At 45.0% G+C, this 1,153,433-nt stretch overlaps 1 protein-coding gene across 1 annotated transcript; it reads left to right on the top strand.

Moving 5' to 3' along the window:
• Positions 1–27,775: 27,775 nt before the first annotated feature.
• LOC141259356 (uncharacterized) lies at positions 27,776–779,242 on the top strand. The gene is made up of 72 exons (XM_073675220.1): positions 27,776–27,955; positions 55,776–66,767; positions 102,508–102,636; positions 118,720–118,839; positions 123,157–123,267; positions 123,417–123,530; positions 157,389–157,499; positions 168,760–168,873; positions 168,956–169,069; positions 191,739–191,861; positions 191,973–192,097; positions 225,886–226,050; positions 226,281–226,454; positions 276,732–276,865; positions 280,447–280,562; positions 285,477–285,698; positions 339,105–339,338; positions 353,624–353,743; positions 353,829–354,043; positions 354,178–354,247; positions 354,612–354,779; positions 355,057–355,170; positions 361,385–361,648; positions 361,804–361,950; positions 362,153–362,334; positions 363,967–364,147; positions 373,380–373,505; positions 373,647–373,772; positions 373,973–374,089; positions 390,994–391,233; positions 391,406–391,528; positions 417,870–417,992; positions 420,434–420,559; positions 422,202–422,335; positions 422,418–422,582; positions 422,673–422,819; positions 423,290–423,417; positions 427,091–427,173; positions 439,825–440,007; positions 485,315–485,455; positions 485,536–485,664; positions 487,305–487,510; positions 510,082–510,160; positions 513,746–513,922; positions 516,046–516,147; positions 550,714–550,950; positions 551,367–551,507; positions 552,236–552,414; positions 561,648–561,807; positions 561,898–561,996; positions 573,288–573,407; positions 594,677–594,796; positions 597,735–597,851; positions 599,111–599,230; positions 603,090–603,209; positions 642,718–642,837; positions 658,892–659,011; positions 669,713–669,793; positions 672,767–672,886; positions 674,080–674,199; positions 683,780–683,899; positions 735,230–735,349; positions 745,598–745,717; positions 747,102–747,275; positions 747,879–747,952; positions 749,701–749,780; positions 750,461–750,639; positions 775,074–775,227; positions 776,039–776,221; positions 777,297–777,340; positions 777,441–777,550; positions 778,548–779,242. The coding sequence occupies exons 1-72, from the start codon at positions 27,901–27,903 to the stop codon at positions 778,596–778,598; spliced, it is 20,652 nt and encodes a 6,883-aa protein (XP_073531321.1). The 5' UTR covers positions 27,776–27,900; the 3' UTR covers positions 778,599–779,242.
• The last annotated feature ends 374,191 nt before the right edge of the window (positions 779,243–1,153,433 follow it).

Here is a 1,153,433-nt window from a genome sequence, read left to right on the forward strand (position 1 = left end):
GGTTACATCAGTTCCTATCAGTTTTTGCCAGGCAGGTCTGTGCCAGTGCTGTGCAAGTTTTTTTCACAGCATTTGGCTGAATCTAGCAAAGCTAATCCTTTTTGGCCTATTGCAGAGTGTGTTAGTCAGTGGAGTAGCCTATCTGTGTTGCAAGATATACCACCTTTGTATAGAATACCAATTTTTTTACTGCACCTAGTGAAGTAAAATCTTTTGGGCATAGCATCATTCTATTAGTCCATCTATACTGACCTCCATCAGGTTGCAAATTGAATATAATTTTTTTCTGCATCTAGCTCTGAAAAAATATTTGGGCTTCTAGCAGTGTGTGGGACTTGTTCTATTAGTCCATCTATACTGACCTCCATCAGGTTGCAAACTGAATATAATTTTTTTCTGCATCTAGCTCTGAAAAAATATTTGGCCTTCTAGCAGTGTGTGGGACTTGTTCTATTAGTCCATCTATACTGACCTCCATCACGCTGCAAATTCAAAATAATTTTTTGTCTGCATCTAGCTCTGAAAAAATATTTGGCCTTCTAGCAGTGTGTGGGACTTTCTCTATTAGTCCATCTATACTGACCTCCATCAGGTTGCAAATTCAAAATAATTTTTTGTCTGCATCTAGCTCTGAAAAAATATTTGGCCTTTTAGCAGTGTGTGGGACTTTCTTTATTAGTCCATCTATACTGACCTCCATCAGGCTGCAAATTAAAAATAATTTTTATCTGCATCTACCTCTGAAAAAATATTTGGCCTTCTAGCTGTGTGTGGGACTTGTTCTATTAGTCCATCTATACTGACCTCCATCACGCTGCAAATTCAAAATAATTTTTTGTCTGCATCTAGCTCTGAAAAAATATTTGGCCTTCTAGCAGTGTGTGGGACTTTCTCTATTAGTCCATCTATACTGACCTCCATCAGGTTGCAAATTAAAAATAATTTATATCTGCATCTAGCTCTGAAAAAATATTTGGCCTTCTAGCAGTGTGTGGGACTTTCTCTATTAGTCCATCTATACTGACCTCCATCAGGTTGCAAACTGAATATATTTTTTTTCTGCATCTACCTCTGAAAAAATATTGGGCTTCTAGCTGTGTGTGGGACTTGTTCTATTAATCCATCTATACAGATCTCCATCAGGTTGCAAACTGAATATAATTTTTTTCTGCATCTACCTCTGAAAAAATATTTGGGCTTCTAGCTGTGTGTGGGACTTGTTCTATTAATCCATCTATACAGACCTCCATCAGGTTGCAAACTGAATATAATTTTTTTCTGCATCTACCTCTGAAAAAATATTTGGGCTTCTAGCTGTGTGTGGGACTTGTTCTATTAGTCCATCTATACTGACCTCCATCAGGTTGCAAACTGAATATAATTTTTTTCTGCATCTAGCTCTGAAAAAATATTTGGCCTTCTAGCAGTGTGTGGGACTTTCTCTATTGGTCCATCTATACTGACCTCCATCAGGTTGCAAATTAAAAATAATTTTTATCTGCATCTAGCTCTGAAAAAATATTTGGCCTTCTAGCAGTGTGTGGGACTTTCTCTATTAGTCCATCTATACTGACCTCCATCAGGTTGCAAACTGAATACAATTTTTTTCTGCATCTACCTCTGAAAAAATATTTGGGCTTCTAGCTGTGTGTGGGACTTGTTCTATTAGTCCATCTATACTGACCTCCATCAGGTTGCAAATTGAATATAATTTTTTCTGCATCTAACCCAGCCTATAGTTTTGGCCTAATACCACAGTTTGGCCACTCAGCTCTGCTCGGTTCCCATCCATTGTTTTTTTGTGCAAACAACTCCAGAGTTGTGAATTAGTTAACCACCAAAATGAGTGGAAAAAGGCCTGCTGCTGGTGGAAAGGGGAATAGGCGTGTTGGGAAGGGGAAAAAAGGTTGTGTCCGTGGGGTAGGTGTTAAAGCAACAGTAACATCTGCAGAAGAAAGACCATCTTCCAGCCAAACTAAAATGTCTACTTCTTTTAGCGGACAATGTGATAAGATCCCTTTCTTACGGCCACGTCAATCGCTACAAATTCCAGATGAGGCACAAAAACAGCAGGTGCTTCAACGGATATCAAGTGCTCCTTTAAGTGGGCTCTCCTCCACATCAACTTCAACATCACAAATACTCCAGTCCTCAAAGGTGTCACCCCAATCGCACTTGCTTCCTCACAGCTCCCAAATCTCCAGCTGCCCGTCTGAGTATGAGGTAGAACAGATGGTTGAGTCTGCAGAGCTGTTTACTCATACTATAGCCTGGGAATCAGAGGTCGACTCCAGCGCTTCTGTGAATCTAGACGAGGAAATGATCTGCACTGATGCCCAGAATCTTTATGAGTCGGATCCAGGACCAGACGCAGAAGGTTCTGACCATAATGTAGACCCTCATTCCCAAACTGTAACTCCTGTTGGTGGAGACAATGAGGAAGACGATGATGAGACTCAAATACCCGATTGGAGCGACAACTTTAGTTTTTTGTCAGGGCAAGAACAGGTTGGCTCTGAGGACGACGGGTGTGATAACACACAGGGTGATGATGATGAGGTTGGAGATCCCACTTACTGTCAACCCACAGTCAGCCAAGAGATGAGGTCAGCAGAGGAGGTGGAGGAAGATGCTAGTGACGACGAGGTCAGGTTGCGCCTTCCTGGACAGAGACGTAGTACTGGAAGCACGTCAACAACTGCATCCTCAAACACAACTCTGCCTCTCACCACAAGTCGTGGTGGCTCTTCGGGTCGCATGGGTGCTAAGCCTTGCATAGCCTGGGCATTTTTTCAGATCGATAAAGATGACCCAACTCATGTTATCTGTAACATTTGTCAGCAAAAGCTAAGTAGAGGCCAAAAAATACATAGTTTGAGTACTTCATGCATGAACCGGCACATGGACATGAAGCATAAGTTGCAGTGGGAAGCTCAGTGTGCTACAATGCGGCCTAGCCGGCCAGGCCAACCACCATCTGCCATATCTTGTGCATCCACGGCCTCTTCATCCTCTGTGACTGGGGGGACAGCAGTCACACCTGTTTTGGGGCGCAGACCTGCCACCTCTTTACCCGCAACAGCCAGCGTGATTGGCAGATCATCATTTTCTTTGGAGGTGGTAACACCAGCTGGTGTTGAGCGCTGTCCGACATCGATAGCACCACCTTTGGATCAAGGCAACCTAACATGTCCGCCTGCATCTTCCTCACAGACCGGCAGTTTGCCGGGGACACCCTTATCAACCCCGTCTAAACACAATAGCCAGCCCTCGGTCCCTCAGATGTGGACAAGTAAAAGACCATTTCCTCCTAGCCATGAGAAAGCTAAGAGGTTGAATTTCACCATCTGCAAGCTCTTGGCTACAGAAATGCTGCCTTTCCGCCTGGTGGACACAGAGGATTTTCGAGACCTTACGTCCGTCGCAGTGCCCCAGTACCAGATGCCCAGTCGGCACTACTTCTCAAAGAAAGGTGTGCCTGCGCTCCACCAGCATGTCGCACACAACATCACCGATTCTTTGAGAAACTCTGTGTGTGACAGGGTGCATTTCACCACAGACACTTGGACGAGTAGGCATGGACAGGGGCGTTACATGTCGCTGACTGGGCACTGGGTAACTATGGCGACAGCAGGACAAGGGGCTGCTGTCCAAGTCTTGCCGTCCCCACGAGGTGTACGTCAATCCTCTTTATGTCAAAGTTCCTCCACTGCTTCTGCCTCCTCAACCTCCTCTCGGTCTTCCACCTGCACCCAAAGCCTGTCTGGTCATGCCACAAGCTTTCTAACTGCGCAGAAGGGATCCTGCACACCTCCTTACTATGCTGGCAGTAGGGCTCAACGTCATCAGGCGGTTTTTACTTTGAAATGTCTGGGAAATGTGAGTCACACAGCTGAGGAGTTGTGGTCAGCTCTGGAGAACCAATTTCATGAATGGTTGTCTCCACTGGACCTGAAACCAGGAAAGGCCGTGTGCGACAATGCTGCAAACCTGGGTGCGGCCCTTCGCCGGGTCAATGTCACATACGTGCCTTGTATGGCTCACGTGTTGAACCTGGTTGTCCAGCAATTTTTAGCCCACTATCCCAGACTAGATGGCCTTCTGCAGAGGGCATGGTTGCTGTGTGCTCACTTCCGCCGTGCGCATCCCGCAGCTCAGCGACTTACATCTCTACAGAAGTCGTTGGGCCTGCCACTTCACCGGCTAAAATGCGATGTGCCTACCCGGTGGAATTCAACTCTGCACATGTTGTAGCGACTGTGGCAGCACCGACAAGCCCTGGTGCAATACGTTCTGACGTATAGCCTGGGCCAACGAGATTCAGAGGTGGGGCAAATCACGCTGGAGGAGTGGTCTCAGATCAGGGACCTATGCACCCTCCTGCACAGTTTTGAAATGGCGACGAAGATATTTAGTGCTGACGATGCCATTATCAGCATGACTATTCCGGTGATTTACATGCTGGAGCACATGTTAAACAGAATTCGGAGTCAGGTGGTGGCACAAGAGGAGGTGGAGGAAGTAGAGGAGGAGGAGTTGTATGCGGAAGGGCTAACATCTGCAAGGTCCAGACGGTCGGCAGCACCAAGGCGGCAGGCATGTGAGGGTGGGGGAGATGGTTTTACCAGGGCGCATGGTAGCAGCCAAACTAGTGAGGAAGGTGCAGGAGCCCAGGAAGAAGTGGAGGACGAACTGATGGAAGACTCATCAGATGAGGGAGACCTTGATCACATTTCTGTTGTGCGAGGTTGGGGGGAGAGGACAGATGAAGGAAGCATAATTGTTACCTCGCCACCAACACAACATGGACTTGGTGCTCCTGGATGCGCAACACAAATGAGTGCCTTCTTGCTGCACTACCTGCAACATGACCCTCGAATTGTGAGAATTAGAAATAATCCTGACTACTGGGTTGCCACACTGTTAGATCCCCAGTACAAAAGTAAATTTGCAGAAATTATTCCTGCCATAGAAAGGGATGCACGCATGCAGGAGTATCAGCAGAGACTGTTGCAAAATCTTACATGTGCTTTTCCACAAAACACCAGTGGTGCACGTAGTGAATCTCACAGTTCCAACTTGCCAACCGTGGGACCGTCAAGTGTTCAGCACTCAAACCGTAACAGAACCACAGTATCTTCTGGTAACATCAATTTTGCGGAATCATTTCACCACTTTTTCAGCCCATCCTTTGCAAGGCCACAGGAGACAAGAAGTCTGACACATAGTCAACGCCTAGAGACGATGGTACAGGAGTATCTCCAAGTAAACATTGAAGCCATGACTGTGTCACTGGACCCTTGCTCTTTTTGGGCTTCCAATCTGGATAAATGGCCGGAGCTAGCCACTTAGGCCTTGGAGATCTTGTCATGCCCCGCAGCCAGCATTCTGTCTGAACGTGTGTTCAGCGCTGCTGGTGGTGTGCTGACAGATAAGCGCACGCGGCTCTCCACTGATAATGTAGACAGACTCACGTTCATAAATGAACAAATCATGGATCCGAAACGACTTTTCTACCCCTGTGTCATCCTGGGGAGAATAAAAGCTTCATGATTGTTAAAATCACCCTACCAACCGTTTTAAGCTTTCAAATTACTAATCATGTTTATCTGTATCTTGGCTGGAAAATAATTTGGGCTTTGTAGCAGTGTGCAGCACTGATTCTATTAGGCCATCTATAATAAGCTCCACCAGATTTAAAATTACTAATCATGTTTATCTGTATCTTTACTGGAAAATAATTTGGGCTTTGTAGCAGTGTGCAGCACTGATCCTATTAGGCCATCTATACTAAGCTCCACCAGATTTAAAATTAATAATAATTTTTAGCTGCATCTAGCCCGGAAAATAATTTTGGGGCTCCGAGATGCGCAAGACACATAAGTGCCTTCTTGCTGCACTACCTGCAACATGACCCTCATATTGTCAGAATTCGAAGTAATCATGACTACTGGTTTGCCACACTCTTAGATCCCCCAAACTTTTTGATCAAACTTTTCATTTTAATAAAGACCAAAAAAATGGTCATTTTTGAAATTATAAGCATTAGCAGGTTATTAGAAACTGAAATCAAACAGTTTTCAACTCAAAACTTTATTCTAGGTGATGTTACATTTTCACATAGGACCCCTTGTTCGAAAGGAGCTTCTGAACTCTCTCGTCCATTGAATTTGTCAGGTTTTGGATGGTTTCTGCTTCAATTGTTTTGCATGAGGACAGAATACCCTCCCAGAGCTGTTGCTTAGATGTGAACTGCCTCCCGCCATCATAGACACTCCTTTTGATGATGCTCCAAAGGTTCTGAATGGGGTAGAGGTCAGGGGAGCATGGGGGTCACACCATAAGTTTGTCCCCTTTTATGCCCATATCAGCCAGAGATGGAGATGTTTTATGTGCAGCATGAGATGGTGCATTATCATGCAAAAAAAATGATCTTGCTGTGAAATACACGGTTCTTCTTCTTGAACCATGGCAGGAAGTGCTGTTTGAGAAAATCCACATACATTATGGAGTTTATCTTTACCCCTTCAGGGATCCTAAAGGGGCCGACAATCTCTCTCCCCATGATTCCAGCCCAAAACATTACTCCACCTCCTCCTTGTTGGCGCTGTAGCCGTGTTTGCGTGGGGTGTCCATCAACCAGCCATCCTCCACTCCATCCATCTGGACCATCGAGCGCTGCACGGCACTCATCCGTGAACAAAACAGTTTTGAAATCAGTCTTCATGTAATGTTTGGCCCACTGGAGCTGTTTCTGCTTGTGTGAAGTGGATAGAGGAGGTCGACAGGATGGCGTATGCACAGCTGCAAACCTCTGACGGACCCTGCATCTTGTTGTTCGGGGGACGTTGGAGGCACCAGCAGCTTCAAAAACTTGTCTGCTGCTATGACAAGGCTTTTTTGCCGCTGCTCTTTTAACTTGACGTAATTGCCTGTAGGAAAGAGTCCTCAATTTGCCCTTATCAGCACGCACACGTGTGTACTGTGAATCAGCTAAATACTTCTTGATTGCCAAGACACTTCATCCTGATCATCGCACAATGTTGATTGTAGTCATGCCTTGACCTAAACACTCCACAATTTGTTGCTTCTCAGCAGCCGACACATCCTTTTTCTTTCCCATTTTGGCAGAAAATGTAGGCTGCTTAATAATGTGAGACAGCCTTCTTAAGTAGTCTTGCCTTTCATTGGACACACCTGCCAAACTAATTAGCACAGGTGACTGCAATTGCTTACAGTGATATAAAGAGCCCTGACACACATCATCATCAATGAGTTTAACTGACAAACAAACAAATTCTTCCCTTATCACTCCTAAACACTTTTTGCATAATAATTTGGAACACAGTGTACATGTGCTTTTCCACAAAACACCAGTGGTTCACGTAGTGAATCTTACAGTTCTAACTTGCCAACCGTGGTCTGTATGGAGTTGTTCAATAAAGGGCCCAAAATTAAGATAACATAGATGGGAGAGGTCTCTATGAATAGGAATTCCTAAGTATTTGATACCCTGTGAGGGCCAGGCAAAGGGAAAGTTGGACTGGATGGAATCCTATATGGATTTGGGGAGGGAGACATCGAGGGCCTCAGACTTCGCTGCATTGATTTTAAAATTTGACCATGTAACAAAGTGATCTATTTCAGCCATAACAGCATGGATGGATATATGTGATTGAGTGATATATACTAGGACATCATCAGCAAATAGAGAGCACTTGTACTCGGTGCCTCCCACCTCAATCCACCTAATATTGGGGTTATGGCGAATTGATGAGAGCAGGTGCTCCGTCACTAGGATGTATGAGAGAGGGGACAGAGGACATCCCTGCCTTGTCCCATTGGTGATTGTGAAAGGTGATGAAAATGTTCTGATGCACCCCCTGGGCCTTGGGACACCCGGAGCCGGACCCTTTTTGGTGGATGCTGGTGGTTGTAGTCTTCGTGGCGGCGACCCGGTTCCGTGGTCAGGGTGGTCAAACCAGTGGCGGAACTATTTATGTGGTTTTGATGTTTAACCCCTTAAGCCCCGCGGGTGGTTTGCATGTTAATGACCGGGCCAATTTTTACAATTCTGACCACTGTCACTTTATGAGGTAATTACTCTGGAACGCTTCAACGGATCCCCCTGATTCTGAGACTGTTTTTTCGTGACATATTGTACTTCATGATTGTGGAAAAATTTCTTCGATATCACTTGCGTTTATTTGTGAAAAAAATGGAAATTTGGCGAAAATTTTGAAAATTTTGCAATTTGCAAAATTTGAATTTTTAAGCCCTGAAATCAGAGCGATATGTCACACAAAAGAGTTAATAAATAACATTTCCCACATGTCTACTTTACATCAGCACAATTTTGGAACCAAAATTTTTTTTTGTTAGGGAGCTATAAGGGTTAAAAGTTGACCAGCGATTTCTCATTTTTCCAACAAAATTTACAAAACCATTTTTTTAGGGACCACATCACATTTGAAGTCACTTTGAGAGGTCTTTATGACAGAAAATACCCAAAAGTGACACCATTCTAAAAACTGCACCCCTCAAGGTGCTCAAAACCACATTCAAGAACTTTATTAACCCTTCAGGTGCTTCATAGGAATTTTTTGAATGTGGAAGAAAAAAATGAACATTTAACTTTTTTCACAAAAATGTTACTTTAGACCCAATTTTTTTTATTTTCACAGGGGTAACAAGAAAAAATGGACCGCAAAATTTGTTGTGCAATTTCCCCTGGGCACGCAGATACCCAATATTTGGGGAAAAAACACTGTTTGGGCGCACTGTAGGGCTCGGAAGGGAAGGAGCGCCATTTGACTTTTTGATTGTAAAATTTGCTTGAATAATTAGCGGACACCATGTTGCGTTTAGAGAGCCCCTGTGTGCCCAAACATTGGAGCTCCCCCACAAGTGACCCCATTTTGGAAACTAGACCCCCCAAGGCACCTATCTAGATGCATAGTGAGCAGTTGCAACCCCCAAGTGCTTCACAAATTGATTCGTAAAAATGAAAAAGTGAAAAAAAAAAACTTTTTCATTGTTACGAATCAATTTGTGAAGCACCTGGGGGTTCCAAGTGCTCACTATGCATCTAGGTAGGTGCCTTGGGGGGTCTAGTTTCCAAAATGGGGTCACTTGTGGGGGAGCTCCAATGTTTGGGCACACAGGGACTCTCTAAATGCAACATGGTATCCGCTAACAAATTGAATGGAAAATCGGCTCAAATTGTTAGTGGACACCACATTGCGTTTGGAGAGCCCCTCTGTGCCCAAACTTTGGAGCTCCCCCACAAGTGACCCCATTTTGGAAACTAGACCCCCCAAGGCACCTTTCTTGATGCATAGTGAGCACTAGGAACCCCCAGGTGCTTCTCAAATTGATTCGTAATAATGAAAAAGTGAAAAAAAACCCACTTTTTCATTATTACGAATCAATTTGTGAAGCACCTGGGGGTTCCAAGTGCTCACTATGCATCTAGAAAGGTGCCTTGGGGGGTCTAGTTTCCAAAATGGGGTCACTTGTGGGGGAGCTCCAAAGTTTGGGCACAGAGGGGCTCTCCAAATGCAATGTGGTGTCCGCTAACAATTTGAGCCGATTTTCCATTCAATTTGTTAGCGGACACCATGTCGCGTTTGGAGAGCCCGTGATGTGCCTAAACAGTGGAGCTCCCCCACAAGTGTCCCCATTTTGGAAACTATACCCCTCAAGGATTTTATTAAGGTGTATAGTGAACATTTTGAACCCAGAGGTACGGCACAGAATTTGTTTACATTAGGTCATCATATTGAATAAGATGTCATTATTCTTGAGCGCAAGTGCTCGCTACTTGAGTTTGCATCGGGTACTCAGGTATGCACCATGTACAGCGTGTGCTCGAGTGACATGCTCGAGTCCCTGCTCCGCATGTTTCACGGTTATTAGACACCCAAAAAAAAACATGCGGGGATTGCTCGTGCATGGCAGGCAATCCCCGTAAAGTTTTTTGGCCGCGAAGCATATGGGGTAGAGACTCGAGCATGTCACTCAAATACCCACGATACTCAATGCATACCAGAGCACCCGATGCAAACTCAAGTAGCGAGCACTTGCTCTCAACACTAGTCGCCATATCGTCATCTTTTTTTCTTACTTTTGAAAAAAATCCCAACCCCAGCCCTAACCCTAGCACAACCCTAGCCCCAGCACAACTCTAGCCCCAGCACAACCCTAGCCCCAGCACAACCCTAGCCCCAGCACAGCCCTAGCCCCAAACCCAGCCCTAACCCTAGCCCAATCCTAACCCAAGAGTTTATTTTTGACGCCGTTCCTTGTGCGGTATAAGTGATTAGATGACTTTATTCTTCGGGTCGGTGTGATTAGAGCAATGCCAGAATCATATGGGGTTTTTATGACTGACAGCTGTCACACACTAAATGACGCATTTTTTGTAAAATCTAGTTTTTGCATCGCCATATTTTGAGAGCTATAATTTTTCCAGATTTTGGCAGACAGTCATGTGATGGCTCGTTTTTTGCGGGATGACTTGACGTTGTTATTGGTGCCATTTTCAGGCACGTGAGATTTTTTGATCGCTTTCTATTCCAATTTTTGGGAGGCAGAATAAACAAAAACCAACAATTCAGGAATTGTTTTTTTGTTTCTTTTTATTCTGTTCCGCGTGTGGTAAAATTGATGAGGTAGCTTTATTCTTCGGGTCAGTACGTTTACAGCGGTACCACATTTGTATCATTTTTCTATGTTTTGGCGCTTATACACAATAAAAGCTATTTTATAGAAAAAAATATTTTTTAGTATCGCTTTATTCTGAGAGCTATAACTTTTTTATTTTTCGGCTGATGGAGCTGTATGGTGGGTTGTTTTTTGCGGGACGAGATGACGTTTTCAGCGGTATCATTTTTATTTATATGTGTCTTTTTGATCGTGTGTTATTCCACTTTTTGTTTGGCGGTATGGTGATAAAGCATTGTTTTTTGCTTCGTTTTTTTTTTTTTTTTTTACCGTGTTCACTGAAGGGGTTAACTAGTGGGACAGTTTTATAGGTCAGGTTTTTCCAGACGCGGCGATACCAAATATGTGTACTTTTATTGTTTTTTTTTTATTTTTTTTATAATAATATTTATTGATGGGTACATTATATTTTTATTTTTGGTGTATTATTTTTTTTATTTTTTTATAATATTTTTGCACATTTTTTTTTTTTTTTTCCACTTTCACACAGTTTATACACTTTATTACTTTGTCCCACTCTGGGACTTTCACTTTTTTTTTTCTGATCGCCTGCATGGCACAGGAATGAAGCACCATCCCTATGCCATGAAGGCTGTCAGAAGTGCACAGTGTGACGATTGCTTGGAGATGCACTGAGCATGTCCAAGCAATCTTCCTGCTCTCTCGTGACCCGGATGTTGTCATGACGACATCGGCTCGTCATGACAACACCCGGGAAGCCTTTGCAGACAGCGCTGGAAGCCGGAAGAGGAGGTGAGTATCGCCGATCACCTCCCCTTGCCCCCGCAATGCCGCGATCGACTTCGATCGCAGCATCGCGGGGGTTAATGTGCTGGGAGCGGTGCAGGACCGCTCCCTGCACATAGTACCGGGTGTCAGCTGTGACAATCAGCTGACACCCGGCGGCAATCGCGCCCGCACAGCCTGTGTGCGCGCGCGATCGCGATGAGGTACTAATACGGGTCTGGCTCTTAAGTCCCAGGGCACAGACGCGTATTAGTACGTCAGATGTTATTAAGGGGTTAAATGTCTGACTACGCCACCCGTGGATTGCGGTCAGAGTGAACCGCCGCTGCAGGGCAGACCGCTGAGGCTGGTGTTGTGGGTGCAGCAGAGCGTAGCATAACTCCCCACGGGAGGAGTATAGCCTCAGGGCAGTGTATGGGGAGGATGGGGGTGATGGTGCAGGGCAGCAGCAGTAACGACACGGAGTCAGTGATGCAGTCCAGGGCCTTTACTCACAGTTCTTATTATCCAGACCACGTCTGCAGGTACCGGCTGCCCACGTCGTACTGTGCTCCCCAGGTGAGGGGCTCAGACAACTCCCAGATAACTTTGGAGCGCTTCACAGGACCCCCTTTGTGTGTCCTTTGTCTGGCCTTTCTTACCAACCCTTCTGTCCGGCTGCCTCGGGCCTCCTCTTGGTAAACTTGGCGCCAGTTTCCCTGACCCTATGTGGTGCCTTCCTAGCGGGTGTAGCGAGGCGCTGCGCCACATAAAATGTCACAGCCTCCGGTTTCTAGCTGAGGGTCGTTTCCTGCCTCCACTAGTTTCGGGGACCGGTCTCCCCCTTTGGCCTGACCCCTCCAAGCAGGTGGATTCGGGCGTGCGGTGGTGACTCGCCCGTCCGCACCCCTGGGATCCCTTCATTACTCGTTCCTGGAGCCTTCTCCGCTCCTCTTCCTTCCTTCTCCCTCTTCCAGGCCTGGGCCTCTGTTACTAGGCCCGCCTCCAGAGCAGAGCTCATGCAGAGCCCCTGCTCCCTGCCACTTCTGCTCAGACTTCTCTGCACTGAACTAAGATGGTGCCCACCTTTTATACTCCCTTCTCAATGCACCCAGGAACTGCTTCCTCCCTGCTCCTGCACTACAGGGTTCCCCTTCCTCAGTGTTCCCTCCCCCCACTCCAGCCAGGGACAGGGACTGTCGTGCCCATCTCAGAGGCATATTGGTCGCCCTGCCCCACGGCAATGTGGTGTAATGCATGCAGGTGTCGGGTCCTGATCCACACTCCATCCTTACCTGAGAGTGAGATATCACACCTCTGGGTGAGGTGCAATATCTCTGTAGCAACCGAGCCCTCAGGGTGCTACACTTCCATTTATCTTCAGCCTAGGTGACGTATTGTGATACAGGGCCGTGATTTTGGCTATAAACGGGGCCCCTAGACCCCTACCCCAAGCTTTTTAAGAGAATCATATAAGGCGTGCCAGGAGACTCTATGGAATGCTTTCTCAGCATCCAACGAGAGTATCTAATTACAAATTTTTAACTGCATCTAGCCCAGGAAATACTTTGTGCCTAGTAGCAGTGTCTGCTAGTCAGCGGATTATCCCGGCTGTTAAGCAAGCTACACCACCTGTAGTTTGGACACTTAATTTTTTCAAAGGAAATGCTTCGGGACCACGGGATACTCAGTGAAGAGCATCAGGAGGCACCCCAAGGCATAGGGGCTGGGACTGGCAGTAGGATGCCTTGCGGTGGACAGCCGAGCTCGATCCTTATAAAAGCTTTTTAACTGCAGCAGCTTTAGTGGACGCTACTGGAGCTGGAATTACGCGGCTGCTGGCATGAGACTTGCCCTCCAATAGATCCTTGTAAATGGATTTAAAGTGTATTCATTCAAATTAGAGAGACAATTTAACTTAAAAAGCTTAGAGCTGCCTCCACCACAGGGGGGCTCGCTCGACCCACCAGCGCACAGGCACCAGTATTGGGAGAGGGGGGCTGGCCGTCAGGGTTCACCGCGGCTCTGGCACAAACCCGGCGACACGGAGGTGGCACGGGCAGGAGCGGACTGAACGTGTCGGCTTCTCACTTTTTGGATTTTAGAAGGGCATGACATGCCTATATCTGTGTCTCCCCCTCCTTTTACTCCTCCACCTCTTTTCTTTTCGCATGACTATATGTACTTGTCACTTTTCCATGTGTTAGTTGTGTCTTCTGAGCAGTTTGTCAGCTTTTGGACACCTTTGAAGGTGTTTTCTATGTGTTTCTATGTGTTTTTGTTTGCCTGCCATTGGTTTTAACGGTGTTCGAAGGTGTTCGACGAACAGTTCGACGAACAGTGCGGCGAACACACGGGTGTTTGACGAACCGAACCGAACTCGAACACTACGGGGGTGGCTCAACACTAGTCAAAATGGACGGATGAAACGGAGACATCGTTCCAAAAGCTAAAGATAGTGCTGTGTAAGCAGCCGGTCCTTGTCGCACCAGACTTTAATAAAGAATTTTTGGTCCAGAGAGAAGCTTCAGAAGTTGGCCTAGAAGCCATGCTCCCCCAAGAGATAAATGGGTAGGAAAATCCCATCCTGTATCCAAGTCGGAAGCTCTCATCATGTGAGAAAAACTACGCTATAGTAGAAAAAGAGTGCTTATCCATAAAATGGGCCGTAGATACACTGAGATATTACCTACTAGGCTGGAAGTTTAAACTAGTGTTAGACCATGCCCCTTTGAGATGGTTAAGGGAAAAGGAAGGTTAGAATTAGTGTTGAGCCACCCCCGTAGTGTTCGAGTTCGGTTCGGTTCGTCGAACACCCGTGTGTTCGCCGAACTGTTCGTCGAACTGTTCGTCGAACACCTTCGAACACCGTTAAAACCAATGGCAGGCAAACAAAAACACATAGAAACACATAGAAAACACCTTCAAAGGTGTCCAAAAGCTGACAAACTGCTCAGAAGACATAACTAACAAATCTAAAAGTGACAAGTACATATAGTCATGCGAAAATAAAAGAGGTGGAGGAGTAAAAGGAGGGGGAGACACAGATATAGGCATGTCATGCCCTTCTAAAATCCAAAAAGTGAGAAGCCGACACGGCCAGTCCGCTCCTGCCCGTGCCACCTCCGTGTCGCCGGGTTTGTGCCAGAGCCGCGGTGAACCCTGACGGCCAGCCCCCCTCTCCCAATACTGGTGCCTGTCCGCTGGTGGGTCGAGCGAGCCCCCCTGTGGTGGAGGCAGCTCTAAGCTTTTTAATTTAAATTGTCTCTCTAATTTGAATGAATACACTTTAAATCCATTTACAAGGATCTATTGGAGAGCAAGTCTCATGCCAGCAGCCGCGGTAATTCCAGCTCCAGTAGCGTCCACTAAAGCTGCTGCAGTTAAAAAGCTTTTATAAGGATCGAGCTCGGCTGTTCACCGCAAGGCATCCTACTGCCAGTCCCAGCCCCTATGCCTTGGGGTGCCTCCTGATGCTCTTCACTAAGTATCCCATGGTCCCGAAGCATTTCCTTTGAAAAAATTAAGTGTCTAAACTACAGGTGGTGTAGCTTGCTTAACAGCCGGGATAATCCGCTGACTAGCAGACACTGCTACTAGGCACAAAGTATTTCCTGGGCTAGATGCAGTTAAAAATTTGTAATTAGATACTCTCGTTGGATGCTGAGAAAGCATTCCATAGAGTCTCCTGGCACGCCATATATGATTCTCTTAAAAAGCTTGGGGTAGGGGTCTAGGGGATCCTTTTATAGCCAAAATCACGGCCCTGTATCGCAATACGTCACCTAGGCTGAAGATAAATGGAACTGTAGCACCCTGAGGGCTCGGTTGCTACAGACGTATTGCACCTCACCCAGAGGTGTGATATCTCACTCTCAGGTAAGGATGGAGTGTGGATCAGGACCCGACACCTGCATGCATTACACCACATTGCCGTGGGGCAGGGCGACCAATATGCCCCTGAGATGGGCACGACAGTCCCTGTCCCTGGCTGGAGTGGGGGGAGGGAACACTGAGGAAGGGGAACCCTGTAGTGCAGGAGCAGGGAGGAAGCAGTTCCTGGGTGCATTGAGAAGGGAGTATAAAAGGTGGGCACCATCTTAGTTCAGTGCAGAGAAGTCTGAGCAGAAGTGGCAGGGAGCAGGGGCTCTGCATGAGCTCTGCTCCGGAGGCGGGCCTAGTAACAGAGGCCCAGGCCTGGAAGAGGGAGAAGGAAGGAAGAGAAGCGGAGAAGGCTCCAGGAACGAGGAATGAAGGGATCCCAGGGGTGCGGACGGGCGAGTCGCCACCGCACGCCCGAATCCACCTGCGTGGAGGGGTCAGGCCAAAGGGGGAGACCGGTCCCCGAACTAGTGGAGGCAGGAAACGACCCTCAGCTAGAAACCGGAGGCTCTGACATTTTATGTGGCGCAGCCCCTCGCTACACCCGCTAGGAAGGCACCACATAGGGTCAGGGAAACTGGCGCCAAGTTTACCAAGAGGAGGCCCGAGGCAGCCGGACAGAAGTGTTGGTAAGAAAGGCCAGACAAAGGACACACAAAGGGGGTCCTGTGAAGTGCTCCAAAGTTATCTGGGAGTTGTCTGTGCCCCTCACCTGGTGAGCACAGTACGACATGGGCAGCCGTTACCTGCAGACGTGGTCTGGATAATAAGAACTGTGAGTAAAGGCCCTGAACTGCATCACTGACTCCGTGTCGTTACTGCTGCTGCCCTGCACCATCACCCCCATCCTCCGCATACACTGCCCTGAGGCTATACTCCTCCCGTGGGGAGTTATGCTACGCTCTGCTGCACCCACAACACCAGCCTCAGCGGTCTGCCCTGTAGCGGCGGTTCACTCAGACCGCAATCCACGGGTGGCGTAGTCGGACATTTAAACATCAAAACCACATAAATAGTTCCGCCACTGGTTTGACCGCCCTGAGCCACGGAACCGGGTCGCCGCCACGAAGACTACAACCACCAGCATCCACCAAAAAGGGTCCGGCTCCGGGTGTCCCAAGGCCCAGTGGGTGCGTCAGAACATTTTCATCACCTTTCACAATCACCAATGGGACAAGGCAGTGATGTCCTCTGTCCCCTCTCTTATACATCCTAGTGACGGAGCACCTGCTCTCATCAATTCGCCATAACCCCAATATTAGGTGGATTGAGGTGGGAGGCACCGAGTACAAGTGCTCTCTATTTGCTGATGATGTCCTAGTATATATCACTCAATCACATATATCCATCCATGCTGTTATGGCTGAAATAGATCACTTTGTTACATGGTCAAATTTTAAAATCAATGCAGCGAAGTCTGAGGCCCTCGATGTCTCCCTCCCCAAATCCATATAGGATTCCATCCAGTCCAACTTTCCCTTTGCCTGGCCCTCACAGGGTATCAAATACTTAGGAATTCCTATTCATAGAGACCTCTCCCATCTATGTTATCTTAATTTTGGGCCCTTTATTGAACAACTCCATACAGACCACGGTTGGCAAGTTAGAACTGTAAGATTCACTACGTGAATCACTGGTGTTTTGTGGAAAAGCACATGTACACTGCGTTCCAAATTATTATGCAAAAAGTGTTTAGAAGTGATAAGGGAAGAATTTGTTTGTTTGTCAGTTAAACTCATTGATGGTGATGTGTGTCAGGGCTCTTTATATCACTGTAAGCAATTGCAGACACCTGTGCTAATTAGTTTGGCAGGTGTGTCCAATGAAAGGCAAGACTACTTAAGAAGGCTCTCTCACATTATTAAGCAGCCTACATTTTCTGCCAAAATGGGAAAGAAAAAGGATGTGTCGGCTGCTGAGAAGCAACAAATTGTGGAGTGTTTAGGTCAAGGCATGACTACAATCAACATTGTGCGATGATCAGGATGAAGTGTCTTGGCAATCAAGAAGTATGTAGCTGATTCACAGTACACACGTGTGCGTGCTGATAAGGGCAAATTGAGGACTCTTTCCTACAGGCAATTACGTCAAGTTGAAAGAGCAGCGGCAAAAAAGCCTTGTCATAGCAGCAGACAAGTTTTTGAAGCTGCTTGTGCCTCCAACGTCCCCCGAAAAACAAGATGCAGGGTCCTTCAGAGGTTTGCAGCTGTGCATGCGACATTCTGTCGACCTCCTCTATCCACTTCACACAAGCAGAAACGGCTCCAGTGGGCCAAACATTACATGAAGACTGATTTCAAAACTGTTTTGTTCACGGATGAGTGCCATGCAGCGCTCGATGGTCCAGATGGATGGAGTGGAGGATGGCTGGTTGATGGACACCCCACACAAACACGGCTACAGCGCCAACAAGGAGGAGGTGGAGTAATGTTTTGGGCTGGAATCATGGGGAGAGAGATTGTCGGCCCCTTTAGGATCCCTGAAGGCGCTAAAGATGAATTCCATAATGTATGTGGATTTTCTCAAACAGCACTTCCTGCCATGGTTCAAGAAGAAGAACCGTGTATTTCACAGCAAGATCATTTTTCTGCATGATAATGCACCATCTCATGCTGCACATAAAACATCTGCATCTCTGGCTGATATGGGCATAAAAGGGGACAAACTTATGGTGTGACCCCCATGCTCCCCTGACCTCTACCCCATTCAGAACCTTTGGAGCATCATTAAAAGGAGTGTCTATGATGGCGGGAGGCAGTTCACATCTAAGCAACAGCTCTGGGAGGGTATTCTGTCCTCATGCAAAACAATTGAAGCAGAAACCATCCAAAACCTGACAAATTCAATGGACGAGAGAGTTCAGAAGCTCCTTTCGAACAAGGCTTCCTATGTGAAAATGTAACATCACCTAGAATAAAGTTTTGAGTTGAAAACTGTTTGATTTCAGTTTCTAACAACCTGCTAATGCTTATAATTTCAAAAATGACCATTTTTTTGGTCTTTATTAAAATGAAAAGGTTGATCGAAAAGTTTGGGGGATCTAAGAGTGTGGCAACCCAGTAGTCATGATTACTTCGAATTCTGACAATATGAGGGTCATGCTGCAGGTAGTGCAGCAAGAAGGCACTTATGTGCCTTGCGCATCTCGGAGCCCCAAAATTATTTTCCGGGCTAGATGCAGCTAAAAATTATTTTTAATTTTAAATTTGGTGAAGCTTTAGTATAGATGGCCTAATAGGATCAGTGCTGCACACTGCTACAAAGCCCAAATTATTTTCCAGTCAAGATACAGATAAACATGATTAGTAATTTGAAAGCTTAAAACGGTTGGTAGGGTGATTTTAACCAATCATCAAGCTTTTACTCTCCCCAGGATGACACAGGGGTAGAAAAGTCGTTTCGGATCCATGATTTGTTCATCTTTATGAACGTGAGTCTGTCTACATTATCAGTGGAGAGCCGCGTGCGCTTATCTGTCAGCACACCACCAGCAGCGCTGAACACACGTTCAGACAGAACGCTGGCTGCGGGGCATGACAAGATCTCCAAGGCGTAAGTGGCTAGCTCCGGCCATTTATCCAGATTGGAAGCCCAAAAAGAGCAAGGGTCCAGTGACACAGTCATGGCTTCAATGTTTACTTGGAGATACTCCTGTACCATCGTCTCTAGGCGTTGACTATGTGTCAGACTTCTTGTCTCCTGTGGCCTTGCAAAGGATGGGCTAAAAAAGTGGTGAAATGATTCCGCAAAATTGATGTTACCAGCAGATACTGTGGTTCTGTTACGGTTTGAGTGCTGAACACTTGACGGTCCCACGGTTGGCAAGTTGGAACTGTGAGATTCACTACGTGCACCACTGGTATTTTGTGGAAAAGCACATGTAAGATTCTGCAACAGTCTCTGCTGATACTCCTGCATGCGTGCATCCCTTTCTATGGCAGGAATAATTTCTGCAAATTTACTTTTGTCCCGGGGATCTAACAGTGTGGCAACCCAGTAGTCAGGATTATTTCTAATTCTCACAATTCGAGGGTCATGTTGCAGGTAGTGCAGCAAGAAGGCACTCATGTGTGTTGCGCATCCAGGAGCACCAAGTCCCTGTTGTGTTGGTGGCGAGGTAACAATCATGCTTCCTTCCTCTGTCCTCTTCCCCCAACCTCGCACAACAGAAATGTGATCAAGGTCTCCCTCATCTGATGAGTCTTCCATCAGTTCGTCCTCCACTTCTTCCTGGGCTCCTGCACCTTCCTCACTAGTTTGGCTGCTACCATGCGCCCTGGTAAAACCATCTCCCCCACCCTCACATGCCTGCCGCCTTGGTGCTGCCGACCGTCTGGACCTTGCAGATGTTAGCCCTTCCGCATACAACTCCTCCTCCTCTACTTCCTCCACCTCCTCTTGTGCCACCACCTGACTCCGAATTCTGTTTAACATGTGCTCCAGCATGTAAATCACCGGAATAGTCATGCTGATAATGGCATCGTCAGCACTAAACATCTTCGTCGCCATTTCAAAACTGTGCAGAAGGGTGCATAGGTTCCTGATCTGAGACCACTCCTCCAGCGTGATTTGCCCCACCTCTGAATCTCGATGGCCCAGGCTATACGTCAGAACGTATTGCACCAGGGCTTGTCGGTGCTGCCACAGTCGCTGCAACATGTGCAGAGTTGAATTCCACCGGGTAGGCACATCGCATTTTAGCCGGTGAAGTGGCAGGCCCAACGACTTCTGTAGAGATGTAAGTCGCTGAGCTGCGGGATGCGAACGGCGGAAGTGAGCACACAGCGACCGTGCCCTCTGCAGAAGGCCATCTAGTCTGGGATAGTGGGCTAAAAATTGCTGGACAACCAGGTTCAACACGTGAGCCATACAAGGCACGTGTGTGACATTGCCCCGGCGAAGGGCCGCACCCAGGTTTGCAGCATTGTCGCACACGGCCTTCCCTGGTTTCAGGTCCAGTGGAGACAACCATTCATGAAATTGGTTCTCCAGAGCTGACCACAACTCCTCAGCTGTGTGACTCACATTTCCCAGACATTTCAATGTAAAAACCGCCTGATGACGTTGAGCCCTACTGCCAGCATAGTAAGGAGGTGTGCAGGATCCCTTCTGCGCAGTTAGAAAGCTTGTGGCATGACCAGACAGGCTTTGGGTGCAGGTGGAAGACCGAGAGGAGGTTGAGGAGGCAGAAGCAGTGGAGGAACTTTGACATAAAGAGGATTGACGCACAACTCGTGGGGACGGCAAGACTTGCACAGCAGCCCCTTGTCCTGCTGTCACCATAGTTACCCAGTGCCCAGTCAGTGACATGTAACGCCCCTGTCCATGCCTACTCGTCCAAGTGTCTGTGGTGAAATGCACCCTGTCACACACAGAGTTTCTCAAAGAAGCGGTGATGTTATGTGCGACATGCTGGTGGAGCGCAGGCACACCTTTCTTTGAGAAGTAGTGCCGACTGGGCATCTGGTACTGGGGCACTGCGACGGACATAAGGTCTCGAAAATCCTCTGTGTCCACCAGGCGGAAAGGCAGCATTTCTGTAGCCAAGAGCTTGCAGATGGTGAAATTCAACCTCTTAGCTTTCTCATGGCTAGGAGGAAATGGTCTTTTACTTGTCCACATCTGAGGGACCGAGGGCTGGCTATTGTGCTTAGACGGGGTTGATAAGGGTGTCCCCGGCAAACTGCCGGTCTGTGAGGAAGATGCAGGCGGACATGTTAGGTTGCCTTGATCCAAAGGTGTTGCTATCGATGTCGGACAGCGCTCAACACCAGCTGGTGTTACCACCTCCAAAGAAAATGATGACCTGCCAATCACGCTGGCTGTTGCGGGTAAAGAGGTGGCAGGTCTGCGCCCCAAAACAGGTGTGACTGCTGTCCCCCCAGTCACAGAGGATGAAGAGGCCGCGGATGCACAAGATATGGCAGACGGTGGTTGGCCCGGCCGGCTAGGCCGCATTGTAGCACACTGAGCTTCCCACTGCAACTTATGCTTCATGTCCATGTGCCGGTTCATGCATGAAGTACTCAAACTATGTATTTTTTGGTCTCTACTTAGCTTTTGCTGACAAATGTTACAGATAACACGAGTTGGGTCATCTTTATCGATCTGAAAAAATGCCCAGGCTATGCAAGGCTTAGCACCCATGCGACCTGAAGAGCCACCACGACTTGTGGTGAGAGGCAGAGTTGTGTTTGAGGATGCAGTTGTTGACGTGCTTCCAGTACTACGTCTCTGTCCAGGAAGGCGCAACCTGACCTCGTCGTCACTAGCATCTTCCTCCACCTCCTCTGCTGACCTCATCTCTTGGCTGACTGTGGGTTGACAGTAAGTGGGATCTCCGACCTCATCATCATCACCCTGTGCGTTATCACACCCGTCGTCCTCAGAGCCAACCTGTTCCTGCCCTGACAAAAAACTAAAGTTGTCGCTCCAATCAGGTATTTGAGTCTTATCATCGTCTTCCTCATTGTCTCCACCAACAGGAGTTACAGTTTGGGAATGAGGGTCTACATTATGGTCAGAACCTTCTGCGTCTGGTCCTGGATCCGACTCATAAAGATTCTGGGCATCAGTGCAGATCATTTCCTCGTCTGGATTCACAGAAGCGCTGGAGTCGACCTCTGATTCCCAGGCTATAGAATGAGTAAACAGCTCTGCAGACTCAACCATCTGTTCTACCTCATACTCAGACGGGCAGCTGGAGATTTGGGAGCTGTGAGGAAGCAAGTGCGATTTGGGTGACACCTTTGAGGACTGGAGTATTTGTGATGTTGAAGTTGATGTGGAGGAGAGCCCACTTAAAGGAGCACTTGATATCCGTTGAAGCACCTGCTGTTTTTGTGCCTCATCTGGAATTTGTAGCGATTGGCGTGGCCGTAAGAAAGGGATCTTATCACATTGTCCGCTAAAAGAAGTAGACATTTTAGTTTGGCTGGAAGATGGTCTTTCTTCTGCAGATGTTACTGTTGCTTTAACACCTACCCCACGGACACAACCTTTTTTCCCCTTCCCAACATGCCTATTCCCCTTTCCACCAGCAGCAGGCCTTTTTCCACTCATTTTGGTGGTTAACTAATTCACAACTCTGGAGTTGTTTGCACAAAAAAACAATGGATGGTAACCGAGCAGAGCTGAGTGGCCAAACTGTGGTATTAGGCCAAAACTATTGGCTGGGTTAGATGCAGAAAAAAATTATTTTGAATTTGCAACCTGATGGAGGTCAGTATAGATGGACTAATACAACAAGTCCCACACACAGCTAGAAGCCCAAATATTTTTTCAGAGGTACTGTAGATGCAGATAAAAATTAGTTTTAATTTGCAACCTGATGGAGGTCAGTATAGATGGACTAATAGAGAAAGTCCGACACACTACTAGAAGGCCAAATATTTTTTCAGAGCTAGATGCAGAAAAAAATTATATTCAGTTTGCAACCTGATGGAGGTCAGTATAGATGGACTAATAGAGAAAGTCCGACACACTACTAGAAGGCCAAATATTTTTTCAGAGCTAGATGCAGAAAAAAATTATATTCAGTTTGCAACCTGATGGAGGTCAGTATAGATGGATTAATAGAACAAGACCCACACACAGCTAGAAGCCCAAATATTTTTTCAGAGGTACTGTAGATGCAGATAAAAATTAGTTTTAATTTGCAACCTGATGGAGGTCAGTATAGATGGACTAATAGAGAAAGTCCGACACACTACTAGAAGGCCAAATATTTTTTCAGAGCTAGATGCAGAAAAAAATTATATTCAGTTTGCAACCTGATGGAGGTCAGTATAGATGGATTAATAGAACAAGACCCACACACAGCTAGAAGCCCAATATTTTTTCAGAGGTAGATGCAGAAAAAAATATATTCAGTTTGCAACCTGATGGAGGTCAGTATAGATGGACTAATACAACAAGTCCCACACACAGCTAGAAGCCCAATATTTTTTCAGAGGTAGATGCAGAAAAAAATATATTCAGTTTGCAACCTGATGGAGGTCAGTATAGATGGACTAATACAACAAGTCCCACACACAGCTAGAAGCCCAAATATTTTTTCAGAGGTACTGTAGATGCAGATAAAAATTAGTTTTAATTTGCAACCTGATGGAGGTCAGTATAGATGGACTAATAGAGAAAGTCCGACACACTACTAGAAGGCCAAATATTTTTTCAGAGCTAGATGCAGAAAAAAATTATATTCAGTTTGCAACCTGATGGAGGTCAGTATAGATGGACTAATAGAGAAAGTCCGACACACTACTAGAAGGCCAAATATTTTTTCAGAGCTAGATGCAGAAAAAAATTATATTCAGTTTGCAACCTGATGGAGGTCAGTATAGATGGATTAATAGAACAAGACCCACACACAGCTAGAAGCCCAATATTTTTTCAGAGGTAGATGCAGGAAAAAAATATATTCAGTTTGCAACCTGATGGAGGTCAGTATAGATGGACTAATACAACAAGTCCCACACACAGCTAGAAGCCCAAATATTTTTTCAGAGGTACTGTAGATGCAGATAAAAATTAGTTTTAATTTGCAACCTGATGGAGGTCAGTATAGATGGACTAATAGAGAAAGTCCGACACACTACTAGAAGGCCAAATATTTTTTCAGAGGTAGATGCAGAAAAAAATATATTCAGTTTGCAACCTGATGGAGGTCAGTATAGATGGACTAATAGAGAAAGTCCGACACACTACTAGAAGGCCAAATATTTTTTCAGAGCTAGATGCAGAAAAAAATTATATTCAGTTTGCAACCTGATGGAGGTCAGTATAGATGGATTAATAGAACAAGACCCACACACAGCTAGAAGCCCAATATTTTTTCAGAGGTAGATGCAGAAAAAAATATATTCAGTTTGCAACCTGATGGAGGTCAGTATAGATGGACTAATACAACAAGTCCCACACACAGCTAGAAGCCCAATATTTTTTCAGAGGTAGATGCAGAAAAAAATATATTCAGTTTGCAACCTGATGGAGGTCAGTATAGATGGACTAATAGAGAAAGTCCGACACACTACTAGAAGGCCAAATCTTTTTTCAGAGCTAGATGCAGAAAAAAATTATATTCAGTTTGCAACCTGATGGAGGTCAGTATAGATGGATTAATAGAACAAGACCCACACACAGCTAGAAGCCCAATATTTTTTCAGAGCTAGATGCAGAAAAAAATATATTCAGTTTGCAACCTGATGGAGGTCAGTATAGATGGACTAATACAACAAGTCCCACACACAGCTAGAAGCCCAATATTTTTTCAGAGGTAGATGCAGAAAAAAATATATTCAGTTTGCAACCTGATGGAGGTCAGTATAGATGGACTAATACAACAAGTCCCACACACAGCTAGAAGCCCAAATATTTTTTCAGAGGTACTGTAGATGCAGATAAAAATTAGTTTTAATTTGCAACCTGATGGAGGTCAGTATAGATGGACTAATAGAGAAAGTCCGACACACTACTAGAAGGCCAAATATTTTTTCAGAGGTAGATGCAGAAAAAAATATATTCAGTTTGCAACCTGATGGAGGTCAGTATAGATGGACTAATAGAGAAAGTCCGACACACTACTAGAAGGCCAAATATTTTTTCAGAGCTAGATGCAGAAAAAAATTATATTCAGTTTGCAACCTGATGGAGGTCAGTATAGATGGATTAATAGAACAAGACCCACACACAGCTAGAAGCCCAATATTTTTTCAGAGGTAGATGCAGAAAAAAATATATTCAGTTTGCAACCTGATGGAGGTCAGTATAGATGGACTAATACAACAAGTCCCACACACAGCTAGAAGCCCAATATTTTTTCAGAGGTAGATGCAGAAAAAAATATATTCAGTTTGCAACCTGATGGAGGTCAGTATAGATGGACTAATAGAGAAAGTCCGACACACTACTAGAAGGCCAAATATTTTTTCAGAGCTAGATGCAGAAAAAAATTATACTCAGTTTGCAACCTGATGGAGGTCAGTATAGATGGATTAATAGAACAAGACCCACACACAGCTAGAAGCCCAATATTTTTTCAGAGGTAGATGCAGAAAAAAATATATTCAGTTTGCAACCTGATGGAGGTCAGTATAGATGGACTAATACAACAAGTCCCACACACAGCTAGAAGCCCAATATTTTTTCAGAGGTAGATGCAGAAAAAAATATATTCAGTTTGCAACCTGATGGAGGTCAGTATAGATGGACTAATACAACAAGTCCCACACACAGCTAGAAGCCCAAATATTTTTTCAGAGGTACTGTAGATGCAGATAAAAATTAGTTTTAATTTGCAACCTGATGGAGGTCAGTATAGATGGACTAATAGAGAAAGTCCGACACACTACTAGAAGGCCAAATATTTTTTCAGAGCTAGATGCAGAAAAAAATTATATTCAGTTTGCAACCTGATGGAGGTCAGTATAGATGGACTAATAGAGAAAGTCCGACACACTACTAGAAGGCCAAATATTTTTTCAGAGCTAGATGCAGAAAAAAATTATATTCAGTTTGCATCCTGATGGAGGTCAGTATAGATGGATTAATAGAACAAGACCCACACACAGCTAGAAGCCCAATATTTTTTCAGAGGTAGATGCAGGAAAAAAATATATTCAGTTTGCAACCTGATGGAGGTCAGTATAGATGGACTAATACAACAAGTCCCACACACAGGTAGAAGCCCAAATATTTTTTCAGAGGTACTGTAGATGCAGATAAAAATTAGTTTTAATTTGCAACCTGATGGAGGTCAGTATAGATGGACTTATAGAATGATGCTATGCCCAAAAGATTTTACTTCACTAGGTGCAGTAAAAAAATTGGTATTCTATACACAGGTGGTATATCTTGCAACACAGATAGGCTACTCCACTGACTAACACACTCTGCAATAGGCCAAAAAGGATTAGCTTTGCTAGATTCAGCCAAAGGCTGTGAAAAAAACTTGCACAGCACTGGCACAGACCTGCCTGGCAAAAACTGATAGGAACTGATGTAACCTAGTCCTGAAAAGGACTCCAATTACAATTAGTCTTTACTCCCACAACCTATCTATTTAAGAGCACAGACCTCCCTGATAAAAGTCATAGGAAATGCTGTAACCTAGTCCTTAAAAGGACTGCAATCACAACTATTCCCTAATCCTAAGCTATCTGTATATTTGTGCGAAAATTGGCTTGAAATTAACAAGGTATAGCGCACACAGCAACAGCGGTGCCGTCTAACACGCAGCTGCAGCAGTGAGAAAATGGTGGCGACGGGGAAAATGGCTTGGTCTTATAGGGCAAGGACATGTGACATACACTGCCAATGACACATGCCCTTGCTTGTGTGAAAAAAAGCACTTCGCTCCATGTGTGCGCTGCTGATAGGCTGACAGATTGCACCTCCCCACTGCAAATGCGGGAAAGAGAAAAAAAAATGGAGATCTTCATTGTTCCTGCAGAGATCCATCCCCTGCCCCTCCCCCCACCCCGCTGTACACTCAAACTGCGTATTAACATTAATTTTCATCATTACTGAGAAAAAATCCAGTTATGATTTTGGTGCCCGAACAGTTATCGAACATAACCTCGAACAGCCGAATTTTTCTCAAATTGTTCGTGTTCGCCGAACGGCTCGAACACCGCCCAAAACAGCTCGAATTTGAGATTGGCGAACAGTTCGAGTAGAACAACGCTCATCTCTAGTTAGAATGCCAGGATGAATAGGTGGTTCTTAGTTCCCAAGGACTTTAATTTTCACGTGGAGCATAGACCCGGGAAGTTAAACGGTAAAGCAGATGCCCTCTCTAGAATTCCCTGTCTGGTGACTGAAGGTGTCCAAACTCCCAGCTTTAGGCAGAAGGAGGAAAATGTGACAGAGTCATTGGTGATATATGTGAGGGGAGATATGTTTCACTACTGCTACTAGCTTCAGTGAACTAAACCTACAAGTATTCTCCAGCATGTTATGTGTTGGGGGGTTAAACCACCATGTTAAAATGGAATGTTTTTTGTGAATGACATTGTGAAGATAATGTGCTACCCAGAGCAGGTTAAACCCCGCTCGCCTATGGACTATACTATACTTTATCTTTTTGTTTTTCGTTATCCCGGAGAGGACGTGTTTATTTTGTGGATCCCTATGTGGTTTATGCCACATATCAATAAGCCTGCAGGAAGTTAACCCAAGACGTGTTTCCTGTGTCTGCCTCTGTGAGAGCTGAGCAAGTCACTTTACTACAATTTATATATATTTACTGTTATTTGTATATTTATGGGTTTTTTTGTGTATTATATGCTTTTATTTTCATATTGTCCTATATCACTAAAATAATCAATCAATACAGACTAGGCAAGTAATCCATATACTACTCAGCAGTGAAGGTGTTAATGATTAAAAGAAAAGCCACTGAAGAGATAAAAGATTGAAGTTCTTGGTGTGGATGTACAATAAATAAAGCACCTGCTTCCCTCCCTTTATAGAGAAGCAAGGCAGTGTGGATGGGACAGTCACATACACCTGTTCATGTGATCAGACAAACATTTCATCACAATGTTAGGAGAATAGTTGAAGACAAAGATGGGCAAACAAGTTACCTGGATTTATTTGATCTTCTGTGTCATATATCTAGGTGGTAAGTGTTTGTATTAGCTATAGACTTACAGTTATTACATTGCATTGGTTAGATATACTAGATGTACTATCTCAGGATCATACCCAATGTAGATTTGTTTAATTCAGATGTCATAGATACTTGAGATAGGATTAAGAGATAATCTGGGAACTTTACCTTTTTTGCACTGATTTAATTACAATTGTAATTTTCTATATTTAGTTCCTGCTACAGTAAATTAATTCTCTAATATGTTGTCTGAACAGAGGCAAAATTACTTCTTCAGGGGCTTCATAGCAGTTTTCTCTATCTAATATAATTCTTCATAAATGACATATAGCTGTGTATCTTTCCCAGTAGATGGGGTTAGCTGTTCATACAGAGGGAGGTGGTGTTTTCTAGTATATGGATGTAGGAGCAAAGTGCCTAACACATATTGCATTTGTATCTTTTTTGTATATTTTCTTGTGTTTTTGCCTATGATTTACATTTGTGTCACATTCTTCTTTAAATTAGTGCTTATTTTTTAATATACTGTATATTTTTGCCTCTGTTGTTTTATGTTCACCACTGTGGGCAGGTTTTGGGGTTTCCAGTTGTTTTTGGCTAATTCATTAATTGCGAATGTTTACTCAAATGTACTCCAGGCCCCACCTTCCACCTGACACTGAAGTGGTTTTCTGTACGCCTGAAATTTTTGTGGAAGTTTAATATGCAAATTGCCTCTTCAGAGAAAAAGAGGACTTAAACTCTATAGCACCACCTATTGGAAGCAGCAAGCCTATAAGTCACAATCAACCCTTTAACAAGTTGTGCAATATGACTTAGGATAAAAGCCAAATCAAAATCTCAATTTGCAGACACGATGTTTCGGGCTGTTTGCCCTCATCAGTGCAAAGTATGAGAACTGATTTGGTTAGATGAGAGGTTCTGGACTGAGGTCTAAGGGGTAACGTTTCTCCTTGTGGAAAGTGACATACCAGCTGTGGCATGTCAAGGTAAGGAGGCTTATTCGCCATGCAATGCTCTGCTGGGAAATTTAATGCAAATTGCCTCTTCAGAGAAAAAGAGGACTTGAACTCTATAGCGCCACCTATTGGAAACAGCAACATTTAAATGGAAAATGCTAATTTTCATGCTAAAAATTCACATAACAAAGTGAAGCTGAAAAAGCAATTTTTTTATTTGGCACAAAAGTCAATGAATACCACAAAACAAAAAAAAAAGCAAAAGTGAATTCCCGAAAACGAAAAATGATAAGTTGGGCCCATAGTGCATAAATGAAAACTTGAGTGATAAAGTTAAGAATGCATATTTTATTCCCTATGCAGGCTGTAGTTTTTGCAAATGGATTAGATTTGACTTGATCATTTATTAGTATAACATTGCTAAAAATCACTTTAAGTTACCTATATATATTTTTGGGAAACCTGAAAAGTGAACTGTATGGCCACCAGCACACCTTATAAATGAGCATCAGCCATACTACTGAGTGGCACATGTGCCTTAGTTAGGCCAGAGACATACCATCTGATGTGAGAGCATCGGATGCGATATGATAATAACACTCGGCTCCTGCTCTTTTGCCAGCGTGAGGTGAGTATCAGTGTTGTAAGCTCCGATCCTCTCGCATGAGAAAGTCACAGCACAGCTGTGGAAGACATAGAAAAATTATTTTCTCCATCTCCTTTGTTGCCGGCGTCAGCGGGAATCGCACTGCACTCGGGTAATATCCTAGTGCAGTGCGATGTTTCACATGCACCCATAGATTTATATGAGTGCGTGTGATCCAATATGTTGCATGCAATTGCAGCCTGCTGCATCTTTTTTTCAGTTCGATCTCAATCCAATAGGAGCTGAAAAAAACCAAAGCGCATATGATCACAGAATCATTTATTTATTACCATTGGACTGAATGCGATACGATTTTTATCAGATTTCAGTTGTCCGATTTAATTGCAAGTGGGAGCGAGCCTTTAGACAGAATTTTGTCCAGCAATGAAATCCTTTTGTGAAGAAAGGTAGCAAAATTAATGAATGAGAACAGTGTCATAATCATTGTCACTTAAAATTTTAACAATGGGCCTAAAAAAGACATAACTGAATTGTACGTTTTAATACAAATCTGACAAATCTCAAGCTAGGTTTTGTAAGGAAGGGTCTATTAAAAAATGTTATTATATCTTTGAAGGACATATTTTTTTATCAGAAATTTCGGTTTCAGGTGTGAATTTATCCAAATGCAGTAAATAATCTGTAAATGTTCTGACTGGTGTGAACAAGCCACTAACGTTAACACTTATAAAATTGGTGCGTAAAACGGATGCTGTTTTCTATATATAGGTGAAACAGGAAAATCAGTTGAAAGAAAACTTAGTGGCAATAAAACTTCATAGCTATTATAAGCAATTAACAGCACTGTATCCAGTAAAGTTAGCTCACAGGTGACCTACACGTTTCTGCGTGTAGACTTAATCATGGTACAAAACTAATGTGTAATAAGTAGTGTTGAGCGAACATGCTCGACACTGCTCGGTACTCGCCCGAGCATTATGCTACTCAGGATGTTCGGCGAGCACCGAGCATTTCCAGGTTACTCGGGCGGGAGCTCGGGTCTCCGCCCTGCATGTTTGGCGCTCTTTACTGAGCCAATGAACATGCAGGGATTGCCAGCCAGTCACTGTAATGCTGCAGCCATGGTGGTTGTGGGCATTACAGTGATTGGCTGGCCGCACAGCGTCACATCGAGTATTTAAAACCGGGCGCCGCCATCTTGGACACAGTCGCTCCGGATTAGACAGTGTAGGGACAGTGCTGCTGATTTAGGGAGAGATATAAACTGCAAAATAGTTAGTGTAGGGTCTGTAAAGGCTGCCAGAACAAACAAACAGTCCTTTTCAGGACTAATATCCATCCCAGATACCAGGCAGGCAGGCTGTATAGGAGACACAGTGGTTATACCAGCAAACGCTGCATTACAGTCCTGTGTGCTCCTGTTGCTGAAATTGCTGGACTTTGCACCAGGTGTCGGGGGCCAGGAAAAATCCTTTTTCTTTCATCTAAATCCTCCTTTTTTTCCCTCCTTCACACTGTACAAATACCCGTCTTATTAACCTTTTGGTGTGTCCCCCCTCCCCCCCCCCAAAAAAAAGCGTGTCTCTGATTTCTCAGACACAAATATAACTGTTGAAAATAGTCTGGTGTAGGCTAGAGAAACAGAAGTGTTGTTTTGCACTTCCACAGTTCAAACCTCTGTATTATCCATTTTGGGCCATTTGTATCTAAAAAAAAAACAGTTTGAGTGTGTCGCTCACTGTTCAGCCGCAAATATCTCTATTTAAAAAAGTGTGGTATAACCCAGTAAACAATAACTGTGGTTTTGCTATCCCACGGTAAAAAATCTCTATTATTCAGGTTTTGGTAGTTTTTTCCGTAAAGAAAAACAGTAGTGTCTCCTGACTGTTGTGACACAAAAATATATCTGTTGAAAATAGTCTTGTGTAGGCCCGACATCCCAGTGTGGTTTCGCAGTTCCACGGGTCAAATCGCTGTACTATCCAGTTTTGGGCCTTTGGTATCTAAAAAAAAAGCTGTTTGAGTGTGTCGCTCACTGTTCAGCCGCAAATATTTCTATTTAAAAAAGTGTGGTATACCCCAGTAAACAATAACTGTGGTTTTGCCATCCCACGGTAAAAAATCTCTATTATTTAGCTTTTGGTAGTTTTTTCCGTAAAGAAAAACAGTAGTGTCTCCTGACTGTTGTGACACAAAAATATATTTGTTGAAAATAGTCTTGTGTAGGCCCGACATCCCAGTGTGGTTTCGCAGTTCCATGGGTCAAATCGCTGTACTATCCAGTTTTGGGCCTTTGGCATCTAAAAAAAAAGCAGTTTGAGTGTGTCGCTCACTGTTCAGCCGCAAATATCTCTATTTAAAAAAGTGTGGTATACCCCAGTAAACAATAACTGTGGTTTTGCCATCCCACGGTAAAAAATCTCTATTATTCAGGTTTTGGTAGTTTTTTCCGTAAAGAAAAACAGTAGTGTCTCCTGACTGTTGTGACACAAAAATATATCTGTTGAAAATAGTCTTGTGTAGGCCCGACATCCCAGTGTGGTTTCGCAGTTCCACGGGTCAAATCGCTGTACTATCCAGTTTTGGGCCTTTGGTATCTAAAAAAAAAGCAGTTTGAGTGTGTCGCTCACTGTTCAGCCGCAAATATCTCTATTTAAAAAAGTGTGGTATACCCCAGTAAACAATAACTGTGGTTTTGCCATCCCACGGTAAAAAATCTCTATTATTCAGGTTTTGGTATTTTTTTCCGTAAAGAAAAACAGTAGTGTCACCTGACTGTTGTGACACAGAAATATGTCTGTTGAAAATAGTCTTGTATAGGCCCAACATCCCAGTGTGGTTTCGCAGTTCCACGGGTCAAATCGCTGTACTATCCAGGCTTGGGCCTTTGGTATCTAGAAAAAAAGCAATTTGAGTGTGTCGCTTACTGTTCAGCCGCAAATATCTCTATTTAAAAAAGTGTGGTATACCCCAGTAAACAATAACTGTGGTTTTCCTCTTCCACGGTTCCAATCTACTATTTATTACCCTTTTTCCATTGATAGTGCAAGTGTAAGCTATTTTACTTCATTTACAATGGGCAAGGCACGTGGCAAGGGACGTGGAAGTGGACGTTCTGGTGATGGTTCGTGCAGAGGACGGGGCCGTGGCCAAGGTGAAAATGTGCCACAACCAACAGCCACATCTTCTCGCTCCCACTTCTTGACTGAATTACTAGGGAAGCACAGAACAACACCAGTATTGAGAACTGATCAGTGTGAACAGGTTATTAATTGGATAGCTGACAATACTTCCAGTTACCTGGGCACCACCACCTCCGGTCTGTCTTCCACACGGTCAACTCTTAGTAGCCGTGAGTCTCGACCGCATACTCCTCCTCACCCTGATGCTCCTTCTTCCCACCATGCCGAGTGTCGTCAGACAGCAAGTGATCCCACACTTGGACACTCTGAAGAGCTGTTCACTGGTCCATTTCCATATTTGGGCCCCTCGCCTGATACGCTTGAAGTGGTGGAAGAGGAGATCCCATGTTGCGATGCCCAAATATTTGAACAGCCACGGCCACAGGAAGTCGACGTTGGCAATCTGTCACAAGAGGTGGACGATGACGAGACACAATTGCCAGGAAGTGAGGAGGAGGATTGTGGTGGTCAAGTGGAAGAGGAGGAGGTGGTGGATGATCTAGTAACTGACCCAACGTGGAAGGAGGACATGCAGAGTGAGGCCAGCAGCACACAGGGGGAGGGAGGCAGAGTACCCCAACAGGCAGGAAGAAGCAGTGTGGTGGCCGCAGACAGAAGGCAGACAACCGTGCCTTGTAACACCAACACGAGGGACGTTGCCAGTACAAGCGGTAGGTCTTCCAGAGTCTGGAATTTTTTAAAGACTCTGCTGATAACCCCAAAAAGGCCATATGTTCCACCTGCCATGCCAGCATCAGCAGGGGTGACGAAACTACCAGCCTGACCACCACCAGCATGATCAGGCACATGGCAGCAAAGCACCCGACTTTGTGGGGCGAAACCCAGGGTCCACGACCAGTGTCAGCGGGTGTCACCACTGCTTCTTCCACTGTTGTGCGTGCAATAGAACCCCCTGTTGTGTGTGCAAGGCAATCCCCTGTCGATAATGCATGTAAAGATGCCCCCTCCTCTCAGTCTTCACTTGTTATGGCAGTTTCTCAAGAAACAGCATCAACGTCAACGTCCACGTCCCACCGCAGCGTTCAATTGTCCATATCCCAGACCTTTGAACGAAAGCGGAAATTCGCAGCTAACGCCCCACAGGCCACAGTCCTAAATTCGCACATTTCATGACTGCTTGCATTGGAAATGCTGCCTTTTAGGCTGGTGGAGACGGAATCCTTCCGCAATCTTATGGCGGTGGCCGTCCCTCGGTACTCGGTCCCCAGCCGACACTATTTTGCCCGGTGTGCCATCCCCGCACTACACAAGCACGTGTCCCAAAGCATCTGCCGTGCCCTCAACAACGCAGTTACTGGGAGAGTCCACCTGACAACGGACACGTGGACAAGTGCTTGTGGGACGGTACATCTCTCTGACGGCACACTGGGTAAACATAGTGGAAGCCGGGACCCAGTCGGACCTTGGGACGGAACACATCCTCCCCACACCGAGGATTGTGGGCCCTATGTCAGTCAGAGTTGCCCCCACACTGTACAGCTTCTGCGCATCCTCCTCCTCCTCCTCATGTTCAGCCTCCATCTCAGATATCACCACATCAGTTACAAGTTGGAAGCATTGCAGTACTGCCTCCGCCAAGCGGCAACAGGCTGTGCTGAAACTCATAAGCTTAGGTGATAAACCTCACACTGCTTGTGAGTTGTGGACAGCTGTGAAAGAGCAGGCAGATCTGTGGCTGAGACCGCTGAACCTACATCCCGGCATGGTCGTGTGTGACAATGGCCGTAACCTGGTGGCTGCTCTGAGGCGAGGTGAGATCACACACGTACCATGCCTGGCTCATGTGCTTAACCTCGTGGTTCAGCGGTTTCTTAAATCGTACCCCGAGTTGCCAGATCTGCTCGTGAAAGTACGCCGCCTGTCAGCTCATTTTCGCAAGTCGGCTACAGCTTCCGCCGCCCTTGCTGTGTTGCAGCAGCGTTTGCAGCTTCCGGCACACCGACTGGTGTGTGATGTCTCCACACGTTGGAACTTTACCCTCCACATGTTACAAAGGATTTGTGGGCAGAAGAGAGCAGTTGTGGAGTACCAGCTGCAACAAGGCCGTCGATATTCAGGTCAGACTCCACACATAAGACCTCAGGAGTGGACCTGGATGTCTGACATATGTACCATCCTGACAAACTTTGAGGAGGCCACCAAGATGGTGAGTGGCGATGACGCCATCATTAGTGTCAGCATCCCACTTGTCTGTCTTTTGCAACGCTCTCTGCAGAGAATTAAAGAGGAGGCATTGCAGCCAGAGTATGATGAGATGGATCAAGAAGCCGTAGCGGGCGATCACACACAGCCCAGCCTCATCTCATCCCAACGTGCATTGGGGGACAATGAGGGAGAGGAGGAGGAGGAGGAGGAAGAACAGGAGCTGCTATCATGCGTTGTAGACGGTAGTACCTGTACAAGTGTCATACCGTCGGTTCAGCATGGGTGGCCTGAGGACAGGGTTGAGGAGGAAGAGGAGGAGGAGGAGGAGAGCATGGTCAGTCGTCATCTTGGTGAGGACACGGAAATCTTGCCCGTTACCAGTCTGGCACGCATGGCTGACTTTATGTTGTGCTGCCTTAACCGTGACCCTCGCGTTGTCAAAATGTTGGGTGACAGTCATTACTGGTTGGTGACACTTGTAGACCCCCGCTACAAGGAGAACTTTCACTCTCTTATTCCTGAGGTGGAGAGGTCTACAAAAATGGGGCAATACCAGAAGGCCCTTGCTGCAGAACTCTTAAAAAAATTCCCATCTGAACACGCTAGCGGCAGAGGTCACAGTTCGTTGCCCAACCAAGGCGTACAGGCGAGAGAGATGCAACTCCAATTCAGCAGAGGCAGGGGAACACTGTCAACGTTCTGGGACAGTTTTCTGACACCCGCCCAGCTTACAGGCCCTGAGTTGCGGAGTACTATCACAAGGAGTGTAAAGTTTCAAAAGATGGTGAGGGAGTACCTTGGCGATCGTACCAGCATCCTCCGTGATTCCTCTGTGCCTTTTAATTATTGGGTATCCAAGCTGGACACTTGGAATGAACTCGCTCTGTACACCTTGGAGGTCCTGGCCTGCCCTGCCGCTAGCGTGTTATCGGAGCGTGTTTTTAGTGCCACTGGGGGAATTATAACTGATAAGCGCACTCGTCTGTAGAGATGAGCGTTGTTCTACTCGAACTGTTCGCCAATCTCAAATTCGAGCTGTTTTGGGCGGTGTTCGAGCCGTTCGGCGAACACGAACAATTTGAGAAAAATTCGGCTGTTCGAGGTTATGTTCGATAACTGTTCATGCACCAAAATCATAACTGGATTTTTTCTCAGTAATGATGAAAATGAATGTTAATACGCAGTTTGAGTGTACAGCGGGGTGGGGGGAGGGGCAGGGGATGGATCTCTGCAGGAACAATGAAGATCTCCATTTTTTTTTTTCTTTCCCGCATTTGCAGTGGGGAGGTGCAATCTGTCAGCCTATCAGCAGCGCACACACGGAGCGAAGTGCTTTTTTTCACACAAGCAAGGGCATGTGTCATTGGCAGTGTATGTCACATGTCCTTGCCCTATAAGACCAAGCCATTTTCCCCGTCGCCACCATTTTCTCACTGCTGCAGCTGCGTGTTAGACGGCACCGCTGTTGCTGTGTGCGCTATACCTTGTTAATTTCAATCCAATTTTCGCACAAATATACAGATAGCTTGGGAGTAGGGAATAGTTGTGATTGCAGTCCTTTTAAGGACTAGGTTACAGCATTTCCTACGACTTTTATCAGGCAGGTCTGTGCTCTTAAATAGATAGATTGCGGGAGTAAAGACTAATTGTAATTGGAGTCCTTTTCAGAACTAGGTTACATCAGTTCCTATCAGTTTTTGCCAGGCAGGTCTGTGCCAGTGCTGTGCAAGTTTTTTTCACAGCATTTGGCTGAATCTAGCAAAGCTAATCCTTTTTGGCCTATTGCAGAGTGTGTTAGTCAGTGGAGTAGCCTATCTGTGTTGCAAGATATACCACCTGTGTATAGAATACCAATTGTTTTACTGCACCTAGTGAAGTAAAATCTTTTGGGCATAGCATCATTCTATTAGTCCATCTATACTGACCTCCATCAGGTTGCAAATTGAATATAATTTTTTTCTGCATCTAGCTCTGAAAAAATATTGGGCTTCTAGCTGTGTGTGGGACTTGTTCTATTAATCCATCTATACAGACCTCCATCAGGTTGCAAACTGAATATATTTTTTTCTGCATCTACCTCTGAAAAAATATTGGGCTTCTAGCTGTGTGTGGGACTTGTTGTATTAGTCCATCTATACTGACCTCCATCAGGTTGCAAACTGAATATATTTTTTTCTGCATCTACCTCTGAAAAAATATTGGGCTTCTAGCTGTGTGTGGGACTTGTTGTATTAGTCCATCTATACTGACCTCCATCAGGTTGCAAACTGAATATATTTTTTTCTGCATCAACCTCTGAAAAAATATTGGGCTTCTAGCTGTGTGTGGGACTTGTTGTATTAGTCCATCTATACTGACCTCCATCAGGTTGCAAACTGAATATATTTTTTTCTGCATCTACCTCTGAAAAAATATTGGGCTTCTAGCTGTGTGTGGGACTTGTTGTATTAGTCCATCTATACTGACCTCCATCAGGTTGCAAACTGAATATATTTTTTTCTGCATTTACCTCTGAAAAAATATTGGGCTTCTAGCTGTGTGTGGGACTTGTTGTATTAGTCCATCTATGCTGACCTCCATCAGGTTGCAAACTGAATATATTTTTTTCTGCATCTACCTCTGAAAAAATATGTGGCCTTCTAGCAGTGTGTGGGACTTTCTCTGTTAGTCCATCTATACTGACCTCCATCAGGTTGCAAACTGAATATAATTTTTTTCTGCATCTAGCTCTGAAAAAATATTTGGCCTTCTAGCAGTGTGTCGGACTTTCTCTATTAGTCCATCTATACTGACCTCCATAAGGTTGCAAATTAAAAATAATTTTTATCTGCATCTACAGTACCTCTGAAAAAATATTTGGGCTTCTAGCTGTGTGTGGGACTTGTTCTATTAGTCCATCTATACTGACCTCCATCAGGTTGCAAATTGAATATAATTTTTTTCTGCATCTAGCTCTGAAAAAATATTGGGCTTCTAGCTGTGTGTGGGACTTGTTCTATTAATCCATCTATACAGACCTTCATCAGGTTGCAAACTGAATATAATTTTTTTCTGCATCTAGCTCTGAAAAAATATTTGGCCTTCTAGCAGTGTGTGGGACTTGTTCTATTAGTCCACCTATACTGACCTCCATCAGGTTGCAAATTCAAAATAATTTTTTGTATGCATCTAGCTCTGAAAAAATATTTTTGCCTTCTAGCAGTGTGTGGGACTTTCTCTATTAGTCCATCTATACTGACCTCCATCAGGTTGCAAATTAAAAATAATTTTTATCTGCATCTACCTCTGAAAAAATATTTGGGCTTCTAGCTGTGTGTGGGACTTGTTCTATTAATCCATCTATACAGTCCTCCATCAGGTTGCAAACTGAATATAATTTTTTTCTGCATCTAGCTCTGAAAAAATATTTGGCCTTCTAGCAGTGTGTGGGACTTGTTCTATTAGTCCACCTATACTGACCTCCATCAGGTTGCAAATTCAAAATAATTTTTTGTATGCATCAAGCTCTGAAAAAATATTTGGCCTTCTAGCAGTGTGTGGGACTTTCTCTATTAGTCCATCTATACTGACCTCCATCAGGTTGCAAATTAAAAATAATTTTTATCTGCATCTACCTCTGAAAAAATATTTGGGCTTCTAGCTGTGTGTGGGACTTGTTCTATTAATCCATCTATACAGACCTCCATCAGGTTGCAAACTGAATATATTTTTTTCTGCATCTACCTCTGAAAAAATATGTGGCCTTTTAGCAGTGTGTGGGACTTTCTCTGTTAGTCCATCTATACTGACCTCCATCAGGTTGCAAACTGAATATAATTTTTTTCTGCATCTAGCTCTGAAAAAATATTTGGCCTTCTAGCAGTGTGTCGGACTTTCTCTATTAGTCCATCTATAATGACCTCCATCAGGTTGCAAATTAAAAATAATTTTTATCTGCATCTACAGTACCTCTGAAAAAATATTTGGGCTTCTAGCTGTGTGTGGGACTTGTTCTATTAGTCCATCTATACTGACCTCCATCAGGTTGCAAATTGAATATAATTTTTTTCTGCATCTAACCCAGCCAATAGTTTTGGCCTAATACCACAGTTTGGCCACTCAGCTCTGCTCGGTTCCCATCCATTGTTTTTTTGTGCAAACAACTCCAGAGTTGTGAATTAGTTAACCACCAAAATGAGTGGAAAAAGGCCTGCTGCTGGTGGAAAGGGGAATAGGCGTGTTGGGAAAGGGAAAAAAGGTTGTGTCCGTGGGGTAGGTGTTAAAGCAACAGTAACATCTGCAGAAGAAAGACCATCTTCCAGCCAAACTAAAATGTCTACTTCTTTTAGCGGACAATGTGATAAGATCCCTTTCTTACGGCCACGCCAATCGCTACAAATTCCAGATGAGGCACAAAAACAGCAGGTGCTTCAACGGATATCAAGTGCTCCTTTAAGTGGGCTCTCCTCCACATCAACTTCAACATCACAAATACTCCAGTCCTCAAAGGTGTCACCCCAATCGCACTTGCTTCCTCACAGCTCCCAAATCTCCAGCTGCCCGTCTGAGTATGAGGTAGAACAGATGGTTGAGTCTGCAGAGCTGTTTACTCATACTATAGCCTGGGAATCAGAGGTCGACTCCAGCGCTTCTGTGAATCCAGACGAGGAAATGATCTGCACTGATGCCCAGAATCTTTGAGTCGGATCCAGGACCAGACGCAGAAGGTTCTGACCATAATGTAGACCCTCATTCCCAAACTGTAACTCCTGTTGGTGGAGACAATGAGGAAGACGATGATAAGACTCAAATACCTGATTGGAGCGACAACTTTAGTTTTTTGTCAGGGCAGGAACAGGTTGGCTCTGAGGACGACGGGTGTGATAACGCACAGGGTGATGATGATGAGGTTGGGGATCCCACTTACTGTCAACCCACAGTCAGCCAAGAGATGAGGTCAGCAAAGGAGGTGGAGGAAGATGCTAGTGACGACGAGGTCAGGTTGCGCCTTCCTGGACAGAGACATAGTACTGGAAGCACGTCAACAACTGCATCCTCAAACACAACTCTGCCTCTCACCACAAGTCGTGGTGGCTCTTCAGGTCGCATGGGTGCTAAGCCTTGCATAGCCTGGGCATTTTTTCAGATCGATAAAGATGACCCAACTCGTGTTATCTGTAACATTTGTCAGCAAAAGCTAAGTAGAGGCCAAAAAATACATAGTTTGAGTACTTCATGCATGAACCGGCACATGGACATGAAGCATAAGTTGCAGTGGGAAGCTCAGTGTGCTACAATGCGGCCTAGCCGGCCGGGCCAACCACCGTCTGCCATATCTTGTGCATCCGCGGCCTCTTCATCCTCTGTGACTGGGGGGACAGCAGTCACACCTGTTTTGGGGCGCAGACCTGCCACCTCTTTACCCGCAACAGCCAGCGTGATTGGCAGGTCATCATTTTCTTTGGAGGTGGTAACACCAGCTGGTGTTGAGCGCTGTCCGACATCGATAGCACCACCTTTGGATCAAGGCAACCTAACATGTCCGCCTGCATCTTCCTCACAGACCGGCAGTTTGCCGGGGACACCCTTATCAACCCCGTCTAAGCACAATAGCCAGCCCTCGGTCCCTCAGATGTGGACAAGTAAAAGACCATTTCCTCCTAGCCATGAGAAAGCTAAGAGGTTGAATTTCACCATCTGCAAGCTCTTGGCTACAGAAATGCTGCCTTTCCGCCTGGTGGACACAGAGGATTTTCGAGACCTTATGTCCGTCGCAGTGCCCCAGTACCAGATGCCCAGTCGGCACTGCTTCTCAAAGAAAGGTGTGCCTGCGCTCCACCAGCATGTCGCACACAACATCACCGCTTCTTTGAGAAACTCTGTGTGTGACAGGGTGCATTTCACCACAGACACTTGGACGAGTAGGCATGGACAGGGGCGTTACATGTCGCTGACTGTGCACTGGGTAACTATGGTGACAGCAGGACAAGGGGCTGCTGTCCAAGTCTTGCCGTCCCCACGAGTTGTGCGTCAATCCTCTTTATGTCAAAGTTCCTCCACTGCTTCTGCCTCCTCAACCTCCTCTCGGTCTTCCACCTGCACCCAAAGCCTGTCTGGTCATGGCACAAGCTTTCTAACTGCGCAGAAGGGATCCTGCACACCTCCTTACTATGCTGGCAGTAGGGCTCAACGTCATCAGGCGGTTTTTACATTGAAATGTCTGGGAAATGTGAGTCACACAGCTGAGGAGTTGTGGTCAGCTCTGGAGAACCAATTTCATGAATGGTTGTCTCCACTGGACCTGAAACCAGGGAAGGCCGTGTGCGACAATGCTGCAAACCTGGGTGCGGCCCTTCGCCGGGGCAATGTCACACACGTGCCTTGTATGGCTCACGTGTTGAACCTGGTTGTCCAGCAATTTTTAGCCCACTATCCCAGACTAGATGGCCTTCTGCAGAGGGCACGGTCGCTGTGTGCTCACTTCCGCCGTTCGCATCCCGCAGCTCAACGACTTACATCTCTACAGAAGTCATTGGGCCTGCCACTTCACCGGCTAAAATGCGATGTGCCTACCCGGTGGAATTCAACTCTGCACATGTTGCAGCGACTGTGGCAGCACCGACAAGCCCTGGTGCAATACGTTCTGACGTATAGCCTGGGCAAACGAGATTCAGAGGTGGGGCAAATCACGCTGGAGGAGTGGTCTCAGATCAGGGACCTATGCACCCTTCTGCACAGTTTTGAAATGGCGACGAAGATGTTTAGTGCTGACGATGCCATTATCAGCATGACTATTCCGGTGATTTACATGCTGGAGCACATGTTAAACAGAATTCGGAGTCAGGTGGTGGCACAAGAGGAGGTGGAGGAAGTAGAGGAGGAGGAGTTGTATGCGGAAGGGCTAACATCTGCAAGGTCCAGACGGTCGGCAGCACCAAGGCGGCAGGCATGTGAGGGTGGGGGAGATGGTTTTACCAGGGCGCATGGTAGCAGCCAAACTAGTGAGGAAGGTGCAGGAGCCCAGGAAGAAGTGGAGGACGAACTGATGGAAGACTCATCAGATGAGGGAGACCTTGATCACATTTCTGTTGTGCGAGGTTGGGGGGAGAGGACAGAGGAAGGAAGCATGATTGTTACCTCGCCACCAACACAACAGGGACTTGGTGCTCCTGGATGCGCAACACACATGAGTGCCTTCTTGTTGCACTACCTGCAACATGACCCTCGAATTGTGAGAATTAGAAATAATCCTGACTACTGGGTTGCCACACTGTTAGATCCCCGGTACAAAAGTAAATTTGCAGAAATTATTCCTGCCATAGAAAGGGATGCACGCATGCAGGAGTATCAGCAGAGACTGTTGCAGAATCTTACAAGTGCTTTTCCACAAAACACCAGTGGTGCACGTAGTGAATCTCACAGTTCCAACTTGCCAACCGTGGGACCGTCAAGTGTTCAGCACTCAAACCGTAACAGAACCACAGTATCTGGTGGTAACATCAATTTTGCGGAATCATTTCACCACTTTTTTAGCCCATCCTTTGCAAGGCCACAGGAGACAAGAAGTCTGACACATAGTCAACGCCTAGAGACGATGGTACAGGAGTATCTCCAAGTAAACACTGAAGCCACGACTGTGTCACTGGACCCTTGCTCTTTTTGGGCTTCCAATCTGGATAAATGGCCGGAGCTAGCCACTTACGCCTTGGAGATCTTGTCATGCCCCGCAGCCAGCGTTCTGTCTGAACGTGTGTTCAGCGCTGCTGGTGGTGTGCTGACAGATAAGCGCACGCGGCTCTCCACTGATAATGTAGACAGACTCACGTTCATAAAGATGAACAAATCATGGATCCGAAACGACTTTTCTACCCCTGTGTCATCCTGGGGAGAGTAAAAGCTTGATGATTGGTTAAAATCACCCTAACAACCGTTTTAAGCTTTCAAATTACTAATCATGTTTATCTGTATCTTGGCTGGAAAATAATTTGGGCTTTGTAGCAGTGTGCAGCACTGATTCTATTAGGCCATCTATAATAAGCTCCACCAGATTTAAAATTACTAATCATGTTTATCTGTATCTTGACTGGAAAATAATTTGGGCTTTGTAGCAGTGTGCAGGACTGATCCTATTAGGCCATCTATACTAAAGCTTCAACAGATTTAAAATAAATAATAATTTTTAGCTGCATCTAGCCCGGAAAATAATTTTGGAGCTCCGAGATGCGCAAGACACATAAGTGCCTTCTTTCTGCACTACCTGCAGCATGACCCTCATATTGTCAGAATTCGAAGTAATCATGACTACTGGGTTACCACACTCTTAGATCCCCCAAACTTTTCATTTTAATAAAGACCAAAAAAATGGTCATTTTTGAAATTATAAGCTTTAGCAGGTTGTTAGAAACTGAAATCAAACAGTTTTCAACTCAAAACTTTATTCTAGGTGATGTTACATTTTCACATAGGACCCCTTGTTCGAAAGGAGCTTCTGAACTCTCTCGTCCATTGAAATTGTCAGGTTTTGGATGGTTTCTGCTTCAATTGTTTTGCATGAGGACAGAATACCCTCCCAGAGCTGTTGCTTAGATGTGAACTGCCTCCCGCCATCATAGACACTCCTTTTAATGATGCTCCAAAGGTTCTGAATGGGGTAGAGGTCAGGGGAGCATGGGGGTCACACCATAAGTTTGTCCCCTTTTATGCCCATATCAGCCAGAGATGCAGATGTTTTATGTGCAGCATGAGATGGTGCATTATCATGCAGAAAAATGATCTTGCTGTGAAATACACGGTTCTTCTTCTTGAACCATGGCAGGAAGTGCTGTTTGAGAAAATCCACATATATTATGGAGTTCATCTTTAGCGCCTTCAGGGATCCTGAAGGGGCCGACAATCTCTCTCCCCATGATTCCAGCCCAAAACATTACTCCACCTCCTCCTTGTTGGCGCTGTAGCCATGTTTGCGTGGGGTGTTCATCAACTAGCCATCCTCCACTCTATCCATCTGGACCATCAAGCGTTGCACGACACTCATCCGTGAACAAAACAGTTTTGAAGTCAGTCTTCATGTATTGTTTGGCCCACTGGAGCCGTTTCTGCTTGTGTGCAGTGGATATAGGAGGTGGACAGGATGGCTTACGCACAGCTGCAAACCTCTGAAGGACCCTGCATCTTGTTGTTCGGGGGACGTTGGAGGCACAAGCAGCTTCAAAAACTTGTCTGCTGCTATGACAAGGCTTTTTTGCCGCTGCTCTTTCAACCTGACGTAATTGCCTGTAGGAAAGAGTCCTCAATTTGCCCTTATCAGCACGCACACGTGTGTACTGTGAATCAGCTACATACTTCTTGATTGCCAAGACACTTCATCCTGATCATCGCACAATGTTGATTGTAGTCATGCCTTGACCTAAACACTCCACAATTTGTTGCTTCTCAGCAGCCGACACATCCTTTTTCTTTCCCATTTTGGCAGAAAATGTAGGCTGCTTAATAATGTGAGACAGCCTTCTTAAGTAGTCTTGCCTTTCATTGGACACACCTGCCAAACTAATTAGCACAGGTGACTGCAATTGCTTACAGTGATATAAAGAGCCCTGACACACATCATCATCAATGAGTTTAACTGACAAACAAACAAATTCTTCCCTTATCACTCCTAAACACTTTTTGCATAATAATTTGGAACACAGTGTACATGTGCTTTTCCACAAAACACCAGTGGTTCACGTAGTGAATCTTACAGTTCTAACTTGCCAACCGTGGTCTGTATGGAGTTGTTCAATAAAGGGCCCAAAATTAAGATAACATAGATGGGATAGGTCTCTATGAATAGGAATTCCTAAGTATTTGATACCCTGTGAGGGCCAGGCAAAGGGAAAGTTGGACTGGATGGAATCCTATATGGATTTGGGGAGGGAGACATTGAGGGCCTCAGACTTCGCTGCATTGATTTTAAAATTTGACCATGTAACAAAGTGATCTATTTCAGCCATAACAGCATGGATGGATATATGTGATTGAGTGATATATACTAGGACATCATCAGCAAATAGAGAGCACTTGTACTCGGTGCCTCCCACCTCAATCCACCTAATATTGGGGTTATGGCGAATTGATGAGAGCAGGTGCTCCGTCACTAAGATGTATAAGAGAGGGGAAAGAGAACATCCCTGCCTTGTCCCATTGGTGATTGTGAAAGGTGATGAAAATGTTCTGACGCGCCCCCTGGGCCTTGGGACACCCGGAGCCGGACCCTTTTTGGTGGATGCTGGTGGTTGTAGTCTCCGTGGCGGCAACCCGGTTCCGTGGCTCAGGGCGGTCAAACCAGTGGCGGAACTATTTATGTGGTTTTGATGTTTAAATGTCCGACTACGCCACCCGTGGATTGCGGTCAGAGTGAACCGCCGCTCCAGGGCAGACCGCTGAGGCTGGTGTTGTGGGTGCAGCAGAGCGTAGCATAACTCCCCACGGGAGGAGTATAGCCTCAGGGCAATGTATGCGGAGGATGGGGGTGATGGTGCAGGGCAGCAGCAGTAATGACACGGAGTCAGTGATGCAGTCCAGGGCCTTTACTCACAGTTCTTATTATCCAGACCACGTCTGCAGGTAACGGCTGCCCACGTCGTACTGTGCTTACCAGGTGAGGGGCTCAGACAACTCCCAGATAACTTTGGAGTGCTTCACAGGACCCCCTTTGTGTGTCCTTTGTCTGGCCTTTCTTACCAACCCTTCTGTCCGGCTGCCTCGGGCCTCCTCTTGGTAAACTTGGCGCAAGTTTCCCTGACCCTATGTGGTGCCTTCCTAGCGGGTGTAGCGAGGGGCTGCACCACATAAAATGTCACAGCCTCCTGTTTCTAGCTGAGGGTCGCTTCCTGCCTCCACTAATTTCGGGGACCGGTCTCCCCCTTTGGCCTGACCCCTCCACGCAGGTGGATTCGGGCGTGCGGTGGCGACTCGCCCGTCCGCACCCCTGAGATCCCTTCGTTCCTCGTTCCTGGAGCCTTCTCCGCTCCTCTTCCTTCCTTCTCCCTCTTCCAGGCCTGGGCCTCTGTTACTAGGCCCACCTCCGGAGCAGAGCTCATGCAGAGCCCCTGCTCCCTGCCACTTCTGCTCAGACTTCTCTGCACTGAACTAAGATGGTGCCCACCTTTTATACTCCCTTCTCAATGCACCCAGGAACTGCTTCCTCCCTGCTCCTGCACTACAGGGTTCCCCTTCCTCAGTGTTCCCTCCCCCCACTCCAGCCAGGGACAGGGACTGTCGTGCCCATCTCAGCGGCATATTGGTCGCCCTGCCCCACGGCAATGTGGTGTAATGCATGCAGGTCTCGGGTCCTGATCCACACTACATCCTTACCTGAGAGTGAGATATCACACCTCTGGGTGAGGTGCAATACCTCTGCAGCAACCGAGCCCTCAGGGTGCTACAGTTCCATTTATCTTCCGCCTAGGTGACGTATTGCGATACAGGGCCGTGATTTTGGCTATAAAAGGGTCCCCTGGACCCCTACCCCAAGCTTTTTAAGAGAATCATATATGGCGTGCCAGGAGACTCTATGGAATGCTTTCTCAGCATCCAACGAGAGTATCTAATTACAAATTTTTAACTGCATCTAGCCCAGGAAATACTTTGTGCCTAGTAGCAGTGTCTGCTAGTCAGCGGATTATCCCGGCTGTTAAGCAAGCTACACCACCTGTAGTTTGGACACTTAATTTTTTCAAAGGAAATGCTTCGGGACCACGGGATACTCAGTGAAGAGCATCAGGAGGCACCCCAAGGCATAGGGGCTGGGACTGGCAGTAGGATGCCTTGCGGTGGACAGCCGAGCTCGATCCTTATAAAAGCGTTTTAACTGCAGCAGCTTTAGTGGACGCTACTGGAGCTGGAATTACGCGGCTGCTGGCATGAGACTTGCCCTCCAATAGATCCTTGTAAATGGATTTAAAGTGTATTCATTCAAATTAGAGAGACAATTTAAATTAAAAAGCTTAGAGCTGCCTCCACCACAGGGGGGCTCGCTCGACCCACCAGCGGACAGGCACCAGTATTGGGAGAGGGGGGCTGGCCGTCAGGGTTCACCGCGGCTCTGGCACAAACCCGGCGACGCGGAGGTGGCACGGGCAGGAGCGGACTGAACGTGTCGGCTTCTCACTTTTTGGATTTTAGAAGGGCATGACATGCCTATATCTGTGTCTCCCCCTCCTTTTACTCCTCCACCTCTTTTCTTTTCGCATGACTATATGTACTTGTCACTTTTCCATGTGTTAGTTGTGTCTTCTGAGCAGTTTGTCAGCTTTTGGACACCTTTGAAGGTGTTTTCTATGTGTTTCTATGTGTTTTTGTTTGCCTGCCATTGGTTTTAACGGTGTTCGAAGGTGTTCGACGAACAGTTCAACGAACAGTTCGGCGAACACACGGGTGTCCGACGAACCGAACCGAACTCGAACACTACGGGGGTGGCTCAACACTATCAAGGACCTCATCAACTACACAACCCTCTTCAAACAACTGCTTCTCCTGGGTAATCTCGACAGCACAGTATGCACCAGAAAGTGGAACCTGAGTCTCATCATCAAATGCATACTGAGGTGTGCTGCTGACCATAGACACTGGCCCACCCACCTCTTCAGATTCAGAGAGACAAAACGGTTGCGCATCACTGCATACTACCTCTTCTTCAAATTCTCGATTTCTGCTTGGCTGGCCCCCTCTTTCCAAGCCAAGAGATTCAGAGAACAGAAGTAGAGATGGCTCCTGTCCAGGGCTCTCTGACTGCCTGGGCAATTTGGCAGGTGGTGAAGAGACAGATGGGTCCTCTTCAGTGCTCAGGACCTAAGAGGATCTGGAACTAATAGAAGTCGATGCGTTAGCTGCCACCCATCCGACAACGGCTTCAATTTGGTCCTCCCGCAGCAGTGGGGTACAGCTAGCTCCTACAAAGCTGCGCATAAAGGACTGTTCCCTGGTAAAACTGGGGGATGCTGAGTCACTGGTGCCCGCAGCAGGCACAGAATCCCCACATCCTCTCCCTGCAGGCACAGAATCCTCACGTCCTCTCCCTGCAGAAACTCCACGCCCACGCCCACGACCACATGCCTTACTCCCTGCCTTCTTCATCTTGGTAGACTGATAAAGATAGGCAGAAAAGTACTAAGGGCTTAGTGTGCTTATTCCTGAACAGCTACTAACAGTTATAAGAAACACTAATTTTATAAAGTGTGGACTAGACTTTAATATGAGCTGATGTGGCCTACACAACTGTAAAGTAGAGTGTTTGGTGAACTTTATTTAGGTATTTTTTATCACAAAAAGACACTGGATGTGCCCAAAGATGTAATACCGATAGTATCACAAACTTTTTGTAGCTATTACAATGCAGGAAGGTAACCTACAATGCAATAGATGAGGCTACAAAAAATAGGCTAATACTAATCTGGCTGGGGCTGCAGGGCACAATGCTGCAGAAAGGCTTCTCTATCTACTCCTATATAGTGTGTTTGGAACCAATGTAGCTGAATACGAATGGAACCAGCACACTAATAGGAGAAATCAGGAAAACTGATCAATTAGCAAAAAAGGACAATGTATGAGGCAGTGACGCAAGCTGAGTGCACTACAACCAGACGTGGCTGAAGCACACACTACAGCGTGAGCTGCACTCACACACAGAGACCTTGCAGACAGGCATGAACAGTGCAGATGCAGAGCACTGTGCACTAGCGCTGCAAGACAAAAAAAAATTCTCTATCTACTCTTATATAGTGTGTTTGGAACCAATTTAGCTGAATACGGATGGAACCACCACACTAATAGGAGAAATCAGGAAAAATTATCAATTAGCAAAAAAGGACAATGTATGAGGCAGTGACGCATGCTGAGCGCACTACAACCAGACGTGGCTGAAGCACACACTACAGCGTGAGCTGCACTCACACACAGATACCTTGCAGACAGGCGTGAACAGTGCAGATGCAGAGCACTGTGCACTAGCGCTGCAAGACAAAAAAAAAATTCTCTATCTACTCCTATATAGTGTGTTTGGAACCAATTTAGCTAAATACGGATGGAACCACCACACTAATAGGAGAAACCAGGAAAAATTATCAATTAGCAAAAAAGGACAATGTATGAGGCAGTGACGCACGCTGAGCGCACTACAACCAGACTTGGCTGAAGCACACACTACAGCATGAGCTGCACTCACACACAGAGACCTTGCAGACAGCGGTGAACAGCACAGAGAACTGTGCACTAGCACTGCAAGGCACAGCGATTTATAAAGTAGCTTGGGTAAAGCAGAATAGAGCAAATAGGTAGCTAAAACTGTCCCTCAGAACAACAGCGTCCTATCCCTAACTGAATTCACAGCAGAGTGAGCTCAAAATGGCGGTGGCGGCTTTTATAGTGCATCATTTCAGCAGCCAATCACAGCCATGCCATTAGTTAACATGCCTACATGCCTAACAGGATGTGCCCACACTGCTTAGGATCCTCATTGGCTGAATAAAATGAAACTGGCTCATTGCATTATGGGAACTTCCGATTCCGGTATACGATATTCTAAAAGTATCGGAATTAAGTATCGGAATTCCGATACCGCGAATATCGGCCGATACCCGATATTTCAGTATCGGAATGCTCAACACTAGTTATCATTCATATTCTCTTAAACAAGGTCAAGAAAGGAAAAATTCTTCCGGGGTATATAAACTTTTGAGCTCAACTGTATGTTCAGTAAATGCACTCAATACTTGGTCGGGGCTCCTTTTGCATCAATTACCGCATCAATGCGGCGTGGCTTGGAGGCGATCAGCCTGTGGCACTTCTGAGGTGTTATGGAAGCCCAAGTTGCTTTGATAGAAGCCTTCTGCTCGTCTGAATTGTTGGGTCTGGTGTCTCTCATCTTCCTCTTGACAATACCCCATTGATTCTCTATGGGGTTGAGGTCAGGCAAGTTTGCTGGCCAATCAAGCACAGTGATACTATTGTTTTTAAACCAGGTATTGGTACTTTTGGCAGTGTGGACAGGTGCCAAGTCTTGCTGGAGAATGAAATTTCCATCTCCAAAAAGCTCATCGGCAGAGTGAAGCATGAAGTGCTCTAAAATTTCCAGGTAGACAGCTGCGCTGACTTTGGTCTTGATAAAACACAGTGGACCTACACCAGCACATGGCTCCCCAAACCATCACTGATTGTGGAAACTTCATACTAGACCTCAAGCAGCTTGGATTGTGTGCCTCTCCACTCTTCCTCCACACTCTGGGACCTTGATTTCCAAATGAAATGCAAAATTTACTTTCATCTGAAAACAATACCTTGGAACACTGAGCAACAGTCCAGGTCTTTTTCACCTTGGTCCAGGTAAAACGCTTCTGGAGTTGTCTCTTGGTCATGAGTGGCTTGACCCAAGGAATGCGACACATGTAGCCCATGTCCTGGATACATCTATTTGTGGTGGCTCTTGAAGCAATGACTCCAGCAGCAATCCACTCCTTGTGAATCTCCCCCAAATTTTTGAATGACCTTTTCTTAACAATCCTTTCAAGGCTGCTGATTTTCCTACCACACTTTTTCCTTCCACTAAACTTTCCCTTAATATGCTTGGATACAGCACTCTGTGCCCATTCCAGCTGAAGCCAACGATCTCCTGCAATAAAAGAAAAATAATAAAGCAACATCATCCTTACCTTTCGATGGTTCCCAGGACAGCTCCTGCTCTGCTACATGGAGATGACAGGCTGGACCGTAGAAGAAAGCTGCCATCCAGCCTGTCATCCCGCAGACACTGAGAAGCGCAGGCATGCTTGCGCTCCTCAGTGTCAGGCTGTGACGGCATCCTGATGAGCCGAGGTCATGTCCAATGAACTCAGCTCACCTCATGCACGTCACTGACAGCGTGGGAAAATTCTCCTGCACTCAGCGCTTCGCGTGAGAATTGTCCCACGCTGTCAGTGACGTGCATAAGGTGAGCTCATGTCCAATGAACTCAGCTCACCTCATGTACGTCACTGACAGCGTGAGAAAATTCTCCTGCACTCAGCGCTTCAACGTGAGAATTTTCCCACGCTGTCAGTGACGTGCATGAGGTGAGTTCATGTCCAAAGAACTCAGCTCACCTCATGCACGTCACTGACAGAGTGGGAAAATTCTCCTGCACTCAGCGCTTCAACGTGAGAAGTTTCCCACGCTGTCAGTGACGTGCATGAGGTGAGCTCATGTCCAATGAACTCAGCTCACCTGATGTACGTCACTGACAGCGTGGGAGAATTCTCACGCTGAAGCGCTGAGTGCTGGAGAATTTTCCCACGCTGTCTGTGACATGCATGAGGTGGGCTCATGTTCAATGATCTCAGCTCACCTGATGTACGTCACTGACAGCGTGGGAGAATTCTCACGCTGAAGCGCTGAGTGCAGGAGAATTTTCCCACGCTGTCAGTGACGTGCATGAGGTGAGCCGATTTCATTGGACATGAACTCGGCTCATCTGGATGCCGTCACAGCAAGACACTGAGGAGCGCAAGCATGCCTGCGCTTCTCAGTGTCTGCGGGATGACAGGCTGGATGGCAGCTTTCTGCTGCGGTCCAGCCTGTTATCTCGATGTAGCAGAGCTGAAGCTGTCGTGGGAACCATGGAAAGGTAAGGATGATGTTGCTTTATTATTTTACTTTTATTGCAGGAGATCGTTGGCTTCAGCTGGAATGGGCATGATGGTAAGTATGGTTTAATTTAGAACAATAAAGAATTGTGTGTTTATTTCAATTAAAGGACTTTATTCTGGGTGTTGTGTTTTTTTTTAAATACTTTACTAGAAATTCATGGCGGTCATGTCTAATATTGGCGTGACCCCATGAATTTCGGGCTTAGGGCCAGCTGATTATACCAAGCTGGCCCTAACCCCTTTATTACCCAGTGAGCCACCGCACCAGGGCCCTGGATGAGTTGGGTGCAGCGCCAGAAGATGGAACTTCTATGGACGCGCCATTTTCTGGGGTGACTGCAGACTGCAATTTGCAGCGGGAGGGGGCCCAGAAAGCTTGGGCCTCCCTGCGCTGCAGATTCCAGCCCCCAGCTGCCTAGTTGTACCTGGCTGGACACAAAAATAGGGCGAAGCCCCACGTATTTTTTTTTTAATTATTTCATGAAATTCATGAAATAATTAAGAAAAAAAGGCCTTCCCTATATTGTTGTGTCCGGCCAGGTACAAATAGGCAGCTGGTGGTTGGGGGCAGCCCGTTCCTGCCTGCTGTACCTGGCTGGACACAAATATAGTGTGAAGCCCCACGTCAATTTTTTGAAATTATTTCAGGAAATTCATGAAATAATTAAAAAAAAATTGACGTGGGGCTTCGCCCTATTTTTGTGTCCAGCCAGGTACAACTAGGCAGCTGGGGGCTAGAATGCGCAGCGCAGGAAGACCCAAGCTTTCTGGGCACCCCTCGCTGCAAATTGCAGTCCGCAGCCACCCCGGAAACTGGCGCGTTCATAGAAGAGCCATCTTCTGGCTCTGTACCCAACTCATCCAGGGCCCTGGTGCGGTGGCTCACTGGGTAATAAAGGGGTTAGGGCCAGCTTGGCATTATCAGCTGGCCCTAAGCCCGAAATTCATGGGGTCTCGCCAATATTAGACATGACCACCATGAATTTCTAGTAAAGTATTTAAAAAAAACACAACACCCAGAAAAAAGTCCTTTAATTGAAATAAACACACAATTCTTTATTGTTCTAAATTCAACCATACTTACCATCATGCCCATTCCAGCTGAAGCCAACGATCTCCTGCAATAAAAGAAAAATAATAAAGCAACCTCATCCTTACCTTTCCATGGTTCCCAGGACAGCTTCAGCTCTGCTACATCGAGATGACAGGCTGGACCGCAGCAGAAAGCTGCCATCCAGCCTGTCATCCCGCAGACACTGACAAGCGCAGGCTTGCTTGCGCTCCTCAGTGTCTTACTGTGACGGCATCCAGATGAGCCGAGTTCATGTCCAATGAACTCAGCTCTCCTCATGCACGTCACAGACAGCGTGGAAAAATTCTCCTGCACTCAGCGCTTCAGCGTGAGAATTCTCCCACGCTGTCAGTGACGTGCATGAGGTGAGCTCATGTCCAATGAGCTCAGCTCACTTCATGCACGTCACTGACAGCGTGGGAGAATTCTCACGCTGAAGCGCTGAGTGCAGGAGAATTTTCCCACGCTGTCAGTGACGTGCCTGAGGTGAGCCGAGTTCATTGGACATGAACTCGGCTCATCTTTATGCCGTCACAGCGAGACACTGAGGAGCGCAAGCATGCCTGCGCTTCTCAGTGTGTGCCGCATGGCAAGCTGGATGGCAGCGTTCTGCTGCGATCCAGCCTGTTATGTGAATGTAGCAGAGCTGAAGCCGTCGTGGGAACCATGGAAAGGTAAGGATGATGTTGCTTTATTATTTTATTTTTATTGCAGAAGACATTGGCTTCAGCTGGAATGGGCGTGATGGTAAGTATGGTTTAATTTAGAACAATAAAGAATTGTGTCTTTATTTTAATTAAAGGACTTTATTCTGGGTGTTTGTGTTTTTTTTTAACTTTGACTATGGGGTTAGTAATGGGGGTGTCTTATAGACGCCTCTCCATTACTAACCTGGGCTTGATGTCAGCTTGCATTATAAACTGACATCAACCCCAGCCCTATTACCCCACTGCCACCGCTACAGGGCAGTGGGAAGAGCGAGGCTAAGTGCCAGAATTGGCGCATCCTATTGATGCGCCATTTCTGGGGCGGCTGCCGGCTGGTGTTTCTAGCCTGGGAGGGGGCCAATATTCATGGCACCCTTCCTGGGCTATTAATATCAGCCCCCAGCTGTCTGCCTAGCCTTTGCTAACTATTAAAATAGGGGGTACCCCACGTCATTTTTTTTGGATAGTCCCCCATTTTAATAGCTAGTAAAGGCTAGGTATTCAGCGGGGGGCTGATATTAGTAGCCTGGGAAGTTCCGTGGGTATTACCCCCTTCCCAGGCTTCAAACATCTGCCCCAGCCGTCTGCTTAACCTCCGCCAGAGCCTAAAATTATGGGGAACCCCACGCCAAATTTTTTTTAAATAAATCCTTTATTTTAACACTAAATGACAAGTACAGTAATCAACACTGTCACTGTACTTCATATATATGTGACTGACATGCTTCTATCTATCTAATCTATGTGTGATTCTCTATTCCTTCTATTCTAAATTGTCGGGTACCACTGCTGAAATGCCGGCCGGCTTTTTTAAAGAGACGGTGCATGAAAACACTATTATTTTTTTTAATAAATCCTTTACACTAAATGACAAGTACAGTAAGCAACACTGTCACTGTACTTCATATATTTGTGACTGACATGTTTCTATCTATCTAATCTATGTGTGATTCTCTATTCCTTCTATTCTATATTGTCGGGTACTGCTGCTGAAATGCCGGCCGGCTTTTTTAAAGAGACGGTGCATGAAAACACTATTATTTTTTTAATAAATCCTTTACACTAAATGACAAGTACAGTAAGCAACACTGTCACTGTACTTCATATATATGTGACTGACATGTTTCTATCTATCTAATCTATGTGTGATTCTCTATTCTTTCTGTTCTAAATTGTCGGGCACCGGTGTATGCCGCTGCTGAATTGCCGGCTTTTCATGTTTCACTGTGAGCACTGTTCCCATCGATTTGGGCAATCACTGTAATGACACAACCACCATGGCTGTGGCATTACAGTGAGTGGCAGACAATCCCTGCATGATTGGTGCTCTAAATAGCGCCACACATGCAGGACACGCTTTTGGTGCACGAACAGTTATCGAACATAACCTCGAACAGCCGAATTTTTAGCAAATCATTCGGGTTCGTCGAACAACTCGAACACCGCCCAAAACAGCTCGAATTTGAGATTGGCGAACAGTTCTAGTCTAACACCGCTCATCTCTAGTTAACAGCAGCTCAGATTAGAGACCAGGTCAATGCCACACAGAGTTCTAGCAGCAGACACATGTCTACAACAACTGTTAAGAGGAGACTTTGTGCAGCAGGCCTTCATGGAAAAATAGCTGCTGGGAAACCACTGCTAAGGACAGGCAACAAGCAGAAGAGACTTGTTTGGGCTAAAGAACACAAGGAATGGACATTAGACCAGTGGAAATCTGTGCTTTGGTCTGATGAGTCCAAATTTGAGATCTTTGATTCCAACAACCGTGTCTTTGTGCGACGCAGAAAAGGTGAACGGATGGACTCTACATGCCTGGTTCCCACCGTGAAGCATGGAGGAGGAGGTGTGATGGTGTGGGGGTGCTTTGCTGGTGACACTGTTGGGGATTTATTCAAAATTGAAGGCATACTGAACCAGCATGGCTACCACAGCATCTTGCAGCGGTATGCTATTCCCTCCGGTTTGCGTTTAGTTGGACCATCATTTATTTTTCAATAGGACAATGACCCCAAACACACCTCCAGGCTATGTAAGGGCTATTTGACCAAGAATGAGAGAGTGATGGGGTGCTACGCCAGATGACCTGGCCTCCACAGTCACCAGACCTGAACCCAATTGAGATGGTTTGGGGTGAGCTGGACCGCAGAGTGAAAGCAAAAGGACCAACAAGTGCTAAACATCTCTGGGAACTCCTTCAAGATTGTTGGAAGACCATGTCCGGTGACTACCTCTTCAAGCTCATCAAGAGAATGCCAAGAGTGTGCAAAGCAGTCATCAAAGCAAAAGGTGGCTTCTTTGAATAACCTAGAATATAAGACATATTTTCAGTTGTTTCACACTTTTTTGTTAAGTATATAATTCCACAATCTTTAAATGAGAAGGTGTGTCCAAACTTTTGGTCTGTACTGTACATATAATTAGTATACAATTTGTGGAATTGTGTGCGTGATTTTCAGAATAACTTTTTGTAATATTTTATTCTCTGTTATTTTCCTACAGGTGTCAATACCATTGAAACTACAACAGATATTGCTTTCAAGGTAACTGATGCAATAGATGTGACTCCAGATCAACGTATATCAACAGGGGATATCAGTACATGTGCTCCTCTAGAAGCGACTACATCAGAAAGTATATCAGCACCTGATATTAGTACAACTGTTGCCTCAGAATGGTCTTCAGAAGGAATTATATCAACAGCAGAAATCACTTCAAATGCTCCTCTCAAAGTGATTACAGATGAAAATATATTGACAGCTGATATCAGCACAGGTGATGATCTGGAAGTGACTACATCAGAAAGTATATCAACACCTGAAATCAGTAAAAGTGCTATTCCCGAAGGGTCTACAGAAGAAAGTCTGTCAACAGCACGTATCAGTACAAGTTCTCATTTACCAGTGACTACAGATGAAAGTATATCAACAGCTGAAAACATTACAAGTGCTGCTGCTGCAGAAGTGACTAAAGATGAAAGTATAATAACACCTGATATCAGTGCAAGTGACAATCTGGAATTGATTACAGAGGTAAGTATATCAACACCTGATATCAGAATAAGTGCTGCCTCGAAAGGGTCTACAAGAGGAAGAATATCAACAGCAGATATAAGTGCAAGTTCTCCTCTAGAAGTGATTACAGTTGAAAGTATATCAACAGCTGATATTAGTAAAAGTGCTGCCTCAGAATGGTCTTCAGAAGGAATTATATCAACAGCAGAAATCATTATAAGTGCTCCTCTAGAAGTGACTACACATGGAAGTATATTGACAGCTGAAATCAGTACAAATGATGATCCGGAACTGACTACAGAAGATTGCATATCCACACATCATATTAGTACAAGTGGTCCACCAGAAGTAACTACATCAGAAAGTATATCAACTCCTGATATCAGTACAAGTGCTACTCCAGAAGGGTCTATAGAAGAAAGTCTATCAACAGCTGATATTAGTACAACTGCTCCTCTAGAAGTGACTACATATGAAAGTATATCGACAGCTGAATTCAGCACAAGGAATGATCCAGAACTGACTAAAGAAGATAGCATATCCACACATCATATTAGTGCAAGTGGTCCACCAGAAGTAACTACATCAGAAAGTATATCAACACCTGATATCAGTACTAGTGCTACTCCAGAAGGGTCTACAGAAGAGAGTCTATCAAGAGCAGATATCAGTACAAGTGTTGATCGAGAACTTAGTACAGAAGACACCATATCAACACATCATATTAGTACAAGTGGTCCTCCAGAAGTAACTACATCAGAAAGTATATCAATTCCTGTTATCAGAACAAGTGCTACTCCAGAAGGGTCTTCCGAAGAAAGTCTATCAACAGCAGATATCAGTACAAGTGATGATCGAGAACTTACTTCAGAAGATACCATATCAACACATCATATTAGTACAAGTGGTCTTCCAGAAGTAACTACATCAGAAAGTATATCCACAGCTGATATTAATACAAGTGCTGTCTCAGACGGGTTTATAGAAGAAAGTATATCAACAACAGATACCAGTACAAGTGCTCCTCTAGAAGTGACTACAGTTGAAAGTATATCAACAGCTGATATCAGAACAAGTACTGCCTCAGAATGGTCTTCAGAAGGAATTATATCAACAGCAGAAATCAGTACAACTGCTCTTCTAGAAGTGAGTACATATGAAAGTATATCGACTGCTGAAATCAGCACAAGTGATGATCCAGAACTGACTACAAAAGATTGCATATCAACACATCATATTAGTACAAGTGGTCCTCCAGAAGTAACTACATCAGAAAGTATATCAACAGTTGATATTAATGCAAGTGTTGCCTCAGATGGATCTATAGCAGAAAGTATATCAACAACAGATATCAGTACAAGTGCTCCTCTAGAAGTGACTACATATGAAAGTATATCGACAGCTGACATCAGCACAAGGGATGATCCAGAAATGACTACAGAAGATAGCATATCCACACATCATATTAGTACAAGTGATCCACCAGGAGGAACTAAATCAGAAAGCATATCATCAACTGACATCAATACTAGTGCTACTCCAGAAGGGTCTACAGAAGAAAGTCAATCAACAGCTGTTATTAGTACAAGTGCTCCTCTAGAAGTGACTACATATGAAAGTATATCGACAGCTGAAATCAGCACAAGTGATGATCCAGAATTGACTACAGAAGATAGCATATCCACACATCATATTAGTGCAAGTGATCCACCAGGAGGAACTAGATCAGAAAGTATATCAACACCTGACATCAATACTAGTGCTACTCCAGAAGGTTCTACAGAAGAAAGTCCATCAACAGCTGTTAATAGTACAAGTGCTCCACTAGAAGTGACTACAATTGAAAGTATATCAACAGCTGATATCAGAACGAGTGCTGCCTCAGAAAGGTCTTCAGAAGGAATTATATCAACAGCAGAAATTATTACAAGTGCTCCTCTAGAAGTGACTACATATAGTATATCGACTGCTGAAATCAGCACAAGTGATGATCCAGAATTGATTACAGAAGATAGCATATCCACACATCATATTAGTACATGTGGTCCACCAGAAGGAACTACATCAGAAAGTATATCAACACCTGACATCAATACTAGTGCTACTCCAGAAGGGTCTACAGAAGCTGTAATTAGTACAAGTGCTCTTCTAGAAGTGACTACAGTTGAAAGTATATCAACAACTGATAACAGAACAAGTGCTTCCTCAGAATGGTCATCAGAAGGAATGATATCAACAGCAGAAATCATTACAAGTGCTCCTCTAGAAGTTACTACATATGAAAGTATATCGACTGCTGAAATCAGCACAAGTGATGATCAAGAATTGACTACAGGAGATAGCATATCCACACATCATATTAGTACAAGTAGTCCAACAGAAGTAACTACATCAGAAAGTATATCAACACCTGATATCAATACCAGTGTAACTCCAGAAGGGTCTACAGAACAAAGTCTATCAACAGCAGATATCAGTACAAGTGATGATCGAGAACTTACTAGAGAGGATACCATATCAACACATCATATTAGTACAAGTGGTCCACCAGAAGGAACTACATCAGAAAGTATATCAACACCTGACATCAATACTAGTGCTACTCCAGAAGGGTCTACAGAAGCTGTAATTAGTACAAGTGCTCCTCTAGAAGTGACTACAGTTGAAAGTATATCAACAGCTGATATCAGAACAAGTGCTTCCTCAGAATGGTCTTCAGAAGGAATGATATCAACAGCAGAAATCATTACAAGTCCCCCTCTAGAAGTTACTACATATGAAAGTATATCGACTGCTGAAATCAGCACAAGTGATGATCCAGAATTGACTACAGGAGATAGCATATCCACACATCATATTAGTACAAGTGGTCCACCAGAAGGAACTACATCAGAAAGTATATCAACATCTGACATCAATACTAGTGCTACTCCAGAAGGGTCTACAGAAGAAAGTACATCAACAGCTGTTATTAGTACAAGTGCTCGTCTAGAAGTGACTACAGTTGAAAGTATAACAACATCTGATATCAGAACAAGTGCTTCCTCAGAATGGTCTTCAGAAAGAATTATGACAACAGCAGAAATCTTTACAAGTGTTCCTCTAGATGTTACTACATATGAAAGTATATCAACAGCTGATATCAGCACAAGTGATGATCCACAATTGACTACAAAAGATAGCATATCCACAAATCATATTAGTACAAGTGGTCCACCAGAAGGAACTACATCAGAAAGTATATCAACACCTGACATCAATACTATTGCTACTCCAGAAGGGTCTACAGAACCTGTAATTAGTACAAGTGCTCCTCTAGAAGTGACTACAGTTGAAAGTATATCAACAGCTGATATCAGAACAAGTGCTTCCTCAGAATGGTCTTCAGAAGGAATGATATCAACAGCAGAAATCATTACAAGTCCCCCTCTAGAAGTTACTACATATGAAAGTATATCGACTGCTGAAATCAGCACAAGTGATGATCCAGAATTGACTACAGGAGATAGCATATCCACACATCATATTAGTACAAGTGGTCCACCAGAAGGAACTACATCAGAAAGTATATCAACATCTGACATCAATACTAGTGCTACTCCAGAAGGGTCTACAGAAGAAAGTACATCAACAGCTGTTATTAGTACAAGTGCTCATCTAGAAGTGACTACAGTTGAAAGTATAACAACATCTGATATCAGAACAAGTGCTTCCTCAGAATGGTCTTCAGAAAGAATTATGACAACAGCAGAAATCTTTACAAGTGTTCCTCTAGATGTTACTACATATGAAAGTATATCAACAGCTGATATCAGCACAAGTGATGATCCACAATTGACTACAAAAGATAGCATATCCACAAATCATATTAGTACAAGTGGTCCACCAGAAGGAACTACATCAGAAAGTATATCAACACCTGACATCAATACTATTGCTACTCCAGAAGGGTCTACAGAACCTGTAATTAGTACAAGTGCTCCTCTAGAAGTGACTACAGTTGAAAGTATATCAACAGCTGATATCAGAACAAGTGCTTCCTCAGAATGGTCTTCAGAAGGAATGATATCAACAGCCGAAATCATTACAAGTTCTCCTCTAGAAGTTACTACATATGAAAGTAAATCGACTGCTGAAATCAGCACAAGTGATGATCCAGAATTGACTACAGAAGATAGCAGATCCACACATCATATTAGTACAAGTGGTCCACCAGAAGGAACTACATCAGAAAGTATATCAACACCTGACATCAATACTAGTGCTACTCCAGAAGGGTCTACAGAAGAAAGTCCATCAACAGCTGTTATTAGTACAAGTGCTCCTCTTGAAGTGACTACAGTTGAAAGTATATCAACAGCTGATATCAGAACAAGTGCTTCCTCAGAATGGTCTTCAGAAGGAATTATATCAACAGCAGAAATCATTACAAGTGCTTCTCTAGAAGTTACTACATATGAAAGTATATCGACTGCTGAAATCAGCACAAGTGATGATCCACAATTGACTACAGAAGATAGCATATCCACACATCATATTAGTACAAGTGGTCCACCAGAAGGAACTACATCAGAAAGTATATCAACAGCTGACATCAATACTAGTGCTACTCGAGAAGGGTCTACAGAAGCTGTAATTAGTACAAGTGCTCCTCTAGAAGTGACTACAGTTGAAAGTATATCAACAGCTGATATCAGACCAAGTGCTTCCTCAGAATGGTCTTCAGAAGGAATGATATCAACAGCAGATATCATTACAAGTGCTCCTCTAGAAGTTACTACATATGAAAGTATATCGACTGCTGAAATCAGCACACGTGATGATCCAGAATTGACTACAGGAGATAGCATATCCACACATCATATTAGTACAAGTGGTCCAACAGAAGTAACTACATCAGAAAGAATATCAACACCTGATATCAATACTAGTGCAACTCCAGAAGGGTCTACAGAACAAAGTCTATCAACAGCAGATATCAGTACCAGTGATGATCGAGAACTTACTAGAGAGGATACCATATCAACACATCATATTAGTACAAGTGGTCCACCAGAAGGAACTACATCAGAAAGTATATCAACACCTGACATCAATACTAGTGCTACTCCACAAGGGTCTACAGAAGCTGTAATTAGTAGAAGTGATCCTATAGAAGTGACTACAGTTGAAAGTATATCAACAGCTGATATCAGAACAAGTGCTTCCTCAGAATGGTCTTCAGAAGGAATGATATCAACAGCAGAAATCATTACAAGTGCTCCTCTAGAAGTTACTACATATGAAAGTATATTGACTGCTGAAATCAGCACAAGTGATGATCCAGAATTGACTACAGGAGATAGCATATCCACACATCATATTAGTACAAGTGGTCCACCAGAAGGAACTACATCAGAAAGTATATCAACACCTGACATCAATACTAGTGCTACTCCAGAAGGGTCTACAGAAGAAAGTACATCAACAGCTATTATTAGTACAAGTGCTCCTCTAGAAGTGACTACAGTTGAAAGTATATCAACAGCTGATATCAGAACAAGTGATGATCCAGAATGGTCTTCAGAAGGAATTATATCAACAACAGAAATCATTACAAGCTCTCCTCTTGAAGTTACTACATATGAAAGTAAAATGACTGCTGAAATCAGCACAAGTGATGATCCAGAATTGACTACAGAAGATAGCATATACACAAATCATATTAGTACAAGTGGTCCACCAGAAGGAACTACATCAGAAAGTATATCAACACCTGACATCAATACTAGTGCTACTCCAGAAGGGTCTACAGAGGCTGTAATTAGTACAAGTGCTCCTCTAGAAGTAACTACAGTTGAAAGTATATCAACAGCTGATATCAGAACAAGTGCTTCCTCAGAATGGTCTTCAGAAGGAATGATATCAACAGCAGAAATCATTACAAGTGCTCATCTAGAAGTTACTACATATGAAAATAAATCGACTGCTGAAATCAGAACAAGTGATGATCCAGAATTGACTACAGAAGATAGCAGGTCCACACATCATATTAGTACAAGTGGTCCAACAGAAGTATCTACAACAGAAAGTATATCAACACCTGATATCAATACTAGTGCAACTCCAGAAGGGTCAACAGAACAAAGTCTATCAACAGCAGATATCAGTACAAGTGATGATCGAGAACTTACTAGAGAGGATACCATATCAACACAGCATATTAGTACACGTGGTCCTCCAGAAGTAACTTCATCAGAAAGTATATCGACTCCTGAAATCAGCACAAGTGATGATCCTCAATTGACTACAGAAGATAGCATATCCACAAATCATATTAGTACAAGTGGTCCACCAGAAGGAACTACATCAGGAAGTATATCAACACCTGACATCAATACTAGTGCTACTCCAGAAGGGTCTACAGAAGAAAGTCCATCAACAGCTGTTATTAGTACAAGTGCTCCTCTTGAAGTGACTACAGTTGAAAGTATATCAACAGCTGATATCAGAACAAGTGCTTCCTCAGAATGGTCTTCAGAAGGAATTATATCAACAGCAGAAATCATTACAAGTGCTTCTCTAGAAGTTACTACATATGAAAGTATATCGACTCCTGAAATCAGCACAAGTGATGATCCTCAATTGACTACAGAAGATAGCATATCCACACATCATATTAGTACAAGTGGTCCACCAGAAGGAACTACATCAGAAAGTATATCAACACCTGACATCAATACTAGTGCTACTCCAGAAGCGTCTACAGAAGCTGAAATTAGTACAAGTGCTCCTCTAGAAGTGACTACAGTTGAAAGTATATCAACAGCTGATATCAGAACAAGTGCTTCCTCAGAATGGTCTTCAGAAGGAATGATATCAACAGCAGAAATCATTACAAGTGCTCCTCTAGAAGTTACTACATATGAAAGTATATCGACTGCTGAAATCAGCACAAGTGATGATCCAGAATTGACTACAGGAGATAGCATATCCACACATCATATTAGTACAAGTGGTCCAACAGCAGTAACTACATCAGAAAGTATATCAACACCTAATATCAATACTAGTGCAACTCCAGAAGGGTCTACAGAACAACGTCTATCAACAGCAGATATCAGTACAAGTGATGATCGGGAACTTACTAGAGAGGATACCATATCAACACAGAATATTAGTACAAGTGGTCCACCAGAAGGAACTACATCAGAAAGTATATCAACACCTGACATCAATACTAGTGCTACTCCAGAAGTGTCTACAGAAGCAGTAATTCGTACAAGTGCTCCTCTAGAAGTGACTACAGTTGAAAGTATATCAACAGCTGATATCAGAACAAGTGCTGCCTCAGAATGGTCTTCAGAAGGAATGATATCAACAGCAGAAATCATTACAAGTGCTCCTCTAGAAGTTACTACATATGAAAATATATCGACAGCTGAAATCAGCACAAGTGATGATCCACGATTGACTACAGAATATAGCATATCCACACATCATATTAGTACAAGTGGTCCACCAGAAGGAACTACATCAGAAAGTATATCAACACCTGATATCAATACTAGTGCTACTCTAGAAGGGTCTACAGAAGCTGTAATTAGTACAAGTGCTCCTCTAGATGTGACTACAGTTGAAAGTATATCAACAGCTGACATCCGATCAAGTGCTTCCTCAGAATGGTCTTCACATGGAATTATGTCAACAACAGAAATCATTACAAGCGCTCCTCTTGAAGTTACTACATATGAAAGTATATCGACTGTTGAAATCAGCACAAGTGATGATCCAGAATTGACTACAGAAGATAGCATATCCACACATCATATTAGTACAAGTGGTCCACCAGAAGAAACTACATCAGAAAGTAATTCAACACCTGACATCAATACTAGTGCTACTCCAGAAGGGTCTACAGAAGAAAGTCCATCAACAGCTGTTATTAGTACAAGTGCTCCTCTAGAAGTGACTACAGTTGAAAGTATATCAACAGCTGATATCAGAACAAGTGATGTTCCAGAATGGTCTTCAGAAGGAATTATATCACCAACAGAAATCATTACAAGTTCTCCTCTTGAAGTTACTACATATGAAAGTATATCGACTGCTGAAATCAGCACAAGTAATGAACCACAATTGACTACAGAAGATAGCATATCCACACATCATATTAGTACAAGTGGTCCACCAGAAGGAACTACATCAGAAAGTATATCAACACCTGACATTAATACTAGTGCTACTCCAGAAGGGTCTACAGAAGAAAGTCCATCAACATCAGTTATTAGTACAAGTGCTCCTCTAGAAGTGACTACAATTGAAAATATATCAACAGCTGATATCAGAACAAGTGCTGCCTCAGAATGGTCTTCAGAAGGAATTATATCAACAGCAGAAATTATTACAAGTGCTCCTCTAGAAGTGACTACATATGAAAGTATATGGACAGCTGAAATCAGCACAAGTGATGATCCAAAATTGACTACAGAAGATAGCATATCCACACATTATATTAGTACAAGTGGTCCACCAGAAGGAACTACATCAGAAAGTATATCAACACCTGACATCAATACTAGTGCTACTCCAGAAGTGTCTACAGAAGCTGTAATTCATACAAGTGCTCCTCTAGAAGTGACTACAGTTGAAAGCATATCAACAGCTGATATCAGAACAAGTGCTGCCTCAGAATCGTCTTCAGAAGGAATTATATCAACAGCAGAAATCATTACAAGTGCTCCTCTAGAAGTGACTACATATGAAAGTATATCGACTGCTGAAATCAGCACAAGTGATGATCCAGAATTGACTACAGAAGATTGCATATCCACACATCATATTAGTACAAGTGGTCCACCAGAAGGAACTACATCAGAAAGTATATCAACACCTGACATAAATACTAGTGCTACTCCAGAAGGGTCTACAGAAGAAAATCCATCAACAGCTGTTATTAGTACAAGTGCTCCTCTAGAAGTGACTACAGTTGAAAGTATATCAACAGCTGATATCAGAACAAGTGATGATCCAGAATGGTCTTCAGAAGGAATTATATCAACAAGAGAAATCATTACAAGTTCTCCTCTTGAAGTTACTACATACTGCTGTATATCGACTGCTGAAATCAGCACAAGTGGTGATCCAGAATTGACTACAGAAGATAGCATATCCACACATCATATTAGTACAAGTGGTACAACAGAAGTAAGTACATCAGAAAGTATATCAACACTTGATATCAGAACAAGTGCTACTCCAGAAGGGTCTATAGAAGAAAGTCTATCAACAGCTGATATTAGTACAAGTGCTCTTCTAGAAGTGACTACAGCTGAAAGTATATCAACAGCTGATATCAGAACAAGTGCTGCCACAGAATGGTCTTCAAAAGGAATTATATCAACAGTAGAAATCATTACAAGTGCTCCTCTAGAAGTGACTACATATGAAAGTATATCGACAGCTGAAATCAGCACAAGTGATGATTCACAATTGACTACAGAAGATAGCATGTCCACACATCATATTAGTACAAGTGGTCCACCAGAAGGAACTACATCAGAAAGTATATCAACACCTGACATCAATACTAGTGCTACTCCAGAAGGGTCTTCAGAAGAAAGTCCATCAACAGCTGATATTAGTACAAGTGCTCCTCTAGAAGTGACTACAGTTGAAAGTATATCAACAGCTGATATCAGAACAAGTGCTTCCTCAGAATGGTCTTCAGAAGGAATTATATCAACAGCAGAAATCATAACAAGTGCTTCTCCAGAAGTTACTACATATGAAAGTATATCGACTGCTGAAATCAGCACAAGTGATGATCCAGAATTGACTACAGAAGATAGCATATCCACACATCATATTAGTACAAGTGGTCCACCAAAAGGAACTACATCAGAAAGTATATCAACACCTGACATCAATACTAGTGCTACTCCAGAAGGGTCTACAGAAGAAAGTCTATCATCAGCAGATGTCAGTACAAGTGATGATCGAGAACTTACTACAGAAGATACCATATCAACACATCATCTTAGTACAAGTGGTCTTCCAGAAGTAACTACCCAAGAAATGTCCACAACTCAGAAAGAACCTACTGTAGAAATCCTCAACAGCAGTACTATCCCATCAACAACCATTATAGAAAAAACTGTTGGAAGTCTAACTTCTGTGGTGCCCGTCATAACCTCACATATTACCAGTTCAGCCAACCTCAGTACAAAAGAGCCTATAACTACAAAACGTACCAGTACATTAAGGCCAGAAACATCTGTGTCATCATCACCAGCCACCTTGCCTCGTGTAAGCACAGGATACCCAACACTATTATCATCTGTCGGTGCACTGAATACCACGTTAATATCCTATACAACCATGACATCATGGACCTTGATGTCAACTAGTACACAATATGCAAGCATTTCAACGCCTTTTGAATATTTATCAACTACATCTACATTGTCCGATTCTTCAACCACAATGATAACTACAACTTGTAAGTATTATATTTACCTCAGATTCTAGTATTAAGTAAATATATAACTAGCTTACAATTGTTACCTGGAAATAAAGTATATTTTCACATCTTTAGTATGTTTTTAAAATTTAGCTTATAGCTAACGTAAATCAAGTTGTCAAATATAGCATGCTATTAAAAGAACACACTGAAACATGCAACATACTGTTGTAGTTTCTGCACAGGTTGTAAGGTATATTCTTTAGCAGATCTTTTGTTTGTTCTATCCTTTATTTTAAAGGAATGCAATAGTATGACTATGTAATACTCAGCCATTAGCATGAACCCTAAATAAAAAGTTTAATGTGTTATGGGTAGTTTGTATCAGATATAGTTTGTTAGAACATATATAATACATTTCTAGTTTAAACCCGTAATGACTTAGCCACTTTGCACGTTCATTACCGAGCCTCATTTTCATTATCTGACATACGTCAGTTCATATTTTAAAAATTCTGGAAAGCTCCAACATATCCTAGTGATTCTGGAAGTGTTTTTTGTGACACAATGTACTTCATGATAGTGGTAAATGTTGGTCAATATGATTTGGATTTATTTATAAAATTGAAAATTTGACAAAAAAATTGAAAATTTTGCAATTTTCAGACTTTGAATTTGTATGCCCTTAAATCAGATAATTAAACCACACAAAATAGTTAATGAATACATTTTTAACATTTTCCATATGTATACTTTACATAAGCATAATTTTTAAACAGATTTTTGTTTTACATAGTAACTGCGGTCCAAAATCAGCCATTTCTGGCCTCCATTTACAGTTTGTTGCAGTGTGTCAGTGAAACTATTCACACGAGGTAGCTGTGAAGAATAGTAAACTACATGGCCACTATTTAAAACCGTGGGTGTCCGTCAGACGTATCACATATAAATGTGGTCAAAATTCAGCCATTTCTGTCCATTTACAGTGTCAGTAAAGCTATTCACACGTGCTCGCTGTGAAGAATAGTAAACTACAAGCCCGCTATTTAAAACCGTGATTGTCCGTCAGACGTATCACATATAGCTGTGGCCAAATTCAGCAATTTCTGTTCTCCATTTACAGTTTTTTGCAGTGTGTCAGTGAAGCTTTTCACACATGCTCACTGAGAAGAATAGTAAACTACAAGCTTGCTATTTAAAACCGTTGTTATCCGTCAGACGTATTGTCACGCCGTAAACGGCGAAACCGGGAAGTGGCTGAGTGTTGGGACCCGCACCTGTCCCTGCCACACTAGGGTGGCCCTGACTTTCCCTTATCTCATGGGTACCTCTGATGGTGAGGAGGCCTGAGCCACCAGCATCTCCTTATCTCCCACGCAGGCCCTGACAGTGACCCCCTCTCCTTCCAGGGAGGAAGATAGTACAAAATAATGATACTGCGACAAGACAGAAAAATACAGACAGGGTAAACAGAACTAGCAGTCACAGAAAATGCTCACTCAGCCACAGAGGAAACACAAGGGAGTTCAGGAGGGGAAGCCAAAATGTAGAGAAAGCAGGTAAACACACAGCAAAACTGCAACCACCATAGCTAAGTAAACCTCCAAGCTCCTATACACAATGCTCCTCCTTCACTCTCCAAGTCAGGCAGAAGAACTGATCACTGACACTCCAGGAAGTCAGAGCTGAGTCTATATAGAAGGGAAGAGTAGTTAACCCAGATCAGCTGAGAGACCAGAATCTCAGTAAAACCCAGCAACCCAGATTAACTCCTGCACTGCTGACAAAAGGCAGTAAGTTAATAAACTGGAAAGGAGCTTTGGCCCAGTGTGTGTGAACTATCCCCAGAATGCTTCAGTTCTCTGGAACCTTTCTGTCGCGGTAACCCCGTGACACATATCACATATAACTGAGGTCCAAATTCAGCCATTTCTGGCCTACATTTACAGCTTGTTGCAGTGTGTCAGTGTAGCTATTCACACAACGTCACTGTGAAGAATAGTAAACTACAGGGCTGCTATTTAAAACCATGGGTGTCCGTCAGACGTATCACATATAACTTCATTCCAAATTCAGCCATTTCTGGCCACCATTTACAGTTTGTTGCAGTGTGTCAGTGAAGCTATTCACACGTGCTCTCTGTGAAGAATAGTAAACTACAGGGCCGCTATTTAAAACCGTGGATGTCTGTCAAACGTATCACATATAACTGTTGTCCAAATTCAGCCATTTCTGTCCTACATTTAAAGTTTGTTGCAGTGTGTCAGGGAAGTTATTCACTCGTGCTCGCTGTGAGGAATAATAAACTACAGGGCCGCTATTTAAAACCGTAGTTGTCCGTCAAACGTATAGTTGCGGTCCAAATTCAGACATTTGTAGTGAACGTGGAAAATATTGTCCTCCATTTAAAATGGGCAAGGCATGTGGCAAGGGACGGGGAAGTGGACGTGATGGTGCATGCAGAGGCCAAGGCTGTGGGCAAGCTGAAATTGTGCCACAGCAAACATCCACATCTTCTCCCTCAACCTTCCTGTTCCAAATACTAGTGGACCGCAGAACACCACTATTGAACACAGAGCAGTGTCAAAAGGTTGTTGGTTGGATAGCAGATAATGCTTACAGTCACTTAGCCACCAACAACACCTCCCTGTCTTCCACACGGTCAAGTCTCAGTAGCCGTGAGTCTGGACCGCATATTCCTCACCCTGATAGTGTTGGACGAACTCGAACAGTAAATTTCAGCGTCCGTACCGAACACCTACTGCTCGGTAACAGACCCCAAACACAGACTTCCTCTGGAAGTCTGTGTTACTGTTCAGGTTCGGGTTTGGGTATGGGTGATTCCCATGCTGTCACTTGCGTGACAGCGCGGAAAGCACAGGCTCTGATCGGCGGTATTTGCTATTGTACCTGTCAGCCTGATGCAACAGCTGTGACAGTGACTAGGCAGGAAAAAGTTTACCGAGGGTCATAGGTGCCGGCTGATGTTACTACTACCACCATTAGCCGGCGCCTCCTGCCATAGGAAACAGTGAGCACAGGCGCCGCTGGATTGGAGCAGTAGTCTCCCATCTGATGGCGCCTGTGTTGTGCTGAATGTAAAAAAAAATGTGAAAATTAATAAAAAAAAAATAAAACACATTATAGTCACCCAGACCTTGACCCGATGTTCGCTGCTCCTGCAAAAAATAAAAAAACACCATATACTCACCTTACGCCTAATCCCCGAAGCTCACGATCACCTGTAATAAAGTTAAAATAATAAACCAACCTTATTCTTACCTTTCCGATGCAGTCCATATAATGAAGGTCCCATGAAGATCCCATGAACAGAGCGGCCACACTGTATGTGACCGCTCTGTTCATTTGCCGGTAATACACTGACTCAGTGTATTCCTGGCAAATGAGGTCTGTGCATGCACAGTGAGTATTTTCGCATGCTTGCAATGAGTTGAACTCAGTTCAACTCATTGCATGCGTGAGAAAATACTCACTGCATCGGTAATGATGAGGTTTGTTTATTATTTTATTTTTATTACAGGGGTCGTTGGCTTCAGCTGGAATGGACGTAACTGTAAGTAAATTTAGAATATTAAAGGAATTCTGTCTTTATTTCAAATAAAATATTTTATTCTGGGTGTGGGTGTCTTTATTTTACATTTTACTTACACTATGGGGTTAGTATTGGGGGCGTCTTATAGACACCTCTCCATTACTAACCTGGGTTTGATGTCAGCTGGCATTATGAGCTGACATCAGCCCCAACCCTATAACCCCATTGCCACCGCTACAGGGCAGTGGGTAGAGTGAGGCGATTTGCCAGAATTGGCACATCCTATCGATGCGCCATTTCTGGGGCGGCTGAGGGCTCCTATTTCTAGCCTCAGAGGGGGCCAATATTCATGACCCCTTCCTAGGCTATTAATACCAGCCCCCAGCTGTATGCATAGCCTTTGCTAGCTCTTAAAATAGGGGGACCCCACATCATTTTTTTGGGGGTCCCCCATTTTAATAGCCAGTAAAGTCTATGAATACAGCTGGGGGTTGATATTAGTATCCTTGGAAGCTCCATGGGTATCCGGGAACCTTCCCCCACACTTCTCTTAGCCAGGGCTGCTTCTCGGCAGGGTTGGACGGGCCCACCTGAGAACTGGAGACTCCTCCGGTGGGCCCTGGCTTCTCCTTCAGGAGAGTTCATAGTGCCGAGGTGAGGCCATGATGATGATAGAGGCCACTATCTGCTTAGTTTTCTGTTACTTGGAATGCAAGGGCAAGTTTGCAGCCAGCCACCCACCCACAGGCCGCAACACTAAACTGCGAGATTTCTGGGCAGCTGCTTTCACTTGAAATATGGTCGTTTATGTTCATGGAGGTGGAAGCTTTTCACAACCTCATGCCGGCGGTGGCCGCTTGTCCATACTCGGTCCCCAGCCGCCACTATTTCTCCCGGTATCGTCTCCGCCTTCCACAAGCACAGGTCCCACAACATTACCCGTGCCCTCCCCAGTGCACTTACTGGGAAGGACCGCCTAACCACAAACACGTGGACAGTTGAATGTGGCCAGGGACGGTACGAAGCCAGTCCACAGCTTTTCATGCTGAGAGTTGTATTTAGCTCGGTGAAAGGACTGGCATAGAGGGAAACCATATCTACCCTGGGTGTCATTTCTCCCAGAAAGTCCTCTAATTCAGCTTGTTGCAGCAGCAATGGCAGCCTGTCCAACATCAACTCGCATTGTCGGTGGTGCTTTGACACACAAACATCTTTCTTTGCGCATTTAATTTAATGAATACAGAGTTGGACAATGGCCTGATCTGCAATGCAGGTTTAAGAAATAACATGCATATGCATGTCCGATCCACATTAAAAATAGCAGCCATAGAGTGTCCGGGAACCTTCCCCCACACTTTTCTTAGCCAGGGCTGCTTTTCGGCAGGGTTGGACGGGCCCACCAGAGAACCGGAGACTCCTCCGGTGGGCCCTGGTTTCTCCTTCAGGAGAGTTCATAGTGCCGAGGTGAGGCCATGATGATGATAGAGGCCACCATCTGCTTAGTTTTCTGTTACTTGGAATGCAAGCGCAAGTATGCAGCCAGCCACCCACCAACCCACAGGCCGCAACACTAAACTGCGAGATTTCTGGGCAGCTGCGTTCACTTGAAATATGGCCTCTTAGGCTCGTGGAGGTGGAAGCTTTTCACAACCTCATGCCGGTGGTGGCTGGGTGTCCATACTCGGTACCCTGCCGCCACTATTTCTCCCGGTATCGTCTCCGCCTTCCACAAGCACGGGTTCCACAACATTACCCGTGCCCTCCCCAGTGCACTTGACGTGCCCCCTGGGCCTGTGCGGTGCTGCTGTGCAGGGGGAATACCCGGAGCCGGATCGCTGGGGGTTGTAGTTCTCCGTGGCGGTGACCCGGTCCGTGCCCAGGGTGGTCAAACCAGTGGCAGTCTATTTGTATTGTAATAGGTGTCCGACTACGCCACCCGTGGATTGCGGTCAGTGGGGACCGCCGCTGCGCTGCAGACCGCTGAGGCTGATGTTGTTTGCGCAGCCGAGTATGGGATGATTCCCCACGGGAGAAGTATTGCCTCAGGGCAGCTAATGTGGAAGATGATGGGAGTGATGGTCTGAGGGTCCCAGTGCTAATGGTGCAGGAGCGGCAAGGAATCACAGAGACGGGAGGTGCAGTTCAGGGTCTTTACTGATGGTACAAGGCAGACCCTCCCGGGAGTACTGGCTAGTATAAGGGGCCTGGTCAGTCTGTGAGCAAGCAGGAGTTCCCCTGGCCAGGTGGAGATGTAGGCCTCCCCGTTAATCTGCACTCTTCCTGGCTACCTTGCTGTCAGCGGTTACAAGTAGCCCACGTCCCTGAGTATACCGTGTGGTGCTCACCCGTATGGCTGGTGACTTGGGGCCTTCTGTTAGCCTCCGCTCCTGGATGGCGGCGCTGGTCCCTTCTCTGTGACTGAGCCTCCGGGCTTCTATGGCCAGAGGACCTGGAATCACCTGCCGGCTGGTTTCTGCTGCTGGGTGTATATCAGTCCCCACAGCCTCGGACTCCTGTGTCCGGCTTTAGTATCTTCGTCCAGGGCGAACTCTGCTCAGCTCCAGCCCCTGGACTTCAGCTACTGCTCCTCCAGAGCTCCTGATCTCACTTTCCCTCTCCAGACTCTGACTGCTCTAATCCCACCCCAGACCCAGTTTATAAGGGCAGATTCCTCCCCTCCCAGGTCTGGGTGGGCCGTGTTGCATGTTTAGGGCTCCTGACCAGAGAAACCTCCCACTTGCTCTCAGACATAATATCTCTATTACTGTGGCAACCAGACCCCTGGGGTGTCACATTCCCCCCTAGTAAATTTTAGTACTCCGGGACTAAACACATTTTTGAAGAAACATAAATACAAGGTATAACAATAACAAGACAACATATTTACAAGAAGCTTTAGTCTGTAGAGGTCACGGCGTTTCCTTGACAGGGTGTCCATATCACCCAACAAGGCGAAGTCTTGGCACAGAATAGGGGACCTGTCCAAAGCAAACCCCTTGCGTTGTCCTTGGGCGTGGCTGCAAGGCTGGAGCTAGCTACTTTGGGCCGCAAGGAGGCCACGCCAGACAGGTTTTCTCTTCTGCGACCGTCTTCGCAAGAGGCACCAAGGTGCAACTATCTACAATACTGTTCCGGTTATCCAGTGTCCATAACCTGTTAGTCCAAATAAATCTGCAGGGTAACTGAGAAACATAATTAGTAACAGGCAACAAACATAAACCATAAAAATTTTTCAATAAACAGTCAACTTTACAGTGCATTGGTTTAGATTCTCCAGCGAACGGGCATCTGACCTCTAGTGACTCTAGTGGACCTACGGAGCTCACTATCTGGTTCTGCACTACAGGGTGTATGAGATGTTATGGGCAAGCTGAGCAGCTTTCTGAGCACTCTTTGGCTCACTAGGGGCACGGCAGGCTCACTACTAGCAGAGGGTTGATCCTCCTGTACTGCTGGTGTGGACTCTTCTGCCTCTTGGGCCGGCTGCTCTTCCAGCTCTACCGGTTCCTCTGTAGGCACTTGCGGGGCTGGCTGGAGAAAGGTGAGGACAGGTACCACGACAGCGCCGTTTACTTGTGTCCAAGACCGGGGGAAGTCTCCGAGTACGGTACTGATCATTTCTTCCCTTTCCTCTGCGGGTTGAGGGCTTCCTTGATCTTCTTCAGGGCTTTGCAGCTGCTCGGGACACTTCTTCAGGTGGTCTCTGGAGACAATGGCTGTGGTTTCTCCTCCATCCTTACTGATTGCGCAGATTTTTGGGTTCTCATGGCTTGATGGCAGTACGGTGTACGGGTCCTTCTCCCACTGGTCGTCCAACTTGTGGAGCCGCCTCTTCCTCTTCAAGACCTGCTCTCCAGGTACCAGGGGAACAGCGGGAGCATACTGGTTATAAGCCTTCTCTTGCCTTTCTCTAGCTTGAGACAGACTTCGCTCGACTCTCTCCTGTACTTTCCGATACTGCTGCTGCCGTTCTGTATCCCAGTCTGCCTCTGGCGAGGTGTCCTCAGGCGTCAGGACTCCCATATCCAGGTCAATAGGCAGCTTACCAGGTCTTGCTCTCATTAGGTAAGCCGGGGTACAGTTGGTGGAACCTACAGGGATGTGGTTATACAGGTCCACCAGATCGGCCAGTTTCTCAGGCCACAGACTGCGTTCTTCCAGGGGCAATGTTTTTAGCAGATCTATCACCACCTGGTTCATCTTCTCGCAGAGTCCATTGGTTTGAGGGTGATAGGGCGTTGTTCTTATCTTCTTGCAGCCATACAGGTTGCAGAACTCCTGGAAGACCTCCGCTTCGAAGGCTGGTCCTTGGTCTGTCAACACTTGGTCCGGGTACCCGTGTGGATGGCAGAAGTGCTGCTGGAAGGCTCTAGCTGCTGTTTGAGCCGTTAAGTCCTTGACCGGGACCACCACCAGGAACCGGGAGTAATGATCTACGATTGTGAGGGCGCAGACATACCCAGATCTGCTTGGAGCCAGTTTCACATGGTCCAGGGCTACCAGTTCCAGTGGCTGTCTGGTGATGATGGGCTGCAAGGGAGTCTTCTGGCTGGCACGGTCCTTTCTCCTCAGGTGGCACGGGCCATAGTCTCTGCACCACCTCTCGATGGCTCCTCTCATGCCTACCCAGTAGAACCGTTCACGCAACAAGAACTCCAGCTTCTTCCATCCGAAATGCCCTGCTCCGTTGTGGTATGCCTCCAGAACCATAGCCGCGTCTCGTCTTGGGACCACTACCTGCCAGGTCGACTCATGCGTTCGAGAGTTAACCATTCTCCGGCACAGCTTCTCCCTGTAGAGGAACAGCTTACTTTTCTCCTTCCACAGTTGCTTGGTCTCCTCCGGAGCGTCTGGGTCAAGACTGGCATCGGCCTGGGTCAGCATTTCCTTCACCAAACGGACTGCGGGATCACTGTCTTGCGTCTCTGCCCAGTTGTAGTGGGGCAAGGGATTGAACGTCATGGAGCGCCTGTCCTTCACACGGTGGGAATACAGGGTAATCCCATGACAGTGGAACGCAGGGAGCTCAACTTCTTCCAGATCTTCTGGATCTTCCCCTACGTCCGGTAAGTTCGGCATTCTAGACAGGGCATCCGCGCTGGCATTTGAGCGTCCTGCCCGGTATTTGATAGTGAATTCAAAGTTGGACAGGCGGGCCATCCATCTCTGTTCCAGGGCACCGAGCCTTGCAGTGTCCAGGTGTGTCAACGGGTTGTTATCCGTGTACACGGTGAATTTGGAGGAGGCAAGGTAGTGCTTGAAACGTTCGGTCACTGCCCACACTACTGCCAGGAACTCCAGCTTGAATGAGCTATAATTCTCAGGGTTCCTCTCCGTGGGCCGTAGCTTTCGGCTGGCGTAAGCGATTACCCGTTCTTTCCCTTGCTGGATCTGGGACAGTACGGCTCCTAGCCCGATGTTGCTTGCGTCCGTGTGGAGGATAAAGGGCTGGCTGTAGTCTGGATATGCCAGGATTTCATCCCCCGTGAGGGCCATCTTCAGCTGGCAAAAGGACTCCTCTTCCAGCTTTTCCCACCTGAAGGGCGGCTTCTGGTTTTTGGCTTTCCGAGATTGACCTATCAGGAGGTCCTGCATAGGGGCTGCCATTTTGGTGAAACCGGGAATGAATCTTCGGTAGTAGCCTACCAACCTGAGGAACTGCCGCACTTCCTTTATGCTGGAGGGTCTTGGCCAGTCCTTAATCACAGTGATCTTATCAGGGTCGGGAGCCACTCCGTCAGCACTCACCACGTGTCCCAGGTATTGCACCTTTGGTTTCAGGAGGTGACACTTGGAGGGTTTCACCTTTAGGCCGTAGTTTGCCAGAGCTTCGAACACTTCTGCCAGGTGTTTCAGGTGGTCCTCGTAGGTCTTGGAATAGACGATGACATCGTCCAGGTATAACAGGACCGTCTCGAAGTTCCGGTGTCCCAGACAGCATTCCATCAACCGTTGGAAGGTTCCTGGTGCGTTGCAGAGCCCGAACGGCATGCAGTTAAATTCACTGAGACCCATCGGGGTGGTGAATGCGGTCTTCTCCCGGTCCGCCTCTGCTACAGGAACCTGCCAGTACCCGCTAGTGAGATCCAAAGTAGAGAAGAAGTTAGCAGATTTTAATGCAGCTAAGGACTCTTCTATCCTTGGTAACGGGTACGCATCTTTGTGTGTGATACGGTTGACCTTCCTGTAGTCTACACACATTCTCATGGTGTTGTCTTTCTTTTTCACTAAGACTAGTGGAGCTGCCCAGGGGCTACAGCTGTCCCTGATTACCCCAGCCTCCTTCATGTCTCTAAGCATCCCCTTGGCGTGTTGGTAGTGTGCAGGGGGTACGGGTCGGTATCTCTCCTTTATGGGAGGATGGTCTCCCGTGGGGATGTGGTGTTCTACCCCCTTTACTCGCCCGAAGTCTAGCGGGTGTTTACTAAACACTCTCTCGTACTCTCGAACCACCCGAGAGACTCCCTGTTTCTGGTGTGAGGGAGTGGAGTCAGTACCCAAATGCAGTTGCTGACACCAGTCCTCCATTGGTTTCTTAGAACCGTTACCTTCCTCTGGTTGAGATGGAGGCAAGGGTTCCACGGCCTGTACAGAATTCTGGTTTATGGTGAACAATTTGGCTAGCGTGGCATACCGGGGCAGGTATACTTCTCTCTCCCCGATATTTATGATGTGAACGGGCACCCTCCCATGGCGTACATCGACCACCCCCCATGCTGTCAAAATGGTGGGCCTACTGTCTGAGTAGACGGGTTCTACCATTGCTTGGTAGTCTCTACCTCTTAGACCAATAGCTGCCCGGCACCAAATCATCATCTCACTTTTCGGGGGCATGGCAATAGGGAACGGGTCACACATTCTCACGCTACCTATCTCACCACCAGATAGTTCCACCTGTTGCCGCTTCATCAGTGCCCGGATCTCTTTTTGGAGTACACGCTGCTGGCCGGAACTGGCGTTCTTGGCAACCTGCTGTAAAATGAGAATCACCTCTGCAAGACAATTTTCAATCACATTAGTTCCCAAGGTTATTCTAGGGTGACTCTCATGACGGTCTATGTCCACTATTATCAGTCCTTGTGCCGCCAGTTCGACTTTACCGATCTTAATGGTCACCTCTTTGAATCCCACCTGCGGCACGGGCTGACCATTGCTGGCGATGATACTCAGGTCGTCATCTGGGTAGCGGGTTATGTCCGAGTCATTCCAGTACTGCCTGAAGAGCACGTACGGGATGGTGGTCACCTGTGACCCAGTGTCTAGTAGGGCACTCATAGGAATGCCATCCAGTACCACAGGCAAGATTGGACGTCCCCCTACGTATTTATCACGCCAGTTTGATGGGCCTGATGGTCTTATGCCTGGGGGTTGGCCCTCTACCCCAGGTTGTGCCCGTTTAAATGACAGTACCTTGCCACATGTCCGGGTTGATTGCAGCGGCGGCAGATGGGTCGTCCGTCTTCGTTGTATCTGTCGCTGGGTCTTCCTCTGGCCGGTTGGGTCCTCCTCAGTCGGCGCCACGGGACGTCCTCCAGTCCGGATGCCAGCTGGATCTTTCCTGGAGAAGAGACCTGTAAAGACTGCACAGTTCTGGTTAGCGCGGCAACACTCTTAGTCAGCTCTTGGACCTGATGGTGCAGGTCTGTTGCCGGGTCATTGTTCAAAGCCTGCGCATCAGCCCCCACAGGCCCTGCAGACAAGGGCGCCGTCTCCTGGTGATAAGTGATAGCAGGGCGCCTGTGGGTCACAGCGCCACCTGGTGCCGGTTCTCGGAGCACCCGGATGGCTCTGTCCTTGAACTGTGCAAAGTCCAGGTCAGGGTCCTGTAAGGCCATTGCCCGCAACTGGGTTCGGTGGGCATTGCATAGTAGACCCTCAATAAATTGTTCAGTCAACAGCTTATCTTCATTTCCCACGCTGTCAGGGTCTGCCTGCTTAATGGCTCTCAGGGCCTCTTGTAGGTTTAGAGCATAGTCTCTTATACTCTCATGTGCCCGTTGTTTGCACCCATAAAATCTTAGTTTTATTTCGGCTGAGGTGCGGGTGTCAAATGTGTCTTTCAGCCGTGTTAGTATGTCTCTGACGGTCCTCTTCCTCCCAAGTGGCCAGGACTTTACCTCCCTTTTGGCTGCCCCGATTAATTGGGCCACCAGGATGCTCACTTTTTGCTCTTCTGTGAGGGGGTACACCTGGAAGAGGCTATCCAGTCTTTCTCTAAAGTCATTTAGAGTATGTGACTCCCCTGAATTCTGGGGTAGCCAGGCTGCCCCCGGGATACAGGGCATGGTGAAGGGCATGACCGCAGCAGCGGTTGCGCTGGCGGTGGCTGTGGCAGTGGAGCTCCCCTCAGTGTCCGGCATCCTCCTCCCCCCTAGTGGACCGTGGCCTACCTTGCGATGCTCTTCTTCCGTAGGCCGCGGCTCCGCAGTCGATCGTCGGGGTTGAGGACCTGGCGTCGCGCTCCGATGACGTCAGCGTCGCTCTTCCTCCCTTCCAGGACCTTGCGCAGCGTCAGAGCGTGGGGCGGAGCGTGGGGCGGAGCTTCGGATCTCGCGCGCTTTCGGCGTCCACGCCCCTCTTCTTCCTGTGCGGCGTCCCGAAGATGGCGTCCGAAGGCGGGAAGCAGCTGCGGATGGCGGGAAGAAGGCAGAAGACGGCGGGAAACGGTCCAAGATGGCGTCTGATGGCGGGAATCGGCTCCGGATGGCGGGAAACGACTCCGGACGGCGGGAAACTTCACCACAGGTAAGTATAAAAGTCTCTTTTTCAGGCACGCAGTACCCGGTGGTTGCGGGCACGAAATCCTGCCGACTACGCCAAAGTTGACGCGCCCCCTGGGCCTGTGCGGTGCTGCTGTGCAGGGGGAATACCCAGAGCCGGATCGCTGGGGGTTGTAGTTCTCCGTGGCGGTGACCCGGTCCGTGCCCAGGGTGGTCAAACCAGTGGCAGTCTATTTGTATTGTAATAGGTGTCCGACTACGCCACCCGTGGATTGCGGTCAGTGGAGACCGCCGCTGCGCTGCAGACCGCTGAGGCTGATGTTGTTTGCGCAGCCGAGTATGGGATGACTCCCCACGGGAGAAGTATTGCCTCAGGGCAGCTAATGTGGAAGATGATGGGAGTGATGGTCTGAGGGTCCCAGTGCTAATGGTGCAGGAGCGGCAAGGAATCACAGAGACGGGAGGTGCAGTTCAGGGTCTTTACTGATGGTACAAGGCAGACCCTCCCGGGAGTACTGGCTAGTATAAGGGGCCTGGTCAGTCTGCGAGCAAGCAGGAGTTCCCCTGGCCAGGTGGAGTTGTAGGCCTCCCCGTTAATCTGCACTCTTCCTGGCTACCTTGCTGTCAGCGGTTACAAGTAGCCCACGTCCCTGAGTATACCGTGTGGTGCTCACCCGTATGGCTGGTGACTTGGGGCCTTCTGTTAGCCTCCGCTCCTGGATGGCGGCGCTGGTCCCTTCTCTGTGACTGAGCCTCCGGGCTTCTATGGCCAGAGGACCTGGAATCCCCTGCCGGCTGGTTTCTGCTGCTGGGTGTATATCAGTCCCCACAGCCTCGGACTCCTGTGTCCGGCTTTAGTATCTTCGTCCAGGGCGAACTCTGCTCAGCTCCAGCCCCTGGACTTCAGCTACTGCTCCTCCAGAGCTCCTGATCTCACTTTCCCTCTCCAGACTCTGACTGCTCTAATCCCGCCCCAGACCCAGTTTATAAGGGCAGATTCCTCCCCTCCCAGGTCTGGGTGGGCCGTGTTGCATGTTTAGGGCTCCTGACCAGAGAAACCTCCCACTTGCTCTCAGACATAATATCTCTATTACTGTGTCAACCAGACCACTGGGGTGTCACACACTTACTGGGAAGGACTGCCTAACCACAAACACGTGGACAGGTGAATGTGGCCAGAGACGGTACGGAGCCAGTCCACAGCTTTTTTTGCTGAGAATTGTATTTCACCATAGCGATATTCTTTAGCTTTGTGAAAGGACTTGGGAAACCATATCTACTCCAGCTGTCATTTCTCCCAGGAAGTCCTCTAAAGCTGCTTGCACTTGAAATGTGGCTTTTTAGGCTCGTGGAGGCGGAAGCTGTTCACAACCTCATGCCGGCGGCGGCCGGGTGTCCACACTTGGTCCCCGGCCGCCACTATTTTTCCCGGTATTGTCTCCACCTTCTACAAGCGCTGGTCCCTAAACATTAATGCTGGTACTTTTCTGTGGGAATCAGCTTGCCTCCTACCAGCCTGGAATATTTCCAGTAAACTATGGTACGACGCCATGGTATTAGCACTGCCCCCAGTACCAGTAGCGAAGTCATCCCCAATTTCCTTCTCAGGAATTTTATTTGGTAGACTGAGTGACTGCCCAAATACATTAGTTTCTCACAAAGGAGCTGAAGATAGAGTGGCAGTAGGTGCAAGTTTCTCCATCCTGTTAGATATTAGAGGGTGAACAGCAGCACATTGGAACAGTGGTTAGCATTAAAGCCTTGCAGCGCTGGGATCCTGGATTCAAATCCCAGCAAGGACAACATCTGCAAGGATTTTGTATATTCTCCCCGTGTTTTCGTGGGTTTCCACCTCAGTAAAAAAGCAACCATAGAGTGTCCAGGAACCGTCCCACACACTTTTCTTAGCCAGGACTGCTTCTCGGCAGGGTTGGGATGGTCCCTGGTGTGCCCTGGCTTCTACATCAGGAGAGTTCATGATAGAGCTAACTTTGCAGCTGCTATGGAGAAAGGGAGGGAGAAAGGTGAGCCCTCAGAATCAAATCCTCTGGTGGGCCCAATGTTTTTCAATCTGAAACAGCTTCTCAGTGGGAGTTGTATTTCACCACAGCCATATTCTTTAGCTCGGTGAAAGGACTGGCATAGAGGAAAACCATATCTACTCCGGCTGTCATTTCTCCGTCACCAGGTTCCGCCCATTGCCACACACGACCATGCATGGCTGTATGTTCAGCGGTGAGAGCCACAGATCAGGCTGCTGTGTTACAGCTTTCAACAACTCTGCAGCACTGGGCAGTTTGTCACCTAAGCATTAAGCATGTTATCTTCAGCACAGCCTATTGCCGCTTGACCAAGGCAGTGCTGCAGTGCTTTCAGCTTGTGACTGATGTGATCATTTCGGAGATGGAGGAAGAGGTGCATGAGCTGAACAATGTGATTACATTGAGGTTACATGGGCGACTCTATTTTTATGCTAAAGAAAGATCCTACTGTTTTATTTTTTTTACGTTATTTTTTAAGGTAAATGCATTCACCGGGAAATGTCATTTTAACATTTTACAACCTTATCTGGCTATGTGGTATGTGACACATCAGCAGACACATCCTGTTTCATTGATGATGGAGGGACTCTGAAAGACATATAGAGCAGGGCCACAGTAACGAGTACGACATGTTCCCATTATAAAGGAGAGAGTCTGCTATGTGGTGTGTGACTCATCATCAGACACATCCTGTTTCATTTATGATGGAGGGACCCGGAAATTCACAAAGCCTATTTTTATAGGGCCATCAGGCCAGCAGTCGGCCCTTGCTATTATTAGAGTGTCAAAAATTCGGACGCAACCCAATACCACTTTGAAGAGACATAGACGAGAGTCTCAGTAAAAAAAAAATTCCCATTATAAAGGAACGGGTCTCCTATAGAGGTAATGCCCATGCTGTGACTGCAGGGGCTTCCAAAATTATACAGTTATAGGGTATGCAGTGAGTCCAACGGCTGACAAAATTTAGGAAAAACTCCATTAACAATTTAAAGACACATAGAGCAGGACCACAGTAACGAGTACGACGTGTTCCCATTAGAAAGGAGAGGGTCTGCCACACACTTATAGGGTATGCAGTGAGTCCAACGGCAGACAAAATTTAGGAAAAACCCCACTTACAATTTAAAGACACATAGAGCTGAGCCACAGTAACGAATACGACATGTTCCGATTAGAAAGGAGAGGGTCTGCTATACAGTTATAGGGTATGCAGTGAGTCCAACGGCTGACAAAATTTAGGAAAAACTCCACAAACAATTTAAAGACACATAGAGCAGGACCACAGTAACGAGTATGACATGTTCCCATTAGAAAGGAGAGGGTCTGCTACACAGTTATAGGGTATGCAGTGAGTCCAACGGCTGACAAAATTTAGGAAAAACCCCACTAACAATTTAAAGACAAATAGAGCAGGGCCACAGTAACGAGTACGACATGTTCCCATTAGAAAGGAGAGGGTCTGTTATACAGTTATAGGGTGCGTAGTGAGTCCAACAGCTGACAAAATTTAGGAAAAACCCCACTAACAATTTAAAGACACATAGAGCAGGGCCACAGTAATGAGTACGACATGTTCCCATTAGAAAGGAGAGGGTCTGCTATACAGTTATAGGGTATGCAGTGAGTCCAACGGCTGACAAAATTTGGAGAAACTCCAATGCCCCTTGGAAGAGACGTAGAGGGCATCATGAAAAAATGTTCCCAATATTAGAAAGTGGGTCTTCCATAGTGTTGGCCAATGCAGTGAATGCAAGGGCTGAAAAAAAATTGTGAGGCACTCCAATGCCCCTTGGAAGAGACGTAGATGGCCTCATAAAAAATTGTTCCCATTAGTAAGGAGTGGGTCTCCTATACTTTTAATGCCCATGCACTAAGTGTATGGGCTGACAAACATTTACCCCTGGAGTGTATACATGAACATACTGTATAAAAACTTTTTATACGGGCATCATAAACACTCTTTGAAAAAATTATGTGGGTATTGCATCACCCAACACGGTCACCCTGGTAATATGGGGGTGGAGGATGGGGATGAGGAGAAGGAGGATGACAAGAGCAAATAGCCAAAATCAGGAAGCGTATACCCATGTGTGGGTGTGAAAAGGTGCATAAGAATACACTGGATTTGAGTTTATGTTAGGCTGCTATCATTCGGTGGTGTTGAGAAGTCTGGTCCAATCCAGTCCTTGTTCATTTTTATAAAAGTCAGCTTTTCAGCATTATCAGTTGACAGGCGGATGCGCTTATCAGTTATAATTCCACAAGCGGCACTAAAAACCTGCTCTGATAAAACGCTAGCGGCAGGGCAGGCCAGGACCTCCAAGGCATAGAGAGTCAGTTCATTCTACATATACAGCTTTGATACACAATAATAATAAGGCACAGAGGAATCAAGGAGGATGTTTGTATGGTCGGCAAGGTACTCCCTCATCATCTTTCCAAACGTTGCACTCCTTGTAAGAGTACCCCACGCCTCAGGGCCTGTGCGATGGAAGGGTGTGAGAAAATTCTCCCAGACCCTTGACAGTGTTCCCCTGCCTCTGCAGGATTGGAGTTTTGTCTCTCTCGCCTGTGGTCCTTGGTTGTCCAATGAACTGTGCCCTCTGCTGCCAGCATTTTCAGATGGGAATTTTTTTAATAGTTCCTCAACAAGGGCCTTCTGGTACTGCCCCATTTTTGTAGACCTGTCTGCCTCAGGAATAAGAGATATGAAGTTCTCCTTGCAGGGTGGGTCTAGAAGTGTCACCAACCAGTAATGACTGATACCCAAATTTTTGAGAACACGAAGGTCATGGGAAAGGCAGCGTAACATAAACTCAGCCATGCGTGCCAGACTGCTAACTGGCAAGACTTCTGTGTCCTCAACAAGAGGATGAGTGACCATGCTCTCCTTCTCCTCCTCTCTGTCCTCAGGCCATCCACGCTGAAAAGATGGTTTGACAGTTGTGCAGGTAGTACCGTCTATAGCGCATGAAACTAGCTCCTGTTATTCATCCTCCTCCTCCTCTTCCTCATTGTCACCCAATCCACATTGGGATGAGATGAGGCTGGGCTGTGTGTAATCACCCTGTATGGTTCCTTGCTTCATCACATCGTGCTTCGCCTGCAATGCATCCTCTTTGATTGTGAGCAGAGAGCGTTTCAGAAGACAGAGAAGTGAGATGGTGACACTAATTATGGCGTCATCGCCGCTCACCATCTTGGTGGAGTCCTCAAAGTTTTGGAAGATGGTACATATGTCTGACATCCATGTTCACTACTGAGGTCTTATGTGTGGAGTCTGAACTGAATACCGACGGCCTTGTTGATGCTGGTATTCAACAACTGCCCTCTTCTGCTCACAAATCCTTCCCAATATCTGCAGTGTAGAGTTCCAGCGCGTGGGGACATCACACACCAGTCTGTGATCCGGATTCTGCAAACGCTGCAGAAACACGGCAAGGGCGGTGGAAGCTGTAGGTGACTTTCAAAAATGAGCACACAGGCAGCATACTTTAACAAGCAGATCCGGCAGCTCCTGGAAGAATTTGAGAAATTTCTGAGCCACGAGGTTAAGCACATGGGAAAGGCATGGTATGTGTGTGAGCTCGCCTCGCCTCATTGCCGCCGCCAGGTTCCGGCCATTGTCAAACACGACCATGCCTGGCTGTAGGTTCAGCCGTGTCATTCACAGATCTGCCTGCTCTTTCAGTGCTGTCCACATCTCTTCAGCATTGTGCTGGTTGTCCCCTACATATTAATTTTAACATAGCCTTTTGCCGCTTGACCGATGCAGTGCTGCAGTGCTTCCAGCTTGTGAATAATGTGGTTATTTCGGAGATGGAGGCTGAAGATGAGGAGGAGGCTGAGGAGGATGAGGTTCAGAAGTTGTTGACTGTAGGGGCAACCCTGGTTGACCTAGGGCCTGCGAACCTTGGCGTCTGAAGGACGTGTTCCGTCTCAAAGTCCAACTGGGTCCCGGCTTCCACTATGTTAACCCAGTGTACCATCAGCGAGATGTACCGTCCTTGCCTACAAGCACTTGTCCACGTTTCCGTGGTTAGATGGACTTTCCCGGTAACTGCATTGTTGAGGGCATGGCTAATGTTTTGAGATACGTGTTTGTGTAATGGGGGGACGACACACCAGGAGAAATAGTGGCCGCTGGCGACCGAGTACTGAGGAACGGCCGCCGCCATCAGGTTGCGGAATGCTTCCGTTTCCACGAGCCTAAAAGGCAACATTTCGAGCGTAAGCAGTCGTCAAATGTGGGATTTTAGTAGTGTGGCCTGAGGGGCATTGGCTGCTTCTCTGCGCTTGCGTTCCAAGTACTGGGGTATGGACAAGTGAACGCTGCACTGGGACAAGGACATGGACATGCTTCCTGATGCTGCTATTTGAGAGTGTGCAACGACAGGTGCAGGGCAGTTTTAAATACCTGGTCTGAAGGTCACTATTTTGAACAGCAAACTGGTGTCAATAGCTGGTATATATGTGATCCGTGTGACGGAGAAAATACAGTTTTAAATTCCTGGCCTGTAGGTAACTATTTTGAACAGCAAACTGGTGTCAATAGCTTCACTGACACACTGAAACAAATATTTAATGATGGCCAGAAATGGCAGAATTTTCAGAAAACTTATATGTGATTCGTGTGATTGATAAACCACAGCTTTAAATACCTGGCATGTAGGTAACTATTTTGAAGAGCAAACTGGTGTCAATAGCTTCACTGACACACTGAAACAAATTTAATGGAGGCCAGAAATGGCAGCATGTGATCCTTGTGACGGAGAAATCACAGTTTTAAATACCTGGACTGTAGATAACTATTTTGAACAGCAAACTGGTGTCAATAGCTTCACGGACACACTGAAATTTTTTTTTAATGGAGGCCAGAAATGGCAGCATTTTCTGAAAACGTATATTTGCTCCTTGTGAAGAGAGAAAACACAGTTTTAAATACCTGACCTGCAGGGTAACTCTTTTGAACAGCAAACTGGTGTCAATATCTTCACTGACATACTGAAACAAATTTTTAATGGAGAGCAGAAATGGCAGTATTTTCTGAAAAAGTATATGTGCTCCGTGCGACGGAGAAAGCACAGTTGTAAATACCTGACCTGTGGGTAACTATTTTGAACAGCAAACTAGTGTCAATAGCTTCACTGACACACTGAAAAAAATATTTAATGGAGGCCAGAAATGGCAGTATTTTCTGAAAACGAATATGTGATCCGTGTGACAGAGAAAACACAGTTTTCAATATCTGGCCTGTAGGTAACTATTTTTAACAGCAAACTAGTGTCAATAGCTTCACTGACACACTGAAACAATAGTTAATGGAGGCCAGAAATGGCAGCATTTTCTGAAAACGTATAAGTGATCCGTGTGATGGAGAAAACACAGTTTTAAATACCTGGCCTGTAGGTAATTATGCTGAACAGCAAACTGGTGTCAAAAGCTTCACTGACACACTGAATTTATTTTTTAATGGAGGTCAGAAATGCCAGTATTTTCTGAAAACGCATATGTGATCCGTCTGACTGACAAACCACAGTTTTAAATAACTGGCCTGTGGGTAACTATTTTGAACAGCAAACTGGTGTCAATAGCTTCACTGACACACTGAAATCAAATTCATAATGGAAGTCAGAAATGGGTGCATTTTCTAAAAACGTATATGTGATTTCTGTGACGGAGAACACTCAGTTTTAGATGCCTGGCCTGTAGGTTACCATTTTGAACAGCAAACTGGTGTCAATAGCTTCACTGACACACTGAAACAAATTTTTAATGGAGGCCAGAAATGGCGGTATTTTCTGAAAACGTATATGTGATCCGTTTGACTGACAAATCAGTTTTAATTACCTGGCCTGCAGGTCAGTATTTTGAAAAAGAAATTGGTGTCAATAGCTTCACTGACACACTGAAACAAATTTTTAATGGAGGCCAGAAATGGCAGTATTTTCTGAAAACATATGTGATCCGTGTGACGGAGAAAACAAAGTTTTAAATTGCTGGCCTGTAGGTAACTATTTTGAACAGCAAACTGGTGTCAATAGCTTCACTGATACACTGAAACAAATTTGTAATCAAGGCTACAAATGGCAGACTTTTCGGAAAACGTATATTTGCCCCGTATGATGGAGAAAACACAGTTTTAAATACCTGGCCTGTAGGTAACTATTTTGAACAGCAAACTGGTGTCAATATCTTCACTAACACACTGAAACAATTTTTTAATGGAGGGCAGAAATGGCAGTATTTTCTGAAAACGAATATGTGATCCGTGTGACAGAGAAAACACAGTTTTCAATATCTGGCCTGTAGGTAACTATTTTTAAAAGCAAACTAGTGTCAATAGCTTCACTGACACACTGAAACAATAGTTAATGGAGGCCAGAAATGGCAGCATTTTCTGAAAACGTATAAGTGATCCGTGTGACGGGGAAAACACAGTTTTAAATACCTGGCCTGTAGGTAATTATGCTGAACAGCAAACTGGTGTCAAAAGCTTCACTGACACACTGAATTTATTTTTTAATGGAGGTCAGAAATGCCAGTATTTTCTGAAAACGCATATGTGATCCGTCTGACTGACAAACCACAGTTTTAAATAACTGGCCTGTGGGTAACTATTTTGAACAGCAAACTGGTGTCAATAGCTTCACTGACACACTGAAATCAAATTCATAATGGAAGTCAGAAATGGGTGCATTTTCTAAAAACGTATATGTGATTTCTGTGACGGAGAACACTCAGTTTTAGATGCCTGGCCTGTAGGTTACCATTTTGAACAGCAAACTGGTGTCAATAGCTTCACTGACACACTGAAACAAATTTTTAATGGAGGCCAGAAATGGCGGTATTTTCTGAAAACGTATATGTGATCCGTTTGACTGACAAATCAGTTTTAATTACCTGGCCTGCAGGTCAGTATTTTGAAAAAGAAATTGGTGTCAATAGCTTCACTGACACACTGAAACAAATTTTTAATGGAGGCCAGAAATGGCAGTATTTTCTGAAAACGTATGTGATCCGTGTGACGGAGAAAACAAAGTTTTAAATTGCTGGCCTGTAGGTAACTATTTTGAACAGCAAACTGGTGTCAATAGCTTCACTGATACACTGAAACAAATTTGTAATCAAGGCTACAAATGGCAGACTTTTCGGAAAACGTATATTTGCCCCGTATGATGGAGAAAACACAGTTTTAAATACCTGGCCTGTAGGTAACTATTTTGAACAGCAAACTGGTGTCAATATCTTCACTAACACACTGAAACAATTTTTTAATGGAGGGCAGAAATGGCAGTATTTTCTGAAACCGAATATGTGATCCGTGTGAAGAGAAAACACAGTTTTAAATATCTGGCCTGTAGGTAACTATTTTGAACAGCAAACTTGTGTCAATAGCTTCAATGACACACTGAAACAAAATTTTAATGGATGTCAGAAATGGCAGTATTTTCTGAAAGCTTATATGTGATCCGTGTGACGGCCAAACCACATTTTTAAATACCTAACCTGCAGGTAACTATTTTGAAAAGCAAACTGGTGTCAATAGCTTCACTGACACACTGAAACAAATTTTTAATGGAGGCCAGAAATGGCAGTATTTTCTGAAAACATATATGTGATCCGTGTGACGGAGAAAACAATTTTAAATACCTGGCCTGTAGGTAACTATGCTGAACAGCAAACTGGTGTCAATAGCTTCACTGACACACTGAATTTATTTTTTAATGGAGGTCAGAAATGGCAGTATTTTCTGAAAACATATATGATATCCATCTGTCGGACAAACCACAGTTTTAAATAACTGGCCTGTGGGTAACTATTTTGTACAGCAAACTGGTGTCAATAGCTTCACTGACACACTGAAACAAATTTATAATGGAGGTCAGAAATGGCAGCATTTTCTAAAAACGTATATGTGATTTGGGTGACGGAGAACACACAGTTTTAGATAGCTGGCCTGTAGGTAACTATTTTGAACAACAAACTCGTGTCAATAGCTTCACTAACACACTGAAATTTTTTTTTAATGAAGGCCAGAAATGGCAGTATTTACTGAACACGTATATGTGATCTGTGTGATGGAGAAAACACAGTTTTAAATACCTGGCCTGTAGGTTACCATTTTGAACAGCAAACTGGTGTCAATAGCTTCACTGACACACTGAAACAAAGTTTTAATGGAGGCCAGAAATGGCAGTATTTTCTGAAAACATATATGTGATCCGTTTGATGGACAAATCACAGTTTTAAATACCTGGCCTGCAGGTCAGTATTTTGAAAAGGAAATTGGTGTCAATAGCTTCACTGACACACTGAAACAATTTTTTAATTGAGGCCAGAAAAGGCAATATTTTCTGAAAACGTATATTTGCCCCATGTGACAGAGAAAACAAAGTCTTAAATACCTGGCCTGTAGGTAACTATTTTGATTAGCAAACTGGTGTCAATATCTTCACTGACACACTGAAACAAATTTTTAATGGAGGGCAGAAATGTCAGTATTTTCTGAAAACGTATTCGTGCTCCGTGTGATGGAGAAAACAGTTATAAATACCTGGCATGTAGGTAACTATTTTGAACAGCAAACTAGTGTCAATAGCTTCACTGACACACTGAAAAAAATATTTAAGAAGGCCAGAAATGGCAGTATTTTCTGAAAATGAATATGTGATTCGTGTGACAGAGAAAACACAGTTTTAAATACCTGGCCTGCAGGTAACTATTTTGAAGAGCAAACTGGCGTCAATATCTTCACTGACACACTGAATTTATTTTTTAATGGAGGTCAGAAATGGCAGTATTTTCTAAAAATGTATATGTGATCCGTGTGACGGACAAACCACAGTTTTAAATAACTGGCCTGTGGGTAACTATTTTGAACAGCAAACTTGTGTCAATAGCTTCACTGACACACTGAAACAAATTTTTAATGGAGGTCAGAAATGGCAGCATTTTCTAAAAACGTATATGTGATTTGGGTGACGGAGAACATGCAGTTTTAGATAGCTGGCCTGTAGGTATCTATTTTGAACAACAAACTCGTGTCAATAGCTTCACTAACACACTGAAATTTTTTTTTAATGAAGGCCAGAAATGGCAGTATTTACTGAACACGTATATGTGATCTGTGTGATGGAGAAAACACAGTTTTAAATACCTGGCCTGTAGGTTACCATTTTGAACAGCAAACTGGTGTCAATAGCTTCACTGACACACTGAAACAAAGTTTTAATGGAGGCCAGAAATGGCAGTATTTTCTGAAAACATATATGTGATCCGTTTGATGGACAAATCACAGTTTTAAATACCTGGCCTGCAGGTCAGTATTTTGAAAAGGAAATTGGTGTCAATAGCTTCACTGACACACTGAAACAATTTTTTAATGGAGGCCAGAAAAGGCAATATTTTCTGAAAACGTATATTTGCCCCATGTGACGGAGAAAACAAAGTCTTAAATACCTGGCCTGTAGGTAACTATTTTGATTAGCAAACTGGTGTCAATATCTTCACTGACACACTGAAACAAATTTTTAATGGAGGGCAGAAATGTCAGTATTTTCTGAAAACGTATTCGTGCTCCGTATGATGGAGAAAACAGTTATAAATACCTGGCATGTAGGTAACTATTTTGAACAGCAAACTAGTGTCAATAGCTTCACTGACACACTGAAAAAAATATTTAAGAAGGCCAGAAATGGCAGTATTTTCTGAAAATGAATATGTGATTCGTGTGACAGAGAAAACAAATTTTTAAATTCCTTGTCTGTAGGTAACTATTTTGAACAGCAAACTGGTGTCAATAGCTTCACTGACACACTGAAACAAATTTTTAATGATGGCCAGAAATGGCAGAATTTTCAGAAACTTATATGTGATCCGTGTGATGGAGAAAACACAGTTTTAAATATCTGGCCTGTAGCTAACTATTTTGAATAGCAAACTGTTTCAATAGCATCACTGACACAGTGAAACAAATTTTTAATGTAGGTCAGAAATGGCAGTATTTTCTGAAAACGTATATGTGATCCATGTGACGGAGAAAACACAGTTTTAAATACCTGGCCTGTAGGTAACTATGCTGCAAAGCAAACTTGTGTCAATTGCTTCACTGACACACTGAATTTATTTTTTAATGGAGGTCAGAAATGGCAGTATTTTCTGAAAACGTATATGTGATCCGTGTGACGGACAAACCACAGTTTTAAATAACTGGCCTGTGGGTAACCATTTTGATCAGCAAACTGGTGTCAATAGCTTCACTGACACACTGAAACAAATTTATAAAGGAGGTCAGAAATGGCAGCATTTTCTAAAAACGTATATGTGATTTGGGTGACAGAGAACACACAGTTTTAGATACTTGGCCTGTAGGTTACCATTTTGAACAGCAAACTGGTGTCAATAGCTTCACTGACACACTGAAACAAATTTTTAATGGAGGCCAGAAATGGAAGTATTTTCTGAAAACGTATATGAGATCCGTTTGACGGACAAATCACAGTTTTAATTACCTGGCCTGCAGGTCAGTATTTTGAAAAGGAAATTGGCGTCAATAGCTTCACTGACACAAATTTTTAATGGAGGCCAGAAATGGCAGTATTTTCTGAAAATGTATATTTAATCCGTGTGATGGAGAAAACAACGTTTTAAATTCCTGGCCTGTAGGTAACTATTTTGAACAGCAAACTGGTGTCAATAGCTTCACTGACCCACTGAAACAAATTTTTAATGAAGGCCAGAAATGGCAGTATTTTCTGAAAATTTATATGTGATCCGTGTGACAGAGAAACCACAGTTTTAAATTGCTGGCCTGTAGGTCACTATTTTGAACCGCAAACTGGTGTCAATAGCTTCAGTAACACATTGACATTTTTTTTTGATGGAGGCCAGAAATGGCAGTATTTTCTGAAAAAGTATATGGGGTCCATGTGACAAAGAAAACACAGTTTTTAATACTTGGCCTGTAGGTAACTATTTTAAACAGAAAACTGGTGTCAATAGCTTCAATGACACACTGAATTTTTTTTTTTTAATGGAGGACAGAAATGGCAGTATTTTCTGAAAACGTATCTGTGATCTGTGTGAGGGAGAAAACACAGTATTGAATACCTGGCCTGTAGGTAACTATTTTGAACAGCAAACTGGTGTCAGTAGCTTCACTGACACTCTGAAACAAATTTTTAATGGAGGTCAGAAATGACAGTATTTTCTGAAAATGTATATGTGATCCGTGTGACGGAGAAAACACAGTTTTGCATAATTGGCCTGTAGGAAATTATTTTGAACAGCAAACTGGTGTCAATTGCTTCACTGACACACTGAAAAAAATTTTAATGGAGGTCAGAAATGGCAGTATTTTCTGAAAATGTATATGTGATCTGTGTGATGGAGAAAACACACAGCTTTAAGTACCTGGCCTGTAGGTTTCTATTTTGAACAGCAAACTGGTGTCAATAGCTTCACTGACACATTGAAATTTTTCTTTTAATGGAGTCCAGAAATGGCAGTATTTTCAGCACAATTATATGTGATCCGTGTGACAGACAAGCCACAGTTTTAAATAGCGGGATTTTTAGTGCTGTAATATAGAAAGGACCTGGCTGTATTCTGTCGTGCCAACAAGCAAATGGCGCAGAAAAACGGTGTTCTCTGGATTTTTCTTTAAGCAAATAATGAGGATTAAGATCCCAAAAAAAGTTATTCCTGGCCCCTGAGACCTGGGCCTATTTCTAGAAATATCTAACAGCAGCAGCAGACAAAACTGGAATGTAGCCTCTTGTGCTATACTCACTGCAGTCTGCTATATACCCTTCCTGCCTATATACACTGCCTGCCTGATATCTCTGCAGATGCATTAGTCCTCAGAAGTACTGTTTGTTAAGATGGATATGTGTCTCTAATATAGTTTGGTACACCTACGCTAACTAGAAACAAGCAAATCTCTCCCTAGCTCTGCACCACCTTTTCCTACACTGTCTGAATCCAGAGTGACTGTGATGAGCATCGCTGCGCCAGGTCTGATATAGACCTGATGATGCTGTGCAGCCAGCCAGTCTCTGTAATGCCATAATGAACATGGCTGTGGCATTACAGTGAGCGGCTGACAATCCCTGCATGTTCATTGGCTCTGTAAAGAGCACCAAACATGCAGGGAGGGGACCCGAGCTCCCGCCAAGCAACCCTGGAAATACACGGTGAGCGCCGAGCATCTCGAGCAGTGGGATGCTCGGGCGAGCACCGAGCAGTAGCGAGCATGCTCGATCATCATTAGCTGCTATCATTCGGTGGTACTGAGAAGTCTGGCCCGATCCAGCCCTTGTTCATTTTCATAAGAGTCAGCCTGTCAGCATTTTCAGTCGACAGGCGAATGCACCTATTGGTTATAATTACACCGGCGGCACTAAAACCCGCTCTGACAAAACGTTAGTGGCAGGGCAGGTCAGGACCTCCAAGGCGTAGAGAGCCAGTTCATGCCACGTGTCCACTTTGGATACTCAATAATTATAAGGCACAGAGGAATCATGGAGGACGTTTGTACAGTCGGCAATGTACTCGCTCACCATCTTCCAAAACTTTAAACTTTTAGTGAGAGTACCCCCTGCTTCAGGGCCTGTGCTATGGGATGGTCTGAGAAAACTGTCCCAGAACTTTGTCAGTGTTCCCCTGCCTCTGCTGGATTGCATTTTTGTCTCTCTCGCCTGTACTCCTTGGCTGTCCAACAAACTGTGACTTCTGCAGCCAGCGTTTTCGGATGGGAATTTTTTCACTAATTCCGCAACAAGGGCCTTCTCGTACTACCCCATTTTATTAGGTCTGTCCTGCAAAAGAATAAGAGACATAAAGTTATCCCTGTACTGTGGGTCTAGAAGCATCACCAACCAGTAATGACTGTCACCCAAAATTTGGACAACGTGAGAGTCATGGGAAAGGCAGCGTAACATAAACTCAGCCATGTGTGCCAGACTGCAAAGAGGCAAGACTTCCATGTTCTCACCAAAAGGATGATTGATCATGCTCTCCTCCTCATCCTCCTCCTCCCTGTTCTCAGGCCATCTATGCTGAACAGACGGTATGGCAGTTGTGCAGGTAGTACCGTCTATAGTGCAGGAAACTAGCTCCTGTTTTTCCTCCTCCTCCTCTTCCTCATTGTCTCCCAATCCACGTTGGGATGAGATGAGGCTGGGCTGTGTGTAATCACCCTGTATGGTTCCTTGCTCCATCTCATCGTGCTCCGCCTGCAATGCATCCTCTTTGATTGTGAGCAGAGAGCGTTTCAGAAGACAGAGAAGTGGGATGGTGACACTAATTATGGTGTCATCACCGCTCACCATCCTGGTGGAGTCCTCAAAGTTTTGGAGGATGGTACAGATGTCTGACATCCATGTCCACTCCTGATTCTTATGTGTGGAGTCTGACCTGAATACCGATGGCCTTGTTGATGCTGATAGTCAGCAACTGCCCTCTTCTGCTCACAAATCCTTCCCAACATCTACAGTGTAGAGTTCCAAAGTGTGGGGACATCACACACCAGTCAGTGAGCCGGATGCTGCAAACTCTGCTGAAGCACGGTAAGAGCGGCGGAAGCTGTAGCTGACTTTTTTAAATGGGACACAGTCGGCGTACTTTGACAAGCAGAGCCGACAGATCCGGGTAGGTTTTGAGAAACCGCTAAACTACGAGGTTAAGCACATGGGCCAGGCATTGTACGTGTGTGAGCTTGCCTCGCCTCAGAGCTGCAACCAGATACTGGCCATTGTCACACATGACCATGCCTGGCTCTAGGTTCAGCAGTGTCACCCACAGACCTGCCTGCTCTTTCAGAACTGTCCACAACTTTTCAGTGTTGTGTGGTTTGTCACCAAAACATATTAGCTTCAGCATAGCCTGTTGCCACTTCGCCGAGGCAGTGCTGGAGTGCTTCTAGCTTGCGACTGATATGGTCATTTCGTAGATGGATACTGAAGAGGAGGAGGAGGTGCAGGAGCTGTAGAATGTGGGGGCAACCCTGATTGACCCAGGGCCCACAATCCTCGGCATCGGGAGGACTTTTTCCGTCCCAAGGTCCCACTGGGTCCCGGCTTCCACTATGTTAACCCAGTGTGCCGTCAGCAAGATGCACCGTCTCAGCCCACAAGCGCTTGTCCACATGTCCGTGGCTTGGTTGGACTTTCCCAGTAACTGCATTGTTCAGGGCATACCTAATGTTGTGGGACACGTGCTTGTGTAATGCGGGGATGGCACACCAGGAGAAATAGTGGAAAACGGGGACTGAGTACTAAAGGACGGCCGCCGTATTTCCGCTTGCGTTTCAAGGACTGGGGTAGGTACCACAGAGCGCTGCGCTGGGACGAGGGCATGGATGTGCTTGCTGATGGTGTCAGTTGAGAGTGTTCAATGACAGGTGCAGGGTGGGAGGCATCTTGGCATGCGCCATGGACAGGGGATTGGCGTGCAAGCACAACAGCGTAACAAGCAGTGGTGTCACCCACAGGCACTGTTGCTGGACCCTGGGTTGCGGCCCACTTAGTCGGGTGCTTTGCTGCTATGTGCCTGATCATGCTGGTGGTGGTCAGGCTGGTAGTTTTGCTACCCCTGCTGATGTTGGCCTGGCAGGTGGTGCAAATGGCCTTTTTGGGGTTATCAGCAGAGTCTTTAAAAAACAACCAAACTTGGGAAGACCTAACAGTTGTACTGGCAACTTCAATCGTGTTGATGTTACGGGGAACGGTTGCCCGCCTTCTGTCTGCGGCCACAACACTGCTTGTTCCTGCCTGTTGTGGTGCTACTCCTCTCTCCCCTTGTTTGCTGCTGTCCTCGCTCTGTATGTCACCTTGCCAGGTTGAGTCAATGACTTCATCGTCCACCACCTCATCTTCCACTTCCTGGTCCTCCTCCTGACTTTCTGGCAATTGTGTCTCATCATCATCCACCTCTTGTGACAGTTTACCACGTGTGACCATGGCTGCTCAAATATTTGGGCATCGCTACATGCGATTTCCTCTTGCCCCCCTTCAAGTGGACTGAGCGAGAGGCCCGAATCTATAAATGGAAAAGTGAACAGCTTTTCGGAAAGTCCAAGTGTGAGATCAGTTGTCTCCAGGCACTCGGCATTGTGGGAGGAAGGAGGATCAGGCTGAGGAATATGCAGTCCAGATTCACGGCTACTGAGAATTGACCGTGTGGAAGATGTGGTGGTGGTGGTGGCTAAGTGACTGGAAGCATTATCTGCTATCCAACCAAAAACCTTTTCACACTGCTCTGTGTTCAATAGTGGTGTTCTGCGGTCCCCTATTAATTTGGACAGGAAAGTCGGGCGAGAAGATGTGGGTGTTTGTTGTAGCACAATTTCAGTTTGCCCACGTCCTCAGCCTCGTCCTCTGCATGCACCATCATCACCATCACGTCCACTTCCCCATCCCTTGCCATGCGCCTTGCTCATTTTAAATGTAGGACAATATTTTCAACGTTCACTACAAATGGCTAGATTTGAACTGCAGTGATATGTGATACATATGACGGAAAACCACAGTATTAAATATCTGGCCTGAAGGTTACTATTTTTCACGGCGACCTCATGTCAATAGCTTCACTGACACATTGCAACAAAATTTAAATGGAGGCCAGAAATGCCTTACTTTGGAACACACTTATATATGATATGTGTGACGGAAATCCACAGTTTTAAATAGCTGGCCTGTAGGTTACTATTTTTCACAGCGACCTCATGTCAATACCTTCACTGACACAATGCAACAAAATTTAAATGGAGGCCAATATTTTCCACGGTCACTACAAATTTCTGGATTTTTATCGCAGTGATATGGAAAGAATCTGGCTGTATTCTGCTGTGGCATCAAGCAAATGGAGCAGAAAAACGGTGTTCTCTGGATTGCTTTTTAACCAAATAATCAAGATTGAGATCAAAAAAATAATTATCCCTGGTCCCTGATACCTGGGGCTATTTGTAGAAATCTCTGTAACAGAAGCAGCAGACAGAACTGGAATGGAGCCTCTTGTGATGTATTATACACTGCAATCTGCCACATACACTTCCTGCCTAGCTCTGATATATATATATGTATATATATTTATATATATATATGTAGGTTGTGGAATATCAAGACTAACAGGACTTTCAGTGCACCCTCTTGCCATATGCACTGCAGTCTGCCACATACACTGCCTGCCTGCCTAATTCCTGCTATCACCACTGATTATATGCAGCTGGAGCATGACGATAGTAACAGGGGAAAGTATTTTTTTAGTGTGGATGAAGTGTGAATAACATAGGAGATATACAGGAGATATACTATGAACAATTTCAAACTGAGATGTCCCCTACTGTATCACATTAGTAGCAGAATAAAGTATTTTTTTATTGTGTATGAGGCCTGTATAACATATGAAATATTGTCCAAACTAATTCAAGCTGAGATATCCCCTGCTGTATAACATTAGGAATCGAAGAAAGTATTTTTTGACTGTGGATAAGGCATGTATAACATAGATGTTCCAAGATATTTCAAACTGAGATCTAGCCTGCTGAATCACGTCAGTCACAGTAAAAAATAGATTTTATTACTCTGCATAAGCTCTGTATACAGCTGAATTTCACCGCCACTTAAATAGTATGTGGCTTTTAGAGAAGTGTATCATGTTTGTGACACCAACAAAATCTTTTGTGGACTCCGATTAGCAACAGAAAAATTATTTTTTTTACTCTGAAAACAGCTGAAGTTCACCTGCCTCTAAAACCACTAGGTGGCTTATAGCAGAGTGTATCACGTTTGCCACTCAAAAAAAATCTTTTGTGGACTCTGCCTAACAAGACAAAAAATATTTTTTTTACACTGAAAAGAGCTGAGGTTCACTGCGACTAAGATAGTAGGTGGCTTTTAGCAGAGTGCCAACTGAAAAAATATATTTGTTTTACTCTGCATACAGTTGAAGTTCACCCACCCCAAAAAAAATACAAACTGGGCTAATACAGCTTGCACTATCACATTAGCAAATCAAGTGCAAAAATAGATTGAAGGTCTGCGTGGAGCACAGAAATTACAACCGATGCACAACATTGGTCTATGCCATAGACCCTGCTCTTTTTGTCAGAATCTCAGTAATTGCACAAAAACAAAAAAAAAGGGGTACATGGTCGATTGAACAGGTACACAGCACAGGACTTATGTACACTATCTGACTTCCACAGATGCACCCATCTATCTGGCTAATATCTCTCATTGCACAGGAGCTGAGTGCAGGAGCAGCGTCTTTCACCAGCAATGATATGCATAAAATGGCGCTTAGGGAAAATGGCTGGTTTTATATGGAGAGGACATGTGATTTAAGCAGCCAAATACAGAAGCCCTTGTGTCTGGAACACTGTGGATGCTTCCTGTGCTCTGACTGACTTTCCTGATTTAAAGTTAAAGTTAAAAAAAGCAAAAAAAAACCAGTGTGTCGCTTTCTGATCTGTTCTGAGAAATCACCAGCACCCCGACTCATCTGCCACTTCTCCCTGCTTATCAAACACAAGCACTATGTTAGCAAAACTGTAAAAAATGTTGTAGTTGCCCCACAATCACGTAACCATGGAAATTCGCCAAACGTTACCGATTTTCCCGAATTTAACAAATTTTGCTTGTCTTCCCAATCATGAATCCGAATGTGCCAAATTTGTGTCGAACTTAAGTTTGGAGATCTGATTTTAAACATATTCGCTCATCACTAATCATGTATTTTAGAGATTTACACAGAAACCCCATTGCAAGCGCTCAGTGCAGAGCGCAGGATAAATGTGAGCAGAGCCTTACTGTGATAGGCAGAATGAACAAGTTAACAGCAGGTGAATAATTGGTTTAATTTATTTTTAACACCATTCCTCATGTGGTTTAAGTGATTAGATGACTTTATTCTTCAGTCAGTGCATTTAACAGCAATACCTGATTTATATAGTTTTTTTCATTATTGTCTGCTGTCACACACTAAAAGACACTTTTTTTGCAAAAAATAAGTTTTGCATCACCATATTTTGAGAACAATAATTTTTCCATATTTCTGCTGGCTGAGTCATTTGAGGGCTTGTTTTTTGCGGGATGAGATGATGTTTTTATTGGTACCACTTTTGGGCACATGACATTTTTTGATCGCTTTCTATTCTAATTTTTGGTAGGCAGAATGAATAAAAATCAGAAACTCCAAAATAGTTTTTTGTGAATTTTTTCATGCCGTTGGTAAAATTTATAAGGCAGCTTTATACTTCGGGTCAATTAGATTACAGCAATACAACATTTATACCTTTTTTGTGTTTAGATGCTTATACACAGTAAAAACTATTTCATAGAAAAAATAATTTTTGCATCGATTTATTCTGAGAGCGCTAACTTTTTTATTTTTCTGTGGATGGAGCTGTATGGTGGCTTGTTTTTTTGCGGGACAAGATGATGTTTTCAGCGATATAATTTTTATTTACATTCGTCTTTTTGGTTGAGAACAAATTCCACTATTTGTTGGGCGGTACGATTTAAAAACATTGCTTTTTTTTTTACGGTGTTCACTAAAGGGGTTAACTAGTGAGACTGTTTTATAGATTGGGTCGTTCCGGACGTGGCAATATCAAATATGTATATATATATATATATATATATATATATATATATATATATATATATATATATATATATATATATATATATATATATACAGTATTTTTATTATTATCTTTTTGTGATTTTTTTTTAAAATATATTTTTACAATTTTTTTTTTACTTTCTTTTTACTTTTTATTTAGTCTCTCTACGGTACTTTCACTTTCAGCAGTCCTATCACAGTTCTAATGCAGTGTAATGCACCAGCATTGCAATGCATTAGAACTGTCAGCCTGCTCTCCCACAAACTTGTTAGATCATGCTCAATGTTTGCTAGAGCCTGGTGACCCAGATGTTGTCATGACACTGAGTGCCAGATGTCAGCTTTCAGAATCACTGAACACCTAGTGGCAATGACGCATGCACAGCCTCTGTACTCACAAAATCACCTGGACGTATCCATACATCCAAGATTGGTAACTACCTACTGACCTGGACATACTGTATGGATATGTCCAAAGTCGTGAAGGGGTAAAACAGTGGAAACCTCCTACAAGTGTCCCAATTTTAGAAACTACACCCCAAAGGAATTTATCTAGAGGATTGGTGAGCATTTTCAACCCACAGGTGCTTTCATTTTATAACATTGGACCATGAAAATTAAAAATTCAATTTTTTTCCTCAATACAAACACCTTGGTGGCCTCAGAAAGACCTTTTTGAATCAGGGCTACCATTCACGAACAATTGAGAACCAGATTACAAGAGCGACCAGAACACCAAGGAATCATCTCCTTCATTACAAAATAAAACAAGAAAGCAACCGGGTGCCTCTAGTAGTCACCTACAAACCAAATCTGGAGGTGCTCAGGAGACCTGCACGAAAACTACAACCCTTACTACAAAAAGATCCCCGATTACAATCCACATTTCCAGACCCCCCACTTCTGTGATTCAGGCAGCCCCCAAATTTAAGAAGCATTGTCAGAAGCTCCCTGTCATCTCCACCAGATACAAATACCTTTCCCTGCAACCAGAAAAAATATAAAACCTATCCTTTTATAATGACCACAGACAAGATAAAGATACCCAGCTCATTGCGGTATTTCTGTTTCCTATTGTGTATAAATATGTGACTCTTCAGATTTTGTGCTATACTAGCCTGATGAAGAGGCCTTAGTAGCCTCGAAAACTTGCAACTTGTTACCATTTTTTCAGTTAGCCATTAAAAGGTATCAACCACTGAGGACTCTCAAATCTTAATATTTTTCTATCTACTTGCTAACACGATACAAAAATATATATTTTCCATGTTTAAACCCCACATTTTTTATTTTTACAATGGTAACAGGAGAAAATTGACCATACAGTTTGTTATGCAATTTCTACTAAGTACAGGGTCAGAAACTCTTTTTTGGGCACACAGGAGGGCTCGAGGAGGAAGGAACTTCATTTGACTTTTGGAGCACAATTTTTGCTACAATAGATTGCAGACATCATGTGACATTGACAGAGCCCCTGAGATGCCAAAACAGCAGAAACTTCCACAGATGACCCCATTTCGGAAACTACATTTCACAAAGAATTCATCCAGGGGTGTAGTGAGCATTTTAAACCCACAGGTTTTTTACAGTATAACATTGGGCTGTGTAAATGAAAAAATACAACTTTTACACTAAAATGTTGTTTTAGCCTTAGCCTTTTAGCCTAAGTTTTTAATTTTCAAAAGGGCCGAAAGGTAAAAATGGACCAAAAAAATTGTTACGCAATTTTTTTAAGAGTACACCAATGCTCCATATGTGGTAGGAAACTACTTTTCAGCCACAGTGCAAAACTCAGAAGGGAAGGAGCGCCGTATCAGAGTGCAGATTTGCCAGGAATGGTTTGTGGGTGCCATGTCACATTGGCAAAGACTTTGAGGTGTCAGGACAGCAGGACCTCCATAAAAGACCTCATTTTGCAAACTATACTTCTTAATAAAATGATCTAGTGGTGCTGTGAGCACGTTGACACCACATGTATTGCACAAAATTTTATACTATTGGGAGGTGAAGAAAAAAATATTACATGTTTACCACTAAGATGCTGTTTTAGCCCCAGATTTTACATACTCACAAGGGTAAATAGTTAAAAATGTACTGCATAATTTGTTTCACAATTTCTCGTGAAAGTGAAAATGCACCAAATGCGGTTGTACAGTACTATTTGGCCACACAGCAAGACTCAGCAAGGAAGGAGCGCTATTTGACTTTTGGCCAGCAGATTTTCTTAGAATAGTTTGCAGACTTCATTTGCAGAGCCCCTAAGTTCCAGAAGAGCAGAGACCTTCATCAATTGACTCCAATTTGAAAATTACACCACTCTGGGAGTTCATCTACGGATGTAGTAATTTTTCTCCACTGGTGTTTTCCAGAAAATCTGCCATTGTAGTCCCCAATACATTGTAGTGCCTGTACATTGTGCCCATGTCATGCTTCTGCAGATGTGTACGCCATAAATTTTTCAGGGAGGGTTAAAATAATTTTTGCAATTTTTTTCCTAACTTTTACTTTTTTACTTAGTTCGTCTATGGGACTTTAACTTTTCTTTCTCTGATCACTGGCATCAAGCATTGCAATATACATGTGCTGCAATGCATGAGACCTGTCAAATTACACTGGCAGATTGACTGACTGAACACAGAGAGTGGAGACTGTTGTAATTGGTCCCCTCATCTCTAGCCGTGCCGGTCACTTGTTGGGAAATGACACCTGCTCATGACGTTCTATACCTGTCATTAGTCGTTAAGAGGTTAATAATAACTATGTATATAAATTTAACTTTGCATTATCAACTGGAATTATCTCCTTGTACCTTTAATATTTTCTTCTATTAGCAATTGTCGTGTGTGACCTTCTTTGTGAGAATGGCAAGTGTCATGTCAAGCCTGAAACTATGACGCCTGCGTGTCTGTGCAACAATGGCTTTGTTCCTGATCCTGCGCAGGAGGAGAAAATGTGTTTAGGTGAGTTTAAGATCATGGTTTTGCACTTTGATAGAAACAATTACTTATTAAATATTATCTATGTAAAAATGAAGCAGCACTTGAGAAAGATATGTTTGTACCAGCCGACAAATTGTAGCACAACAACCTAAATACCCAAGAAATCTGAAAAAAGTGGGTAGTGCTCAAAACAAGTCTTATCTAAAAGAAAATAATAACACTTATTTGGTCCATATGAACAGTTGTATACACCTATGAAAATTACACATGAATAAATAAACAGTATATTCAAAATCAAAACAAAGTTTATTTATTAATCATACAAACATAGAATGAACATTAAAGGGGGAACAACTACAAAAAATTAAAAAGCTCATGGTGAAGGAATAAGGAATGATGGTATCAATGGGTGCATAGTTGTAAGTAAGTGTACAAAAAATTGCTGTCTAGTGTATAGTATATGAGTTGAATGAGTACATATATAGTTGTGACTAAATGAGTTAGAATACAATCTGTGCAACTCCAGTAACATATAGCAGACCATGTGACACTTAGATTGCACACAGGAGGACTTCCATTCACTAAGCATGTGACTTATAATGGTAATTGCCTGCACCAGAAATTTTTAGGGGCTTCATAGCAAACTGGATGAATACATATGTGTATGGAATTTTTTTAGTTATTTAAACCCACAAATTTATTTTATGCTTATATTTTTTTCACTTCATTTCACCAATTTAGAATATTTAGTGCTGTTGCATCACAGACAAATCGGATTACAAAAATATTTAAACATAAGTTGTAACAGAATAGGTAAAAAGCCAAGTGGGTGAATACTTTTGCAAACCATTATATATAGAACCAACAATATATTAAACAAATAAATAAATATCTAAATAAATAAGTAAATAAATAAGCAGCATATAGTGGGCAAGACACATATTAAAATCCAAGTGGACACATACCCAGCACCCATAGCAGTGACCCGATGGCTTTGACAAGAGACCTCTTGTATCCACTTGGATTTTAATATACGTCTTGCCCACTACATGCTGCATATTTATTTGTCTGATATACAGTGGGTACGGAAACTGCAGGATGGGCCATTTATATGGATACACCTAAATTAAATGAGAATGGTTGGTGATATCAACTTCCTGTTTGTGGCACATTAGTATATGGGAGGGGGTAAACTTTTCCAGATGGGTGGTGATCATGGTGGCCATTTTGAAGTCAGCCATTTTGAATCCAACTTTATTTTTTCAATGGGAAGAGGGTCATGTGACACATCAAACATATTGAGAATTTCATTCGAAAAACAATGGTGTGCTTGGTTTTAACGTAACTTTATTGTTTATGAGTTTTTTACAAGTTTATGACCACTTATAAAATGTGTTCAAAGTGCTGCACATTGTGTTGGATTGTCAATGCAACCCTCTTCTCCCACTCTTGACACACTGATAGCAACACCGCAGAAGAAATGCTAGCACAGGCTTCCAGTATCCGTTGTTTCAGATGCTGCACATCTCGTATCTTGATGGTATGGTGTGGTATATGGGGTAGAAAGATAGTGGGGCCAGTCTTCATCAATGGAAACCTCAATGCCACTGAATATCTGAAATTGCTTCATGAAGATGTGTTGCCCTCTTTATGCACTGAAGATGGCACGTTCCCTAAGTTTTTCCAACAAGATGGTTCACCACCACATCATGGGTGTCAGGTCCGAGCATTCCTACATGAACAGTTTCCTGGAAAGTGGATTGGATATTGTGGGCCAGTTGAATAACCACCAAGGTCTCCCGATCTGACCCCCTTAGACTTTTATCTTTGGGGTCATCTGAAGGCAATTGTCTATGCTGTGAAGATACAAGATGTGCAATATCTGAAACAATGGATACTGGAATCCTGTGATAGCATTTGTTCTGCGGTGTTGCTATCAGTGTGTCAAGAGTGGGAGAAGAGGGTTGCATTGTCAATCCAACACAATGGGCAACATTTTGAACACATTTTATAAGTGGTCATAAACTTGTAAAAAAATCATGAAAGAATAAAGTTATGTTAAAACCAAGCACACCATTGTTTTTCTTATGAAATTCTCAATAAGTTCGATGTGTCACATGACCCTCTTCCCTTTGAAAAAAATAAAGTTGGATCCAAAATGGCCAACTTCAAAATGGCCGCCATGGTCACCACCCATCTGGAAAAGTTTCTCCCCTCCCATATACTATTGTACAACAAACAGGAAGTTGATATCACCAACCATTCCCACTTAATTTAAGTGTATCCATATAAATGGCCCAGCTTGTATTCAGACCCCTTAAAATTTTTCACTGTTTCATTGCTGCCATTTGGTAAATTCTAAAAAGTTCATTTTTTTATCAATAAAGTACACTCTGCACCCCATCTTGACTGAAAAAAAAGAAATGTAGACATTTTTGCAAATTTATTAAAAAAGAAAAACTGAAATATCACATGGTCATAAGTATTCAGACCCTTTGCTCAGTATTGAGTAGAAGCACCCTTTTGAGCTAGTACAGCCATGAATCTGCTTGGGAATGATGCAACAAGTTTTTCACACCTGGATTTGGGGATCCTCTGCCATTCTTCCTTGCAGGTCCTCCCCAGTTCCGCCAGGTTTGATGGTGAACGTTGATGGACAGCCATTTTCTGGTCTTTCCAGGATGCTCAATTGGGTTTAGGTCAGGTCTCTGGCTGTGCCAGTCAAGAAAGGTCGCAGCGTTGTTCTGAAGCCACTCCTTTGTTATTTTAGCTGTGTGCTTAGGGTCATTGTCTTGTTGGAAGGTGAACCTTGGGCCAAGTCTGAGGTCCAGAGCACTCTGGAAGAGGTTTTCTTCCGGGATATCTCTGTACTTGGCCACATTCTGTTAGTACCATCCTGATTGTTTTTTTTTCATCTTTTGTTTTGCGGTCACATGACCATCTGCCTTTATATTCCATCTCCTCCCTTTTGGCTCTGCTGGACTTCAGTGTTAGACTGTTTCTCTAGCCAGGTGCTTCGGTGCCTTTCTCTGTCAGTTCGCTTGGTCCTTCTGGGACATCTAGTACCTTTTTGTCAGTTTGTCTTTTTGTGTTCTGCAGAGGTTCGCTGAGGGATTGTGTCTTTATTGTGGTAAAGCTGACCATTTGATTAAGTATTGTGAGCTTAGTTTAAGAAAAGAAAAAAAAAAGGTCCGGTACGCCCGTATTGCTTGTTTACGCTCTGCAGGACTATTTCTTTCTGGGAGTACTACTTTGCGGGGAGATTTGATTGAATTTCAGGTATTTGTGGATTGTGGTTCAACACTTAATGTGATTGATAAAGGGTTTTTGGAAAACCTTAAATTGAAATCCAAACCTTTGTCATCACCTATTTCTGTGATTGCAATTGATAACACTCCCTTGAAATGTTTTACTCACAAGGTTGCTGCATTTCCCCTCACTATCAATGGAGTTCACCAAGACTTGGTTGGATTAGATAATTTACCCTCTCCGGTTGTTCTAGGATTGCCTTGGTTAAAACTGCACAATCCTTTACTGGACTGGCCAACTAATGTGATTAAGTCTTGGAGTCCGAAGTGCTATGATAAATGTTGTAATGTTTGCATTGCGGCTGTGGAAAAAGGGGAATTATCGGTACCTATTCAAGATTTTTGGAGGTTTTTTTCGGAGGAGGAGTCGCAAGTTTTACCTCCTCATAGGGTTTATGATTGTGCCATTGAGTTTGTTCTGGGTGCTACTTTTCCGAAGAGTCGCTTGTTTAATCTGACTATCCCTGAAAGAAAGGCCTTGGAGGAATACATACAGTCTAGCCTGGCTGCTGGTCACATTAGTCGCCTGTGGAAGTTGTATTTTTCTTAGTTAAAAAAAAGGACGGTGGTTTACGTCCATGTCTGGATTTTCGTTAAATTAATAAGATTACCGTACGCAGTTCCTTCCCACTGCCGTTAATTCCTGACTTGTTTAACCAGTTAGTGGGGGCCAAGTGGTACTCTAAAATTGATTTTCAGGGGGCATACAATTTGTTACGAGTGAAGGAGGGTGATGAATGGAAAACTGCTTTTAACACTCCAGTAGGTCATTTTGAGAATCTGGTGATGCCTTTTGGTCTTACCAATGCACCTGCATTTTTTCTGAACCTTGTTAATGACATCCTGAGACCTTTGATTGTTAAGAATGTGGTTGTGTATTTGGATGACATTTTGATTTATTCACCAGATCTAGAGTCCCATTGGCAGAGTGTACATGATGTTTTGCAGTTATTGAGTGATAATTCTCTCTTTGCTAAGCTGGAGAAATCTGTGCAGAAAATTAGTTTTTTGGGCTACATTGTCTCCAGCGAGGGCTTTGAGATGGACCCTGTGAAGGTTCAGGCTGTGCAGGAATGGCCTAGGCCTATTGGTTTGAAATCTATACAGAGATTTTGGGGTTTTTCCAATTATTACAGGAAATTCATTAAGAATTTTTCTGTAATTGTTAAACCTCTAACCGATCTCACCAGGAAAGGTGCGAATGTGTTCCAGTGGACTACTGAGGTCTTTGAAGCGTTTAAGTATCTCAAAGAGAGGTTCAGTTCTGCCCCTATCCTTATGCAGCTTGATGAGACCAAGCCTTTTTTGGTCGAGGTCGATGCTTCATCGGTGGGGGTCGGAGCAGTTTTGTCTCAGGAGAACAGGGATGTGCCTTCTTTTCGAAAAAATTTTTGGAAACCGAACTGAATTATGATGTTGGAAATCGGGAGTTGCTGGCTATTAAACTCGTGTTTGAACATTGGCGTCATTTTTTGGAAGGCGCTAGATTTCCTATTCAGGTTTTCACAGATCATAAGAATTTGATCTATCTGGATGCTGCCAAGCGCTTGAATGCCCATCAAGCTAGGTGGGCACTTTTTTTTTCTCGGTTTAATTTTTCTGTTACCTATATCCCTGGTACTAAGAATGTTAAAGCCAATGCTTTATCTCGCAGCTTCTCTCCTACTGTCGGTGCCGAGGAGGAGGAGAGCATTTTACAGAAAGGAGTTGCGGTGGCGGCATTGGACTCTGTTTTGGAGAATGGGATTCTGAAAGCTCAAGATGATGCCCCATCTAACTCTCCCCATGGGAGATTGTTCGTGCCTAGAACCTTTAGGAGAGATTTGTTTGTGGAGTGTCATGAGTCTCGGTTGGCAGGTCATCCAGGAATTTCTGAGTCTAAGAGACTTATCAGTCGCAGTTTTTGGTTGCCTGGATGGCAGAAAGAAGTCATCAAGTGGGTGCGTCAATGTACTGTGTGTGCTAGGTCAAAGGCTTCACATACTCCTGCTGCGGGGTTGCTTTGCCCTCTGGAGGTTCCTAGTGCGCCTTGGACACATCTCACAATGGATTTTATTTCTGATCTTCCTGTGTCTGAGGGTTTTACTGTCATCTGGGTGGTCAGGGACCGTTTTAGTAAGATGTGTCATTTGGTTCCATTCATTAAGTTGCCCTGCGCCAAAACACTCGCTAAGGCGTTTGATAAAGAGATTGTCAAACTTCATGGCGTTCCCACGGATATTGTTTCTGATAGAGGACCTCAGTTTGTGGCTCTCTTTTGGCATGCTTTTAGTGACAGGTTGGGAGTCCATTTGTCATTTTCGTCTGGGTATCATCCTGAGTCTAATGGACAGACTGAAAGAAAGAACCAGGATGTAGAACAGTTTTTGCGTTGTTTTGTGGCGGACAATCAAGAGGTGTGGTCTGAGTTTCCGACTCTTGAGGAATTTTCTCTTAACAATCATACATCCTCCTCTGCTGGGTGTTCTCCTATTTTTTGTTGTACTGGGAGACATCCGTCTTTTGGTTCGTTCTCCAAATTGGGGTTGGTGGTGCCGGAAGAGGAGAATTTTTCTGGTGATTTGGAGAGAGTTTGGACTAATGTACGTTGCAACCTTCAAGAGGCTAACAAGAAGTCCAAGAAGTATTTTGACAGGAAACGTAAGGAGGTTTTGTTTACCGTGGGTGACATGGTTTGGTTGTCCTCAAAGAACCTGCGGTTAAGGATTCCCTCTAAAAAACTGGGTCCTAAGTTTGTGGATCCATTTAAAGTGCTTCAGGTTGTTAACCCGTCTGCTGTTAGGTTGGATGTCGCTACTTCCTGGAAGATTAATCCTGTGTTTCATGTTTCCTTGTTGAAAAAGGCTGATGTGTCAGATAGGGATGCCACTGTCACAGTTCCTCCTGTGGTGGAAGACGGCGAATATGAAATTTCTCGTGTCTTGAATTCTAGACGGCATAGAGGGAGATTACAGTATCTTGTCTCCTGGATGGGTTTCGGTCCCGAAGACAAGTCCTGGGTAAGGAGCGATGATATCTCTGCTCCTAGGCTTGTTAAAGCTTTCCACAAGAGGTTTCCGGATAGGCCCGGGCCTGGAGGATCTGAAGGATCCTCATAAAAGAGGGGGTACTGTTAGAGCACTCCTGTTTGTTTTTTTTCAACTTTTGTTTTGCGGTCACGTGACCATCTGCCTTTATATTCCAGCTCCGCCCTTTTGGCTGTGCTGGACTTCAGTGTTTGACTGTTTCTCTAGCCAGGTGCTTCAATGCCTTTCTCTGTCAGTTCGCTTGGTCCTTCTGGGACATCTAGCACCTTTTTGTCAGTTTGTCTTTTTGTGTTCTGCATCAACTTCTCTGTTTAGGAGGTGTCCCATTTTTGTCCCAGTCCTTAGTTCTTTGAGGGACCCCTCCCCTTATGCTATAGGTTTTCGTTCAGACTAGCCGAGGACAAAGGCGGGTCTGTTCACTAGGAACAGGCAGTCCGCTGCATTGGGGATTCAGATTAGTCTTACTGTAGGGACCTCTCTCCCCTATCTTTCCTTAGTACTTGTTGCAGATCATAATACATTTATGTTTCCTTCAATTGCAACCAGTCGTCCTGTCCCTGCAGCTGAAAAACACCCCCATTTGTAGTGAGTGTAGAAGATATTGTCCTCCATTTAAAATGGGCAAGGCACGTGGCAATGGACGGGAAACTGGACTTGATGGTGATGGTGCATGCAGAGGCCGAGGCAGTGGGCAAGCTGAAATTGTGCCACAACAAAAACCCACATCTTTCCGCTCGACCTCCCTAGCCCAATTAATAGGGGACCGCAGAACACGCACTATTGAACACAGACCAGTGTGAAAAGCTTATTGGTTGGATAGCTGATAATGCTTCCAGTCACTTAGCCACCACCACCACCATCCTGTCTTCCACAGGGTCAAGTCTCAGTAGCTATGAGTCTGGACCGCATATTCCTCACCCTGATCCTCTTTCCTCCCACCATGTCAAGTGCCCAGAGACAACTGCTCCCACACTTGGACACTCCGAAGAGCTGTTCACTTTTCCATTTATAGATTCGGGCCTCTCGCCTGGTCTACTTCAAGCGAGCCAAGAGGAAATCGCATGTAGCGATGCCCAAATATGAGCAGCCATACGAAGGCGATGGAGGGAAAGTGTCACAAGAGGTGAATGATGATGAGACACAATTGCCAGAAAGTCAGGAGGAGGACCAGTGTGCGAAAGTGGAAGATGAGGTGGTGGATGATATAGTAAATGACTCAACCTGGAAGGAGGACATGCAGAGCGAGGACAGCAGCACACAGGGGGAGGGAAGCAGAGCACCACAACAGGCTGGAAGAAGCAGTGTGGTGGCCGCAGACACAAGGCGGGCAACCATTCCCCGTAACACCAACATGACTGAAGTTGCCAGTAAAACTGTTAGGTCTCTCCGAGTCTGGTTGTTTTTTAAAGACTCTGCCGATAACCCCAAAAAGACCATTTGCATCAGGCCAGCATCTGCAGGGGTAGCAAAACTACCAGCCTGACCACCACCAGCATGATCAGGCAACAAAGCACCCGACTTTGTGGGCTGAACCCCAGGGTGCAGGAACAGTGTCTGCTGGTGACGCCACTGCTTCTTCCGCTGTTGTGCGTGCTAGTCAATCCCCTAGTCCATAGTGCATGCGAAGATGCCTCCTGCCCTGCACCTGTCGTTGCACACTCTCAATTAGCACCATCAGCAAGCACATCCTTGTCCCAGCGGAGCGTTCTGTTGTCCATACCTCAGTCCTTGCAACGCAATCGCAAATACGCAGTCAACGCCCCACAGGCCACACTACTAAATAACCACATTTCGCGACTACTTGAGCTCGAAATGTTGCCTTTTAGGGTCGTGGAGATGGAAGTTTTCTTGAACCTGATGGCGGCAACCATCCCTCGGTACTTGATCCCCAGCCGCCACTATTTTTCCCGATGTGCCGTCGCCGCATTACACAAGCACGTGTCCCACAACATTAGCCGTGCCCTCAACAATGCAGTTACAGAGAAAGTTCACATAACCACGGACACGTGGACAAGTGCTTGTGGGCAGGGACGGTACATCTCGCTGATGGTACAGTGAGTTAACATAGTGGAATCCGGGACCCAGTCGGAACACATCCTCCTGACGCCGTGGATGAAGGGCCCTAGGGCAATCAGGGTTGCCCCCACAGTCTACTGCTCCTGCACCTCATCCTACTCAGCCTCCTCCTCCTCTTCAGCCGCTATCTCCAAAATGACCACATCAGTCACAAGCTGGAAGCACTGCAGAACTGCCTCAGCCAAGCGGCAACAGGCTGTGCTGAAGCTAATATGCTTAGGTGACAAATTGCACAATGCTGAAGAGTTGTGAACAGTGCTAAAAGAGCAGGGAGATCTGTTGCCGACGCCGCTGAACCTACAGCCAGGCATGGTCGTGTTTGACTATGGCTGGAACCTGGTGGTGGATCTGAGTCGAGGCGAGCTCACACATGTACCATGCCTGGCCCATGTACTTAACCTCGTGGTTCAGCCATTTCTCAAAACCTACCCTGAGCTTCCGGATCTTCTTGTCAAAGTACGCCGCCTGTGTGCCCATTTTATAAAGTCAGCTACAGCTTCCGACGCCCTTACCGTGCTTCAGCAGCATTTGCAGCTTCCAGCTAACCGAATGGTGTGTGATGTCCCCACGCATTGGAACACTACACTGCAGATGTTGGGAAGGATTTGTGAGCAGAAGACGGCACTTGTTGACTACCAGCATCAACAAGGCTGTGGATATTCAGCTCAGACCCCACACATAACACCTCAGAAGTGGACATGGATGTCTGACATCTGTACCATCCTCCAAAACTTTGAGGATTCCACCAACATGGTGAGCGGCGATGACGCCATAATTAGCGGCACCATCCCTCTTCTCTGTCTTCTGAAACGCTCTCTGCTCACAATCAAAGAGGATGCATTGCAGGCGGAGCACGATGAGATGGAGCAAGGAACCATACAGGGTGATTACACACAGCCCAGCCTCATCTCATCCCATAGTAGATTGGGTGACAATGAGGAAGAGGAGGAAGAACAGGAGCTAGTTTCCTGCGCTATAGACGGTACTACCTGCACAACTGTCATACCGTCTGTTAAGCGTGGATGGCCTGAGGATAGGAAGGAGGAGGGCGAGGAAGAGGAGAGCATGATCAGTCATCCTCTTGGTGAGGACACGGAAGTCTAGCCTGTTAGCAGTCTGGCACGCATGGCTGATTTTATGTTATGCTGCCTTTCCCGTGACCCTCACGTTCTCCAAACTTTGGGTGATAGTCATTACTGGTTGGTGACACTTCTAGACCCATGCTACAAGGAGAACTTTATATCTCTTATTCCTAAGGCAGACAGTTCTACAAAAATGGGTCAGTACAAGAAGGCCTTTGTTTCGGAATTATTAAAAAAATTCCCACCTGAAAACGCTGGCAGTAGAGGTCATAGTTGTTTGGACAACCAAGGAGTACAGCCGAGAGAGGCACAACTCCAATCCATCAGAGGCAGGGGAACACTGTCAAAGTTCTGGGAGAATTTTCTCAGCCACTCCCATCGGACAGGCCCTGAGGCGCAGGGTACTCTTACAAGGAGTACCACCATCCTCTTTGATTCCTCTGTGCCTTATAATTATTGGGTATCCAAGCTCAATACGTGGAATGAACTGGCTCTCTACGTATTGGAGGTCCTGGCTTGTCCTGCCGCCAGCATTTTATCAGAACGGGTTTTTAGTTCCACTGGTGGAATTATAACTGATAAGCGCATCCGCCTGTCAACTGAAAATGCTGACAGGCTGACTCTTATAAAAATGAACAAGGGCTGGATTGGGCCAGACTTCTCAACACCACCGAATGATAGCAGCGTAACATAAGCTCAAATCCAGTGTCTTTTCTTGGGAGGTGTATTCCCATGCACCTTTTCACACCCACACATGGGTATATGCTTTCTGATTTTGGCTATTTGCTCTTGTCCTCCTCCTTCTCCTCATCCTCCACCACCATATCACCAGCATGACCGTGGTCCATGATGCAACACCCACATAACTTTTTTAAAGGGTGTTTATGATGCCCGTAAAAAAAATTTTATACAGTATGTTCATGTATACCCCACAGGGGTAAATGTTTGTCAGCCCATACGCTTAGTGCATGGAAAATTACAAGTATAGGAGACCCGCTCCTTTCTAATGGGAACATTTATTTATGAGGCCCTCCTCCACATCTTTTCCAAGGTGCATTGGACTGCCTCCCAATTTTTGGCAGCCTTTGCATTCACTGCATAGGCCAACACTATGGGAGACCCACTTCCTAATAATGTGAACATTTTTTCATGAAGCCATCTACATCTCTTCTATGGGGCATTGGAGTGCCTCCCAATTTTTTTTTCATCCCTTGCATTCACTGCATAGGCCAACACTATGGGAAACCCACTTCCTAATAATGGGAACATTGTTTTCAGGAGGCCCTCTAACCTCCACGTCTCTTCTAAGGGGCATTGGAGTGCCTCCCAATTTTTTTTTCAGCCCTTGCATTCACTGCACTGGCATACAGTATGGGAGACCCACTTCCTAATAATGGGAACATTGTTTTCAGGAGGCCCTCCTCTAAGTCTCTTAAAAGGGATATTGGGGTGCATCCAAATTTTCAAAGGGGTATTGGGGTGCATCCAAATTTGGGGCAGCCTTGCCACTCACTGCATACACAATAACAGTATAGGAGACCCACTCTTTAGTAATGGAACAACAAAGCCTAGAAGGCTGATGGCTTTCTAAGAATAGTGGGAGCTGACTGCTGCCCTTTAAGAATAGTAAGGGCCACCAGATGGTCCTATAAAATAGGCTTTGTGACTTTCAGAGTCCCTCCTTCACAAATTAAACAGGATATGTCTAATCATGTCTCACACACCACATCTCCCGGTGAATGCTTTGGTAACGGTTGAAAGCAATGCAAAAGTGCAAAAACGCATCAAAAACGCTACGTGTGAACATTGCCCAAGGTGTGGATGAGTATTTCTGCTTTTGGTTATTGATTTTGGCTTATATGCAAGTCATTACCCTGGAAAAGATATTCCTTAACATATTTCCCAGGAAAATCCATTTTGGTTTCATTTTTGTATGTTTCATTGTGAGTTCGTAAAAGTGGCATAATACCTCTGACAACCTTGTTCACAGCAGTGACTTGGGAGTCAGAAATGCTTCCAGGGGTCTTCCCCATGCTGTTCCCATGTCATTTGAGCACTGTTCCCATTGATTTGGACAATTTTTAGGCCTCTGCAGACCGCTGGGGGGAGCCACCTGAAAAATGCTTGTGTTTCCCATAGACTTACATTGGGCTCGTTGCTTGGGTCGAGCACCCGAGCATTCCAATTTGCTCGACCCGAGCATCGAGCACCCAAGCATTTTAGGGCTCGCCCATCACTACTTATGACCATGTGATATTTCAGTTTTTCTTTTTTAATAAATTTGCAAAAATTTCTACATTTCTCTTTTTTCAGTCAAGATGGGGTGCAGAGTGTACTTTAATGAGAAAAAAATGAACTTTTTAGAATTTACCAAATGGCTGCAATGAAACAAAGAGTGAAAAATTTAAAGGGGTCTGAAAACTTTCTGTACACACTTTATTGCTGGTTCTATCTATATGTTTGTGACTATGCAACACATTTGCAGTTTCATTTGTTACTTACTAGTTTTATAATACCTCTTCATATTGTGACTATACCAGATATTTGCTCTATATATTTACAAATAGGCATATGACACTTTTGTGAATCCTTTTTATATGTTCGCTATTCTAACCAATTGGTCATTTTTTTATATAATACTTTTATGTGATCATATTGCATATTTGCAGTTTTTTTCTTGACACTTAAAGTGCTATTCACCATTATTGGTACCCCTTCATTTTTTCATAGACTGTACAATATCTTCAGAAATAAATGGAAATGTACCAAAGTTATATCCTCAGGATGTTTTAATTAGTGGTCCAAAGTAATACAACAATAAAACATTGTTTTTCAACTTCTATGTTGCAATTTAAAACAAGAAACAGAATAAACAGCATGTGCAGCAATAAAGGCACCCCTAATTAATACTTGGTTGCACACCAAGTATGGCATTGCTGACAGCCTCCAAACATTTTTTGTAGCTATCTGTAAAGTTCTTGCGCTTCTCAGCTGAAATTTTCTCCCACTCTTCCTTTGCACTTTTTTCAAGCTCTTGAATGTTGGCAGGGTTTTTTTTCCTAATGGCAGATTTCAGTTAATCCCAAAGATTTTCAATGGGATTGAGGTCAGGACTCATTGCTGGCCATTTTAAAACAGTCCATTTTTTCTTTTTTAACCATTCCTGTGTACTTTTGGATGTGTGCTTTGGGTTACTGTCTTGCTGGAGGACCCATGATCTTCGACTCAAACCAAGTTTTCTAACAATGGGTAGGACATTTCGCTATAAAATATCTTTAGAATTCTCTGATTTCATGATTCCTGTGATACAGTCAAGGCCTCCTGTACCGGATGCAGCAAAGCAACCCCACAGCATTATGGATCTTCCACCATACTTAACTGTTGGCAAGGTGTTTATTTCTTTATAAGTTTCATTGTGTCTTCTGTAAACAAACTGTTGCTTTGTATTGCCAACAAGCTCTATTTTTGTTACATCTGTCCACAGAACATTTTCCCAGAAGGATTGTGATTTGTCAAGGTACTCTTTGGCAAAGATCAGTCATTCCTTTTTATGTCTTTTCTTCAGCAAAGGTTTCTTCCTTGGCCTTCACCCATAAAGATCCACTTGGTTTAGTGTGTGGCATATGGTACTTGTTGAAACCATGACCCCAGACTGTTCTAGGTTGGCCTTCAGGTCTTTGGATGATTGATGTGGTGTTTTTTCCACCATTTGCACCAACCTTCAAAGACAGAACTTGTCAATTTTTCTCTTTCCTCCATATCCAGGGAGGTTCTTGACAGTTCCATGCTTGGCAAACACCTTAATAACATTTTGCACTGTTGAAACTGGGATACAATGGGGATAAGGGATGGCCGTATACACTTTGGTACTCTTGTGTTTGCTATTAATAGCAGTTCAGATGTCCTCAGACATCTTGTTTGTCTTCACCATTGTGACAAAGGAATAGGGCCTACCATGTGGCTTTTTAAAACACTGAAGTCATCATTCATTGGCTAATTCATGTCACATGGGCACCGGATATTAATCACAGGTGAATCTCTTTTGTGATTTACCACAGGCGAGTCACAATCTGTTTCCATACTAAATTAGTGTAAAGGGTGCAAATACCAGTGACAAGGCAAGCTTTAGGTTTTTCTGCTTTTTCCTCCCATTGTTTTTTGTTTTCAATTATTATTTATAATTTGCTCTTCTGTATTTACCTCAAGTGCGCTATACAAAAAAGCTGTTTCACTTGATCCATTTTTTTCAAGGGATATTCCACATTTTGTACTTAAACTTCATGGGTGCCAATAACGATGAGCAGGACTATAGTTCTATATAAATCTTCTCTGCAAATTTTCTCTGCATATTATGTAATGTTTAGCTACGTACCAACTTGAACACCATTTATTTATATGCAGCTATATGTTACTGTAGTTGTACAGATTATATTCTGACTGATTTAGTCACAGCTATATGTGTACAGCACAACTATATGTGTACTGATTCAACTGATATACTATTAGACAGCAATTTTTTGTACACTTACTTACACTTATGCAGCCATAGATACCCTCCTTATCCCTTCACCATGAGCTTTTTTAACGTTTTGTAGTTGTTCCCCCTTTAATGTTTATTTTATGTTTGTATGATTTCTAAATAAACTTTGTTTGAATTTTCAATATATGTTTAGTTATGCGTCATTTTCATAGGTGTATATGCAGGGCTAATTTTAGGCAAAGTTTAAAGTGGGTCCCCAAACCCTCACATATTGCACCATCACATAGAAACATTTCGGCTGTACTTACATGTGCTGAGTTCAGGCTGTTAAAAGAGCACGATCGACAATATTGAAGTCGCTCAGCGCTTGTTTCTCGGCTTCTTTACACTGGATGGCAAGGAATGATGGGGACATTGAGAACAATTAATTTTGTTCCAGCATAAGCAATCCAATTCAATCCAGTTTGCTCGTTTAGTATAATGCATCCCATAGTCCTCCACATAGTATAATGCACCACATAGTTTTCCACATAGTATAATGAATCCCATAGTCCTCCATATAGTATAATGCACACCCCCATAGTCCACCACATAGTATAATATGTTCCATAGTCCTCCACATAGTAGAATGCACACCCCATAGTCCTCCAAATAGTATAATGTACACCCCATAGTCCTCTATGCAGTGTAATGCACCCCATAGTTCTCCATACAGTATAATGCACGCACCATAGTCCTCCATATAGTATAATGCGCACCCCATAGCCCTCCAAATAATATAATGCACATTCAACGTCCTCCATACAGTATAATGCGCACCCCATAGTCCTCTATGCAGTATAATGCACCTCATAGTCCTCCATATTGTATAATGCACCCCCCATAGTCCTCCATATAGTACATTGCACTCCCCATAGTATAGTGCACCCCATAGCCCTTCATATAGTGTAATGAATTCTCCATAGTCCTACATATAGTATAATGCACTCTCCATAGTCCTCCATACAGTATAATGCTCCCCATAGGCCTCGATAGAGAATAATGCAGCCCCATATAATACACATAGTATAATACACACTCCATAGTCCTTGATATAGTATAATGCAGCCTCCATATAGAATACATAGAATAATACACTCCCCATAGTCCTCAATAGAGTATAATGCAGCCCCCATATGGTATAATGCAGCACCATATGGTATAATGCAGCCCCCATATAGTATATATAGTATAATTCTCTCCCTATAGTCCTTGATAGAGTATAATTCAGCCCCCATATAGTACAGATAGTATAATGCACCCCATAGTCCTTGATAGAGTATAATGCAGCCCCATATAGTATAATGCAGCCCCCATATGATATAATTCAGTCCCATAAAGTAATATGCACCCCCCATATGGTATAATGAAGCCCCCATATAGTATAATGCAGCCCCCTTATGGTATAATGCAGCTCCAATACAGTATAGTACACACCCCATATTCCTCCAATATTATGGCCACCATATACTCACTGATTTTTTTTTAAAAAACATACCTCTCCCCATTCTCGCACTGCTCCGGTCTCTGCTGCACATCTCCTCAGCAGCTACACTGCCTGGAATAGTGTGGCGGGATGAAGTGACACCCGCTGTGTCAGACATAGAGGGGGTATGATTAGAGAGGGAGCGTCACATGATGCTTGCTCCTCTATCATTGCGATACAGTTGAATGTGAGATGCCAAGCACTGGGGAGACTGGAGACTGGTGTGTTACTATTAGCGGCACGCCACTGGCTGGGAATCTGTTATGGGGTGAGGGCCCTAGGCAAATGCCTAGTTTTGCCTCACCGTAATGCTGACCCTGTGTATATGTTTGTTCTGGACTCATGACAACTATGTTAAATAATCTTTTTGCTCATTGATTCATATTAACATCGTTTCAGCTCAGATACTTGTGAAGCTTGAAAAAAGCTCACAATTATTTGAGCCAAAACCTTGCCAGCTGTTTACATTTACCAAAAATGCACTAATTAATTTTTTATATGTAAACAGTTGTGAGTGTTACCCACTTTTTTTGATTTCTTATATATTAATCTTTCTAAATTTCACAATTTAGATGTTCTAGACCAGATCTACTTTTGTGTGTTCCAGATATCGATGAATGTGAACAGAAAACCTGTGAACAGTTCTGTTCCAACACTATCGGTGGATATGAGTGCTCGTGTCAAGATGGTTACACTCCAAATCCAGACAGCCATACGCAGTGCATCCGTAAGACTGAACTTTAACTCAAATTTATTATAGTTATATAATTAATAGTAGAGTTGTAATTAACATGCCATAAAATCATGAACAGTTGTATTACAGTAGGCCTCCTTTACATATTATGGTGATTCCGGTACAGGAAAAAACAATACTGGTGAGATCCGTGTCCGTGTGCCATCCGTATGTACAGTACAGACCAAAAGTTTGGACACACCTTCTCATTTAAAGATTTTTCTGTATTTTCATGACTTTGAAAATTGTACATTCACACTGAAGGCATCAAAACTATGAATTAACACATGTGGAATTATATACTTAACAAAAAAGTGTGAAACAACTGAAAATATGTCTTATATTCTAGGTTCTTCAAAGTAGCCACCTTTTACTTTGATGACTGCTTTGCACACTCTTGGCACTCTCTTGATGAGCTTCAAGAGGTAGTCATCGGAAATGGTCTTCCAACAATCTTGAAGGAGTTCCCAGAGATGCTTATCACTTGTTGGCCCTTTTGCCTACACTCTGCGGTCCAGCTCACCCCAAACCATCTTGATTGGGTTCAGGTCAGGTGACTGTGGAGGCCAGGTCATCTGGTGTAGCACCCCATCACCCTCCTTCTTGGTCAGATAGCCCTTACACAGCCTGGAGGTGTGTTTGGGGTCATTGTCCTGTTGAAAAATAAATGATGGTCCAACAAAACGCAAACCGGATGGAATAGAATGCCGCTGCAAGATGCTGTGGTAGCCATGCTGGTTCAGTATTCCTTCAATTTTGATTAAATCCCCAACAGTGTTACCAGCAAAGCACCCCCACACCATCACACCTCCTCCTCCATGCTTCACGGTGGGAACCAGGCATGTAGAGTCCACCCGTTCACCTTTTCTGCGTCGCACAAGACACGGTGGTTGGAACCAAAGATCTCAAATTTGGACTCATCAGACCAAAGCACAGATTTTCACTGGTCTAATGTCCATTCCTTGTGTTCTTTAGCCCAAACTTGTCTCTTCTGCTTGTTGCCTGTCCTTAGCAGTGGTTTCCTAGCAGCTATTTTACCATGAAGGCCTGCTGCACAAAGTCTCCTCTTAACAGTTGTTGTAGAGATGTGTCTGCTGCTAGAACTCTGTGTGGCACTGACCTGGTCTCTAATCTGAGCTGCTGTTTACCTGTGATTTCTGAGGCTGGTGACTCGGATAAACTTATCCTCAGAAGCAGAGTTGACTCTTGGTCTTACTTTCCTGGGGCGGTCCTCATGTGAGCCAGTTTCTTTGTAGCGCTTGATGGTCTTTGCAACTGCACTTGGGGACACTTTCAAAGTTTGCCCAATTTTTCGGACTGACTGACCTTCATTTTTTAAAGTAATGATGGTCACTCATTTTTCTTTACTTAGCTGCTTTTTTCTTGCCGTAATACAAATTCTAACAGTCTATTCAGTAGGACTATCAGCTGTGTATCCACCTGACTTCTGCACAGCACAACTGATGGTCCCAACCCCATTTATAAGGCAAGAAATCCCATTTATTAAACCTGACAGGGCACACCTGTGAAGTGAAAACCATTTCCGGTGACTACCTCTTGAAGCTCATCAAGAGAATGCCAAGAGTGTGCAAAGCAGTCATCAAAGCAAAAGGTGGCTACTTTGAAGAACCTAGAATATAAGACATATTTTCAGTTGTTTCACACTTTTTTGTTAAGTATATAATTCCACATGTGTTAATTCATAGTTTTGATGCCTTCAGTGTGAATGTACAATTTTCATAGTCATGAAAATACAGAAAAATCTTTAAATGAGAAGGTGTGTCCAAACTTTTGGTCTGTACTGTACGCACTTGACATCCGTGTGACATCCGTGCATCAGTGTGTGCTGTCCGTGTGTGTGTGTGACACATACCGGTGCCTGGGAAAAGCAGAACAGTTATTATTATTTATTATTATAGCGCCATTTATTCCATGGCGCTTTACATGTGATAGGGATATACATAGCAAAAACATTTACATAATCTAAACAAAACAAGTCAGCGACTGGTACAGGAGGAGCGAGGACCCTGCCCGCGAGGGCTCACAGTCTAAAAGGGATGGGTGAGGATACAGTAGGTGAGGGTAGAGGAGGTCATGCAGTAATGTGGTGGAGCGGTGGTTACTGCAGGTTGTAGGCTTGTCGGAAGAGGTAGGTCTTCAGGTTTCTTTTGAAGGCTTCCATGGTAGGCGAGAGTCTGATATGTTGGGTTATAGAGTTCCATTATAGGGGCGATGCACGGGAGAAATCTTGTATGCGATTGTGGGAAGAGGAGATAAGAGGGGAGTAGAGAGGGAGATCTTGTGAGGATCGGAGGTTGCGTGCAGGTAAATACTGGGAGACTAGGTCACAGATGTATGGAGCAGACAGGTTGTGGATGGCTTTGTATGCTGTGGTTAGGGTTTTGAACTGGATTCTCTGGGCAATGGGGAGCCAGTGTAGGGATTGACAGAGGGGGAGGCTGGGGAATAGCGGGGGGACAGGTGGATTAGTCGAGCAGCAGAGTTTAGGCTAGATTGGAGGGGTGCAAGAGTGTTGGAAGGGAGGCCACAGAGCAGGAGGTTGCAGTAGTCGAGGCGGGAGATGATGAGGGCATGCACTAGTGTTTTTGCAGAGTCTTTGCTGAGGAATGCACGGACCCGGGAGATATTTTTGAGTTGGAGTCGGCAGGTAGTGGAAAGGGCTTGGATATGTGAAGGAGAGATCAGAGTCCAGGGTTACCCCAAGGCAGCGAGCTTGTGGGACTGGGGAGAGTGAACAGCCATTGATGTTGATGGATAGGTCAGATGGGGGATATGAATGAGAGGGTGGAAAGATGATGAACTCTGTTTTATCCATGTTGAGTTTTAGAAATCTGGCAGAGAAGAAGGATGAGATGGTGGACAGATATTGTGGGATTTTGGTTAGTAGGGAGGAGATATCGGGTCCAGAGAGGTAGATCTGTGTGTCATCAGCATAGAGGTGATACTGAAAGCCGTGAGACTCTATGAGCTGTCCCAGGCCAAAGGTGTAGATGGAGAAGAGCAGAGGTCCTAGAACTGAACCTTGGAAAAACCTACAGTTTTCTCTGATCCCAGGCACCAGCTGCTGAATGCATCCCTCACCACTGTCCCTTGATTGCCCTGATCTCAGCACGACCAGGCGACAATGATGAGAGCTGCCTTCAGCACCTGTGATTAGCGCGAACTGTACCACTTTTTCCCAGGCGTCGGTACATGTCAAGCTGATGAAACATGGATGTCATTCATGTGTCATCAGTGTGCACATGTGTAACATGCATCTTGTCTGTGCTGCGCAAAAAAAAACTGACATGTCTGTAGATTTTTCACTGGGGCACAGGTGTTAGAATGGTTAAAATAGTCGTACCTGTATGCTTCATATCTGCGATCTTGATATGCAGAAATTATCTTTTATCTCTTAATGATTTCTTCCAGGCTCGGGGGAGTGCGGGACCTGGAAGAAAAGTCTGCCTCTGGTCTTCATTTGCATACCACATTCCTCCCATCAGCATCACAGTGCCCTGTGATGTGTAGTGGTGGCCCCAGAATTCCCAGATTTTCTAATCAGAAACTAAATGTTTCCTAAATATGCAGGGAGGAATGAAGTGGGGAGAGAACCTTATCACTGCGCATGCCGTAAGTCCATAGAGCAGAAGTAGCAGTGACTCACCGGCGCCTGCACAGAAGAACAAAGAAGCCAATGCACATAGAAGGATGGAAAAGTGAAGTGTAATCATACTATTGCAGGGCGCAGGCGCAGGATTCTGAGGCCACCACTACACTTCACAGAGCACTCTGACACTGATGGGAGGCATATGCTAGAAATGAAGACCGGAGACTGAGCTTTCTTTCAGGCACCGTATGCCCCAGAGTCTGGAAGAACTCATTACCATAAAGAGATAAAAGATATTTTCTGCACATCAAGACCGCAGATATGAGGCATACAGGTAAGACTATTTTAACCATTCTATCACCTGTATGCCAATATTATTAGGTAAAAAATGTCCCAGGGGGTGACAGATTCCCTTTAATGCAGACTATTAGTAGGCTGCACCAGTATAGAATATATTTTACCTCCATGCACCTAGACCTCAGTCACAATTCTTATTGTATTCTGTAGGATTTACCACTATTGATTGTCAGTAACAGAAAAAGTTCTTGATGATAAGTTCTTTTTTACTGTAGCACACATTCAAATGTATATACAGTTTGTTTTGTGCTCTATATACAGTAGTTTCTGATCCTGTTTCTGTATTCTGCTTCTGTCTTTCCTCTTATTTCAAATGAAATAATCAGATTTTTTTTGTTTATTAGAAAAAGAGTATTGCAAGAATTCCCCTTGTGTCCATGGCCAGTGCAATAATGGAATACATGGATTTACCTGCTCCTGTTTAAGTGGATGGGAGGGAAAAACTTGTCACACAGGTAAAAAAAGTATTTCCAAATGAAATGAGAGACTATGTGTTATAGGTAACTGTCATATAGCTGGGCATTTGGTCACTGGACCTTTATCTTGGATTAATATGTTATGTGGAGTGTAATTATGATGGATTTCAGTGTTTTTTTTTCAATAGATATTGATGAATGTACTATAAACAACCCCTGTGCTAGAGGCACTTGTATTGACACCCCTGGATCTTACACATGTCAGTGTATACCAGGATGGACAGGACCGCATTGTACTATAGGTAAGATGTGATGATGGTTTTCTTTTTTATACATGTACATGTATCTATCACCAGCTCCTTAACCACTTAACCACCAATGATGGACATTGCACGCCATGAGTGGGTGTCAGTTCCCACATCATGACGTGATATGTCCGCCATTCATTTAAACTGTTTACACGCACTGGCAGTTCCAGGCCAACAGCTGTCCCAAATGGCCTCAAGGGGTAATTATTGCATTGTACCCAATGGCCTAATAGTTTTAGCTATTGCTGGTATAATATGATCCGAAGTATAAAGTATTAGCACAATAGCATACCAGCAAATGCCAGGAGCTAAGTCAGGGAAAATGGGGGGATGTATAGGCACATATACTGTATATAGAAAATCACTGTGTCGTCAGGATATGCCTACAATACTGATCGTAAATAGTCCCCAAAGAGACCATATTGTCCGAGTGCCAGCAAAAAATGGATGGTTAGAAAGTAGAGGCCAAGTGGCATCCCAAACAAAATGCTGTTGTTCGGCTCTATGGTAAAGGGCAGTAGTAAGGAGGCAATTACCTACCCAAGATGTGCAACATGTGACGGGGGGAGAGGAATACACGGTTGGCAAGTAGCCCTCAAGTGGCCCGATGTATGTTTCGTGGTAAGAAACCGCTTTTTCAAGGTCTATGTGGGACTTTGCAATATGGATTTGGGGGATATACAGTCATATGAAAAAGTTTGGGCACCCCTATTAATCTTAAGCTTAATGTTTTATAAAAATGTGTGCTTTTGCAACAGCTATTTCAGTTTGATATATGTAATAACTGTTGGACACAGTAATGTTTCTGCCTTGAAATGAGGCTTATTGTACTAATAGAAAATGTGCAATCTGCATTCAAACAAAATTTGACAGGTGCATAAGTATGGGCACCCTTATCATTTTCCTGTTTTAAATACTCCTACCTACTTTTTACTGACTTACTAAAGCACTTTTTTTGGTTTTGTAACCTCATTGAGCTTTGAACTTCATAGCCAGGTGTATGCAATCATGAGAAAAGCTACTTAAAGTGGCCACTTGCAAGTTGTTCTCCTGTTTGAATCTCCTCTGAAGAGTGGCATCATGGGCTCCTCAAAACAACTGTCAAATGATCTGAAAACAAAGATTATTCAACATAGTTGTTCAGGGGAAGGATACAAAAAGCTGTCTCAGAAATTTAACCTGTCAGTTTCCACTGTGAGGAACATAGTAAGGAAATGGAAGAACACATGGACAGTTCTTGTTAAGGCCAGAAGTGGCAGGCCAAGAAAAACATCAGAAAGGCAGAGAAGAAGAATGGTGAGATCAGTCAAGGACAATCCTCAGACCACCTCCAGACAGCTGCAGCATCAACTTGCTGCAGATGGTGTCACTGTGCATCGGTCAACTATACAACGCACTTTGCACAAGGAGAAGCTGTATGGGAGAGTGATGCGAAAGAAGCCGTTTCTGCAAGCACGCCACAAACAGAGTTGGCTGAGGTATGCAAAAGCACATTTGGAGAAGCCAATTTCTCTTTGGAAGAAGGTCCTGTGGACTGATGAAACCAAGATTGAGTTGTTTGGTCATACAAAAAGGCGTTATGCATGGTGGCAAAAAAACACAGCATTCCAAGAAAAACACTTGCTACCCACAGTAAAATTTGGTGGAGGTTCCATCATGCTTTGGGGCTGTGTGGCCAATGCCGGCACTGGGAATCTTGTTAAAGTTGAGGGACGCATGGATTCCACTCAGTATCAGCAGATTCTTGACAATAATGTTCAAGAATCAGTGATAAAGTTGAAGTTACGCAGGGGATGGATCTTTCAGCAAGACAATGATCCAAAACACCGCTCCAAATCTACTCAGGCATTCATGCAGAGGAACAATTACAATGTTCTGGAATGGCCATCCCAGTCCCCAGACCTGAATATCATTGAACATCTGTGGGATCATTTGAAGAGGGCTGTCCATGCTCGGCGACCATCAAACTTTACTGAACTGGAATTGTTTTGTAAAGAGGAATGGTCAAAAATACCTTCATCCAGGATCCAGGAACTCATTAAAAGCTACAGGAAGCGACTAGAGGCTGTTATTTTTGCAAAAGGAGGATCTACTAAATATTAATGTCACTTTTCTGGTGAGGTGCCCATACTTATGCACCTGTCAAATTTTGTTTGAATGCAGATTGCACATTTTCTGTTAGTACAATAAACCTCATTTCAAGGCAGAAACATTACTGTGTCCAACAGTTATTACATATATCAAACTGAAATAGCTGTTGCAAAAACATCAATTTTTATAAAACATTAAGCTTAAGATTAATAGGGGTGCCCAAACTTTTTCATATGACTGTATGTACAGGTCTAATTAATATCTAGTACTATGTGTGTTTTCTTTATCTGGTGATCATAATTTCCATCTCCGATATACCCATTTAAGCTTGGTGACTCCCTCTCTGTCTGTTCACATGATACTCATTGTTGTTATATTTTTGAATAAAATGTTTTTACGTGCTTTCATCAATTTTGCTGCTTCTTTATTTATTTAATTCTTGCAGTAACAGGCAGGCCCTGGCTGTTTAACCCACTAATGTTGCCATCGAGTGCCATCGCAACATTTAGGAGGCTGGGAGAAGGAGGGGGCTCCCTTTCACTTGAGATCGGCACCATGGTCATCGTGGGGGCCCGATCATTGCCATGGTGACTCAAAGTCATCATAGCAACACCCGGGTCACCAAGCTATGGAAAACCTCTTAGACCATGCTAAGAGCACGGTCTAAGAAGCTTCTGTCAGTGTAGAACTGACAGGTATAAAGCATTGCAATGCTGGTGTATTGCAATGCTTTATACCAGCAATCAAAGTGTAAAAAGTGAAAGTCCCATAGAGGGACCAAATAAAAAAGTAAAAAAAAAAAGTAAAAAAATAATAAAAGTAAGTTAAAAACAAATTACAAAATAACAAAAAAAAATGTATATACCAATAAATACACATTTTTATGTTAAAATGACAGTGAATGTATTTTTCACCATTGTAAGCAATGTAAAAGTGCATAAACACATCAAAAACGCGACATGTGAACATAGCCCAAGGTGTGGAGGACAATTTTTGGGGGGAGTTATTTATTTTGCCTTATATGCAAGTCATTACATTGAAATGTTCTTTAACATTTTTTCCAGGAAAATCCATTTTAGTTTAGTTTTTGTATGTTTTATTGTGAGTTTGTAAAAGTGGCGTGATACTCTGACAACATTGACAACATTGTTCACAGCAGTGATCTGGGAGTCAAAGATCCTTCCAAGGGTCTTTCCCATGCTGCTCCCATGTCAGTTGAGCACTATTCCCATCGATTTCGTCAATTTTAAGGTACCCTGCAGACCTCCAGGGGGACTGCCGGAAAAGTTTCCCATTGACTTTTCAGGTGTCACCCCCTGAGGAAGTCTGAATAGATGAAATGTGCGTAGGGGATTGAGGGATTTCGCACTATATGGTTGCCTGCTACATGAGCTGCCTCTAGGTATGTTTACTATCTCTTTTACTACCTTGCATCTGCATTGTTAGAGTTATACATACTCACTATTTGCAGTATAGCACTATATGGCGGTATATGTATTGTACTTTTACATGTTACTATGATATTTTGGCACTGTATTTAATACTTAATCCCTCACAGTTTGGAGGTGCTTTTTATCTCGTTGTGTTACTGTTTATGTATTTTATCAATAAAAATCTATGTTTGCTGTAAAATCTGGTCTCTGACACATTTATCAGAATAGGACCAGGTCTATTGATAGTCGATGCTTATGTGCTTCAGCAATTATTTATTACTATAGGACTTTATTTCTCCTTTGGATCTTTAATCTGTTCTGCAGGTGCACGGTGTTGTCTAAAAAAGGAGTAAAATGACTCCCAGAATTTTTTTTATTTTTTTACATTTATTTTACTCATTTAGCGCCATTAATCACAGCGCTTTACAGACATAAGTGCCACTGTCCCCATTGGGGCTCACAATCTAAATTATCTATCAATATGTCTTTGGGGTGTGAGAAGAAAAATGACTACCCAGAGGAAACCCTGGCAAACACAGGCGACAAAATTAACTCTTATACCGTGGATCGAACAGAGTGGCAACCCAGTAGTCAGCAATATTTCTAATACTAACAATACGGGCAACAATCATGTTGTAGATTATGCTGCAAGAAGGCGATCATGGGTCGGTCTCTTTCATGAGGTCCAAGTCCATAGTGTGTTGGTGGTGGGATAATACTCAAGATTGTTTCCTCCATCCCCTCCTGGCAACCACGAACAACAGAGTGGGAATCATTCTCCTCTTCATCTCCTAACTGTTGCGCATCCATCACCTCTTCCTTCTCGTCCTCCTCCATTTCTTTCTCGGCTCCTGCACCTTCCCTAACAGTTTGTCTGGTACCATAGGCCCCCCGTGATCACTGTAATCCACCCTCTTGTGGCAATTGCCTGTTTGACGACAGTCCAGAACTTAGAGATATTGTTAGCCCTTCCATATCTTTCTCCTCTTCTCCTGGGACCACCACCTCCTCCCGCAGACTATTCAAAGTGTGCTTCAGCATCTAGATCACCAGAATAGTGATGCTGATGATGGCATCGTCAGTGCTAACCAACTTAGTAGCCATTTTGAAAATGTGCAGAACGCTGAAGAGGTCCTTCATCTGTGTCCACTTCGCAAATGTGATTTGCAACACGTCCGTACTGCGTTTGCCCAGCCGATTTGACATGAGATAATGCATCAGGGCTTGTCACTGCAACATGTGCAGAGTTGAATTACACTATGTTAGCACATCGCATATCAACTGGTTAACCGGTAGGCTGAAAAATCTCAGTAGCGATGCAAGTCGATGACCCGCAGGTTGCGAATGGTGGAAGTGAGCACACAGCGATCGTGGTTTCTGCAGTAGCACATCCAGGCCGGGATAGTGGTGGAGAAATTACTGTACTATCAGGTTGAGGATGTGGGCCATGCAAGTAACGTATGCGAGGTTGCCCCGGCATAGGGCCGCCACCAGGTTTGCACCGTTATTGCACATGGCCTTCTCTGGCTCCAGGTTCAGTGGAGACAGCCATTGCTCAAACTCGGCCTGGAGAGCTGTCCACAACTCTTCAGCTGCGATCTCCAGAACATATTAATTTAAACACTGCCTAATTGCTGTGATCACTGGCTGCGCAGTACGGAGGGGGGGATTCTCTCTGCACACTTGGAACGCGTGTCTTATTAAGGCAGAGTTGAGTGTGCAGGTGGAGGCACTAGAGGAAGTGGAGGAGGCAGAAGCAGTAGAGGAAGTGTTAGATACAGAAGTTTATCCTGCAAGCCTTGGGGATTCCAAGACTTGGTGTCTAGTGACACCTTGAGGTCTAGTGGTTTAGTTCTCCATCCCCTTGTGTGTAGAGGCTTAGTTCCCCAACTCTAGCTGTTTAGTAGTTTAGTTATCCAACCACTGATGTCTATTAGTTTTGTTCTTCATGTTCTGGTGTGTATTTGTTTTGTTCCCCAATCTTAAGTGTTTAGTAATTTAGTTCTACAACCCCTGTTGTTTAGTAGTTTAGTTCTCCATCTTCTGTTGGGTAGTGGTTTAGTTCTCCATCCCCCAGTGCACTGCAAGCCTTGGGGATTCCAAGACTTTTGGAGCAGCCCATTCCCTGCCTGCCCCCACAGCCACCAGAGTCACCCAGTGTCCAGTTAGCGAGGTGTAACTCCCATGGCTATGCTTGCTTGTCCAGGTGTCAGTGGTGAAATGCATGCTGTCAGACATAGATTTATTCAAGGAATGGGTGATGTTGTCTGCAACATGATGACGTAGAGCAGGCACATCTTTCTTAGAGAATGATGACTGGGCAACCGGTACTGTTTGAATGCAGCCATCAGCTTTCGGAAACCGTCTTTATCCACCAGGCAGAAAGGCAGCATTTCCGTGGCCAACAGATTGGAGATTTTGAAGTTCAACCTCTTTGCTTTTGCATGTGTAGGAGGAAACAATCTTTTACGTGACTACAACTGCGGGATTGAGGGCTGTCTGCTGTGCTTAGAGAGTGTGGAGTAGAGTGAACTCATCAAGCTATTTGACTGTGAGAGAGGTGCAGGCAGAGATGTTGCGGTAGATTGAGAAAGATGGGGTGTCTGAAATCAGTCAAAAACAGCAGGCATGTGCCCTTCCATAACAGCTGGTGTGCTCTCACTCACCCCAACTTTAGAGAGTAAACAAGTTGAGTTTCTTGCGGCCGAAGACCTGTGTGAGAACACTTTCCATGGTGACGTAAAAGGAAGAAGCAGCAGATGCAATTGATGGGTCGGCCGGTTGTTGGCGAGGCCCATTAGTCTGCATTTTAGCACAGTGAGATTCCCAAATGAATGCATGTTGATCGCGCATGTGCCAGTTCATGCATGCAGTAGTCAAATTATTGCATTTTTTGACTCTACTCTGTCGTTTTTAACAAAGTTGGCAGACAACGTCAGTTGTATCATCTTTGCAGTCTCCAAAAAGACCCATGCTAGATAACCCTTGCCACCCGGAAATGCTGCTGGCCACCACCAGAGTTGGGGCTGAGGATGCAGTGCTTGACGTGGTTGCATCACTCCATGTCTGTGCAGCAAGCCGGAATGTAACCTCCTTGTCTTCCTCCTCCTCCACCTTCCCTGCTGAGCTACTCAGCTGCATGCCTCTGGGTTCACACCAAGTGGGATCTACAACCTCATCGTCATCCTCTCTGTTCTCCCACTCCTCGCCCTGAGAGTCACCCTCCTCCTCTTTTTGCTCTGACAGCACAGTACAGTCCACGTGCACCTCAAATATCTGAGTATCATCAGGATCACCTTCACCCCCGGGGGTTAACATCTGGTGACGAGGGTCTGGATTCTGCTCAAACCCTACTTCATCTGGCCCCACACCAAACTGAAAAAAATTTTGGGCATTGCTGCACATGATTTTCTCCTCTTGAGTCTGTGAATCTTTGGATCAGACCTCTGATGCCCCGGAATAGAATGTGTGAACAGCTCTGCAGACTTGCCCATCTGTGGTTCCTCACAGTCAGTTGGGCACTTGGAGAGTTGTGACACAGGGGAAAACAAGGGTAATTGGGGTGCCACCTCTGAGGACTATACAGTCATGGCCAAAAGTATTGAGAATGAGACAAATAGTAATTTTTCCAAAGTTTACTGCTTCATTTTTTGTAATGGCAATTTGTATATACTCCTGAATGTCAAAGAGTGATCAGCTTAACAGCAATTACTGTACTTGCAAAGTCAATATTTGCCCAGAAAATGAACTTTAACCCCCAAAACACATTTCAACATCATTGCAGTCCTGCCTTAAAAGGAGCAGCTAACATCATTTTAGTGATTGATCCATTAACACAGGTGTGGGTGTTGATGAGGACAGGGCTGGCGATCAATCAGTCATGATTAAGTAAGAATGACATCACTGGACACTTTAAAAGGAGGCTGGTTCTTGGTAACATTGTTTCTCTTCGGTTAACCATGGTTATCTCTAAAGAAACACGTGCAGCCATCATTGCACTGCCCAAAAATGGCCTAACAGGGAAGAGTATCGCAGCTACAAAGATTGCACCTCAATCAACAATCTATCGCATCATCAAGAACTTCAAGGAGAGAGCTTCCATTGTTGTCAAAAAGGCTCCAGGGCGCCCAAGAAAGACCAGCAAGGGCCAAGACTGTATCTTAAAACTGTTTCAGCTGCGGGATCGGACTACCAACAGTGCCGAGCTTGCTCAGGAATGGCAGCAGGCTGGTGTGAGTGCTTCTGCACGCACTGTGAGGCAGAGACTTTTTGAGCGAGGGCTGGTTTCAAGGAGGGCAGCAAAGAAGCCACTTCTCTCCAGAAAAAACATCAGGGACCGACTGATATTCTGCAAAAGATACAGGGAGTGGACTGCTGAGGACTGGGGCAAAGTCATTTTCTCTGATGAATCCCCTTTTCGATTGTTTGGACATCTGGAAAACAGCTTATTCGGAGAAGAAGAGGTGAGCGCTACCACCAGTCTTGTCTCATGCCAACTGTAAAGCATCCTGAAACCATTCATGTGTGGGGTTGCTTCTCAGCCAAGGGAATCGGCTCACTCACAGTCTTGCCTAAAAACACAGCCATGAATAAAGAATGGTACCAGAATGTCCTCCAAGAGCAACTTCTCCCAACCGTCCAAGAGCAGTTTGGCGCCCAACAATGCCTTTTCCAGCATGATGGAGCACCTTGCCATAAATCAAAGGTGATAATTAAATGGCTCATGGAACAAAACATAGAGATTTTGGGTCCATGGCCTGGAAACTCCCCAGATCTTAATCCCATTGAGAACTTGTGGTCAATCATCAAGAGACGGGTGGACAAATAAAAACCAACAAATTCTGGCAAAATGCAAGCATTGATTATGCAAGAATGGACTGCTATCAGTCAGGATTTGGTCCAAAAGTTGATTGAGAGCATGACAGGGAGAATTACAGAGGTCTTGAAGAAGAAGGGGCAACACTGCAAATATTGACTTGCTGCATTAACTCATTCTAACTGTCAATATAACCTATTGGTACTCATAATATGATTGCAATTATATTTCTGTATGTGATATAAACATCAGACAAACACTAATAAAAACCAGAGGCCAGCAGATCATGTGAAAATATAATTTTGGTGTCATTCTCAATACTTTTGGCCATGACTGTACTGTGTTTTATGTTAAGGGTGGAGGAAGAGGAGGAGAGGTCACTTGATGCAGCGCATTCCATCTACTGGAACACATGCCCTCATCTACAAGGCGTACCACTGTGTGGCTGCCTAAGAAAGGGAGTGGAGTAGCCCGTCCAGTAATATAAGTGGTCAAAATGTTGTGCAATTGCTCACTGCAGCAGAACAAACCTACTTCTCATCTCTGTTTCACAACCCTAAACAGCTATTCAGTACTTTTAATTCTCTCATCTGTCCACTAGCTACCCCTTCCCTCTACTCTCATTTCAGCGGAAGACTTTGCCTCATTCTTCAAGAAGAAGATTGACAACATATAGAAAAGCTTTTGCTTAAAGTCCCCACAGCCCCTCCTCATGACTACTCAACTCTCCTCCTCCAAAACCAGCTTCTCCGTCATCAGGCAAGATCAACTTTCCTCTTTACTTTCCAAATCACATCTCACCACCTGTGAACTTGACCCAATCCCGTCCCACCTCATTCCAAACCTTACCACAGTCTTCATCCCAACCCTATCCCACCTCTTAAACCTGTCACTCACAACTGGTGTCTCCCCCCCCCATACTTCAAACATACCTCGATAACACCCATCCTCAAAAAGCTTTCCCTTGACCCATCCTCTTTATCTAGCTATTGCCCCATATCACTTCTCCCCTATGCCTCAAAACTTCTGGACAATCACGTCCATTTTGAACTGTCCTCCCACCTCTCCTCCTGCTCCCTCTTTGACCACTAATCACAATCTTGCTTCCGACCACAACATTCCACTGAAACGGCCCTGATTAAAGTCACCAACGACCTACTAACCGCCAAATCCAAGCAACACTAGTTTGTCCTCCTCCTCCTTGACCTGTCATCTGCCTTCGACACAGTGGACCATTCCCTCTTACTTCAGACTCTCTGATCTCTTGGCATTACAGATTTGGCCCTTTCTTGGATCTCCTCATACCTAACAGACAGGACCTTCAGTGTCTCCCACTCACAAACCACCTCCTCATCTCACCCCCTATGTGTCGTTGTCCTCCCAAGGTTCAGTTCTAGAACCCTTGCTCTTCTCCATCTACACCTTTGGCCTGGGACAGCTCATAGGCGAACCTGTGACTGTTCGGGTTCGGCTAATTGAGCCAAACGCTGAACAGTTTATTGAAAGATCAGGTTCGGTTACCAGAACAGTACCCGAACACGGACCCCATTCATCTGAATGGGGGAGCCGAATAAACCTGGCTTCCAGCGCTGTCATTTGCGTGACAGTGCAGGAAACACAGACTCTGATCGGCGGTAATAGCATTACCGTGGTCACAGCGCTGTGGCAGTGACCCGTGGTACAAAACTTACCGTGGGTCATAGGCGCCGGCTGATGGTACTACTACCACCATCAGCCGGTGATTACTGTCATAGCAAATACCAAGCACAGGCACCACTCATTCCCTCCCGAGTCTCGCCATGTGGCTGAGCATTACTTAACAGCTACATATGGGGTAAGTCTACATTCAGCAGAAATTCTGTGACAAATTTTGGTGCCATTTTACCCATTTCCCAAAGTAAAAATTTAAAATCTGGGGCTAAAACTAAATTTTGGTCGCAAAAAAATAATTATTTTTTATTCACTGCCCAATGATATGAAAGGCTGTTGTTACGGATCCGGGTGGTGGAACCTCTGTGCTGCAGTGCGAGGAGGGACCAGAGGGGCGTAACTAGGTATCAACTCGGACTGACCAAGGTCGCACGGCGGCTCAATCGACTCCATGAACCAGGGAAGGACTGAACAGAGGGACCAGGTGCTACTCTGGACCAGTCCTGGTATGAGAGCAGGTGACTCCCACAGGTCAGAAGGCAGGGACTGACCGGTACAGTAGATGAGCATGGCAGGCATCCTGACGGGTGATCCGGTTAGGCGGACTGGGAGACACCACGGGTAACTGGCAGGAGCCTCCAGGTAGGCTGGCTGGTAGGCACGGCAGGTAACAAGCAGGAGCCTTCTGGTAGGCTGGCTGGTAGGCACGGCAGGTAACTGGTACGTTTTCCGGGCAGGCAAGCAGGGCCTATAGACAGGCTGGCGGGCTTGGACTGTACTCAGACTGTCGGGCAGGACTGGTAGTCAGGCTGGCGGACTGGACTGGTAGTCAGGCTGGTGCACTGGACTGGTAGTCAGGCTGGCGGACTGGACTGGCAGTCAAACTGGCAGACTGGACTGGAAATCAGACTAGCAGCGGGACCTGAAGCAGAGTTTAGAACACAGAGCTACAACCTTGCACGGGCACCTCCATTTTGGAGGAGGTGCCTTTTATATGAGAAGTCCTCTGGCCATTGGCCGGGGACTCCTTAGGACGGCGCGTGCGGCCCCATTGAGAGGGAGGGAGCGCACGCGCCCTAAGCACAGTGCCCGGGAAGCTGCGCAAGCCAGCAGCAGCAGCAGGAGAACAGGAAGACGCCGGGACAGGAGCGCGGCGGTAAGAGGGACGGCGTCTCTGCCTGTCAGGGGGCAGAGACACCGATGCTTCATCTGTGACACACCTATGATGTTAATATGATCACTGCATCCCTAGATGAATTCATTGAGAGGTGTAGTTTGTAAAATGGGGTCACTAAGGGATGTTCGGCTCCTCAAGGGCTCTACCAAATGTGACATGGCACAGTCAAAATAGTCCAGCAAAATCTGAACTCCAATGTAACATACCTGGCGGCGTCCTTGCATAGTGGTCCATCTCCCACTGTGCAAGAGCGCGCACTTGATTTCCAGTCCAGACTATCATTTTTGCTTCTTTCCATATGGTCTTCTTTGCTCTGCTCTTTCTGCTTAGGGCGACGCCCGCTGAACTTCCTGTTTCTTGTAGCTGCTTCAGACACACCCCTAATGCGTCCTCAGCCTATTGTTGTCTGTCACCTGGTAGTTAACCCAGCTCCTCCCTGGAATCCTTGCCTGAGTATCTTGTTCTGTCAGTTGGCTTCTAGTCACTGATGTGCCAGGTCCTGTCTATGTTTCCTGCCTTGCGGTATCAGTTCCCGTGTCTGAACTGAGTCCTGTCTGTGTACTCTAGCCAGCTGCCTTTCCTGGAGGCTGTATTTCCAGGCCCGTGTGAACATGCTCTTAGCCTGTTCCTTCTGCCCTCTAGGGGCCGTATACCTAGATCTGTTGTCTGTGTCTTTTCCCAGTGTCTGTTCCTGCCCTAACCATCTTCCAGCCTGTTTCCCATTTCTCTCTATGCCCATATCTTCCCTTTTTCTGCAGAGTCTGAACTCGTACCTAACTCCTGCTCGTTGTCACTGTACTTCCGTTTGTGAGTTTGTGGTCCACTCGCTACTTCACTGCAAGTACCCTGTGGGTATCTGGTTCTGCCTTTCCTTTCCTGTATGTTCCGTGTGAACAGAGCCCTGTCCCCTCTGCCCTGCCTTGCTCACTGCTCCGGCAGTCTCGCTCTGCTCTGACCCTTTGCTCACTGCTCCGGCAGTCTCGCTCTGCTCTGACCCTTTGCTCACTGCTCCGGCAGTCTCGCTCTGCTCTGACCCTTTGCTCACTGCTCCGGCAGTCTCGCTCTGCTCTGACCCTTTGCTCACTGCTCCGGCAGTCTCGCTCTGCTCTGACCCTTTGCTCACTGCTCCGGCAGTCTTGCTCTGCTCTGACCCTTTGCTCACTGCTCCGGCAGTCTCGCTCTGCTCTGACCCCTTGCTCACTGCTCCGGCAGTCTTGCTCTGCTCTGACCCTTTTCTCACTGCTCCGGCAGTCTCGCTGTGCTCTGACCCTGTGCTCACTGCTCCGGCAGTCTCGCTCTGCTCTGACCCTTTGCTCACTGCTCTGGCAGTCTCGCTCCGCTCTGACCCTTTGCTCACCGCTCCAGGTGGCCTCGTCCTGCTCTACTCTCGCTCACCGCTCCAGGCGGTCTCGTCTCGCTCTGCTCTTGCTCGCCGTTCCGGGCAGCCTCACTCTGCTGTGTTTGTCCACCGCATCTGCGGTTCTGTTCCTGAGTCCCAGTCTGTACTGGGACCTATCCACTCTGTGCTCCAACCTGTCATACCTGCCTGTACCTCCTTGCCTGCATACCAGTCGTGCTTACCAACATCCACCTGCCTGCATACCGGCCGTACCTATCAGTACCTCCCGGTTTGCATACCAGTTGTGCTTGCCATCATCCACCCATCTGCATACCAGCCGTGTCTGCCTGTACTCACCAGTCTGTGTGCCAGTCTAACCTGCCTGTTCCTGCATTTTCCGGTGTGGATCAACAGCCGTGTCCGGGGTCTGACCTGGAGTAGCTCCTGGTCCCTCTGCTCGGTTCCTCCTTGGTGCACTTGCGTCGTATGCCGTCGTGCGACCTTGGTTGGATCGGGTGGATGCTTAGTTACGCCCCTCCAGGCATTCACTCTCCGGTACGGTCCAGTGGAATCACTACATATACACGCACACGCCAGTCAGTCCGGGCGTGTGCATTACATCCAATATGGCGCTTCTTCCATTCTGAGCTTTGCACTGTTCCTCAAAAGTAGTTTTCAACCACATATGGGGTATCGGCATACTCAGGAGAAATTGTACAACAAATTTTGGGGTTCATTTTCTCCCACTATCCTTGTGAAAATGAAAAGATTTGGGGCTAACACAACATTTTTGTGGAAATGTTTTTTTTTTTTTATTTTCACAGATCAACGTTGTAAATTTATGTGAAGCACCTGTGCGTTCAAGGTGCTCACCACATGTCTAGATATATTCCTTGAGGCGTCTAGTTTTAAAAATGGTGACCATTCCATCAAAATTTGTGTTACAAAAAGTCACTCCTTCCTTTCTGAGCTGTGCCCAAACAGTAGTTTTCCTCCACATATGGGGTACCGCTGTACTCAGGAGAAATTGCACAACACATTTTTTGGTGCATATTCTCCTGTTACCCTTGTGAAAATAAAAAAATGGGGCTAAAAGAACATTTTTGTCCGAATTTTTTTTTATTTTTATTTTCACGGTTCAACACTATATGCAATGTGCTCACCATTAGTGTTGAGCGATACCTTCCGATATCGGGAAATATCGGATCGGATTGGATCGGACCGATACCGAAAAAGTATCGGATATCGCCGATTCCGATACCGGAAACCAATGCAAGTCAATGGGACAGAAGTATCGGAATGAAAATAAACCCTTTCTTTCCTTGTAGGTTAATTCTACATGAAGGAAAACAACTAAGAATAATGTAGAATGTATTGGGGGAGGTGGGGGAGACAATAAAGGCATAGAGGTTTAGCCCAATCAAATGGAATTAATATTTTTTTTAAGACGTTCTGAGTTACGGAAATATTGACTATGTTAAGAATTTTTATATTTTGTCAGATATTTATGTTTCACTACTTCCATGCTCTTCACCTTCTTTTTTACTTCTCCCACACTTTCTCCTTCATCATCCTCAGCATCTTTTTCATCCTCTTCTTCTTCACCTTCTTCATCTTCTTCTTCTTCACCTTCTTCGTATTATTCTTTTTTTTTACATTCTTCATATTCTACTTCTTCATCTTCTTAATATTCTTCTTCTTCATCATATTCTTATTTGTAACAGGCATTCCTCTAGTTGTTATCTATAAAAGGTTGGACATTACACCTTTCGTTCTGCCCGTCACAAAAGATTTACAACAGGATTTGTCCGCGTTCAGTTTGGCCTGCAGCAGCAGGTCTTTTCCAGGGGCACCACGAGGAGGAACGGACTCACCCCCATACACTGCTTAGTCATCTTCTGCTTATAATTTAGATATTATCTTTTGCTCTGATTTTTAGTCTTATGCTTAATGTTCTTCCGCTTTTTGTTCTGCAGCTTCTTGTATTTCTGCTTCTTGGTCTTCCGTCTCTTGTTCTTCTGTATCTTGGTGCTTGTCTTCTCTTCTTTGTCCTCTTGGTCAACTTCTTCAGGGTCATCTTCTTGGTCTTCTTCGGGGTGGTCTTCAGGGTCGTCGTCTTCGGGGGTCCTCGTCTTCATCGGGTCGGTCTTCTGGGTTCTCGTCTTCGGGGTCCTTGTCTTCTTCGGGGTGGTCTTCAGGGTCCTCGTCTTCTTCGGGGTGGTCTTCAGGGTCCTCGTCTTCTTCGGGGTGGTCTTCAGGGTCCTCTTCTTCTTCGGGGTGGTCTTCAGGGTCCTCGTCTTCAGGGTCGTTGTCTTCGGGGTCCTCGTCTTCTTAGGGTTGGTCTTCAGGGTCCTCGTCTTCAGGGTCCTCGTCAGGGATATCCAGAGTGATTACCAAGAACCATTTCAAAAAGCTTGAACTTGGAAATGTAGCAGAAGGTGCAAGAAAGCTGAGGAACTACCGAGAATCAGCTGACGGTACTGGAACCCAGATGGGTAGCAGAAGGTACAAGAGCCAATGGAACTGCCGAAGACCAGCTGACGGTACTGGAACTCGGTTACTAAGCAGGAGGTGCCTGTGCCAGAAAGCACTACCAAGAACCAGCAGACATTGGTGGAACTTGGATACCGAGAAGGAGGCACCTAATCCAAAGGCACTGCCGAGAACCAGCTGGCGGTGCTGGAACCCAGGGTAAATACTAAAAACAGAGTGGAGCCAGAGGTGTAATTGGAGCAAGTTTTAAATCAGTAGTACAGTGGATATGGACAAAGCAGGAGAATTTGCCGGACACACAGCAGGGGAACAGCTGACGTTACTGAACCCCAATAACACTGGAGCAAGCGTTGACTGTGCAGACGGCACTTCTGAGCAGCAACTAGCGGTATTGGAGCCCAGGGTAAATACTAAAAACAGAGGAGCCAGAGGTGTATTTGGAGGAGGTTTTAAATCAGTAGTACAGTGGATGTGGACAAAGCAGGAGAAATTGCCGTCCGCACAGCAGGGGAACAGCTGACGTTACCAAACCCCAATAACACGGCAGCAAGTGTTGACTGTGCAGACGGCACTTCCGAGCGCCAACTGGCGGTGTTGGAGCTCAGGGATAATACTGAAAAACAGAGGAGCCAGAGGTGTACTTGGAGCAACTTTAAAATCTGTAGTAGTGAAAATGTGGACAGAGCAGGAGAAATTGCCGTCCGCACAGCAGGGGAACAGCTGACGTTACTGAACCCCAATAACATGGCAGCAAGTGTTGACTGTGCAGACGGCACTTTCGAGCGCCAACTGGCGATGTTGGAGCTCAGGGATAATACTGAAAACAGAGGAGCCAGAGGTGTATTTGGAGGAGGTTTTAAATCAGTAGTACAGTGGATGTGGACAGAGCAGGAGAAATTGCCGTCCGCACAGCAGGGGAACAGCTGACGTTACTGAACCCCAATAACATGGCAGCAAGTGTTGACTGTGCAGACGGCACTTCCGAGCGCCAACTGGCGGTGTTGGAGCTCAGGGATAATACTGAAAACAGAGGAGCCAGAGGTGTAATTGGAGCAACTTTAAAATCTGTAGTAGTGAGAATGTGGACAGAGCAGGAGAAATTGCCGTCCGCACAGCAGGGGAACAGCTGACGTTACTGAACCCCAATTACATGGCAGCAAGTGTTGACTGTGCAGACGGCACTTCCGAGCGCCAACTGGCGGTGTTGGAGCTCAGGGATAATACTGAAAACAGAGGAGCCAGAGGTGTATTTGGAGGAGGTTTTAAATCAGTAGTACAGTGGATGTGGACAGAGCAGGAGAAAGTGCCGTCCGCACAGCAGGGGAACAGCTGACGTTACTGAACCCCAATAACATGGCAGCAAGTGTTGACTGTGCAGACGGCACTTCCGAGCGCCAACTGGCGGTGTTGGAGCTAAGGGATAATACTGAAAACAGAGGAGCCAGAGGTGTAATTGGAGCAACTTTAAAATCTGTAGTAGTGAGAATGTGGACAGAGCAGGAGAAATTGCCGTCCTCACAGCCGGGGAACAGCTGATGTTACTGAACCCTAATGACACGGCAGCAAGTGTTGACTGTGCAGACGGCACTTCCGAGCGCCAACTGGCGGTGTTGGAGCTCAGGGATTACAGTTCAGGTGGTAGAAACATGAACAGAACAGGAGACCTGGATACTTTTGCCAACAATTATTTATTCTGGAAGAGGACTGGCAAATTCATGAGAGATCCAGGCCTTGTTCATTTTGAGAAAAGTAAGCCGGTCAACGTTATCGGAGGATAGTCGCATGCGACGGTCTGTTAGTACACCACCTGCGGCACTAAAGACGCGTTCCGATAATACACTAGCAGCAGGGCAAGCTAGCACCTCCAATGCATACTGACTTAGCTCTGGCCATGTATCTAGCTTACAGACCCAAAACTTGAAGAGAGAAGAGCCGTCTGGGAGTACACTAAGAGAGCAAGACATGTAGTCTGTCACCATCTGACAGAAACGTTGCCTCCTGCTGACTGGAGCCGTCTGTGATGGTGTAGACATTTGTGGCGGCGGGGACACAAAACTTTGCCACATTTCGGCCATACTGGTCTTGCCTTGTGCTGAGGCACTGCTTCTGCTCCCTCTTTGTGCAGAGCTTCCTCCACTGCCTCGACGCACTGAGCTGCTTTGTAAAGCACTAGCAGCACTGCTCTCGGTTGGAATGGAGAACATGATGGAATGCACCAGTGCGTCTTGGTACTCCCGCATTCTACGCTCCCGGTTCAACGGTGTTATGAGGCTTTGTAAGTTGTCCCGGTAGCGAGGATCTAGGAGGGTGGACACCCAATAATCAGCCGTGTTGAGAATGTGTTCGATGCGGCGGTCGTTTCTCAGGCACTGCAGCATGAAATCAACCATGTGCTGCAGACTGCCAACTGGCCAAGAAACGCTGTCCCCTGCTTGGGGCGTGATCTCTGCCTGCTCTGCATCACCCCACCCTCGCTCTAGATACTGACTACTAGAGCATTGTGTACCTCCCTCCTCTGGACAGATGTCTTCCTCATCCATTGACTCCTCCTCATCCTCCTCACAAAGTGTCCCCTGCCTAGGCCTTTGTGAGGAACCACGTTGCGCAGACTGTAGAGAAGCAGATGGCATTTGTGACTCCTCATCCTCCACCTCTTCCAAAACCTCCTCCCTTAGTGCTTGCAGTGTTTTTTCAAGCAGGCAGATAAGGGGGATAGTCATGCTGACTAGTGCATCATCTGCACTCGCCATCCGCGTGGAATAATCGAAGGCACGCAAAACGTGGCAAATGTCCTTCATAGAGGCCCACTCAGTGGTGGTGAAGTGTGAACGGCGCGCACTGCGACTTGTTTGCGCCTGCTGCAGCTGGTACTCCATTACTGCTGCTTGCTGCTCACACAACCTCTCCAACATATGTAACGTTGAATTCCACCTGGTGGGTAGGTCACATATGATGCGATGTTCCGGAAGACGTAATCGGCGCTGCAGAGCTGCAATGCGTGATCTTGCATTGCTGGAACGCCGCAAGTGAGCGCACTCTATGCGGACCTTGTGAAGCAGTGCATCAAGATCTGGATAGTCCCTCAAAAAACTCTGCACGACCAAGTTGAGCACATGTGCCAGACATGGGATGTGAGTGAGGTTGCCTAGGCCCAGAGCTGCCACCAGATTTCGGCCATTGTCACACACTACCATGCCTGGCTGGAGATTCGCTGGCACAAACCACACATCGCTCTGCTGCTTGATGGCATTCCAGAGCTCCTGCGCTGTGTGGCTTCGATTCCCCAAAGAAATTAATTTTAATATGGCTTGTTGACGTTTGACCACGGCTGTGCTCATATTGGTCACCATAACCGGTTAAACCGTTCACGGGTCGATGTGGAGGTAGACCGTGACGGCTCCTGCAGCGCTGATTCAGAGGAACTGGATTCCTGCAATCCTTGGAGTTGGCAGAACACGTACAGCGCCACTCTCAAGATCTGTACCTGGCTCCACAACATTTACCCAATGGGCAGTGAGGGAAAGGTATCGTCCCTGTCCATGATTACTGGTCCACGCATCGGTGGTCAGGTGGACCTTGCTACTGACGGCGTTTTGTAGCGCATGTTTAATTTTTCCCTCCACATGATGTTGCAGGGCAGGGACGGCTTGCCTGCTGAAATAAAATCGGCTGGGCACGTTGTATTGTGGGACTGCCAATGCCATAAAGTTACGGAATGTGTCAGTCTCCACCAGCCTGAATGATAGCATTTCAAGGGCCAGTAGTTTAGCAATGCCAGCATTCAGAGCCTGTGCTCGGGGGTGGTTTGCCGAGTATGGGCGCCTTTTCTCCCATGCCTGTGCTAACAATGGCTGTAGACTGGCCTGGGAGTGTGAGGATGACTGGGAAAGTGGTGCTGTGGGTGGAATTACACTGTGTCTCTGTACAACAGTGCCAGAGATTCTTCCATGGCGATCCTGTGAGGAAGCCGAACCAGCTGTGTGTGAGCTGGAGGAAGAGGCTACAACACGAGCTGAAGAGGTGGTAGGTGGCGCTGTAGGTTGGCCTAGGTCTTCAGTGTGTTTTTGTAACTCCACCACGTGCTTGGTCCGCACATGTTTCAACATATTTGTGGTATTGAGGTTGTTGACACTTTTCCCTCTTTTCACCTTCTGATTAAACAGCTTGCATTTGACAAAGCAAATGTCATCTGCAACTGTGTCAAAAAAGGACCAGGCACTGTAAGTCTTGGGAGTGCCCGCTTTGGATTTTGGAAGAGCCATGCTCCTAATGGGTGCCGAAGTGGAGGCTACAGGCAACCAAGTCTGCCCCCTCCCTCTCCCTCCTTTTTGGGCTGTTCGAGGAATCTCTTCCTCAGAGCTGCTCCCACCACCTTCCTGTCCCTCACGCCATGATGGGTCAAGGACCTCATCATCTACACCACCCTCTTCAAACAACTGCTTCTCCTGGGTAGTCTCGACAGCACAATACGCACCAGAAAGTGGCACCTGAGTCTCATCATCAGATGCGTACTGAGGTGTGCTGCTGACCATAGGCACTGGCCCGCCCGCCTCTTCAGATTCAGAGAGACAAAACGGTTGCGCATCACTGCATACTACCTCTTCTTCAAATTCTCGAATTCTGCTTGGCTGGCCCCCTCTTTCCAAGCCAAGAGATTCAGAGAACAGAAGTAGAGATGGCTCCTGTCCAGGGCTCTCTGACTGCCTGGGCAATTTGGCAGGTGGTGAAGAGACAGATGGGTGCTCTTCAGTGCTCAGGACCTGAGAGGATCTGGAACTAATTGAAGTCGATGCGTTAGCTGCCATCCATCCGACAACGGCTTCAATTTGGTCCTCCCGCAGCAGTGAGGTACGGCTAGCTCCTACAAAGCTGCGCATAAAGGACTGTTCCCTGGTAAAACTGGGGGATGCTGAGTCACTGGTGCCCGCAGCAGGCACAGAATCCCCACGTCCTCTCCCTGCAGGCACAGAATCCTCACGTCCTCTCCCTGCAGAAACTCCACGCCCACGCCCACGACCACATGCCTTACTCCCTGCCTTCTTCATCTTGGTACACTGATAAAGATAGGCAGAAAAGTACTAAGGGCTTAGTGTGCTTATTCCTGAACAGCTGCTAACAGGTATAAGAAACACTAATTTTATAAAGTGTGGACTAGACTTTAATATGAGCTAATGTGGCCTACACAACTGTAAAGTGGAGTGTTTGGTGAACTTTATTTAGGTTTTTTTTGTCACAAAAAGACACTGGATGTGCCTAAAGATGTAATAACGATAGTATCACAAACTTTTTGTAGCTATTACAATGTAGGAAGGTAACCTACAATGCAATAGATGAGGCTGCAAAAAATAGGCTAATACTAATCTGGCTGGGGCTGCAGGGCCCAATGCTGCAGAAAGGCTCCTCTAACTACTCCTATATAGTGTGTTTGGAACCAATTTAGCTGAATACGGATGGAACCACCACACTAATAGGAGAAATCAGGAAAAATTATGAATTGGCAAAAAAGGACAATGTATGAGGCAGTGACACACACTGAGTGCACTACAACCAGACGTGGTTGAAGCACACACTACAGGGTGAGCTGCACTCACACACCAGACCTTGCAGACAGCGGTGAACAGTACAGATGCAGAGCACTGTGCACTAGCGCTGCAAGACCAAAAAAATTTCTCTATCTACTCCTATATAGTGTGTTTGGAACCAATTTAGCTGAATACGGATGGAACCACCACACTAATAGGAGATATCAGGAAAAATTATGAATTGGCAAAAAAGGACAATGTATGAGGCAGTGACACACACTGAGTGCACTATAACCAGACGTGGCTGAAGCACACACTACAGGGTGAGCTGCACTCACACACAGAGACCTTGCAGAAAGCGGTGAACAGCACAGAGAACTGTGCACTAGCACTGCAAGGCACAGCGATTTATAAAGTAGCTTGGGTAAAGCAGAATAGACCAAATAGGTAGCTAAAACTGTCCCTCAGAACAACAGCATCCTATCCCTAACTGAATTCACAGCAGAGTGAGCTCAAAAAGGCGGCAGCGGCTTTTATATTGCATCATGACATCATTTCAGCAGCCAATCACAGCCATGCCATTAGTTAAGATGCCTACATGCCTAACAGGATGTGCCCACACTTCTTAGGATCCTCATTGGCTGAATAAAATGAAAATGGCTCATTGCATTATGGGAACTTCCGATTCCGGTATACGATATTGCAAAAGTATTGGAATTAAGTATCGGAATTCCGATACCGCGAATATCGGCCGATACCCGATATTTCAGTATCGGAATGCTCAACACTACTCACCACACATCTAGATAAGTTCCTTGAGGGGTCTAGTTTCCAAAATGGGTCATTTGGGGATTTATACTCTTTTGGAACATCAGGGGCTCTTTAAACGCATCTTGGCTTCCGCTGATTATTATAACAAATTTTGCATTCAAAAAGTCAAATGGCAGTCTTTCCCTTCTGAGCCCTGCCATGTGCTCAAACAGTAGTTTTCCTCTACAAATTGGGTATTGGCGTTCTCCTGAGAATATGCACAACAAAATGTAAAATGTATCATGCAATTTCTCCTGTTACCCTTAGGAAAATGCAATTTGGGGCTAAAAAACATTTTTGTGGAAAAAATTTGATTTTATTTTCACAGGTTATCGTTTCTCTTAGCGGAGATTCACATGTTAAGTAGTGATGAGCGAGCACTAAAATGCTTGGGTGCTCATTGCTCGGGTCGAGCTAATTGGAATGCTCGGGTGCTCGACCCGAGGAAAGAGCCCAATGCAAGTCTATGGGAAACTTGAGCATTTTTTCTGGCGGCGGCCCCCGGAGGTCTGCAGGGCGCCTAAAAATTGCCCTAATCTATGAGAACAGTGCTCAAATGACATGCGAACTGCATGGGGAATACTCCTGGAAACATCTCTGACTCCCAGGTTACTGCTGTGAACAATGTTTTCAGACTATTATGCCACTGTTACAGACTCACAATAAAACATACAAAAATAAAGCCAAAATGGATTTTCCTGTGAAAAATGTTAAGGAACATCCTTTCCAGGATAATGATTTGTGTATACGGTAAAATAAATAACCAAAAACAAAAATTCTCCTCTACACCTTGTGCTATGTTCAGATGTAGCATTTTTGAGGTGTTTTTGCACATTTGCATTGCTTTTAACGGTGAAAAATACATTTAGCAGTAAATGTCAGCTTAACATTATACTACCTTATCTGACAATGTGGTGTGTGAGACATGATCAGACACATTCTGTTTCATTTATGAAGGAGGGACTTTGAAAGTCACAAAGCCTATTTTCATAGGGCCATCAGGCAGCCCTTACTATTGTTAAAGGGCCAGCAGTCGGCCCTAACTATTGTTAGAGAGCCATCAGCTGGCTCTGCTGTGTTGTTCCCATTATTAAGGAGCGGGTCTCCTATGCTGTTATAGCATATGCAGTGACTTCAAGGGCTGAAAAAAATTAAGACACACTCCAATACCCCTTTGAAAATATGTAGAGGGGGACCTCTGAAAAAAAAAATGTTCCCACTATAAAGGAGTGGTTCTCCTATACAGTTATTGTGTATGCAGTGAGTGGCAGGGCTGCTAAAAATTTGGACGCACTCCAGTACCCCTTTGAAGAAACAGAGGAGGGCCTCAGTAAAAAAATGTTCTCATTATTAGGAAGCGGGTCTCCTATACTTATATTGCCTATGCAGTGAATGCAAGGACTGTGAAAAATTTGGACGCATCCCAATACTCCTTTTAAGAGTCATAAAGGAGGGCCTCAGTAAAAAAATGCAAGTAAAAGAGAAAAGAATGACATGCACGGAGCAGCACACTTCTATATATAAAAGGTATAATTTTATTCCAGAAACTTCATAGACAAAACATTTAAAAACATTTAAAAAGTATATAGGCACAAAGGGGTCTGGCCCTCATGACTGCTCAAGTTAATAGATGGTCACCAATACAGATAGTGCAATAAATAGACAATGCTCTGTATATCATGCAATAAATACATGCGTATATAACATATCAAAATACACAGATAGAATTTACAGAAGAGAGTCCATGAACACTGTAAAGGATAAATCAGAAAAAACAATAGCCACAACATAATTTTTTTGCCACCTAATCATCAAGGTTTGTGCAATATAAAAGCCCAATGTGTAATATAAATAAACAGGTAATATCAAATCCTTAATGCTCCTGCAAAATAGCACAATAGTCTTACAAGTAAAAAAAAATGTTCCCATTATTAGGAAGTGGGTCTCCTATACTGTTATTGCCTCTGTAGTGACTGAAAGGGCTGCCAAAAATTTGGACGCACTCCAATACCCCTTCGAAAAGATGTAGAGTGGGTCCCAATTAGAGATGAGCGGTGTTCGACTCGAATTGTTCACCAATCTCAAATTCGAGCTGTTTTGGGCGGTGTTCGAGCCGTTCGGTGAACACGAACGATTTGAAAAAAATTTGGCTGTTCGAGGTTATGTTCGATAACTGTTCGTGCACCAAAATCATAACTGGATTTTTTCTCAGTAATGATGAAAATTAATGTTAATACGCAGTTTGAGTGTACAATGGGGCGGGAGGAGGGGCAGGGGATGGATCTATGCAGGAATAATGAAGATCTCCATTTTTTTTCCTCTTTCCCGCATTTACAGTGGGGAGGTGCAATCTGTCAGCCTATCAGCAGCGCACACACGGAGCGAAGTGCTTTTTTTCACACAAGCAAGGGCATGTGTCATTGGCAGTGTATGTCACATGTCCTTGCCCTATAGGACCCAGCCATTTTCCCCGTCGCCACCATTTTCTCACTACTGCAGCTGCGTGTTAGACGGCACCGCTGTTGCTGTGTGCGCTATACCTTGTTAATTTCAAGCCAATTTTCGCACAAATCTACAGATAGCTTGGGAGTAGGGAATAGTTGTGATTGCAGTCCTTTTAAGGACTAGGTTACAGCATTTCCTATGACTTTTATCAGGCAGGTCTGTGCTCTTAAATAGATAGTTTGGGAGTAAAGACTAATTGTAATTGCAGTCCTTTTCAGGACTAAGTTGCATCAGTTTCTATCAGTTTTTGCCAGGCAGGTCTGTGCCAGTGCTGTGCAAGTTTTTTTCACAGCATTTGGCTAAATCTAGCAAAGCTAATCCTTTTTGGCCTATTGCAGAGTGTGTTAGTTAGTGGAGTAGCCTATCTTTGTTGCAATCTACACCACCTGTGCATAGAATACCAATTTTTATACTGCACCTAGTGAAGTAAAACCTTTTTGGGCATAGCATCATTCTATTAGTCCATCTATACTGACCTCCATCAGGTTGCAAATTGAATATAATTTTTTTCTGCATCTAGCTCTGAAAAAATATTTGGGCTTCTAGCAGTGTGTGGGACTTGGTCTATTAGTCCATCTAAACTGACCTCCATCAGGTTGCAAATTGAATATAATTTTTTTCTGCATCTAGCTCTGAAAAAATATTTGGGCTTCAAGCAGTGTATGGGACTTGGTCTATTAGTCCATCTATACTGACCTCCATCAGGTTGCAAATTAAAAATATTTTTTATCTGCATCTAGCTCTGAAAAAATATTTGGGCTTCTAGCAGTGTGTGGGACTTGGTCTATTAGTCCATCTATACTGACCTCCATCAGGTTGCAAATTAAAAATAATTTTTATCTGCATCTAGCTCTGAAAAAATATTTGGGCTTCTAGCAGTGTGTGGGACTTGGTCTATTAGTCCATCTATACTGACCTCCATCAGGTTGCAAATTAAAAATAATTTTTATCTGCATCTAGCTCTGAAAAAATATTTGGGCTTCTAGCAGTGTGTGGGACTTGGTCTATTAGTCCATCTATACTGACCTCCATCAGGTTGCAAATTAAAAATAATTTTTATCTGCATCTAGCTCTGAAAAAATATTTGGGCTTCTAGCAGTGTGTGGGACTTGGTCTATTAGTCCATCTATACTGACCTCCATCAGGTTGCAAATTGAATATAATTTTTTTCTGCATCTAACCCAGCCAATAGTTTTGGCCTAATACCACAGTTTGGCCACTCAGCTCTGCTCGGTTCCCATCCATTGTTTTTTTGTGCAAACAACTCCAGAGTTGTGAATTAGTTAACCACCAAAATGAGTGGAAAAAGGCCTGCTGCTGGTGGAAAGGGGAATAGGCGTGTTGGGAAGGGGAAAAAAGGTTGTGTTCGTGGGGTATGTGTTAAAGCAACAGTAACATCTGCAGAAGAAAGACCATCTTCCAGCCAAACTAAAATGTCTACTTCTTTTAGCGGACAATGTGATAAGATCCCTTTCTTACGGCCACGCCAATCGCTACAAATTCCAGATGAGGCACAAAAACAGCAGGTGCTTCAACGGATATCAAGTGCTCCTTTAAGTGGGCTCTCCTCCACATCAACTTCAACATCACAAATACTCCAGTCCTCAGAGGTGTCACCCCAATCGCACTTGCTTCCTCACAGCTCCCAAATTTCCAGCTGCCCGTCTGAGTATGAGGTAGAACAGATGGTTGAGTCTGCAGAGCTGTTTACTCATACTATAGCCTGGGAATCAGAGGTCGGCTCCAGCGCTTCTGTGAATCCAGACGAGGAAATGATCTGCACTGATGCCCAGAATCTTTATGAGTCGGATCCAAGACCAGACACAGAAGGTTCTGACCATAATGTAGACCCTCGTTCCCAAACTGTAACTCCTGTTGGTGGAGACAATGAGGAAGACGATGATGAGACTCAAATACCTGATTGGAGCGACAACTTTGTTTTTTTGTCAGGGCAGGAACAGGTTGGCTCTGAGGACGACGGGTGTGATAACACACAGGGTGATGATGATGAGGTTTGAGATCCCACTTACTGTCAACCCACAGTCAGCCAAGAGATGAGGTCAGCAGAGGAGGTGTAGGAGAATGCTAGTGACGACGAGGTCAGGTTGCGCCTTCCTGGACAGAGACGTAGTACTGGAAGCACGTCAACAACTGGATCCTCAAACACAACTCTGCCTCTCACCACAAGTCGTGGTGGCTCTTCAGGTCGCATGGGTGCTAAGCCTTGCACAGCCTGGGCATTTTTTCATATCGATAAAGATGACCCAACTCGTGTTATCTGTAACATTTGTCAGCAAAAGCTAAGTAGAGGCCAAAAAATACATAGTTTGATTACTTCATGCATGAACAGGCACATGGACATGAAGCATAAGTTGCAGTGGGAAGTTCACTGTGCTATAATGTGGCCTAGGCGGCTGGGCCAACCACCGTCTGCCACATCTTGTGCATCCGCGGCCTCTTCATCCTCTGTGACTGGGGGGACAGCAGTCACACCTGTTTTGGGACGCAGACCTGCCACCTCTTTACCCGCAACAGCCAGCGTGATTGGCAGGTCATCATTTTCTTTGGAGGTGGTAACACCAGCTGGTGTTGAGCGCTGTCCGACATCGATAGCACCACCTTTGGATCAAGGCAACCTAACTTGTCCACCTGCATCTTCCTCACAGACTGTCAGTTTGCCGGGGACACCCTTATCAACCCCGTCTAAGCACAACAGCCAGCCCTCGGTCCCTCAGATGTGGACAAGTAAAAGACCATTTCCTCCTAGCCATGAGAAAGCTAAGAGGTTGAATTTCACCATCTGCAAGCTCTTGGCTTCAGAAATGCTGCCTTTCCGCCTGGTGGACACAGAGGATTTTCGAGACCTTATGTCCGTTGCAGTGTCCCAGTACCAGATGACCAGTTGGCACTACTTCTCAAAGAAAGGTGTGCCTGTGCTCCACCAGCATGTCGCACACAACATCACCGCTTCTTTGAGAAACTCTGTGTGTGACAGGGTGCATTTCACCACAGACACTTGGACGAGTAGGCATGGACAGGGGCGTTACATGTCGTTGACTGGGCACTGGGTAACTATGGTGACAGCAGGACAAGGGGCTGCTGTCCAAGTCTTGCCGTCCCCACGAGTTGTGCGTCAATCCTCTTTATCTCAAAGTTCCTCCACTGCTTCTGCCTCCTCAACCTCCTCTCGGTCCTCCACCTGCACCCAAAGCCTGTCTGGCCATGCCACAAGCTTTCTAACTGCGCAGAAGGGATCCTGCACACCTCCTTACTATGCTGGCAGTAGGGCTCAACGTCATCAGGCGGTTTTTACTTTGAAATGTCTGGGAAATGTGAGTCACACAGCTGAGGAGTTGTGGTCAGCTCTGGAGAACAAATTTCATGAATGGTTGTCTCCACTGGACCTGAAACCAGGGAAGGCCGTGTGCGACAATGCTGCAAACCTGGGTGCGGCCCTTCGCCGGGGCAATGTCACACACGTGCCTTGTATGGCTCACGTGTTGAACCTGGTTGTCCAGCAATTTTTAGCCCACTATCCCGGACTTGATGGTTTTCTGCAGAGGGCACGTTCGCTGTGTTCTCACTTCCGCCGTTCGCATCCCGCAGCTCAGCGACTTAAATCTCTACAGAAGTCGTTGGGCCTGCCACTTCACCGGCTAAAATGCGATGTGCGTACCCGGTGGAATTCAACTCTGCACATGTTGCAGCGACTGTGGCAGCACTGACAAGCCCTGGTGCAATACGTTCTGACGTATAGCCTGGGCCAACGAGATCCAGAGGTGGGGCAAATCATGCTGGAGGAGTGGTCTCAGATCAGGGACCTATGCACCCTTCTGCACAGTTTTGAAATGGTGACGAATATGTTTAGTGCTGACGATGCCATTATCAGCATGACTATTCCGGTGATTTACATGCTGGAGCACATGTTAAACAGAATTCGGAGTCAGGTGGTGGCACAAGAGGAGGTGGAGGAAGTAGAGGAGGAGGAGTTGTATGCGGAAGGTCTAACATCTGCAAGGTCCAGACGGTCGGCAGCACCAAGGCGGCAGGCATGTGAGGGTGGGGGAGATGGTTTTACCAGGGCGCATGGTAGCAGCCAAACTAGTGAGGAAGGTGCAGGAGTCAAGGAAGAAGTGGAGGACGAACTGATGGAAGACTCATCAGATGAGGGAGACCTTGATCACATTTCTGTTGTGCGAGGTTGGGGGGAGAGGACAGAGGAAGGAAGCATGATTGTTACCTCGCCACCAACACAACAGGGACTTGGTGCTCCTGGATGCGCAAGACACATGAGTGCCTTCTTGCTGCACTACCTGCAACATGACCCTCGAATTGTGAGAATTAGAAATAATCCTGACTACTGGGTTGCCACACTGTTAGATCCCCGGTACAAAAGTAAATTTGCAGAAATTATTCCTGCCATAGAAAGGGATGCACGCATGCAGGAGTATCAGCAGAGACTGTTGCAGAATCTTACATGTGCTTTTCCACAAAACACCAGTGGTGCACGTAGTGAATCTCACAGTTCCAACTTGCTAACCGTGGGACCATCGAGTGTTCAGCACTCAAACCGTAACAGAAACACAGTATCTTCTGGTAACATCAATTTTGCGGAATCATTTCACCACTTTTTTAGCCAATCCTTTTCAAGGCCACAGGAGACAAGAAGTCTGACACATAGTCAACGCCTAGAGACGATGGTACAGGAGTATCTCCAAGTAAACATTGAAGACATGACTGTGTCACTGGACCCTTGCTCTTTTTGGGCTTCCAATCTGGATAAATGGCCGGAGCTAGCCACTTACGTCTTGGAGATCTTGTCATGCCCCGCAGCCAGCGTTCTGTCTGAATGTGTGTTCAGCGCTGCTGGTGGTGTGCTGACAGATAAGCGCACGCGGCTCTCCACTGATAATGTAGACAGACTCACGTTCATAAAGATGAACAAATCAAGGATCCGAAACGACTTTTCTACCCCTGTGTCATCCTGGGGAGAGTAAAAGCTTGATGATTGGTTAAAATCACCTCACCAACCGTGTTAAGCTTTCAAATTACTAATCATGTTTATCTGTATCTTGGCTGGAAAATAATTTGGGCTTTGTAGCAGTGTGCAGCACTGATTCTATTAGGCAATCTATACAAAGCTCCACCAGTTTTAAAATTACTAATCATGTTTATCTGTATCTTGGCTGGAAAATAATTTGGGATTTGTAGCAGTGTGCAGTACTGATTCTATTAGGCCATCTATACTAAGCTCCACCAGATTTAAAATTAATAATAATTTTTAGCTGCATCTAGCCCGGAAAATAATTTTGGGGCTCCGAGATGCGCAAGACAGATAAGTGCCTTCTTGCGGCACTACCTGCAACATGACCCTCAGATTGTTAGAATTCAAAGTAATCCTGACTACTGGGTTGCCACACTCTTAGATCCCCCACACTCTTCGATCAACCTTTTTATTTTAATAAAGACCAAAAAAATGGTCATTTTTGAAATAATAAGCATTAGCAGGTTATTAGAAACTGAAATCAAACAGTTTTCAACTCAAAACTTTATTCTAGGTGATGTTACATTTGCACATAGGACCACTTGTTCGAAAGCAGCTTCTAAACTCTCTCGTCCATTGAATTTGTCAGGTTTTGGATGGTTTCTGCTTCAATTGTTTTGCATGAGGACAAAATACCCTCCCAGAGCTGTTGCTTAGATGTGAACTGCCTCCCGCCATCATAGACACTCCTTTTGATGATGCTCCAGAGGTTCTGAATGGGGTAGAGGTCAGGGGAGCATGGGGGTCACACCATAAGTTTGTCCCCTTTTATGCCCGTATCAGCCAGAGATGCAGATGTGTTATGTGCAGCATGAGACGGTGCATTATCATGCATGAAAATGATCTTGCTGTGGAATACACGGTTCTTCTTCTTGAACCATGGCAGGAAGTGCTGTTTGAGAGACTCCACATACATTATGGAGTTCATCTTTACCCCTTCAGGGATCCTAAAGGGGCCGAAAATCTCTCTCCCCATGATTCCAGCCCAAAACATTACTCCACCTCTTCCTTGTTGGCGCTGTAGCCGTGTTTGTGTGGGGTGTCCATCAACTCGCCCGTCCGCACCCCTGGGATCCCTTCGTTCCTCGTTCCTGGAGCCTTCTCCGCTCCTCTTCCTTCCTTCTCCCTCTTCCAGGCCTGGGCCTCTGTTACTAGGCCCGCCTCTGGAGCAGAGCTCATGCAGAGCCCCTGCTCCCTGTCACTTCTGCTCAGACTTCTCTGCACTGAACTAAGATGGTGCCCACCTTTTATACTCCCTTCTCAATGCACCCAGGAACTGCTTCCTCCCTGCTCCTGCACTACAGGGTTCCCCTTCCTCAGTGTTCCCTCTCCCCACTCCAGCCAGGGACAGGGACTGTCGTGCCCATCTCAGGGGCATATTGGTCGCCCTGCCCACGGCAATGTGGTGTAATGCATGCAGGTGTCGGGTCCTGATCCACACTCCATCCTTACCTGAAAGTGAGATATCACACCTCTGGGTGAGGTGCAATACCTCTGTAGCAACCTAGCCCTCAAGGTGCCACAGTTCCATTTATCTTCAGCCTAGGTGACGTATTGCAATACAGGGCTGTGATTTTGGCTATAAAAGGGTCCCCTAGACCCCTACCCCAAGCTTTTTAAGAGAATAATATATGACGTGCCAGGAGACTCTATGGAATGCTTTCTCAGCATCCAACGAGAGTATCTAATTACAAATTTTTAACTGCATCTAGCCCAGGAAATACTTTGTGCCTAGTAGCAGTGTCTGCTAGTCAGCGGATTATCCCGGCTGTTAAGCAAGCTACACCACCTGTAGTTTGGACACTTAATTTTTTCAAAGGAAATGCTTCGGGACCACAGGATACTCAGTGAAGAGCATCAGGAGGCACCCCAAGGCATAGGGGCTGGAACTGGCGGTAGGACGCCTTGCGGTGGACAGCCGAGCTCGATCCTTATAAAAGCTTTTTAACTGCAGCAGCTTTAGTGGACGCTACTGGAGCTGGAATTACGCGGCTGCTGTCATGAGACTTGCCCTCCAATAGATCCTTGTAAAAGGATTTAAAGTGTATTCATTCAAATTAGAGAGACAATTTAAATTAAAAAGCTTAGAGCTGCCTCCACCACAGGGGGGCTCGCTCGACCCACCAGCCGACAGGCACCAGTATTGGGAGAGGGGGGCTGGCCGTCAGGGTCCACCGCGGCTCTGGCACAAACCCGGCGACACGGAGGTGGCACGGGCAGGAACGGACAGTCCGTGTCGGCTTCTCACTTTTTGGATTTTAGAAGGGCATGACATGCCTATATCTGTGTCTACCCCTCCTTTTACTCCTCCACCTCTTTTCTTTTCGCATGACTATATGTACTTGTCACTTTTCCATGCGTTAGTTATGTCTTCTGAGCAGTTTGTCAGCTTTTGGACACCTTTGAAGGTGTTTTCTATGTCTTTCTATGTGTTTTGTTTGCCTGCCATTGTTTTTAACGGTGTTCGAAGGTGTTCGACGAAAAGTTCGGCGAACAGACGGGTGTTCGACGAACCGAACCGAACTCGAACACTACGGGGGTGGCTCAACACTAGTCCCAAATCAAAAAATTGTTACCATTGTTAAGGACTGACTCTCCTATACTGGTAATGCCCATGCACTATGTGCTCAGAAGTGGGCACACAGGAGCTGTAGAATGTGGGGGCAACCCTGATTGACCCAGGGCCTGCGTTCCATCCCAAGGTCCGACTGGGTTCCGGCTTCCACTATATTAAACCAGTGTGCCGTCAGTGAGATGTACCGCCCCTGCCCACAAACACTTGTCCACGTGTCCGTGGTTAGGTGGACCTTCCCAGTAACTGCGGTGTTGAGAGCACAGCTAATGTTCTGGAACATGTGCTCTTGTAATGCAGAGATGACACACCGGGAGAAATAGTGGTGTCTGGGGACCGAGTACCGAGGGACGGCCGCCGCCATCAGGTTGCAGAAAGATTCTGTCTCCATGAGCCTAAGAGGCAACATTTCGAGCGCAAGCACTCAAGAAATGTTTGAGTTTATTAGTGTGGCCTGTAGGGCATTGGCTGCATATTTGCACTTACGTTCCAAGGACTGAGGTAGGGACAACTGAACGCTGGGCTGGGACAAGGACGTGGACATGGTTGCTGATGGTGGTAGTTGCAAGTGTGCAATGATAGGTGCAGGGCAGGAGGCATGTTTGCATGCACCATGGACAGGGGATTGGCGTGCACACACAACAGCAGAACAAGCAGTGGTGTCACCTGCAGACACTGTTTCTGGAGCCTGGCATTTGGCCCACCTAGTCGGGTGCTTTGCTGTCATGTGCCTGAGCATGTTGGTGTGGTCAGGCTGCTAGTTTTGGTACCCCTGCTTATGCTGGCCTGGCAGATGGTGCAAATGGCCTTTTTGGGGTTATCTTGACAGTCTTTAAAAAATAACCAGACTCGGGAAGACCTAACAGTTGGACTGGCAACTTCCGTAGTGTTGGTGTTCCGGGGCACAGTTGCCCGCCATGTGTCTGCGGGCACTCCACTGCTTGTTCCTGCCTGTTGTGGTGCTATGCCTCCCTTCCCCTGTGTGCTGCTGACCTCGCTCTGCATGTAACCTTGCCAGGTTGGTTCAGTGACTTAATCGTCCACCACCTCACCTTTCACTGCCGTACCCTGGTCCCCCTTCTGACTTTCTGGCAATTGTGTCTCATCATCATCCACCTCTTGTGAAAGTAATTGTACTTTCCAACCGTCGCTTTCACGTGACCATGGCTTCTCAAATATTTAGGCATCGCTACATGCGATCTCCTATTGCCCCGATTCAAGCTGGCTGAGTGAGAGGCTCTGGGTTCATTAGTGGTGTGAGGCGATCCGCTTGTAATTGGGACAGGAAGGAGGGCGACAAGATGTGGGTGCTTGATATGGCATAATTTCAGCTTGCCCACGGCCTCGGCCTCTGAATACACCATCATTATCACGTCCACTTCCCCGTGTCTTCACTGCCACACTGCTGCCAATTTTAAATGGAGGATAATATTTTGCACAGTCCCTACAAATTGCAGGATTTGTACCGCAGTGATATCTGATAAGTCTGATGGACGTCCACGATTTTAAATACCGGCCTTGTAGTTTATTATTATTGGCAGCAACCATGTGTGAATAGCTTCACCGTCACACTGCGGCCAAACTGTAAATAGAGGATAATATTTTGCACGGTCCCTACAAATTGCAGGATTTGTGCCACAGTAACATCTGATACGTCTGACAGATGCCCACGGTTTTAAATACCAGCCTTGTAGTTTACTATTATTGGCAGCGACCACGTGTGAATAGCTTCACTGCCACACTGCTGCCAAACTGTAGATGGAGGATAATATTTTGCACGGCCCCTACAAATTGCTGGATTTGTGTCGCAATAATATGGGATCACGTCTGATGATGGAAAAGATTTGCCTGTATTCTACAGTGCTAACAAGACAATGGAGCAGTAAAATGATTATGATACATTTCCAGACCTTGAATCATAGGAAACACCACTCAGTAAAGTCCATCTGATGTAAACCTATTTGATTCCTTTACTGCCAAACTAGGGGTAGCATTTACTGTGAAATTATTATGATTTCCAAGCATAAGTGATTTTTAGTTGCTAAGTATGAGTGTAGAAGAATATAAAACTAGGATTTGTTTACCATTTTCATAAACCACACCAGTGTTACAATGGTTATCCTCGGCGTGATCAGTAAATGTGTGAAACAGATAAAAGCCACTAGTAGGCAGCACTGAAACTTTTCAACTTACCTGCAGCCAGGATAGTCCAGATAGGAAAGTCCATTAAATCCTTGGGGATGACACAACATGTAAAATTACCGTAATTAGTAATTAAAGTGCAGAAATTGAAAGGTTTATTTATTAAACAGTTGTTATACAGTGTTCCGTGTTCTGCTTGTTCTGTTATGATGAATGCATTTAAAGAATGATAAATAGTATTTATTTATTTCACGACAGATGTGGATGAGTGTTTGGCGAATCCATGCCCAAATGGTGTATGCACTAACACAGTTGGAAATTATTTATGTTATTGCTATCCTGGCTATACTGGTGTAAATTGCGTTGAAGGTAAGATACTGTCTCCTGTTATAAATATAACATATATTTAACATGTATTTATCTCTGTAATAGGAAAGTCTTCACAGAATACAGATATTATTTTGAGGAATTTTGATGATGAAACATCAGTCCTGATCATATTTCTCTGATAAGAGTTATTACAAAGTTTTCATTTTCATGTGTCCTATTGATTTATGTCCAATAAATATTTAGACCCTCACTGCAGTATCGGGGGATTTGCTATGTGTATACAATGATATCTCCAAATCCTCAAAATCAAAAATAAAGAATGGAACACAAAGTAGTAGGATTTTTTTTTCAATGTTTTAATTGTATATATTTATTTTTCAAGTGAAAACATGATATAAAGTGCAGAAAAAAAGAATCATATTATTCACCCCGCTCAGGCAATAATTACCAAGTCTTATAGAAGATCCTCATCCACTCCATAAAGCTGTAGTATTGGTGGCTAGAGCAGGTAGCATAGAATGTTTCAATGTGTAGCACAACACACCATCTTGGTACATCGTTTCTGGGACACGATCCTTCTTCAGGCATGCGTATTGCTCATCACTCTATGCTTAAATCGCCATACAATATTAAATCCAATCAACCTAAGACAAAACAATTTCCACTATGTGACCCAATACAAATTAGTTATCAACATACATATAACAAACTTAACTACATGTAACACTAAATCTATATAAATATATAAATACATACAGTGTATAATACAAAAAATATCTTTATACATGCAAAAACACATTAAACGTTGATCCTATAAAGCTACAATACCAATGCATATTTCATTTAACCCCCCTCGGGCTCAATGAACAAGTAGATTCAAGTAGTAAATCTTCCTCTGTAATGGTTTAATTTTCAACTATTCCTCATCATTGCCAAAAACCTCTTCCTAAACACCATTTCATATCATACATTTTATGATTACATTTATGAAAATGTTTAGTCTCTGTTGTCTCCCCAAACTTTTTATTTTTTTCTTTCTCTTTATCTCCTGTTTTAGCTTCTTTTTTGTTTTGTCACTATATTATTTAATCGCTGAGCAATGTTCATTATGGGACATTATTTTAAAAAAACATCACAGTAAAAGATAATGCCTTACCAACACCAGGTCAGATTGCCAATGCACTGCAGGATGCAGCAAGCCTCCATGATAAAGGCGGGGGCAGCACATGTGCAGGATACTGATGCAGACAGCCACTGACTAACCTACCAATTCATGGAGGGGGTAGCTGTGTAGTATTATATACATAGGCGGATTATAATGAGGCCGGATTGACTTCATTATAATGTGTGACAGGAGGGCCCGGGAGTCGGAAGATGGAATCTGCTCTGCTGTGTCCGGCGACGCTGCGAGGATGACTCACCAGCTGCTGACTGTGTAAGTGCAGGAGAGGAGGCTCCGCCCACCTTCTCCGGCCTCCAGCAGAGCACAGAGCCAGCTTACAGCATGGCCACTGCTCTCCCTGCCCCTCTCCCCTGCTCTGAATGTTACCTCTCCGCTCTCCCCCTCCTGCCCTGCAATTACACCAGAGCTCTGCAGTCGGGCCTTAAGAGGAGGGGAGGCTGCCCCACAGAGAAGATGGAAGAACCTGCATCATGTACAGAAAGGGTAAGTCCATGTGCAGTGTGTGTGTGTTATATATATATATATATATATATATATATATATATATATATATATATATATATTAGTGTATGTATATGTGTGTATGTATCTATATCTATGTATTTGTGGACCATAAGAGGGGCTCACTCGCTGTCGTGGCCCAGGCTGCTTCCCCTGTGCAGGACCGCTGGCACTTCACCTGACATGAGCTGTGTGGCTGTGTCTGGTATTAATGACACGGCAGGGGCGACACTGCGCCTATAATTGTGCTTGTGTATTGCCCCTGCCGCGCCATTACTACCAGATACAACCGCACAGCGCACGGCCATGTCAGGTGAAGTGCCGGCAATCAAGCAGCGCCAGAGGTCCTACACAGATGCTGTAGAAGCAGCCCAGGCCCCAACGGCGAGTGGGCTCCTCTGATGGTCCAGGGCCCTGTCTGTGACATGCCGGCGGCCCTGCACTGAGACATGCATGAGGAGCTGCTGGACAGGACAGTTTTATGTGTTTATAAGATATGTACGTATGCATGTGTCTGTGTGCATATCTGCGTACCGTGTGCATGTGTGCGCATATCTGCATATCGTGCGTGCGCACCTGTGCGGGCCCGACCGCATCACAGCTAGAAGACACGGCCCTGTGTGCGGCAGTGTCTGCTAGCGTGACGTCATGCAGTGTGCCCTGCACTGCTTCTTACCACCATAGAGGAGCTGGACGACTGGAGCAGAGCAGGGGGAAGGTGAGTGATGTGTCAGTGTGTGCTGATATCATTGTGTGATATGTCTGTTTATATGTATTTTTGTGTTTCAAATGTGTTTATGGCTATGTGCCCACGATGCAGAAATGCTGCATATTTTTTCCGCTTCTCCCTGGCAAGAAAAACGCATGCAGATTTTACATGCGTTTTTCCCACCAGGTAGAAGCGTTTGTGAAGCGTTCTTCACATGCATTTCCGCATGCGGGTTATCAAGCGCTTTTCCAAGCGATTTTAGCATCACTTGGAAAAGTGCTTGACAACTTGGTCACACTATATAAACCCATGCAACCGGCATATATAGTGTGACCAAGTAATAGTTAAAAAAAAGAATAAGAATGGTAAAAAGTAAAGATTATACTTACCTTCTGATGGCCCCCGGTCTCCTCAGCAATGCGTCCGGTGTGTTGAGCGGCTCACGGTGGTGTGAAAGGACCTTTCATGACGTCATTTAGTCATGTGACAGGTCATGCGACAGCCGATATCAGCTGTCGCGTGATCTGTCACATGACTAAATGACGTCATGAAAGGTCCTTTCATACCACCGCAACGCATACAACAGACCGGACGTATCGCTGAGGAGACCAGGGGCCATCGGAAGGTGAGTATAATCTTTATTTTTTTTTATTTTAAATTCTTTTTTTTACAGGTTCTATGGTACCCGAGTCTGGATGAGAGTCTCCTCTTCTCCAAACCCGGGTACCATCCGCACATTGAAACGCTTCATATCCGCGTGTGCACATGTAGTCATGCGGATATTAAGCGATTCAATGCAAGTCAATGGCAGCAATTACGCTGCGTGTCCGCAAAATTAATGGACATGCTTCGTATTTTTCTGCAATGATAATCCGCATTGGAAATTTCCGCAGCATGTGCACAGCACATGCGGATTATCATTGGGGAACATGGGACACGTATTACCAAGCGTTTTTTCAGCGTTTTCGCTGTAGAAATTCCGTGGCAAAAACGCTTGAAAAACGCACAGTGGGCACGCGGCCTATGCATGTATGTATTTGTCTTTGTATATGTTTGTTTGTGTGTGTGCGGCCTCCTGCTGTATCTGGGGGGGGGCGCCGTGCATCCTCCGGCTGTATCTGGGGGGGGGCACCGTGTGTCCTCCGGCTGTATCTGGGGGGGTGGCACCGTGCGTCCTCCGGCTGTATCTGGGGGGGGGCACCGTGCGTCCTCCGGCTGTATCTGGGGGGGGGGCACCGTGTGTCCTCCGGCTGTATCTGGGGAGGGGGGCGCCGTGCGTCCTCCGGCTGTGTATAGGAGGATTATGTGAAAGCTCATATTATACAGTATGAGACCCTACATACATAGGGGGATGTCCGCATACTTAATTGTGCTCAATATTAAGTCATACAATTAATATAAAAAAATAATTATAATTAATACGTTAATATTATGCAGAATTAATTTCACGTGAACTATCACATGATCTATCAAAGGGGGATCATGTGACAAGTCATGTGATACATCAGGTGTGTGTGTGTGTGTGTGGGGGGGCCCATGCCGTCTAAACTGCCCGGGGCCCTTGCTACTCTTAATCCACCCCTGATTATATATGCACACCAATGGAATTTGCTTAGGGCGCCAGTCACACAGATATGTGTGATACACAGTGTCTGGCTTGCAGCCTATTGATGACGCCCATACTATTAGATCAGGCGGGCTGCCCAGCACTATATACATGCACCCCCACAGGACAGACGCCCCAATTCACCCAGCCAACAGTAAAGAGACCTGGCCGCATCCTGCATAAAAATGTGCAAAAAAGAAATGTATAAAAATGTGAAATATAGTGTATAAGATAAATACACCACATGAGGTATTGGTCGATATTTTGGCCAAAATATGCAAGCTCGCAACCCAACATCAATGGTCCTCATATTTGCGAGTCCTAACAATAAACATTAAAAATGGCTAACATTGGACATTTCTTTTTTGTACATTTTTATGCAGGATGCGGCCAGGCCTCTTTATTGTTGGCTGGGTGAATTGGGGCGTCTGTCCTGTGGGGGTGCACGTATAGAGTGCTGGGCAACCCACCTGATCTAATGGTATGGCCGTCATCAATAGGCTGCAAGCCAGATACTGTGCATCACACATATCAGTGTGACTGGCGCCCTAAGCAAATTCTATCGGTGTGCATATATAATACTATACAGCCACCCCCTCCATGAATTGGTAGGTTAGTGAGTGGCTGTCTACATCAGTATAATGCACATGTGCTGTCCCCGCCTTTATCATGGAGGCTTGCTGTATCCTGCAGAGCATTGGCAATCTGACCTGGTGTTGGTAAGGCATTAACTTTTACTGTGATGTTTTTTTCAATGTTCATTAAGGCAAATTTTGACTGTTCTTGTGGTTTGTCCCATATAGCCCTTACCACTCGGGCATTTTAACAAATATACATCATTTTTTGTTTCACAATTAAAAAAAAGTTTTATTTGAATAATATTACTCAGAATCATAGAATGGTAGAGTTGGAAGGGACCTCCTGGGTCATCTGGTCCAACCCCCTGCTCAAAGCAGGATTCACTAGATCATCTCAGACAGATGTCTGTCCAGCCTCTGTTTGAAGACGTCCATTGAAGGGGAACTCACCACCTCTCGTGGCAGCCTGTTCCACTCATTAATCACCCTAACTGTCAAAAAGTTTTTTCTAATATCTAATCTGTGTCTCCTCCCATTTAGTTTCATCCCATTGCTTCTAGTCTTTCCTTGTGCAAATGAGAATAAAGATGATCCTTCTACAATGTGACAGCCCTTGACATATTTGTAGACAGCTATTAAGTCTCCTCTCAGTCTTCTTTTTTGCAAGCTAAACATTCCCAAATCCTGCAACCGTTCCTCATAGGACATGGTTTGCAGACCAGTCACCATTCTGGTCGCTCTTCTCTGAACTTGCTCCAGTTTGTCTATGTCTTTTTTAAAATGTGGTGCCCAAAACTGTACACAGTACTCCAGATGAGGTCTGACCAAAGAGGAGTAAAGACCGATAATGACTTCACGTGATCTAGACTGTATGCTTCTGTTAATACATCCCAGAATTGTATTTGCCTTTTTTGCTGCTGCATCACACTGTTGACTCATGTTCAGTCTATGATCTATTAGTATACCTAAGTCTTTTTCACATGTACTGTTGCTTAGCTCTATTCCTCCCATTCTGTATATGCTTTTTTCATTTTTATTGCCCAGATGTAGTACTTTGCATTTTTCCCTGTTAAAAACCATTCTGTTGGTTGCTGCCCACTGCTCCAGTTTATTTAGGTCTTTTTGAATCCTCTCTCTCTCTTCTCTAGTATTAGCTATCCCTCCTAGCTTTGTGTCATCAGCAAATTTAATCAGTTTACCCTCAATTCCTTCATCTAAATCATTGATAAAGATGTTGAACAATACAGGTCCCAGGACAGAGCCCTGTGGTACCCCACTTGAGACATTCATCCAGCTGGATGTGAAGCCATTTACAACCACCCTTTGAGTCCGATCACTAAGCCAGTTATGAATCCACCTAACAGTTGCCTGGTCCATTGCATACTTGGTCATTTTTTCAATAAGGATGGTGTGAGATACTTTGTCAAATGCTTTGCTGAAGTCAAGATATACTATATCTACAGCATTTCCCTGATCCACCCAGTCAGTGATTCTGTCATAGAAGGAAATTAAGTTAGTCTGACATGACTTGTTAGTTACAAACCCATGCTGACTCTGGTTAATCACTTCATTCTTATCCATGTACTTACATACATGTTGTTTAATAATTTGTTCAAATATCTTTCCTGGTATAGAAGTCAGACTCACCGGCCTATAGTTCCCTGGGTCCACCTTCTTCCCCTTTTTGAAGATAGGAACAACATTTGCTCTTCTCCAGTCTTCTGGGACTTCTCCTGTTCTCCAAGAATTTTCAAAGATTATGGAGAGTGGTTGTAAAATTTCTTCTACGATCTCCTTCAGTACTCTGGGGTGTAATTCATCTGGACCTGGAGACTTGAACTCATTTATGTTAGCTAAATATTCCCTCACAATCTTTCTGTTTACAGATAACTTGGATTCCTCTATTCCTTTAAAAGGACAGTGAAGATCAGTTGATGTTACATTTTCTTTCTGAGAGAAAACAGATGCAAAATAGGAATTAAAAAGTTCGGCCTTCTCAACATCCTCTCTTACCATTTCTCCATTTTCATCCTGTAAAAATCCTATAGCATCTTTGACTTTTCTTTTACTTTTGACATACCCCAAAATCCTTTTTTATTGCTTTTGACATCTCTTGCAAGCCTTAATTCATTGTCAGCTTTAGCTAACCTGATACGTGCCCTACAGGATCTGCAGACTGCATTATAATCTTCTTTAGTTATGCCTCCCTCTTTCCATTTAATAAACATTTCTTTCTTTCTTTTTAGCATGTGTTTAAGTTCTGTGTTCATCCATCCTGGTTTCCTTAAATGCTTCCCATTCTTCCTACTTTTCGGGATTGTTAACGATTGTGCTTTGAGAATCTCATTTTTAAAAATTTCCCATCCTTCCTAGACATTTTTGTCCTTAAGGACATCCAGCCATTGGATCCCTCCTATTCTCTTTCTGAGACTCTTAAAATCTGCCTTTCTAAAATCTAACCTTGAAGTCTGAGTCTTCACATGTCTTCCTCCTCTAGTTATCCAAAATTCTATAATAGCATGATCGCTGCCTCCTAGGGTCCCAGCCACCTTTACCTCCTCAACCATTTCCTCCCTGTTTATAAGGATTAGATCCAAAGTAGCAGATCCCCTTGTTTTCTCCCCTACCTTTTGGAAGATAAAGTTGTCAGCAAGAGAGGATAAGAATTTGCTTGACCTGTTAGTTTTACTTGAGAGAGATTCCCAACAAATGTCTGGATAGTTGAAATCTCCCATGACCACTACGTCATATTTTTTGGAGAACTTGGTCATTTGATACATAAAGAGTTCATCCATATCTTCAGCTTGCCCAGGTGGCCTGTAGTAAATGCCTACAATGGTGTCCTTTCCGTTGTTCTCTCCTTGTATTCTTACCCAAACAGTTTCCACAGAACTCCCAGTCTCTGAAGCTTCAATCTCTGTGCAGATATACGCTTTTCTAACATACAATGCGACACCTCCTCCTCGTTTATCAAGTCTGTTTCTTGCAAATAAGTTGTATCCTTTTAGCCTTTTATTCCAATCATGTGTATCGTCCCACCAAGTTTCAGTGATTCCAATGACATCATATTCCTTTTCCTGCATTAGTAGTTCCAATTCTCCTTGTTTGTTGCCCATGCTTTGTGCATTTGTATAAAAACATTTTAGTTTGTGATTGGTTTCTCTTCCTCCCATATTTTTATTATTTAAATTGTTTTGTCTTTGTTCTTCCTTTCTACTTCCAGTAGCAGAGATCTCAGTAGTATTTGTCAGCTGTATGGCTTTTTCTGGCCTTTTGCTTCCCTTCCCACATTGTTCTAGTTTAAAGCTCTTCTGATGAGTGTAGCAAGGCGACTTCCAAATACGTGTTTTCCAGTCTTCGTAAGGTGCACCCCATCTCTAGCAAGTAGTCCATCGTATAGGTAATTCATTCCATGATCCAGAAATCCAAATCCTTGTTGACGGCACCATCGACGTAGCCAGTTGTTCACCTGTAGAATCTTATTCCACCTCATTGTTCCATGGCCATCCACTGGGAGGATGGATGAGAAGACCACCTGCGCTCCCAATTCTTTCACTTTCTTGCCTAAGTCTTCAAAGTCACTGCAGATGGTTTCCAGGTCCTTTCTTGCGGTGTCATTTGTCCCCACATGTATTAGCAGGAATGGGTAGTGATCTGTAGGTCTGAAGAGTCTTGATATCCTGTCAGACACATCTTTAATTTTTGCTCCTGGAAGACAGCACATTTCTCTTGAGGTTATGTCTGGTCTGCAGATAGCGGCCTCTGTTCCTCTTAACAGGGAATCCCCCATGACCACCACTCTCCGTTTTTTCTTCACAACATTCTTCTTTCTCCATCCAGGAGGATTCTGAGGGCTTACAAGGTTATTCATTGCTGGCAAAGTCTTATTTTGCTGTATTTCTTCATGGTTCTCTTGCGTGAGAGCCTGGTACTGGTTCCTGAGCAGTATGGGTGCTGACTGCCTCTCGATCCTCCTGCTTCTGTGGGTCACATGCTTCCATTCCTCTGTTTCGTCAGGTGCAGTTCGAATTTCTTCTCTTTCTGAATCATGAAGAGATAATTCTGCTCTGTCTAAGAACTCTTCACCTTCCTTAATGATTTTCAAGGTAGTTAACCTCTCTTCTAGATTTCGCAACTTTTCCTCCAACAGGGACACAAGCTTGCATTTCTGGCATGTGAAGTTTGGCTTTTCCACTGGCAAGTCTGTGAACATGTAGCAGGATATGCAGCTCACCAAATGGCTCCTGGACTCTTCCATGTTCTTATTGTTAATGTTCTGAAAACAGTGAAAAAAGCTTAAGAAAAAAGCTTCAAAATGCGTGCGCCGGTAGGCGCGCGGTTTACCGATGTCCTCTTTTCAGCTCCAACAGCCAAACTCCAGTGTTCTTTGAGCTCGCGGAGACTCTTCACTTACCCCAAAATGCAGTGGGAATATGCAAATTATCTCCTCAGGACTCCTCCCCTGGTTTACCGATGTCCTCTTTTCAGCTCCAACAGCCAAACTCCAGTGTTCTTTGAGCTCGCGGAGACTCTTCACTTACCCCAAAATGCAGTGGGAATATGCAAATTATCTCCTCAGGACTCCTCCCCTGGTTTACCGATGTCCTCTTTTCAGCTCCAACAGCCAAACTCCAGTGTTCTTTGAGCTCGCGGAGACTCTTCACTTACCCCAAAATGCAGTGGGAATATGCAAATTATCTCCTCAGGACTCCTCCCCTGGTTTACCGATGTCCTCTTTTCAGCTCCAACAGCCAAACTCCAGTGTTCTTTGAGCTCGCGGAGACTCTTCACTTACCCCAAAATGCAGTGGGAATATGCAAATTATCTCCTCAGGACTCCTCCCCTGGTTTACCGATGTCCTCTTTTCAGCTCCAACAGCCAAACTCCAGTGTTCTTTGAGCTCGCGGAGACTCTTCACTTACCCCAAAATGCAGTGGGAATATGCAAATTATCTCCTCAGGACTCCTCCCCTGGTTTACCGATGTCCTCTTTTCAGCTCCAACAGCCAAACTCCAGTGTTCTTTGAGCTCGCGGAGACTCTTCACTTACCCCAAAATGCAGTGGGAATATGCAAATTATCTCCTCAGGACTCCTCCCCTGGTTTACCGATGTCCTCTTTTCAGCTCCAACAGCCAAACTCCAGTGTTCTTTGAGCTCGCGGAGACTCTTCACTTACCCCAAAATGCAGTGGGAATATACAAATTATCTCCTCAGGACTCCTCCCCTGGTTTACCGATGTCCTCTTTTCAGCTCCAACAGCCAAACTCCAGTGTTCTTTGAGCTCGCGGAGACTCTTCACTTACCCCAAAATGCAGTGGGAATATGCAAATTATCTCCTCAGGACTCCTCCCCTGGTTTACCGATGTCCTCTTTTCAGCTCCAACAGCCAAACTCCAGTGTTCTTTGAGCTCGCGGAGACTCTTCACTTACCCCAAAATGCAGTGGGAATATGCAAATTATCTCCTCAGGACTCCTCCTCAGGTATGAATTCACCTACCCTTGATTATAGCACTAAAATTCTGACACCCTAAACATGAAAAAGTGCTGCAACAAGGAGTTTCTTAAAAAGTTTGTTTGGGTATTTTCTTTCTAATAACATCAGTCCTAACAAAGTTATCGGCTAAAGATTTCCCCTTTTGATAGACAAAACAGGGTGGCTCTTTGAATAACGAACCTAATTTAGGTTCACTTGTCAAAAGATTCCATTCTTTTAATATATATTTCTTAAAGAATCACTCCTCCCATCAAAATTTTTATTCTCTTAATATATTGCAATAATCATATTATAGCACTGTGAACTCACAATTGCTCATTTTGCCCTTCTACTCAGTTAATTTTTACGTTTTCTATTAGGTCTATGACATCACATGATTAAACTGACTAGCTGAATCATTCTAAGCTCTATGTAGAAACAGGAGGTCACTTTTTCCTGTATGAGTCATGAGTCACTGCAAAATTCCATGGCAGCTGGGTCAGGAGTTAAAGAGGGGAATAGTAAACGCAGGGACAAGAGATTTCCTGTTTTTTCATTAAGTTGAAAAAAGAGAAGAATTAGCTGGGTAGAATGGCAAAATTAGCCATTGTACATACCCAGTGCCATATAATATGATGACTGCAATGTATTAAGAGGATAAAAATTTTGATGGGAGGAGGGCTTCTTTAATCAATTGAGAATCTTGGTCACATGCGGAGACAAACGATAATCTCTGTTCTTTACTACCTATTCCCTTATGTATAGGTCTTTCGCTTTGTTCACACTGTATAAATCTAACTTCTTCCCCTAATTTCAAAGCCTCCCTTTCATCATTCCCTCGCTCATCAAATTTATGACAATCCTATGCATATGTAAACAATCCATGATCATTATTAAAAATATGTCATGCATGCATCCCCTTGGGATACCAGGAAAAGTTTGCAGTGCATGAAAACTGTTCCTCCTCAAAAAATTATTTTTTATCAGTGGGTTTGATGAACATAGTGATAGTGAAACTATAATTTGTGGGAAACCTTTGGACACAAATGTCCAAATAATTAAAACTTTTCTGAGGCAAGATGCTCATCTTGTCACTTGGCAGAAGTGGCCTGACAAAGATTACACATTAATACACATGGGAGCAGTACTGGAAAAAGGTGTAAAGTATTAGAATATCATCCCAGTCACTTGTGAATATATTATTACTATTAGTAGTGGTAGTATTAGTATTGCCTTCTTTTTTCCACAGATATTAATGAATGTCTGAGTAATCCATGTAGAAATGGAGCCACCTGTAATGATTTACCCAATAGTTTCTCCTGCTCCTGTGTTCCTGGATACACCGGCAGATTCTGTGAAATAAGTGAGTACCTGACAGATAGAGGGGAATTCTGTGACTGTTATTTCATCTTTACTGATGACGATAACTTAATGTTCTCTTGCAGATATTAATGACTGCACCAGGACATCATGTAGTAATGGAGGCGTCTGTAAAGACTTGGTAAATGATTTCATCTGCTCATGTCCTTCTAACTGGGAAGGGAAAAGTTGCAGTAAAGGTAATGTACTATTACTATTGTTTTATGTCATGATAAGAGCTCAAGAAATGTATTTTATATTAAGGTTATGTGCAGATGCCGCGTTTTTGCCCCGTTATTGTTGCATGGATTTGTCACAAGGCCTGAAGAGATTCCGGATGCCAGCAAAGTGAATGAGAATACTGAAGTGTCATGCACACTGTCACCAACAGCCCTCTGCTGTCCCCTATCATCAGGACAAGTAAACAATTGACCAATGATTAACAGAGGAGGCCATGGCTGTTTCCACTACTGGGCCGATTATTGGGAAGCTCACAGTGAGCATATTGTGTATATATACAACTGATTCCAACACATGGAATATACAGAGGGTAAGGAAAGTATTCAGAGCCCTTTAAATTTTTCACTCTTTGTTTCATTGCAGCCATTTGGTAAATTCTAAAAAGATAATTTTTTTTTCATTAAAGTACACTCTGCACCCCATCTTGACTGAAAGAAACAGAAATGTAGACATTTTTGCCAATTTATTAAAAAGAAAAACTCAAATATCACATGGTCATAAGTATTCAGACCTTTTGCTCAGTATTGAGTAGAAGCACTCTTTTGAGCTAGTACAGCCATGAGTCTTTTTGGGAATGACGCAACATGTTTTTCACAGCCATGGTAGACAACCATTTTCAGGTCTCTCCAGAGATGCTCAATTGGGTTTAGATCAGGGCTCTGGCTGGCCAGTCAAGAATGGTCACAGAGTTGATCTGAAGCCACTCCTTAGTTATTTTAGCTGTGTGCTTAGGCTCATTGTCTTGTTGGAAGGTGAACCTTCGGCTAAGTCTGAGGTCCAAAGCACTCTGGAAGAGGTTTTCATCTAGGATATCTTTGTATTTGGCCACATTCATGTTTCCTTCAATTGCAACCAGTCTTCCTGTCCCTGCAGCTGAAAAACACCCCCATAGCATGATGCTGCCACCACCATGTTTCACTGTTGGGATTGTATTGGGCAGGTGATGAGCAGTGCCTTGTTTTCTCCACACATACCGCTTAGAATTATCACCAAAAAGTTCTATCGTTGTCTCATCAGGCCAAAGAATCTTATTTCTCATAGTCTGGTAGTCCTTCATGTGTTTTTGAGCAAACTCTATGCGGACTTTCATATGTCTTGCACTGAGGAGAGGCTTCCGTCGGGCCACTCTGCCATAAAGGCCTGACTGGTGGAGGGCTGCAGTGATAGTTGACTTTGTGAAACTTTCTCCCATCTCCCTACTGCATCTCTGGAGCTCAGCCACAGTGATCTTGGGGTTCTTCTTTACCTCTCTCATCAAGGCTCTTCTCCCGCGATTGCTCAGTTTGGCTGGACGGCCAGGTCTAGGAAGACTTCTGGTGGTCCCAAACTTCTTCCATTTAAGGATTATGGCAGCCACTGTGTTCTTAGGAACCTTGAGTAATGCAGAAATTCTTTTGTAACCTTGGCCAGATCTGTGCATTGCCACAATTCTGTCTCTGAGCTCCTTGGGCAGTTCCTTTGAGCTCATGATTCTCATTTGGTCTGACATGCACTGTGAGGTCTTATATAGACAGGTGTGTGCCTTTCCAAATCAAGTCCTATCAGTTTAATTAAACACAGCTGGATTCCAATGAAGGAGCAGAACCATCTCAAGGAGGATCACAAGGAAATGGACAGCATGTGACTTAAATATGAGTGTCTGAGCAAAGGATCTGAATTCTTATGACCTTGTGATATTTCAGTTTTTCTTTTTTTATCTAAACCAATAAACTTTTTATTCAAGCAGTAACAATTATTCAGGCACTTCATTTGATGCATTGGTATAGAATACAGTTACTTTAGGATTATATAGGTGGGGGAGGAAAAAAAAGGGGGGGTAGTGGGAAAGGGTAAGGGGAAATTTAGATTGGGAGAGTAAACAAGGAAAACAAGGGAATAACAACAAAACCAATAAACATGACGCCATAAGTGAAGTTTGAAAACTAAGTATGCATACATCATTTAACAGATATACAGATATGAAAACTGAATTTCAGGGAATATAAGGTAAGTAGGCCCAACGTGAAGCACTCCACAAGGCCCAATTCTTCTCAATATTGGATCTAGGTGGAAGACTTGAAACAAGAATTGATTCGTATTGGTAATGTGTATTCATTTTGTCTATCAAATCAGCCAAAGTGGGTATCCTGGGCTTCTTCCAACATAGAGCCAAACATTGTTTGGCTGCAATAAGGATATGAGAAATACAAGGTCTTACAGGAAAGGGAAGGTCATCCATGCCAATGTTAAGCACTGCTAGATGGCCCGAAAGTTTTATACTAATACCCGTAAGAGAGTTAATGAGATCCTCCACTGCACTCCAAAATGTCTGGACCTTAGGGCAGAACCACCACATATGCCCAATATCCCCAAACAGTTGGCACCCCTTCCAGCACATGGATAAGAGCTGGGAAGAAAAATATGCAATTTTCAAAGGTCACATATACCAGTCTAACTGGATCTTTTTTATTTGCTCCAAGTGGTTAATACATTAAGAGGACGTAGGAATCCATCTAGTTGACTCCCACCACTGATCCAATGAGACATTAAATGATAAACCTTTTTCCTATTTTAGCATGTAACGGTACTTTAATTGGTTGTCTGTATCGTGTCATAAGAGTTTGTATATATAGCAAAGGCTTTTGATTGGTGGGTTTGAGGCGCTAAAAAGTCTGCCCCAGCCTGCGGAATTCCTAAGGAGGTCATTCACCATGAAGGAACGAGAGGTAAATAGGTATCTAATTTGTAGATATTGGTAAAAGCAAGTCTTACTGAGACCAAATTGTTCCTGCAGGGAGATGAAGGATCTGAGTCAGGATGATTCAAACAAGAGACCTAGTTTAGATATCCACATTTTTTCCCAGGTACAAGTCTGGGATAAGAGCGTCGATAGTTCGGATACAGATGTCAGACATTAAAAAATTTAGGTATTGAGGATTAATATTCCTCCACAACTTTACTAAAGTAGACATTAAGTGTAAAGATAAATTATAATCTACTTTCCCAAGTAGGGATGATTCCAATATCCAACGGGTAGATCCCCGAGGAGCATTTTGCAATTCAATCTGCATCCACTTCTGCGCCCGATCTTCATGCAACCAGCTCCAAATTACGTCAAGTATCGAGGCTTTGTAGTTGTTAACTAAATGAGGGACCTCCATTCCTCCTTGATTATAGTGGTGGTACATTACATTACGTGCTATTCTGGGTTTCCTTTAGCCCAAATAAACTTACCTAGTAGTAACTGCAATTTAAATATTTCTTTGGTAGGGAAGGTCAGGGAAATGTACCTAAAAACATAAAGGATTTGGGGAAAAATCAGCATTTTCACAGCTTGAATTCTTGCCCACCACGACATGGGGAGAAGAGCCTGCCTATCAAGATCCGCTTTCATTTCCTGCATCAGTGACTTAACATTATGTTGTACTAATTTTGTAGTTGTGGTTAATTTAATCCCTAGATACACCATACCTTCTTCATTCCAAAAGAATGGAAATTTACGTTGAAGTTCACATTGCAGACCCTTTCCTATCCCCACTCCATAAATCTTTGATTTAGTGGCATTCAGTTTGTAGTATGACACCTTCATGAAGTCTGAGAGGGTCTCCATAGTGGCCTCTAGAGAGGTCCTGACATTTTCTCAGGCGATAACAACGTCATCAGCATAAAGACCCACCTTATGAGACATATTCCCTATTTGAACTCCATGAATATTTGGGTTGGATCTTATGGACTCTGCCAGGGGCTCCATCACCAGAGCAAATATTACTGGTGAAAGTGGGCACCCCTGGCGAGTCCCATTCGATATGGAGAACCGCCCAGACTAGAAACCCGCCGCATTGACCGATGCAACCGGGTTTGAGTACAGGGACAGAATTGTATCTTTAATTGGGCCTATCAGACCAAACTTTCTCAGAACCTCCTCTAGGTAGCCCCAGTGAACCCTGTCAAACGCCTCTTCGGCATGAAGTGACAGAAGAACACTAGGGCAGCCTCTTTTCTCCAGAGTCTCCAGAATATTTATAATGCGTCGGACCCAATCTTTGGCCTGCCGTTCTGGAATAAACCCCAACTGATCTGAGCCAACTAAGTCAGGCAGAACAATCATTAGTCTTTTGGCACTAATTTTGTCATACAGTTTTAGATCACAATTTAAAAGTGATATTGGGCGGAAATTGCTATGAGATGTGGGGCTCTTTCCTGTTTTAGGGAGAGTTTTTATACTAGCTTCAAGGTACTGGGGGTTTATGAACCTATTAATTTGCCAATATTTGAATGTTTTAAGTAAATAAGGGGATAAAATAGATGAGAATTGGTTAAAGTAAATGTTGGGCAAGCCATCAGGTCCCGGGGCTGAGTTCTTTTTAGATGTCGAAATCACCTCCCTGATCTCCTGCTGGGTTAAGGGAGCATTAAATATGTCAAGTTGGGATTGTGAAACAGCAGGAAGGTGTATTTTTTGGAGATAACTACGAATTCCCTCCAAGGAAGTTTGGGGGACATCCTCATCCTCCCTTAAATTCATTATCAATCTCTATTGGGTGAAATGTCCTAGTCCCGTCGTTTTTATCCAGGAAGTCTATCCTACTTTTGCTCATCCTCTTTTTAACCTGTCTGGCCAGCAGTTTTCCTGCCCTGTCCCCTATGGCATAATATTGTGATTTGGATTTCTTTAAATATTTCTCAGAATTAAACAGTAATAGTCCCTTAATTTGTTGCCTAGTTTGAATTATTTCTTGTGCCATTTTACTTGAGAAGTGTCTTTTTTATTTAAGGTTTCTAAGTTACTTAGGTTGTCTAACAGATCGCGCAAGTTTCTTTCTCTATTTCTCTTTCCCATTGCTGCCAATTTTATGAAGATCCCTCTAACAAAGGGTTTATGAGCCTCCCATACTATTTCATCAAAGGTTGCCCCATTATCATTGGTGAAAAAAAATTCCTGCAGCTGTGATGCATCCAAATCTGTGGTTTCCTTTTTAGAGAGTAAATATTCATTGAGTCTCCATTTAAAGGATCTTGGGACCAATGAGGTATCCGCAACATGTAGGGAGATTGGGACATGATCTTACCAGCACGCAATACCAATATCAGCAGATTTACATCTGAGAAGGTTATCATCAACCAAAAAGTGGTCAATGCGACTGTAAGTGTTGTGCCTGGGGGAAAAGAAAGAATAATCCCTTTCCAATCCATTTCCAAACAGAACTCTTTAATAATGGATCCCATTTCCTCCCTATTTCGCGCTGGCTGAGAGCAGTCTAGCATTCTATTATCTGGAAGGTTAAAATCCCCTCCAATTATCTTCAAACCTTTAGCAAAATCTTTAAATTTTTGGAGAAATGATCTGAGGAACCCAATCTGGGAGAAATTAGGAGCATAAATAGAGGCTATTGTATATTGGACATCATTTAGGGAACAGTGGAGTACAATAAATCTGTCCTCTGGATCTTCTATTTTGCTATGAAGGGAAAAACGGACAGAGTTTTTAACCAGGATACCAACCTCAGCTTGCTTTCTATTGTGACAAGCGAAAAATCTGTGAGGGAATCTATAATTTTTTAGTCTATGGGTGTCTGATTCCAATACATGAGTTTCTTGGATACAGATCACATCTGCTGCCATAAGTGGGAGCTCTTACCCGGGGAGTTTAATCCCTTCACGTTAATTGACATCCATTTAATACTCATATCTTATATATATAAAGAATATTTCAGTTGACCAGAATATGCATAATATAGCTAACAGAGGCGTCATAAATAATAATAATCCAGAAAGAAAAAATGCCCTGCAAACAGACATATAAACACATTCTGTGACCATGAGAGGGCAGTATGGAACATCCTTAGGCATGTGTAAGGAAAGAGAACAAGAAAAAAGAACAAAAAAAAAGGAAAAAAAGAGCGCATAGAGAAAACAGTCAAAAAGTCAGTAAAAGAAGCAAACCTTCTATAGTGGGGGAAGATCATAATAATGATCAGTCAATGTAACAAATGGAGCGCGACTACCCCAGCTCCAAATGGTAGACAAAAAATCTTGTATCACACACATGGCATTCAAATGTATGGGCAAAAGAGTCAGACCATGTCCCATTCTGGGTTCAGCTTCTTCTTATGATGATTATTAATTGGGGACCGCCGTTGATCCAGATCCTTCACTGGAGTAATTCCCCATGAGAGCAACATATTCTCTACCTGGGGAGGAAATAAGCAGACGTGGGTGTCTTCTCTCTGGATCACCAGTTTCACTGGGAAACCCCATCTGTATCTGATGCCCTCATTCCTTAAAGCTGTAATGTAGGGTTTGAACTCCCTTCTTTTGGCAAGTGTCCCAGCTGAAATGTCAGGGAAAACAGAGAGATGCTGATACTCCACTGGTAAAGCAGGATTTTTCCTCAAAGCCTGCATAAAGGCTTCTTTTGTGCCAGGAAAATGTATTCTTGCCAGAACATATCTTGGGAGACTGGGGTTCAAAGCTTTTGGTTTGGGGACTCTGTGGATGCGATCAACTATCAGTTCATGTGGCTCCAATTCTGGCAACACTTCCCCAAGGAATTTATCAAAGAACATAGGCAGATCCCGGACTGAGATGGACTCTGGGACTCCCCGGATCTTAAAAGATAGATCCCGTAGGAACAATGTTAAGTCCCAGTTTTTATTCCGGATTACAACCATCTCCTCTTTCAGAGCTTCATGCTCATCAATTAGGCTATTATGTGATTTAGTGAGCTCAGCCATTTTGGATTCAAGGTGGTCTGTGCGTTCACCCTGTGATGATATTTCCCCTTTAAGATCCTCTACCATGGCACCTTAGATCAGCCTCCAGAGATTTCCTCAGTGAGGCCAGTAAAGATTGCATTGTCTTTTTAGTAGGCTGGATGTCTGCAGATTCCGCCTCCCCAGCGACAAAAAATGCCGTTCCCCACCATCATCTTCTTGTGGCTGTGGCTACTCTAAGTTTTGTGCATCACTAAATTGCATCTCCCCCGTCCCTCTTGGAACATGCAGGGTGAGAGGCCACAATCAAGAAATGATGTTGTAAAGAGCTCCTCGGAGTGTCCAAGTGTGGGATTACTGGTCTTCTGGGATTCAATATAGTGGGAGGAAGGAGGATCAGGATGAGAATTAAGTGATCCAGACTGTTGACAGGTGAGACTGGGCCTTGTGGAAGCCTGGGTAGTGCTACCAAGCATGCTGGAAGCATTATTTTCTATCTAACCGACCACCTGTTTGCACTGTTGTGGCTTCAGAAGTGGTGTCCCGTGCCTCCCTGCAAAGTGGGACAGGAAGCTATGTGTCATGTATGGCCATGTTTCTTGTGCTCCAGCAACAGACGTAGTCGCACCTGCCCCACATCCTCGGCATCTGTGTGTACCATGATCAGAACTTACACTTCGCTGTCCCTTACCATACCCCTTACGCAATTTCTATTTGCTAGGTCTCTGGAAACAGGGCTGTATTTGCCACTAGGTGGGTGCCTAGGGTAGCAGGTTGTGGGGGGCAGTATGACCACGAAGGAAGATTTTTTTTTTTTTCTAATTTCCTCCTTCTTCTTATCTTCTTACCGGATGGAGTATGAATACCGCCAGCTTTATTGAGGAGGGGAGGGTGCATGGTTAGAGGGGCACCGATCAGCTCCCTGCCCCGAAGGAGGAAGATAGGTGATAGAGGTGAAGGATCTGTGATGAAGCCATGCCCATATGACTCTTATTGGAGGAGCCATGCAACAGCTTGCAAGTGAGATATTTTCCGGGGCAGGAAGAACAGAAGAGGCACTGGTGACTGGTTATTAGGGAACAGTGGTACATGGGATGCAGGCTATGTGCTGGTACAATAGGTGGATGTACATATATGAGGGTGCAGGCTATATGTGGGAGTACACATGGGGTGCAGGCTACATGTGGGGTACATATGGGGGGTGCAAGCTATATGTGGGGGTACATATGGGGGGATGCAGGCTATATGTGAGGGTACATATGGGGGTGCATGCTATATGTGGAGGTACAGGTTATGTGTGGGGGTACATATGGGGTGAAGGCTATATGTGGGGGTACATATGAGAGTGCAGGCTATATGTGGGAGTACACATGGGGTGCAGGCTACATGTGGGGTACATATGGGGGGTGCAAGCTATATGTGGGGGTACATATGGGGGGATGCAGGCTATATGTGAGGGTACATATGGGGGTGCATGCTATATGTGGAGGTACAGGTTATGTGTGGGGGTACATATGGGGTGAAGGCTATATGTGGGGGTACATATGAGAGTGCAGGCTATATGTGGGGGTTACATGGGGGTGCAAGGTGTAAGTAGGAATTACATGGTGGGGCATGCTATACATGGAGGATGCATAGGGGTGCAGGCTATCCATAGCCTGGAAGAGGTAATTTACATAAACGGATAAAAGATGATTTATCAACAAGGCATTTGATAGGAGACATACAGGGAGGACTTTTTCATTAGTCTATAACTTGTATGCCCATATTAATTGTTTAGATAATCATTTGCCAACATTAGTCTGGTGTGTATAGGGGACTTTAACTACTCTCTAAAGGGTATGGCCACTTTTAGTCTGACATCAGTAAGGGGGCATCCTGACTTAGAGTGCATATGGCAGCATGAACACCAAATACGGCCCTGTCTGGAAACCAAGTTTATTTTTAATAATAAAAAAAAAATGGTCACCTGTAGCAGGCAAAGTGTTTTTTTTAGTTTAATATAATGTAACACAAAGCACGTTACACGGTATGGATTACTAATAGTGATGAGCGATCGTGCTCGCCACTACTCGGCAATCGCCCGAGCATCACTGTGCTTGACAAGCTCGGCACTCAGAGAGTATTTCCAGGTTGCTTGGGCGGGAGCTTAGGTCCCCACCCTGCATGTTTGGCGCTCTTTAGAGAGCCAATGAACATGCAGGGATTGCTTGCCACGCACTGTAATGCCGTAGTCTTGTTGGTTGTGGCATTACAGTGATTGGCTGGCCGCATAGCGTCAACGGGTATATTTAAGACCCAGTGACGCTAGGCTCGTCACAGTCTACCCCGGAACAGGCAGAGTAGGGAGGGCTGCTGAGTCAGGGAGAGATTTGCTTTTTTATAATTAGTATAAGTATTCCACAGCATATCTATATATCCATCTGAACTAACAGTCCGTCTGAGTACTAATCCAGCTGCATATATTCAGTGGTGATAGCAGCAGTTACGCAGGCAGGGTTTGTAGCAGACTGCACTGCATACAGCACAAGAGGGTCCATTGCACGTTCTGACTGGTCCTGCTGTGACAGATATTTGTAGACATAGCCCCAGATATCAGGCTCCAGGGCTAATTTTTTTTTATCTTAAATCCTTGTTATTTGCTTAAAAAGCAATCCAGAGTACACCATTTTTCTGCTCCATTACCTTGTTAGTAGTGTTGAGCGAGCACTAAAATGCTCGGGTGCTCGAAGCTCGGGCCGAGCTCACCGTGATACTCGGGTGCTCGACCTGAGCAACGAGCTCAATGTTAGTCTATGGGAGACTCGAGCATTTTTGCGGCGGCACCCCCGGCAGTCTGTAGAAAGCCTAAAAAGTGCCCAAAATGATAGTGACAGTGCTCAAAAGACATGGGGACAGCATGGGCATCGCCCCAGGAAGCATTTCTGACCCCCAGGTCACTGCTGTCAACAACGTGGTCAGAGGTATTAAACCACTTTTACAGGCTCACAATAAAGCGTTCAAAAACGAAACTGAAACGGTTTTCCTGTGAAATATGTTAAGGAACTTCCTTTCCAGGGTAAAGACTTGTGTATAAGGTAAAATAAATAACCAAAAACAAAAAATACTCCTCCACACCTTGGGCTATGTTCACAAGTAGCATTTTTTATGCGTTTTTGCACTTTTGTATTGCTTTCAACCGTGACAAAAGCATTCACCGGGAAATGTCATTTTAACATTTTACAATCTTATCTGGCCATGTGCTGTGTGACACATGCATACAGTGCTGAAAAGACATGGGAACAGCAAGGGGAAGACCCCTTGAAGCATTTCTGACACCCAGGTCACTGCCTAAAAGTGTGCCCATCAGAATTGATCCTTGCCGCATCAGAAGATGCAGACTTGCAACTATCCCCATGCAAGTCCTTCTCCCAGAGCAGTGTTCAATTGTACTTCCCCCATTCCTTGCAATGCAAGCGCAAATATGCAGCCTGCCACCCACCCACCCCCAGGCTGCAATACCATACTGCTAGCTTGCTTGCACTTGAAATTGGGCCTTTTAGGCATGTGGAGGCAGACGTTGGCCACCATGTCATGGCTGCGCCGGCGGCCTGGTATCCATACTCAGTCCCCAGCTGCCCGGTGGCCGAGTGGCCACGCTCGGTCCCCAGCCGCCAGGGGGCGGCCGGGTGTTCACGCTCGGTCCCCAGCCGCCAGGGGGCGGCCGGGTGTCCATACTCGGTCCTCAGTCGCCCGGTGGCCGGGTGTCCACGCTCGGTCCCCAGCCGCCAGGGGGCAGCCAGGTGTCCATACTCGGTCCCCAGCCGCCTGGGGGCAGCCGGGTGTCCATAAATGGTCCCCAGCCACCCCTATTTCTCCTGGGAACTTCCCCCACACTTTTCTTAGCCTGGCCTGCTTTAGGGCAGCATTGGACAAGCCCACCAGAGAACCAGACTCCAGTTGAGCATGCCAAGGTGAGGAGCATGATGATGATGATAGAAGTTAGCATCTGCTTTGTTTTCTTGGAATGCAATCGTAAGTGTGCAATCTGCCACCCACCCACAGGCTGCAATACCATACTGCTAGCTTGCTTGCACTTGAAATTGGGCCTTTCAGGCTTGTGGAGGCAGAGGCTGCCACCATGTCATGGCTGCGTCGGCAGCCTGGTATCCATACTCAGTCCCCAGCCGCCCGGAGGCCGGGTGTCCACGCTCGGTCCCCAGCCGCCCGGCGGCCGGGTGTCCACGCTCGGTCCCCAGCCACCAGGGGGCGGCCAGGTGTCCATACTCGGTCCCCAGCCGCCTGGGGTCGGCCGGGTGTCCATAAATGGTCTCCAGCCGCCCCTATTTGAAGGACAGCCAAACCACAAACATGTGGACAAGTGAATATAGCCAGGGATTGTCCATCTCACTGACGCCTTCACACTGGGTTAATATTGTGTCAGCCAGGACACAGTTGGACACTGGGGTGCAACATGTCCTCCAGACATAGAGAATTGCGGGTCCTGGGTCTATCAGGCTTCAACACAAAGTTCAGAAGGTAGACAGAGGCAGTGGTCTGCCTCCTACACAACGAGTAAATTACTCATGGTCATGAGGCCATCCATCTCCTTAGCTTTCTGTTCCTTGGAATGCAAGCGCATGTATGTAGTAGCGGCTAGGCCTGAGGTGGTCAGGGTTTTGGCGCATATCCTACTTCCTCCGAGGATTGCTGGATGTTTTCCTCCTACTATCCCAGTTCTATGACTCCCGTTAAAACAAATGGATGAGGTGGTGGCAAAGGAGAAAGAGCAGGAGGAACAGGGACCAATGACATCAATATCAGGCCAGTCAAACACACATGTCTTGTAGGATATGTTTCTGTAACAAAAGGAGCGGTTTGGCTACACAGTTATAGAGCATACAGTGAGTGCAATGCCTACCAAAAATTTCGAGGCACTCCAATGCCCCTTGGAAGTGACATGGAGGTCAGAGGGCCTTAACTAAACCGTTTTTTCCATTTATAGCAACTGGGTCTCCTGTACACTGTTGGCCTAAGCAGTGAATGGAAGGCGTTCCAAAAATTAAGAGGAACTGCAATGCCCCTTGAAACAGACGTGGATTACAGCATACTAAAAACCTTCCACCCATTATTGGGGAGTGGGTCTCCCTTAGTCTTCGCCTATGCATTGAAAAGCAAAATCTGACTAAAATTAGGAGGAAATGCAATGCCCGTTGGAAGAGTCGTGGAGGTTAGAGGTAATTAAAAACAACATTTCAATGCCCCTTGGAAGAGCTGTGGAGTTCAGAGTGGTTTAAAAAGATGGTTTTAATGCCCCTTGGAAGAGACGTGGAGGTCACAGTAGCTTAACAAGACGGTTTTAATGCCCCTTGGAAGAGTGGTGGAGGTTACAGTAGAATAAAAAGACAACATCAATGTCCCGTGGAAGAGACGTGGAGGTCACAGTAGCTTAACAAGACGGTTTTAATGCCCCTTGGAAGAATGGTGGAGGTCGCAGTGGAATAAAAAGACAATATCAATGTCCCTTGGAAGAGTGGTGGAGGTCGCAGTAGCTTAACAAGACGGCTTAAATGCCCCTTGGAAGAGTGGTGGAGGTCGCAGTAGCTTAACAAGACAGTTTTAATGCCCCTTGGAAAAGTTGTGGAAGTCGCAGTAGCTTAACAAGACGGTTTTAATGCCCCTTGGAAGAGACGTGGAGGTCACAGTGGAATAAAAAGACAATATCAATGCCCCTTGGAAGAGTGGTGGAGGTCGCAGTAGCTTAACAAGATGGTTTAAATGCCCCTTGGAAGAGACGTGGAGGTCACAGTGGAATAAAAAGACAATATCAATGCCCCTTGTAAGAGTGGTAGAGGTCGCAGTAGCTTAGCAAGACGGTTTTAATGCCCCCTGGAAGAGCGGTGGAGGTCACAGTAGCTTAACAAGACGGTTTTAATGCCCCTTGGAAGAGTGGTGGAGGTTACAGTAGAATAAAAAGACAACATCAATGTCCCGTGGAAGAGACGTGGAGGTCACAGTAGCTTAACAAGACGGTTTTAATGCCCCTTGGAAGAATGGTGGAGGTCGCAGTGGAATAATAAGACAATATCAATGTCCCTTGGAAGAGTGGTGGAGGTCGCAGTAGCTTAACAAGACGGCTTAAATGCCCCTTGGAAGAGTGGTGGAGGTCGCAGTAGCTTAACAAGACAGTTTTAATGCCCCTTGGAAAAGTTGTGGAAGTCGCAGTAGCTTAACAAGACGGTTTTAATGCCCCTTGGAAGAGACGTGGAGGTCACAGTGGAATAAAAAGACAATATCAATGCCCCTTGGAAGCGTGGTGGAGGTCGCAGTAGCTTAACAAGATGGTTTAAATACCCCTTGGAAGAGACGTGGAGGTCACAGTGGAATAAAAAGACAATATCAATGCCCCTTGTAAGAGTGGTAGAGGTCGCAGTAGCTTAGCAAGATGGTTTTAATGCCCCCTGGAAGAGCGGTGGAGGTCACAGTAGCTTAACAAGATGGTTTTAATGCCCCTTGGAAGAGTGGTGGAGGTCACAGTAGCTTAACAAGACAGTTTTAAATCCCCTTGGAAGAATGGTGGAGGTCGCAGTGGAATAATAAGACAATATCAATGTCCCTTGGAAGAGTGGTGGAGGTCGCAGTAGCTTAACAAGACGGCTTAAATGCCCCTTGGAAGAGTGGTGGAGGTCGCAGTAGCTTAACAAGACAGTTTTAATGCCCCTTGGAAAAGTTGTGGAAGTCGCAGTAGCTTAACAAGATGGTTTAAATGCCCCTTGGAAGAGACGTGGAGGTCACAGTGGAATAAAAAGACAATATCAATGCCCCTTGTAAGAGTGGTAGAGGTCGCAGTAGCTTAACCAGACGGTCTTAATGCCCCTTGGAAGAGATGTGGAGGTCAGATTGGTTTAACAAGACGGTTTTAATGCCCCTTGGAAGAGTGGTGGAGGTCACAGTAGCTTAACAAGACAGTTTTAAATCCCCTTGGAAGAGAAGTGGAGGTCAGAGTGGCTTAACAAGACAGTTTTAATGGCCCTTGGACGAGTGGTGGAGGTCACAGTAGCTTAACAAGACAGTTTTAATGCCCCTTACAAGAGCCATGCAGTACAGCATTTTAAAAACATTATTCCCATTATTGGGGAGTGGGTCTCGCATAGTCTTTGCCTATGCCTTCCAAGCAAAAGCTGCCAAAAATTAGGACGGAGGAACTTGCAATGCTGGCAACATGGACCATGGTCACCCTGGTGGTATAGTGGTGGTGGAGGCTGAGGATAAGGAGAAGAGCAAAAAACAGCCGAAATGAGGAAGCGTATACCCATGTGTGGGTGTGAAGCGGTGCATGGAAATACACCTCCCGAAATAACACAGTGGATTTGACTTTATCTTACTCGGCTGTCATTTGGTGGTGATGAGAAGTCTGGCCCAATCCAGCCCTTGTTCATTTGGATAAGGGTCAGCTTGTCAGCATTGTCAGTTGACAGGCGAGTGCGCTTATCAGTTATAATTCCCCCAGTGGCAATAAAAACACGCTCTGATAACACGCTAGCGGCAGGGCAGGCCAGGACCTCCAAGGCGTACAGAGCGAGTTCATTCCAAGTGTCCAGCTTGGATACCCAATAATTAAAAGGCACAGAGGAATCACGGAGGATGCTGGTACGGTCGGCAAGATACTCCATCTTTTGAAACTTTCCACTCCTTGTGAGAGTACCCCGCGCCTCAGGGCCTGTAAGCTGAGCGGGTCTCAGAAAACTGTCCCAGAATGTTGACAGTGTTCCCCTGCCTCTGCTGGATTGGAGTTGCATCTCTCTCGCCTGTACGCCTTGGTTGGTCAACGAACTGTGACCTCTGCTGCTAGCTCGTTCAGATGGGAATTTTTTTAAGAGTTCTGCAGCAAGGGCCTTCTGGTACTGCCCCATTTTTGTAGACCTCTCCACCTCAAGAATAAGAGAGTGAAAGTTCTCCTTGTAGCGGGGTTCTAAAAGTGTCACCAACCAGTAATGACTGTCACCCAACATTTTGACAACGCGAGGGTCACGGTTAAGGCAGCGTAACATAAAGTCAGCCATGCGTGCCAGACTGGTAACAGGCAAGACTTCCGTGTCCTCACCAAGATGATGACTGACCATGCTCTCCTCCTCCTCCTCCTCCTCATCCCCCCTGTCCTCAGGCCACCCACGCTGAACCGACGGTATGACAGTTGTACAGGTACTACCATCTACAGCGCATGATACCAGCTCCTGTTCATCCTCCTCCTCCTCCTCTCCCTCATTGTCCCCCAATGCATGTTGGGATGAGATGAGGCTGGTCTGTGTGTAATCACCCGCTATGACTTCTTGATCCATCTCATCATGCTCTGGCTGCAATGCCTCCTCTTTAATTCTCTGCAGAGAGCATTGCAAAAGACAGACAAGTGGGATGCTGATGCTAATGATGGCATCATCGCCACTCACCATCTTGGTGGACTCCTCAAAGTTTGTCAGGATGGTACATATGTCAGACATCCAGGTCCACTCCTGAGGTCTTATGTGTGGAGTCTGACCTGAATATCGACGGCCTTGTTGCAGCTGGTACTCCACAACTGCCCTCTTCTGCTCACAAATCCTTTGCAACATGTGGAGGGTAGAGTTCCAACGTGTGGGGACATCACACACCAGTCAGTGTGCCGGAAGCTGCAAACGCTGCTGCAACACAGCAAGGGCGGCGGAAGCCGTAGCCGACTTGCGAAAATGAGCTGATAGGCGGCGTACTTTGACGAGCAGATCTGGCAACTCGGGGTACGATTTAAGAAACCGCTGAACCACGAGGTTAAGCACATGAGCCAGGCATGGTACGTGTGTGATCTCGCCTCGCCTCAGAGCCACCACCAGGTTATGGCCATTGTCACACACACAACCATGCCTGGATGTAGGTTCAGCAGTCTCAGCCACAGATCTGCCTGCTCTTTCACAGCTGTCCACAACTCACAAGCATTGTGAGGTTTATCAGCTAAGCTTATGAGTTTCAGCACAGCCTGTTGCCGCTTGGCTAAGGCAGTACTGCAGTTCTTCCAGCTTGTAACTGATGTGTTGATTTCTGAGATGGAGGCTGAACATGAGGAGGAGGAGGAGGATGATGCGCAGGAGCTGTACACTGTGAGGGCAACTCTGACTGACATAGGGCCTGCAATCCTCGGTGTGGCGAGGATGTGTTCCGTCCCAAAGTCCGACTGGGTCCTGGCTTCCACTATGTTTACCCAGTGTGCCATCAGGGAGATGTACCATCCCTGGCCACAAGCACTTGTCCACGTGTCCGTTGTCAGATGGACTCTCCCAGTAACTGCGTTGTTGAGGGCACGGCAGATGTTTTGGGACACGTGCTTGTGTAGTGCGGGGATGGCACACTGGGCAAAATTGTGTCGGCTGGGGTCCGAGTACCGAGGGACGGCCACCGCCATAAGGTTGCGGAAGGATTCCGTCTCCACCAGCCTAAAAGGCAGTATTTCCAACGCAAGCAGTTGTGAAATGTGCGAATTTAGGACTGTGGCCTGTGGGGCGTTGGCTGCGAATTTGCACTTTCATTCAAAGCTCTGGGATATGGACAGTTGAATGCTGCGGTGGGACGTGGACGTGGACGTTGATGCTGTTTCTTGAGAAACTGCCATAACAAGTGAAGACTGAGAGGAGGGGGCATCTTTGCATGCAGTGTGGACAGGGGATTGCCTTGCACGCACAACAGGGGGTTATATTACAGGCACAACAGCGGAAGAAGCAGTGGTGACTCCCGCTGACACTGGTCGTGGACCCTGGGGTTTGCCCCACAAAGTCGGGTGCTTTGCTGCCATGTGCCTGATCATGCTGGTGGCGGTCAGGCTGGTAGTTTTGTCACCCCTGCTGATGCTGGCATGGCAGGTGGTACAAATGGCCTCTTGGAGTTATCAGCAGAGTCTTTAAAAAAAATTCCAGACTCTGGAAGTTCTACCGGTTGTACTGGCAACGTCCCTCATGTTGGTGTTACGGGGAACTGTTGCCCGCCTTCTGTGTGCGGCCACCACACTGCTTCCTGCCTGTTGGGGTACTCTGCCTCCCTCCCCCTGTGTGCTGCAGGCCTTGTTCTGCGTGTCCTCCTGCCACGTTGGGTCAGTTACTAGATCATCCACCACCTCCTCCTCTTCCACTTGCGCACCACGATCCTCCTCCTCACTTCGTGGCAATTGTGTCTCGTCATCGTCCACCTCTTGTGACAAATTGCCAGTGTCGACTTCCTCTGGCCGTGGCTGTTCAAATATTTGGGCATCGCTACATGGGATCTCCTCTTCCACCACTTCAAGCGGAGCAGGCGAGGGGCACAAATATGGAAATGGACCAGTGAACAGATCTTCAGAGTGTCCAAGTGTGGGATCAGTGGGAGGAAGGAGCATCGGGGTGAGGAGGAGTTTGCGGTCGAGACTCACGGCTACTAAAACTTGACTGTGTAGAAGACAGACCGGAGGTGGTGGTGCCCAGGTAACTGGAAGTATTATCTGCTATCCAATTAATAACCTGTTCACACTGATCAGTTCGCAATACTGGTGTTGTAGTGTGCTTCCCTAGTAATTCGGTCATGAAATGGGAGCGAGAAGATGTGGCTGCTGGTTGTGGCACATTTTCACCTTGGCCACGGCCCCGTCCTCTACACGCACCATCACCAGAAATTCTAGTACCACGTCCCTTGCCACGCGCCTTGCCCATTGTAAATGAAGTAAAATAGCTTACACTCGCACTATCAATGGAAAAATGGTAATAAAAAGGAGATTAGAACCGTGGAAGAGGAAAACCACAGTTCTATTTCTCTGGCCTACACCAGACTCTTTTAAAAAGATATATTGGTGTCTGAACAGTCAGGGAGACACTATTACTTTTTTTTTACGGTAAAAATGCCAAAAGCAGGATAATACAGAGATTTGAACCGTGGAACTGAAAAACCACAGTTCTAGTTATCTGGCCTACACCAGACTCTTTTAACCCTAGAGCGCATAACCATAAAAATCTACATTTTCACATACCTGGGGCCTTTTAGGCCCATGTGCAAATAACATGGAATAACTCAAACAAAAATGACAAACAACTATATACCTGAGGAATACCTAGAGTTTCAAAATTCTAACTAAAGTAATCTTGCAGAAAATAGAAAACAATTAACAGGGCGGGCCTGCGAGGCCCCAGGTATGCGTTCTAGGGTTAAACAGATATATTTGTGTCTTAACAGTCAGGGAGACACTATTACTGTTTTTTTTTACGGAAAAAATGCCAAAAGCAGGATAATACACAGATTTGACCCGTGGAACTGCCAAACCACAGTTCTAGTTATCTGGCCTACACCAGACTCTATTAAACAGATATATTTGTGTCTGAACAGTCAGGGAGACACTATTACTGTTTTTTTTTTACGGTAAAAATGCCAAAAGCAGGATAATACATAGATTTGAACTGTGGAACTGCAAAACCAAAGTTCTAGTTATCTGGTCTACACCAGACTCTTTTAAACAGATATATTGGTGTCTGAACAGTCAGGGAGACACTATTACTGCTTTTTATTACGGTAAAAATGCCAAAAGCAGGATAATACAGAGATTTGAACTGTGGAACTGCAAAACCAAAGTTCTAGTTATCTGGCCTACACCAGACTCCTTTAAACAGATATGTTGGTGTCTGAACAGTCACAGACACACTCAATTTTTTTTTTTTTTGGGGGGGGGGGGATACCAAAAGGTTAATAAGACGCGTATTTGTACAGTCTGACTGAAGAAATAAAAAATACAGGATTTAGATGAAAAAAAAAAGGATTTTTCCTGGCCCCTGAGACCGGGGGATAAGTCTAGCAATTTGACCAGCAGGAGCACACAGGACTGTAATGCAGCGTTTGCTGGTATAACCACTGTGTCTCCTATACAGCCTGCCTGCCTGCCTGATATCTGGGATGGATATTAGTCCTGGGAAGGACTGTTTGTTTGATTTGGCATGCTTTAGAGACCCTACACTACCTATTTCACACTTTATATCTCTCCCTAACTCAGCAGCACTCTCCCTACACTGTCTGATCTGGAGCGACTGTGTCCAAGATGGCGTCGCCCGGTTTTAAATACTCGAGATGACGCTGTGCGGCCAGCCAATCACCGTAATGCCCACAAACAACATGGCTGCAGCATTACAGTGACTGGCTGGCAATCCCTGCGTGTTCATTGGCTCTGTAAAGAGCGCCAAATGTGCAGGGCGGTGACCCGAGTTCCCGCCCGAGTAACCCGGAAACTTTCGGTGCTCACCGAACATCCCGAGTAGCGAGATGCTCAGGTAAGTACCGAGCAGTGTCGAGCATGCTCGCTCAACACTACTTGTTAGTACTGCAGAATACAGCCAGATGTTTTCCATATTACAGCGATAAAAATGTAGAATATTGTAGTGAACTTGAAAAATATTGGCCACCATTTACATTTTGTTGCGGTGTGTCAGTCAAGCTATTCACACAAGGTCGCTGTGAAGAATAGTAACCTTCAGGCCCGCTATTTAAAACCGTGGTTGTCCATCAGACGTATCACATATAACTGCGGCCCAAATTCAGCCATTTCTGGCCTCCATTTACATTTTGTAGCAGTGTGTCAATGAAGCTATTCACTCGAGGTCGCTGTGAAGAATAGTAACCCACAGGCCCGCTATTTAAAACTGTGGTTGTCTGACAGATGTATCACATATAACTGCTGTCCAAATTCAGCCATTTCTGGCCTCCATTTGTGCAATATTCGCATATGAGTACTATCCATGGTCTTCAAGGATAGCACTCGTACCTGGGATAGTCTATGGGGCCATTCACATGTCCATGATTTTAGAGACATGTCCGATTTTGATCCAAGGGTCAGATCACAATTGGCCATGCAAGTCAATGAGTTTGAAAAAAAAAAAACGGACTGCACTTTGATGATATTTCAGTACAGTCAATTTTCACGGTCTGTAAGGATGGAGAAGGTGGAGAATTTTTTTATTTTTTTATTTCTCCAGATCGATAAAAACAGATGACACTCAGGCCACACTCTGATTAAAGTCTGATCAGAATAATCGGTCCATTTTTCTTGTATGTGGAAAAATCAGAAGTGTGAATGAGGCCCAAGGCTGTCTTTAATTATTAGTGGATCCTACCTGCCCTTTAAATTTGGTTAGGTCCTATGAAAGAATGGTACATCTTGTCATTGTTGAAGGGCTCCCGTGAATTGGCCAATTTATGCACCAAGTACCTTCATTTTGCATATCTCTGCGCTTTCAGAGGCAACTGTATTATTTTTTTTGTTTATTATGCAGTAACAGCAGCAGCCCCTGTTCACACTTATTTTATTCTGTCTGGAGGTGATATGCATACACATAGAGTGGTTGTCCAAGTTTGGGATGAAAGTCTGCAATCACTCTATATGACTTCGGTCATCTGAATCTTCACATCATATGCTGTCAGGATTCTCTGATACCAGTGGCAAGAACAGTTGGTCATGTGGCTACGAGTATGTGTTTTGCATATATGTGGTCACGTGCCAATTAGACGTGCTGGGCCTCACTCAGTTACCTTGTATTGACCGAAGACGATCACGTCTAGTCAAAATGTGATTGGAAGCATGCAAATCACATACTTGTGGTCGCATGACCGCCTGCTCTCGCTGCTGGCATCAGAGAATCCTCACAGCGTGTGACGCGTGTGCTGTTGCTGTGAGGATTCAGAAGTCTGCAGTCATATAGAGTGATTGCAGACTTTCATCTCAAGCCTGGACAACTCTTTAAGAGTAAGATCCCACTTTCAGGATTTGCTGCAGTTTTGACGGTGCGGAATTTTTGCACTTATTATGTAAATTAGTGGACACACATTTTACCTTTTTTTTTACACATGCAGATTTTCCTCATCTAAGCAAGTCTATGCGGAAAGTCCACATGCAGGCCCGCAAGAGAAATTGACATGCTGCAGTCTGGAAGACGCTCCGCATGTCAGTTTCCGCAGGTGATCCGCAGGTGCACGGAGATGTATAGTGAACATGGGATTTCTAGAAATCCCATGCACTATGCTGTAAAATCTGGCAGATGCGATTTTGACACTGCATAAATATGCAGCGTCAAAACCGCAGCAAATCTTGAACATGGGAACGTACCCTAAGGGTATGTGCACACTATCCGGAGCCACTGCGGGTTGGCGCTGTGTGTTTATACAGCGTCAAAACCGCAGTGGCCAGATGTTACAGCATAGTGGATGGAATTTGTAGAAATCCCATGCCTACTATGCATATCTGGGCACCTGAGGATCACCCGTGGACACGGACATGCGGGGGGTCTTTCCAGACCGCAGCATGTCAATTTCTCTTGAGGGTCCGCATGCAGGCTTTCCCCATAGACCTAACCTCTATGAGAAAAGTCAGCAGGTGAAAAAAAAAATGGAGCCGCTCATTTACAAATTGAGCGAAAGCCACCAGCGCCTATTCCGCAGCGTCGGGGCTGCAGGCTGGTATGCATCGTAGGGACATGCAGTTTAGCTACCTGCAGCAAATACTATAGTGGTTAGTGATGGTCTGGAGTCAGATGTATTCTCTGACAGCCGTGTCTTTTGCTCTGCTTTGCACTCTTCAGCCTGTTCATTCCTCCTTCAGTTAATCCTTCTCTAGTAGTGCATGATCTGCAGTGCAGATAAGTGTGTAAAGAAGTAATTTAAACAATTTACTAATATGCTTCCATTGTCACAGGTGTCCTAATGTTCAGCTCAACCCTCTGGTCCCAGGTTCAGGATCTCTACCTCAGGCCCTGTGGTGACTGACACAGACACAAGACAGTGGCTTCATGTGAGGGGCTTCCTGACTCTTTATTTGTTCATAGCCCTCCTCTCCAATTAGCCTAGAAAGTTGAACAATTCCAAACACAACCTCTCCCCCTGCCTTATCACCCGCACATCCAACAGGACACAAGGAAGAAAAAAACTTGTTTACATTTCACACTCAAAGTGCAGAGTGCTGCAGTGAGTCAGTCAGCTGAGACTTACCCCTGCAGCCAGGCGGGCTCCATCTGTCTCCACTAGGGAGGCTCTAATAATGATCACGCTCAGGTTGCTCACTTTCTCTCTGGTGACTGTGCATGAAGCGTAGTGATCTAGAGGGGCATGTCTATGGACAGAGTAGTCGACACTGGGCCCCCTGAACGCTTGGGCCCCGTAGCAGTCACGTGGTCTGCCTATATGGGTGGCATGTCACTACTCCTCAAAAAAAATTTTGGACCACTATTCTTTTGCAAACTGCTCCAGTTCTCTTAAATTTGAAGTGTGCCTTCTCCCAACAATAATTTTAAGATCTCTCCACAGGTGTTCAATGGGATTTAGATCCAGACTCATTGGTGGCCACATTAGAACTTTCCAGAGCTTTGTATCCATCAATTTCTGGGTACTTTTTGAAGTATGTTTGGGGTCATTGTCCTGCTGGAAGATCCATGACTCAGTATGCAAACACAGCTTTCTGCCACTGGGCACTAGATTGTGGCCCAAAATCCTTTGTTAATCTTCATATTTCATGATGCCTTGCACAGTCATGGCACCCAGTCCTGGAGGCAGCAAAACAACCCCAAAACATCTTTGAACCTCCACCATATTTGACTGTAGGTACTGTGTTGTTCTCTTTGTAGGCCTCATTCCGTTTACGTCAAATTGCAGAATTATAGATTTACCAAAAAGCTCTATATTGGTCTCAAATGTCCACAAGATGCTTTCCCAAAAGGATTTTGGCTTACTCAAGTACAGTACATTTTGGCAAACTTTTTTATGTCTCTGGGTCTGCAGTGGGGTCCTCCTGGGTCTTCTGCTATAGTGTTTAATTTCATCCAAAATCCAAATGCTCAACTTGTGCACATACCCTAAACCTCTAATTTATAACTGTCCCTATTTAACTGCATATATCGTAAATAAAGAATTTAACTATTTAATATCTGTACATACTTTCCAGATGTGGATGAATGTACAAATGGACGTCACAGGTGCAACTCCAATGCTGTCTGTACGAACATCCCAGGGTCATATAAGTGCACTTGTAACTCTGGATATATTGGCGATGGATTTACCTGCAAAGGTACGAAGTGGAATTTTATATTTTCCCTACGTGTAATATCATTTTTTTTCACAGTTAATCTTTATATAATATAAATCTACAATTTTCATTATTATATTATCTTTATCACAGAGGTCAGATTGTTTGAATACCGAAGTGGAATAAGAGCTACGTGGCGCTATCCAGACTTTGTTTCTCAAATGATTGACATCCCAGCAGGTTTTCCTTTTGGTGCATCATTTTACAGCATGTTATATGTAAGTTAAGCTTACTGTGTTACACACTACTAGCAAGTGAACCATAAAAACAATAATATGAAAAAAGGAAAACCCAATTGGAAGGGTGTTTTAGATCAGAAAAGATCTGTTGGATAAAATTCTGCCTTTGAATAATATATATGGTGAATGTGAGTTAGTAGGGGCATCTCATGCTCAAGACCCCAAGTATTAAAGCAGAGAGTGGTTTTTTTGTGAGCTTTTCTCACTTAGAAAAGCCCAGAATGTTTTTGCGTTATATGGACAGGCCATTAGATTAATGATATCTATGCAAACTTTGTAATTCTTCATGTATCATGTGGTGAATTTGCAAGGAAATTATTAATTATTACAATTTATTTTTAAAGCACCATTAATTCCAAGGAGCTGTACTTGTGAAAAGAGTTACATAGATATAACATAAATAAAAGTAAGTAAACAAACTGACAAACTGGTACTGAAGAGGAGAGGACCCTGTCCGCACTAGTTTAAAGTCTACAGTGTAATGAGAAAGGAGACAGTAGATTGGTGGGGGAAAGCAACTCTGATAATAGTGAGGTGGCAGCGGGGTTATGGCATTCAGTATGCTCTTTGGAAGAGGTGCTTAATCAGGTTGCTTCTGAAGGTTCCAAATCTTAGAGACAATCTGACTAGTGATGAGCGAACGTGCTCGCCACTGCGCATCACTGTGATTGACAAACTCGGCTCTCGGCAAATATTTCCGGGTTGCTCGGGCAGGAACTCTGGTCCCCTCCCTGCATGTTTGGCGCTCTTTAGAAAGCCAATGAACATAAAGGGATTGCCAGCCATGCACTGTAATGCCGGAGCCATGTTGGTTGTGGGCATTAGAGTGATTGGCTGGCCGCACAGCATCGTCAGGTGTATATAAGACTGGGTGCCGCCATGCTCGTCACAGTCTACTCCAGAATTAGGCAGAGTAGGGAGAGCTGCTGCTGCATCTGGGAGAGATTTGCTTCTTCATAGTTAGTATAGGTATTCCACAACATATATGTTTATCCAACTGAACTAACAGTCCTTCTGAGGACTAATCCAGCTGCATATATTCAGTGGTGATAGCAGGAATTAGGCAGGCAGTGTATGTGGCAGACTGCAGTGCATATAGTGCAAGAGGGTCCATTGAACATTCCTGCTGCTGCTGTTCTTACAGATATTTGTAGAAATAGCCACGGATATCAGGGGCCAGGGAAACATTTTTTTGGTCTTAATCCTGGCTATTTGCTTAAAAAGCAATCCTGAGTACACCAGTTTTCTGCTCCATTTGCTTGTTCTCACTGCAGAATAAAGCTAGATCTGTTCCATATTTCAGCAATAAAAATCCAGAAATTTAAACTGAACGTGGAAAATATTGGCTTCCTTTTCCATTCTGTTGCAGTGTGTCAGTGAAGCTATTCACACTAGGTGTCTGTGAAGGATGGATAGTATTACAAAATTATAGGACTGTTATTTAAAACCGTGGTTCTCTGTGAGACATCTAATCTAATCTAATATATATATATAATTGTCTTATCCCGTCTGTCTGTCTGTCTATCTGTCTGTCTGTCTGTCCAGGAAATCCCACGTCGCTGATTGGTCAGGCCGCGGCCAATCAGCGACGCGGGATTTCAGAACAAGATGGCGGCCGTTAGCGGCTCACCCTCACACGCTCACCCTCACACGCTCACCCTCACACGCTCACCCTCACACCCTCAGATGCTCACCCTCAGACGCTCACTCTCAGACGCTCACGCTCGGAAGCTCACGCTCTGATGCTCACGCTCTGATGCTCACGCTCGGACGCTCACGCTCGGACGCTCACGCTCGGACGCTCACGCTCTGACGCTCTCACGCTCATGCTCTCACGCTCATGCTCGGACGCTCACGCTCTCACTCTCTCATTCTCACGCTCTGACACTCACGCTCTGACACTCACGCTCTGACGCTCACGCTCTGACGCTCACGGTCTGACGCTCACGCTCTGACGCTCATGCTCTGACGCTCATGCTCTGACTCTCACGCTCGGATGCTCACGCTCGGATGCTCACGCTCGGATGCTCACGCTCTGACGCTCACGCTCTGACGCTCACGCTCGGACGCTCATGCTCACGCTCTGACACTCACGCTTGGACGCTCACGCTCGGACACTCATGCTCGGACACTCATGCTCAGACGCTCACGCTCGGATGCTCACGCTTTGACGCTCACCTTCGGGCGCTCACCCTTGGACGCTTACCCTCAGACGCTCACCCTCGGATGCTCACCCTCGGATGCTCACCCTCACACGCTCACATTCTCACGCTCCCACGCTCACCCTCACACGCTCACCCTCACACGCTCGCACGCTGAGGGCCGAGGACGTGGCCGTGGGCAAGCTGAAATTGTGCCTCCACAAACACCCACATCTTGTCGCTCGACCTTCCTGTCCCAATTAATAGTGGACCGCAGAACACCACTATTAAACACAGAGGCTATTGGTTGGATAGCAGATAATGCTTCCAGTCAATTAGCCACCACCACCACCCTGTCTTCCTCACGGTAAAGTCTCAGTAGCCGTGAGTCCTGACCGCATATTGCTCATCCTGATCCTTCTTCCTCCCACAATGCCGAGTGCCTGGAGACAACTGATCCCACACTTGGACACTCAAAAGATCTGTTCACTTTTCCATTTGTAGGTTCGGGCCTCTCGCCCGAACAGCTTCAAGCGAGTCAAGAGGACCAAATTTTGGAGCAGCCACGGTCACATGAAGGCGACGGTGGGAAGTGTAATTACTGTTGCAAGCGGTGGATGATGATGATGATGATGAGACACCATTGCCAGAAAGTCAGGAGGAGGACCAGGGTGCGGTACTGGAAGACGAGATGGTGGATGAAATAGTAACTGACCCAACCTGGCAAGGGGACATACAGAGCGAGGACAGCTGCACACAGGGAAAGGGAGGCATAGCACCACAACAGGCAGGAAGAAGCAGTGTGGTGGCCGCAGACACAAGGCGGGAAAGCGATCCTCGTAACGCCAACAGGACAGTAGTTGCCGGTACAACTGTTAGGTCTTCCCGAGTCTGGTTAAATTTTAAAGACTCTGCAGATAACCTCAAAAAGGCCATTTGCACAACCTGCCAGGTCAGCATCAGCAGTGGTAGCAAAACTGTCAGCCTGACCACCACCAGCATGATCAGGCACATGGCAGCAAAGCACCTGACTAAGTGGGGTACAACTGTTAGGTCTTCCCGAGTCTGGTTAAATTTTAAAGACTCTGCAGATAACCTCAAAAAGGCCATTTGCACAACCTGCCAGGTCAGCATCAGCAGTGGTAGCAAAACTGTCAGCCTGACCACCACCAGCATGATCAGGCACATGGCAGCAAAGCACCTGACTAAGTGGGTCGAACCCCAGGGTCCAGCAACAGTGTCTTTGGGTGACACCACTGCTTTTTCTGCTATTGTGCATGCATGCCAATCCCCTGTCCATGGCGCATGCCAAGATGCCTCCCGCCCTGCACCTGTCGTTGCACACTCTCAAGTAGCGCCATCAGCAAGCACTTCCATGTCCTTGTCCCAGTGCAGCGTTCAGTTCTCCTTACCCCAGCTCTTGGAACACAAGCACAAATATGCACCCAATGCCCTACATGACACACTACTAAATTCACACATTTCGCGAATGCTTGCGCTCTAAATGTTGCCTTATAGGCTCGAGGAGATGAAAGCTTTCCGCAACGTGATGGCAGCGGCCATTCCTCGGTGCTCGGTCCCCAGTCACCACTATTTCTACCGGTGTGCCATTCCTGCATTACACAAGCAAGTGTACCACAACATTAGACGTGACTTCAACAATGCAGTTACTGGGAAAGTCTACCTAACCACAGACACGTGGACAAGTGCTTGTGGGCAGGGAAGGTACATCTTGCTAACAACATACTGGGTTAATATAGTGGAAGCCAGGACCCAGTCGGACCTTGGGACGGAACATGTCCTCCTGACGCCGAGGATTGCGTGCTCTGGGTCAATCTGGGCTGTCCCCACATTCTACAGCTCCAAAAACCTCCTCCTCCTCTTTAGCCTCCATCTCCAAAATGACCTCATCAGTCACAAGCTGGAAACACTGCAGCACTGCCTCGGCCAAGCGGCAACAGGCTGTGCTGAAGCTAATATGCTTAGGTGACAAACCACACAATGCTGAAGAGTTGTGGACAGCTCTGAAGGGGCAGGAAGATCTGTGGCTCACACCGCTGAACCTACAGCCAGGCATGGTCGTGTGTGACAATGGCCGGAACCTGTTGGCGGCTCTGAGGCGAGGCACGCTAACTAACGAACCAAGCCTGGCCCATGTGCTTAACCTCGTGGTTCAGCGGTTTCTCAAAACTCACCCGGATCTGTCAAATCTGTTTGTCAAAGTATGCCGCCTGTGTGCCCATTTTAGAAAGTCAGCTACAGCTTCCGCCACTCTTGCTGTGCTTCAGCAGCGTTTGCAGCTTCCAGCTCACCACTGATCTGCAATGTCCCCATGCGTTGGAACTCTAGATTGCAGATGTTGGGAAGGATTTGTGAGCAGAAGAGGGCAGTTGTTAACTACCAGCATCAACAAGGCATTCGGTATTCAGGTTAGACTCCACACATAAGACCTGAGGAGTTCACATGGATGTCAGACATATGTACCATCCTCCAAAACTTTGAGGATTCCACCAAGATGGTGAGCGGCGATGACGCCATAATTAGCATCATCATCCCACTTCTCTGTCTTCTGAAATGCTCTCTGCTCTCAATTAAAGAGGATGCATTGCAGGCGGAGCACGATGAGAAGGTGCAAGGATGAACAGGGTGATTCCACACAACCTAGCCTCATCTCATCCCAATGTGAATTGGGTGACAATGAGGAAGAGGAGTAGGAGGAGGAACAGGAGCTAGTTTCCTGCGCTATAGACGGTACTACCTGCACAACTGTCATACTGTCTGTTCAGCGTGAATGGCCTGAGGACAGGGAGAAGGAGGAAGAGGAGGAGGATGAGGAGGAGATCATGGTCAGTTGTCTTCTTGGTGAGGACACGGAAGTCTTGCCTCTTTGCAGTCTGCCACACATGGCTGAATTTATGTTACGCTGCCTTTCCCATGACCCTCGCGTTGTCCAAATTTTCAGTGACAGTCATTATTAGTTGGTGACACTTCTAGACACATGCTGCAAGGAGAACTTTCTGTCTCTTATTCCCTTGCAGGACAGACCTAATAAAATGGTGCAGTACGAGAAGGCCCGTGTTGTGGACTTATTAAAAAAATTCCCATCTGAAAACGCAATAGAGACACAAATGCAATCGAGCAGAGGCAGTGGAACAATGTCAAAGTTCCAGGGCAGTTTTCTCAGACCCTCCCATCACACAAGTCCTTATGCATGGGGTACTCTCTCAAGGAGGGAAAAGTTGCGGAAGATGCTGAGGGAGTACCTTGCAGACCGTACCAACATCCTCCGTGATTCCTCTGTGCCTTATAATTATTGGGTATCCAAGCTGGACACGTGGTATGAACTGGCTATTTACGCCTTGGAGGTCCTGGCCTGCCCTGCCGCTAGCGTTTTGTCAGAGCAGGTTTTTTAGTGCCGCTGGTGGAATTATAACCAATAGGCGCATAGCCAAACAGTATGGGAGACACACTTCCTAATAATGGGAACATTGTTTTCAGGAGGCCCTCCAACCTCTACGACTCTTGCAAAGTCCATTAGATTTCCTCCAAATTTTTGGCAGCCGTTGCTTCACTGCATAGGCAAACAGTATGGGAGACACACTTTCCCATAATGGGAGCATTTTTTGCAGTAGGCCCTCTGACCTCTACGTCTCTTGCAAGGGACATTGAAGTTCCTCCAAATTTTTGGCAGCCGTTGCTTCACTGCATCGGCAAACAGTATGGGAGAGACACTTCCTAATAATGGGAACATTGTTTTCAGGAGGCCCTCCGACCTCTACGTCTCTTGCAAGGGACATTGGAGTTCCTCCAAATTTTTGGCAGCCATTTCAGTAACTGCATACACAAGAACCTTATGGAAGACCCACTCATTAATAAAGGGAATAACAAAACATAGCCAACTGCTGGCCCTCTAAGAATAGTAAGGGCCGTCTGATGGCCCTATAAAAATAGTCTTTGTTACTTTCAGAGTCCCTCCATCATAAATGAAACAGGATGTGTCTACACGAGAAGGGCAATTAAGTTACTAGCTGATAAGAGTGTCAGGTTGCAGAAAACAGTGTCTGTGTCTGTGTCATGGAGTGAAGATGTAGTAACTGGTAAGATTATGTTGAAGTAAAGGAGATTTTAACACTGGAATTCTGTTTGATTAGTTCATCATGAAATCACATTCTTTGTATTATAATTATATATTGATAAATATTATTTACAGGTTGTACTTGTGTTAGTATTAGTGTTGAGCGATACCTTCCGATATCGGGAAATATCGGATCGGATTGGATCGGACCGATACCGAAAAAATATCGCCGATTCCGATACCGGAAACCAATGCAAGTCAATGGGACATAAATATCGGAATTAAAATAAACCCTTTCTTTCCTTGTAGGTTATTTCTACATGAAGGAGAACAACTAAGAATAATGTAGAATGTATTGGGGGAGGTGGGGGAGACAATAAAGGCATAGAGGTTTAGCCCAGTCAAATGGAATAGCAGGAATTACTATTTTTTTTATTATGTTCTGAGTTACGGAAATATTAACTATGTTAAGTATTTTTATATTTTGTCAGATATTTATGTTTCACTACTTCCATGCTCTTCACCTTCTTTTTTACTTCTCCCACACTTTCTCCTTCATCATCCTCAGCATTTTTTTCATCCACTTCTTCTTCACCTTCTTCTTCTTCACCTTCTTCGTATTATTCTTTTTTTTACATTCTTCATATTCTACTTCTTCATCTTCTTCATATTCTTCTTCTTCATCATATTCTTATTTGTGACAGGCATTCCTGTAGTTGTTATCTATAAAAGGTTGGACATTACACCTTTCGTTCTGCCCGTCACAAAAGATTTACAACAGGATTTGTCCGCATTCAGTTTGGCCTGCAGCAGCAGGTCTTTTCCAGGGGCACCACGAGGAGGAACGGACTCACCCCCATACACTGCTTAGTCATCTTCTGCTTATAATTTAGATATTATCTTTTGCTCTGATTTTTAGTCTTATGCTTAATGTTCTTCCGCTTTTTGTTCTGCAGCTTCTTGTATTTCTGCTTCTTGGTTTTCTGTCTCTTGTTCTTCTGTATCTTGGTGCTTGTCTTCTCTTCTTTGTCTTCTTGGTCAACTTCTTCAGGGTCATCTTCTTGGTCTTCTTCGGGGTGGTCTTCAGGGTCGTCGTCTTCGGGGGTCCTCGTCTTCGGGGTCCTCGTCTTCTTCGGGTTGGTCTTCTGGGTCCTCGTCTTCGGGGTCCTCATCTTCTTCGGGGTGGTCTTCAGGGTCCTCGTCTTCTTCGGGGTGGTCTTCAGGGTCCTCGTCTTCTTCGGGGTGGTCTTCAGGGTCCTCGTCTTCAGGGTCATTGTCTTCGGGGTCCTCGTCTTCTTAGGGTTGGTCTTCAGGGTCCTCGTCTTCAGGGTCCTCGTCAGGGAGATCCAGAGTGATTACCAAGAACCATTTCAAGAAGCTTGAACTTGGAAATGTAGCAGAAGGTACAAGAAAGCTGAGGAACTACCGAGGACCAGCTGACGGTACTGGAACCCGGATGGGTAGCAGAAGGTACCCATGTAAAAAAAAGTTCAAGGCCGCGAGCCGGCCGCAGTTACCAAAACCCACAGTCCTACAGGGGGTGCTTGTCCTATTGGCACTATGGAACCAGCCTTCATTGCCAGATCCCGCAGCCCACATAGGAGTCACCTAAACTGCAGGCACCATAGAGTCGGCTAACCCGACCGCAACACGACAGGACAACGCATTGGAGGCAAAGTGACGTTGACACTACCCGGAAACAGCTGGCGTGCTGGAACCAGGCTGGGCAGGAGGGAGTACCCGTGCCAAAGACACTGCCGAGAACCAGCTGACGGTACTGGAACCCGGATGGGTAGCAGAAGGTACAAGAGCCAATGGAACTGCCGAGAACCAGCTGGCGGTGCTGGAGCCCAGGGTAAATACTAAAAACAGAGGAGCCAGAGGTGTAATTGGAGCAACTTTAAAATGTGTAGTACAGTGGATGTGGACAAAGCAGGAGAAATTGCCGTCCGCACAGCAGGGGAACAGCTGACGTTACTGAACCCCAATAACATGGTAGCAAGTGTTGACTGTGCAGACGGCACTTCCGAGCGCCAACTGGCGGTGTTGGAGCTCAGGGATAATACTGAAAACAGAGGAGCCAGAGGTGTATTTGGAGGAGGTTTTAAATCAGTAGTACAGTGGATGTGGACAAAGCAGGAGAAATTGCCGTCCGTACAGCAGGAGAACAGCTGACGTTACCAAACCCCAATAACACGGGAGCAAGTGTTGACTGTGCAGACAGCACTTCCGAGCACCAACTGGCGGTGCTGGAGCCCAGGGATAAGAATAAAAACAGAGAGGAGCCAGAGGTGTAATTGGAGCAAGTTTTAAGTAAGTAGCACTGTGAATATGGACAGAGCAGGAGAAATTGCCGTGAACACAGCAGGGGAACAGCTGACGTTACCGAACCCCAATAACACCGCAGCAAGTGTTGACTGTGCAGACGGCACTTCCGAGCGCCAACTGGCGGTGTTGGAGCCCAGGGATAAGAATGAAAACAGAGGAGCCAGAGGTGTAATTGGAGCAACTTTAAAAAGTGTAGTACAGTGGATGTGGACAAAGCAGGAGAAATTGCCGTCCGCACAGCAGGGGAACAGCTGACGTTACTGAACCCCAATAACACGGCAGCAAGTGTTGACTGTGCAGACGGCACTTCCGTGCGCCAACTGGCGGTGTTGGAGCTCAGGGATAATACTGAAAACAGAGGAGCCAGAGGTGTAATTGGAGCAACTTTAAAATGTGTAGTACAGTGGATGTGGACAAAGCAGGAGAAATTGCCGTCCGTACAGCAGGAGAACAGCTGACGTTACCGAACCCCAATAACACGGGAGCAAGTGTTGACTGTGCAGACAGCACTTCCGAGCGCCAACTGGCGGTGCTGGAGCCCAGGGATAAGAATAAAAACAGAGAGGAGCCAGAGGTGTAATTGGAGCAAGTTTTAAGTAAGTAGCACAGTGAATATGGACAGAGCAGGAGAAATTGCCGTGAACACAGCAGGGGAACAGCTGACGTTACCGAACCCCAATAACACCGCAGCAAGTGTTGACTGTGCAGACGGCACTTCCGAGCGCCAACTGGCGGTGCTGGAGCCCAGGGATAAGAATAAAAACAGAGAGGAGCCAGAGGTGTAATTGGAGCAAGTTTTAAGTAAGTAGCACAGTGAATATGGACAGAGCAGGAGAAATTGCCGTGAACACAGCAGGGGAACAGCTGACGTTACCGAACCCCAATAACACCGCAGGAAGTGTTGACTGTGCAGACGGCACTTCCGAGCGCCAACTGGCGGTGTTGGAGCTCAGGGATAATACTGAAAACAGAGGAGCCAGAGGTGTAATTGGAGCAACTTTAAAATGTGTAGTACAGTGGATGTGGACAAAGCAGGAGAAATTGCCGTCCGTACAGCAGGAGAACAGCTGACGTTACCGAACCCCAATAACACGGGAGCAAGTGTTGACTGTGCAGACAGCACTTCCGAGCGCCAACTGGCGGTGCTGGAGCCCAGGGATAAGAATAAAAACAGAGAGGAGCCAGAGGTGTAATTGGAGCAAGTTTTAAGTAAGTAGCACAGTGAATATGGACAGAGCAGGAGAAATTGCCGTGAACACAGCAGGGGAACAGCTGACGTTACCGAACCCCAATAACACCGCAGCAAGTGATGACTGTGCAGACGGCACTTCCGAGCACCAACTGGCGGTGTTGGAGCCCAGGGATAAGAATGAAAACAGAGGAGCCAGAGGTGTAATTGGAGCAACTTTAAAATGTGTAGTACAGTGGATGTGGACAAAGCAGGAGAAATTGCCGTCCGCACAGCAGGGGAACAGCTGACGTTACCGAACCCCAATAACACCGCATCAAGTGTTGACTGTGCAGACGGCACTTCCGAGCGCCAACTGGCGGTGTTGGAGCTCAGGGATAATACTGAAAACAGAGGAGCCAGAGGTGTAATTGGAGCAACTTTAAAATGTGTAGTACAGTGGATGTGGACAAAGCAGGAGAAATTGCCGTCCGCACAGCAGGGGAACAGCTGACGTTACTGAACCCCAATAACACGGCAGCAAGTGTTGACTGTGCAGACGGCACTTCCGTGCGCCAACTGGCGGTGTTGGAGCTCAGGGATAATACTGAAAACAGAGGAGCCAGAGGTGTATTTGGAGGAGGTTTTAAATCAGTAGTACAGTGGATGTGGACAGAGCAGGAGAAATTGCCGTCCGCACAGCAGGGGAACAGCTGACGTTACTGAACCCCAATAACACGGCAGCAAGTGTTGACTGTGCAGACGGCACTTCCGAGCGCCAACTGGCGGTGCTGGAGCCCAGGGATAAGAATAAAAACAGAGAGGAGCCAGAGGTGTAATTGGAGCAAGTTTTAAGTAAGTAGCACAGTGAATATGGACAGAGCAGGAGAAATTGCCGTGAACACAGCAGGGGAACAGCTGACGTTACCGAACCCCAATAACACCGCAGCAAGTGTTGACTGTGCAGACAGCACTTCCGAGCGCCAACTGGCGGTGTTGGAGCTCAGGGATTACAGTTCAGGTGGTAGAAACATGAACAGAACAGGAGACCTGGATACTGTTGCCAACCAATTATTTATTCTGGAAGAGGACTGGCAAATTCATGAGAGATCCAGGCCTTGTTCATTTTGAGAAAAGTAAGCCGGTCAACGTTATCGGAGGATAGTCGCATGCGACGGTCTGTTAGTACACCACCTGCTGCACTAAAGACGCGTTCCGATAATACACTAGCAGCAGGGCAAGCTAGCACCTCCAGTGCATACTCACTAAGCTCTGGCCATGTATCCAGCTTACAGACCCAAAACTTGAAGGGAGAAGAGCCGTCTGGGAGTACACTAAGAGGGCAAGACATGTAGTCTGTCACCATCTGACGGAAACGTTGCCTCCTGCTGACTGGAGCTGTCTGTGATGGTGTAGACATTTGTGGCGGCGGGGACACAAAACTTTGCCACATTTCGGCCATACTGGTCTTGCCTTGTGCTGAGGCACTGCTTCTGCTCCCTCTTTGTGCAGAGCTTCCTCCACTGCCTCGACGCACTGAGCTGCTTTGTAAAGCACTAGCAGCACTGCTCTCGGTTGGAATGGAGAACATGATGGAATGCACCAGTGCGTCTTGGTACTCCCGCATTTTACGCTCCCGGTTCAATGGTGTTATGAGGCTTTGTAAGTTGTCCCGGTAGCGAGGATCTAGGAGGGTGGACACCCAATAATCAGCCGTGTTGAGAATGTGGGCGATGCGGCGGTCGTTTCTCAGGCACTGCAGCATGAAATCAACCATGTGCTGCAGACTGCCAACTGGCCAAGAAACGCTGTCCCCTGCTTGAGGCGTGATCTCTGCCTGCTCTGCATCACCCCACCCTCGCTCTAGATACTGACTACTAGAGCATTGTGTACCTCCCTCCTCTGGACAGATGTCTTCCTCATCCATTGACTCCTCCTCATCCTCCTCACAAAGTGTCCCCTGCCTAGGCCTTTGTGAGGAACCACGTTGCGCAGACTGTAGAGAAGCAGATGGCATTTGTGACTCCTCATCCTCCACCTCTTCCAAAACCTCGTCCCTTAGTGCTTGCAGTGTTTTTTCAAGCAGGCAGATAAGGGGGATAGTCATGCTGACTAGTGCATCATCTGCACTCGCCATCCGCGTGGAATAATCGAAGGCACGCAAAACGTGGCAAATGTCCTTCATAGAGGCCCACTCAGTGGTGGTGAAGTGTGAACGGCGCGCACTGCGACTTGTTTGCGCCTGCTGCAGCTGGTACTCCATTACTGCTGCCTGCTGCTCACACAACCTCTCCAACATATGTAACGTTGAATTCCACCTGGTGGGTAGGTCACATATGATGCGATGTTCCGGAAGACATAATCGGCGCTGCAGAGCTGCAATGCGTGATCTTGCATTGCTGGAACGCCGCAAGTGAGCGCACTCTATGCGGACCTTGTGAAGCAGTGCATCAAGATCCGGATAGTCCCTCAAAAAACTCTGCACGACCAAGTTGAGCACATGTGCCAGATATGGGATGTGAGTGAGGTTGCCTAGGCCCAGAGCTGCCACCAGATTTCGGCCATTGTCACACACTACCATGCCTGGCTGGAGATTCGCTGGCACAAACCACACGTCACTCTGCTGCTTGATGGCATTCCAGAGCTCCTGCGCTGTGTGGCTTCGATTCCCCAAAGAAATTAATTTTAATACGGCCTGTTGACGTTTGGCCACGGCTGTGCTCATATCGGTCATCATAACAGGTAACCGTTCACGGGTCGATGTGGAGGTAGACCGTGACGGCTCCTGCAGCGCTGATTCAGAGGAACTGGAGTATGAGGAGGAGTCAATGTGTACAGACTGGATTCCTGCAATCCTTGGAGTTGGCAGAACACGTACAGCGCCACTCTCAAGATCTGTACCCGGCTCCACAACATTTACCCAATGGGCAGTGAGGGAAAGGTATCGTCCCTGTCCATGCTTACTGGTCCACGCATCAGTGGTCAGGTGGACCTTGCTACTGACGGCGTTTTGTAGCGCATGTTTACTTTTTCCCTCCACATGATGTTGCAGGGCAGGGACGGCTTGCCTGCTGAAATAAAAGCGTCTGGGCACGTTGTATTCTGGGACTGCCAATGCCATAAAGTTACGGAATGTGTCAGTCTCCACCAGCCTGAATGATAGCATTTCAAGGGCCAGTAGTTTAGCAATGCCAGCATTCAGAGCCTGTGCTCGGGGGTGGTTTGCCGAGTATGGGCGCCTTTTCTCCCATGCCTGTGCTAACGATGGCTGTAGACTGGCCTGGGAGTGTGAGGATGACTGGGAAAGTGGTGCTGTGGGTGGAATTACACTGTGTCTCTGTACAACAGTGCCAGAGATTCTTCCATGGCGATCCTGTGAGGAAGCCGAACCAGCTGTGTGTGAGCTGGAGGAAGAGGCTACAACACGAGCTGAAGAGGTGGTAGGTGGCGCTGTAGGTTGGCCTAGGTCTTCAGTGTGTTTGTGTAACTCCACCACGTGCTTGGTCCGCACATGTTTCCACATATTTGTGGTATTGAGGTTGCTGACACTTTTCCCTCTTTTCACCTTCTGATTACACAGCTTGCATTTGACAAAGCAAATGTCATCTGCAACTGTGTCAAAAAAGGACCAGGCACTGCAAGTCTTGGGAGCGCCCGCTTTGGATTTTGGAAGAGCCATGCTCCTAATGGGTGCCGAAGTGGAGGCTACAGGCAACCAAGTCTGCCCCCTCCCTCTCCCTCCTTTTTGGGCCGTTCGGGGAATCTCTTCCTCAGAGCTGCTCCCACCACCTTCCTGTCCCTCACGCCATGATGGGTCAAGGACCTCATCATCTACACCACCCTCTTCAAACAACTGCTTCTCCTGGGTAGTCTCGACAGCACAGTACGCACCAGAAAGTGGCACCTGAGTCTCATCATCAGATGCGTACTGAGGTGTGCTGCTGACCATAGGCACTGGCCCACCCGCCTCTTCAGATTCAGAGAGACAAAACGGTTGCGCATCACTGCATACTACCTCTTCTTCAAATTCTCGAATTCTGCTTGGCTGGCCCCCTCTTTCCAAGCCAAGAGATTCAGAGAACAGAAGTAGAGATGGCTCCTGTCCAGGGCTCTCTGACTGCCTGGGCAATTTGGCAGGTGGTGAAGAGACAGATGGGTGCTCTTCAGTGCTCAGGACCTGAGAGGATCTGGAACTAATTGAAGTCGATGCGTTAGCTGCCATCCATCCGACAACGGCTTCAATTTGGTCCTCGCGCAGCAGTGGGGTACGGCTAGCTCCTACAAAGCTGCGCATAAAGGACTGTTCCCTGGTAAAACTGGGGGATGCTGAGTCACTGGTGCCCGCAGCAGGCACAGAATCCCCACGTCCTCTCCCTGCAGGCACAGAATCCTCACGTCCTCTCCCTGCAGAAACTCCACGCCCACGCCCACGACCACGACCACATGCCTTACTCCCTGCCTTCTTCATCTTGGTAGACTGATAAAGATAGGCAGAAAAGTACTAAGGGCTTAGTGTGCTTATTCCTGAACAGCTGCTAACAGGTATAAGAAACACTAATTTTATAAAGTGTGGACTAGACTTTAATATGAGCTAATGTGGCCTACACAACTGTAAAGTGGAGTGTTTGGTGAACTTTATTTAGGTTTTTTTTGTCACAAAAAGACACTGGATGTGCCTAAAGATGTAATAACGATAGTATCACAAACTTTTTGTAGCTATTACAATGTAGGAAGGTAACCTACAATGCAATAGATGAGGCTGCAAAAAATAGGCTAATACTAATCTGGCTGGGGCTGCAGGGCCCAATGCTGCAGAAAGGCTCCTCTATCTACTCCTATATAGTGTGTTTGGAATCAATTTAGCTGAATACGGATGGAACCACCACACTAATAGGAGATATCAGGAAAAATTATGAATTGGCAATAAAGGACAATGTATGAGGCAGTGACACACACTGAGTGCACTACAACCAGACGGGGTTGAAGCACACACTACAGGGTGAGCTGCACTCACACACCAGACCTTGCAGACAGCGGTGAACAGTACAGATGCAGAGCACTGTGCACTAGCGCTGCAAGACGGAAAAAAATTTCTCTATCTACTCCTATATAGTGTGTTTGGAACCAATTTAGCTGAATACAGATGGAACCACCACACTAATAGGAGATATCAGGAAAAATTATGAATTGGCAAAAAAGGACAATGTATGAGGCAGTGACACACACTGAGTGCACTACAACCAGACTTGGCTGAAGCACACACTACAGGGTGAGCTGCACTCACACACACAGACCTTGCAGACAGCGGTGAACAGCACAGGGAACTGTGCACTAGCACTGCAAGGCACAGTGATTTAGAAAGTAGCTTGGGTAAAGCAGTATAGAGCAAATAGGTAGCTAAAACTGTCCCTCAGAACAACAGCGTCCTATCCCTAACTGAATTCACAGCAGAGTGAGCTCAAAATGGCGGCGGTGGCTTTTATATTGCATCATGACATCATTTCAGCAGCCAATCACAGCCATGCCATTAGTTAAGATGCCTACATGCCTAACAGGATGTGCCCACACTTCTTAGGATCCTCATTGGCTGAATAAAATGAAAATGTCTCATTGCATTATGGGAACTTCCGATTCCGGTATACGATATTGCAATAGTATCGGAATTAAGTATCGGAATTCCGATACCGCGAATATCGGCCGATACCCGATATTTCAGTATCGGAATGCTCAACACTAGTTAGTATATTTTAATGGAAAAATCATACCAATACATTTAACAGGATAGAAACATTGACTGCATCAGCTCAATTGAGCACTATTTACAAGGATGGCAATCAAGGCTAAAACATAAGGGTAAGAAGAAGTAACAGTCGCACTGAGGACCTAAAGGGGGCCTAACACCCCTCTGCCTAATAATAGGGGGTCAGGTTGCACATTTTACACTGGGTACCAGAAATTTCATGTTAGTCTGCTGATGCTAAAACAAATCTTACTAATCAAGAATCAAACTAGAACTCACTCATTCACTGGTGATTATCTTGGGTAATAAAAATTATCACTGGATGAATTAAATGCTCAAATATCTTTACACATTGTCTAGTATATGAAATATAAATAGGAATATATCAGTATTCAGTAACACTTTAAAAGATTAGACTAAAAGCAATATAGTATTCACTAATACACAGAATTAGTGATGAGCGAGCATACTCGCAAGTACTCCGTACTCGCCCGAGCATCTCAGTACTCGAGATGCTCGGAGCTCGCTGAGTACTTGCAAGATGCTCGGGTGGATGTTCGGGTCCCCTCTCTGCATGTTTGGCGCTCTTTATAGCACCAATCAACATGTAGGGATTGCCTGCCACTCACTGTAATGCCGCAGCCATGTTGGTTGTGGCATTACAGTGATTGGCTGGCCGTACAGCATCATCAGGTCTATATCAGACCTGGTGACGATGTGCTCATCAGTCTACTCCACAATCAGGCACTGTAGGGAGAGGTGCTGCTGAGCTAGGGAGAGATTTGGTTGTGTATTAGGCAGTGTAGGGAGAAAACAAGTACATTACACATATCCATCTCAACAAACAGTCCTTCTGAGGACTCATTCATCTGCAGAGATATCAGGGAGGTAGTATATATAAGCAGGCAGTGTATATAGCAGACTGCAGTGCATATAGCACAAGAGGCTCCATTCCAGTTCTGCCTTCTGCTGCTGTTAGACATTTCTAGACAAAGACCCATGTCTCAGGGGCCAGGAATATTTTTTTTTCATCTTAATCCTCATTATTTGCTTTTAAAACGGAATCTAGAGAACACTGTTTTTCTGCGCCATTTGCTTGTTGGCACTGCAGAATACAGCCAGGTCCTTTCCATATTACAGCGCTAAAAATCTAGCTATTTAAAACTCTGGCTTGTCCGTCACACGGATCGCATATAATTGCACTAAAAATACTGCCATTTTTGGTCTCCATTCACATTTTTTTTCAGTGTGTCAGCAAAGTTTTTGACACCAGTTTGCTGTTCAAAATAGTTACCTACAGGTCAGGTATTTAAAACTGTGGTTTGTCCGTCACACGGATCACATATACGTTTTCTGAAAATTCTGCCATTTCTGGCCTACATTCAAATTTTTTTTCAGTGTGTCAGCAAAGTTTCTGCCACCGGTTTGCTGCTCATAATAGTTACCTACAGGCCAGGTATTTAAAGCTGTGGTTTCTCCATCACACGGATTACATATAACTTTGCTCCAAATTCAGCCAATTGTAGTGAGCGTGGAAGATATTGTCCTCCATTTAAAATGGGCAAGGGACGGGGAACTGGACGTGATGGTGATGGTGCATGCAGAGGCCGAGGCCGTGGGCAAGCTGAAATTATGCCACAACAAACACTCACATCTTCTCGCCTGACCTTCTTGTCCCAATTCCTAGTGGACCGCAGCACACCACTATTGAACCCAGAGCAGTGTTAAAAGGTTGTTAGTTGGATAGTGGATAAAGCTTCCAGTCACTTAGCCATCACCACCACCCTGTCTTCCACACGGTCAAGTCTCAGTAGCCGTAAGTCTGGACTGCATATTCCTCACCCTGATCCTCCTTCCTCCCACCATGTTGAGTGACCGGAGACAATTGATCCCACACTTGGACACTCTGAAGAGCTTTTCACTTTTCCATTTATAGATTTGGGCATCTCGCCTGGTCCATTTGAAGCAGTGCAAGAGGAGATCGCATGTAGCGATGCCCAAATATTTGAGCAACCATGGTCACACGAAGGTGACGATGGGAAAGTGTCACAAAAGGTGGATGCTGATGAGACACAATTGCCAGAAAGTCAGGAGGAGGACAAGGGAGCGGAAGTGGAAGACGAGGTGGTGGATGATATAGCAACTGACCCAACCTGGCAGGAGGACATGCAGAGGGAGGACAGCAGCACACAGGGGGAGGGAGTCAGAGCACCCCAACTGTTATGATCTGCAACATGTACTAAGGAAAGATAGGGGAAAGCTGTCCCTACAGTAAGACTAGGCAGAATCCCTATGATGTAGCGGGTTGCCTGTTCCTAGTGAACAGACCCGCCTTAGTCCTCGGCTTGTCTGAACGAAGACCTATAGAATTAAGGGAGGGTTCCCTAAAAGAACTAAGGACTGGGACAAAAATGGGACACCTCCTAAACAGAGAATTTGTTGCAGAACACAAAAAGACAAACTGACAAAAATGTACTAAAGGTCCCAGAGGACCAAGCGAACTAGACAGAGAAAGGCACCGAAGCACCTGGCTAGAGAAACAGTCAAACACTGAAGTGCAGCGCAGCCAGAAGGGCAGAGCTGGAATATAAAGGCAGATGGTCACGTGAACGCAAAACACAAGATAGAAAAAAAAACAGGAGGGTTCTAACAGTACCCCGTCTTTTATGAGGATCCTCCGGATCCTCAAGGCCCAGGCCTATCTGTAAAACTCCTGTGGAAAGCTTTAACAAGCCTAGGAGCAGAGACCTCATCCGTCCTTACCCAGGAGTTGTCTTCGGAACCGAAACCCTTCCAGGAGACAAGATACTGTAATCTCCCTCTATGCCATCTAGAATTCAAGATACGAGAAATTTCATATTCGCCGTCTTCCACCACAGGAGGGACTGTGACAGTGGCGTCCCTATCAGATATGTCAGCCTTTTTCAACAAGGAAACATGAAAAACAGAAGGTTAACAACCTGCAGCACTTTAAATGGACCCACAAACTTAGGACCCAGTTTTTTAGAGAGAATCCTCAACCGCAGGTTCTTCGAGGACAACCAAACCATGTCACCCACAGGAAACAAAATCTCTTTACGTTTCCTGTCAAAATACTTCTTGGACTTCTTGTTAGCCTCTTGAAGGTTGCAACGTACATTAGTCCAAACTCTCTCCAAATCACCGGAAAAATTTTCCTCCTCCGGCACCGCCAACCCCAATTTGGAGAACGAACCAAAATACGGATGTCTCCCAGTACAAAAAAAAAAGGAGAACACCCAGCAAAGGAGGATGTATGATTGTTAAGAGCAAATTTTGCCAGAGGCAGAAACTCAGACCACACCTCTTGATTGTCCGCCACAAAACAAAGCAAAAACTGTTCAACATCCTGGTTCTTTCTTTCAGTCTGTCCATTAGACTCAGGATGATAACCAGACGAGAATGACAAATGGACTCCCAACCTGTCACAAAAAGTATGCCAAAAGCGAGCCACAAACTGAGGTCCTCTATCAGAAACAATATCCGTGGGAACACCATGGAGCTTGACAATCTCCTTAACAAAAGCGAGTGTCTTGGTGCAGGGCAACTTAATGAATGGAACCAAATGACACATCTTACAAAAACTGTCCACGACCACCCATATGACAGTAAAACCCTCGGACACAGGAAGATCAGTAATAAAATCCATTGTGAGATGCGTCCAAGGTGCACTAGGAACCTCCAGAGGGCAAAGCAACCCCGCAGCAGGAGTATGTGAAGCTTTTGACCTAGCACACATAGTACACTGACGCACCCACTTGATGACTTCCTTCTGCCATACAGGCCACCAAAAGCTGCGACTGATAAGTATCTTAGTCTCCGAAATTCCTGGATGACCTGCCAACCGAGACTCATGACACTCCACAAACAAATCTCTCCTAAAGACTCTAGGCACGAACAACCTCCCATGGGGAGTGTTAGATGGAGCATCATCTTGAGCTTTCTGAATCCCATTCTCCAAAACGGAGTCCAAAGCTGCTACCACAACTCCTTTCTGTAAAATGCTCTCCTCCTCCTCGGCACTGACAGTAGGAGAGAAGCTGTGAGATAAAGCATCGGCTTTAACATTCTTAGTACCAGGGATATAGGTAACAGAAAAATTAAACCGAGAAAAAAAAAGTGCCCACCTAGCTTGACGGGCATTCAAGCGCTTGGCAGCTTCCAGATAGATCAAATTCTTATGATCTGTGTAAACCTGAATAGGAAATCTAGCGCCTTCCAAAAAATGACGCCAATGTTCAAACGTAAGTTTAATAGCCAGCAACTCCCGAATTCCAACATTATAATTCAGTTCGGTTTCCGAATTTTTTTTCGAAAAGAAGGCACAAGGATGTACTCCACCCTTGTTCTCCTGAGACAAAACTGCTCCGACCCCCACCGATGAAGCATCGACCTCGACCAAAAAAGGCTTGGTCTCATCAGGCTGCATAAGGAAAGGGGCAGAACTGAACCTCTCTTTGAGATACTTAAACGCTTCAAAGACCTCAGTAGTCCACTGGGCCGTATTCGCACCTTTCCTGGTGAGATCGGTTAGAGGTTTAATAATTACAGAAAAATTCTTAATGAATTTCCTGTAATAATTGGCAAAACCCAAAAATCTCTGTATAGATTTCAAACCAATAGGCATAGGCCATTCCTGCACAGCCTGATCCTTCACAGGGTACATCTCAAAGCCCTCGCTGGAGACAATGTAGCCCAAAAAACTAATTTTCTGCACAGCGAACTCATATTTCTCCAGCTTAGCAAAGAGTGAATTATCACTCAATAACTGCAAAACTTCACGTACACTGTGCCAATGGGACTCTAGATATGGTGAATAAATCAAAATGTCATCCAAATACACAACCACATCCTTACCAATCAATGGTCTCAGGATGTCATTAATAAGGTTCTGAAAAAATGCATCACCAGTAGAGATGAGCGTTGTTCGACTCGAACTGTTCGCCAATCTCAAATTCGAGCTGTTTTGGGCGGTGTTCGAGCCGTTCGGCGAACACGAACGATTTGAAAAAAATTCGGCTGTTCGAGGTTATGTTCGATAACTGTTCGTGCACCAAAACAATAACTGGATTTTTTCTCAGTAATGATGAAAATTAATGTTAATACGCAGTTTGAGTGTACAGCGGGGCGGGGGGAGGGGCAGGGGATGGATCTCTGCAGGAATAATGAAGATCTCCATTTTTTTTTCTCTTTCCCGCATTTACAGTGGGGAGGTGCAATCTGTCAGCCTATCAGCAGCGCACACACGGAGCGAAGTGCTTTTTTTCACACAAGCAAGGGCATGTGTCATTGGCAGTGTATGTCACATGTCCTTGCCCTATAAGACCAAGCCATTTTCCCCGTCGCCACCATTTTCTCACTGCTGCCGCTGTGTGTTAGACGGCACCGCTGTTGCTGTGTGCGCTATACCTTGTTAATTTAAAGCCAATTTTCGCACAAATCTACAGATAGCTTGGGAGTAGGGAATAGTTGTGATTGCAGTCCTTTTAATGTCTAGGTTACAGCATTTCCTATGACTTTTATCAGGCAGGTCTGTGCTCTTAAATAGATAGGTTGTGGGAGTAAAGACTAATTGTAATTGCAGTCCTTTTCAGGACTAAGTTACATCAGTTTCTATCAGTTTTTGCCAGGCAGGTCTGTGCCAGTGCTGTGCAAGTTTTTTTCACAGCATTTGGCTAAATCTAGCAAAGCTAATCCTTTTTGGCCTATTGCAGAGTGTGTTAGTCAGTGGAGTAGCCTATCTGTGTTGCAAGCTACACCACCTGTGTATAGAATACCAATTTTTTACTGCACCTAGTGAAGTAAAACCTTTTGGGCATAGCATCATTCTATTAGTCCATCTATACTGACCTCCATAAGGTTGCAAATTGAATATAATTTTTTTCTGCATCTAGCTCTGAAAAAATATTTGGCCTTCTAGCTGTGTGTGGGACTTGTTCTATTAGTCCATCTATACTGACCTCCATCAGGTTGCAAACTAAATATAATTTTTTTCTGCATCTAGCTCTGAAAAAATATTTGGGCTTCTAGCTGTGTGTGGGACTTGTTCTATTAGTCCATCTATACTGACCTCCATCACGTTGCAAATTGAATATAATTTTTTTCTGCATCTAGCTCTGAAAAAATATTTGGCCTTCTAGCAGTGTGTGGGACTTGTTCTATTAGTCCATTTATACTGACCTCCATCAGGTTGCAAATTCAAAATAATTTTTATCTGCATCTAGCTCTGAAAAAATATTTGGCCTTCTAGCAGTGTGTGGGACTTGTTCTGTTAGTCCATCTATACTGACCTCCATCAGGTTGCAAATTGAATATAATTTTTTTCTGCATCTAGCTCTGAAAAAATATTTGGCCTTCTAGCAGTGTGTGGGACTTGTTCTATTAGTCCATCTATACTGACCTCCATCACGTTGCAAATTGAATATAATTTTTTTCTGCATCTAGCTCTGAAAAAATATTTGGGCTTCTAGCAGTGTGTGGGACTTGTTCTATTAGTCCATCTATACTGACCTCCATCAGGTTGCAAACTGAATATAATTTTTTTCTGCATCAAGCTCTGAAAAAATATTTGGCCTTCTAGCATTGTGTGGGACTTTTTCTATTAGTCCATCTATACTGACCTCCATCTGGTTGCAAACTGAATATAATTTTTTTCTGCATCTAACCCAGACAATAGTTTTGGCCTAATACCACAGTTTGGCCACTCAGCTCTGCTCGGTTCCCATCCATTGTTTTTTTGTGCAAACAACTCCAGAGTTGTGAATTAGTTAACCACCAAAATGAGTGGAAAAAGGCCTGCTGCTGGTGGAAAGGGGAATAGGCGTGTTTGGAAGGGGAAAAAAGGTTGTGTCCGTGGAGTAGGTGTTAAAGCAACAGTAACATCTGCAGAAGAAAGACCATCTTCCAGCCAAACTAAAATGTCTACTTCTTTTAGCGGACAATGTGATAAGATCCCTTTCTTATGGCCACGCCAATCGCTACGAATTCCAGATGAGGCACAAAAACAGCAGGTGCTTCAACGGATATCAAGTGCTCCTTTAAGTGGGCTCTCCTCCACATCAACTTCAACATCACAAATACTCCAGTCCTCAAAGGTGTCACCCAAATCGCACTTGCTTCCTCACAGCTCCCAAATCTCCAGCTGCCCGTCTGAGTATGAGGTAGAACAGATGGTTGAGTCTGCAGAGCTGTTTACTCATACTATAGCCTGGGAATCAGAGGTCGACTCCAGCGCTTCTGTGAATCCAGACGAGGAAATGATCTGCACTGATGCCCAGAATCTTTGAGTCGGATCCAGGACCAGACGCAGAAGGTTCTGACCATAATGTAGACCCTCATTCCCAAACTGTAACTCCTGTTGGTGGAGACAATGAGGAAGACGATGATAAGACTCAAATACCTGATTGGAGCGACAACTTTAGTTTTTTGTCAGGGCAGGAACAGGTTGGCTCTGAGGACGACGGGTGTGATAACACACAGGGTGATGATGATGAGGTTGGAGATCCCACTTACTGTCAACCCACAGTCAGCCAAGAGATGAGGTCAGCAGAGGAGGTGGAGGAAGATGCTAGTGACGACGAGGTCAGGTTGCGCCTTCCTGGACAGAGACGTAGTACTGGAAGCACGTCAACAACTGCATCCTCAAACACAACTCTGCCTCTCACCACAAGTCGTGGTGGCTCTTCAGGTCGCATGGGTGCTAAGCCTTGCATAGCCTGGGCATTTTTTCATATCGATAAAGATGACCCAACTCGTGTTATCTGTAACATTTGTCAGCAAAAGCTAAGTAGAGGCCAAAAAATACATAGTTTGAGTACTTCATGCATGAACCGGCACATGGACATGAAGCAAAAGTTGCAGTGGGAAGCTCAGTGTGCTACAATGCGGCCTAGCCGGCCGGGCCAACCACCGTCTGCCATATCTTGTGCATCCGCGGCCTCTTCATCCTCTGTGACTGAGGGGACAGCAGTCACACCTCTTTTGGGGCGCAGACCTGCCACCTCTTTACCCGCAACAGCCAGCGTGATTGGCAGGTCATCATTTTCTTTGGAGGTGGTAACACCAGCTGGTGTTGAGCGCTGTCCGACATCGATAGCACCACCTTTGGATCAAGGCAACCTAACATGTCCGCCTGCATCTTCCTCACAGACCGGCAGTTTGCCGGGGATACCCTTATCAACCCCGTCTAAGCACAATAGCCAGCCCTCGGTCCCTCAGATGTGGACAAGTAAAAGACCATTTCCTCCTAGCCATGAGAAAGCTAAGAGGTTGAATTTCACCATCTGCAAGCTCTTGGCTACAGAAATGCTGCCTTTCCGCCTGGTGGACACAGAGGATTTTCGAGACCTTATGTCCGTCGCAGTGCCCCAGTACCAGATGCCCAGTCGGCACTACTTCTCAAAGAAAGGTGTGCCTGCGCTCCACCAGCATGTCGCACACAACATCACCGCTTCTTTGAGAAACTCTGTGTGTGACAGGGTGCATTTCACCACAGACACTTGGACGAGTAGGCATGGACAGGGGCGTTACATGTCGCTGACTGGGCACTGGGTAACTATGGTGACAGCAGGGGCTGCTGTCCAAGTCTTGCCGTCCCCACGAGTTGTGCGTCAATCCTCTTTATGTCAAAGTTCCTCCTCTGCTTCTGCCTCCTCAACCTCCTCTCGGTCCTCCACCTGCACCCAAAGCCTGTCTGGTTATGCCACAAGCTTTCTAACTGCGCAGAAGGGATCCTGCACACCTCCTTACTATGCTGGCAGTAGGGCTCAACGTCATCAGGCGGTTTTTACTTTGAAATGTCTGGGAAATGTGAATCACACAGCTGAGGAGTTGTGGTCAGCTCTGGAGAACCAATTTCATGAATGGTTGTCTCCACTGGACCTGAAACCAGGGAAGGCCGTGTGCGACAATGCTGCAAACCTGGGTGCGGCCCTTCGCCGGGGCAATGTCACACACGTGCCTTGTATGGCTCACGTGTTGAACCTGGTTGTACAGCAATTTTTAGCCCACTATCCCGGACTAGATGGCCTTCTGCAGAGGGCACGGTCGCTGTGTGCTGACTTCCGCCATTCGCATCCCGCAGCTCAGCGACTTACATCTCTACAGAAGTCGTTGGGCCTGCCACTTCACCGGCTAAAATGCGATGTGCCTACCCGGTGGAATTCAAATCTGCACATGTTGCAGCGACTGTGGCAGCACCGACAAGCCCTGGTGCAGTATGTTCTGACGTATAGCCTGGGCCAACGGGATCCAGAGGTGGGGCAAATAACGCTGGAGGAGTGGTCTCAGATCAGGGACCTATGCACCCTTCTGCACAGTTTTGAAATGGCGACAAAGATGTTTAGTGCTGACCATGCCATTGTCAGCATGACTATTCCGGTGATTTACATGCTGGAACACATGTTAAACAGAATTCGGAGTCAGGTGGTGGCACAAGAGGAGGTGGAGGAAGTAGAGGAGGAGGAGTTGTATGCGGAAGGGCTAACATCTGCAAGGTCCAGACGGTCGGCAGCACCAAGGCGGCAGGCATGTGAGGGTGGGGGAGATGGTTTTACCAGGGTGCATGGTAGCAGCCAAACTAGTGAGGAAGGTGCAGGAGCCCAGGAAGAAGTGGAGGACGAACTGATGGAAGACTCATCAGATGAGGGAGACCTTGATCACATTTCTGTTGTGCGAGGTTGGGGGGAGAGGGCAGAGGAAGGAAGCATGACTGTTACCTTGCCACCAACACAACAGGGACTTGGTGCTCCTGGATGCGCAAGACACATGAGTGCCTTCTTGCTGCACTACCGGCAACATGACCCTCGAATTGGGAGGATTAGAAATAATCCTGACTACAGGGTTGCCACACTGTTAGATCCCCGGTACAAAAGTAAATTTGCAGAAATAATTCCTGCCATAGAAAGGGATGCACGCATGCAGGAGTGTCAGTAGAGACTGTTGCAGAATCTTACATGTGCTTTTCCACAAAACACCAGTGGTGCACGTAGTGAATCTCACAGTTCCAACTTGCCAAACGTGGGACCCTCGAGTGTTCAGCACTCAAACCGTAACAGAAACACAGTATCTGCTGGTAACATCAATTTTGCGGAATCATTTCACCACTTTTTTAGCTCATCCTTTGCAAGGCCACAGGGGACAAGAAGTCTGACACATAGTCAACGCCTAAAGACGATGGTACAGGAGTATCTCCAAGTAAACATTGAAGCCATGACTGTGTCACTGGACCCTTGCTCTTTTTGGGCTTCCAATCTGGATAAATGGCCTGAGCTCGCCACTTACGCCTTGGAGATCTTGTCATGCCCCGCAGCCAGCGTTCTGTCTGAACGTGTGTTCAGCACTGCTGGTGGTGTGCTGACAGATAAGCGCACGCGGCTCTCCACTGATAATGTAGACAGACTCACGTTCATAAAGATGAACAAATCATGGATCCGAAACGAGTTTTCTACCCCTGTGTCATCCTGGGGAGAGTAAAAGCTTGATGATTGGTTAAAATCACCTCACCAACCGTTTTAAGCTTTCAAATTACTAATCATGTTTATCTGTATCTTGGCTGGAAAATTATTTGGGCTTTGTAGCACTGTGCAGTAATGATTCTATTAGGTCATCTATACTAAGCTCCACCAGATTTAAAATTACTAATCATGTTTATCTGTATCTTGGCTGGAAAATTATTTGGGCTTTGTAGCAGTGTGCAGTAATGATTCTATTAGGCCATCTATACTAAGCTCCACCAGATTTAAAATTACTAATCATGTTTATCTGTATCTTGGCTGGAAAATAATTTGGGCTTTGTAGCAGTGTGCAGTACTGATTCTATTAGGCCATCTATACTAAGCTCCACCAGATTTAAAATTAATAATAATTTTTAGCTGCATCTAGCCCGGAAAATAATTTTGGGGCTCCGAGATGCAAAAGACACAAAAGTGCCTTCTTGCTGCACTACCTGCAACATGACCCTCAGATTGTCAGAATTCGAAGTAATCCTGACTGCTGGGTTGCCACACTCTTAGATCCCCCACACTCTTCGATCAACCTTTTCATTTTAATAAAGACCAAAAAAATGGTCATTTTTGAAATTATAAGCATTAGCAGGTTATTAGAAACTGAAATCAAACAGTTTTCAACTTAAAACTTTATTCTAGGTGATGTTACATTTGCACATAGGACCCCTTGTTCGAAAGGAGCTTCTGAACTCTCTCGTCCATTGAATTTGTCAGGTTTTGGATGGTTTCTGCTTCAATTGTTTTGCATGAGGACAGAATACCCTCCCAGAGCTGTTGCTTAGGTGTGAACTGCCTCCCGCCATCATAGACACTCCTTTTGATGATGCTCCAGAGGTTCTGAATGGGGTAGAGGTCAGGGGAGCATGGGGGTCACACCATAAGTTTGTCCCCTTTTATGCCCATATCAGCCAGAAATGCAGATGTATTATGTGCAGCATGAGACGGTGCATTATCATGCATGAAAATGATCTTGCTGTGGAATACACGGTTCTTCTTCTTGAACCAAGGCAGGAAGTGCTGTTTGAGAAACTCCACATACATTATGGAGTTCATCTTTACCCCTTCAGGGATCCTGAAGGGGCTGACAATCTCTCTCCCCATGATTCCAGCCCAAAACATTACTCCACCTCCTCCTTGTTGGCGCTGTAGCCGTGTTTGCGTGGGGTGTCCATCAACCTGCCATCCTCCACTCCATCCATCTAGACCATCGAGCGTTGCACGGCACTCATCCGTGAACAAAACAGTTTTGAAATCAGTCTTCATGTAATGTTTGGCCCACTGGAGCCGTTTCTGCTTGTGTGCAGTGGATAGAGGAGGTCGACAGGATGGCGTACGCACAGCTACAAACCTCTGAAGGACCCTGCATCTTGTTGTTCGGGGGACGTTGGAGGCACCAGCAGCTTCAAAAACTTGTCTGCTGCTATGACAAGGCTTTTTTGCCGCTGCTCTTTTAACCTGACTTAATTGCCTGTAGGAAAGAGTCCTCAATTTGCCCTTATCAGCACGCACACGTGTGTACTGTGAATCAGCTACATACTTCTTGATTGCCAAGACACTTCATCCTGATCATCGCACAATGTTGATTGTAGTCATGCCTTGACCTAAACACTCCACAATTTGTTGCTTCTCAGCAGCCGACACATCCTTTTTCTTTCCCATTTTGGCAGAAAATGTAGGCTGCTTAATAATGTGGGACAGCCTTCTTAAGTAGTCTTGCCGTTCATTGGACACACCTGCCAAACTAATTAGCACAGGTGTCTGCAATTGCTTACAGTGATATAAAGAGCCCTGACACACATCACCATCAATGAGTTTAACTGACAAACAAATTCTTCCCTTATCACTCCTAAACACTTTGTGCATAATAATTTGGAACAAAGTGTACATGTGCTTTTCCACAAAACACCAGTGGTTCACGTAGTGAATCTTACAGTTCTAACTTGCCAACCGTGGTCTGTATGGAGTTGTTCAATAAAGGGCCCACAATTAAGATAACATAGACGGGAGACGTCTCTATGAATAGGAATTCCTAAGAATTTGATACCCTGTGAGGGCCAGGCAAAGGGAAAGTTGGACTGGATGGAATCCTGTATGGATTTGGGGAGGGAGACATCGAGGGCCTCAGACTTCGCTGTATTGATTTTAAAATTTGACCAAGTAACAAAGTGATCTATTTCAGCCATAACAGCAGAGCACTTGTACTCGGTGCCTCCCACCTCAATCCACCTAATATTGGGGTTATGGCGAATTGATGAGAGCAGGTGCTCCGTCACCAGGATGTATAAGAGAGGGGACAGAGGACCTCCCTGCCTTGTCCCATTGGTGATTATGAAAGGTGATGAAAATGTTCTGACGCGCCCCATGGGCCTTGGGACACCCGGAGCCGGACACTTTTTGGTGGATGCTGGTGGTTGTAGTCTCCGTGGTGGCGACCCGGTTCCATGGCTCAGGGCGGTCAAACCAGTGGCGGAACTATTTATGTGGTTTTGATGTTTAAATGTCCGACTACGCCACCCGTGGATTGCGGTCAGAGTGAACCGCCGCTGCAGGGCAGACCGCTGAGGCTGGTGTTGTGGGTGCAGCAGAGCGTAGCATAACTCCTCACGGGAGGTGTATAGCCTCAGGGCAGTGTATGCGGAGGATGGGGGTGATGGTGCAGGGCAGCAGCAGTAACGACACGGAGTCAGTGATGCAGTCCAGGGCCTTTACTCACAGTTCTTATTATCCAGACCACTTCTGCAGGTAACGGCTGCCCACGTCGTACTGTGCTCACCAGGTGAGGGGCTCAGACAACTCCCAGATAACTTTGGAGCGCTTCACAGGACCCCCTTTGTGTGTCCTTTGTCTGGCCTTTCTTACCAACCCTTCTGTCTGGCTGCCTCGGGCCTCCTCTTGGTAAACTTGGGGCCAGTTTCCCTGACCCTATGTGCTGCCCTCCTAGCGGGTGTAGCGAGGGGCTGCGCCACATAAAGTGTCACAGCCTCCGGTTTCTAGCTGAGGGTTGTTTCCCGCCTCCACTAGTTTCGGGGATCGGTCTCCCCCTTTGGCCTGACCCCTCCACGCAGGTGGATTCGGGCGTGCGGTGGCGACTCGCCCGTCCACACCCCTGGGATCCCTTCGTTCCTCATTCCTGGAGCCTTCTTCGCTCTTCTTCCTTCCTTCTCCCTCTTCCAGGCCTGGGCCTCTGATACTAGGCCCGCCTCTGGAGCAGAGCTCATGCAGAGCCCCTGCTCCCTGTCACTTCTGCTCAGACTTCTCTGCACTGAACTAAGATGATGCCCACCCTTTATACTCCCTTCTCAATGCACCCAGGAACTGCACTACAGGGTTCCCCTTCCTCAGTGTTCCCTCCCCCCACTCCAGCCAGGGACAGGGACTGTCGCGTCCATCTCAGGGGCATATTGGTCGCCCTGCCCCACGGCAATGTGGTGTAATGCATGCAGGTGTCGGGGTCCTGATCCACACTCCATCCTTACCTGAGAGTGAGATATCACACCTCTGGGTGAGGTGCAATACCTCTGCAGCAACCGAGCCATCGGGGTGCTACAGTTCCATTTATCTTCAGCCTAGGTGACGCATTGCAATACAGGGCCGTGATTTTGGCTATGAAAGGGTCCCCTAGACCCCTACCCCAAGCTTTTTAAGAGAATAATATATGGCGTGCCAGGAGACTCTATGGAATGCTTTCTCAGCATCCAATGAGAGTATCTAATTACAAATTTTTAACTGCATCTAGCCTAGGAAATACTTTGTGCCTAGTAGCAGTGTCTGCTAGTCAGCGGATTATCCCGGCTGTTAACCAAGCTACACCACCTGTAGTTTGGACACTTAATTTTTTCAAAGGAAATGCTTCGGGACCACGGGATACTCAGTGAAGAGCATCAGGAGGCACCCCAAGGCATAGGGGCTGGGACTGGCGGTAGGACGCCTTGCGGTGGACAGCCGAGCTCGATCCTTATAAAAGCTTTTTAACTGCAGCAGCTTTAGTGGACGCTACTGGAGCTGGAATTACGCGGCTGCTGGCATGAGACTTGCCCTTCCATAGATCCTTGTAAAAGGATTTAAAGTGTATTCGTTCAAATTAGAGAGACATTTTAAATTAAAATGCTTAGAGCTGCCTCCACCACAGGGGGGCTCACTTGACCCACCAGCGGACAGGCACCAGTATTGGGAGAGGGGGGCTGGCCGTCAGGGTCCACCGTGGCTCTGGCACAAACGGAGGTGGCACGGGCAGGAACGGACTGGCCGTGTTGGCTTCTCACTTTTTGGATTTTAGAAGGGCATGTCATGCCTATATCTGTGTCTCCCCCTCTTTTTACTCCTCCACCTCTTTTCTTTTCGCATGACTATATGTACTTGTCACTTTTCCATGTGTTAGTTATGTCTTCTGAGCAGTTTGTCAGCTTTTGGACACCTTTGAAGTTGTTTTCTATGTGTTTCTATGTGTTTTTGTTTGCCTGCCATTGGTTTTAACGGTGTTCGAAGGTGTTCGACGAACAGTTCGGCGAACACAAGGGTGTTCGATGATCCGAACCGAACTCGAACACTACGGGGGTGGCTCAACACTAATCACCAGATTCTCAAAATGACCTAACGGAGTGTTAAAAGAAGTTTTCCATTCATCACCCTCCTTCACTCGTAACAAATTGTATGCCCCCCGGAGATCAATTTTGGAGAACCACTTGGCTCCCACTAACAAGTCAGGAATTAACGACAATGGGTAGGAATTGCGTACGGTAATCTTATTAATTTCACGAAAATCCAAACATGGACGTAAACCGCCATCCTTTTCTTTAACAAAGAAAAATCCAACTGCCACTGGCAACTTAAAAGGTCTAATGTGACTAGCAGCCAGTCTAGTCTGTATGTACTCCTCCAAGGCCTTTCTTTCAGGGATAGTCAGATTAAACAAGCGACTTTTGGGAAGAGTAGCACCCGGAACAAACTCAATGGCGGAATCATAATCCCTATGAGGAGGTAAAACTTGCGACTCCTCCTCCGAAAAAACCCTCCAAAAATCTTGAATAGGTACTGGTAATTCCCCTTTTTCCACAGCCACAATGCGACCATTACAACATTTATCATAACACTTAGGACTCCAAGACTTAATCACATTAGAAGACCAGTCCAATAAAGGATTGTGCAGTTTTAACCAAGGCAATCCTAGAACAACTGGAGAGGGCAAATTATCCAAAACAACCAAGTCCAAAATTTGTTGGTGAACTCCATTGATAGTGAGGGGAAATGCAGCAGTCTTGTGAGTAATACATTTCAAAGGAGTGTTATCAATTGCAACCACAGAAATAGTTGATGACAAAGGTTTGGATTTCAATTTAAGTTTTTCAAAAAAACCCTTTATCAATCACATTAAGTGTTGAACCACAATCCACAAATACCTGAAATTCAATCAAATTTCCCTGCAGAGTAGTACTCCCAGAAAGAAATACTCCTGCAGAGCGTAAGCAAGCTATACGGGCGTAACTGACCTTTTCTTTTTTCTTTACTTAAACGATGCTCACAATACTTAATCAAATGGTCAGCTTTACCACAATAAAGACACAATCCCTTGGCGAACCTCCGGTTTCTTTCCTGAGAGCGGAATGACATCGCCCCAACCTCCATCGGTTCTCTGCCGTCATAGCAGATTTTCTGGGGACTAGGAGCTGCCATTGCAGGAATTTTTTCATCATAAACCCAGGCACGCAGTCTCCTGTCCACACGTACAGCTGACATTACAGGAGTCTTTACCTCATTGAGCCTGCACCTCAGTCTCCTGTCTATACGAACAGCTAACTGCATAGCATCCTGCAGAGTCTCAGGTGCAGGGAATGCAATTAGCAAATCCTTAATCCTTTCACTCAGACCAGCAAGAAATAAACATCTCAGCACAGAATCATTCCACTTAACTTCTGAAGCCCATCTCCTGATGTGTGTGCAATAATTTTCAACATCATCTGACCCCTGATTCAAACGTCTAAGTTCTGATTCAGGAGATGAGATTCGATAAGGATCATCATATAATAGCCCCATAGAAGAAAAAAATTCTTCAACAGACCTTAAACACAGATCATTAGGCTGGATAGAAAAGGCCCACCCCTGTGGTTCATTGCGCAAAAGTGACATAATAAAACCAATGCGCTGTGATTCATTCCCAGAAGACCTTGGTTTCAAACGAAAATATAACAAACAAGCATTTTTAAAGGAAAAAAAATCTGTCTGTTTACCATAAAAAACATCAGGCAGTCTTACCTTGGGTTCGACAAAATGCGCTCCAGAACAGCTACTCACGTGTTGCTGAAGATCGGTCACCTCCAGAGATAATCCCTGCAGGCGTTGAGCCAAATCCTGGATGGAAACCATACTGATCCCCGAATTTCTTTCCTTTTTAGTTTTTTTTTTTTTTGGGCTGAACTTACTGTTATAGTGTGCAACATGTACTAAGGAAAGATAGGGGAAAGCTGTCCCTATAGTAAGACTAAGCTGAATCCCTACGATGTAGCGGGCTGCCTGTTCTTAGTGAACAGAGCCGCCTAAGTCCTCGGCTAGTCTGAACGAAGACCTATAGAATTAAGGGAGGGGTCCCTAAAAGAACTAAGGACTGGGACAAAAATGTGACATCTCCTAAACAGAGAAGTTGTTGCAGAACACAAAAAGACAAACTGACAAAAATGTACTAAAGGTCCCATAGGACCAAGCGAACTAGACAGAGAAAGGCACCGAAGCACCTGGCTAGAGAAACAGTCAAACACTGAAGTCCAGCACAGCCAGAAGGGCGGAGCTGGAATATAAAGGCAGATGGTCACGTGACAGCAAAACTCAAGATAGAAAAAACAAACAGGAGGGTTTTAACACCAACAGGCAGAAAGAATCAGTGTGGTGGTCGCAGACAGAAGGCAGGCGACCGTTCCCCGTAACATCAACAAGAAGGAAGTTGCCAGTACAACTGTTAGGTCTTCCCGAGTCTGTTTGCTTTTTAAAGACTCTGCCGATAACCCCAAAAAGGTCATTTGCACAACCTGCCACGCCAGCATCAGCAGGGGTGGCAAAACTAGCAGCCTGACCACCACCAGGCACATGTCAACAAAGCACCTGACTTTGTGGGCCATACAGCAGGGTCCAGGAACAGTGTCTGCAGGTGGCACCAATGCTTCTTCCGCTGTTGTGCATGCAAGCCAATCCCCTGTCCATGGTGAATGCGAGGATGCCTCCTACCCTGCACCTGTCGTTGCACACTCTCAATTAGCAGCATTGTGAGTCCGTAAAAGTGGCGTAATACCTCTGACAACGTTGTTGACAGCAGTGACCTGGGAGTCAGAAATACTTTCAGGGGTTTTCCCCATGCTGTTCCTATTTCATTTGAGCACTGTTCCTATCAATTTTGGGCCCTCTGCAGACCGCCGGGGGGGAGCCGCCTGAAAAATGCTCGAGTTTCCCATAGACTAACATTGGGCTCGTTGCTCGGGTCGAGCAACCGAGTATTCCAATGTGCTCGACCCAAGCATCAAGCACCTGAGCATTTTAGTGCTCGCCCATCACTACACAGAATATGTAGCTAGTGCTCTGTATATTATATAGTTCTACAGTACATGCTGCCAACCTCTATGTTTCACATCTCCATTAATGTAATTGCAATTTACCTCCTGACCAAGCGCTTTAAAAAATGTATTTACTGCAGCTTTTGCCCTGAATCATAATGACTTTCAGGTTTCCCTTAGCACTGACACCTCGTCACTGTTTGTTATATGCCGGGATAGTTAAGTGAATTTATTTTCTGCTGTTTTAACTTCAACAGTTCACAGACAATGGCGTTATAATTTTCAAGAAAAATTTGTATGACCCAGTTTACAACCTGAAATACTCTTATAATTTCTATGACAACGATTATTTTACTCCTCCTATGATTGCAATTTTCTGGGCAGATGCAGATTTCTCCAGAATGGGAGATCTTTACTATCAGGTAAGATAGAGCTTTAAAAGACCAATCTGAATATACCAAACATGAATAGACATAATGCTTTCTTTCAACTAAATATGATTCTGCAATGTCCTATCTAATGTACTGAATAACAGTGATATCTCAAAGAAAAGCAGCTTGCATCTATGAAAGGCTATGAAAGACATGCAGTTTTTAGCTATTCATTTTTTCTTACCTTTTACATTTAATTCTTCCTTTCTTGGTTTTTCCAGACTTATGACTTTCAGGCTTCACCCAATCAAAACACAGATTTCAAAATCAAACTTGAATCTGAAATAAAGTCATATTTTCCTTCACTTCCTGTGGACTTTAAAGCTCTTTGGGCCATTAAGATAACTTGGCATCAGGTTCCACCATATCCGGGGCATTTCTTTAATTCCTTTGAGGTAAGAGAGGAAAAACTAAAGCACTTGTACACTTGTTTCTTGAAATGTTTCGTCCTTTGTAAACGTTTTACAGCAACCCTAGTTCCACAGAAAAACAATTTAGGCCAGTAATATTTGCCACCATCTGAGTTAGGCCTCATTCTGACATCTTGTGTTGCATGCATGTGTTCTATTTTTGCAAAACGAAATATTAGTGATGAGCGAACGTGCTCATCACTGCTCGGTACTCGCCCGAGCATCACAGTGCTCGACAAGCTCGGCGCTGTGCGAGAACCTCTGGGTTTCTCGGGCGGGAACTCGGGTCCACTCCCTGCATATTTGGCACTCTTTAGAGAGCCAATGAACCCCCCAATCCTGGTATGCATGGTCCCATCACCCCCAATCCTGGTATGCATGGTCCCCTCACCCCCCCAATCCTGATATGCATGGTCCCCTCACCCCCCAATCAATTCTGGTATGCATGGTCCCCTCACCCCCCAATCCTGGTATGCATGGTCCCCTCACCCCCCAATCCTGGTATGCGTGGTCCCCTCACCCCCCAATCCTGGTATGCATCGTACCCCTCATCCTGGTATGCATGGTCCCCCCAGATCCCTATCCTGATATGCATGGTCCCCTTACCCCCCAATCCTGGTATGTGTGGAACTCCTCATCCCACAATGCTGGTATATGTGGCCCCCTCATCCCTTTCACGCTGTACACACATACAAAAAAATAAACACTTATACTCGCCTTTCTACCCTGTGCTACAGCGTTGCGGTGTCCTGTTCTGCCGGAAGCCGGGGGAGGAGTGCGGCACCAGAGCACTGCGCTGTCCGGCGCCTTTTTGCTGAAGACACACTGCAAATGTGTCTTCAGTAAAATGGCGCCAGATAGCGCTATGCGCATGCGCCGATCCGACGCCTCACTCCTGCCCCGGTCTCCTGCGAAGAGAGGCGCCGCGGCAACGCTCCTCCAGGTCAGGTAAGTATCTAAGTATGGCACCGGAGATCGCGGTATGCGTTCAGTGTCTACGCATACCGTGATCTCCGGTGCCATACACTCCTCTTACCTGTAACGGCTGGATGTGTGTTTCTATCTGGAACCAGACTGGGGGTCGCGCATGCGCAGTCTATAAAGGCTTCAGACAGAGACACGCATCCTCGGTTATATTATAGATATACTGTATATCTATATCTATCCACATATATCCATCTGAACTAACAGTCCTTCTGAGGACTAATTCAGCTGCATATAATCAGTGCTAGGCAGGCAGGCAGTGTATGTGGCAGACTGCAGTGTATGATACAGCACAAAAGAGACCATTGAACGTCCTGTCTGCTGCTGTTTTAATAATTACAGATATTTGTAGACATAGCCCCAGATATCCAGGGCCAGGCCAAATTTTTTTTTATCTTAATCCTGGTTATTTCCTTAAAAAGCAGTCCAGAGTACACCATTTTTCTGCTCCATTTGCTTGTTCTCACTGCAGAATAAAGCCAGATCTGTTCCACATTTCAGCGATAAAAATCCAGAAATTTAAACTGAACCTGGAAAATATTGGCCTCCTTTTCCATTCTATTGCAGTGTATCGGTCAAGTTATTCACACTAGGTTTCTGTGAAAAATAGTATTAGTAAATTACTGGCCTGCTATTTAAAACCGAGGTTCTCTGACAGACATATCACCTATAAGTAGTGTTGAGCGATACCTTCCGATATCGGGAAATATCGGATCGGATTGGATCGGACCGATACCGAAAAAGTATCGGATATCGCCGATTCCGATACCGGAAACCAATGCAAGTCAATGGGACATAAATATCGGAATTAAAATAAACCCTTTCTTTCCTTGTAGGTTATTTCTACATGAAGGAAAACAACTAAGAATAATGTAGAATGTACTGGGGGAGGTGGGGGAGACAATAAAGGCATAGAGGTTTAGCCCAGTCAAATGGAATAGCAGGAATTACTATTTTTTTATTATGTTCTGAGTTACGGAAATATTAACTATGTTAAGTATTTTTATATTTTGTCAGATATTTATGTTTCACTACTTCCATGCTCTTCACCTTCTTTTTTACTTCTCCCACACTTTCTCCTTCATCATCCTCAGCATCTTTTTCATCCACTTCTTCTTCACCTTCTTCTTCTTCACCTTCTTCGTATTATTCTTTTTTTTACATTCTTCATATTCTACTTCTTCATCTTCTTCATATTCTTCTTCTTCATCATATTCTTATTTGTGACAGGCATTCCTGTAGTTGTTATCTATAAAAGGTTGGACATTACACCTTTCTTTCTGCCCGTCACAAAAGATTTACAACAGGATTTGTCCGCGTTCAGTTTGGCCTGCAGCAGCAGGTCTTTTCCAGGGGCACCACGAGGAGGAACGGACTCACCCCCATACACTGCTTAGTCATCTTCTGCTTATAATTTAGATATTATCTTTTGCTCTGATTTTTAGTCTTATGCTTAATGTTCTTCCGCTTTTTGTTCTGCAGCTTCTTGTATTTCTGCTTCTTGGTTTTCTGTCTCTTGTTCTTCTGCATCTTGGTGCTTGTCTTCTCTTCTTTGTCTTCTTGGTCAACTTCTTCAGGGTCATCTTCTTGGTCTTCTTCAGGGTGGTCTTCAGGGTCGTCGTCTTCGGGGGTCCTCGTCTTCGGGGTCCTCGTCTTCTTCGGGTTGGTCTTCTGGGTCCTCGTCTTCGGGGTCCTCGTCTTCTTCGGGGTGGTCTTCAGGGTCCTCGTCTTCTTCGGGGTGGTCTTCAGGGTCCTCCTCTTCTTCGGGGTGGTTTTCAGGGTCCTCGTCTTCTTCGGGGTGGTCTTCAGTGTCCTCGTCTTCAGGGTCATTGTCTTCGGGGTCCTCGTCTTCTTAGGGTTGGTCTTCTGGGTCCTCGTCTTCGGGGTCCTCGTCTTCTTCGGGGTGGTCTTCAGGGTCCTCGTCTTCTTCGGGGTGGTCTTCAGGGTCCTCCTCTTCTTCGGGGTGGTTTTCAGGGTCCTCGTCTTCATCGGGGTGGTCTTCAGGGTCCTCGTCTTCAGGGTCATTGTCTTCGGGGTCCTCGTCTTCTTAGGGTTGGTCTTCAGGGTCCTCGTCTTCAGGGTCCTCGTCAGGGAGATCGAGAGTGATTACCAAGAACCATTTCAAAAAGCTTGAACTTGGAAATGTAGCAGAAGGTACAAGAAAGCTGAGGAACTACCGAGGACCAGCTGACGGTACTGGAACCCGGATGGGTAGCAGAAGGTACAAGAGCCAATGGAACTACCGAGGACTAGCTGATGTTACTGGAACTCGGTTACTAAGCAGGAGGTACCTGTGCCAAGGACCAGCAGACATTGGTGGAACTTGGATACCGAGAAGGAGGCACCTAATCCAAAGGCACTGCCGAGAACCAGCTGACGGTACTGGAACCCGGATGGGTAGCAGAAGGTACCCATGTAAAAAAAAGTTCAAGGCCGCGAGCCGGCCGCAGTTACCAAAACCCACAGTCCTACAGGGGGTGCTTGTCCTATTGGCACTATGGAACCAGCCTTCATTGCCAGATCCCGCAGCCCACATAGGAGTCACCTAAACTGCAGGCACCATAGAGTCTGCTAACCCGACCGCAACACGACAGGACAACGCATTGGAGGCAAAGTGACGTTGACACTACCCGGAAACAGCTGGCGTGCTGGAACCAGGCTGGGCAGGAGGGAGTACCCGTGCCAAAGACACTGCCGAGAACCAGCTGACGGTACTGGAACCCGGATGGGTAGCAGAAGGTACAAGAGCCAATGGAACTACCGAGGACCAGCTGATGTTACTGGAACTCGGTTACTAAGCAGGAGGTACCTGTGCCAGAAAGCACGACCAAGGACCAGCAGACGTTGGTGGAACTTGGATACCGAGAAGGAGGCACCTAATCCAAAGGCACTGCCGAGAACCAGCTGACGGTACTGGAACCCGGATGGGTAGCAGAAGGTACCCATGTAAAAAAAAGTTCAAGGCCGCGAGCCGGCCGCAGTTACCAAAACCCACAGTCCTACAGGGGGTGCTTGTCCTATTGGCACTATGGAACCAGCCTTCATTGCCAGATCCCGCAGCCCACATAGGAGTCACCTAAACTGCAGGCACCATAGAGTCGGCTAACCCGACCGCAACACGGCAGGACAACGCATTGGAGGCAAAGTGACATTGACACTACCCGGAAACAGCTGGCGTGCTGGAACCAGGCAGGGCAGGAGGGGGTACCCATGCCAAAGTCACTGCCAAGAACCAGCTGACGGTACTGGAACCCGGATGGGTAGCAGAAGGTACAAGAGCCAATGGAACTGCCGAGAACCAGCTGGCGGTGCTGGAGCCCAGGGTAAATACTAAAAACAGAGGAGCCAGAGGTGTATTTGGAGGAGGTTTTAAATCCGTAGTACAGTGGATGTGGACAAAGCAGGAGAATTTGCCGGACACACAGCTGGGGATCAGCTGACGTTACTGAACCCCAATAACACTGGAGCAAGCGTTGACTGTGCAGACGGCACTTCTGAGCAGCAACTAGCGGTATTGGAGCCCAGGGTAAATACTAAAAACGGAGGAGCCAGAGGTGTATTTGGAGGAGGTTTTAAATCTGTAGTACAGTGGATGTGGACAAAGCAGGAGAATTTGCCGGACACACAGCTGGGGATCAGCTGACGTTACTGAACCCCAATAACACTGGAGCAAGCGTTGACTGTGCAGACGGCACTTCTGAGCAGCAACTAGCGGTATTGGAGCCCAGGGTAAATACTAAAAACGGAGGAGCCAGAGGTGTATTTGGAGGAGGTTTTAAATCCGTAGTACAGTGGATGTGGACAAAGCAGGAGAATTTGCCGGACACACAGCTGGGGATCAGCTGACGTTACTGAACCCCAATAACACTGGAGCAAGCGTTGACTGTGCAGACGGCACTTCTGAGCAGCAACTAGCGGTATTGGAGCCCAGGGTAAATACTAAAAACGGAGGAGCCAGAGGTGTATTTGGAGGAGGTTTTAAATCCGTAGTACAGTGGATGTGGACAAAGCAGGAGAATTTGCCAGACACACAGCTGGGGATCAGCTGACGTTACTGAACCCCAATAACACTGGAGCAAGCGTTGACTGTGCAGACAGCACTTCTGAGCAGCAACTAGCGGTATTGGAGCCCAGGGTAAATACTAAAAACGGAGGAGCCAGAGGTGTATTTGGAGGAGGTTTTAAATCCGTAGTACAGTGGATGTGGACAAAGCAGGAGAATTTGCCGGACACACAGCTGGGGATCAGCTGACGTTACTGAACCCCAATAACACTGGAGCAAGCGTTGACTGTGCAGACGGCACTTCTGAGCAGCAACTAGCGGTATTGGAGCCCAGGGTAAATACTAAAAACGGAGGAGCCAGAGGTGTATTTGGAGGAGGTTTTAAATCCGTAGTACAGTGGATGTGGACAAAGCAGGAGAATTTGCCAGACACACAGCTGGGGATCAGCTGACGTTACTGAACCCCAATAACACTGGAGCAAGCGTTGACTGTGCAGACGGCACTTCTGAGCAGCAACTAGCGGTATTGGAGCCCAGGGTAAATACTAAAAACGGAGGAGCCAGAGGTGTATTTGGAGGAGGTTTTAAATCCGTAGTACAGTGGATGTGGACAAAGCAGGAGAATTTGCCAGACACACAGCTGGGGATCAGCTGACGTTACTGAACCCCAATAACACTGGAGCAAGCGTTGACTGTGCAGACGGCACTTCTGAGCAGCAACTAGCGGTATTGGAGCCCAGGGTAAATACTAAAAACGGAGGAGCCAGAGGTGTATTTGGAGGAGGTTTTAAATCCGTAGTACAGTGGATGTGGACAAAGCAGGAGAATTTGCCAGACACACAGCTGGGGATCAGCTGACGTTACTGAACCCCAATAACACTGGAGCAAGCGTTGACTGTGCAGACGGCACTTCTGAGCAGCAACTAGCGGTATTGGAGCCCAGGGTAAATACTAAAAACGGAGGAGCCAGAGGTGTAATTGTAGCAAGTTTTAAATAAGTAGCACAGTGAATATGGACAGAGCAGGAGAAATTGCCGTGAACACAGCAGGGGAACAGCTGACGTTACCGAACCCCAATAACACCGCAGCAAGTGTTGACTGTGCAGACGGCACTTCCGAGCGCCAACTGGCGGTGTTGGAGCCCAGGGATAAGAATGAAAACAGAGGAGCCAGAGGTGTAATTGGAGCAACTTTAAAATGTGTAGTACAGTGGATGTGGACAAAGCAGGAGAAATTGCCGTCCGCACAGCAGGGGAACAGCTGACGTTACTGAACCCCAATAACACGGCAGCAAGTGTTGACTGTGCAGACGGCACTTCCGTGCGCCAACTGCCGGTGTTGGAGCTCAGGGATAATACTGAAAACAGAGGAGCCAGAGGTGTAATTGGAGCAACTTTAAAATCTGTAGTAGTGAGAATGTGGACAGAGCAGGAGAAATTGCCGTCCGCACAGCAGGGGAACAGCTGACGTTACTGAACCCCAATTACATTGTAGCAAGTGTTGACTGTGCAGACGGCACTTCCGAGCGCCAATTGGCGGTGTTGGAGCTCAGGGATTACAGTTCAGGTGGTAGAAACATGAACAGAACAGGAGACCTGGATACTGTTGCCAACCAATTATTTATTCTGGAAGAGGACTGGCAAATTCATGAGAGATCCAGGCCTTGTTCATTTTGAGAAAAGTAAGCCGGTCAACGTTATCGGAGGATAGTCGCATGCGACGGTCTGTTAGTACACCACCTGCTGCACTAAAGACGCGTTCCGATAATACACTAGCAGCAGGGCAAGCTAGCACCTCCAGTGCATACTGACTAAGCTCTGGCCATGTATCCAGCTTACAGACCCAAAACTTGAAGGAAGAAGAGCCGTCTGGGAGTACACTAAGAGGGCAAGACATGTAGTCTGTCACCATCTGACGGAAACGTTGCCTCCTGCTGACTGGAGCCGTCTGTGATGGTGTAGACATTTGTGGCGGCGGGGACACAAAACGTTGCCACATTTCGGCCATACTGGTCTTGCCTTGTGCTGAGGCGCTGCTTCTGCTCCCTCTTTGTGCAGAGCTTCCTCCACTGCCTCGACGCACTGAGCTGCTTTGTAAAGCACTAGCAGCACTGCTCTCGGTTGGAATGGAGAACATGATGGAATGCACCAGTGCGTCTTGGTACTCCCGCATTTTACGCTCCCGGTTCAACGATGTTATGAGGCTTTGTAAGTTGTCCCGGTAGCGAGGATCTAGGAGGGTGGACACCCAATAATCAGCCGTGTTGAGAATGTGGGCGATGCGGCGGTCGTTTCTCAGGCACTGCAGCATGAAATCAACCATGTGCTGCAGACTGCCAACTGGCCAAGAAACGCTGTCCCCTGCTTGAGGCGTGATCTCTGCCTGCTCTGCATCACCCCACCCTCGCTCTAGATACTGACTACTAGAGCATTGTGTACCTCCCTCCTCTGGACAGATGTCTTCCTCATCCATTGACTCCTCCTCATCCTCCTCACAAAGTGTCCCCTGCCTAGGCCTTTGTGAGGAACCACGTTGCGCAGACTGTAGAGAAGCAGATGGCATTTGTGACTCCTCATCCTCCACCTCTTCCAAAACCTCGTCCCTTAGTGCTTGCAGTGTTTTTTCAAGCAGGCAGATAAGGGGGATAGTCATGCTGACTAGTGCATCATCTGCACTCGCCATCCGCGTGGAATAATCGAAGGCACGCAAAACGTGGCAAATGTCCTTCATAGAGGCCCACTCAGTGGTGGTGAAGTGTGAACGGCGCGCACTGCGACTTGTTTGCGCCTGCTGCAGCTGGTACTCCATTACTGCTGCCTGCTGCTCACACAACCTCTCCAACATATGTAACGTTGAATTCCACCTGGTGGGTAGGTCACATATGATGCGATGTTCCGGAAGACATAATCGGCGCTGCAGAGCTGCAATGCGTGATCTTGCATTGCTGGAACGCCGCAAGTGAGCGCACTCTATGCGGACCTTGTGAAGCAGTGCATCAAGATCCGGATAGTCCCTCAAAAAACTCTGCACGACCAAGTTGAGCACATGTGCCAGACACGGGATGTGAGTGAGGTTGCCTAGGCCCAGAGCTGCCACCAGATTTCGGCCATTGTCACACACTACCATGCCTGGCTGGAGATTCGCTGGCACAAACCACACGTCACTCTGCTGCTTGATGGCATTCCAGAGCTCCTGCGCTGTGTGGCTTCGATTCCCCAAAGAAATTAATTTTAATACGGCCTGTTGACGTTTGGCCACGGCTGTGCTCATATCGGTCATCATAACAGGTAACCGTTCACGGGTCGATGTGGAGGTAGACCGTGACGGCTCCTGCAGCGCTGATTCAGAGGAACTGGAGTATGAGGAGGAGTCAATGTGTACAGACTGGATTCCTGCAATCCTTGGAGTTGGCAGAACACGTACAGCGCCACTCTCAAGATCTGTACCCGGCTCCACAACATTTACCCAATGGGCAGTGAGGGAAAGGTATCGTCCCTGTCCATGCTTACTGGTCCACGCATCAGTGGTCAGGTGGACCTTACTACTGACGGCGTTTTGTAGCGCATGTTTAATTTTTCCCTCCACATGATGTTGCAGGGCAGGGACGGCTTGCCTGCTGAAATAAAAGCGGCTGGGCACGTTGTATTGTGGGACTGCCAATGCCATAAAGTTACGGAATGTGTCAGTCTCCACCAGCCTGAATGATAGCATTTCAAGGGCCAGTAGTTTAGCAATGGCAGCATTCAGAGCCTGTGCTCGGGGGTGGTTTGCCGAGTATGGGCGCCTTTTCTCCCATGCCTGTGCTAACGATGGCTGTAGACTGGCCTGGGAGTGTGAGGATGACTGGGAAAGTGGTGCTGTGGGTGGAATTACACTGTGTCTCTGTACAACAGTGCCAGAGATTCTTCCATGGCGATCCTGTGAGGAAGCCGAACCAGCTGTGTGTGAGCTGGAGGAAGAGGCTACAACACGAGCTGAATAGGTGGTAGGTGGTGCTGTAGGTTGGCCTAGGTCTTCAGTGTGTTTTTGTAACTCCACCACGTGCTTGGTCCGCACATGTTTCCACATATTTGTGGTATTGAGGTTGCTGACACTTTTCCCTCTTTTCACCTTCTGATTACACAGCTTGCATTTGACAAAGCAAATGTCATCTGCAACTGTGTCAAAAAAGGACCAGGCACTGCAAGTCTTGGGAGCGCCCGCTTTGGATTTTGGAAGAGCCATGCTCCTAATGGGTGCCGAAGTGGAGGCTACAGGCAACCAAGTCTGCCCCCTCCCTCTCCCTCCTTTTTGGGCCGTTCGGGGAATCTCTTCCTCAGAGCTGCTCCCACCACCTTCCTGTCCCTCACGCCATGATGGGTCAAGGACCTCATCATCTACACCACCCTCTTCAAACAACTGCTTCTCCTGGGTAGTCTCGACAGCACAGTACGCACCAGAAAGTGGCACCTGAGTCTCATCATCAGATGCGTACTGAGGTGTGCTGCTGACCATAGGCACTGGCCCACCCGCCTCTTCAGATTCAGAGAGACAAAACGGTTGCGCATCACTGCATACTACCTCTTCTTCAAATTCTCGAATTCTGCTTGGCTGGCCCCCTCTTTCCAAGCCAAGAGATTCAGAGAACAGAAGTAGAGATGGCTCCTGTCCAGGGCTCTCTGACTGCCTGGGCAATTTGGCAGGTGGTGAAGAGACAGATGGGTGCTCTTCAGTGCTCAGGACCTGAGAGGATCTGGAACTAATTGAAGTCGATGCGTTAGCTGCCATCCATCCGACAACGGCTTCAATTTGGTCCTCGCGCAGCAGTGGGGTACGGCTAGCTCCTACAAAGCTGCGCATAAAGGACTGTTCCCTGGTAAAACTGGGGGATGCTGAGTCACTGGTGCCCGCAGCAGGCACAGAATCCCCACGTCCTCTCCCTGCAGGCACAGAATCCTCACGTCCTCTCCCTGCAGAAACTCCACGCCCACGCCCACGCCCACGACCACATGCCTTACTCCCTGCCTTCTTCATCTTGGTAGACTGATAAAGATAGGCAGAAAAGTACTAAGGGCTTAGTGTGCTTATTCCTGAACAGCTGCTAACAGGTATAAGAAACACTAATTTTATAAAGTGTGGACTAGACTTTAATATGAGCTAATGTGGCCTACACAACTGTAAAGTGGAGTGTTTGGTGAACTTTATTTAGGTTTTTTTTTGTCACAAAAAGACACTGGATGTGCCTAAAGATGTAATAACGATAGTATCACAAACTTTTTGTAGCTATTACAATGTAGGAAGGTAACCTACAATGTGTAGTGCCGGCGTCCCTGAGGGGACGCTGCTCCCCTCACCGCTCTGCTCTGTGCCCGGCATCCTCCCCCCGCTCTGCTGTCAGCGCGCGCTCCGTCCCGGCGTCCTCCTCCTGCTCTGCTCTCAGCGCGCGCTCCTTCCCGGCCCCTGTGCTTAGGGCGCGCGCGCGCGCGCTCCCCTCCTCTTAAAGGGGCCGCGCGCGCCGCCCTAAAGAGTCCCCGGCCAATGGCCGGAGGACTTCATCATATATAAGGCACCTCCTCCAAAATGGAGGTGCCCGAGCAATGTTGTTTGCACCTGTGTCTCACCTGTGCTTCAGCCCTCAGGTCCCGTTGCCAGTTTCCTGCCAGTTTCCTGCCAGTTTCCTGCCAGTTACCTGCCAGTTACCTGCCTGATTCCTGCCTGAATACTTGTTACCTGTCTGCCAGTCTGAGGTCCGACGGTCTGCCTTACTACTCCTGTCTGTCTGTCTAAAGGACCAGCCTGCCCGCTCACCTGGGAGCGCATATCAGCTACCTGCCTGCTTGCCTGAGGTCCGACGGTCTGCCTTACTACTCCGGCCAGTCTGTCTATGGACCAGCTTGCCCGCTCACCTGGGAGCGCTTCTCCGTTATCTGCCTGCTTGCCAGCCCGGAGGCTCCGTTGTCACGTGCTGTGACCACCAGCTATCTCAGAGACTCTTGCCCGCTCACCTGGGAGCGCATCTCCGTTACCTGCCTGCTTGCCAGCCCGGAGGTCCCGTTGTCACGTGCGGTGACCACCAGCTATTCCAGAGACTCTTGCCCGCTCACCTGGGAGCGCTTCTCCGTTACCTACCTGCCTGCCAGCCCGGAGGTTCCGCCGTCACTTGCCGTGACCACCTGCTATTCCAGAGACTCTCGCTTGCTCACCTGGGAGCACACATCTACCATCTGCCTGCTAGCCTACCCGGAGGCTCTGCCATCACAGGTCGTACCTACCCCTTACCCAGAGACTGCCCTGATCACTTGCCGTAACTCCCTGTCCGTTCACCCAGAGACTGCCACCCGCTCCCTTACAAGGGCCGCCCCCTTGTATAGTAGCTCAGAGGTTCCGCCTCCCGGACCCGTTACAGTTTGCTCGGGCCATGGAACCCGGTGGCACCCAAGCTCCCTCGCTCTCGGACCTCTGTCTTGAACTGTCCCGTCAGAGGTCCCAACAGGAGGCCATCCTGGGTCACCTGCGGAATGTTAATACTCGCCTGAACACTCTGTCTGATCCACCAACAACCTCCGCCAGTGCCATATCTTGCAATCCGGCAGCTCCGCTGCCCACTAATACCATGGTATCCTACCCCGGACCCCGGCTTTCTGCACCTCCTCGCTTCGGAGGCGACTCCGTCCAGGCTCGGGGCATCTTAAATCAGTGCACCCTGCATTTTGAACTTTTGTCCTACCAGTTTAACTCCGACCGGGCCAAAATTGCCTTCATCATGTCCCATCTCACCGGGGAGGCCCTGGCCTGGCTAAATCCTCTATGGGAGAGAGGAGACCCCCTGGTGTCCAACTTGCCTGCTTTTCTCACGGCTTTCCGGAAAGTCTTCGACGAACCCGGACGGAAGACCTCATCTGCATCATCGTTGCTACGCCTCCGTCAGGGGAGTCTCACCGTGGGCCAATATGCCATACGGTTCCGCACCCTTGCCTCGGAGCTGGCCTGGGATAACGACGCTCTGGTATCCGTCTTCTGGGAGGGTCTGTCCGGTCGTATTAAAGATGAACTTGCTGGTCGGGACATTCCTACCTCTCTCGATGATCTAATAACCCTTGCCACCCGGATTGACCTACGGTTCCAGGAGCGTGCCAAAGAGGTCACCCGTGAGAGAAGGAGTCCACGTTTAGCTCCTACTTTCCAGAAACCCGTCATTCCCTCCATCTCTCCCCAGGTACACTCTCCTGAGCCTATGCAGGTCGACCAGACCAAGATGGTCAAAACCCGTCAGGACTCACGCCGTGCCGAGGGGAGCTGCTTCTACTGTGGCAGTAAGGAGCACCGGATCCGTGCCTGCCCGGAGAGGTCGGGAAACGCCTGTGTCTAGGTTCGCTCAGAGAGGTCCACCTAGACAAGAATAAATCCTCTCCATCCCTGCTGTTGTCAGTTTCGATCATCTACGGGGAGAACCGTTTTTTCGAACTAGCCCAACTTGACTCTGGAGCAGCCGGGAACCTTATTTCACAGTCCCTGGTTGAGAAATAACGCATCCCCACCAAACCTCTGGCTGTACCCTTGTCTGTCGCTGCCGTGGATGGGGGCCTCTTACCTCGCCCCATTCAACTCATCACCGAATCCATTACCCTGCAGGTGGGAATGCTGCATTCTGAAAGTATCTCCTTTCATGTTCTGCCTGGACTCTCTCACGCCCTCTTGCTAGGTCTGCCCTGGCTCCAGAGACATGCACCCGTGCTAGACTGGCAAACCGGAGAGGTCCTTCGCTGGGGACAAGACTGTCATAAAACTTGCCTGGTTCCCGTCCATCCCGTCCGTCCCTCTCCTACCCCAGCTAATCTACCTGGACTTCCGATTCCTTATTGGTCTTATGCAGATGTCTTTAATAAAAAGGAGGCAGAGACATTACCACCACATAGACCATACGACTGTCCCATCGATCTGCTACCCGGTACTACTCCTCCCGTGGGCGTATCTATCCTTTATCCGCTGCTGAGACCCGGTCAATGTCCGAATATATTGAGGAGAATCTGGCCAGAGGATTCATCCGGAAATCTACCTCCCCGGCGGGAGCAGGCTTCTTTTTCGTCAAAAAGAAGGACGGCTCTCTCCGTCCCTGTATAGACTATAGAGGCCTAAACCTGATCACGGTGAAGAATAAGTACCCCCTTCCGCTCATTCCAGAATTATTTGATCGTCTGAGGGGGGCTAGGATCTTCACCAAACTGGACCTTCGTGGGGCGTACAACCTGGTTCGTATTCGTCAGGGGGATGAATGGAAGACGGCATTCAACACCCGGGACGGCCACTATGAATACCTGGTAATGCCCTTTGGTCTCTGTAACGCTCCTGCCGTCTTTCAAGAGTTGGTCAATGACATCTTCCGGGACCTTCTCTACTCCTGCGTAGTGGTGTACCTGGACGACATCTTGGTCTTCTCTCCGGATCTCCAGACTCACCGGAGGGACGTTCGTCAGGTCCTGCTCAGGCTAAGGCAGAACCATCTCTACGCTAAATTTGAGAAGTGCCTCTTTGAGCAGACCTCGCTTCCGTTTCTGGGCTACATTATCTCTCAGACCGGCCTACAAATGGATCCTGAGAAACTGTCTGCCATCGAGAAATGGCCCCGACCGGAGGGGTTGAAGGCCATTCAGCGATTCCTGGGCTTCGCCAACTACTACCGCCTCTTCATACCACACTTCTCTTCCCGGACGGCCCCAATTTCTGCGCTCACCCGTAAAGGTACTAATCCCAAAGAGTGGCCACCCGAAGCAGAGGAGGCCTTTCTTTCCCTTAAACAGGCCTTCTCTTCCGCCCCGGTGCTGCATCGCCCAGATGGCAACAAGCAGTTCTTCCTGGAAGTTGACGCCTCCTCCTCTGGAGCCGGAGCGGTACTTACTCAAAAATCATCTTCCGGGAGGATGGTAACTTGTGGCTTCTTCTCTAAACTCTTCTCCTCCTCTGAGCGCAACTATTCCATAGGAGACCGAGAGTTATTGGCCATCAAACTGGCATTGGAGGAGTGGCGTTACCTGCTCGAGGGGGCTCTTCACCCGGTAATAATTTACACTGACCACAAGAACTTGGCTTACCTCCAGCATGCCCAGAGACTTAACCCGCGCCAAGCCCGGTGGTCCTTGTTTTTTGCTCGTTTTGATTTTGTCCTTCATTTTCGCCCGGCTGACAAAAACGTCAAGGCGGACGCCTTGTCTCGATCCTTTCTGGTGTCTGATCTCGAGGAGGATCCGAAACATATCATCGACCCCGCCAGAGTAATGCAGGTGGCTCCCGTGAGTCTAAATCGTCTTCCTCCTGGTAAGACGTTCGTACCAGTACCTGATCGGGAGAAGATCCTACACTGGGGTCATTCGTCTAAACTAGCTGGCCACGCCGGTCAGAAAAAGACCCTCCAGCTTATTACCCGGCACTACTGGTGGCCTAACCTGCACAAGGATGTAATAGACTTTGTTTCTGCCTGTGTGTCCTGCGCCCGCAACAAAGTTCCGAGACACCTGCCGGCCGGCCGCCTCCTACCTCTGCCAGTACCTGCTGCCCCCTGGCAGCATATAGCGATGGACTTCATTACTGATCTGCCCGTCTCTGCCGGTTGTACGGTCATTTGGGTGGTCGCTGACCGCTTCTCCAAGATGGCTCACTTCATTCCACTGCCAGGTCTTCCGTCTGCACCCGAGCTGGCTAAAGACTTTATCCGCCACATCTTCCGTCTTCATGGCCTGCCCCGTCACATCGTGTCGGATCGTGGGGTACAGTTCACTTCCCGTTTCTGGAGAGCCACTTGTAAATTGCTGGACGTCACCCTGGACTTCTCCTCCGCTTACCACCCACAGTCTAATGGTCAAGTGGAGCGGATCAATCAGAACCTGACCAGTTACCTTCGGCACTTCGTTAATGCCCACCATTCTGACTGGGTGGATCTCCTGCCATGGGCCGAATTCTCGTACAACAATCACGAGAGCGAGTCTTCCTCCAAATCCCCGTTTTTTGTAGTCTACGGTCAGCATCCTCGGATCCCGTTTCCCGTCTCCACCTCGGCGGACAATCCGGCTGCGGAATCTCTTGTTAACAAATTTTCCTCCATATGGGAGAGTACCCGGTCCGCACTCCTTCTGTCATCCGAGCGTATGAAAAGACACGCTGACAAAAAACGTCTGGACCCTCCTCAATTCCGCCCTGGGGATAAAGTCTGGCTCTCGTCCAAATATGTCCGGCTCAAGATCCCTTCCTATAAGTTAGGGCCTCGGTTCATCGGCCCACTGGAGGTCATCAGTCAGATCAACCCGGTGGCCTATAAATTGAAACTCCCGGCCAACTTACGGATCCCTAACTCCTTCCATGTGTCTCTCCTCAAACCTGTGGTGCTTAACTCTTTTTCCAAGTCTACAGGTACGCCTCCTGCTCCGGTTTCTGCTGAGGACGAGTTTGAGGTAGAGAACATTCTTGCCACCAAAAGGGTAAGAGGAAAGACCTTTTTCCTGGTAGATTGGAAGGGGTTTGGTCCTGAGGAGAGAACGTGGGAGCCCCAGGAGAACATCCATGCCCCTCTCATCCTAGCTAAATTTCTGTCTGGCCTAAAAAAGGGGGGGCCTAAAGGGGGGGGTACTGTAGTGCCGGCGTCCCTGCCCTCTGCTAGGCAGGGACGCTGCTCCCCTCACCGCTCTGCTCTGTGCCCGGCATCCTCCCCCCGCTCTGCTGTCAGCGCGCGCTCCGTCCCGGCGTCCTCCTCCTGCTCTGCTCTCAGCGCGCGCTCCTTCCCGGCCCCTGTGCCTAGGGCGCGCGCGCGCGCGCTCCCCTCCTCTTAAAGGGGCCGCGCGCGCCGCCCTAAAGAGTCCCCGGCCAATGGCCGGAGGACTTCATCATATATAAGGCACCTCCTCCAAAATGGAGGTGCCCAAGCAATGTTGTTTGCACCTGTGTCTCACCTGTGCTTCAGCCCTCAGGTCCCGTTGCCAGTTTCCTGCCAGTTTCCTGCCAGTTTCCTGCCAGTTTCCTGCCAGTTTCCTGCCAGTTTCCTGCCAGTTTCCTGCCAGTTTCCTGCCAGTTACCTGCCTGATTCCTGCCTGAATACTTGTTACCTGTCTGCCAGTCTGAGGTCCGACGGTCTGCCTTACTACTCCTGTCAGTCTGTCTAAAGGACCAGCCTGCCCGCTCACCTGGGAGCGCATATCAGCTACCTGCCTGCTTGCCTGAGGTCCGACGGTCTGCCTTACTACTCCGGCCAGTCTGTCTATGGACCAGCTTGCCCGCTCACCTGGGAGCGCTTCTCCGTTATCTGCCTGCTTGCCAGCCCGGAGGCTCCGTTGTCACGTGCTGTGACCACCAGCTATCTCAGAGACTCTTGCCCGCTCACCTGGGAGCGCATCTCCGTTACCTGCCTGCTTGCCAGCCCGGAGGTCCCGTTGTCACGTGCGGTGACCACCAGCTATTCCAGAGACTCTTGCCCGCTCACCTGGGAGCGCTTCTCCGTTACCTACCTGCCTGCCAGCCCGGAGGTTCCGCCGTCACTTGCCGTGACCACCTGCTATTCCAGAGACTCTCGCTTGCTCACCTGGGAGCACACATCTACCATCTGCCTGCTAGCCTACCCGGAGGCTCTGCCATCACAGGTCGTACCTACCCCTTACCCAGAGACTGCCCTGATCACTTGCCGTAACTCCCTGTCCGTTCACCCAGAGACTGCCACCCGCTCCCTTACAAGGGCCGCCCCCTTGTATAGTAGCTCAGAGGTTCCGCCTCCCGGACCCGTTACACAATGCAATAGATGAGGCTGCAAAAAATAGGCTAATACTAATCTGGCTGGGGCTGCAGGGCCCAATGCTGCAGAAAGGCTCCTCTATCTACTCCTATATAGTGTGTTTGGAATCAATTTAGCTGAATACGGATGGAACCACCACACTAATAGGAGATATCAGGAAAAATTATGAATTGGCAATAAAGGACAATGTATGAGGCAGTGACACACACTGAGTGCACTACAACCAGACGGGGTTGAAGCACACACTACAGGGTGAGCTGCACTCACACACCAGACCTTGCAGACAGCGGTGAACAGTACAGATGCAGAGCACTGTGCACTAGCGCTGCAAGACCAAAAAAATTTCTCTATCTACTCCTATATAGTGTGTTTGGAACCAATTTAGCTGAATACGGATGGAACCACCACACTAATAGGAGATATCAGGAAAAATTATGAATTGGCAAAAAAGGACAATGTATGAGGCAGTGACACACACTGAGTGCACTACAACCAGACGGGGTTGAAGCACACACTACAGGGTGAGCTGCACTCACACACCAGACCTTGCAGACAGCGGTGAACAGTACAGATGCAGAGCATTGTGCACTAGTGCTGCAAGACGGAAAAAAAATTCTCTATCTACTCCTATATAGTGTGTTTGGAACCAATTTAGCTGAATACAGATGGAACCACCACACTAATAGGAGATATCAGGAAAAATTATGAATTGGCAAAAAAGGACAATGTATGAGGCAGTGACACACACTGAGTGCACTACAACCAGACTTGGCTGAAGCACACACTACAGGGTGAGCTGCACTCACACACACAGACCTTGCAGACAGCGGTGAACAGCACAGGGAACTGTGCACTAGCGCTGCAAGGCACAGTGATTTAGAAAGTAGCTTGGGTAAAGCAGTATAGAGCAAATAGGTAGCTAAAACTGTCCCTCAGAACAACAGCGTCCTATCCCTAACTGAATTCACAGCAGAGTGAGCTCAAAATGGCGGCGGCGGCTTTTATAGTGCATCATGACATCATTTCAGCAGCCAATCACAGCCATGTCATTAGTTAAGATGCCTACATGCCTAACAGGATGTGCCCACACTTCTTAGGATCCTCATTGGCTGAATAAAATGAAAATGGCTCATTGCATTATGGGAACTTCCGATTCCGGTATACGATATTACAAAAGTATCGGAATTAAGTATCGGAATTCCGATACCGCGAATATCGGCCGATACCCGATATTTCAGTATCGGAATGCTCAACACTACCTATAAGACGGTTCCAAAATCAGACATTTCTTCCATTCCCATTCTGTTGCAGTGTGTCGGTCAAGTTATTCACACTAGGTTTCTGTAAAAAATAGTATTAGTAAATTACTGGCCTGCTATTTAAAACCGAGGTTCTCTGTCAGACATATCACCTATAAGACTGTTCCAAAATCAGACATTTCTTCCATTTTCATTACGTTGCAGTGTGTCGGTCAAGTTATTCACACTAGGTGTCTGTGAAGAATAGTAGTAGTACATTACAGGCCTGCTATTTCAAATCGTGGTTCTCTGTCAGGCGTATCACATATAACTGCGTTGCAAAATCAGCCATTTCTTGTGAACATGGAAATTATTGTCCTCCATTAAAAATGGGCAAGGTGCGTGGCAAGGGACGGGAAAATGGAAATGATGGTGCATGCCGAGGCCGAGGACGTGGCTGTGTGCAAGCTGAAATTGTGCCACAACAAATACCCACATCTTGTCGCTCGACCTTCCTGTCCCAATTAATAGGGGACCACTATTGAACACGGAGCAGTGTGAAAAGGTTATTGGTTGGATAGCAGATAATGCTTCCAGTAAATTAGCCACCGCTACCACCACCCTGTCTTCCACACGGTCAAGTTTCAGTAGCCGTGAGTCTTGACCGCATATTGCTCACCCTGATCCTCCTTCCTCCTACCTTGCCGAATGCCTGGAGACAACTGATCCCACACTTGGACACTCAGAAGAGCTGTTCACTTTTCCATTAGTAGATTCGGGCCTCTCGCCCAGCCAGCTTCAAGCGAGTCAAGAGGAGAATTCGTGTAGCGATTCTCAAATACTGGAGCAGCCACGGTCACATGAAGGCGACGGTGGAAAAGTGCAATTACTGTCGCAAGAGGTGGATGATGATGATGAGACACAATTAACAGAAAGACAGGAGGGGGACCAGGGTGAAGAAGTGGAAGACGAGTTGGTGGATGATATAGTAACTGACCCAAACTGGCAGGGGGACATACAGAGTGAGGACAGCAGCACACAGGGGGAGGGAGGCGTAGCACCACAAGAGGCAGGAAGAAGCAGTGTGGTGGCCGCAGATACAAGGCGAGAAAGCGTTCCTCATAATGCCAACACAACGGAAGTTGCCAGAACAGCTGCTGGATCTTCCCGAATCTGGTTATTTTTTAAATACTCTGCAGATAACCCCAAAAAGGCCATTTGCACCGCCTGCCAGGCCAGCATCAGCAGGGATAGCAAAACTAGCAGCCTGACCACCACCAGCATGATTAGGCACATGGCATCAAAGCACCCGACTAATTGGGCCGAACCCCAGGGTACAGCAACAGTGTCTGCGGGTGACACCACTGCTTGTTCTGCTGTTGTGCGTGCACGACAATCCCCTGTCCATAGTTCAAGCCATGATGTCTCTGGCTCTGCATCTGTCGTTGAATACTCTCAACTAGCACGATCAGCGTGCACGTCCACATCCTAGTCCCAGTGTAGCGTTCAGTTGTCCCTACTCTAGTCCTTGGAAAACAAGCGGAAATACGAAGACAATGCCCCACAGGTCGCACTACTAAATGCACACATTTTGCGAATGCTTGCGCTGGAAATGTTGCCGTTTAGGCTCGTGGATACGGAAGCTTTCTGCAATGGGATGGCAGTGGCCATCCCTCAATACTCAGTCCCCAGCCGCCACTATTTCTCCCGGTGTGCCTTCCCCACATTACACAAGCATGTTTCCCACAACATTAGATGTGCCCTCAATAACGCAGTTACTGGGAAAGTCCACCCAACCACGGACACGTGGACGGGTGCTTGTGGGCAGGGACAGTACATCTCGCTGATGGAACACTGGGTTAATATAGTGGAAGTCGGGACCCAGTTGCAAGCTGGAAGCACTGCAGCACTGCCTCGGTCAAGCGGCAACAGGCTGTGCTGAAGCTAATATGCTTAGATGACAAATCGCACAGCGCTGAAGAGTTGTGGACTGCTCTGAAAGAGCAGGTAGATCTGTGGCTGATACCACTGGCCCTACAGCCAGGCATGGTCGTGTGTGACAATGGCTGGAACCTGGTGGCAGCTCTGAGGAGAGGCTCACACATGTACCATGCCTGGCCCATGTGCTTAACCTCGTGGTTCAGCGGTTTCTCAAACCCTACCCGGATCTGCCAGATCTGCTTGTCAAAGTACGCCGCCTGTGCGCCCATTTTAGAAAATCAGCTACAGCTTCCCCCGCCCTTGCCGTGCTTCAGCAGCATTTGCAGCTTCACGCTCATCAACTAATCTGCGATATCCCCATGCATTGGAACTCTACATTGCAGATATTGGGAGGGATTTGTGAGCAGAAGAGGGCAGTTGTTAACTACCAGTATCAACAAGGCGGTCGGTATTCAGGTCAGACTCCACACATAAGACCTCAGGAGTGGACATGGAAGTCAGACATATGTACCATCCTCCAAAACTTTGAGGATTCCACCAAGATGGTGAGCGGCGTTGATGCCATAATTAGCATCACCACCCCACTTCTCTGTGTTCTGAAACGCTCTCTGCTCTCAATTAAAGAGGATGCATTGCAGGCGGAGCACGATAAGATGGTGCAAGTATAAACAGGGTGATTCCACACAACCTAGCCTCATCTCATCCTAATGTGAATTGGGTGACAATGAGGAAGAGGAGAAGAAGGAGGAGGAGGAACAGGAGCTAGTTTCCTTCCCTATAGACGGTACTACCTGCACAACTGTCATACCGTCTGTTCAGCGTGTATGACCTGTGGCCAGGGAGAAGGAGGAAGAGGAGGAGGATGAGCAGGAGATCATGCTCAGTCGTCTTCTTGGTGCGGACATCGAAGTCTTGCCTCTTTGCAGTCTGGCACACATGGCTGAATTTATGATACGCTGCCTTTCCCGTGACCCTCACATTGTCCAAATTTTCGGTGACAGTCGTTATTGGTCGGTGACACTTTTAGACCCATGCTACGAGGAAAACTTTCTGTCTCTTATTTCAGCACAGGACAGGCCTAATAAAATGGGGCAGTTGAAGAAGACCCTTTTTGCGGACTTAGTGAAAAAATTCCCATCTGAAAACGCTGGCGGCAGGGGTCACAGTTCCCACCACACATGCCCTGATGCGCCTGATACTCTCCCAAGGAGGGAAACGTTGCGGAAGATGCTGAGGGAGTACCTTGCCGACTGTACCAACACCCTCTGTGATTCCTCTGTGCCTTATAATTATTGGGGGTCCAAGCTGGACATGTGACATGAACTGGCTCCCTACACTTTGGAGGTCCTGGCCTGCCCTACCGCTAGCGTTTTGTCAGAGAGAGTTTTTAGTGCTGCTGGTGGAATTATAACCGATAGGCGCCTCCGCCTGTCAACTGAAAATTCTCACAGGCTGACTCTTATAAAAATGAACAAGGGCTGGATTGGGCCAGACTTCTCAACACCACCGAATGCCAGCAGCATAACATAAACTCAAATACAGTGTCTTTTTTTTGGGAGGTCTAACTCTATTCCCATGCACCTTTGTCTTCACACCCAGACAGGGGTATACGCTTCCTGACTTTGTCTATTTGTTCTTGTCCTACGTCTTCGAATCCTCATCCTCCACCACCATATTACCACCATACAGTGGTGGCCAAAAGTATTGGCACCCCTGCAATTCTGTCAGATAATACTCAGTTTCTTCCTGAAAATGATTGCAATCACAAATTCTTAGGTATTATTATCTTCATTTAATTTGTCTTCAATGAAAAAACACAAAAAGAATTGTCCTAAAGCCAAATTGGATATAATTCCACACCAAACCTAAAAAAGGGGGTGGACAAAAGTATTGGCACTGTTTGCAAAATCATGTGATGCTTCTCTAATTCGTGTAATTAACAGCACCTGTAACTTACCTGTGGCACCTAACAGGTGTTGGCAATAACTAAATCACACTTGCAGCCAGTTAACATAGATTAAAGTTGACTCAACCTCTGTCCTGTGTCCTTGTGTGTACCACATTGAGCATGGAGAAAAGAAAGAAGACCAAAGAACTGTCTGAGTACTTGAGAAACCAAATTGTGAGGAGGCAATCTCAAGGCTACAAGTCCATCTCCAAAGACCAGAATGTTCCTGTGTCTTCCGTGCGCAGTGTCATCAAGAAATTTAAAGCCCATGGCACTATGGCTAACCTCCCTAGATGTGGACAGAAAAGAAAAATTGGCGAGAGATTTCAACGCAAGATTGTGCGAATGGTGGATAAAGAACCTCAACTAACATCCAAACAAGTTCAAGCTGCCCTGCATTCCGAGGGTACAACAGTGTCAACCCGTACTATCCGTCGGCATCTGAATGAAAAGGGACTGTATGGTAGGATACGCAGGAAGACCCCACTTCTTACCCCGAGACATAAAAAAGCCAGGCTGGAGTTTGCCAAAACTTACCTGAGAAAGCCTAAAACGTTTTGGAAGAATGTTCTCTGGTCAGATGAGACAAAAATAGAGCTTTTTGTGAAAAAGCATCAACATAGAGTGTACAGGAAAAAAAAAGAGGCATTCAAAGAAAAGAACACGGTCCCTACAGTCAAACATGGCGGAGGTTCCCTGATGTTTTGGGGTTGCTTTGCTGCCTCTGGCACTGGACTGCTTGACCGTGTGCATGACATTATGAAGTCTGAAGACTACCAACAAATTTTGCAGCATAATGTAGGGCCCAGTGTGAGAAAGCTGGGTCTCACTCAGAGGTCATGGGTCTTCCCGCAGGACAATGACCCAAAACACACTTCCAAAAGCACTATAAAATGGTTTGAGAGAAAGCACTGGAGACTTCTAAGGTGGCCAGCAATGAGTCCAGACCTGAATCCCATAGAACACCTGTGGAGAGATCTCAAAATGGCAGTTTGGAGAAGGCACCCTTCAAATATCAGGGACCTGGAGCACTTTGAAAAAGAAGAATGGTCTACAATTCCAGCAGAGCATTGTAAGAAAATCCATTGATGGTTATTTATGCTAAAGGTTGTGCATCCAAGTATTAGGCTGGGGTGCCAATACTTTTGTCTGGCCCATTTTTGGAGTTTTGTGTGAAATGATCAATGATTTGATTTTTGCTTCATTCTCTTTTGTGTTTTTTCCTTGCAACCAATTAAATGAAGATAATAATACCAAAGAATTTGTGATTGCAATCATTTTCAGGAAGAAACTGAGTATTATCTGACAGAATTGCAGGGGTGCCAATACTTTTGGCCACCACTGTATGTACCATATCAACATATCTACGTCTTTTGCAAGGGACATTGGAGTGCCTTCAAATTTTTGGAAGCCGTTACTTCACTGCATAGGCAAACAGTTTGGGAGACCCACTTCCTAATAATGGGAACATTGTTTTCAGGAGGCCCCTGACCTCTACGTCTCTTGCAAGGGGCATTGGAGTTCTTCCAAATTTTTCGCAGCTGTTGCTTCACTGCATACACAAACAGTATGGGAGACCCTCTCCTTTCAAATGGGAATATGTCATTACTGAGGCCCACCTCTATGTGTCTTTACATTTTTAGTGGGGTTTTTCATAAATTTTGGCAGCCGTTGAACTCACTGCATACCCTATAACTGAACAGCAGACCCTCTCCTTTCTAATGTGAACATGTCGCACTCGTTACTGTGGCCCAGCTCATGTGTCTTTAAATTGTTAATAGGGTTTTTCCTAAATTTTTGCAGCCGTTGGACTCACTGCGTACCCTATAACTGTATAGCAGACCCTCTCCTTTCAAATGGGAACATGTCATTACTGTAGCCCAGCTCTATGTGTCTTTAAATTGTTAGTGGGATTTTTCCTAAATTTTGGCAGCCATTGGACTCACTGTGCGGCGCCCCTTAGGGTTCAGTCGCCACAGAGGTACTGCACTTCACCCAGAGGTGTGGTGTCTCCTTCTTTCAGGTAAGGAGGGAGTGCTGCCCGGAACCCCAACACCCACATTCAACACTACACTACTCCAGGCCGGCTGGAAGCGCAAGATGCGCTGTGTTCTGCTGAACCCTGTCCCTGGCTGGAGTGGGGGGAACCAACGGTAGGGGGAACCAGTAGTGGGTGTGGATGGAGGAAGTAGAGTAGGGGAGCACCATCATAGGAGGTATATAAAAGGGAGGCCATCTTAGGGTGGTGAGTAGAGATGAGCGTTGTTCTACTCGAACTGTTCGCCAATCTCAAATTCAAGCTGTTTTGGGCGGTGTTCGAGCCGTTCGGCGAACACGAACAATTTGAGAAAAATTCGGCTGTTCGAGGTTATGTTCGATAACTGTTCGTGCACCGAAATCATAACTGGATTTTTTCTCAGTAATGATGAAAATTAATGTTAATACGCAGTTTGAGTGTACAGCGGGGTGGGGGGAGGGGCAGGGGATGGATCTCTGCAGGAACAATGAAGATCTCCATTTTTTTTTCTCTTTCCCGCATTTGCAGTGGGGAGGTGCAATCTGTCAGCCTATCAGCAGCGCACACACGGAGCGAAGTGCTTTTTTTCACACAAGCAAGGGCATGTGTCATTGGCAGTGTATGTCACATGTCCTTGCCCTATAAGACCAAGCCATTTTCCCCGTCGCCACCATTTTCTCACTGCTGCAGCTGCGTGTTAGACGGCACCGCTGTTGCTGTGTGCGCTATACCTTGTTAATTTCAAGCCAATTTTCGCACAAATCTACAGATAGCTTGGGAGTAGGGAATAGTTGTGATTGCAGTCCTTTTAAGGACTAGGTTACAGCATTTCCTACGACTTTTATCAGGGAGGTCTGTGCTCTTAAATAGATAGATTGTGGGAGTAAAGACTAATTGTAATTGGAGTCCTTTTCAGGACTAGGTTACATCAGTTCCTATCAGTTTTTGCCAGGCAGGTCTGTGCCAGTGCTGTGCAAGTTTTTTTCACAGCATTTGGCTGAATCTAGCAAAGCTAATCCTTTTTGGCCTATTGCAGAGTGTGTTAGTCAGTGGAGTAGCCTATCTGTGTTGCAAGATATACCACCTGTGTATAGAATACCAATTTTTTTACTGCACCTAGTGAAGTAAAATCTTTTGGGCATAGCATCATTCTATTAGTCCATCTATACTGACCTCCATCAGGTTGCAAATTGAATATAATTTTTTTCTGCATCTAGCTCTGAAAAAATATTGGGCTTCTAGCTGTGTGTGGGACTTGTTCTATTAATCCATCTATACAGACCTCCATCAGGTTGCAAACTGAATATATTTTTTTCTGCATCTACCTCTGAAAAAATATGTGGCCTTCTAGCAGTGTGTGGGACTTTCTCTGTTAGTCCATCTATACTGACCTCCATCAGGTTGCAAACTGAATATAATTTTTTTCTGCATCTAGCTCTGAAAAAATATTTGGCCTTCTAGCAGTTTGTCGGACTTTCTCTATTAGTCCATCTATACTGACCTCCATCAGGTTGCAAATTAAAAATAATTTTTATCTGCATCTACAGTACCTCTGAAAAAATATTTGGGCTTCTAGCTGTGTGTGGGACTTGTTGTATTAGTCCATCTATACTGACCTCCATCAGGTTGCAAACTGAATATATTTTTTTCTGCATCTACCTCTAAAAAAATATTGGGCTTCTAGCTGTGTGTGGGACTTGTTGTATTAGTCCATCTATACTGACCTCCATCAGGTTGCAAACTGAATATATTTTTTTCTGCATCTACCTCTGAAAAAATATTGGGCTTCTAGCTGTGTGTGGGACTTGTTGTATTAGTCCATCTATACTGACCTCCATCAGGTTGCAAACTGAATATTTTTTTTTATGCATCTACCTCTGAAAAAATATTGGGCTTCTAGCTGTGTGTGGGTCTTGTTCTATTAATCCATCTATACAGACCTCCATCAGGTTGCAAACTGAATATAATTTTTTTCTGCATCTAGCTCTGAAAAAATATTTGGCCTTCTAGCAGTGTGTCGGACTTTCTCTATTAGTCCATCTATACTGACCTCCATCAGGTTGCAAATTAAAAATAATTTTTATCTGCATCTACAGTACCTCTGAAAAAATATTTGGGCTTCTAGCTGTGTGTGGGACTTGTTCTATTAGTCCATCTATACTGACCTCCATCAGGTTGCAAATTGAATATAATTTTTTTCTGCATCTAGCTCTGAAATAATATTTGGGCTTCTAGCTGTGTGTGGGACTTGTTCTACTAGTCCATCTATACTGACCTCCATCAGGTTGCAAATTGAATATAATTTTTTTCTGCATCTAACCCAGCCAATAGTTTTGGCCTAATACCACAGTTTGGCCACTCAGCTCTGCTCGGTTCCCATCCATTGTTTTTTTGTGCAAACAACTCCAGAGTTGTGAATTAGTTAACCACCAAAATGAGTGGAAAAAGGCCTGCTGCTGGTGGAAAGGGGAATAGGCGTGTTGGGAAGGGGAAAAAAGGTTGTGTCCGTGGGGTAGGCGTTAAAGCAACAGTAACATCTGCAGAAGAAAGACCATCTTCCAGCCAAACTAAAATGTCTACTTCTTTTAGCGGACAATGTGATAAGATCCCTTTCTTACGGCCACGCCAATCGCTACAAATTCCAGATGAGGCACAAAAACAGCAGGTGCTTCAACGGATATCAAGTGCTCCTTTAAGTGGGCTCTCCTCCACATCAACTTCAACATCACAAATACTCCAGTCCTCAAAGGTGTAACCCCAATCGCACTTGCTTCCTCACAGCTCCCAAATCTCCAGCTGCCCGTCTGAGTATTAGGTAGAACAGATGGTTGAGTCTGCAGAGCTGTTTACTCATACTATAGCCTGGGAATCAGAGGTCGACTCCAGCGCTTCTGTGAATCCAGACGAGGAAATGATCTGCACTGATGCCCAGAATCTTTATGAGTCGGATCCAGGACCAGACGCAGAAGGTTCTGACCATAATGTAGACCCTCATTCCCAAACTGTAACTCCTGTTGGTGGAGACAATGAGGAAGACGATGATAAGACTCAAATACCTGATTGGAGCGACAACTTTAGTTTTTTGTCAGGGCAGGAACAGGTTGGCTCTGAGGACGACGGGTGTGATAACGCACAGGGTGATGATGATGAGGTTGGAGATCCCACTTACTGTCAACCCACAGTCAGCCAAGAGATGAGGTCAGCAGAGGAGGTGGAGGAAGATGCTAGTGACGACGAGGTCAGGTTGCGCCTTCCTGGACAGAGACGTAGTACTGGAAGCACGTCAACAACTGCATCCTCAAACACAACTCTGCCTCTCACCACAAGTCGTGGTGGCTCTTCAGGTCGCATGGGTGCTAAGCCTTGCATAGCCTGGGCATTTTTTCAGATCGATAAAGATGACCCAACTTGTGTTATCTGTAACATTTGTCAGCAAAAGCTAAGTAGAGGCCAAAAAATACATAGTTTGAGTACTTCATGCATGAACCGGCACATGGACATGAAGCATAAGTTGCAGTGGGAAGCTCAGTGTGCTACAATGCGGCCTAGCCGGCCGGGCCAACCACCGTCTGCCATATCTTGTGCATCCGCGGCCTCTTCATCCTCTGTGACTGGGGGGACAGCAGTCACACCTGTTTTGGGGCGCAGACCTGCCACCTCTTTACCCGCAACAGCCAGCGTGATTGGCAGGTTATCATTTTCTTTGGAGGTGGTAACACCAGCTGGTGTTGAGCGCTGTCCGACATCGATAGCACCACCTTTGGATCAAGGCAACCTAACATGTCCGCCTGCATCTTCCTCACAGACCGGCAGTTTGCCGGGGACACCCTTATCAACCCCGTCTAAGCACAATAGCCAGCCCTCGGTCCCTCAGATGTGGACAAGTAAAAGACCATTTCCTCCTAGCCATGAGAAAGCTAAGAGGTTGAATTTCACCATCTGCAAGCTCTTGGCTACAGAAATGCTGCCTTTCCGCCTGGTGGACACAGAGGATGTTCGAGACCTTAGGTCCGTCGCAGTGCCCCAGTACCAGATGCCCAGTCGGCACTACTTCTCAAAGAAAGGTGTGCCTGCGCTCCACCAGCATGTCGCACACAACATCACCGCTTCTTTGAGAAACTCTGTGTGTGACAGGGTGCATTTCACCACAGACACTTGGACGAGTAGGCATGGACAGGGGCGTTACATGTCGCTGACTGGGCACTGGGTAACTATGGTGACAGCAGGACAAGGGGCTGCTGTCCAAGTCTTGCCGTCCCCACGAGTTGTGCGTCAATCCTCTTTATGTCAAAGTTCCTCCACTGCTTCTGCCTCCTCAACCTCCTCTCGGTCTTCCACCTGCACCCAAAGCCTGTCTGGTCATGCCACAAGCTTTCTAACTGCGCAGAAGGGATCCTGCACACCTCCTTACTATGCTGGCAGTAGGGCTCAACGTCATCAGGCGGTTTTTACATTGAAATGTCTGGGAAATGTGAGTCACACAGCTGAGGAGTTGTGGTCAGCTCTGGAGAACCAATTTCATGAATGGTTGTCTCCACTGGACCTGAAACCAGGGAAGGCCGTGTGCGACAATGCTGCAAACCTGGGTGCGGCCCTTCGCCGGGGCAATGTCACACACGTGCCTTGTATGGCTCACGTGTTGAACCTGGTTGTCCAGCAATTTTTAGCCCACTATCCCAGACTAGATGGCCTTCTGCAGAGGGCACGGTCGCTGTGTGCTCACTTCCGCCGTTCGCATCCCGCAGCTCAGCGACTTACATCTCTACAGAAGTCGTTGGGCCTGCCACTTCACCGGCTAAAATGCGATGTGCCTACCCGGTGGAATTCAACTCTGCACATGTTGCAGCGACTGTGGCAGCACCGACAAGCCCTGATGCAATACGTTCTGACGTATAGCCTGGGCCAACGAGATTCAGAGGTGGGGCAAATCACGCTGGAGGAGTGGTCTCAGATCAGGGACCTATGCACCCTTCTGCACAGTTTTGAAATGGCGACGAAGATGTTTAGTGCTGACGATGCCATTATCAGCATGACTATTCCGGTGATTTACATGCTGGAGCACATGTTAAACAGAATTCGGAGTCAGGTGGTGGCACAAGAGGAGGTGGAGGAAGTAGAGGAGGAGGAGTTGTATGCGGAAGGGCTAACATCTGCAAGGTCCAGACGGTCGGCAGCACCAAGGCGGCAGGCATGTGAGTGTGGGGGAGATGGTTTTACCAGGGCGCATGGTAGCAGCCAAACTAGTGAGGAAGGTGCAGGAGCCCAGGAAGAAGTGGAGGACGAACTGATGGAAGACTCATCAGATGAGGGAGACCTTGATCACATTTCTGTTGTGCGAGGTTGGGGGGAGAGGACAGAGGAAGGAAGCATGATTGTTACCTCGCCACCAACACAACAGGGACTTGGTGCTCCTGGATGCGCAACACACATGAGTGCCTTCTTGCTGCACTACCTGCAACATGACCCTCGAATTGTGAGAATTAGAAATAATCCTGACTACTGGGTTGCCACACTGTTAGATCCCCGGTACAAAAGTAAATTTGCAGAAATTATTCCTGCCATAGAAAGGGATGCACGCATGCAGGAGTATCAGCAGAGACTGTTGCAGAATCTTACATGTGCTTTTCCACAAAATACCAGTGGTGCACGTAGTGAATCTCACAGTTCCAACTTGCCAACCGTGGGACCGTCAAGTGTTCAGCACTCAAACCGTAACAGAACCACAGTATCTGCTGGTAACATCAATTTTGCGGAATCATTTCACCACTTTTCTAGCCCATCCTTTGCAAGGCCACAGGAGACAAGAAGTCTGACACATAGTCAACGCCTAGAGACGATGGTACAGGAGTATCTCCAAGTAAACATTGAAGCCACGACTGTGTCACTGGACCCTTGCTCTTTTTGGGCTTCCAATCTGGATAAATGGCCGGAGCTAGCCACTTACGCCTTGGAGATCTTGTCATGCCCCGCAGCCAGCGTTCTGTCTGAACGTGTGTTCAGCGCTGCTGGTGGTGTGCTGACAGATAAGCGCACGCGGCTCTCCACTGATAATGTAGACAGACTCACGTTCATAAAGATGAACAAATCATGGATCCGAAACGACTTTTCTACCCCTGTGTCATCCTGGGGAGAGTAAAAGCTTGATGATTGGTTAAAATCACCCTACCAACCGTTTTAAGCTTTCAAATTACTAATCATGTTTATCTGTATCTTGACTGGAAAATAATTTGGGCTTTGTAGCAGTGTGCAGCACTGATCCTATTAGGCCATCTATGCTAAAGCTTCACCAGATTTAAAATTAAAAATAATTTTTAGCTGCATCTAGCCCGGAAAATAATTTTGGGGCTCCGAGATGCGCAAGACACATAAGTGCCTTCTTGCTGCACTACCTGCAGCATGACCCTCATATTGTCAGAATTCGAAGTAATCATGACTACTGGGTTGCCACACTCTTAGATCCCCCAAACTTTTCGATCAACCTTTTCATTTTAATAAAGACCAAAAAAATGGTCATTTTTGAAATTATAAGCATTAGCAGGTTGTTAGAAACTGAAATCAAACAGTTTTCAACTCAAAACTTTATTCTAGGTGATGTTACATTTTCACATAGGACCCCTTGTTCGAAAGGAGCTTCTGAACTCTCTCGTCCATTGAATTTGTCAGGTTTTGGATGGTTTCTGCTTCAATTGTTTTGCATGAGGACAGAATACCCTCCCAGAGCTGTTGCTTAGATGTGAACTGCCTCCCGCCATCATAGACACTCCTTTTAATGATGCTCCAAAGGTTCTGAATGGGGTAGAGGTCAGGGGAGCATGGGGGTCACACCATAAGTTTGTCCCCTTTTATGCCCATATCAGCCAGAGATGCAGATGTTTTATGTGCAGCATGAGATGGTGCATTATCATGCAGAAAAATGATCTTGCTGTGAAATACACGGTTCTTCTTCTTGAACCATGGCAGGAAGTGCTGTTTGAGAAAATCCACATACATTATGGAGTTCATCTTTAGCGCCTTCAGGGATCATAAAGGGGCCGACAATCTCTCTCCCCATGATTCCAGCCCAAAACATTACTCCACCTCCTCCTTGTTGGCGCTGTAGCCGTGTTTGCGTGGGGTGTCCATCAACCAGCCATCCTCCACTCCATCCATCTGGACCATCGAGCGCTGCACGGCACTCATCCGTGAACAAAACTGTTTTGAAATCAGTCTTCATGTAATGTTTGGCCCACTGAAGCCGTTTCTGCTTGTGTGAAGTGGATAGAGGAGGTCGACAGGATGGCGTATGCACAGCTGCAAACCTCTGAAGGACCCTGCATCTTGTTGTTCGGGGGACGTTGGAGGCACAAGCAGCTTCAAAAACTTGTCTGCTGCTATGACAAGGCTTTTTTGCCGCTGCTCTTTCAACCTGACGTAATTGCCTGTAGGAAAGAGTCCTCAATTTGCCCTTATCAGCACGCACACGTGTGTACTGTGAATCAGCTACATACTTCTTGATTGCCAAGACACTTCATCCTGATCATCGCACAATGTTGATTGTAGTCATGCCTTGACCTAAACACTCCACAATTTGTTGCTTCTCAGCAGCCGACACATCCTTTTTCTTTCCCATTTTGGCAGAAAATGTAGGCTGCTTAATAATGTGAGAGAGCCTTCTTAAGTAGTCTTGCCTTTCATTAGACACACCTGCCAAACTAATTAGCACAGGTGTCTGCAATTGCTTACAGTGATATAAAGAGCCCTGACACACATCACCATCAATGAGTTTAACTGACAAACAAACAAATTCTTCCCTTATCACTCCTAAACACTTTTTGCATAATAATTTGGAACGCAGTGTACATGTGCTTTTCCACAAAACACCAGTGGTTCACGTAGTGAATCTTACAGTTCTAACTTGCCAACCATGGTCTGTATGGAGTTGTTCAATAAAGGGCCCAAAATTAAGATAACATAGATGGGAGAGGTCTCTATGAATAGGAATTCCTAAGTATTTGATACCCTGTGAGGGCCAGGCAAAGGGAAAGTTGGACTGGATGGAATCCTATATGGATTAGGGGAGGGAGACATCGAGGGCCTCAGACTTCGCTGCATTGATTTTAAAATTTTACCATGTAACAAAGTGATCTATTTCAGCCATAACAGCATGGATGGATATATGTGATTGAGTGATATATACTAGGACATCATGAGCAAATAGAGAGCACTTGGCGAATTGATGAGAGCAGGTGCTCCGTTACTAGGATGTATAAGAGAGGGGACAGAGGACATCCCTGCCTTGTCCCATTGGTGATTGTGAAAGGTGATGAAAATGTTCTGACGCACCCCCTGGGCCTTGGGACACCCGGAGCCGGACCCTTTTTGGTGGATGCTGGTGGTTGTAGTCTTCCTGGCGGCGACCCGGTTCCGTGGCTCAGGGCGGTCAAACCAGTGGCGGAACTATTTATGTGGTTTTGATGTTTAAATGTCCGACTACGCCACCCGTGGATTGCGGTCAGAGTGAACCGCCGCTACAGGGCAGACCGCTGAGGCTGGTGTTGTGGGTGCAGTAGAGCGTAGCATAACTCCCCACGGGAGGAGTATAGCCTCAGGGCAGTGTATGCGGAGGATGGGGGTGATGGTGCAGGGCAGCAGCAGTAACGACACGGAGTCAGTGATGCAGTTCAGGGCCTTTACTCACAGTTCTTATTATCCAGACCACGTCTGCAGGTAACGGCTGCCCACGTCGTACTGTGCTCACCAGGTGAGGGGCTCAGACAACTCCCAGATAACTTTGGAGCACTTCACAGGACCCCCTTTGTGTGTCCTTTGTCTGGCCTTTCTTACCAACACTTCTGTCCGGCTGCCTCGGGCCTCCTCTTGGTAAACTTGGCGCCAGTTTCCCTGACCCTATGTGGTGCCTTCCTAGCGGGTGTAGCGAGGGGCTGCGCCACATAAAATGTCAGAGCCTCCGGTTTCTAGCTGAGGGTCGTTTCCTGCCTCCACTAGTTCGGGGACCGGTCTCCCCCTTTGGCCTGACCCCTCCACGCAGGTGAATTCGGGCGTGCGGTGGCGACTCGCCCGTCCGCACCCCTGGGATCCCTTCATTCCTCGTTCCTGGAGCCTTCTCCGCTCCTCTTCCTTCCTTCTCCCTCTTCCAGGCCTGGGCCTCTGTTACTAGGCCCGCCTCCGGAGCAGAGCTCATGCAGAGCCCCTGCTCCCTGCCACTTCTGCTCAGACTTCTCTGCACTGAACTAAGATGGTGCCCACCTTTTATACACCCTTCTCAATGCACCCAGGAACTGCTTCCTCCCTGCTCCTGCACTACAGGGTTCCCCTTCCTCAGTGTTCCCTCCCCCCACTCCAGCCAGGGACAGGGACTGTCGTGCCCATCTCAGGGGCATATTGGTCGCCCTGCCCCACGGCAATGTGGTGTAATGCATGCAGGTGTCGGGTCCTGATCCACACTACATCCTTACCTGAGAGTGAGATATCACACCTCTGGGTGAGGTGCAATACGTCTGTAGCAACCGAGCCCTCAGGGTGCTACAGTTCCATTTATCTTCAGCCTAGGTGACGTATTGTGATACAGGGCCGTGATTTTGGCTATAAAAGGGTCCCTTAGACCCCTACCCCAAGCTTTTTAAGAGAATCATATATGGCGTGCCATGAGACTCTATGGAATGCTTTCTCAGCATCCAACGAGAGTATCTAATTACAAATTTTTAACTGCATCTAGCCCAGGAAATACTTTGTGCCTAGTAGCAGTGTCTGCTAGTCAGCGGATTATCCCGGCTGTTAAGCAAGCTACACCACCTGTAGTTTGGACACTTAATTTTTTCAAAGGAAATGCTTCGGGACCACGGGATATTCAGTGAAGAGCATCAGGAGGCACCCCAAGGCATAGGGGCTGGGACTGGCAGTAGGATGCCTTGCGGTGGACAGCCGAGCTCGATCCTTATAAAAGCTTTTTAACTGCAGCAGCTTTAGTGGACGCTACTGGAGCTGGAATTACGCGGCTGCTGGCATGAGACTTGCCCTCCAATAGATCCTTGTAAATGGATTTAAAGTGTATTCATTCAAATTAGAGAGACAATTTAAATTAAAAAGCTTAGAGCTGCCTCCACCACAGGAGGGCTCGCTCGACCCACCAGCGGACAGGCACCAGTATTGGGAAAGGGGGGCTGGCCATCAGGGTTCACCGCGGCTCTTGCACAAACCCGGGGACACGGAGGTGGCACGGGCAGGAGCGGACTGGCCGTGTCGGCTTCTCACTTTTTGGATTTTAGAAGGGCATGACATGCCTATATCTGTGTCTCCCCCTCCTTTTACTCCTCCACCTCTTTTATTTTCGCATGACTATATGTACTTGTCACTTTTCCATGTGTTAGTTGTGTCTTCTGAGCAGTTTGTCAGCTTTTGGACACCTTTGAAGGTGTTTTCTATGTGTTTCTATGTGTTTTTGTTTGCCTGCCATTGGTTTTAATGGTGTTCGAAGGTGTTCGACGAACAGTTCGACGAACAGTTCGGCGAACACACGGGTGTTCGACGAACCGAACCGAACTCGAACACTACGGGGGTGGCTCAACACTAGTGGTGAGAAGAGGTCAGTAAGAGCAGTCAGTGGAGAACAGTCAGTGAGCAGACTGAGGAGCAGAGTCTCTTCAGGAGCTCTGCTCCACAAGTGGGGCCTAGTGCGGACACCCGTACAGTGTACCTGAGAACCTTGTACAAGAACTGTGAGTAAAACTCGGATGACTGCCTCAGTCAATTATTTCAGCTGCACCATCCATCCCGCCTGCACTACAAGTCCCAGCACCACCCACCACCAAACTCCACACTGCCCAGGGGCCCGCTCCACCTGTGGGGAGCAGAAACACCTCAGCTGCCATCCCATCACCCCCCGGAGGTCTGCAGCAGCGCTTGTAATCCTTACCAGGTACCACAGGTGGCGTCACGCACTTTTTACTTTATTTTTATTTTCTATCCAAGTTCCAATCCCCTTTTTCAAGAGTGATCCCAGGGTACGGGCCCGAGAGCCGACCACCGCGACATCCCCGAAACCAGGCAAAGGCCCGGGTACCGAGTCGTACCCATCCCCTGGGCGCATCAACTGCATACCCTATAACTGTATAGCAGACCCTCTCCTTTCTAATGGAAACATGTTGTTACTGTGGCCTAACTGTAAGTGTCTTTAAATTGTTAGTGGGATTTTTCCTAAATTTTGGCAGCCATTGGACTCACTGCATACCCTATAACTGTATAGCAGACCCTCTCCGTTCTAATGGAAACATGTCGTTACTGTGGCCCAGTTCTATGTGTCTTTAAATTGTTAGTAGGGTTTTTCCTAAATTTTGGCAGCCGTTGCACCCACTGCATATCCTATAACTGAATAGCAGACCCTCTCCTTTCTAATGGGAACATGTCATTACTGTGGCCCAGCTCTATGTGTCTTTAAATTGTTAGTGGAGCTTTTACCAAATTTTGACAGCCCTTGCATACACAGAATGGGCATTTCCACTATTGGAGACCCGCTCCTTTATAATAGGAACTATTTTTTTATTGAGACCCTCTTCTATGTCTCTTCAAAGGGGTATTGGGTTGCGGCCAAATTTTTGGCAGCCCTTGCAGCCAGTGCATATGCAATAACAGTTTAGGAGACCCACTCATTAATAATGGGGACAACAAAGCATAGCTGGCTGATGTCTCTCTAACAATAACAAGGGCCGACTGCTGGCCCTTAAAGAATAGTAAGGGCCACCTGATGGCCCTATAAAAATAGGTTTTGTGACTTTCAGAGTCCATCCATCATAAATGACACAGGATGTGTCTGATGATGTGTCACACACCACATGGCTAGATAAGGTTGTAACATGTTAAAATGACATTTCCTGGTGAATGCATTTGTCTTGGCTGAAAGCAATGCAAAAGTACAAAAACGCATCAAAAACGTTACGGGTGAACATAGCCCAAGGTGTGGAGGAGCATTTTTGTTTTTGTATATTTATTTTGCCTTACATACAAGTAGAGATGAGCGTTGTTCTACTCGAACTGTTCGCCAATCTCAAATTCGAGCTGTTTTGGGCGGTGTTCGAGCCGTTCGGCGAACACGAACAATTTGAGAAAAATTCGGCTGTTCGAGGTTATGTTCGATAACTGTTCGTGCACCAAAATCATAACTGGATTTTTTCTCAGTAATGATGAAAATTAATGTTAATACGCAGTTTGAGTGTACAGCGGGGTGGGGGGAGGGGCAGGGGATGGATCTCTGCAGGAACAATGAAGATCTCCATTTTTTTTTTCTCTTTCCCGCATTTACAGTGGGGAGGTGCAATCTGTCAGCCTATCAGCAGCGCACACACGGAGCGAAGTGCTTTTTTTCACACAAGCAAGGGCATGTGTCATTGGCAGTGTATGTCACATGTCCTTGCCCTATAAGACCAAGCCATTTTCCCCGTCGCCACCATTTTCTCACTGCTGCAGCTGCGTGTTAGACGGCACCGCTGTTGCTGTGTGAGCTATACCTTGTTAATTTCAAGCCAATTTTCGCACAAATCTACAGATAGCTTGGGAGTAGGGAATAGTTGTGATTGCAGTCCTTTTAAGGACTAGGTTACAGCATTTCCTACGACTTTTATCAGGCAGGTCTGTGCTCTTAAATAGATAGATTGTGGGAGTAAAGACTAAATGTAATTGGAGTCCTTTTCAGGACTAGGTTACATCAGTTCCTATCAGTTTTTGCCAGGCAGGTCTGTGCCAGTGATGTGCAAGTTTTTTTCACAGCATTTGGCTGAATCTAGCAAAGCTAATCCTTTTTGGCCTATTGCAGAGTGTGTTAGTCAGTGGAGTAGCCTATCTGTGTTGCAAGATATACCACCTGTGTATAGAATACCAATTTTTTTACTGCACCTAGTGAAGTAAAATCTTTTGGGCATAGCATCATTCTATTAGTCCATCTATACTGACCTCCATCAGGTTGCAAACTGAATATATTTTTTTCTACATCTACCTCTGAAAAAATATTGGGCTTCTAGCTGTGTGAGGGATTTGTTCTATTAATCCATCTATACAGACCTCCATCAGTTGCAAACTGAATATTTTTTTTTCTGCATCTACCTCTGAAAAAATATTGGGCTTCTAGCTGTGTGTGGGACTTGTTCTATTAATCCATCTATACAGACCTCCATCAGGTTGCAAACTGAATATATTTTTTTCTGCATCTACCTCTGAAAAAATATTGGGCTTCTAGCTGTGTGTGGGACTTGTTCTATTAATCCATCTATACAGACCTCCATCAGGTTGCAAACTGAATATATTTTTTTCTGCATCTACCTCTGAAAAAATATTGGGCTTCTAGCTGTGTGTGGGACTTGTTGTATTAGTCCATCTATACTGACCTCCATCAGGTTGCAAACTGAATATATTTTTTTCTGCATCTACCTCTGAAAAAATATTGGGCTTCTAGCTGTGTGTGGGACTTGTTCTATTAATCCATCTATACAGACCTCCATCAGGTTGCAAACTGAATATATTTTTTTCTGCATCTACCTCTGAAAAAATATTGGGCTTCTAGCTGTGTGTGGGACTTGTTGTATTAGTCCATCTATACTGACCTCCATCAGGTTGCAAACTGAATATATTTTTTTCTGCATCTACCTCTGAAAAAATATTGGGCTTCTAGCTGTGTGTGGGACTTGTTCTATTAATCCATCTATACAGACCTCCATCAGGTTGCAAACTGAATATATTTTTTTCTGCATCTACCTCTGAAAAAATATTTGGCCTTCTAGCAGTGTGTGGGACTTTCTCTATTAGTCCATCTATACTGACCTCCATCAGGTTGCAAATTAAAAATAATTTTTATCTGCATCTAGCTCTGAAAAAATATTTGGCCTTCTAGCAGTGTGTGGGACTTTCTCTATTAGTCCATCTATACTGACCTCCATCAGGTTGCAAATTAAAAATAATTTTTATCTGCATCTAGCTCTGAAAAATTATTTGGCCTTCTAGCAGTGTGTGGGACTTTCTCTAATAGTCCATCTATACTGACCTCCATCAGGTTGCAAATTGAATATAATTTTTTTCTGCATCTAACCCAGCCAATAGTTTTGGCCTAATACCACAGTTTGGCCACTCAGCTCTGCTCGGTTCCCATCCATTGTTTTTTTGTGCAAACAACTCCAGAGTTGTGAATTAGTTAACCACCAAAATGAGTGGAAAAAGGCCTGCTGCTGGTGGAAAGGGGAATAGGCGTGTTGGGAAGGGGAAAAAAGGTTGTGTCCGTGGGGTAGGTGTTAAAGCAACAGTAACATCTGCAGAAGAAAGACCATCTTCCAGCCAAACTAAAATGTCTACTTCTTTTAGCGGACAATGTGATAAGATCCCTTTCTTACGGCCACGCCAATCGCTACAAATTCCAGATGAGGCACAAAAACAGCAGGTGCTTCAACGGATATCAAGTGCTCCTTTAAGTGGGCTCTCCTCCACATCAACTTCAACATCACAAATACTCCAGTCCTCAAAGGTGTCACCCCAATCGCACTTGCTTCCTCACAGCTCCCAAATCTCCAGCTGCCCATCTGAGTATGAGGTAGAACAGATGGTTGAGTCTGCAGAGCTGTTTACTCATACTATAGCCTGGGAATCAGAGGTCGACTCCAGCGCTTCTGTGAATCCAGACGAGGAAATGATCTGCACTGATGCCCAGAATCTTTATGAGTCGGATCCCGGACCAGACGCAGAAGGTTCTGACCATAATGTAGACCCTCATTCCCAAACTGTAACTCCTGTTGGTGGAGACAATGAGGAAGACGATGATAAGACTCAAATACCTGATTGGAGCGACAACTTTAGTTTTTTGTCAGGGCAGGAACAGGTTGGCTCTGAGGACGACGGGTGTGATAACGCACAGGGTGATGATGATGAGTTTGGAGATCCCACTTACTGTCAACCCACAGTCAGCCAAGAGATGAGGTCAGCAGAGGAGGTGGAGGAAGATGCTAGTGACGACGAGGTCAGGTTGCGCCTTCCTGGACAGAGACGTAGTACTGGAAGAACGTCAACAACTGCATCCTCAAACACAACTCTGCCTCTCACCACAAGTCGTGGTGGCTCTTCAGGTCGCATGGGTGCTAAGCCTTGCATAGCCTGGGCATTTTTTCAGATCGATAAAGATGACCCAACTCGTGTTATCTGTAACATTTGTCAGCAAAAGCTAAGTAGAGGCCAAAAAATACATAGTTTGAGTACTTCATGCATGAACCGGCACATGGACATGAAGCATAAGTTGCAGTGGGAAGCTCAGTGTGCTACAATGCGGCCTAGCCGGCCGGGCCAACCACCGTCTGCCATATCTTGTGCATCCACGGCCTCTTCATCCTCTGTGACTGGGGGGACAGCAGTCACACCTGTTTTAGGGCGCAGACCTGCCACCTCTTTACCCGCAACAGCCAGCGTGATTGGCAGGTCATCATTTTCTTTGGAGGTGGTAACACCAGCTGGTGTTGAGCGCTGTCCGACATCGATAGCACCACCTTTGGATCAAGGCAACCTAACATGTCCGCCTGCATCTTCCTCACAGACCGGCAGTTTGCCGGGGACACCCTTATCAACCCCGTCTAAGCACAATAGCCAGCCCTCGGTCCCTCAGATGTGGACAAGTAAAAGACCATTTCCTCCTAGCCATGAGAAAGCTAAGAGGTTGAATTTCACCATCTGCAAGCTCTTGGCTACAGAAATGCTGCCTTTCCGCCTGGTGGACACCGAGGATTTTCGAGACCTTATGTCCGTCGCAGTGCCCCAGTACCAGATGCCCAGTCGGCACTACTTCTCAAAGAAAGGTGTGCCTGCGCTCCACCAGCATGTCGCACACAACATCACCGCTTCTTTGAGAAACTCTGTGTGTGACAGGGTGCATTTCACCACAGACACTTGGACGAGTAGGCATGGACAGGGGCGTTACATGTCGCTGACTGGGCACTGGGTAACTATGGTGACAGCAGGACAAGGGGCTGCTGTCCAAGTCTTGCCGTCCCCACGAGTTGTGCGTCAATCCTCTTTACGTCAAAGTTCCTCCACTGCTTCTGCCTCCTCAACCTCCTCTCGGTCTTCCACCTGCACCCAAAGCCTGTCTGGTCATGCCACAAGCTTTCTAACTGCGCAGAAGGGATCCTGCACACCTCCTTACTATGCTGGCATTAGGGCTCAACGTCATCAGGCGTTTTTTACATTGAAATGTCTGGGAAATGTGAGTCACACAGCTGAGGAGTTGTGGTCAGCTCTGGAGAACCAATTTCATGAATGGTTGTCTCCACTGGACCTGAAACCAGGGAAGGCCGTGTGCGACAATGCTGCAAACCTGGGTGCGGCCCTTCGCCGGGGCAATGTCACACACGTGCCTTGTATGGCTCACGTGTTGAACCTGATTGTCCAGCAATTTTTAGCCCACTATCCCAGACTAGATGGCCTTCTGCAGAGGGCACGGTCGCTGTGTGCTCACTTCCGCCGTTCGCATCCCGCAGCTCAGCGACTTACATCTCTACAGAAGTCGTTGGGCCTGCCACTTCACCGGCTAAAATGCGATGTGCCTACCCGGTGGAATTCAACTCTGCACATGTTGCAGCGACTGTGGCAGCACCTACAAGCCCTGGTGTAATACGTTCTGACGTACAGCCTGGGCCAACGAGATTCAGAGGTGGGGCAAATCACGCTGGAGGAGTGGTCTCAGATCAGGGACCTATGCACCCTTCTGCACAGTTTTGAAATGGCGACGAAGATGTTTAGTGCTGACGATGCCATTATCAGCATGACTATTCCGGTGATTTACATGCTGGAGCACATGTTAAACAGAATTCGGAGTCAGGTGGTGGCACAAGAGGAGGTGGAGGAAGTAGAGGAGGAGGAGTTGTATGCGGAAGGGCTAACATCTGCAAGGTCCAGACGGTCGGCAGCACCAAGGCGGCAGGCATGTGAGGGTGGGGGAGATGGTTTTACCAGGGCGCATGGTAGCAGCCAAACTAGTGAGGAAGGTGCAGGAGCCCAGGAAGAAGTGGAGGACGAACTGATGGAAGACTCATCAGATGAGGGAGACCTTGATCACATTTCTGTTGTGCGAGGTTGGGGGGAGAGGACAGAGGAAGGAAGCATGATTGTTACCTCGCCACCAACACAACAGGGACTTGGTGCTCATGGATGCGCAACACACATGAGTGCCTTCTTGCTGCACTACCTGCAACATGACCCTCGAATTGTGAGAATTAGAAATAATCCTGACTACTGGGTTGCCACACTGTTAGATCCCCGGTACAAAAGTAAATTTGCAGAAATTATTCCTGCCATAGAAAGGGATGCACGCATGCAGGAGTATCAGCAGAGACTGTTGCAGAATCTTACATGTGCTTTTCCACAAAATACCTGTGGTGCACGTAGTGAATCTCACAGTTCCAACTTGCCAACCGTGGGACCGTCAAGTGTTCAGCACTCAAACCGTAACAGAACCACAGTATCTGCTGGTAACATCAATTTTGCGGAATCATTTCACCACTTTTTTAGCCCATCCTTTGCAAGGCCACAGGAGACAAGAAGTCTGACACATAGTCAACGCCTAGAGACGATGGTACAGGAGTATCTCCAAGTAAACATTGAAGCCATGACTGTGTCACTGGACGCTTGCTCTTTTTGGGCTTCCAATCTGGATAAATGGCCGGAGCTAGCCACTTACGCCTTGGAGATCTTGTCATGCCCCGCAGCCAGCGTTCTGTCTGAACGTGTGTTCAGCGCTGCTGGTGGTGTGCTGACAGATAAGCGCACGCGGCTCTCCACTGATAATGTAGACAGACTCACGTTCATAAAGATGAACAAATCATGGATCCGAAACGACTTTTCTACCCCTGTGTCATCCTGGGGAGAGTAAAAGCTTGATGATTGGTTAAAATCACCCTACCAACCGTTTTAAGCTTTCAAATTACTAATCATGTTTATCTGTATCTTGGCTGGAAAATAATTTGGGCTTTGTAGCAGTGTGCAGCACTGATTCTATTAGGCCATCTATAATAAGCTCCACCAGATTTAAAATTACTAATCATGTTTATCTGTATCTTGACTGGAAAATAATTTGGGCTTTGTAGCAGTGTGCAGCACTGATCCTATTAGGCCATCTATAATAAGCTCCACCATATTTAAAATTAAAAATAATTTTTAGCTGCATCTAGCCCGGAAAATTATTTTGGGGCTCCGAGATGCGCAAGACACATAAGTGCCTTCTTGCTGCACTACCTGCAGCATGACCCTCATATTGTCAGAATTCGAAGTAATCATGACTACTGGGTTGCCACACTCTTAGATCCCCCAAACTTTTCAATCAACCTTTTCATTTTAATAAAGACCAAAAGAATGGTCATTTTTGAAATTATAAGCATTAGCAGGTTGTTAGAAACTGAAATCAAACAGTTTTCAACTCAAAACTTTATTCTAGGTGATGTTACATTTTCACATAGGACCCCTTGTTCGAAAGGAGCTTCTGAAATCTCTCGTCCATTGAATTTGTCAGGTTTTGGATGGTTTCTGCTTCAATTGTTTTGCATGAGGACAGAATACCCTCCCAGAGCTGTTGCTTAGATGTGAACTGCCTCCCGCCATCATAGACACTCCTTTTAATGATGCTCCAAAGGTTCTGAATGGGGTAGAGGTCAGGGGAGCATGGGGGTCACACCATAAGTTTGTCCCCTTTTATGCCCATATCAGCCAGAGATGCAGATGTTTTATGTGCAGCATGAGATGGTGCATTATCATGCAAAAAAATGATCTTGCTGTGAAATACACGGTTCTTCTTCTTGAACCATGGCAGGAAGTGCTGTTTGAAAAAATCCACATACATTATGGAGTTCATCTTTAGCACCTTCAGGGATCCTAAAGGGGCCGACAATCTCTCTCCCCATGATTCCAGCCCAAAACATTACTCCACCTCCTCCTTGTTGGCGCTGTAGCCGTGTTTGCGTGGGGTGTCCATCAACCAGCCATCCTCCACTCCATCCATCTGGACCATCCGTGAACAAAACAGTTTTGAAATCAGTCTTCATGTAATGTTTGGCCCACTGGAGCCGTTTCTGCTTGTGTGAAGTGGATAGAGGAGGTCGACAGTATGGCGTATGCACAGCTGCAAACCTCTGAAGGACCCTGCATCTTGTTGTTCGGGGGACGTTGGAGGCACCAGCAGCTTCAAAAACTTGTCTGCTGCTATGACAAGGCTTTTTTGCCGCTGCTCTTTCAACCTGACGTAATTGCCTGTAGGAAAGAGTCCTCAATTTGCCCTTATCAGCACGCACACGTGTGTACTGTGAATCAGCTACATACTTCTTGATTGCCAAGACACTTCATCCTGATCATCGCACAATGTTGATTGTAGTCATGCCTTGACCTAAACACTCCACAACTTGTTGCTTCTCAGCAGCCGACACATCCTTTTTCTTTCCCATTTTGGCAGAAAATGTAGGCTGCTTAATAATGTGAGACAGCCTTCTTAAGTAGTCTTGCCTTTCATTGGACACACCTGCCAAACTAATTAGCACAGGTGTCTGCAATTGCTTACAGTGATATAAAGAGCCCTGACACACATCACCATCAATGAGTTTAACTGACAAACAAACAAATTCTTCCCTTATCACTCCTAAACACTTTTTGCATAATAATTTGGAACACAGTGTACATGTGCTTTTCCACAAAACACCAGTGGTTCACGTAGTGAATCTTACAGTTCTAACTTGCCAACCGTGGTCTGTATGGAGTTGTTCAATAAAGGGCCCAAAATTAAGATAACATAGATGGGAGAGGTCTCTATGAATAGGAATTCCTAAGTATTTGATACCCTGTGAGGGCCAGGCAAAGGGAAAGTTGGACTGTATGGAATCCTATATGGATTAGGGGAGGGAGACATCGAGGGCCTCAGACTTCGCTGCATTGATTTTAAAATTTGACCATGTAACAAAGTGATCTATTTCAGCCATAACAGCATGGATGGATATATGTGATTGAGTGATATATACTAGGACATCATCAGCAAATAGAGAGCACTTGTACTCGGTGCCTCCCACCTCAATCCACCTAATATTGGGGTTATGGCGAATTGATGAGAGCAGGTGCTCCGTCACTAGGATGTATAAGAGAGGGGACAGAGAACATCCCTGCCTTGTCCCATTGGTGATTGTGAAAGGTGATGAAAATGTTCTGACGCGCCCCCTGGGCCTTGGGACACCCGGAGCCGGACCCTTTTTGGTGGATGCTGGTGGTTGTAGTCTCCGTGGCGGCGACCCGGTTCCGTGGCTCAGGGCGGTCAAACCAGTGGCGGAACTATTTATGTGGTTTTGATGTTTAAATGTCCGACTACGCCACCCATGGATTGCGGTCAGAGTGAACCGCCGCTCCAGGGCAGACCGCTGAGGCTGGTGTTGTGGGTGCAGCAGAGCGTAGCATAAATCCCCACGGGAGGAGTATAGCCTCAGGGCAGTGTATGCGGAGGATGGGGGTGATGGTGCAGGGCAGCAGCAGTAACGACTCGGAGTCAGTGATGCAGTCCAGGGCCTTTACTCACAGTTCTTATTATCCAGACCACGTCTGCAGGTAACGGCTGCCCACGTCGTACTGTGCTCACCAGGTGAGGGGCTCAGACAACTCCCAGATAACTTTGGAGCGCTTCACAGGACCCCCTTTGTGTGTCCTTTGTCTGGCCTTTCTTACCAACCCTTCTGTCTGGCTGCCTCGGGCCTCCTCTTGGTAAACTTGGCGCCAGTTTCCCTGACCCTATGTGGTGCCTTCCTAGCGGGTGTAGCGAGGGGCTGCGCCACATAAAATGTCACAGCCTCCTGTTTCTAGCTGAGGGTCGTTTCCTGCCTCCACTAATTTCGGGGACCGGTCTCCCCCTTTGGCCTGACCCCTCCACGCAGGTGGATTCGGGCGTGCGGTGGCGACTCGCCCGTCCGCACCCCTGGGATCCCTTCGTTCCTCGTTCCTGGAGCCTTCTCCGCTCCTCTTCCTTCCTTCTCCCTCTTCCAGGCCTGGGCCTCTGTTACTAGGCCCGCCTCCAGAGCAGAGCTCATGCAGAGCCCCTGCTCCCTGCCACTTCTGCTCAGACTTCTCTGCACTGAACTAAGATGGTGCCCACCTTTTATACTCCCTTCTCAATGCACCCAGGAACTGCTTCCTCCCTGCTCCTGCACTACAGGGTTCCCCTTCCTCAGTGTTCCCTCCCCCCACTCCAGCCAGGGACAGGGACTGTCGTGCCCATCTCAGGGGCATATTGGTCGCCCTGCCCCACGGCAATGTGGTGTAATGCATGCAGGTGTCGGGTCCTGATCCACACTACATCCTTACCTGAGAGTGAGATATCACACCTCTGGGTGAGGTGCAATACCTCTGTAGCAACCGAGCCCTCAGGGTGCTACAGTTCCATTTATCTTCAGCCTAGGTGACGTATTGCGATACAGGGCCGTGATTTGGGCTATAAAAGGGTCCCCTAGACCCCTACCCCAAGCTTTTAAGAGAATGATATATGGCGTGCCAGGAGACTCTATGGAATGCTTTCTCAGCATCCAACGAGAGTATCTAATTACAAATTTTTAACTGCATCTAGCCCAGGAAATACTTTGTGCCTAGTAGCAGTGTCTGCTAGTCAGCGGATTATCCCGGCTGTTAAGCAAGCTACACCACCTGTAGTTTGGACACTTCATTTTTTCAAAGGAAATGCTTCGGGACCACGGGATACTCAGTGAAGAGCATCAGGAGGCACCCCAAGGCATAGGGGCTGGGACTGGCAGTAGGATGCCTTGCGGTGGACAGCCGAGCTCGATCCTTATAAAAGCTTTTTAACTGCAGCAGCTTTAGCGGACGCTACTGGAGCTGGAATTACGTGGCTGCTGGCATGAGACTTGCCCTCCAATAGATCCTTGTAAATGTATTTAAAGTGTATTCATTCAAATTAGAGAGACAATTTAAATTAAAAAGCTTAGAGCTGCCTCCACCACAGGGGGGTTCGCTCGACCCACCAGCGGACAGGCACCAGTATTGGGAGAGGGGGGCTGGCCGTCAGGGTTCACCGCGGCTGTGGCACAAACCCGGCGACGCGGAGGTGGCACAGGCAGGAGCGGACTGAACGTATCGGCTTCTCACTTTTTGGATTTTAGAAGGGCATGACATGCCTATATCTGTGTCTCCCCCTCCTTTTACTCCTCCACCTCTTTTCTTTTCGCATGACTATATGTACTTGTCACTTTTCCATGTGTTAGTTGTGTCTTCTGAGCAGTTTGTCAGCTTTTGGACACCTTTGAAGGTGTTTTCTATGTGTTTCTATGTGTTTTTGTTTGCCTGCCATTGGTTTTAACGGTGTTCGAAGGTGTTCGACGAACAGTTCGACGAACAGTTCGGCGAACACACGGGTGTTCGACGAACCGAACTCGAACACTACGGGGGTGGCTCAACACTACATACAAGTCATTACCCTGGAAAGGATGTTCCTTAACATTTTTCCCAGGAAAATCCATTTTAGTTTTGTTTTTGTACGTTATATCGTGTCCTTAAAAGTGGCGTAATACCTCTGACAACATTGTTGACAGCTTTGACCTAGGAGTCAGAAATGCTTCCAGGGGTCTTCCCCATACTGTTCCCATGCCATTTGAGAACTTTTCCCATCGATTTGACCAATTTTTAGGCACTCTGCAGACTGCCAGGGGGAGTTGCCGGAAAAATGCTCAAGTTTCCCATAGACTTACATTGGACTCAATACACAGACCGAGCACTCGAGTATTCCAATTTGCTCAACTCAAACATTGAGTACCCGAGAATTTTAGTGCTCGCTCATCACTACTAAACATGTAACATGTGTCCATGCAAAACTCACATAGACATGTCTGTTTTTTTCCAGGAGCATGGATGAAAAGAATCAATACAAGTCTATGGGTCACTGAAAACCATGTACAGCAATTATTGCTTCCATGTACCATACATGTGTTATCCGTGTTTAACATTGCAAAGGATAGAAGTTTGGTAATTTGCTTATCCACAAGTAAAAAATACTGATGACACCCTGATGAGACATTGACTAAACACTGATGATACACAAATTCAAAATACTGATGACACCACTGCCATTTTTTGCATGTGACGTGCCCCCTGGGCCACGTGGGGAACCCGGAACCGGGCCTTTTTGTGGATGCTGGGGCTTGTAGTCTCCGTGGCGGCGACACGGTCCCGTGGCTCAGGGTGGTCAAACCAGTGGCAGTCTGTTTATGTGGTTTTTATGATTAAATGTCCGACTATGCCACCCGTGGATTGCGGTCAGAATGAACCGCCGCTGCAGGGCAGACCGCTGAGGCTGGTGTTGTGGATGCAGCAGAGAATAGTATAACCCCCCATGGGAGGAGTATAGCCTCAGGGCAGCGAATGCGGATGTTGGGGGTGATGGTTCGCGGGAGCGGCAGTAACGACAGAGTCCTGTAATGCAGTCCAGAGTATTTACTCACAGTTCTTTATCCACGTTACTCCAGCTGGTCATAACGTGCCGCTTCGCACTGTGCTTACCAGGTGAGGGACTCGGCCTACTCCCAGATAACTTTGGAGCGTTTCACAGGACCCCCTTTGTGTGTCCTTTCTCCGGCCTGTCATACCCCACCAGTGACCTCGCTTCTGTCCAGCTGCCTCGGGCCTTCTCCGGTAAATGTTGGTACCATTTCCCTGACCCTATGTGGTCCCTTCCTAGCGGGTGTAGCGAGGGGCTGCGCCACATAAAATGTCACAGCCTCCAGTTTCTAGCTGAGGGTGGTTCCGAGCCTCCAATAGTTTCGGGGACCGGTCTCCCCCTTTGGCCTGACCCCCCTACACAGGTAGATTCGGGCGTGCGGTGGTGACTCGCCGGTCCACACCCCTGGGGTCCCTTCATTCCTTGTTTCTGGAGCCTCCTTCACTCCTCTTGTCTCCTCCAGGCCCAGGCCTTAAGACTTGGCCTGCCTGCGGAGCAGAGCCCATGCAGAGCCTCTGCCCCAGCCTCCTCCTCTCTCTGACTGAACTCAACCGAACTGAACCCCTTTCCTAAGATGGCTCCCCTCCCTTTTCAGTGCACCCAGGAACTGCACTCTCCCTCCTATCCACTACAGGGTTCCCCCTTCCTCGGAGTTCCCTCCCTTTACTCCAGCCAGGGACAGTGACTGTCATGCTCTACTTGGAGCATATCGGTCGCCCTGCCCCCCGGAAATGTGGTGTAATGCATGCAGGTGTCAGGGTCCTGATCCACACTCTATCCTTACCTGGAAGTGAGATATCACACATCTGGGTGAGATGCAATACCTCTGTAGCGGCCGAACCCTTGGGGCGCTACACATGCGTGAAAAATGTGGACGTCTGAATGAGGCCGTAAATGGCTTTTTGTAGAAATGTGTTTATATCACTAGAATGACGATCCTAAATTATTGATTCTCTTTGCCATATCATCTTGATGGGGAGTTGACTTGCTATTTTTACATCCTGTAGGCACTATAGCTCAGCATACATATTAGATGACTGTCGATGCTTTAGCTGATTATTCAGCCGATAGCCATCTCATCTGGTTTTGCCTTACACAGAAGCAATTGTTTGATTAAGTGCTTCTGTATTTTCTATCAGAGAGTCATCACCATGTCTGGTGGTGGTTTATATCTGGCAGACAATATGATCGGCATTCCAAAATCCAATCAATTTTTACCTTGACAATGAATTGTCCTGGGCTCCCACATACATTAGACTGTCGTCTAAGTCCTACCTTCAATATCAGCAGGTCTGTGTACTGGGAACTAAAGTAGCATAACTTGATTTCCAATTGAGACCAATACATATAGCAACATTTCTCAAGGAGGGCCATGTATTAAATGCAAAGCAGGCAGAAGTGACAAAGAAAAACCTTAGAAAAGAATCTTAAGAAAAGCTAACAAACTGTGACTGTATGATCATTGTTATTCCAGAGGCCTACTTTATTTCACCACAACATAGTATCTTACAAAACATATACAGTATATATTGTGAGGTCCTCAAAAGCTTATAGATTCTTTACTGATAAATATTCATAATTGGCTAGAGCTCAGATTCAGTAGTCATATTAGCCTTTGCTTGGCATTACAGATTTAAAGGTGTTTTCTGATACTATGATATTGATAACCTTGGTCATCAATAACATATTTATGGTGGTTCTGACACGCAGCACCGTCACTGATAAGCTAATATCAGCTCTGGTGGCTAGATGTACAGTAAACAGTCTACAGAGCATAACAACATAGCTCAATGTTTAGTGGCTGCTGCTAGTTAATGCTGATCAGATCTATTAGTTTACATAGGAGCTGATATGCAGTACCCAGGCCTGGCTTCTTGACAGTGTGACAAAGTGGTGGTGTTCCTCACCAAACATTGTTTACATCGGGCCATTGCTGGGGCTGAAAACTGCTGATCATTAGTAGGCCAGGTGTCAGACCTGCACCCATCTGATATTGATGACCTATTCTTTAATGTGTTATCATATCCTAATGTTACACGCACGCCGCTAGGTTCAGATAGGGGCGAGACAGGTTACATGAATTCTTTGGAATCCTGGGGGAATCGTTACTCAGGGCGACCATAGACCATGTGCTGCAGCTTGACCCTCAGGCACAGACACATAGGTTGTTTCACTTGCTGACCAGACACACTTGAAAAGAGTCCTCAAAAATGGTAGAACAGTAGCATTTAATAAGAAGCCGCACAGCCAGTGCAAGTTAAGTCTTATGAGCAACAGGCTCCAGTGACAAACAGTACAGTTTCCTTAGCGGCACAGCAGTTCACAGTCTTCCCAGTAGTACAGGACAGCACAGTTCTAATGCAAAAGCACATTAATGAACACAGCATTCTTTACAGCACAGTGAGATGGAGGGGGGGAGGGTTTGCGGAGAGAGATGATCCCTGTGACACTATTTCTTCCAGTCCTTATCTTTCTGCCTGACAATACTCTGCACTGCTAGTTCAGGAATTCTACCTGACCTGTGCTTAGCTTCACTTCTGACTTGAATCCTTTTCACTTGCAGGGGGCTTCTGTGGGATACAAAACACACACACCACCTTTCTCTTCAGCTCCAGCCAGACTAAAAACAAGTTCCCCACAATCCCCCTGAAGCTCTGCTAAAACACTCCCCTTCTCCTGTGACTGTGTTAACCCCTCTAGTTGCTAGATGCTTTTGGAGCACAACACTTCCTGTCTCCTGTGCTTGTGTTACTTCTAATAGTTGCTGAATGCTTTTAAAGCAACAGCACTACTTCTGCATGTCACACTAACTTTTAACAGTGTACAGTTAGGTTATTGATATATCCATTGTACAAATCCAATGTTCGCAACTGATCATTCCAACTATACCATTTTTATTGCAGACAAATACCTACCAAGCTGTGTTAGTCACAGATGGCATCTTTTCTTTCTGCCTGATGAGATATGAAGATGGAGGAATGAATTGGAGTTATAACTCACTCCCCAATAATTACTTACCGAAAATGGGCTATTTCAGGTATATTGCTTGCACACTACAGCCATGTGATACTTAGCAGGGAAAGCTTTGCTTTCAATAGTCTGTATAACACCAATGTGCACTGCTTATATGTCTGATTCATTTTACCATTCCTTTAAGAAGGGATTATCTATGAACAATCGGTATGGAATCCATGAATGTATAACTACAATTTAAAATAATAATAATACAGATAACCCAGAGACAAAAACATAGTAATAGAGAGATTAAACTTCTCGAAGGAGTTACCATTTAAATCAACCTAATGTCACATATACATTATATGATAACAAAGTAATCCAAGAATTGGCTGACAAATTTTAATCAAGCTTGTTGAAATTAAGGTGTAATCCATCTCTGCTTATTTCTGCACCAAGCTGGTGACATCATGTCTACAAATAACTGGCCAGGTTTTATATCAATAGAAAATATCCACAAAGCTCAATCACTATGTATTTTAACAGCTACTGTATATCCCTGCTAGTAAATTTATTGGATTCAATTGTCATTAGATTTTAGTATTAAAGGAGTAGCCGTTTCATATATATTTTAACAAATATGTTGTCGACATGATTTTGTGGCACTTGCTAAAATACAAGAATTCCAGGTTCACCGCCTTCCTCAGAAAACTGTTTAGCTCTTCTGTCCTCAAAATGGCTGTTATCATTGGAACATGTGGCCAGTTCTGTCCATCAGCTTACTCCAACTGAAAATCGCTTCACATGAGAAACTGTTTATCATTGGAGAAGGAAAATGGACTAGTCTGGTCACATGAACCTACATCTCAGCAGCCATATTGTAGACAGGAGAGCTGCGCAGTTTGTGAGGAAGACTGCACTAACAAGAACAGAAGGAGAAGCCAGAATACTTAGACATTCATGGCTGAATGTGTTGATACCCTAGAAATTGTTCCAGAAAAGGAAGCATTTCTCCCTGAAATTATTGCAATTACACATTTTTTGTTATACACATGTTTATTTCATATGTGTGTATTGAAACAACCCCAAAAAAACAGAAATTAGAATTAATTGGAAATAATTGGACATAATTTCTCACACAACCCCAAAAATTGGCCAGACAAAATTGGTGAGCACCTTTAACTTAATATTTGGTTGCACACCCTTTGGAATAAATAACTGCAATCAATCACTTCCTAGCCATCAGCAAGCTTCTTACACCTCTCAACTAAAATTTTGGTCCACTCTTCTTTTGCCAACTGCTTCAGGTCTCTCATATTTGAAGGGTGCCTTCTCCCAACAGCAATTTTAAGATCTTTCTACAGGAGTTCAATGGGATTTAGATCTGTACTCATTGCTCGCCACTTAAGAACTCTCCAGTGTTTTTTCCATCCATTTCTGCTTGCTTCTTGAAGTATGTTTGGGGTAATTGTCCTGCTGGAAGACCCATGACCAAGGGCGCACACCCAGCTTTCTGACACTGGGCACTACATTGCGACTAGGGTTGAGCGAGTATGTTCTGTCCGAGTATGCTCGGGCCAAGCTCCAAGTATTTATAGCTGCTCGGAGATAAGGTTAAATCGCTCCCGTGTGCATGATTTGCAACTGTTTGACAGCTTTATTATATTTGAGGAAGAAATAGACATTCCTCCCATGTAATAAAACTATCAAACAGTTGCAAATCATGCACATGGGAGCGATTTAACCTTATCACCGAGCAGCTATAAATACTCGGAGCTCGGCCCGAGCATACTCGGCGAAAAGGTTAATAGAACATACTCGCTCAACACTAATTGCGACCCAAAATCGTTTGTTAATCTTCATATTTCATGATGCCTTGCACACAGTCATGGCACCCAGTGCCAGAGGCAGCAAAACAACCCCAAAACATCTTTGAACCTCCATTATATTTTCTATAGGTACTGTGTTCTTTTCTTTATAGGTCTCATTGCATTGGTTAACAGTAGAAGGATGTGCTTTACCAAAAAGCTTTATCTTGGTCTCATCTGTCCACAAGATTCTTTCCCAGAAGGATTTTGGCTTACTCGCATACATTTTAGCAAACTGCAGTATAGCTTTTTTGTTTCTCTGTCAGCAGTCGGGTCCTTCTGTGTCTCCTGCCACAGTGTTTAATTTCATTCAAATGTCAACGAATAGTTTGCGCTGACACTGATGCACCCTGAGTCTGCAGGACTGCTTGAAATTCTTCGTTACCTTCCACAATAGCTTCAACAGGTTCCACCCATCCATCAAGCTCACCCTCAACTTCTCAAAATTCCAAATACATTTTCTGGACATGACCATATCAAATACAACACCATACAGACATCAATTTACCATAAGCCCACAGGACGTCCAGCATATCTTAGATGGAACAGTTTTCATCCAAGACACACAAAAAAATCCATCATCTACAGTCAATCTCTGAGGTACATTCGAATCTGTTCAGACAGCAAGGACAGAAAACTGCAGCTACTATCCCTGAGGAATACATTCCTACAACAAGGATACCATCCACTGGTAATAGATGAACAGATCCACAGAGCTACAAGGATACCAAGAAGTAGCCTCCTGGATTACAGACAAAGGGAGTACAACAACGGGGTTCCTCTTCTGGTCACAAACAACCTCCACATGAACATCCTAAGGAAAATTGGTGCTGATCTCCAACCCATATTCCACAGAGACCACCGACTGAAAGAAATATTCCCAGAATTGCCACTTCTCTCCTACAAACAGCCCCCTAACTTAAGGAATCTCCTTGTCAGAAGTGTCCTCTCATCAACATCAGTGACGGGCACATTCCCATGTAAAAATGAAAAATGCAAAACTTGTACCCACATATTACCATCAAATACAGTCTGCATACCTAACACAAATCAGGACTACAAAATCATGGATGTCTTTTCATGTACATCCTCCAATGTGGTATACATGATACAATGTACAAGGTGCCTGGAAGGAGTTTATATTGGAGAAACTATGCAAAGGCTGCAAACGAGAAGGAATTTACCTAGACACACAATTAAGAATGAACTGGATACACCTGTGAGAAAACATTTCTCAGGCCGGGGACACTGTATGAAAGATCTAAAAGTTTTAATACTAAAAGGTCACTTCAAGGGCAACAGAGAAAGAAAAATTTGGGAATTCAAATTGATAAGGATGCTCAATTCACTGACAACAGGACTAAATATAACACCTGGCTTTATGACTCACTACATGGACACAATTCACACCTCCAGATAATTAAACATTCCCAAGGCCTCTCATTTTGCAACAAAAAGAACTAATTTGCTCTCCCTAACTTATCTGTAGGAGGCATCACAACTTACACCTCATGAACAAATGTCTTGTTGTAACATCTCTCAAATGCTGTGCCTTTTGTCTTATGAATTCATTTGTAATCTTGCCTGAAGAAGGAGCCTCTGTGCTCTGAAAGCTTGCATATATATATATTTTCTGGTTAGCCAATAAAGGTATCACCCCAAGAATACTTTTGTCATTTTTGGCATGCAAGTATTCCAATAGGCGAGAATCCCATGCTGTAAGTTAAAATGTTTATGTTGGTAGGTACTGTGCATCATCATGTCCATAACTATTGTTTTATTTGATTTTAACTAGTGGGGAGCCTTCATATTATCCTACTGGGAAATTCCCATCATATAATGACCCACACACTAACTCTTGGGATACTTGGAAAATATATAAGCCAGATCAGTACATAGGACAAAATACAAGTGAGTACTGTCTACTTCTTTAGCTAAAAAGTTATACATTATCTTTCGATGTAAAACTGTATATACAGTGGGGAAAATAGGTATTTGATACACTGCCCATTTTGCAAGTTTTCCCACCTACAAAGAATGGAGAGGTCTGTAATTTTTATCGTGGGTACACTTCAACTGTGAGAGACAGAATCTAAGAAAAAAATCCATAAAATCACATTGTATGATTTTTACATAATTGATTTTCATTTTATTGCATGAAATAAGTATTTGATACAATACAAAAACAGAACTTAATATTCGGTACAGAAACCTTTGTTTGCAATTACAGAGGTCAGATGTTTCCTGTAGTTCTTAACCAAGTTTGCACACACTGGAGCAGGGATTTTGGCCCACTCCTCCATACAGATCTCTAGATCTTTCAGGTTTCGGGGCTGTCACTGGGAAACATTGAGTTTCACCTCCCTCCAAAGATTTTCTATTGGGTTCAGGTCTGGAGACTGGCTAAGCCACTCCAGGATATTGAAGTGCTTCTTACGGAGCCACTCATTAGTTGCCCTGGCTGTGTGTTTCATGTCATTGTTATACTGGAAGACCCAGCCACAACCCTTCTTTAATGCGCTTAATTGAGGGAATGAGGTCATTGGCCAAAATCTCACGATACATGACCCCATCCATCCTCCCTTTAATACAATGCAGTAGTCCTGTCTGCCTCTGCAGCAAAGCACCCTCAAAGTAGGATGTTTCCCCCACCATGCTTCACAGTTGGAATGATGTTCTTTGGGTTGTAGTCATCCTTCTTCTTCCTCCAAACACAGCGAGTGGAGTTGATACCAAAAAGTTATATTTTGGTCTCATGTGACCACATGATCTTCTCCCATTGTTCCTCTGCATCATCCAGACTGTCATTGGCTAACTTCAAATGGGCCTGGACATGTGCTGACATGACTAGGGCGCCTTGCGTGCCCTGCAGGATTTTAATCCATGACGGTGTAGTGTGTTACTAACGGTAATGTTTGAGAATGTGGTCCCAGTTCTCTTCAGGTCATTGATCAGGTCCTGCCATGTAGTTCTGGGATGATTCTTGACCTTTCTCAGAATTATTATTACCCCATGAGGCCAGATCTTGCATGGAGCCCCAGACCGAGAAAGATTGACAGTCATCTTGTGTTTCTTCCATTTTCTAATAATTGCACCAACAGTTGTTGCCTTCTCAACAAGCTGCTTGCCAATTGTCCTGTAGACCATTTCAGCCTTGTGCAGGTCTACAATTTTGTCCCCAGTGTCCTCAGACAGCTCTTTGGTCTTGGCCATGATGGAGAGGTTAGAGTGTGATTGAGTGTGTGGACAGGTGTCTTTTATACAGATAATGAGTTCAAATAAGTGCAATTAATACAGGTAATGAGTGCAGAGTAGGAGGCCTTCTTAAAGATAAACTGACAGGTCTGTGAAAGCCAGAATTCTTGCTGGTTGGTAGGTGATAAAATACCTATTTCATGCAATAAAATGCAATTTAATTATTTAAAAATCATACAATGTGATTTTTTGTTTTTTATTTTTAAGATTTTGTCTTTCACAGTTGAAGTGTACCTATTACAAGAATTACAGACCTCTCCATTCTTTGTGAGTGGGAAAACTTTCAAAATTGGCAGTATATAAAATACTTATTTTACCCACTACAAGTGTGGTAACCTCATGTGGTGTACGGCAGAGGGTTGTGCTCCTGGCGGTCCATAATGTGCCTCACGGTGGCCAAGCTTATTTTCAAGAGAAGCCTCCTTCCTTCCCCAATTACGCACAAAGTTCCACAATATATAAAAGGAAAATGAATAACAGAGGGAGTAGTATGATTTGCACAGAAGCTGCCTCTTTAAGTAGAGGATGATGGTGGTGATAGTGGTTTGGGCAACTAATCCCAATCACGAAAAAGCAGTGTTAACTTGAAAAGAACAGTATGTATTTGGTGCTCAGGTTTACAATCTCAGTTGAAGATTGACCCATAAATGCAGACAGGCAGATCTCTGTGGGACACTTTTGTCATCAAATTAGTGTATTCCTTCCTTACGGCTGAGCTATGCCTCTGCTCTGAGACAGCTTTTCCTCCTATGTGCAATAGAAATCATCCTATTATGAAGGCTGTCAGCTCACCTTCTTTCATTGGTCTCTTATAGACCCATCAGTCAGGGGGAGAAAACTCCTCCTGCAATCTGCTTTCTTCTCTCATTCCTCTCACAAAATGGCTGACCCCCTCCAACCAACTCAATTCTTACTGTCTCACAGGAGTTAGCTTCTCCCACTCTCATGTGACTCCTGCAGCTGCAGTCACTGGCTGACTGCCCAGGGGAGTTTGTTCCAGAAGCTTCTACATACCAAGTACACTTCAAGGCCCTGCTTCTTGTCTACCCAAACTGTCCTCACCTCAACAGATCCTGTTGGCACTAGGAACTCCTTGTCTGTCAACCCAGCCTACCTGAGGCCCACCACCATTTCCTCTTGTTCTCCCCCTGGCCTCTTCCTCATAGGAGAGAATGACACCTTAGGCCCAGGACCGTCCAGGGATCTACTGTATGCAAGACCCCGTGCACCCTCTGGCTGTTCGGCAGCTTGGTACTATTAGGGTATGTGCACACGATGCAGAATTGCTCAGGATTTTTTCCTGAGCGTTTCTGCATCTCTCTGGCAAGAAAAAACGCATGCGGATTGTACATGCGGTTTCCTGCCAGGGACATGCGGAAATGAAGCGGTCTTCGCTTTCATTTCCGCATGCGGGTTGACAAGTGCTTCCCAAGCGATTTTAGCATCACTTGGAAAGTGCTTGTCAACTTTACACTATATAAATCCATGCAACCGGCATGGATTTATATAGTGTGTGAATGTCAAAAAATAAAAAATAAATATATACTTTACCCTCTGATGGCCCCCGGTGTCCTGCTTCGCTCGGTCCCGGCTGCCGGCAGTGAAGACTTTAGGACCTTCCGACGTCAGCGTCACGTGACCCGTCACATGACTCTGACGTCAGCGAAGGTCCTTCTTCATTCAACCCCGAAGTGCCGCGAACCAAGCAGGAGCGCTGCGCGGGCCGTCAGAAGGTGAGAATATATATATTTTTTATTTTATTCTTTTTTTTTTAATGGTACCTGGGTCTGGATGAGAGTCCTCTCATCCACACCCGGGTACCATCCGCACATTAGACAGCATGAAAAGCGCATCAACATATACAGTGATACGGATTCCATGCGGTCTAATGCAAGTCAATGGCGGCAAAAGAGCAGCGTTTCCGCAAAATTAATTGACATGCTGCGGATTTTTAACCGCAGCGTTTACGCTGCGGAAAAATCCGCATCATGGGCACAGCACATGCGGATTTCAATTGGGGAACATTGCTTCCCTTCTACCATGCGTTTTTCATGCGTTTCCGCGGCGTTTATGCAACTGCAAAAACGCCGCGGAAACGCATTAAATACGCATCGTGTGAACTCAGCCTTAGGGCCCATTGCAGCTTGTCCTTGATCTTGAACGTCTCACTAACACTGTCTGAGGCTAGAACTCCCTCAACTAGAAAGTGCTTTTACTTTTTGGTTTGTTATAACCCCTTCCAGTATGTGGGCTATTCTCAAGCATTTAACTATATCTTACCCTAACTACTGCTAACTGTATCACTATGGCCTTCCACTGGTTCCCCTATTGGACAGCCCTTCCCCATTTCCTGTGGACGGCCTTGAGGATAAACCTCCAGGAAACCGAGACACAAACCCGCAAAAGGATAAAATGCAGATTTATATATAAAACATGTAACAATAAAACATTTCTATAAAATCCAACTCACTTTTGACATGGCGTCTTCTTGAGCACTGCTCACCCTCTTACACAATGGCTACTGGTAGAGGAGCTTGTGACCATAAAAGGCAATCAACCTCCTCCAACAGAAAGTCAGCTTTCCTTGTGAGGTGTTTTACTATTGGAGGAGGCTGATGGGCAGGTCTGGTCACATGCTTCTCCACCAGCAGCCATTGTATGGATAGACATACTAGTCAGTTTGTGAGGAAATCTGAACTAAAAAGTAGCTGACCTTCTTACCTCAGAATTAATGATGAGCGAGTGTGCTCGGGTGCTTACCGAGTATCTTCGGCATGCTCATATATTATGTTCTAGTCCCTGCATCTGCATGATTTACAGCTGTTAGACAGCCTAAACACATGCAGGAATTGCCTGTATGTTAGGGAATCCTCACATGCATTGAATAAGCTCCGTAAGCTCCCGCGCATGCTTGGTGAAAGGGTTAAACAAGCACGCTCGCTTATCACTACTCAGATGAGTAGTGTCAGTGTCCATGAGTTCATTCTGACACTTGTTTCTCTTTTATCTGTCTTTTTTTCAGCTCCTCTCAGCTGATTTATGACCAAAGACTCCATTAAAGATTAATGTGTAGGGAAACAAAGAGCCTGTAAAAACAAAATGATGCAAAATTTGTAATGAAACTCTGTTGCAAATATGATTTTTAGCCCAAAACATATGTAATAAAGTAAAAGTTGCCCAGCCCCTTTAATGCACATTTTTATATATAGGATCCATTTAACACGAATCTGGAAAAAAGCACCTATACAATTTTATTAGCCCAAACTGTACCTTGTGTGCTACTGGATAGGATATTTTTCATGCAGATCCTATGAGAATCCATAAGAATTAAAATCTTGATATGGTTTTTTATATATCATGTATTAAAGGTGAATTCTTTCCTAGAAACTTTACTTTTAGGGGTAATTATGGTGCCTAACAGAGGTACCGTATAAGAACATACAGGGTCCATACAGAGGACCAGAGCAGTTAGTTACTTTGTAAAAATAAGGCTGCATCAGATTTCTTGATGTTTTCATTTATTTCTGTATCTAAACATATATTTTAACTCCCTTTACTTTCTAATGGCAGAGAAAAAAGGATATTGGGCTTATCGTCTGGAATATAACACAGCACAAACATTGAACTACAAGCAGAAATGCTTGAGTTGGTATTATAATGATATGAAATCATATCCATACTGGATGTATAACACAAACCCATGCCCTTGTTCGTATTCTCAAGCCATATTTGATCCTTCTTACACACCGGCAAGTCGTCTACATCATTATGGCTTTCAACAGAAAAATACAGGTCAGTTCTGTTATTACAAAGTACATTCTTATTATCTTATATAAGTGTGTAGAGAAGAACGTCTTCATTTAATGAAAACCTCAGCTTTTTGAAGTTATGAAATGGACACATCTTTTTAAGCATCGTACATAGAAATCATGGGGCCTGTGAAGACCCGGGGCCTTACGTGGGCTTAATACTACTCAGACAACACTGGGTGAGGGTAAAACAGTGTGGCAATGCTTTATTGAACCACCAAACAGACAATATGGTTTGATTAAATGCTCAATCTACAAAGCTTATACTCCTCTGCTTTGTGAGTCAATAAGCCACAGGGCCCACACGATGGTTAATCAACATATTTAGTAAACATTCATTGTTCAAAGAATCGATGTCCCTGTCCTCCAGAGATAACAGTCAATAAACTGTAGGAGCTGATATAAGATGCAAGCAACTGCCATTTATCAATTAACAAATATCAACTCAACCTACAAGAGAGGTCAGCATTCAGACTTATGACAAAAGCCAATGGTTCTTGTCCCACCTGAAGAAAGAAACACATAAATTCAAAGGTCAGCATAAAAATAAAGGTGTGTGGTTCCTGGCCTTCTGCATTTACTCATCTGGATAATTAAGATTAAAAGTTGTGTCGTCACAGGATCCTATAGCAGATGTACTAATTGGGCCCTACCCCACAACAACCAAATAAAAATAATAATATTGGACATGTCACAGAAAAACATACCTCACAACTTTGCAGCCCTTAAAAAGTAATTTTGCTCCTATTGAAGCTTCTTAGTGTTATGACACTAACATACACCTTCATGGACCCCTAACATATGATGCCAACAAAAGTGCCCACTCCAAACATATTATGATGCGCCCAAAGAGAATTCCTCCACAGTACTCTCCATATGCACAGTATGAGGAACCTACAGTACCCCCTGCAAAGTATGACACCCCACAGTGACCCAAACACAGTATGACAACTTCCACAATACCCCAAACACAGTATGATGGCCCTGACAAAGTCCGCCCACACAGTATGAGACCCCCCCACAGCCCTCCACACAATCCTCCTTCACAGTCCTCCCACACAGTATGAGGCCCCCCCACAGCCCTCCACACAATTTGACAGCCCCCATACAGTATAATGACCTTCCTTACAGTACAATTGTTCCTACAATACTCAACACAATTTGATAGCCCACACACATCCGTAACAAAGTATGATGGATCCCATACAACCCTCCACACTATATAATGGTGCACACAGTATAATGACCCCCACTGTGTAAGGCTCACGTGGTGAAGTAGATCCGTAAGACCCTGGTCCTGGAGGGAGGTACATAGACTCTGGGCATTAGTATAGCTTCCCATATGACAAGTGGAATCGAGTCTTGGACTATCTGGAATCTCAGGAGTTTATTTTTTCATTCTTTATTTATTGGAACTACATAGTAACAGCAACAGAATCAATTCTATAGTAACAATGCAATCAAAAATAAAATGAGGTACAAAAAGCAAGATTTAGATAAATACATAATTCAACCATAAAATTAGTAAACTTTAGTGTTCAAGTCAATATATACAAGAAATGTCCATTAGAATACCAAAAGTTGGATAATAGGGGGATTAAATTAAGTAAGAGTCAAAGGGTATAGAGTATAGCAAATTAGGCATAAGTGTAGGATTTTATGGTGGTGAAGAGCAACAAACCAGGGGCGTTTTAAGTGTGGCCATGGGTAAGATCAATTTTTGGCTCCAAGGAGACCAGGAATGATGAATGCATGTGTTTCCCAGTTTGATAATTCTTCAAGTCCATAGATCAGATGTATCTTGTCTAACCATTCTGAATGAGTTGAGAGGGTATATTTCTTCTAGTGAATTGGGATTAGATGTTTTGCTGCTCCTATCATTAAAGCCAAAAGGTTGCATTTTTTTGTTTTAAAGTGCTTAGAAGGGCAGGACAGTAGTATTTCGGCTGGTTTCTAGTTATTAAACCCAGAGTACGTAGTGTCTTATTAACTTCTGTCCAAAATATTTGTAAACTTGAGCAGTTCCAAAATATATGAGACAAATTACCAATACTGGTACCGCATCTCCAAGATAAGTTGGTGTCTGAGAGGCCCAAGAGATACAGAAATTCAGGGGTCCTATACCAGTGAGATAATATTTTGTAGGAATTTTCTTGTAGGAGCATGTATCTAGAGAAGCCATGGAAGTTAAAAAGAATATTTTTGACTTCAGAGTCATTTAGAGTGATGCCTAGTTCCTTTTCCCAGGAGATGAGATAAGTCAGTTTATACAGTGGGTACGGAAAGTATTCAGACCCCTTTAAATTTTTCATTCTTTGTTTCATTGCAGCCATTTGGTAAATTCTATAAAGTTCATTTGTTCTCATTAAAGTACACTCTGCACCCCATCTTGACTGAAAAAAAAACTGAAATGTAGAAATTTTTGCAAATTTATTAAAAAAAAAAAAACTGAAATATCACATGGTCATAAGTATTCAGACCCTTTGCTCAGACATTCATATGTACGTAAGTCACATGCTGTCCATTTTCTTGTGATCCTCCTTGGGATGGTTCTACACCTTCATTGGAGTCCAGCTGTGTTTAATTAAACTGATAGGACTTGATTTGGAAAGGCACACACCTGTCTGTATGAGACCTCACAGCTCATAGTGCATGTCAGACCAAATGAGAATTATGAGCTCAAAGGAACTGCCCAAGGAGCTCAGATAAAGAATTGTGACAAGACACAGATCTGGCCAAGGTTACAAAAGAATTTCTGCATTACTCAAGGTTACTAAGAGCACAGTTGCCTCCTTAATCCTTAAATGGAAGAAGTTTGGGACCACCAGAAGCCTTCCTAGACCAGGCTGTCCAGCCAAACTGAACAATCGTGGGAGAAGAGCCTTGGTGAGAGAGGTAAAGAAGAACTCCAAGATCACTGTGGCTTAGCTCCAGAGATGCAGTAGGGAGATAGGAGAAAGTTCCACAAAGTCAACTATGACTGCAGCCCTCCACCAGTGGCCCGACAGAAGCCTCTCCTCAGTGCAAGACATATGAAAGCAAAAATATATATATAATTGGGGTCAAGAAAATATGGTATAGTGCAGATTGGGGCTAATGCTGGAGGAGTATTTGAAGGCTATAGGGTAATAACTAGAGTTATCTTAATTATTAGGGTCATGATAGTAATGTCATCTAATTTGTTGTCTATGCTTGGTGGATTATTAATCCATATATAATAATTAGATTGTTTACCAACAAGAAGAAGTTCAAGGTCCTCTTTGTTAGTTTGTTTTTGGGAATGGACCAGTTTGAGTCACCTAACAATGTGAATTGCTTTGTAGTATGAATGAATGTCTGGTAATCCTAGATATCCAGTGATTTAAGGTAATTATGAAGTTTGTATGGTAATCTTGCTTTTTTATATTTCCAAATATATTGGGAATTGAGTTGCTTAATGGTTGTAAAAAACGTTTTAGGAAGACTAACTGGAAGCATCTTTGTTGTGAATAATACTTTTAAGAGTATGTATGATTTTATTACAGTTATCCTACCCATTCAAGATATGTATGGTAAATTATATGATTTTAGGAGGGTCTTAATGGTGCTGGAAAGCATTAGGAAATTCATTTGGTACAGTTCTTTTGGGTCACTGCTATTTAGAACACCCAGATATTTGATATGTTTTGAGGGCCATCTACAGTTGTAACGAGAAGTTTATATACACTATATAAAAAGACACACATGCTTGTTTTTCTCAATATCTGACATGAAATCAGAATAAACCTTTCTCGTTTTAGGTCAATTAGGATTACCATAATTTTTTCTATTTACTAAATGCCAGAATACGGAGAGAGAGAGAGAGAGAATGTTTTAAGGCATTTTTATTATTTACTGTAAAGTCAAAAGTTTACATACATTTCAATAGTATTTGATACCATTGCCCTTAAACTGAATGACTTGGGTCAAATGTTTGGGATATCCTTCCACAAGCTTCTCACAATAGTTGGTTGGAATTTGGGCCCATTCATCCTGACAAAACTGGTGTAACTGATCCATGTCTGTAGGTCGCCTTGCTCGAACCTGCCTTTTCAGCTTTGCCCATAAATTTTCAATAGGATTGAGATCAGGTCTTTGTGATGGCCACTCCAAATATTGACTTTGTTATCCTTAAGCCACTTTGTTACCATTTTGGCAGAATGCTTCGGGTCGTTATTCATTTGGAAGACCCATTTCCGCCCAAACTTTAACTTCCTGGCTGATGTCTTGAGATGTTGCTTCAGTATTGCCACATAATCTTCCCGGAACACCACTATTGAGCACAGATTAGTGTCAAAACGTTATTGGTTGGATAGCAGATAATGCTTCCAGTCACTTAGCCACCACCAACACCACCCTGTCTTCCACACTGTCAAGTCTCAGTAGCCATGAGTCTGGACTTCATATTCCTCACCCTGATCCTCCTTCCTCCCACCATGCTGAGTTCCCGGAGACAACTGATCCCACACTTGGACACTCAGAAGAGCTGTTCACTTTTACATTTATAGATTCAGGCCTCTCGCCTGGTCCACTTGAAGCAGGGCAAGAGGAGATCACATGTAGTGATGCCCAAATATTTGAACAGCCATGGTCACACGAAGGCGACAGTGGGAAACTGTCACAAGAGGTGGATGATGATGAGACATAATTGCCAGAAAGTCAGGAGGAGGATCAGGGTGCGGAAGTGGAAGATGAGGTGGTGTATGATGAAGGCACTGACCCAACCTGGCAAGGTGACATGCAGAGCGAGGACAGCAGCACATGGGGGGGGGGGGGTGTAGCACCACAACAAGCAAGAACAAGCAGTGTGGTGGCCGCAAACAGAAGGTGGGCAACCATTCCCCGTAACATCAACACAACGGAAGTTGCCAGTACAACTGTTAGGTCTTCCCGAGTCTGGTTGTTTTTAAAAGACTCTGCCGATAATCCCAAAATCGCCATTTGCACCATGTGCCAGGCCAGCATCAGCAGGGGTAGCAAAACTAGCCGCTTGATCACCACCAGCATGATCAGGCACATGGCAGCAAAGCACTCGACTAAGTGGGCCAAACCCCAGGGTCCAGCAGCAGTGTCTGCGGGTGACACCACTGCTTGTTCCACTGTTGTGCATGCACGCCAATCCCCTGTCCATGGTGCATGCCAAAATGACTCCCACATTGCACCTGTCATTGAACACTCTCAACTAGCACCATTATCAATCACGCCCACGTTTTTGTCCCAGCGCAGCGTTCAGTTGTCCCTACCCCAGTCCTTGGAACGCAAGTGCAAATATGCAGCTATCTCTCCACAGGCCACACTACTAAATTAACATATTTCGCGAATGCTTGTGCTCGAAATGTTGCCTTTTAAGCTCGTTGATATGGAAGCTTTCTGCAGCCTGATGGCGGCGGCCGTCCCTCGGTACTCGGTCCCCAGCAGCCACTATTTCTCCCGGAGAGCCATCCCTGCATTACACAAGCAAGTGTCTCACAACATTAGCCGTACCCTCAACAATGCAGTTACTGGAAAAGTCCACCTAACCACCGACACGTGGACAAGTGCTTGTGGTCAGGGACGGTACATCTTGCTGCTGTTACACTGGGTTAACATAGTGGAAGCCGGGACCCAGTCGGACCTTGGGACAGAACACATCCTAATGACGCCGAGGATTGCGGGCCCTGGGTCAGTCAGGGTTGCCCCCACATTCTACAGCTCCTGCACCTCCTCTTCCTCTTCTGTATCCATCTGCAAGATGACCTCATCAGTTGCAAGCTGGAAGCACTGTAGCACTGACTCGGCCAAGCGGCAACAGGTTGTGCTAAAACTAATATGCTTAGGTGTTAAAACCACACTACGCTGAAGAGTTGTGGACAGCTCTGAAAGAGCAGGTAGATCTGTGACTGACACAGCTGAACCTACAGCCAAGCATGGTCGTGTGTGACAATGACTGTCACTGGTATGCATGGCACCAATCATCCTCAATCCTGGTATGCATGGCTTCCTCATCCTCAATCCTGGTATGCATGGCTCCCTCATCCCCAATCCTGGTATGCATGCCCACCTCATCCTCAATCTTGGTATGCTTGGCACCCCAATCCTGGTATTCATGGCTCCCCTCATCTCAATTCTGGTATACATGGCTCCCCTCATCTCAATCCTGGTATGCATGGCACCCTTCATATCAATCCTGGATCCTGGTATGCATGACACCCCTCATCCTCAATCCTGGTGACATATGAAGCACAGATAAGAGTCAAGCTTGACGAACTGGGGAGAGTGGGCAGCCATTCACTTTGATAGATAGGTCAGTTGGGGGGTAGTGAATGAGATGATGGAAAGATGATGCATTCTGTTTTATCCATGTTAATTTTTACTTCTAGTAGAGAAGAAAGATGAAATACAGGACACACATTATGGAATTCTGGTTAGTAAGGAGGTGATATCAGGTCTAGAGAGGTAGATCTGTGTGTCATCAGCATAGAGGTGATACTGAAAGCTGTGAGACCATGAGCTGTCCCAGGCCAAGGTGTAGATGGAGAAGAGCATGGTTCCTACAACTGAACTTTAGGGAAAACTGACATATAGGGGGTGAGATGAGGAGGTGGTGCGTGAGTGGGAGCCACTGAATGTCCTGTCAGGTATTAAAAGATCCAAGACAGGGCCAAGTCTGTGATGCCGAGAGATGAGTCTGTAGTAAGAGGGTATGGTATACTGTTTCGAAGGCAGATGACAGGTCTAGGAGGAGGAAAGCAGAGTAGTATAGCTTTGATTAGGTAGTTAGCAGGTCGTTGGTGACTTTAGTAAGGGCAGTTTCAGTGGAATGGCGAGGTCGGAAGCCTGATTGTAAGCCGTAAAAGAGGGAGCAGGAGGAGAGGTGGGAGGACAGTTCAAAATAGACGTGTTTACCAGTAGTTTGGAGGCATAGGGGAAAAGTGAGATGGAGCAATAGATAAACATATGATGGGTCAAGGGAGGGCTTTTGGAGGATGGGTGTGATCGAGATATGTTTGAATCATGATAGGAAGATTGCAGTTGTTAGTGACAGGTAGAAGAGGAGGGTTAGGCTTGGGATGAAGACTGTGGTATGGTTTGGAATGAGGTGGGATGGTATTAGGTTCACAGGTGGTGAGATGTGATTTGGAGAGTAAAAATGATCTTCCCTGATGGCAGAGATGCTGGTTTTGGAGGAGGAGAGTTGAGTCATTATGAGAAGGGGCTGTTTGGACTTTAAGCTAAAGCTTTGCCCTATGTTGTCAATCTTCTGCTTGAAGAATGAGGCTAAGTCTTTAGCTGAGATGAGAGTAGAGGGACCGGGAGCTAGTGGACAGAGGAGGGACTTGAAAGTACGGAATAGCTGTTTAGGGTTGTGAGACACGTATGATATGAGATATGAGAAGTAGGCTTGTTTTGCTGCAGTGAGCAATTGTGCAGCATTTTGAAAACTTCTGTTGCTGGACTCCACTCCCTTTCCTTGGCAGTCGCACAGTGGTACTCCTTGTAGATGAGGGGCAGTTAGAACATGTGCTCCAGTAGATGACAAGAGATGCATTAAGTGGCCTCTGTTCCTCTTTCTCCACCTTAACATCACACACAGTACAGTCCTCAGAGGTGCCACCCCAATTATAATTGTTTTCACCCACATCACAACTCTAACTGGCCAACTGACTATGGGGAAGCACAGATGGGGGAGTCTGCAGAGCTGTTCACACATTCTATTCCGGGGCATCAGAGGTCTGATCCAAAGCTTCACAGACTCAAGATGGGGAAAGCATGTGTAGCGATGCCCAAATTTTTTTTCAGTTGATCCGGGCCAGGACGAAGTAGGGTCAGAGAGGAATCCAAACCCTCATCACCAGACGTTAACCCCTGGGGGTGGGCATGGATGGTTTGGAGAAAGAAATAAATACACACCAGAACATGGAGAACTAAACTAATAGAAAACAGGGGTTGGAGAACTAAACTAAAAAGACAACATGGGTTGAAAACTAACCTACTACACTGCTAGGGTTGGAGAACTAAACCACTACACACCAGGGGATGGAGAAATAAACCACTAGACACCATGGTGTCACTAGACAGCAAGTGTTGGAATCCCCAAGGCTTGCGGGACAAACCTATGTATCTAACACTTCCTCCAGTGCTTCAGCATCCTCTATCTCCTCTAGGGCCTCCACCTGCACCCTCAACCTCTGCCTTATTGAGACACACATTCCAACAGTGCAGAGAGAATCCCCCCACCTCCGCACTGCGCAGCCAGGTCTCACCGTAATCAGGCAGTGTTAAAATTAATATGCCTTGGAGATCGCAGTCATGCAGCTGAAGAGTTGTGGACAGCTCTCCAGGCCGAGTTTGAGCAATGGCTATCTCCACTGAACCTGGAGCAAGGGAAGGCCATGTGCAATAATGGTGCAAAGCCAGTGGCAGTCCTACACCCGGGCAACCTCCGACACGTGCCTTGCATGGCTCGCATCCTCAACCTGATGGTACAGCAATTTCTCAGCTACTATCCCGGCCTGTATGCGCTGCTGCAGAAACCACAATCTCTGCATGCTCACTTAAAACTATAAAAATGAACAGGATCTTTAGTGTAAAAGCCAGACTACTAGACAACGAGCAAACTCCTTCATGATGATAGAGGCCACCATCTCCTTAGCTTGCTGGTACTTTTCTGTGGGAATTAGCTTGACATTCTTTGGTATTAGCACCAAGTACCAGAAGCAAAGCCATCCACAATTTCTGTACCTCAGGAATTTTATTTGGTAGACTGGCTGAGCAAACATTAGTTTCTCACAAAGGAGCTGAAGACACTGAGTGGCAGTAGGTGCAAGTTTCTCCAGCATGACCTGTTTGTTATTATTAGATATCAGAGTGAGAACATAACTGGGCTTTGCCAAGGTGCCATATTGCATCTTAAGTCTTATAGACCCTACAGTTGCGGTCTTACATTCTACAGGATTAGCTCGGGTGGTGTTGAGGTGAGGTGGCAGCGAGGCAATGGCAGGCTGTCGGCTGTCTTGAAGAGATGGATTTTCAGGTTGTGTCTGAAGGATCCGAATGTGGTGGCTAATCGGACGTGTTGAGGCACAGAATTCCAGAGGATGGGGAATATTTGGTACAAGTATTGGAGGTGATTGGGTGAGGAACAAATAAGTGTGGAAAGAGGAAGGTCTTGGGAGGACTGGAGATTACGGAAGGGAATATTGGGAGATTATTTCATATATGTACGGAGAAGAAAAGTTATGGATGGCTTTGTACGTCAGTGTTAGCAGTTTGAACTAGATACGCTGGCCAATTGGGAGCCAGTGAAGTGATCTTATGAATGGCAATCTTATGGATTGCTGGAGCCAATCCACAGTAAAAAAAAAAATCAGCCATAGTGTCCGGGAACCTTCCCACACACTTTTCTTAGCCAGGGATGCTTCTTGGCAGGGTTGGACGGGCCCACCAGAGAACCGGAGAATCCTCCAGTGAGCCCTGGCTTCTCCTTCAGGAGAGTTCATAGCGAAAAACCTTGCAGCTGCTATGGGGCTCTTTAGTGGGGGAGAAATGTGGTCCCTCAGAATCAAATCCTCTGGTGGGTCCAATGTTCTTCAGTCTGACTTCTTCTTGGTGAAAGTTATATTTCACCACAGCCATATTGTTTAGCTTAGTGAAAGGACTGGCATAGAGGGAAACCATATCTACTCCGGCTGTCATTTGTCCCAGAAAGTCCTCTAATGCAGCTTGTTGCATAAGCAATGGCAGCCGGTCCAACATTAGCTCACACTTCTTGGTGGTGCTTAGTCACAGACAAAGATCTTTCTTTACCCCTTGAATTTAATCACTACAGAGTTGGACAATGGCCTGATTTGCAATGCTTTTTGAGAAATAACGAGCATAAGCAAAGCCATGGTTTAGGCCACTAAAGGTCATTAAGAAAAACTCATACAGCTTTCCCACAGACTGAAAGATGGGTATTAAGACTTCCAAGACAGCCAAGACTTCTCTGTCCTCCCCAAGAGGATGACTGTTCATGTTCTCCTCCTCATCCTCCTCCTCCTCATTGTCACCCAATCCGCATTGAGATGAGATGAGGCTGGGCTGCATAGTTCCTTGCTCCGCCTGCAATGCCTCCTCTTTAACTGTGAGCACCAAGTGTTTCAGTAGACAGAGAAGCGGAATGGTGATGCTAATTATGGTGTCATCGACGCTCACCATCTTGGTGGAGTCCTCAAAATTTTGGAGGACGACACAGATGTCAGACCTCCATGCCCACTCATCAATTCTTATGTGCGGAGGCTAACCTGAATGCCGATGGGCGTGTTGAAGCTGGTACTCAACAACTGCCTTCTGCTGCTCACAAATCCTTCCCAACATCTGCAAAGTTAATTCCCAACATGTGGTGACATCGCACAACAGTCAGTGAGCTAGAAGCTGCATATGCTACTGAAGCACTGCCAGGGTGGTGGAAGCTATAGCTGACTTTCTGAAATGGGCTCACACGTGTTGTACTTTCACAAGCAGCTCTGGCATTTCTGTTTAGGTTTTGAGAAACCACTGAACCACTAAGTTGAGCACTTTTAGTGCTCTCTCATTACTAATGTGTACCCCTGTATGGAGAACAATATCAGCACCGAAAAATTAGAAGATGAAATATAGCCTGCTTTATATACCACGGTACTAAGAAAACCAATTTATATTATATATTGTGTACCCCTGTGACAAAAATATCTGCACCAAAGAATTAATTTCACTAGAGTAGAACTAGTATAATGGTGACTGACAACTCTCCCACTACAGTCAAACCCAATAGATGGAGACCCAATCAGGAGTGTTCACATTTTAATAAATTAGGGCCTAAAAGCACAAATGTGGCATCAATTTCACCAGAATAGAAGTAGTATAATGGGGACCAACACTGCTTCCACTACAGACAACCCAATAGATGGAGACCCAATCAAGATTCCCCACTTTTCCAAAAATTAGTGGCAGACACTAGCAAAGTGGCATCAATTTCACTACAGTAGAAATTGTAGGATTAGGAATGACATGTATTCCCCTAAAACCTGCCCAGTAGATGGAGACTCAATCAGAAGTGTTTACATTTCCTTAAATTAGGGCCTAGCACCACCAAAGTGGCATCAATTTCACCAGAGTAGAAGTAGTTTAATGGAGACAGAAATCTCTTCTACTATAGCCAAACCCAATAGATGGAGACATAATCAGGATTCTCCACATTTCCAAAAATTAGTGGCAGACACTAGCAAAGTGGCATCAATTTCACTACAGTAGAAAATGTAGAATTAGGAATGACACATCTTCCCTTAATGCCAACCCAGTAGATGGAGACTCAATCAGAAGTGTTTACATTTCACTAAATTAGGGCCTAACACCACCAAAGTGGCATCAAGTTCACCAGAGTAGAAGTAGTTTAATGGAGACAAAAACCTCTTCCACAGCAGCCAAACCCAATAGATGGAGACCCAATCAGGATTCCCCATATTTCAAAAAAATAGTGGCAGACACCAGCAAAGTGGCATCAATTTCACCAGAGTAGAAGTAGTTTAATGGAGACAGAAACCTCTCCCACTACATCCAAAGCCAATAGATGGGGACCTCATCAGGATTCCCCACATTTCCAAAAATTAGTGGCAGACACCAGCAAAGTGGCATTACTTTCACTACAGTAGAAATTGTAGAATTAGATACCAAAACCTCTTCCACTACAGCCAACCCAGCAGATGGAGACTTAGTCAGGAGTGCACGATTCTCTTCAGTTGTTCACCAAATGTCAGACTTGTACTCTGTTGTGCAGGTGCACGAGCTAGTCTAAAAAATGTGTGAAAGGACTTACAGAAATTGCTTCTGCTACTTACACTACTGCTGCTAATATTTTGGCATTGACAAATTGAAGTGCCGGAGGTTGGAAGTGTAGAGCTGTGATGTGTGCCTCACTGCTGGCTTGGGGAAAACCTATCTTAAGGTTGTGTAAAAGCATGTTTTGATACTCCAGCATTAGCGGGTCCCTTTCCAGGGTGGGAAGCATTGGGCAAAATTTACTCTGATAACGTGGATCTAACAGAGTGGTAACCCAGTCATCAGCACTATTTTGAATCATAACTAGTGAGGAGTAGTGTTGAGCCACCCCCGTAGTGTTCGAGTTCGGTTCGGTTCGTCGAACACCCGTGTGTTCGCCGAACTGTTCGTCGAACTGTTCGTCGAACACCTTCGAACACCGTTAAAACCAATGGCAGGCAAACAAAAACACATAGAAACACATAGAAAACACCTTCAAAGGTGTCCAAAAGCTGACAAACTGCTCAGAAGACACAACTAACACATGGAAAAGTGACAAGTACATATAGTCATGCGAAAAGAAAAGAGGTGTAAAAGGAGGGGGAGACACAGATATAGGCATGTCATGCCCTTCTAAAATCCATAAAGTGAGAAGCCGACACGTTCAGTCCGCTCCTGCCCGTGCCACCTCCGCGTCGCCGGGTTTGTGCCAGAGCCGCGGTGAACCCTGACGGCCAGCCCCCCTCTCCCAATACTGGTGCCTGTCCGCTGGTGGGTCGAGCGAGCCCCCCTGTGGTGGAGGCAGCTCTAAGCTTTTTAATTTAAATTGTCTCTCTAATTTGAATGAATACACTTTAAATCCATTTACAAGGATCTATTGGAGGGCAAGTCTCATGCCAGCAGCCGCGTAATTCCAGCTCCAGTAGCGTCCACTAAAGCTGCTGCAGTTAAAAAGCTTTTATAAGGATCGAGCTCGGCTGTCCACCGCAAGGCATCCTACTGCCAGTCCCAGCCCCTATGCGTTGGGGTGTCTCCTGATGCTCTTCACTGAGTATCCCGTGGTCCCGAAGCATTTCCTTTGAAAAAATTAAGTGTCCAAACTACAGGTGGTGTAGCTTGCTTAACAGCCGGGATAATCCGCTGACTAGCAGACACTGCTACTAGGCACAAAGTATTTCCTGGGCTAGATGCAGTTAAAAGTTTGTAATTAGATACTCTCGTTGGATGCTGAGAAAGCATTCCATAGAGTCTCCTGGCACGCCATATATGATTCTCTTAAAAAGCTTGGGGTAGGGGTCTAGGGGACCCTTTTATAGCCAAAATCACGGCCCTGTATCGCAATACGTCACCTAGGCTGAAGATAAATGGAACTGTAGCACCCTGAGGGCTCGGTTGCTACAGAGGTATTGCACCTCACCCAGAGGTGTGATATCTCACTCTCAGGTAAGGATGGAGTGTGGATCAGGACCCGACACCTGCATGCATTACACCACATTGCCGTGGGGCAGGGCGACCAATATGCCCCTGAGATGGGCACTACAGTCCCTGTCCCTGGCTGGAGTGGGGGGAGGGAACACTGAGGAAGGGGAACCCTGTAGTGCAGGAGCAGGGAGGAAGCAGTTCCTGGGTGCATTGAGAAGGGAGTATAAAAGGTGGGCACCATCTTAGTTCAGTGCAGAGAAGTCTGAGCAGAAGTGGCAGGGAGCAGGGGCTCTGCATGAGCTCTGCTCCGGAGGCGGGCCTAGTAACAGATGCCCAGGCCTGGAAGAGGGAGAAGGAAGGAAGAGGAGCGGAGAAGGCTCCAGGAACGAGGAACGAAGGGATCCCAGGGGTGTGGACGGGCGAGTCGCCACCGCACGCCCGAATCCACCTGCGTGGAGGGGTCAGGCCAAACGGAGAGACCGGTCCCCGAAACTAGTGGAGGCAGGAAACGACCCTCAGCTAGAAACAGGAGGCTGTGACATTTTATGTGGCGCAGCCCCTCGCTACACCCGCTAGGAAGGCACCCCATAGGGTCAGGGAAACTGGCGCCAAGTTTACCAAGAGGAGGCCCGAGGCAGCCGGACAGAAGGGTTGGTAAGAAAGGCCAGACAAAGGACACACAAAGGGGGTCCTGTGAAGCGCTCCAAAGTTATCTGGGAGTTGTCTGAGCCCCTCACCTGGTGAGCACAGTACGACGTGGGCAGCCGTTACCTGCAGACGTGGTCTGGATAATAAGAACTGTGAGTAAAGGCCCTGGACTGCATCACTGACTCCGTGTCGTTACTGCTGCTGCCCTGCACCATCACCCCCATCCTCCGCATACACTGCCCTGAGGCTATACTCCTCCCGTGGGGAGTTATGCTACGCTCTGCTGCACCCACAACACCAGCCTCAGCGGTCTGCCCTGGAGCGGCGGTTCACTCTGACCGCAATCCACGGGTGGCGTAGTCGGACATTTAAACATCAAAACCACATAAATAGTTCCGCCACTGGTTTGACCGCCCTGAGCCACGGAACCGGGTCTGCGCCACGGAGACTACAACCACCAGCATCCACCAAAAAGGGTCCGGCTCCGGGTGTCCCAAGGCCCAGGGGGCGCGTCAGAACATTTTCATCACCTTTCACAATCACCAATGGGACAAGGCAGGGATGTTCTCTGTCCCCTCTCTTATACATCCTAGTGACGGAGCACCTGCTCTCATCAATTCGGCATAACCCCAATATTAGGTGGATTGAGGTGGGAGGCACCGAGTACAAGTGCTCTCTATTTGCTGATGATGTCCTAGTATATATCACTCAATCACATATATCCATCCATGCTGTTATGGCTGAAATAGATCACTTTGTTACATGGTCAAATTTTAAAATCAATGCAGCGAAGTCTGAGGCCCTCGATGTCTCCCTCCCCAATTCCATATAGGATTCCATCCAGTCCAACTTTCCCTTTGCCTGGCCCTCACAGGGTATCAAATACTTAGGAATTCCTATTCATAGAGACCTCTCCCATCTATGTTATCTTAATTTTGGGCCCTTTATTGAACAACTCCATACAGACCACGGTTGGCAAGTTAGAACTGTAAGATTCACTACGTGAACCACTGGTGTTTTGTGGAAAAGCACATGTACACTAGAAATGAGCGTTGTTCTACTCGAACTGTTCGCCAATCTCAAATTCGAGCTGTTTTGGGCGGTGTTCGAGCCGTTCGGCGAACACGAACAATTTGATAAAAATTCGGCTGTTCGAGGTTATGTTCGATAACTGTTCGTGCACCAAAATCATAACTGGATTTTTTCTCAGTAATGATGAAAATTAATGTTAATACGCAGTTTGAGTGTACAGCGGGGTGGGGGGAGGGGCAGGGGATGGATCTCTACAGGAACAATGAAGATCTCCATTTTTTTTTCTCTTTCCCGCATTTGCAGTGGGGAGGTGCAATCTGTCAGCCTATCAGCAGCGCACACACGGAGCGAAGTGCTTTTTTTCACACAAGCAAGGGCATGTGTCATTGACAGTGTATGTCACATGTCCTTGCCCTATAAGACCAAGCCATTTTCCCCGTCGCCACCATTTTCTCACTGCTGCAGCTGCGTGTTAGACGGCACCGCTGTTGCTGTGTGCGCTATACCTTGTTAATTTCAAGCCAATTTTTGCACAAATATACAGATAGCTTGGGAGTAGGGAATAGTTGTGATTGCAGTCCTTTTAATGACTAGGTTACAGCATTTCCTACGACTTTTATCAGGGAGGTCTGTGCTCTTAAATAGATAGGTTGTGGGAGTAAAGACTAATTGTAATTGGAGTCCTTTTCAGGACTAGGTTACATGAGTTCCTATCAGTTTTTGCCAGGCAGGTCTGTGCCAGTGCTGTGCAAGTTTTTTTCACAGCATTTGGCTGAATCTAGCAAAGCTAATCCTTTTTGGCCTATTGCAGAGTGTGTTAGTCAGTGGAGTAGCCTATCTGTGTTGCAAGATATACCACCTGTGTATAGAATATCAATTTTTTTACTGCACCTAGTGAAGTAAAATCTTTTGGGCAAAGCATCATTCTATTAGTCCATCTATACTGACCTCCATCAGGTTGCAAACTGAATATAATTTTATTCTGCATCTAGCTCTGAAAAAATATTTGGGCTTCTAGCGGTGTGTGGTACTTGGTCTATTAGTCCATCTATACTGACCTCCATCAGGTTGCAAATTAAAAATAATTTTTTTCTGCATCTAGCTCTGAAAAAATATTTGGACTTCTAGCGGTGTGTGGTACTTGGTCTATTAGTCCATCTATACTGACCTCCATCAGGTTGCAAATTAAAAATAATTTTTTTCTGCATCTAGCTCTGAAAAAATATTTGGGCTTCTAGCGGTGTGTGGGACTTGGTCTATTAGTCCATCTATACTGACCTCCATCAGGTTGCAAATTAAAAATAATTTTTTTCTGCATCTAGCTCTGAAAAAATATTTGGGCTTCTAGCAGTGTGTGGGACTTGGTCTATTAGTCCATCTATACTGACCTCCATCAGGTTGCAAATTAAAAATAATTTTTTTCTTCATTTAGCTCTGAAAAAATATTTGGGCTTCTAGCAGTGTGTGGGACTTGTTCTATTAGTCCTTCTATACAGACCTCCAGCAGGTTGCAAATTGAATATAATTTTTTTCTGCATCTAGCTCTGAAAAAATATTTGGGCTTCTAGCGGTGTGTGGGACTTGGTCTATTAGTCCATCTATACTGACCTCCATCAGGTTGCAAATTGAATCAAAAAATTTTCTGCATCTAGCTCTGAAAAAATATTTGGGCTTCTAGCGGTGTGTGGGACTTGGTCTATTAGTCCATCTATACTGACCTCCATCAGGTTGCAAATTAAAAATAATTTTTTTCTTCATTTAGCTCTGAAAAAATATTTGGGCTTCTAGCAGTGTGTGGGACTTGTTCTATTAGTCCTTCTATACTGACCTCCAGCAGGTTGCAAATTGAATATAATTTTTTTCTGCATCTAGCTCTGAAAAAATATTTGGGCTTCTAGCGGTGTGTGGGACTTGGTCTATTAGTCCATCTATACTGACCTCCATCAGGTTGCAAATTAAAAATAATTTTTTTCTGCATCTAGCTCTGAAAAAATATTTGGGCTTCTAGCAGTGTGTGGGACTTGGTCTATTAGTCCATCTATACTGACCTCCATCAGGTTGCAAATTGAATCCAAAAATTTTCTGCATCTAGCTCTGAAAAAATATTTGGGCTTCTAGCGGTGTGTGGGACTTGGTCTATTAGTCCATCTATACTGACCTCCATCAGGTTGCAAATTAAAAATAATTTTTTTCTGCATCTAGCTCTGAAAAAATATTTGGGCTTCTAGCAGTGTGTGGGACTTGGTCTATTAGTCCATCTATACTGACCTCCATCAGGTTGCAAATTGAATCAAAAAATTTTCTGCATCTAGCTCTGAAAAAATATTTGGGCTTCTAGCGGTGTGTGGGACTTGGTCTATTAGTCCATCTATACTGACCTCCATCAGGTTGCAAATTAAAAATAATTTTTTTCTGCATCTAGCTCTGAAAAAATATTTGGGCTTCTAGCAGTGTGTGGGACTTGGTCTATTAGTCCATCTATACTGACCTCCATCAGGTTGCAAATTGAATCAAAAAATTTTCTGCATCTAGCTCTGAAAAAATATTTGGGCTTCTAGCGGTATGTGGGACTTGGTCTATTAGTCCATCTATACTGACCTCCATCAGGTTGCAAATTAAAAATAATTTTTTTCTGCATCTAACCCAGCCAATAGTTTTGGCCTAATACCACAGTTTGGCCACTCAGCTCTGCTCGGTTACCATCCATTGTTTTTTTGTGCAAACAACTCCAGAGTTGTGAATTAGTTAACCACCAAAATGAGTGGAAAAAGGCCTGCTGCTGGTGGAAAGGGGAATAGGCGTGTTGGGAAGGGAAAAAAAGGTTGTGTCCGTGGGGTAGGTGCAGAAGAAAGACCATCTTCCATCCAAACTAAAATGTCTACTTCTTTTAGCGGACAATGTGATAAGATCCCTTTCTTACGGCCACGCCAATCGCTACAAATTCCAGATGAGGCACAAAAACAGCAGGTGCTTCAACGGATATCAAGTGCTCCTTTAAGTGGGCTCTCCTCCACATCAACTTCAACATCACAAATACTCCAGTCCTCAAAGGTGTCACCCAAATCGCACTTGCTTCCTCACAGCTCCCAAATCTCCAGCTGCCCGTCTGAGTATGAGGTAGAACAGATGGTTGAGTCTGCAGAGCTGTTTACTCACACTATAGCCTGGGAATCAGAGGTCGACTCCAGCGCTTCTGTGAATCCAGACGAGGAAATGATCTGCACTGATGCCCAGAATCTTTATGAGTCGGATCCAGGACCAGACGCAGAAGGTTCTGACCATAATGTAGACCCTCATTCCCAAACTGTAACTCCTGTTGGTGGAGACAATGAGGAAGACGATGATAAGACTCAAATACCTGATTGGAGCGACAACTTTAGTTTTTTGTCAGGGCAGGAACAGGTTGGCTCTGAGGACGACGGGTGTGATAACGCACAGGGTGATGATGATGAGGTCGGAGATCCCACTTACTGTCAACCCACAGTCAGCCAAGAGATGAGGTCAGCAGAGGAGGTGGAGGAAGATGCTAGTGACGACGAGGTCAGGTTGCGCCTTCCTGGACAGAGACGTAGTACTGGAAGCACGTCAACAACTGCATCCTCAAACACAACTCTGCCTCTCACCACAAGTCGTGGTGGCTCTTCAGGTCGCATGGGTGCTAAGCCTTGCATAGCCTGGGCATTTTTTCAGATCGATAAAGATGACCCAACTCGTGTTATCTGTAACATTTGTCAGCAAAAGCTAAGTAGAGGCCAAAAAATACATAGTTTGAGTACTTCATGCATGAACCGGCACATGGACATGAAGCATAAGTTGCAGTGGGAAGCTCAGTGTGCTACAATGCGGCCTAGCCGGCCGGGCCAAACACCGTCTGCCATATCTTGTGCATCCGCGGCCTCTTCATCCTCTGTGACTGGGGGGACAGCAGTCACACCTGTTTTGGGGCGCAGACCTGCCACCTCTTTACCCGCAACAGCCAGCGTGATTGGCAGGTCATCATTTTCTTTGGAGGTGGTAACACCAGCTGGTGTTGAGCACTGTCCGACATCGATAGCACCACCTTTGGATCAAGGCAACCTAACATGTCCGCCTGCATCTTCCTCACAGACCGGCAGTTTGCCGGGGACACCCTTATCAACCCCGTCTAAGCACAAGAGCCAGCCCTCGGTCCCTCAGATGTGGACAAGTAAAAGACCATTTCCTCCTAGCCATGAGAAAGCTAAGAGGTTGAATTTCACCATCTGCAAGCTCTTGGCTACAGAAATGCTGCCTTTCCGCCTGGTGGACACAGAGGATTTTCGAGACCTTATGTCCGTCGCAGTGCCCCAGTACCAGATGCCCAGTCGGCACTACTTCTCAAAGAAAGGTGTGCCTGCGCTCCACCAGCATGTCGCACACAACATCACCGCTTCTTTGAGAAACTCTGTGTGTGACAGGGTGCATTTCACCACAGACACTTGGACGAGTAGGCATGGACAGGGGCGTTACATGTCGCTGACTGGGCACTGGGTAACTATGGTGACAGCAGGACAAGGGGCTGCTGTCCAAGTCTTGCCGTCCCCACGAGTTGTGCGTCAATCCTCTTTATGTCAAAGTTCCTCCACTGCTTCTGCCTCCTCAACCTCCTCTCGGTCTTCCACCTGCACCCAAAGCCTGTCTGGTCATGCCACAAGCTTTCTAACTGCGCAGAAGGGATCCTGCACACCTCCTTACTATGCTGGCAGTAGGGCTCAACGTCATCAGGCGGTTTTTACATTGAAATGTCTGGGAAATGTGAGTCACACAGCTGAGGAGTTGTGGTCAGCTCTGGAGAACCAATTTCATGAATGGTTGTCTCCACTGGACCTGAAACCAGGGAAGGCCGTGTGCGACAATGCTGCAAACCTGGGTGCGGCCCTTCGCCGGGGCAATGTCACACACGTGCCTTGTATGGCTCACGTGTTGAACCTGGTTGTCCAGCAATTTTTAGCCCACTATCCCAGACTAGATGGCCTTCTGCAGAGGGCACGGTCGCTGTGTGCTCACTTCCGCCGTTCGCATCCCGCAGCTCAGCGACTTACATCTCTACAGAAGTCGTTGGGCCTGCCACTTCACCGGCTAAAATGCGATGTGCCTACCCGGTGGAATTCAACTCTGCACATGTTGCAGCGACTGTGGCAGCACCGACAAGCCCTGGTGCAATACGTTCTGACGTATAGCCTGGGCCAACGAGATTCAGAGGTGGGGCAAATCACGCTGGAGGAGTGGTCTCAGATCAGGGACCTATGCACCCTTCTGCACAGTTTTGAAATGGCGACGAAGATGTTTAGTGCTGACGATGCCATTATCAGCATGACTATTCCGGTGATTTACATGCTGGAGCACATGTTAAACAGAATTCGGAGTCAGGTGGTGGCACAAGAGAAGGTGGAGGAAGTAGAGGAGGAGGAGTTGTATGCGGAAGGGCTAACATCTGCAAGGTCCAGAAGGTCGGCAGCACCAAGGCGGCAGGCATGTGAGGGTGGGGGAGATGGTTTTACCAGGGCGCATGGTAGCAGCCAAACTAGTGAGGAAGGTGCAGGAGCCCAGGAAGAAGTGGAGGACGAACTGATGGAAGACTCATCAGATGAGGGAGACCTTGATCACATTTCTGTTGTGCGAGGTTGGGGGGAGAGGACAGAGGAAGGAAGCATGATTGTTACCTCGCCACCAACACAACAGGGACTTGGTGCTCCTGGATGCGCAACACACATGAGTGCCTTCTTGCTGCACTACCTGCAACATGACCCTCGAATTGTGAGAATTAGAAATAATCCTGACTACTGGGTTGCCACACTGTTAGATCCCCGGTACAAAAGTAAATTTGCAGAAATTATTCCTGCCATAGAAAGGGATGCACGCATGCAGGAGTATCAGCAGAGACTGTTGCAGAATCTTACATGTGCTTTTCCACAAAATACCTGTGGTGCACGTAGTGAATCTCACAGTTCCAACTTGCCAACCGTGGGACCGTCAAGTGTTCAGCACTCAAACCGTAACAGAACCACAGTATCTGGTGGTAACATCAATTTTGCGGAATCATTTCACCACTTTTTTAGCCCATCCTTTGCAAGGCCACAGGAGACAAGAAGTCTGACACATAGTCAACGCCTAGAGACGATGGTACAGGAGTATCTCCAAGTAAACATTGAAGCCACGACTGTGTCACTGGACCCTTGCTCTTTTTGGGCTTCCAATCTGGATAAATGGCCGGAGCTAGCCACTTACGCCTTGGAGATCTTGTCATGCCCCGCAGCCAGCGTTCTGTCTGAACGTGTGTTCAGCGCTGCTGGTGGTGTGCTGACAGATAAGTGCACGCGACTCTCCACTGATAATGTAGACAGACTCACGTTCATAAAGATGAACAAATCATGGATCCGAAACGACTTTTCTACCCCCGTGTCATCCTGGGGAGAGTAAAAGCTTGATGATTGGTTAAAATCACCCTACCAACCGTTTTAAGCTTTCAAATTACTAATCATGTTTATCTGTATCTTGACTGGAAAATAATTTGGGCTTTGTAGCAGTGTGCAGCACTGATCCTATTAGGCCATCTATAATAAGCTCCACCAGATTTAAAATTAAAAATAATTTTTAGCTGCATCTAGCCCGGAAAATAATTTTGGGGCTCCGAGATGCGCAAGACACATAAGTGCCTTCTTGCTGCACTACCTGCAGCATGACCCTCATATTGTCAGAATTCGAAGTAATCATGACTACTGGGTTGCCACACTCTTAGATCCCCCAAACTTTTCGATCAACCTTTTCATTTTAATAAAGACCAAAAAAATGGTCATTTTTGAAATTATAAGCATTAGCAGGTTGTTAGAAACTGAAATCAAACAGTTTTCAACTCAAAACTTTATTCTAGGTGATGTTACATTTTCACATAGGACCCCTTGTTCGAAAGGAGCTTCTGAACTCTCTCGTCCATTGAATTTGTCAGGTTTTGGATGGTTTCTGCTTCAATTGTTTTGCATGAGGACAGAATACCCTCCCAGAGCTGTTGCTTAGATGTGAACTGCCTCCCGCCATCATAGACACTCCTTTTAATGATGCTCCAAATGTTCTGAATGGGGTAGAGGTCAGGGGAGCATGGGGGTCACACCATAAGTTTGTCCCCTTTTATGCCCATATCAGCCAGAGATGCAGATGTTTTATGTGCAGCATGAGATGGTGCATTATCATGCAGAAAAATGATCTTGCTGTGAAATACACGGTTCTTCTTCTTGAACCATGGCAGGAAGTGCTGTTTGAGAAAATCCACATACATTATGGAGTTCATCTTTAGCGCCTTCAGGGATCCTAAAGGGGCCGACAATCTCTCTCCCCATGATTCCAGCCCAAAACATTACTCCACCTCCTCCTTGTTGGCGCTGTAGCCGTGTTTGCGTGGGGTGTCCATCAACCAGCCATCCTCCACTCCATCCATCTGGACCATCGAGCGCTGCACGGCACTCATCCGTGAACAAAACAGTTTTGAAATCAGTCTTCATGTAATGTTTGGCCCACTGGAGCCGTTTCTGCTTGTGTGAAGTGGATAGAGGAGGTCGACAGGATGGCGTATTCACAGCTGCAAACCTCTGAATGACCCTGCATCTTGTTGTTCGGGGGACGTTGGAGGCACAAGCAGCTTCAAAAACTTGTCTGCTGCTATGACAAGGCTTTTTTGCCGCTGCTCTTTCAACCTGACGTAATTGCCTGTAGGAAAGAGTCCTCAATTTGCCCTTATCAGCACGCACACGTGTGTACTGTGAATCAGCTACATACTTCTTGATTGCCAAGACACTTCATCCTGATCATCGCACAATGTTGATTGTAGTCATGCCTTGACCTAAACACTCCACAATTTGTTGCTTCTCAGCAGCCGACACATCCTTTTTCTTTCCCATTTTGGCAGAAAATGTAGGCTGCTGAATAATGTGAGAGAGCCTTCTTAAGTAGTCTTGCCTTTCATTGGACACACCTGACAAACTAATTAGCACTGGTGTCTGCAATTGCTTACAGTGATATAAAGAGCCCTGACACACATCACCATCAATGAGTTTAACTGACAAACAAACAAATTCTTCCCTTATCACTCCTAAACACTTTTTGCATAATAATTTGGAACACAGTGTACATGTGCTTTTCCACAAAACACCAGTGGTTCACGTAGTGAATCTTACAGTTCTAACTTGCCAACCGTGGTCTGTATGGAGTTGTTCAATGAAGGGCCCAAAATTAAGATAACATAGATGGGAGAGGTCTCTATGAATAGGAATTCCTAAGTATTTGATACCCTGTGAGGGCCAGGCAAAGGGAAAGTTGGACTGGATGGAATCCTATATGGATTTGGGGAGGGAGACATCGAGGGCCTCAGACTTCGCTGCATTGATTTTAAAATTTGACCATGTAACAAAGTGATCTATTTCAGCCATAACAGCATGGATGGATATATGTGATTGAGTGATATATACTAGGACATCATCAGCAAATAGAGAGCACTTGTACTCGGTGCCTCCCACCTCAATCCACCTAATATTGGGGTTATGGCGAATTGATGAGAGCAGGTGCTCCGTCACTAGGATGTATAAGAGAGGGGACAGAGAACATCCCTGCCTTGTCCCATTGGTGATTGTGAAAGGTGATGAAAATGTTCTGACGCGCCCCCTGGGCCTTGGGACACCCGGAGCCGGACCCTTTTTGGTGGATGCTGGTGGTTGTAGTCTCCGTGGCGGCAACCCGGTTCCGTGGCTCAGGGCGGTAAAACCAGTGGCGGAACTATTTATGTGGTTTTGATGTTTAAATGTCCGACTACGCCACCCGTGGATTGCGGTCAGAGTGAACCGCCGCTCCAGGGCAGACCGCTGAGGCTGGTGTTGTGGGTGCAGCAGAGCGTAGCATAACTCCCCACGGGAGGAGTATAGCCTCAGGGCAGTGTATGCGGAGGATGGGGGTGATGGTGCAGGGCAGCAGCAGTAATGACACGGAGTCAGTGATGCAGTCCAGGGCCTTTACTCACAGTTCTTATTATCCAGACCACGTCTGCAGGTAACGGCTGCCCACGTCGTACTGTGCTCACCAGGTGAGGGGCTCAGACAACTCCCAGATAACTTTGGAGCGCTTCACAGGACCCCCTTTGTGTGTCCTTTGTCTGGCCTTTCTTACCAACCCTTCTGTCCGGCTGCCTCGGGCCTCCTCTTGGTAAGCTTGGCGCCAGTTTCCCTGACCCTATGTGGTGCCTTCCTAGCGGGTGTAGCGAGGGGCTGCACCACATAAAATGTCACAGCCTCCTGTTTCTAGCTGAGGGTCGTTTCCTGCCTCCACTAGTTTCGGGGACCGGTCTCCCCCTTTGGCCTGACCCCTCCACGCAGTTGGATTCTGGCGTGCGGTGGTGACTCGCCCGTCCGCACCCCTGAGATCCCTTCGTTCCTCGTTCCTGGAGCCTTCTCCGCTCCTCTTCCTTCCTTCTCCCTCTTCCAGGCCTGGGCCTCTGTTACTAGGCCCGCCTCCGGAGCAGAGCTCATGCAGAGCCCCTGCTCCCTGCCACTTCTGCTCAGACTTCTCTGCACTGAACTAAGATGGTGCCCACCTTTTATACTCCCTTCTCAATGCACCCAGGAACTGCTTCCTCCCTGCTCCTGCACTACAGGGTTCCCCTTCCTCAGTGTTCCCTCCCCCCACTCCAGCCAGGGACAGGGACTGTCATGCCCATCTCAGGGGCATATTGGTCACCCTGCCCCACGGCAATGTGGTGTAATGCATGCAGGTGTCGGGTCCTGATCCACACTACATCCTTACCTGAGAGTGAGATATCACACCTCTGGGTGAGGTGCAATACCTCTGTAGCAACCGAGCCCTCAGGGTGCTACAGTTCCATTTATCTTCAGCCTAGGTGACGTATTGCGATACAGGGCCGTGATTTTGGCTATAAAAGGGTCCCCTAGACCCCTACCCCAAGCTTTTTAAGAGAATCATATATGGCGTGCCAGGAGACTCTATGGAATGCTTTCTCAGCATCCAACGAGAGTATCTAATTACAAATTTTTAACTGCATCTAGCCCAGGAAATACTTTGTGCCTAGTAGCAGGGTCTGCTAGTCAGCGGATTATCCCGGCTGTTAAGCAAGCTACACCACCTGTAGTTTGGACACTTCATTTTTTCAAAGGAAATGCTTCGGGACCACGGGATACTCAGTGAAGAGCATCAGGAGGCACCCCAAGGCATAGGGGCTGGGACTGGCAGTAGGATGCCTTGCGGTGGACAGCCGAGCTCGATCCTTATAAAAGCTTTTTAACTGCAGCAGCTTTAGTGGACGCTACTGGAGCTGGAATTACCGCGGCTGCTGGCATGAGACTTGCCCTCCAATAGATCCTTGTAAATGGATTTAAAGTGTATTCATTCAAATTAGAGAGACAATTTAAATTAAAAAGCTTAGAGCTGCCTCCACCACAGGGGGGCTCGCTCGACCCACCAGCGGACAGGCACCAGTATTGGGAGAGGGGGGCTGGCCATCAGGGTTCACCGCGGCTCTGGCACAAACCCGGCGACACGGAGGTGGCACGGGCAGGAGCGGACTGGCAGTGTCGGCTTCTCACTTTTTGGATTTTAGAAGGGCATGACATGCCTATATCTGTGTCTCCCCCTCCTTTTACTCCTCCACCTCTTTTATTTTCGCATGACTATATGTACTTGTCACTTTTCCATGTGTTTGTTATGTCTTCTGAGCAGTTTGTCAGCTTTTAGACACCTTTGAAGGTGTTTTCTATGTGTTTCTATGTGTTTTTGTTTGCCTGCCATTGGTTTTAACGGTGTTCGAAGGTGTTCGACGAACAGTTCGACGAACAGTTCGGCGAACACACGGGTGTTCGACGAACCGAACCGAACTCGAACACTACGGGGGTGGCTCAACACTAATCGCCAACCCCCCTCGATCTCAATGAACCATCCTCCTTTGGCACCCTGGGATGTCCCCTAGTGTATGACGTTAGTAACAGAAGAAAGTTTTTTTTTTATTGTGGATTTAGCCTGTATAACATACGAGATATGCTCCAAACTAATTCAAACTGAGATATCCCCTGATGTATAACGTTAGGAATCGAATAAAGTATTTTTTGACTGTGGATGAGGCCTGTATAACATAGAATATATGCTCCAAGATATTTCAAACTCAGATCTAGTCTGCTTTATCACGTTATTCACAGTAAAAAATAGATTTATTTACTCTGCATAAGCTCTGCATACAACTGAATTTCACCGCTACTAAAATAGTATGTGGCTTTCAGCAAAGTGTGACACCAAAAAATCTTTTGTGGACTCTGACTTTTTTAACTCTGAAAACAGCTGAAGTACACCACCACTAACGTAGTAGCTGACATATAGCAGAGTGTATGACTTTTGCCACAGAAAAAAATTGTTTGTGGACTCTACCTAGCAAGACATAAAATCTATTTTTTTACTTTGAAAACAGCTGAGGTTCACCACCATTAAGATAATAGATGGATTTTTGCAGACTGTATCACATTTGCCACACGAAAGAATCTTTGGTGGACTGTGGCTAGCAACAGAAAAAAACTTTTTTTTCCTCTGAAAACAGCTGAATTTCATTGCCACTAAAAGCACTAGGTGGCTTATAGCAGAGTGTAACACGTCTGCGACACCAAAAAATCTTTTGAGGACTCCGCCTAGCAAGATAAAATATGTATTTTGTTACTCTGAAAAGAGCTGAGGTTCACCACCATTAAGATAGTGGGTGGCTTTTAAGCAGAGTATATCACATTTGTGTGGCGCCCCTGCGGGTTCAGTCGCCACAGAGGTACTGCATCTCACCCAGAGGTGTGGTACCCCACTCTCAGGTAAGCAGGGAGTACTACCCGGGACCCACACACCCACATCCAATACACTATACTTCAGTAGGGAAGGGCAAGATTGGTCCCTAGCTGGAGGGTGGAACTAGATAGAGGAGGTGGGTGGAGGAAGTAGTTCAGAAGGAGCTGAATACAGAGAGGAGACAGTTGGGAGTGGGAGCTCAGGAGGAGCTCCGCTCAGGAGAGGAGGAGAGCCGAGCCTAGTCAGAGAGGCCCAGGAGGAGAATGAGAGAGGACGGGAACAGAGGAAAGGCTCCAGAGACAGAGGGGATCCCAGGGGCACGGCGAGTGCGGATGCCACCCGTGCGCCCAAATCCACACGGACGTGGAGGGATCAGGCCGCAGAAGGGGACCGGGCTCAGACTAGTGGAGAACAACCAGGCTTAGCTAGATAACCGGAGGATGCTGCATTTTCAATGTGCTGCAGCCAACAGCCACAATTACATTGCCAAAAATGTGGCTGCATAGGGTCCAGGGGGCTGCACGTCGCCCGACAAGACCTGAGGCTACTGGCTTGGGACACTGATTGTGAGGTGCAGGGCAGGAGGGCTAGAGCCAGCGCAGTGAGACGACCAGGTAAGGTACATAGAATGGGGTGCCGATTAAGTGCTCCTGAGGTACCTGAGAGATTGCTGGATCCCTACCCCAGAGGACACAGGACGATGTGGGAGTTTACACACTGGCCCTTGTAACTTGGAGAATTAAACAACTGTGATTAAAACCTGAAGACTGCACCCCACTGTGTCCTTGAATTATTGCTGCGCCATCACCAGCCCTGCATTACACAGCGGCAACAACATCTATCTCATAGCATCACTATATCCTGCCCTGGAGCTTAGCTCTACCTGTGGAGAGCTGAACCAACTCTGCTGCATCACCATCAGCTCCAGTGGATCTGCACTGCAGCGGCGGCCCCATATAGCCGCGTACCACAGGTGGCATCACGAACAATATCTCTAAAAACTTTATTCCCCTTTTCATTTTCCCCTTTAATTGACTGCCCTGGGTTACAGACCGGGTAACCGCCACCGTGACATCCCCAGCACCGACCGGCCCGGCTTCCGAGTACCCCACGGCCCAGGAGACTGCCTGCCAAGAGAAAAAATATATTTGTTTTATTGTGCATAAAGCTGAAGTTCATCCACCAAAATAATGACAAACTGGGCTAACACAGCTTGCACTATGACATTAGCAAATGAAAAAAAAAGTTTTTTGAACTCTGCACTCAGAAGCTCTGCACTGACAAGCTCTGCAGATAGCTGAATTTCAACCCCACAAAATAAAAAAGTGGCCTACAAGGGCTTGCTTGCTTGCTTACTTTATCACATTAGCAAGTGCATGGAATACAGACAGTGAAACCGGTGCACAACACTGCTCTATGCCAAAGGCCCTACTCTTTCTGTCAGAATCTCAGTAATTGCGCAAAAACAAAAAAAAAGGTCCGCAAGGTCGATTAACAAGTACACAGCTCAGGATTTATCTACACTATCTGACTTTGACAGAAGCGCCCATCTATCTAGCTAATATATCTCATTAAACAGGAGCTGGGAGAAGCGTCTGGCTCCAGCAGTGATATGCATAAAATGGCGCCGAGGGAACATGGCCAGTTTTTATATGGAGAGGACATGTGATTTCAGCAGCTAATTGCAGAAACCCTTGTGTCTGGGACACTGTGGATGCTTCCTGTGCTCTGATTGGCTAGCCACGCTTTCCTACCTTAAAGTTATCACCTACAGGAAAAAAAAAAACAGTTAGCCGCTGTTCTGACCTGTTCTGAGCTATCACCAACCCCCCCACTCATCTGCCATGTCTCCGTGCTCATCATACACAAGCACTATGCTAGCAAAATTGTAAAAAATGCTGTAGTTGCCCCGCAATCACGTAACCACGGAAATTTGCTTAATGTTACCAATTTTCCCGAATTTAACAAATTCTACTCGCCTTTCCGATCATGAATCCGAATGTGCCACATTCGTGTCGAACTTAAGTTTGGAGATTGGATTTCGAACATATTCGCTCATCACTAATCTGGAGTACGTCCATTTTTAAAATGTGTTTCTTGTAAAAAAGCAATTTTGTTTTCTTTTTTCACAAATAGGTCATAATTTGGTTGCGTTTGACTGGGGAGTTTAGACCCTCCACATTAAAGGAAGCTACCGTAACAGAGTCAGAATTAGCAAAGTCAGCCATTGGGGATCATGGGATCATAGAATCATAGAATCATAGAATGGTAGAGTTGGAAGGGACCTCCTGGGTCATCTGGTCCAACCCCCTGCTCAAAGCAGGTTTCACTAGATCATCTCAGACAGATGTCTGTCCAGCCTCTGTTTGAAGACGTCCATTGAAGGGGAACTCACCACCTCTCGTGGCAGCCTGTTCCACTCATTAATCACCCTAACTGTCAAAAAGTTTTTTCTAATATCTAATCTGTGTCTCCTCCCATTTAGTTTCATCCCATTGCTTCTAGTCTTTCCTTGTGCAAATGAGAATAAAGATGATCCTTCTACAATGTGACAGCCCTTGACATATTTGTAGACAGCTATTAAGTCTCCTCTCAGTCTTCTTTTTTGCAAGCTAAACATTCCCAAATCCTGCAACCATTCCTCATAGGACATGGTTTGCAGACCAGTCACCATTCTGGTCGCTCTTCTCTGAACTTGCTCCAGTTTGTCTATGTCTTTTTTAAAATGTGGTGCCCAAAACTGTACACAGTATTCCAGATGAGGTCTGACCAAAGAGGAGTAAAGACCGATAATGACTTCACGTGATCTAGACTGTATGCTTCTGTTAATACATCCCAGAATTGTATTTGCCTTTTTTGCTGCTGCATCACACTGTTGACTCATGTTCAGTCTATGATCTATTAGTATACCTAAGTCTTTTTCACATGTACTGTTGCTTAGCTCTATTCCTCCCATTCTGTATATGCTTTTTTCATTTTTATTGCCCAGATGTAGTACTTTGCATTTTTCCCTGTTAAAAACCATTCTGTTGGTTGCTGCCCACTGCTCCAGTTTATTTAGGTCTTTTTGAATCCTCTCTCTCTCTTCTCTAGTATTAGCTATCCCTCCTAGCTTTGTGTCATCAGCAAATTTAATCAGTTTACCCTCAATTCCTTCATCTAAATCATTGATAAAGATGTTGAACAATACAGGTCCCAGGACGGAGCCCTGTGGTACCCCACTTGAGACATTCATCCAGCTGGATGTGAAGCCATTTACAACCACCCTTTGAGTCCGATCACTAAGCCAGTTATGAATCCACCTAACAGTTGCCTGGTCCATTGCATACTTGGTCATTTTTTCAATAAGGATGGTGTGAGATACTTTGTCAAATGCTTTGCTGAAGTCAAGATATACCATATCTACAGCATTTCCCTGATCCACCCAGTCAGTGATTCTGTCATAGAAGGAAATTAAGTTAGTCTGACATGACTTGTTAGTTACAAACCCATGCTGACTCTGGTTAATCACTTCATTCTTATCCATGTACTTACATACATGTTGTTTAATAATTTGTTCAAAGATCTTTCCTGGTATAGAAGTCAGACTCACCGGCCTATAGTTCCCTGGGTCCACCTTCTTCCCCTTTTTGAAGATAGGAACAACATTTGCTCTTCTCCAGTCTTCTGTGACTTCTCCTGTTCTCTAAGAATTTTCAAAGATTATGGAGAGTGGTTCTAAAATTTCTTCTACGATCTCCTTCAGTACTCTGGGGTGTAATTCATCTGGACCTGGAGACTTGAACTCATTTATGATGAACGGGGATGAACGGGGATGAACGGGTGTGTGGATGATGGACAAGTTTAGTACCTAAAAATAAACAGTAATATCATATACAAACAAATAGCAACAAGAAAAATCTTATTTCCAGCAGGGGCAGTGGTGGTCGCAGCATCCCTTGAGAAGCAGATAAGATAGTCTAAGTGGTGATTCCTCTTGTGACTATCAGAGTGAAAACATTAGCAAATCGTAAATTGTTCTGTCAACTAGTAAACAATTAGAGTAGTTATAAAGGGTGTAAAGCCAAAGAGAGACAGGGAGAAAAAGAAGAAATAGAAACAAAGGGGAGTGGGGGTGAGGGGTGGGTTCTCACAGAGAAGAAAAATAGCTAAAAGTTGGAAAGATGAGGGGTATTGAAACATAGACCTTCATTCCAAAGGTCTTATAGCATAGAAAAAAGGTGTATGTGTAATGCAGGTACCGGAATGCAACGCACAGAGACACAAGGCGAGAACAATCAGAGATGTTTGTAAACAGTTTTATACAACAGGTATACTGAAACAAGGGATTATGAAAAACAAGGGTAATGAACAGTGGTTTGAAATATCAGAAAAATACGAAATTTCTCAAAGTAAGGCGCAGTCTCTTAAAATAAGGCGCAGTCTCTTAAAGTAAGGTGATGCCCTCAAGCATGAGAAGCACCACACAAGTTCTTTAACCGTGAATTTGGCCCTAGCGGGGGTCACCGGTTATTCCCGCTAGGCCGTGAGTCTCTTTCCGGATGAATTCAATTAAATCACGTTGTGCTACTTTAGCCCCAACCATCCCCCTCCCAACCTGAGTACTTAAACCCAATTGTCCCCGGTACCGTGGGTGAACAGTGGAAGTGACGGCCCTGCTCACGTATGCAGCTCCTCTCTGCTTGGCCGTTGGAGGCAGTCTCTGAAGCCTTGGATAGGGGGGTCCAGGCCTCGTCTGTCGGCAGCCGATGTCGGGTTCCGCGAACTCACTCAGCACCGCGATCAGGTTCCTAGTATCCTCAGCAGGCACAGCACTCGGGTCACATCTGTGAGGGATCCGGAGCTCTTTTACCGGTGCCCGGCTGGAGCACCTCTCAGGCCTCTGGATTTGGCCTGTCACGCGGGGTTTCTCAGGACGCAGGGAGCACGTCTGCTCCTCTCTGCTGCTTGGCGCCAAAGACCCCTCAGGTTTGGCGCGCTGGCCTCTTATCTCTCTGAACTCCTTCCTGGAAGTCACCTGAATCTGCGCTCCCTGCAACTTCCTTAGTATATTTTGGTTCCGCTTTACTGTCTCTGGCCAGTAGATGGCAGTCTCGCTCCATCCTTGAAACGTCATGTTGAAGTTCTTTTACAAGCTTTTTTGCTCGTTCTACATATGTCTCTTGTTTCAGTGTGGTGAGTGTCTTGCCACCTGTTCCCTGGATTTATGAGATGTTGATTTCTTCTGTACGATCCATTCTTCAGTCTTCTGTAATTGCGTGAATTCAAATCCCATATCTAAAGGCATCCAAGAGGGGACTTCAACTGAAGTAAACTTTAGGATGTCCCAGACTATTTGGAGGTCTTCTGGGGTGCAGATGGTGATTTATCTCCCATCTTTAATAACAGCTAGGTCAAAGGGGAAGAGCCATCTGTAATTAATTTTGTTGGTTTTTAAGGCATCCGGGAGGGGTTTGATTTTTTTTCTTTTTGCTTGGGTGGAGGGAGCGATGTCTTGGAAAATTTGAATGGGCGTGCTGTCATGAGAGTGATGAGGATTCTCTTGCCTTGGTGAGGATAGCTGACATGTCCACAAATCTGAGTAGACCACATATAGTATCTCATGGGGGGTCAGAAGTAGAGCTGAGCGAACATGTTCGGAAAATGTTAGTTTTTTTTAAAATTCGGCACGAACGTTGCTCATTCGGATTCGTGTTCGGATTCCCAAGCCTTTTGCGGCAAAAGTCGGCACGAACATCCCTGTTTTCCACACTATCATCTACGTGACAGTGCAGGAAACAGGGGCTTTGATCAGTGGTAACATAGTTACCGTCGGGATCACTCTGTCAGATGTCAGTGTGATCCCGCAGCTGTGATTGTAACCCGCGGTAAATAGCTTACCATGGGTCATAGGCACTGCCTGAGGAGATTACCTCCCCCATCAGTTGGCGCCTGCTGTTACTATTAACAGGCAGCGCAAGTTCTGATGATGGGAGGAGTACTTTCATCAGCGACGCTTGTGCAGAGAAAGTAAAAAAAAAACTAAAATTAATAAATAATTATTTAAATAAAAATAAGCACATTAAACTGACGTACACCTAATCGCCGATGTTTTCATCCCCTGTAAAAAATAAAAAAATTTAAAAAAAACATATACTGACCTTAACGCCTAATCCCCCATGGTCATGTCACCTATAATTAAGAAAAAATAATAAACCACCATAATCCTTACCTATCCACCATAATCTAGGAAATTGTGAGTGTCCCACATAGATCTCATGAATATGACAGCCACATCATGAGATGTCACCGCTCTATTCAGCAGCTGGTGATAAACTAACAGGAGTGTCATCGCTCCCGCAGTTTATCGCAATAACCTACCAGGAAAATTCTCACGCAACAGTGGTGCCGTAAGAGAGGTAACTGGAGCTCATCAGCTGATTGAACTCCGGTGACCTCTCTCCCAGAAGCTCAGCACTGTACACTGACACAGGAGTGATAGCACTCCTGTGAGTGTATAGCCTGCTGTCTTGTAGAGCAGTCACATTAGTGACTGCTGATATGACTGTCCTACAATGATCATCATGGGAAGCTCTGGATTATGTCATCACGACGGAGTGGTGAGGATATGTTTATTTTTTTGCTGTTGTTTTTTTACAGGTGACAATAGCTTCAGGGGATTAGATGTTAGGTGAGTATACTGTGTTTTTTATTTTTTAATAAATGATAAAAAACCATGTGGACTTTTATTTCAAACAAATGATTTTTTTCAGCCCGTGTATTTATTTCTAAACCTTACTATGGGGTTAGTAATGAGGGCATCTTATAGATGCCTCTCCATTACTAGCCTGGGCTTCATGTCAGCTGCCAATACAAGATTGACATGAACCCCAACCCTATTACCCCACTTGCCACCGCCACAGGGCAAATCGGAAGAGCAAGGTTAAGCTTCAGATTTGGTGCATCTTATGGATGCGCCATTTCTGGAGCAGCTAAAGGCTGATATTATTAGCCTTGGAGGCTCACAGCTGTCTGTTTAGCCTTTGCTGGTTATATTATATAGGGGGACTGAGAAGACCCGGGGTCTTCTGTAGGCGTAGCAATACTCAGACATCACAGGGGGAGGGTAAAACATCATGGCAATACTTTATCAAACCACAAAGCGGAGAATAAACACATAGAACAGTCCCACCAAATACCCAAGATGGTACTACATTACACAGTCTCAACCTTCCACTCCACCCACCTGGGATAGAACAGGTGTGACTTTGCGACTTCCAGGGCCAACTACCTCAACCAGTGGCCCCCCACTTCTATTGGGCCCCCACAGAGAGAAGGTAGCTCAAGCTGAGGAAACTAGCCATCTATCAAGGTACAAGGCCAGGAGACCCGAGGGTCCCACCCTGACCTCTCCGAGAGTTTCCATTTGGCCAGATGACCGGCTGGTCCCAATTTGATTTCTCCGAATGTCTCCATGGGTTCCAGACAACCGGAGGGTCCCATCTGGCAATCCCAAACAACATATCCATGGGGCCAGGTGACTTCATCGTCCCAACCTAGTCTCCCCAAATGTATCCATGGTCTCTCTGATGGTCAATTGAGCAGATGCGTATCTTTCCAATCAGAGCTATATACCCTTAGACTAGAATCATATAAAATCCAAATCTGTGTCTCTTTAGGTAAAGCCATGATTCCACGCTGATGGTGTGACAAAGTTTGAACCTTGACTCTCCCTGTAAAGTCTATTTCCAATTTCTGTTCCAAGTCTCTCCTGCTACAGAAGCACATGTCCTTTTTAAGTATACATCCACAGGTTGGGGGGAAAGGGCAGCCTCATGTCTCATTGTTTGAGCATTTAATGAATTTTCTTAGTTTGTCCTCCTGTCTTGTGAGTCAATAAGCCACAGGGTCCACAAAGGTTAATCAACATAATTAGCAAATATTCATTGTCATTGTTCACAGACCCAAGAAGAGACAACAATTAGGGTTATACAAATAATCGTATGTCCTTCTTGATCAGCCACAAAAAACACATAAATTTAAAAGTCAATAGGGTATTTCTTTTGGCTTAACTAATCTAATCATCTGGTTTATTAAGATTATAAGCTGTATCGTAACAGGGACCCTGCATCAATTTATTTCTGTGGTCCCTCTGTAATCTAGCCAGTAAAGGTTAAGCAAACAGCTCTGAGCTGTTATTAATAGCCAGGGAACATCTTTGCCTAATGGCCCTTTCCATGGCTAGTAATATTAGCCCCAAGTGGTCGGCTTTCCCTCTGCTGGTTATGAAAATGACGCCGGAGCCCATGCCTTTTTTTAATGTAATTCTTCATTTTATTTAATTTCTAAAAAATCCAATTAGCCTCGATCTTCCAACTTTCCCTGTGGTGGTGGCAAGTGGGGTAATTGGGTTGGGGTTCATGTCAGCCTTGTATTGGCAGCTGACATGAAGCCCAAGTTAGTAATGGACTATAAGATACCCCCATTACTAACCCCATAGTAAGGTTTAGAAATAAACACACGGCCTGAAAAAAATCCCTTATTTGAAATAAAAGTCCACATGGTTTTAATCAGTTATTTAAAAATAAAAATACAGTATACTCACCTAACATCTAATCCCCTGAAGCCATTGTCACCTGTAAAAAAGCAAAAAACAAAAAAAACCATATCCCTCACCTGTCCAACATTATGACATGATCCAGAGTGTCCCATGGTGATCATTTGTAGCACAGTCACATCAGCAATCACTGATGTGACTGTTCTACAAGACAGCACACTATACACTGACATGGAATGAAATCACTCCTGTGTCAGTGTACAGCGCTGAGCTGCCAGGAGAGAGGTTATCTGAGTTCAATCAGCTGATAAGCTCAGGTGACCTCACTTACAGCACCATTGCTGCGTGAGAATTTTCTCACATTGCGGTACACTAAGTGAGGTCACCGGAGCTTCATCATCTGATGAACCCCAGTGAGCTCTCTCACGCAGCTCATTGCAATACACTGCAGGAGCGATGACACTTCTGTCAGTGCATCACTGGCTGCTGAATAGAGCGATGACATCTCACGATGTCACCGCTGTCCTATTCATGAGATCTGCATGGGACACTAAAGATTACATGAATTACAGTGGATAGGTGAGGATTACGGTGGTTTATTATTTTCTCTTTATTAAAGGTGACATGGGAATCAGTGATTAGGCGTTAAGGTCAGTATATGGTGTTTTTTTATTTTTTACAGGGGATGAGAACATGGGCGATTAGGTGTAGGTGAGTATAATGTGTTTATTATTTTTATTTAAATAATTATTTATTCATTTTAACTTTTTTATTTTACTTTCACTGTGCAAGTGCCGCTGATGAGATTAAACCTGCCATCATCGGCACTTGCGCTCCCTATTAATAGTGACAGCAGGCACCAGCTGATGGGAGAAGTAGTCTCCTCAGCCGGTGCCTATGACCCACAGTAAGCTTTATACCGTGGGTTACAGTGACAGCTGTTACCGCCGATCAGAGCCCCTGTTTGGTGCCCTGTCACGCAGATGACTGCATGGGGAACCAGTGATGTTCGAGGCATCATTCGGGTTTGTGCTCGGGTTCGGGTGTCTGAAAACAAACCTTTTTTTGTTGTTCGGTTTTAGTCAAAGAACCCGAACATCAAAATGTTTGCTCATCTCTAGTCAGAAGGTATTAGCTTAGGTTTTAGAGCTGAGTGGACTCTCTCAATTATTATTGTTTCAGCGCTTTCAGTGCCTATAATGGAGGCAAAAATTTCTTTAGTAACTTCTCAAATGCTTTTGGGACATAGAATTCAGGAATTCTTTTAATTCTTACATTTTTACTTCTTCTATTTTCTTGGTCCTCTAGAGCTATCATGGTGCTGTTCAGTTTATGTTGGTGGTAGGATAGTTGTTCCTTTAGTGTACTGGTGAATTCCATAAGGTCTGAATATGAAGATTCAAGGGAGTGTACTCTATAGCCCACATGTTTTAGATCCCATGTAAGGTCTGTGAGTTTTTGCAGCAAGAGTTTCATGGCCATAGATTTTTTGAGGAAGGACCTGGAGATGGGTGCGGAGTCTGCAGATAGTGTTTCATACTCAGAGTTGTCATCGTTGAAGTCTGAATTCTCAATTGGTGCTGAATCCAGAAAATGTAAGGATAACTGTCTGAAAGCTGCTTGGGGGGTGGAAAGTTTTTTCTTCAGGAACTTATCTAATTTGCTTGTTGTGTACGAGGAGAGATATTTTCTGTACAATCTTTCACGTGCTCTTTCCTTGATTTGACCTATTTATACTGTTAGCATGTTCTAGGTAGAATCACCACTTGATCATTGGTATGTGTTTATACTTTCATTTCTTTAAGATCATTATCTTGTGCCAGTAATGCCAATCAGGTTGATGTGTGAATGGCTGCAGGAAAGAAAAAGAACAGCATTTATATTAATTTGTAGTAATATCAATTGTTCAGTAGATGGCAGTGGCGTTTTTATAAGGTCAGCAAAGCACAGTTTTCTGTGGTTTTAATATGTGGTACAGTAAATAGAGCTTTAAATTCTGTGTCCCTTACGGTGGCTGAAGTAAGTGTAATACGCTTCTTTAGGGCATATTATTTTCTTTTATGGAGACCTGAAATGGATGATGGGAGGGTGGAAGGCAGGCACAGCTGTTTTAGATGCATTGACACTGGCCCTGTTTTCTCTTAAAATGGCGGACTTTGGTGCCAAAATTCAGTTGTAGGCACACAGGGGAATAAAAAAGATGCCATAGGTCTTCTTAAGTAGCTGCATGACCTCTAGAATAACAAACAGACTCCTACAGCCCAAGCAATAAACTTGAGATTAGTCACTGTTAGGCCTCGGCCCCACTACCAGTATTTGGTCAGTATTCGATCAGTATTTTTTCTCAGGACTGGGAGCCAAAACCAGGTGAGGAACAATCAGAGAAAAGGTATAATAGAAACAAGTCACCAATTCTGCATGTATCACCCACTCCTGGTTTTGGCTCCCACTCCCGAGAAAAAATACTGACCAAATACTGAGAGTGGGACCATGGTCTAAGGCTCCAGGTTCGGCGCAGCAGCTCCAGAGCACATGGCAGCTCTGTCTCTTACCTCCCTTCTTGCACTTTCTCCTTGTGCACTTCTCCCAAGGCCCAAGGTGAGGCGAGGATCGTGCTAATGTTTTATCAGCCGCTGTCTGTCTGCGGGTCCGGTCGCTTCCTTTGGCACTGCTCACGTTTGATGGACGATTCAGAGTGTCTGCACCCAGATCCTCCTCTTCAGCAGTAGCCTCTTCCCATAGTGATGACTGTGACCCAGCAGGGACCGCAACTACAGTACCCAGCACCTCACCTTCTTTGCAGGTATTTTGCTTCTGTTGTTGTGGACAATGCTGTATCTCTTTGTCCAAAGACAGTGACGCGCCCAGGGGATGGGGAACGACTCGGTGCCCGGGCCTTGTTGTTGCCTGACCTTGGGGGATGTCGCGGTGTCCCGGGCCTGTACCCTGGGGTCACTCTTAAAAAGAAGGGGAGAAGTTGTATGGGATAGGGATGTTTGTGACGCCACCCGTGGTGTCTGGTGAGGATCACCAGCGCTGCGACAGTCCTCTGAGGCCGGTGTTTAGGCAGCTTAGTTGGTACGACTCCCCACAGGTGAAGCGGGGCCTCAGGGCAGCGTAGGTGTAGGGATGCAGGACAGAGGGGACCCAGCCGGGTCAGAGGAAGGATAGGCAAACACACAACAGTTCACTTCAGTACCTTTACTGGTGATGTTTCTGCCACGGTCCAGGGTACTTCAGGGTGAAGGGTGTATATCAGGACTCTCCCCAGTGAACGGGTGTGGGGCCTCCTGTTATTTGCTTTTCCTTGATAAGTTTCTGACCTGCCTGGAGCTAGGCCTAACTTGGTCTCTGTCTTGCACCTGCTGACCTGGTGGTAGGGCCTTCTGTTGGAGTTCACACTCCCTGGCCTCTGGGGCCTCCATGACTCCTGACCCTGGTATAACAGTCAGCTTCTGGTGAACCTGGGACGTATAGTTCTCCAGGGGTTCCGGTTATTCCTGCTGGGGATATAGGCCCCAGTAGGCGCGGACCCGGTGTCCGGTAAATGGTTTTGGGGTGAGCTGGTTAAGCTCCTCTGCCCCTATGTTGCTTGCTCCTCCACTCGCCTTCGGCCACGCTCGGGGCCCTCAATAGGCTTCACACGAGCAGTAGGCCTCGCTACTCTTCACCGCTCTCTGAGCGTCGACACGCTTCTGGCTCACTAATCCGAGCTCACTGAGTCTGAACTCTCTCTAGAGGAACTGACTGAGCTCCACTACACACTGACCTCTCTCAGGCTCATCTTCTGCAGGAACTGGAACTAGCTCTGTCCCCTGAGAAACTGTTCTCTAGACTGCCTGCCTAACTCCACCCTCCAGTATATATATCCCTATCCGGGCTCCCTCTGGTGGTCTCAGGTGGTAGGGTGGAGGTGTGTGAATGCTATGAGGGCCTCTTGTGGAGAAGTCCATCCATGCACCCCTCTGGGATTTGTGGCACCAATGCGCAGCAGGGGGCCACAACAGGACATGCTCTGTCTCCCTACATGAAGGGTGAAGGGCCTCAGGCTCCGGTATATTAGTCCTTGGCAAGTGTCAGGATAGGCACCACTCAGCTACAGGCCCATTCCCATGCTCAATAAACCAGCATGTCTGAAATGTCTCTCTGGTACCAGGCAGGTTCAGAAGGTTAGAGAAGCCTGTGAAGGCGCTTGTCTGTGCGGTAAAAATAGGGGAAAGCCTAGGAGCAGGAGCTATGGACGCACGCATGTTCCCTGCTCTGTGCATATGTCACGCCACCTAGACACATGGAGTTTAACCCAGCCGGGATGGAAGCAAGTTGAGGAAACAGCAAGCACAGGTAATGTAACAAACCAAACATGGGATACTAGAGAGGGTGTTTAATGGTATCCTCAATTATTATACTGTATATATAGACAGTTTAGGTCATGTCTCATTGTAACCTGATCGAGATACTTGCCCAAGCCATATGTGCTTTTTAAAAGTTTTTAATATACTGTATATTGGTTGGCTTGTTTGCTAATAAATATTTATAATTTTGGTGGATCCCTAGTTTTGCATACTTCTTTTCTTTTTTAACATGTTAGTTACTTATTGGTATGTGATAGGTTGATCCCAATATATTTTGATTGGCGCTCTCTTCAAATCTTTGTCATCGTGCCCACGGCACTGAGACGTCAGAGCCCAGACACATAGGGAGATTGATAGAGGAGGGAACTGACAGTTCCCTGTTCCATCATTTCTTTCAACTGTATCTTCTTTCAGGATGTAGATAAAGTATAAAATGTGATACGGGGAAAGAGGGGCTTAGGGCCGTGGTGCCAGAACTGGCCCTCCCGACTTACTGGCCCTATAACGGCCACATAGTCTGCCTCAATTAGGGGTATGCCACTGGTCTTAATGTGAATCTTAGATACTTGCCTTCCTATGCAGAACTGTGTCCACATTAGGAAAAAATACTTCAGTAAATACTTCTATACAATGTTATTGTTTCTATATAATATTCCTTGTCTCTATAAAATGTTAATGTGTCTACAAGCTGTAAATATTTATGTAAACTAAGTCTTAAAGCTTATATACTAAATAAGAAAGAAAAAGGGCCACTCACCATAAGTGTCTTGTATCTTTATATAAAAAATGTGGCCGCTAAGATACAGCAAGGGGAAGTTGGTGCATGTAGGTGACAGCCGATCAGTAGTTGCCCACCCATATCTTTCATACACATTTTCATTTTGTAAGTCTGTAAACTGGCTGAACAAGAGTATAGGAAATATAATGCTAAAGGTAGAAATATATCATGTATACTATAGTATGTATTGGATTTGGTTAAAATAGAGCAATTTTAAAAGGTTTATCCACTACCTGGATGACCCCTTCTAAAATGAATTAATCCACCTTATTAAATAAAAATACTATAAACTCACCTCCCGCACCAACACCGTTCCACCAATGTCAGTCTCCTAGGGCTCGCGTGACATTGTTATGCCATGTGAATCCTGCAACAAATCAATATCTGTTATTGGGATGCTGCTCTCTAACTTCTTCCGTATGACCAACAGTCGTCCAAAGTAAGCGAGAGTGCAACAGCCTATGTCATGCAACCCCTGGGAAAGGCGCCAATGTGAAAGGTGAGATTGAGAATATATTTTTATTTTACAAGGTGGATTAAATATTTAAAAAAAGGGATATCTAAGTAGTGGACAACCACTTTAAAAAAATTAAAAAGGACCTGTTTGCTATCTTGACTAGTGTTGAGCGATACCTTCCGATATCGGGAAATATCGGATCGGATTGGATCGGACCGATACCGAAAAAGTATCGGATATCGCCGATTCCGATACCGGAAACCAATGCAAGTCAATGGGACATAAATATCGGAATTAAAATAAACCCTTTCTTTCCTTGTAGGTTATTTCTACATGAAGGAAAACAACTAAGAATAATGTAGAATGTATTGGGGGAGGTGGGGGAGACAATAAAGGCATAGAGGTTTAGCCCAGTCAAATGGAATAGCAGGAATTACTATTTTTTTATTATGTTCTGAGTTACGGAAATATTAACTATGTTAAGTATTTTTATATTTTGTCACATATTTATGTTTCACTACTTCCATGCTCTTCACCTTCTTTTTTACTTCTCCCACACTTTCTCCTTCATCATCCTCAGCATCTTTTTCATCCACTACTTCTTCACCTTCTTCTTCTTCACCTTCTTCGTATTATTCTTTTTTTTACATTCTTCATATTCTACTTCTTCATCTTCTTCATATTCTTCTTCTTCATCATATTTTTATTTGTGACAGGCATTCCTGTAGTTGTTATCTATAAAAGGTTGGACATTACACCTTTCGTTCTGCCCGTCACAAAAGATTTACAACAGGATTTGTCCGCGTTCAGTTTGGCCTGCAGCAGCAGGTCTTTTCCAGGGGCACCACGAGGAGGAACGGACTCACCCCCATACACTGCTTAGTCATCTTCTGCTTATAATTTAGATATTATCTTTTGCTCTGATTTTTAGTCTTATGCTTAATGTTCTTCCGCTTTTTGTTCTGCAGCTTCTTGTATTTCTGCTTCTTGGTTTTCTGTCTCTTGTTCTTCTGTATCTTGGTGCTTGTCTTCTCTTCTTTGTCTTCTTGGTCAACTTCTTCAGGGTCATCTTCTTGGTCTTCTTCGGGGTGGTCTTCAGGGTCGTCGTCTTCGGGGGTCCTCGTCTTCGGGGTCCTCGTCTTCTTCGGGTTGGTCTTCTGGGTCCTCGTCTTCGGGGTCCTCGTCTTCTTCGGGGTGGTCTTCAGGGTCCTCGTCTTCTTCGGGGTGGTCTTCAGGGTCCTCGTCTTCCTCGCGGTGGTCTTCAGGGTCCTCGTCTTCTTCGGGGTGGTCTTCAGGGTCCTCGTCTTCAGGGTCATTGTCTTCGGGGTCCTCGTCTTCTTAGGGTTGGTCTTCAGGGTCCTCGTCTTCAGGGTCCTCGTCAGGGAGATCCAGAGTGATTACCAAGAACCATTTCAAAAAGCTTGAACTTGGAAATGTAGCAGAAGGTACAAGAAAGCTGAGGAACTACCGAGGACCAGCTGACGGTACTGGAACCCGAATGGGTAGCAGAAGGTACAAGAGCCAATGGAACTACCGAGGACCAGCTGATGTTACTGGAACTCGGTTACTAAGCAGGAGGTACCTGTGCCAGAAAGCACTACCAAGGACCAGCAGACGTTGGTGGAACTTGGATACCGAGAAGGAGGCACCTAATCCAAAGGCACTGCCGAGAACCAGCTGACGGTACTGGAACCTGGATGGGTAGCAGAAGGTACCCATGTAAAAAAAAGTTCAAGGCCGCGAGCCGGCCGCAGTTACCAAAACCCACAGTCCTACAGGGGGTGCTTGTCCTATTGGCACTATGGAACCAGCCTTCATTGCCAGATCCCACAGCCCACATAGGAGTCACCTAAACTGCAGGCACCATAGAGTCGGCTAACCCGACCGCAACACGACAGGACAACGCATTGGAGGCAAAGTGACGTTGACACTACCCGGAAACAGCTGGCATGCTGGTACCAGGCTGGGCAGGAGGGAGTACCCGTGCCAAAGACACTGCCGAGAACCAGCTGACGGTACTGGAACCCGGATGGGTAGCAGAAGATCCAAGAGCAAATGGAACTACCGAGGACCAGCTGACGGTACTGGAACCCGGATGGGTAGCAGAAGGTACAAGAGCCAATGGAACTACCGAGGACCAGCTGATGTTACTGGAACTCGGTTACTAAGCAGGAGGTACCTGTGCCAGAAAGCACTACCAAGGGCCAGCAGACGTTGGTGGAACTTGGATACCGAGAAGGAGGCACCTAATCCAAAGGCACTGCCGAGAACCAGCTGACGGTACTGGAACCCGGATGGGTAGCAGAAGGTACCCATGTAAAAAAAAGTTCAAGGCCGCGAGCCGGCCGCAGTTACCAAAACCCACAGTCCTACAGGGGTTGCTTGTCCTATTGGCACTATGGAACCAGCCTTCATTGCCAGATCCCGCAGCCCACATAGGAGTCACCTAAACTGCAGGCACCATAGAGTCGGCTAACCCGACCGCAACACGACAGGACAACGCATTGGAGGCAAAGTGATGTTGACACTACCCGGAAACAGCTGGCGTGCTGGAACCAGGCTGGGCAGGAGGGAGTACCCGTGCCAAAGACACTGCCGAGAACCAGCTGACGGTACTGGAACCTGGATGGGTAGCAGAAGATACAAGAGCAAATGGAACTACCGAGGATCAGCTGACGGTACTGGAACCCGGATGGGTAGCAGAAGGTACAAGAGCCAATGGAACTACCGAGGACCAGCTGATGTTACTGGAACTCGGTTACTAAGCAGGAGGTACCTGTGCCAGAAAGCACTACCAAGGACCAGCAGACGTTGGTGGAACTTGGATACCGAGAAGGAGGCACCTAATCCAAAGGCACTGCCGAGAACCAGCTGACGGTACTGGAACCCGGATGGGTAGCAGAAGGTACCCATGTAAAAAAAAGTTCAAGGCCGCGAGCCGGCCGCAGTTACCAAAACCCACAGTCCTACAGGGGGTGCTTGTCCTATTGGCACTATGGAACCAGCCTTCATTGCCAGATCCCGCAGCCCACATAAGAGTCACCTAAACTGCAGGCACCATAGAGTCGGCTAACCCGACCGCAACACGACAGGACAACGCATTGGAGGCAAAGTGACGTTGACACTACCCGGAAACAGCTGGCGTGCTGGAACCAGGCTGGGCAGGAGGGAGTACCCGTGCCAAAGACACTGCCGAGAACCAGCTGACGGTACTGGAACCCGGATGGGTAGCAGAAGATACAAGAGCAAATGGAACTGCCGAGAACCAGCTGACGGTACTGGAACCCGGATGGGTAGCAGAAGGTACAAGAGCCAATGGAACTACCGAGGACCAGCTGATGTTACTGGAACTCGGTTACTAAGCAGGAGGTACCTGTGCCAGAAAGCACTACCAAGGACCAGCAGACGTTGGTGGAACTTGGATACCGAGAAGGAGGCACCTAATCCAAAGGCACTGCCGAGAACCAGCTGACGGTACTGGAACCCGGATGGGTAGCAGAAGGTACCCATGTAAAAAAAAGTTCAAGGCCGCGAGCCGGCCGCAGTTACCAAAACCCACAGTCCTACAGGGGGTGCTTGTCCTATTGGCACTATGGAACGAGCCTTCATTGCCAGATCCCGCAGCCCACATAGGAGTCACCTAAACTGCAGGCACCATAGAGTCGGCTGACCCGACCACAACACGACAGGACAACGCATTGGAGGCAAAGTGACGTTGACACTACCCGGAAACAACTGGCGTGCTGGAACCAGGCAGGGCAGGAGGGAGTACCCGTGCCAAAGTCACTGCCAAGAACCAGCTGACGGTACTGAAACCCGGATGGGTAGCAGAAGGTACAAGAGCCAATGGAACTGCCGAGAACCAGCTGGCGGTGCTGGAGCCCAGGGTAAATACTAAAAACAGAGGAGCCAGAGGTGTATTTGGAGGAGGCTTTAAATCCGTAGTACAGTGGATATGGACAAAGCAGGAGAATTTGCCGGACACACAGCTGGGGATCAGCTGATGTTACTGAACCCCAATAACACTGGAGCAAGCGTTGACTGTGCAGACGGCACTTCTGAGCAGCAACTAGCGGTATTGGAGCCCAGGGTAAATACTAAAAACGGAGGAGCCAGAGGTGTATTTGGAGGAGGTTTTAAATCCGTAGTACAGTGGATGTGGACAAAGCAGGAGAATTTGCAGGACACACAGCTGGGGATCAGCTGACGTTACTGAACCCCAATAACACTGGAGCAAGCGTTGACTGTGCAGACGGCACTTCTGAGCAGCAACTAGCGGTATTGGAGCCCACGGTAAATACTAAAAACGGAGGAGCCAGAGGTGTATTTGGAGGAGGTTTTAAATCCGTAGTACAGTGGATGTGGACAAAGCAGGAGAATTTGCCAGACAAACAGCTGGGGATCAGCTGACGTTACTGAACCCCAATAACACTGGAGCAAGCGTTGACTGTGCAGACGGCACTTCTGAGCAGCAACTAGCGGTATTGGAGCCCAGGGTAAATACTAAAAACGGAGGAGCCAGAGGTGTATTTGGAGGAGGTTTTAAATCCGTAGTACAGTGGATGTGGACAAAGCAGGAGAATTTGCCGGACACACAGCTGGGGATCAGCTGACGTTACTGAACCCCAATAACACTGGAGCAAGCGTTGACTGTGCAGAGGGCACTTCTGAGCAGCAACTAGCGGTATTGGAGCCCAGGGTAAATACTAAAAACGGAGGAGCCAGAGGTGTATTTGGAGGAGGTTTTAAATCCGTAGTACAGTGGATGTGGACAAAGCAGGAGAATTTGCCAGACACAACTGGGGATCAGCTGACGTTACTGAACCCCAATATCACTGGAGCAAGCGTTGACTGTGCAGACGGCACTTCTGAGCAGCAACTAGCGGTATTGGAGCCCAGGGTAAATACTAAAAACGGAGGAGCCAGAGGTGTATTTGGAGGAGGTTTTAAATCCGTAGTACAGTGGATGTGGACAAAGCAGGAGAATTTGTCAGACACACAGCTGGGGATCAGCTGACGTTACTGAACCCCAATAACACTGGAGCAAGCGTTGACTGTGCAGACGGCACTTCTGAGCAGCAACTAGCGGTATTGGAGCCCAGGGTAAATACTAAAAACGGAGGAGCCAGAGGTGTATTTGGAGAAGGTTTTAAATCCGTAGTACAGTGGATGTGGACAAAGCAGGAGAATTTGCCAGACACACAGCTGGGGATCAGCTGACGTTACTGAACCCCAATAACACTGGAGCAAGCGTTGACTGTGCAGACGGCACTTCTGAGCAGCAACTAGCGGTATTGGAGCCCAGGGTAAATACTAAAAACGGAGGAGCCAGAGGTGTAATTGGAGCAAGTTTTAAATAAGTAGCACAGTGAATATGGACAGAGCAGGAGAAATTGCCGTGAACAAAGCAGGGGAACAGCTGACGTTACCGAACCCCAATAACACCGCAGCAAGTGTTGACTGTGCAGACGGCACTTCCGAGCGCCAACTGGCGGTGCTGGAGCCCAGGGATAAGAATGAAAACAGAGGAGCCAGAGGTGTAATTGGAACAACTTTAAAATGTGTAGTACAGTGGATGTGGACAAAGCAGGAGAAATTGCCGTCCGCACAGCAGGGGAACAGCTGACGTTACTGAACCCCAATAACACCGCAGCAAGTGTTGACTGTGCAGACGGCACTTCCGAGCGCCAACTGGCGGTGTTGGAGCCCAAGGATAAGAATGAAAACAGAGGAGCCAGAGGTGTAATTGGAGCAACTTTAAAATGTGTAGTACAGTGGATGTGGACAAAGCAGGAGAAATTGCCGTCAGCACAGCAGGGGAACAGCTGACGTTACTGAACCCCAATAACACCGCAGCAAATGTTGACTGTGCAGACGGCACTTCCGAGCGCCAACTGGCGGTGTTGGAGCCCAGGGATAAGAATGAAAACAGAGGAGCCAGAGGTGTAATTGGAGCAACTTTAAAATGTGTTGTACAGTGGATGTGGACAAAGCAGGAGAAATTGCCGTCCGCACAGCAGGGGAACAGCTGACGTTACCGAACCCCAATAACACGGCAGCAAGTGTTGACTGTGCAGACAGCACTTCCGAGCGCCAACTGGTGGTGCTGGAGCCCAGGGATAAGAATAAAAACAGAGAGGAGCCAGAGGTGTAATTGGAGCAAGTTTTAAATAAGTAGCACAGTGAATATGGACAGAGCAGGAGAAATTGCCGTGAACACAGCAGGGGAACAGCTGACGTTACCGAACCCCAATAACACCGCAGCAAGTGTTGACTGTGCAGACGGCACTTCCGAGCGCCAACTGGCGGTGTTGGAGCCCAGGGATAAGAATGAAAACAGAGGAGCCAGAGGTGTAATTGGAGCAACTTTAAAATGTGTAGTACAGTGGATGTGGACAAAGCAGGAGAAATTGCCATCCGCACAGCAGGGGAACAGCTGACGTTACTGAACCCCAATAACACGGCAGCAAGTGTTGACTGTGCAGACGGCACTTCCGTGCGCCAACTGGCGGTGTTGAGCTCAGGGATAATACTGAAAACAGAGGAGCCAGAGGTGTAATTGGAGCAACTTTAAAATCTGTAGTAGTGAGAATGTGGACAGAGCAGGAGAAATTGCCGTCCGCACAGCAGGGGAACAGCTGACGTTACTGAACCCCAATAACATGGTAGCAAGTGTTGACTGTGCAGACGGCACTTCCGAGCGCCAACTGGCGGTGTTGGAGCTCAGGGATAATACTGAAAACAGAGGAGCCAGAGGTGTATTTGGAGGAGGTTTTAAATCAGTAGTACAGTGGATGTGGACAGAGCAGGAGAAATTGCCGTCCGCACAGCAGGGGAACAGCTGACGTTACTGAACCCCAATAACATGGCAGCAAGTGTTGACTGTGCAGACGGCACTTCCGAGCGCCAACTGGGGGTGTTGGAGCTCAGGGATTACAGTTCAGGTGGTAGAAACATGAACAGAACAGGAGACCTGGATACTGTTGCCAACCAATTATTTATTCTGGAAGAGGACTGGCAAATTCATGAGAGATCCAGGCCTTGTTCATTTTGAGAAAAGTAAGCCGGTCAACGTTATCGGAGGATAGTCGCATGCGACGGTCTGTTAGTACACCACCTGCGGCACTAAAGACGCGTTCCGATAATACACTAGCAGCAGGGCAAGCTAGCACCTCCAGTGCATACTGACTAAGCTCTGGCCATGTATCCAGCTTACAGACCCAAAACTTGAAGGGAGAAGAGCCGTCTGGGAGTACACTAAGAGGGCAAGACATGTAGTCTGTCACCATCTGACGGAAACGTTGCCTCCTGCTGACTGGAGCCGTCTGTGATGGTGTAGACATTTGTGGCGGCGGGGACACAAAACTTTGCCACATTTCGGCCATACTGGTCTTGCCTTGTGCTGAGGCGCTGCTTCTGCTCCCTCTTTGTGCAGAGCTTCCTCCACTGCCTCGACGCACTGAGCTGCTTTGTAAAGCACTAGCAGCACTGCTCTCGGTTGGAATGGAGAACATGATGGAATGCACCAGTGCGTCTTGGTACTCCCGCATTTTACGCTCCCGGTTCAACGGTGTTATGAGGCTTTGTAAGTTGTCCCGGTAGCGAGGATCTAGGAGGGTGGACACCCAATAATCAGCCGTGTTGAGAATGTGGGCGATGCGGCGGTCGTTTCTCAGGCACTGCAGCATGAAATCAACCCTGTGCTGCAGACTGCCAACTGGCCAAGAAATGCTGTCCCCTGCTTGAGGCGTGATCTCTGCCTGCTCTGCATCACCCCACCCTCGCTCTAGATACTGACTACTAGAGCATTGTGTACCTCCCTCCTCTGGACAGATGTCTTCCTCATCCATTGACTCCTCCTCATCCTCCTCACAAAGTGTCCCCTGCCTAGGCATTTGTGAGGAACCACGTTGCGCAGACTGTAGAGAAGCAGATGGCATTTGTGACTCCTCATCCTCCACCTCTTCCAAAACCTCGTCCCTTAGTGCTTGCAGTGTTTTTTCAAGCAGGCAGATAAGGGGGATAGTCTTGCTGACTAGTGCATCATCTGCACTCGCCATCCGCGTGGAATAATCGAAGGCACGCAAAACGTGGCAAATGTCCTTCATAGAGGCCCACTCAGTGGTGGTGAAGTGTGAACGGCGCGCACTGCGACTTGTTTGCGCCTGCTGCAGCTGGTACTCCATTACTGCTGCCTGCTGCTCACACAACCTCTCCAACATATGTAACGTTGAATTCCACCTGGTGGGTAGGTCACATATGATGCGATGTTCCGGAAGGCATAATCGGCGCTGCAGAGCTGCAATGCGTGATCTTGCATTGCTGGAACGCCGCAAGTGAGCGCACTCTATGCGGACCTTGTGAAGCAGTGCATCAAGATCCGGATAGTCCCTCAAAAAACTCTGCACGACCAAGTTGAGCACATGTGCCAGACATGGGATGTGAGTGAGGTTGCCTAGGCCCAGAGCTGCCACCAGATTTCGGCCATTGTCACACACTACCATGCCTGGCTGGAGATTCGCTGGCACAAACCACACGTCACTCTGCTGCTTGATGGCATTCCAGAGCTCCTGCGCTGTGTGGCTTCGATTCCCCAAAGAAATTAATTTTAATACGGCCTGTTGACGTTTGGCCACGGCTGTGCTCATATCGGTCATCATAACAGGTAACCGTTCACGGGTCGATGTGGAGGTAGACCGTGACGGCTCCTGCAGCGCTGATTCAGAGGAACTGGAGTATGAGGAGGAGTCAATGTGTACAGACTGGATTCCTGCAATCCTTGGAGTTGGCAGAACACGTACAGCGCCACTCTCAAGATCTGTACCCGGCTCCACAACATTTACCCAATGGGCAGTGAGGGAAAGGTATCGTCCCTGTCCATGCTTACTGGTCCACGCATCAGTGGTCAGGTGGACCTTGCTACTGACGGCGTTTTGTAGCGCATGTTTAATTTTTCCCTCCACATGATGTTGCAGGGCAGGGATGGCTTGCCTACTGAAATAAAAGCGGCTGGGCACGTTGTATTGTGGGACTGCCAATGCCATAAAGTTACGGAATGTGTCAGTCTCCACCAGCCTGAATGATAGCATTTCAAGGGCCAGTAGTTTAGCAATGCCAGCATTCAGAGCCTGTGCTCGGGGGTGGTTTGCCGAGTATGGGCGCCTTTTCTCCCATGCCTGTGCTAACGATGGCTGTAGACTGGCCTGGGAGTGTGAGGATGACTGGGAAAGTGGTGCTGTGGGTGGAATTACACTGTGTCTCTGTACAACAGTGCCAGAGATTCTTCCATGGCGATCCTGTGAGGAAGCCGAACCAGCTGTGTGTGAGCTGGAGGAAGAGGCTACAACACGAGCTGAAGAGGTGGTAGGTGGCGCTGTAGGTTGGCCTAGGTCTTCAGTGTGTTTTTGTAACTCCACCACGTGCTTGGTCCGCACATGTTTCCACATATTTGTGGTATTGAGGTTGCTGACACTTTTCCCTCTTTTCACCTTCTGATTACACAGCTTGCATTTGACAAAGCAAATGTCATCTGCAACTGTGTCAAAAAAGGACCAGGCACTGCAAGTCTTGGGAGCGCCCGCTTTGGATTTTGGAAGAGCCATGCTCCTAATGGGTGCCGAAGTGAAGGCTACAGGCAACCAAGTCTGCCCCCTCCCTCTCCCTCCTTTTTGGGCCGTTCGGGGAATCTCTTCCTAAGAGCTGCTCCCACCACCTTCCTGTCCCTCACGCCATGATGGGTCAAGGACCTCATCATCTACACCACCCTCTTCAAACAACTGCTTCTCCTGGATAGTTTCGACAGCACAGTACGCACCAGAAAGTGACACCTGAGTCTCATCATCAGATGCGTACTGAGGTGTGCTGCTGACCATAGGCACTGGCCCACCCGCCTCTTCAGATTCAGAGAGACAAAACGGTTGCGCATCACTGCATACTACCTCTTCTTCAAATTCTCGAATTCTGCTTGGCTGGCCCCCTCTTTCCAAGCCAAGAGATTCAGAGAACAGAAGTAGAGATGGCTCCTGTCCAGGGCTCTCTGACTGCCTGGGCAATTTGGCAGGTGGTGAAGAGACAGATGGGTGCTCTTCAGTGCTCAGGACCTGAGAGGATCTGGAACTAATTGAAGTCGATGCGTTAGCTGCCATCCATCCGACAACGGCTTCAATTTGGTCCTCGCGCAGCAGTGGGGTACGGCTAGCTCCTACAAAGCTGCGCATAAAGGACTGTTCCCTGGTAAAACTGGGGGATGCTGAGTCACTGGTGCCCGCAGCAGGCACAGAATCCCCACGTCCTCTCCCTGCAGGCACAGAATCCTCACGTCCTCTCCCTGCAGAAACTCCACGCCCACGCCCACGCCCACGACCACATGCCTTACTCCCTGCCTTCTTCATCTTGGTAGACTGATAAAGATAGGCAGAAAAGTACTAAGGGCTTAGTGTGCTTATTCCTGAACAGCTGCTAACAGGTATAAGAAACACTAATTTTATAAAGTGTGGACTAGACTTTAATATGAGCTAATGTGGCCTACACAACTGTAAAGTGGAGTGTTTGGTGAACTTTATTTAGGTTTTTTTTTGTCACAAAAAGACACTGGATGTGCCTAAAGATGTAATAACGATAGTATCACAAACTTTTTGTAGCTATTACAATGTAGGAAGGTAACCTACAATGCAATAGATGAGGCTGCAAAAAATAGGCTAATAATAATCTGGCTGGGGCTGCAGGGCCCAATGCTGCAGAAAGGCTCCTCCATCCAGTCCTATATAGTGTGTTTGGAATCAATTTAGCTGAATACGGATGGAACCACCACACTAATAGGAGATATCAAGAAAAATTATGAATTGGCAATAAAGGACAATGTATGAGGCAGTGACACACACTGAGTGCACTACAACCAGATGGGGTTGAAGCACACACTACAGGGTGAGCTGCACTCACACACCAGACCTTGCAGACAGCGGTGAACAGTACAGATGCAGAGCACTGTGCACTAGCGCTGCAAGACCAAAAAAATTTCTCTATCTACTCCTATATAGTGTGTTTGGAACCAATTTAGCTGAATACGGATGGAACCACCACACTAATAGGAGATATCAGGAAAAATTATGAATTGGCAAAAAAGGACAATGTATGAGGCAGTGACCCACACTGAGTGCACTACAACCAGACGGGGTTGAAGCACACACTACAGGGTGAGCTGCACTCACACACCAGACCTTGCAGACAGCGGTGAACAGTACAGATGCAGAGCATTGTGCACTAGTGCTGCAAGACGGAAAAAAATTTCTCTATCTACTCCTATATAGTGTGTTTGGAACCAATTTAGCTGAATACAGATGAAACCACCACACTAATAGGAGATATCAGGAAAAATTATGAATTGGCAAAAAACGACAATGTATGAGGCAGTGACACACACTGAGTGCACTACAACCAGACGGGGTTGAAGCACACACTACAGGGTGAGCTGCACTCACACAGCAGACCTTGCAGACAGCGGTGAACAGTGCAGATGCAGAGCACTGTGCACTAGTGCTGCAAGACGGAAAAAAAATTCTCTATCTACTCCTATATAGTGTGTTTGGAACCAATTTAGCTGAATACAGATGGAACCACCACACTAATAGGAGATATCAGGAAAAATTATGAATTGGCAAAAAAGGACAATGTATGAGGCAGTGACACACACTGAGTGCACTACAACCAGACTTGGCTGAAGCACACACTACAGGGTGAGCTGCACTCACACACACAGACCTTGCAGACAGCGGTGAACAGCACAGGGAACTGTGCACTAGCGCTGCAAGGCACAGTGATTTAGAAAGTAGCTTGGGTAAAGCAGTATAGAGCAAATAGGTAGCTAAAACTGTCCCTCAGAACAACAGCGTCCTATCCCTAACTGAATTCACAGCAGAGTGAGCTCAAAATGGCGGCGGCGGCTTTTATAGTGCATCATGACATCATTTCAGCAGCCAATCACAGCCATGCCATTAGTTAAGATGCCTACATGCCTAACAGGATGTGCCCACACTTCTTAGGATCCTCATTGGCTGAATAAAATGAAAATGGCTCATTGCATTATGGGAACTTCCGATTCCGGTATACGATATTGCAAAAGTATCGGAATTAAGTATGGGAATTCCGATACCGCGAATATCGGCCGATACCCGATATTTCAGTATCGGAATGCTCAACACTAATCTTGACATGTCAACTATAGAGAACATGTCAGCATGATGGTACTGATTAAACTAATGGTATAACTGTATAATTATTACAACAATAACATGTTAACTGACTTATATCTGAAGTGCCACTGAGAAGTAGAGCACTTAAGCAACATGCAAATTAATCTTGGAGTGCGTTGTCAGTGCGTTGGTACACGCTCCTAATGCACTTCAAAATTTCCATGCCCACAATGCCCTCATGCAAATTTTCATTTGGGATTTGAAAAAATAAAGGATTTTCTAAAACAGACACTTCAGGAAAAGTGTCTCTTTGAAGAATAGAGATGCAAATAGCATCCATGTACTACTAAATTATCTGTTTCATTTTGCTCTTAGGTTTGCATAGTTACGATACTTACCAGTCCACATTTTCATCATGGCATGGAGGAGGCACAAGATGTTACTACAATTACTGGGGTGGTTTGTCCTATGGCGAGAAAGAAAGATACTTACCAACTCCATGGGAGTACGAAAACAGTTGGTTGAGAGCGTCAAACCCCTACTACTACTACACCTATTATTACAGCTACTTTTTGTCAGAAATGCAGAGACAAAGATCCCAGTACAAAGGTATTAATATTGAACTCATTAATGGGAATTAATAAAATCTTTGACTGATGTTTATTACAGTCATGGCTGAAAGTGTTGGCACCCTTGAAATTGTTCCAGAAAATGAAGCATTTCACCCAGAAAATTTTTGCAAATACACATGTTTGGTTATACACATATTTATTATTTGTATTGGAAAAACACAAAAAAAAAATATAGAATAAAGGCAAACTAGACATAATTTTACATATAACCCCAAAAATGGGCCGAACAAAATTGTTGGCGCCTTTCCAAAAAAGTGGGGAAACAACTTTGTTTCAAGCATGTGATGCTCGATCAAATTCCCCTGTGGCAAGTAACAGGTGTGGCCAATATGAAAAATATACCTGGAACCAGGTAAAAAGAGAAGTTGACTCAATCTTTGCATTGAGTGTCTGTGTGTGACACACTAAGCATGGATAACAGAAAGAGGAGAAGAGAACTGTCTGAGGACTCGAGAATCAAAATTGTTGAAAAATATCAACAATCTCAAGGTTCAAGTCCATCTCCAGAGATCTTGATTAGTGTTGAGCCACCCCCGTAGTGTTCGAGTTCGGTTCGTCGAACACCCGTGTGTTCGCCGAACTGTTCGTCGAACTGTTCGTCGAACACCTTCGAACACCGTTAAAACCAATGGCAGGCAAACAAAAACACATAGAAACACATAGAAAACACCTTCAAAGGTGTCCAAAAGCTGACAAACTGCTCAGAAGACACAACTAACACATGGAAAAGTGACAAGTACATATAGTCATGCGAAAATAAAAGAGGTGGAGGAGTAAAAGGAGGGGGAGACACAGATATAGGCATGTCATGCCCTTCTAAAATCCAAAAAGTGAGAAGCCAACACGGCCAGTCCGCTCCTGCCCGTGCCACCTCCGTGTCGCCGGGTTTGTGCCAGAGCCGCGGTGAACCCTGACGGCCACACCCCCTCTCCCAATACTGGTGCCTGTCCGCTGGTGGGTCGAGCGAGCCCCCCTGTGGTGGAGGCAGCTCTAAGCTTTTTAATTTAAATTGTCTCTCTAATTTGAATGAATACACTTTAAATCCATTTACAAGGATCTATTGGAGGGCAAGTCTCATGCCAGCAGCCGCGGTAATTCCAGCTCCAGTAGTGTCCACTAAAGCTGCTGCAGTTAAAAAGCTTTTATAAGGATCGAGCTCGGCTGTCCACCGCAAGGCATCCTACTGCCAGTCCCAGCCCCTATGCCTTGGGGTGCCTCCTGATGCTCTTCACTAAGTATCCCATGGTCCCGAAGCATTTCCTTTGAAAAAATTAAGTGTCTAAACTACAGGTGGTGTAGCTTGCTTAACAGCCGGGATAATCCGCTGACTAGCAGACACTGCTACTAGGCACAAAGTATTTCCTGGGCTAGATGCAGTTAAAAATTTGTAATTAGATACTCTCGTTGGATGCTGAGAAAGCATTCCATAGAGTCTCCTGGCACGCCATATATGATTCTCTTAAAAAGCTTGGGGTAGGGGTCTAGGGGACCCTTTTATAGCCAAAATCACGGCCCTGTATCGCAATACGTCACCTAGGCTGAAGATAAATGGAACTGTAGCACCCTGAGGGCTCGGTTGCTACAGACGTATTGCACCTCACCCAGAGGTGTGATATCTCACTCTCAGGTAAGGATGGAGTGTGGATCAGGACCCGACACCTGCATGCATTACACCACATTGCCGTGGGGCAGGGCGACCAATATGCCCCTGAGATGGGCACGACAGTCCCTGTCCCTGGCTGGAGTGGGGGGAGGGAACACTGAGGAAGGGGAACCCTGTAGTGCAGGAGCAGGGAGGAAGCAGTTCCTGGGTGCATTGAGAAGGGAGTATAAAAGGTGGGCACCATCTTAGTTCAGTGCAGAGAAGTCTGAGCAGAAGTGGCAGGGAGCAGGGGCTCTGCATGAGCTCTGCTCCGGAGGCGGGCCTAGTAACAGAGGCCCAGGCCTGGAAGAGGGAGAAGGAAGGAAGAGGAGCGGAGAAGGCTCCAGGAACGAGGAATGAAGGGATCCCAGGGGTGCGGACGGGCGAGTCGCCACCGCACGCCCGAATCCACCTGCGTGGAGGGGTCAGGCCAAAGGGGGAGACCGGTCCCCGAACTAGTGGAGGCAGGAAACGACCCTCAGCTAGAAACCGGAGGCTCTGACATTTTATGTGGCGCAGCCCCTCGCTACACCCGCTAGGAAGGCACCACATAGGGTCAGGGAAACTGGCGCCAAGTTTACCAAGAGGAGGCCCGAGGCAGCCGGACAGAAGTGTTGGTAAGAAAGGCCAGACAAAGGACACACAAAGGGGGTCCTGTGAAGTGCTCCAAAGTTATCTGGGAGTTGTCTGAGCCCCTCACCTGGTGAGCACAGTACGACGTGGGCAGCCGTTACCTGCAGACGTGGTCTGGATAATAAGAACTGTGAGTAAAGGCCCTGAACTGCATCACTGACTCCGTGTCGTTACTGCTGCTGCCCTGCACCATCACCCCCATCCTCCGCATACACTGCCCTGAGGCTATACTCCTCCCGTGGGGAGTTATGCTACGCTCTGCTGCACCCACAACACCAGCCTCAGCGGTCTGCCCTGTAGCGGCGGTTCACTCTGACCGCAATCCACGGGTGGCGTAGTCGGACATTTAAACATCAAAACCACATAAATAGTTCCGCCACTGGTTTGACCGCCCTGAGCCACGGAACCGGGTCGCCGCCAGGAAGACTACAACCACCAGCATCCACCAAAAAGGGTCTGGCTCCGGGTGTCCCAAGGCCCAGGGGGTGCGTCAGAACATTTTCATCACCTTTCACAATCACCAATGGGACAAGGCAGTGATGTCCTCTGTCCCCTCTAGTGACGGAGCACCTGCTCTCATCAATTCGCCATAACCCCAATATTAGGTGGATTGAGGTGGGAGGCACCGAGTACAAGTGCTCTCTATTTGCTGATGATGTCCTAGTATATATCACTCAATCACATATATCCATCCATGCTGTTATGGCTGAAATAGATCACTTTGTTACATGGTAAAATTTTAAAATCAATGCAGCGAAGTCTGAGGCCCTCGATGTCTCCCTCCCCAAATCCATATAGGATTCCATCCAGTCCAACTTTCCCTTTGCCTGGCCCTCACAGGGTATCAAATACTTAGGAATTCCTATTCATAGAGACCTCTCCCATCTATGTTATCTTAATTTTGGGCCCTTTATTGAACAACTCCATACAGACCACGGTTGGCAAGTTAGAACTGTAAGATTCACTACGTGAACCACTGGTGTTTTGTGGAAAAGCACATGTACACTGCGTTCCAAATTATTATGCAAAAAGTGTTTAGGAGTGATAAGGGAAGAATTTGTTTGTTTGTCAGTTAAACTCATTGATGGTGATGTGTGTCAGGGCTCTTTATATCACTGTAAGCAATTGCAGACACCTGTGCTAATTAGTTTGGCAGGTGTGTCCAATGAAAGGCAAGACTACTTAAGAAGGCTCTCTCACATTATTAAGCAGCCTACATTTTCTGCCAAAATGGGAAAGAAAAAGGATGTGTCGGCTGCTGAGAAGCAACAAATTGTGGAGTGTTTAGGTCAAGGCATGACTACAATCAACATTGTGCGATGATCAGGATGAAGTGTCTTGGCAATCAAGAAGTATGTAGCTGATTCACAGTACACACGTGTGCGTGCTGATAAGGGCAAATTGAGGACTCTTTCCTACAGGCAATTACGTCAGGTTGAAAGAGCAGCGGCAAAAAAGCCTTGTCATAGCAGCAGACAAGTTTTTGAAGCTGCTTGTGCATCCAACGTCCCCCGAACAACAAGATGCAGGGTCCTTCAGAGGTTTGCAGCTGTGCATGCGCCATTCTGTCAACCTCCTCTATCCACTTCACACAAGCAGAAACGGCTCCAGTGGGCCAAACATTACATGAAGACTGATTTCAAAACTGTTTTGTTCACGGATGAGTGCCGTGCAGCGCTCGATGGTCCAGATGTATGGAGTGGAGGATGGCTGGTTGATGGACACCTCACGCAAACACGGCTACAGCGCCAACAAGGAGGAGGTGGAGTAATGTTTTGGGCTGGAATCATGGGGAGAGAGATTGTCGGCCCCTTTAGGATCCCTGAAGGCGCTAAAGATGAACTCCATAATGTATGTGGATTTTCTCAAACAGCACTTCCTGCCATGGTTCAAGAAGAAGAACTGTGTATTTCACAGCAAGATCATTTTTCTGCATGATAATGCACCATCTCATGCTGCACATAAAACATCTGCATCTCTGGCTGATATGGGCATAAAAGGGGACAAACTTATGGTGTGACCCCCATGCTCCCCTGACCTCTACCCCATTCAGAACCTTTGGAGCATCATTAAAAGGAGTGTCTATGATGGCGGGAGGCAGTTCACATCTAAGCAACAGCTCTGGGAGGGTATTCTGTCCTCATGCAAAACAATTGAAGCAGAAACCATCCAAAACCTGACAAATTCAATGGACGAGAGAGTTCAGAAGCTCCTTTCGAACAAGGGGTCCTATGTGAAAATGTAACATCACCTAGAATAAAGTTTTGAGTTGAAAACTGTTTGATTTCAGTTTCTAACAACCTGCTAATGCTTATAATTTCAAAAATGACCATTTTTTTGGTCTTTATTAAAATGAAAAGGTTGATCGAAAAGTTTGGGGGATCTAAGAGTGTGGCAACCCAGTAGTCATGATTACTTAGAATTCTGACAATATGAGGGTCATGCTGCAGGTAGTGCAGCAAGAAGGCACTTATGTGCCTTGCGCATCTCGGAGCCCCAAAATTATTTTCCGGGCTAGATGCAGCTAAAAATTATTTTTAATTTTAAATCTGGTGAAGCTTTAGTATAGATGGCCTAATAGGATCAGTGCTGCACACTGCTACAAAGCCCAAATTATTTTCCAGTCAAGATACAGATAAACATGATTAGTAATTTGAAAGCTTAAAACGGTTGGTAGGGTGATTTTAACCAATCATCAAGCTTTTACTCTCCCCAGGATGACACAGGGGTAGAAAAGTCATTTCGGATCCATGATTTGTTCATCTTTATGAACGTGAGTCTGTCTACATTATCAGTGGAGAGCCGCGTGCGCTTATCTGTCAGCACACCACCAGCAGCGCTGAACACACGTTCAGACAGAACGCTGGCTGCGGGGCATGACAAGATCTCCAAGGCGTAAGTGGCTAGCTCCGGCCATTTATCCAGATTGGAAGCCCAAAAAGAGCAAGGGTCCAGTGACACAGTCGTGGCTTCAATGTTTACTTGGAGATACTCCTGTACCATCGTCTCTAGGCGTTGACTATGTGTCAGACTTCTTGTCTCCTGTGGCCTTGCAAAGGATGGGCTAAAAAAGTGGTGAAATGATTCCGCAAAATTGATGTTACCAGCAGATACTGTGGTTCTGTTACGGTTTGAGTGCTGAACACTTGACGGTCCCACGGTTGGCAAGTTGGAACTGTGAGATTCACTACGTGCACCACTGGTATTTTGTGGAAAAGCACATGTAAGATTCTGCAACAGTCTCTGCTGATACTCCTGCATGCGTGCATCCCTTTCTATGGCAGGAATAATTTCTGCAAATTTACTTTTGTACCGGGGATCTAACAGTGTGGCAACCCAGTAGTGAGGATTATTTCTAATTCTCACAATTCGAGGGTCATGTTGCAGGTAGTGCAGCAAGAAGGCACTCATGTGTGTTGCGCATCCAGGAGCACCAAGTCCATGTTGTGTTGGTGGCGAGGTAACAATCATGCTTCCTTCCTCTGTCCTCTCCCCCCAACCTCGCACAACAGAAATGTGATCAAGGTCTCCCTCATCTGATGAGTCTTCCATCAGTTCGTCCTCCACTTCTTCCTGGGCTCCTGCACCTTCCTCACTAGTTTGGCTGCTACCATGCGCCCTGGTAAAACCATCTCCCCCACCCTCACATGCCTGCCGCCTTGGTGCTGCCGACCGTCTGGACCTTGCAGATGTTACCCCTTCCGCATACAACTCCTCCTCCTCTACTTCCTCCACCTCCTCTTGTGCCACCACCTGACTCCGAATTCTGTTTAACATGTGCTCCAGCATGTAAATCACCGGAATAGTCATGCTGATAATGGCATCGTCAGCACTAAACATCTTCGTCGCCATTTCAAAACTGTGCAGAAGGGTGCATAGGTCCCTGATCTGAGACCACTCCTCCAGCGTGATTTGCCCCACCTCTGAATCTCGTTGGCCCAGGCTATACGTCATAACATATTGCACCAGGGCTTGTCGGTGCTGCCACAGTCGCTGCAACATGTGCAGAGTTGAATTCCACCGGGTAGGCACATGGCATTTTAGCCGGTGAAGTGGCAGGCCCAACGATTTCTGTAGAGATGTAAGTCGCTGAGCTGCGGGATGCGAACGGTGGAAGTGAGCACACAGCGACCGTGCCCTCTGCAGAAGGCCATCTAGTCTGGGATAGTGGGCTAAAAATTGCTGGACAACCAGGTTCAACACGTGAGCCATACAAGGCACGTGTGTGACATTGCCCCGGCGAAGGGCCGCACCCAGGTTTGCAGCATTGTCGCACACGGCCTTCCCTGGTTTCAGGTCCAGTGGAGACAACCATTCATGAAATTGGTTCTCCAGAGCTGACCACAACTCCTCAGCTGTGTGACTCACATTTCCCAGACATTTCAATGTAAAAACCGCCTGATGACGTTGAGCCCTACTGCCAGCATAGTAAGGAGGTGTGCAGGATCCCTTCTGCGCAGTTAGAAAGCTTGTGGCATGACCAGACAGGCTTTGGGTGCAGGTGGAAGACCGAGAGGAGGTTGAGGAGGCAGAAGCAGTGGAGGAACTTTGACATAAAGAGGATTGACGCACAACTCGTGGGGACGGCAAGACTTGGACAGCAGGCCTTGTCCTGCTGTCACCATAGTTACCCAGTGCCCAGTCAGCGACATGTAACGCCCCTGTCCATGCATACTCGTCCAAGTGTCTGTGGTGAAATGCACCCTGTCACACACAGAGTTTCTCAAAGAAGCGGTGATGTTGTGTGCGACATGCTGGTGGAGCGCAGGCACACCTTTCTTTGAGAAGTAGTGCCGACTGGGCATCTGGTACTGGGGCACTGCGACGGACATAAGGTCTCGAAAATCCTCTGTGTCCACCAGGCGGAAAGGCAGCATTTCTGTAGCCAAGAGCTTGCAGATGGTGAAATTCAACCTCTTAGCTTTCTCATGGCTAGGAGGAAATGGTCTTTTACTTGTCCACATCTGAGGGACCGAGGGCTGGCTATTGTGCTTAGACGGGGTTGATAAGGGTGTCCCCGGCAAACTGCCGGTCTGTGAGGAAGATGCAGGCGGACATGTTAGGTTGCCTTGATCAAAAGGTGGTGCTATCGATGTCGGACAGCGCTCAACACCAGCTGGTGTTACCACCTCCAAAGAAAATGATGACCTGCCAATCACGCTGGCTGTTGCGGGTAAAGAGGTGGCAGGTCTGCGCCCCAAAACAGGTGTGACTGCTATCCCCCCAGTCACAGAGGATGAAGAGGCCGCGGATGCACAAGATATGGCAGACGGTGGTTGGCCCGGCCGGCTAGGCCGCATTGTAGCACACTGAGCTTCCCACTGCAACTTATGCTTCATGTCCATGTGCCGGTTCATGCATGAAGTACTCAAACTATGTATTTTTTGGCCTCTACTTAGCTTTTGCTGACAAATGTTACAGATAACACGAGTTGGGTCATCTTTATCGATCTGAAAAAATGCCCAGGCTATGCAAGGCTTAGCACCCATGCGACCTGAAGAGCCACCACGACTTGTGGTGAGAGGCAGAGTTGTGTTTGAGGATGCAGTTGTTGACGTGCTTCCAGTACTACGTCTCTGTCCAGGAAAGCGCAACCTGACCTCATCGTCACTAGCATCTTCCTCCACCTCCTCTGCTGACCTCATCTCTTGGCTGACTGTGGGTTGACAGTAAGTGGGATCTCCGACCTCATCATCATCACCCTGTGCGTTATCACACCCGTCGTCCTCAGAGCCAACCTGTTCCTGCCCTGACAAAAAACTAAAGTTGTCGCTCCAATCAGGTATTTGAGTCTTATCATCGTCTTCCTCATTGTCTCCACCAACAGGAGTTACAGTTTGGGAATGAGGGTCTACATTATGGTTAGAACCTTCTGCGTCTGGTCCTGGATCCGACTCATAAAGATTCTGGGCATCAGTGCAGATCATTTCCTCGTCTGGATTCACAGAAGCGCTGGAGTCGACCTCTGATTCCCAGGCTATAGTATGAGTAAACAGCTCTGCAGACTCAACCATCTGTTCTACCTCATACTCAGACGGGCAGCTGGAGATTTGGGAGCTGTGAGGAAGCAAGTGCGATTTGGGTGACACCTTTGAGGACTGGAGTATTTGTGATGTTGAAGTTGATGTGGAGGAGAGCCCACTTAAAGGAGCACTTAATATCCATTGAAGCACCTGCTGTTTTTGTGCCTCATCTGGAATTTGTAGCGATTGGCGTGGCCGTAAGAAAGGGATCTTATCACATTGTCCGCTAAAAGAAGTAGACATTTTAGTTTGGCTGGAAGATGGTCTTTCTTCTGCAGATGTTACTGTTGCTTTAACACCTACCCCACGGACACAACCTTTTTTCCCCTTCCCAACACGCCTATTCCCCTTTCCACCAGCAGTAGGCCTTTTTCCACTCATTTTGGTGGTTAACTAATTCACAACTCTGGAGTTGTTTGCACAAAAAAACAATGGATGGTAACCAAGCAGAGCTGAGTGGCCAAACTGAGGTATTAGGCCAAAACTATTGGCTGGGTTAGATGCAGAAAAAAATTATTTTGAATTTGCAACCTGATGGAGGTCAGTATAGATGGACTAATACAACAAGTCCCACACACAGCTAGAAGCCCAAATATTTTTTCAGAGGTACTGTAGATGCAGATAAAAATTAGTTTTAATTTGCAACCTGATGGAGGTCAGTATAGATGGACTAATAGAGAAAGTCCGACACACTACTAGAAGGCCAAATATTTTTTCAGAGCTAGATGCAGAAAAAAATTATATTCAGTTTGCAACCTGATGGAGGTCAGTATAGATGGACTAATAGAGAAAGTCCGACACACTACTAGAAGGCCAAATATTTTTTCAGAGCTAGATGCAGAAAAAAATTATATTCAGTTTGCAACCTGATGGAGGTCAGTATAGATGGATTAATAGAACAAGACCCACACACAGCTAGAAGCCCAATATTTTTTCAGAGGTAGATGCAGAAAAAAATATATTCAGTTTGCAACCTGATGGAGGTCAGTATAGATGGACTAATACAACAAGTCCCACACACAGCTAGAAGCCCAATATTTTTTCAGAGGTAGATGCAGAAAAAAATATATTCAGTTTGCAACCTGATGGAGGTCAGTATAGATGGACTAATAGAGAAAGTCCGACACACTACTAGAAGGCCAAATATTTTTTCAGAGCTAGATGCAGAAAAAAATTATATTCAGTTTGCAACCTGATGGAGGTCAGTATAGATGGATTAATAGAACAAGACCCACACACAGCTAGAAGCCCAATATTTTTTCAGAGGTAGATGCAGAAAAAAATATATTCAGTTTGCAACCTGATGGAGGTCAGTATAGATGGACTAATACAACAAGTCCCACACACAGCTAGAAGCCCAATATTTTTTCAGAGGTAGATGCAGAAAAAAATATACTCAGTTTGCAACCTGATGGAGGTCAGTATAGATGGACTAATAGAGAAAGTCCGACACACTACTAGAAGGCCAAATATTTTTTCAGAGCTAGATGCAGAAAAAAATTATATTCAGTTTGCAACCTGATGGAGGTCAGTATAGATGGATTAATAGAACAAGACCCACACACAGCTAGAAGCCCAATATTTTTTCAGAGGTAGATGCAGAAAAAAATATATTCAGTTTGCAACCTGATGGAGGTCAGTATAGATGGACTAATACAACAAGTCCCACACACAGCTGGAAGCCCAATATTTTTTCAGAGGTAGATGCAGAAAAAAATATATTCAGTTTGCAACCTGATGGAGGTCAGTATAGATGGACTAATACAACAAGTCCCACACACAGCTAGAAGCCCAAATATTTTTTCAGAGGTACTGTAGATGCAGATAAAAATTAGTTTTAATTTGCAACCTGATGGAGGTCAGTATAGATGGACTAATAGAGAAAGTCCGACACACTACTAGAAGGCCAAATATTTTTTCAGAGCTAGATGCAGAAAAAAATTATATTCAGTTTGCAACCTGATGGAGGTCAGTATAGATGGACTAATAGAGAAAGTCCGACACACTACTAGAAGGCCAAATATTTTTTCAGAGCTAGATGCAGAAAAAAATTATATTCAGTTTGCAACCTGATGGAGGTCAGTATAGATGGATTAATAGAACAAGACCCACACACAGCTAGAAGCCCAATATTTTTTCAGAGGTAGATGCAGGAAAAAAATATATTCAGTTTGCAACCTGATGGAGGTCAGTATAGATGGACTAATACAACAAGTCCCACACACAGGTAGAAGCCCAAATATTTTTTCAGAGGTACTGTAGATGCAGATAAAAATTAGTTTTAATTTGCAACCTGATGGAGGTCAGTATAGATGGACTAATAGAATGATGCTATGCCCAAAAGATTTTACTTCACTAGGTGCAGTAAAAAAATTGGTATTCTATACACAGGTGGTATATCTTGCAACACAGATAGGCTACTCCACTGACTAACACACTCTGCAATAGGCCAAAAAGGATTAGCTTTGCTAGATTCAGCCAAATGCTGTGAAAAAAACTTGCACAGCACTGGCACAGACCTGCCTGGCAAAAACTGATAGGAACTGATGTAACCTAGTCCTGAAAAGGACTCCAATTACAATTAGTCTTTACTCCCACAACCTATCTATTTAAGAGCACAGACCTCCCTGATAAAAGTCGTAGGAAATGCTGTAACCTAGTCCTTAAAAGGACTGCAATCACAATTGTTCCCTACTCCCAAGCTATCTGTATATTTGTGCGAAAATTGGCTTGAAATTAACAAGGTATAGCGCACACAGCAACAGCGGTGCCGTCTAACACGCAGCTGCAGCAGTGAGAAAATGGTGGCGACGGGGAAAATGGCTTGGTCTTATAGGGCAAGGACATGTGACATACACTGCCAATGACACATGCCCTTGCTTGTGTGAAAAAAAGCACTTCGCTCCGTGTGTGCGCTGCTGATAGGCTGACAGATTGCACCTCCCCACTGCAAATGCGGGAAAGAGAAAAAAAAATGGAGATCTTCATTGTTCCTGCAGAGATCCATCCCCTGCCCCTCCCCCCACCCCGCTGTACACTCAAACTGCGTATTAACATTAATTTTCATCATTACTGAGAAAAAATCCAGTTATGATTTTGGTGCACGAACAGTTATCGAACATAACCTCGAACAGCCGAATTTTTCTCAAATTGTTCGTGTTCGCCGAACGGCTCGAACACCGCCCAAAACAGCTCGAATTTGAGATTGGCGAACAGTTCGAGTAGAACAACGCTCATCTCTAATCTTGATGTTCCTTTATCCATGGTGTGCAACATAATTAAGAAGTTTACAACCTATGGCACTGTAACTAATCTCCCTGGACATGGACAGTAGAGAAAATTTGATGAAATGTTGCAACGCAGAATATTCTAGATGGTGGATAAGCAGCTCCAATAAAGTTCCAAGAAACTCAAGCTGTCCTGCAGGATCAGGGTTCATCAGTGTCAGTGCGAACTATCCCTCATCATTTGAATGAAATGAAATTATATGGCAGGAGGACCCACTGATGAAACAGAGACATAAAAAAGCTAGACAGCATTTTGCCAAAATGTACGTAAGACAAAATGCCTTCTGGGAAAGCGTCTTGTGGACAGATGAAACGAAGATAGAGCTTTTTGGTATAGCACATCATTCTACTGTTTACTGAAAATGGAATGAGGCCTACAAAGAGAAGAACACATTAACTACAGTCAAATATGGAGGAGATTCAAAGATGTTTTGGGGTTGCTTTGCTGCCTCTGGCACTGTATGCCTTGACTGTGTGCAAGGCAATATGAAATCTGAAGATTACCAAAGGAGTTTGGTAGCAATGTAGTGCCAGTGTCAGAAAGCTGGGTTTGCATCCTAGGTCAAGGGTCTCCTAGCAGTACAATGACTCCCAACATACTTCAAGAAGCACCCAGCCCGGATCTAAATCCCATTGAACACCTATGGAAAGATCTTAAAATTCCTGTTGGAAGAAGTCACCCTTCAAATATGAGAGACCTGGAGCAGTTCACAAAAGAAGAGTGGTCCAAAATTCCAGTTGAGAGGTGTAAGAAGCCTTTGATGGCTATAGGAAGTGATTGATTGCAATTACCATATTTTTCGGACTATAAGACACACTTTTTTCCTCCAAAATTTTGGAGGAAAGTGGGAGGGGTGCATCTTTTAGTTCGACATACATTAATACTGTGGCTGTGGGTGGTAGGGGATGTGGGGGAAGGACAGCGGCGGAGTAGCGGGGCACAGGAGGCAGCATCCACCTACACTGTGCCCGCTACTAAAGAAAATGAAATGAATATTCACTGCTCCCCATGCCCAATATTTATTTTCCTTAATAGCCGGCACACTGTGCCTGCAGAGTGGCTCCTGGTATGTATGGCATCCTTCATCCATGTATGTATGGCCCCCCCCATCCCTCATCCCAGTATGTATGGCCCTCCTTATCCCTCTTTCTGGTATGTATGGCACCCTTCATCCCTGTATGTATGGCCCCCCTCATCCTAGAATGCTTGGCACCCCCTGATCCCCGTCACGCTGCACAGAAAAAAATAAACAATTATACTCACCACTACTCATGGGTGTGGTAAATATTCATGGACTTTAATAGCAGGCACACTGACCGCCAAGCGCAACAGGAGCTGCGCTGTGGCTACAGTGTGCATGCTATTAGAGAGAATGAATGGTCACTGCTCCCCAAGCACACAGTCCCAGCGTGGGGAGCAGTGAATATTCCTGCACAGCATATCACTGTGTGAGGGCGCATGGCAGTTACGCCATGCGTGGCTCACACAGTGAGAACCCTGTCGGCAGCAGAGTGGGACATGGACCAGGGGGTGCCAAGGATACCAGGATGAGGAGGGCCATACATCCTGGTATGTATGGCACCATTCATCCCTGTAAGAGGGATGAGCGGGCCATACATACTGGGATGAGGGGGGCCATGCATACCGGGATGAAGGGGGCCATACATACAAGGATGAAGGATGAGGGGGCCATACATACAGGGATGAAGGAGGCCATACATACTGGGATGAGGGATGAGAGGGGCCATACATACAGGGATAAAGGGGGCCAAATATACAAGGCTGAGGGATGAAGGGTGCCATACATACCGAGATGAGGGGGCCATACATACAGGGATGATGGGTGCCATACATACCAGGATGAGGGGGCCATACATACAGGGATGAAGAGTGCCATACATACCAGGAAGAGGGATTAAGGTGCCATACATACCAAGAGGGGAGCCATACATACCAGGATGAAGGGTGCCATACATACCAGGAAAAGGGATGAGGGGGGCCATGCATACTAGGATGTAGGATTGGGGTGCCATACATACCAGGATGGTGGATTGGGGTTCCATGCATATCAGGATGTGCATGAAGACCACGTATAACAGGAAGGAGGGGACCGTATATACCAGGATGGGGATATTAATTGGGGGACATTACCCCTATAACAGTGTCAGCAGCAGACCCCCTCCCCCATAACAGTGAATCATGACCACATTGTTTGCTCACATTTTTTTTTTATATTTTCCTCCTCTAAAACCTAGGTGCATCTTATGGAATGGTGCCTCTTATAGTCCAAAAAATACTATATTTATTCCAAAGGGTGTGCGGCCAAATATTAAGCTAACAGTGCCAACAATTTTGTCCGGCCTATTTTTAGATTTAGTGTGAAATTATGTCCAATTTGCCTTTTTTCCTGAGTTTTTTCATGTTGTTCCAATGCACACAAAGGAAATAAATATGCAATTAACAAAACATGTGTAATTGCAATAATTTTTTGGAACAATTTCAAGGGTATCAACACTTTCGGCCATGACTGTATGTTATTATTTTAAAGCTTCTTTCTACTCACTTCTATGTAAAAAAAAAATCATATGTGGTTTGTAATAATAATAAGATTTTATCAGATCATTTTTCTGTTTTTCTTTGACACATATTTTATTACAATGTATCTTGTCCGTACAGAACAAGAAGTTGATCCCTACAATAACTGCTGCTTCAACTCTGAGTCTTCGCATCTATGTTTCTTGTACCGGGAGAGAAGACCTTATGATTACTGCTATGGATATGTTCCACCAAGTTTTGGTAAGCTTTACTTTCTCCAAATACATGGAGTTGCTTAGTCAACATATTCGACAAGACAAATTGAATACACAATGTTCTTTTTTAGGTTCCCTATTTGGTGATCCCCACATCAGTACATTAGATGGAGTAAAATACACTTTCAATGGCTTGGGAGAGTTCATTTTGACCAATGTTAAAGATGAGAATGACACAGTAATTTTCAGACTTCAGGGCCGGACTGCTCGGGCTAGCAATGGGACACATGAAACACAGGCAACCAACTTCGTGGGACTTGCTGCGATAATTCAAAATGAGACAAAGGTAAAGATGATAACAAAACTAAGCATTTACAATAATTGTATTACCCTACACCAATGTACACATGATTTATAAGACTGAGTGCAGTTTTGGTTGATGCTGATTGCATCATTTTTGTAATTGGTCTTTTTTTACAGATTGAGTGGATGCTCCAGGAGAGCAATTCAACCATTGTGAAACTCAATGGCACAGCATTTACTTTACCAGGTAACTTAACTACTCACATTATTAATTATATAAACAAAGTTTAACTTTCATTTTTTAGTTAAATAATTTCAATATTTTTTTTTCATCAAAAGAACTGAAAAAAACAGAATATTTTTATTGCATATACTGTATATTGTATATTTTAATATTTTGACTTGATATGTAAAGTTTGCTGGAATCAGAAAAAGACACTTGGTCTCTTCCTAATGTAAATTTTTTAAATCAAGATTCAGAGTAAACATATTTGAGACTTCTTAAAGATGCCTTTATGAGTGTAAAATCACAAAGCAGCTGATTAGTTTACAATTAGTCATGGAATTCCTGTGGATATGTGATTAATAGATCCTACTTTGACTCTTTTAAGACAACTCTACCTATGTAAGCAAAATTACACTGGAGAAGACAAGCAAAGACGAAATACAAGCCTCCTTCGATGGTGGGATCTCAATCACAGTTTCTGCTAATGAGGGAGCTTTGAGCTTTGTCACAATGTTAGATACTATCTATAAGAGTAAAACTGAAGGCCTTCTGGGTAAGAAAATCTGGTTGTCTGATCTTTAAATACTTCAGTGTATTACATGGTATTGAGTTGCATTGAAATCTGCAGTCTACTAGCTACTGTAATATAATTATACATATAATTATATATATATAATTAATTACTGTAATATAATGTAATATAATAATAATAATAATAATAATTTAGTGTGAACATTGCATTAAAAATATGTGTTAAAAAAATAGAAAATTACCAGTTCTCTCAAATGTAGCATTCATTTTCAATAACATTGATGTAAATGTTCTTGCAGGAATCTTCAATGATGATAAGACAGATGATCTGATGGCTGCTAATGGAACCAAACTGGAATTTAATGGTGTGAAACTTCCAAATGATTCGTTGATATTTGAGATCGGAATGACATGTAAGTGGTCATTGGTGTCTACTTTGTCATTTCAGATTAATCATGTTCTTTAAATAGGCTTTGTAGCTTGTGTTGAGCGAGTACCGTAATATTCGTAATCGCTATACTCGTAACGAGTACTTTGTAATAATCGCGTATTCGTTCCGAATAGCGAGTACAATGTAAGTCAGTGGGAAATGCGAGTAATTTTCTGCTGGGCCCTACAAAGGGGTCTGGGGGCCTGAGGAAAAGGCTGAACTGAATGGGAAAGTAATGAAACAGAATGGGAAGAGCCTGGAGAATGTGCCTGCATGCATTTCTGACTCACATATGGTTTCTGGGAATAAGTTTGTCGCAGTATTACCACTCTTTTACAGACACACAAGAACAACTACCAAACCTTACCTAAATTGCATTTAACAGAAAGGTTAAGAAACAAAAAAATAAACCAGAGAAACCAAAAAAATATCCCTTTTAGCCTTTGTTCAGACATACTGTTGTGGCTTTTTTTCGCCTTTTACAATTGGGAGGGCCCTGACTTATACATTTTGTAGGTCCCTCTATCATACATCATTTATATTTCACTATTCCCCAGCACTTTACAAGCACATCTAGAACGTATTAGTAGGTATGTTGATCTTTTACATGAGAGGCCTCAAGTGGCTCTGTAACATGTGTTTTGGATGGACAGCTGTTACTTAGACATTTGGGCGGTCCCTCCATCATTAACACTGAGTGAAATACATATTCAATAGCCGCTTACAATGTGCCCATTGTAGCACTGGGTTTGACCCTCCTCCTCCTCCTCCTCCACCACCATGTGATACTCGGGCCCTAAATTCAAATGGTCAGATGCCCTAGAGTAGGCAGGAAAGCTGAGTTTTCTGAGAGCCCTCGTGTGGCCCAGTAACATACATTTTGAAGTGTCCTCCCCTAGAGATTTTGGAGGTCCCTCTTGTGTACAATACATTTTGAGAGTGCTCTCACTTATTCATATTGTAGGGCCCCCACTCTATTATTTAACTCATTTAAGGGCAGAGACTACAGAGAAAAAGGCCAAGAGACATGGAGAACTAGAAGGTAGTAGTGAGTGCGGCCTGCGATCCTCAGGTATGGCTGAACTCTGTGAACCGGAAAAATAAACTGCACTAGTCAACTGGATGACGAGCTCTAATATATCACTTGTGCAAGTCAAAGGACAAAGGATATATGATGCCCCTCTCCTGGATGGGTTGGAGAAGCATCTCCAAATGGCTTAGAGATTTTAATATTCAATATTCCCCAGATTATATAGGAAGAGAAGACCAGTGGTCCAGTGCAGAATGTGCATCGTATTTCCAAAAATTACTCCTGGGGGCTGTGTCATGGGTGCAGGGAGACTCCATGACAAGGGCCTCCCTTGTCAAACATCATCTACGATGGAGTACTGTAGTAGTTGTGGCCCTCAATTCAAGTTTTCAGAGGGCCATCAGTCGGTCATCAACAGTCAGTGTAAATTTCTATTAAATATGTATTCCCTATCTCAGTCACAATGTAGCACAAGCCAGGCATGTTTTTTGCCAAATAGGGTGACTGACAGTACATTTCTATTGAATATGTATCCCCTATCTCAGTCACAATGTGGCACAACCTGTGACAAGGGCCTCCAATGATAAATATTAGTTTGGTAGGAACACTGTACATTCCAGATTTGTCCACTGCACAATGTGCATAGGGTTTGTAAAAATTAGCCCTATGGGCTGAGTCATGGTTGACGTAGGTAGCCACCATCCTAAGGGCCTCCAATCACAAATAGTAGTTAGGCTGGAGTAGGAATACTGTCCTGGTTTGTCCACTGCTCAATGTGCATAAGGTTTGTAAAAATTAGCCCTATGGGCTGAGTCATGGTTGACGCAGGAAGCCACCATCCCAAGGGCCTGCAGTCACAAGTAGTAGTTAGGCTGGAGTAGGAATACTGTCCTAGTTTGTCCACTGCACAATGTGCATAGAGTTTGTAAAAATTAGCCCTATGGGCTGAGTCATGGTTGATGCAGGAAGTCACCATCCCAAGGGCCTCCAATCACACATAGTAGTTAGGCTGGAGTAGGAATACTGTCCTGGTTTGTCCACTGCACAATGTGCATAGGGTTTGTAAAAATTAGCCCCATGGGCTGAGTCATGGTTGACGAAGGAAGGAAACGGGTTTTTATGGGATGGGGATGACGTTAACAGCAGTAGCATGAATCTGCATTTTTGGTGAATTTAGGTTGCCTTGCTGTCATCTGGAGGGATTACAAACTGTGGAAATACACAGTCCTTGTTAAATTTAATCGTGCGCCTATCAGTGATGATTGCCCCAGCGGAACTGAAAACACGCTCAGGCACCACACTAGCAGTCAGGCAGGCCAGCACCTCCAAGGCATATAAGAGGTTGGGTCAATAATTAAAGGGAACTGAAGCATCAGCAAGGACGCACATATGGTCAATTAAGTACCCCTTGACCATGTTCTGCAACTTATCCCTCCTTGGCATTGTTACAGGCACAGACAGCCCTTACTGTTGTGCTGGTTTATTGAAAATTGCCCAATTTGTGCACATTTTCCCCCCACCTCTGTTGGAGCTGGTGTTAGTGTCTCTCCCCATTATCCCTTGGTGTTGAAAAGAGCCGGTACCTCTGCCACCAGCATTGTCTGAGGGTAATATTTTCAGCAATTGATCTACAAAGGCCCTCTTGAACGATTCCATTGTAAAACTCTTTGGTGACTCCAGAAGGAGAGAGAGAATTTCTCCTTGTACCGTGGATCGAGAAAGGTGGCCAACCAGTATAGGTTGTTGGATAAAATGTGTATCTTGCGATGGTCGTGCCACAGACACTTACACATGAACTGTGCCATGTGGGTCAAGCTACAAAAAGGCAAATGTTCTGTGTCCCTAACAGTAGAAAAAGTACTCATCCTTGCCTTACGCTGACTTTCCTCCTCCTCCTCCTCCACCTCCTCGTCCTCCTCTCCAGCCCATCCAGCCTGGACAGACATGAAGCTTGGGTTGGGTGTCCCCTCTGTAGCATTACGAGTCCCCTCTGTAGCATTACGAGTCCCCTCAGTAGCACAGAAAACAAGTCCTCTCCCTACTCATCCCCCTCATCTTCTTCACCCAGTGTTGCCCCTGAATATTGACTGGGCTGGGTAGTAACACCCATTGGGAAATCTGGCTCCATACCAACATGCTTGGCACTCAAAACTTCCTATTTGAGATTATGCAGTGATTGTTTCAAGAGACACAGCAGCGGGATGTTTACGCTGATAATAGCCTGATCACTGCTCACGAGGTTGGTGCAGTACTCAAAGTTCTTAAGAACCTCACAAATGTCAGCGATCCACACCCACTCGACAGTTGATATGTGTCGTGGCTGACTCTGTCTGACGGGCATGCAGAAGCTGGTATTCAGCTACTGCCCTCTGCTGTTCACTAATTTTCGCCAACATATGATAGGTGGAGATCCACTGCGTGGGCAGGTCGCAAATGAGTCGGTGACTTGGCAAATTCAAGCGCTTTTGCAGCGCTGTAAGAGCAGCAAAAGCAGTAGAGGAATGCCAGAAATGGGCGCTAATACGGCGCACCTTCTCAAGTAGATACGGCAAGTCACGGTAAGTTTTCAGAAATTTCTGAACATCTAGGTTCAGCACGTGAGGCATGCATGGCACGTGTACCAGCTTGCTGACCTTTAAAGCCGCCACCTGATTACGCCCATTATCGCAGACGACCAGACCGGGTTGGAGGTGCAGCGGGGAGAGCCACTGATCGGTCTGTTGTTTTAAAGCTTGCCACAGCTCTGCTGCAGTGTGTGCTTTCTGACCTAAACAGATCAGCTTCAGCAGAGCATGTTGCCGCTTTGCCGATGCGCTGCTGCACAGGTCCCAGTTTGTCAGTGATGGGGAGGGTAATTCAGCATAGGATGAGGAGCAGGAGGAGGGTTAGAGGAAGTGGAATTTGAAGAGGTGCAAACCCTGACAAAAGTTGGGCCCGCTATTCTTGGCGTGGGAAGGATGTGTGATGTTCCCATTTGCGCCTTTGTCCCACCCCCCACCAGGTTCACCCAGTGTGCCATGACAGAAATTTATCATCTCTGTCCACAACAACTTGCCCAGGTGTCTGTTGTTAAGTGGACCTTCCCGGTTACGGCATTGGTGAGAGCACAGTTCCAATTGTTTAACACATGCTTGTGTAAAGCAGGGACGGCACACCGGACAAAATTGTGGCGGCTGGGAACACTGTATCGTGGGGCAGCTGCAGCCAAGAGATCATGGAAAGACTATGTTCCCACAAGCCTAAACGGCAACATCTCCACAGCTAGCAATTTGGAAATCTGCGAGTTTAGTATTTGTGCCTGTGGGTGCGTGGCGGAGTATTTACGCTTTCTTTCCAAGCTCTCAGGCATGGACAATTGGACGCTTTGCTGGGACAAAGAAGTGGATGTGGCTGATGTTTGTTTCGTGTGAGCAACCGCAGCTTGTGGGCAGAAGGTATGAACAGCAGATTCTGAAGGACATAGCCCAGGTGACATGGCACTGGTTTGACCCGCAGACGCAGATTTGGTACCCTGTCCAACCTACTGGGGTGCTTGGCTGCCATGTGGTTTCACATATTGGTGGTGCTTAGGTTGCCTTAGCCCTGGCCTCTGCTCAATTTGGTATGGCAGATGCTACAGACTACAATGTTTTTCTCTGAAGGACTTTCAGAAAAAATATCCACACAGCAGCTGAATGCGCCCTTGCCCTGACTTGGCGCACAGCGGGGGTGCTCTTGGGAACAGTTGACCCAGTTCTCACTCTGGGCAAACCACGACCCCTTGGTGCCTGTGTTGGTGCTACATATCCATCTTCCTCTGTGTTGCTGTCATGGCTATGCATGCCAACGGTCCAGGTCGGATCAGTGTACTCATCATCGACCACCTCATCTTCCATCTCATCCTCCTTCCCAGTTGACATTGTAGGCTGACCTGATGGCAACTGTGTCTCATCATTATCAGCCTCCATATCTGGAGACAGTAAATGACGTTCCATCAAGTGGCTTTCTTCTGGCCGTAGGTCCTCAAATACTTGAGCATCAACACACGCCACCTCCTCTTGTCCCTCTTCAATGCTGCACGGTGAGTGCCTTCTCGCGCACCACTGACCACACCATGTCCATGTCCATGTCCCTTAACAACAGGCTATTTTGGCATTTTGGGTTCTGTTGACAGAATTTCAGATGTTGATGGCACAAGCCAAGCTAGCTGTCACTGCCAAAATAGTGGTTAAAATGGGCTGGTGCGTGCTTGGTAGCAGGCAATAGGAAATGTTTGGACTACTGCTTTGCGTAGTGCACCAAATGCCTTTTTAAGTGGACTAATGTGGACAGCAGAAGCCAGGCTCTGACCCCTAAAACAGCAAGTAAAATAGACCGGTGTTAAAAAGAAAAAAAAAAACAGCACAAAATGCTACTTCTGTGTGTGCTGGAAAAATATTGCTTTGCCTCTGACAAGAGCTGTTTTAAGATGGAATAGACACTGGAAGAACACTACCTAATACACTCACTGCCTAATACACAATCTCACCCTCCCTGTACTCTGACTTTGTTGTATGCCTTCAGCTCTGAAAAGAGCTATTTTCTGGTGGTATTATGGAGCTAGTGAGCGGCTCCTTTAAACACAGAACTAATATACACTACAGGTAGCCCTTAAAAGGGCTTTTGTTTTATCAAGAGGCCTAAACACTCTCCCTAGCATCTTAGCGATCTCTCCCTAGGCTATTACAACGCAGGTTCCAGATGCAATGTGCACAAAATGGCGGCGGCAGGGCTTAAATAGACCCCATGACACTGGGCGGCCAGCCAATCACAGTAATGCCACAACCAAGATGTCTGCGGCATTACTGTGATTGGTTAAGAAGCCAAGCATGTTTAGTGGCTGCAAAGAAGGCGCCAAAACTGCAGGGTGGGACATCCGAATATAGCGAGGCGAGTACACAAATACTCACAGAACAACGAGTAACCCGAATACCGTACTATCCGTGCTAATACCGAATAGTAACGAATACACTCACTCATCACTATTTGTAGTCTTTTTTTTATCTAGATCTCTTGTTCAATAGTAAATGAGATTTTTCATTTTCTTGTTTTTAAATAAGACCCTCATATATTACAGAATAAGGGTGTCTATGTTGGGAAAATAAAATAAAAATGTTGTGGCCTCTTTATGAATTGCTTTATTTCACAGGGAAAACCTCCCCTTCGGACAGTATATTCATCTACAATGAAACAGCTGGGGAATCCTGGGACACTTACAACAAAAACACATTTGTGCCGCTGTTTTACGATGAGCTGCTTTTGACAACTGACAATGAAATCATCAAGAAAGCAAATGAGACATGTCAAGGAAATGATGAGTGCATCTTTGATGTCTTGAGTACTGGAAATGAAGCTTTAGGAAAAGCCACACTTGACAGTGTTATATCAGCCAATGAACAAAGCAGCACAATGAGTAAGAAACATTCAGTATCTTCTGTTATTTCCACACTGTCTCAATAATTTTAAATATTTCTTAGCCTTTTTCTATAACGTTACAGCAGAGACAGGTAGAACTTTAGTTAGTTTAGTTAGAAAGATTTAACTAAACAGAACAACTTCTCTCTACAGATAACTTTCCTCCTAATGTTACCGGACCCACCACCATTTTCACCAAGCTTAGGGAGCCAATAACCGTTATCTACACAGCCACTGATAAGAACAATGATACTGTGATCTTCTCTCTGGAGACTAACTCTGCTGATATCATTATAACAGGTGAACATATATCAATTTGCCCTGATGGTTATGTTTTACATTGTAAATATTATTGATATACCGATTACTAATATTCAGCCTAACAAATTTCTATGAACTGATCACATCACTAAGATATAAAGCATATCCCTCCCATATCCTACAACATGAATAATTTATTTTCCTTGTCCATATTCTTCACAATTTTCTTTTCGCTGTGCAGATGATGGAGTTTTGGTTTGGTATCCCACCAGTTCAACACCTGTTAACGCCACTATAGTAGCAAATGATTCCAAAGTCGCTACTGACATGATTCTAACCCTGGTTCTCTGCAACTGTACCAGCAATGGCAGCTGTCTCTATGATAGTGCAACCAGCCTAGAGTATGTGACCACAACCTTCAAGGTAAACTGTCTTACTGAATAACATCAACATATTTTATAACAACGACAAACATACTTAATGATTAGTGTTGAGCATTCCGATACTGAAATATCGGTTATCGGCCGATATTCGCGGTATCGGAATTCCGATACTTAATTCCGATACTTTTAGAATGCCTGCGCTTCTCAGTGTCCGCGGGATGACAGGCTGGATGGCAGTGTTCTGCTGCGGTCCAGCCTGTCATCTCGATGTAGCAGAGCTGAAGCTGTCCTGGGAACCATGGAAAGGTAAGGATGATGTTGCTTTATTATTTTTCTTTTATTGCAGGAGATCGTTGGCTTCAGCTGGAATGGGCGTGATGGCAAGTATGGTTTAATTTAGAACAATAAAGAATTGTGTTGTTATTTCAATTAAAGGACTTTATTCTGGGTGTTGTGTTTTTTTTTTTACTTTGACTATGGGGTTAGTAATGGGGGTGTCTTATAGACGCCTCTCCATTACTAACCTGGGCTTAATGTCAGCTGGCATTATAAGCTGACATCAACCCCAGCCCTATTACCCCACTGCCACCAGTACATGGCAGTGGGAAGAGCGAGGCTAAGTGCCAGAATTGGCGCATCTGTAGGATGCGCCATTTCTGGGGCGGCTGACGGCTGGTGTTTCTAGCCTGGGAGGGGGCCAATATTCATGGCACCCTTCCTGGGCTATTAATATCAGCCCCCCAGCTGTCTGCCTAGCCTTTGCTAGCTATTAAAATAGGGGGGACCCCACGTCATTTTTTTGGGGGTGTCCCCCATTTTAATAGCTAGTAAAGGCTGGGTATTCAGCTGGGGGCTGATATTAGTAGCCTGTGGAGCTCCGTGGGTATTACCCCCTTCCCATGCTTCAAACATCTGACCCAGCCGTCTGCTTAACCTCCGCTAGAGACTAAAATTACGGGGAACCCCACGCCAATTTTTTTTTTAATAAATCCTTTATTTTAACACTAAATGACAAGTACAGTAATCAACACTATCACTGTACTTCTTATATATGTGACTGACATGTTTCTATCTATCTAATCTATGTGTGATGCTCTATTCTTTCTGTTATAAATTGTCGGGTACCGCTGCTGAATTGCCGGGCGGCTTTTTTAAAGAGACGGTGCATGAAAACACTGTTATTTTTTTAATAAATCCTTTACACTAAATGACAAGTACAGTAAGCAACACTGTCACTGTACTTCATATATATGTGACTGACATGTTTCTATCTATCTAATCTATGCGTGAAGCTCTATTCTTTCTGTTATAAATTGTCGGGTACCGGTGTATGCCGCTGCTGAATTGCCGGCTTTTCATGTTTCACTGTGAGCACTGTTCACATCGATTTGGGCAACCACCTCCCCCAATACATTCTACATTATTGTTAGTTGTTTTCCTTCATGTAGAATTAACCTACAAGGAAAGAAAGGGTTTATTTTCATTCCGATATTTGTGTCCCATTGACTTGCATTGGTTTCCGGTATCGGAATCGGCGATATCCGATACTTTTTGGGTATCGGCCCGATCCAATCCGATCCGATATTTCCTGATATCGGAAGGTATCGCTCAACACTATTAATGATATGTTTATTTTACAAAAGTAATATTATCTATTTATATTATTTTGTAGGTCGCTGGATGTAACTGTTCTGCTGCATGGACCGGAATGTACTGTGAAAATGATTTTAATGCTTGCGCAGAAAACAAATGTTACGTTAATAATACTTGTCAAGACTTAATAGCCCCCCTAGAAGGATATACTTGTGGTCCATGTCCCAAACATCTGACTGGAGATGGAGAAACCTGTACAGGTGAATAAATACTTTAGCTCACTGCTTCTACATAAGGATTTTTTTAAGGATTCAGTCAGAATAGAATGCTTTTTAATGGGGTTTTCCAAGAATGTAATAAAATGGCCCCATCATTTAATTTCCACGGCAGCCCGCACTAGTCATGTATTTGGAGGGGCTGCAGTCTGAAAAATCACAGTTCCTGAGACCTATGTATCAACTGACAGAGGAGCTGTATTGTAAGGACACATACTGCCATGTGACGGGAAAATAAATAAATATTCTCCAAGTCTGACTGACCACAGAGGACTGAGGCTGTAGAAAAAAATCCTTTGTGCTCAGTCAGCCAAGGAGAAGATTTATTTGTTCTTATGTCACAACCATTCCCCTTGGCTCATGGAGATATATGTGTTTACCATACTGGTCTTCAGTCACAGGTCTCAGAAGCTCTGTTCTGGTTTTCTTTATATTGCAGCCCATCCTGAAACATGACTAGTACGAACTGCCATATGCCATGATGAGGGCCATTGTATTACATTCTTGGAGAGCCTCTTTAAACTCCTTCCTCAAAGACCACTTATGTGAACACCGCCTTCCTTGTAGACCACTAATCAATCCAATTTTCTCTATATTTAATTTACAAAATGGTAACTGCTAAAGGAGCATGTGACCAGACTTGTTCAACAGTCTCCTCCAATAGAAAAGCAGCATTTCCATGTGAGATGTTTTATAATTAATTGATTGCTCTGGTTTTACGCTTCTCCATTATAAGATATTTTATGGACAGGAGAACTGTGCAGTCTGTGAGCAAAGCTGTAATGATCAGAGAAAGTGTCCAACTACTTTAAAGCGTAGTTTTAATTCCACAGAAACTTTCCATATGATTTAAACAACTACAAACTTTCACTTTTTTAAGTACAAGGACAACTTACAGTCTGTTTTTACAGTGATATCAAGACTCACCTGAGAAAACTGTAACAGGTTGTTTCCACTAGACATAACTGTACATATAAATGCTCAACAGGTTAAAACAGTTGTCCTGGTTTAGACGAAATTGCTATTTCCAATTCACTCAAATAGAGATGAGCTTCAATACCAGAGAACACACAATAACAAAGCAGGTGCTGATTCTGTGAAACACAAGCATTTATTATAATTCCATACAACCTATTTAAATTGGAACTATTAGTTCTAAGGAAAATTAAAGATGTGACAGCAGATGACATTAATATTTTTATCAAATATATGTCATTAGCAAACCAGTTGATTTCTTTCAATATTACAGGGACACAGGTTGTAGTTTCACTTTTCCACTGTGAGCTCAAAATTGGGTGAAGTTGGGATTTACTAACTGTGGGAGGGGAAAGGATGCAGCCTCTGAATGATAAATCAAGCCTTGTGCATAGATCTGCAGATTTTAGGGCGGACCCATTAATTTGACTTCCCAATTTTTCGGACTGACTGACCTTCATTTCTTAAAGTAATGATGGCTACTTGCTTTTCTTTACTTAGCTGCTTTTTTCTTGCCATAATACAAATTCTAACAGTCTATTCAGTAGGACTATCAGCTGTGTATCCACCTGACTTCTGCACAACACAACTGATGGTCCCATCCCCATTTATAAGGCAAGAAATCCCACTTATTAAACCTGACAGGGCACACCTGTGAAGTGAAAACTATTTCCGGTGACTACCTCTTGAAGCTCATCAAGGTGGCTACTTTGAAGAACCTAGAATATAAGACATATTTTCAGTTGTTTCACACTTTTTTGTTAAGTATATAATTCCACATGGGTTAATTCATAGTTTTGATGCCTTCAGTGTGAATGTACAATTTTCATAGTCATGGCACCCCTCATCCCCAATCCTGGTATGCATGGCACCCCTCATCCCCAATCCTGGTATGTGTGGTACCCCATCCCTCATCCCTATCCTGGTATGTATGGTATCCCTCATCCTGGTATGCATGGGCCCCTCACCTACATCCTGGTATGCATGGCATCCCTCATCCCTATCCTGGTATGCATGGGCCCCACATCCCCAATCCTGGTACACATGGTACCCCTCATCCGCAATCCTGCTATACATTGTACCCCTCATCCCTATCCTGGCATACATAGTACCCCTCATCCCTATCCTAGTATGTATGGTACCCCTCATCCTGGTATGCATGGTACCCGGCATTCCTATCCTGGTATGCATGGCACCCCTCACATCCCTATTCTGGTATGCATGGCACCCCTCACCCCCCAATCCTGGTATGCATGGTCCCCTCACCCCACAATCCTGGTATGCATGGTCCCCTCACCCCCCAATCCTGGTATGCATGGTCGCCTCACCCTCCAATCCTGGCATGCATGGTCCCCTCACCCCCCAATCTTGGTATGCATGGTCCCTTCACCCCCCAATCCTGGCATGCATGGTCCCCTCACCCCCCAATCCTGGTATGCATGGTCCCCTCACCCCCAATAATGGTATGCGTGGTACCCATCATCCTGGTATGCATGGTCCCCTCACCCCCAATCCTGGTATGTGTGGTACCCTTCACCCTCCAATCCTGGTATGCATGGTCCCCTCACCCCGCAATCCTGCTATGAGTGGTACCCCTCGCCCTACAATCCAGGTATGCATGGTCCCCTCACCCCCCAATCCTGGTATATGTGGTATCCCTCACCCCCCAATCCTGGTATGCATGGTCCCCTCACCCCCCAATCCTGATATGTGTGGTACCCCTCATCCTGGTATGCATGATCCCTCACCCCACAATCCTGGAATGCATGGTCCCCTCACCCCGCAATCCTGGTGTGTGTGGTACCTCTCATCCTGGTATGCATGGTACCCCGCATTCCTATCCTTGTATGTATGGTACCGCTCATCCCTATTCTGGTATGCATGGCACCCCTCACATCCCTATTCTGGTATGCATGGCACCCCTCACACCCCAATCCTGATATCCATGGTCCCCTCACCCCCCAATCCTGTTATGCATGGTCCCCTCACCCCCCAATCCTGGTATGCATGGTCCCCTCATCCCCAATCCTGGTATGCATGGTCCCCTCACGCCCCAATCCTGGTATGCATGGTCCCCTCACCACCCAATCCTGGAATGCATGGTCCCTTCACCCCCCCAATAATGGTATGTGTGGTACCCCCAATCCTGGTATGCATGGTCCCCTCACCAACCCAATCCTGGTATGTGTGGTACCCCTCACCCCCCAATCCTGGTATGCATGGTCCCCTCACCCCCCAATACTGGTATGTGTGGTACCCCTCATCCTGGTATGCATACTCCCCTCACCCCACAATCCTGGTATGCATGGTCCCCTCATCCCCCAATCCTGGTATGTGTGGTAACCCGCATTCCTATCCTGATATGTATGGTACCCCTCATCCCTATTCTGGTATGCATGGCATCCCTCTCCCCCCAATCCTGGTATGCATGGTCCCCTCACCCCCCAATCCAGGTACGCATGGTCCCCTCATCCCCCCATCCTGGTATGCATGGTCCCCTCACCCCCCAATCCTGATATGCATGGTCCCCTCACCCCCCAATCCTGGTATGCAATGGTCACCTCACCCCCAAATCCTAATATGCATGGCCCCCTCACCCTGCAATCTTGGTATGCATGGCCCCCTCACCCCCCAATCCTGGTATGCGTGGTCCCATCACCCCACAATCCTGGTATGCATGGTACCCCTCACCCCCCAATCCTGGTATGTGTGGTACCCCTCACCCCCCAATCCTAGTATGTGTGGTACCCCTCACCCCCCAATTCTGGTATGCATGGTCCCCTCACCCCCCAATCCTGGTATGCATAGTCCCCTCACCCCCCAATCCTAGTATGCATGGTCCCCTCACCCAACAATACTGGTATGTGTGGTACCACTCACCCCCCAATCCTGATATGAATGGTCCCCTCACCCCCCAATCCTGGTAAGTGTGGTACCCCTCACTCCCCAATCCTGGTATGCGTGGTCCCCTCACCACCCAATCCTGGTATGTGTGGTACCTCTCATCCTGGTATGCATGATCCCCTCACCCCCCAATACTGGTATGTGTGGTACCACTCATCCTGGTATGCATGATCCCCTCACCCCACAATCCTGGTATGCATGGTCCCCTCACCCCGCAATCCTGGTATGTGTGGCCCCTTCACCCCCCAATCCTGGTATGTGTGGCCCCCTCATCCCTTTCGCACACATACAAAAAATAAACAGTTATACTCACCTTTCTTAACTGTGCTCAGCGCTGCTCAGTCCTGTTCTGCCGGAGGCCAAGGGAGGAGTGCGGCGTTGGAGCACAGCGCTGTCCGGCGCCATTTTGCTGAAGACACACTGCAAATGTGTCTTCAATAAAATGGCGCCGGATAGCGCTATGCACATGCATCGATCCGACGCCTCACTCCTGCCCCGGGCTCCGGCGAAGAGAGGTGCAGCGGCAATGCTCTTCCCGGTCAGGTAAGTATGTAAGTATGGTGCCGGAGATCGCAGTATGCGTAGGCACTGAACGCATACCGCGATCTCCGGCGCCACACACTACTGTTACCTGTAACGGCTCCATGAGTTCTTCTGTCAGGAGCCAGACTGCGCGTCGAGGCTTCAGACAGAGACACGCTTGTAGCGTTATTTTATATATATATATATATATATATATATATATATATACAGTTGTGCTCAAGAGTTTACATATCCCAGCAGAATTTTTCCTTTCTCGGCCTTGTTTCAGAGAATATGAATGATAACAAAAAAACTTTTTCCCCTCATGGCTATTTTCAAGATTTTTTTGTTATCATTCATATGCTCTGAAACAAGGCCAAGAAAGGAAAAATTCTGCCGGGGTATGTAAACTTTTGAGCACAAAAGTATATATACAGTGCCTTGAAAAGGCACTCCTATGCTGTAACCTTTTTCCACATTTTTTCACATTACACCCAGAAATGTATTTGATTGGGATTTTATGTGATATACCAACACAAAGTAGCAAGTTTTTGTGAAGGGTAAAGAAAGTGATACACGGCTTTCTAATTATTTTAAAAACATAAATCTGAAAATTGTGACGTGCATTTGTATTCAGTCCCCCTTGAGTCAATACTTTGTAAGACAACATTTCTGCTGCAAGTTTTTTGGGGTCTGTCTACCAGTTTTCCACATCTAGAAGCTGAAATTTTTGCCCATTCTTTTTCTGCAAACTAGCTCTAGCTCAGTGAGATTGGATGGAGGCATCTGTGAACAGCAATTTTCAAGTCTTGCAGCAGATTCTCAATGAGATTTAGGTTTAACCCCTTTACCCCCGAGGGTGGTTTGCACCTTAATGACCAGGCCAATTTTTACAATTCTGACCATTGTCACTTTATGAGGTAATTACTCTGGAACGCTTCAACGGATCCAGCTGATTCTGAGATTGTTTTTTCATGACATATTGTACTTCAAGATAGTGGTAAAATTTCTTTGATATCCCTTGCATTTATTTGTGAAAAAATCTGAAATTTGGCGAAAATTTTGAAAATTTCGCAATTTTTAAAATTTAAATTTCCTTGAATAATTAGCGGACACCATGTTGCGTTTGGGGAGCCCCTGATGTGCCTAAACAGTGGAAATCACCCACAAGTGACACCATTTTGGAAACTAGACCCCCAGGGAACTTATCTAGATGTATCGTGAGCACCTTGAACCCCCAGGTGCTTCACAGAAGTTTATAACATTGAGCCGTAAAAATAAAATTTTCACATTTTTCCAACAAAAATATTTTTCAGCCCACAATTTTGCATTTTCACAAAGGTAACAGGAGAAATTGCACCATGCAATTTGTTGTGCAATTTCTCCTGAGTAAGCCGATACCCCATATGTGAGGGAAAACTACTGTTTGGGTGCACGGCAGGGTTCGGAAGGTTAGGAGCGCCATTTGACTTTTTGAATGTAAAATTTTCTTGAATAATTAGCGGGCGCCATGTTGCGTTTGGGGAGTCCCTGATGTGCCTAAATAGTGGAAACCATCCCCCTACCCTCAGTGACTCCATTTTGGAACTAGACCCCTCATGGATTTTATCAAGGGGTATAGTGAACATTTTGAACCCAGAGGTACGAAACAGAATTTGATAACATTAGGTCATCATATTGAATTAGTTGTCATTAGTCTTGAGTGCAAGTGCTCGCTACTTGAGTTTGCATCAGGTGTTCGGATATGCACCAAGTATCGCAGGTACTCAAGTGACATGCTCGAGTCCCTTCCCCGCATGTTTCACGATTATTAGACACCCAAAATAAAACATGCGGGGATCGCTCGTGCATGCCAGGCAATCCCTGCAAGGTTTTTTTGGCTGTATAACAGCTGCAAAACATTTGGGGCGGAGACTCAAGCATGTCACTCGATCACCCGCTATACTCGGTGCATACCCGAGCACCCGATGCAAACTCAAGTAGCGAGCACTTGCGCTCAACATTAGTCGCCATATCGTCGTCATTTATTTTTCTTTACTTCTGAAAAAATCCCAACCCTAACCCTAGCCCAACCTTGCCCAACTCTAACCCTAGCCTAACCCTAACCTTAGCCTAACCCTAGCACAACCCTAACCCTAGCCCAATCCTAACCCAACCCTATCCATAGCCCAACCCTAACCCTAGCCCTACTCTAACCCTAGCCTAACCCCAACCCTAACCCTAGCCCAACTCTAGCCCAACCCCAACCCTAACCCTAGCACAATCCTAACCCTAGCACAACCCTAACCCTAGCACTACCCTAACCCTAGCACAATCCTAACCCTAGCACAACCCTAACCCCAACCATAGCACAACCCTAACCCTAGCACAACCCTAACCCTAGCACAACCCTAGCCCAACCCTAGCCCAACCCCAACCCTAACCCTAGCACAACCCTAACCCTAGAACAACCCTAACCCTATCACAACCCTAACCCTAGTACAACCCTAATCCCTGAACAACTCTAACCCTAGCACAACCCTAACCCTCGCACAACCCTAACCCTAAAGTTTATTTTTTAAGCCGTTCCTCGTGCGGTATAAGTGATTAGACGTTTTTATTCTTCGGGTGGGTGCAATTACAGCAATGCCAGATTCATATCGGGATTTTATGATTGGCATCTGTCACACACTAAAAGACGCATTTTTTTGCAAAGACTAGTTTTTACATCACCAAATTTTGAGAGCTATCATTTTTCCATATTTCGGCCGACAGAGTTATGTCTTGGCTTGTTTTTTGCGGGACAAGTTGATGTTTTCATTGGTACCATTTTTGGGCATGTGACATGTTTTGATCACTTTCTATTCTGATTTTTAGAAGACAGAATAAACAAAAACCAACAATTCAGGAATTGTTTTATTGGAGTTTTTTTTATGCCTTTCTGCATGTGGTAAAATTGATGAGGTAGCTTTATTCTTGGGGTCAGTACGCTTACAGCGGTACTACATTTATATATTTTTTTTATATTTGGCGCTTTTACACAATAAAAACTATTTTATAGAAAAAATAATTGTTTTTGCATCGCTTTATTCTGAGAGCTATAACTTTTTTATTTTTCAGCCATTGGAGCTGTTTTTTGGGGCTTGTTTTTTGCGGGACAAGATGACGTTTTCAGCGGTACCATTTTTGTTTACATTTGTCTTTTTGATCGCGTTTTATTCCATTTTTTTGGGGCGGTATGATGATAAAACATCGTTTTATGTTTTGTTTTTTATTTATTTTTTTCACCGTGTTCACTAAAAGGGTTAACTAGAGGGACCGTTTTATAGGTTAGGTCGTTCCGGACGCGGTGATACCAAATATGTGTACTTTTATTTGTTTATTTTTTTTTTTTCATAAGATTATTTATTTAAGGGTACAATATATTTTTATTTGTTTTATTATTATATTCATTTTTTTATATATTTTTACATTTTTTTTTCACTTTCTGACATTTTTATTACTTTGTCACATTGTCCCACTATGGGACTTTCACTTTTTGCAGCCTGATCGGCTGCATGGCATAGAGAGCAGCAGCTCCCTATGCCATGCAGCCTGTCAGCGCTGCACAGGGAGAAGTTACTTTGGTCGTGCACTGTGCATGACCAAAGCAACTTCCTGTCTACTGGTGTCCCGGATGTTGTCATGATGACGTCGGGTCAGCATGGTAACAGCCGGGACTGGACTCAGACTCCACGAGACGCCGGCAGAGAAGGTAAGTATTGCGCTTACCTCCTCTTGCCACCGGAATGCTGCGATCGATTTCGATCACAGCATTTCGGGGGTTAATGTGCTGGGAGCGGTGCGGGACCGCTCCCTGCACATTGTTACAGCTGACACCTGGTACTATCAGCCGACACCCGGCGGCGATCTCGCCCGCAATCGCCAGGGCTTATTAATACGTATCAGGCCCATAAGGCCCAGGGCACAGATATGTATTAATATGTCCTGGGCCAGAAAGGGGTTAAATTTTGGACCATTCACACACATGAATATGATTTGCTCTAAACCATCCATTGTAGCGCTGGCAGTATGGTTTTCCCCTATTTCCTCATAGATTGTAAGCTTGCGAGCATTGTCCTCACTCCTGTTGGTATCTGTTGAATTACGTATTTATTATTTTACGTCTTTATTGTCTGTACATGTCCCCTCTGAATTGTAAAGTTAAGCGCTGTGGAATATGTTGGCTCTGTAGAAATAAAAATGTATTATTATATGTTTAAGATCTGCAGATGAAAAATCATGGAGGTAATACAAAATACTAGATGTAGTAGTTTTTTATGTGGGGTGCATACATTTTTATATCAAATAATTTGAGTAAAACTGAAGATTTTGTAACGAAAATTATAATATTAACATTACTTTCATGTTATGGGTAAAAAAGGATCTATGAATCTCCGTCTTGTCAAAATTTTGGAAATTATTCTTGTGTTCAGTGAGATATTAATTGAAATCTTAATTTTCAAAGGAGTGTACTCATTTATGTTGAGTATTGTGTATATATACTCTATATAGTGCACAGATATTAAAGTGCATTTTTGAAAATTACATAATACTTTGCATACAGGAGATGTCGATATGCATCATTATTTATTGGTGAACATTGACCCCGAGACACATTTCAAATTGAGATTTATTTTGTATCATGCTATATCACTGGTTAGGACAAGACAACATGATACATTGTGTCCCGTAATAGCCATCTGTAAATGGTTGCCTGTGTAAAAAAAAAAATGAAGTTGCTTTTCTTGTACTTTTACCTTATTTTATATCAGTAAATATAATTATCTGTTTTCAGATATCAATGAATGTTTCCTTAATACATCCGATTGTCAGCAAATTTGTATTAATACTTTGGAAGGATACAACTGCAGCTGTGAGGCCGGCTATGACGTGGATGAGACGAACAGCTCTATGTGTGTCGGTATGTCCTGTACTCCATCCTGTCATTCAATTTAACATTGTTTAACATTATTCTTAATGGTTGTTTAGTGGAAATATAGGATTTTATTAACAGCACACAAACAGAATCCTAGAAAATATTATTCTGTCTGCTTTTCTTCAGACGTCGATGAGTGTGAGAATGGTGACAACAAATGTGCTAACAATACCGACTGTAGAAACCTTCCTGGGAATTATAGCTGTGAATGTAAATCTGGATATGATGGAGATCCATTTATATTCTGCACTGGTAGGTTCTACTTAAGATTGCAAAAAGTTCATTAACTATATATACTTCGTCATCACCCTGTAATAATTGTAATATTTCTCCCATAATAAATACATAAAATATATCAATATATCTATCTATCTGTCTGTATCTGTCCTTCTATATTCAGTATCTTTTATTTATATAGTAATTTACTAATTCAATACCTATATCCCCAACAGATATCGATGAATGTGCCGATGACACGTCCTTCTGTCCCAATCAATCAATCTGCTTTAATACCGATGGATCCTATGAGTGTGACTGTCTGCCAGGATACACAGGAGAAGACTGTTCAGGTAAGGTCTATAGTGATTAATAAAGGAAGTTTCCATTTAATTTGATTTCTCCACTGTGACAGAAGATGTGTAGCCTATTTACCTGTCTGTATAATGTCATATACAACTTGATATTTAACTGGAAAATTACATTTCTCCATTCATGACAACTTTCCTTCCAAGATTATTGACACTCGGTTCTCTAAAATCTGTAGCTTAACCAGTATTAAGGGAGTTTCCAGTTTTAGTGAGTTTCTGTTTGATAAAAGGGTCCACTCATAATAAGTTAATAAATGAGTGCAATACTACTGAGATTCTCCCTTTAAGCAGCAGTATTCTGAGGGTAACATTACAGAAACTGTTCAGTTTCCCTAAAGCAACAACACACATGGGTTTAAGAATTACAAAGTTGTCAATGAATAGATGCATTGACTTGTGGGTTCCTCCAGAGTGGAAGAGACAGGTAGTCATGATTTAGTCATAAGTAGTGTTGAGCCACCCCCGTAGTGTTCGAGTTCGGTTCGGTTCGTCGAACACCCGTGTGTTCGCCGAACTGTTCGTCGAACTGTTCGTCGAACACCTTCGAACACCGTTAAAACCAATGGCAGGCAAACAAAAACACATAGAAACACATAGAAAACACCTTCAAAGGTGTCTAAAAGCTGACAAACTGCTCAGAAGACATAACTAACACATGGAAAAGTGACAAGTACATATAGTCATGCGAAAATAAAAGAAGTGGAGGAGTAAAAGGAGGGGGAGACACAGATATAGGCATGTCATGCCCTTCTAAAATCCAAAAAGTGAGAAGCCGACACGGCCAGTCTGCTCCTGCCCGTGCCACCTCCGTGTCGCCGGGTTTGTGCCAGAGCCGCGGTGAACCCTGACGGCCAGCCCCCCTCTCCCAATACTGGTGCCTGTCCGCTGGTGGGTCGAGCGAGCCCCCCTGTGGTGGAGGCAGCTCTAAGCTTTTTAATTTAAATTGTCTCTCTAATTTGAATGAATACACTTTAAATCCATTTACAAGGATCTATTGGAGGGCAAGTCTCATGCCAGCAGCCGCGGTAATTCCAGCTCCAGTAGCGTCCACTAAAGCTGCTGCAGTTAAAAAGCTTTTATAAGGATCGAGCTCGGCTGTCCACCGCAAGGCATCCTACTGCCAGTCCCAGCCCCTATGCCTTGGGGTGCCTCCTGATGCTCTTCACTAAGTATCCCATGGTCCCGAAGCATTTCCTTTGAAAAAATTAAGTGTCTAAACTACAGGTGGTGTAGCTTGCTTAACAGCCGGGATAATCCGCTGACTAGCAGACACTGCTACTAGGCACAAAGTATTTCCTGGGCTAGATGCAGTTAAAAATTTGTAATTAGATACTCTCGTTGGATGCTGAGAAAGCATTCCATAGAGTCTCCTGGCACGCCATATATGATTCTCTTAAAAAGCTTGGGGTAGGGGTCTAGGGGACACTTTTATAGCCAAAATCATGGCCCTGTATCGCAATACGTCACCTAGGCTGAAGATAAATGGAACTGTAGCACCCTGAGGGCTCGGTTGCTACAGACGTATTGCACCTCACCCAGAGGTGTGATATCTCACTCTCAGGTAAGGATGGAGTGTGGATCAGGACCCGACACCTGCATGCATTACACCACATTGCCGTGGGGCAGGGCGACCAATATGCCCCTGAGATGGGCACGACAGTCCCTGTCCCTGGCTGGAGTGGGGGGAGGGAACACTGAGGAAGGGGAACCCTGTAGTGCAGGAGCAGGGAGGAAGCAGTTCCTGGGTGCATTGAGAAGGGAGTATAAAAGGTGGGCACCATCTTAGTTCAGTGCAAAGAAGTCTGAGCAGAAGTAGCAGGGAGCAGGGGCTCTGCATGAGCTCTGCTCCGGAGGCGGGCCTAGTAACAGAGGCCCAGGCCTGGAAGAGGGAGAAGGAAGGAAGAGGAGCGGAGAAGGCTCCAGGAACGAGGAATGAAGGGATCCCAGGGGTGCGGACGGGCGAGTCGCCACCGCACGCCCGAATCCACCTGCGTGGAGGGGTCAGGCCAAAGGGGGAGACCGTTCCCCGAACTAGTGAAGGCAGGAAACGACCCTCAGCTAGAAACCGGAGGATCTGACATTTTATGTGGCGCAGCCCCTCGCTACACCTGCTAGGAAGGCACCACATAGGGTCAGGGAAACTGGCGCCAAGTTTACCAAGAGGAGGCCCGAGGCAGCCGGACAGAAGTGTTGGTAAGAAAGGCCAGACAAAGGACACACAAAGGGGGTCCTGTGAAGTGCTCCAAAGTTATCTGGGAGTTGTCTGAGCCCCTCACCTGGTGAGCACAGTACGACGTGGGCAGCCGTTACCTGCAGACGTGGTCTGGATAATAAGAACTGTGAGTAAAGGCCCTGAACTGCATCACTGACTCCGTGTCGTTACTGCTGCTGCCCTGCACCATCACCCCCATCCTCCGCATACACTGCCCTGAGGCTATACTCCTCCCGTGGGGAGTTATGCTACGCTCTGCTGCACCCACAACACCAGCCTCAGCGGTCTGCCCTGTAGCGGCGGTTCACTCTGACCGCAATCCACGGGTGGCGTAGTCGGACATTTAAACATCAAAACCACATAAATAGTTCCGCCACTGGTTTGACCGCCCTGAGCCACGGAACCGGGTCGCCGCCACGAAGACTACAACCACCAGCATCCACCAAAAAGGGTCCGGCTCCGGGTGTCCCAAGGCCCAGGGGGTGCGTCAGAACATTTTCATCACCTTTCACAATCACCAATGGGACAAGGCAGTGATGTCCTCTGTCCCCTCTCTTATACATCCTAGTGACGGAGCACCTGCTCTCATCAATTCGCCATAACCCCAATATTAGGTGGATTGAGGTGGGAGGCACCGAGTACAAGTGCTCTCTATTTGCTGATGATGTCCTAGTATATATCACTCAATCACATATATCCATCCATGCTGTTATGGCTGAAATAGATCACTTTGTTACATGGTAAAATTTTAAAATCAATGCAGCGAAGTCTGAGGCCCTCGATGTCTCCCTCCCCAAATCCATATAGGATTCCATCCAGTCCAACTTTCCCTTTGCCTGTCCCTCACAGGGTATCAAATACTTAGGAATTCCTATTCATAGAGACCTCTCCCATCTATGTTATCTTAATTTTGGGCCCTTTATTGAACAACTCCATACAGACCACGGTTGGCAAGTTAGAACTGTAAGATTCACTACGTGAACCACTGGTGTTTTGTGGAAAAGCACATGTACACTGCGTTCCAAATTATTATGCAAAAAGTGTTTAGGAGTGATAAGGGAAGAATTTGTTTGTTTGTCAGTTAAACTCATTGATGGTGATGTGTGTCAGGGCTCTTTATATCACTGTAAGCAATTGCAGACACCTGTGCTAATTAGTTTGGCAGGTGTGTCCAATGAAAGGCAAGACTACTTAAGAAGGCTCTCTCACATTATTAATCAGCCTACATTTTCTGCCAAAATGGGAAAGAAAAAGGATGTGTCGGCTGCTGAGAAGCAACAAATTGTGGAGTGTTTAGGTCAAGGCATGACTACAATCAACATTGTGCGATGATCAGGATGAAGTGTCTTGGCAATCAAGAAGTATGTAGCTGATTCACAGTACACACGTGTGCGTGCTGATAAGGGCAAATTGAGGACTCTTTCCTACAGGCAATTACGTCAGGTTGAAAGAGCAGCGGCAAAAAAGCCTTGTCATAGCAGCAGACAAGTTTTTGAAGCTGCTTGTGCCTCCAACGTCCCCCGAACAACAAGATGCAGGGTCCTTCAGAGGTTTGCAGCTGTGCATGCGCCATTCTGTCGACCTCCTCTATCCACTTCACACAAGCAGAAACGGCTCCAGTGGGCCAAACATTACATGAAGACTGATTTCAAAACTGTTTTGTTCACGGATGAGTGCCGTGCAGCGATCGATGGTCCAGATGGATGGAGTGGAGGATGGCTGGTTGATGGACACCCCACGCAAACACGGCTACAGCGCCAACAAGGAGGAGGTGGAGTAATGTTTTGGGCTGGAATCATGGGGAGAGAGATTGTCGGCCCCTTTAGGATCCCTGAAGGCGCTAAAGATGAACTCCATAATGTATGTGGATTTTCTCAAACAGCACTTCCTGCCATGGTTCAAGAAGAAGAACCGTGTATTTCACAGCAAGATCATTTTTCTGCATGATAATGCACCATCTCATGCTGCACATAAAACATCTGCATCTCTGGCTGATATGGGCATAAAAGGGGACAAACTTATGGTGTGACCCCCATGCTCCCCTGACCTCTACCCCATTCAGAACCTTTGGAGCATCATTAAAAGGAGTGTCTATGATGGCGGGAGGCAGTTCACATCTAAGCAACAGCTCTGGGAGGGTATTCTGTCCTCATGCAAAACAATTGAAGCAGAAACCATCCAAAACCTGACAAATTCAATGGACGAGAGAGTTCAGAAGCTCCTTTCGAACAAGGGGTCCTATGTGAAAATGTAACATCACCTAGAATAAAGTTTTGAGTTGAAAACTGTTTGATTTCAGTTTCTAACAACCTGCTAATGCTTATAATTTCAAAAATGACCATTTTTTTGGTCTTTATTAAAATGAAAAGGTTGATCGAAAAGTTTGGGGGATCTAAGAGTGTGGCAACCCAGTAGTCATGATTACTTAGAATTCTGACAATATGAGGGTCATGCTGCAGGTAGTGCAGCAAGAAGGCACTTATGTGCCTTGCGCATCTCGGAGCCCCAAAATTATTTTCCGGGCTAGATGCAGCTAAAAATTATTTTTAATTTTAAATCTGGTGAAGCTTTAGTATAGATGGCCTAATAGAATCAGTGCTGCACACTGCTACAAAGCCCAAATTATTTTCCAGTCAAGATACAGATAAACATGATTAGTAATTTGAAAGCTTAAAACGGTTGGTAGGGTGATTTTAACCAATCATCAAGCTTTTACTCTCCCCAGGATGACACAGGGGTAGAAAAGTCGTTTTGGATCCATGATTTGTTCATCTTTATGAACGTGAATCTGTCTACATTATCAGTGGAGAGCCGCGTGCGCTTATCTGTCAGCACACCACCAGCAGCGCTGAACACACGTTCAGACAGAACGCTGGCTGCGGGGCATGACAAGATCTCCAAGGCGTAAGTGGCTAGCTCCGGCCATTTATCCAGATTGGAAGCCCAAAAAGAGCAAGGGTCCAGTGACACAGTCGTGGCTTCAATGTTTACTTGGAGATACTCCTGTACCATCGTCTCTAGGCGTTGACTATGTGTCAGACTTCTTGTCTCCTGTGGCCTTGCAAAGGATGGGCTAAAAAAGTGGTGAAATGATTCCGCAAAATTGATGTTACCAGCAGATACTGTGGTTCTGTTACGGTTTGAGTGCTGAACACTTGACGGTCCCACGGTTGGCAAGTTGGAACTGTGAGATTCACTACGTGCACCACTGGTATTTTGTGGAAAAGCACATGTAAGATTCTGCAACAGTCTCTGCTGATACTCCTGCATGCGTGCATCCCTTTCTATGGCAGGAATAATTTCTGCAAATTTACTTTTGTACCGGGGATCTAACAGTGTGGCAACCCAGTAGTCAGGATTATTTCTAATTCTCACAATTCGAGGGTCATGTTGCAGGTAGTGCAGCAAGAAGGCACTCATGTGTGTTGCGCATCCAGGAGCACCAAGTCCCTGTTGTGTTGGTGGCGAGGTAACAATCATGCTTCCTTCCTCTGTCCTCTCCCCCCAACCTCGCACAACAGAAATGTGATCAAGGTCTCCCTCATCTGATGAGTCTTCCATCAGTTCGTCCTCCACTTCTTCCTGGGCTCCTGCACCTTCCTCACTAGTTTGGCTGCTACCATGCGCCCTGGTAAAACCATCTCCCCCACCCTCACATGCCTGCCGCCTTGGTGCTGCCGACCGTCTGGACCTTGCAGATGTTAGCCCTTCCGCATACAACTCCTCCTCCTCTACTTCCTCCACCTCCTCTTGTGCCACCACCTGACTCCGAATTCTGTTTAACATGTGCTCCAGCATGTAAATCACCGGAATAGTCATGCTGATAATGGCATCGTCAGCACTAAACATCTTCGTCGCCATTTCAAAACTGTGCAGAAGGGTGCATAGGTCCCTGATCTGAGACCACTCCTCCAGCGTGATTTGCCCCACCTCTGAATCTCGTTGGCCCAGGCTATACGTCAGAACGTATTGCACCAGGGCTTGTCGGTGCTGCCACAGTCGCTGCAACATGTGCAGAGTTGAATTCCACCGGGTAGGCACATCGCATTTTAGCCGGTGAAGTGGCAGGCCCAACGACTTCTGTAGAGATGTAAGTCGCTGAGCTGCGGGATGCGAACGGCGGAAGTGAGCACACAGCGACCGTGCCCTCTGCAGAAGGCCATCTAGTCTGGGATAGTGGGCTAAAAATTGCTGGACAACCAGGTTCAACACGTGAGCCATACAAGGCACGTGTGTGACATTGCCCCGGCGAAGGGCCGCACCCAGGTTTGCAGCATTGTCGCACACGGCCTTCCCTGGTTTCAGGTCCAGTGGAGACAACCATTCATGAAATTGGTTCTCCAGAGCTGACCACAACTCCTCAGCTGTGTGACTCACATTTCCCAGACATTTCAATGTAAAAACCGCCTGATGACGTTGAGCCCTACTGCCAGCATAGTAAGGAGGTGTGCAGGATCCCTTCTGCGCAGTTAGAAAGCTTGTGGCATGACCAGACAGGCTTTGGGTGCAGGTGGAAGACCGAGAGGAGGTTGAGTAGGCAGAAGCAGTGGAGGAACTTTGACATAAAGAGGATTGACGCACAACTCGTGGGGACGGCAAGACTTGGACAGCAGCCCCTTGTCCTGCTGTCACCATAGTTACCCAGTGCCCAGTCAGCGACATGTAACGCCCCTGTCCATGCCTACTCGTCCAAGTGTCTGTGGTGAAATGCACCCTGTCACACACAGAGTTTCTCAAAGAAGCGGTGATGTTATGTGCGACATGCTGGTGGAGCGCAGGCACACCTTTCTTTGAGAAGTAGTGCCGACTGGGCATCTGGTACTGGGGCACTGCGACGGACATAAGGTCTCGAAAATCCTCTGTGTCTACCAGGCGGAAGGGCAGCATTTCTGTAGCCAAGAGCTTGCAGATGGTGAAATTCAACCTCTTAGCTTTCTCATGGCTAGGAGGAAATGGTCTTTTACTTGTCCACATCTGAGGGACCGAGGGCTGGCTATTGTGCTTAGACGGGGTTGATAAGGGTGTCCCCGGCAAACTGCCGGTCTGTGAGGAAGATGCAGGCGGACATGTTAGGTTGCCTTGATCCAAAGGTGGTGCTATCGATGTCGGACAGCGCTCAACACCAGCTGGTGTTACCACCTCCAAAGAAAATGATGACCTGCCAATCACGCTGGCTGTTGTGGGTAAAGAGGTGGCAGGTCTGCGCCCCAAAACAGGTGTGACTGCTGTCCCCTCAGTCACAGAGGATGAAGAGGCTGCGGATGCACAAGATATGGCAGACGGTGGTTGGCCCGGCGGGCTAGGCCGCATTGTAGCACACTGAGCTTCCCACTGCAACTTATGCTTCATGTCCATGTGCCGGTTCATGCATGAAGTGCTCAAACTATGTATTTTTTGGCCTCTACTTAGCTTTTGCTGACAAATATTACAGATAACACGAGTTGGGTCATCTTTATCGATCTGAAAAAATGCCCAGGCTATGCAAGGCTTAGCACCCATGCGACCTGAAGAGCCACCACGACTTGTGGTGAGAGGCAGAGTTGTGTTTGAGGATGCAGTTGTTGACGTGCTTCCAGTACTACGTCTCTGTCCAGGAAGGCGCAACCTGACCTCGTCGTCACTAGCATCTTCCTCCACCTCCTCTGCTGACCTCATCTCTTGGCTGACTGTGGGTTGACAGTAAGTGGGATCTCCAACCTCATCATCATCACCCTGTGCGTTATCACACCCGTCGTCCTCAGAGCCAACCTGTTCCTGCCCTGACAAAAAACTAAAGTTGTCGCTCCAATCAGGTATTTGAGTCTCATCATCGTCTTCCTCATTGTCTCCACCAACAGGAGTTACAGTTTGGGAATGAGGGTCTACATTATGGTCAGAACCTTCTGCGTCTGGTCCTGGATCCGATTCATAAAGATTCTGGGCATCAGTGCAGATCATTTCCTCGTCTGGATTCACAGAAGCGCTGGAGTCGACCTCTGATTCCCAGGCTATAGTATGAGTAAACAGCTCTGCAGACTCAACCATCTGTTCTACCTCATACTCAGACGTCCTTTGAGGACTGGAGTATTTGTGATGTTGAAGTTGATGTGGAGGAGAGCCCACTTAAAGGAGCACTTGATATCCGTTGAAGCACCTGCTGTTTTTGTGCCTCATCTGGAATTTGTAGCGATTGGCGTGGCCGTAAGAAAGGGATCTTATCACATTGTCCGCTAAAAGAAGTAGACATTTTAGTTTGGCTGGAAGATGGTCTTTCTTCTGCAGATGTTACTGTTGCTTTAACACCTACCCCACGGACACAACCTTTTTTCCCCTTCCCAACACGCCTATTCCCCTTTCCACCAGCGGCAGGCCTTTTTCCACTCATTTTGGTGGTTAACTAATTCACATCTCTGGAGTTGTTTGCACAAAAAACAATGGATGGGAACCGAGCAGAGCTGAGTGGCCAAACTGTGGTATTAGGCCAAAACTATTGGCTGGGTTAGATGCAGAAAAAAATTATTTTTAATTTGCAACCTGATGGAGGTCAGTATAGATGGACTAATAGAGAAAATCCCACACACTGCTAGAAGGCCAAATATTTTTTCAGAGCAGGATGCAGATAAAAATTATTTTTAATTTGCAACCTGATGGAGGTCAGTATAGATGGACTAATAGAGAAAGTCCCACACACTGCTAGAAGGCCAAATATTTTTTCAGAGCTAGATGCAGAAAAAAATTATATTCAGTTTGCAACCTGATGGAGGTCAGTATAGATGGACTAAAAGAGAAAGTCCGACACACTACTAGAAGGCCAAATATTTTTTCAGAGGTAGATGCAGAAAAAAATATATTCAGTTTGCAACCTGATGGAGGTCAGTATAGATGGACTAATAGAGAAAGTCCGACACACTACTAGAAGGCCAAATATTTTTTCAGAGGTAGATGCAGAAAAAAAATATATTCAGTTTGCAACCTGATGGAGGTCAGTATAGATGGACTAATAGAGAAAGTCCCACACACTGCTAGAAGGCCAAATATTTTTTCAGAGCTAGATGCAGACAAAAAATTATTTTTAATTTGCAACCTGATGGAGGTCAGTATAGATGGACTAATAGAGAAAGTCCCACACACTGCTAGAAGTCCAAATATTTTTTCAGAGCTGGATGCAGATAAAAATTATTTTTAATTTGCAACCTGATGGAGGTCAGTATAGATGGACTAATAGAGAAAGTCCCACACACTGCTAGAAGGCCAAATATTTTTTCAGAGCTGGATGCAGATAAAAATTATTTTTAATTTGCAACCTGATGGATGTCAGTATAGATGGACTAATAGAGAAAGTCCCACGCACTGCTAGAAGGCCAAATATTTTTTCACAGCTAGATGCAGACAAAAAATTATTTTCAGTTTGCAACCTGATGGAGGTCTGTATAGATGGATTAATAGAACAAGTCCCACACACAGCTAGAAGCCCAATATTTTTTCAGAGGTAGATGCAGAAAAAAAATGTATTCAGTTTGCAACCTGATGGAGGTCAGTATAGATGGACTAATAGAGAAAGTACCACACACTGCTAGAAGGCCAAATATTTTTTCAGAGCTAGATGCAGACAAAAAATTATTTTTAATTTGCAACCTGATGGAGGTCAGTATAGATGGACTAATAGAGAAAGTCCCACACACTGCTAGAAGGCCAAATATTTTTTCAGAGCTGGATGCAGATAAAAATTATTTAGAATTTGCAACCTGATGGAGGTCAGTATAGATGGACTAATAGAGAAAGTCCCACACACTGCTAGAAGGCCAAATATATTTTCAGAGCTGGATGCAGATAAAAATTATTTTTAATTTGCAACCTGATGGAGGTCAGTATAGATGGACTAATAGAACAAGTCCCACACACTGCTAGAAGCCCAAATATTTTTTCAGAGGTAGATGCAGAATAAAATATATTCAATTTGCAAACTGATGGAGGTCAGTATAGATGGACTAATAGAGAAAGTCCCACACACTGCTAGAAGGCCAAATATTTTTTCAGAGCTGGATGCAGATAAAAATTATTTTTAATTTGCAACCTGATGGAGGTCAGTATAGATGGACTAATAGAACAAGTCCCACACACAGCTAGAAGCCCAAATATTTTTTCAGAGGTAGATGCAGATAAAAATAATTTTTAATTTGCAACGTGATGGATGTCTGTATAGATGGACTAATAGAGAAAGTCCCACACACTGCTAGAAGGCCAAATATTTTTTCAGAGCTAGATGCAGACAAAAAATTATTTTCAGTTTGCAACCTGATGGAGGTCAGTATAGATGGACTAATAGAACAAGTCCCACACACAGCTAGAAGCCCAAATATTTTTTCAGAGGTAGATGCAGAAAAAAATTATATTCAGTTTGCAACCTGATGGAGGTCTGTATAGATGGATTAATAGAACAAGTCCCACACACAGCTAGAAGACCAATATTTTTTCAGAGGTAGATGCAGAAAAAAAATATATTCAGTTTGCAACCTGATGGAGGTCTGTATAGATGGACTAATAGAACAAGTCCCACACACTGCTAGAAGCCCAAATATTTTTTCAGAGGTAGATGCAGAAAAAAATTATATTCAGTTTGCATCCTGATGGAGGTCAGTATAGATGGACTAATAGAGAAAGTCCCACACACTGCTAGAAGGCCAAATATTTTTTCAGAGCTGGATGCAGATAAAAATTATTTTTAATTTGCAACCTGATGGAGGTCAGTATAGATGGACTAATAGAGAAAGTCCCACGCACTGCTAGAAGGACAAATATTTTTTCAGAGCTAGATGCAGACAAAAAATTATTTTCAGTTTGCAACCTGATGGAGGTCAGTATAGATGGACTAATAGAACAAGTCCCACACACAGCTAGAAGCCCAAATATTTTTTCAGAGGTAGATGCAGAAAAAAATTATATTCAGTTTGCAACCTGATGGAGGTCTGTATAGATGGATTAATAGAACAAGTCCCACACACAGCTAGAAGCCTAATATTTTTTCAGAGGTAGATGCAGAAAAAAAATATATTCAGTTTGCAACCTGATGGAGATCAGTATAGATGGACTAATAGAGAAAGTCCCACACACTGCTAGAAGGCCAAATATTTTTTCAGAGCTAGATGCAGACAAAAAATTATTTTTAATTTGCAACCTGATGGAGGTCAGTATAGATGGACTAATAGAGAAAGTTCCACACACTGCTAGAAGGCCAATTATTTTTTCAGAGCTGGATGCAGATAAAAAGTATTTAGAATTTGCAATCTGATGGAGGTCATTATAGATGGACTAATAGAGAAAGTCCCACACACTGCTAGAAGGCCAAATATTTTTTCAGAGCTGGATGCAGATAAAAATTATTTTTAATTTGCAACCTGATGGAGGTCAGTAAAGATGGACTAATAGAGAAAGTCCCACACACTGCTAGAAGGCCAAATATTTTTTCAGAGCTGGATGCAGATAAAAATTATTTTTAATTTGCAACCTGATGGAGGTCAGTATAGATGGACTAATAGAGAAAGTCCCACACACTGCTAGAAGGCCAATATTTTTTCAGAGGTAGATGCAGAAAAAAATTATATTCAGTTTGCAACCTGATGGAGGTCTGTATAGATGGAATAATAGAACAAGTCCCACACACAGCTAGAAGCCCAATATTTTTTCAGAGGTAGATGAAGAAAAAAAATATATTCAGTTTGCAACCTGATGGAGGTCAGTATAGATGAACTAATAGAACAAGTCCCACACACTGCTAGAAGCCCAAATATTTTTTCAGAGGTAGATGCAGATAAAAATTAATTTTAATTTGCAACCTGATGGAGGTCAGTATAGATGGACTAATAGAGAAAGTCCCACACACTGCTAGAAGGCCAAATATTTTTTCAGAGCTGGATGCAGATAAAAATTATTTTTAATTTGCAACCTGATGGAGGTCAGTATAGATGGACTAATAGAGAAAGTCCCACACACTGCTAGAAGGTCAAATATTTTTTCAGAGCTGGATGCAGATAAAAATTATTTTTAATTTGCAACCTGATGGAGGTCAGTATAGATGGACTAATAGAGAAAGTCCCACACACTGCTAGAAGGCCAAATATTTTTTCAGAGCTAGATGCAGAAAAAAATTATATTCAGTTTGCAACCTGATGGAGGTCAGTATAGATGGACTAATAGAACAAGTCCCACACACAGCTAGAAGCCCAAATATTTTTTCAGAGGTAGATGCAGATAAAAATAATTTTTAATTTGCAACGTGATGGATGTCTGTATAGATGGACTAATAGAGAAAGTCCCACACACTGCTAGAAGGCCAAATATTTTTTCAGAGCTAGATGCAGACAAAAAATTATTTTCAGTTTGCAACCTGATGGAGGTCAGTATAGATGGACTAATAGAACAAGTCCCACACACAGCTAGAAGCCCAAATATTTTTTCAGAGGTAGATGCAGAAAAAAATTATATTCAGTTTGCAACCTGATGGAGGTCTGTATAGATGGATTAATAGAACAAGTCCCACACACAGCTAGAAGACCAATATTTTTTCAGAGGTAGATGCAGAAAAAAAATATATTCAGTTTGCATCCTGATGGAGGTCTGTATAGATGGATTAATAGAACAAGTCCCACACACTGCTAGAAGCCCAATATTTTTTCAGAGGTAGATGCAGAAAAAAAATATATTCAGTTTGCAACCTGATGGAGGTCAGTATAGATGGACTAATAGAGAAAGTCCCACACACTGCTAGAAGGCCAAATATTTTTTCAGAGCTGGATGCAGATAAAAATTATTTTTAATTTGCAACCTGATGGAGGTCAGTATAGATGGACTAATAGAGAAAGTCCCACGCACTGCTAGAAGGCCAAATATTTTTTCAGAGCTAGATGCAGACAAAAAATTATTTTCAGTTTGCAACCTGATGGAGGTCAGTATAGATGGACTAATAGAACAAGTCCCACACACAGCTAGAAGCCCAAATACTTTTTCAGAGGTAGATGCAGAAAAAAAATATATTCAGTTTGCATCCTGATGGAGGTCTGTATAGATGGATTAATAGAACAAGTCCCACACACTGCTAGAAGCCCAATATTTTTTCAGAGGTAGATGCAGAAAAAAAATATATTCAGTTTGCAACCTGATGGAGGTCAGTATAGATGGACTAATAGAGAAAGTCCCACACACTGCTAGAAGGCCAAATATTTTTTCAGAGCTGGATGCAGATAAAAATTATTTTTAATTTGCAACCTGATGGAGGTCAGTATAGATGGACTAATAGAGAAAGTCCCACGCACTGCTAGAAGGCCAAATATTTTTTCAGAGCTAGATGCAGACAAAAAATTATTTTCAGTTTGCAACCTGATGGAGGTCAGTATAGATGGACTAATAGAACAAGTCCCACACACAGCTAGAAGCCCAAATATTTTTTCAGAGGTAGATGCAGAAAAAAATTATATTCAGTTTGCAACCTGATGGAGGTCTGTATAGATGGATTAATAGAACAAGTCCCACACACAGCTAGAAGCCCAATATTTTTTCAGAGGTAGATGAAGAAAAAAAATATATTCAGTTTGCAACCTGATGGAGGTCAGTATAGATGGACTAATAGAACAAGTCCCACACACTGCTAGAAGCCCAAATATTTTTTCAGAGGTAGATGCAGATAAAAATTAATTTTAATTTCCAACCTGATGGAGGTCAGTATAGATGGACTGATAGAGAAAGTCCCACACACTGCTAGAAGGCCAAATATTTTTTCAGAGCTAGATGCAGACAAAAATTATTTTCAGTTTGCAACCTGATGGAGGTCAGTATAGATGGACTAATAGAACAAGTCCCACACACAGCTAGAAGCCCAATATTTTTTCAGAGGTAGATGCAGAATAAAATATATTCAGTTTGCAAACTGATGGAGGTCAGTATAGATGGACTAATAGAGAAAGTCCCACACACTGCTAGAAGGCCAAATATTTTTTCAGAGCTGGATGCAGATAAAAATTATTTTTAATTTGCAACCTGATGGAGGTCAGTATAGATGGACTAATAGAGAAAGTCCCACATACTGCTAGAAGGCCAAATATTTTTTCAGAGCTAGATGCAGAAAAAAATTATATTCAGTTTGCAACCTGATGGAGGTCAGTATAGATGGACTAATAGAACAAGTCCCACACACAGCTAGAAGCCCAAATATTTTTTCAGAGGTAGATGCAGATAAAAATAATTTTTAATTTGCAACGTGATGGATGTCTGTATAGATGGACTAATAGAGAAAGTCCCACACACTGCTAGAAGGCCAAATATTTTTTCAGAGCTAGATGCAGACAAAAAATTATTTTCAGTTTGCAACCTGATGGAGGTCAGTATAGATGGACTAATAGAACAAGTCCCACACACAGCTAGAAGCCCAAATATTTTTTCAGAGGTAGATGCAGAAAAAAATTATATTCAGTTTGCAACCTGATGGAGGTCTGTATAGATGGATTAATAGAACAAGTCCCACACACAGCTAGAAGACCAATATTTTTTCAGAGGTAGATGCAGAAAAAAAATATATTCAGTTTGCAACCTGATGGAGGTCAGTATAGATGGACTAATAGAACAAGTCCCACACACTGCTAGAAGCCCAAATATTTTTTCAGAGGTAGATGCAGAAAAAAATTATATTCAGTTTGCATCCTGATGGAGGTCTGTATAGATGGATTAATAGAACAAGTCCCACACACTGCTAGAAGCCCAATATTTTTTCAGAGGTAGATGCAGAAAAAAAATATATTCAGTTTGCAACCTGATGGAGGTCAGTATAGATGGACTAATAGAGAAAGTCCCACACACTGCTAGAAGGCCAAATATTTTTTCAGAGCTAGATGCAGAAAAAAATTATATTCAGTTTGCAACCTGATGGAGGTCAGTATAGATGGACTAATAGAACAAGTCCCACACACTGCTAGAAGCCCAAATATTTTTTCAGAGCTAGATGCAGAAAAAATTATGTTCAATTTGCAACCTGATGGAGGTCAGTATAGATGGACTAATAGAATGATGCTATGCCCAAAAGATTTTACTTCACTAGGTACAGTAAAAAAAATGGTATTCTATACACAGGTGGTATATCTTGCAACACAGAGAGGCTACTCCACTGACTAACACACTCTGCAATAGGCCAAAAAGGATTAGCTTTGCTAGATTCAGCCAAATGCTGTGAAAAAAACTTGCACAGCACTGGCACAGACCTGCCTGGCAAAAACTGATAGGAACTGATGTAACCTAGTCCTGAAAAGGACTGCAATTACAATTAGTCTTTAATCCCACAATCTATCTATTTAAGAGCACAGACCTGCCTGATAAAAGTCGTAGGAAATGCTGTAACCTAGTCCTTAAAAGGACTGCAATCACAACTATTCCCTGCTCCCAAGCTATCTGTAGATTTGTGCGAAAATTGGCTTGAAATTAACAAGGTATAGCACACACAGCAACAGCGGTGCCGTCTAACACGCAGCTGCAGCAGTGAGAAAATGGTGGCGACGGGGAAAATGGCTTGGTCTTATAGGGCAAGGACATGTGACATACACTGCCAATGACACATGCCCTTGCTTGTGTGAAAAAAAGCACTTCGCTCCATGTGTGCGCTGCTGATAGGCTGACAGATTGCACCTCCCCACTGTAAATGCGGGAAAGAGAAAAAAAAATGGATATCTTCATTATTCCTGCAGAGATCCATCCCCTGCCCCTCCCCCCACCCCGCTGTACACTCAAACTGCGTATTAACATTAATTTTCATCATTACTGAGAAAAAATCCAGTTATGATTTTGGTGCACGAACAGTTATCGAACATAACCTCGAACAGCCGAATTTTTCTCAAATCGTTCGTGTTCGCTGGACGGCTCGAACACCGCCCAAAACAGCTCGAATCTGAGATTGGCGAACAGTTCGAGTAGAACAACGCTCATCTCTAGTCTTCAATAGAGAGATCCTCTCTTATTAGTCAAAATTCCCTTGTAGCTTATTAGAAAATACGTTTTTTAAACTGTTGGGGCTTATAATATTGTTTACATATATTTGGTATAGGTCATCAATATCAGATTGGCAAGGATCAGACAAATGACTCCCCTACTGATCAGTTGTCAGGAGCTCCAGCAGTGACCTGTTGTAAACAGTGAATAGAGCTGACTGCACGGATATGTTTATTTTGTAGCTTCCACTGCCGAGATCTGCAGATCAGCTCCTATCCACTTAAATAGCAGCTGATTTGCTGTACCTTGAAGCAGGCACTACATATTGAATGGAGCAATGTGGTTCAGCCATGTTCACTGTTTGCATCCAGCTTCAATCAGATCTAATAACAGCTGATCAATAATGCTATCAGTTGTCTGATCCTCACCAATCTGTTAAAATGACCTATCCTTAGGTTAGACCATGAGCATTATATGCTAAGAAACATCGGTTAAGATTTTTTACCTTCTCTGCACAAACTGGATCTTGTACTTACTCTGCCCATAATAATAACATACTTGGATATCTTTACATGGTGAAGTGAAGTTATTATACTATTACATCATGTTACAAATATCAATCAGAGAGGGACAACATCTTATACATATTATGAAGGTGGCTGCCACCACTAATAAACTACATAATTGGTATGAGGTTTTGCTTATCAGATTTTTCTTTGCAAATCTGCAGATATAGATGAATGCCTGGAAAATGTCACCGTGTGCCCTCTCCATTCACATTGTACCAACACGCTTGGGTCATACAGATGTGATTGTCAGCAAGGGTATGGTGGAGAAAACTGCACAGACATTGATGAGTGTAAAACAACTAACGACTGCAGTCTCTGGGCGGACTGTACCAACACTGAAGGCTCCTACATCTGTACATGCAGGGACGGGTACTCTGGTGATGGGAAGAAGGAATGTACGGGTGAGTATATACGTTCCTTATCTCACATAATAGATGTCCGAGGTTCTACAAGTACAAGTTTTACAGCTGGATGCTCTGTACAAACCTTCCTTATTTCCTTTATTATCCTACAACTTCTAAAATAACCTACTGTTTCTATCAGCAAATACATTTTCTTTATATCATTTTGCAGATATCGATGAGTGTTCTAAAAATGTCCTTATTTGTGGGGTAAATGGATCCTGTACGAACACAAATGGCAGCTACGAATGTTCTTGCGATACTGGATTCACGCTTGTAAATGGAACCTGCGAGGGTAAGTACACGGCTGATGTAATATAGCATCACATTATAAAAAAGTTCTATACCAGCGGGAAAACTTACCATACAGCCTAAAGATGGAGAGAAGAAAAAAAAGAACAAAGAAGATTGTGACAACTTGTGTTTTACATTTTTAAAGTGTCTTCCCACAAAAATACTTTTTGGTCTGCATAGCAGATAAATCTCACATGACCAGACTATCCAATGAACTTCAACAACTAATACCATACTAATAATGTAATTAATGACAATCACGGTACAACTACCAGCATAACAATGAGAGATTCACTGATGTAAAAACTGCTTCATAGTAGGACATGTAAAACGCTACTACATCAGTCATGCAGCAATTTTGAAAACAATGAATGATTCAAGGATGAACATTCCAATTACTATCATCACCATGTGTATGATCTTTGTCCCTGATTAGTTAAGACTGGCGTCTTAATGAACGGAGCGATGGAGTAAGATGCATCTAATTTATTAGATGGCGAGAACTTCAATGAATTTGGTGCATTTGACAACTGCTGTGTGCCTCCACCAGAAGGGCTACTACAGTCACTTGAGGCATAATTTATGCCACTTTTGTGACATAAATTATGAAAAATTTGCTGGATGAGCTTTTCCTTGCCCCGTCCTGTCCCAGCTCCTCCCACTTTTGCCAACTTCGAATCCGGACCTTAGTATTGTAAATGTAACTGACAGATGAGCTGCAGTTACCTACATTACTTAAGATAATTATCCACATTGCTTTTGTGCATTTAGATTAGCCATTGATTGAGGATGGTTCAAACAGGAGTAAATCATAATGATTATTAGTAGATGTGAATGTACTTCAATTATAGAAGAACAGAACATGTCAAATATTCTGGCATCTGATGCAAATGATCCAGAGGCGGACAAACTGCTTGTGCAGTCAGTTCAGCTGCGCAGAGACACTGAGGGGTTGAGGTCCCACTCAGCAGGTTGTATACCAGAGTCGGACATACCGCCGGTGCAGCCGATGCAACTGCACAGGGGCCCGGAGGGTCAGGGTGGCCCTTGCCGGGCGGCTACTTTGAGGGCAAGCTGGCCTGCTTCTCGGAGCCCAAGGCTCCGGGGGGCCCATGGCCAGATTGCCCTCTCATGTGCAGCAGCCCCACTGCTGACAGGAGGAAAATGGCAGCAGACCTGGAGGGATCCATCCTCTGCTTCCTGCCTGACGCTTCCTCCTTGACACAGGCTTGATGACATCATCATGCAGCGCGCGCCTGGGTCAGAGAGAGAGTTTCCGGCAACGAGGATGAGGCAGGGGAACGGGCACAGAGGTAAGTTGTTTTTTTATTTGTTTTTTTTTACTGATACACTGGGAAGAGGAGCAGGAAAATGAGGGGACGTGGGGAGAGCAATGATGGGGATGGTGGGGCTGGGGAGAACAATGATGAGGAGAGCAATGATGAGGATGGGGAGAGCAATGATGAGGATGGTGGGTATGGGGAGAGAAATGATGAGGATGGTGGGTATGGGGAGAGCAATGATGAGGATGGTGGGGATGGGGAGAGCAATGATGAGTATGGTGGGGATGGTGAGAGCAATGATGAGGATGGTGGGGATGGGGAGAGCAATGATTAGGATGGTGGGGATGGAGAGAGCAATGATGAGTATGGCGGTGATGGGGAGAGCAATGATGAGGATGATGGGGATGGGGAGAGCAATGATGAGGATGGTGGGGATGGGGAGAGCAAAGATGAGGATGGTGAGGATAGTGAGAGCAATTATCGGGATAAGGAGAGCAATAATTAGGATGGTGGGGGTGGGGATAGCAATGATGAGGATAGTGGGGATGGGGAGAGCAATGATGAGGATGGTGGGGATGGGGAGAGCAATGATGAGGATGGTGAGAGCAATGATGGGGATGGGGAGAGCAATGATGAGGATGGTGAGGATGAGGATAGCAATGATGAGGATGGGGAGAGCAATGATGAGGATGGTGGTTATGGGGAGAGCAATGATGAGGATGGTGGGGATGGGGAGAGCAATGATGAGTATGGTGGGGATGAGGAGAGCAATGATGAGGATGATGGGGATGGGGAGAGCAATTATGAGGATGGTGGCGATGGAGAGAGCAATGATGAGGATGGTGGGGATGGGGAGAAAAATGATGAGGATGGTGAGGATGGTGAGAGCAATGATGAGGATGGGGAGAGCAATGATGAAGATGGAGGGGATGGGGAGAGCAATGATGAGGATGGTGGGGATGGGGAGAGTAATGATAGGGGTGCTGGGAGAGAGTAATGATGGGGGGCTGGGAGAGATCAATGATGAGTATGGTGGGGATGGGGAGAGCAATGATGGGGATGGAGGGGCTGAGGAGAGCAATGATGGGGATGAGAAGAGCAATGATGGGGATGGGGAGAACAATAATGAGGATGGTGGAGGTGGGGAGAGCAATGATGAGGATGGGGATGGGGAGAGCAATTGTGAGGATGGTGGGGATGGGGAGAGCAATGATGAGGATGGTGAGAGCAATGATGGGGATGGGGAGAGCAATGATGAGGATGGTGGGGATGGGGAGAGTAATGATAGGGGTGCTGGGAGAGAGTAATGATGGGGGGCTGGGAGAGATCAATGATGAGTATGGTGGGGATGGGGAGAGCAATGATGGGGATGGAGGGGCTGAGGAGAGCAATGATGGGGATGAGAAGAGCAATGATGGGGATGGGGAGAACAATAATGAGGATGGTGGGGGTGGGGAGAGCAATGATGAGGATGGGGATGGGGAGAGCAATTGTGAGGATGGTGGGGATGGGGAGAGCAATGATGAGGATGGTGAGAGCAATGATGGGGATGGGGAGAGCAATGATGAGGATGGTGGGGCTGAGGAGAGCAATGATGGGGATGGGGAGAGCAATGATGGGGATGGAGAGAGCAATGATGAGGATGGTGGGGGGTGGGGAGAGCAATGATGAGGATGGTGGGGATGGGGAGAGCAATGATGAGGATGGTGAGAGCAATTATGGGGATGGGGAGACCAATGATGAGGATGGTGGGGATGGAGAGAGTAATGATAGGGGTGCTGGGAGAGAGCAATGATGGGGGTGCTGGAAGAGAGCAATGATGAGGATGGTTGGGATGGGGAGAGCAATGATGGGAAGAGCAATGATGAGGATGCGGAGAGCAATGATGGGGATGGTGGGGATGGGGAGAACAATTATGAGGATGGTGGGGCTGAGAAGAGCAATGATGGGGATGAGAAAAGCAATGATGGGGATGGGGAGAGCAATGATGAGGATGGTGGGGATGGGGAGAGCAATGATGAGGATTGTGGGGATGGGGCTTAGGAGAGCAATGATGGGGAGAGCAATGATGAGGATGGGGAGAGCAATGATGGGGCTGGGAGAGTAATGACGGGGGTTGATGGGAGAGAGCAATGATGGGGGTGTTGGGAGAGAGCAATGATGGGGTGCTGGGAGAGAGCAATGATGAAGGCGCTGGGAGAGAGCATTGATGGGGGTGCTGGGAGAGACCAATGATGAGGATGGTGGGGATGGGGAGAGCAATAATGAGGATGGTGGGGATGGGGCTTAGGAGAGCAATGATGGGGAGAGCAATGATGAGGATGGGGAGAGCAATGATGGGGCTGGGAGAGTAATGACGGGGGTTGCTGGGAGAGAGCAATGATGGGGGTGTTGGGAGAGAGCAATGATGGGGTGCTGGGAGAGAGCAATGATGAAGGCGCTGGGAGAGAGCAATGATGGGGGTGCTGGGAGAGAGCAATGATGGGGGTGCTGGGACAGAACAATGATGGGGGTGCTGGGAGAGAGCAATGATGGGGGTTTCACTTTGCTTGTACTGTAAAGCCTTGTATATTTTCCGTGTGCATATAGTCTTACAGTTAATTGGGGAGCGTCACAGAGACTGAATAATTTATATTATTGGCCAGTGGAGATTATAGTTAATGGGGCACACAGTGCTGCTTATCACTTAATATTTTGATTACTAAGTGGCTAATGGTATATTAATGGGGGGGTACATATCTGTAGTCAGGGGCGCAGTGTGGGACAGACACATGTATATATACAATATATGTGACGTTGTTATTTTTAGGGCTGCAGTGATCATCGTGATAAGACGAGTCGTGGCTGGGAGATGTCGACATGAAGGCCTGACCAGATGGAGTAGAAACAGCAGAAACCGACTCTGATCAGATGAGACGTCAGCAGTAAGTGCCTTGATGTAAATATCATTCTGTATTTGCACTATGTGACTTGGAGTGATAATGTTTTCTCCTTCCTCATTCTTGTATACTGTAAGCCCACAAGGGCAGGGTCCTCTTTCCTCTGTACCAGTCTATCATTGTTAGTTTGTTTACTGTAAGTGATATCTGTATTTGGTATGTAACCCCTTCTTATATACAGTACCATGGAATCAATGGCACTATATAAATAATAATGATAATAATGTTATCTGTAAAATCCCTTAGGCTGCATTCTCACATTTGTGAGAAATGTCCGTGTGCAGCCAGATTTTTTTATCGGATGGTCCACGGACTCGTAGAGTTTTATAGATCCATTCACATATCCATGAAAATCATGGATCTGAGAATGAGATCTGTGAGGGTCAGAGTATGTCCTGTTCTGATCCAATTTTGAGAATAGGAAATGCTCAATGCATCTGTAAAAGCGGGCAGCACACCGACACTGCACAAAGGTACAGAAATATAGCCTTATTATCATAGAATCATAGAATGGTAGAGTTGGAAGGGACCTCCTGGGTCATCTGGTCCAACCCCCTGCTCAAAGCAGGATTCACTAAATCATACCAGACAGATATCTGTCCAGCCTCTGTTTGAAGACGTCCATTGAAGGGGAACTCACCACCTATCGTGGCAGCCTGTTCCACTCATTGATCACTCTAACTGTCAAAAAGTTTTTTCTAATATCTAATCTCAGTCTCCTCTCATTCAGTTTAATCCCATTGCTTCTAGTCTTTCCTTCTGCAAATGAGAATAAAGATGATCCTTCTACAATGTGACAGCCCTTGAGATATTTGTAGACAGCTATTAGGCTGTGTGCCTACAATGCGTTTTTTAAGCGTGTCCGCAGCGGCAAAAACGCTGCAGAAATGCTTAAAAAACGCATGGTAGAAGGCCTGCCATGTCCCCCAATGATAATCCGCATGTGCTGTGCACATGCTGCGGAAATTTCCGCTGCGGATTATCATTGCGGAAAAAAACACAGCACTGCCAATTATTTTGAGGAAGTGCTGCGTTTTCACTGCCATTGACTTGCATTAGAATGCGTGCATTCCGCAAGACTACATCTGTACTTGCGTAATTGGCGCGTTCTAATGTGCGGATGGTACCCGGATGTAGAGGAGAGGAGAGTCTCATCCACACCCAGGTACCATTAAAAAAGCTGTAAAAAAAGAATAAAATAAAAAATAAATGTATACTTGCCTTCTGGCGGCCTGCGGTGCACTCCTCCATGCTTCCCGGCACTTCGCGATGGAATGAAGGACCTTCGCTGACGTCAGAGTCATGTGACGGGTCACGCGACGCTGACGTCGGCAGGTCCTTCAGTGTACCGCTGCCGGCAGCCGGGACCGAGCGAAGCAAGACAGCGCGGGCCATTGGAGGGTAAGCATACATTTATTTTTTTATTTTTTGACATTCTCTTGGTCACACTATATAAATCCATGCTGTTTGCATGGATTTATATAGTGTGACCAAGTTGACAAGCACTTTCCAAGTGATGCTAAAATTGCTTGGAAAGCGCTTGTCAACCCGCATGCGGAAATGCAAGTGAAGAACGCTTCACTTCCGCATGTCCCTTGCAGAAAAATGCATGTACAATCCGCATGCGTTTTTTTCTGCCAGGGAGATGCAGAAACGCTCAGGAAAAAATCCTGAGCATTTCTGCATTGTGGGCTCATAGCCTTAAGTCTCCTCTTAGTCTTCTTTTTTGCAAGCTAAACATTCCCAAATCCTGTAAAGCTGTGTGTCCATGATGCGTTTTTTAAGCATTTCCGCAGCGGCAAAAACGCTGCAGAAACGCTTAAAAAATGCATGGTAGAAGGCCTGCTTTGTTCCCCAATGATAATCCGCATGTGCTGTTCACATGCTGCGGAAATTTCCACTGCGGGTTATCATTGCGGAAAAAAATGCAGCACTGCCAATTATTTTGTGGAAGCGCTGAATTTTCGCCGCCATTGACTTGCATTGGGAAGCTTGGATTCCGCATCACTGCATCTGTACATGCGGAATCCAAGCGTTTCAATGTGTGGATGGTACCCGGGTGTGAAGGAGAGGAGACTCTCCTCCGGACCCGGCTACCATAGAACCTGTGAAAAAAAGAATAAAATAAAAAATAAATATTATATTTACCTTCTGATGGCCCCCAGTCTCTTTGTCTTCGCTTGCCGGCAGCTCGCGGTGGACTGAAGGACCTGCAAAGACGTCATTTAGTCATGTGATGGCAGGTCCTTCAGTGTAGTGTACCACGAGCTGCCTGCAAGCCAGGACGGAGCGAAGCAAGACTTCGGGGGCCATCAGAAGGTAAGTATAGATTTATTTTTTTATTTTTTGACATTCTTTGGGGTCACACTATATAAATCCATGCCATTTGCATGGATTTATATAGTGTGACCAAGTTGTCAAGCACTTTCCAAATGATGCTAAAATCGCTTGGAAAGCGCTTGTCAACCCGCATGCGGAAATGCATGTGAAGAATGCTTCACATCCGCATGTCCCTGGCAGGAAAAACGCATGTACAATCCACATGCGTTTTTTCTGCCAGGGAGATGCAGAAATGCTCAGGAAAAAATCTGGAGCATTTCTGCATCATGGGCACATAGCTTAACCGTTCCTCATAGGACATGGTTTGCAGACCGGTCACCATTCTGGTCGCTCTTCTCTGAACTTGCTCCAGTTTGTCTTTTTTAAAATGTGGTGCCCAAAACTGGACATAGTATTCCAGATGAGGTCTGACCTAAGAGGAGTAAAGTGTGATAATGACTTCACGTGATCTAGACTGTATGCCTCTATTAATACATCCCAGAATTGTATTTGCCTTTTTTGCTGCTGCTGCATCACACTGCTGACTATTATTATGTATAGCACAGTCCCTTAGTGTATAGTGTACTCACTTACTATGTATAACGCCATCCTTAGTTATATAGTTTCATATTTTATTATGTATAACACCCTCCTTTATTACGTACTATCCTCTCTAGTTATATATGGTGCCGTCTCTTATTATATAGCATCCTCTGCTGTTATGTACAGTGCTGTCCCTTACATAGCGTATTCTTGTTGTTTTTGTCAGTCACAGCGCCCTCTCTTAATTACATAGTCTTCTCTTGTTAAATATAAAATGACTGCTGATGGAGCAGCTGGTGACCAGAAGATTAATCCATCAGCTCCTCCATCAGAAAAGGAGCTTTACCATGCTCCATCAGTCGTTATTGCATTATATATCTAATAAGAGAAGATGGTATGTAATAAAGACGGGGCTATAAATAATCCAATATGTAAGGGAGGGTGCTGTACATAACAGGAGAGGGCACTGTGTAATAAGAGATGGCAATATACATAATAAAGGAGACTATGTAAGAGGTATATATGTGTGTGTTTGGCTATATATACATCTGTAGCTTTGTCGCAATAAAAGGTGGGGGGCCCAGAATCATTTCTTGCACAGGGGCCCCAAACAGTCAGTGTCCGCCCCTGTTGTAAACAGTGAGTGACAAAACTTGCCATTTCTTCCCAAGGCAGTCGGTTACATTTTGACCCCCAATGTATTCTCACAGCACCTTGGTTGGCATGGTATAACCACGGCACTGATCAGAAGGGGACAAGAAAGTTTCTGGATGAGTAGCTTTTCTGTTAGCACTCTGCTCTGGTTGTTGGGGTACACTTTTCTGCATTGTAGTTTGCTCCAGGTGCCAAGAACAAACAACAGCACATTTGAAGTTATGCCTGCAGAGGGGATCCATGATAAACTGTTGCCATTGCCCACCTGCTGCACCTCCCCCTCTTTTATACTGTGGTGTAAAATGAGGATGCTAATGTGAACTACAGTGCCTTGAAAAAAGTATTCATACACCTGTGAACTTTTCCCCATTCTTTTAACATTAAACCCACAAAATTAAAGGTATTTTTTGGGAAATGTATGTGATATATCAACACAAAGTAGCAAATATTTGTGAAGTGTAAAAGAAATGATACATGGTTTTATAATTGTTTTAAAAATATAAATCTAAAAATTGTGATGTGCATTGGTATTCAGCCCCCCACCCCTCCCCCTGAGTCAAAACTTTGTAGGGCCACCTCTCACTGCAATTACCACGGCAAGTCTTTTGGGGTATGTCTCTACCAGCTTTGCACATATTTGGTTCTTTAAATGAGAATTTATGTCAATGGGTTCATTCTCTCTTGCAACCATTAATATCTTTTTGGCCAGGTTATTTACGCAACACCAAGCTTGTTCTCAACATTTTAGAACATATTTCAAGAAAATCTGAATATTTGTGGCTCAACTGTGATACAGAGTCACTATACTCTTGTATACCTCATGATCAGGGCTTGGAAGGCATGTCTTTCTTTCTGGGCAAATATTCATTGTATGGTTTGGATCCAAAGAAGTTAATTATTATAGCTTTACATTATTTGCTGTCCCATAATTACTTCATGTTTGAAAATGTGTATTACTTACAGTTGAGGGGCACACCAATGGGTGCGAAACATTCACTATCTTTTGAAAATATTTACGTAACAGTATGAGAGGAGAAATACATTTTTTCTGAATCCAATCCCTTAGTTCATAATATGAACTGGTACATTGATGATGTGGCTGGTACATTGATGATATACAGTAATTATTATTTAGTCTGGTGACGTGGCAGCTGTACTCCACTTCATCAGTTACCTCAATTTTAATTCTTGTATCCTCAAATTCACACACACTTGGCATCAGAATACTATTTTATTTTCTGATCTGCAAATAGCAACTGATAATTATTCAAACAAAATTGACACCTTCACATTTCATAAGCCCATTGCTGGCAACACATTTGTTAATGCTAGGTCTTGTCATCATAAAAACACTATCAAGGGTATTCCTATAGGCGAAATTATTAGCGTACGCATACATTGTTCCAATAATGGTTTAAATGAGAAGGAGAAGACCAACATTTGTGCAGGACTGAGTAAAAACGATATCCTAAATGGACTTTAAATCGGCCAAAAATACAATGGGTAATAAAGATAGCGCAAATCTTCTATCATATAATGAACGTCTTCATAGAAGTTCTGACAAAACCACTTTAGGTGAGGAATTTGCTTTAATAAAATTATTGAAAAACATCTTTCTGTTTTATCACAAAATGAAAAACTCCACACCATTACCAAACATGGGGGTGTTTTTTTCCACTAGAAGGGCTTCTATTATAGGGAATACTTTATCTCTAAGGCCTCTTTCACACTTCCTGATATTTCCAGTACTGGAAAAACTAGTACCAGAGATATCCATGTGTATGTATGTGGCATATGTGTGGCAACTGTGTGCCGCCTGTGTGCTGCATCAGTATCACACGTACCAGCACCTGGGAATCAGTGGTACAGTTTGCGCTGTTCTCCAGCGCCAGGTGCTGGTGGCAAGTCTCATCATTGTCCTCGGCTCGTGCTGAGATCAGCGGCCAGCAGTGGGCAATGCTGAAAGTTGTATTCAGCCCCTGCTGTCTACATAAAGTGTACAATTAAGAATAAAAGAAAAAACACAATATACTCACCTTTACACCTAATTCCCTGAAGCCATTGTCGCCTGTAAACAAACCAAAAATAAAAAACACAATATCCCTCACCTTTCCAAATTTGAAATAATCCTGTGTCCCACACCGTAATCCACCTGTGCGACATTTCTTCATCAGCGTGATCGGTGGCTTAAGTCGACTGCTCACACTGAGGAGTAGGTCCCTGCAGCGAGTGGGCCCTTGAACTGCGCTGATCTCACTGAGCTCAGCGCAGTTCACCGTGAAGAGTTTCTCATCAGCAATTTTAACAGATTTGTCAATATGCTGTGAAAACTGCTGATATCGTTAACTCTAGCAATGGGAACATACATAAAATTAGACAGTTCATCAATTGCAGTTCCACATATGTGGTCTATTGTATTAGCTGTGAAATATGTCATCTGTCATATATCGGTTGTACAACCAGAAAATTAAAAAAAGAATTCACGAACATATCAGGGATTCCATTGATGTCAGTGCACCTAATCCTTCCAATGTTTGTAAACACTCCAGCTCGATACATTCAGGTAATCTTTCATCTTTCAAATTTTGTGCAATACAAATGGTTAATAGACTTGCTCAGGGAGGTACAACAAAATGCCGCTCAATGGAGAAGCATTCTGGATTTTAATGTTAAATACCTCCCACCCGACAGTTCTTAAAAAAATATTTTCCTTTAATATTGATAAATATTTTTTTAATAATATTGTTTAATTTATGGATAGATTCTTTGTATATACCGTACAGACCAAAAGTTTGGACACACCTTCTCATTTAAAGATTTTTCAGTATTTTCATGACTATGAAAATTGTGCATTCACACTGAAGGCATCAAAACTATGAATTAACACATGTGGAATTATATACTTAACAAAAAAGTGTGAAACAACTGAAAATATGTCTTATATTCTAGGTTCTTCAAAGTAGCCACTTTTTGCTTTGATGACTGCTTTGCACACTCTTGGCATTCTCTTGATGAGCTTCAAGAGGTAGTCACTGGAAATGGTCTTCCAACAATCTTGAAGGTGTTCCCAGAGATGCTTAGCACTTGTTGGCCCTTTTGCCTTCACTCTGCGGTCCAGCTCACCCCAAACCATCTCGATTGGGTTCAGGTCTGGTGACTGTGGAGGCCAGGTCATCTGTCGTAGCACCCCATCACTCTCCATCTTAGTCAAATAGCCCTTACACAGCCTGGAGGTGTGTTTGGGGTCATTGTCCTGTTGAAAAATAAATGATGGTCCAACTAAACGCAAACCTGATGGAATAGCATGCCGCTGCAAGATGCTGTGGTAGACATGCTGGTTTAGTATGCCTTCAATTTTGAATAAATCGCCAACAGTGTCATCAGGAAAGCACCCCCACACCATCACACCTCCTCCTCCATGCTTCAAGGTGGGAACCAGGCATGTAGAGTCCATCCGTTCACCTTTTCTGCGTCGCACAAAGACACGGTGGTTGGAACCAAAGATCTCAAATTTGGACTCATCAGACCAAAGCACAGATTTCCACTGGTCTAATGTCCATTCCTTGTGTTCTTTAGCCCAAACAAGTCTCTTCTGCTTGTTGCCTGTCCTTAGCAGTGGTTTCCTAGCAGCTATTTTACCATGAAGGCCTGCTGCACAAAGTCTCCTCTTAACAGTTGTTGAAGAGGTGTGTCTGCTGCTAGAACTCTGTGTGGCATTTGTAACGGGTCTGGGAGGCGGAACCTCTGAGCAACTGTACAAGGGGGCGGTCCTTGTAAGGAAGCGGGTGGCTCCCAGGGAAGACGGGCAGGTAGTCACGGCAAGTGACAGGGACAGTCTCTGGGTAGAAGGGCAGGTAGTCACGGCAAGTGACAGGGACAGTCTCTGGGTAGAAGGGCAGGTAGTCACGGCAAGTGACAGGGGCAGTCTCTGAGTAGAAGGACGGGTACTCACGGCAAGTGACAGGGACAGTCTCTGGGTAGAAGGACAGCAGGCAGGTGGCTGGTGAGCGCTCCCAGGTGAGCGGGCGAGAGTCTTTGGACAGGCAGGTGGTCACGGCAAGTGACGGCAAAGCCTCCAGGTAGGCTAGCAGGCAGGTAGCAGGTGAGTGCTCCCAGGTGAGCGGGCAAGAGTCTCTGGATGGGCAGGTGGTCACGGCAAGTGACGGCAGAGCCTCCAGGTAGGCTAGCAGACAGGTAGCAGGTGAGCGCTCCCAGGTGAGCAGGCAAGAGTCTCTGGACAGGCAGGTGGTCACGGCAAGTGACGGCAGAGCCTCCAGGTAGGCTAGCAGACAGGTAGCAGGTGAGCGCTCCCAGGTGAGCAGGCAAGAGTCTCTGGACAGGCAGGTGTTCACGGCAAGTAACGGCGGAGCCTCCAGGTAGGCTAGCAGGCAGGTAGAAGAAGAGCGCTCCCAGGTGAGCGGGCAGGCTGGTCCATAGAAAGACTGACAGGTGTCGGAAGGCAGACCGTCGGACCGCAGGCTTGCAAGCAGGTAAACGGATATCAGGCAGGTATCAAGCAGGAATCTGGCAGGTGACTGGCAGGTAACAGGCAGGAATCTGGCAGGTGACTGGTAGGTAACAGGCAGGAATCTGGCAGGTGACTGGCAGGTAACTGGCAACGGGACCTGAGGGCTGAAGCAGAGTGAAGGCTTTGCAACAACATTGCTCGGGCACCTCCATTTTGGAGGAGGTGCCTTATATATGGTGAGGTCCTCCGGCCATTGGCCGGGGACTCCTTAGGACGGCGCGCGCGGCCCCTTTAAGAGAGGGGGAGCGCGCGCACCCTAAGCACAGTGGCCGGGAAGCAGAGCGGGAGGAGGACGCCGGGCATGGAGTGGAGAGGTGAGGGGAACAGCGTCCCTGCCTAGCAGGAGGCAGGGACGCCGACGCTACAGTACCCCCCCCCCCCTTTAGGCCCCCCTTTTTTAGGCCAGACAGAAATTTATCAAGGATGAGAGGGGCATGGATGTTCTCCCGGGGCTCCCACGTTCTCTCCTCAGGACCAAACCCCTTCCAATCTACCAGAAAAAAGGTTTTTCCTCTTACCCTTTTGGTGGCCAGAATGTTCTCTACCTCAAACTCGTTTTCAGCGGAAACCGGAGCAGGAGGCGTACCTGTAGTCTTGGAAAAAGAGTTAAGTACCACGGGTTTGAGGAGAGATACATGGAAGGAGTTAGGGATCTTCAAGTTGGCCGGGAGTTTCAATTTATAGGCCACTGGGTTGATTTGTTTGATAACTTCTAGTGGGCCGATGAACCGAGGCCCTAACTTGTAGGAAGGAATCTTGAGGCGGACATATTTGGACGAGAGCCAGACTTTATCTGCAGGACGGAATTGTGGAGGATCCAGGCGTTTTTTGTCAGCGTGTTTTTTCATCCGCTCGGACGACTGAAGGAGTGCGGATCGGGTACTCTCCCAAATGGAGGAAAATTTGCTAACGAGAGATTCCGCAGCCGGATTGTCCACCGAGGTGGAGACGGGAAATGGGATCCGAGGATGCTGACCGAAGACTACAAAAAACGGGGATCTGGAGGAAGATTCACTCTCGTGATTATTGTAAGAGAATTCGGCCCATGGCAGGAGATCCACCCAGTCTGAATGGTGGGCATTAACGAAGTGCCGGAGGTAACTGGTCAGGATCTGATTGATCTGCTCCACTTGACCATTGGACTGAGGATGGTATGCAGAGGAGAAGTCCAGGGTGACGTCTAGCAGCTTACATGTGGCTCTCCAGAAGCGTGAGGTGAACTGAACCCCACGATCCGACACGATGTGGAGGGGCAGGCCATGGAGACGGAAGATGTGGCGGATAAAGTCTTTAGCCAGATCGGGTGCAGACGGGAGGCCTGGCAGGGGAATGAAATGAGCCATTTTGGAAAACCGGTCAGCGACCACCCAAATGACCGTACAACCGGCAGAGACAGGGAGATCTGTTATGAAGTCCATAGCTATATGCTGCCAGGGGGCAGCAGGTACTGGAAGAGGAAGGAGGCGACCAGCTGGCAGGTGTCTCGGAACCTTGTTGCGGGCGCAGGAAACACAGGCAGAGACAAAGTCTGTTACGTCCTTGTGCAGGGTAGGCCACCAGTAGTGCCGGGAGATAAGCTGGAGGGTCTTTTTCTGACCGGCATGGCCAGCAAGCTTAGACGAGTGACCCCAGTGTAGGATCTTCTCCCGATCAGGTACCGTTACGAACGTCTTACCGGGAGGGAGACGATTTAGACTCACGGGGGCCACCTGCATTACTCTGGTGGGATCGATGATGTGTTTAGGTTCCTCCTCAAGATCAGACACCAGGAAGGATCGGGACAAGGCGTCAGCTTTGATGTTTTTGTCAGCCGGGCGAAAATGAAGAACAAAATCAAAGCGAGCAAAAAACAAGGACCACCGGGCTTGGCGCGGGTTAAGTCTCTGGGCACTCTGGAGGTAAGCCAAGTTCTTGTGGTCCGTGTAAATTATTACCGGGTGAAGAGCCCCCTCGAGCAGGTAACGCCACTCCTCCAATGCCAGCTTAATGGCCAATAATTCTCGGTCTCCTATAGAATAGTTGCGCTCGGAAGAGGAGAAGAGTTTGGAGAAGAAGCCGCAAGTTACCATTCTCCCGGAAGACGATCTTTGGGTAAGTACCGCTCCGGCTCCACAGGAGGAGGCGTCAACTTCCAGGAAGAATTGCTTGTTGCCGTCCGGGTGATGCAGCACCGGGGCGGAAGAGAAAGCCTGTTTTAAGGAAAGAAAGGCTTCCTCAGCTTCGGGCGGCCATTCTCTGGGATTAGTGCCCTTACGGGTGAGCACAGAGATTGGGACAGTCCGGGAAGAGAAGTGCGGTATGAAGAGGCGGTAGTAGTTGGCGAAGCCCAGGAACCGCTGAATAGCCTTCAACCCCTCTGGTCGAGGCCACTTCTCGATGGCAGACAGTTTCTCAGGATCCATTCGTAGGCTGGTCTGAGAAATTATGTAGCCCAAAAACGGAAGCGAGGTCTGCTCAAAGAGGCACTTCTCATATTTAGCGTAGAGGTGGTTCTGCCTGTGCCTGAGCAGAACCTGCCGAACATCCCTCCGGTGTGTGGGGAGATCTGGAGAGAAGACCAAGATGTCGTCCAGGTACACCACTACGCAGGAGTAGAGAAGGTCCCGGAAGATGTCATTGACCAACTTTTGAAAGACGGCGGGAGCGTTACAGAGACCGAAGGGCATTACCAGGTATTCATAGTGGCCTTCCCGGGTGTTGAATGCCGTCTTCCATTCATCCCCCTGACGGATACGGACCAGGTTATACGCCCCACGGAGGTCCAGCTTGGTGAAGATTCTAGCCCCCCTCAGTCGGTCAAATAATTCTGGAATGAGCGGAAGGGGGTATTTATTCTTCACCATGATCTGGTTAAGGCCTCTTTTTTATTAAAGACATCCGCATACGACCAATAAGGAGCCGGAAGACCAGGTAGATTGGCTGGAGTAGGAGAAGGACGGACAGGATGGACGGGAACTAAACAAGTCTTATGACAGTCCTGTCCCCAGCGAAGGACTTCTCCAGTCTGCCAATCAAGCATGGGTGCATGTCTCTGAAGCCAAGGTAGCCCCAGCAATAGGGCGTGAGAGAGTCCAGGCAGAACATGAAAGAAGATGCTCTCAGAGTGCAGCATTCCCACCTGCAGGGTTATGGATTCGGTGATGAGTTGGATGGGATGTGGTAAGAGGCCCCCATCCACGGCAGCGACAGATAAGAGTACAGCTAGAGGTTTGGTGGGAATGCGGTATCTCTCTACCAGAGACTGAGAAATGAGATTTCCGGCAGCTCCAGAGTCAAGTTGGGCTAGTTCAAAATAACGGTTCTCCCCGCAGATGATAGAAACCGACAGCAACAAAGATGGAGAGGGTTTACTCTTGTCTAGGACGATCTCTCTGAGCGATCCTAGACACAGACGTTTCCCGACCTCTCCGGGCAGGAACGGATGCGGTGCTCCTTACTGCCACAGTAGAAGCAGCTCCCCTCGGCACGGCGCAACTCTTGACGGGTTTTGACCATCTTGGTCTGGTCGACCTGCATAGGCTCGAGTGAGTGCGCCTGGGGAGTAGCGGGGCACGTGACAGGTTTCTGAAAGGTAGGGGCTAGACGTGGAAACCTCCTCTCACGGGTGACCTCTTTGGCGCGTTCCTGGAACCGGATGTCAATCCGGGTGGCAAGAGTTATTAAGTCGTCGAGAGTGGTAGGTATGTCCCGACCGGCGAGTTCATCTTTAATACGACCGGACAGACCCTCCCAAAAGACAGACACCAGGGCGTCATTATCCCAGGCCAGCTCCGAAGCAAGGGTACGGAACCGTATGGCATATTGGCCCACGGTGAGATTTCCTTGATGGAGGCGTAGCAGAGATGATGCGGATGAGGTCTTCCGTCCGGGTTCGTCGAAGACTTTCTGGAAAGCCATGAGAAAGGCTGGCAGGTTGGACACCAGGGGGTCTCCTCTCTCCCATAGAGGATTTAGCCAACCCAGTGCCTCCCCCGTGAGATGGGACATGATGAAGGCTACTTTGGCCCGGTCGGAGATAAACTGGTGGGACAGGAGTTCAAAGTGCAGGGTGCATTGGTTTATGAAGCCCCGAGCTTGAGTGGGGTCGCCTCCGAAGCGAGGAGGTGCAGAAAGTCGGGGTCCGGGGCAGGATGCCATGGTACTGGTGGGCAGCGGCGCTGCCGGGCTGCGAGTCAAGACACTAGCGGTGGTTGCTGGTGGAGCAGTCAGAGTGTCCAGGCGAGAGTTGATATTCCGCAGATGACTCAGGATGGACTCCTGTTGGGACCTCTGATGGGACAGTTCATGACATAGGTCCGAGAGCGAGGGAGCTTGGGTGCCACCGGGTTCCATGGCCTGAGCAAACTGTAATGGGTCTGGGAGGCGGAACCTCTGAGCAACTGTACAAGGGGGCGGTCCTTGTAAGGAAGCGGGTGGTTCCCAGGGAAGATGGGCAGGTAGTCACGGCAAGTGACAGGGACAGTCTCTGGGTAGAAGGGCAGGTAGTCACGGCAAGTGACAGGGACAGTCTCTGGGTAGAAGGGCAGGTAGTCACGGCAAGTGACAGGGGCAGTCTCTGAGTAGAAGGACGGGTACTCACGGCAAGTGACAGGGACAGTCTCTGGGTAGAAGGACAGCAGGCAGGTGGCTGGTGAGCGCTCCCAGGTGAGCGGGCGAGAGTCTTTGGACAGGCAGGTGGTCACGGCAAGTGACGGCAAAGCCTCCAGGTAGGCTAGCAGGCAGGTAGCAGGTGAGCGCTCCCAGGTGAGCGGGCAAGAGTCTCTGGACGGGCAGGTGGTCACGGCAAGTGACGGCAGAGCCTCCAGGTAGGCTAGCAGACAGGTAGCAGGTGAGCGCTCCCAGGTGAGCAGGCAAGAGTCTCTGGACAGGCAGGTGGTCATGGCAAGTGACGGCAGAGCCTCCAGGTAGGCTAGCAGACAGGTAGCAGGTGAGCGCTCCCAGGTGAGCAGGCAAGAGTCTCTGGACAGGCAGGTGGTCACGGCAAGTGACGGCGGAGCCTCCAGGTTGGCTAGCAGGCAGGTAGCAGATGAGCGCTCCCAGGTGAGCGGGCAGGCTGGTCCATAGACAGACTGACAGGTGTCGGAAGGCAGACCGTCGGACCGCAGGCTTGCAAGCAGGTAAACGGATATCAGGCAGGTATCAAGCAGGAATCTGGCAGGTGACTGGCAGGTAACAGGCAGGAATCTGGCAGGTGACTGGTAGGTAACAGGCAGGAATCTGGCAGGTGACTGGCAGGTAACTGGCAACGGGACCTGAGGGCTGAAGCAGAGTGAAGGCTTTGCAACAACATTGCTCGGGCACCTCCATTTTGGAGGAGGTGCCTTATATATGGTGAGGTCCTCCGGCCATTGGCCGGGGACTCCTTAGGACGGCGCGCGCGGCCCCTTTAAGAGAGGGGGAGCGCGCGCGCGTGCGCCCTAAGCACCGTGGCCGGGAAGCAGCGCGCGCTGCCAGCAGAGCGGGAGGAGGACGCCGGGCACGGAGTGGAGAGGTGAGGGGAACAGCATCCCTGCCTAGCAGGAGGCAGGGACGCCGACGCTACAGCATTGACCTGGTCTCTAATCTGAGTTGCTGTTAACCTGCGATTTCTGAGGCTGGTGACTCGGATAAACTTATTCTCAGAAGCAGAGGTGACTCTTGGTCTTCCTTTCCTGGGGCGGTCCTCATGTGAGCCAGTTTCTTTGTAGCGCTTGATGGTTTTTGCAACTGCACTTGGGGACTCATTCAAAGTTTGCCCAATTTTTCGGACTGACTGACCTTCATTTTTTAAAATAATGATGGCCACTCATTTTTCTTTACTTGGCTGCTTTTTTCTTGCCACAATACAAATTCTAACAGTCTTTTCAGTAGGACTTTCAGCTGTGTATCCACCTGACATCTGCACAACACAACTGATGGTCCAAACCCCATTTATACGCCAAGAAATCCCACTTATTAAACCTGACAGGGCACACCTGTGAAGTGAAAACCATTTCCGGTGACTACCTCTTGAAGCTCATCAAGAGAATGCCAAGAGTGTGCAAAGCAGTCATCAAAGCAAAAGGTGGCTACTTTGAAGAACCTAGAATATAAGACATATTTTAAGTTGTTTCGCACTTTTTTGTTAAGTATATAATTCCACATGTGTTAATTCATAGTTTTGATGCCTTCAGTGTGAATATACAATTTTCAAAGTCATGAAAATACAGAAAAATCTTTAAATGAGAAGGTGTGTCCAAACTTTTGGTCTGTACTGTATGTATACTTAATAAAAGGTTTCATGGGTTTTAATATGGTATTCATGGTTATCTGACTGAGGATATGTGTTTAGGATTTAATTACAATCTATCTGGCAGAATGGAGTTTCCCAGATTCAGACTGAGGCTGGCGTCACACAGCCGTATTTTCTCTCGTGCGAGAGAATCGGGCCGATTATGCTAATGATGTTTGGCTCGAGCTCTGTAAGAGTTTGATCCGAGTGTCACCTTAATGTGATCCGATTCTCTCGCAAGAGATATACTGTGCAGAAATCAGGGGGTTTTCCTTGTGCTGCTGGTGGAATCCCACCAATGGACTCGGGATATGAAGAAGATTAAAATGTTGTATTTATTTAGCGGTTACAATTAGTCCTGAGCGAATATGTTTGAAATCAAATCTCAAATGTTAAGTTCGACATGAATGTGGCACATTCGGATTCGTGATCGGAAAGGCGAGCAAAATTTTTTAAATTCGAGAAAATCAGTAACATTCGGCGAATTTACGTGGTTACGTGATTGCGGGGCAATTACTGTGTTTTGCTACCATAGTACTTGCGTATGATGAGCGGAGAGATATGACAGATGAGTGGGGGGGCTGGTGAAAGCTCAAAACAGGTCAGATCAGCGGCGCTCTGCTTTTTTTTTTTCCTTCCTGTAGGCGGTAACTTTAAGTCAGGAAAGCACGGCTAGCCAATCAGAGTGCAGGAAGCATCCACAGTGTCCCAGACACAAGGGCTTCTGCAATCGGCTGCTGAAATCACATGTCCTCTCCATGTAAAAACCGGCCATGATCCCTCAGCGCCATTTTATGCATGTCACTGAAGGAGATAGACGCTGCTCTGTGTGCTCTGTCCTGTGTAATGAGAGATATTAGCTAGATGGATGGGCACTTCTGTGGAATTCAGATAGTGTAGATAAGTCCTGTGCTGTGTACCTGTTCAATCAGCCTTGCAGCCTTTTTTTTGTTTTTGTACAATTACTGAGATTCTCACAGAAAGAGCAGGGTCTATGGCTCAGAACAGTGCAGTGCATCGGTGGTGCGGTCTGTGCTCCATGCAGACCTTCAATCTATTTTTGCACTTGCTAATGTTTTAAAGCAAGCAAGCAAGCCCTTGTAGGCCACTTTTTGTTTTTGTGGGGTTGAAATTCACCTATCTGCAGAGCTTGTCAATGCAGCGCTTCTGAGTGCAGAGCACAAAAACCTTTTTTTTTCATTTGCTAATATGATAGTGCAAGCTGTGTTAGCCTAGTTTGTCATTTTTTGGTGGACGAACTTCAGCTTTATGCACAGTAAAACAAATATATTTTTTTCTGTTGCTAGCCACAGTCCACCAAAGATTTTTTTGTGTCACAGACGTGTTACACTTTGCTATAAGCCACCTAGTGCTTTTAGTGGCGATGATATTCAACTGTATTCAGAGCTTGTGCAGAGTCAAAAAAAATCTTTTTTTGCTGTTGCTAACATTATACAGCAGCCTAGATCTGAGTTTGAAATATTTTGGAGAATATCTCCTATGTTATACAGGCGTCATCCACAGTTAAAAAATACTTTGTTCAATTCCTAACGTTATACAGCAGGGACATCTCAGTTTGAAATAGTTTGGAGAATATCTCCTGTGTTATACAGGCCTCATCCACAGTAAAAAAAATACTTTGGTTCCCAACGTGATACAGCAGGTGGTAATGTTAGTGAAAGCACTAGTGAACCAACACAGTCATGTCCTATCCAAAGACAACTGACAACTTCTGTTACTGGACAGGCTTTTCCACTCCCTTTCTTTGGCAGCCGCACAGCAATACGCCTTGTTGATAAGGGCCAGAAAGAGCAGGCATTCCAGTGGATGGCAAACGCTGCTTCAAGTGGCCTCTCCTCTTCTTCCTCCACCTCAACATCACACACAGTACAGTCCACAGAGGTGGCACCCCAACTACTCTTGCTTCCCCTCGTGTCACAACTGTCCAAGCACCCAAATGACTGTAGTGAACAACAGATGGGCGAGTCTGTAGAACTGTTCACCCATTCTATACCATGGGCATCAGAAGTGTACTCCAAACATTCACAGAGTCAAGAAGAGGAGGAAATCATCTGCACCGATGCCCAAATTTTTTTTACGTTGGATTTGGGGCAGGACGGAGTAGCATCCGAGCAAGTTCCTGACCCTCATCACCAGACGTTAACCACAGGGGAGGGAGATGATCCTGATGAGTCTCAGATACCTGAGGCTCATGCGCAGTGTACTGTACTGTGCTGTCAAGCAACAAGAGGAGAAGGGTCACTCTGAGGGTGAAGAATGGGATAACATATTGGATGGTGACGAGGTTGAAGATTCTACTTGGTGAAAACCCAGAGTCACGCAGCCGAGTAGGTTATCTGAGGAGGTTGAGGAGGAAGACTAGGAGGTTACCTTCCACCCTACGGTGCTAACACGGAGTGATGCAAGCTCGAGGAGCACCGCATCCTTAGCCACAACTGTCTGCAGCTCGCAGGAGCGGCAAGGTTGCCTAGCCTGGGCCTTTTTTGAGACCACAAAGGATGAGCCAACTCACGTTATATGCACACTTTGCAATAAAAAACTCAGTAAAGGAAAAAAGTGCAATAATTTGACTACTACATGCATGAACCATCACATGCGCACATAACATGCGTTATGCTGGGAATCTCACTGCGCTAAAATGCGGACCAGCAGACCTCAACAACCATCAGTTGTCCCATCAACTGTATCCGCTGCTTCTTCCTCCTCCTTTGTTACCATGCCAAGTATTGGCACGCAGGTATCCTACCGCAAAACGTCTGCTTCTCTACCTGCTCCAGTCAGGCTGAGTGAGAGCCCGTCAGCTGTAACGGAAGTGAACATGCCTGCTGTGTTTGCTTCACTGAGCACACTACACGTCTCTCAATCTACCGTAACATCTGCACCTCACTCACAGTCCAGCAGTTTGTCCGTTTCACCGTACTCCGCCCTCTCTCAGCACCGCAGCCAGCCCTCGGTCCCGCAGTTGTGGTCACGTAAAAGATTGTTTCATCCTACACATGACAAAGCTAAGAGGTTGAGCTCCACCATCTCAAATTTGTTGGCCACAGAAATGCTGCCTTTCCGCCTGGTAGATACAGATGGTTTCCGAAAACTGATGGCTGTCGCAGTCCCCCAGTATCGGTTGCCCAGTTGCCATTACTTCGTTATGAAAGCTGTGCCTGTGCTACACCAGCATGTCGCAGACAGCATCACCCATTCCTTGACTGAATCTATATCTGCTAGAGTGCATTTCAACACAGACTTCTTGACGAGTAAGCATGGCTAAGGTCGTTACATCTCGCTGACTGGGCACTGGGTGACTCTGGTGGCTGTGGGGACAGGCGGGGAAGGTGCTGCTCCACAAATCTTGGAATCCCCAAGGCTTGCAGAACAAACCTCTGTATTTCACACTTCCTCCACTGCTTAGGTGTCCTCCACCTTCTCTGGGGTCTCCACCTGTGCAATCAACCTCTGCCTTAACGAGACACACGTTCTAACAGTGCAGAGCGAATTCACACCGCCTCTGTACTGCGCAGTCAAGGCTCACCGCAATCAGGCAGTCTTCAAATTAATATGCCTTGGAGATCGCCGTCATACAGCTGAAGCGTTGTGGACAGCTCTCCAGGCTCAGTTTCAGCAATGGCTGTCTCTGCTGAGCCTGGAGCAAAGGAAGTCCGTGTGCGATAACGGTGCAAAATTGTTGGCGGCCCTACACCGAGGTCAACTCACACACGTGGCTTGTATGGCTTACGTCCTCAACCTGGTGGTACAGAGATTTCTCCGCCCCTATCCTGGCCTGGATGAGCTGCTTCAAAAAGTACGGAAGCTGTATGCTCACTTCCGCCGATTGCATCCCTCATCTCATTGACTTGCATCGATAGGGTCTTTCTCCATGCCAGTTAACAGGTTGATGTGCGATGTGCCGATGCGGTGGAATTCCATTCTGCACATGTTGCAGCAACTGTGGCAGCAGCAACAAGCCCTGACACAGTATGTCATGTTGTATAGCCTAAGCCAACGCAGTACGGACATGGGGCATATCGCGTTTACGGAGTGGGAACAGATTAAGGACCTGTTCATCCTTCTGCACAGTTTTGAAATTGCTACTAAACTAGTTAGCGCTGACAATGCTGCCATCAGCATCACTATTTCATCTACATGCTGGAGAAGACTTTGAACAGCGTGTGGCAGGAGGTGGTTGTCCCAGAAGAAGAGGAGGATGTGGAAGGGATAAGAATGTCTCAAAGTTCCAGACTGTTGTCACACAGGCGGATGCAGTGGCTTCCTGCGATTGAGGAGGTTTGGTGATACCAGACATACTGTTAGTGAAGGTGCAAGAGCGGAGGAACAAATGGAGGAGGAAGAGGTGATGGGCGAGCAACAGTCAGAAAACTAAGAGGATAATCATCCCCTCTTTGTTGAACATGGTTGGCAGGAGAGGACGGAGGAAACATGCACCGGTGTTACGCACGCAACAATAGAGTCTGGCTTTGGACCATTTGGAAGAGCCCGACATATGAGTGCCTTCTTGCTGCACTTTCTGCAACATGATCCCCGTATAGTTAGGACTCAAAATAATGCTGACTACTGGGTTGCCACTCTTTTACATCCACGTTATAAGAGTATATTTTGCCAGATGCTTCCCGCCCTGGAAAGGAACGCTAATATTGGAGTATTGAAACAAGCTTTTAAGCAACTTCAATAGAGCTTTTCCCCAAGATAGGAGTGAGACACACAGTGTGCATCACAGCTATAGTCTTTCAACCTCCGACACGTCAGTTTGTCAACGCCAAAACATTAGCAGCAGCAGAAGGGAAAGGGGCAGAAGCAATTTCTGTGAGTCCTTTCACACCTTTTTTAGACTAGCTCGTGCACCAGCACAACAGAGTACAAGTCTGACACGTGAAGAACTACTGGAGAGGATGGTGGAGGACTGTCTAGAGCTCAAAACGAATACCATCAGTGAGGATTTTGACCCTTTTACATTTTGGTCTTCAAAAATGGATGAATGGCCTGTGCTCGCCTGTCACGCCTTGGAGGTTTTATCATGCCCAGCATCCAGCGTTTTCTCAGAACGTGTGTTCAGCACTGCTGGTGGTGTCCTGATGGATAAGCGCACCCAGCTGTCCCATGAAAGTGTTGACCACCTAACTTTCATGAAGATGAACAAGTCATGGCTCTCAAAGGACTTTTGCACGCCAATTGCAGACTTTACAGAGTAGGCAATGTTGTCGTTTTTAGTGTGCTGCATTGATCTTGCGGAATTGCAGTCTGTGATATGGCTTGTGTGCCTGCTCTTGCTGCGGCTGCAGATTTTAGGCCCTAATTTTTGGAAATGTGGGGAATCCTGATTGTGTCTCCATTTATTGAGCGGGCTGTAGTGGAAGAGGTGTCGATCCCCATTATACTACTTATACTCTAGTGAAATTGATGCCACTTTGGGGATTTTAGGCCCAAATGTTTTCAAATGGGAACAGTCCTGATTGGGTCTCCATCTACTGTGTTGGCTGTAGGGGAAGAAGTGTCATTCCTAATTGTACAATTTCTACTGTACTGAAATTGATGCAACATTGTTGATGTCTGCTAGTAATTTTTGGAAATGTGGGGAATTCTGATTGAGTCTCCATCTATTGGGCTGGCTGTACACACAGTAACATGTCCCCATGCACCTCACTCACAGTCCAACAGTTTGTCCGTTTCACCGTACTCCGCCCTCTCTCTCCCGCATTTGTGGTCACGTAAAAAACTGTTTCCTCCCACACATGACAAAGCTAAGAGGTGGAAATCTACCATCTCCAATCTGTTGGCCACGGAAATGCTGGTGTCAGGGCCTAATTTTTTGATTTGTGAACACTCCTGTATGGCTGCTTTTTCACTGAGGAGTTAACCGGAGAACCTGAAGGAAACCCCTGCAAACAGGATATACAAACTACTTGCAGATGTTGTCCTCTATCATCATAAAGAAGTTAGCTCGTTGTCTAGGAGACTGACCACCGCTGCTGTCTACCTTGTGAACATTGTGTTGAAGCTTGCAAGGTGTCATGGGTTTACCGTGACAGAGAGGAGACAGAAGACCGCAGCATCTGATTCCTCCCACTCCTGCAGTCATTAAAAGGAAGCCTTACACCTTCATATTAATCAGTGCAGGGGTTAATCTGCTCAGTTGTGAGCTCCTGGAAGCTTAACGGGATTTAGTCTCTCTACAGATTTGTCCCATGCATCTCCCCTACTGTGATAATGCTGTACCCCAACACATCTAGACTTTCGCCTACCATGGAAACCTTGAAAAGGAAGCTGAAGACCCACTTCTTGTGAAAAGCATACAATCTGCAGTAACCCTCACTCCAGCATACCGTTGCTTTACATACCTTGCTGTACCCTGACCTACTGTATCCTCACCCATCCCTTGTAGATTGTTTGTGCGCCCTGGTGGGCAGGGTCCTCTCTCCTTTTGTACCAGTCGGTGACCCCTTTTGACATGTAACGCGCCATAGAATAAATGTCGCTGTAATAGTAATAATAATTATAGTACTTGTACTCTAATTTGATGCGTTTTGGTAGCTTTTGGGACGGTTTTAAAGTGTTGCGTATGCGTTTCCCCCCCCCCCATTGAATCCTATGGCGTTCGGTAACGTTCGACGTTAAATCGTTGAATAGCGCAAATTTGGCTATTGTAATCCGAATCGAATATTGAAACGTTCGCTCATCTCTAGTTACAATGCTCAGGTGGGTGGTTCCCCATTTTTAAGTGTTGGTGTCTTTTCCTCAGTATTTAAACCCCCTTTCCCTGTTATACTGATTGTGCTATGTAGTTTGTTTTTGAAAAAGAGCTAAATGTGAGCACCCTGCTTTTGGAAAACTTGGAGGTCATTATTTGAACTCTAGTTTCTATGGAAACCATCGGTTATCTATAATCACGTTGCAGGGGTGCCGAATGCCGATAGGATGAAAGAAGGAACCCTCTCACGCTCACACCCTTTGAAATTCCGCAATTGCCATTGATTTAGAATGTTATGCAGGCAGGTAAAGTGCTGGCATAGGCATTGGCTGTTACAGCAGGAGCTCCGTTATCAGTTAAGCTGAGCCACCATTGGTGATTGAGCCGACATAGCTCTTGTACCCACATAATCATCTGGATGGACTCATCAATTTTTGGAAACTCACTGCAATATAGGATGTACCTGCACATCCACTGTTGGGAAAAAGGTAAGCATATAGATATTTTGGAAAGGAATCCCAATTGAAAACACCTTTCTATCCATCGGAAAAGAAAACTCAAGAAGACTCTTGCCGTTCTTTAGGATGCCAGTGGTAAATAGCTATTGCTGTATCAAAATGGGAGGGTGTTTTGAAAAAAAATACAAAATTAAATAATCTGCCAGGCCAAAATGAGTCACTTCCTTCAGCGTTTAGCCACCTCCCAGAAAGTGCAGTATGTGTGTATATATATATATATATGTGTATATATATATGTGTATATATATATATATATATATATATATATATATATATATATATATATATACATATATACTGTATGTACAGTGCAGTAATGGTACATTTTCCTACGGCGAGCCAATCAGCATGGAGTAACAGAGGTAACTTTGGCAGCATTGGGGAAAGGGCTGATGGGCCCAGGGAAATACTTTGCACAAGGGCCCTCTGCAGTCTTGTCTCCACCTCTGAACTAATCTGCTTATGTTTTCAGCGTGCACTTTCAATTCACCATTTCTGCATATTCATAATACTGATCACTAATGTATTTAGAAGTCAGTGGTAATTTGTCATTCTTTCCAGTACTAACTATATATATCTTTTCTTCATAGATATTGTAGAATGTGATGATGAAGAGTACTGCACAGGAGCAGGAAGATTGTGTATTAATGAAATTGGTAGCTTTAAATGTGTTTGTCAGCCGGGGTACACAGAAGACAATGACAGCTGTGTCGGTAAGAAATGGATTGATTTTACAGGATCCAAAGACATTGGGGCATATTTATAAATGGTGTCTAATTCTAAAACAACGCAAACTAAGACAATTGATGGTGGTTTAAGGACATGTATAGACGCTTATGAAGTGCACAGAACAAGCAGTAAGAGCTCATTCAATAAGCACAATATGTACACAGGATGATGAGCAGCATAGAACAATAATTTTTAACCCTTTCACCATCTTGTGATTTCCCATTTTTGCGCTTTCGTTTTTTGCACCCCTTCTTCCCAGACCCATAGCTTTTTTATTTTTCTGTCAATATAGCCATATGAGAGCTTGTTTTTTGCGTGACGAGATGTACTTTTGAATGACACCTTTGATTTTAGCATATATTGTACTGGAAAACAGGAAATAAATTCCAAATGTGGTGATATTGCAAAAAAACGGCAATTTCATAATTGCTTTTTGGGTTTTTTATTTACCATGTTCATTAAAATCTAAAACTGACCTGGCAATATGATTCCACAGGTCAATATGAGTACACAGATAACATGTATAGGTTCTTTTTTATTTACCGGTAAGTGGTGAAAAAAAATCCCAAATTTGTAAGAAAAAAAAGTTGTCATTTTCCAACACTCGCAGCGTCTTCATTTTTCGGGATCTGGGGCTGGGTGAGGGCTTATTGAAGCTGTGATCATCCAATCGCCTATACTATACATAGCAAAAATCATGATCTCCTATGAACGCCAGCCATGGGCCGGCATTCATACATAATGCCAGGTTTTAGCCTCAAGTTTTTAATTTTTATAAGGGCTAATAGGAAAAAATGGACCACACAGTTTGTTGTGCAAATTCTCCTGAATGCACCAATACCCTACATATAGTCAGAAAACAACTTTTCAGGTACAGCTTGGAATGGAAGGAGCACCATATTATAGTGCAGATTTTGCTGTTATGGTTAGCAAGTGCTATGACACATCGGTATATCTTTTGAGATGCCATAACAGCCGAGCCCCTCCAAAAGTAACCCCATTTTATAAACTACATCTCTCAATGAATTCATCTAAGTGTGTAGTGATCATATCGACCCCACAGGTATGTTACAGAATTTTATATTATTGGGCGGTGAAGAAAAAATAATTATATTTAACCACAAAAATCTGTCTTAGCCCCAAATTTTCTAATTACACACAGGGAAATGGGTAAAAATGGCACCAAAATTTGTCACACAATTACTAATGAATTTACCCCATATGTGGCTGTACTGTACTGCTTAGCCACATGATCATACTTGGGATAGAAAGAAAGCTATTTGACTCTGAGAACAAATTTTAATAGAATAGTTTGTGGACTCCATATACAGAGCCCTCAAGTGCCAGAAGAGTAGGATGCTCCCTCAAGTGACCTCATTTTGTAAATTACACCCCTCAGGGAATTTATTTACAAGCGGAGTGACGTTTTTTACTTCATGAGTGTTTTCCAGAAACAAGCAACAATGGATGCTGCTGAGTGACAATTGCAAATCTGCCATTGTAGTGCCCACCCATTGTAGTGCCTGTACACTGTAGTGCTAAGTACATTGTAGTGCCCATCCATTGTGCACATCTCGTGCTTCTGGAGACACGCACCACGTAAATTAAGTGAGCTTTCATTGCTACAGAAATGGCAAGAATGTGGATGCTAAATGTGGTTTAGGCACACTGTGGGTCACAGAAGGGAGGGGGTATTTGGATTTCAGAGCGTAAATTTTACTGAATTTCTTTTTGATGGGGATCCATAATGCTTTTCCAGAGTCTTTGTGCTACCAGTAACATGGAAGCACCTATATTTCCATTGACAGATGATGGACCAAAGTGGGGACTATTTTTTTTGTGGATTGAGTTGAAGCTTTTATTTGGAATGTTTTGCATAAAATTTTGGGTCACATTTAACTTGTGCTCTACGCTGACCACTTACATCAGGGTTTCCATGTAAATCTCTGAATGACGTGATTCAGATGAAGCCCCCAAGGTATCCATTTTGGCATGTTCTAACAGGCCACCATAGCTGGCATACCCAGAGGTCATTTTGTGACCTCAGGTTGCTATGACTACCATCGGCAGCCCTTGATTAAGTTTCTGGTGTGCATATTGTTGTGTGAGAGGGAGGCACCTGTCTCTCCTAGCCTTCTATATGCTGTGATCTCTATTGATTGCTGCATATAGAGGGTTAAACACCCTTGGGAATGTGCGGCCACTGCCCCTGACTGTGTCAGCCAGAGCTTGGCTATCACTTAAGCCAAACTCCTGGCATGAGCTCCTGTGCCTGCATAATCGCCAGGAAGTACTGGTATGTCTGTTTGCGGGAACACACTGCAAAATAAGATGTACCGGTATGTTTAATGTCATACAGCCTATAAATATTGATAGAAAAGTACCCATTGTAATTAATGCAATATCGATAATTAATTCATTTTAGATATCAATGAGTGCTCTAGTCCTGCATTGAATAATTGCTCAGAAAATGCCATATGCTCCAATGTGGCTGGATCTTTTCATTGCCAATGCTTGACATACTACACAGGAGATGGTGTTTACTGTACAGGTAAATGACATAGTTTTATTTTCAAGTTATTTTTGTGTACATTTATTTTATTTTAATTAAAAAAATGATTCATTTAATATCATTTTATATATTAGATTAAAACAATTTTAAGTAATTCTGAACTAAAAAGGAATGAGTTTTACAGAAATGGTTTGCCTAATGCTATAACAATATAATAATCATTTATAAATGTTTTTATAGTTGTTGATCTGTGCAAGTTATATACAACATATTGTGAATATAATTGCTTCAATTTCCTCGGTGGACATTTTTGATTTGTAATGACGGCTACAAGGTGAAAGAACAGAACAGCTTCAATTGTACAGTTTATTTTAGCCATTGATATATATTTATGTCCCCTCAAATTGGCTTTTCAATACTGTGCGTTGCAATAGTGTGTAAGGCATTTTGTAGAAGATCGCTCAGGGACAGCTGAGGTCATGTGAGTTACTTCCATATTATGTAAAGGGAATTACTCCGCCCATGTGTTGCTGTTCCTTGGACAGTGTGTGGCATTAAAATGCAAAAGCATTACTGCCGTAGTAAAATATTTCAAGAAACCAAAGTGCTAAACTACACCTATGGCATCTTTAATTTTTAGGATTGTGAGGATCCCATTAGTCAGATCCTTACTGATCAAGAAATAATGGCATATATTAGAGATTTACCTTGACTTATTTTAGCATAGAAGCCTCTTGATTTCTAAGGTTTCCAGAGCACAGTGAAGAGATAAATTACTAGGTGATTTTTAATGAATGTGTTTCTTGTATTAAAGAGGACCTTTTAGCAAAGTTTTCATGTTGAACTGGACACACAATGCAATATAGGCTGCAGAGAGGAATAAAAAAAAATTTTTTATTTCATTTATTTTTTTTATTTTATTCTCTCCATTGTAGAGATATTTGCAACCAATGTATTTGGCACCCAATGAGTTAACTTTTTTTGAATCCCAGTGGGCATTATCAGATGTTTTTCAGTGTGGGCATTTAATTCTTCCTGTATAAGTTGCCCAATAATAAGCAAGCAGTAACACAGCAGATAAAGAACATGCCCTTCCCAATGTCTTAGCTTTCTCAGTGGTGAGATGTAATGATAAAGCTCTAATCTGGTCTAAACTCCTGCATAATTCTAAAATGTAGAGAGATTAGAGCACAGATAAGGTCCCTGTGGAGGAAGGGGAAGTGTAGCTGACTTTAGCTGTGTCACATTACAAACTGCTCAATCAGCTCTTCCTCTTTCATAGCAATGTCCCTGTGGAAGAATGGGCAGTGCAGGTGAGCTTATCTGCTTCAAATTACAAGCCCTTCTATCAGCTCTCCCACTGTCATACCACTATCGGCTCTGCCCCTCTCCCCACACTACCTGTCCAGAGCTGTGTTAGTAATCATACTCATATTTGTTGTTCCCAAAGATTGACTCAGGCAGTGTAGGGGGAGGGCAGTGAATTATGTGTTTCTTTTTTACTATACTTAAGTACATGTATCAATGGCAATAACAGAAGGCTATTCCTTTTCATTTCTTCCAATATTCTGTTACAACCATGATTTTATTTTTTATGGAAAATATTAAAATAAAAAATAAGAAATGTTCATGTAAGTATTTTTGAATGTTATCATTATTAAATGCATTTTTCTCACTGCAGCCATTTCCCTTTTTCCATATGGAACAAGTACAAGTGATACCAACTACCACCAAAGATCAATAGACTTTACCTCTCCAGTTTTCCAGCCAAATATTGGTTTTCCTTTTGCAAACAGTTTAAGAAACTTTGTCTATGTAAGTATAAAAGGCTGTTATCAATGCTTTATCTCCGTCAATAGATGTGAGAAACTAACCTTAAACTGTTTGTTTTTTATAGTACACAGACAATGGTCTGATTGTGTTCCCAAGATCCAGAAACAGCATATTTTCTTATACTAACCCACCAGTCAATGGATTTAGTGAAAAATATGATTTGGCCACCATTGCTGCATTTTGGAGTGATGCAGACTTGTCTAAAGGTGTGGGAACTACTTACTACCAGGTAAGTTTATGATACTGGTTGATTGGTGATGGGAAGTGAAGAGTCTAATCCACATAGTGTAATCAATATTTAATAATTGTCCCTTGTCAGGAATACACCAACAATGATGGCATTGTCATTCCTGAAGTTGAGAACACTATTAGCAGAAATTTCAAGATCTCATACACAGCTCAGTGGACATTGAAGATTACCTGGGAGAATGTTTCTGCGTATCCAGCGAAGGAAAACGACAACAAGGTGAGAACAAAACCCTAATTATAGTACAACACATATGAAAAAGAGGCAGAAAACATTGGCACTGCTACCATACCTGTGCGGTAATTTAGACCGGAAGTGTTTACAATATGATACTAGACAATAAAAAAATGAAAAAGCGCTGCACCACTGGTATGTGATGTATCGGCAACTTTATTGAGGTCATCACATGAGGAGAGGAGAAATAAAGGGATGATTGTGTAATAGCTGTTTCACGTAAATTATGCTTCTTCCGTGGAACAACAGTCGCTCAATCATCCCTTTAGGTTTTCTCTACTCATGTAACGACCTAAATAAAGTTGCCGACATTTAACTTACCAGTGGTAAGTGCCATTCCTTATCAAGTTTTTCATTCTCTAGTGGCTAATTATAGTAGAGAGCATATAAGAACAAACCATTGTGGTGTCATGTACATTCTGTTTAATAACATTATGTATTCGTTTCATTATAAGACCAACACATACCAAGCTGTGCTGACCACTGATGGATTCCAGGCCTTTGTGCTAATTTGGTTTAAATATCGTGGAATGAACTGGGATGAAATAGATCGTCACCCAAGACCTCTAATTGGTTATTGCAGGTAAGATTTCTATTATTGGCTCAGGCTAGTGATTGGAAGCTGGAATGAACAGACCTCAAATAATATTAGTAATAATTAGTAATTAGTCATTAGTAATAACTAGTACATATAATAAGAGTGTCAATATCCATTGCAGCTAACAAGAATCTATCTGAAAAGTAAAGCAAACTTTGTTCTTTATACAGTTACAGTACAGACCAAAAGTTTGGACACACCTTCTCATTTAAAGATTTTTCTGTATTTTCATAACCATGAAAATTGTACATTCACACTGAAGGCATCAAAACTATGAATTAACACATGTGGAATTATATACTTAACAAAAAAGTGTGAAACAACTGAAAATATGTCTTATATTCTAGGTTCTTCAAAATAGCCACCTTTTGCTTTGATGACTGCTTTGCACACTCTTGGCATTCTCTTGATGAGCTTCAAGAGGTAGTCACCGGAAAAGGTTTTCACTTCACAGGTGTGCCCTGTCAAGTTTAATAAGTGGGATTTCTTGGGGTATAAATGGGGTTGGGACCATCAGTTGTGTTGGAGGCCATGTCATCTGGCGTAGCACCCCATCACTCTCCTTCTTGGTCAAATAGCCCTTACACAGCCTGGAGGTGTGTTTGGGGTCATTGTCCTGTTAAAAAATAAATGATGGTCCAACTAAACGCAAACCGGATGGAATAGCATGCCGCTGCAAGATGCTGTGGTAGACATGCTGGTTTAGTATGCCTTCCATTTTGAATAAATCCCCAACAGTGTCACCAGCAAAGCACTCCACACCATCACACCTCCTCCTCCATGCTTCACGGTGGGAACCAGGCATGCAGAGTCCATCCGTTCACCTTTTCTGCATCGCACAAAGACACGGTGGTTGGAACCAAAGATCTCAAATTTGGACTCATCAGACCAAAAGCACAGATTTCCACTGGTCTAATGTCCATTCCTTGTGTTCTTTAGCCCAAACAAGTCTCTTCTGCTTGTTGCCTGTCCTTAGCAGTGGTTTCCTAGCAGCTATTTTACCATGAAGGCCTGCTGCACAAAGTCTCCTCTTAACAATTGTTGAATAAATGTGTCTGCTGCTAGAACTCTGTGTGGCATTGACCTGGTCTCTAATCTGAGCTGCTGTTAACCTACGATTTCTGAGGCTGGTGACTCGGATAAACTTATCCTCCGAAGCAGAGGTGACTCTTGGTCTTCTTTTCCTGGGGCGGTCCTCATGTGAGCCAGTTTCTTTGTAACGCTTGATGGTTTTTGCAACTGCACTTGGGAACACAATCAAAGTTTACCCAATTTTTCGGACTAACTGACCCTCATTTCTTAAAGTAATGATGGCCACTCATTTTTCTTTACTTAGCTGCTTTTTTCTTGCCATAATACAAATTCTAACAGTCTATTCAGTAGGACTATCAGCTGTGTATCCACCAGACTTGTGCACAACACAACTGATGGTCCTAACCCCATTTATAAGGCAAGAAAACCCCAAAAATTAAACCTGACAGGGCACACCTGTGAAGTGAAAACCATTTCCGGTGACTACCTCTTGAAGCTCATCAAGAGAATGCTAAGAATGTGCAAAGCAGTCATCAAAGCAAAAGGTGGTTACTTTGAAGAACCTAGAATATAAGACATATTTTAAGTTGTTTCACACTTTTTTGTTAAGTATATAATTCCACATGTGTTAATTCATAGTTTTGATGCCTTCAGTGTGAATGTACAATTTTCATAGTCATGAAAATACAGAAAAATCTTTAAATGAGAAGGTGTGTCCAAACTTTTGGTCTGTACTGTATATGAAAAAGTTTGGGCACGCCTATTAATCTTAAGCTTAATGTTTTATAAAAATTGGTGTTTTTGCAACAACTATTTCAGTTTGATATATGTAATAACTGTTGGACACAGTAATGTTTCTGCCTTGAAATGAGGTTTATTGTACTAACAGAAAATGTGCAATCTGCATTCAAACAAAATTTGAGAGGTGCATAAGTATGGGCACCTCACCAGAAAAGTGATATTAATATTTAGTAGATCCTCCTTTTGCAAAAATAACAGCCTCAAGTCGCTTCCTGTAGCTTTTAATGAGTTCCTGGATCCTGGATGAAGGTATTTTTGACCATTCCTCTTTACAAAACAATTCCAGTTCAGTTAAATTTGTTGGTCGCCGAGCATGGACAGCCCTCTTCAAATGATTCCACAGATGTTCAATGATATTCAGGTCTGGGGACTGGGATGGCCATTCCAGAACATTGTAATTGTTCCTCTGCATGAATGCCTGAGTAGATTTGGAGCGGTGTTTTGGATCATTGTCTTGCTGAAAGATCCACCCCCTGCGTAACTTCAACTTCATCACTGATTCTTGAACATTATTGTCAAGAATCTGCTGATACTGAGTGGAATCCATGCGTCCCTCAACTTTAACAAAATTCCCGGTGCCGGCATTGGCCACACAGCCCCAAAGCATGATGGAACCTCCACCAAATTTTACTGTGGGTAGCAAGCGTTTTTCTTGGAATGCTGTGTTTTTTTGCCGCCATGCATAACGCCTTTTTTTATGACCAAACAACTCAATCTTGGTTTCAGCAGTCCACAGGACCTTCTTCCAAAAAGAAATTGGCTTCCCAAAATGTGCTTTTGCATACCTCAGCCGACTCTGTTTGTGACGTGCTTGCAGAAACGGCTTCTTTCGCATCACTCTCCCATACAGCTTCTCCTTGTGCAAAGTGCGTTGTATAGTTGACCGATGCACAGTGACACCATCTGCAGCAAGTTGATGCTGCAGCTCTCTGGAGGTGGTCTGAGGATTGTTCTTGACTGATCTCACCATTCATCTTCCCTGCCTTTCTGATGTTTTTCTTGGCCTGCCACTTCTGGCCTTAACAAGAACTGTCCCTGTGTTCTTCTATTTCCTTACTATGCTCCTCACAGTGGAAACTGACAGGTTAAATCTCTGAGACAGCTTTTTGTATCCTTCCCCTGAACAACTATGTTGAATAATCTTTGTTTTCAGATCATTTGACAGTTGTTTTGAGGAGCCCATGATGCCACTCTTCAGAGGAGATTCAAACAGGAGAATAACTTGCAAGTGGCCACTTTAAGTAGCTTTTCTCATGATTGCATACACCTGGCTATGAAGTTCAAAGCTCAATGAGGTTACAAAACCAAAAAAAGTGCTTTAGTAAGTCAGTAAAAAGTAGGTAGGAGTATTTAAAACAAGAAAATGATAAGGGTGCCCATACTTATGCACCTGTCAAATTTTGTTTGAATGCAGATTGCACATTTTCTGTTACTACAATAAACCTCATGTCAAGGCAGAAACATTACTGTGTCCAACAGTTATTACATATATCAAACTGAAATAGCTGTTGCAAAAACACCTGGACTACAGATTGATACAATATATGACATCAGGATCAGTTTTTTTTAATCTCTTAAAATTCCTTTAAAATCACTTCAATAATCAATTTAATAATTTATGAGTTTACATTTGAATTACAATTCTTTAGTATTTAGGTAAATTCTAGATGGTATAATGAATGCTGCTTGCTTTGCAAAATATAACATTCAGTATATAGCCTCCTTTCTATGCCTGGATAGGAGGATTTATTTTGGGCTATTGATAAATAATTATTAAAGAACAATATTTTGCAAGAAACTAACTAAGTATTTTTGCCATGATCAGTGGGAACAAAGATAACTTTTACTTGAATGATGGTATAGCTGTGAATATACACCGTCCAGACCTGTATGTTGGAAGCAATTTAGGTAGGTGTCCTTTATTTATGTATAAAAAATCATGCTGGCAAACATTTCTGTATATTCCACTTTAAAATAGCTGAGTTACTTTAGAAACATTAGTAAAAAATGTAGAATTAGTAAAGTGTTGAGAGAACCAATTTAGCAGTGTTTTCCTATATATATATATATTTTTTTTGCCTAATTTTTTTTATATGTGAAAAATGGGAAAATGTTAATTGTAAGGAAATAGAAATATATTGAATAAATGTGAACAGTCTGCTATTTTTGTGTCATTTATTTTTTTTACTTTTCTACATGTGGCATCTACAACCCATTGGCTTTTCTATTGTAATTAAAACATATATAAAAATATTTATGATAAAAATATCTAAATGAAAAGAAGCCACCAGAAACTTGTTGTAAAAAATGCATTCAATTCATGCTGCAGTGTATAAAAAAACACAGATATTTGGAAGCTCATCACTCATCTGGCACACCTTGTAAATCCACCCAAAAATAATTAATGTATATTAACATTTCTTTAATGCTTTATTCCAAAATGTTTAAAACAGGCACAACAAATCTCTAAAAAATCCACACCACCAATATGTATCTGGCATCAAGTGCCCTTAATCATGGTGTATGGAAAAGTGGAATACTTTTTAATTAAAATATCTTCTGGTTCGAATAAACATATCGTTGGGTTTATTGATGTACATTAAAGTATTTATGTTTGCATTTAGCCCAAATTTGAGATAGTGATAGAATCCATTCATAAGCATGCTAAAGTGGCATTGGTACTCTAAGAGGTAATATCAATAACATCAACATGAGATAACAAAAACATATACTGTAATATGAATAATATCTGTAACCCCTTAAGCCCTGAGCCTGTTTTCAGCTTCCTGACCAGGCAAAATTTTACAATTCTGACTAGTGTTAATTTATTAGGTAAAAACTCTGAAGTGCTACAACATATCCCAGTGATTCTGAAATTATTTTTTCCTCACAAATTGTACTTCATGGTAGTGGTAAATATTGGTTGATATAAATTGCATTTATTTATGAAAATATAGAAAATTTGTCAAAAAATGTGAAAATGTTGCAATTTTCAAACTTTAAATTTTGTGTTCTTAGACCAAATAGTTATACCACACAAAATAGATAAATAAAATTTACCACATGTCTACTTTACATCGGCATCATTTTTTAAACATAATTTCTTTGCTAAGAAGTTGAAAGGGGTCAAAGTTGATCAGCGAGTTTTAAATTTTTCAAACAGTTTACAAAATCTATTTTTTAGGGACCATATAATATATTTGAAGTAACTTTGAGGAGCTTATGTGACAAAAAATACCTAAAAGTGACCCCATTTTAAAAACTGCTCCCATCAAAGTGCTCAAAAACACATTCAAGAAGTTTATTAACCTTTCAGATGCTTCACAAGAATTAAAGTAATGTGGAAAGAATAAATGAAAAATTAAATTTTTCCTGCAAAAAATATTGCTTTAGCTCCAAATTTTTTATTTTTACAAAGGTAACAGGAGAAAATGGAATAAACAATTTGTTGTGCAATTTCTCCTGAGTATACCGATACCCCTTATGTGGTGTAAAAGTACTGTTTGGGTGCACAGCAGGGTTCACAAGGGAAGGAGCATCATTTGACTTTTAGAGCGCAAAATTAATTGGGATAGCAGACCCCATGTCGCGTTTGCATAGCCCCTGATGTGCCTAAACAGTGGAAATCACACAAGTAACCCATTTTTGAAAATACACCACTCTAAGGAACTTATCTAGAGATGTGGTGAGCAACTTGAATCCACAGGTGCTTCATAGAATTTGATAACGTTGAGCTGTGAAAATGAAAAAAATACATTTTGGTCCGCAAAAACGTTGCTTTAGAACCCCATTTTTTATTTTCAGAAGGATAACAGGAGAAAATAGATTTTACGACTTGTGGTTAAAGTTTTGCCTTGCCTCGATACTCCCCATGTGGGGGAAAGCTATTGTTTGTGTGCACGGCAGGGAAGAGAAGGAGCAACATTTGGTGTTTAGAATGTAAATTTGGCTTGAAAAGATTGCAGACACCATGTCAAATTTGCAGAGCATCTGAGATACCAAAACAGCCGAAACCCCCACAAATGACCTCATTTTGAAAAGTACACCTCTCAAGTAATTCATATTGGAGAGTAGGAAGCATTTCTAACCCTCTAAGCGCCATATTACAGTTTAGATTTTGCTCGAATGGTTTGAGGGGGACACATCACATTGGCAGAGCCCCTGAGGTGCAAGAATAGCAGAACCCCTCCATAAGTGACCCGCATTTTACAAACCACACCCCCCAATAAATTCATCTAGGAGTGCAGTGAGCATGTTGACACCACATGTGCCTCAAGAATTTTATACTATTGGGTGGTGAAGAAAGAATAAGTAGATTTTTACCACTAAAATGTTTTTTAACTCCAAGTTTAATTTTTACAAGGGCTAATATGAAAAAATGGACTTTGCAGTTTGTTGTGCAAGTTCTCCTGATTGCACCAATACCCTGCATGTAATCAGGAACTACTTTTAAGGCACAGTGGAAAGCTCAGAATGGAAGGAACACTGGCACAGGGAACGATTTGCATAGGAGAGCGAGCCACTCACTCTCCTATCCTTCGAAATGCTGCAAACGCTATTGATCGCTACATTTAGAAGGTAAAACAGCCTAGGCTGGTGTGGGCACCACTCCTGGGAGTAGCAGCCAGGGCTCAGCTATCACTTAAGCCGAGCTCCCGGCGGCGATTGTGTGGGTACTGCTCCTGTGTCCGCATGATCGCTAGGATGTAGCACGTCTATTTAAGGGAGAACACTGCAAAATAGGACATACGAGTATGTTCTATGTAGGGAAGGGGTTAATTAAATATGAGAAAAATACATCAGACTATTGTCACATTCCTTGATTCGATTCCTTGAGTTTGTGTTCTGTGGTCAGCTTATTCTTCTGTCGAGCCACAGGAGACACATTTTCTCTGGGTGTTTGAGTTCTGCTTTTCTGGCTGCATTCTGCTTAGTTTATCACAGATGTTTTCATTTGTCTGCCCTATCACCTTTTGGGTGCAGCTTTATATTCTGTCCGCCTGCTGACATTTCCTGCTTGTGATAGATTCATTTGTATGTTTTGACATTTTTGTGATGTTTGGAGCCAGTTTGTGAGACTCCAGATAACAGTTTTCGCTTTTCTGTTTCTTTGCTATACTTTGCACCAATCTTATTTTTATCATTAGGAAGTAGGCAGTATATTTGCTAATAGTACTTGCTTTATTATTTGTTTGGTTTTTCGTTATTTATTTTACTCACTCTGGGAAATTTTCTTTGTTCAGCCCACTTCTCTTCTTGTAGGCAATTCACCCTCTGTCTGCCCTCCGGTTCTTTAGGAGGAACGTGAAGCTACTCATCAGCCTTATAGGCAGTTTAGGCCAGAGTTGCCATCTCCTAGTCTGTGGTTAGGTTTATCTTTGCACCCACAGGCACCCCTAGGTACTGTGGAGTCTGGTTATCTAGTCAGTACAAGAACCAGCAGGGTCAGTGGCACTTTTCAGTGTATAACTCATTTTCCCAAGTGAGTTGTTACATAGGCATAGCAACACTAGGAGTTGTTAAGGGCATTCAGGGTGAACCGCCGACGAGTTGGGATGCCATCCCATTAACTTAGTTTGCCAACGTCCATGGTCAGGTAAGGGCAGACGAAGGTCAAAGTAGGGCTTTTTACCAGTCTGAACATGGATCCATCAGGTTTAGGTATTTGTCCATCTGTGTGCCTGTGCTTGTGCAGTCTTAACAACTATCATGAAAAAGAAAATGCATAAAAAATGCAAAAAAAAAAAAATTGTTATTTCTAATTACAGTTAGGTTTAGAAATACTTTAACAATGAGAGAATGTTTGTGATTTGGGCTCTGCATGCCACTATTTTGGATTTAATATGAAACAACTGAGTAGCAAATTAAATGTAGACTTTCAGGTTTCATTAACCCCTTTGTGATACTAGACGTATGTTTACAATCATGGTCAGGAAAGGGTTCCCGCAAAATGACTTAAATTTATGTCATGGCGAACATGTGGGCACAGGAGTTGTGCCAGCATGACGGCCGCTGAGAGCTTGGCCTCAAGTTATAGCTGAGACTTGGCTGTCACTGTCAGGAGCAGTGCCCACACCACCCTGGGCCAAAGTAAACTAAACAAAAATTGTAAAAATACTTACCAAAAATCATACAATTTATAAAACAAAAAATAGAGACTATTAAATCAATAAATAGGTAAATTTATGTAAAAATAAATAAACAAAAAAATACACATATTTGGTATCACCACATCAGAAACGAACCAACCTATAAAACTGTTACATTATTAAATCCCTTCAGTGAAAACTATAAAAAAAATTAAAAAGAGGCACAAATAACTATGCTTTTTCATCATACTGGAAAAAAAGGTAGAATAAAGCAAGATCAAAAAGTTAAATGTAAACAAAGATGATATCACTGAAAACAACATCTTGTCCCTCAAAAAAAAAGCCACCATAAAGCTCTGCCAGCGGAGAAATAAAAAAGTTATATCTCTCAGAATATAGCAATGCAAAAACAATTCTTTTTTTCAATAAAATTGTTTTTATTGTCTAAAACCAGCATAATATTAAATTAATTATATAAATGTGGTATTGCTGTAATCATACTGAGCCAAAGAATAAAGTTGTCTTATCACTTTTCCCATATGGTGAATGGCATAAAAAATAAATCAGGAAACAATTCCCGAATTGCTGGTTTTTGTTTATTCTGCCTCCCGAAAATAGGAAAAGAAAGCGATCAAAAAATATTTTGTGCCCGAAAATGGTACCAATATAAATGTCATCTTGTCCCGCAAAAACTAGCCCACGCGTGATTTTGTAGGCAGAAATATAAAAAAATGCTAGCTCTCGGAATATGGTGATACAAAAACTTAATTTTGCTAAAAAAAAGCGTCTTTTAGTGTGTGATAGCAGCCAAACATAAAAAGAAGATAAATCTGTTATTGCTGTAATCACACAGACCCGAAGAACACGAAGAATTAATCTAATCACTAAAGAAATTCTGTCTAAAGCAGTTCTTGACCTGCTCTTAATTTGTTCATTCTGCTTCCCAAAGATCGCAGTAAGGCTCGGGCCACATTTATCTTGTGATCTACGCTGAGTGCTTACATTGAGGTTTACATGTGAATCTCTAAAATATGTGATTCAGTCGGAGTCCCCAGCGGAAGATTCCCTATAATGAGGCAGATGGAGATACTGTGGACTCTGTCTGACATACGATCCAGCAGTGTCCATCTTTTTAATCATGCAAAAAAGAATGGTCAGCCAGCCAAAGTCCAGAGTAACTCTGCTTCCTTAAGATTGTGAATGGACCTATTAGGGGTTTCATCTGAATCTTGTCATTGGGAGATTTAAAATCTGATATAAGTGCTTAGTGTAAAGAACAGGATAAATGTGATCCAAAATGTTATGTGAAATGTTCACAAAAAAAGCTTCAACTCAATCCACAAAATAAAGCAAGTCCCCACTCAGGTCTGTCATCTGTCAATGGAAATATAGGGGGCTTCCACATTACTGGTAGTACAAAGTATCTGGAAAAGCACTATGGCTTCTCGCCCCCAAAAGAAATCCAGCAAATTCTGCTCTCCCAAATCCAAATGCCTCCCTCCCTGCTGAACCCCAGTGTGTCTAAACCACATTTAGTGTCTACATAAGAACCTGTTTAATTTACCAGGTGCATGTCTCCAGATGCACGAGCTGGGCATAATGTAGGGGCAATACAATGTACTGGGCACTACAATGTAATGGGTAACATACTTGCAGATTTGCAATTTTCACTCGACAACATCCACTGCTGCTTGTTTCTGGAAATCACCCATGGAATCAAGATTGTCACTACACCTGTAGATAAATTCCTAGAGGGGTGTAATTTCCAAAATGGAGTCACTTGAGAGGGGATTCTGCTCTTCTGGCACTTAGATGCTCTGTATATTGAGTCCATAAACTATTCTTCAAAAATTTGTTCTCCAAGAGTCAATTAGCGCTCCTTCCAGCTTGAGTCTTGCCATGTGGCTAAGCAGTACTGGACAGCCACATGGGGTACTGCCACACTCAGCAGAAATTGTGTAACAAATTTTGATGCCATTTTTATGCATTACCTCATGTAAAAATGTAAAATTTGGCACTAAACATTTTATGATAAAAAAAGTAATTATTTTTTCTTCACTGCAAAAAGATATAAAATTCTGTGACACACTTGTGGTGTCAATAAGATAACTGCACCCTTAGATGATTTAATTGGGGGTTCTCTCTTTCTGGCACCTCAGGGGCTCTTCCAGTGGCTCATGACACCCCTAAAACCATAACAATAATATCTGCACTATAATATGGTGCTCCTTTCCTTCTGAACGTTCCACTGTGCCTGAAAAGTATTTCCCAATTTAATGTAGCATATAGGCTCACTCAGGAGAAATTGCAAAACAAACTGTGGAGGTCCATTTTTTTTCCTATTAGCCCTTATAAAAGCTAAAAACCTGGACAAAAACAACATTCTAGGTGTAAAAATTGAATTATTCTTTGTTCACTGCCAATGGTATAAAATTCTGTGAGGCATATAGGGCATCAAAATGCTCACTGCGTGCCTATATGAAGTAATTGGGGGATGTAGTTTGTACAATGGGGTCACTTATAGAGGGATTCTGCTGTTTTGACACCTCAAGGGCTCTGCCAATGTGACATGACACTCTCAAGCTATTCCAGCAAAATCTTAACTCCAATATGTCGCTTCTTCCCTTCAGAGCTTTGCACTGTGCCTCATAAAAGTTTTTTTTTCGACCACATATTGGGTATTGGTGAGCTCAGGAGAAATTGTGTAACAAATTGTACTATTCATTTTCTCCTATTACCCTTTTGAAAATTAAAAACTTGGGGCCAAAGCAACATTATAGTGAAGAAAATGGTAACTTGCTAATTACTCAAGCGCCTAACTGGCCATGAAAATAAGGTAGGTCAATCAAAACAGCAATCCAACTCAAGAAAAGAGGACTTGATTGCAAAATGAATACCTTTATTGAGTTGTACACAACATTGTCTTAAAAACAATGAAAAACAAACAAATAAGCGAGGATAATGAACCATAAAAGAGCATTCCATAGACATTGTCTAGCAATCAAATCTTAGTCACTTCTAAACAAATATATAGATAATCAAAGTTAGTTAGCCATAATATAAAGGCTTTAAGATAAATGTCTAGTAAATACAAATTAATCTTTATGTAATGACTCCCATAGAGAAGGTATATATGTGCCACCTAGTGTTAAAAAGCAATCAATATTAATTACACATGCGCATGTAGTATAAGGGAATATGTGGTGGAAAACTACTGTTTGAGGGCACGACAGGGCTAAGAAGTGGAAAACCCCCACAAGTGACCCCATTTTGGAAATTACATCCCAAAAGGAACTTATACAGAGGTATGGTGAACACCTTGTATCCACAGGTGCTCCACAGAATTTGGTAAAGTAGAGTCGTGAAAATGAAAAGATACATTATTCCCACAAAAATGTTGGTTTTGCCCTAAATGTTTAATTTTCACAAGGGTAACAGGTGAAAATGGACCATGCAATTTGTTGTGCAATTTCTCTTGAGTACACCAATACCCTTTATGTGGCTGAAAACTACTGTTTTGGCACAAGGTAGGGCTTGGAAGGGAAGAAGAGCCATTTAACTTTTGGAGCTTTTGGAGTGTAAAATTGCCAAGAATAGATAGCGGATGCCTTGTCACGTTTGCAGAGCCCCTGATGTGCCTAAAAAGTGCAAACCCTCCACAAGTTACCCCATTTTGGAAACTACTTCCCTCAAAGAATTTATCTAGGATGGTGAGTACCTTAAACCCACAGATGCTTCCCAGAATTTGATAACTTTGAGCCATTAAAATGAAAATAAAAAATGTTTGGAGAACCCATGATCTGTTTAAACAGTGGAAACCCCCCACAAGTGACCCAAGTTTGGAAACTACACCCCTCAAGGAATTTATATAGAGGTGTTGCGAGCACTTTGAACACGCAGTTGCTTCACAGACTTTTATAATGTGAGCCATGAAAGTAAAAAATGACATTTTTCCCACAACATTTTTGCTTTAGCTAGAAATTTTTCATTTTCACAAAGGTAAAAAGGAGAAAACAAATGTTAAAATTTGTTAAGAAATTCCTCTTGTGTATGCCAATACCCCATATGTGGTCAAAAACTACTTTTGAGGCACAGTAAGAAGCTTAGAAGGAATGGAGATCCATATTATAGCGCAGATTTTACTGTTATGGTTTGCAGGTGCCATGTCAAAATGGCAGAGCCCCTGAGGTCCCAGGGCAGCAGAACCCCCCAAAATGAGCCTGTTTTACTGACTACATGAATCAATGAATTCTTCTATGCAGTGCAGTGATCATATTGACACAATAGCTGTGTCACAGAACCTTCTACCATATTACCATATTTTATTACCGTAAAAAAAATATTTTAACCCCTGATTTTACATTTTCACGCAGGGAAATTGGTAAAAATAACACCAAGATTTGCCACTCCATTTCTGCTGAATGTGGCAATACCCATATGTGTCTGTACAGTAGCACTTAGACACACAGCGAGACTCAGGAGGAACGGAGCGCTATTTGACTCTTGGAGCACAGATTTTCCTAGAATAATTTGCAGACTCCATAACAGAGCTCCTAAGTTCCAGAACAGCAGAATCCCCCCTGAAGTGACCCCATTTTGAAAATTACACTCCTTTGGGACTTTATCTACAGGTGTAGTGATGATTTTGACTCCAAGGGTGTTTTCTAGAAACAAACAGCAGTAGATGTCGCTGAGTGAAAATTGCAAATCTGCCATTATAGTGTTTAGTATGTTGTAGTGTCTGTTGTGCTCAGCACGTACTTCTGGATACACTCACTCCATAAATTAAGTGGGCTCTCATCGCTCCAGTAATGACAAACATGTGGATGTTAAATGTGGTTTAGATGCATTGTGTGGCTTAAAATGAGTGGAGAATAGATTTTTGAGAGCAGAATTCATTGGATTTCATTTGGGGGGTGCAATTTCGCTTTTCCAGAGCCTTTGTGTTACCAGCAACGTGGAAGCCTTCTATATTTCCGTTAAGAGATGACAGACCTGAGTGGAGACTTGCTTTTTTGTTGAATTGAGATGAAGCTTTGGTTGGGAACATTTTACATAACGCTTGGGATCGTATTTATCCTGTGCTCTACGCTGAGCACATCAGGGTTTCCATCTAAATCTCTGAATGATGTGATTCAGATGAAACCCTGATAGAGCCATTCATTATAATGAGGCAGCACTGTTACTCTGGACTCCGTCTTGCCTCTGTTCAGCGGTGTCCTTCTTTTCAGAAGTGCACAAAACAGTGGTTGACTGTGCTTTTATGCAAGCTTAAAAAGTTGGTTCATAGGCCAGACAGAGTCCAAAGTGTCTCCATCTTACTCATTATAGGGAATGTTCCATCAGGGATTTGGTCTGAATCACATATTTCAGAGATTTATACGGAAACCCCGATATAAGCGCTCGGCTTAGAGCGCAGGATAAATGTGACCCGAGCCTTTCTGCAATCTTTAGGATGCAGAAAAAATAAATAAACAGTAGGTCAAGAATTGTTTTTTATTTATTTTTATTTATTTTTGATGCTGTTGACTGTGCAGTATAAGTGAAAAGGCGGCTACAACGATATCAGACTTATATAGTTTTTTTATGTTTGGCTTAAATGACACACTAAAAAACTATTTTTTTGCAAAAACTTACATCACTATATTTTAAGAGATATCATTTTTTTGTGTTCCTGCTGACAGAGTCATTTCAGGGCTTGTTTTTCTGCAGGACGAGTCAGTGCTTTCATTGGTACCATTTTCAGCCACATACAGTTTTTTGATCACTTTCTTATCTGATGTTTGGGAGGCAGAATAAACAAAAACCAGCAATTCAGGAATTGTTTTTTTTATTTTTTTTTAACATGTCATTTACTGTGTGGTAAAAGCTTAAGTTTTTTATTTCTCTGCTGATGGAGCTCTATGGTAGCTTGTTTTTTGCCACACAAGATGATGTTTCCACAGATGCCATTTTTATTTCCATTTGACTTTTCGATCACGTTTTATTCCACTTTTTGTTCAGCGGTATGATAAAAAAGCCTAGTTTTTTGCCATGTTTTTTATTTATTGTTTTTATGGTATTCACTGAAGGGGTTAACTTGTGAGACAGTTTTATAGATCGGATTGTTCTAGATACGGCAATATCAAATATGTGTTATGTTTTGCCGCTTTTACACAATAAATTTTTTTTTTATAAAATTGAATTGTTTTTGCATAGTTATATTCTGAGAGCTATATCTTTTTTACTTATCTTTTTCACTGAAACTGTATGGTAGCTTGTTTTCTGTGGGACAAGATGACATTTTCAGCAATACCATTTGTATTTATATTTAACCTTTTCATTAATTTTATTTCACATTCAGCAGTATAATAAAAAAAATAAAGGGAACACTTAAACAACAGAATATAACTCCAAGTAAATCAAACTTCTATGAAATCAAACTGTCCACTTAGGAAGCAACACTGATTGACAATCAATTTCACATGCTGTTGTGCAAATTGAATAGACAATAGATGGAAATTATAGGCAATTATCAAGACACACTCAATAAAGGAGCAGTTCTGCAAGTGGGGACCACAGACCACATCTCAGTACCCATGCTTTCTGGCTGATGTTTTGGTCAATTTTGAATGTTGGCTGTGATTTCACACTCATGGTAGCATGAAACGGACTCTACAGCCCACAGAAGTTGCTCAGGTAGTGCAGCTCGTCCAGTATGGTACATCAATGCGAGCTGTGGTAAGAATGTTTGCTGTGGCTGTCAGAATAGTGTCCAGAGGCTGGAGGCGCTTCCAAGAGACAGGCCAGTACACCAGGAGACGTGGAGGGGGTCGTAGGAGGGCAACAACCCAGCAGCAGGACCGCTACCTCCACCTTTGTGCAAGGAGAAACAGTAGGAGCACTGCCAGAGCCCTGCAAAATGACCTCCAGCAGGCCACAAATGTGCATGTGTCTGCACAAATGAAACCGACTCCATGAGGGTAGTATGAGGGTCCGTCGTCCACAGATGGGGGTTGTGCTCACAGCCCAATACCGTGCAGGATGCTTGGCATTTGCCACAGAACACCAGGATTGGCAAAGTTGCCACCGGCGCCCTATGCTCTTCACAGATGAAAGCAGGTTCACACTGTGCACATGTGACAGACGTGACAGAGTCTGGAGATGCCGGGGAGAGCGATCTGCTGCCTGTAACATCCTTCAGCATTACCAGTTTGGCAGTGGGTCAGTAATGGTGTGGGGTGGCATTTCTTTGGAGGGCCGCACAGCCCTCCATGTGCTCGCCAGAGGTAGCCTGACTGCCATTAGGTACTGAGATGAGATCCTCAGACCCCTTGTGAGACCATATGCTGGTGCGGTTGGCCCTGGGTTCCTCCAAATGCAGGACAATGCCAGACCTCATGTGGCTGGAGTGTGTCAGCAGTTCTTGCAAGATGAAGGCATTGAAGCTATGGACTGGCCCGCCCATTCCCCAGACCTGAATCCGATTGAGCAGATCCGGGACATCATGACTCGCTACATCCACGTCACGTTGCACCACAGACTGTCCAGGAGTTGGCGGATGCTTTAGTTCAGGTCTGGGAGGAGATTCCACAGGAGACCATCCGCAATCTCATCAGGAGCATGCCCAGGCATTGTAGGGCGGTCATACAGGCACGTGGAGGCCACACACCAGACTGATCCTCATTTTGATTTGTTTTAAGGATATTACATCAAAGTTGGATCAGCCTGTAGTGCGTTTTCCACTTTAATTTTGGGGGTGACTCCAAATCCAGGCCTCCATTGGTTAATAAATTTGATTTCCATTGATGATTTTTGTGTGATTTTTTTTCAGTACATTCAACTTTGTACAGAAGAAAGTATTCAATGAGAATATTTCATTCATTCAGATCTAGGATGTGTTATTTCAGTGTTCCCTTTATTATTTTGAGCAGCGTTTATTCATTGAAACGGACCACTCTTACTTAGGGTTTACAAGGTGTGGCAATACAGTGGCAATGTTCTGAGCCCTAAGTGTCTATCTGTGATGAGCTGGCTATTTTCATCTTTACAAATCTTAACAGCGGGGGCACATGGCATATTGCGACGTCTGATGGCATTAAATTGCTCTCAGTCGAATGAACTGGTATAAATTTAACAAACTTATCAAACGGTTTGTCTCATCTTTATAAATGGTTAAAATTGCCAAGTGTTTGCAAAAACAAGCTTCTTTGCATCTTAATTATGAAAAATCCTTCCTTTCTCAAAAATACAGGGATATTTAATTCTGTAGTTGCCTAGGTTACCTGCCACTGCTAGAATATATCAAAGTTGGCCAGTTTCCTATGAGGGAACTGCATGCTTGCAAACTCTTTGATTTAGAGATTGCAATCACTGCTATAAAACAAAGTAGATTACTGGAGATGACGTGCAAACTATTGATAATTTTAAATACAGACATTGTGTTCATTGTAACATTGTTCTGAATTATTTCCTTTTCTTACTTTTGAAGACATGAGAGGACTCTGGATTTACCAACTGAATAATTATGCAGTGGAGAACAGTCGTATGAAATGTCTCAATTGGTTCAATAATCAGCGTGAAAATCCCTCACAGTGGAATTCTGGTTTACTGTCATGCCCCTGTTTATTCCAGCAGGCGCAGACTGATTCCCGCTTCAGAAAAACGAAAGCAGGTAAAGACTCCTGAGCCTTAATCTTTATAAATGGGCTTAATCTAAACAGAAATTGGGACCATTATGGTGACTATTGCTAGACTGCTTTTCATCATTCTGTTAGCACAGTGCCACATTGTTTTCGAGATGAGCTACTTACTTGCGATGACAGACATATTTTATTTTTCATAAAGACGCCAATGAGCAGTATACCATTTTTTTGGATTGTCAGACAGCACATCCTAAGGTGTCATTGAGTCTCACTTTACTCAGATTTTTGTCTTAAGTAAAAAACTGAGCATAGAGAGGAGAGAATGGAAAAGATGCTTATCAGGACTCAAAATAAGCGTTTTGTATCTCTGTAGAAGCTCTCAGTTGTATGGAGCCGAGCCTGTGGGCCAGGTTATGTCTTCACAAGCCACTAATTTTAAATGATGTTTTAGTCGACATAGTTGAGGAAGAGGAGGAGAGTGACTCTCAGGGTGAGGGGTGGGAGGTTGTGGATGAGTAGGTTATGATGCGGCTTCCCGCACAGACGTGTAATGATGTAACCATGACAAGCACTGCATCCTCAGCCACAACTGGCTGTGGCTAGCAGCAGTTGCGGGTCTGCAGTTCATAGGGGCAGCAAGGGTTGCCTAGGCTGGACCTTTTTTGAGACGGCAAAGGATGACTCAACTCACGTTATCTGCAAACTTTGTAAAAAACTACTCAGTAGAGGCAAAAATTTCAATAATTTGACTACTACGTGCATAAACCAGCAAATGCGTGATCAATATGCGTTGGTCTGGGAATCTCACTGTGCTAAAATGTTGACTAGCATGCCTCGCCAACCACAGGCCGCCCCATCAACCGCATCTGCTGCTTCTTCCTCCTCTGTCACCATTTGTCACGGGTGTGTCAGAAGTGACAGACAGTCGCCCTGCAGTTGGTTGCAGGAGATCTCTATGTTTGGCATTACATACATCTTCTTAGAGGCTGTCTCTAGGACCCAGGGGCTGCCTTCCTCTGGCTAGTTGACACCCTGTCTGGGTGTATAAATATCTGATGTGTTTCAGAGGGAGGTGTCGGCAATATTCATTCCTACTTGTGAAGGCTTTAGCAAGAGAGGTACTTCGTCCTCTCTGGAGCTTGATGACGTGTGCGCATTTGTCTGGAGTTCATCTAAAGCTAAGCAATTTCCCCCTGTTTGTCCACCCCTGTTGTCTATAGTGTTTAGTGGAGATCGACTAGTGCTCATCTCCTCCCTTCACTAGCGTTAGCCATACGCCAGAGAAAAGACAGAGCGAGGCACGCATGTGGCGATTGGTGAAGAGCCAATACAGGGACGTTAGGGGAGACAGGGTGATGCTAGATCAACCTAGGAGGTCTTGACGTCCTCCCTTTTCCCTAGAGTCTGGGCTCCCTCTCCCTCTTCCCTTTGTGTTGCAATAAGTCTTTCCCACACCTTGCGTGACACCGTGGTAAGTGTTCTCAGACAAGTCTCTGACCACAGAACCTGCACTTGTTTACCTGCTACAGTCAGGTAGAGTGAGAGCCGGTCAACTGTTAAGGAACCGGACTTGCCTGCTGTTTTTGTTTCACCGAGTACATTACCACATCTTTCTCAATCCACCTGCATATCAAGCACAGTCCAGTACTTTGTCGTGTTCATCCTACTCCACCCTCTCTCAGATCTCGGTCAGGCAGTTGTCATCACATAAAAGATTGTTTCCTCTTACACATGCCAAAGCTGACTACATCAACTGTTCCTTGAAAAATCTATGTCTGACAGGGTGCATTTCACCACTGACACCTTGACAAGCAAGCATGGCCAGGAGCGTTACATCTCTTTGACTGGGCACTGGGTGACTCTGGTGGCTGTGGGGGCAGGCGGGGAAGATGCTGCTCCACAAGTCTTGGAATCCCCAAGGCTTACGGGACAAACCTCTGTATCTAACTCTTCCTCCACTGCTTCTGCCTCCTCCACCTCCTCTAGGCCTCCACCTGCGCCCTCAACCTCTCCCTTAATGAGACACGTGTTCCAACAGTGAAGAGAGAATCCACCCCACCTCCGTACTGTGCAGCCAGGGCTCACCGCCATCAGGCAGTGTTTAAATTAATATGCCATGGAGATCACAGTCACACAACTCAAGAGTTGAGACAGCTATCCAAGTTTGAAAAATTGCTGTTTCCACTGAACCTGGAGCAATCCTGATGGCGGCCCTATGCAGGGGCAACCTCACACACGTGCCTTGCATGGCTCATTTCCTCAACCTGGTGGTACAGCAATTTCTCCGCCACTATCCCGGCCTGGATGTGCTACTGCAGAAAGCATGGTCACTGTGTGTTCACTTCCACCATTCGCACCCTTGAGGGTCATCGACTTGCATCACTAAAGAATTCTTTCAGCCTACCGGTTAACCGGTTGATATGCGATGTGCCGACACGGTGGAATTCCACTCTACACATGTTGCAGAGACTGTGGCAGTAGTGATGAGCAGTATCTCATTTTGCATACCCTGGGCCAATGCACTGGTGGTGCAAATCATGCTTCCGGAGTGGGAACAGATGTATGATCTCTACACTCTTCTACACAGTTTTGAAATGGCTACTAAGATGGTTAGCGCTGATGATGTCATCATCAGCATCACTATTCCGGTCATCTACATACTGCAGCACACTTTGAATAGTCTGCGTGTGAAGGTGGTGGTCCCAGAGGAAGAGGAGGAAGAAGAGGAGGATGCGGAAGGGATGACAATATCTCTAAGTTCTGTAATGTTGTCGCACAGGTGGGTGCCATGGTTGGGTGGATTACAGCAATTGAGGGAGTCTCATGTAACCAGACAAACTGTTAGTGAAGGTACTGGAGTCAAGGATCAAATGGAGGAGGATGAGGAGGATGAGGTGATGGGCATGCAACAGTCAGGAGATGAAGAGGATAATGATCCCCTCTCTGTTGTCCATGATTGGCAGGAGGGTATGGAGGAAGCAAGCTTGAGTATTATGTTACACACACACCACTAGGTTCAGATAGGGTGAGATAGGTTTCATGAATTGTTTGGAATCCTGCGGGAACCGTTACTCAGGATGACCATAGGCTGCAGCTTCTCTCAGGCACACGATATATTCAATTGCTGACCAGACACATCTGACAATCGTTTTTTTCAACAGTTTAACAGTGGAATTTAATCTGAAGCTCGACCAGTGCAATTCAGGGATATTCCAGCAACAATCTTCATTACAGTACAGTCTGAGTTTCTTGAGCAACCGGCTCCAGTAACAATACAGTAGTGTCTTCACAAGGCACAGTATTACAGTCTCTTCAGTAGCATAATTCAGCATAGATTAGATCTCTTCGCAGCACATTTCTATGCATATGCAATCACAGGCTTTTTCTTCACAAGGACACAATAGTACACAGCATTCTTTATCCTGCATGGAGAAGGAGGGGAGAGGGTTTGATGAGGGAGATGATCCCTGTGACACAATTCATTCCAGTCCTTATCTTCCTGCCCGATAATACTCTGCACTGTTCGTTCAGGGAGTTTATCTGACCTGCGTTTAGTTTCTCTCCTGTTCTGAATCCTGTTCAGTTGCCTTCTGTCAGATCCAGATAACAAACCATCACCTTTCTCTTTGGCTTCAGCCAGACTACAATAACAAGATCCCCACAACCCCCCTGGGGCTCTGCTAAAACACTTCCTGTCTCCTGTGACTGTGTTAATCCCTCTAGTTGCTGGATGCTTCTGAAGCACAACACTTCCTGTCTCCTGTGCTTGTGTTATTTGTAACAGTTGCTAGATGCTTTGGAAGCAACAGCACTACTTCTGCATGTCACACTCTTCCCTCCTTTTTGAATGTCATCCTCGACATTCGTCTTCATTGGTCAATCTGACCAATTCTGAGACAGTGGTGAAAGCTTAGTAACTATATATATAAATTTGCCATTGTCAAATTGGTATAACATTTATAAACATTGATAACAACCTATTCTTACAACCTTTTTCTTGTAAGACTCCTGTAAGAAATAAACAATTAACACAATTAGAACAATCAGCATCTCTTCCGCTGGATCTTTTTGTACGTCTTCAACCAGCTCTTTCTCTCACCAGGCCAAAACAAGCCTTTCCACGAGGTAATATTGTCCATACTGTCTCTCGGTGGTGAATACCACTCAAGCGGGCTTACCAGGTCCGCAGGCAGAGATACTTGTTTCCAGTTGACTGTCCTTGGCACTTGACTCAATTCTCCAAGTGTCTCATACGACAGCATCACGGGCCTCTTCACTTCTCGAGTCGACATCCTCCTGGTGGGTTGTTCCTCAGATACCTGGGGTTCTTCGGTTACAGGAGTTTCTTCTGCCGCACTCATTTCTCGTACTTCCTCAGATGATCTTGGAGCTGCCTCTGTAAGTTCCTGTACTTATCTTGAATCATTCATTTCCACTTGGTCTGGTAATTCTGCTACTCCTAAGTGTCGATCGGTCTCTTCAGTGACCAGTGTTCGATCATCATATCTGAATTGGACTTCATCTGTACTCCTTGGTACAAACTCTGGAGCCTCGGGATTTAGTTCACTCTCTTGAGGATGGTACGTCCCTCTCCTTGCTGGTCCGAGAAATACAACGGTGTGCTCTTCTTCATCGGAACTTTCAAGGTCACTATCCACCTCCGGAGCTTCAATCTGTGGTGGTTCCTTAGTCAATCTCGGTCAATGTCGGTCTGCTTCTGGGAAGTCTTGTTGTGGTGGGAAATAATCACAGGGTAGTAATAAATTCCGATGGACTATTCTGGTTTTCTTGTCCCCTCTTTCCAATCGTATTTCATACACTGGACTGTCATTGACTTTTCTCTTTACGACCATATACACCTTGTCTTCCCAGTACGAATGAAGTTGTCCTGGACCACCTTTCTCAAGTACGTTCTTGACTAGCACCCGGCTTCCCAGTGCCAATTCTGCTCCATAACATTTTCGATCATAGTACTCCTTACTCTTGCTCTGTCCTTGTATAACCACTTTGGACGCTATGTTGTATGCCTCTTCCATCTGTTCCTTCCATTTCTAAACGTACTCCGGATATGTACTGTAAGTCTCTGACACCGGAGTATTGAACATGATGTCGATTGGCAGTCTTAGCGATCGTCCATACAATAGAAAGAAGGGTGAGTAACAAGTTGCATCACTTTTTGTACAGTTATAGGCATGTATCACTTTTGACAGAGAACTCTTCCAGTCTGTATTCTCATCAGCTGTTAAAGTGTGCAACATCGACAATAATGTCCAGTTAAACAGTTCCACTTGTCCATTACCCTTTGGGTGATTGGGTGTTGTGTGGGATCTCTGAATTCTACAGTACTTTCCAAGCTTGGCAAAAAGCTGGTTCTCAAATTCTCTTCCTTGGTCGTGTAGTAACCTCGTAGGGAACCCAAACCTCAAAGCAAAATCATTGAAGATCTTCCCTGCCGCTGTTCGACCAGCTTTATTTCTTGGTGGCATATGCTTGGGCATATGCTTGGGCAAATCGAGTAAAATGGTCCATCACCACCAATATGTATTTGTAACCACCCTTGCACGTCTCGAGATGTAGAAATTGTATTGAAACTATCTCAAACGGATACGTAGTTTGGATGTTGCCCATAGGTGCCCGGGTTTATGCATTGGGATGTTTATCTTGTAGACACCCACACTCCTTGGTCGCGTACCTCTCAATATCTCCCTGTATGTACGGCCAGAAGAAATGTTCATGGATTAAGTTGGTTGTCCTTTCCACTTCCAGGTGTCCCATGCTTTCATGGAGTTCTTTGAAGACCAACCTATGGAATACTCTGGGTAGTAACAACTGCCGGTTTTGTCCTCCTTTACGATACAGAATACCATCTTGACTAGGTAGAGCTTCGTCCATTCTTTAACTAAAACAGATACTGCAGGTGACTCATTATCTCTCTCCCGATTTTTGTCCACATAAAGTAGTATTCTACCTGATCTTCCCGTTGTGCTCTATGGATTTTTCCTTTTGATAGATGTTGAATGGACAGGGGGTGATCTTGTTCTCTTGCTTTTATGGTGGTTTCCACCTCTACGGACACCACAATGATGTGTCTTCCTCTTGATAAGCTTGCACAGCTTGGGTAGTGCTCTCAATTGCTTCCAGACTGATCTCCTCCAAACATTCTGGCATGAACTCCTCAGGGTCTAGTGGCATTCTCGACAATCCATCAGCATCCGCATTGCATTTTCCTGGCCTGTACTTGATGCTGAAATTGAAGTCAGCTAGATCAGCGACCCATCTCTGACCAGTTGCATTCAGTTTGGCTGTAGTGAGGACATAGGTAAAAGGGTTGTTGTCAGTGTATACCTCAAACTCTTTGCTGTAGTAGAGATAATCTCTAAATCATTCACAAATAGCCCATTTCAAATACCAGGAACTCCAATTTTTTGGAATGTAGATGGTAATTCTTCTCGGCGTCTGTCAACATTTTAGAACCGTAACCGATGACTCTCAATTTTCCTTCTTAATGCTGATACAGGGCAGCTCCCAGTTCAACTTGAGAAGCGTCACAATAAAGAACAAATGGTAAGTTGAAATCAGGATGTCCCAAGATAGGTGGTTTTACCAGTTAGTATACTAGTTCTTCCAATATCTCCTGGTGGTCTGCTGTCCAGAGAATGGGCTGTTGGGACGAAACGGCGTTGTTTCTTTTAACCCGCGTTCTTCTTTTTCTCCCGGGGTGTTGTTGACTTTGTTATTCCCCCCAAGGGGAGGTATAATGGGGTGGCAATCCTGGAGAAGTTCTGAATGAAAGTATGATAGTAGGAGAGGAATCCTAAGATCTGCCTCTACTTCCCGACAATAGAGGGACGCTTGTCCTTTAAGGCCAGTACCGGAGCGATTTCTGCTTGGTCCATGGTATATCCTTCTCTGGACACAATTTTCCCTAGAAATCGGACTTGCCTTTTGAACAGTTCACACTTCTTTGGGGTCAACTTAACTCCGTGTTGTTGATACCGCTGTAATGTTTTGCTGTGTATTACATTGTCATCCAAGTATGGCTGGCAGATATCGTCCCTCAATCCTTCCAAACAGGTCTCCATGCTCCTCTGAAATTCTGCTGGAGCTGAACTGAGCCCAAACAATATGAAGATCCACTCATATAACCCCCACGGTATGATGAATGCTGTCAACGATCTACTGGACTCTTCAACAAATCCTTGATGGTATGCTTTACCCTGATCGAGGACAGAGAACCTGATACTTCCTGATAGGCTATCCTGCATATCTTGCATCTTTGGTATCGGGTGCCGATCAGGTAGTGACTTTCGGTTTAGTTCCCGGTAATCACAGCAGAGTCTCAACATACCATCCTTCTTCCTAACACAAACAATAGGAGAGGAATAAGACGATTTTGAATTTTGGACCCAACCTCTGTTGATTAGATCTTGTAAATACTCTTTCACTTCACAGTGTAATGGTTTCGGCACAGACATGTAACTTATGGTTACTGGGGTCAGGTCTTTCAGATTGATTTTCAATTGCAACGACGGGATACAGCCTATATCAGAGTCATCTTTAGAGAATGCATGACACTCTTCTCTCAGCATCTGTCTTGCTATCACAAGTGTTCCAGGGATACTGGGGGATCTCAGGACCCTGAGGTGGGACGTGCAATTTCTTCCCCTGAGCAACTCCTGTTCCTTGGTGGGGAGACTGAATTCACGGTAGACCCCTGGGTGGGTCCAACACTGGCTGGATATACCGTTTTAACGGTTTCGATGTGACCTAACACAGTTTTTGGATCCAGTCTAATTTCGTGTTTCGTAGTATTCATCACCAGTACTGTCACTCGAGCAAACCCACCAGTAAGAATCGAAAGCACAGTCTCACCTTGAACTAGGCCTTCCGGAATTTCTGAGGAGTCTTTTGGCATGAACAGTCTTTTCTGGACTTTTCTTCCCGGTTCTACCTGGATTCCACACTTCACCCCCACCATTTGGTTTGCTGGGATGATGGTTGGGCACCAGCCTACCTTGACTTCTTTTAGGTCCATTATATTCTGTGCTTTCTTTACTCTATGAATCAAATTTTCCGCCACGGCATTGGGTATGGCAAGTGATGTGGCAATTGCATCCACCACCAGTGTCCCTTACTTGTGTTTCGTGATGACCTCACTGATTACATTATAACCCAGGTTTGGATCCTCTGCCACGTTCTGATCTCTGGTCACGAGAAAAAGTACCAAAAGCTCAATGGTGTTGCTGTTCTTCTTGGCCCTCAGTTGGAAAGTCACTTCCACCCAGCTTAAGAAAGGGATTTCGGTCTGGTTCATAGCTTTGCCAGGAAGTTCCACTGGTCCTAAAAGGTCTTTTAGTGACTGAAGGCAGGTATGTGGCAGGTAGCGTTTTCTCCATTCTTCATTTAAAAGGCTCACTTGGGCTACTGTGTCCCACAGTGCTTTTACCAGTAGTCCATCTAGCTGGCACTGTAAAAAACACCTTTCACCGATTAGGCTGCTGAGTAGTGATGAGCGAGCACTAAAATGCTTGGGTACTTGTTGTTTGAGTCGAGTAAATTGGAATGCTTGAGTGCTCAGACCGAGTAACGAGTAGTGTTGAGCCACCCCCCGTAGTGTTCGAGTTCGGTTCGGCTAGTCGAACACCCGTGTGTTCGCCGAACTGTTCGTCGAACTGTTCGTCGAACACCTTCGAACACCGTTAAAACCAATGGCAGGCAAACAAAAACACATAGAAACACATAGAAAACACCTTCAAAGGTGTCCAAAAGCTGACAAACTGCTCAGAAGACACAACTAACACATGGAAAAGTGACAAGTACATATAGTCATGCGAAAAGAAAAGAGGTGGAGGAGTAAAAGGAGGGGGAGACACAGATATATGCATGTCATGCCCTTCTAAAATCCAAAAAGTGAGAAGCCGACACTTTCAGTCCGATCCTGCCCGTGCCACCTCCGTGTCGCCGGGTTTGTGCCAGAGCCGCGGTGAACCCTGACGGCCAGCCCCCCTCTCCCAATACTGGTGCCTGTCCGCTGGTGGGTCGAGCGAGCCCCCTTGTAGTGGAGGCAGCTCTAAGCTTTTTAATTTAAATTGTCTCTCTAATTTGAATGAATACACTTTAAATCCATTTACAAGGATCTATTGGAGGGCAAGTCTCATCCCAGCAGCCGCGTAATTCCAGCTCCAGTAGCGTCCACTAAAGCTGCTGCAGTTAAAAAGCTTTTATAAGGATCGAGCTCAGCTGTCCACCGCAAGGGATCCTACTGCCAGTCCCAGCCCCTATGCCTTGGGGTGCCTCCTGATGCTCTTCACTGAGTATCCCGTGGTCCCGAAGCATTTCCTTTGAAAAAATTAAGTGTCCAAACTACAGGTGATGTAGCTTGCTTAACAGCCGGGATAATCCGCTGACTAGCAGACACTGCTACTAGGCACAAAGTATTTCCTGGGCTAGATGCAGTTAAAAATTTGTAATTAGATACTCTCGTTGGATGCTGAGAAAGCATTCCATAGAGTCTCCTGGCACGCCATATATGATTCTCTTAAAAAGCTTGGGGTAGGGGTCTAGGGGACCCTTTTATAGCCAAAATCACGGCCCTGTATCACAATACGTCACCTAGGCTGAAGATAAATGGAACTGTAGCACCCTGAGGGCTCGGTTGCTACAGAGGTATTGCACCTCACCCAGAGGTGTGATATCTCACTCTCAGGTAAGGATGGAGTGTGGATCAGGACCCGACACCTGCATGCATTACACCACATTGCCGTGGGGCAGGGCGACCAATATGCCTCTGAGATGGGCACGACAGTCCCTGTCCCTAGCTGGAGTGGGGGGAGGGAACACTGAGGAAAGGGAACCCTGTAGTGCAGGAGCAGGGAGGAAGCAGTTCCTGGGTGCATTGAGAAGGGAGTATAAAAGGTGGGCACCATCTTAGTTCAGTGCAGAGAAGTCTGAGCAGAAGTGGCAGGGAGCAGGGGCTCTGCATGAGCTCTGCCCCGGAGGCGGGCCTAGTAACAGAGGCCCAGGCCTGGAAGAGGGAGAAGGAAGGAAGAGGAGCGGAGAAGGCTCCAGGATTGAGGAATGAAGGGATCCCAGGGGTGCGGACGGGCGAGTCGCCACCGCATGCCCGAATCCACCTGCGTGGAGGGGTCAGGCCAAAGGGGGAGACCGGTCCCTGAAACTAGTGGAGGCAGGAAACGACCCTCAGCTAGAAACCGGAGGCTGTGACATTTTATGTGGCGCAGCCCCTCGCTACACCCGCTAGGAAGGCACCACATAGGGTCAGGGAAACTGGCGCCAAGTTTGCCAAGAGGAGGCCCGAGGCAGCCGGACAGAAGGGTGGGTAAGAAAGGCCAGACAAAGGACACACAAAGGGGGTCCTGTGAAGCGCTCCAAAGTTATCTGGGAGTTGTCTGAGCCCCTCACCTGGTGAGCACAGTACGACGTGGGCAACCGTTACCTGCAGACGTGGTCTGGATAATAAGAACTGTGAGTAAAGGCCCTGGACTGCATCACTGACTCTGTGTAGTTACTGCTGCTGCCCTGCACCATCACCCCCATCCTCCGCATACACTGCCCTGAGGCTATACTCCTCCCGTGGGGAGTTATGCTACGCTCTGCTGCACCCACAACACCAGCCTCAGCGGTCTGCCCTGCAGCGGCGGTTCACTCTGACCGCAATCCACGGGTGGCGTAGTCGGACATTTAAACATCAAAACCACATAAATAGTGCCGCCACTGGTTTGACCACCCTGAGCCACGGAACAGGGTCGCTGCCACGAAGACTACAACCACCAGCATCCACCAAAAAGGGTCCGGCTCCGGGTGTCCCAAAGCCCAGGGGGTGCATCAGAACATTTTCATCACCTTTCACAATCACCAATGGGACAAGGCAGGGATGTCCTCTGTCCCCTCTCTTATACATCCTAGTGACGGAGCACCTGCTCTCATCAATTCGCCATAACCCCAATATTAGGTGGATTGAGGTGGGAGGCACCGAGTACAAGTGCTCTCTATTTGCTGATGATGTCCTAGTATATATCACTCAAGCACATATATCCATCCATGCTGTTATGGCTGAAATAGATCACTTTGTTACATGGTCAAATTTTAAAATCAATGCAGCGAAGTCTGAGGCCCTCGATGTCTCCCTCCCCAAATCCATATAGGATTCCATCCAGTCCAACTTTCCCTTTGCCTGGCCCTCACAGGGTATCAAATACTTAGGAATTCCTATTCATAGAGACCTCTCCCATCTATGTTATCTTAATTTTGGGCCCTTTATTGAACAACTCCATACAGACCACAGTTGGCAAGTTAGAACTGTAAGATTCACTACGTGAACCACTGGTGTTTTGGGGAAAAGCACATGTACACTGTGTTCCAAATTATTATGCAAAAAGTGTTTAGGAGTGATAAGGGAAGAATTTGTTTGTTTGTCAGTTAAACTCATTGATGGTGATGTGTGTCAGGGCTCTTTATATCACTGTAAGCAATTGCAGACACCTGTGCTAATTAGTTTGGCAGGTGTGTCCAATGAAAGGCAAGACTACTTAAGAAGGCTGTCTCACATTATTAAGCAGCCTACATTTTCTGCCAAAATGGGAAAGAAAAAGGATGTGTCGGCTGCTGAGAAGCAACAAATTGTGGAGTGTTTAGGTCAAGGCATGACTACAATCAACATTGTGCGATGATCAGGATGAAGTGTCTTGGCAATCAAGAAGTATGTAGCTGATTCACAGTACACACGTGTGCGTGCTGATAAGGGCAAATTGAGGACTCTTTCCTACAGGCAATTACGTCAGGTTAAAAGAGCAGCGGCAAAAAAGCCTTGTCATAGCAGCAGACAAGTTTTTGAAGCTGCTGGTGCCTCCAACGTCCCCCGAACAACAAGATGCAGGGTCCTTCAGAGGTTTGCAGCTGTGCATACGCCATCCTGTCGACCTCCTCTATCCACTTCACACAAGCAGAAACGGCTCCAGTGGGCCAAACATTACATGAAGACTGATTTCAAAACTGTTTTGTTCACGGATGAGTGCCGTGCAGCGCTCGATGGTCCAGATGGATGGAGTGGAGGATGGCTGGTTGATGGACACCCCACGCAAACACGGCTACAGCGCCAACAAGGAGGAGGTGGAGTAATGTTTTGGGCTGGAATCATGGGGAGAGAGATTGTCGGCCCCTTTAGGATCCCTGAAGGCGCTACAGATGAACTCCATAATGTATGTGGATTTTCTCAAACAGCACTTCCTGCCATGGTTCAAGAAGAAGAACCGTGTATTTCACAGCAAGATCATTTTTTTGCATGATAATGCACCATCTCATGCTGCACATAAAACATCTGCATCTCTGGCTGATATGGGCATAAAAGGGGACAAACTTATGGTGTGACCCCCATGCTCCCCTGACCTCTACCCCATTCAGAACCTCTGGAGCATCATCAAAAGGAGTGTCTATGATGGCGGGAGGCAGTTCACATCTAAGCAACAGCTCTGGGAGGGTATTCTGTCCTCATGCAAAACTATTGAAGCAGAAACCATCCAAAACCTGACAAATTCAATGGACGAGAGAGTTCAGAAGCTCCTTTCGAACAAGGGGTCCTTTGTGAAAATGTAACATCACCTAGAATAAAGTTTTGAGTTGAAAACTGTTTGATTTCAGTTTCTAATAACCTGCTAATGCTTATAATTTCAAAAATTACCATTTTTTTGGTCTTTATTAAAATGAAAATGTTGATCGAAAAGTTTGGGGGATCTAAGAGTGTGGCAACCCAGTAGTCATGATTACTTCGAATTCTGACAATATGAGGGTCATGTTGCAGGTAGTGCAGCAAGAAGGCACTTATGTGTCTTGCGCATCTCGGAGCCCCAAAATTATTTTCCGGGCTAGATGCAGCTAAAAATTATTATTAATTTTAAATCTGGTGGAGCTTAGTATAGATGGCCTAATAGGATCAGTGCTGCACACTGCTACAAAGCAAAAAATTATTTTCCAGTCAAGATACAGATAAACATGATTAGTAATTTTAAATCTGGTGGAGCTTATTATAGATGGCCTAATAGAATCAGTGCTGCACACTGCTACAAAGCCCAAATTATTTTCCAGCCAAGATACAGATAAACATGATTAGTAATTTGAAAGCTTAAAACGGTTGGTAGGGTGATTTTAACCAATCATCAAGCTTTTACTCTCCCCAGGATGACACAGGGGTAGAAAAGTCGTTTCGGATCCATGATTTGTTCATCTTTATGAACGTGAGTCTGTCTACATTATCAGTGGAGAGCCGCGTGCGCTTATCTGTCAGCACACCACCAGCAGCGCTTAACACACGTTCAGACAGAACGCTGGCTGCGGGGCATGACAAGATCTCCAAGGCGTAAGTGGCTAGCTCCGGCCATTTATCCAGATTGGAAGCCCAAAAAGAGCAAGGGTCCAGTGACACAGTCATGGCTTCAATGTTTACTTGGAGATACTCCTGTACCATCGTCTCTAGGTGTTGACTATGTGTCAGACTTCTTGTCTCCTGTGGCCTTGCAAAGGATGGGCTAAAAAAGTGGTGAAATGATTCCGCAAAATTGATGTTACCAGCAGATACTGTGGTTCTGTTACGGTTTGAGTGCTGAACACTTGACGGTCCCACGGTTGGCAAGTTGGAACTGTGAGATTCACTACGTGCACCACTGGTGTTTTGTGGAAAAGCACATGTAAGATTCTGCAACAGTCTCTGCTGATACTCCTGCATGCGTGCATCCGTTTCTATGGCAGGAATAATTTCTGCAAATTTACTTTTGTACCGGGGATCTAACAGTGTGGCAACCCAGTAGTCAGGATTATTTCTAATTCTCACAATTCGAGGGTCATGTTGCAGGTAGTTCAGCAAGAAGGCACTCATGTGTGTTGCGCATCCAGGAGCACCAAGTCCCTGTTGTGTTGGTGGCGAGGTAACAATCATGCTTCCTTCCTCTGTCCTCTCCCCCCAACCTCGCACAACAGAAATGTGATCAAGGTCTCCCTCATCTGATGAGTCTTCCATCAGTTCGTCCTCCACTTCTTCCTGGGCTCCTGCACCTTCCTCACTAGTTTGGCTGCTACCATGCGCCCTGTAAAACCATCTCCCCCACCCTCACATGCCTGCCGCCTTGGTGCTGCCGACCGTCTGGACCTTGCAGATGTTAGCCCTTCCGCATACAACTCCTCATCCTCTACTTCCTCCACCTCCTCTTGTGCCACCACCTGACTCCGAATTCTGTTTAACATGTGCTCCAGCATGTAAATCACCGGAATAGTAATGCTGATAATGGCATCGTCAGCACTAAACATCTTCGTCGCCATTTCAAAACTGTGCAGAAGGGTGCATAGGTCCCTGATCTGAGACCACTCCTCCAGCGTGATTTGCCCCACCTCTGGATCTCGTTGGCCCAGGCTATACGTCAGAACGTATTGCACCAGGGCTTGTCGGTGCTGCCACAGTCGCTGCAACATGTGCAGAGTTGAATTCCACCGGGTAGGCACATCGCATTTTAGCCGGTGAAGTGGCAGGCCCAACGACTTCTGTAGAGATGTAAGTCGCTGAGCTGCGGGATGCGAACGGCGGAAGTGAGCACACAGCGACCGTGCCCTCTGCAGAAGGCCATCTAGTCTGGGATAGTGGGCTAAAAATTGCTGGACAACCAGGTTCAACACGTGAGCCATACAAGGCACGTTTGTGACATTGCCCCGGCGAAGGGCCGCACCCAGGTTTGCAGCATTGTCGCACACGGCCTTCCCTGGTTTCAGGTCCAGTGGAGACAACCATTCATGAAATTGGTTCTCCAGAGCTGACCACAACTCCTCAGCTGTGTGACTCACATTTCCCAGACATTTCAAAGTAAAAACCGCCTGATGACGTTGAGCCCTACTGCCAGCATAGTAAGGAGGTGTGCAGGATTCCTTCTGCGCAGTTAGAAAGCTTGTGGCATGACCAGACAGGCTTTTGGTGAAGGTGGAAGACCGAGAGGAGGTTGAGGAGGCAGAAGCAGTGGAGGAACTTTGACATAAAGAGGATTGACGCACAACTCGTGGGGACGGCAAGACTTGGACAGCAGCCCCTTGTCCTGCTGTCACCATAGTTACCCAGTGCCCAGTCAGCGACATGTAATGCCCCTGTCCATGCCTACTCGTCCAAGTGTCTGTGGTGAAATGCACCCTGTCACACACAGAGTTTCTCAAAGAAGCGGTGATGTTGTGTGCGACATGCTGGTGGAGCGCAGGCACACCTTTCTTTGAGAAGTAGTGCCGACTGGGCATCTGGTACTGGGGCACTGCGACGGACATAAGGTCTCGAAAATCCTCTGTGTCCACCAGGCGGAAAGGCAGCATTTCTGTAGCCAAGAGTTTGCAGATGGTGAAATTCAACATCTTAGCTTTCTCATGGCTAGGAGGAAATGGTCTTTTACTTGTCCACATCTGAGTGACCGAGGGCAGGCTATTGTGCTTAGACAGGGTTGATAAGGGTGTCCCCGGCAAACTGCCGGTCTGTGAGGAAGATGCAGGCAGACATGTTAGGTTGCCTTGATCCAAAGGTGGTGCTATCGATGTCGGACAGCGCTCAACACCAGCTGGTGTTACCACCTCCAAAGAAAATGATGACCTGCCAATCACGCTGGCTGTTGCGGGTAAAGAGGTGGCAGGTCTGCGCCCCAAAACAGGTGTGACTGCTGTCCCCCCAGTCACAGAGGATGAAGAGGCCGCGGATGCACAAGATATGGCAGACGGTGGTTGGCCCGGCCGGCTAGGCCGCATTGTAGCACACTGAGCTTCCCACTGCAACTTATGCTTCATGTCCATGTGCCGGTTCATGCATGAAGTACTCAAACTATGTATTTTTTGGCCTCTACTTAGCTTTTGCTGACAAATGTTACAGATAACACGAGTTGGGTCATCTTTATCGATCTGAAAAAATGCCCAGGCTATGCAAGGCTTAGCACCCATGCGACCTGAAGAGCCACCACGACTTGTGGTGAGAGGCAGAGTTGTGTTTGAGGATGCAGTTGTTGACGTGCTTCCAGTACTACGTCTCTGTCCAGGAAGGCGCAACCTGACCTCGTCGTCACTAGCATCTTCCTCCACCTACTCTGCTGACCTCATCTCTTGGCTGACTGTGGGTTGACAGTAAGTGGGATCTCCAACCTCATCATCATCACCCTGTGCGTTTTCACACCCGTCGTCCTCAGAGCCAACCTGTTCCTGCCCTGACAAAAAACTAAAGTTGTCGCTCCAATCAGGTATTTGAGTCTCATCATCGTCTTCCTCATCGTCTCCACCAACAGGAGTTACAGTTTGGGAATGAGGGTCTACATTATGGTCAGAACCTTCTGCGTCTGGTCCTGGATCCGACTCATAAAGATTCTGGGCATCAGTGCAGATCATTTCCTCGTCTGGATTCACAGAAGCGCTGGAGTCGACCTCTGATTCCCAGGCTATAGTATGAGTAAACAGCTCTGCAGACTCAACCATCTGTTCTACCTCATACTCAGACGGGCAGCTGGAGATTTGCGAGGTATGAGGAAGCAAGTGCGATTGGGGTGACACCTTTGAGGACTGGAGTATTTGTGATGTTGAAGTTGATGTGGAGGAAAGCCCACTTAAAGGAGCACTTGATATCCGTTGAAGCACCTGCTGTTTTTGTGCCTCATCTGGAATTTGTAGCGATTGGCGTGGCCGTAAGAAAGGGATCTTATCACATTGTCCGCTAAAAGAAGTAGACATTTTAGTTTGGCTGGAAGATGGTCTTTCTTCTGCAGATGTTACTGTTGCTTTAACACCTACCCCACGGACACAACCTTTTTCCCCCTTCCTAACACGCCTATTCCCCTTTCCACCAGCAGCAGGACTTTTTCCACTCATTTTGGTGGTTAACTAATTCACAACTCTGGAGTTGTTTGCACAAAAAAACAATGGATGGGAACCGAGCAGAGCTGAGTGGCCAAACTGTGGTATTAGGCCAAAACTATTGGCTGGGTTAGATGCAGAAAAAAATTATATTCAATTTGCAACCTGATGGAGGTCAGTATAGATGGACTAATAGAACAAGTCCTACACACAGCTAGAAGCCCAAATATTTTTTCAGAGCTAGATGCAGACAAAAAATTATTTTTAATTTGCAACCTGATGGAGGTCAGTATAGATGGACTAATAGAGAAAGTCCCACACACTGCTAGAAGGCCAAATATTTTTTCAGAGCTAGATGCAGATATAAATTATTTTTAATTTGCAACGTGATGGAGGTCAGTATAGATGGACTAATAGAGAAAGTCCCACACACTGCTAGAAGGCCAAATATTTTTTCAGAGCTAGATGCAGAAAAAAATTATATTCAGTTTGCAACCTGATGGAGGTCAGTATAGATGGACTAATAGAACAAGTCCCACACACAGCTAGAAGGCCAAATATTTTTTCAGAGGTAGATGCAGATAAAAATTATTTTTAATTTGCAGCCTGATGGAGGTCAGTATAGATGGACTAATAGAGAAAGTCCCACACACTGCTAGAAGGCCAAATATTTTTTCAGAGCTAGATGCAGACAAAAAATTATTTTGAATTTGCAACCTGATGGAGGTCAGTATAGATGGACTAATAGAGAAACTCCCACACACTGCTAGAAGGCCAAATATTTTTTCAGAGCTAGATGCAGATAAAAATTATTTTTAATTTGCAACCTGATGGAGGTCAGTATAGATGGACTAATAGAGAAAGTCCCACACACTGCTAGAAGGCCAAATATTTTTTCAGAGCTAGATGCAGACAAAAAATTATTTTGAATTTGCAGCGTGATGGAGGTCAGTATAGATGGACTAATAGAACAAGTCCCACGCACTGCTAGAAGGCCAAATATTTTTTCAGAGCTAGATGCAGAAAAAAATTATATTCAGTTTGCAACCTGATGGAGGTCAGTATAGATGGACTAATAGAACAAGTCCCACACACTGCTAGAAGCCCAAATATTTTTTCAGAGCTAGATGCAGAAAAAAATTATATTAAATTTGCAACCTGATGGAGTCAGTATAGATGGACTAATAGAATGATGCTATGCCCAAAAGATTTTACTTCACTAGGTGCAGTAAAAAAATTGGTATTCTATACACAGGTGGTATATCTTGCAACACAGATAGGCTACTCCACTGACTAACACACTCTGCAATAGGCCAAAAAGGATTAGCTTTGCTAGATTCAGCCAAATGCTGTGAAAAAAACTTGCACAGCACTGGCACAGACCTGCCTGGCAAAAACTGATAGGAACTGATGTAACCTAGTCCTGAAAAGGACTGCAATTACAATTAGTCTTTACTCCCACAATCTATCTATTTAAGAGCACAGACCTGCCTGATAAAAGTCGTAGGAAATGCTGTAACCTAGTCCTTAAAAGGACTGCAATCACAACTATTCCCTACTCCCAAGCTATCTGTAGATTTGTGCGAAAATTGGCTTGAAATTAACAAGGTATAGCGCACACAGCAACAGCGGTGCCGTCTAACACGCAGCTGCAGCAGTGAGAAAATGGTGGCGACGGGGAAAATGGCTTGGTCTTATAGGGCAAGGACATGTGACATACACTGCCAATGACACATGCCCTTGCTTGTGTGAAAAAAAGCACTTCGCTCCGTGTGTGCGCTGCTGATAGGCTGACAGATTGCACCTCCCCACTGTAAATGCGGGAAAGAGAAAAAAAAATGGAGATCTTCATTATTCCTGAAGAGATCCATCCCCTGCCCCTCCCCCCACCCCGCTGTACACTCAAACTGTGTATTAACATTAATTTTCATCATTACTGAGAAAAAATCCAGTTATGATTTTGGTGCACGAACAGTTATCGAACATAACCTCGAACAGCCGAATTTTTCTCAAATCGTTCGTGTTCGCCGAACGGCTCGAACACCGCCCAAAACAGCTCGAATTTGAGATTGACGAACAGTTCGAGTCGAACAACGCTCATCTCTAGTAACGAGCCCAATGTAAGTCTATGGGAAACTCAAGCATTTTTCCGGCGGCTCCCCCCGGCGGTCTTCAGAGGGTCCAAAAATTGCCCAAATCGATGGGAACAGTGCTCAAATGACATGGGAACAGCATGGGGAAGACCCCTGGAAGCATTTCTGACTCCCAGGTCACTGCTGTCAACAACGTTGTTTGAAGTATTACGCCACTTTTACAGACTTTAAAATAAAACATACAAAAATGAAACCAAAATAGATTTTCCTGGGAAATATGTTAAGGAACATCCATTCCAGGATAATGACTTGTATATCAGGGAAAATAAATAATCAAAAACAAAAATGCTCCTCCACACCTTGGGCTATATTCACACATAGTATTTTCGATGCGTTTTTGCACTTTTGCATTGCTTTCAACCAAGACAAATGCATTCACCGAGGAATGTCATTTTAACATTTTACTACCTTATCTGGCCATGCGGTGTGTGACACATCATCAGACATATCTTATTTCATTTATTAAGGCGGGACTCTGAAAGTTACAAAGACCATTTTTATAGTGCCATCAGGTGGCCCTTACTATTCTAAAAGGGCCAGCAGTCGTCCCTCACTATTGTTAGAGAGCCATCAGCCAGCTATGCTTTACTAAAGAGTAGGTCCCCTATACTGTTATTGCTTATGCAGTGACTGCAAATGCTGCAAAAAATTTGGAGGAACTCCAATGCCCCTTGCAAGAAACGTAGAGGTCGGAGGGACTCCTGAAAGCAATGTTCCCATTATTAGGAAGTGTGTCTCCCATACTGTTTGCCTATGCAGTGAAGCAATGTTTGCCAAAAATTTAGAGGAACGTCAATGCCCCTTGAAAGAGACGTAGAGGTCGAAAGGCCTCCTGAAAACAATGTTCCCATTATTAGGAAGTGTGTCTCCCATACTGTTTGCCTATGCAGTGAAGCAACGGCTGCCAAAAATTTGGAAGAACTCCAATGTCCCTTGCAAGAGACGTAGATATGTTGATATGGTACATATGGTGGTGATATGGTGGTGGAGGATGAGGATGTGGAGAAGGAGGAGGACAAGAGCAAATAGACAAAATCAGGAAGCGTATACCCATACCTGGGTGTGAAGACAGAGGTGCATAGGAATAGAGTTAGACCTCCCAAAAAAAACACTGTATTTGAGTTTATGTTATGCTGCTATCATTCGGTGGTGTTGAGAAGTCTGGCCTAATCCAGCCACTGTTCATTTTTATAAGAGACAGCCTGTCAGCATTTTCAGTTTACAGGCGGATGCACATTTCGGTTATAATTCCACCAGCGGCACTAAAAGCCCTCTCTTACAAAACTCTAGCGGCAGGGCAGGCCAGGAGCTCCAAGGCATAGAGAGCCAGTTCATGCCATGTGTCCAGCTTGGATATCCAATAATTATAAGGCACAGAGGAATCACGGAAGATGTTGGTACAGTTGGCAAGGTACTCCCTCAGCATCTTCCGCAACTTTTCCCTCCTTGAGAGAGTACCTGGCGCATCAGCACTTGTGCGATGAGAGGGTCTGAGAAAAATGTCCCAGAACTTTGACAGTGTTCCTCTGCCTCTGCTCGAATGCATTTGTGTCTCTCTCGCCTGTACTCCTTGGTTGTCCAACGAACTGTTACCTCTGCCGCCAGCGTTTTAAAATAGTAATTTTTTAAATAATTCCGCAACAAGGGCCTTCTCGTACTGTACCATTTTATTAGGCCTGTCCTGCAAGGGAATAAGAGACAGAAAGTTCTCCTTGTAGCGTGGGTCTAGAAGTGTCACCAGCCAATAATGACTGTCACCCAAAATTTGGACAATGCGAGGGTCACCGGAAAGGCAGTTTAACAAACTCAGCCATGTGTGCAAGACTACAAAGAGGCAAGACTTCTGTGTCCTCATCAAGAGGACGACTGACCATGCTCTCTTCATCATCCTCCTCCTCTTCCTCCTCCTACCTGTCCTCAGGCCATCCACGCTGAATAGATGGTATGACAGTTGTGCATGTAGTACCGTCTAGAAAACTAGTGTAATGCACACGCCCGGGCTGAGCAGCGTGTGCGTGTGATTCCACTGGACCGTGCCGGAGAGTGAATGCCTGGAGGGGCGTAACTAGGTATTCACCCGATCCGACCAGGGTCGCACGATGGCATACGACGCCAGTGCACCCAGGAGGAACCGAGCAGAGGGACCAGGTGCTACTCCAGGACAGACCCCGGACTCGGCTGTTGACCCACACAGGGGAATACAGGAACAGACTGGTTAGGCTGGCACACAGACTGGTGGGAATAGGCAGGCACGACTGGTATGCGGGAAGGCGGGTAAGCAGGCAGGGGGGTACAGGCAAGCACGGCTAGAGTGCAGACAGGAAGGCACTAGCAGGTAGGAACACAGGCGGGATAGGACCCAGTACACACTGGGACTCTGGAACAGAACCACAGATGTGGCAGACAAACACAGCAGAGTGAGGCCGCCCAGAGAGGTGAGCGAGAGCAGGGCAGGACATGACCGCCTGGAGCGGTGAGTAAGAGCAGAGCAGGACGAGACCGCCTGGAGCGGTGAGCAAGAGCAGAGCAGGACGAGACCGCCTGGAGCGGTGAGCAAGAGCAGAGCAGGACGAGACCGCCTGGAGCGGTGAGCAAGAGCAGAGCAGGACGAGACCGCCTGGAGCGGTGAGCAAGAGCAGAGCAGGACGAGACTGCCTGGAGCGGTGAGCAAGAGCAGAGCAGGACGAGACCGCCTGGAGCGTTGAGCAAGAGCAGAGCAGGACGAGACTGCCGGAGCAGTGAGCAAAAGGGTCAGAGCGGAGCAAGGCTGCCGGAGCAGTGAGCAAAAGGGTCAGAGCGGAACAAGGCTGCCGGAGCAGTGAGCAAAAGGGTCAGAGCGGAGCAAGGCTGAGCAGGGGGAACAGGGCTCTGTTCACACGGAACAGACAGGAAGGGAAAGGCAGAGCCAGATACCCACAAGGTACTTGCAGTGAAGTAGCGAGTGGACCACAAACACACAAACGGGAGTACAGAGACAACAAGCAGGAGTTAGGTACGAGTTCAGACTCTGCAGAAAAAGGAAAGGAACTGACATAGAGGCAAAACAGGTAAAGGATAGGAGAGAGTTCAGACTGGAACTGAGTGTACGGAAGAGACCGACACTGCAGCGGGATACAGGAGCGGGTATGGGAATACGGCCCCCAGAGAGGCGGGACGAACAGGCAAGGAGCTTGTTCAGACAGGACAGACAAGATACAGGAGCGGGTCTAGGTAATCGGCCCCTAGAAGGCGGGAGGAACAGGCTAGGAGCGAGTTCAGACAGGACAGACAAGATACAGGAGCGGGTCTAGGTAATCGGCCCCTAGATGGCGGGAGGAACAGGCTAGGAGCGAGTTCAGACAGGACAGACAAGATACAGGAGCGGGTCTAGGTAATCGGCCCCTAGAAGGCGGGGGGAACAGGCTAGGAGAGTGTTCAGACAGGACAGACAAGATACAGGAGCGGGTCTAGGTAATCGGCCCCTAGAAGGCGGGAGGAACAGGCTAGGAGCGTGTTCAGACAGGCCTGGAAATACAGCCTCCAGGATAGGCAGGCAAGAGAAACACAGAACGGGACCTGGCACCTTCAGAGTGCAAGCACACACTGAATGAAGCACAATGCTCAGGCCGGGATTGATTGGAGCAGCAGGGTTATATACCAGGTGACAGACAGCAATAGGCTGAGGACGCACAAGGGGTGTGACCCACAGCAGGTACAAAAAGCAGGAAGTGATCGGGCACCGCCCTTAAGCAGCAGAAACAGACACAAACAGACAGCATGGAGGGAAGCCAGAGAGACATTCTGGACCGGAGACCAAGTGCGCGCTCTTGCACAGTGGGAGATGGACCACCATGCAAGGGCGCCGCCAGGTATGTTACAACTAGCTCCTGTTCTTCCTCCTCTTCCTCATTGTCACCCATTCCATGTTGGGATGAAATGAGGCTGGGCTGTGTGGAATCACCCTGTATGGTTCCTTGCTCCATCTCATCGGGCTCCGCCTGCAATGCATCCTCTTTAACTGTGAGCAGAGAGCGTTTCAGAAGCCAGAGAAGCGGGATTGTAATGCTAATTATGGATCATTGCCGCTCACCATCTTGGTGGAGTCCTCAAAGTTTTTGAGGATGGTACATATGTCTGACATCCATGTCCACTCCTGAGGTCTTATGTGTGGTGTCTGACCTGAATACCGACTGCCTTGTTGATGCTGGTAGTCAACAACTGCCCTCTTCTGCTCACAAATCCATCCCAACATCTGCAATGTAGAGTTCCAACGTGTGGGGACATCGCAGATCAGTCGGTGAGCTGGAAGCTGCAAACGCTGCTGAAGCACGGCAAGGGAGGCGGAAGCTGTAGCCTACTTTCTAAAATGGGCACACAGGCGGCGTACTTTGACAAGAAGATCTGATAGATCTGGGTAGGTTTTGAGAAACTGCTGAACCATGAGGTTATGCACATTGGCCAGTCATGGTACGTGTGTGAGCTCGCCTCACCTCAGAGCGGCCACCAGGTTCCGGCCATTGTCACACATGACCATGCCTGGCTGTAGGTTCAGTGGTGTCAGCCACAGATCTGCCTGCTCTTTCAGGGCTGTCCACAACTCTTCAGCGTTGTGCGGTTTGTTACCTAAGCATATTAGCTTCAGCACAGCCTGCTGCCGCTTGGCCGAGGCAGTGCTGCAGTGCTTCCAGCTTGTGACTGATGTGGTCATTTCGGAGATGGAGGCTCCGACACAAGAGGAGAAGGAGGAGGTGCAGGAGCTTTAGAATGTGGAGGCAACCCTGTTTGACCCAGGGCCTGCAATCCTCGTTGTCGGGGGGACGTGTTCCGTCCCAAAGTCCAACGGGGTCACAGCTACCACTATATTAACCCAGTGTGCCGTCAGCGAGATGTACCATTCCTGCCCACAAGCACTTGTCCACGTGTCCGTGGTTAGGTGGACTTTCCCAGTAACTGCGTTGTTGAGGGCACATCTAATGTTGTGAGACATGTGCTTGTGTAATGCGGGAATGGCACATCGGGAGAAATGTGCGACTGGGGAGCGAGTACCGAGGGACGGACGCCGCCATCGAGCCTAAAAGGCAACATTTCGGGCGCAAGAAGTCGCGAAATGTGTGAATTTAGTAATATGGCCTGTGGGATGTTGGCTGCATATTTATGCTTGCGTTCCAGGAACTGGGGTAGGGACAACTGAATGCTTCACTGGGACAAGGATGTGGACGTTCTTGCTGATGGTGCTTGTTGAGAGTGTGCAAAGACAGGTGCAGGGCGGGAGACATCTTTGCATGTGCCATAGACAGGGGCTTGGCGTGCACGCACAACAGCGGAACAAGCAGTGGTGTCACCCACAGACACTGTTGCTGGACCTTGGGGTTCGGCCCACTTAATCGGGTGCTTTGCTACCATGCGCCTGATCATGCTGGTGGTGGTCAGACTGCTAGTTTTGCTACCCCTGCTGATGCTGGCCTGGCAGGTGGTGCAAATGGCCTTTTTGGGGTTATCTGCAGAGTCTTTAAAAAATAACTAGACTTGGGAAGACCTAACAGTTGTTCTGGCAACTTCCGTCGTGTTGGCGTTATGAGGAGCGCTTTCCTGTCTTGTGTCTGCGGCCACCACACTGCTTCTTCCTGCCTGTTGTGGTGCTATGCCTCCCTCTCCCTGTGTGCTGCTGTCCTCGCTCTGTATGTTCCCGTGCCAGGTTGTGTCAGTTACTGTATCATCCACCATCTCGTCTTACACTTTCACACCCTGGTCCTCCTCCTGACTTTCTGGCAATTGTGTCTCATCATCATCATCATCCACCTCTTGCGACAGTAATTGCACTTTCCAACCGTCACCTTTGAGTGACCGTGGCTGCTCCAATATTTGGGCATTGCTACCTGTATTCTCCTCTTGACTCTCTTGAAGCTGGCCTGGTGAGAGGCGCGAATCTACAAATGGAAAAGTGAACAGCTCTTCTGAGTGTCCAAGTGTGGGATCAGTAGTCTCCGGCCACTTGGCATAGTGGGAGGAAGGAGGATCAGGGTGAGGAATATGCAGTCCAGACTCATGGCTACTGAGACTTGACCGTGTGGAAGACCGCGTGGTGGTGGCTAAGTGACTAGAAGCATTATGTGCTATCCAACCAATAACCATTTGACACTGTTCTGTGTTTAATAGTGGTGTTCTGCGGTCCCTATTAATCGGGACAGGTAGGTCAAGTGACAATATGTGGGTGTTTGTTGTGGCACAATTTCAGCTTGACCACAGCCACGTCTTCGGGCCTCTGCATGCACCATCACCATCACATCCACTTCCACGTCCGTTGCCACGCACCTTTCCCATTTTTAATGGAGGACAATATTTTCCACGTTCAAGAGAAATAGCTGATTTTGGAACACAGATATATGTGATATGTCTGACAGAGAACCACAATTTTAAATAGCAGGCCTGTAATTTGCTAATACTATCCTTCACAGACACCTAATGTTAATAGTTTGACTGACACACTGCAACGGAATGAAAATGGAAGAAATGTCTGATTTTGGAATACTCTTATAGGTGTTATGTCTGACAAAGAACCACGGTTTTAAATAGCAGGCCTGTAATTTGCTAATGCTATCCTTCACAGACACCTAGTGTGAATAGATTGACAGACACACTAAAACGGAATGAAAATGGAAGAAATGTCTGATTTTGGAATACTTTTATAGGTGTTATCAGCGCCGGCTCCAGGTTTTCGTGGGTTCCAGGCAAAAGAGTCTAAGTGGGCCCCTTTAACACATACCACAATTCATGATGCAAAGATACAGCAGAGAAATATATATATAGTACTAAGCCAAATATTTCACTCACTTCTTACATTACATGAGTGATATCTATTGTAAATTCTACAATATCTCAGAAACCGGTGAATCCTCGCAGCGCACAGTGCAGACCGAACAGTATAGTCCTCCATACAGTATTATGGGCACCATATAATGCTCCATACAGAATACTGGCCCCCATATAATGCTCCATGCAGGCTGGGCCCCATATATTGCTCCATCCTGTATGGGCCCCATATAATGCTCCATACAGGATACTGGCCCCCATATAATGCTCCTTACAGTATACTGTCCACCATATAATGCTCTATACAGTATACTGGCCCCCATATAATGCTCCATACAGAATACTGGCTCCCATATAATGCTCCATGCAGGCTGGGCCCCATATATTGCTCTATATTTTATGGGCCCCTTATTGTATGGACCCCATATAATGCTCCATCCTGTATGGGCCCCTTATAATGCTCCATCCTGTATGGGCCATATATAATACTCTATACAGAATGGCCCCATATTAGGCTCCATCCTGTATGTGCCCCATATAATGCTCCATCCTGTATGGGCCATATATATTGCTCCATCCTGTGTGGGCCCCATATATTGCTCCATTTTGTATGGGCTCCATAGATTGCTCCATCCTGTATGGGCCCCATATATTGCTCCATCCTGTATGGGCTCCATCCTGTATGGGCCCTATCCTGTATGGGCCCCATATAATGCCCCATGCCTCCATACATAAAAAAAATAAAATACTCACCTCACCTCTCCTGCTGCCGCTGCTCTGCTCCGGTCTCCTCAGTGTCGCCGGTGTCTTCCCGCTCTCTGCACTGTGACTGCTCAGCAGAGGGCGCTCTGACCTGAGACGTCACAGTCAAGAGACAGAAGAGGCCAGAGCTGCGGAGGCACGGGGAGAGGTAAGTATTGTGCCGGAGCCCTGAGCAAGTGGGGGGTGCCCAGCCACAGGTGCTGGCACCGCACTCCTCCGGTCACGGGCCCCATAGTGCGCCGGGGTGCCAGACAGCGAGTGGGCTCCCCCGCTTGCTCAGGGGCCCGGCACTTGCCCGGGTGCTGACGCCGGGCCTGGGTGTTATGTCTGACAGAGAACCACGGTTTTAAATAGCAAGCCTGTTATTTGTTAATACTATCCTTCACAGACACCTAATGTGAATAGCTTGACTGACACAATGCAACGGAATGAAAATGGAAGAAATGTCTGATTTTGGAACACTCTCATGGGTGTTATGTCTGACAGAGAACCACAATTTTAAATAGCAGGCCTGCAATTTGCTAATACTATCCTTCACAGACACTTAGTGTGAATAGCTTGACCAACACACTGCAACAGGCATGCTCTGTTCTCGGCGTTCCGCGGTGTTCTGAAAGAACCCTGCGCTGACGTCATTTAGTCAGTTGACAGGTCACGCGACCGCTGACGTCAGGGTCGCGTGACCATCACATGACCAAATTACGTCACTGCAGGTCCTTGCAGAACACCGTGGGACGCCGAGGACAGAGCACGCCACCGAAGAGGAGACCGGAGAGGTAAGTATAATGTTTTTTTTTATTTTTTACGTTTTATTCATTTTTACTAATGGTACCCGGGTCAGATGAGAGTCTCCTCCTCTCCACAACTGGGTACCATCCACGCATTGAACCGCATAACATCTGCATGCATACATGTATACATAGTAAGTAATATGGAATATTTGGGGTAATTCAATCGTGAAAATACATACAACCCCATATTATGACTAGTTTATCCATAGAGAGGGGACTGCCAAAGTATGTATATATATACTAAAATTTAAACAACAAAAGAGAAAACTTCGGAACACGTCCCAATTAGAAAAATTGTAAACTTTTATTTCACAGAATATAGAAATAGGAGGAGACATATATGGATCACACACAATTATATAAAAACAATAGAACAAAAGAGCTTGGAGATAGGAATGGTATTATCTTCATAAAGATAAATCAAAATGAAAATACGATGGAAGCACAAATAGAGTAAGTCATAGGGGACAATATATATTTATATACTGGCATATCAATTGGATTCTAAAATTTAATGAATATCATGTCCCATATATGACTGCTCAGTATTGCTACTACAAGAACACAGTGAGTATTACAAAAATTTACATATTTAATACATTAAATTGCCTTAGATTAATCCTCACAGTAGTGCTCTGTATATAAAGATGTCATAATTACACCATATGTGCCCATAATAATGCATGATTGCGGAGAGTATTAAAACTCATATGCATTCTCAGTCACTGTAAGAAATGATGGGGAAGTTGTGCTTCATAAATATGCATAATGTGATCAAAAAAGGATCACTTACTTAAAGCTACTGGGAGAGCCACACCGCTTTCTCCTGCTCTGCCTCTCCGGCAGAGCAGGATCATGCATTGTTATGGGCACATATGGTGTAATTATGACATCTTTATATACAGAGCAGTACTGTGAGGATTAATCTAAGGCAATTTAATGTATTAAATATGTAAATTTTTGTAATACTCACTGTGGTCTTGCAGTAGCAATACTGAGCAGTCATATATGGGACATGATATTCATTAAATTTTAGAATCCAATTGATATGCCAGTATATAAATATATATTGTCCCCTATGACTTACTCTATTTGTGCTTCCATCGTATTTTCATTTTGATTTATCTTTATGAAGATAATACCATTCCTATCTCCAAGCTCTTTTGTTCTATTGTTTTTATATAATTGTGTGTGATCCATATATGTCTCCTCCTATTTCTATATTCTGTGAAATAAAAGTTTACAATTTTTCTAATTGGGACGTGTTCCGAAGTTTTCTCTTTTGTTGTTTAAATTTTAATACATGTATACATGCGGATGTTATGCGGTTCAATGCAAATCAATGGCGGGAATTTCGCCGCGTTTACACACAAGAAATGTTTGTGCTGCGGATTTTTCTGCAATGATAATCCACAGCGGAAATTTCCGCAGCGTGTCCACAGCACATGTGGATTATCATTGGGAAACATGGCAGACAACTTAACATGCGTTTTTAATGCGTTTTCGCGGCAGATATGCAACTGCGGAAACGCATTAAATCCACATCGTGGGCACACAGCCTTAGTTTGACACGTAGTGAACGACTGGAGAGGATGGTGCAGGAGTATCTAGATTTCAATATGAATGCCATCAGGGCGTTTTGAACCCTTTTGCATTTTGGTGTTCAAAAATGGAAGAGTGACCTGTCACGTCTTGGAGGTTTTATCATGCCCGGCAGCCAGCGTTCTCTCAGAACGTGTCTTCAGCACTGTTGGTGGTGTCCTGACTGATAAGCACCCCTGCTGTCGCCTGAAAGTGTAGACCACCTAACTTTCATCAAGATGAATAAATCATGGCTCTTCAAGGACTTTTGCACTCCAGTCGCACAATGGGCAGACTAGGCGATGGTGTAGTTTTAAGTGTGCTGCATTGATCTCGTGTTATTGTAGTCTGGGACATCTTTGTTGTGGCTTCTGTGCCTGCTGTTGCTACTGCTGCTGATATTATTAAATTCACTGATTGAGGACCTTAAGAACTCCAAAAGAAGCCCAGTAATTCAAAAACTTACTGACTGAGGTGGACTTACCATTAAAATACAACTTTTATTCAATTACTTTTAAAAATACATAAAATTCCACCGTAATTATATGCAGAGCAAATATGTCACTTTTATTTTAAGTAAGAAGCTTCTAAACAACTGTAATGGTTATTGTTTATTGCACTCAGCCCTTACTAGCCTACTACCTCTGTTATTTTGACTAACAACAGTGTACAACTGATTATATCACCAGATCTAGTCACATTACTATTTGATCACCATGGACAGTCTCACTATATTGCGCTAGACTCTTAATGACCTTCTGCCCTGCTGTTTCATTCATAGGGGTCCTATTTAGTGTTGAGCCACCCCCGTAGTGTTCGAGTTCGGTTCGGTTCGTCGAACACCCGTGTGTTCGCCGAACTGTTCGTCGAACTGTTCGTCGAACACCTTCGAACACCGTTAAAACCAATGGCAGGCAAACAAAAACACATAGAAACACATAGAAAACACCTTCAAAGGTGTCCAAAAGCTGACAAACTGCTCAGAAGACACAACTAACACATGGAAAAGTGACAAGTACATATAGTCATGCGAAAAGAAAAGAGGTGGAGGAGTAAAAGGAGGGGGAGACACAGATATAGGCATGTCATGCCCTTCTAAAATCCAAAAAGTGAGAAGCCGACACGGCCAGTCCGCTCCTGCCCGTGCCACCTCCGTGTCGCCGGGTTTGTGCCAGAGCCGCGGTGAACCCTGACGGCCAGCCCCCCTCTCCCAATACTGGTGCCTGTACGCTGGTGGGTCGAGAGAGCCCCCCTGTGGTGGAGGCAGCTCTAAGCTTTTTAATTTAAATTGTCCCTCTAATTTGAATGAATACACTTTAAATCCATTTACAAGGATCTATTGGAGGGCAAGTCTCATGCCAGCAGCCGCGTAATTCCAGCTCCAGTAGCGTCCACTAAAGCTGCTGCAGTTAAAAAGCTTTTATAAGGATCGAGCTCGGCTGTCCACCGCAAGGCATCCTAGTGCCAGTCCCAGCCCCTATGCCTTGGGGTGCCTCCTGATGCTCTTCACTAAGTATCCCGTGGTCCCGAAGCATTTCCTTTGAAAAAATTAAGTGTCCAAACTACAGGTGGTGTAGCTTGCTTAACAGCCGGGATAATCCGCTGACTAGCAGACACTGCTACTAGGCACAAAGTATTTCCTGGGCTAGATGCAGTTAAAAATTTGTAAGTAGATACTCTCGTTGGATGCTGAGAAAGCATTCCATAGAGTCTCCTGGCACGCCATATATGATTCTCTTAAAAAGCTTGGGGTAGGGGTCTAGGGGACCCTTTTATAGCCAAAATCACGGCCCTGTATCACAATACGTCACCTAGGCTGAAGATAAATGGAACTGTAGCACCGAGGGCTCGGTTGCTACATACGTATTGCACCTCACCCAGAGGTGTGATATCTCACTCTCAGATAAGGATGGAGTGTGGATCAGGACCCGACACCTGCATGCATTACACCACATTGCCGTGGGGCAGGGCGACCAATATGCCCCTGAGATGGGCACGACAGTCCCTGTCCCTGGCTGGAGTGGGGGGAGGGAACACTGAGGAAGGGGAACCCTGCAGTGCAGGAGCAGGGAGGAAGCAGTTCCTGGGTGCATTGAGAAGGGAGTATAAAAGGTGAGCACCATCTTAGTTCAGTGCAGAGAAGTCTGAGCAGAAGTGGCAGGGAGCAGGGGCTCTGCATGAGCTCTGCTCCGGAGGCGGGCCTAGTAACAGAGGCCCAGGCCTGCAAGAGGGAGAAGGAAGGAAGAGGAGCGGAGAAGGCTCCAGGAACGAGGAATGAAGGGATCCCAGGGGTGCGGACGGGCGAGTCGCCACCGCACGCCCGAATCCACCTGCGTGGAGGGGTCAGGCCAAAGGGGGAGACTGGTCCCCGAACTAGTGGAGGCAGGAAACGACCCTCAGCTAGAAACCGGAGGCTCTGACATTTTATGTGGCGCAGCCCCTTGCTCCACCCGCTAGGAAGGCACCACATAGGGTCAGGGAAACTGGCGCCAAGTTTACCAAGAGGAGGCCCGAGGCAGCCGGACAGAAGTGTTGGTAAGAAAGGCCAGACAAAGGACACACAAAGGGGGTCCTGTGAAGCGCTCCAAAGTTATCTGGGAGTTGTCTGAGCCCCTCACCTGGTGAGCACAGTACGACGTGGGCAGCCGTTACCTGCAGACGTGGTCTGGATAATAAGAACTGTGAGTAAAGGCCCTGGACTGCATCACTGACTCTGTGTAGTTACTGCTGCTGCCCTGCACCATCACCCCCATCCTCCGCATACACTGCCCTGAGGCTATACTCCTCCCGTGGGGAGTTATGCTACGCTCTGCTGCACCCACAACACCAGCCTTAGCGGTCTGCCCTGTAGCGGCGGTTCACTCTGACCGCAATCCACGGGTGGCGTAGTCGGACATTTAAACATCAAAACCACATAAATAGTTCCGCCACTGGTTTGACCACCCTGAGCCACGGAACCGGATCGCCGCCACGAAGACTACAACCACCAGCATCCACCAAAAAGGGTCCGGCTCCGGGTGTCCCAAGGCCCAGGGGGTGCGTCAGAACATTTTCATCACCTTTCACAATCACCAATGGGACAAGGCAGGGATGTCCTCTGTCCCCTCTCTTATACATCCTAGTGACGGAGCACCTGCTCTCATCAATTCGCCATAACCCCAATATTAGGTGGATTGAGGTGGGAGGCACCGAGTACAAGTGCTCTCTATTTGCTGATGATGTCCTAGTATATATCACTCAATCACATATATCCATCCCTGCTGTTATGGCTGAAATAGATCACTTTGTTACATGGTAAAATTTTAAAATCAATGCAGCGAAGTCTGAGGCCCTCGATGTCTCCTTCCCTAAATCCATATAGGATTCCATCCAGTCCAACTTTCCCTTTGCCTGGCCCTCACAGGGTATCAAATACTTAGGAATTCCTATTCATAGAGACCTCTCCCATCTATGTTATCTTAATTTTGGGCCCTTTATTGAACAATTCCATACAGACCACGGTTGGCAAGTTAGAACTGTAAGATTCACTACGTGAACCACTGGTGTTTTGTGGAAAAGCACATGTACACCACGTTCCAAATTATTATGCAAAAAGTGTTTAGGAGTGATAAGGGAAGAATTTGTTTGTTTGTCAGTTAAACTCATTGATGGTGATGTGTGTCAGGGCTCTTTATATCACTGTAAGCAATTGCAGACACCTGTGCTAATTAGTTTGGCAGGTGTGTCCAATGAAAGGCAAGACTACTTAAGAAGGCTCTCTCACATTATTAAGCAGCCTACATTTTCTGCCAAAATGGGAAAGAAAAAGGATGTGTCGGCTGCTGAGAAGCAACAAATTGTGGAGTGTATAGGTCAAGGCATGACTACAATCAACATTGTGCGATGATCAGGATGAAGTGTCTTGGCAATCAAGAAGTATGTAGCTGATTCACAGTACACACGTGTGCGTGCTGATAAGGGCAAATTGAGGACTCTTTCCTACAGGCAATTACGTCAGGTTGAAAGAGCAGCGGCAAAAAAGCCTTGTCATAGCAGCAGACAAGTTTTTGAAGCTGCTTGTGCCTCCAACGTCCCCCGAACAACAAGATGCAGGGTCCTTCAGAGGTTTGCAGCTGTGCATACGCCATCCTGTCGACCTCCTCTATCCACTTCACACAAGCAGAAACGGCTCCAGTGGGCCAAACATTACATGAAGACTGATTTCAAAACTGTTTTGTTCACGGATGAGTGCCGTGCAGCGCTCGATGGTCCAGATGAATGGAGTGGAGGATGGCTGGTTGATGGACACCCCACGCAAACACGGCTACAGCGCCAACAAGGAGGAGGTGGAGTAATGTTTTGGGCTGGAATCATGGGGAGAGAGATTGTCGGCCCCTTTAGGATCCCTGAAGGCGCTAAAGATGAACTCCATAATGTATGTGGATTTTCTCAAACAGCACTTTCTGCCATGGTTCAAGAAGAAGAACCGTGTATTTCACAGCAAGATCATTTTTCTGCATGATAATGCACCATCTCATGCTGCACATAAAACATCTGCATCTCTGGCTGATATGGGCATAAAAGGGGACAAACTTATGGTGTGACCCCCATGCTCCCCTGACCTCTACCCCATTCAGAACCTTTGGAGCATCATTAAAAGGAGTGTCTATGATGGCGGGAGGCAGTTCACATCTAAGCAACAGCTCTGGGAGGGTATTCTGTCCTCATGCAAAACAATTGAAGCAGAAACCATCCAAAACCTGACAAATTCAATGGACGAGAGAGTTCAGAAGCTCCTTTCGAACAAGGGGTCCTATGTGAAAATGTAACATCACCTAGAATAAAGTTTTGAGTTGAAAACTGTTTGATTTCAGTTTCTAACAACCTGCTAATGCTTATAATTTCAAAAATGACCATTTTTTTGGTCTTTATTAAAATGAAAAGGTTGATCGAAAAGTTTGGGGGATCTAAGAGTGTGGCAACCCAGTAGTCATGATTACTTCGAATTCTGACAATATGAGAGTCATGCTGCAGGTAGTGCAGCAAGAAGGCACTTATGTGTCTTGCGCATCTCGGAGCCCCAAAATTATTTTCCGGGCTAGATGCAGCTAAAAATTATTTTTAATTTTAAATCTGGTGAAGCTTATTATAGATGGCCTAATAGGATCAGTGCTGCACACTGCTACAAAGCCCAAATTATTTTCCAGTCAAGATACAGATAAACATGATTAGTAATTTGAAAGCTTAAAACGGTTGGTAGGGTGATTTTAACCAATCATCAAGCTTTTACTCTCCCCAGGATGACACAGGGGTAGAAAAGTCGTTTCGGATCCATGATTTGTTCATCTTTATGAACGTGAGTCTGTCTACATTATCAGTGGAGAGCCGCGTGCGCTTATCTGTCAGCACACCACCAGCAGCGCTGAACACACGTTCAGACAGAACGCTGGCTGCGGGGCATGACAAGATCTCCAAGGCGTAAGTGGCTAGCTCCGGCCATTTATCCAGATTGGAAGCCCAAAAAGAGCAAGGGTCCAGTGACACAGTCGTGGCTTCAATGTTTACTTGGAGATACTCCTGTACCATCGTCTCTAGGCGTTGACTATGTGTCAGACTTCTTGTCTCCTGTGGCCTTGCAAAGGATGGGCTAAAAAAGTGGTGAAATGATTCCGCAAAATTGATGTTACCAGCAGATACTGTGGTTCTGTTACGGTTTGAGTGCTGAACACTTGACGGTCCCACGGTTGGCAAGTTGGAACTGTGAGATTCACTACGTGCACCACTGGTATTTTGTGGAAAAGCACATGTAAGATTCTGCAACAGTCTCTGCTGATACTCCTGCATGCGTGCATCCCTTTCTATGGCAGGAATAATTTCTGCAAATTTACTTTTGTACCGGGGATCTAACAGTGTGGCAACCCAGTAGTCAGGATTATTTCTAATTCTCCCAATTCGAGGGTCATGTTGCAGGTAGTGCAGCAAGAAGGCACTCATGTGTGTTGCGCATCCAGGAGCACCAAGTCCCTGTTGTGTTGGTGGCGAGGTAACAATCATGCTTCCTTCCTCTGTCCTCTCCCCCCAACCTCGCACAACAGAAATGTGATCAAGGTCTCCCTCATCTGATGAGTCTTCCATCAGTTCGTCCTCCACTTCTTCCTGGGCTCCTGCACCTTCCTCACTAGTTTGGCTGCTACCATGCGCCCTGGTAAAATCATCTCCCCCACCCTCACATGCCTGCCGCCCTGGTGCTGCCGACCGTCTGGACCTTGCAGATGTTAGCCCTTCCGCATACAACTCCTCCTCCTCTACTTCCTCCACCTCCTCTTGTGCCACCACCTGACTCCGAATTCTGTTTAACATGTGCTCCAGCATGTAAATCACCGGAATAGTCATGCTGATAATGGCATCGTCAGCACTAAACATCTTCGTCGCCATTTCAAAACTGTGCAGAAGGGTGCATAGGTCCCTGATCTGAGACCACTCCTCCAGCGTGATTTGCCCCACCTCTGAATCTCGTTGGCCCAGGCTATACGTCAGAACGTATTGCACCAGGGCTTGTCGGTGCTGCCACAGTCGCTGCAACATGTGCAGAGTTGAATTCCACCGGGTAGGCACATCGCATTTTAGCCGGTGAAGTGGCAGGCCCAACGACTTCTGTAGAGATGTAAGTCGCTGAGCTGCGGGATGCGAACGGCGGAAGTGAGCACACAGCGACCGTGCCCTCTGCAGAAGGCCATCTAGTCTGGGATAGTGGGCTAAAAATTGCTGGACAACCAGGTTCAACACGTGAGCCATACAAGGCACGTGTGTGACATTGCCCCGGCGAAGGGCCGCACCCAGGTTTGCAGCATTGTCGCACACGGCCTTCCCTGGTTTCAGGTCCATTGGAGACAACCATTCATGAAATTGGTTCTCCAGAGCTGACCACAACTCCTCAGCTGTGTGACTCACATTTCCCAGACATTTCAATGTAAAAACCGCCTGATGACGTTGAGCCCTACTGCCAGCATAGTAAGGAGGTGTGCAGGATCCCTTCTGCGCAGTTAGAAAGCTTGTGGCATGACCAGACAGGCTTTGGGTGCAGGTGGAAGACCGAGAGGAGGTTGAGGAGGCAGAAGCAGTGGAGGAAAAATGACATAAAGAGGATTGACGCACAACTCGTGGGGACGGCAAGACTTGGACAGCAGCCCCTTGTCCTGCTGTCACCATAGTTACCCAGTGCCCAGTCAGCGACATGTAACGCCCCTGTCCATGCCTACTCGTCCAAGTGTCTGTGGTGAAATGCACCCTGTCACACACAGAGTTTCTCAAAGAAGCGGTGATGTTGTGTGCGACATGCTGGTGGAGCGCAGGCACACCTTTCTTTGAGAAGTAGTGCCGACTGGGCATCTGGTACTGGGGCACTGCGACGGACATAAGGTCTCGAAAATCCTCTGTGTCCACCAGGCGGAAAGGCAGCATTTCTGTAGCCAAGAGCTTGCAGATGGTGAAATTCAACCTCTTAGCTTTCTCATGGCTAGGAGGAAATGGTCTTTTACTTGTCCACATCTGAGGGACCGAGGGCTGGCTATTGTGCTTAGACGGGGTTGATAAGGGTGTCCCCGGCAAACTGCCGGTCTGTGAGGAAGATGCAGGCGGACATGTTAGGTTGCCTTGATCCAAAGGTGGTGCTATCGATGTCGGACAGCGCTCAAGACCAGCTGGTGTTCCCACCTCCAAAGAAAATGATGACCTGCCAATCACGCTGGCTGTTGCGGGTAAAGAGGTGGCAGGTCTGCGCCCCAAAACAGGTGTGACTGCTGTCCCCCCAGTCACAGAGGATGAAGAGGCCGCGGATGCACAACATATGGCAGACGGTGGTTGGCCCGGCCGGTTCATGCATGAAGTACTCAAACTATGTATTTTTTGGCCTCTACTTAGCTTTTGCTGACAAATGTTACAGATAACACGAGTTGGGTCATCTTTATCGATCTGAAAAAATGCCCAGGCTATGCAAGGCTTAGCACCCATGCGACCTGAAGAGCCACCACGACTTGTGGTGAGAGGCAGAGTTGTGTTTGAGGATGCAGTTGTTGACGTGCTTCCAGTACTACGTCTCTGTCCAGGAAGGCGCAACCTGACCTCGTCGTCACTAGCATCTTCCTCCACCTCCTCTGCTGACCTCATCTCTTGGCTGACTGTGGGTTGACAGTAAGTGGGATCTCCGACCTCATCATCATCACCCTGTGCGTTATCACACCCGTCGTCCTCAGAGCCAACCTGTTCCTGCCCTGACAAAAAACTAAAGTTGTCGCTCCAATCAGGTATTTGAGTCTTATCATCGTCTTCCTCATTGTCTCCACCAACAGGAGTTACAGTTTGGGAATGAGGGTCTACATTATGGTCAGAACCTTCTGCGTCTGGTCCTGGATCCGACTCATAAAGATTCTGGGCATCAGTGCAGATCATTTCCTCGTTTGGATTCACAGAAGCGCTGGAGTCGACCTCTGATTCCCAGGCTATAGTATGAGTAAACAGCTCTGCAGACTCAACCATCTGTTCTACCTCATACTCAGACGGGCAGCTGGAGATTTGGGAGCTGTGAGGAAGCAAGTGCGATTTGGGTGACACCTTTGAGGACTGGAGTATTTGTGATGTTGAAGTTGATGTGGAGGAGAGCCCACTTAAAGGAGCACTTGATATCCGTTGAAGCACCTGCTGTTTTTGTGCCTCATCTGGAATTTGTAGCGATTGGCGTGGCCGTAAGAAAGGGATCTTATCACATTGTCCGCTAAAAGAAGTAGACATTTTAGTTTGGCTGGAAGATGGTCTTTCTTCTGCACCTACCCCACGGACACAACCTTTTTTCCCCTTCCCAACACGCCTATTCCCCTTTCCACCAGCAGCAGGCCTTTTTCCACTCATTTTGGTGGTTAACTAATTCACAACTCTGGAGTTGTTTGCACAAAAAAACAATGGATGGTAACCGAGCAGAGCTGAGTGGCCAAACTGTGGTATTAGGCCAAAACTATTGGCTGGGTTAGATGCAGAAAAAAATTATTTTTAATTTGCAACCTGATGGAGGTCAGTATAGATGGACTAATAGACCAAGTCCCACACACTGCTAGAAGCCCAAATATTTTTTCAGAGCTAGATGCAGAAAAAAATTATTTTTAATTTGCAACCTGATGGAGGTCAGTATAGATGGACTAATAGACCAAGTCCCACACACTGCTAGAAGCCCAAATATTTTTTCAGAGCTAGATGCAGAAAAAAATTATTTTTAATTTGCAACCTGATGGAGGTCAGTATAGATGGACTAATAGACCAAGTCCCACACACCGCTAGAAGCCCAAATATTTTTTCAGAGCTAGATGCAGAAAAAAATTATATTCAATTTGCAACCTGCTGGATGTCAGTATAGAAGGACTAATAGAACAAGTCCCACACACTGCTAGAAGCCCAAATATTTTTTCAGAGCTAAATGAAGAAAAAAATTATTTTTAATTTGCAACCTGATGGAGGTCAGTATAGATGGACTAATAGACCAAGTCCCACACACTGCTAGAAGCCCAAATATTTTTTCAGAGCTAGATGCAGAAAAAAATTATTTTTAATTTGCAACCTGATGGAGGTCAGTATAGATGGACTAATAGACCAAGTCCCACACACCGCTAGAAGCCCAAATATTTTTTCAGAGCTAGATGCAGAAAATTTTTTTATTCAATTTGCAACCTGATGGAGGTCAGTATAGATGGACTAATAGACCAAGTCCCACACACCGCTAGAAGCCCAAATATTTTTTCAGAGCTAGATGCAGAAAAAAATTATTTTTAATTTGCAACCTGATGGAGGTCAGTATAGATGGACTAATAGACCAAGTCCCACACACTGCTAGAAGCCCAAATATTTTTTCAGAGCTAGATGCAGAAAAAAATTATTTTTAATTTGCAACCTGATGGAGGTCAGTATAGATGGACTAATAGAACAAGTCCCACACGCTGCTAGAAGCCCAAATATTTTTTCAGAGATAAATGAAGAAAAAAATTATTTTTAATTTGCAACCTGATGGAGGTCAGTATAGATGGACTAATAGACCAAGTCCCACACACTGCTAGAAGCCCAAATATTTTTTCAGAGCTAGATGCAGAAAAAAATTATTTTTAATTTGCAACCTGATGGAGGTCAGTATAGATGGACTAATAGACCAAGTCCCACACACCGCTAGAAGCCCAAATATTTTTTCAGAGCTAGATGCAGAAAAAAATTATATTCAATTTGCAACCTGCTGGAGGTCAGTATAGAAGGACTAATAGAACAAGTCCCACACACTGCTAGAAGTCCAAATATTTTTTCAGAGCTAAATGAAGAAAAAAATTATTTTTAATTTGCAACCTGATGGAGGTCAGTATAGATGGACTAATAGACCAAGTCCCACACACTGCTAGAAGCCCAAATATTTTTTCAGAGCTAGATGCAGAAAAAAATTATATTCAGTTTGCAACCTGATGGAGGTCAGTATAGATGGACTAATAGAATGATGCTATGCCCAAAAGATTTTACTTCACTAGGTGCAGTAAAAAAATTGGTATTCTATACACAGGTGGTATATCTTGCAACACAGATAGGCTACTCCACTGACTAACACACTCTGCAATAGGCCAAAAAGGATTAGCTTTGCTAGATTCAGCCAAATGCTGTGAAAAAAACTTGCACAGCACTGGCACAGACCTGCCTGGCAAAAACTGATAGGAACTGATGTAACCTAGTCCTGAAAAGGACTCCAATTACAATTAGTCTTTACTCCCACAATCTATCTATTTAAGAGCACAGTCCTGCCTGATAAAAGTCGTAGGAAATGCTGTAACCTAGTCCTTAAAAGGACTGCAATCACAACTATTCCCTACTCCCAAGCTATCTGTATATTTGTGCGAAAATTGGCTTGAAATTAACAAGGTATAGCGCACACAGCAACAGCGGTGCCGTCTAACACGCAGCTGCAGCAGTGAGAAAATGGTGGCGACGGGGAAAATGGCTTGGTCTTATAGGGCAAGGACATGTGACATACACTGCCAATCACACATGCCCTTGCTTGTGTGAAAAAAAGCACTTCGCTCCGTGTGTGCGCTGCTGATAGGCTGACAGATTGCACCTCCCCACTGCAAATGCGGGAAAGAGAAAAAAAAATGGAGATCTTCATTGTTCCTGCAGAGATCCATCCCCTGCCCCTCCCCCCGCCCCGCTGTACACTCAAACTGCGTATTAACATTAATTTTCATCATTACTGAGAAAAAATCCAGTTATGATTTTGGTGCACGAACAGTTATCGAACATAACCTCGAACAGCCGAATTTTTCTCAAATTGTTCGTGTTCGCCGACCGGCTCGAACACCGCCCAAAACAGCTCGAATTTGAGATTGGCGAACAGTTCGAGTAGAACAACGCTCATCTCTAGTCCTATTATCAAATTACAGTGCTCCAGACAGCCTGCTCTGTTATGCACTCTCATTTCAGACTAATAGTCCATAGATATATTCATACAGTTAGTATGGTTATATAGAATGTCTGCTTTTGCATACTGTGCTGGTTCTCTGATCACATGCACAGGAGTTACATTTCGGCATTGATGCTAGCCGCATTCAGCGGCACAGACTCTGAACCTTTATAGATATCTCCCCGCTCCTCTCCTTCTGACGTGCCCCCCATCAGGCAATCAGAGGCTCCCTTTCATGGAGTCAATAACATACGGCCACATCAGCCAGGGGATGCCGCAGCATCACAGAGGTTATGGAGGTATCCTAGATACAAGGAAGCTACAGAGATGCAGTGAAGGATTTTAACCATTGATGACCCGGTAAGTTCTCTACATTGAATATGCTCTCATATACAGAGACTTAATATCGTTATTAGTGGGCAGCGTATTCATGGATAAATACAGTGTTACATCTCTATTATCCATTTTTCAATACCATATATGCTATGCCAACTTAAGAGCATACACTGACAAACCCATATATTCATAAGGGTATCTGTCCACCTCATTCTCCCAGACACTATTTCCTCCTTAATGAATTCGTATCAAATCATGACCTATTCATTAAAAGGGACAAAGTAAACTTCACTAGACTCAAATAAAGGGGGTATAAGATATACTTTCATTTAAGCCCAGGGGATTCACAGTTTTTAATCTGTAAATCCTCTGGGCTTCTTTTCTTAACATTCGCTTATCTAAATCTCCACCTTCCGCCTTATATCCCCTATGTGCTCTAAAATCCTCCTCCTTAACTGGCGACTCGGTTTACCTACATAGCTTCTGGGACAATCACATTTTTCTAGATAAACCATCCCCTCAGTATGGCAGTTGATAAATTCCCTTTTCATATATGTTTTTCCAGTAGCATCACTAGTAAATGAATTTTTTTTAACTACATATTCACATGTTTTACACGCACCACATCTGTGCGTACTCAAAACAGTTGTTCAATTTAGCCATGTAGGGTCAGTCTGTCTTGGCTGTAGATGGCTATGAACTAGGCGGTCCTTTAAATTTCAACCCCGTCTGTAGGCTTTTGGTGTAATAATTTTTCCCACATAGGGGTCCATTAATAATACATCCCAGAACCTACCAAGAATCTCCATTACTTCCTTCGATTTATGGTCAAATCTCCCTATCAAACTAATCATATCATCTCCCGGTTTCGACTTGGGAACCAACAATGATGTTCTGTTTGATGTTTTCGCATGATGATATGCTGTGGTCAATACATGGTCCGGATATCCTCGTGCGATAAATCTGCTCCTAAGGTCACTTGGTCCTCTTTCAAAGTCTCCAATAGAGGAACAATTCCTCCTAACCCTAAGGAACTGCCCATTCATTTTAGAGGTAGGGGATGATGACTTCTCCATTGGAGCAGATTATTTGTCGCCATTGATTTTCTATACATATCAATGACCAAGCGGCCACTAATGTCCTTCTGAATCATTATATTAAGGAAAGACAGACAACTTTCATGGATAGTGGATGTAAAGGTCGAGCCCAGATTGTTATCATTCAGCATCAAGACAAACTGATTAAACTGTTCAGATGTTCCAGTCCACAGGATCAGGACGTCATCTATAAACCTCAGCCAAAGTAATATATTAATATATTTGACGTCCATTCCTCTCTCTCTTCTTTGAAAACTATGACTTCCTCCCTCCAGCCCAGGAATAAGTTTGCATATGTGGGAGCACAAGGGCTCCCCATAGCTGTACCCTTGAGCTGGGGGAAGTACCGTCCGTTGAAGAGAAAGTAATTCCGGCACAGGACAAACCTTAGAAGATCCAAAATCAGTTTATTATGCCTTCAAAGATGCATCTCCCTCATTTTTAGGTAATGTTCAACTGCTCTATATCCCGCATCATGAGGTATAGAGCTATAGAGTGCCTCTACATCAAGGCTTGCCAAGAGTGTCCCATCTTCCACTTGAATGTCCTCCAATCTTCTGAAGACGTCCATTGTGTCTTAGACATAGGAAGGAAGGGCTGACACAAACGATCTCAATACTGTGTCAATGTATGTACTAACTTCCTATGCCCCAGACAATCGGACGACCCTTCAGAGGAGTGCACCCTTTGTGCACTTTTGTCAAGTTATAAAACGTCGCCAACTGTGAGTATTTTGGTTTTAGAAAAGACAACTCATTCTTGTCAATTAGATTATCCTCCATTGCTCTAGACAAAATATTCTCCAATTCTGTAGTGAATTTCTTAGTGGGGTATGAATCCAAAATTTCATATCCTTAAGGATCAGACAAAAGATCTAAACACATCTTTCTATATTGCGATCTATCCATTGTCACTGTGTTGCCCCCTTTATCCAAGGGCTTCACTATGATAGTTTGATCTTTTTCTAAACTTAGAAGGGCCTGTAGTTCCAGGGCTGTTAGACTATTCTTTACCCTTTCATGTCCTAAATCTCCAATAGCTCTCGTGTCTAACTGTTCAAAGATGTCTATATGGCTTGACTCAAGTAGGGAGAGCATCTTTGTGCTCCTCACCTTTAAACTTGTAAAAGGACCATTCCCCACATCCCCTTGACCTTCACACCAAAGATCTTCTAGCAAGCTCAGGTCAGATAATTCCTCTTGGGTTATTCTTGTTTCCCTACATTTATTTTGTTCGACTTGTTTCATGAATTTCGCCCATCTAAGTTTTCTTGTGAACAGGGCTATATCTTTTGTCCATTCAAAATCATCGAACCTTGTCATAGGGACAAATGACAATCCTTTAGAGAGCAAACTTACTTCTTTATTTGGTAAGACCCTTTTAGAAAGATTTATTATTTTTAGGTTGTCCTGTCTCTGAATGTCATTAGTAGTAACCTCTCTAAAATGTCCGAATGGTTCTCCATTCGACCCTAAAGTGTTCATATTGTTCAGAATACCTTGACCACCAACAAGTACACCCTTATCAATCTTATGATCCCTATAATTTAAGGTTCCAACATTCTTATATCTTTTTGGAATCACCCCACTTGTTTTATCAATCTCATAGGTCTTATTAGGATAATAAGCCAAATCAAACATTCTCCCTTGTTCACATATTCCCTCCTGTCCAATTACTTCTTCCCTTACTTGAAAGGAGTGTTTAGGGCCAGTGGTCATCCTTGGGATAAAAAAGATGAAGAAGAGGAACCCGAAGCAGACTCTCCAGGAGTCTGATTGGACATCTGGCATGGCTTGGTATTCCTAGATCTAGTATGATATTCAAATCTATCTCTACTCCTCTCAGTGTTCCTTCTCATGGTCTGACTGGTTGTTCAGATCTGATAAGACTGCATATAAGTACGGTGGAATTCTATGCATTTTTAAATGTAATTGAATAAAAGTTGTATTTTAATGGTAAGTCCACCTCAGCCAGTAAGTTGCTGATGTTACTAACAATTTTTTGAAATGTGGAGACTCCAAGTTGGGTCTCCATCTGGTGGGTTGCCTGTAGTGGAAGGGGTGTCAAAGCCCCATTATACTATGTCTACTCTGGGGAAATTTATGCCACTTTAATGGTGTCTGCCCCTAGTTTTTGGAAATATTTGGACTCCAAGTTGGGTCTCCTTCATATGTGTTGCCTGTAGCAGTAGGGTTCCCAGACCGGCAGGCCTGCACTTTCAGTCAACTACCTGTGTTATTATCCTTACATTTTTCTGACAATAGTAGTCTACAAAACTGATATTTTTTCCACCTGAGTGTGGCTAAACAGAAAAGCAGTTTGAGCTGTTGCATGAGGTGTCAGGGCTCCCAGCACAGCAGGCCACATCGATCTCTCACCCACCTCATCTTAATTTGAACTTAAACTCAAAGCTGTAAATGCTGGCCCAGACCCTGATGCCTTATGTATGGCCCATGCCTGACTGCTGCTGTGCTATTATCAAGTTTCTACTGTGGGTCAATTGATGTCACTTTTCCTGGTGTCTCCCCCTAATTTTTGGAAATGTTTGGACTTCAAGTTAGGTCTCCTTCATGTCTGTTGCCTGAATTTGGCAGGGCTCTCAGGACACCTGGCCTACACCTGTCACTCATCCATCTGTTACTGATCAATGTTTAAGCTTGAAAAGCTGGTCCAAGCCCTGTCCCAGGCCCTGTCCGATGCATCCATGCTGCGGAATTATACTATTTGTACTCTTGGTCAATTGATACTACTTTTCCTGGTGTCTGTCCCTAGTTTGAGCTGTTTTGGCAGATTTTCGCCCCCCCTGAACATGTTGTCTATGCATTTAGTTTTGCCTCCCATTGAATTCAATGGGGTTCAGATATGTTCGGCGAACTGTTTGGTGACCATAGAGACGTTAGCCGATCCGAGCCGAACCGAACCTTGAAAGGTTCAGTCATCTCTACATAAGAGCACTTCAACTATGCACAATGCCACAGCAGAAATCTGAAACTCATCTGTAGATTTCTGTTACAGCTTATTTTCAAAATATACAATTGCTCCCTGTCGCAGAGTGCATCTTCTTACAGTCACCACTGTACTTACGAGAGCTTCAATCAGCAAGATATCTTGAGTAAACAGTATTTACTTCATACTGGTTAAACATGAGATACAATTCAGTGTCACACAGTCCGTGTGCTGCTTACATAACACATTCAGGAAAGGAAACAGAAACACAGGAAGTAAAAACAACCAACAATTGAGAGCTTTCCTCCCACCATACAGCAAGCATATAACTTTACACACTATCGCCATCTGCTGTCTGGTTAGTATAAAGTCCTCCTTTCACTTATAATAAGTCCTAATCTGTTGTATATGCCAATACTCCCTTCCCCAAAAACTTAATAAATATAACTTGAAGAAAAAGTGCACAATTGATTTAACGAAAGCAAATCTTGTAATAAAGTTTATTTTATTCTGCAATCTATTTGTATTTGCAATGATTTCCTATATATATCTTTTACTTTCAGGCGAGTCACACTATACCAAACTTTTCCGCAGCACATCTCCTAACAGGCACAATGCAGGTGTGAGATGTGTATACTATCATGAGAATCAGTTTTTGGAGGGTTTTCAGGAACGGACATGGACTTTTCATTCATCAAGCAATAGTGAGTAAGAAGATTTATTATAAAACAACAACAGTACTTGTCAAATAGATGCAATGAAATGAATACGTTTTATCTCCTAGATGTACTAGATGCAGAGCTTCAGGCGTACGACTGGTGCTGCAATGATGTGGATGATCCTCAGTTCTGCACTATGTACATGCAGAAGAGACCACCAATTAATTGCCAAAACTACAGACCACCAAGGCCAGGTAAATGAGATACACAATATTATTACATAAGATAATGTATGATATACATGCCAATCATTGCTAATAAAATCAATTATAAAATAAATAAATAGTAAAAATAAATTTCTTGGTATACATACCTACTCTTTTTAATTCCCCACTTTTCTCTCACTGTAGGCCAGGTTCACATGATCTTATAAAAAATCATCAGAGTTTCATCCAGAAAACTCGGACGATTTTTTTTTTCACTTGTGATCTGTATGCAATCTGTATGCAATCTGTAAGCAATCTGTTTTTTTTTACAACAGCAGGTATTAATAACTTACAAGTCTATTTACAGTATCCTATGTAAAAGAATGGCAATATACCCAGTTTATGTTTTTTGGGGGCACATATAGACTGCGATTTTTTTCACACAGAGATTTGGTCCATGATAAAAAAAATCTCTCCTCTGCACTGCCCCATTGAATAACATCGGTCCAAGTGCCGTCCGTCTTTTCATGGACAGAACTTGAACAGAAAATACAGTTGTGTGAAAGAGCCCTTACTCTGATTGTTTCCCCATCTTCCAGATATTTCTATTTACTTTCTCACATAATAACTTTACCCATATAAACCGCATGTGAGGAGTTGACCATGCGCTCATAGACTACTCTAGTGACGTCATTATAGAGGTCATGTTTTTGGCTTGTGATTGGCTAGCCCACTATTATAACATGCCACCACACAGGTGTATTATGCTGCAGGGAACCTAAACAGTGGCAGTGAGGAGTTGGAGAGGAATTCTAAAAGAAAATGTATTTGTGTTACGGGGATACCACGACAGAGAGGGGCCAGAAGATCCCAGAGTCTGGTTACATAAACCCTTACACGTATAAGATATGCTTCACCTTCATTTTAATAGTGCAGGTCTTCCTTGCTCTGTTATTGCAAGGGTTAATCAGTTCTGTCTATCTTTATCCTGAATTGCCTCAGCTGTTTGGTGTTTGCCACGCCTCTCAGATAATTTTGTATTTCCTGGTTTGATGGTGAAGGATTAGTCTGAATTAGTATCAGTTGCTGGGTGTTGTTTCAGAAGATATCAGCAAGGATTTGGTATTGTTTGTTTAGTCTAGTCCTATTCCTCTTTCCCATTTAGTTTATCCCTCCTACTGTTCCCTTGATTCCCACTTGGTCGTTTGGGAGTGAGTTGTATGATTGTAGTTTTCTTTTAACCCTATCTGTTTTCCCATTCTGCCTGCTTTGTAATATCCTCTACCCATCCGTCCCATACTTCCCTGGGTGAGGGAGGAAACAGATTAGCATGCATTTAGGAGCATAGCAAGGTATGAGACCCAGCATCTCCACCTTCAGGGGTAATCTGGGGAAAAGGGATAGCCTAGGGTCCTCCTAAATTGAGGGACAGGGAAAGAGCCCATGGTCCTGGGAAATCCTACACCAGAATCATAACATTTTGTTATTTTACAATTTGGGCAATTTTATATATACCGTACATATTTTTTTAATCCCTGTAAAAACCATAATATTGACTATCTAGCATGAAAAGTACATACAGTTTACTATGTAGAATTTTATAAAGAATTTTATAAAAATGATGGTAGCTTTCATCAGCAATAAATATTTCAATGAAGTCTAAACAATTTATTAATTCTTTGTTACAGGGGGGATGTTTGGAGATCCTCACATTATGACTCTAGATGGGCTAACCTACACATTCAATGGACTTGGAGATTTCATCCTTCTTAATGCATCAAACTCAGACATCTCTTTAGATCTACAAGGTCGTACAGTGAAGACTGAACCAGCAAAGGCCACCAACTTCCAGGCCTTTGCAGTGCAATACACATCAATAAATGCTAGTGTTAAAGTGAGTATCAGAATAACTATGGGGACAAATGTTAGATAGAATATCATGTTCTATACTGAGGTGTAGTGATGAGCGAGCATGCTCGCTACTGCTCGGTGCTCGCTCGAGGATCTTACTGCTCAAGATGCTCGTCGCTCACCGAGTATTTCCAGGGTTGCTCGGCGGGAGCTCGGGTCCCCTCCCTGCATTTTGGCACTCTTTACAGAGCCAAAAAACATGCAGGGATTGCCTGCCATTCACTGTAATGTCGCAGCCATGTTGGCTGTGGCGTTACAGTGATTGGCTGGCCTCACAGTGTCATCAGTTCTATTTCAGACGTGGTGCCACCGTGCTCATCACAGTCACTCTGGAATCAGACAGTGTAGGTAGAGGTGCTGCTGAGCTATGAAGAGATTTGCTTGCTTATTAGATAGTGTAGGTAGAACAGAAGTATATTACACATATCCAACTCAACAAACAGTCCTTCTGAGGACTAATCCATCTGCAGAAATATCAGGCAGGCAGTGTATATAGGCAGGCAGCCAGTGTATGTGGCAGACTGCAGTGCATATAGCAAGAGGGTCCATTCCAGTTCTGTCTGCTGCTGCTATTAGACATTTCTAGACATAGGCCCAGGTCTCAGGGGCCAGGAATAATTTTTTTGGGATCTTAATCCTCATTATTTGCTTAAAAAGCAATCCAGAGAACACCGTTTATCTGCGCCATTTGCTTGTTGGCACTGCAGAATACAGCCAGGTCCTTTCCATATTACAGCGTTAAAAATCCAGCTATTTAAAACTGTGGTTTGTCCGTCACACGGATCACGTATAATTGCACTGAAAATATTGCCATTTCTGGCCTCTATTGAAATTTTGTTTCAGTGTGTCAGTGAAGCTATTGACACCAGTTTGCTGTTAAAAATAGTTACCTACAGGCCATTTATTTAAAACTGTGTTTTCTCTGTCACACGGATCACATATAGGTTTTCAGAAAATACTGCCATTTCTGGCGTCCATTAAAAATTTGTTTCAGTGTGTCAGCGAAGTTTTTGACACCAGTTTGCTGTTCAAAATAGTTACCTACAGGCCAGGTAATTAAAACTGTGTTTTCTCCGTCACACGGATCACATATAATTGCACTGAAAATATTGCCATTTCTGGCCTCCATTGAAATTTTGTTACAGTATATCAGTGAGGCTATTGACACCAGTTTGCTGTTGAAATAGTTACCTACAGGCCAGCTATTTAAAACTGTGGTTTCTCCGTCACACGGATCACATATAAGTTCGCTCCAAATTCAGTCATTTGTAGTGAGTGTGGAAGATACTGCCCTCCATTTAAAATGGGCAAGGAACGTGGCAAGGGACGGGGAACTGGACGTGATGGTGATGGTGCATGCAGAGGCCGATGCCATGAGCCAGCTGAAATTGTGCCACAACAAACACCCACATCTTCTCGCTCGACTTTCCTGTCCTAATTAATAGAGGACTGCAGAACACCACTATTGAAAACAGAGCAGTGTGAAAAGGTTATTGGTTGGATAGCAGAAAATGCTTCCAGTCACTTAGCCACCACCACCACCACCCTGTCTTCCACACGGTCAAATCTCAGTAGCCATGAGTCTGGATCACATATTCCTCATCCTGAAACTCCTTCCTCCCACCATCCAAGTGCTCCGAAGAGCGGTTCACTTTTCTATTTATATATTCGGACCTCTCGCCTGGTCCACTTGAAGCGGGGCAAGAGGAGATAGCATGTAGCTATGCCTAAATATTTGAGCAGCCACGGTCATATGAAGGCGACAGTGGGAAAGTGTCACAAGAGGTGGACGATTATGAGACACAATTGCCAGAAAGTCAGGAGGAGGACCAGCGTGCGGAAGTGGAAGACGAGGTGGTGGATGATATAGTAACTGACCCAACCTTGCAGGAGGACATGCAGAGTGAGGACAGCTGCACACGGGGGGAGGGAGGCAGAGCACCCCAACAGGCAGGAAGAAGAAGTGTGGTGGCCGCAGAAAGAAGGCAGGCAAACGTTCCCCGTAACACCAACACGAAGGAAGTTGCCAGTACAACTGTTAGGTCTTCCCGAGTCTGGCTGTTTTTTAAAGATTCTGCCGATAACCCCAAAAAGGCCATTTGCACCACCTGCCAGGCCAGCATCAGCAGGGTTGGCAAAACGACAAGCCTGACCACCACCAGCATGACCAGGCACATGGCAGCAAAGCACCTGACTTTGTGGGCCGAACCCCAGGGTTCAGTAACAGTGTCTGCGGGTGGCACCACTGCTTCTTCCGCTGTTGTGCATGCAAGCCAATCCCCTGTCCATGATGCATGCGAAGATGCCTCCTGCCCTGCACCTCTCGTTGCACACTCCCAAGTAGAAGCATCAGGAAGCACGTCCACGTACTTGTCCGAGCGCAGTGTTCAGTTGTCCATACACCAGTCATTGGAACGAAAGTGCAAATACGCAGCCAACGCCCCACAGGCCGCTCTACTAAATTCCCACATTTCGCGACTGCTTGCGCTCAAAATGTTGCCTTTTAGGCTCGCAGAGACAGAAGCATTTCGCAACCTAATGGCGGCGGCCGTCCCTCGATACTCGGTCCCCAGCCGCCACTATTTCTCCCGGTGTGCCGTCCCCGAAATACACAAGCACGTGTCCCAAAACTTTAGCCATGCCCTCAACAACGCAGTTACCGGGAAAGTCCACCTAACCATGGACACGTGGACAAGTACTTGTGGGCAGGGACGGTACATCTCGCTGGCGGCATACTGGGTTAACATAGTGTAAGCCGGGACCCAGTCGGACCTTGGGACCGAATATGTCCTCCCAACGCCATGGATTGCGGACCCTAGGGCAATCAGGGTTGCCCCCACAGTCTACAGCTCCTGCACCTCATTCTCCTCAGCCTCCTCCTCCTCTTCAGCCTCCATCTCTGAAATGACCACATCAGTAACAAGCTGGAAGCACTGCAGCACTGCCTCGGCCAAGCGGCAACAGGTTGTGCTGAAGCTAATATGCTTAGTGTTAGAACTCTCCTGTTAGGTTTTTTCTATTATGCTGGTCACATGACCTTTTCAGCCTATTTAATCCTGCTCCGCCCTTCTGGCCATGCTGGACTTCATTGTAATTTCTACTCTTAAGTAGAGATGAGCGTTGTTCTACTCGAACTGTTCGCCAATCTCAAATTCGAGCTGTTTTGGGCGGTGTTCGAGCCGTTCGGCGAACACGAACGATTTGAGAAAAATTCGGCTGTTCGAGGTTATGTTCGATAACTGTTCGTGCACCAAAATCATAACTGGATTTTTTCTCAGTAATGATGAAAATTAATGTTAATACGCAGTTTGAGTGTACAGCGGGGTGAGGGGAGGGGCAGGGGATGGATCTCTGCAGGAATAATGAAGATTTCCATTTTTTTTTCTCTTTCCCGCATTTGCAGTGGGGAGGTGCAGTCTGTCAGCCTATCAGCAGCGCACACACGGAGCGAACTGCTGTTTTTCACACAAGCAAGGGCATGTGTCATTGGCAGTGTATGTCACATGTCCTTGCCCTATAAGACCAAGCCATTTTCCCCGTCGCCACCATTTTCTCACTGCTGCAGCTGCGTGTTAGACGGCACCACTGTTGCTGTGTGCGCTATACCTTGTTAATTTCAAGCCAATTTTCGCACAAATCTACAGATAGCTTGGGAGTAGGGAATAGTTGTGATTGCAGTCCTTTTAAGGACTAGGTTACAGCATTTCCTACGACTTTTATCAGGCAGGTCTGTGCTCTTAAATAGATAGATTGTGGGAGTAAAGACTAATTGTAATTGCAGTCCTTTTCAGGACTAGGTTACATCAGTTCCTATCAGTTTTTGCCAGGCAGGTCTGTGCCAGTGCTGTGCAAGTTTTTTTCACAGCATTTGGCTGAATCTAGCAAAGCTAATCCTTTTTGGCCTATTGCAGAGTGTGTTAGTCAGTGGAGTAGCCTATCTGTGTTGCAAGATATACCACCTGTGTATAGAATACCAATTTTTTTACTGCACCTAGTGAAGTAAAATCTTTTGGGCATAGCATCATTCTATTAGTCCATCTATACTGACCTCCATCAGGTTGCAAACTGAATATAATTTTTTTCTGCATCTAGCTCTGAAAAAATATTTGGCCTTCTAGCAGTGTGTGGGACTTTCTCTATTAGTCCATCTATACTGACCTCCATCAGGTTGCAAATTAAAAATATTTTTTTTTCTGCATCTACCTCTGAAAAAATATTGGGCTTCTAGCTGTGTGTGGGACTTGTTCTATTAATCCATCTATACCGACCTCCATCAGGTTGCAAACTGAATATAATTTTTTTCAGCATCTACCTCTGAAAAAATATTTGGGCTTCTAGCTGTGTGTGGGACTTGTTCTATTAGTCCATCTATACTGACCTCCATCAGTTTGCAAACTGAATATAATTTTTTTCTGCATCTAGCTCTGAAAAAATATTTGGCCTTCTAGCAGTGTGTGGGACTTGTTCTATTAGTCCACCTATACTGACCTCCATCAGGTTGCAAATTCAAAATAATTTTTTGTCTGCATCTAGCTCTGAAAAAATATTTGGCCTTCTAGCAGTGTGTGGGACTTTCTCTATTAGTCCATCTATACTGACCTCCATCAGGTTGCAAACTGAATATATATTTTTTCTGCATCTACCTCTGAAAATATATTTGGGCTTCTAGCTGTGTGTGGGACTTGTTCTATTAGTCCATCTATACTGACCTCCATCAGGTTGCAAATCGAATATAATTTTTTTCTGCATCTAACCCAGCCAATAGTTTTGGCCTAATACCACTGTTTGGCCACTCAGCTCTGCTCGGTTCCCATCCATTGTTTTTTTGTGCAAACAACTCCAGAGTTGTGAATTAGTTAACCACCAAAATGAGTGGAAAAAGGCCTGCTGCTGGTGGAAAGGGGAATAGGCGTGTTGGGAAGGGGAAAAAAGGTTGTGTCCGTGGGGTAGGTGTTAAAGCAACAGTTACATCTGCAGAAGAAAGACCATCTTCCAGCCAAACTAAAATGTCTACTTCTTTTAGCGGACAATGTGATAAGATCCCTTTCTTACGGCCACGCCAATCGCTACAAATTCCAGATTAGGCACAAAAACAGCAGGTGCTTCAACGGATATCAAGTGCTCCTTTAAGTGGGCTCTCCTCCACATCAACTTCAACATCACAAATACTCCAGTCCTCAAAGGTGTCACCTCAATCGCACTTGCTTCCTCACAGCTCCCAAATCTCCAGCTGCCCGTCTGAGTATGAGGTAGAACAGATGGTTGAGTCTGCAGAGCTGTTTACTCATACTATAGCCTGGGAATCAGAGGTCGACTCCAGCGCTTCTGTGAATCCAAACAAGGAAATGATCTGCACTGATGCCCAGAATCTTTATGAGTCAGATCCAGGACCAGACGCAGAAGGTTCTGACCATAATGTAGACCCTCATTCCCAAACTTTAACTCCTGTTGATGGAGACAATGAGGAAGACGATGATGAGACTCAAATACCTGATTGGAGCGACAACTTTAGTTTTTTGTCAGGGCAGGAACAGGTTGGCTCTGAGGACGACGGGTGTGATAACGCACAGGGTGATGATGATGAGGTTGGAGATCCCACTTACTGTCAACCCACAGTCAGCCAAGAGATGAGGTCAGCAGAGGAGGTGGAGGAAGATGCTAGTGACGACAAGGTCATGTTGCGCCTTCCTGGACAGAGACGTAGTACTGGAAGCACGTCAACAACTGCATCCTCAAACACAACTCTGCCTCTCACCACAAGTCGTGGTGGCTCTTCAGGTCGCATGGGTGCTAAGCCTTGCATAGCCTGGGCATTTTTTCAGATCGATAAAGATGACCCAACTCGTGTTATCTGTAACATTTGTCAGCAAAAGCTAAGTAGAGGCCAAAAAATACATAGTTTGAGTACTTCATGCATGAACCGGCACATGGACATGAAGCATAAGTTGCAGTGGGAAGCTCAGTGTGCTACAATGCGGCCTAGCCGGCCGGGCCAACCACCGTCTGCCATATCTTGTGCATCCGCGGCCTCTTCATTCTCTGTGACTGGGGGGACAGCAGTCACACCTGTTTTGGGGCGCAGACCTGCCACCTCTTTACCCGCAACAGCCAGAGTGATTGGCAGGTCATCATTTTCTTTGGAGGTGGTAACACCAGCTGGTGTTGAGCGCTGTCCGACATCGATAGCACCACCTTTGGATCAAGGCAACCTAATATGTCCGCCTGCATCTTCCTCACAGACCGGCAGTTTGCCGGGGACACCCTTATCAACCCCGTCTAAGCACAATAGCCAGCCCTCGGTCCCTCAGATGTGGACAAGTAAAAGACTATTTCCTCCTAGCCATGAGAAAGCTAAGAGGTTGAATTTCACCATCTGCAAGCTCTTGGCTACAGAAATGCTGCCTTTCCGCCTGGTGGACACAGAGGATTTTCGAGACCTCATGTCCGTCGCAGTGCCCCAGTACCAGATGCCCAGTCGGCACTACTTCTCAAAGAAAGGTGTGCCTGCGCTCCACCAGCATGTCGCACACAACATCACCGCTTCTTTGAGAAACTCTGTGTGTGACAGGGTGCATTTCACCACAGACACTTGGACGAGTAGGCATGGACAGGGGCGTTACATGTCACTGACTGGGCACTGGGTAACTATGGTGACAGCAGGACAAGGGGCTGCTGTCCAAGTCTTGCCGTCCCCACGAGTTGTGCGTCAATCCTCTTTATGTCAAAGTTCCTCCACTGCTTCTGCCTCCTCAACCTCATCTCGGTCTTCCACCTGCACCCAAAGCCTGTCTGGTCATGCCACAAGCTTTCTAACTGCGCAGAAGGGATCCTGCACACCTCCTTACTATGCTGGCAGTAGGGCTCAACGTCATCAGGCGGTTTTTACTTTGAAATGTCTGGGAAATGTGAGTCACACAGCTGAGGAGTTGTGGTCAGCTCTGGAGAACCAATTTCATGAATGGTTGTCTCCACTGGACCTGAAACCAGGGAAGGCCGTGTGCGACAATGCTGCAAACCTGGGTGCGGCCCTTCGCCGGGGCAATGTCACACACGTGCCTTGTATGGCTCACGTGTTGAACCTGGTTGTCCAGCAATTTTTAGCCCACTATCCCAGACTAGATGGCCTTCTGCAGAGGACACAGTCGCTGTGTGCTCACTTCCGCCGTTCGCATCCCGCAGCTCAGCGACTTACATCTCTACAGAAGTCGTTGGGCCTGCCACTTCACCGGCTAAAATGCGATGTGCCTACCCGGTGGAATTCAACTCTGCACATGTTGCAGCAACTGTGGCAGCACCAACAAGCCATGGTGCAATACGTTCTGACGTACAGCCTGGGCCAACGAGATCCAGAGGTGGGGCAAATCACGCTGGAGGAGTGGTCTCAGATCAGGGACCTATGCACCCTTCTGCACAGTTTTGAAATGGCGACGAAGATGTTTAGTGCTGACGATGCCATTATCAGCATGACTATTCCGGTGATTTACATGCTGGAGCACATGTTAAACAGAATTCGGAGTCAGGTGGTGGCACAAGAGGAGGTGGAGGAAGTAGAGGAGGAGGAGTTGTATGCGGAAGGGCTAACATCTGCAAGGTCCAGACGGTCGGCAGCACCAAGGCGGCAGGCATGTGAGGGTGGGGGAGATGGTTTTACCAGGGCGCATGGTAGCAGCCAAACTAGTGAGGAAGGTGCAGGAGCCCAGGAAGAAGTGGAGGACGAACTGATGGAAGACTCATCAGATGAGGGAGACCTTGATCACATTTCTGTTGTGCGAGGTTGGGGGGAGAGGACAGAGAAAGGAAGCATGATTGTTACCTCGCCACCAACACAACAGGGACTTGGTGCTCCTGGATGCGCAACACACATGAGTGCCTTCTTGCTGCACTACCTGCAACATGACCCTCGAATTGTGAGAATTAGAAATAATCCTGACTACTGGGTTGCCACACTGTTAGATCCCCGGTACAAAGTAAATTTGCAGAAATTATTCCTGCCATAGAAAGGGATGCACGCATGCAGGAGTATCAGCAGAGACTGTTGCAGAATCTTACATGTGCTTTTCCACAAAACACCAGTGGTGCACGTAGTGAATCTCACAGTTCCAACTTGCCAACCGTGGGACCGTCAAGTGTTCAGCACTCAAACCGTAACAGAACCACAGTATCTGCTGGTAACTTCAATTTTGCGGAATCATTTCACCACTTTTTTAGCCCATCCTTTGCAAGGCCACAGGAGACAAGAAGTCTGACATAGTCAACACCTAGAGACGATGGTACAGGAGTATCTCCAAGTAAACATTGAAGCCATGACTGTGTCACTGGACCCTTGCTCTTTTTGGGCTTCCAATCTGGATAAATGGCCGGAGCTAGCCACTTACGCCTTGGAGATCTTGTCATGCCCCGCAGCCAGCGTTCTGTCTGAACGTGTGTTCAGCGCTGCTGGTGGTGTGCTGACAGATAAGCGCCCGTGGCTCTCCACTGATAATGTAGACAGACTCACGCTCATAAAGATGAACAAATCATGGATCCGAAACGACTTTTCTACCCCTGTGTCATCCTGGGGAGAGTAAAAGCTTGATGATTGGTTAAAATCACCCTACCAACCGTTTTAAGCTTTCAAATTACTAATCATGTTTATCTGTATCTTGGCTGGAATATAATTTGGGGTTTGTAGCAGTGTGCAGCACTGATTCTGTTAGACATCTATAATAAGCTCCACCAGATTTAAAATTACTAATCATGTTTATCTGTATCTTGGCTGGAAAATAATTTGGGCTTTGTAGCAGTGTGCAGCACTGATCCTATTAGGCCATCTATACTAAGCTCCACCAGATTTAAAATTAATAATAATTTTTAGCTGCATCTAGCCCGGAAAATAATTTTGGGGCTCCGAGATGCGCAAGACACATAAGTGCCTTCTTGCTGCGCTACCTGCAACATGACCCTCATATTGTCAGAATTCGAAGTAATCATGACTACTGGGTTGCCACACTCTTAGATCCCCCAAACTTTTCGATCAACCTTTTCATTTTAATAAAGACCAAAAAAATGGTCATTTTTGAAATTATAAGCATTAGCAGGTTATTAGAAACTGAAATCAAACAGTTTTCATCTCAAAACTTTATTCTAGGTGATGTTACATTTTCACATAGGACCCCTTGTTCGAAAGGAGCTTCTGAACTCTCTCGTCCATTGAATTTGTCAGGTTTTGGATGGTTTCTGCTTCAATTGTTTTGCATGAGGACAGAATACCCTCCCAGAGCTGTTGCTTAGATGTGAACTGCCTCCCGCCATCATAGACACTCCTTTTGATGATGATCCAGAGGTTCTGAATGGGGTAGAGGTCAGGGGAGCATGGGGGTCACACCATAAGTTTGTCCCCTTTTATGCCCATATCAGCCAGAGATGCAGATGTTTTATGTGCAGCATGAGATGGTGCATTATCATGCAAAAAAATGATCTTGCTGTGAAATACACGGTTCTTCTTCTTGAACCATGGCAGGAAGTGCTGTTTGAGAAAATCCACATACATTATGGAGTTCATCTTTAGCGCCTTCAGGGATCCTAAAGGGGCCGACAATCTCTCTCCCCATGATTCCAGCCCAAAACATTACTCCACCTCCTCCTTGTTGGCGCTGTAGCCGTGTTTGCGTGGGGTGTCCATCAACCAGATATCCTCCACTCCATCCATCTGGACCATCGAGTGCTGCACGGCACTCATCCGTGAACAAAACAGTTTTGAAATCAGTCTTCATGTAATGTTTAGCCCACTGGAGCCGTTTCTGCTTGCGTGAAGTGGATAGAGGAGGTCGACAGGATGGCGTATGCACAGCTGCAAACCTCTGAAGGACCCTGCATCTTGTTGTTCGGGGGACGTTGGAGGCACCAGCAGCTTTAAAAACTTGTCTGCTGCTATGACAAGGCTTTTTTGCCGCTGCTCTTTTAACCTGACGTAATTGCCTGTAGGAAAGAGTCCTCAATTTGCCCTTATCAGCACGCACACGTGTGTACTGTGAATCAGCTACATACTTCTTGATTGCCAAGACACTTCATCCTGATCATCGCACAATGTTGATTGTAGTCATGCCTTGACCTAAACACTCCACAATTTGTTGCTTCTCAGCAGCCGACACATCCTTTTTCTTTCCCATTTTGGCAGAAAATGTAGGCTGCTTAATAATGTGAGACAGCCTTCTTAAGTAGTCTTGCCTTTCATTGGACACACCTGCCAAACTAATTAGCACAGGTGTCTGCAATTGCTTACAGTGATATAAAGAGCCCTGACACACATCATCATCAATGAGTTTAACTGACAAACAAACAAATTCTTCCCTTATCACTCCTAAACACTTTTTGCATAATAATTTGGAACACAGTGTACATGTGCTTTCCCACAAAACACCAGTGGTTCACGTAGTGAATCTTACAGTTCTAACTTGCCAACCGTGGTCTGTATGGAGTTGTTCAATAAAGGGCCCAAAATTAAGATAACATAGATGGGAGAGGTCTCTATGAATAGGAATTCCTAAGTATTTGATACCCTGTGAGGGCCAGGCAAAGGGAAAGTTGGACTGGATGGAATCCTATATGGATTTGGGGAGGGAGACATCGAGGGCCTCAGACTTCGCTGCATTGATTTTAAAATTTTACCATGTAACAAAGTGATCTATTTCAGCCATAACAGCATGGATGGATATATGTGATTGAGTGATATATACTAGGACATCATCAGCAAATAGAGAGCACTTGTACTCGGTGCCTCCCACCTCAATCCACCTAATATTGGGGTTATGGCGAATTGATGAGAGCAGGTGCTCCGTCACTAGGATGTATAAGAGAGGGGACAGAGGACATCCCTGCCTTGTCCCATTGGTGATTGTGAAAGGTGATGAAAATGTTCTGATGCACCCCCTGGGCCTTGGGACACCCGGAGCCGGACCCTTTTTGGTGGATGCTGGTGGTTGTAGTCTTCGTGGCGGCGACCCGGTTCCGTGGCTCAGGGTGGTCAAACCAGTGGCGGAACTATTTATGTGGTTTTGATGTTTAAATGTCCGACTACGCCACCCGTGGATTGCGGTCAGAGTGAACCGCCGCTGCAGGGCAGACCGCTGAGGCTGGTGTTGTGGATGCAGCAGAGCGTAGCATAACTCCCCACGGGAGGAGTATAGCCTCAGGGCAGTGTATGCGGAGGATGGGGGTGATGGTGCAGGGCAGCAGCAGTAACGACACGGAGTCAGTGATGCAGTCCAGGGCCTTTACTCGCAGTTCTTATTATCCAGACCACGTCTGCAGGTAACGGCTGTCCACGTCGTACTGTGCTCACCAGGTGAGGGGCTCAGACAACTCCCAGATAACTTTGGAGCACTTCACAGGACCCCCTTTGTGTGTCCTTTGTCTGGCCTTTCTTACCAACCCTTCTGTCCGGCTGCCTCGGGCCTCCTCTTGGTAAACTTGGCGCCAGTTTCCCTGACCCTATGTGGTGCCTTCCTAGCGGGTGTAGCGAGGGGCTGCGCCACATAAAATGTCACAGCCTCCAGTTTCTAGCTGAGGGTCGTTTCCTGCCTCCACTAGTTTCAGGGACCGGTCTCCCCCTTTGGCCTGACCCCTCCACGCAGGTGGATTCGGGCGTGCGGTGGCGACTCGCCCGTCCGCACCCCTGGGATCCCTTCATTCCTCGTTCCTGGAGCCTTCTCCGCTCCTCTTCCTTCCTTCTCCCTCTTCCAGGCCTGGGCCTCTGTTACTAGGCCCGCCTCCGGAGCAGAGCTCATGCAGAGCCCCTGCTCCCTGCCACTTCTGCTCAGACTTCTCTGCAGTGAAATAAAATGGTGCCCACCTTTTATACTCCCTTCTCAATGCACCCAGGAACTGCTTCCTCCCTGCTCCTGCACTACAGGGTTCCCCTTCCTCAGTGTTCCCTCCCCCCACTCCAGCCAGGGACAGGGACTGTCGTGCCCATCTCAGAGGCATATTGGTCGCCCTGTCCCACGGCAATGTGGTGTAATGCATGCAGGTGTCGGGTCCTGATCCACACTCCATCCTTACCTGAGAGTGAGATATCACACCTCTGGGTGAGGTGCAATACCTCTGTAGCAACCGAGCCCTCAGGGTGCTACAGTTCCATTTATCTTCAGCCTAGGTGACGTATTGTGATACAGGGCCGTGATTTTGGCTATAAAAGGGTCCCCTAGACTCCTACCCCAAGCTTTTTAAGAGAATCATATATGGCGTGCCAGGAGACTCTATGGAATGCTTTCTCAGCATCCAACGAGAGTATCTAATTACAAATTTTTAACTGCATCTAGCCCAGGAAATACTTTGTGCCTAGTAGCAGTGTCTGCTAGTAAGCGGATTATCCCGGCTGTTAAGCAAGCTACACCACCTGTAGTTTGGACACTTAATTTTTTCAAAGGAAATGCTTCGGGACCACGGGATACTCAGTGAAGAGCATCAGGAGGCACCCCAAGGCATAGGGGCTGGGACTGGCAGTAGGATGCCTTGCGGTGGACAGCCGAGCTCGATCCTTATAAAAGCTTTTTAACTGCAGCAGCTTTAGTGGACGCTACTGGAGCTGGAATTACGCGGCTGCTGGCATGAGACTTGCCCTCCAATAGATCCTTGTAAATGGATTTAAAGTGTATTCATTCAAATTAGAGAGACAATTTAAATTAAAAAGCTTAGAGCTGCCTCCACCACAGGGGGGCTCGCTCGACCCACCAGCGGACAGGCACCAGTATTGGGAGAGGGGGGCTGGCCGTCAGGGTTCACCGCGGCTCTGGCACAAACCCGGCGACACGGAGGTGGCATGGGCAGGAGCGGACTGAACGTGTCGGCTTCTCACTTTTTGGATTTTAGAAGGGCATGACATGCCTATATCTGTGTCTCCCCCTCCTTTTACTCCTCCACCTCTTTTCTTTTCGCATGACTATATGTACTTGTCACTTTTCCATGTGTTAGTTGTGTCTTCTGAGCAGTTTGTCAGCTTTTGGACACCTTTGAAGGTGTTTTCTATGTGTTTCTATGTGTTTTTGTTTGCCTGCCATTGGTTTTAACGGTGTTCGAAGGTGTTCGACGAACAGTTCGACGAACAGTTCGGCGAACACACGGGTGTTCGACGAACCGAACCGAACTCGAACACTACGGGGGTGGCTCAACACTACTCTTAAGCTAGCCAGGTGCTTTGTTACCTTACTCAGTCAGTTTAGCTAGGTCTTTGGACCTCTATGTTCAATGTTGTTTGTTTGTCCTTTTACTGCTACAATTTCTGCTAGGAGGTGTCCATCTTTCTCCCAGTCCCTAGTTCTTGTAGGGATCCCTTCCTCACATCTATAGGTCTTCGTTCAGACTAGCTGAGGACTTTAGCGGGTCTGATCGCAGGATCAGGTTCCCCGTTACATCGTAGGGATCTAGCTTAGTTCTATTGTAGGGACAGATCTCCTGTCTTTCCTTAGTGCTTGTAGCAGATCATAACAGTAAGTCCAGCCAAAAAATTTCTCTAAGGAAAGACCTCCAGTTTCCATCATGGTGTCGGTTCAGGATTTGGCTCAATGCCTGCAGGGACTCTCTCTGGAGGTGGCCGAGCTCCAACAACACGTGAGTAGCTGTTCTGGAGCGCAATTTGTGGAGCCAAAGGTACGATTGCCTGATTTATTTTTTGGTGAACAACAAGATTTTTTTTCCTTTAAAAATGCTTGTTTATTGTATTTTCGTTTGAGACCCAGATCCTCTGGTGATGAATCACAGTGCATAGGGTTCATAATGTCACTTTTGCGCAAAGAACCTCAGGGATGGGCCTTTTCTCTCCAACCTAGTGATCCGTGCTTTAGATCAGTGGATAGTTTTTTTTCTGCTTTGGGGTTGTTGTATGATGATCCTGATCGTGTCTCATCAGCTGAGACGGAATTGAGACATTTGAGGCAGGGATCAGGTAATGTGGAAAATAATTGTACTCACTTCGGTCGGTGGTCTGCTCAGGTGGGGTGGAACGATTCTGCTCTGAAAAGTTTGTTTCTTGCTGGGCTAGGTGAAAGGGTTAAGGATCTGCTGATTGCTTATCCTACACCTGGAAACTTGCAGGAGGCAATGCAATTAGCTATACGGGTGGACAGGAGACTGCGTGCAAGGGTTAATGAGAGTAAATCCTCTGCCATGTCAGCTCCGAGTCTTGAGAGGGTCTGTACTGACACTGGAGAGCCGATGGAGATTGGGGCGATGTCACCCCGCTCTCAGGAAAAAGACCGCAGGTTTTCTGAAGGTTTGTGCTTTTATTGCGGTAAATCTGACAATTTCATTAAGAACTGTGTGCTTCGTATGAGCAAAGAAAAAAAAAAGGTCAGTTACGCTCGTATAGCCTGTTTAAACACTAAGGGTGTATTTCTTTCTGCTACTACCGCAGCTCAGGAAGAATTAATTGAATTTCGGGTATTTGTGGGTTGTGGTTCTACTCTGAATGTGATTGATGGGGGATTCTTGGAAAAACTTAAATTAAAACCCAAACCTTTGTCATCCCCTATTGCCGTGGTTTCTGTCGATGGCTCTCCCTTGAAATGTGTTACTCACAAGGTTTATGAATTTCCCCTCACTATTAATGGTATTCACCAAGAAAATTTGGATTTGGTGGTATTAAATAATTTGCCTTCTCCAGTAGTTTTGGGGTTGCCCTGGTTAAAATTGCACAATCCTGTACTGGATTGGTCTACCAATGAAATTAAGTCCTGGAGCCCTAAGTGTTATGACAAGTGTTGTAACGGACGCATTGCTGCTGTGGATAAAGGGGAATTACCTGTACCTATTCAGGATTTTTGGAAAGTTTTTTCTGAGGAGGAGTTGCAAATTTTGCCTCCCCATAGAGACTATGACTGTACCATTGAATTTGTCCCTGGAGCGACTCTTCCTAAAAGTCGTTTATTTAATCTTACTATTCCTGAGAGAAAGGCTTTGGAGGAATACATACAGACGAGCTTGGCCGCCGGTCATATCAGACCCTCTAAGTCACCTGTGGCTGTTGGATTTTTTTTGTTAAAAAAAAGGATGGCGGTTTACATCCTAGTCTGGACTTTCGCGAGATTAATAAAATTACCGTACGCAATCCCTACCCACTGCCATTGATTCCTGATTTGTTTAACCAGTTAGTGGGGGCCAAGTGGTTCTCTAAAATTGATCTCCGGGGGGCATACAATTTGTTGCGCATGAAGGAGGATGATGAATGGAAGACTGCTTTTAACACTCCTGTGGGTCATTTTGAGAATCTGGTTATGCCTTTTGGTCTTACCAATGCACCAGCATTTTTTCAGAATCTTATTAATGACATCCTTAGACCTTTGATCGGCAAAAATGTGGTTGTGTATTTGGATGACATTTTGATTTATTCGCATGACCTGGAGTTTCATTGGCGGAGCGTACGTGAGGTATTGCAGTTATTGATTGACAATTCGCTTTTTGCTAAGCTGGAGAAATGTGAATTCGCTGTACAGAGAATTAGTTTTTTGGGCTACATTATCTCCAGCGAGGGCTTTGAGATGGACCCGGTGAAAGTTCAAGCTGTGCAGGAATGGCCTAGGCCTATTGGTTTGAAATCGATACAGAGGTTTTTCGGTTTCGCCAATTATTACAGAAAATTCATAAAAAATTTTTCTATTATTGTTAAACCACTGACCGATCTCACCAGGAAAGGTTCTAATACGGTTCAGTGGACTACTGAGGCCATTGAAGCTTTTGTGTTTCTAAAGGAGAGGTTCAGCTCTGCCCCCATCCTTATGCAGCCTGATGTGACTAAGCCGTTTTTGGTTGAGGTTGATGCTTCTTCTGTGGGGGTCGGTGCGGTGCTGTCTCAGGAAAACAAGGATGGAGTACATCCCTGTGCCCTTTATGCAAAAAAATTTTCTGAGACTGAACTTAATTACGATATTGGTAATCAGGAATTGCTGGCTATTAAACTCGCATTTGAACACTGGCGTCATCTCTTGGAAGGTGCTGATTTTCCCATTCAGGTTTTCACTGATCATAAAAATCTGATCTATCTTGATGCTGCCAAGCGCTTGAATGCCCGTCAGGCTAGGTGGGCACTTTTTTTTCGCGGTTTAATTTTTCCGTTACTTACATCCCGGGTACCAAGAATGTTAAAGCTGATGCTTTGTCTCGCAGCTTTTCTCCCATGGTCGGTGCTGAGGAGGAGGAGAGCATTTTACAAGAAGGTGTTGTGATTGCTGCATTGGACTCCGTTTTGGAAGATGAGATTCTTAAAGCACAGGAGAATGCCCCATCTAACACTGCCCATGGGAGGTTGTTTGTGCCTAGGACCTTTAGGAGAGATTTGTTTGTTTAGTGTCATGAGTCTCGGTTGGCAGGTCATCCAGGAATTTCTGAGACCAAGAGACTTGTGGGTCGCAGTTTTTGGTGGCCTGGATGGCAGAAGGAAGTCATTAAGTGGGTGCGTCAATGTACTGTGAGTGCTAGATCTAAGTCTTCGCATGCTCCTGCTGCGGGGTTGCTTTGCCCTCTGGAGGTTCCTAGTGCACCTTGGACACATCTGGCTATGGACTTTATTACTCACGTTCCCCCCTCTGAGGGTTTCACGGTCATCTGGGTGGTCGTGGACCATTTTAGCAAGATGTGTCACTTGGTTCCCTTCATCAAACTGCCCTGCGCTAAGACACTCGCTAAGGCCTTTGTCAAGGAGATTGTCAGACTCCACGGTGTTCCTACTGACATTGTTTCTGATAGGGGACCTCAGTTCGTGGCTCGTTTCTGGCGTGCCTTTTGTGACAGGTTGGGAGTTCATTTGTCATTTTCATCTGGATATCATCCTGAGTCTAATGGCCAGACAGAAAGGAAGAACCAGGATGTTGAGCAGTTCTTGCGTTGTTTTGTGGCAGACAATCAAGAGGGGTGGTCTGAGTTTCTGCCGCTTGCTGAATTTGCTCTTAACAACCATACATCCTCTTCTGCTGGGTGTTCGCCTTTTTTTTGTTGTTCTGGGAGACATCCTTCTTTTGGGTCATTCTCCAAATTGGTATCGGCTGTGCCTGAGGAGGAGAGTTTTTCCGGTGATTTGGAAAGAGTTTGGACGGATGTGCGTGGTAATCTTCAGGAGGCTAACAAAAAATCTTAGAGGTAGTTTGACAGGAAACGTCAAGAGGTTTTGTTTACAGTTGGTGACATGGTTTATTTGTCCTCTAAGAATCTGCAGTTGAGGATTCCTTCTAAAAAATTGGGTCCCAAGTTTGTAGGGCCCTTTAAGGTGCTTCAGGTAGTTAACCAATCTGCTGTTAGGTTGGAGGTTCCCACCTCCTGGAAGATTAATCCAGTGTTTCATGTTTCTGTATTGAAAAAAGCTGATGTATCAGATAGAGACGTCACTGCTACTGTTCCTCCGGTGGTGGAGGACGGGGAATATGAAATTTCCCGCATCCTTAATTCTAGACGGTATAGAGGGAGTTTGCAGTATCTCGTCGCTTGTAAGGGTTTCGGTCCCGAGGATAACTCATGGGTGAGGGCGGATGATGTTTCTGCTTCCATACTTGTCAGAGCGTTTCACAAGAGGTTTCCTGATAAGCCTGGGCCTAGGGGATCCGGAGGATTCTCATAGAAGAGGGGGCACTGTTAGAACTCTCCTGTTAGGTTTTTTCTATTATGCTGGTCACATGACCTTTTTTGCCTATTTAATCCTGCTCCGCCCTTCTGGCCATGCTGGACTTCATTGTAATTTCTACTCTTAAGCTAGCCAGGTGCTTTGTTACCTTACTCAGACAGTTTAGCTAGGTCTTTGGACCTCTATGTTCTATGTTGTTTGTTTGTCCTTTTACTGCTACAATTTCTGCTAGGAGGTGTCCATCTTTCTCCCAGTCCCTAGTTCTTGTAGGGATCCCTTCCTCACATCTATGGGTCTTCGTTCAGACTATCTGAGGACTTTAGCGGGTCTGATCGCAGGATCAGGTTCCCCGTTACATCGTAGGGATCTAGCTTAGTTCTATTGTAGGGACAGATCTCCTGTCTTTCCTTAGTGCTTGTAGCAGATCATAACACTTAGGTGACAAACCGCACAATGCTGAAGAGTTGTGGACAGCTCTGAAAGAGCAGACAGATCTGTGGCTCACACTGCTGAACCTACAGCCAGGCATGGTCGTGTGTGACAATGGCCGGAACCTGGTGGCGGCTCTGAGGAGAGGCCAGCTCACACACGTACCATGCCTGGCCCATGTGCTTAACCTCGTGGTTCAGCGGTTTCTCAAATCCTACCCATATGCCGGATCTGCTTGTAAAAGTACCCCACCTGTGTGCCCATTTTAGAAAGTCACCTACAGCTTCTGCCGACCTTGCCGTGTTTCAGCAGCGTTTGCAGCTTCCGGCTCAAGGACTGGTGTGTGATGTCCCCACGCGTTGGAACTCACACTGCAGATGTTGGGAAGGATTTGTGAGCAGAAGAGTGCAGTTGTTGAGTACCAGCATCAACTAGCCCGTCGGTATTCAGTTCTGACTCCACACATAAGACCTCAGGAGTGGACATTGATGTCAGACATATGTACCATCCTTCAAAACTTTGAGGACTCCACCAAGATGGTGAGCAGCGATGACGCCATAATTAGCATCACCATCCCGTTTCTCTGTCTTCTGAAATGCTCTCTGCTCAAAATCATAGAGGATGCATTGCAGGCGGCGCACGATGAGATGGAGCAAGGAACCATACAGGGTGATTACACACAGCCCAGCCTCATCTCATCCCAACGTGGATTGGGTGACAATGAGGAAGAGGAGGAGAAAGAACAGGAGCTAGTTTCATGCGCTCTAGATGGTACTACCTACACAACTGTCATACCGTCTGTTCAGCATGGATGGCCTGAGGATAGAGAGGAGGAGAATGAGTAGAAGAGCATGGTCTGTTGTCCTCTTGGTGAGGACACGGAAGTCTTGAATGTTAGCAGTCTGGCACGCATGACTGAGCATATGTTATGCAGCCTTTCCCATGACCCTCGCGTTCTCAAAATTTTGGGTGACAGTCATTACTGGTTGGTGACACTTCTAGACGCACGCTACAAGGAGAACTTTATATCTTTTATTCCTGAGGCGGACAAGTCTACAAAGATGTGGCAGTACCAGAAGGCCCTTGTTGCAAAACTATAAAAAAAAATTCTATGTGAAAATGCTGGCGACAGAGGTCACAGTTCGTTGGACAAACAAGGACTACAGGTGAGAGAGACACAGCTCCAATCCAGCAGAGGCAGGGGAAAACTGTCAGAGTTCTGGTAGAATTTTCTCAGCCCCTCCCATCGCACAGGCCCTGAGGCATGGTGTACTCTCACAAAGAGTGCAAAGTTTGGGAAGATGCTGAGGGAGTACCTTGCCAACCATACCAATGTCCTCCGTGATTCCTCTGTGCCTTATAATTATTGGGTATCCAAGCTGGATACGTGGAATGCACTGGCTCTCTATGCCTTGGAGGTCCTGGCCGGCCCTGCCACTAGCGTTTTATCAGAGTGGGTTTTTAGTGCTGCTGGTGGAATTATAACTGATAAGCACATCCGCCTGTCAACTGAAAATGCTGACAGGCTGACTCTTATAAAAATGAACAAGGGCTGGATTGGGCCAGACTTCTCAACACCACCAAATGATAGCAGCGTAACATAAACTCAAATCCAGTGTCTTTTTTTGGGAGGTGTATTCCCATGTACCTTTTCACACCCACACATGGGTATACGCTTCCTGATTTTGGCTATTTGCTCTTGTCCTCCTCCTTCTCCTCATCCTCATCCTCCACCACCATATCACCAGGGAGACCGTTGTCCGTGATGCAACACCAACATAATTTTTTTAAAGGATGTTTATGATGCCTGTAAAAATACATTTTTTATACAATATGTTCATGTATACCCCCCAGGATAAATGTTTGTCAGCCCATACACTTAGTGCACGGGCATTACAAGTTTAGGAGATGCGCTCCTTTCTAATGGGAACATTTATTTATGAGGCCCCCCTCCACGTCTCTTCCCGGGTGCATTGGGGTGCCTCCCAATTTTTAGCAACCCTTGCATTCACTGCATAGGATAACACTATGGGAGACCCACTTCCTAATAATGGGAACATTTTTCCATGAGGCCCTCTGTCTCTTCCAAGGGGCATTGGAGTGCCTTCAAAATTTTTAGCAACCCTTGCATTCACTGCATAGGCAAACACAATGGGAAACCCACTTCCTAATAATGGGAACATTGTTTTTCAGGAGGCCCTCTGACCTCCACGTCTCTTCCAAGGGTCACTGGAGTGCCTCCAAATTTTTGGCAACCCTTGCATTCACTGTATAGGCAAATACAATTGGGACCCACTTCCTAATAATGGGAACATTGTTTTTCAGGAGGCCCTCCTCTACGTCTCTTCCAAGGGGCATTGGAGTAGGTCCAAATTTTTGGCAGCCCTTGCATTCATTGCATAGGCAAACAGTACGGGAGACCCACTTTCTAATAATGGGAACATTGTTTTCAGGAGGCCCTCCTCTAAGTCTCTTCAAAGTGTTATTGGGGTGCGTCCAAATTTTCAAAGGGGTATTGGGGTGCGGCCAAATTTTGGGCAGCCCAGCCACTCACTGCATATGCAATAACAGTATAGGAGACCCACTCTATAGTAATGGGAACAACAAATCATAACCGGCTGATGACTCTCTAAGAATAGTGAAGGCCGACTGCTGGCCCTTTAAGAATAGTAAAGGCCGCCTGATGGCCCTATAAAAATAGGCTTTATGACTTTCAGAGTCCCTCCTTCATGAATGAAACAGGATGTGTCTGATCATGTCTCATACACCACATGGCCAGATAAGATTGTAAAATGTTAAAATGACATTTCCCGGTGAATGCATTTGTCACGGTTGAAAGCAATGCAAAAGTGCAAAAACGCATCAAAAACGCTACATGTGAACATACCCCAAGGTGTGGAGGAGTATTTTTGGTTTTGGTTATTTATTTTGCCTTATATACAAGTCATTACCCTGGAAAGGATGTTCCTTAACATATTTCCCAGGAACATCCATTTTGGTTTCGTTTTTGTATGTTTTATTGTGAGTCCGTAAAAGTGGCGTAATACCTCTGACAACATTGTTGCCAGCAGTGACCTGGGAGTTAGAAATGCTTCCAGGAGTCTTCCCCATGCTGTACCCATGCCATTTGAGCAATGGTCCCATCGATTTGGGCAATTTTTAGTCCCTCTGCAGACCGCCAGGGGAAGCCGCCTGAAAAATGCTCGAGTTTGCCATAGACTTACATTGGGCTCGTTGCTCAGGTCGAGCACCCGAGTATTCCAATGTGCTCGACCTGAGCAACGAGCACCCAAGCATTTTAGTGCTCGCCCATCACTACTGAGATGATTAGCAGTCTGTTTTGTCAGTCTACACATTGGACCCGATTCATCATTGCATTTCTGCCTGTATATTGGCCTAAATACCTTTTAATTAATGCCTTACTAATTTGAGACAGAGACATAAATTAATTCAAGACAATTTTTTGAGAAAATCTATGAATTTCATGCGCCAATTAGATGAATTTGGTGCAAAACTGTTAGTGAAAACTACAAGACAAAAATGAAAAGTAACATAAAGAAACCACAATTGAATAATCAGGCCAATTATGTTTTTACTACAAGTGTTATCTAATTCTTCTTGGCTTGATGAAGTAATGCATGTGCTAATTTCATAGAGGTGAACGAATTAGGCAAATTTTGATTTTGTCTGTTTGCGCATTTTTCTTGGCAAATTCGATTCTCAGAGAAATTCTCTGAGAATTTAATGTCTTTTAATATGCTCTGGTTCTCTCTAGTCCTCAGAGCATAATAAACATAATATGTAACAAACAAACAAAAAAATAGTTATACTGACCTCACTGTTGACCTGTTCGGCCACTCCTCTACTCACCGCCACCTGTCTGGTCCTCATTGCAACTTCGGATCAGCATTGGCAAGCGATCAAATCCCCCAGCGTTGGTTGCTAGGCTGAGATTGCTGTGTTTGATAAGAGGGTTCCCGAGGTGAGATCATACATCCAGGCGTGGGCTGCAACCTAGGCGAGTGCATGCGCAGAAAACTCCCAGGCCTAGTAAACCAGGAAGCAATCGAGGTACTAGGATTTCACCGATGCTGACGTTGATCCAAAGATGCGTCAAGGACCATACAAGTGGCGATGAAGAGCAGGAAGACAGGAGAAATGAGTATAAGGTTATTTTTTTGTTTTTTTTTTACATTTTGACGGCCTTTCATGGCTCATAAAAATGGAGGCCAGTGGTCGCCATATTGCTGAAGTCAGGCGGAAGCAAATAAAAAAATCAGCATTTTGACTAATGCAGTTTTTTTAACAACTCAAGTAGAATTCAATTCCACTTGAATTTATTCGCTCATCTCTGCTCTTTAAATATTGCCCAAACCTATTGTTGGTGGCATTATATACATTTCACATATCTTGTGATATATCCTTATTAATGATAGATAAATCACCATTGAATAGAAAACATGAGAATATCCTAACTCTTTTTTGGTCAATGCCATTATTTTAGAACGTAACATACTTTCTTTTTTTTTAACATCTCCCAGGTGGAGTGGTATCTGGGTGATTCTGACGAAATAAACACTTTCCTTGATGGTCAGAAAGTGGTATTCAGTTATTCACAAGGTAAGTGAATTTTTGTTTCATTAGCATGAAATATGCTAAGTCCAGGATATTAAACATTTGCCTTTGTACACCCTAGCACCAAAAGTAGAAGCAGAGGGTGATAAAATTTAGCATTCCTTTTCTCGACTTGTAACAGACTACATGAACAGCAGATTTCGGAAAATAAATAGAGCTTAGACAGCAGTGCTTTCTACTTGCTAAGGCTTATGCAGACTTAAAAACTAGATTTTATTTTAGAAATAAATTAAACATTAAAGGGGTTATTTGGGACTTGGCTTATTTTTTCCTATTGGATTAAGAATTTATAGACAGGTATTAGCTAAGTACCTGCCTGTTGTTCCCGGTGCCAATACCTTCTGGATTAGAGCAGTCACAAACCACTCTTGCCACAGATTCTGCTACTTCATTTAACCTCATGTTAACAGAGGTCTGCTCTGTCATCATGACGACACCAGGAGTCACAGAATTGCAGGCAGTAGTGGTCCTTGATGACACTGAGTTGATAGATATCGGCGCCTAGCAAAACAGGCAGGTTAATAACAACTGTAAGTTTCTAGGCACAGAGAGAAAAATAAGCAAAGTTTTGGATAACCTGCAAGTTAAAGATCACTCATGACAAAGGGATTTTTGGGGATCTTGATCCTATGTGACTGCAAATGCCAAATAATGACAACGTTCAAGACGCACACTGTGACAACTCATCTATATTTCTAGTGCGTACAGGCGGTCACATGACCACAGGTATGTGATTATCAGAATTACACTTACGTGCTGACCAGCTTCTCGTCTGCTTCTTTCAAAACATCATTAAATGGGTATTCCCATCTCCAAGATCCTATCCCAATATGTAGCAGGTATAATAATTATAATATTAGCAAATACCTCCATTTAGAGATGTAGCAAAGTTCTTTTGAGTCGCTTTCCCCATGCACAAGGCATTGCAGTAGCTTAGGTATCCACGGTTATGACCACTAACAACTAACTGTCACTATATGAGTGGTCTTAACCATGGATACCTAATCTACTAAAATGCCCTGCCCATTGGGTAAGCGACATAGCTTATTAGAATAACTATACTACATTTCTAATTGGAGGTATTTGATAAAATTATTATTATTACACTTATTTCATATTGAGATGCAGTTAGACCGATCTACTCTAGTCCATTAACAAGACTGTTTCCTGAAGTCTATGCAGTTTATTGAACATTGGTAAATACATTCGGCGAAACTAGGAGCAATAAAATAACAAGGTATCAGTACATGTATACAGGTAACACAGAATTACATGTGACAAATGGCTGAACAGTTTGTAAACATGTGTTAAACCTGCTTGCTATCCAGTCTTATAAATGCAGCTGACTAATGCAGGGGTGAGAGTCTTAGGTATCTGGGGGCTGCAAACAAGTGCAACACACAGTCCTTCTAATAATGACAGTGTGATCATTGCACAGTCACAATTTGTCAGTCTGCAGTAAGAGTGAATGCAAAAATTTGTCTAAGGCTATGTGCCCACGCTGCGGAAATGAAGCAGAAATTTTCTGCATGTCCTCTCCCGGATAAACGCATGCGGAATTCCGCACGCGTTTATAGTGCGTTTATCGCGCGATTTCCACATGCGGAATTACCTTGCGTTTTTTATTGCACTGCAAAGGCAATTCCGCTTGCAGAAACGCAAAATTAATGAACATGCTGCGGATTTTTACCCGCAGCAAAAACGCTACAGAAAAATCCGCAGCATGTGCATAGAACTTGCGTAATCACATTGGGGACCATGGGGGACGGATAACATAGCATTTCACAAGCGTTTACGCTGCGGAAATTCCACAGCATATCCGCTTGAAAAACGCTACGTGGGCACATACCTTAAAGGTCAGAAAAACACTTTGAAGGAGTTTTCCTATCCTAGACAGACATTAGGCCATAAAAGTCATAGGCTATGTGCCCACGATGCAGAAATGCTCTGGATTTTTCCTGAGCATTTCTGCATCTCCCTGGCAGAAAAAACGCATGCGGATTGTACATGTGGATTGTACATGCGTTTTTCCTGCCAGGGACAAGGGGAAGTAAAGCATTCTTCACATGCATTTCCGCATGCGGATTGACAAGCGCTTTCCAAGCGATTTTAGCATCACTTGGAAAGTGCTTGACGACTTGGTCACACTATATAAATCCATGGACTTATATAGTGTGACCGTAAAGAATGGTAAAAAATAAAAAATTAAATCTATACTTACCTTCCGATGGCCCCCAGAGTCTTTATCCGATGCGTCTCGGCTTGCCGGCAGCTCACAGTGCACTAAAGGACCTGCCGACGTCAGCGGTCGCGTGACCCGTCACATGACTAAATGACATCACGGCAGGTCCTTTTCAGACCATCGCGAGTTGCCGGCAGGCCAGGACGCATCACTATGGAGACCGGGGGCCATCAGAAGGTAAGTATAATATTTATTTTTTATTTTATTCTTTTTTTTACAGATACTGTGGTACCCAGGTCTGGAGGAGAGTCTCCTGTCCTCCACACCCGGGTACCATCCGAACATTGAAACGCTTGGATTCCGCATCTGCAGATCCAGTGATGTGGAATCCATGCGCTCCAATGCAAGTCAATGGCGGTGAAAACGCCGCGTTCACGCAAAATAATTGCTAGTGCTGCGGATTTTTCTGCTATGACCGGAGAGGTAAGTATAATTTTTTTTTTTTACGTTTTATTCTTTTTTTACTAATGGTACCTGGGTCGGATGAGAGTCTCCTCTTCTCCAGACTCGGGTACCATCCGCGCATTGAGCCGCATAACATCCGCATGCATACATGTATACATGCGGATGTTATGCGGTTCAATGCAAGTCAATGGCAGCGATTTCGCCGCATTTACGCAAAATAATTGCTAGTGCTGCGGATTTTTCTGCAATGATAATCCGCAGCGGAAATTTCTGCAGCATGTGCACAGCACATGCGGATTATCATTGGGGAACATGGCAGACCTTCTACCAAGCAATTTTTTAAGCGTTTCTGCAGCGGAATTGCCACTGCGGAAACGCTTCAAAAACGCATAGTGGGCACACAGCCATAGGTGGGAAATCTATCTCTGTGACTGAATGGGTCCCTGTTCCAGCAAGTGAGGCAGCTCATCCAAAGATAACATGGAAGTGTTTGGCTCCCACCATTTGTGAGCAGAGCATAGTTGAGATCAATAACCCCTTTTAAGTTTAACATAACCATATAAATGGTAAGATACAAAAGAAAAGCATTTGTAGCAATAAATTGTGTCTACTGTAAAAAGCATTTCCTTTTTGTTACATTTAATAGACATGTTTAGAGTTTCTTACAATTTAGTTTATAATGCAATCTATATATTTTATCTTAGTAATTCAAGCTACAAATGGAATAAGCTTTTTTTGAAAAATATTAATTTCCACCAAATCCAAAAATATCTCTTTGAACACTTTTCTAAGTGTCGCTTTCATACTCTATAAAAATGCTATGTTTTTAACAGGAAAACAAATACAATAAATAGAATGAATGTTGTTTATCAATCAGGAAACAATCACTTATAATCAATATTATAATTTTTCTTTATTTGTAGACATGGAAACTGATATTAATAACACCAATTCAGCCGTCTTCTTCAAAAGCAATAGCTCAACGATCACTGCAACCTTTGAAGGTTTTCTGTCTGTCCAAGTGTCAGCCCAGTCTAATATGCTGACTGCTGTATCCAGTCTTCCCAGTAGCTTCGTGAACAATACCAAAGGACTGCTGGGTAAGTGCCAGTCACATAGTCCTATGTAAGGTTAATCATTTTAAATCATAATTTTCACTAAGCAAAAATGTCGTCACAAATTATTTGTGCAGGAGCCCAGCTATACTTTTTACTTGGTTCTTCTAGTCCAGGCATTATATTTACTCCATATCAATAATTTTGCCTCTATATACTGTATTTACACTGTGTGCACAATTATTAGGCAATTTGTAGTTTTGAGGAGTAATATTATTATTGAACAACTACAATGCTGTCGGTCATTTCAAAATTTACTAAACTTGAATATTTAACCCCTTCACAACATATGACGTATCCTTACATCATATGTCATGTCCCTGAATTTGATGCAGTCTAAGGCTGTGTGCCCATGATGCGTTTTTGGTGCGTTTCTTGGTGCGTATTTGCAACGCAGAAACGCCCCAGAAACGCATTGCATACCTTATCCCATGACTTCCTATGACATTCTTCAAGTTCTGTGCACATGGTCAGGATTTTTTCTGCACAGATTTTACTCGCAGAAAAAATCCGGACATGACCAATTCTTGTGCGTTTCTACATGCAGATTTGCCTATACAATGCATTGGAAAAATGCATGGCAAATATACATGCAAAAATGCATCAAAAACGCATGTAAAAACTGCATGCGTTTTTCTGCCAAGGAGATGCAGAAATGCGCAGGAAAATTTCTGCTTCATTTCTGCATCGTGGGCACTAAGCCTAACAAGCCAAGTCCACGTCTTTCTTGGCAGATGATGGCTGAAATATTCAGCCATTATTTGCCTTTATCAGCTGCGGGTGGAGCTTCGCTCTCAACATGTTAAATACCGCTGTCAATCTCTGACAGTGGCATTTAACACACTCTGGCAGGGGGGCGCATGATCCTGGGTCGTCAATGGGTTGTTGTAACAACAGAGGGACTGCTGAAGACCCCTGTGCTTGTCATTATGATACTCCTGTGAGATCCAGAATTGACCTGGTTTTCATAGGAGATCATGATTTTAGCTATACATAGCAGTGCTTGTGCACTGCTATGTATAGTACAAGCGACCGGATGAGCACAGCTTCAAGTCCCTTAAGGGGACTAACATGTACAGTAAAGAGTGAAAAAAAAAGTCAGTGAGGATGGGGACCATGGAATTATTATTTCATCTTTAACTACTGACTAGCCAAGCAGTGAAGTACTTTGATGCATGCAATGCATTATCCTGCATAAAAATCTGATTTTTTGAAAGATGCAGATTTTCTCCTGTATCACTGCTGGCAGTAGGATTGGGAGTTGATTTTAAGTCCATCTTCAAGCTCCAACTAGCTCATCGTTAATAATTCTACCCCACAGCAGTACCCCATCTCCACCTTGCTGGCGTCTGAGTGGAAGTGAAGGTCTGTGTCCATTACTTATCCATCCATGGGCCCATCCATCTGGTCTGTTAAGAGTCGCTGTCATCTCATCAGTCCATAAAACCTTTGAAAAATCTGCCTTTAGATATTTCTTGGCCCAGTCTTGACTTATGTATCTTATTGAGTGGTGATCGGTTTTCAGCCTTCCTTACCTTGATCATGTCTCTGACCACTGAACACCTTGTACTTCTGGGCTCTCCAGACAACACTGGAGAATAATGGGTTCCTGGTCGATTTACATTTGATTCTACTGAAATCTTTGACAATTAATGTGCGTATTTTTTTCTCAACATGTTTTTTGAGACCTAGCTGACTATTTGCAACCAAACTTTTGATGGATCTGTGATCACACCAAAGTATCTTAGCAATGTCAAGCGTGCTCCCTCCCTCTGCACAGCTTTTAGCCATTTCAAGTGTTCAGAGCAAGTTAAATCTCTATTTTGGCCAATTTGCCTTAGGAAAATAAGCTGCCTAATAATTCTGCTAAAGGGTGATGATATCCTTAGGCCACACCCACCGTCATTACACAAATACACATCACCTGATCTACTTCACACCTATAAGCATTCAAGTTTATACAGATTGGAGTTGGAAAGTATACATTAAATTGATAATAAGGTCAAAATACTCACCTAATAATTGTGCATATGTTCTTTTATTACTCTTTTTATTAAAATGATTGGTTGTTGAAGTCTAGTCTATAATAATAATGTAACTTCTTGTAGGTACCTGGAATAATGACCAGAGTGATGATTTCTTCTTTAATAATGGGACAAAGCTTCCTATTAACAGCTCAGAAGAAGAGATATTCTACTATGGAATGGAGTGTAAGTAGGGCATTAGAACTAGATCATTGTGTAGATCTCCATTGTAGGATCACCTAGTGATGTATATTTGAGAAAAACACAATAGAATTAGCATTAAATCCCACCACAATTGTATTATGAAACTTTCTGTATAACATTCAGTAAGAAAGGGCTACAAAACAAAATTTCTCCACCATTTCTACCTAGATATCTATAACTAGATTGTGCTTCTAAATACAGGAAACTTTGCAATTTACTTCTTAATAGAATTCCCAGTGGTGGCAAAACAAGGCTTCAATCTCTTTCTTTTCTAGTAGCCTGGATTGCAAGAGTGCACTGTTGGTTCCAAATACCGGCCAACTTTAGTTCCACCGCATGTCCAATGCTGCAGAAACAAAGTCGCCTCATATAGCTGTCACGGCATGACTGTGGGATAATAGATGTGCATCTATGCTGACCCTCAGGCTATGGGTCTCTGGCTGTCCCTTTCCCAGGATTACTGCTGCAGGTGGAGATGCCTGAGCCTCATTGCTTCCTATGCTCCTAAGTAGCACTAGTCTGTACAGTGTATGGGGAAATACATAAAAAGACAGACAGAGCAGAAAGGGAAGCACAGTCACACAACACTCTCTCAGTGAAATACACAGAGGAATATAAAGTGTACAGCCTGAGAAGCAATAAAATAATATAAAGACACCTGTGGGAAAAGGAAAGGGTTAACAAAAGACTGCTCGCAACAGCTTTATAAATAACCACTAATAACCAGAGAGTGTGCAACTCTCCAGATCAGGATAGAGAACTATTGCTGGCATCACCTGAACAGTGGAGCTAGCTTAATAGGGAAAGAGCAGACATGACTGGTTCACCCACAGCATGTGATGACAGGCAACCAACAAGCCAAGTCCAGCAAAGATTTAACTCCTTCTAACCTGCCTAGGAGCTGCTGCTCTAGAAGTCGACGCCCGAGTCACTCTGTGTAAACCCTATGTGGAGTCATAAGGAGTGTCTGAATCTGTGGAATCCACAGACTGACGCCACCATGACAGATGGAGTTATTTGAAAAAAACTCCTTATGACAGTACACCTCCCTCTAAGAGGGGCCCCTTGACCCTCAGGGCCACATTTATCTGGATGAAGGTGATGAAAGTGACGCGCCCCTGGGCCTGTGTCGCGCAGCGTTGCGCACGCGGGAGCTTACCCGGAGCCGGATCTGTTGAGGGTTGTAGTCTTGTGGCGGTGATCCGGTCCGTGCCCAGGGAGTCAGACTAAGTGGCGCTGTATCAGCGGTAGATGTTGGACGACTACGCCACCCGTTGAGTACAGCTAAGGAGCTGCTGCTGCAGGGCAGACCGCTGAGGCCGGTGGTAGGATTGTGCAGCGTGATAGTATAACCCCCAACGGGAGGGGTATGGCCTCAGGGCAGCCGACGTGGAAGATGGGGGTAGCAGGAACCACTCGGAGACGGTACGGTGTAGTTCAGGGTCTTTACTGGTGACAAAGATAGACCCTCCCGGAGTACTGGCTAGCGATTGGGGCCTGGTCAGTCCTTGAGCAGATGGGATCTCCCCTGGCCAGGCGGAGTTGTAGGCCTCCCAAACTAACGATACTCTTCTGGCTACCTTGCTAGAGGCGGGTATAAGTAGCCCACGTCCCTGAGTGTACCGTGTGGTGCTCACCCGTATGGCCGGTGACTCGGGGCCTTCTAGTAGCTTCCGCTCCACGACGGCGGTGCTGGTCCCACGCGTGTGACCGTGCCTTCGGGTTTCTGGGCCAGAGGACCTGCAATCCCCTGCCGGTCGGTTTCTGCTGCTGGATAGGAGTTAGTCCCCACAGCTTCGGACTCCGGGTCCGGTGATAACTTCTCAGTCAGGGCGAGCTCTGCAGCTGCCAGCCCCTGACTCCTTGTAGCACTGCTCCCACAGAGCTCCTGTTGTTTCTTCCTATGCTGCTTCTCTTCTCTACTTCTTCTCTACTCACTAACCCTGCCTCAGCCCCAGGTTTATATAGGGGAAGTCCTTCCCCTCCCAGGACTGGGCAGGAGGTGTGGCATGCACAGGATTCCTGACCAAGAGACCTCCCACCTGCTCTCAGACATAACATTGCTGTTACTGTGGAAACCAGACCCCTGGGGTGCCACATTCCCCCCTAGTGAAATTTAGTACTCCGGGACTAAACATATTTTAGAAAAACATAACAAGATATAACAATAACAATACAATAAAGAAACACATAAAGGTGGTCACGGCATGTCCGTAACCGGGTGCAGTCTTTGAAGAAAGCAAGGTGTCCATTTCACCAAAACAGGGAGACGTAACCAGGTAGGGGTCTGTCCTGCCCCGAGTCCTTAACAGTCTTTAGTCCGTCCTGGGTTACGCTCCAACCATGTACAAAGGATTCCCGGTAAATCCACCAAGGACTCCTATAAATAACTAGAAACACATAATTATACACAAGCAACAAGAAAAACAGGTAACCACAAATAAAACAATTTATACATTTCAAATCCTCCAACGTGCGGGTAACTGGCCTCTAGTGGCCCTAGTGGACCTACGGAGCTGACTGTCTAGCCCTGAACTACAGGGTGTAGGAGCTGTCAAGGGTAAACTGGGCAGCTGTCTACCGGCTCTTTGGCTCACTAGGGGTACGGCAGGCTCACTATAAGCAGAGGGTTGATCCTCCTGTTCTGCTTGTGTGGAGTCTTCTGCCTCCTGGACCGGCTGCTCTTCCAGCTCTACCTGTCGCTCCGTAGGTGCTTGGGATGCTGGTTGGAGGAAGGTGAGCACGGGCACCACAACTGCGCCATTGACTTGAGTCCAAGACCGAGGGAAGTCTCCGAGCACAGTACTAACCATGTCTTCCCTTTCCTCTACGGGTCGAGGGCCCTCTTGTTCCTCTTCAGGGTTCCGTAGCTGTTCGGGACACTTCTTCAGGTGATCCTGGGATACAATGGTTGTGGTTTCCCCTCCGTCTTTACTGATGGTACAGACCTTTGGGTTGTCGTGGCTTGAGGGCAGTACGGTGTACGGGTCCTTCTCCCACTGGTCGTCCAACTTGTGGAGCCGTCTTTTTCTCTTCAAGACCTGCTCTCCGGGTACCAGGGGAACAGCGGGAGCATACTGGTTGTAAGCTTTCTCTTGTCTTTCCCTAGCCTGACAGAGACTTCGCTCCACGCTCTCCTGTACTCTCCGGTACTGCTGCTGCCTCTCTGTGTCCCAGTCTGCTTCTGGTGAAGTGTCCTCGGGTGTCAGGACTCCCATTTCCAGGTCAACAGGTAACTTACCAGGTCTCGCCCTCATTAGGTAAGCCGGGGTACAGTTGGTGGAACCTACCGGGATGTGGTTGTATAGGTCCACCAGATCGGGCAGCTTCTCAGGCCACAGACTGCGTTCTTCCAGGGGCAACGTTTTCAGAAGATCCATTACCACCTGGTTCATTTTCTCACAAAGTCCATTAGTTTGCGGATGATAGGGTGTCGTCCTTATCTTCCGGCAGCCATACAGAGTGCAGAATTCTTGGAAGACCTCCGCTTCAAAGGCAGGTCCCTGGTCTGTCAACACTTGGTCCGGGTACCCGTGTGGACGGCAGAAATGCTGCTGGAAGGCTCTAGCTGCTGTTCGAGCTGTTAAGTCCTTGACGGGGACGACAACCAAGAACCGGGAGTAGTGATCCACGATGGTTAGTGCGTAGACGTAGCCACTTCTGCTTGGGGTCAGTTTTACATGATCCAAGGCTACCAGTTCCAACGGCTGCCGGGTGACGATGGACTGCAGGGGAGTCTTCTGGCTGGCACGGTCCTTCCTTCTTAGGTTGCACGGGCCACAGTCTCTGCACCACCTCTCGATGGTTCCCCTCATGCCTACCCAGTGGAACCACTCGCGCAGCAGGAACTCCAGCTTCTTCCATCCGAAGTGTCCAGCCCCGTCGTGGTATGCCTCCATCACCATGGCTGCGTCTCTTCGTGGCACCACTACTTGCCAGATTAGTTCATGCGTCCGGGAGTTAACCATTCTGCGGCACAACTTCCCCTTGTAAAGGAACAGTCGACTCTTCTCAGCCCACAGTTGTTTGGCTTCCTCCGGAGCATCTGGGTCAAGGCGAGCCTCTGGCCGAGTCAGCATCTCCTTCACCAGTCGGACGGCAGGGTCACTGTCTTGCGTTTCCTCCCAGTTGTAATGAGGCAAGGGGTTAAACGTAGCGGCTTGCTTACTCCTTACCCGATGGGAATACTGGATAGTCCCATGACGGTGGAATGCGGGGAGTTCAACTTCTTCCAGTCCCTCTGGATCTTCTCCTACGTCCGGTAGGTTTGGCATCCGCGTTGGTATTGGAGCGTCCTGCCCGGTATTTGATTGTGAACTCGTAGTTGGACAGACGGGCCATCTATCTCTGCTCTAGGGCACCGAGTCTTGCCGTGTCCAGGTGTGTCAACGGGTTGTTATCCGTGTACACGGTGAACCGGGAAGAAGCGAGGTAGTGCTTAAAGCGTTCGGTGACTGCCCACACCACTGCCAGGAACTCTAGCTTAAATGAGCTGTAATTCTCAGGGTTTCTCTCGGTGGGTCGCAGTTTTCGGCTGGCGTAAGCGATTACTCGTTCTTTCCCCTGCTGGATCTGGGACAGCACGGCTCCTAGCCCGATGTTACTTGCGTCGGTGTAGAGGATAAAGGGCTGGCTGTAATCAGGGTACGCCAGGATTTCATCCCCCGTGAGGGCCATCTTCAGCTGGCGGAAGGACTCTTCTTCTAACTTCTCCCATCTGAAGGGTGGCTTCTGGTTCTTGGCCTTCCGGGACTGGCCTATCAGGAGGTCCTGCATAGGAGCTGCCTTTTTGGTGAAACCGGGGATGAATCTGCGGTAATAGCCTACCAACCCGAGGAACTGCCGCACTTCCTTTACACTGGAGGGACTTGGCCATTCCTTAATTGCGGTGATCTTATCAGGGTCGGGAGCCACTCCATCAGCGCTCACCACGTGTCCCAGGTACTGCACCTTTGGTTTCAGGAGGTGACACTTGGAGGGTTTCACCTTTAGGCCGTAGCTTGCCAGAGCTTCGAACACTTCCGCCAGGTGTTTCAGGTGGTCCTCATACGTCTTGGAATATACGATGACATCGTCCAGGTACAACAAGACCGTCTCTAAGTTTCTGTGGCCCAGACAGCACTCCATTAATCGTTGGAAGGTTCCTGGTGCGTTGCAGAGTCCGAACGGCATGCAGGTAAACTCGCTAAGTCCCATCGGGGTGGTGAATGCGGTCTTCTCCCGGTCCGCCTCTGCTACAGGAACCTGCCAGTACCCACTAGTGAGATCCAAGGTAGAGAAGAAGTTAGCAGATCTTAAAGCAGCCAAAGACTCCTCTATCCTTGGTAAGGGGTACGCATCCTTGTGTGTGATACGGTTGATTTTCCGGTAATCTACACACATCCTCATGGTGTTGTCTTTCTTTTTGACTAAGACTAGTGGAGCTGCCCAGGGGCTACAGCTATCCCTGATCACCCCAGCCTCCTTCATGTCTCTAAGCATCCCCTTGGCGTGTTGGTAGTGTGCAGGGGGTACGGGTCGATACCTCTCTTTTATGGGAGGATGGTCTCCCGTGGGGATGTGGTGTTCTACCCCCTTGACTCGCCCGAAGTCTAACGGGTGTTTACTAAACACTCTCTCGTACTCTTGAACCACCCGATAGACTCCCTGTTTCTGGTGTGAGGGAGTGGAGTCAGTACCCAAATGTAGTTGCTGACACCAGTCCTCCATTGTTTTCTTAGAGCCGTTACCTTCCTCCGGGTGAGATGGAGGCAAGGGTTCCACAGATTGTATAGCATTTTGGTTAATGGTATATAATTTGGCTAGCGTGGCATACCGGGGCAGGTACACTTCCCTCTTCCCGATATTGATTATGTGAACGGGCACCCTCCCATGGCGTACATTAACCACCCCCCGTGCTGTCAAGATGGTGGGCCTACTGTCTGAGTAAACTGGTTCTACCATTGCCTGGTGATCTCTACCTCTCAGACCAATAGCTGCCCGGCACCAAATCATCATTTCACTTTTTGGGGGCATGGCAATAGGGAAAGGGTCACACATTCTCACGCTACCAATCTCACCGCCGGAGAGTTCCACCTGTTGCCGTCGCATCAGTGCCCGGATCTCTTTTTGGAGCACTCGCTGCTTGCCGGAGCTGGCGTTCTTGGCAACCTGCTGTAAAAGGAAAATCACCTCTGCAAGACAATTTTCAATTACATTAGTTCCTAGAGTTATCTTTGGGTGACTCTCGTGTTTGTCAATGTCTACAATGATCAGTCCCTGTGCTGCCAGTTCAACTCTACCAATTTTAATGGTCACCTCTTTAAATCCGATCTGTGGCACGGGCTGACCATTGCTGGCGATGATACTCAAGTCGTCGTCAGGGTAGCGGGTAATATCCGAGTCATTCCAGTACTGCTTGAAGAGCACGTACGGGATGGTGGTGACCTGTGACCCGGTGTCCAGTAGGGCACTCATAGGAATGCCATCCAGTACCACGGGTAAGACTGGACGTCCTCCCACATATTTGTCGCGCCAGTTCGATGGGCCTGGTGATCTTTTTCCTGGGGGTTGGCCCTCTACCCCAGGTTGTGCCAGTTTAAAGGACAGTACCTTGCCATATGTCCGGGTTGATTGCAGCGGCGGCAGATGGGTCGTCCGTCCTCGTTGTATCGGTCGCTGGGTCTTCCTCTGGCCGGTGGGGTCCTCCTTGGTCGACGCCACGGGATGTCCTCCGGTCCGGATGCCAGCTGGATCTTCCCTGGAGTGGAAACCTGTAAAGACTGCACAGTTCGGGTTAGCGCAGCAACGCTTTTAGCTAGCTCTTGGACCTGATGGTGCAGGTCTGGAGCCGGGTCATTGTTCAAAGCCTGCGCATCAGCTCCCACAGGCCCTGCCGACAAGGGCGCCGCCTCCTGGTGGTAAGTGGTAGTGGGGCGTCTGTGGGTCACAACACCACCTGGTGCCGGTTCTCGAAGCACCCGGATGGCTCTGTCCTTGAACTGTGCAAATCCCAGATGAGGGTCCTGTAAGGCCATTGCCCGCAACTGGGTTCGGTGGGCATTGCAATATAAACCCTCTATAAATTGTTCAGTCAACAGCCTGTCCTCGTCTCCCACGCCGTCAGGGTCGGTCTGCTTAATGGCTCTCAGGGCCTCTTGTAGGTTCAGGGCATAGTCCCTTATACTCTCATGTGCCCGCTGTTTGCACCCGTAGAATCTAAGCTTGATCTCGGCTGAGGTGCGGGTATCAAAGGTGTCCCTCAGCCGGGTTAGTATCCCTGCGACAGTCCTCCCCCCAGGTGGCCAGGACTTTACCTCCCTTTGGGCTGCCCCGGTTAATTGGGCCACCAGGATGCTCACTTTTTGCTCCTCTGTGAGGGGGTACACCTGGAAGAGGCTATCCAGCTTTTCTCTAAAGTCAAGCAGGGTATGTGACTCCCCTGAGTACTGGGGTAGCCAGGCTGCCCCCGGGATATAGGGCATGGTGAAAGGCATGACCGCAACAGCGGTGGCGCTGGCGGGGGTTGAAGCGGTGAAGCTCTCCTCCGTATCCGACATCCTTCTCCCCCCTAGTGGACCGTGGCCTACCTTGCGATGATCCTCTTCCGTAGGCCGCGGCTCCGCAGTGGATCGTCAGGGTTGAGGACCTTCCGTCGCGCTCCTGTGACGTCGGCGTTTGCTGGGCTCCTTCCAGGACCTTACGCAACGTCCGGACGTGAGGCGGGGCTTCAGTTCTCGCGCGCTTTCGGAGTCCACGCCCCTCTTCTTCCCGCGCGGCGTCCTCAAGATGGCGTCCAATGGCGGGAAACCTCCACGGATGGCGGGAAGAAGGCCGAAGATGGCGCCGGATGGCGGGAAAACTTCGCGGATGGCGGGAAGAATGTAGAAGATGGCGCCGGATGGCGGGAATCTTCACCACTGGTAAGTTTGAACAGTCTTTTTCAGGCACGCAGTACCCGGTGGTTGCGGGCACGAGATCCTGCCGACTACGCCAAAAGTTGACGCGCCCCTGGGCCTGTGTCGCGCAGCGTTGCGCACGCGGGAGTTTACCCGGAGCCGGATCTGTTGAGGGTTGTAGTCTTGTGGCGGTGATCCGGTCCGTGCCCAGGGAGTCAGACTAAGTGGCGCTGTATCAGCGGTAGATGTTGGACGACTACGCCACCCGTTGAGTACAGCTAAGGAGCTGCTGCTGCAGGGCAGACCGCTGAGGCCGGTGGTAGGATTGTGCAGCGTGATAGTATAACCCCCAACGGGAGGGGTATGGCCTCAGGGCAGCCGACGTGGATGATGGGGGTAGCAGGAACCACTCGGAGACGGTACGGTGTAGTTCAGGGTCTTTACTGGTGACAAAGATAGACCCTCCCGGAGTACTGGCTAGCGATTGGGGCCTGGTCAGTCCTTGAGCAGATGGGATCTCCCCTGGCCAGGCGGAGTTGTAGGCCTCCCAAACTAACGATACTCTTCTGGCTACCTTGCTAGAGGCGGGTATAAGTAGCCCACGTCCCTGAGTGTACCGTGTGGTGCTCACCCGTATGGCCGGTGACTCGGGGCCTTCTAGTAGCTTCCGCTCCACGACGGCGGTGCTGGTCCCACGCGTGTGACCGTGCCTTCGGGTTTCTGAGCCAGAGGACCTGCAATCCCCTGCCGGTCGGTTTCTGCTGCTGGATAGGAGTTAGTCCCCACAGCCTCGGACTCCGGGTCCGGTGATAACTTCTCAGTCAGGGCGAGCTCTGCAGCTGCCAGCCCCTGACTCCTTGTAGCACTGCTCCCACAGAGCTCCTGTTGTTTCTTCCTATGCTGCTTCTCTTCTCTACTTCTTCTCTACTCACTAACCCTGCCTCAGCCCTAGGTTTATATAGGGGAAGTCCTTCCCCTCACAGGACTGGGCAGGAGGTGTGGCATGCACAGGATTCCTGACCAAGAGACCTCCCACCTGCTCTCAGACATAACATTGCTGTTACTGTGGAAACCAGACCCCTGGGGTGCCACAAAAGGACCTAACTAAACGTTCGGCGTGTATTTGTATATCAGAGGCTGGTACCCAAGTCCTCTCCTCAGGACCAGAACCCTTCCAATGAATCAAATATTGCAATGAGCGGTGGATGACATGGGAATCTATATTGTTAGATACCTGAAACTCTAATGACCCATCAACTAGGAACGGAGGTAGTGGTAAGGGAGGAGAGGTTTCAGAAACCACATATTTCTTTAAAAAGACCTGTAAAAAAAAAAGTTATGAATTTTGAATGATGAAGGTAATGCCAGATGGAAAGCAACAGGATCAATGACCTCTATAATTTTATACCGACCAATAAACCGAAGTCCTAACTTCAACGAAGGTACTTTAAGTTTAATGTTCTTGGTAGACAACTACACCAGATGACCCACACACAGGTCTGGACCAGGCACATGTTTACAATCGGCCGAACGTTTACAGTATATATGAACTCATGTCATGCAAATGTCACTGAATGCACTCCCATGTAGATAATAATGAAGAAACAAACTGATCCTCCCCAGGTACCCCTGATGAGCTCCCTTCATGCAATGTACAGAACTGAGGATGCCGACCATAAACACAGAGAGAGGTCGATACCACAGTAAATTCAGTAAGAGAAAGAAAATAGGACCACTCTTCCTGATTTTCAGATACAAAACAACGTAAATACTGCTCCATATTCTTATTAACACGTTCCGTTTGCCCATTAGACTGAAGGTGAAAAGCCGATGAATGGGATAGCTTAATCCCTAACAGAGAACAAAAAATTCTCCAGAATTTAGCCATAAACTGCATATCTCTATCTGAGACAATATTAGATGGAACACCGTGAAGTTTAATAATCTCCTGAACAAACACCTGAGCCAACGTCTTGGCATTTGGTAATTACGACAAGGCAATAAAATGTTTCATTTTAGAAAACCTATCAACAAAATTACCAGCAGAGGAGAGGAAATCAGTTATAAAGTCCATAGAAATGTTTGTCCATGGTTGAGTGGGAATACTCAAAGACTGCAAACAACCTGAAGGACGAGAATGAGATGCCTAAGAATGTACACAAGTGGCACAGGCAGAAACATAGGCTACCACACCCCCCAGAAATTTAGGCCACGAAAAGTGACTCAATATGAGATCAAGCATCCTTTAAACCCCAGGATGACCAACTGAGTACTAAATCATGATGTTCTTCCAGGACCTTAAGACGAAAATTCAGGGGAACAAATGATTTGTCAGTAGGAACCCCCAGATGGTGCACTATATTGAGTTTTTGCGATCTCAGACGCCACTTCAGTATAAAGTGCAGACACCACCACTCCCTTCTGAAGGATTGGCATAGACTCTTCACAGCATTCCCCCCAGGAAAACTCCTAGACAAAACATTGGCCTTTATGTTTTTAGAACCAAGGCGAAAGATGACTAAGAAATTAAACCTATTGAAAAACAAGCTTAGTAACGTAGGTTGAATAAAGACCTAGGTCCATCTAGTTCAACCCTTCCTCCCCCAACTGCACATTTTGTCTCAGTGTAAGTCGTTTTGCAGACTCAAAATAGAGAACATTCTTATGGTCTGTAATCACTGTAATTGGGTGAATAGCTTCCTCCAAAAAGTGCTGCCACTCCTCAAATGCTAGTTTGATTGCTAGTAACTTCCTATTAGCAATATCATAATTGTGTTCAGCTGATGAGAGAAAAAGGCTCATGGATGGAGTTTACCAAGAGACAGACCCTGAGATAATACCTCTCCCACATCCACCTCAGATGCATCAACCTCCACCGCAAAGGGCTGAGACACATCATTTCTATTTATACAGGAGTCAACAAGGGGCATACATAGAAATCATGGGGCCCCATAACAGAAGTTCTAATTGACCGCCTCCAAAAAAATATATATATGTGTTGGGGTTAGTGATGAGCGAGTATGTTTTGTTAACCCTTTCACCGAGTATACTCGGCCGAGCACCGAGTAGTTATAGCGTGCTCGGGCTTTAAGTTTTCGTCGCTCCGTGAACATGATTTGCAACTGCTTGACAGATTTAATACGTGTGAGGAATGCTGGTAAAACAGGCATTCCTCACATGTATTAAATCTGTCAAACAGTCGCAAATAATATTCACGGAGTGACGAAAAATTAAAGCCCAAGCATTCTATAAATACTCGGTGCTCGGCCGAGTATACTCGGCGAAAGGGTTAACAAAGCATACTCGCTCATCACTAGTCGGGGTCACTAATAAGGATTAGTGATGAGCGAACGCGCTCGCCACTACTCGGTACTCGCCCGAGCATCATGGTGCTCGACAAGCTCGGTGAGTATTTCTGGGTTGCTCGGGCAGGAACTCGGGTCCCTGCTCTTTAGAGAGCCAATGAACATGCAGGGATTGCCTGCCATGCACTGTAATGCCGTAGCCATGTTGGTTGTGGGCATTACAGTGATTGGCTGGCCGCACAGCGTCATGAGGCCTATATAAGACCTGGCGCCGCCATGCTCATCACAGACTCGTCCAAACTCAGTCATTTGTAGTGAGCGTGGAAGATACTGTCCTCCATTTAAAATGGGCAAGGCACGCGGCAAGGGATGGGGAACTGGACGTGATGCTAATGGTGCATGCAGAGGCCGAGGACAAAGCCGTGGGCAAGCCGAAATTGTGCCACAACAAACACCCACATCTTCTCGCCTGACATTCCTGTCCCAATTTCTATGGGACCGCAGCACACCACTATTGAACCCAGAGCAGTGTCAAAAGGTTGTTGGTTGGATAGCGGATAATGTTTCCAGTCACTTAGCCACCACCACCACCACCCTGTCTTCCACACGGTCAAGTCTCAGTAGCCATGAGTCTGGACCGCATATTCCTCACCCTGATCCTCCTTCCTCCCACCATGCCGAGTGCCCAGAGACAACTGATCCCTCACTTGGACACTCTGAAGAGCTGTTCACTTCTCCATTTATAGATTCGGGCCTCTCGCCTGGTCCACTTGAAGCGGGGTAAGAGGAGATTGCATGTAGCGATGCCCAAATATTTGAGCAGCCACGGTCACACGAAGGTGACGGTGGGAAAGTGTCACAAGAGGTGGACGATAATGAGACACATTTGCCAGAAAGTCAGGAGGAGGACCAGGGTGCGGAAGTGGAAGACTAGGTGGTGGACGATATAGTAACTGACCAAACCTGGCAGGAGGACATGCAGAGCGAGGACAGCAGCACACAGGGGGAGGGAGGCAGAGCACCCCAACAGGCAGGAAGAAGCAGTGTGGTGGCCGCAGATAGAAGGCAGGCAAACGTTCCCCGTAACACCAACAATAAGGAAGTTGCCAGTACAACTGTCTTCCCGAGTCTGGTTGTTTTTTAAAGACTCTGCCGATAACCCCAAAAAGGCCATTTGCACCACCTGCCAGGCCATCATCAGCAGGGGTGGCAAAAACGACCAGCCTGACCACCACCAGCATGATTAAGCACATGGCAGCCAAGCACCCGACTTTGTGGGCCGAACCCCAGGGTCCAGGAACAGTGTCTGCGGGTGGCACCATTGCTTCTTCCGCTGTTGTGGATGCAAGCCAATCCCCTGTCCATGGTGCATGCGAAGATGCCTCCTGCCCTGCACCAGTCATTGCACACTCTCAAGTAGCAGCATCAGGAAGCACGTCAATGTCCGGGTCCCAGCGCAGCGTTAAGTTGCACATACCCCAGTTCTTGTAATGCAAGCGCAAATATGCAGCCAACGCCCCACAGGCCACACTACTAAATTCTCACATTTCACGACTGCTTGCGCTCGAAATGTTGACTTTTAGGCTCGTGGAGACGGAAGCATTCCGCAACCTGATGGCGGTGGCCGTCCCTCGGTACTCGGTCCCCAGCCGCCACTATTTCTCCCAGTGTGCCATCCCCGCATTACACAAGCACGTGTCCCAAAACATTAGCTGTGCTCTCAACAACGCAGTTACCAGTTAAGTCCACCTAACCACGGACAAGTGCTTGTGGGCAGGGACGGTACATCTCGCTGATGGCACACTGGGTTAACATAGTGTAAGCCGGGACCCAGTCGGTCCTTGGGACGGAACACGTCCTCCCGACGCCAAGGACTACGGGCCCTAGGTCAATCAGAGTTGCCCCCATGGTCTACAGCTCCTGAACCTCATCCTCCTCAGCCTCCTCCTCCTCTTCAGTCTTCATCTCCGAAATGACCACATCAGTCACAAGCTGGAAGCACTGCAGCACTGCCTCGGCCAAGCGGCAACAGGCTGTGCTGAAGCTAATATGCTTAGGTGAAAAAGCGCACAATGCGGAAGAGTTGTGGACAGCTCTGAAAGAGCAGGCAGAGCTGTGGCTCACACCGCTGAACCTACAGCTAGGCATGGTCGTGTGTGATAATGGCCGTAACCTGGTGGCGGCTCTGGGGTGAGGCGAGCTCACACACGTACCATGCCTGACCCATGTGCTTAACCTCGTGGTTCAGTGGTTTCTCAAATCCTACCCGGAGCTGCCTTATCTGCTTTTTAAAGTACGCCGTCTGTGTGCCCATTTTAGAAAGTCAGCTACAGCTTCCGCCGCCCTTGCAGTGTTTCAGCAGCGTTTGCAGCTTCTGGTTCACAGACTGGTGTGTGATGTCCCCATGCGTTGGAACTCTACACTGCAGATGTTGGGAAGGATTTGTGAGCAGAAGAGGGCAGTTGTTGAGTACCAGCATCAACAAGGCTGTCGGTATTCAGTTCAGACTCTACACATAAGACCTCAGTAGTGGACATGGATGTCAGACATATGTACCATCCTCCAAAACTTTGAGGACTCCACCAAGATGGTGAGCGGCGATGACGCCATAATTAGCGTCACCATCCCGCTTCTCTGTCTTCTGAAACGCTCTCTGCTCTCAATCAAAGAGGATGCATTGCACGGGGTACACGATGACATGGAGCAAGGAACCAAACAGGGTGATTACGCACAGCCAAGCCTCATCTCATCCCAACGTTGATTGGGTGACAATGAGGAAGAGGAGGAGGAGGAGGAAGGACAGGAGCTAGTTTCATGCACTATAGACGGTACTACCTGCACAGCCGTCATACTGTCTGTTCAGCGTGGATGGCCAGAGGACAGAGAGGAGGAGGAGGAGAGCCTGGTCAGTCATCCTCTTGGTGAGGACACGATAGTCTTGCCTGTTAGTAGTCTGGCACGCATGACTGAGTTTATGTTACGTTGCCTTTCCCATGACCCTCGCGTTCTCAAAATTTTGGGTGACAGATATTACTGGTTGGTGACACTTCTAGACCCATGCTGCAAGGAGAACTTTTTATCTCTTATTCCTGAGGCGGACAGGTCTACAAAAATGGGGCTGTACCAGAAGGCCCTTGTTGCGAAACTATTAAAAAAATTCCCATCTGAAAACGCTGGCGGCAGAGGGCACACTTCGTTGGACAACCAAGGAGTACAGGCGAGAGAGACACAAATTCAATCCAGCAAAGGCAGGGGAACATTGTCAAAGTTCTGGGAGAGTTTTCTCAGTTTTCTCCCATCGGACAGGCCCTGAGGCGCGGGGTACTCTCACAAGGCATGCAAGTTTGGGAAGATGCTGAGGGAGTACCTTGCCGACTGTACCAACATCCTTCGTGATTCCGCTGTGCCTTATAATTATTGGGTATCCAAGCTGGATATGTGGAATGCACTGGCTCTCTATGCCTTGGAGGTCCTGGCCTGCCCTGCCGCCAGCATTTTATCAGAGCGGGTTTTTAGTGCTGCTGGTGGAATTATAACTGATAAGCGCATCCACCTGTCAACTGAAAATGCTGACAGGCTGACTCTTATAAACATGAACAAGGACTGGATTGGACCAGACTTCTCAACACCACCGAATGATAGCAGCGTAACATAAACTCCAATCCAGTGTCTTTTCTTGAGAGGTGTATTACCATGCACCTTTTCACACCCACACATGGTTATACGCTTGCTGATTTTGGCTATTTGCTCTTGTCCTCCTCCTTCTCCTCATCCTCCACCACCATATCACCAGGGTGACCATGGTCCGTGATGCAACACCCACCTAATTTTTTTAAAGGGTGTTTATGATGCCCGTAAAAAAAATTTTTGATACAGTATGTTCATGCATACCACCCAGGGGTAAATGTTTGTCAGATCATACACTTAGTGCTTGGGCATTACAAGTATAGGAGGCCCGCTCCTTTCTAATGGGAACATTTTTTTATGAGGCCCTCCTCCACGTCTCTTCCAAGGGGCATTGAAGTGCCTCCAAATTTTTGGCATCCCTTGCATTCACTGCATAGGCCATCACTATGGGAGACTCACTCCTTTCTAATGGGAATTTGTCGTTACTGTGGCCCTGCTCTATGTGTCTTTAAATTCTTGGTAAGGTTTTTCCTAAAATTGTCAGCCGTTGGACTCACTGCATACCCTATAACTGTATAGCAGACTCTCTCCTTTCTAATGGGAACATGTCGTACCTTGTTACTGTGGCCCTGCTCTGTGTGTCTTTAAATTCTTAGTGGGGTTTTTCCTAAAATTGTCAGCCGTTGCACTCACTGCATATCCTATAACTGTATAGCAGACTCTCTCCTTTCTAATGGGAACATGTCGTACTTGTTACTGTGGCCCTGCTCCATGTGTCTTTAAATTCTTAGTGGGGTTTTTCCTAAAATTGTCAGCCGTTGGACTCACTGCATACCATATAACTGTATAGCAGACTATCTCCTTTCTAATGGGAACATGTCGTACTTGTTACTGTGGCTCTGCTCCATGTGTCTTTAAATTCTTAGTGTGGTTTTTCCTAAAATTGTCAGCCGTTGGACTCACTGCATACCCTATAACTGTATAGCAGACTCTCTCCTTTCTAATGGGAACATGTCGTACTTTGTTACTGTGGCCCTGCTTTGTGTGTCTTTAAATTCTTAGTGGGGTTTTTCCTAAAATTGTCAGCCGTTGGACTCACTGCATACCCTATAACTGTATAGCAGACTCTCTCCTTTCTAATGGGAACATGTCGTACCTTGTTACTGTGGCCCTGCTCTATGTGTCTTTAAATTCTTAGTGGGGTATTTCCCAAATTTTGGCAGCCCTTGCAGTCACAGCATGGGCATTACCCCTTATAGGAGACCCGCTCCTTTATAATGGGAACATTTTTTTTACTGAGACCCTCCTCTATGTCTCTTCAAAGGGGTATTGAGTTGCGTCCAAAGTTTTGGCAGCCCTTGCAGTCACTGGATATGCAATAACAGTATAGGAGACCCACTTGTTAATAATGGGAACAGCAAAGCATAGCTGGCTGATGGCTCTCTAACAATAGCTAGGGCCGACTGCTGGCCTTTTAAGAATAGTAAGGGCCGTCTGATGTCCCTATAAAAATAGGCTTTATGACTTTCAGAGTCCCTCCATCATAAATAAAACAGGAAGTGTCTGATGATGTGTCAAACACCACATTGCCAGCTAAGGTTGTAAAATGTTAAAATGACATTTCCCGGTGAATGCATTTGTCTTAAAAAAAAACGTAAAAGAAACAAAACAATAGGATCTTTCTTTAGTATAAAAAACAGCGTCACCAATTTAACAACAATGTAATCACATTGTTCAGCTCATGCACCTCCTCCTCCATCTCCGAAATGACCACATCAGTCACAAGCTGACAGCACTGCAGCACTGCCTTGGCCAAGCGGGAACAGGCTGTGCTGAAGATAACATGCTTAATTCTTAATTGACAAACCGCCCAGTGCTGCAGAGTTGTTGAAAGCTGTAACACAGAAGCCTGATCTGTGGCTCTCACCGCTGAACATACAGCCAGGCATGGTCGTGTGTGACAATGGGCGGAACCTGGTGATGAGGAAATGACAGCCATGGTAGATACGGTTTCCCTCAGGCCATTGTCCATCTCTGTATTCAAGAAATTAAATGCTCAAAGAAAGATGTGTGTGTGTCAAAGCACCACCGACAAGGGCGAGTTGATTTTGGACGGGCTCTCATTGCCTCTGCAACAAGCTGCACTACTGGACTTCCTGTGAGAAATGACATGCAGGGTAGATAGGGTTTCCCTCTATGCCTGTCTTTTCACCGAGCTAAATACAACTGTCAGCAAAAAAAAGTTGTGGACTGGCTCCGTACCGTCCCTGGCCACATTCACCTGTCCACGTGTTTGTGGTTAGGCGGTCCTTCCCAGTAAGTGCACTGGGGAGGGCACGGGTAATGTTGAGGGACCCGTGCTTGTGGAAGGCGGAGGCGATACCGGGAAATATAGTGGCGGCTGGGGACCGAGTATGGACACCCGGCCGTCACCGGCATGAGTTTGTGAAAAGCTTCTGCCTCCACAAGCTTAAAAGGCCATATTTCAAGTGCAAAAAGCTGCCCAGAAATCTGGCAGTTTAGTGTTGCAGCCTGTGGGTGGGTGGGTGTCTGGCTGCATACTTGCACTTGCATTCCAAGTAACAGAAAACTAAGCAGATGGTGGCCTCTATCATCATCATGGCCTCACCTCGGCACTATGAACTCTCCTGAAGGTGAAGCCAGGGCCCGCCGGAGGAGTCTCCGGTTCTCTGGTGGGCCTGTCCAAGCCTGCCGAAAAGCAGCCCTGGCTAAGAAAAGTGTGGGGGAAGGTTCTCGAACACTCTATGGCTTCTTTTTTAATGTGGATCGGCCATGCTTATGCATGTTATTTCTCAAACCGCATTACAGATCAGGCCATTGTCCAACTCTTTATTCAAGAAATTAAATGCTCAAAGAAAGATGTGTGTGTGTCAAAGCACCACCGACAAGGGTGAGTTGATGTTGGACAGGCTGCCATTGCTTCTGCAACAAGCTGCATTACAGGACTCCCTGTGAGAAGTGACATGCAGGGTAGATAGGGTTTCCCTCTATGCCAGTCCTTTCACCGAGCTAAATACAACTGTCAGCAAAAAAAAGTTGTGGACTGGCTCCGTACCATCCCTGGCCACATTCACCTATTCACGTGTTTGTGGTTAGGCGGTCCTTCCCAGTAAGTGCACTGGGGAGGGCACGGGTAATGTTGTGGGACCCGTGCTTGTGGAAGGCGGAGGCGATACCGGGAAATATAGTGGTGGCTGGGGACCGAGTATGGACACCCAGCCGCCACCGGCATGTGGTTGTGAAAAGCTTCTGCCTCCACGAGCTTAATAGGCCACATTTCAAGTGCAAGCAGCTATCAAAAATTTACCAGTATAGTATTGCAGCCTGTGGGTGGGTGGGTGGCTGGCTGCCTGCATACTTGCGCTTGCATTCCAAGTAATGGGGTAGGGACAACTGAACGCTGCAGTGGGACAAGGACGTGGACGGTGATTGTTGCAAGTCTGCAATGACAGGTGCATGGCGGGAGGCATCTTCGTATGCGCCAAGGATCATTTATGATGGGCACACTTTTAGGCAGTGACCTGGAAGTCAGAGATGCTTCCAGAGGTCTTCCCCATGCTGTTCCCATGTCTTTTCAGCACTGTATGCATGTGTCTGATGATGTGTCACACACCACATGGCCAGATAAGGTTGTAAAATGTTAAAATTACATTTCCTGGTGAATGCATTTGTCTTGGTTGAAAGCAATGCAAAAGTGCAAATACGCAACGTGTGAACATAGCCCAAGGTGTGGAGGAGTATTTTTGGTTTTGGTTATTTATTTTGCCTTCTATAAGTCATTACCCTGGAAAGGATGTTCCTTAATGTATTTCCCAGGAAAATCCATTTTGGTTTAGTTTTTTTATGTCTTATTGTGAGTCCGTAAAAGTGGCGTAATACTGACAACATTGTTAACAGCAGTGACCTGGGAGTCAGAAATGCTTCCAGGGGTCTTCCCCATGCTGTTCCCATGTCATTTGAGCACTGTTCCCATGGATTTCGGCAATTTTTAGGCCCTCTGCAGACCACCGGGGGGGAGCCACCTGAAAAATGCTTCAGATTCCCATAGACTTGCATTGGACTCGTTGCTCGGGTCGAGCACCCGAGTATTCCAATTTGCTCGACCCAAGCAACGTGTACCCGAGCATTTTAGTGCTCGCTCATCACTAATAAGGATATCTCACAACTTTGCAGCTTTTAAAAAGTAATTTGACTCCTGCTTACTCCTAGATTTCTGTTTCATTGCCCCCATAAAGTATGATGCCAAAAAATGCCCCCAAAACAGTATATTGCCATGGTGAATTCCTCCACATTAGCCTCCACATGCATAGTATAATGACACTACTGTACCCCACCTAAACTCCCAAGGCAAAGTATGGTGACCCCAACACAGTATGACCCCCTACTGTAACCCCCCACACAGCTTATGCAGTATAATTGGCCTACATACAATATAATGGCCCCATTATATGCATTAGATTCTATGGAGGACCTTGGGGAGAGCACTATATTCGATGGAGGACAATGGCAGTGCATTCTATTCTATGGAGGACCATGGGAAGTGCATGATATTCTATGGTGGACCATGGGGAGAGCGTTATATTCTATGGATGACTATAGGGAGAGTATTAAATTCTATGGAGGACCATGGGGAGAGCATTATATTCTATGAGGCCCATGTGGAGTGCATGATATTCTAAGGAGGACCATGGGGAGTGCATTATATTTTATGGAGGACTATGGGGAGTGGAATATTCTATGGAGGACAATGGGGAGAGCATGATATTCTATGGAGGACCATGGGGAGAGCATTATACTATATGGAGGACGATGCGGAGTGCATTATGCTATATGAAGGACTATGGAGAGTGCAATATATTTTATGGAGGACTATGGGGAGTGGAATATTCTATGGAGGACAATGGGGAGAGCATGATATTCTATGGAGGATCATGGGGAGAGCATTAAATTATATGGAGGACCATGGGGAGAGCATTATACTATATGGAGGACGATGCGGAGTGCATTATACTAAATGAAGGACTATGGGGAGTGCAATATACTATATTGAGGATAATGGAGGACACATTATACTTTATAGATGACTATATGGGGTCCATTATACTATATGAAAGGCTATGTAGGGGCCATTAAAATATTTGGAGGGCTATACGGGGGCCATTATACAGTATTCAAGCATTTGTACAGTGTAATGATTTGTGTGGGGTCCATCATACTTTGTGGAGGGCTGTTTGTGGGACATTATATTGTATGGAGGACTAGTGCAGGCCATTATACAGTGTGGAAAGGTATGGGGCCATTATACTGAATGTAGGCCCATTATTCTGCATGGAGAGCTGTGTGGGGGGTAACAGTTGGGAGATCATACTGTGTTGAGGTCACCTTACTTTTCCTTGGGAGTTTAAGTGAGGTACAGTAGGGTCATTACACTGTGCATGTAGAGGCTAATGTGGAGGAATTCACCATGGGGTTTTCATGCTGTTTTTCGGAGCAATTTTTGTTGGCATCATACTTAATGGAGTCAATGAAAGAGAAAACTAGGACTTCATCAGGCGTAATATTACTTTGTAAAGGCAGCACACTCTTGGCATTCTCTTGATGAGTTTCAAGAGGTAGTCACCGGAAATGGTCTTCCAACAATCTTGAAGGAGTTCCCAAGGATGCTTAGCACTTGTTAGCCCTTTTGCCTTCACTCTGCAGTCCAGTTCACCCCAAACCATCTCAATTGGGTTCAGGTCTGGTGACTGTGAAGACCAGGTCATCTGGCGTAGCACCCCATCACTCTCCTGCTTGGTCAAATAGCCCTTACACAGCCTGGAGGTGTGTTTGGGGTCATTGTCCTGTTGAAAAATAAATGATGGTCCAACTAAACGCAAACCGGATGGAATAGCATGCCGCTGCAAGAAGCTGTGGTAGCCATGCTGGTTCAGTATGCCTTCAATTTTGAATAAATCCCCAACAGTGTCACCAGCAAAGCACCCCCACACCATCACACCTCCTCCTCCATGCTTCACGGTGGGAACCAGGCATGTAGAGTCCATCCACCTTTTCTGCGTCGCACAAAGACACGATGGTTGGAACCAAAGATCTCAAATTTGGACTCATCAGTCCAAAGCACATATTTCCACTGGTCTAATGTCCATTCCTTGTGTTCTTTAGCCCAAACAAGGCTCTTCTGCTTCTTGCCTGTTCTTAGCAGTGGTTTCCTAGCAGCTATTTTACCATGAAGGCCTGCTGCACAAAGTCTCCTCTTAACAGTTGTTGTAGAGATGGGTCTGCTGCTAGAACTCTGTGTGGCATTGACCTGGTCTCTAATCTGAGCTGCTGTTAACCTGCGATTTCTGAGGCTGGTGACTCGGATAAATTTATCCTCAGAAGCAGAGGTGACTCTTGGTCTTCCTTTCCTGGGGTGGTCCTCATGTGAGTCAGTTTCTTTTTAGCGCTTGATAGTTTTTGTAACTGCACTTGGGGACACATTTAAAGTTTGCCCAATTTTTCGGACTGACTGACCTTCATTTCTTAAAGTAATGATGGCCACTCGTTTTTCTTTACTTAGCTCCTTTTTTCTTGCCATAATACAAATTCTAACAGTATATTCAGTACGACTATCAGCTATGTATCCACCAGACTTCTGCACAACACAACTGATGGTCCCAACCCCATTTATAAGGCAAGAAATCCCACTTATTAAACCTGACAGGGCACAGCTGAGAAGTGAAAACCATTTCCGATGACCACCTCTTGAAGCTCATCAAGAGAATGCCAAGAGTGTGCAAAGCAGTCATCAAAGCAAAAGGTGGCTACTTTGAAGAACCTAGAATAAAAGACATATTTTCAGTTGTTTCACACTTTTTTGTTAAGTATATAATTCCACATGTGTTAATTCATAGTTTTGATGCCTTCAGTGTGAATGTACAATTTTCAAAGTCATGAAAATACAGAAAAATCTTTAAATGAGAAGGTGTGTCCCAACTTTTGGTCTATACTGTACAGTGGTGGCCAAAAGTATTGGCACCCCTGCAATTCTGTCAGATAATACTCAGTTTCTTCCTGAAAATGATTGCAATCACAAATTCTTTGGTATTATTATCTTCATTTAATTTGTCTTCAATGAAAAAACACAAAAAGAATTGTCCTAAAGCCAAATTGGATACAATTCCACACCAAACCTAAAAAAGGGGGTGGACAAATGTATTGGCACTGTTTGAAAAATCATGTGATGCTTCTCTAATTCGTGTAATTAACAGCACCTGTAACTTACCTGTGGCACCTAACAGGTGTTGGCAATAACTAAATCACACTTGCAGCCAGTTAACATGGATTAAAGTTGACTCAACCTCTGTCCTATGTCCTTGTGTGTACCACATTGAGCATGGAGAAAAGAAAGAAGACCAAAGAACTGTCTGATGACTTGAGAAACCAAATTGTGAGGAAGCATGAGCAATCTCAAGGCTACAAGTCCATCTCCAAAGACCTGAATGTTCCTGTTTCTTCCGTGCGCAGTGTCATCAAGCAGATTAAAGCCCATGGCACTGTGGCTAACCTCCCTAGATGTGGACAGAAAAGAAAAATTGATGAGAGATTTCAACGCAAGATTGTGCGGATGGTGGATAAAGAACCTCGACTAACATCCAAACAAGTTCAAGCTGCCCTGCAGTCCGAGGGTACAACAGTGTCAACCCGTACTATCCGTTGGAATCTGAATGAAAAGGGACTGTATGGTAGGATACCCAGGAAGACCCCACTTCTTACCCCGAGACATAAAAAAAGCCAGGCTGGAGTTTGCCAAAACTTACCTGAGAAAGCCTAAAATGTTTTGGAAGAATGTTCTCTGGTCAGATGAGACAAAAGTAGAGCTTTTTGGCAAAAAGCATCAACGTAGAGTGTACAGGAAAAAAAAAGAGGCATTCAAAGAAAAGAACACAGTCCCTACAGTCAAACATGGCGGAGGTTCCCTGATGTTTTGGGGTTGCTTTGCTGCCTCTGGCACTGGACTGCTTGACCGTGTGCATGGCATTATGAAGTCTGAAGACTACCAACAAATTTTTTGCAGCATAATGTAGGGCCCAGTGTGAGAAAGCTGGGTCTCCCTCAGAGGTCATGGGTCTTCCAGCAGGACAATGACCCAAAGCACACTTCCAAAAGCACTATAAAATGGTTTGAGAGAAAGCACTGGAGACTTCTAAGGTGGCCAGCAATGAGTCCAGACCTGAATCGCATAGAACACCTGTGGAGAGATCTCAAAATGGCAGTTTGGAGAAGGCACCCTTCAAATATCAGGGACCTGGAGCAGTTTGCCAAAGAAGAATGGTCTACAATTCCAGCAGAGCATTGTAAGAAACTCATTGATGGTTACCGGAAGCGGTTGTTCGCAGTTATTTTGGCTAAAGGTTGTGCAACCAATTATTAGGCTGAGGGTGCCAATACTTTTGTCTGGCCCATTTTTGGAGTTTTGTGTGAAATGATCAATGATTTGATTTTTGCTTCATTCTCTTTTGTGTTTTTTCCTTGTAAGCAAATTAAATGAGGATAATAATACAAAAGAATTTGTGATTGCAATCATTTTCAGGAAGAAACTGAGTATTATCTGACAGAATTGCAGGGGTGCCAATAATTTGGCCACCACTGTATATATACAGTATATATATATATATATATATATATATATATATATATATATACACTGTATATATATATATATATATATATATATATATATATATATATACAGTACAGACCAAAAGTTTGGACACACCTTCTCATTTAAAGATTTTGCTTTGATGACTGCTTTGCACACTCTTGGCATTCTCTTGATGAGCTTCAATAGGTAGTCACCGGAAATGGTCTTCCAACAATCTTGAAGGAGTTCCCAAAGATGCTTAGCACTTGTTAGCCCTTTTGCCTTCACTCTGCGGTCCAGCTCACCCCAAACCATCTCGATTGGGTTCAGGTCTGGTGACTGTGAAGACCAGGTCATCTGGCGTAGCACCCATCACTCTCCTGCTTGGTCAAATAGCCCTTACACAGCCTGGAGGTGTGTTTGGGGTCATTGTCCTGTTGAAAAATAAATGATGGTCCAACTAAACGCAAACCGGATGGAATAGCATGCCGCTGCAAGAAGCTGTTGTACCATGCTGGTTCAGAATGCCTTCAATTTTGAATAAATCCCCAACAGTGTCACCAGCAAAGCACTCCCACACCATCACACCTCCTCCTCCATGCTTCACAGTGGGAACCAGGCATGTAGAGTCCATCCACCTTTTCTGCGTCGCACAAAGACACGGTGGTTGGAACCAAAGATCTCAAATTTGGACTCATCAGATCAAAGCACATATTTCCACTGGTCTAATGTCCATTCCTTGTGTTCTTTAGCCCAAACAAGGCTCTTCTGCTTGTTGCCTGTCCTTAGCAGTGGTTTCCTAGCAGCTATTTTACCATGAAGGCCTGCTGCACAAAGTCTCCTCTTAACAGTTGTTGTAGAGATGTGTCTGCTTCTAGAACTGTGTGTGGCATTGACCTGGTCTCTAATCTGAGCTGCTGTTAACCTGCAATTTTTGAGGCTGGTGACTCGGATAAACATCCTCAGAAGCAGAGGTGACTCTTGGTCTTCCTTTCCTGGAGCGGTCCTCATGTGAGCCAGTTTCTTTGTAGCACTTGATGGTTTTTGTAACTGCACTTGGGGACACATTCAAAGTTTGCCCAATTTTTTAGACTGACTGACCTCCATTTCTTAAAGTAATGATGGCCACTCGTTTTTCTTTACTTAGCTGTTTTTTTCTTGCCATAATACAAATTCTAACAGTATATTCAGTAGGACTATCAGCTATGTATCCACCAAACTTCTGCATAACACAACTGATGGTCCCAACCCCATTTATAAGGCAAGAAATCCCACTTATTAAACCTGACAGGGCACAGCTGTGAAGTAAAAACCATTTCCGGTGACTACCTCTTGAATCTCATCAAGAGAATGCCAAGAGTGTGCAAAGCAGTCATCAAAGCAAAAGGTGGCTACTTTGAATAACCTAGAATATAAGGCATATTTTCAGTTGTTTCACTCTTTTTTGTTAAGTATATAATTCCACATGTCTTAATTCATAGTTTTGATGCCTTCAGTGTGAATGTACAATTTTCAAAGTCATGAAAATACAGAAAAATCTTTAAATGAGAAGATGTGTCCAAACTTTTGGTCTGTACTGTATATATATTGTAGGATGGCTGCTGGACAGGTCCTTGAGGGGAGATATGTGTCACCGAGGTTGGTAGCTTCGGTGATGTAAACCCGGGTAAAAAATGCTCCAGCACATGTAGTGCTGAGAGTGTTAATAGGGCGTATCAGGGCCTGTTTTTCCGAGCAGTCATAAGAGATGGGAAGGACTGGCTGCTCACATATCCCCACCCCAGGGTGTGTATCTTGTACTTAAAATGGAGACAGATTGTTTGTGTTAAAGAACACTGACTATGAGCTGGCAAACGCGCCATATTGTATAGACTGTTTATTTTCTGTTTTTGTTACTCTGTGCCGGACCAGACTGTCTTTTGCTTACTTCTCAAAGTGTGGTTTATGACGGTACAATAAACCTGCCTTGGACGTTTTTAAAGAATCCATTTCCTGTGCCTACCTCTAACACAGCTGCGTGAGTACCAAACCCTCCAATATATATATAAAAATATATATATATTTATATATATATCTACTATATAATTGTCTTATCCCGTCTGTCTGTCTTTCTGTCTGTCTGTCTGTCCTGGAAATCCCGCGTCGCTCATTGGTCCGGCAGCGGCCAAACAGCGCCGCGGGATTTCTGAAAAAAGATGGCACCCGTTAGTGGCTCATCTGCGGGACGGAGCTCAGCGGCGATGCAGCCAGGAGATGAGCGCTGCGAGGCGCTCATCTCCCGACCGGTAACAGCAGAAGGACTTCGACCGCCGGACCCATCTGCGGGACGGAGATGCAGCCGGGAGATGAGCGGTGGAAGGACCGCCGGCGTCGCTGACCTCCATGCGGAAGGGAGGACCGGGGAGCGGCGCTGCGGGTCGGGATACTTCTGCTGCGAGCGCCCGCTCATGTCCCGGGTTCTCGCTGCGGAAGTACCCGCACAGGCAGCGCCGCTCCCCGGTCCTCACCAAGACGATTCGATGATTGGTTGCGGTCTTCGGACCCGACCAATCACTGATCTTACCGCAAAAGTTAAACACTACTGTGCTGACTGCCCGCGACCAATCACCAATTTGGGCGCCAAATTTAAATATCGGCCGCGACCAATCACCGATCTTGGCTCCACATTTAAACACCGCTGTGCTGATTGGTCGCCGACGCTGGGCGCGACCAATCACCGATTTTGTCGCCACATTTAAATAGCGTCCGCGACCAATCAGCACAGCGGTGTTTAAATGTGGAGCCAAGATTGGTGATTGGTCGCGGCCGATATTTAAATTTGGCGCCCAAATCGGTGATTGGTCACGGGCAGCGTCCGCGACCAATCAGCACAGTAGTGTTTAACTTTAGCGGCAAGATCAGTGATTGGTCGCGGGCCAAGACCGCGACCAATCACCGATTTGTGCGGCACATTTAAATAGCGGCCGCGACCAATTGGATGTCAGCGCCGCTCCCCGGTCCTCCCTTCACACCCTAGTCGCATGGATGTCAGCGGCGCTGCCTGTGTGGATACTTCCGCTGCGAGAACTCGGGACATGAGCGGGCGCTCGCAGCAGAAGTATCCCGACCCGCAGCGCCGCTCCCCGGTCCTCCCTTGACACCCTAGCCGCTGATGTCCCCACAGTATCCACATGGTGTTACAAAGGTCCGGACATTTGTGTTAAAAATCGCTGATTGGTCGCCAACGCTATTTAAATGTGGCACATTTAAACACTGCTGTGTTGATTGGTCACGGACGCCAGACGCGACCAATCAGCGAGCTTGGCGCCAAATTTAAACAATGCTCTGCTGATTGGTCGCAGACGATTCTCAGTAATATACTCCTTGAGAGCTAATCTCTCCTGATCAAATAAATAGTAAAGTTTAAACTTGAGCAACTTTGCTCCCGGAAACAACCTTATGGTACAGTACAGTCATAGGGCCTGTGGTGTGGTAGCTCCTGACATCCTATCTCTGAGAATACATCACAAAAATCAGAGAGAGGACCAGGAAGGCTTGTGGTAACTGCAGAAATACAGGTTCCTATACAGTGGTCCTTACAATATGAGCTTCATTTGGTTATCTCCTGAGTTTGCCAATCAACAGTGGGATTATGTAGGGCCAACCAAGGAAACACCAACACTAGTTGTGCAGGAAGACCACTGAGGACGTAACACGATATGCTCTCTGAATGAAGTAACCCTATAAGAAGTTCCAGCCCCTGTACCCACTCAGAAAATCCCCCCTCAAAGGTGAGGAATCCAAATGTCTGCACTGGAAAATTTATTCAAATCCAACCCTGAAGAACAGGCAAACTGCTCATCAATCATATTTGCCCCTGAACCACTATCAAGAAATATGGAAATATAAATTTCCTGGCCCCCCAATCTTAACTCTGGCAGGTATCAAACATTGAGACACCTTAGTGGAGGACATACATAGACCCAGGTTGAGATCCCCCAAACAACATGGGTCTAAGAATTTTCCGGCTGCTACTGTATCTGTATTTGGGCACCGAGGGACATGTACAGATAAAGTGTTCAGTTTACCACAAAAAAAAACTCCACCCCTCTTGATTGGAAAAGGGGTTTCCTCCCATGAAATGTCACCCTAACTGCATGGCCTCAGGTGATGTCCGAAATGGTAATAAAGGTATAGACGTACCCTCCCAGGATATTTTAGGGTCATGGGACCTTTGCTGAAAATGCCTGTCAATACTTATTACTAAAGATATGGTGCACTCCAAAGAAGAAAAGGCCTCCTACGTTACAATAACCGCCTTAACCCTCTCAGATAAACCCTGGAAAAACTGTCTATTCAGCGCTGAGTCATTCCACTGTGTATTTCTGGGCCAGCGCCGAAACTCAGCACAGTAATCCTCTGCCGTCCAGTCTCACTGTTGCAGAGAACGGATCTTAAACTTGGCCAGTGATGTTCTATCAGGATCATCATAGATGAGCCCAGAAGCTGAGAAAAAAACATCTACTGTCAAAAAAATAGGTGAATTTGAGGGTAAGGAAAAAGCCCATGCCTGCGGGACCCCACTCAAAAGTGAAATAATTATTCCCACCTGCTGTTCCTCTTGTCCAGAGGAGTGGGGTCCTCTGAAACTAATGAACCGACTGCGTGTCCCCAAAAATCCCTCCGGAAGAGCCAGTTTGGGTTCCAGAGAAGATTGGTTTGGTGTGGCAGACTGAGCTCGCTGCTGAACTCCCCCTTTAATTTAGCCACCTGTAAAGAAAAAGCCTGCATTTAGCTTGCAAGAGCTGTCACCGGAACTGACTCGCCCCCTGGGCCGTGGGGTAGCTGGGCCGGTCGTTGGGGCAGGGGATGTCACAGTGGCAATAACCCGCTCCGTGACCCAGGGCAGTCAATGAAAAGGAGAATGATTTAATAAAGGGGATTTAAAGTTCTTTTAATGTTCATGATGCCGCCTGTGGTATGCGGCAAAAGGGAGCCGCCGCTGTGGAGCAGGTCCTCTGGAGCTGATGTTAGTGCAGCAGAGTTAAGTTCAGCTCTCCACAGGCAGAGCTTAGCTCCAGGGCAGGAAATGGTGATGTTATAGATGTTGCTGTGCAATGTAGTGCAGGGGATGACGTAATAATTAGCAGAGACAGTGGGGTGCAGTCTTCAGGGTTTTACTCACGATTTTTAGACTCCAAGTTACCAGGGCCAGGGTAACTCCCTACGTCGTCCTGTGCTTACTCAGGGATGGGTTCAGCAAACCCGCAGGTACCTCCGGAGTACATAATGGAGCCCCCTTCTGTATGTTCCTTCTGGCCGTCTCCCTGCACCTCACACCCAGTGTCCCAAGCCAGTGACCCTGGGCCTTGTCGGGTGACATCTTCTCTGTCCCCTGGGTCCTCTATGGCCACCTTTTTTGTGAGTTAGATGTGGCTTTTGGCTGCAGCACCTGAAATGCTGCACCCTCCGGTTACCTAGTTGAATGTTGCAATTCTCACTAGTTAGGGGCCGCTCCTGCTGAGCTCCTGCTCCACACACTCCTCTGACTGAACTCATCAGACTGACCACTCCTCACAAGATGGCTTCCCCTTTTTATTTCCTTCTTCTCAAGTGCCCTAATCTGCTTCATCCTCCCACACCCACTACATGGTTCCCCCTACTTTGGTTCCCCCCACTCCAGCCAGGACAGGGCTCAGCGGGAGAGCGACGCATCTTGCCCCTCCTGCTGGTCTGGAGTAGTGTAGTGTTGGATGCAGGTGTTAGGGTCCCGGGCAGTACTCCTTCCTTACCTGAAAGTGAGATACCACACCTCTGGGTGAGATGCAGTACTTCTGTGGCGACTGAACCTACAGGGGCGCCACAGAACCATACTGAAGTGTAGGGAAAAGTACGGCTAGCAATAATGTCATGGTGTGACTGTAGGATAATAGATGTGCACCCATACTGACCCTCAGGTTATGGGTCCCTGGCTATCCCTGTCCCAGGATTACCCCAGAAGGTGGAGATGCCTGAGCCTCGTTCCTTCCTATGCTCCTAAGTAGCAATAGTCTTTACAGTGTATTCGGAAATACATAACAAGACAGACAGATCAGAAACAGAAGCACAATCACACAACACTCTCTCAGTGAAATACACAGACGAAAATAAAATGTACAGCCTGAGAGGCAACAAAGTAATATAAAGATACCTAGGGGGGAAAGCAAAGGGTTATGAAAACACAGTTTGCAACAACTTTAGAAATAACCACTAATAACCAGGTCGTGTCCAACTCTCCAGACCAGGAAAGAGAACTATTGCTGGCACCACCTAAATGGTTGAGCCAGCTTAAATAGGGAAAGAGCAGACACGACTGGTTCCCCACAGCATGTGACCACAGGCAACCAACAAGCCAACTCCTTCTCACCTGCCTAGGAGCTGCAGCTCTAGAAGTCAACCCTCGAGTCACTCTGTGCTTACCATAGCTACTGTATCTATGTAGTCTCAAGGAGGAATGTCTAAATCTCAGAAATCCACAGACCCTGATGCTGCCATGACAGTTGGAGATGTTTGAGAAAACCTAGCTGTGACAATAGCAGGATTGGGAGCTTACAGTGTGGGCTGACAGCATGACGATAGACAATATTCTTGGTCCAAACTATTAATCAATGAAGTGCACCCAACCCCCAGCTTTCAGAAAACTGTGAGTTTAGGAAGTGGTGGCCTTCTGCTGAAGATGATGACCTAAACCCTTTAAACAATTTTTTTTCCTCAACTAAAACTGGACACCAGAGCCTGAAAAGTCAGACAGGCACCATTACAGTAATGTTATTACATTATAAGATATGATTATGTCCAGTCAGTGAACTTGATTAAATGCTTTCAAAATTCTATCAAAACGAAATTTTGTTATGTTATAGATATTCAAAGGTAGATGTAACCAGACACTGAATTCATGCTTCCTGCTGTTTCGGCAGCATGAACCAGATGACAGGTTCACTTTAAAATGAAAAGTCTATTGTTTTTCGATCAATCTGTCATAGATGAAATGACAGCTGCAATGGTATTTGTCATGTGTCAGTTAAGAAATACGCCAACATGTGATAACAGAAATGAAATTCAGATTCAGCGATTATCGTGATGAATACTATAGAGCTGTAGAGCTGAACCTGTGGCAGATCGGGATTACAGCTCTCCAATGATCCAGTGTCACACAGTAGGGCATAGATGGGCATAGTTGGGTAGATTTATCAATCTGCTTAATATTTCTGCTTTCTCTATTACATTCAATTCAATACTCACTGGTATGTCTGTCCTTTCCCCACTGTACCCCACTGTAGACTTTATCAGATACCTAAAAGTGCTAAACCGCATATCCCCACACAGCACTAGCTCTGTCTTTGATCACCCAGCCATCTCCTGGTGATCTGACCAGCTGCTAATTTATCCACAAGCAGCTCCCACAATGACCCTCACCTGATGGTTTAGTCTGACCCATAAATTTAGAAGCTGCATAAGGGGTGCACGCTTGTGGGGTTGATGCACATGCCTTCTTCCGCAAAGTGCGTCTTTGTCTCCAAGTGTAGGCAGTTACTTCAGAGGCAGTTAGTCAGGGCAGGAGTCAGGTAACTCACACTTTGACTGCTTACTCTCTTTTAACCATGTTTTTGTTAGTTTTCACTCTCTTTCCTATAGTCCTTCACTTTCTACTAACCTCCCTAATCCCTACACCTAGTAAAGAACTCTTCATCTCTACCTCCATCATCCCCATCCACCTGACCTCCTCCTCAGATCTATTCCTCAACATTCAGTCTTGTGTCTCTAAGCACAGACAACCACCTCATGCTCTCTCCTGCTCCCACCTGCTAACACTTTCTCTGCTCCTCCTCACTGCTGGTGATATCTCTCCAAATCCTGGTCCTCCTCACCACATCCCCACAGTCACTTCCACCTCCTATCCACGATCTGTCACAAACTCTCGCAACCTCTCTAACCTCATTAACATTCACCCAGCCCCCACTTCCCCAGTTGCACTAACAGGAGCTCTATGGAACGCTCGCTCCTTCTGTAACAAACTTTCCTACATTCATGATCTTTTCATTACTAACAAACTTTCCTTCCTCGCCATCACCGAACCAGGCTAATCCCTTCTGACACAGCTTCTCCAGCTGCACTCTCATATGGTGGATAACACCTTTCCCACACCACCCAGCAGCAAACATGGTGGACGAGTAGGCTTTCTCCTCTCTGATTCCTGTGCCTTCACCCAAATGCCACTACCCCCCTCCGTTACTCTCCCCTCTTTTGAGGTGCACTGTGTGAGCATCTACTCCCCCTCCAACCTCCAACTGGCTGTCATTTACCATCCCCCAGGGTCAGCCACCACCTTTCTCAACCATTTCACCACCTGGCTACTTCACTTCCTTTCCACTGACATGCCCACTATCATCATGGGTGACTTCAACATCCCCATTGACACTTCCCACTCATCTGTCTCTAAGCTTCTATCCCTCACTTCCTCCTTCGGCCTTGCTCAGTTGTCTTCCACAGCCACTCACAAAGATGGCCACACACTAGACCTCATCTTCACCCGCCTCTGTTCCCTATCTAACCTCTCTAACTCACTTATCCCTCTATCTGACCACAACCTACTTACATTCTCTTCCCTCTCCTCTCCAGGTCCACAAACCCCACTCCACAAACTTACACACCCTCGAAGAAATCTCAAACCCCTTGACCTACACTCACTCTCTGAATACCTCCTCCCTCTTACAGACATAAGTTCCTTACATGATGCAGACATTACTGCTGCTTTATATAACACCACAACAGTTGCAGATCTCGATTCGTTTGCCCCTCTCACACCAAAGCTTGCACAATAAATAGCTAACCATGGCACACCAACAAGGCTAAAGTACTGTGATGTGCCTCCATGGTTGCTGAACGGAGATGGAAAAGGTCCCGCTCCAATGAGCACTTCATCGCGTTTAAACAATCCCTCACCATTTTCAAGTCCACACTCACTGTAGCAAAACAAACTTACTTCTTATCTCTCCTATCCTCCAGGTCTCACAACCCTAAACAGCTATTCAACACTTTCAATTCTGTCCTCCGTTCCCCAGTGCCTCCTCCCTCTCCTCTCATCTCAGCCGAAGACTTTGCCTCATTCTTCAAGCAGATGATTGACATCATCAGACAAAGCGTTTGCCTTAAGTCCCCACAGCCTCTCCTCATATCTACCCAACCTTCCTCCTCCAAAACCAGCTTATCCACCATTACAGAAGATCAAGTTTCCTCTTTACTCTTCAAGTCATACCTCACCACAAGTGAACCCGACCCAATGCCATCCCACCTAATCCCTAACCTTTCAACAGTCTTCTTCCCAACCCTAACCCACCTTTTCAACCTGTCACTAACAACTGTCGTCTTCCCCTCATGTTTCAAACATGACTCAATCACATCCATCCTCAAAAAGCCCTCCCTTGACCCATCCTCTCTGTCTACCTATTGCCCCATATCGCTCCTCCCCTACGCCTCAAAACTACTGGAACAACATGTCCACCTTAAACTGTCCTCCCACCTCTCCTCCTGCTCCCTCTTTGATCGCTTACAATCAGGCTGCCGACTGCACCATTCTACTGAAACTGCCCGGACTAAAGTCACCAATGACCTACTAACGGCAAAATCTAAGCATCACTACTCTGTCCTCCTCCTCCTGAACCTGTCATCTGCCTTTGACACGGCGGACCATTCCCTCTTACTACAGACTCTCTCTTCTCCTGACATCACAGACTTGGCCCAATCTTGAATCTCTTCATACCTAACAGACAGGTGATTTAATGTCTCCCACTCACACACCACCTCCTCATCTCGCCCCCTATCTGTCAGTGTCCCCCAAGGTTCAGTCCTAGAGCCCCTGCTCTTCTCTATCTACACATTTGGCCTGGGACAGCTCATAGAGTCTCACGTCTTTCAGTATCACGTCTATGCTTATGACGCACAGATCTACCTCTCTGGACCTGATATCTCCTGCTTACTAACCAGAATCTCACACTGCCTGTCTGCTATTTCATCCTTCTTCTTCGCCAGATTTCTAAAGCTTAACATGGATAAAACTGAATTCATCATCTTTCCCCCACCTCACTCAACCCCCTCAACTGATCTATCCATGAAAGTTAATGACTGCCCACTCTCCCCAGTAACACAAGCTCGCTGCCTCGGTGTAACCCTGAACTCTGATTTCTCCTTCAAACCATATATCCAAGCCCTCTCCACTTCCTGCTGAATCCAACTCAGAAATATCTCGCGGATCCGCACATTCCTCAGCAAAGTCTCTGCAAAAACACTAGTGCATGCCCTCATCATCTCCCGCCTCAACTACTGCAACCTCCTGCTCTGTGGCCTCCCTTCTAACACTCTCGCACCCCTCCAATCTATCCTAAACTATGATGCTTGGCTAATCCACCTGTCCCCCCGCTATTCCCAGGCCTTTCCTCTCTGTCAATTCCTTCACTGGCTCCCCATTGCCCAGAGACTCAAGTTCAAGACCCTAACCTTGGCATACAAAGCCATCCACAACCTGTCTCCTCCATACATCTGTGACCTAGTCTCCTGGTACTTACCTACACGCAACCTCCGATCCTCACAAGATCTCCATCTCTACTCCCGTCTTATCTCCTCTTCCCACAATCGCATACAATACTTCTACCGTGCATCCCCCCTACTCTTGAACTCTCTATCCCAACATATCAGACTCTCGCCTACTGTGGAAACCTTCAAAAGGAACCTGAAGACCCACCTCTTCCAACAAGCGTACAACCTGCAGTAAACACCGCTCCACCATACCGTTGCACGACCAGCTCTACCCTCACCTACTGTATCCTCACCCATTCCTTGTAGATTGCGAGCCCTCACGGGCAGGGTCCTCTCTCCTCCTGTATCAGTCGCTCACTCGTTTTTTTCAAGATTATTGTAAGTGTATTTGCTACGTATACCCCTTCTCACATGTAAAGCGCCATGGAATGAATGGCACTATAATAATAAATAATAATAATGTACATTATACTTTGTGCAGATTATATTTATATATTCTGTAAAATGGTGCGAGTTGTATCTTGAGAAATATGTCTCTGTCACACAGGGAAAGTCAATGAGGCGAGCTTGTTTAAAGAGCCACACACACAAGAAAAAGACTCATTCATACCAGCTTTCCTTGGTGATTTGAGAGATCAATATAAAGATCAGTATGCAGAATTGGAAAAGACTTGTGCTGGTAAAACTGAATGTATATATGATGCCCTGGTCACAAATGACACAGAACTCGGCTTAGCTACAATGAAGGTGTCTCTGCAACTGGAAGAAGCCAATATCACTTTAAGTGAGTATCTTAATCTAAATATTTTTTTTGCTGTTCTCTTCATTCCTTTCTGTATTATGACTATTGTTTCACAAGGATAATACAATATACTGTGCTTCTTTGCTCCCTTTGTTTTAAATTATTTAATAGAGGAAGCAATGGCCCCCATTGCACTTTATGTAGGTATTTCCATGGGAAGTCAGGAATCATTGTTATGCTGAGAAAGAAGAGCAAAATCATTCAATATCATTGCAAAATGTGCAAAAAGCAATGATCCATGGCTAGATTTTGGAGTGCAGTAATGATGAACGCTATACCTATGTAATATAGATAATAACTCAGGGAACGATTGATCTTAGACTTAGCACTTAGTACTGTTTTGTAGGATAATTCTTCACAACAAAGATCATATAGCCTCATTCTCCTTGTGTTTACAGATGCTGCTGCTCCATCTATTACTGGAAATTTGACTATTGAAGCCTTTATACATAGTACTGTTACAGTGCAGTATACTGCCGATGGCGCAGGTGTGGTTTTCTCTGCTGATCCTGATACAAATCCAGATATTAACCTGACTGGTGAGTGATAATTATAATTGCACATCATATGTATAAGTCTCTATTGCTTTTTTAAAGTAAGCCTTTGCATAAAATTAATGATTTATTTACAGTAAACTTTATTATCTTTACATGTTCTTTACATTTTATATAAAATTATGGTACCTCATGTCTTTTAAGGACTTTGAGCACTTGTAAAATAATTTTGTAATAATCAAGTGCACCTAAAATAAAAAAGTGAATAAATTTAGCAAATAGTCTTGATTTAAAAAGTGCCACCATTTTGTGGTTACAGTGCTTATGAAGACCTAGATGTCTCCATCGCTAGAGATTACAAACTAACCTGTGCAGTCACATTACTTAGCTCCCTCATGTTATTTTAATGGTGACCTATGATTACAACATATGGAGACATAATTCTATATACAGGAAAAAAAACATAAATATTATACTAAACAAAACTGAAAAGTTTTTTCCTCTTTAATTTATTACTTGAAACATTGGAGCAATAAAAAATAGTTACAAATGATAGAGCATTTGTAGAAAAAATAAACCAGATGAAATAAGAATAAAATGTATTAATATATGGAAAAGTTAAGTGCCAAATAAATACATAAACCTTGATGTACAAGAAGAAATATTGAGGAGTCTTTAATTATTGCTATAAGTGCATATTAACAAACAATAGAAAAATATATATCACTTACTGTAATATGATTTATTTTCTCATTTTTTTATGGCTGCAAAAGAAGATGGAATTTTGACATGGAAACCGACAAGCAAGGACGGATTTACCTTCCTTCTTATAGCAACTGACTCCCAAAACCATTCATCCAGCTTACCGCTGTCCTTTGTTCTCTGCGGCTGTAATATCAGATCTGAGTGTGATTATAGTCAACCCTCTAAAGTCCATGGAAGTTCTCTTTCTGTAAGTAGCAAAAGCATTCATGTTTTGCTTAATATTTAGATGAATGTTCATAGGCAATATAAACCTATTCTTTCCTATGACCAGGTGCAGACATCTCTTGTTTCTATAAGAACCAGGGTGTCACTGGCTCATAAGAGGCCAAGAGGATCCTCTGGTGAACTCACACAAAAAGTGCTTAGGGTACCTCAGTATACCGCATTATACAGGTCATACATTTTTACACTGCTTTCTGAATGACTGGTTGTTCACAATAGGTCTTTAAAGGTTGTCATTCTAGGTGACAATTTCTTAAATTAAAACTATAAAAAAGCGGATCAATTCGTGTAGAATCAACTTTGAGTCAAAATTCACTGGTCCTGTCAAATTCAAACAGTCTGCAAGGACAGATCGCTAGGATCTGCAAAAAATAAAAAATCAGCGCTACAGCTCATTCATACATGCATAAACATAGATCTAAGTCTGATTGTGGTGTACTACTTTAGTGATGAATCACATTGAAAATGGAGGTAGTCTCTTTCAGAATCAACATTTCCTATGGGATACCATGATGAGAGGATCCTACAGTGAGCTTTTGGTCAGTTTTTTTTTTTGCAGATTGTCTGCACCATTTCTGCACCCTCTAAGTAAAATAAGTTACTCGCATTTTTTTTACACAACTCACCAAAAACGTATCGTGCGCACACAGCCTTACATTACAGAATTACAATTAACAAGAATTTAACCACAGGTAAATTTAATTATTTATCAAACAGGAGTCCAGCTGACAGTTGACTGTAAAAGGGTGTTACTTAACAAAGAAAACCCCTTCACATTTGATACTGTCAGCAACGCAGCCATATGAAAGAAAAATGGCACAGGACCCGAGGAAAAATTATTATTAACACAAGAAAAGTAAAGGCTAGAAGAAGATCAGCAAAGCTTTACTTATTAGTCAGAACACTTTAGCAAATGTGATACAAAAATTTAACAAAGACGGAGCTACAACCATCTCACAGAGACGTCCAGGCTGACCATGGAAGTTAACACCTAAACAGCACAGTGTTCTGATGAGACAAATTGGCCTAAAAGTTCACTGCAGTTAGTTAGATGTTGTTCACAAAGGAAGCCTCTCCTAAAGCCCATGCACAAAACACACCCAAAATTATCCTGGGTCCATGCTGAAAAATAAGAAGACTACTGAGACTCTATACACTGGAGTGATGGGATTAAATGGAGTCCATTAGCAGCTTTTTGCTATGTAATCTGAAGACAGCAGGAGATAGGGGCTGAAACGCAGAATCCAGAAATGTGTCATTTATTAGGCTAAGTACTATTGTTTACATACAATGAAGGTTTTATCTCTAGGACATTATCATTGCCCTGACCACAGTGCATGCAAGCACTGGTCCGACTATGCCCCCTTCTCTGTAAGCAGCTCATTGTGTACAATGTCTAGTAACAGAAAGCTGTGGTGTGGGCAGGATTAACTTTCTGAGCTCTGCTTCTTGCTACATCTAAAAAATCTGATTGTGTCTCAACTGCTGCACCCAGTAAACTAAATGATACAACATTGGAATTAGGGTCTCTTTTCCTACATTATGCTGCGATCAGATGAAGTAGTAAAAACCTCGTGACAGATTCCCTTTAAGATAAATGTTTTTTGGAACTGATGGTATCAAAATTTTATGGTATCCCAAAGGGGAGAAGTATGAACAAAATGCATGGTGCTTACAGTGAAACATCATGGGGGCAGTGTCCTTATATGGGGCTGCGTGAATGCTCCTGGTGTTGGGGAGTTACATTTCATTGATGGTGTCAAGAATTCACAGATATACTTTTCTATATTGAAAGAGAAGATGCTACCATCACTCTGTGCCCTTGTTAGACATGTACTTTTCCAAAAGACAATGATCCAAAACACACATCTAAGGTCACTGTTGCATTTCTGAGGAACATCAGAATGGAAGTGATTCAGTGGCCAAGTATGTCTACTGATCTGAACCCAATTGAAAACCTATGGGGAATTCTGAAAAGACAAGTTGAGCATCACTCTCCATCCAGCATCCAGGCTCTAAAACAAGTCATTATTGAAAAATGCAAAAAGATAGATACTGCAATATGACACCAACATGTTCATTCCATACCTAACAGACTTGGTCCTGTCCTTAAAAATCATGGAGGTCATACAAAATATTATATGTAGTAGTTTTTAATATTGAGTGTATTACTTTTTGCACCAACTAATTTGAGTAAAACTGAAGAGTTTGTTATGAAAGTTATCTTATTAATCTTACTTTCATGTTATGGCTAAAAAAATGTTCTATGAAACTAAGTCTGGTCAAAATATTGAAAATTGTTTTTGTGTTCAGTGCTATAGTGATTAAAATCTTACTTTTATGCTGATGTACTAATTTAGGCTGAGCACTATATATACTTTATTGTTGTAACCATCATTACAATCATTAGACCCCAAATACAATGATGTTGCAGGTGCTCGTTTTTAGGACGTGAACCTATCTAGCATATTTTGTCTTATCTTTTTTACATTATATTTTTGTTCATGGAGGGAATAACTACATTTCATAAAATATCTAAAGGAATACAATAAATTACAAAAAAAAGTTAAGGTTTTGCAACAATTTTACTAGTTGAACTTTACAATCATAGGCACGACAACAATACTACTGGATGTTGCCGCAAATTACTTTGTGCGGGTGTACGCATCAGGTAATATCCATCACCGATTATACATTGAGAAAACAGGTGTATGATCTCAGACAGCCAATGAGTTATCAAATAAACACTTACCTGGTAAAGCTGCTGGTGGTGCAGTCACTGCCGTTCCACCGTGTGCAGTTTGTTGACTTTTGAGAAATGATGACAAGGACTCAGCCTCACTGTAGGATATCCAGCAACAAGTATTTCTCAAAGAAATGTGTTCCTGCTCTCTAGTCACACGTGCAGAAGAACTTAGGGGCTCTTGATTTGTCTTTGAGCTCCAAAATACACTGCACAGTAGACATCTGGAGCAACAACTATGGGCAGTGATTATACATAAGTTTCTCAACTCACTAGGTGACCATTTTGAACATAAGTGATGCACCACCCCTAGCAGGACAGGTGGTGAAGCCTTCATGTTTGGTAACTATGTCTCTTTCCGCTGCCAGGCAATGGTTGTCTGGCAATGGACTCTTATGCTGGCTTGTTCGTCATAAACTGTAACTGGTAATTGTCATGCGAGACAATGTCCAGAACATTCTGGCTGCCTTACATTTGGGCAAATTAACTCATATTCTGTTCATGGCACAACTCTTTGATTTAATTACACAACATTTGTTTCAGAAATATACCCGCATGAGAAAGGTGAATTACACTGCCGTGAAAGTCTCAGCTCATTTCAAATGTGCAACATACAAACTTTTGGCTTTGCAAAATTATAATGATTTGCCAGAGCACCATCTGGTTTGTGATGTCACAATCCACTGAAATTTGATACTGCATATATTAAAATATGCAGCATCAAAAAGAGTAAAGCCGAGTGATCAGTGCAAACAGAGTGAAGTGGAGTTGGACTAAATCATTCAGCATCCAAACTGGAGCATGGGTTACTTTTGCATTGGCTGCTGAGGAAAGAAGCATTTCACCTACTGAAGCCCTTTGAAGAGGTGTCAAAATTACCAGTAGGGATAAGTGTGGAATCAACTACAGATATTTCATTCCTCTCATATTAATCACCAGAATAAAAAATTAGATGTAGGAACAGCAACTTGTACATGTTCATTGCCGCTCTGTGTCTGTTAGAGACAATGAAGGTCTATGTTATATAATTGCAGGGTTTGGAGAAGGAACAGCAGCAGCAGTTGGATGTGGACATAAAATTTAGCACAGGAGTGGATGAGGATGACAGAGTTGTTATCACACTAGTCATAACCAACCGTCAAAGAGGGGTGATGAAAATAAATCAGCAGGCCCTTCGATTGTGCTGGCCTGTATGGCAAGCAGTATTTTGGAATGCTTGAGGGATGACAGGCAGATTGTTTACATCAAGCAAAGGGATAAATATAGGATAGCCATGCTTTTAGACCCATGTTATAAAAGCAAAATTGAGAACTTTTTCTGGCTTTGAAAAGTAAGTCCTAATTGACTTATTATCTGGATAAGCAGTGTCACCTGCTCTGCGAAGTTTCCAATGAGCAAATGCTTGCTCCGCATGACTTACCAGTAGACATCTCTGTGATCCTTGAAAACTGAGTGCTCCCTCACCTGTGCCAGCCTTAGGGTTATGGTAGTTATATTAGGGTTATGAGGCAGCAGCAACAACAGTATATTTGTCATGATGGATCAGATGATAGTTATATTAGGGTTATGAGGCAGCAGCAACAACAGTATATTTGTCATGATGGATCAGATGATTTATCTGCCATTGTAACAACCTGACGCAGTGCCGCAAACAGAGATGCTTTGGCTGTACAGCCAGGTTCAGTCATATCTATACAGTGTCCTTTCACAAGCAGATACCCTGATCCTCTATCCAATGAATTTCTGGGTCACTTGATTGAACTACTAGCAAGAACTGGCTCCAGGTAGCTTTGGTTAAGCTGAACTGTCTCCAGTATAATGTCTAAGAGGGTATTCAGCTTGTGGGTTTATCACAAGCATTGAAAACCTTACATTTTTCAAAATGAATCAGGAAAGGATTAGTTCTAACTTTCATTCAGCTTTGACACTACCATTTACCTGTCGGACAGTCTGTTGTCTGTCTTCTATACCATTCTGCTGTTGCTAGCGCCAATGGCGCATGCTTAGCTGGGCATCTACTCACTGTCCATCATGTCATCTACACTACAGTACTGTTGCTGCCAAGCTGCTATTATTGACCTTACACTGCCAGAAATCTCCTTGCCTGCTCCATACTATTTTTCTACTGTTCAAATACTACTACTACTGGACAGCCATGCCAGTTACACCTCTGCTGTCAGCCCACTGTGTTTTATAGTCTTCCGTTGCTGGCCATACACCTGGCAGACATCTCTTTACTTGCTTCATCCAAATTCTCTGCTATGCAATTTCTGCTGCCACCACTGTCACTGCACAGCCATGCCAGCAAAAACATTTCCTAGCTGTCTACTGTGTTTCGTAGTATTAGGCCACCTTCACACATCTGTTTTTATGTCCGTATGTGGCCCCCTTTTTTAATGGGTCGCAAATACGGACATATGTTGTATTCAATGGGTGTGCGCACATGTCAGGTTTTTCACACGGCCCTTGTGTCCATGTGAAAAACCCACAGACATGTCTTTTTTTTGTGCGCCGCATTCATAAAATTCATGGTGCACACTGATGACACACGGATGACATCCATGTGTCATCAACGTGACAAGTACTGGCGCCCGGGAATCAGCGGTACTGTTTGCGCTGATCCCTGGTCCCGGCTGCTGGAGGAAACTCTCTCCATTGTTCCCTGCTTGCGCTGAGATCAGCGCGAGCAAGGGACAATATTGAGAGTTGTAGGCAGCCCCTGCTGTCTGCAACAAGTGTAAAATTAACAATAAAATAAATAAAAACTTATCCTCATCTTACATTTAATCCACTGAAGCTGTTGTCAACTTTAAAAAAAAATAAATAAAAAACAACCATAATACTCACATGGCCGACATACTGTCCCATGCTGTAATCCATGTCTACGATAACTGGTTTACAACCTGGACGGTGCCATGATGCAACCGTCCATGCTTTAAACCAGGACAAAATGATCTGCTGTGTTAGCAGCTTCAGTGACGAGCAGTGACGTCACAGAGATTACCACTGGTCATTGAAGGTGCATTCCCAGGCTCACTTCACTGCAAGCCAGAATGATGTACTGCGGTGAACTCAATGAGATCACCGTGAGCACCATGAGAATTTTCTCACAGTGCTCTCACTGAGGTCACCGCAGTTCATCGTCCCGGCTCGCAGTGAACTGCCCGTGGGAATGCAGTTTAGGGACTGGTGGTAACCTCTATGACATCACTGGTTGTCACTGAAGCTACTCTCGCAGCAGCTCATTGTGCCCTGGTTTACAGCCTGGACAGTAGCCTCATGCCACTGTTCAAGTTGTAAACCAAATATCACAGAGATGGATTACGGCGTGGGACAGTATGTCATACAGGTGAGGGATATTGTTGTTTTTTATTTTATTTTTTTTTTACAGGGACAAGGGCTTCGATGGATTAGATGTTAGGTGAGTATTTTTGCTGTTTATTATTTTCTGTCTTTCACAGGGGACATTGGCTTCAGAGGAAGAGGCGTTAGGTGAGTAGATATGTGTTTTTTATTTTTAAATAAATGTGAAAAAGTGTGGACTTTTCTTTTAAATAAAGGATTTTATTCAGGCCTTGTGTTTCTTTCCAAACTTTTACTATGTGGTTAGTAATGGGGGTGTCTTATAGATGCCTCTCCATTACTAACTTGGGCTTCATGTAATCTGCCATTACAAGGCTGACATGAACCCCAACCCTATTATCCCACTTGCCACTGCATCAAGACAAGTGGGAAGAGCGAGGCTAAGTGCCAGAATTGGCGCATTCTATTGATGCAATATTTCTGGCGCCATTATGGGCTCATATTATTAGCTTCGGAGGGGACCAGGACCCATGGCCCCATCCCTGGCTATTAATATCAGCTCACAGCTGTCTGTTTAGCCTTTGCTGTTAAGATGTAATAGGGGGACCTTATGTTAATTTTTTTCTGGGATCCCTCTTTAAGCTAGCTAGTAAACAAAAAGCAAACAACTGTAGGCTGTTATTAATAGCCAGGGAACGTTTTTGGCTAATGGGCCCTTCACTTGCTAGTAATATCAGCCCCCAGTGGTCTGCTTTCCTTCTGTTAGTTATGAAAATTACGCAGGAGCCCACACCATTTTTTTTGTTATTTTATTTATTTAGTAAATACATCTAAGTAGTGACAATAACACATGCAAATCAATGATTATATAGATATGAACGACATTTTTGTAGCTATCTATCTCACATCTATCTATCATCTGTTCTCTCTCCTGCAAGTCATGGTGCCATTTTCCGAGATCCATAGCGTCTCCATTTTTCGAGATCTTGGGCTTGGTTAGGGCTTATTTCTTGCACGCCGAGCTGACATTTTATTGATAAGATGTTGGGTTAGATACAATGTTTTGATCGCCTGTTATAGAATTTTATTGAAATGTTGGGGCAACCCAAAAACTGTAATTCTGGCATTTTGATCTTGTTTCTAGTGATGCCGTTTACCGATCAGGCTAATTTTTTTTATATTTTGATAGATCGGATATTTCTGCATGCAGCAACACAACATATGTGTATTTTTTGTTGTTTTATTTTGAATGGAGTAAAAGGCGGTGATTTGAAACTTTATATATTTTTAATTTTTTGAATATTTTTAAAAACATTTTTTTTCTAGTTTTTACTTGCTTCAATAGTCCCCTTAGTAGACTTGAAGCTGCGATCATCTGATCAATTGTGCTTCAAAAGAAATCATCATATGACATCTGCAGTGATAAGCACGGGGGTCTTCTGCAGAGCCCCGGCTGTCATGTTATTGGGGCCCCGCGATCACGTGACAGTGGGCGCTGATGGCCAGGTCTTATGACGTGCTTTTGGCGCACTCAAAGTCAGAGATTGACATCGGCATTTAACATGTCAATATGAAGTAAACAGAGGTAGCTGAATTCCCAGCAGGAGCGGTCTGTGGCTGTTCTGTGCCAGGGTAGAGCGGCACCAGGCGCAACAGGCAGGTAGGTAGCAACTACTTGACTGATAGTGCTTAGGCACATTTTTTGTTTTTCATAAAGTCCGGGATATACCCTTTAAGCCTCTTATCGTTCATTTAACAAACCATCAACTGTATTATTATATAAAAGCATAGGTAAATGTGTGACTGAGGGTTAAGTAACATTTGCATGTAAATAAACAATGGACCACCAGAGTCAATATTACTGGTAGGCTCTTGGCACACCAGTCCAACACTAGAAACCTCTAATATTATATACAAAATCAAGTGCAAGTCTCAGCTACAACATAGTCCAAATCAAACAATAGAACATAGATTAACAATTTAGGTCGCGAATCAAAATACAGAAAAAGTTATGATTTATTACAAAAAATAAAATAGGTGGGTGCACACATTAAAAAATATTTAAAAATAGTTGAACAATGAAACAAGAACCACAAAGTCTCTGCCCATGGTACGGCAAACAAGACCACTCCACTATTATTAGTTTGATGTATACGTATGATATGACAGACAACCAATAACACTTAAACATCAAATCAATGCTAAATATTAATGCCATTGGGAAAATATACCAGGATGAGGCCCAAGACAAGGGGCATATGCCAGGATGGGGGATATATATATCAGGATGGGGCCCAGGATAAGGGGCATATATACCAGGATGGGGCCAGGATTAGGGACATATATACCAGAATGGAGGACATATATATATCAGGCTGGGGGGGACTCAGTCCAAATCTTGCACCAGGGGCATCAGACTCTAGTTACACCACTGCCTATGACGTATCTATATGTCATAGGTCATGAAGGGTTTCAGAATGGGTGGTTCAATACAGGAGACCTCGAAGTGTGACACAAATATTGTACAGGCTATTAGAGGCTTTCAGCATTGCAATTTGTGGTGAATGAATTAGCCACAAATCGATTTTGTGAGGAAATTTTGGTGAAGGCAGCGAAACCGAATTTTAAGTGGTCTGTCTAACTCTAGTTTAAAACATGATCAACAACTAGCAGATTGATCGCTGCTTTACTCTGTACTGGGTCTCTATTGTTGAGCTGAGGAACATATTTGTACATCAATCCTATTCCAAATTTGTGTATAACCTCTAAATTGACGTCTACGGCCACCAAAAATTTGTAGTGTTTTCCCAAATTTTGTATTTTAGCTTGATATCGTAGTTTATAGCACACGTAAAATGTATTTTACATGTCTGTTATATAAGCTGCTGAAATGTCTGAGCTATTCCATTTGAAGTAAATTGGACTGTGAGACCTTTATAATAATCAAATTCTATTTAATCTACAGATCTGTGAAGTTTAAGATATCATGTAGAAGGAGAACATACTGTAGCTGTCTCTTTCAGCTTTATGTATCTACAGAATGATTATCTGCATCATGTGCAAATTGTATTAACTAGGGTATCAGATGGTGAAAATGTCTATAATCTGCTCTAAAATCAAGCTAAAAGAGAGATTTTTTACTTTTTTTACAGATCACAAGCTGCAATTGCTCTAACAATTACAATGGAAATTTTTGTGAGATTCCCCCTGATGTGTGTGCTGATGGCTGCTTTCCTGGTGTATCCTGTCATAATTCCACTGGTTGTGGAGCCTGTCCTACTGGCTATACTGGGGATGGAACACATTGTACAGGTATAGAACTTCTACTTTCTTTGCTGCAAATTATGATTATTATTATCTCACCGGTGTAATTATCATATACCATTTTGTATTGATCCACAGATATTGATGAATGTGAAAATAACTCTACATGTTCACCTTATGCATTTTGTGAAAATGGGATAGGAAACTTTACATGTACCTGCAAAGACGGATTTACAGGTGAGAAATCACTGTATACTTTATAAAAGGCTACAATGACTAAATTAGGTCAATACATTGGTTTAACCCTGGGTTCAACAATATTTTTGTTATGGGCTCACCTAGAGAGGTGTGTTCTCTAAGCCAAATGTTCAGAGCTGGTTTCAGACAACATGTCACCCTGGCTAAAATTTAAAATTGGGGCCTCAAACGCTATTATATTGTACCATCATACAGAAATATTTAGGATGTATGTACACCAGCGATTTCATATTGTTAATCGAGGGTGATCCACTCAATATTCAAGCGATTCAGAGCTTGTTTACTTGCCTCATTACTCAGGCTAACAAAGAATGATGGGGGTACAACGATCAATAAACCATTCTGTCCCTATACAGTCATGTTATTAGCAGCATGTGCATTGTTTACATCGAACAATGTGCTGCTGAGAACAATAACTTTTTTTCCATCATAAACAAGCCAATCACTTTGCAGTATTGAGATTCATGGCAAATTATCCTCTATTAAGCTAATATTGTCCACCATTCTATATCCCAATAATGTAAGAATGTCCCCCATCCTAGTGTTCTTCACATAGATATAAAAAAATATTCCTCTCAATAGTCCCACTATGAGCAGCAACCTCTTCCTCCTCCATAGCCGGCACAGGCATTACAATGCAGTGATGTTATTGCTAAGTCTGTGGCGTGATGCCGACATCAGCTGCTGACCTTTGTTTTTTATGAGTGCAGCATCCTCTAACCATCTAGACATTTAGAATAAAATAATGAGATTTGGGCCACTCATCACTATCACAGTCTGAATGAAACTAAAGAGCCATTGTGTTGCAACTATTTACACAGGATAGCAGGTACAGAACTTCTCGCATGTTTCTTCATTAAGACACAGTCGGCATCACACTTTCCTGCCTCCACTGGTCTCATTTCCTTCACCACCACCCAGCTTTGCACCACAGTACAATGTGTGAAAATGATTTCCTCTTTCCGCATTTCCGCGTCTGGACTCACCTTCAAGCTCTCTGAAGCTTAAGGAACTCCTGCCCAGGACATTCACTTCGTCTCACGTGCTATTTAGAGCCAGGCGTGTCCCGGTGACACGCACCCCCCTGATTGATGGGCTGTGAGCTGGCTTTCACCACATGTAACAGCCCAGCATCCAGCATGCGCTTTCCCAATGAATGCAGAGGAGACTGAAAGCACGCTGGATGCTGGGCTGTGACATGCGGTGAAACCCTGCCAACATCCCATCAATCAGGGGGGTGCGTGCCACTGGGTCACGCCAGGCTGCAGCTGGAACATGACGGAACATCAACAGATGTCAGAGCAGGCTGCAGCCTGGTCACATGATGCCTAGTGAGCGGTCAGCGATAGCATCGCTCAGAGGCAAGAATGAGAACAAAAAGTAATTACAAAAACACTTCTTTCCACTGTTTAAATCGAGTGGGACATTTAATATAGTAGTGGAAAACCTCTTTAAGGACTGACAATAAAACATTCAAAATCAAAAAGAACTTGGAGGTTAAAGGAAACAAAATTTAAGAAACATTTTTTCTGTATAATGACTTGTATATAAGGCAAAATATAATAAGGATTTAAAAAATAATCATTTAGTAAACCAAGATTAAATTTTTTATAAAAAAAATTGGACATTTCAATGTAATTTATGAAGGAAGCAAGAAATGCCGAAAATTAGGGACACAGAGGGACTCAGATACACCATGTATTTGACATAAAGAAGGGGCCTCATACACATTCTGTTCAAATTGTCATGTAGTGGTACTCATAGACTTGTAAAGGCTATGCACAAAGTGCAAAGCCTGCCAAAAATTACAAGCAGGGCCATCCATAAACCCTTCAAGGCACCAACTGTAGTACCTCATTCAAATATTAAGAAAGTGTAGTTGTGGTACTGTTAAACTTCCCTCAAAAATACCCGGTCATCAGGGCATGGACGCTGGGAGAGTGTCATGAAATTGGCCCAGGCCTTTGACAGTGTACCCCTGCCTCGGCTGTACCTGGTGTGAGTCTCCCTAACCTCTCCTCCGTGGTTGGGCAATGAAGCTTGCCCCCTACTGCTAGCGTTGTCTGATGGGGATTTTTTAAACATATTTTCCACAATGACCTTTTGGTGTAGCACCATTTTAGTAGACCTCTCCACCTCAGAAAGGAGAGGTGCAAGGTTCTCCTTGTAGTGTGGGTCTAGTAGGGTGAAGAACCAGTACTCTTTTTTGGCCAAGATGAATGTAACGCGAAGGTAACTGGAAAGGCAGTGGTACATAAAGTCTGCCATATGTGCCAAGGTCCTTACAGCCAACACTTCCTTGTCTCTACCATGACGACTGTTCTCCATCTCCTCCTCCTCCATCTCTTCCTCCTCTTTCCCCTCCACAGCCAATTCACGCAGGAGAGACAGGACGAAGCTAGTGTGGGTACTAGCCTCTGTTGCGCTCCTCCTCCTCTTACTCAGCCTCCACCTCCTGATTGTTACCCAATCTGCGCTGAGCAGATGAGATGAGGCTTGCCTGGGTAGTATCTCCCTGTCTCATGTCTTCCTCTACCTCCACCTGGCCTGCATGCAAAGCTTGATCTTAAATTAACAGCAGCAACTGTTTAAGTAGGCAAAGAAGCGGGATTGTTGTGCTGATGATGTCATCGCCGCTTACCATCTTTGTGGAGTCCTCAAAGTCTTGGAGAACCACACAAATGTCAGACATCCATGTCCATTCTTCAGTTGTTATGAGTAGGGGTTGACCACAATACTGACGGGCGTATTGGAGCTGGTATTCCACAAGGGGCCTCTTCTGCTCACAAAATCTTGCCAGCACGTGCAGTGGGGAGTTCCAGTGTGTGGTCACGTCGTACAGCAGATGGTTAACTGGCACTTGCATGTGCTGCTGCAGCATTGCCAGAGCAGTGACAGTTGTAGCTGACTTGTGGAAATGGGTGCTGAAGCGGCGTACCTTGACTAGAAGCTCTGGCAAATTTTGGTAGGTTTTCAGAAACCACTGAACTATCAAGGTAAGCACGTGGGCCAAGTATGGTTAATGTGTGAGATTGCCAAGATTCACAGATACCACCAGGTTACAGCCATTATCACACATGACCATGCCTGGTTGTAGGTACAGCGGCAAAAGCCACAGATCTGTCTGGTCTGTTATTTCTTTCAATAACTTTCCCACACTATGTGGTTTGTCTCCTAGACAAATTAGCTTCAGCAGAGCCTGTTGCCGCTTTGCTGAGGTAGTGCTGCAGAGCTTCTAGCTTCCGGCTGATGTGGACAACATGCTCTGAGATAACAAATGGGAGATGTAGGAGCAGAAGAAGGTGCAGGAACTCGTGTAGGAGGTATAGGAAACCCTGATAAAAATAGGGCCAGCAATCCTTGGTGTTGTTAGCATATGTGCTGTTGCCAAGGTGGGACTCGGCCCCCGCCTCCACAATGTTCAGCCAGTGTGCCATGAGGGAAATGTAGTGTCCCTGGCGACAAGCGCTAGTCCACATGCTGGTTGTTATGTGGACAATCACAGTAATCGCGTAGGTAAGGGAACCAGTGATGTTCTTGGACATGTGCTGGTACAAGGCGGGAATACTACAACGGGGGAATTAGTGGCGGCTGGGCTCTGAGTACCGAGGGATGGCTGTGGCCATGAGTGCGGCAATCCTCCGTTACTACAAGTCTAAACGTCAACATTTCCACAGCAAGCAGCCTGAAAATGTGCCCATTTACCATTTGGGCATGTGGGTGGATGGCTGGGAACTTTCTTTTTCATTCCAAGGCCTCGTGTGGGGACAGCTGAATGCTGTGCTGGGACAAGGATTTGGAATGATTGATGATTGTGCCTCAGAATATGCAAGGACAGGTGCAGGGCAGGATGCATTTGTGCCAGTGTCATTGACAGTGGATCGGCAAGCACCTAGCTTATGGGAAGAGGCAATGGTGTCACCCGCTGGCACCAATCATGGACCCAGACATTTGACCTACCGAGTCAGGTGCTTAGATGACAATGCTGGTGGTGGTTGGGCTCTTAGTGGTCAGGCCCCTGTTGATCTTGGCATGGCACAGGTTGCAAATGACCATAATTTTGTATCAGAACTCTCTTTAAAAAAAGTCCCAGACTGGGGAACACCTAAGTCTTTGATGGCAAAATTCACGAGTGTCAGTGCTCTTGGGAACAGTTGCCTGCCTTCTCCCTCTTGTTACCTCACTCTCTCTTCCTGCCTGTTTCGGTGCTTCCGATCCCTCCTACTTAGTGCTGCTGGCCTCGCTCTGCATGCTAGCTTCCCAGTTTGAGTCAGTGACTTCGTCATCCACCACCTCGTCTTCCACCACCGCACCCTGATCCTCCTGACTTTGTGACTTAACAACAACCTGACTTATCGGCAACTGTGTCACATCATCAGCTACCTCCTTAGACAAAATTTGCTGTTCCCCACTGTCATTTTCTTGGGACCGTGGCTGCTCTAAGTTTTTTGCATCACCAAACAGCATGTCCTTCTTTTCCTCTTGGAACTTGCAGGGTGAGAGGCCACAATCAAGAAATGATGGTGCAAAGAGCTCCTCGGAGTGTCCTAGTGTGGGATCACCAGTCTCCTGGGACTCAATATGGTGGAAGGAAGGAGAATCAGGGTGAGGATTAAGTGATCCTAACTCTTGGCTGTTTAAGACTGGGTGGCGCTGGCAAGCATGCTGGAAGCCTTATCTGCCATCCAACCGACCACCTGTTCGCACTGGTGTGACTTCAGAAATGATGTCCCGTGCCTACCTGCAAAGTGGGACAGGAAGCTATGTGTCGTAGACGGGCGTGTTTCTTGTGCTCCAACAACAGGCGTAGTTGGACTTTCCCCACGTCCTCAGCGTCTGCATGCAACATCATCAGCACGTCCACTTACCGGTCCCTTACCCCATGCCTTATGCATTTTCTAATTGATATTTCTCTGGAAACCAAGTTTATTTTTCATAAAAAAAAATTAGTCACCTGCAGTAGGCAAAGTGTTTTCTTGGAGTTTAATATACTACCATAATATAACTCAAAGCACATTAAACTTTAAGGATGATAAATATCATCCAGAAAAAAATGTGAACTTTTTTTGGAGTTTAATATACCACCATAATGTAACACAAAGTACATAAAACTGTATGGATAAATTCCTACCAGATACATTTTTTTGAACGGTTCATTTGAGTTTTAATATACAGTACCACCGTCATATAACACAAAGCATGTAAAACTTTATGGACGACAAATTCAATCCAGAAACATTTTTTAACAGTTTTTTGTGGTTAAATATACCACTGTACTGTAATACTAAGCATGTTAAACTGTATGGATGCCTAATTCAATCCAGAATTTTTTTTTAAATGTTTTTTGGTGTTTAATATACCACTATAATGTAACAAAAATCACATAAAACCATAAGGATGACAAATTCAATCCAGCAAAAAAAAAATTTGAAACTTTTTTTGAGTTTAACCCTCTCGGGCCAGAGCCTGTTTTGCCTTTGTGACAAGACCAATTTTTTCAATTCTGACCAGTGTCACTTTATGAGATAATAACTCTGAAACGCTTCTATATATCCCAGTGATTCTGAGATTGCTTTTCATGACAAATTGTACTTCATGTTAATAGTATTGTTTGATATAACTCTCGCTTATTTTGGAAAATATCAGAAATTTGGTGAAAATTTGGAAAATTTCGCAATTTTCAAACTTTCAATTTTTATGCCCTTAAATCAGAGTCATGTCACATAAGATAGTTAATAAATATTACTACTTTACATAAATATGTCTACTTTACATCAGCACAATTTTTGAAACATAATTTTTTTTGTTAGGAAATTCGAAGGGTTAAAAGTTGATCAGCAATTTCTAATTTTCCCTGCAAAATTTACAAAACCATTTCTTTAGGGACCACATCACATTTGAAGTGGGCAAATAAATACCCAAGAGTGACACCATTCTAAAAACTGCACCCCTCAAGGTGCTCAAAACCACACTCAAGAAGTTTATTAAACCTTCAGGTGCTTCACAGGAATTAATGGAATGTGGAAGAAAAAAATGAACATTTTACCTTTTCTCACAAAAATGTTACTTTAGCCCCAAATTTTTCATTTTCACAAGGGTAACAGGAGAAAATGGGCCATAAAATGTGTTGTGCAATTTCTCCTGAGTGCGCTGAAACCCCATATGTGGTGGAAAACTACTTTTTGCGCGCACAACAGGGCTCAGAAGGGAAGGAGCACCGTTTGCATTCTGGAATGCAAAATTGTCTGGAATCACAAGCAAACGCCATGTCGCGTGTGTAGGGTCCTTAAAGTGCCTGTACAGTAGAAACCCCACACAAGTGACTCCATTTTGGAAGCTAGACCCCTCAAGGAATGTATCTAGATGTGTGGTGAGCACCTTGAACCCTCAGGGGCTTCACAGAATTTTATAGTGTAGAGCCATTAATATAAAAAAATCACATTTTTCCCACAAAAATCTTGTTTTAGCCCCAATTTTTTTATTTTCACAAGGGTAACAGGAGAAAATGGAAGCAAAAATTTGTTGTGCAATTTCTCCTGAATATGTTGATACCCCATATGTGGTGGAAAACTACTGATTTGACGCACAGAAGGGCTTGGAAGGGAAGGAGCGCTATTTTGGCTGGAATAGGTTGTGGACACCAAAATAGCAGAAACCTCCACAAGTGACCCCATTTTTAAACTACACCTCTCAAGGATAATCTAGAGGGGCAGTGAGTATTTTTAACTTTCTGGTGATGAACAAACTTGTATATCATTGGACTGAGTAAATGAAATATTACTATTTTTTCCACTAAAATGTTGCTTTTCCCCCAGTTTGCAATTTTCAAAAGGAGTAATAGGAGAAAATGTTATGCAATTTCTCTTGAGTACATCAATACCCCATAAGTGGTGGAAAACTACTTTTCAGGCACAGTGCAAAGCTCAGAAGGGAAGAAGTGCCATATTACAGTGCAGATTTTGCTGTTATGGTTTGCGGGTGCCATGTCACATTGGCAGAACACCTCAGGTCCCAGAACAGCAGAAACCCCCCATAAGTGACCTCATTTTACAAACTACACCTCTCAATGAATTCATCGAGGGGTGCAGTGATCAAATTGACACCACATGTGACTCAAAGAAATGTATCCGATTAGGCAGTGAAGAAAAAATAATTATATTTTTACCACAAAAAAATTGTTTTTGCCCCAGATTTTACATTTTCACACAGGGCAATGGGTAGAAATGGTGCTGAAATGTGTCACACAATTTCTGCTGAACGTGGCAATACCCCAAATGTGGCTGTACAGTACTGCTTAGCCATACGGGAGGGAAGTAGTGCCATTTGACTCTTGGAGAACAAATTATTGTAGAATAGTTTGCGGACTCCATATACAGAGCCCCTAAGTGCTAGAAGAGCAGAATATCATATCAAGTGACCCCATTTTGGAAAATATACCCCTTTGGGAATTTATCTACAAGTCTAGTGATGATTTTGACTCCAGGGGTGTTTTTCCAGAAACAAGCAGCAGTGGATGTTGCTGAGTGAAAATTGCAAACTGCCATTGAAGTGACTAGTACGCTATAGTGACCAGTATGTTGTAACGAGCAGTTCGTTGTGCCCAGCTCATGCTTCTGGAGACATGCACACAAAAATTAGGCGGGCTCTCATCGCTACAGAAATGTCAAACTTGTGGACCCTAAATCTGGTTTTAGGCACTCTGTGGGGCTCAAGAAGGAGGGGGGCAATTGGACTTGGGAGCACAACATTTTCTGAATTTCTTTTGGGGGGCAAGGACCATTTCGCTTTTACAGAGCCTTTGTGCTACCAGTAACATGGAAGCCCCTTATATTTCCATTAACAGATGATGGACCTGAGTGGGGACTTGCTTTTTTTGTGGATTGAGTTGAAGCTTTTATTGGGAACATTTTACACAATGTTTTGGATCACATTTATCCGGCGCTCTACGCTGAGCACTTACTGTACATCAAGGTTTCCATCTAAATCTCCAAGTGATGTAATTCAGTTGAAACCCAGAGGGATCCATTCAATATAATGAGGCAGCAGAGTTACTCTGGATTCCGTCTGGCCTCTGTTCAGCTGTGTCTTTTGTTTCAGAGGTGCACAAAACTGTGGCCAACCGCACTTTTATACATGCCTAAAAAGACGGACACCACTGGATCACAGGTCAGACAGCGTCAACAATCCATCTGTCTCATCACAGGGAATCTTCCACTGGGGAATATCCGTCTGAATCACGTATTTCAGAGATTTACACAAAAACCCCGGTGTAAGTGCTCGTCGTGTGGTATAAGTGGTCGTTGTTCGTCGTGTGGTATAAGTGATTAAGTGGCTCGGTGCGATTACAGCGATACCAGATTTATATCGGGTTTTTGCATCTCCATATTTTAAAAGCTATAAAAAATTTTCAATATTTTGGCCAACAGAGTCATGTGATGGCTTGTTTTTTTGCGTTGATGTTTGTATTTGTACCATTTTCGGGCACACAACGTTTTTTGATTGCTTTCTATTCCAGTTTTTCAGAGGCAGAATGAATAAAAACTAGCAATTCAGCATTTGTTTTTTGAGGTTTTTTTAATGCCGTTCCGTGTATGATAAATTTGATAAGGCAGTTTTATTCTTTGGGTCAGTACGATTACAGTGATATCATATTTATATCGTTTTTTATGTTTTGGCAGTTTTACACAATAAAAACTATTTTATAGAAAAAATAATTGTTTTTGTATCGCTTTGTTCTGAGAGCTATAACTTTTTTATTTTTCCACTGATGGAGCAGTCTGGTGGCATTATTTTTTTTTGCAGGACAAGATGACTTTTTTAGCAGTACCATTTTTATTTCCATTTGGCTTTTTGCTCACCTTTTTACTCCACTTTTTGTTTGGCGGTATGATGAAAAAGCATCGTTTTTGCTTCGTTTTTTTATGGTGTGCACAGAAGGGGTTAGCTAGTGTGACAGTTGTATAGATCGGGTTGTACCGAACACGGTGATTCCAAATATATGTACTTTTTTGTCTTTGCATAGATATATGGATGTATTGGTTTACATTTTTTTTATTATTATTTATTTATTGTGTGATTTTTTTTTAGCTTGAAAGCAATTTTAAACTTTTTTTTTTACTTTTTTACTTAGTTCCTGTATGGGACTTACATTTTTACTGTTCTGATCAGTGGTCTCATGCAATCCCATAGACATGTATTGCATTGCACGAGACCTGACAGTTTTATACTGGCAGATTTACTGCAAGACTCAGCTGCTAGATGATCCTAGCAGGCCACCATACATGGCAGACCCGGAGGTCATCATGTGACCTCCTGATGACATGACAACCCCAGATCAAATCACAGGGGCTGTCGGAAAGGTGAGTGGACAACCCCCTCTCCCTCTCAATATCTTCTTAATGCCGCGATTGCTATGGATCGCAGCATCTAGAAGATAGCAAAGGGTTAACATCATTGGGACCTGATCCAATCAGGTCCCAATGATGTTACCTGTCAGAGCTGTCGCTCTGCACAGGAATATCAGCGCTTGTAGGACCCTGGGGACCCTGAGCACTGCGAGACCGCCGACCGTTCATAAATATCGGAGCTGCACAGAGCCCAGCAAGTGCCGACGTTTATGTACAGTGGGCGGTCGGGAAGCGGTAATATACCACCGTAATGTAACACAAAGCACGTTAAACTGTATTGATGACTAATTCAATCCAGAATTTGTTTTTTTTATTTTTTGGGGCGTTTAATATACCACTGTAATATAACACAAAGCATGTAAAACTTTATGGATGACAAATTCAAGTAATGTAACATAAAGCATACCAAACTGTATGGATGACAAATTCAATCCAGAATTTTTTTAAAAGTTTCTTTGGAGTTTAATATACCACCGTAATGTAACACAAAGCACGAAAAACTTTATGGATGACAAATTCAATCCAGCAAAAAAAATGCAACTTTTTTCTTTAGTTTAATATACCACTGTAATGTAACACAAACACGTAAAACTGTATGGATGACAAATTCAATCCAGAAACAATTTTCTAACCACTTTTTGGAGTTTATTATACCAACGTAATGTAACATAAAGTATGGTAAACTTTATAGATGACAAATTTAATCCAGAAAAAAATTTGGAACTATTTTTTTTGTTTAATATACCACTGTAATGTAACACAAAGCACGTAAAACTATATGGGTGACCAATTCAATCTAGAAAAAAAAAAGTGAACTTTTTTTGAAGTTTAATATACCACCATATTGTAACACTAAGCACATTAAACTGTATGGATGAAAAATTCAATCCAGAAAAATTTTTAACTTTTTTTGGAGTTGTATACACCACCGTAATGTAACAGTACGTGACATTGTATGGATGACAATATGGTAAATTTTTTCACCCCCCCCAAAAAAAATTAATATGGTTACCTGCAGCAGCTGTATATTTAGCAATGGACTGCAAAGCCCTAAGCCCTGCCTAGAAGCTGTATTCTGCCACTGTCCCTGCTCCTTCAGTGGTCCCTAGGCTAAATGCAGAATGTATCATACAAACAGCGAAGCACAGGATTAGCCCTTAGAAGGACTGTTTGTATGATGGTTCAGCATCAGCACCAGTATCACCACTGGAGGACTCTGATTCAGCTACTCTCATCCTCCAGTCAGAACTGTCCTTGAGCTGTGCAATGGCATCAGTGTGCCGAGCGTGGCAGTGTCAGTCCTTTTATGACCTCTGATGAGGTGATGCAGCCAGCCAATCACAGTAATGCCACTACCAAGATGGTTACGGCATTACAGTGACTGGCAGGCAATCCTCACATGTTTATTGGCTGTGTAACAGGCGCCAAACATGCAAAGCGGGGATTCGAGCTTTGAATCAGAGCACCACCAATTCTTGTCGGGTGCCGAGCACATCCAAGCACTCAGATACTCAAGTGATATCGGAGTATCACTGTGCATATTCGCTCATCACTATTCCTCTCCTAAAACTCCAACAATTGGTCTCCTCACTTTTAAGAGATTTCCAGACTGTTGTATGAAGAAGAGGGGATTCTACACAATGTACACATGGCCCTGTCTCAACTTTTTTGAGATAAGTTGCTGAAATCAATTTCTAAATGAGTTATTTTTTTCTAACGAAATGTAAAAATGTCTTTTAACTTCTGATATGTGTTCTGTGTTTAATTTTTTGGAGAATAGGGTTATAAGTTATGGATATTAAAATAAGTCTTAATTTTGAGTATTAATTATACCTGATTCACTACATTACATTCTTTTCATAGGGGATGGTTATGACTGTGAGGCACTGACATCATGTAAGGATGATGGTGATTGTTCTTCTTATGCAACATGTAGTAACAGAACGGGAGACTACTTCTGTGTATGTAATGATGGATTCCAAGGTAATCACTTATCACTAAAGATATCTGTATATGCAGCCATTCACTGGACGCCATCTATTTTTTAGAATTCTCTGATAACAATGGCAGAAATCATAGGAAATTCAAATGTGTACAGAATGTGCTTTTTTTTATTTAAATCTATTGATACCATATATGATCTTCTTGCTAACATATGGTTACAACAATATTAGCTTGTTTGTCCAGCATGCCTTTTCATGACTTCTGGATATGGGATGGACCCTCATTCATTAGCACATGACTCAAACCACATAGCCAATAAAATAAAATTTACAAAACTTGTTTTTGGTATCAAAAGGCCAAAACTTTATTTAAAATCCCATGAGTATAGTAAGAGTCAGATGAAATGTTAGGCAAGAATATTCTGAGATTCACGGATACCATGAGATTCCATAGCTGCCTGCCATGCAGCAATCTAGGGGCAGCGTACACTGACATGCCACATTAGCAAAGCCAATCCACTTCAAGGGCTCCAATAACCCTACCAAAGATCCTCATTCCCATGCTTAACAGCTAAACCTCCCCTGGATGACATTACAATTATCACATTCTTTAGTCTAGCCACCAAAGCTCAGACTATTCCTCAACATTGTGTAATAGTTTCTATTAATTAAAATTAGTCCACCATAGCTTGCGCCCACTTCAACCTGACTCTCCATCAGCCACATCACAGCTGTGACAATTATAGACCAATCTGAGTTGAGGTTCCCCACCTTTTTACTGTCATATGTCTTCTTCATTTAGCACTCCTGGAGGTCATTACTTCTGGATACGGGATACATTAGCACATGACTCAAACTACATGACTCAATAAAATACACAACTCATTATTTTGGTATCAAAATGATACAACTTTTTAAAAAAATCATATGGGTATTGTCATGATTCTGTTGTCTGATAACCCGGGGCCAGGGGCTCTTTCCCTGTCCCTAACACTAGGGGAGCCCTAGCTATCCCTATTTCCCAGGTTACTTCTGATGGGGAAGATGCTGGGGCCATGTACCTTGCTTAGCTTCTGAATCAGCCCTAATCTGTCCCGTTACCCATCCAGGGAAGTGGAGAGTAATAGTGTATTTAAATGCACAAACCAGACAAACAAGGAAGATAGGTAAACAAAATAGGAGAGGATGGGGATTATGCACACAGCTGAAACACCAAGCAACAGTCACAACTCAATTCTCCAAAATGGCTCTAACAAAAACCGACACCTCCACTCCACTCCTCACCAGGCAGTACAAAACCTAACACTGGCAATCAAGATTGCGAGAAGTGAGAATATTTAGGAGAGGCTAATACTGCACAGTTGATATCATCCAAACAGGAATCTTCAGAGACTCCAAACTGAACAAATTAACCCCTGCACTGCTGACAGAAACCTACATAATTTAATATGAGGGAGAAGTGCATCTAATCAATGCAGGAGTATGTGTAATCAGACGCTGTGGTCTTCTGGCTCCTCTCTGTCATGGTAAAAACACGAGAGGTATACAACCCCTGGCAAAAATGATGGAATCACCTGGCTCGGAGGATGTTCATTCAGTTGTTTAATGTTGTTGAAAAAACTCAGATCACAGACATGGCACAAAACTAAAGTCATTTCAAATGGCAACTTTAGGGCTTTAAGAAACACTAAAAGAAATCAAGATTAAAATGTGGTACTCAGTAAGGGTAATTTTTTTCAGACCAAGCACAGGGAAAAAAATATGGAATCACTCAATTCTGAGGAAAAAATTATGGAATCACCCTGTAAATTTTCATTTCCAAAACTAACACCTGCATTAAATTAGATCTGCTTGTTAGTCTGCATCTAAAAAGGAGTGATCACACCTTTGAGAGCTGTTGCACCAAGTGGACAGACATGAATCATGGCTCCAACATGAGAGATGTCAATTGAAACCAAGGAGAGGATTATCAAACTCTTAAAAGGTAAATCATCTTGCAATGTTGCAAAAGATGTTGGTTGTTCACAGTCAGCTGTGTCTAAAATATGGACCAAATACAAACAACATGGGAAGATTGTCAAAGGCAAACATACTGGTAGACCAAGGAAGACATCAAAGCATCAAGACTGGAAACTTAAAGCAATATGTCTCCAAAACAGGAAATGCAGAAAAAAACAAATGAGGAACGAATGGGACGAAACAGGAGTCAATGTTTGTGACCGAACTGTAAGAAACCGCTTAAAGGAAATGGGATTTACATACAGAAAAGCTAAACATAAGCCATCATTAACACCTAAACAGAAAGAAACAAGGTTACAATGAGCTAAGGAAAAGCAATCGTGGACTGTGGATGACTGGATGAAAGTCATATTCAGTGATGAATCGCGAATCTGCATTGGGAAAGGTGATGATGCTGTAACTTTTGTTTGGTGCCGTTCCAATGAGATCTATAAAGATGACTGCATGAAAAGAACATGTAAAGTTCCACAGTCATTGATGATATGGGGCTGCATGTCAGGTAAAGGCACTGGGGAGATGGCTGTCATTACATCTTCAATAAATGCCCAAGTTTACATTGATATTTTGGACAATTTTCTTATCCCATCAATTGAAAGAATGTTTGGGGATGATGACATCATTTTTCAAGATGATAATGCATCGTGCCATAGAGCAAAAACTGTGAAAACATTCCTTGAAAGAAGACACATAAGGTCAATGTCATGGCCTGCAAATAGTCCGGATCTCAATCCAATTGAAAATCTTTGGTGGAAATTGAAGAAAATGGTCCATGACAAGGCTCGAACCTGCAAAGCTGATATGGCAACAGCAATCAGAGAAAGTTGGAGCCAGATTGATGAAGAGTACTGTTTGTCAGGCATTAAGTCCATGCCTCAGAGACTGCAAGCTGTTATTAAAGCCTGAGGTGGTGCAACAAAATACTAGTGTTTTATTGGAGTGTTCTTTTGTATGTTTGTTTTTCATGATTCCATAATTTTTTCCTCAGAATTGAGTGATTCCATAATTTTTTTCATCTGTTTGGTCTGAAAAAAATTACCCTTACTGAGTACCACATTTTTAATCTTGATTTCTTTTAGTGTTTCTTAAAGCCCTAAAGTTGCCATTTGAAATGAATTTAGTTTTGTGCCATGTCTGTGATCTGCTTTATTTCAACAACATTAAACAACTGAATGCACATCCTCCAAGCCCAGTGATTCCATAATTTTTGCCAGGGGTTGTAGTAAGAGTGAGATGAAATGCAAGGCAGGAATATTTTGGGATTCACAGATACCATGAGATCTCCTAGCTGCCTGCCACAAAGTAATTGGGAGACAGCAATCCAGGAGTGGCATGCTCTGACTTGCCAATGTAACAAAGCCATTCCACTTCAAGGACTCCAATGACTCTACCTAAGATCCTCATTCCTGAGCTAAGCCATCTTTGGATGACATTACCATTATAACATTCTTCATGCTGGCCGTCAAAGCTCAGCCTATTCACCACCATTGTCTAACAGCTTCTATTAATTAAAATTAGTTCACCATAGCTTGCCGCCTACTTTCTCCTGACTACGAAACCATCAGAGGAGAGGTTATTTGACACCTTAAATGGACTTGATCGCCCACCAGATTGACCAAACATAATTCCCAATATCTATATTACCTATAATACAGGATTAATCACAATAAAAACATACAACAGCCCCAGACTTGACTCTTGCTAAAGTTTTAACTAAGTGACAAAGATAATGAAATTATACAATCCTGCCCTATCCCTGGATAAAGTATTGCATCAGTAATTATAAAACTCAACAATGCCAAAGCAGTGGGGTAATTGTAAATTGGAATCCAGGTATAGGGATTCCACCTTACCTATGGCACCTAAGGAATAACTCAATAATCGAAAAAGATGTAAAGTAAAACAATGCATGGCAATGAAATAAATAGTTACCTAAACATGCTTCTGTATAGCATACATTAGAAAATATTATGAACCCTTTTCAATAATATGTATTATTGAAAAGGGTATATATATGTGATATATATATATGTCATATATATCATGACATATATATGTGATATTTCAGTTGTTCTTTTTTAATAAATTTGCAAAAAAAGCTACATTTCTGTTTTTTTCAGTCAAGATGGGGTGCAGAGTGTACTTTAATGAGAAAAAAAAGAACTTTTTAGAATTTACCAAATGGCTGCAATGAAACAAAGAGTGAAAGATTTAAAAGGGTCTGAATACTTTCCATACCCACTGTACTTAGCCAGGACCCCAATTTTATGTAGCGTGCCAGTGCGTGGAAGATGAGTACATCGCCCATGGCTACCTCCCCACGCTACATTACATAATCTCATACAGATTTCTGGTCTCCACAGACAGAGACATCTAATTAATGACCTGCCCACAGTAGTATCAGTATACAGCACTGATAACATGGTAGCCTGATACTAGAGCTTATAGGGCTGTATACATCATGTACAGTGTTTGTGAAAGTATTCACCGCTCTTGGCATTTTTCCTGTTTTGCTACCTCAAAACCTGGAATTTCACTGTTTTTTGTTTGACGGTTTGCATCAGTTCATGTAAAGAACATGCCTACAACTGTAAACATTTGGTTTTCTTAGGACAAAAAACAAAAATGTGAACATTTGGTTTTCTTAGGGCAAAAAAACTAAAAACTTCAATGTGCATAACTATTAACCCCCTAAAGTCAAAAGTGAACAGCAATCTTCAAGTCTGACCACAGAATCTCAATTGAATTAAGGTTTTGGCATTGACTAGGCCACTCCAAAACATTTCCACCTTTCCCCTACACCACTCGAGTGATGCTTTAGTGGTATGCTTTGGGTCATTGTCTCATCATCCCAGTCTCAAATCACTGACATACTGAAACAGGTTTTTCTCAAGAATATCACTGTATTACGCACCATCCATCTTCCCCTTGACTAGAACCATTTTCCTTGTCCCTGCTGCCGAAAAACCATAGTATGATGCTGCCACCACCATGTTTCACTGTGCAGATGGTGTTCTCGGGGTGATGAGCTGTATTGGTTTGCCGCTAGCCATAGCGTTTACCTTAAGGACCACATCACCTTCCTCCATACATTTAGTGAGTCTCCTACATGTCTTTTGCAAACTTAAAAGAAGCCTTACAATTTTTGTATGTAAGTAAAGTTTTTTTTTCTGCCCACTTTTCCATAAAGGCCATCTCAATGGCGTGTATGGCTCATTGTGGTTGTATGGACAGGCACTCCAGTCTCTTCTTGGAGAGTTGGTGGGTGGCCTTCTCTTGGCAGGTTTGTTGTGGTACCATGTTCTTTCCATTTGAGGATAATGGATTTGGTGGTGTTTCAGGGGAATTTCAGAGATTGGGATATTATTTTTATAACCCAACACTGACTTGTACTTCTCAACAACTTTGTCCCTGACTTGTTTGGAAATCTCCTTGGTCTTCATGGTGTTTGGTTAGTGGTGCCTCTTTCTTAATGGTGTTGCACCCTGTGTTGTCTTTCATAAAAGATTTGTATATATTGACAGACCATGTGGCACTTAGATTGCACACAGGTGGACTTCCTGCTTGCATCAGAAATTTTTAGGGGCTTCATCACAAAAGGAGTGAATACATATGCACATGTCAATCTTTAGTTATTTCGATCCCATAAATGTAATTTATGCCTATATTTTTCTCACTTCACCAACTTAGACTATTTAGTGTTGATGCATCACACACAAATCAGATTACAAAAATATTTAAACACAGGTTGTAATTAGTGATGAGCGAGTGTATTTGTTACTATTCGCTATTCGCACGGATAGTACGGTATTTGGGTTACTCGTTATTCTGCGAGTATTTGAGTACTCACCTCGCTATATTCGGATGTCCCGCCCTGCAGTTTTGGCACCTTCTTTGCAGCCACTAAACATGCTGGGCTTCTTAACCAATTGCAGTAATGCCGCAGACATCTTGGTTGTGGTATTAATGTGATTGGCTGGCCGCCCTGCGTCTTAGGGTCTATTTAAGCCCTGCTGCCGCCATGTTGTGCACTTTACATGTGGAGCCTGCGTTGTAATAGCCTAGGGAGAGATCGCTGAGCAGTTAGGGAGAGTGTTTAGGCCTCTTGATAAAACAAAAGCTGTTTTAAGGGCTACATGCAGTGTATACTAGTTCTGTGTTTAAAGGAGCTGCTCACTAGCTCCATAATACCACCAAAAAATTGCTCTTTTCTGAGCTGAAGGGACACAATAAAGTCAGAGTACAGGGAGGGAGAGATTGTGTATTAGGTAGGGAGTGTATTAGGTAGTGTTCTTCCAGTGTCCATCTTAAAACAGCTCTTGTCAGAGGCAAAGCAATATTTTTCCAGCACGCACAGAAGTAGCATTTTGTGCAGCCTTTTTTTTTTTAGCACTGGTATATTTTCCCTGCTGTTTTAGGGGTCAGAGCCTGGCTTCTGCTGTCCACATTAGTCCACTTAAAAAGGCGTTTGGCTACCAAGCATGCACCAGGCCATTTTAACCACTATTTTGGGGTGTCAGCCTGCCTTCTGTCCTCTTAAAAAAGTGTTTTGTTTCCTACACAAAGCAGTAGTCCAAATATTTCCTACTGCCTGCTACAAAGCACACACCAGCCCATTTTAACCACTATTTTGAGGTGTCCGCCTGCCTACTGTCCATATTAGTCCACTTAAAAAATCAGTTTGGAAGTGCATTGAGCTGTAGGTTGGATTGCTGCTAAAGGGGAAAAAAAAAATAAAATCTTTAAATCTTCTTCCTTAGCGAGTGTGAACGGAGTATAAGTGCAAACGGAAGTAAGTGTGTGACTTGTTTTTCAGTGACTAGGTAATTGGGAATCCTGCAGAAAATACCTTTGTGAATTGCTGTGAGTTGTTGAATTGTGAACTGCTAAGTGCTTTTCTACCTGTTTAGTTTTATTGGGCTTTTTAAAAATTATTTTCTCTCTACAGTTTTACAGTCTCTTATTTTACTACCTGTGTGTTTAAGTATTTACTACATTGCACTTAAATCCTGAGGTGTAGCTATACTCACAAGGGGTTAATTAAGGGTGAGGGGTCATAATTAAGGGTTTATAAGTGGGGCAGCTGGTTGGGGCATCCAGTCCTTTGGAAGTGCATTGAGCTGTAGGTTGGATTGCTGCTAAAGCGGGGAAAAAAAAAATCTTTAAATCTTCCTTAGCGAGTGTGAACGAGCTGAGTGTGACCAGAGCGTAAGTGCAAACGGAAGTAAGTGTGTGACTTGTTTTTAAGTGACTTTGATTCAGGGAGTTTGGAAGGGAGGAATTTGGACTGAACTGATGTCTGTATTTTATTAATTCTTTACATTTCTTTTTACTTAACATTTCTGTCTAGTGCAAACCCCATTAGGAAATGAGCTCCATTATTGACAATGCTATCCAGTGTACATCTTGCCACATGTATGCAATCCTTGAACAATCGGTCGTGGGTGCATACTGCTGTGTGAGATGTGATCACGTGGTGCGTATGGAAGCCCAGGTACTGGATCTAAATGTGCAGCTGGCAACACTGTGATCCATTGACAATATGGAAAGGAATCTGCTGCTCACTGAGCAGCTGCTCACTGGGGTAGATGTGGGGGAGGGTGGTAGTAGGGAGCTGCAGGACAGTGAGGCAGCTAGCTGGGTGACAGTTAGAAGGGGGGGGTAGAGGGAAGAGTGCCAGGGAGGCTAGTCCTGATTTGGCACACCCCAATAAGTTTGCAAAGTTGGTAGATGAGGGAGGTGTCGGTACAGGGGTAGCACTGCTGTAGCAAGGCATGTCCTCTGAAAGCCGGAGGAGTGTCAGCTCCAGTAAGGGGGGAAATAGGAGAGCAGGGCAGGCCAGGCAGGTGCTGGTAGTGGGGGACTCAATTATTAGGGGAACAGATAGGGCAATCTGTCACAAAGACAGGGATGGTCAAACAGTGTGCTGCCTACCTGGCACTCGAGTCTAGCACATCGCTGATAGAGATGATAGATTACTGGGAGGGGCTGGTGAGGACCCAGCGGTCATGGTGCTCATTGGCACAAATGACAACGTTAGAGGTAGGTGGAAGGTCCTTAAAGATGATTTCAGGGAATTAGGCTGCAAGCTGAAAGCAAGGACCTCAAAGGTGGTATTCTCTGAAATACTGTCTGTACCACGTGCCATGCCAGAGAGGCAATGGGAGATTAGGGAGATAAATTTGTGGCTCAGGAATTGGTGTAGGAAGGAGGGGTTTGGGTTCCTGGAGAACTGGGCCGACTTCTCAGTTGGCTACACGTCCTACGCTAGGGACGGGCTGCACCTCAATGGGGAGGGTGCAGCTGTGCTGGGGGAGAAAATGGCTAGAAGGTTGGAGGAGTGTTTAAACTAGGGATTGGGGGGGAGGGTATTTATTTTATAGGTGGGGAAGATAGCGCAGATAGTGACCTGGGCACAAATAAAGAAATTGGGGATGGGATTAGAACAGTCAATATAGTAAGTACAAGTACATGTACACTAATGCTAGAAGCCTCACCAACAAAATGGAGAAATTAGATTTCATTTTGTTGGAAAATAATTATGACATGGTGGGGATATCTGAGGCATGGCTGGACGAGAGCCATGACTGGGCAGTTAATTTACAGGGCTATAGTCTGTTCAGAAATGGCCATACAAACAAGCGAGGGGGGGTGTTTATATGTAAAATCATCCTTAAAACCCATCTTGTGTGAGAATATATGTGAATCTAATGAAAATGTAAAGTCCCTGTGGGTGGAGATAAGGGGAGGGGAAAAAAATAATAAATTACTAATAGGGGTTTGTTATAAGTCTCCAAAAATAATGGAAGCAGCAATAGATGAAGCAGCGACTCAAGGAGAAGTCATTATTATGGGGGACTTTAGCTACCCTGAAATACATTGGGGAACAGAAACCTGTAGTACCAACAAAGGTAATAGGTTTTTGACAACTATGAGAGACAAATACCTTTCACAACTGGTTCAGGACCCAACAAGAAGGGGGGCACTGCTAGATCTAATATTAACCAACAGGCCAGACCGCATATCAAATAAACGAGTTGGGGGTCACTTGGGTAATAGTGATCACAAAATAATAAGTTTTCATGTATCCTTTAATAAGATGTGTAGCAGTAGGGTTACAAGGACACTAAACATCGGGAAGGCAAATTTCCAACGGTTGAGAGATGATCTTAGTGCAATAAACTGGGATATCCTGAGACATAAAATTACACAAAGCAAATTGGAGACATTTATTAGCATCCTGAATAGGACCTGTGCACAATATATACCCTATGGGAATAAACATGCTAGAAATAGGAGGAAACCACTATGGCTAAATAGAGCTGTAAGGGGCGCAATAGGTGACAAAAAGAAAGCATTTAGAGAAATAAAGCAAGTAGGTAGTGATGAGGCATTAAATAAATACAGAATATTAAATAAATTCTGTAAAAACCAAATCAAGGCAGCAAAGATTGAGACAGAGAGACTCATTGCCAGAGAAAGTAAAAATAATCCCAAAATATTCTTTAACTACATATATAGTAAAAAACTAAACAATGATAGTGTTGGCCCCCTTAAAAATAGTCTAGGTGAAATGATGGATGAGCCAATATGCTAAATGATTTTTTTTCAACAGTATTTACACAAGAAAATCGCGTGACAGAAAACATGATCAGTGATAACAAAAATTCTCCATTAAATGTCACTTGCTTAACACTGCAGGAAGTACAGCGGCGTCTAAAAATCACTAAAGTTGACAAATCCCTGGGCCCGGATGGGATACACCCGCGAGTACTGCAGGAATTAAGTAACGTCATAGATAGACCATTATTTTTAATCCTTAAAGATTCCATAATAACAGGGTCTGTACCACAGGACTGGCATATAGCAAATGTGGTGTCAATATTCAAAAAGGGGACAAAAACCGAACTTGGAAATTATAGGCCAGTAAGCTTAACCTCTATTGTGGGTAAAATCATGGAGGGTTTCCTAAGAGATGCTATACTAGAGTATCTCAAGAAGAATAACCTCATGACCCAATATCAACATTGGTTTACAAGGGACAGTTCCTGTCAAACTAATCTGATCAGCTTTTATGAAGAGGTAAGTTCTGGACTGGACCAAGGAAATGCAGTGGATGTTGTGTGTATGGACTTTTCAAAAGCTTTTGATACAGTTCAACACAAAAGGTTGATACATAAAATGAGAACAATGGGGATAGAGGAAAATAGATGTATGTGGGTTAAGAACTGGCTCAATGATAGGAAACAAAGGGTGGTTATTAATGGAACGAACTCAGACTGGTTCACAGTTAAGAGTGGGGCACCACAGGGGTCAGTACTGGGCCCCCTTCTTTTTATTTTATTTATTAATGACCTTGTATTTCAATATTTGCAGATGACACTAAACTCTGCAGGGTAATCAATACAGAGGAGGACAATTTTATATTACAGGAGAATCTATGTAAACTAGAAGCTTGGGCTGATAAATGGCAAATGAGCTTTAATGAGGATAAATGTAAGGTAATGCACTTGGACAGAGGTAACAAAATGTATAATTATATGCATAACTGTAAAGCACTGGACAAAACTGTCACTGAAAAAGACCTGGATGTATTGGTGGACTACAAGCTCATGTTTGGCGGCCAGTGTCAGGCAGCTGCTGCAAAGGCAAATAAAATAATGGGATGCATTAAAAGAGGCATAGATGCTCAAGAAGAGAACATAATTTTACCTCTATACAAGTCACTAGTGTGACCACACTTAGAATACTGTGTACAGTTCTGGTCTCCGGTGTATAAGAAAGACATAGCTGAACTAGAACGGGTGCAGAGAAGAGCGACCAAGGTTATTAGAGGACTGGGGGGTCTGCAATACCAAGACAGGTTATTACACTTGTGGTTATTTAGTTTGGAAAAATGAAGGCTTAGGGGTGATCTTATTACTATGTACAAATATATGAGGGGTCAGTGCAAAGACCTTTCTACTGATCTTTTTACTCTGAGGTCTGAGACGGGGACAAGGGGGCATCTTCTACGTCTGGAGGAAAGAAGGTCACAGATGCAGATTCTTTACTGTAAGAGCAGTGAGACTATGGAACTCTCTGCCGCATGATGTTGTAATGAGTGATTCACTACTAAAATTTAAGAAGGGCATGGATGCCTTTCTTGAAAAGTATAATATTACAGGTTATATATACTAGATTCCTTGATAGGGCGTTGATACAGGGAACTAGTCTGATTGTCGTATGGAGTCAGGAAGGAATTTTTTTCCCCAATGTGGAGCTTAGTGTTTGCCACCTGTTTTTTTTTGCCTTCCTCTGGATCAGGATGTTAGACTATGGGTTGAACTAGATGGACTTAGTCTTCCTTCAACCTTAAAAACTATGTTACTATGTCACTATGTATTGAGTGCCCTGCACAATGCAGTAATCCAAACATTTCCTACTGCCTACTACTGCTGTGCACCAGGCCAATTTAACCACTATTTTGGGTTGTCAGCCTGCCTTCTGTCCATATTAGTCCACTTAAAGAATCATTGCGTGCCCTGCACAAAGCAGTAGTCCAAACATTTCCTACTGCCTGCTACAAAGCATGCACCTGCCCATTTTAACCACTATTTTGGGATGTCAGCCTGCCTTCTGTCCATATTAGTCCACTTAAACAATCATTGAGTGCCCTGCACAAAGCAGTAGTACAAACATTTCCTACTGCCTGCTACAAAGTACGCATCAGCCCATTTTAACCACTATTTTGGCTGTGACAGCTAGCTTGGCTTGTGCCATCAACATCTGAAAATCTGTCAACAAAACCCAAAATGCGAAAATAGCCTGTTGTTAAGGGACGTGGACGTAGACGTGGTGTTGTCAGTAGTGCGCGAGAATGCACTTTAGTCTATGTCAGTTCAGAAGAAGCTTGATGCTTCCACTATGTTCCTGGAAAAATTTCCCGGTCTGGAACGTAAACGTGTGTGGAAGCCAGAAGAGCGAGAGCAGATTCTGTCTTGGATAGCAGACAAGACCTCTACGCATTTGTCAATCAGCAACAACTCTTCCACGACCACACAGTCTACTGTGGATACATGGAAGGCTGGCCCATCCAATCCTGAAGCTGGTTCTCTTTCCTCCCACCATTATCAGTCACAGGAGACATATGATCCCAAGGTTAGCCACTCCGAGGATCTGTTTTTTACAAATCCTTTGGTTGGCTCTAGCCTATCACCATGCAGCATTGAAGAGGGACAAGAGGAGGTGGCGTGCATTGATGCTAAAGTATTTGAGGACCTACGGCCAGAAGAAAGCCACTTGGCGGAACATCATTTACTGTCTCCAAAGGTGGAGGCTGATAATGATGAGACACAGTTGCCATCAGGTCAGCTTACAATGTCAACTGGGAAGGAGGATGAGATGGAAGATGAGGTGGTCAATGATGAGTCCACTGATTCGACCTGGACCATTGGCATGCATAGGCATAACAGCAACACAGAAGAAGATGGATATGTAGCACCAACAAAGGCACCAAGAGTGAGAACTGGGTCAACTGTTCCCAAGAGGCGCCAAGTCAGGGCAAGGGGCGTTCAGCTGCTGTGTGGATTTTTTTTTCTGAAAGTCCTTCAGAGATAAACATTGTAGTCTATAGCATCTGCCATACCAAGTTGAGCAGAGGCCAGTTCAAAGGCAACCTAACCACCATCAGTATCCGAAACTACATGGCAGCCAAGCACCCCCGTAGGTGGGCGGAACACCAGGGTACCAGGGTACAAAATCTGCATCTGCGGGTCAAACCAATGCCATGTCGCCTGGGCTATGTTCTTCAGAATCTGCTGTTCAAGAAGCAGGCGCTTATACCTTCTGCCCACAAGCTGCAGTTGCTCACACACAACAAACATCAACCACATCCACTTCCTTGTCCCAGCAAAGCGTCCAATTGTCCGTGCCTGAGAGCTGGGAAAGAAAGCGTAAATACCCAGCCACGCACCCACAGGCACAAATACTAAACTCACAGATTGCCAAATTGCTAGCTGTGGAGATGTTGCCATTTAGGCTTGTGGGAACACAGTCTTTTGGCAATCTCTTGGCTGTGGCTGCCCACAATACAGTTTTCCCAGCCGCCAATATTTTGCCTGGTATACCATCCCTGCGTTACACAAGCACGGGTTAAACAATCCGTGCTCTCACCAAAGCTGTAACCGGGAAGGTCCACCTAACAACAGACACCTGGACAAATTGTTGTGGACAGGGACGATACATTTCTGTCACGGCTCACTGGGTGAATCTGGTGGAGGGTGGGACAAAGAATCAAACGAGAACATCACACATCCTACCCACGCCAAGAATAGCGGGCCCAATGTCTGTCAGGGTTTCTGTCTCTTCATATTCCACTTCCTCTCTCCCCTCCTCCTGCTCCTCATCCTCTGCTGAATTACTTTCCCATCACTGCCAAGCTGGGACCTGTGCAGCAGCGCATCGGCAAAGCGGCAAGATGCTCTGCTGAAGCTGATCTGTTTAGGTCAGAAAGCACACACTGCAGCAGAGCTTTAGCAAGCTTTAAAAAAACAGACCGATCAGTGGCTCTCCCCGCGGCACCTCTAACCCGGTCTGGTCATCTGCGATAATGGGCGTGATCTGGTGGCGGCTTTAAAGGTTGGCAAGCTGGTACACGTGCCATGCATGGCTCATGTGCTGAACCTAGTGGTTCAGAAAATTCTGAAAACTTACCGTGACTCGCCGTACCTACTTGAGAAGCTGCGCCGTATTAATGCTCATTCCTCTACCGCTTTTGCTGCTCTTACAGCGCTGCAAAAGTGCTTGAATTTGCCAAGTTACCGACTCACTTGCGACCTGCCCACGCGGTGGAACTCCACCTATCATATGTTGGCGAGGATTAGTGAACAGCAGAGGGCTTAAGCATGCCCATCAGACTGAGAGTCAGCCACCACACATAAAAAAATTGTCGAGTGGGTGTGGATTGCTGACAATTGTGAGGTTCTTGAGAACTTTGAGTACTGTACCAACCTCGTGAGCGGTGATCAGGCTATTATCAGCGTAACCATCCCGCAGCTGTGTCTCTTGAAACAATCACTGCATAATCTCAAAGAGGGTATTAGAAGAAGGATTAGAACCGAATATAAGGTTGCCATATACATATATTGTGAAGATAACAAGTATCTCCATATTACAACCAATTCAGAAGACTATATATCTAGGGCCATTCGTATAAGCAACATATATCCCGAAGTGCCGAAGCAAGAAAGAAATACGAATTCTCCCACGCTGTCAGTGACGTGCATGAGGTGAGCCGAGTTCATTGGACATGACCTCGGCTCATCTGGATGCCGTCACAGAGAGACACTGAGGAGCGCAAGCATGCCTGCGCTTCTCAGTGTCTGCGGGATGACAGGCTGGATGGCAGCGTTCTGCTGCGGTCCAGCCTGTCATCTCGATGTAGCAGAGCTGAAGCTGTCGTGGGAACCATGGAAAGGTAAGGATGAGGTTGCTTTATTATTTTATCTTTATTACAGGAGATCGTTGGCTTCAGCTGGAATGGGCGTGATGGTAAGTATAGTTTAATTTAGAACAATAAAGAATTGTGTCTTTATTTCAATTAAAGGACTTTTTTCTGGGTGTTTGTGGTTTTTTTAAATACTTTACTAGAAATTCATGGCGGTCATGTCTAATACTGGCGTGACCCCATGAATTTTGGGCTTGGGGCCAGCTGATAATACCAAGCTGGCCCTAACCCCTTTATTACCCAGTGAGCCACCGCACCAGGGCCCTGGATGAGTTGGGTACAGCGCCAGAAGATGGCGCTTCTATGAACGCGCCATTTTCCGGGGTGGCTGCGGACTGCAATTTGCAGCGGGGGGGGCCCAGAAAGCTTGGGCCTCCCTGCGCTGCAGATTCCAGCCCCCAGCTGCCTAGTTGTACCTGGCTGGACACAAAAATAGGGCGAAGCAAGACGTATTTTTTTTTTTAATTATTTCATGAAATTCATGAAATAATTAAGAAAAAAAGGCCTTCCCTATATTGTTGTGTCCGGCCAGGTACAAATAGGCAGCTGGTGGTTGGGGGCAGCCCGTTCCTGCCTGCTGTACCTGGCTGGACACAAATATAGTGCGAAGCCCCACTTCAATTTTTTTTAATTATTTCATGAAATAATTAAGAAAAAAAGGCCTTCCCTATATTGTTGTGTCCGGCCAGGTACAAATAGGCAGCTGGTGGTTGGGGGCAGCCCGTTCCTGCCTGCTGTACCTGGCTGGACACAAATATAGTGCGAAGCCCCACTTCAATTTTTTTTAATTATTTCATGAAATTCATGAAATAATTAAGAAAAAAAGGCCTTCCCTATATTGTTGTGTCCGGCCAGGTACAAATAGGCAGCTGGTGGTTGGGGGCAGCCCATTCCTGCCTGCTGTACCTGGCTGGACACAAATATAGTGCGAAGCCCCACTTCAATTTTTTTAAATTATTTCAGGAAATTCATAAAATAATTAAAAAAAAATTGACGTGGGGCTTCGCACTATATTTGTGTCCAGTCAGGTGCAGCAGGCAGGAACGGGCTGCCCCCAACCACCAGCTGCCTATTTGTACCTGGCCGGACACAACAATATAGGGAAGCCCTTTTTGTCTTAATTATTTCATGAAATAATTTAAAGAAAATTGACGTGGGGCTTCGCCCTGTTTTTGTGTCCAGCCAGGTACAACTATGCAGCTGGGGGCTGGAATCCGCAGCGCAGGGAGGCCCAAGCTTTCTGGGCCACCCCCGCTGCAAATTGCAGTCCGCAGCCACCCCGGAAAATGGCGCGTTCATAGAAGCGCCATCTTCTGGCGCTGTACCCAACTCATCCAGGGCCCTAATGCGGTGGCTCACTGGGTAATAAAGGGGTTAGGGCCAGCTTGGCATTATCAGCTGGCCCTAAGCCCAAAATTCATGGGGTCATGCCAATATTAGACATGACCACCATGAATTTCTAGTAAAGTATTTAAAAAAAACACAACACCCAGAAAAAAGTCCTTTAATTGAAATAAACACACAATTCTTTATTGTTCTAAATTAAACCATACTTACCATCACACCCATTCCAGCTGAAGCCAACGATCTCCTGAAATAAAAGAAAAATAATAAAGCAACATCATCCTTACCTTTCCATGGTTCCCATGACAGCTTCAGCTCTGCTACATCGAGATGACAGGCTGGACCGCAGCAGAACGCTGCCATCCAGCCTGTCATCCCGCAGACACTGAGAAGCGCAGGCTTGCTTGCGCTCCACAGTGTCTATCTGTGAGGGCATCCAGATGAGCCGAGTTAATGTCCAATGAACTCGGCTCACCTCATGCACGTCACTGACAGCGTGGGAAAATTCTCCTGCACTCAGCGCTTCAGCGTAGGAGAATTCTCACACTGAAGCGCTGAGTGCAGGAGAATTCTCCCACGCTGTCAGTGACGTGCAGGAGGTGAGCTGAGTTCATTGGACATGAGCTCACCTTATGCACGTCAATGACAGCGTGGGAGAATTCTCCTGCACTCAGCGCTTCAGCATGAGAATTTTCCCACGCTGTCAGTGACGTGCATGAGGTGCGCCGAGTTCATTGGACATGAACTCGTCTCATCTTTATGCCGTCACAGCCAGACACTGCAGAGCGCAAGCAAGCCTGCGCTTCTCAGTGTCTGCGGGATGACAGGCTGGATGGCAGCTTTCTGCTGCGGTCCAGCCTGTCATCTCGATGTAGCAGAGCTGAAGCTGTCGTGGGAACCATGGAAAGGTAAGGATGAGGTTGGTTTATTATTTTATTTTTATTACAGGAGATCGTTGGCTTCAGCTGGAATGGGCGTGATGGTAAGTATGATTTAATTTAGAACAATAAAGGATTGTGTCTTTATTTCAATTAAAGGACTTTATTCTGGGTGTTTGTGTTTTCTTTTAACTTTGACTATGGGGTTAGTAATGGGGGTGTCTTATAGACGCCTCTCCATTACTAACCTGGGCTTGATGTCAGCTGGCATTATAAGCTGACATCAACCCCAGCCCTATTACCCCCTGCCACCGCTACAGGGCAGCGTGGAAGAGCGAGGCTAAGTGCCAGAATTGGCGCATCCTATGAATGCGCCATTTCTGGGGCGGCTGACGGCTGGTGTTTCTAGCCTGGGAGGGGGCCAATATTCATGGCACCCTTCCTGGGCTATTAATATCAGCCCCCAGCTGTCTGCCTAGCCTTTGCTAGCTATTAAATTAGGGGGGACCCCACGTCATTTTTTTTGGGGGGGTCCCCCATTTTAACAGCTAGTAAAGGCTATGTATTCAGCTGGGGGCTCATATTAGTAGCCTGGGAAGCTCCGTGGGTATTACCCCCTTCCCAGGCTTCAAACATCTGCCCCAGCTGTCTGCTTAACCTCCGCTAGAGACTAAAATTAAGGGGAACCCCACGCCAATTTTTTTTAATAATAAATCCTTTATTTTAATACTAAATGACAAGTACAGTAACCAACACTATCACTGTACTTCATATATATGTGACTGACATGTTTCTATCTATCTAATCTATGTGTGAAGCTCTATTCTGTCTGTTATAAATTGTCGGGTACAGTTGCTGAATTGCCGGCCGGCTTTTTTAAAGAGACAGTGCATGAAAACACTATTATATTTTTTAATAAATCCTTTACACTAAATGACAAGTACAGTAAGCAACATTGTCACTGTACTTCATATATATGTGACTGACATGTTTCTATCTATCTAATCTATGTGTGAAGCTCTATTCTGTCTGTTATAAATTGTCGGGTACAGATGCTGAATTGCCGGCCAGCTTTTTTAAAGAGACAGTGCATGAAAACACTATTATATTTTTTAATAAATCCTTTACACTAAATGACAAGTACAGTAAGCAACACTGTCACTGTACTTCATATATATGTGACTGACATGTTTCTATCTATCTAATCTATGTGTGAGGCTCTATTCCTTCTTGTCTAAATTGTCGGGTACCGGTGTATGCCGCTGCTGAATTGCCGGCCGGCTTTTTTAAAGAAAGCGTCTTCTGAGCAGTTTGTCAGCTTTTGGACACCTTTGAAGGTGTTTTCTATGTGTTTCTATGTGTTTTTGTTTGCCTGCCATTGGTTTTAACGGTGTTCGACGGTGTTCTAAGGTGTTCGACGAACAGTTCGACGAACAGTTCCTCGAACATCCCGGTGTTCGACGAACCGAACCGAACCCGAACACTACGGGGGTGGCTCAACACTATTTGTAATCCCTCCAGATGACAGCATGCCAACCTAAATTCACCAAAAATGCAGATTCATGCTACTGCTGTTAACGTCACTCCCTTCCCATAAAAACCTGTTTCCTTCCTTCGTCAACCATGACTCAACCCATAGGGCAAATTTTTACAAACTCTATGCACATTGTGCTGTGGACAAACTAGGACAGTATTCCTACTCCAGCCTAACTACTATTTGTGATTGGAGGCCCTTGGGATGGTGGCTTCCTGCATCAACCATGGCTCAGCCCATAAGGCTAGTTTTCACAAACCCTATGCACATTGTGCAGTGGAAAACCAAGACAGTATTCCTACTCCAGCCTAACTACTATTTGTGATTGGAGACCCTTGGGATGGTGGCTACATACGTCAAGCATGACTCAGCCTGTGGGGCTCATTTTTACAAACCCTATGCACATTGTGAAGTGGACAAATCTGGAATGTACAGTGGTCCTACCAAACTAATATTTATCATTGGAGGCCCTTGTCACAGGTTGTGCCACATTGTGACTGAGATAGGGGATACATATTCAATAGAAATGTACTGACAGTCACCCTATTTGGCAAAAAACATGCCTGGCTTGTGCCTCATTGTGACTGAGATAGGGGATACATATTCAATAGAAATTTACACTGACTGTTGATCACCGACTGATGGCCCTCTGAAAACTTGAATTGAAGGCCACAACTACTACAGTACTTCATCATAGATAATGTTTGACAAGGGAAGCCCTTGTTATGGAATCTCTCTGCATCTATAACACAGCCCCCAGGAGTAATTTTTGGAAATACGATGCACATTCTGCACTGGACCAAGTAGTACAGTATCAAGAAGTCTTCTCTTCCTATATAATCAGGGGAATATTGGCAATCAAAATCTCTGAGCCATTTGGAGAAGTTTCTCCAACCCATCCTGGAGGGGGGCACCATATATCCTTTGTCCTTTGACTTGCACAAGTGATATATTTGAGCTCGTCATCCAGTTGACCAGTGCAGCTTTATTTTTCCGGTTCACAGAGTGTATTGTACACAAGAGGCACCTCCAAAATCTCTAGAGGAGGGCACTTCAAAATGTATGTTACAGGGCCACATGAGGGCTCTCACAAAACTCAGCTTTCCTGCTTACTATAGGGCCTCTGAACATTTGAATTTAGGGTCACAGTATCACATGGTGGTGGAGGAGGAGGAGAAAGAAGAGGAGGAGGGTCAAGCCCAATGCTACAATGGGCACACTGTAAACTGCTATTGAAAATGTATTCCATTATCTGAGTGTCAATGATGGAGGGACTGCCCAAATGTCTAAGTAACAGCTGTCCCTCCAAAACGCATGTTACAGAGCCACCTGAGGCTCTTTATTTTTATATAGCGGTAACATATTCTGCAGCGCTTTACATACATTATCATCACTGTCCCCATCGGGGCTCACAATCCAGATTCCCTATCAGTATGTCTTTGGAGTGTGGGAGGAAACCCAAACAAACACGGGGAGAACATACAAACTCCTTGCAGATGTTCTCCTTGGAGGGATATGAACTCAGGACCCCAGTGCTGCAAGGCTGCAGTGTTAACCACTGCGCCACCGTGCCATCCTCTCAGGTCAAATATCAACATACCTACTGGTGTGTTCTAGCTGTGCTTGTAAAGTGCTGGGGAATAGCGAACTAAAAATGATGTATGACAGAGGGACCTGCAAAGTGTGTAAGTCAAGGCCCTCCCAATTGTAAAAGGAGAAAAAAAGCCAAAACAGTATGTCTGAACAAAGGCTAAAAGAAATATTTTATTGGTTTCTCTGGTTTATTTAGCCTTATATACAAGTGATTGTGCAGGAAAAACTGTTTCTTAACCTTTTCAGCCTGTTAAATGCAATTTAAGAAAGGTTTGGTAGTTGTTCTTGTGTGTCTGTAAAAGTGGCATTATACTGCGACAAACTTATTCCCAGAAACCATATGTGAGTCAGAAATGCATGCAGGCACATTCTCCAGGCTCTTCCCATTCTGTTTCATCACTTTCCCATCCATTTCAGCCTTTTCCTCAGGCCCCCAGACTACTTTGTAAGGTCCATTTCTCATTGACTTACATTGTACTCGCTATTCGGAACGAATACGCGATTATTACAAAGTACTCGTTACGAGTATAGCGATTACGAATATTACGGTACTCGCTCATCACTAGTTGTAATATAAAAAATAGGTAAAAAGCCAAGTGGGTGAATACCTTTGCAAGCTACTGTAGGCTAAATACATGTTTGGGGACTGATCTGCACATAGGAGACTAGACATGAGTAATAATGAGAGCAGTATATTCTCCATGCTGACCCATCATCTAAGTGACATGCCCCTGCATCCAAGCTGCTCCTCTGAGTCCTCTCCCACAAATGTCTGTAATACATAACAGACCCTATTGTGCTACTCCTATCACACACTCCTCACAGTCCGCATCACAACTGAGAAGATGCAGACATCACTTCAGGGGTATAGTACCAGCTCTATATAAGATGTCAGTCATGTGAATACAGGCGCAGTGAGTGAGGCTGTTACATGAGGTAGATAATGGAGGAACACACAATGTCTGAGGTAAAGCTTCTCTCTGTGAGTTGAATGACACTACGCTTGTACATGATGTGTGAAGTGAAATTGCCCAGTTCTCTGAGGTAATGAACCCTGTATTGTACAGTTTCTGCCATCTCTTCTAGTAAGTGAGAGCAGAGACAGTGAGGCAGATAGTTATATTTTCCATAAACTCTTCCCTCCCAACAGCAATAAGAAATATGGCACCCAGACATACTCTTGCTTCTGAAAGGGGAAACACCCATTAGAATCAATATAAATATAGATAATAAAACTCCCAGAGTTGAGAGACCACCCTCCCCTTCCTTCAGCTATATGTCCCCTTACTGTAGGACTCCGGGAAGTTCATTAGTACAGACTAATCCACTTTCTCAGTAGTGTATCCTGCTGAAAATAATAACATCCATTGATACTTTCTGACCCTATTGCAAGACAAGTGTGGATGATCCCTTAATGATAGACGTCAATAATAAAACGTAATTTCTGTTCTAAACAGGTAATGGGTCATATTGTGCTGATATTGATGAATGTGGAGGACAGAACAACTGTGCAGCTGCCGCCATCTGTACTAACACAGTGGGAAGTTATATCTGTACATGTAATGCTGGATACACAGGTAAGTACAGTACATCAGTAATATGGGAAAGTAATGGAAGTAAATGGTCTATAATTTCTATACACACACACAGTGTCAGACTGAAGAACATTGGGCCCACCAGAGGATTTGATTCTGAGGGCCCACCTTTCTCCCTCGCTCAAGAGCCCCATAGCAGCTAAAAGGTTTGCCTTATGAACTCTCCTGAAGGAGAAGCCAGGGCCCACCAGAGGATTCTCCGGTTCTTGGGTTGGCCAGTCCAACCCTGCGCACACAGATATAATATTTTTGGGTTTAATACAACAAAACATTCACTATACCATAAAGCAGAAGGCTGTAACTTGCAACTTGACATAGTCAAAGCCATATAATTGTCAAGCTGGGCAATGAGTTACAGATTTATGCATTAAGATATCTAGTTGCATCATGGTATTATTGCCAAGAGAGTAAATGCTATATCTTGTCTTATTTTTGCGCTTGAATAGACAGAACTTTACTATGATAAACCTGAACATTGCCTTACAGGGTAATAAAAGGATAAATTATTTAAGGCTGCAGGGCAGAATATGCAAACTACAGTGGATATAAAAAGTCTACACACTCCAAAAATGCAGATTTTAGCCATGTAAAAAATCACATCAAGAATAATTTCAGAACTTTTTTCTACCTTTATTGTCACCCATAATCTGTGCAAATCCATTGAGAGACAAAGTGAAATAATTTTGAGGGGAAAATAAAAATAATAAAACTAAAACTATTTGGTTGCACACGTGTGAAAACCTTGTATAATTGGAGATGTGGTTGCATTCAAAATTAGTCAATCATATTGAGGCTAGGGTCACATGACCATAGATTCTCTCATCTGAGAGAATCGGGTCGAATATGCTAATGACACTGTGAGGAGAAGATATAGAACAAAATTTCTCCATCTTTTCCATTCTCTGTTACCACGGAAATAGGACTGCACTCAAATATCATCAAAGTGCAGTCCAATGTTTTCAGAGTGAAATTGCAGCATACTGCGATTTTTTTTCACTGACAGATTCTTTCAGTGAAAAAAATCGGAGATCAGCACTGTCCCATAGAATAACATTGGACCGAGGGATATCCAATAAAAAATTGGAAAATACTCATCAAGTGAATAGACTAGTGTGAGCGAGCCCCTAAACACATTTTAGATAGTAATTAGTACAGAGCTTCCATCATTAGCAGTGATTCTAGTTCACTTCATATAAAGTTTAGCTGTTCTACTTGGAATTCCTGACATTTTCTTAGTTGCAGTTTACAACAAAAGCCATAGTCCGTAAACAGCTTACCATAAAGCTTTTAACAAGAGATCCCTTTGCAATCAGACAAGATAAAAGTCCCAAAAAAATTTGCAAGGCTTTAAATATACCAAGGAACACTGTCGCTTAAATTTGGTACAACAGTGAAATTAACTAGAGCTGGACGTCCCTCAAAAATTGATAACAAGAGAAGAAAAAATTGGTCCTGGAATTTGCCAAGAGGCCTACAGAAACATTAAAAGAGCCTCTGGAATTTTTGGCAAGTACAGTGTACTGTATGTTACAACAATCTGCTGTATTCTTCATAAGGTGGAAAAATGGAAGCCTTTTCTTAAAAGAAAACATACCAGCCAGGCTATGTTTTTTTTTTAAAGTCTGAGAAAATAATGTTGAAAGCAAAGCTAAGAACGCTTTGACATTTTAAACACATTGCTTTTTTGTTTTTTTTTATTGTTGTGCACTGCAAACTTATGTTCTAATTGTAACAATAAACTATGGACTTTTACTACACATTATGCATGTGAAGTTGGATCATTTTGTAACATGTTCCCTATCATTTGTCAAAACCTATATGATGTCTGCCCAAAGCATTTGGGAAAGCGTGTTATGGTCTGATGAGACCGAGGTTGAACTTTTTGGCCATAATTCCAAAAGGTAAGTTTGATACAAAGTGAACACAGCAAATCAATAAAATAACACCATACCCACAGTGAAACATGGTGGAGGCAGTATTAAGCTTTGGGGCTGTTTTTTTGGCAACTAACTTTAGTCAAGGTGGAGAGAATTGTGATCAGTTCCACATATCAGCTATTTTTGCTACAAAACCTTCAGGTCTTTGCTACAAAGCTGGAGATGAAAAGAAAGTTCATTTTTAAATACGATAAGGACCTTAAGAATACCTCTAAACCAATAAAGAATGGCTTCACCAGAAGATCAAAGTTTTGGAATGGCCCAGCCAGACCTCAGACCTGAATCTAATTGCAAATCTATGCGCTGCCCTGAAAAGGGCTCTATACAGGAAATGTCTTCGCAATCTGACAAGATTTTGAGCATTACTGCTAGGAAGAGTGGGCAAAAATTGGCAATTCGAGATATGCTGATATGCTAAAAAGACTCCTACACAAAAAGACTTAATGCTGTCATAAATTCAAAGGATACTTCAGCAAAGTATTAGTTTAAGAGTGTGCATATTTATGCAACCACATTATTTTAGTTCTTCATTTTTCCACCCGAAAATATTTCAATTTACTTTTTCATTGAATTGTACAGATTACTTGTCACATTAAAGGTGGAAAAAGTTTTGCAATTGTTCTTCTTGGTATGATTTTTTTGACATGAATCCAAAACCTGTCATTTTACCAAGGGGTGTGTAGACATTTTATATTCTCTGTATGATGTGTACCTACCCTAAAAGAGGTGTATTTATGGATACTGGCAATCTGATGTTTCCTTCATGATTTCACTAGATTATTCTGTAGTTTACCCATAACTAGAGAACCTGTGCCAGATTCTTTACAATATTTTATTGCTCGATGTGTTATCTTTGCTTGTTCCTATTTTATTATTTTGCTTTTTCAATAACTGATAGGACAAAATATGTAGATTAATACATTATCACATATACCTTTAATGTTATATACTTTGTAAACTCTAAAACATTTAATATTAATTAGGAGATGGAATCCAATGTGATGATATTGATGAATGTGAGACCGATATCTGCTCACCTCATGCAACCTGCAGTAACACAATAGGAAGTTTCACCTGTACTTGTAATGATGGATTCTCAGGTGAGTTCTGATTTGTCATTGATTCTTATATATACATTTTGTTAAACTTTATTAACCCCTTCAGGCCATTGCCATTTCCAGTTTTTTCGTTTTCGATTTTTTCTCCCCTTCTTCCAAGTGCCATAACGTTTTTATTCTTTCGTCACTACAACCATGTAAGGACTTTTTTTTGTGGGAAGAGTTGTACTTTTGAAAGACACCATTCATTCTAACACAAAGTGTATTGGAAAACAGAAAAAAAATTCAAGTGTGTTAAAATTACAAACAAAGTGCAATTTCACCTTTGTTTTTTTTATTTACCATGTTCACTATATGGTAAAACTGGCATGTTAACATAATTCTCCTGGTAAGAGTGAGTACGGAGATACCAAATGTGTATCTTTTTTTTTATTTAAGTGGTGAATAAAAATTTGAAATTTTTAAGAAAAAAAATGTAGCTTTTGTCCCAATTTTCCAAGACTCATAATGTTTTATTTTTTGGGATGAGGGGCTTTTTGAGGGCAAAAATTTTGCACCCTGAGCTGATGTTTTAACTGATACTATTTTGGGGTAGATACGATGTTTTGATCACCTGTTATTGCATTTTATTGCAATGCTGCAATAGTCAAAAAAAACATAATTCTGGTCTTTTGATTTTTTTTTTTTGTTATGCAGTTTACTGATCGGATTAATTTATTTTATATTATGATAAATCGGACTTTTACAAATAAAGCGATACCAAATATGTTTAATTTTTTTCTTTTATAGTTTTCTTTTTAATGGGGCAAAAGGTGGTTATTTGAACATTGGAGTGTTATTTTTTTCATATTTTAAAAACTTGACAGCCATCGACATCCCGCAGTCATGGAAGCATCAATGAGAGCATGGAACGATGCACGCCCATGTTGGTGTGTGTTAAATCCCTGTGTCAGAGATTGACAGCAGGATTTAACAGGTTAACAGCCTTGGGCTTAGCTCCACTCCATCTGTGGCTGTTAGAGGCACATGATGGCTTATTAAATCAGCCATCATGTGTGGGGAGGGACACGACATATGGCATAAATTTACGTCATATTTCGGGAATGGGTTAAAAAGTGTATTTGATTACATTGTACAATGTGATAGGGATCGCACCAAAAATGTATACTTAGTGTATTCTTGACAACCTTTGCAAAATATAAGTTATTAATATGAAAAGAAGCTTTAATTTTAAGTGACTCTGGCATTTTTGTTTCATCATCACACTTTATGCATTACCTTACTCTATTTTTTTTTTATAGGTGATGGATATGACTGTGAGCCACTGACACAGTGTAAGAATGACAGTGACTGTTCTCCTGATGCAACGTGTAGTAACAGAACAGGAATCTACTTATGTACATGTAATGATGGATACCAAGGTAATCACTCTGAATTTTAACACTTGTGCGTTTGACCTGACAAAAAGAGCTGTTTGCTCTCAAAATGCATGTTGTCTTCTTGTACATCTGATCTATACCTTCAATAAAAGAACTCTCTCCTTGCTACAAATCCAATGAATATCGATTTAGAGCAGCACAGCCACATGATTTTTCAGGACCCTTCATCCAAAAAACAGTAACAATTACATCTCAAAATGAATACAGACCACACCCCAAACCTCCTAAACAAATAAAATCAAATATAAGGGAGGACACAGTATGTAGAGGTGTGATTTAGCAAAAGGTGTGGGTGACACACATCTGAGTGTGCTCAGCCCAAACTTTGTAATGTACAGTATATATTTCTGGCATATAAGTTTATACCTTGTTGACGTATACCTCCTCACCCATCATTACTCTTCAGTGCAGTAGAGAGAATGGTATCATTCGTACTGATCAGTTGTTATCAGAGACAGAATTCAAATTTCACATTCAAAGATTTATTTTACTCAGATTATCAGTCGTTCTATGTATTTTCTTCTCTACCTGGTCCAGATATTCATGATGACTTCTCTCAGCCATGACTTTGTCACTTAAGAGTTTACCACATAGCTATATTTGGTTCCTTGCTTTTACAGCAGTTCCACACACTGCAACCCTGAAAATAAGAATTTATATAACTAGCCTCTGTGCCCTCTGAATATAAAGTTACAATGTGCTGCCTGAATGCAAATGTGCCTTCCAAATACTGTATTTAAAAAGCACCACTGTGATCCTTACTATATACTGTCTATATATAAAGAGAAAAAAACACACACATCCCATCAGACAATCCTGTGTGGCACTGTTTTCTCTCCACTTTCCTGCTGAATGATGCTGGAGATGCAATGACATTGTTTTTTCACTGTCTTTATCCCCTTAGTGACCGGATCAATTTTTTTAAATCTGACCAGTGTCACTTTATGTACACTGCTCAAAAAAATAAAGGGAACACTTAAACAGCAGAATATAACTCCAAGTAAATCAAATTTCTGTGAAATCAAACTGTCCACTTAGGAAGCAACACTGATTGACAATCAATTTCACATGCTGTTGTGCAAATGGAATAGACAATAGATGGAAATTATTGGCAATTATCAAGACACACTCAATATAGGAGTGGTTCTGCAGGTGGGGACCACAGAAGACATCTCAGTACCAATGCTTTCTGGCTGATGTTTTGGTCACTTTTGAATGTTGTTTGTGCTTTCACACTCGTGGTAGCATGAGACAGACTTTACAACCAATACAAGTTGCTCAGGTAGTGCAGCTCATCCAGGATGGCACATCAATGTGGCCAGAAGGTTTGCTGTGTCTGTCAGCTTAGTGTCCAGAGGCTGGAGGCACTATCAGGAGACAGACCAGTACACCAGGAGATGTGGAGGAGGCCGTAGGAGGGCAACAACCCAGCAGCAGGACCGCTACCTCCGCCTTTGTGCAAGGAGGACCAGGAGGAGCACTGCCAGAGCCCTGCAAAATGACCTCCAGCAGGCCACAAATGTGCATGTGTCTGCAAAAATGGTTAGAAACCGACTCCATGAGGGTGGTATGAGGGCCCAACGTCCACAGATGGGGGTTGTGCTCACAGCCCAACATCGTGCAGGATGCTTGGCATTTGCCACAGAACACCAGGATTGGCAAAGTCGCCACTGGCGCCCTGTGCTCTTCACAGATGAAAGCTGGTTCACACTGAGCACATGTGACAGACGTGACTGAGTCTGGAGATGTCGTGGAGAGAGATCTGCTGCCTGCAACATCCTTCAGCATGACCGATTTGGCAGTAGGTCAGTAATGGTGTGGGGTGGCATTTCTTTGGAGGGCCGCACAGCCCTCCATGTGCTCACCAAAGGTAGCCTGACTGCCATTAGGTACCGAGATGAGATCCTAAGACCCCTTGTGAGACCATATGCTGGTGCGGTTGGCCCTGGGTTCCTCCTAATGCAGGACAATGCCAGACCTCATGTGGCTGGAGTGTGTGAGCAGTTCCTGCAAGATGAAGGCATTGAAGCTATGGACTGGCCCGCCCGTTCCTCAGACCTGAATCCGATTGAGCATATCTGGGACTTCATGTCTCGCTCCATCCACCAACGTCACGTTGCACCACAGACTGTCCAGGAGTTGGCAGATGCTTTAGTTCAGGCCTGGGAGGAGCTCCCACAGGAGACCATCCGCAACCTCATCAGGAGCTTGCCTAGGTATTGTGGAGAGGTTATACAGGCACGTGGAGGCCACACACAAAGCAAGTCAAAATGAGGCTCAGTATTAAGGACATTAAATCAAAGTTGGATCAGCCTGTAGTGTGTTTATCCACTTTAATTTTGGGGGTGACTCCAAATCAAGGCCTCCATTGGTTAATAAATTTGATTTCCATTGATGATTTTTGTTTGATATTGTTGTCAGCACATTCAACTTTGTACAGAACAAAGTATTCAATGAGAATATTTCATTCATTCAGATCTAGGATGTGTTATTTTAGTGTTCCCTTTATTTTTTTGAGCAGTGTAGTAATAACTCTGGAATGCTTCAACATAGCCCATTGATTTTGAGACTGTTTTTTGTGACACATGATGCTTTATAATAATGGTAAATTTAGGTTGGTGTGTTTTGCGTTTATTTATAAAAATATCAGAAATTTGTCAAAAATGTTTTAAAAATTGCAATTTTCAAACTTTGAATGACTATCCCTTTAATCTTAATTGTCATACCACACAAAAACATTAATAAATAACATTTCCCTCATGTCTGACTTACGTCAGAACCATTTCTAAAGTGTTGTTTTATTTTGTTAGCATTTTAGAAAGTTTAAAAATGTAGCAATAATTTTTCATTTTTTCAAGGACATTTACAAAACTTATTTTTATAGGGACCTGATCAGTTTTGAAGTGACTTTGGGGGTCCTATATGTTGGAAACCACACAAAAGTGATACCATTTTAATAACTTCACCCCTAAACACATTTAAAATTGCTTTCCTGTAGTTCATTAACCCTTCTGGTTCTTTTCAGGAAGTAATGGAAAGTGGCATAACAAGAATGAAAAAGTTTATTTTTACCACCTAAATATTGAAAACTTCTGAACAGGTCGCTATAGAAAGCAGACTCTGAGGCCGTTATTTGGCCATTACCTGCCATGGGAAACATCAGGAGCACACAATCAAGATCTCATGGTGCCTATGAGATTGAAGAGGGAGCCCCTTACACTCGGTTAACTATTTAGATTCTGTAGTCACTATTGACAGCAGAATCTAAGGGGTTAAACGTCCATGATCAGTGCCCACACTGATCATGGCTGATGCAGCAAGTTGTCATCTATAGTGTACAGGTGTCACCTGCTGGATTGTCACCTGTCGGGGAACGCTAGTCTCTTATATCGCAGGTCAGTAAAAAGACGTCTATTGGTCACTAAGGGGTTATAAAGCAAGCACACAGCTGCAATGCTTGAAGACTATCATAAGTTCTTGCAGCACCACACATTCATATCTTAAGGATATATAAGGATATATAAGTGAAAATGTCAACGAGTCTGCAAAAAGTCAATATCAGCTCTGTGTTTTGCTGCTTAGTAAAAAAAAATGGCATGATCTGTGCGGATGAGGCCAGACCCATTGACCTTCAACTGTAGGTGCCCCACTGATTATTATTACATTGACTAATCTGGATACCACATTCAGTATATTAATGAATTTTACGCACATTATGTACTATTTACCTATTTAATGCCATCCATTGATGTTACATGACCAGTTTTTTTCACGAAATCTCATCAAATGAAAATGTGGAAAAGAAAATGCATCAATAATATTTTTTCTGTGTTGTGATCAGGTAACGGGTCATATTGTGCTGATATTAATGAATGTGGAGAAAAGCACAACTGCTCATCTGATGCCACCTGTAATAACATAGAGGGAAGTTATACCTGCACATGTAATCCTGGATACACAGGTAAATACAATTTGTCAGCAGTATGAGAAAGTAATGAACATGAACCATGACCGTGTACGGCCAACCCGGGTTCCACCGTTTAACCTGTTCCTCCCATTTTCCAGCACTCACCTTTTCCCACAAATAAAAAAACACTGCACCTGTAATTTCTTTGGATAAATTTGGCCACAGCGGCCATTTTATTAACAAACAACATTAACATATTAACAGTGTTATAAATAAATCAGAAGGGAGGGTTCTTGGAGTTAAAAATTAGATCTGGCATAAATTAAACCGAACTGGAACCACTATATTACTCTCAGCCGTCCATCACCAGCTCAAGGGCACCAAAAGCTCCCAGGGTAAAACCCCGTCCAGAGCCCAAAAACCAAATGCCAGATCACCCCGCTCAATTGACCAATTGGCTGTAATTTTAACCAAATCATTCCCACCGACACTTCTGTGCCAACTCCAAGAACCCCACCCTCCGCCAAGCCACTGCCACAAACACCCTACCTCCTTTTTCTTTATTTTTATTCACTTTTTTTTTTTTTAACAATTATAATAGACATATGTCCATCTTACTCCTTAACGTTTTCCACCATACCACCGCCACTTCCCACTTATACTTGAACAGATGCAACCAGAAAAAAGGGGTGGGTGGGTGGGAACTTTCTCCTGTAACTTCCCTGCCGGGCTGACTAATTTCCCGTACTTTTTCTTGATATACTGACCCTCCCACCACCAACTGCCCACCCCTCAGCTCTAATACCCAATCCTGATCCTTTATCTCAAAAATTCTACCCTCGTGGCCCATCCCGGTCATGTGGGGCTTCCATCCAGCTTCCCTTGCTTCCAGCCCCTTTCTTGACCGTGTACGGCCAACCCGGGTTCCACCGTTTAACCTGTTCCTCCCATTTTCCAGCACTCATCTTTTCCCACAAATAAAAAACACTGCACCTGTAATTTCTTTGGATAAATTTGGCCACAGCGGCAATTTTAACAAACAACATTAACATATCAACAGTGTTATAAATAAATAAGAAGGGAGGGTTCTTGGAGTTAAAAATTAGATCTGGCATAAATTAAACTGAACTGGAACCACCATATTACCCTCAGCCGTCCATCACCAGCTCAAGGGCACCAAAAGCTCCCAGGGTAAAACCCCGTCCAGAGCCCAAAAACCAAATGCCAGATCACCCCACTCAATTAACCAATTGGCTGTAATTTTAACCAAATTATTCCCACCGACACTTCAGTGCCAACTCCAAGAACCCCACCCCCTGCCACAAACGAACAGCCCTGACCACCTCAGGCTTGTGAGTGCCCCCCAAAAAAAAACCGCCAAAGCCCTGTCATTCCCCTCCTGTATAGCCAATGCCCACAAATCGGTACCAATGTCATTCAAATGTACACCATCCTTTGCCCAAAAATTTCCAACTCCTGCCTCGAGTTCAAAATGTTGAACGCTTACTCCCCCGTTCCTTGACACAAAGGCTGATATGGCTCTATTTAACCTCACTCTCGCCCTATTAATCCCCTTCAAAGATTTAGCCTCCCTCCACCTTTTCTTTTTTTTTTTTGGCACAATGTCAGACCAGGCCGTCAACACCACAGGAAAGGATGTCCATATCCTTAAAAATTAAATCGAATGTCCCTCATCAGTTCCCTGACCGGGCGAGCCCCCAAGTCATTCCCCCCCCATATGCACCACCAAAATATCCTGCGTCCGAACCAAACGGGCTGCCTTATGAAATTCAGGCAGCACCCTTCTCCATACCATGCCTCTGGAGACGAGCCACCGAACCACAACTTGCTCTCTCCTAAAACCCAACTGCCTACCGTCTGGCCTCCCGTCCGCTCGCATCACCCCCAGTGGACGAAGGAATGTCCCAGAATCCACGCTAACAATGGGACACCATCTGCAACAAACAACCACAATGTATTCAATACTTAACAAGATGAAAACAACCTCAGCCCCCCGTACCTAATGACGCACAAAGGACAAATAACAATCAGAACTCCACCTCCCTATCCGCTTTGTCACATCCTTGCCTAAGCCCAAGCCATTGGCTTCTGACGCCACGCCAATTCTAAAAGAATGTGACCCGTACACCTCCGGACGAAGGCCCAACTCCCGAACTCCTTTCTTAAATACTGCTATTTAAGAAAAGTCCCCATTTTCATGACATAATAAGGAACCCACTCGCCCAGGCCAAAATTGCCAGTCTACTTGGTGCCACCGATTCAGACAATCTCAGCGCACCAAAAAACGCTAACGAAAAGGCTAACCTAAACAATGTAGCTTTACAACTGAACAACAAGTTTCGTCTAACACTAAACCCAAACGTTCCAAGATGTTAAAAATCACCAGTCTTCTTTTATCCAGCACCTTTTATCTCCTCTCCTAAAGCCCCTAAGTGCTTGCTACACTAAAAAGGACTTTGTAACATCTCTTATCCCCACTTTTGAAACAGACCATTCAATCTCCACTGCCCTACCTACAAGAAAGAACACCGCCATCTCCCTATCACCGACATTCTCCACCAAACCCCACTGCATTATCCAACTTTTCCATACTCGCCACGATGCCTCGTATGAGGACCAGGTCTGCCTCGTAATGGACTCTCGTATTAAACGTCCCCACTCCTCCATAACCAGCTGCCACAAATGCGAAGGGCATTCCTGTGCCACGTCCTCTGCCTCTGGTGCTAGCGCCCGAAAAACGATCCCACTGAAAACGAGACAAGGCATCTGTGATGGAATTTTTACACCAGCACCTCCTGCAGCATCTGTAAAAAATCTCACAATCACGACTGCTCAAAAACTCGTGCTGAATTAGCGACCTGCCGTTATAATTTTCAAAAAAACATTTTCCAAACCTTAAAATCCTCCTTGTGATCCTTATTTAAATGAATGAAATGATGGGGCGTGCGCACTCCTGCTGTCGCCCTTGCCAACCCGCGACAAAATATCCTGCCCATTGGCATAATGCTGCTTGCGAAATTCAAGTGACCTAACAGGGATTGTAGCTCCTTCAGCGTCACCTTACGCAACCTCCTGACTCTATCAACCTCCTGCTTGAGCAAACTCAATTTATCATCAGGTAACCGATAGTGTTGAGCCACCCCCGTAGTGTTCGAGTTCGGTTCGGTTCGTCGAACACCCTTGTGTTCGCCGAACTGTTCGTCGAACACCTTCGAACACCGTTAAAACCAATGGCAGGCAAACAAAAACACATAGAAACACATAGAAAACACCTTCAAAGGTGTCCAAAAGCTGACAAACTGCTCAGAAGACATAACTAACACATGGAAAAGTGACAAGTACATATAGTCATGCGAAAAGAAAAGAGGTGGAGGAGTAAAAGGAGGGGGAGACACAGATATAGGCATGTCATGCCCTTCTAAAATCCAAAAAGTGAGAAGCCGACACGGCCAGTCCGTTCCTGCCCGTGCCAACTCCGTTTGTGCCAGAGCCGCGGTGGACCCTGACGGCCAGCCCCCCTCTCCCAATACTGGTGCCTGTCCGCTGGTGGGTCGAGCGAGCCCCCCTGTGGTGGAGGCAGCTCTAAGCTTTTTAATTTAAATTGTCTCTCTAATTTGAATGAATACACTTTAAATCCTTTTACAAGGATCTATTGAAGGGCAAGTCTCATGCCAGCAGCCGCGTAATTCCAGCTCCAGTAGCGTCCACTAAAGCTGCTGCAGTTAAAAAGCTTTTCTAAGGATCGGGCTCGGCTGTCCACCGCAAGGCGTCCTACCGCCAGTCCCAGCCCCTATACCTTGGGGTGCCTCCTGATGCTCTTCACTGAGTATCCCGTGGTCCCGAAGCATTTCCTTTGAAAAAATTAAGTGTCCAAACTACAGGTGGTGTAGCTTGCTTAACAGCCGGGATAATCCGCTGACTAGCAGACACTGCTACTAGGCACAAAGTATTTCCTCGGCTAGATGCAGTTAAAAATTTGTAATTAGATACTCTCGTTGGATGCTGAGAAAGCATTCCATAGAGTCTCCTGGCACGCCATATATTATTCTCTTAAAAAGCTTGGGGTAGGGGTCTAGGGGACCCTTTTATAGCCAAAATCTCGGCCCTGTATCGCAATGCGTCACCTAGGCTGAAGATAAATGGAACTGTAGCACCCCGAGGGCTCGGTTGCTGCAGAGGTATTGCACCTCACCCAGAGGTGTGATATCTCACTCTCAGGTAAGGATGGAGTGTGGATCAGGACCCCGACACCTGCATGCATTACACCACATTGCTGTGGGGCAGGGCGACCAATATGCCCCTGAGATGGGCACGACAATCCCTGTCCCTGGCTGGAGTGGGGGGAGGGAACACTGAGGAAGGGGAACCCTGTAGTGCAGGAGCAGGGAGGAAGCAGTTCCTGGGTGCATTGAGAAGGGAGTATAAAAGGTGGGCACCATCTTAGTTCAGTGCAGAGAAGTCTGAGCAGAAGTGACAGGGAGCAGGGGCTCTGCATGAGCTCTGCTCCAGAGGCGGGCCTAGTAACAGAGGCCCAGGCCTGGAAGAGGGAGAAGGAAGGAAGAGGAGCGGAGAAGGCTCCAGGAACAAGGAATGAAAGGATCCCAGGGGTGTGGACGGGCGAGTCGCCACCGCACGCCCGAATCCACCTGCGTGGAGGGGTCAGGCCAAAGGGGGAGACCGGTCCCCGAAACTAGTGGAGGCGGGAAACGACCCTCAGCTAGAAACCGGAGGCTGCGACATTTTATGTGGCGCAGCCCCTCGCTACACCCGCTAGGAGGGCAGCACATAGGGTCAGGGAAACTGGCGCCAAGTTTACCAAGAGGAGGCCCGAGGCAGCCGGACAGAAGGGTTGGTAAGAAAGGCCAGACAAAGGACACAAAAAGGGGGTCCTGTGAAGCGCTCCAAAGTTATCTGGGAGTTGTCTGAGCCCCTCACCTGGTGAGCACAGTACGACGTGGGCAGCCGTTACCTGCAGAAGTGGTCTGGATAATAAGAACTGTGAGTAAAGGCCCTGGACTGCATCACTGACTCCGTGTCGTTACTGCTGCTGCCCTGCACCATCACCCCCATCCTCCGCATACACTGCCCTGAGGCTATACTCCTCCCGTGGGGAGTTATGCTACGCTCTGCCGCACCCACAACACCAGCCTCAGCGGTCTGCCCTGCAGCGGCGGTTCACTCTGACCGCAATCCACGGGTGGCGTAGTCGGACACTTAAACATCAAAACCACATAAATAGTTCCGCCACTGGTTTGACCGCCCTGAGCAACGGAACCGGGTCGCCGCCACGGAGACTACAACCACCAGCATCCACCAAAAAGGGTCCGGCTCCGGATGTCCCAAGGCCCAGGGGGCGTGTCAGAACATTTTAATCACCTTTCATAATCACCAATGGGACAAGGCAGGGATGTCCTCTGTCCCCTCTCTTATACATCCTAGTGACGGAGCACCTGCTCTCATCAATTCGCCATAACCCCAATATTAGGTGGAGTGAGGTGGGAGGCACCGAGTACAAGTGCTCTCTATTTGCTGATGATGTCCTAGTATATATCACTCAATCACATATATCCATCCCTGCTGTTATGGCTGAAATAGATCACTTTGTTACATGGTCAAATTTTAAAATCAATACAGGGAAGTCTTGTTAGAACCTTGCTGTTAGGTTTTTTTTTCCTTTGCTGGTCACATGACCTTGTTGGCCTATTTAATCCTGCTCCGCCCTTCTGGCTTTGCTGGACTTCATTGTATATCTACTTTCTAGCTAGTCTGTGCTCTGTATCTAACTCTGTTAGTTTGCTTGGTCTACGGACCTCTATGTTCTATCTATTTTGTTTGTTCGTCTGTCTGCTACTATTTCTGTTAGGAGGTGTCCCATTTTCCTCCCAGTCCTTAGTACTTGTAGGGATTCCCTCCTCACATCTATAGGTCTCCGTACAGACTAGATTAGGACTTTAGCAGGTCTGATCGCAGGATCAGGTTCCCTGTTACATCGTAGGGATTCAGCTGAGTCTTATAGTAGGGACAGATCTCCTCTCTTTCCTTAGCTTTGGTAGCAGAACATAACAGTAAGTCCAGCCTGCAAATTCTCTAAGGAAAGATTTTTTTTTTTTTTTGTTCCATCATGGTGTCGGTTCAGGATTTGGCTAAACACCTGCAGGGACTCTCTCTGGAAGTGGCCGAGCTCCGTCAGCACGTGAGTAACTGTCCTGGAGCATATTTCTTGGAGCCTAAGATATGTTTGCCGGATTTATTTTTTGGTGAACATCGAGAATTTTTTTCATTTAAAAATGCTTGCTTATTGTATTTTCGTTTGAGACCCAAGTCCTCTGGGGATGAATCCCAGCGCGTAGGGTTCATAATGTCACTTTTGCGCAAAGAGCCTCAGGAGTGGGCCTTTTCTTTGCAACCTAGTGATACATGCTTCAGATCAGTGGATAGTTTTTTTTCTGCTTTAGGACTATTATATGATGATCCTGACCGTGTGGCATCAGCTGAGACTGAGTTGAGACGTTTAAAACAAGGATCAGGTAATGTCGAAAAATATTGTACTCATTTTCGTCGTTGGTCCACTCAAACAGGGTGGAACGATTCTGCTCTGAAAAGTCTATTTCTTGCTGGGCTCAGTGAAAGGGTTAAAGACCTGCTAATTGCTTATCCTACACCTGAGGATTTGCAACAGGCTATGCAATTAGCTATACGGGTGGATAGAAGACTGCGTGCTAGGGTTAATGAGAGCAAATCCTCTGCTATGTCAGTTTCTGGTTATGATAATGTGTGTACTAACAGTGGTGAACCGATGGAGATTGGATCGGTGGCACCTCGCTCTCAAGAAAAAGACCGTCGTTTTTCAGAAGGCTTGTGTTTCTATTGCGGAAAATCTGGTCATTTGATTAAAGGCTGTGAGCTTCGTATGAAGAAAGAAAAAAAAATGGTCAGTCACTCCCGTATTGCCTGTTTAAATTCCAAGGGTATATTTTTAGCTGCTTCCACGATTGCTCAGGAAAAATTAATGGAATTTCGGGTGTTTGTTGATTGCGGGTCTACACTGAATGTAATTGATGGGGGATTCGTGGAAAAACTCAATTTAAAACCTGAACCTTTATCATCCTCCATTGCTGTGGTTTCTGTGGATGGCTCCCCTTTGAAGAATATTACTCTCAAGGTCAGTGAATTTCCTCTCACTATTAATGGTGTTCACCATGAGAAATTGGATTTGGTAGTGTTGAATAACTTGCCTTCTCCAGTAATATTGGGTTTGCCCTGGTTAAAATTTCACAATCCTGTACTGGATTGGTCTACCAGTGAAATTAAATCCTGGAGCCATAAATGTTATGACAAGTGTTGTAACGGGCGTATTGCAGCTTTGGATAGGGGAGAATTGCCTGTTCCTATTCAGGATTTTTGGAGAGTTTTTTCTGAGAAGGAATCGCAGGTTTTGCCTCCCCATAGAGACTATGATTGTTCTATTGAATTTGTCCCTGGAGCGACTCTTCCTAAAAGTCGTTTATTTAACCTTACCATTCCTGAGAGGAAGGCTTTGGAGGAATACATACAGACAAGTTTGGCCGCCGGTCACATTAGGCCCTCTAAGTCTCCTGTGGCGGTTGGATTTTTTTTTGTAAAAAAAAAGGACGGCGGTTTACGTCCTTGTCTGGATTTTCGTGAGATTAACAAAATTACGGTACGCAATCCTTACCCACTGCCATTGATTCCTGATCTGTTTAACCAGTTATTGGGGGCCAAGTGGTTCTCTAAAATTGACCTTAAGGGGGCATACAATCTGTTGCGCATGAAGGAGGTTGATGAATGGAAGACTGCTTTTAACACTCCTGTGGGTCATTTTGAGAATCTGGTTATGCCTTTTGGTCTTACTAATGCTCCTGCATTTTTTCAGAATCTGATTAATGACATCCTTAGACCTTTGATCGGTAAAAATGTGGTTGTGTATTTGGATGACATTTTGATTTATTCGCCAGATCTGGAGTCTCATTGGCGGAGCGTGCGTGAGGTATTACAGTTATTAATGGACAATTCGCTTTTTGCTAAGCTGGAGAAATGTGAGTTCGCTGTACAGAGAATTAGTTTTTTGGGCTACATTATCTCCAGCAAAGGTTTTGAGATGGATTCGGTTAAGGTTCAGGCTGTGCAGGAATGGCCTAGGCCTATTGGTTTGAAATCGATACAGAGGTTTTTGGGTTTCGCCAATTACTACAGAAAATTCATAAAAAATTTTTCTAGTATTGTCAAACCTCTGACTGATCTCACCAGGAAAGGTGCTGATGCGGTTCAGTGGTCTTCTGAGGCCATTGAAGCTTTTGTGTATCTCAAGGAGAGGTTCACCTCTGCTCCCATCCTTATGCAGCGTGATGTTACTAGGCCGTTTTTGGTTGAGGTTGATGCTTCCTCTGTGGGGGTTGGCGCAGTATTGTCTCAGGATAACGGGGATGGATTACATCCCTGTGCCTTTTTTTCAAAAAAATTTTCGGAGACTGAACTGAATTACGATATTGGTAATCGGGAATTATTGGCTATTAAACTCGCATTTGAACACTGGCGCCACTTCTTGGAAGGTGCGGAATTTCCCGTTCAGGTTCTTACGGATCATAAAAATCTGATATATCTTGATGCTGCCAAGCGCCTGAATGCCCGTCAGGCTAGGTGGGCACTGTTTTTCTCGCGGTTTAATTTCTCCGTTACTTACATCCCTGGTACTAAGAATGTTAAGGCGGATGCCTTGTCTCGCAGTTTTTCTCCCATAGTCGGTGCTGAGAAAGAGGAAAACATTTTACAAGAAGGTGTTGTGATAGCTGCTTTAGACTCCGTTTTGGAAGATGAGATTCTTAAAGCACAGGAGAATGCCCCATCTAACACTCCTCATGGGAGGTTGTTTGTGCCTGGGACCTTTAGGAGAGATTTGTTTGTTGAGTGTCACGAATCTCGGTTGGCAGGTCATCCCGGAATCTCTGAGACCAAGAGACTGGTGGGTCGCAGTTTTTGGTGGCCTGGATGGCAGAAGGAAGTCATTAAGTGGGTGCGCCAATGTACTATATGTGCTAGATCTAAGTCCTCACATACTCCTGCTGCGGGGTTGCTTTGTCCTTTGGAGGTCCCCAGTGCTCCTTGGACACATTTGGCTATGGACTTTATAACTGACCTTCCCTCCTCTGAGGGTTTTACTGTCATCTGGGTGGTCGTGGACCGTTTTAGCAAGATGTGTCACTTGGTTCCCTTCGTCAAACTGCCCTGCGCTAAAACTCTCGCTAAGGCCTTTGTCAAGGAAATTGTCAGACTTCATGGCGTTCCTACTGACATTGTTTCTGATAGGGGTCCTCAGTTCGTGGCTCGTTTTTGGCGTGCCTTTTGTGACAGGTTGGGAATTCATTTGTCGTTTTCGTCCGGATATCATCCTGAATCTAATGGCCAGACAGAAAGGAAAAACCAGGATGTTGAGCAGTTCTTGCGTTGTTTTGTGGCAGACAATCAAGAGGGGTGGTCTGAGTTTCTGCCACTTGCCGAATTTGCTCTGAACAATCATACATCTTCTTCTGCTGGTTGTTCGCCTTTTTTTTGTTGTTCTGGGAGACATCCGTCGTTTGGGTCGTTCTCCAAGTTGGGATCTGCCGTGCCTGAGGAGGAGAATTTTTCCGGTGATTTGGAAAGAGTTTGGACGGATGTGCGTGGTAATCTTCAGGAGGCCAACAGAAAATCTAAAGACTACTTTGATAGGAAACGACAGGAGGTTTTGTTCGCTGTTGGTGACATGGTTTGGTTGTCCTCTAGGAATCTGCGGTTGAGGATTCCTTCTAAGAAATTGGGTCCCAAGTTTGTAGGGCCCTTTAAGGTGCTTCAGGTTGTCAACCAATCTGCTGTTAGGTTGGAGGTTCCTACCTCCTGGAGAATTAATCCGGTCTTTCATGTCTCTCTGTTAAAAAAAGCTGTTGTGTCGGATGGTGACGCCTCTGCCTCTGTTCCTCCGGTGGTGGAGGACGGGGAATATGAAATTTCTCGCATCCTTGACTCTAGACGGTATAGAGGTAGTTTGCAGTATCTTGTGGCCTGGAAAGGTTTCGGACCCGAGGATAACTCTTGGGTGAGGTCAGATGATGTTTCCGCGTCCAGACTTATCAGAGCGTTTCACAGGAGATTTCCTGATAAGCCTGGTCCTAGGGGATCCGGAGGATCCTCTTAGAAGGGGGGGTACTGTTAGAACCTTGCTGTTAGGTTTTTTTTTCCTTTGCTGGTCACATGACCTTGTTGGCCTATTTAATCCTGCTCCGCCCTTCTGGCTTTGCTGGACTTCATTGTATATCTACTTTCTAGCTAGTCTGTGCTCTGTATCTAACTCTGTTAGTTTGCTTGGTCTACGGACCTCTATGTTCTATCTATTTTGTTTGTTCGTCTGTCTGCTACTATTTCTGTTAGGAGGTGTCCCATTTTCCTCCCAGTCCTTAGTACTTGTAGGGATTCCCTCCTCACATCTATAGGTCTCCGTACAGACTAGATTAGGACTTTAGCAGGTCTGATCGCAGGATCAGGTTCCCTGTTACATCGTAGGGATTCAGCTGAGTCTTATAGTAGGGACAGATCTCCTCTCTTTCCTTAGCTTTGGTAGCAGAACATAACAAGTCTGAGGCCCTCGATGTCTCCCTCCCCAAGTCCATACAGGATTCCATCCAGTCCAACTTTCCCTTTGCCTGGCCCTCACAGGGTATCAAATACTTAAGAATTCGTATTCATAGAGACCTCTCCCGTCTATGTTATCTTAATTTTGGGCCCTTTATTGAACAACTCCATACAGACCACGGTTGGCAAGTTAGAACTGTAAGATTCACTACGTGAACCACTGGTGTTTTGTGGAAAAGCACATGTACACTGTGTTCCAAATTATTATGCAAAAAGTGTTTAGGAGTGATAAAAGGAAGAATTTGTTTGTTTGTCAGTTAAACTCATTGATGGTGACGTGTGTCAGGGCTCTTTATATCACTGTAAGCAATTGCAGACACCTGTGCTAATTAGTTTGGGAGGTGTGTCCAATGAACGGCAAGACTACTTAAGAAGGCTGTCCCACATTATTAAGCAGCCTACATTTTCTGCCAAAATGGGAAAGAAAAAGGATGCGTCGGCTGCTGAGAAGCAACAAATTGTGGAGTGTTTAGGTCAAGGCATGACTACAATCAACATTGTGCGATGATCAGGATGAAGTGTCTTGGCAATCAAGAAGTATGTAGCTGATTTACAGTACACATGTGTGCGTGCTGATAAGGGCAAATTGAGGACTCTTTCCTACAGGCAATTAGTCAGGTTAAAAGAGCAGCGGCAAAAAAGCCTTGTCATAGCAGCAGACAAGTTTTTGAAGCTGCTGGTGCCTCCAACGTCCCCCGAACAACAAGATTCCGGGTCCTTTAGAAGTTTGCAGCTGTAAGTACGCCATCCTGTCGACCTCCTCTATCCACTGCACACAAGCAGAAACGGCTCCAGTGGGCCAAACATTACATGAAGACTGATTTCAAAACTGTTTTGTTCACTGATGAGTGCCGTGCAATGCTCGATGGTCCAGATGGATGGAGTGGAGGATGGCTGGTTGATGGACACCCCATGCAAACACGGCTACAGTGCCAACAAGGAGGAGGTGGAGTAATGTTTTGGGCTGGAATCATGGGGAGAGAGATTGTCAGCCCCTTTAGGATCCCTGAAGGGGTAAAGATGAACTCCATAATGTATGTGGAGTTACTCAAACAGCACTTCCTGCCATGGTTCAAGAAGAAGAACCGCGTATTCCGCAGCAAGATCATTTTCACGCATGATAATGCACCGTCTCATGCTGCACATAACACATCTGCATCTCTGGCTGATATGGGCATAAAAGGGGACAAACTTATGGTGTGACCCCCATGCTCCCCTGACCTCTACCCCATTCAGAACTTCTGGAGCATCATCAAAAGGAGTGTCTATGTTGGCGGGAGGCAGTTCACATCTAAGCAACAGCTCTGGGAGGGTATTCTTTCCTCATGCAGAACAATTGAAGCAGAAACCATCCAAAACCTGACAAATTCAATGGACGAGAGAGTTCAGAAGCTCCTTTCGAACAAGGGGTCCTATGTGCAAATGTAACATCACCTAGAATAAAGTTTTGAGTTGAAAACTGTGTGATTTCAGTTTCTAATAACCTGCTAATGCTTATAATTTCAAAAATTACCATTTTTTTGGTCTTTATTAAAATGAAAATGTTGATCGAAAAGTTTGGGGGATCTAAGAGTGTGGCAACCCAGTAGTCATGATTACTTCGAATTCTGACAATATGAGGGTCATGTTGCAGGTAGTGCAGCAAGAAGGCACTTATGTGTCTTGCGCATCTCGGAGCCCCAAAATTATTTTCCGGGCTAGATGCAGCTAAAAATTATTATTAATTTTAAATCTGGTGGAGCTTAGTATAGATGGCCTAATAGAATCAGTACTGCACACTGCTACAAAGCCCAAATTATTTTCCAGCCAAGATACAGATAAACATGATTAGTAATTTTAAATCTGGTGGAGCTTAGTATACATGGCCTAATAGAATCAGTACTGCACACTGCTACAAAGCCCAAATTATTTTCCAGCCAAGATACAGATAAACATGATTAGTAATTTGAAAGCTTAAAACGGTTGGTGAGGTGATTTTAACCAATCATCAAGCTTTTACTCTCCCCAGGATGACACAGGGGTAGAAAAGTCGTTTCAGATCCATGATTTGTTCATCTTTATGAACGTGAGTCTGTCTACATTATCAGTGGAGAGCCGCGTGCGCTTATCTGTCAGCACACCACCAGCAGCGCTGAACACACGTTCAGACAGAACGCTGGCTGCGGGGCATGACAAGATCTCCAAGGCGTAAGTGGTGAGCTCCGGCCATTTATCCAGCTTGGAAGCCCAAAAAGAGCAAGGGTCCAGTGACACAGTCATGGCTTCAATGTTTACTTGGAGATACTCCTGTACCATCGTCTCTAGGCGTTGACTATGTGTCAGACTTCTTGTCTCCTGTGGCCTTGCAAAAGATGAGCTAAAGAAGTGGTGAAATGATTCTGCAAAATTGATGTTACCAGCAGATACTGTGTTTCTGTTACGGTTTGAGTGCTGAACACTCGACGGTCCCACGGTTGGCAAGTTGGAACTGTGAGATTCACTACGTGCACCACTGGTGTTTTGTGGAAAAGCACATGTAAGATTCTGCAACAGTCTCTGCTGATACTCCTGCATGCGTGCATCCCTTTCTATGGCAGGAATTATTTCTGCAAATTTACTTTTGTACCGGGGATCTAAGAGTGTGGCAACCCAGTAGTCAGGATTATTTCTAATTCTCCCAATTCGAGGGTCATGTTGCAGGTAGTGCAGCAAGTGTTATGTTCTGCTATCAAAGCTAAGGAAAGAGAGGAGATCTGTCCCTACTATAGGACTCAGCTGAATCCCTACGATGTAACAGGGAACCTGATCCTGCGATCAGACCTGCTAAAGTCCTAATCTAGTCTGTACGAAGACCTATAGATGTGGGGAGGGAATCCCTACAAGTACTAAGGACTGGGAGGAATATGGGACACCTCCTAACAGAAATAGTAGCAGACAGACGAACAAACAAAATAGATAGAACATAGAGGTCCGTATACCAAGCAAACTAACAGAGTTAGATACAGAGCACAGGCTAGCTAGAAAGTAGATATACAATGAAGTCCAGCAAAGCCAGAAGGGTGGAGCAGGATTAAATAGGCCAACAAGGTCATGTGACCAGCAAAGGAAAAAAAACCTAACAGCAAGGTTCTAACAGTACCCCCCCTTCTAAGAGGATCCTCCGGATCCCCTAGGACCAGGCTTATCAGGAAATCTCCTGTGAAACGCTCTGATAAGTCTGGACGCGGAAACATCATCTGACCTCACCCAAGAGTTATCCTCGGGTCCGAAACCTTTCCAGGCCACAAGATACTGCAAACTACCTCTATACCGTCTAGAGTCAAGGATGTGAGAAATTTCATATTCCCCGTCCTCCACCACCGGAGGAACAGAGGCAGAGGCGTCACCATCCGACACAACAGCTTTTTTTAACAGAGAGACATGAAAGACCGGATTAATTCTCCAGGAGGTAGGAACCTCCAACCTAACAGCAGATTGGTTGACAACCTGAAGCACCTTAAAGGGCCCTACAAACTTGGGACCCAATTTCTTAGAAGGAATCCTCAACCGCAGATTCCTAGAGGACAACCAAACCATGTCACCAACAGCGAACAAAACCTCCTGTCGTTTCCTATCAAAGTAGTCTTTAGATTTTCTGTTGGCCTCCTGAAGATTACCACGCACATCCGTCCAAACTCTTTCCAAATCACCGGAAAAATTCTCCTCCTCAGGCACGGCAGATCCCAACTTGGAGAACGACCCAAACGACGGATGTCTCCCAGAACAACAAAAAAAAGGCGAACAACCAGCAGAAGAAGATGTATGATTGTTCAGAGCAAATTCGGCAAGTGGCAGAAACTCAGACCACCCCTCTTGATTGTCTGCCACAAAACAACGCAAGAACTGCTCAACATCCTGGTTTTTCCTTTCTGTCTGGCCATTAGATTCAGGATGATATCCGGACGAAAACGACAAATGAATTCCCAACCTGTCACAAAAGGCACGCCAAAAACGAGCCACGAACTGAGGACCCCTATCAGAAACAATGTCAGTAGGAACGCCATGAAGTCTGACAATTTCCTTGACAAAGGCCTTAGCGAGAGTTTTAGCGCAGGGCAGTTTGACGAAGGGAACCAAGTGACACATCTTGCTAAAACGGTCCACGACCACCCAGATGACAGTAAAACCCTCAGAGGGGGGAAGGTCAGTTATAAAGTCCATAGCCAAATGTGTCCAAGGAGCACTGGGGACCTCCAAAGGACAAAGCAACCCCGCAGCAGGAGTATGTGAGGACTTAGATCTAGCACATATAGTACATTGGCGCACCCACTTAATGACTTCCTTCTGCCATCCAGGCCACCAAAAACTGCGACCCACCAGTCTCTTGGTCTCAGAGATTCCGGGATGACCTGCCAACCGAGATTCGTGACACTCAACAAACAAATCTCTCCTAAAGGTCCCAGGCACAAACAACCTCCCATGAGGAGTGTTAGATGGGGCATTCTCCTGAGCTTTAAGAATCTCATCTTCCAAAACGGAGTCTAAAGCAGCTATCACAACACCTTCTTGTAAAATGTTTTCCTCTTTCTCAGCACCGACTATGGGAGAAAAACTGCGAGACAAGGCATCCGCCTTAACATTCTTAGTACCAGGGATGTGAGTAACGGAGAAATTAAACCGCGAGAAAAACAGTGCCCACCTAGCCTGACGGGCATTCAGGCGCTTGGCAGCATCAAGATATATCAGATTTTTATGATCCGTAAGAACCTGAACGGGAAATTCCGCACCTTCCAAGAAGTGGCGCCAGTGTTCAAATGCGAGTTTAATAGCCAATAATTCCCGATTACCAATATCGTAATTCAATTCAGTCTCCGAAAAATTTTTTGAAAAAAAGGCACAGGGATGTAATCCATCCCCGTTATCCTGAGACAATACTGCGCCAACCCCCACAGAGGAAGCATCAACCTCAACCAAAAACGGCCTAGTAACATCAGGCTGCATAAGGATAGGAGCAGAGGTGAACCTCTCCTTGAGATACACAAAAGCTTCAATGGCCTCAGAAGACCACTGAACCGCATCAGCACCTTTCCTGGTGAGATCAGTCAGAGGTTTGACAATACTAGAAAAATTTTTTATGAATTTTCTATAGTAATTGGCGAAACCCAAAAACCTCTGTATCGATTTCAAACCAATAGGCCTAGGCCATTCCTGCACAGCCTGAACCTTAACCGGATCCATCTCAAAACCTTTGCTGGAGATAATGTAGCCCAAAAAACTAATTCTCTGTACAGCGAACTCACATTTCTCCAGCTTAGCAAAAAGCGAATTGTCCATTAATAACTGTAATACCTCACGTACGCTCCGCCAATGAGACTCCAGATCCGGCGAATAAATCAAAATGTCATCCAAATACACAGCCACATTTTTACCGATCAAAGGTCTAAGGATGTCATTAATCAGATTCTGAAAAAATGCAGGAGCATTAGTAAGACCAAAAGGCATAACCAGATTCTCAAAATGACCCACAGGAGTGTTAAAAGCAGTCTTCCATTCATCACCCTCCTTCATGCGCAACAGATTGTATGCCCCCTTAAGGTCAATTTTAGAGAACCACTTGGCCCCCAATAACTGGTTAAACAGATCAGGAATCAGTGGCAGTGGGTAAGGATTGCGTACCGTAATTTTGTTAATCTCACGAAAATCCAAACAAGGACGTAAACCGCCGTCCTTTTTTTTTTACAAAAAAAAATCCAACCGCCACAGGAGACTTAGAGGGCCTAATGTGACCGGCGGCCAAACTTGTCTGTATGTATTCCTCCAAAGCCTTCCTCTCAGGAATAGTAAGGTTAAATAAACGACTCTTAGGAAGAGTCGCTCCAGGGACAAATTCAATAGAACAATCATAGTCTCTATGGGGAGGCAAAACCTGCGATTCCTTCTCAGAAAAAACTCTCCAAAAATCCTGAATAGGAACAGGCAATTCTCCCCTATCCAAAGCTGCAATACGCCCGTTACAACACTTGTCATAACATTTATGGCTCCAGGATTTAATTTCACTGGTAGACCAATCCAGTACAGGATTTTGAAATTTTAACCAGGGCAATCCCAATATTACTGGAGAAGGCAAGTTATTCAACACTACCAAATCCAATTTCTCATGGTGAACACCATTAATAGTGAGAGGAAATTCACTGACCTTGAGAGTAATATTCTTCAAAGGGGAGCCATCCACAGAAACCACAGCAATGGGGGATGATAAAGGTTCAGGTTTTAAATTGAGTTTTTCCACGAATCCCCCATCAATTACATTCAGTGTAGACCCGCAATTAACAAACACCCGAAATTCCATTAATTTTTCCTGAGCAATCGTGGAAGCAGCTAAAAATATACCCTTGGAATTTAAACAGGCAATACGGGCGTGACTGACCATTTTTTTTTCTTTCTTCATACGAAGCTCACAGCCTTTAATCAAATGACCAGATTTTCCGCAATAGAAACACAGGCCTTCCGAAAAACGACGGTCTTTTTCTTGAGAGCGAGGTGCCACCGATCCAATCTGCATCGGTTCACCACTGTTAGTACACACATTATCATAACCAGAAACTGACATAGCAGAGGATTTGCTCTCATTAACCCTAGCACGCAGTCTTCTATCCACCCGTATAGCTAATTGCATAGCCTGTTGCAAATCCTCAGGTGTAGGATAAGCAATTAGCAGGTCTTTAAACCTTTCACTGAGCCAGGCAAGAAATAGACTTTTCAGAGCAGAATCGTTCCACCCTGTTTGAGTGGACCAACGACGAAAATGAGTACAATATTTTTCAACATTACCCGATCCTTGCCTCAAACGTCTCAACTCAGTCTCAGCTGATGCCACACGGTCAGGATCATCATATAATAGTCCTAAAGCAGAAAAAAAACTATCCACTGATCTGAAGCATGTATCACTAGGTTGCAAAGAAAAGGCCCACTCCTCAGGCTCTTTGCGCAAAAGTGACATTATGAACCCTACGCGCTGGGATTCATCCCCAGAGGACTTGGGTCTCAAACGAAAATACAATAAGCAAGCATTTTTAATTGAAAAAAAATTCTCGATGTTCACCAAAAAATAAATCCGGCAAACATACCTTAGGCTCCAAGAAATATGCTCCTGGACAGTTACTCACGTGCTGACGGAGCTCGGCCACTTCCAGAGAGAGTCCCTGCAGGTGTTTAGCCAAATCTTGAACCGACACCATGATGGAACAAAAAAAATCTTTCCTTAGAGAATTTGCAGGCTGGACTTACTGTTATGTTCTGCTACCAAAGCTAAGGAAAGAGAGGAGATCTGTCCCTACTATAGGACTCAGCTGAATCCCTACGATGTAACAGGGAACCTGATCCTGCGATCAGACCTGCTAAAGTCCTAATCTAGTCTGTACGAAGACCTATAGATGTGGGGAGGGAATCCCTACAAGTACTAAGGACTGGGAGGAATATGGGACACCTCCTAACAGAAATAGTAGCAGACAGACGAACAAACAAAATAGATAGAACATAGAGGTCCGTAGACCAAGCAAACTAACAGAGTTAGATACAGAGCACAGGCTAGCTAGAAAGTAGATATACAATGAAGTCCAGCAAAGCCAGAAGGGTGGAGCAGGATTAAATAGGCCAACAAGGTCATGTGACCAGCAAAGGAAAAAAAACCTAACAGCAAGGTTCTAACAGCAAGAAGGCACTCATATGTCTTGCGCATCCAGGAGCACCAAGTCCCTGTTGTTTTGGTGGCGAGGTAACAATCATGCTTCCTTCCTCTGTCCTCTCCCCCCAACCTCGCACAACAGAAATGTGATCAAGGTGTCCCTCATCTGATGAGTCTTCCATCAGTTCGTCCTCCACTTCTTCCTGGGCTCCTGCACCTTCCTCACTAGTTTGGCTGCTACCATGCACCCTGGTAAAACCATCTCCCCCACCCTCACATGCCTGCCGCCTTGGTGCTGCCGACCGTCTGGACCTTGCAGATGTTAGCCCTTCTGCATACAACTCCTCCTCCTCTACTTCCTCCACCTCCTCTTGTGCCACCACCTGACTCCGAATTATGTTTAACATGTGCTCCAGCATGTAAATCACCGGAATAGTCATGCTGATAATGGCATCGTCACCACTAAACATCTTCGTCGCCATTTCAAAACTGTGCAGAAGGGTGCATAGGTCCCTGATCTGAGACCACTCCTCCAGCGTGATTTGCCCCACCTCTGGATCCCGTTGGCCCAGGCTATACGTCAGAACGTATTGCACCAGGGCTTGTCGGTGCTGCCACAGTCGCTGCAACATGTGCAGAGTTGAATTCCACCGGGTAGGCACATCGCATTTTAGCCGGTGAAGTGGCAGGCCCAACGACTTCTGTAGAGATGTAAGTCGCTGAGCTGCGGGATGCGAACGGCGGAAGTGAGCACACAGCGACTGTGCCCTCTGCAGAAGGCCATCTAGTCTGGGATAGTGGGCTAAAAATTACTGGACAGCCAGGTTCAACACGTGAGCCATACAAGGCACGTGTGTGACATTGCCCCGGCGAAGGGCCGCACCCAGGTTTGCAGCATTGTCGCACACGGCCTTCCCTGGTTTCAGGTCCAGTGGAGACAACCATTCATGAAATTGGTTCTCCAGAGCTGACCACAACTCCTCTGCTGTGTGCCTCACATTTCCCAGACATTTCAAAGTAAAAACCGCCTGATGACGTTGAGCCCTACTGCCAGCATAGTAAGGAGGTGTGCAGGATCCCTTCTGCGCAGTTAGAAAGCTTGTGGCATGACCAGACAGGCTTTGGGTGCAGGTGGAGGACCGAGAGGGGGTTGAGGAGGTAGAAGCAGTGGAGGAACTTTGACATAAAGAGGATTGACGCACAACTCGTGGGGACGGCAAGACTTGGACAGCAGCCCCTTGTCCTGCTGTCACCATAGTTACCCAGTGCCCAGTCAGCGACATGTAACGCCCCTGTCCATGCCTACTCGTCCAAGTGTCTGTGGTGAAATGCACCCTGTCACACACAGAGTTTCTCAAAGAAGCGGTGATGTTGTGTGCGACATGCTGGTGTAGCGCAGGCACACCTTTCTTTGAGAAGTAGTGCCGACTGGGCATCTGGTACTGGGGCACTGCGATGGACATAAGGTCTCAAAAATCCTCTATGTCCACCAGGCGGAAAGGCAGCATTTCTGTAGCCAAGAGCTTGCAGATGGTGAAATTCAACCTCTTAGCTTTCTCATGGCTAGGAGGAAATGGTCTTTTACTTGTCCACATCTGAGGGACTGAGGGCTGGCTGTTGTGCTTAGACGGGGTTGATAAGGGTGTCCCCGGCAAACTGCCGGTCTGTGAGGAAGATGCAGGCGGACATGTTAGGTTGCCTTGATCCAAAGGTGGTGCTTTCGATGTCGGACAGCGTTCAACACCTGCTGGTGTTACTACCTCCTAAGAAAATGATGACCTGCCAATCACGCTGGCTGTTGCGGGTAAAGAGGTGGCAGGTCTGCGTACCAAAACAGGTGTGACTGCTGTCCCTCCAGTCACAGAGGATGAAGAGGCCGCAGATGCACAAGATGGGGCAGACGGTGGTTGGCCCGGCCGGCTAGGCCGCATTGTAGCACAGTGAGCTTCCCACTGCAACTTATGCTTCATGTCCATGTGCCGGTTCATGCATGAAGTACTCAAACTATGTATTTTTTGGCCTCTACTTTGCTTTTGTTGACAAATGTTACAGATAACACGAGTTGGGTCATCTTTAATCGATCTGAAAAAATGCCCAGGCTATGCAAGGCTTAGCACCCATGCGACCTGAAGAGCCACCACGACTTGTGGTCAGAGGCAGAGTTGTGTTTCAGGATGCAGTTGTTGACGTGCTTCCAGTACTACGTCTCTGTCCAGGAAGGCGCAACCTGACCTCGTCGTCACTAGCATCCTCCTCCACCTCCTCTGCTGACCTCATCTCTTGGCTGACTGTGGGTTGACAGTAAGTGGGATCTCCAACCTCATCATCATTACCCTGTGTGTTATCACACCCATCGTCCTCAGAGCCAACCTGTTCCTGCCCTGACAAAAAACTAAAGTTGTCGCTCCAATCAGGTATTTGAGTCTCATCATCGTCTTCCTCATTGTCTCCACCAACAGGAGTTACAGTTTGGGAATGAGGGTCTACATTATGGTCAGAACCTTCTGCGTCTGGTCCTGGATCCGACTCATAAAGATTCTGGGCATCAGTGCAGATCATTTCCTCGTCTGGATTCACAGAAGCGCTGGAGCCAACCTCTGATTCCCAGGCTATAGTATGAGTAAACAGCTCTGCAGACTCAACCATCTGTTCTACCTCATACTCAGACGGGCAGCTGGAGATTTGGGAGCTGTGAGGAAGCAAGTGCGATTGGGGTGACACCTCTGAGGACTGGAGTATTTGTGATGTTGAAGTTGATGTGGAGGAGAGCCCACTTAAAGGAGCACTTGATATCCGTTGAAGCACCTGCTGTTTTTGTGCCTCATCTGGAATTTGTAGCGATTGGCGTGGCCGTAAGAAAGGGATCTTATCACATTGTCCGCTAAAAGAAGTAGACATTTTAGTTTTGATGGAAGATGGTCTTTCTTCTGCAGATGTTACTGTTGCTTTAACACCTACTCCACGGACACAACCTTTTTTCCCCTTCCCAACACACTTATTCCCCTTTCCACCAGCAGCAGGCCTTTTTCCACTCATTTTGGTGGTTAACTAATTCACAACTCTGGAGTTGTTTGCACAAAAAAACAATGGATGGGAAGCGAGCAGAGCTGAGTGGCCAAACTGTGGTATTAGGCCAAAACTATTGTCTGGGTTAGATGCAGAAAAAAATTATATTCAGTTTGCAACCTGATGGAGGTCAGTATAGATGGACTAATAGAACAAGTCCCACACACAGCTAAAAGCCCAAATATTTTTTCAGAGGTAGATGCAGAAAAAAATTATATTCAATTTGCAACCTGATGGAGGTCAGTATAGATGGACTAATAGAACAAGTCCCACACACTGCTAGAAGGCCAAATATTTTTTCAGAGCTAGATGCAGAAAAATATTATATTCAATTTGCAACCTGATGGAGGTCAGTATAGATGGACTAATAGAACAAGTCCCACACACTGCTAGAAGGCCAAATATTTTTTCAGAGCTAGATGCAGAAAAATATTATATTCAATTTGCAACCTGATGGAGGTCAGTATAGATGGACTAGTAGAACAAGTCCCACACACTGCTAGAAAGCCAAATATTTTTTCAGAGCTAGATGCAGAAAAATATTATATTCAATTTGCAACGTGATGGAGGTCAGTATAGATGGACTAATAGAACAAGTCCCACACACTGCTAGAAGCCCAAATATTTTTTCAGAGCGAGATGCAAAAAAATATTATATTCAATTTGCAACCTGATGGAGGTCAGTGTAGATGGACTAATAGAACAAGTCCCACACACTGCTAGAAGGCCAAATATTTTTTCAGAGCTAGATTCAGAAAAATATTATATTCAATTTGCAACCTGATGGAGGTCAGTATAGATGGACTATTAGAACAAGTCCCACACACTGCTAGAAGGCCAAATATTTTTTCAGAGCTAGATGCAGGAAAAAATTATATTCAATTTGCAAACTGATGGAGGTCAGTATAGATGGACTAATAGAACAAGTCCCACACACAGCTAGAAGCCCAAATGTTTTTTCAGAGGTAGATGCAGAAAAAAATTATATTCAATTTGCAACCTGATGGAGGTCAGTATAGATGGACTAATAGAACAAGTCCCACACACTGCTAGAAGCCCAAATATTTTTTCAGAGCTAGATGCAGAAAAATATTATATTAAATTTGCAACCTGATGGAGGTCAGTATAGATGGACTAATAGAACAAGTCCCACACACTGCTAGAAGCCCAAATATTTTTTCAGAGCTAGATGCAGAAAAATATTATATTCAATTTGCAACCTGATGGAGGTCAGTATAGATGGACTAATAGAACAAGTCCCACACACTGCTAGAAGGACAAATATTTTTTTCAGAGCTAGATGCAGAAAAATATTATATTCAATTTGCAACCTGATGGAGGTCAGTATAGATGGACTAATAGAACAAGTCCCACACACAGCTAGAAGCCCAAATATTTTTTCAGAGCTAGATGTCGAAAAAAATTATATTCAATTTGCAACGTTATGGAGGTCAGTATAGATGGACAAATAGAACAAGTCCCACACACTGCTAGAAGGCTAAATATGTTTTCAGAGTTAGATGCAGAAAAAAATTATATTCAATTTGCAACCTGATGGAGGTCAGTATAGATGGACTATTAGAACAAGTCCCACACACTGCTAGAAGGCCAAATATTTTTTCAGAGCTAGATGCAGAAAAAAATTATATTCAATTTGCAAACTGATGGAGGTCAGTATAGATGGACTAATAGAACAAGTCCCACACACAGCTAGAAGCCCAAATGTTTTTTCAGAGGTAGATGCAGAAAAAAATTATATTCAATTTGCAACCTGATGGAGGTCAGTATAGATGGACTAATAGAACAAGTCCCACACACTGCTAGAAGCCCAAATATTTTTTCAGAGCTAGATGCAGAAAAATATTATATTAAATTTGCAACCTGATGGAGGTCAGTATAGATGGACTAATAGAACAAGTCCCACACACTGCTAGAAGCCCAAATATTTTTTCAGAGCTAGATGAAGAAAAATATTATATTCAATTTGCAACCTGATGGAGGTCAGTATAGATGGACTAATAGAACAAGTCCCACACACTGCTAGAAGGCCCAATATTTTTTTCAGAGCTAGATGCAGAAAAATATTATATTCAATTTGCAACCTGATGGAGGTCAGTATAGATGGACTAATGGAACAAGTTCCACACACAGCTAGAAGCCCAAATATTTTTTCAGAGCTAGATGTAGAAAAAAATTATATTCAATTTGCAACGTTATGGAGGTCAGTATAGATGGACTAATAGAACAAGTCCCACACACTGCTAGAAAGCCAAATATTTTTTCAGAGCTAGATGCAGAAAAAAATTATATTCAATTTGCAACGTGATGGAGGTCAGTATAGATGGACTAATAGAACAAGTCCCACACACTGCTAGAAGGCCAAATATTTTTTCAGAGCGAGATGCAGAAAAATATTATATTCAATTTGCAACCTGATGGAGGTCAGTATAGATGGACTAATAGAACAAGTCCCACACACTGCTAGAAGGCCAAATATTTTTTCAGAGCTAGATGCAGAAAAATATTATATTCAATTTGCCACCTGATGGAGGTCAGTATAGATGGACTATTAGAACAAGTCCCACACACTGCTAGAAGGCCAAATATTTTTTCAGAGCTAGATGCAGGAAAAAATTATATTCAATTTGCAACCTGATGGAGGTCAGTATAGATGGACTAATAGAACAAGTCCCACACACAGCTAGAAGCCCAAATATTTTTTCAGAGGTAGATGCAGAAAAAAATTATATTCAAATTGCAACCTGATGGAGGTCAGTATAGATGGACTAATAGAACAAGTCCCACACACTGCTAGAAGCCCAAATATTTTTTCAGAGCTAGATGCTGAAAAATATTATATTCAATTTGCAACCTGATGGAGGTCAGTATAGATGGACTAATAGAACAAGTCCCACACACTGCTAGAAGGCTAAATATTTTTTTCAGAGCTAGATGCAGAAAAATATTATATTCAATTTGCAACCTGATGGAGGTCAGTATAGATGGACTAATAGAACAATTCCCACACACAGGTAGAAGCCCAAATATTTTTTCAGAGCTAGATGTAGAAAAAAATTATATTCAATTTGCAACGTTATGGAGGTCAGTATAGATGGACTAATAGAACAAGTCCCACACACTGCTAGAAGGCCAAATATTTTTTCAGAGCTAGATGCAGAAAAATATTATATTCAATTTGCAACCTGATGGAGGTCAGTATAGATGGACTTTTAGAACAAGTCCCACACACTGCTAGAAGGCCAAATATTTTTTCAGAGCTAGATGCAGGAACAAATTATATTCAATTTGCAAACTGATGGAGGTCAGTATAGATGGACTAATAGAACAAGTCCCACACACAGCTAGAAGCCCAAATGTTTTTTCAGAGGTAGATGCAGAAAAAAATTATATTCAATTTGCAACCTGATGGAGGTCAGTATAGATGGACTAATAGAACAAGTCCCACACACAGCTAGAAGCCCAAATATTTTTTCAGAGCTAGATGTAGAAAAAAATTATATTCAATTTGCAACGTTATGTAGGTCAGTATAGATGGACTAATAGAACAAGTCCCACACACTGCTAGAAGGCCAAACATTTTTTCAGAGCTAGATGCCGAAAAAAATTATATTCAATTTGCAACCTGATGGAGGTCAGTATAGATGGACTAATAGAACAAGTCCCACACACTGTTAGAAGGCCAAATATTTTTTCAGAGCTAGATGCAGAAAAAAATTATATTCAATTTGTAACCTGATGGAGGTCAGTATAGATTGACTAGTAGAACAAGTCCCACACACTGCTAGAAGGCCAAATATTTTTTCAGAGCTAGATGCAGAAAAATATTATATTCAATTTGCAACGTGATGGAGGTCAGTATAGATGGACTAATAGAACAAGTCCCACACACTGCTAGAAGGCCAAATATTTTTTCAGAGCGAGATGCAGAAAAATATTATATTCAATTTGCAACCTGATGGAGTTCAGTATAGATGGACTAATAGAACAAGTCCCACACACTGCTAGAAGGCCAAATATTTTTTCAGAGCTAGATGCAGAAAAATATTATATTCAATTTGCCACCTGATGGAGGTCAGTATAGATGGACTATTAGAACAAGTCCCACACACTGCTAGAAGGCTAAATATTTTTTCAGAGCTAGATGCAGGAAAAAATTATATTCAATTTGCAACCTGATGGAGGTCAGTATAGATGGACTAATAGAACAAGTCCCACACACAGCTAGAAGCCCAAATATTTTTTCAGAGGTAGATGCAGAAAAAAATTATATTCAAATTGCAACCTGATGGAGGTCAGTATAGATGGACTAATAGAACAAGTGCCACACACTGCTAGAAGCCCAAATATTTTTTCAGAGCTAGATGCAGAAAAATATTATATTCAATTTGCAACCTGATGGAGGTCAGTATAGATGGACTAATAGAACAAGTCCCACACACTGCTAGAAGGCCAAATATTTTTTCAGAGCTAGATGCAGAAAAAAATTATATTCAATTTGCAACCTGATGGAGGTCAGTATAGATGGACTAATAGAACAAGTCCCACACACAGCTAGAAGGCCAAATATTTTTTCAGAGGTAGATGCAGAAAAAAATTATATTCAATTTACAACCTTATGGAGGTCAGTATAGATGGACTAATAGAATGATGCTATGCCCAAAAGGTTTTACTTCACTAGGTGCAGTAAAAAAATTGGTATTCTCTACACAGGTGGTGTAGCTTGCAACACAGATAGGCTACTCCACTGACTAACACACTCTGCAATAGGCCAAAAAGGATTAGCTTTGCTAGATTTAGCCAAATGCTGTGAAAAAAACTTGCACAGCTCTGGCACAGACCTGCCTGGCAAAAACTGATAGGAACTGATCTAACTTAGTCCTGAAAAGGACTGCAATTACAATTAGTCTTTACTCCCAACCTATCTATTTAAGAGCACAGACCTGCCTGATAAAAGTCATAGGAAATGCTGTAACCTAGTCCTTAAAAGGACTGCAATCACAACTATTCCCTACTCCCAAGCTATCTGTAGATTTGTGCGAAAATTGGCTTGAAATTAACAAGGTATAGTGCACACAGCAACAGCGGTGCCGTCTAACACGCAGCTGCAGCAGTGAGAAAATGGTGGCGACGGGGAAAATGACTGGGTCTTATAGGGCAAGGACATGTGACATACACTGCCAATGACACATGCCCTTGCTTGTGTGAAAAAAAGCACTTCGCTCCATGTGTGCGCTGCTGATAGGCTGACAGATTGCACCTCCCCACTGTAAATGCGGGAAAGAGAAAAAAAAATGGAGATCTTCATTATTGCTGCAGAGATCCATCCCCTGCCCCTCCCCCCGTCCCGCTGTACACTCAAACTGCGTATTAACATTAATTTTCATCATTACTGAGAAAAAATCCAGTTATGATTTTGGTGCACGAACAGTTATCGAACATAACCTCGAACAGCCAAATTTTTTTCAAATCGTTCGCGTTCGCCGAACGGCTCGAACACCGCCCAAAACAGCTCGAATTTGAGATTGGCGAACAGTTCAAGTCGAACACCGCTCATCTCTAGTAACCGACACTCCATCCTCTCCGTATCAATTAGGATGCCCAAAAAGTTAACAAGGTGCAAGGTCCCTCTGTTTTTTTTTTTTTTTGTTTGTTTGTTTGTTTTTTATTTTAATTTCCTGCCAAAGGTATACCAAAATGCTCCGCTACCCACACCATAGTTCCTAACAAAGTCCTACACAACAACGATTGCGGAGGGCCTATAAACAAAAAGTCATCCAAATAATGAATGACCGACTGAACTGATGCCAGGTCCCTCACCACCCATTCCAAAAAGGTACTAAACGTTTCAAACAGGGAACACGTAATTGCGCAGCCCATATGCAAACACCTGTCCACGTAGTATTCCCCTTTCCAAAAACAACCTAACAATGGGATGCTATCCGGATGTACTGGCAGCAATCTAAAAGCCGATTCGATATCAGTTTTAGCTAGCAACGATCCTGGCCCATATCTCCCTACCCATCCCACCGCCACATCAAATGGTGAATACTCCACCGAACATAATTCCTGAGCAATGCCATCATTCACCGAAAAAAAAACGCTTAGGGTATGACAAATGCTGAATCAAACGAAACTTATTAGCCTCTTTTTGGCCACGACCCCCAACGGCGAAATAATCACCCTGCTGCTAGGTAAATCCTGAAACGGACCAGCCATCCTGCCCAATTCCACCTCCTTTGCCAGTTTCAAGCTAACCACTTCCGGATGAAGGGAAGCCGACATCAAATTTTTAAGAGAAAAGGGGACCTCATGATCAGGAGGAGGAATTCTAAAAACCTTCCAAAAAAAAAAACCATCTGAAATGACCTTAGCCTTCAACTGATCTGGATACCTACTTAGAAAGGGGGCCATCTCGTGAACCCTCACCGGAGTCACCCCCTTGACCGGTACCCATTGGCATTTTTCCATTACCCTTCTTAAAGCATTTAGATGCTCCGTGTGAAATACCGTTGCAATGGGAGCACACATTTTTAAATTTGCAGGAGTTCCCATACTTACACTGGCCATCATTAAATTGCCAGCAAGATCCCGCTTCCTTCTTAGTGCTTTTTGCACCCTGACTACTTCCCCCGTGTCCTGCCGATTAGTTCCCACTACTGCTGCTCCCGTGAAAAGACTGCCCATACCTCACCGGAGCCACAACTTTCAGCTACAACCCGATGTCCTTTGATCCCATCTAATCTCCGGGTGGACTGCCTTCCTCTGCCGATATTGCTCGTCGTATCCTAACCATGTCTGGCCCCCGTAAGTACGATGAGCCTCCCCTATAGCATCCAGGTAGCAAAATAAACCTGAGCAATTATCCGGAGCTTTTTCCCCAATGACACTAGCCATTATTGCAAAAGCTTGCAACCAATTAACAAACGTCTGAGGAATGAACCTCCACCTACGCTTTTCTTCCTCCATTTTTTTTTTTTTGCTGTCGTCCTTTTCTCCCTTGTCCAAATTAAAATTTTCAAGAGAAAGTAAGGAAAAAAATTTCTACAAATTCATCCTGCCCAATTTTTTCTTTAACTTTTTTTTTTTTTTTTAAATGTGCCCAGCTGCCCCTCAAAGCACACGTATACCTCCCCTTTCGCCCTATCATCCCGTTTTACGGCATCCGCTTTATCCTTTTCTGTCTGTACAGAAACCGATACGCCCGAAAGTCCCCCTCAGTACACACCGCCGCCCTTGCCGATTCACTCCCCACCTGCGACGCCAGAGGTCGACCGGGTAACCAAGCGCCCATTGGAGATAACCCTGCCTCACTGGCTGCACCAGTGTCTAAACTAGCCATAATTTTTGTCATGTTTGCCAAATTATCCCTGAGCCCCACGACATCTAACCATGCCTCCCCCTAACATTTACACCACAGGGCCCTGCCAACTGCCTATCCCCTACCCCATCTGCTACCGACCCCGTGGGTGACAAAACATACATAGACGCATACTCACTGAGCTGCGCAGGTGCTGTGTCCCCGCCAGCCGTACGTCCTGAGTCCTGCTGATTCCTTGGGTCGTCCTGATCCTCTCCGTATTCCGATCCGCCCTCTCGCTGTTGCTCAAGGCCCGCGCCCCTGGCCCCCTCGTCACCAGGGGGGACCTGAGCACGTGCCGATGCCCCCACAGCTCGTCCTCTGCACGTTTCTGCACCGATCCTTCCTGCCGTCCGTGATCCAGCTCGACCTCTGGACCCGGGCCCCCCAGCCCAGTCCGTGCTGATCTGTGAGGGGGCTGCCAGGCAGCTCCATGCTGCTGCCCGCCGCTCTGCTACCGTGACTCCGGTGACTGGGGCCAGGCAACAGGTCTACAAACTGCTGCTGCCTGCCCGAAAAAACGCCATACTGTCCTCCACTGTCGATTTGACTGGCAGGCACCCCGACTGGTACATCGCCAGGTGTGCCTGCCGCGCTGCTGCTCCTCCTGGCCCTTTTTTTTTTATAACGGCCGTCCGCCGCCATGAACCGCTGCTGGCCCTGGTTGCGTGGGCCAGCGTCATCGCTGCCCCACGATTTCCTGTCCGGCCCGGTCACGTGCACAGGAAGTGACGCGGGCCGAACTTCCGGCGAAGCCACGCCTCCGGACTGGTGACGCGGCTCTAGTGCGGGCCTTGATTCCGGCGCGGCCCGGGCTCTATTACTGCGGCGCGTGCCGCCGGAGCAGGCCGCACTTCCGGTGGGGCCCTCGGTCCAGACCCTGCTAGCGATCCGCTGACGGAAGCGCCCCCAAGCCGGCTGGGCGGATTCCTGCAGCGGCGGGCGCAGCGGCAGGGGGGTTCCGCCGCCGGGCTCACCTGGCTCAGGGTCCCATGAGGGGCTCCGCAGCCTGCGTCTGCGGCACGTGGGAGTCTCTGGCAAAAGCCTCTTGGGGGGCCGCGTTCTCCTTGCCCTCCTTCCTGACCCCGTCGCCGATTCCTCGGATGAGCCATGCAGCAACCCTTAAAGCTGTGCCTCCAGCCACCCTCCACGCCTGGATCGAGCCGCATCCCACAGTCTGCTAAACAGAGATTCCACGGTCTCCATTACGCCCGGTCAGTGTCCAGAACAATGGGTGAGCGGATATTAAAAATTTTTTTTTGTTTTCTTTTTGTGAACTTTCTCCTGTAACTTCCCTGCCGGACTGACTAATTTCCCGCACTTTTTCTTGATATACTCACCCTCCCACCACCAACTGCCCGCCCCTCAGCTCTAATACCCAATCCTGATCCTTTATCTCAAAAATTCCACCCTCGTGGCCCATCCCGGTCATGTGGGGCTTCCATCCAGCTTCCCTTGCTTCCAGCCCCTTTCTTTATAGAGGTGTCTAAGTTAAGTTTGCCCATAGACAGCAAAAAAGCAGAGGTAATGAAATTATGTACAGTATATGCACACTCCATTGCAGCACTGTGCCCTGATGCTCCCTGCTAATATACAGTTTATATTGTCTGCAGATATCTCACTCCATATACTGTTCCTCACTTTACATTAGCAGTCAATCAATGGCCATAGGTGGGAAAACTTGCAAAATCGGCATAGTATTAAATACTTATTTTCCCCACTGTTTATATGTATATATGCAGACCAAAAGTTTGGACACACCTCATTTAAAGTTTTTTCTGTATTTTCACGACTATGAAAATTGTACTGTACATTCACACTAAAGGCCTCAAAACTATGAATTAACACATGTGGAATTATATACTTAACAAAAAAGTGTGAAACAACTGAAAATATGTCTTATATTCTAGGTTCTTCAAAGTAGCCACCTTTTGCTTTGATGACTGCTTTGCACACTCTTGGCATTCTCTTGATAAGCTTCAAGGGGTAGTCACCGGAAATGGTTTTCACTTCACAGGTGTGCCCTGTCAGGTTTAATAAGTGGGATTTCTTGCCTTATAAATGGGGTTGGGACCATCAGTTGTGTTGTGCCGAAGTCAGGTGGATACATAGCTGATAGTCCTACTGAATAGACTGTTAGAATTTGTATTATGGCAAGAAAAAAGCAACTAAGTAAAGAAAAACGAGTGGCCATCATTACTTTAAGAAATGAAGGTCAGTCTGTCTGAAAAATTGGGCAAACTTTGAAAGTGTCCCCAAGTGCAGTTGCAAAAACCATCAAGCGCTACAAAGAAACTGGCTCACATGAGGACCGCCTCAGGCAAGGAAGACCAAGAGTCTCCTCTGCTTCTGAGGATAAGTTTATCCGAGTCACCAGCCTCAGAAATCACAGGTTAACAGCAGCTCAGATTAGAGACCAGGTCAATGCCACACAGAGTTCTAGCAGCAGACACATCTCTTCAACAACTGTTAAAGACTTTGTGCAGCAGGCCTTCATGGTAAAATAGCTGCTAGGAAACCACTGCTATGGACAGGCAACAAGCAGAAGAGACTTGTTTGGGCTAAAGAACACTAGGAATGGACATTAGACCAGTGGAAATCTGTGCTTTGGTCTGATGAGTCCAAATTTGAGATGTTTGGTTGCAACCATCGTGTGTTTGTGCGATGCAGAAAAGGTGAACGGATGGACTCTACATGCCTGGTTCCCACCATGAAGCATGGAGGAGGAGGTGTGATGGTGTGGGGGTGCTCTACTGGTGACACTGTTGGGGATTTATTCAAAATTGAAGACATACTGAACCAGCATGTCTACCACAGCATCTTGCAGCGGCATGCTATTCCATCCAGTTTGCGTTTAGTTGGACCATCATTTATTTTTCAACAGGACAATGACCCCAAACACACCTCCAGGCTGTGTAAGGGCTATTTGACCAAGAATGAGAGTGATGGGGTGCTAAGCCAGATGACCTGGCCTCCACAGTCACCAGACTTGAACCCAATCGAGATGGTTTGGGGTGAGCTGGACCGCAGAGTGAAGGCAAAAGGGCCAACAAGTGCTAAGCATCTCTGGGAACTCCTTCAAGGTTGTTGGAAGACCATTTCCGGTGACTACCTCTTGAAGCTCATCAAGAGAATGCCAAGAGTGTGCAAAGCAGTCATCAAAGCAAAAGGTGGCTACTTTGAAGAACCTAGATTATAAGACATATTTTCAGTCGTTTCAAACTTTTTTGTTAAGTATATAATTCCACATGTGTTAATTCATAATTTTGATGCCTTCAGTGTGAATGTACAATTTTCATAGTCATGAAAATACAGAAAAATCTCTAAATGAGAAGGTGTGTCCAAAGTTTTGGTCTGTACTGTGTGTGTGTATGTATATATATATATATTGTATTGTAAGGCAGCGCTAGTCATCATACTGGGGGATACTCGCTGCACCGGGTCAATTAAAGCACACCAGCCACGTTTTTCAGTTTTCACACTTCAGCAGTTTATTGCACTTCATAACTGCTTATCACACAGTCCATCTTAGTGGCTCACCGGCATATTACACACATAACCTTCGGGAGCCTTTCCAGCGACAGACACGTCCACTTGGCTCCAGTTACAGCCCTCAGCTAGGCAACAACATAAATGTCCATATAACGCAGTGTTTTTACCTTTGGCAGGTTTTAGCTGCTTCAGGTTTATTCTGCCACCGCTGTGGCCTTTATGGCTTCCCAGATGGGGGTCTCCAGCCCTCGTACCATCCAAGGCTACTGGTATGTTTACACAGCCAACATCCAGCCTCTGCCTTTCAGGCTTCACCAGGCATCTCTAGGCCTCACTAGGCCTCACACTCTAGCGGTGTCCCACACGGGAACAGGCCTCACGCCTTACACACCCTGTCTCAAGACTACCAGGGTTTATATATCCTGTAGTACACACACACACAGAACCTGTGCTGATGTCACAGTCATGTGACGAGACATTCTGTGTGCACAGGACCTGTGCTATGTCACAGTCATGTGATCAGCCACCTGACAGGGAGGTCCATGGTCAGCCAAAACACATCCTGGACCATTACCGTAATGCCGCAGGTCGCTGCATTACATATCCCCCCCTCTGTTCAAACTTGTGGGGTTGAACACATAATATACGCAATCACATTAAACCCCCCCCCCCAGTTCACACAGAGACCATGTACTTGACAATTGCGTTACTCAGCCCCTGGAACCTTAGTCATCGACATTAGCCCATTCCTTAGAGACCTACCATCCGTCATTGTCACCGACTTCGTCAAGTCACATTTCTGGGTCACAACCTTGTCAGACCTCCCCCGCTCCCAGCGGTCAATACAGCAGTGTGACTCACATGCCCTGGTATCTAAGGTCCGGTTCGACTCCGTAGTGTCCCGTACTCTATCGGGTCGTTAGTATGGGCCTCTCAAACCTGAGTTACTGGAGGTCTCACTACCTCTAAACTCATGCCCACTACTCTCAGGACATCTTGAAAGGTCCCTAACTTGAGCTGTAGCTGTTCTGTTATTTAGGGGACCCTTTCTCTGTCTGGTCTCACAATTTCTAGACGGCTGCCACTTTCTGCCGCTCAGGCGATTCTGTCTTTCCACTCGCAGTCTAGCGAGATTCAACTGTTCTACCTCTTGCAGGTAGGCCACTCGGTACTCCATCAGCATGAGTATATATGCAAGACTTTCTTCCGTTCCTACAGCGGAGAATGACACCATGCCGTCTTCATCTGGTATCACACCAGACTTCTTTACCATCATCTGCATGGCTCAGCCATTTCTCCCAATGAGATTTCTCAACAGAACATTAGGCACCCGGATGACCTCTTCCCGCAGACTGTGAGCTTTTCTCATAAGCTCCAGTTGTCTAACGGCTTGTTCCGTCTTCAACCGGAGAAACCGCTTCATGCGAATACATCGCCAGTGTATGTCACTTAGGATTGCCACCCTCTTCACTGTGACTTCAGTCGTGGACAGGACCACCAGTTGTTTAGCTTCTGAGGTCGAGTACACCTTACAGGCTCCCACGGCCTTCTTAAACTCTTCATGCACGGCATCACTGGTGCATTCTTCTCTCAAATCCTCGGGTACATCTATGAGGCACTTGTACCGAGAGGTTTCTGTCTCACCAGTGGTTTCCAGACGATCAACCGGCTCAGGTTTCAGGGACAACTGACTTTCAGCTTTTTCACCCTGTATACTTCCCCTGAGCTGCCTCACCGCTATAAACTCCAGAATTCTCCTCAGGTCCACCTTCACATGGTATAAAGGACTAAGCGCAACTTGATTGCCCCTTTCCTTCTCCAAGGAGGCCTCGTTCACTGAGTGATACTTTGCCAGGCGACTTTTGAGCTTGCAAACTTCTTCCTCTAGCTCAGTGACTCGCCTCTCAGCAGCCCATCTCTGAAGCTCTTCCTGCTTCAGCTGCTCCTTTAACAGTAGAGTTCTCTCAGACCTCTCTGACTCCAATGCGCCCACTCGACTCTCAACAGCCAGTCTCTTAAGCTTCTCTTGCTTCAAATGGGCTTGAAGCGACTCCTTGAGCTCCTTGAACTCGGCTCCTACATCCACCGAATCATCCGAGCTCGCATTATTCGGGGAGGTATTTGCTTCATACCTCCCATCTCCAGGGGCCAACTCCTGGCTCTGGTCTAGGGCTCCTCCGATAGACTCCTCCATCTTTTTCCGCTCAGCTTTCATCTTGCTGATTCTTTCCTTAAGGCACGTTTCTGCCCTCTGGAGCTTATCACAGAATGTCTGCCGCTCCTTCACCTGAGCTTCCAGACCTAGGGTCTTTCTGCGGAGATCACCATTTTCATCACGGGTGTCCTGCAGAGTGGTCTCAACCACTTGGCGCATGTGGTCGGCATCCGCCTTATCATCCTCTAGTTTTTCCTTAACTTTGAGGAGATCCTCATAGTCTCTCTTAATTTGTTGCAGTTCCCCACTGAGTTCACCATACTCCTTTTTGGTTTAGCGACGGTCCTCCTTAACTTCCTGGAACATTTCCTTACATTGGTTAACTTCCTCGCTACTTTCTTCCAGTTCTCGCTGCAAGTTCCTTACAACCTGGTTTATTTTCTGCCGTTCAGACTCCAGACTCCGCTGGTCTGAGGACCCGTTCTCCATGTTTTTCCTTAGTTGCTGCACGTCACTCTGAAACTGCTGCCTGTTAGGCTCCAGCTCTTGGTCATAACTGGCCGCCTCCTCTTTCAGGGCTGTTGGTTCCTGATCCTTCTGTCCCAGTAGATCATCCTGCTTGTAACGAATCTGCAGAACTGCATCCAACTCTTCATAGTTGTCTGAAACTTTACCGGAGGTTGCTACTGGCAACGTCACCTCCTCTTCTACTTCAAAAGGAGGATCCACACTCGGAATAAAGGCACCCAGTACTACATTTTCTTTATTTTCACTTTCAGCAAAGACTACAGGAGCAACCTTTTTGTGGCCCTTGCGCCGTCGATGACGAGAGGGGGACTTTCTCTCCTCGTCAAGCTCCTCCTGACTGAACTCTCCTTCTACTTTCATAGTGTCACCGTCAGTTACGGGGTCTGTGTCACTCCCCATGGTTTTGTGGACTAACAGGTCACCTCCCACTTTGACGTCAACCCCTTCTACTGGAGCTACCCCTTTATCAACGGTCAAATTGACGTTTTTAGGCTGCACCAACCCACAACCAGTAACAAATTTTGGTTTTCTATACTCCACGCTCTTGTGAAAATCCGCCCCTTTTTTAGACTCCGCCCCCCTTTGAACAACCACACTGGTAGGGGAATTTTTACCAAAAAAAATCAGCAATAGTCTTAGGACCCAGTTCACAACATCTCTTACCACCTCCCTGGGCACTCTGGAACAATACTGGCGCTCCAGGAGAGCTCACAGAATGGTCCGCTACCGCCTTTCTGTAAAGGGCCAACAGTTCCTGCCCTTCTTGCGCCACGACCTGTTGTCGTTTCTCAAATGACTGCAGCTGCGATTTTAACAGGCACTTTAATTGCTCAATAGCTTCAGTCTCATTTGCTGCTCCCTTCACAGCCATCTTTATCTGCTCCTGCATTTCTTCAGGACACTCCATTTTTCTGCAGCCGGTCATCTAACCCCTTCACCTTTCCGTCTGGAGATACTGCACCATTCATGGCCATCGCGGTACACTATTCACACTAGACCCTTCACACCGCTCTCCCAGGAAAATTTTCATGGCCCCGCCGAGCCACAGCAAACCAGGTTTTGAGTGCGAGGACAATTTTCGTAACCCCGCTGAGTTACAGCAAACCAGGCTTGAGTGCGAGGACAATTTTCGTAACCCCGCCGAGTTACAGCAAGATGCTTTAATCTTCGTGACCCCGCCGAGTCACAGCAAGATGCTTGTGTCCACACACGCCGTCCTATGCCGTTGCCCCTAGCAACCGGGCTGCGGTTGCCCTTAGCAACCGGGCTGCGGTTGCCCCTAGCTACTGGGCTGAGGTTGCTCGCATTCTCCAACCACATGTAAGGCAGTGCTAGTCATCATACTGGGGGATACTCGCTGCACCGGGTCAATTAAAGCACACCAGCCACGTTTTTCAGTTTTCACACTTCAGCAGTATATTGCACTTCATAACTGCTTATCACACAGTCCATCTTAGTGGCTCACTGGCATATTACACACATAACTTTCAGGAGCCTTTCCAGCGACAGACACGTTCACTTGGCTCCAGTTACAGCCCTCAGCTAGGCAACAACATAAATGTCCATATAACGCAGTGTTTTTACCTTTAGCTGCTTCAGCTTTATTCTGCCACCGCTGTGGCCTTTACGGCTTCCCAGATGGGGGTCTCCAGCCATCCAAGGCTACTTGTATGTTTACACAGCCAACATCCAGCCTCTGCCTTTCAGGCTTCACCAGGCCTCTCTAGGCCTCACTAGGCCTCACACTCTAGCGGTGTCCCACATGAGAACAGGCCTCATGCCTTACACATCCTGTCTCAAGACTACCAGGGTTTATATATCCTGTAGTACACACACACAGGACCTGTGCTGATGTCACAGTCATGTGATCAGACATTCTATGTGCACAGGACCTGTGCTATGTCACAGTCATGTGACCAGTCACCTGAGGGGGAGGTCCATGGTCAGCCAAAACACATCCTGGACCATTACCGTAATGCCGCAGGTAACTGCATTACAATATATATATATATATATATATATATATATATATATATATATATATATATATACAGTACAGACCAAAAGTTTGGACACACCTTCTCATTTAAAGATTTTTCTGTGTTTTCATGACTATAAAAATTGTACATTCACACTGAAGGCATCAAAACTATGAATTAACACATGTGGAATTAAATACTTAACAAAAAAGTGTGAAACAACTGAAAATTTGTCTTATATTCTAGGTTCTTCAAAGTAGCCACCTTTTGCTTTGATGACTGCTTTGCACACTCTTGGCATTCTCTTGATGATCTTCAAGAGGTAGTCACCGGAAATGGTTTTCACTTCACAGGTGTACCCTGTCAGGTTTAATAAGTGGGATTTCTTGCCTTATAAATGGGGTTGGGACCATCAGTTGTGTTGTGCAGAAGTCTGGTGGAAGCACAGCTTATAGTGCTACTGAATAGACTGTTAGAATTTGTATTATTCGTGTAAAAAAGATTCCGGCACACCAAATAATATTTGTATTATGGCAAGAAAAAAGCAGCTAAGTAAAGAAAAACGAGTGGCCATCATTACTTTAAGAAATGAAGGTCAGTCAGTGCGAAAAATTGGGACAACTTTGAAAGTATCCCCAAGTGCAATTGCAAAAACCATCAAGCGCTACAAAGAAACTGGCTCACATGAGGACCGCCCCAGGAAAGGAAGACCAAGAGTCTCCTCTGCTTCTGAGGATACGTTTATCTGAGTCACCAGCCTCAGAAATCGCAGGTTAACAGCAGCTCAGATTAGAGACCAGGTCAATGCCACACAGAGTTCGAGCAGCAGACACATCTCTACAACAACTGTTAAGAGGAGACTTTGTGCAGCAGGCCTTCATGGTAAAATAGCTGCTAGTAAACCACTGCTAAGGACAGGCAACAAGCAGAAGAGACTTGTTTGGGCTAAAGAACACAAGGAATGGACATTAGACCAGTGGAAATCTGTGCTTTGGTCTGATGTGTCCAAATTTGAGATCTTTGGTTCCAACCACTGTGTCTTTGTGCGACGCAGAAAAGGTGAACGGATGGACTCTTCCCACCGTGAAGCATGGAGGAGGAGGTGTGATGGTGTGGGGGTGCTTTGCTGGTGACACTGTTGGGGATTTATTCAAAATTGAAGGCATACTGAACCAGCATGGCTACCACAGCATCTTGCAGCGGCATGCTATTCCATCCGGTTTGCGTTTAGTTGAACCATCATTTATTTTTCAACAGGACAATGACCCCAAACACACCTCCAGGCTGTGTAAGGGCTATTTGACCAAGTAGGAGAGTGATGGGGTGCTACGCCAGATGACCTGGCCTCCACGGTCACCAGACCTGAACCCAATCGAGATGGTTTGGGGTGAGCTGGACCGCAGAGTGAAGGCAAAAGGGCCAACAAGTGCTAAGCATCTCTGGGAACTCCTTCAAGATTGTTGGAAGACCATTTCCGGTGACTACCTCTTGAAGCTCAGCAAGAGAATGCCAAGAGCGTGCAAAGTAGTCATCAAAGCAAAAGGTGGCTACTCTGAAGAACCTAGAATATAAGACATATTTTCAGTTGTTTCACACTTTTTTGTTAAGTATATAATTCGACATGTGTTAATTCATAGTTTTGATGCCTTCAGTGTGAATGTACAATTTTCAAAGTCATGAAAATACAGAAAAATCTTAAAATGAGAAGGTGTGTCCAAACTTTTGGTCTGTACTGTATATATATACATACATATACACATACACATATATATCATTGAATTTTTATGGCATTATCGTTGCTCATTGGCAGGTTTATTCTTTACTTAGACAGCTCCATTAAAGGGAACCTGTCATGTCCTTTGTAGTATCTAAACTGTCCCCAGCGCGGCTGGCCAGGACATACTGCGCAAGCGTGGTATAGTGACGTCAGCGCAAACCGGGAGCAGAATTCAAATGGCGTGGGCGGTGCAAACCCTGACTAAATGCGATGAATCACACCCCTATGACTGAACGAGCAGGTATGATATAAGTATATAAAGTGTTTTTTACACATGATATTAGTGCCAATTTTAATGAAAATAGTGTGTTAGTGATGCAATTTGCATCAATAACAACGCAATGGGGGCAATTTAGATACTATGAAGGACATGACAGGTTCCCTTTAATGCTTTATGTACATATATAAATTGTTGTATCTATTACTGAACAGACAGAACCTTCTTTACTGTTATTAACCTGAATTCTGATCTATATTGATGGGCTCAGAAATTTTTATAATAAAGAATATACAATATACATTATATCTACTATAAGGAATTGGTCAACATAAAAAGTAGGTTTCCACAGACAGACATTATATCAGAGAATTCATTGCCAATACCTCTGTCAAGTATTGGCGACAGAGGAGGAGAGCAGCAGCATTTAAAAGTGTTGATCGGCGTGGTAGCGAGAAAAGGTTAGTATGTCTTACTGACCTTGTCAGGAATGTTATTAGAAGGTCTGGCAATTAGACGTTTCTTTTAATAGCTGATGTGTAGATATGTAGAATATGTGTAGATTATTAAGTTTTCATTTATGTTATATCCTCTACTAACTGTAAGACATTTTATATTAATTAGGAGATGGAATCAAATGTGATGATATTAATGAATGTCTGACCAATAATATCTGCTCATCTGATGCCACCTGCACTAACACAATAGGAAGTTTCTCCTGTACATGTAAGAATGGATTCACAGGTGAGTTGTATGTTGCCAGTTAGAGCCATTAATTGTTGTATAAACATTTATTTAACAGTATTAAATAGTATTGTCAATGACATAGTTCAATACAATAGGAAAACGCCCAAAATATATAAACAATATAGAATAGTTTTTTAATTGAACTCATTCACAGACACATGCGCTTGTATTGTATGTGAATGCTGTTTCGTAAGTCAAGGGCATATGTTCATAGTCTGACACTTTAGCATATATGGGGCAAAAGAGGCATGAAGCCTAGATACACGTGTCGTACTCCACTTCTTACATGCTGCAGTATTGTAGACAGGTAAGGCTATGGTCCTATTAAAAATAGTTCTTCAATAAATAAGAAATTACAATTAAATGAAAATTTTAGTGAAAGAAACTGCAGGTCAGTAATATCACTTCAATAGCACTTCATACAAGACCGCTAATTATGTCCAATGATTGTGGATGCACTAGTCCTGACTTGCATAATAATAATTTATAGGTTTCTGTGATACTTTTTCATTTTTCCTCTAATGTTAGAGATGTAACATTGTTTACTCCAACACACAACTCTTTAACTATACATATAAATATCTAAATGTAGAAAGCTAAACACTTCAATGGATTTTCTCACCCTGTTAAATGGGTGCTTTTAAAACCAAGAAAATTTGCAAGTTATCTCTTGTTAAAAATCCTCTCCCTTCTCTCAAGACTGGAGGGATTTTTTATTCCATAATTTACTGCTCATTGCCTAGTCTACGTGCCACCTCTGCAGTGTACCAGAGATGGCTGATTTCGTATGCAAAGAACGCACTCTTGCAAGCTTTTTTACTTTAGAGCTTGAAATTGCTGCTCTGTAGCTGGCCGGATCACTGTATCTGGCCAGCTTCAGTGCTCCTCAGAGACTGCAGAGGCAAAGCTAACTCTGATAGTAGCATGGTAGAGCACATAGCTCAATCCAGCATCCTTACTGTGATGTTGATCCAAACTGTCAATCCTCAGGAGCGCAATGAATCCCCAAAATCAATAAGCAAAGAGGCAGGGGAACACTGCACTACTAAATGAAAAAGACAAAATAACCCTTTAAGGTTATGTGCCCACGATGCAGAAATGAAGCAGAAAATTTCTGCAGCATTTCTGCATCTCCCTGGCAGAAAAAACGCATGCAGATTGTGCATGCGTTTTTCCTGCAGAATACATGCGGATTCACATGCATATCCACATGCGTTAACGCATGTGTTTCCGCATGCGGACTGACAAGCACTTTCCAGGCGATTGCATCACTTGGAAAGTGCTTGACAACTAGGTCACACTGTATAAATCCATGCAAACGGCATGGATTTATACAGTGTGACCGTAAAAATAAAAAAAATAAAGCTATACTCACCCCCGATGCCCCGGCGTGTGCTGCAGCGCTCGTCCTGGCTTCTTCCAGGTTGCCGGGCTATCGCGAGACAGCCTGCGGTCACATGACCGCGACGTCATCTCAGGTCCTGGAAGGAGAAGCACTGCCGGCAAGCAGAGAGAAGCCGTCGGACAGGTGAATATAAACTTTATTTTTTATTTTATTCTTTTTTTTACAGGTACAATGGTACCCAGGTCTGGATGAGAGTCTTCTCTCCTCCAGAACTGGGTACCATCCGCACATTGAGACGCATGATATCCGCTTGTACAAATGTACAGATGTGGATATTATGCGTCTCAATGCAAGTCAATGGCGGCGCTTCCGCTGCGCTTCCGCAAAATTAATGAACATGCTGCGGATTTATGAGCGCTGCAGAAACGCTGCGGAAAAATCCGCAGCATGTGCATTGACATTGCAGAATGCCACTGGGGACCATGGGGTGCGGATTACCATGCGTTTTTGATGCGTTTCCGCTGAGGAAATTCCGCAGCGGAAACGCATGAAAAACGCATCGTGTGCACGCAGCTTAACACAGTAAATACCATTGAACAATGTCAATTCAAGTCTCAAGTTACAGCTTCTCGCATTTAGATATCTGTATGTCATGTGAGGAAATTCTACATCTGTATATCCTCAGTAGAGATGAGCGTTGTTCTACTCGAACTGTTCGCCAATCTCAAATTTGAGCTGTTTTGGGCGGTGTTCGAGCCGTTCGGCGAACACGAACAATTTGAGAAAATTCGGCTGTTCGAGGTTATGTTCAATAACTGTTCGTGCACCAAAATCACAACTGGATTTTTTCTCAGTAATGATGAAAATTAATGTTAATACGCAGTTTGAGTGTACAGCGGGGTGGGGGGAGGGGCAGGGGATGGATCTCTGCAGGAACAATGAAGATCTCCATTTTTTTTTCTCTTTCCCGCATTTACAGTGGGGAGGTGCAATCTGTCAGCCTATCAGCAGCGCACACACGGAGCGAAGTGCTTTTTTTCACACAAGCAAGGGCATGTGTCATTGGCAGTGTACAGTCATATGAAAAAGTTTGGGCACCCCTATTAATCTTAAGCTTAATGTTTTATAAAAATTGGTGTTTTTGCAACAGCTATTTCAGTTTGATATATGTAATAACTGTTGGACACAGTAATGTTTCTGCCTTGAAATGAGGTTTATTGTACTAACAGAAAATGTGCAATCTGTATTCAAACAAAATTTGACAGGTGCATAAGTATGGGCACCTCACCAGAAAAGTGACATTAATATTTAGTAGATCCTCCTTTTGCAAAAATAACAGCCTCTAGTCGCTTCCTGTAGCTTTTAATGAGTTCCTGGATCCTGGATGAAGGTATTTTTGACCATTCCTCTTTACAAAACAATTCCAGTTCAGTTAAGTTTGATGGTCGCCGAGCATGGACAGCCCTCTTCAAATGATCCCACAGATGTTCAATGATATTCAGGTCTGGGGACTGGGATGGCCATTCCAGAACATTGTAATTGTTCCTCTGCATGAATGCCTGAGTAGATTTGGAGCGGTGTTTTGGATCATTGTCTTGCTGAAAGATCCATCCCCTGCGTATCTTCAACTTTATCACTGATTCTTGAAAATTATTGTCAAGAATCTGCTGATACTGAGTGGAATCCATGCGTCCCTCAACTTTAACAAGATTCCCGGTGCCGGCATTGGCCACACAGCCCCAAAGCATGATGGAACCTCCACCAAATTTTACTGTGGGTAGCAAGTGTTTTTCTTGGAATGCTGTGTTTCTTTGCCACCATGCATAACGCCTTTTTGTATGACCAAACAACTCAATCTTGGTTTCATCAGTCTATAGGACCTTCTTCCAAAAAGAAATTGGCTTCTCCAAATGTGCTTTTGCATACCTCAGCCGACTCTGTTTGTGGCGTGCTTGCAGAAACGGCTTCTTTCGCATCACTCTCCCATACAGCTTCTCCTTGTGCAAAGTGCGTTGTATAGTTGACCGATGCACAGTGACACCATCTGCAGCAAGTTGATGCTGCAGCTCTCTGGAGGTGGTCTGAGGATTGTCCTTGACTGATCTCACCATTCTTCTTCTCTGCCTTTCTGAAGTTTTTCTTGGCCTGCCACTTCTGGCCTTAACAAGAACTGTCCCTGTGTTCTTCCATTTCCTTACTATGTTCCTCACAGTGGAAACTGACAGGTTAAATCTCTGAGACAGCTTTTTGTATCCTTCCCCTGAACAACTATGTTGAATAATCTTTGTTTTCAGATCATTTGACAGTTGTTTTGAGGAGCCCATGATGGCACTCTTCAGTGGAGCTTCAAACAGGAGAACAACTTGTAAGTGGCCACTTTAAGTAGCTTTTCTCATGATTGCATACACCTAGCTATGAAGTTCAAAGCTCAATGAGGTTACAAAACCAAAAAAAGTGCTTTAGTAAGTCAGTAAAAAGTAGGTAGGAGTATTTAAAACAAGAAAATGATAAGGGTGCCCATACTTATGCACCTGTCAAATTTTGTTTGAATGCAGATTGCACATTTTCTGTTAGTACAATAAACCTCATTTCAAGGCAGAAACATTACTGTGTCCAACAGTTATTACATATATCAAACTGAAATAGCTGTTGCAAAAACACCAATTTTTAGAAAACATTAAGCTTAAGAATAATAGGGGTGCCCAAACTTTTTCATATGACTGTATGTCACATGTCCTTGCCCTATAAGACCAAGCCATTTTCCCCGTCGCCACCATTTTCTCACTGCTGCAGCTGCGTGTTAGACGGCAACGCTGTTGCTGTGTGCGCTATACCTTGTTAATTTCAAGCCAATTTTCGCACAAATCTACAGATAGCTTGGGAGTAGGGAATAGTTGTGATTGCAGTCCTTTTAAGGACTAGGTTACAGCATTTCCTACGACTTTTATCAGGCAGGTCTGTGCTCTTAAATAGATAGATTGTGGGAGTAAAGACTAATTGTAATTGGAGTCCTTTTCAGGACTAGGTTACATCAGTTCCTATCAGTTTTTGCCAGGCAGGTCTGTGCCAGTGCTGTGCAAGTTTTTTTCACAGCATTTGGCTGAAACTAGCAAAGCTAATCCTTTTTGGCCTATTGCAGAGTGTGTTAGTCAGTGGAGTAGCCTATCTGTGTTGCAAGATATACCACCTGTGTATAGAATACCAATTTTTTTACTGCACCTAGTGAAGTAAAATCTTTTGGGCATAGCATCATTCTATTAGTCCATCTATACTGACCTCCATCAGGTTGCAAATTGAATATAATTTTTTTCTGCATCTAGCTCTGAAAAAATATTGGGCTTCTAGCTGTGTGTGGGACTTGTTATATTAGTCCATCTATACTGACCTCCATCAGGTTGCAAACTGAATATATTTTTTTCTGCATCTACCTCTGAAAAAATATTGGGCTTCTAGCTGTGTGTGGGACTTGTTGTATTAGTCCATCTATACTGACCTCCATCAGGTTGCAAACTGAATATATTTTTTTCTGCATCTACCTCTGAAAAAATATTGGGCTGCTAGCTGTGTGTGGGACTTGTTCTATTAATCCATCTATACAGACCTCCATCAGGTTGCAAACTGAATATATTTTTTTCTGCATCTACCTCTGAAAAAATATTGGGCTTCTAGCTGTGTGTGGGACTTGTTGTATTAGTCCATCTATACTGACCTCCATCAGGTTGCAAACTGAATATAATTTTTTTCTGCATCTAGCTCTGAAAAATATTTGGCCTTCTAGCAGTGTGTGGGACTTTCTCTATTAGTCCATCTATACTGACCTCCATCAGGTTGCAAATTAAAAATAATTTTTATCTGCATCTACAGTACACTTGAAAAAATATTTGGGCTTCTAGCTGTGTGTGGGACTTGTTCTATTAGTCCATCTATACTGACCTCCATCAGGTTGCAAATTGAATATAATTTTTATCTGCATCTAGCTCTGAAAAAATATTTGGCCTTCTAGCAGTGTGTGGGACTTTCTCTATTAGTCCATCTATACTGACCTCCATCAGGTTGCAAATTAAAAATTATTTTTATCTGCATCTACAGTACCTCTGAAAAAATATTTGGGCTTCTAGCTGTGTGTGGGACTTGTTCTATTAGTCCATCTATACTGACCTCCATCAGGTTGCAAATTGAATATAATTTTTATCTGCATCTAGCTCTGAAAAAATATTTGGCCTTCTAGCAGTGTGTGGGACTTTCTCTATTAGTCCATCTATACTGACCTCCATCAGGTTGCAAATTGAATATAATTTTTATCTGCATCTAGCTCTGAAAAAATATTTGGCCTTCTAGCAGTGTGTGGGACTTTCTCTATTAGTCCATCTATACTGACCTCCATCAGGTTGCAAATTAAAAATAATTTTTATCTGCATCTACAGTACCTCTGAAAAAATATTTGGGCTTCTAGCTGTGTGTGGGACTTGTTCTATTAGTCCATCTATACTAACCTCCATCAGGTTGCAAATTGAATATAATTTTTATCTGCATCTAGCTCTGAAAAAATATTTGGCCTTCTAGCAGTGTGTGGGATTTTCTCTATTAGTCCATCTATACTGACCTCCATCAGGTTGCAAATTGAATATAATTTTTATCTGCATCTAGCTCTGAAAAAATATTTGGCCTTCTAGCAGTGTGTGGGACTTTCTCTATTAGTCCATCTATACTGACCTCCATCAGGTTGCAAATTGAATATAATTTTTATCTGCATCTAGCTCTGAAAAAATATTTGGGCTTCTAGCTGTGTGTGGGACTTGTTCTATTAATCCATCTATACAGACCTCCATCAGGTTGCAAACTGAATAAAAAAATTTTCTGCATCTAGCTCTGAAAAAATATTTGGCCTTCTAGCAGTGTGTGGAACTTTCTCTATTAGTCCATCTATACTGACCTCCATCAGGTTGCAAATTAAAAATAATTTTTATCTGCATCTACAGTACCTCTGAAAAAATATTTGGGCTTCTAGCTGTGTGTGGAACTTGTTCTATTAGTCCATATATACTGACCTCCATCAGGTTGCAAATTGAATATAATTTTTATCTGCATCTAGCTCTGAAAAAATATTTGGCCTTCTAGCAGTGTGTGGGACTTTCTCTATTAGTCCATCTATACTGATCTCCATCAGGTTGCAAACTGAATATATTTTTTTCTGCATCTACCTCTGAAAAAATATTGGGCCTTCTAGCAGTGTGTGGGACTTTCTCTATTAGTCCATCTATACTGACCTCCATCAGGTTGCAAATTAAAAATAATTTTTATCTGCATCTACCTCTGAAAAAATATTTGGGCTTCTAGCTGTGTGTGGGACTTGTTCTATTACTCCATCTATACTGACCTCCATCAGGTTGTAAACTGAGTATATTTTTTTCTGCATCTACCTCTGAAAAAATATTGGGCTTCTAGCTGTGTGTGGGACTTGTTTTATTAGTCCATCTATACTGACCTCCATCAGGTTGCAAATTAAAAATAATTTTTATCTGCATCTACAGTACCTCTGAAAAAATATTTGGGCTTCTAGCTGTGTGTGGGACTTGTTCTATTAGTCCATCTATACTGACCTCCATCAGGTTGCAAATTGAATATAATTTTTATCTGCATCTAGCTCTGAAAAAATATTTGGCCTTCTAGCAGTGTGTGGGACTTTCTCTATTAGTCCATCTATACTGACCTACATCAGGTTGCAAATTAAAAATAATTTTTATCTGCATCTAGCTCTGAAAAAATATTTGGCCTTCTAGCAGTGTGTGGGACTTTCTCTATTAGTCCATCTATACTGACCTCCATCAGGTTGCAAATTAAAAATAATTTTTATCTGCATCTACCTCTGAAAAAATATTTGGGCTTCTAGCTGTGTGTGGGACTTGTTCTATTAATCCATCTATACAGACCTCCATCAGGTTGCAAACTGAATATAATTATTTTCTGCATCTAGCTCTGAAAAAATATTTGGCCTTCTAGCAGTGTGTGGGACTTTCTCTATTAGTCCATCTATACTGACCTCCATCAGGTTGCAAACTGAATATATTTTTTTTCTGCATCTACCTCTGAAAAAATATTGGGCTTGTAGCTGTGTGTGGGACTTGTTCTATTAATCCATCTATACAGACCTCCATCAGGTTGCAAACTGAATAAAAAATTTTTCTGCATCTACCTCTGAAAAAATATTTGGGCTTCTAGCTGTGTGTGGGACTTGTTCTATTAGTCCATCTATACTGACCTCCATCAGGTTGCAAATTGAATATAATTTTTTTCTGCATCTAACCCAGCCAATAGTTTTGGCCTAATACCACAGTTTGGCCACTCAGCTCTGCTCGGTTCCCATCCATTGTTTTTTTGTGCAAACAACTCCAGAGTTGTGAATTAGTTAACCACCAAAATGAGTGGAAAAAGGCCTGCTGCTGGTGGAAAGGGGAATAGGCGTGTTGGGAAGGGGAAAAAAGGTTGTGTCCGTGGGGTAGGTGTTAAAGCAACAGTAACATCTGCAGAAGAAAGACCATCTTCCAGCCAAACTAAAATGTCTACTTCTTTTAGCGGACAATGTGATAAGATCCCTTTCTTAAGGCCACGCCAATCGCTACAAATTCCAGATGAGGCACAAAAACAGCAGGTGCTTCAACGGATATCAAGTGCTCCTTTAAGTGGGCTCTCCTCCACATCAACTTCAACATCACAAATACTCCAGTCCTCAAAGGTGTCACCCCAATCGCACTTGCTTCCTCACAGCTCCCAAATCTCCAGCTGCCCATCTGAGTATGAGGTAGAACAGATGGTTGAGTCTGCAGAGCTGTTTACTCATACTATAGCCTGGGAATCAGAGGTCGACTCCAGAGCTTCTGTGAATCCAGACGAGGAAATGATCTGCACTGATGCCCAGAATCTTTATGAGTCGGATCCAGGACCAGACGCAGAAGGTTCTGACCATAATGTAGACCCTCATTCCCAAACTGTAACTCCTGTTGGTGGAGACAATGAGGAAGACGATGATAAGGCTCAAATACCTGATTGGAGCGACAACTTTAGTTTTTTGTCAGGGCAGGAACAGGTTGGCTCTGAGGACGACGGGTGTGATAACGCACAGGGTGATGATGATGAGGTTGGAGATCCCACTTACTGTCAAACCACAGTCAGCCAAGAGATGAGGTCAGCAGAGAAGGTGGAGGAAGATGCTAGTGACTACGAGGTCAGGTTGCGCCTTCCTGGACAGAGACGTAGTACTGGAAGCACGTCAACAACTGCATCCTCAAACACAACTCTGCCTCTCACCACAAGTCGTGGTGGCTCTTCAGGTGGCTCTTCGATAAAGATGACCCAACTCGTGTTATCTGTAACATTTGTCAGCAAAAGCTAAGTAGAGGCCAAAAAATACATAGTTTGAGTACTTCATGCATGAACCGGCACATGGACATGAAGCATAATTTGCAGTGGGAAGCTCAGTGTGCTACAATGCGGCCTAGCCGGCCGGGCCAACCACCGTCTGCCATATCTTGTGCATCCGCGGCCTCTTCATCCTCTGTGACTGGGGGGACAGCAGTCACACCTGTTTTGGGGCGCAGACCTGCCACCTCTTTACCCGCAACAGCCAGCGTGATTGGCAGGTCATCATTTTCTTTGGAGGTGGTAACACCAGCTGGTGTTGAGCGCTGTCCGACATCGATAGCACCACCTTTGGATCAAGGCAACCTAACATGTCCGCCTGCATCTTCCTCACAGACCGGCAGTTTGCCGGGGACACCCTTATCAACCCCGTCTAAGCACAATAGCCAGCCCTCGGTCCCTCAGATGTGGACAAGTAAAAGACCATTTCCTCCTAGCCATGAGAAAGCTAAGAGGTTGAATTTCACCATCTGCAAGCTCTTGGCTACAGAAATGCTGCCTTTCCGCCTGGTGGACACAGAGGATTTTCGAGACCTTATGTCCGTCGCAGTGCCCCAGTACCAGATGCCCAGTCGGCACTACTTCTCAAAGAAAGGTGTGCCTGCGCTCCACCAGCATGTCGCACACAACATCACCGCTTCTTTGAGAAACTCTGTGTGTGACAGGGTGCATTTCACCACAGACACTTGGACGAGTAGGCATGGACAGGGGCGTTACATGTCGCTGACTGGGCACTGGGTAACTATGGTGACAGCAGGACAGGGGGATGCTGTCCAAGTCTTGCCGTCCCCACGAGTTGTGCGTCAATCCTCTTTATGTCAAAGTTCCTCCACTGCTTCTGCCTCCTCAACCTCCTCTCGGTCTTCCACCTGCACCCAAAGCCTGTCTGGTCATGCCACAAGCTTTCTAACTGCGCAGAAGGGATCCTGCACACCTCCTTACTATGCTGGCAGTAGGGCTCAACGTCATCAGGCGGTTTTTACATTGAAATGTCTGGGAAATGTGAGTCACACAGCTGAGGAGTTGTGTTCAGCTCTGGAGAACCAATTTCATGAATGGTTGTCTCCACTGGACCTGAAACCAGGGAAGGCCGTGTGCGACAATGCTGCAAACCTGGGTGCGGCCCTTCGCCGGGGCAATGTCACACACGTGCCTTGTATGGCTCACGTGTTGAACCTGGTTGTCCAGCAATTTTTAGCCCACTATCCCAGACTAGATGGCCTTCTGCAGAGGGCACGGTCGCTGTGTGCTCACTTTCGCCGTTCGCATCCCGCAGCTCAGCGACTTACATCTCTACAGAAGTCGTTGGGCCTGCCACTTCACCGGCTAAAATGCGATGTGCCTACCCGGTGGAATTCAACTCTGCACATGTTGCAGCGACTGTGGCAGCACCGACAAGCCCTGGTGCAATACGTTCTGACGTATAGCCTGGGCCAACGAGATCCAGAGGTGGGGCAAATCACGCTGGAGGAGTGGTCTCAGATCAGGGACCTATGCACCCTTCTGCACAGTTTTGAAATGGCGACGAAGATGTTTAGTGCTGACGATGCCATTATCAGCATGACTATTCCGGTGATTTACATGCTGGAGCACATGTTAAACAGAATTCGGAGTCAGGTGGTGGCACAAGAGGACGTGGAGGAAGTAGAGGAGGAGGAGTTGTATGCGGAAGGGCTAACATCTGCAAGGTCCAGACGGTCGGCAGCACCAAGGCGGCAGGCATGTGAGGGTGGGGGAGATGGTTTTACCAGGGCGCATGGTAGCAGCCAAACTAGTGAGGAAGGTGCAGGAGCCCAGGAAGAAGTGGAGGACGAACTGATGGAAGACTCATCAGATGAGGGAGACCTTGATCACATTTCTGTTGTGCGAGGTTGGGGGGAGAGGACAGAGGAAGGAAGCATGATTGTTACCTCGCCACCAACACAACAGGGACTTGGTGCTCCTGGATGCGCAACACACATGAGTGCCTTCTTGCTGCACTACCTGCAACATGACCCTCGAATTGGGAGAATTAGAAATAATCCTGACTACTGGGTTGCCACACTGTTAGATCCCCGGTACAAAAGTAAATTTGCAGAAATTATTCCTGCCATAGAAAGGGATGCACGCATGCAGGAGTATCAGCAGAGACTGTTGCAGAATCTTACATGTGCTTTTCCACAAAATACCAGTGGTGCACGTAGTGAATCTCACAGTTCCAACTTGCCAACCGTGGGACCGTCAAGTGTTCAGCACTCAAACCGTAACAGAACCACAGTATCTGCTGGTAACATCAATTTTAAGGAATCATTTCACCACTTTTTTAGCCCATCCTTTGCAAGGCCACAGGAGACAAGAAGTCTGACACATAGTCAACGCCTAGAGACGATGGTACAGGAGTATCTCCAAGTAAACATTGAAGCCATGACTGTGTCACTGGACCCTTGCTCTTTTTGGGCTTCCAATCTGGATAAATGGCCGGAGCTAGCCACTTACGCCTTGGAGATCTTGTCATGCCCCGCAGCCAGCGTTCTGTCTGAACGTGTGTTCAGCGCTGCTGGTGGTGTGCTGACAGATAAGCGCACGCGGCTCTCCACTGATAATGTAGACAGACTCACGTTCATAAAGATGAACAAATCATGGATCCGAAACAACTTTTCTACCCCTGTGTCATCCTGGGGAGAGTAAAAGCTTGATGATTGGTTAAAATCACCTCACCAACCGTTTTAAGCTTTCAAATTACTAATCATGTTTATCTGTATCTTGGTTGGAATATAATTTGGGCTTTGTAGCAGTGTGCAGCACTGATTCTATTAGGCCATCTATAATAAGCTCCACCAGATTTAAAATTACTAATCATGTTTATCTGTATCTTGACTGGAATATAATTTGGACTTTGTAGCAGTGTGCAGCACTGATCCTATTAGGCTATCTATACTAAAGCTTCACCAGATTTAAAATTAATAATAATTTTTAGCTGCATCTAGCCCAGAAAATAATTTTGGGGCTCCGAGATGCGCAAGACACATAAGTGCCTTCTTGCTGCACTACCTGCAGCATGACCCTCATATTGTCAGAATTCGAAGTAATCATGACTACTGGGTTGCCACACTCTTAGATCCCCCAAACTTTTCGATCAACCTTTTCATTTTAATAAAGACCAAAAAAATGGTCATTTTTGAAATTATAAGCATTAGCAGGTTGTTAGAAACTGAAATCAAACAGTTTTCAACTCAAAACTTTATTCTAGGTGATGTTACATTTTCACATAGGACCCCTTGTTCGAAAGGAGCTTCTGAACTCTCTCGTCCATTGAATTTGTCAGGTTTTGGATGGTTTCTGCTTCAATTGTTTTGCATGAGGACAGAATACCCTCCCAGAGCTGTTGCTTAGATGTGAACTGCCTCCCGCCATCATAGACACTCCTTTTAATGATGCTCCAAAGGTTCTGAATGGGGTAGAGGTCAGGGGAGCATGGGGGTCACACCATAAGTTTGTCCCCTTTTATGCCCATATCAGCCAGAGATGCAGATGTTTTATGTGCAGCATGAGATGGTGCATTATCATGCAAAAAAATGATCTTGCTGTGAAATACACGGTTCTTCTTCTTGAACCATGGCAGGAAGTGCTGTTTGAGAAAATCCACATACATTATGGAGTTCATCTTTAGCGCCTTCAGGGATCCTATAGGGGCCGACAATCTCTCTCCCCATGATTCCAGCCCAAAACATTACTCCACCTCCTCCTTGTTGGCGCTGTAGCCGTGTTTGCGTGGGGTGTCCATCAACCAGCCATCCTCCACTCCATCCATCTGGACCATCGAGCGCTGCACGGCACTCATCCGTGAACAAAACAGTTTTGAAATCAGTCTTCATGTAATGTTTGGCCCACTGGAGCCGTTTCTGCTTGTGTGAAGTGGATAGAGGAGGTCGACAGGATGGCGTATGCACAGCTGCAAACCTCTGAAGGACCCTGCATCTTGTTGTTCGGGGGATGTTGGAGGCACCAGCAGCTTCAAAAACATGTCTGCTGCTATGACAAGGCTTTTTTGCCGCTGCTCTTTCAACCTGACGTAATTGCCTGTAGGAAAGAGTCCTCAATTTGCCCTTATCAGCACGCACACGTGTGTACTGTGAATCAGCTACATACTTCTTGATTGCCAAGACACTTCATCCTGATCATCGCACAATGTTGATTGTAGTCATGCCTTGACCTAAACAGTCCACAATTTGTTGCTTCTCAGCAGCTGACACATCCTTTTTCTTTCCCATTTTGGCAGAAAATGTAGGCTGCTTAATAATGTGAGACAGCCTTCTTAAGTAGTCTTGCCTTTCATTGGACACACCTGCCAAACTAATTAGCACAGGTGTCTGCAATTGCTTACAGTGATATAAAGAGCCCTGACACACATCACCATCAATGAGTTTAACTGACAAACAAACAAATTCTTCCCTTATCACTCCTAAACACTTTTTGCATAATAATTTGGAACACAGTGTACATGTGCTTTTCCACAAAACACCAGTGGTTCACGTAGTGAATCTTACAGTTCTAACTTGCCAACCGTGGTCTGTATGGAGTTGTTCAATAAAGGGCCCAAAATTAAGATAACATAGATGGGAGAGGTCTCTATGAATAGGAATTCCTAAGTATTTGATACCCTGTGAGGGCCAGGCACAGGGAAAGTTGGACTGGATGGAATCCTATATGGATTTGGGGAGGGAGACATCGAGGACCTCAGACTTCGCTGCATTGATTTTAAAATTTGACCATGTAACAAAGTGATCTATTTCAGCCATAACAGCATGGATGGATATATGTGATTGAGTGATATATACTAGGACATCATCAGCAAATAGAGAGCACTTGTACTCTGTGCCTCCCACCTCAATCCACCTAATATTGGGGTTATGGCGAATTGATGAGAGCAGGTGCTCCGTCACTAGGATGTATAAGAGAGGGGACAGAGAACATCCCTGCCTTGTCCCATTTGTGATTGTGAAAGGTGATGAAAATGTTCTAACGCGCCCCCTGGGCCTTGGGACACCCGGAGCCGGACCCTTTTTGGTGGATGCTGGTGGTTGTAGTCTCCGTGGCGGCGACCCGGTTCCGTGGCTCAGGGCAGTCAAACCAGTGGCGGAACTATTTATGTGGTTTTGATGTTTAAATGTCCGACTACGCCACCCGTGGATTGCGGTCAGAGTGAACCGCCGCTCCAGGGCAGACCGCTGAGGCTGATGTTGTGGGTGCAGCAGAGCGTAGCATAACTCCCCACGGGAGGAGTATAGCCTCAGGGCAGTGTATGCGGAGGATGGGGGTGATGGTGCAGGGCAGCAGCAGTAACGACACGGAGTCAGTGATGCAGTCCAGGGCCTTTACTCACAGTTCTTATTATCCAGACCACGTCTGCAGGTAACGGCTGCCCACGTCGTACTGTGCTCACCAGGTGAGGGGCTCAGACAACTCCCAGATAACTTTGGAGCGCTTCACAGGACCCCCTTTGTGTGTCCTTTGTCTGGCCTTTCTTACCAACCCTTCTGTCCGGCCTCCTCGGGCCTCCTCTTGGTAAACTTGGCGCCAGTTTCCCTGACCCTATGTGGTGCCTTCCTAGCGGGTGTAGCGAGGGGCTGCGCCACATAAAATGTCACAGCCTCCTGTTTCTAGCTGAGGGTCGTTTCCTGCCTCCACTAGTTTCGGGGACCGGTCTCCCCCTTTGGCCTGACCCCTCCACGCAGGTGGATTCGGGCGTGCGGTGGCGACTCGCCCGTCCGCACCCCTGGGATCCCTTCGTTCCTCGTTCCTGGAGCCTTCTCCGCTCCTCTTCCTTCCTTCTCCCTCTTCCAGGCCTGGGCCTCTGTTACTAGGCCCGCCTCCGGAGCAGAGCTCATGCAGAGCCCCTGCTCCCTGCCACTTCTGCTCAGACTTCTCTGCACTGAACTAAGATGGTGCCCACCTTTTATACTCCCTTCTCAATGCACCCAGGAACTGCTTCCTCCCTGCTCCTGCACTACAGGGTTCCCCTTCCTCAGTGTTCCCTCCCCCCACTCCAGCCAGGGACAGGGACTGTCGTGCCCATCTCAGGGGCATATTGGTCGCCCTGCCCCACGGCAATGTGGTGTAATGCATGCAGGTGTCGGGTCCTGATCCACACTCCATCCTTACCTGAGAGTGAGATATCACACCTCTGGGTGAGGTGCAATACCTCTGTAGCAACCGAGCCCTCAGGGTGCTACAGTTCCATTTATCTTCAGCCTAGGTGACGTATTGCGATACAGGGCCGTGATTTTGGCTATAAAAGGGTCCCCTAGACCCCTACCCCAAGCTTTTTAAGAGAATCATATATGGCGTGCCAGGAGACTCTATGGAATGCTTTCTCAGCATCCAACGAGAGTATCTAATTACAAATTTTTAACTGCATCTAGCCCAGGAAATACTTTGTGCCTAGTAGCAGTGTCTGCTAGTCAGCGGATTATCCCGGCTGTTAAGCAAGCTACACCACCTGTAGTTTGGACACTTAATTTTTTCAAAGGAAATGCTTCGGGACCACGGGATACTCAGTGAAGAGCATCAGGAGGCACCCCAAGGCATAGGGGCTGGGACTGGCAGTAGGATGCCTTGCGGTGGACAGCCGAGCTCGATCCTTATAAAAGCTTTTTAACTGCAGCAGCTTTAGTGGACGCTACTGGAGCTGGAATTACGCGGCTGCTGGCATGAGACTTGCCCTCCAATAGATCCTTGTAAATGGATTTAAAGTGTATTCATTCAAATTAGAGAGACAATTTAAATTAAAAAGCTTAGAGCTGCCTCCACCACAGGGGGGCTCGCTCGACCCACCAGCGGACAGGCACCAGTATTGGGAGAGGGGGGCTGGCCGTCAGGGTTCACCGCGGCTCTGGCACAAACCCGGCGACGCAGAGGTGGCACGGGCAGGAGTGGACTGAACGTGTCGGCTTCTCACTTTTTGGATTTTAGAAGGGCATGACATGCCTATATCTGTGTCTCCCCCTCCTTTTTCTCCTCCACCTCTTTTCTTTTCGCATGACTATATGTACTTGTCACTTTTCCATGTGTTAGTTGTGTCTTCTGAGCAGTTTGTCAGCTTTTGGACACCTTTGAAGGTGTTTTCTATGTGTTTCTATGTGTTTTTGTTTGCCTGCCATTGGTTTTAACGGTGTTCGAAGGTGTTCGACGAACAGTTCGACGAACAGTTCGGCGAACACACGGGTGTTCGACGAACCGAACCGAACTCGAACACTACGGGGGTGGCTCAACACTAATCCTCAGTTAACTGAAACATTTTATATTGATCAGGTAACGGGACCCACTGTGATGATGTTGATGAATGCCTGACCAGCAATATATGCTCATCTGATGCATCCTGCAATAACACAATAGGAAGTTTCATCTGTGCTTGTAATGATGGATTCTCAGGTAAGCTATAATACGTAGTTAGAGTCAATACAAACAGAGTGATCTATTTCAAGTGTTTATTTCTGTTAATGTTGATGATTATGGCTTACAGCCAATGAAAACACCAAAGTCATTAACTGAGTGAACTAGAATAATTAACAAAAAACACCTGCAAAGGCTTCCTACGCATTTAAAAAGGTCCCTTAGTCAGTTTCAGTAGGCTCTACAATCATGGGGAAGACTGCTGACTTGATAGATGTCCAGAAAGCAGTCATTGACACTAAATAAATGCAAAGTAAATTTTTCATTACATTTGGAAATCAAGGTCCCAGAGTCTGGAGGAAGAGTGGAGAGGCATACAATGCAAGCTGCTTGAGGTCTAGTGTGAAGTTTCCACAATCAGTGATGGTTTGGGGAGCCATATCATCTGCTGGTGTAGGTCCACTGTGTTTTATCAAGACCAAAGTCAGCGCAGCCATCTACCATCACTGTGCTTAATTGGCCAGAAAACTCGCCTGACCTTAACCCAATAGTGAATCTATGGGGTATTGTCAAGAGGAAGATGAGAAACACCAGACCCACAATGCAGACAAGCCGAAGGCTGCTATCAAAAGCAACCTGGGCTTCCATAACACCTCAGCAGTGCCACAGGCTGATCGCCTCCATGCCATGCCGCATTGATGCAGTAATTGATGCAAAAGGAGCCCCGACCAAGTATTGAGTGCATTTACTGAACATACATTTCAGTAGGCCAACATTTTGGATTTTAAAAACATTTTTTAAGCTGTTGTTATAAAGTATTCTAATTTACTGAAATAATGACTTTTGTGTTTTCATTGGCTGTAAGCCATAATCATTAACATTAACAGAAATAAACATTTGAAATAGATCGCTCTGTTTGTAATGACTCTACATAATATATGAGTGTCACTTTTTGTGTTGAAGAACTGAAATAAATTAACTTTTTGATGATATTCTAATTTAGTGAGATGCACCTGTAGTTTGACGATCAGTAACTAACATGTGAAAACAAGGGCAGTATGGTTGTTGAATGTCTGGTATTTAGATTAAACAATTAAAACAGATAGTCCAAAATAAAAAAGACCTTTTATACACTGTGTTCCAAATTATTATGCAAATAATATTTTCTCAGATTTTCCCAAATTACCTATATGAATTGCAGTCATTGTAATTTTCCAGTCAAATAACTATTAGAGTACAATTGAAAGGTTTTTGTACAAACTGCCTATGATAACAATATATTTTTAAAAAAATAAAAAACTCAAACTGCGCTCAAAATGCATGTTCCAAATTATTATGCCCAGCAGAGTTTTTAACCTTTTCATTTTAATAAAGAACAAAAAAATGGTCATTTTTGAAATTATAAGCATTAGCAGGTTATTACAAACTGAAATCAAACAGTTTTCAACTCAAAACTTTATTCTAGGTGATGTTACATTTGCACATAGGACCCCTTGTTCGAAAGGAGCTTCTGAACTCTCTCGTCCATTGAATTTGTCAGGTTTTGGATGGTTTCTGCTTTAATTGTTTTGCATAAGGACAGAATACCCTCCCAGAGCTGTTTCTTAGATGTGAACTGCCTCCCGCCATCATAGACACTCCTTTTGATGATGCTCCAGAGGTTCTCAATGGGGTTGAGGTCAGGGGAGCATGGGTGCCACACCATAAGTTTGTCCCCTTTTATGCCCATAGCAGCCAGAGATGCAGATGTGTTATGTGCAGCATGAGACGGCATTATCATGCATGAAAATGATCTTGCTGCGGAATGCACGGTTCTTCTTCTTGAACCATGGAAGGAAGTGCTGTTTGAGAAACTCAACATATATTAAGGAGTTCATCTTTACCCCTTCAGGGATCCTAAAAGGGCCGACAATCTCTCTCCCCATGATTCCAGCCCAAAACATTACTCCACCTCCTCCTTGTTAGCGCCGTAGCCGTGTTTGCATGGGGTGTCCATCAACCTGCCATCCTCCACTCCATCCATCTGGACCATCGAGATCATTTCATGCATGATAATGCCCCGTCTCATGCTGCACATAACACATCTGCATCTCTGGCTGCTATGGGCATAAAAGGGGACAAACTTATGGTGTGGCACCCATGCTCCCCTGACCTCAACCCCATTGAGAACCTCTGGAGCATCATCAAAAGGAGTGTCTATGATGGCGGGAGGCAGTTCACATCTAAGCAACAGCTCTGGGAGGGTATTCTGTCCTCATGCAAAACAATTAAAGCAGAAACCATCCAAAACCTGACAAATTCAATGGACGAGAGAGTTCAGAAGCGCCTTTCGAACAAGCGATCCTATGTGCAAATGTAACATCACCTAGAATAAAGTTTTGAGTTGAAAACTGTTTGATTTCAGTTTGTAATAACCTGCTAATGCTTATAATTTCAAAAATGACCATTTTTTTGTTCTTTATTAAAATGAAAAGGTTGAAAACTCTGCAGTGCATAATAATTTGGAACATGCATTTTGAGCGCAGTTTGAGTTTTTTATTTTTTTTAAAATATACTGTTATCATAGGCAGTTTGTACAAAAAACTTTCAATTGTACTCTAATAGTTATTTGACTGGAAAATTACAATGACTGCAATTCATATAGGTAATTTGGGAAAATCTGAAAAAATATTATTTGCATAATAATTTGGAACACAGTGTATTAACCCCTATCCGGCCCAAGGCATACTAATACGTATCTGTGCCCTGGGCCTTATGAGCCAGATACGTATTAATACGCCTTGGCGATTTCGCCCGCACACAAACGGTGTGGGCAAGATCGCCGCCTGGTGTCAGCTGATTGTCACAGCTGACACCCAGTGCTATGTGCAGGGAGCAGTCCCGCACTGCTCACTGCACATTAACCCCCGAAATGCTGCGATGAAAATCGATCGCAGCAGGTGGCAAGCGGAGGTAAGCGCGATACTTACCTTCTCTGCCGGCGTCCCGCGGCATCTGACTCTGGTCCCGGATGTTGCCATGGTGACCCAATGTCATCATCGCAACATCCAGGTCACCAGGAGGCAGGAAGTTACTTTGGTCATGCGTAGTGCATGACCAAAGTAACTTCTCCCTGTGCAGCGCTGACAGGCTGCATAGCACAGGGATGGTGTTGCATTCCTGTGCTATACAGCCGATCAGGCTGCAAAAAGTGAAAGTCCCATAGTGGGACATAGTGTGAAAGATCAAAAAGTGTCAGAAACTGAAAAAAATAAAAAATTGTAATAATATAAAAAAAAAATTAAAAAAATAATCTAAAAAATGTGCATATATTGTACCCATAAATAAATAATCTTATAAAAAAAAATAAAAGTACACATATTTGGTATTGCCGCTGAACGACCTGACCTATAAAACTATCCCTATAGTTAACCCCTTTAGTGAACACAGTAAAAAAACTAATAAAAAAAATAAACAAAAAACAATGCTTTATCATCATACTGCCAAACAAAAAATGGAATAAAATGCGATCAAAAAGAATAATGCAAATAAAAATGGTACCGCTTAAAGAGTCCTCTTGTCCCGCAAAAAACAAGCTGCCATACAGCTCCAACGGCCGAAAAATAAAATAGTTATAGCTCTCAGGATAAAGTGATACAAAAACAATTCTGTTTTCTATAAAAAAGTTTTAATTGTGCAAAAGCGCCAAAACATAAAAAAAAAATGTAAATGTAGTACCGCTGTAAATGTACTTACCTGAAGAATAAAGCTGCCTTATCAATTTTACCACACGCAGAATGGCATAAAAAAAAAATAAAAAAAACAATTCCTGAATTGTTGATTTTTGTTTATTCTGCCTCCCAAAAATCGGAATAGAAAGCGATCAAAAAATGTCACATGCCTGAAAATGGTAACAATAAAAACATCAACTTGTCCTGCAAAAAACAAGTTATCACATGACTCGGCCGAAATATGGAAAAATTATAGCTCTCAAAATATGGCGATGCAAAAACTAGTCTTTGCAAAAAAAAGGTTTTTTTAGTGTGTGACAGCTGTCAATCTTAAAAACTTGATATGAATCTAGTATCGCTGTAATTGCACTGACCTGAAGAATAAAGTCGTCTAATCACTTATACTGCACGAGGAACGACGTAAAAAATAAACTCTAGGGTTAGGGTTGTGCTAGGGTTAGGGTTGTGCTAGGGTTAGGGTTGGGCTTTGGTTAAGGTTAGGTTTGTGCTAGCGTTAGGGTTGTGTAGGGTTAGGTTTGGGGTTGTATTATGGTTGGGGTTAGACTTGTGTTGGGGTTGGGATTTTTTCGGAAGTAAAGAAAAAAAAATGACGACGATATGGTGACTAATGTTGAGCGCAAGTGCTCGCTCCTTGAGTTTGCATCGGGTGCTCGGGAATACACAGAGTATAGCGGGTGCTCAAGTGATATGCTCGAGTCTCCGCCTCATATGTTTTGCAGCTGTTATACAGCCAAAAAAACCCTAGCTGGGATTGCCTGCCATGCACGAGCGATCCCCACATGTTTTATTTTGGATGTCTAATAACCGTGAAACATATGGGCGGGGACTCGAGCATGTCACTTGAGCACCCCCGATGCATGGTGGATACCTGAGTACCCGATGCAAACTCAAGTAGCGAGCACTTGCACTCAAGACTAATGACAACTTATTCAATATGGTGACCTAATGTTATCAAATTCTGTGTCGTACCTCTGGGTTCAAAATGTTCACTATATCCATTGATAAAATCCATGAGGGGTGTAGTTTCCAAAATGGAGTCACTTGGCGGGTGTGGGGGGGGTGGGGAGGTTCACTGTTTAGGCACATTAGGGGCTTCCCAAACGCAACATGGCGTCAGCTAATTATTCAAGCAAATTTTACATTCAAAAAGTCAAATGGCGCTCCTTCCCTTCCGAATCCTGCCGTGCACCCAAACAGTGGTTTTCCCCCACATGGGGTATCGGCTTACTCAGGAAAAATTGCACAACAAATTGTATGGTGCAATTTCTCCTGTTACCCTTATGAAAATGCAAAATTGGAGGCTGAAAAACATTTTTGTTGGAAAAATGTCAAAATTTTATTTTTACATCTCAATGTTATAAACTTCTGTGAAGCACCTGGGGGTTCAAGGTGTTCACCACACATCTAGATAAGTTCCCTGAGGGGTATAGTTTCCAAAATGGGGTCACTTGTGGGGAGTTTCCACTGTTTAGGCACATCAGGGGCTCTCCAAACGCAACATGATGTCCGCTAATTATTCAAGCAAATTTTACATTCAAAAAGTCAAATGGCACTCCTTCCCTTCCAAACCCTGCAGTGAGCCCAAACAATATCATCGTGCTCAGGAGGAAATGCACAACAAATTTTGAGTTTCATTTTTTAATGATACCTTTGAGAAAATAAGAAATTGGGGTCTAATGTAACATTTTTGTGAAAAAAATAAATGTTCATTTTTTTCTTCCACATTCCAAAAATTCCTGTGAAGCACCTGAAGGGTTAATAAACTGTTTGAATGTGGTTTTGAGCACCTTGAGGGGTGCAGTTTTTAGAATGGTGTCACTTTTGGGTATTTTCTGTCATAAAGGCCCCTCAAAGTCACTTCAAATGTGATGTGGTCCCTATAAAAAAGTAGACATGTGGGAAATGTTGTTTATTAACTATTTTGTGTAACGTATCTCTCTGATTTAAGGGCATGAAAATTCAAAGTTTGAAAATTCGAAATTTTCAAAATGTTCGTCACATATCCATTTTTTTCACAAATAAACGCAAGTGATATCAAAGAAATTTTACCACTATCAAGAAGGGGGCTGGAGGCATGGGAACCTAGAAGGAAGCCCCACATGACCGGGATTGACCAGGAGGGTGCAATTTTTAAATCCCAATGGTTGGGATTGGGTATAGGCTTGGAGGGGCTGGCATTTGGATGGGGGTGGGGTAAAGGGGGGGAGAGGTATAATAGGGAAAAGTGCGGGAAAACGGGCAGTCCAGGGAAGAAGTCATTGAGAGAAGTTCTGGAGCACTGATCAAAAAGAAAAAAAAAAAAATGATTTTTACCTTTCTAATTGCTTGGACACTCTTCTCGCTATTATGGAGTCCGTGGAGTCCCTTATCGCCAGGCTGAGGGAGACTGCCAGATCCAGGCAAGGAGGGTGGCTTGAGGCCCAGCTGGCCGGACTTCTGGGGAATGCCGGAGAGGAAGAATCCCCGTCGGGTTTGGGAAGAATTGCCAGGAGAACGCGGCCCCCCGAGAGGCTTTCCCTGGAGATGGTCGGTACGGGCAGCAGGCGCTGGCTGCGGAGCCCCTCAGGGGACCCTGTGTTCGGGGAGCATGCCGGTGGAATCCCCTGCCGGCGTGCCCGCCGCGGCAGGAATCCGCCCAGCCGGTCTGCGGGCTCCCCCTGCATCGGATCGCGGTCCGCGACTGAAGTTCCCCGGTCCGTCGTGGTGCGGCCTCCCCCGTCAGCGCGCCGCAGTGCTAGAGGCCAGGCCGCGCCGGAAGCAAGGCCCGGGCCGCAGACCTGTCTCCGGGGCCTCACCGGAAATGGGGACTACGTCACTTCCGGCCCCGGAGACAGATGAAAGGGACACACAGCCAATGAGCGGCGGGTGCAGGGATACGCCCCCCGCTCCAAGATCCAGCGGCGATTCAAGACGCCAGTTATTCAAAAGAAAAAAGGGCGGCAATCCTGCAGCGGGGAACGGAGGGACCACCAGCGCAGCAGGCACACCTGGCGACGTTCCTGTCGGGGTGCCTGCCAGACAGACCAGAGGGCGCAGACAGCAGCGGAGCTACACGGGCAGGCAGCAACAATTCCAGGACCTGCTGCCTGGCTCAAGTTTCTCCAGGCAGAGGGATGGAGCGGCGGGCAGCAGCACGGAGTTGCCTGGCAGTTATCCACGGACCAACACGGATCGGGCTGGTGAGTCCGGGTCTAAAAATCGCCGATGTGCACGGTCGGCGGTGAGGACTGGAGCAGGGACGAGTGGAGGACGAACGGCGGGGAGGTCGGCACGGGCTCGGGTCCCCCCTGGTGACGAGGAGGCCAGGGGCGCGGGCCTTGAGCGGCAGGGGTCGGTCGGACTGGATTATGGACAAGAACAAGACGAACCAAGGACTCATCAGGACTCGGGGAGTACGGCTGGCGGGGACACAGCACCTGCGCAGCTTCGTGAGTATGCGTCTATGTATGGTTTGTCACCCGCGGGGTCTGAGGCGGATGGGGTAGGCGATAGGCAGGTGTCTGGGCCCAGCAGGGAAAATGTTAGGGGAGGTAGTGGGTCAGATGTAAGCGGGTTTAGGGATTTGTTGGTTAGCATGTCGCGCATTTTGGCGAGAATAGACGGCGGGGGAACCATTCAAAGGGGGTTGTCACCGGCGGGGGCTTGGCTACCTAGTCAACCGGCGTTGTTGCAGGTGGGGAGCGAGTCGGCCAGGTCGGCGGGGTGTACAGCTGGGACACCTTCTGGGGTATCGGTTTCTGTGCAGACAGAAAAGGAAAATGCGGATTCTATAAAACTGGATGATAGGGCGAAAGGGGAGGTATATGTGTGCTTTGAGGGGCCGTTGGGGGCGCATTTAAAAAAAGAGGTTAAAGAAAAAATTTGGCGGAACAAGTATGTCAAAATTTTTTCCCTTCTTCCATTGGAAAAGTTTAACCTGGATAAGGGAAAAAAGGAAGACAGTAAAAAAGAGGAGGAGGAGAAGCGTAGGTGGAGGTTGATTCCACAGACGTTTGTCAATTGGTTACAAGCTTTTGCAATAATGGCTAGCGTTATTGGAGAAAAAGCTCCTGATAATTGTTCGGGTTTGTTTTGCTACCTTGATGCTATTGGGGAGGCTCATAGGACTTACGGGGGTCAGGCGTGGTTACGATATGACGAGCAATTTCGGCAGAGGAAGGCAGTCCGCCCTGAGATCAGATGGGATCAAAAGGACATTGGTTTGTGACTGAAGGTTATGGCCCCAGTGAGGTATGGGCAGTCCTTTCACGGGAGCAGCAGTAGTGGTAACCAATCAGCAGGACACGGGGGAAGTAGCCAAGGGGCACAAAGCACTAAGAAGGAAGTGGGAACTTGCTGGCAATTTAATGACGGCCAATGCAAGTACGGGAGCTCCTGTAAATTCAAACACGTGTGCTCCCATTGTAATGGAAGCTCACACGGAGCATCAAAATGCTTTAAGAAGGGTAAGGGAAAGCAGACAGTGGGTACCGGTCAAAGAGTTGACTCCGGTGAGGGTGCACCCGATGGCCCCCTTTCTAAGTAGGTATCCGGATCAGTTGAAGGCTAAGGTCATTTCGGATAGGTTTTTGGAAGGTTTTAGAATCCCTCCTCCTGAGCACGAGGTCCCCTTTTCAGTAAAAAATTTGACGTCGGCTTCCCTTCATCCGGATGTGGTTAGCGTGAAGCTGGCTAAGGAGGTGGAATTGGGCAGGATGGCGGGACCGTTTCGGGTATTACCTAGCAGCAGGGTGATTATTTTGCCGTTGGGGGTTGTGCCCAAAAAAGAGCTGAATAAGTTTTGTTTGATTCAGCATTTGTCGTACCCGAAGGGGCTCTCGGTGAATGATGGCATTGTACAGGAATTATGTTCAGTTGAATATACATCATTTGATGCAGCAGTGCGATGGGTACAGCGATATGGGTCAGGATCGTTGCTAGCCAAGACGGATATCGAGTCTGCTTTTCGGTTGCTGTCAGTTCATCCGGATAGTATCCCGTTGTTAGGTTGTTTTTGGAATGGGGCATATTACATGGATAGGTGTTTGCCAATGGGTTGTGCAATTTCGTGTTCTTTGTTTGAAACATTTAGTACCTTTTTGGAATGGGTGGTGAAGGACCTGGCATCAGTTAATTCAGTCATTCATTATTTGGATGATTTTTTGTTTATAGGCCCTCCGCAATCGTTATTGTGTAGGAATTTGTTAGGTACTATGGTGTGGGTAGCGGAGCATTTTGGCGTACCATTGGCTAAAGAAAAGACGGAAGGCTCTTGCACAATCCTAAGTTTTTTGGCCATTGTTATTGATACGGAAAGGATGGAGTGTCGATTACCTGAAGATAAATTGTGTCTGCTCAAGCAGGAGGTCGATAGAGTCGGGAGGTTGCGCAAGGTGACCCTGAGGGAGCTACAATCGCTGTTGGGGCGCTTAAATTTTGCATGCAGGATTATGCTAATGGACAGAATTTTTTGTCGCAGGTTGTCAGGCGCCACAGCAGGAGTGCGTGCGGCTCATCATTTTATCCGCCTAAATAAGGAACACAAGGAGGACCTGAAGGTTTGGAAGTTGTTTTTGGAAAGCTATAATGGCAGGTCGTTAATCCAGCCAGAGTTTGTAAGCAGTTTTGATTGTGAGATATTTACAGATGCTGCTGGAAGTGCTGGTTATGGGGCCTACTGGAAAGGGCAGTGGAGTGTTGGGGCATGGCCGATTGGGTGGACGGAGAGGGGACTTACGAGGAACCTGGCGTTTTTGGAATTGTTCCCTATTGTTGATGCAGTTACTATTTGGGGGGAGTGTTTTGCCAACAGGAGAATTCGGTTTCATTGCGATAACATGGGAGTGGTGTCTGTCATCAACAGCTTGTCGGCCTCGTCCCCGCGGTTATTAGGCTGCTCAGGGAACTAGTTCTTTGTTGTCTCAATTTGAACGCTTGGATTACAGCGGTACATGTTCCAGGTGTACAAAATTCCATAGCAGATGCCTTATCTCGTTTTCAGTGGGACCGTTTTCGGGCGCTAGCACCAGAGGCAGGGGACGTGGGTCAAGAATGCCCTTCGCATTCGTGGCAACTGGTTATGGAGGAGCCGGACGGTTAATAAGGGAGTCCATTACGAGGCAGACCTGGACATCATACGAGGCATCGTGGCGAGTATGGCAAAGTTGGATTCTGGAGTGGGGTGTGGTGGAAAGTGAAGGAGATAGAGAGATGGCGGTGTTGTTTCTTGTGGGAAGGGCAGCAGAGATTGGATGGCCTGTGTTAAAAGTTAGTAAATTTGTAGCAGGATTGGCATTCGCTTTTAAATTGCAGGGGATAAAAGATGTTACAAAGTCCTTTTTAGTGAAGCAAGCATTTAGGGGCTTTAGGAGAGGAAGTAAAGTGTTAGATAAACGAAGACCAGTGACTTTTAGTATTTTAGAGCGGTTGGGTTTAGTGTTGAATAAGATCTGTTGTTCGGTTTTTGAAGCCACACTGTTTAGATTGGCTTTTTCATTGGCGTTGTTTGGCGCACTAAGATTAGGTGAGTTGGTGGCACCAAGTAGGAATAAAGTTGGGGGTTTGTTTGCTGAGGATGTGAGCGGTCGGAAAAGGGGCATCGAATTTTGGATTAGGAGGGGGAAGACGGATCAATTGGGCAGAGGCAAGCGAGTGGTATTGGGGGAGGTTAATGGATCTTTTATTTGTCCTAGGAGATGTTTAATGGCTTACTGGCAGGTTTGGTCGGGACGTAAGGGCCCATTATTGTGTCATAAAAACGGAGAGTTTTTGTCACGTTTTCAATTTATTGCAGTATTTAAAAAAGGGATCCGGGAGTTGGGCCTTAGTCCTGAGGTGTACGGGTCGCATTCTTTCAGAATCGGTGCGGCGTCAGAAGCGGACGGTTTGGGTTTAGGAAAGGATGTGATAAAACGCATCGGGAGGTGGAGTTCTGATCGTTATCTGTCTTATGTACAGCATTAGATATGCGGAATGGTGGTTTTTATTTTGTCCAGAAGTGAATACCCCCTTTTTGGTTGTCTTATTGCAGGTGACGTCCCGTTATTAGTCTGGATTCTTGGACACTCTTTCGTTCATTGGGGGGCGCTGCGGGCGGATGTGAGGCCAAACGGTAGGCAATTGGGTTTTAGCAGAGAGCAAGTGGTGGTCCGGTGGCTGGGTTTTAGAGGGATGGTATGGAGAAGGGTGCTGCCTGAATTCCATAAGGCGGCTCGTTTAGACCAGGCGCCGGACATTTTGGTGGTGCATATAGAATCATAGAATGGTAGAGTTGGAAGGGACCTCCTGGGTCATCTGATCCAACCCCCTGCTCAAAGCAGGATTCACTAGGTCATCTCAGACAGATGTCTGTCCAGCCTCTGTTTGAAGACGTCCATTGAAGGGGAACTCATCACCTCTCGTGGCAGCCTGTTCCACTCATTAATCACCCTAAGTGTCAAAAAGTTTTTTCTAATATCTAATCTGTGTCTCCTCCCATTTAGTTTCATCCCATTGCTTCTAGTCTTTCCTTGTGCAAATGAGAATAAAGATGATCCTTCTACAATGTGACAGCCCTTGACATATTTGTAGACAGCTATTAAGTCTCCTCTCAGTCTTCTTTTTTGCAAGCTAAACATTCCCAAATCCTGCAGCCGTTCCTCATAGGACATGGTTTGCAGACCAGTCACCATTCTGGTCGCTCTTCTCTGAACTTGCTCCAGTTTGTCTATGTCTTTTTTAAAATGTGGTGCCCAAAACTGTACACAGTATTCCAGATGAGGTCTGACCAAAGAGGAGTAAAGACCGATAATGACTTCATATGGGGGGGAATGATTTGGGGGTTCGGCCGGTTAGGGAATTGATGAGGGATATTCGAATTGATTTTTTAAGGTTATGGACATCTTTTCCTGGGGTGTTGACGGTTTGGTCTGACATTGTGCCGAGAAAAAATTGGAGGGAGGTCAGATCAGTGAAGGGCATTAATAGGGCACGAGTAAAGTTGAATAGAGCCATAGCAGCTTTTGTTGGTAGAAATGGGGGTGTAAGTGTTCGGCATCTTGATCTTGAGGCAGGGGTTGGTGATTTTTGGGCGAAGGATGGTGTGCACCTGAACGATATTGGGATTGATTTATGGGCATTATCTATACAGGAGGGGATTGAGAGGGCTTTGGCAGTGTTGGGGCGCTCACGAGCCTGAGGTGGTCAGGGCTGTTCGTTTGTGGCGGGGGGTGGGGTTCTTGGAGTTGGCACAGAAGTGTCGGTGGGAAAGTTATTGGAAATTTCCAGGCAGTTGCTTGATTAAGCGGGGTGATCTGGCATTTGGTTTTTGGGGCTCTGGACGGGGTTTTACCCTGGGAGCTTTTGGTGCCATTGAGCTGGTGATGGACGGCTGAGGGTAATACGGTGGTTCGATTTCGGTTTAGTTATGCCAGATCTAATTTTTAACTCCAAGAACCCTCCCTTCTTATTTATTTGAATAATAATGTTTATATGTTAATGTTGTTTGTTAATAAAGTGGCCGCTGTGGCCCAATTTATCCAAAGAAATTACAGGTGCAGTGTTTTTATTTGTTAAGGTACTTGAGGTCGGTAAGATGGGAAGGGGTCTTACGGAACTATGGAACCCGGGTTGGCCGTACACGGTCAAGAAGGGGGCTGGAGGCATGGGAACCTAGAAGGAAGCCCCACATGACCGAGATTGGCCAGGAGGGTGCAATTTTTAAATCCAATGGTCGGGATTGAGTATAGGCTTGGAGGGGCTGGCATTTGGATGGGGGTGGGGTAAAGGGGGGGAGAGGTATAATAGGGAAAAGTGCGGGAAAACGGGCAGTCCAGGGAAGAAGTCATTGAGAGAAGTTCCCACCCACCCACCCTCTTTTTTGTTTTCCATTGGTATATTTTGTGATTAATGGTAAAAGGGTGGTTGTTTATCGTGAAAGAATTAAAGGGGTATTTGATGTTGTGCATTATATTTGGTTATATTAAAAGTGTTATGTAAAGTTGTGTAAGAAGGTATGTCGCAGTGGCTTGGCGGGTGGTGGGGTTCTTGGAGTTGGCACAGAAGTGTCGGTGGGAAAGTTATTGGAAATTTACAGGCAGTGGCTTGATTAAGCGGGGTGATCTGGCATTTGGTTTTTGGGGCTCTGGACGGGGTTTTACCCTGGGAGCTTTTGGTGCCCTTGAGCTGGTGATGGACGGCTGAGGGTAATACGGTGGTTCGATTTCGGTTTAGTTATGCCAGATCTAATTTTTAACTCCAAGAACCCTCCCTTCTTATTTATTTGAATAATAATGTTTATATGTTAATGTTGTTTGTTAATAAAGTGGCCGCTGTGGCCAAATTTATCCAAAGAAATTACAGGTGCAGTGTTTTTATTTGTTAAGGTACTTGAGGTCGGTAAGATGGGGAGGGGTCTTACGGAACTATGGAACCCGGATTGGCCGTACACGGTCACGAAGTACAATATGTCACGAAAAACAATCTCAGAATCAGTGGGATCCATTGAAGCGTTCCAAAGTAATTACCTCATAAAATGACAGTGGTCAGAATTGTAAAAATTGTCCTGGTCATTAACGTGCAAACCAACCTCGGGGGTAAAGGGGTTAAAGGATGAAAAACATTAAAAAGGCCATGGGGTAGGGCCAGAAAATATAGGTAGAATCACATTCCACAAGCAAGCACGTGCAACTAACTATTCAGTTTGCGTGTGTATGCTTCTAATTAGGGATGAGTGGACCCATGGATGTTCAGGTCCATTGGATTCGGCCAAACTGCAGTTCAAAGTTTGGTTCGGCAACCTAACTTGACCCAAAACCCAATAGAAGTCAATGGAACTTTGGTGCTTTAAAATGGCAGTTAAATGGTCATAGTAAGGGCTAGGAGGCTACAATAAGTAGCGAGGAAAGGTTAGTATGTATTACTGACCCTGCCATTAATGTTATCAGGAGGTCTGGCAATTAGACGTTTCTTTAGGCTTTCATAGGTCTATATTTTACTAGCTGATGTGTAGATATGTAGAATATGCATAGATTATTAAGTTTTCATTAAAACAACAACCTGTCATGTTATATCCTCTACTAATTGTAAGACATTTTATATTAATTAGGAGATGGAATCCAATGTGCTGATATTAATGAATGTGAGATTGGCAATATCTGCTCATCTGATGCCACCTGCAGTAACACAGTAGGAAGTTTCATCTGTACTTGTAAGGATGGATTTACAGGTAAGTTGTAAGTTGCCAGTTAGAGCAATTAATTATTGTATAAACATTTATTTACCTGTATTGAATATTATTGTCAATGGCACAGTTCAATTCAATAAAGCGCTAAAAAAAAATAAACAATATAGAATAGTTTTTTTAACTGAACTCATTCGCAGACACATGCGCTTGCATTGTATGTGAATGCTGTTTCATAAGTCAAGGGCATATGTTCATAGCCTGACACTTAAGTATATACGGGGCAAAATAGGCATGAAGCCTAGATAAACATGTCGTACTCCACTTATTAAATGCTGCAGTATTGTAGACAGGTAAGGCTATGGTCCTATTAAAAATAGTTCTTCAATAAATAAGAAATTACAATTAAAAGCAAATTTTAGTGAAAGAAACTGCAGGTCAGTAATATCACTTCAATATCACTTCATACAAGACCGCTAATTATGTCCAATGATTGTGGATGCACTAGTCCTGACTTGCATAATAATAACTTATAGGTTTCAGTGATACTTTTTCATTTTTCCTCTTTTAGAGATGTAACATTGTTTACTATAATACACAACTCTTTAACTATACATATAAATATCTGAACACTTCAATGGATTTTCTCACCCTGTTAAATGGGTGCTTTTAAAACCAAGCAAATTTGCAAGTTACCTCTTATTAAAAATCCTCTCCCTTCTCTCAAGACTGGAGGGATTTTTTATACCATAATTTACTGCTCCTTGCCTAGTCTACCTGCCAACTCTGCAGTGTACCAGAGATGGCTGATTTCCTATGCAAAGAGTGCACTCTTGCTAGCATTTTTACTTTAGAGCTTGAAATTGCAGCTCTGTAGCTGGCCGGATCACTGTATCTAGCCAGGTTCGGTGCTCCTCAGAGACTGCAGAGGCAAAGCTATCTCTGATAGTAGTTTGGTAGGGCACATATCTCAATCCAGCATCCTTACTGTGATGTTGATCCAAACTGTCAATTCTCAGGAGCGCAATGCCTCCCCAAAATCAATAAGCAAAGAGGCAGGGGAACACTGCACTACTGAATGAAAAAGACAAAATAACCCTTTAACACAGTAAATACCATTGAACAATGTCAATTCAAGTCTCAAGTTACAGTATCTCGCATTTAGATATCTGTATGTCATGTGAGGAAATTCTACATCTGTATATCCTCAGTTAACTGAAACATTTTATATTGATCAGGTAACGGGACCCACTGTGATGATGTTGATGAATGCCTGACCAGCAATATATGCTCATCTGATGCATCCTGCAATAACACAATAGGAAGTTTCATCTGTGCTTGTAATGATGGGTTCTCAGGTAAGCTATAATACGTAGTTATCACCATGTTATCCCTATTAGTAGAGATGAGTGGATCTTTTCAAATTCAAATTTCCAGGCTTTGACACATTTTCTGAAAAAAATTACGTTTGCAGTGAATACATTTTCACAAATTGTATAATTAAAAATCCTCTAATTGCCGGGTAAATATGTAGAGAACACTATGTGTTTACTTTGAGTCAATTGAACACTTTTTGAGCTGTGTAATGAAAATAGAAGCTTATTTTTATTTATGTATTTATTTTTAACCCCTTAATAACATCTGACGTACTAATACGCGTCTGTGCCCTGGGACTTAAGAGCCAGACCCGTATTAGTACGTCATCGCGATCGCGCGCGCACACAGGCTGTGCGGGCGCGATCGCCGCCGGGTGTCAGCTGATTGTCACAGCTGACACCCGGTACTATGTGCAGGGAGCGGTCTTGCACCGCTCCCAGCACATTAACCCCCGCGATGCTGCGATCGAAGTCGATCGAAGTCGATCGCGGCATTGCGGGGGCAAGGGGAGGTGATCGACGATACTCACCTCCTCTTCCGGCTTCCAGCGCAGTCTGCAAAGGCTTCCCGGGTGTTGCCATGACGACCCGATGTCGTCATGACAACATCCGGGTCACCAGAGAGCAGGAAGATTGCTTGGACATGCGCAGTGCATCTCCAAGCAATCTTCACACTGTGCACTTCTGACAGCCTTCATGGCATAGGGATGGTGCTCCATTCCTGTGCCATGCAGGCGATCAGAAAAAAAAAAGTGAAAGTCCCAGAGTGGGACAAAGTAATAAAGTGTATAAACTGTGTGAAAGTGAAAAAAAAAAAAAATGTGCAAAAATATTATAAAAAAATAAAAAAAATAATACACCAAAAATAAAAATATAATGTACCCATCAATAAATATTATTATAAAAAAAATAAAAAAAAAACAATAAAAGTACACATATTTGGTATCGCCGCGTCCGGAACAACCTGACCTATAAAACTGTCCCACTGGTTAACCCCTTCAGTGAACACGGTAAAAAAAAAAAAAAAAAAACGAAGCAAAAAACAATGCTTTATCACCATACCGCCAAACAAAAAGTGGAATAACACGCGATCAAAAAGTCGCATATAAATAAAAATGATACCGCTGAAAACGTCATCTCGTCCCGCAAAAAACAAGCTGCCATACAGCTCCATCAGCCAAAAAATAAAAAAGTTATAGCTCTCAGAATAAAGCGATACTAAAAAATATTTTTTTCTATAAAATAGCTTTTATTGTGTATAAGCGCCAAAACATAGAAAAATGATACAAATGTGGTACCGCTGTAAACGTACTGACCCGAAGAGTAAAGCTACCTCATCAATTTTACCACACGCGCAACAGAATAAAAAAAAAAAAAAAAAACAATTCCTGAATTGTTGGTTTTTGTTTATTCTGCCTCCCAAAAATCGGAATAGAAAGCGATCAAAAAATGTCACGTGCCTGAAAATGGCACCAATAACAACGTCAAGTCATCCCGCAAAAAACAAGCTGTCACATGACTGTCTGCCAAAATCTGGAAAAATTATAGCTCTCAAAATATGGCGATGCAAAAACTAGATTTTACAAAAAATGCGTCTTTTAGTGTGTGACAGCTGTCAGTCATAAAAACCCCATATGATTCTGGCATTGCTGTAATCACACCGACCCGAAGAATAAAGTCGTCTAATCACTTATACCGCACAAGGAACGGCGTCAAAAATAAACTCTTGGGTTAGGATTGGGCTAGGGTTAGGGCTGGGTTTGGGGCTAGGGTTGTGCTGGGGCTAGGGTTGTGCTGGGGCTAGGGTTGTGCTGGGGCTAGGGTTGTGCTAGGGTTAGGGCTGGGGTTGGGATTTTTTTCAAAAGTAAGAAAAAAAGATGACGATATGGCGACTAGTGTTGAGAGCAAGTGCTTGCTACTTGAGTTTGCATCGGGTGCTCTGGTATGCATTGAGTATCGTGGGTATTTGAGTGACACGCTCGAGTCTCTGCCCCATATGCTTCGCGGCCAAAAAACTTTACGGGGATTGCCTGCCATGCACGAGCGATCCCCGCATGTTTTTTTTTGGGTGTCTAATAACCGTGAAACATGCGGAGCAGGGACTCGAGCATGTCACTCGAGCACACGCTGTACATGGTGCATACCTGAGTACCCGATGCAAACTCAAGTAGCGAGCACTTGCGCTCAAGAATAATGACAACTTATTCAATATGATGACCTAATGTAAACAAATAATGTGCCGTACCTCTGGGTTCAAAATGTTCACTATACACCTTAATAAAATCCTTGAGGGGTATAGTTTCCAAAATGGGGACACTTGTGGCGGAGCTCCACTGTTTAGGCACATCACGGGCTCTCCAAACGCGACATGGTGTCCGCTAACAAATTGAATGGAAAATCGGCTCAAATTGTTAGCGGACGCCATGTTGCGTTTGGAGAGCCCCTGTGTGCCCAAACATTGGATCTCCCCCACAAGTGACCCCATTTTGGAAACTAGACCCCCCAAGGCACCTATCTAGATGCATAGTGAGCACTTGGAACCCCCAGGTGCTTCACAAATTGATTCGTAAAAATGAAAAAGTGAAAAAAAAAACACTTTTTCATTTTTATGAATCAATTTGTGAAGCACCTGGGGTTCCAAGTGCTCACTATGAATCTAGATAGGTGCCTTGGGGGGACTAGTTTCCAAAATGGGGTCACTTGTGGGGGAGCTCCAATGTTTGGGCACACAGGGACTCTCTAAATGCAACATGGTATCCGCTAACAAATTGAATGGAAAATCGGCTCAAATTGTTAGCGGACACCACATTGCGTTTGGAGAGCCCCTCTGTGCCCAAACTTTGGAGCTCCCCCACAAGTGACCCCAATTTGGAAACTAGACCCCCCAAGGCACCTTTCTAGATGCATAGTGAGCACTTGGAACCCCCAGGTGCTTCACAAATTGATTCGTAAAAATGAAAAAGTGTTTTTTTTTTCACTTTTTCATTGTTACTAATCAATTTGTGAAGCACCTGGGGGTTCCAAGTGCTCACTATGCATCTAGATAGGTGCCTTGGGGGGTCTAGTTTCCAAAATGGGGTCACTTGTGGGGGAGCTCCAATGTTTGGGCACACAGCAGCTCTCCAAACGCAACATGGTGTCGCTAACAATTTGAGCCAATTTTGCGTTAAATTTGTTAGCGGACACCATGTTGCATTTAGAGAGCCGCTGTGTGCCCAAATATTGGAGCTCCCCCACAAGTGACCCCATTTTGGAAACTAGATCACCCAAGGCACCTATCTAGATGCATAGTGAGCACTTGGAACCCTCAGGTGCTTCACAAATTGATTCATACAAATGAAAAAGTGTTTTTTTTTTCACTTTTTCATTGCTACGAATCAATTTGTGAAGCACCTGGGGGTTCCAAGTGCTCACTATGCATCTAGATAGGTGCCTTGGGGGGTCTAGTTTCCAAAATGGGGTCACTTGTGGGGGAGCTCCAATGTTTGGGCACACAGGGACTCTCTAAATGCAACATGGTGTCCTCTAACAAATTTAACGGAAAATCGTCTCAAATTGTTAGCGACACCATGTTGCGTTTGGAGAGCCGCTGTGTGCCCAAACATTGGAGCTCCCCCACAAGTGACCCCATTTCGGAAACTAGACCCCCCAAGGCACCTATCTAGATGCATTGTGAGCACTTGGAACCCTCAGGTGCTTCACAAATTGATTCATAAAAATGAAAAAGTGTTTTTTTTTTTCACTTTTTCATTGTTACGAATCAATTTGTGAAGCACCTGGGGGTTCCAAGTGCTCACTATGCATCTAGAAAGGTGCCTTGGGGGGTCTAGTTTCCAAAATGGGGTCACTTGTGGGGGAGCTCCAAAGTTTGGGCACACATGGGCTCTTCAAACACAACATGGCGTCCGCTAATTATTCAAGCAAATTTTACAATCAAAAAGTCAAATGGCGCTCCTTCCCTTCCGAGCCCTGCTGTGCGCCCAAACAGTGTTTTTTCCCCAAATATTAGGTATCTGCGTGCCCAGGGGAAATTGCACAACAAATTTTGGGGTCCATTTTTTATTGTTACCCCTGTGAAAATAAAAAAAATTGGGTCTAAAGTAACATTTTTGTGAAAAAAGTTAAATGTTCATTTTTTTCTTCCACATTCAAAAAATTCCTGTGAAGCACCTGAAGGGTTAATAAAGTTCTTGAATGTGGTTTTGAGCACCTTGAGGGGTGCAGTTTTTAGAATGGTGTCACTTTTGGGTATTTTCTGTCATAAAGACCTCTCAAAGTGACTTCAAATGTGATGTGGTCCCTAAAAAAAATGGTTTTGTAAATTTTGTTGGAAAAATGAGAAATCGCTGGTCAACTTTTAACCCTTATAGCTCCCTAACAAAAAAAAATTTTGGTTCCAAAATTGTGCTGATGTAAAGTAGACATGTGGGAAATGTTATTTATTAACTCTTTTGTGTGACATATCGCTCTGATTTCAGGGCTTAAAAATTCAAATTTTGAAAATTGCAAAATTTTCAAAATTTTCGCCAAATTTCCGTTTTTTTCACAAATAAACGCAAGTGATATCGAAGAAATTTTTCCACAATCATGAAGTACAATATGTCACGAAAAAACATTCTCAGAATCAGGGGGATCCGTTGAAGCGTTCCAGAGTAATTACCTCATAAAGTGACAGTGGTCAGAATTGTAAAAATTGGCCCGGTCATTAACGTGCAAACCACCCGCGGGGCTTAAGGGGTTAATAATGATGTTCAAATAAAAAATAATTTAATGATACCAAAGATTCTAGGTTGCAAAGTTGCTACACATACAGGTGCATCTCACTGAATGAGAATATTAGCAAAAACTTAATTTATTTCAGTTTGTCAATACGAAAAGTGAAACTCATATATTAAATAGAGTCATTACAAACAAAGTGATCTATTTCAAGTGTTTATTTTTGTTAGTGTTGATGATTATGGCTTACAGCCAATGAAAACACAAAAGTCATTAACTCAGTAAACTAGAATAATTAACAAAAAACACCTGCAAAGGCTTCCTACGCATTTAAAAAGGTCCCTTAGTCCTTTTCAGTAGGCGCACAATGATGGGGAAGACAGCTGACTTGACAGATGTCCAGAAGGCAGTCATTGACACTAAATAAATGCAAAGTAAATTTTGCATTACATTTGGAAATTAAGGTCCCAGAGTCTAGAGGAAGAGTGGAGAGGCCACAATCCAAGCTGCTTGTGGTCTAATGTGAAGTTTCCACAATCAGTGATGGTTTGGGGAGCCATATCATCTGCTGGTGTAGGTCCACTGTGTTTTATCAAGACCAAAGTCAGCGCAGCCATCTGCCAGGAAATTTTAGAACATTTAAAGCTTCCCTCTGCCGACAAGCTTTTTGGAGATGGACATTTCATTCTCCAGCAGGACTTGGCACCTGTCCACACTGCCAAAAGTACAAATACCTGGTTTACAAACAACAGTATCACTGTGCTTGATTGGCCAGCATATTCACCTGACCTTAACCCCATAAAGAATCTATGGGGTATTGTCAAGAGAAAGATGAGAGACACCAGACCCAACAATGCAGACAAGCTTAAAGATGCTATCAAAGCAACCTGGGCTTCCATAACACCTCAGCAGTGCCACAGGCTGATCGCCTCCATGCCACACCGCATTGATGCAGTAATTGATGCAAAAGGAGCCCCTACCATGTATTGAGTGCATTTACTGAACATACATTTCAGTAGGCCAACATTTCGGATTCTAAAAACATTTTTTAAAATGTTGTTATAAAGTATTCTAATTTACTGAGATAATGACTTTTGTGTTTTCATTGGCTGTAAGCCATAATCATCAACATTAACAGAAATAAACACTTGAAATAGATCACTCTGTTTGTAATGACTCTATATAATATATGAGTGTCACTTTTTGTATTGAAGAACTGAAATGAATTAACTTTTTGATGATATTCTAATTTAGTGAGATGCACCTGTAGCTTGGTGACCAGTATCAAACATGTGAAAACAAGGGCAGTATGGATGTTGAATGTCTGGTATTTAGATTAAACAATTAAAACAGATAGTCCAAAAATAAAAAAGACCTTTTATATTAACCCCTAGCCGGGCCAAGGCATACTAATACGTATCTGTGCCCTGGGCCTTATGAGCCAGATATGTATTAATACGCCTTGGCGATTTCGCCCGCACACAAACGGTGAGGGCGAGATCGCCGCCAGGTGTCAGCTCATTGTCACAGCTGACACCCGGTGCTATGTGCAGGGAGCAGTCCCGCACTGCTCACTGCACATTAACCCCTGAAATGCTGCGATGAAAATCAATCGCAGCATTCCGGTGGCAAGGGGAGGTAAGCGTGATACTTACCTTCTCTGCCGGCGTCCCGCGGCCTCGGAGTCCGGTCCCGGATGTTGTCATGGTGACCCGATGTCATCATGACAACATCCAGGTCACCAGGAGGCAGGAAGTTACTTTGGTCATGCACAGTGCGCGACCAAAGTAACTTCTCCCTGTGCAGCACTGACATGCTGCATAGCACAGGGATGGTGTTACATTCCTGTGCTATACAGCTGATCAGGCTGCAAAAAGTGAAAGTCCCATAGTGGGACATAGTGTAAATGATCAAAAAGTGTCAGAAAGTGAAAAGAAATTTTTTTTTTTAAATAATATAAAAAAAAATGAAAAAAATAATCTAAACAAATATACATATATTGTACCCATAAATAAATTTGGTATTGCAGCGTCTGGAACAACCTGACCTATATAACTTTCCCACTAGTTATCCCCTTTAGTGAACACAGTAAAAATTTTACCACATGCAGAAGGGCATAAAAAAAAAACAATTCCTGAATTGTTGGTTTTTGGTTATTCTGCCTCCCAAAAATCAGAATAGAAAGCGATCAAAAAATGGCATCGTGCCCGAAAATGATAAAAATAAAAACGTCAACTTGTCCCACAATAAACAAGTTATCTCATGACTCAATCGGCTGAGATATGGAAAAATTAAAGCTCTAAAAACATGGCGATGCAAAAACTAGTCTTTGCAAAAAAAAGGGTTTTTTAGTGTGTGACAGCTGTCAATCTTAAAAACTTGATATGAATCTAGTATCGCTGTAATTGCACCGACCCAAAGAATAAAGTCATCTAATCACTTATATTGCACGAGGAACGACGTAAAAAATAAACTCTAGGGTTAGGGTTGTGCTAGGGCTAGGATTGTGCTAGGGTTAGGGTTGTGCTAAGGTTAGGGTTAGGGTTTGGCTAGAGTTAAGGTTAGGTTTGTGCTAGGGTTAGAGTTAGTGTTATGCTAGGGTTAAGGTTGGGGTTGTATTACAGTTGAGGTTAGACTTGTGTTGGGGTTTGGATTTTTTCAGAAGTAAAGAAAAAAAATGACGACGATATGGCGACTAATGTTGAGCGTAAGTGCTCGCTCCTTGAGTTTGTATCGGGTGCTAGGCTATGCACCAAGTATAACGGGTGCTCGAGTGATATATGCTCGAGTCTCCACCCCATATGTTTTGCAGCTGTTATACTGCCAAAAAAACCTCGCGGGGAATGCCTGCCATGCACGAGCGATCCCCGCATGTTTTTTTTTTAATGTCTAATAACTGTGAAACATGCGGGCGGGGACTCAAGCATGTTATTTTATCACCCCCGATACTTGGTGCATGCCCGAGTACCCGATGCAAACTCAAGTAGCAAACATTTGCACTCAAGACTAATGACAACTTATTCAATATGATGACCTAATGTTATCAAATTCTGTTTCGTACCTCTGGGTTCAAAATGCTCACTATACCCCTTGATAAAATCCTTGAGAGGTTTAGTTTCCAAAATGGAGTCACTTGGCAGGGAGGGTTGACTGTTTAGGCACATTAGGGACTTCCCAAATGCAACATGGCATCAGCTAATTATTCAAGCAAATTTTACATTCAAAAAGTCAAATGGCTCTCCTTCCCTTCCAAACCCTGCCGTTCGCCCAATCTGTGGTTTTCCCCCACATATCGGGTATCGGCTTACTCAGGAGAAATTGCACAAAAAATTGCATGGTGCAATTTCTCCCGTTACCCTTATGAAAATGCAAAATTGGAGGCTGAAAAACATTTTTGTTGGAAAAATGTCAAAATTTTATTTTTATTGCTCAATGTTATAAACTTCTGTGAAGCACCTGGGGGTTCAAGGTGCTCACCACACATCTAGATAAGTTCCCTTAGGGGTCTAGTTTCCAAAATGGGGTCACTTGTGGGGAGTTTCCACTGTTTAGGCACATCAGGGGCACTCCAAACGCAACATGGCATCCGCTAATTATCCAAGCAAATTTTACATTCAAAAAGTCAAATGGCACTCCTTCCCTTCCGAACCCTGCAGTGAGCCCAAACAGTATCATCGTGCTCAGGAGGAATTGCACAACAAATTTTGGGGTTCATTTTTTAATGATACCTTTGAGAACTTAAAACGTTGGGGTCTAAAGTAACATTTTTGTGAATCAAAATATTCATTTTTTCTTCCACATTCCAAAAATTCCTGTGAAGCACGAGAAGGGTTAATAAACTTTTTTAATATGGTTTTTAGCACCTTGAGGGTTGCCGTTTTTAGAATGGTGTCACTTTTGGGTATTTTCTGTCATAAAGGCCGCTCAAAGTCACTTCAAATGTGATGTGGTCCCTAAAAAAATGGTTTTGTAAATTTTGCTGTAAAAAAACAAAAAAAATTTGAGTTCCAAAATTGGGCTGATGTAAAGTACTCATGTGGGAAATGTTGTTTATTAACTATTTAGTGTGACATATCTCTCTGATTTAAGGGCATGGAAATTCAAAATTTGAAAATTGCAAAATTTTCAAAATTTTCATCAAATTTCCATTTTTTTCACAAAAAAACGCAAGTGATAGCGAAGAAACTTTACCACTATCATAAAGTACAATATATCATGAAAAACAATCTCAGAATCAGTGGGATCCGTTGAAGCGTTACAGAGCAATTCATAAAATGACAGTGGTCAGAATTGTAAAAATTGTCCTGGTCATTAACGTGCAAACCACCCTCGGTGGTAAGGGGTTAAAGGATGAAAAACATTAGAAAGGCCATGGGGTAGGGCCAGAAAATCTAAGTAGAATCACATTCCACAAACTAGCACGTGCAACTAACTATTCAGTTTGCGTGTGTATGCTTCTAATTACGGATGAGTGGACCCATGGATGTTCAGGTCCGTTGGGTTTGGCCAAACTGCAGTTCAAAGTTCGGTTCGGCAACAGAACTTGACCCGAAACCCAATAGAAGTCAATGGAACTTTGGTGCTTTAAAATGGCTGTTAGATGGTCATAGTAAGGGCTAGGAGGCTACAATAAGTAGCGAGGAAAGGTTAGTATGTATTACTGACCCTACCAGGAATGTTATCAGGAGGTCTGGCAATTAGACGTTTCTTTAGGCTTTCATAGGTCTATATTTTACTAGCTGATGTGTAGATATGTAGAATATCCGTAGATTATTAAGTTTTTATTAAAACAACAACCTGTCATGTTATATCCTCTACTAATTGTAAGACATTTCATATAAATTAGGAGACGGAATCCAATGTGATGATATTAATGAATGTGAGACTGGCAATATCTGCTCATCTGATGCCACCTGCACTAACACAGTAGGAAGTTTCACCTGTACTTGTAAGGATGGATTTACAGGTAAGTAGTAAGTTGCCAGTTAGAGCCTTTAATTATTGTATAAACATTTATTTACCTGTATTGAATAGTATTGTCAATGACATAGTCCAATACAATAAAGAGCTAAAAATATATAAACAATATAGAATAGTTTTTTAATTGAACTCGTTCGCAGACTCATGCGCTTGTATTGTATGTGAATGCCGTTTCATAAGTCAAGGGCATAAGTCAAGCTGCAGAGATATCAGTGCTAGCAGGCAGGCAGGGTGTATAGCAGACTCCACTGCACATAGCAAGAGGGTCCATTCCAGTTCGGTCTGCTGGTGGTTTTACAGATATTTGTAGAAATAGGCCAGGGGCCAGGAATATTTTTTTTTTATCTTAATCCTGATTATTTGCTTAAAAAGCAATCCAGAGAACACCGTTTATCTGCGCCATTTGCTTGTTGGCTCTGCAGAATACAGCCAGGTCCTTTCCATATTATAGCGCTAAAAATCCAGCTATTTAAAACATATAATTGCGCTGAAAATATTGCCATTTCTGGCCTCCATTGAAATTTTGTTGCAGTCTGTCAGTGAACTTATTGACATGAGGTCGGTGCTGTTAAAAATAGTTACCTACAGGCCAGCTATTTAAAACTGTGGTTTGTCCGTCACACGGATCACATATAATTGCGCTGAAAATATTGCCATTTCTGGCCTCCATTTAAACTTTGTTGCTCTGTGTCAGTGAACTTATTGACACGAGGTCGGCGCTGTTAAAAATAGTTACCTACAGGCCAGCTATTTAAAACTGTGGTTTGTCCGCCACACAGATCAAGTTGTCTCCAAATTCAGCCATTTGTAGTGAGCGTGGAAGATATTGTCCTCCATTTATAATGGGCAAGGCATTTGGCAAGGGACGGGGAACTGGACGTGATTGTGATGGTGCATGCAGAGGCCAAGGCCTTGGGCAAGCTGAAATTGTGCAACAACAAACACCCACATCTTCTCGCCCGACCTTCCTGTCCCAATTAATAGGGGACCACAGAACACCACTATTGAACACAGAGCAGTGTGAAAAGGTTATTGGTTGGATAGAAGATAATGCTTCCTGTCACTTAGCCACCACCACCACCCTGTCTTCCACACGGTCAAGTCTCAGTAGCCATGAGTTTGGACCTCATATTCCTCACCCTGATCCTCCTTCCTCCCACCATGCCGAGTGCCCAGAGACGACTGATCCCACACTTGGACACTAGGAAGAGCTGTTCACTTTTCCATTTATAGATTCAGGCCTCTCACCTGGTCCACTTGAAGCGGGGCAAGAGGAGATCGCATGTAGCGATGCCCAAATATTTGAGCAGCCACGGTTATATGAAGGCGATGGTGGGAAAGTGTCACAAGAGGTGGACGAGTATGAGACACAATTGCCAGAAAGTCAGGAGGAAGATCAATCTGCGGAAGTGGAAGACAAGATGCTTGTGGGCAGGAATGGTACATCTCGCTGACGGCACACTTGGTTAACATACTGGAAGCCGGGACCCAGTCGGACCTTGGGACGGAACTCATCCTCCTGACGCCAAGGATTGCGGGCCCTAGGTCAATCAGGGTTGCCCCCACAGTCTACAGCTCCTGCACCTCATCCTCCTCAGCCTCCTCCTCCTCTTAAGCCTCCATCTCCAAAATGACCATATCAGTCACAAGCTGGACGCACTGTTGCACTGCCTCGGCCAAGCGGTAACAGGCTGTGCTGAAGCTAATATGCTTAGGTGAAAAATCACACAATACTGCAGAGTTGTGGACAGCTCTGAAAGATCAGGCAGATCTGTGGCTGACACCGCTGAACCTACAGCCAGGAATGGTCGTGTGGGAAAATGGCCGGAACCTGGGGGTGGCTCTGAGGCGAGGTGAGCTCACACATGTACCAAGCCTGGCCCATGTGGTTAACCTCGTGGTTCAGCGGTTTCTCAAAAGCTACCCAGAGCCGCTGGATCTGATTGTCAAAGTACGCCGTCTGTGTGCCCATTTTAGAAAGTCAGCTACATCTTCCGCCGCCATTGTTGTGCTTCCGCAGCGTTTGCAGCTTCTGGCTCACCGACTGGTGTGTGATGTCCCCACGCATTGGAACTCTACACTGCAGATGTTGGGAAGAGTTTGTGAGCAGAAGAGGGCAGTTGTTGAGTACCAGCATCAACAAGGCCGTCAGTATTCAGTTCAGACTCCACACATAAGACCTCAGGAGTGGACATGGATATCAGACATCTGTACCATACTCCAAAACTTTAAGGCCTCCACCAAGATGGTGAGTAGCGATGATGCCATAATTAGCGTCACCATCCCGCTTCTCTGTCTTCTGAAACGCTCTCTGCTCACAATCAAAGAGTATGCATTGCAGGCGGAGCACGATGTGATGGAGCAAGGAACCATACAGGGTGATTACACACAGCCCAGCCTCATCTCATCCCCACGTGGATTGGGTGACAATGAGGAAGAGGAAGAACAGTAGCTAGTTTCATGCGCTATAGACGGTACTACCTGCACAACTGTCATACCGTCTGTTCAGCATGGATTGCCTGAGGACAGGGAGGAGGAGGAGGAAGAGGAGGAGAGCATGGTCAGTCATCCTCTTGGTGAGGACACGGAAGTCTTGCCTGTTAGCAGTCTGGCACGCATGGCTGAGTTTATGTTACGCTGCCTTTCCCGTGACCCTCATGTTCTCAAAATTTTGGGTGACAGTCATTACTGGTTGGTGACACTTCTAGACCCACGTTACAAGGAGAACTTTATATGTCTTATTCCTGATGTGGACAGGTCTACAAAAATGGGGCAGTATCAGAAGGCCCTTGTTGCGGAATTATTTAAAAAATTGCCATCTGAAAACGCTGGCGTCTGAGGTCACAGTTCGTTGGACAACCAAGCAGTGCAGCCGAGAGAGACACAACTCTAATCCAGCCGAGTCAGGGGAACACTGTCAAAGTTCTGGGAGAGTTTTCTCAGCCCCTCCCATCGCATAGGCCCTGAGGCGCGGGGTACTCTCACAAGGAGTGCAAAGTTTGGAAAGATGCTGAGGGAGTACCTTGCCGACAGTACCAACGTCCTACGTGATTCCTCTGTGCTTTAGAATTATTGGGTATCCAAGCTGGACATGTGGAATGAACTGGCTCTCTACGCCTTGGAGGTCCTGGCCTGCCCTGCCGCTAGCGTTTTATCATAGCGGGTTTTTAGTGCCGCTGGTGGAATTATAACTGATAAGTAGAGATGAGCGTTGTTCTACTCGAACTGTTCGCCAATCTCAAATTCGAGCTGTTTTGGGCGGTGTTCGAGCCGTTCGGCGAACACGAACAATTTGAGAAAAATTCGGCTGTTCGAGGTTATGTTCGATAACTGTTCGTGCACCAAAATCATAACTGGATTTTTTCTCAGTAATGATGAAAATTAATGTTAATACGCAGTTTGAGTGTACAGCGGGGTGGGGGGAGGGGCAGGGGATGGATCTCTGCAGGAACAATGAAGATCTCCATTTTTTTTTCTCTTTCCCGCATTTACAGTAGAGAGGTGCAATCTGTCAGCCTATCAGCAGCGCACACACGGAGCGAAGTGCTTTTTTTCACACAAGCAAGGGCATGTGTCATTGGCAGTGTATGTCACATGTCCTTGCCCTATAAGACCAAGCCATTTTCCCCGTCGCCACCATTTTCTCACTGCTGCAGCTGCGTGTTAGACGGCACCGCTGTTGCTGTGTGCGCTATACCTTGTTAATTTCAAGCCAATTTTCGCACAAATATACAGATAGCTTGGGAGTAGGGAATAGTTGTGATTGCAGTCCTTTTAAGGACTAGGTTACAGCATTTCCTACGACTTTTATCAGGCAGGTCTGTGCTCTTAAATAGATAGGTTGTGGGAGTAAAGACTAATTGTAATTGGAGTCCTTTTCAGGACTAGGTTACATCAGTTCCTATCAGTTTTTGCCAGGCAGGTCTGTGCCAGTGCTGTGCAAGTTTTTTTCACAGCATTTGGCTGAATCTAGCAAAGCTAATCCTTTTTGGCCTATTGCAGAGTGTGTTAGTCAGTGGAGTAGCCTATCTGTGTTGCAAGATATACCACCTGTGTATAGAATACCAATTTTTTTACTGCACCTAGTGAAGTAAAATCTTTTGGGCATAGCATCATTCCATTAGTCCATCTATACTGACCTCCATCAGGTTGCAAACTGAATATAATTTTTTTCTGCATCTAGCTCTGAAAAAATATTTGGCCTTCTAGTAGTGTGTCGGACTTTCTCTATTAGTCCATCTATACTGACCTCCATCAGGTTGCAAATTAAAAATAATTTTTATCTGCATCTACAGTACCTCTGAAAAAATATTTGGGCTTCTAGCTGTGTGTGGGACTTGTTGTATTAGTCCATCTATACTGACCTCCATCAGGTTGCAAACTGAATATATTTTTTTCTGCATCTACCTCTGAAAAAATATTGGGCTTCTAGCTGTGTGTGGGACTTGTTGTATTAGTCCATCTATACTGACCTCCATCAGGTTGCAAACTGAATATATTTTTTTCTGCATCTACCTCTGAAAAAATATTGGGCTTCTAGCTGTGTGTGGGTCTTGTTCTATTAATCCATCTATACTGACCTCCATCAGGTTGCAAACTGAATATAATTTTTTTCTGCATCTAGCTCTGAAAAAATATTTGGCCTTCTAGTAGTGTGTCGGACTTTCTCTATTAGTCCATCTATAGTGACCTCCATCAGGTTGCAAATTAAAAATAATTTTTATCTGCATCTACAGTACCTCTGAAAAAATATTTGGGCTTCTAGCTGTGTGTGGGACTTGTTGTATTAGTCCATCTATACTGACCTCCATCAGGTTGCAAACTGAATATATTTTTTTCTGCATCTACCTCTGAAAAAATATTGGGCTTCTAGCTGTGTGTGGGACTTGTTGTATTAGTCCATCTATACTGACCTCCATCAGGTTGCAAACTGAAAATATATGTTTTTCTGCATCTACCTCTGAAAAAATATTGGGCTTCTAGCTGTGTGTGGGTCTTGTTCTATTAATCCATCTATACTGACCTCCATCAGGTTGCAAACTGAATATAATTTTTTTCTGCATCTAGCTCTGAAAAAATATTTGGCCTTCTAGTAGTGTGTCGGACTTTCTCTATTAGTCCATCTATACTGACCTCCATCAGGTTGCAAATTAAAAATATTTTTTATCTGCATCTACAGTACCTCTGAAAAAATATTTGGGCTTCTAGCTGTGTGTGGGACTTGTTGTATTAGTCCATCTATACTGACCTCCATCAGGTTGCAAACTGAATATATTTTTTTCTGCATCTACCTCTGAAAAAATATTGGGCTTCTAGCTGTGTGTGGGACTTGTTGTATTAGTCCATCTATACTGACCTCCATCAGGTTGCAAACTGAATATATTTTTTTCTGCATCTACCTTTGAAAAAATATTGGGCTTCTAGCTGTGTGTGGGTCTTGTTCTATTAATCCATCTATACTGACCTCCATCAGGTTGCAAACTGAATATAATTTTTTTCTGCATCTAGCTCTGAAAAAATATTTGGCCTTCTAGTAGTGTGTCGGACTTTCTCTATTAGTCCATCTATACTGACCTCCATCAGGTTGCAAATTAAAACTAATTTTTATCTGCATCTACAGTACCTCTGAAAAAATATTTGGGCTTCTAGCTGTGTGTGGGACTTGTTGTATTAGTCCATCTATACTGACCTCCATCAGGTTGCAAACTGAATATATTTTTTTCTGCATCTACCTCTGAAAAAATATTGGGCTTCTAGCTGTGTGTGGGACTTGTTGTATTAGTCCATCTATACTCACCTCCATCAGGTTGCAAACTGAATATATTTTTTTCTGCATCTACCTCTGAAAAAATATTGGGCTTCTAGCTGTGTGTGGGTCTTGTTCTATTAATCCATCTATACTGACCTCCATCAGGTTGCAAACTGAATATAATTTTTTTCTGCATCTAGCTCTGAAAAAATATTTGGCCTTCTAGTAGTGTGTCGGACTTTCTCTATTAGTTCATCTATACTGACCTCCATCAGGTTGCAAATTAAAAATAATTTTTATCTGCATCTACAGTACCTCTGAAAAAATATTTGGGCTTCTAGCTGTGTGTGGGACTTGTTGTATTAGTCCATCTATACTGACCTCCATCAGGTTGCAAACTGAATATATTTTTTTCTGCATCTACCTCTGAAAAAATATTGGGCTTCTAGCTGTGTGTGGGTCTTGTTCTATTAATCCATCTATACAGACCTCCATCAGGTTGCAAACTGAATATAATTTTTTTCTGCATCTAGCTCTGAAAAAATATTTGGCCTTCGAGCAGTGTGTGGGACTTGTTCTATTAGTCCACCTATACTGACCTCCATCAGGTTGCAAATTCAAAATAATTTTTTGTATGCATCTAGCTCTGAAAAAATATTTGGCCTTCTAGCAGTGTGTGGGACTTTCTCTGTTAGTCCATCTATACTGACCTCCATCAGGTTGCAAACTGAATCTAATTTTTTTCTGCATCTAGCTCTGAAAAAATAGTTGGCCTTCTAGCAGTGTGTCGGACTTTCTCTATTAGTCCATCTATACTGACCTCCATCAGGTTGCAAACTGAATATATTTTTTTCTGCATCTACCTCTGAAAAAATATTGGGCTTCTAGCTGTATGTGGGACTTGTTGTATTAGTCCATCTATACTGACCTCCATCAGGTTGCAAATTGAATATAATTTTTTTCTGCATCTAACCCAGCCAATAGTTTTGGCCTAATACCACAGTTTGGCCACTCAGCTCTGCTCGGTTACCATGCATTGTTTTTTTGTGCAAACAACTCCAGAGTTGTGAATTAGTTAACCACCAAAATGAGTGGAAAAAGGCCTGCTGCTGGTGGAAAGGGGAATAGGCGTGTTGGGAAGGGGAAAAAAGGTTGTGTCCGTGGGGTAGGTGTTAAAGCATCAGTAACATCTGCAGAAGAAAGACCATCTTCCAGCCAAACTAAAATGTCTACTTCTTTTAGCGGACAATGTGATAAGATCCCTTTCTTACGGCCACGCCAATCGCTACAAATTCCAGATGAGGCACAAAAACAGCAGGTGCTTCAACGGATATCAAGTGCTCCTTTAAGTGGGCTCTCCTCCACATCAACTTCAACATCACAAATACTCCAGTCCTCAAAGGTGTCACCTAAATCGCACTTGCTTCCTCACAGCTCCCAAATCTCCAGCTGCCCGTCTGAGTATGAGGTAGAACAGATGGTTGAGTCTGCAGAGCTGTTTACTCATACTATAGCCTGGGAATCAGAGGTCGACTCCAGCGCTTCTGTGAATCCAGACGAGGAAATGATCTGCACTGATGCCCAGAATCTTTATGAGTCGGATCCAGGACCAGACGCAGAAGGTTCTGACCATAATGTAGACCTTCATTCCCAAACTGTAACTCCTGTTGGTGGAGACAATGAGGAAGACGATGATAAGACTCAAATACCTGATTGGAGCGACAACTTTAGTTTTTTGTCAGGGCAGGAATAGGTTGGCTCTGAGGACGACGGGTGTGATAACACACAGGGTGATGATGATGAGGTTGGAGATCCCACTTACTGTCAACCCACAGTCAGCCAAGAGATGAGGTCAGCAGAGGAGGTGGAGGAAGATGCTAGTGACGACGAGGTCAGGTTGCGCCTTCCTGGACAGAGACATAGTACTGGAAGCACGTCAACAACTGCATCCTCAAACACAACTCTGCCTCTCACCACAAGTCGTGGTGGCTCTTCAGGTCGCATGGGTGCTAAGCCTTGCATAGCCTGGGCATTTTTTCAGATCGATAAAGATGACCCAACTCGTGTTATCTGTAACATTTGTCAGCAAAAGCTAAGTAGAGGCCAAAAAATACATAGTTTGAGTACTTCATGCATGAACCGGCACATGGACATGAAGCATAAGTTGCAGTGGGAAGCTCAGTGTGCTACAATGCGGCCTAGCCGGCCGGGCCAACCACCGTCTGCCATATCTTGTGCATCCGCGGCCTCTTCATCCTCTGTGACTGGGGGGACAGCAGTCACACCTGTTTTGGGGCGCAGACCTGCCACCTCTTTACCCGCAACAGCCAGCGTGATTGGCAGGTCATCATTTTCTTTGGAGGTGGTAACACCAGCTGGTGTTGAGCGCTGTCCGACATCGATAGCACCACCTTTGGATCAAGGCAACCTAACATGTCCGCCTGCATCTTCCTCACAGACCGGCAGTTTGCCGGGGACACCCTTATCAACCCCGTCTAAGCACAATAGCCAGCCATCGGTCCCTCAGATGTGGACAAGTAAAAGACCATTTCCTCCTAGCCATGAGAAAGCTAAGAGGTTGAATTTCACCATCTGCAAGCTCTTGGCTACAGAAATGCTGCCTTTCCGCCTGGTGGACACAGAGGATTTTCGAGACCTTATGTCCGTCGCAGTGCCCCAGTACCAGATGCCCAGTCGGCACTACTTCTCAAAGAAGGGTGTGCCTGCGCTCCACCAGCATGTCGCACACAACATCACCGCTTCTTTGAGAAACTCTGTGTGTGACAGGGTGCATTTCACCACAGACACTTGGACGAGTAGGCATGGACAGGGGCGTTACATGTCGCTGACTGGGCACTGGGTAACTATGGTGACAGCAGGACAAGGGGCTGCTGTCCAAGTCTTGCCATCCGCACGAGTTGTGCGTCAATCCTCTTTATGTCAAAGTTCCTCCACTGCTTCTGCCTCCTCAACCTCCTCTCGGTCTTCCACCTGCACCCAAAGCCTGTCTGGTCATGCCACAAGCTTTCTAACTGCGCAGAAGGGATCCTGCACACCTCCTTACTATGCTGGCAGTAGGGCTCAACGTCATCAGGCGGTTTTTACATTGAAATGTCTGGGAAATGTGAGTTACACAGCTGAGGAGTTGTGGTCAGCTCTGGAGAACCAATTTCATGAATGGTTGTCTCCACTGGACCTGAAACCAGGGAAGGCCGTGTGCGACAATGCTGCAAATCTGGGTGCGGCCCTTCGCCGGGGCAATGTCACACACGTCCCTTGTATGGCTCACGTGTTGAACCTGGTTGTCCAGCAATTTTTAGCCCACTATCCAAGACTAGATGGCCTTCTGCAGAGGGCACGGTCGCTGTGTGCTCACTTCCGCCGTTCGCATCCCGCAGCTCAGCGACTTACATCTCTACAGAAGTCGTTGGGCCTGCCACTTCACCGGCTAAAATGCGATGTGCCTACCCGGTGGAATTCAACTCTGCACATGTTGCAGCGACTGTGGCAGCACCGACAAGCCCTGGTGCAATACGTTCTGACGTATAGCCTGGGCCAACGAGATTCAGAGGTGGGGCAAATCACGCTGGAGGAGTGGTCTCAGATCAGGGACCTATGCACCCTTCTGCACAGTTTTGAAATGGCGACGAAGATGTTTAGTGCTGACGATGCCATTATCAGCATGACTATTCCGGTGATTTACATGCTGGAGCACATGTTAAACAGAATTCGGAGTCAGGTGGTGGCACAAGAGGAGGTGGAGGAAGTAGTGGAGGAGAAGTTGTATGCGGAAGGGCTAACATCTGCAAGGTCCAGAAGGTCGGCAGCACCAAGGCGGCAGGCATGTGAGGGTGGGGGAGATGGTTTTACCAGGGCGAATGGTAGCAGCCAAACTAGTGAGGAAGGTGCAGGAGCCCAGGAAGAAGTGGAGGACGAACTGATGGAAGACTCATCAGATGAGGGAGACCTTGATCACATTTCTGTTGTGCGAGGTTGGGGGGAGAGGACAGAGGAAGGAAGCATGATTGTTACCTCGCCACCAACACAACAGGGACTTGGTGCTCCTGGATTCGCAACACACATGAGTGCCTTCTTGCTGCACTACCTGCAACATGACCCTCGAATTGTGAGAATTAGAAATAATCCTGACTACTGGGTTGCCACACTGTTAGATCCCCGGTACAAAAGTAAATTTGCAGAAATTATTCCTGCCATAGAAAGGGATGCACGCATGCAGGAGTATCAGCAGAGACTGTTGCAGAATCTTACATGTGCTTTTCCACAAAATACCAGTGGTGCACGTAGTGAATCTCACAGTTCCAACTTGCCAACCGTGGGACCGTCAAGTGTTCAGCACTCAAACCGTAACAGAACCACAGTATCTGCTGGTAACATCAATTTTGCGGAATCATTTCACCACTTTTTTAGCCCATCCTTTGCAAGGCCACAGGAGACAAGAAGTCTGACACATAGTCAACGCCTAGAGACGATGGTACAGGAGTATCTCCAAGTAAACATTGAAGCCACGACTGTGTCACTGGACCCTTGCTCTTTTTGGGCTTCCAATCTGGATAAATGGCCGGAGCTAGCCACTTACGCCTTGGAGATCTTGTCATGCCCCGCAGCCAGCGTTCTGTCTGAACGTGTGTTCAGCGCTGCTGGTGGTGTGCTGACAGATAAGCGCACGCGGCTCTCCACTGATAATGTAGACAGACTCACGTTCATAAAGATGAACAAATCATGGATCCAAAACGACTTTTCTACCCCTGTGTCATCCTGGGGAGAGTAAAAGCTTGATGATTGGTTAAAATCACCCTACCAAACGTTTTAAGCTTTCAAATTACTAATCATGTTTATCTGTATCTTGACTGGAAAATAATTTGGGCTTTGTAGCAGTGTGCAGCACTGATTCTATTAGGCCATCTATAATAAGCTCCACCAGATTTAAAATTACTAATCATGTTTATCTGTATCTTGACTGGAAAATAATTTGGGCTTTGTAGCAGTGTGCAGCACTGATCCTATTAGGCCATCTATACTAAAGCTTCACCAGATTTAAAATTAATAATAATTTTTAGCTGCATCTAGCCCGGAAAATAATTTTGGGGCTCCGAGATGCGCAAGACACATAAGTGCCTTCTTGCTGCACTACCTGCAGCATGACCCTCATATTGTCAGAATTCGAAGTAATCATGACTACTGGGTTGCCACACTCTTAGATCCCCCAAACTTTTCGATCAACCTTTTCATTTTAATAAAGACCAAAAAAATGGTCATTTTTGAAATTATAAGCATTAGCAGGTTGTTAGAAACTGAAATCAAACAGTTTTCATCTCAAAACTTTATTCTAGGTGATGTTACATTTTCACATAGGACCCCTTGTTCGAAAGGAGCTTCTGAACTCTCTCGTCCATTGAATTTGTCAGGTTTTGGATGGTTTCTGCTTCAATTGTTTTGCATGAGGACAGAATACCCTCCCAGAGCTGTTGCTTAGATGTGAACTGCCTCCCGCCATCATAGACACTCCTTTTAATGATGCTCCAAAGGTTCTGAATGGGGTACAGGTCAGGGGAGCATGGGGTTCACACCATAAGTTTGTCCCCTTTTATGCCCATATCAGCCAGAGATGCAGATGTTTTATGTGCAGCATGAGATGGTGCATTATCATGCATAAAAATGATCTTGCTGTGAAATACACGGTTCTTCTTCTTGAACCATGGCAGGAAGTGCTGTTTGAGAAAATCCACATACATTATGGAGTTCATCTTTAGCGCCTTCAGGGATCCTAAAGGGGCCGACAATCTCTCTCCCCATGATTCCAGCCCAAAACATTACTCCACCTCCTCCTTGTTGGCGCTGTAGCCGTGTTTGCGTGGGGTGTCCATCAACCAGCCATCCTCCACTCCATCCATCTGGACCATCGAGCGCTGCACGGCACTCATCCGTGAACAAAACAGTTTTGAAATCAGTCTTCATGTAATGTTTGGCCCACTGGAGCCATTTCTGCTTGTGTGAAGTGGATAGAGGAGGTCGACAGGATGGCGTATGCAGAGCTGCAAACCTCTGAAGGACCCTGCATCTTGTTGTTCGGGGGACGTTGGAGGCACAAGCAGCTTCAAAAACTTGTCTGCTGCTATGACAAGGCTTTTTTGCCGCTGCTCTTTCAACCTGACGTAATTGCCTGTAGGAAAGAGTCCTCAATTTGCCCTTATCAGCACGCACACGTGTGTACTGTGAATCAGCTACATACTTCTTGATTGCCAAGACACTTCATCCTGATCATCGCACAATGTTGATTGTAGTCATGCCTTGACCTAAACACTCCACAATTTGTTGCTTCTCAGCAGCCGACACATCCTTTTTCTTTCCCATTTTGGCAGAAAATGTAGGCTGCTTAATAATGTGAGAGAGCCTTCTTAAGTAGTCTTGTCTTTCATTGGACACACCTGCCAAACTAATTAGCACAGGTGTCTGCAATTGCTTACAGTGATATAAAGAGCCCTGACACACATCACCATCAATGAGTTTAACTGACAAACAAACAAATTCTTCCCTTATCACTCCTAAACACTTTTTGCATAATAATTTGGAACGCAGTGTACATGTGCTTTTCCACAAAACACCAGTGGTTCACGTAGTGAATCTTACAGTTCTAACTTGCCAACCGTGGTCTGTATGGAATTGTTCAATAAAGGGCCCAAAATTAAGATAACATAGATGGGAGAGGTCTCTATGAATAGGAATTCCTAAGTATTTGATACCCTGTGAGGGCCAGGCAAAGGGAAAGTTGGACTGGATGGAATCCTATATGGATTTGGGGAGGGAGACATCGAGGGCCTCAGACTTCGCTGCATTGATTTTAAAATTTTACCATGTAACAAAGTGATCTATTTCAGCCATAACAGCAGGGATGGATATATGTGATTGAGTGATATATACTAGGACATCATCAGCAAATATAGAGCACTTGTACTCGGTGCCTCCCACCTCAATCCACCTAATATTGGGGTTATGGCGAATTGATGAGAGCAGGTACTCCGTCACTAGGATGTATAAGAGAGGGGACAGAGGACATCCCTGCCTTGTCCCATTGGTGATTGTGAAAGGTGATGAAAATGTTCTGACGCACCCCCTGGGCCTTGGGACACCCGGAGCCGGACCCTTTTTGGTGGATGCTGGTGGTTGTAGTCTTCGTGGCGGCGACCCGGTTCCGTGGCTCAGGGCGGTCAAACCAGTGGCGGAATTATTTATGTGGTTTTGATGTTTAAATGTCCGACTACGCCACCCGTGGATTGCGGTCAGAGTGAACCGCCGCTACAGGGCAGACCGCTGAGGCTGGTGTTGTGGGTGCAGCAGAGCGTAGCATAACTCCCCACGGGAGGAGTATAGCCTCAGGGCAGTGTATGCGGAGGATGGGGGTGATGGTGCAGGGCAGCAGCAGTAACGACACGGAGTCAGTGATGCAGTCCAGGGCCTTTACTCACAGTTCTTATTATCCAGACCACGTCTGCAGGTAACGGCTGCCCACGTCGTACTGTGCTCACCAGGTGAGGGGCTCAGACAACTCCCAGATAACTTTGGAGCACTTCACAGGACCACCTTTGTGTGTCCTTTGTCTGGCCTTTCTTACCAACACTTCTGTCCGGCTGCCTCGGGTCTCCTCTTGGTAAACTTGGCGCTAGTTTCCCTGACCCTATGTGGTGCCTTCCTAGCGGGTGTAGCGAGGGGCTGCGCCGCATAACATGTCAGAGCCTCCGGTTTCTAGCTGAGGGTCGTTTCCTGCCTCCACTAGTTCGGGGACCGGTCTCCCCCTTTGGCCTGACCCCTCCACGCATGTGGATTCGGGCGTGCGGTGGCGACTCGCCCGTCCGCACCCCTGGGATCCCTTCATTCCTCGTTCCTGGAGCCTTCTCCGCTCCTCTTCCTTCCTTCTCCCTCTTCCAGGCCTGGGCCTCTGTTACTAGGCCCGCCTCCGGAGCAGAGCTCATGCAGAGCCCCTGCTCCCTGCCACTTCTGCTCAGACTTCTCTGCACTGAACTAAGATGGTGCCCACCTTTTATACTCCCTTCTCAATGCACCCAGGAACTGCTTCCTCCCTGCTCCTGCACTACAGGGTTCCCCTTCCTCAGTGTTCCCTCCCCCCACTCCAGCCAGGGACAGGGACTGTCGTGCCCATCTCAGGGGCATATTGGTCGCCCTGCCCCACGGCAATGTGGTGTAATGCATGCAGGTGTCGGGTCCTGATCCACACTCCATCCTTACCTGAGAGTGAGATATCACACCTCTGGGTGAGGTGCAATACGTCTGTAGCAACCGAGCCCTCAGGGTGCTACAGTTCCATTTATCTTCAGCCTAGGTGACGTATTGCGATACAGGGCCGTGATTTTGGCTATAAAAGGGTCCCCTAGACCCCTACCCCAAGCTTTTTAAGAGAATCATATATGGCGTGCCAGGAGACTCTATGGAATGCTTTCTCAGCATCCAACGAGAGTATCTAATTACAAATTTTTAACTGCATCTAGCCCAGGAAATACTTTGTGCCTAGTAGCAGTGTCTGCTAGTCAGCAGATTATCCCGGCTGTTAAGCAAGCTACACCACCTGTAGTTTAGACACTTAATTTTTTCAAAGGAAATGCTTCGGGACCATGGGATACTTAGTGAAGAGCATCAGGAGGCACCCCAAGGCATAGGGGCTGGGACTGGCAGTAGGATGCCTTGCGGTGGACAGCCGAGCTCGATCCTTATAAAAGATTTTTAACTGCAGCAGCTTTAGTGGACGCTACTGGAGCTGGAATTTCCGCGGCTGCTGGCATGAGACTTGCCCTCCAATAGATCCTTGTAAATGGATTTAAAGTGTATTCATTCAAATTAGAGAGACAATTTAAATTAAAAAGCTTAGAGCTGCCTCCACCACAGGGGGGCTCGCTCGACCCACCAGCGGACAGGCACCAGTATTGGGAGAGGGGGGCTGGCCGTCAGGGTTCACCGCGGCTCTGGCACAAACCCGGCGACACGGAGGTGGCACGGGCAGGAGCGGACTGGCCGTGTCGGCTTCTCACTTTTTGGATTTTAGAAGGGCATGACATGCCTATATCTGTGTCTCCCCCTCCTTTTACTCCTCCACCTCTTTTATTTTCGCATGACTATATTTACTTGTCACTTTTCCATGTGTTAGTTATGTCTTCTGAGCAGTCTGTCAGCTTTTGGACACCTTTGAAGGTGTTTTCTATGTGTTTCTATGTGTTTTTTTGTTTGCCTGCCATTGGTTTTAACGGTGTTCGAAGGTGTTCGACGAACAGTTCGACGAACAGTTCGGCGAACACACGGGTGTTCGACGAACCGAACCGAACTCGAACACTACGGGGGTGGCTCAACACTACTGATAAGCACATCCGCCTGTTATCTGAAAATGCTGACAGGCTGACTCTTATAAAAATGAACAAGGGCTGGATTGGTCCAGACTTCTCAACACCTCCGAATGATAGCAGCCTAACATAAACTCAAATGCAGTGTCTTTTTTTTGGGAGGTGTATTCCCATGCACCTTTTCACAGCCACACAAGGTTATACGCTTCATGGATTTTGGCTATTTGCTCTTGTACTCCTCCCTCTCCTCATCCTCATCCTCCACCACCATATCACTAGGGTGACCGTGGTCCGTGATGCAACACCCACATAATTTTTTTAAAGGGTGTTTATGATGCCCGTAAAATAAACATTTTTTATACAGTATGTTCATGTATACCTCCCAGGGGTAAATGTTTGTCAGCCCCTACACTTAGTGCATGGGCATTACAAGTATAGGAGACCCGCTCCTTTGTAATGGTAACATTTTTTTTATGAGGCCCAAATTTTGGGCAGACCTGCCACTTACTGCAAACGCAATAACAGTACAGGAGACCCACTCTTTAGTAATGGGAACAACAAAGCATAGCCGGCTGATGGCTCTCTAAGAATAGAGAGGGCTGACAGCTGGCCCTTTAAGAATAGTAAAGGCCGCCTGATGGCCCTACAAAAATAGGCCTTGTGACTTTCAGAGTCCCTCCTTCATAAATGAAACATGATGTCTCTGATCATGTCTCACACACCACGTGGCCAAATAAGGTTGTAAAATGTTAAAATGACATTTTCCGATGAATGCATTTGTCACAGTTGAAAGCAATGCAAAAGTACAAAAACGCATCAAAAACACTACGTGTGAACATAGCCCAAGGTGTGGAGGAGTATTTTTCTTTTTGGTTATTTATTTTGTCTTATATACAAGTCATTACTCTGGAAAGGATGTTCCTTAACATATTTCCCAGGAAAATCCATTTTGGTTTTGTTTTTGTATGTTTTATTGTTAGTCCGTAAAAGTGGCATAATACCTCTGACAACATTGTTGACAGCAGTGACCTGGGAGTCAGAAATGCTTTCAGGGGTCTTCCCCATGCTGTTCCCATGTCATTTGAGCACTGTTCCCATCGATTTGGGCAATTTTTAGACCCTCTTCAGACCGCCAGGGGGAGCCGCCTAAAAAATGCTCGAGTTTGCCATAGACTTACATTGGGCTCGATGCTCGGGTCGAGCACCTGAGCATTCCAATTTGCTCAACCCGAGCATCGAGCACCCAAGCATTTTAGTGCTTGCCCATCACTAGTGAATACATTTTCACAAATTGTATAATTAAAAATCTTCTAATTTCCTGGTAAATATGTGCAGAACACTATGAGTTTACTTAGAGTCAATTGAACACTTTTTGAGCTGTGAAATACAAATATAAGCTTATTTTTATTTATGTATTTATTTTTAATAATAATGTTCAAACAAAATAAAAAATAATTTAATGATACCTAACATGCTAGGTTGCAAAGTTGCTACACATAGTTTCACGACCAGTAACGAACATGTCGAAACAAGGACAGTATGGTTGTTGAATGTCTGGTATTTAGATGAAACAATTAAAACAGATAATCCAAAAATAAAAAAGACCTTTTATATTAAAGGATGAAGAACATTTAAAAGGCCATGGGGTGGGCGTGGACTGCGCTCTTGCTATGTGAAAATGCAGGAGTCTCGAGCTCCCTACCAACAACCTTCCAAAGCAACTTTAAAAAACAGAAAATAGGTTTTATATCTTTCTACCTTCTTTGGGCTTATTGCTGCCCACTTTAAGATCATTTTTATACCAAATTTGTGGGTCTGGGACCATGTACACCGTAGATATTCCCCTTATAAACTGGTGAGGTTGGCGTCCTACAAGCGCTTGTGAGTTCCTAAAATTCCTGTCCGGGCTATGGCATTAATAAAACTTCTGACCCTAACAAAAACAGAAGTCAAAGACATAAAAATTCAGTATACAACTCCTATTCAAGGTCCTCTGAAGACTTCCCTAACCTGATAAGCCCCGAAAAATCCAGATCCCCTTTGAAAAGTGTTGAAATCTCCTCCAATTCTAATAAACCTACTTCTCCTTCCTCATATAGTGGAGCCTTAAAAGAAGGGCACTCATAAAAAAGTAAATTGTCTATAACCTCAACTAGATCATCTTCCATAATGGATATAAACAAAGGTAAAAATACTTCCCATTCGCTCAATACTACCGCCGTAGAGGAAATGGATTTATCCTCCTCTAAGAGGAAAGGGCCTGACGATTGGGGTTCTGAGAACCCGACTTCTCAAGTTGAATTAGAGGACTTCTCTGAGGATTCATCTCCGAACCGCAGCCCTGCAAAAATTCGTATCAGAAGAGACCATCCCACTCCACAAAAACCTGACAATAATTATATACCTTTCATCAGCTTTGAGGGTCTCCCTACATCAGAGAAAAATGTTTCTGAAAACTACATAATGGACCTCACAAAAGTACTTAATGACAACCTGAAATTAGATTTTGAAAGACAGACAGAATTGTTACAATCAACTTTTAATGTTTTTAACCAAAGATTCGTAGAAAACGAAAAAAGCATCACCAAAGTTGAAAAAAAAACTGAAATTCTTTCAAAACAGAATCAAGATGTTCATTTGGAAATCCGCAATTGAAAATCAAAATTGGCTGATTTAGAAGACCGTAGTCGCCGCAATAATTTGAAACTTCGCGGAGTTCCAGAGAATATCTCACAAAACGATTTATCTAACTATGCTAAGTCACTCTTTAAAGAAGCATTACCCTCTATGTCTGATAAGGATTTAGATATTGACAGGATTCACTGCCTCCCCAGCCCTGCAACTATTTCCCCAGCTAAACCTAGAGATATTATCCTCTGTATCCACTTTTACAACACAAAAGTCCAAAATGATATTAAAGCTAAAGGAACCTTCCCAGAACCTTATAGTCAGATTAAGATATTTTTAGATCTTTCAAACGCCACCATCGAAGCTCGTAAATCATTTAGGGATATGACCACAATACTCAGAGATATGGGAATCCCATATAGATGGGGATTTCCTATTCAACTTCTAATTCTCTTCAGAGGAAAAAACATTCCCATTTCCTCCCCAGAAGATGGATTAAAATGCATGTAATCAATAAAATAAGATCCAAACTTCAAGGCTAAACGTTGATCAGCCTTTTTAATTATACATTCCCTTCTTTTGGGTCTTTTACCTGGGTCAACAAATATGCAATTTATGCTTATTACACACACACCTTTATAAGTTTAGTCACCCCAATAAGTTTTAGATCCCTTATGTCTTGTTTATTTCCTCAGCGGGAATGTTGTAACCTCTTGCTCCTACTCCTATTTTATCAAGCTACTCTTTCTATACATTATAACATATCTTTTACAACATTAAGATTGTTATAGAATCTAGATAATTAATTTAAAAGTACTGCATTTAGTATTTGATGCCTGTTGGCATCACTAAGGTTGTTTTTTCAGGGACATCATCCATGGACTTTATCTGCAAAACAGAAGAGATCCTACTGGACGTTGGGTTCCATCAGGAGGACTCTTTGTAGCCTCGCTAATTAAAATACCTTATTTATAGTTATTGTATTCTAATACTACTGTTAGATAATTCTTTTTTTTGTTGTTTCTAAACTGTTCTGATCAGACTTATTTTTTTCGTGAATCTTCCACATAGTGTTCACATTAGTTCGTGTAACACTTCAAATTCACCGATATCCCTTTTACTCTATACTTTAACACCATGAGCATTAAAATCTTATCCTACAATGTCAGTGGCCTAAATAGCCCAAATAAACAATTTTGGTTTGGAGAGAACTCAAAAGTAGCCATGAATATCTTATCTGCTCACAGGAGACAAAATTTGCTAAAGATAACCTGCCCAAATTTTATCATAAATACTATCCACACATCTTTGAATCAATTAATTAAAAAAAAAGGCTGGAATTGCTACCATCATCAAAAATACTATCCCATTTCAACTAGTTGAAGAACTACATGACTTTGAAGGCAATTACCACATTTTGGTATGCTACCTAAATAACAGGCTTTGTACCATAGTTAATGTCTACACACCAAACAGGAGACATCTCCAAATTCTAAATAAGCTACTGAAAAAAGCACAAACGATTAGAAAAGGAGACTTAATCCTACTTGGGAGACTTTAATATGGTACCTGACGGTCATCTAGATTCAACATCCTGCTCACGTCACTCTTTCCAACACTTAATAACTGGCTTATTAAAAATGAGCTATTCGACACCTTTTGCATTAATACCTCATCCCGAGAATACACTCACTATTCATATGTACATAAAACATCTTCCTGTATTGACCTAATATTAACTGATGTATTCACTCTACCTAAATTTAATAAAATCACCATTCTCAATAAATCCATATCGGATCATTCCCCGGTTATTGGAGAGATTAACCTAGGCTCCCCCGTACAAAGCAATTTCCTCTGGAAATGTATCTCAACCCTTTTACATATCCCAGAATACAAAGCTGAAGTAGAAACCACATTAAAAAACTATTTTAAAGAAAATTCTTCCAACTAAATTAATCCCTTCATTTTTTCGAATGCTCATAAAGCAGTAATAAGAGGGCTCTTCATAAAAATTTCTTCAAGGCACAAGAGGAAAAATAGAGAAAAAATAAAACTTCTTGAATCTCAAATTAAAGCCAGAGAAGAATTGCAATCTACCCTTCTCTAATACCCATCTGGAAATCCTTAAACTGAGAAAAGAACTTAGATCTGAAATTTTCTCCACCTATGATTCTTTCATCAAATCCTCAAAATTCAAAGTTTACTCCTCCCTCATTAAACCCACCAGATTTATGATGCGAAGCCTAAAACATAATGGAATCCAAAACAGAATTGACAAAATTAAATCCCCAACAGGCGAGACTAATTTTCATCCCAGAGACATAGCTAACACATTTGTAGACTATTATCATAATCTATACAATCTGAAGCTAGATCCCTTTACACCATGTCCAAATCAAAACAATATAAACTCATTTTTCTCAGATCTAAATATCCCAAAGATCAGTCCTTTAGATTTAGACTTTTTCACAGCCTCTTTCTCCACAGAAGAAATAGCAGATACAATTTGTAAACTTTAACCTCAAAAATCCCCAGGCCCTGATGGGTTCGTCAATTAATATTTTAAAATCTTCTTTCAACTACTATCCCCCAAATCTTTAATCTAGCTTCCCTTCAAGGTTATTTCACTAAAGAAATGTTGGAGGCAATAGTTATTGTGGTTCCGAAACCAAAAGGGGAGCCTGACCTACTACACAACTATAGACCCATCTCTCTCATTAATTCTGACATAAAAATTTACTCCAAGATACTAGCTGAAAGATGAAAAAAATCCTCCCCTATCTAATTAATAATGACCAGATCGGTTTTGTGGAAGGTCGTCAAGTTTCTGACGGCACAAAGAGACTCATTAACATCATTAATCTAGTCAACTCTTCAAATTCCCCCTCGGTCTTTCTCACTCTTGACGCGGAGAAAGCATTTGACAGAATCAATTGGGATTACCTAAAGATAACTCTCTCTAAATTTGGCTTTAATGACCAATTTCTATCATCCATTTTCGCTCTTTACTCTAACCCATGCGCAAAAATTTATGCTAATAATCATCTGTCCACATCATTCCCAATTACAAATGGTACTAGACAGGGATGTCCCCTTTCCTCCCTGTTATTTGTATTGGCTTTGGAACCCCTTGCACAAAAAAATTGAAACAACCCCTCTATCACAGGATTTCAGATTCCATCATGCGACTTCAAAATCAACCTATTTGCTGATGACTTACTTTTAACATTATCGGACTCCCTCAAATCCATTAGGCAACTTCTAACAATTTTAAATTACTTTTCAAAGGTCTCTTAGTTTAACATTAATTGTGCAAAATCCAAAATCTTCCATTTTAATTTAGGCTACCTTTTAATTAACAAAATGAAAAAAAAATTAACACCATTCATTTGGGAGGAGAGAGAAATTTAATACTTGGGTATAATCTTTACAAAAAATATAAAATCTATAATTTCCGCTAACTTAGAAAACATCATTAAAATCATTTCCACTGACCTTTCTGGTTTTGGTGACTCCGATCTTTTTTTTATTTTATTTTATTTTTGGTAATAAAGACATTTATACTCCCCAAAATTCTCTACATTTTTAGAACCCTTCCGCTCATTATTCCCTCTTCCTTCCTTATGAAAATCCAAAACTTAATCAATTCCTTCATTTGGAACTATAAAAATGCAAGGGTTGCCTCTGATATACTTTACAAAAATAAGTATAATGGTGGTCTAGGTCTCCCTAATATTTATGCTTACTATTTAGCTAATATGATAAAAAAAAAGTATATATTGGCTCAGAAAGGAACCCTCACCCAATTGGTTACTTTTAGAACTTGCTCAAAACAATAACTCTCCTCTCCAAGACTTGCTACTTAGGCATCTGTTTAAGCCCCCTTTATGTGAACCTTCACACCCCATTTTCCAGGCTTCTATTAAGGCCTGGAAAATAATGGCAAAACCCAACAGAGGATGTAATAAATTTGACTGTGTTAAAAATTGCTCCTTATCCCTCATAGCAACTATATACACTGCTCAAAAAAATAAAGGGAACACTTAAACAGCAGAATGTAACTCCAAGTAAATCAAACTTCTGTGAAATCAAACTGTCCACTTCGGAAGCAACGCTGATTGACAATCAATTTCACATGCTGTTGTGCAAATGGAATAGACAATATATGGAAATTATTGGCAATTATCAAGACACCCTCAATAAAGGAGTGGTTCTGCAGGTGGGGACCACAGACGACATCTCAATACCAATGCTTTGTGGCTGATGTTTTTTTCACTTTTGAATGTTGGTTGTGCTTTCACACTCATGGTAGCATGAGACGGACTCTACAACCCACAGAAGTTGCTCAGGTTGTGCAGCTCATCCAGGATGGCACATCAGTGCGAGCTGTGGCAAGAATGTTTGCTGTGTCTGTCAGCATAGTGTCCACAGGCTGGAGGCCTTAGTGTCCAGAGGCTGGAGGCGCTACCAGGAGACAGACCAGTACACCAGGAGACGTGGAGGGGGCCGTAGGAGGGCAACAACCTAGCAGCAGGACCGCTACCTCTGCCTTTGTGCAAGGAGGAACAGGAGGAGCACTGCCAGAGCCCTGCAAAATGACCTCCAGCAGGCCACAAATGTGCATGTGTCTGCACAAATGGTTAGAAACCGACTCCATGAGGGTGGTATGAGGGCCCAACGTCCACAGATGGGGGTTGTGCTCACAGCCCAACACCGTGTAGGACGCTTGGCATTTGCCACAGAACACCAGGATTGGCAAAGTCGCCACTGGCACCCTGTGCTCTTCACAGATGAAAGCAGGTTCACAATGAGCACATGTGACAGACGTGACAGAGTCTGGAGACGCCGGGGAGAGTGATCTGCTGCCTGCAACATCCTTCAGCATGAACGGTTAGGCAGTGGGTCAGTAATGGTGTGGGGAGGCATTTCTTTAGAGGGCCGCACAGCCCTCCATGTGCTCGCCAGAGGTAGCCTGACTGCCATTAGGTACCGAGATGAGATCCTCAAACCCCTTGTGAGACCATATGCTGGTGCGGTTGGCCCTGGGTTCCTCCTAATGCAGGACAATGCCAGACCTCATGTGGCTGGAGTGTGTGAGCAGTTCCTGCAAGATGAAGGCATTGGAGCTATGGACTGGCCCGCCCGTTCCCCATTCCTGAAACCGATTGAGCACATCTGGGACATCATGTCTCGCTCCATCCACCAACGTCACGTTGCGCCACAGACTGTCCAGGAGTTGGCGGATGCTTTAATCCTGGTCTGGGAGGAGATCCCACAGGAGACCATCCGCAACCTCATCAGGAGAATGCCCAGGCGTTGTAGGGAGGTCATACAGGCACGTGGAGGCCACACACAATACTGAGCCTCATTTTGACTTGTTTTAAGGACATACATCAAAGTTTTATCAGCCTGTAGTGTGTTTTTCCACTTTAATTTTGGGGGTGACTCCAAATCCAGGCCTCCATTGGTTAATAAATTTGATTTCCATTGATGATTTTTGTGTGATTTTGTTGTCAGCACATTCAACTTTGTACAGAACAAAGTATTCAATGAGAATATTTCATTCATTCTGATGTAGGATTTGTTATTTGAGTGTTCCCTTTATTTTTTTGAGCAGTGTGTAATGTTTAAATTCCTACCTCATGGACTCAATCTGGGATAATAAAAATCAAATATATATAAAATGGAAAAAAAATTAACCTGTAGAGCTCTCAAATCTAAATTTGGCCTGCTATCCTCAGAATTTCTATTTTTTACAATTCTGAAAGAACACGTCCAGAAATTCTTACTCAACAAATCTCCAAAATCAGAAATACTTTCTTCTCTCCTCTGCAATATCGACCTTAGGTTTTTTTGGAGCACTAAAAATTTATATAACTGCTTAAATAAAGACAATACCTTAGTAAAAAATGTTTATATGTCACGGTGGGAATCAGATCTAAAAATTTCACTGCATCTGGAACAATGGGAAAATGGTATTAGCTATTCCTATGAATCTAACATTTCTATGACACTTCAAGAGTCATTCTATAAGCTACTGGTTAGATGGTACTATACCCCCTCCAGACTATCTCATAAAAATCCTGAAAATTCACCATTGTGTTGGAGAAATTGTGGCTTCCCTGGCAACTTGCTCCACATTTTCTGGCGCTGTCCTAAAATAAAAAGCTTATGGAAACAAATTTCTCTTACCATAAACAGACTCCTTAATAGAATGTTATCGATTACTCCCCAGATGGCTCTCCTTTCTATTGGCCTCAAAGACATAGACCCAAGTTAGATATGTTATAATTAATATTTTTCTAGTGGTTAAAAATTCATTAGCTTATTTTTGGAAAAAGCCTGTTGTGCCTAAATTATCTGACAATTTAGAAAATATTACCTTACACAACTCACTTGAACTTCGATTTGCTTTCAACAACAACTGTCTTACAAAATACTCTTAAAAATGGGATCATTGGATTTCTACGTTTCCCGTTGGATTCAGCATGAACGTTCCTACTTTTATTTCATATTTCTATATGAACTTTTTGTTATTTTATACCAGTCTATTTTTATTCTGCCCTGGTATTGTAGAACACACTTTACTAAGGCTGATCAGATCATGTTTATGTTGCGTAATTTAGCTATGTAATGTCATGTCATCCTTTGCACCTGCACAAATGAGTTCTCTAAAATTTTCTATCCCTATCCGTATCCTTTCCTTTCCTAATTTCCCTCCATACTTGTTTATTTCTTTCCTCTTCCCTTATCATACTTTTTAAAATGTTCAATAAAAATCATTGAAAACAAAAGGCCATGGGGTTGGGCCAGAAAATATAGGTAGAATCACATTTCACAAGTTTGCTTGTGTATGCTTCTAATTAGGGATCAGCGGACCCATGGATGTTCAGGTCCGTTGAGGTTGGCCAAACTGCAGTTCAAAGTTATTTTTTCACAACCGAACTTGACCCGAAACCCAATAGAAGTCAATGGAACTTTGGTACTTTAAAATGGCTGTTAAATGGTCATAGTAAGGGATAGGGCGCTTCAATCGTAAGCAAAATAGAGGTAAGAACAGGAAAATTACCCTGCAAACAAATGTGGATAGGGAAATTACTTAAAATAACATAAATTTAAAAAAAAAAAATAATAATCTTGAACCAGGAGGCAGAGGTCCAAGTGGGACAGGAGGTGGAGTAGGTGGCAGTGGATGTGACGGAGTGGGAGCAAGAGGCAGGGGAGGAAGTATCCTATCTGTTTTTGTCTTGTTTTTTTTGTCTCTTTTTTTTTTAGGGAACAAACTAAAAAGAATATAGAAGTAAAAAAAAAATTACAATCTAGAACCAGGAGATGGAGGTCCAAGTGGAGGAGGTGGAGTAGGGAGAGGTGGACATGGCAGTGTAGGCGGAAGAGGCAGGGGAGGAGGTATCCAACACTGTTTTTGTGGGGGGTTTGTTTGTATTTTTTTAGGGAACTGACTTAAAAGAACATAGAATTAAAAAAAAATAAAAAATAACAATCTAGAACAATCTTGAACCAGGAGGCGGCATCAAAGAGGAGGAGGAGGTGGAGTAGGTGGACTAGGCGGTGTATGTGGAAGAGGTGGAGGTGGTAGTCAACACTGTTTCTGTGTTTTATTGTTTTCAGTTTTGTTTTTTGCCTTTTTTTGTTTCGTTTTCTTGTTTTTTTATTTAGGGAGCCCCAAAATTAAACGCTGCCTCATACTAATATGGACCATATCAGATGGTGGTGCCGAATTTATGTTCTGGAGTGCTGAGAAAATTTTGTCACATTTCGGCCATACTAACCCTGCCTCCTGAGGTGGTGGCAGTGCCCCAGCTGCTTTGATGACTTCCTCGTTCTCCATCTTGTTCTTCCACTGAGCCCCCACTGTTAGGTAGGAATGCCATCAGTAGTACATCTAGCAGTGTGCGCTTGTATTCACACATTTTGTGATCCTGCTCCAGTGACGGACGTAATGATGGCATGTTGTCCTTGTAGTGGGGATCCAGAAGAGTGGCCTCCCAGTAATGAGCACTGGTAACACTCCGTATAACTTGGCGGTGGTTGGCTCAGCAGCATGTATTGGCTCATATGTGCCAGGCTGCCCAGAGGCAACTACAAGCTGTCCTCAGTGGGAGGTATGTGGTCTGTGTCCTTTGTATCCCCGAGTCATGCTCCAGTTATGCCTGTGAGCTGCTTCGATTGCCACCTTGCTGTGAACATGGTTCCTCCTTCTCATGCTCAAAAACTGTCCCCTGACTGGACAATTTTGTACCTGGCCGCTGTTGGTACAGGAACCCACCCTCCGAGCCACATGTGGAGTAAATGCCTGATAATGTTGTGAATGGTCTCTGTTCCTCCTGCTCCTCTTCATCCTATGCCACCTCCTCATCCATCATCACTTGAAGTGTTTTTTTCAGAAGGCATAGAAGTGGTATAATAACTCTCATGATGCGTCATCAGCACTGGCCATGTTGGTGGAGTATTCAAAGTAACGCAACACAGCACATATGTCCCACATGGAGGCCCACTCATTGGTGGTGAAGTGGTGTTGTTCCGCAGAGTGAGTTACCTGGGCTTGCCGCAGCTGAAACTAAACTATTGCCTGCTGCTGCTCGCACAATCTCCAGCATATGCAAGGTGGAATTCCATCTTGTTGGTACTTCGCATATAAGTTGGATGAGCGAGAGGGCAGAAGTTGCGCTGCAGCACAGGTAGGCGAGCAGCAGCAGGGGGAGAATGCCGAAAGCGCACACAAACTTCACGCACTTTCAGCAGCAGTTCTGACATATGTGGGTATTTTTTCATGGAAGCTCTCAACCACCAAATTCAGCACATGCACCAGGCAAGAGATCTGCGTCAAACTGTCTCGGCCCAGAGCTGCTATGAGATTTTATCCTGTTATCGCACACCAACAAGCTGGGCTTGAGGTTCACCAGAACCAACCACTCATCTGTATGCTGTTTGATCCCCATCCACAGTTCCTCCAGCGTATGGGATTTGTCCATCAAACAGATCAGTTTCAGAACTGCCTGCTGTCGTTTCCGTTTGTTAATATTAAAAAAATTATTCTATATCGTTGGTGCTAAATGCTGTAACCATTGGGCTTTTTTAAGGAAATTTCCCTTGTGTGTATCTCAAAAAAATTATTTTTGGAATCATATATATATACTATTTATTATCTTTATCGTTTGCAGTAGCACTTTATTATAACTTTTGATTGGGTTTTTGGGCAGCTATGCAACACTTGTTAGAATTATTAGTCTGGGTCACCTCAGTACAGCAGTTTCTCTGTGTCTGTATCTTTTTTTATATATGTATTTTTTTAATATTTACACTAAATAAACATTATTGAATTTTATTCTATGGTCTCAGTATTTAGCTTTTCCTGTAGGTTTTTGTAGTTTTTTTTTAAAGTGCCCTTACTCTTGGCCAAGACCATTGCAATGTGTTATGTACATGTAATGATGAACTTTATTGACCAACTGACTATTGACCAGTTCTCCATCTGGCTTTTTCACTTTCTCTCTGCTGACATTCCCACCATCATCATGGATGGCTTCAACATCCCCAGTGACACCCACCAGTCAGCAGCCTCCAAACTCCTGTCACTTACCTTATCTTTTGGACTTACTCAGTGGCCTTCCTCAGCCACCCACACAGACGGACATACATTGGACCTTATCTTCACCTGACTCTGCTCCCTATCTAATCTCACAACCTCCCCTCTCCCCAAAACTGATCGCCATCTACTCATGTTCTAATCCCTGTCTTCCTCACCTGCAACCCATGTCCAGCAACTAGCCCATCCCTCAGAAAGCTCACACATCTAGACACACATACACTCTCTTACTCTATTCTACCACTGGCATCCTCACTCCATGACACAGACTGCGCCACTGCTTTCTACAATGCCACTCTCACATCAGCTATTGACTTGGTTGCCCCTCTTGTTCATGGAAAAGTGCGACAAATCAATAAAGAACCCTGGCATAATAACCTCACTAAAAAGCTTCGGCAAGTGTCCAGGATTGTGAAGCAGTGTTGGAACAAAACACATTCGCAAGATGAGTTCATTGCATTCAAACAAGCAACCCTCGCATTCAAATCAGTCCTCACCTCTGCTAAACAAGCTTACTTCACAACTCTCATATTTTCCTTATCTGACAACCCCAAACAGTTATTCAACACTTTTAACTCCCTCCTCCACCCTCAATGCCCACTCCGACCCCTCTTATCTTTGCTGAGGACTTTGCCACACACTTCAACAACAAAATCGATCAAAATAGGCAAGTCTTTATTGTTCAACCATCATAAGCCATTTGTTTACCAGGCCAATGCCCTTCCCCATGACCTCCCTCTCCAACATCACTGAAGGAGAGCTTACTCATCTCCTCTCCAAATCAATCCTCACAACTTGTGCACTTGATCCCATCCCCAACCTCACCCCACACTCATTTCATTCCTAACCCATCTCTTCAACCTATTACTAAATTCTGGTACCTTCCTCTCTGCTTTCAAACATGCAATAATTATGCCCATATTCAAAAAGCCATCCCTCCACCCAGTCGCTGTCTGAACTTTCCTCTCACCTCTCATCTTACTCTCTCTTCGACAAATGATAATCTGTCTTCTGTCCCCACCATTCCACCGAAACTGCCCTGACCAAAATTACCAATGACTTACAGCCAAAGCTAACAGACAATTCTCTATACTCCTCCTTTTTGACCTGTCCTCTTCTTTTGACACAGTTAACCACTGCCTCCTACTACAGATCCTCTCTTCCTTTGGCGTCAAAGACCTTGCCCTATCCTGGATCTCCTCATACATTTCCAATCGCACATTTAGCATCTCCCACTCCCACACTACCTCCTCATCCTTATTCCGCCCCCTCTCTGTTGGAGTCCGTCAAGGCTCCATCCTAGGACCCCTACTCTTCTCCATATACACCCTTGGCCTGGGACAACTTATAAAGTCCCATGACTTCCAGTACCATCTGTACGCTGATCACAGTCACATTTACCTGTCTGGTGCAGACTTCACCTCTCTGCTGTCCAGAATCCCGGCGTGTCTATCAGCCATATCCTCCTTTTTCTGCTCTCGCTTCCTCAAGCTCAAGGTGGACAAATCTGAACTCATTATCTTTAATTCATCTCACATATCTTCCCCACCTGATCTATCACAATAAATGACATCATGCTTTCCCTTATACTGGAAATCCGCTGCCTCAGAGTAACCCTTGACTCTGCCCTGTGCTTGAAACCACACATCCAAGCTTTCTCCACCTCCTGTCTCCTCCAGCTCAAAAATATTTTTTCAATCTGTCCCTTCCTCAACCCTCAGTCTACTAAACTGCTTGTGCATACCCTCATTATCTCCTGCTTTGACTACTACAACATCCTCCTCTGTGGCCTACCTGCTAACACTCTTGCACCTCTCCATTCCGTTTTTAACTCCGCTGCCCGACTAGTTCATCTCACTACTCGCTACTCCTCTGCTACCCCCCTTTGCAAATCCCTTCACTGGCTCCTAATTCCCCAGCGTATCCAGTTGAAACTACTAACACTGACCTACAAAGCCATCCATAACCTTTCTCCTCCACACATCTCCGAACTAATCTCTCGATATCTCCCCTCAAGTAATCTCCGGTCCTCCCAAGACCTCCTTCTCTCCTCCACACTTATTCATTCCTCACCCAATCGCCTCCAAGACTTCTCCTGAATATCCTTCATCCTCTGGAATTCTGTGCCCCAACACGTCCGATTAGCCACCACATTTGGATCCTTCAGACCGAACCTGAAAACCCATCTCTTCATGAAAGCTTACAACCTGCAATGACCACGCTGCCTCCTCACCACCACCAGAGCTGCTGCAAACCCCCAACCTACTGTCTCCTTCCCCCTAGAATGTAAGCATGCAAGAACAGGGTCCTCTTCCCTCTGTACAAGTCTATAATTGTTAGTTTGTTTACTGTGATATCTGTATTTTGTATGAAACCTTTTTTCTCATGTACAGCACTATGGCATCATTGGTGCTTTATAAATAATAATAATAATAACACCAAGGTAATTACTCTGAGTGTCAAAACTTGTGTGTTTGACCTGACAAAGAGAGCTTCTCAAAATGCGCGTTGTCTTCTTGTACATCTGATCTATACTTTCAATAAAAGAACTCTTTCCTTGATACAAATCCAAGGAATATTTATAGCAGCACAGCCAAACTATCCTTCAGGACTAGGGATGAGTGGACCTGTGGAAATTTAGTTGAAAGTTCGGTTCTGATACCAGAACTATACCCGAACTTGAACCTGAACCGAACCCCATAGAGATCAATAAGAATCTGAACTTTGGAGCTGGAAAAATCTATCTCTGTCTCTTCTCTCTCTCTCCTCTCCGAACTCCCCGAACTGTAAACTGGACTTCCAGGAGAAGTCTGCGTTCGCACTTCAGCGCCGGACACTAAGTGTCCGGTACGAACCTCGAACTTTACAGTTCGGGTTTGCTCATCTCTGTTCAGGACCCTTCATCTACAAAGCAATAACAATCATATTCCAAAATGAATACAGACCACACCCCAAACCTCCTAAACAAATACAAGGAAGGACACTGTATTCAGAGGTGTACTTGGTGATTTAGCAAAGGGGTGTGGGTGACACACATCTGACTATGAACATGAGTAGAAACATATATAGTACATATTTCTTTATATATTTATGTACAGTATACTGTATATTTCTGCCATATAAGTTTGCATGATGTTGACATACACTTGTTCACCCTATATTATTCTTCAGTGCGGCACAGTGACTACAATACTGATCATTCGTCATCAGAGATGTAATAAAAATTCACATTCAGTTGCTTATTCTACTCTGATTGGAGTCATTCTATGTATTTTCTTGTCTACCTGGTCCAGATATTCATGACCACTTATCTCAGCCATGACTTGTCAGTGCAGAGTTTACCACCCTGATATCTTTGTTTTCTTTCTTTTCCAGCAGTTCCACACACTACACACCTAAAAAATAGGAATTTTATGTATATTGACCTTTATTTTGTCTCTAAAATAAAAAAAAAACTTGCCCCTCAGGGTGTTCCAAATTAAAAATTCCCTTGAATATACTGTATATATAACCACTGTACCCCCTGAATATAGAATTAGTCTCTGTGCCCCTTCTGAACATAAAGTTACCAATGTGCCTCTGAGTGTAAATGTAGCAAATGTGCCTCCCGAATATATATTCTGCGCTAAGCCACCACTGTGCTCCCTGAATATATACTATCTATATGTAAAAAAAACAAAAACACTCACCTCCCATCAGACAATCTTTTGTGGCGCTATTTTCTCTCCACTTTCCAGATGAATGATGCTGACGATGCAATGACATTGTTTTGTCACTGTGATCGTAAGGAAGCCACTGAGCTTCAACGCTTGGAGACAATCATAGATTCTTGCTGCACCAATACTATATTCAAATATTAAGAACATAGATATAAGTGAATATGACTCGCCCCCTGGGCCTGTGTTGTGCGTGCACGTGTGTGCGGGGAATACCCGGAGTCGGATCGCTGGGGGTTGTAGTCTCCGTGGCGATGACCCGGTCCGTGCCCAGGGTGGTCAAATCAGTGCAGGGTTATTAGTATGATGATGGTCCGACTACGCCACCCGTGGATTGCGGTCAGTGGGGACCGCCGCTGCAAGGCAGACCGCTGAGGCCGGTGTTGTGTGTGCAGCTAAGAATGGGATGACTCCCCACGGGAGAAGTATAGCCGCAGGGCAGTTGGTATGGATGATGGGAGTGATGGTGCATGAGCGCAGCAGGAACAACTCAGAGTCTGTGCAGTGCAGTTCAGGGTCTTTACTGGTGTTATAAAGCAGACCCTCCCAGGAATACTGGTTAGCAGTAGAGGCCTGGTCAGTCTGTGAGCAAGCAGGATCTCCCCTGGCCAGGTGGAGTTGTAGGCCTCCCCGTCTATCTGCACTCTTCCTGGCTACCTTGCTGTATGCGGGTAGAAGTAGCCCACGTCCCTGAGTGTACTGTGTGGTGCTCACACCTATGGCCGGTGACTTGTGGCCTTCTGTTAGCCTCCGCTCCACGATGGCGGTGCTCGTCCCTTGCTTGTGACCGTGCCTCCGGGCTACTATGGCCAGAGGACCTGGAATCCCCTGCCGGTTGGATTCTGCTGCTGGACCTGGATGTCCCCACAGCCTCGGACTCCGTGTCCAGTCTTAGTGTCTTCAGCAAGGGCGAGCTATCTGGCTTCCAGCCCCTGGCACTCGCTCCTGCTCCTACAGAGCTCCTAGTTCTTGCTTTCTCTCTCCAGGCTCTGACTGACCTAATCCCGCCCCAGACCCAGTTTATAAGGGCAGTTTCCTCCCCTCCCAGGTCTGGGCGGGCGGTGTTGCATGCTTAGGGCTCCTGACCAGAGAAACCTCCCACTTGCTCTCAGACGTAATTATTCTATTACTGTGGTAACCAGACCCCTGGGGTGCCACATTCCCCCCTAGTACAATTTAGTACTCCGGGACTAAACATATTTTTAAAGAAACATAAATGCAGGGTATAACAATTAGTGTTGAGCCACCCCCGTAGTGTTCGAGTTCGGTTCGGTTCGTCGAACACCCGTGTGTTCGCCGAACTGTTCGTCGAACTGTTCGTCGAACACCTTCGAACACCGTTAAAACCAATGGCAGGCAAACAAAAACACATAGAAACACATAGAAAACACCTTCAAAGGTGTCCAAAAGCTGACAAACTGCTCAGAAGACACAACTAACACATGGAAAAGTGACAAGTACATATAGTCATGCGAAAAGAAAAGAGGTGGAGGAGTAAAAGGAGGGGGAGACACAGATATAGGCATGTCATGCCCTTCTAAAATCCAAAAAGCGAGAAGCCGACACGGCCAGTCCGCTCCTGCCCGTGCCACCTCCGTGTCGCCGGGTTTGTGCCAGAGCCGCGGTGAACCCTGATGGCCAGCCCCCCTCTCCCAATACTGGTGCCTGTCCGCTGGTGGGTCGAGCGAGCCCCCCTGTGGTGGAGGCAGCTCTAGGCTTTTTAATTTAAATTGTCTCTCTAATTTGAATGAATACACTTTAAATCCATTTACAAGGATCTATTGGAGGGCAAGTCTCATGCCAGCAGCCGCGTAATTCCAGCTCCAGTAGCGTCCACTAAAGCTGCTGCAGTTAAAAAGCTTTTATAAGGATCGAGCTCGGCTGTCCACCGCAAGGCATCCTACTGCCAGTCCCAGCCCCTATGCCTTGGGGTGCCTCCTGATGCTCTTCACTGAGTATCCCATGGTCCCGAAGCATTTCCTTTGAAAAAATGAAGTGTCTAAACTACAGGTGGTGTAGCTTGCTTAACAGCCGGGATAATCCGCTGACTAGCAGACACTGCTACTAGGCACAAAGTATTTCCTGGGCTAGATGCAGTTAAAAATTTGTAATTAGATACTCTCGTTGGATGCTGAGAAAGCATTCCATAGAGTCTCCTGGCACGCCATATATGATTCTCTTAAAAAGCTTGGGGTAGGGGTCTAGGGGACCCTTTTATAGCCAAAATCACGGCCCTGTATCGCAATACGTCACCTAGGCTGAAGATAAATGGAACTGTAGCACCCTGAGGGCTCGGTTGCTACAGACGTATTGCACCTCACCCAGAGGTGTGATATCTCACTCTCAGGTAAGGATGGAGTGTGGATCAGGACCCCGACACCTGCATGCATTACATCACATTGCCGTGGGGCAGGGCGACCAATATGCCCCTGAGATGGGCACGACAGTCCCTGTCCCTGGCTGGAGTGGGGGGAGGGAACACTGAGGAAGGGGAACCCTGTAGTGCAGGAGCAGGGAGGAAGCAGTTCCTGGGTGCATTGAGAAGGGAGTATAAAACGTGGGCACCATCTTAGTTCAGTGCAGAGAAGCCTGAGCAGAAGTGAGAGGGAGCAGGGGCTCTGCATGAGCTCTGCTCCAGAGGCGGGCCTAGTAACAGAGGCCCAGGCCTGGAAGAGGGAGAAGGAAGGAAGAGGAGCGGAGAAGGCTCCAGGAACGAGGAATGAAGGGATCCCAGGGGTGCGGACGGGCTAGTCGCCACCGCACGCCCGAATCCACCTGCGTGGAGGGGTCAGGCCAAAGGGGGAGACCGGTCCCCGAACTAGTGGAGGCAGGAAACGACCCTCAGCTAGAAACCGGAGGCTCTGACATTTTATGTGGCGCAGCCCCTCGCTACACCCGCTAGGAAGGCACCACATAGGGTCAGGGAAACTGGCGCCAAGTTTACCAAGAGGATGCCCGAGGCAGCCGGACAGAAGTGTTGGTAAGAAAGGCCAGACAAAGGAAACACAAAGGGGGTCCTGTGAAGTGCTCCAAAGTTATCTGGGAGTTGTCTGAGCCCCTCATCTGCTGAGCACAGTACGACGTGGGCAGCCGTTACCTGCAGACGTGGTCTGGATAATAAGAACTGTGAGTAAAGGCCCTGGACTGCATCACTGACTCCGTGTCGTTACTGCTGCTGCCCTGCACCATCACCCCCATCCTCCGCATACACTGCCCTGAGGCTATACTCCTCCCGTGGGGAGTTATGCTACGCTCTGCTGCACCCACAACACCAGCCTCAGCGGTCTGCCCTGTAGCGGCGGTTCACTCTGACCGCAATCCACGGGTGGCGTAGTCGGACATTTAAACATCAAAACCACATAAATAGTTCCGCCACTGGTTTGACCGCCCTGAGCCACGGAACCGGGTCGCCGCCACGAAGACTACAACCACCAGCATCCACCAAAAAGGGTCCAGCTCCGGGTGTCCCAAGGCCCAGGGGGTGCGTCAGAACATTTTCATCACCTTTCACAATCACCAATGGGACAAGGCAGGGATGTCCTCTGTCCCCTCTCTTATACATCCTAGTGACGGAGCACCTGCTCTCATCAATTCGCCATAACCCCAATATTAGGTGGATTGAGGTGGGAGGCACCGAGTACAAGTGCTCTCTATTTGCTGATGATGTCCTAGTATATATCACTCAATCACATATATCCATCCATGCTGTTATGGCTGAAATAGATCACTTTGTTACATGGTAAAATTTTAAAATCAATGCAGCGAAGTCTGAGGCCCTCGATGTCTCCCTCCCCAAATCCATATAGGATTCCATCCAGTCCAACTTTCCCTTTGCCTGGCCCTCACAGGGTATCAAATACTTAGGAATTCCTATTCATAGAGACCTCTCCCATCTATGTTATCTTTATTTTGGGCCCTTTATTGAACAATTCCATACAGACCACGGTTGGCAAGTTAGAACTGTAAGATTCACTACGTGAACCGCTGGTGTTTTGTGGAAAAGCACATGTACACCGCGTTCCAAATTATTATGCAAAAAGTGTTTAGGAGTGATAAGGGAAGAATTTGTTTGTTTGTCAGTTAAACTCATTGATGGTGATGTGTGTCAGGGCTCTTTATATCACTGTAAGCAATTGCAGACACCTGTGCTAATTAGTTTGGCAGGTGTGTCCAATGAAAGGCAAGACTACTTAAGAAGGCTCTCTCACATTATTAAGCAGCCTACATTTTCTGCCAAAATGGGAAAGAAAAAGGATGTGTCGGCTGCTGAGAAGCAACAAATTGTGGAGTGTTTAGGTCAAGGCATGACTACAATCAACATTGTGTGATGATCAGGATGAAGTGTCTTGGCAATCAAGAAGTATGTAGCTGATTCACAGTACACACGTGTGCGTGCTGATAAGGGCAAATTGAGGACTCTTTCCTACAGGCAATTACGTCAGGTTGAAAGAGCAGCGGCAAAAAAGCCTTGTCATAGCAGCAGACAAGTTTTTGAAGCTGCTTGTGCCTCCAACGTCCCCCGAACAACAAGATGCAGGGTCCTTCAGAGGTTTGCAGCTGTGCATACGCCATCCTGTCGACCTCCTCTATCCACTTCACACAAGCAGAAACGGCTCCAGTGGGCCAAACATTACATGAAGACTGATTTCAAAACTGTTTTGTTCACGGATGAGTGCCATGCAGCGCTCGATGGTCCAGATGGATGGAGTGGAGGATGGCTGGTTGATGGACACCCCACGCAAACACGGCTACAGCGCCAACAATGAGGAGGTGGAGTAATGTTTTGGGCTGGAATCATGGGGAGAGAGATTGTCGGCCCCTTTAGGATCCCTGAAGGCGCTAAAGATGAACTCCATAATGTATGTGGATTTTCTCAAACAGCACTTCCTGCCATGGTTCAAGAAGAAGAACCGTGTATTTCACAGCAAGATCATTTTTCTGCATGCTAATGCACCATCTCATGCTGCACATAAAACATCTGCATCTCTGGCTGATATGGGCATAAAAGGGGACAAACTTATGGTGTGACCCCCATGCTCCCCTGACCTCTACCCCATTCCGAACTTTTGGAGCATCATTAAAAGGAGTGTCTATGATGGCGGGAGGCAGTTCACATCTAAGCAACAGCTCTGGGAGGGTATTCTGTCCTCATGCAAAACAATTGAAGCAGAAACCATCCAAAACCTGACAAATTCAATGGACGAGAGAGTTCAGAAGCTCCTTTCGAACAAGGGGTCCTATGTGAAAATGTAACATCACCTAGAATAAAGTTTTGAGTTGAAAACTGTTTGATTTCAGTTTCTAACAACCTGCTAATGCTTATAATTTCAAAAATGACCATTTTTTTGGTCTTTATTAAAATGAAAAGGTTGATCGAAAAGTTTGGGGGATCTAAGAGTGTGGCAACCCAGTAGTCATGATTACTTCGAATTCTGACAATATGAGGGTCATGCTGCAGGTAGTGCAGCAAGAAGGCACTTATGTGTCTTGCGCATCTCGGAGCCCCAAAATTATTTTCCGGGCTAGATGCAGCTAAAAATTATTTTTAATTTTAAATCTGGTGGAGCTTATTATAGATGGCCTAATAGGATCAGTGCTGCACACTGCTACAAAGCCCAAATTATTTTCCAGTCAAGATACAGATAAAAATGATTAGTAATTTGAAAGCTTAAAACGTTTGGTAGGGTGATTTTAACCAATCATCAAGCTTTTACTCTCCCCAGGATGACACAGGGGTAGAAAAGTCGTTTCGGATCCATGATTTGTTCATCTTTATGAACGTGAGTCTGTCTACATTATCAGTGGAGAGCCGCGTGCGCTTATCTGTCAGCACACCACCAGCAGCGCTGAACACACGTTCAGACAGAACGCTGGCTGCGGGGAATGACAAGATCTCCAAGGCGTAAGTGGCTAGCTCCGGCCATTTATACAGATTTGAAGCCCAAAAAGAGCAAGGGTCCAGTGACACAGTCGTGGCTTCAATGTTTACTTGGAGATACTCCTGTACCATCGTCTCTATGCGTTGACTATGTGTCAGACTTCTTGTCTCCTGTGGCCTTGCAAAGGATGGGCTAAAAAAGTGGTGAAATGATTCCGCAAAATTGATGTTACCAGCAGATACTGTGGTTCTGTTACGGTTTGAGTGCTGAACACTTGACGGTCCCACGGTTGGCAAGTTGGAACTGTGAGATTCACTACGTGCACCACTGGTATTTTGTGGAAAAGCCCATGTAAGATTCTGCAACAGTCTCTGCTGATACTCCTGCATGCGTGCATCCCTTTCTATGGCAGGAATAATTTCTGCAAATTTACTTTTGTACCGGGGATCTAACAGTGTGGCAACCCAGTAGTCAGGATTATTTCTAATTCTCACAATTCGAGGGTCATGTTGCAGGTAGTGCAGCAACAAGGCACTCATGTGTGTTGCGCATCCAGGAGCACCAAGTCCCTGTTGTGTTGGTGGCGAGGTAACAATCATGCTTCCTTCCTCTGTCCTCTCCCCCCAACCTCGCACAACAGAAATGTGATCAAGGTCTCCCTCATCTGATGAGTCTTCCATCAGTTCGTCCTCCACTTCTTCCTGGGCTCCTGCACCTTCCTCACTAGTTTGGCTGCTACCATGCGCCCTGGTAAAACTATCTCCCCCACCCTCACATGCCTGCCGCCTTGGTGCTGCCGACCTTCTGGACCTTGCAGATGTTAGCCCTTCCGCATACAACTCCTCCTCCTCTACTTCCTCCACCTCCTCTTGTGCCACCACCTGACTCCGAATTCTGTTTAACATGTGCTCCAGCATGTAAATCACTGGAATAGTCATGCTGATAATGGCATCGTCAGCACTAAACATCTTCGTCGCCATTTCAAAACTGTGCAGAAGGGTGCATAGGTCCCTGATCTGAGACCACTCCTCCAGCGTGATTTGCCCCACCTCTGAATCTCGTTGGCCCAGGCTATACGTCAGAACGTATTGCACCAGGGCTTGTCGGTGCTGCCACAGTCGCTGAAACATGTGCAGAGTTGAATTCCACCGGGTAGGCACATCGCATTTTAGCCGGTGAAGTGGCAGGCCCAACGACTTCTGTAGAGATGTAAGTCGCTGAGCTGCGGGATGCGAACGGCGGAAGTGAGCACACAGCGACCGTGCCCTCTGCAGAAGGCCATCTAGTCTGGGATAGTGGGCTAAAAATTGATGGACAACCAGGTTCAACACGTGAGCCATACAAGGCACGTGTGTGACATTGCCCCGACGAAGGGCCGCACCCAGGTTTGCAGCATTGTCGCACACGGCCTTCCCTGGTTTCAGGTCCAGTGGAGACAACCATTCATGAAATTGGTTCTCCAGAGCTGACCACAACTCCTCAGCTGTGTGACTCACATTTCCCAGACATTTCAATGTAAAAACCGCCTGATGACGTTGAGCCCTACTGCCAGCATAGTAAGGAGGTGTGCAGGATCCCTTCTGCGCAGTTAGAAAGCTTGTGGCATGACCAGACAGGCTTTGGGTGCAGGTGGAAGACCGAGAGGAGGTAGAGGAGGCAGAAGCAGTGGAGGAACTTTGACATAAAGAGGATTGACGCACAACTCGTGGGGACGGCAAGACTTGGACAGCAGCCCCTTGTCCTGCTGTCACCATAGTTACCCAGTGCCCAGTCAGCGACATGTAACGCCCCTGTCCATGCCTACTCGTCCAAGTGTCTGTGGTGAAATGCACCCTGTCACACACACAGTTTCTCAAAGAAGCGGTGATGTTGTGTGCGACATGCTGGTGGAGCGCAGGCACACCTTTCTTTGAGAAGTAGTGCCGACTGGGCATCTGGTACTGGGGCACTGCGACGGACATAAGGTCTTGAAAATCCTCTGTGTCCACCAGGCGGAAAGGCAGCATTTCTGTAGCCAAGAGCTTGCAGATGGTGAAATTCAACCTCTTAGCTTTCTCATGGCTAGGAGGAAATGGTCTTTTACTTGTCCACATCTGAGGGACCGAGGGCTGGCTGTTGTGCTTAGACGGGGTTGATAAGGGTGTCCCCGGCAAACTGCCGGTCTGTGAGGAAGATGAAGGCGGACATGTTAGGTTGCCTTGATCCAAAGGTGGTGCTATCGATGTCGGACAGCGCTCAACACCAGCTGGTGTTACCACCTCCAAAGAAAATGATGACCTGCCAATCACGCTGGCTGTTGCGGGTAAAGAGGTGGCAGGTCTGCGCCCCAAAACAGGTGTGACTGCTGTCCCCCCAGTCACAGAGGATGAAGAGGCCGCGGATGCACAAGATATGGCAGACGGTGGTTGGCCCGGCTGGCTAGGCCGCATTGTAGCACACTGAGCTTCCCACTGCAACTTATGCTTCATGTCCATGTGCCGGTTCATGCATGAAGTACTCAAACTATGTATTTTTTGACCTCTACTTAGCTTTTGCTGACAAATGTTACAGATAACACGAGTTGGGTCATCTTTATCGATCTGAAAAAATGCCCAGGCTATGCAAGGCTTAGCACCCATGCGACCTGAAGAGCCAACACGACTTGTGGTGAGAGGCAGAGTTGTGTTTGAGGATGCAGTTGTTGACGTGCTTCCAGTACTACGTCTCTGTCTAGGAAGGCGCAACCTGACCTCGTCGTCACTAGCATCTTCCTCCACCTCCTCTGCTGACCTCATCTCTTGGCTGACTGTGGGTTGACAGTAAGTGGGATCTCCGACCTCATCATCATCACCCTGTGCGTTATCACACCCGTCGTCCTCAGAGCCAACCTGTTCCTGCCCTGACAAAAAACTAAAGTTGTCGCTCCAATCAGGTATTTGAGTCTTATCATCGTCTTCCTCATTGTCTCCACCAACAGGAGTTACAGTTTGGGAATGAGGGTCTACATTATGGTCAGAACCTTCTGCGTCTGGTCCTGGATCCGACTCATAAAGATTCTGGGCATCAGTGCAGATCATTTCCTCGTCTGGATTCACAGAAGCGCTGGAGTCGACCTCTGATTCCCAGGCTATAGTATGAGTAAACAGCTCTGCAGACTCAACCATCTGTTCTACCTCATACTCAGACGGGCAGCTGGAGATTTGGGAGCTGTGAGGAAGCAAGTGCGATTTGGGTGACACCTTTGAGGACTGGAGTATTTGTGATGTTGAAGTTGATGTGGAGGAGAGCCCACTTAAAGGAGCACTTGATATCCGTTGAAGCACCTGCTGTTTTTGTGCCTCATCTGGAATTTGTAGCGATTGGCGTGGCCGTAAGAAAGGGATCTTATCACATTGTCCGCTAAAAGAAGTAGACATTTTAGTTTGGCTGGAAGATGGTCTTTCTTCTGCAGATGTTACTGTTGCTTTAACACCTACCCCACGGACACAACCTTTTTTCCCCTTCCCAACACGCCTATTCCCCTTTCCACCAGCAGCAGGCCTTTTTCCACTCATTTTGGTGGTTAACTAATTCACAACTCTGGAGTTGTTTGCACAAAAAAACAATGGATGGTAACCGAGCAGAGCTGAGTGGCCAAACTGTGGTATTAGGCCAAAACTATTGGCTGGGTTAGATGCAGAAAAAAATTATTTTGAATTTGCAACCTGATGGAGGTCAGTATAGATGGACTAATACAACAAGTCCCACACACAGCTAGAAGCCCAAATATTTTTTCAGAGGTACTGTAGATGCAGATAAAAATTAGTTTTAATTTGCAACCTGATGGAGGTCAGTATAGATGGACTAATAGAGAAAGTCCGACACACTACTAGAAGGCCAAATATTTTTTCAGAGGTAGATGCAGAAAAAAATATATTCAGTTTGCAACCTGATGGAGGTCAGTATAGATGGACTAATACAACAAGTCCCGCACACAGCTAGAAGCCCAAATATTTTTTCAGAGGTACTTTAGATGCAGATAAAATTTATTTTTAATTTGCAACCTGATGGAGGTCAGTATAGATGGACTAATAGAGAAAGTCCGACACACTACTAGAAGGCCAAATATTTTTTCAGAGGTAGATGCAGAAAAAAATATATTCAGCTTGCAACCTGATGGAGGTCAGTATAGATGGACTAATACAACAAGTCCCGCACACAGCTAGAAGCCCAAATATTTTTTCAGAGGTACTGTAGATGCAGATAAAAATTATTTTTAATTTGCAACCTGATGGAGGTCAGTATAGATGGACTAATAGAGAAAGTCCGACACACTACTAGAAGGCCAAATATTTTTTCAGAGGTAGATGCAGAAAAAAATATATTCAGTTTGCAACCTGATGGAGGTCAGTATAGATGGACTAATACAACAAGTCCCGCACACAGCTAGAAGCCCAAATATTTTTTCAGAGGTACTGTAGATGCAGATAAAAATTAGTTTTAATTTGCAACCTGATGGAGGTCAGTATAGATGGACTAATAGAGAAAGTCCGACACACTACTAGAAGGCCAAATATTTTTTCAGAGGTAGATGCAGAAAAAAATATATTCAGTTTGCAACCTGATGGAGGTCAGTATAGATGGATTAATAGAACAAGACCCACACACAGCTAGAAGCCCAATATTTTTTCAGAGGTAGATGCAGAAAAAAATATATTCAGTTTGCAACCTGATGGAGGTCAGTATAGATGGACTAATAGAACAAGTCCCACACACTGCTAGAAGCCCAAATATTTTTTCAGAGGTACTGTAGATGCAGATAAAAATTAGTTTTAATTTGCAACCTGATGGAGGTCAGTATAGATGGACTAATAGAGAAAGTCCGACACACTACTAGAAGGCCAAATATTTTTTCAGAGGTAGATGCAGAAAAAAATATATTCAGTTTGCAACCTGATGGAGGTCAGTATAGATGGACTAATACAACAAGTCCCGCACACAGCTAGAAGCCCAAATATTTTTTCAGAGGTACTGTAGATGCAGATAAAAATTATTTTTAATTTGCAACCTGATGGAGGTCAGTATAGATGGACTAATAGAGAAAGTCCGACACACTACTAGAAGGCCAAATATTTTTTCAGAGGTAGATGCAGAAAAAAATATATTCAGTTTGCAACCTGATGGAGGTCAGTATAGATGGACTAATACAACAAGTCCCGCACACAGCTAGAAGCCCAAATATTTTTTCAGAGGTACTGTAGATGCAGATAAAAATTATTTTTAATTTGCAACCTGATGGAGGTCAGTATAGATGGACTAATAGAGAAAGTCCGACACACTACTAGAAGGCCAAATATTTTTTCAGAGGTAGATGCAGAAAAAAATATATTCAGTTTGCAACCTGATGGAGGTCAGTATAGATGGATTAATAGAACAAGACCCACACACAGCTAGAAGCCCAATATTTTTTCAGAGGTAGATGCAGAAAAAAATATATTCAGTTTGCAACCTGATGGAGGTCAGTATAGATGGACTAATAGAACAAGTCCCACACACTGCTAGAAGCCCAAATATTTTTTCAGAGGTACTGTAGATGCAGATAAAAATTAGTTTTAATTTGCAACCTGATGGAGGTCAGTATAGATGGACTAATAGAGAAAGTCCGACACACTACTAGAAGGCCAAATATTTTTTCAGAGGTAGATGCAGAAAAAAATATATTCAGTTTGCAACCTGATGGAGGTCAGTATAGATGGACTAATACAACAAGTCCCGCACACAGCTAGAAGCCCAAATATTTTTTCAGAGGTACTGTAGATGCAGATAAAAATTATTTTTAATTTGCAACCTGATGGAGGTCAGTATAGATGGACTAATAGAGAAAGTCCGACACACTACTAGAAGGCCAAATATTTTTTCAGAGGTAGATGCAGAAAAAAATATATTCAGTTTGCAACCTGATGGAGGTCAGTATAGATGGACTAATACAACAAGTCCCACACACAGCTAGAAGCCCAAATATTTTTTCAGAGGTACTGTAGATGCAGATAAAAATTAGTTTTAATTTGCAACCTGATGGAGGTCAGTATAGATGGACTAATAGAATGATGCTATGCCCAAAAGATTTTACTTCACTAGGTGCAGTAAAAAAATTGGTATTCTATACACAGGTGGTATATCTTGCAACACAGATAGGCTACTCCACTGACTAACACACTCTGCAATAGGCCAAAAAGGATTAGCTTTGCTAGATTCAGCCAAATGCTGTGAAAAAAACTTGCAATTACAATTAGTCTTTACTCCCACAACCTATCTATTTAAGAGCACAGACCTCCCTGATAAAAGTCGTAGGAAATGCTGTAACCTAGTCCTTAAAAGGACTGCAATCACAACTATTCCCTACTCCCAAGCTATCTGTATATTTGTGCGAAAATTGGCTTGAAATTAACAAGGTATAGCGCACACAGCAACAGCGGTGCCGTCTAACACGCAGCTGCAGCAGTGAGAAAATGGTGGCGACGGGGAAAATGGCTTGGTCTTATAGGGCAAGGACATGTGACATACACTGCCAATGACACATGCCCTTGCTTGTGTGAAAAAAAGCACTTCGCTCCGTGTGTGCGCTGCTGATAGGCTGACAGATTGCACCTCCCCACTGTAAATGCGGGAAAGAGAAAAAAAAATGGAGATCTTCATTGTTCCTGCAGAGATCCATCCCCTGCCCCTCCCCCCACCCCGCTGTACACTCAAACTGCGTATTAACATTAATTTTCATCATTACTGAGAAAAAATCCAGTTTTGATTTTGGTGCACGAACAGTTATCGAACATAACCTCGAACAGCCGAATTTTTATCAAATTGTTCGTGTTCGCCGAACGGCTCGAACACCGCCCAAAACAGCTCGAATTTGAGATTGGCGAACAGTTCGAGTAGAACAACGCTCATCTCTAATAATAATAACAAGACAACATGAAAAAGTACATTTTGTGGTCACAGCGTTTCCGTAACCGGGTGTCCATATCACCCAAGGTGAAGTTTTAAGCGAGGTAGGGGACCTGTCCAACGTAAACCCCTTGCGTTGGCCTTGGGCGTGGCTGCAAGGCAAGCTAACTACTTTGGGCCACAAGGAGGCCACGCCAGACAGGTTTTCTCTTCTGCGGCCATCTTCGCAAGAGGCACAATGTGCAACTATCTACAAAATTGTTCCGGTTATCCAGCGTCCATAACCTGTTAGTCCAAAGAACCCTGCAGGGTTTCTGAGAAACATAATTAATAACAGGCAACAACAAAAACCATAAACATTTTCAAGAAACAGGTAAATTTACAGTGCATTACTTTATATTCTCCAGCGGGCGGGCATCTGACCTCTAGTGACTCTAGTGGACCTACGGAGCTCACTAACTGGTTCTGCACTACAGGGTGTAGGAGGTGTTATGGGTAAGCTGGGCAGCTGTCTGCGTACTCTTTGGCTCACTAGGGGCACGGCAGGCTCACTACTAGCAGAGGGTTGATCCTCCTGCGCTGCTGGTGTGGACTCTTCTGCCTCCTGGGCCGGCTGCTCTTCCCGCTCTACCTGGTCTTCAGTAGGCACTTGAGGGGCTGGCTGGAGAAAGGTGAGGACGGGCACCATGATAGCGTTGTTTACTTGTGTCCAGGACCGGGGAAAGTCTCTGAGTACGGTGCTGATCATTTCCTCCTTTTCCTCTACGGGTTGAGGGTTTTCCTGATCTTCATCCGTGCTTTGCAACTTCTCAGGGCACTTTTTTAGGTGGTCTCTGGAGACAGTGGCTGTGGTCTCTCCTCCATCCCTGCTGATGACGTACACCTTTGGATTATTGTGGCTTGAGGGCAGTACGGTGTACGGGTCCTTTTCCCATTGGTCGTCCAACTTATGGAGCCGCCTTTTTATTTTCAAGACCTGCTCTCCAGGTACCAGGGGAATAGCGGGAGCATGTTGGTTATAAGTCCTCTCCTGCCTTTCTCTTGATTGACAGAGACTTCGCTCGACGCTCTCCTGTACTTTCCGGTGCCGCTGCTGCCGTTCTGTATCCCAGTCTGCCTCTGGCGAGGTGTCCTCGGGTGTCAGGACTCCCATATCCAGGTCAACAGGCAGCTTACCAGGTCTTGCTCGCATTAGGTAAGCCGGGGTACAGTTGGTGGAACCTACCGGGATGTGGTTATACAGGTCCACCAAATCAGGCAGTTTCTCAGGCCACAGGCTGCGTTCTTCCAGGGGCAATGTTTTTAGCAGATCTATCACCACCTGGTTCATCTTCTCGCAGAGTCCATTGGTTTGGGGGTGATAAGGCATTGTTCTTATCTTCCGGCAGCCATACAGGTTGCAGAACTCCTGGAAGACCTCCGCATCGAAGGCTGGTCCTTGGTCTGTCAACACCTGTTCCGGATACCCGTGTGGGCGGCAGAAATGCTGCTGGAAGGCCCTAGCTGCTGTTTGAGCTGTTAAGTCTTTGACGGGGACCACCACTAGGAACCGGGAGTAGTGATCCACGATGGTTAGGGCGTAGACATACCCGCTTCTGCTTGTAGCCAGTTCAGCATGGTCCAGAGCGACCAGTTCCAGTGGCTGCCTGGTGATGATGGGCTGCAGGGGAGTCCTCTGGCTGGCACGGTCCCTTCTTCTTAGATTGCAGGGGCCACAGTCTCTACACCATCTCTCAATGGCTCCTCTCATGCCTATCCAGTAGAACCGTTCACGCAGCAGGAACTCCAGCTTCTTCCATCCGAAGTGCCCTGCCCCATTGTGGTAGGCCTCCAGCACCATAGCTGCGTCCCGTCTCGGTACCACAACCTGCCAGATCAGTTCATGTGTCCGGGAATTGACCATTCTGCGGCACAACTTCTCGTTGTAGAGAAACAGTCTGCTTTTTTCCTTCCACAGTTGCTTGGTCTCTTCCGGAGCATCTGGGTCCAGGCGAGCGTCAGCCTGGGTCAGCATCTCCTTCACCAGACGGACTGCGGGGTCACTGTCTTGCGTCTCCGCCCAGTGGTAGTGGGGTAAGGGGTTGAACGTAGCGGATCGCTGGCCCCTCACACGGTGGGAATACTGGGTAATCCCATGACGGTGGAACGCAGGGAGTTCGACCTCTTCCAGTTCTTCTGGATATTCCCCTCCATCCGGTAGGTTTGGCATCCTGGACAGGGTGTCCGCGTTGGTATTGGAGTGTCCTGCCTGGTATTTGATCGTGAACTCATAATTGGACAGGCGGGCCATCCATCTCTGCTCCAGGGCACCCAGTCTTGCAGTGTCCAGGTGTGTCAACGGGTTGTTGTCCGTGTACACGGTGAACCTGGAAGAGGCAAGGTAATGCTTAAAACGTTCGGTTACCGCCCACACCACTGCCAGGAACTCTAGCTTGAACGAGCTGTAATTCTCAGGGTTTCTTTCCGTGGGTCGCAGTTTTCGGCTGGCGTAAGCAATTACCCGTTCTCTCCCCTGCTGGATCTGGGACAGTATGGCTCCTAGCCCGATGTTGCTTGCGTCCGTGTGGAGGATAAAGGGCTGGCTGCAATCAGGGTACGCCAGGATTTCATCCCCCGTGAGGGCCATCTTCAGCTGGCGGAATGACTCCTCTTCCAGCTTTTCCCATCTGAAGGGTGGCTTCTGGTTTTTGGCCTTCCTGGACTGGCCTATCAGGAGGTCCTGCATAGGAGCTGCCTTCTTGGTAAAACCGGGAATGAATCTTCGGTAGTAGCCTACCAACCCGAGGAACTGCCGCACTTCCTTTATGCTGGATGGTCTTGGCCAGTCCTTAATCACGGTGATCTTGTCAGGGTCGGGAGCCACTCCGTCAGCACTCACCACGTGTCCCAGGTACTGTACCTTTGGCTTCAGTAGATGACACTTTGAGGGTTTTACCTTTAGGCCATAGTTTGCCAGGGCTTCAAACACTTCTGCCAGGTGTTCCAGATGGTCCTCATAGGTCTTGGAATAGATGATGACATCGTCCAGGTATAATAGGACCGTCTCGAAATTCCGGTGTCCCAGACAGCATTCCATCAACCGTTGGAAGGTTCCTGGTGCGTTGCAGAGCCCGAACGGCATACAGTTACATTCGCTGAGTCCCATCTAGGTGGTGAATGCGGTCTTCTCCCGGTCCGCCTCTGCTGCAGGAACCTGCCAGTACCCGCTAGTGAGATCCAAAGTAGAGAAGAAGTTAGCAGATTTTAATGCAGCGAAGGACTCTTCTATCCTTAGTAACGGTTACGCATCTTTGTGTGTGATACGGTTGACCTTTCTGTAGTCTACACACATTCTCATGGTGTTGTCTTTTTTTTTCACTAAGACTAGTGGAGCTGCCCAGGGGCTACAGCTGTCCCTGATTACCCCAGCCTCCTTCATGTCTTTTAACATCCCCTTGGCGTGCTGATAGTGTGCAGGGGGTACGGGTCGGTATCTCTCCTTTATGGGAGGATGGTCTCCCGTGGGGATGTGATGTTCTACGCCCTTTACTCGTCGGAAGTCTAGCGGGTGTTTACTAAACACTCTCTCGTACTCCTGAACCACCCGGTAGACTCCCTGTTTTTGGTGTGAGGGAGTGGAGTCAGTACCCAAATGCCGTTGCTGGCACCAGTCCCCCATTTGTTTCTTAGAGCCGTTACCTTCCTCTGGTTGAGATGGAGGCAAGGTTTCCACAGCCTGTACGGAGTTATGGTTTATGGTGAACAATTTGGCTAGCGTGGCATACCGGGGCAGGTGTATTTCTCTCTCCCCGATGTTTATGATACGGACTGGTACCCTCCCATGGCGTACATCGACCACCCCCCACGCTGTCAAAATGGTGGGCCTACTGTCTGAGTAGATGGGTTGCACCATTGCTTGGTAGTCTCTACCTCTCAGACCAATAGCTGCCCGGCACCAAATCATCATCTCACTTTTCAGGGGCATGGCAGAGGGAACGGGTCACACATTCTCACGCTACCAATCTCACCACCAGATAGTTCTACCGTTTCATCAGTGCCCGAATCTCTTTTTGGAGGACACGCTACTGGCTGGAACTGGCGTTCTTGGCAACCTGTTGCAAAATAAGAATCACCTCTGCAAGACAGTTTTCGATTACGTTAGTACCTAGGGTTATTTTTGGGTGACTCTCGCGACGGTCAATGTCCACAATGATCAGTCCTTGTGCCGGCAGTTCAACTTTACCGACCTTGATGATCACCTCTTTAAATCCTATCTGTGGCACGGGCTGACCATTGCTGGCGATAATGCTCAGGTCATCATCTGGGTAGCGGGCTATGTCCGAGTCATTCCAGTACCGCTTGAAGAGCACGTACGGGATGGTAGTCACCTGTGACCCAGTGTCTAGTAGGGCACTCATAGGAATGCCATCCAGTACCACAGGCAAGACCGGACGTCCCCCTATGTATTTATCACGCCAGTTCGATGGGCCTGATGATCTTATGCCTGGGGGTTGTCCCTCTACCCCAGGTTGTGCCCGTTTAAATGACAGTACCTTGCCATATGTCCGGGTTGATTGCAGCGGCGGCAAATGGGTTGTCCGTCCTCGTTGTATCGGTCGCTGGGTCTTCCTTTGGCCGGTGGGGTCCTCCTCAGTCGGTGCCATGGGACGTCCTCCGGTCCGGATGCCAATTGGATCTTTCCTGGAGAAGAGACCTGTAAAGACTGCACTGTTCTGGTTAGTGCGGCAACACTCTTAGTCAGCTCTTGGACCTGGTGGTGCAGGTCTGTAGCCGGGTTATTGTTCAAAGCCTGCGCATCAGCTCCCACAGGCCCTGCAGACAAGGGCACCGCGTCCTGGTGATAAGTGATAGCAGGGCGCCTGTGGGTCACAGCGCCACCTGGTGCCGGTTCTCGGAGCACCCGGATGGCTCTGTCCTTGAACTGTGCAAAGTCCAGGTCAGGGTCCTGTAAGTCCATTGCCCGCAACTGGGTTCGGTGGGAATTGCACAGTAGACCCTCAATAAATTGTTCGGTCAACAGCTTGTCTTCATTCCCCACACTGTCAGGGTCTGCCTGCTTAATGGCTCCCTGGGCCTCTTGTAGGTTTAGAGCATAGTCTCTTATACTTTCGTGTGCCCGTTGTTTGCACCCGTAAAATCTGAGTTTTATATTGGCTGAGGTTCGGGTATCAAATGTGTCTTTCAGATGGGCTAGTATCTCTCTGACAGTCCTCTTCTTCCTAGGTGGCCAGGACTTTACCTCCCTTTGGGCTGCCCCGATTAACTGGGCCACCAGGATGCTCACTTTTTGCTCTTCCGTGAGGGGGTATACCTGGAAGAGGCTATCCAGTCTTTCCCTAAAGTCAGTTAGGGTATGTGACTCCCCTGAGTACTGGGGTAGCCAGGTTGCCCCCGGGATATAGGGCATGGTGAATGGCATGACCACAGCAGTTGCGCTGGCGGCAGCTGTGGCGGTGGAGCTTCCCTCTGTATCCGACATCCTCCTTCCCCCCTAGTGGACCGTGGCCTACCTTGCGATGATCCTCTTCCGTAGGCCGTGGATCCGCAGTCGATCGTCGGGGTTGAGGACCTTGCGTCGCGCTCCTGTGATGTCAGCGTCGCTCTCTCTCCCTTCCAGGACCTTGCGCAGCATCAGTGCGTGGGGGGGAGCTTCGGATCTTGCGCGCTTTCGGCGTCCACGCCCCTCTTCTTCCCGCGCGGCGTCCTGAAGATAGCGTTAGATGGCGGGAACCGACTCCGGATGGCGGGAACCAACTGAAGATGGCGGGAAACGGCTCCGGATGGCGGGAAGACAGCTGTAGATGGCGGGAAGCTTCTCTCAGGTAAGTGCAAAAGTCTTTTTCAGGCACGCAATACCCGTTGATGGCGGGTTGGTTTGAATCCTGCCGACTACGCCAAAGTTGACTCGCCCCCTGGGCCTGTGTTGTGCGTGCACGTGTGTGCGGGGAATACCCGGAGCCGGATCGCTGGGGGTTGTAGTCTCCGTGGCGATGACTCGGTCCGTGCCCAGGGTGGTCAAATCAGTGGCAGGGTTATTAGTATGATGATGGTCCGACTACGCCACCCGTGGATTGCGGTCAGTGGGGACCGCCGCTGCAAGGCAGACCGCTGAGGCCGGTGTTGTGTGTGCAGCTAAGAATGGGATGATTCCCCACGGGAGAAGTATAGCCTCATGGCAATTGGTATGGATGATGGGAGTGATGGTGCACGAGCGCAGCAGGAACAACTCAGAGTCTGTGCAGTGCAGTTCAGGGTCTTTACTGGTGTTATAAAGCAGACCCTCCCAGGAGTACTGGTTAGCAGTAGAGGCCTGGTCAGTCTGTGAGCAAGCAGGATCTCCCCTGGCCAGGTGGAGTTGTAGGCCTCCCCGTCTATCTGCACTCTTCCTGGCTACCTTGCTGTATGCGGGTAGAAGTAGCCCACGTCCCTGAGTGTACCGCGTGGTGCTCACCCGTATGGCCGGTGACTTGGGGCCTTCTGTTAGCCTCCGCTCCACGATGGTGGTGCTGGTCCCTTGCTTGTGCCCGTGCCTCCGGACTTCTATGGCCAGAGGACCTGGAATCCCCTGCCGGTTGGATTCTGCTGCTGGACCTGGATGTCCCCACAGCCTCGGACTCCGTGTCCGGTCTTAGTGTCTTCAGCCAGGGCGAGCTATCTGGCTTCCAGCCCCTGGCACTCGCTCCTGCTCCTACAGAGCTCCTAGTTCTTGCTTTCCCTCTCCAGGCTCTGACTGACCTAATCCCGCCCCAGACCCAGTTTATAAGGGCCAATTCCTCCCCTCCCAGGTCTGGGCGGGCGGTGTTGCATGCTTAGGGCTCCTGACCAGAGAAACCTCCCACTTGCTCTCAGACGTAATATTTCTATTACTGTGGTAACCAGACCCCTGGGGTGCCACAAATATATCCGCAGGACTTCAGAAAACCAATATCAACTCTGTGTTTTGCTGCTGAGTAAAAAAAAAACATGGCACAATCTGTGTGGAAAAGGTCAGACGAGTTGACCTTCTACTGTAAATGCACCACTGATTATTATTACACTGACTACTCCTGACACCACATTCAGTATATTAATGATGAATGTTTTTATATACATAATGTACTATTTATCTATTTAGTTCCATCCAATGATGCTTTATTTTATTTATTTTACTCACTTTTATAGCACCATTAATTCCATAGTGCCTTACATACATTATTGGCACTTTCCCTATTGTTGCTCACAATCTAGATTCCCCTTCAGTATGTCTTTGGAATGTGGGAGGAAACCGCCGCAAACACGGGGAGAACCTACAAACTCCTTGCAGATGTTATCGTTGGTTGGATTTGAACTTAGGAATTTCGTGCTGCAAAGCAACAGTGCTAACCACTGAGCCAACATGCTGCCCATATGTTCTTTTCACAAAATCTTATCAAATGAAAATGTGAAAAAGATAATACAATAATAATTTGTTATTTCTGTGTTGTGATCAGGTAATGGGTCATATTGTGCTGACATTGATGAATGTGGAAGAGATCACACCTGTGCAGCTGATGCCACCTGTACTAACACAGAGGGAAGTTATATCTGTACATGTAATCCTGGATACACAGGTAAGTACAATAAATCAGCATCATATAAGAATAATAAAAATGAACCTTTATAGAGGTTGTCCTAGCTAGTGAAATGATATAATTACTATAATTACTCTATTCCAGCATTATGTCCTGACACTTCCTGCTGCTATACTGATAGTAATGGCTGGAGACGTCACAGCCCATTAACCTCACTTTACATATACAGCCAATAAATGGCCTCAGTGGTTAGGTCATGTGCCGCTGAGGACAGTGATTGGCTGCTGTGTTCATATTCAGTATAAATGCTGTGACATCTGCTACCATTGAAAACAGTTTACCAGTGGGGAACATCGGGACACAATGCTTGAACAAAGGATGAGTATATACAGTGCCTACAAGTAGTATTCAACCCCCTGCAGATTTAGCTGGTTGACACATGCGGAATTAACTTGGCATTGTGACATTTGTACTGTAGATCAGCCTGGAAGTGGGAAATGCACTGCAGCAAATTTTTTTTTTTTTTTTTTTTTTTTTTAAAAACGTAAAAAGTTAATTCAGAGTGTCATTTATCATTCAACCCCTCAAACCACAAGAATTCTGTTTGTCCCCCTAAAGTATTAAGAAGTAGTTCAGGCACCAAGAATAATGAGCTTCACATGTGTGGATTAAAGATCTCTTTTGCCAGCCTTTTCTGACTATTTAAGACCCTCCCCAAACTTGTGAACAGCACTCAGACATGGTCAACATGGGAAAGACAAAGGAGCATTCCAAGGCCATCAGAGACAAGATCGTGGAGGGTCACAAGGCTGGCAAGGGGTACAAAACCCTTTCCAAGGAGTTGGGCCTCCCTGTCTTCACTGTTGGGAGCATCATCCGTAAGTGGAAGGCTTATGGAACTACTGTTAGCCTTCCACGGCCAGGACAGCCTTTGAAAGTGTCCTCCCGTGCCGAGGCCAGGCTTGTCCGAAGAGTCAAGGCTAACCCAAGGACAACAAGGAAGGAGCTCCGGGAAGATCTCATGGCAGTGGGGACATTGGTTTCAGTCAATACCATAAGTAACGTACTCCACCGCAATGGTCTCCATTCCAGACGAGCCCGTAAGGTACCTTTACTTTCAAAGCGTCATGTCAAGGCTCGTCTACAGTTTGCTCATGATCACTTGGAGGACTCTGAGACAGACTGGTTCAAGGTTCTATGGTCTGATGAGACCAAGATCGAGATCTTTGGTGCCAACCACACACGTGACGTTTGGAGACTGGATGGCACTGCATACGACCCCAAGAATACCATCCCTACAGTCAAGCATGGTGGTGGCAGCATCAGGCTGTGGGGCTGTTTCTCTGCCAAGGGGCCTGGCCATCTGGTCCGCATCCATGGGAAGATGGATAGCATGGCCTACCTGGAGATTTTGGCCAAGAACCTCCGCTCCTCCATCAAGGATCTTAAGATGGGTTAGTAATTTCATCTTCCAACAAGACAACGACCCAAAGCACACAGCCAAGAAAACCAAGGCCTGGTTCAATAGGGAAAAAGTCAAGGTGTTGGAGTGGCCTAGTCAGTCTCCTGACCTTAACCCAATTGAAAACTTGTGGAAGGAGCTCAAGAATAAAGTCCACATGAGACACCCAAAGAACCTAGATAACTTGGAGAAGATCTGCATGGAGGAGTGGGCCAAGATAACTCCACAGACCTGTGTCGGCCTGATCAGGTCTTATAAAAGACGATTATTAGCTGTAATTGCAAACAAGGGTTATTCCACAAAATATTAAACATAGGGGTTGTATAATAATTGACCCACACTTTTATGTTTAAAATTTAATAAAATTCAACTGAGCAACATAACTTTTTGGTTTGTAAGATTTATGCTTCTGTTCATAAAACCTACTCTCGTTTGCAGTTTGAAGGCTCTAACTTATTTGCATCTTATCAAACCAGCTAAATCTGCAGGGGGTTGAATACTACTTGTAGGCACTGTACACTACCGTTCAAAAGTTTGGGGTCACCCAGACAATTTTGTGGTTTCTATGAAAACTCATACTTTTATTTATCAAGTGAGTTGCAAAATGAATAGAAATATAGTCCAGACATTGACAAGGTTAGAAATAATGATTTTTATTTGAAAGAATAATTTTCTCCTTCAAACTTTGCTTTCTTCAAAGAATGCTCCTTTTGCAGCAATTACAGCATTGCAGACTAGAGATGAGCGGTGTTCGACTAGAACTGTTCGCCAATCTCAAATTCGAGCTGTTTTGGGCGGTGTTCGAGTTGTTCGACGAACCCGAACGATTTGCAAAAAATTCGGCTGTTCGAGGTTATGTTCGATAACTGTTCGTGCACCAAAAGCGTGTCCTGCATGTCTGGCGCTATTTAGAGCACCAATCATGCAGGGATTGTCTGCCACTCACTGTAATGCCACAGCCATGGTGGTTGTGGCATTACAGTGATTGCCCAAATCGATGGGAACAGTGCCAACAGTGAAACATGAAAAGCCGGCAATTCATCAGCGGCATACACCGGTACCCGACAATTTAGAACTGAAAGAATAGAGCTTCACACATAGATTAGATAGATAGAAACATGTCAGTCACACATATAAGAAGCACAGTGACAGTGTTGCTTACTGTACTTGTCATTTAGTGTAAAGGATTTATCAAAAAAAATAATAGTGTTTTCATGCACCGTCTCTTTAAAAAAGCCGGCCGGCAATTCAGCAGCGGTACCCGACAATTTATAACAGACAGAATAGAGCTTCACACATAGATTAGATAGATAGAAACATGTCAGTCACATATATATGAAGTACAGTGACAGTGTTGATTACTGTACTTGTCATTTAGTGTAAAGAATTTATTAAAAAAAATAATAGTGTTTTCATGCACCGTCTCTTTAAGAAAGCCGGCCGGCAATTCAGCATCTGTACCCAACAATTTATAACAGACAGAATAGAGAATCACACATAGATTAGGTAGATAGAAACATGTCAGTCACATATATATGAAGTACAGTGACAGTGTTGCTTACTGTACTTGTCATTTAGTATAAAGGATTTATTAAAAAAAATAATAGTGTTTTCATGCACTGTCTCTTTAAAAAAGCCGGCCGGCAATTCAGCATCTGTACCCGACAATTTAGAATAGAAGGAATAGAGAATCACACATAGATTAGATAGATAGAAACATGTCAGTCACATATATATGAAGTACAGTGACAGTGTTGATTACTGTACTTGTCATTTAGTGTTAAAATAAAGGATTTATTTAAAAAAAAATTGGCGTGGGGTTCCCCGTAATTTTAGGCTCTAGCGGAGGTTAACCAGACGGCTGGGGCTGATGTTTGAAGCCTGGGAAGGGGGTAATACCCACGGAGCTTCCCAGGCTACTAATATCAGCCCCCAGCGGAATACCTAGCCTTTACTAGCTATTAAAATGGGGGACCCCCCCAAAAAATGACGTGGGGTCCCCCCTATTTTAATAGCTAGCAAAGGCTAGGCAGACAGCTGGGGGCTGATATTAATAGCCCAGGAAGGGTTCCATGAATATTGGCCCCCTCCCAGGCTAGAAACACCAGCCGTCAGCCGCCCCAGAAATGGCGCATCCTTAGGATGCGCCAATTCTGGCACTTAGCCTCGCTCTTCCCACTGCCGTGTAGCGGTGGCAGTGGGGTAAAAAGGGTTGGGGTTGATGTCAGCTTATAATTCCAGCTGACATCAAGCCCAGGTTAGTAATGGAGAGGCGTCTATAAGACACCCCCATTACTAACCCCATAGTCAAAGTTAAAAGAAAACACAAACACCCAGAATAAAGTCCTTTAATTGAAATAAAGACACATTCCTTTATTGTTCTAAATTAAACCATACTTACCATCACGCCCATTCCAGCTGAAGCCAACGATCTCCTGCAATAAAAGAAAAATAATAAAGCAACCTCATCCTTACCTTTCCATGGTTCCCAGGACAGCTTCAGCTCTGCTACATCGAGATGACAGGCTGGACCGCAGCAGAACGCTGCCATCCAGCCTGTCATCCCGCAGACACTGAGAAGCGCAGGCATGCTTGCGCTCTGCAGTGTCTGGCTGTGACGGCATAAAGATGAGACGAGTTCATGTCCAATGAACTCGGCGCACCTCATGCACATCACTAACAGCGTGGGAGAATTCTCCTGCACTCAGCACTTCAGCGTGAGAATTCTCCCACGCTGTCAGTGACGTACATGAGGTCAGCTGAGTTCATTGGACATGAATGAGCTCACCTCATGCACGTCACTGACAGCGTGGGAGAATTCTCACGCTGTAGCGCTGAGTGCAGGAGAATTTTCCCACGCTGTCAGTGACGTGCATGAGGTGAGCTGAGATCATTGGACATGAATGAGCTCACCTCATGCACGTCACTGACAGCGTGGGAAAATTCTCCTGCACTCAGCGCTTCAGCGTGAGAATTTTCCCACGCTGTCAGTGACGTGCATGAGGTGAGCTGAGTTCATTGGACATGAACTCGGCTCATCTGGATGCCGTCACAGCGAGACACTGAGGAGCGCAAGCATGCCTGCGCTTCTCAGTCTCTGCGGCATGGCAAGCTGGATGGCAGCTTTCTGCTGCGGTCCAGCCTGTCATCTCGATGTAGCAGAGCTGAAGCTGTCCTGGGAACCATGGAAAGGTAAGGATGAGGTTGCTTTATTATTTTACTTTTACTGCAGGAGATCGTTGACTTCGGCTGGAATGGGCGTGACGGTAAGTATGGTTTAATTTAGAACAATAAAGAATTGTGTATTTATTTCAATTAAAGGACTTTTTTCTGGGTGTTGTGTTTTTTTAAATACTTTACTAGAAATTCATGGTGGTCATGTCTAATTTGGCATGACCCCATGAATTTCGGGCTTAGGGCCAGCTGATAATGCCAAGCTGGCCTTAACCCCTTTATTACCCAGTGAGCCACCGCACCAGGGCCCTGGATGAGTTGGGTACAGCGCCAGAAGATGGCGCTTCTATGAACGCGCCATTTTCCGGGGTGGCTGCGGACTGCAATTTGCAGTGGGTGGGGCCCAGAAAGCTTGGGCCTCCCTGCGCTGCGGATTCCAGCTCCCAGCTGCCTAGTTGTACCTGGCTGGGCACAAAAATAAGGCGAAGCCCCACGCATTTTTTTTTTAAATTATTTCATGAAATTCATGGAATAATTAAGAAAAAAAGGGCTTCCCTATATTGTTGTGTCCAACCAGGTACAAATAGGCAGCTGGTGGTTGGGGGCAGCCCGTCCCTGCCTGCTGTACCTGGCTGGACACAAATATAGTGCGAAGCCCCACATCAATTTTTTTTTAATTATTTCATGAAATAATTTTTTTAAAAAAGGGCTTCCCTATATTGTTGTGTCCGGCCAGGTACAAATAGGCAGCTGGTGGTTGGGGGCAGCCCGTCCCTGCCTGCTGTACCTGGCTGGACACAAATATAGTGCGAAGCCCCATGTCAATTTTTTTTTAATTATTTCATGAAATAATTTTTTTAAAAAAGGGCTTCCCTATATTGTTGTGTCTGGCCAGGTACAAATAGGCAGCTGGTGGTTGGGGGCAGCCCGTCCCTGCCAGCTGTACCTGGCTGGACACAAATATAGTGCGAAGCCCCATGTCAATTTTTTTTTAATTATTTCATGAAATAATTTTTTTAAAAAAGGGCTTCCCTATATTGTTGTGTCCGGCCAGGTACAAATAGGCAGCTGGTGGTTGGGGGCAGCCCGTTCCTGCCTGCTGTACCTGGCTGGACACAAATATAGTGCGAAGCCCCACGTCAATTTTTTTTAAATTATTTCATGAAATAATTTTTTTTAAAAAAGGGCTTCCCTATATTGTTGTGTCCGGCCAGGTACAAATAGGCAGCTGGTGGTTGGGGGCAGCCCGTCCCTGCCTGCTGTACCTGGCTGGACACAAATATAGTGCGAAGCCCCATGTCAATTTTTTTTTAATTATTTCATGAAATAATTTTTTTAAAAAAGGGCTTCCCTATATTGTTGTGTCTGGCCAGGTACAAATAGGCAGCTGGTGGTTGGGGGCAGCCCGTCCCTGCCTGCTGTACCTGGCTGGACACAAATATAGTGCGAAGCCCCACGTCAATTTTTTTTAAATCATTTCAGGAAATTCATGAAATAATGAAAAAAAAATTGATGTGGGGCTTCGCCCTATATTTGTGTCCAGTCAGGTACAGCAGGCAGGAACGGGCTGCTCCCAACCACCAGCTGCCTATTTGTACCTAGCCGGACACAACAATATAGGGAAGCCCTTTTTTTCTTAATTATTCCATGAATTTCATGAATTTAAAAAAAAAATACGTGGAGCTTCGCCCTATTTTTGTGTCCAGCCAGGTACAACTAGGCAGCTGGGGGCTGGAATCTGCAGCGCAGGGAGGCCCAAGCTTTCTGGGCCCCACCCGCTGCAAATTGCAGTCCGCAGCCGCCCCGGAAAATGGCGCGTTCATAGAAGCGCCATCTTCTGGCGCTGTACCCAACTCATCCAGGGCCCTGGTGCGGTGGCTCACTGGGTAATAAAGGGGTTAAGGCCAGCTTGGCATTATCAGCTGGCCCTAAGCCCGAAATTCATGGGGTCACGCCAATATTAGACATGACCACCATGAATTTCCAGTAAAGTATTTAAAAAAAACACAAACACCCAGAAAAAAGTCCTTTAATTGAAATAAACACACAATTCTTTATTGTTCTAAATTAAACCATACATACCGTCACGCCCATTCCAGCTGAAGCCAATGATCTCCTGCAATAAAAGTAAAATAATAAAGCAACCTCATCCTTACCTTTCCATGGCTCCCACGACAGCTTCAGCTCTGCTACATCGAGATGACAGGCTGGACCGCAGCAGAACGCTGCCATCCAGCCTGTCATCCCGTAGACACTGAGAAGCGCAGGCATGCTTGCGCTACTCAGTGTCTGGCTGTGACGGCATCCAGATGAGCCGAGGTCATGTCCAATGAACTCGGCTCACCTCATGCACGTCACTGACAGCGTGGGAAAATTCTCACGCTGAAGCGCTGAGTGCAGGAGAATTTTCCCACGCTGTCAGTGACGTACATGAGGTGAGCCGAGTTCATTGTCGGCTCATCTGGATGCCGTCACAGTCAGACACTGAGGAGCGCAAGCATGCCTGCGCTTCTCAGCGTGTGCGGCATGGCAAGCTGGATGGCAGCGTTCTGCTGCGGTCCAGCCTGTCATCTCGATGTAGCAGAGCTGAAGCTGTCCTGGGAACCATAGAAAGGTAAGGATGAGGTTGCTTTATTATTTTTCTTTTATTGCAGGAGATCGTTGGCTTCAGCTGGAATGGGCGTGATGGTAAGTATGGTTTAATTTAGAACAATAAAGAACTGTGTCTTTATTTCAATTAAAGGACTTTATTCTGGGTGTTTGTGTTTTTTTTTTAACTTTGACTATGGGGTTAGTAATGGGGGTGTCTTATAGACGCCTCTCCATTACTAACCTGGGCTTGATGTCAGCTGGCATTATAAGCTGACATCAACCCCAACCCTATTACCCCCTGCCACCGCACCAGGGCAGCGTGGAAGAGCGAGGCTAAGTGCCAGAATTGGCGCATCCTATGGATGCGCCATTTCTGGGGCGGCTGACGGCTGGTGTTTCTAGCCTGGGAGGGGGCCAATATTCATGGCTCCCTTCCTGGGCTATTAATATCAGCCCCCAGCTGTCTGCCTAGCCTTTGCTAGCTATTAAATTAGGGGGGACCCCACGTCATTTTTTTTGGGGGGGTCCTCCATTTTAATAGCTAGTAAAGGCTAGGTATTCAGCTGGGGGCTGATATTAGTAGCCTGGGAAGCTCCGTGGGTATTACCCCCTTCCCAGGCTTCAAACATCTGCCCCAGCTGTCTGCTTAACCTCCGCTAGAGACTAAAATTACGGGGAACCCAACGCCAATTTTTTTTTAATAATAAATCCTTTATTTTAATACTAAATGACAAGTACAGTAACCAACACTATCACTGTACTTATTATATATGTGACTGACATGTTTCTATCTATCTAATCTATGTGTGAAGCTCTATTCTGTCTGTTATAAATTGTCGGGTACAGATGCTGAATTGCCGGCCGGCTTTCTTAAAGAGACGGTGCATGAAAACACTATTATTTTTTTTGATAAATCCTTTACACTAAATGACAATTACAGTAAGCAACACTGTCACTGTACTTCGTATATATGTGACTGACATGTTTCTATCTATCGAATCTATGTGTGATTCTCTATTCCTTCTATTCTAAATTGTCGGGTACCGCTGCTGAATTGCCGGCCGGCTTTTTTAAAGAGACGGTGCATGAAAACACTATTATTTTTTTTAATAAATCCTTTGCAGTAAATGACAAGTACAGTAAGCAACACTGTCACTGTACTTCATATATATGTGACTGACATGTTTCTATCTATCTAATCTATGTGTGAAGCTCTATTCTGTCTGTTATAAATTGTCGGGTACCGCTGCTGAATTGCCGGCCGGCTTTTTTAAAGAGACGGTGCACGAAAACACTATTATATTTTTTAATAAATCCTTTACACTAAATGACAAGTACAGTAAGCAACACTGTCACTGTACTTCATATATATGTGACTGACATGTTTCTATCTATCTAATCTATGTGTGATGCTCTATTCCTTCATGTCTAAATTGTCGGGTACCGGTGTATGCCGCTGCTGAATTGCCGGCCGGCTTTTTTAAAGAAAGCGTCTTCTGAGCAGTTTGTGAGCTTTTGGACACCTTTGAAGGTGTTTTCTATGTGTTCCTATGTGTTTTTGTTTGCCTGCCATTGGTTTTAACGGTGTTCGACGGTGTTCTAAGGTGTTCGACGAACAGTTCGACGAACAGTTCCTCGAACATCCCGGTGTTCGACGAACCGAACCGAACCCGAACACTACGGGGGTGGCTCAACACTATTGCAGACCTTTGGCATTCTAGCTGTTAATTTTCTGAGGTAATCTTGAGAAATTTCACCCAATGCTTCCTGAAGCCCCTCCCACAAGTTGGATTGGCTTGATGGGCACTTCTTGCGTACCATACGGTCAAGCTGCTCCCACAACAGCTCAATGGGGTTGAGATTTGGTGACTGCGCTGGCTACTCCATTACAGAGAGAATACCAGCTGCCTGCTTCTTCCCTAAATAGTTCATGCATAATTTGGAGGTGTGCTTTGGGTCATTGTCCTGTTGTAGGATGAAATTGGCTCCAATCAAGTGCTGTCCACAAGGTATGGCATGGCATTGCAAAATGGAGTGATAGCCTTCCTTATTCAAAATCCCATTTACCTTGTACAAATCTCCCACTTTACCAGCACCAAAGCAACCCCAGACCATCACATTACCTCCACCATGCTTGACAGATGGCGTCAGGCACTCTTCCAGTATCTTTTCAGTTGTTCTGCATCTTACAAATGTTCTTCTGTATGATCCAAACACCTCAAACTTTGATTCGTCTGTCCATAAAACTTTTTTCCAATCTTCCTCTGTCCTATGTCTGTGTTCCCTTGCCCATACTAAGTGTTCCCTTTATTTTTTTGAGCAGTGTATACTTACAAGTCAGATAATAGTATAACATTATATAGAGACATTTACGTTCATATATCTATGACTATTTTGATGTAGCATTTTTTTGCTCCAAGGCCAAGGACCGCACAGCACACCATACATGTTATTACAGTAATTTACCACTGTTCTGCAATGTGACCCAAGGCTGCTCGTTACGGAGAGGTGGACTTGGCTTTAATGTAATTTATCTGATCAAGTCATCACCCTTCTGAAAATAGCACAGCAGATCCGCAGCAATTTGTGGTAAAACTGAATGTTTACTGCAGGATTCCTGGCCATGTTGCAAGGAGCGCTAAGCTTATGGGAACCTTTATAGTTTCAAGCAATCAGACAATTATTTTATGACTCATGAACACAGTAGAGGCCTGTACAAGACGCACCATCATCCCTGTGCTGCTGTAGATGCCGTGTTTGTCTTCTGTTGGTGTTTCATGAGAAGAAACATTTTTACTATGCTTCCATATTAAATTCAAGGCATACGGCAGCCCTATAATGGTTGTATATAAAATGAAAACCTCAGTCTCAGACTTTCTGTACATGTTTTTTTTTCACCTGCCAAATTGACAACCCCTGATAGAGTGCATTGATTCATTATAGTTGATTGCAGCATGGCTAAATGTTCCCATATTCTGATTTTTTAATAACTGTTCAGACAACCATGTTGAACTATGTTGTAATATCCCTGACATAACAAAAAATATTATATTTATTAGGTGATGGGACACAGTGTCTGGATATTGATGAATGTAACACCAGTAATATCTGTTCACCTTATGCAACCTGCAATAACACAATAGGAAGTTACATCTGTACTTGTAAGGATGGATTCACAGGTAAATTCTTTTTAGCACATCAGTAACTCATTTAAGACAGTTGATGCCTACACTCCTGAACCATGGGCTCTAATAAGGCCATATTTATCTAATGAGAAATCCAGCTCTTGATGTTGATTTACAGGTCAATGATGACAACACGCATCTTATAAACTTCATGAACTTCCTTCAGTTTTCACCATTTCAACATTTAGGCCCATTGTATATAAATGAATTCTTAAATACTCTAACACTAAATTCTGAAACTGACAATCAAACAACTGGATTTAAGTTTGTGGACAAAAGCAAGTGTTTAGCTCAGCTGCAATGCCTCCTCTGGTGAAATATAGCATTGCATAGTTTTTGCTGAAATTATTGGTTCATGTTTGGAATCATGTGTTTGGATAATTTTTAGGAGAAGTCAAACATTTTAAAGTTATTTGCTCCGGTTTATACATATATGTGACATGCAGAAGTAGTGCTGTTGCTTTAAAAGCATTCTGCAACTATTAGAAGTAACACAAGCACATGAGACAGGAAGTGTTGTGCTCCAGAAGCATCCAGCAACTAGAGGGGTTAACACAGTCACAGGAGAAGGGGAGTGTTTTAGCAGAGCCCCAAGGGGATTGTGGGGAAGTTGTTTACTGTCTGGCTGGAGCCAAAGAGAAAGGTGGTATGTGTGTTCTGCATCTGACAGAAGTGCCCCTGCAAGTGAAAAGGATTCAAGTCAGGAGTGAAGCTAAGCACAGGTCAGGTAGAGTTCCTGAACTAGCAGTGCAGAGTATTGTCAAGCAGAAAGATAAGGACTGGAAGAAGTGGTGTCACAGGGATCATCTCCTTCAGTAAACCCTCCCCCCCTCCTCCATCTCACTGGGCTGTAAAGAATGCTGTGTTCATTAATGTGCCTTTGCATTAGAACTGTGCTGTCCTGTACTACTGGGAAGACTGTGAACTGCTTTGCTGCTAAGGAAACTGTACTGTTTGTCACTGGAGCCTGTTGCCCATAAGACTTAACTTGCACTGGCTGTGCGGCTTCTTATTAAATGCTACTGTTCTACTGTTTATGAGGACTCTTGTCAAGTGTTTCTGGTCAGCAAGTGAAACAATCTATGTGTCTGTGCCTGAGGGTCAATATCCCTGTGTGCCTGAGAGAAGCTGCAGCACATGGTCTATGGTCGCCCTGAGTAACTGTTCCCCCAGGATTCGAAAGAATTCATGTAACCTGTGTCTCCCCTATCTGAACCTACTGGTGTGCGTGTAACATATACATTCACTGATGAGAATGGTACAATAGAACATTTTGAGGATACGATCTCTTAATAAAAATTCAGTATGTCCTTTTGGTTCTTACTATAAATATAACTATATATGCCAACAAATGGTCTATTCTCATTACTGTTTGCAGGTAATGGCGCAGATTGTTCCTGTATTGTACAGTGTGACACAAACTACTGTAGTAATGGTGGAACATGTACAAAGGTTGGTGAAAGTTGCATACCTCAATGCGCATGTCTGCCAGCATTCACTGGTGAAAGATGTACAGAAGCAGCAGAGTCCTTCAATGCAGACCTAAAACCAGGTAAGTCACTATTCTCAGGCTGCATGCAGATCTCTCTTTTTTCTTCACTGGACTTTAAAACAATTCAGTTATAAACTGTATTGTAAACTAATGTGTAAAGGGGATAGATGTCAACATCATTTACTTATCACATTTAAAGGAGATGTCCGTTCACAGTATACTGATAATCTATCGTTAGGATAGTTCATCAGTATAATATGGGTGGGCGACCAACACCAGGAACCCTCATCAATCATCTATAAACTCCAGCAGCTCCTGAATAGAAACACATTGAATGGAGCTGCAAAGCATAGCTCTATTCAATGTGTAGCGGACACTGCCAGGTGCATTACCCAGCAATGGCTGCTACACATTGAACGGCGCTGCGCTTTGTAGCTCTATTCATATGCGGCAGTCACCTGAGCATATTGCATTTGATCGGTTGTGATGCCGTATATCGGACTACCACTAATTCTACACTGGTAACATATCTTACGGATAAGGTCATGAGTATGTTGTGACTGGACAAAGCTTATAAATCTAGTGAGCTATTTCCATTTACGGCATGTCTGCAATGACAAGTTATCTGTTATGTAATGAAATGCCTCGTTCTTGTTTTCTTAGGTACAATGCAGAGGTCTATACATGTAGACTTATTCTCCACCAGAAGTTTCACTTCTAAAGAGAGTTATGACCTGGTAGGTCATTTTCTTCTTATATGTTACCTTAAATTTCAGCTGCTTGATGAATCAGTCTTTACTTTAGGCAATCATATGTATTTCACCGCTCTTGTAAAGTCCCGTTTGTAGTAATGATTTTATATATATTAAAGGTGCTATGTAAATACTTTTATGCCCAAAGTATTCTAGAAGTGATACCATTATTGGCTAACAAGAAATATTATATTTGCAAGCTTTACAAAGGCTCCTTCTTCAGACAGGTTGAAAAATGAATTACTGAGACAAGTATTTGCATCAATTTTTCTCGCTAGCATGGTACAATATAATATTTTACGTCATATTAAAGGTATCAAATTATTTATTTTTCTCTTTTTATAGTGCCATTAATTTCACAGCGCTTTACAAATATCATTATCACTCTTCCCAATGGGCTCGCAATCTAGATTCCCTGTCAGTTTGATCTTGGAGTGTGGGAGGGAACCCATGCAAACACAGAGAGAACATACAAACTCCTTGCAGATGGAGCCCTTGGTGGGATTTGAACTCAGGACTGCAGTGCTGCAAAGAAACACGGCTAACCACTGAGCCACTGTGCTACCCAAATTACAGACTAATAATTTGATCGGAGACCTCCATGTTGTGTTCATTTGGGTTTATGATGAGCCAAATGCTACCACTACTGTATAATGGGCCTAGTATCAAAAGTAATCTGTAAACGGACATATAGACTTTATATGAGGCTCCCTTCACACATCCGTATAATACCGGCACCATAAAAACTGTAACGGTGTCATCAGTGTTTTGGATCAGTGTGCCATCTGTTTTTCTCCATTGGAAGTTAATTCCAATGCTTCTCCTCTACTTTGCAATGTTAAACACGTACAGTGCACGGACGGCACATGGATGAGAGATGGATGCCACCCGTATGCTGTACGTGTTTTACACAGACCCATAGACTGTGTTGCCCTTGTCTTCTGAACTGCTGGTAAAAAACAGACATGTTTCTGTGTGATTTGTATGGACACACGGTCCATCCAAACACACGGACATGTGTGCAGCACCATAGATTATAATGGGTGCATGTGGCATCCATGAAAGAACAGATATCACACTTACCGAAGGCACGTACATGTGAAGGGGGCATAACTAGGATTAAAGGAGTTGTCCACTACTTTTTATTATGCCCCCAATGTATCCCCCCGGGGTCCATAAGTTTTTTTTTAAATACCTTCTGTTGCAGTTACTGCCTGTGAGTGGCGCTATCGGTGGCCGCTCACAGGCATCACGTGACCCCCAGCCAGCTCTGACATTCGCTGATGTCATATCATGGTTCCGGATGGAGCCGGAGGTGACTTACTTCTGTGTTCCATGATGGATGCTGGGTTGTGAGCGGGGTTATCCCATGCGTCACACCCGGCATCCACCGCACGCTTTCCCTCTCTTCATTTATTGGGAAAGCGCGCTGTGGATGCTGGGTGTGACGCACGGAGTAACTCCGCCCACAACCCAGCATGCACTGCGGGGATTGCGTCACTGATATCACTTGACGTGACATCAGTGGCGGGTCACGTGATGCCTGTCAGTGGCCACCGATAGCGCCGCTCACAGGCAGTAACTGCAACAGAAGGTATTTAAAAAAAAACTTATGGACCCCAGGGGGATACATTGGGGGCATAATAAAAAGCTGTGGCCAGCTTCTTTAAGGCAATTGTTGTCTACATTGTTCCCCTTTCTTTAAATATTTTTGTTTATTTGATTTTATACAGATTGCAGAAAAACTAAAAACTGCCCAGCTAGATGTGACTTATTGGTTTGATGAGAAGACAAGTCATTTCATTGAACAAGAGTAAGTCTCATTATTCATTGCATTTCTGTGTTCATTCCTAAAACCTGTTTTCCCTAGCACAAAAATTCTACATGCAGTTCACTCCACCTGGTGGTCTTTAAATGCAGTCAGAATGATACAGACAAACAGAGCTCTACAAAAACTATACAAATACATTATGAAATTAACCAGCACAGAATGTTAGAATTATAAAGGGAAACGTTGGTTTAATTTAGATGTAGAAAATATGGAGCTGTGAGAGAGATGTTGATACCTGTCTGAGTACAATGTTCTCTATATGTTTCATGCTTTGCTATTTGTGAGGGGTCATATAATTAAAAGTAGTCACCAATAAAACCTGCAACTAGGCAGTGATATATTTCAGTACCCTATTAATTACAAAGTAGTTTGGTAGTGGACCGGGTCCTGAGATCCCCACCAATCATTCAAGCCCGCTTCTGCCACCCACCGGAGAGGTGTGCAACTTAGGCAATAGGATCTGCTGTTGATACCATTCTGCTTGCGATTAAATTGGCACAGAAGGTTGGATAAAGTTAGAATGGTTTAGCTACTTTTTAAGCTTGTGTAGCATCGGTACCTGCAGCTTGAACAAATTTTGCAATAGCTAGAACACATTATTTTAGCTTTTCTATTGAATTGATTTTATTTCATGTATTTATGTTTCTGTATATTGTTTTCAGGAATGGGGACAATTATATGAAAGCAACATTCATTGCAAGATTTACTTATGTGGCAAATATAACAATAGTTGGGTTTCTAAACGATGAACTGGTAATGCATCTAGAGCAGTGTATTACAAATCCAAACATACGGGCACTGGATGCCATTGAAATTATCAATGTGACTGACCATCTTCAATGTAAGTATTCCTCCATAACTGTAAACTAAGACATACATACAGTTAATGTCTTCTAAAAAGTCACCTTACTTTGTCTTGTCATACAATGCATCATTTGACTTGAGAAGTATGAAATTACAGAGAGCTAGAAATCATACAGGCCAGGGAGAGAAAGATTCATTAATAGGATTACAACTAGAAGTAGTTTTCTTGCTTAATTTTCTTAAGTTAATAAAATAAATGATATATGAACCATATATATTTTTATTTGTGTCAGAAAAATACTTGCTAGCCTTCCAATATAATAACTTTTAGTCCTGTAAATACAACCGTGTCTGTGAACATCACTAGGTTCACCTGGGATTATTTAGTAAGTACACCATATTCTTCTTCAGCAGCACAACAGCCTTCCTGAACGTGGTCAGGTACATAGTTATAAAGGTGCAGAAACAGACGTAAAGCCCCCATGCACATGAGAGCTGTCAGCCAAATGTTCATACAACACACAGCTATTTCTCCTGACTCTTCCTTACACATGAGCGCTCAGCTCAGTTCTCTATGAAAGAGCTACTCACAGACAATTCTAGCATTTGTTTATCTCCCTTGAAGACAAAAAGATTGAGCTCTGTAATTCCAACTGTCTTTTCATACACTCCATCATCATCATCATTATCAAGAAGTATATCGGTGGAATCAAGCAGGGGAACACAGACGGATGCCTCCAATTGTCAGGACAATTACGCAAATTAACTGAAGAGTGATGGATGAGACTCTGGTTGTTTTCACTACTAGGCCAGTTATTTGGGAACTTACAGTGAGCGTATAGTATATACACATCCAATTCCAATGCATGGAATATATACACTGACTAACCAAAGGGTAACAATGTTTTGAACTTTTGAATTTCAGGCTCCATATCTCACCATCCACTACTGCTTCAAATGTGAGACTACCATCAATAACTATTTAGCATATGATTTGTTATGCTCCAAGAAGGAGCAACGTTTTGGAGTGCAGACTTTGATGAAATTGTTTGCGGGCGCCATGTCACATTTCCAGAGCCTTTGATGTCCCAACACAGTGGAAACTACAACCCTCAAGGAATTTATCTAGAGATGTGGTGATCACTGATCACCTTTAACCCACAGGTGCTTCACAGAATTTTATAATGCTGAGCCATGAAAATAAAAAAAATATTTTATTCCCACAAAAATGTTGCTTGAGCCCTAAACTTTTAATTTTCATAGCTGTAACAGGAAAAAATTGACCCTACAATTTGTTTACCTAGGAGTTTATTTTACTAGTATGTGAATTTATAATGTGGTGGCATATGTAAGTTGTGCAGAGTACATCAAGTGGTGTAAGGTAAATCAGAAATACATTTAGTAATCCATGGATGAGTGGTAGACTTTGAAACAGTCTTTTATTCACAGGCCATTTTTTTGAGGCAAATGAAACATAGCCAATTGGTGTCCTTACTCTTCCCCTTTTTGAAACATACTCTGCACCTTTTCTGTGTTCTTCCCTTCCTTACTGTTTGGGGGCCTCACCGGGAAAATATTACCCTGGTACAATACGGGCACTTTCAGTTCCAGAGGTACAGGGGCCCTCCCTTTCCTGACTTCCAAATATTAGGACCTTGATCACTACCTCTTGAAATTATAGGAATGTGCCTGTCTGGCCTGCACATCGTGATAGTACGTAAACGTACAGTACAAACCAAAAGTTTGGACACACCTTCTCATTTAAAGATTTTTCTGTATTTTCATGACTATGAAAATTGTACATTCACACTGAAGGCATCAAAACTATGAATTAACACATGTGGAATTATATACTTAAAAAAAAGTGTGAAACAACTGAAAATATGTCTTATATTCTAGGTTCTTCAAAGTAGCCACCTTTTGCTTTGATGACTGCTTTGCACACTCTTTGCATTCTCTTGATGAGCTTCAAGAGGTAGTCACCGGAAATGGTCTTGAAGGAGTTCCCAGAGATGCTTAGCACTTGTTGGCCCTTTTGCCTTCACTCTGCGGTCCAGCTCACCCCAAACCATCTCGATTGGGTTCAGGTCTGGTGACTGTGGAGGCCAGGTCATCTGGCGTAGCACCCCATCACTCTCCTTCTTGGTCAAATTGCCCTTACACAGCCTGGAGGTGTGTTTGGCGTTATTGTCCTGTTGAAAAATAAATTATGGTCCAACTAAACGCAAACTGGATGGAATAGCATGCCGCTGCAAGATGCTGTGGTAGCCATGCTGGTTCAGTATGCCTTCAATGTTGAATAAATCCCCAACAGTGTTACCAGCAAAGCACCCCCACACCATCACACCTCCTCCTCCATGCTTCACGGTGGGAACCAGGCATGTAGAGTCCATCTATTCACCTTTTCTGCGTCGCACAAAGACATGGTGGTTGGAACCAAAGATCTCAAATTTGGACTCATCAGACCAGCGCACAGATTTCCACTGGTCTAATGTCGATTCCTTGTGTTCTTTAGCCCAAACAAGTCTCTTCTGCTTGTTGCCTATCCTTAGCAGTGGGCTCCTAGCAGCTATTTTACCATGAAGGCCTGCTGCACAAAGTCTCCTCTTAACAGTTGTTGTAGAGATGTGTCTGCTGCTAGAACTCTGTGTGGCATTGACCTGGTCTCTAATCTGAGCTGCTGTTAACCTGCGATTTCTGAGGCTGGTGACTCGGATAAACTTATCCTCTGAAGCAGATGTGACTCTTGGTCTTCCTTTCCTGGGGCGGTCCTCATGTGAGCCAGTTTCTTTGTAGCGCTTGATGGTTTTTGCAACTGCACTTGGGGACACTTTCAAAGTTTTCCAAATTTTTTTGGACCTACTGACCTTCATTTCTTAAAGTAATGATGGCCACTCGTTTTTCTTTACTTAGCTGCATTTTTCTTGCCATAATACAAATTCTAACCGTCTATTCAGTAGGACTATCAACTGTGTATCCACCTGACTTCTGCACAACACAACTGATGGTCCCAACCCCATTTATAAGGCAAGAAATCACACTTATTAAACCTGACAGGGCACACCTGTGAAGTGAAAACCATTTCCGATAACTACCACTTGAAGCTCATCAAGAGAATGCCAAGAGTGTGCAAAGCAGTCATCAAAGCAAAAGGTGGCTACTTTGAAGAACCTAGAATATAAGACATATTTTCAGTTGTTTCACACTTTTTTTTTAAGTATATAATTCCACATGTGTTAATTCATAGTTTTGATGCCTTCAGTGTGAATGTACAATTTTCATAGTCATGAAAATACAGAAAAATCTTTAAATGAGAAAGTGTGTCCAAACTTTTGGTCTGTACTGTATATAGAGCCATTTATACAATATGCACGGCCAGCTTCTTATACAACACTTTTGTTTTCCGCTTGGCACTGTATGTCTGGAGGACTTTAGAGGGATGAACTCCCCTCATGTTCTTATTGTACCCCAGGACACAGTCTGATTTGTGGACTTGTAAAATGGTACCTTGCACAGCAGTGATGGTGCTGCCATTTCCACGTATTGTTGTCAAGATAAGGATATACCTCTTGTCTTTATACTTGACTACCTGCCCACCAGAATGTTTGGTGTAAAATTTATTTATTGGACTAGAGTAAAAGAGGAAAAGTAAAGTAAATTGTACTGTGCAAATGTCAATAAATAGAGATGAGCGATCCTGAACTTTAAAGTTCGGGTTTCGTACCAGACACAAGGTGCTGAACTCCGAACACGGACTTCTCCCTGAAGTCCGTTGTACTGTTCGGGTTTGGATCCCAAATAAAGTTTATTGAAAGTCTCCATAAAAGTCAATCAACAAGCTTTAAGGCTGTGGGCAATTCTTGAGCCATCACAGCCATGCCCCATGCCAAGTATTGGCATGGCTGTGATTGGCCTGTGCACCACGTGACCCCGCCTGTATAAAAGCCAGATCACTACTTGTTGCACGCTATTCTATTTTTAGCCTGGTGCAGAGTCCCCACAGCAGCCTGGTGCAGAGTGCCTTAACAGCCTGGTGCAGAATGAACGAACAGCCAGGTGTAGAGTGGCCTAACAGCCTGGTGCACAGTGCCCTAACAGCCTGGTGCACAGTGCCCTAACAGCCTCTTGCAGAGTGCCCTAAAAGCCTCTTGCAGTGTTTCCTAACAGCCTGGTGCAGAGTGCCCTAGTAGCCTGGTGTAGAGTGCCCTAACTGCTTGGTGCAAAATGCTCTAACAGCCTGTTGCAGAGTGCCCTAATAACCTGGTGCAAAGTGCTCTAACAGCCTGGTATACAGTGCCTTAACAGCCTGGTGCAGAGTACCCAAACAGCCTGGTGTAGAGAGCGCTAACAGCTTGGTGTAGAGTGCCTTAGCAACCTGGTGCTAAGTGCCCTAACAGCCTGATGCAGAGTGCCCTAAAAGCCTCTTATAGAGCTCCCTAACAGCCTGGTGCAGGGTGCCCCAACAGTCGGATGCACAATGCCCTACAGCCTGGTGCAGAGTGCTCTTACAGCCTGGTGCAGAGTGCTCTAACAGCTTGGTGCACAATGTCCTAACAGCCTAACAGAGTGCCATAGTAGCCCGGTGCAAAGTGCTCTAACAGCCTGGTATAAAGTGCCTTAACAGCCTAGTGCAGAGTGCCCTAACAGCTTGGTGTAGAGTGGCTTAGCAACCTAGTGCTAAGCGCCCTAACAGCCTAATGCACAGTGCCCTAACTGCCTGGTGTAGAATGCCCTAACAGCCTGAAGTAGAGTGCCCTTACAGCCTGTTGCTGAGTGCCCTAGCAGCCTGGTACAGAATGCCATAACACAGCCTGGTACAGAGTGCACAGCCTAGGGCAGAGTACCCTAAAAGTGTAAAAATCAGCTGGCACTTTCTCTTCTCGACTGTGCACTTTTTTCTGGTGCAAAAAATCAGGCCGTGGTGCTGCTGGTGGTGTAGCTGCTTCAGGGAGAGGACATGTGCCTGCAACATGCCCAAAGGAAACACCTTACTCTAGGGCACACAGGTGACAGGACATTCTGCCTCCAGTTCCTTTACATTGTCTTCCACAAAGTCCACTGCTGAAAGTGTAGAGTTGGCACTTGTGGACCATGGACATCCATCTTCTACCTGACATCCTTGCAAATCAGCCAAGCAGTCTGAGCCCAAAGTTATGCAGCAGTTACTTCTTCTTTTCGATGACTCCGCTGGCTGGTGTTCCATGGCCCATCCAAAGGGAACTGCACTAGTAGTGGAAGAGATTGCGTGCACTGATGTCCAAACACTTGTTCAGTTTGAGGATGAGTAAGTGGGAGTGCTAGTTCACATGGTCAGTGGACCACCACAGCACATCTCTGTGATTAGTGATGAGCCTGTGTATTCGTTACTATTCGCTATTCGCACGGATAGTACGGTATTCGGGTTAATCGTTATTTGGCAAGTATTTGTGTTCTCGCCTCGCTATATTCGGATGTCCCGCCCTGAATTTTTGGCTCCTCCTTTGCAGCCACTGAACATGCTGGGCTTCTTAACCAATCACAGTAATGCCACAGACATCTTGATTGTGGCATTACTGTGATTGGCTGGCAGCGTCATAGGGTCTATTTAAACCCTGCTGCCGCCATTTTGTGCCTATTGTGTCTGGAGCCTGCTTTCTATAAGCATAGGGAGAGATCACACAGCTGCTAGGGAGAGTGTTTAGGCTTCTTGATCAAACAAAAGCTGATGTAAGGGTTACCTGCTGTGTGTACTAGTTCTGTGTTTAAAGGAGCCATTCACTAGTTCCATAATACCACCAAAAAATAGCTATTTTCAGAGCTGAAGACTCACAACAAAGTCAGAGGAGTACAGGGGAGAGCTTGTGTATTAGCTAGGGAGAGGATAAAGTATTCTTCCAGTGTTTGTCTTGAAACAGCTCTTGTCAGAGGCAAAGCAATATTTTTCCTGCACACACAGAATTAGCATTTTTTTTAGCACTGGTCTATTTTCCCTACTCTTTTGGGGGTCAGAGCCTGCCTTCTGTACATATTAGTGTACGTAAAAAATCTTTGATTGCCCTGCACAAAGCAGTAGTCTAAACATTTCCTACTCCCTGCTACAAACAAGCACCAGGCCATTTTAACCACTATTTTTGGGTGTCAGTCTGCCTTCTGTCCATATTAGTCTACATAAAAAAATCTTTGATTGCCTTGCACAAAGCAGTAGTCCAAACATTTCCTACTGCCTGCTACAGTAAAGCACCAGGCCATTTTAACCACTATTTTGGGGTGTCAGTCTGCCTTCTGTCCATATTAGTCTACGTAAAAAATCTTTAGTTGCCCTGCACAAAGCAGTAGTCCAAACATTTCCTACTGCCTGCTACAAAGCAAGCACCAGGCCATTTTAACCATTATTTTGGAAGCCACCATCCCAAGGGCCACCAATCACAAATAGTAGTTAGGCTGGAGTAGGAATACTGTCCTGGTTTGTCCACTGCACAATCTGCGTAGGGTTTGTAAATATTAGCCCTATGGGCTGAGTAATGGTTGACATAGGAAGCCACCATTCCAAGGGCCTCCAATCACAAATAGTAGTTAGGCTGGAGTAGGAGTACTGTCCTGGTTTGTCCACTGCACAATGTGCATAGGGTCTCTAAAAATTAGCCCTATGGGCTGAGTCATGGTTGACGCAGGAAGGAAACGGGTTCTTATGGGAAGGGGTTGACATTACCAGCAGTAGCATAAATATGCATTTTTGGTGAATTTAGGTTGGCTTACTCTCATCTGCAGGGATTACAAACTATATCCAGTCCTTCTTGAATTTAATCAGAGAAAGTCTGTATGCATTTTCCGTGGAGAGGTGTGTGCGCCTATCAGTGATGATTACCCCAGCGGAACTGAAAACACGCTCAGACACCATACTAGCAGTCAGGCAGGCCAGCACCTCCAAGGCATAAAAGGAGAGGTCAGGCCAAGTGTCCAGCTTAGACACCCAATACTTAAAGGGAACTGAAGCGTCAGAAATGACGCACGCATGGTCACTTAAGTACCCCTTGACCACGTTCTGCAACTTATCCCTCCTTGGCATTGTTCCAGGCACATATAGCCTTTCCTGTTGTGCTGGTCTATTGAAAATTGCCTAATTTGTGCACATTTTCCCCCCTTCTCTGCTGGAGCTGGTGTTCTTGTCTCTCCCCATTACCCCTTGGTGTTGAAAAGAGACGGTACCTCTGCCACCAGCATTGTCTGAGGGTGATGTTTTCAGCAACTGATCTACAACGGTCCTCTTGAACAATTCAATTGTAAAACTCTATGTTGACTTCAAAAGGAGAGAAGGAAATTTCTCCTTGTACCGTGAATCGAGAAAGGTGGCCAAACAGTATAGGTTGCTCTTGTCACTTGCACCTTAAAACATCTCCAGAATCTGACCTTTTTTCACCTTTGAAACTGCAAAAACTCTTACTGTCAGTCTTATTCACTCTCGTCTGGACTATTGCAACTCTCTTCTGATCGGTCTCCCTCTTATCAAACTTTCTTCACTTCAATCCGTCCTGAATGAGACAGCCAGGGTCGTATTTCTGTCCAGCCACTTCACCGATGCCTCCATCTTGTGCCAGTCATTACACTGGTTGCCCATTTGCTACAGGGTCCAATATAAACTTATCACTGTCACCTACAAAGCTTTCCACAGTTCAGCACCGCTTTATATCTCCTCTCTCAACTCTGTCTATCACCCTTCACATGCCCTCCATTCTACAAATGACCTAAGACTAACATCCCCCATAATCTGAACCTTGCACCTTCGTCTCCAAGACTTCTCTCATGCTGCACCAGTTCTCTGGAATGCTCTACCTCAGACAATCCGACTGATGCCTAGCCACCACGTCTTCAAGCGCGCTTTAAAAACCCATCTCTTTATACAAGCCTACCACCTCAACTACTCAGTAAACTAACTTTTCCCTGTTCTCTCCTTCTAAATATTATTCTGATTCTGCACCCTACCATTCATCTGTCTCCACACCTTCCATGCACACGATAACTACACTCGATAGTTGATTATTGCACTTAAACATACTGGCTGATGACCGGATCATACAGTCTTATATAAAAATCCCTACTTATTATAATTGCCTGACCTGAAATAACAAGTGCTTTTCACATATTGTGTCCACCCATTGTCTTGTTGAATGTAAGCTTGCGAGCAAGGACCTCACTCCTAATGTAACTGTTTAAACTGAATTTATTGTATGTACATGTCCCTGCTTAATTGTAAAGTGCTGCGGAATATTTTGTCACTATATAAATAAAAAATATTATTATTATTACTGTTGGATAAAATGTGTATCATGCAAGGGTCTTGCCACAGACACTTACACATGAACGGTGTCATGTGGGCCAAGCTACAAAAAGGCAAATGTTCTGTGTCCCCAACAGTAGAAACAGTACCAATCCTCTCCTCATGCTGACTCGCCTCCTCCTCCACCACCTCCTCCTCTCCAGCCCATCCAGGCAGGACAGACATCAAGCTTGGGCTGGGTGTCCCTGTGTAGCATTACGAGTCCCCTCGATAGCACAGAGAAACAAGTCTCTCCCTCCTCATCTTCCTCCTCATCACCCAATGTTGCCTCAGAATATTGGCTAGGCTGGGTACTATCACCCATTGGGAAATCTGGCCCCATACCAACATGGTCGGCACTCAAAGCTTCCTCTTTGAGATTATGCAGTGTAAGGCGGCGGTGTTCACACCGTGAAGTAACTGAGGCAGTGACCCAAGCAAGTCCAACATAAACAGCTTTTATTCAGCAACTTACGGGTAAACAGAGTCCTCCAGTTCGCAGCCGGGTTAACATAAGTCCATAAATAACAGTTGCCGTTGGCAATGGCTGCGCCGGGCCGCTTAGAGTCTGATGGGTGCAGAGCCTTCCCAGGCATTGGTTCAGCTTCACACAGGCCCGCCGAGCTTTCCTGTTATACTCCTAGCAGGTCCCAACACTGAACAACATTAATCCTTAATGCAGGGTCTTTAAAGGACCTGTGGCAAGAGCCAATAGAAAACCCAGGTTGGAGGGAGGAGGCCGCCCCACTGCCTTCCTGCAGCCTTCTCCAAGAAATGAAGGCCCTGCCAGGTTTTACTAATCTGCCTTAGCCAGATAGCCTGACCAGGTCAATGCTCACCTTCATTCCTGCATTGCAGCCGCAGGTGTGTCTGTGAGTGCAATGCACTCCAATGGATTTAATAGGTCTCTGTATACATTCTGGGGATATATAATGTCCCTCGTATATGATCCCAGTCACTGCCTCACAGCAGTGATTGTGTCAAGAGACACAGAAGCGGGCTGGTTACGCTGATAATACCCTGATCACCGCTCACAAGGTTGGTGCAGTACTCAAAGTTCTCAAGAACCTCACAAATGTCAGTGATCCTCACCCACTCGACAGTTGTTATGTGTGGTGGATGACTGTCAGTCTGACTGGCATCCTGAAGCTGGTATTCATCTACCTCCCTCTGCTGTTCACTAATCCTCGCCAACGTATGATAGGTGGAGTTCCACCGCGTTGGCAGGTCGCAGATGAGTCGGTGACTTGGCAATTTCAAGCGCTTTTTCAGCGCTGTAAAAGCAGCAAAAGCAGTAGAGGAATGGTGGAAATGGGCGCTAATACAGCGCACCTTCTCAAGTAGGTACGAGAAGTCACGGAAAGTTTTCAGAAATTTCTAAACAACTAGGTTCAGCACGTGAGCCATGCATGGCACGTGTACCAGCTTGCCGATCTTTAACCCCTTCCCGACCCGTGTCACAGCGTCTGTGACATGGAAACTGGTGCGTTCCCGACCCATGTCACAGCGTCTGTGACATGGAGGGATCGCGCCCCTGCAGCGTGTGCGAGCGGGGTCGCTCAGGTGTCACAGTTGCTACTACAACTGGACAACCTGTAGTTGACCCCACCGGGGGTGGATTAACCCCCCCGTGCCTAGGACCCCTCCGATTGGCAGTTTCACTTTCACTTTAGTGAAACTGCCAATCGGAATGAATTAAATATTTCACCAATGGAAATTGGTGAAATATTTATGACCTGGGCATGGCCTGATGCATATAGCATCAGCCATTGGCTGGGGGGGAGTGTCAACTCTGTCACCCCCCCGCCCCCAGATCTGATTGGGTCTAGTGTCCATGTGACGCTAGCCCTCCAATCAGATGTGGAGGGTGTCGTTTTTACAATGGCTGACCAAGTTCCACAGCTTTCTCCCATCCGTGAAAGCTGTGGAGCTTGGTCACCCACCGATCTGCCGCTGTCAGTGATCCGACGCCGCCGATCCACCGCCGACGCCGACGGTAATATTACCCCCCCTTATCCGATTCCAGCCCCCACTCCCCCCCCCGGACCCCTCCCGCCAAACCCCTCCACCCCACCCTCCACTTTCATACCTGCACCCCTCTGCTCCCTCTGCTCACTCTCCCACGTCTTCATCCACCGGCTGGTACTCTCCTTCTGCTAGCCTTTGTACGGTTGGAGGTGCAGCCGGGAGAGCCACTGATTGGTCTGTTGTTTTAAAGCTTGCCACGGCTCTGTTGCAGTTTGTGCTTTCTGACCTAAACAGATCAGCTTCAGCATAGTGTCTTGCCACTTTGCCGATGCGCTGGTGCACAGGTCCCAGCTTGGCAGTCATGAGGAGGGTAATTCAGCAGAGGATGAGGAGCAGGAGAATGGGGGAGAGGAAGTGGAATATGAAGAGGTGGAAACCCTGACAGAAGTTGGGCCTGCTATTCTTAGCGTGGGTGGGATGTGTGATGTTTGCGCCTTTGTCCCACCCTCCACCAGGTTCCCCCAGTGTGCCATGAGAGAAATGTATCGTCCCTGTACACAACAACTTGTCCAGGTGTCTGTTGTTAGGTGGACCTTCCGCGTTATGGCGTTGGTGAGAGCACGGTTCAGATTGTTTTTTAACACGTGCTTGTGTAACGCAGGGATGGTACACCAGGCAAAATAGTGGTGGCTGGGAACACTGTATCGTGGGGCAGCCACAGCCAAGAGATCAAGGAAGACTGCTCCCACAAGCCTAAATGGCAACCAACATCTCCACAGCCAGAAATTTGGCAATGTGCGAGTTTAGTATTTGTGCCTGTGGATGCATGGCTGGGTATTTACGCTTTCTTTCCAAGCTCTCAGACACGGACAATTGGACGCTTTGCTGGCACAAGGAAGTGGATGTAGTGGATGTTTTTTGTGTGTGAGCAACCGCAGCTTGTAGACAGGAGGTATGAGCGCCTGCTTCTTGCACAGCAGATTCTGAAGGACATAGCCCAGACGACATGGCATAAGTCTCCACCGAACCCAAAAGCACTACAGATACTGGCTGGTGATGAGCTCATGCCGCCTTTATCTATCCCTCATCCCCTCAAGATGGCTGGACCATCATTGTAAATAAGTCCCTGTCCTTTGTGTCACCCCCACCTCATCATAGATCGCAAGCTCTTACGATCAGGGTCGTCATTATTTTTGCTTTAATTATTGTATTATCTTTAGCTATGTTACTTATGACTGATGAATATGAACCTCTGAATTGTAAAGCGCTGCGGAATAGGTTGGCACTATATAAATAAAGAGTATTATTATTATTATTTTTATTATTGGTTTGACCCACAGATGCAGATTTGGTACCCTGGTGTTCCGCCCACCTATTGGGGTGCTTGGCTGCCATGTGGTTTCTCATACTGGTGGTGCTCAGGTTGCCTTTGCCCTGGCCTCTGCTCAACTTGGTATGGCAGATGCTACAGACAACAATGTTTTTCTCTGAAGGACTTTCAGAAAAAAAAATTCCACACAGCAGCTGAACGCTCCCTAGCCTTGACTTTGGTGCCCAGCAGGGGTGCTCTTGGGAACATTTGACCCAGTTCTCACTCTGGGCAAACCACAACCCCTTGGTGCCTGTGTTGTTGGTGCTACATATCCATCTTCCTCTATGTTGCTGTCATGGCTATGTGCGATAACGGTCCAGGTCGGATCAGTGGACTCATCATCGACCACCTCGTCTTCTATCCTATCCTCCTTCCCAGTTGACATTGTAGGCTGACCTGATGGCAACTGTGTCTCATCATCATCAGCCTCCACCTCTGGAGGAAATGACGTTCCTCCAAGTGGCTTTCTTCTCGCCGAAGGTCCTCAAATACTTGAGCATCAATGTACACCACCTCCTCTTGTCCTCTTGTCCCTCTTCAATGCTGCATGGTGATAGGCCAGGGCCAACCAAAGGATGCGTACCAAACAGATCCTCGGAGTGGCCAAGCTTGGGGTCATATGTCTCCTGTTACTGTTAATGGCGGGAGGAAGGAGAACCAGCTTCAGGATTGGAAGGGCCAGCCTTCTGTGTATCCACAGAAGACTGTGTGGTCGTGGAAGATTTGTTGCTGCTTGACAACAAATGCGTAGAGGCCTTGTCTGCTATCCAAGACAGAATCTGCTCTCACTCTTCTGGCTTCCACACACGTTTACGTTCCAGACCGGGAACTTTTTCCAGGAACATAGTGGATGGATCAAGCTTCTTCTGACCTGACAGACTGAGTGCCTTCTCGAGCACCACTGACAACACCACATCCACGTCTCTTAGCGACAGACTTTTTTGGCATTTTGGGTTTTGTTGACAGATTTTCAGATATTGATGGCACAAGCCAAGCTAGCTGTCACAGCCAAAATAGTGAGTTAACCATGACACAGCCCATAGGGCTAATTTTTACAAATCCTATGCACATTGTGCAGTGGACAAACCAGGACAGTATTCCTACTCCAGCCTAACTACTATTTGTGATTGGTGGCCCTTGGGATGGTGGCTTCCTGCATCAACCATGACTCAGCCCACAGGGCTCATTTTCACAAACCCTATGCACATTGTGCAGAGGACAAATCTGGAATGTACAGTAGTCCTACCAAACTAATATTTGTCATTGGAGGCCCTTGTAACAGGTTGTGCCACAATGTGACTGAGATAGGGGATACATATTCAATAGAAATTTACACTGACTGTTAATGACCGACTGATGGCCCTAAAAACTTGAATTGGGGGCCACAACTACTACATTGCTCCATCGTAGATAATGTTTGTCAAGGGAGGCCCTTGTAATGGAATCTTCCTGCACCTATGACCCAAATGTCTAAGTAACAGCTGTCCCTCCAAAACGCATGTTACAGAGCCACCTGAGGCCTCTTAGGTCAAAGATCAACATACCTACTGGTGCGTTCTAGTTGTGCTTGTAAAGTGCTGGGGAATAGCGAACTAAAAATGATGTATGACAGAGGGACCTACAAAATGTATAAGTCAGGGCCCTCCCAATTGTAAAAGGCGAAAAAAAGCCACAGCAGTATGTGTGAACAAACGCTAAAAGGGGTATTTTTTTGTTTTCTTTGGTTTATTTAGCCTTATATACAAGTGATTATGCAGGAAAACTGTTTCTTAACCTTTTTGGCCTGTTAAATGCAATTTAGATAAGGTTTGGTAGTTGTTCTTGTGTGTCTGTAAAAGAGGCGTAATACTGTGACAAACTTATTCGCAGAAACCATATGTGATTTAGAAATGCATGCAGACACATTCTCCAGGCTCTTCCCATTCTGTTTCATCACATTCCCATCCATTTCAGCCTTTTCCCCTGGCCCGCAGACCACTTTGTAGGGTCCAGCGTAAAATTACTCGCATTTCCCATTGACTTACATTGTACTCGCTATTCGGAACGAATACGCGATTATTACAAAGTGCTCGTTATGAGTATAGTGATTACGAATATTACGGTACTCTCTCATCACTAGTGATGATGAAACAAAAGGTGCCAACTGTTGCATCTTTCTGCAGTGTGCAGACCGGCAGGAAGGGCAGAAGTGAGGAGTGGGTGGAAGATGATACGGAAGATGATGAGGTCTAGACCCCATATGAAGTGAAGGCCATCCATATGACATATGCACTTTTAAGGAAGAGTAGGTGGCTACACTGTCCCAGCTGCACAGCAAAAGAGTAGAGCAGGGTGCAAAAGCACCAGCCCATAACCAGTATATCGGCTGCTACTGCCCACCGAACCGACAACTGAGCACACCAAAGCCAGGTCAAGGGAGCTCCCTGGTGTGGCATTTCTTCAGGCAATGTGCTGACAATCATCTCCCCATTATCCTGCTGGTGGAGACTGACAGTTTTAAAAAACTGATGGTGGTAGCTGTCCCACAGAACATGATACCCACCAGCACTACTTTTCCAGAAGAGCCAACCCTGTGCTGCACACAAATGTTGCAGACAAAATCAAGTGTGCACTATGAACAGGTGCATCTCACAAAATTAGAATATCATCAAAAAGTTAATTTATTTCTGTTCTTCAGTACAAAAAGTGAAACTCATATATTATATAGAGTCATTACAAACAGAGTGATCTATTTCAAGTGTTTATTTCTGTTAATGTTAATGATTAAGGCTTACAGCCAATGAAAACACAAAAGTCATTATCTCAGTAAATTAGAATACTTTATAACAATAGCTTGAAAAATGTTTTAAAATCCAAAATGTTGGCCTACTGAAATGTATGTTCAGATAATGCACTCAATACTTGGTCGGGGCTCCTTTTGCATCAACTACTGCATCGATGCGACGTAGCATGGAGGCTCTATGGGGTTAAGATCAGACGAGTTTGCTGGCCAATCAAGCACAGTGATACTGTTGTTTTTAAACCAGGTATTGGTACCTTTGGCAGTGTGGACAGGTGCCAAGTCCTGCTGGAGAATGAAATTTCCATCTCCAAAAAGCTTGTAGGCAGAGGGAAGCAGGAAGTGCTCTAAAATTTCCTGGTAGACGGCTGGGCTGATTTTGGCCTTGATAAAACACAGTGGACCTACACCAGCAGATGACCTGACTTCCTAAACCATCAATGACTGTGGAAACTGCACACTAAACCTCAAACAGCTTGGATTGTGTGCCTCTCCACTCTTCCTCCAGACTCTTGGACCTTGATTTCCAAATGAAAATTGGAACTCTGGGACCTTGTGGAGTGTGTCAATGACTGCCTTCTGGACATCTGTCAAGTCATCAGTCTTCTCCATGATTGTGGAGCCTACTGAAACAGACTAAGGGACTTTTTTAAACTCTTAGGAAGCCTTTGCAGGTGTTTTTTGTTAATTATTCTAACTTACTGAGATAATGACTTTTGTGTTTTCATTGGCAGTAAGCCATAATCATCAACATTACCAGAAATAAATACTTGAAATAGATTACTCTGTTTGTAATGCCTCTATATAATATTTGAGTTTCACTTTTTGTATTGAAGAACTGAAATGAATTAACTTTTTGATGATATTCTAATTTAGTGAGATGCACCTGTAACTCTATCGGTGGCAAGCTCCACATAACCACTGATACGTGGACCAGTAAGCATGGGCAGGAATGTTATATCTCCCTAACTTCCCACTGGGTAAATGTAGTGGGCAGCTGGGCCTGAGGCGGAAGGCGTTCTGGTGCATGTCTATCACCACTGAGGATTGTTGGATGTTTCTCTGTCCTTGTTGCCTCCTCATCCTACTTCACCTCCTCATTTGGTCAGCGTAATACCTGCATCACCAACTTCAGCACAGCCAAGGGGAAATGACTGCAGGCTGTTCTGAAACTCTTCTGTTTAGGGGAAAAATCTCACACTGCGCAGAAGCTATGGACTGTGATCAAACAACAAGCTAATGAGTGGTTGATGTCGCTAAACTTGAAGCCTGGCCTGGTGGTGTGCGATAACGGGCAAAATCTTGTAGCAGCTCTGGCCTTAGCTGGTTTGACACACATCCCCTGCTTGGCTCGTGTGCTGAATTTGGTGTTGCAGAACTTCCTAAAAAATTACCCTCATATGTCAGAGCTGCTGCCAAAAGTGTGGGCCATCTGTGCGCGCTTTCAGCTTTCTCACCCTGCTGCTGCTCGCCTGTCTGCACTGCAGCATCACTTCTGCCTTCCCACTCAACACCTCATCTGCGATATACCAACAAGGTGAAACTCCCCCTTGCATTTTCTGGAAAAATTGTGCGAGCAGCAGCAGTCAAAAGTGGAGTTTCAGCTGCAGCATGCACGGGTGAGCCGCTCTGCGGAACACCACTTCACCACCGAGTGGGCTTCCATGTAGGACATGTGTTCCGTGTTTCGCTGCTTTAAGTACTCCACCAACATAACCATTGCTGATGATGCTATCAGCAGTGTTACTATCCCACTTCTATACCAGCTTGAAAAAACGCTTCAGGCGATGATGAATGAGGTGGTGGCACAGGAGAAAGAGGAGGAGGAAGAGAGCCCATTCACACCATTATCAGGCCAGTCGTCCACATATGGCTTGGAGGGTTGGTTCCTGTAACCAACAGCGGCCAGGTACACAACTGTCAAGCCAGGGGACAGTTTTGGAAAATGATGAGGAGAAGGAACCATGGTCACAGCAGGGTGGCACTAAAAGAAGCTCAAGGGCATCACTGGAGCATGGTTGGTGTGATACAGAGGACCCAGATAATACACCTCCCACCAAAAACTGCTAGTCATTGTCTCTGGGCAGCCTGGCACACATGAGCCAATACATGCTGCTGTGCCTGTGCAACAACTGTCGAGTCACCTGGATTGAACCAGTGCTTATGACTGGGTGGCCACTCTGATGGATCCCCGCTGCAAGGTCAATGTAAAATCTTTACTTCCGTCACTGTAGTGGGATTCGAAAATATGGGAATACAAGTGCACGCTGGTGCACTACTGACTGAATTTCCACCTGATAGCAGGGGCTCAGTGACAGAATAAAGCAGAGGAGGAAGTCGTTTATGAAGCTGGGGCACTGGCACCACCTAGGAAGGGAGGCTTGGCATAGCCAAAATGTGGAAACCCTTCCTCAGCAAACCACAACATCCGGCAACACCATCTGATATGGTCTGTATTAGCAGGAGGCAGAGTTTCAAAAACATGGTGCGAAAGTACTTGTCCACACGTCTTCCCATACTGAGCATTTCCCGCACCCATCTAACTTCTGGGTCTCCAAATTGGACACATAGCCTGAGCTTGCGCTTTATGTCTTGAGGTACTGGCCTGCCCTGCGTCAAGTGTACTGTTGGCATGTGTTTAGCACGGCCGGGGGTGTGATCACAGACAGGCGCATCCGCCTGTCCACAGCCAATGTGGGCAAGCTCACATTCATTAAAATGAACCAGTAGTGGATCTCAAGGACTTGTACTCTACCACTTCCGCCTCTTCCATCTAAACCGCCACGTCCACCTCCTTCTCAACCGTCTCCTCCACTTAGACCTGTGCCTCCTAGTTCAAGATTGTTATTTCTTTTTATTCTGTTATTTTAAATCATTTCCCTGAAAAAACAAAAACAGTGTTGGCTACCTCTTCCTCTTCCACATACACCACCACGTCTACCTCCACCTCCTCCTCCACTTGGACCTCCGTCTCCTGATTCAAGATTGTTATTTTTTTCAGTCTGTTATTTTAAGTAATTTCCCTAGAAACAAACCAAAAAAAACCCCACAAAAACAATGTTGGCTAACTGCACCTTCACTTCTTCCACATACACTGCCACCTCCACCTCCACCTCCTCCTCCACTTGGACCTCCGATTCCTTGTTCAAGATTGTTATTTTTATTTTTTTTCAGTGTTATTTTAAGTAATTTCCCTAAAAAAAAAAAAAGACCAACAAAAACAGTGGCTACCTCCTCCTCTGTCTATTCCACCTACACTGCCATATCCACCTCCACCTCCTTCTCCACTTGGACCTACGCATTCTGGTTCAAAATAGTTTTCCGACACAAAAATTCAGGTCCTCATTGACTTTTATGGGGTTTGGGTTCAAGGTCAAGTTCAGGTCAGGTTCGGGTTCCGAGCTGAACTTTCGACTACAGTTTGACCAAACCCAATGAACACGAACATGCACGGGTCCGCTCATCCCTATCAGTAAAGACAATTTCTGAAAACCAGCCCGCAACTGACGCTAACTCTAATTCTATAGAAAGAACTTTGGTAAAAATAATTACAGCTATAACAGCTATAATAATTACATATGCCATGGTAGGGTAGTCACTTCACAATTCTATACACCTACCTAGTATTAATATTTATCCTTCCTAAACAACAGTATATCTGTAGCTGCGCGTTTGTGTGTATATGTGACGCCTCTACTCAGAAAGCCCGTGTTTTACCCTGGGTGTTGGGGGACTCGGTGTCGGGCCCTGCGTTGAAGAGATGGGATGCAGCCGTGGCCCGGGCCCGACCCGTGCTCAGGGCCCTCACATTAGAAAGAGATAGTGTGGGCTATTCCGGGTTGAGTGGCTGATTAACGACTACGCCACCTGTGGTGTCTGATGAAGGGCCACCAGCGCCGCTAGCAGTCCGCTGAGGCCCGGTGTCATGGCGGCTAAAGTTCTCACTGCTCCCCACAGGCGGAGCAAGGCCTCAGGGCAGGCAAGACGGGATGAAGGGGGGTAGTAGTAGCGCGGGGAGTACGGGCACCATGTCGCATGGTATGGCGCATAATGAACAGTCCGGAGGCCATAGGGGTGAACTTCCAAGGCTTTACTCACTCAGAGATGTTAGCAGGAAGGCGACTCCCTGCTCCTCGCGGAGTCCTGCGGCCACCAGGGACGAGGGTCCGACTACCTCCGAGGAAGTCCAGTGTTCGGTAGCAACCCCACACCAGAGTGTTCCTGCAATACAGACTTCACCCTTTCCCGTCTGTGCATGTGTAGATAGGCCGGGTCTCCCTCTGAGCTCCTCTCAGGTGTAGGGCTTGGGTGGCAATTCCTCTCCATTCGACGCCCGGCAGGATCCTCAAGGCCTAACCGTGCTTTCCCGTCCTGGATGTAGAGTGCAAGGTCGGGTGTCGGGGGCCGGTACCCCTCTTGCAGCCGGAATCCCTCTGAATAGATCAGGTAGGCGAGGACAGGTGGCGTGCTCCGCTCCGTCTGCATCCTCCCCGGGACCCATTTGCTAGGGAGCCACACTCTAATGCTCCTGGGCCTTCTTGATCCTGGTCCTCGGCCGGGTTGAGACATTCCTACGTCTGCAACCTCCCTCTCTTCCCAAGATCAGGGTACGAGGGCTGTGTCCCATGCCGGTGCAGGCCCACACAGGATCTGCGCTCCCGGAGGGAAGTCACATTACACACAGCAGTTTGACAGCACAGTGACAGCCGACAGACAAGCAAAGGCTAGACTAAAGACAGACCAAAAAGAACCAAAGGACAGAAGAATCAAGATCAAAGATGGCATTCCCTTAAATATGAAATTAGAAGTGTAACTAACTAGTTGTTCCTCCACCCACACCCACTAACTGGTTCCTACCACTTTGTGTTCCCCAGTCTCCCTGTAACCAGGGGAGCAGCACCTAGTGCATACTAGCTCCCTCTGGTGGAAATGTGGTGTGGGATGCAAAAGGTTAGGTCACTACCATCACACCGGCCTTACCTCAGAGGAGGAACACCACACTCCATTGAAGAGGTGCAGCATTCCTGTTACGGTCGAACCTTCAGGGGCGCCACATTCCCCCCTGGTAAAACACAGCACGTCCGCGGGCTGCAAAGGAAGCAACACCCAGGAAATTTTCTTTTTATAATAACAAACTATCATCCCTTTATGGGAGGCACATATCTTAAACGTTGCATAACAAGGTATAAAAGTGTAAAAGTGCAAAAGTACAAAATTATAAAAGTATAAAGCATAAATTAGGACAAGAGACTTTTGACAATGGCAGCAGACTGGTTAAAAGTGGCGACGGTCAGTTCAATAGCAAGAGGGACCTGCCCTAAACCCTCTACGTGGGCCCTGGGGTGGCTGCAGGGCATGAAGATCCGGAGTTGGACCTCCACAAAAGCCACTCTAGACAGGTTTTGCTTCTGAGGTCTGAGGTAGAAGAAGAGGCACGGTTTTGCATAAAACCAATACGAAGCACCTAAATAGATGCATAACTATATACAACACAGTCCGCCGCCTGCCATAATCCGCAGGGACCAAAGTCTCTGTAAACAGGGGAAAAACACAAAATAGCAGCATTCAACTTAAAACTTTAACAACAACAGCAGCAGCCGGGGGCTGCTTTAGACTTCGGGCTCTCGTCTAGGAAAAGGCTCATTCCTCCCGACGGAGGCTAGCCGGTCACCTGAGGCTGAGGGCGGGGTTGCGTCACTCCCAGACACTTTGTGGACGTCCAGGGCGTACCACTCACGCTCCCCCTGGTGGCGAGTGAAAGTCACTGTGTCGCCCGGGAAGAGGTTCCGACCGGGGTGTCCCTTCTTGAGGCGCGGCTCGACGTCCCGCCGGCTGACGAACACATCATCCTGGAACAGGGGACACCGGATGAACCCCCACCCGCCTCATGATGAAAGCGGACGACTTGGCCTTCGTACCGGGGACTGGGACGGGTGGCCTCCTCTTGACGCGCCCGAGTCTTCGCAGCTTTGGTCCTGACCTCGAGGCGCTCGCAGCGCTGCTCCCGCCGACGTTGCTTCCTTGCGAGCTGAAAGATCTGGTAGCTGCACCACTGGCTCCTCCTTCGCGCTTCAGATCGGGTCTCCCGAGGGAAGCCCATTAGTTCGCCCCCCTGGTTTTCCCAGGCCTACTCCTCAGCCTCGGGCCAGGTTACTGCTGGTGCAGGAAGCGGGGTGAGGCCGGGTTGCTGCGAGTCCTCGATTGATGCAGACCAGTCCGGGTTGGAGCTGGTAGCCTCCTCCGCAGCTTCAGGCACCTCCGTATCTGAGTTTGGGCGGCATCGCAGGTCCCCACCGATGGCTGCCGATTGCAGCTCAGGGGCTAGCGCTTGCTCCCAGGTGACCGCGTGGGGAACTAAGTACCTCGACATGAGGTCCAGAATAGTCTCTGTTGGCTCTGCAGCCAGGGCAGGGGTTGCACACTCACCCACCGCGAGGTCACCCTCGACCTCTGTCACCGAGTCGACTTGTCCTGGGACCTCAACTCCTTGGCGGCGGTCTCGGATACGCAGCAGCATCTCCTCTTTCCACGCTGCCGTTGCCGTCTCCTGGGCCTCTTTCTGCCTTCTTATGAGTTCCGGAGCTTCTTGATGGAGAAATTCAATATCTCCCTGGGTCAACACACTGCTGCCTTGGTCTCTACTGGGTGAAGGGCCTGAAACGGGTTCAGTAGACGCATGGTCTTGTTCCCCAGAGGCATCCATGTCTGCCTCCGTTGACTGCCAAGCTCCGACCGCAATGGCCACACCTTGTTGCTTTGCTTCTTCCTCCTCTTTCGGGGCTGTTCCTGGGCGGAATGCTGACAGGCCCGCCTTCGTTTAGCCCATCCAGTTTGACGTGCATTACCCCGCCGGACAGTCTCTGATGGAAGGGGCAGTCCACATTTTTGGTGCCAAACGGGAGCCCAGCCCACGATGGGAGGCGTTCAAAGACAGTCTTTTTACAGCGTTATGGCATCTGTTCTTCTTGGGCGGGCGCCATTTTAAGTGTAAAACAACAGTTCATGGTGTAAGGTACACAGTACCCGATAGCAATGGGCACTCTTCTCACGATATCCTGCCGACTACGCCAGGTTGTGACGCCTCTATTCAGAAAGCCCGTGTTTTACCCTGGGTGTTGGGGGACTCGGTGTCGGGCCCTGCGTTGAAGAGATGGGATGCAGCCGTGGCCCGGGCCCGACCCGTGCTCAGGGCCGTCACATTAGAAAGAGATGGTGTGGGCTATTCCGGGTTGAGTGGCTGATTAACGACTACGCCACCTGTGGTGTCTGATGAAGGGCCACCAGCGCCGCTAGCAGTCCGCTGAGGCCCGGTGTCATGGCAGCTAAAGTTCTCACTGCTCCCCACAGGCGGAGCAAGGCCTCAGGGCAGGCAAGATGGGATGAAGGGGGGTAGTAGTAGCGCGTGGAGTACGCGCACCGTGTCGCGTGGTATGGCGCGTAATGAACAGTCCGGAGGCCATAGGGGTGAACTTCCAAGGCTTTACTCACTCAGAGATGTTAGCGGGAAGGCGACTCCCTGCTCCTTGCGGAGTCCTGCAGCCACCAGGGACGGGGGTCCAACTACCTCCGAGGAAGTCCAGTGTTCGGTAGCGACCCCACACCAGAGTGTTCCTGCACAACAGACTTCACCCTTTCCTGTCTGTGCATGTGTAGATAGGCCGGGTCTCCCTCTGAGCTCCTCTCAGGTGTAGGGCTCGGGTGGCAATTCCTCTGCATCCAACGCCCAGCGGGATCCTCAGGGCCTAACCGGGCTTTCCCATCCTGGATGTAGAGTACAAGGTCGGGTGTCAGGGGCCAGTACCCCTCTTGTAGCCGAAATCCCTCTCAATAGATCTGGTAGGCGAGGACAGGTGGCGTGCTCCGCTCCGTCTGCATCCTCCACGGGACCCATTTGCAAGGAGCCACACTCTAAAGCTCCCGGGCCTTCTTGATCCTGGTCCTCGGCCGGGTTGAGACATTCCTACGTCTGCAACCTCCCTCTCGTCCCAAGATCAGGGTACGAGGGCTGTGTCCCATGCCGGTGCAGGCCCACACAGGATCTGCGCTCCCGGAGGGAAGTCACATTACACACAGTAGTTTGACAGCACAGTGACAGCCGACAGACTAGCAAAGGCTAGACTAAAGACAGACCAAAAAGAACCAAAGGACAGAAGGACCAAGATCAAAGATGGCATTCCCTTAAATATGAAATTAGAAGTGAAACTAACTAGTTGTTCCTCCACCCACACCCACTAACTGGTTCCTACCACTTTGTGTTCCCCAGTCTCCCTGTAACCAGGGGAGCAGCACCTAGTGCATACTAGCTCCCTCTGGTGGAAATGTGGTGTGGGATGCAAAAGGTTAGGTCACTACCATCACACCGGCCTTACCTCAGAGGAGGAACACCACACTCCATTGAAGAGGTGCAGCATTCCTGTGGCGGTCGAACCCTCAGGGGCGCCACATATACATCTACAATCATGTATATTGTGACGGATCAGCACACAGACCCTTTTTTCTAAGAGCAACTCTACATACAGTGGGTACGGAAAGTTTTCAGACCCCTTTAAATTTTTCACTCTTTGTTTCATTGCAGCCATTTGGTAAATTCTAAAAAGTTAATTTGTGTTACTCATTAAATTACACTCTGCACCCCATCTTGACTGAAAAAAACAGAAATGTAGAAATTTTTGCAAATTTATTATAAAAGAAAAACTGAAATATCACATGGTCATAAGTATTCAGACCCTTTGCTCAGTATTGAGTAGAAGCACCCTTTTGAGCTAGTACAGCCATGAGTGTTCTTGGGAATGATGCAACAAGTTTTTCACATCTGGATTTGGGGATCTTCTGCCATTCTTCCTAGCAGATCCTCTCCAGTTCCGTCAGGTTGAATGGTGAACATTGGTGGACTAAATCTAAAATAAAATCCAGAAAATCACAATATATGATTTTTACATAATTAATTTGCATTTTATTTGCATTTACAAATATGTATATATACTATATATATTTACAGCGGGTGACATTAAGTAAATTTCAGTAAACGTGTTCAATACTTTTTCCCTGTGTCAATTCCCATTATTACACATAAATTATTACACATATAAGTCAAATTATGGATATCTATGGTTTGATTTCCTTGCCTGTGTGGATTGGATGGGTTGTTACCAACATCTGGTGAGAATTTGATGTCAATAGCATCTTCAGAAATATATTTACTTAGAAAATTGGTGACGTGTTCAATACTTATTTCACCCGCTGTATATATAATATAATATGTATACAGTATTTTGCTGATTATAAGACTCAATGGACCATAAGACGCATCCCAAATTTTTGGGAGGAATATAGGGAAACAAAATGTTTAAATAAAATGGTGATGCTTCTTATAGTGCCATTTTATGGTAGCTTACTCAGCGGTGGTGTAACAGGGTCATAGGAGCAGGGTCGCTGATTCAGGAGACCGGTGGTGGCAGGAATGGGGCGATGCTGCGGGCCCCAGGCTGAGAGGAGTGGGTGTCCCGGCCCTGCAAAGCTGTGTTCCCTGGGCTCTTCTATGATGTCAGCGCTCAGTGGAGTCCCCTTCCCATTGATTTACCAGTGCTGGGCTTCGGGAAAATGGCCACTGGAGGTGGCGCATGCACAGATTGAGATCTCAAGCTTTTAATGAACAATTACTGCGATTGGTGTGTCAGAATTTATCAGCCAATCGCAGCGATCATCGATAGGTGGCGGTGGCGCTGTCCCCCTGGGCGATGAGGGAAGATTGTCTGTTGTTGACGACAGCAGCCATCTTTACACAATTACAGTCTCTTTTGACACTGTGATCATTTTCCCTCATGATATACCAGTACCTTCATTTATGGGAAGTTACTGCAAAATAGGGGTTAATGTGTAGCTATCACAGTACTCATTGAATTGTTCAACACTTTCCCCTGGCATACAAAAAAGGGTCTGACTTGAATGTGGTCCGACTGATCACCCTGATTTCACATTTCAGTAGAATAACTATAAACCTTGTATATGTGATGTTTGACAGTTTTGTGTTATTTTTTAGTTGGTGTTTTCTTTCCTCAGTAACAATAGAAGAACTAGCAGAAAATGCAAGATGTAATTATGGAGGATATACACTAGATAATTCCACTTTGCAATGTATCTCAGTTTGCATCAACGATAAATACTGCAAGAACGGTGCCATCTGTCTGCTTGTTAATGGAGAGCGTACCTGCAGGTATGTATATACGTTATCATTTTAATGTATTTCATGTTCAAATCCTTTCTCTAATGCAGAATTACAAGAAATTCCTAAATGGTGATGAAATGCAACGATACACTATAGCAATAGTGGCCCAGTAATAAAAAATCAGTTTTAGTAAACAATGAAAAAGGACATTACAAATGTGAGAGTTATGGCCCCGAAAAGAAGGGCAAAAAATATAAGAGGAATTGAATGGGATGAGGTTCTAGTAGATGGATCCCAGCAGATAGCTTGGTAATAACTGAAACGATACTCGTGTGTATGATCCCATACGGTCACTCCTCCAATCCTTTCACTGTGTTATACTTCTTATTAGCGTAGTGGGTGGTCTCCAGTTGAATGAAATTAGCATAGTAGCAGAGGAGTTTTTGGGTGCATTCACACAAGGCAAAATGTAACAGCACACAGTCGCTTCATTACTGTGGCTAGTCTGAAGCATAAACACAAGAAAGATAGATACATGTTTTTAATAACGTTTTATCATAATTGTTGTTTTAAAAGGAACACCACATTTGTGGAAAGGTCATGATAAAAACTCATGGAGCTTTTATGGTGTGTCACTGTCTCACCATGTAAATATACTTCATTATCATATTAAGATTTTTTTCATATTTTCAGCACAGATTCATCAATATCTTATACATTATCCTGTATAAGTCTAAACACAGCATAATTGTGGGAATGAAACATCCTAGAAATCAGCTAGAGAATAATTCTTCTTTGTGATCAGCGTTTTTCTTACATCTTGAACAACCTAAGTAAGCCAACATTTTTTTTCTTTTAGCTGTAAACCATTCTCTATCTATACCACATCTGGACCACAATGTGAACATCTCTCCATGAACCTGGGTCCATTTTTTGGCATATTATTTGGAGCTTTGGGCTTCCTTCTTCTGCTGCTCCCAGGAATCTGGTTTGCAGTTCGTTGGTATCGTAAGAGAAAAGAGAATGACGGATATGCGGATGAGTAAGTGACAACTAGTGCACACGTGTAATGTAAACTACAGTATAAAAAATGATCTATTATAAGGATAAAATTTCATAGGAAATATTACAACGGTAACCAATTAATAGTGCTGGTGCAGGTCTTAGCATAGGTGGTCCAGACAGAATGCCCATCATCTACCATTTGAAAAACATAAAGAAGGATTTGTTAATTCTGGTTCACTTTATTATTGTGGAGTGTGAGGGAGCTTCGGCCTCACGAGGTATACCCTGTGGATAAATCTGGTGTAAGGTACAACAATGTAAGGTGTAGGGTAAGAACTATGTCCCATTAAGTTGTTATGGTTGATTTGTAAAATATGGAGAGAGGGCTTAAAGGGGTACTCCAGGGAGATAAAAAAATTATTGTAATGGCCTTATCTTCATAAACTATTAAGATAAAATGAATATTGTTGTTTTCTACTCTTACACTACCAGTAATTCTATGTGATGCTGTAGCTGCTCCTCACTGATTACCCTAACTTATGGGATGTTACGTCACACGTCAGGGGGCATGGCTTGCTCCCTGCTAGCAGCAGCATCAACCAGCCCCCTGATACTATCTGCTTGCATGCAGTCCAATATTGGGGGTGTGGCGTGGGTGTCACATGCTCCCTGCTAGTAGCAGCAGCCAACCCCCTGATATGCAGTCCGATACTGGGGGCATGGCATGGGCGTGGCTTGCTCCCAAAGTCTAGTAGCAGTCTGCCTCCTGATACTATCTGCTTGTATGTGGTTCGATATTATCAGGGAGCTGGCTGCTACTACTAGCAGCAAGGAGCAGGCAACACTAACACCATGCCCCCAATTCTTACAAGCCGATAGTATCAGGGGGCAGGCAGCTATTTGCAGCCAGGAGCAGACCACTCCCTCTGATGTGACATAATGTGCCATAAAGGAGGGGGAGCAGTGAAGATCAGCTATTGCATCAAACAGAATTACAGGTAGTGTGTAATATAATATACATCATTTCAAAGTTTATAGTAATTTCTACATTCTGTACTGCATACCACCTAATACCATTTTAATAATTTTTTTTTCATTATTTTCTTAATCAGAATATACAAATCTCAGTTTAGCTGGAAAACATCTCTATTTTCAAGTAAGTATAGCTCCTATTTCTTGACATTATTACATATATTTCAATTTATTAATATTGCACTTGTTTATGTTATCCTTTCTCATGTTGATCAATTTATTAGCCTTCGAGCGGTTTGGTGAAACAGAAATTTCAACTTCAGATAAAGACATTAAATCTCCATATTTGGTCGATTGGAAACCTCATCTTGAAAATGTTGACTATTCAGCGGAGGTATGACAACTAATATGTTACGTCATCATAATAACAGTACAGATTAGGCTAGTACACATTAGCATTGGGAAATAGTGTAGCTTGCAGTTTATATAGTCTTGGCAACAGCAATGAATAAATAGAGAGGTAGAGAGGGAGCATACTTCACAGGAAACGCCCACTAAGGTCTGACATTGCAGCATCAACTGCAGACATGTCAGAGAAAGCAATGTTGTACTATTGTCAGAGAGGTTCATGTTGCACTATGTTGATAACTAAAGAGATTAGTTATCAACATAGTGCAACATGAACCTCTAAGGGTGCAAATATTTTCTTTTTGTTGTAAATGCACATAAGATTAAAGATATAAGGCACAAGATTTTCCGATTCACATTGTTAGATTGTGCCAATCCTAAGGGCTGTAATAAAACTTAAAGGGATATTACCATCTGAGATATTCTTAGCATTTTGAAAGTATATGTTCTACATGAATAACAAGTGGCGATTCCAATTCCAGAACTTCAACCTATAAGGAGAATGGTGGTCCTCTTCTTTCCCATTCATACTGCTGATAGGCAGAGACCATGTAGGCGGTTCTCTTCAATGTAGTTTAAATGATATGCTAAAACCGAGCTACTCTAATAAAACGACTCTGGCAGCAGCTGCAGAAAAGCACGGCCACTTCTCCACTTCATTTATTACTTAGTGGAGTCATGTCAAAAAGGAATTGCATTGAAGGAAAATTTTACCTCTTGACCACAAGTAGTGTATTCCTGGTTTAAGGCAATTTTTGCCAGCCCTGCTTCTGCAGCTTAATCAGGGGTCTTTGCCAATAAGGAGAACTTTATTTTCAGGGCCCTACATAGGATGCTTTGATGCGCTGGTTGTTCATTCCTATCCTGTACAGACCTGAATAGAGGATATTGGGTAAAATGTGCAGATGTTTGGAATTACTGGTTTAAAGAATCTAATATTTAGAAAACTTTCCACTGACAATTCTTCCCATGTTTTCTTCCAGGTCAAAATAAAGCGACCAGAAATCATAAGTGACTCGCTGAGGAAAGAATAGAAATCTGAACAAAATGAATATGTTTTATGATGTTTTAGTTGAGTATCTAAAATTGAGATATATTTTATGTGCAGAGAACAAAGATTTTACAATGATTGAAAGGCGTAAGTGATTATGAATGTATAAGACACTGAACTCCCTGTATTGGTATTGCACTTTGTAAACTACATTACAAATATTCATTAGATATGAACTCTATCCTTAGGGAAACAATGCTGCCTTAAAAGTGTTTACAAGCCGGCCCTGCAGACTTTGGATCTTAGATCTTATTTTCCTGTACTGCAATGATAAAAAATGTGAAGTCGCAGCTTTTGTTATTATATGGGATTCAGTCCTGTTGAATTATGTTTAAGAATAAATGTCTCAGAAACTTTAACAAATTCGCACGGATTTCTCTACATAATAATGCACTGTTTTCCTTGTCTGCCTTCAGTAATGAGAAATCTATTTTTGTATGAGATTTTTGTAAGTTGATTTAAGAAATATTATATTTTACCTTCTAAATGTTCAATTTAAGAAACAATGCAATGGTGCTTATTGTCTACAATATATAGGAACTGTACAATTATATTGTGATTTTAACATAAATTGTTGTATTCATTACTGATATATCTGGTAATTTTAATAAAAAATATGCATATTCATTTCAGCTTGCCATGTAAATTGTGTTGATACAATAGCATTGTATATTGTATACTGTACAAGAAAATGTTTATACTTATGTTAGGGAGCATCCATAGAGGAAAGTGCGCTACAAAAAACCTCTTGAAAATGGGGCTTCGTCATCTTTTTTAACAGAGGTGGACATACAGCCTAGCCTCTGCAGCCGGTGAAGCTGCACCAGGACCCGAAGGTGAAGGGGAGGCCTTTGCAGGGTATTAATAACAAGGGTAATCTAGCTTGTTGAGGATCCATGGGGCCCATTCCAGATTGCTCTCATTATGTTCGGCGTGCTGGGCAGGGAGAAAATGGCAGTGGAGCTGCAGGAACATGTCCTCAGCTTCCTGCCCAGCGCTTTCTCAGTGACAAAGGTGCATGGGGGTTGATGTTGTCAGCATGCAGCACATGCTTGTGTCTTTTAGAAAATTGCCAGCGACGAAAAAAGAAGCGATGCTATAGGGGAACAGACAGAGATGTGAGTCTCTGGATGGGAGTGGGAGACAGGACAAGATGGTGGTGGGGGAGAGGACAATGAGAGGGGTGGGGGATTGGGATGGGCATGAATGGGACTTATAATGGACTTATGAACAGGGAGGGGGGGATGTTAGGTATGGATGTAAAATGAATTGGGTGGTGGAGGAGGGTGCTAAGTCCCTGAGAGCAATCTTCCCCATCCCACAATTCATTATGACACTATCAGGGACTTAAAATTTATTAGATAGTGGGAGAGGAGAGGGTGAGGTGCATTGGACACTTTATAATGAATTGAAAGATGGTAGAAGATTCTGTCAGACACAGAATGAATAAGGAGGTGGTGGAGGAGTTAATGACCTGATAATGTCTTCTCCCACCCCAAATTTATTATGATGTTATCAAGTACTTATAATGAATGAGGCCAAAACATAGGACAAGGTCTAAGGCTATGTACACATGTTCAGGATTTGAAGCAGAAACATACCGTTTGCACATAGCCTTAAATTTAATTGGGAAGAGTCACAGAGACTGACTAATTTATATTTATTGGGAGGTGGAGATTATAGTTGATGAACATATAGGGAACAGTGCTGCTAATCACTTTATATTTTTTTTGATGCATTGCTAACAGCATATCAATGGTGATGGAAGGCCTCTCATATGATTAGAGGTTGGAAAAGTTGAGCTTGTTTAGCTTAGGGAAGTGACGCCTTAGAGGAGATCTCATCTATAAGTATAAATATATGTGTGGTCAATACAAACGACAAGCACATAATATAATAATAATAATTTTTATTTATATAGTGCCAACATATTCCGCAGCACTTTACAATTAAGTAGGGACATATACAGACAATATAAACAATACCATGTATCACATTTCAACAGTTACAGGAGGATTGAGGGCCCTGCTCGCAAGCTTACAATCTATATGGAAAAGGGGGGACACAAAAGGTAGAACATGGTCATCAGCCAGTATCTGTCTAAGGGCAGTTGCCTTATGGTATTTGGTGCATGGAGGATGTGGAAATGAATACGCAGGGACAGATTAAGATTAAAATTTAGGAGGGTACAGGGAAGAGTTAGGTTGCTGAGTTGAGGTGGTAGGCTTGTCTAAACAGATGGGCTTTTCAAGCACGTTTGAAGCACATTATTTATTCTTTCCAAAGACCATACTAAGGACCAGGGGGCACTGGCACTCATTACTGGTGGAAGAAAGGCGATTCCAGCAGCTAAATAGGAAAGGGTTTTTTACAGTTAGAGCAGTCAGACTATGGAATGCCCTACCAAAAGAAGTACTAATGGCAGACACTATAACAGCTTTTAAAAAAGGGCTGGATGATTTCCTCAGTACACATAACATTGTGGGTTATAGATAATTTAGTGACAAAAATGTATAATTAGTGGGTAAAGTTTGAACTTGAAGGACCTAGGTCTTTTTTCAACCTATGTAACTATGTCATTATTAGATACAAAAAATAGTGCTGAGTATATTCATTATATATCTGTCTCACACAATCCTCCACATTCACCATTTTATATCAAACAGCCATAGGCTATGTTCACGTGTTGAATTTTTTCAGTGTTTTTTCTTGCAACATTTTTTTCTGCAAATTAAAGCTGTTTTAACAGTACCAGCAAAATCTATGAGATTTCAGAAATCTCATGCACATGCTTGCTTCAAACAAATTAGCATTCAAGTTTATATAGCGTGGAGTGGGAAAATCTGAATACAAATGATAATGTGATACAAATACTTACTTGCCTAATAATTGTACACACAGTTTATAGTTCATATATCTGGTCTTTTTACTGTTAACAGATCTAATATAACCCTCTTTGTTTCTGCAGAGACCATAATATAAAAAGCAAAATGGTTAACATAATGGTATTACAAAAACACTTCAATATTGCATCATGATGTACATACATGTATATCCTTATTTATACCCAATAACATTGTAGCAACTCAGCCATAGATAAAAGAACGGAGAAACAAGAGTCCATGCTACTTATAAAAATTTAAATTTTATTGAAAAAAGTCACACTAAAAACAAACACTAGTGATGGGCAGACAAAACCAGTAGGCAGTTGACTAACCACATTAGAAGGATTTCAATATAAAAAGGTGTGAATACCTATTGTTAACAGATGTGGCAGAGTTCCAGTCCTGACTCCCCAACGCATTTTTTGTGGTTGTTGTTTCCTCAGGGGACATCACTTATAAAAATGTAAATTTTATTTAAAAAGTCACACAAAAAACAAACACTAGTGATGGGCAGACAAAACCAATAATCAGTGACAGATACCCAGATATGACTGGAAACACTGTCAATGTATGAAGACTAGAGTTTTTTTTTATTACATACCTTACGCAAACAAAAACAATGTCTATCACACATTCATGGTCAGAATATGTCAGAAAACATTATGAATAACATACACAAAGCACTGAAGGTATCATAAGTAGCAAAGTAGTTAGTGCACATGTTTGCTCTGTGGGGAATGGCCCAGAATAATTTGTTCATAGACTGGCTATTGAGCATTTACTAAGTCACCTCCCACACATCAATCATGATAGACAAGGAATTTGAGTGAGATAGGTAGGGTAGGGTTTCTACTCACTTGGGTGTGTCAGGAGGCAAACAGGAAGCGTTTTCATTTAAATGTCCATGTCGGTTTCTTGCTTCATAAACCGAGCAAAAGCAAAAGGAAAAGAAACAGCCTTTAGTGCAGGCAAAAACAAAGTAAACAGTCCTTTAATCACTGTCTCTGGCTAGCCAGTCCTGTGGGCACACAGGCTGGGTTGCATCCAGTACACGGGCTCAGTCTGGAGACAACAACACACAGGAGGCCTTCCTTCTCCCTCCAAACACAGACCATGTGCCAAACAACATACTCCATTATAACCACACCCAGAGAAGAGGTATGTGGTTAGCCAGACCCACCCATCTCTCCAACTACCCGTAATCCGGCCCTAGATGCACTAAACAGTCCTCTTAGTGCTTATGTGCACTAGAGTAACATTCCCGGATTACATCACAGAGGACAGCCATCTCTGTGATACATACCTCCCATCAACTATGTGTCCGTTAGCTACCTTACAGCAGCTTCACCAGATATGTCATATACACTACATAATCCCACACAAAGATGCCCACTGAGGAAGCAACAACCGCAAAACGAATAATGGGGAGTCAGGACTTGAATGCTGCCACGTCTATAACAATGGGTATTCAAACTTATTCATATTGAAATCCTTCTACTGTGGTTACTCAACTGCCTATCTTTGTGTGGGATTATGCAGCGTATATAACATACCGATACTTCGATTTTTTGGGGGGATTGCTGGATCTTTTCCCTCTACAGTTTATAATATCCCCCTTTAAAGCCCCCTTTTAGTACAATGTCCCCCTCTTTGACCACTATTAGTAAGATTTCCCTCTCTTTTACCACCATTTAATATAACGTCCCCCTCTTTGGCCACCATTTAGAATAATTCCCCCTCTTTTGCCATCATTTAGCATAATGCGCTTCTCTTTAGCGTTCTTTACATGGAAATTTAAAAAAACTCACAATTCTACTCACCTATTCATAGTAACATAGTAACATAGTTTTTAAGGTTGAAGGAAGACTAAGTCCATCTAGTTCAACCCATAGCCTAACATGTTGATCCAGAGGAAGGCAAAATAAAAACCATGTGGCAAACACTAAGCTCCACATTGGGGAAAAAAATTCCTTCCTGACTCCATACGGTAATCAGACTAGTTCCCTGGATCAACGCCCTATCAAGGAATCTAGTATATATAACCTGTAATATTATACTTTTCAAGAAAGGCATCCATGCCCTTCTTAAATTTTAGTAGTGAATCACTCATTCCAAAATCATGAGGCAGAGAGTTCCATAGTCTCACTGCTCTTACAGTAAAGAATCCGCGTCTGTGATTATGATTAAACCTTCTTTCCTCCAGACTTAGAAGATGCCCCCTTGTCCCGGTCTCAGCCCTCAGAGTAAAAGGATCAGTAGAAAGGTCTTTGTACTGTCTCCTCATATACTTGTACAAAGTAATAAGATCACCCCTAAACCTTCGTTTTTCCAAACTAAATAACCCCAAGTGTAATTGACGCGCCCCCTGGGCCGTGGGGTACTTGGTGCCGGGCCGGTCGTTACTAGGGGAGATGTCACAGTGGCGGTGACCCGGTCCGTGACCCAGGGTGGTCAATAAAAGGGGATATTTACAGGGGAATTAAAGTTCTTATATAAAGTTTGTGACGCCATCTGTGGTATGCGGCTAATGGGAGCCGCCGCTGCAGAGCAGATCCTCTGGAGCTGTTGTTAATGCAGCAGAGTTGGTTCGGCTCTCCACAGGTAGAGCTTAGCTCCAGGGCAGTGTAGATGTTGCTGTTATGGAAGTAGCACTCATGGTGCAGTGTAGTGCAGGGTGGTGATGGCGCAGCAGTAATAATTGACAGAGACGGTGGGGTGCAGTCTTCCGGATTTACTCACAGTTTTCACTTTGCTCCTGGTTACAACTGCAGATCGTAACATCCCACGTCGTGCTGCGTTCACTGGGCAGGGGCTCAGCCAACCCTCAGGTACCTCCGGAGTACATAAAAGGACCCCCTTCTGTGTGTCCCTTCTGGCCGTCTCCCTGCACCTCACACCTAGTGTCCCAATCCAGTGACCACGGACCTTGCCGGGCGGCGTCTTCTCTGTCCCCTGGGTCCTCTATGGCCACCTTCTTGGTGAGACTGATGTGGCTTGTGGCTGCAGTACCTGAAATACTGCAGCCTCCGGTTTCCTAGTTGAGGCTTAAAGAACTCCGCTAGTTTAGGGACCGGTCCCCTCTGTGCAACCTGACCCCTCCACCTCCTGGGAGATTCGGGCGTACGGGTGGCCTCCAGCACTACCCATACCCCTGGGGTTCCTTCCACGCTCCTGGAGCCTTTCTCCTGCTCCTCTCTCTCTTCAGTCTTGGGCCTCTCTGGCCAGGCCCTCCTCCTGAGCAGAGCTCCTACAGAGCTCCTGTTCCTCTCACCGTCCTCCTCTGACTGAACTCAACTTCCATGATGGCTTCCCTCTTTTTACTATTCCTAACAAGTGCTCCCCTGATTTACTTCCTCCACCCACACCCACTACATGGTTCCCCCTACTTTGGTTCGCCCCACTCCAGCCAGGGACAGGGCTCAACAGGGAAGTGGCGCATCTTGCCTCTCCTGCTGGTCTGGAGTAGTGTAGTGTTGGATGCAGGTGTTAGGGTCCCGGGCAGTACTGCTTCCTTACCTGAGAATGAGATACCACACCTCTGGGTGAGATGCAGTACCTCTGTGGTGACTGAACCCTCAGGGGCGCCACATAATAACTAGTGTTGAGCCACCCCCGTAGTGTTCGAGTTCGGTTCGGTTCGTCGAATACCCGTATGTTCGTCTAACTGTTCGTCGAACACCTTCGAACACCGTAAAAACCAATGGCAGGCAAGCAAAAACACATAGAAACACATAGAAAACACCTTCAAAGGTGTCCAAAAGCTGACAAACAGCTCAGAAGACACAACTAACAGATGGAAAAGTGACAAGTACATATAGTCATGCGAAAGGAAAAGAGGTGGAGGAGTAAAAGGAGGGGGAGACACAGATATAGGCATGTCATGCCCTTCTAAAACCAAAAAAGTGCGAAGCTGACAAGGCCAGTCCGTTCCTGCCCGTGCCACCTCCGTGTCACTGGGTTTGTGCCAGAGCCGCAGTGGACCCTGACGGCCAGCATCCCTCTCTCAATACTGGTGCCTGTCCGCTGGTGGGTCGAGCCCCCCCCCCCCCCGCGATGGGGGGCAGGGTAACATCTGCAGACGAAAGACCATGTTCCAGCCAAACTAATATGTCAACTTCATTTTGTGGACAATGTGATACGATCCCTTTCTTATGGACATGCCCATCGCTAAAAATTCCAGATGAGGCACAAAAACAGCAGGTGCTTCATAGGATATCAAGTGCTCCTTCAAGTGGGCTCTCCTCCACCTCAACTTCAACATCACAAATACTCCAGTCCTCAGAGGTGTCACCCCAATCGCACTTGCTTCCTCATAGCTCCCAAGTCTCCAGCTGCCCGTCTGAGTATGGGGTAACACAGATGGTTGAGTCTGCACAGCTGTTTACTCATACTATAGCCTGGGAAACGGAGGTCTGCTCCAGAGCTTCTGTTAATCCAGACGAGGAAATGATCTGCACTGATGCCCAGAATCTTTATAAGTCGGATCCAGGACCAGATGAAGATGTTTCTGAGCATAATGTAGACCCTCGTTCCCAAACTGTAACTCCTGATGGTGGAGACAATGATGAAGACGATGATGAGACTCAAATACCTGATTGGAGCGACAACTTAACTTTTCGGTCAGGGCAGGAAGAGGTTGGCTCTGAGGACGACGGGTGTGAGAACACACAGGGTGATGATGACGAGGTTGGAGATCCCACTTACTGTCAACCCACAGTCAGCCAGTCGATGAGGTCAGCAGAGGAGGTGGAGGAGGATGTGACTAGCCCAGGGGATGGGGATGACTCGGTACCCGGGCCTTTGCCTGGTCTTGGGGATGTCGCGGTGGTCGGCTCCCAGGCCCGTACCCTGGGGTCACTCTTTAAAAGGGTGGATAATTGTTAATTTTATAAGAGTTCGTGTTGCCATCTGTGGTATCTGGTGATAAGCACCAGCTCTGCAGCAGTCCACTGTGGCCGGTGATAAGGCAGCTCGATGGTATAGCTCCCCACGGGTGGAGCTAGGCCTCAGAAAAGCGTATGCAGGGGGAATGCAGGACAGGCGAGACCCAGCTGGGTCAGAGCAAGAACGGGAACGGACACGGTAGTCACTTCAGTACCTTTTACTGGTGGAAATTCAGGCACATCCCGGAGCACTGTAGGGTGAAGGGTGCATATCAGGATCCTCCCCAATGAGCGGGTGTAGGGCCTCCTGTTTCTTGCCTCTGCGTAGTAAGTTTCTGACCTGCCTGGAGCTAGGCCTAACTTTGTCTCTGTCCTGCGCTGGCTGACCTTGTGGTAGGGCCTTATCTTGGAGTTCACGCTCCCAGTATGCGGGGCCTAAGCGTCTCCTGGCTCTGTTACGTATCAGCACCTTAGCGATCCTGGGACTTGTAGTTCTCCAGGGATTCTGGTTATGTCTTACTGGGTCATAGAGATCCCGGTAAACTCGGATCCGGTGTCCGGTAAATGCTTCGGGGTGAGCTGGTTAAGCTCCTTTGCATCTTATGTACTAACTCGCCACTCGCCTTCGGCCTACTCGGGCCCTCACTAGGCTATACACACTAACGGCAGCTTGCTGCGCTTCACCGATCTTATGGCGCCGGCACAACTTAAGCTCTAACAGGGCTTGCTGAATCTAGCTAGCAGGAGCCTCGTGCTCCACTGCTAAACTATTAACTGAGTTCTCTAGACTAGACTGAGCTCCACTGCAGACTAACCTCTCTTAGGCTTCTCTACTGCAGGAACTCTTCAGAGCAACTGAACTGCCTAGCTCCACCTTCCCTATTTATATCCCTAACGGGCTCCCTCTGCTGGTCTGAGGTGGAAGGTGGAGATGTGTGAATGTTTATGGGGGCCTCTTGTGGAGGATTCCATCAATGCACTCTTCTAGGATCTGTGATACCAAGCGCAGCTGGGCGTCACAGATGCTATTGACGACGAGGTTAGGTTGCGCCTTCCTGGACAGAGACGGAGAACTGGAAGCACGTCAACAACTGCATCCTCAACCACAACTCTGCCTCTGACCACAAGTCGTAGTGGCTCTTCAGGTCGCATGGGCTCTAAGCCTTGCATAGCCTGGGCATTTTTTCAGATCGATAAGGATGACACAACTCGTGTTATCTGTAATATTTGTCACCAAAAGCTAAGTAGAGGCCAAAAAATCCATAGTTTGAGTACTTCATGGATGAACCATCATATGGATATGAAGCATAAGTTGCAGTGGGAAGCTCACTGTGCTACACTGCGGCCTAGCGGGCCGGGCCAACCACCGTCTGCCCCATCTTGTGCATCCGCGGTCTTTTCATCCTCTGTGACTGGGGGGACAGCAGTCACACATGTTTTTGGACGCAGACCTGCCACCTCTTTACCCGCAACAGCCAGTTTGATTGGCAGGTCGTCAGTTCATTTGGAAGTGGAAACACCTGCTGGTGTTGAGCGCTCTCCGACATCGAGAGCACCACCTTTGCATCAAGGCAACCTAACATGTCCGCCTGCATCTTCCTCACAGACCGGCAGTTTTCCGGGGACACCCTACTCAACCCCGTCTAAGCACAACAGCCAGCCCTCGGTCCCTCAGATGTGGACAAGTAAAAGACCATTTCCTCCTAGCCATGACAAAGCTAAGAGGTTGAATTTCAACATCTGCAAGCTGTTGGCTACAGAAATTTTGCCTTTCCGCCTGGTGGACACAGAGGATTTTCGAGACCTTATGTCCGTCGCAGTGCCCCAGTACCAGATTCCCAGTCGGCACAACTTCTCAAAGAAAGGTGTGCCTGCCCTCCACCAGCATGTCGCACACAACATCACCGCTTCTTTGAGAAACTCTGTGTGTAACAGGGTGCATTTCACCACAGACACTTGGACGAGTAGGCATGGACAGGGGCGTTACATGTCACTTACTGGGCACTGGGTAACTATGGTGACAGCAGGACAAGGGGCTGCTGTCCAAGTCTTACCGTCCCCACGAGTTGTGCGTCAATCCTCTTTATCTCGAAGTTCCTCCACTGCTTCTGCCTCCTCAACCTCCTCTCGGTCCTCCACCTGCACCCAAAGCCTGTCTGGTAATGCCACCTGCTTTCTAACTGCGCAGAAGGAATCCTGCACACCTCCTTACTATGCTGGCAGCAGGACTCAACGGCATCAGTGTTTACTTTGAAATGTCTGGGAAATGTGAGTCACACAGCTGAGGAGTTGTGGTCAGCTCTGGAGACCCAGTTTCATGAATGGTTGTCTCCAATGGACCTGCAACCAGGGAAGGCCGTGTGCGACAATGCTGCAAGCCTGGGTGTGGCCCTTCGCCGGGGCAATGTCACACACATGCCTTGTATGGCTCACGTGTTGAACCAGGTTGTCCATCAATTTTTAGCCCACTATCCCGGACTAGATGGCCTTCTGCAGAGGGCACGGTCGCTGTGTGCTCACTTCCGCCATTCGCATCCCGCAGCTCAACAACTTACATCTCTACAGAAGTCGTTGGGCCTGCCAGTTCACCGGCTGAAATGCGATTTGCCGACATGGTGGAATTAAACTCTGCACATGTTGCAGCGACTGTGGCAGCACCGACAAGCCCTGGTGCAATACGTTCTGACGCATAGCCTGGGCCAACGAGATCCAGAGGTGGGGCAAATCACGCTGCAGGAGTGGTCTCAGATCAGGGACCTATGAAGTTGATGCGCCTCCTGGGCCGTGGGGTACCCGGAGCCGGGCCGATAGACGCTGGGGGTTGTAGTCACTGTGGCGGTGACCCGGTCCGTGACCCAGGGCGGTCAATCCAAGGGTAATTTGTATATATGGGTTTCATAATGTCCGACTATTCCACCTGTGGAATGCGGCCAAAGGGGCCATCGCTGCGGAACAGTCCTCTGAAGCTGGTGGTTTTGCAGCAATGGTATTATTACTTCCCACAGGAAGAGTGTAGCTTCAGGGCAGTGTGGGTGGATGATGGTGGTTGTGGTGCAGGGAGTCAGTAATGAACACAGAGTCCATGTGGTGTAGTCCCAAGATCTTTACTCACAGTTGTTGCAGTCCAGATTACAGGTACCAGAGCAATCTCCCCCGTCGTGCTGTGCGTACTCAGTGAGGGGCTCAGTCCACCCCCAGATAGCTCTGGAGTACTTAGCAGGACCCCCTTCTGTGTGTCCTTTCTCTGGCCTTCTCCCTGCACCTCACACCCAGTGACACTTCTATCCGGTATCCTCGGGCCTTGGCGGGCACGTGTGTTCCGTCCCCTGGGTCCTATGTGGCTACCTTCTTAGTGAAACTGGTGTGGACTTTGGCCTGCAGTACATGAAATGCTGCAGCCTTCAGTTTCTAGTTGAGCCTTGCTGTTTCTCCGCTAGTTGAGGGACAGGTTCCCCTTATCTGGCCTGACCCCTCTACCTCCTGGTAGCAGCAGGCGTACGGGTGGCCTTCTGCACGGCCCGTACCCTAGGGGTTTCTTCGGTTCCTGGAGCCTTCCTGCTCCCACTCCTCTCTTCTCTCCTTCAGTCCTGGGCCTCCCAGGCTAGGCCCGCCTCCGGAGCAGAGCTCATGCAGAGCCTCTGCTCCTGTCACTTCTCCTCCTCTGACTGGCTTGCTCTTTCTAAGATGGCTTCCTATTTATACTCTCCCTGTCATGTGCTCCCCTAAGCTGCTCCCCTAAGCACCCACTACATAGGATTCTCCCGCCAGCTAGGGACCTGGGACTGTGCTCTCCCTTAGGAGCAATCTCGCCCTACCTCCACTGCGGGTATGTGTTGGATGCAGGTAGGTGTTAGGGTCCCGAGCCATACTCCTTCTTTACCTGAGGGTGAGATACCACATCTCTGGGTGAGATGCAGTAACTCTGTGGCGACTGAACCCTCAGGGGTGCCACATACCCTTCAGCACAGTTTTGAAATGGCGACGAAGATGTTTAGTGCTGACGACAATGCCATTATGCCATTATCAGCATGACTATTCCGGTGATTTACATGCTGGAGCACACATTAAACAGAATTCAGAGTCAGGTGGTGGGACAAGAGGAGGTGGAGGAAGTAGAGGAGGAGTCGTATGCGGAAGGGATAACATCTCCAAGGTCCAGACGGTCAGCAGCACCAAGGCGGCAGGCATGGGAGGGTGGGGGAGAGGGATTAACCAGGGCGCATGGTAGCACCCTACTGTTGAGGAAGGTGCAGGAGCCGAGGAAGAAGTGGAGGATGAACTGGCGATGGGCATGGAAGACTTATCAGATGAAGGAGACCTTGATCACATTTCTGTTGTGCGAGGTTGGGGGGAGAGGGACGAGAAGGAAGCATGATTCTTACCTCGCTACCATCACAACAAGGACTTGGTCCTCCTGGATGCGCAAGACACATGAGTGCCTTCTTGCTGGACTACCTGCAACATGACCCTTGGATTGTCAGAATTCGAAGTAATCCCGACTACTGGGTTGCCACACTCTTAGATCCCCAGTACAAAAGTAAATTTGCCAAAATAATTCCTGCCATAGAAAGGGATTCATGCATGCAGGAGTATCTGCAGACGCTGTTGCAGAATCTTACATGTGCTTTTCCACAAAACACCAGTGGTGCACGTAGTGAATCTCACAGTTCTAACTTGCCAACCGTGGGACTGTTGAGTCTTTATCACTCAAACCGTAACAGTAACACAGTATCTGCTGGTAACAGCAATTTTGTGGAATCGTTTCACCACTTTTTTAGACCATCCTTTGCAAGGCCACAGGAGACAAGAAGTCTGACACATAGTCAACGCCAAGAGAGGATGGTACAGGAGTATCTCCAAGTGAACATCGAAGCCATAACTGTGTCACTGGACCCTTGCTCATTTTGGGATTCCAATCTGGAAAAATGGCCGGATCTCGCCACTCACGCTTTGGAGATCTTGTCATGCCCAGCAGCCAGCGTTCTCTCTGAACGTGTGTTCAGCGCTGCTGGTGGTGTGCTGACATATAAGCGCACGCGGCTGTCCACTGAGAATATAGACAGACTCACGTTCATAAAGATGAACAAATCATGGATTCGAAAGGACTTTTCTACCCCTGTGTCATCCTGGGGAGACTAAAAGCTTGAGGATTTCGTAAAATCACCTCACCAACCGTTTTAAGCAACTGTGGGGCAATTGATGCCACTTAACCTTCCGTCAGGGGCAATATGTTTCATAACGAGTTTAGGGGCATTGCGCATGTCAGGCACAGGCTAGAAAATTGGCTATATTTTCCTTTTTTTAAAATTTCAGTGCTCTAAAAGTGATCAGTTACCTAAATAGGAATGTAATAAATGAGAATCCACATAATCACACAGCCTTTAAAGTTAGGCAGGTACTGGGAGGAGGGTGTTTCCCAGACAAACCACTGAAAATAGAGAAATGAAACAAAGTGAACTGCGCCTGTCAGATCAGTTGCGCCTGACGGAGGGTTAACCCTAGAACGCATGACCATAAAAATCTACACTTTCACATACCTGGGGCCTTTTAGGCCCGTGTGCAAATAACATGAAATAACTCAAACTCAAATGACAAATAACTATATACATGAAGAATACCTAGAGTTTCAAAATTCTAATTTCCAACTAAATTAATCTTGCAGAAAATAGAAAACAATTAACAGGGCGGGCCTGCAAGGCCCCAGGTATGCGTTCTATGGTTAAGTGGTGTCTGTGCCACAATTTTGGGAAAAAATGGAGACTCTTTTTGGAGTCCCCTTGCTGTGTCTTATGTGACGTTGGCATCGTCAATTTCAGGTGGTTTGGGTTGCTCCCCCCCCCCCTTTTAACTATAAGAAACTACATACACTATGGCTTGGGGTAACACAGATGGTTGAGTCTGAAGAGCTGTTTACTCAGAGGTCTGCTCCAAAGCTTCAGTGTCTGCTAGTCAGCGTAGAATTTTTAACTGCATCAAGCCTAGGCAATACTTTGGGCGTAGTAGCCCAGCTGCGAAGCAAGCTGCACCGCCTGTGTATCTAATAAGAATTTTTAAATGCATCTAGCCTAGGCAGACTGTGGGGACCCCCAACCAAACCCAGACACTCAGCCCCCCTACTGCCCCCCTTTCCTTGACAATACAATAATGTAACTCTTACAACTAGATGGGTGAGGATCGGTCACAGCTTTATTAACTCTTTATACTCATTCCATTAGAAAGGCATTTTATTTCTAAAATAATTCAGCTGGTTGCAGCATGCCCTGGGTCTCCACTCCGGCAAGTTGGCTAACAAGTGTAACTCTCCAACATGTCCTTTCTATTTCCAGGCCACGGAGGATCCTGCGTACTCGTCTAGTTTCATTATTGCCATTAGTTTTGCGCTCTTGTGATGACCTAGGTTGTTTCCCCCGGCCTGTATAACTAAGATGACCAGACCTCTTGCCTCTCTCCCTACCTTGATTACCTCCATTAGTACCTGTGGCCATAGCAGGCCTCTAATACCTCTCCAGTTGAAATATGTGTTATGAAACTCTAATTTCCTCCCGCCTGGGTGGACTTTCGCCCTTTTTTCTGCCCAATATATATACGAGTGGCCTATCACCCACACTGTTGGTTTAGCGTCACCTGTAAAAGAAACAAACCACGTTAGGATAACAAGTCCGGTCTTATGTATCTCGCCAAACACGTGGATCGCCATCTCCCTATCCTCTGAACTTCCGTTTCTGACAGTCCTGCTCTTGCTGCTTAAGTGGCCGCGCCTATGCGGAATGAGTGTGTCCCGTAATCTTTGGGGTGGTTCCCTGCCGATGTTAGGCATTTATTAAATATAGCTTGGAACTGGTATCTTGATAATGGCGTTCCATCAATGTGTGATAGGAAGAAATTACTTTGTGATCTGATGGTTATATATGTTTTTACTATTGTTACCCGACTCAGTGTACCGTTTGTGGGTTGTAGAAGTACCCAAGTGCCCCTGCCCGCTGGAACCATTTTCGATTTGCGTATGCGTAGACGTATTGCATTATTGGCTATGACTACGTCCTGGTGTAATAAGCCTCCACTGGTGGTAATTTTGGATTGAGAGACTAATTCGCTTATACATAGCGCCCCGAAGAAGGCGATTGCAAATGCAGTAGACAGTAGTGTTGCTTCAAATTGTGAGTGTCATGTTAATGGTGTTAGGGATATGATGTGAGAAATCTGTTTTAGTGACACGGGATGGGACGTCTACACTCCTGACTTGGCTGACCCCTTTTCCAATCTTTTATGGATTGTCTGATGATGAATCTTTGTCACATCTCCCCAATTTAGTAGTTGGAAGTGAAATGCTACTCCGGTCAGACACCGCTGCGCTAAAGCCCCTGATATGCCCCTCATCATTAGCTAGTGGAGAAATTCTATGGTGACTTGTGATCTGGCTTGTTCACATTGGTCAACTCGTCTGCCTGCTACTAGTCGAGTCCACTCTTCCCATGCCTTACCGTATGCTTGCCACGTCGACGGGGCAACTGACGCTCTGATTAATGGCATCAACTATTCACCACTAGATCCCCTAGGGAGGGTGGGCAACTGTTGCCCGATGGGTGGGCGTTGGGGAAGAGCTCTGTGAAAATCTGCCAATTGAATTGTGATAAAACGTTAGCAGCAGCTTTAGACCCCTCAGCATCGTGGCTAGCGTGGACCCATACTTTGTGTTTTAGGCGCAGGAATGCTAGCCGGCATAGTAGGCCTAGCACTGGGAGAGACGATGATGCCATCTTATTAATGCAGTGCGCTAGGCTGGTGTTTTTTGTTATGAAGCGTATATTTTTGTTAGACAGGCGCGCGCCCCATATTTCTATTGCTACCACTATTGGGAAGAAAAATTATTTTCAGGGCTAGATGCAGCTAAAAATTATTATTAATTTCAAAGCTGGTGGAGCTTGGTATAGATGGCCTAATACAATGAGTACCACACACTGCTACAAGCCCAAATATTTTTTCAGAGCAAGATGCAGAAAAAAATTCTATTGAATTTTTAACCTGATGGAGGTCAGTATAGATGGACTAATAGACCAAGTTCCACACACTGCTAGAAGACTAAATATTTTTTCAGAGCTAGATGCAGAAAAAAATTATTTTTAATTTGCAACCTGGTGGAGGTTAGTATAGATGGACTAATAGAACAAGTCCCACACACTGCTAGAAGCCCAAATATTTTTTCAGAGCTAGATGCAGAAAAAAATATTGAATTTGCAACCTGATGGAGGTCAGTATAGATGGACTAATAGACCAAGTCCCACACACTGCTAGAAGCCTAAATATTTTTTCAGAGCTAGATGCAGAAAAAAATTATTTTTAATTTGCAACCTGGTGGAGGTTAGTAAAGATGGACCAATAGAACAAGTCCCACACACTGCTAGAAGCCTAAATATTTTTTCAGAGCTAGATGCAGAAAAAAATTATTTTAAATTTGCAACCTGGTGGAGGTTAGTATACAGTAGATGGACTAATAGAACAAGTCCCACACACTGCTACAAGCCGAAACCCAAATACATTTTCAGAGCTAGATGCAGATAAAAATTATATTGAATTTGCAACCTGGTGGAGGTTAGTATAGATGGACTAATAGAACAAGTGTCACACACTGCTACAAGCCGAAATATTTTTTCAGAGCTAGATGCAGAAAAAAATTATATTGAATTTGCAACCTGATGGAGGTCAGTATAGATGGACTAATAGACCCAGTCCCACACACTGCTAGAAGCTGAAATATTTTTTCAGAGCTAGATGCAGAAAAAAAAATATTTTTAATTTGCACCCTGGTGGAGGTTAGTATACAGTCATATGAAAAAGTTTGGGCACCCCTATTATTCTTAAGCTTAATGTTTTCTAAAAATTGGTGTTTTTGCAACTTCTGGCCTTAACAAGAACTGTCCCTGTGTTCTTCCATTTCCTTACTATGTTCCTCACAGTGGAAACTGACAGGTTAAATCTCTGAGACAGCTTTTTGTATCCTTCCCCTGAACAACTATGTTGAATAATCTTTGTTTTCAGATCATTTGACAGTTGTTTTGAGGAGCCCATGATGGCACTCTTCAGTGGAGCTTCAAACAGGAGAACAACTTGTAAGTGGCCACTTTAAGTAGCTTTTCTCATGATTGCATACACCTGGCTATGAAGTTCAAAGCTCAATGAGGTTACAAAACCAAAAAAAGTGCTTTAGTAAGTCAGTAAAAAGTAGGTAGGAGTATTTAAAACAAGAAAATGATAAGGGTGCCCATACTTATGCACCTGTCAAATTTTGTTTGAATACAGATTGCACATTTTCTGTTAGTACAATAAACCTCATTTCAAGGCAGAAACATTACTGTGTCCAACAGTTATTACATATATCAAACTGAAATAGCTGTTGCAAAAACACCAATTTTTATAAAACATTAAGCTTAAGATTAATAGGGGTGCCCAAACGTTTTCATATGACTGTAGATGGACTAATAGAATGATGCTATGCTCAAAAGGTTTTACTAGGTGTTGTAAAAAAATTTGTATTCTATACACAGGTGATGTAGCTTGCAACACAGATAGGCTACTCCACTGACTAACACACTCTGCAATAGGCCAAAAAGGATTTGCTTTGCTAGATTTACCCAAATGCTGTGAAAAAAACTTGCACAGCACTGGCACAGACCCGCCTGGCAAAAAGTGATAGGAACTGATGTAACCTAGCCCTGAAAAGGACTGCAATTACAATTAGTCTTTACTCCCAACCTATCTATTTAAGAGCACAGACCTGCCTGATAAAAGTCGTATGAAATTATGTATCCTAGTCCTTAAAAGGACTGCAATTGTAGCACCCTGAGGATTCGGCTGCTACAGGAGTATTGCACCTCAGCCAGAGGTGTGATATTCCACTCCCGGGTAAGGATGGAGTGTGGAACTGAGCTCAGTAGGCTGCATGCACTACACACATCCCATTTCCGGAGGGCAGACCAACGGTACTCCCACTTAGAAATGTGCAGGTACGACCGAGTCTGTCCTTGGCTGGAGTGGGAGGGGGGTGGAACATCCCAGTAGTGTAGGGGCAGATAGGGGGAGCAGTCTGGGTAATGTTAGGAGCTCATTGGGTGCTGGTCACCTGAGCTCACACATAGAGGGAGTATATAAGGTGGGAACCATCTAAGATCAGGGTCAGTCAGCCTGTCTTTTGTAGAGAGAGAGGAAGAGAGCAGAGAAGCAGAGCAACTCCAAGGCCCAGAGAGAGAGAGAGAGGAGAACGAAGGACCCAGAGGGGGAGAAAGACGGAACTCTGAGAGCCCAAATGAAATCAAAGGGTGAAGAGTTGGCAACAGGGTACCGGATCCCAAGCTGGTGGAGGCTACAGCACACCTCAGCCAGAGACCGGAGGTCGTGGGCAGCATCTGCCACGGCCACTCACCATATCCACCCGGAAGGCAGACCGTGCATAGGGTCAGGGAACCCAGACACAAGGGTTTACCACCAAGAGACCCGAGGGAGCCGGACTTAGGTGGATCCCTGGTGGGGACGGCCAGAGACGAGGACAGGACAGAAAGGGAGCTCAGAACCACGCTCCAGAACTACTTGGGGGTTGGCCGAGTCCAGGACCTGGTGGACGCAGCACGGCTCGGGTGGTCACTCAAGGCCGGAGTGACCGGAACAACAGCAGTAAGTAAAAACCCTGAACTGCAGAACCCGACTCTGTCTCTCATTACCATCTTCACTGCACCTCCACAACCACCATCCTCTGCACCTGACCCCCTGAGGCTATACCCCTCCCGTTGGGGGTTATACTACCTGAGCTGCGCACACACCATCAGCCTCAGTGGACCCTGCTGCAGCGGCGGCCGTAGTGACCGCAATTCAACGGGTGGCGTAGTCGACATAAAGAACTTTAATAACATCTGTTGGACTGCCACACACTGAGCTTGACACCCTGGGCACGGACCGGGTCACAGCCACTCGGAGACTACAACCCCCATCTGATCCGGCTCCGGGTATTCCCCTAAAGAATAAGGCCCAGGGGGCGCGTCAACTTTGGCGTAGTCGGCAGTATCTCGTGCCCGCAACACCCGGGTACTGCGTGCCTGAAGAAAAGAACAAGTTTACCTCAAAAAGAAGTCTCCCGCCGGTCCCGGAGGGTCCCCGCCATCGGACTCCATCACAGATCGATTCCCGCCGGTTGTCCGCCATTAACAGCTTTTTCCCGCCATCTGCAGAGTTTCCCGCCACTGGGAGACGATTCCCGCCATTTCCAAAGGTTTCCCGCCTTGGCAGAGCGGACGCCATTATGGGCGTGCCAGAGGATGGCAAGAGGCCACCTCCCATCGTGGGCCAGGACCGAAAATGGCGCCAAAAGTGGAAACCGCCCCCACCAACAGAGACTGTGATGCTAGAGGTGTCTGTCAGCGTGAAAGAACTGCCCCTGGAGCTGACAGTCACCAAGTTGCCCCGGGACCGCCCTCGAAGTGGGAGGACTGAGAACAAAAGAACGAAGATGGGTGCCGCCTGGAGCAGTCCAGAAAGAGCGCACCCGGAGACAAGAAGCCTGGAGAAGAGTCCAGAGAAAGCACACCCGGAGATGGAGGGAGAGCCAGGCAGCACCGACCCAGTGGTCAGGAGCCTGATGCGGGCCGCCACTCCAGGCAGCACCGACCCAGTGGTCAGGAGCCTGTTGCCGGTCGCCACTCCAGAAGGCCTGCTGGAGATTCTAGCACAGCTCCCCCGAGATCGGGAGTGTGCACAGACTGCGCTGGAGGGCCTCGCACGGAGGATGGCCCGGGTGCAGCGAGAGACGTTAGCAGAGTGGAGCCGTGAGATGGCCCAGCAGACAAGAACCCGTCAGCGGAGCACGCCACCCGAGACGAGGAGACAGACCGCCTCTGAGGATGGCGCAGGAGAACTGAAGGCCGGAGACGGCGCCGAGAAGGGAGCCGAACGAATGGAGGCAGGTAAAGGGGACGTCTCTACCCCAAGCCGGGAAACCGCGTACCTGCCCCAGCTCCCCGTCGCAGAGCCCGAAGTACCCCCTGCCGTGCCCGCCGCTGCAACGTCACCGCCGCAGACTAGGCCTCAAACAGAAGCCGCGACCCCCGTGACGTCACACGCCTCGACCTCGAGCGTGACCAAGCAGGAAGTACCATCGGCCTGGTCGCAAGGCCTAGTACCCCCGGGCGCCGCAATACCAACAGCGCCCCCTACCTCTGCGGAGCCCCCGGCCTGGTCGCCGGGCCAAGTAACACAGGGCGCCGCCGTCCTTACGGTGCCCTTTACTTTCAAAGTGCCCCAAGCCTGGTCGCAAGGCCTGGGCAACCCGGGCGCCGCTACCATCAACGCGCCCTCAACATCAAGAGTGCCGCACCTGGGTGAAGACCTGTTCGCCCAACATACGTGCCCGGATGGGCAGCCCTTCGTATGGCCCCAGGAATACATCCAGCTGGAGCTGCAAAAAGCAAGGGCCATGTGCGAACCCCTGATCCCGGCTCCAAAGCCCGTAAAGAGGATCTCGCCCCCGCTAGAAGAGACCCAGTTTGAGTGGGACCCCACCGGAGAAGATCTCATGGGGTTCACTCAGGAGACTCGGGCAGCCGCAGCGGAGCGTGCAGAGTGCTGCCGCCAGCAGCTCGAGGTCTTTGAGAGAGAGCGGAGAGAGAGGCGGGTCCGGGAACAGCAAGCCCAAATAAGGAGCGCGGAGCAGAAGAGCCGGACCAGGAGAGACCCCCGTGCAGCGCATGGTCCCCGCACCATCGGGACTGTGATAAAGTTTAATCTGCAGCATGGGTGGGGTTTCATCAGGGATCACCGCACCCCAGGCGACGTCTTCGTGACCAGGAGAGACGTTGAGTCCCACCTACCGGAGGGACACAGAGGTCGTGACCTTTATATAGGGGACGAGGTCACCTTCACCCGGCACAAGTGTGCCAAAGGACCCTACGCCCTCCATGTGCATCGCCTGACGGAGGAGGAGCTGCGGTGTGAGGAGGAGCAAGAGGACCCGGACGGGTCTGAAACTGAAACTGTCCACAAAGAAAGAGCAGGAGGACGCCGTCGTTGAGTACGGTAGAGAAGAGACTGTATATAGTTACCCGTCGGGGTACCAAAAACTGTTGCTGCTATTATAGTCCCCGTTGGGACCAGCGAATTGAACTGTTAACCCGTGTGTCCCCTATCCATAACCTGGCCGAGGACTGAGAGCGGCCACCTTCCCTTTGTATATAGTTGCGCTTCTTAAAGCGCCCCCTATTGGTTTTATAGGAAAGCCGAGTTTTGTTTTCAAGAAAAGACTGTCGCACTTTACCCGGTCACAAGTCGCACCGTGACCGGAGGAACCAGAAACAAGACAAGAATATTTATGAAAAGTTTTATTGCTGATATATATATAATGTTTTATATGATGTTTTATATGTTTATGATGTTTTATGAAAAAAATTGTATGTTTTGATGTTTTATTGTCTTACAGCCCGAGGACGTGCTGTGATTTACCAGGGGGGAATGTAGCACCCTGAGGATTCGGCTGCTACAGGAGTATTGCACCTCAGCCAGAGGTGTGATATTCCACTCCCGGTTAAGGATGGAGTGTGGAACTGAGCTCAGTAGGCTGCATGCACTACACACATCCCATTTCCGGAGGGCAGACCAACGGTACTCCCACTTAGAAATGTGCAGGTACGACCGAGTCTGTCCTTGGCTGGAGTGGGAGGGGGGTGGAACATCCCAGTAGTGTAGGGGCAGATAGGGGGAGCAGTCTGGGTAATGTTAGGAGCTCATTGGGTGCTGGTCACCTGAGCTCACACATAGAGGGAGTATATAAGGTGGGAACCATCTAAGATCAGGGTCAGTCAGCCTGTCTTTTGTAGAGAGAGAGGAAGAGAGCAGAGAAGCAGAGCAACTCCAAGGCCCAGAGAGAGAGAGAGAGGAGAACGAAGGACCCAGAGGGGGAGAAAGAAGGAACTCTGAGAGCCCAAATTACATCAAAGGGTGAAGAGTTGGCAACAGGGTACCGGATCCCAAGCTGGTGGAGGCTACAGCACACCTCAGCCAGAGACCGGAGGTCGTGGGCAGCATCTGCCACGGCCACTCACCATATCCACCCGGAAGGCAGACCGTGCATAGGGTCAGGGAACCCAGAGACAAGGGTTTACCACCAAGAGACCCGAGGGAGCCGGACTTAGGTGGATCCCTGGTGGGGACGGCCAGAGACGAGGACAGGACAGAAAGGGAGCTCAGAACCACGCTCCAGAACTACTTGGGGGTTGGCCGAGTCCAGGACCTGGTGGACGCAGCACGGCTCGGGTGGTCACTCAAGGCCGGAGTGACCGGAACAACAGCAGTAAGTAAAAACCCTGAACTGCAGAACCCGACTCTGTCTCTCATTACCATCTTCACTGCACCTCCACAACCACCATCCTCTGCACCTGACCCCCTGAGGCTATACCCCTCCCGTTGGGGGTTATACTACCTGAGCTGCGCACACACCATCAGCCTCAGTGGACCCTGCTGCAGCGGCGGCCGTAGTGACCGCAATTCAACGGGTGGCGTAGTCGACATAAAGAACTTTAATAACATCTGTTGGACTGCCACACACTGAGCTTGACACCCTGGGCACGGACCGGGTCACAGCCACTCGGAGACTACAACCCCCATCTGATCCGGCTCCGGGTATTCCCCTAAAGAATATGGCCCAGGGGGCGCGTCACAATCACAACTCTTCCCTACACCCAAGCTATCTGTAGATTTGTGCGAAAATTGGCTTGAAATTAACAAAGTATAGCGCACACAGCAACAGCGGTGCCGTCCAACACGCAGCTGCAGCAGTGAGAAAATGGCTGGGTCTTATAGGGCAAGGACATGTGACATACACTGCCAATGACACATGCCCTTGCTTGTGTGAAAAAAAGCACTTGGCTCCATGTGTGCGCTGCTGATAGGCTGACAGACTGCACCTCCCCACTGTAAATGCGGGAAAGAGAAAAAAAAATGGAGATCTTCATTATTCCTGCAGAGATCCATCCCCTGCCTCTCTCCCCGCCCCGCTGTACACTCAAACTGCGTATTAACATTAATTTTCAGCATTACTGAGAAAAAATCCAGTTATGATTTTGGTGCACGAACAGTTATCGAACATAACCTCGAACAGCCGAATTTTTTTCAAATCGTTCGTGCTCGCCGAACGGCTCGAACACCGCCCAAAACAGCTCGAAATAGAGATTGGCGAACAGTTCTAGTCGAACACCGCTCATCTCTAATAATAACCTGTCTTGGTATTGCAGACTCCCCAGTCCTCTAATAACCTAGGTTGCTCTTCTCTGCACCCACTCTAGTTTAGCTATGTCTTTCTTATACACCGGAGACCAGAACTGTACACAGTATTCTAAATGTGGTTGCACTAGTGACTTGTATAGAGGTAAAATCATGTTCTCCTCATGAGCATCTATGATTCTTTTAATTCATCCCATTATTTTATTTGCCTTTGCAGCAGCTGCCTGACACTGGCCACCAAATGTGAGCTTGTCGTCTACCAATACACCCAGGTCTTTTTCAGTGGCAGTTTTGCCCAGTGTTTTACAATTAAGTATATAATTATACATTTTATTTCCTCTGCCAAAGTGCATTACCTTACATTTATCCACATTAAAACATATTTGCCATTTATCAGCCCAAGCTTCTAGTTTACATAGATCCTCCTGTAATATAAAATTGTCCTCCTCTGTATTGATTACCCTGCAGAGTTTAGTGTCATCTGCAAATATTAAAATACTACTCTGTATGCCCCCTACAAGGTCATTAATAAATATGTTAAAAAGAAGCGGGCCCAATACTGACCCCTGTGGTACCCCACTGTTAACTGTGACCCAGTCTGAGTGCGTTCCATTAATAACCACCCTTTGTTTCCTATGATTGAGCCAGTTCTTATCCCACATACATATATTTTCCCCTATCCCCATTGTTCTCATTTTATGTATCAACCTTTTGTATGGAACCGTATCAAAAGCTTTTGAAAAGTCCATATACACAACATCCACTGCATTTCCTTGGTCCAGTCCGGAATTTGCCTCATCATAAAAGCTGATCAGATTAGTTTGACAGGAACGGTCACTCGTAAACCCATGTTGATATTGGGTCATGAGGTTATTTTTCTTCAGATACTCTATTATAGCATCTCTTGGAAACCCTCCAGGATTTTACCCACAGTAGAGGTCAAGCTTCCTGGCCTATAATTTCCAAGTTCAATTTTTGTCCCCTTTTTGAATATTGGCACCACATTTGCTATACGCCAGTCCTGTGGTACAGACCCGTTTATTATGGAATCTTTAAAGATTAAAAATAATGGTCTATCTATGACGTTACTTAATTCCTGCAGTACTCGTGGGTGTATCCCATCCGGGCCCAGGGATTTGTCAACTTTAGTGATTTTTAGACGCCACCGTACTTCCTGATGGGTTAAGCAAGTGACATTTAATGGAGAATTTTTGTTATCACTGATCATGTTTTTTGTCATGCGATTTTCTTGTGTAAATACTGTTGAAAAAAAATCATTTAGCATATTGGCTTTTTCCTCATCCTCATCCACCATTTCACCCAAGACTATTTTTAAGGGGGACAACAATATCATTTTTTAGTTTTTTACTATTTATGTAGTTAAAGAATATTTTGGGATTATTTTTACTTTCTCTGGCAATGAGTCTCTCTGTCTCAATCTTTGCTGCCTTGATTTGGTTTTTTACAGAATTTATTTAATTTTCTGTATTTATTTAATGCCCCATCACTACCTACTTGCTTTAGTTCTCTAAATGCTTTCTTTTTGTCACTTATTGTGCCCCTTACAGCTCTATTTAGCCATAGTGGTTTCTTGCTATTTCTAGCATGTTTATTCCCATAGGGTATATATTGTGCACAGATCCTATTCAGGATGCTAATAAATGTCTCCCATTTGCTTTGTGTAGTTTTATGTCTCAGGATATCGTCCCAATTTATTGCACTAAGATCATTTCTCAACCGTTGGAAATTTGGCTTCCTGAAGTTTAGTGTCCTTGTAACCCCTCTACTATACATCTTATTAAAAGATGCATGAAAACTTATTATTTTGTAATTACTATTACCCAAGTGACCCCCAACTCGTATATTTGATATGCGGTCTAGCCTGTTGGTTAATATTAGGTCTAGCAGTGCCCCCCTTCTTGTTGGGTCCTGAACCAGTTGTGAAAGGTAATTGTCTCTCATAGTTGTCAAAAAACCTATTACCTTTGCTTGAACTACAGGTTTCTGTTCCCCAATGTAGTTCAGGGTAGTTAAAGTCCCCCATAATAATGACTTCTCCTTGAGTCGCTGCTTCATCTATTTGCTTTATGAGGATAGTCTCCGCTGCTTCCATTATTTTTGGAGACTTCTAACAAACCCCTATCAGTAATTTATTATTTTTTCCCCCTCCCCTTATCTCCACCCACAGGGACTCTACATTTTCAATAGATTCACATATATTCTCATGCAAGATGGATTTTAAGGATGATTATTCATATAAACACACACCCCCTCGCTTGTTTGTACGGTCATTTCTGAACAGACTATAGCCCTGTAAATTAACTGCCCAGACATTGCTCTCATCCAGCCATGTCTCAGATATCCCCACCATGTCATAATTATTTTCCAACAAAATTAATTATAATTCCTCCATTTTGTTAGTGAGGCTTCTGGTCTTAGTGTACATGCATTTTATGTATCTCTTTGTACCTCTATTCATTCTTACTATATTGACTGTTCTAACCCCACCCCCAATTTCTTTACTTGTGCCCAGGTCACTATCTGCACTATCTTTCCCACCTATAAAATGAATACCCTCCCGTCCAATCCCTAGTTTAAACACTCCTCCAACCTTATAGCCATTTTCTCCCCCAGCACAGCTGCACCCTCCTCATTGAGGTGCAGCCCATCTCTAGCGTAGAACCTGTAGCCAACTGAGAAGTCGGCCCAGTTCTCCAGGAAACTAAACCCCTTCTTCCTACACCAATTCCTGGGCCACTTATTTATCTCCCTAATCTCCCATTGCCTCTGTGGCATGGCACATGGTACAGGCAGTATTTCAGAGAATACCACCTTGGAGGTCCTTGCTTTAAGCTTGCAGCTTAAATCATATTTAAGGACCTTCCACCTACCTCTAACTTTGTCATTTGTGCCAATGTGCACCATGACCACTGGGTCCTCACCACCCCCTCGCAGTAATCTGTCAACCCGATCAGCGATGTGCAAGACTCGAGTGCCAGGTAGGCAGCACACTTTTCGATGATCACTATCTTTGTGACAGATTGCCCTATCTGTTCCCCTAATAATTGAGTCCCCCACTACCAGCACCTGCCTGGCCTGCCCTGCTATCCTATTTCCCCCCTTACTGGAGCTGACACTCCTCCGGCTTTCAGAGGACATGCCTTGCTGCAGCAGTGCTACCCCTGTACTGACACCGCCCTCATCTGCCAACTTTGCAAACTTATTGGGGTGTGCCAGATCAGGACTAGCCTCATTGGCACTCTTCCCTCTACCCCCCCCTTCTAACTGTCACCCAGCTTGCTGCCTCACTGTCCTGCAACTCCCTACTACCACCCTCCCCCACATCTACCCCAGTGAGCAGCTGCTCAGTGAACAGCAGACTCCTTTCCATATTGTCAATGGATCTCAGTGTTGCCTGCTGTTCATTTAGATCCAGTACCTGGGCTTCCAAACGCACAACGTGCTCACATCACACACAGCTGTTTGCACCCACGACCGGCTGTTCAAGGATTGCATACATGTGGCAAGATGTACACTGGATAGCATTGTCAATAATGGAGCTCATTTCCTAATGGGGATTGCACTAGACAGAAATGTTAAGTAAAAAGAAATGCAAAGAATTAATAAAATACAGACAGCAATTCAGTCCAAATTCCTCCCTTCCAAACTCCCTGAATCCAAAGTCACTGAAAAACAAGTCACACACTTACATCCGTTTGAACTTACGCTCTAGTCACACTCAGGAAGGAAGAATATTTAAAGAGGTTTTTTTTTTTTTTGCCCTTTAGCAGCAATCCAACCTACAGCTCAATGCACTTCCAAAGGACTGGATGCCCCAACCAGCTGCCCCTTATAAACCCTTAATTATGACCTCTCACCCTTAATTAACCCCTTGTGAGTTAGCTACACCTGAGGATTTAAGTGCAATGTAGTTAAGCCTTAAACACACAGGTAGTAAAATAAGAGACTGTAAAACTGTAGAGAGAAAATAGGTTTTAAAAAGCCCAATAAAACAGGTAGAAAAGCACTCAGCAGTTCACAATTCAGCAACTCACAGCAATTCACACAGGTATTTTCATTCACTGAAGAACTAGTCACATACTTCTTTCCTTTTGCACTTACGCTCCAGTCACACTCAGCTCGTTCACACTCGCTAAGAAAGAAGATTTAAAGAGGTTTTTTTTTGTTTGTTTTTTTCCCTTTAGCAGCAATCCAATCTAAAGATCAATGCACTACCTAAGTGCAATTCAATTCCTGCATTAATGACAAGCAGCTCCTTTTTCGTGCTCCATTGCATGTAGAGTCGGTGAAAAACAGTGGCATCATTGCATATCCTTTGACATTGTCTGCTGCCACCAACCTCTCATAGGCCAGCGTTTTGTATAGGTACTATGGTGAGGGGAATCGGTGGCTCTCTTCTCTCTAATGCTTTTTAATTGGACGTGCAACCAAGGATACACATCCAGCTGACATTAGAATTGGCAAGGGCCAGCCCTTCACTACTTCGGGCAGATGGTGTGAGATGATACAGCTTAAAATCTTTATCAGCCAGATGTTTAGATTTGTTAATCCAAGAGAAATACACTATTATCTTTGTGTTGACTTGTTAATATATGTGTATTTATGTGTCTGGTCAAGAAAAACACACCAGTATTTGTATAACCCTGGTTGTTGTCTCTTCTTTGATTCTTGAACAATTAATAGCATTTATCTATCCTGCTGAAAAGAGACTTGGGACAGAAATTAGAAAGAGACTTTACCGGAAGAGTCAAGGATCAGACTCTCTTCACACCATCAGATTGGTAGGATGGCGTTACCCAAAGAGACACAGAATTGGATTCTACATGATTCCAGTCTAAGGATTTATGGCCCTGTGTGAAAGATACGGATCTGATCCATTAACCATCAGAGAGACATGGATACATTTGGGGAGACCAGGTTGGGACGATGAAGTCACCTGGCCCCATGAATATGTTGTTTTGGGTTGCCAGGAGGGATCCACCGGTCATCTGGAACTCATGGAGACCTTTGGAGAAGCCAGATTGGGACCCGCCGGTCATCTGCCTCCATGGAAACTCTCAGAGAGGCCAGGATGGGACCCTCTGGTCTCCTGGGCTTGCACCTTGATGGACTGTTAGCTTCCTAAGCTTGCCGCTACCTTTTCTCTGTGGGGCCTGCCAAGAGAGGGGGACCACTGGTTGAGGTAGTTGGCCCTGGAAGTCCCAAAGTAGCAACTGTTCTATCCCAGGCGGGCAGAGCGGAAGGGTGAGACTGTGTAATTTTGTACCATCTTGAATATTTGCTAGGACTGTTCAATGTGTTTATTGTCCGCTTTGTGGTTCAATAAAGTATTGCCACGCTGTTTTACCCTCACCCCGTGTTCTCTGAGTAGTGTTACACCCATGGAAGACCCCGGGTCTTCACATGGTGCCACCGTAATTATTATGCCTTAGCTCAAGGGACCACCAGAGGTCTCTCTGGATTCCCAGTGGATCAATCCGAGAATGCTAGACAGTTTTAACATTTGCGAGAGTTATCACAAAAGTTCATGCAGTTTGTGAAATCTGGAGTATTTAAAGGCTGTCTAGTAAGTTTACATCACAAACAGTATTAGCTGACTACTTTTGTGCCAGAAATATGTGCCACAATTTTGCCAACAGAATTGTGCTTCTTTTCCGCCTAGCTACTTTTTGTGGTGCAAGTAGAACTAGGAATTAGACACATTCATCTTATTAAATTCTGTGATTATGTACTCAGAATAATCTGTCTGATGTAACTTGTAGAGATGTACTTTATTCAAACAAGGAATTGTATATTGTAGAAAAAAATCACATTACATTTTTATTGTGTACAATATGAGATGAGTCTAACGCTAAGAGAATAAGCATAATAATAATTAGAATTATAATCTCAGGTCCACTAATTCTTGTGCAATACTTTAAATCAAATATATTAAGCAAATTGTCAACTTAAATAACAATTCAAGAAGAGATCTAATTTTTTTGGAAACTGCAATACTTTTTAGCATAAATACATCTATACTTTATTTTTATGCATTTAGACTAAACAAAGTAGCATGTATTCTTTTTACACAATACTTTTCTAACATGAGAATTTGTGATAAATCTTAAAGAAAATTGGAGAAAATTCATGCCCTTATATTTTGGAATTGATGAATCGGGTGTAAATATCCTTTACGTCGTGCTTTAGCGAGTCCCAGAAAAATACGATGCATTGTGCACCAATATCGTAATTTGTGTAGTCAGTTGCCATTTTTAAACACTTCTATGTGCACTTTATATAGCTCAAATTCGTTAGATGTGCTTTCTCCATTTTGGGCGTTGAGTCTTGTTATATTTAGCTGTAATAAGAGTAAACGTACTTGTTAATTGGGTTTGTCTACTGCAGAAAAGATTTGAAATGAAAAAAAAACATACTTTTTTAACGCTATTGTTTAGTAGTAGAAAAAGCCAGCTATTTGGCGTAGGAGGTGTCTGATATTGCCAACCCTAATTACTTAAAAGGGGATGATGAAAAGTACCACATACAGTTTGTGTACAAACATGCTTTTTGTTTTTTAAGTATAGTCTCTTTGTTAACCCCAAAATGTGTCTATATTACCTTGCCTTCTCTATGATCACAATTCGGCTAATAGCGATCTCAGCCAACTTTCTCATACTCAGGAGTAGTGTTGAGCCACCCCCGTAGTGTTCGGGTTAGGTTCGGTTCGTCAAACACCTTAGAACACCTTCGAACACCGTTAAAACCAATGGCAGGCAAACAAAAACACATAGAAAACACCTTCAAAGGTGTCCCAAAGCTGACAAACTGCTCAGAAGACGCTCTCTTTAAAAAAGCCGGCCGGCAATTCAGCAGCGGCATACACCGGTACCCGACAATTTAGACAAGAAGGAATAGAGCATCACACATAGATTAGATAGATAGAAACATGTCAGTCACATATATAAGTAGTACAGTGACAGTGTTGGTTACTGTACTTGTCATTTAGTGTAAAGGATTTATAAAAAAAAATATTAGTGTTTTCATGCACCATCTCTTTAAAAAAGCCGGCCGGCAATTCAGCAGCGGTACCCGACAATTTAGAACAGAAAGAATAGAGCTTCGCACATAGATTAGATAGATAGAAACATGTCAGTCACATATATAATAAGTACAGTGACAGTGTTGCTTACTGTACTTCTCATTTAGTGTAAAGGATTTATTTAAAAAAATAATAGTGTTTTCATGCACCGTCTCTTTAAAGAAGCCGGCCGGCAAATCAGCAGCGGTACCCGACAATTTAGAACAGAAAGATAGAGCATCACACATAGATTAGATAGATAGATAGAAACATGTCAGTCACATATATAAGAAGTACAGTGACAGTGTTGGTTACTGTACTTGTCATTTAGTGTTAAAATAAAGGATTTATTAAAAAAAAATTGGCGTGGGGTTCCCAGTAATTTTAGTCTCTAGCGGAGGTTAAGCAGACTGCTGGGGCAGATGTTTGAAGCCTGGGAAGGGGGTAATACCCATGGAGCTTCCCATGCTACTAATATCAGCCCCCAGCTGAATACCTAGCCTTTATTAGCTATTAAAATGGGGGACCCCCCCAAAAAAATGACGTGGGGTCCCCCCTATTTTAGTAGCTAGCAAAGGCTAGGCAGACAGCTGGGGGCTGATATTAATAGCCCAGGAAGGGTGCCATGAATATTGGCCATCTCCCAGGCTTGAAACACCAGCCGTCAGCCGCCCCAGAAATGGTGCATCCATAGGATGCGCCAATTCTGGCACTTAGCCTCGCTCTTCCCACTGCCCTGTAGCGTGGCAGTGGGATAATAGGGCTGGGGTTGATGTCAGCTTATAATGCCAGCTGACATCAAGCCCAGGTTAGTAATGGAGAGGCGTCTATAAGACACCCCCATTACTAACCCCATAGTCAAAGTTACAAAAAAACACAAACACCCAGAATAAAGTCCTTTAATTGAAATAAACACACAATTCTTTATTGTTCTAAATTAAACCATACTTACCATCACGCCCATTCCAGCTGAAGCCAACGATCTCCTGCAATAAAAGAAAAATAATAAAGCAACATCATCCTTACCTTTCGATGGTACCCAGGACAGCTCCAGCTCTGCTACATCGAGATGACAGGCTGGACCGCAGAAGAAAGCTGCCATCCAGCCTGTCATCCCGCAGACACTGAGAAGTGCAGGCTTGCTTGCGCTCCTCAGTGTCTGGCTGTGACGGCATCCAGATGAGCCGAGTTCATGTCCAATGAACTCAGCTCACCTCATGCACGTTACTGACAGCGTGGGAAAATTCTCCTGCACTCAGCGCTTCAGCGTGAGAATTCTCCCACGCTGTCAGTGACGTGCATGAGGTGAGCTCATCACTGACAGCGTGGGAAAATTCTCCTGCACTCAGCGCTTCAGCGTGAGAATTTTCCCACACTGTCAGTGACGTGCATGAGGTGAGTTCATGTCCAATGATCTCAGCTCACCTCATGCACGTCACTGACAGCTTGGGAGAATTCTCTCGCTGAAGAGCTGAGTGCAGGAGAATTTTCCCACGCTGTCAATGACGTGCCTGAGGTGAGCCGAATTCATTGGACATGAACTCGGCTCATCTTTATGCCGTCACAGCGAGACACTGAGGAGCGCAAGCATGCCTGCGCTTCTCAGTGTGTGCGGCATGGCAAGCTGGATGGCAGCGTTCTGCTGCGATCCAGCCTGTTATGTGAATGTAGCAGAGCTGAAGCCGTCGTGGGAACCATGGAAAGGTAAGGATGATGTTGGTTTATTATTTTACTTTTATTGCAGGAGATCGTTGGCTTCAGCTGGAATGGGCATGACGGTAAGTATGGTTTAATTTAGAATAAAGAATTGTGTCTTTATTTCAATTAAAGGACTTTATTCTGGGTGTTTGTGTTTTTTTTTTAACTTTGAATATGGGGTTAGTAATGGTGGTGTCTTATAGATGCCTATCCATTACTAACCTGGGCTTGATGTCAGCTGGCATTATAAGCTGACATCAACCCCAGCCATATTACCCCACTGCCACCGCTACAGGGCAGTGGGAAGAGCGAGGTTAAGTGCCAGAATTGGCGCATCCTATGGATGCGCCATTTCTGGGGCGGCTGACGGCTGGTGTTTCTAGCCTGGGAGGGGGCCAATATTCATGGCACCCTTCCTGGGCTATTAATATCAGCCCCCCGCTGAAGCTGAATCCCACGCCAATTTTTTAAATAAATCCTTTATTTTAACACTAAATGACAAGTACAGTAATCAACACTGTCACTGTACTTCATATATATGTGACTGACATGTTTCTATCTATCTAATCTATGTGTGATTCTCTATTCCTTCTATTCTAAATTGTCGGGTACTGCTGCTGAAATGCCGGCCGGCTTTTTTAACGAGACGGTGCATGAAAACACTATTATTTTTTTTAATAAATCCTTTACACTAAATGACAAGTACAGTAATCAACACTGTCACTGTACTTCATATATATGTGACTGACATGTTTCTATCTATCTAATCTATGTGTGATTCTCTATTCTTTCTGTTCTAAATTGTCGGGTACCGGTGTATGCCGCTGCTGAATAGCCGGCTTTTCATGTTTCACTGTGAGCACTGTTCCCATCGATTTGGGCAATCACTGTAATGCCACAACCACCATGGCTGTGGCATTACAGTGAGCAGCAGACAATCCCTGCATGATTGGGGCTCTAAATAGCGGCAGACATGCAGGACACGCTTTTGCTGCACGAACAGTTATCGAACATAACCTCGAACAGCCGAATTTTTTGCAAATCGTTCGGGCTCGTCGAACAACTCGAACACCGCCCAAAACAGCTCGAATTTGAGATTGGCGAACAGTTCTAGTCGAACACCGCTCATCTCTACTCAGGAGCGCTCTTTCAGTTGAGCACTCCAGTTTTCTCTATGGGAAAGCCACCAGTTGACATGTTGGCCAGCGGCTTATCTCTGGGAGGACAATATCTCCCCCGTCAATCAGTCATCCAGCACCCCTACACACATTAGACTGTCAGACAACACCTGTTAATAACGGTTGGTTTGGACAACATTAGTCTAATGTGTATAGGGCATTAGGATCTATAAGAGGTCTGAAACAGTCTGAATGCACCACCCATCTTGTCATCTTCTTCTTCTGCCATCTTCTACACTGGGCGATAATAGAGTCAATGATCATTTGTGTTTGGATGAACTAATGTTAGCAATTAATGCTCAGTATAAAAATGCAGTGATCAAACAATGAATAATAACTCACTTGCCTGTCATTGATTGTATGTTTTATGCTGATGTAAAGAACATTTTTGTAGTGAGCACATTACCTTTGTATAAGTAAGTATTTGCCTGTTGTCATGTGAAGGGGGAACAACAGTCGCAAATAATCATTGTTAATAGGAAATCCCTCATAATTACAGACATTGAAAAATATGCATTGATTAACTTGCTACATCGTCGATTGGCACATATTGTGTTTCAGTTTATCTGTTTAAAAGGATTATTAAACTGATGCCTTAATCTCCCTTCATACTTTATACTGCAGCATAACTCAAAGTGGCTGCTGAGTATAAACACAAGTTCAAGATAAGTCCTCCAGGTCTTAAATTCTTGTGAAGTTGATCTCCCTTACAGCAAATTAAATTCTAATAAACTATACATAACATTAAAAATAGCAACTACCACACATATAGTCAACTAGACCTCAGTAAGGGGGGAACCTAAAGCATAACCTATCCTCTCGCTTGTGGAACATCCCAAATATACTCCAATTATTCCAGTGTGAAGCACGCTGACTATTTGTGGTTCTCACTGGGATAGATCCGTTGATGGGAGACTAAGAAGGGGCTGCATTGTATACAGTAAATTCTATTTACCCCTGAGAGCTGATTGTCCAAACCTGGACTCCACTTCACCAGGCTGGGTTCTTCGGGTGGTACAATTATAGCTGGGATTGTTGGCCTCCGAATTTTAGATGCTAAAACAAGATGTGAGATTATGTTTATGGATGTATCTTACTTTTACACGATTTGAAAAATACTTTCTGAACTATAATTCTATTCAAATCTCGAGTTATCGCTCTCCCACCACTTCCCCCGACAGTACGGTAGTACTGTTTCAAAATACATACAGTATTGTACAGTTAAGATTAATACATGTCATTGCTAACAAATAAAGTTGCACTCTGTATTTTTTTAACGCTAAAGCATGTAAACATGAAATATACAAAATTGGAATTGCATTACTGCTCTAGAAAACAGAAAAAAAACAAAGATTCTTAGCACATAATTTGACCAATTCATGCATGCCCAATAGCCACAACAAGACGATCTTCTTATGCTGGGAACCTATGCTAATGTGAATTCTCTCCTGGACTGATAGCCTACATTTATATGGGAAGGTAGAATCTTGCTCTAATTAAATCCACCACAGGCTGAAGGGAAAGTGCTCAGTAAGAGGGCCTATGCATATAAATAACAAAAGACTGACCGTCACTTCCAAACAGAACACTGGTCTAAACAGGTAAAGACTAAGAGTAACCATCCTCATACATAACTTACAAATAAAGTTGTTAGTTATGTATGGAGATAGCTACAATTAGTGTGCACCTGTTCAGACCAGTGTTCTGTTTGGAAGTGATGGTCAATCTTTTGTTATTTAATGCATGTCAATGGACATTATGAGAATATGCCCCATAAAAAACTTATGATGGTGGTTTAATGATGGAAAGCACATGTGGTAATAAAAGGCAGTGAAAATATATTTTCTTCAATTATGGTATGATTCAGAATCATGTGACCTCTAATATGTGATAAGCATATTCCTGGCCACATTCCAACTAGACTATTTCCGGCCTCGCTCAATACACTGACGTTGAGCAAGGCTGTGCTCATCTAGTCGGAATGTGGCAGGGAGTATGCATATCGCATACTTGCGGTCACATGTCCACGATTTCTGGCTCTGGCACAAGAGAATCCTCACAGGGCGCAGTGCATGTGATGTGAGGTTTCACAAATCTGAAGTCATGTAGACTGACTGCATGCTTGAAGTTTATGACTGGACAACCCCTTTAACACTATCACAGGTAAATCTTGGATTGGCTGATACCTAGACAATATTTCTGCTCTAACTCATAATGCCAAATGTATAGTTTGGTAGTGAATATTGGGCTAAGCCTGTTTAGGTCAAGTGAAGGACTAATGTGACGCTAATCAATACAGCAACTTTCTAGACAATTGTTTGCATCTAGCTGATGACAGTATGAGAAAGGCCCTGAGTTCCGAGTAGAATGCTGCCCTGAACTCAACTTTACTACCAACTGCAATCTTATTACTCAACATCCCTAAAATTAAACAAGCCTAAGTCCACAGTATACATTGAGTCAGCTGTTATCCCTCCTACACCGTAAGAGACAGACAGCAATTCAGCATGTGTGTGCAGAGTAGGTTGTTAGTCAAGGTGCAGGAGGAGTGATTACAGCCGCATGCACAGTGTAGGGAGTGATGACTATAACTTCTCCCTGCACCGCCCTGATGGCTGTAAGGAAGCAGCTGCAGGTAAAAAATAACTTAACTTTCTCCCTGAATCCACTGCTTCAGTAAGTCTACCAGACATGATTTATATGCTATTTGCCTGCAGATAACCACTATATCTGGAGATGACAGGTTTCTTTAAAGATTAGATATCTTCCTACTTTTGGCAATGCAGTGTTTTATTTCCGATATTTCTACAACCAAGTATATCTACAACATATCACCTCACCGTTCATGAGTATATACTGGCATAAATAACGTGTATTATATTCTTATAGACCATATTTAATTATAAATCAATTAGAGTGCATAATTAAAAATATTATTAAACCAAAAGCAAAGCTGTTTGTACAGTGGGTACGGAAAGTATTCAGACCCCTTTAAATTTTTCACTCTTTGTTTCATTGCAGCCATTTGGTAAATTCTAAAAAGTAAAAAAAAATTTCCCATTAATGTACACTCTGCACCCCATCTTAACTGAAAAAAAACAGAAATGTAGAATTTTTTGCAAATTTATTATAAAAGGAAAACTGAAATATCACATGGTCATAAGTATTCAGACCCTTTGCTCAGTGTTGAGTAGAAGCACCCTTTTGAGCTAGTACAGCCATGAGTCTTCTTGGGAATGATGCAAAGTTTTTCACACCTGGATTTGGGGATCCTCTGCCATTCTTCCTTGCAGATCCTCTCCAGTTCCGTCAGGTTGGATGGTGAACGTTGGTGGACAGCCATTTTCAGGTCTCTCCAGAGATGCTCAATTGGGTTCGGGTCAGGGCTCTGGCTGTGCCAGTCAAAAATGGTCACAGAGTTGTTCTGAAGCCACTCCTTTGTTATTTTAGCTGTGTGCTTAGGGTCATTGTCTTGTTGGAAGGTGAACCTTCGGCCAAGTCTGAGGTCCAGAGCACTCTGGAAGAGGTTTTCATACAGGATATCTCTGTACTTGGCTGCATTCATATTTCCTTCAATTGCAACCAGTCGTCCTAAACACCCCCATAGCATGATGCTGCTACCACCATGTTTCACTGTTGAGATTGTATTGGGCAGGTAATGAGCAGTGCCTTTTTTTTTTTCCACACATACCGCTTAGAATTATCACCAAAAAGTTCTATCTTCGTCTCATTAGACCAGAGAATCTTATTTCTCATAGTCTGGGAGTCATTCATGTGTTTTTGAGCAAACATAAGGATTATGGAGGCCACTGTGCTCTTAGGAACCTTGAGTAATGCAGAAATTCTTTTGTAACCTTAGCCAGATCTGAGCCTTGCCACAATTCTGTCTCTGAGCTCCTTGGGCAGTTCCTTTGAGCTCATGATTCTCATTTGGTCTGACATGCACCGTGAGCTTTGAGGTCTTATATAGACAGGTGTGTGCATTTCCAAATCAAGTCCTATCAGTTTAATTAAACACAGCTGGACTCCAATGAAGGAGTAGAACCATCTCAAGGAGGATCACAAGGAAATGGACAGTATGTGACTTAAATATGAGTGTCTGAGCAAAGGGTCTGAATACTTATGACCATGTGATATTTCAGTTTTTCTTTTATAATAAATTTCCAAAAAATTCTACATTTCTGTTTTTTTCAGTTAAGATGGGATGCAGAGTGTACTTTAATGAGAAAAAATGAAATGCAATGAAACAAAGAGTGAAAAATTTAAAGGGGTCTGAATACTTTCCTTACCCATTGAAAGAGCAATGTGACTATGATTACTATCAGAACCATACTTACAAATGATGGTTGTTTTCTTCTGAAAAATATTTTCCGAAATGCAGCTGTGAAGAGAAAAAAAAAGTAATCATTTTTATTTTTTTCCATTCAAATAGAAACTCAAAAAACTCATAATATAATAGAAGATGTAATTAAAGTTTCATTACTTTTACTTTAGCACATGTGCATTTGTCATTTTTAGAATAGGAAAAGCTTCTCATATCAATAAATAATTTCTCAGGAAATGATTCAGTATAATTTGTGGTTTAGATCTTCAATTTCTTCCTCTTTTCAGTCAATGGTAACAGTCAATGATTGACAATTTTTGCTTCATGAGCACAGGTATATAAAAAGCTGGCAATGCCCTCATAATGGAAGGACAAACCTTTCTCTGGTCTTGCAGCACCTACAAAGACTGTAGTCAGCAGCATAAATGTCTGCTGCAGCGTGAAAGGAGTATTTATCTAAAGGGAACTTGTCACTTGTGAAAACGCTACTTACCTACAAATATGGGGTTAATCTGCAAGTGTTCCAATGCTATCCGGCCATGTTACTGAAAGTGTGGCTACTGGGAGAAAATTAACTTTTTTTTCTCCCAGGAGCCACTAGCTTTCAGACATGGGGGTGTACATAGAACTAACCATTCTGTGTACATCGCCTGCTATACTGTACACTATACTGTGAGCGGCGGCTGTAAGCACACCACGGAACTTTGATTGATAGCTCGCTCTGCACAGATGCACTGCAGAGTCTGCTGTCAATCAAAGTGCCAGCCGTGCTTACAACCACTGATCGTGCTGAGAGCAGTGACTGTAGCTGCTTTGTGCATGGGGGTAATAAGTTTATTTTCTACTAGTAGCTTCACATTCAGTAATGGGGCCAGGCAGCATTGGAACACTATTAAACTGCAGATTAACCCTATATCTGCAAATAAATAGCATTTTCTTAGGTGACAAGTTCCCGATAAACAACCACTATTTAGCTTTTTGGCTTATGTGTGTAGTTGAGCTTTTTCAAGCCTGGCCTGTATAGAGTATGGTGTATATTAAAGGTGTTATCCAATATTATTTTATCAAACTCCCTGTAGTCTAATAACCTCTCTAAATTAATCAAACTTTCAGATACCCACAGGCTGATTTCTTACATCTTTTTCTGGCTCCAGCTCCTCCATAATTGTATCTTTTTGCTCAGTGTGGTGTGTGATCATTCAGTGCTGCTCATGTGACCACTGAAAACTACACTTCCCACAACAACCTGCTTCTTATCCCAGCTAATTGCTCTCCACTTTGCACAGATAACATTAGCTACTACAATAGCTTGTGATCTGCAACCTCCTCTGACCATCCTCACTCCACCCTTTGCAGTGAGAATGTGCATGTGTGATTGCACCATCCTCACTGCAAAATCAGAAGAATATATGCAATATATAGGAATAGCAGGTGTGAAATGTCATGTGACCTACAGGATATATACATGGGTACCGGATGAGCAAAAGCCTCTGACATGCAGGTTTTCAGGGGTGATATCTGGAGCAGCAAGCACTTTTGGAAATTTATTGCATTTGACACATTCACTTATTTTAGGATTTTAAGCCACTGAGTTGTGATTGATCTTGTTGGAATATTATCCTTTAAATAATTTTGCTAACTATAAGCCACAGTTTTTTTCCCCAGAATTTGTGTCTGAATGTAGCTTAATAGGGGGGATGGCGGTAGTGGTGGAGCATGGTCACAGGAGGCAGGAATGCCGCTGCAGCAACGCGGTGACGACAGCAGTGGGGCGAAGCTGCTGGCCGTGGGCTGGGAGGAGGGCGTGTCCCAGTGGTGGGCTTCAAGAAAATGTCGGCGGTGTGAGGCAGGAGCGGAGTCTATTGATATCAATGCCGAGCCGAGATCTCAATCTGCACATCCGGCGCCTCCAGCAGACATTTTCCTGAAGCCCACCACCGGAAGATCAATGTGCAGAGCAGGGACTCTGTTCCTGTATACACCGCTGACACTTTCTTGAAGGCCACCTCTGGGATACTTCCTCATTCCAGCACAGGGCCTGTAGCATCGCCCCACTTCTGCCGCTGCCAGCTTCCTTCAGTGGAGACCCTGCCTCCTGTGACCTAGCTACACCGCCGTCCCCATGCTAAGCTAAATTCAAATTATAAGATGGACCCCATATATGACACATTAAAAACATTTTTTTCCTATTCTCCTCCTCAAAATTTGGAGTGCGTCTTGTGGTCCGGTGTGTCTTATATTCTGAAAAGTGCGATATATGGCAATGAACTTAGCAGCAGTCTTCAACGATCATTCACAACAATTTTTGAATGCTATTAGCAGTGTAAGGGCAGAGACACACTGCCGTATTTCTCATGCGAAGATTGCAACATAAACCTCGTACTGGCCGACACCTCTCCTGACCTGAGCTTGACAGCTTCATAGAAATCCATCATGCTGTCATGTTTAGGTCAGGAGAGGTGCCTGCTAGTCCTTGCAGTGCGATGCAATCCTCGCACGAGTTATATGGCAGTGTGTCTCTGTAGTAGTGGGGAACGAAGTAGCATCCCTCTGGCACTAAAATTGTTAAAGAGTATGTTCCCGACAGCTAGATCTCTCTGGGCTGCAGTTAGGTCCAGTTAAGGGGTTAGCTGTGATAATCCAGCCCAGTAGAGGGAGAGAGAACCCAGTCCTATGGTTGAGCACAAAATGTGAACAAATGCTCTGTTGCTGATATGTTTCCTTGTGGGCTGTACTATTGGTAACCAGCCACAAGATGCCACTGTCTAGAATGCAGATGGCAGGTTAAAGGGGTTGTCCGGTCAAAAGTGATAAATCTGCAGTCCCTCTGTGTGACTGCAGACTTATGAATTCCTCAGTGCAGGCACTGTGTGCTGCGGGGATTCGCCAGTATGAGACCCGGTAACAGAGAGTATGTATGTGTTATACATACTCGTGGCCAGTGGGCATGGCCTCGCTATCCATGCACTTGAATTGAACGAGGCCGCACCTTCTAATCAGATGCACCCACTGGCCGTCTACGTCACTAGACAGGGCATGGCCTCACTCCATACAAGTGTATGGAGCGAGGCAGTGCTGAATGGCCGGGGGTATGTATAACGTATACATAGCCTTTGGTCCCAGGTCTCATACTGTTGAATCGTCGCAGTGCACAGTGCCTGCGCTGGGGGGGGATTCATAAGTCTGCAGTCACACAGAGTGACTGCATACTTATCACTTTTGACTGGGCAACCACTTTAAGTTTGCCAGTAGCATTGCAGGTATTTAGGACAGTAAGAGAGTTAACTGTGTGTGAGGACAGTCCATAGAGGGTGGGCACCTTAGGAAACCTTTGGTTAGTTTCCAGTAACAGGAAGTGATGAGTTAGGGAGATATAGTACTTGGGACAGGACAGGCAGCCTCGGTATATTGGCTGCTAGAGCAGACTTGGGCCTTTATCCCAGCCGGTGGATCAGCAAGGAGAAGAATCCCTCCACGTGAGTCCCCTTAGCTGGCCTGTGAAACTCAAATAGAGTCATTGAGGTCCTGGGAGCACATTCTGTCTCCAGGCTGCAGAACAAGTCATGACTGAAGCCTAGGATATGGGAAATACTAGGATCAAGATATACTGTCATTGGTGAGGAAGATTCTCTAGGGCTAGAGAATAAGGCAACAGAGATGCTTCACTTAAATTGGGAACCAGGGATGAAGTTGTGTCACGTACCTGTGGGAAAGATGACAAGCAACCCTTTGGGCCTTATCCATTATATCTGCCTGTAAATATTGTACATATTCCTATTCCCCAAGTAAAGTCCCAGATATTGTTATGAACCTCGTGTCCTCTGAATTCATTGCTGCCCTGGTTCCAGAAGAGAAATGCCTGCAGAAGCGACAGGCTGGTCTGAAGTAAGTGGAAAGCACCACATACACTGCAGCACATCAGAGGGAGGACACACTTTGTCTGTAGGGTGCCAGAGCGAGCAGGGGCCACAGCTCGCCCACGACTACCTCGCTGGGGCACTTTACATCTCTGCCCTAAGGGCTCAATCAGACTGTTTTTTTTGCATACATTTGTTATCCTTGTTTTTAAAAGATAGCATTCGTACCTATAATAGTGAATGGGGACATTCACATGTCTGTGATTTTTGACTGAGAGGTCCGTTCAAAGTCACAAAGACATATCCGATTTTGATTAGTGTCCAATCAAAATCGGCAATGCAAGTCTATAGGTCCATGAAAAAATCTAACAACACTTGGATGACAACATTTTCACAAACTGTTAGCTAGGAGAAGGTGGCAAACTTTTTTTTTTCACTTACAAGAAACACTGATGACGCTCAAAACAAACTCACAAAACTGTGATGAAACTCTGACCGAAATCACTGATGAAAACAACTGACATGTGATTGAGCCCAAATACACACTAAACCACAGCAGCCTTGCTTTTAAATTGTAGCTTAGCTAGGTATATGCAGCTTAGCTACAATTACAGCATACATCATAGATCATTGTTTCAACAATATGTGTACCCCATGTGCTCTCCCCTTGTCTGCTCTCTCTCTCCACCCCTGTGCTGTCTTCTTCCCTCATGTGTTCTCTCTTTGAGCTGTCTCCCCCCTGTGTGTCCTCTTTTCTATGTGCACTCACCCCTCCCCCTGTGTTAAAATGAAAGCAAAGTAGGTAAAGGTAACATTTTATTAAAATGGAAAAATTTATGACAAAGGTGCTTTAATTTACATTGTATCCACATAAGGACAAAAGGTACGTACACCGGCGTATACAGAGTGTGTGTGTGGTGCATACGGCGTATACAGTGTGTGTGGGGGGTGCATACAGCGTATACAGTGTGTGTGTATGTGGTGCGTACGGCGTATACAGTGTGTGTGTGTATGTGGTGCGTACGGCGTATACAGTGTGTATGTGGTGTGTAAGGTGTATACAGAGTGTGTGTGTTGGTGCTGTACGGCGTATACAGTGTGTATGTGGTGCGTATGGCGTATACAGTGTGTGTGGTGCGTACGGCATATACAGTGCATGTGTGGTGCATACGGCGTATACAGTGTGTGTGTGGTAGTGCGTACGGCGTATACAGCGTGTGTTTTGGTGCATATGGCGTATACAGTGTGTGTGTGGTGCATATGGCGTATACAGTGTGTGTGTGTGTGTGTGTGGTGCATACGGCATATAAAGTGTGTGTGTGTGTGTGGTGCATATGGCGTATACAGTGTGTGTGTGTATGTGGTGCGTCTGGCGTATACAATGTGTGTGTGGTGTGTACAGAGTATACAATGTGTGTGTATGTGGTGCGTATGGCATTTACAGTGTGTGTGTGTATGGTGAATATGGCGTATACAGAGTGTGTGTGTGTGTGGTGGTGTGTACGGCATATACAGAGTGTGTGTGTGTGTGATGCATACGGCGTATACAGTGTGTGTGTGGTGGTTAGTGTTGAGCCACCCCCGTAGTGTTTGAGTTCGAGCTCGGTTCGGTTCGTCGAACACCCGTATGTTCGTCGAATTGTTCGTCGAACACCTTCGAACACCGTTAAAACCAATGGCAGGCAAACAAAAACACATAGAAACACATAGAAAACACTTCAAAGGTGTCCAAAAGCTGACAAAGTGCTCAGAAGACACAACTAAAACATGGAAAAGTGACAAGTACATATAGTCATGCGAAAAGAAAAGAGGTGGAGGAGTAAAAGGAGGGGGAGACACAGATATAGGCATGTCATGCCCTTCTAAAATCAAGAAAGGCTGGAGTAAAACTCTAAAATGAGCCTACCATCACCCAGACGTCGTGACAAGAAAATTAAAAAAAGAAATATCTTTAGGTAGAATGGCGGTTCCATTCAGAACACTTTCCTTACAAGACGTAGTGGTATCCCCGTTGTGAGTTGTGCCAAAAACGGAACCCAATACATTCGGACTAATCCACCATTTGTCATATCCAAGGGGCAGGTCAGTAAACGACAACATCGATGCAGAACCAAGTACAGTAGTATATAATGTACATCCTTTGACAAGGCAATCAGGCGGATCAAGAAGTTGGGAAGGGTCACCCTAATGGCCAAAACAGACATTGATGCAGCGTTCCGGTTACTTACTACCTGTGCCTCCGAATAGTGTCCACCTATTGGGCTGCTTCTGGGAAGGAGCATACTATATAGATCGCTATTTGCCCATGGGGTGGTCCAGATCCTGCTCACTATTTGAGGCATTTAGTTGCTTCCTCGAATGGGTTGTAATGGACGTTTCTAAGGGGGCACATATTATCCATTACCTTGACAACTTCTTATGCCTGGGCCCAAAAAATTCGCCACAGTGTGAATACACGCGGTAATCCACCTGTGAGAAGGAGAGAGAGCGGACACCACAGAGCCGAGGGGTTAGATGGAGAAAGGAAGAAGGAAAGAGGGCGAGGGAGGTAAGGGAGTACAGTGGAAGGCCGACCTGAGCTCCCCCACGTTCCTGCTGGGCGGGGAACAGCCCTAGGAAGAAAAGCCGCTTGCGCATCCCTTTGAGGTTACGGGCGCGAGCGGGCAGAGGGACTACGCTGGACTGCGAAGCCCACATGGCCAGTCCTTTCCTGCCCGTGTGACCTCCGTGTCGCAGGGTTTGTGCCAGAGCCGTGGTGGACCCTGACGGCCAGCCCCCCTCTCCCAATACTGGTGCCTGTCCGCTGGTGGGTCGAGCCCCCCCGTGGTGGGGGGAGAGTAACATCTGCAGAAGAAAGACCATCTTCCAGCCAAACTAAGATGTCTACTTCTTTTCGTGGACAATGTGATACGATCCTTTTCTTACGGACACGCCCATCGCTGCAAATTCCAGATGAGGCACAAAAACAGCAGGTGCTTCAACGGATATCAAGTGCTCCTTCAAGTGGGCTCTCCTCCACCTCAACTTCAACATCACAAATACTCCAGTCCTTGCTTCCTCACAGCTCCCAAGTCTCCAGCTGCCCGTCTGAGTATGGGGTAACACAGATGATTCAGTCTGCACAGCTGTTTACTCATACTATAGCCTGGGAAACAGAGGTCTGCTCCAGAGCTTCTGTTAATCCAGACGAGGAAATGATCTGCGCTGATGCCCAGAATCTTTATGATTTGGATCCAGGACCAGATGAAGAAGGTTCTGAGCATAATGTAGACCCTCATTCCCAAACTGTAACTCCTGTTGGTGGAGACAATGATGAAGACGATGATGAGACTCAAATACCTGATTGGAGTGACAACTTACCTTTTCGGTCAGGGCAGGAAGAGGTTGGCTCTGAGGACGACGGGTGTGAGAACACACAGGGTGATGATGACGAGGCTGGAGATCCCACTTACTGTCAACCCACAGTCAGCCAGTCGATGAGGGCAGCAGAGGAGGTGGAGGAGGATGTGACTAGCCCAGCGGATGGGGATGACTCGGTACCCGGGCCTTTGCCTGGCCTTGGGGATGTCGCGGTGGTCGGCTCCCGGGCCCGTACCCTGGGGTCACTCTTTAAAGGGTGGATAATTGTTAATTTTATAAGAGTTCGTGACGCCACCTGTGGTATCTGGTGAAGAAGCACCAGCACTGCAGCAGTCCACTGAGGCCGGTGATAAGGCAGCTCGATGGTATAGCTCCCCACAGGTGGAGCTAGGCCTCAGAAAAGCATATGCAGGGGGAATGCAGGATCGGGGAGACCCAGCTGGGTCAGAGCAAGAACGGGAACGGACACGGTAGTTACTTCAGTACCTTTTACTGGTGAAAATTCAGGCACATCCCGGAGCACTGTAGGGTGAAGGGTGCATATCAGGATCCTCCCCAATGAGCGGGTGTAGGGCCTCCTGTTTCTTGCCTCTGCATAGTAAGTTTCTGACCTGCCTGGAGCTAGGCCTAACTTTGTCTCTGTCCTGCGCTGGCTGACCTTGTGGTAGGGCCTTATCTTGGAGTTCACGCTCCCAGTATGCGGGGCCTAAGCGTCTCCTGGCTCTGTTACGTATCAGCACCTTAGCGATCCTGGGACTTGTAGTTCTCCAGGGATTCCGGTTATGCCTTACTGGGTCATAGAGATCCCGGTAAGCTCGGATCCGGTGTCCGGTAAATGCTTCGGGGTGAGCTGGTTAAGCTCCTCTGCCCCCTATGTACTAACTCTCCACTCGCCTTCGGCCTACTCAGGCCCTCACTAGGATATACACACTAACGGCAGCTTGCTGTGCTTCACCGATCTTATGGCGCCGGCACACCTTAAGCTCTCACTGGGCTCCCTGAATCTAGCTAGCAGGAGCCTCGTGCTCCACTGCTCAACTATTAACTGAGTTCTCTAGACTAGACTGAGCTCCACTTCAGACTGACCTCTCTTAGGCTTCTCTACTGCAGGAACTGTTCAGAGGAACTGAACTGCCTAGCTCCACCTTCCCTATTTATATCCCTAACGGGCTCCCTCTGCTGGTCTGAGGTGGAAGGTGGAGATGTGTGAATGTTTATGGGGGCCTCTTGTGGAGGATTCCATCAATGCACTCTTCTAGGATCTGTGATACCAAGCGCAGCTGGGCATCACAGATGCTATTGACGACAAGGTTAGGTTGCGCCTTCCTGGACAGAGACGGAGTACTGGAAGCACGTCAACAACTGCATCCTCAACCACAACTCTGCCTCTGACTACAAGTCGTGGTGGCTCTTCAGGTCGCATGGGCTCTAAGCCTTGCATAGCCTGGGCATTTTTTCAGATCGATAAGGATGACCCAACTCGTGTTATCTGTAATATTTGTCACCAAAAGCTAAGTAGAGGCCAAAAAATCCATAGTTTGAGTACTTCATGCATGAACCGTCACATGGATATGAAGCATAAGTTGCAGTGGGAAGCTCACTGTGCTACAATGTGGCCTAGCGGGCCGGGCCAACCACCGTCTGCCCCATCTTGTGCATCCGCGGCCTCTTCATCCTCTGTGACTGGGGGGACAGCAGTCACACATGTTTTTGGACGCAGACCTGCCACCTCTTTACCCGCAACAGCCAGTGTGATTGGCAGGTCATCATTTCATTTGGAAGTGGAAACACCAGCTGGTATTGAGCGCTCTCCGACATCGAGAGCACCACCTTTGGATAAAGGCAACCTAACTTTTCTGCCTGCATCTTCCTCACAGACCGGCAGTTTGACGGGGACACCCTACTCAACCCCGTCTAAGCACAACTATGCTGGCAGCAGGGCTCAACGGCATGAGGCGGTGTTTACTTTGAAATGTCTGGGAAATGTGAGTCACACAGCTGAGGAGTTGTGGTCAGCTCTGGAGACCAAGTTTCATGAATGGTTGTCTCCACTGGACCTGCAACCAGGGAAGGCCGTGTGCGACAATGCTGCAAACCTGGGTGCGGCCCTTCGCCGGGGCAATGTCACACATGTGCCTTGTATGGCTCACGTGTTGAACCTGGTTCTCCAGCAATTTTTAGCCCACTATCCCGGACTAGATGGCCTTCTGCAGAGGACACGGTCGCTGTGTGCTCACTTCCGCCGTTCGCATCCCGCAGCTCAACGACTTACATCTCTACAGAAGTCGTTGGGCCTGCCAGTTCACCGGCTGAAATGCGATGTGCCGACACAGTGGAATTCAAGTCTGCACATGTTGCAGCGACTGTGGCAGCACCGACAAGCCCTGGCGCAATACGTTCTGACGTATAGCCTGGGCCAACGAGATCCAGAGTTGGGGCAAATCACACTGCAGGAGTGGTCTCAGATCAGGGACCTATGAAGTTGACGCGCCCCCTTGGCCGTGGGGTACCCGGAGCCGGGCCGGTAGACGCTGGGGGTTGTAGTCACTGTGGCGGTGACCCGGTCCGGTCAATCCAAGGGTAATTTGTATATATGAGTTTTATAATGTCCGACTATGCAACCTGTGGAATGCGGCCAAAGGGGCCGCCACTGCGGAACAGTCCTCTGAAGCTGGTTGTTTTGCAGCAATGGTATTCGCCTCCGGAGCAGAGCTCATGCAGAGCCTCTGCCCCTATCACTTCTCCTTCTCCTCCTCTGACTGGCTTGCTCTTTCTAAGATGGCTTCCTATTTATACTCTCCCTGTCATGTGCTCCCCTAAGCTGCTTTCTCCACCCACACCCACTACATAGGACCCTCCCGCCAGCTAGGGACCAGGGACTGTGCTCTCCCTTCGGAGAAATCTCACCCTACCCCCACTGCCGGTATGTGTTGGATGCAGGTGTTAGGGTCCCGAGCCATACTCCTTCCTTACCTGAGGGTGAGATACCACACCTCTGTGGCGACTGAACCCTCAGGGGCACCACACACCCTTCTGCACAGTTTTGAAATGGCGACGAAGATGTTTAGTGCTGACAATGCCATTATCAGCATGACTATTCCGGTGATTTACATGCTGGAGCACACATTAAACAGAATTCAAAGTCAGGTGGTGGGACAAGAGGAGGTGGAGGAAGTAGAGGAGGAGTCGTATGCGGAAGGGATAACATCTCCAAGGTCCAGACGGTCGGCAGCACCAAGGCGGCAGGCATGGGAGGGTGGGGGAGAGGGATTAACCAGGGCACATGGTAGCAGCCAAACTGTTGAGGAAGGTGCAGAAGCCGAGGAAGAATTGGAAGACGAACTGGCGATGGGCATGGAAGACTCATCAGATGAGGAAGACCTTGATCAAATTTCTGTTGTGCGAGGTTGGGGAGAGAGGGCAGAGGAAGGAAGCATGATTCTTAACTCGCTACCAACACAACAAGGACTTGGTCCTCCTGGATGCGCAAGACACATGAGTGCCTTCTTGCTGGACAACCTGCAACATGACCCTCGGATTGTCAGAATAAGAAGTAATCACGACTACTGGGTTGCCACACTCTTAGATCCCCGGTACAAAAGTAAATTTGCCAAAATAATTCCTGCCATAGAAAGGGATTCACGCATGCAGGAGTATCAGCAGAGGCTGTTGCAGAATCTTACATGTGCTTTTCCACAAAACACCAGTGGTGCACATAGTGAATCTCACAGTTCTAACTTGCCAACCATGGGACTGTCGAGTCTTCATCACTCAAACCATAACAGTAACACAGTATCTGCTGGTAACAGCAATTTTGTGGAATCGTTTCACCACTTTTTTAGATCATCCTTGGCAAGGCCACAGGAGACAAGAAGTCTGACACATAGTCAATGCCTAGAGAGGATGGTACAGGAGTATCTCCAAGTGAACATCGAAGCCATGACTGTGTCACTGGACCCTTGCTCATTTTGGGATTCCAATCTGGAAAAATGGCCGGAACTCGCCACTCATGCCTTGTAGATGTTGTCATGCCCTGCAGCCAGCGTTCTCTCTGAACGTGTGTTCAGCGATGCTGGTGGTGTGCTGACAGATAAGCGCATGCGGCTGTCCACTGAGAATGTAGACAGACTCACGTTCATAAAGATGAACAAATCATGGATCCGCAAGGACTCTTCTACCCCTGTGTCATCCTGGGGAGACTAAAAGCTTGAAGATTTGGTAAAATCACCTCACCAACCGTTTTAAGCAACTCTGGGGCAATTGATGCCACTTAAGTGGTGTCTGTGCCACAATTTTTTGAAAAAATGGAGACTCTTTTTGGAGTCCCCTTGCTGTGTTTTACGTGACGTTGGCATCGTCAATTCCAGGTGGTTTGGGTCGCTCCCCCCCCTTTTAACCGTAAGAAAATACATACACTATGGCTTGGGGTAACTCAGATGGTTGAGTCTGAAGAGCTGTTTACTCAGAGGTCTGCTCCAAAGCTTCAGTGTCTGCTTGTCAGCGTAGAATTTTTAACTGCATCTAGCCTAGGCAATACTTTGGGCATAGTAGCCCAGCTGCGAAGGAAGCTGCACTGCCTGTGTATCTAATAAGAATTTTTAACTGCATCTAGCCTAGGCAGACTGTGGGGACCCCCAACCAAACCCAGAAGCTCAGCCCCCCTACCACCTCCCTTTCATTGACAATACAATAATGTAACTCTTACAACTGGATGGGTGAGGATCGGTCACAGCTTTATTAACTCTTTATACTCATTCTATTAGAAAGGCATTTTATTTCTAAAATAATTCAGCTTGTTGCAGCATGCCCTGGCACTCCACACCGGCAAGTTGGCTAACAAGTGTAACTATTCAACATGTCCTTTCTATTTCCAAGCCACGGAGCATCCTGTGTACTCGTATGCAGGACTCTGACCCCCATCCATCACTCTTAACGCTTGTTCCACTCCGTCCTGGAGTCCTGACAGGAATATGTCCTGTCCAATATACATTAAGTGAACACCGTCGGGCTGTATGAGGTCTGCTTTATCTCCTTCCAGTTGTTGGTGTTGTATCACTACACGGCCTCTGTCTCTTCTACATTTTGCCATCCGAATATTTATTACCCGCCTTGTCCGTTCGATGGCCGTGATGTCTCGCGCACCTTGCTATACCGCTATCGGCACAATCTCTGACCATACTATAGTTAGTTTTGTGAAAAATTCTCTGAAGCGCTCAGTGTCTAGTTTCATTATTGCCATTAGTTATGCGCTCTTGTGATGACCTAGGTCGTTTCCCCCGGCCTGTATAACTAAGATGACCGGACCTCTTGCCTCTCTCCCTACCTTTATTACCTCCATTAGTACCTCTGGCCATAGCAGTCCTCTAATACCTCTCCAGTTCAAATATGTGTTATGAAACTCTAATTTCCTCCCGCCTGGGCAGACTTTCGCCCTTTTTTCTGCCCAATATATATACGAGTGGCCTATCACCCACACTGTTGGCTTAGCATCACCTGAAAAAGAAACAAACCACGTTAGGATACAAGTCCGGTCTTATGTATCTCGCCAAACACGTGGATCGCCATCTCCCTATCCTCTGAACTTCCGTTTCTGACAGTCCTGCTCTTGCTGCTTCCGTGGCCGCGCCTATGCGGAATGAGTGTGTCCCGTAATCTTTGGGGTGGTTCCCTGGCGATGTTAGGCATTTATTAAATATAGCTTGGAACTGGTATCTTGATAATGGCGTTCCATCAATGTGTGATAGGAAGAAATTACTTTGTGATCTGATGGTTATATATGTTTTAACTATGGTTACCCGACTCAGTGTACCGTTTGTGGGTTGTAGAAGTACCCAAGTGCCCCTGCCCGCTGGAACCGTTTTCGATTTGTGTTTGCGTAGACGTATTGCATTATTGGCTATGACTACGTCCTGGTGTAATAAGCCTCCACTGGTGGTAATTTTGGATTGAGGGACTAATTCGCTTATGCATAGCGCCCCAAAGAAGGCGATCGCAAATGCAGTAGACAGTAGTGTTGCTTCAAATTGTGAGTGTCATGTTAATGGTGTTAGGGACATGATGTGAGAAATCAGTTTTAGTGACATGGGACGGGACGTCTACTCTCCTGACTTGGCTGACCCCTTTTCCACCCTTTTATGAATTGTCTGATGATGAATCTCTTTGTCACTTCTCCCCAATTCAGTAGTTGGAAGTGAAATGCTACTCCGGTCAGACACCGCTGCGCTGACGCCCCTGATATGCCCCTCATAATTAGCTCGTGGAGAAATTCTATTGTGACTTGTAATCTGGCTTGTTCACATTGGTCAACCAGTCTGCCTGCTACTAGTCGTGTCCACTCTTCCCATGCCTTACCGTATGCTTGCCACGTCGACGGGGCAACTGACGCTCTGATTAATGGCATCAACTATTCGCCACTAGATCCCATAGGGAGGGTGGACAACTGTTGCCCGATGGGTGGGCGTTGGGGAGGAGCTCTGTGAAAATCTGCCAATTGAATTGTGATAAAGCGTTAGCAGCAGCGTTGGACCCCTCAGCATCGTGGCTAGCGCGGACCCTTACATTTTGTTTTAGGCACAGGAATGCTAGCCGGCGTAGTAGGCCTAGCACTGGGAATGACGATGATGCCATTTTATTAATGCAGTGCGCTAGGCTGGTGTTTTTTGTTATGAAGCGTATATTTTTGTTAGCCAGGCGCGCGCCCCATATTTCTATTGCTACCACTATTGGGAAGAAAAATTATTTTCCGGGCTAGATGCAGCTAAAAATTATTATTAATTTCAAAGCTGGTGGAGCTTGGTATAGATGGCCTAATACAATGAGTACCACACACTGCTACTATGCCCAAAATAATTTTCCGGGCTACATGCAGCTAAAAATTATTATTAATTTCAAAGCTGGTGGAGCTTGGTATAGATTGCCTAATAGAATGAGTACCACACACTGCTACTATGCCCAAAATTATTTTACATGCAAGATGCAGCTAAAAATTATTAGTAATTTGAAATCTGGTGGAGCTTAGTATAGATGGCCTAATAGAATGAGTACCACACACTGCTAATATGCCCAAAATTATTTTACAGGCAAGATGCAGCTAAAAATTATTAGTAATTTCAAAGCTGGTGGAGCTTAGTATAGATGGCCTAATAGAATGAGTACCACACACTGCTACTATGCCCAAAATTATTTTACAGGCAAGATGCAGCTAAAAATTATTAGTAATTTGAAAGCTGGTGGAGCTTAGTATAGATGGCCTAACAGAATGAGTACCACACACTGCTAATATGCCCAAAATTATTTTACAGGCAAGATGCAGCTAAAAATTATTAGTAATTTGAAAGCTGGTGGAGCTTAGTATAGATGGGCTAATAGAATGCGTACCAGACACTGCTACTATGCCCAAAAGGTTTTATTTGGCTAGCAGCAGTAAAAAAATTGTATTACATACACATGTGGTGTAGCTTGCAACACAGATAGGCTACTCCACTGACTAACACACACTGCAAGATGCCCAAAAGGATTTGCTTAGCTAGATTTAGCCAAATGCTGTGAAAACCACTTGCACAGCACTAAAACAGACCTGCCTGGCAAAAAGTGATAGGAACTGATGTAACCTAGCCGTCAAAAGGGCTGGAATTACAACTAGTCACTACTCCCAACATATCTGTCTATTTAAGAGCACAGACCTGCCTGCTAAAAGTGCTAGGAACTGCTGTAACCTAGCCCTCAAAAGGGCTGCAATTACAAACTAGTCCCTACTCCCTAAACCTTTCTGTCTATTTAAGAGAAAATTCGCTTGTAATTCACAGATACACAATATAGCGCTAACAGCAGCAGCAGTGCCGTCTAACACTCAGCTGCAGCAGTGAGAAAATGGTGGCGACGGGGAAAATGGCTTGGTCTTATAGGGCAAGGACATGTGACATACACTGCCAATGACACATGCCCTTGCTTGTGTGAAAAAAAGCACTTCGCTCCGTATGTGCGCTGCTGATAGGCTGACAGATTGCACCTTCCCACTGTAAATGCGGGAAAGAGAAAAAAAAATGGAGATCTTCATTATTTCTGCAGAGATCCATCCCATGCCCCTCCCCCCGCCCCGCTGTACACTCAAACTGCGTATTAACAATGATTATCAGCATTACTGTGAAAAAATCCAGTTACGATTTTGGTGCACGAACAGTTATCGAACATAACCTCGAACAGCCGAATTTTTTTCAAATCGTTCGGGTTCCTCGAACGGCTCGAACACCGTCCAAAACAGCTCGAATTTGAAATTGGCGAACAGTTCGATTCGAACACCGCTCATCTCTAGTGGTGGTGTGTGTGGCGTATACAGCGTGTGTGTATGGTGCATATGGCGTATACAGTGTGTGTGTGTGTGGTGCATACGGCATATAAAGTGTGTGTGTGTGGTGCATATGGCGTATACAGTGTGTGTGTTCATGTGGTGCGTCTGGCGTATACAATGTGTGTGTGGTGCGTACGGCGTATACACTGTGTGTGTTGCGTACGGCGTATACAATGTGTGTGTGGTGTGTACGGCGTACACAGTGTGTGTGTGGTGCATACGGCGTATATATTGTGTGTGTGTGTAGCAAAAGGCATATGCAGTGTGTGTGTGTGGTGCATACGACGTATACAGTGTGTGTGTATGTGGTGCGTACTGCGCATACAGTGTGTGTGTTTGTGTGTGTATGGTGAGTACGGCGTATACAGTGTGTGTATGGTGGTGCGTATGGTGTAAAGAGTGTGTAAGTGGTGCGTACGGTCTATAAATTGTGTGTGGTGCGTATGGCATATACAGTTTGTGTGGTGCGTACGGCGTATACAGTATGTGTGTGTGTGGTGCGTACGGGGTATATAGTGTGTGTGTGTGTGTATGTGGTGCGTACGGCGTATACAGTGTGTGTGTGTGGTGAATATGGCGTATACAGAGTGTGTGTGTGTGGTGGTGCGTACGGCATATACTGAGAGTGTGTGTGTGTGGTGGTGCGTACAGCGTATACAGTGTGTGTGTATATGTGTGGTGCGTACGACGTATGCAGTGTGTGTGTATATGTATGGTGCGTACGGCGTAAACAGTGCGTGTGTGGTATGTTCTGCGTATACAGTGTGTGAGTGTACGGTGGATATAGTGTGTGTGTGTGGTGCGTACGGCGTATATAGTGTGTGTGGTGCGTACGGAGTATACAGTGTGTGTGTAGCATACAGCGTATACAGTGTGTGTGTGGTGAGTACGGCGTATACAGTGTGTATATGTGTGTGTGGTGGGTACGGCGTATTCAGTGTGTGTGTGTGGTGCGTACGGTGTACAAAGTGTGTGTGTGGTGCATAAGGCGTATAGAGTGTGTGTATGTGTTGCGAACGGCGTATACAGTGAGTGTGTGTGATGAGTACAGCGTATACAGTGTGTATGTGTGGTGTGTACGGTGTATACAGTGTGTGTGTGGTGCGTACGGCTTATACAGCGTGTGTGGTGCATACAGCGTATACAGTGTGTGTGTGGGGCATACAACCTATACAGTGTGTGTGTGTGTGGTGCGTACGGCGTATACAGTGTGTGTGTGGTGCGTACGGCGTATACAGTGTGTGTGTGGTGCGTACGACGTTTACAGTGTGTGTGTGGGGCCTACGATGTATACGGAGTGTGTGTGTGTGGTGGTGCGTACGGCGTATACAGTGTGTGTGTGTTGTGCGTACGGTGTATACAGAGTGTGTGTGAGTGGTGTGTACGGCCTATACAGTGTGTGTGTGTGACGGGGTATGCGGCAGAGCAAGAAGAGACCACCGGACTAAGAACGATCCAACGGGGTTTATTAAGGCGGGCAGCATACCAAATCAAAAATCCATGTTATGCCTAAGGTCCATAATAAGTCCACAATCACCAACGGGCGTGAGGTCTTGCCGCAGCTAAGAGTCCCCACTCTTCTTCCTCCAGAGATCTCCCAACACAACATTGGTCATGCATAAGTCCATTGTCTTGGGCTACCGGGAACAGCCCAAGAGTAGGGGAGGAGAGGGTTCCCCCCTCCTAGTCGATGGTTTAGTCCATGGCATGGCTCCGATGTGTCTATAAAGATGTGTACTGTGAGTTCTCCCCCTGCTTAAGAGAACAATGGGGAGTCCTCTAGCGGTGTTGACACAAGCCCAAGTTAAATTATGGTTGAAGAACAAAGATCTGGGAAAGGCCATGGGTACTTACATCACATCATGACATTTTATACAGAAATGCAGGACAGGGAAAACTATGTACCATGACAGTGTGTTGCATACAGAGTATACAGTGTGTGTGTGTGGTGCGTACCGAGTATACAGTGTGTGTATGTGGTGCGTACGGCGTTTACAGTGTGTGTGTGTTGTGCGTAAGGCATATACAGAGTGTGTGTGGTGGTGCGTACGGCGTATACAGTGTGCATGTGGTGCGTACGGCGTATACAGTGTGTGTGTGGTGCGTACGGCGTATACAGTGTGTTTGGTGCGTACGGCGTATACAGAGTGTGTGTGTGGTGCATATGGCGTATATAGTGTGTATATGTGGTGCATACGGCGTATACACTGTGTGTGTCATGCGTACGGCGTATACAGTGTGTGTGTTTGTGTGGTGCGTACGGCGTATACACTGTGTGTGTGTCGTGCGTATACAGTGTGTGTGTGGTGCGTACGGCATATACAGTGTGTGTGAGGTGCGTACGGCGTATACAGTGTGCGTGTGTTGTGCGTAAGGCATATACAGAGTGTGTGTGGTGGTGCGTACGGCATATACAGTGTGTGTGTGGTGTGTACGGCGTATACAGTGTGTGTGGTGCATATGGCGTATACAATGTGTGTATGTGGTGCATACGGCGTATACACTGTGTGTGTCATGCGTACGGCGTATACAGTGTGTGTGTGGTGCGTACGGCGTATACAGTGTGAGTGTGGTGCCAAAGGTGTATAGAGTGTGTGTGTGGTACGTATGGTGTATACAGTGTGTATGTGTATGTGGTGCGTACAGCGTATACAGTGTGTTTGTGTATGTGGTGCGTACGGCGTATACAGTGTGTGTGTGTTTGTGTGGTGCGTACGGCGTATACACTGTGTGTGTGTCGTGCGTATACAGTGTGTGTGTGTGGTGCGTACGGCATATACAGTGTGTGTGTGGTGCGTACGGCGTATACAGTGTGTGTGTGGTGCGTACGGCGTATACAGTGTGTGTGTGGTGCGTACGGCGTATACAGTGTGTGCGTGGTGCGTATGCCGTATACAGTGTGTGGTGCGCACGGCGTAAACAGTACAGCGTGTGTGGTGCATACGTTGCATACAGTGTGTGTGTGTGTGTGTGGTGTGTACGGCGTATACAGTGTGTGTGTGGTGCGTATGGCATATACTGAATGTGTGTGTGAGTGGTGGTGCGTACGGCGTATACAGTGCGTATGTGTGTTGCATACAGCGTATACAGTGTGTGTGTGTGGTGCGAACGGAGTATACAGTGTGTGTGTATGTGGTGCGTGCAGAGTATACAGTGTGTGTATGTGGTGCGTACGACATATACAGTGTGTGTGTGGGGCTTACGATGTATACAGAGTGTGTGTGTGTGGTGGTGCGTACTGCGTATACAGTGTGTGTGAGTGGTGTGTACTGCGTATACAGTGTGTGTGGTGCGTACGTCGTATACAGTGTGTGTGTGTGGTGCATATGGCGTATATAGTGTGTGTGTGTGTGGTGCGTACGGCGTATACAGTGCGTTTGTGGTGTGTTCTGCGTATGCAGTGTGTGAGTGTACGGCGTATACAGTGTGTGTGTGGTGCGTACGGAGTATACAGTGTGTGTGTGTGATGCATACGGCGTATACAGTGTGTGTGTGTCATGCGTACAGCGCATACAGTGTGTATGTGGTGTGTACAGTGAACACAGTGTGTGTGTGTGTGTGGTGCGTATGGCGCATACAGTGTGTGTATGTATGTGGTGCGTACGGCGTATACAGTGTGTGTGTGTGTGGTGCGTACGGCGTATACACTGTGTGTGTGTCGTGCGTACGGCGTATACAGTTTGTGTGGTGCGTACAGCATATACAGTGCGTGTGTGGTGCGTATTGCATATTCAGTGTGTGCATGGTGCGTATGCCATATATATTCAGTGTGTGTATGTGTGTGTGGTGCTTACGGCATATACTTAGTGTGTGTGTGTGTGGTGTTGCATACGGCGTATACAGTGTGTATGTGTGTGGTGCTTACGGAGTAAACAATGTGTGTGCGTGTTGCATATGGCGTATACCTTTTGTCTGTATGGTGCGACGGCGTATACAGTGTGTATGTGTGGTGCATACGGTGTATACAGTGTGTGGTGTGCGTGGTGTGTACAGCGTATACGATGTGTGTGTGTTGCATACAGCGTATACAGTGTGTGTGTGTGGTGCGAACGGAGTATACAGTGTGTGTGTATGTGGTGCGTGCAGAGTATACAGTGTGTGTATGTGGTGCGTACGACATATACAGTGTGTGTGTGGGGCCTACGATGTATACAGAGTGTGTGTGTGTGGTGGTGCGTACTGCGTATACAGTGTGTGTGAGTGGTGTGTACTGCGTATACAGTGTGTGTGGTGCGTACGTCGTATACAGTGTGTGTGTGTGGTGCATACGGCGTATATAGTGTGTGTGTGTGTGGTGCGTACGGCGTATACAGTGCGTTTGTGGTGTGTTCTGCGTATGCAGTGTGTGAGTGTACGGCGTATACAGTGTGTGTGTGGTGCGTATGGCGTATACAGTGTGTGTGTGGTGCGTACGGAGTATACAGTGTGTGTGTGTGGTGCATACGGCGTATACAGTGTGTGTGTGTCATGCGTACAGCGCATACAGTGTGTATGTGGTGTGTACAGTGAACACAGTGTGTGTGTGTGTGTGGTGCGTATGGCGCATACAGTGTGTGTATGTATGTGGTGCGTACGGCGTATACAGTGTGTGTGTGTGTGGTGCGTACGTCGTATACACTGTGTGTGTGTCGTGCGTACGGCGTATACAGTTTGTGTGGTGCGTACAGCATATTCAGTGTGTGCATGGTGCGTATGCCATATATATTCAGTGTGTGTATGTGTGTGTGGTGCTTACGGCATATACTTAGTGTGTGTGTGTGTGGTGTTGCATACGGCGTATACAGTGTGTATGTGTGTGGTGCTTACGGAGTAAACAATGTGTGTGCGTGTTGCATATGGCGTATACCTTTTGTCTGTATGGTGCGACGGCGTATACAGTGTGTATGTGTACAGCCTATACAGTGTGTGTATGTGGTGCGTATGGCGTATACAGTGTGTGTGTGGTGCGTATGGTGTACATAGTATGTTTACGGCATATACAGTGTGTGTTTTTGGAGCGTACGGTGTATACAATGTGTGTGTGTGGTGCGTACGGCGTATACAGTGTGTGTGTTGTGCATACGACGTATACAGTGTGTGTGTGTGTTGTGCATACGGTGTATACAGCGTGTGTGTGTGTGGTGCATACGGCATATACAATGTTTGTGTGGTGTGTATGGCATATACAGTGTGTGTGTGTGTGTGTGTGTGTGTGTGTGTGTGTGTTTGGTGCGTTCGGCGTATATAGTGTGTGTGTGTGTGGTCCGTACGGCGTATATAGTGTGTGTGTGGTCCGTACGGTGTATACAGTGTGTGTGTGTTTGGTGCATATACAGTGTGAGTGTGTATGTATGTGTGGCACGTACGGCGTATACAGTGTGTGTGTATGTAGTGCTTACGGCGTATACAGTGTGTGTGTGTGTGGTGCGTACGGCATTACAGTGTGTGTTTGTGTGTGATGCGCACGGCGTATACAGTGTGTGTGTGTGTGGTGCGTATGGAGTATACAGTGTGTGTGTTGCATATGGCGTATACAGTGTATGTGGGTACGGCATATACAGTGTGTGTGTGGTGCATATGGCGTATACAGTGTGTGTGTGTGTGTGGTGCGTACGGAGTATACAGTGTGTGTGTGCTGCATATGGCGTATACAGTGTATGTGTATGGTGGGCACGGCATATACAGTGTGTGTGTATGGCATATAAAGTGAGTGTATGTGGTGCGTACGGCGTATACAGTGTGTGTGGTGCATATGGCGTACACAGTGTGTGTATGTATGGTGTATACAGTGTGTGTTTGGAGTGTACGGCATATACAGTGTGTGTGTGGTGCGTATGGCGTATACAGCGCGTGTGCGTGGTGCGTACGCCGTATACTGTGTGTGTGGTGCGTACGGCATATACAGTGTGTGTGTGTATGTGTGTGTGTGTGTGTGTGTGTGTTGCGCATGGCGTATACAGTGTGTGTGGTGCATACGGCGTATACAGTGTGTGTGTGTGTGGTGCGTACGGCATGTACAGTGTGTGTTTGTGTGTGGTGCGTACGGCGTATACAGTGTGTGTGTGTTGTGTGAATGGAGTATACAGTGTGTTTGTGTTGCGTATGGGGTATACAGTGTGTGTGTGTACGGCGTATACAGTGTGTGTGTGGTGCATATGGCGTATACAGTGTGTGTGTGTGTGGTGCGTACGGAGTATACAGTGTGTGTGTGTGTGTGTGCTGCATATGGCGTATACAGTGTATGTGTATGGTACGCATGGCGTATACAGTGTGTGTGTGTACGGCATATACAGTGTGTGTATGTGGTGCTTATGGAGTATACAGTGTATGTGTGTGTGTGTGGGGCATATGGCATATACACTGTGTGTGTATGGTGCGCATGGCGTATACAGTGTGTGTGTGTACGGCATATTCAGGGTGTGTGTGGTGCGTAAGGCATATACAGTGTGTGTGTGTGTGGTGCGTACGGCGTATACAGTGTGTGTGTTGTGTGTATGGAGTATACAGTGTGTTTGTGTTGCGTATGGGGTATACAGTGTGTGTGTGTACGGCGTATACAGTGTGTGTGTGGTGCATATGGCGTATACAGTGTGTGTGTGTGGTGCGTACGGAGTATACAGTGTGTGTGTGTGTGTGTGCTGCATATGGCGTATACAGTGTATGTGTATGGTACGCATGGCGTATACAGTGTGTGTGTGTACGGCATATACAGTGTGTGTATGTGGTGCTTATGGAGTATACAGTGTATGTGTGTGTGTGTGGGGCATATGGCATATACACTGTGTGTGTATGGTGCGCATGGCGTATACAGTGTGTGTGTGTACGGCATATTCAGGGTGTGTGTGGTGCGTAAGGCATATACAGTGTGTGTGTGTGTGGTGCGTACGGCGTATACAGTGTGTGTGTGTTGTGTGTATGGAGTATACAGTGTGTTTGTGTTGCGTATGGGGTATACAGTGTGTGTGTGTACGGCGTATACAGTGTGTGTGTGGTGCATATGGCGTATACAGTGTGTGTGTGTGGTGCGTACGGAGTATACAGTGTGTGTGTGTGTGTGTGCTGCATATGGCGTATACAGTGTATGTGTATGGTACGCATGGCGTATACAGTGTGTGTGTGTACGGCATATACAGTGTGTGTATGTGGTGCTTATGGAGTATACAGTGTATGTGTGTGTGTGTGGGGCATATGGCATATACACTGTGTGTGTATGGTGCGCATGGCGTATACAGTGTGTGTGTGTACGGCATATTCAGGGTGTGTGTGGTGCGTAAGGCATATACAGTGTGTGTGTGTGTGTGTGCGCACGGCATATACAGTGTGTTTGTGTGTGGTGCGTATGGTGCATACAGTGTGTGTATGTGGTGCGTACGGCGTATACAGTGTGTGTGTGTGTGGTGCGTACGGTGTATACACTGTGTGTGTGTCATGCGTACGGTGTATACAGTGTGTGTGTGTGTGGTGCGTACGGTGTATACACTGTGTGTGTGTGGTGCGTACGGTGTATACAGTGTGTGTGTGGTGCGTACGGCGTATACAGTGTGTGTGGTGTGTATGCCATATACAGTCAGTGTGCGTGTGTGTGTATGGTGCGCATGGCGTTTACAGTGTGTGTGTGGTGCATACGGCGTATGCAGTGTGTGTGTGTGTGTGTGTGGTGGTGCATACGGCGTATACAGTGTGTATGTGTGGTGCATAGGGTGTATATAGTGTGTGTGTGTGTGGTGCAAACGGCATATACAGTGTGTGTGTGTGGTGTGTATGGCGTATACAGTGTGTATGTGTGTGGTGCTTACGGAGTATACAATGTGTGTGTGTGTTGCATATGGCGTATACAGAGTGTGTGTATGGTGCGCACGGCGTATACAGTGTGTGTGTGTGTACGGCGTATACAGTGTGTGTATGTGGTGCGTACGGCGTATACAGTGTGTGTGTGTGGTGCGTATGGCGTATACAGTATGTGTATGGCATATACAGTGTGTGTTTGGAGCGTACGGTGTATACAGTGTGTGTGTCTGTCGTGCATAGGACGTATACAGTGTGTGTGTGTGTGTGTATGGCGCGTACGGTGTATACAGTGTGTGTGTGTGGTGCATACAGCATATACAGTGTGTGTGTGTGGTGCGTACGGCGTATACAGTGTGTTTGTGTGGTGTGTATGGCATATACAGTGTGTGTGTGTGGTGCATACGGCGTATACAGTGTGTGTGTATGTGGTGCGTACGGCGTATACAGTGTGTGTGTGTGTGGTGCGTACGGCGTATACACTGTGTGTGTGTCGTGCGTACGGCGTATACAGTTTGTGTGGTGCGTACAGCGTATACAGTGTGTGTGTGGTGCGTATGGCATATACAGTGTGTGTATGGTGCGTATGCCGTATATATTCAGTGTGTGTGTGTGTTTGTGTGTGTGTGTGTTGCGCATGGTGTATACAGTGTGTGTGTGTGGTGCATACGGCGTATACAGTGTGTGTGTGTGGCGCGAACGGCGTATACAGAGGTTGTGTGTGTGTGTGTGTGTGTGGTGTGTACAGCTTATAGATTGTGTGTGGTGCTTACGGCATATATTTAGTGTGTGTGTGTGTGTGTGTGGTGGTGCTTACGGTGTATACAGTATGTATGTGTGTGGTGCTTACGGAGTATACAATGTGTGTGCTTGTTGCATATGGCGTATACTTTGTGTGTGTATGGTGCGAAGGCGTATACAGTGTGTATGTGTACAGCCTATACAGTGTGTGTATGTGGTGCGTATGGCATATACAGTGTGTGTGTGGTGCGTATGGTGTATACAGTATGTTTACGGCATATACAGTGTGTGTTTTTGGAGCGTACGGTGTATACAATGTGTGTGTGTGGTGCGTACGGCGTATACAGTGTGTGTGTGTTGTGCATACGACGTATACAGTGTGTGTGTGTGTTGTGCATACGGTGTATACAGCGTGTGTGTGTGTGGTGCATATGGCATATACAATGTTTGTGTGGTGTGTATGGCATATACAGTGTGTGTGTGTGTGTGTGTGTGTGGTGCGTTCGGCGTATATAGTGTGTGTGTGTGTGGTCCGTACGGCGTATATAGTGTGTGTGTGGTCCGTACGGTGTATACAGTGTGTGTGTGTTTGGTGCATATACAGTGTGAGTGTGTATGTATGTGTGGCACGTACGGCGTATACAGTGTGTGTGTATGTAGTGCTTACGGCGTATACAGTGTGTGTGTGTGTGGTGCGTACGGCATTACAGTGTATGTTTGTGTGTGATGCGTACGGCGTATACAGTGTGTGTGTGTGGTGCGTATGGAGTATACAGTGTGTGTGTTGCATATGGCGTATACAGTGTGTGTGTGTACGGCATATACAGTGTGTGTGTGGTGCATATGGCGTATACAGTGTGTGTGTGTGGTGCGTACGGAGTATACAGTGTGTGTGTGCTGCATATGGCGTACACAGTGTATGTGTATGGTGGGCACGGCGTATACAGTGTGTGTGTACGGCATATAAAGTGTGTGTATGTGGTGCGTACGGCGTATACAGTGTGTGTGGTGCATATGGCGTACACAGTGTGTGTATGTACGGTGTATACAGTGTGTGTTTGGAGCGTACGGCATATACAGTGTTTGTGTGCTGCGTACGGCGTATACAGCGCGTGTGTGTGGTGCGTACGCTGTATACAGTGTGTGTGGTGCGTACGGCATATACAGTGTGTGTGTGTGTGTGTGTGTGTTGCGCATGGCGTATACAGTGTGTGTGGTGCATACGGCGTATACAGTGTGTGTGTGGTGCGTACGGCATGTACAGTGTGTGTTTGTGTATGGTGCGTACGGCGTATACAGTGTGTGTGTGTGTGGTGTGTATGGAGTATACAGTGTATTTGTGTTGCGTATGGGGTATATAGTGTGTGTGTGTACGGCGTATACAGTGTGTGTGTGGTGCATATGGCGTATACAGTGTGTGTGTGTGGTGCGTACGGAGTATACAGTGTGTGTGTGTGTGTGTGTGTGCTGCATATGGCGTATACAGTGTATGGTACGCATGGTGTATACAGTGTGTGTGTGTACGGCATATACAGTGTGTGTATGTGGTGCTTATGGAGTATACAGTGTGTGTGTGTGCGGCATATACAGTGTGTTTGTGGTGCATAAGGCATATACAGTGTGTGTGTGTGTGTGTGTACGCATGGCGTATACAGTGTGTTTGCGTGTGGTGCGTATGGCGCATACAGTGTGTGTGTGTATGTGGTGCGTACGGTGTATACACTGTGTGTGTGTCGTGCGTATGGTGTATACAGTGTGTGTGGTGCGTACGGTGTATACAGTGTGTGTGTGGTGCGTACGGCGTATACAGTGTGTGTGGTGCGTATGCCATATACAGTCAGTGTGCGTGTGTGTGTATGGTGCGCATGGCGTTTACAGTGTGTGTGGTGCATACGGCGTATACAGTGTGTATGTGTGGTGCATAGGGTGTATATAGTGTGTGTGTGTGTGTGGTGCAAACGGCATATACAGTGTGTGTGTGTGGTGTGTATGGCGTATACAGTGTGTATGTGTGTGGTGCTTATGGAGTATACAATGTGTGTGTGTGTTGCATATGGTGTATACAGAGTGTGTGTATGGTGCGCACGGCGTATACAGTGTGTGTGTGTACGGCATATACAGTGTGTGTATGTGGTGCGTACGGCGTATACAGTGTGTGTGTTTGTGGTCCATACGGTGTATACAGTGTGTGTGGTGCGTATACAGTGTGTGTGTGTGTGTATGTATGTGTGGCATGTTCGGCTTATACAGTGTGTGTGTGTGTGTGTGTGTGTGTGTGTGTGTGTGGTGCGCACGGCTTATACAGTGTGTGTGTGTTTGTGTGTGTGTGTGGTCCGTATGGCGTATATAGTGTGTGTGTGGTCCGTACGGTGTATACAGTGTGTATGTGTGGTGCGTATACAGTGTGTGTGTGGTGCGTATGGCGTATACAGTGTGTGTGTGGTGCTTACGGCGAATACAGTGTGTGTGTGTGGTGCGTATGGCGTATACAGTATGTGTATGGCATATACAGTGTGTGTTTGGAGCGTACGGTGTATACAGTGTGTGTCTGTCGTGCGTACGACGTATACAGTGTGTGTGTGTGTGTGTGTGTGGCGCGTACGGTGTATACAGTGTGTGTGTGTGGTGCATACAGCATATACAGTGTGTGTGTGTGGTGCGTACGACGTATACAGTGTGTTTGTGTGGTGTGTATGGCATATACAGTGTGTGTGTGTGGTGCATACGGCGTATACAGTGTGTGCGTGTGTGTGCTGTGTGTATGGCGTATACAGTGTGTGTATGTGTGTGTGTGGTCCGTACGGCGTATATAGTGTGTTTGTGGTCCGTACGGTGTATACAGTGTGTGTGGTGCGTATACAGTGTGTGTGTGTGTGTGTATGTATGTGTGGCATGTTCGGCGTATACAGTGTGTGTGTGTGTGTGTGTGTGTGTGGTGCGTACGGCTTATACAGTGTGTGTGTGTGTGTGGTCCGTATGGCGTATATAGTGTGTGTGGTCCGTACCGTGTATACAGTGTGCATGTGTGGTGCGTATACAGTGTGTGTGTGTGTGTGGTGCGTATGGCGTATACAGTGTGTGTGTGGTGCTTACGGCGTATACAGTGTGTGTGTGTGGTGCGTACGGCGTATACAGTGTGTGTTTGTGTGTGGTGCATCCGGCGTATACAGTATGTGTGTGTGTGGTGCGTATGGAGTATACAGTGTGTGTGTGTTGCATATGGCATATACAGTGTGTGTGTGTGTGTACGGCGTATACAGTGTGTGTGTGGTGTGTATGGCGTATACAGTGTGTGTGGTGCATACGGAGTATACAGTGTGTGTGTGTGTGTGTGTGCGCTGCATATGGCGTATACAGTGTATGTGTATGGTGCGCATGGCGTATACAGTATATGTGTATACGGCTTATACAGTGTGTGTGTGTGTGTGTGTGTTGCGTACGGCGTATACAGTGTGTGTGTTGTGCGTACGGAGTATACAGTGTGTGTGTGGTACGTACGGTGTATACAGTGTGTGTGTGTGTCATGCGTACGGCGTATACAGTGTGTGTGGTGCGTACGGCGTATATAGTGTGTGCGTGTGTGTGTCCTGTGTATGGCGTATACAGTGTGTGTGTGGTGCGTACGGCATATACAGTGTGTGTTTGTGTGTGTGTGGTGCGTACAGCGTATACAGTGTGTGTGTGTGTGTGTACGGCATATACAGTGTGTGTGTGTGTACGGCATATACAGTGTGTGTTTGTGTGTGTGTGGTGCGTACGGCATATACAGTGTGTGTTTGTGTGTGTGTGGTGCGCACGGAGTATACTGTGTGTGTGTACGGCGTATACAGTGTGTGTATGTGGTGCGTACAGCGTATACAGTGTGTGTGTGTGGTGCGTATGGCGTATACAGTATGTGTATGGCATATACAGTGTGTGTTTGGAGCGTACGGTGTATACAGTGTGTGTGTCTGTCGTGCGTATGACGTATACAGTGTGTGTGTGTGTGTGTGGGGGGGGGCGTACGGTGTATACAGTGTGTGTGTGTGGTGCATACAGCATATACAGTGTGTGTGTGTGGTGCGTACGGCGTATACAGTGTGTTTGTGTGGTGTGTATGGCATATACAGTGTGTGTGTGTGTGGTGCATACGGCTTATACAGTGTGTGTGTTTGTGTATGTGGTGCGTATGGCGTATACAGTGTATGTGTGTGTGGTGCGTACGGCGTATACACTGTGTGTGTGTCGTGCGTATGGCGTATACAGTTTGTGTGGTGCGTACAGCGTATACAGTGTGTGTGTGGTGCGTATGGCATATACAGTGTGTGTATGGTGCGTATGCCGTATATATTCAGTGTGTGTGTGTGTGTTTGTGTGTGTTGCGCATGGCGTATACAGTGTGTGTGTGGTGCATACGGCGTATACAGTGTGTGTGTGTGGCGCGAACGGCGTATACAGAGTGTGTGTGTGTGTGTGTGGTGTGTACAGCTTATAGATTGTGTGTGGTGCTTACGGCATATACTTAGTGTGTGTGTGTGTGTGTGTGTGTGGTGGTGCTTACGGCGTATACAGTGTGTATGTGTGTGGTGCTTACTAGTGTTGAGCCACCCCCGTAGTGTTCGAGTTCGGTTCGGTTCGTCGAACACCCGTGTGTTCGCCGAACTGTTCGTCGAACTGTTCGTCGAACACCTTCGAACACCGTTAAAACCAATGGCAGGCAAACAAAAACACATAGAAACACATTGAAAACACCTTCAAAGGTGTCCAAAAGCTGACAAACTGCTCTGAAGACACAACTAACACATGGAAAAGTGACAAGTACATATAGTCATGCGAAAAGAAAAGAGGTGGAGGAGTAAAAGGAGGGGGAGACACAGATATAGGCATGTCATGCCCTTCTAAAATCCAAAAAGTGAGAAGCCGACACGTTCAGTCCGCTCCTGCCCGTGCCACCTCCGTGTCGCCGGGTTTGTGCCAGAGCCGCGGTGAACCCTGACGGCCAGCCCCCCTCTCCCAATACTGGTGCCTGTCCGCTGGTGGGTCGTGCGAGCCCCCCTGTGGTGGAGGCAGCTCTAAGCTTTTTAATTTAAATTGTCTCTCTAATTTGAATGAATACACTTTAAATCCATTTACAAGGATCTATTGGAGGGCAAGTCTCATGCCAGCAGCCGCGTAATTCCAGCTCCAGTAGCGTCCACTAAAGCTGCTGCAGTTAAAAAGCTTTTATAAGGATCGAGCTCGGCTGTCCACCGCAAGGCATCCTACTGCCAGTCCCAGCCCCTATGCCTTGGGGTGCCTCCTGATGCTCTTCACTGAGTATCCCGTGGTCCCGAAGCATTTCCTTTGAAAAAATTAAGTGTCAAAACTACAGGTGGTGTAGCTTGCTTAACAGCCGGGATAATCCGCTGACTAGCAGACACTGCTACTAGGCACAAAGTATTTCCTGGGCTAGATGCAGTTAAAAATTTGTAATTAGATACTCTCGTTGGATGCTGAGAAAGCATTCCATAGAGTCTCCTGGCACGCCATATATGATTCTCTTAAAAAGCTTGGGTTAGGGGTCTAGGGGACCCTTTTATAGCCAAAATCACGGCCCTGTATCGCAATACGTCACCTAGGCTGAAGATAAATGGAACTGTGTTACCCTGAGGGCTCGGTTGCTACAGAGGTATTGCACCTCACCCAGAGGTGTGATATCTCACTCTCAGGTAAGGATGGAGTGTGGATCAGGACCCGACACCTGCATGCATTACACCACATTGCCGTGGGGCAGGGCGACCAATATGCCCCTGAGATGGGCACGACAGTCCCTGTCCCTGGCTGGAGTGGGGGGAGGGAACACTGAGGAAGGGGAACCCTGTAGTGCAGGAGCAGGGAGGAAGCAGTTCCTGGGTGCATTGAGAAGGGAGTATAAAAGGTGGGCACCATCTTAGTTCAGTGCAGAGAAGTCTGAGCAGAAGTGGCAGGGAGCAGGGGCTCTGCATGAGCTTTGCTCCGGAGGCGGGCCTAGTAACAGAGGCCCAGGCCTGGAAGAGGGAGAAGGAAGGAAGAGGAGCGGAGAAGGCTCCAGGAACGAGAAATGAAGGGATCCCAGGGGTGCGGACGGGCGAGTCGCCACCGCACGCCCGAATCCACCTGCGTGGAGGGGTCAGGCCAAAGGGGGAGACCGGTCCCCGAAACTAGTGGAGGCAGGAAACGAACCTCAGCTAGAAACCGGAGGCTGTGACATTTTATGTGGCGCAGCCCCTCGCTACACCCGCTAGAAAGGCACCACATAGGGTCAGGGAAACTGGCGCCAATTTTACCAAGAGGAGGCCCGAGGCAGCCGGACAGAAGGGTTGGTAAGAAAGGCCAGACAAAGGACACACAAAGGGGGTCCTGTGAAGCGCTCCAAAGTTATCTGGGAGTTGTCTGAGCCCCTCACCTGGTGAGCACAGTACGACGTGGGCAGCCGTTACCTGCAGACATGGTCTGGATAATAAGAACTGTGAGTAAAGGCCCTGGACTGCATCACTGACTCCGTGTCATTACTGCTGCTGCCCTGCACCATCACCCCCATCCTCCGCATACACTGCCCTGAGGCTATACTCCTCCCGTGGGGAGTTATGCTACACTCTGCTGCACCCACAACACCAGCCTCAGCGGTCTGCCCTGGAGCCGCGGTTCACTCTGACCGCAATCCACGGGTGGCGTAGTCGGACATTTAAACATCAAAACCACATAAATAGTTCTGCCACTGGTTTGACTGCCCTGAGCCACGGAACCGGGTCGCCGCCACGGAGACTACAACCACCAGCATCCACCAAAAAGGGTCCGGCTCCGGGTGTCCCAAGGCCCAGGGGGCGCGTCAGAACATTTTCATCACCTTTCACAATCACCAATGGGACAAGGCAGGGATGTTCTCTGTCCCCTCTCTTATACATCCTAGTGACGGAGCACCTGCTCTCATCAATTCGCCATAACCCCAATATTAGGTGGATTGAGGTGGGAGGCACCGAGTACAAGTGCTCTCTATTTGCTGATGATGTCCTAGTATATATCACTCAATCACATATATCCATCCATGCTGTTATGGCTGAAATAGATCACTTTGTTACATGGTCAAATTTTAAAATCAATGCAGCGAAGTCTGAGGCCCTCGATGTCTCCCTCCCCAAATCCATATAGGATTCCATCCAGTCCAACTTTCCCTTTGCCTGGCCCTCACAGGGTATCAAATACTTAGGAATTCCTATTCATAGAGACCTCTCCCATCTATGTTATCTTAATTTTGGGCCCTTTATTGAACAACTCCATACAGATCACGGTTGGCAAGTTAGAACTGTAAGATTCACTACGTGAACCACTGGTGTTTTGTGGAAAAGCACATGTACACTGTGTTCCAAATTATTATGCAAAAAGTGTTTAGGAGTGAAAAGGGAAGAATTTGTTTGTTTGTCAGTTAAACTCATTGATGGTGATGTGTGTCAGGGCTCTTTATATCACTGTAAGCAATTGCAGACACCTGTGCTAATTAGTTTGGCAGGTGTGTCCAATGAAAGGCAAGACTACTTAAGAAGGCTGTCTCACATTATTAAGCAGCCTACATTTTCTGCCAAAATGGGAAAGAAAAAGGATGTGTCGGCTGCTGAGAAGCAACAAATTGTGGAGTGTTTAGGTCAAGGCATGACTACAATCAACATTGTGCGATGATCAGGATGAAGTGTCTTGGCAATCAAGAAGTATGTAGCTGATTCACAGTACACACGTGTGCGTGCTGATAAGGGCAAATTGAGGACTCTTTCCTACAAGCAATTACGTCAAGTTAAAAGAGCAGCGGCAAAAAAGCCTTGTCATAGCAGCAGACAAGTTTTTGAAGCTGCTGGTGCCCCCAACGTCCCCCGAACAACAAGATGCAGGGTCCTTCAGAGGTTTGCAGCTGTGCATACGCCATCCAGTCGACTTCCTCTATCCACTTCACACAAGCAGAAACGGCTCCAGTGGGCCAAACATTACATGAAGACTGATTTCAAAACTGTTTTGTTCACGGATGAGTGCCGTGCAGCACTCGATGGTCCAGATGGATGGAGTGGAGGATGGCTGGTTGATGGACACCCCACGCAAACACGGCTACAGCGCCAACAAAGAGGAGGTGGAGTAATGTTTTGGGCTGGAATCATGGGGAGAGAGATTGTCGGCCCCTTTAGGATCCCTGAAGGCGCTAAAGATGAACTCCATAATGTATGTGGATTTTCTCAAACAGCACTTCCTGCCATGGTTCAAGAAGAAGAACCGTGTATTTCACAGCAAGATCATTTTTTTGCATGATAATGCACCATCTCATGCTGCACATAAAACATCTGCATCTCTGGCTGATATAGGCATAAAAGGCGACAAACTTATGGTGTGACCCCCATGCTCCCCTGACCTCTACCCCATTCAGAACCTCTGGAGCATCATCAAAAGGAGTGTCTATGATGGCGGGAGGCAGTTCACATCTAAGCAACAGCTCTGGGAGGGTATTCTGTCCTCATGCAAAACAATTGAAGCAGAAACCATCCAAAACCTGACAAATTCAATGGACGAGAGAGTTCAGAAGCTCCTTTCGAACAAGGGGTCCTATGTGAAAATGTAACATCACCTAGAATAAAGTTTTGAGTTGAAAACTGTTTGATTTCAGTTTCTAATAACCTGCTAATGCTTATAATTTCAAAAATGACCATTTTTTTGGTCTTTATTAAAATGAAAAGGTTGATCGAAAAGTTTGGCGGATCTCAGAGTGTGGCAACCCAGTAGTCATGATTACTTCGAATTCTGACAACATGAGGGTCATGTTGCAGGTAGTGCAGCAAGAAGGCACTTATGTGTCTTGCGCATCTCGGAGCCCCAAAATTATTTTCTGGGCTAGATGCAGCTAAAAATTATTATTAATTTTAAATCTGGTGGAGCTTAGTATAGATGGCCTAATAGGATCAGTGCTGGACACTGCTACAAAGCCCAAATTATTTTCCAGCCAAGATACAGATAAACATGATTAGTAATTTTAAATCTGGTGGAGCTTATTATAGATGGCCTAATAGAATCAGTGCTGCACACTGCTACAAAGCCCAAATTATTTTCCAGCCAAGATACAGATAAACATGATTAGTAATTTGAAAGCTTAAAACGGTTGGTAGGGTGATTTTAACCAATCATCCATCTTTTACTCTCCCCAGGATGACACAGGGGTAGAAAAGTAATTTCGGATCCATGATTTGTTCATCTTTATGAACGTGAGTCTGTCTACATTATCAGTGGAGAGCCGCGTGCGCTTATCTGTCAGCACACCACCAGCAGCGCTGAACACACGTTCAGACAGAACGCTGGCTGCGGGGCATGACAAGATCTCCAAGGCGTAAGTGGCTAGCTCCGGCCATTTATCCAGATTGGAAGCCCAAAAAGAGCAAGGGTCCAGTGACACAGTCATGGCTTCAATGTTTACTTGGAGATACTCCTGTACCATCGTCTCTAGGCGTTGACTATGTGTCAGACTTCTTGTCTCCTGTGGCCTTGCAAAGGATGGGCTAAAAAAGTGGTGAAATGATTGCGCAAAATTGATGTTACCAGCAGATACTGTGGTTTTGTTATGGTTTGAGTGCTGAGCACTTGACGGTCCCACGGTTGGCAAGTTGGAACTGTGAGATTCACTACGTGCACCACTGGTGTTTTGTGGAAAAGCACATGTAAGATTCTGCAACAGTCTCTGCTGATACTCCTGCATGCGTGCATCCCTTTCCACCGGGTAGGCACATCGCATTTTAGCCGGTGAAGTGGCAGGCCCAACGACTTCTGTAGAGATGTAAGTCGCTGAGCTGCGGGATGGGAACGGCGGAAGTGAGCACACAGCGACCGTGCCCTCTGCAGAAGGCCATCTAGTCTGGGATAGTGGGCTAAAAATTGCTGGACAACCAGGTTCAACACGTGAGCCATACAAGGCACGTGTGTGACATTGCCCCGGCGAAGGGCCGCACCCAGGTTTGCAGCATTGTCGCACACGGCCTTCCCTGGTTTCAGGTCCAGTGGAGACAACCATTCATGAAATTGGTTCTCCAGAGCTGACCACAACTCCTCAGCTGTGTGACTCACATTTCCCAGACATTTCAAAGTAAAAATTACCTGATAACGTTGAGCCCTACTGCCAGCATAGTAAGGAGGTGTGCAGGATCCCTTCTGCGCAGTTAGAAAGCTTGTGGCATGACCAGACAGGCTTTGGGTGCAGGTGGAAGACCGAGAGGAGGTTGAGGAGGCAGAAGCAGTGGAGGAACTTTGACATAAAGAGGATTGACGCACAACTCGTGGGGACGGCAAGACTTGGACAGCAGCCCCTTGTCCTGCTGTCACCATAGTTACCCAGTGCCCAGTCAGCGACATGTAACGCCCCTGTCCATGCCTACTCGTCCAAGTGTCTGTGGTGAAATGCACCCTGTCACACACAGAGTTTCTCAAAGAAGCGGTGATGTTGTGTGCGACATGCTGGTGGAGCGCAGGCACACCTTTCTTTGAGAAGTAGTGCCGACTGGGCATCTGGTACTGGGGCACTGCGACGGACATAAGGTCTCGAAAATCCTCTGTGTCCACCAGGCGGAAAGGCAGCATTTCTGTAGCCAAGAGCTTGCAGATGGTGAAATTCAACCTCTTAGCTTTCTCATGGCTAGGAGGAAATGGTCTTTTACTTGTCCACATCTGAGGGACCGAGGGCTGGCTATTGTGCTTAGACGGGGTTGATAAGGGTGTCCCCGGCAAACTGCCGGTCTGTGAGGAAGATGCAGGAGGACATGTTAGGTTGCCTTGATCCAAAGGTGTTGCTATCGATGTCGGACAGCGCTCAACACCAGCTGGTGTTACCACCTCCAAAGAAAATGATGACCTGCCAATCACGCTGGCTGTTGCGGGTAAAGAGGTGGCAGGTCTGCGCCCCAAAACAGGTGTGACTGCTGTCCCCCCAGTCACAGAGGATGAAGAGGCCGCGGATGCACAAGATATGGCAGACGGTGGCTGGCCCGGCCGGCTAGGCCGCATTGTAGCAAACTGAGCTTCCCACTGCAACTTATGCTTCATGTCCATGTGCCGGTTCATGCATGAAGTACTCAAACTATGTATTTTTTGGCCTCTACTTAGCTTTTGCTGACAAATGTTACAGATAACACGAGTTGGGTCATCTTTATCGATCTGAAAAAATGCCCAGGCTATGCAAGGCTTAGCACCCATGCGACCTGAAGAGCCACCACGACTTGTGGTGAGAGGCAGAGTTGTGTTTGAGGATGCAGTTGTTGACGTGCTTCCAGCACTACGTCTCTGCCCAGGAAGGCGCAACCTGACCTCGTCGTCACTAGCATCTTCCTCCACCTCCTCTGCTGACCTCATCTCTTGGCTGACTGTGGGTTGACAGTAAGTGGGATCTCCAACCTCATCATCATCACCCTGTGCGTTATCACACCCGTCATCCTCAGAGCCAACCTGTTCCTGCCCTGACAAAAAACTAAAGTTGTCGCTCCAATCAGGTATTTGAGTCTCATCATCGTCTTCCTCATTGTCTCCACCAACAGGAGTTACAGTTTGGGAATGAGGGTCTACATTATGGTCAGAACCTTCTGCGTCTGGTCCTGGATCCGACTCATAAAGATTCTGGGCATCAGTGCAGATCATTTCCTCGTCTGGATTCACAGAAGCGCTGGAGTCGACCTCTGATTCCCAGGCTATAGTATGAGTAAACAGCTCTGCAGACTCAACCATCTGTTCTACCTCATACTCAGACGGGCAGCTGGAGATTTGGGAGCTGTGAGGAAGCAAGTGCGATTGGGGTGACACCTTTGAGGACTGGAGTATTTGTGATGTTGAAGTTGATGTGGAGGAGAGCCCACTTAAAGGAGCACTTGATATCCATTGAAGCACCTGCTGTTTTTGTGCCTCATCTGGAATTTGTAGCGATTGGCGTGGCCGTAAGAAAGGGATCTTATCACATTGTCCGCTAAAAGAAGTAGACATTTTAGTTTGGCTGGAAGATGGTCTTTCTTCTGCAGATGTTACTGTTGCTTTAACACCTACCCCACGGACACAACCTTTTTTCCCCTTCCCAACACGCCTATTCCCCTTTCCACCAGCAGCAGGCCTTTTTCCACTCATTTTGGTGGTTAACTAATTCACAACTCTGGAGTTGTTTGCACAAAAAAACAATGGATGGGAACCGAGCAGAGCTGAGTGGCCAAACTGTAGTATTAGGCCAAAACTATTGGCTGGGTTAGATGCAGAAAAAAAATATATTCAATTTGCAACCTGATGGAGGTCAGTATAGATGGACTAATAGAACAAGTCCCACACACAGCTAGAAGCCCAAATATTTTTTCAGATGTAGATGCAGAAAAAAAAATATTCAGTTTGCAACCTGATGGAGGTCAGTATAGATGGACTAATAGAGAAAGTCCCACACACTGCTAGAAGGCCAAATATTTTTTCAGAGCTAGATGCAGACAAAAAATTATTTTGAATTTGCAACCTGATGGAGGTCAGTATAGGTGGACTAATATAACAAGTCCCACACACTGCTAGAAGGCCAAATATTTTTTCAGAGCTAGATGCAGAAAAAAATTATATTCAGTTTGCAACCTGATGGAGGTCAGTATAGATGGACTAATAGAGAAAGTCCCATACACTGCTAGAAGGCCAAATATTTTTTCAGAGCTAGATGCAGAAAAAAATTATATATATGTGGTGCGTACGGTGCATACAGTGTGTGTGTGGTGCGTACGGCGCATACAGTGTGTGTGGTGCGTATGCCATATACAGTCAGTGTGCGTGTGTGTGTACGGTGTATACAGTGTGTGTGTGTTTGGTGCATATACAGTGTGAGTGTGTATGTATGTGTGGCACGTACGGCGTATACAGTGTGTGTGTATGTAGTGCTTACGGCGTATACAGTGTGTGTTTGTGTGTGGTGCGTATGGCATATACAGTGTGTGTGTGTGTGTGTGTGTGTGTGGTGCGTATGGAGTATACAGTGTGTGTGTTGCATATGGCGTATACAGTGTGTGTGTGTACGGCATATACAGTGTGTGTGTGGTTCATATGGCGTATACAGTGTGTGTGTGTGTGGTGCGTACGGAGTATACAGTGTATGTGTGCTGCATATGGCGTATACAGTGTATGTGTATGGTGGGCACGGCGTATACAGTGTGTGTGTACGGCATATAAAGTGTGTGTATGTGGTGCGTACGGCGTACACAGTGTGTGTATGTATGGTGTATACAGTGTGTGTTTGGAGCGTACGGCATATACAGTGTGTGTGTGGTGCGTACTGCGTATACAGCGTGTGTGTGTGGTGCGTACGCCGTATACAGTGTGTGTGGTGCGTACGGCATATACAGTGTGTGTGTGTGTGTGTTGCGCTTGGCGTATACAGAGTGTGTGTGGTGCATACGGCGTATAAAGTGTGTGTGTGTGTGGTGCGTACGGCATGTACAGTGTGTGTTTGTGTGTGGTGCGTACGGCGTATACAGTGTGTGTGTGTGTGTGGTGCGTATGGAGTATACAGTGTGTTTGTGTTGCGTATGGGATATACAGTGTGTGTGTGTGTGTACGGCGTATACAGTGTGTGTGTGTGTGGTGCATATGGCGTATACAGTGTGTGTGTGTGTGTGTGTGTGGTGCGTACGGAGTATACAGTGTGTGTGTGTGCTGCATATGGCATATACAGTATAGGTGTATGGTACCCATGGCGTATACAGTGTGTGTATGTACGGCATATACAGTGTGTGTGTGGTGCGTAAGGCATATACAGTGTGTGTGTGTGTGTGTGTGCGCACGGCGTATACAGTGTGTTTGTGTGTGGTGCGTATGGTGCATACAGTGTGTGTATGTGGTGCGTACGGCGTATACAGTGTGTGTGTGTGTGGTGCTTACGATGTATACACTGTGTGTGTGTCGTGCGTACGGTGTATACAGTGTGTGTGGTGCGTACGGTGCATATAGTGTGTGTGTGGTGCGTACGGCGTATACAGTGTGTGTGGTGCGTATGCCATATACAGTCAGTGTGCGTGTGTGTGTATGGTGCGCATGGCGTTTCCAGTGTGTGTGTGGTGCATACGGCGTATACAGTGTGTGTGTGTGTGGTGGTGCATACGGCGTATACAGTGTGTATGTGTGGTGCATAGGGTGTATATAGTGTGTGTGTGTGTGTGTGGTGTGTATGGCGTATACAGTGTGTATGTGTGTGGTGCTTATGGAGTATACAATGTGTGGGTGTGTTGCATATGGCGTATACAGAGTGTGTGTATGGTGCGCACGGCGTATACAGTGTGTGTGTGTACGGCGTATACAGTGTGTGTATGTGGTGCGTATGGCGTATACAGTGTGTGTGTGTGGTGCGTATGGCGTATACAGTATGTGTATGGCATATACAGTGTGTGTTTGGAGCGTACGGTGTATACAGTGTGTGTGTCTGTCGTGCGTACGACGTATACAGTGTGTGTGTGTGTGTGTGGCGCGTACGGTGTATACAGTGTGTGTGTGTGTGTGTGGTGCATACAGCATATACAGTGTGTATGTGTGGTGTGTATGGCATATACAGTGTGTGTGTGTGGTGCATACGGCGTATACAGTGTGTGTGTGTTGTGTGTATGGCGTATACAGTGTGTGTATGTGTGTATGTGGTCCGTACGGCGTATATAGTGTGTTTGTGGTCCGTACGGTGTATACAGTGCGTGTGGTGCGTATACAGTGTGTGTGTGTGTGTGTGTATGTATGTGTGGCATGTTCGGCGTATACAGTGTGTGTGTGTGTGTGTGTGTGTGTGTGTGGTGCGTACGGCTTATACAGTGTGTGTGTGTGTGTGTGGTCCGTATGGCGTATATAGTGTGTTTGTGGTCTGTACGGTGTATACAGTGTGTATGTGTGGTGCGTATACAGTGTGTGTGTGTGCCGCGTACGGCGTATACAGTGTGTGTTTGTGTGTGGTGCGTATGGCGTATACAGTATGTGTGTGTGTGGTGCGTATGGAGTATACAGTGTGTGTGTGTTGCATATGGCATATACAGTGTGTGTGTGTGTGTGTACGGCGTATACAGTGTGTGTGTGTGGTGTGTATGGCGTATACAGTGTGTGTGGTGCATACGGAGTATACAGTGTGTGTGTGTGTGTGCTGCATATGGCGTATACAGTGTATGTGTATGGTGCGCATGGCGTATACAGTATATGTGTATACGGCTTATACAGTGTGTGTGTGTGTGTGTGTGTGTGTGTGGTGCGTACGGCGTATACAGTGTGTGTGTTGTGCGTACGGCGTATACAGTGTGTGTGTGGTACGTACGGTGTATACAGTGTGTGTGTGTCATGCGTACGGTGTATACAGTGTGTGTGTGTGTGTCATGCGTACGGCGTATACAGTGTGTGTGGTGCATACGGCGTATATAGTGTGTGCGTGTGTGTGTCCTGTGTATGGCGTATACAGTGTGTGTGTGGTGCGTACGGCGTATACAGTGTGTGTGTGTGTGGTGCGTACGGCACATACAGTGTGTGTTTGTGTGTGTGTGGTGCGTACGGCATATACAGTGTGTGTTTGTGTTGCGTACGGAGTATACTGTGTGTGTGTACGGCGTATACAGTGTGTGTATGTGGTGCGTACGGCGTATACAGTGTGTGTGTGTGGTGCGTATGGCGTATACAGTATGTGTATGGCATATACAGTGTGTGTTTGGAGCGTACGGTGTTTACAGTGTGTGTGTCTGTCGTGCGTACGACGTTTACAGTGTGTGTGTGTGTGGTGCGTACGGTGTATACAGTGTGTGTGTGTGGTGCATACAGCATATACAGTGTGTGTGTGTGGTGCGTACGGCGTATACAGTGTGTGTGGTGCATACAGCATATACAGTGTGTGTGTGTGGTGCATACGGCGTATACAGTGTGCTTATGTGGTGTGTATGGCATATACAGTGTGTGTGTGTGGTGCATACGGCGTATACAGTGTGTGCGTGTGTGTGTTGTGTGTATGGCGTATACAGTGTGTGTATGTGTGTGTGTGGTCCGCACGGCGTATATAGTGTGTTTGTGGTCCGTACGGTGTATACAGTGTGTGTGGTGCGTATACAGTGTGTGTGTGTGTGTATGTATGTGTGGCATGTTCGGCGTATACAGTGTGTGTGTGTGTGTGTGTGTGTGTGGTGCGTACGGCTTATACAGTGTGTGTGTGGTCCGTATGGCGTATATAGTGTGTGCGTGGTCCGTACTGTGTATACAGTGTGTATATGTGGTGCGTATACAGTGTGTGTGCGTGTGTGGTGCGTATGGCGTATACAGTGTGTGTGTGGTGCTTATGGCGTATACAGTGTGTGTGTGTGGTGCGTACGGCGTATACAGTGTGTGTGGTGCGTACAGAGTATACAGTGTGTGTGTGTGTGTGTGCGCTGCATATGGCGTATACAGTGTATGTGTATGGTGCGCATGGCGTATACAGTATATGTGTATACGGCTTATACAGTGTGTGTGTGTGTGTGTGTGTGGTGCGTACGGCGTATACAGTGTGTGTGTGTTGTGCGTACGGCGTATACAGTGTGTGTGTGGTACGTACGGTGTATACAGTGTGTGTGTGTCATGCGTACGGCGTATACAGTATGTGTGTGTGTCATGCGTACGGTGTATACAGTGTGTGTGGTGCGTACGGCGTATATAGTGTGTGCGTGTGTGTGTCCTGTGTATGGCGTATACAGTGTGTGTGTGGTGCGTACGGCATATACAGTGTGTGTTTGTGTGTGTGTGGTGCGTACGGCGTATACAGTGTGTGTGTGTGTGTGTAGTGCGTACGGCATATACAGTGTGTGTTTGTGTGTTTGTGTGTGTGTGGTGCGTACGGCATATACAGTGTGTGTTTGTGTGTGGTGCGTACGGAGTATACTGTGTGTGTGTACGGCGTATACAGTGTGTGTATGTGGAGCGTACAGCATATACAGTGTGGTGTATGGTGCGTACGGCATATACAGTGTGTGTGTATACAGTGTGTGTGTGTCGTGCATTCGGCGTATATAGTGTGTGTGTGTGGTGCATTACTTGTATACAGTGTGTGTGTGGCGGGTACGGTTTATACAGTGTGTGTGTGGTGCATACGGCGTCTACAGTGTGTGTGTGTGTTGCGTACGGCGTCTACAGTGTTTGTGTGGTGTGTACGGCATATACAGTGTGTGTGTGGTGCGTACGGTGTATACAGTGTTTGCATGTGTGTGTTGTGTGTACGGCGTATACAGTGTGTGTGTGTGGTCCGTACGGCGTATATAGTGTCTATGAGTGTGGTGCGTACGGTGTATACAGGGTGTGTGTATGTGTGGCACGTACGGCATATACAGTGTGTGTGTGTAGTGCTTACGGCGTATACAGTGTGTGTGTGTGGTGCGATGATGTTCTGCTGGTGGTACCGTGCAAGAGGCTGATACCACCAGCGGTTTCCATATTGAGACACCTATCACTTGGGTATCCCAATATGGCGGTCGGCAAAGTTCTGCCGCTTGGAATTCTGGGATCCGGACACATCTGGACGGAACAGGATGTGAAAACATTACAAGGTAAGTATATTAATAGATTCATTAAAGATGGCCTGCACAACACTAGTCTTCTAGTGCTCCTAAGTGTTTGCAGTCTGTGAATAGATGACTGATTTAGTGTTGGCGAGCAACGAGCCCAATGTAAGTCTATTGGAAACTCGAGCATTTTTCTGGCGGTCCCCCCAGCGGTCTGCAGAAGGTCAAAAATTGCCCAAATCGATGGGAACAGTGCTCAATTAAACATCAGGCAGGCAGAATACATAGGCAGACAGGCAAGCAGGGTAAATAGGGGGGACCCCACGTCATTTTTTTGGGGGTCCCCCAATTTAATAGCTGGTAAAGGCTAGGTATTCAGCTGGGGGCTGATATTAGTAGCCTGGGAAGCTCCGTGGGTATTACCCCCTTCCCAGGCTTCAAACATCAGCCGTCTCCTTAACCTCCGCTAGAGACTAAAATTACGGGGAACCCCGCGCCAATTTTTTTTTAAAGAAATCCTTTATTTTAACACTAAATGACAAGTACAGTAATCAACACTATCACTGTACTTGTTATATATGTGACTGACATGTTTCTATCTATCTAATCTATGTGTGATGCTCTATTCTTTCTATTTTAAATTGTCGGGTACCGATGATGAATTGCCAGCCTGCTTTTTTAAAGAGACGAGTGTATGAAAACACTATTATTTTTTTTTTAATAAATCCTTTATTTTAATACTAAATGACAAGTACAGTAACCAACACTGTCACTGTACTTATTATATATGTGACTGACATGTTTCTATCTATCTAATCTATGTGTGATGCTCTATTCTTTCTGTTCTAAATTGTCGGGTACCGGTGTATGCCGCTGCTGAATTGCCAGCTTTTCATGTTTCACTGTGAGCACTGTTCCCATCGATTTGGGCAATCACTGTAATGCCGCAACCACCATGGCTGTGACATTACAGTGAGTGGCAGACAATCCCTGCATGATTGGTGCTCTAAATAGCGCCAGACATGCAGGACGGGGACCCGAGCTCCCGCCCAAGCATCTCGAAAGTACTCGGCGAGCTCGAGTACTGAGATGCTCGGGCGAGTACCGAGCAGTGGCGAGCATGCTCTCTCATCACTAGTAATTAACCAATATTATAATTTGTGACTAGTGTTGAGCATTCCGATACTGAAATATCGGGTATCGGCCGATATTCGTGGTATCGGAATTCCGATACTTAATTCCGATACTTTTGCAATATCGTATACCGGAATCGGAAGTTCCCATAATGCAATGAGCCATTTTCATTTTATTCAGCCAATGAGGATCCTAAGAAGTGTGGGCACATCCTGTTAGGCATGTAGGCATCTTAACTAATGGCATGGCTGTGATTGGCTGCTGAAATGATGTCATGATGCACTATAAAAGCCGCCGCCGCCATTTTGAGCTCACTCTGCTGTGAATTCAGTTAGGGATAGGACGCTGTTGTTCTGAGGGACAGTTTTAGCTACCTATTTGGTCTATTCTGCTTTACCCAAGCTACTTTATAAATCGCTGTGCCTTGCAGCACTAGTGCACAGTTCTCTGTGCTGTTCACCGCTGTCTGCAAGGTCTGGTGTGTGAGTGCAGCTCACCCTGTAGTGTGTGCTTCAACCACATCTGGTTGTAGTGCACTCAGTGTGTGTCACTGCCTCATACATTGTACTTTTTTGCCAATTCATAATTTTTCATGATATCTCCTATTAGTGTGGTGGTTCCATCCGTATTCAGCTAAATTGGTTCCAAACACACTATATAGGAGTAGATAGAGAAATTTTTTTGGTCTTGCAGCGCTAGTGCACAGTGCTCTGCATCTGTACTGTTCACCGCTGTCTGCAAGGTCTGGTGTGTGAGTGCAGCTCACCCTGTAGTGTGTGTTTCAACCACGTCTGGTTGTAGTGCACTCAGTGTGTGTCACTGCCTCATACATTGTCCTTTTTTGCCAATTCATAATTTTTCCTGATTTCTCCTATTAGTGTGGTGGTTCCATCCGTATTCAGCTAAATTGGTTCCAAACACACTATATAGGAGTAGTTAGAGGAGCCTTTCTGCAGCATTGGGCCCTGCAGCCCCAGCCAGATTAGTATTAGCCTATTTTTTGCAGCCTCATCTATTGCATTGTAGGTTACCTTCCTACATTGTAATAGCTACAAAAAGTTTGTGATACTATCGTTATTACATCTTTAGGCACATCCAGTGTCTTTTTGTGACAAAAAAAACCTAAATAAAGTTCACCAAACACTCCACTTTACAGTTGTGTGCGCCACATTAGCTCATATTAAAGTCTAGTCCACACTTTATAAAATTAGTGTTTCTTATACCTGTTAGCAGCTGTTCAGGAATAAGCGCACTAAGCCCTTAGTACTTTTCTGCCTATCTTTATCAGTCTACCAAGATGAAGAAGGCAGGGAGTAAGGCATGTGGTCGTGGTCGTGGGCGTGGGCGTGGAGTTTCTGCAGGGAGAGGACGTGAGGATTCTGTGCCTGCAGGTAGAGGACGTGGGGATTCTGTGCCTGCTGCGGGCACCAGTGACTCAGCATCCCCCAGTTTTACCAGGGAACAGTCCTTTATGCGCAGCTTTGTAGGAGCTAGCCGTACCCCACTGCTGCGCGAGGACCAAATTGAAGCCGTTGTCGGATGGATGGCAGCTAACGCATCGACTTCAATTAGTTCCAGATCCTCTCAGGTCCTGAGCACTGAAGAGCACCCATCTGTCTCTTCACCACCTGCCAAATTGCCCAGGCAGTCAGAGAGCCCTGGACAGGAGCCATCTCTACTTCTGTTCTCTGAATCTCTTGGCTTGGAAAGAGGGGGCCAGCCAAGCAGAATTTGAGAATTTGAAGAAGAGGTAGTATGCAGTGATGCGCAACCGTTTTGTCTCTCTGAATCTGAAGAGGCGGGTGGGCCAGTGCCTATGGTCAGCAGCACACCTCAGTACGCATCTGATGATGAGACTCAGGTGCCACTTTCTGGTGCGTACTGTGCTGTCGAGACTACCCAGGAGAAGCAGTTGTTTGAAGAGGGTGGTGTAGATGATGAGGTCCTTGACCCATCATGGCGTGAGGGACAGGAAGGTGGTGGGAGCAGCTCTGAGGAAGAGATTCCCCGAACAGCCCAAAAAGGAGGGAGAGGGAGGGGGCAGACTTGGTTGCCTGTAGCCTCCACATCGGCACCAATTAGGAGCATGGCTCTTCCAAAATCCAAAGCGGGCGCTCCCAAGACTTGCAGTGCCTGGTCCTTTTTTGACACAGTTGCAGATGACATTTGCTTTGTCAAATGCAAGCTGTGTAATCAGAAGGTGAAAAGAGGGAAAAGTGTCAGCAACCTCAATACCACAAATATGTGGAAACATGTGCGGACCAAGCACGTGGTGGAGTTACAAAAACACACTGAAGACCTAGGCCAACCTACAGCGCCACCTACCACCTCTTCAGCTCGTGTTGTAGCCTCTTCCTCCAGCTCACACACAGCTGGTTCGGCTTCCTCACAGGATCGCCATGGAAGAATCTCTGGCACTGTTGTACAGAGACACAGTGTAATTCCACCCACAGCACCACTTTCCCAGTCATCCTCACACTCCCAGGCCAGTCTACAGCCATTGTTAGCACAGGCATGGGAGAAAAGGCGCCCATACTCGGCAAACCACCCCCGAGCACAGGCTCTGAATGCTGGCATTGCTAAACTACTGGCCCTTGAAATGCTATCATTCAGGCTGGTGGAGACTGACACATTCCGTAACTTTATGGCATTGGCAGTCCCACAATACAACGTGCCCAGCCGATTTTATTTCAGCAGGCAAGCCGTCCCTGCCCTGCAACATGATGTGGAGGGAAAAATTAAACATGCGCTACAAAACGCCGTCAGTAGCAAGGTCCACCTGACCACCGATGCGTGGACCAGTAAGAATGGACAGGGACGATACCTTTCCCTCACTGCCCATTGGGTAAATGTTGTGGAGCCGGGTACAGATCTTGAGAGTGGCGCTGTACGTGTTCTGCCAACTCCAAGGATTGCAGGAATCCAGTCTGTACACATTGACTCCTCCTCATACTCCAGTTCCTCTGAATCAGCGCTGCAGGAACCGTCACGGTCTACCTCCACATCGACTCGTGAACGGTTACCTGTTATGGTGACCAATATGAGCACAGCCGTGGCCAAACGTCAACAGGCCGTATTAAAATTAATTTCTTTGGGGAATCGAAGCCACACAGCACAGGAGCTCTGGAATGCCATCAAGCAGCAGAGCGACGTGTGGTTTGTGCCAGCGAATCTCCAGCCAGGCATGGTAGTGTGTGACAATGGCCGAAATCTGGTGGCAGCTCTGGGCCTAGGCAACCTCACTCACATCCCATGTCTGGCACATGTGCTCAACTTGGTCATGCAGAGTTTTTTGAGGGACTATCCGGATCTTGATGCACTGCTTCACAAGGTCCGCATAGAGTGCGCTCACTTGCGGCGTTCCAGCAATGCAAGATCACGCATTGCAGCTCTGCAGCGCCGATTACGTCTTCCGGAACATCGCATCATATGTGACCTACCCACCAGGTGGAATTCAACGTTACATATGTTGGAGAGGTTGTGTGAGCAGCAGGCAGCAGTAATGGAGTACCAGCTGCAGCAGGCGCAAACAAGTCGCAGTGCGCGCTGTTCACACTTCACCACCACTGAGTGGGCCTCTATGAAGGACATTTGCCACGTTTTGCGTGCCTTCGATTATTCCACGCGGATGGCGAGTGCAGATGATGCACTAGTCAGCATGACTATCCCCCTTATCTGCCTGCTTGAAAAAACACTGCAAGCACTAAGGGACGAGGTTTTGGAAGAGGTGGAGGATGAGGAGTCACAAATGCCATCTGCTTCTCTACAGTCTGCGCAACGTGGTTCCTCACAAAGGCCTAGGCAGGGGACACTTTGTGAGGAGGATGAGGAGGAGTCAATGGATGAGGAAGACATCTGTCCAGAGGAGGGAGGTACACAATGCTCTAGTAGTCAGTATCTAGAGCGAGGGTGGGGTGATGCAGAGCAGGCAGAGATCACGCCTCAAGCAGGGGACAGCGTTTCTTGGCCAGTTGGCAGTCTGCAGCACATGGTTGATTTCATGCTGCAGTGCCTGAGAAACGACCGCCGCATCGCCCACATTCTCAACACGGCTGATTATTGGGTGTCCACCCTCCTAGATCCTCGCTACCAGGACAACTTACAAAGCCTCATAACATCGTTGAACCGGGAGCGTAAAATGCGGGAGTACCAAGACGCACTGGTGCATTCCATCATGTTCTCCATTCCAACCGAGAGCAGTGCTGCTAGTGCTTTACAAAGCAGCTCAGTGCGTCGAGGCAGTGGAGGAAGCTCTGCACAAAGAGGGAGCAGAAGCAGCTCCTCAGCACAAGGCAAGACCAGTATGGCCGAAATGTGGCAAAGTTTTGTGTCCCCGCCGCCACAAATGTCTACACCTTCACAGACGGCTCCAGTCAGCAGGAGGCAACGTTTCCGTCAGATGGTGACAGGCTACATGTCTTGCCCTCTTAGTGTACTCCCAGACGGCTCTTCTCCCTTCAAGTTTTGGGTCTGTAAGCTGGATACATGGCCAGAGCTTAGTCAGTATGCATTGGAGGTGCTAGCTTGCCCTGCTGCTAGTGTATTATCGGAACGCGTCTTTAGTGCCGCAGGTGGTGTACTAACAGACCGTCGCATGCGACTATCCTCCGATAACGTTGACCGGCTTACTTTTCTCAAAATGAACAAGGCCTGGATCTCTCATGAATTTGCCAGTCCTCTTCCAGAATAAATAATTGGTTGGCAACAGTATCCAGGTCTCCTGTTGTGTTCATGTTTCTACCACCTGAACTGTAATCCCTGAGCTCCAACACCGCCAGTTGGCGCTTGGAAGTGCCGTCTCCACAGTCAACACTTGCTGCCGTGTTATTGGGGTTCAGTAATGTCAGCTGTTCCCCTGCTGTGCGGACGGCAATTTCTCCTGCTCTGTCCACATTCTCACTACTACAGATTTTAAAGTTGCTCCAATTACACCTCTGGCTCCTTTGTTTTCAGTATTATCCCTGAGCTCCAACACCGCCAGTTGGCGCTTGGAAGTGCCGTCTGCACAGTCAACACTTGCTGCCGTGTTATTGGGGTTCAGTAACGTCAGCTGTTCCCCTGCTGTGCGGACGGCAATTTCTCCTGCTCTGTCCACATTCTCACTACTACAGATTTTAAAGTTGCTCCAATTACACCTCTGGCTCCTATGTTTTCAGTATTATCCCTGAGCTCCAACACCGCCAGTTGGCACTCGGAAGTGCCGTCTGCACAGTCAACACTTGCTGCTGTGTTATTGGGGTTCAGTAACGTCAGCTGTTCCCCTGCTGTGCGGACGGCAATTTCTCCTGCTCTGTCCACATTCTCACTACTACAGATTTTAAAGTTGCTCCAATTACACCTCTGGCTCCTCTGTTTTCAGTATTATCCCTGAGCTCCAACACCGCCAGTTGGCGCTCGGAAGTGCCGTCTGCACAGTCAACGCTTGCTCCAGTGTTATTGGGGTTCAGTAACGTCAGCTGATCCCCAGCTGTGTGTCCGGCAAATTCTCCTGCTTTGTCCACATCCACTGTACTATGGATTTAAAACCTCCTCCAAATACACCTCTGGCTCCTCTGTTTTTAGTATTTACCCTGGGCTCCAATACCGCTAGTTGCTGCTCAGAAGTGCCGTCTGCACAGTCAATGCTTGCTCCAGTGTTATTGGGGTTCAGTAACGTCAGCTGATCCCCAGCTGTGTGTCCGGCAAATTCTCCTGCCTTGTCCACATCCACTGTACTACGGATTTAAAACCTCCTCCAAATACACCTCTGGCTCCTCTGTTTTTAGTATTTACCCTGGGCTCCAATACCGCTAGTTGCTGCTCAGAAGTGCCGTCTGCACAGTCAACGCTTGCTCCAGTGTTATTGGGGTTCAGTAACGTCAGCTGATCCCCAGCTGTGTGTCCGGCAAATTCTCCTGCTTTGTCCACATCCACTGTACTACGGATTTAAAACTTGCTCCAATTACACCTCTAGCTCCACTCTGCTTTTAGTATGTACCCTGGGTTCCAGCACCGCCAGCTGGTTCTCGGCAGTTCCATTTTCTCTTGTACCTTCTACTACCCATCCGGGTTCCAGTACCGTCAGCTGGTTCTCGGCAGTGACTTTGGCACGGGTACTCCCTCCTGCCCAGCCGGGTTCCAGCACGCCAGCTGTTTCCGGGTAGTGTCAACGTCACTTTGCCTCCAATGCGTTGTCCTGTTGTGTTGCGGTGGGGTTAGCCAACTCTATGGTGCCTGCAGTTTAGGTGACTCCTATGTGGGCTGCGGGATCTGGCAATGAAGGCTGGTTCCATAGTGCCAATAGGACAAGCACCCCCTGTAGGACTGTGGGTTTTGGTAACTGCGGCCGGCTCGCGGCCTTGAACTTTTTTTTACATGGGTACCTTCTGCTACCCATCCGGGTTCCAGTACCGTCAGCTGGTTCTCGGCAGTGCCTTTGGATTAGGTGCCTCCTTCTCGGTATCCAAGTTCCACAAACGTCTGCTGGTCCTTGGTAGTGCTTTCTGGCACAGGTACCTCCTGCTTAGTAACGGAGTTCCAGTACCGTCAGCTGGTCTTCGGCAGTTCCATTGGCTCTTGTACCTTCTGCTACCCATCCGGGTTCCAGTACCGTCAGCTGGTCCTCGGTAGTTCCATTTGCTCTTGTACCTTCTACTACGCATCCGGGTTCCAGTACCGTCAGCTGGTTCTCGGCAGTGACTTTGGCACGGGTACTCCCTCCTGCCCAGCCTGGTTCCAGCACGCCAGCTGTTTCCGGGTAGTGTCAACGTCACTTTGCCTCCAATGCGTTGTCCTGTCATGTTGCGGTCGGGTTAGCCGACTCTATGGTGCCTGCAGTTTAGGTGACTCCTATGTGGGCTGCGGGATCTGGCAATGAAGGCTGGTTTCATAGTGCCAATAGGACAAGCACCCCCTGTAGGACTGTGGGTTTTGGTAACTGCGGCCGGCTCGCGGCCTTGAACTTTTTTTTACATGGGTACCTTCTGCTACCCATCCAGGTTCCAGTACCGTCAGCTGGTTCTCGGCAGTGCCTTTGGATTAGGTGCCTCCTTCTCGGTATCCAAGTTCCACCAACGTCTGGTGGTCCTTGGTAGTGCTTTCTGGCACAGGTACCTCCTGCTTAGTAACGGAGTTCCAGTACCGTCAGCTGGTCTTCGGCAGTTCCATTGGCTCTTGTACCTTCTGCTACCCATCCGGGTTCCAGTACCGTCAGCTGGTCCTCGGTAGTTCCTCAGCTTTCTTGTACCTTCTGCTACATTTCCAAGTTCAAGCTTTTTGAAATGGTTCTTGGTAATCACTCTAGATCTCCCTAACGAGGACCCTGAAGACGAGGACCCTGAAGACCAACCCTAAGAAGACGAGGACCCCGAAGATGACGACCCTGAAGACGAGGACCCTGAAGTCCACCCCGAAGAAGACGAGGACCCTGAAGACCACCCCGAAGAAGACGAGGACCCTGAAGACCACCCCGAAGAAGACGAGGACACCGAAGACGAGGACCCAGAAGACTAACCCGAAGAAGACGAGGACCCCGAAGACGAGGACCCCCGAAGACGATGACCCTGAAGACCACCCCGAAGAAGACCAAGAAGATGACCCTGAAGAAGTTGACCAAGAGGACAAAGAAGAGAAGACAAGCACCAAGATACAGATGAACAAGAGACAGAAAACCAAGAAGCAGAAATACAAGAAGCTGCAGAACAAAAAGCGGAAGAACATTAAGCATAAGACTAAAAATCAGAGCAAAAGATAATATCTAAATTATAAGCAGAAGATGACTAAGCAGTGTATGGGGGTGAGTCCGTTCCTCCTCGTGGTGCCCCTGGAAAAGACCTGCTGCTGCAGGCCAAACTGAACGCGGACAAATCCTGTTGTAAATCTTTTGTGACGGGCAGAACGAAAGGTGTAATGTCCAACCTTTTATAGATAACAACTACAGGAATGCCTGCCACAAATAAGAATATGATGAAGAAGAAGAAGATGAAGAAGATGAAGAAGTAGAATATGAAGAATGTAAAAAAAAAGAATAATACGAAGAAGGTGAAGAAGAAGAAGATGAAGAAGGTGAAGAAGAAGTGGATGAAAAAGATGCTGAGGATGATGAAGGAGAAAGTGTGGGAGAAGTAAAAAAGAAGGTGAAGAGCATGGAAGTAGTGAAACATAAATATCTGACAAAATATAAAAATACTTAACATAGTCAATATTTCCGTAACTCAGAACGTCTTAAAAAAAAATATTAATTCCTGCTATTCCATTTGATTGGGCTAAACCTCTATGCCTTTATTGTCTCCCCCACCTCCCCCAATACATTCTACATTATTCTTAGTTGTTTTCCTTCATGTAGAATTAACCTACAAGGAAAGAAAGGGTTTATTTTCATTCCGATATTTCTGTCCCATTGACTTGCATTGGTTTCCGGTATCGGAATCGGCGATATCCGATACTTTTTCGGTATCGGTCCGATCCAATCCGATCCGATATTTCCCGATATCGGAAGGTATCACTCAACACTATTCGTGACTATTATATAATTGAGTACATGTACTGAGATGCTTGTGCTTAAGGCTGGGTTCAGACAGATATATTTTATATAAGGCCAGTCATAACCGCAAAAGGCACACGTGACTGCCTCCATGTGCAGCTCCATGTGCTTGCCCACATTGTGGGCATGTGCAGGAGATGTCTTTGCATAGTTTGTATAGTTTGTATTATCCTAGTCCATAAAATAGGTAAAATTATTGCATCCTATGAATTTTTCTATGCATACATACAGTCCACATGAAAAATAGGTCATGTGCATTGGCCCACTGGCAATAATGCTCCTGTGCAACCATGAAGCACACAGATAGCACACAGACCACACGCTTGTCTAAATGAGCCCTTGTATATATACTGTATAGATACAAAAACACATTGAGACAATTTATTAATATTATTCGTACATACAAGAGATGCTTCCTTTGATGTTACTTATATTAATAGCTGAAAATGCATATAAAATATTTAAAGTGGGGTCAGATTCCTACTTACTTTTCAGCATCTTTTTCTTGATAACGTCTTTTCTGGCAATAACAGACACACAATCTAATGCCCAATAGAATTAGAACAAGGACCGCCAAAGCTCCAAATAATATTCCAAAGAAAGCATTAAGATTCATGGAGAGGTTCTCACAATGTGTTCCAGACGTAATGTACATACTGAAGTATTTGCATCTGAGAAAAAAATAATTAAAAAAAATCATGTTAAACTAGACATAGGCTGTGCTTACCCTATAAACTGGGGAATATGTCTCAAGGTATCTTTGGATGTTATCCTTTATGTCAGAGGTCCCCAACCTTTCTGACCTTGAGAGCCACATTCAGCTATGAAAGAGTGCCATGAGCCACCTTTAGGTCTAAGAGAGGGTTGCGAATCACATCCAGCTCCTGCCTCCCTCACAGTAGTGACAACCAGAACCCCCTAATACTGGAATAATGATAGCCAAAGCTTTTCCATTGAAATTGCACCAAGGCAGTATGCCAGGCTCCAGAGTTTCCTATCTTACCCCCATTCAGATCTGCTCTTCTGTGCAGGACTACGCACAAAAGTCACCATCTAGAGATCTGCTCTTAATAGCTGTTTGCTACACCTGGTGTTAATGCACCAAGCTGGCAGACAGCCGCGAGCCACACAGCTCGGTGTATCATGGCCAATCATTTAAATACACCTTCCCACCTGTTTGTTTTCCCTCTATCTACCACCACTAAGGGTGACTGCATAAATAGTGGGGGCTACTAAGGGGGGACATCATACATAGTGGAGACTACTAAGGTTACCATCATAGAGTGTGGGGGCTACTAAAGGGGCCTTGTTATAGAGTGGATTCTGCTAAGACCGCCATGATAGAGGGTGGGGGCTACTAAAGTGGCTATTATACAGTGTGGGGTAAACTAAGTGGGCCATGATTCAGTGTGGGGGCAACTAAATGGGCTTTGGTACAGAGTGGGGCTATTGTGAGACCCATCATACCGTGTAGGAGATAATGTGGGGCAATCGTACTGTGTGGGGGCATGATACAGTGTGGGGGCAATCACACAGTGGGGCCTACAGTGGGGACATCCTACAGTGTGGTGGTTACTAAGGGGCCATTATATTGTCTGGGGGCTACTAGGGCCATGATACAGTGTGGGGGCCATTATATAGTGTTGAGACTACTGAATGTCCATTATACACAGTGGGGGTAACTAAGGGGCATTTATACAGTGTGGGGGGCCATTATATACTGAGGGGACTACTAAGGGCCCATTATAACGCATGTTGGATACTGTGGGGGCATCCTACAGTATGGGAGGCATTATACTCTGCATAGGGGAGCATCATACTGTATATAGAGGAGCTGTGGGCCCATCATACTGTGTATAGGGGAGCTTTGGGCCTATAATATTGTATTGTATTGTATTGTGACAGTAAAAGGGGCAAACAGAGGACATTATTACTTTCTAGGGGGCAACATGTGGGCACTGTTTTCTAGAGCACTTACACAGGCATTAATATATTCTAGAGGTTTGTTTTGCCTTCTAGAGGTCACAAAGGAGGCATTGTAATTATGTAAGGGGCACAAGGGTGGGCACTACTACGTGGGGCAGTAAGTGGAGCACTGTTATTATTATTCCAAACAGCAGATACAGTAATAGGGACACATACGGCAGCAACAGCTCAGCATAGGAGCATCAGCAGGATGAGGAGTTTGTGCTGGCTGGGGATAGATAGGGATGGTGCTGGAAATGTGAGAAGTCAAATGTGTCTTTGTTGTAAACTCTGCAGTCAAGTTATGGATGGAAGACGTTGTCATGTTGGTCTGGGCAAGATGGAAAATATGGGAAAAGTGAACAACTCCATCAGAAATAACATCAGCTGTAAGTCACTATCTATAACTCACTGTCATCTATTATATGTTCTGCAGGATTGTATCTACCACTATATGGTCATCATATGACCGCAATATCGTTTTTGGTCTTTGTGTGAGATTTATTTTCAGTAGTAGCATGGTCTTCTGCTGAGGTTCTCCTATACCCATTATTAGTGTGTGCCCCAATAGTTGTAATAATCAGGGTTACTTGGTTAAGGGCCCACTCAGAAGTTTTGCCCCCCTTATCCAAACCCCTAACTACACCGCTGTTTATGACTGATACAATTTGGTTACATTTTCTATACTTATATATCCATTAAAATATGTAGATATCCCTCCTATTTTCTATTGATTGCATTCACAGGGGCTGCAATTTACTAATATAAGACATTCATATAGACCTTTCATATTGATAATTTATCAACTCTCATACTGTACGTTATTCCCACTGTTGTTCTGGAACTTTGTTATTTATGTGGCTTACTGGCTTCCTATGTGAGGCATGTGCTACTGGGTAAGGAGGTTCTTTCCTCCTATTCTACCTCTCTCTCCCCTTTTACTATATTGTACTCAATATTCTTCTTCATACTTTTTGTGTATTTTAATTGTGCTTATATTTATTTAATGGTCTGTTTTTCCTTATGTTTATTATAGGTTTATATACATTGCTTTTCGAGGAGACTGTTTTGATACTAGTCATGAGATTTCATTGCTTTTCTGTAATGTACAGTGGGGAAAAAAAGTATTTAGTAAGCCACCAATTGTGCAAGTTCTCCCACTTACAAAGATGAGAGAGGCCTGTAATTTACATCATAGGTAGACCTCAACTATGAGAGACAAAATGAGGAAACAAATCCTGAAAATCACATTGTCTGATTTGGAAAGAAATTTTTTTTAAATTTTGGTGGAAAATAAGTATTTGGTCAATTACAAACAAGCAAGATTTCTGGCTCTCACAGACCTGTAACTTCTTCTTTAAGAGGCTCCTCTGTCCTCCACTCATTACCTGTAGTACTGGCACCTGTTTGAACATGTTATCAGTATAAAAGACACCTGTCCGCAACCTCAAACAGTCACACTCCAAACTCCACTATGGTGAAGACCAAAGAGCTGTCAAAGGACACAGAAACAAAATTGTAGCCCTGCACCAGGCTGGGAAGACTGAATCTGCAATAGGCAAGCTGCTTGGTGTGAAGAAATCAACTGTGGGAGCAATAATTAGAAAATGCAAGACATACAAGACCACTGATAATCTCCCTCGATCTGGGGCTCCACACAAGATCTCACCCTGTGGGGTCAAAATGATCTCAAGAACGGTGAGCAAAAATCCCAGAACCACACGGTGGGACCTAGTGAAGAACCTACAGAGACCTGGGACCAACGTTACACCGACTACCATCAGTAACACACTACGCCGCCAGGGACTCAGATCCTGCAGTGCCAGCCGTGTCCCCCTGCTTAAGCCATTACATGTCCGGGCCCATCTGAAGTTTGCTAGAGAGCATTTGGATGATCCAGAAGAGCATTGGAAGAATGTCATATGGTCAGATGAAACACAACTCTTCGTGTTTGGAGAAGAAAGAATGCTGAGTTGCATCCAAAGAACACCATACTTAATGTGAAGCATGGGGATGGCAACATCATGCTTTGGGGCTGTTTGTCTGCGAAGGGACCAGGACGATTGATCCGTGTACATGAAAGAATGAATGGGGCCATGTATCGTGAAATTTTGAGTGCAAGCCTCCTTCCATCAGCAAGAGCATTGAAGATGAAAAGTGGCTGGGTCTTTCAGCATGACAATGATCCCAAGCACATTGCCAGGGCAATGAAGGAGTGGCTTTGTAAGAAGCATTTCAAGATCCTGGAGTGACCTAGCCAGTCTCCAGATCTAAACCCTATAGAAAACCTTTGGAGGGAGTTGAAAGTCCATGTTGCCCAGCGATAGCCTCAAAACATCACTGCTCTAGAGGAGATCTGCAAGGAGGAGTGGGCCAACATACCAGCAACAGTGTGTGCCAACCTTGTGAAGACTTACAGAAAACGTTTGACCGTTGTCATTGCCAACAAAGGATATATAACAAAGTATTGAGATTAACTTTTGTAATTGACCAAATACTTATTTTCCACCAAAATTTGAAAAATTTCTTTCCAAATCAGACAATGTGATTTTCTGGATTTGTTTTCTCATTTTGTCTCTCATAGTTGAGGTCTACCTATGATGTAAATTACAGTCCTCTCTCATCTTTTTAAGTGGGAGAACTTGCACAATTGGTAGCTGACTAAATACTTTTTTTCCCCACTGTATATACTGAAGAGCCTGAAAAAAAACTTAATATGTTAAACTAGACATAGATTTAGCAATCAGATTGCTTATTGAAGAAGTATTCCCAATGCTGAAATTATTCTATAGCTATACAAAAGGGGATGACTTACTTATCACTAAAAGTCTGACCACTGGGACCACCAACGATCCAGAGAACAAGGCTCTGCAGAGCTCCATCTAGAATGGAGCAGATGTGCACGTATGACTTCACCTCCAGTCATTGTCTATGGGACTTCTGATAACATTCAAGTACAGTTCTCAGTTCTGGCAGACAAAGAATGGAGAGGAGGACCAGCATGTGCACCTACATTCCAATTAAGGCCACGGCCCCACTATCAATATTTGGTCAGTATTTTTTCTCAGGAGTGGGAGCCAAACCAGGTGAGGAACAATCAGAGAAAATGTATAGTATAAACAAGTGCACCTATTCTGCATTTATCACCTACTCCTAGTTTTGGCTCCCACTCCTGAGAAAAAATACTGACCAGATACTGATAGTGGGACCGTGGCCAAAGATGAAGTTCTGCAGAGGCCCTTTCTCAGAAGCAGTGATCACAATGGTCGGATCAACTGTGATCCGTAAGGTATACCCTATCCAATGAATAAGGAATAATGATCAATTTGGTATTTATTCTTTACCAACAATCATTTAATTCATGGTTCAATGTTCCATTTACACAAAATGACAAATGGCATTAAACGACTGCCGATTAGCCACTTGTCTGCTGATCGTAAGCGGTTTCTTAGCTTGTTTGCACAGGCAGATTGTGCTTCCAATATGTACTAAACAATCTGCACTAGATCACTAAATGTGCATAGGCCGTCATTGATCTTGGAAGCACGAGTACTATTTACACAAAACAACAAGCTGCCAAAAACGATAATCTTTTGTGCAGCACAATAGATCATTTCACCCTACAAATGAGTGTTTTGCTTGTTTGTCAGGTGATCAGCATCCTGTTTAGACTATAAAATTATGTTGAAATGACCAAGTACATCAGTTATGGAGCTTGTCCCTGTTAAGGAATACAGAAGTCATACAGGGGTCCCATATATGAGCCAGAGAGCTAACCCACAGTGTCTCTCATAGAGCTCGGCTGACTATATTCCAATGCAGCACCTGCTGCAAATAAGTTAATAGACATTATTTTGTTCAATGCAATTGTTTAGAAAGTCACTGAAGTAGTTCTAGAATCCCTTACTCACAGATTTATGGGCTTACCTGCAGATAATTTCATCCTTCATATGTACACAGGTTGCATTATTCTGACAAGTGGTTTTACAGTTTGATTCACATGTGAAAGTTTCTTTGTTTAGAGTGTATTCCGAGTAGTCATATAAAGAGCAAGTGAAGTAGGGAACTAATTGATCCAGAGTGTCTGACAAAAGAAAGAAGAAATTATAATATTTACTAACAATACATGCAAATTTTATTTACACCAGTCCCATTAGAACAATAGGCAATGGGGGTGTAACTATAGAGATTGCACCCAATGCAGGCATCTAGAGGTAATTTTGCCACATAATAGAATAGCAGCATCTATAATATAACCGAGGATGCGTACCTCTGTCTGAAGCCTTGATAGACTGCGCATGCGTGACGCGCAGTCTGGCTCCAGACAGAAGCAGGCATCCCGCCGTTACAGGTAAGAGGAGGTGTATGGCGCCGGAGATCACGGTATGTGTAGACACTGAACGCATACCGCAATCTCCGGCGCCATACTTGCATACTTACCTGACCGGGAGGAGCGTTGCCGCGGCGCCTCTCTTCTGGCCGGAGACAGGGGGCGGAGTGAGGCGTCGGATCGGCGCGTGCACATAGCGCTATCCAGCGCCATTTTACTGAAGAAACATTTATTGTGTGTCTTCAGCAAAATGGCGCCTGACAGCGCGGTGCTCCGGCGCCGCTCTCCTCCCCCGGCCTCAGGCAGTACAGGACGCTGCAGCGCTGGAGTACAAAGAAGAAAGGTGAGTATAACTGTTTATTTTTTTTTGTATGTGTGTACAGTATGAAAGGGAAGAGGGGGCCACACATATCAGGATTGTGGGGTGAGGGGACCATGCATATACCAGGATTGTGGGGTGAGGGGACCATGCATATACCAGGATTGTGGGGTGAGGGGTACCACGCATACCAAGATTGGGGATGAGGGGAGCCACGCATACCAGGATTGGGGATGAGGGGAGCCACGCATACCGGGTATGGGGATGAGGGGAGCCACGCACACCAGGATTGGGGATGAGGGGAGCCACGCATACCAGGATTGGGGATGTGGGGAGCCACGCATACCGGGAATGGGGATGTGGGGAGCCACGCATACCGGGAATGGGGATGTGTGGAGCCACGCATACCGGGATTGGGGATGAGGGGAGCCACGCATACCGGGAATGGGGATGAGGGGAGCCACGCACACCGGGATTGGGGATGAAGGGAGCCACGCACACCGGGATTGGGGATGAGGGGAGCCATGCACACCAGGAATGGGGATGAGGGGAGCCACGCATACCTGGATTGGGGATGAGGTGAGCCACGCATACCTGGATTGGGGATGATGGGTGCCACGCATAACGGGAAGGGGGATGAGGGGAGCCATGCATACCGGGATTGGGGATGAAGTGAGCCACGCATACCGGGATTGGGGATGAGGGGAGCCACGCACACCGGGATTGGGGATGAAGGGAGCCACGCACACCGGGATTGGGGATGAGGGGAGCCATGCACACCAGGAATGGGGATGAGGGGAGCCACGCATACCTGGATTGGGGATAAGGGGAGCCACGCATACCTGGATTGGGGATGATGGGTGCCACGCATACCGGGAAGGGGGATGAGGGGAGCCACGCATACCGGGATTGGGGATGAAGTGAGCCACGCATACCGGGATTGGGGATGAGGGGAGCCACGCATACCGGGATTGGGGATGAGGAGAGCCACGCATACAGGGATTGGGGATGAAGGGTGCCACGCATACAGGGATTGGGGATGAGGAGTGCCACGCATACAGGGATTGGGGATGAGGGGTGCCACGCATACAGGGATTGGGGATGAGGGGTGCCACGCATACCGGGATTGGGGATGAGGGGTGCCACGCATACCGGGATTGGGGATGATGGGTGCCACGCATACCGGGATTGGGGATGAGGGGTGCCACGCATACCGGTATTGGGGATGATGGGTGCCACGCATATCGGGATTGAGGATGAGGGGTGCCACGCATACCGGGATTGGGGATGAGGGGTGCCACGCATACCGGGATTGGGGATGAGGGGTGCCATGCATACCAGGATTCGGATGAGGGGCGATGCATACTGGGATAGGGATGAGGAGTGCCATGCTACCAATATTCCGATGAGGGGCCATGCATACCAGTATGGGGATGAGGGATGGGGTACCATACATACCAGGATAGGGATGAGGGGTGCCATGCATACCAGGATTGGGGATGAGGGGTGCCACGCATACCAGGATTGGGGATGAGGGGTGCCACGCATACCTGGATAGGGGATGAAGGGTGCCATGCATACAGGGATAGGGGATGAGGGGAGCCACGCATACCGGGATTGGGGATGAAGTGAGCCACGCATACCGGGATTGGGGATGAGGGGAGCCACGCACACCGGGATTGGGGATGAAGGGAGCCACGCACACCGGGATTGGGGATGAGGGGAGCCATGCACACCAGGAATGGGGATGAGGGGAGCCACGCATACCTGGATTGGGGATAAGGGGAGCCACGCATACCTGGATTGGGGATGATGGGTGCCACGCATACCGGGAAGGGGGATGAGGGGAGCCACGCATACCGGGATTGGGGATGAAGTGAGCCACGCATACCGGGATTGGGGATGAGGGGAGCCACGCATACCGGGATTGGGGATGAGGAGAGCCACGCATACAGGGATTGGGGATGAAGGGTGCCACGCATACAGGGATTGGGGATGAGGAGTGCCACGCATACAGGGATTGGGGATGAGGGGTGCCACGCATACAGGGATTGGGGATGAGGGGTGCCACGCATACCGGGATTGGGGATGAGGGGTGCCACGCATACCGGGATTGGGGATGATGGGTGCCACGCATACCGGGATTGGGGATGAGGGGTGCCACGCATACCGGTATTGGGGATGATGGGTGCCACGCATATCGGGATTGGGGATGAGGGGTGCCACGCATACCGGGATTGGGGATGAGGGGTGCCACGCATACCGGGATTGGGGATGAGGGGTTCCATGCATACCAGGATTCGGATGAGGGGCGATGCATACTGGGATAGGGATGAGGAGTGCCATGCTACCAATATTCCGATGAGGGGCCATGCATACCAGTATGGGGATGAGGGATGGGGTACCATACATACCAGGATAGGGATGAGGGGTGCCATGCATACCAGGATTGGGGATGAGGGGTGCCACGCATACCAGGATTGGGGATGAGGGGTGCCACGCATACCTGGATAGGGGATGAAGGGTGCCATGCATACAGGGATAGGGGATGAGGGGTGCCATGCATACTGGGATTGGGGATGAGGGGTGCCATGCTTACCGGGATTGGGGATGAGAGGTGCCATGCATACCGGGATTGGGGATGAGGGGTGCCATGCATGCCAGAATAGGGATGAGGGATGCCATGGATACCAGGATAGGATGGTGGGGACAGGATGGGGACAGCACAAATACCAGGAGGGGGGCAGCACATACCACACATACCAGCATGGGAGACCATATACCAATAAAAATGCTCACCACCCGGGCGTAGAACGGGTTCAATAGCTAGTTTAATATATTGATGAGTGCACTATTCTTGCATTATGCTGTTGTTTCTCTAATCTCTGTACTATGACATCACTGTGATTTTTACACCTCTCTGTATTACTCCTATTCTGTAATATAACTGTGCATTAATATTATTATTAGTTCTGCCTTTATTATTCATGTATTGTCTCATCATGGTGTTTATAATCCCTGCATGGTGTATTCACTGTGCTCACTACTAGTGTTCAGCGAGTATATTCTGTTCCGAGTATGCTCGGGCCGAGCACCGAATATAGAGTTGAGCCACCCCCATAGTGTTCGGGTTCGGCTCAGTTAGTCGAACACCGGTGTGTTCGCCGAACTGTTCGTCGAACTGTTCGTCGAACACCGTTAAAACCAATGGCAGGCAAACAAAAACACATAGAAACACATAGAAAACACCTTCAAAGGTGTCCAAAAGCTGACAAACTGTTTAGAAGACACAACTAACACATGGAAAAGTGACAAGTACATATAGTCATGCGAAAAGAAAAGAGGTGGAGGAGTAAAAGGAGGGGGAGACACAGATATAGGCATGTCATGTCCTTCTAAAATCAAGAAAGGCTGGAGTAAAAATCTAAAATCAGCCTACCAACACCCAGACGTCGTGACAAGAAAATTAAAAAAAGAAATATCTTTAGGTAGAATGGCGGTTCCATTCAGAACACTTTCCTTACAAGACGTACTGGTATCCCCGTTGTGAGTTGTGCCAAAAACGGAACCCAATACATTCGGACTAATCCACCATTTGTCATATCCAAGGGGCAGGTCAGTAAACGACAACATCGATGCGGAACCAAGTACTGTAGTATATGCTGTACATCCTTTGACAAGGCAATCAGGCGGATCAAGAAGTTGGGAAGGGTCACCCTAATGGCCAAAACAGACATTGATGCGGCGTTCTGGTTACTTACTACCTGTGTCTCCGAATAGTGTCCACCTATTGGGCTGCTTCTGGGAAGCAGCATACTATATAGATCGTTGTTTGCCCATGGGGTGATTCAGATCCTGCTCACTATCTGAGTCGTTTAGTTGCTTCCTCGAATGGGTTGTAATGGACGTTTCTAAGGGGTCACATATTATCCATTACCTCGACAACTTCTTATGCCTGGGCCCAAAAGATTCGCCACAATGTGAATACACACTGTAGTCCACCTGTGGGAAGGAGAGAGCTGGAGGGAGAGCGGACACCACGGAGCCAAGGGGTAAGATGGAGAACGGAAGAAGAAAAGAGGGTGAGGGAGGTAAGGGAGTACAGTGGAAGGCTGACCTGAGCTCCCCCACATTCCTGCTGGGCGGGGAACTGCCCTGGGAAGAAAAGCCACTTGCGCATCCCTTTGAGGTTACGAGCGCGAGCGGGCAGAGGGACTACGCTGGAGTGCGAAGCCGACACGGCCAGTCCGTTCCTGCCCCGCCGGTTTTGTGCCAGAGCCGCGGTGGACCATGAAGGCCAGCCCCCCTCTCCCAATACTGGTGCCTGTCCGCTGGTGGGTCGAGCCCCCCTGCGGTGGAGGCAGGTCTAAGCTCTGTAATTTAAATTGGCTCTGTAATTGGAATGAGTATACTTTGAATCCTTTTACAAGGATCTATTGGAGGGCAAGTCTGATGCCAGCAGCCGCGGTAATTTTAGCTCCAGTAGCGTCCACTAAAGCTGCTGCAGTTAAAAAGCTTTTATAAGGATCGAGCTTGGTGGTCCACCGCAAGGCGTGCTACCGCCAGTCCCAGCCCCTTTGCCTTTCGGCGCCTCCCCGATGCTCTTCACTGAGTGTCCCGGGAGCCCGAAGCATTTCCTTTGAAAAAATTAAGTGTCCAAACCACAGGTGGTGTAGCTTGCTTAACAGCTGGGATACTCCGCTGACTAGCAGACACTGCTACTAGGCCCAAAGTATTGCCTGGGCTAGATGCAGTTAAAAATTTGTAATTAGATCTACAGGCGGTGGCTACTCCGCTGACTAGCAGACACTGAAGCTTTGGAGCAGACCTCTGATTCCCAGGCTATAGTAGCAGTAAACAGCTCTTCAGACTCAACCATCTGTGTTACCCCAAGCCATAGTGTATGCAGTTTCTTACGGTTAAAAAGGGGGGGAGAGACCCGACCCACCAGGAATTGACGATGCCAACGTCATGTAAAACACAGCAAGGGGACTCCAAAAAGAGTCTCCATTTTTTCCAAAAATTGTCGCACAGACACCACTTAAGTGGCATCAATTGTCCCAGAGTTGCTTAAAATGGTTGGTGAGGTGATTTTCCAAAATCCTCAAGCTTTTAGTCTCCCCAGGATGACACAGGTGGGGTAGATGGTGGTTGGCCCGGCCCGCTAGGCCGCATTGTAGCACAGTGAGCTTCGCACTGCAACTTATGCTTCATATCCATGTGACGGTTCAAGCATAAAGTACTCAAACTATTGCTTTTCGGCCTCTACTTAGCTTTTGGTGACAAATGTTACAGATAACATGAGTTGGGTTATCCTTAGCGATCTCAAAAAATGCCCAGGCTATGCAAGCTTTAGAGCCCATGCGACACTGCTACTAGCAATACTAGCAAATGATTGGCTTGGTTAGATGCAGTAAAAAATTGTTATTAGATACACAGGCGGTGCAGCTTGCTTCACAGCTGGGCTACTACGCCCAAAGTATTGCCTGGGCTAGATGCAGTTAAAAATTCTTATTAGATACACAGGCGGTGTAGCTTGCATCACAGCTGGGCTACTACGCCCAAAGTATTGGTAGACTCTATACTAAATAAGGAAGGAGTCACTGACTGTGGTGGCCCCTCCGCAGGCCATGGCGATTGGTCATCCCCTTTCACTGCCCCTTACTCAACGAATTCACAAACATCTCCCGTTGGTTTGGAGTCCGATTATGCCCAACAAAAACCAAAGGCCCACAACAAAGCTATCGTTCTTAGGCATCGAAATCGACACCACAGCAAGGTTGTTCCGCCTCCCATTCGAAAAAATACCAAAACATTACTCCTGATCGAGGGTTTTTGCGCAGTATGGAAAGTAACACTACAGCAGATGCAAGTATTACTAGCTCTTCTCGTGTTTGTGAGCCTGGTGATGCCAGTCGGAAGGGTTTTGTCTCGTCATTTATCGCCCGCAACAAAAGGGGCATCAAAACCGAGTCATAGAATCAGAATCAGCAGGCAGCTACGGGCGGACTTAGAGGTGTGGAAAACCTTCTTAAAATCATTCAACGGTCACATGTTATTTATGTCAGCAGAACAGTCCAACATTGAACTAAGATTATTCACCGGGGCGGCAGAATCAGGCGGATATGCAGCGATACTAAATAACCAATGGTGCACAAGCTTATGGCCTCCGTATTGAGCAGAACAAGTGCTGACAAAAAAACAGACACTCCTGGAACTCTTCCCAATTGTGGTAGCAATAGAAATATGGAGCGCGTGCCTGGCTACCAAAAATATACGCTTCATAACAAAAAACACCAGCCTAGCGCACTGCATTAATAAGATGGCATCATCGTTTCTCCCAGTGCTAGGCCTACTATGCCGGCTAGCATTCCTGTGCCTAAAACACAATGTATGGGTCGGCGCTAGCCACGATGCTGAGGGGTCTAACGCTGTTGCTAACGCTTTATCACAATTCAATTGTTGCCCGATCCCATCGGGCAACAGTTGCCCACCCTCCCTATGGGATCTAGTGGCGAATAGTTGATGCCATTAATCAGAGCGTCAGTTGCCCCGTCGACGTGGCAAGCATACGGTAAGGCATGGGAAGAGTGGACACGACTAGTAGCAGGCAGACGGGTGGACCAATGTGAACAAGCCAGATTACAAGTCACCATAGAATTTCTCCACCAGCTAATGATGAGGGGCATATCAGGGGCGTCAGCGCAGCGGTGTCTGACCGGAGTAGCATTTCACTTCCAACTACTGAATTGGGGAGATGTGACAAAGAGATTCATCATCAGACAATCCATAAAAGGGTGGAATAGGGGTCAGCCAAACAGGAGTGTAGACGTCCAGTCCCGTGTCACTAAAACTTGATTTCCCTCAATCCAAAATTACCACCAGTGGAGGCTTATTACACCAGGACGTAGTCATAGCCAATAATGCAATACGTCTACGCATACACCAATCGAAAACGGTTCCAGTGGGCAGGGGTACTTGGGTACTTCTACAACCCACAAACGGTACACTGAGTCGGGTAACAATAGTAAAAACATATATAACCATCAGATCACAAAGTAATTTCTTCTTATCACACCTTGATGGAACGCCATTATCAAGATACCAGTTCCAAGCTTTATTTAATAAATGCCTAACATCGCCAGGGAACAACCCCAAAGATTACGGGACACACTCATTCCGCATAGGCGCGGCCACGGAAGCAGCAAGAGCAGGACTGCCAGAAACGAAAGTTCAGAGGATAGGGAGATGGCGATCCACGTGTTTGGCGAGATACATAAGACCGGACTTGTTATCCTAACGTGCTTTGTTTCTTTTACAGGTGACGCTAAGCCAACAGTGTGGGTGATAGGCCACTCGTATATATATTGGGCAGGAAAAAGGGCATAAGTCCACTCAGGCGGGAGGAAATTAGAGTTTCATAACACATATTTCAACTGGAGAGGTATTAGAGGCCTGCAATGGCCACAGGTACTAATGGAGGTAATCAAGGTGGGGAGAGAGGCAAGAGGTCCGGTCATCTTACTTATACAGGCCGGGGGAAACGACCTAGGTCATCACAAGAGCGCATAACTAATGGCAATAATGAAACTAGACACTGAGCACTTCAGAGAATTTTTCACAAAATTAACTACAGTAAGGTCAGAGATTGTGCCGATAGCGGTATGGCAAGGTGCGCGAGACATCACGGCCATCGAACTGACAAGGCGGGTAATAAATAATCGGATGGCAAAATTTAGAAGAGACAGAGGCGGTGTAGTGATACGACACCGACAACTGGAAGAAGATAAAGCAGGCCTCATACGACCCGACGGTGTTCACTTAATGGATATTGGACTAGACATATTCCTGTCAGGACTCCAGGACGGACTGAAACTAGCGTTAAGAGTGATGGATGGGGGTCAGAGTCGTGCATACGAGAACGCAGGATCCTCCATGGCCTGGAAATAGAAAGGACATGTTGGAGAGTTACACTTGTTAGCCAACTTGCCGGTGTGGAGTGCCAGGGCATGCTGCAACAAGCTGAATTATTTTAGAAATAAAATGCCTTTCTAATGGAATGAGTATAAAGAGTTAATAAAGCTGTGACCGATCCTCACCCATCCAGTTGTAAGAGTTACATAATTGTATTGTCAAGGAAAGGGGGGCGGTAGGGGGACTGAGCATCTGGGTTTGGTTGGGGGTCCCCACAGTCTGCCTAGGCTAGATGCAGTTAAAACTTCTTATTAGATACACAGGCGGTGCAGCTTGCTTCGCAGCTGGGCTAATACGCCCAAAGTATTGCCTAGGCTAGATGCAGTTAAAAATTCTTATCAGATACACAGGCGGTGCAGCTTGCTTCACAGCTGGGCTACTACGCTGACTAGCAGACACTGAAGCTTTGGAGCAGACCTCTGAGTAAACAGCTCTTCAGACTCAACCATCTGTGTTACCCCAAGCCATAGTGTATGTAGTTTCTTACGGTTAAAAGGGGGTGGTGGCGACCCAGCGTCACGTAAAACACAGCAAGGGAACTCCAGAAAGAGTCTCCATTTTTTCCAAAAATTGTGGCACAGACACCACTTAAGTGGCATCAATTGCCCCAGAATTGCTTAAAACGGTTGGTGAGGTGATTTTACCAAATCCTCAAGCTTTTCATCTCCCCAGGATGACACAGGGTTAGAAAAGTCCTTGCGGATCCATGATTTGTTAATCTTTAAGAACGTGAGTTTGTCTACATTCTCAGTGGACAGCCGCGTGCGCTTATCTGTCAGCACACCACCAGCATCGCTGAACACACGTTCAGAGAGAACGCTGGCTGCAGGGTATGACAAGATATCCAAGGCGTGAGTGGCGAGCTCAGGCCATTTTTCCAGATTGGAAGCCCAAAATGAGCAAGGGTCCAGTGACACAGTCATGGCTTCGATGTTCACTTGGAGATACTCCTGTACCATACTCTCTAGGCGTTGACTATGTGTCAGACTTCTTGTCTCCTGTGGCCTTGTAAAGGATGGTCTAAAAAAGTGGTGAAACGATTCCACAAAATTGCTGTTACCAGCAGATACTGTGTTACTGTTACGGTTTGAGAGATGAAGACTCAACAGTCCCATGGTTGGCAAGTTAGAACTGTGAGATTCACTACGTGCACCACTGTTGTTTTGTGGAAAAGCACATGTAAGATTCTGCAACAGCCTCTGCTGATACTCATGCATGCGTGAATCCCTTTCTATGGCAGGAATTATTTCGGCAAATTTACTTTTGTACCGGGGATCTAAGAGTGTGGCAACCCAGTAGTCGGGATGACTTCGAATTCTGACAATCTGAGGGTCATGTTGTAGGTAGTGCAGCAAGAAGGCACTCATGTGTCTTGCACATCCAGGAGGACCAAGTCCTTGTTGTGCTGGTAGCGAGGTAAGAATCATGCTTCCTTCCTCTGCCCTCTCCCCCCAACCTCGCACAACAGAAATGTGATCAAGGTCTCCCTCATCTGATGAGTCTTCCATGCCCATCGCCAGTTTGTCCTCCACTTCTTCCTCGGCTCCTGCACCTTTCTCAACAGTTTGGCTGCTACCATGCGCCCTGGTTAATCCCTCTCCCCCACCCTCCCATGCCTGCCGCCTTGGTGCTGCCGACCATCTGGACCTTGGAGATGTTATCCCTTCCACATACGACTCCTCCTCTACTTCCTGCACCTCCTCTTGTCCCACAACCTGACTCCGAATTCTGTTTAATGTTTGCTCAGCATGTAAATCACCGGAATAGTCATGCTGATAATGGCATCGTCAGAACTAAACATCTTCATCAACATTTCAAAACTGTGCAGAAGGGTGCATAGGTCCCTGATCTGAGACCACTCCTGCAGCGTGATTTGCCCCACCTATGGATCTTGTTGGCCCAGTCTATACATCAGAACGAATTGCACCAGGGCTTGTCGGTGCTGCCACAGTCGCTGCAACCTGTGCAGAGTTGAATTCCACCATGTCGGCACATCGCATTTCAGCCAGTGAACTGGCAGGCCCAACGACTTCTGTAGAGATGTAAGTCGTTGAGCTGCAGGATGCGAACGGCGGAAGTAAGCACACAGCGACCGTGCCCTCTGCAGAAGGCCATCTAGTCCGGGATAGTGGGCTAAAAATTGCTGGACAAGCAGGTTCAACATGTGAGCCATACAAGGCACGTGTGTGACATTGCCCCGGCGAAGGGCCGCACCCAGGTTTGCAGCATTGTCGCACACGGCCTTCCCTGGTTGCAGGTCCATTGGAGACAACCATTCATGAAACTGGGTCTCCAGAGCTGACCACAACTCCTCAGCTGTGTGACTCACATTTCCCAGACATTTCAAAGTAAACACTGCCTGATGCCGTTGAGCCCTGCTGCCAGCATAGTAAGGAGGTGTGCAAGATTCCTTCTGCGCAGTTAGAAAGCGGGTGGCATTAACAGACAGGCTTTGGGTGCAGGTGGAGGACCGAGAGGAGGTTGAGGAGGCAGAAGCAGTGGAGGAACTGCTACATAAAGAAGACTGACGCACAACTCGTGGGGACGGCAAGACTTGGACAGCAGCCCCTTGTCCTGCTGTCACTATAGTTACCCAGTGCCCAGTCAGCGACATGTAACGCCCCTGTCCATGCCTACTCGTCCAAGTGTCTGTAGTGAAATGCACCCTGTCACACACAGAGTTTCTCAAAGAAGCGGTGATGTCGTGTGCGACATGCTGGTGTAGCACAGGCACATCTTTCTTTGAAAAGTAGTGCCGACTGGGCATGTGGTACTGGGGCACTGCGACGGACATAAGGTCTCGAAAATCCTCTGTGTCCACCAGGCGGAAAGGCAGCATTTCTGTTGCCAGCAGCTTGCAGATGGTGAAATTCAACCTCTTAGCTTTCTCATGGCTAGGAGGAAATGGTCTTTTACTTGTCCACATCTGAGGGACCGAGGGATGGCTGTTGTGCTTAGACGGGGTTGAGTAGGGTGTCCCCGGCAAACTGCCGATCTGTGAGGAAGATGCAGGCGGAAAAGTTAGGTTGCCTTGATCCAAAGGTGGTGCTCTCGATGTCGGAGAGCGCTCAACACCAGCTGGTGTTTCCACTTCCAAATGAAATGATGACCTGCCAATCACACTGTCTGTTGCGGGTAAAGAGGTGGCAGGTCTGCGTCCAAAAACATGTGTGACTGCTGTCCCCCCCAGTCACAGAGGATGAAGAGGCCGCGGATGCACAAGATGGGGTAGATGGTGGTTGGCCCGGCCCACTAGGCCGCATTGTAGCACAGTGAGCTTCCCACTGCAACTTATGCTTCATATCCATGCATGAAGTACTCAAACTATGGATTTTTTGGCCTCTGCTTAGCTTTTGTTGACAAATATTACAGATAACACGAGTTGGGTCATCCTTATCGATCTGAAAAAATGCCCAGGCTATGCAAGGCTTAGAGCCCATGCGACCTGAAGAGCCACCACGACTTGTGGTCAGAGGCAGAGTTGTGGTTGAGGATGCAGTCGTCAATAGCATCCTCCTCCACCTCCCCTGCTGACCTCATTGACTGGCTGACTGTGGGTTGACAGTAAGTGGGATCTCCAACCTCGTCATCATCACCCTGTGTGTTCTCACATCCGTCGTCCTCAGAGCCAACCTCTTCCTGCCCTGACCGAAAAGTCAAGTTGTCGCTCCAATCAGATATTTGAGTCTCATCGTCTTCCTCATTGTCTCCACCAACAGGAGTTACAGTTCTGGAATGAGGGTCTACATTATTCTCAGAACCTTCTTCATCTGGTCCTGGATCCGACTCACAAAGATTCTGGGCATCAGTGCAGATCATTTCCTCCTCAGGATTAACAGAAGCTCTGGAGCAGACCTCCATTTCCCAGGCTATAGTATGAGTAAACCGCTCTGCAGACTCAGCCATCTGTGTTACCCCATACTCAGACGGGCAGCTGGAGACTTGGGAGCTGTGAGGAAGCAAGTGCGATTGGGGTGACACCTCTGAGGACTGGAGTATTTGTGATGTTAAAGTTGAGGTGGAGGAGAGCCCACTTGAAGGAGCACTTGATATCCGTTGAAGCACCTGCTGTTTTTGTGCCTCATCTGGAATTTGTAGCGATGAGCGTATCCGTAAGAATTGGATCGCTTTACATTTTACACGAAAAGAAGTAGACATCTTAGTTTGGTTGGAAGATGGTCTTTCTTCTGCAGATGTTACTGTTGCTTTAACACCGACCCCACGGACACAACCTTTTTTTCCCTTTCCAACACGCCTATTCCCCTTTCCATCAGCAGCAGGCCTTTTGCCACTCATTTTGGTGGTTATCTAATTGACAACTCTGTAGTTGTTTGCACAAAAAACAATGGCTGGAAACCGAGCAGAGCTGAGTGGCCAAACTGTGGTACTAGCCCAAAAGGCTTGGCAGGGTTAGATGCAGTAAAACAATTTTATTAGATACACAGGTGGTGTAGCTTAGTACAGATGGGCTACTACAATGAGTAACAGACCCTGCTACAGGCCCAAAAGTATTTACTGGGCTAGTTGCAGAAAAAAATTGTTATTAAATACAAAGGTGGTGTAGCTTGGTACAGATGGGCTACTACAATGAGTAACAGACACTGCTACAGGCCCAAAAGTATTTACTTGGCTAGATGCAGTAAAAAATTGTTATTAAATACAAAGGTGGTGTAGCTTGGTACAGATGGGCTACTACAATGAGTAACAGACACTGCTAGAGGCCCAAAAGTATTTACTGGGCTAGATGCAGTAAAAAATTGTTATTAAATACAAAGGTGGTGTAGCTTGGTACAGATGTGCTACTACAATGAGTAAAAAACACTGCTACAGGCCTAAAAGTATTTACTGGGCTAGATGCAGTAAAAAATTGTTATTAAATACAAAGGTGGTGAAGCTTGGTACAGATGGGCTACTACAATGAGTAACAGACACTGCTACAAGCCCAAAAGAATTCACTGGGCTAGATGCAGTAAAAAATTGTTATTAAATACAAAGGTGGTGTAGCTTGGTACAGATGGGCTACTCCAATGAGTAACAGACACTGCTACAGGCCCAAAAGGTTTTACTTGGCTAGATGCAGTAAAAAATTGTTATTAAATACAAAGGTGGTGTAGCTTGGTACAGATGGGCTACTCCTATGAGTGACAGATACTGCTACAGACCGAAAAAGTTTTACTTGGCTAGATGCAGTAAAAAATTGTTATTAAATGCAAAGGTGGTGTAGCTTGGTACAGATGGGCTACTCCAATGAGTAACAGATGCTGCTACTATGCCCAAAAGGTTTTATTTGTCTAGGTGCAGTAAAAAATTAGTATTAGACACACAGGTGGTGTAGCTTGCAACACAGATAGGCTACTCCACTGACGAACACACACTGCTAGAGGCCCAAAAGGATTGGCTTAGCTAGATTTAGCCAAATGCTGTGAAAAACACTTGCACAGCACTGGCACAGACCTGACTGGCAAAAAGTGCTAGGAACTGCTGTAACCTAGCCCTCAAAAGGGCTGCAATTACAACTAGTCCCTACTCCCTAAACCTATCTGTCTATTTAAGAGCAAATTCGCTTGCAATTCACACAGTTACAAAGTATAGCGCCAACAGCAGCAGCGGTACCGTCTAACACTCAGCTGCAGCAGTGAGAAAATGGTGGCGACGGGGAAAATGGCTGGGTCTTATAGGGAAAGGACATGTCACATACACTGCCAATGACACATGCCCTTGCTTGTGTGAAAAAAAAGCATTTCGCTGCGTGTGTGCGCTGCTGATAGGCTGACAGACTGCACCTCCCCACTGTAAATGCGGAAAAGAAAAAAAAAAAAAATGGAGATCGGCATTATTTCTGCAGAGATCCATCCCCTGCCCCTCCTCCCGCCCACTCTACACTGAAACTGTCTATTAACATTGATTAACAGTATTACTGTGAAAAAATCCTGTTACGATTTTGGTGCACGAACACTTATCGAACATAACTAGAGATGAGCGGTGTTCGACTAGAACTGTTCGCCAATCTCAAATTCGAGCTGTTTTGGGCGGTATTCGAGTTGTTCGACGAACCCGAACGATTTGCAAAAAATTCGGCTGTTCGAGGTTATGTTCGATAACTGTTCGTGCACCAAAAGCGTGTCCTGCATGTCTGGCGCTATTTAGAGCACCAATCATGCAGGGATTGTCTGCCACTCACTGTAATGCCACAGCCATGGTGGTTGTGGCATTACAGTGATTGCCCAAATCGATGGGAACAGTGCCAACAGTGAAACATGAAAAGCCGGCAATTCAGCAGCAGCATACACCGGTACCCGACAATTTAGAACCGAAAGAATAGAGCTTCACACATAGATTAGATAGATAGAAACATGTCAGCCACATATATATGAAGTACAGTGACAGTGTTGCTTACTGTACTTGTCATTTAGTGTAAAGGATTTATCAAAAAAAATAATAGTGTTTTCATGCACCGTCTCTTTAAAAAAGCCGGCCGGCAATTCAGCAGCGGTACCCGACAATTTAGAATAGAAGGAATAGAGCATCACACATAGATTAGATAGATAGAAACATGTCAGTCACATATATATGAAGTACAGTGACAGTGTTGCTTACTGTACTTGTCATTTAGTGTAAAGGATTTATTAAAAAAAATAATAGTGTTTTCATGCACTGTCTCCTTAAAAAAGCCGGCCGGCATTTCAGCATCTGTACCCGACAATTTAGAATAGAAGGAATAGAGCATCACACATAGATTAGATAGATAGAAACATGTCAGTCACATATATATGAAGTACACTGATAGTGTTGATTACTGTACTTGTCATTTAGTGTTAAAATAAAAGATTTATTTAAAAAAAAATTGGCGTGGGGTTCCCCCTAATTTTAGGCTCTAGCGGAGGTTAAGCAGACGGCTGGGGCAGATGTTTGAAGCCTGGGAAGGGGGTAATACCCACGGAGCTTCCCAGGCTACTAATATCAGCCCCCAGCGGAATACCTAGCCTTTACTAGCTATTAAAATGGGGGACCCCCCCAAAAAAATGACGTGGGGTCCCTTCTATTTTAATAGCTAGCAAAGGCTAGGCAGACAGCTGGGGGCTGATGTTAATAGCCCAGGAAGGGTGCCATGAATATTGGCCCCCTCCCAGGCTAGAAACACCAGCCGTCAGCCGCCCCAGAAATGGCGCATCCATAGGATGCGCCAATTCTGGCAATTAGCCTCGCTCTTCCCACTGCCCTGTAGCGGTGGCAGTGGGGTAATAGGGCTGGGGTTGATGTCAGCTTATAATGCCAGCTGACATCAAGCCCATGTTAGTAATGGAGAGGCGTCTATAAGACACCCCCATTACTACTAACCCCATAGTCAAAGTTAAAAGAAAACACAAACACCCAGAATAAAGTCCTTTAATTGAAATAAAGACACAATCCTTTATTGTTCTAAATTAAACCATACTTACCACCACGCCCATTCCAGCTGAAGCCAACGATCTCCTGCAATAAAAGTAAAATAATAAAGCAACCTCATCCTTACCTTTCCATGGTTCCCAGGACAGCTTCAGCTCTGCTACATTGAGATGACAGGCTGGACCGCAGCAGAACGCTGCCATCCAGCCTGTCATCCCACAGACACTGAGAAGCGCAGGCATGCTTGCGCTCCTCAGTGTCTCGCTGTGACGGCATAAAGATGAGCCGACAATGAACTCGGCTCACCTCATGCACGTCACTGACAGCGTGGGAGAATTCTCCTGCACTCAGCGCTTCAGCGTGAGAATTTTCCCACGCTGTCAGTGACGTGCATGAGGTGAGCCGAGTTCATTGGACATGAATGAGCTCACCTCATGCACGTCACTGACAGCGTGGGAAAATTCTCACGCTGAAGCGCTGAGTGCAGGAGAATTTTCCCACGCTGTCAGTGACGTGCATGAGGTGAGCTCATTCATGTCCATTGAACTCAGCTGACCTCATGTACGTCACTGACAGCGTGGGAAAATTCTCACGCTGAAGCGCTGAGTGCAGGAGAATTCTTCCACGCTGTCAGTGACGTACATGAGGTGAGCTGAGTTCATTGGACATGACCTCGGCTCATCTGGATGCCGTCACAGCGAGACACTGAGGAGCGCAAGCAAGCCTGCTCTTCTCAGTGTCTGCGGGATGACAGGCTGGATGGCAGCGTTCTGCTGCGGTCCAGCCTGTCATCTCGATGTAGCAGAGCTGAAGCTGTCTGGGAACCATGGAAAGGTAAGGATGAGGTTGCTTTATTATTTTACTTTTATTGCAGGAGATCGTTGGCTTCAGCTGGAATGGGCGTGATGGTAAGTAGGGTTTAATTTAGAACAATAAAGAATTGTGTGTTTATTTCAATTAAAGGACTTTTTTCTGGGTGTTGTGTTTTTTTTAAATACTTTACTAGAAATTCATAGTGGTCATGTCTAATATTGGCGTGACCCCATGAATTTCGGGCTTAGGGCCAGCTGATAATGCCAAGCTGGCCCTAACCTCTAAAGCCCAGACTAAGGGAAGATATAGGAGAGGGAGAAGAGGGGGTCGAGTCCATGTGGGTAGAGATAGAGGGGGCAAAAAATAATAATAAAATATTACTGGGGGTCTGCTATAAGCCACCTAATATAACAGAGGAGAATGAGAAACTGCTATTAGGACAAATAGACAAAGTAGCAAAACATAATGAGGTGATTGTAATGGGGGACTTCAACTACCCGGATATTGACTGGGAAACAGAAACCTGTAGATCGCAGAAAGGAAAAAGGTTCTTGACAAATATCAAGGATAATTATCTCTCCCAACTAGTGCAGGAACCAACGAGAGGGAAGGCAGTGTTGGACTTAATATTGACTAATAGGCCTGATAGAATAACTGAGGTACAGATAGGGGGGCACCTAGGTAATAGCGATCATAATATTATCAATTTCAAAATGCCCTTCAGTAGGGTTATCAATAAGGGAACAACTAAAACATTAAACTTTAGGAGGGCAAAGTTTGATCAGCTGAAAGAAAACCTTCAACTTATAGACTGGGACAAAGTTCTTAATCAAGGAAATACGAATAGTAAATGGGAAACCTTCAAAAGAATTCTGAATACTCAGTGCGAGAGGTATATACCGTATGGGAATAAAAGGGCCCGAAATAAGAGGAAACCAATATGGTTGAATAAGAACGTAAAAGGGGCGTTAAATAGCAAAAAAGAGGCATTCAAGATATTAAAACAGGAAAACAGCAAGGAGGCACTAATGTGTTACAAGGAAAAAACGAGAACCTGCAAAAAACAAATAAAAATAGCAAAGGAGGAAACAGAGAGACGTATTGCTAGGGAAAGTAGATCAAATCCCAAACTGTTCTTTATGTATATAAATAGTAAAAGGATTAAATCGAATAATATTGGACCGATAAAAAGTGATGAAGGCAAAATCATAGAGAAAGATGAGGATAAAGCTAATCTATTAAATAAATTTTTTTCGTCAACTTTCACAAAGGAAAAAGAACTAACAGGCGAAATGAGAAGTGACAAACTTAATCCTCCACTAAGTATGACAAATCTAACCCAAGCTGGGGTACAGAAACGCCTCAGTAACATTAAAATAAACAAATCACCAGGACCTGATGGCATACACCCACGGGTACTAAGGGAACTAAGTAATGTGATAGACAGACCGTTATATCTTATATTTAAGGACTCTGTTGAGACTGGGTCTGTACCACTTGATTGGCGACAGGCGAATGTAGTGCCAATATTCAAAAAGGGAGCAAAAAGTAACACCGGAAACTATCGGCCGGTGAGTCTGACGTCCGTTGTGGGCAAAATTTTTGAAGGCTTTATTAATGAGGCAATCATGGAGCATCTTGATGCTAATAATCTATTAACCCCGAACCAACATGGATTCATGAGGAATCGCTCCTGCCAAACAAACCTGATTGACTTCTACGAGGAGGTTAGCTCTCGAGTAGATCAGGGGGAACCAGTGGATGTCGTGTATCTCGACTTCTCAAAAGCGTTCGATAGCGTGCCACATAATAGGTTGGTATACAAAATGAGAATGATGGGGCTGGGGGAAAATGTCTGCAAGTGGGTAGCTAACTGGCTAAAGGATAGAAGGCAGAGGGTGGTTATAAATGGAATATACTCAGATTGGGTAAGCGTCACTAGTGGGGTACCACAGGGGTCTGTACTAGGCCCAATGTTATTTAATATCTTTATTAACGACATAGTCAACGGGATAAATAGTAAAATATCAATATTTGCAGATGACACAAAGTTATGTAAAACAATTAATACAAAAGAGGATAGTGAAGACCTACAGAGGGATTTGGATAAGCTGGGTAGGTGGAGCATTAAATGGCAAATGAGGTTTAACGAGGAGAAATGTAAGGTCATACATATGGGAAGGAAAAATGGAAGTCACCAGTACTCACTGAATGGGAAATCATTGGGGAATTCAGAGATGGAGAAGGACTTGGGCATCTTGATTGATAGCAAACTAAATTGGAGTGCCCAAAGTCAGGCCGCTGCTGTAAGGGCAAACAGGGTAATGGGATGTATCAGAAGAGGTATAGCTGCAAAGGATGAGAACATTGTTCTTCCACTGTACAAAGCACTGGTCAGACCACACTTGGAATACTGTGCTCAGTTATGGGCCCCAATATATAGAAAGGATATAAATGAGCTTGAAAAGGTACAAAGGAGGGCAACAAAATTAATAAGGGGAACGGAGGGACTGCAATACCCAGAGAGGTTGGCAAAACTAGGACTATTCAGCCTGGAAAAGAGAAGGTTGAGGGGGGACATAATAAATGTGTACAAATATGTTAGGGGACAGTAAAGAGACCTTGCCCGGGATTTGTTCAAAAGGAGGGATATTACGGTAACAAGAGGGCACTCACTAAGACTGGAAGAGAAAAGGTTTCAGCACCAGCATAGGAAGGGGTTCTTTATGGTAAGAGCAGTGAGAATATGGAATTCACTGAGTGAGGAGACGGTAATGTCGGATTCACTAAACCAGTTCAAGCGGGGACTGGATGCATTTCTAGATACCAGGCAGATTTCTGCATATACTTAAAAATAGAATAAAATAGTAGGTTGATACAGGGATTTATTCTGACTGCTGGTTTCAGAGTCGGGAGGGAATTTTTCCTCAGGTGAAGATTGGCTAAATCATTTGGGGTTTTTGCCCTCCTCTGGATCAACTTTAGCAATTACAGAACTAACAGGTCGAACTTGATGGACGCAAGTCTTTATTCGGCTTTACTAACTATGTAACTATGTAACCCCTTTATTACCCAGTGAGCCACCGCACCAGGGCCCTGGATGAGTTGGGTACAGCGCCAGAAGATGGCGCTTCTATGAACGCGCCATTTTCCGGGGTGGCTGCGGACTGCAATTTGCAGCTGGGGGGACCCAGAAAGCTTGGGTCTCCCTGCGCTGCAGATTCCAGCCCCCAGCTGCCTAGTTGTACCTGGCTGGACACAAAAATAGGGCGAAGCCCCACGTATTTTTTTTTTAATTATTTCATGAAATTCATGAAATAATTAAGAAAAAAAGGGCTACCCTATATTGTTGTGTCCGGCCAGGTACAAATAGGCAGCTGGTGGTTGGGGGCAGCCCGTTCCTGCCTGCTGTACCTGGCTGGACCCAAATATAGTGCGAAGCCCCACGTCAATTTTTTTTTTAATTATTTCATGAAACTAGATGGTGGCCCGATTCTAACGCATCGGGTATTCTAGAATATGTATGCGGCAGACCCGGCGCAATCAGCAGAGCGGTGTTTAAATTTGGCGCAAAAATCGCTGACTGGTTGCGGCCAGCAACCGCGACCAATCAGCAAAGCGGTGTTGAAATTTGGCGACTATATCACTGATTGGTCACGGCCGGCGGTCGCGACTAATCAGCAGAGCGGGGTTTAAATTTTGCGCCAATAATGCTGATAGGTTGTGGTCACGACCAATCAGCAAAGCGGTGTTTAAATTTGGCGCCAATAATGGTGATTGGTCACGACCTCGACCATTCAGCAGAGCGGTGTTTAAATTTGGCGGCAACAATGTTGATTAGTCGCGGCCGGCGGTCACGACCAATCAGCAGAGCGGTGTTTAAATTTGGCGCCAATAATGCTGATTAGTCGCGGCCGGCATCCGCGACCAATTAGCAGAGCGGGGTTTAAATTTGGCGCCAATCTCGCTGATTGGTCGCGGCTAGAGTCCGCGACCAATCAGCAGAGCGTTGTTTAAATTTGGCGCCAATCTCACTGATTGGACGCGTCTGGCGTCCGCGACCAATCAGCAGAGCGTTGTTTAAATTTGGCGCCAAGCTCGCTGATTGGTTGCGGCCGCTATTTAAATGTGGCCCCAAGATCACTGATTGGTCGCGTGCGGAGAGCGCGACCAATCAGCTAATCGTATTGGTGAGGACCGGGGAGCGCCGCTGCCTGGTCGGATACTTCCGTTGCGAGAAGCCGGGAGATGAGCGACTGCTCGCAGCAGAAGTATCCCGACCCGGAGCGCCGCTCCCCGGTCCTCCCTTGATACCCTAGCCGCTGATGTCCCCACAGTATCCGCATGGTGTTACAAAGATCCGGACATTTGTGTTAAAAATCGCTGATTGGTCGCGGGCGCTGCCCGCGACCAATCACCGATTTGGGCCCCAAATTTAAATATCGGCCGCAACCAATCACCAATCTTGGCTCCACATTTAAGGTGTGCTGTGCTGATTGGTCGCCGACGCTGGGCGCGACCAATCACCGATTTTGGCGCCACATTTAAATAGCGTCCGCGACCAATCAGTACAGCGGTATTTAAATGTGGAGCCAAGATGGGTGATTGGTCACGGAGGATATTTAAACTTGGCGCCCAAATCGGTGATTGGTCGCGGCTGATATTTAAATTTGGCGCCCAAATCGGTGATTGGTCGCGGGCAGCGCCAGCGACCAATCAGCGATTTTTAACACAAATGTCCGGACCTTTGTAACACCATGCGGGGGGCTGATATTAGTAGCCAGGGAAGCTCCGTGGGTATTACCCCCTTCCCAGGCTTCAAACATCTGCCCCAGCCGTCTGCTTAACCTCCGCTAGAGCCTAAAATTATGGGGAACCCCACGCCAATTTTTTTTTTAATAAATCATTTATTTTAACACTAAATGACAAGTACAGTAATCAACACTGTCACTGTACTTCATATATATGTGACTGACATGTTTCTATGTATCTAATCTATGTGTGATGCTCTATCTTTCTGTTCTAAATTGTCGGGTACAGATGCTGAATTGCCGGCCGGCTTTTTTAAAGAGACGGTGCATGAAAACACTATTATTTTTTTAAATAAATCCTTTACACTAAATGACAAGTACAGTAAGCAACACTATCACTGTACTTATTATATATGTGATTGGCATGTTTATATCTATCTATGTGTGAAGCTCTATTCTTTCTGTTATAAATTGTCGGGTACCGCTGCTGAATTGCCGGCCGGTTTTTTTAAAGAGACGGTGCATGGAAACACTAATATTTTTTTAAATAAATCCTTTACACTAAATGACAAGTACAGTAAGCAACACTGTCACTGTACTTCATATATGTGTGACTGACATGTTTCTATCTATCTAATCTATGTGTGAGGCTCTATTCCTTCTTGTCTAAATTGTCGGGTACCGGTGTTTTTAAAGAGAGCGTCTTCTGAGCAGTTTGTCAGCTTTTGGACACCTTTGAAGGTGTTTTCTATGTGTTTCTATGTGTTTTTGTTTGCCTGCCATTGGTTTTAACGGTGTTCGACGGTGTTCTAAGGTGTTCGACGAACAGTTCGACGAACAGTTCCTCAAACATCCCGGTGTTCGACGAACCGAACCGAACCCGAACACTATGGGGGTGGCTCAACACTAAACATAACCTCGAACAGCCGGATTTTTTGCAAATCGTTCAGGTTCGTCGAACTGCTCGAACACCGCCCAAAACAGCTCGAATTTGAGATTGGTGAACAGTTCGAGTCGAACACCGCTCATCTCTAACCGAGTAGTTACAGCTGCTCGGTGATAAGGTTAAATCGCTCCCGTGTGCATGATTTGCCACTGTTTGACAGCTTTATTACATTTAAGGAATGTGTAAGAAATAGACATTCCTCACATGTAATAAAACTGTCAAACAGTTGCAAATATGCACACGGGAGCGATTCAACCATATCACCGAGCAGCTGTAAATACTCGGAGCTCGGCCCGAGCATACTCGGCGAAAGGGTTAATAGAACATACTCGCTCAACACTACTCACTACCCTTGCATTGTCATATCTCTCTATTGTGCTTCTTATAAATGTATTATGTCACAGCACAGGAATAAAAGTCTAAATTATGTCACAACTGTGTTTATCATCTCTGTGCAGAAATATTTTCTATGTTTTGTGACATCAGCATATTATTATCTATGTACTGTTACAGCTCAGTATTTATTACCCATGTGCTGTGCAGTTACTGTGTGTCACATCATTGTGTTTATTATACATGTACTATGACATCACTGTGATTTTTCTTCACTTTGGCCATTACTCCCATGCTATGATGTCCCTGTGTTTATGGGACTTTCCTGTATGTATTATAACTAAAATGACACAAAACAATGTTTTATTATCCTTGTGCTGTTACTTCATTGTTTAATACCCATTGATAGGATTTTATGTTATCTAGACTCTGAAATAAGAATTATTTTTGAGCAGTGATATTTTCATATACAGTATACTGTATAAAGTGCAAAGGTTGCTAGTAGAGATGAGCGTTGTTCTACTCGAACTGTTCGCCAATCTCAAATTCGAGCTGTTTTGGGCGGTGTTCGAGCCGTTCGGCGAACACGAACAATTTGAGAAAAATTCGGCTGTTCGAGGTTATGTTCGATAACTGTTCATGCACCAAAATCATAACTGGATTTTTTCTCAGTAATGATGAAAATTAATGTTAATACGCAGTTTGAGTGTACAGCGGGGTGGGGGGAGGGGCAGGGGATGGATCTCTGCAGGAACAATGAAGATCTCCATTTTTTTTTCTCATTCCCGCATTTACAGGGGGGAGGTGCAATCTGTCAGCCTATCAGCAGCGCACACACGGAGCGAAGTGCTTTTTTTCACACAAGCAAGGGCATGTGTCATTGGCAGTGTATGTCACATGTCCTTGCCCTATAAGACCAAGCCATTTTCCCCGTCGCCACCATTTTCTCACTGCTGCAGCTGCGTGTTAGACGGCACCGCTGTTGCTGTGTGCGCTATACCTTGTTAATTTCAAGCCAATTTTCGCACAAATCTACAGATAGCTTGGGAGTAGGGAATAGTTGTGATTGCAGTCCTTTTAAGGACTAGGTTACAGCATTTCCTACGACTTTTATCAGGCAGGTCTGTGCTCTTAGATAGATTGTGGGAGTAAAGACTAATTGTAATTGGAGTCCTTTTCAGGACTAGGTTACATCAGTTCCTATCAGTTTTTGCCAGGCAGGTCTGTGCCAGTGCTGTGCAAGTTTTTTTCACAGCATTTGGCTGAATCTAGCAAAGCTAATCCTTTTTGGCCTATTGCAGAGTGTGTTAGTCAGTGGAATAGCCTATCTGTGTTGCAAGATATACCACCTGTGTAGAGAATACCAATTTTTTTACTGCACCTAGTGAAGTAAAATCTTTTGGGCATAGCATCATTCTATTAGTCCATCTATACTGACCTCCATCAGGTTGCAAATTGAATATAATTTTTTTCTACATCTAGCACTGAAAAAATATTGGGCTTCTAGCTGTGTGTGGGACTTGTTGTATTAGTCCATCTATACTGACCTCCATCAGGTTGCAAACTGCATATATTTTTTTCTTCATCTACCTCTGAAAAAATATTGGGCTTCTAGCTGTGTGTGGGACTTGTTCTATTAATCCATCTATACAGACCTCCATCAGGTTGAAAACTGAATATATTTTTTTCTGCATCTACCTCTGAAAAAATATTGGGCTTCTAGCTGTGTGTGGGACTTGTTGTATTAGTCCATCTATACTGACCTCCATCAGGTTGCAAACTGAATATATTTTTTTCTGCATCTACCTCTGAAAAAATATTGGGCTTCTAGCTGTGTGTGGGACTATATATATTTTTTTTCTGCATCTAACCCAGCCAATAGTTTTGGCCTAATACCACAGTTTGGCCACTCAGCTCTGCTCGGTTCTCATCCATTGTTTTTTTGTGCAAACAACTCCAGAGTTGTGAATTAGTTAACCACCAAAATGAGTGGAAAAAGGCCTGCTGCTGGTGGAAAGGGGAATAGGCGTGTTGGGAAGGGGAAAAAAGGTTGTGTCCGTGGGGTAGGTGTTAAAGCAACAGTAACATCTGCAGAAGAAAGACCATCTTCCAGCCAAACTAAAATGTCTACTTCTTTTAGCGGACAATGTGATAAGATCCCTTTCTTACGGCCACGCCAATCGCTACAAATTCCAGATGAGGCACAAAAACAGCAGGTGCTCCAACGGATATCAAGTGCTCCTTTAAGTGGGCTCTCCTCCACATCAACTTCAACATCACAAATACTCCAGTCCTCAAAGGTGTCACCCCAATCGCACTTGCTTCCTCACAGCTCCCAAATCTCCAGCTGCCCGTCTGAGTATGAGGTAGAACAGATGGTTGAGTCTGCAGAGCTGTTTACTCATACTATAGCCTGGGAATCAGAGGTCGACTCCAGCACTTCTGTGAATCCAGACGAGGAAATGATCTGCACTGATGCCCAGAATCTTTATGAGTCGGATCCAGGACCAGACGCAGAAGGTTCTGACCATAATGTAGACCCTCATTCCCAAACTGTAACTCCTGTTGGTGGAGACAATGAGGAAGACGATGATGAGACTCAAATACCTGATTGGAGCGACAACTTTAGTTTTTTGTCAGGGCAGGAACAGGTTGGCTCTGAGGACGACGGGTGTGATAACGCACAGGGTGATGATGATGAGGTTGGAGATCCCACTTACTGTCAACCCACAGTCAGCCAAGAGATGAGGTCAGCAGAGGAGGTGGAGGAAGATGCTAGTGACGACGAGGTCAGGTTGCGCCTTCCTGGACAGAGACATAGTACTGGAAGCACGTCAACAACTGCATCCTCAAACACAACTCTGCCTCTCACCACAAGTCGTGGTGGCTCTTCAGGTCGCATGGGTGCTAAGCCTTGCATAGCCTGGGCATTTTTTCAGATCGATAAAGATGACCCAACTCGGGTTATCTGTAACATTTGTCAGCAAAAGCTAAGTAGAGGCCAAAAAATACATAGTTTGAGTACTTCATGCATGAACCGGCACATGGACATGAAGCATAAGTTGCAGTGGGAAGCTCAGTGTGCTACAATGCGGCCTAGCTGGCCGGGCCAACCACCGTCTGCCATATTTTGTGCATCCGTGGCCTCTTCATCCTCTGTGACTGGGGGGACAGCAGTCACACCTGTTTTGAGGCGCAGACCTGCCACCTCTTTACCCGCAACAGCCAGCGTGATTGGCAGGTCATCATTTTCTTTGGAGGTGGTAACACCAGCTGGTGTTGAGCGCTGTCCGACATCGATAGCACCACCTTTGGATCAAGGCAACGTAACATGTCCGCCTGCATCTTCCTCACAGACCGGCAGTTTGCCGGGGACACCCTTATCAACCCCGTCTAAGCACAATAGCCAGCCCTCGGTCCCTCAGATGTGGACAAGTAAAAGACCATTTCCTCCTAGCCATGAGAAAGCTAAGAGGTTGAATTTCACCATCTGCAATTCTTGGCTACAGAAATGCTGCCTTTCCGCCTGGTGGACACAGAGGATTTTCGAGACCTTATGTCCGTCGCAGTGCCCCAGTACCAGATGCCCAGTTGGCACTACTTCTCAAAGAAAGGTGTGCCTGCGCTCCACCAGCATGTCGCACACAACATCACCGCTTCTTTGAGAAACTCTGTGTGTGACAGGGTGCATTTCACCACAGACACTTGGACGAGTAGGCATGGACAGGGGCGTTACATGTCGCTGACTGGGCACTGGGTAACTATGGTGACAGCAGGACAAGGGGCTGCGGTCTAAGTCTTGCCGTCCCCACGAGTTGTGCGTCAATCCTCTTTATGTCAAAGTTCCTCCACTGCTTCTGCCTCCTCAACCTCCTCTCGGTCTTCCACCTGCACCCAAAGCCTGTCTGGTCATGCCACAAGCTTTCTAACTGCGCAGAAGGGATCCTGCACACCTCCTTACTATGCTGGCAGTAGGGCTCAACGTCATCAGGCAGTTTTTACATTGAAATGTCTGGGAAATGTGAGTCACACAGCTGAGGAGTTGTGGTCAGCTCTGGAGAACCAATTTCATGAATGGTTGTCTCCACTGGACCTGCAACCAGGGAAGGCCGTGTGCGACAATGCTGCAAACCTGGGTGCGGCCCTTCGCCGGGGCAATGTCACACACGTGCCTTGTATGGCTCACGTGTTGAACCTGGTTGTCCAGCAATTTTTAGCCCACTATCCCAGACTAGATGGCCTTCTGCAGAGGGCACGGTCGCTGTGTGCTCACTTTCGCCATTCGCATCCCGCAGCTCAGCGACTTACATCTCTACAGAAGTCGTTGGGCCTGCCACTTCACCGGCTAAAATGCGATGTGCCTACCCGGTGGAATTCAACTCTGCACATGTTGCAGCGACTGTGGCAGCACCGACAAGCCCTGGTGCAATACGCTCTGACATATAGCCTGGGCCAACGAGATCCAGAGGTGGGGCAAATCACGCTGGAGGAGTGGTCTCAGATCAGGGACCTATGCACCCTTCTGCACAGTTTTGAAATGGCGACGAAGATGTTTAGTGCTGACGATGCCATTATCAGCATGACTATTCCGGTGATTTACATGCTGGAGCACATGTTAAACAGAATTCGGAGTCAGGTGGTGGCACAAGAGGAGGTGGAGGAAGTAGAGGAGGAGGAGTTGTATGCGGAAGGGCTAACATCTGCAAGGTCCAGACGGTCGGCAGCACCAAGGCGGCAGGCATGTGAGGGTGGGGGAGATGGTTTTACCAGGGCGCATGGTAGCAGCCAAACTAGTGAGGAAGGTGCAGGAGCCCAGGAAGAAGTGGAGGACGAACTGATGGAAGACTCATCAGATGAGGGAGACCTTGATCACATTTCTGTTGTGCGAGGTTGGGGGGAGAGGACAGAGGAAGGAAGCATGATTGTTACCTCGCCACCAACACAACAGGGACTTGGTGCTCCTGGATGCGCAACAAACATGAGTGCCTTCTTGCTGCACTACCTGCAACATGACCCTCGAATTGTGAGAATTAGAAATAATCCTGACTACTGGGTTGCCACACTGTTAGATCCCCGGTACAAAAGTAAATTTGCAGAAATTATTCCTGCCATAGAAAGGGATGCACGCATGCAGGAGTATCAGCAGAGACTGTTGCAGAATCTTACATGTGCTTTTCCACAAAATACCAGTGGTGCACGTAGTGAATCTCACAGTTCCAACTTGCCAACCGTGGGACCGTCAAGTGTTCAGCACTCAAACCGTAACAGAACCACAGTATCTGCTGGTAACATCAATTTTGCGGAATCATTTCACCACTTTTTTAGCCCATCCTTTGCAAGGCCACAGGAGACAAGAAGTCTGACACATAGTCAACGCCTAGAGACGATGGTACAGGAGTATCTCCAAGCAAACATTGAAGCCACGACTGTGTCACTGGACCCTTGCTCTTTTTGGGCTTCCAATCTGGATAAATGGCCGGAGCTAGCCACTTACGCCTTGGAGATCTTGTCATGCCCCGCAGCCATCGTTCTGTCTGAACGTGTGTTCAGCGCTGCTGGTGGTGTGCTGACAGATAAGCGCACGCGGCTCTCCACTGATAATGTAGACAGACTCACGTTCATAAAGATGAACAAATCATGGATCCGAAATGACTTTTCTACCCCTGTGTCATCCTGGGGAGAGTAAAAGCTTGATGATTGGTTAAAATCACCCTACCAACCGTTTTAAGCTTTCAAATTACTAATCATGTTTATCTGTATCTTGGCTGGAAAATAATTTGGGCTTTGTAGCAGTGTGCAGCACTGATTCTATTAGGCCATCTATAATAAGCTCCACCAGATTTAAAATTACTAATCATGTTTATCTGTATCTTGACTGGAAAATAATTTGGGCTTTGTAGCAGTGTGCAGCACTGATCCTATTAGGCCACCTATACTAAAGCTTCACCAGATTTAAAATTAATAATAATTTTTAGCTGCATGTAGCCCGGAAAATAATTTTGGGGCTCCGAGATGCGCAAGACACATAAGTGCCTTCTTGCTGTGTAGCACCCTGAGGATTCGGCTGCTACAGGAGTATTGCACCTCAGCCAGAGGTGTGATATTCCACTCCCGGGTAGGGAAGGAGTGTGGAACTGAGCTCGGTAGGCTGCATGCACTACACACATCCCATTTCCGGAGGGCAGACCAACGGTACTCCCACTTAGAAATGTGCAGGTACGACCGAGTCTGTCCTTGGCTGGAGTGGGAGGGGGGTGGAACATCCCAAGTAGTGTAGGGGCAGATAGGGGGAGCAGCCTGGGTAAAGTTAGGAGCTCATTGGGTGCTGGTCACCTGAGCTCACACATAGAGGGATATATAAGGTGGGCACCAACTAAGAACAGGGTCAGTTGCAGAGAGTAAGTCAGCGAGCAGAGGAGAAGAGCGACCCAGAGTGAGAGAGGAGAAGAAAGACCCAGAGGGGGAAACAGAAAAGAGGACTCCAAGAACCCAAATTAAATCCCCGGGTGAAGAGTCGGCACAGGGTACCGGATCCCAAGCTGGTGGGGGCAAAAACACACCCCAGCCAGAGACCGGAGGCCGTGGGCAGCGTCTGCCACGGCCACCCACCACATCCACCCCGAAGGCATACCACGTGGAGGGTCAGGGAACCCAAGGCCAAGGGTCTCCCAACAGAAGGCCCGAGGGAGCTGGACCTAGGTGGATCACTGGTGGGGACGGCCAGAGGAAAGGACAGAAGGAGAGCTCAGGGTCACGCTCCGGACTTATTTGGGGGTTGGCTGAATCCAGGACCTGGTGGACGCAGCACGGCTCGGGTGGTCACTTGAAGCTGGAGTGACCAGAACATCAGCAGTAAGTAAATACCCTAAACTGCACAACCCGACTCTGTCTTCCTTTAACATCTACACTGCACCACCACAACCCCCATCCTCTGCACCTGATCCCCCTGAGGCTATACCCCTCCCGTTGGGGGTTATCCTATCAAGCTGCACCAACACCATCAGCCTCAGCGGACCCAGCTGCAGCGGCGGCCACAGTGACCGCAACACAACGGGTGGCGTAGTCGACAATAAAGAACTTAATAACATCTGTAGGACTGCCACATACAACTGAGTTTGACACCCTGGGCACGGACCGGGTCACAGCCACTCGGAGACTACAACCCCCATCTGATCCGGCTCCGGGTATTCCCCTGAAAGAAAGGAATATGTCCCAGGGGGTGCGTCAAGTTTGGCGTAGTCGGCAGGATTACGTGCCCGCAACACCCGGGTACTGCGTGCCTGAAGAAAAGTGCAAGTTTACCTCAGAAAGAAGCCTCCTGCCGGTTCCGGAGGGTCCCCGCCATCGGACCCCATCACCAGTCGATTCCCGCCGGTTGTCCGCCATTTCCAGCTTTTTCCCGCCATCTGCAGAGTTTCCCGCCACTGGGAAGCGATTCCCGCCAATTCCGAAGATTTCCCGCCTTGGAAGAGCGGACGCCATTATGGGCGTGCCAGAAGATGGTATGAGGCCACCTCCCATCGTGGGCCGGGACCGAAAATGGCACCAAAAGTGGAAACCGCCCCCCACCAACAGAGACTGTGATGCTAGAGGTGTCTGTCAGCGTGAAAGAACTGCCCCTGGAGCTGACAGTCACCGAGTTGCCCCGGGACCGCCCTCGAGGTGGGAGGAGACGAAAGAAAAGAACGAAGATGGGTGCCGCCTGGAGCAGTCTGGAGCGAGCGCACCCGGAGACAAGAAGTCTAACAAGGAGTATGGAGAGAGCTTACCCGGAAATGGAGAAAGAGCAGAGCAGCACCGGCCCGCTGGCCAGGAGCCTGCTGGAAGAAGAGCAGAGCAGCACCGGCCCGTTGGCCAGGAGCCTGCTGGAAGAAGAGCAGAGCAGCACCGACCCGTTGGTCAGGAGCCTGCTGGAAACTACGACCCCACTAGGCCTAGTGGAGGTCCTAGCACAGCTCCCCCGAGACCGGGAGTGTGCACAGACTGCCCTGGAGGGCCTCGCACGGAGGATGGCCCGGGTACAGCGAGAGACATTGGCGGAGTGGAGCCGAGAGATGGCCCAGCAAACCAAGACCCGGAGCACGCCAGCCAAGATGAGGAGACAGACCGCCTCTGAGGATGGCGCGGGAGGACCCAAGGCCGGAGACGGCGCCGAGAAGGGAGCCGAACGAATGGAGGCAGGTAAAGGGGACGTCTATACCCCAAGCCGGGACACCGCGTACCTGCCCCAGCTCCCCGTCGCAGAGCCCGAAAGTCCCCCTGCTGTGCCCGAAAACGCCATGTCACCGACGCAGACTAGGCCCCAACCGGAAGCCGCCGCCGCGACCCCTGTGACGCCATGCGCAACGACCCCGAGCGGGGCAAAACAGGAAGCAACACCAGCCTGGTCGCAGGGCCTAGAATTCCCGGGCGTCGCACCACCAACAGCGCCCCCTACCTCCGCGGAGCCTCCGGCCTGGCCGCAAGGCCAGGTAGCCCAGGGCGCCGCCGTCCTAACGGTGCCCTTCACCTTCCAGGTGCCCCAGGCCTGGCCGCAAGGCCTGGGCAACCCGGGCGCCACCACCACCGCGCCCGCGCCCGTAAAACCAAGGGTGCCGCGTCTGGGAGAGGACTTGTTTGCCCAGCACACGTGGCCGGACGGGCAGCCTTTCATCTGGCCAAGGGAGTACTACGAACAAGAGCTCCAAAAGAGGGCAAGGCCCATGTGTGCACCCCTGATTCCGGCTCCGAAGCCCGTGATAAGGATCTCGCCCCCGCTTGAAGAGACCCAATTTGAGTGGGACCCCACCGGAGAAGATCTAATGGGGTTCACTCAAGAAACTCGGGCAGCTGCAGCGGAGCGTGCTGAGTGCTGCCGACAGCAGCTCGAGGAGTTTGCGAGGGAGCGGAGAGAGAGGCGGGTCCGGGAACAACAGGCCCAAATAAGGAGCGCCGAGCAGAAGAGCCGGGCCAGGAGGGACCCCCGTGCAGCGCACAGTCCCCGCACCACCGGGACTGTAATCAAGTTCAACATGCAGCACGGGTGGGGCTTCATCCGAGACCACAACACCCCCGGCGACGTCTTTGTCACGCGCAGAGACGTGGAGTCCCATCTGCCGGAGGGGCACAGAGGTCGTGACCTTTATATCGGGGACGAGGTCACCTTTACCCGGCACAAGTGTGCCAAAGGACCCTACGCCCTCCACGTTCATCGCCTGACAGAGGAGGAGTTGCGGTGTGAGGAGGAGGAGCGAGAAGACCCGGACGGGTCTAAAGCAACAGCTGACTACAAGAAAAGAGCAGGAGGACGCCGTCGTTGAGGACGGTAGTGAAGGAGACTGTATATAGTTACCCGTAGGGGTACAAAGAAACTGTTACTGCAAATATAGTCCCCGTTGGGACCAGCTGATGTGAACTGTTCACCCGTTTTACCCTTGATCCCACAGGCTGAGGACTGTGAGCAGCCATTCCTTTCCCTTCCCTTTACCTGGCCGAGGACTGAGAGCGGCCAACTACCCCTTGTACATAGTTGCGCGTCCTAAAGCGCCCCCTACTGGTTTTACTGTAAAACCACCTTAAGAAAAGGAACTGTCGCACTTTGCCCGGTCAACAGTTGCACAGTGACCGGAGGAGGAGGAGAGACGACGAGAATGTCTTATATAAAAAGTTTTATTGATGCTGCTAATTAATATGATGTTTTATATGTTTTATATGTTTATGTTTATGAAAAAAAATTGTATGTTTGGATGTTTTTGTCTTACAGCCCGAGGACGTGCTGTGATTTACCAGGGGGGAATGTAGCACCCTGAGGATTCGGCTGCTACAGGAGTATTGCACCTCAGCCAGAGGTGTGATATTCCACTCCCGGGTAGGGAAGGAGTGTGGAACTGAGCTCGGTAGGCTGCATGCACTACACACATCCCATTTCCGGAGGGCAGACCAACGGTACTCCCACTTAGAAATGTGCAGGTACGACCGAGTCTGTCCTTGGCTGGAGTGGGAAGGGGGTGGAACATCCCAAGTAGTGTAGGGGCAGATAGGGGGAGCAGCCTGGGTAAAGTTAGGAGCTCATTGGGTGCTGGTCACCTGAGCTCACACATAGAGGGATATATAAGGTGGGCACCAACTAAGAACAGGGTCAGTTGCAGAGAGTAAGTCAGCGAGCAGAGGAGAAGAGCGACCCAGAGTGAGAGAGGAGAAGAAAGACCCAGAGGGGGAAACAGAAAAGAGGACTCCAAGAACCCAAATTAAATCCCCGGGTGAAGAGTCGGCACAGGGTACCGGATCCCAAGCTGGTGGGGGCAAAAACACACCCCAGCCAGAGACCGGAGGCCGTGGGCAGCGTCTGCCACGGCCACCCACCACATCCACCCCGAAGGCATACCACGTGGAGGGTCAGGGAACCCAAGGCCAAGGGTCTCCCAACAGAAGGCCCGAGGGAGCTGGACCTAGGTGGATCACTGGTGGGGACGGCCAGAGGAAAGGACAGAAGGAGAGCTCAGGGTCACGCTCCGGACTTATTTGGGGGTTGGCTGAATCCAGGACCTGGTGGACGCAGCACGGCTCGGGTGGTCACTTGAAGCTGGAGTGACCAGAACATCAGCAGTAAGTAAATACCCTAAACTGCACAACCCGACTCTGTCTTCCTTTAACATCTACACTGCACCACCACAACCCCCATCCTCTGCACCTGATCCCCCTGAGGCTATACCCCTCCCGTTGGGGGTTATCCTATCAAGCTGCACCAACACCATCAGCCTCAGCGGACCCAGCTGCAGCGGCGGCCACAGTGACCGCAACACAACGGGTGGCGTAGTCGACAATAAAGAACTTAATAACATCTGTAGGACTGCCACATACAACTGAGTTTGACACCCTGGGCACGGACCGGGTCACAGCCACTCGGAGACTACAACCCCCATCTGATCCGGCTCCGGGTATTCCCCTGAAAGAAAGGAATATGTCCCAGGGGGTGCGTCAGCTGCACTACCTGCAGCATGACCCTCATATTGTCAGAATTCGAAGTAATCATGACTACTGGGTTGCCACACTCTTAGATCCCCCAAACTTTTCGATCAACCTTTTCATTTTAATAAAGACCAAAAAAATGGTCATTTTTGAAATTATAAGCATTAGCAGGTTGTTAGAAACTGAAATCAAACAGTTTTCAACTCAAAACTTTATTCTAGGTGATGTTACATTTTCACATAGGACCCCTTGTTCGAAAGGAGCTTCTGAACTCTCTCGTCCATTGAATTTGTCAGGTTTTGGATGGTTTCTGCTTCAATTGTTTTGCATGAGGACAGAATACCCTCCCAGAGCTGTTGCTTAGATGTGAACTGCCTCCCGCCATCATAGACACTCCTTTTAATGATGCTCCAAAGGTTCTGAATGGGGTAGAGGTCAGGGGAGCATGGGGGTCACACCATAAGTTTGTCCCCTTTTATGCCCATATCAGCCAGAGATGCAGATGTTTTATGTGCAGCATGAGATGGTTCATTATCATGCAGAAAAATGATCTTGCTGTGAAATACACGGTTCTTCTTCTTGAACCATGGCAGGAAGTGCTGTTTGAGAAAATCCACATACATTATGGAGTTCATCTTTAGCGCCTTCAGGGATCCTAAAGGGGCCGACAATCTCTCTCCCCATGATTCCAGCCCAAAACATTACTCCACCTCCTCCTTGTTGGCGCTGTAGCCGTGTTTGCGTGGGGTGTCCATCAACCAGCCATCCTCCACTCCATCCAACTGGACCATCGAGCGCTGCACGGCACTCATCCGTGAACAAAACAGTTTTGAAATCAGTCTTCATGTAATGTTTGAAAAGAAAAGAAAGGGCGCATGTGTAGACTCACAGGGCTATTTGCTTAATTTAAAAAGTGCCAGTACACTCACCTGTGAAGGTTGTGTACGTCTACACAACCAAGATTAAGCGTGTAATTAATGAGGCTCCGGGTCACCTCTATTTGTAGTACCGTCCTGTCGGTGTTTGCCTCGCAACTCCGTGCTCCTCAAGTGGTCACACGATCCTGCTGGACCAGATACCACGTCACCGCAGGTCCTCAGTAGTTTAACCCGGTGGTTGGATACCGGAGGTCCTCAAACATCCAAATAGACCAGGCCGCTCCTGCCGCTTTAGCTCCGCATGGAGATATCTCACAAGTAAACAATTGTGCAGCGGTCTCAGGGAGCGCCAAAGGAATACTGGACAATTTAGTAGATGTCAACCGACTTTTATTCTTCCTCCAATACCACTGCCACAACGCGTTTCAACGGTCTAAGCCGTCTTCATCAGGTGGGGTAACCTGATGAAGACGGCTTAGACCGTTGAAACGCGTTGTGGCAGTGGTATTGGAGGAAGAATAAAAGTCGGTTGACATCTACTAAATTGTCCAGTATTCCTTTGGCGCTCCCTGAGACCGCTGCACCATTGTTTATTCATGTAATGTTTGGCCCACTGGAGCCGTTTCTGCTTGTGTGAAGTGGATAGAGGAGGTTGACAGGATGGCATATGCACAGCTGCAAACCTCTGAAGGACCCTGCATCTTGTTGTTCGGGGGACGTTGGAGGCACAAGCAGCTTCAAAAACTTGTCTGCTGCTATGACAAGGCTTTTTTGCCGCTGATCTTTCAACCTGACGTAATTGCCTGTAGGAAAGAGTCCTCAATTTGCCCTTATCAGCATGCACACGTGTGTACTGTGAATCAGCTACATACTTCTTGATTGCCAAGACACTTCATCCTGATCATCGCACAATGTTGATTGTAGTCATGCCTTGACCTAAACACTCCACAATTTGTTGCTTCTCAGCAGCCAACACATCCTTTTTCTTTCCCATTTTGGCAGAAAATGTAGGCTGCTTAATAATGTGAGACAGCCTTCTTAAGTAGTCTTGCCTTTCATTGGACACACCTGCCAAACTAATTAGCACAGGTGTCTGCAATTGCTTACAGTGATATAAAGAGCCCTGACACACATCACCATCAATGAGTTTAACTGACAAACAAACAAATTCTTCCCTTATCACTCCTAAACACTTTTTGCATAATAATTTGGAACACAGTGTACATGTGCTTTTCCACAAAACACCAGTGGTTCACGTAGTGAATCTTACAGTTCTAACTTGCCAACCGTGGTCTGTATGGAGTTGTTCAATAAAGGGCCCAAAATTAAGATAACATAGATGGGAGAGGTCTCTATGAATAGGAATTCCTAAGTATTTGATACCCTGTGAGGGCCAGGCAAAGGGAAAGTTGGACTGGATGGAATCCTATATGGATTTGGGGAGGGAGACATCGAGGGCCTCAGACTTCGCTGCATTGATTTTAAAATTTGACCATGTAACAAAGTGATCTATTTCAGCCATAACAGCATGGATGGATATATGTGATTGAGTGATATATACTAGGACATCATCAGCAAATAGAGAGCACTTGTACTCGGTGCCTCCCACCTCAATACACCTAATATTGGGGTTATGGCGAATTGATGAGAGCAGGTGCTCCGTAACTAGGATGTATAAGAGAGGGGACAGAGAACATTCCTGCCTTGTCCCATTGGTGATTGTGAAAGGTGATGAAAATGTTCTGACGCGCCCCCTGGGCCTTGGGACACCCGGAGCCGGACCCTTTTTGGTGGATGCTGGTGGTTGTAGTCTCCGTGGCGGCAACCCGGTTCCGTGGCTCAGGGTGGTCAAACCAGTGGCGGAACTATTTATGTGGTTTTGATGTTTAAATGTCCGACTACGCCACCCGTGGATTGCGGTCAGAGTGAACCGCCGCTCCAGGGCAGACCGCTGAGGCTGGTGTTGTGGGTGCAGCAGAGCGTAGCATAACTCCCCACGGGAGGAGTATAGCCTCAGGGCAGTGTATGCGGAGGATGGGGGTGATGGTGCAGGGCAGCAGCAGTAATGACACGGAGTCAGTGATGCAGTTCAGGGCCTTTACTCACAGTTCTTATTATCCAGACCACGTCTGCAGGTAACGGCTGCCCACGTCGTACTGTGCTCACCAGGTGAGGGGCTCAGACAACTCCCAGATAACTTTGGAGTGCTTCACAGGACCCCCTTTGTGTGTCCTTTGTCTGGCCTTTCTTACCAACCCTTCTGTCCGGCTGCCTCGGGCCTCCTCTTGATAAACTTGGCGCCAGTTTCCCTGACCCTATGTGGTGCCTTCCTAGCGGGTGTAGCGAGGGGCTGCGCCACATAAAATGTCACAGCCTCCTGTTTCTAGCTGAGGGTCGTTTCCTGCCTCCACTAGTTTCGGGGACCGGTCTCCCCCTTTGGCCTGACCCCACCACGCAGGTGGATTCGGGCGTGCGGTGGCGACTCGCCCGTCCGCACCCCTGAGATCCCTTCGTTCCTCGTTCCTGGAGCCTTCTCCGCTCCTCTTCCTTCCTGCTCCCTCTTCCATGCCTGGGCCTCTGTTACTAGGCCCGCCTCCGGAGCAGAGCTCATGCAGAGCCCCTGCTCCCTGCCACTTCTGCTCAGACTTCTCTGCACTGAACTAAGATGGTGCCCACCTTTTATACTCCCTTCTCAATGCACCCAGGAACTGCTTCCTCCCTGCTCCTGCACTACAGGGTTCCCCTTCCTCAGTGTTCCCTCCCCCCACTCCAGCCAGGGACAGGGACTGTCGTGCCCATCTCAGGGGCATATTGGTCGCCCTGCCCCACGGCAATGTGGTGTAATGCATGCAGGTGTCGGGTCCTGATCCACACTACATCCTTACCTGAGAGTGAGATATCACACCTCTGGGTGAGGTGCAATACCTCTGTAGCAACCGAGCCCTCAGGGTGCTACAGTTCCATTTATCTTCAGCCTAGGTGACGTATTGCGATACGGGGCCGTGATTTTGGCTATAAAAGGGTCCCCTAGACCCCTACCCCAAGCTTTTTAAGAGAATCATATATGGCGTGCCAGGAGACTCTATGGAATGCTTTCTCAGCATCCAACGAGAGTATCTAATTACAAATTTTTAACTGCATCTAGCCCAGGAAATACTTTGTGCCTAGTAGCAGGGTCTGCTAGTCAGCGGATTATCCCGGCTGTTAAGCAAGCTACACCACCTGTAGTTTGGACACTTCATTTTTTCAAAGGAAATGCTTCGGGACCACGGGATACTCAGTGAAGAGCATCAGGAGGCACCCCAAGGCATAGGGGCTCGGACTGGCAGTAGGATGCCTTGCGGTGGACAGCCGAGCTCGATCCTTATAAAAGCTTTTTAACTGCAGCAGCTTTAGTGGACGCTACTGGAGCTGGAATTACGCGGCTGCTGGCATGAGACTTGCCCTCCAATAGATCCTTGTAAATGGATTTAAAGTGTATTTATTCAAATTAGAGAGACAATTTAAATTAAAAAGCTTAGAGCTGCCTCCACTACAGGGGGGCTCGCTCGACCCACCAGCGGACAGGCACCAGTATTGGGAGAGGGGGGCAGGCCGTCAGGGTTCACCGCGGCTCTGGCACAAACCCGGCGACACGAAGGTGGCACGGGCAGGAGCAGACTGAACGTGTCGGCTTCTCACTTTTTGGATTTTAGAAGGGCATGACATGCCTATATCTGTGTCTCCCCCTCCTTTTACTCCTCCACCTCTTTTCTTTTCGCATGACTATATGTACTTGTCACTTTTCCATGTGTTAGTTGTGTCTTCTGAGCAGTTTGTCAGCTTTTGGACACCTTTGAAGGTGTTTTCTATGTGTTTCTATGTGTTTTTGTTTGCCTGCCATTGGTTTTAACGGTGTTCGAAGGTGTTCGACGAACAGTTCGACGAACAGTTCGGCGAACACACGGGTGTTCGACGAACCGAACCGAACTCGAACACTACGGGGGTGGCTCAACACTAGTTGCTAGACCTGGGAAAAAGTGCCTGAAGTGGCTCAAAGGTTCCTCTGCCACATATGAGGATCCTATAGGTAGAGCTTCATATAAAGGCAGGGACACTGTTGGAGATTTGTATCAGTACCAGGAACTTTAAAGGGATTTTCCCACGAATGAAAGTTCACTTTAAAAATTATCTGTGTCTGACCATGTATGGAACATACCACATCTCCTGGGCAGGGGAGGAAGCAAAAGACAATATAGGCATTACAGCAGGGGATCGCAGAGAATTCATTTTCTGAGATAAAAGATTTCACTGCCTGTTTTTAAACAATATTTCACCTCACAAAATGAATCCTCTGTGATCCCCTGCTGTAATGTCTGTGTTGTCTTTTGCTTCCTACCCTGCCCAGGAGATGTGGTATGTTCCATACATGGTCAGACATAGACAATTTTTAAAATTAACTTTCATTTGTGGGAAAACCCCTTTAAGTTAAAGAGGTTGTTCTCTTTCAGTATATGAATGTCCCTGGCTGCAGGTTATTATATAGAAACAAAGTTTCTGTACTCATCTTCTCTAGGTCCACTGGTGAGTCAAAGACTCTTAGTGCACTGATTGCCTTACGATGCATTGGTGAAGACTTGCCAGTGGGCCCGGGGAAGAGGAGTACAGTGAGGAATGTTGCTTTATAAAAACCTGAAGCTTAGAAGATTCATTTACTGAGAGGGAAAAACCCCTTTAAAGGGGTATTCTCAAGTTGTCTCTTGAGCAGCACACAACTCTGCAGTCTCCTTACTTCCTGGTTTCCAGCAGGGTGGCCTCTCCTCCTTGAGTGACAGCTCCGGTGTATTAGTAGAACTATAAAGTTCAGCACAAGTTCTACACATTCAGCCCTCAGTGGTTTGTTCTGGAGTGTACACTATTATTACTGTATTTTCTTGTACAGATAGCAGGACATTTGAACAAGCTCACAGAGAACTTGAGAATGTACCCTTAAGTCTCTGTCCATATTCAGAAAATAAAAAACATTTTGTTATTTGGTTGATGTGTCCACCTATGGTATGAGCAAATACATCATTTTTTTTAAATCGTAAAATTAACTCACAATATTGCCCATCTCTGACTCTCTTAAAGGTAATGTTGGCAATCACTGTTGCTCTGAGCGTCTTCGTGCTGCCACTGGAGATCATATTTTTGGTTGCATTTATCAGCTGTTCATTCAGGAACTTTATGGTTGTGATGTTTCCATTGTAGGTAAACTTAGAGGTCAATCTGATATGAAACATGGAGTTCACATATGGACTGCAGGGAAAAAATTGAGTTTGATCATTATAGGCTGAACATTGCATGACATCATAGTCCAGCAAATCCACATGAATTCATTATATAACTAGATGTAAGTACATTATGGCAGACGACCAAGAATCTGATGGCACAGATGTGTAAATGTGCATAGAACATACAAGTTTGACACACAAAGTGACTGCCTGGCAATCAAACTGCCTGACTGCCTGGCGCTGCAATTCTGTGTGCCGATTGGAAAATTTAGTGAAAGATGATGCCTGTACTTAGGTATAATGTCACATTAACTTAGTCTGTTATCTGCTAAGCTTATTGAAATAAAACAATTTCAAATTTATAGAAGAAATATAAATTATTCATTAAAATAAAATGTAATTTAAGTAAGCTCTTTCTTTAGAATATAGGTTAGTGGGTTATATTATAGAAAACACCCTATCACGTATCTATTACCCTAAATTCCCTTTAGAGCTGGACTTGATTGTAAAAGAGGGATTTTCCATAATATGTGTTCCTTACAATGGAAGTTCGATGAGAGTTTACATAGTAACGTCTGGTGTATTACGTACCTCATGGTTTCCCTCAGAATCTGCATATAAAATATGATGCCCGTTGATTACTGCTATATTGTTGTTTCTACTTTACATATCACATTACATTTGCACAATGAACTATAAGTATTTCCAAAAAATTGGAAAACCTGTCATTATGCATGAACATTTCAACAAATATTTAAAAACAAAAATCATACAAACCATAAAATATATACTTACTATATTCTAAAATTGCTGGTATTCACAAATCTGTCCACGGGCAGCAGTCTCATAAACTGTGCGACCTGCAAAAGTAAAATATTCCAAAGTACTCAGTAGTTGGTTATAGGCATGTATACAAAATATTTTCATAGGAAAGCTATGTAAGAAACATTCTAAAAAAAAGATCTATGGTATCTACACATATTTAACACTTAATATTATTACACCTTAATCCTCTCTATATGGTCTGGAATAAAGAAATGATGTCACAGCTTGCAAATCGACAAAGGAGGTGACAAGTATTTATTTCTGCAAGCTGTGACATTTCATTTCTTTATTTTACTCATTTATACAGAGCATTCATTTACAAACATCAACATCACTGTCCTTATTTATTTTATTCATCCCATAGTGCTTTATGGACATCATCATCGCTGTCCCCATCGTGGCTTACAACCTAGATTCCCTGTCAGTATGTGTCTGGAGTATGGGAGGAAAATGGAGAACCCGGAGGAAACCCACACAAACATTAGGAGAACATACAAACTCCTTGCAGATGTTGTCCTTGGTGGGACTTGAACCCAGGACCCCAGCGCTGCAAAAGAACAGTGCTAACCACTGAGCCACCATCCTGCCCCTTTGTGACATGTTCTCTTTATACCAGACACTGTACAGTGAATTAATGCATAGAAGCAAGAAGACTTTGAGGTGTAGTAAACACAGAACCTGTAGGTACAGTCCACAAGATCAATGATCAGGTTGCTACCTAGCCCTTTTAGTTACCGGTAATCCCTTTAAGTGTATACTGAAATGGTAATGAGAAAAACATATCTTTGATTTTGTGTATAGTTTCTTGCTGTATCACATGTGGGATTTACCTCAAACCAATTCTATATACTGTATTTGCAACTAATGGCCTTTGTTGCCTGTACAGTTATTTAGTTAACATATCCTGTACTTACCGTATGGTTAGCTTCTTCGGCTGTAATATTCTCACTAGATGTCATTCTTAGATGTATCGTTCGTTGTGGGGTACCTGACAATAATGAGCATACCGATTACAATATTGGTAGCAAAACACTTTAACGATGGAAATTTCACCCAGATACAAGTTACTCATTCACTCATAAGAAAAAGTCCAGTAACCGGTCAAGCATTTTATATGTAGTACTAGATGGTGGCCCGATTCAAACGCATCGGGTATTCTAGAATATGTATGCGGTACACCGGGCGCAATCAGCAGAGCGGTGTTTAGATCTCGCGCCAATATCGCTGATTGGTCGCAGCCGGCGGCCGCGACCAATCAGTGAATTGTATTAGTGAGGACCAGGGAGCGGCGCTGCCTGTGCGGGTACTTCCGCTGCGAGCAACCGGGAGATGACCGGCTGCTCGCAGCAGAAGTATCCCGACCGGCGGTGCCGCTCCCCTTGTCCTCCCTTCACACTTGCCATCGGGAGATCAGCGGCCCTAGCCGCTGATCTCCCGACAGTAGCCGCATGGAAGTCAGCGGCGCAGCAGGTCAGGGTACTTCGGCTGCATCGCCGCTGACCTCTGTGCAAAGCGGTGTTTAAAGTTGGCGCCAATATCGCTGATTGGTCGCGGCCACGACCAATCAGCACAGCGGTGTTTAAATTTGGTGCCAATATCGCTGATTGGTCGCGGCCGGCATCAGCGACAAATCAGCGTCGTATTAGGGGGGGCCCGAGAGCGGCGCTGCCTGTGCGGGTACTTCCGCTGCGAGTAGCTGGGAGATGAGCGGCTGCTCGCAGCAGAAGCATCCCGACCGGCGGCGCCTCTCCCCGGTCCTCCCTTCACACTTACCGTCGGGAGATTAGCGGTCCTAGCTTCTGATCTCCCGACAGTAGCCGCATGGAGGTCAGCGGCGCCGCCGGTCGGGGTAGTTCTGCTGCGAGCGGCCGGGAGATGACCGGCTGGCGCCGGTCATCTCCCGGCTGCATCGCCGCTGACCTCCGTGCGGCAGATGAGCCGCTAACGGTCGCCATATTTTTTCTGAAGTCCCCCGTCGCTGATTGGCCGCGGACGGACCAATCAGCGACGTGGGATTTCCTGGACAGAAGGACAGACAGACGGGATAAGACAATTATATATATTAGATGGGCTCTAACACACAAAAGCTAAATTAAGCTGGGCCCTCACTAAAGTTAACTGTCAGCCAAATGCATGCTCAGCCAACAGTTACTTCTCTTAACTCCCAGGTGCACGCTTAGTTTGGACAAGCTTGTATGTGTTCTTAATAGGAACAGGGTTGGAAGACACCACCAAACACCTTAATATCAAAAGGATTGGGCACATTGACCCTTTTAACCCAGACATCTACCACCCGGAGAGAGTCAGAACATAACCACACACATTAGTTGGTCGATATGTTCTACAGAAATTGAAAAGTTCGAATGTATAAGTGTATCTTTAGTCTTGATGTATTTATTGAACTGAATAACTTTAATAAAATTAGTTTACTGAAATTAGAAGAAGAAATCCGATTATTTTTCTGGAATAATGCCACTTTTGTTTATGGGCTATGTCTGATAATTTTGCTAATTCATATTCAAGTGAATGTGGATGTAAATAAATAAGGCCAGGGGAATACCGTCCATAGCTGTAGACCACAAGTCCATTACGCAGCCCATGAATTAGAGGACACAGAGACGCATAGCTCCGGGGTCCTCCTCCCACCGATCATCAGAATTACAGCTTTATGCACATCCTCAGAGTATGGATACCATCCTATAGAATACTGGATCAGGTATCCACCATTCAGACTGTGAGACTCAGTGCACTGCAGGCTTGATGACATCACTGCATCACACCTACTTTGCGAAGTCCTCACATTGCACAGTCCCAAGCAGTGCACCGTGAAAATGAGTGTGCTTGCGTGGATCATCATACAGAGTGAGGGGCTTAGGGGCTTCATACAAAGTGAAAGGCTGCGGGGTGCTTTATGCTGAGTAAGGTGTTGTGTGGTCTGTCATACTGAGTGGGGGGCTATGGGGGTCATCATATTGAGTGTGGGTTATAGGGGCCATCATACTGAGCGAGGGGCTGTGGGGGGCCATCATACTGAGTGAGGGAACTGTGGGAGGCATTATACTGAGAAAGGGGCTGTGGGGGCCACCATACTGAGTGAGGAACTATGGAGACATCAGACCAAGTGAGGAGCTGTGGGGTGCATCATACTGAGTGAGGAGCTGTTGGGACATAATATTAAGTTAAGGCCTCTAGGGGCCATCAAATTGAGTAGGACAGGGGTGTCCAAACTTTTTTCTAAGAGTGCCAAATTTGATGAAGTGAACATGTGCGAGGGCCGATCATTTTGCTTGACATTCTTTGGACCATTAAAATGAATGCAAATAAACTTTTTTTGCAAAGTTTATTGAAAACGGCATACTTTTTATTTTGTGACTTGGATGACAAATCTAAACAGGTGTTTAATCAATCTGCCTTAAAGGGGTTAACCCAGACATACCCCCATTCTCACCCAGGAAGCCCCTCCCCGACTTGAGCATCGAAGCAGTTTATGCTCCAATGTCCTACTTTTGCCCTGCACTAAATTGCGCAGAGGAAAGGCATTTTCTGGAGTTCTAGTGACATACCCGGCTCTCCACGGGGCTGGCAGAAAGCCCAGTGACGTCACCGGCACTGATGGGCGGGCTTTATCACCAGTAAACCAGCTAGAGCAGCGCTAAAGCCTGCACATTAGAGCCGGTGAAGCCTCCTACCGGCAGTGTGTCATTGTAAATAGCACAGGGCAAGGGAGCACATCGGAGCATGAGATGCTTTGATGCCCATGGCAGGGGGGCTGCCTGGGTGAAAAAGGGGGTATGTCTGGGTTCTGAACTTGGACAACCCCTTTAATATAATAAAAACAGGAAACTGAGATATCTCAGGAACATTTTAAAGTACATTACACAAAGTAATGTAAGGTTGTCTATCAACTTATAAGTTCAAAAAATGTGAACAGGAACATAACAGCAAGTATACATGTGTTCAAATATATAACTGTCTATCCAACTGACATTAATTGAGATTTTACAACATATTAATCTCAATTAAAAAAAAGAAACTAGCCTGCACTAATGTGAAGGGTGAAACTGGGATCTGGACTGCAGCACATAGACTAGGTCTGGTTCAATGGCCGTGGTTTTGATGCGCAAAATGTCACGCAGGTGAGAGTCACTTAGTCTTGTCCTCACGCGGTTCTTGTTAAAGTTCATAACAGAGAATGTCTTCTCACACAAATATGTTGAGCCAAACAAGCTCAGGGTTTTCTTAGCCAATGTTCGAATCTCTTGAAACCGGCTCTTATCCAGTTGGCGGTAAAAGTTAACAAGAGAGAGCTGTTGATGACGACTGCGTAACTCGCTGTCACAATGTAGCTCAATGAGCTCGAGCTGCAACTGATCAGGAGCATTGTCGGGGTCAACAGAGAATGGAGAGGAGAAAATGCTGATCTCCTTTTCAATAGCTGCAAAATCTTGAAAGCGCCGTTGAAACTCCCCAGCCAGAGATGTGATGTCTGCTGCATACCTGCTTATTTGCGCATGGATATCATCCTGTGGAAAACTGTTAATTATTTCCTGTAGCGCTGAAAAATGGATGGTATTGGGCGGTGTTTGTGACAACTGCCTTAGGAAAAGTTGCAGCTTTGTTCCAAAGGCTTTGAGGTGTGAATAAAGTTGGTTCACCGCTGCATCTTTGCCCTGAAGATTCATGTTCAGTACATTCAGATGCTTTGTTAGGTCGACTAGAAACCCCAAATCAGCCAGCCAAATTGGATCAGATAGTTCTCGCATCGTTTGTCCCTTTGTTTCCAAGAATTCTCCTATTTCCTTTCTGAGAGAGTAGAAACGTTGCAGTGCAGACCCCCGACTGAGCCATCTTATATCGTTATGATATGAAACATCTTCATATTCAGCCTGGATATCCAGTAGAAACTGTTTAAACTGGCGGTGGCACAGGGCTTTAGAGCGGATAAAATTAATGGTCTTTAGTACCGGTTTCATAACATGATCATATTGGAGATGTTTAGCACAGAGAACTTGTTGATGAATGATGCAATGAAGTTTAATAGCTTTGCCTCCTTCTTTGCTCACCTTGTTACAGATTAGGGTTGATAATCCACTTCGTTCACCAGTCATGGCAGGTGCCCCATCAGTAATAATCCCAGTAACTTTGTTCCAAGGCAGTTTCATGTCATCTATGGCAGAACTAACAGAATCAAATAAATCTTTCCCTCTTGTTTGATCCTTGAGGCTCTGGAGGTCAAGTAGCTCTTCAGTCACATTCATTTCATCGTCCACCCCTCTTAAAAAAATCAGCAACTGAGCCGTGTCAGATAGGTCCGTGCTTTCATCACAGGCTATTGAAAAGAAGTCAAAATCAGCTCCTTTTGACATTAACTGTCTCTTAATATCCGATGAAATTTCTTCAATTCTCCGTGCTACAGTGTTACGAGCCAGGCAAATGTTGGAAAACTCTTGCTTCTTCTCGGGACAGACATTCTCTACCATTTTCATAACACATTCTTTGATAAAGTCACCCTCTGCAAAAGATTTGCAATTTTTAGCAATTAACGCTGCCACCTCATAGCTCGCCTTTGTGGCATTTTCATTTGACTCACGGGCTCTTGTAAAAAATCGCTGTTGTGACAATAAAACAGCTTCAAGTTGCTTATACTTTTCACTTCGGTCGTGCCCTGTTAGCTTGTCGTATGTGCTATGTCTCGTCTGATAGTGTCGCTTGACATTAAATTCTTTATAAACAGCAACGGTCTCTTGGCATATCAGACAAACACAGTGATTCTTTATTTCAGTGAAAAAATATTCTACTTTCCACTTGTCCTGGAAGCGGCGGCCCTCACTGTCAACTTTTCGTTTCTTATTTGTAGTTGCCATTATAAAAATTGGCCAGAAGGGGAGAGATTAAAAGGCGCAGAGGGTGGAACAGCAAAAATAAGATACTGCTATATGCTTTATAACACAGGCAGAGAATAGCAAGCTGTGCAACAGTCGCACATCAGATAATGGAATTATAGCACAGTGACAGGCAGTCAGGGGTTAATGAAGGGTATGACAGCTTGCTACCACAAGCTTGTGTGAGAGCCCTGCTGGCCTAACCTTTCTGGAGGTGTAAGGTGGCGCAGGGACTTATATATAACTTAATATATATATTATTTATATAATTTTACACAACTAAGCTGAGGTCTTCAGCCTATCTGACCTCTGAACGTCTTACAACCCCTGGGGGCTGGAGATCTCGCACGTCGCGAGATCTTGGCTGGCCGGTTGCCGCCGCTCAGTACTCCGGCGCAGGGAGAAGGAAAGCCGAAATCTCGCGATGTCCGAGATTTCGGCTCTTCTCCCTGCGCCGGAGTACTGAGCGGCGGTGGCGACGAGAGCGGCGGTGGCGACGAGAGCGGCAGCGGCCGCAAGGTACATGCTGCTGGATACCTGGGGGCCTTATTAGTCCGGACCGCGGGCCGCAAATGGCCCGCGGGCCGGACTTTGGACATGCCTGGAGTAGGAGGATGTTAGAGCCATCAAACTGAGTGAGGGGCTCTGGGAGAGCCATTATACTGAGTGAGGGGCTGTGCGGGCCATTACACTGAGTAGGGGGCTGTTTGAGACATCATACTGAGTGACGGGCTTTGGGGACTTTGTACTAAATAAAGTGCTGTGAGATGCTTCATACTGAGTGAAAGGCTGTAGGGGCACTATGCTAAGTGAGGGCTGTTGGAGCATCATACTAAGTGAGGAGTTGTGGGGTGCATCATACTGAGTGAGAGGATATGGGGACATAATGCTAAGTGAGGGGCTGTGGAGGCTATTATACTGAATTGGGGGTTATGGTGGCCATCATATTCAGTGAGGGGTGAACTTTAGAGGCCATCATACTGTGTGTGGGGGGGTGTAGGGGTCAATATACTGAGTGGGAGACTGTGGGGGACATCATACTAAGTCTGGTGGCGTGGTGGCAATCATATTAAGGCGACGTGGAGACCATCGTACTGTGTGGGGCCATTACTCTAAGTGAGGAGCTATGGGGGCAAAATCATTCTGAGTGGGGAGCTGTGGAAGCAATTAGAAGTTTTGCAATGGGGCCTCATGTTTTCTCTGAATGCCCCTGTATCAGACCTATTGCTTTAATTTCAGACAACCCCTTTTAAATAATATATGGAAGTTTTTTTCATGTCATACATTACCATAGTACTTTACCAACTTGCTTTTGATCTACGTTAGGCAGCTCTTTATAACTTACTCTCTGCAGCATCTGGAATATAGCTGTTACCAGCTTCTAAACAATGACTGTCAGAAAACATAGGATGGCAGCTACATATCTGTACACATGTACTGCCAACTCTACGGCAGGGTTGCCCATTTCCACAATAATTAGGGTTACATGGTCCACATGCAGTTGTGCAGTTATAGCCATTTCCTGCAGATAAAACAAATCAATCATAAAATATTACCATTCTTCAGAAGCAACATGTTGTCAAAGTTAAATTATGTACTACAAGATACCTGCAAATAGTTTTTCATTTGGAAATGCTATAATAAATATAATTTCTAGAAGTTGAAGTACAAGAATGTCTTCATATGATACAAAAAGAACTATGATCAAATGAAAGCACTTAAACAGCAATGACCAAGACAAAATTAGAATAAGATGTACTGTATATCTGTGAGAACTGATAGCCAGCATCCATGACGTTGTTGAGAAAGCAAAGGCAAATATGTCCTTTCTAGTGCTACCTATTGAAGCTAGCTGCATTGTCAGTATTGTTTGCTCTTTCAAGAGCATATTAGCCAAATCAGAATCTTCTACAAAAGGAAAGACACCCATTTGCATACATTTTTTTCCTTATCAGTGCCCTGCTCTCCAATGACAAAATTCAAGAACCCCAAAACAGCTGTGTTTTTTACTTTGGAGAAGACTCTGGATTTACTAATATCCTTTGTCTTTTTGCAGGGTTAGTTAAAGGGTCAAAGAACGGCTAACTGTAGAGATAATTTGCAATTTTAATTGAGCAAATCACCAAAAAATGATTGTCACCATTTTATACATTGTAGAAGAATTGCATTAGAAATAAATGGTTCACATGACTTTGTGCAGGCATCCCCTAATGCCTTGCAGTTATCAAATCAGATGGCATAGTGCGTGCAGCCAATTGGGAGAGACTATCACAGCTGGTATTAAAACTGAGCAGGGAATGCAGCAGCCAATTTGGGGTAATTTAGCATAGTGAGAGGACGTCAGCGCTCACAGGTCAGCAATAGAGATAGGAAGAGAGAGGCCTAAAACAGTGGATTATTACTCCATAAATTAATATGTTTACAACTGCAGACGAGGTAGATGAGAGCAGTAGCCTGCAAATAAGGCTGTGGTATGACTCAGAGTTTGATCCGAGTGTCATCTTAGTGTGATCCGATTCTCTCGCATGAGAGAATTGCAGCACAGGTGTGGTGAAGACTGAGAACTTAATCACTTCATCTTTACCATTGTCTCTGTCCGTGGAAATTGGACTGCACTCGAATGTTTTACATGCACACTTAGACTTGTATAGGCCGAGTGCTATCCGATAAAGCATTGGCTATCATTTGTCCTTGTTGTACGCTTGTGTGAGCGAGCCCTAATACAGAGATTCAAATAATAGGAGGTAAGAAAGAGATACAGTGGGTGCCAGCAGCAGTGGCAGTGTGATTGATCAGTAATATGATATAGCTGCCATTATAATGCTGCATTTGAATTACAACTACAGGTAGTCCTCGACTTACGACGTTGATCCGTTCTTACGCGGCGTCGTAAACCGAATTTCGACGTAAGTCGGATCATAGGTTCATACAGTACTGTACCCAGGGACGGCGTCAGCACCCGGCGTACCCGGGCAAGTGCCGGGGCCCTGGAAAATCAGAGGGGCCCACCGCTCACTCACTGTCGGGGCCCGGGCCCAGCCGCCCACTCACTGTCGGGGCCGGGTCCACACACCCACCCGCCCACTCACTGTCGGGGCCGGGCCCACACACCCACCCGCCCACTCACTGTCGGGGCCGGGCCCACACACCCACCCGCCCACTCAATGTCGGGGCCGGGCCCACACACCCACCCGCCCACTCACTGTCGGGGCCGGGCCCACACACCCACCTGCCCACTCACTGTCGGGGCCGGGCCCACACACCCACCGCCCACTCACTGTCGGGGCCCTGGCCGCTTCCTCGGCACCTGTTCAGGGACGCTTGATTGCCGGCACTCCCCCAGACATGGCCGCGCGCTGTCCGGCTGTGTCTGCTAGTAATGACGTGGCAGGGTCGACGGCACTGCACCTTTAATTGTGCTTGTGTGTCGCTCCTGCCCCGTCATTACTAGCAGACACAACCGCACAGCGCGCGGCCATGTCTGGGGGAGTGCCAGCAATCAAACACTGTCGGAGGTCCTGCACAGATGGGGGGAAGCGGCCTGGACCCGACCGCAAGTGGGCCCCTCTGATGGTCCAGTGACATGATGTCTGTGACATGCCGGGGGCCCTGCACTGCCCCATACCTGAGGAGCTGCTGGACAGGACACTGGACCGGGGACAGGTGAGTGAGGCTTCCCCAATCCCCATATTAAAAATATTTGTAATGGGTCTGTGTGAGTGCATGTATGTGAATGTCAGTGTGTATAACTGTGTATATATATTTGTCTGTTTTATATATGTCTTTAAGAATTTGTGTAAAAATATGTGTATGTCTGTATGTGTACAAATCTGGGTACCGTGTGTGCGTGCATATGTCTGGGTACCGTGTGTGCGTGCATGTGTCTGGGTACCGTGTGTGCGTGCATGTGTCTGGGTACCATGTGTGCGTGCATGTGTCTGGGTACCGTGTGTGCGTGCATGTGTCTGGGTACCGTGTGTGCGCGCATGTGTCTGGGTACCGTGTGTGCGCGCATGTGTCTGGGTACCGTGTGTGCGCGCATGTGTCTGGGTACCGTGTGTGCGCGCATGTGTCTGGGTACCGTGTGTGCGTGCATGTGTCTGGGTACCGTGTGCGCGCGCGTGTCTGCGTACCGTGTGCGCGCGCGCGTGTATGCGTACCGTGTGCGCGCGCGCGTGTCTGCGTACCGTGTGTGCATGTGTCTGCGTACCGTGTGCGCGCGCGCGTGTCTGCGTACCGTGTGTGCGTGCGCGTGTGTGCGTGCGCATATGTCTGCGTACCGTGTGTGCGTGCGCATATGTCTGCGTACCGTGTGTGCGTGCGCATATGTCTGCGTACCGTGTGTGCGTGCGCATATGTCTGCGTACCGTGTGTGCGTGCACATATGTCTGCACATGTGAAGGATGAGGTGCCAGGCTGGGCCCTGTGTACTATATATATATATTTCTCCACCATATCTGTGCATCATGAATCGTGTATGTGTTAAAAGGGCCCACTGAGACTCTTTCGCCCGGGGCCCAGAAAAACCTGGAGCCGGCCCTGACTGTACCATAATAATAGTACAGTACTGCAAACACTTAGCCTATCCAAACACCTATCCTAACACAGTACCCTACATAATTATCAATAAACATAGGTACAGTAAAATATTGTGCAGTACAGTACGTTTAATAATGAAATACTGTACTGTAGTGCTGTAACAGTAATAAACAGTGTACAGTACTATAATAAACAAAGATAACAATTCCAAAGAGAGAACAGGCTTACTTATTGGGAGGAAGCTGCAGAAGGTGCTGGAGATACTGGGGCAGCTGAGTCAAGAGGGGCAGCTGAGGTAGAGGGTACAGTATCTGTTGCAGGCCTCTGTACCTTCTTGAAGTACTGCTGCAGGTTAGTTTGGAAGGAGACCATCTTCTTCTCCTCCAAGATCTCCTTGTAACACCTAATGGAATCCATGACTCCAGTACTGGACTCTATGACTTCCGCTTCACGTGGAATGAGGCGCACGTACAGTTCGACTTACGACGCTAAACCTCGTAAGTAGGAATGAGCGTCGTTTAAAGCGTCGTAACCACGAAACGACGTAACTCGAGACAGTCATAACCCGAGGACTACCTGTACACGTTTGTTTTATTCATGCTTAATGCACTATAAAGCAGCAGCAAGCTACATAAAAATAAAGAAAATCCGTGCCAGTCAGAGTTCGTGTGCTTGCTAGTCACAAGTGTACTTTTTTCAATTCGGCTGTTCGAGGTTATGTTCGATAACTGTTCGTGCACCAAAATCATAACTGGATTTTTTCTCAATAATGCTGAAAATTAATGTTAATACGCAGTTTGAGTGTACAGCGGGGCGGGGGGAGGGGCAGGGGATGGATCTCTGCATAAATAATGAAGATCTCCATTTTTTTTTCTCTTTCCCACATTTACAGTGGGGAGGTGCAATCTGTCAGCCTATCAGCAGCGCACACACGGAGCGAACTGCTTTTTTTCACACAAGCAAGGGCATGTGTTATTGGCAGTGTATGTCACATGTCCTTGCCCTATAAGACCCAGCTATTTTCCACGTAGCCACCATTTTCTCACTGCTGCAGCTGCGTGTTAGACGGCACAGCTGTTGCTGTGTGCGCTATACTTTGAGTGTTAATTTCAAGCCAATTTTCGCACAAATCTACAGATAGCTTGGGAGTAGGGAATAGTTGTGATTGCAGTCCTTTTGAGGACTAGGTTACATCATTTCCTACTACTTTTATCAGGCAGGTCTGTGCTCTTAAATAGATAGGCTGGGAGTAAAGACTAATTGTAATTGCAGTCCTTTTGAGGGTTAAGTTACATCAGTTCCTATCACTTTTTGCCAGGCAGGTCTGTGCCAGTGTTGTGCAAGTTTTTTTCACAGCATTTGGCTAAATCTAGCTAAGCAAATCCTTTTTGGCCTCTTGCAGTGTGTGTTAGTCAGTGGAGTAGCCTATCTGTGTTGCAAGCTATACCACCTGTGTATAGAATACAATTTTTTTTAATGCACCTAGCCAAGTAAAACCTTTTGGGCATAGCATCATTCTATTAGTCCATCTATACTAACCTCCACCAGGTTGCAAATTCAAAATAATTTTTATATGCATCTAGCTCTGAAAAAATATTTGGGCTTGTAGCAGTGTGTGAGACTTGTTCTAATAGTCCATCTATACTAACCTCCACAAGGTTGCAAATTCAAAATAATTTTTATCTGCATCTAGCTCTGAAAAAATATTTGGGCTTGTAGCAGTGTGTGGGACTAGTTCTATTAGTCCATCTATACTAACCTCCACCAGGTTGCAAATTCAAAATAATTTTTATCTGCATCTAGCTCTGAAAAAATATTTGGGCTTGTAGCAGTGTGTGGGACTTGTTTTATTAGTGCATCTATACTAACCTCCACCAGGTTGCAAATTCAAAATAATTTTTATCTGCATCTAGCTCTGAAAAAAAATTTGGGCTTGTAGCAGTGTGTGGGACTTGTTCTATTACTCCATCTATACTAACCTCCACCAGGTTGCAAATTTAAAATATTTTTTATCTGCATCTAGCTCTAAAAAAATATTTGGGCTTGTAGCAGTGTGTGGGACTTGTTCTATTAGTCTATCTATACTAACCTCCACCAGGTTGCAAATTCAAAATAATTTTTATCTGCATCTAGCTCTGAAAAAATATTTGGGCTTATAGCAGTGTGTGGGACTTGTTCTATTAGTCCATCTATACTAACCTCCACCAGGTTGCAAATTCAAAATAATTTTTATCTGCATCTAGTTCTGAAAAATATTTGGGCTTGTAGCAGTCTGTGGTACTTGTTCTATTAGTTCATCTATACTAACCTCCACCACCTGTGTATGTAATAAAATTGTTTTATTGCATCTAACCCAGCCAATACTTTTGGGCTAATACCACAGTTTGGCCACTCAGCTTTGCTCGGTTCCCATCCATTATTTTTTGTGCAAACAACTCCAGAGTAGTCAATTAGTTAACCACCAAAATGAGTGGAAAAAGGCCTGCTGATAGTGGAAAGAGGAATAGGCGTGTTGGGAAGGGAAAAAAATGTTGTGTCCGTGGGGTAGGAGTTAAAGCAACAGTAACATCTGCAGAAGAAAGACCATCTTCCAGCCAAACTAAGATGTCTACTTCTTTTAGCGGACAATGTGATAAGATCCCTTTCTTACAGCCACGCCAATCGCTACAAATTCCAGATGAGGCACAAAAACAGCAGGTGCTTCAACGGATATCAAGTGCTCCTTTAAGTGGGCTCTCCTCCACCTCAACTTCAACATCACAAATACTCCAGTCCTCAGAGGTGTCACCCCAATTGCACTTGCTTCCTCACAGCTCCCAAGTCTCCAGCTGCCCGTCTGAGTATGGGGTAGAACAGATGGTTGAGTCTGCAGAGCTGTTTACTCATACTATAGCCTGGGAATCAGAGGTAGGCTCCAGAGCTTCTGTGAATCCAGACAAGGAAATGATCTGCACTGATGCCCAGAATCTTTATGAGTCGGATCGAGGACCAGACGCAGAAGGTTCTGACCATAATGTAGACCCTCATTCCCAAACTGTAACTCCTGTTGGTGGAGACAATGAGGAAGACGATGATGAGACTCAAATACCTGATTGGAGCGACAACTTGAGTTTTTTGTCAGGGCTGGAAGAGGTTGGCTCTGAGGACGACGGGTGTGAGAACACACAGGGTGATGATGACGAGGTTGGAGATCCCACTTACTGTCAACCCACAGTCAGCCAGTCGATGAGGTCAGCAGAGGAGGTGGAGGAGGATGCTAGTGACGACGAGGTCAGGTTGCGCCTTCCTGGACAGAGACGTAGTACTTGAAGCACGTCAACAACTGCATCCTCAAACACAACTCTGCCTCTGACCACAAGTCGTGGTGGCTCTTCAGGTCTCATGGGTGCTAAGCTTTGCATAGCCGGGGCATTTTTTCAGATCGATAAAGATGACCCAACTCGTGTTATCTGTAACATTTGTCAGCAAAGGCTAAGTAGAGGCCAAAAAATACATAGTTTGAGTACTTCATGATGAACCGGCACATGGATATGAAGCATAAGTTGCAGTGGGAAGCTCAGTGTGCTACAATGCGGCCTAGCCGGCCGGGCCAACCACCATCTGCCGCATCTTGTGCATCCGCAGCCTATTCATCCTCTGAATTTCACCATCAGCAAGCTCTTGGCTACAGAAATGCTGCCTTTCCGCCTGGTGGAAACAGAGGATTTTCGAGACCTTATGTCCGTCGCAGTGCCCCAGTACCAGATGCCCAGTCGACATTACTTCTCATTGAAAGGTGAGACTGCGCTCCACCAGCATGTCGCACACAACATCTCCGCTTCTTTGAGAAACTCTGTGTGTGACAGGGTGCATTTCACCACAGACACTTGGACGAGTAGGCATGGACAGGGGCGTTACATGTCGCTGACTGGGCACTGGGTAACTATGGTGACAGCAGGACAAGGGGCTGCTGTCCAAGTCTTGCCGTAACCACGAGTTGTGCGTCAATCCTCTTTATTAGTGTTGAGCCACCCCCGTAGTGTTCGAGTTCAGTTCGGTTCGTCGAACACCCGTGTGTTCGCCGAACTGTTCGTCGAACTGTTCGTCGAACACCTTCGAACACCGTTAAAACCAATGGCAGGCAAACAAAAACACATAGAAACACATAGAAAACACCTTCAAAGGTGTCCAAAAGCTGACAAACTGCTCAGAAGACACAACTAACACATGGAAAAGTGACAAGTACATATAGTCATGCGAAAAGAAAAGAGGTGGAGGAGTAAAAGGAGGGGGAGACACAGATATAGGCATGTCATGCCCTTCTAAAATCCAAAAAGTGAGAAGCCGACACGTTCAGTCCGCTCCTGCCCGTGCCACCTCCGTGTCGCCGGGTTTGTGCCAGAGCCACGTTGAACCCTGACGGCCAGCCCCCCTCTCCCAATACTGGTGCCTGTCCGCTGGTGGGTCGAGCGAGCCCCCCTGTGGTGGAGGCAGCTCTAAGCTTTTTAATTTAAATTGTCTCTCTAATTTGAATGAATACACTTTAAATCCATTTACAAGGATCTATTGGAGGGCAAGTCTCATGCCAGCAGTCGCGTAATTACAGCTCCAATAGCGTCCACTAAAGCTGCTGCAGTTAAAAAGCTTTTATAAGGATCGAGCTCGGCTGTCCACCGCAAGGCATCCTACTGCCAGTCCCAGCCCCTATGCCTTGGGGTGCCTCCTGATGCTCTTCACTGAGTATCCCGTGGTCCCGAAGCATTTCCTTTGAAAAAATTAAGTGTCCAAACTACAGGTGGTATAGCTTGCTTAACAGCCGGGATAATCCGCTGACTAGCAGACACTGCTACTAGGCACAAAGTACTTCCTGGGCTAGATGCAGTTAAAAATTTGTAATTATATACTCTCGTTGGATGCTGAGAAAGCATTCCATAGAGTCTCCTGGCACGCCATATATGATTCTCTTAAAAAGCTTGGGGTAGGGGTCTAGGGGACCCTTTTATAGCCAAAATCACGGCCCTGTATCACAATACGTCACCTAGGCTGAAGATAAATGGAACGGTAGCACCCTGAGGGCTCGGTTGCTACAGAGGTATTGCACCTCACCCAGAGGTGTGATATCTCACTCTCAGGTAAGGATGGAGTGTGGATCAGGACCCGACACCTGCATGCATTACACCACATTGCCGTGGGGCAGGGCGACCAATATGCCTCTGAGATGGGCACGACAGTCCCTGTCCCTGGCTGGAGTGGGGGGAGGGAACACTGAGGAAGGGGAACCCTGTAGTGCAGGAGCAGGGAGGAAGCAGTTCCTGGGTGCATTGAGAAGGGAGTATAAAAGGTGGGCACCATCTTAGTTCAGTGCAGAGAAGTCTGAGCAGAAGTGGCAGGGAGCAGGGGCTCTGCATGAGCTCTGCTCCGGAGGCGGGCCTAGTAACAGAGGCCCAGGCCTGGAAGAGGGAGAAGGAAGGAAGAGGAGCGGAGAAGGCTCCAGGAACGAGGAATGAAGGGATCCCAGGGGTGCGGACGGGCGAGTCGCCACCGCACGCCCGAATCCACCTGCGTGGAGGGGTCAGGCCAAAGGGGGAGACCGGTCCCCGAAACTAGTGGAGGCAGGAAACGACCCTCAGCTAGAAACCGGAGGCTGTGACATTTTATGTGGCGCAGCCCCTCGCTACACCCGCTAGGAAGGCACCACATAGGGTCAGGGAAACTGGCGCCAAGTTTACCAAGAGGAGGCCCGAGGCAGCCGGACAGAAGGGTTGGTAAGAAAGGCCAGACAAAGGACACACAAAGGGGGTCCTGTGAAGCGCTCCAAAGTTATCTGGGAGATGTCTGAGCCCCTCACCTGGTGAGAACAGTATGACATGGGCAGCCGTTACCTGCAGACGTGGTCTGGATAATAAGAACTGTGAGTAAAGGCCCTGGACTGCATCACTGACTCTGTGTCGTTACTGCTGCTGCCCTGCACCATCACCCCCATCCTCCGCATACACTGCCCTGAGGCTATACTCCTCCCGTGGGGAGTTATGCTACGCTCTGCTGCACCCACAACACCAGCCTCAGCGGTCTGCCCTGCAGCGGCGGTTCACTCTGACCGCAATCCACGGGTGGCGTAGTCGGACATTTAAACATCAAAACCACATAAATAGTTCCGCCACTGGTTTGACCACCCTGAGCCACGGAACCGGGTCGCCGCCACGAAGACTACAACCACCAGCATCCACCAAAAAGGGTCCGGCTCCGGGTGTCCCAAGGCCCAGGGGGTGCATCAGAACATTTTCATCACCTTTCACAATCACCAATGGGACAAGGCAGGGATGTCCTCTGTCCCCTCTCTTATACATCCTAGTGACGTAGCACCTGCTCTCATCAATTCGCCATAACCCCAATATTAGGTGGATTGAGGTGGGAGGCACCGAGTACAAGTGCTCACTATTTGCTGATGATGTCCTAATATATATCACTCAATCACATATATCCATCCATGCTGTTATGGCTGAAATAGATCACTTTGTTACATGGTCAAATTTTGAAATCAATGTAGCGAAGTCTGAGGCCCTCGATGTCTCCCTCCCCAAATCCATATAGGATTCCATCCAGTCCAACTTTCCCTTTGCCTGGACCTCACAGGGTATCAAATACTTAGGAATTCCTATTCATAGAAACCTCTCCCATCTATGTTATCTTAATTTTGGGCCCTTTATTGAACAACTCCATACAGACCACGGTTGGCAAGTTAGAACTGTAAGATTCACTACGTGAACCACTGGTGTTTTGTGGAAAAGCACATGTACACTGTGTTCCAAATTATTATGCAAAAAGTGTTTAGGAGTGATAAGGGAAGAATTTGTTTGTTTGTCAGTTAAACTCATTGATGGTGATGTGTGTCAGGGCTCTTTATATCACTGTAAGCAATTGCAGACACCTGTGCTAATTAGTTTGGCAGGTGTGTCCAATGAAAGGCAAGACTACTTAAGAAGGCTGTCTCACATTATTAAGCAGCCTACATTTTCTGCCAAAATGGGAAAGAAAAAGGATGTGTTGGCTGCTGAGAAGCAACAAATTGTGGAGTGTTTAGGTCAAGGCATGACTACAATCAACATTGTGCGATGATCAGGATGAAGTGTCTTGGCAATCAAGAAGTATGTAGCTGATTCACAGTACACACATGTGCGTGCTGATAAGGGCAAATTGAGGACTCTTTCCTACAGGCAATTACATCAGGTTAAAAGAGCAGCGGCAAAAAGCCTTGTCATAGCAGCAGACAAGTTTTTGAAGCTGCTGGTGCCTCCAACGTCCCCCGAACAACAAGATGCAGGGTCCTTCAGAGGTTTGCAGCTGTGCATACGCCATCCTGTCGACCTCCTCTATCCACTTCACACAAGCAGAAACGGCTCCAGTGGGCCAAACATTACATGAAGACTGATTTCAAAACTGTTTTGTTCACGGATGAGTGCCGTGCAGCGCTCGATGGTCCAGATGGATGGAGTGGAGGATGGCTGGTTGATGGACACCCCACGCAAACACGGCTACAGCGCCAACAAGGAGGAGGTGGAGTAATGTTTTGGGCTGGAATCATGGGGAGAGAGATTGTCGGCCCCTTTAGGATCCGTGAAGGCGCTAAAGATGAACTCCATAATGTATGTGGATTTTCTCAAACAGCACTTCCTGCCATGGTTCAAGAAGAAGAACCGTGTATTTCACAGCAAGATCATTTTTTTGCATGATAATGCACCATCTCATGCTGCACATAAAACATCTGCATCTCTGGCTGATATGGGCATAAAAGGGGACAAACTTATTGTGTGACCCCCATGCTCCCCTGACCTCTACACCATTCAGAACCTCTGGAGCATCATCAAAAGGAGTATCTATGATGGCGGGAGGCAGTTCACATCTAAGCAACAGCTCTGGGAGGGTATTCTGTCCTCATGCAAAACAATTGAAGCAGAAACCATCCAAAACCTGACAAATTCAATGGACGAGAGAGTTCAGAAGCTCCTTTCGAACAAGGGGTCCTATGTGAAAATGTAACATCACCTAGAATAAAGTTTTGAGTTGAAAACTGTTTGATTTCAGTTTCTAATAACCTGCTAATGCTTATAATTTCAAAAATGACCATTTTTTTGGTCTTTATTAAAATGAAAAGGTTGATCGAAAAGTTTGGGGTTCTAAGAGTGTGGCAACCCAGTAGTCATGATTACTTCGAATTCTGACAATATTAGGGTCATGTTGCAGGTAGTGCAGCAAGAAGGCACTTATGTGTCTTGCGCATCTCGGAGCCCCAAAATTATTTTCCGGGCTAGATCCAGCTAAAAATTATTATTAATTTTAAATCTGGTGAAGCTTAGTATAGGTGGCCTAATAGGATCAGTGCTGCACACTGCTACAAAGCCCAAATTATTTTCCAGTCAAGATACAGATAAACATGATTAGTAATTTTAAATCTGATGGAGCTTATTATAGATGGCCTAATAGAATCAGTGCTGCACACTGCTACAAAGCCCAAATTATTTTCCAGCCAAGATACAGATCAACATGATTAGTAATTTGAAAGCTTAAAATGGTTGGTAGGGTGATTTTAACCAACCATCAAGCTTTTACTCTCCCCAGGATGACACAGGGGTAGAAAAGTCATTTCAGATCCATGATTTGTTCATCTTTATGAACGTGAGTCTGTCTACATTATCAGTGGAGAGCCGCGTGCGCTTATCTGTCAGCACACCACCAGCAGCGCTGAACACACGTTCAGACAGAACGCTGGCTGCGGGGCATGACAAGATCTCCAAGGCGTAAGTGGCTAGCTCCGGCCATTTATCCAGATTGGAAGCCCAAAAAGAGCAAGGGTCCAGTGACACAGTCATGGCTTCAATGTTTACTTGGAGATACTCCTGTACCATCGACTCTAGGCGTTGACTATGTGTCAGACTTCTTGTCTCCTGTGGCCTTGCAATGGATGGGCTAAAAAAGTGGTGAAATGATTCCGCAAAATTGATGTTACCAGCAGATACTGTGGTTCTGTTACGGTTTGAGTGCTGAACACTTGACGGTCCCACCGTTGGCAAGTTGGAACTGTGAGATTCACTACGTGCACCACTGGTGTTTTGTGGAAAAGCACATGTAAGATTCTGCAACAGTCTCTGCTGATACTCCTGCATGCGTGCATCCCTTTCTATGGCAGGAATAATTTCTGCAAATTTACTTTTGTACCGGGGATCTAACAGTGTGGCAACCCAGTAGTCAGGATTATTTCTAATTCTCACAATTCGAGGGTCATGTTGCAGGTAGTGCAGCAAGAAGGCACTCATGTGTGTTGCGCATCCAGGAGCACCAAGTCCCTGTTGTGTTGGTGGCGAGGTAACAATCATGCTTCCTTCCTCTGTCCTCTCCCCCCAACCTCGCACAACAGAAATGTGATCAAGGTCTCCCTCATCTGATGAGTCTTCCATCAGTTCGTCCTCCACTTCTACCTGGGCTCCTGCACCTTCCTCACTAGTTTGGCTGCTACCATGCGCCCTGGTAAAACCATCTCCCCCACCCTCACATGCCTGCCGCCTTGGTGCTGCCGACCGTCTGGACCTTGCAGATGTTAGCCCTTCCGCATACAACTCCTCCTCCTCTACTTCCTCCACCTCCTCTTGTGCCACCACCTGACTCCGAATTCTGTTTAACATGTGCTCCAGCATGTAAATCACCGGAATAGTCATGCTGATAATGGCATCGTCAGCACTAAACATCTTCGTCGCCATTTCAAAACTGTGCAGAAGGGTGCATAGGTCCCTGATCTGAGACCACTCCTCCAGCGTGATTTGCCCCACCTCTGGATCTCGTTGGCCCAGGCTATACGTCAGAACGTATTGCACCAGGGCTTGTCGGTGCTGCCACAGTCGCTGCAACATGGGCAGAGTTGAATTCCACCGGGTAGGCACATCGCATTTTAGCCGGTAAAGTGGCAGGCCCAACGACTTCTGTAGAGATGTAAGTCGCTGAGCTGCGGGATGCGAACGGCGGAAGTGAGCACACAGCGACCGTGCCCTCTGTAGAAGACCATCTAGTCTGGGATAGTGGGCTAAAAATTGCTGGACAACCAGGTTCAACACGTGAGCCATACAAGGCACATGTGTGACATTGCCCCGGCTAAGGGCCGCACCCAGGTTTGCAGCATTGTCGCACACGGCCTTCCCTGGTTTCAGGTCCAGTGGAGACAACCATTCATGAAATTGGTTCTCTAGAGCTGACCACAACTCCTCAGCTGTGTGACTCACATTTCCCAGACATTTCAAAGTAAAAACCGCCTGATGACGTTGAGCCCTACTGCCAGCATAGTAAGGAGGTGTGCAGGATCCCTTCTGCGCAGTTAGAAAGCTTGTGGCATGACCAGACAGGCTTTGGGTGCAGGTGTAAGACCGAGAGGAGGTTGAGGAGGCAGAAGCAGTGGAGGAACTTTGACATAAAGAGGATTGACGCACAACTCGTGGGGACGGCAAGACTTGGACAGCAGCCCCTTGTCCTGCTGTCACCATAGTTACCCAGTGCCCAGTCAGCGACATGTAACGCCCCTGTCCATGCCTACTCGTCCAAGTGTCTGTGGTGAAATGCACCCTGTCACACACAGAGTTTCTCAAAGAAGCGGTGATGTTGTGTGTGACATGCTGGTGGAGCGCAGGCACACCTTTCTTTGAGAAGTAGTGCCGACTGGGCATCTGGTACTTTGGCACTGCGACGGACATAAGGTCTCGAAAATCCTCTGTGTCCACCAGGCGGAAAGGCAGCATTTCTGTAGCCAAGAGCTTGCAGATGGTGAAATTCAACCTCTTAGCTTTCTCATGGCTAGGAGGAAATGGTCTTTTACTTGTCCACATCTGAGGGACCGAGGGCTGGCTATTGTGCTTAGACGGGGTTAATAAGGGTGTCCCCGGCAAGCTGCCGGTCTGTGAGGAAGATGCAGGCGGACATGTTAGGTTGCCTTGATCCAAAGGTGGTGCTATCGATGTCGGACAGTGCTCAACACCAGCTGGTGTTACCACCTCCAAAGAAAATGATAACCTGCCAATCACGCTGGCTGTTGCGGGTAAAGAGGTGGCAGGTCTGCGCCCCAAAACAGGTGTGACTGCTGTCCCCCCAGTCACAGAGGATGAAGAGGCCGCGGATGCACAAGATATGGCAGAAGGTGGTTGGCCCGGCCGGCTAGGCCGCATTGTAGCACACTGAGCTTCCCACTGCAACTTATGCTTCATGTCCATGTGCCGGTTCATGCATGAAGTACTCAAACTATGTATTTTTTGGCCTCTACTTAGCTTTTGCTGACAAATGTTACAGATAACACGAGTTGGGTCATCTTTATCGATCTGAAAAAATGCCCAGGCTATGCAAGGCTTAGCACCCATGCGACCTGAAGAGCCACCACGACTTGTGGTGAGAGGCAGAGTTGTGTTTGAGGATGCAGTTGTTGACGTGCTTCCATAACTACGTCTCTGTCCAGGAAGGCGCAACCTGACCTCGTCGTCACTAGCATCTTCCTCCACCTCCTCTGCTGACCTCATCTCTTGGCTGACTGTGGGTTGACAGTAAGTGGGATCTCCAACCTCATCATCATCACCCTGTGCGTTATCACACCCGTCGTCCTCAGAGCCAACCTGTTCCTGCCCTGACAAAAAACTAAAGTTGTCGCTCCAATCAGGTATTTGAGTCTCATCATCGTCTTCCTCATTGTCTCCACCAACAGGAGTTACAGTTTGGGAATGAGGGTCTACATTATGGTCAGAACCTTCTGCGTCTGGTCCTGGATCCGACTCATAAAGATTCTGGGCATCAGTGCAGATCATTTCCTCGTCTGGATTCACAGAAGCGCTGGAGTCGACCTCTGATTCCCAGGCTATAGTATGAGTAAACAGCTCTGCAGACTCAACCATCTGTTCTACCTCATACTCAGACGGGCAGCTGGAGATTTGGGAGCTGTGAGGAAGCAAGTGCGATTGGGGTGACACCTTTGAGGACTGGAGTATTTGTGATGTTGAAGTTGATGTGGAGGAGAGCCCACTTAAAGGAGCACTTGATATCCGTTGAAGCACCTGCTGTTTTTGTTCCTCATCTGGAATTTGTAGCGATTGGCGAGGCCGTAAGAAAGGGATCTTATCACATTGTCCGCTAAAAGAAGTAGACATTTTAGTTTGGATGGAAGATGGTCTTTCTTCTGCAGATGTTACTGTTGCTTTAACACCTACCCCACTGACACAACCTTTTTTCCCCTTCCCAACACGCCTATTCCCCTTTCCACCAGCAGCAGGCCTTTTTCCACTCATTTTGGTGGTTAGCTAATTCACAACTCTGGAGTTGTTTGCACAAAAAAACAATGGATGGGAACCGAGCAGAGCTGAGTGGTCAAACTGTGGTATTAGGCCAAAACTATTGGCTGGGTTAGATGCAGAAAAAAATTATATTCGATTTGCAACCTGATGGAGCTCAGTATAGATGGACTAATAGAACAAGTCCCACACACAGCTAGAAGCCCAAATATTTTTTCAGAGGTAGATGCAGAAAAAAATTATATTCAGTTTGCAACCTGATGGAGGTCTGTATAGATGGATTAATAGAACAAGTCCCACACACAGCTAGAAGCCCAAATATTTTTTCAGAGGTAGATGCAGAAAAAAATTATATTCAGTTTGCAACCTGATGGAGGTCTGTATAGATGGATTAATAGAACAAGTCCCACAAAAAGCTAGAAGCCCAATATTTTTTCAGAGGTAGATGCAGAAAAAAAATATATTCAGTTTGTAACCTGATGGAGGTCAGTATAGATGGACTAATAGAGAAAGTCCCACACACTGCTAGAAGGCCAAATATTTTTTCAGAGCTAGATGCAGATATAAATTATTTTTAATTTGCAACCTGATGGAGGTCAGTATAGATGGACTAATAGAGAAAGTCCCACACACTGCTAGAAGGCCAAATATTTTTTCAGAGCTAGATGCAGAAAAAAATTATATTCAGTTTGCAACCTGATGGAGGTCAGTATAGATGGACTAATAGAACAAGTCCCACACACAGCTAGAAAGCCAAATATTTTTTCAGAGGTAGATTCAGATAAAAATTATTTTTAATTTGCAGCCTGATGGAGGTCAGTATAGATGGACTAATAGAGAAAGTCCCACACACTGCTAGAAGGCCAAATATTTTTTCAGAGCTAGATGCAGACAAAAAATTAATTTGAATTTGCAACCTGATGGAGGTCAGTATAGATGGACTAATAGAGAAAGTCCCACACACTGCTAGAAGGCCAAATATTTTTTCAGAGCTAGATGCAGACAAAAAATTATTTTTAATTTGCAACCTGATGGAGGTCAGTATAGATGGACTAATAGAGAAAGTCCCACACACAGCTAAAAGGCCAAATATTTTTTCAGAGCTAGATGCAGATAAAAATTATTTTTAATTTGCAACCTGATGGAGGTCAGTATAGATGGACTAATAGAAAAAGTCCCACATACTGCTAGAAGGCCAAATATTTTTTCAGAGCTAGATGAAGACAAAAAATTATTTTGAATTTGCAGCGTGATGGAGGTCAGTATAGATGGACTAATAGAACAAGTCCCACACACTGCTAGAAGGCCAAATATTTTTTCAGAGCTAGATGCAGAAAAAAATTATATTCAGTTTGCAACCTGATGGAGGTCAGTATAGATGGACTAATAGAACAAGTCCCACACACTGCTAGAAGCCCAAATATTTTTTCAGAGCTAGATGCAGAAAAAAATTATATTCAATTTGCAACCTGATGGAGGTCAGTATAGATGGACTAATAGAATGATGCTATGCCCAAAAGATTTTACTTCACTAGGTGCAGTAAAAAAATTGGTATTCTATACACAGGTGGTATATCTTGCAACACAGATAGGCTACTCCACTGACTAACACACTCTGCAATAGGCCAAAAAGGATTAGCTTTGCTAGATTCAGCCAAATGCTGTGAAAAAAACTTGCACAGCACTGGCACAGACCTGCCTGGCAAAAACTGATAGGAACTGATGTAACCTAGTCCTGAAAAGGACTGCAATTACAATTAGTCTTTACTCCCACAATCTATCTATTTAAGAGCACAGACCTCCCTGATAAAAGTCGTAGGAAATGCTGTAACCTAGTCCTTAAAAGGACTGCAATCACAACTATTCCCTACTCCCATGCTATCTGTAGATTTGTGCGAAAATTGGCTTGAAATTAACAAGGTATAGCGCACACAGCAACAGCGGTGCCGTCTAACACGCAGCTGCAGCAGTGAGAAAATGGTGGCGACGGGGAAAATGGCTTGGTCTCATAGGGCAAGGACATGTGACATACACTGCCAATGACACATGCCCTTGCTTGTGTGAAAAAAAGGACTTCGCTCCGTGTGTGCGCTGCTGATAGGCTGACAGATTGCACCTCCCCACTGCAAATGCGGGAAAGAGAAAAAAAAATGGAGATCTTCATTATTCCTGCAGAGATCCATCCCCTGCCCCTCCCCCCACCCCGCTGTACACTCAAACTGCATATTAACATTAATTTTCATCATTACTGAGAAAAAATCCAGTTATGATTTTGGTGCACGAACAGTTATCGAACATAACCTCGAACAGCCGAATTTTTCTCAAATCGTTCGTGTTCGCCGAACGGCTCGAACACCGCCCAAAACAGCTCGAATTTGAGATTGGCGAACAGTTCGAGTCGAACAACGCTCATCTCTACTCTTTATCTCGAAGTTCCTCCACTACTTCTGCCTCCTCAACCTCCTCTCGGTCCTCCACCTGCACCCAAAGCCTGTCTGGTCATGCCACCCGCTTTCTAACTGCGCAGAAGGGATCCTGCACACCTCCTTACTATGCTGGCAGCAGGGCTCAATGTTATCAGGCGGTTTTTACTTTGAAATGTCTGGGAAATGTGAGTCACACAGCTGAGGAGTTGTGGTCAGCTCTGGAGACCCAGTTTCATGAATGGTTGTCTCCACTGGACCTGAAACCAGGGAAGGCCGTGTGCGACAATGCTGCAAACCTGGGTGCGGCCCTTCGCTGGGGCAATGTCACACATGTGCCTTGTATGGCTCACGTGTTGAACCTGGTTGTTCAGCAATTTTTAGCCCACTATCCCGGACTAGATGGCCTTCTGCAGAGGGCACGGTCGCTGTGTGCTCACTTCCGCCGTTCGCATCCCGCAGCTCAGCGACTTACATCTCTACAGAAGCCGTTGGGCCTGCCACTTCACCGGCTAAAATGCGATGTGCCTACCCAGTGGAATTCAACTCTGCACATGTTGCAGCGACTGTGGCAGCACCAACAAGCCCTGGTGCAATATGTTCTGACATATAGCCTGGGCCAACGAGATCCATAGGTGGGGCAAATCACGATGGAGGAGTGGTCTCAGATCAGGGACCTATGCTCCCTTCTGCACAGTTTTGAAATGGCGATGATGTTTAGTGCTGACGATGCCATTATCAGCATGACTATTCCAGTGATTTACATGCTGGAGCACATGTTAAACTGAATTCGGATTCAGGTGGTGGCACAAGCGGAGGTGGAGGAAGTAGAGGAGGATGAGTTGTATGCGGAAGGGCTAACATCTGCAAGGTCTAGACGGTCGTCAGCACAAAGGCGGCAGGCATGTGAGGGTGGGAGAGATGGTTTTACCAGGGCGCATGGTAGCAGCCAAACTAGTGAGGAAGGTGCAAGAGCTCAGGAAGGAGTGGAGGACGAACTGATGGAAGACTCATCAGATGAGGGAGACCTTGATCACATTTCTGTTGTGCGAGGTTGGGGGGAGAGGGCAGAGGAAGGAAGCATGATTGTTACCTCGCCACCAACACAACAGGGACTTGGTGCTCCTGGATGCGCAAGACACATGAGTGCCTTCTTGCTGCACTACCTGCAACATGACCCTCGAATTGTGAGAATTAGAAATAATCCTGACTACTGGGTTGCCACACTGTTAGATCCCCGGTACAAAAGTAAATTTGCAGAAATTATTCCTGCCATAGAAAGGGATGCACGCATGCAGGAGTATCAGCAGAGACTGTTGCAGAATCTTACATGTGCTTTTCCACAAAACACCAATGGTGCACTTAGTGAATCTCACAGTTCCAATTTGCCAACCGTGGGACCGTCGAGTGTTCAGCACTCAAAACGTAACAGAAACACAGTATCTGCTGGTATCATCAATTTTGCGGAATCATTTCACCACTTTTTTAGCCCATCCTTTGCAAGGCCACAGGAGACAAGAAGTCTGACACATAGTCAACGCCTAGAGACGATGGTACAGGAGTATCTCCAAGTAAACATTGAAGCCATGACTGTCACTGGACCCTTGCTCTTTTTGGGCTTCCAATCTGGATAAATGGCCGGAGCTCGCCACTAATGCCTTGGAGATCTTGTCATGCCCCGCAGCCAGCATTCTGTCTGAACGTGTGTTCAGCGCTGCTGGTGGTGTGCTGACAGATAAGCGCACGCGGCTCTCCACTGATAATGTAGACAGACTCACGTTCATAAAGATGAACAAATCATGGATCCGAAAGGACTTTTCTACCCCGTGTCATCCTGGGGAGAGTAAAAGCTTGATGATTTGTTAAAATCACCTCACCAACCGTTTTAAGCTTTCAAATTACTAATCATGTTTATCTGTATCTTGGCTGGAAAATAATTTGGGCCTTGTAGCAGTGTGCAGTACTGATTCTATTAGGCCATCTATACTAAATTCCACCAGATTTAAAATTACTAATCATGTTTATCTGTATCTTGGCTGGAAAATGGTTTGGGCCTTGTAGCAGGGTGCTGTACTGATTCTATTAGGCCATCTATACTGAGCTCCACCAGCTTTCAAATTAATAATAATTTTTAGCTGAATCTAGCCCGGAAAATAATTTTGGGGCTCCTAGAGGCGCAAGACACATGAATGCCTTCTTGCTGCACTACCAGCAACATGACCCTGAGATTGTCAGAATTCAAAATAATCCTGACTACTGGGTTGCCACACTCTTAGATCCCCCACACTCTTCGATCAACCTTTTCCTTTTAATAAAGAACCAAACAATGGTCATTTTTGAAATTATAAGCATTAGCAGGTTATTAGAAACTAAAATCAAACAGTTTTCAACTCAAAACTTTATTCTAGGTGATGTTACATTTGCACATAGGTCCCCTTGTTCGAAAGGAGCTTCTGAACTCTCTCGTCCATTGAATTTGTCAGGTTTTGGATGGTTTCTGCTTCAATTGTTTTGCATGAGGACAGAATACCCTCCCAGAGCTGTTGCTTAGATGTGAACTGCCTCCCGCCATCATAGATACTCCTTTTGATGATGCTCCAGAGGTTCTCAATGGGGTTGAGGTCAGGGGAGCATGGGGGTCACACCATAAGTTTGTCCCCTTTTAAGCCCATATCAGCCAGAGATGCAGATGTGCTATGTGCAGCATGAGACAGTGCATTATCATGCATGAAAATGATCTTGCTGCGGAATACACGGTTCTTCTTCTTGAACCATGGCAGGAAGTGCTGTTTGAGAAACTCCACATACATTATGGAGTTCATCTTTACCCCTTCAGGGATCCTCCACAGGATGGCTTACGCACAGCTGCAAACCTCTGAAGGACCCTGCATCTTGTTGTTTGGGGGACGTTGGAGGCACCAGCAGCTTCAAAAACTTGTCTGCTGCTATGACAAGGCTTTTTTGCCACTGCTCTTTTAACCTGACGTAATTACCTGTAGGAAAGAGTCCTCACTTTTCCCCTATCAGCACGCACACGTGTGTACTGTGAATCAGCTACATACTTCTTGATTGTGCGATGATCAGGATGAAGTGTTTGGCAATGTTGATTGTAGTCATGCCTTGACCTAAACACTCCACAATTTGTTGCTTCTCAGCAGCCGACACATCCTTTTCTTTCCCATTTTCGCAGAAAATGTTGGCTGCTTAATAATGTGGGACAGCCTTCTTAAGTAGTTTTGCCTTTCATTGGACACACCTGCCAAACTAATTAGCACAGGTGTCTGCAATTGCTTACAGTGATATAAAGAGCCCTGACACACATCACCATCAATGAGTTTAACTTACAAACAAAAAAATTCTTACCTTATCACTCCTAAACACTTTTTGCATAATAATTTGGAACACAGTGTACATGTGCTTTTCCACAAAACACCAGTGGTTCACGTAGTGAATCTTACAGTTCTAACTTTCCAACCGTGGTCTTTATGGAGTTGTTCAATAAAGGGCCCAAAATTAAGATAACATAGACTGGAGAGGTCTCTATGAATACGAATTCCTAAGTATTTGATACCCTGTGAGGGCCAGGCAAAGGGAAAGTTGGACTGGATGGAATCCTGTATGGATTTAGGGAGGGAGACATCGAGGGCCTCAGACTTCGCTGCATTGATTTTAAAATTTGACCATGTTACAACGTGATCTATTTCAGCCATAACAGCAGGGATGGATATATGTGATTGAGTGATATAAACTTGGACATCATCAGCAAATGCAGAGCACTTGTACTCGGTGCCTCCCACCTCAATCCACCTAATATTGGGGTTATGGCGAATTGATGAGAGCAGGTGCTCCGTCACTAGGATGTATAAGAGAGGGGACAGAGGACATCCCTGCCTTGTCCCATTGGTGATTATGAAAGGTGATGAAAATGTTCTATTTATCTTCAGCCTAAGAGACGTATTGCGATACAGGGCCGTGATTTTGCCTATAAAAGGGTCCCCTAGACCCCTACCCCAAGCTTTTTAAGAGAATAATATATGGCGTGCCAGGAGACTCTATGGAATGCTTTCTCAGCATCCAACGAGAGTATCTAATTACAAATTTTTAACTGCATCTAGCCCAGGAAATACTTTGTGCCTAGTAGCAGTGTGTGCTAGTCAGCGGATTATCCCAGCTGTTAAGCAAGCTACACCACCTGTAGTTTGGACACTTAATTTTTTCAAAGGAAATGGTTCGGGCCCCCGGGACACTCAGTGAAGAGCATCGGGGAGGCACCCCAAGGCACAGGGGCTGGGACTGGCGGTAGGATGCCTTGCGGTGGACCGCCAAGCTCGATCCTTATAAAAGCTTTTTAACTGCAGCAGCTTTAGTGGACGCTACTGGAGCTGGAATTACCGCGGCTGCTGGCATGAGACTTGCCCTTCAATAGATCCTTGTAAAAGGATTTAAAGTGTGCTCATTCAAATTAGAGAGACAATTTAAATTAAAAAGCTTAGACCTGCCTCCGCTGCAGGGGGGCTCGACCCACCAGCGGACAGGCACCAGTATTGGGAGAGGGGGGCTGGCCGTCAGGGTCCACCGCAGCTCTGGCACAAACCCGGCGACACGGAGGTCGCACGGGCAGGAACGGCTGGCCATGTCGGCTTCGCACTTTTTTGGTTTTAGAAGGGCATGACATGCCTATATCTGTGTCTCCCCCTCCTTTTACTCCTCCACCTCTTTTCTTTTCGCATGACTATATGTACTTGTCACTTTTCCATGTGTTAGTTGTGTCTTCTGAGCAGTTTGTCAGCTTTTGGACACCTTTGAAGTGTTTTCTATGTGTTTTCTATGTGTTTTTGTTTGATTGCCATTGGTTATAATGGTGTTCGACAGTGTTCGACGAACAGTTCAGCGAACACACGGGTGTTCGACGAACCGAACCGAACTCGAACACTACGGGGGTGGCTCAACACTACTGTCTACCTAACAAGGTGTACTTGTCACACACATTTTTTTGCACATCTGTTTTACTGTACAAAAGGTGCATATGCTACACCAATACAGTGCCCTGTTGAAGATAGTAGTTTTTGTTTTTTGTTCGTGCACCTCGTCATCCCTCGTCTCAGTCACAGTAGCAGGATGTTACTTCAGACAATATCACCATGAGAAAGAGTCAGCGTTCTGCAGAGAATTGTCTGCCTGATCACAAATTACAAAGTGGGATCATTTTTGGGCTGTTTTTTTTTTATTTTAAAAAAAGATGAAAAATCTTTCAGTGGGCTTTGTTATTAAATGAGCTGTTACTATCGGGATACCGTCCATTGCTATGGAAGTTCACTTTGACATTATTAATTTGTGTTTGTGTTAAAGAGCTTGATATGGGTTGGGAACAGTCCTGGTAGATCTCTTGGTGTTACATGCATCTTTTCAGTGCAATTGGAGACTTTGCATAATTGCAATTTGTAGCGAATTCTTAGAAAAAATTCATCCAACCTGACTAATTTAAATTTGAAACATTTGATCATATCTAGCTACTAGAAAGCCAGGTTTCTTCCTCCTAGATAGATAATGTATATGCAGAGTGAGAGCTTTTCATTTAAGATTACAAAAGTTTATACTGTATATGCATCAAATTCAAATGGGTGATATGGCAAAAAAATATACATTTTGAATATCAATGTAAATAAATACCATAAAATGTTATTGTATTTACTTTAACACATATATTTGCATGCATAACATAAAGATTATGTGTATTACATGGGTCATGTTACCTGCATAGCCAGCATTACAGGAACACAAGAAGCTTCCTAATGTATTGGAACAATATCCATTGGAAGAACATGGGTTGTCCAAACATTCATTGACATCATCACAGTTCTTTCCATCACCTGAAACAATATAAAATGACTGGATAATGAAATGATACATTACCATACTACACTGATGAAACTTTATCTATAATGTAACGGGAGATGCGTGTCTCTGTCTAAAGCCTTTATAGACTGCGCAAGAGTGACATGTCTGCGCAGTCTGGCTCCAGACAGAAGCATGCATGGAGCTGTTACAGGTAAGAGGAGTGTGTATGGCGCACAAGATCACGGTATGCGTAGACACTGAATGCATACCGCGATCTCTGGCGCCATACTTACATACTTACCTGCTGCGGCGCCGCTCTTCACCGGAGACCAGGGAAGGAGTGAGGCGTCAGAATTGGCACATGCGCATAACGCTATCCGGCGCCATTTTACAGTGTGTCTTCAGCAAAATGGCGCCGGACAGTGCGGTATGGGCATGCGCGTACTCCGGCACCTCACTCCTTCCTCGGCCTCTGGCAGAACAGGACACAGCAGCGCTGGAGCACAGGGAAGAAAGGTGAGTTTAGGTGTTTATTTTTTTGCATGTGTGAAGCGTGAACGGGATGAGGGGTGCCATAAATACTAGGATTGTGGGATGAGGGGTACCATACATACCAGGATTGGAGGGTGAGAGGACTATGCATATCAGGATTGGGGGGTGAGGGGACCATGCATACCAGGATTGGGGGGTGAGGGGTGCCACACATATCAGGATTGGGGGGTGAGGCGACCATACATACAAGGATTCCGGGATGAGGGGACCATGCATACCAGGATTGGGGGGTGAGGGGTGCCACACATACCAGGATTTGGGGGTGAGGGGTGCCCCACATACCAGAATTGGGAGGTGAGGGGATCATGCATACCAGGATTGAGGGGTGAGGGGACCATGCATACCAGGATAGAAATGCGGAGTGCCATGCATACCAGGATGAGGAGCACCATGCATACCAGGATAAAGGATGGGGTGCCATGCATACCAGATTTCTGGGATGAGGAGGCCGTACATACCAGAATAGGGATGAAGGGTACCATACATACCAGGATAGGAATGCGGAGTGCCATGCATACCAGGATGAGGGATGGGGTGCCATGCATACCAGGATGAGGAGTACCATGCATACCAGGATAAGGGATGGGGTGCCATGCATACCGGGTTTCTGGGATGAGGAGGCCATACATACCTGGATTGGGGATGAGGGGTGCCATGCATACCAGGATTGGGGATGAGGGGTGCCATGTATACCAGGATGGGGATGAGGGGTACCATACATACCAGAATAGGGATCTTGGGTACCATGCATACCAGCATAGGAATGTGGGGTACTATGCATACCAGGATGAGGGATTGGGTGCCATGCATACCAGGATTGGAGGATGAGGAGTGCCATACATACCAGAATAGGGATGAGGGGTACCATACATACCAGGATGAGGGATGGGGTGCCATGCATACCAGGATTGGGGGATGAGTGGTGCCATGCATACCAGGATGAGGGATTGGGTACCATACATACCAGGATTGGGGAAGAGGGGTGCCATGCATACCAGGATTGGGGATGAGGGGTGCCATACATACCAGGATTGGGGACGAGGGGTGCCATGCATACCAGGATTGGGGATGAGGGGTGCCATGCATAGCAGGATTGGGGATGAGGAGTGCCATGCATACCAGAATAGGGATGAAGGGTACCATACATACCAGGATAGGAATGCGGAGTACCATGCATACCAGGATGAAGGATGGGGTGCCATGCATACCAGGATGAGGAGTACCATGCATACCAGGATAAGGGATGGGGTGCCATGCATACCGGGTTTCTGGGATGAGGAGGCCATACATACCTGGATTGGGGATGAGGGGTGCCATGCATACCAGGATTGGGGATGAGGGGTGCCATGTATACCAGGATGGGGATGAGGGGTACCATACATACCAGAATAGGGATAAGGGGTACCATGCATACCAGCATAGGAATGTGGGGTACTATGCATACCAGGATGAGGGATTGGGTGCCATGCATACCAGGATTGGAGGATGAGGAGTGCCATACATACCAGAATAGGGATGAGGGGTACCATACATACCAGGATGAGGGATGGGGTGCCATGCATACCAGGATTGGGGGATGAGTGGTGCCATGCATACCAGGATGAGGGATTGGGTACCATACATACCAGGATTGGGGAAGAGGGGTGCCATGCATACCAGGATTGGGGATGAGGGGTGCCATACATACCAGGATTGGGGACGAGGGGTGCCATGCATACCAGGATTGGGGATGAGGGGTGCCATGCATAGCAGGATTGGGGATGAGGAGTGCCATGCATACCAGGATTGGGGATGAGGGGTGCCATGCATACCAGGATTGGGGATGAGGGGTGCCATGCATACCAGGATTGGGGGTGAAGGGTGCCATGCATACCAGGATTGGGGATGAGGGGTGCCATGCATACCAGGATTGGGGATAATGGGTGCCATGCATACCAGGTTTGAGATGAGGGGGCCATGCATACCAGGATGGGGATGAAGGTTGACATGCATACCAGGATTCGGATGAGGGGCCATGCATACCAGGATAGGGATGAGGGGTGCCATGTATACCATGATAGGGATGAGGGGCACCATGCTTACCAGGATAAAGGTGAGGGGTACTATCCATACATGGATGAGGGGTACCATCCATACCAGGATAGGGATGAGGGATGGGGTACCATGCATACCAGGATGGGGGTGAGGGGTGCCATGCATGCCAGGATTGGGGACGAGGGGTGCCATGCATATAAGGATTGGGGACGAGGGGTGCCATGCATCCCAGGATTGGGGATGAGGGGTGCCATGCATACCAGGATGGGGATGAGGGGTACCATACATACCAGAATAGGGATAAGGGGTACCATGCATACCAGCATAGGGATGAGGGGTACCATACATACCTGGATGAGGGATGGGGTGCCATGCATACCAGGATTGGGGGATGAGTGGTGCCATGCATACCAGGATGAGGGATTGGGTACCATACATACCAGGATTGGGTGATGAGGGGTGCCATACATACCAGGATAGGGGACGAGGGGTGCCATGCATACCAGGATTGGGGATGAGGGGTGCCATGCATACCAGGATTGGGGATGATGGGTGCCATGCATACCAGGATTGGGGACGAGGGGTGCCATGCATACCAGGATTGGGGATGAGGGGTGCCATGCATACCAGGATTGAGGACGAGGGGTGCCATGCATACCAGGATTGGGGACGAGGGGTGCCATGCATACCAGGATTGGGGATGAGGGGTGCCATGCATACCAGGATTGGGGATGAGGGGTGCCATGCATACCAGGATTGGGGACGAGGGGTGCCATGCATACCAGGATTGGGGACGAGGGGTGCTATGCATACCAGGATTGGAGATGAGGGGTGCCATGCATACCAGGATTGGGGGTGAGGGGTGCCATGCATACCAGGATTGGGGATAAGGGGTGCCATGCATACCAGGATTGGGGATGAGGGGTGCCATGCATACCAGGATTGGGGATGAGGGGTGCCATGCATACCAGGTTTGAGATGAGGGGGCCATGCATACCATGATTCGGATGAGGGGCCATGCATACCAGGATAAGGATAAGGGGTACCATGTATACCAGGATAGGGATGAGGGGCACCATGCATAGCAGGATGAGGGATGAGGTGCCATGCATACCAGGATAAAGATGAGGGGTACTATCCATACCTGGATGAGGGGTACCATCTATACCAGGATAGGGATGAGGGAAGGGGTACCGTGCATACCAGGATTGGGGGTGAGGGGTGCCATGCATACCAGGATTGGGGATGAACGGTGCCATGCATACCAGGATGGGGATGAGGGGTGCCATGCATTCCAGGATAGGGATGAGGGGTGCCATGCATACCATGATAGGGATGAGGGGTGTCATGCATACCATGATAGGGATGAGGGGTGCCATGCATACCAAGATAGGGATGAGGGGAACCATGCATACCAGGATATGGATGAGGGATGCCATGCATACCAGAATAGGATGGTGGGGACAGGATGGGGGCAGCACACATACCAGGAGGGGGGCAGCACATACCAGCATGGGAGACCATCTACCAATAAAAATGATCGCCACCCGGGCATAGAATGGGTTCAATAGCTAGTGTGATATATAACTTGCAATGGTTAATTAGTGCCAATTGGCTTCTAACATTTTGGAAGACTATTTTCAATATTTTTAATAGTTAAACTAGGTATAAATTACTTTTTTAAAAACTAATCACCAATCTTAACAAGACAAAGTAAGAATTTTTGCTAACAATATAATGATGTGGAATGCACAGATATTAATTTAGCATGCATTGTTATACAGCTAATAAGACTTGGACCTCATTTATGCAGCTCCAGATTTCCCAACCCCTGAATTCCCACCACTGTCTTGCTTTCGGTCCAACTTGTCTTCTATATTACTAATCTCTATATATGTGGCATGAGTCCTTGGAACAATGTAGAAAAATCTTTTGCACCCTTATCATTGGGCATTCATGTTCATAGTAGGTAAATCTGACAACAGTCTTAATTTCCGTTGAACAGTCCAATAGACTGGACAAGAAAAAGGGAACAAATATTATGGCAATTTACATTTTAAGGCCTTTGCTGCATTTTGTGGGAGTTTCAGGTAAAAAGTTGATGGGTTTAGTAGGCTCTCGATTTGGGAAGATATGAAACACTAGATTGTCTTCAGATTATAACTATAGAATACAAAATAATGAGAATTTACTGTAATGAAAATTAAGCATTATTGTGGCTTTAAAGAGGAGCTATCTGGCCATTGCTGTCATTAAATACCAAAGGTCAGTTTGCAGCTCTAACTTTGGACACAATCTTATCACTCATCTCATCTTTTATGACACATTGATACGATGACTTAAAATAGCATATATTCTACCCCAAGACTTGAATTTAATTGCCTTCATTTGTGAAATTATATTTTCCAACATCGTTTGCCTTACTGTCCCATATTTGTAGAATTATGACCCATATACTTCCCATCAGTGAAGTAGAATTAGTTACCTGTGAATCCTTTATTGCATAAGCATGTATAGCCACCTTTGGTGTTTATACAGGTAGCATGAGGATAGCATGGATCTGTCTCACATTCATTGAAATCTTCACAGTATGTGCCATTACCTACCATTCAAGTAATATCATTAGCAGGATATGTAATATGAGCATGTATAAAACATACACTATATTTGAAGAAATAGTAAGAAGTTTGAATGTAAACTACAGACTGCTGACTTCCATGTGCCGACTTTGATGGCCCTATCAGTCTTTATTTACTTGCATACAATGATTATGAGCATTCTGCATCTTACATGGGTCTGCAGCAGCCTCAGTGTGTACTGGGAATGTCAGTATGGATGACATTAGTGGGATGTGATGGAGGAACTCTAGTTGCTACAGCCGATTAAATAAGAACGATAGATAGGCGTCACTTAGCATGTCAAGAAAACTCAGTAGTGAACACATATTTTGAAGTACAGTATATGCAGCTTAACGTTTTGCAAATATTGGAAATTTCTTTAAATATTTAATCTAATTATTTTTTTTTTTTATTTTAACAATTAACTCGGGTGAGATCCAGTCTCTTTTATAAAATTCTATAGTCTAAATTTCATTTCTAAACTTAGACCTGCTACAGTCTGTAGTCTGCAGGTGAATGTGGCAGCAACACAAAGAAGTGTTGCTGCCATCAGTTTTAAATGAATTAATTTATTCAAATGAAATGGAAAAAAATCTAACTTTCACCTTTTGATTTGTGCTATATGTTCTGTTCTGAATAAAATATGGCTATAATAGATTTCCAAATCATTGCATTCTTGTTTACTTTACATTTTACATGTTTCCCAACTTCTTTGGAATAAGGGTTTGATATATAATAATATATATTTTACCAATGTATCCTTCCATGCAGGTGCAGTGATAACTCTTAAAAGTGTTTGTACAAGCAGCATTAGGAGAACATGGGTTTTGAGAACATACATCAAAATCTAATAAAAAAAAAATTACATACAAGAATGCAAAAATTTACAAGCAGCATTAATACAGGTGATTATGCACTTAGGCTACACTCCCACGATGAGTCTTTGGTGAGCTTTTTATGCTGCATATTTAAAAAAAAATGCAAGTAAATCTGCAACATCAAAAACTCATCATAAGCTCATTGTGGGAACGCAGCATTAGAGATACATTACCAAAGCTGGACTGATTTACCCTCTGCTATTGCAAGCGATGCCTCTTTGTTGAAGCCCTGGTTTTTCTTGACAAAGTGATGACATCACTTCTGCCAACAACAGCATTCAATCACTGGATTCAGTGGTCATGCTGACATATATGTCACAAGACCACTGTGCCCAGTGTCAAAGCTGCAGCCATATCAACAAAAACCTTGGGCTGCAACGGAGAAGTGGCGCTTGCGCAACAGTGGCAAGTAAGGCTAATTTGGTTATTTTTTTATCAGAGCATGTATATGAACTAAAAAATGGTGAAAGTGGAAAATCCTTTTAATAAAACTTAGCTTTCCAGGAACTGGTATTTAATGTAATGGTGAGTTCTCTTTTTTAGATTTATGATATTAGCTAGCGAACAACAGCTTCAGCTTCAGAAATGTAAACTTGTAAACATTCTTTCAAATATTTATCTTATTTTTTGGAGTATAAAATGCACTTTTTAGCAAGAAAAAAATCTTGCTATAAAGTGTATGCATCTTAAAGTACTGTAATCAAAGAGAACGCTGACACAGTGTCCTTAGAAATCACTTAGAGCACTGTTCTATCTCCTCCTGCTGGACACTGATCTATCAGATTGGTGGAGGGCAGAAGAGAAAGCTACTGGGACCTGAGTATATGTCCTAACCATATGAAAAACTTTTCAGGCCACGCGATCAGTCATATGTCTGGAAGGCACTTTAAAATGCGGAAATGTATGCAGTGTGTGTTTGTATGTGTTTAAGTACAGTACAGTGCAAGTTTTAGACAGGTGTGGAATAATGCTGCAAAGTAAGCATGCTTTCAAAAAAAAATAGAAGTGTTAATAAATTGTTTTAACAATTAACAAAATGAATTAATTAATGAGCAAAAAGTAAATCTAGTTTTTGAAGGAACTTGGCAGGAAGGTTGTTCCAAACATCTTGAAGAACTAACCACAGATATTTTGTGGGTGTAGGCTTTCGAAAATCCTCCTGTCTCTTCATGTAATCTCAAACAGACTCAATGATGTTGAGATCAGGGCTCTGTGATGGCATATCATCACTTCCAGGATTTGTTGTTCTCCTTTACTCTGAAGATAGTTTTTAATAACATTAGCTGTATGTTTGGGGTCAGTGACTTGTTACAGAACAAATTTGGAGTCAATCAGATGCCTCCCTGAATGTTTTGCACAATGAATTTCTCAACATTGCGATCACCAAGAAATGGGCAATATTGAGTTGCAAATTAGAAGATGTCAAGCAATATCATTAGCTCATAACTTGCAGCAATCAGTGGGACCCAGTTGCAGCCATCTACTCCTCAGAGAATTCTGGCAATAAGTGGTCTTCATGGAAGAATTGTGGCCAAACAATCTTCAACATGGAAGCAAGCCGATGAGACTCAACTGGGGAAACATAAAAATTGAGGTACAGAAAAATGGCAGCAGGAGCTCTGGACGGATAAGTCAGAAGTTGAAATATTTGGCTCTAAAATAAGGCAGTTTGTTTGTTTGCTGAATGGATTAGAATAATGAGTGTCTGCAGGCAACAGTGAAGCATGATGGAGGTTTCTTCAAAATTTGGGGCCGTATTATAGCAAATGGAGTTAGTGATTTGTTCAGGAATATTGGTGTCCTCAATGCTGAGAAATACAGGCAGATACTTATCGATCATGCAATACCATCAGGTCAGCCAATGTCATTAAGAACTAACTTCAGAGTAAAGAAGAACAAGTAGTCCTGGAAATGATGACATTGTCCCCATAGAGCCCTGATCTCAATATTGTCCAGTTTGTGTAGGAATACATGAAGAGACAGAAGGATTTGCAGAAGCACACATCCACAGAAGATCTGTGGTTAGTTCTTCAAGATGCTTTGGACAATCAAATATGAATTTGATTTAAATTTTCTCCTTTGTTCTTTTATTTTACATTTTGTTTATTGATGAAAAATAAACTCTTAATACTTCAATTTTCTTTAAAGTAATCTTACTTTGTAACAGTTTTTCTCCGCTTAAAGGGGATTTCTGAGACTATTTTTAATTTTTGCAATATGCTTAAGAACTAACAGGCAGGTAGTTGCTCGGTACCTTCCTACTGTACCAGGCGCCGATCTCTGTCAGCATAGAGCGGTCATAGACTGCTCCTGCCAGTGATTCAGTGGCTTTCACTGACGTCACATCAACAGAGCAGCGGCTTCTTTTCTGATCTGTTGATGGGGCATGTCTACAGAGGTCATACTGAATGACACCTGGTTCCACGCTGCTGAATTGCGGAATGCCGGCTGTCATTCAGCATGATGTCGGAAGTCACGCCTTTTCGGCAGAGCAGTCTGGAAGAAGAAGAGCTGCTGCTCTGTTGACGTGGAGCAGCTGAATCGCTGGCAGGAGCAGCCGGCGACCACTCTGAGCCGACATCGCATAAAACAGGTAGGTAGTTGGTAGCTTCCTGCCTGTTAGTTTTTAGGTCCATAGTGAAAAATAAAAAAAAAATACTGGACAACCTCTTTAAAAATTTTGCACAGTACTGTATGTGAGTGAGTACATATAACATGTGTATGTAGCGCTGATGTGTGTATGTAACAAATCTTTGCATTTTTGTAGCAGAGCTCTGTGTGTAAGTAGGAGAGATGTGTGCTTATACAGCAAAACTGTCTGTGTGTGTAGCAGAGCTATGTTTGTATGTACAATAGCTGTGCATCTATGTAGAAGAGCTGTGCATGCATGTAACATATCTGTGTATGTAGAAAAGTTGTCTATGTATGTACCACAGCTGTGTGTGTATATGGGAGAGCTGTATATTTATGTATCAAAGCTGTGTGTATATATAGCAGAGCTATGTGTATGTAATATAGTTTTGTGTATGTATGGAAAGCAGTGTATGTATGGAGAGCTGTGAGTATATGTAGAATAGCTGTGTACAAAGTGCAAAAAATATCTGGTTCTGGTTCTGTCTGTTAAAAGGTCACAGTGTGAATGCACGCCTATGCATTGAACTTGTACCGACACGTGCTCTGGCTCTTTTTTTTTATGTTTCACTGTTTTGTACTTTGTGTAAACAGGGGCGTGACTCCCCCTCTTTAAGAAGTCCATCTTGTTTATATAGCTTTCCACGGAAGGTTGACTACACTGTTCGGATTCGGTCCTACTTTGCCCTTATCTATTTGGACGACTGCAGACTCATAGTGAAGTGAACTACAAGAGTTAGGTGCGGTCCCGATTGGATACACCTTGTCACAGTGGGATGGCTTTTATGCTTTTTTGATCAAAATGGTGTTAACTAAATACCCTATTTTATTTACATGTACTTTTATTCACTTATTTATTACATTATATATTTTTATCTTAGGTTCTCTTAATGGTGAGTATGCAGTAGAGCTATATGTATATGAAGAAGAGCTGTGTGTGTCCATAGCAGAGCTGAGTGTCTATGAAGCAGAGCGGTGTGTTTGTGTGTATGCTGTAGAGCTGTGTATTTGTGTGTATGTGGCAGAGCTGTTTGTGTGTAAATTCAGCAGAGTTGAGTGTGCTTGTACTGTGCATCCAACATTGTTGTGCATATGTATGTGCTGCAGAAAGTGTTCATAATGTCCATGCTGTAAAACTATAATAGTATAATACACATTCTGCAAAGAAACACTAACAATAGATCTATTACCTCCCTATTCTACCATAGTGCATTAAATGAGGTGATATTGACCAAGCTACATCATTACACCACGAGGAATGTTTTAATTGTTAAGAAATATGTTTTTCCTTTTTTCTCCTGTCTAAACCTGGGGTGTTTATTATAGTAAGCTGCTCCCTGTAGTCTGAAAAATACTGTAATTCTTGTCTAGCATTCAAATAATAAATGAAAAAGCTATTTCCCCTGATAAATTTAATGTACAATAAAAACTTTATATTGTGCAAAATCTAAATACTTTTATGGCCAAAAGGACAAAAGTATTTTAAGAGTGATACTTTTATTGGCTAACCAAAAAGGTATGTTTGCAAGCTTACAGATCAGGGGGTAGATGGGGTGATGTCCTAAAGAAACAAAAGCTTAACTTTATAACCTTGGCTTATGTTTAGGAGGCATCGCCCCATCCACCCCATGCACAATTGTCCTGTTATAATATTTCTTAAATGTTGTGCTATTGTTTCAGTAATTTAATTATAAACCTGCCTGATGAAGGAGCCTCTGTGCTCTGAAAGCTTGTAAATATATTTTTTCTGGTTAACCAATAAAGTTATCACTCCTAGAATCTTTTTGGGCGCAAACAAAGTATTTACCCTAGTAAAAGTAAGATTCATCTACTCTGTGTTATATATAGCGTTTATTGATGTCTGGTTTTGGCAATAAAGTGCTCCTTACCTGAACAATGAAGTCCATCTCCAGAAAGACCAGGTGGGCATGATCCACAGCCCTTGACTGGATCACAGCTGACATTGATGTAGCAACCTTGACCGCAAGGGTTTATGTGTTCTTGGCAGAAGATCCCAGTGTAATTATCAGCACAACTGCAGCTTGCCACCTAGTTTGCACAGAAAATATCACCATTCACTTTAAATGATATGCAGCCACTCAATGCACTGTATGATATCAAATACAAATTACAAATACTTACATAGAGGGAACTGCTGTTGACTTGTGTGATCTCCATGTAGTTGCACTCACTGCTGAAGTGACAGCTGCATACGATGAACTTTATAAAGAAAATACTGGAAAGATTATGTGAATCAATAGCCTCCAACTGGAAAGTAAAGCCATCAATGCTGGTAGGAACCCAGGTCATGAGTCCAGCCTCTAAATAATACCAAAATATAGATGATGTGGTTAACACATAATAATGAGACAAGATATTGTAACTTTATGTATTGGATTGCACATATTATAGGCGATGTTAGACATGATATTTTACTGCTTTACATGATACATGATTTCAGCTTTGATGCAGTCATAAATCAGCATAGAAAAGATAAGGAGAAAAAAGATAATAGTTACAAACTCACTGATAGAGGCATAGAAAACTAGTTTGACAATGAGCTATGTACTGTGAGACATAGCGGTTGTAGAAGCCAAATGGTATAACATTTTTAATTAGACCCAACTACAAAAATGATTTTAAGACAAACTTCTGTCCAAGGTGTCCATGCATTTTAATCACTTTTGACATCTAATTTTTGTTGCTCATCAATTCCTTTAATATACCAACCTGTTACATTAAGATTCACTGATGTATGTGCAGTAAATTTAACTTCTGCTCCATCAGCTTTATAGAGCTTTTGAACCTTGTCCATCTTAAATGCTTGAATATAGCTGTCTCCCATAATCTTAGGTGGCACAAAATCTGAAGTAGAAAGCGTAAGATATAAGACATTGCTATTAGTCTGCTTCTTATATATATTATCTGGTAGGGTACTGCTCAGAAAAGATCTGATTTCCTAAAGCGGTAGGCAAATTGAAAAATTCTATAAGAATGTCACATAAAAACTGATACATTGGATTGACACATGACAGAAACGTTAACTTAAATAAGTAAAGATTTTTGGTAGTCATCATAAAAGCTCTTTCTTGCCGCCTTCATTTGGGGACACAGGTGCCATGGGTTATATGGTGCCACCTGGAGGCTTACACTAAGAATATATCTTAGAAAAAAAGCTGACTCCTCCCACCAGACTACACCGAGATAGCTGACACCCAGTTGTTCAGTTAGAGAAAAGCAGTAGGTGGAGCAAAACCAAGAAACCCGTAACAAAGGAGGGTGATGTGTCCCCCAATAAAGGCTACAAGAAAGAGAATTTATGGTGCATTCCAAAAATCTTTATTTGTTAGCCACTTCATTGGGGGACACAGGAACCATGAGTTTTCCTGAAGCTGTCCTTAGGGTGGAAAACTAATATCAGTACTGCAGAAGAAAGAATAGCAATCCCTCAGATTACTTCTTAAAGGGGTTTTCCCACAAAACAAAAGTTCATTTAAAAAATTGTCTGAGTCTGACCGTGTACGGAACATACCACAGCTCCTGGGCAGGGGAGGAAGCAAAAAAAGTGTACAGATATTACAGCAGGGGATTACAAAGGATTCATTTTGTGAGGTAAAATATTGTTTAAAAACAGGCAGTGAAATATTTTATCTCACAAAATGATTCCTCTGTGATCCCCTGCTGTAATGTCTGTATTGTCTTTTGCTTCCCCCCTGCCTAGGAGATGTGGTATGTTCCATACCCGGTCAGACACAGACAATTTTTTAAGTGAACTTTTGTTCATGGGAAAACCCCTTAAAGTAACTGCCACTTGTAGTATCCTTCTAATAAGACTTGCACTTCTTGACGCAAAGGTAAGAGCTTCACAAAGATGTGGACAGACGACTAAGTAGCGGCCCCATGGAATGAAAAAACAGACTCATGATCCTGTGGATAGGTGTTGGGAAATCCGAGCTCCATTTTTGGCCACATGAAAATATGCCACGCTATGGTGGGTGGGCTGGTGGGCATGAGTCCAAGCCAAAAAGACCAACCGTCCCAAATACCCGATCGCCGACTGCGTCAAGGTACATGGTCCTGCCATACTAACGAGAGAGGATACAGGCTGAACATTGCAGGCTATACTCTCTGTCTCTTTGTGGTTTGAAACAGAGTGGTTCATTCCCATTCCGTTACCCATTCTATGAAAAATTTTGGCCCACGTCTTCTGAAACACAAAAGAAATAGGAACAAGGTTAATTCCTAACCTGCCTAATCAAGACTAAGACAGGTCTATTCTTCAAACCAATGTCTGCCTCTGAATAACACTAAGCTAAATTAAATAACTGGTGTTGTCTGCCCAAGTGTAGTCTGGTGGGGAGGAGTCTGCTTTTTTTCTAAGATGTATTCTTAGTGTCAGCCTCTAGGTGTAGAATATTAACTCATAGTTCCTGTGTCAGTCAATGAAGCGACTGAGAAAAAACATATACAGTATGCAAAATGAAACGTGTGCTAGGCTTGAACTGTTGCTTTTCATTGGTTTGAGAAACACACTGCAACACAATATTCCATTAGAAATTGTATCACTGTCATATCTAATATTCATATACATCCAGGACACATTTGTAACTTAATCACTTCACTTACTGAGGGTAGCATTTAAGATTTGGAAGCCAGTAACCAATTTCTGGGTTAATATTCCAATTGTCTCATTTCCTGTGCTGAGGGCATCATAAATGCACTCTGTGTTGTTCACACATATGGATGATATTTTGAGGTATCTTGCTTTATTTGATGATATTATGTCATTGAAAAATACTGGAGTAAAATTGCTTGGCTTTGGCCTTGAATAGTTGAAAGTAAATAATGTATCCTGAGTGACCTCCCCTGTTACAGAAAATGACAAATACAGATAAGATGCTGTAAAGAATAAACCAACAAACATACTGTGTTTCTCCTTAAGAATTAACTTAACTGCATTGCTTATTAGGCTATAGGCCCCGTCTCACTAAGCGACCCTACAGCGATCCCGACAACGATACGACCTGGCAGGGATCGTTGCTGCATCGCTATGTGGTCACTGGTGAGATGTCAAACAGCCAGATCTTCCCAATGACGCAGCAACGATGCGGCGACCCGTAGCGACCTGTATAACGATGCACGCCTATGTGTTTCTGTGTCTGAGTCGTCAACAAGGTCGTTGGTAAGGTGTCAAACACACCGATGCATGCTACCCAGGGGGCCTCAATGATCAAAGAAATGTCCAGACCATTCCGACACGACCAGCGATCTCACAGCAGGGGCCTGGTCGCTGCTAAGTGTCAAACGTAGCGAGATCGCTACTGAGGTCGCTGTTGCGTCACAAAACTTGTGACTCAGCAGCGATCTCACTAGCGATCTCTCTTAGTGTGACAGGGCCTTAAGTGTCCATGATCAGGGTATAGCAGGACTTTGGACGCAGCGAATTTTTTCCGCGTCCAAAGTGCTGCATCCGATCCTGTAGGTAAATCCGCATGTGTTCATTGAACACATGCGGAGTTACCGCACCCTATACATTCTTTTGTGAAAATTTCTGTTGCGGAGACCAGTGTCTCCGCAACAGAAATTGACATGCTGTGGCTCATAAAGCTGCGCTGCTGGTGAGTTTACGCAGCGTCAAATAGGAGCACAGTGGGCATGCGATTTCTATAAATCCCATCCATTGTACTTCTGCTGTACAACGCAGCGGTTTGCATGCAACGCAGGTGAACTGCGTCCAAAACGCTGCTATTACGGATCGTGGGCACGTACCTTATAGTTCTTCAAACTACACACAAAAAATCTTTGGCTGGAAAAGTTGTTTTCATCATTACAAATGTAATTTCTATTCAACCCTTATCCAACGTAGCCAATTTCCATTTTTACGTTTTAGTTTTTTTTTTCACCCACATAAAAGTAGGGCTTGCATTTTGTGGGACAAGTTTTACTTTTGAATGACATTCCAAGTGCGGTGAAATTGCAGGAATAAAAACAATAATTCTGACATTGTTTTTTGGGCATTGTTTTTACAGTGTATATTGTAGGTAAAAATGGCATCATGGTTCTCTTTGTCTGTACGATTTTGACGATAAGAAGTTGTCCAGTTTTTTTTTATTTTAATGTTAAAAAAAATTGGAAATTTGTAAAAAAAAAATTCTTGTATTGCAATTTTCTTAGACTCGTAACATTTTAATTTTTCGGTTGATGGAACTGTTTTGGGGATCAAGCCAAAGTTATTATTGATGCCATTATGGGATACATATGACCCTTTGATTACTTTTTTTATGCATTTGTTTTGCATATTTTTTAATATCTTTATTTTTAATGAGGGGCAAAGAGGGGTGATTTGAATTTTTTTCATATTTTTTAATACTTTGTTTTTACTTTTTGTGGTTATTATTCGTCTTGTTAGGGGACTTGAACCTGCAATCATCATATCTGTTTTCTGGAGCTGGATTATCAGCTACACTGGCACCAGTGGGAGCCAAAACCAGGAGTGGGTGATAAATGCAGAATTGGTGCACTTGTTTCTATTATACCTTTTCTCGGATTGTTCTTCACCTGGTTTTGGCTCCCACTCCTGAGAAAAAATACTGACCGAATACTGACCAAATACTGATAGTGGGGCCGTGGCCTAAAGTTACAACTTGTATTCGTAATGTTTATTGTACTTAGGAGGTAACGTTCAATTTGCTAACAAGTGTGACCATATATTTTTATTAAAAGGATCCAGCCATGAGGATTCAGGCCCCAAATTCAGACTGGTAACGGCTTGGTACAGATGTGCTTGTATCATCTGAGAGTCAAGAAAATGAAGCTGCTAGCTGGCCCACCTTCTGGTTTGATTGAGGTTCTGAAGCACACTTACAGTTATATGAAAAAGTTTGGGCACCGCTATTAATCTTAAGCTTAATGTTTTATAAAAATTGGTGTTTTTGCAACAGCTATTTCAGTTTGATATATGTGATAACTGTTGGCACAGTAATGTTTCTGCCTTGAAATGAGGTTTATTGTACTAACACAAAATATGCAATCTGCATTCAAACAAAATTTGACAGGTGCATAAGTATGTGCACCCTTATCATTTTCTTGTTTTAAATACTCCTACCTACTTTTTACTGACTTACTAAAGCACTTTTTTTGGTTTTGTAACCTCATTGAGCTTTGAACTTCATAGCCAGGTGTATGCAATCATGAGAAAAGCTACTTAAAGTGGCCACTTGCAAGTTGTGGATCAGGCAGGGTAGGGAGTGGTGCTGCTGAATCAGGGAGAGATTTGCTTGTTTATAGTTAGTATAGGTATTCCAAAACACACATATATATATATATATATATATATATATATATATATCCAACTGAACTAACAGTCCTTCTGAGGACTAATCCAGCTGCATATATTTAGTGGTGATAGTAGGAGTTAGGCAAGCAGGCAGGCAGGGTATGTGCAAACTGCAGTGCATGATACAGCACAAGAGGGTCCATTGAACATCCTGTTAGTATAGGTATTCCACAACATATATACATTATATATATATATATATATATATATATATATATATACACAGTACAGACCAAAAGTTTGGACACACCTTCTCATTTAAAGATTTTTCTGTATTTTCATGACTATGAAAATTGTACATTCACACTGAAGGCATCAAAACTATGAATTAACATATGTTGAATTATATACTTAACAAACAAGTGTGAAACAACTGAAAATATGCCTTATATTCTAGGTTCTTCAAAGTAGCCACCTTTTGCTTTGATGACTGCTTTGCACACTCTTGGCATTCTCTTGATGAGTTTCAAGAGGTAGTCACCGGAAATGGTTTTCACTTCACAGGTGTGCCCTGTCAGGTTTAATAAGTCGGATTTCTTGCCTTATAAATGGGGTTGGGACCATCAGTTGTGTTGTGCAGAAGTCAGGTGGATACACAGCTGATAGTCCTACTGAATACACTGTTAGAGTTTGTATTATGGCAAGAAAAAAGCAGCAAAGTAAAGAAAAACAAGTGGCCATCATTACTTTAAGAAATGAAGGTCAGTCAGTCCGAAAAATTGGGAAAACTTTGAAAGTGTCCCCAAGTGCAGTTGCAAAAACCATCAAGAGCTACAAAGAAAGTAGCTCACATGAGGACCGCCCCAGGAAAGTAAGACCAAAAGTCACCTCTGCTTCTGAGGATAAGTTTATCCGAGTCACCAGTCTCAGAAATCGCAGGTTAACAGCAGCTCAGATTAGAGACCAGGTCAATGCCGCACAGAGTTCTAGCAGCAGACACATCTCTTCAACAACTGTTAAGAGGAGACTTTGTGCAGAGCGCCTTCATGGTAAAATAGCTGCTAGGAAACCACTGGTAAGGAAAGGCAACAAGTAGAAGAGACTTGTTTGGGCTAAAGAACACAAGGAATGGACATTAGACCAGTGGAAATCTGTGCTTTGGTCTGATGAGTCCAAATTTGAGATCTTTGGTTTCAACCACCGTGTCTTTGTGCGATGCAGAAAAGGTGAACGGATGGACTCTACATGACTAGTTCCCACAGTGAAGCATGGAGGAGGAGGTGTGATGGTGTGGGGGTGCTTTGCTGGTGACACTGTTGGGGATTTATTCAAAATTGAAGGCATACTGAACCAGCATGGCTACCAAAGCATCTTGCAGCGGCATGCTATTCCATCCGGTTTGCGTTTAGTTGGACCGTCATTTATTTTTCAACAGGACAATGACCCCAAGCACACCTCCAGGCTGTGTAAGGGCTATTAGACCAAGAAGGAGAGTGATGGGGTGCTACACCAGATGACCTGGCCTCCATAGTCACTAGACCTGAACACAATCGAGATGTTTTGGGGTGAGCTGGACCGCAGAGTGAAGGAAAAAGGGCCAACAAGTGTTAAGCATCTCTGGGAGCTCCTTCAAGATTGTTGGAACACCATTTCTGGTAACTACCACTTGAAGCTCATCAAGAGAATGCCAAGAGTGTGCAAAGCAGTCATCAAAGCAAAAGGTGGCTACTTTGAAGAACCTAGAATATAAGATATATTTTCAGTTGTTTCACACTTTTTGGTTAAGTATATAAATCCACATGTGTTAATTCATAGTTTTGATGCCATCAGTGTGAATGTACAATTTTCATAGTCATGAAATCTTTAAATGAGAAGGTGTGTCCAAACTTTTGGTCTATACTGTATATATATATATACAGTATATATATATATATCCTTCTGAACTAACAGTCAGTCTGAGGACTAATCAAGCTGCATATAATCAGTGCTAGGCAGGCAGGCAGTGTATGTGGCAGACTGCAATGTATGATACAGCACAAGAGGGTCCATTGAACGTCCTTTCTGCTGCTGTAATAATTACAGATATTTGTAGACATAACCCTAGATATCAGGGGCCAGGGAAAAATATTTATTTATCTTAATCCTGGTTATTTGCTTAAATAGCAATCCAGAGTACACCATTTTTCTGCTCCATTTGTTTGTTCTCACTGCAGAATAAAGCCAGATCTGTTCCATATTTCAGCGATAAAAATCTAGAAATTTGAACTGAGCGTGGAAAATATTGGCCTCTTTTTCCATTCTATTGCAATGTGTCTGCCAAGCTATTCACACTAGGTGTCTGTGAAGAATAGTATTAGTAAATTACAGTCTTGCTATTTAAAACCGTGGTTCTCTGTCAGACATACTGCCTATAAGACTGTTCCAAAATCATACATTTCTTCCATTTTCATTTCGTTGCAATGTGTCTGTCAAGCTATTCACAATAGATGTCTGTGAAGAATGGTATTAGTAAATGACAAGCCTGCTATTTAAAATCGTGGTTCTCTGTCAGACGTATCACATATAACAGCGTTCCAAAATCAGCCATTTCTGCCTTCCATTGCGTTGCAGTGTGACGGTCAAGCTATTAACACTAGGTCTCTGTGAAGAATAGTATTATTAAATTACAGGCCTGCTATTTAAAACCATGGTTCTCCGTCAGACATATCACCTATAATACTTCCAAAATCAAACATTTCTTCCATTTTCATTCCGTTGCAGTGTGTTGATCAAGCTATTCACACTAGGTTTCTGTGAAGAATATTATTAGTAAACTACAGGCCTGCTATTTAAAACCATGGTTCTCTGTCAGACATATCACCTATAAGACTGTTCCTAAATCAGACATTTCTTCCATTTCCATTCTGTTGCAGTGTGTCGGTCAAGCTATTCACACTAGGTCTTTTTGTAGAATAATATTAGTAAATTACAGACCTGCTATTTAAAATCATGGTTCTCTGTCAGACGTATGACATATAACTGCATTCCAAAATCAGCCATTTCTCGTGAACGTGGAAAATTTTGTACTCTATTAAAAATGGGCAAGGTGCGTGGCAAGGGACGGGGAAGTGGATGTGATGGTGCATGCAGTGGCCGAGGCCATGGGCAAGCTGAAATTGTGCCACAACACTCACATCTTGTCACTCGACCTTCCTGTCCCAATTACTAGGGGACCGCAGAACACCACTTTTGAACACAGAGCAGTGTAAAAAGGTTGTTGGTTGGATAGCAGATAATGCTTCCCATCACTTAGCCACCACCATGTATTCTACACGGTCAAATCTCCATTGCCGTGAGTCTGGACCACATATTCCTCACCCTGATCCTCCTTCTTCCCACCATGCCGAGTGCCCGGAGACAACTGATCCCACACTTGAACACTCAGAAGAGTTGTTCACTTTTCTATTTGTAGATTCCGGCCTCTCGCTCTGCCAGCTTCAAGCGAGTCAAGAGGAGAAAGCATATAGCGATACCCAAATATTGGAGCAGCCACAGTCACATGAAGGCGACGGTGGGAAAGCGCAATTACTGTTGCAAAGGTGGATTATCATAATGATGAGACACAATTGCCAGAAAGTCAGGAGGAGGACCAGGGTACGGAAGTGAAAGACGAGGTGGTGGATGATATAGTAACTGACCCAACCTGGCAGGGGGACATACAGAGCGAGGACAGCAGCACACAGGGGAAGGGAGGCATAGCACCACAACAGGCAAGAACAAGCAGTGTGGTAGCCGCAGACACAAGATGGGAAAGCATTCCTCGTAACGCCAACACGACGGAAGTTGCTATTACATCTGTTAGTTCTTCCCGAGTCTGGTTATTTTTAAAAGACCCTGCAGATAACCACAAAAAGGCCATTTGGACCACCTGCCAGGCCACCAGGATGATCAGGCACATGGCAACAAAACACCGACTAAGTGGGCCGAACCCCAGGGTCCAGCAACAGTGTCTGCGGGTGACACCACTGCTTTTCCGTTGTTGTGCGTGTACGCCAATCCCCTGTCCATGGTGTAGCACCCTGAGGATTCGGCTGCTACAGGGGTATTGCACCTCAATCCAGAGGTGTGATATTCCACTCCCGGGTAAGGATGGAGTGTGGAACTGAGCTCGGTAGGCTGCATGCACTACATACATCCCATTTCCGAGGAACAGGCCGACGGTACTCCCACTTAGAAATGTGCAGGTACGACCGAGTCTGTTCCTGGCTGGAGTGGGAGGGGGGTGGTACATCCCAAGTAGTGTAGGGGCAGATAGGGGGAGCAGCCTGGGTAAAGATAGGAGCTCATTGGGTGCTGGTCACCTGAGCTCACACATAGAGGGTGTATATAAGGTGGGCACCATCAGAGATCAGGGTCAGTCAGTCAGTCAGCCTTTGCAGAGGAGTCAGAGGAAGAGGAGCAGAGAAGCCCTAGAGAGAGAGAGAGGAGAAAGAAAGAGAGACCCAGAGGGGAAAGCAGAAGAGAGGACTCTGAGACCCCAAATCCAAGCTACGGGTGAAGAGTCGGCATCAGGGTACCGGAACCCAAGCTGGTGGGGGGCAAAAACACACCCCAGCCAGAGACCGGAGGCCGTGGGCAGCGTCTGCCACGGCCACCCACCACATCCACCACGAAGGCATACCACGTGGAGGGTCAGGGAACCCAAGGCCAAGGGTCACCCAACAGAAGGCCCGAGGGAGCTGGACCTGGGTGGATCAATAGTGGGGACGGCCAGAGAAAGGACAGAAGGAGAGCTCAGGGTCACGCTCCGGACTTGTTTGGGGGTTGGCTGGATCCAGGACCTGGTGGACGCAGCACGGCTCGGGAGGTCACTTGAAGCTGGAGTGACCGGAACATCAGCAGTGAGTAAATACCCTAAACTGCACAACCCGACTCTGTCTTCCTTTAACATCTATGCTGCACCACCACAACCCCCATCCTCTGCACCTGACCCCCTGAGGCTATACCCCACCCGTTGGGGGTTATACCACCAAAAGCTGCACCTACACCATCAGCCTCAGCGGACCCTGCTGCAGCGGCGGCCATAGTGACCGCAATACAACGGGTGGCGTAGTCGACAATAAAGAACTTAATAACATCTGTAGGACTGCCACATACAACTGAGTTTGACACCCTGGGCACGGACCGGGTCACAGCCACTCGGAAGACTACAACTCCCACCTGATCCGGCTCCGGATATTCCCCTTAAAGAATATGGCCCAGGGGGCGCGTCAACTTTGGCGTAGTCGGCAGGATTACGTGCCCGCAACACCCGGGTACTGCGTGCCTGAAGAAAAGAACGAATTTACCTCAAAAAGAAGTCTCCTGTCGGTTCCGGAGGGTCCATGCCATCGGACTCCATCACAGGTCGATTCCCGCCGGTTGTCCGCCATTAACAGCTTTTTCCCGCCATCTGCAGAGTTTCCCGCCACTGGGAGACGATTCCCGCCATTTCCAAAGGTTTCCCGCCTTGCCAGAGCGGACGCCATTATGGGCGTGCCAGAGGGTGGCAAGAGGCCACCTCCCATCGTGGGCCAGGACCGAAGATGGCGCCAAAAGTGGAAACCGCCCCCACCAACAGAGACTGTGATGCTAGAGGTGTCTGTCAGCGTGAAAGAACAGCCCCTGGAGCTGACAGTCACCAAGTGGCCCCGGGACCGCCCTCGAAGGGGGAGGAGACGAAAGGAGAGAGCAAAGATGGGTGCCGCCTGGAGCAGTCTGGAGCGAGCGCACCCGGAGGCAAGAAGCCTGGAGAAGAATATCGGAGGAGCTTACCCGGAGATGGCGAGAAAGCAGAGCAGCACCGGCCCGTTGGCCAGGAGCCTGCTAGAAACAGAAGAGGGAGAGCAGAGCAGCACCGGCCCGCTGGCCAGGAGCCTGCTGGAAACAACTGTAGAAGAGCAGAGCAGCACCGACCCGTTGGTCAGGAGCCTGCTGGAAACAACGACCCCACTAGGCCTAGTGGAGGTCCTAGCACAGCTCCCCCGAGATCGGGAGTGTGCGCAGACCGCTCTGGAGGGCCTCGCAAGGAGGATGGCCCGGGTGCAGCGAGAGGCGTTGGCGGAGTGGAGCCGAGAGATGGCCCAGCAGACCGAGACCCGTCAGCGGAGCACGCCACCCAAGACAAGGAGACCGACCGCCTCTGAGGATGGCGCGGGAGGACTGAAGGCCGGAGACGGCGCCGAGAAGGGAGCCGAACGAGTGGAGGCAGGTAAAGGGGACGTCTATACCCCAAACCGGGAAACCGCGAACCTGCCCCAGCTCCCCGTCGCAGAGCCCGAAGTCTATCCTGCCGTGCCCGTCGCTACAACGTCACCGCCGCAGACTAGGCCTCAAACGGGAGCCGCGACCCCTGTGACGTCACACGCCTCGACCCCGAGCGTGACCAAGCAGGAAGTACCACCAGCCTGGTCGCAAGGCCTAGTACCCCCGGGCGCCGCAATACCAACAGCGCCCCCTACCTCCGCGGAGCCACCGGCCTGGTCGCAGGGCCAAGTAGCCCAGGGCGCCGCCGTCCTTAGGGTGCCCTTTACCTTCCAGATACCCCAGGCCTGGCCGCAAGGCCCGGGCAACCCGGGCGCTAACACCACCGCGCCCATAAGACCTAAAGTGCCGCATCTGGGAGAGGACTTGTACGCCCAGCATACGTGCCCGGATGGGCAGCCATTTATATGGCCACCGGAGTTCCACCATCCGCGACTCCGGAGAGAGAGACCCCTGGATGAACCCCTGATCCCGGCTCCAAAGCCCGTAAAGAGGATCTCGCCCCCGCTAGCAGAAGCGCAGTTCGAGTGGGACCCCACCGGAGAAGATCTCATGGGGTTCACTCAAGAGACTCGGGCAGCTGCAGCGGAGCGTGCTGAGTGCTGCCGCCAACAGCTCGAGGACTTTGAGAGGGAGCGGAGAGAGAGGCGGGTCCGGGAACAGCAAGCTCAAGTAAGGAGCGCGGAGCAGAAGAGCCGGGCCAGGAGAGACCCCCGTGCAGCGCATAGTCCCCGCACCACCGGGACTGTGATCAAGTTTAATATGCAGCATGGGTGGGGCTTCATCCGAGACCACCGCACCCTAGGCGACGTCTTCGTGACGAGGAGAGACGTTGAGTCCCACCTACCGGAGGGACACAGAGGTCGTGACCTTTACATCGGGGACGAGGTCACCTTCACCCGGCACAAGTGTGCCAAAGGACCCTACGCCCTCCATGTGCATCGTCTGACGGAGGAAGAGCTGCGGTGTGAGGAGGAAGAACAAGAGGACCCGGACGGGTCTGAAACTAGAGCCAAAGGTAACAATAAAGAAAGAGCAGGAGGACGCCGTCGTTAAGTACAGCGAAGCAGGAGCTGTATATAGTTGCCCGTCGGGGCACCATAAACTGAAACTGTAACTGTTGTTAATATAGTCCCCGTTGGGACCAGCAAGTGTGAACTGTTTACCCGTATTTCCCTAAATCCCACTGACCGAGGACTGAGAGCGGTCATCCCATTCCTCCCCATTACCTGGCCGAGGACTGAGAGCGGCCATAATCCCCTGTATATAGTTGCGCGTCCTAAAGCGCCCCCTACCGGTTTTATAGGAAAACCAGTTTTCCAGAGAGACTGTCGCACTTTACCCGGTCACACGTTGCACAGTGACCGGAGGAGGAGCCAGAGGCGACGAGAATGTTTTATCTGCTAAGATATGTTGTTTAATATGTTTTATATGTTTATGCAAAAAAAAAAAAAAAAAATGTATGTTTGGTGTTGTTTTTATCTTACAGCCCGAGGACGTGCTGTGATTTACCAGGGGGGAATGTAGCACCCTGAGGATTCGGCTGCTACAGGGGTATTGCACCTCAATCCAGAGGTGTGATATTCCACTCCCGGGTAAGGATGGAGTGTGGAACTGAGCTCGGTAGGCTGCATGCACTACATACATCCCATTTCCGAGGAACAGGCCGACGGTACTCCCACTTAGAAATGTGCAGGTACGACCGAGTCTGTTCCTGGCTGGAGTGGGAGGGGGGTGGTACATCCCAAGTAGTGTAGGGGCAGATAGGGGGAGCAGCCTGGGTAAAGATAGGAGCTCATTGGGTGCTGGTCACCTGAGCTCACACATAGAGGGTGTATATAAGGTGGGCACCATCAGAGATCAGGGTCAGTCAGTCAGTCAGCCTTTGCAGAGGAGTCAGAGGAAGAGGAGCAGAGAAGCCCTAGAGAGAGAGAGAGGAGAAAGAAAGAGAGACCCAGAGGGGAAAGCAGAAGAGAGGACTCTGAGACCCCAAATCCAAGCTACGGGTGAAGAGTCGGCATCAGGGTACCGGAACCCAAGCTGGTGGGGGGCAAAAACACACCCCAGCCAGAGACCGGAGGCCGTGGGCAGCGTCTGCCACGGCCACCCACCACATCCACCACGAAAGCATACCACGTGGAGGGTCAGGGAACCCAAGGCCAAGGGTCACCCAACAGAAGGCCCGAGGGAGCTGGACCTGGGTGGATCAATAGTGGGGACGGCCAGAGAAAGGACAGAAGGAGAGCTCAGGGTCACGCTCCGGACTTGTTTGGGGGTTGGCTGGATCCAGGACCTGGTGGACGCAGCACGGCTCGGGAGGTCACTTGAAGCTGGAGTGACCGGAACATCAGCAGTGAGTAAATACCCTAAACTGCACAACCCGACTCTGTCTTCCTTTAACATCTATGCTGCACCACCACAACCCCCATCCTCTGCACCTGACCCCCTGAGGCTATACCCCACCCGTTGGGGGTTATACCACCAAAAGCTGCACCTACACCATCAGCCTCAGCGGACCCTGCTGCAGCGGCGGCCATAGTGACCGCAATACAACGGGTGGCGTAGTCGACAATAAAGAACTTAATAACATCTGTAGGACTGCCACATACAACTGAGTTTGACACCCTGGGCACGGACCGGGTCACAGCCACTCGGAAGACTACAACTCCCACCTGATCCGGCTCCGGATATTCCCCTTAAAGAATATGGCCCAGGGGGCGCGTCAATGGCACAGGCCAAGATGCCTCCTGCCCTGCACCTGTCATTGAACACTTTCAACTAGGACCATCAGCAAGCACGTCCATGTAATTGTCCCAGCGCAGCGTTAAGCTGTCCCTACTCCAGTACTTGGAACGCAAGCGCAAATACGCAGCCAACGCCTCACAGGCCAAACTACTAAATTCACAAATTTTGCGAATGCTTGTACTCAAAATGTTGCCTTTTAGGCTCATGGAGAAGGAAGCTTTCCGCAACCTGATGGCGGCAGCCATCCCTCGGTACTCAGTCCACAGCCGCCACTATTTCTCCCAGTGTGCCGTCACCCCTTATTACACGAGCACGTGTCCCACAACATTAGATATGCCCTCCGCAACGCAGTTAATGGCAAAGTCCACCCAACCACGGACACATGGACAAGTGCTTATGGGCAGGGATGGTACATCTCGCTGATGACACACTGGGTTAATGTAGTGGACGCCGAGACCCAGTCGGACCTTGGGACGGAACACGTCCTCCCGATGCCAAGGATTGCAGGCCCTGGGTCAATCAGGGTTGTCCCCACATTCTACAGCTCCTGCACCTTCTCCTCCTCTTCAGCAACCATCTCCGGAATGACCACATCAGTCGCAAGCTGGAACAACTGCAGCACTGTCCCGGCCAAGTGGCAACAGGCTGTGCTGAAGCTAATATGCTTAGGTGACAAACCGCACAACGCTAAAGAGTTGTGGACGGCTCTGAAAGAGCAGGCAGATCTGTGGCTGATACCGCTGACCCTACAGCCAGGCATGGTCGTGTGTGACAATGGCCAGAACCTGATGGCGGCTCTGAGGCGAGTCGAGCTCACACAAGTACCATGCCTGGCCCATGTGCTTAACCTCATGTTTCAGCGGTTTCTCAAAACCTACCCGGATCTGCCAGATCTGCTTGTCAAAGTACACCACCTGTGTGCCCATTTTAGAAAGTCAGCTACAACTTCCGCTGCCCTTGCCGTGCTGCAGCAGCGTTTGCAGCATTTGCAGCTTCCAGCTCACCGACTGATCTGCGATGTCCCCATGCATTGGAACTCTACATTGCAGATGTTGGGAAGGATTTGTGAGCAGAAGAGGGCAGTTGTTGACTACCAGCATCAACAAGGCTGTCGGTATTCAGTTCAGACTCCACACATAAGACCTCAGGAGTGGACATGGATGTCAGACATATGTACCATCCTCTAAAACTTTGAGGACTCCACCAAGATGGTGAGCGGGGATGACGCCATAATTAGCATCACCATCCTGCTTCTCTCTCTTCTGAAATGCTGAATGATGAACTAGATCAAGGAATCATACAGGGTGATTACACACAGCACAGCCTCATTTTATCCCAATGTGGATTGGGTGACAATGAGAAAGAGGAGGAGGAGGAAGAGCAGGAGCTAGTTTCCTGCACTATACCGTACTACCTGCACAACTGTCATACCGTCTGTTCAGCGTGGATGGCCTGAGGACAGGGAGGAGGAGGAGGATGAGGAAGGGAGCATGGTCAGTTGTCCTCTTGGTGAGGACACGGAAGTCTTGCCTCCTTGCAGTCTGGCAAACATGGCTGAGTTTATGTTACTCTGCCTTTCCCGTGACCCTTGCGTGACCACCATATGTACCATGTCAACATATATACGTCTCTTGCAAGGGGCATTGGAGTTTCTCCAAATTTTTGCCAGCCGTTGCTTCACTGCATAGGCAAACAGTATGGGAGACCCATTTCCTATTAATGGAAACATTGTTTTGAGGAGGCCCCCCGACCTCTACGTCTCTTGCAAGGGGCATTGGCGTTCCTCCAAATTTTTGGTAGCCGTTGCAGTCACTGTATAGGCAAACAGTATGGGAGACTCTCTCCTTTCTAATGGGAATATGTCATTACTGAGGCCCACCTCTATGAGTCTTTAAATTCTTAGTGGGGTTTTTCCTAAATTTTGGCAGCCATTGGACTCACTGCATAGCCTATAACTGAATCGCAGACCCTCTCCTTTCAAATTGGAACATGTCGTACTCGTTACTGTGGCCCAGCTCTATGTGTCTTTAAATTGTTAGTGGGGTTTTTCCTAAATTTTGGCAGCCGTTGGACTCACTGCATACCCTATAACTGAATCGCAGACCCTCCGCTTTCTAATGGGAACATGTTGTTAGTGTGGCCCAGCTCTATGTGTCTTTAAATTGTTAGCAGGGTTTTTCTAAATTTTAGCAGCCATTGCACTCACTGTATACCCTATAACTGAATAGCAGACCCTCTCCTTTCTAATGGGAACATGTCATTACTGTGGCCCAGCTCTATGTGTCTTTAAATTGTTAGTAGGGTTTTTCCTAAATTTTGGCAGCCGTTGGACTCACTGCATACCCTATATCTGAATAGCAGACCCTCTCCTTTCTAATGGAAACATTTCATTACTGTGGCCCAGCTCTATATGTCTTTAAATTGTTAGTGGGGTTTTTCCCAAATTTTGGCAGCCCTTGCAGTCACAGCATGGGCATTACCACTATAGGAGACCCGCTCCTTTATAACAGGAACAATTTTTTTACGGAGACCCTCCTCTATGTCTCTTCAAAGGGCTATTGGGTTGCGTTCTAATTTTTGGCAGCCCTTGCAGTCACTGTACACAGTATAGGAGACCCACTCGTTAATAATGGGAACAACAAAGCATAGCCGGTTGATGATTCTCTAACGATAGCGAGGGCCGACTGCTGGCCCTTTAAGAATAGTAATGGCCGCCTGATGGCCCTATAAAAGTAGGCTTTGTGACTTTCAGAGTCCTTCCATCATAAATGAAACAGGATGTGTATGATGATGTGTCACACACCACAAGGTCAGATAAGGTTGTAAAATGTTAAAATTACATTTTCTGATGAATGCATTTGTCTTGGTTGAAAGCAATGCAAGAGTGCAAAAACGCATCAAAATGCTACGTGTGAACATAGCCCAAGGTGTGAAGGAGCATTTTTATTTTTGTATATTTATTTTGCCTTATATACAACTCATTAAGGATGTTCCTTAGCATATTTCCCAGGAAAATCCATTTTGTTTTTGTTTTTGTATGTTTTATTGTGAGTCTGTAAAAGTGGTGCAATACCTCTGACAACATTGTTGACAGCATTGACCTGGCAGTCAGAAATGCTTCCAGGGGTCTTCCCCTGCTGTTCCCATGTCATTTGAGCACTGTTCCCATCGATTTGGGCAATTTTTAGGCCCTCTACAGACCGCAGGGGGGAACCACCGGAAAATAGTCCCATAGACTTACATTGGGCTTGTTACTCGGACCGAGCACTCAAGCACTCGAGCATTCCAATTTGTTTGACTCGAACAACGACTACCCGAGCATTTTAGTGATCGCTCATCACTAGTCTCTATCCCCTTGACTGCTTAGATTTTTTACATTATTTGGAATTGACAAGAATTTAAACACACACCATTATAAAACTGTTATCATCTGGGTTTGGGGCTTAAATTCAAACCTTCGTTCCCTTTAAAGGAGTATTCCAGCACTATTTCCACATTGAGCAGAGAGTGGAGCTGGTGAAATCACATCTACAGATATCTGCTGGCTTGTGTGTGTGAGCAGCAGATATCTCGCTTTTGTCCTTTTCAATAGAAACGGACATGTTCAAGATACCTGAGACACAAACTCATGTTTTAGCAGATGCCTATAGACATGACTGCACCAACCTTGCTCACCGTCCATTACAGAAGTAAGCAAAGCTGAATTATCCCTTTAACTTTTAAAAACACTTACATGTCTTCCCATAATTAAAGACCTCTTCTTCTGTACTCTTTTGAAAAATATAGGAACCATCTGACCTCATAAGATCATCACTCATATCCCAGTTCCATAAACCTGTAAGAAGATATTACATTGTTTATTTTGTTACCATTTATGACAATGACAGCAGCTATCATCCTCATTATTTCTTATATTCTACATTTGTAGAATATGATATATTGTAATTAGATATATATACTTTATATAAGTAGGTTGACTTTAAGGCACTGCAGCAAATATACCCACCAAGCAAGCCCTGAGTTTTGTTTAAGAACTGGCTCGGAAGGCTGATTATTGCATTCAGTATTCCAGAGTAAGCCGACACTGATATAGACAAAAGACCTCCAAAGGTTGCAGTAATGGAGTCATCGTATCGTAGGAACACACCCGGGTTACTGTTATTGATCTGTGCTTTCATATCTAAGAATGAGAGAAGATTGCTTAGTGTCAATGCAGGATTGTGCTGTACTGTAAACTATTGTACATTTCTAGGTTTTTACCTTCTGAGTAACTGAAGTTGACCACATGACCGTTAACAAAAGTACTTATGATATCATTGCTTAAATACCACTCCACCTGAAAGAAAAGAAAGCACATGTGATGTGAATGTTAATTGTGAAGACTTAGAGGCCTAAGACTATGTGCCCACATAGCGTTTTTGTAGCGTTTTTGCGGCGCTTTTACGGCCACGAAAACGCTTGTAAAACCGTCTGCCATGCAAAGCAATGTGAATTCGGATGTGCTGTGCACATGATGCGCTAATTAGCGCGCCGAATTCGCATTGCGTTGCAAAACACAGCATGACAATTTCTACCGCGATTACGCTGCAAATTTGCGGCCATTGCTGCGTTTCAATTAAATTCAATGGCCGCGAATTTGCAGCGTAATCGCGGTGCGTGTGGTACCGAGGAAGAAGAGGAGACTACAACTCTTTTTCATCCCGGCTACCACGTGGTGAAAAAAAGAAATAAAAAAGTTAAAAATAAAAAAAAGCCTGTATACTCACCTCTCCGGTCTTCTCCCGGCCGCGTCCTCTCTCCTCGGCGTCCCGCAGTGTACTTGCAGGACCTGCGGTGACGTCATTTAGTCAGCTGATGGTCACGAGACCGCTGACGTCAGCGGTCAGGTGATGGTCGTGTCACCATAAGCTGACTAAATGACGTCACCGCAGGTCCTGCCAGTACACCGCGGGACACCGAGGAAAGAAGATCGCCACCGGGAGGAGACTGGAGAGGTGAGTATACAGGGTTTTTTTATTTTTAACTTTTTAATTCTTTTTTTTTTTTATTATAGATGCAGAATTTAAAGCATCTAAGTTGGTCACACAATATAAATCAATGCCGGTTGCATGGATTTATATTGTGACCAACTTGTCAAGCACTTTTCAAAGTGATGGTCAAAATCGCTTGGAAAAGTGCTTGAAAAAACGCATGCGAAAACGCATGTAAAAATGCTGAAAAAGCGCTTCTCTCTGGCAGAAAAAACGCATTTAAATTTGAATGCGTTTTTTTCTGCCAGAGAGAGGCAAAAACGCTCTGCATCAAATCTGCTACGTGGGCACATAGCCTTAGAGGCTATGATCACGTTTGTAATCAAGACACTTTTCTTCTGTTCAGTTATAGGAAAAACAATGAGAATTGGGAGACTCTTTAAAATGTCAAATGGGAATTTTTCATTAATTGGACATGTTCAGATAGCAGTGTTGTCCACTTTATCTTTATTTATGTAAGTATTACAGGTTCCCCTCCTGCACTTGTTAGTACAGCCTTCCTTATGGATTGAACATCAAAATGGCTGCTGGTGACAGAAGATATGACAAGACCTGGCCTTCATCCTCTAGCAATTGAAAAGCTCTACACATAGGAATGGTCACATGCTCCTCCGCAAGCCTCTTTCAATGGAAAAACAGCATTCCTATGTGCAGTGCTTTTCAATTGCTAGAGGGTGATGACCAGGACTTGTCATATGTACTTCCGCCAGCAGCCATTTTTTGGACAGTAGAGCTGTGCAGTCTACAGGAAAAACCTAAACTAACAATTGTGGTACCACAAAAGTCACTATTGGGCATCTTTCTTTTACTTATTCAATAATAGCTACAAATTGTTCACATTAAAAATGTCTATATTTGCAGATATTACTAAGCTGAGTAGGGTTCCAGGCCCAGAAAAGCATAATATTGTATTGTGGTAGGATTGCAGAGGACCTTACACTAGGTCAAAAGTGTCCAGTTTTTGTTCTTTTTTAATTACTGCTGCTCCCCTGAATATGTAGCTTTTTTTCTTTTTTAAAATCTCGCAAACGGTTCCAGAGATGCGAGCCTTTTTTTTACTTAGTGGAGATTCTTATGGTCTTTACAAAGAGGTATGGCTCACAAGATAATTATGCAGAGCAGCCTGAAAACATGACCCCCGAGGATCCTGTGAGCGCCGCCCTCTTTATAAAGACTTTAAAAATTAGAACTACATCAAAAAAGGCCAATCTCTGGAAATGTTTGGCAGATTAAAAAAATATATTAATTGGAGCAGCAGGAATAAAATAAGCAAAAACTGCAAATTTTGACCTATTGACAGTTTCTCTTTAATGGAAATTATAAAATTTGACAGAAAATTGGAAGGTTAAGATTAACATATATATAAATGTTATTTAAATTCTGCAATTAAACAATTGGTAAAATTAAGATAGAAAGGACACTGTTGATAACAGATGATTATAACATTTCAGTATGATGAAAAGATGTTTCAACTAGAAAAATGAAGAAAGATCTCTTTTAGAGTGGCTACATATGCAACATGGCAGTTTCCATTTTCGATACAGTTATATTTATCCAAAACCCAAAGTAGATCCAGCAGGAAGGTGAAGTACAAGTCCTTCTTTTGTATTTCCTATTCCTTCTGAATCCACTTCTGGTTTGGCCTCCAAAAATGTTGCTGAGAACTGCAGTAATGCTTATCCAAAAAAAGTATCTAAACATATTTACTGGATGCATAATACTGAACTGGGTTACAATGTAATATGTTATGGTGCCCACAGGTTGGGAGGGTATTGTGGAGAGATGGGCGGCAGGGTATAGTAGGAGGACAGCTGGTGGTATAGCATTTATGTTCAGCTGTATTAGTAGTTATGTATTCAATGGTTTTATTGTTTGATAAATAAAATCTCATGTATGATATGCTGTATTTCTGCTATCTAAAAAAAAGACAGGAGGTGCTAAAGAGACTGGAGGGATAGGACATCAAAGTAAATAACACAATAGGTGTAAAGTAGAACACAAAAGGATTAGTGCATTAGGATATGTGGACAAATTGAGTATTTGCAGCAGATTTTTCTGCACTAAAAAAACAATGTCTTCGCAAATGAAACACTGTATAATAGCCACATTTATGCCACGTTTTTACGTTCATATTTGAGGTGTTTTTTTCCAAATTCATTTTAATGGGTGAAAAACAGTGCAAAAATGCTGAAAATAATTGACATGCTGCAGATTTAAAAAAAAAATGCTGATACTGTAAAATGCTGCACTTTTTATGATAAAAAATACACTGGAAAAGACACAGCAAAAACGCAAGGCGTGAAAAAGCCCTTACATTTTTGTATTTACTTAGGAATGATCTAATCACTATATATTAATATATAAAAGGCCTACAAAGAAAACTAAGGTCATCTACAGGAAAAGTTTTTCCTGCATTTCTTTTTTTACAGAACCAATACCACAAATTTTCTGAAGTCAGTAGTACAGTGTCCATTTTAGGACATGATCAGATATCAAAATCAAACATCAGAATGATGTCAGTTTGAGGCTAAATACCCTGTCTGACAAGTGATTCTGACAAGTCATTTTGACAAGTGACTTTTACAACTGTAATAATAAAAAAAATGTCACTGTTCGCTGATGGGACTTGAACCCAAAATTATATGTCCAGAAGCCAGTGCACTAACCACTGAGATATATACTCAGTTGTAAAAACCTAGGAGTTCTATTTGGTTATATGATTTTCAGTGCAAACCTGATTTAAACTCATTGGGACTTAGGGTATGTGCCCATGTAGCGTTTTTCAAGCGTATATGCTGCGGAATTTCCGCAGCGTAAACGCTTGTGAAAGTCTAGGTAATCCGCCCCCCATGGTCCCCAAGGGAATTCCGCAAGTTCAATGCCCATGCTGCGGATTTTTCCACAGCGTTTTTGATGCGCGGAAAAATCCGCAGCATGTCCATTAATTTTGCGTTTCCGCAAGCGGAATTGCCTTTGCAATGCAATAAAAAATGCAAGGCAATTCCGCATGTGGAAATCGCATGATAAACGCATGCGGAATTCCGCATGTGTTTTTCCGGGAGAGGACATGCAGAAATGAAGCAGAAATTTTCTGCTTCACTTCCGCAACGTGGGCACATACCTATATGCACAGACTGCAAGCAAGCCAAATTCAAATGATGTTTGATTTTTATGTGTGAATCTGATGTGTGACTTTCTTCAAACATCAGAATCACAATGACTTTTAGTCACCCTGAGTATTTTCATGGTTGATCTCATAAGACAAGAAAAGCTGCTAGCTCCTCTCACTTGACTGGATAATGCAATGGTAAGGCATCAACCTCTGAAACTATAGTATCAGAATTCAAATCCCAATAGGAATAAGAATTTTTTTTTTTAATTATGCCTATTTAGCACACAAACTACAGGGATGTTTTACTTTTAATATCTTATTGTCATCCTGACATGCTAAGAGTTTCAGACACGCCATTTATTTGCATGGTAAATTACATAGCCAAAGTAAATTGGGAGGCAATAATTTACTACATATCTATTTCCAAGTGACTTTATATTTGCATAATTTCTTAAAAGGGTCTAATGATAAAATTTCTTTATTGTAAATTTTTATTTCCATCCACCCAAGTACTGGCTGCAAACCCCCAATTTACTTTGGCTATGTAATTTACCATGCAAATAGACAGCGTGTCTGAAACTCTTAACACTTCAGTATGACAATCAGAGTGTCAGATATTAAAAGTAAAACACACGTGTAGTTTGTGTGCTAAATAGCCATAATTTAAAAAAAATACATACATTTTTCCTATCGGGATTTGAACTCTGACACTGCAGTTTCAGAGGCTGATGCCTTACCATTGTGCTATCCAGTCAAGTGATAGTAGATAGCAGCTTTTCTTGTCTTATGAGATCAACCATGAAATTACTCAGGGTGACTAAAAGTCATTGTGATTCTGATTCTGATGTTTGAAGAAAATCACACATCAGACTCAAACATCAAAATCAAACATCATTTGAATTTGGCTTGCTTGCAGTCTGTTCATAAGTCCCAATGAGTTTCAATCAGGTTTGCGCTGAAAATCATGTAACCAAATAGAACTCTCAGGCTTTCACAACTGAGTTTATAGCTCAGTAGTTAGTGCACTGGCTTTGGGACTCAGAAATCTTGGTTCAAGTCCCATCAGCAAACAGTTACTTTTTTTATATATATATATTATTATTCCAGTTGCAAAAGTCACTTGTCAAAGTCACTTGTCAGAATCACTTGTCAGACAGGGTATTTAGCCTCAAACTGACATCATTCTGATGTTTGATTTTGATATCTGATCATGTCCTAAAATGGACACTGTACAGTAGATAATCCAGAGACAGAATAGTCACTGACAACGAACCTCCCACAGTTATTACTCTCATAGCTTCACCTTCTTGTAATTAAGTGGGTACAATTTATTCTCTAAAATTTATAGCAAAACAGTTTTACATGTTGTCTGACAAATATGTATCTCCGATTTCATACATATTAAAGGGAACCTGTCATGTCCCTAAACCCTATTAACCTGCAGATATAGGCTTAAAATGCAGGTTAATAGCAGTACATTTTTGTCTGGCTGCCTTGCTGAAAGTGCAGCTACCAGGAGAAACATGAAAGGGGTTGACCAGTACTATTGAAAATAGGCCAATGTATTTTTATGATGAAAATAAGTGTCTTTGTAAATACCTTGCGCTGGTGTTACTGCCTGTGAGCGGCGCTATCACTGGCCGTTCACAGGCATCATGTGATCCCCTGCTGATGTCACGTCAAGTGAGGCATGACATCAATGACGTGGTCCCCGTGGTGCCTGCTGGGTTGTGTGCGGGGTTACCCCATGCGTCACACCCTGCATCCAACGCGCGCTTTCCCAATGAATGAGGAGAGTGAGAGCACGCAGTGGATGCAGGGTGTGACGCGCGGGGTAACCCCGCCCACAGCACAGCGTCTACTTTGGAAGAGAGAGTCCCCCGGCTGCATCCGGAACATGACGTGACATCAGCGGATGTCAGAGACGGCTGCAGCCAGGGTCACGTGATTCCTGTGACCGGCCAGCTATAACGCCGCTCACAGGCAGTAACACCAGTGCAAGGTATTTACAAAGAAACTTATTTTCATCATAAAAATACATTGGCTTATTTTCAATAGTAGTGGACAACCCCTTTAACTTTATTACTCCTCTGAGCCACCATAATTGGGGGCATTGTGAGCAGCAGCTGTAAGCGCAACCCAGAACTTTATTTGTCTGCTCGCTATGCACAGATGAGCCACAAGTCGAGCTGCATATCAAATTGTCGGGGCGTGCTGACAGCTGCCGCTCATTGTGTACTGAGCGGTGACTGAAGTCACTCTGGGCACACCTTTATGACTGAAAGCTGGCGGGTCCTAGGAGGAATACAATTCCTTTTTATCCTGGTAGTCACATTTTCAGTAAGGGGGCCAGACAGCATTGTAAAGCTGTTAACCTACAGATTAACTTTATATGTGCAGATTAAAAGCATTTGGGGACAAAACATATTCCCTTTAAATCTCTATAGTTAGAATTTACAACTACCCTTAAAACCCAATTGGACAAATTCTGGCGCTACATACAAGCAGATTTCATTACTATATCTGGTGGAATAAAATAGAGTGATTGCAATGTCAAGCAAAATAACATATCCTATGCTAACATAAGAGTATTGAAGGTGCTCATCTGGGGACATTGGCTTTAAGGAGTGGCAGAGAATCAAGAAGAACAATAATGATGTTTTGGTCACATACAGTATTTATACAATGTAGCCTAGAGCCATCATTATTACTTGCCTTGATCTTTTAACCTGATATGTTCTTTATGTAAATACAAATGTGTCAATGTCCTGTACAGTATGTAGAAATTGTATTCTATACATATACAGTGGGGTAAAAAAATATTTAGTCAGCCACCAATTGTGCAAGTTCTCCCACTTAGAAAGATGAGAGAGGCCTGTAATTGACATCATAGGTAGACCTCAACTATGAGAGACAAAATGAGAAAACAAATCCTGAAAATCACATTGTCTGATTTGGAAAGAATTTTTTTTTCAAATTTTGGTGGAAAATAAGTATTTGGTTACCTACAAACAAGCAAGATTTCTGGCTCTCACAGACCTGTAACTTCTTCTTTAAGAGGCTCTTCCATCCTCCACGCATTACCTTCAGTACTGGCACCTGTTTGAACTTGTTATCAGTGTAAAAGACACCTGTCCGCAACCTCAAACAGTCACACTCCAAATTCCACTATGGTGAAGACCAATGAGCTGTCGAAGGACACCAGAAACAAAATTGTAGCCCTGCACCAGGCTGGGAAGACTGCATCTGCAATAGGCAAGCAGCTTGGTGTGAAGAAATCAACTGTGGGAGCAATAATTAGAAAATGGAAGACATACAAGACCACTGATAATCTCCCTCGATCTGGGGCTCCACACAAGATCTCACCCGTTGAGTCAAAATTATCTCAAGAACGGTAAGCAAAAATCCCAGAACCACATGGGGGGACCTAGTGAATGACCTGCAGAGAGCTGGGACCAACGATACACAGGCTACCATCAGTAACACACTACGCTGCCAGGGACTCAGATCCTGCAGTGCCAGACGTGTCCACCTGCTTAAGCCATTACATGTCCGGTCCCGTCTGAAGTTTGCTAGAGAACATTTGGATGATTCAGACGAGTATTGGAAGAATGTCATATGGTCAGATGAAACCAAAGTAGAACTGTTTGGTAGAAACACAACTCGTCGTGTTTGGAGGAGAAAGAATGCTGAGTTGCATCCAAAGAACACCATACCTACTGTGAAGCATGGGGTTGGCAACATCATGCTTTGGGGCTGTTTCACTTTTGAGTGCAAACCTCCTTCCATCAGCAAAGGCATTGAAGATGAAACATGGCTGGGTCTTTCAGCATGACAATGATCCCAAGCACACCTCCAGGGCAAAGAAGGTTCAAGTCCTGGAGTGGCCTAGCCAGTCTCCAGATCTAAACCCTATAGAAAACCTTTGGAGGTAGTTGAAAGTCCGTGTTGCCCAGCGACAGCCCCAAAACATCACTGCTCTCGAGGAGATCTGCATGGAGGAATGGGCCAACATACCAGCAACAGTATGTGCTAACCTTGTGAAGACTTACAGAAAACTTTTGACCTCTGTCATTGCCAACTAAGGATATATAACAAAGTATTGAGATTAACTTTTGTAATTGACCAAATACTTATTTTCCACCAAAATTTGAAAAAAAAAATTCTTTCCAAATCAGACAATGTGATTTTCAGGATTTGCTTTCTCAATTTGTCTCTCATAGTTGAGGTTTACCTATGATGTCAATTACAGGCCTCTCTCATCTTTTTAAGTGGGAGAACTTCCACAATTGGTGGCTGACTAAATACTTTTTTTCCCCACTGTAAGTATACATTGTATCTAAAAGACCTAGGAACTGCAAATCCAACCCTACAAATGATCTATGACTCACTTTAACACTAGCATTGCTTGATGTGTATTGCACGGCAAAGGCCTGGAAGTTGGTGGCATGTGCTGTTCCAGTCTCCACTGTACGACCTTGTAGAACTAAAGAGACGTCTGAGTCCGATGCATTAAGAAGGATGAAATCTCCAAGTCCATTGAATGTATAGTTTAACCCATCTAGAGTCGTAATGTGAGGATCTCCAAACATCCATCCTGTAAAAGAAGACAGTGATATAAAGTAAAACTACTGTAAAAAATACAAGTTCAATACGAGAATATTGTTTTTTTTCTTCAAAAAATTCTAAATAGTGAAGGCAACACAATATGGGTTATACGTAAAATAAAACTACACATATATGTGTCAGTGCAAATGCTGAAGTGGCACATTTATAGCACAAAGTGAAGTGTAGGCAATCAGAGAATGTGTCCAGCAGAGAAATAGGTAATGCCTGGTTTTTCAGACTCAATTGAAAACAATTGAAAGAAGTCAAATACGTCTAGTCAGTATATGACTGCAAAGGTGCCAATCGGACCACCAGGCCATACAGGGTATTTGTGACAGTGAGCGCATCGCACACGCTCACTGTTTGGTAGTCTGCAGTCACATACAGTGACCACAGAAATTTGATTTCAGCCTGAACAACCCCTTTAGGCTCAAAAGAAGCAGGTAATGAGGCTCCTATTATAAGACGAGATATACTCACAGCATGGCTTTCAGTATGGGGAAAGTTTATCTGTGCCATGAGGAATGGTATGGACTGTCCTTGAGGTGCTGAGCACTAGATTCAGAATGCAATGCTGAGAACACTGAAAGTGTTTCATTATGGGTCAGAAGGTTAAAGAATTATTTTACACTATTGTGTGCTGTTTTTTACCTGACATTCTAAAAAAACGTTAGATCAATACAAAATTCACAAATCATGTGGTAATATTGTATAGTTTTAGTATATACAGTGGATATGGAAAGTTTTCAGACCCCTTTAAATTTTTCACTCTTTGTTTCATTGCAGCCATTTGGTAAATTCTAAAAAGTTAATTTTTTTTCTCATTAATGTACACTCTGCACCCCATCTTGGCTGAAAAAAAAAATGTAGAAATTTTTGCAAATTTATTATAAAAGAAAAACTGAAATATCACATGGTCATGAGTATTCAGACCCTTTGCTCAGTATTGAGTAGAAGCACCCTTTTGAGCTAGTACAGCCATGAGTCTTCTTGGGAATGATGCAAAGTTTTTCACACCTGGATTTGGGGATCCTCTGCCATTCTTCATTGCAGATCCTCTCAAGTTCCGTCAGGTTGGATTGTGAACGTTGGTGGACAGCCATTTTCAGGTCTCTCTAGAGATGCTTAATTGGGTTTAGGTCAGGGCTCAAGCTTGGCCAGTCAAGAATGGTCACAGAGTTGTTCTGAAGTAGAGATGAGCGTTGTTCTACTCGAACTGTTCGCCAATCTCAAATTCGAGCTGTTTTGGGCGGTGTTCGAGCCGGTCGGCGAACACGAACAATTTGAGAAAAAATTCGGTTGTTCGAGGTTATGTTCGATAACTGTTCGTGCACCAAAATCATAACTGGATTTTTTCTCAGTAATGATGAAAATTAATGTTAATACGCAGTTTGAGTGTACAGCGGGGCGGGGGGAGGGGCAGGGGATGGATCTCTGCAGGAACAATGAAGATCTCCATTTTTTTTTCTCTTTCCCGCATTTGCAGTGGGGAGGTGCAATCTGTCAGCCTATCAGCAGCGCACACACGGAGCGAAGTGCTTTTTTTCACACAAGCAAGGGCATGTGTGATTGGCAGTGTATGTCACATGTCCTTGCCCTATAAGACCAAGCCATTTTCCCCGTCGCCACCATTTTCTCACTGCTGCAGCTGCGTGTTAGACGGCACCGCTGTTGCTGTGTGCGCTATACCTTGTTAATTTCAAGCCAATTTTCGCACAAATATACAGATAGCTTGGGAGTAGGGAATAGTTGTGATTGCAGTCCTTTTAAGGACTAGGTTACAGCATTTCCTACGACTTTTATCAGGCAGGTCTGTGCTCTTAAATAGATAGATGTGGGAGTAAAGACTAATTGTAATTGGAGTCCTTTTCAGGACTAGGTTACATCAGTTCCTATCAGTTTTTGCCAGGCAGGTCTGTGCCAGTGCTGTGCAAGTTTTTTTCACAGCATTTGGCTGAATCTAGCAAAGCTAATCCTTTTTGGCCTATTGCAGAGTGTGTTAGTCAGTGGAGTAGCCTATCTGTGTTGCAAGATATACCACCTGTGTATAGAATACCAATTTTTTTACTGCACCTAGTGAAGTAAAATCTTTTGGGCATAGCATCATTCTATTAGTCCATCTATACTGACCTCCATCAGGTTGCAAACTGAATATAATTTTTTTCTGCATCTAGCTCTGAAAAAATATTTGGGCTTCTAGCGGTGTGTGGGACTTGGTCTATTAGTCCATCTATACTGACCTCCATCAGGTTGCAAATTAAAAATAATTTTTTTCTTCATTTATCTCTGAAAAAATATTTGGGCTTCTAGCAGTGTGTGGGACTTGTTCTATTAGTCCATCTATACTGACCTCCATCAGGTTGCAAATTAAAAATAATTTTTTTCTTCATTTATCTCTGAAAAAATATTTGGGCTTCTAGCAGCGTGTGGGACTTGTTCTATTAGTCCATCTATACTGACCTCCATCAGGTTGCAAATTAAAAATAATTTTTTTCTGCATCTAGCTCTGAAAAAATATTTGGGCTTCTAGCAGTGTGTGGGACTTGGTCTATTAGTCCATCTATACTGACCTCCATCAGGTTGCAAATTAAAAATAATTTTTTTCTGCATCTAGCTCTGAAAAAATATTTGGGCTTCTAGCAGTGTGTGGGACTTGGTCTATTAGTCCATCTATACTGACCTCCATCAGGTTGCAAATTGAATAAAAAAATTTTCTGCATCTAGCTCTGAAAAAATATTTGGGCTTCTAGCAGTGTGTGGGACTTGGTCTATTAGTCCATCTATACTGACCTCCATCAGGTTGCAAATTAAAAATAATTTTTTTCTTCATTTATCTCTGAAAAAATATTTGGGCTTCTAGCAGCGTGTGGGACTTGTTCTATTAGTCCATCTATACTGACCTCCATCAGGTTGCAAATTAAAAATAATTTTTTTCTGCATGTAGCTCTGAAAAAATATTTGGGCTTCTAGCAGTGTGTGGGACTTGTTCTATTAGTCCATCTATACTGACCTCCATCAGGTTGCAAATTAAAAATAATTTTTTTCTGCATCTAGCCCAGCCAATAGTTTTGGCCTAATACCACAGTTTGGCCACTCAGCTCTGCTCGGTTACCATCCATTGTTTTTTTGTGCAAACAACTCCAGAGTTGTGAATTAGTTAACCACCAAAATGAGTGGAAAAAGGCCTGCTGCTGGTGGAAAGGGGAATAGGCGTGTTGGGAAGGGGAAAAAAGGTTGTGTCCGTGGGGTAGGTGCAGAAGAAAGACCATCTTCCAGCCAAACTAAAATGTCTACTTCTTTTAGCGGACAATGTGATAAGATCCCTTTCTTACGGCCACGCCAATCGCTACAAATTCCAGATGAGGCACAAAAACAGCAGGTGCTTCAACGGATATCAAGTGCTCCTTTAAGTGGGCTCTCCTCCACATCAACTTCAACATCACAAATACTCCAGTCCTCAAAGGTGTCACCCAAATCGCACTTGCTTCCTCACAGCTCCCAAATCTCCAGCTGCCCGTCTGAGTATGAGGTAGAACAGATGGTTGAGTCTGCAGAGCTGTTTACTCATACTATAGCCTGGGAATCAGAGGTCGACTCCAGCGCTTCTGTGAATCCAGACGAGGAAATGATCTGCACTGATGCCCAGAATCTTTATGAGTCGGATCCAGGACCAGACGCAGAAGGTTCTGACCATAATGTAGACCCTCATTCCCAAACTGTAACTCCTGTTGGTGGAGACAATGAGGAAGACGATGATAAGACTCAAATACCTGATTGGAGCGACAACTTTAGTTTTTTGTCAGGGCAGGAACAGGTTGGCTCTGAGGACGACGGGTGTGATAACGCACAGGGTGATGATGATGAGGTCGGAGATCCCACTTACTGTCAACCCACAGTCAGCCAAGAGATGAGGTCAGCAGAGGAGGTGGAGGAAGATGCTAGTGACGACGAGGTCAGGTTGCGCCTTCCTGGACAGAGACGTAGTACTGGAAGCACGTCAACAACTGCATCCTCAAACACAACTCTGCCTCTCACCACAAGTCGTGGTGGCTCTTCAGGTCGCATGGGTGCTAAGCCTTGCATAGCCTGGGCATTTTTTCAGATCGATAAAGATGACCCAACTCGTGTTATCTGTAACATTTGTCAGCAAAAGCTAAGTAGAGGCCAAAAAATACATAGTTTGAGTACTTCATGCATGAACCGGCACATGGACATGAAGCATAAGTTGCAGTGGGAAGCTCAGTGTGCTACAATGCGGCCTAGCCGGCCGGGCCGATCACCGTCTGCCATATCTTGTGCATCCGCGGCCTCTTCATCCTCTGTGACTGGGGGGACAGCAGTCACACCTGTTTTGGGGCGCAGACCTGCCACCTCTTTACCCGCAACAGCCAGCGTGATTGGCAGGTTATCATTTTCTTTGGAGGTGGTAACACCAGCTGGTGTTGAGCGCTGTCCGACATCGATAGCACCACCTTTGGATCAAGGCAACCTAACATGTCCGCCTGCATCTTCCTCACAGACCGGCAGTTTGCCGGGGACACCCTTATCAACCCCGTCTAAGCACAATAGCCAGCCCTCGGTCCCTCAGATGTGGACAAGTAAAAGACCATTTCCTCCTAGCCATGAGAAAGCTAAGAGGTTGAATTTCACCATCTGCAAGCTCTTGGCTACAGAAATGCTGCCTTTCCGCCTGGTGGACACAGAGGATTTTCGAGACCTTATGTCCGTCGCAGTGCCCCAGTACCAGATGCCCAGTCGGCACTACTTCTCAAAGAAAGGTGTGCCTGCGCTCCACCAGCATGTCGCACACAACATCACCGCTTCTTTGAGAAACTCTGTGTGTGACAGGGTGCATTTCACCACAGACACTTGGACGAGTAGGCATGGACAGGGGCGTTACATGTCGCTGACTGGGCACTGGGTAACTATGGTGACAGCAGGACAAGGGGCTGCTGTCCAAGTCTTGCCGTCCCCACGAGTTGTGCGTCAATCCTCTTTATGTCAAAGTTCCTCCACTGCTTCTGCCTCCTCAACCTCCTCTCGGTCTTCCACCTGCACCCAAAGCCTGTCTGGTCATGCCACAAGCTTTCTAACTGCGCAGAAGGGATCCTGCACACCTCCTTACTATGCTGGCAGTAGGGCTCAACGTCATCAGGCGGTTTTTACATTGAAATGTCTGGGAAATGTGAGTCACACAGCTGAGGAGTTGTGGTCAGCTCTGGAGAACCAATTTCATGAATGGTTGTCTCCACTGGACCTGAAACCAGGGAAGGCCGTGTGCGACAATGCTGCAAACCTGGGTGCGGCCCTTCGCCGGGGCAATGTCACACACGTGCCTTGTATGGCTCACGTGTTGAACCTGGTTGTCCAGCAATTTTTAGCCCACTATCCCAGACTAGATGGCCTTCTGCAGAGGGCACGGTCGCTGTGTGCTCACTTCCGCCGTTCGCATCCCGCAGCTCAGCGACTTACATCTCTACAGAAGTCGTTGGGCCTGCCACTTCACCGGCTAAAATGCGATGTGCCTACCCGGTGGAATTCAACTCTGCACATGTTGCAGCGACTGTAGCAGCACCGACAAGCCCTGGTGCAATACGTTCTGACGTATAGCCTGGGCCAACGAGATTCAGAGGTGGGGCAAATCACGCTGGAGGAGTGGTCTCAGATCAGGAACCTATGCACCCTTCTGCACAGTTTTGAAATGGCGACGAAGATGTTTAGTGCTGACGATGCCATTATCAGCATGACTATTCCGGTGATTTACATGCTGGAGCACATGTTAAACAGAATTCGGAGTCAGGTGGTAGCACAAGAGGAGGTGGAGGAAGTAGAGGAGGAGGAGTTGTATGCGGAAGGGCTAAAATCTGCAAGGTCCAGACGGTCGGCAGCACCAAGGCGGCAGGCATGTGAGGGTGGGGGAGATGGTTTTACCAGGGCGCATGGTAGCAGCCAAACTAGTGAGGAAGGTGCAGGAGCCCAGGAAGAAGTGGAGGACGAACTGATGGAAGACTCATCAGATGAGGGAGACCTTGATCACATTTCTGTTGTGCGAGGTTGGGGGGAGAGGACAGAGGAAGGAAGCATGATTGTTACCTCGCCACCAACACAACAGGGACTTGGTGCTCCTGGATGCGCAACACACATGAGTGCCTTCTTGCTGCACTACCTGCAACATGACCCTCGAATTGTGAGAATTAGAAATAATCCTGACTACTGGGTTGCCACACTGTTAGATCCCCGGTACAAAAGTAAATTTGCAGAAATTATTCCTGCCATAGAAAGGGATGCACGCATGCAGGAGTATCAGCAGAGACTGTTGCAGAATCTTACATGTGCTTTTCCACAAAATACCAGTGGTGCACGTAGTGAATCTCACAGTTCCAACTTGCCAACCGTGGGACCGTCAAGTGTTCAGCACTCAAACCGTAACAGAACCACAGTATCTGCTGGTAACATCAATTTTGCGGAATCATTTCACCACTTTTTTAGCCCATCCTTTGCAAGGCCACAGGAGACAAGAAGTCTGACACATAGTCAACGCCTAGAGACGATGGTACAGGAGTATCTCCAAGTAAACATTGAAGCCACGACTGTGTCACTGGACCCTTGCTCTTTTTGGGCTTCCAATCTGGATAAATGGCCGGAGCTAGCCACTTACGCCTTGGAGATCTTGTCATGCCCCGCAGCCAGCGTTCTGTCTGAACGTGTGTTCAGCGCTGCTGGTGGTGTGCTGACAGATAAGCGCACGAGGCTCTCCACTGATAATGTAGACAGACTCACGTTCATAAAGATGAACAAATCATGGATCCGAAACGACTTTTCTACCCCTGTGTCATCCTGGGGAGAGTAAAAGCTTGATGATTGGTTAAAATCACCCTACCAACCGTTTTAAGCTTTCAAATTACTAATCATGTTTATCTGTATCTTGACTGGAAAATAATTTGGGCTTTGTAGCAGTGTGCAGCACTGATCCTATTAGGCCATCTATAATAAGCTTCACCAGATTTAAAATTAAAAATAATTTTTAGCTGCATCTAGCCCGGAAAATAATTTTGGGGCTCCGAGATGCGCAAGACACATAAGTGCCTTCTTGCTGCACTACCTGCAGCATGACCCTCATATTGTCAGAATTCGAAGTAATCATGACTACTGGGTTGCCACACTCTTAGATCCCCCAAACTTTTCGATCAACCTTTTCATTTTAATAAAGACCAAAAAAATGGTCATTTTTGAAATTATAAGCATTAGCAGGTTGTTAGAAACTGAAATCAAACAGTTTTCAACTCAAAACTTTATTCTAGGTGATGTTACATTTTCACATAGGACCCCTTGTTCGAAAGGAGCTTCTGAACTCTCTCGTCCATTGAATTTGTCAGGTTTTGGATGGTTTCTGCTTCAATTGTTTTGCATGAGGACAGAATACCCTCCCAGAGCTGTTGCTTAGATGTGAACTGCCTCCCGCCATCATAGACACTCCTTTTAATGATGCTCCAAAGGTTCTGAATGGGGTAGAGGTCAGGGGAGCATGGGGGTCACACCATAAGTTTGTCCCCTTTTATGCCCATATCAGCCAGAGATGCAGATGTTTTATGTGCAGCATGAGATGGTGCATTATCATGCAGAAAAATGATCTTGCTGTGAAATACACGGTTCTTCTTCTTGAACCATGGCAGGAAGTGCTGTTTGAGAAAATCCACATACATTATGGAGTTCATCTTTAGCGCCTTCAGGGATCCTAAAGGGGCCGACAATCTCTCTCCCCATGATTCCAGCCCAAAACATTACTCCACCTCCTCCTTGTTGGCGCTGTAGCCGTGTTTGCGTGGGGTGTCCATCAACCAGCCATCCTCCACTCCATTCATCTGGACCATCGAGCGCTGCACGGCACTCATCCGTGAACAAAACAGTTTTGAAATCAGTCTTCATGTAATGTTTGGCCCACTGGAGCCGTTTCTGCTTGTGTGAAGTGGATAGAGGAGGTCGACAGGATGGCATATGCACAGCTGAAAACCTCTGAAGGACCCTGCATCTTGTTGTTCGGGGGACGTTGGAGGCACAAGCAGCTTCAAAAACTTGTCTGCTGCTATGACAAGGCTTTTTTGCCGCTGCTGTTTCAACCTGACGTAATTGCCTGTAGGAAAGAGTCCTCAATTTGCCCTTATCAGCACGCACACGTGTGTACTGTGAATCAGCTACATACTTCTTGATTGCCAAGACACTTCATCCTGATCATCGCACAATGTTGATTGTAGTCATGCCTTGACCTAAACACTCCACAATTTGTTGCTTCTCAGCAGCCGACACATCCTTTTTCTTTCCCATTTTGGCAGAAAATGTAGGCTGCTTAATAATGTGAGAGAGCCTTCTTAAGTAGTCTTGCCTTTCATTGGACACACCTGCCAAACTAATTAGCACAGGTGTCTGCAATTGCTTACAGTGATATAAAGAGCCCTGACACACATCACCATCAATGAGTTTAACTGACAAACAAACAAATTCTTCCCTTATCACTCCTAAACACTTTTTGCATAATAATTTGGAACGCGGTGTACATGTGCTTTTCCACAAAACACCAGTGGTTCACGTAGTGAATCTTACAGTTCTAACTTGCCAACCGTGGTCTGTATGGAATTGTTCAATAAAGGGCCCAAAATTAAGATAACATAGATGGGAGATGTCTCTATGAATAGGAATTCCTAAGTATTTGATACCCTGTGAGGGCCAGGCAAAGGGAAAGTTGGACTGGATGGAATCCTATATGGATTTAGGAAGGGAGACATCGAGGGCCTCAGACTTCGCTGCATTGATTTTAAAATTTTACCATGTAACAAAGTTATCTATTTCAGCCATAACAGCAGGGATGGATATATGTGATTGAGTGATATATACTAGGACATCATCAGCAAATAGAGAGCACTTGTACTCGGTGCCTCCCACCTCAATCCACCTAATATTGGGGTTATGGCGAATTGATGAGAGCAGGTGCTCCGTCACTAGGATGTATAAGAGAGGGGACAGAGGACATCCCTGCCTTGTCCCATTGGTGATTGTGAAAGGTGATGAAAATGTTCTGACGCACCCCCTGGGCCTTGGGACACCCGGAGCCGGACCCTTTTTGGTGGATGCTGGTGGTTGTAGTCTTCGTGGCGGCGATCCGGTTCCGTGGCTCAGGGCGGTCAAACCAGTGGCGGAACTATTTATGTGGTTTTGATGTTTAAATGTCCGACTACGCCACCCGTGGATTGCGGTCAGAGTGAACCGCCGCTACAGGGCAGACCGCTAAGGCTGGTGTTGTGGGTGCAGCAGAGCGTAGCATAACTCCCCACGGGAGGAGTATAGCCTCAGGGCAGTGTATGCGGAGGATGGGGGTGATGGTGCAGGGCAGCAGCAGTAACGACACGGAGTCAGTGATGCAGTTCAGGGCCTTTACTCAAAGTTCTTATTATCCAGACCACGTCTGCAGGTAACGGCTGCCCACGTCGTACTGTGCTCACCAGGTGAGGGGCTCAGACAACTCCCAGATAACTTTGGAGCGCTTCACAGGACCCCCTTTGTGTGTCCTTTGTCTGGCCTTTCTTACCAACACTTCTGTCCGGCTGCCTCGGGCCACCTCTTGGTAAACTTGGCGCCAGTTTCCCTGACCCTATGTGGTGCCTTCCTAGCGGGTGGAGCAAGGGGCTGCGCCACATAAAATGTCAGAGCCTCCGGTTTCTAGCTGAGGGTCGTTTCCTGCCTCCACTAGTTCGGGGACCGGTCTCCCCCTTTGGCATGACCCCTCCACGCAGGTGGATTCGGGCGTGCGGTGGCGACTCGCCCGTCCGCACCCCTGGGATCCCTTCATTCCTCGTTCCTGGAGCCTTCTCCGCTCCTCTTCCTTCCTTCTCCCTCTTGCAGGCCTGGGCCTCTGTTACTAGGCCCGCCTCCGGAGCAGAGCTCATGCAGAGCCCCTGCTCCCTGCCACTTCTGCTCAGACTTCTCTGCACTGAACTAAGATGGTGCCCACCTTTTATACTCCCTTCTCAATGCACCCAGGAACTGCTTTCTCCCTGCTCCTGCACTGCAGGGTTCCCCTTCCTCAGTGTTCCCTCCCCCCACTCCAGCCAGGGACAGGGACTGTCGTGCCCATCTCAGGGGCATATTGGTCGCCCTGCCCCACGGCAATGTGGTGTAATGCATGCAGGTGTCGGGTCCTGATCCACACTCCATCCTTATCTGAGAGTGAGATATCACACCTCTGGGTGAGGTGCAATACGTCTGTAGCAACCGAGCCCTCGGTGCTACAGTTCCATTTATCTTCAGCCTAGGTGACGTATTGTGATACAGGGCCGTGATTTTGGCTATAAAAGGGTCCCCTAGACCCCTACCCCAAGCTTTTTAAGAGAATCATATATGGCGTGCCAGGAGACTCTATGGAATGCTTTCTCAGCATCCAACGAGAGTATCTACTTACAAATTTTTAACTGCATCTAGCCCAGGAAATACTTTGTGCCTAGTAGCAGTGTCTGCTAGTCAGCGGATTATCCCGGCTGTTAAGCAAGCTACACCACCTGTAGTTTGGACACTTAATTTTTTCAAAGGAAATGCTTCGGGACCACGGGATACTTAGTGAAGAGCATCAGGAGGCACCCCAAGGCATAGGGGCTGGGACTGGCACTAGGATGCCTTGCGGTGGACAGCCGAGCTCGATCCTTATAAAAGCTTTTTAACTGCAGCAGCTTTAGTGGACGCTACTGGAGCTGGAATTACGCGGCTGCTGGCATGAGACTTGCCCTCCAATAGATCCTTGTAAATGGATTTAAAGTGTATTCATTCAAATTAGAGGGACAATTTAAATTAAAAAGCTTAGAGCTGCCTCCACCACAGGGGGGCTCTCTCGACCCACCAGCGGACAGGCACCAGTATTGGGAGAGGGGGGCTGGCCGTCAGGGTTCACCGCGGCTCTGGCACAAACCCGGCGACACGGAGGTGGCACGGGCAGGAGCGGACTGGCCGTCTCGGCTTCTCACTTTTTGGATTTTAGAAGGGCATGACATGCCTATATCTGTGTCTCCCCCTCCTTTTACTCCTCCACCTCTTTTCTTTTCGCATGACTATATGTACTTGTCACTTTTCCATGTGTTAGTTGTGTCTTCTGAGCAGTTTGTCAGCTTTTGGACACCTTTGAAGGTGTTTTCTATGTGTTTCTATGTGTTTTTGTTTGCCTGCCATTGGTTTTAACGGTGTTCGAAGGTGTTCGACGAACAGTTCGACGAACAGTTCGACGAACAGTTCGGCGAACACACGGGTGTTCGACGAACCGAACCGAACTCGAACACTACGGGGGTGGCTCAACACTATTCTGAAGCCACTCCTTTGTTATTTTAGCTGTGTGCTTAGAGTCATTGTCTTGTTGGAAGGTGAACCTTTGGTCAAGTCTGAGGTCCAGAGCACTCTGGAAGAGGTTTTCATCCACAATATCTCTGTACTTGGCCACATTCATGTTTCCTTCAATTGCAACCAGTCGTCCTGTCCCTGAAGCTGAAAAACACCCCCATAGCACGATGCTGCCACCACCATGTTTCACTGTTGGGATTGTATTGGGCAGGTGATGAGCAGTGCCTGCTTTCCTCCACACATACCGCTTAGCATTATCACCAAAAAGTTCTATCTTCGTCTCATAAGACCAGAGAATCTTATTTCTCATAGTCTGGGAATCCTTCATGTGTTTTTGAGCAAACTCTATGCGGGCTTTCATATGTCTTGCACTGAGAAGAGGCTTCCGTCGGGCCACTCTGCCATAAAGGCCCGGCTGGTGGAGGGCTGCAGTGATAGTTGACTTTATGGAACTTTCTCCCATCTCCCTGCTGTATCTCTGGAGCTCATCCACAGTGATCTTGGGGTTCTTCTTTACCTCTCTCACCAAGGCACTTCTCCCATGATTGCTCAGTTTGGCTGGACGGCCAGGTCTAGGAAGACTTCTGGTTGTCCCAAACTTCTTCCATTTAAGGATTATGGAGGCCACTGTGCTCTTAGGAACCTTGAGTAATGTAAGAAATTATTTTGTAACCTTTGCCAGATCTGTGCCTTGCCTCAATTCTGTCTCTGAGCTCCTTGGGCAGTTCCTTTGAGCTGATGATTCTCATTTGGTCTGACATGCACTGTGAGCTGTGAGGTCTTATATAGACAGGTGTGTGCCTTTCCAAATCAAGTCCTATCAGTTTAATTAAACACAGCTGGACTCCAATGAAGGAGTAGAACCATCTCAAGGAGGATCACAAGGAAATGAACAGCATGTGACTTAAATATGAGTGCCTGAGCAAAGGGTCTGAATACTTATAACCATGTGATATTTCAGTTTTTCTTTTTTAATAAATTTGCAAAATGTCTACATTTCTGGATTTTTTTTCAGGCAAGGTGGGGTGCAGTGTACTTTAATGAGAAAAAAAATAAACTTTTTAGAATTTACCAAATGGCTGCAATTAAACAAAGAGTGAAAAATTTAAAGGGGTAGGAATACTTTCCGTACCCACTGCATAGTATTTTTTGCCATTCTAAACTATATACTGTGGTAAATATTAAGCCATGTACATCTTTTTTTTTACATAGGGTCAAAAAAGGAAATCCCAATAAACCTTGACCCAATAAACCTTGGCAAGGAGATTTAGCGCTATCTGTGGGCAGCATGGTGGCTCAGTGGTTAGCACTTTTCCTTTGCAGCGCTGAGATGTTGGATTTAACTCCCACCATGGACAACATCTGCAAGGAGTTTGTATGTTCTCCTCGTGTTTGTGTGGGTTTCCTCCAGGTGCTCTGTTTTCTTCTCACACTCCACAGACATACTTAGCATCTTCATTTGCACTTTGGGAGCTCAGAAGGCCTCTGACATCACAACACTCATCAAGAAGTCACAACATCAATAATGATGTCATTACTTGCAATGTCCAAAGCGTAGGCATAGCCTCGAGTGACGCACATCATGATGTCACACAGTGCAGCATGACATCAAAGGCCTACTCGGTTATCAAAGTCCCGACGCACAGTTAGGCTGCCTGAATTGCTAAAGAAGATGTTTCCATTCCAAAGACAGCCGTGTAAAGGAGAAGATGGGAGGACTTCAACTGTGGGATAGCTGAGTAGTGAGGTGAGTTATTTTTTCACTACGTTTTACAGAGCTCAACAAATCAGCAAAATGGCAGCTGTCTAGCAGCCATTTTGCTGAATTCATTCAAAAAGAATAACAAAAAATGTATATTCTGGAGAATCAGATTTTTTTTTAAACTCTAGGTGAATTCAATTCACTGTGAATCGATTCATTTATCTCTAGTAATAACAGTTTGCTCACCTGAAAACAATGGTTTGTAATCCCAGCAATTAACTGCAGGCCTTTTTTCCTTGTACATTTCACAGAACTGAGGGTCATCAACTTCATTGCAGCACCATTCTTGAGCCTGAATTTCTTCATCTAAAGTACAAGTTACAATTGTCAAAAAAAAAATATACACAAGCTAAAAATGGGATCATTATCGAGTCAGTGATTCAGAGGGTAATGACTCATTACTAATGACATTTTTTTTTTACGTACGATAATTTAGAGAGATGGGAGAATCAATTTATAATGTTTGAGATATGCAGATCATCATACGGAATCTGGAAAGTTAAAGGGAACCTGTCAGGTCCCTCGTGCCCCCAGAACCAGCAGCAGTTGGGTCTGCATATGTAAATTCCCTGCCTAAGAGCCCCTGTATTACATTACACACATAAACAGATCTTTATAAAAAGTATTTCTAAAGTCTGTTTATGACATGTAAATGCGGGCTTTGACTAGTCCTGGGGGCGTTAGTGTCCCTAGACTAGTCGGACTACTTGGCCTGTGGGTATAATAACATAACTTGCAAGCGCGGCGTCATGCCAAGCGCTATACTTACCTCGCACATGCACGCAGCCTCTTCCCTGCTCATCATTTATCCTCTGAAGCTGGGTGTATGTGTGCCGGCTTCAGAGAGATGCACTGCGCATGACCAGAAGTTTCAGTCATGTGCAGTGTGTCTCTGAAGCCAGGAAGCGTACACCTGGCTTCAGAGGATCAATGACGAGCAGGGAAGAAGCTGCACCCATGCACGAGGTAAGTATAGCGCCATGAGCTGTGCTTGAGGCGTGATAACATGCTAAGTGGACCGACTAGTCTGGGGACACTAATGCCCCCATGACTAGTCAAAGCCCTCATTTACATGTCGTAAACGGACTTTAGAAATACTTTTTATAAAGATCTGTTTTTGTATGTAATGTAATACAGGGACTGTTAGGCAGGTTATTTATATATGCAGATCCAACTGCTGCTGGTTCTGGGGGCACGGGGGACCTGACAGGTTCCTTTAAACATTGTAGGGAATGAGGAAACAGAATTTTCTTAAAAAGATATTTTTATTTTTGTGGCTCAGTATACATGATAATCATGTCTCACCAAGCATAGTTTAAAGTGTAACCGTCGTTTTAATGTTTATTTCATAAATCAATAGAACACATGAAAATAAGAAACTTTTTATATCTTATCAGAGAAATCTGCTTCTTTCTCCACTAGGACTGATCATTCATTTTCAAAATTCTCAGTTCATGATTTATGGATAAAATCTGTATTCAGTGAAGACAGAATGTTACATTACTGAGATTGGAGATGACAGTTACTACTGATAAGATTCTATGTAGACAGGAAGAATGAGAATGATGGAAGAGCTCTGCCTTTAGCTCCTCCCTCCTATCATTTCCATAGAATCTTGTCCGTAGCATTTGTCATCTCCTATCCTAGTAATGTAACAATCTGTCTTCACTGAAGAATTGAAGATATTGAAAATTACTAGTCATTCCAGAAGGATAAAGAAGATTTCTCTGATAAAATATATTAAAAAGTTACTTATTTTCATGGGTACTATTAATTTATTAAATAAAAATGAAAATGATGGTTACTCTTTAAGTAAAGACACTTGTCTGCAATTTTAAACGATTTGTTCATACACTTTTTGCAACTGCATATAAAGTTGGAAAGATCTAGAAGAACTATGCTGTAAGTACTCTCCAGGACTCAGATTTGCATTGTGTAAGATGTGAAAATATAATGCTCCTTCCTGAGGAAGAACTATTTACTAATTTTGAAATGCATTGACGATAAACCACTTTCAATTAACCATTTTTCTTTGGATCTTGGAATAGCAGTGCATTTCAAATCCACTAATCCTGTTTTTTATGTACAAAATGATTCCTGTAGATATTACAGAAACTAACAGTACCCTATATAGTGGTTGTGTCACACACAACCTTCCAAGGTGAGCATATCACCCCTATCTTTCTATCCCTCATACTTTCGTAAGATCCTATTGCGCTTTGCACATTTTTTCAAAATATGTTTAGTGCCCATCCAAAAATGTATGGAATACCACGGGTCGCAACCATCTTCCCTATTAATTCACCTTCTCTAAATAATAGTACCATAAACATCTAATAAAATATTTGTTTTAAAAATAGCGGTGCCATGATACAGAATAGCATTATAAGATAAAGAGGATTCTTACCAGGCACAGAAGATGCAAATGTCCATTTTCGTTCCTGAAAACCTTCTAAAAATTGTTTTTTCAAGTTGTACAAACACCTCACACCAGCTTCAAAACTGCTAGAGAATATTGGCCGGAGCATGCTTATTGTGGAAGATTGAGCTGGAACCATAAAGTACATTAAATATATAAATAGGCAGGCTTCAGATATACAGCATGTGAATAAAGTATTGAACACATCTACAATTTTCTAAGTAAATATATTTCTAAGATTGCTGTTGATAAGAAATTCTCACCAGATGTCGGTAACAACCCATCCAAACCACTCAGGCAAAGAAATCAAACCATAGATGTCCATAAATTATGTGTAATAATGATAAATGACACAGGGAAAAAGTATTGAACACAAGAAGAAAGAGAGGTGCAAAAAGCCATGGAAAGTTATGACACCAGTTGAAATCTATCAGTAATTAGAAAGAAATCCTGCCACGTAGTGAAAAATAATATACAGTTGGTTTAACTGATGGTCTATAAAAAGGTGTCTGATTATCAAGATGCCACACAAGAAACATCTCATGATGGGTAGAACCAGTGAGCAGTCTGAAGACTTTTGCAACCTTATTATTGCAAAACATACTGATGGCATTGGTTCCAGAAGAATTACTAAACTATTGAAGATTCCAATGAGCACTGTTGGGGCAAAAATCCAAGTAGAAAGAACATGATTTACCATGAACTGGCCACGACCTGGTGCTTCCCGCAAGATTTCACAAACAGGAGTGAAAAGAATTATCAAAAAATTTGTCCAAGTGCCAAGGACCACCTGTGGAGAGCTACAGAAAGACTTGGAATCAGCAGGTACAATTGTTTCAAAGAAAACTATAAGTAATGTACTCAAGCTCCATGGCCTTTATGCACTATCACCACACAAGACTCCACTGCTGACCAAAAAGCATGTTCAAGCAAGTTTAAAGTTTGGTTAACAACAAATAGACAAGCCTATGAAACACTAGAAGAACATAGTCTGGTCAGATGAGACCAAAATTGAACTCTTTGGATGTCATAATGCACACAATGTTTGAAGGCCAAAAGGCACTGCATATCACCTCAAAAACACCATGCATGCCAACAGTGAAGTTTGGAGGTGGGAACATTATGGTGTGGGTTTTTTTCAGCATATGACACAGGCAAACTTAATATAATTGAAGGAAGGATAAATGAACAAATGTACAGAGACATTCTTGATTAAAATCTGCTGCCGTCTACCAGGATGATAAAGATGAAAAAAAGTGGACATTTCAGCAAGACAATGATCCGAAACTCACAACCAAGGAAACTCTCAATTGGTTTCAGAAAAAGAAAATAAAGCTGCTAGAATGACTCAGCCAATCACCTGATCTAAGTTCTATAAAAAAATTATGGAAGGAACTAAAGCTCAAAGTTCATAGAAGGAGCCCATGGAACCTTCAGGATATGAAGAGTGTTTGTGTAGAAGAATGGGCTAAAATCACACCTGAGCAATGCATGCGACTAGTTTCTCCATACAGAGGCATCTTGAAGCTGTCACCACCAAGCAAGGCTTTTGTTTGAAGTATTAAATAAGTTTCAGTAATCGTGTTCAATACTTTTTCCTGTGTCATTTCTCATTATTAAAAATAACTTAAATTTATGTATGGTTTGATTTCTATGCGTGTGTGGATTGCATGTGTTGTTACCGAAATCAGGTGATAATTTCAAGTCAATATCACCTTTCAAAAATGTATTTACTTAGAAAATTGGTGACGTGTTCAACACTTATTTCACCCACCGTATATGTCTATTTACTGTACACATATGTACATATCATATAGATAGAGATCACATGTATTTTATACTGTATAGACATACTAAATATACTTACATGTTGTGTGACAGCATGAAGTGATTTATCTAGTAACTGGTTTATCTAAATATTCATTATACAGACCATAACTAATGTAATCAAGGATCTATAAAGCTGCATTCAAAAAATGGAAAAAAAAAGTTTTAAACACTTTTACCTCCCGAACCATTTTCTGTGTTTTTGCTTTTCCTTCCCTTCTTTCAAGAGCCATAACTTTTATTTTTCCATCAATATAGCCATATAGGGGCTTGTTTTTTTGTGTGATGAGTTGTACTTTTGAATGACATCATTGATTTTACTATATAGTGTACTGGAAAGTGGGAAAAAAATCCAAGTGTGGTAAAATTGCAAAAAGTGCATTTCCACAATTGTTTTTTTTTTGTTTTTTTTTTTTTTTTATTTACCAAGTTCACTATCTGGTAAAACTGACCTGGCAATATGACTCACCAGATCAATATGAGTATGCAGATCCCACACATCTGCAGTTTGATTTTTATTTAAGTGGTGAAAAAAAATTCATCTGAAAAATTTTTTTTGCTTCTGTCGCCATTTTACGAGACCCCTAGCATTTTCATTTTTTGGGATCTGAGGCTGTTTGAGGGCTTATTTTTTGAGCCCTAAGCTAATATTTTTACTGATACCATTTGGCGGTAGATATAATATAGCATTTCATTGCAATATTGTGTCAGCAAAAAAAAAAGTAATTCTGACTTTTCAAATTTTTTGTCATTACGCCGTTTTCTGATGGAATTAATTTATTTTATATTGTGAAATATCAGACATTTCTCAATGCAGCGATACAAAATAGGTGTATTTTTAAAAAAAAATTTTTCTTTTCAATGGGCAAAGGGTATTGATTTGAACTTTTGTGGGGTTTTTTTTCATATTTTTAAACTTTTTTTTAAACTTTTTTTAATATTCCCCTTAGGAGAATGAAGCTGTGATCGTCTGATCGCTTGTGTTATACATAGCAGTGCTTCTGCAGTGCTTCAGCTTCAGCACTGCTATATAGCTGAAATCATGATCTCCTATGAAAGCCGGCCATGAGCCAGCATTCACAGGAGTATCGTAATGACAGCCACAGGGGTCATTAGTCTTGACAACTCACCGGTGCCCCACTGTCACGACACGAGACCACCGATGGGTGGGTAGAATGATATGCGTCCTTGTTGGCATGTGTTAATTTCTGCTGACAGAGATTGGCAGCAGAATTTAACAGGTTTACAGCCAAGATTGGAGCATTGTCCTAAAATGGAATCCGACAATGGAAGGGTTTAGCAGTTGTGTGACCACAACCCTAAAAGGTTCTCCATCACTTTCCATTCTCCTGTGCCAGGGAAGAATGAAATGGTAAATGGGTGTGGCAATAGGAGGTGCCTAAAATTTAGCCATTGCCCTGCATAGTCTGTCCATATTTAACTTATGTAAAGTTGGGTCATAAGCATATAAAAACATTTTAGTGTACTATTATCTTAGAGCCATACTTATAGAATGGAAACAAAAGGCACAAGTCTAGACTCTATGGTTATATGATCCGCATTTTTTTAGTATATAATTTTTCTCTAAACAGTCTTTGAAACAGAATCTTAACCTACCTGCTTTAATTGCTCTGTATCGCAAGTCAGCAAGCCCTTGCTGGTATGAGCATGGACAAGACAGTAAATTGGAATTCCACTCAGATGACACTGGTTGGGCAGAGTACCAGTTCAGACATTTCATACGACTGTTGTTTACAGAATTACTATTCAATGCGTATATCCAGAGACCTTTCATATCTAGAACAGGAAGGAAATATAATGAACCCATAACCATGAAAAATTCCAAATGTGTTTTTGCTGCTTTTTTTGTGAAAGGCTCTATTGCAAGAAGTAGTAATTGCAGAAACTATGTCAGCATGTATGAAAAGGATAGATACTGTAGATGCTTTTCACTCCACAAATGGTTTGGTTATAAATAATCTAGTGTCTGATTGATGAAAAAACGTTGTACTTGATGGACCTATTTGACTCTAACTATGTAAAATGAAAAAAAAATTACTTTAATATGAATGAAATTACACTGCAATAAAAATAAGGTGACATTTATTGCAATGTAAAAAATAATAAGTAATATAAAAATGTAAAATAAATATAAATTAGACTAGACACATTACCAGAGTTATAACCAACAAAGCTTGATGGACGATATTTCTCATGTGCTGGTCTTCTCATGATGTCATCATTTTTGAAAAAAGTATTGGCTGTTCCACTAGGCAAATCAAAGAGAAAAAAGATATTACATTGGTATATTTTGAATAATATTTACCTGTCTGGATTTTCTGTAAAATGCCATTATACATGCAGAACCTCAGCATTTCTTATTTCAGCTAAATATATAAGGTAATTGCACTTGTTGAGACCATGTAATAACCATATGTAGCTAATAATGCTTTGGGAATGAATTTGAAAAAAATATACCGTACCGTAAATTTTAGAAGAAAGTGGGGGGTGCATCTTATAGACCGAATGTATATTTGTTGCTGTGGCTGTGGATGGGTGGGGTGGAGAAGTGGCGGAGAAGTGGGGCACAAAAGATAGGAACCAGCAGTTTAAGCTTTTGCGTGTGCCTGCTGTTAAAAGAAAATGAATATTCACTACTCCCCATGCTCATGGACGCATGGCAGTGACGTCATGCGCGGCTGACATGCTGAGATCAGCTGCTGGCAGAAGAACAGGATGCAGCGCTGAAGCAGAGGGAAAGAAGGGGAGTAGAATCCTTTTATTTTTTTTGTGTGCACGGTGATGGGGATGGGAATGCCATGTATACTAGGATGGGGTGCTATGCGTAGAAGGATGTGGGTGCCATGCATACCAGGATGGGGGTGCAAATCATACCAGGATGGGGGTGCCATGCATTCCAGGTTAGGGGTGCCATGCATACCAGGATGCAGATGCCATGCATACCAGGCTGGGGTTGCCATGCATACCAGTATGGAGATGGAGGTGCCATGCATACCATGATGAGGGAGCCATGCATACCAGGATGGGGATGAGGTGCCATGCATACCAGGATGGGGGACAATGTATACCAGGATGGGAATGGGGGCCACGTATAACAGGAAGGGGGGCCATATATACCAGGATGGGGGCATATATATACCAGGATGGGGGAAATAGATACAGAATTGGGAGACATTAACCTCATAGCAGTGTCAGCAGCAGACCCCCTCCCCTATAAAAGTTCATCATGAATACATTTTTGCTTTCATTTTTATTTCTATTTTCCTCCTGAAAAACCTAGGTGCGTCTTATGGTCGGGTGCGTCTTACAGTCCGAAAAATACATGGATCACAGAAGTTCGAAGATTGACCAAGCTACCTACCATCGCAGCATTGTGACGATATTTATCTGCAGATTAACCCTATTTCTGCAGGTGAATAGTGATTTGCAAGGTGACAGGTTCTCTTTAATACAGTATTAAAAATGTTACAAAGTTGTAGATGACACTGTAAATCCTTATCCTGGCATGTCAGGCATGCCACTCTGTACAAAGAGATATGTTACCCATTATACCCCAGTCAGAGGCCTCTCATACAACCAAATCATATCTCTTGCTTTGCATTGAGGAGGGGCAATACCCCAAACACTTGTCTGCAAATAGAGATTCTGGTTTGACTTTAATCCTAAGTAATGTGGCAGGGCTCATTAAAGGGTCGATATTGACTTTTAGAATTACTACTTCCAGGAGATGGCACTGGAGTTCAATTCCTTCTTTTCTCTGAAGTGGCAATTTGCATATTTAATTTCCCAGAAGAGCATTGCATGGTCTATAAGTCTCCTTATACTGGCATTTCAAGCATGTCACTCTCTACAAGGAGAGACATTACCCATTAGACCACAGTAAACCCTTCTAACTTAGTTGGTTAGAAACAGATAAAGTATTTTATATAATATTTTTTGTTACCTGGAATATCCAATGACCACTTCAGAAAGGCGACTTGTCACATCCCAGTTCATATTGCCTTCTTTGTACAGCATCAGGATGTATGAAACAAACCCATCAGTAGTCAATACCGCCTGGTATGTGTTAGTCTGAACAAATTTAAAATATGGAATAGTTATTCACATAATAAGATAATCTTTGTAAACGATGAGCTTTTTAACCAAAAATGTATATTATTTAGAGTGAAAAAAATTAAGAAGCTTTATTCTCGATACAATGAAAACATAAATACTTATATGGAGGAAATAAATTTAGTAACCATAAACTATAAATATCTGGATAGAATTCATCTGGAGATCTTTGTATTGACCTGGTGATCATCGTCCTTTGCTGGATATGCAGGTACATTTTCCCAGGTGATCTTCAGCGTCCATTGAGCTGTGTATGACGTGTTCATATAGCTCCTGATCATGTCCTCCACTTCTGTTATAAAGCTTTCCTCTGCTGAGGCGCTCTTGATGTACTCCTGTTGTTTTAGGCATTTGGAGACATTTATTATAATATTGTTTATAATATAGAAACATATATACGGTAGCATGCCCTTTACACTATAGTATGTACAAGAACATTATTATTTATTCTACAAATTTTAGAACATGCACAAGTCCAAGTACCACAATGGAAGGAACAGGTATAATGCTGAAACCTGGCATCAAATGTTTTATTTAACCATGATATTACAACATCTATAGGGAGTTATCACATAATGAAAACCTATCACACATAACAATAGTGCTTTTACCTTGTAATAAGTGTTTCCCATATTTTTGGAGAAATCCGCATCATCCCAAAAAATAGCAATTGTCGCCACTTTATAATCCACAGTAAACCCATTGGTTGGTGGATTAGTATAAGAGAAGATGCTATTTCTGGACACTGGAAAGATTATCTGTCCATTGTCTGTGTACTAGAAAAATGAAAAACCACAAGTCAAAATCGAATACATCTATATACCGAACATATTTTCTAATGATGCGACAAGTATATGTGTCTGTCAATAAAGTGGAATGATCGTAATACCATTGATTTTATTTATTTTACAACTTTTAGGTCCTTATTCAGTACCAGTATTTGTATCATTAGATGGAATATGTCAGCAGGTTTTTGAAATGTAATCTGAGAGCAGCATGATATAGGGGCAGAGAACCTAATTCCAGAAGTGTTCACTTAATGGGCTGCTTGGTGTAGTTTTGAGAAAATCCCTGTTTTTGTGTTGTAGATGTAGCAGTGCTCAGAAAGCTGAGCTGTATATAACCCCAGCCACACCCCTAATTGTCAGCTTCCAATCAGTGATGGGGGCGGGGTTACACAGATTAGCCTGTTAGCCTGACTGGCCTGCACATTAGACCTAGTGCTGTAGTCAGTGGCGTACCCCCAATGGCGGCAGGCCACGGAACTGATATGGGGCCCTGAAGGATGAGGGGGCCCACCGGCGCAGTGTCCTGTGTTTTTAGCTGTGCTGTGTGTCTCTAATGTAAGCGCCACCGTGTACCACTCTCCTCGCTGCAGCCTTCTCCTAATCTTCCTTCCTGCTGGTCTGCTCTGCTGCCAGCTGAACTCTGCCTCGATTTGCATAGGCACGCCACGCTTCTTGGCTGATGTAGCTTTCCAGACAGAGCAGCAGTATGCAGGGCCCGGACAGAAGCAGTGAGGAAGCCATTAGCATTAGCACTGCACATCCATGTGACTCGGCTCGGCTGTTGGAATGTGAGCCATCCAGTCCCAGAGCTACTACTACTGAACTGTCTGAGCACTGTCTGCCTGGAGAAATGCAAGCCGGTGTTTTTTTTTAATGTGTCCCCTTGCCAGTCTGACTGTCACTTCTGCAGTTTGCACCTTACAAAGGGCTGAGGAGGGTGAGGGGGAAATTTCTGCCTGCTGCAGCCCTGCACACAATTTGGAGGGTGGTGGAGGGGGTTAAATAGTGGCTGGTTGCTGCTGCACAGTTACAGTACACATTACAGGGGGGGTTAAATGGTCTGCCTGTACACAATTTGCACATTACAGTGTGGAGGAGGGGGTGAACAGGGCCGGCGTCAGCACCAGCTCCCCTAGCATCTCTTCTCTGCAGGACTGCCGACGCTGCTTGATTGCTGTCAATTCACCAGATAATCCATGGCTACTCGCAGTGAGCCTTGTGGTTGTGTCTGGTAGTAATGACGTGGAAGAGGTAATACTTCACTGTTAATTGTGCTTGCGTGTCACCCTGGCCCTGTCATTACTAGAAGACACAGCTGCACAGCGCACTGCTCGCCACCATGTCTGTTGAAGTGACCGCACTCAAACAACACCGGCGGTCCAGCTGGGGGAGCGGCCTGAGCATCGACGGCGAGGGGGCCCATCTGATGGTCCAGGGCCATGTCTGTGCCCCTTTATCTCCCAATCCTGGTATGCATGGCCTCCTTATCCCCCAGCAATCCTGGTACAGTACAGACCAAAAGTTTGGACACACCTTCTCATTTAAAGATTTTTCTGTATTTTCATGACTTTGAAAATTGTACATTCACACTGAAGGCATCAAAACTATGAATTAACACATGTGGAATTATATACTTAACAAAAAGTGTGAAACAACTGAAAATATGTCTTATATTCTAGGTTCTTCAAAGTAGCCACCTTTTGCTTTGATGACTACTTTGCACACTCTTGGCATTCTCTTAATGAGCTTCAAGAGGTAGTCACCGGAAATGGTCATCCAACAATCTTGAAGGAGTTCCCAGAGATGCTTAGCACTTGTTGGCTCTTTTGCCTTCACTCTGCGGTCCAGCTCACCCCAAACCATCTCGATTGGGTTCAGGTCTGGTGACTGTGGAGGCCAGGTCATCTGGCGTAGCACCCCATCACTCTCCTTCTTGGTCAAATAGCCCTTACACAGCCTGGAGGTGTGTTTGGGGTCATTGTCCTGTTGAAAAATAAATGCTGGTCCAACTAAACGCAAACCGAATGGAATAGCATGCCGCTGCAAGATGCTGTGGTAGCCATGCTGGTTCAGTATGCCTTCAATTTTGAATAAATCCCCAGCAGTGTCACCAGCAAAGCACCCCCACACCATCACACCTCCTCCTCCATGCTTCACAGTGGGAACCAGGCATGTAGAGTCCATCCGTTCACCTTTTCTGCGTCGCACAAAGACACGGTGGTTGGAACCAATGATCTCAAATTTGGACTCATCAGACGAAAGCACAGATTTCCACTGGTCTAATGTCCATTCCTTGTGTTCCTTAGCCCAAACAAGTCTCTTCTGCTTGTTGTCTGTCCTTAGCAGTGGTTTCCTAGCAGCTATTTTACCATGTAGGCCTGCTGCACAAAGTCTCCTCTAAAAAGTTGTTGAAGAGATGTGTCTGCTGCTAGAACTCTGTGTGGCATTGACCTGGTCTCTAATCTGAACTGCTGTTAACCTGCGATTTCTGAGGCTGGTGACTCGGATAAACTTATCCTCAGAAGCAGAGGTGACTCTTGGTCTTCCTTTCCTGGGGCAGTCCTCATGTGAGCCAGTTTCTTTGTAGCGCTTGATGGTTTTTGCGACTGCACTTGGGGACACTTTCAAAGTTTGCCCAATTTTTCGGACTGACTGACCTTCATTTCTTAAAGTAATGATGGCCACTCGTTTTTCTTTACTTAGCTGCTTTTTTCTTGCCATAATTCAAATTCTAACAGTCTATTCAGTAGGACTATCAGCTGTGTATCCACCTGACTTCTGCACAACACAACTGATGGTCTCAACCCCATTTATAAGGCAAGAAATCCCACTTATTAAACCTGACAGGGCACACCAGTGAAGTGAAAACCATTTCCGGTGACTACCTCTTGAAGCTCATCAAGAGAATGCCAAGAGTGTGCAAAGCAGTCATCAAAGCAAAAGGTGGCTACTTTGAAGAACCTAGAATATAAGACATATTTTCAGTTGTTTCACACTTTTTTGTTAAGTATATAATTCCACATGTGTTAATTCATAGTTTTGATGCCTTCAGTGTGAATGTACAATTTTCATAGTCATGAAAATACAGAAAAATCTTTAAATGAGAAGGTGTGTGCAAACTTTTGGTCTGTACTGTATGTATGGTACCGCTCATCCCCCAATCCTGGTATGTATGGCACCCCTCATCCCCCAATCCTAATATGCATGGCACCATCACCGCACACATAAAAAAATAAACACTTATACTCACCTTCCTTTTTCACCTCTGCTGCAGTGCTTCATCCTGTCTGCTGCAGCAGCTTATGTCAGCATCTGAGCAGTGCACGGCATCACAGCCATGCGCTCTCAGATGCTGATGTGAGCTGCTGCTGCCGGCATATTCATTCCTCTCCACGCCGGGACTATGGGCGTAGAGAAGAGTGAATATGCATTCTCTTTAGTAGTGGGCAATGTCAGCTGGAGCCGCGGCTCAGCTCTCCTCCGTGCCCGCTAGTAAAGAGAATGCATATTTAACTTCGCCCATGGGAGTGGGGAAGAGGGAATATTCATTTCCCTTTATCAGCAGGCACACGTGGTAGCTGCAGCAGCGGCTACTGTCTGTGCACCGCTCCTCCGCCGCAACCTGCTCCCTCCGCCACCGAAACCTCCCTCCCCCCAACTATCCCCCAACGGAATCTCTATATAAGTGGTTATATGCCCGAGTATAAGCCGAGGGGGGCATTTTCAGCACAAAAATGTGCTGAAAAACTCGGCTTATACTCGAGTATATACGGTATTTAGTTTCATCTTTTATTATGTATAACACCCTCGCTTATTACATACCATCCTCTCTAGCTCTAGGGGGTTACAGTTGGTGGATCATACTGTGTTGGAGTAACCATACTTTGCCCTGGGAGGTGAAGTGGGATAAAGTAGGGTGATTATACTGTACATGTGGAGGAATTCACCATGGGGGTATCATACTGTGTTTGGGGGACACTTTTGTTGGCATCATACTTTTTGGGGCAATGAAAAAGGAATCTGAGACTTCAGCAGGAGGAAAATTACTATGTAAAGGATGGAAAGTTGTGAGATCTGCTCTTCTGTGACCCCGACAATTATTTACATTTTTTTTGGGGGGGGGGGAGCCCAATTAGAACTTCTCCTATGGGGCCCCATGATTCCTATGTACGCCCCTGGCTGCAGTGTTAATCTCCTGCTGATAAAACAGCCTAACAAGTGACACATCCCTGGAATCAGGATCTCCGCCCCTATATTATTGTAACATACCTGGCGGCGTCCTTGCATAGTGGTCCATCTCCCACTGTGCAAGAGCGCGCACTTGATCTCCAGTCCAGGGTGTCTCTCTGGCTTCCCTCCATGCTGTCTGTTTGCTTCTGTGTCTGCTGCTTAAGGGCGGCGCCCGATCACTTCCTACTTTTTGTACCTGCTGCAGGCACACCCTTTGTGCGTCCTCAGCCTATTGCTGTCTGTCACCTGGTATTTAAACCAGCTGCCCCATTAACCCATGCCTGAGCATCTTGCCCTGTCAGTTGGCTTTTGTCTCTGACATGCCAGGTCCTGTCTGTTACCTGTCTTGCAGTATCTGTTCCCATGTCTGTACTGTGTCCTATCTGTGTACCTTAACCTGCAGTCTGTACTCGTTCCTTGCCTGTTCGTTCCGCCTTCCTGGAGGCTGTATTTCCAGGCCAGTCTGAACACGCTCCTTGCCTGTTCGTCCCGCCTCTCTGGGGGCCGTATTCCCAGACCGGCTCCTGTATCCCGCTGCAGTGTCGGTCTCCTCCGTACACTCAGTTCCAGTCTGAACTCTCTCCTATCTTTTACCTGTTTTTTCTCTATGTCCGTTCCTTTCCTTTTTCTGCAGAGTCTGAACTCGTACCTACTCCTGCTCGTTGTCACTGTACTTCCGTTTGTGAGTTTGTGGTCCACTCGCTACTTCTCTGCAAGTACCCTGTGGGTATCTGGTTCTGCCTTTCCCTTCTAGTCTGTTCCGTCTGAACAGAGCCCTGTTCCCTCCGCATCTGCGGTTTTCGCTCTGCTCTGCTCTGTCCACCGCGTCTGCGGTTTTCGCTTTGCAGCTCTGTCCGCCGCGTCTGCGGCTTTCGCCTTGCTCAGCTCTGTCCACCGCGTCTGCGGTTTTCGCTTTGCTCAGCTCTGTCCACCGCGTCTGCGGTTTTCGCTTTGCTCAGCTCTGTCCACCGCGTCTGCGGTTTTCGCTTTGCTCAGCTCTGTCCACCGCGTCTGCGGTTTTCGCTTTGCTCAGCTCTGTCCACCGCGTCTGCGGTTTTCGCTTTGCTCAGCTCTGTCCACCGCGTCTGCGGTTTTCGCTTTGCTCAGCTCTGTCCACCGCGTCTGCGGTTTTCGCTTTGCTCAGCTCTGTCCACCGCGTCTGCGGTTTTCGCTTTGCTCAGCTCTGTCCACCGCGTCTGCGGTTTTCGCTTTGCTCAGCTCTGTCCACCGCGTCTGCGGTTTTCGCTTTGCTCAGCTCTGTCCACCGCGTCTGCGGTTTTCGCTTTGCTCAGCTCTGTCCACCGCGTCTGCGGTTTTCGCTTTGCTCAGCTCTGTCCACCGCGTCTGCAGTTTTCGCTTTGCTCAGCTCTGTCTACCGCGTCTGCGGTTTCGAATTTGTCTCCCAGTCTGTACTGGACCCTACCCAGCCTGTGCTCTAGTCTGCCTGTTCCTGTATTCCCCGGTGTGGGTCAACAGCCGTGTCCGGAGTCTGACCTGGAGTAGACCCTGGTTCCTCTGCTCGGTTCCTCCCTGGTGCACTGGCGTCGTATGCCGTCGTGCGACCTTGGTCGGATCGGGCAGATACTTAGTTACGCCCCTCCAGGCACTCTCCGGTTCATGGCACAGTGGAATCACTACATAAACACGCACACGCCAGTCAGTCCGGGCGTGTGCATTACAGCATGCTCAGGCCATGGTTCCCGTTGAGCCCCGCGGCCTTCGCTCTCTGAGAAGTTTTCCAGCAAATATATGCATTAAAATAAATAAATAATTTTTTTTTTTTTTTTCCTTTAGCTGAGTTTCAGGCGAATTACGCACCCGTCCAGATGAATCTATCTGCTCTCGTTCCTGCGGATCCGCTACGTTATTATGGGGATCCAAGAGAAAGTCGTGCATTTGTGGAGCAATGCATGCTACACTTCAAGTTCTACCCTCTATGTTTTCCCACCGATCGGGTTAAGGTGGCATTCATTATGTCTTACCTGGCGGGTGATGCCTTGGAATGGATCAACCCCCTATATGAAACACAGGATCCGATCCTCCTGGACCTAATGGCCTTCCTGGTGGCCTTTCTAATGGTCTTCGATGATCCTAACCCGGAGGCTCCTGCTGAGGCTTCACTTCCCAATATCCCGGAGCAGCCCCAATGGGTAATGTGTGTGGGTAGCGCAATAGTCCTCCAGCCCAATGAGACTACTGCCCACCCAGAATCCTCACAGGGTGACTACGCTTTCCGGAATACTTCTCCCAACCTCAAGAGGCAGTCCAGACGTGCTAGGCGTAGAGGCAAGCCGTCACGCCAGGGTCTGTCCTCCCTGAGACCTCCTGACCCCAACCTTGAAGTCCCTACTGAAGCTTCATCTCCCTGTATCCCGGAGAAGCCCCAACGGGTAATGTGCGTGGGTAGTGCACCAGTTCTCCTGCCCGAAGAGACTTCTGCCCATCCAGACTCCACACAGGAGAACTTCCTGCACCCGGCATCAGATGCTTCACCTACTTTAACCGGTGTGCATGTCCAAGGATGCTCCAAAGCTGTGGTTACCTCAGAGTCTGTGCACCTCTACTACCTGGCGGAGGACCCCCTGTTGCCTCCTGAATCCTCCGGGATACCACTCGATGACAAATGGAGAGAGACTTCTCTACACCCGGTACTCGATACTTTGTCCGCTTCGTCCTGTGAGCCTGACAATGGGTACCCCAAAGTGGTAGTTACCTCCGAGTCTCTACACCCCTCCGACCAGGTGGAGGACCTCCAGTTGTCTCCAGAACCCTTCGGGGTGCTACCTGGTAGCGAAAGGACAGAGACTCTCCTATACTCTGTACCTGATACCTCGCTCGCTTCGTCCAGTGAGTCCAACCTAGTGTACTCTGAAGCAGAGGTTACCCATGAGTCTCTTCACCCCGCCGACCTGGCGGAGGACCTCCAGTTGTCTCCTGAGCCCTTCGGGGTGCTACCTGGTAGCGAAAGGACAGAGACTCTCCTATACTCCGTACCTGATACCTTGCTCGCTTCGTCCAGTGATTCCCACCTAGTGTACTCCGAAGCAGAGGTTACTCCCGAGTCTCTACATCCCTCCGACCAGGCGGAGGACCTCCAGTTGTCTCTAGAACCCTTCGGGGTGCCACCTGGTGGTGAATGGACAGAGCCTTTCCTATATCCTGGATCTGATACCTCGCTTGCTTCGTCCAGTGAGTCCGACCTAGTGTACTCTGAAGCAGAGGTTACCCATGAGTCTCTACACCCCTCTGACCAGGCGGAGGACCTCCAGTTGTCTCCAGAACCCTTCGGTGTGCCACCTGGTGGTGAATGGACAGAGACTTTCCAATACTCGGTACCCGATACCTCACCTGCTTCGTCCAGTGAGTCCGACCTAGTGTACTCTGAAGCAGATGTTTTCCCCGAGCCTCTGCACTCTTCTGACCCGGCAGAGGACCTCCAGTTGTTTCCTGACTCCTCCGGGGTACCACCAGATAACAAAGAGACAGTGACTTTTTTTCACCCTGTACCTGATAACCTGTCTATTTCTTCCTGTGAATTTGACAAGATGTACCTCGAAGCAGAGGTTATCCCCGAGTCTCTACACCCCTCTGACCAGGCAGAGGACCTCCAGTTGTCTCCTGAACCCTTCGGGGTGCTACCTGATAACGAATGGACAGGTACTCTTCTATATTCGGTACCTGATACCTCGCCCGCTTCATCCAGCGAGTCCGACCTAGTGTACTCCGAAGCAGAGGTTACCCCCGAGTCTCTGCACTATTCCGACCCGGCGGAGGACCCCCAGTTGTTTTCTGAATCCTCCTGGGTACCACCAGATAACAAGGTAACAGGGACTTTTCTACACCTTGTACCTGATACCTCGCCCATTTCATCCTGTGAGTTTGACAAGATGTACCCCGAAGCAGAGGTTACCCCCGAGTCTCTGCACTCCTTCAACCCGGCGGAGGACTTCCAGTTGTCTCCTGAACCCTCTGGGGTGCTACCTGATAATAAGTGGAGAGAGACTTCCCTGTGTGCTGTTCCTGGTACTCCACCTGTTTCGTCTGTTGCTGAGGATGGCTGGATAGGAGGTAGCATCCTAGCTACCCAGATGAGACCAGTTTCTCCAGTGGACAGTGGAAGTGATCTCCTTGAAGTAAAGGATTGGCCCTCAAATTCCCTGCGGAACATTCTGGCAGGCCTGAAGAAGAGGGGGCGTAAGGGGGGGTACTGTAACATACCTGGCGGCGTCCTTGCATAGTGGTCCATCTCCCACTGTGCAAGAGCGCGCACTTGATCTCCAGTCCAGGGTGTCTCTCTGGCTTCCCTCCATGCTGTCTGTTTGCTTCTGTGTCTGCTGCTTAAGGGCGGCGCCCGATCACTTCCTGCTTTTTGTACCTGCTGCAGGCACACCCTTTGTGCGTTCTCAGCCTATTGCTGTCTGTCACCTGGTATTTAAACCAGCTGCCCCATTAACCCATGCCTGAGCATCTTGCCCTGTCAGTTGGCTTTTGTCTCTGACATGCCAGGTCCTGTCTGTTACCTGTCTTGCAGTATCTGTTCCCATGTCTGTACTGTGTCCTATCTGTGTACCTTAACCTGCAGTCTGTACTCGTTCCTTGCCTGTTCGTTCCGCCTTCCTGGAGGCTGTATTTCCAGGCCAGTCTGAACACGCTCCTTGCCTGTTCGTCCCGCCTCTCTGGGGGCCGTATTCCCAGACCCGCTCCTCTATCCCGCTGCAGTGTCGGTCTCCTCCGTACACTCAGTTCCAGTCTGAACTCTCTCCTATCTTTTACCTGTTTTTTCTCTATGTCCGTTCCTTTCCTTTTTCTGCAGAGTCTGAACTCGTACCTACTCCTGCTCGTTGTCACTGTACTTCCGTTTGTGAGTTTGTGGTCCACTCGCTACTTCTCTGCAAGTACCCTGTGGGTATCTGGTTCTGCCTTTCCCTTCTAGTCTGTTCCGTGTGAACAGAGCCCTGTTCCCTCCGCATCTGCGGTTTTCGCTTTGCTCTGCTCTGTCCACCGCGTCTGCGGTTTTCGCTTTGCAGCTCTGTCCGCTGCGTCTGCGGTTTTCGCCTTGCTCAGCTCTGTCCACCGCGTCTGCGGTTTTCGCTTTGCTCAGCTCTGTCCACCGCGTCTGCGGTTTTCGCTTTGCTCAGCTCTGTCCACCGCGTCTGCGGTTTTCGCTTTGCTCAGCTCTGTCCACCGCGTCTGCGGTTTTCGCTTTGCTCAGCTCTGTCCACCGCGTCTGCGGTTTTTGCTTTGCTCAGCTCTGTCCACCGCGTCTGCGGTTTTCGCTTTGCTCAGCTCTGTCCACCGCGTCTGCGGTTTTCGCTTTGCTCAGCTCTGTCCACCGCGTCTGCGGTTTTCGCTTTGCTCAGCTCTGTCCACCGCGTCTGCGGTTTTCGCTTTGCTCAGCTCTGTCCACCGCGTCTGCGGTTTTCGCTTTGCTCAGCTCTGTCCACCGCGTCTGCGGTTTTCGCTTTGCTCAGCTCTGTCCACCGCGTCTGCGGTTTTCGCTTTGCTCAGCTCTGTCTACCGCGTCTGCGGTTTCGAATTTGTCTCCCAGTCTGTACTGGACCCTACCCAGCCTGTGCTCTAGTCTGCCTGTTCCTGTATTCCCCGGTGTGGGTCAACAGCCGTGTCCGGAGTCTGACCTGGAGTAGACCCTGGTTCCTCTGCTCGGTTCCTCCCTGGTGCACTGGCGTCGTATGCCGTCGTGCGACCTTGGTCGGATCGGGCAGATACTTAGTTACGCCCCTCCAAGCACTCTCCGGTTCATGGCACAGTGGAATCACTACATAAACACGCACACGCCAGTCAGTCCGGGCGTGTGCATTACAATTATGTTGCTCTCAGATTAAATAGCAAAAAGCTGCTGTCATATTATTGGTAAAATTATTGTTCAGTCTTGAAGATCCTTAGGAAAAAGGAAATTTTGAGAAGCAGGGATGGTTTAAGGGGGTGATAAATTGGTCAATTTCCTTAGGCTCACAATTATGATGGCCCTGCAGGATGGGAACCGCATAATCAAAATAAAGCCAGAAATATCATGTCGATTCAAAGTGCAGATTATTTGGATGCAGCATTTGGACTCTATGGTTTTATTATGTACATTGTATACTAAATGGTTTTTCAAATGTAGCAACCACAAATTTGACTCTGGTCGCATGCTGAAACTATAGCGCATTGACACTCATTCATAGTGAATAGGGAAGGCTACACAAAAAGAAAAGAGCGCCCTAACGTGATGTGCTATTAGCAAGGCTCGCCAGCCGTCACATTGGATTTTGCTACATCTATGTGTGAACAGGGCTTCTGTCAGCTGACTGTATGCACAATAAGGCCAGATGGGGAGCTTAGTCTGGGAAAAGCCACAAGAAGCCACCTATTGAGGTGGACATGTCAAATATTTCTCAACACTTTACCCTTGTAATCTAAACCTATGAAAACATGGCCTTCATGAGTATAGCAACTAATTAACTGCAGCTTTCATTTTTTCAGAGCAGATAAATGAAGCTGAGCTCTGATTTATTGCTATAGAACATAAGACCAAAGCTTCTGTTAGAAAGGAATGATGTCGCTCTTTATACCATGTACAGTGTCTGAGAGGGGACAAAAATTGCACATTAAATTAAAGAATACTATTGAGAAGTGTAATGGACTTACCTCAGACCCTGCACTACATACAGCGTATTGGTTTTGCCATGCATATCCCTTTAAAGCTAGAATTTTGCAAGAGATGACCATTAATAGTTTGTGAATGTGAGCGTACTTACATAAAGAAAACGTCTCAGTTGGTTCCCAAAGGGGAATCCCATCACTGGTTGGAAGAGAGGAGAGGTGAAATCTGTTCTTCTCTGAACGTAAGGTATATCACCAGCACTTTCTCCATAGGCAAACAGCGAAACAGCTGGAACATAAAATGCAGAAGTATTAAAGGAATTGTCTGAGAGTAGTAAAATAGGTCTGCTTATTTCCAGAGAGTGTGCTACGCTTGTCCATGGGCTGGCTAAGCTATTGCAGCTCTGTGAATAGAGCTGAACTGCAGTATCATACATGGTCTATGTTTTCTGAAAAAATACTTTTTTAATTTTCAGATGAGCCCTTTAAGAGTATGTTTAATTTATAACAATACTTAAGATACAGCCATCTCAAAATCCCTTACCTCTTCTGCTCGTAGTGGTCACTGAAGATGTAAGTGTGCTGCTTCTCATAGATGTTCCAAGCAAAGAAGATTTCTCACTTGTGTGAGTTATAATATGAGCAGAAACTGTTGACACCATTTCTCCCACAGTTGTCGGAAGGGATACTCGAGCTTCTGTCTGTGCATTAGTATCCATTTGATTATACGTAGTTTTGTGTTGAGTGCTGGTTAGCGTTTTATTGGTCTCATTGGATGCTTCAGATGTAGTCACTGAGTAGACAGATCGGGGTGTATGACTATCAGCTGTAGATGATGAACTTCTCTCCACTGATGAGTTGGTTAAAGTCTGCAAAGGTTCAATGGTCTGGAAGGCAAAATGGTTGGTAGTTGAAGGGAGAAGATTAGTGGAAACATTAAACTTTCTGTTTGCACTTATTTCTGAAGTTGGAAGATTTGTTGTGTTTTCTTTTTCATAATTGCCAGTCGATGTTGTTTTTAAGGAATATTTCTTGTAACTAGTTGCGGTACTGGCCACAGTGTTGATAAGAGTCTCTTTAGAAGATACTCTCTGTGCTAAAGTGGTAACATTGACTGCAGGATAGGACTCTCGCGTCGTCACAGATTTCATGTAGCTGGAAGGTATCGCAGTGCTGTTAGAAAGTCCTGAGATTGTGTCTTCTGGCTTCTTAGTGTTTACAGTCACATGTGTATTACTTGTTTGCTTACTTATTTCATCTGAATATGTTACATCTTGGCCTTTGATAATTACTTCTGCTGAGTGTATCGTTTCCAATGAGTAGGTCACCCTTGGTAAACTAATTGTTGATGCTTTTGAGAATGTTTCATTTGATGTCCTAATTATAGTTTCCTGTGCGATAGTAATATTTGGCTTTGTATTTATCACTTCTTCTGGGTATGTTTGTGTTCTTAATATTTCTTCTGAAAATGTACCATATGGACTTATTATAACATTGGAATTTGTTACAGGTATATCGTTACTCAATGTAACATATGATGTTTCATTTGAAGTTGTTGATGTTCCTATAGGATGTACAACTTTTTGGCCATTGCTTGTTTCCTCTTTTATAACATGAGCCTTCTTAGTAGTTGTTTCTCTGGTTTCTGTACTTTGAGTGCTTTTTGCTTGTGAATGTGTAATTTCTGCCCATACACTCTTTGATGCTTCCGAGTCTGAAACAGTGGGACTTTTACTTAATGTGTTTTCTAATTGTATGAGATCTTGATTTTTTCTTGATGTTTGTAATTGTGTAACTTGTGTCTCTCTGGTTGTAGTTTCGACAAATTGTGTGGCATATAACCAGCTCATTGTTGTTTTCTCCAACTGTGTGGCATCTGGAGTTGTATTTGCTTTGTCTGTGATTATAATACTTGTATGTTCACTTTCTTCAGTAATTGTCATATATGATGCCCAGTTACTTCTTCCCTCTGAGTCACTCATTGTACTGGTTATTCCTTCTGCGTAGTTAATTGTTTCTTTACCATTTGTAATATCTGGAGATTTACTTGTAATAACAGCACTTCTGATTAGTGTAGCTCCTGTAAGTGCACTCAGTAATATTTCAGAGGTTGAAACTGTATTTCTAGTTGCTGTTGACTGTGTGATATCTTGCTCCAATTTTACTGTATCTTGTAACTGTGTCATATTTGGCATTTTACTTATTTCCTCTAAATTTGTTACATCTGCTTCTTGACTTGTTTGTTCTGCACCAGTGTGTTTTTGACTTTTCAGTGCTGTTGCTCCAGATGATAAATGACCCTGTCTAATAGATGTTCTTTTTACCAAGTATGTGACATCTAGAGTTTTGCTCTCTTTATTTTCAGGGTGTGTAACTTCTGACCCTTCACCTGTTACGCCTCCTGAGCATACATTATCTGACAATGTACTCACTGTTGTTTTTGGATTTATAGTATTGATAGGATTGGTACTTGAGGTTTCTTCTGAATATGTAACATTTATAGTTTGTGTATTTACTGAGTTTGTAACATCTGGGACTTCACTTGTTATAATTCCTGAGTATACATCATCTGATCTCGTGTTTACTGTTGTATCTATGTTTGTAACAATAGGATTAGGAATGGAAGTTTCTTCTACGCATGTGACATCTGGAGTTTTGTTCACTGAATCTTCATTGACATTTGGTGTTTTGGTCACTGTATCTTCCGTGACTTCACTTGTTACACCTTGTTCCGACTCTGTACTTACTGCTGCTTCTACATTTGTAATATTAGAATTGCCACTTGAAATTTCTCTTGAGTACGCGACTTTTGAAGTTTTGATAACTGTATCGTGTGAGTATGTGAAATGTGGCACATCTCTTGTTATGGGTCCTAAGTATATACTATCTGACTTTGTACTCACTGTTGTTTCTATGTTTTTAACTTTAGGAGTATTACTTGAAGATTTTTCTGAGTTTGTCACATCTGGAGTTTTGTTCATTGTATCTTCAGAATATGTAACGTTAAGTAAATTACTTGTTACACTTTGTTCTGACTTTGTACTTACTATTGTTTGTACGTTTGTAACATTAAGATTGCTACTTAGAGTGGTTTCTGAGTAGATGCCATCTGGAGTTTTACTAACTGTATTTTCAAATTGTGTAACATTAATTCCATCACTTGTTACACTTCCATCTGGATTCTTACTAACTGTTGTTTCAACGTGTGTAAGATTAGAATTGTTACTTGAAGTATTTTCTGAGTTTGTGAGTTCTGAAGTTTTGCTCAATTTCTCTGAAGTTTTTGCAATTTCAGAGTGTGAAAGATCCAGCATGCTCCTTGTTATGCCCCCTGAGTTTATGTCATCTGGCCATGTACTTATTTGAATATTTGTTACATTAGGATTGTTACTTGATGTTTCTTCAGAGTATGTGATCTTTAGAGTTTTGTTCATTATATCTTCAGACTGTGTAACATCTGGCACACCACTTGCTACATTTCCTTCCAACTTTGTATGGACTGTTATTTGTACAATTGTAAAATTGGAACTGTTACTTGAAGTTTCTTCAGAGTATGTGACATCTGGAGTTTCGCTCACTGAATTTCTAGAGTGTGTAACATCTGGTACTTCACTTATTTTACCTCCATCTGACTTTGAACTCGCTGTTCTTTCTATTGTTGCAACATTAAGATTAATTCTCAAAGTTTCTTCAGCGTTTGTAACTTCTGAAGCTTTGCTCATTGAATTCTCAAAGTGTGTAACATCCAGCGCTTCACTTGTTACACTTCCAGCTGACTTTGTACTTGCTGTTGTTTTTATGTCTGTAACATTAGGATTGTTACTTGAGTTTTCTTCTGAGCTTATATCATTTATAATTTTCCTCACTGTATCTTCAGAGAGTGTGAAATCCGATATATTACTTATTATGGCTCCAGAGTATATACCGTCTGGCCTTGTACTTGTAGGATTATTACTTGAAGTTTCTCCTGTGTATGTGTTATCTGGAGTTTTGCTCACTGTATTTCCAGAGATTGTAACATTTAGCACTTCTCTTGTTACATTTCCTGAATATATGCCATTGAAAGTACTTCTCATGGTTGATCCTATAGTTGCAACATTAGGATTATCACTTGTAGTTTCTTCAGAGTATGTGACTCTTGAAGCTGTGCTGCTCACTGTATTCTTAGAATATGCAATATCTGGCACATCACTTGTTGCACTTTTTTCCAATTTTGCACTAACTTTTGTTTGTACGTTTGTAACATTAGCAGTGTTACTTGATATTTTTTCTGAGTCTGTAACATGTGGAATTTTGCCCATTGTATCTTCAGAGCATGTAACATCCGGCAGATCCCTTGTTACATCTCCATCTGACTTCGTACTCAATGTTGCTTGTTTATGTATAACATTAAGATTGTTACTTGAACTTTCTCCAGAGTATGTGACATCTACAGTTTTGCTCACTGTATATTCAGAGCGTGTACCACCCGTGACTTCACTTTTTACTTCTCCTTCTGACTTTTTACTTACTGCTGTTTCTACATTTGGAACATTAGGATCGTTACTTAACGTTTCTTCAGAGTATCTGAAACCTGTGGTTTTGCTTAATGTGTAGTATGTGTAATTAAAATGTGTAATATCTGACACTTCACTTCCTATACCTCCTGAGTATATTGAGTATATACCATCTGATGTTGTATTCACTGCTGTTTCTATGGTTGGAATATTAAGACTATTACTTGACATTTCTTCAGAGTATGTAATTTCTGAAGCTTTGTTCGCTGCTTTCTCAGCGTGTGTAACATCCAGCACTTTAATGGTTACACTTTCATCTGACTTTGTACTTATTGTTGACTCTATATTTGTAACATTAGCATTGTTACTTGAAGTTTCTTCATGGTATGTGAATACTGAAGTTTTGCTCACTGAATCTTCAGAGTATGTAACATTTAGCACATCACTTATTATGCCTCCTGGGTATGTGGCATCTGACCTTGTACTTACGGTTGTTTTTATATATGTAGGATCATTACTTGAAGTTTCTCTTGAGTAGGAGCCATCTGGAGTTTTGCTTTGGGAGTCTTCCGAGTGTGTAATACTCGACACATCACTTGTTTCTCCTCCAACTGATTTTGTACTCGCTGATGTTTGTATATGTGTGACATTAGAATTATTTCTTGAAGTTTCTTCAGAGTATGTATTACTTGTAGTTTTGCTCCCTTTATCATCAAATTGTGCAAAATCCAGCATGTCACTAGTTACACCAGCTTCTATGCTCACTATTGTTTTTCTATTTATAACATTAGAATATTTACTTGAAATTTCTTCCAAGTTTGTGACTTGTGAAGATTTGCTCACTGTATTCTCAGAGTGTGTAACATCCAGGACTTCACTTTTTGTTACACCTCTTGAATACATACCGATTGAGCTTTTATTCAAAGTTGTTTCTATTTTTGTAATATTAGGATTGTTAGTTGAAGTTTCTTCTGATTGTGTGACATCTGGGGTTTTGCTCACTGTATCTTCAGAGAATGTAACATCCTGATTATCACTTATTACACCTCTTGGGTATATACCATTTGACCTTGAACTCATGGTTGTTTCTATTTTTGTAACATTAGGATTGTTACTTGAAGTTTCCTCTGAGTGTGTAACATCTGGAGTTTTGCTCACTGTATCAGAGAATGTAATATTCGGTATTTTACTTGGCATACTTCCTGAGTTTATAATATCTGATCTTTTACTAATTTCTGTTTGTATATTTGCATCATTAGGATTATTATGTGAAGAGTCTCCTGAGTATGTGACTTCTGGAGTTTTGCTTACTGTATATTCAGAGTGTGTAACATCTGACATATCTGTTATTACACCTCTTTCCGATGTTGCACTTATTGTTTCTACTTTTGTAACAGTAGCATTGTTACTTGAAGTTTTTTCTGAGTATGTGACATCAGGAGTTTTTCTCACTGTATTTTCAGAATGTGTATCATCACTTGTTACACCTCCATCTGATTTCTTACTCGACGTTGTTTGCACATTTGTAATGATAGGATTGTTACTTGAAGTTTCTTCAGAGTATGTGATAGCTAGTGTTTTGCTCAATGTATGTCCAGAGTATTTCACATCTGACATTGCACTTGTTATACCTCCCGAGTACAGACCATCTGATGTTGTATTCACTGTTGATTCTATTGTTGCTACTTTAGGAGGAATATTACTTGAAGTTTCTTCAGAGTAAGTGTTTTCTGGAGCTTTACTCACTTTATTCTTAGAGAGCGTAACATCCAGCTTGTTACTTGTTACATTTTCATCTGATTTTGTACTTACTGTTGTTTCTATGTTTATAAGAGTAACATTATTACAGAAAGTTTCTTCAGGGTATGTGACTTCTGAAGTTTTGATCACTGTGTCTTCAGAGTGGGTGGAATCTGGCACATCACTTATTATACCTCTTGAGTATATGGCATCTGACTTTGTAGTCACGTTTTTTTGAATATTTGTAGCATCAGCATTAATACTTGAAGTTTCTCCTGAGTATAAGTTGTCTAGAATTTTGCTCCATGTATCATCAGAGTGTGTAACATCCGGCACACCACTTGTTTTACCTCCATCTGAATTTGGACTCACTGTTGTTAGTATATTTGTATCATTAGAATTATTGCTTGAAGTTCCTTTAGAGAATGTATTATTTGGAGTTTTGCGCCATGTATCTTCAGAGTGTGTAACATCCATTACTTCACTTGCTTCACTTAAATCTGACTTTGTGCTTATAGTGGTTTCTATGGTTGTAAAATTAGGATTGTTGGTGGAAGTTTCTTCACAGTTTGAAACTTCTGGAGTTTTGATCACTGTATCTCTAGAATATGTATCATCTGCCGCTTTGCTTGTTATGACTCCTGAGTATATTCCATCTGACCTTGCACTCACTGTAGTTTCTAGGGTTGTAACTTTTAGATTTTTACTTGTTGTTTCTGCTGAGAAATTAATGTCTGGAGTTTTGCTTGCTGTTCCACCATATTGAGAGCTATTTATCTGTTGGCTTGTTATGTGTAAAAATGTAAATTCAATTCTTGCACTGGTATTTTCTTCTAACTTGGTAACACTCTTTCTTTTACTCGTATTTTCTAATTGTGCAGTTTCTGGCCTTACATTCGTTTCTTCTAAGAATGAAACATCTTCTCTTCTACCAGTTGTGCCTGCTGATGAAAGGATATCTGGATTAGCAGTAATTGAAATGTCTATAGTTGGAATATATGAAGTTTCACTTGGTATTGCTCCTGATTGTGTGACATCTTTGCATTTACTTGTCATTTGTGATTGTGTGGCTTGCTTCTCTTGCCTTGTTGCTTCTGCTGATTGTGCAGCAGGGATAACACTACTTGTTTCTTGTAATAGAGTGACATATAGCATTAATTTTGAGTTTTGGACATCTGTACTTTCACTTCCGGTTTGACCAGAGTATGAAACCATGGGTCTTGATGTTCCTGATGGGTATGTAGCGTCTGAAGTTTCATTTGTTTCATCTACATGTGCACCATTTGTAATATTTCTTGTTGTCCACACTGAGGATTTGGCATCTGGCGTTGAACTCATAGATATTGTAGTCAAACCTTGCTTTGTGCTTGAGGTTTCTTCAGATTGTGTGACAGCTTGTATTTTGCTTGTTTGTTGAAATTGAGCAAAATCGTGCATTTTACTTGCATCGTGAGAGTTTGTAGTGTTTATGTATTTAATCCACGTACTTGTATCTTCTAGATTGGTGACATCTAACCTATTAAGTGTTGTTCCTACTGAAGTTTTATGATCAGAACTTTTAGATATTTTATCTTTGGGGTATTTTAGATCTGTAATCATTCTCATTGTTTCTTCAGAATTTGTGACATCTGACTTTGTAGTTGATGTTAGTTCTGAGTATATGACATCCGACCCTTCACTGACTGTTATCTTATTGCTTGTAACAATATATTTTCCTGTTACATTGGGTGTTTTACTTTCTGTCTTTTCAGATTGTATGTCATCTTGTAATGATGTTTCTTGTAATGATATTTCTTGTAATGATGTAGAATATATCCTTGTACCACTCTTTTTCAATTGTTTGGTAATATCTGGATCTCTACTTGTGTGATATTGTGTTATAGGTACTGTGTTACTGTTTTTTTTTGAGTATACCAAATCTTGGTTGCTGCTTATAGCTGAGTTTGTATCAACTGATACTTCTGAATTTGTAATATGGGGATTTTTATTTGATGTCTTTGCAGCTTGAGTGACATATCTGCTGATACTTGATTCTCCTGTGCCTCTACTTGATCTTTCTTCTAATAAAGAACCATCTGGCTTTGAACTTATTGCTCTTGTAACATCAGTCTGCTCAATTGTCATTTCAGAATATGGACTATATGTGAATGTACTCCTATCTGCATCTGAAAGTGTGACACTTGCTCTTTTAGACGCCATTCCTTCTGAATTTGAAACATCTGGTGTTTTGCTCATTGTCTCTTCTGAGTATGTAATACTTTGGATTTTACTTATTTTATCTGCTTTATCTGTGTATGACCCCTTAGTTGTTTCTCTTGACAATAAATGATCCATCCATTTAGATATGCTTTTTTCTGTGTGTGTAAAATCTTGAATTTTACTCATATCTTCAGAAAATGTAAATGTTGGTTTATTACTTGATGTCATTCCAGGGAATATTTTATGTGTAGTTGTCATTTCTTTGTGTGTAATTTTGGGTTCTTTATTTAATGTTTCTTCAGAGTATGTGATATTTGGTGTTACACTTGCCGTTTCACCTGACTGTGTGTCAGCAACATTTGTTGTTTCTTTTGCACTTTTCCCATCCATAGAGTTGCTTGTTACTTCAGAGTAGGTGATGGCTGCCATTGTATTGATTTCCCCTTCTAAATAAGTACTATATAATCTTGTCTGAACAAATTCAAAGTCTTTAAAGTTTGGACTTTTACTTAATATTTCTTCAGAGTATGTGACATCAGGAGATTGACTTGATATTTTTTTGGAATGTGTGATATCGTTCCTTCTACCTACTGTTTGTAATTGAGTAACTTCTGAGGGTGTAATGTCTGGATTATTAAATGTTTCTATGGCATGAGTAACATCTGCATTCTTACTTGTTTCTTCTGAGTAGGTAATGCCTGAAATTGCATTGGTTTCTTTTAATTGTGTGGTATGGTCCATACTATCTGCTATTTCTCCTGTATTTATTGTATCTATTGAGTGTGTAAAATATTGTGCTTTCATTGTTTCTTCTATATCAGTAACATCTGTCCTTAAAGTTGTTGCTTCTTGTGACTGTGTTACACTTTTTGCTTCGTGATTTGTGGAATTTGGGTTTTCACTTGAGGCTTCACTAAAGCTTGCAATGTTTTTTATAGCTTCCTCAGTATATGTTCCATCTGTACTCATATTCATTGTTTCTTCTAAGCTTTTTGCTTCTGGATATGTTTTAGTTGAACTTACTAAATGGGGTATTGCAGTGGTGAAAGGACTCAAAAAAGTATCATTATCATGGTTATTAGTTGTCAAAAGTGAAGTAGTACTTGCAGGGTTTGTTTTAAGCTTGTTAAAAGTTGTTGGACCTGTAACCTTTAGATGACTGCTAGTCATCCAGTTCACATTCTGGACTGTATTAATCACAGGCATTGCTACAGTATTAGATGTCTCATCCAATAATTTAGTCGTGGTGTCCAACTCTTCCATCCTTGGGTATGTTGAAGGAATTGAAGAAACCAATGAATTGTTTATGAAGGAGGTTGAAATTATTCTTGATTCAGATGTACTAGATCTGCTTTGTGCTGTCATTTCAGTGGGATATACATGTGTGCCTTTACTTTCATGTGATTCTGTTGTCTTATTTTTCAAGTCTGGTGTTAAGACCAAATAACTAATGTCAATATTTGAGGTGCTTTCTGCTCCACTTGATGTAGTAATCACTTGGCTAAGGAAAGGAAATGATGAAGTTAATTCTGTAACAGGAGACATGTTAATTTCAGTTAAAGATGATGGGATGATTCCAGGTAAGGAGGTAGATGAAATATCAGTGCTTAGTTCTGAGATGACAGTTGAATATATTGGAGTTGCATTTTGACTATCTTCTGAATATGTATTCTGGATATCAGATTTTGTTGTTGGCACATGGTCCATATGGTCATCTTCAATAGTAGAACTTGAGGTCTTTGATCTAGTTATTATAAATTGACTGTCAATCTTTGTGTTATATCTTGTTGTAGAAGTCTCTACAGTATCACTACTTTCATAGTTAGCTATACTAAGGCTAGTATTATCGTCAGTTTTTGTTGCAGTTGCTACACTTTCCATGCTGCCATATGTAAGAATGTTGTGTACAGCTGTGCTGAAAACATTGGTTCTTAAGGAAGCAGAAGCAGTAGAAATAGTAGTACTAGTGATTGGTATAGTAGACCTTTCTTCATTTGAATGCATAGTTTTTATTTCTGTATTTGACTGTTCTTGTATTGGAGATGTCATTATTTCTGTATGAGATGTTTGAAAAATTTCCTTTCCAAAATTAAGTTGCTTAGATGTGATACCAGATGGTAGTTTATCTGTAGTTTCTGGATTAAAGTTGCTTGTTGGTATAAAAAGTTTTGATGTTTCTGCAGTGTTGTTGTTTGATACACTCATGGTCTTCATTGATGCTATGTTCGATTTGGTAGAGGCCAGTGAATCAGGTTCTGATGATTCAGTAACAGCATTGTGCTCTGCATTTGTTCCAGATAGGTGTGAAGTTACATCTGTGTGTTCTTTATTCAGAGAGATTGATACATGCGATTCTGTGACAGCAAACTCACTGCTAGACCAACTGTACAGTGTTTCTGAATTCGTTTTTGTACTATTTTCCCCTGTAGAAATTAGCTTCCTGCTTGATGCTTTACTAAGGTTTTCACTGACTTTGCTTTCAGAAACAGATGTAATGGTACTGTTCAGTGCATGATTTGAAATATCAAGTGTTGGTAAGGATACAATATTATTTTCAGAATTGGTTGAAGCATCCATGCTTAACAGTGAAATCATAGATGGATTAAATGTGGACAGTCCTGTAATACTCATAGATGATCCTTTAGCTGTAGAATTATTATTCTGCTCACTTAAATCTGTAGTGATTAAAACCTTATTTGTTGAGATACTCGTGTCTACTGAAGTTAAAATTGCTTCAGGCTTAGTGGATGTTCTAGATATCTCATGCAATGATGTTGATAATGGGGGTGTAAGATCAGTTTTCAGTACTCGGTCTGTAGACTGCCCAGTTCTAGGAAGCAGAGACAAACTGTTCATGGTTTCAAGAGATATTTCACTGAATAAAACAGTAGAAGTATCTGTGGAATTAACCGGAGAAGACAAAGATAATTCAGAAATAACTTCCGGGGATGCTTTCGTTACTTCTGATGTTAACTCATTGGCATAAGTATTCTCTACAGAATGGTTACCCCATTGCATATCTTGTGCGGATGTTTGGTCTGGTCTTAAATTAGAAACACTATTTTCAGGTATATTAGATGTTTCTGTGAATGTTGAAAATGTATATTGTTCTGAAGACGTCATTATAGCTTGACTTCCTGATACTGAACCACTTTTCTCATCTATCTGCACAGAAGGTGATTTATCTTGTGTTGCAGAGGCATGAGATGAATATAATGTAGGTTCACCCACTGAAGTCTCTTTAGTTTTAGACATCTCAAAAGTGGTATGATACAAAATTTCAGAGCCTGCTGTGTTTGGAATAGCTTGACTTTCTGATATTAAAGCTGTAAAGTCACTTGTTACTAAGTCAGACATCTTGAACGTTACCTCAAATGTGGGAAATGCACTTACATTAGCAGATAAAGAACTGTTATTCTGTATACTGATGGATGTCTTAACGGTACTTGATAAGTCTACTCCAATATTTTTCTCAGATGTCAGAAACTCTGTGCTTATAGGAGAAAGACTAGAAGAAATGTTATTTTGCCAAGATGGAGATATAGTCTCTGCAGTCTCAAGGGATTCTTTTGTTTCTGATTTCAATGATGCCACATCAGATATAACTGCGCCTTCAGTTGTGGTCTGCTGAAGTGTTGAGTCTTGACTTGAAAGCATAGATGGTCTCAGAGTCATTGAAGGAGTAACTGATGGTGCACCTGTTCCATTTGTTTCATAATTGAACATCTTTTGGCTTGACATTTTAGAATCTGAATTTTTGGCAGAAGCGGACTCTTTCTCAAACAATGTTGTCACATCCATTGTTGCAGCATCTCCACTGTTTCCGATTGTCTTTGATGAATATGTTGAAGATACAGCATTGGAAAATGTAGGTGTGGCAGAGTCTGATGATGAACCTAGCTTGCTTGTTTCAAAATCAGCTGTTGACATATTTTCCTTGATTGCAGATGCCGAAGATAAAAATGCAGTTACTCTGCTTGTAATATCTTGTACATTACTGGTGACCAAACTAGAACTATGTTGTTCATTTTCTGTGTTAGCATCTGATGTTTCGATGTACATAGTAAATACATTTGTGATTTCAGGTAGGTCACTGTTAGTGCTATATCCTGTAACAGATACTTTACTTTCAGGTTGGATAATTACCTGGCTTTGATTTTCCGACAATTTATATATTGAAGATAACTCTCTGTCTGTAGTAAGCTTTGTTTTAAATACATATCTGGTCTCTTCTGTATCACTTGCAGATCCTTGTAAAGGAGATGAAGACTGAGCAGCTGGTGCTACACTTGGAAAGTAGATCATAGTAGATGTGTAATTGTATGCATTTGTTATTGAACTTCCATTTATTTCTTGGGAGGATTTTGTAAAACTTGCCCCTGTGCTTGGTGTTTGTCCTGTAGATTGCAGCGTTTGGGCTAAGGTTGAGCTTGTTACTGTTCCTAATCCTGAGACTTTATGATGTGCACTAATTGTGATTTCATCTTTTTGTATAATTGTTAAAGATCCAGAATTAATTATATTAGTAGTGTTCTTGCCAACTACTGAAGATGTGGCACTTAATGCAGTAGATTTGGTTTCTGAAACAAGAGCAAATATACTTTAGGAAGCAATGGTATTACAGAACCGGTAAGTGTTTGTTGAATTAAGATTAATAACGGATAGCAGTAAATAGTACAATAAGCCACCCTAAAAGTTGAAGTTTATAAAGATATGGAGTGTCTGTTTAAAAACCTACAATAGACATCTTTACTTATTTGCCAGGAAAACAGATAATTTTATCAAATTTTTTATTTTCTTACTGAAAGATGTCAATTTTAGTTTTTTTTCAAACAGTTGTCTACCCGTTTAAAAGGCATATGATCTATAGTATCAATGAAAAAACTCTTTTGCATCTTTAAAGTAAACTTGTCATGTTGAACAAACAGTCCTATCTAAGGGCAGCAAGTATTAGCATATGAGAAGCAGAATGATGTATAATTTTTTGGGGAAAAGATTTAGTATAACTTTTAATTTATTAATTTAAAGAGGAACGATCACCAGGTCAAAAGTTGTCAGTTTTTACTCTTATTTTATTCCCGCTGCTCCCCTAAGTATTCTTTTGTCTGTTTGTTTTTTTTATCTTTCATACGTCTCCTGAGATATTGGCGTTTTTATTTTAGTGTAAATTTTTATAGTCTGTTTTAAGAGAACATTGCTTACAAGGTAATATTTCAGAGTAGCCTGAAGATTTGCACCTAAAGCTTTCTGTGACCAATGCACTCTTGATAAAGACAATAAAAAATAGCCCCAAAAATATCTCACATCTCTAGAACCGTATGGAGGATTTTAAAAGCAAACAATGGATTACTTAGGGCAGCAACGAGAATAAAATAAAAGAAAAAGCTGATCACTTTTGACCTGGTGAGAGGTTCTTTTTAAATCCCTCCTCTTTCTATGGTTAATAGTCCAGAAGTAGGAGTGATGACCTATCTTTATAGACAGGACTGCCCATTGGACTCCTTAGCATTGAAAGAGCAGCGATTAAAAATGATTAAGTTTAAGTTATACTGAATTTTCTCAAAAACCAAGTAACAGTTTTGTAAAAATTGCTAACATTACCAATAGATCATATACCACGCTCAATGTAGCAAGTTCTCTTTAAGTCTGATTTAGTGTTAAGAAGAAACCACGTATTATGTATTCTTCTTACCTTTGCAGGTGATTCCACTGTACCCCTGTAGACATTCACACTCAAATGATCCAGGTGTGTTGACGCAAATAGACTGAGCAGGACATATTCCTGGATCAGATACAGCACATTAATTTATATCTACAGGTGCATCTCACTAAATTAGAATATCATCAAAAAGTCAATTTATTTCAGTTCTTCAATACAAAAAGTGAAACTCATATATTATATAGAGTCATTACAAACAGAGTGATCTATTTCAAGTGTTTATTTTTGTTAATGTTGATGATTATGGATTACAGAAATTAACAAATTTGATGTACTGAGAAGGAATCGTAACTGTGTGAACATGTAAATCCTCTAAAAATATATCTTCATTTCTTACTCTTAAAACACACCAATACCCGTGCATTAAAAACCAATGTAACAGCTATCAGTGTTCATTAATGACAAAACTCCCTGAGGAGGATAAATGGTATTGACTTAAATTGCCCTGATACAGCTCTATTCTGATCCTGCCTAGTGCGGAGGTTGGCACCCTAATGACGTGTTTGACGCCCCCGCTTGAAGGCGGCTGTCCCTTCCTGTCCCTATAGTGGCCTATAGGTGAACTAAGCACAAAGGATAAGGTGACTGCCTATTCTAATACAAAGATATTCCTAGCATAAAGGTAATAATGAGTAAAGATACATAAGAATAGATTAATGAACTTAACTCGTATTTAAATTTTGCCTCGACACGTTTCTCCAGTCATTATGGTTCATCAGGAGGCCGATGGCTGAATTCCATGCCCAGAATGGATGAAGTTGCATAACATAGACGTTTTGCAATTACTGAAGTCCCGTGGACGCACTCTTGAAGGTTTTACAGACCTCCATCCACTCACAGTAACAACAGTTTCCACACAGGTAGTAACCACAGGGTCTCCTGTCAAGCCAGGTTCCAGGTTTAGTTGGTCTTTGGTATAGGGTATGTACAAGACGGTCCCCAATCGATCTTCCTCTTCTGTAGGTGACACTCGGGGAAAATGGGGAAGAATGTCTGGGGTGGTCTATAGGGCCACCTGTACCTGTCCATTTGTCTATATGGGGTAGACCACGAGGGAAATTAGAAGGAGAGTGGGAGAACACCTGGGGAATATCAGAAATAGGTGGGACACCCCGATTGCATGCCACATCAATGAGGTTCATAGAGGCCGCCCAAACGAAATATCTTTTTCCATGGTGGAACTAATTAGACCCAAAATAAGAGGGGGTAACCTGGATAGAGCAATTCTAAGGAAGGAATTTGAATGGATCTTCAGAATGCAATCTTTGACTCCAAAAGGGTTGAGCGAGCAGCTATCATACACATGCTTTCTATGAATTCTCCCCTCGTGGTCCTCCCCTCCTCTTCCGTCTTTTGTCTGGTTTGTCCTTCCTGCTCCTAACACATGGTGTTTTTCATTATTAGCCTGAATCTTGACATGCTTTTGACTACCTCATTGGTGGTCTACTCATTGCAGGGACTATGTGTGGAAATAGTCCGTTGTTAATTATAATGTCAGGGATACTGTCACACTGGACTTTTTTCCACACACACATCATGGGTTTCCTTTTTAGGTGCCATCTATCATATGTATATGACATATTTCCTTTTATATCCCCCTTATTTTTCTTTTTTTATTACCCCCTTTTTCTGGTTACTGATGGTTTACTAATATCTAAACAAGCCCTGTAGCCAGGGGTTACCAATTCCCCTATATTACTACCATGGTGAGAATACCATGGTTATACTACCCCTGATGCAATTAGAGTGTCCATGTGAATGGGTTCATTATCATCCCACAGGCACAGTTGGGTCCTGTTGACAAATGTACCTATTTTCGGTACTGCTGCTAATAGTGAACCGCAATATGCTCTCCAGACTGGAACGCAGACATCCATTGCTCTTATAAAGGCACTTCTGATTCAGCACTATCCAGACACCGGTGACCTGTGTTAATGTCAGTGTGTGTTCCACCGTGGAACGCACACGTCATTTCCGGGTATACACTCCTCTTGACATATGCTCTTTCTCAGCTGGGAGAGGTGTCTCCAGACCCAGCGGTGACGTAACTGCACTTGCGCATGGACACTGGATTATAGACTTCTAGGGCCTAAATGTCAAGCATGCACAATTAGGACAATAGGACAGGGGAGTATAATAGGCCACATAGGACTCTATACCAGAGGGGAGTATGTTATGCATTAACACATCAATTAAGGGGGATATTTAAACCTGGTTCTGGACATTGTTCCATAGCCAGCTATCCTGCAGCAGCTTCATCAATCTTGCTATCCTGCAGCAACTCATATTATGCAACTTCATCCATTCTGGGCATAGAATTCAGCCATCGGCCTCCTGATGAACCGTATTGACTGGAGAAACGCGTCGAGGCAAAATTTAAATACGAGATAAATTCATTCATCTATTCTTATGTATCTTTACTCATTATTACCTTTATGCTAGGAATATCTTTGTAGTAGAATAGACAGTCACCTTATCCTTTGTGCTTAGTTCACCCATAGGGCACAATAGGGACAGGAAGGGACAGCCGCCGTTGAGCAGGGGTGCCAAACACGTCATTAGGGTGCCAACCTCCGCACTAGACAGGATCAGAATAGAGCTGTATCAGGGAAATTTAAGTCCATATCATTTATCCTCCTCAGGGAGTTATGTCATTAATGAACACTGATAGCTGTTACATTGGTTTTTAGTACATGGGTATTGGTGTGTTTTAAGAGTAAGAAATAAAGATATATTTTTAGAGGATTTACATGTTCACGCGATTATGGCTTACAGCCAATGAAAACCCTAAGTCATTATCTCAGCAAATTAAAATAATTAACAAAAAACACCTCCAAAGGCTTCCTAAGCGTTTAGAAATGTCCCTTAGTCTGTTTCAGTAGGTTCCACAATCATGGGGAAGACTACAAGCTTGACAGATGTCCAGAAGGCAGTCATTGGCACACTCCACAAGGTGCCAGAGTTCCAATTTTCATTTGGAAATCAAGGTCCCAGAGTCTGGAGGAAGAGTGGAGAGGCACACAATCCAAACTGCTTGAGGTCTAGTGTGAAGTTTACACAATCAGTGATGGTTTGGGGAGCCATGTCATCTGCTGGTGTAGGTCCACTGTGTTTTATCAAGACCAAAGTCAGCGCAGCCGTCTACCAGGAAATTTTAGAGCACTTCATGCTTCCTCCTGCCGACAAGTTTTTTGGAGATGGAAATTTCATTCTCCAGCAGGTATTGGCAACTCTCCACACTGCCAAAAGTACCAATACTGGGTTTAAAAACAACAGTATCACTGTGCTTGATTGGCCAGAAAACTTGTCTGACCTTAACCCCATAGAGAATCTATGGGGTATTGTCAAGAGAAAGATGAGAGACACCAGACCCAACAATACAGATGAGCTGAAGGCTGCTATCAAAGCAACCTGGGCTTCCATAACACCTCAGCAGTGCCACAGGCTGATCGCCTCCATGCCACGCCACATTGATGCAGTAATTGATGCAAAAGGAGCCCCGACCAAGCATTGAGTGCATTTACTGAACATACATTTCGGATTTTAAAAACATTTTTCAAGCTGTTGTTATAAAGTAATCTAATTTACTGAGATAATGACTTTTGTGTTTTCATTGTCTGTAAGCCATAATCATCAACATTAACAGAAATAAACACCTGGAATAGATCACTCTGTTTGTAATGACTCTATATGATATATGAGTTTCACTTTTTGTATTGAAGAACTAAAATAAATTAACTTTTTGATGATATTCTAATTTAGTGAGATGAACCTGTAAATGATGAAAAATAGCCATGTAATACCCAAGTGTCATAGGGGTGATGCAATGAGGTCAGGTGTACATTTTACTTGTGTCATGAGTAATGGCAAAAACTGTTATGTGCTTGAAAAATAAGCAACTACAGAAACAATTTGATAGAATTAGAAAATAAATTCATGTTTAGAATGATTTGTGCAGATAGTGATCCTCTTGGGATTTACAGAAATCCTAGGATACCAAGAGTTAAGTCAAAGCAGTGTTTAGCATTAGAGATGAGTGGACATGTTCAGAAAATGTTAGTTTTTTTCAAATTTGGCGCGAACGTTGCACATTTGGGTTCGTGCTCTGACCCCAGAGCGTTTTTCTCAAAATCAGCAAAAGTTGAACACGAACCTGTTGATCAGTAATTTCCCACGCTGTTATCTGCATGACAGTGCAGGAAAAAGGGGCTTTGATTGGCGGTAACATAGTTACCACCAGTCAGAGCGCTGCAGGATCACGCTGTCAGATGTCAGTGTGATCCTGCAGCTTTCACTGTGTCCCGCAGTAAAAAGCTTACTGTGGGTCACAGACGCCAGCTGATGGGACTACTTTTCCCATCATCCGGGGTGCTCTCTCACTGTTAACAGCGATCATAAGTGCAGCTGATGAGAAGAGTAGTGTCATCAGCTGGCGCTTGTGCAGTGAAAGTAAAAAAAAGTTAAAATTTAATAAATAATTATTTAAATAAAAATTAAAAACACATTATACTCACCTATACCTAATCGCCAATGGCCTTTACTGGTTATTAAAATGGGGGACCCCCCCAAAAATATGACGTGGGGCCCCTCCCATAATTAATAACCAGCAAAGGCTAGGCAGACATCTGCGGGCTGATATTAATAAGCTAGGAAGGGGCCATGGATATTGGCCCCCTGGCGAGGCTAAAAACATCAGATCGCCATGGGACACTCGGGATTACGACGAATAGGTGATTATGGTGGTTTATTATTTTTTCTTTATTACAGGTGACATGGGCATCGGGGATTAGGCGTTAAGGGGAGTATATGGTGTTTTTTATTTTATATTTTTACAGGGGACAAGGCCATCATAAATTAGGTGTAGGTGAGTATAATGTGTTTTTTATCTTTATTTAAATAATTATTTATTACTTTTTTTTTTCTTTTACTTTCACTGCACAAGCGCCGGCTGATGAGACTGCTCTTCTAATCAGCGGCGCTTGCTCTCACTGTTAACAGTGAGAGCCAGCGCCGGATGATAGGAGAAGTAGTCCCATCAGTTGGCGCCTGTGACCCGCAGTAAGATTTTTACTGCAGGACACAGTGACAGCTGCGGGATCACGCTTACATCTGACAGTATAACCCTGCAGTGCTCTGACCGGCGGTAACGCTGATCAAAGCCCGTGTTTCCACGTTGTCATGCACATGACAGCATGGGAAACTACCGATCTTCTGGCTCGTGCCCGAACACAAACTTTTTTTTGATGTGCGGGTTTTGTTAATGAACCCAAACATCAAAACATTCGTTCATCTCTATTTAGCATTCCTAGAACCTTTTTCCCATTTATTTTTCAACATTTATTCCCCCTTTAGATGTTGAGAATTCTTTTTCTTGGCTTACAGGACACGTTGGACATGTAGGAGAAATCTGCACAGATGTACAGGCATATTGCAAATCTTCAAAGTTAGGTTACTCACCAGAACACAGGAGATAGGGATCCCCATGATAGCCAGATTTACACACACATGTGAAGTTTCCAGGATTATTTAGACATTATCAGCAAAAAATACATATTTGGTATCAGGGGTGGATTAAGAATAGCAAGGGCCCCGTGCAGTTTAGAAGGCGCGGGCCCCTCCGCCGCCCCCTCCCCACACACCTGATGTATCACATGTCACATGATCCCCTGTGATAGATTATGTGATAGTTCACGTGAAATTAATTTGGCACCATATTAATTATAATAATTTTTTTTAGGCTGTGTGCCCAGTATGCATTTTTAAAGCATTTCTGCAGTGGCAATTCCGCTGCAGAAACGCTTAAAAAACGCTTTGTAGAAGGTCTGCCATGTTCTCCAATGATAATCCGCATGTGCTGTGCACATGCTGCGGAAATTTCCGCTGCAGATTATCATTGCGGAAAAATCCGCAGCATTACCAATTATTTTGCGGAAGAGCGGCATTTTCGCCGCCATTGACTTGCATTGGAACGCATGGAATCCGCATCACTGCATCTGTACATGCGGATTCCATGCGTTTCAATGTGCGGATGGTACCCAGGTTTGGAGAAGAGGAGACCCTCCCCCAGACCCGGGTATCATAGAACCTGTAAAAAAAGAATAAAATAAAAAATAAATATTATACTTACCTTCTGATGGCCCCCGATGTCTTTATCCGGTGCGTCCTGGCTTGCCGGCAGCTTGCGATGGTCTGAAAAGAACCTGCCATGACGTCATTTAGTCATGTGACGGGTCACGCAACCGCTGACATCGGCAGGCCATCAGAAGGTAATTATATATTTATTTTTTACTGCATGTAGCCATCTATACACAGCGGGAGGCCGCACGGCACCATCTATACACAGCGTGAGGCCGTGCGGCGCCCCCCTAGAGACAGCGGGAGGCCGCACGCAGTCACGCACACACAAACATATACAGACCTATACATACACGCATAAACACATTTGAAACACAAAAATACATATAAACAGACATCACACAATGATATCTGCCTGCACTCACATACACACTCACTCAATCACACACACACTCACACACACTCACCATCCCTCGGCTCCAGTCCTCCTGCTCCTCTCCGGTGCAGCAGTGCAGGCCAGGTGCGCACTGCGTGACGTCACAGCTAGGAGACACGGCCACGCACAGGGCCGTGTCTCCTAGCTGTGACGCGGCCGGGCCAGCACAGGGAATTTAACAGCTGCAGTGCTGGCCCAGCCGAAGAAGAAGTAGCAGCTATGCGCCACTGATGGGGGAGCGGTCCGGGGGCCCACCCGCCACTGTCTGCCGGTATGTGCCGCGGCGCCACACATATAATGAGGGCAATCTGGCCATAGACATCCCGGAGCACTGGGCCCCCTGGAGCCCAGGGGCCCCAGGCAGTAGCCCAGATTGCCCTCATTATAATCCGCCTATATTTGGTATTGCCCCATTCATAATACCAAATATATAACATTATACCATTTTTCAACACCATTGAAAAAATATGAAACACTATGCCATAAAAAATTAAATACTGTAATAAAATGATAAAGTCTAGTGTATCTAAAATAATACAAATAAAAACAAATTAAAAAAAGTACTCATACAGACAGAAAATTGAAAAGTTAGGGCTCTTAAAATATGACTACCAAAAATGAGAATTTTTTTAAGAGATTTTCCTTGTGAACAGGTTTAAAACATAAAAAAGGTATAAATTGGGTATCAACGTAATCATATCGAGAAGTAGAATAAAGGTATCATGTTAATTATACTGCACTGTTAACTCTGTTAAAAAAAAATTAAAAGACCATTGCGCATTTAATATTTTTTGTGCATACCTAATAGCGAAAATATAAACAATGATCAAAAAGTTGCATGTACAAAAAATGGTACCAGTAAAAAGTACAGCTTGTCCCAAAAAAACTACACTCTCAGACAACTTCATCTACGGACAAATAATGTTATGGATATCAGAATATGGTGGCCCAAAAAAAGGTTCATTTTAAAGTTATCTCTTGAGCAAAAGTAGCAAAACATAAAAAAATATATATAAATTTGGCATTAGTGTGACCATATAGATAGACCAACAGAATAAAGAAAACATGACAATTATACTGAAATAAATAAAATAAAGAATTGCTGTTTTTTTTCCTCCCAGTTAATAAAAAATTATTAAAAAGTTACATGTACAACAAAGTGGCACCGATGAAAACTTTAGCTTGCTATGCAAAAACGAAGCCTTCAAACAGCTCTGCTGATGGAAAATTATGAGATGTATAGCTCTCATACTATAGTGACCAAAACAAAATTTTTTTCAGAGTGTATTAATTGTATAAAAATAATAAAACATAAATTAATCTACATAAATTTGGTATCGTCATATTCGTACTGATCCGCAGAATAAAGTTAATACTTTGTGTTCAGCACGATTAATAGCGTAAAATGTATCTTGAAAAAAATATTAGAATTTGAGAGTCCTCAGCGGTTGATACCTTTTAATGGCTAACTGAAAAGATGGTAACAAATCTCAAGCTTTCGAGACTACTCTGATATTTTCATAAGGCATAGAATAACACAAAATCTGAAAAGTCACATATTTATACATAACATGACACAGAAATAATGCAATAGATGAGACAAGTGATGTAAAGCAGAGCTATAAGTATGTGACAGGGAGGAAACAGTTGTGGCCGTAAATTTTGAAATAATTCATAGATAAGGAGTATGAAAGTTTCCTGTAATTGAGGTCTGGTCCATGGTTGTGATACCCCCAAATGGTCTGAGGAACACATTCCTTAGTTGATGTAGAAATACATAAATCTATGTGACACATTCATTCTTGTTCTGAGTGTGTCAAAGGTTGTCATAAGTTTGTACTCCCAAAATTTTCTGTCTCTCTGAGATTTGAGGTTACCTTTTAACCCTGGTTCAGGCACATCTCTGTCACTCCCAAGTTCAGGAACAGTGGGCCTGACAGCGACAGATTAGATAACTGCCTATAATATCTAATTATCTCAATTCCTGGGCCCTAAAAGTACAAACTTTCAAAAATGAGAACCTTCAGGTGTGATGAGCCTGAGAGGCCATGGAGGTCACACCTGCTCTCCGCAAGAACAACGGTAAAACTGAATGGGAGGGTTTCAAGCAGCACCTAAACATAGGAAGATACTGGAAGTGGTGGGAGGCTCTGCTGCCTTGGAGAGGAGGGGGAAACAAAAATGTGTGAGCTGTGTCTGTCAAGCCTATTGTGCCTGATACAGGGTTAATACAGGGTTAATACCAGTAATGTCATGTCCATAATGCTATGGTCAGGGATACAAAAATGATGGCCACAGGTAGATCTATTCTTTTTTTCTTTTATTGTGTGGTGATGAGAATTCATCCTTGTGCTATGTTTTTTCCCTGTCTCCCCTATATACAGACCCCAAGTTTGGTACATAAATTAAGTACACAACATTAGATGTGATCCAGCTGAAAGTATCTGGGATCTTATAGTGAGAATCTTTATCTTTATCTTGTTTGTGGTCATTGTAAATGGACAAGTTTTATATTTTCTGGTTGCAGGGAAAGGTTCCTGTAGTTGTTGGAGAGGACAGGGAGCTTCTGACAATGATGCTTCTTAAATTTAAAGTCTGCCTGAAACACAGAAGTGGGGAGTCTGGAAATATAGATTGGGGCAACTTTTTGTAATAAAGGTTATAGTTTCGAGCAGCTCCCCTTAGTTCCTCCAGATTTGGATTCTAGGTGACTACAAGAGGTATCGGTTGCTTTCGTGTTTAGTTTTGTAATGTAGGAGTTGATTCATTGATATTCTGGTGGCTCTTGTAGTCTGGTTTTCAATTGTTCTTGGATGGTAGCCCTGCTTCAAAAGGTCTTTCTGAGGCCACTAAGGTGTTTGTCTCTATCCATAGGGTTGGAACAAAAAAAGGCAAACAGTTCTGGGATGTATTAAGTGAAGCATTACGTCTAGATCCCATTAAGTAATTATCCCCTTCTACTCCTCCTTGGTCAGACCTCATCTGGAATATTGTGTCCAGTTCTGGGCACCACATTTCAAAAAAGACATAAAAAAACTGGAGCAAGTTCAGAGAAGGGTTACCAGGATGGTGAGCGGACTGCAAACTATGTCCTACGAGGAACGGTTAAAGGATCTGGGAATGTTTAGTTTGCAAAAAAGAAGGCTAAGAGGAGACTTAATACTTAACAGATTATATACTCTACCAAACACATGAAATCTCAATCAATGACCAATTTTCTCAGAAATATTTCCACAACATTGTTTACTCTGGATGCTATCATGTAAAGAAAAACTCACAAAAATAACTTACTATAACAGTTTTCTCCATCGCCAATTAATCCTTCAGGACAGGATCCACATGTAAATCCATCCTCAGGAGCCGGGTTATCGTTACAGCTGTCTGTGAAGCAGGGGTTTCCTATGCATGCATCAGCATTTTGTTCACAATACATTCCCGTCCATGAATCATTACACTCACAACCTGCAAGCTGAAGAGGAAATACATTCATGTCTCCATTTTTATTTTGAAAATTTGAGCTTTTCTGTTGTACAATTATATAAATTCCACTTCTCAGACAAATATCATTATCCTCAAACACTTACTGTAATTTAAAGCGTTATTCTTATCATTTTAAATGGTTAAAATTGTGAACTGATTATAAATGCAATCAACTGTGAAATCTACTTGTTATTCAATATTCTCTCTGCTTGCAAGGAAAGAGGGGTTTTATTTTTTATTATTTGTAGCTCTTTGCCTAAGTAACCGGTACAGCAGTGGCCGCAATTCTAGGTAAGGATTACAGCGCTCACAAGCTCTTTCCAATAGAGCTAGTAAACACTGCCCTGTCACAGGACCCCGTCAGTTTCCATCTCCTAGCAATACTTCAATACTTCAGAGGCAAAGTTGCCTCTGCTTGTAGCATCGGAGTCCAAAATGTACAGGCCAGCAGAAACTGGTCCAAACAGTCAATCAATAAAGAGCAGCAAGAGAGAAAGAAGAGTAGTGTTTTCCTGATGACCATTATTGAGAACAACTCTTTAATAAGTATCTGGATAGAATACCTGACGATTTAAATTTACTGTTTTTTAAAAAAATTGCAGCTGTTGTTGAGATATTAACACTTTTATTTCCTATAGTTTACTGCACTTTTCCTAAAAGACTAATGCTGCCATTAGGCGCTAATAGTGCGCTCCATAGATCCTGCCCTGTTTCTTTAGTAAAGAGCATGTAAGCATTATACATGGTTGGCCACCAACACTAGACAGTAGAGGTGGCCTGTCTCCTAGGCAACAAGCTGTAAACAAAAGTAAAGTGATATATCTCAAGAACAGTTGAACATTTCTATAAACCATAAATTTCAACACTGCTTTTTTTCAAGCACTATGCAACAATACCGATCTATGAAGAAGGGAATGACATGGAAATGTGTATAGCCATCAGCTGCAGACTTGGTGCAGAAATTCTGGCGGCTGTTCTATCTATAGAAATGGTGTTTGTGAAAATCAACGCACATTGTGCATATGTAAGTCCTTTCAGATAGATGGAATTGATTTCTAGAAGTTGTTTTGTAATAAATCTGCCACATATATCCTAAAGCTTTAAGGGCTCAGGCAGACTTTCATTTTTGCACACAAATGCTATCTGTGATTTTAATAAAGCGCACTGATACTTATAACAGTGAATGGGGCTGTTTATATGGCCATGAATTTTCACTTGCCAAGCAGAATCGTGGAAACATGTCTTATAACGATCAGATTGTTGGATCAAAATCGTCAATGCAAGTCTTTGGGTCCGTGAAAAAAATTAGATACCATCTATGTTTCATCAGTTTTTTTCATATGCAAAATAACCTCCAAAAACTGATTCTCAAGCTTTTCCTAAAGGTACATGCGAACAAGCGTACAAATCAGACGTGTGTTGTCTGTTATTTGATCGAATAGTAAACAGACAGCACACTGACCAATGTCTTCCAGTAGGGCTGTTCAGATGAATGATTTTCGTCTCGGTTCAACTGCCCGTGAAAAAAAATCGAGTAACGCACAACTTTCTTATTTGCAGTGCATTGTGAAAGTATTTGGCCCCCTTGAACTTTTTCTACCTTTTGCCACATTTCTGGCTTCAAACATAAAGATATAAAATTCTATTTTTTTAGGAAGAATCAACAACAAGTGGGACACAATCGTGAGGTGGAACGAAATTTATTGGATATTTGAAACTTTTTTAACAAATTCAAAACTGAAAAGTGGGGCGTGCAATATTATTCGGCCCCCTTGAGTTAATACTTTGTAGCGCCACCTTTTGCTGCGATTACAGCTGCAAGTCGCTTGGGGTATGTCTCTATCAGTTTTGCACATCGAGAGGCTGAAATTCTTGCCCATTCTTCCTTGCAAAACAGCTGGAGCTCATTGAGGTTGGATGGAGGGCGTTTGTGAACAGCAGTTTTCAGCTCTTTCCTCAGATTTTCGATTGGATTCAGGTCTGGACTTTGACTTGGCTATTCTAACACCTGGATACGTTTATTTTTGAACCATTCCATTGTAGATTTTGCTTTATGTTTGGGATCATTGTCTTATTGGAAGAAAAATCTCGGTCCCAGTCTCAGGTCTTTTGCAGACTCCAACAGGTTTTCTTCCAGAATGGTCCTGCATTTGGTTCCGTCCATCTTCTCATCAATTTTAACTATCTTCCCTGTCCCTGCTGAAGAAAAGCAGGCCAAAACCATGATGTTGCCACCACCATGTTTGACAGTGGGGATGGTGTTTTGAGGGTGATGAGCTGTGTTGCTTTTACGCCAAACATATCGTTTTGCATTGTGGCCAAAAAGTTCGATTTTGGTTTCATCTGACCAGAGCACCTTATTCCACATGTTTGGTGTGTCTCCTAGGTGGCTTGTGGCAAACTTCAAACAAGACTTTTTATGGATATCTTTGAGAAATGGCTTTCTTCTTGCCACTCTTCCATAAAGGCCAGATTTGTGCAGTGTACGACTTATTGTTGTCCTATGGAAAGACTCTCCCACCTCAGCTGTAGATCTCTGCAGTTCATCCAGAGTGATCATGGGCCTTCTGGCTGCATCTCTGATCAGTGTTCTCCTTGTTTGAGATGAAAGTTTAGAGGGACGGCCGGGTCTTGGTAGATTTGCAGTGGTGTGATACTCCTTCCATTTCAATATGAATGCTTGCACAGTGCTTTTTGAGATGTTTAAGGCTTGTAAATCTTTTTGTATCCAAATCCGGCTTTAAACTTCACCACAACAGTATCTCGGACCTGCCTGGTGTGTTCCTTGGTCTTCATGATGCACTCTGCACTTGAAACAGAACCCTGAGACTATCACAGAGCAGGTGCATTTATACGAAGACTTGATTACACACAGGTGGATTCTATTTATCATTACCAGTCATTTAGGACAACATTGGATCATTCAGAGATCCTCACTGAACTTCTGTAGTAAGTTTGCTGCAGGGGCCGAATAATATTGCACGCCCCACTTTTCAGTTTTTAATTTGTTAAAAAAGTTTAAAATATCCATTAAATTTTGTTCCACTTCAGGATTGTGTCCCACTTGTTGTTGATTCTTCCCCCAACAAATTAGAATTTTATATCTTTATGTTTGAAGCCAGAAATGTGGCAAAAGGTAGAAAAGTTCAAGGGGGCCAAATACTTTCACAATGCACTGTATATCAGATGAAACTGACCCATTCGAGCCTATGAGTGTGTAAAAAAAAAAAATGAACCCCACAGAGAACATCCGTCTGGCATCCGATTTTTACAGCTACGTTTCTATTATTGACCTAGGAAATTATTTGATCATGTACATTTTTTAATGTAAATTTATGAAAACGGATCGCAAATGGACATAAAAAATGGCCACATGGATGAAAATCAGATAAGAATCGTCTGAGTTTTCTGCATGAAACTTGGTGCGATTTTTCATACTCTTCTGCAGTCGGCCTAACAGACAGTGAAAAACAGACAGCACTAAGATGTAGCTAGGATGCCATCAGTGGGCTGTCTCAGTTTTTCAAATACCCATAGACTGGCATGAGTAACTTTGATCCATGACTACGTCATATGTGTTTTATCTATGAAAAAGACAAATAGAATGCATAGGTGAAAACTGAACGCTTGAATGAGTCCTCAGTGTGATGTAACTGAGGCTTCAGTGTAACATTTATATAAAAAGTCAGTAAAAGCTCATCATATTAAGTCTTGCTTCTGCTTTGCTGCTTTAGGCTCTTACCATGAAGTTTGTATTATCAGACACACCAACTGGACTTTCATACAGACACTGGCCATTGTTTGTGCAGTTACACAACACCAAGGTCAGGGTCAGTTCAAAAACTATTTTGGAGTCATCAGCTTGAATAATCGCCATGATAGGTGTGGAACTGCTGGGCCTCCATACAAGGACTCCGCTCTCTGAGGAACAAGAAAAATTGAATATAGGATAATTAGTTAAATATAAATCCTTTGCTTTCGTCCAGAATATGAAAACCGGCCCCACACATGTGATAATCATATAAGTGCACGGCTAATTATGGTCACTTTATATGCAGAAGTGTATGAGGTCTCCAAGTTGTGTGATCTCCACCTGCATGATCGTCATATGACCAGGACAGATTTTCCTCTTCTTGATAAATAAATAGAAATACATTGGAAAACTGAATACCTCTAAACTCTTTAATTAATGCTGTATTCTTTATTTGTATAGTTTTAATTATTAATTTAAGTATAGTTAGGTCCAGAAATATTTGGATCAAATCTATGTAATTTGGACTCTGCATGTGACTATTTTTTATTTAAAATGAAACAACAGAGATGCAATTGAAGCATAGACTTTCAGGTTTTATTAAAGGGGTTGGACAACAATATCCTGTGAAATGTTTAGGAATGGTGCAACCATTTTTCCACAAAGCCTCCTCATTTTCGGAGATCAAAAGCAATTGGACAAATTAACTTTACCCTAAATAAAATGTTAATTTTTAATAGTTTGTTGAGAATTCTTTGCAGGCAATGTCTGCCTGAAGTCTGGAAGCCTTGAACGTCACCCAGAGCTGGGTTTCCTCCTTTGTTATGCTTTGCCAGGCTTTTACTGCAGCTGACTTCAGTTGTTGCTAGTTTGTGGGTCTTTATGCCTTCAATTGTATCTTAAAGGGGTTGTCTGGTCTAAAATGAAAAGTCTGCAGTCACTCTTTGTGCCTGCAGACTTGAGAATCCTCCCTGCGCACGCACTGTGCGCTGCGAGAATTTGCTGTTGTCTGCCCTGGGAATGGCAGTCAAGTATGCAATATGCATACTCCCAGGCAGAACCCGTCTAGTGGGTGCGGCCTTGCTCAATACACTTGTATTGAGTGAGGTCGCGACCAGTAGATGGTTTCTGCCTGGGAGTATGCATATCGCATATTTGACCACCGTTTCCGGGGCAAGCAATGCTAAGTGCTTGCAGTGCGGATTCACAAGTCTGCAGTCAGACAGAGTGACTCACTAGGTGATTCACTTGGCCATTGCAGAATATTCCACTTTTTCTTAAAAAATTCTTGTTTTTTTTTTCCACAATATGTTTTGAGTCATTGTCCAGCTGTACTGTGAAGTGCCGTCCAATCAACCTTGCTGCATTTGGTTGAATATGATCAGAAAGTATAGCCCTGTACACTTCAGAATTCATTCGATTGATTCTGTCTTCAGTCACATCATCCATAAACACTAGCTACCCAGCGTCAATGGAAACTATGTATGCCCATGCCATCACACTGCCCCCACCATGTTTTACAGAGGATGTGGTATGCTTTGGATCATGAGCCATTCCAAGCCTTCTTTATACTTTCTTTTCCCAACCTTCTGGTACAGGTTGATTTTAGTTTCATCTGTCCAAAGAATTCTTTTCCAGAACCGGGCTGGCTTCAATCTGGTCTTTCTATTTTTAAGGCTGATTAATGGTTTGCATCTTGTCGTGAACCCTCTGTATATGCTTTCATGAAATTTTCTCTTTGTGGTAGACTGAAAATAGTGAAACACTTACTTCTCGGAGAGTTTTCTTCACTTGGATGGATGTTGTGAAGGAGTTTTTCTTCACCATGGAATGGATTCTGTGATAATCCATCACTGTTGTCTTCTGTAGATGTCCAAGCCTCTTTGAGATCCCATGCTCACCATTGCACTCTTTTTTTTTGCAGAATGTACCAAACTGTTTATTTGGCCACTCCTAACATTTCTACTATCTCTCTGATGGATTTCTTTTTTTCTTTCAGCCTAATGATGTTATGTTTCTTTTTCACTGGGAGCTTCTTTGACCGCATGTTGTGGATTCAGAGCAACAGCTTCCAAATGCCGCACCTGGAATCAGCTCCAGACCTTTTACCTGCTTAATTGATGATGGATTAACAAGAAAATAGCCTATGCACCCATTTAAAGAGGTTTTGAGATAATGGTCCATTTTATTTTGGTCCCTTTAACAAGAGGCAGTTACATATTAAAGAGCTGTAATTCCTAAACACTTACTCCAATTTGGATGTGAATACACTCAAATTAAAGCTGAGAGTCTGCACGTTAAGCCCATATTGATTATATAACTGTATATTGAATATGTTTTGGTAAACAGCTAAATGCCAAAACTTGTATCACTGTCCAAATATTTCTGGATCAACTGTATATGTTATTGTTATATTATCAAATTGTTCATTCATATGAGCATTATTACACAACAAGGGAATCTATTGCATTGAATATGAAATCTGATCAGAAAGCTGATATATCTTACATGGTTGTGGGAAAATATTCAGAATAATTTGTATTTTATTCTTTGAAATCCCTGTTTATTTTGTGCTTTTCAGTCAAGTGAGCGTCCCTAATCAGTGATTGACAGCCTTCCTTGTATAACTGAGCATATAAAGATAGGGTACACAGTTAATTAAGTAAAGTACTGAATATTTGACAAAGGACTTGTATATAAATCTGCTTTATTCCTTAATGTCAGTAGCTGTATAACATGCTACTGGCAAATTAGACGCAGATTTAGATTTTTTTCATATTTTTCCTCTTAGTTATGAATAGCTTTATGTAATTTATGTAAAACACAGTTTAAACCTTAACAAATAATTTTCATTTATTTCATTACAATTTTAAATCGCAATTTAAAGTTAATAAATTAGTGCTTTACTGTGCATATTGTCACCTGATATATCAATATCCAAGGAGTCAGTCTGTAGAGAGAAGATCACGGTGTCATTGTTTTGGTCAGTTGCTGTGTAATGCAATGTTACAGGTTGATCCACTTTCGTGCTGATGGTGGATGGGCCCGTAATGCTAGGAGGGTAGTTAGCTACAAAAGAAAACATAGCTTACAACTGTTTTATATTAATTATTGTATATCCTCACTATATAAGCATGTGTAATACTGTAATATTTGCCTACAGCAGGGCTATGGGATTTGTACAGTAACATAGGGGACCAAACTGCTCACTTTCCTGGCTATGAGAAACAAGGTGGCACTCATGAATGGAGCCACATTGCAAATGTGTCAGTAAATTAATAACCACCAGAGTACACCGCTGACAATACTACTAAAAAGAATTATCCACTGGTGCGCTAAATACAGGCATCTCTCAGTTGTACCAAAAAAAGACTGGTGGTTACTGGTGGTCTTTGTTTACTTCCCTGTATCAATGACATGTTTTACATAAACATAACTACTGAAGCTACCGGTCTCACTGGCAATACTGGCATATATAGCACGAGACTGCTGAGGAAAGTGATTGTCTGCAGCGATCACATGCATGATCCTGATGTCATTTCTGCAGGAAAGTGAATAAAGGCCAGCACTGGATTTGAATAAAGCAGACAATGACTGGAGCAAGCCTGCTGCAAACAGAATTCTTCTCCCCAAGTGTCCATCATTTGCATAGAACTACTACTGAACATCTATCATGCAGAGGTTATTACCGTATTCTCTAGTAAGTGAACCTTATAAAATGTGTTCTTTTTTATAGCTTAAAATGTCGATATCAGAGCAATCATTTCTTTACTCCGTCTCACCCATTAGATCTGTCTGACGCTTGAATGATGTAACACTTGCCAGCGTAGCTTCTCCTACTGAGAAATCTCCTGTGCTAAGGATATCAAAGATACACTCCTCGATCCCCTGACAAGTTTCCTTTGCTCTCTGGACTATGCTGGGATCACTGATTAACAGCAGCTCATCATAGAACCTGGGTACAAAGCTATTGTTGTTGTAGGTGTACCAGGATTCACCTTCCTGGGAATTGTAGGTGAAAATGCTGTTTAGTGGGGTGGTTTTCCCTGTAGAAAGACATTGTCATATTAGTAGGTAAATAATACAAAAATATATAGTGTAGATTTTAATTTTAGTTTTAGAACAATTTCTCAATAATTTTACAAGACTTACAGGCCGAAACATCAAAGTCCTTATGCTAGAAAAGTGGCCTAAAACACTTAAAATAGTTGCACAATATTTGCGCTATGCAGATTTCCACATACATTTTGCTACTTTCGGTGTTTTCACACCAGATTGAACCAGCTCTACCAAAGCAGGCATGTGCCTCTTAATGACTTTTACGCATTATACTCCAAAATGCCCCTTCATTAAGATGGGCATGTATAACACCAGTCATAATGGATCGGCCCTAAATCTTTTAACCAGTATATCTACACACCTCTAGTATATTGGTTGTTCATTATTACTGTAGCAAACAGAACCATAAATATGTTCTTCTATTTTCCTCTGTTCACAGTGTAAGTGAGACTCTAGGCAAAAGCTCAGTGCAATAGAAATAACCAAAGCAACCCTGAAGTTAACGTTGCCAAGGTCCCTACCTCAGCCAATCATTTTGTAGCCTATTGCCTACTTAGGTCCCAGGTTGTAAAGATCCGCCTGGGAACCTGTACAGGACTAACATACATGTACATGTATTTCTTTTTCAGGCTCCCAGGTAGGTCATGACAATTTCTGCTCAGGATCTGAATATACAGATATGATATTGCCATTCCCATTTGTGGCTCCACCATTATTCCCCAGCAATACACCTGCTGTCTTGGGGTCATACTCTATTCAGATCTTTCCTTCACTCCTCACATCAAATCACTCGCTTGCTTGTGTCATCTACACCTCAAAAACATCTGTAGAATCAGAACTTTCCTAACCTTTGACTCAGTGAAAACTCTTACCGTAGCTCTTATTCATTTTTGTCTGGACTATTGCAACTCTTTACTAATCGGTCTCCCTCTTTCTAAACTTTCCCCTCTCCAATCCGTCCTGAACACAGCAGCCAGGATCATATTCCTCACCAACGATACACCGATGCCTCATGTGCTGCGCCAATTCTTTGGAATTCACTACCCAGGACAATTCAATTAATTCCCAATACCCATAGTTTTAAGCGTGCCCTAAAAACCCATTTCTTTAGACTGGCCTATCGCCTTAACACACTTATCTAACTGTCCCAGTTTGGCCCATATCAACATTTTCTTCAAAATCATGTTCATACCATCCATGCACTGATTAGCCTCTGTCTGTACTGTACACATACTGGCTGGTGACCAGTGATATTATTGCTGTATTATACAATATTTGTACATTTTACCTTTTGTGTCCCCCCCTATTTCCTCATAGACTGTAAGCCTGCGAGCATGGCCCTCACTCCTTTTAATATCTGAGTTATGCTTATTCTGTAATGTATTTTTGTCTGCTCAATCCCCCCCCCACTAAAATTGTAAAGTGCTGTGGAATATGTTGGCAATATAAAAATGAAAATAAAAATTATTATTATTATTATTAAAGACAGGCTGCAGAATGATCTGCTCTTTATGTGTACAGAAAAAAAAGGAATTGTACATGTCATTGCAGTCTTGTATAACAAGGATTCAGCGAGATGTTCATTTCCACCGAAAGCCAATTTAGACCCATTTACAGACATGAAGTCATCAAGTATATCTCCATTGAAGACACCTAGAGAGAAAGAACAGAGAAATTTAGTTTTCAAATATATCTATAGAGGCTTAAAAAGTTTTCACTTCAACAGATATGGCACAATGGAGGGAACAGCTTGTTGAGGAAGCGCACTCAATACCATTTGGTAACTATACATATACCAATGCCGGCTGATGACCAGTCCAGGCAGCGTTAAATGAATACCCTTATTTAATATAATGATGGCTGGACCACACGCTACAAACACCTTTTTACCCTTTGTGTCACACTTATTTCCTCATAGATTGTAAGCTCTTTGAGCTGGGTCCTTCCTACTCATTTTTGATTTGTTGAACTATGTGTTACTCTGTCTTTATTGTCTGTACATTTACCCACTGAATTGTAAAGTGCTGCAAAATATGTTGGTATTATAAAGATAAAATTATTATTATTATGAAAAGGTCTAAAATGTAAGGTTCTTTTCACATTAAATTTAGTCTTCATGTTCAGGACTCCATTTGTGATTCTGTCTGAATCCCCAAAAACAATATTCAGACAAAGCCCCTGATGGAGCCACTGCATACACTGATGCAAATTGTCACAAGTCTGCAGATTTAGACTCCATTGGGGCCTCCCTTGCAGCAATGTCGATTTTTTAGCCTATCTCAGTAGGACAGTCTACAAGACACTACTATGGGTCCTGCATGCAGTAGATTTTCCGCCTGTCTGCAACAAAATCAAAATAATAGATAAGATTTTAGTGCTAAATATTCTTACCAATAAGTCCTTGTGTTCTATTCTGAAACGATGATAGTAAAGTTGTTACAAAGCTTAAAGATCCAAGTCTTGAAGATACTGTGAGAGATATTCCACCATCAAATGAGGCTTTGACTTCATTGAAACTTGTCTTCTCCAAAGTGACCTTGTGGACATATGTCTCATTTTCTAAATGAACATTGGACGCATTAACTGCATATTAAACACATTTGATTTTCCAATGATCTAAGTAATATCAAAAAATATCTCACCAGTTACTGTAAAAGTATCTCCATTCACCTTCACAACTATATTATTACCTTCAGAAATACTCCACTCCACCTGGAAAAGTAAATATGAAGGTAACACACTGTATCCAGTATTTATGTCACATATGATTTTGTTTTTAAGTTTATATCTTTAATTTGTCCACTTCTTATTGTAGTTCTTGCCAGCCATTTATTAATTTCTCGCTTTCATTAAGCTAATGTGTCCAAATCACTAAATGGTAACTGTTCTTCAATCCCAGTCCCAACAGGTATGTTGTCCCCAAAATTTTGCAAATGTTCCAAGGTAATGATGATGATGAATTTCTATCCAAAACGTACCTTTATACTGTCTGTAAGTTCTGCTGCTAGACTGACAAAGTTGGTTGCAGTACTATTAGCATTTCCAGTAAGGGCAGTGCGTCCTTGAAGCTTGAAGAAGTCCAGTCCATTGTCATCCTTTATATTGGCCAAGATAAACTCACCTAGACCATTAAAGGTATACTGAGTGCGATCCAGAGTAATAATGTGTGGATCTCCATATAACAAACCTTATAAGAAAATAGAAACATAATGTTTTAAGAACTGTGAGAGTTCAGAAATACAATACTTTCCTATGTGAATTTATTTCTGTGGGCAAATTAAACTGAATGTGTAATGAAAATAAGCTAGCCTGTTTTTTATAGGCAGAATAAGATAATGATAGGTCCAAATAGCAGTTATGCCAGAAGGGACGAAATATTGTGCTGGTTTAAAAGCTGATACCAAAGAGCACATTATACTCATAGCTATGAGTTTATTGTTTTCATTAGCTCGAAACATTTGCAGATCTTTTTCTGGCAGAAGTTCAATGGTAACTTGTGATGACTTCTGGTTGGCCAAAACAATGCTCTCATGGTCTCTGGAATTGTGATGGCAAAGTAAGGGTTGGGGGGACCTTGGGGTGATTTTTAGCTTTTCCCCAGGATAGTCACTTTAGACTGCTCTGGACACATGAAAACTGCTTTAAATGATTGTTTTAAGCAAAAATATAAGGTCTCAATTCATCAAGATCAGTGATCTTCATGCCGGTTTTTATGAGCAGTTGGGGTGGAATGTGAGGCTCCTGATTTATTAAGAGGTGCATGCAAAATTTTAGCACATCACTAAAATAGGAAGAGAAGTAAAAAAAACACATTTAGGAACTAACAGAATAGGGAGAAGTGTAGGGTATTTTATAGTATAGCAAATTACAAAAGTGGTTAGGATGTAAAAAAGGAAGTTTTAGGTATCAGACCAACCCTTTACTATTTAAAAGAATCATTACCTGTATGTGGTGGGACATATCCTTGACAGGTGTCCACCGGCCTCTTTTCTTTGTACTTTGAACAGAGAGAGATAGACCCAGAATCTCTGCAGCAGTGGTTATATGGATCTAATTCACTTACTTAAAACAAAAGATAAAAGTCACTTTCAGTGATTGTACAGATTAGGTTAGAAAGGTTGCTTTGTTTTAGTAATAGTGTCACACCTGTGAATAGATTGTATCTGGCATTGTACCTCAGTTCTAAGAAAATTAATAAGGTTGAATAGCCTTTCCACAACCAACCTGTGGATAGCTGCGATGCTGCTTTTAAAAAAAGTGTTTGTTTTTTTTATTTTGAACAGTCACATTAACCTTTTAAAAATATAACAAACTACCACAGTGCAACTCATATAGCACACTTAGCAATTCTGAGACATCTTACCGTGGTATTGTTCTCTTACTGAAGAAATATTTTCACATGACCAGGGTAAAGGCAGGAATCTCTCCTTCACTCCATATTTCAGGGCTCCATTACTGTTGTAATAACACCTTGTTCCACCTTCGTATGAAGATGAAAATGCACTTTGTATAGAGTAAGATAAATCTAAGGAAGGTGTTAAATTAGATTATATAGTCTGTGAAGTCTAAGAATTTACAGCAATACGGCATAGCCTAACAATTACAATTTACCTGTATTTTTCATCTGGAAGCCATATCTTTGCAGTCTACTTGATGATGTAAATGAGCAATCATATGTGGCTTGTACCCAAGTACAAGGACAAGGACGGGTGAATGATGCCCATGAAGGGTATGGTTCATTGTAGTACCAAATCAAGCATTCCCGCCAATAATTAGTGATGTTCTGTGAGTTGACTTCTAGTTGATATGCCCATAAGCCTTTCTTATCTAATAAAAGGAACATACATTTATAACAACTAATGACATCTTAGAACCATATTCAGAAAACAGCATAAAATGTATAAAAGAAAAATGTAAAAAAAATATTACTAATACTGTAGTTTATAAAACTACTACTGGCACAGTCAGTCTACACAATGTTAGAATTTCTTTAAAGGGATCTGTCAGGCACCCCAAGTGTCTAAGAGAAATCAAAGGCTAAGTGCACATTGGAATGGTGGGTCCACTTCTTGGTAGGTCCAAATATAGAGTCGGATGCTGATAGCAGACCTCCTGCTGTAATTGAAATGGATGACGCCTTCTGCGTGATCCACATAGCTGGGCCATATCTCGCGACTGCTCAGAGAAATCGCCAACTCACACATGCACACTATGCTCTACCCTATCGAGGGCAGAGTCGAAAACAAAATCACCCATGCGCCGTTATGATTTTGCTCAGCTACAGTTATATGAAAAAGTTTGGGCACCCCTATTAATCTTAAGCATAATGTTTTATAAAAAATTGGTGTTTTTGCAACAGCTATTTCAGTTTGATATATGTAATAACTGTTGGACACAGTAATGTTTCTGCCTTGAAATGAGGTTTATTGTGCTAACAGAAAATGTGTAATCTGCATTCAAACAAAATTTGACAGGTGCATAAGTATGGGCACCTCACCAGAAAAGTGACATTAATATTTAGTAGATCCTCCTTTTGCAAAAATAACAGCCTCCAGTCACTTCCTGTAGCTTTTAATGATTTCCTGGATCCTGGATGAAGGTATTTTTGACCATTCCTCTTTACAAAACAATTCCAGTTCAGTTAAGTTTGATGGTCGCCGAGCATGGACAGCCCTCTTCAAATGATCCCACAGATGTTCAATGATATTCAGGTCTGGGGACTGGGATGGCCATTCCAGAACATTGTAATTGTTCCTCTGCATGAATGCCTGAGTAGATTTGGAGCGGTGTTTTGGATCATTGTCTTGCTGAAAGATCCATCCCCTGCGTAACTTCAACTTTGTCACTGATTCTTGAACATTATTGTCAAGAATCTGCTGATACTGAGTGGAATTCATGTGTCCCTCAACTTTAACAAGATTCCCGGTGCCGGCATTGGCCACACAGCCCCAAAGCATGATGGAACCTCCACCAAATTTTACTGTGGGTAGCAAGTGTTTTTCTTGGAATGCTGTGTTCTTTTGCCGCCATGCATAACGCCTTTTTGTATGACCAAACAACTCAATCTTGGTTTCATCAGTCCACAGGACCTTCTTCCAAAAAGAAATTGGCTTCTTCAAATGTGCTTTTGCATACCTCAGCCAACTCTATTTGTGGCGTGCTTGCAGAAACGGCTTCTTTCGCATCACTCTCCCATACAGCTTCTCCTTGTGCAAAGTGCGTTGTATAGTTGACCGATGCACAGTGACACCATCTGCAGCAAGTTGATGCTGCAGCTCTCTGGAGGTGGTCTGAGGATTGTCCTTGACTGATCTCACCATTCTTCTTCTCTGCCTTTCTGATGTTTTTCTTGGCCTGCCACTTCTGGCCTTAACAAGAACTGTCCCTGTGTTCTTCCATTTCCTTACTATGTTCCTCACAGTGGAAACTGACAGGTTAAATCTCTGAGACAGCTTTTTGTATCCTTCCCCTGAACAACTATGTTGAATAATCTTTGTTTTCAGATCATTTCACAGTTGTTTTGAGGAGCCCATGATGCCACTCTTCAGAGGAGATTCAAACAGGAGAACAACTTGCAAGTGGCCACTTTAAGTAGCTTTTCTCATGATTGCATACACCTGGCTATGAAGTTCAAAGCTCAATGAGGTTACAAAACCAAAAAAAGGGCTTTAGTAAGTCAGTAAAAAGTAGGTAGGAGTATTTAAAACAAGAAAATGATAAGGGTGCCCATACTTATGCACCTGTCAAATTTTGTTTGAATGCAGATTGCACATTTTCTGTTAGTACAATAAGCCTCATTTCAAGGCAGAAACATTACTGTGTCCAACAGTTATTACATATATCAAACTGAAATAGCTGTTGCAAAACACCAATTTTTATAAAACATTAAGCTTAAGATTAATAGGGGTGCCCAAACTTTTTCATATAACTGTATGTGGACGACACAGAAGGCATCATCTATGTCAATTACTGCAGGAGGACGGCTATCAGCCGCCGGAAGGAGGGATAGAGAAGCCGGGAGGAGGGATGGAGACCACAGAAACCACGCACATTGGACTGGACCAACAGGATTAACATACAGCAAGGGAGAACTTTAATAGATTTTTTGGGGGTATACAGGGGAGTCAGGGGGTTATATAACCATTGCTGGACTGCAGCACAGGCGCTGATTAAGGTCATAGTTTTAATTGACATGAGATAAAAATGTTGACAGGTTTCCTTTAATTGTTCACAATAACCATATTTATGGTGCACCAGGGGTGCCCAAACTTTTCCATGCCACTGTATACATATATGTATGACATACAGTGCCTACAAGTAGTATTCAACCCCCTGCAGATTTAGCTGGTTGACACATGCGGAATTAACTTGGCATTGTGACATTTGTACTGTAGATCAGCCTGGAAGTGGGAAATGCACTGCAGCAAATTTTGTTGTTTTTTTTGTTTTTTTTGTTTTTTTAAAACGTTAAAAGTTAATTCAGAGTGTCATTTATTATTCAACCCCTCAAACCACAAGAATTCTGTTTGGTCCCCCTAAAGTATTAAGTTCAGGCACCAAGAATAATGAGCTTCACATGTGTGGATTAAAGATCTCTTTTGCCAGCTTTTTCTGACTATTTAAGACCCTCCCCAAACTTGTGAACAGCACTCAGACATGGTCAACATGGGAAAGACAAAGGAGCATTCCAAGGCCATCAGAGACAAGATCGTGGAGGGTCACAAGGCTGGCAAGGGGTGCAAAACCCTTTCCAAGGAGTTGGGCCTACCTGTCTCCACTGTTGGGAGCATCATCCGTAAGTGGAAGGCTTATGGAACTACTGTTAGCCTTCCACGGCCAGGACAGCCTTTGAAAGTGTCCTCCCGTGCCGAGGCCAGGCTTGTCCGAAGAGTCAAGGCTAACCCAAGGACAACAAGGAAGGAGCTCCGGGAAGATCTCATGGCAGTGGGGACATTGGTTTCAGTCAATACCATAAGTAACGTACTCCACCGCAATGGTCTCCGTTCCAGACGAGCCCGTAAGGTACCTTTACTTTCAAAGCGTCATGTCAAGGCTCGTCTACAGTTTGCTCATGATCACTTGGAGGACTCTGAGACAGACTGGTTCAAGGTTCTATGGTCTGATGAGACCAAGATCGAGATCTTTGGTGCCAACCACACACGTGACGTTTGGAGACTGGATGGCACTGCATACGACCCCAAGAATACCATCCCTACAGTCAAGCATGGTGGTGGCAGCATCATGCTGTGGGGCTGTTTCTCTGCCAAGGGGCCTGGCCATCTGGTCCGCATCCATGGGAAGATGGATAGCACGGCCTACCTGGAGATTTTGGCCAAGAACCTCCGCTCCTCCATCAAGGATCTTAAGATGGGTCGTAATTTCATCTTCCAACAAGACAACGACCCAAAGAACACAGCCAAGAAAACCAAGGCCTGGTTCAAGAGGGAAAAAGTCAAGGTGTTGGAGTAGCCTAGTCAGTCTCCTGACCTTAACCCAATTGAAAACTTGTGGAAGGAGCTCAAGAATAAAGTCCACATGAGACACCCAAAGAACCTAGATAACTTGGAGAAGATCTGCATGGAGGAGTGGGCCAAGATAACTCCACAGACCTGTGCCAGCCTGATCAGGTCTTATAAAAGATGATTATTAGCTGTAATTGCAAACAAGGGTTATTCCACAAAATATTAAACATAGGGGTTGAATAATAATTGACCCACACTTTTATGTTTAAAATTTAATAAAATTCAACTGAGCGACATAACTTTTTGGTTTGTAAGATTTATGCTTCTGTTCAGAAAACCTACTCTCGTTTGCAGTTTGAAGGCTCTAACTTATTTGCATCTTATCAAACCAGCTAAATCTGCAGGGGGTTGAATACTACTTGTAGGCACTGTATATGCAGTATTATTCTGGTGTGTTGTTTAGAACATGTGACCGCTTCACTTAGTGTGAGATAATTTGGGTCTGTCCCTCACCTGAAATCCCTGATATCACCTAGCATATTTTCTACTCTACACCCATACCTTGTGTACATAGTTTTCTACATGACATTTCTTATGTGCATCATTTATAAAATATTCTGTGCACCTATATGGCGGTCCCATATATGATGTTTCTCCAGGAAATTTGTTTTGTGCTGCTCCCCACTTATTTAATGAATTTTGTGTATTATACTATTCAATAAAATTATATTTGATATTTATATTTGAGTGACTATTCATCTTTTTACAGTTTGTACTTTTTTTTTTTAAACAAAGTTTCAGTGTGCTGCACGGAATGGTAATTATGCAGAGCATTGTTCCCCCCAGAATAGTCTCCTGTCTTGGATACTGTAATCACACCTGACATCCTTGATACAATCCTCATCTTGGTAGTCAAGTATGGCAGTCTGCGCTAGTCAAGCATGGCAGTCCTACCATACCGGGGATTGCATGGAGAGGGGTGAGATTAGAGGATCAGAGGCAGCACTAGTCTGAGGGCAGCAACACTCTGCCGGACAAGTCCTGCCTCATTAGTAGATGATGAGCTGCATGTTAAAACTTAACTTTTAAAAAGATAAAAATATTCTTGTACCACCTAAAGATGACCTGTCAATAGGTCAAAAGTGGCCAGTTGTTTTGCTCTTATGTTATTTCCAATGCTCCCCTGATTATTACTATACCTTTTTTATTTTTTTTAAATACGCTATATGGTTCCAGAAATATGGGACTTTTATTTAGTAATAAATTCTATAGTCTTTACAAGGGGGTGGTGCTCACAGTGCAATAATACAGAGCAGCAAAAGGCAAACCCAGAGAGAATTTTATAAGCCACACCTGCTTGTTAAAGACTATTAAGACTATTAAAAATTAACGCTGAATGAAAAGGCTCTGGAATCTGATGGTGGATATAAAAAAAAAAAGAATACAACAAAATACACAGTGAAACTCAGCTAAACAGCAGGAATCAAATAAGAGCAAAAAATGGCCACTTTTGATCTGGTGAGAGATCCTCTTTAAAGGACCTTATTAGAACAAAGGATTTGACATACAAAATGTTATAATAGCAGTTTTGGAACAGTTAGGGATCCCAAGTAATTGACCTTTAGGATGCATTGCTTATGAACTTGTTAGAAATACCATGATTGCAAATGCATTACATTGTATACAAGTATGAAAGCCACAATAAATACCCTCGACAAAAGCCATAATTGGATCCCTAAGGTCGGCTGTATGCACATAATGGTTTCCGATTTTACAAAAAGGGTCTTTGTGAAAAAATTTGCAGTAAAATTTACTAGACCCACACCCCAAGAATTAAAAGTCAGAATGTGTCTTACATGTGTTGTATCCCTCATATTGATCAGGACTGTATCTCTGCTGAAGGCTTACAGAAGCCTCTGTCTGAGGGTCATTAAAGCCGGGTTTTATACTTGATGTAGCTGAGTCACCACTGAAAATAAATGTAAATAATTAAACTACATAAACTATAGAGTAAATCCTACAATAGTTATACATTGTAAGATTTTAGTTCGTACTTTTGACATCTTAGCTATCCTCTGCTCAGTCTGCCATCCTGGCTTTTGTTTGGGCAGGATTTTTTGATGGATATGACATATCAGATCTGAAAAGCTAATTTCTCATATTGATATGATCCATTAAGACCTGTCTGCACTAGAGATAAGTGAACCCGAGCAGAAATATTCGGCGTTCGTACAGTCACTGTTCGGGTCTGAATGCCAAAAACTCACTTTCTCCTGTAGTCCTTTGCAGCGTTCGGGGTAAGTCCATACTAGCGCAGATGATAGAGAGAGCTGGAGAGATAATTTTTTCTTCTGTTACAAGTTCAGGTCTCCATTATTTTCAATGGGGTACGAGATCTGGTGGAAGTCTAGGTTCCTGAACTGAACTTTCTCAAAAGTTTGTGACAGGTACCAGAACCCAAACTTCTACCAGTCTGCCCATCCCTGGTCTTCACCTTTTTGGATTCATCAGGCTTCCTTCACATATGTGTTTTTATGTTCCATGGACAGAATCCTGCGGCGCTATGCTATCTTTTCAAAAAGTAAGATAAACCTGATTGCAAAGAAATAAAAGTGTTGCTAGCCTCTATTCTATTCCGTTCCCTGCTTCTATTCATGGAAAATATAGGCAATTTGCAACACAATTCTTGCTGTAACAAAACAAGGAATGTGAAAAACAGTGGAACCTTTCTTTGACTCTAATGGGCTCCATTAAGAAACGGCAGAATCATTTTCAGAACTTTGTCTATTCAAAAAGAAAGCTCTGATGCTGATGTGAACAGAGCCTTAGACCTGGTTCTTTTCCTAATTCCATGTGATATTTGAATAAATATTTCTCATTTTACGAATATTGTAATTGGCAAGATTTGTAGTAGACATTTCTGCAAGAAGATATCTTCCACGTGTTAATGTAACAAACTTCTTTCCTTTGAGCAAGAAACTTCATTATTTCATGATCATCACATCCTGCTATATTTTTCGACAGAACTGGATGGTGCAAATAAACCTGTACCACAGAAAATTCATTTTTTACTATGATAGTAAAGTATTACTAGTACAGTATGCAGCAATAGGCATGCAATGTATGTGCTGAAAGTAAAGCCCAAAAATAGTCTGAACAGAGTCTTAGACATTTATATCATGAATTGAATTAAGGCCATTAAAACCTATTCCATAGTTAGAGACTTTATTATACTATATTTGTATACAATCACTATTTACCTAATATGTATTCAGTTACCTGAAATAACCCATTTTTGGCAGGTGATTAGTTGGGAGAGCATCGTATCTCCAGTTCATTCCTCCATCATCAAATTTTATTAGACAGAAGGAGTAAATGCCATCAGTCAGTAATACAGCTTGAAAAGTATTGGTCTGCAAAAAAGATGAATGCTTCTACTCAAGCGATCATACAATGCTTAGAAGGCATGTAAAGAACCATACAATCTTTTCTTTTTATCAAACATAAAATCCCAAATGAGAGACAATGTTGGAGGTTAGACTACTTTATAACATATACTTTACAGCTCAGATTAGAAGAGTTAAATGACAGAGATTATCTCTATGGTGCAAATCGAATGGCAAGATCTGGTCCAGCAGCCACATCAGTAATCTGTGAGGATCGATGGGAGCCTTGTCAACCGCCTTCTACCTGCCAGCATCTGCAACTCTTTTTTGTTACTATCTGACCTAGCATGACGTTAAATGTGCATTAAGATGCAACAATAATGTCGCTAATCAAATGGGAGCCGGAGGTCCAATCACATAAGAGACGGTTCACATGAATCCCATTCGACGAAGAAAAATTACTGACGTGGCTGACGGACTGGATTCTGTGAATCGATTCACACCATCTCTTCAAATTAACTAGGAAAACTCTTATTTTTGCATCTTGCATTCGGACTCTTATATATACTTACAGTATAAGAATTTTTTCACTAAAGTATGTCCTATAGGTGAGTTTGAGTGGACATGCAAAATTAAAATCATATAACACATTTTCTTCCATATCAAGAAGGCTAAATGTGTGTTCATATGAAGTTTTTTCATGTGCACTTTTTTGGCTGAAAAAAAATCAGTGCAAAGAAACTTCAAAATACTAAGGTTTTTTTGCTGTTTTTTTTCTTCCTGTTTTTTTTTTGTGTATGAAGTATGTTGTTTTCCCTTTCAAAAGATTCAGTAGTCAATTTTGGAGAAGTTTTTCTATCAGAAACAAAAATAAAAAAACAAAACTACAAGAAAAGCTGACTCCAAAAATTCTAATTGATTTATGTTAGCCTAGTGGGCATAGCCAAAGGGCAAACTTACTTATAAACCATAAAATCGCCACCATTGTAAAGTGGAAGTCACAAAACTATACCAAAATCATCACACTATCTCAGATATAAAATGCAATCATTGTAATAATGATGTGTGACTATTTGATACTTTTTTTGCGGGAAAAAAACCAACAAAAATCTGCTACAAAAGAAAGTAAGACGGACACATAATAGTTCAATCTTGACACATGTGGGTCATTAGGGTCTCCACATTTTAGTAATTTCCTTTAGTTAGTTATTTACCTCTGCACTGGTAAAATATAAAGCTGGATATGGAGGCACACTTTCCCATGTTATCTTTATTGCCCACAGAGCATGGAAAGATGGAGGTACATCAAAATAAGTCTTTACTTCATTTTCAATATCATTTCGGAATGTTTCATTCATTTGTGGAAATTCTAGAAAATTGTAAACCTGAACAAGAAAAATAATGTGACTAAATGTATCATTTACTGTATGACATGAAAATGGTCACATTCTTAAATTCACCAAGAGTAACCCAATAGATTTAGAAACAATTGTGGAACTGATGTAGTGCCTTACCTGGTAATAGATTTCACCAATACCCATGGAAAGGTCAGCATCTGCCCAGAATACAGCTATCATGGGTGATATATGGGAGTCATTGCTGTTGAAATAACTATAAGGGTACGGCATTGTGTAAAGAGGATCATAAGACTGTCTTTGGAAAGCAATGATGCCATTGTCAGAAAACTGAAATAAGATAAAAACAAATCACTGTCAGTCAAGAACCCGACAGTAAATTGTAAAAGAAAGTGAATTTAATGGGCGTTATCATCCAATGGATTTACATGAGTGACACATTGAAATATATAGTAGACATGTGATTTTCCAAATACAGCTGCTGTGTGCCTAGAATCACACCCCTCATTAACTTCGCTTAAAAGGGTTGGTCAGCCTTAGGCTACAAGTCTGCAGTCACTCTGTGTGACTGCAGACTTGTGAATCGTCGCATCGTGTGCACTTCAGCCTCGGCATGACCGCAAGTATGCAATTTGCATACATGCAGTCACGTGCTGACTAGACGTGCGTGGTTTGCTCATTGCAAGTGTATTGAGCGAGGAGAGATATAGTCTAGTCGGATTGTGGCCGGTAGTATGCAAATTGCATACTTGTGGTCATCAGACTGCCCACTCCTGGAGCTGACAAGGGAGAATTATCACAGAGCGCAGTCGCACGATGTGAGGATTCACAAGTCTGCAGTCACATAGAGTGACTTCAGACTTGTAGCCTAGGGCTGGATAACCCCTTTAAAGACTAACCGCTAATTTAATTTTTCTTACTTAAATCAATAAGTGCTTCTTTTCTTCTTCTGGATTGACCTTTTACTCTGCATTCATGGATAAAACCTCTATTTAGTGAATACATCCTTTCCCATTACTGAGACAGGAGATGACGGGTGGTGCTTTTAACATTATATGGAAAGGGGAAGGGAGAGGAGGAACTAAAGGCTGACACAGATATGCTGCTGAAAGTTCTCCTTAATTGACAGCTACAGTTCGCCATACAACAAGCACCAAATGTCATCTCCTATCACAAAAATGGAAAAATTTGCATTCACTGAAGACAGATTTTGTCCAAGAATTGAGAATTTTGAGAGTGAACTATCTTGAATAAGATATAACACAAAGTTACATATTTTCATGCATTCTATTGTTTTACAAAATAAAAATTAAAACTAGACTTGACAGGTAGAAGATGCCACACGCTGTGTGATAGATTTGAAGCATCTTGCGTGACATGTTGGATACTTTTCTCTTTCCTATTTCACCTTTTAGTTGGCTTACTTTGCACCAATATTTTGAACCAAAATCCCGTAAGCTACGCTTATTTTATAGATACTTTTTATAAAATGGTCTAAAACTTACAACAAATCTGGCAGGCAGAACATACACCAGTTTACAGCAGAAATTAAGCCAGAATTCTAGCTTGGCAAGCTCCCATATGTTCCTAGATGATTAACAAATGTAATGATGAAATCAATAGAGATGATGCTATCAGCAAAAGGAGAATGGTCCCTTTATCAATCCGCTGTCTGCTATAAGGCTGTGTGCCCACGATGCGTTTTTAAGCATTTCTGCAGCGGCAAAAACGCTGCAGAAATGCTTAAAAAATGCATGGTAGAAGGCCTGCCATGTTTCCCAATGATAATCTGCATGTGCTGTGCACATGCTGCGTAAATTTCCGCTGCGGATTATCATTGCACTACCAATTATTTTGCGGAAGCGCTGCGTTTTTGCCGCCTAGACTTGCATTGGAACGCTTGGATTCCTCATCACTGTATCTGTACATGTGGAATCCAAGCGTTTCAATGTGCGGATGGTACCCGGGTGTGGAGGAGAGGAGACTCTCATCCGGACCCAGGTACCAAAGAACCTGTAAAAAAAAGAATAAAATAAAAAATTTATATTATACTTACCTTCTGATGGCCCGCGGTGCGCTTGTCATCACTTGCTGGCAGCTCGCGGTGGACTGAAGGACCTGCGCTGACTTCATTTAGTCATGTGACGGGTCACGCGACCGCTGACGTCGGCAGGTCCTTCAGTGTACCGCGAGCTGCTGGCAAGCCAGTATGGAGTGAAGCAAGACTTCAGGGGGCATCGGAAGGTAAGTATAGATTTATTTTTTATTTTTTAACATTCTTACGGTCACACTATATAAATCCATGCCATTTGCATGGATTTACATAGTGTGACCAAGTTGTCAAGCACTTTCCAAGTGATGCTAAAATCGCTTGGAAAGCGCTTGACAACCCGCATGCGGAAATGCATGTGAAGAACGCTTCACTTCCGCTTGTCCCTGGCAGGAAAAATGCATGTACAATCCGCATACGTTTTTTCTGCCAGGGAGATGCAGAAATGCTCAGGAAAAAATCTGGAGCATTTCTTTATCGTGGGCACATAGCCTTACTGTCCTCTAAGATGCCTGAATAGCCTTAAACAAACTCTGTCAGCAAGTTTTTGCTTTGTAATTACAGGACATCATGAGGTAGGGGTTAAAACACTGAACTCAGCAATGTGTCACTTATTAGGCTGTGTATTGTTGCTTACTTACACTAAAGGTTTTATCACTAGGACATTATCATTGCCCTGACTAGCTGCCTCCTGCCAAGCCATCCAACCACACCCCTTCCTCTGATAAGCAGCTCACTGTCTTTAGACAATGTACATACAGAGCCTGGTGTGAGCAGAGTTAGCTTTCTTAGCTCTGCTGCATTGCTGAATCTAAAAACTATGTGTCAGAAATGCTGAACCCAGTAAATTAAGTGATACATTGATGGATTAAGGGTCTCTTTTCCTACAATACGCTGCTCTCAGATGAGGTAGCAAAAACCAGGTGACAGATTCACTTTAGCTTAGGAATTTCTTAATACATACATGAACATTTTCTATGCTGAAGCAGTAATGGAATATAATTCCTCTGCATTACAGTTACATATTAAGGATTAGACATTACAGTGACCCAGTATGACAAAGAAATGAATCATTATGTGCATAATTTACTCAATAATACAATTTACACATTTTATTCCAGGTATTCCTATTATGTGCTACTTACATACAGGTTATTGTAAAACCTTGAGCCAAATGGAAATCCAATAGGAACATTTATCAGGGAAGAGGTGAAATCTTTAGTAAGCTGAGTGATCCGGATATCACTTATATAGTCAAACAAACGTTGCTCTAAGGGAAGAAAAGAAGGATGATATGACTATTAAATGTACAGTGTAATGTGAGATACTTGGAATAATTGGTTTATTAGTGGAGCTTTGTGATTATATTGTTTCAGCATTCTGAATAGTTTAAAATGCAGATGGTGAACTACTGGAAAAGTAATTTTAGATAAATATATTTCCAAACACAGCTCTATTAGAGTTTAATGAAAACTATATGAAGATGAGCGGATCGACTTCAAGCCGACTTTCCTCAAGTTCCTGCCAATTAAAACACTTAGCAATTCTATTTACAAAGATATAAAAAAATTGCCTGGCACCTTTTTACACTCCGATGAAGACTCAGAGAGCAGACTATTGACCTCAGGCCCAAATGTGCGGGCTTCCCCACCATGTCCTGCAGCTATAATATCACACTCACCATTGACTGGCTGCACTAGACTATCACAGCCACTATAAGAGATGAAGGTCGGCCAAGCAGCGCTATCTATGGATTTTATAGCTTAGGGATAGGAAGTCAGAGCACACAGCTCATTCCACACTGGTATAGAAAAAGGCCTAGATCTGATTGTGGTGCACATTGAAAATCTTACTTGAGTAAGATCTGTGGAGTAAGGTACACCACAACTAGTCATGAACTAGAGGAGTGGGCATCAATATACCCCATGTGCCCCCATTCCATCCAAACTCCAGCCCATTTTGGCATAACTGGCCAAAACTGTCGTGTAAATGCAAAAAAAATTCAAAAAGGTTTCAACTTTTCAAACCGTTTTATGACAGAATTTTGGGGCTTTTTTGTAATGGGGACTTTGTTTTCATTCGTGAACTTTTCCCCCAAAAGCAGCAGAAACATTGTAAAACATATAAAATTGCCACATGTGAACTTCTCCTTGGAGGAATAAATATTTTACCTTTGCAGTTGAATCCATCTCCCTTATATCCTGGGTTGCATGCACAGGAGTAGGATCCATTTGTATTTAGACATGTTGCTTTGGGATGACATGTGCTTATTCCCATCTCACATTCATTCACATCTGAAAAGGAGAAATAAAGATAGGAAAAAATAAGACCAAGCGTGATTTTACAGCATTTTTGGAGTATGCTTGAAATATACGCCCTACACGAAAAATAAGCTCTAATTACACTCAGGACTGGTGTTTAAGGAGAGGTGGCAAACTGGTCAACTGCTTAGGGCCCCACTCTCTTAGGGACCCCCAACATTTTTATTCTGAGGTTACGACTGCTCAATGACCTTTGGTGACATCATAGTCATGTGACCGTGATGTCACCAAAGGTCCTATAACTGCAGGAGTCTAGAGAAACTGAAGAGGGGACAAGCTGACATGTACTGTATGTGCAGTGTGCATATATTTACATGTGTATGTGCAGTGTGTGTGTATACTTGTGTATGTGCAGTGTATGTGTGTGATGACATAATTATATTCGAAAAAATGTTGATTTTATTGTTCAAGAATAAATGTGGATGGTTGTTCATGGAAAAAATGAGAAATCTCCTGAAAATAAGCCCTAACCCATCTTTCGGAGTAAAAAATAATATAACACCCTGTCTTATTTTCAAAGAAACATGGTAGTTCTATATCTTACGATATGCAATCATCAAGAGAATATTGAGAAGTAATTATTCATAAATGAGAAAGAAAAACAGACTTCTAAGATCTGACTAAAGTGTTAGAAAGTGTCTACAAGATATCTTTACTCTCACAATACTGCGAGAGCTCATAACAGTAGAGTAAGTCTTTCCTTCCGAATTCAGGGGGCATTTGAAGAAGAAATCATTAACTCTGTCTACACAGACACCTACATTCTTACAGGTAGTACTGCTGCAATTGTTAATGTCTATAGCAAGACTAGGAGAGAGGCTATTAAAGCTCACCTGTCATCGGGATTGTGCTCAGTAAACTACATACACTGTCAGGTGGGCACCTTTACACTGATTAATATGATATCTTGGTTGATGAAATCCATCCTGTGGTTCTTGTGTAATGTTTACTTTCAGCTTTGAGATAATGATATGCTCATACTCCGGGGAGGCCTGTGGGGGGCGCTCTATCCGGTGCTCTGCTTACTTATTCATCTGTATGCTCTTATGACAGCTCACTGTGCCTTCACTGACCTGCCTCCTATATTACCTAGCCCCGCACTACTAGATGCATTATGTAAAATGGGTTCCCACCTGTTTTAAATCACCAGCAAAGCAGACAGCTGGGGGCTCATATTAATAGGCTGTGAAGGACCATGGATATTGTCCCCATCCCAGCCTTATAAGAGCCTCAGCCGCCCCAGAAAAGGCGCATCCATTTCTGGTGCTTAGCCTCTGCTCTTCCCAATTGCCCTGGTGCATTGGCAATCAGGGTAAAGGGTTTGTGAGGTTGATGTCAGCAGTGTCGCTGACATCAAGCTCCACAGGTTAGTAATGGAGAGGTGTAATCTAAATGGAGGTCCCACGATGATCCCCGTCTTCCTCATCCAGTCTATGGAGCCCCATTCAGAGAACAAAGCTCCATAGACTGGAGCAGCAGCCTCTGCCAGGTCTCATGCTGTAGTCTGTGAGACCAAGCTGCTGTCAACTGAGGTGACGTCATAGCAAAAACCTGCTTACAGATTCCTTTTAAGCTTTGGTTGTTGGAGTTGGGAAGAAGAGTGTAATCCAACTCTATCCAGACAGTCTGAGGCATATTTACTATTCCTGACTAATACACTCTTCAACATTGAAATTACAACACCAAAAACTACAGGCTGTAAGATTATGCAAATCAAGAATGTAGCAGATATTTCTAAGATCTGCAAACAATCAAATTTTAAAGCACTGAGCTCCAATCTGTTGCATGTGGTAGGGACATAAAAGGCAGATTGAAAGCACATTTTTTAGCCACATTAAAGCTCAAAAATCAGGTAAAGTCTTTTGCAATGTTTTCTGTTTCATGTTTCTGTTTCCTGACAGTTATCGCCACATGTCACAAACTGAGAGGGACAGAACTGGGAAACCTTGTTTTATCACTCCTGCAAATCGCAACGCGAGTAGATCAAGATGTCAGCACTGTTTAATGCTGTGCATCCCAGTGGTTGGGAAAACAACAACAATCTGGAATGACAGCAAGAGGTGAACAGAGGTGAACCTCTGCATCGACAGATCATCAGATTAGGATAGTGCTTTGTGATCCATTCTGTGCTGCATTCGAAATTGGATATCACATAATAAGCCTCACAGAAGCATGAGCGACATGCGATGCAGCCTATCGTTTTCATGTTGCGCCTGGGACACTTTGGAGAAATGGACATACCTCCAGTTTCATGATTGATCCATTCTGTACTGCAAGTGAAATTATTTGACAAGCATAAGACATCAAACAGTGTCTATACAAAACATCCAAAAGCGTTTGCACGAAATTAGGCTGCAAGCCAGACATCAAGCTTTAGGTATTCCATTGACCTAATGCCAGCGCTCGCAAAGACTATCATCATGCAAAGCAAGACATTGATAGAAGATCTATACTTTACAATGATGAGACCCAATTTTGTCTTGGATGCAACAATAGCCAGAAATTGGTGTGGAGAGAACAGGGTCGCAACAATGTACGGCTGCATGTTTCTCATGCTACTAAGATCATTTTGATTGGCCGAAATGGGCTACCATGGCCGGCAGTGTCGTCAGACTTGTCTCACATTGAGCACAACTGGGATGAAAAGGGAGCTGCCAACAGTGGATGTTGATGATTTGAAAGACCAAGTGCATTCAGCGTGGCAGAACATTCCTCAGACAACCATTAATGACATTACTCATACTATGTTCAGAATAAATTGAGATGTTTTGAAAATTTTTACATTTTTTTAGCACTTGCATATCTTTAACATGTCTAGTGATCCTGTGATTTCTATAATTATGCAGCTTTTTCTTTTTGCTCTTACAATTACAATGTTGAGGAGTATATTTAGTCAGTATATACTGATACTGCACAGTTTAAAACTGAAATGAATTTAGCATAATAACTCATATAGGATGAAAATTTGGTGCACCTTTAAACACATTTAAATTTTATGCTTACACCAGCTGTTAATTGGCTGACTTTATATCTGTATTATGTGTCAACATTTTGGAGCAATAATGGCGCAAAATGGACCCTATATATAATTAGCAATTTTTAAGTCTCTGTTCTTTTTTTTGTCTTGTAGAATTCATTGACATTTTTGCACCAAATTCTTCAAAGTAGCGCACATGGTTCATTAATTTTGTGCAAAATAAAAAATGCTCTTTACTCTTGGCTTTAACCTCTTTTGCAACTATTTAGCACAAACAATCACATGTACAGATAAAATGTTGCAAAATTTGCCAAATTTTTTTAGACATATACAAAATAACTCCAGGTGAACATGGAATACAAATGTTCAATTCTTTTTTCTACTTTTTGAATTGATAAATCAGCCCAAAAAAATCCAAGATTTGCCAATTGAATGAGACAAGCCCACTGACTAGAGATATCAAGCACTAAATATTTATTAACTATTCACCAACCATTTTTACACTTTATTCCAGAATATCCTGGAGGACAAAAGCACGGAAAGCTATTGACCAAATCAGTGCATGTTCCATCATTTCTGCAGGGGTTACTCAGGCACTCATCAATGTCTGAAAATAAGAAAAAGTGCAAATAGCAGATCCTATAAATTTATCGTAAGCAGAAATATGAAAATAAAACTATATAGCTCTTCAATGTCAAGAATCATATAATTGACTTAAACTGTATATTCTTTGTAAACCTAAAGAAAATTGTAGATACCTAATTTTTTCACTTGTTGAACTTAATGCTTCTTTTAATTGCTTGAGTCACATTAAACGTGGTTTTAAATCTATTATATATTAAAGAGAACGTCCAGGATTCGAAATACATGGCAGCTTTCTTTCAGAAACAACACCATCCCTGACCACGAGTTGTGTCTGGTATTGCAACTCAGACCTATTGAATTGTTGAATTGATTTGAGCTGAGATTCAATACCATACACAACCTTTGGGAGGCAGGTTTTTCTAATTCTGGACAACCCCTTTTTTCATAAAAACTCAGGAATAAACTGATAGATTTATTTCTATTACAGTGCCTGACAGAGAAGTGCGTGATTCAATTACCACTATGAATGAAGTCATTTCCTGCCTCCTCAGCCTTACATTTTTCCTGGAATATTTATTTAAAGCGAACTTATCCAGTTAGATAATGCTAGGTGCCCCGTCTCAGTACTGAAAATGAATATCTACTGGGAGTCGCCAGCTTTCAATCTCACAGGCGTGCCGCCGCGTCTTCAGCCATCGCTCATTATACTGTGAGTGGCGGATGTAGGCACGCCCCGGCACTTTGAATGACCGCTGGCTCTGCAGTGCGTCAGTGCAAAGCTGGCTGTTAGTCAAAGTGTCAGGGCGTGCCTATAGCTGATTATCTGTTGGTATAAAAGGGTCTCCAGTACAGTCCACTTGTGTCTGTGTTAGAATTCCTATGCTTTATCATCATAGATCTATCTGTACTAGTGTTGAGCGAGCACTAAAATGCTCGGGTGCTCGAAGCTCGGGCCGATACTTGGGTGCTCAACCCGAGCAATGAGCCCAATGTTAGTCTATGGGAGACCCGAGCATTTTTGCGGCAGCACCCGTAGAAAGCCTAAAAAGTGCCCAAAGCGATAGTGACAGTGCTCAAGAGACATGGGGACAGCATGGGCATTGCCCCAGGAAGCATTTCTGCCCCCCAGGTCACTGCTGTCAACAACGAGGTCAGAGGTATTAAGCCACTTTTACTGGGTCACAAGAAAACATTCAAAAACGAAACTGAAAGTGCTTTCCTGTGAAATATGTTAAGGAACTTCCTTTCCTGGGTAAAGACTTGTGTATAAGGTAAAATAAATAACCAAAAACAAAAATACTCCTCCACACCTTGGGCTATGTTCACAAGTAGCATTTTTTATGCGTTTTTGCACTTCTGTATTGCTTTCAACCGTGACAAATGCATTCACCGCAAAATGTAATTTTAACATTTTACAAACTTATCTGGCCATGTGCTGTGTGACACATGCATACAGTGCTGAAAAGACATGGGAACAGCATGGGGAAGACCCCTGGAAGCATCTCTGACACCCAGGTCACTGCCTAATAGTGTGCCCATCAGAAGTGATCCTTGCCGCATCAGAAGATGCAGACTTGCAACTATCCCCGTGCAAGTCCTTCTCCCAGAGCAGTGTTCAAATGTACCTCCCCCATTCCTTGCAATGCAAGCGCAAGTATGCAACCTGCCACCCACTCACCCCCAGGCTGCAATAGCATACTGCTAGCTTGCTTAGGCATGTGGAGGCAGACGCCGGCCACCATGTCATGGCTGCATCGGCGGCCTGGTATCCATACTCAGTCCCCAGCCGCCCAGCGGCCGGGTGTCCACACATGGTCCCCAGCCGCCTGGGGGCGGCTGGGTGTCCATAAACGGTCCCCAGCCGCCCCTATTTCTCAGCTGCACTTCCCCCACACTTTTCTTAGCCCGGCCTGCTTTAGGGCAGCATTGGACGAGCCCACCAGAGGACCAGACTCCTCCGGTGGGCCCTGGCTTCTCCATCAGGGGAGTTGAGAGTGCCAAAGGGAGGAGCATGATGATGATAGAAGTTAGCATCTGCTTTGTTTTCTTGGAATGCAAACGTAAGTGTGCAGCCTGCCACCGACCCCCAGGCTGAAATACCATACTGCTAGCTTGCTTGCACTTCAAATTGGGCCTTTTAGGCAAGTGGAGGCAGAATCTGGCCACCACGTCATGGCTGCATCAGCGGCCTGGTATCCATACTCAGTCCCCAGCCGCCCGGCGGCCGGGTGTCCACGCTTGGTCCCCAGCCGCCAAGGGGCGGCCGGGTGTCCATAAACGGTCCCCAGCCGCCTCTATTTCTCCTTGGAACATCCCCCCACACACTTTTCTTAGCCTGGCCTGCTTTAGGGCAGCATTAGACGAGCCCACCAGAGAACCAGACTCCTCCGGTGGGCCCTGGCTTCTCCATCAGGGGAGTTGAGAGTGACAAGGGGAGGAGCATGATGATGATAGAAGTTAGCATCTGCTTTGTTTTCCTGGAACACAAGCATAAATGTTCTGCCTACCACGCACCCACCCCCAGGCTGCAATACCATACTGCTAGCTTGCTTGCACTTGAAATTGGGCCTTTTAGGCATGTGGAGGCGGAATCTGGCCACCACATCATGGCTGCGTCGGCGGCCTGGTATCCATACTCAGTCCCCAGCCACCCGGCGGCCGGGTGTCCACGCTCGATCCCCAGCTGCCAGGGGGCGGCTGGGTGTCCATACTCAGTCCCCAGCCGCCCGGCGGCCGGGTGTCCACGCTCGGTCCCCAACCGCCAAGGGGTGGGCGGGGGTCCATACTCGGTCCCCAGCCGCCCCGTGGCCGGGTGTCCAAACACATTCCCCAGCCGCCTGTGAGCGGCCGGGTGTCCATAAACGGTCCCCAGCCACCCTTATTTGAAGGACAGCCTAACCACAAACACGTGGACAAGTGAATGAGGCCAGGGATGGTCCATCTCACGCCTTCACACTGGGTTAATATTGTGGAAGCCGAGACACAGCTGGACACTGGGATGCAACGCGTCCTACAGACATAGAGGATTGCGGGTCCTGGGTCAATCAGACTTCAACACAAAGTTCAAAAGGTAGACAGCAGCAATGGTCAGCCTCCTACACAATGAATAGATTATTCATGATCATGTGGCCATTCATCTCCTTAGCTTTCTGTTCCTTGGAATGCAAGCGCATGTATGTAGTAGCGGCTAGGCCTGAGGTGGTCAGCGTTTTGGCGCATATCCTACCTCCTCCGAGGATTTCTGGATGTTTTCCTGCTACTATCCCAGTTCTATGACTCCCGTTAAAACAAAGCTTCAGGTGATGAATGATGGATGAGGTAGTGGCAAAGGAGAAAGAGCAGGAGAAACAGGGACCATTCACATCAATATCAGGCCAGTCAACCAGACACGCCTTGTAGGATATGTTTCTGTACCAAAAGGAGCGGTTCGGCTACACAGCTATAGGGCATACAGTGAGTGCAATGCCTACCACAAATTTCGAGACTCTCCAATGCCCCTTGGAAGTGACATGGAGGTCAGAGGGCCTTAACTAAACCGTTTTTTCCATTTAGAGCAACTGGGTCTCCTGTGCACTGTTGGCCTAAGCAGTGAATGGAAGGCTTTCCAAAAATTATGTGGAACTGCAATGGCCCTTGAAACAGATGTGGATTACAGCATACTAAAAACCTTCTACCCATTATTGGGGAGTGGGTCTCCCTTAGTGTTTGCCTATGCATTGAAAAGCAAAAGCTGACTAAAATTAGGAGGAAATGCAATGCCCCTTGGAAGAGCTGTGGAGTTCAGAATGGTTTAACAAGACGGTTTTAATGCCCCTTGGAAGAGAAGTGGAGGTCACAGTAGCTTAACAAGACGGTTTTAATGCCCCTTGGAAAAGTGGTGGAGGTCACAGTAGCTTAACAAGACAGTGTTAATGCCCCTTGGAAGAGACGTGGAGGTCCCAGTAGCTTAACAAGATGGTTTTAATGCCCCTCGGAAGAGATGTGGAGGTCACAGTAGCTTAACAAGACGGTTTTAATGCCCCTTGGAAAAGACGTGGAGGGCCCAGTAGCTTAACAAAACGGTTTTAATGCCCATCGGAAGAGACGTGGAGGTCACAGTAGCTTAACAAGACGGTTTTAATGCCCCTCGGAAAAGACGTGGAGGTCCCAGTAGCTTAACAAGACGGTTTTAATGCCCCTTGAAAAAGTGGTGGAGGTCACAGTAGCTTAACAAAACGGTTTTAATGCCCCTTGGAAAAGTGGTGGAGGTCACAGTAGCTTAACAAGATGGTTTTAATGCCCCTTACAAGAGACATACAGTACAGCATATTACAAACATTATTCCCATTATTGGGGAGTGATTCTCCCATAGTCTTTGCCCATGCCTTCCAAGCAAAAGCTGCCAAAAATTAGGACGGAGGAACTTGCAATGCCCCTTACAAGAGCCATGCAGTACAGCATATTACAAACATTATTCCCATTTTTGTGGAGTGGGTCTCCCATAGTCTTTGCCTATGCCTTCCAAGCAAAAGCTGCCAAAAATTAGGATGAAGGAAATTGCAATGTCCCTTACAAGAGTCATGCAGTACACCATATTACAAACATTATTCCCGTTATTGGGGAGTGGGTATCCCATAGTATTTGCTTATGCTTTCCCAGCAAAAGCTGCCAAAAATTAGGACGGAGCAACTTGCAATGCCCCTTACAAGAGCCATGCAGTACAGCATATTACAAACATTATTCCCATTATTGGGGAGTGGGTCTCCTATAGTCTTTGCCTATGCCTTCCAAGCAAAAGCTACCAAAAACTAGGACGGAGGAACTTTCAATAATGGCAACATGGACCACGGTCACCCTGGTGGTATAGTGGTGGTGGAGGCTGAGGATAAGGAGAAGAACATAAAACAGCCGAAATGAGGAAGCGTATACCCATGTGTGGGTGTGAAGCGGTGCATGTGAATACACCTCCCGAAATAACACAGTGGATTTGACTTTATGTTACTCTTCTGTTATTTGGTGGTGATGAGAAGTCTGGCCCAATCCAGCCCTTGTTTATTTTGATAAGGGTCAGCTTGTCAGCATTGTCAGTTGACAGGCGAGTGCGCTTATCAGTTATAATTCCCCCAGCGGCACTAAAAACACGCTCCGATAACACGCTAGCGGCAGGGCAGGACAGGACCTCCAAGGCATACAGAGCGAGTTCATTCCAAGTGTCCAGCTTGGATACCCAATAATTAAAAGGCACAGAGGAATCACAGAGGACGCTGGTACGGTTGGCAAGGTACTCCCTCACCATCTTTTGAAACTTTCCACTCCTTGTGAGAGTACCCCGCGCCTCAGGGTCTGTCCGAAGGGAGGGACTGAGAAAACTGTCCCAGAACGTTGACAGTGTTCCCTTGCCTCTGCTGGATTGGAGTTGCGTCTCTCTCGCATGTACGCCTTAGTTGGGTAACGAACTGTGACCTCTGCCGCTAGCGTGTTCAGATGGGAATTTTTTTAACAGTTCGGCAGCAAGGGCCTTCTGGTACTGCCCAATTTTTGTAGACCTCTCCACCTCAGAAATAAGAGAGTGAAAGTTCTCCTTGTAGAGGGTGTCTAAAAGTGTCACCAACCAGTAATGACTGTCACCCAACATTTTGACAACGCGAGGGTCACGGTTACGGCAGCGTAACATAAAGTCAGCCATGCGTGCCAGACTGGTAACGGGCAAGACTTCCGTGTCCTCACCAAGATGACGACTTACCGTGCTCTTCCCCCGGTCCTCAGGCCACCCACGCTGAACCGACTGTGTGACAGTTGTAAAGGTATTACCGTCTACAGCGCATGATACTAGCTCCTGTTCTTCCTCCTCCTCCTCCTCCTCTCCCTCATTGTCCCCCAATGCACGTTGGGATGAGATGAGGCTGGGCTGTGTGTAATCGACCGCTACGGCTTCTTGATCCATCTCATCATACTCTTGCTGCAATGCCTCCTCTTTAATTATCTGCAGAGAGCATTGCAAAAGACAGACAAGTGGAATGCTGACGCTAATGATGGCGTCATCGCCACTCACCATCTTGGTGGACTCCTCAAAGTTTGTCAAGATGGTACATATGTCAGCCATCCAGGTCCACTCCTGAGGTCTTATGTGTGGAGTCCGACCTGAATATCGACGGCCTTGTTGCAGCTGGTACTCCACAACTGCTCTCTTTTGCTCACAAATCCTTTGCAACATGTGGAGGGTAGAGTTCCAACGTGTGGGGACATCACACACCAGTCGGTGTGACGGAAGCTGCAAACGCTGCTGAAACACAGCAAGGGCGGCGGAAGCTGTAGCCGACTTGTGAAAATGAGCTGACAGGTGGCGTACTAAGACGAGCAGATCTGGCAACTCGGGGTACGATTTAAGAAACCGCTGAACCACGAGGTTAAGCACATGAGCCAGGCATCGTACGTGTGTGATCTCGCCTCGCCTCGCCTCAGAGCCGCCACCAGGTTACGGCCATTGTCACACACGACCATGCCTGGATGGAGGTTCAGCTGTTAGAACCTTGCTGTTAGTTTTTTTTTCCTTTGCTGGTCACATGACCTTGTTGGCCTATTTAATCCTGCTCCGCCCTTCTGGCTTTGCTGGACTTCATTGTATATCTACTTTCTAGCTAGCCTGTGCTCTGTATCTATCTCTGTTAGTTTGCTTGGTCTACGGACCTCTATGTTCTATCTATTTTGTTTGTTCGTCTGTCTGCTACTATTTCTGTTAGGAGGTGTCCCATATTCCTTCCAGTCCTTAGTACTTGTAGGGATTCCCTCCCCACATCTATAGGTCTTCGTACAGACTAGATTAGGACTTTAGCAGGTCTGATCGCAGGATCAGGTTCCCTGTTACATCGTAGGGATTCAGCTGAGTCCTATAGTAGGGACAGATCTCCTCTCTTTCCTTAGCTTTGGTAGCAGAACATAACAGTAAGTCCAGCCTGCAAATTCTCTAAGGAAAGATTTTTTTTTTGTTCCATCATGGTGTCGGTTCAGGATTTGGCTAAACACCTGCAGGGACTCTCTCTAGAAGTGGCCGAGCTCCGTCAGCACGTGAGTAACTGTCCTGGAGCATATTTCTTGGAGCCTAAGGTATGTTTGCCGGATTTATTTTTTGGTAAACATCGAGAATTTTTTTCATTTAAAAATGCTTGCTTATTGTATTTTCGTTTGAGACCCAAGTCCTCTGGGGATGAATCCCAGCGCGTAGGGTTCATAATGTCACTTTTGCGCAAAGAGCCTCAGGAGTGGGCCTTTTCTTTGCAACCTAGTGATACATGCTTCAGATCAGTGGATAGTTTTTTTTCTGCTTTAGGACTATTATATGATGATCCTGACCGTGTGGCATCAGCTGAGACTGAGTTGAGACGTTTAAAGCAAGGATCAGGTAATGTGGAAAAATATTGTACTCATTTTCGTCGTTGGTCCACTCAAACAGGGTGGAACGATTCTGCTCTGAAAAGTCTATTTCTTGCTGGGCTCAGTGAAAGGGTTAAAGACCTGCTAATTGCTTATCCTACACCTGAGGATTTGCAACAGGCTATGCAATTAGCTATACGGGTGGATAGAAGACTGCGTGCTAGGGTTAATGAGAGCAAATCCTCTGCTATGTCAGTTTCTGGTTATGATAATGTGTGTACTAACAGTGGTGAACCGATGGAGATTGGATCGGTGGCACCTCGCTCTCAAGAAAAAGACCGTCGTTTTTCGGAAGGCTTGTGTTTCTATTGCGGAAAATCTGGTCATTTGATTAAAGGCTGTGAGCTTCGTATGAAGAAAGAAAAAAAAATGGTCAGTCACGCCCGTATTGCCTGTTTAAATTCCAAGGGTATATTTTTAGCTGCTTCCACGATTGCTCAGGAAAAATTAATGGAATTTCGGGTGTTTGTTGATTGCGGGTCTACACTAAATGTAATTGATGGGGGATTCGTGGAAAAACTCAATTTAAAACCTGAACCTTTATCATCCCCCATTGCTGTGGTTTCTGTGGATGGCTCCCCTTTGAAGAATATTACTCTCAAGGTCAGTGAATTTCCTCTCACTATTAATGGTGTTCACCATGAGAAATTGGATTTGGTAGTGTTGAATAACTTGCCTTCTCCAGTAATATTGGGTTTGCCCTGGTTAAAATTTCACAATCCTGTACTGGATTGGTCTACCAGTGAAATTAAATCCTGGAGCCATAAATGTTATGACAAGTGTTGTAACGGGCGTATTGCAGCTTTGGATAGGGGAGAATTGCCTGTTCCTATTCAGGATTTTTGGAGAGTTTTTTCTGAGAAGGAATCGCAGGTTTTGCCTCCCCATAGAGACTATGATTGTTCTATTGAATTTGTCCCTGGAGCGACTCTTCCTAAAAGTCGTTTATTTAACCTTACTATTCCTGAGAGGAAGGCTTTGGAGGAATACATACAGACAAGTTTGGCCGCCGGTCACATTAGGCCCTCTAAGTCTCCTGTGGCGGTTGGATTTTTTTTTGTAAAAAAAAAGGACGGCGGTTTACGTCCTTGTCTGGATTTTCGTGAGATTAACAAAATTACGGTACGCAATCCTTACCCACTGCCATTGATTCCTGATCTGTTTAACCAGTTATTGGGGGCCAAGTGGTTCTCTAAAATTGACCTTAAGGGGGCATACAATCTGTTGTGCATGAAGGAGGGTGATGAATGGAAGACTGCTTTTAACACTCCTGTGGGTCATTTTGAGAATCTGGTTATGCCTTTTGGTCTTACTAATGCTCCTGCATTTTTTCAGAATCTGATTAATGACATCCTTAGACCTTTGATCGGTAAAAATGTGGTTGTGTATTTGGATGACATTTTGATTTATTCGCCAGATCTGGAGTCTCATTGGCGGAGCGTGCGTGAGGTATTACAGTTATTAATGGACAATTCGCTTTTTGCTAAGCTGGAGAAATGTGAGTTCGCTGTACAGAGAATTAGTTTTTTGGGCTACATTATCTCCAGCAAAGGTTTTGAGATGGATCCGGTTAAGGTTCAGGCTGTGCAGGAATGGCCTAGGCCTATTGGTTTGAAATCGATACAGAGGTTTTTGGGTTTCGCCAATTACTATAGAAAATTCATAAAAAATTTTTCTAGTATTGTCAAACCTCTGACTGATCTCACCAGGAAAGGTGCTGATGCGGTTCAGTGGTCTTCTGAGGCCATTGAAGCTTTTGTGTATCTCAAGGAGAGGTTCACCTCTGCTCCCATCCTTATGCAGCCTGATGTTACTAGGCCGTTTTTGGTTGAGGTTGATGCTTCCTCTGTGGGGGTTGGCGCAGTATTGTCTCAGGATAACGGGGATGGATTACATCCCTGTGCCTTTTTTTCAAAAAAATTTTCGGAGACTGAATTGAATTACGATGTTGGTAATCGGGAATTATTGGCTATTAAACTCGCATTTGAACACTGGCGCCACTTCTTGGAAGGTGCGGAATTTCCCGTTCAGGTTCTTACGGATCATAAAAATCTGATATATCTTGATGCTGCCAAGCGCCTGAATGCCCGTCAGGCTAGGTGGGCACTGTTTTTCTCGCGGTTTAATTTCTCCGTTACTTACATCCCTGGTACTAAGAATGTTAAGGCGGATGCCTTGTCTCGCAGTTTTTCTCCCATAGTCGGTGCTGAGAAAGAGGAAAACATTTTACAAGAAGGTGTTGTGATAGCTGCTTTAGACTCCGTTTTGGAAGATGAGATTCTTAAAGCTCAGGAGAATGCCCCATCTAACACTCCTCATGGGAGGTTGTTTGTGCCTGGGACCTTTAGGAGAGATTTGTTTGTTGAGTGTCACGAATCTCGGTTGGCAGGTCATCCCAGAATCTCTGAGACCAAGAGACTGGTGGGTCGCAGTTTTTGGTGGCCTGGATGGCAGAAGGAAGTCATTAAGTGGGTGCGCCAATGTACTATATGTGCTAGATCTAAGTCCTCACATACTCCTGCTGCGGGGTTGCTTTGTCCTTTGGAGGTCCCCAGTGCTCCTTGGACACATTTGGCTATGGACTTTATAACTGACCTTCCCCCCTCTGAGGGTTTTACTGTCATCTGGGTGGTCGTGGACCGTTTTAGCAAGATGTGTCACTTGGTTCCCTTCGTCAAACTGCCCTGCGCTAAAACTCTCGCTAAGACCTTTGTCAAAGAAATTGTCAGACTTCATGGCATTCCTACTGACATTGTTTCTGATAGGGGTCCTCAGTTCGTGGCTCGTTTTTGGCGTGCCTTTTGTGACAGGTTGGGAATTCATTTGTCGTTTTCGTCCGGATATCATCCTGAATCTAATGGCCAGACAGAAAGGAAAAACCAGGATGTTGAGCAGTTCTTGCGTTGTTTTGTGGCAGACAATCAAGAGGGGTGGTCTGAGTTTCTGCCACTTGCCGAATTTGCTCTGAACAATCATACATCTTCTACTGCTGGTTGTTCGCCTTTTTTTTGTTGTTCTGGGAGACATCCGTCGTTTGGGTCGTTCTCCAAGTTGGGATCTGCCGTGCCTGAGGAGGAGAATTTTTCCGGTGATTTGGAAAGAGTTTGGACGGATGTGCGTGGTAATCTTCAGGAGGCCAACAGAAAATCTAAAGACTACTTTGATAGGAAACGACAGGAGGTTTTGTTCGCTGTTGGTGACATGGTTTGGTTGTCCTCTAGGAATCTGCGGTTGAGGATTCCTTCTAAGAAATTGGGTCCCAAGTTTGTAGGGCCCTTTAAGGTGCTTCAGGTTGTCAATAGTGTTGAGCCACCCCCGTAGTGTTCGAGTTCGGTTCGGTTCGTCGAACACCCGTGTGTTCGCCGAACTGTTCGTCGAACTGTTCGTCGAACACCTTCGAACACCGTTAAAACCAATGGCAGGCAAACAAAAACACATAGAAACACATAGAAAACACCTTCAAAGGTGTCCAAAAGCTGACAAACTGCTCAGAAGACACAACTAACACATGGAAAAGTGACAAGTACATATAGTCATGCGAAAAGAAAAGAGGTGGAGGAGTAAAAGGAGGGGGAGACACAGATATAGGCATGTCATGCCCTTCTAAAATCCAAAAAGTGAGAAGCCGAGACGGCCAGTCCGCTCCTGCCCGTGCCACCTCCGTGTCGCCGGGTTTGTGCCAGAGCCGCGGTGAACCCTGACGGCCAGCCCCCCTCTCCCAATACTGGTGCCTGTCCGCTGGTGGGTCGAGAGAGCCCCCCTGTGGTGGAGGCAGCTCTAAGCTTTTTAATTTAAATTGTCCCTCTAATTTGAATGAATACACTTTAAATCCATTTACAAGGATCTATTGGAGGGCAAGTCTCATGCCAGCAGCCGCGTAATTCCAGCTCCAGTAGCGTCCACTAAAGCTGCTGCAGTTAAAAAGCTTTTATAAGGATCGAGCTCGGCTGTCCACCGCAAGGCATCCTAGTGCCAGTCCCAGCCCCTATGCCTTGGGGTGCCTCCTGATGCTCTTCACTAAGTATCCCGTGGTCCCGAAGCATTTCCATTGAAAAAATTAAGTGTCCAAACTACAGGTGGTGTAGCTTGCTTAACAGCCGGGATAATCCGCTGACTAGCAGACACTGCACTAGGCACAAAGTATTTCCTGGGCTAGATGCAGTTAAAAATTTGTAAGTAGATACTCTCGTTGGATGCTGAGAAAGCATTCCATAGAGTCTCCTGGCACGCCATATATGATTCTCTTAAAAAGCTTGGGGTAGGGGTCTAGGGGACCCTTTTATAGCCAAAATCACGGCCCTGTATCACAATACGTCACCTAGGCTGAAGATAAATGGAACTGTAGCACCGAGGGCTCGGTTGCTACAGACGTATTGCACCTCACCCAGAGGTGTGATATCTCACTCTCAGATAAGGATGGAGTGTGGATCAGGACCCGACACCTGCATGCATTACACCACATTGCCGTGGGGCAGGGCGACCAATATGCCCCTGAGATGGGCACGACAGTCCCTGTCCCTGGCTGGAGTGGGGGGAGGGAACACTGAGGAAGGGGAACCCTGCAGTGCAGGAGCAGGGAGGAAGCAGTTCCTGGGTGCATTGAGAAGGGAGTATAAAAGGTGGGCACCATCTTAGTTCAGTGCAGAGAAGTCTGAGCAGAAGTGGCAGGGAGCAGGGGCTCTGCATGAGCTCTGCTCCGGAGGCGGGCCTAGTAACAGAGGCCCAGGCCTGCAAGAGGGAGAAGGAAGGAAGAGGAGCGGAGAAGGCTCCAGGAACGAGGAATGAAGGGATCCCAGGGGTGCGGACGGGCGAGTCGCCACCGCACGCCCGAATCCACCTGCGTGGAGGGGTCAGGCCAAAGGGGGAGACCGGTCCCCGAACTAGTGGAGGCAGGAAACGACCCTCAGCTAGAAACCGGAGGCTCTGACATTTTATGTGGCGCAGCCCCTTGCTCCACCCGCTAGGAAGGCATCACATAGGGTCAGGGAAACTGGTGCCAAGTTTACCAAGAGGAGGCCCGAGGCAGCCGGACAGAAGTGTTGGTAAGAAAGGCCAGACAAAGGACACACAAAGGGGGTCCTGTGAAGCGCTCCAAAGTTATCTGGGAGTTGTCTGAGCCCCTCACCTGGTGAGCACAGTACGACGTGGGCAGCCGTTACCTGCAGACGTGGTCTGGATAATAAGAACTGTGAGTAAAGGCCCTGAACTGCATCACTGACTCCGTGTCGTTACTGCTGTTGCCCTGCACCATCACCCCCATCCTTCGCATACACTGCCCTGAGGCTATACTCCTCCCGTGGGGAGTTATGCTACGCTCTGCTGCACCCACAACACCAGCCTTAGCGGTCTGCCCTGTAGCGGCGGTTCACTCTGACCGCAATCCACGGGTGGCGTAGTCGGACATTTAAACATCAAAACCACATAAATAGTTCCGCCACTGGTTTGACCGCCCTGAGCCACGGAACCGGATCGCCGCCACGAAGACTACAACCACCAGCATCCACCAAAAAGGGTCCGGCTCCGGGTGTCCCAAGGCCCAGGGGGTGCGTCAGAACATTTTCATCACCTTTCACAATCACCAATGGGACAAGGCAGGGATGTCCTCTGTCCCCTCTCTTATACATCCTAGTGACGGAGCACCTGCTCTCATCAATTCGCCATAACCCCAATATTAGGTGGATTGAGGTGGGAGGCACCGAGTACAAGTGCTCTCTATTTGCTGATGATGTCCTAGTATATATCACTCAATCACATATATCCATCCCTGCTGTTATGGCTGAAATAGATCACTTTGTTACATGGTAAAATTTTAAAATCAATGCAGCGAAGTCTGAGGCCCTCGATGTCTCCCTCCCTAAATCCATATAGGATTCCATCCAGTCCAACTTTCCCTTTGCCTGGCCCTCACAGGGTATCAAATACTTAGGAATTCCTATTCATAGAGACCTTTCCCATCTATGTTATCTTAATTTTGGGCCCTTTATTGAACAATTCCATACAGACCACGGTTGGCAAGTTGGAACTGTGAGATTCACTATGTGCACCACTGGTATTTTGTGGAAAAGCACATGTAAGATTCTGCAACAGTCTCTGCTGATACTCCTGCATGCGTGCATCCCTTTCTATGGCAGGAATAATTTCTGCAAATTTACTTTTGTACCGGGGATCTAACAGTGTGGCAACCCAGTAGTCAGGATTATTTCTAATTCTCACAATTCGAGGGTCATGTTGCAGGTAGTGCAGCAAGAAGGCACTCATGTGTGTTGCGCATCCAGGAGCACCAAGTCCCTGTTGTGTTGGTGGCGAGGTAACAATCATGCTTCCTTCCTCTGTCCTCTCCCCCCAACCTCGCACAACAGAAATGTGATCAAGGTCTCCCTCATCTGATGAGTCTTCCATCAGTTCGTCCTCCACTTCTTCCTGGGCTCCTGCACCTTCCTCACTAGTTTGGCTGCTACCATGCGCCCTGGTAAAATCATCTCCCCCACCCTCACATGCCTGCCGCCCTGGTGCTGCCGACCGTCTGGACCTTGCAGATGTTAGCCCTTCCGCATACAACTCCTCCTCCTCTACTTCCTCCACCTCCTCTTGTGCCACCACCTGACTCCGAATTCTGTTTAACATGTGCTCCAGCATGTAAATCACCGGAATAGTCATGCTGATAATGGCATCGTCAGCACTAAACATCTTCGTCGCCATTTCAAAACTGTGCAGAAGGGTGCATAGGTCCCTGATCTGAGACCACTCCTCCAGCGTGATTTGCCCCACCTCTGAATCTCGTTGGCCCAGGCTATACGTCAGAACGTATTGCACCAGGGCTTGTCGGTGCTGCCACAGTCGCTGCAACATGTGCAGAGTTGAATTCCACCGGGTAGGCACATCGCATTTTAGCCGGTGAAGTGGCAGGCCCAACGACTTCTGTAGAGATGTAAGTCGCTGAGCTGCGGGATGCGAACGGCGGAAGTGAGCACACAGCGACCGTGCCCTCTGCAGAAGGCCATCTAGTCTGGGATAGTGGGCTAAAAATTGCTGGACAACCAGGTTCAACACGTGAGCCATACAAGGCACGTGTGTGACATTGCCCCGGCGAAGGGCCGCACCCAGGTTTGCAGCATTGTCGCACACGGCCTTCCCTGGTTTCAGGTCCAGTGGAGACAACCATTCATGAAATTGGTTCTCCAGAGCTGACCACAACTCCTCAGCTGTGTGACTCACATTTCCCAGACATTTCAATGTAAAAACCGCCTGATGACGTTGAGCCCTACTGCCAGCATAGTAAGGAGGTGTGCAGGATCCCTTCTGCGCAGTTAGAAAGCTTGTGGCATGACCAGACAGGCTTTGGGTGCAGGTGGAAGACCGAGAGGAGGTTGAGGAGGCAGAAGCAGTGGAGGAAAAATGACATAAAGAGGATTGACGCACAACTCGTGGGGACGGCAAGACTTGGACAGCAGCCCCTTGTCCTGCTGTCACCATAGTTACCCAGTGCCCAGTCAGCGACATGTAACGCCCCTGTCCATGCCTACTCGTCCAAGTGTCTGTGGTGAAATGCACCCTGTCACACACAGAGTTTCTCAAAGAAGCGGTGATGTTGTGTGCGACATGCTGGTGGAGCGCAGGCACACCTTTCTTTGAGAAGTAGTGCCGACTGGGCATCTGGTACTGGGGCACTGCGACGGACATAAGGTCTCGAAAATCCTCTGTGTCCACCAGGCGGAAACGCAGCATTTCTGTAGCCAAGAGCTTGCAGATGGTGAAATTCAACCTCTTAGCTTTCTCATGGCTAGGAGGAAATGGTCTTTTACTTGTCCACATCTGAGGGACCGAGGGCTGGCTATTGTGCTTAGACGGGGTTGATAAGGGTGTCCCCGGCAAACTGCCGGTCTGTGAGGAAGATGCAGGCGGACATGTTAGGTTGCCTTGATCCAAAGGTGGTGCTATCGATGTCGGACAGCGCTCAAGACCAGCTGGTGTTACCACCTCCAAAGAAAATGATGACCTGCCAATCACGCTGGCTGTTGCGGGTAAAGAGGTGGCAGGTCTGCGCCCCAAAACAGGTGTGACTGCTGTCCCCCCAGTCACAGAGGATGAAGAGGCCGCGGATGCACAAGATATGGCAGACGGTGGTTGGCCCGGCCGGCTAGACCGCATTGTAGCACACTGAGCTTCCCACTGCAACTTATGCTTCATGTCCATGTGCCGGTTCATGCATGAAGTACTCAAACTATGTATTTTTTGGCCTCTACTTAGCTTTTACTGACAAATGTTACAGATAACACGAGTTGGGTCATCTTTATCGATCTGAAAAAATGCCCAGGCTATGCAAGGCTTAGCACCCATGCGACCTGAAGAGCCACCACGACTTGTGGTGAGAGGCAGAGTTGTGTTTGAGGATGCAGTTGTTGACGTGCTTCCAGTACTACGTCTCTGTCCAGGAAGGCGCAACCTGACCTCGTCGTCACTAGCATCTTCCTCCACCTCCTCTGCTGACCTCATCTCTTGGCTGACTGTGGGTTGACAGTAAGTGGGATCTCCGACCTCATCATCATCACCCTGTGCGTTATCACACCCGTCGTCCTCAGAGCCAACCTGTTCCTGCCCTGACAAAAAACTAAAGTTGTCGCTCCAATCAGGTATTTGAGTCTTATCATCGTCTTCCTCATTGTCTCCACCAACAGGAGTTACAGTTTGGGAATGAGGGTCTACATTATGGTCAGAACCTTCTGCGTCTGGTCCTGGATCCGACTCATAAAGATTCTGGGCATCAGTGCAGATCATTTCCTCGTCTGGATTCACAGAAGTGCTGGAGTCGACCTCTGATTCCCAGGCTATAGTATGAGTAAACAGCTCTGCAGACTCAACCATCTGTTCTACCTCATACTCAGACGGGCAGCTGGAGATTTGGGAGCTGTGAGGAAGCAAGTGCGATTTGGGTGACACCTTTGAGGACTGGAGTATTTGTGATGTTGAAGTTGATGTGGAGGAGAGCCCACTTAAAGTAGCACTTGATATCCGTTGAAGCACCTGCTGTTTTTGTGCCTCATCTGGAATTTGTAGCGATTGGCGTGGCCGTAAGAAAGGGATCTTATCACATTGTCCGCTAAAAGAAGTAGACATTTTAGTTTGGCTGGAAGATGGTCTTTCTTCTGCACCTACCCCACGGACACAACCTTTTTTCCCCTTCCCAACATGCCTATTCCCCTTTCCACCAGCAGCAGGCCTTTTTCCACTCATTTTGGTGGTTAACTAATTCACAACTCTGGAGTTGTTTGCACAAAAAAACAATGGATGGTAACCGAGCAGAGCTGAGTGGCCAAACTGTGGTATTAGGCCAAAACTATTGGCTGGGTTAGATGCAGAAAAAAATTATTTTTAATTTGCAACCTGATGGAGGTCAGTATAGATGGACTAATAGACCAAGTCCCACACACCGCTAGAAGCCCAAATATTTTTTCAGAGCTAGATGCAGAAATTTTTTTTATTCAATTTGCAACCTGATGGAGGTCAGTATAGATGGACTAATAGACCAAGTCCCACACACTGCTAGAAGCCCAAATATTTTTTCAGAGCTAGATGCAGAAAAAAATTATTTTTAATTTGCAACCTGATGGAGGTCAGTATAGATGGACTAATAGACCAAGTCCCACACACCGCTAGAAGCCCAAATATTTTTTCAGAGCTAGATGCAGAAAAAAATTATTTTTAATTTGCAACCTGATGGAGGTCAGTATAGATGGACTAATAGACCAAGTCCCACACACCGCTAGAAGCCCAAATATTTTTTCAGAGCTAGATGCAGAAAAAAATTATATTCAATTTGCAACCTGCTGGAGGTCAGTATAGAAGGACTAATAGAACAAGTCCCACACACCGCTAGAAGCCCAAATATTTTTTCAGAGCTAAATGAAGAAAAAAATTATTTTTAATTTGCAACCTGATGGAGGTCAGTATAGATGGACTAATAGACCAAGTCCCACACACTGCTAGAAGCCCAAATATTTTTTCAGAGCTAGATGCAGAAAAAAATTATTTTTAATTTGCAACCTGATGGAGGTCAGTATAGATGGACTAATAGACCAAGTCCCACACACTGCTAGAAGCCCAAATATTTTTTCAGAGCTAGATGCAGAAAAAAATTATTTTTAATTTGCAACCTGATGGAGGTCAGTATAGATGGACTAATAGACCAAGTCCCACACACCGCTAGAAGCCCAAATATTTTTTCAGAGCTAGATGCAGAAAATTTTTTTATTCAATTTGCAACCTGATGGAGGTCAGTATAGATGGACTAATAGACCAAGTCCCACACACTGCTAGAAGCCCAAATATTTTTTCAGAGCTAGATGCAGAAAAAAATTATTTTTAATTTGCAACCTGATGGAGGTCAGTATAGATGGACTAATAGACCAAGTCCCACACACTGCTAGAAGCCCAAATATTTTTTCAGAGCTAGATGCAGAAAAAAATTATTTTTAATTTGCAACCTGATGGAGGTCAGTATAGATGGACTAATAGACCAAGTCCCACACACTGCTAGAAGCCCAAATATTTTTTCAGAGCTAGATGCAGAAAAAAATTATTTTTAATTTGCAACCTGATGGAGGTCAGTATAGATGGACTAATAGACCAAGTCCCACACACCGCTAGAAGCCCAAATATTTTTTCAGAGCTAGATGCAGAAAAAAATTATATTCAATTTGCAACCTGCTGGAGGTCAGTATAGAAGGACTAATAGAACAAGTCCCACACACTGCTAGAAGCCCAAATATTTTTTCAGAGCTAAATGAAGAAAAAAATTATTTTTAATTTGCAACCTGATGGAGGTCAGTATAGATGGACTAATAGACCAAGTCCCACACACTGCTAGAAGCCCAAATATTTTTTCAGAGCTAGATGCAGAAAAAAATTATATTCAGTTTGCAACCTGATGGAGGTCAGTATAGATGGACTAATAGAATGATGCTATGCCCAAAAGATTTTACTTCACTAGGTGCAGTAAAAAAATTGGTATTCTATACACAGGTGGTATATCTTGCAACACAGATAGGCTACTCCACTGACTAACACACTCTGCAATAGGCCAAAAAGGATTAGCTTTGCTAGATTCAGCCAAATGCTGTGAAAAAAACTTGCACAGCACTGGCACAGACCTGCCTGGCAAAAACTGATAGGAACTGATGTAACCTAGTCCTGAAAAGGACTCCAATTACAATTAGTCTTTACTCCCACAATCTATCTATTTAAGAGCACAGACCTCCCTGATAAAAGTCGTAGGAAATGCTGTAACCTAGTCCTTAAAAGGACTGCAATCACAACTATTCCCTACTCCCAAGCTATCTGTATATTTGTGCGAAAATTGGCTTGAAATTAACAAGGTATAGCGCACACAGCAACAGCGGTGCCGTCTAACACGCAGCTGCAGCAGTGAGAAAATGGTGGCGACGGGGAAAATGGCTTGGTCTTATAGGGCAAGGACATGTGACATACACTGCCAATCACACATGCCCTTGCTTGTGTGAAAAAAAGCACTTCGCTCCGTGTGTGCGCTGCTGATAGGCTGACAGATTGCACCTCCCTACTGCAAATGCGGGAAAGAGAAAAAAAAATGGAGATCTTCATTGTTCCTGCAGAGATCCATCCCCTGCCCCTCCCCCCGCCCCGCTGTACACTCAAACTGCGTATTAACATTAATTTTCATCATTACTGAGAAAAAATCCAGTTATGATTTTGGTGCACGAACAGTTATCGAACATAACCTCGAACAGCCGAATTTTTCTCAAATTGTTCGTGTTCGCCGACCGGCTCGAACACCGCCCAAAACAGCTCGAATTTGAGATTGGCGAACAGTTCGAGTAGAACAACGCTCATCTCTAGTTGTCAACCAATCTGCTGTTAGGTTGGAGGTTCCTACCTCCTGGAGAATTAATCCGGTCTTTCATGTCTCTCTGTTAAAAAAAGCTGTTGTGTCGGATGGTGACGCCTCTGCCTCTGTTCCTCCGGTGGTGGAGGACGGGGAATATGAAATTTCTCGCATCCTTGACTCTAGACGGTATAGAGGTAGTTTGCAGTATCTTGTGGCCTGGAAAGGTTTCGGACCCGAGGATAACTCTTGGGTGAGGTCAGATGATGTTTCCGCGTCCAGACTTATCAGAGCGTTTCACAGGAGATTTCCTGATAAGCCTGGTCCTAGGGGATCCAGAGGATCCTCTTAGAAGGGGGGGTACTGTTAGAACCTTGCTGTTAGGTTTTTTTTCCTTTGCTGGTCACATGACCTTGTTGGCCTATTTAATCCTGCTCCGCCCTTCTGGCTTTGCTGGACTTCATTGTATATCTACTTTCTAGCTAGCCTGTGCTCTGTATCTATCTCTGTTAGTTTGCTTGGTCTACGGACCTCTATGTTCTATCTATTTTGTTTGTTCGTCTGTCTGCTACTATTTCTGTTAGGAGGTGTCCCATATTCCTTCCAGTCCTTAGTACTTGTAGGGATTCCCTCCCCACATCTATAGGTCTTCGTACAGACTAGATTAGGACTTTAGCAGGTCTGATCGCAGGATCAGGTTCCCTGTTACATCGTAGGGATTCAGCTGAGTCCTATAGTAGGGACAGATCTCCTCTCTTTCCTTAGCTTTGGTAGCAGAACATAACATCAGCAGTCTCAGCAACAGATCTGCCTGCTCTTTCACAGCTGTCCACAACTCACAAGCAGTCTGAGGTTTCTCACCAAAGCTTATGAGTTTCAGCACAGCCTGCTGCCGCTTGGCTGAGGCAGTACTGCAGTGCTTCCAGCTTGTAACTGATGTGATATCTGAGATGGAGGCTGAACATAAGGAGGAGGAGGAGGATGATGCGCAGGAGCTGTACACTGTGGGGGCAACTCTGACTGACATAGGGCCCGCAATCCTCGGTGTGGGGAGGATGTGTTCCGTCCCAAGGTCCGACTGGGTCCCGGCTTCCACTATGTTTACCCAGTGTGCCGTCAGGGAGATATACCGTCCCTGGCCACAAGCACTTGTCCACGTGTCCGTTGTCAGGTGAACTCTCCCAGTAACTGTGTTGTTTAGGGCATGGCAGATGCTTTGGGACACGTACTTGTGTAGTGTGGGGACGGCACACCGGGCAAAATAGTGTCGGCTGGGGACCGAGTACCGCGGGACGGCCACCACCATAAGATTGCGGAAGGATTCCGTCTCCACCAGCCTAAAATGCAGCATTTCCAACGCAAGCAGTAGTGAAATCTGCGAATTTAGGACTGTGGCCTGTGGGGCGTTGGCTGCGAATTTCCGCTTTCGTTCATGGGGTCTGGGATATGGGCAATTGAACACAGCGGTGGGAAGTGGACGTTGATGCTGTTTCTTGAGAAACTGCCATAACAAGTGAAGACTGAGAGGAGGGAGCATCTTTGCATGCAGTATGGACAGGGGATTGCCTTGCACACACAACAGGGGGTTCTATTGCACGCACAACAGCGGAAGAAGCAGTGGTGACACCCGCTGACACTGGTCATGGACCCTGAGGTTCGCCCCACAAAGTCGGGTGCATTGCTGGTGGTGGTCAGGCTGGTAGTTTTGTCACCCCTGCTGATGCTGGCATGGCAGGTGGTACAAATGGCCTTTTTGGGGTTATCAGCAGAGTCTTTAAAAAAATTCCAGACTCTAGAAGACCTACAGGTTGAACTGGCAACGTCCCTCGTGTTGGTGTTACGGGGAACTGTTGCCTTCCTTCTGTGTGCGGCCACCACACAGCTTCTTCCTGCCTGTTGGGGTACTCTGCCTCCCTCACCCTGTGTGCTGCTGGCCTCGCTCTGCATATTCTCCTGCCTCGTTGGGTCAGTTACTAGATCATCCACCACCTCCTCCTCTTCCACTTGCGCACCACAATCCTCCTCCTCACTTCCTGGCAATTGTGTCTCGTCATCGTCCACCCCTTGTGACAAATTGCCAGCGTCGACTTCCTGTGGCCATGGCTGTTCAAATATTTGGGCATCGCTACATGGGATCTCCTCTTCAACCACTTTAAGCTGAGCAGGCGAAGGGCACAAATCTGGAAATGGTCTAGTGAACAGTAGTGTTGAGCCACCCCCGTAGTGTTCGAGTTCGGTTCGGTTCGTCGAACACCCGTGTGTTCGCCGAACTGTTCGTCGAACTGTTCGTCGAACACCTTCGAACACCGTTAAAACCAATGGCAGGCAAACAAAAACACATAGAAACACATAGAAAACACCCTCAAAGGTGTCCAAAAGCTGACAAACTGCTCAGAAGACACAACTAACACATGGAAAAGTGACAAGTACATATAGTCATGCGAAAAGAAAAGAGGTGGAGGAGTAAAAGGAGGGGGAGACACAGATATAGGCATGTCATGCCCTTCTAAAATCCAAAAAGTGAGAAGCCGAGACGGCCAGTCCGCTCCTGCCAGTGCCACCTCCGTGTCGCCGGGTTTGTGCCAGAGCCGCGGTGAACCCTGACGGCCAGCCCCCCTCTCCCAATACTGGTGCCTGTCCGCTGGTGGGTCGAGAGAGCCCCCCTGTGGTGGAGGCAGCTCTGAGCTTTTTAATTTAAATTGTCCCTCTAATTTGAATGAATACACTTTAAATCCATTTACAAGGATCTATTGGAGGGCAAGTCTCATGCCAGCAGCCGCGTAATTCCAGCTCCAGTAGCGTCCACTAAAGCTGCTGCAGTTAAAAAGCTTTTATAAGGATCGAGCTCGGCTGTCCACCGCAAGGCATCCTAGTGCCAGTCCCAGCCCCTATGCCTTGGGGTGCCTCCTGATGCTCTTCACTAAGTATCCCGTGGTCCCGAAGCATTTCCTTTGAAAAAATTAAGTGTCCAAACTACAGGTGGTGTAGCTTGCTTAACAGCCGGGATAATCCGCTGACTAGCAGACACTGCTACTAGGCACAAAGTATTTCCTGGGCTAGATGCAGTTAAAAATTTGTAAGTAGATACTCTCGTTGGATGCTGAGAAAGCATTCCATAGAGTCTCCTGGCACGCCATATATGATTCTCTTAAAAAGCTTGGGGTAGGGGTCTAGGGGACCCTTTTATAGCCAAAATCACGGCCCTGTATCACAATACGTCACCTAGGCTGAAGATAAATGGAACTGTAGCACCGAGGGCTCGGTTGCTACAGACGTATTGCACCTCACCCAGAGGTGTGATATCTCACTCTCAGATAAGGATGGAGTGTGGATCAGGACCCGACACCTGCATGCATTACACCACATTGCCGTGGGGCAGGGTGACCAATATGCCCCTGAGATGGGCACGACAGTCCCTGTCCCTGGCTGGAGTGGGGGGAGGGAACACTGAGGAAGGGGAACCCTGCAGTGCAGGAGCAGGGAGGAAGCAGTTCCTGGGTGCATTGAGAAGGGAGTATAAAAGGTGGGCACCATCTTAGTTCAGTGCAGAGAAGTCTGAGCAGAAGTGGCAGGGAGCAGGGGCTCTGCATGAGCTCTGCTCCGGAGGCGGGCCTAGTAACAGAGGCCCAGGCCTGCAAGAGGGAGAAGGAAGGAAGAGGAGCGGAGAAGGCTCCAGGAACGAGGAATGAAGGGATCCCAGGGGTGCGGACGGGCGAGTCGCCACCGCACGCCCGAATCCACCTGCGTGGAGGGGTCAGGCCAAAGGGGGAGACCGGTCCCCGAACTAGTGGAGGCAGGAAACGACCCTCAGCTAGAAACCGGAGGCTCTGACATTTTATGTGGCGCAGCCCCTTGCTCCACCCGCTAGGAAGGCACCACATAGGGTCAGGGAAACTGGCGCCAAGTTTACCAAGAGGAGGCCCGAGGCAGCCGGACAGAAGTGTTGGTAAGAAAGGCCAGACAAAGGACACACAAAGGGGGTCCTGTGAAGCGCTCCAAAGTTATCTGGGAGTTGTCTGAGCCCCTCACCTGGTGAGCACAGTACGACGTGGGCAGCCGTTACCTGCAGACGTGGTCTGGATAATAAGAACTGTGAGTAAAGGCCCTGAACTGCATCACTGACTCCGTGTCGTTACTGCTGCTGCCCTGCACCATCACCCCCATCCTCCGCATACACTGCCCTGAGGCTATACTCCTCCCGTGGGGAGTTATGCTACGCTCTGCTGCACCCACAACACCAGCCTTAGCGGTCTGCCCTGTAGCGGCGGTTCACTCTGACTGCAATCCACGGGTGGCGTAGTCGGACATTTAAACATCAAAACCACATAAATAGTTCCGCCACTGGTTTGACCGCCCTGAGCCACGGAACCGGATCGCCGCCACGAAGACTACAACCACCAGCATCCACCAAAAAGGGTCTGGCTCCGGGTGTCCCAAGGCCCAGGGGGTGCGTCAGAACATTTTCATCACCTTTCACAATCACCAATGGGACAAGGCAGGGATGTCCTCTGTCCCCTCTCTTATACATCCTAGTGACGGAGCACCTGCTCTCATCAATTCGCCATAACCCCAATATTAGGTGGATTGAGGTGGGAGGCACCGAGTACAAGTGCTCTCTATTTGCTGATGATGTCCTAGTATATATCACTCAATCACATATATCCATCCCTGCTGTTATGGCTGAAATAGATCACTTTGTTACATGGTAAAATTTTAAAATCAATGCAGCGAAGTCTGAGGCCCTCGATGTCTCCCTCCCTAAATCCATATAGGATTCCATCCAGTCCAACTTTCCCTTTGCCTGGCCCTCACAGGGTATCAAATACTTAGGAATTCCTATTCATAGAGACCTCTCCCATCTATGTTATCTTAATTTTGGGCCCTTTATTGAACAATTCCATACAGACCACGGTTGGCAAGTTGGAACTGTGAGATTCACTACGTGCACCACTGGTATTTTGTGGAAAAGCACATGTAAGATTCTGCAACAGTCTCTGCTGATACTCCTGCATGCGTGCATCCCTTTCTATGGCAGGAATAATTTCTGCAAATTTACTTTTGTACCGGGGATCTAACAGTGTGGCAACCCAGTAGTCAGGATTATTTCTAATTCTCACAATTCGAGGGTCATGTTGCAGGTAGTGCAGCAAGAAGGCACTCATGTGTGTTGCGCATCCAGGAGCACCAAGTCCCTGTTGTGTTGGTGGCGAGGTAACAATCATGCTTCCTTCCTCTGTCCTCTCCCCCCAACCTCGCACAACAGAAATGTGATCAAGGTCTCCCTCATCTGATGAGTCTTCCATCAGTTCGTCCTCCACTTCTTCCTGGGCTCCTGCACCTTCCTCACTAGTTTGGCTGCTACCATGCGCCCTGGTAAAATCATCTCCCCCACCCTCACATGCCTGCCGCCCTGGTGCTGCCGACCGTCTGGACCTTGCAGATGTTAGCCCTTCCGCATACAACTCCTCCTCCTCTACTTCCTCCACCTCCTCTTGTGCCACCACCTGACTCCGAATTCTGTTTAACATGTGCTCCAGCATGTAAATCACCGGAATAGTCATGCTGATAATGGCATCGTCAGCACTAAACATCTTCGTCGCCATTTCAAAACTGTGCAGAAGGGTGCATAGGTCCCTGATCTGAGACCACTCCTCCAGCGTGATTTGCCCCACCTCTGAATCTCGTTGGCCCAGGCTATACGTCAGAACGTATTGCACCAGGGCTTGTCGGTGCTGCCACAGTCGCTGCAACATGTGCAAAGTTGAATTCCACCGGGTAGGCACATCGCATTTTAGCCGGTGAAGTGGCAGGCCCAACGACTTCTGTAGAGATGTAAGTCGCTGAGCTGCGGGATGCGAACGGCGGAAGTGAGCACACAGCGACCGTGCCCTCTGCAGAAGGCCATCTAGTCTGGGATAGTGGGCTAAAAATTGCTGGACAACCAGGTTCAACACGTGAGCCATACAAGGCACGTGTGTGACATTGCCCCGGCGAAGGGCCGCACCCAGGTTTGCAGCATTGTCGCACACGGCCTTCCCTGGTTTCAGGTCCAGTGGAGACAACCATTCATGAAATTGGTTCTCCAGAGCTGACCACAACTCCTCAGCTGTGTGACTCACATTTCCCAGACATTTCAATGTAAAAACCGCCTGATGACGTTGAGCCCTACTGCCAGCATAGTAAGGAGGTGTGCAGGATCCCTTCTGCGCAGTTAGAAAGCTTGTGGCATGACCAGACAGGCTTTGGGTGCAGGTGGAAGACCGAGAGGAGGTTGAGGAGGCAGAAGCAGTGGAGGAAAAATGACATAAAGAGGATTGACGCACAACTCGTGGGGACGGCAAGACTTGGACAGCAGCCCCTTGTCCTGCTGTCACCATAGTTACCCAGTGCCCAGTCAGCGACATGTAACGCCCCTGTCCATGCCTACTCGTCCAAGTGTCTGTGGTGAAATGCACCCTGTCACACACAGAGTTTCTCAAAGAAGCAGTGATGTTGTGTGCGACATGCTGGTGGAGCGCAGGCACACCTTTCTTTGAGAAGTAGTGCCGACTGGGCATCTGGTACTGGGGCACTGCGACGGACATAAGGTCTCGAAAATCCTCTGTGTCCACCAGGCGGAAAGGCAGCATTTCTGTAGCCAAGAGCTTGCAGATGGTGAAATTCAACCTCTTAGCTTTCTCATGGCTAGGAGGAAATGGTCTTTTACTTGTCCACATCTGAGGGACCGAGGGCTGGCTATTGTGCTTAGACGGGGTTGATAAGGGTGTCCCCGGCAAACTGCCGGTCTGTGAGGAAGATGCAGGCGGACATGTTAGGTTGCCTTGATCCAAAGGTGGTGCTATCGATGTCGGACAGCGCTCAAGACCAGCTGGTGTTACCACCTCCAAAGAAAATGATGACCTGCCAATCACGCTGGCTGTTGCGGGTAAAGAGGTGGCAGGTCTGCGCCCCAAAACAGGTGTGACTGCTGTCCCCCCAGTCACAGAGGATGAAGAGGCCGCGGATGCACAAGATATGGCAGACGGTGGTTGGCCCGGCCGGCTAGACCGCATTGTAGCACACTGAGCTTCCCACTGCAACTTATGCTTCATGTCCATGTGCCGGTTCATGCATGAAGTACTCAAACTATGTATTTTTTGGCCTCTACTTAGCTTTTGCTGACAAATGTTACAGATAACATGAGTTGGGTCATCTTTATCGATCTGAAAAAATGCCCAGGCTATGCAAGGCTTAGCACCCATGCGACCTGAAGAGCCACCACGACTTGTGGTGAGAGGCAGAGTTGTGTTTGAGGATGCAGTTGTTGACGTGCTTCCAGTACTACGTCTCTGTCCAGGAAGGCGCAACCTGACCTCGTCGTCACTAGCATCTTCCTCCACCTCCTCTGCTGACCTCATCTCTTGGCTGACTGTGGGTTGACAGTAAGTGGGATCTCCGACCTCATCATCATCACCCTGTGCGTTATCACACCCGTCGTCCTCAGAGCCAACCTGTTCCTGCCCTGACAAAAAACTAAAGTTGTCGCTCCAATCAGGTATTTGAGTCTTATCATCGTCTTCCTCATTGTCTCCACCAACAGGAGTTACAGTTTGGGAATGAGGGTCTACATTATGGTCAGAACCTTCTGCGTCTGGTCCTGGATCCGACTCATAAAGATTCTGGGCATCAGTGCAGATCATTTCCTCGTCTGGATTCACAGAAGCGCTGGAGTCGACCTCTGATTCCCAGTCTATAGTATGAGTAAACAGCTCTGCAGACTCAACCATCTGTTCTACCTCATACTCAGACGGGCAGCTGGAGATTTGGGAGCTGTGAGGAAGCAAGTGCGATTTGGGTGACACCTTTGAGGACTGGAGTATTTGTGATGTTGAAGTTGATGTGGAGGAGAGCCCACTTAAAGGAGCACTTGATATCCGTTGAAGCACCTGCTGTTTTTGTGCCTCATCTGGAATTTGTAGCGATTGGCGTGGCCGTAAGAAAGGGATCTTATCACATTGTCCGCTAAAAGAAGTAGACATTTTAGTTTGGCTGGAAGATGGTCTTTCTTCTGCACCTACCCCACGGACACAACCTTTTTTCCCCTTCCCAACACGCCTATTCCCCTTTCCACCAGCAGCAGGCCTTCTTCCACTCATTTTGGTGGTTAACTAATTCACAACTCTGGAGTTGTTTGCACAAAAAAACAATGGATGGTAACCGAGCAGAGCTGAGTGGCCAAACTGTGGTATTAGGCCAAAACTATTGGCTGGGTTAGATGCAGAAAAAAATTATTTTTAATTTGCAACCTGATGGAGGTCAGTATAGATGGACTAATAGACCAAGTCCCACACACCGCTAGAAGCCCAAATATTTTTTCAGAGCTAGATGCAGAAAATTTTTTTATTCAATTTGCAACCTGATGGAGGTCAGTATAGATGGACTAATAGACCAAGTCCCACACACTGCTAGAAGCCCAAATATTTTTTCAGAGCTAGATACAGAAAAAAATTATTTTTAATTTGCAACCTGATGGAGGTCAGTATAGATGGACTAATAGACCAAGTCCCACACACTGCTAGAAGCCCAAATATTTTTTCAGAGCTAGATGCAGAAAAAAATTATTTTTAATTTGCAACCTGATGGAGGTCAGTATAGATCGACTAATAGACCAAGTCCCACACACCGCTAGAAGCCCAAATATTTTTTCAGAGCTAGATGCAGAAAAAAATTATATTCAATTTGCAACCTGCTGGACGTCAGTATAGAAGGACTAATAGAACAAGTCCCACACACTGCTAGAAGCCCAAATATTTTTTCAGAGCTAAATGAAGAAAAAAATTATTTTTAATTTGCAACCTGATGGAGGTCAGTATAGATGGACTAATAGACCAAGTCCCACACACTGCTAGAAGCCCAAATATTTTTTCAGAGCTAGATGCAGAAAAAAATTATTTTTAATTTGCAACCTGATGGAGGTCAGTATAGATGGACTAATAAACCAAGTCCCACACACCGCTAGAAGCCCAAATATTTTTTCAGAGCTAGATGCAGAAAATTTTTTTATTCAATTTGCAACCTGATGGAGGTCAGTATAGATGGACTAATAGACCAAGTCCCACACACTGCTAGAAGCCCAAATATTTTTTCAGAGCTAGATGCAGAAAAAAATTATTTTTAATTTGCAACCTGATGGAGGTCAGTATAGATGGACTAATAGACCAAGTCCCACACACTGCTAGAAGCCCAAATATTTTTTCAGAGCTAGATGCAGAAAAAAATTATTTTTAATTTGCAACCTGATGGAGGTCAGTATAGATGGACTAATAGACCAAGTCCCACACACTGCTAGAAGCCCAAATATTTTTTCAGAGCTAGATGCAGAAATTTTTTTCATTCAATTTGCAACCTGATGGAGGTCAGTATAGATGGACTAATAGACCAAGTCCCACACACTGCTAGAAGCCCAAATATTTTTTCAGAGCTAGATGCAGAAAAAAATTATTTTTAATTTGCAACCTGATGGAGGTCAGTATAGATGGACTAATAGACCAAGTCCCACACACCGCTAGAAGCACAAATATTTTTTCAGAGCTAGATGCAGAAAAAAATTATTTTTAATTTGCAACCTGATGGAGGTCAGTATAGATGGACTAATAGACCAAGTCCCACACACCGCTAGAAGCCCAAATATTTTTTCAGAGCTAGATGCAGAAAAAAATTATATTCAATTTGCAACCTGCTGGAGGTCAGTATAGAAGGACTAATAGAACAAGTCCCACACACTGCTAGAAGCCCAAATATTTTTTCAGAGCTAAATGAAGAAAAAAATTATTTTTAATTTGCAACCTGATGGAGGTCAGTATAGATGGACTAATAGACCAAGTCCCACACACTGCTAGAAGCCCAAATATTTTTTCAGAGCTAGATGCAGAAAAAAATTATTTTTAATTTGCAACCTGATGGAGGTCAGTATAGATGGACTAATAGACCAAGTCCCACACACTGCTAGAAGCCCAAATATTTTTTCAGAGCTAGATGCAGAAAAAAATTATTTTTAATTTGCAACCTGATGGAGGTCAGTATAGATGGACTAATAGACCAAGTCCCACACACCGCTAGAAGCCCAAATATTTTTTCAGAGCTAGATGCAGAAAAAAATTATATTCAATTTGCAACCTGCTGGACGTCAGTATAGAAGGACTAATAGAACAAGTCCCACACACTGCTAGAAGCCCAAATATTTTTTCAGAGCTAAATGAAGAAAAAAATTATTTTTAATTTGCAACCTGATGGAGGTCAGTATAGATGGACTAATAGACCAAGTCCCACACACTGCTAGAAGCCCAAATATTTTTTCAGAGCTAGATGCAGAATAAAATTATTTTTAATTTGCAACCTGATGGAGGTCAGTATAGATGGACTAATAGACCAAGTCCCACACACCGCTAGAAGCCCAAATATTTTTTCAGAGCTAGATGCAGAAAATTTTTTTATTCAATTTGCAACCTGATGGAGGTCAGTATAGATGGACTAATAGACCAAGTCCCACACACTGCTAGAAGCCCAAATATTTTTTCAGAGCTAGATGCAGAAAAAAATTATTTTTAATTTGCAACCTGATGGAGGTCAGTATAGATGGACTAATAGACCAAGTCCCACACACCGCTAGAAGCCCAAATATTTTTTCAGAGCTAGATGCAGAAAAAAATTATATTCAATTTGCAACCTGCTGGACGTCAGTATAGAAGGACTAATAGAACAAGTCCCACACACTGCTAGAAGCCCAAATATTTTTTCAGAGCTAAATGAAGAAAAAAATTATTTTTAATTTGCAACCTGATGGAGGTCAGTATAGATGGACTAATAGACCAAGTCCCACACACTGCTAGAAGCCCAAATATTTTTTCAGAGCTAGATGCAGAAAAAAATTATTTTTAATTTGCAACCTGATGGAGGTCAGTATAGATGGACTAATAGACCAAGTCCCACACACTGCTAGAAGCCCAAATATTTTTTCAGAGCTAGATGCAGAAAAAAAATATTTTTAATTTGCAACCTGATGGAGGTCAGTATAGATGGACTAATAGACCAAGTCCCACACACTGCTAGAAGCCCAAATATTTTTTCAGAGCTAGATGCAGAAAAAAATTATTTTTAATTTGCAACCTGATGGAGGTCAGTATAGATGGACTAATAGACCAAGTCCCACACACCGCTAGAAGCCCAAATATTTTTTCAGAGCTAGATGCAGAAAATTTTTTTATTCAATTTGCAACCTGATGGAGGTCAGTATAGATGGACTAATAGACCAAGTCCCACACACTGCTAGAAGCCCAAATATTTTTTCAGAGCTAGATGCAGAAAAAAATTATTTTTAATTTGCAACCTAATGGAGGTCAGTATAGATGGACTAATAGACCAAGTCCCACACACTGCTAGAAGCCCAAATATTTTTTCAGAGCTAGATGCAGAAAAAAATTATTTTTAATTTGCAACCTGATGGAGGTCAGTATAGATGGACTAATAGACCAAGTCCCACACACCGCTAGAAGCCCAAATATTTTTTCAGAGCTAGATGCAGAAATTTTTTTTATTCAATTTGCAACCTGATGGAGGTCAGTATAGATGGACTAATAGACCAAGTCCCACACACTGCTAGAAGCCCAAATATTTTTTCAGAGCTAGATGCAGAAAAAAATTATTTTTAATTTGCAACCTGATGGAGGTCAGTATAGATGGACTAATAGACCAAGTCCCACACACCGCTAGAAGCCCAAATATTTTTTCAGAGCTAGATGCAGAAATTTTTTTTATTCAATTTGCAACCTGATGGAGGTCAGTATAGATGGACTAATAGACCAAGTCCCACACACTGCTAGAAGCCCAAATATTTTTTCAGAGCTAGATGCAGAAAAAAAATATTTTTAATTTGCAACCTGATGGAGGTCAGTATAGATGGACTAATAGACCAAGTCCCACACACCGCTAGAAGCCCAAATATTTTTTCAGAGCTAGATGCAGAAAAAAATTATATTCAATTTGCAACCTGCTGGAGGTCAGTATAGAAGGACTAATAGAACAAGTCCCACACACTGCTAGAAGCCCAAATATTTTTTCAGAGCTAAATGAAGAAAAAAATTATTTTTAATTTGCAACCTGATGGAGGTCAGTATAGATGGACTAATAGACCAAGTCCCACACACTGCTAGAAGCCCAAATATTTTTTCAGAGCTAGATGCAGAAAAAAATTATATTCAGTTTGCAACCTGATGGAGGTCAGTATAGATGGACTAATAGAATGATGCTATGCCCAAAAGATTTTACTTCACTAGGTGCAGTAAAAAAAATGGTATTCTATACACAGGTGGTATATCTTGCAACACAGATAGGCTACTCCACTGACTAACACACTCTGCAATAGGCCAAAAAGGATTAGCTTTGCTAGATTCAGCCAAATGCTGTGAAAAAAACTTGCACAGCACTGGCACAGACCTGCCTGGCAAAAACTGATAGGAACTGATGTAACCTAGTCCTGAAAAGGACTCCAATTACAATTAGTCTTTACTCCCACAATCTATCTATTTAAGAGCACAGACCTGCCTGATAAAAGTCGTAGGAAATGCTGTAACCTAGTCCTTAAAAGGACTGCAATCACAACTATTCCCTACTCCCAAGCTATCTGTATATTTGTGCGAAAATTGGCTTGAAATTAACAAGGTATAGCGCACACAGCAACAGCGGTGCCGTCTAACACGCAGCTGCAGCAGTGAGAAAATGGTGGCGATGGGGAAAATGGCTTGGTCTTATAGGGCAAGGACATGTGACATACACTGCCAATCACACATGCCCTTGCTTGTGTGAAAAAAAGCACTTCGCTCCGTGTGTGCGCTGCTGATAGGCTGACAGATTGCACCTCCCCACTGCAAATGCGGGAAAGAGAAAAAAAAATGGAGATCTTCATTGTTCCCGCAGAGATCCATCCCCTGCCCCTCCCCCCGCCCCGCTGTACACTCAAACTGCGTATTAACATTAATTTTCATCATTACTGAGAAAAAATCCAGTTATGATTTTGGTGCACGAACAGTTATCGAACATAACCTCGAACAGCCGAATTTTTCTCAAATTGTTCGTGTTCGCCGACCGGCTCGAACACCGCCCAAAACAGCTCGAATTTGAGATTGGCGAACAGTTCGAGTAGAACAACGCTCATCTGTAGTGAACAGCTCTTCAGAGTGTCCAAGTGTGGGATCAGATGCTGTCTGACGACACTCGGCATGGTGGGAGGAAGGAGCATCAGGGTGAGGAGGAGTATGCGGTCGAGACTCACGGCTACTAAGATTTGACTGTATGGAAGACAGACCGGAGGTGGTGGTGGCCAGGTAACTGGAAGTATTATCTGCTATCCAATTAATAACCTGTTCACACTGATCAGTTCGCAATACTGGTGTTGTTCTGTGCTTCCCTAGTAATTCGGTCAAGAAGTGGGAGCGAGAAGATGTGGCTGTTGGTTGTGGCACATTTTCACCTTGGCCACGGCCCTATCCTCTGAACGCACCATCACCAGAACGTCCAGTTCCACGTTACTTGCCACGCGCCTTGCCCATTGTAAAGGAAGTAAAATAGCTTAGACTCGCACTATCAATGGAAAAGGGTAATAAAAAGTAGATTAGAACCGCGGAAGAGGAAAACCACAGTTCTATTTTTCTGGCCTACACCTGACTCTTTTAAACAATCGAACAATCAGGGAGAAACTATTACTGCTTTTCTTTACGGAAAAAATACCAAAAGCTGGATAATAGAGATTTTTTACTGTGGGACTGCAAAACCACAGTTATAATTTACTGGTGTATACCAGACTCTTTTAAACTGATATATTGGTGTCTGAACAATCAGGAGACACTATTACTGTTTTTCTTTACGGCAAAAAACGCCAAAAGCGGGATAATACAGAGATTTGACCCGTGGAACTGCAAAACCACAGTTCTATTTCTCGGGCCTACACCAGACTATTTTCAACAGATATATTTGTGTCTGAACAATCAGGGAGACACTATTACAGTTTTTTTACGGCAAAAAATGCCAAAAGCAGGATAACAGAGATTTTTTATCGTGGAACAGCAAAACCACAGTTATAATTTACTGGTGTATACCAGACTTTTTTAAATATATATATATTTGCGGCTGAACAGTGAGCGACACACTCAAACTGTTTTTTTTTAGATACAAATGGCCCAAAAGTGGATAATACAGAGGTTTGAACTGTGGAACTGAAAAACCACACTTCTGTTTCTCTGGCCTACACCAGACTATTTTCAACAGATATATTTGTGTCTGAACAATCAGGGAGACACTATTAGAGTTTTTTTTTATGGCAAAAAATGCTAAAAGCAGGATAATAGAGATTTTTTACCATGGAACAGCAAAACCACACTTATAATTTACTGATGTATACCAGACTTTTTTAAATATATATATCTGCGGCTGAACAGTCAGCGACACACTCAAACTGTTTTATTTTAGATGCAAATGGCCCAAAAGTGGATAATACAGAGGTTTGAAGCGTGGAACTGCAAAACCACATTTCTGTTTCTCTGGCCTACACCAGACTATTTTCAACAGATATATTTGTGTCTGAACTGTCACAGACACACTTTTTTTTGGGGGGGGGGGGACACACCTAAAGGTTAATAAGATGGGTATTTGTACAGTGTGAAGGAGGAAAAAAAAAGAGGATTTAGATGAAACAAAAAGGATTTTTCCTGGCCCCCGAGACCTGGAGCTAAGTCCAGCAATTTCAGCAACAGGAGCACACAGGACTGTAATGCAGCGTTTGCTGGTATAACCACTGCGTCTCCTATACAGCCTGCCTGCCTGATATCTGGGATGGATATTAGTCCTGAGAAGGACTGTTTGTTTGATCTGGCAGCCTTTACAGACCCTACACTAACTATTTTGTAGTATATATCTCTCCCTAAATCAGCAGTGCTGTCCCTACACTGTCTGTTCTCAGCCGTCTGTGTCCAAGATGGCGGCGCCCGGTTTTAAATACTCGAGGTGACGCTGTGCAGCCAGCCAATCAATGTAATGCCACAACCAACATGGCTGTGGCATTACAGTGACTGACTAGCAATCCCTGCATGTTCATTGGCTCTGTAAAGAGCGCCAAACATGCAGGGCGGAGACCGGAGCTCCCGCCCAAGTAACCCGGAAATGCTCAGTGCTCGCCGAACATCCCGAGTAGCGTGATGCTCCGGCGAGTACAGAGCAGTGCCGAGCATGTTCGCTCAACACTAATCTGTACATCACCAACAGAATCTATATTGGAAGTAGACAAACAATATGACATTTCCCACTTTTCTCACAGTTGATTCCTATCCATCCAGATATACAGGAACAGCTATAACTTCCTAGAATATTGATACATATCCCATGTGTGCAAGGGCTCGCTACACATTCATCAATATCTACAGTAGGAAAGATGATATGATAGGGTTTGCTCACACGAATCTATAACACGACCGAGTGCAATCTGATGTTTTATCGGACCAATGGTATACTACGGAACAATGCGATTCGGCATGAGAAAACAATTGCAGCATGCTGTGAGTGAATCCAATAATCGGTTCATGCACACCCATACAAGTCTATGGGTGGGAGAAAATCATAGGAATGGTGGCTCAGTGGTTAGTACTGTTGCTTTGCAGGATTGATGTCTTTGCTTTAAATCCCACCAAGGACGAAATCTGCAAGGAGTTTTATGTTCTCCCCGTGTTTGCCTTGGATTCCCCCAGGCACTCTGGTTTTCCCCCACATTCTAAAGACATAATGATAGGGAAGTTAGATTGTGAACCCCAATGATGACATTGATGATGTCTGTAAAGCGCTGTGGAATTGATGGTGTTGTATAAGTGAGTATAATAAATATAGATATAGAACTTTTATTTATGGCTTACCATCAGAACATGTTATTCCAGTGTATCCTGGGAGACAGGAGCACAAAAAGCCGTTTACCAAATCAGTGCAAGTGCCACCGTTGCTGCATGGGTTGCTCTGACATTCAATAATTTCTATAAGAAAAAAAAAATATTAGTAATATTATTAAAAGGATTTTCTAAGATCATAAAAAATAGTCTAAAAGCAGGCAATGTGATGACATTACACAACAGTCTGTAGTCATCTGTCATACCCTCTGCTCTCCGGTGATCCCCACTGGTCTTTGTTTAGTTGGCTGCAGGGATGACAAGCCATCTACACAGGTGACCACTGCAGCCAATCACTGACCTGACAGAGCTTGTATTGGACACCTCTCAGGCCAATGATCATGTGTACACAGAATGTCATTGTTGCAGTAAAATAAATGAGCACTAAAGAACGTTGCATATTGCAGGTGGGTATAGATTCTGCAATTATTTTATCACTTGTCATTTCATTTCACTTAGGAAGGGGTTATATGGAGATAATATGTGAGAGTCAGTTGAGTGGCTCAATATGTAATGCACCGATGTTGAAAACTTCAATAGCCAGGGGAATACAGGAAGAGAACAACCTGGAATAGATGTCAGGAATAAATGATGACAGTGCGCTCGCTGCACGGGCCACTGCTGAAGCTAAGCTTATTATTGCTGCAACTAAAAGGGTCACACAGTAAGCAACATCGTGACAGGAAAAGGTAATTAATTATTCATGTTTCTAGTACAATAGGTGTTGTATCTTGCAAAGTTGGTCAGGGTATAATGGCTAGCGCCAATAGCGGACGTTTAACCCCTCTGATGACGCTGTCAATAGTGACAGTGGCACCGATTTGCTTAGTGGAGGGAGGGGGCTCCCTCTCTGCTCCAATCGGCACAGCACAATTGTGATCACATTGCAGTCAGTTAAGGGAAAGTTGACCAGGGACTAGGTAAAAAAAGCAGTAATAGGTGCCATATAGTTTGTTAAAATGTGAAAAAATAAAACTGAAAACTGAAAAAAATAGAAATTTTTTTGCAAGTAAAAACGCAGTATTTTTTCATTTTCAAGGTTGAATGTTTTAAAATTTCACGAAGCATCTGTGGATTTAAGATGCTCACCAAACCACTAGATACATTTATTGAGGGGTGTAGTTTCCAAAATGGAGTCACTTGTATGGGGGTTTCCACTGTTTAGGCACATCAGTGGTTCTATAAATGTGACATGGGACTTCTATTCTAGCCAATTTTGCGCTCCAAAAGTTAAATGGTGTTCCTTCACTTATACACACTTTGCTTTGTACCCAAAGAGTAGCTTTTCGCAACATGTGGGGTATCAGTGTACTCAGGAAAAATTTCACAATAAATTGTGCTGTCTGTAACTCTTGTTACCTTTGTGAAAATGAATAATTTGGGGCTAAAGCAACTGAATTTCTTTATTTTCATGGCTCAAAGTTATAAAATTCTGTGAAACACCTGTGGGTACAAGGTGCTCATCACATGCCTAGATAAATTCCATGAGGGCTGTAGATTCCAAATTGTGGTCAATTGTGGTCACTTGTGGCGGGGGGGGGGGGGTTTCACTGTTTAGGCACATCAGAGGCTCTGCAAATGCGACATGGTATTCACTATCTATTCCAGCCAATTTTGCGCTCCAAAAGTCAAATGATGCTCCTTTCCCTCTGTGCCCTGCCATATGCCCAAATAGTAGTTTTGCTTCACATATGAGGCATAGGTTTACTCAGAAGAAATTGCACAACAAACTTTATGGTCTATTGTCTCCTGATACACTTATGAAAAAGAAAAAAATGGGGCTAAAGCAACATTTTTTTGTGGGAAAAATTTATATTTTCATTTTTTCTTTCTACATTGCTTTAATTCCATCGATGCATCTAAAGGCTTAATAAACTTCCTGAATGTGGATTTGGCACTTTGAGGGATGCAGTTTTTAAAATAGGGTTACTTCAGGGTATTTTCTGTCACATAAGCCCCACAAAGTCACTTAAAATGTGACGAGGTACCTAAAAAATTTTTTTGTAAATTTTGTTGGAAAAATTGCTTTTAACCCATGTAGCTTCCTAACAAAAAAATTAGGTTTCAAAAATTATGCTAATTAAAAGTAGACATGTGGTAAATGTTATTTATTAACTATTTTGTGTGGTATAACTATCTGATTTAAGGGCATAAAAATTCTATGTTTGAAAATTGCGAAATTTAACATTTTTTTATCAAATTTTCAATATTTTTATAAATAAAAAAATCAACCAAAATTTACCACTAAAATGAAGTACAATGTGTCATGAAAAACATTCTCAGAATCACTGGGACATGTTGATGCGTTCCAGAGTTATTACCACATAAACTGACCCTGGTCAGAACTGAAAAATTTGGCCTGTCAGGAAGGCGAAAATAGACTTCAGAGAGAAGGAGTTAAATAGATTTAAAATCATGCAAGTTGCCTTAATGGTGCTGCAGCTACAGGGAGACAATGAAATTATATTCCAGTTATATGGGTGGTGCAGGGGGGCTGTCACATTCAATGTTAACTATAAAGTGTAATCACTCCACGACATCTTGATCTGTCGTGTGTGGGCAGAATTTGTGTGCAGAGCAGGGTGTCTATCAAAGTGCTGGAGTACAATTCCAGTCGTGCTCACTGTATAGTGAGCGATGACTATTACAGTTGCCTGCACCACCCTGATAACTGGAAACGAGTGGCTGCAGGGAGAATTTTAGCATATTTTCTCCCTTTAGCTGCTATTCCAGTAATGTAGTTTAACATACTTTTAACATTATTTACCTTGCAGATTAACCCTATATCTGTAGATAAATAGACTTTTTGGACATGAAAGGTTCCCTTTTTCCCTGGGGAAGAATTGCGAAATGCTTGCAAAAACAAACAACTTTTCATATTACCTCCTATTAAATAGATTTAGCCACCTCTTTTATTAGCACATTTGTTCATAAAATGGCAACTGATGGGGAATCCTGGGTCTAGACCAGTTCATCAGCAATCTCAAATAGAAAAGCAGCTTTCCCATGTGATGTATTACCATTGGAGGAGGCTTATGGACTGGTCTAGTCTCAATCGGCAGCCTCTTTATGGACTTAAGTATTGGATGGATAAAATTGCTCTTTTATAAATCCTCTCCATTGTTAAGTACAGAGGAACTTTTAATTTTATAGCTCATTGCTTAGTTACCGCCCACCTCTGTGTATTAGAGATTAGGTGACCTACAGGTGCTTCTCACTAAATTAGAATATCATCAAAAAGTTAATTTATTTCAGTTCTTCAATACAAAAAGTGAAACTCATATATTATATAGAGTCATTACAAACAGAGTGATCTATTGCAAGTTTTTATTTCTGTTAATGTTGATGATTATGGCTTACAGCCAATGAAAACACGAAAGTCATTATCTCAGTAAATTAGATTACTTTATAACAACAGCTTGAAAAATATATGTTCAGTAAATGCACTCAATGCTTGGGCGGGGCTCCTTTTGCATCAATTACTGCAATACTATTGCATGAACATGCCACTGGTCTGAACTGCCAATCTTCAGAATCACACCATCCCCCTAGCAAGTAGGAAATTAGAAGGCAGAGGAGTGGTGCTCTGCTGAAGAACAAAAATTAGACAACCCATCTAATCAGAATAATCAAGGGCTTGGTGAGGTTAAATAATCACATCTTTATGAAATGTAAGTAATCTAAAGTTGTATACATTCTTTTACCTGTATCACAAGTTGCCCCTTTCCATCCAGGATTGCAAATGCATTCAAACTCATTGACACCATTTCGACACTGACCATTCTTGCATGGCAATTTCTTGCAAAAATTTATTTCTGCAAAGATAAATAAAACAATATTTTTTAAGTTATCTGTGCTATGTTTTACAGGCATGAACCCTTAGTTTTCAAGATCATATTAAAAATCGTCTGTTTTTTTATCCAGAAAAAAAGGACAATTTTTCATCCATATCGACACTTGTTTGCTATTTGTATGTAGTATATAAGTTCAGTTTTGACATCAGTGTGATATCCATTTGTATACATGAATAATTAAAAAATGATACCAAGCCAAATACAGTTTCCCGTGTTAATAATTGCCTTGGATCTGTTAAAAACATCTGTATGACATGACATCCATTCTTTTTTTGTGTACTTGTAAAAATATGTAGGCAAGTCTCATTCTAAAAATGGGTCAGTCTAGTGCACGCTGCAATTTTTTCACACAGATTGTTCGTCCATGTAGAAAATCTTTCATGTAAATGTACCCGTTCACTACATTGCTCCATGTGATGTCTGAATACAGTCTGTTTTTCACACAGACAGCCCTCAAACTGGGAAAACATTCGCACATTGAGGAATTGCAGCGTTTTTTTCTGAACCAAAAAACCAAAGTTTTCGGTGGAAAAACAATGAGCGAATTTCACACTTTTTTAAGTGTAATTTTAGGTACGTTATCACAGTGTTCTTACTTGCGTTTTTCACATATTGATTTGAATGGGTCTAAAGCTCGTGAATTACGCCCCTGAAATAAATTATACCTTAAATGATTATTTTAATCAACTTTGTTACTGATTCACCAATTTTTTTAAGTTCTTCTTTTTTGTCTTTTTTTTATTAAGTGCCATTTTCGCACCAAATTCTACAGATTCTCACATGCCCGTTAAAGAACTTTGGAATAAATCAAAGATGCTCTTTTTTTCTTGCCGTTAACCTATTTTTGTGTCTTTTTAAGAAAAAAGTTGTGTGATCTTTTAAAATGTCATACATTAGTCTTTCACTAAATAAATTTACATAGATTTTATACTCTATTATGATGCTGGAGTTCAATTGTGGAAAAATGTTGAGATTTCAAAAAGTCATAAATTATAAATTACACAAAAACTTCTGTGGATAAGGAAAAGCCATTGTCGAAGACACTGAATATACTGTATTGTTATGACCCTGCACCATTCTAGTTGATTCACAGGTCTCTCCCTGGTGTGTTTATAGAGAGGGACCTATCAATCAATGGAGCGGAGTGAGGATAAGTAATGATGAGGAATGCTTAAGAAACAGGCATTCCTCACATGTAATAAAGCTGTCAAACAGTCGGAAATCATGCACACGGGAGTGATTCAAACATTTCACCGAGTACGCTGAAGATACTTGGTACTCGCCCGAGCATACTCGCCGAAAGGGTTAACCGAACATACTCGCTCATCCCTAAGTAAAAGCCATACTATAGTTCTTGCAATCATGCAACCAGGCCCTGATTCATGCTGCCCGTGGTTTGGGCAGCATGAATCGAGTACCAGATTCCCTTTTCAGTAGATTCACATGAGTGTATAAAAAAATCGCTCACAGTTTCATCAAGAAAACTAGGACGATTTTTTTTTTTAATTGTCATCTGTGTGCAATCTGTATGCAATCCATTATTTTACAGCAACAACTATTAATAATTTACACGACTATTTACAGTTTCCTATGTTACAGAAGTGCAATGCAAAAATCTGATGCTATACTGCGGCTCCAATTTATTTGCACACCCATAGACTTGAGTGCGTGAGTTTCACCCATTTTACAAAAGAATCTAGTCCATGCTGCGATTGTTTTCACATGCAGATTTGGTCAGTGAATAAAACTTCTAATCTGCACCGCCCAATTAAATAACTTTTGTCTGAGTGTGGTCCATATTTTTCACACTGGGCACTAGGACCGAAAATACAGTCGTGTGAACGAGTTCCTAAGGTGAGCTAATAGATTTCTTTGACCAATGGAACAATCTAATATACATGCAAATATATTTTATTACACTGGAAAACCATTATCATATTACCATCATTGACTGACTAACCATTTCAACCATTTAACCGTTTCTCTGTCTCTACTCCAGACTTAGATTATCTTTCAGATCAGTAGATTATGGTTATTATTACTGTATGACATAAATATCGGTTAATACAGCACCTTTACAAGTGAATCCGTCTCCTTTGTATCCTGAGTTGCAGGAACATTTGTAGGATCCCGCAGTGTTTATACACGTTGCTTTAGGATGGCAACTGCTCAGTCCAGAACCACATTCATTCACATCTGTAACACAGTAACAATTGGGTTATATTTAAAGAAATGTAAAAGTTTTCAATGCAAATTACTGACTGAAATAAAACAGTGACCTACTGCTAGGGTCTATATTGCTGCAGAATGAATGCTCTCCGCCTTGTCTTTTCTAATAGTTCGTTTAAGATTTGATTTCTTTATGAAACATTAATCAATGAAGGGAGCCATCCAAGTCTCAAAAAATTATTTTACTTATGATTATTTTAACAACTATGGTTTTCTTACATAGCATAGCCCACACTGCTAAGAGCCCTTAGTCTATCTCATTAACAAAATGCTCTCTATATATCATTTTACTAGACATATTTTCTGATTCCATTGGAGCTCGCTCACACTTGCGAATAAATCAGATGAATGCAATTCGATAAAAAATCATATTGAATTCGACCAATGTTATTCTATAATTCTGTGCTCATCTGTAGTTTTTTTTCTCTCAGTTCGGATCGAGATCGGACTGAAAAAAAAACTCAGCATGCTGTGATTGCATGTGAAATTCAGATCGCATGCACCCATACAAGTCTATGGATGCGTGTGTAACATCGCACTGCACTCGGATGTCACCTGAGTGCAGTGCGATTCCCGGCAATGGAGGGGATGGAGAAATTACTTTCTCTGTCTCCTCCACACCTGTGCTCTGGTTCTCTCATATGAGGAGATTCGGAGCACAGAGCACTGACACTCGGCTTCCGCTCGAAGCAGAGCAGGAGCCGAGTGTCATTAGCATATTACATCCAATGCTCTCGCATTGGATGCCATACGCTAGTGGGACCCCGGCCTCAGAAGATTGCGCCCTCGTACGAGTTCTAGTACTGGTTCTACCCGTGGTTTTCACAGATAGAACTCGTACCTTATATGGCCTATGGCGTAGTTCACATATCTACTGATTTTATTTTCGGACTGAGTGGTCCCCACAATGTCAAGTAGTTATGTCCAATTTTAATTTTAGTGTGGATCAAACTTGCACATTCAAGTCAATTGGGCCATGAAAAAAATCAGGCAACTCTCAGATGGCATTCATATGCTGTCAGTTTTCCACAGGCTGATTGATTGGAAAAGGTGGAGAAACTTCCTTCTGTTTTTTTTACATCTGAGAAAAACTGATGAAACTCTGAAAAAAATCTGATGGTAAAAACTAACACACTGGCCAAACTCTGATGAAACTCTGATCAAAAACACTGTTGAGACTTGGACCAAACTTGGATGGTAAAAACTGAAGGCTCATTCCCACATCCGACGTTCTCATTCAAGTGCTATCTGTGATTTTAATGATTAGCATTAGTACCTATGATTGTCTATTGGGCCATTCACATGTCTGTGATTTTTCGCACACTGTGCGGTCTGCAGAAAATCACATGAGTTTGATCCAAGCATAGGATCAGAATCAGCATTGCAAGTCTACGGGTCCATGATAAAATCGGACCACATTCAGATGTCATTCAAATCTGATTTTTTCATGAACTGTCACATAGGAAAAGGTGGAGATACTTTTTTTTATTTTCTCTATACTTACAAGAAAAACTGATGACACTCGGACCACACTGTGATCAAACTCTGATCAAAGTCTGATCAGAATAATCTGCCCATTTTTCTCATACATGGAAAATACTGATGTCTGAATGGTCTATAACTCTTCGGCTGTGTGCCCACGATGCATTTTTTAAGCCTTTCTGCAGCGGCAATTCCGCTGCAGAAACGCTTAAAAAACTCATGGTAGAAGGCCTGCCATGTTCCCCAATGATAATCCGCATGTGCTGTGCACATGCTGCGGAAGTTTCCGCTGTGGATTATCATTGCGTAAAAATCCACAACACTACCAATTATTTATTTTGCGGAAGCGCTGCATTTTCGCCGCCATTGACTTGCATTGGAACACATGTATTACGCATCACTGGATCTGTAGATGCACATTCCATGCGTTTCAATGTGCGGATGGTACCCGGGTGTGGAGGACAGGAGACTCTCCTCCAGACCTGGGTACCATAGAACCTGTGAAAAAAAGAATAAAATAAAAAATAAATATTATATTTACCTTCTGATGGCCCCCGGTGTGCTTGCAGGCAGATCTCGGTGGACTGAAGGACCTGCGCTGACATCATAGTCATGTGACGGCAGGTCCTTCAGTGTACCGTGAGCTGCCGGCAAGCCAGGACGGATCGAATAAAGACTCCGGGGGCCATCGGAAGGTAAGTATAGATTTATTTTTTATTTTTTACCATTCTTTACGGTCACACTATATAAATCCATGCCGGCTGCATGGATTTATATAGTGTGACCAAGTTGTCAAGCACTTTCCAAGTGATGCTAAAATCGCTTGGAAAGCGCTTGTCAACCCGCATGCGGAAATGCATGTGAAGAACGCTTCACATCCGCAAGTCCCTGGTAGGAAAACGCATGTACAATCCGCATGTACAATCCCCATGTACAATCCCCATGTACAATCCGCATGCGTTTTTTCTGCCAGGGAGATGCAGAGACGCTCAGGAAAAAATCCGGAGCCTTTCTGCATCGTGGGCACATAGCCTTAGGCCACGTTCACACGTTGAGTATTTGGTCAGTATGTTACCTCAGTATTTCTAAGCCAAAACCAGGAGTGGGACAATCAGGGAAAAGTATAATAGAAACACATCACCACTTCTTTATTTTTCACGCTCTCCTGGTTTTATCTTACAAATACTGATGTAAAATACTGACCAAATACTTAATATGTAAACAGTTTTTATCAAAGATGAGGAAATAAAAAGTTTCTCCACCTTTTCCCATCTATCAGTCAGTGAAAAATAGACAGCACATGGATGGCATCTGTGTTTTGTCAGATTTTTTCTTGGACCCATAGACTTTCATTGCTGAGTATGATCCGACACTTGGATCAATATCGGACATATCTCTGTGATTTTGCACAGACCACACAAAAATCACTGACATGTGAATAGCCCCATATACATGTTATAAGTACTAGTGATAGCCATGAAAAACATGGTTACCACTCGTTCGTGAAAAACTGACGGGTGGATCAGCCCTTAATTTGTCCCAACATAAGTGCATTTGAATAATGCAAATTAGGAATTTCACACATTTCAGCCAGAAAAAATGTTGAGCAGCACATTATAAAAAGCAAACACAGGAGCAACCACTTTATTTATTATGGGCCAATGTTTTAAAGAGATCATATCCTTTTAACTAATTGCATGGAGGCCTCTGGGTTCCGGTGAAACTTGCTGGTAGCTGACAATTGTCATTGTATTCTTGTACATACTGTATTATTGTGAGTCACAGTCTCCTTTTTTGTTTTCTCTGCAGACATATTCCTGCAGTCTGAGGAATATAACACATTACCTTGGATACAGGTAATTCCTTCCCAGCCTGGGTTACATAAACATTCAAATCCTCTTGATAGACTTCTGCAATGGCCATTTTTGCATGGAGACTTTTTACAATAATTAATATCTGCAGATAAAAATAAATATGAAACACTAAGTAATACTGTAGACCATTTAGATTGGACTGACACTGAACACAATGTACAAATTAATTTACGACGTCAAGTTGAGCTGTGTGCCAACTGCAGAGGTTTTTTGTTTTTTTATTTGTACAGTACTACATTTAAGTAAAGGCCCCGTCACACTAAGCGACGCTACAGCGATTCCGACAACGATACGACCTGTCAGGGATCGTTGCTGCGTCGCTATGTGGTCGCTGGTGAGATGTGAAACAGTCAGATCTTCCCAACGACGCAGCAACGATGCGGCGACCCGTAACGATCTGTATAACGATGCACGCCTATGTGTTTCTGTGTCTGAGCCGTCAACAAGGTCGTTGGTAAGGTGTCAAACACACCGATGCATGCTACGCAGTGGGGCCTCAACGATCATAGAAATGTCCAGACCATTCCGACACGACCAGCGATCTCACAGCAGGGGCCTGGTCGCTGCTAAGTGTCAAATGTAGCGAGATCGTTACTGAGGTCGCTGTTGCGTCACAAAACTTGAGACTCAGCAGCGATCTCACTAGCGATTTCGCTTAGTGTGACGGGGGCTTAACGTTTTCCATAGGAATCTATCTAGTGACATAAATACACTACAGATAATTATATTGCTTGTCATTTTTTCCTTTGTCCTGGGTTTTCTAAACACTGTTTTTAAACTATCATTTTTTTGCTTTCTTTTGCTCTTCAGAACATCTTAATATAACTTAAAGAGGTTGTCCACTACTTATACACTGATGCCCTATCTGTACGATAGGACATCAATGTCTGATCGGCCGGGGCCCGGCACCCCCGCCGATCAGCTGTTATCAGTGTTGGTGGCGGCCGGGAGTACTTACTTGCTGACCTTGGCCGTCTAGTTGTAGTGGCCGCTGCGGGGTACTGCACATCCGCCTCTTATTCAATTCAATGGAGTTGGATGTGTAGTACCCCGCGGCGGCCACTACAACTAGACATCCAAGCTCAGGAAGTAAGTACTTCTGGTCGCTGCCAACACCAATAACAGCTGATCAGCAGGGGTGTCAGACCCCTGCCGATCAGACATTGAAGCCCTATCTTACGAATAGGACATCAGTATATAAGTAGTAGACAACTTCTTTAAGGCGCAACTCCAGCTTTTTTTTTTATTGCAGCGCTGGAGTTGTGCTAGTAATCTAAGTTCCCAGATCCTAGTCTTCATCTGTTATATGCACCGCTCTGGTCGATCTCTAGCAGTTTGCGACCTCTCGGATTGCTACAGTGTTTGCAGAGCAATCTAGAAGTCACAATTCAATATAAGTCTATGAGAGCCAGAACAAAGACAGAATGCGGCTCTCTCAGACTGTCAGTACACTGAGAACTTGTGACTGTTACCTCTGATTTCCAGTCAGTCAGAAGTTGTGGTCAAAATATGGATAGAAGCGTGCTGGGAACAGCTGAAGACTACAGCTAGTAAGTTTAAAGGGGTTGTCTGGCCAAAATGACAGGTCTGCAGTTGTTCTGTGTGACTACAGATTTGTGAATTCTGTGAGGATTCATCAATGCCAGCTCTGATAACAGTGGTCACATGCCCCCAAGCATGCGATCGCATACTCCCGGCCAAAACCCATCTAGATTGTTTCCGGCGTGCTCAATACAAGAGTAAAGTCACCGCCTGCCGAGCCACTGCAAGAGCGACGGAAATGCTGCCTCAGGAAAATGGTCGTCTGCATTTCTCTGAAGTGACTTCATCTGGGAAAATGTGGCGGCTGTGCCAGAGTCTAAGTGCCGTCATGTGTACTGTGAGGCAGTGGCGAGGATCGTATATGACGGATGATATATATACCCCAGAATGTGTACAGAGACCTATTAAACCTATTGAGGTGCATTGCAGTCCCAGACACACCTGCGGCTGCAATGCAGGAATGAAGGTGAGCATTGACCTCGTCAGGCTATCTGGCTAAGGCAGATTAGTAAAACCCCGTAGGGCCTTCATTTCTTGGAGGAGGCTATAGGAAGGCAGTGGGGCGGCCTCCTCCCTCCAACCCGGGTTTTCCAGTGGCTCTTGCCACAGGTCCTTTAAAAACCCTGCATTAAGGATTAGCGTTGTTCAGTGTTGGGCACCTGCTAGGAGTATAGCAGCAAAGCTCGGTGGGCCTGTGTGTAGCTGAACCCACGCCTGGGAAGGCTCTGCACCCATCAGGCTCTAAGCAGCCCGGCGCGCCCGTTGTCCACAGCAACCGTTATTTATGGACTTATGTTAACCTGGCTGTGAACCGGAGGACTTTCTGTTTACCCGTAAGTTGCTGAATAAAAGCTGTTTATGTTGGACTTGCTTGGGTCACTGCCTCAGTTACTGCACAGTCTGAACACCGCCGCCTTACAACTTGGTGGAGAATGCAGGCATTGTGACTGAGGCATACCCCACCGGCAGCTGAATGACAACAATCCGGCCTGCCACCTTTCAGCCCCACCCAATGGACAAAATGGAGGAGCTGTTAAAGCAGCTGGTACTCACCCAGCAGCAGCAGCTACAGTCTCAGTGGCAACAGTAGGAGCAGCACCAGAGTCTCCAACGGCAACAGCAGGAGCAGCAACTGAGTCTCCAGCAACAGCATAATCATCAGCAGCAGCTACTGTACCAGCAGCAGCCAAAAAACAAATGAACTGTTGCTTCAACAGATTGCTGCCCTGCGGGAAACGGCCACAACACCGATTCCGAAATGTTGAGAGGCCCGGGACAAGGTTCGCTCAGCATTGAGGAAGATGGGAACGGAGGACGACGTGGAAGCCTTCCTGACCGTCTATGCGTGCACAGCAGAGCAGGAAAACCTACCAGTCGTCCAGTGGGCGGAATTGGTGGCTCCATTTTTGGTTGGCAATGCCCAGAAGGCCTACTTCGACCTCAGTCGGGAGGACGCCCAGGACTACCAGAGGCTCAAAGGTGAGATCCTTGCCCGGCTGGTGGTCAATACGTACGTGAGGGCTCAGCGCGTGTTTTCATGGGCCTTTGTGGAGACTCGACCCGCCCGGTCTCAGGCTTATGACCTTTTGCAGCTGATCAAGAGGTGGCTCCAGCCTGAGTCTTTGACTCCAGCCCAGATGGTGGAGAGGGTGGTGGTCGATCGGCTGGTGAGGACTCTGCCGGCCGCTATCCAATGTTGGGTGGGGCAAGGGGACCCCGGCACCCTCGACCAGGTGGTCAGCCTGATCGAGCACTACTCGGCCATTCAGGGCTTTATCCGGTACTCTGCCCCATTGTGGCTGTCACGCGGATCCCTGCCAACCCAGGAACCAGGAAAGGGGTCACGTCCCTCTGCTGAGGACAGTCATCACCTTACCCGTGCTGAAGGGGTACCCCGGAGTGAGAGTAGCAGGAGACTGGTTCCCTCGGAAACCGTCATAAGGACTAACAGTACCCCACCATTAGGTGCTGGCAGTGTCAGGGGTCGGGACATGTGGTTGCTAACTGCCCTCTGACTACGGAGCCCATGGACTGCGGGTATAACCGTCGGGTCTCAATGTACGCCCAGACCGTCTGCACTGCGAGTGCCAACTCCTCGGACAGTGAACCCCAACTGTGCCAGGTACTGGTTAATGGGTACCCCACAGAGGCCCTCCTAGACTCAGGGAGTCTAGTGACTTTGGTTCATGGGTCGCTAGTGGCAGGAGACAACACCAGTGGAAGGACAGTCGGGGTTGTGTGTATCCATGGGGACCTCCAAGAGTACCCAACCGCAGAGGCAGTTTTGTCCACGCCATGTGGAGACATAAAACATGAGGTGGGGATAGTAAAAACTCTTCCCTATGGCACTGTGTTGGGAAGACATTTGCCCCTGTTCTGGACTCTGTGGAAAAACAAAATCCACTCTCCCCTGATAAAATTTATTACAGGCGCTGTACCTGACGAACCTGAGTCAGGGGTACCTGCCGTAGGGGTGACCAGCCTAGGAACAGAGTGTGACCCCGATAGGTCTCCCCTAGAGGTGCTGGCAGGAGAGGTCGAGGAGACCCCATTGATCGCCGAGCTGGAAGTGTCCCGGGACACGTTTGGGACCGCTCAGCTACAGGATCCCACCCTGACTCGGGCGCGGGAAAGGGTGTTAAAGGTAAATGGCGTAGCTCAACAGCCCGGTGCAGATACTGTATTTCCACGCATAGTAGTCAACGGTGAGTTGCTCTATAGGGTAGACAAAATCAGGGACGAGGTTGTGGAACAGCTAGTGGCACTTCAGTCGTACCGTCGGGTGGTTTTGGAGATGGCACACACACACCTGCAGGGTGGACACTTAGAGGTTAAAAAGAAGCAAGAACGTATCTTGCAGCAGTTTTTTTGGCCTGGGATTTACGCGGAGGTCCAAAAGTACTGCAAATCCTGCCCCGAATGTCAACTGACCGCACCCATCACCTTTTGAGCGGATTGCAATGGACTTGGTAGGGCCCATTGTAAAATCCGTTCGTGGCCACCAACATATACTTGTGGTCGTCGACTATGCTGTGCAAACTGCAGAAAATAAAACAATTGCGCACCTCAGTGTACCACCCTCAAACCGACGGGCTAGTAGAACGGTTCAATAAAACCCTCATGTCCATGTTAAAAAAGGTGGTTTCTAAGGACGGAAGGGATTGGGACATGTTGCTACCCTATTTGATGTTTGTCGTCCATGAGGTACCCCAGGCTTCCACAGGGTTCTCTCCCTTTGAACTATTGTACGGCAGACACCCTAGGGGTCTGTTGGACTTAGCCAAAGAGACGTAGGAACAAGAGCCGACTACACATAGGAGTATAATTGAACACGTGGCTAGTATGCAGGACCGGATCACGGCAGTCATGCCCATCGTGAAATAACATCTGTTAGATGCCCAGGCAGCACATAAGCATATATATAATAAAAGAGCCACAGTCAGGTCTTTTAACAAGGGTGATCGGGTGTTAGTACTGGTACCCACAGCCGAGAATAAGCTTATGGCCAAGTGGCAAGGGCCATATGAGGTTCAAGAAAAGGTGGGGGAGGTAAATTATCAGGTGTATCAGCCGGGAAGGAGGAAACCGGAGCAGCTTTATCATGTAAACCTGCTAAAACCTTGGAAAGATCGAGAGTGTTTAGTTACAGACGTCACTTCGGGCATGCCGCCAGAGAATTCTCTACCTTCAGCCAGGGATGCATCCTTGGGAGAGGTCAGGATAAGTGATGCTCTCATTAAACAGCAGCGATGGGAGGCTCGCTCGCTGGTGCAGCAGAATACTGATGTGTTCTCAGAGCTACAGTTCTCCAACATGACATTGTCACTGAACCTGGGGTAAGGGTACGAATGAGACTGTACCGGGTACTCGAAGCTCAGAGGCAAAGCCATCATGGCTGAGGTAAAACAAATGCTGAAGTTAGGCATCATCGAGGAATCACGGAGTGAGTGGGCTAGCCCCATCATACTGATTCCGAAACCAGATGAATCATTACGCTTCTGTAACGATTTCCAGAAATTAAATGAAGTGTCGAAGTTTGATCTATATCCAGTGCCCAGGGTGGATGAGCTGATTGAGAGACTGGGGCAGGCACAGTACTTTACCACGCTCGATCTCACCAAGGTTTACTGGCAGGTACCTCTCACGGAATCAGCGAAGGAAAAGACCGACTTCATAACTCCGGAGGGTCTATATCACTATATGGCCTTACCTTTTGGGTTACATGGGGTCCCGGCTACATTCCAGAGGTTGATGGACGTAGTGCTCAAGCCTCATCAGGAGTACGCATCCGCATATCTAGATGATATTATCATCTATAGCACCGACTGGCTTACGCACCTATCCCAGGTACAAGCGGTGCTGGATTCTCTCAAAGCCGCGGGGTTAACGGCAACCCCCCAAAAATGTGCGATAGGGCTAGAGGAAGCCTGATATTTGGGGTATGTGATTGGCCGAGGAGTTATCAAGCCCCAAATCAATAAAGTTGAGGCCATAAAAAACTGACCTAAACCGTCAAGTACAAAGCAGGTGAGGGCGTTCCATGGCATCCTTGGGTATTACCGCTGGTTTATACATAATTTTGCTGGGAGAACGGCGGCCCTGACTGATCTCTTGAAAGGGAAAAGATCGGTAATTGTTCGGTGAAATCCTCAGGCAGAAGAAGCCTTTCAGTCCATGAAGTTGGCCCTGTGTGGACAGCCGGTCCTCATCAGCCCAAACTTCAAGGAAACCTTCATTATACAGATAGATGCCTCGGAGGTAGGCCTAGGGGGGGTATTGTCACAAAAAGTGAATGGTGAAGAACACCCGGTCACCTACTTGAGTAGAAAACTTATCCCGACAGAGAAAAACTATAGAGTGGTAGAGAAAGAGCGTTTGGCTATTAAGTGGGCCTTGGAATTGCTACGTTGTTTTTTACTCGGGCGTCAGTTCCGCTTGGTGACGGACCACTCACCCTTGGTCTAGATGAGGAACGCCAAGGAGAGGAATGCGCGAGTCACCAGGTGGTTTCTGTCACTGCCAAATTTCAGTTTCTCTGTAGAACATCGTCCTGGGAAGTCGCAGGCAAACGCGGATGCCCTGTTCCGGGCAACCTGTATGGTAACAAATGTTCATCCCCACAAGTTTGAACAGAGGGGGGGGATATGTGAGGCAGTGACGGGGATCGTATACACGGGATGGTACATATCCCCCAGAATATGTACAGATACCTATTAAACCTATTGAAGTGCATTGCAGTCACAGACACACCTGCGGCTGCAATGCAGGAATGAAGGTGAGCATTGACCTGATCAGGCTATCAGGCTAAGGCATATTAGTAAAACCCGGCAGGGCTTTCATTTTTTGGAGGAGGCTACAGGAAGGCAGTGGGGTGGCCTCCTACCTCCAACCCAGGTTTTCCAGTGGCTCTTGCCACAGGTCCTTTAAAAACCCTGTATTACGGATTAGTGTTGTTTAGTGTTGGGACCTGCTAGGAAGGTTCTGCACCTATCAGGCTCTAAGCGGCCCGGCGTGGCCGTTGCCCACAGCAACCGTTATTTATGGACTTATGTTAACCCGGCTGCAAACCGGAGGACTTTCTGTTTACCCGTAAGTTGCTGAATAAAAGCTGTTTATGTTGGACTTGCTTGGGTCACTGCCTCAGTTACTGTACGTTGTGAACACTGCCGCCTTACAGCACATACCCTTAAGCAGTTTTCCTTTTCCTGATGTGATTTTGGAAGAGTTTATTTCTCTAAATGTTTTTTGCCATCTTTTGCTTTGATGGTGTGTAGTTTGGAGCAGAATACATCAGCATCTGCTTCATACAGATGGCATGCACCTTTTTTTTCTACCTGGTGTTTTTCAAAACTTTTTCAGGAAAAAGAAACATTCAAAAACTGCTCATATAAACTTTAGAGTGGAATACGATATAATTTTTTTGGAGGAGGATTTTTGGAGCGGATCAACAGCAAAAACTCCCTGTCAGCATAGTCTAAAAGAAGGATATGATGAAGAGATATTGAACTCTATGATATAAGTTTATCTTTTTGATCAGGATTTCTGAATAAAAGCAGATACAATTCTGCAGAACCTCTAGGAGAGACCATAAGAGTTCTGATTATCCCTTCCGCACACAGTGATTGACTACTTTCCTTGCATCAGTTTCTATACAATTTGATCATGCAGCAAATAAAAATATTAGTAAAATGTACAAACTGAAATTAAAAAGATAATATACCAAGGCAGGTAAATCCGTCTCCTTTGTATCCTTCCATACACATACAGGAATAGGAACCGTCTGTGTTTAAGCAAGTGGCTTTCGGGTGACACATACTGAGGCCGGTCTGGCATTCGTCCACATCTGTCATTAAAAGTAGAATAGTCAATAACAGTTTACAAATAATTTGTAGCATTGTAATGTATGAGTGAAAGACATCTTTGATACAAATTTGCTGACTGATTCAGAAGATAAATAGAATCCATGAACTCTTCCAACCAGCGTAATTGATCAAATATATTAGTAGAATAATAAAATAAAGTGCTTTGAACATTTTCTTTAAAAATACTCTATCATTATGTGTATACAGTGCTGGAACAATAGTGTTTTTTTGTTGTTGCTTGTAACCATGGAGACACGTAGGTATGCATAAGAAATGTATACACTGGTGGTAGCTTTTTTTTCTTAGCATTGTATTCTGCCAATATGCACTTAAAATGTATATCCAAGAAACTATGATAAATTATCCTTTCCTATAATTCTGGACATATTCTGCATTTGTGGATTTGGGAATATGGATTAACTACAGAATTGACACAAGATGGAAGGTATATGGACCCTATTTTAGTTATTTAGGCCCTTCTTCTTGTATTTGCATCCATTCTGTAACAGAACCATGTTCTACAAGGATTATGTTTCTCTGTTTCTAGAATAGAACATATCTCAAACAAGCGGATCTCAAACTGCATGTTGTTTTCACCAAGATTATAAGATATCTCCTGTCCATAGGATAAGGGATAACTTACTGATTGATGGGGATCTGATAATGGAGATCCACACCAATCATGAGAATTGGGCTCTGAAGAGCACAGTTTGAATTGATCATGGGCACCGTCAATATATTTATTCTCATTCTCAGAGGGACCGCTGAAGATCACTTTGCTGTCGCCGGTGGTCCCATGATTGGAGCGGAGGTGCGCATGCTTCACCTGTTCTCCATTCAGATAAGGTTCTTTTGGATTGGTGTGGATCTCAACAATCAAAAAGATATTCCCTATCTCATGAGTAAGGGATAATTTCAATCTTGGGTACAATCCCTTTTAGACTAAATTCTTTATGTTTATTAGATATGTCAGAATATGTTTGCATATTAAACAATAATATATCCAAGCACTATGTTATTTTCCCATAGGTTTTGGTGCGCCAAATGTGTGGTGAAAATCTGTCCTTTGGCAATTGTGTGTAGATTTAGGGAGGCCTATTCTTGAATGGGGTTTGCTGGTACTTCCAATCGCCTGCTACACGAGCTACAAACAATCACCTCTGATTTTAAGCCAGGCTCTACCAAGCTATGCAGCTTTCTTTACCTTCCTAATTTGACAGTGGGAAAAAAGGGAGAAGAATTTCTTGTAAGAAATGGTGCCAGAAGCAAGATGTGTCTAATATATATATTTATAAACTATTCTTCTTTCCCATAGCTTTTGGCCTTTACTTTACTGTGCCCTACAGGCGCCTAGATGGCATTTATTCCCTGACTAGCTCTTTATTTAAGATCAACCTATGTTTATTAATTTATTATTTTGTATTTCTATATACATGTTAAATATTATAGCCATCAATTGCATCCTTACCCAGCTTTTGTTATATGTTGCCCCATGTCCGTTTGGATCGTGTTTTTTTTATATTTAATAAATGATTTCAATAAAGATTAATTGCTCAGTATTTGTAAGCGAAAACCCGGAGTGGAACAATCAGAGGAAAAGTATAATAGAAACACGTCACCACTTCTGTATTGATCACCCACTCCTGGTTTTGGCTTACCAATACTGAAGTAAAAAAACTCACCAAATACTTAACGTGTGCACATGGCTTAAGGAGGTGTGATATATCCAATTTTTTGTTTGGATCACCGTTTTAATAATGTATTAGCTCATTTAGGTGAATATAAGAGCAAAGTATAATCACTGTATCCTCACAGCAGAGATGATACGGATTCTTGCTCATCATGTGATGCTGTAATACTGCAACAAGGAATTTATAGAAGGGCAGTGTGGGATAAAACACAGGTGTTATCTAGGTATCAAGATGGAGGCTGACGGGAAGAAAAAAGGAGGCTGAACTAGAGGGAAGTGATATATAAAAGATGTGCAGAGTGTGATAGGCAATCTGGTGGGTTGCAGTTATAGAAGAAAAAAATTGTAAGTGCTTTTATTTTATAATTGGGGACAAATGGTTTCATGTTATATGATTTACAATTTTTTTTTGTGCTCTGTTTTCAGTCAATTGTTAAAATAAAAATATTTGGTTGAAGTGCCCTGAAGTATTTTTTTTTACACCAGAAAGCCTGACCTGAATATACCATGAACATGACGCCAAGGCATAAATGGTTGGGAAAAACTGTCCTACTTACTGTGGGCATCTAGGTGCTTACACAGAGATGACAAGATTACTAATGATCAATGTAGAAAATACCCCTATCTCTCAAGTTGCAGGAAAATCAGAAGTTTTATGTTATAAAAATGTAGAGAAATTGAAGATAATATAGGCAGGACATGTAACTATAACGCCTTCTCTTTACGTTACTGATATCTAATACATATTAGTCCTCCATAAAATACCTTTATTGCAAGTCTCTCCGTCCCATCCAGGCTCACATAAGCACTCAAATCCTTTTGAAGTACTCCTGCATTTTCCATTTATGCAGGGTGATTTTTTGCAGTAATTTATTTCTGGAAGGAAAAATAAAGGAGTTATCTTGGGTAACGATACGATATAGGTTTTCATGTAAAGTATGCTTCAAATGCTTAAAGCCAACAGGGTATTTTAGAGTTCCCTTCTTGAGATCAATTGGGATCCTGTGGATTTAGAATTAACCATTCAAATTGTGGATATGATGCCCCCTTTTATCAATACTGCCAAAGTGTACATTGATATTATTGTTTAGGTGGGTGGTCATATTAATAATTGAGTAACTGCCATTCTGTAAATCCATTGACATGTCCTAATGAGGTATCAGAAATTTTAAACAGTGGGGATCCAGGGGCTTAAACCCTCACAAATTTTTGAAACAAAAAGGCAAGAGGTTTTAGTCGAACGCTGATTCATTCTACTCAGCTCTCCAAGTGTAGACAGATTTAGTTGTCTATGGGCTCATCTAAGTATTAATAAGAAACTTCAAATTCACTAAGAGCTGTGTGTCTGTTAATGAATTTGGCACATTTTTAGTAGCTGTGTGTCAGCATAAGAAATGAACTTTAGTTGGGGACTGTAGTGCATTTCTATCATAATTTACACTACTTTTGTGCAGTAAATTATGATGAATTTGTCAACCATGCTCATTCATGCCACCTCCCAACTAAGCTGGCCAGGACTATTATAAATATGTTAAAAATTGCACCATTTTTACGCAACTATGAGTTAAGCAAAAATTTTGTGAAATTTCAAACAGTTTTACACCAGAATTCTGTCAACTACTGTTAGTTGAATAGCAGCTTATAAGTCTGTACACTAATACCCTACCTCTCCAAGTAGAGTTGACCACAGCTGAAGGGACAGCTTTGCAGAGCTCTCTAGCACCAACGTTTCAGCAATCAATGAGGATCTTGGCAAAATTTTTCACATGTCACTGTGATATGTTAAAAATTCGATGAAACAGCAATTTTATCGAAAAATAAGACCTAGTTATAGTGTCCTGTTTGTTTTCGTAGTACTCATTTTTCATCAATATTTTTTTGTGCTACTTTGCTTTTTGTTCATACCTAGTGGAGATTTCTACTGTGGAGAAGGCCAGCAAATCCTCAAGAAATCCAAGACAAAGTTCTATATTATCTCATTTTGCAGTCTTAATAACAATATTCTTTTTTGTACTTTTGTATTAAAAATTTGGAAAGAAATATTAAATGTCAGTAAGTACTCAATAGTTAGATATAGTATGCTAATATGGTGACAATCGTCACACCCATATCACATGCAAGTCCTTTCTCTGTTCACTTTTAAATTGTTGTGTCTCTGTTTCCTTAGTAATAAGCAGCATCATTGCTGTTAGGTGCCTAAGGCTATAGACTAAAAGATAGTGAGAACTGATTATCACTATGGGATCCTTCCAAAAAGAAAGAACACTTGTACTATGAATGGCATTGAGCTCATATAGTAAGGTTGAATTTAAACATTTGAACAATTCATTATTTTGGAATTAATAGATTTTTTTTTTCACCAAGATGCTGAACCTTAGCTTTAGATGTTACATCAATGTTATCAAATAGTCACCATTTATTTTAACCTTTTTAATTTTCAGGAGAAATATGTGACCTCCTATGGCCCTTAAATATTTCTACAAAGTGGGGAAAAATATCAAGGCTTTTTTCACCACTTTTTACTGTAAAATGTATATTTTTTCACACATCATCTTTACATAATTTAAAAAGAAATTGACAATTTTTGAAATTATACACTGCTCTTGCCTCTTATAAAAAAGTAAAAGGAGCGACTTTTGCTCTCAAAAATAGGTGTAAGCCAAATGTATGAATTTTTAAAGTTTACACATTTTTTAAAAAGTCACCAATGTTTCACAATTCTCTCTCTGGTAGGGAATGGGGTAAAAATCAGAGAAACATATCTAGAAAGAATTATTATGGCTAAAAATGTGAAAAATGTATCAAACATTTTGTTCCACTTTGATAAATGTGGCTCAAATAAAAGCAACACAACCAAAATCAAAACTTCTAACATTCCTTTCATGATATTCCCCACTGTATATTTGGAAAGGAGAGCAGATCTATTGCGCTAATTGAACTATATTAATTAAATTCTGGAGAATTCCTTCAAGTAGAATTAATGTATAATAATAATAATAATTTTACTGTAGTCTTGCAGTTTATCCCGAGAGCTGCAACTGTTATGAAATAACCTACAAGATCCTATAAATATGCAATGATATGAACAGTCTTCAAACAATCTCAACATGGCATAACAGTAAACACTTTATATAAAAAAAAGTAACAATGATAAAAAAAAGAAAATTGTCAATTTGTGCATGAAAATGCCATATACATAAATACACAGACAAGAAGAATGAGTGCTATGTAAATAATAGGAAAGAGTGAGTTATAAATATATGGTACGTTATCATATTTCATTCGATGCACGTATGGAATATTCCCCAATATTACACCACCAAATTCCTAGGCAATAGATAACAGAGCAATTATTGTATTTTCAGGGGAAAAAAAGAAAGGATTGAAAGCAGATTATTTTATAAACTTAAGTTTAAATATATAAAATGTCCTCCTTACCCTTAGAAAATCCTCTTTCCAAATACCATACAGAAATCAAGACATTAATCCAGATGACGAATATAATTCTCATTTTCCAGTATGAGCAATGATCAAAAATAGAAATGTCTGGTACCTAGCATAGTAGTGTTTAGAGAGGTCGTCTCTACAGAAGTGATTTACAGGAGTGGTGTAAACTCTACAAAAAACTAATATCTGCAAATAATAGAAGAGGGTAAGCAGGCTGTTATTACCCCTGCCCCCACCTCCACCTTGTTCACACTCCTGGAAACACACAACACTATTATACAGGACCTGAAATCCTAAACTTACAGGCAGGTCAACAGTTTAGAAAAGGATTGTTATAGCATGCCTTACAATGGGTACCTGGTGACATTGCTCTACTTAATGATGCCTGCATATAGTAGGAATCAGTGTACATTTACCCTGGCAATAATCATGAACTGCCATTCCTAGGAAAGCTTGTTTCCTTACAGTTGGCCAGTATAAACAGGCTGCCAATCACCTGACAAATTACCAAAATATGTGTTCATCAAGTATGGTTATAAATAAGGTGTTGCATCAGTTCATTTTCCCAGTGGAGCTGCTACGGTACGTATAAGCCAGATATGCTCCAGGATGAAACCGAAATATGTAAATATGTAAATTATATCTTTAATAAATATATGTAAGGTCCATGCATAAATTCATACCAAAGGATTATCTCAAATCTAATTCCAAAATCCAAAATGCTTGTCTATTACAAACCTTTTTGTGCCAATCACCCCTCTCTCAGATTCAATAACCTTTTCTATACTAGATAAAGTAAAAAAATCAAGTTGTCTATCTTTGGAATTAGCAGATATATTGCAAGAAATTCAGTTTAAAATGTCTTTTAAATGTTCACCTATAAATGTTAACTTACAGTGGGGGAAATAAGTATTTGATCCCTTGTTGTTTTTGTAAGTTTGCCCACTGACAAAGACCTGAACAGTCTATAATTTTAAGGGTAGGTTAATTTTAACATTGAAAGATAGAATATCCCAAAAAATCAAGAAAATCACATTGTATAAATTAGATACATCTTTTTGCACTCCTCTTTGCAGGTCATCTCTAAATCATTAAGATTTTGATGATGTCGCTTGGCAACTCGGAGATTCAACTCCCTCCATAAGTTTTCTATGGGATTAAGGTCTGGAGACTGGCTAGGCCACTCCATAACCTTACTGTGCTTCTTTTTGAGCTACTCCTTTGTTGCCTTGGCTGTATGTTTTGGGTCATTGTCTTACTGGAAGAGCCAGCCTCGACCCATCTTCAATGCTCTTACTGAGGGAAGAAGGTTGTTGGCGAAAATCTTGCGCTATATGACCCCATCCATCTTCCCTTTAGTACAGTGCAGTCGTCATGTCCCCTTTGCAGAAAATTACCCTCAAAGTATAATGTTTTCCCCACCAAGCTTCACGGTTGGGACGATGTTCTTAGGATTGTACTCATCCATCTTCTTCCTCTAAACATGGTGAGTTGAGTTGCAGCTGAATGCAAAAGAGCTCAATTTTTGTCTCATCTGACCAAAGCACCTTCTCCCAATAACTCACAGAATCATCCAGGTGTTCATTGGCAAACTTCAAACGGGCCTGCACATGTGCCTTCTTGAGCAGGGGGACCTTTGCGGGCACTGCAGTATTTTAAACCTTTAAGGCGTAATGTGTTACCAATGGTTTTCTTGGTGACTGTGGTCCCAGCTGCCTTGAGATCATTAACAAGTTTCCCCTGTGTAGTTTTAGGCTGATCTCTCACCTTCCTCATGATCAAGGATACCTCACGAGGTGAGATTTTGCATGGTGCCCCAGATCGATGTCGATTGACAGTCATTTTGTATTTCTTCCATTTTCTTACTATTGCACCAACAGTTGTCTCCTCGCCCAGCATCTTACTTATGGTTTTGTAGCACATTACAGCTTTGTGCAGGTCTATGATCTTGTCCTCTACATCCTTAAAAAGCTCTTTGGTCTTGCCCATGTTGTAGAGGTTAGAGTCTGACAGATTATTTTAGTCTGTGGACAGGAGTCTTTATACAGGAGACTATATAAGACAGCTGTCTTTAATGCAGGTAACGAGTTGATTAGGAGCGTCTAACTGGTCTGTAGGAGCCAGAACTCATAATGGTTTGTAGGGGATCAAATACTTATTTCTCATTGCAAAATGCAAAAAATGTATCTAATTTATACAATGTGATTTTCTTGATTTTTTTTGATATTCTATCTCTCAATGTTAAAATTATCCTACCCTTAAAATGATAGACTGTTCATTTCTTTGTCAGTGGGCAAACTTACAAAAACAGCAAGGGATCAAATACTTATTTCCCCCAATGTATATGTTGGCTCAAAGTTTTCACTATGCATCCAACATATTGCTTGCAGCACTGTTCACACTGGAGGATGTACATAAAAGAGCCGCAATTAACAAACTGTTTAATGTTATATTTATTTCTGTTATATGTTGAACAAAGTACTATTTGCTCTTTATTTATGTGTTGAAACACAACTTCACAGCCCCCTATCTGTCAATGTCCCCAAGGCTCAGTTCTAGGGCCCCTGCTCTTCTCCATCTACACCTTCGCCCTGGGACAGCTCATAGAGTCTCATGGCTTTAAGTATCAACTCTATGCTGCTGACACACAGATCTACCTCTCTGGACCCGATATCAACTCCTTACTAACCTGAATCCTACAATGTCTGTCCGCTAATTCATCCTTCTTCTCTGCTAGATTTCTAAAACTTAACATGGATAAAACTGAATTTATCATCCCCCCCCCACATCACTCAACCCCTCCCCTTCTGACCTATCCATCAACGTTAATGGCTGCTCACTCTCCCCAGTAACACAAGCTTACTGCCTCGGGGTAACCCTGGGCTCTGACCTCTCCTTCAAACCACATATCCAAACACTATCCACTTCCTGCCGACTCCAACTCAAAAATATCTCCCAGATCCACACATTCCTCAACAAAGACTCTGCAAAAACACTAGTGCATGCCCTCATCATGTCCCACCTCGACTACTGCAACCTCCTGGTCTGTGGCCTTCCTTCTAACACTCTCGCACCCCTCCAATCTATCATAAACTCTGCTGCCCGATTAATCCACCTGTCCCCTTGCTACTCCCCAGCCTCTCCCCTCTGTCAATCCCTTCACTGGCTCCTGATTGCCCAGAGACTCAAGTTCAAGACCCTAACCCTGGCATACAAAGCCATCCACAACCTGTCTCACCCATAAATCTATGACCTAGTCTCCCGGTACATACCTACTGTAATGCAGCGACTTGCTGGCATTACGGTAATGGTCCAGGATGTGTTTTACCTGACCATGTACCTTCCCCCTCAGGTGACTGGTCACATGACTGTGACATAGCACAGGTCCTGCTCGCACAGAATGTCTGTCTGATCACATGACTGTGACATTAGCAAGGTCCTGTCAGTATGTGTGTGTGTGCACGGGGTGCATATATAAACCCTGCTTGATGGGAGACAGGTGTGTTCGGTGTGTTGGGCGTGAGGCCTGTTCCCTGTGTGTGTGGGACACCGTGATACCGTGAAGCCTGGCAGCCTGAAAGGTCAAGCCTGGATCTTGTGTAGATGCCAGTGGCCTTGGAAGGCAGCGGCTTGGTGAAGAATCCGGAAAGGTGCAGACTGGATGGGTGTGAGTGAAACATTCCAGCAGCCTTAGACGGGACGACGGCTAGAGACCCCCACCTGGGAAAGCCTTAAAGCCACAGTGGTGGCGGATTAAATGGACTGCAGCGACTAAACCCGGCAAAGGTAATACACTTTGTTATATGGACACTTATATAGACATTGCTATAGTGTTACCTTGCTGAAGGCTGTAACTTGGGCCAATTGGGCCTGTCTGCTACTTGGGAGACTCCCGGATGTGAAGTGTGTAAACATGCCGGTGATATACTAATAAGGACTGTGTGATATGCGGTTTATGATAAGATAATAAACTGCTGTATTGAGAAAATACCGGAAGGACATAGCACGTGTGCCTAATTTACCCGGTGCAGCGAGTATCCCCCATTATGATGACTAGTGCTGCCTTACACTACACACAACCTCTGATCTTCACAAGATCTCCTTCTCTACTCCCCTCTTATCTCCTCTTCTGACAATCGCATACAAGATTTCTCCCATGCATCCCCCCTACTCTGGAACTCTTTACCCCAACATATCAGACTCTCGCCTACCGCGGAAACCTTCAAAAGGAATTTGAAGACCCACCTCTTCCGATAAGCCTACAACCTGCAGTAACCCTCGCTCCACCATACCACTGCAAGACCAGCTCTACCTTCACCTACTTTATCCTCACCCATCCCTTGATTGTGAGCCCTCACGGGCAGGGTCCTCTATCCTCCTGTACCAGTCGCTGACTCATTTTGTTCAAGATTATTGTAAATGTTTCTGCAAAGTATACCCCTTTTTTCACATGTAAAGCGCCATAGAGTAAATGGCGCTATAATAATAAATAATAATAATTTTAAGTTTCAATCACAGGATTGTTAGATGCAGACATCTTACATAATGCACTTAGTACAATATAACTGATTTACTAGATTAATATATTAAGATATTCTAAAATTTTAGCATTTGTCGGAATCATTGAGAGAAAAATATCTTATGCAAAATATGTGGTCACAGACACTGCAAAGATGTGCTCCAGAGATGCAATAATAGTGTATAAAAAGATATACTGTGTTATCTCATTTTTTTAAGGGCAATGTTATAAACCTGCTGACCTGCTTTTATAATGGTGATCAGTTGAATACAACCATTCTCTTAATCACAGGGTGCAGCACTTGGTTATTGTTGTGCAATTACTTATCTAGGAAGGACTTGCTTGCTGCCATGGAAAGGAGTTTGGAAGCAAAAACAGTTGACATGGACAACTGTTTTGAAACCAGGGGTCCTAACATTTGACTTAATGTAATGTGACTTCATTGTTCAAAAATTGATTTCTCTATGGTGTGTACAACAACCCCAATTCCACAAATGTTATGATGTTGTATAAAATATAAAGAAAACAAGAATGCACAGATTTGCAAATTTTTTATAGCCATATTTTATTTGCAATCAAAAAAAGAACCAGAGGTGTAACGATCGTTGTCACAGAGGTGGGCCCACCAACGTCAGACACACATCCAGCTGAAATGCATCGCGGCACAGAGACCGAATGGGTCCCTGCACTACATGTTGCTGACCAATCAGAGGCTGGCAGCTGAGACTGGAGTGTAAGTCACTGGCTGAGCATGGTAGTGATGTCATGCGCTGCCCATCGCTTGCACACTGAAGACAGCTGCCAGCTTTTGCTCTAGCTATAGAAGAGAACACCGCGGATCATGGTAGCAGATGAAATTGAGTAGAATCTGTTTCTTTTTTTGTATGTGTTAAAGAACAGCGACAGAAAGGGGGACATAGATACCAGGATGGGCCCAGGATGGGGGACATATATACCAGGATGGGGAACATGTATTCCAGGATGAGGACATATATACCAGCAAGGGGCCTAGGATGGGGGACATATATACCAGGAAGGGGCCCAGGATGGGGGATATATATACCATTTTGGGTGACATATATACCAGGATGAGGACAGATATACCAGAAAGGGGACCAGGATGGGGGACATATATACCAGGATGGGGGACATTTTACCATAAAGGAGCCCAGGATCAGGGACGTACAGAATATACCAGAATGAGGGACATATAAATCAGGATGGGGGACATATATATAAGTATGTGAGACATACAGTGGTGTGAAAAAGTGTTTGCCCCCTTCCTGATTTCTTATTCTTTTGCATGTTTGTCACACTTAAATGTTTCAGATCAGAAAACAAATTTAAATATTTGACAAAGATAACACAAGTAAACACAAAATGCAGTTTTTAAATGAAGGTCTTTATTATTACCAAAAAAAAGAAATCCAAAGCTACAGGGCCCTGTGTGAAAAAGTAATTCCCCCCCCTCTTAAAACATAAATTAACTGTGGTTTATCACATCTTTGGGAAACTGAGTTCAATTTTCCTAGCCACACAAAGGCCTGATTACTGCCACACCTGTTCTCAATCAAGAAATCATTTAAATAGGACCTGCCTGACAAAGTGAAGTAGATCAAAAGTTCCTCAAAAGCTAGACATCATGCTGTGATTCAAAGAAATTCAGGGACAAATGAGAAACAAAGTAATTGAGATCTATCAGTCTGGAAAAGGTTATAAAGCCATGTCTAAAGCTATGGGACTCCAGCAAACCACAGTCAGAGCCATTATCCACAAATGGTGAAAACATGGAACAGTGGTGAACCTGCCCAGGAGTGGCCGGTCGACCAAAATTACCCCAAGAGTGCAGTGACGACTCATCCAAGCGGTCACAAAAGACCCCACAACAACATCCAAAGAACTGCAAGCCTCACTTGTCTCAGTCAGTGAACATGATGTCACCATAAGAAAGAGACTGGGCAAAAATGTCATGCATGACAGAGTCCCAAGATGAAAACCACTGCTGAGGAAAAAGAACATAAAGGCTCATCTCAGTTTTGCCAAAAAACATCTAGATGATCGCCAAGACTTTTGGGAGAATACTCTGTGGACTGATGAGACAAAAGTTTAACTTTTTGGAAGGTGTACAGTATGTCCCATTACATCTGGTGTAGAAGTAACACAGCATTTCAGAAAAGGAACATCATACTAACGGTAAAAAATGTGGTCGTGGTAGAGTGATGGTCTGAGGCTGTTCTGCTGCTTCAGGACCGGGAAGACATGCAGTGGTAAATAGAGCCATGAATTCTGCTGTCTACCAAAGAATCCTAAAGGAGAATGTCCGGCCATATATTCGTGACCTCAAGCTGAAGTGCACTTAGATTATGCAGCAGGACAATGATCCAAAACACACCAGCAAGTCCACCTCTGAATGGTTTAAGAAAAACAAAATGAAGACTTTGAAGTGCCCCAGTCAAAGTCATGACCTTAATCCAATTGAGATGCTGAGGCATGACCTTAAAAAGGCCATTCATGCTCGGAAACCCTCGAATGTGACTGAATTACAATAATTATGCGAAGATGAGTGGGCCAAAATTCCTCCAGAGCGTTGTAAAAGACTAATTGCCAGTTATCGCAAACGCTTGATTGCAGTTGTTGCTGCTAAGGGTGGCCCAACCAGTTATTAGGTTTAGGGGTCAATGACTTTTTCACACAGGGCCTTGTAGGTTTGGATTTCTTTTTCCCTTAATAATAAAGACCTTTTATTAAAAACGGCATTTTTTGATTACTTGTGTTAACTTTGTCTTATATTTAAATTTGTTTAGTGATCTGAAACATTTAAGTGTGAGAAACATGCAAAAGAATAGGAAATCAGGAAGGGGGCAAACACTTTTTCACACCATTGTATATACCAGGAAGAGGCCTAGATTGGGGGACATATATACCTGGAAGGGAACCAGAATGGGGGACATTAGTACAGGATGGGAGACATTACTGCATAATGGAGAAGGGAGGGCAACACGTATTACCTTATAGGATTTAGAACACCACAGGGGCCCATAACTCTGACCAACATGCACAGGTGGGGGTGGGGGGTAGGTCCGAATTTTGCTTCCGGGCCCATAGGACTCTAGGTACATCTGCATAAAACACATACGAGGGTCAGTCAATAAGTAATACCTCCTATTTTTTTTCTCCTTTTAATTGGCAAGAAATTCAAATGCAATTACATAGGTTGAAAACCACAACATTAACGATTAATTTGTCACTTTTCAATATAATCTCCATCCATTTCCATAGTCTTGGTCCACCATTTAATAAGGGCATGTATTCCAGCATGGTAAAAAGCAATCTTGGCACCCACCGTGCACAAACTTTTCTGTATCCCAGTTGTCCAATAATTTTCATCACACTGCATTTACTGAGGCAGATAATGCCGCACAATTCATCTGCAGTCACCCGGCGGTCACCACAAATGATGTCATCGACTCGCTGAATATTGCTTGGAGTCACTGCGGTTACTGGCCTGCCACTCCGCATTTTGTCAGCCAACGGTGATGGCCCTTTAGCTGTGTTAAAGCGACGAACCCATCGTCTAACAGTACTGACATCCACTGTTGCATCACCGTACACATTTTTCAGTCTCTCATGAATTTGAATGGGCGTTTCACCTTCTGCATGCAAGAATTCAATCACAGAACGTTGTCTAATACGAACATCGATGTCAGCCATTTTACAAATGGATACAGTCCTGCCACCTGTTGGTGTAGGAAGTTGCAATTGCTGTGGATTGGAGAAGAAGGTTTGAGGAATTGTGCCAAATTCAAATATTTAACATAACTACCTTATTTAAGGAGAAAAAAAATAGGAGGCATTACTTATTGACTGACCCTCATATTATCTTGCTGAAATATGCAAGGCCTTCCCTGAAATAGACGTTGTCTGGATGGATGGGAGCATATGTTGTTCTAAAACCTCTATATAATGCTCAGCATTGATAGCACCTTTTAAGATGTGTATGGTGCTCGTGCCATAGACACTAATACAACCCCATAATATCTGAGGTGCTAATAACAAGCTGGATGATCTCTCTTATTTTGAATTCACAGCAAACGATGTCTGTGGTTTCCTATAAAGAATTTCACATTTTGATTCATCAGAACATAGAACAGTTTTTTATTTTAAATGAGTTTTAGCCCAGGTAAGACAGAAGCATTTCTGGATTGTGTTGATATGTGGCTTCTTCTTTGCATGATAGCATTTTAACCTTCATTTGTTGATTGCGGTGAACTGTGTCTACAGACAATTGACTTCTGGAAGTATTCTTGAGCCCATGTAATGATTTTTTACACCCAAGTCATGCCTGTTTTAATGCATTGCCGCCTGAGGGCCCATAGATCATGAATATCCAATACTTACTGTTGGCCTAGTCTCTTGGATTTCTACAGAATTTCTAATTATTTTTATGTAATGTAGATGGTGCTATATTTAAAGTCTTTGCAATTTTACTTTGAGGAACATTTTTCTGAAAATGCTCTCCAATTTTTAAACAGAATTGTTTGCAGATTGGTGAGCCCCTGACCAGCTTTTTTTGAGAGACTCTGCCTCTCTAAAATGTTCTTTTTGTGCACAGTCATGTGACTTAGTTAAAAGTTGATCCTCCAGCTGTTTTTATTAGTACCACTTACTTTCCCAGCCTTTTGTTAACACTGCTTAAATTTTTTTCAGGTGTGTTGCAACCAACAATTTTGAAATGAGTTAATTTTTTCAGATGATATGGAAAAATGTCTTTCTCCTTCTGATACATGTTCTATGTTGTGAATAAAATATGACAATTTCCAAATGATTGCATTATTTTTTCTTTACATTTTACAAAGCATCCCAACTTTTTTGGAATTAGGGTTGTATTATCAATTTGACTATAATGCACCCTTGGCGACATCCATCAAACATGAATGGAAAGTATGCTTGATGCGCCCCCTGGGCTATGGGTTACTCGGTAGCCAGGTCGGTCGGTGCTGGGGGATGTCACGGTGGCAGTGACCCGGTCCGTGACCCAGGGCAGTCGATTAAAGGAAAAGTAAAAGAGGAATAAAGTTTTTAGATATAATGTTCGTGACGCCACCTTTGGTATGCAGCTATATGGGGCCGCCGCTGCGGTGCAGATCCACTGGAGCTGATGGTGATGCAGAAGAGTTGGTTCAGCTCTCCACTGGGCAGGAAATGATAAATTGTATGAGGCAGATGTTGCTGTGCAGTGTAGTGCAGGGCTGGTGGCGCAGTAATGAGTCAAGGACACAGTGGGGTGCAGTCTTCAGGTTTTACTCATAGTTCAAGGCAGTTCCAGGTCACCACTGCAGTCGGTAATGAACGCCCACGTCATCCTGTGTCCTTTGGGGTACGGGTCCAGCAATCTCTCAAGTATCTCAGGAGCACTTAAACGGGACTCCGTTCTATGTACCTTTCTCGGTCGTCTCACTGGCTGGCTCTCGCCCTCCTGCCCTGCACCTCACCATCAGTGTCCCAAGCCAGTGGCCTCAGGCCTTGTCGGGCGACGTGCAGTCCCCTGGACCCTATGTGGCCACCTTTTCAGCGATGTAATTGTGGGTTTTGGCTGCAACATCTTGAAAATGCAGGAGCCTCCGGTTTTCTAGCTGAGCCTGGTTGTACTTCACTAGTTAGGGGCCGGTCCCCTTCTACGGCCTGATCCGTCCACGTCAGCGTGGATTCGGGTGCACAGGTGGCATCCGTTCTCACCATGCTCCTGGGATCCCCTCTTTCCCTTCTGGAGCCATTCTCACTGCTCCTCTCTTCTCTCTTTCCTTCTCCTGGGCCTCTCTCACTGGGCCTGACTCTTCTCTCAACTCCCCTGAGCAGAGCTGCTCCTGAGCTCCTGCTCCCAACTAGACTCCAGACTCTCCTGACTCAGAACTCCCTCTAGAACCTTCCACACTCTCTTTTATACTCCTACCCTCTGTGCTCCACTAAACTTCTTCCTCCACCCACCTCCTCTACCTGGTTCCACCCTCCAGCTAGGGACCAGGGACTGTGCTCTCCCTTAGGAGCAATCTCGCCCTTCCCTACTGAAGTGGAGTGTATTGAATGTGGGTGTGTGGGTCCCAGGTAGTGCTCCCTCCTTACCTGAGAGTGGGGTACCACACCTCTGGGTGAGATGCAGTGCCTCTGTGGCTACTGGACCCGCAGGGGCGCCACATGCTCAAAAGCTAAAAAGTTGTAATAATTGAGTTTAGCATGGTAGGTACTGGCAAGAATATACAACAGACACCCACCTTTGACAGCTACAGCTGAAGCTAACACTGAGTGATGGAATTCACTTATTTTTTATATACTTATATAGTGGCATTAATTTTTACAGCACTTTCCAGACATTATCATCACTGTCTCCACTGGACCCAGCTCACAATATAAATTCCCAATCAGTATGTTTTTAGAGTGTGGGAGGAAACCAAAGTACCCAGAGGAACCCCATGCAAACACGGGGACAACATACAAACTCCTTGCAGATGTTGTTCTTGGTGGGACTTTAACCCTTTATATGCTTATAGGCCATTATCAATAGTGAAAAAAGTGTTTATCTGGTTAAACAGAGGAAGGGAAGCCCCCTTGATAAAACGGCGGCGAGTCCCAGCAGTGGGGCAGCATTTCATTTATGTCATAATGTTGTAATATGCCATACATGTCCTAATTTTGCTGTTCATTCTCTGTAAAATTAATACTGTCACCTCAAACAGGTCATTTAATTTCATCACCTACCACTGGACACATATGCAAAGATAAGTTCTATACCCAGTACAATACAGCGGCGACCAAAAGTTTTGCATATTTTTTAAAAGTGTGATTACTTCTGTTTGGATGTTGTGATGCCATTTCGCTGGTAATAAATTGAAAGTGCATGAAATTGTCATCATGCAAGACCTTAATTTTAACCAAAATGCTTTTGAATATAGGTATGGTCATTTAATTAAAGAAAACTGCCTGCCAAAAGTTTTGCATGCACTATTTATTGATCACAACATAGAGGACGGGGAATTGAAGCCAATAGGGTATTCAAGACCTCTTGAGGGATCTTGCTCCATTCAATTTGCAAATCTGCAAACAATTCATCTTTATTGCTATGGGTACAGGCTCCAACTCGTCACCTCAACTCATCCCAAAAGTGCTTTGCAAGGCTTAAATGAGGTGATTGGCTTGGCCATTACAACAGGTGAACATTTTACTTTGCTAACCAATTTTTGACAAAATTGGATGTGTGCTTAGGATCATCGTCTTGCTGGAATTTCCATCCCCTGCCTACTTTGGTTTTGCCATGTGGCAGCGTTCTCCAGTATATCCTTTACATGGTAGCATTCATATTTCCATCAATTCTATGCAGAGAGCCAATGGCAGATGCAGAAAAGTAGACCCAAACCATGACATTGCCACCACCTTGTTTCTCTATAGGTGTTTGGTACCTTACATCATTACATTTTCCAATTGGGCGGTATATATAGTGCTTGCCATCACTACTAAACAGATTGAACTTGGATTCATCCGACCAAAACATCTTAATCCAATCAGTCTCTTTCCATTGACTCTGTTCTTTGGCAAATTCAAGTCAGATCTTCTGGTTCTTTGCAGAGATGAAATGCTTTTTGAGTGGAACTCGTGCATTCAACCCTACTGCTCTTAGCCGTCGCACCACTGTTTAGCGACTCACTTTGCCCCATATTCTTTGCTCATTTCGTGTGAAAATTTGTACAGCGCTTTTAAGGACATCACATACTGACTTTTTCTTAATAATGTGATCAACTCTGGAGCAAGTTTTCCGTGATCGTCCACTTCTAGGTTTGTCAGCTGTTCCATAACCTTTTTCTTTCTTTAATATACATGACACTTGACTCTGAGAACAGTTGAATTACATAGCTACCTCTTTTTGGCTTTTGCCTGACTTCACTCTCAGAATAATAAGCTTCCTGACATCTGGTGCTAAATTTTGTTTTGTCTATGCCATGTTTTAACACAGAAGCTCACACATAAAAAAATAAAATTTTAGGCAAAATAAAACAATGTCAAACACAATTTTTGTCCTTATAGCTGACAACCTTTTGCTTCAGGTTTACTAAAATCACCATGAAAATGGCATTGCAACAACCAGACAGAAGAAATCACACTTTTATTAAAAAATGCAAAACTTTTGGTCACCTCGCCAATGTATATGCCACCAGAAATTCTCAATTTCTGCAGCTACATATTTAATGTACTATGAATTTACAAGAAGTGGAATAAATGTTTAATCTGTTGGAGTCCAAAGTTGAAAACAAACACATTGATTGATTGAACAACCCTAGCTTTAATGCCCCGAGTAACATAGTAACATAGTAGCATAGTTTTTAAGGTTGAAGGAAGACTAAGTCCATCTAGTTCAACCTATATCCCAACTTGTTGATCCAGAGGAAGGCACAAAAAACCCATGTGGCAAACACTAAGCTCCACATTGGGGAAAAAAATTCCTTCCCGACTCCATACTGTCATGGTACATAGTTTTCCCTGTCCTGCATTTCTGTATAAAATGTCATGATGTGATGTAAGTACCCATGGCTTTTCCCAGATCTTTGTTCCTCAACCATAATTTAACTTGGGCTTGTGTCAACACCGCTAGAGGACTCCCCATTCTTCTCTTAAGCAGGGGGAGAACTCACAGTACACATCTTAATAGAAACCTCTCCTCCCCTACCCTTTGGCTGTTCCCGGTAGCCCAAAACAATGGACTTATGCGTGACCAGGGTTGTGTTGGGAGATCTCTGGAGGAAGAAGAGTGGAGGCTCTTAGCTGCGGCAAGACCTCACGCCCGTTGGTGATTGTGGACTTATTATGGACCTTAGGAATAACATGGATTTTTGATTTGGTATGCTGCCTGCCTTAATAAACCCCGTTGGATCGTTCTTAGTCCGGTGGTCTCTTCTTGCTCTGCCGCATACCCCGTCACAAACTGGTTGGCAGCGGTGGGATCAGAGCAGAAGGAATGGAGGACAACGGCCCATCAACTGCTGGAACCAGAGCCTCAGAGTACAAGAACTGGACTGTGGTGAGCTTACAAACAAAGGCCCGCGAACTGGGGGTCAGCTACAAGGGATTCTCAAAGGAGGAGCTAACTGAGGCTTTGGAAGGAGTTCACCTGCAAGAGGACGCTGAGGAAGCACCTCCACGGCCAATGGAGGAAAGGCGACAGGCAGAGGTAAATACCCAAAAAAGTCAGTGGGCTGTGTGGTACGAGGAGGAGATGGCAATGATGGGAAAGGAGGTCTCCATAGACTATAAGATGGAGGTCATGCGAGGAGCTAAGGAGATGGCATTGCTGGAGAGGCAGATAGCTTTGGAAGCAGCTAGAAGCGCCAGACAGACTGTAACCCCAGAACCCACCATGAGGGAACTCCCCAGAGTGTCCCGCAAAGATTTCAAGCCATTCCAGGAGGCTGCAGGTGACATTGAGGGCTTCTTCCAGGACTTTGAACATCAGTGTCGATTAATGGAAGTCCCAGAAAGGGAGCGAGTCCGACATCTGGTGGGGCTCTTAGAGGGTGGAGCTGCCGCAGCCTATAGAGCTATGGACCCTCAGGAGGACTGTGAGTATGCAGACCTTAAACGGACTATTCTGGAACACTACGCTGTGACCCCAGACACTTATAGGACCCAGTTTCGTACTCTGGCCTGTGATGAGGAGGTGTCCTTCAAGATGTATGCCCACAGACTCAAACAAATATGTCATCGCTGACTGGAGGGAGAGGAGGCCTTAACTTGGGGGGCCTTCCTCCAGGTCATCTTGAAAGAGCAGTGTTACTTCAAGTGTCCCGCTGAGATCCGAGAATGGGTGCGTGAAAGGAGACCAGCCACGGTGGAGGAAGCAGCAGCTCTAGCGGATGAGGTTCTCACCATCAAGCCTCAAAGGAAAAAACTACTACTCAGTGAGAAAAGAACTACCAGCCCCCCGACGATGGCGGCCCCTGGTCCTTCGGCCTCCCATACTCACCATCCCAATAGACCATCCACTCATGGTGACCTTCGTGTGACTGTGCCTCGCATTACTCCTGCTCCGCCTTCGGGACTACGACGTGGAGGAAGAGTCCCAGAGCGCAGATGTTATAGATGTGGGCAGCCTGGGCATCTGCAATTCCAATGTCCAGGTGTTCGGAGGCAGGAAAGCTACAGACCGCCTTTGCCGGTTCATTATCTACAGACACCCTCACCGGGAGAAGAGCTGGATTCAATCCCTGACGACTTGCCAAGTGACTCCGATACTCTGGCTCCCATAGCAGGAGTCTATGGGGTGCGAGCCCCAGTCACCTGTTCTTCTGACCGTCAGCACAAACATCTACAGGAGGTCGTGCTGGATGGCCAAAAGGTTGTCGGCTTCCGTGACACTGGGGCTTTTCTCACCATAGCAGATACCCGCGTACTTCAGCCAGAAGCAATTCAAAAGGGACCAGGAATTGCCAATGAATTGGCAGGAGGCACCCAGAGATATATTCCAAGAGCGAGGGTGACCCTGGATTATGGCTTTGGGGCCAAACAATGCGTGGTCGGTGTGATGAGCGGCCTCCCCGCAGACGTTCTTTTAGGAAATTATGTGGGACATCTGCATTGCCACTTCGTCGGTGCGGTAACCAGAAGTCAAGCCAAGAGAGCAGCAGATGGGGACGCATACAACTCATCCATGGAAATGAGGCCACCAGAACCGCCGACACCGCCGGTGAGTGATTCTTCTTGTGGGGACAATGTGAGTGATACCTGGGATAGAGTTCAGTTTCGACAAGAGGTCGATACTGACCCCACCCTAGCTAGTTTTAGAGTACGAGCTGAGACAGGGCAGTTAGGGGAGAACAGGGAAAGGATTATCCGAGAAAATTACTTTTGTATAGGGTTACAAATGCTGCCTCCCCAGATAAGCCCTGGACTTGTAACAAACAGATGATTGTTCCTCAGAAATACAGGATTCCCCTACTACACCTTGCTCATGATATCCCTACTGCTGGCCATCAAGGCAAAACCCGCACCGAGAGACGATTGACTCAAAGCTTCTATTGGCCAGGGATTTCTCAGGCAGTGGCGCATTTCTGCCGAACTTGCGATATATGTCAGCGTAGAGGGCGACCCGGAGATCACCCAAAGGCCCCTCTGCAACCACTACCTATCATAGAAGAGCCATTTCAAAGAGTAGCTGTCGATATCATTGGGCCTCTAGCTAAGCCAAGTAGATCAGGAAAGCAGTACATTCTCACTGTTGTGGACTACGCCATCCGATATCCGGAAGCTGTGGCCTTGTCCAGTATTTCTGCAGCCAAGGTGGCCGAGGCCCTGGTTACCATTTTCACCAGAGTAGGATTTCCCAGTGAGATCTTGTCGGACCAAGGCTCCCAGTTCATGTCAGAACTAGTCCAGTGTCTGTGGTGCACCTGTGGAGTACGAGCGATTCGAACGACACCGTATCATCCACAAACAAAAGGACTTTGTGAACGATTTAACGGCACTCTGAAGAATATGCTGAGGGCCTTCACGGACAGAGATTCAGACTGGGAGAAGTACCTGCCCCATCTCTTGTTTGCCTATCGGGAAGTTCATCAGGAGTCCACCGGGTTTTCCCCCTTTGAACTACTCTATGGAAGAAAGGTCCGAGGACCCTTAACTCTGCTGAATGAATACTGGGCGGGGCAAGTTGAAGATACAGGAGCCCCTGTTGTCCCTTATGTCCTAAAGCTGCGAGAAACCCTGGCTCAACTTTCTAGTTTCGCCCAGAGTCATGTGCATATGGCTCAAACCCGACAGAAGACCTGGTATGACCGTAAAGCACGCTATCGGGAGTTTGTAGAAGGACAACCGGTCTTAATGATTATTCCCCATCCACAAAATAAACTGCAGACCATGTAGGAGGGTCCCTTCCGGGTTCTCAAGAAACTAAATGACACCAATTACCTTCTTGCTCTAGATGATCAGGGACTAAGACAAAAGACTGTCCATGTGAATATGATTAAGGAATACCACGACCGGAACCTTCCAATGATAGCAAGCTGTCGGCTAGCTTCAGAAGACGGTCCCGAGGAAGAGGACTCCCTACCGGATCTCGTGGAAGCCACGAGAGCCCCGTCCACTGTGGAACAGGTTCCTCTGGGAGATCACCTGGACCCCTTACAGAAAGACCAGATGCTGGGAGTGCTTCAAGAGAGACGGGCTGCTTTCTCATCTCAACCAGGTAGATCCACCGTCACCCACCATCATGTAGACACTCAGGGTATCCGTCCCATACAACAGGCTCCTTACCGGGTACCTGAATCAGTTCGAAACACCATGAAGCACGAACTAGAGGAGATGTTACAGCTGGGGGTAATCCAGGCCTCTCATAGCCCTTGGGCCTCTCCTGTGGTGTTAGTACCAAAGAAGGATGGGAGTACTCGATTTTGTGTGGACTACAGACGACTTAATGACCATACTGTCAGTGATCCTTACCCAATGCCCCATATTGACGAACTTCTAGACCGAATGGCTGGATCCCGATATGTCACTACCGTAAATCTCAGTAAGGGATACTGGCAAATTCCTCTGACGGAGGAAGGGAGAGGACGGTCCGCTTTTATAACCCCCTTTGGTCTGTATGAATTTCTAAGCATGCCTTTTGGAATGAAAAATGCCCAGAGAATGGTAGATCAGATCCTTCAGGGATGTGGGGACTTTGCTTGTGCCTACTTAGATGATATCGCCGTCTTCAGCCAGACGTGGGAGGAACATCTGAATCAAGTAGCCGTTATTCTTGACCTGATTCTTGCAGCCGGCCTAACCATTCGACCCGATAAATGTCAATTGGGGATGGGTGAAGTCCAGTACCTAGGGCATAGAGTAGGGGGAGGGAAGCTCCGTCCAGAACCTGCAAAAATCCAGGCTATTAGAGACTGGCCTGTACCCCAAACTAAGAAACAAGTTATGGCTTTTTTGGGCACTGCTAGCTACTACCGAAAATTTGTTTCTCATTTTAGCACTGTGGCCAAGCCTCTTACCGACCTGACCAAGAAAACGATGCCAAGGCTGGTAATCTGGACTCCAGCCTGTGAGGAGGCTTTTAACCGGCTGAAGGAAGCCCTGGTCTGTGACCCTGTTCTGGCTGCTCCGGACTACAAGAGGCGATTCATTGTGCAGACGGACGCCTCTGCTTATGGATTGGGAGCTGTACTCAGCCAGGTGAATGCAGCGGGGGACGAGCACCCCGTCGCCTACCTCAGCAGGAAACTGCTGGACCGAGAAGTGGCCTATGCAACTGTGGAAAAAGAATGTCTGGCTATAGTGTGGGCCCTCCGGAAACTAAAGCCGTATCTGTATGGACGAGAATTCACTGTGGTTACTGATCACAATCCCCTCACTTGGCTGAACAGAGCCTCTGGGGACAATGGACGCTTACTATGATGGAGCCTGGCTCTGCAGCCCTATAACTTTACAGTACAGTATAGAAGAGGCAGCCAACACCAAAATGCAGATGGACTGTCCAGGCAGGAGGAGCCATGAGTCCGGTCAGCCCTGCCTGTGTGTACTTAACAAGCGACCGGTAGAGGTCCCTCGTACATACACAAAATTGGAGGGGAAGGAATTGTCAGGGTACATAGTTTTCCCTGTCCTGCATTTCTGTATAAAACGTCATGATGTGATGTAAGTACCCATGGCCTTTCCCAGATCTTTGTTCCTCAACCATAATTTAACTTGGGCTTGTGTCAACACCGCTAGAGGACTCCCCATTCTTCTCTTAAGCAGGGGGAGAACTCACAGTACACATCTTAATAGACACATCGGAGCCATGCCATGGACTGAACCATCGACTAGGAGTGGGGAAACCTCTCCTCCCCTACCCTTGGGCTGTTCCCGGTAGACCAAGACAATGGACTTATGCGTGACCAGGGTTGTGTTGGGAGATCTCTGGAGGAAGAAGAGTGGGGGCTCTTAGCTTCAGCAAGACCTCACGCCCGTTGGTGATTGTGGACTTATTATGGACCTTAGGAATAACATGAATTTTTGATTTGGTATGCTGCCCGCCTTAATAAACCCCGTTGGATCGTTCTTAGTCCGGTGGTCTCTTCTTGCTCTGCCGCATACCCCGTCACACATACGACAATCAGACTAGTTCCCTGGATCAACGCCCTATCAAGGAATCTAGTATTTATAACCTGTAATATTATACTTTTCAAGAAAGGCATCCATGCCCTTCTTAAATTTTAACAGTGAATCACTCATTACAACATCATGCGGCAGAGAGTTCCATAGTCTCACTGCTCTTAGAGTAAAGAATCCCCGTCTGTGATTATGATTAAACCTTCTTTCCTCCAGACGTGCCCCCTTGTCCCCATCTCAGGCCTCAGAGTAAAAAGATCAGTAGAAAGGTCTTTGTACTGTCCCCTCATATACTTGTACATAGTAATAAGATCACTCCTAAGCCTTCTTTTTTCCACAGTAAACAACCCCAAGTGTAATAACCTGTCTTGATATTGCAGACCCCCCAGTCCTCTAATAACCTTGGTCGCTCTTCTCTGCACCCACTCTAGTTCAGCTATGTCTTTCTTATACACCGGAGACCAGAACTGTACACAGTATTCTAAGTGTGGTCGCACTAATGATTTGTATAGAGGTAAAATTATGTTCTCCTCATGAGCATCTATGCCTCTTTTAATGCATCCCATTATTTTATTTGCCTTTGCAGCAGCAGCCTGACACTGGCCACTAAACGTGAGCTTGTCGTCCACCAATACACCCAGGTCTTTTTCAGTTACAGTTTTGCCCAGTGTTTTACAATTAAGCATATAATTCTACATTTTATTTCCTCTGCCCAAGTGCATTACCTTACATTTATCCCCATTAAAGCTCATTTGCCATTAACAGCCCAAGCTTCTAGTTTACATAGATCCTCCTGTAATATAAAATTGTCCTCCTCTGTATTGATTACCCTGCAGAGTTTAGTGTCATCTGCAAATATTGAAATATTACTCTGTATGCCCTCTACAAGGTCATTAATAAATATGTTAAAAAGAAGGGGGCCCAATACTGACCCCTGTGGTACCCCACTGTTAACTGAGACCCAGTCTGAGTGTTTTCCATTAATAACCACCCTTTGTTTCCTATCACTGAGCCAATTCTTAACCCACATACATATATTTTCCCCTATCCCCATTGTTCTCATTTTATGTATCAACCATTTGTGTGGAACCGTATCAAAAGCTTTTGAAAAGTCCATATACACAACATCCATTGCATTTCCTTGGTCCAGTCCAGAACTTGCCTCCTCATAAAAACTGATCAGATTAGTTTGACAGGAACGGTCCCTCGTAAACCCATGTTGATATTGGGTCATGAGGTTATTCTTCTTCAGATACTCTATCATAGCATCTCTTAGGAAACCCTCCAGGATTTTACCCACAGTAGAGGTTAAGCTTACCGGCCTATAATTTCCAAGTTCAGTTTTTGTCCCCTTTTTGAATATTGGCACCACATTTGCTATACGCCAGTCCGGTGGTACAGATCCTGTCATTATGGAATCTTTAAAGTACCTTCTAGGCTTGTTGTGCAAACCCATTAACATACATGTGTACAATATGTGGACAACAACTGAAATAGCTTGTGTTGTTTTCTCTATGAAGGTTCACATCGAGAACAGCTGCAGAACCACTCTAGGGTATTCCTAGTAACTGTTAGAAATTAGTTACACAAAGTGCAACTACAAAAAGTCACGTCACACTTTTGCCATTATGTGTAAATGTGCATAATTGCATTAATAAACATGATTTGTGTCTTGTTTGGGTCACAACTACACTATGACATGAAGTTCTTAATGTGTACTGATATCCGCCTTATTGATTTTCACTGGTCATGAGACCTCCATTTAACCTTTTCCTGATGGGGCTATTTTACATTTTTTGTTTTCATTTTTCCTCCCCTTCTTTCAGGAGCCATAACTTTTTTTATATTTTGGTCTACACAGCCAAATGAGAGCTTATTTTTTATGGGATGATATATACTTATATCATGTAATTGCTAAATTGCATTGAAATGAACCCCTTCACGACATGTGCCGTACATGTACGGCACATGGCTTGTCTCTCCCTTTGGCGCGGGTTCCGGCGATGAGCCAGCACCTTTTCGGGGACATGACAACTGATATGATCAGCTGTCATGTGCCCCTAACAGCCGTGGGTGGAATCGCGATCCACCTGTGGCTCTTAACATGTTAAATGCCGCTGTCAATCTCTGACAGCGGAATTTAACATAGCCACTGTGGAAGGACGTCCCTAGTTCCGCCCATCGGCACCCGTGTCACATGACCGTGGGTCATCAATGGGTTGGCATGACAACCCGGTGGCCGGAAGGAGACCCCTGTAGTTGTCATTGCCAGGATGCTATGAACACCACCTAATGGTCGGCGCTCATAGCAAGTGAGCATTTCTGCTACACACAGGCGATCTAAAGATGACAGCTTCTAGTCTCCTATGGAGACTATTGAAGCAAGTAAAAAAAAAGTTTTTAAAAATATTAAAAAAAAAATTAAATATGAAAGTTTAAATCACCCACCTTTTGCTCCATTCAAAATAAACAATAAAAAAAATCAAATATACATATATTTGGTGTTGCCACATTCAGAATCGCCCAATCTATCAATATGTAGAAAGAATTAATCTGATCAGTAAACGGCGTAATGAGAAAAAAATCAAAACGCCAGAATTAAGTTTTTTTGGTCACCGCAACATTGCAATAAAATGCAATAATGGGCAATAGAAACATTGTATCTACCCCAAAATGGTATCAATAAAAACGCAAGCTCAGCAAACAAAAATAAGCCCTCACCCAGCCCCAGATCATTAAAAATGGATATGCTATGGGTCTCAGAAAATGGTGACTTTTTTTTTCTTTTTTTTAACAAACTTTGGATTTTTTCACCACTTAAATAAAAATGAACCTATACATGTTTGGTAATTACAAAGTCGTAATGACCTGGAGTACGACAGGTAAGTTTTAGAATTTAGTAAACATGGTGAAAAAAAAGAAACACAACTGTGGAATTGCACTTTTTTGCAATTTTACCGCACTTGGAATTTTTTTCCCAGTTTCCAGTACAAAATATGCTAAAACCAATGAGGTTGTTCAAAACTACAACTTGTTCTGCAAAAAATAAGCCCTGACATGGCCATGTTGACAAAAAAATAAAAAAGTTTTGTCTCTGGGAAAAAGGGGAGCAAAAAAACGAAAGTGCAAAAATGGAAAATGGCTCGGGGGTGAAGGGGTTAAACCTGCGATCGTTTGATATTTTGATCAATATATGACAATACTACTATATTGAAATATATTAAGAAAAATGTCATTCTCCTATGAAGCCTATGCTGGGCTTCACTGATGGACAAAGATCTCAGTCATTGCAGCCTTCAGAAGGCCCCAGGCTACATTGACAACCCAAAGGCACGCAGTGTTCACATGACAAAAGCCAATGGGAGCCGGAGCAAATAATTGAGTCATTTAAATGCTGCTGTCAGTGAATGACGGCAACATTTAAATGTTTAAACAATAGCAATTCTTATATTTACGTGTCTACTTTTTTTAAAGATGCAAAAAAAATCAATCATCTATCATGATAATTTATGTCCATGTCTCTTGAGAATGTGCTATTGTTGATGATGCAGCAAACCTAATTTTACATTTAACATCGCACAAGCCATTAAAATTGCTGCATCATAATATCACATGAGGATCAGGGGTTTGATGTGACGCACAGCATCCTCACCGATCAGCTGTTATAAGCTGTGATGGCACAGCTCCATTGAATATGAAGCAGCAGCTGCCATATACTGCAGCAGTAGTACATGGCACAAATTTAATGGAGCTGTGCATTGCAGTTCTGTTCAATATGTTTACATCCAACTGTTGCCAGAGCTTATAACAGCTGATCTGTGGGAGTGCCAAATGTTGGACCACCATTGATATATTGATGACCTTTTCCAAGGATAGGTCATCAATATCTGGTGACTGGACAAATCCTTTAAGTGTAAAGTTAAAGGGGTAGTCCCATCTCCAACATCCTATCCCAATATGTAGCAGGTGTAATAACAATAATAGCAAATAACTCCAATTAGAAATGTAGTATATATTGGGATAGGATCTTGGAGATGGGAATACCCCTTTAATGTTTGCTACATCTGTATTTTTATTAAAGTGATGCTGATCAACTAAAAACAAATGACCATTGTCTAAGGCTGTTAAAACTCTCTTTAAATGGTCACTGTCATTTCAACAAATTTTGCATAAATCAGTAGTACATACAAATGTAAGAAACTTTGTACTTACAAAGAATCAAAGAAATAAGCTTCTTTCTTGAGTCATGAGTCACTTCTCCTCCTTCTCCAGATTTCATCATCCACTCTTTAAAAAGAAAATGTATCATGCTCAAACCATGACAGACTGCCGACTGACAACAGAGATGAGAGGGGTTGGGAGAAGAAGAGAGAGGTGAGAAAACAAGCAGAGGCAGGCAAGAATCGCAGACTGTACTTAAGGCAATTAGTGATTTAGCTTATTCCAGACCTGGATTCACAGTCACACAGCTCAGTACTTCTATAGGATTTCCTCCATGCAGCTGCTGCTGCTAATACTTATGTGTTAAATAGAGAAAGAAGGAAAGATCCATCAAGAATCACTATGTGAAAGTAATATCGTAGGAGTTGTCTTCTCACACGAATGCTGAGAACAGAAAATTAAGACACATAGCCAAGATGGGGGAAAACTGGTGAAACATGCAGAAAACAAGTCATATAGGCCCGTTTTATCATTTGCACCTGTTTTTTTCACTAGTTTTATGTGTTTTGCACTTTTTTTTGTTTGCACTCAATTAATTGTATTAATTAAGCACATGTATTTATGATTTCAGCATATGTCATATTTGTCAGCATTACTACAGGGGTTCATTACTGGGTTTTGGAACATTTGCTTGCAAAGATCTGAGGTTGTGGGTTGTAAGTAGTGTTGAGCATTCCGACACTGAAATATCGGGTATCGACCGATATTCGTGGTATTGGAGTTCCAATACTGAGTTCCGATACTTTTAGAATATCGAATGCCGGAATCGGAAGTTCCCATAATGCCTGCGCTCTGCAGTATCTCTGAAGGATGACAAGCTGGATGGCAGCGCTCAGCTTACTGTACTTGTCATTTAGTGTTAAAGGATTTATTAAAAAAAATAATAGTGTTTTCATGCACTGTCTCTTTAAAAAAACCGGCCGGCAATTCAGCATCGGTAGCGGACAATTTAGAATAGAAAGAATAGAGCATCACACATAGTTTTTAATAGATAGAAACATGTCAGTCACAAATATAAGAAGTACAGTGACAGTGTTGCTTACTATACATGTCATTTAGTGTTAAAGGATTTATTAAAAAAAATACTAGTGTTTTCATGCACCGTCTCTTTAAAAAAGCCACCGGCAATTCAGCAGCGGTACCCGACAATTTATAACAAAAAGAATAGAGCATCACACATAGATTAGATACATAGAAACATGTCAGTCACATATATAAGAAGTACAGTGATAGTGTTGATTACAGTACTTGTCATTTAGTGTTAAAATAAAGGATTTATTAAAAAAAAAAATGGCGTGGGGTTCCCCGTAATTTTAGTCTCTAGCGGAGGTTAAGCAGACGGCTGGGGCAGATGTTTGAAGCCTGGGAAGCGGGTAATACCCACAGAGCTTCCCAGGCTACAAATATCAGCCCCCAGCTGAATACCTAGCCTTTACTAGCTTTTAAAATGGGGGACCCCCTAAAAAATGACATGGGGTCCCCCCTATTTTAATAGCTAGCAAAGGCTAGGCAGACAGCTGGGGTCTGATATTAATAGCCCAGGAAGGGTGCCATGAATATTGGCCCCCTCCCAGGCTAGAAACACCAGCCGTCAGCCGCCCCAGAAATGGCGCATCTATATGACGCGCCAATTCTGGCACTTAGCCTCGCTCTTCCCACTGCCCTGTAGCGGTGGCAGTGGGGTAATAGGGCTGGGGTTGATGTCAGCTTATAATGCCAGCTGACATCAAGCCCAGGTTAGTAATGGAGAGGCATCTATAAGACACCCCCATTACTAACCCCATAGTCAAAGTAAAAAAAAAACACAAGTACCCAGAATAAAGTCCTTTAATTGAAATAAACACACAATTCTTTATTGTTCTAAATTAAACCATACTTACCATCACGCCCATTCCAGCTGAAGCCAATGTCTTCTGCAATAAAAGTAAAATAATAAAGCAACATCATCCTTACCTTTCCATGGTTCCCAGGACAGCTTCAGCTCTGCTACATTCACAAGACAGGCTGGATCGCAGCCGAAAGCTGCCATCCAGCTTGCCATGCCGCAGACACTGAGAAGCGGAGGTATGCTTGCGCTCCTCAGTGTCTCGCTGTGACGGCATCCAGATGAGCCGAGGTCATGTCCAATGAACTCGGCTCACCTCATGCATGTCACTGACAGCGTGGGAAAATTCTCCTGCACTCAGTGCTTCAGCAGGAGAATTCTCCCACGCTGTGATGGCATTATCAGCTGGCCCTAAGCCCGAAATTCATGGGGTCACGCCAATATTAGACATGCCCGCCATGAATTTCTAGTAAAGTATTTAAAAAACACAACACCCAGAATAAAGTCCTTTAATTGAAATAAACACAAATTTTTTAATGTTCTAAATTAAACCATACTTACCATCACGCCCATTCCACCTCATCCTTACCTTTCCATGGTTCCCACGACAGCTTCAGCTCTGCTACATTGACATAACAGGCTGGATCGCAGTCAAAAGCTGCCATACAGCTTGCCATGCCGCAGACACTGAGAAGCGCAGGCATGCTTGCGCTCCTCAGTGTCTTGCTGTGACGGCATCCAGATGAGCCGAGGTCATGTCCAATGAACTCAGCTCACCTCATGCATGTCACTGACAGCGTGGGAAAATTCTCCTGCGCTCAGCGCTTCAGCAGGAGAATTCTCCCACTGAGATGACAGGCTGGATCGCAGCTGAGCGCTGCCATCCAGCATGCCATCCTTCATAGACACTGCAGAGCGCAGGCATGCTTGCGCTCTGCAGTGTCTCTGAAGGATGACAAGCTGGATGGCAGCGCTGAGCTGTGATCCAGCCTGTCATCTCAATGCCATCCCAGCGTGGGAGAATTCTCCTTCTCAACCGCTGAGCGCAGGAGAATTATCCCACGCTGTCAGTGACGTGCATGAGGTGAGCTGAGTTCATTGGACATGACCTTGGCTAATCATCCAGACACTGAGGAGCACAAGCATGCCTGCTCTTCTCAGTGTCTGCGGCATGGCAAGCTGGATGGCAGCTTTCGGCTGCGATCCAGCCTGTCATGTGAATGTAGCAGAGCTGATGCCGTCCTGGGAACCATGGAAAGGTAAGGATGATGTTGCTTTATTATTTTACTTTTATTACAGAAGACATTGGCTTCAGCTGGAATGGACGTGATGGTAAGTATGGTTTTATTTAGAACAATAAAGAATTGTGTGTTTATTTCAATTAAAGGACTTTATTCTGGGTGTTTGTGTTTTTTTTTTTCTTTGACTATGGGGTTAGTAATGGGGGTGTCTTATGGACGCCTCTCCATTACTAACCTGGGCTTGATGTTAGCTGGCATTATAAGCTGACATCAACCCCAGCCCTATTACCCCACTGCCACCGCTACAGGGCAGTGGGATGAGCGAGGCTAAGTGCCAGAATTGGCGCATCCTATTGATGCGCCTTTTCTGGGGCGGCTGACGGCTGGTGTTTCTAGCCTGGGAGAGGGCCAATATTTATGGCACCCTTCCTGGGCTATTAATATCAGCCCCCAGCTGTCTGCCTAGCCTTTGCTAGCTATTAAAATAGGGGGGACCCCACGTCATTTTTTTGGGGGGTCCCCCATTTTAATAGCTAGTAAAGGCTAAGTATTCAGCTGGGGGCTGATATTAGTAGCTTGGGAAGCTTCGTGGGTATTACCCCCTTCCCAGGCTTCAAACATCTGCCCCAGCCGTCTGCTTAACCTCCGCTAGAGACTAAAATTACGGGGAACCCCACGCCAATTTTTTTTTAATAAATCCTTTATTTTAACACTAATTGACAAGTACAGTAACCAACACTATCACTGTACTTCTTATATATGTGACTGACATGTTTCTATGTATCTAATCTATGTGTGATGCTCTATTCTTTCTGTTATAAATTGTCGGATACTGCTGCTGAATTGCCTGCTGGCTTTTTTAAAGAGACGGTGCATGAAAACACTATTGTTTTTTTTAATAAATCCTTTAACACTAAATGACAAGTACAGTAAGCAACACTGTCACTGTACTTCTTATATATGTGACTGACATGTTTCTAT

This window comes from Phyllobates terribilis, unplaced genomic scaffold, assembly GCF_046119375.1.
Source record: "Phyllobates terribilis strain yellow unplaced genomic scaffold, ASM4611937v1 Scaffold_3__8_contigs__length_932513732, whole genome shotgun sequence".
NCBI lineage: Eukaryota > Metazoa > Chordata > Amphibia > Anura > Dendrobatidae > Phyllobates > Phyllobates terribilis.

What these genes read in the sequence shown, in the direction of transcription:
- LOC141259356 (XM_073675220.1), top strand. Translation starts at nt 27,901, where the DNA reads ATGGGCAAACAAGTTACCTGGATTTATTTGATCTTCTGTGTCATATAT. An exon ending in TGGTGTAAATTGCGTTGAAG is followed by an intron (nt 157,500 to 168,759) that starts GTAAGATACTGT and finishes TTTTTTCCACAG; the next exon opens with ATATTAATGAATGTCTGAGT. An exon ending in AGAAGCCAATATCACTTTAA is followed by an intron (nt 550,951 to 551,366) that starts GTGAGTATCTTA and finishes TTGTGTTTACAG; the next exon opens with ATGCTGCTGCTCCATCTATT.